At 39.1% G+C, this 1,153,433-nt stretch overlaps 8 protein-coding genes, 1 non-coding gene and 1 pseudogene across 21 annotated transcripts; 3 read left to right on the top strand and 7 right to left on the bottom strand.

The window, feature by feature from the left end:
• The first annotated feature begins 284,863 nt into the window (after positions 1 to 284,863).
• IRS4 (insulin receptor substrate 4) lies at positions 284,864 to 288,676 on the top strand. The gene has a single exon (XM_059909942.1). The coding sequence runs from the start codon at positions 284,864 to 284,866 to the stop codon at positions 288,674 to 288,676; it is 3,813 nt and encodes a 1,270-aa protein (XP_059765925.1).
• A 24,819-nt stretch (positions 288,677 to 313,495) lies between these two features.
• On the bottom strand, positions 313,496 to 550,435 carry COL4A5 (collagen type IV alpha 5 chain). 2 transcript variants are annotated; one of them, XM_059911681.1, is made up of 51 exons: positions 550,029 to 550,435; positions 441,108 to 441,167; positions 429,391 to 429,480; positions 421,935 to 421,979; positions 419,371 to 419,415; positions 419,223 to 419,285; positions 416,846 to 416,899; positions 416,150 to 416,176; positions 413,367 to 413,447; positions 411,567 to 411,629; positions 409,909 to 409,944; positions 409,765 to 409,806; positions 409,513 to 409,605; positions 407,828 to 407,881; positions 407,675 to 407,731; positions 407,340 to 407,384; positions 405,727 to 405,780; positions 404,128 to 404,169; positions 401,981 to 402,113; positions 395,181 to 395,363; positions 394,757 to 394,840; positions 391,696 to 391,788; positions 389,395 to 389,465; positions 388,901 to 389,092; positions 387,920 to 388,088; positions 385,827 to 385,919; positions 385,635 to 385,739; positions 380,826 to 380,923; positions 379,387 to 379,537; positions 373,679 to 373,792; positions 368,298 to 368,465; positions 367,361 to 367,450; positions 366,735 to 366,884; positions 365,248 to 365,346; positions 363,768 to 363,857; positions 363,225 to 363,364; positions 343,362 to 343,488; positions 340,529 to 340,609; positions 339,783 to 339,881; positions 339,169 to 339,219; positions 337,672 to 337,857; positions 329,042 to 329,175; positions 326,492 to 326,564; positions 326,284 to 326,355; positions 325,335 to 325,463; positions 324,412 to 324,510; positions 322,694 to 322,906; positions 318,141 to 318,318; positions 316,134 to 316,248; positions 315,614 to 315,786; positions 313,496 to 314,773 (listed from the first exon to the last, which is right to left on the bottom strand). In XM_059911681.1, exons 1-51 carry the CDS (start codon positions 550,107 to 550,109, stop codon positions 314,692 to 314,694), a joined length of 5,067 nt encoding a protein of 1,688 aa, XP_059767664.1. In that variant the 5' UTR covers positions 550,110 to 550,435; the 3' UTR covers positions 313,496 to 314,691. The 2 variants fall into 2 exon arrangements, with proteins under 2 accessions (XP_059767664.1, XP_059767665.1); XM_059911682.1 differs by lacking the exons at positions 313,496 to 314,773; positions 315,614 to 315,786; positions 316,134 to 316,248; ... (5 more) ...; positions 326,492 to 326,564; positions 329,042 to 329,175 and adding an exon at positions 335,921 to 335,953.
• On the bottom strand, positions 346,779 to 346,989 carry LOC132358034 (small nucleolar RNA U3). Its single transcript, XR_009500396.1, has one exon. It is a non-coding gene; the product is annotated as a small nucleolar RNA U3 (small nucleolar RNA).
• Positions 550,436 to 551,850: 1,415 nt separating the features above from the next.
• On the top strand, positions 551,851 to 843,263 carry COL4A6 (collagen type IV alpha 6 chain). 2 transcript variants are annotated; one of them, XM_059911604.1, is made up of 46 exons: positions 551,851 to 552,099; positions 552,294 to 552,345; positions 680,878 to 680,961; positions 772,359 to 772,493; positions 773,682 to 773,726; positions 779,947 to 780,063; positions 782,766 to 782,834; positions 784,525 to 784,560; positions 791,253 to 791,315; positions 792,131 to 792,166; positions 792,346 to 792,387; positions 793,315 to 793,407; positions 794,648 to 794,701; positions 801,940 to 801,999; positions 803,260 to 803,304; positions 803,792 to 803,845; positions 805,014 to 805,083; positions 806,155 to 806,262; positions 807,179 to 807,310; positions 808,139 to 808,243; positions 810,004 to 810,164; positions 810,636 to 810,815; positions 811,350 to 811,533; positions 814,145 to 814,198; positions 816,410 to 816,481; positions 816,892 to 816,999; positions 817,888 to 818,109; positions 818,489 to 818,650; positions 820,296 to 820,466; positions 821,194 to 821,337; positions 821,786 to 821,911; positions 822,349 to 822,530; positions 824,491 to 824,554; positions 825,074 to 825,148; positions 825,665 to 825,772; positions 825,866 to 825,973; positions 826,556 to 826,627; positions 826,947 to 827,072; positions 835,932 to 836,048; positions 836,379 to 836,540; positions 836,729 to 836,827; positions 838,091 to 838,237; positions 838,983 to 839,099; positions 839,686 to 839,877; positions 840,622 to 840,908; positions 841,629 to 843,263. In XM_059911604.1, the coding sequence occupies exons 1-46, from the start codon at positions 552,089 to 552,091 to the stop codon at positions 841,887 to 841,889; spliced, it is 5,112 nt and encodes a 1,703-aa protein (XP_059767587.1). In that variant the 5' UTR covers positions 551,851 to 552,088; the 3' UTR covers positions 841,890 to 843,263. The 2 variants fall into 2 exon arrangements, with proteins under 2 accessions (XP_059767587.1, XP_059767588.1); XM_059911605.1 differs by lacking the exon at positions 814,145 to 814,198.
• Positions 843,061 to 913,328, bottom strand: ATG4A (autophagy related 4A cysteine peptidase). Of its 4 annotated transcripts, XM_059911606.1 has the most exons (13): positions 913,270 to 913,290; positions 872,216 to 872,326; positions 869,041 to 869,112; positions 866,831 to 866,929; positions 864,342 to 864,443; positions 864,047 to 864,119; positions 861,299 to 861,378; positions 860,402 to 860,589; positions 860,202 to 860,280; positions 855,845 to 855,990; positions 854,317 to 854,373; positions 852,799 to 852,907; positions 843,061 to 845,180 (listed from the first exon to the last, which is right to left on the bottom strand). In XM_059911606.1, exons 4-13 carry the CDS (start codon positions 866,889 to 866,891, stop codon positions 845,110 to 845,112), a joined length of 966 nt encoding a protein of 321 aa, XP_059767589.1. In that variant the 5' UTR covers positions 866,892 to 866,929; positions 869,041 to 869,112; positions 872,216 to 872,326; positions 913,270 to 913,290; the 3' UTR covers positions 843,061 to 845,109. The 4 variants fall into 4 exon arrangements, with proteins under 4 accessions (XP_059767589.1, XP_059767590.1, XP_059767592.1 ...); XM_059911607.1 differs by lacking the exon at positions 854,317 to 854,373; XM_059911609.1 differs by lacking the exons at positions 843,061 to 845,180; positions 854,317 to 854,373; positions 860,202 to 860,280 and having other exon boundaries at positions 852,826 to 852,907; positions 913,270 to 913,328.
• Positions 913,329 to 913,643: 315 nt separating this feature from the next.
• On the top strand, positions 913,644 to 920,718 carry PSMD10 (proteasome 26S subunit, non-ATPase 10). Of its 2 annotated transcripts, none has more exons than XM_059911613.1 (5): positions 913,644 to 913,838; positions 916,021 to 916,119; positions 917,152 to 917,298; positions 917,393 to 917,480; positions 919,797 to 919,886. In XM_059911613.1, exons 1-5 carry the CDS (start codon positions 913,725 to 913,727, stop codon positions 919,802 to 919,804), a joined length of 456 nt encoding a protein of 151 aa, XP_059767596.1. In that variant the 5' UTR covers positions 913,644 to 913,724; the 3' UTR covers positions 919,805 to 919,886. The 2 variants fall into 2 exon arrangements, with proteins under 2 accessions (XP_059767596.1, XP_059767593.1); XM_059911610.1 differs by having other exon boundaries at positions 913,645 to 913,838; positions 917,393 to 917,559; positions 919,797 to 920,718.
• A 4,067-nt stretch (positions 920,719 to 924,785) lies between these two features.
• VSIG1 (V-set and immunoglobulin domain containing 1) lies at positions 924,786 to 959,625 on the bottom strand. The gene is made up of 7 exons (XM_059910690.1): positions 959,406 to 959,625; positions 945,182 to 945,342; positions 937,264 to 937,462; positions 931,308 to 931,463; positions 930,795 to 930,914; positions 926,835 to 926,982; positions 924,786 to 926,072 (listed from the first exon to the last, which is right to left on the bottom strand). Exons 1-7 carry the CDS (start codon positions 959,452 to 959,454, stop codon positions 925,778 to 925,780), a joined length of 1,128 nt encoding a protein of 375 aa, XP_059766673.1. The 5' UTR covers positions 959,455 to 959,625; the 3' UTR covers positions 924,786 to 925,777.
• A 40,552-nt stretch (positions 959,626 to 1,000,177) lies between these two features.
• Positions 1,000,178 to 1,047,966, bottom strand: LOC132357164 (NACHT, LRR and PYD domains-containing protein 12-like). Its single transcript, XM_059910454.1, has 15 exons — positions 1,047,868 to 1,047,966; positions 1,045,868 to 1,045,982; positions 1,044,420 to 1,044,486; positions 1,023,733 to 1,023,803; positions 1,022,650 to 1,022,694; positions 1,018,318 to 1,019,977; positions 1,016,238 to 1,016,327; positions 1,010,789 to 1,010,959; positions 1,010,503 to 1,010,673; positions 1,008,716 to 1,008,895; positions 1,007,847 to 1,008,017; positions 1,007,568 to 1,007,738; positions 1,006,708 to 1,006,878; positions 1,006,403 to 1,006,573; positions 1,000,178 to 1,002,259 (listed from the first exon to the last, which is right to left on the bottom strand). Exons 1-15 carry the CDS (start codon positions 1,047,964 to 1,047,966, stop codon positions 1,002,178 to 1,002,180), a joined length of 3,435 nt encoding a protein of 1,144 aa, XP_059766437.1. The 3' UTR covers positions 1,000,178 to 1,002,177.
• An 8,124-nt stretch (positions 1,047,967 to 1,056,090) lies between these two features.
• Positions 1,056,091 to 1,151,581, bottom strand: MID2 (midline 2). Of its 7 annotated transcripts, none has more exons than XM_059909994.1 (10): positions 1,151,312 to 1,151,580; positions 1,138,350 to 1,139,065; positions 1,123,001 to 1,123,096; positions 1,077,727 to 1,077,834; positions 1,076,191 to 1,076,339; positions 1,067,348 to 1,067,475; positions 1,066,012 to 1,066,245; positions 1,059,024 to 1,059,185; positions 1,057,368 to 1,057,575; positions 1,056,091 to 1,057,000 (listed from the first exon to the last, which is right to left on the bottom strand). In XM_059909994.1, exons 2-10 carry the CDS (start codon positions 1,139,007 to 1,139,009, stop codon positions 1,056,598 to 1,056,600), a joined length of 2,148 nt encoding a protein of 715 aa, XP_059765977.1. In that variant the 5' UTR covers positions 1,139,010 to 1,139,065; positions 1,151,312 to 1,151,580; the 3' UTR covers positions 1,056,091 to 1,056,597. The 7 variants fall into 7 exon arrangements, with proteins under 7 accessions (XP_059765977.1, XP_059765980.1, XP_059765979.1 ...); XM_059909997.1 differs by having other exon boundaries at positions 1,066,102 to 1,066,245; positions 1,151,312 to 1,151,578; XM_059909996.1 differs by lacking the exon at positions 1,151,312 to 1,151,580 and adding an exon at positions 1,151,166 to 1,151,182.
• Positions 1,070,775 to 1,075,353, bottom strand: LOC132357872 (cytochrome c-like; annotated as a pseudogene).
• Positions 1,151,582 to 1,153,433: the final 1,852 nt, after the last annotated feature.

Genomic DNA, 1,153,433 nt, shown 5'->3' with positions numbered 1-1,153,433 from the left:
GCACACATGTTTTGTTTGACCTGCACAGTGTTTTCTAAAATATCAAATTTATTGCCAGTATTTAAAAAGAAATTTTTCACATAAAATTTCCACTTTCCAGCTTCTTTTAAAAAAAAATATCTGGCAACATGGGACCTTCAATCCTGCATGGCAAAGTCAGCTGGAGCCAGGTTACACATTATACTGGTACTTGCTTTCCAGTTTCCCAAAGCTTTCAGCACATCCTACACTTGGGCAGCTTTACTCATCAGATTACCTGCTGAGCCCCTGTAAACCTTTTCATTTAAGACTGATAGTTTAGATGGTCACCCTGGATGGCTCCTTGTTTTCTTTGAAGAAGATACCATCTTGTGGAAGAGATATCAATGAAAGTAGGGCAAGATATTTTCATGAGGTGATTCAAGGTGCTGAAATGTCTGATTTGATTAATGTCTGAGAGGAACTAGAACCATTGTGGTGTCAGCCATCAGCTTAGCTGGAGGTTGGTATGTTCTTCTTTAGTTGTTCAGTCATTTGGGTAGAGGAATGGGGGTGCTATATTTTTTTTTCTTGTTTGTTTGTTTACAGTTCAAGGTTGAATTGTAAACAGTTTTTAGTAGGCAAGCAGAGAGGACAGTGAAGACGTCCAGTGTCTTGGGTAAGCTTGACCTCAAGATACCAAAAGTAGGGCCTGTCATCCATTGCAAAAAATCACTGGTGGCCAGAGGTGTTAGTGTGTCCCTGAAAAGGAGGCAGCAGCCTAAAAGCAATAAATAGCAGGAGGCAGATTGTCTAACTATGTTAGGTGTTGGGAAGAAATGTGGGAAATAAAACAGTGATCCAGGAAAACTCTAGTTTATTTTTTAAGTGAATTTACTAAGGGACTTGTGTGATATATATATATATATATATATATATATATATATATATATATATATATGAATATGATTCAGCCTTAAAAAAGAAGGAAATCCTGCCACTTGTGACAACGTGAATGAACCTGGAGGACATTAGGCTAAATGAAATAAACCAGTCATAGAAGGACAAATACTGCATGATTCCACTTATATGAGGTATATCAAAAGTCAAACTTGTAGAAGCAGAAAATACAGTAGTGGTTGCCAGGGGGTGGATGGTGGAGAAATGGAGAGTTGTTGTTCACTGTGTATAAAGTTTCAGCTATGTATGCTAAATGAATAAGTTCTAGAGATCTGCTGTAGTAACCATATGGTATCGTGCACTTCAAAATTTGTTAAGAGGGCTGATCTCATGTTAAGTGTTCTTACCACACACACACACAAAAACAAACAAACAAACCCAAAGGAACACAAGGAAACTCTGGGAGTTGTTGGGTATGTCTATTACCTTGATTGTGGGGACGTCATCACGGATGTTTGCTTATGTCCAAACTCATTAAATTGTACATATTAAATATGTGTTGTTCTTTGTATATCAATTATACCTCAATAAAGCTGTTAAAAATATTGTATGAATCCGTTTATATGAAGTGTCCAGAATAGGTAATCTGAGAGACAGAACATAGGTTAATGGTTGGTTGCCCAAAGATAGCGAGAAGGATTTGGAGGGAATGGGGAATGACTGCTAGTGGATATAAAGTTTCTTTTTGGGGTGATGAAAATATTCTAGAATTAGATAGTGTTGATGGTTGTACAACTCTGTGGATATATACTAAAAGCCACTGAATTGTATACCTTAAATGAGTCACTTGCATGGTATGTAAATTATCTCGATAAAACTATTTAAAAATGAATTTATAAAACAGACATAACTCGCTATACTGCATTATTTCCCAAACTTGGGAAAAACTTAGTTCTTTATTGTATCCTTCATTCTTGAAAAGGCCTTTAGGCCACTGTCCCTTAGGAATTCAGCTTAAGTTAGCAAGGAAGGCTAAAGATCATTGCTTAGCACAAAAGTTCCTTTCAAGTGTGTGTCTATCTGAAAAGTCTCTCTGGCCTCAGTGTATACCCACCTCATCCTTTACTCCAGGCCAAATATCATTGAATACAAAAACAAACAAGCTAGCTAACTAACAAAACCAAAACACTACAGAGAATTCCCAAAGTTTTGTGTTAAAAAGGACCTTGAAATGGAGTAATATAGTCTAGACAGACTCAGATGGGTAATAGATAATCCTTTGCATGAACATATTTACATGAAAGCAATTCCATAATTTCTTCTGATATGTGGTACAGCCAGTCTCCTTGCCTCATCTGGTAGTTTGCTCTGTTGTGAAACCTAAATTAAGTACTGGGAATCCTCAGAGAGTATCTGAGAGAAGAACCCAGTGCCTCTAGGAAAAGGCCTGATGGATCTAAAAAAGGAAGTGGGGTGGAGAAAAGAATGGCTATTTTGGGGGGACAGGTGGAAGGGACTAGTTTTTACTGAAGACCTTATAAACAGCTCTAAACAGGCAGACAGCACTTCGGCTCTAAGACCATTACCCTAGCTATGATAAAAAGCTTTTTTTATTGATGTGGAAAAAATGACTTTAAAGTGGAAACTCCCTAGGCAATTAATTCCTAGTTTTATCCAAGACTTTCCTTTCTGAATTTGAAACTCAGTGATTTCCTTCCGTGGTTTTATCAATGGGCCAGAGGTCTGATAAGATTGCTTCCTTCCTGCACTTGGAACTCTGCCATCTCACTTGGAAGAAGTGATATACTTGCCTTTCTGGCCTGGCTCAGAACTGTGGAACAAGAGGCACAGGAGATGTGTGGCCAAAAAGTGCAGAGGCAGGCCAATATGACTAGCCTAGGGCTAAACCAGAGTGGACTTGACTTGAGTCCTCTCTCTTTATCTCTGTGAATGTTGATCAGCCTGCAAATCACCTTGCTTTGCCCAGCTAGTCTGTGGGTTGAATCAAGAGCATAGCTTGGAAATAACCATGGTTTATGCATGATTCTGGGGAGTAACCCTGGGTCCAAGATAATCTATCTTTTCTGTTGTTGGCCTTGTCATTAATACGGCTTTAGAAAATTTATTCAGCTGAGTAGATCCCATGGCAGGAGACAGCCATTATGTTGAACTCCTGAAGGTAAGCGCTCTTGAGAATTTGAGCAACAGGGCAAGAAGTAAAACTCACCTCCATTGGCTCTGCCCTCTCTTCCCTCTAACCAATTTAAGAAAACCACAGGGCAATGTTTCAGCTTTGGGAAATAACCCTGGTGACCTGATAGTGCTATCCTCATGTCCAAGATCAGCCTTTTGCAGAAGAAGAATAAGGAGGTCTCCTGTCCCCAAATTTCCTTATCTATCATCGTGCTTATTATTCTGCCATATGAGGGCTATTCCTTTGGTTTAACCCTTATGAAAATGCAACAATCATACAAGGGAAGAGTGACACATTAAGCCACCAACTACATTTAACACCTTCAGTGGAGTTCATTTGCTCTTTGGCAGAAGGGAAAGCAGGTCCCTGAGGGATTAGGATAAGGAATCTAGTAGAGGGATCTTGAGCCAGGAGGCTGGATAGAGGGAATCAGGATCAAGGAGGACAATGGTGCTGAAAGGACAGGTGGAAGGATACCAAAGACAGTCAGCCCTGCTGTACTAGGAGATGAGCACAGAGGAGACTCTTAGAAAAGGAACCCTTCAGCTTTCCTGGCTCACCCAAGAGAACTGAGTGACACAATTACAGAGAGTAGCATGGCAGCAAGAGATTTGGCAGCAAAAGAGAGCTACTTGTAATGTGGCCTCTTTGTCAGCCACTAAAAAGGTAGGTGAAAACTAGCTTTTAAGCAAAAAAGGATTTGACATGTCTTTCTGTTTGTAGATATGTGGGTTTGGTTACCCCCAAAAATGAGTATGGGGAGAGAGTAGGGTAGGAGGAACAAGAATAAAGGTGCAGTGAATGTGAGTGGGGAGTGGGAGGGTTGGAGGGATGGCAATCTCCATGACATCAAAGACCTTGTCTGGGGCCCTCTGAGAAATGTTTTGCTTATTTCTTTTTCTCCTTTGTCCTTCCCTTCTTTCCTCTCCCTTATTTGTCTCCTCTCTTGCTCCCATTCTCCTAGGAATTCCTTCCTCTCCCTGACTTCTCCCCTGACTGGGTTTCAAGGATGCCAGTGGTCTTCTTTAGTCTTCCTTTGCCTCTGGCCCCATCCCAGTCCCAGCTGGTGTCCCTCAGAACCAAAGAGGCTGCTGGCAGACATTGTTTTCACAAATCAAGTCACATATTGCGCCCAAAGTCTACATACACGGTGTTAATTATCAGCTCATCAGTTACTGGTGAGCAGCTGTATGCTTTGTGTGTTTTTCCAGAGCTGCACAGGGAGCCCTGGTAGCTGCTCACTGGTTTGGGCTCTGGTTCCCAGTGGAGTTGGAGGGAATAATTTGTTTTGGCTGTGGGTGACCTGTTACAATAGAATTTCTCTACTTCTCCTTGGTATCCAGACTATTCCCTATTACCCTGTCTAATAGTCTATAAAAACTTCTCCAGCACGGGGTGGAGCTTTGATAGCAATCCAAGCAAAGAAGATGACAGCACAGAAGGAATCTCACCTATCTCAGCAGCCCTTCCTCCTTTCTCAATAGTGACCTCCTTCTCCCACTCCCCATCATACTAGGCTGCTGTGGGATAGGGGTGAGGTGGTGTTTTTGTATCAGGAGTTACCTCCTTACAGATTATGGAAGGTTAGGAGAACCATGCCTTTCTTTGCACCCAAAGGGCCACTGTGAAGGGGGTGTAGGGAGCAGGACTCCCTGCCTCTAGCCTTTTTTCTCCCCTCCTGGAGATTGGAGTAATAGGTAGAAAACACTTTGTCATAGATGCTTCAAAAGTCAGGTATCTCCCAGAGGCTCAAAGGGACTCTGAGTCTTCTAGGCTCAGTTGGCCTCTTTCATCCAGAGTTCTGCTGCTGCTGAAATTCATCTGGCATGAATAGAAGGAAAGGGCTGGGGAGTCTGTTGGCTCCCCTGAACTAAGCAGAGTCCTAGTGGTTAAAGAAATCAGAAAGAGGTAGTGGGGTCAGTGCATGAGGGTAAAGAGGCCATTCTGAGAGCTCTCCAGAAAGTTTAGTGGTCTCCAAATTCTACATGTACTACTTCAGCTTCCTGTGCATATGGTAGATGCTCAAGAAATTCTTACTGACTTCAAAGGGAAAGGAAGTCACATTGTTTGAAGCCATTGGCTAGCTTTCATTAAGCTCATACAGATTTCTTGGAGAGGGGCTAGAAACATAGATCTGTATTGATCTTCAGGACTTCCCAAATCATTGTATTGGAGCTACAACCATGGCACATGTTGGGAGAAAATACCCTTTTGACAAAAGCCAGCACCATCTGTAACATGCATTAAATTTAAAAGACTGATGGAGAGTTTGAGATTCAGAGAGGTGAAGTGACTTATTGAGCTTCTATAGTAGGATGAGGAGGAAGGTAAGAACATAACTCAAATATTCTAACTCTCGTTTTACTAAGAGAATAATTTTCATTCCCCTGGTTACAATGGTGAGAAAGGAAATTCCATTTGTTCAATAGTTCTGCATACTACTAATATAAAGATGGTCAATTCACCATAAGCAGGAATAGGGAAGTAGCATTATGGTGACTCATCAGATGCAAAATGCCCGCCCCCCACCCCTGACTAAATGGTATTTCCAAGAACTTCATACAGAGTGTGACAATGCTAACTTTGCATATGTTTATGATTAAGATCCTGCAACATCTCACCTCTTGTATATTTCCATGGCACATTTCTCTTTGAATATAAGTATCTTTTTCATTTTATGAAATGCTAAGTACTACAATGTTTCCTTTTGCATATTCATTTTCTTTCTGAAAACAATTTTTGTTTCATATATGAACACTTTATTTGTGACAGAGGTTACATCTGCATTGCAAGGGAAGAATGTTCTTTGTCAATTAATGATGTCAATTGGATATCCACATAGTGTAAAAAAAAAAAAAAAAGTGAATCTTGCCTTCTATTTTGCAGATACACAAAAGTTCACCCCATGTGGGTGAAAAAAAGAGTGTATTTATGATCTTGTGGGTAGGCAATGAACATGTAGAGGACATTTACCAACAGCTGTTTTAATACCTTTGTCTACTAATTCTCTTATCTGTGCATTTTTGGGAGTTTATATTGATTGATTTTCCTCCTCATTATGAGTTGTATTTTCCCGCTCCTTTGCATGCCTGGTACTTTTTGACTGGATGCCAGACATTGTGAATTTTACATTGTTGGGTGCTGGACACTTTTTAATTCCTTTTTTTTTTGAAAGCCTTGATCTCAGACACAATTAAGATACTTGGAAACAGCTCGATCAGTTTGAGGTTTGCTTTTAAGAGTTTTTAGGTGATACCAGAAGCTACCAGAATATTTTGGTCTGGGGCTAATTTGTCCTCTCTACTGAGATAATATCCTTCTGTGTACTTTATCTGATGTCCCATGCATTAGGACATTTCTTGACTTTGGTTTTTGGGAATGTGAACTCTCAACAGCTCTGTTTGAGCTCCAAGAATTGGTCTGCCTGCTCCTTTCTGATGGTCTGAGGGTAGTTTCCTCACAATACATGATCAGAGCTCACTGGAAAACTGGAAAGGGAAGCTTCTGGGTGTCTCCAGAGCTCTTACTCTGTGTAGACTTCTCCTCTCTATTACTCTGCCCTGCATATTCTAACACCTTGGCCTCCTCAAATCCTCCATCCTGTCTCCTCAACTTAGTGAGAATACCAGACTCTTTCCGGTTTCTCATTTCCTGCATTATGTCCTGGAAACTCTTTCCCAGAAGGAAGCTAGGGCAATTGTAGGGCTCACCTTATTTGTTTCCCTTCTCTCAGGGATCCTTGTTGTCCAATGTTTAAAAATCATTGTTTTATTTGTCTGTTTTTTTCCAGTTTCATTTAGAAATAATTGACATACATTACTGTATAAGTTTAAGGCATACAACATGTTGGTTTGATTTACATATATTGTGAAATGATTACCATAATAGGTTCAGCTAACATCTATCTTCTCATATAGATATAATAAAAAGGAAAGAAAGAAAAAAAGAAAAAATACTTTTTCCTTATCATGAGAACTCAGGACTTACTCTCTTAACTTTCCTATATATCATACAGCAGTGTTAGCTATAGTCATCACATTGTACATTACATCCCTAGTACTTATTTATTTTGTAACTAGAAGTTTGTACTTTTTGACCACTTCCTCCAATTCCCCCTGTGTCTCTGGTAACCACAAATCTGATCTCTTTTTCTATGAGTTTTTTAAAAAGATTCCACATGTAAGTGAGATCATATAGTATTTGTCTTTTTCTGTCTGACTTAATTCATTTAGTATAATGCCTTCAAGGTCCGTCCATGTTGCAAATGGTAAGATTTCATTCTTTTTTATGGCTAAGTAATATTCCATTGTATATTTTTTAAAATCACAACTTCTTTATTCATTCATCTATTCATGGGTATTTAGGTTGCTTCTGTATCTTATAAATAATGCTGCCATAAATATGGGGGTGCAGATATATTTTTGAGTTTGTGTTTTCATTTCCTTTGGATATATTCCAGAAGTGGAATTGCTGGATCACATGATAGTTCTTTTTTTAATTTTTTGAGGATCCTCCATACTATTTTTCATAGTGGCTGTACCAATTTACAATCCCACTAACTGTGCAAGAGGATTCCCTTTTTTCCACATCCACACCAGCATCTTTTTTTTGATGATGACCATTGTAACAAGTGTGAGTTTTTAATTTGGTTTTAATTTGCATTTCCCTAATGACTAGTGATGCTGAGCATCTTTCCACATACCTGTTGGCCTTTTGTATATCTTTTTTGGAGAAATGTCTATTACTGTCCTTTGCCCATTTTTTAAATGGGTTATTTGTCTGCTATTGAGTTGTGTGAGTTCTTTATATATTTTGGATATTAACTCCTTATCAGATATAGAGTTTGCAAATATTTTTACCTTTCCATAAGTTTTCTTTTCATTTTATTGATGGTTTTTTTTGCTGTGCAGAGGCTTTTTAGTTTGAGGTAGTCCCACTTACTTATCTTTTTATTTTGTTGTAAGTGCTTTTGGTATCCTATCCAAAAAATCATTACCAAGACTCATGTACAGGAGATTTATTCCAATGTTTTCTTCTAGGTGTTTTGTGATTTCAGGTCTTACATACAAGTCTTTAATCCATTTTGAGTTAGTATTTACGAGAGGTATAAGATATGGGTCCAGCTTCATTCTTTTTCTTTCTTTTCTTTATTGAAGTATAGTCGATTTATAATGTTGTGTTAGTTTCTGGTGTATAGAAAAGGGATTGAGTCATACATATATATATATTCTTTTTCATATTCTTTTCCATTATGGTTTATTACAGGATACTGAATATAGTTCCCTGTGCTATATAATAGGACCTTGTTTTTTATCCATTCTATATATAATAGTTTGCATCTGCTAGTCCCAAACTCCCAATCCAACCCTCTCCCGTCCCCCTCCCCCTTGGCAACCACAAGTCTGTTCTCTATGTCTGTGAGTCTGTTTCTGTTTTGTAGATAAGTTCATTTGTGTCATATTTTAGATTCCACATATAAGTGATATCATATGGTATTTGTCTTTCTCTTTCTGACTTACTTCGCTTAGTATGATAATCTCTAGCTCCATCCATGTAGCTGCCAATGGCATTATTTCATTCTTTTTTATGGCTGAGTAATATTCCATTGTATATATATACCACATCTTCTTTATCCATTCATCTGTTGATGGACATTTAGGTTGTTTCCATGTCTTGGCTATTGTAAACAGTGCTGCTATGAACATAGAGGTGCATGGATCTTTTGGAATTATAGTTTTGTCTGGATATATGTCCAGGAGTGGGATTGCTGGATGATATGGCAACTGTATTTTTAGTTTTTTGAGGAAACTCCATACTGTTTTCCATAGTCACTGAACCAATTTACATTCCCACCAGCAGTGTAGGAGAGTTCCCTTTTCTCCACACCCTCGCCAGCATTTGTTATTTGTAGACTTTTTAATGATGGTCATTCTGACTAGTGTGAGGTGATACCTCACTGTAGTTTTGGTTTGCATTTCTCTAATAATTACCAGCTTCATTCTGAATACTAGTTATTCCAGCACCATTTGTTAAAGAGACTGTCTTTTCTCCTTTGCATGTTCTTGGCTCCCTTGTGAAATACTAGTTGACTGTATATGTTTGGGTTTATTTCTGGGCTCTCAATTCTGTTCCATTGGTCTATTGGCCAATACCATACTGTTTTGATGACTATAGCTTCATAGTATAGCTTGAAATCAGGAAGTGTGACGTCTTCTGCTTTGTTCTTCTTTATCAGGATTTCTTTGGCTATGAGTCTTTTGTGGCTCCATGTAAATTTTAGGAGTGTTTTTTTCTACTCCTGTAAACAATGGATTGCATTGGATCTATAGATAGATTTTGGTAGTATTGACATTTTAACAATATTAATTCTTCCAATCCATGAACATAAGACACATTCCCATTTGTTCATGTCTTCTTCGATTTCTTTCATCAAGGTCTTGCAGTTTTCAGAGTAGAGATCGTTCACCTCCTTAAATGTATTCCTAAGGTTTTTTTGATGTTATTGTAAATGGGATCAGTTTCTTTATTTCTTTTTCAGGAAAGTCATTAGTATATACAAATGATACTGATGATTTTTGTATGTTAATTTTGTATCCTGCAAATTTACTGAATTCATTGATCAGATCTAACAGTGTTTTGGTTGAGCTTTTAGGATTTTCTATATATAAAATCATGTCACTTGCAAATAGAGATAATTTTACTTCTTCCATTTCAATTCTACTACCTTTTTGTTTTTTTCTTGCCTGATTGCTCTAGCTAAGACTTCTAGTAATATGTTGAATAGGAATGGTGAGAGTGGGCACCACTGTCTTGTTCCTAATCTTAGACAACTCTGCATATTACTGATATAAAGACGGTCAGTTCACCATAAGCAGGAATAGGGAAGTAGCATTATGGTGACTCATCAGATGTAAAATGCTTGCCCCCGCTCCACCCTCCCCAACTAAATTATATTTCATATAGAATTGTAAAAATGCTAAGTATAATAATGCTTTGCATATGTTCATGATTAAGATCCTGCAGCATTTCATCTCTTATGTGTTTCCATGGTACATTTCCCTTTGAATACAAGTATCTTTTTCATTTTATGAAATGCAAAGAACTACAATGGTTCCTTTTGCACATTCATTTTCTTTCTTGCTAACAAATTTTTTTTAAAAAAAGCTTTCATTCATTGATTTATAGAAGCATGCTTTACTTTCAATGATACTGTATCCAAGTTGTTGTTAGCCAAGCCTTAATTATGTTCCTGCTTTCTGTCTCCCCTCCCCTTTTTCCTGTCTTTTTTTTCCTGCCTTATAATTATAAATAGTGTAATGTTCAACTTGACTGGCTTTCATTTAGGACTTTCCCCAAAGACCCTAACAGAGGACCTGGGGATGAGCCAGTATTTCACAAGTTTGGTTTGGATATGTACCCCAGGGGTTTCCCAAGTCTCCAGTCTGCCAAGTTGGCCTAGCAATCTCCCCAAAATCACTTCTCCTGCTGCACTCTGCCCCTTGGACTTCCAGGGGATCTATTCAATTGGGTCCTTGTCTTCTAAGAGGCCCAGGTATGCTGGTATCTGAGGCGTAGCTAAACAAACCCAGTAGGGAAAGGGGAGCTGCCTGTGTTACCACCATCAGAAGAGCCATTCCCCTCATCCATCTTTCATCACAATTCCCAGCAAACATTAAGCACTTGGTTGCAGAGGAAAAGATACATTCCCTTGACTCCTGGGGCTCCTGTTCTATGAGGGCCAGGGACACGCTCAACCAACAAACACACAAATATGAACGACATGACTGGGAAATGCTAAAGGGACAGCACTGAACAATGGTGTGTGTGTGTGTGTGTGTGTGTGTGTGTGTGTGTGTGTGTTTCAAAGCTACATAAGTTGAAGCAATTTTTCTAGGCCTTTTGTCCTTTCCAAAAAATTTAGGGCAGAGCTGACCACAAATTAAATTGGGCTTTTAGCCAGTACCCTTCCAAGCCCGTGTCTATATGCTCCCCCTTTCTCCATCCCTTTTTTTTTTTTTTTTTTTAAAGATTTATTTATTTTATTGATTGATTACTATGTTGGGTCTTCGTTTCTGTGCTAGGGCTTTCTCTAGTTGCGGCAAGCGGGGGCCACTCTTCATCGCGGTGCGCGGGCCTCTCACTATCGCGGCCTCTCTTGTTGCGGAGCACAGGCTCCAGACGCGCAGGCTCAGCAGTTGTGGCTCACGGGCCCACTTGCTCCGCGGCATGTGGGATCCTCCCAGAGCAGGGCTCGAACCCGTGTCCCCTGCCTTAGCAGGCAGATTCTCAACCACTGAGCCACCAGGGAAGCCCTCCATCCCTTTTTAAAAAGGAAAAGAAAGTCCTGTAGTAAAGCTGTGTGCAGCCATACTTTTATTTAGTAGAGAAAAAATGTAACCATCTTACATGTGTTGTCCCTTCTCTCCTACCTTTCTTCTGTTTCTTCCTCCTTCTAATGTTCTTTTCAGCCTCTTTCTTCGTAAGTCTGATCTCTCTCCATCTGCTCCCCTCTCTTCCTTTATTAAGCCCTAAAAACATCTCTTCTGGAGATTATAGTTGGAGAGAGAGAGAGAGAAAGGAAGGACAGAGAAGGGAAAAGGGAGAGGGGGGAACAAGACAAGTGTGGGTGAGGTCTTTATGGAAGAACAGCTATTTCTCCACATCTTAGCATATAGATTCTCTGCCTTCCCTTCACTTTCAAAGAAGCTAATAGTAATAGGTACCATACAATGAATACTTATTATGTGCAAGTTCTTTCCATACATTATCACATTTAATTCTTATAACTCTGCAAGCTAGCACCATTGATTGCTCCCATTTTACAGATGAGAAAATAGAGTTTCAGCAAGATTAATCAAGTGGAACCAGATAGCTGGGGTTTAAATCCTGGCTCTTCTATCTACTAGCTAAGTGAACTTGGACATGTTGCTTACCTCTCTGTGTCCTGCCTATCACAATTTCTCTATTCTAGAAAGGTACATAGCCTATATCCCATTTGCTAAGAGCCTGCATTTTACTCACCTGTTAAACTTGTAGGTACCAATTTGTTGATTGGAGAAAACCAGCCCAAATGTACTCCAGGACCCTCCTTCTCCTCCCATGGGATTCATGCACTTAGCCAAAGATCTTTGGAAGACTTGGTTGGTGAGCAGTTCAATCCACTCATTTGTTGCATAATTAAACAAACGAACAAAAAACCACATCTGCTTGGTGTTGGCCATTCCAAGTGTCAAGGTTATAGTGGTGAACAAGAAGACATGGTCCCTGTTCTCATGGAACTTTCATTCTAATGGTGGAGGCAGAAATTAATCACATTATACAAATAAATGCAAAATTGCAATTGTCATAAGTGCTACAATGGATCCAATGGGTAAGATCATGATACTATTAATGAGGAAGGCAGGGAAAACACCTGCAGAGAAGTGATGATGGAGGTAAGATCTGGAAAATGATGGAGAGTTAATTTCAAGAAGAGAGAAAGAACTTGCCAGAAAAGGAAATAGCTTACACCTTGTTGCAGGAGGGAGTGGTGCAAATATGATGAACTGAAGGCAGATGAGTGTGGCCAGAGTACAAGGAATGAGCCGTGTGTGGTAGGGTATATGTCAACATGTCAATTCCTAGGGAATAGGCATTGTGTTTGAGCACACAAGCACATGTAGTACCCTTCCATCATACTATATAAGCATGGTTATGGCACATCAAAGATTTTCCAGGGCAGTAATGAATTCAAACATTCCGTGTGTTGTTGTCATAAGTACATTCATAGCATCAGTTCATGTATTCTAATTTATAGTCTAAAGAATATGGCAGCTGTGTGCATTCTCAGTTTCCTGGATCATGTCTATTTTGTGGGAAAATGATTTGGCCACAGGAAGTTTCCAAATAGTGAAAGAGGATTAGGGTTTAGTATACCATGAATGAGGCGTTTACAGTAGGGTAGGGGCACTGGCTAGGCATCTTTCTCATTGATCTCTCATCACTTTCTGATCCCCCTTTCTGTTCTCCCAACCCCTCACCACCTTGAGGGCTGGGGCGCTGGTCAGGTGAGCCAGTGCCAGGGTAGAGTTTCCAGGGACAGGAGCTCGAATTGGCCAAGGTAGTGACCTAGGACTAAAGATCAGCAAGAGCTGGAGGATGAGGGCAAGCCTGTTCTTAAGAGAGCATTGAGAGGGTCAAAAGCTGAGCATGGCAAGCCTAAGGGGTGAATGCAGGGCTACAAATAAGAGATAGTTCCAAAAAGGTTTGAAGCCAAGTATGCAAAGGAACAGAGCAGGAAATGAAGAGCAAGGGCAGCAGAGAAGTGAGAGGGTTCAAGGTAATTGCCTCGAATGAGGGCCTGAGGTTTGTGACTCATTTTCTTTGGCCATCTGCTGTGTAGTGTGTGGGTGAGTTGGCCCAGTATAATGGCATGGAGCCGGGACTTCTCCTGGTTTGCCCAGTGAGAAGTTGTGACTTGCTCCAGAGCATTCTTGAGGTAGGAGGCTGGTTCCCACCAGCACTCTGCTAATCCACAGCCTTCCTCTTGCACCAGCTCCCGCAACTAGCACTGTGGAGCTGAGAGTTTCAGCACCTCCTCTTTCCCCAGTCCCTGGTTGTCATGGAAGGACATGGGGCCATAGGGAGAGATATGGGTAGGTTGGGCTTATTCAAGAGTGCTGGAAGCCACCTACCCATTACATGGGCAGGGTGAGTAGAAAAGAGAAGTCAAATGGTTCACAGTTTATTGAATTATAAATAGTTCCAGCAAGGTCTTCAAGCACTTAGAAGGGTGGAGGTGATGTAAATTGGGAGGCAATAGTGTTCAGCGGTCAAAAGTGTGGGATGTAGACCTGAACTCAAATCCCAGCTCTGCCATGTGATGGCTGTGTAATCCTAGGTGAGTCACTCAACCTTTCTGTGCCTCAGTTTCTACAGCTGGAAAATGAGGGTAATAATATTTGTCACATAAGGTTGTTGAACAGCTTATGTGAGTGTATGCATGTAAAATATTTAGCATTGTGTCTGGCATATAGTAAATGTTTAATAAATGGTAATGTTTATTTTTATTGGGAAGAAAACTGGATGGGATCTGCTATCTGAATTTTCTCCCCAAGTGCTTGGAATTTACATGGTTGGGATGGTGCTTAGTAATGCAGGAAAGTGGCAAGGATGAAAATTGTCATTGCAGTGACTAGGTTAAGGGTGCATTCAACGTGTAAAAAAAAATCCTGAATAGGAACTCAATGGTAGTAAACTGGGAAAATCTGTCATGTTGCTGCACAACAAGTACTAGCAGAGGTTTAGTCTGATGGCCCTTGGCAGTGGCCCAGGGTTGCCTCATTGGGAGTTAGGTCTGGGGCTTGGCTGGACGTAACTGGAATAACCAGGAACAGGCAGAACCATAAGGTGAGTGCTAATCTTTGCCTAGGAAGCACTGAAATGGTCAAGTCTGGGAGATCCGTGTGAAGACAGACACAGGGTGCAGAGCCAGGATCAGGAGGCAAGTACCCATAAGAACCAGTTTAGAGTGAATGAAGAGCCAGAGTAGGAGCAAAGTGAGTGGGTTCAAGGTGATGGCCATGAAAAGGGCCCTGAGGGCTGGTTTTTGGCTTTATTGGCTGCTAGCTGAATAGCGTGTGGGTGGGTTGACTGGAGTTGGTTGGTATGGGCTGGGGCAGACAGTAATAACAATCCTGCTAGGTGGATATAATTTCTATTTTGTAGGGGAGGAAACTGAGAATTAAAGACGTCACGCAATTTGTCTTATGCCACACTGTTCATCACTAGCAAAGATGGGAAGGTGGGAATGATCCCTAAGAGGACAGTTGAGGTAACATGAAAAGCAAAGCAAAGTTTCCCCATGGGAGGCTGGGGTGAGGGCAGGAGCAAAAAGAGAATGTTGGCAGTTGTTATACTCTCTGAGACCGTGTTGATTAGAATTGCCACATCATAAGGTGTGCAGTATGACTTAGTGGTTAAGGAGTATTTCTGGAGCCAGACTGCTTGGGTTCAAAATCTATCTCTGTCACTAATCAGCTGTATGAATAGGAGAAAATTACTTAACTTCTTAGTGCCACAGTTTTCTCACATGTAAAGTGAGCAAATAATAATATCTATTTTTTAGGGTTTTTATATAATTTAATTCATTAATATAATTAAAACACTTAGAAAAGTGCCTGGCTCATAATAAGCACTATCTAAAATTTAGTTTTAATATAATAATAATGATAGGCTTATTTCAAGGATTTAGATAATGCATATAAAATACTTAGCACAATGCCTGCACATAGTACGTGCTCAATAGATGAATTATTATTACGATAAACATTCTACAACAATTAGGATTATGCAAGTATTGACCTCAGAAGGAATGAAGCAGCCTCACAAAATCCATGGTGGGGATTATCTTTATGCTAGAAATCTGAGAGGGACCCACTCCTCTCCTGCAAATACTATCCCTTCTCTCTGATACAGCTTTTTAATTGCAAGAGAAATGGGCTGTCCTGGGAGGCAGAGTGCTCCCATCATTGCAGGCACTGAAGCATAGGCTGCCTAACTACTAAGCGGGGTTGCCTTATTGGGGATTGACAGATAATAATTATATCTAACAATGATGTAAGCACTCTTATTATCCCCCTTTTACAGATAAGGAAACTGAGGCACAGAGTGATCAAGCTCTTTGCCCAAGATCACATAGCCAGTAAGAGGTAGAGGTTCCTTCTAACCCCTGACATCCTCCTGTGAGACGTAGCAGATTCAATCTCAACACTGTAATATGAATAAAATTATTGGATCCCCTTTTCTTTTTGCCAGGATGAAGGGGAATGATGGTGAGTTCTGGATTAGAGGATTTAAAAGAGGAAAAATATAAAAGAAGACAGTGAAGCTAGTGGGATCTCTACAGACAAACTTGAAAATCTCACAGTTTTATTCGGGGCAGCCTCAGAACCTTGAACCTAACTTCGTGAGATCAGAAATGCTTGAGTTCTCTCTCCCAGGAGTCCTCAGGGGACCTCAGGATCAGAACTGGCCTAGAATTGGTAAATGGAGACCCAAGTTCCCAAACAAAGTTGTTCTGCCTGTTTCAGATATGCAGGGAGCTAACTTGCATTTTGCGTACTGCAATGGGCTCTATTTCAGTCATCAGTTTGATCTCCTGCCAGAGTTGTGTTCATGGATGAGGGAAGGGGAAGAGAGGGGATTCCGGGCATGTAGGACAGTTCAGAGACAGGTGTGAGCAAGTCATATTCACTCACTCAGGAAATAAGATTACTTGGCTGGAACAATGATTTCAAGTCAGACAGTAGCAAGAACTGAAGGAAGTTTAACAAGGGGGAGATTTTTATAGAGGGCTTTGACAGCGAAGTTTGGACTTTCTATGAGTGGTAATTATCTGAGCAAGAGAAGAAAATCAAAACACTCCAGAAAGATTCTTAGTGACCTATGCACCCTACATTGGAGGAAGGTGAGACAGAAGTTCCAGGAGGAGACTTGAAGACGGGGGAGGCTGTGTAATGGCTCAGCCTGAAGGGACCTAGATGCAGAATTGGATGGAAAGGGGGTAAAAGCCAAAGGAAGAGAACTGGCAAGAAGGGATAATAAAATAACTGGTTAACATCAATGCTTCTATTATATTTCATCACATCTTTACTGAAGATAAGTTCTCTGCCTAGAATCCACTTCCTACCTTTTTTATTTGACTCACACTCATCTTTCTAGACTTAATCCATCATCCAGATTATATTAAAAATGATTTGTTCTTTTATTTATTTTCTCTACTAGATTTAGATCTCCTTGAGGACAATATCTATATCTATCCTTCCTCCCTCCTTTCCTCCCCCTCCATTTTTCCTTCCTCCTTCTTTCCTTCCTTCCTTCCTTCCTTCCTTTCTTTCTTTCTTCCTTCCTTTCTTTCTTTCCTCCCTCCCTCCCTCCCCCCTCCCATCCTTCCTTCCTTCTTTTACCAAATATTTTTGTATACTTACTACAGTCCAAGGAAATCAAGAAAAAACTTCGGACAGACATTCCACCTGATTCTGGCAATACTGAGCTTAGAAACTGATGGCATGTCTTGTGTGAAGCTGTCTTAGTGACTGCCAGAGAAAATGAACTCTTCTGGTGTCACTAGAATAAAGGATGTGATATAATAAAAAATATGTTTTGTCAAAAAATAGAACAAGGGGAACTCTTCCAAACACATTTTACAAGGCCAGCATTACCCTGATAGCAAAACCAAATAAGGATGCCACACAAAAAGAAAATTATAAGCCAATAACCCTGATGAATATAGATGCAAAAACCCTCAACAAAATATTAGCAAACTGAATTCAACAATACATTAAAAGATCATAAGCCATGATCAAGTGGAAATTTATTCCAGGGATGCAAGAATGGTTCAACATCACAAATCAGCCAATGTGATACCTCACATTAATGAAAAGAAGGATAAATATCAAATGATCATCTCAATAGATGCAGAAAAATTATTTGACAAAGTCCAACATCCATTTATGATAAAAGTTCCTAACAAAGCAGGTATAGAGGGAACATACCTCAACATAATAAAGGCCAAATATGATAAGCTGACAGCTAAAATCATACTCAACAATGAAAAGCTGAAAGCTTTTCTTCTAAGATCAGGGACAAGACTCTCAGCACTTTTATTCAACATAGTATTGGAAGTTCTAGCCAAAGCAACAAGGTAAGAAAAAGAAATAAAAGACATGCAAATTGGAAAGGAAGAAGTAAAACTCAGTCTTTGCAGATGACATGATATTATGTACAGAAGAGCCTGAAGACTTCATGAGAAAACTATTAGAATTAATAAACAAATTCAGTAAAGTTGCAGGATACAAAATAAATACAAAAAATCTATTGTGTTTCTTTACACTAATAATGAACTATCAGAACGAGAAAATAAGAAAACAATTCCATCTTTAATTGCATCAAAAGGAATAAAATACCTAGGAATAAATTTAACCAAGAGATTAAAACTACAAGACATTAATTTAAAAAATTGAAGAAGACACAAATAAAGGGAAAGATATTTCATGCTAATGGATTGGAAGAATTAATATTGTTAAACTGCCCATACTACCCAAAGCAATATACAGATTCAATGCAATCCTTATCAAAATTCCAATAGTATTTTTCACAGAAATAGAATGAACAATCCTAAAATTTGTATGGAACCACAAAATACCCTGAGTAGCCATAGCAATCTTGAGAAAGAAGAACAATGCTGAAAGCATCATGCTCCCAGATTTCAAACAACATTGCAAAGCTATAGCAATTAAAACAGCATAGTATTGGCATAAAAACAGACACATAAATCAATGAGATAGAATAGAGATCCCAGAAATAAACCCATGAATATATGGTCAATTACTTTATGACAAAGAAGCCAAGAATATACAATGGGGAAAGGGATAGTCTCTTCAATTAATGGTGTAGGGAAAATTGGACAGCCACATGCAAAAGAATGAAATGGGACTGCTACCTTACACCATATACAAAAATTAACTCAAAATAGATTAAAAGCTTGAATGTAAGGCCTGAAACTGTAAAACACCTAAAGCAAACATAGACAGTGTATTCCTTGACATAGATCTTGGCAATGATTTTTTGAATCCGACACCAAAAGCAAAAGCAACAAAAGCAAAAATAAACAAGTGGGGCTACATCAAAATAAAAAGCTTCTGCACAGCAAAGGAAACCATAAACAAAATGAAAAGGCAACCTACTGAATGGGAGAAAATAATTGCATATCATATATATGACAAGGGGCTAATATCCAAAATGTATAAAGAACTCATACAACTCAATAACAAAAAACCAATCTGATTAAAAAAATGGACAGAAAGAGAAAAACAAATACCATATGCTAACACATATATATGGAATCTAAAAAAAAATAGTCATGAGGAACCTAGGGGCAAGACGGGAATAAAGATGCAGACCTACTAGAAAATGGACTTGAGGATACAGGGAGGGGGAAGGGTAAGCTGGGATAAAGTGAGAGAGTGGCATGGACATATATACACTACCAAACGTAAAATAGATAGCTAGTGGGAAGTAGCCGCATAGCACAGGGAGATCAGCTTGGTGCTTTGTGACCACCTAGGGGGTGGGATAGGGAGGGTGGGAGGGAGGGAGATGCAAGAGGGAAAAGATATGGGAACATATGTATATATATAACTGATTCACTTTGTTATAAAGCAGAAACTAACACACCATTGTAAAGCAATTATACTCCAATAAAGATGTTAAAAAAAAAAATGGACAGAAGATCTGCATAGACATTTTCCCAAAGAAAACACCAAAAGCACCAGCAATAAAAGCAAAAATAAACAAATAGGACTATGTCAAACTAAAAAGCTTCTGTACAGCCAAGGCGACAATCAACAAAACGAATAGGCAACCTATGGAATGAGAGAAAATATTTGCAAACCATATATCTGATAAGGAATTAATACCCAAAATATATAAGGAACATACAGAACTCAATAGCAAAATAATAATAATAATAATAATAATCCAATTAAAAATAGACTAAGGACTTAAAGAGATATGTTTCCAAAGAAGGCATGCAAATGGCCAACAGGTACATGAAAAGGTTCTCAATATCATTAATCATCAGAAAAATGCAAATCAAATGCACAATAAGATATCACCTCACACCTGATAGGATGGCTTTTATCAAAAATGCAACAAGCAACAACTGTTGGTGAGCATGTGTAGAAAAGGGGACCCTTGTACACTGTTGGTGGGAATGTAAACTGGTACAGCAGTTATGGAAAACAGTATGGAGGTCATTAAAAATTTAAGCACAGAAATACCATATGATCCAGCAAACCCACTTCTGGGTATATATCTAAAGGAAACTAAATCAGTATCTCAAAGAGATATCTGCACTCCCACGTACATTTCAGCATTATTCACAATAGCCAAGATTTGGAAAAAATCTATATGTCTATTGATGAATGAATGGATAAAGAAGATAAATATAAATGGAATATTACTCAGCCACAAGAAAGAATAAAATCTTGCCATTTGCAACAATATTGATGAGCCTAGAGGACAGCATGCTAGAGAAAGACAAATATCATATGATCTCACTTATAGGTGGAATCTTAAAAGAAAAAAGCCAAACTCATAGAATCAGAAAGCAGAATGGTGGTTACCAGAGCTTGGAGATGGGGAGATGCTGTTCAAAGGGTACAAGGCTTGATTTATTAGTTGAATAAGCTCTGGGTATCTAATGTACAGCATCATGACTATAGTTAATAATACTGTGATGTGTACTTGAAATTTACCAAGAGAGTAGACCTTAAGTGTTCTCAGCAACTACAACCACACAAAATGGCAACTATGTGAGGTGATGGATGTGTTAATTAACCAGACTGTGGTAATCATTTCACAAAGTAAACATATGTTAAATCATCATGTTGTGCATATGTAGTTTTAAATATATATACAATGTTATGTGTCAATTACACCTTATTAAAACTGAAAAAAAATATCTAGCACAAAACAAGGTAAAATTCACAACATTGTACGTCCAATAAAATAACTATCAGATTGGGCAAACAAAGAAACAAGGAAATACAATCCATAATTAAAAAAACAACCAATCAGAGTAAATCCAGAACTGATACAGATATTAGAATTAGCAGACAAGAATATTAAAATAGTTATTTTAACACTATTCCATTACTATAACTATACACCAGAAGTTCAAAAAGATAAGTAAAGATATATAAGTAAAGTATGCCAAATAAAATTTCTAGAGATGAAAGATACCATTTCTGAGATGAAAAATATACTGGATGGAATAATGGCAGATTAGCTATTGCAGAAGAAAACATTGGTGAACCTGAAGACATAACAATGAAAACTAATAAAAATAAAACTCAGGGAGAAAAGAGAATTAAAAAATCAAATACAAAAAAAATTTAGTGATTTGTGGGACTACTTAATATACATGTAATTGCAGAAGAAGGTGGGAGGGGGCAGATATTTGAAGAAACAGTGGGTGAAAATTACCAGAAATAAAGAAGTCTAGCTCGTAATGATGAAGAGGTCTATCCATCAAGAACACATAATAATCCTTAATGTTTATGTCCTTAAAAAGAAAGACTCAAAAAACATGAAGAAAAAAATGATAGGACTGCAAGAAGAAATAGAAAAATCTACAATTATAGTCTAAGATTTCAATATCCTTCTCAATAATTAATAGAATAAATACAGTGAAAATTAGAAAGAATATAGTAGACTTGAACAACACAATCAAACAACTTGACCTAATTAACATTTATAGAATACTGCACCCAACAGCAGCAGAATACAGATTCTTTTCAAGTGTAAATGTTCACAGAACATATACCAAGATACCCTATATTCTGGGCCACAACACAAATCTCAATAGATTTTAAAAGTTTTAAGTCATACTAAGTATTTTTTTACCACAATGCAATTAAATTTGAAATCAATAACAGAATGCCCTCTACAAAATACCCCCAAATATTTGGAAACTAAATAGCAAACTTTTAAATAACTATTGGGTAAAAGAAGAAAATTAAGGGAAATTTTAAATGTTTTAAATGAATGAAAATGAAAACACATCTCAGAAATCCTGGGATGACACTAAAGCACTACTTATGGTAAAATTTATAGCACCAAAAGTCTATATTAGAAAGAAACAAGTTCTTATGCCAATGACCACTGATTTTTTTCTAAACGGAAGAGCAAAGTAAGCCAAAGTAAGCAAAAGAAAGAAAATAATAAGTATCAAAACAAAAATCAATGGAATAGAAAACAAAATAGAGAAAAAGCAATGTAACTAAAAGCTGATTCTTTGCAAGATTAATGAAACTAAGAAAGCTCTAGCCTGTCTTATCAGGAAAAGATGAAAGAAGAAATAAATAACCAATATTGGGGATGGGAGAAGTAACAACACTACAGAATATACAGATATTAAAAAGCTATTAAGGGAATATTTTAACAATTTTACGCCAATAAATTTGACAACTTAGATAAAATGAATAAATTCTTTGAAGGACACAACCTAACAAAGCTTAATAAAAAATAAACAGATAACACAATTACCCTTATAATTATTAAAGAAATTGAATTTGTAGTTAAAAACTTTCCCAGAAAGAAAACTTCAGGCTTAGATTGCTTTGCTTCTGAATTCTATCAAATATTCAAAAAGAATTAATATCAACTCCTCGTAAACTTTTCCAAAAAATAAAGGAGGAGGGAATACATCTCAACTTATTCAATGGGTCTATTGTTACTTTTATACAGAAACCAGAAAAAACAAACAAACTATAGACCAATATCCCTCATGAATATAGATGCAAATATCCTCAATAAAATACTAACAAATGAAATCCAACACATTTAAAGTAACTATACAACATGACGAGTGGGATTTATCCCAAGAATGCAAGGTTGGGTCAACATACTAAAATCAGTGTACTACACCATGATAAGAGGACACAGAACAAAAACCATACGACAATCAAGCGACACAGAAAAATCATTTGACAAGATCCAATAAACACTCATGATAAAAACACTCAGTAAGCTAGGAATAGAAGGGAACATTCTCAATTTGATAAATGGCTTCTATAAAAAATAAAGCAAGCTAATAGCATACTTGATGGTGAAAGAGAATATTTTACCTTTAAGATAAGGAATAAGACATGGATGTTTGCTCTCAACACTTCCACTTAACAATGAAAAGAGGTTCTGCTCAGTGCAACAAAACAAGAAAAATAAAAATGTATTCATACTGGAATAGAAGAAGTAACTTTGTTTTCATTCACAGATGACATGATTTTGTATATAGAAAATCCCAAGGAATTCACAAATGAACTATTAGCACTCATAAATGAGTTCAGCCAGGTTTCAGGATACAAAATCAATACAAAAAATCAATTATACTTCTATGTGTTAGCAGTGGTGAATAGAAAATTAAAGTGTAAAAAAATACAACTTACAATAACATAAAAATTTTAAATACTTTGTGATAAAGGTGAAAAAAGATGGACTAGACCTGCACTCTGAAAACCACAAAACATTGCTGAGAGAAATGAAAGACTTAAATAAATGGAAAAAAAAGACTTGTTCACAAGGTTAGAAGACTCAACATTGTTAAGATGTCAATCCTTCCCAAGTTCATCTATAGATTCAATAACCCTCAACTGAAACCTACAAAGTCTTTTCTGTAGAAATTGGCAAGCTGATTCTCAAATTCATATGGAAATACAAAGGTCCTAGAATAGCTAAAACAACTTATAAAAAGAAGAACAAAGTTGGGAGACTACCACTATCTGATTTCAAGACTTATTATAAATATACTATAATCAGGACAGTGTGGTATTTTTATAAAGTTGGACAATAAATTAAAGTAACAGAATAGAGAGTCCAGAAATACACACACACACATATGTGGACAACAAATTTTTGACAAAGTAACAAAAGCAATTTGTTGAAGTAAGAATATTTTCAACAAATATTGCTATAACAATTGGATATGCAAATGCAAAAATATGAGCTTTGATTCGTGTCTTGAACCATTTACAAAAATTAACTCAAAATTGATCATAGACCTGAATGTAAAAATCAAAATCAATAAGACTCCTAGATGGCAACATAGTATAAAATCACCGTGTCCTGGGGTTACGCAAATATTTCTTAGATACGACACAAAAGCAATTTGTAAAAGAACAAAATGATAAATTGGATGCCATCAAAATTAAAAGTAAAAATCTGTTCTGTGAAAGGCACTGTTAAGGGAATGAAAACGCAAGCCACCAACTTGGAGAAAATCTTTGCAATGCATATATCTGATAAACAACTAGTATCCAGAATACATAAAGAACCCTCAAAATTCAACAATAAGAAAATGAACGACTCAATTAAAAAATGGGTAAAGGTCTGAACAGCATTTCACCAAAGAAGATATGCGATGGCAAATAAGCACATGAAAGGATGGTCATCTTAATTAGTCATTAGGGAAATGCAAATTAAAACCACAGTGAGGGGGAGGAACTTCAAGATGGCGGAAGAGTAAGACGTGGAGATCACCTTCCTCCCCACAAATACATCAGAAATACATCTACATGTGGAACAACTCCTTCAGAACACCTACTGAACGCTGGCAGAAGACCTCAGACCTCCCAAAAGGCAAGAAACTCCCCACATACCTGGGTAGGGCAAAAGGAAAAAGAAATAACAGAGACAAAAGAATAGGGACAGGACCTGCACCAGTGGGAGGGAGCTGTGAAGGAGGAAAGGTTTCCACACACTAGGAAGCCCCTTTTCGGGCGGAGACTGTGGGTGGCGGAGGGGGGAGCTTCGGAGCCACGGAGGAGAGTGCAGCAACAGGGGTGCAGAGGGCCAAGCGGAGAGATTCCCGCACAGAGGATCAGTGCCGACCAGCACTCACCAGCCCAAGAGGCTTGTCTGCTCACCCGCCGGGTCGGGCGGGGGCTGGGAGCTGAGGCTCGGACTTCGGATCCCAGGGAGAGGACTGGGGTTGGCTGCGTGAACACAGCCTGAAGGGGGCTAGTGCACCACAGCTAGCTGGGAGGGATTCCAGGAAAAGGTCTGGAGCTGCTGAAGAGGCAAGAGACTTTTTCTTGCCTCTTTGTTTCCTGGTGCGCGAGGAGAGAGGATTAAGAGTGCCACTTAAAGGAGCTCCAGAGACGGGCGTGAGCCGTGGCTGTCAGCACGGACACCAGAGACGGGCATGAGACGCTAAGGCTGCTGCTGCCGCCACCAAGAAGCCTGTGTGCAAGCACAGGTCACTATCCACACCGCCCCTCCCGGGAACCTGTGCAGCCCGCCACTGCCAGGGTCCCGTGATCCAGGGACAACTTCCCCAGGAGAAAGCACAGCGCGCATCAGGCTGGTGCAACGTCATGGTGGCCTCTGCCGCCACAGGCTCGCCCTGCATTCCGTACCCCTCCCTCCCCCTGGCGTGAGTCAGCCAGAGCCCCCTAATCAGCTGCTTCTTTAACCCCGTCCTGTCTGAGTGGGAACAGACACCCTCAGGCGACCTACATGCAGAGGCAGGGCCAAATCCAAAGCTGAACACCGGGAGCTGTGCGAAGAAAGAAGAGAAAGGGAAATCTCTCCCAGCAGCTTCAGGAGCAGCGGATTAAATCTCCACAATCAACTTGATGTACCTGCATCTGTGGAATACCTGAATAGACAATGAATCATCCCAAATTGAGGAGGTGGACTTTGGGAGCAATGATATATATATTTTTTTCCCTTTTTCTCTTTTTCTGGGTGTGTATGTGTATGCTTCCGTGTGTGATTTTGTCTGTATAGCTTTGCTTTTACCATTTGTTTTGGGTGCCGTCTGTTCTTTTTTTTTTCTCTTACTAGAGTTTTTAGCACTTGTTATCATTGGTGGATTTGTTTTTTTGGTTTGGTTGCTCTCTTCTTTGTTTCTCTTTTATTTTATTATTTAAAAATTTTTTTTAATAATTATTTTTAATTTTAATAACTTTATTTTATTTTATCTTTTTCATTCTTTCTTTTTTTCTCCCTTTTATTCTGAGCCGTGTGGATGACAAGCTCTTGGTGCTCCACCAAGGCATCAGGGCTGTGCCTCTGAGGTGGGAGAGCCAAGTTCAGGACATTGGTCCACCAGAGACATCCTGGATCCAAGTAATATCAATTGGCAAGAGCTCTCCCAGAGATCTCCATCTCAATGCCAAGACCCAGGTACACTCAATGACCAGAAAGCTACAGTGGTAGACACCCTATGCCAAACAAATAGCAAAACAGCAACACAACCCCACCCATTAGCAGAGAGGCTGCCTAAAATCATAATAAGGTCACAGACACCCCAAAACACACCACCAGACGTGGACCTGCCCACCAGAAAGACAAGATCCAGCCTCATCCACCAGAACACAGGCACTAGTCTCCACCAGGAGGCCTACACAACCCACTGAACCAACCTTAGCCACTGGGGGCAGGCACCAAAAGCAACAGGAACAATGAACCTGCAGCCTGCTGAAAGGAGACCCCAAACACAGTAAGATAAGCAAAATGAGAAGACAAAGAAACACAGCAGATGAAAGAGCAATGTAAAAACCCACCAGACCTAACAAATGAAGAGGAAATAAGCAATCTACCTGAAAAAGAATTCAGAATAATGAGAGTAAAGATGATCCAAAATCCTGGAAATAGAATGGAGAAAATACAAGAAACATTTAACAAGGACCTAGAAGAACTAAGAGCAAAAAAACAATGATGAACAACACAACAAATGAAATTTAAAATTCTCTAGACGGGATCAATAGCAGAATAACTGAGGCAGAAGAACGGATAAGTGACCTGGAAGATAAAATAGTGGAAATAACTACTGCAGAGCAGAATAAAGGAAAAAGAATGAAAAGAATTGAGGACAGTCTCAGAGACCTCTGGGACAACATTAAAGTCACCAACATTCGAATTATAGGGGTCCCAGAAGAAGAAGAGAAAAAGAAAGGGACTGAGAAAATATTTGAAGAGATTATAGTTGAAAATTTCCCTAATATGGGAAAGGAAATAGTCAATCAAGTCCAGGAAGCACAGAGAGTCCCATACAGGATAAATCCAAGGAGAAACATGCCAAGACACATATTAACCAAACTATCAATAATTAAGTACAAAGAAAAAATATTAAAAGCAGCAAGGGAAAAACAACAAATAACACACAAGGGAATCCCCATAAGGTTAACAGCTGATCTTTCAGCAGAAACTCTGCAAGCCACAAGGGAGTGGCAGGACATATTTGAAGTGATGAAAGGGAAAAACCTACAACCAAGATGACTCTACCCAGCAAGGATCTCATTCAGTTTTAATGGAGAAATTAAAAGCTTTACAGACAAGCAAAAGCTAAGAGAATTCAGCACCACCAAACCAGCTTTACAACAAACGCGAAAGGAACTTCTCTAGGCAGGAAACACAAGAGAAAGAAACGACCTACAATAACAAACACAAAACAATTAAGAAAACGGTAATAGGAACATACATATCGATAATTACCTTAAATGTAAATGGATTAAATGCTTCAACCAAAAGACATAGACTGGCAGAATGGAGACAAAAACAAGACCTGTATATATGCTGTCTACAAGAGACCCACTTCAGACCTAGGGACACATAAAGACTGAAAGTAAGGGGATGGAAAAAGTTATTTCATGCAAATGGAAATCAAAGAAAGCTGGAGTAGCAATTCTCATATCAGACAAAATAGACTTTAAAATAAAGACTATTACAAGAGACAAAGAAAGACACTACATAATGATCAAGGGATGAATCCAAGAAGATATAACAATTGTAAATATTTATGCACCCAACATAGGAGCACCTCAATACATAAGGCAAATACTAACAGCCATAAAAGGGGAAATCAACAGTAACAGAATCATAGTAGGGGACTTTAACACCCCACTTTCACCAATAGATAGATCATCCAAAATGAAAATAAATAAGGAAACACAAGCTTTAAATGATACATTAAACAAGATGGACTTAATAGATATTTATAGGACATTCCACCCAAAAACAACAGAATACAGTTTCTTCTCAAGTGCTCATGGAACATTCTCCAGAATAGGTCATATCTTGGGTCACAAATCAAGCCTTGGTAAATTTAAGAAAATTGAAATTGTGTCAAGTATCTTTTCCAACCACAACGCTATGAGACTAGATATAAATTACAGGAAAAAATCTGTAAAAAATACAAACACATGGAGGCTAAACAATACACTACTTAATAACCAAGAGATCACTGAAGAAATAAAAGAGGAAATCAAGAAATACCTAGAAACAAATGATAATGAAAACACGATGACCCAAAACCTATGGGACACAGGAAAAGCAGTTCTAAGAGGGAAGTTTATAGCAATACAATCCTACCTTAAGAAACAGGAAACATCTCAAATAAACAACCTAACCTTACACCTAAATAAATTAGAGAAAGAAGAACAAAAAACCCCCAAAGGTAGTAGAAGGAAAGAAATCATAAAGATTAGATCAGAAATAAATGAAAAAGAAATGAAGGAAACAATAGCAAAGATCAATAAAACTACAAGCTGGTTCTTTGAGAAGATAAACAAAATTGATAAACCATTAGCCAGACTCATCAGGAAAAAAAGGGAGAAGACTCAAATCAATAGAATTAGAAATGAAAAAGGAGAAGTAACAACTGACACTGCAGAAATACAAAGGATGATGAGAGATTACTACAAGCAACTATATGCCAATAAAATGGACAACCTGGAAGAAATGGACAAATTCTTAGAAATGCACAACCTTCCGAGACTGAACCAGGAAGAAATAGAAAATATGAACAGACCAATCACAGGCACTGAAATTGAAACTGTGATTAAAACTCTTCCAACAAACAAAAGCCCAGGACCAGATGGCTTCACAGGCGAATTCTATCCAACATTTCAAGAAGAGCTAACACCTATCCTTCTCAAACTCTTCCAAAATATAGCAGAGGGAGGAACACTCCCAAGCTCATTCTACGAGGCCACCATCACCGTGATACCAAAACCAGACAAAGATGTCACAAAGAAAGAAAACTACAGGGCAATATCACTATTGAACATAGATGAAAAAATCCTCAACAAAATACTAGCAAACAGAATCCAACAGCACATTAAAAGGATCATACAACATGATCAAGTGGGGTTTATCCCAGGAATGCAAGGATTCTTCAATATATGCAAATCAATCAATGTGATACACCATATTAACAAACTGAAGGAGAAAAATCATATGATCACCTCAATAGATGCAGAGAAAGCTTTTGACAAAATTCAACACCATTTATGATAAAAACCCTCCAGAAAGTAGGTATAGAGGTAACTTACCTCAACATAATAAAGGCCATATATGACAAACCCACAGCCAACATCGTCCTCAATGGTGAAAAACTGAAACCATTTCCACTAAGATCAGGAACAAGACAATGTAGTTTTGGAAGTTTTAGCCACAGCAATCAGAGAAGAAAAAGAAATAAAAGGAATCCAAATGGGAAAAGAAGAAATAAAGCTGTCACTGCTTTCAGATGACATGATACTATACATAGAAAATCCTAAAGATGCTACCAGAAAACTACTAGAACTAATCAATGAATTTGGTAAAGTAGCAGGATAGAAAATTAATGCACAGAAACCTCTTGCATTCCTATACACGAATGATGAAAAATCTGAAAGTGAAATTAAGAAAACACTCCCATTTACCATTGCAACAAAAAGAATAAAATACCTAGGAATAAACCTACCTAAGGAGACAAAAGACCTGTATGTAGAAAAGTGTAAGACACTGATGAAAGAAACTAAAGATGATACAAACAGATGGAGAGATATACTATGTTCTTGGATTGGAAGTATCAACATTGTGAAAATGACTCTACTACCCAAAGCAATCTACAGATTCAATGCAATCCCTATCAAACTACCACTGGCATTTTTCACAGAACTAGAACAAAAAATTTCACAATTTGTATGGAAACACAAAAGACCCCGAATAGCTAAAGCAATCTTGAGAAAGAAAAACGGAGCTGGAAGAATCAGGCTCCCTGACTTCAGAATATACTAGAAAGCTACAGTAATCAAGACAGTATGGTACTGGCACAAAAACAGAAATACAGATCAATGAAACAGGATAGAAAGCCCAGAGATAAACCCATGCATGTATGGTCACCTTATCTTTGATAAAGGAGGCAAGCATATACAGTGGAGAAAAGACAGCCTCTTCAATAAGTGGTGCTAGGAAAACTGGACAGCTACATGTAAAAGAATGAAATTAGAACACTCCCTAACACCATACACAAAAATAAACTCAAAATGGATTAAAGACCTAAATGTAAGGCCAGACGCTATCAAACTCTTAGAGGAAAACATAGGCAGAACACTCTATGACATAAATCACAGCAAGATCCTTTTTGACCCACCTCCCAGAGAAATGCAAATAAAAACAAACAAACAAAAAAATGGGACCTAATGAAACTTCAAAGCTTTTGCACAGCAAAGGAAACCATAAACAAGACCAAAAGACAGCCCTCAGAATGGGAGAAAATATTTGCAAATGAAGCAACTGACAAAGGATTAATCTCCAAAATTTACAAGCAGCTCATACAGCTCAATATCAAAGAAACAAACAACCCAATCCAAAAATGGGCAGAAGACCTAAATAGACACTTCTCCAAAGAAGATATACAGATTGCCAACAAACACATGAAAGGATGCTCAACATCATTAATCATTAGAGAAATGCAAATCAAAACTACAATGAAATATCATTTCACACCAATCAGAATGTCCATCATCAAAAAATCTACAAACAATAAGTGCTGGAGAGGGTGTGGAGAAAAGGGAACCCTCTTGCACTGTTGGTGGGAATGTAAATTGATACAGCCACTATGGAGAACAGTATGGAGGTTTCTTAAAAAACTAAAACTAGGGCTTCCCTGGTGGCGCAGTGGTTGGGAGTCTGCCTGCCAATGCAGGGGACGCGGGTTCGAGCCCTGGTCTGGGAAGATCCCACATGCCGCGGAGCGGCTGGGCCCGTGAGCCACAATTACTGAGCCTGCGCGTCTGGAGCCTGTGCTCCGCAACAAGAGAGGCCGTGACAGTGAGAGGCCCGCGCACCGCGATGAAGAGTGGACCCCGCTTGCCACAACTAGAGAAAGCCCTCGCGCGGAAATGAGGACCCAGCACAGCCATAAATAAATAAGTAAATAAAAATTAAAAAAAAAAAAAAAAAAAAACAAACTAAAACTAGAACTACCATACGACCCAGCAATTCCACTAATGGGCATATACCCTGCGAAAACCATAATTCAAAAAGAGTCATGTACTACAATGTTCATTGCAGCTCTATTTACAATAGCCAGGACATGGAAGCAACCTAAGTGTCCATCGATAGATGAATGGATAAAGAAGATGTGGCACATATATGCAATGGAATACTACTCAGCCATAAAAAGAAATGAAATTGAGTTATTTGTAGTGAGGTGGATGGACCTAGGGTCTGTCATAGAGTGAAGTAAGTCAGAAAGAGAAAAACAAATACTGTATGCTAACACATATATATGGAATCTAAAAAAAAAAAAATGGTCATGAAGAACCTAGGGGCAAGACGGGAATAAAGACACAGACCTACTAGAGAATGAACTTGAAGACACGGGGAGGGGGAAGGGTAAGCTGGGACAAAGTGAGAGAGTGGCATGGACATATAGACAGTACCAAATGTAAAATAGATAGCTAGTGGGAGGCAGCTGCATAGCACAGGGAGATCAGCTCGGTGCTTTGTGACCACCTAGAGGGGTGGGATAGGGAGGGTGGGAGGGAGGGAGACACAAGAGGGAAGAGATATGGAGATATATGTATATGTATAAGTGATTCACTTTGTTATAAAGCAGAAACTAACACACCATTGTAAAGCAATTATACTCCAGTAAAGATGTTAAGAAAAAAATAAATAAAAGCAGAAAAAAATCCACAGTGAGATACCACTACACAATATTAGGATAGTTAAAAATTTTTTAAATGACTCTAGCAAGTGTTAGAAAGGGTGTGTGGGAACTGAAATTCTCATATACTCCAGGTGGGGATGTAAAATGCTTTGACCTGTTTGGAAAACAATCTGGCAGTTTCTTAAAAAGTTAAGTGTACATGTAATGACCTAGTCATTTCTCTCCTGACTATTTACCCATGAGAAATGAAAGCCTATGTTCATGCAAAGACTTGTATGTGAATGCTTATAGTAGCATTATTGGTAATAACCAAAAACCTGGTAACAACCTAAGTGTCCCTCAACAGGTACATGGAAAAACAAATTCTAATGTATCTATACAATGGAATACAACATAGCAATAAAAATGAATGAGCTATTGATACATGCCACAACATATTTGAATCTGAAAATAATTATGCTTAGTGGAAAGAAGGCAGACCAAAAAGAGTACATAGTGTATGATTCTCTTTATGTAAAACTCTAGAAAATGTAAACTAATCTGTAGTGACAGAAAGCAGATCAATGGTTGCCTGTGGCAGGAGGAGCAGGAAGGAGAAATTACAAAGGATTAAGATAAAACTTTTGCGGATGATGGGTATGCTCGCTATCTTCATTGTTGTGATGCTCTCATGAAGATATATATATATATATATATATATATATATATATATATATATATTTATACATATATATATGTATTTAGACGTGTGCAGTTTAAATACATATATATACACATACATATAAGATATATATATATACACATATATATATACATATATATGTGTATATATATATACATACACATATATATGTGTATATATACATATATATAAGATATATATATATGTATTTATATGTGTGCAGTTTATTGTATGTTAATTATATCTCAATAAATCTGTTGGAAAGATAAAGGAAAAAACAGCAAAAAAAATAAAGTAGCTAAATTGTTGATATTTATACCTAGAATTGTACAGCCTTCATAGTTCAATTCAAATACTTACCCATACAGCTCAAGCATTAGTAGGCAGTGTTTTTAAGGTCTCAAATCACTGCAAGTCTTTCCCTTTGGGAAAATATAACAAGTAAAGTTCACGACCCAGCCATGTTTTCCAGTGCTAGATAGAACCTCAAATACTTCCTCTATCTCCACTCCTCTGTCCAGTACCATACATCTTTAGATTTTGTTTGAAAATATTTATTAAGGATCTACAATGTGTGAGACACTGCACTGGGCAGGAGCATGTGGTAGGGATTTCAGATACATGTGGGAATAAGACATGGTCCCAGCCCTTAGAAGGCTCTAGTGGTAAATAGGTCAAAACAACATCCAACATCTAAGTGTGAAATAAGCAATGATTGTTTTCTATGCTCCAGTTCCCTTCTGCTCTTTTCCTCAATTCTCCTTATCAGAGACAAGATTGATCAGCTGTGGGTTTGCCATCCTTTAGAGTCAATAAGCCTCTGGCAGGGATTAACACAGTGCCTGTCTACTTATTCCCGGAGACTGCTGGGAGCCAAGGAGCCTGGGAAACTGGAGGCTTTCCTGCTTTTCTGGCTCTTGCCTGAACTGACAGCCCGATCAGAATGCTTGTTCTCAATCTGCCTCAAAACATGAAGGTTCTGTGGATCCAGAGTCCATTGAAAACTCCACCTGGGTTTTTACCTCCTCACCTATCTGGGTTTTCCTAGCCGCATACATACACAGCGGAGCCCCCCCTTCCCCTGTCATGCCCTCTCTGACCCTTCTGTGGTCCCCACACCAGTCAGGCTGAACCAGATGGCCCAGAATTTGTGCTGCTAGGAGTCCCTTAGGTACCCAGGGCTGATCGTTCAGAACAGGAACATCAGAGAGTAATCAGGGAGGGAGGCCAAGGGTTCTGAGAGGATACGAAGGGGTTGGAAATGCCTGGTACCGCAGCCCAAAGTCTAGGGACAAAAAGAAAAACTAGGCATTTCATCTGGCTATATGTCGAAGTTTGAGGAATTAGTCATTTACATTGACTTCCTAAAGTATGCCTCCACATGACCATAAAGCACAGTTATTTCTATGCAGATGATTCAATATATATCAGAATAACTTAATTAGTCACAAGCTGTATTTTATCACAACACCAAGCCCTGTTCATAAATACTCAAGTTCCAAAGTAGTTGCTTCTACACAACCACTTTAAGACACATATTTTTTAGGTCACGAGGAAGTGGTGTCACACCCAGATAATGTTTGAAGCAAGAAAGAAACCCTTGTCATTTTTGAAGGTTAATAAGTTGAAAAGGTATGGTAAATCCAGAAAGTCTTTTCCTGGACTTTATCAAACAACTGTCTTTTGATACCATATAAAATGAGTTTGAGGACACAGGAAAGTGTATCTCTTCAATGAGTTCTTGACACTTGAAGGGTCCTCACCTTCCTATCGTCACGGTCTCCACCTCTTCCCAACATACGTACACCTTTCTAAATTGTTAAGTCACTGGTTACTTTCACCTTGAGGAGTCTCTGCAGTCACGATATCCCTAGGAAGAAGGGTGGCCACTAAAGCATGAGTGTATCTAGGCAAAATAATATCCCTTTCCTGCTAAAGCTACTCCTGTCTCTTGAGCACCTTAGAGAATGTATGCTGCTTTTCAAATATTCCTGGTTCTTTTGGAGGGAGGTATCTGAAGACTCCCTGACATTTAGAGAGGTATCTCTTGACTGAAAGGAGGAGGGCAAAGTTACTATTATGTTTGGAGTGGGATTCTTACAAAGCTAGGCATTCTGGAAAACACGAGCAGGTATGAGACCTCTGTATCAGGGTTCCAGTAGAGAGCCAACTCCTGACTTGGCCTGTTGTGTGCAACATAACCGTAGGTGTCAGGGTAAAGTGCCCTTTGAGTAGAAGCTAGTCTGCATCTAACATTTCAAGCCATTTTTTGCTACTTTTTTTAAACATGGTCTTTTTTTCCCCTCCATTGCATTCTGTTAAGTTTATTTGGGGAAAATGACACTGGGCCTTTAAAAAGCTTTACTAAGAAGGAGGGAAATACCACTGTTTTTTCACACTGTGCTGGGCCAAGTTGTAAAATTTTCCGGAGTTAACCAAGACCAGTGAGTTCCATCCCTATAGGCTTCATGCTTTCTGTATTTAAAATTGTTCAGAGAATAAGCATCACATTCCACTTTAGGAGACCCATTGTATTATTTAACCAAAGTTCAGTGCAGTACAGAGGGTTGAGATGAACACTGGCTTAGTGTTAAACTCACTGAGACTAGTTTTCCTCATTTGTAAATCAAGAGGGTTGAACTACATCTCTAAAACTATACTCTCTAAAGTTCCTGAGAAAACCATAATTCAAAAAGAGTCACGTACCACAATGTTCATTGCACCTCTATTTACAACAGCCAGGACATGGAAGCAACCTAAGTGTCCATCGATAGATGAATGGATAAAGAAGATGTGGCACATAGATACAATGGACTATTACTCAGCCATAAACAGAAACGAAATTGGGTCATTTGTAGAGACGTGGATGGATCTAGAGACTGTCATGCAGAGTGAAGTAAGTCAGAAAGAGAAAAACAAATATCGTAGATTAACGCATATATGTGGAACCTAGAAAAATGGTACAGATGAACCGGTTTGCAGGGCAGAAAGACATGGCCCCTGCTCTTAAAAAGCTCTGGTGGGATTTCTTTTCATACCACCTTAAAGGCCTTGAACATTTTCTTTAGGAGATGAGGAGCCATGGGTGGGTTTATTTGAGAGGAGGAATGGGTCTTGCTCACATTTAAGAAGCCAAATCATCCCAGTAGAAACCACTGAAGAGGCTGTTGCAGTGGTTCCTGACAGAGATGAGGAGGGCATGAGTTAAGGAGGATGGAGAGGAAGGGACCCATTGAACAGCTAGTCATCAATGTAAAATCAGTAAAACTTGAGGGCCTCTTAAGTGCATAGCATTGGTACCACTATGGAGCATGCAAAATAGTATGAGAGTCTGCCTTTTCCTTCATAGCTTGAGGAGATAAATACTCCTTTGGAAAGTCAAGCAAAACAAAGATTTCACTGTGGAGTAATGAGACTGGGAGAAATAATTTGTAAGATGAGATAGTGTTTGAAGCCAGTTGTGATGATTAATTCCTCTCCTTCCAAAGTAGATGCAAAGTACTGTAGGAGTTCAGGAGAGGAAGGAAATGCACATTAACTGGAGTGGTCAAGTAAGACTTCATACAGGAAGGGGTTGGCAATTTGCAATAGGGGAAGAAATATGTGAAGCCAACAAAGTATAGGTTGGGAGTGCCAAGAGATTTGTTTGTGGAATAGCATGTGGTTGGGTTGGAGAGTAGTATGTAATACATGGTAAACCTATAACTGCACGTAAGGTTGGATCAGATAGGTTGGAGTCAAATCTGGGAAGGTGCCAAAAGCCATGCTAGATAGTTAAGACTTTATTCTGAATGTAGTGAGAAGCTGTTGAAAACTTTTAAACAAGAAGAGACAATCTGATATGGGATTTAGGAAATGAATTTGATGGCAATGTGGAAGATGAATTGAAGTAAGGAGAGACTGGGGAGGTCAATTAGAAAACTGTTGTAGTATATTTTGTATGATCATTCTGCCCTGTTGGTTTTCCTCCCCACACACCGGCACATGCACACACACCACCTACTTCTCTATTCCCTGGGTCACCGATGAAGCAGGATTCTTATCTGTTGGGGTCCTAAGTCCAATTTCAGCAGTTTCAGGTTGAAGTCACCGCTCAGTAGGCATGTCTTGATCTTGGCACACAGAAAACTTTTCTTTTGGTGCTGCTTCAAGGCACCTAGTCTCTTCCCAGTGTCACTAAGTTGAACTTCCCATTGTGATTGGCTCAGAGCTCACAGTCAACCACACATTTGCTTGGCATGAAATTATCTTACCTCACTGTCTTTCCTGGGATTTTTCCGAGATTTTTTTCCCTTACATTTACACAAAATATCACATCTGCAACTTCAGACTCACTATCTTCAGGAGACAGAACAGGCCCTAAATCCACAGTGACTTCTGGAGAAAAGGTAGTCATTACAGGTATCTAAGAACTGGAGTGGCATTCACACAGCTAGTCCAATTAGATCCAGGTGGGAAAATTCTCTTCCCAAGGGCAGCCTCCCTTTGATTTCCTAGGATGTCAGAGCTAAAGGGTTCCTTAGAGATCATTCTCCTACAGATGAGGGGGCTGCGACTCAGAGATAATAGGCAGATTTTCCTAGATTACCCTGCTAATTATGACAACTGGGACTAGATGCAGTTTCTTAAGCTCCAGGTTCAGCCTTTTTTCCATTATACTTAGCTTTCAAAGCAGTGTTGTTCTGATCCCTGTTGCTGCACCCTAGAGAAAATTTTGCTCTCATGTGTCCATTTTTCAGGAAATTGAAAATCTAAAGATAAGGAAGATTAAGAGACCTATAATAGTGATTAATCAGCTACTCAGAATTTCAAAAGAAAGTAATAAGAGGTATCACCTTGAAGATTACAGAGTGCCCAAGGGCAGAGCAGCAATGGCAATAACATATTTTAAAATACTTGTTGTATTTATGGATACATTTTGATATTCCTAATACTTCAAATATCTCTTTTAACTAAAATTTTTATTTTGAGATAATTGTAGATTATCATGCAGCAATAAGAAATAATACAGAGTGATCCAAAGTACATTTTATCCAGTTTTCTTTAATGGTAATATCTTGCAACACTATAGTACAGTATTGCAGGATATTGACATTGATACAGGCAAGATGCAAGGTATATCTATCACTACTAGGATTTCTTATATTGCCCGTTTATTGCCTCACCCAGTTCCCTCCTGCCCCCCCTTCCGTAACTCCTGGCAACCATTAATCTCCATTCATATAATTTCGCCATTTCAAGAATATGTAAATGGCACCTTACAGTATGTAACCTTTTGGGATTTGCTTTTTTTCACTGAGCAAAATCCTCTGGAGGCTCATTCAGGTTGTTGCATGTATCACTAGTTTGTTCTTTTTTTTTAATTGATGAATAGTATTCCATGGCAGGGATGTACCACAGTTTGTTTATCCATTCACCTCAATGAAGGGCATCTGGGTTATTTCCAGTTTGGGGCTGTTACAAATAAAGCTGCAATGAACATTTGTGTACAGAATTTGTATGAATATAAGTTTTCATTTCTCTGGAGTAGAAGCCCAAGGACATGATTGCTGGATTGCATAGTAGTTGCATGTTTAGTTTTTAAGAAATTGCCAAACTGTTTTCCAAGCGGCTGTACCACTTTACAGCAGCAATGTATGAGTGGTCCAATTTCTCTGCAGCCTTACCAACATTTGGTGTTGTCATTATTTTCTGTTTTAGCCATTATTGTGGGTTTGTAGTTGATATCTTATTGCGGTTTCAATTTGCAGGTTCCTCATGACTAATGATGTTGAACATCTTTTCATGTGCTTATATCCCATCAGCATATCCTCTTCAGTTAAATGTTTCTTCATGTGTTATTTTTTTGCCAATTTTCTAATTGGATTATTTATTTATTTGTTTACTGTTGAGTTTAGAGAATTTGATACATGTTCTGCATATGAGTCCTTTGTTCGATATTTGGTTTGCAAATATTTTCTCCCAGTCAGTGACTTGTCCTTTCATCCTCTTCACAGGGTCTTTCTCAGAGTAAAATATTTTTAATTTGGTGAGGCCCAATTTATTAATTTTCCTTTTCTGAGTTGTGCTTTTAGTGTCATGTCTACAAACTCTTTGCCAAGCCCTAGATTCTGAAGATTTTCTTCTATGTGTTTTCCTAAATAGTTTTGTAGTTTTGCAGGGTACATTTAAGTCCATGAACCATTTAGAGTTAATTTTTGTATGAGACCTAAGACTTAGGTCAAGGTTCTTTATTATGACTTTTTTCTATGGATGCTTACTCTCTCCAATACCATTTGTTGAAAAGGATCCTTCCTCCATTGAATTGATTTTGCATCTTTGTCAATAATCAGTTGGACATATCTCTGTGGGTCTATTTCTGGATTCTCAATTCTGTTCCATCATTCTATGTTTCATCATTCTATCACTCTTTCAATATCACAATCTTGATTACTGTAGCTAATAGTAAGTCTTGAAATTGGGTAAAGTGATTCCTCCCACTTTATTCTTATTTTCCAAAATTGCTTTAGCTGTTCTAGTTCTATTATTTTTCCAAATAAAATTTAGAATAATCTTGTCTATATCTACAAGAAATCTTGCTAGAATTTTAAGAGGAATTATATTAGACCTGCATATTAATTTGGGGAGAATTGACATCTTTACTATGTTGACTCTTTCAGTCCATGAACAAACCATGCCTCTCCATTTATTTAGATCTTCTTTGAATTCTTTCATCAGCTTTTTGTAGCTTTCAGTATACAAGTTCTATATATATTTGTTAGATTTACACCTAAATATTTCATTTTTGAACAATTGTAAAAGGTACTGTATTTTTAATTTTGGTGACCTCAGGTTCATTGCTAATATATAGAAACTCTAATAATTGATTTTAGTATGTTTGTCTTGTATCCAGTGATCTTGCTGAACTTGCTTATTAGTTCTAGGATATTTTTTGTAGACTCCTTGGGAATTTTTATGTAGACCATCATGTCATCTTCAAAAAGGAAAAGTTTTATTTCGTCTAATCCATATGCCATTTATATCCTTTTCTGGCTTTATTGCACTTGTTAGAACTTCTAGTATTATGTTTAATAAAAGCAGTGAGAATGCACATCCTTGCCTTGATCTTAGGGGGAAAGCAGTCATTCTTTCACCATTCAGTATAATATTAGCTCTAGGGTTTTTTTTTTTCTTTTTTTTCTTTTCTTTACATGCTCTTTATTTTGAGGAAGTTCCCTTTCATACCTATTTTTCAGAGAGACATTATCATGAATGAATGTTGAACTTAGTCAAATTCTTTTTCTGCATAGATTGATATGATCCTGTGGTTTTTCTTCTTTAGCCTATTAATATAGTAGACTACACTGATTGATTTTCTAATATGAACCAGCCTTGCATCCCTGTAATAAATCCCAGTTGGTTATGGGGTATAATTCTCATTATATATTGCTGAATTCTATTCTTAACATTTTGTTAAGGATTGTTGCATCTATAGTCACGAGGAATATTTTTAGTTTTCCTTTTTGTACTGTCTTTGTTTGGTTTTGGTATTGAGGTAACAATAGCTTCATAATATTAGCCTCTATTTTCTGCAAGAGATTGTGTAGAATTGGAATTAATTCTTAGTGTTTGGTAGAATTCTCCAGTGAAACAATTTGGGTCTGGAGATTCCTTTTTGAGAGCTTAAAACTAGGAATTACATTTATTTAATAGTTTATAGGGCTATTTAAAGTATCTATTTAATATTTAGCTAGTTGTGGTAATTTATATTTTTTAAGGAATAATCTGTTTCATCTAAGCGTGTAGGGTTATTTGTAGCATTCTCTTATTATCCCTTTGATGCCTGCAGCATCTACGGCAATATACCCTGTTTCATTCCTTATATTGGTAAGTTGTGTTTTATCTCTTTTTTCTTTGTCAGTCTTGCTAGAGGTTTGTCAATTTTATTGATCTTTTCTAAGAACCAGGTCTTTGTTTCATTGATTTTTCTCTATCTTTTTTTTAATTGTATTGATTTCTGCTTTTATGTTTATTATTTCCTTCCTTCTGCTTCCTTTGTATTTATTTTGCTATTGTTTTACTAGGTTCTTGAAGTAGGACTTATATTATTGATTTGAGACTTTGCCTCTTGGCAAATATAAGCATTTAGTGCTATAAATTCTCCTCTCAGAATTGCTTTAGCTATGTCCCACAGATTTGGATATATTTGTTTCCATTTCATTCAGTTTAATGTATTTTTAAATTTCCCTTGAAGCTTCTTCTTTGACTCATGGGTTATTTAGAAGTGTGCTCTTCAGTTTCCATGTGTTTGAAAATTTTCCTGTTAATTTTCTAGTTTGATTTCATTGTGGTCAGTGAGCATACTCTAAATGATTTCAATTCTTTCGGATTTGTTAAGGTTTGATTTATGGCCCAGGATATGGTCTAGTTTGGAAAATGTTCTGTGGGATCTTGAAAAGAATATGTATTTAGAATGTGTATTCTGCTATTATTGTATGCAATGCTCTATAAATGCCAATTAGGCCCTGTCATTGAATTCTTCTACGTTTTTGTTAATTTTTGGTCTAGTTATTCTATCAGTTGTTGAGAGAGGGGTGCTAAAATCTCAAACTACAATTCTGTATTTGTCTATTTCTTCTTTTAGTTCTGTAAGTTTTTGTTTCACACAATTTGCAGTTCTGTTTCTTGGTGCATATACATTTAAGATTTCTATGTCTTACTGGTGGATTGACCCTTTTTATCATTTGTAATGTCTCTGTCGTTGGTAATTTTATTTGATCTGAAGTCTACTTTATCTGATATTAATATAGCCATTCTTGCCTCTTTGACTAATGTTAGCATGATATATCTTTTTCCATCCTTCAACTTTCAGCCTCCGTAAATTGCTTTAACTTATGTGAGTCTTCTGTAGACAACATATGGTTGGGTCATGTTTTTAAATTCACTCTTCCACTTTATTTTAATTGGTGTACTTAGATTATTTACGATTAATGTAATTATTGATTTGTTAGAGCTTATGTCTGCCTAGTTCCTTTGTGTTTTCTGTTTGTTCTCTCTGTTTTTCTTTTCTGTGTTTTCTTTTCCCTGCCTTACTTTGGGTTACTGGAGTACAAATTTATATCCACATTAGACAGTGTTATAATATTTGCTTCAAACAGCAAACATAATTAGAAAACTCAAGATGAAAAGGAAAGCCAACTTTATTTACTCATAATTTTGCTTTTTCTTTTTTTTTATCTTTGAAGTTGAAAAATTCCTTCTTTTCTTGTTATGTCTTTGTTTACAGAACTTCTTTTCGCCATTCTTTTAAGGTAGGGCTGCTGGCAACAAATTCTCTTAGTGTTTCTTCATCTTAGAATGTTTTAATTTCCCTTTCATTCCTGAAGGTTATTTCTACCAGGTACAGGAATCTGGATTGACAGTTCTTTTCTTTCAGCACTTGAAAAAAGCTATGCTACCATCTTCTGGAAGATGCTTTTTTTTTTTTTTTTTTTTTTTTTGTCTTTAAGTTTTTAGAAGTTTGTCTATAATGTGTCTTGCTGTGGATTTCTTTTTTTGGGGAGGAAGTTTCACTTCTTGAATGTGTAGTTTTGTATCTTTTGCCAAATTTGGCAAGTTTCAAAAGTTATTTTTTTGATTACTTTTTCCATCTTGCCATCTTTATTCTCTCCTCTGAGACACCAATGGCATGACTACTAGATCTGAGACTGTTCACTTTTTTCCCTGGCTATTTTCTCTCTGTTGTCAGATTGGGCAATTTCTATTTTTCTCTCTTCAGGTTCACTGATTCTTTCTGCTGGGAATTATCCATGATGGGGTTTTTTTCTTGTTTTTGGTAATTGAAATTTTCAGTTCTCAAATTTTAATTTGGTTCTTCTTTATATCTTCTATTTCTTGCTGAGGCTTTCTATTTCCTTGCTAAGAGTTTTTCATTTGTTTCAAGCATGTAAGTAATTGTGTGCTGAAGTATTTTTATGGGGTTGATTTGAATATTTGTCAGATAATTTTAATATTTCTGTCATCTTGGTGTTGGAACCTATTGACTGTCTTTTTAAAAACAGCTTTATTGAGGTATAATTAACTTACAAAGGACTGTGCATATTTAATGTGGACACTTTATGAGCTTGGACATATGCAAACACCTGTGAAAGCATTTCATTCAGATTGAGATTTTCTTGGTTCTTGGTATGATGAGTAATTTTTTATTGAAACTTGGATATTTTGGGTATTATTATATGAGGTTCTGGATCTTATTTAATTTTGCTTTAGCTGGCTTCTTCTGACTCTGTCCTAGCAGAGAAGAGGAATGCACCTTGTTACTGCCAGCAGGAGGTAGATTCCAGATTCCCTACTCAAGCTCTCTTTTTCTAAATTTTTACTGTGTTAAAATATACATAACTTAAAATTTACAATCTTAACCATTTTTTAAGTTATTATAAAATATTGGCTATATTCCCCATGTATACACAACCCTACTCAGCCTTTTTTGACACTCAAGTGAGGTGTCATTATTTTTGGGTAGTGGTGGCATTTTTAGCTCCCTACTACTGATATATCCCTGCTTGGGAGGGGTAAGAGTACCTCACTACTGTTCTCCACGTGGCATCTAATGACACCATGAGGTGGAGTGGCCTTATGAGTGCTGGCTAGTAGTGAAAGCTCTTACTCTCCACTAGGCCTCCTCTGATACCACCACAAACCGGGAGGGGGTGAAGTGCCTCATTACTGCTAAAGCGGGTGGAAGTTCAGGTTCCCCATGTAGTCTGCACTGACACTGTGGCGGGTGAAGGTGTGACCTTGTTACAAGCTGGCAGTGATGAAAGTCCCAACTCCTTATTTTGCCTTCTCTGACTTCAGCCTCTCTGTGAGGGTGTTGTGCTGCCTGGTTACAGACTCCAGGGAGTAGTAGGCTTGGATGTCCTTTACTAGCATGGATGGGCATGGGGCCACCATTTCATCTGTAATGTTTAGCTGGAGTAGAACAGGTATTATCTAAAATGTTTTCTATCTTGTTAGGCTGTCCCTTTCTTGGCCATTGAGCTAGAGAGAGGAGGCTTTTGTGGGGACCTTTTTGTTTCCACCTGTAGGCATTTTCTAGTTGAAGGTTTCTTTCAGTTCCATGTCTGTGATATATGAGGCAATAAGAAAACCCAGGGAACTCACCACCATGTCATTCCTTGGGTCCCAAATTTCCTAGCCAGGGTGCTTTCTTCCTTCTAATTTTAAGTCTTCTCTTGTTTGTTTCATACATAATGTCCAGGGTTTTACTTATACTTAATTGGAAGGAATAGGAGAAAGTAAATCTACTCCATCTTCCCACAATCAGAAGTAATCAAACATATCTTTTAACAAAACTTAATTTGTGTGTGTGGGTGTGTGTGTGTATGTGCATGCACATGAACGCATGCCTTTTTTCCTTTTGGTGGATTTTCCTGGGCTTCTGCCATCCATGGAGTGTCCTGGAGTCCAATGCCTCTATACTGAAAATTTTTCTTACTTCTGAATTAGTACCTCTAACAATTCTAAAGAAAATCTTATTTACTTGTCCCAAGAAGGCACATTACATTGGCATAAGACAGTATTGTAGAGTGTTTAGGAACACAAACTCTGGAGCCAGACATATTGGGTTTGAGTCTCAGTTTTGTCACCGTGTGATCTTGGACAAGTTACTTAACTACTCTATTCCTCAGTTTCCTCATCTCTTATATGGGGAATAAGAGAGAGTGTGGATAAGCTAATATCTGTAAAACATTTAGAACAGTATTTGGTTTATTATTGGCCAAAATAATATATAATTTATTATTATTATTATTATTTTGGCCATGTCACGCAGTTTGTGGGTTGTGGGATCTTAGTCCCTGACCAGGGATCGAACCTGGGCCTTCGGCAGTGAAAGTGTGGAGCCCTAACCACTGGACCACCAGGGAATTCCCAATAATATATAATTTAAAGTGTTGTGCTTGCATTCTATACCACTAAGAGGGATGTCTTCTTCTTGACTTACCTTCCAAGCTTTGTACCTTGTACACCTCTCCACTCTCCTCTCACACCATTATCTCTTAGTTCTCTATACTCCAATTGCCCTGAATTTTGTTCAGTTTCTTAAACATACCACATGCTCTTTCAGCTCTAGGCCTCCACACTATATCCTACTCACTCTTCAGATTTCAGGGAGGCTCTTTCCTGAGTCACAGCCTAGATGAGGTCTCCCTGCTTTGTGCTCTCCCAGTACCCTGCACTTCCTCTACCATTTATCCGCCTGACATCAAGCAGCTTCAGACCCAGCAGAGGATGATCTCTGGTCCCTTGTGGCCCTAACTCAGGCCTCAAGCTATAAGCAGTGGTTTATGATAATAACAATTCTGGAGCTAGTATGGTTGGGGCTGGGACACAAAGAGTTTGAGATTGACTTGAACATAGCTTTGAGTATACTTATTTGTACAGGAACTTGGGGGAACTTATGGCAAAAAAAGAGAAAGAGAAAATATAAAAGGAACCTCATTAAATCTGTTTTATAATTTCATTTTAAATGCAGCTTCTTAGTCTTAAAACTTTAAAAAATAACGTCATATGCAACAACAGTTTAGTTTTACAGAAAGAGATTTTCTAAGTGGAGAAATTTATTATTGACATGCAACGCCTGAAATTAGGAGTGAATAAATTCTGACTTGGCAACTTCAACTCGGTATGTCCAAAACTGTGTCCCCCACGTTGATGTTCCTACAGCATTCTCTGTCTCAATGAATGATATCAACGTTTTCCCATTTGTTCAAGCCAGAAACCTAGAAATGATTCTCCTCTTCTTTAACATCCTCATTCTTGCCACTGTGGAAAAGAGTATGGAGGTTCCTCAGAAAACTAAAAATAGAATTACCATATGATCCAGCAATCCCACTCCTGGGCATATATCTGGACAGAACTATAATTCAAAAGGATACATGCACCCCTGTGTTCCATAGCAGCACTATTCACAATAGCCAAGACTTGGAAACAACCTAAATGACCATCAGAAGATGAATGGATAAAGAAGATGTGGGGGCTTCCCTGGTGGCGCAGTGGTTAAGAATCCGCCTGCCAATGCAGGGCACACGGGTTCGAGCCCTGGTCCCGGAAGATCCCACATGCCGCGGAGCAGCTGGGCCCGTGAGCCACAATTACTGAGCCTGCGCGTCTGGAGCCTGTGCTCCGCAACAAGAGAGGCCGCGATAGTGAGAGGCCCGCGCACTGCGATGAAGAGTGGCCCCCACTTGCCACAACTGGAGAAAGCCCTCGCACAGAAACGAAGACCCAACACAGCCATAAATAAATAAATAAATAAATAAAATTTAAAAGAGATAAGCAAAACATTCTCTCAAAAAAAAAAAAGAAAGAAAGAAAAGCTCCTATAAAAAAAAAAAAAGATGTGGTACATATATACAGTGGAATACTACTCAACCATAAAAAAGAATGAAATGCCATTTGCAGCAACATGGATGCAACTAGAGATTATCATACTAAGTGAAGTACATCAGAAAGAGCAAGACAAATACAATATGATATCACTTATATGTGGAATCTAAAATATGACACAAATGAACCTATCTATAAAACAGAAACAGAATCATGGACATAGAGAACAGACTGGTGGTTGACAAGGGGGAGGGAGTTGGGGGAAGGATGGAGTGGGAGGTTGGGGTTAGCAGATATAAGCTTTTATATATAGAATGGATAAACAACAAGGTCCTGTTGTATAGCACAGAGAACTATATTCAGTATCCTATGATAAACCATAATGGAAAAGAATATTTTTAAAAGAATGTATATATGTATACATATATATGTATACAAAACTGAATCACTTTGCTGTACAGTAGAAATTAACACAACATGTAAATCAACTATACTTCAATAAAAGAAAATATTGATTAACGTCCTCATTCTCCCTCTTCCTGTATTCCTCAAAACCCTAGCACCAAATAATGTCAGTTCTACTTAAAAATTTTGTGAATTGTCCTTCTTCTTTTTATCTACTGCCCAAGCTCAGGTGCTTGTCCTATTTCATTTTGACTTCTACAAAAGCTGCACAATTTATCTCCCTGACTTTGATATCTCCTACTTGCAAATCATCATTCATCAAAATTGACCTTCGAAACCACAAATCCTAGCATGTCAAGCACTCACTTCAAAAGCTCAGATTGTTTTCCATCATCCATAGGATAAGGTTCAAAATTTTTAGCATAGTATATGAGATCCTTGGTAGGACTGAACCCAATTTTATAACATCATTTTCCAGCATTTTCCTTCATACTCTCTATGCTCTAACCACATTGAAATATGACTATTCCCCAAACACCTCATCCTCAAATTCAAAGCCGCTGTGCCATTTGCTTAGACTTTTCCTTCAGCTTGACTGTCTATGAACTCATCTTTACTAATTTTAGTCTTTATTCTTTCTGTGCTTCATTTTGAAAAGTTTCTGTCATTATCTATTCAGGTTGACTATTTTTTTCTGTAGTAACTAATCTGATTTCACTTCCATTCAGTGAATTTTTCAGATATTGTATTTTTCAGCTCTAGAATTTCCATGTGTTTATTTTTTAATAAGTCCATTTACTTTCTCTGTGTTCATGTATACCTTTAAACCCTGAGCATATTTATAATAGCTGTTTTGCATGCCTTCTCTGATAATTCTATCACCTCTTTCATTTCTGGGTCTATTTCTATGGACTGATTTTTCCCCAGTTATGGGTCCCATTTCCCATTTGCATGTCTGATGATTATTTTTATTGGAGGATGGAATTTGATTGCTACACCTTTGAGTGCTGGATTTTCTTGTCTTCCTTTAAGGACTGTTGGACATTGTTCTGGGAGACAGTTGACTTACTTGCATATCAGTTTGATCCTTTCAAGGCCTATTTTACGTTTGTGAGATGGATGTAGGATAATCTTTACTCTTGGCTAATTTAGTCTTACTAGCAAGGCATGACCCTTCCTAGCTCCCTACTATCCAATTGGAAGCCCTGGTTGCTACATGAGGCCACTTTACTCTGGCTGGTAGGAACTTACATATCTCCCAGCTCTGTGTGAACTCTGAGAATTTTTTCATTCTACTCACAGTTCTCCGATCATTCATTGCCCAGCTTCATAGAGTTCTGCCTAATGCGTTCGGGGCTTTTTACTTAGTAACAAATTCCAGGGGACCTCTAGGCAGATTTCTAGAGTTCTTTCTCTGTGTAGCTTCCTCCTCCCTGGCTACCTCAGTCTTCCTGAATATTGATCTCTCTGCCCTCAACTTGGTGAAACCACTATGCTCTACTTGGGTTCCCCTGCCCTGCACCATGGTCTAGAATTACCTCTAGGTAGAAAGCCAAGGTTAACTTCATTTGTTTCTTTTCTCTCAGGAACAATAATACTGTACTTTCTGTTGTTCAGTGTCTGTAAACAAATATTTCTTCCTCCTCCTCATTTCTACTTTTCAGGTCTTGAGAAAAAAGTCTCTTCAGTAGTTCAGTCACCTGACTGCCTTAGTAACTAGGTCATATAGTAACTAGGTCATGTGGTCATGCCATTCAATTTCCATTCTTTTGCATCCAAAAAGCAGTGTTGAGACATCAGTTCTGTGCATTTTCAAAAGTTTTTTCCGAGATAAAAATTATCCAAATGGGAAGGAATTCATATCTCGGCTATTCTCATACTACTGCCTTCTACTAAATGTTTGCAGTAGACTGTGTTGAATGTATTCATTTAAAGAATCGGGAAGGGTAAGATGTGACAAAGTGAGAGAGTGGCATGGACATATATACACTACCAAACGTAAAATAGATAGCTAGTGGGAAGCAACCGCATAGCACAGGGAGATCATCTCGGTGCTTTGTGACCACCTAGAGGGGTGGGATAGGGAGGGTGGGAGGGAGGGAGATGCAAGAGGGAAGAGATATGGGACATATGTATATGTATAACTGATTCACTTTGTTATAAAGCAGAAACTAACACACCATTGTAAAGCAATTATACTCCAGTAAAGATGTTTAAAAAAAATACAAAAAAAAAAGAATTCAAAGGAGGAGAGAGGGAGAGATAGAGTGAGAGAGCAAGAGAGAGCTATTTGTCCCACTAGTCTCTATAATGAGTAATATTTACGAATGAATATTCAGTATTTAGTTTCTACTATCCAATTGGTGTAGCTACTATAACCCATGTTGGTATTCTTTTCTGGGATTGGCAGAATATGAGGCAAAGATAATGATAGTTTTTGGTACAGATGGCCTATGGCTGGACTTGTGTTGTTTCACTGTACAAAATCATTTAAAAATCCACGGCACAAGTCCAGGTAAAAAGAATAAATGGCATGATGCAGAACACATAACAAGCCACAGCCCAGATGGGTTACAACAAAGATCACAGAAAAAGTATGCAGCGGCTGGTGCATAGTGTTGCTAATCAACAGTCTAACTTGCCTCCTGCCAGACTAATATTGTGCTTTGGTTGATAATGAGACTTCTCAAAGTCAAGGAGCTTTAATACAAGTTGTACTCGATGGGTTGCCATTGTACTGCGTGATCTTATTCTTATAGGATTCCAGAGAGTCCACAGACACACCAAGTCACTTCCCAATAATATGACAAATGTAAAAAGAGATTGAAAATGTCAGTATTGACATTAGATGAAGATTTTAAGTTAGTATGCAAGAGACCTTTTCTGTTTAAAATGCAGATGTGATCTAAGAAAATTGGACGAAAACTACCTACCCTCTCTACCTCTTCTTCCCAACCTTTTTTCTTTCTCTCTCAGCTTGTCCTCTCCTTACCCTACCCTCAGCCCATTTAAAGGCAGTCAGATGAGAGTTGTGGCACGTTTAGCTTTTGGACTTACTCAACTTCGATCAAGTTGATGGATGACAGGGCCAGGAAACAGAATCATAGATGCTTTAGCTTGGGGGGCGGGCAGAACCCATACTCATCATCTATCTTGATTTGGCAGGTGCAGTAAAGGCTAAAAACAATGGAGACGATCCTGTCTCCCACTTAATACCCCATCTGCTGCTACTGGCTTCTTGCTAAGTTCTAGAACATGTTGCTTCACACACATAGAAAACAGACCAAAAAATATACAAATACATAAAATGAGCAATTCAAAGTCAAAACAAATTAAACTAACACCCTCCAAAAAATTAAGGTAGTAAAATAGACAAAAAAAATTCTCTTTGCTTATTTGAGTCAGGGGGAAAACTCCTTTTCCAGAAACAGTTAGCTCTAATTTCCCTTCAATGAGTGATAGGCTTTATGACGTCTGAGCCTTGGCAATAAGAAATCATGTCTTGTGGTTGAATCTCGAGGAAGACTTTGTTGGAGTAATTGCTGGGCACCTAGGCACCACTGTTGTGGTTTGATAGGCAAAGCTGACATTCCACTGTCAATTAATACAATTTTTATTTATTCATTTGATTTACTAGGCACAGTATAGGTTCTCCCACAAACCCCCCACTTTCCTGGGTTACGGCCTCCATTTCTGCTCACTGTTTAGCGCATTACTCCTAAGGTGTTAATGACTGTTAGAGACCCCAAGTTCTACCCTCCCATTATTAAAGTTTTCCAAACTTCAGCCATTCACATGTCATGTTCTTATTTTTGTCACAGCAACATAACACTAATACTTACTATTTACCTAATACATCTCTTATTATCACCTTACTTTTTAAAATCACCTCATCTTAAGCTACTATATATATATTTATTTCATATATATACACACATATAAGATATATACATGTATATGTATAAATATAAAATATATACATATGCATTATACACATGATGTGATACACACACACAATTTGACTTGTGTAATTGTGTACCACTTAAATACTATTAAGGGAGATGATTTTAAGTGGTACACAATTAGGTGAATAAATAAATAAATTGTTGTATATTCATACAATGAAATACTACTCAGCAATAAAAAAGGACAAATTACTGATACATACAATGACATGGATAAATCTCAAAAATGTTATGCTAAGTGAATGAATCCAGGAATGTATGACTCCATTAATGTGAAATTCTAGAAAATTCAAAGTAATCTATGATGATATAAAGCACATCAGTTGTTGCCTGGAATGGGGGTGGAGAGCATTGACTGTAAAGGGGCACCAGAACACTTTTTGCGGTGATGGAAATGCTCTATATCTTGATAATGGTAACCATATGGGTAAACACACTTTTAAAAACTCGTGGAAATGTATATTTTAAATAGGTGCAGTTTATTTTTTTATAAATGATGTCAATAAAATTGATTTTTAAAAAGTTCATCAGGCCATTGAAATGTGCAGTCAGATTTGATAACCATTGCTCTATGGCCTTATTCTCAAAGTGCATTCCTTAGATCACTAGCATCTGATTCCCTAGGAGCTCATTAGAAATGCAGAATCTCAGCCCCCACCCCAGAGCTGCAGAATCACAATCTGTGTTTTAACAAGCTCCACAGTTAATGCAAACGCACATTAAAATTTGAGAAACATTGACTTGGGAGATAATGGAATCCTGAGCTGGGGGCAGCCTGGGTCCTGAATCACCACATGGAATTAAACTACCTGCTGACCAGGAATACTCACCTTATACTAAACAAAGAATAGAGTTCTCTTGTGGCTGAGGCATTTTAATTTGGGGTCTATTTATGGCAGGTTAGCTTAACTATTACAAGATTGATCTAGAGGGTCTGAGAGCACAGCCCAAAGTGGTTTCGGTGGAAAGTAACTTGCAAATTTCATGTTCATGCTTCATCTTGAAAATGCACTCAGATTTCTTTCTATTTCACGGTGTATTTGTGTTTGTTTGAATGTAATAATAATGTTTTCAATTATGCATTAATTGAATTACTTCACTGCTTTCCCCTAAACCTGGAAGTAAAACGGAAAGCTCTAAGATGTGCCATGTCTGTCTTGTTGCTTTCCCTTCCTCCAAGCGTTAAGTGTCCACTGTTTAAGAAGCATGGCATTGGGATTGAAAGTATATGGCACAAAGCAGAAATTAAATAAAGGCTTTTCTTGTTGCCACCTGTAAGATGGTTAGACTTGAAAGAGCACTGTCTGCAAAGAGTGCTTTAGATAACAAGAATGACTGTCCAGTCATTAGACTCTCTGGTCTCTAGTATGTGATTTCAGAAACTGTAACAAGCTCGGCAAGAAAAAAATCCTGCAAAGGCAAACCTTCCCTTACTGTCTCAATTGATACCACGAATTGGTTTACCTACTCTGTACAAAGGGCCACAAATGGTTCTGTATATTTGTAAAAGTTGGTTCCAGGATGCAGTGCTAACCTATTGAGCCCTTACTATGAGCCAGACCCTGTGCTGGGCACTTGCCTGCACAAAATTTCATTTGGTACCAACCACATATTAAAGAATAATATTTTTTGCTTCAGGAGAGTGAGGTCCAGAGGGATTAGATGGCTTGCCAGGCCTCACAGTGAATTGAATATAACACTGTCTGACTCAGATGCCAACCTCTTTTTACAACATCATTGTGCCCTAGGCAGTCACTTATCTACCTTTGTATCCTAATGTATTCCTATCATTATGAAAGAGAAAGGGCCCTGGGACAGAGGAAAAGACTGAATGCCAGCGAGCAAGTGAGAACTCTTTCCTGTATAGAGAAGGAGCAAGGGAGTCAGTTAAAAGCAGATGGGGCACCCGCCTCATCATCCTCCCCACTTCCCCCATTCGGAGGCTCAATGCACCTCACACCTGTCTCCTGTTCATTCTTTCTTGCTCCTTTTTCAGTCTCGACGCCCTGCCCCCTCTGCCCTCCCTAGGCTTTTCTCCCTTGTCTCTGGGCCACCTCACTCTCATTTCCCCTTCCTTTCCTTTGATTCCTAACCACTGGCACCACCACCACCCCGCCCTCTGTCACCATCCCCACTTCCTTTACTCCTCCTGCTCTCTCTGTTTCTTTCTCTTCTGCTCAGCTTTCAAGGCCCCATTAGGGCCCCACCATTGACTCTGCTCTTACAATGGCTCAGTGGTTTTGAGATGAAGTAAAACGTCACTAATTTGTTCTAATTGGGGGGAAAGGTCAGTCTGCCTTAAATGAAAAGTATGAGTGATAGGATATTTGGGGGGAGAAAATGCAATCTCATTACTTTCAAGTACATAAAGTAATCCCAATGACTAAGACAAGAGGATAAAAGGCAAAGCTATATGTCTCAGAGATCTGTAAGTGGTTTGACAAATAAGCGTGGCTCGTTTATAATTAGGACATTCAGTTTGGAGACACAAATGCTGCTGCTGAGGTCTACGCACTGAAGTAGGCTAATATTTCCCTTGTTTACACAATTAGTTTGTGAAAAGAGCTCTTTCATCATAGACACAGGTACAATCTCATTAGAAGGGTCCAGCATTTCAGACCCCCTTTCTTATGTCACATGGCCTGTAGGAAGAGTGCTTTGTTCAGCCAATTCTCCAAAAGGAATAATGGTGAATAATAACAAAAATACTCATTTTTCTGCTTCTCATCTATGCAAGAGTTACTGTCAATGAAAAAAAATTCCTGTTCTGTTCTTATTAGTTAGGGGTGAGGATGAGGACGTGTAGGGGAAAGAACTGAATGGACACAAGCAGAGCCAAACCTCAAATGGCCTTAGTTTGAAATCTACTAATTTAGAACTGGTGAAAATTGAGGAACCAGCCTACTTTATTTTTATGCTGCAAGAAGCCAATTTGCTAAGCTAATTACAATAGTAAACAAGATTTTCCTGCAAAGATTTGTAAAATTCCATAAAACACCAATTTTCCATGCAGTGTTCAATACTTGAATAGCACTCCCTTCGTTTATGTATAATTGTTAAGTTAATTAGCTAAATTTCTTACCAATTTCTGGAAGCAGCTCCCTTGAGGAAGTCCTACTAGGAAGCCCTCTTTGGCCTATTTTACTTTATTGTGTGTGGAAGCAAACAACCATACTTATTTTCTTTTTGAATAGCTTATAATCAAGGCTTCCCATCAATTCAAACTAGCCTCCCGCCATCCTACATTTTCATAGCTCAACAATAATTTCTTCCTGTACAATTAAGCAGGAATGGGAAGAAACATGGGCTGAATTCTACAGAGTTCTCTCTGAATCATTAGGAGGCCAGGGTCCTTGAATTCCCATGCATCCTGACCTTCTGTCCCTGATAGTGTGGAGATAAGTGGGTAACTGGTAAAAATGGACATTCCACCATACTTTACCTTGCAGTCTCAGAGGACTTCTTTGGCATTCAGACTGTAGATATTCCATGTCTCGCTATGGAAACATAATATGAGCATTTCTTCCACTGCTAGGGGAGTCAATTGATATAAAACTACAACTTTTTCTAAAAACCATAAATCAAGGACTACTTCTTACAGTTGTGAAATTCTTCAGCTTTAACCCAAAGGATTCATGGAAGGGGTCCTTGAAATTCTTCAGTAGGCCAAAACTAGTGAGATAAGGGAGGAGCTTTTGTTTACAAACCATTAGAAGTACATTTGAAGGGATTAAGTTTGTTTGAAAGTCACTAAATTTGCTGAACAAGGTCATGGGTCTACTTCAAACTAGTCTGAAGTTTTGTGCTTTGGAGTTCATGCAAACAGAATATTTGTTTTTTTTCTGTGTGACTTACTTCACTGAGCATAATACCCTCCAGGCCCATTCATGTTGCTGCAAATGGCAGAATTTCATTCTTTTTTGTGGTTGAGTAGTATTCCACGGTATATATGTGCCACATCTTTATCCATTCATCTGTTGATGGGCATTTAGGGTGTTTCCAGGTCTTGGCTATTGTGAATAGTGCTGCTTGGAAAGGAGCAACAGGAATTCATTATTAACAGAGTGTACTGAATGGGAGGAGGCTACTGGATTCAAATAGTGATCCATACCTGGCAACTTTCAAGGCAAAGTTAAAAGGAAAGCCTTTGCCTGCAAATTTCTAGGAACTGTTGGAGGTGAGAATATGATGACTTCTATTTGGGACTTTAGGATGATAAAAAGGTCCAAGAGCCTCCCTTTATCCCCCCAAATGCCCAATTAACACAATATTTTAATGGTAGCACAATCAAGTTTAGTGTAATATAGACAGAAACCAATATTTTTCAGAAAAGTACTCGCTTCTATGTTCCGTGGTTTAAAAGGAAGCTGGGCTGCGTTCGAAGTGTGTTTTTGTTCATATTGACGTTCTAATATTTTCTATGGATATATTCAGTTTTGACACTAAAGTGTAAATCAAAGAGAAAATGGAACTTTGTTTACAAATTTCTGCTTACGAGTCTGCATGAATAAGTCTGTAAAATGACCAAGGGTGATTTAAAAGACTTTAAAAGAGTACATCAAAAGTAGCCAAATATACAAATTGAAGACTTACTGACTAATGAAACTATTTGGCATCCCTTTTAGTACACATGTTCTTAAATGAGGCATATCTAATTTCTGGAGGTAGTCCCACACCTTTGTGCTTTAGGGCTGGAATCAGAGACGTTCGGCGTAGAGAGGGACTTTAGAGGTTACCCAGTGATTTTTTTTTCAAATTTCTTTTCTTCAAGTTTCTTCAGTCAAAATCTTGCTTGAAAGCCCAACATAGGAACCTCGTAAAAGGGAGAGTCTCTAATTAAAGTAGGGATCGAGCAGTCTGAAACCTAGTCTACTCCCTCGCCACATCTTCTCCCACATTTGCTGACTGGGGAAGCTGAGGTCTACAGAAACTACGTGACTTGGCCAAGTTCCCTCAACAAGTAAGAGTGTTAATTCCACTCCTAATTTTCTTTCATCTTCCTCACCTCCATTTTCTACCCCCTTGCACCTCTAGTAAAAGAAACACACATGCACATATGCACGAACTCACACACCATCCCAGGTGGCCAGCAGAAGCTTCTCTTGCCTCTCACAAGCTGCTAACATCTCACTGTGAATGTCTTTATTGCATTCTATCTTCCAGGAATATTTGCATTTCCAAAGAGAAAAGTGGGAAGACGGCAATGGTGAAACAAATGAAATGAATCACTAAAGATAGCATGACAGCACTGTGGCAAATTTTGCCGTGTGTGGGCTTCCTCAAATCACACTCTATAGGCAACCTCATATTTACCCAATATTTAAGGCTAACCCTGCTGGTTCATTTAAAAAGAGTGGCCTCAGACAAAACCTCAACAGGAATTTGCATTTAGACCATTTTGGTCTTGAGATGTGAACAAGCAGAATGAGGGTGAAAGGTGCTCCCACTCTTATTTAGGGGTTTCCATTTTGCTGAACTTCTTTCTGAATAGGTGCAATGTTCCAGAATACTTTGCTTTGTTTTCTCTATGGCTAGGAGACAGGCCTGTGGGCATGTGTGTGTGTGAGTGAGTGAGTATGTGTGGTATGAGAGAGAGACAGAGACACCCATGGAAAGAGACACACACAAAGACACAATACTGACACAAAGACACACACACACAGAGGTACAAAGAAAGAGAAACACAGACTGGCACACACACATATACAGAGAGATACACACACTTACACAAAGAAACAAGAAAGAGACACAGTGAGTGACAGTGACAGAGAAAGATGGCAAAACAAAAACAGTGACACACATACACAAAGTGAAACTGAGAGAGGGTAAGATTGAGACTGAGAAATTGGGAGAGGCACACACAAAGAAGCAGAGTGAGAGACAGATCTACAAAGATACACAGAAAGGGAGACTAAAGAAAAACGCTTGAGAGGGAGTGAGAGAGAGACTGAGAGTGATGGAGAAAAACTGAGACAGAGAACGAGGAAAAGCATGGTGATCGGGGAAGAGAGAAATCACTCCCATTTTTTCTTCCTCATTGGAAACCTTCAATGTTTGTTTCTTTTGTGTTCCATATAACTTGGAAATTAAATTTTACTATCATCTCCTATTCAGAGGCAAACTGCTCGCAGCAGTATCTGCTGCTCAGAGGCAAATATTTTCATCTGACTATAGAAAATATGTTTTATTCCCATTTTAGTTAGCAAATGTAATTGTTTGGGAATCACAATTATGGGAGTATGGGAGCCAAAGCTGAAGCCAGGGCTGACAGGGGATCAACATGATGAATTGACCAGCATTTTTCCAGATCCCCGGTGCCAGACATTCACATCCCTCCGCAGCCATGCCGTGCTATGTGCTTTCTGGGTGTATGCCCCATGTAAGGCAAGATGTAGCCCATTTTCAATGTCTGTGTGCCTGGCACCCATTGCAGTCTTAGGATTTTCTCTATGCTCTTGGTGGGAGTGGTGTTCACTTCAGCAGGGAATTCACCATCTTACCTATTCCGCCAGGAATCTTCCCACTGCCATCTAACACTGGATGCTGTAATAGATCTCATGTAAGAATGAAAAAAAGGAGAGACTTGCATGGTCTCACAAATCAGACGCTGTAAGTGGTTCTGACCACCAATCACATCTAATAGTTTGGAGCCATTTTTCTCACACGCACACAGACAAAGAGAGAGAGAAAGAGACACAGAGAGAGACACAGAGAGAGACACAGAGAGAGAGAGAGAGAGAGAAATCAATGCTTATGTCTATCAAAAAATGTGTACAAGAATGTTCATAGCAGCTTTATTCATAATAGCTTCAAACTGGAAACAACTCAAGTGCACAGAGTAGAACAAATAAATAAATAATGCATAATTAGTTATGTATTCCTACAGCAGAATACTACACAGCAATAATGAATGAATTACTGATATATTTCACATAGCTGAATCCCACAGACAGGAATTATAAGTGAAAGAAGTCAGACACAAAAGAGTACGTATTATATGATTCCATTTATATGAAGTTCAAGAACAGGTAAATCTCATGAATGGTAATAGAAGTCAGAATGACAGTTACCTCTGCAGGGAGGGTATTAACTAGGAAGGGGCTTGAGGAAGATTTCTTTGGTGCTGGAGAATTTTTATATGTTAAATGGTTGGGGAAAATATTAAAAAGAATATTTCATGGCACATGAAAAGTATATGAAATTCACATTTCAGTGTCCGTAAATAAATATTTATTGGCACACAGCCATACCCATTTGTTTACATATTGTCTAAGGCTGCTTTTGTGCTACAAAGGCAAAGTTGAGTAGTTGTGACAGAGACCATACGGCTTGCAAAGCCTAAAATATTTACTCTCTGGCCTTTACAAAAAAGTTTCCTGACTCCTGATCTAGGTCTTGGTTACACGGGTGTAGACATATGGAAGAACTTGAGCTGTGCATTCAAGATTAGTGGACTTTAGACACTTTATTGCAAAGAATTTTTTCAAGATCTAGAGAAATGGAGATTAATAAGAACACTTGCTCAAACGCTTGGTTTACATTAGGTTCAGAAAAGAAATGCTGAATTCAGTCCCTTCTTTATTTTCATTCTTATAGATGAGAATCACTCCATTATACACCTTCTTTATGACCAAGGTATTACGTGAAGCAATATTAGAAGCACCTTTGATATAAATTAGCTCATCAGTAAAGCTCTTTCAAATCATAAATTCAAAATGACATTTTGCAGGTAGGAAAAAGCATAATATGTCATTTCCTATTCTCTTTTTAAAAAGAACAAAAGAGTAAAATGGAAAATTGTTTTGGCAATAACAGAACACCTGACTCTCATTGGTGGTCCATCTCTGAGTCATGTAGTAAATCATTGTTAAAGGTCATCATGACTTGTCTGAACAGGCATTTGTGTTATTAACTAAAGAACTGCTAAAAAAAATCCCCATGCTACTTTTTCACAGGAAAATATCTGTTACTATGAAGAGTCCAGTGTTAGCCAAATGACAATGATAAATGCACTATAAACATTTCTTGTTGGAAGCTTGTAATGATGCAGTTTCTTTACATTGTCAAGTTTGCTCCTAACTTTAGTTTCATATTTTGGCTGTTTCCAATATTTATAAATTGTAATGTATGTCAAGGAGCACATTTCAGTGTAAAAAAGAAAAAGAGAGCTAGAAAATATGTCTACAAGATGGCTTCAGGGTGCGAAATGCATTTGTTTCTAAAAGCCAGGATACAAGTTTAAAATCACAGTCTGGCAGTCAGACAAGCCAGTGACAGCCTTTTCATTAAATCTTGGCTAATTGTATAGTTGTGCTGTTGTTGTAGTTGCTGCTATTGTTATAGCTATAGTTGCAAACCAAACAATATGAGAGTGATCCAAATACAGTGGAAAGACAAAGCAGGGCAATTTTGTTAATCAGCTTGTGTTCTTTATGCTCCTATTAAAGACATTTTATATTCATCTTCTAATTTGCATCCAGCCTCAGATATTCCAACCAAGCTTATTTCACCTGATCTGAAATACCTGGCAGCTTTTAATTTGGGGTTGACGGACTTCACCAGTCTCTCTCCAAGTCCTTTCTTATGAACCCTAATGACTGATCCCACCTCTTGAAGCGTTGGGAGGTTTTAGCTCCAATTTAAAGTCTACTTGGCTCCAGAAATTCATTTATACATGGGAAATATCCCACCATGCGGTTGTTGGAGGATTGGATGAAATATGTAAAGTTTCAAGAACACAGTGGTGCTTTATTTTTTTTAGAAGACTTATTTATTTATATTATTTATTTTTGGCTGCGTTGGGTCTTCGTTGCTGTGCGCGGGCTTTCTCTAGTTGTGGCGAGCGGGGGCTACTCTTAGTTGCCGTTCATGGGCTTCTTATTGCGGTGGCTTCTCTTGTTGCAGAGCACAGGTTCTAGGTGCGCGGGCTTAGGAGTTGTGGCACATGGGCTTAGTCATTGTGGCTCGCGGGCTCTAGAGTGCAGGCTCAGTAGCTGTGGCGCACGGGCTTAGTTGCTCCACGGCATGTGGGATCTTCCTGGACCAGGGATCGAACCCATGTCCCCTGCACTGGCAGGCAGATTCTTAACCACTGAGTCACCAGGGAAGTCCCACAGTGGTGCATTATGATTGATACTGATGTCAGCTTTGTAAGAAATCCATTTGGTCCTTTCACCTAATTTGGTGGTAGTCGGTTCTGGGCAGAGTGGAGCAATAGCATCTCTGTTTAATAAAACTTTCTGCAGTGATGGAAATGTCCTGTATCTGCACTATCCAACTCAGTAGCCACTAGCCACATGTGGCTATTGAGCACTTGAAATGTACCTAGTGTGAATGAGGAACTGTATTTTTAATTTAATTTAAATACAAATATAAATAGCCACATGGGTGACTATCATACAGCCACAGCACAGCCTTAGGGGACTAAATTTTACTTGCTAAAGTAGCTTTGAATTAGGTGTTCTTATCCATTTTTGAAGTGCCATGGACCCCTTGGGAAGTTTGGTGAAACCTACTGGACAATTTCTTTAAAATCTTTTCTTTCCCTTTCTTTTAGAAAACAGCTTTATTGAAATATAATTCACATACTGTACAATTCACCCTTTTATATTTGTAAATCAGTGGTTTATAGTATATTCACAGATATATGCATCCATTACTATAGTCGACGTCAGAACATTTTTACCACCTCAAGAAGAAACCCCATATCCTTTAGCTATCATCTCCCTATCCCTCCACCCCTGTCCCTAACCCTAAGCAATGACTAATCTACTTTCTGTCTTTATAAATTTCCCTATTATGGATTTCCACATTGTTATGGGTTGAATTGTGACCCCAAAAGGAAATCCTAGCCCCCAGTGCCTCAGAATGTGACCCTATTTGGAAATAGGATCATTGCAGATATAATTAGTTAAGAAGAGGTCATACTGGAGTAGGGTGGGCCCCTAATCCAATATGACTGGTGTCCTTGTAAGAGGAAAATTTGGACATAGGTACAGAGGGAACATGATGGGATACCCAGAGATAAAACAGCTATGTGACGACCGAGGTAGTGATTGAAGTGATGCAAGCCATGGAATGCCAAGGATTGCTTGCAAACACCAGAATCTAGAAGAGGAAAAGAAGAATTAAACTCTACAGGTTTCAGAGGAAGTATCACCCTGCTGTTATCATGCTTTTTGGACTTCCATCCTGTGGGTTGTCTTTTCACTTTCCCGATGGTATCCTTTGACATAAGAGTTTTAAGTTTTGGTGAGGTCTAATTTCTTTTTCTTTTCTTTTTTTTTGTTCATGCTTTTGATGTTATATCTAAAAATCCTTTGCCAAATCCAAGGTCATGAAGATTTACTCCTATGTTTTCATCTAAGTGTTTTATAGTTTTTCCTCTTACATTTAAATCTTCGGTCCTTTTGGGTTAATTTTTGTATATGGTGTGAGGTTAGCATCTAAATTCATTATTTTACGTGTTTCTATCTAGTTGTTCCAGTGATTTGTTGAAAAGACTTTTGTTCCTCATTGAATGGTTTGGCACCCTTGCTGAAAATCAGTTGACGGTAAATGTATGGGTTTATTTTTGGACTTTCAACTTTTTTCCATTGACCTATATTTCGATCCTTGTGCCAGTACCACACTATCTTGATTACTGATGCTTTGGAGTAAAATTTGAAATTGGGAATTGTGAGTCCTCCTACTTTATTCTTTAACATGATAGTTTTGGTTATTCTGGATCTCTCGCCAGATTTTAGAATTAGCTTATCAATTTCTGCAAAGAATTCTGCTGGGATTCTGCTAGAGATTGCTTTGAATCTGTGTATCATTTTGGGGAATGTTGCTGAATTTAAAATGTTAAATCTTCCAATCCATAAACATGGGGTATTTTTCCATTTACTTAGAACTTCTGTAATTTCTTTCAGCAACACCTGGTAGTGTTTAAGTTTTGCACTTTTACTGTTAAATTTATTCCTAAGTAAGTTTTCCTATTTGATGCTGCTGTGAATGGAATTGTCTTCTTATTTTTATTTTTGGATTGTTCATTGCAAGTATATAGAAATATAACTGATTTTTTATATTAATCTGGTACCCTACAACCTTGCTCAACTCATTTATTAGTTTTAATACATTTTTTTAGTGGATTTCCTAGTATTTTCTACATACAAGACCATATCATCTGTCAATAGATGTAGAGTGGATATTCTTATTTCTGTTCTTAGGAGGAAAGCATGCAGTCTTTCACCATTAAGTATGATGTTAGCTGTGGGGGTTTCATAGATCCCCATTCTCAGGTTGAGGGTTTCTTTCTATTCTTAGTTTATTGTTTTTATCATGAAAGGGTGTTGCATTTTATCAGATGCTTTTTCTGTGTCTACTGAGATGATAGTGCAATTTTTAAACTCTATGTGATGTATTACATTAATTGATTGTTGAATGTTAAAACAGTCTTGTTTGCTAGAATTCAGTGGTGAAGCCACCTGGGCCTAGGCTTTCCTTTATAAGTACTTTTTGATTGTTGACCAATCTCCTTCACTTGTGTTACTTATAAGTCTATTCAAGTTGTTTATTTTTTCTTGAGTCAGTTTCAGTAGTTTGTGTCTCTCTAGGAATTTGTCTATTTCAGCTAAGTGACTCAATTTGTTTGCATAAAATTGTTCATAGTATTCCTTTATAATCTATTTTATTTCCATAAGGTCAGTAATAATATCCCCTCTTTCACTTCTGATTTAGTAGAGTCTTCTTTTTTTTCTCTTGGTCAAACTAGCTAAAGTTTTGTCAAATTTGTTGATATTTCCAGCTTTTGGTTTTATTCATTTTCTCTATTATTTTTTCTCTTTCACTAATTTCTGCTCTAATCTTTCTATTTCTTTCCTCCTGCTTGCTTTTGGTTTAGTTTCCTTAACTTTTCTCAGTGCCTTAAGGTGGTGGATTAGGTTACTGTTATGAGATCTTTTTTCTTTCTTAATGTATCATCGACAGCTATAAATTTCCCTCTAAGAACTGCTTTATCTGATTCCATAAATTTTAGTAGCTTGTGTCTTTATTTTCATTCATGTTGAAGTGTTTTCTGATTTCCCTTTTGATTTCTTCTTTGACTGACTGGTTATTTAGGAGTGTGCTGCTGATTTCCACATATGTATGAATTTCCCCAAATTCCTTTTACTGACTTCTAATTCCATTCCATTGTTGTCAGAGAACATATTTTATAATACTTCTACCCTTTAAAATTTCTTTAGTTTTTTTTTTAATAGCCTAGCAATGGTCTTTCCTAGAGATTGTTCCATGTGCATGTGAGAAAAATGTATTTTAGGCTATTGTTTAGTGGATTGTTCTATAGATATCTATTAGGTCTAAGTGCTTTATAGTGTTGTTCAAGTCTTCTATTTCCTCATTGATTTCCTGTCTTGTTGTTCTATCCGTTATTGAAAGTGGGGTATAGAAGTGTCTAACCATTATTGTTGAATAGTCCTTTTTTCCCTTCATTTCTGTTAGTTTCTGCTTCATGTATTTTGATGCTCTGTTATTTGGTGCACATATGTTTATAATTGTTATATCTGCCTAATGGATTGACACTTCTGTCATTATAAAATGTCCCTCTTTATCTCTAGTAACATTTTTATGTTTAAAATCTATTTCGTTTGATATTAGTATAGTCACCCTAGTTTTCCTGTGGTTACTATTTGCATGATATGTCTTTTTCCATCCTTTTATTTTCAATCTATTTTGTCTTTGAAGCTAAAGTATGTCCAATGTGGATAACATATATTTGGATCATTTTTAAAAAATCCATTCTGACAATCTCTGCCTTTTGATTGAACTGTTTAATCTGTTCACACTTAATGTTATTATTGATATCATTAGATTTAGGTCTGTCATCAAATGTTTAGTTTTCCATATGTCTCATGTCTTTCCCCCCACCTCTATTCCTGCTTTACTGCTTTCTTTTGCATTAAGTGAATGTTTTCTACTGTGGCATTTTAATTTCATAAATGATAGTTTCACTTATTTTTTGTGTTTTTTTTTAGTTGTTGCATCTCAAATTTTAAGAATCAGCTTCCCATTTATACTATCTTAATTCTAGTAATATAGAGAAATTTCACTCCTATATGGTTCTATTCCATTTTCTCCCTTCTTATGACATTATTGTTATACATATTACATCTATCAATGGCTATCAATGGTGCAAACTCACCCATACATTGTTATAATTGTTACTTTACCATCTATTGTCATTTCTTTAGAACATTACAGCTTTTCTTCAACCCAACTCCATTGTGCTGTTATTGGTAAATATAGTACACAATATTACATTTTTATAAGTTATAGGTCCAACAATATATTATATACATATTAGTTTAAACAATTGCTTTTTAAATCAGTTATGAGAAGAAAGGAGAAAGGTGCATTAATTTTGTCTTTTATAATTATGTAATTACCTTTACTGGTGCTCTTTGTCCATTTGGATTTGGATTACCATCTGAGGTCACTCTTTCAGCCTAAAGAACTTTCTATAGGATTCTTTTAAGATGGCTCTGCTAGCAACAAATTCTCTCAGTTTTTGTTTATCTGGGAAAGTCTTTATTTCACCCTCATTATTGAATGATATGGGAATTTTTTTGGGTATGAGAATCCTAATTGACCATTTTTTCTTTAAGCAGTTGAATGTTATCCCACCATCTTCTGGCCTCCATTGTTTTTGCTAAGAAGTCAGGTTAATTTTATTGAGGTTGCCTTGAAAGTGAGGTGTCTTTTTTCTTTTGCTGCTTTCAAGATTTTCTCCTTGTCTTTGACTTTCATCATTTTTACTATGATGTGTCTGCTTGTGGGTCTCTTTGAATCTATTCTGCTTGGAGTTCACTGAGCTTCCTGGATATATAGGTTATTGTTTGTTCAATCAATTTGGGAAGTTTTCAGTCATAATATCTTCAATTTTTTTTCTTCTTTCTCTCTCTCTCCTCTCCTTCTGGTATTCACATTACATATATGTTAGTGTGCTTCATGGTGTCCCATGTTTCTCTGAGACTTTGTTCTTTTTTCTTTACTCTTCACTCTGTGTTTTGGCTTGCATACTCACAATTGATGTATATTCAAGTTCACAAATTCTTTCTTCTGCTAGTTCAAATATACTGTTAAGCCCCTCTAAAGAATGTGTTTTTATGTTAGTTATTCTACATTTCAACTCCAGACTTTCCATTTAGTTCTTCTTTAAAATTTCGATTTCTTTATTGATATTCTCTATCTGATGCAACATTGGCACCATATCTTCCTTTACTACTTTAAGAAAGCTTTCCTTTAGTTCTGTAAATGTGTTTATCAATACAATGGCTACTTTGAAATCTTTTCCAGTTAAATTGACATCTGGTCCCTCTCTCTGGCAATTTCTGTCACTTGCTTTTTTCTGGTACAAGGGTCATATTTTCCTATTTATTTGCACGCCTCATAATCTTTTGTTGGAAACTGGACATTTTAGATAATATTATAGCAACTGTGGGTAGTGGTCCCTCTCCTTCGGAGCTTGTTGTTGTTATTTGCGTGTTTATTTGGTTAGTTACTGACTGGATATTTTAATGAAGTCTATTCCCCCCATTACACAGTGTTCAGTCTTTGATATTGTTCTTCAAGGAATCACAGCTTTGGGTATGCCCACCGTCACCCTGTGATCATAGTGGTAGAGTAGGGCTCTCTTTTACTCTTTCCCTGACCACACCCAGCTGTTAAGCTCCACTATTTGCCTGCTGATTGCTCTATTAGCTACTACAATGCCCTGAAGCATGAATTCCTCTACAAGCTAATCTAATCAGAATAACTTCTGAGGTCACTACTTGGTATCTGTTCTGACTTCATGAGGGTTCCTCCAGCTCGCTTATTACCCTGATTTCTCCTGCAAACTAGCTGACCTATAGTGTAGACTGTATTATTAGATTTTAAATTCTCTTCCCAATTCCCTTCACCACAATCTCCACTCTTTTTTTCAGGTTTACACTTCTCCATGTTCTGTTGCAAAGAAAGTCTGTTCCTAAAACAGGAGCTATCTGCTTAACGGTCTACTTCTACCTTTCTCTCCCCCATCCCAGGAAACTCTCTGGGCCTAGGCTCTAGATCTAGTGGTGGGGACAATGGTAAGTTTCTCTTTGAGTGACACCCCCATTCTAGGAGCTCAGTGCTCAGTGAAGTGGGGTGGCAGTATCTGAGGTCCTCTTAGCTTGTTTCTCCTGGTATGGAAACACCACCTCATGAACTGGGGCAAGGGCTCTTGAGACCCAAGTATTTTCAGTGTACCATAGCCAAGGTAGAGCCACTGTTTCACAAGTGGGGGTTAGACAGAAGAAGGGAATCCCCACCTCTTGACTGCACTGCTGAGGGCTTAGCCTCAGCAACAGGCAGCTGGGAGCAGGATGAGAAACACTGACATCTTGCTCCTCCTGGGAAGAAAGCCCACCAGCTGGAAGCTGGGGGAAGAGGGAGCCCTGTGTTCTTGGCTGTAGCAATCTGGAGTGGAATCTCCTCATTGAACTGAGAGGGCAGAGGGAGAGAGTGGTTTTGGTTCAAATACCAGACTTTCTTAAAAAATTTCCATAGATTTTCTAGAATAGCTGATTCTTCATTTCTTGTTTGCCCTTATGACCATTTCCAGAGACTTTAAATGGGGATATCTATATCTTTATATCATATAGATATAATTTAGATATATATAAATAAATATATTATATATAAATATATATAATTTTATATAATATATAATCTCCATTTTTACTGGGGAGAAGGTCAGTGGAGCTCCTCACAGTCATGCCAGAATTCAATCTCCTCTAAAAATCTCTTCAAATAGATAAAATTAAATATACGGAATTCCAAAGGAAACTAATTATGTTGAAATATAGTTTTCAAAACATTAACATGCACTTATGATATATTAACATATGTACTTTTAAATTAATGTATTAAATATTAAGATATAGTGATAAGTCTAATAAATGCCATAAATTCAAAATAGTGATAAATATAAACTATTTTAAAATATCTGGTAGAATTTTAGTATAGTATGCAAATATCTGTGATTATTACTGCAGAAAAATTACAGGGAAGGTTAAAAAATTATAGGGATGGTAGTGTGTTGCCTACATTCATAATTAAAGAAAATGCTACATTTCAATCAGAGATTAGTGAAAATAAAGATATAAGTTTTTCCCTTACAAATTCAGGGCCTCTGAATTATCTTTATGGACTCTTTGGGGGCAGCCATAGACCCCAGGTTCAGAACCAGTGCTCTAAATGGTCCCTGGGATGAGGAGAGAGAGTGAGGAATCCTAAAGAATCTCATCCTGTTCTATGACCAATAAAGCACTATTAAGGCAAAATTAATATTTAAGCTATTGCAAAATCTAAATGTCTTTTTTCACAGTTTCCTTAACCTCCATTCTTTCTTCATCTAGACTGCTGAAACCATGATCTATATTTTTATCGTTTTTTTCTCCATTGTGTTTTTTCTCCTTCATATCCAGCCCATCTTCTCTCTCTCTGAAATGGCTCAAAATGTTTCTGTTAAAATTTTCCTCCATTCTTGTAACCATGGCCACCTTACTCAATCCCTCTTCAGACCTCTGACTCCCAAATAGCTTGCTATCAAGAATGGCACTTTATTGTTTCTATCTGACAAGCTCACTGTCACAACACTTTGCTTCTACCTCTTATTTCTTCTTCTCCTACAAGGGTTGGCTCAGTATGTGACATATGCAGTCCAGGGCTGTGAGCTGAAGTCACTCACCATCCTCTGATTTTTTCAATGGAAAGTCCTAGCACTAGGATCCAAGGAGAAGCTGGTTCTATCATAGACTCAAGGAGATGCCACTCTGGACAAATTCACATTGCCATTCTCATTTGTTATTTTGGGATGTCACTGTTATTTAGAAGACTATTATCCTGATCCTCTGCTAAACCTTTGTTCATCTATCTAACTAGCTTCTTCCCTCCCCATTTTCAAATCCTGCCTTAAAATGTCTCTGATTTTGAAAGTATTTCTTCTGCTTTCTTTCACTTATGGAGAAAATCAGTGATTAATTCATAAATCCAGCTGTTAACTCTTGTTCCCAGAACCTTCTTCTAGTCCATCCCTGTGCAAAAGGCAATTTCAACTTGTAGAAGCCTACCCTGGTTCATTTTATAAAATTGCAAACTAAATGGAAGTCTGCATATAGGTACTGCTTGCTAAGGCCATTTAATCAATCTCTTAATTCCTCCAGGCTCTATAGCAATACTACTGGAGGGCTGTCTTTAAACAGAAAAGATGATATATGCATAGGTAAGTGATGGGAGAAAAGAATAATGAGCAATTCTGTTGCTCTCAATAAGTAAGGTCATTCCTTATTTCTTTTAGTAAAAACTTCTACAGGCAGAATGTGGCTATGGGGAAACATTCAGTGTAACAGACCATTCCTGTGCCTGGGTAGATGACCCATTGTAATATTGCTTTGTTTATCAATTGACTATACAAATTCTCTGCAATGATGACTCTGTACAAAAAGACACTTCTCCCCTTACCTGTACATGTAATAGCCTCTTTCTATAATAAAAATACCTGATCCTGTACTATCTGCACTATGTTTAGAAGAAGAAAATTAAACTGAACTGTAGATAGTCTCTTTAATCCTCATTTGTCCAGGCATCAAGTAGAAATTTCCACTCAATTACTCTTCTTGTGGCATTCTTAAAATATTTCTCCATCATCTCCCCACCAAAATACCACACACACACACACACACACACACACACACACACCCCAAACCTAGCCTTCCAAATCACTGAAATCAAACAAAACAAATCCCGAGGTGAATGTTGTGTGTGTAATACTTCCCACATTTCTCTTCTGGTATCTGCAGGAACAGGAATCTTAGTAAAATCTTCAAAAAAGAAGAATTCTGCTCTAATAAACTAATCGGAGCTCCTCTGAACTTAGTATAACAAGGTAAAACTAGTGGGTAGGAAGAAGGAGGGGGCAGAGTGGCAGGTTGCCAATTTCTTTTTGGATATATTGAGTATTAGAGTCTGGAAAAATATTGTGGGGATGTTCAGCAAGATGTTAGAAATTCAAGTATATTTGTATTTCACAATTTTGTATTTTATACCAAAACATCAGACTCACACTCTTAGATATTCACAGTGTTGATCAGAGTAGAAAGCTTCACTTAAACAACTGCCCTGGGGTAATAGATACAATATGTGAAAAAAATGAATTAATGAATTTACTATTATTTTCTTGTTTTGGACATTGCCCTTGGTTCAGTCTTTGGCCCTTGAAAACACATAAGTTTTGGAAGCATTTGGCTCTAGATAGCATACTTGTGGTCCTTACACTGTTTTACATAACAAAATGTTGACTCACATCCATATTGTTATGACATCATGAGAAGCACCCTATTTTGCACCCTGTTTTCCAGAAGCAACAATTATTATCTCTGTTATTTTCTTCATCTAAACATTTCCTCTGAGCTCTACATTTCAGCTACCTTTCCAGGAAGTTGAAATGTGAAGACTGGCCTCTTACAGATAAAAGAAAAGGATGATTAATCATTTTTGAGAATTAAGCACATCTTATTTCTAATGACATTAATAAAGTCAATAAAATTGGATGATCTAATTGTCTTTCACCTAAACAAAATGTCCCTAGCACCCTCTTTATACATGTACCATTACCAAGGTAATTTAGGCAAAAAGCTTCTGCTTTTATATGAATTACTTTGGATCATCATGTGGTTGTTTTCAGCCTGAATTGTCCAGATTGATATAGTGTGGGTTCATGAAAGAAAAGCAGGCTGCCTTCAAATAGATGTGGGAGTGGGATTTTATGCATTAGGTGCATGTCATTCATCACTGCTCCCTTTGATGTTTGCAAAGAATACCTTTTGTGGAGAACTCAGAAAGCATGGTACATAGAAGCACTTAGGGATCTTTACACCCAAATCTAAATGATATTAATTGGATACAGATTACTCTATAGGCTTTGATGAAGAAGTACACAGCCAAGACCAAATATTTTAGTGATCTTAGCTTCACTTCTGTGTTGGTTACTTTCTGGAACTGTATTAGATATTTTTGCAACAGACATTGTGCAAAATGTTAGTCGGGAACGGAAATTGAAAGCAAAGCTGGCTTAATATTAAAAATAAGATGATCGATGGCCCATACAGGTTCCGCCTATACCATCTTGGTATGGGGAAACTTTAAGTAAGTGGTCAAGTAACCATGAAAAGTCCCACACTGGGGTCCAGTGAAGTGCCAAGTTACACTGATCTAGTTAAAGAGAAGCCATAAGGCTTTGGAAGATTTTACAATTTATAATACTTAAGTTAAACCAAGAAGAGTGCTCTTGGGAACACCAACACGTAAACAAAGAATTCACAAGTGTTCTCTATAGGTTCTGAGCCCCCTCTGATCCTGAACTTGCACAGAAAATTTGGAGACAGGCTTAGACTGGTGTACTCTCTTTGGCCTGGGGTTAATGGGGAAAGTATGGCTGTCTTTTTCTGGCTGCAGCCCCCCTCTGACTCTGTAACACTTGCCAGACTCAGCCTGGAAACTACACAAAATATTCAGGAATTGTCCATTCCTGTCCTGTTAACATGGCCCCTGGTGACTGATCCATACATGATTGCTCAAATTGAAGAACAGTTTGTATTTGCTATATGCTTCCGCATTACTACCAATTCCATACTTGATAACCCATTCTGAATTGTTATTTTCAAATGCACACACATCTCCCGATAACAGTATGCTAGAGAATGTTATGTGCAGGCAGCCATAATGAAGGATGACCTCAGCAATATATACAGTCAGCTGACACTAGAAACCATGACTAATATTGAAAGCAGTAGTCAAAAATGGCCCTGGAATATAGAAGGACTCCAATGAGTAGTTATTTGAAGAAGACTTTTCATGACATGAAGAATGGCATTTTCAAAACCAAGTTACAGACTGAATCAGGTTGGAAAATGTAAAAACATTCCATTTGTCCGGGTGCTCCTAGAGATTCTCAGCAATATTTTAGCAGTAAACAGTGAGTCTATTACTAGGGTCACATGGTCTGCTGGTTAATTTTTATTTAAAATGAGTGACATTATTCATAATCATCCACATCTCTGAAATGGGCTCTTAAGTCCTGCTGAATGGAAGCTTGACTATGGAGATCTTTTAGAAAAATGCCAGGGCTTCCCTGGTGGCGCAGTGGTTGAGAGTCTGCCTGCCAATGCAGGGGACACGGGTTCGAGCCCTGGTCTGGGAGGATCCCACATGCCGCGGAGCAACTGGGCCCGTGAGCCACAATTACTGAGCCTGCGCGTCTGGAGCCTGTGCTCCGCAACAGGAGAGGCCGCGATGATGAGGGGCCCGCGCACCGCGATGAAGAGTGGCCCCCACTTGCCGCAAATAGAGAAAGCCCTCGCACAGAAACGAAGACCCAACACAGCCAAAAGTAAATAAATAAATAAATAAATAAGTAAACCTATTCTCAAGAAAAAAAAATTAATGAAATTACTTTCACCTGTCCTTTAAAAAAAAAAAAAAAAGAAAAGAAAAATGCCAGCAGTTATTTGTAATATTTACAAGAACATCAAGGTTGAAAAAGCAATAATAATAGCCATGGCCAACCTCGTCACCTCTTAGGAGTGGGTCTGCCCACGTTCAGGCTTGGATACTGAGGTAAGCTGATGGGGGACATGGTTAAAAATGAAGATTTTTCAGAACTATGAAGAGGAGAGACACAAATTTGCATAGTATAATTTTAAAATGATTTGCCTTAGTGCTCCACTATCTTTTGTGGCTTTTGCACCCTAAATTCAATTTGTAACTTTCTTACCAAATGTGGCCTTGAATTGGAGCTTTCAGATGAAATTGAAGTATTCTACTTTAACTTCTTTTAGGTTAACTTCCTGTGATGGTTAATTTTATGTGTCAACTTGATTGAGTCATGGATGACCAGATATTCGGTTAAACATTATTCTGGGTGTTTCTGTGAGGGTGTTTTTGGATGAGATTAATGTTAAATCAGTAAACTGAGTAAAACAGATTGCCCACCCTAATGTGAGTGGTCTTCATCCACTCAGTTGAAGGCCTGAATAGAACAAGAAGTCTGACCCTCTCTCGAGTAAAACAGAATTGCTCTTGCCTTACAGCTCTCAAACTGGAACACTGGCTTTTTCCTGTATTTGCACTCAAACTGAAATATCAGCTCTTCCAGGGTCATGAACTTGATGGACTTCAGACTAGAACTATGCCATCAGCTCTCCTGGTTCTCACGTCTTCAGACTCAAACTGGAACTACGCCGTTGGCTCTTGTGGACCTTGAGCTTGATGACTTACCTTGCGGATCTTGGGACTTGTCAGCCTCCATAATCACATGAGCCAAATAAAATATATATCTTTATGTTTATTAGGTATACATATAGAGCCATATCTATCTATCTATATGTATATCTAATAGATAGATAGAGAGAAATAGATAGATAGATGATAGATAGATTGATAGATAGATAGATAGATAGATAGATAAATAGATAGATATCACCTATTGGCTCTCTTTCTCTGGAGAACCCTAACTAATACACTTCCCAATTGCCTTTTAAGCCATGCTCATCCTCTTATCTTTCCCTTCAGTCCACAGAAAGAGGTGTCCCTATTTTCCTAAGCTCAAACCCTCTGTTTAGAATATATCTCTTTAACATCTCCAAATTCTCCTTCTCCATTGACTCTTTTCCATATGGCTGCAGTCATATATAGGTCTTTCTTATCTAAACAAAAACTATTGCTTGAGTCTTCCCCCTCACACTCCACCCACTTGCCACCCTATCTCAGCTAGCTCCCCACCAGCGCCCCTCTTTTTCATTGCTAAATTTCACATGAAGTTTTGGGTATCTGTGCCTTCAATGCTTCACTGCCCACACAATATTTAATACCCTGTAATCAGGCTTCTGTCCATACCAAACGAAAGGGATTTTTCAGGAAGTTTTCTAATCATCAATGTATTAATCTGGATTCTGTGGACAGAAGTCAACTTGTAGCAAACTGAGCATCATATGGGCAGTGAAGAATTGGAGACAGAAATGGACTATTCTCTTGGAAAGGTTGGACAACAAGGAGAGGAGAAAGAGGGCATGGAGTCTAGGGGGGGTGATACCAAGTTGGATGGAAGCCTGTTTGTTTCAATAGAAAAAAATTGAATAAGTCTGCAGAGAAAACACAAGAGAGAGGATAATTGATAGAGCAAGAACTAGGAGGAGTTGAAAAGGAGAGAACCATTTCAAAAACCCTTGAGAAATGACTGTTTTATAAACACAGAGTGAACAAATTAATGGTACCTGTAGTATGTATCACTATTCCTTCAACTGGAATACTACCTGATCTTCCTAGCCATGTCATCATGAAAATAAGGGAATCTTAGATTCTGCTGCAAGAATTTTGGGAGAACTTGAACACCAAATCCCCATAGAAATAAGGCTTCAAATCCTGACTAGGTGTGATTAAAAGAGCAGTATTACTCTCTTCAGCTATACTTTTATTTTTTAAAGATGGATTGATTGATTGATTGATTGACTGATTGATTGATTGATTGCTATGTTGGGTCTTCGTTTCTGTGCTAGGGCTTTCTCTAGTTGCGGCAAGCAGGGGCCACTCTTCATCGCGGTGCGCAGGCCTCTCACTATTGTGGCCTCTCTTGTTGCGGAGCACAGGCTCCAGACGCGCAGGCTCAGTAGTTGTGGCTCACGGGCCCAGTTGCTCCGCGGCATGTGGGATCCTCCCAGACCAGGGCTCGAACCCGTGTCCCCTTAATTAGCAGGCAGATTCTCAACCACTGCGCCACCAGGGAAGCCCTTTACATTTTTTTAAAGCTTTTGTTATCCGGTCTGGAGATCAAACTACCACTTACGACATTGTTTCTATGGGGAAATTCTCTCTCTCTCTCTCTCTTTCTCTCTCTCGCTCTCTCACGATTTGCTAAAAGACATAATATCCAGATTGAGAACTTCCTGTTGATGGCTTGGAGGCTGTCTACCTATTCCAATGACACCAACATTGGGGAAAAAATACCCTTGGGAACTCATATAGATAAATTGCATTCAAAATCATTTTCCTAACCATCCAAGAAAACCAGCCTTATTGATTTGTGGGCACACCTCAATTCAACCCAAAAGTGGCATTACTCAGCTTGTTTGGCTTTATTATTTACCACCCTTGGCTCCAAATGACTCTTAACTGTTCCCTGAAATCAATTTTCATCTTCTCAGTAGAAATGGCTTTGGCCCCTGAGGAAATTCCAAAGAATGGATCACAGGCTCTGAAGGCATTATCAAAGAGGATTTCCAAAGGTCATTTTGAACAGTGGTAGCCACTTCAGAATAAGTTTGTAAACTCCAAAGGAACAACTTTGAAGTTTTGAGAAATAATTTTGCTAAATTATGATGTATTTGTCTGAAATTTTTTAAAAAGCATAGACTATATTTTAGAGTGTTTACTAGTTGTCTCTTCAGGGATTGATTTCTTTTCTGTCCAGCTTGATTGCAAGCGCTAAGAGCCAGGGACTACAGTTTCTTTGTAGTCCTATCTGTAGCCCTATTTGGTGCCTTGGAAAGAGCTGATGTTTAAAGGATATTTTACATTGATAGTCAATATGATTCATGTTCTCTTGAGTCTGGTACTTATGACCTAGGCATGTAAATAGTAGTAAATCTCATCTGAGCTGTTTTGAACAGAACATAGTATGTGTAATAGAAAAAACTTGCAAAAACTAGAAGGAACACATAGACTGGATGATGGCATAGTGGCAAAGTTAGCTTTTAACATAAACCAAATGGAAGAAAATAGAGAAGATCCTAGAAGATGGAAAGATAAATCTCATTTTTTGAGCATAAGAACAGAACTACATATTGAAACTTACAACTCAGTTTGACAGTTTGGGTGTAACTCTCATTCTACAAACTCCTCTGCCTTTCTCTCTCACTTCTCAAGGTTTCCCAGATCCCCCAAATCCTATCTTGTTGACTAGCTCCACATCTAACATTTAATTCATCAGCTCTTACTTCATTTCTTTGCTGGAAATGACTCCAGATTTCAAAAACAAATTTGCTATCTTATTCTAAACTAATTTCTGTAGTTTGTTTCTAAATTGTCCTGAATATATCCCAAAGAGGGATGTTTTCCCCAATTTATAAAAGTACACCAAAATGCAGGTTAACAAAACTAGCACCTTAATGAAAAAAAATTCCACAGATTGATATTTTAGTACCCATGTCATATTTTTTAAAGACTGCAAATGAAATCTGAGTTGCTATTGAAGAGATAAAATGAAAAATGATGATGTTGGCAAGAACAAGAGTACGAATATTCATGAAGAAGGACAAGCATATATTTCCCTAAAATATAGTGCTCTCCTTCCCAGGGGAGGCCATCTGGCCTCTTTGATTGCTAGTTAAAACCAATTAGAACAAAATGGGGATACTACGTTATTGGGTTTCACCACAAGCCTTCTGGTTTTATCCTTAATCTTATGGTTTCTTCTTAAATGTTTTCTGTTAATGGTACAAATTGAAAACAACAGCAGCAACAACTCGTGTTTAAGCTGAGTACAGTCCACCAGGGCTCAAGTAAACACTTCTCATTAATATCCATAATCATTGCCTTATCCCAGAGAGGTAAAGATAATAACAACTCAGGCCTGCTCACACATACAAACTGTTTTCTTGGCCCTTATAACAGGCAGGCAGCTAGCTAACTGCTTATTCTTCACTCATGCTGTCAGCACCTGAGGGTCTGGGGGTCTCTCAAGTGGAGTGGCAATAGTGTCAGAAACACTGATGACCCTGATTTCACACACATTTCCTCAAAGTGAGTTATGACAACACTGGAGTGAAAGAAGCTTGTATTGCTTTACCTATCTACACATTACAATCACTGGTACATAACGCCGAGTCCCTCAATACTGTCAATTTTCTCAGTGTCTTGGTCCAAGCTTCCTCCCCTTAACTGATTACTAGTGAAGTCTGTTCTCTCCTTAGCCCAAGTTTTCTTCTTACTAAAATATTTTTTCCCCTGGTTATAGCTCCATCAGTCAGCTCTCACCTTCTCTTGTATCTGGGCCATAACCACTTCTTCAGATGCTCCTCATTGTTCTGTAAATTAATTTATTCTTCTGGAGAAGGTAAAAAGAGACAGCACCTAATGACCCAAGTTTTAATCAATATATCCACTACCAAATTTGTAGCTATGATAAATTAGCTACATATACAAACAGTATAGAGTAGGGCACTGTTTCCAAAGAATGGCATGCATACTATTTGTGATATGTGAGATGATTTTAGGTCATACATAAACTAATATTTTTATGATAATAGTTACATATTTATTTTATTTTATGGGTATACACACACACACACACACACACACACACACACACACACACACATATGGCTAACATTAGAAAACTGTGATTACTCAGATTCTATTGCCTAGGATAAGACTAAGGTTTCTAAAAAGGAGTAACTTTTTAAATTAAGTAAATGATAGTATAGATGTTAACATAGATGTGGCAAAATCATGAAAGTGGTACTCAAAAGACTAAAATTTGGGAAACATTTGTGTTAGGGTTAAGAATTCTCCCATGTTTTAATGCCCTGCTCTGCCACTTATGAGCTGTGTGACTTTGGGAAAGTCTTACTCATTGAGTCTCAGTTTTCTCATCCATGAAATGCACTTACTTCACAGGGATGAAAAATAAGAAAGACATAACCTTCCTCCCTGAAATAGATAGGTATATCCAGATTAGGGCTTGAGCCTTAAATTTGGTCTTTCAAGCTAGCATGAAAGGAAGGGAAACTGTAGTTATCAGACAAAACATAGCAACATCTAATAGCAGAGGCATGAGGCGGCGGGGGTGGTGATTTGAGGGACGATAGTAGAGGTTTTGCACAAACAATCTCCCAGGACATCAGAAGCTACTTTTTGGTAGATGTTGGAAGAATACATTGGGTTTCATAACAGAGTCTTGTCTGGAATAAGAGACTGCTCTTCTAACATCTTTTGCATATCTCTGCACTTACCAAATTGGTTGAGAAGTTATATGTTTCCATGCCTGTTTCTCCCATCAGCTTGGAAGCATCTTTAGGACAGCAACTATGTCTTTTCATCTTTGTATCCCAACATCTAGCATAGTGTTTGACCCAATGTAATGGCTCAATAAAGGGCTATTTAACTGAAAATAACAAGGCTGATTTTGTGTTTTTAAATTTAAAACCCTTAAACCTTGGTAACTTTATGATGTAATATGCTATGTCTTGACCCGCATATTAGTGAGAACAGAGATTCGCTACCTGTCTTTTCAATGGCTCCAGAGTACTAGAGGAATGTCTATGTTTGTGAATGAGCCTGGATATAATGAAAATGGAAAAATTCCTAGGTGAATATGAAGACTAGAATGGTGAACATAATGCAAAGGGAAACCACATGATTCCCCCCCCCCACCAAAATAAGCAATTTGAGAAATGCCAGAAATCCTTGGGTAGAGAAGAGAAAACTCTACTAGCCAAAGATGACAGACTCCATATCCCATTCTTACAACGTACTTTATTGATATGAATAAATTTCTATCATTTCCTTAATAAAATCTGGTACTTATGGCATGATGACTGAAGACATTGCGTCTCCCCCCCATCACCTGCTCTACTTTCCCTTCTGATTTAAGCTAATAAGTAAGAAGGTGGAGATAATCATTATCATTGTTAACTAACTTTGGGGAAAAAAATCAAGACTGTTGAAACATGAAACCACCTTACTCTAATCTTTATTATCAAGAACAGAAGATCTTAAAACTATCCCTGATTACTATTCTGTAATAGATGGGATATAGAAAATAGCATACTGTCCACACATAATATCTACTAATAGATAAATGTATCTAAAACTGAGTTATTATATTCTAATCTTGGAGTTAGGAAACAGTTACTCCATCATTTTCCTAGCCTTTTGACACAACCCCGGTAGGTTTCCTGACAGCTTATAAGTGCACAATTTTGAAGGGAGGAAAGAGCAACTAAGACTCCAAGAACCCTTTCAATGTCAGGTTCCTTAGAACCAGAGCCTACTAGTTTTTGAGAGATTTAACAAGAACCAGCTAGTGATTGTGGCTTACTTGATGGATATAACTTGATTAAAATTGTATTGGGACATGGCCGATAACTTATTTCACATGGGAAATGAAAAGACCTACAATACAGTAAATAGGAAAAATAAATATTTTAGATACTGCTTATTGAACTGTGGCCAAATCGATGATCTAGAGATAAAAAGCTAGGCATTCAGCCTTCTAATTAATATTTTCTTCTTTCATGAACATATGAGCATGGATGTATTTATTTAGAAGAGATGTAATAATGAAAAAAATTGGGGAAGCACACCTAGGAAAGAGTTATAGTAAGGACTTTCTGGTCATTCCAGTTGTGAAACCTCTTTGATTTAGTTCTAATTTTATGCTATGGAAGGCACCAGACTATCTGTGAACAAACAAACACAAGCCCAAATTTGAGACATCCCAATGACAATCCTCTTGTTAACTTGATGTGGTTGAAACAACATTTTTTTGACTTAAGTTATCACCTCTGACATTTTGAAAAGTAATAAAAGGAACAGAGTGGAAGTCAATCAGCCTGGATTCTAATCCTTAGCTGTATCTTTAACTTGTTTTACCCTGTCTTTTGACCTTTTGGATACTTGTTTTTCCCATTAGTATACCAAAAACAACATCTGCTTCACAGGATGGGCTTGAAAATTAATGAGATGATGTCTGAGAAGTACTCGAATATCAGGTGTTCTGTAAATTCTAGGTACTGTTATTCAATATTAAAATTCATTACCCTTCTCAGAACCACCTAACCTGCTGCATCTGTGGTCTGATCTCAGCACACAGGTGTAAACAAGAAAATATCAAACTGGACACCATGTTCTTCTCACTTTAATAAACTATGGTCAAATTTCATTAGTAACTAGCCATATTTTTCTTCCTCAAGTTTTTTATTCAGAATGTTGAACAATTAGAGTTTATTAAGACTGCATGGCCACCATCGATAGGTATTTTGCAAATTGGTTGTTCTTGAATGTGAATTCTTAGCAATACTAAGGGTAAAGGATTCCCACAAGTTATTTTGGGAAAGTCCACCCTTGACCAATTTTTTCTCTCTGCAGAGAAGAAGTGTGTATCTCCAAAATCCAAAAAGAATCTCTTGTAGTAACAAAAATACCATGAAGGAGTAAATACTACAGGGTTGAATTTGCAAACTAACACAATAAAGGCCATATAGATGGCCTGGTAACCTTGACCTGTACTTGAAAGTACCCTGGAGGAATGTAATTTTTTGTTTTAATAAACTGAAAACTTATGCCCTGAAATAATGACAATAATGATAAATGATTTTTAAGCAGGTGCTTTTCACATATGATCTCCTTTGATACATGTCAAAAATATTTCTGAGATAAATATTATATATCTGAAAACCAAGGCTCAGGAAGTTTTGCTAACATGCCCAAGCTCATACATTTAGTGAGTGACAGATCTAATATTTAACCCAAATCATCTGATTACAAATTTGATGTATTTTCCATTATACTGTGATAATTGAATATGTAGATATTCAGAGGTCCCCCCAAAAATCTTACAGTGAATCTGAAGCTTTTCTAATGAAACAATTCTATTCAAGTGGCTTTTCACTGAGGATTCCTATAGGGTTACTGAGGAAGTTACTTTGCTCTTATGAGTCTGTCTTTGATTACTTTCTTCAGAGCTAGGATTGTAGGACATTAAGGAATACAGCTTTCAAGACTGTTTCCTATTTCTATGCATAAACAGCTTTCCATCAACTCAATCACAATTGCTATCTTTGTGCTTCTCCCTCTTCTCTTTATATTTCTTTTTCTCCCTCTGTTTTCACATATCCTTTTGATTGTTTTTCCTCTAGGGCCCTGTCCCTTGCAAAATTTCCACTTGAAGTGTAGCTATTTCCTATAAGAAATGCCAGGATATGGACAGTCATACCGCCAAGTACCATATGCTATAGCTCCGGCAAAATGACAGAGTGTTTTCTGTTCTAACAATGTCCCTTCTGCTTAGGGAGCCCAACTCCTCCACGTATTGGGTTTTTTTTTTTTTTCAACTTTAGCGCCTTAAAACACTTATCTTTCTTTTGTCAACAGACTCTTGTTTCCTCTTTTTGGTGGGGAAGAGTGTGAAGCAAGGGCTCTCAGTGGAAAAAAAGGCAGAAAGTAAACCACGTAACTAAACTAGGGGAAAGTTGAAGGGGAAAGACTTTAAGAAAACATTCTTAGTATGGGCGCTGAAGTAGCAACAAGGGATAAATGTAGGACACAGGTGGTCAGCATGTGTTTTGAGCAAAGGCAACATCATCCAACAGACAGCAGAATTCCTTTAGAATATTGCCGTTTGCTACATAGGCTCAGAGGGCTAGAGGACAGGTTTTCCTCCAGGCAATTGTTTCTACTGTGTCAGGTTGTATTACACAAAGCAAAGCCTGACTAAAATCCTGTCTGGTCTGTAACAAGACTGTATTTTAATTCCACTGCCACACCAACCAATCCCTACAAGTCTGCAATCATAACTTAGTCTGGGGAACAAAAGCACTGCCTGGCACAGTGCCTCCTGGCATACATAACCCACATCCTCCCTTATCTAAAATATCGCCTCTAAACTGACAAAGGAGCTCCCTTGTGGATATCAGCTGATGTGTTCTTCTAGTAAAAGAGTAGAAATTCCAGGTGACTCCATTTTGGTCATCTCAGGAGCTAGAGAAGAATTACTGCTTTCTTCATTTTGTTGTTATGATGTGTCTTCCAGACGTGTAGCTAAAAAAATCATCAACAGATGGCTCTGGCAGAGATGAGTCCAAGGGTTTGGCTGTTGACAAATCTCCCTAGGAAGATCTTTACTATTGATCATTATGTTAATGCCACACCTGCCCATCTGTCTCTGGACTCATATGACCCAGGGTCTGTTGCCTAAATTAGAGAGCAGAAACCCACCTTGGGTTAGCTTCTAACCTACTAGCAGAGACAAAGTCTCATGGTGCAAATGAGTGCTATGTAGGCACAGGCACGCATTCATTCATCATCTAACAATTATTCATTAAATGCATACCATCTGTTAGTATGTTGTTCTAGGTGTAAAGAGAGTGGCATCTGGAATTTAAACTTTTAAGTCCTCATCGAAGTCTGAGTGGACACAATCAGGGCAAGGCTGGAGATGTCATACAGTTAGTAAATCAACAAGCTTGCCTCACTACATTGAATACGAAATGACAAAAGAACCAATTAAAGACCTAGCAAGTATCAGCCAGTCTCCCTGAATAATCCACTTCAGTGCATTCTTAGTTGTCTGCATGATTCCTGGATCATGACTATCTGCTTGAGGGTGTTGAGGTGTGATGGTGACAGTTTGGAGAATGCTTCAGACAACAGATTTCATAGACGCAGCTGGGGAAGGCGTTCTGGCAAAAAATGGTGGACTGAGTACATGTATTTACTTCTCTTCCGTTCCATAGTCTCACTGAAATGCTAGAAAACACATTTTCAAAATAATTAAACCATAACAGGGCTAAAAAATAAGAAAGGCATCCAGCAATAGCCCAAAAGTTTGAGGAAGTCCTTAAAGATGTAAAGCAAATGGGATCTGATTAATGGAGGTAATAGAGAAGGGAAAACTGCAACGTAAAACTAGGGTAGTAAGAGTATTTTCTTCTTGGAGCAAGAGAGCTCCAAGAAGTGCCATGCTCAGACTCAGGAAATACAGGAGCATAAGTGGGCCACGGGGTAATTTTCAGTGTAATTAAGGAACTGCATTCAAAACTGCTAGGCCAGTAGAATTGCTCCACCTACCCACGGCCCTCCCTGCCATTCAAGGCAAACAGTGGCTGCCAGTTTAGACCTGCCCCCAGGATTAAACCTGAAAACTGCATCTGCATTATAAAGAGAGTAAAATACCTGCCTGGAGTGGAGAGGATCCCAAGGTGTTGGGTTTTGAAGAGAGTTTGAGGTAACTTTAGATCCCCACAACAGATAGCCATGAACCAATGATTCTCAACTCTGCTTGCATATTAGAATCACATAGGAAGGAGTCAAGTAGAAAACAACTGCTCTAAAGCAGTCATCCTAAACTCTAATGCACATGTGAACCACCTGGGGATCTTGTTAAAATGCACATTTTGATCCTGCAAGTCTGAGGTAGGGCCTGAGATTATGCATTTCTACCAAGCCCCCAGGGTCCCAAATTCCAAGGCTATTGGTAGAAGCACCACACTTTGAGTAGCAGGACCTAAAAGAATCACAAAAGACTTATCATTTCAAAACAGAATGGAAATATTAGCCAACTTGGTCAAATGAAAGTAAAGGTATAAGTTAGGAAGTGGGAAATGGTAGGAAGGTGGAGATAAATAAAAAGGTGCTAATTTCATTATCTTTCACATCTCACCTTTTAGGATCAACAGATACAGTCTAAAGTTAAAATAAGAAATATAGACTTAATTCATTATTGAAATCTATTTTTAAAATCTTAAAAATAATATAACAAATATGGGGGAGTAGAATGGAAACAGGAAGCCATGAAAATGTGATAGAATTTTCATCTTTCAAGATAATACAAATAATTACATTTACTGAACACTGACTATGTCCTAAGCACTATCTAAACATCTTACATGTATCAACTCATGTGATCTTCACAAAAACACTGTGAAGTAAGTACTACTATTATCTCTAGTTTTACTGATGAGAAAATGGAGGCCCAGAGAGATTAAGGAACTTGCTCAAGGTCACAGAGCCAGGAAGTGGCAGAGCCAGGATTCAAACCCAGGCAGTCTGGCTTCAGGATCTATGCTATTAACTGCTGAATTGAAATGAACCAATAGATGCTGTTTGAAACACCAAGAAATAGAAGCGTAAACATATTGTCTAATACTAAATTGGAAACCACCTGAAGAATAAAAACCTAAGTGGGGTCTTTATCTGTGGGACTCAAGGGCAACTGGGGGATAGAGATGAGGGTATTCATTTTACTTTTTATTTTAGACACTTCTGAGTTGCTTGAAAGTGTTTTACCATGTACAAAGTTATTTAATTTTAAAAAACTAGTTTAATGCTTTTTAATGAATTAGAAAAATAGGAAAGAAATACACCAACATATTAATGGTAATTATTTTCTAAGGGTGGATGAGGGTAGGGGTTTATGGTCATTTTTTTTTCCTTTTTTCAACTTCTCTGTGTTTTCTAAATTTTCTGGAGTTACTTTAATCTTCTAAGTAGTTCAACACGTTTAAAAATCTCAATGTGTATGCCACGTTGTCAGAAATAGTAGTTCCTGTTACTCCATATATTGAAAACAATTGGCACAACAGAGATTGGAGGCAGTACTGTGACCCCTTTGGGACATTTTGAAAGGGAGCCTAGCTCAATGAAGAAATCATTACTTTAGAGTGGCTCTCCAAAATTAATATGGATTCTTATATGTCTTCTGATCCCTCGGCGTCTCCATTCCCTCTCACCACCCACCCCTCTGCCCAGTAGAAAAGTAAATACCTTTAATTGGTTATTTCAAGTAGCTTGTCACAGGCTATACTCTTTTACAGTCTTTTAAATATCAGAACCAATTCCGGGACATCAGAAATAGCTTCTGTCTGAGGCTTTCATGCAAACAGACCCCGGATATGCTACATTTAGCATGGCCAAGATAACAAGAAAGCTGCCTTCTAGAAAAAACGCTACAATTCCCCCATACAAGGCATTCCTTATGGACAGGTAACTCATCTTGACAGCTTTGAAGGTCTTAAATTCTTTGGGTATTCCCTTATGAATACCCCCTCCTGATCCAGTTCAACACCCAGGCTAATCTGAGATCTCTTGCACTTAATTATGCAATTTGATCAGCCGAAAGAGCTGAATCTGGGAGATCTTTCAGCATCAAAATTTCCGATGGAGGTGACTCAACATAACCTAGAATCTGCAGGGGCAGGCAGCTGATATTATCAGCATTCAATGGGTATGGTCCTAGAAACTCAGCTAGGAATTTCAATGTTGTCTACCTAGGGATGATACGGAGTGTATCTCCTCTTGATTTGAAAAGCAATCATCACAGAGCTGAGAATAATACAAATAGTAAAGAAATAGTCATGGAGCTAGTTGTGGTTCTTCCTGATTTCTATTACAATAGGGTTGCTTTGACAATTTATGCAGAATTCTTATATACAGGTAATACTGCTCTTGAGTTGCAAGCAAGTGACAATGTCAGTGCTATTTAACTTGTGGGGACTAAGCCCAAATACGAAGAGGTAGCTGATGTTTATCCCACCATTCTAGCACATACAGAGAAGCCAATAATTTCTTAACTTGATTTGGAAAGATTCCATATGCTGATAAACCAAAACATAATTTTTTCTCAGTAAACAATGAAGTGACTCAGAAATTATTGACTTGTGGAAGAAAAACACAGTAAAGATTGTGTTGCCCCCAGGGAGGCTTACAGATCTTGATATTTTAAGGAAGAGGACTCTCCTGTATCTCCTCTTGCTGTAGGTAGGTGGGAAGGGGTAGGGCTAATGCCACATGCCTAAGAAAGTGACACTGAAACAACAGAAGTTTTACTTTCCTGTTTCTTTTGTTTGATTTAATTAACCAAGTCTTGAAATAATGCCCTCAGATATGATTGGAATAGGTTAGCATACCTGGAATCATCAGATGCAGAGTCTTTACAAAACACTGAAAAATTCCAAAGAAGATGACAATTTAATTCACGACAGGTACTTAATTTAGAAGACCCCTTCATGAGAATACTTTTATGGGTATCTGCAGTTGTATCACCTCTTGATGCTGGATTCACTTGGGCAAGGACATTTTACTGAGACTTTCCTGCTAGCAAGAGTATCAGGGAGTTGCTTGACTCCTAAAGTTAGCTGCAATAGTGGGGGTGGGAGTAAGTGCCTTGTTCACAGTGCACTCAGAGTGTCTGTAGTCTCACAAGTCATGCATTTGTAACTGTTGCAAGGACTCAACAAAATGATCAATTTCTTGCTTTTCTAACATTTAGAGTAAAAGGCATAGTGAATTGGTGCAATAGCTAGAACTACATTGAGTAACACTGGGTACTTCCTAAAAGATCCCAGATTCTCACAGAATATCTTGAGAAATCTGTTTCACAGCTTACTTCAGTTAAAATGTTCTAATTTTATAAATGTCTTTGACACTGATTCACGTGGGTATGGACCAATTTCTTATCAAGAGGGCTTTACACCACTCAGATGCCTCCCTTACAAAATATATAAAACAGTAGTTTTTAAGCATTTGATAGTGTACATGCAGGTTTCCTACACTCAAGAGAGGAAAAGCACTCAAGTTGAAGCCCATATACTCCCTGGCTTTCTGCCTGTGGGCAATTTCCAAACGGTAGTGCAGGGAAGTGGAGCTCAAGCAGAAAGTAGCAGTCTCATGGAGTGAAGGGAAGAGAGAGAGTTATGAGTTGCTAAGTTCACTGAAATTTGTGGGACAGTTACTGGAAAAGGAGATACAGAAATCTGTGTAGGAGTACCCATTAGGTTCTTGGCCAAATCCTCAGCTCAACAGAGACTTCAGAACTCATATAGTGCTGAGAATATATTAGAGTTCTGACCCATCCAGAGTGAAGAGTCCTTGGTGAACATATCAAGTGCTCACTTGAAACCTGAGAAAGACCACACTTTAGGAGTAGGAACCACAAACCAGGAGTAGGGGCTGCACCTTAAGACTAGAGGCAAAATAGAAATTGTCCCCCCACCCTTCCCCAGCAAAACCTAAAATCAGGCCTTGACAGGATCAAGATGAATCTCCAGTAATGTAACTGCCTTCCAGCACTAAACTTAATAATTTTTGGAAGAAGACAACATAATCCAGAGTCTCTACAACATATTCACAATGTCCAGTAGACAATAAAAAAATTTAACATACATGTAAAGAGGCAAGAAAATGTGAATTATAATGCTAAAAACAAAATTCATTAGAAGGAGACTTAGAAATCATTCAGCTGCTGGAATTAATAGGTGAAAAAAATAGTTTGAAATAGTTATTGTAAGTATGGTTTAAAAATTAGAGAAAATGGGGAAAAACTGTAAACAGATGTGAAAATTCAGCATATAAAAAGAAACTCTAAAAAGAATAAGGTGGAAATTCTAGAACTAAAAAATGCAATATCTAAAATAGAGAATTCATTGGAATGAAAGAAGACTGAACATAACAAAAGGGATTGGTGGACTCAAAGACAGGTCAATAGAAATTATACAAATCAAAGTAAAGAGACAACAAAAAAAAAAGAATGAAGAAATAAACCAGAACAGAACATCTGAGACTTGTAAGGCAATATCAAATGGTCTAGTATATATGTAATTGGAGTCCTGGGGGAAAGGATAGAGGGAATGAAGCATTAAAAAGTGTTTGAAGAGATATGACCAAAATTTTTTTGAAAATTGATAAAAGATACTCGCCCATAAATCCAAGAAGCTCAGCAAACCTCAAACAAGAGAAATACACAGAACACACTTAGGGAAATCATAGTCAAAGTCCAAAGACCAAAGTAAATAGAAAATCTTGAAAGCAGCCAGAGAAAGAAGCAGCATTTTTTACAAGAAAACAATAATAAGAACGATATCTCCTTTCTTATCAAAAATAATAAAATCAGAATTTTAAAGTATCCTTTAAAAATGGAAGTGAAATAAAGATATTTTTGGCAGACAAAGCTGAAAGATTTCATCTCCCACAGACCTGTACTATAAGAAATACTGAAAGAAATTAAGTGGGCTGAAGGGAAATGTAATCAGATAGAAACAGTTCTGCAGGAACAAATTAAAAACCAGCAGAAAGAGTAAATTTGTGAATAAATATAAATTACCTTTTAAACATTAATCTTATTATCATTATTATATGTATTCATTATTTATTTATTATTTATTTATTATCATATTAAATCTTTTTAAAGATTGTTGGCTATTTAATGTAAACCTAACAATAAAGGAATGTGTAGAATACAGCATATGTGAAAATGAAATATACGACAAGAACCCAAAGGGTAGGAGAGTAGTCATTGGAAATATACTGTTATAAAATTATTAAATAGTTCATGAAGTAATATAGTATATTTTGAATGTTTAATAGATGTATAGATATATTATAATCTCTAGAATAATCATTAAAGATGAAATAGCATAAAAGTAAAATATCATAAAAATGATAGAGGAATAACTAAAATATCAGTGGGAAAATACACTAAAATACTTGACTAAATAAGTAAGTAACTAAACAAATAAAATACTAAATAATTTTGTTTGCTCTTTCAGCCATTTCTTTATTTATAGTTTGTGTTAATGCAAATCAATTCCATAACATGAGAAGTTACTATGAATCAAAACATAAATATGCAAACACAATATACAATCCGAAATAGATGTATGGCATTGGGGCATTAAACAAAAGGGAATGTTCATTCATATGCACAGTAGTTTCAGATCTGTTGGATATGGTTGTTTTTGTGTAGGTTTCTAAAAATGGAAAAAATGACTTTGACTATCAAGACTACTGTGGCCATATTAGATACTGGAACATCTAAGCGTCAGCGTGTGATCATGTGGACAAAAGACTTTAGGGAGTGTCTATTTTTAAGAAGATTTCTGTGCATCAAGGCAGTTGTGAAAAGATTTACTTTCCAAAATGAAGCCTACTTTACACTTAGGACCAGATTCTAACTATCTAACAATCTTGACTGATAACAGAAAGTGTTCAAAATGTTGCTATTCTGACTCACAGAGATTTTTTTTAAAGTATTTACAGAAAGAGTATAAAAGTTTTTCTGAATTTAATGTAAATAAGCTTCCAGTCTTCACATTCCAGATGATTGATTTACATTTTGGCTCTTCCACGTATTTTCCTTTCTAATTTCATGATTTGTCAATTTTACCTTTAAAACACATCATTTTTAAAATCATAAAAAGTATTCAACATATGCAGAGGTAAAAAGCAGTTTGAAATTAATTGAGATCAATGTACTTCTACTCTTTGTTATCAGTTTAGCTAAATGAATCTAGCGCTCTTGTTAAATAAGAACAGCTGATAAGTATATAAGCAAAATTGACTCACTTTGCTTGGATTTGGGGTAGATTCCAATCCATAATTGCCCAGGTATATGTCAATTACTATATAAAAAGTAAAATGCAATGTCAAATTCAAAGCCTCAGAAGAAAAATTCAGTTCCCAAGAGAACAGTGATAGCTTAACAATATAAAACTTTATCTAGAATATATCAGCATTAAATTAGTACTGCTGAAGCAATGCATTGAGGATTTACAGTAACACTAGCTTAACAATATAAAACTTTATCTAGAGTATGTCAGCATTAAATTAGTACTCCTGAAACATGCATTGAGGATTTACAGTAACACCTGGAAGTTCTGCTAATGTATACATAAGTACAATCATGGAAGCATTTTGTATTACCTGTTTTATGACCTTATAGGGTTAATATACCAAATGAAAACTTAATCTCTATTCCACATCCAATCCTTTATCTCTAGATAAAATAAAATCTATTCTCACTTTCAAGGTAGAGATTTATGTGTCCATGCTACTTAAGCCACATTTAAGGATATCATCTCAACTAATTTCGGATGCAGTCTCTCTTCATTTCGTAGATGCAACAAGAGCAGATTTAGTATTGGAATTCATGAGCTAGTCAAACCCTTCAAATCCCCTTCAAACCAATCAAATTTGAGATTCTCAACATTTTATGTATCAGTAAAATAAAGTGTAGAATTAGCAGATTCAATGAAGACCTGTCTTTCCCTTGTCACACTAGATGTCTAGATGCCATTTGGATTGGGTTTAGAAGATGAGGAAGTATAGATATTTCTTGGCCTGAGTCTCTTAACAGTAGAGATGTAAAAGGCAGAACAAGATCACAAAGAGACTGGCTGTTGACTGCAGAGCACTGCCACTTGCCTTGGTGGTGGGGTTAACTGAATTTGAGGTAGCCAAGGTGTTCTGGGAGGAGTTACTTGAAAGGGTTACAACAGTTGTTTGACTTGAATAAATCTGCATGGGTAGGAGTAGCACCAAAAGGAGCAGCCCCAGTCTGAGCCTGGCCACCCTGTTCTGCCCATGTCTGCTCCATTGTCTCACTGGATGCCAGGTGTATGGAGAACCACTGGCTCTGGGCAAGTGCAGGCAAGGTCAATACTTAACAGATTTGATTAACCCCAAAAAGGTTAGGAAAGTGGGAACTGAAAAACAAAAAGCAGATGACATAAATAAAAATCAAACACCAAGATGGTAGACTTCAATGTAAAATATCAATTTTATTTTGTAAATAGACTAAACACCCCAATTAAAATACAAGACTGTCAAATTTGATGATAAAGTAAGACCCCACCATATGTTTCTTAGTTGATACATATATTAAACATGGAGACACAAGGAAGCTGAAATTGAAAGGATGGAAAAAGATATGCCATGCAAACCCTAAGCATAAAAGAGATGTTATGGCTATATTACTATCAGACAAGGTAGCTCATGATGAGGAGATATACTAGAAATAAAGTGAGACATTTCATAATGATAAAAGGTTTAGTTAATCAAGAAGAGATAACAATCCTAAATGTGTTGCATCTGATGAAAAGTCCCTAAATATATGAAGAAAAAATTATTAGAAAATAAAGGATAGACAATTCTACAAGCAGGAAGGCTTTAACAACATTTTCTCAGTAATTGATAGAACATGTAGAGAAAAATCTTAAACAACATCATCAACCATTTGACCTAATTGACATTTATGTAACATCAGACCCATTAATAGTAAAATACACATTTCGTAAACAACACTCACCAATATAGATCACATGTTGGGTCATAAAACAAGTCCCAGTCTAAGGATTGACATCATTCAGAGTATATTCTCCAATTACCCAGGTATTAAAATAGAAATCAATAACAATAAGATATATACAGAGTCCCCAAATATTTTGAAACTATGTAACATACTACTAAAAATCTCATGGGTCAAAATGAAATCACAAGGGAGATCAGAAAATATTTTTAAATGAATCATAATAAAACAATATATCAAATGTTGCCTGATACAGCTGAAGCACCCCTTAGAGGAAATTTTATAACTTTGAATGCCTGTATTAGAAAAGAAGATATAGAATCAATAATTCGTGTTTCCATCTCAAGAAGTCAGATAAATAAGAGCCAATTAAACCCAAGTAAGTACAAGAAAAATAATAAAAATAAATGTGAAATCAGTAAAATAGAAACAAATAGTAGAGATTATCAACAAAGCCAAAAGTTGTGTTTTTTTTGAAAAGATTAACAGCATGAAGACACACAAAGCAAGATATATCAAGAAAAAAAATGAAAACGTAAATTATCAATGTTAGGAATGAAAGAGGAGATATCCCTATGGATTACACAGGTTTTATAATGATAATAAAAGGATAATATGAACAACTTTACGCCAATAAATACCCATTTATTACTTCACAGTTTCTGTAGGTCAGAAGTCCAGTATAGCATGAATGGGTTCTCAACTAAAGATATCACAAGGCTGAAATCAAGGTGTCCGCCGGGTTGAGTTCTCAGCTCAAGGTTCTGGGGGAAAATATGCTTCCAAACTTATTGTTAGCTGAATCCAGTTCATTGATGTTGTAGAGTTGAAACCCCCCCCCCTTTTTTTTCTGATTATCTGCCAGAGACTGTTCTTAGCATCTAGAGGCCACTTTCAGTTCCTTACCCCATGGCCCCTTACATCTCAGCAACAGAGAATCTCCCTCACATTGAATTCCTCTCACAGTTCAAATATCTCTGATTTCCCCTTCTGCTACCAGCCAGAGAAAAATCTGTTTTAAAAGAGCTGATGTTATTAGGTCAGACCCACCCAGATATATTAAAACCAACCGATTTGAGACTTTAATTACATTTGCAAAATCCTTTCATAGCAGCACTTAAATTAGTGTTTGATTGAATAACCAGGGGCCAGGAATCGTGGGAGAGGGGCATTTAAAAATGCTGCAGACCACATAACCAAATAAAAAATGAAGGAGGAATAAAAACACTTTCAGACAAACAACAGCTGAGAGATTTGTTACCAACAAATTTTACTACAAGAAATACAAAAGGAAAATTTTCAGGGTGAAAGGAAAAGGAAAAAGGTGGAAGCCTAAATCTACAGGAAGGAATGAATAGTGCCAGAAATGGTTAATATATCAGTTAATATAAAATATTATTTTTAATGCTTCTAGAAGATTATCAACTGTTTAAAGCAAAAATAATATGTGGTGGGCTTTATAATATATGTAGAAGAAACATATGTGAGAATAATAGCACCAAGGGCTAGATGGGTTAAAAATGGAATTATAGTGTTAAAAGTTTTTTTACATTGTTTGTTAAGTGATAGAATAGAAATTCAGAATGGACTGTGGTAAATTAGAGTTTTATATTGCAATCTCTAGGACAACCTAGAAAAAACTGGTTCAAATGTGTATAAATAAAAAGCCAACAGAGGACATAAATCAAATTACTAACATCCATGATTAATTAAAAAGAAGACTGGAAAGAAGGGATAAAGTAATAAGTACAAATGGTTCAATTATAAAGCAAATAGCAATATGATAGACTTAAAGCCAACCATATCAGTAACTATATCTAATATGAATAGCTTAAAATGTTCAATTAAAAGACAGAATTTGTCAGATTGGTTTTCTAAAGACCCAGATATATGCTATTTAAAAGAGACACACTTTAAATACAAGGACATTAACATATTGAAAATATAAAGATAAAAAAAGATATACAATACAAACACTAATTGTAAGAAAACTGTGTGGCTATATTAATGTCAGATAAAGTAGTCTTCAAGGAAAGGAGTATTACTAGAAATAGAGTTGTGTCATAGTGACAAAAGGTTTAATTCATCAGAAAGATGTGAAAATACTAAAGGTTTGTGCACCCAATAACATAGGTTCAAAATGAACCAACAAAAATTTACATAACTGAAAGAAAAATTCAACAAATCCACAATCATAGATGAAGATTTTAAAAACTCTTCTCACAGTAAGTGACAGAACAAGAAGAAACAATATTATTAAGATTATGGAAGATTTGGATAACTTGATCAAATTGGCATTGAGAGAATATTATACTCAGTGACTGTAAAATACACACTTTTACAAGTGAAATGGTACTGACTAAAATAGATCATATGCTAGGTCTTAAAACAATTATCAATAGATTTCAAAAGATTGAAACACTAAAATAAATCAGAAAAAAGTCAATTTTAATGAATATTAATTTTTTTTAAATAATAAATAAATCAGAGGATAAATCCAGATAACCTGACAATAGATAACAGGAGTTCCAGAAAGAACAGAGAAATAGAGGAGAGAAAATTATTTAAGAAACCTTGCAAGAAAACTTCCTAGAACTGCAAGACACTAATCACCAAATTGAAAGGGCCCATCAAGTTCCCAGCGTAGCAAATAAAAAAGAAACACACACATACACACACACACACACACACTAAGTCCTGTAATTGCAAAATTTCTGAATCCCAGAAATAGAAAATGGGTTGGCAGGTATTTGGTCCTGTCCCAGATGTCTATAAGACACTTGGTTCACATTTAAAGGTCCTATACGAAACATCCATGAGCATATTTCATCCATGCCAAATGGTTTTGAAAAAGATCTAACTAATATCAAGGACCTTTTGGTGTGGACCAATGTCTTATGGACTTTTTGGACAGGACCAAATGTCCTGCAAGGCCCACCCCATTGCCTAACTTGACTCTGAAGTGAAAAACATTTGAGTATCAAAAATAATGCAAGCACTGTTTATCAATTTAACTAAAAAGAATGCTATAACTATAGTAGGAGGATTGTGGACCTGAAGTAGCACTAGAGATTGATAATTAAATCCTCATGTGCCATATCTGGAAGTAAATAGGTACTATCTAAAACCAAAATATTAAAAATAATAGTCTATTATTTAAAGCTATGTGGTAAACAGCTAAAAAGTCAAAGGCCATTGAAACTGAGGAAGGGGGAATAGGGATAAATTGGGCAGAGAATGGTTGTTTTTCATTGTAAGACTATAGTATTTTATTTTTAAAAAGCATATGTATTATTTTGAAAAACAGTGCATATTATACATTGCTAAACAAACATTATACCTTTCTTTAACTACAGAAAAGGAAGATTTCCAACAAATAAAGAAAGTAATCTCCATTTATACTTTGAAGAATATATGAAATAAAGATATAGAAAAAAAGAAAATGATTTTAAAAATCTTTTTATTTAATTTCTGTGACATGTAATGGCATCTAATAGACAATTGGAGTCTTTCTTTAGCTCTTTGTAAAACTCTATTCCATTTAAGCAAATCAACACCTTTTGGCTTCTTGTTCAAGAAAGTAGATTGACTACACATATTTATATTCTCCCCATACAATAATAATAACAATAATATTAGTAATAGCTAACACTTATACAGTGCTTACTATGTATCAGGCACTGTTCTAAGTACTTTACATACCTTAATTATAGTAATTCTCCATCAGGTAGGTGTCATTATTATTTCCATTTTACAGATGAGAAAATTGAGACATAGAGAGACAAACTATCTTGCCCAAGGTATAAAGGATGGTCAGTAGCAGAGCCAGTAATCTGGATCCAAATTCCATGTTCTTGACAACTACACTCTCCTACCTCTGACATTAAAATTCCACTAAAATAATCATGAAGGACAAAAAGAAAATATAAAACAAAAAGCCAACTGTGTCCTTTCCTGGGAAAAATCCCCCAGTGGTCTTCCTTTACATTTACAATAAAATACACACTTCTTACCATGGTTTCAAGACCCTCTGCTTCCCTCTCCAATCTCATCTCCTACTGTCCTCCTATTTCTTCATTGATATGCCCCTGTTTGGTCCCTTTATTTGGTCATTTGTTTTGGTCCCTTGGATTTGCTAGTTGCTTTCCTGCCTTAAGGCTGTTTCATTTTTCTGAAGTGGCCTTCCCCAGACCTAATGCTTCTCATCATTCTATTTGCTCAAATTAGAACTATCTTCCCCAATTTAGGATTCCATGATTTTAGGGTCAAATGAGATACCTTCTCTGAGCAGCTTCACTGCCTCTCACCAGATCTCTATATCATATTACTCTGTTTATTTGCTTCATAGAACTTAATATTCTCTGAGATTACCTTGTTTATTTGTTGCCTTGTTTATTCTTACTAGACTGCTTGTCTTTTCTCTATTGTGTCCTCAATACCTGTCTCTTTCACTTTTTCTTTTCATCTTGTCTTTAGTGCATAGAATAGTACCTGGTGTGGAGTCCTCTAAGTGCTCAAAAACTACTTGTTGGGGGAGGAGAGAATGCAAAGGGAAATGGAATGTGTTGCAGTAGATAAAAGACTTCAAACAAATTTCTGGAAGCTGAAAAAGCAGATGAAAGGATGGTAACTGGTAAAGTAGAAAAAAGAAAGCCACAGCCTAGAAAACATTAGGAGGGGAGCTAGAGTAGATGGAGTTGGGCAATCTTTTCATGAAAACTTTAGGGTAGGAGTGAGAAGTGAGCTGAAAATGGGGGAATGGAGCAGTTCTGTATAGGGAAATGTTGACCTCCTACCCTACACGTTTCCATTCCCCCACATAGAATGCCATGAAAAAAAGTATTTTCCCCTAGGCAAAGACTGCCTGGAAAGAACCTAATGAGCTAGTGTGGGAGTTGGTGTCTCAGAATAAAAATCTTCCTCATCCTGGCATTTAGAGTTCCCTGGCATACCAGCTAATTCACTGCCTGCTCACCCAAAGCAAATCCTGCCAGACCATAAGCCCTGCTCTCGTATACTGAGCTCCTAGTCAGCTTTCCTATTTTCCTACTCATAACTATGATGGATAATCAATCACCAGCCACAGGACAACTGAGGAAAATCTCTAACCTGAAAGAAAAAAACCAAATTAATAAAAAATATTCTTTGAGGAAATAGAATATATGGAACTGAAGATAACTCCAAAACAACAACCAGCATCATGAAATTCCAAAACACTAAGGATAAAAAGAAGATCCTAAAAATTTCTAGTGGAAAAAAAAAAGTTTACCCTCAAATTAACAAGCATCAGATTGACATAGAGTTTATCAATACTAGATGCTAGAAGATGATAGAACAATACCTACAGAGTTCTGAGGTATAATTATTTTGAGCCTAGACTTTTAAAGCAAACAAATATATCAACTAAGTAAGATGATAGAATAAAGACATTTTCAGATATGGAAAGACTGAGAAAGTTGACCTCCTAGGCATCCTCTCTTAGGCATTACTTAAAGATTGTTACAGCAAAATGAAAGCGCAAAGAAAAAGGAAGTCATGGGATTTAAGAAAAAGTAGATCTAAATCAGAATAGTAAGAAAGAGAAGTCCTAGGACAGTCACTGTGCAGCAGCTCATATTTGAAGACAAGATAGAAAAGAATTCTGGGAGAGCTGTCACTAGCATTGGTGTACCAAGGGCCAGGGCAGTAAGAGTCATTTTCTCTGGGTGTAGGCAATAAGAAAATGCATTTTAATAGAGAATTTAAAACTATAATGAAACTGAATAAAGTTGGTCAGCTTTTTGTTACCACCATGTACCAGAAATTGTAAAAATTATCAGTGATAAATATTCCTCCCTAAAAATATCTTTTGTTAGTCTAAGTTCTAAACAATTGTTGCAGTGATTGTTGAGTCATGGTGACTGCTCCCACCGCCCTGCCCTTGGTATACCAATAGTACCCAGCAAAAAAAAGTGAGGGGCATTGATAGCATGATTGAATGTTTAAAACAACTTGAGGATACGATCAAGGCAATTGGTAGAGTATAAAAATAGGAGAATCTATTTGAACTTGATCTTCAAAATATTCTCCCCTGAATGGCACAGGAACATAACATCATTCCTGTAGAGAAGCAATTACTATTCCAGCACACAATTTGGCTATACAGTGAGAACTATAGTTATAATCTTATAAAGACTGCCTGCTGGTATTCAACTTTTAGTATCAATAAATCAATCTGACTAATTACAGTACACTTAAATATGGTTACATAACAGAATGTAAATGTTATCAATCTTAACAATGTAAAAATAAAGGTATAACTGAAAATGGTTAAAAGGTAGGGGATGATGAGGAACAGTGAAAAAAGAGTGGGAGTGTTAATGTCTTCATCTTACAAAGTGGGGAATCAAGAAACATGGAACCAGAGATGGAACATTAGTCCATTTAAATGTTAAATATAGTTAACATTTCAGAGGTAACTAGCGGTAGAAATGAGAATAGGGCTCTAAATTACATAGGAAGAAAGACAGTTGGGCGGGGACTTACATAAAGTCACCACATGCTTATCTAGCAGAGCAGGATGTCAATAGACAATGCCTAAAATCGATTAAGAAATAATAAACATATTACTTAAGAGATATGGAGATAATACCAGAAAAAAATTTAAATGTTTGAAAGAATTAAAAGTGATTCTCACTGGGGAACCACATTGAAGGTGGGCAAGAGAGAATTGCCTTTTTTTCCATATAAGCCCTTCTGTGCTGTTTGATTTTTTTAGCCAAGCATTTAACCATATTACTTTGCTAAAATTTTCTAAAGTTTTAGAAAGGAGTAACTTTGAAGGATTTGACAATAAGCTCTATACACAGAGAGAGCATACTCTATATACTCTATGATATGTTATCTAAGAGTTCTTCAAAACTGTCTTAAGGGAGACAGCACAGCTCTGCAACTAATGTAACAATGCCCTCACTAGACTATTCATTCCATTTGTTTCATTCACTCAACAATGCATGATGCTGAAGAGCAGTGAGTTCTCCAAAACTCCACAAATTCAAGCCATGGCTTCACTCCATGTCATAGATACAGGGAACTTTGATAAGCAGGGGTAGCAATGATAGTGGCATATGCTGTGCCAACATCAATGTTTAGAAGGATACCATTGCTTTTCTCAGGCCTTGGGAAAATGAATGTATCTTAGCATATGAATCTTAGGGAGCAGGCCGATTAACTTTGGACTCTTTAAGATAACTCCTATGACCTATTTTATGTAAAGGATTTGTTTTTTTTCTTGTAATATAGGCAATCTGTTAAAGTATTTAATAGTCTTATTAAAGAATGGGTTTATACAATGTACCAACACCCAGATTTTTTAAAACAGAAAAACAGAATGCCATCCTGACAACCATAAAAATGTTAGTATTGAGTACCACTGAGCTAGAGAATGGACAAACTGTTAAAAAATGTTTATAGCTACCAAACTATTCTGAAACTAATTTTAGTATACAACCACAGTTACTTAAAGGAATGAAAACAATGAGAAAGCATATAAGCATTTCATGGGTAAGGGTTTTACTTCCAGAATATATGAAGTCTTAAGTTTTTTTTATAAACAATAGTTTTATCAACAACGTTTTTACTTTACTGCCTATATTTAAAAATTTAACTCATTATATATGGTCCTGCTACTATAAGATTATATCAGAGGAATTGTTGCTGGCTATTCCTTCCTTATGTATTTCTCTTTCTTTCTTTTTCATCTTCCTTTATTTTCAACTGTCTTACTAGTTTTCTTTTTCTTTTTCTTTTTTTTGTTTCTATTTCTCCTTTTCTCCTACCCAAGCCTTAGGCCTAGCACTGGCACCCAGTGGCACCCCAAGGCATTGCTGATTGCACTTAACTATTTTAAGTGATTACTGACAACTATCGTCATTTCTTTGCTAAGAAAAGATCTTCTGCTATTTTAGTTGAATCATCAAAATACCTCCTTAATTTTAAGATTTAATTATTCCTGTTCTACAACACATGACTTTGTTTTTAGACGTCGCTGCTCTGTTGTCTCTTTTATTACCATGTTTTCCAGTACATCATTACCACCTGCCTTCATTCAAAATTTCTTTAACATGGTTAAAAAACTTCAGTTCGCTAACCTTTCCCTTTGAGTCGGAGTCACAACTGTCTTTGACTGTCCTTCGAAATACTTATCTTCTTACGAACTTAGTTTTTAGGCATGAGAAGTGAGAAATAATGCAGTGGCTTAAGAAAATACACTTGAGAGTCTAGCCATGCCTTGGCAAACAAACTCCAAATGAGATGTTTATTAAAAACGCCCAGTCCTTCAAAAGGGAGTTGCCATTGAGGTGAGGAAATGGGTTTGCGAGCTGAAGGAGTCTGCTAATGGAAATCAACACTAGTTTCTAGCTTCTGTTTGTAGAGGCAGGTCAGAGGCATATCTTGAGAACTCCCATTCTGGTATCTACTTAGTACAGTTCTGAAAGGATCCTGGACATTTTTCAGCCACTTCTCCAAAAAGGTAACTTGTAGACAGCCCAAATAAACCAGTTTTCTGTATGTAAAATTCCCCAAGCCTACTTTCATTTTATATCTGGCAGAAAAATTGCCCATATGGATGTCATTCTAAGTAAATACTGCCATTTATTTTATTTTCCAAAACTCAGTCACTGGAGATAATTTAAAATTAAGATCGGTCCTCCTACTGCTGCATTAGTACTTATCTTCTATTATACTGAATGTTTTCCTAAAGAAATGTTTTCTCGGCTGACAAATATAGAGGTAACACAATACCCTCTCATGACAGACACCTCTGTCAGAAAAGAACATTATGCAGTGCAGTCAATTCTTAATTAACTGGGGTTATGGGGAGCAGGCAAAGTATGGATTAAGTGTAATTCCACAGGTAAGTCCTACAGTTCATTTTTATCCATTAATTTCAACCTCTTTCCTAATCACGAGTTTTATCAGAGCTCTTGACAATTAAGTAAATGTAGAGATTTGTTTCACTTCCTTTCTTATCCCTGTCTAATGAGCAGGAAAATGGAGAGTGGGAAACAAGGGGAAGAGGTATTATCTACTAATATAATAATCAGTCACTGGATCTAAAAGAGTAGTCTGTGTTGGCTCATTAGATAGCCTTAGTTTCTTCCTGATATTTCTGGAGTTTCATCACTAAGATTGGACCACAAATCAGGAATCAAAAGAGCAAAGGAGAGGTCAAAATTTTTAAAACTCCAGAATCATATCAGATGTGTGAAATATAGCCTCTAGATATATAGTTCTGGAGTCCAAAACTACCTATGTAGGCAGTTTCAGTGCTAGGACTGCTTTTGTCTTCCAGAGCAATTTTTTGCTCCCGGGCTCTAATTTCCAATCTGTGAAACAGGGATACCTCCAGACTACTCTAGGGTTAGTTTGAAGAAAAACTGATAATGACTGAAGATCATGTTTGATTAAAAAAAGAAATGCATCATCAATGTGGGCACAGGTCACTCTGCTGTCTTCTGTGGGGATTGTGAGTGATGCCAGGACTACGCATTGGTCTCTCTTTCCTGGCACAAATAGTCAAAGCAATTGTATATGTGAATTGTATGCTTATAAATAAGATAGCTCCAAATGGTAGTATTTTCCCCAGCTCTGCCGAAGAATCCTCACTTAGACTGGAATTTCCCTTTCTCTTGACCTTATTCACTTCCTATCTGTAAAGCGAGGAGGTTAGACTAGATTATCTCTGAGGTACCATCTAGCTCTATGAGTTTGTGATGCTGCTTGTAAAAACTTGCAACTTGACCCTTTTTCTTCTTTACTTCAAGCCTTGCCCTCAGCAGAAAATCAAAAAGTCGAAAGTCAGTTCAAGCCATACTGCTGCATAAGAAAAAAGCAACATAGCTTTTTATCCTTTGGGTCCTTTTATTATACTTTGAAAACAAAAAGAAGTATTGGAATTAATGTGGGTGCCAACTATAATTTCTATTCTCCTGTCCAACTTCTATGCTTAGTAGTCTAACAAATTTTACCAAAGTGAGTCCATATGTTAGATGAAACTAGAAAGAGTAAAATACTGCTTTACTGTGATGATTCATTGTTGTCTTGATAACAAAAAAACAGCATCTTTTTCAGAAAAAAAAATTGATGTTATTCTTGTTTAAGAAGACCTTACATATTTGGAAAAAATGGCTCACTATCATCTAGTATTCCTGAATGACATAGGCATATAGACTATGGACAACAGTCAGCAATGAGTTTCTTAAACCAGTTTAGTAGGGATAAAAAGACATGTAAATAGGTATGTGCAAAAAAATATGTCTCTATATGGCATAGAGGGGATTATGAAGGAGTAAGTGATCAGTTTGAACTACAGGCAGGAGAGGGTGGCCAGAACAGAGAGTGTGAGTGGGGACCCATGGAGAAGATGGGAAAGTAAGGCTCAAGAGCCAGATCATAAAAGACCTTATAAATTTCAATAAAACCTTTTTGCTTGATCCTATAGGCCAGTGTGTCCCAAAGTATGCTTATACATATGAGGGATGTTTAAGGTGGTATATGGGTTATGTTGTTATTTTTAATAGTATTTATTTTAATGTGTATTAGAAAAATATTAGACCTTCAAACTCTTGATTTCACAGATGTAATTGCTCAGGGCAGAGCTAAAATTTTTTTAAATGAATAAATTTAAAGAAAAATATTACCTAAATAATAGTACAGATGGTACACAGATATGGCAAAAAATTATGAGGGTAATGTACAAATGACTGATATTTGGGAAAGAGTTCTACAAGGGAGATATTGGAGGGTTTTAGATGGGGTGGTAAAATTATAAGATTTATTGTTTAGAAAGATCAATCTGCCTATAACATGGAGGATAAATAAAAAAGGGGGGCTAGTTAGGAGAGTATTGCAGTAAAATCTGAACTAAAACAGTAGCAGTAAGACTGGGGAGAACAGATAGATATGAAGGCTATTAAGTAGACAGCATTTATAATGCTTGGTGAATGGGTGCACTAATCCATGGTTCAAACAAGAAAATAAAAACCACTGTAAGCATTTAACACAAAGGAAATTAAATACAATTGGTAACATTCATGATGGAAGAACTGAGATGACACACAGGGGATGTTGAAGCTACACAGAGATTAGCAACAGCAGGAATCCCCTGACACTCCCAAGGCTGAAAGGACAACAAGAAGAGATGTTGTTACCAGAGACCAAGAGCAGAGGTCACACCATGGAAGCTGGAATCATTGCAAGCTTGTCTAGTGTTAGCTGAAGACATGGAGGAGACACAGCTGCTGCCAAAAACCACTGGATTCTCCTTTTATCCCATCCTCCAATTTCCTATTGGTGTTTCCTATTGGTTGACTCCAATCAGAGCCTCCTAACATGGAAAAATGGGAAACACAGCTTGCAGTGATCAACCCCTCTGCAAAAAAGAGCAGAGCAAAGAAAGGTAAGTAAGGAATGGATCCAAGGGCAAACAAGTCTATGACTGGCACACTGTGGGTAGAAAGTAGGGAAGAAAGAAACATATAAGAGAAAATCTAGTTTTATGACTTGAATAACTGGTTGGTTAGTGTTGTCATTCTCTAAGAGATATTAGAGTAGAATAGGTTTAAGATGAGTTCATTTCTTAACCTTTGAATTACATCTGAGGTATCTGTAGAACATTCAGCTGGATGGAGAAGACCAATAGGGAGTTGAAACACAGTAGAGAGAGCTGACTTGTGATAGAGATTTAATAATTCTATGGGTGGTAGTCAAAAGCATGAAAATAACTTGCTCAGGTATATGTTATGGATTAAGAAGATAAAAGGCCACGGATGATTCTTTAGGGAAAACTACCATTAAAAAACAGACAGAGGAAGAGAAGTCAGCAAAGGAGCCTGAGGGAGAACACTCAAAGAGGTGGGATTAAAAGTAGTGCCTAAGGAGTCAAAGTAGGACAGAGTTTCAAGAAGGGAATCTTAAACAGTGCCAAATTCACCCAGAGTACTTAAGTAATATGAGAATCAGAAGAGTCTATTGGCTCTGACTGTTAGGAGATCATTAGTGTCCTTTGCAAGAGCAGTCTCAATGGAGATTTAGGGGTAGATAGCAGTTTATAATGGTCTGGTGAAAGGATGGGAAATTAGGAAGGAACTGGAGACAGTGGAGCGGATCACTTTTCAAGAAGCTTGTGAAAGAAGAAAAGAGAAGAGAGAGGGTAGTAGCTTGAGAGGAATGCAGAGTCCAGAGAGGGTTACTGAATTTTCAGCATCAGAGCAACCTGGACTTGTTTATATGTCAGTGGAAAGGGGGAAGATGTATTAAAGATACAAAGGAGAGAGAGAATAGCTAATGAAGTTCTTGAAGAAATATTAAGAGATAGGCACCAGAGCCAGATGGAGATATTAAACTTGGACAGGAGAAGGAAAAGTTCTGACACCAGAGGGAGGAAAATGAGAGTGGGTACAGATAAAGATAATCTTAAGTGTGGGAAATAGAAAGAGTCCATCTGTAATAGTCTCAATTTTCTCTAAGAAATAAGAGTTCAAATAAGCTTCTAAAGGGAGTGGAAATATGGCAGGGTAGGAAGTTTTGTAATTTTCACTCTGGGGCTTGGACTAAGGCACTGATCAGGGCCATAAAGCTGAGACTGGAGAACACAAATTTGCTGCAACACCAATGAGCACAACCATGTGGTGTCCTCAGTAGATGGTATTATTGGTTGTAGCAGTTGAGAAGCAGGCAGTTAGAATGATCCAAGACTGGAGTTTTTAGCCAAGTAGTTAGGTCAGAAAAACAAGAAGTGGAGGGCATGGAAATTGTGCATCAAGAGAGAGGATTCAGTGAAGTACTATGTGGTCCAGGCTCAAGACGGAAAGGATTGATGAGATAAAAGAGCCTGGAGATCCCGGTGTTGGACAAATTCTTCCTCTAAAATTTATAAACGTGATACTGGTAAAGTATTGGCTTCTTCTTGGTTTATTTTACTTTAGTTTTGTGGCCTAGGAAGAGGAAGGAAAGAAATGAATAGAGGGCCATGAATATGTTATGGCCTAGCTACATAAAGTACATTATTTTAGTTAGCCTTCACCGCTATCTTATGGAATAAATATATCCATTATACAGAGGACACAACGGAAGCTCAGAGAGGTTGAGAGAACTTGCTGAAGCTAACGACAAGTAATGAACACAGAAGGAGTTCAAATTCAGTTCTGTCTGATTGAAAATTCGGCGTTCTTTCCACTATTCCCTGCTGTCTCTCTACCAAAAAAGAAGAAAAGAAAATTTATGAAAAGAAAATTTATAAGTGAATTTACTAAATGATCAAATGAGCATGCAGTACTCTTGGAAAGCAATACTTCCCAAAATGGAGACTCCAAATGAGACTATTGCTGTCTCCAAAAGTTATCCTGAGCAGGTCCATAGACTGATGTCTTGTATGTGTTAACATGTGCAGTATGGCAAGTCTTATAGTTTGGTTTCTGGCATGAGTAAATAATTTGCTTATGACATTTAAACCAGACATCATCTCATTGGTGTCTCATTTAAAGTAGTGCCAGCCTTCTCATTAGTTTTAAGTTTGGGTTTTGTTTTTGTGCCTGTGACAAGGGAGAGTTGGAGTTGCAGGTGGTCCACAGAGCTTTTTTTTTTTTTTTTTTTGTAGTTTCTTTTTTTTTTTTTTTTTTTTTTTTTTCACACACACACACACTGTATTTTATTTTTACAAGAGATAAATCGACTGACACCAAGCATTGTACATGGATGACCACAACAAAAGCAACAATGATTGCAATTACCAAACATGAAACACACTCATACTATGTCATAGTATTGACATTCAGTCCAGTAATCCTCCACTGTAACAGCTCCTTTACTTTGCAGTGAAAATTGATTTGTATATTCTTTGCCTCTGAGTCCTTGTGGAATTTTTTTTTTTTTTTAAATTCAGACAGAAAGTCACAAAAATTATACTCATCCTCATCAGTTCACTCAGTCCCATGTAATTAATTTTTTTTTTTCATCTTGATCTTTTGTTAGCACTTTTATGAGTTCATCAGTTTTTCATTAGAGTTCTGAAAATGCTTATTCATTCAGTTCAGCAGTACAGTCCGTTACCAGAAACCTGTACTTGTCAGAGTCTTTTCCATGTATTTCTTGAAGATGAAACCCTTTTATAGGAACATATTTGCAAAATCATCAGAGTACACCCAGAACTGTCTGTAAATGACAAAAGACTTAAAAATGACCACGGTTAAAGATTTGATGACAGTTCATAATAATGCAGTTGACAAGAAAATTAGTTATTTCTGAGATATACATTTTAAAGTAATAAATAGGATTATTACTTATAACATTATACCAGAACATATAAGATTTTTAGAAATTTCATGTAATGTCTGAAACATTTATATTAACATATTTCCATACATATTTCCATACAAGTACAAATATAAGATTTTTAGAAATTTCATGTAATGTCTGAAACATTTATATTAACATATTTCCATACATATTTCCATACAAATACAAATATGATTTTTAGAAATTTCATGTAATGTCTGAAACATTTATATTAACATATTTCCATACATATTTCCATACAAATACAAATATAAGATTTTTAGAAATTTCATGTAATGTCTGAAACATTTATATTAACATGTTTCCATACAAATAACCCAATGAAAGTTTAGTATTAGTTGTTTTGTTTGTTTTTTTATACTGCAGGCTCTTATTAGGCATCAGTTTTATACACATCAGTGTATACATGTCAATCCCAATCGCCCAATTCAGCACACCACCATCCCCACCCCACCGCAGTTTTCCCCCCTTGGTGTCCATATGTCCATTCTCTACATCTGTGTCTCAACTTCTGCCCTGCAAACTGGCTCATCTGTACCATTTTTCTAGGTTCCGCATACATGCATTAATATACGATATTTGTTTTTCTCTTTCTGACTTACTTCACTCTGTATGACAGTCTCTAGATCCATCCACGTCTCAACAAATGACTCAATTTCGTTCCTTTTTATGGCTGAGTAATATTCCATTGTATATATGTACCACAACTTCTTTATCCATTCGTCTGTTGATGGGCATTTAGGTTGCTTCCATGACCTGGCTATTGTAAATAGTGCTGCAATGAACATTCGGGTGCATGTGTCTTTTTGAATTACGGTTTTCTCTGGGTATATGCCCAGTAGTGGGATTGCTGGGTCATATGGTAATTCTATTTTTAGTTTTTTAAGGAACCTCCATATTGTTCTCCATAGTGGCTGTATCAATTTACATTCCCACCAACAGTGCAAGAGGGTTCCCTTTTCACCACACCCTCTCCAGCATTTGTTGTTTGTAGATTTTCTGATGATGCCCATTCTAACAGGAGTGAGGTGATACCTCATTGTAGTTTTGATTTGCATTTCTCTAATAATTAGTGATGTTGAGCATCTTTTCATGTGCTTCGTGGCCGTCTGTATGTCTTCTTTGGAGAAATGTCTATTTAGGTCTTCTGCCCATTTTTGGATTGGGGTGTTTGTTTCTTTGATATTGAGCTGAATGAGCTGTTTATATATTTTGGAGATTAATCCTTTGTCCGTTGATTCATTTGCAAATATTTTCTCCCATTCTGAGGGTTGTCTTTTCGTCTTGTTTATGGTTTCCTTTGCTGTGCAAAAGCTTTGAAGTTTCATTAGGTCCCACTTGTTTATTTTTGTTTTTATTTCCATTACTCTAGGAGGTGGATCAAAAAAGATCTTGCTGTGATTTATGTCAAAGAGTGTTCTTCCTATGTTTTCCTCTAAGAGTTTTATAGTGTCCAGTCTTATATTTAGGTCTCTAATCCATTTTGAGTTTATTTTTGTGTATGGTGTTAGGGAGTATTCTAATTTCATTCTTTTACATGTAGCTGTCCAGTTTTCCCAGCACCACTTATTGAAGAGACTGTCTTTTCTCCATTGTATATCTTTGCCTCCTTTGTCATAGATTAGTTGACCATAGGTGCGTGGGTTTATCTCTGGGCTTTCTATCTTGTTCCATTGATCTATGTTTCTGTTTTTGTGCCAGTACCATATTGTCTTGATTACTGTAGCTTTGTAGTATAGTCTGAAGTCAGGGAGTCTGATTCCTCCAGCTCCATTTTTTTGCCTCAAGACTGCTTTGCCTATTCGGGGTCTTTTGTGTCTCCATACAAATTTTAAGATGATTTGTTCTAGCTCCGTAAAAAATGCCATTGGTAATTTGATAGGGATTGCATTGAATCTGTAGATTGCTTTGGGTAGTATACTCATTTTCACAATGTTGATTCTTCCAATCCAAGAACATGGTATATCTCTCCATCTGTTGGTATCATCTTTAATTTCTTTCATCAGTGTCTTATAGTTTTCTGCATACAGGTCTTTTGTCTCCCTAGGTAGGTTTATTCCTAGGTATTTTATTCTTTTTGTTGCAATGGTAAATGGGAGTGTTTCCATAATTTCTCTTTCAGATTTTTCATCATTAGTGTATAGGAATGCAAGAGATTTCTGTGCATTAATTTTGTATCCTGCAACTTTACCATATTCATTAATTAGCTCTAGCAGTTTTCTGGTGGCAGTTTTAGGATTCTCTATGTATAGTATCATGTCATCCGCAAACAGTGACAGTTTTACTTCTTCTTTTCCAATTTGTATTCCTTTTATTTCTTTTTCTTCTCTGATTGCCGTGGCTAGGACTTCCAAAACTATGTTGAATAATAGTGGTGAGAGTGGACATCCTTGTCTCGTTCCTGATCTTAGAGGAAATGCTTTCAGTTTTTCACCATTGAGAATGATGTTTGCTGTGGGTTTGTCATATATGGCCTTTATTATGTTGAGGTAGGTTCCCTCTATGCCCACTTTCTGGAGAGTTTTTATCAGAAATGGGTGTTGAATTTTGTCAAAAGCTTTTTCTGCATCTATTGAGATGATCATATGGTTTTTATTCTTCAATTTGTTAATATGGTGTATCACATTGATTGATTTGCGTATATTGAAGAATCCTTGCATCCCTGGGATAAATCCCACTTGATCGTGGTGTATGATCCTTTTAATGTGTTGTTGGATTCTGTTTGCTAGTATTTTGTTGAGGATTTTTGCATCTATATTCATCAGTGATATTGGTCTGTAATTTTCTTTTTTTGTAGTGTCTTTGTCTGGTTTTGGTATCAGGGTGATGGTGGCCTCATAGAATGAGTTTGGGAGTGTTCCTTCCTCTGCAATTTTTTGGAAGAGTTTGAGAAGGATGGGTGTTAGCTCTTCTCTAAATGTTTGATAGAATTCACCTGTGAAGCCATCTGGTCCTGGACTTTTGTTTGTTGGAAGATTTTTAATCACAGTTTCAATTTCATTACTTGTGATTGGTCTGTTCATATTTTCTATTTCTTCCTGGTTCAGTCTTGGAAGGTTATACCTTTCTAAGAATTTGTCCATTTCTTCCAGGTTGTCCATTTTATTGGCATAAAGTTGCTTGTAGTAGTCTCTTAGGATGCTTTGTATTTCTGCAGTGTCTGTTGTAACTTCTCCTTTTTCATTTCTGATTTTATTGATTTGAGTCCTCTCCCTCTTTTTCTTGATGAGTCTGGCTAATGGTTTATCAATTTTGTTTATCTTCTCAAAGAACCAACTTTTAGTTTTATTGATCTTTGCTATTGTTTTCTTTGTTTCTATTTCATTTATTTCTGCTCTGATCTTTATGATTTCTTTCCTTCTGCTAACTTTGGGTTTTGTTTGTTCTTCTTTCTCTAGTTTCTTTAAGTGTAAGGTTAGATTGTTTACTTGAGCTTTTTCTTGTTTCTTTAGGTAGGCTTGTATAGCTATAAACTTCCCTCTTAGAACTGCTTTTGCTGCATCCCATAGGTTTTGGGTCGTCGTGTTTTCATTGTCATTTGTCTCTAGGTATTTTTTGATTTCCTCTTTGATTTCTTCAGTCATCTCTTGGTTATTTAGTAACGTATTGTTTAGCCTCCATGTGTTTGTCCTTTTTACGTTTTTTTCCCTGTAATTCATTTCTAATCTCATAGCGTTGTGGTCAGAAAAGATGCTTGATATGATTTCAATTTTCTTAAATTTACTGAGGCTTGATTTGTGACCCAAGATGTGATCTATCTTGGAGAATGTTCCGTGCGCACTTGAGAAGAACGTGTAATCTGCTGTTTTTGGATGGAATGTCCGATATATATCAATTAAATCTATCTGGTCTATTGTGTCATTTAAAGCTTCTGTTTCCTTATTTATTTTCATTTTGGATGATCTGTCCATTGGTGTAAGTGAGGTGTTAAAGTCCCCCACTATTATTGTGTTACTGTCGATTTCCTCTTTTATAGCTGTTAGCAGTTGCCTTATGTATTGAGGTGCTCCTATGTTGGGTGCATATATATTTATAATTGTTATATCTTCTTCTTGGATTGATCCCTGGATCATTATGTAGTGTCCTTCCTTGTCTCTTGTAACATTCTTTAATTTAAAGTCTATTTTATCTGATATGAGTATAGCTACTCCAGCTTTCTTTTGATTTCCATTTGCATGGAATATCTTTTTCCATCCCATCACTTTCAGTCTGTATGTGTCCCTAGGTCTAAAGTGGGTCTCTTGTAGACAGCATATATATGGGTCTTGTTTTTGTATCCATTCAGCCAGTCTATGTCTTTTGGTTGGGGCATTTAATCCATTCACGTTTAAGGTAATTATCGATATGTATGTTCCTATGACCATTTTCTTAATTGTTTTGTGTTTGTTTTTGTAGGTCCTTTTCTTCTCTTGTGTTTCCCACTTAGAGAAGTTCCTTTAGCATTTGTTGTAGAGCTGGTTTGGTGGTGCTGAATTCTCTTAGCTTTTGCTTGTCTGTAAAGCTTTTGATTTCTCCATCAAATCTAAATGAGATCCTTGCCGGGTAGAGTAATCTTGGTTGTAGGTTCTTCCCTTTCATCACTTTAAGTATATCATGCCACTCCCTTCTGGCTTGCAGAGTTTCTGCTGAGAAATCAGCTGTTAACCTTATGGGAGTTCCCTTGTATGTTATTTGTCGTTTTTCCCTTGCTGCTTTCAATAATTTTTCTTTGTCTTTAATTTTTGCCACTTTGATTACTATGTGTCTCGGCGTGTTTCTCCTTGGGTTTATCCTGTATGGGACTCTCTGCGCTTCCTGGACTTGGGTGGCTATTTCCTTTCCCATGTTAGGGAAGTTTTCGACTATAATCTCTTCAAATATTTTCTCTGGTCCTTTCTCTCTCTCTTCTCCTTCTGGGACCCCTATAATGCGAATGTTGTTGCGTTTAATGTTATCCCAGAGGTCTCTTAGGCTGTCTTCATTTCTTTTCATTCTTTTTTCTTTAGTCTGTTCCGCAGCAGTGAATTCCATCATTCTGTCTTCCAGGTCACTTATCCGTTCTTCTGCCTCAGTTATTCTGCTATTGATTCCTTCTAGTGTAGTTTTCATTTCAGTTATTGTATTGGTCATCTCTGTTTGTTTGTTCTTTAATTCTTCTAGGTCTTTGTTAATCATTTCTTGCATCTTCTCAATCTTTGCCTCCATTCTTATTCCAAGGTCCTGGATCATCTTCACTATCATTATTCTGAATTCTTTTTCTGGAAGGTTGCCTATCTCCACTTCATTTAGTTGTTTTTCTGGGGTTTTTTCTTGTTCCTTCATCTGGTACATAGCCCTCTGCCTTTTCATCTTCTCTATCTTTCTGTAACTGTGGTTTTTGGTCCACAGGCTGCAGGATTATAGTTTTTCTTGCTTCTGTTGTCTGCCCTCTGGTGGTTGAGGCTATCTAAGAGGCTTGATGGGAGGCTCTGGTGGTGGGTAGAGCTGACTGTTGCTGTGGCGGTCAGAGCTCAGTAAAACCTTAATCCACTTGACTGTTGATGGGTGGGGCTGGGTTCCCTCCCTGTTGCTGTGGCGGTCAGAGCTCAGTAAAACCTTAATCCACTTGACTGTTGATGGGTGGGGCTGGGTTCCCTCCCTGTTGGCTGTTTTGCCTGAGGCAACCCAACACTGGAGCCTACCCGTGCTCTTTGGTGGGGTTAATGGCAGACTCTGGGAGGGCTCACGCCAAGGAGAACTTCCCAGAACCTCTGCTGCCAGTGTCCTTATCCCCACGGTGAAACAGAGCCACCACTCGCCTCTGCAGGAGACCCCCCAACACCAGCAGGTAGGTCTGGTTCAGTCTCCCCCAGGCTCACTGCTCCTTCCCCTGGGTCCTGATGCACACATTACTTTGTGTGTGCCCTCCAAGAGTGGGGTCTCTGTTTCCCCCAGTCCCGTCAAAGTCCTGCAATCCAATTCCCACTAGGCTTCAAAGTCTGATTCTCTAGGAATTCCTCCTCCCGTTGCCTGACCCCCAGGTTGGGAAGCCTGACGTGGGGCTCAGAACCTTTACTCCAGTGGGTGGACTTCTGTGGTATAAGTGTTCGCCAGTCTGTGAGTCACCCACCCAGCAGTTACGGGGTTTGATTTTACTCTGCTTGCGCCCCTCCTACCGTCTCACTGTGGCTTCTCCTCTGTCCTTGGACGTGGGGTATCCTCCTTGGTGAAGTCCAGGGTCTTCCTGTCAATGATGGTCCAGCAGTCAGTTGTGATTCTGGTGCTCTCGCAAGAGGGAGTGACAGCACGTCCTTCTACTCCGCCATCTTGGTTAATCCTCCACAGAGCTTTTACCACTGGAAGAGGTCCACAGACTGAAAAAGATGGAGAGCCACTATATCAATGTCCTGGAAGCTGTGGCCTGCCCTCGGGGCTGAGTTAAAGAAGTGACTGTGTATTTGAGTGAGATAATGCTTGACACTCAGAATCTTGACCAGTAAAGGCATAGAATCAGGAGCAGGTTGGATCAGCATAATAATCAAAGCTGGAGAACCAGAATCCAACATCCTTTCCCCGGAAATCTTCTTGGTCCCTAACTTTGAGTTGAGATGAACACAGGACAGCTGACGCCTCTAGACTTCAGTGATTGGTATTGAAGGCAGGAAAGAATATAATTTTCTCTTCAGAATTAGAGACACTCCCACTGCAGAGAAAAAACCCTAATAATTATAATATGATGAATTTAGGCAGTAGACAACCAGGAATGGGTCAGTGATTCTCCTCTTTTATTGAGTACTGAAATAGAAGGAATCAAATATTTATTGAGCACCTAATGCATGCCAGGCACTCATTTTATCCTCATCATAAAAACCTTTGAGGCAAGCATTATTATCCCTATTTTACAGTTGAAAAAATGAGAACCAAAGAGACAAATGAAGTTTCTCAAAGTCATGTAACCAATAAATAACATAACTGGGGCTTGAATTTATATCTACATGTTCCAAAACGCCTCAGACTACAAGGCATTAAGTAACAAGAAGGAGGTAGACATTTCTGATAGTGATCTAAGCAAAGAGACTATATCTTGTCCATCCCATTTATGAACAGGGATGCTACCCATTCACCTGGAATCCCTTGCAAGATTTCCTAACATTTTTGTGTGTGTGTGCTATGGACCTCCTTAATGTATGGAAAGCCTATTAAAGCCCTTTTAAAATGCATAAAAGACTTAGGATTACAAAGAAGACCTATCAAAATTTACTTATCAAATTTTTAAAAAAAATTATATGACAATATATGTGCTTTTTATTAAGGTTTAAATAGAAGATCTAGCGGTGGTTCTACCTATAATTTCAAAGTACATGCATGATCGAAGGAAATGATAAGTTTCACTTAGAGTTTAATAAAAATAAAGATGCAACTTTTCTTTTGAAAAAAACAAAGGAATTTCATGTAAATTTATTGGAATTTGAAACTTGTGAGAATATTGTGAATTACTTGGGTATGCGTACTATTACTATCATTTCACAAATAAGGGAATTAAAATTTTCCTTATTTTTAAAAAAAAATTAAAATTCAAAAAATTGAAGTGATTGGTTCATAGTCTCAGCAAAGGAGTGGCATGTTTGAGGTTAGAGTGCAGTGTCATTCATTGACTTCTTTTTTTTTTAATTTTTATTGGAGTATAGTTGATTTACAGTGTTGTGTTAGTTTCAGGTGTACAGCAAAGTGAATCAGTTATACATATACATATAGCCACTCTTTTTTAAGATTCTTTTCCCATATAGGCCATTACAGAGTATTGAGTAGAGTTCCCTGTGCTATACAGTATAGGTCCTTATTAGTTATCTATTTTATATATAGTAGTGTGTATACGTCAATCCCAATCTCCCAATTTATCCCTCCCCCGCTTACCCCCTGGTAACCATAAGTTTGTTTTCTACCTCCATGACTCTACTCCATTTTGTAAATAAGTTCATTTGTAGCTTTTTTTAGATTCCTCATATAAGCGATATCATATGATATCTGTCTTTCTCTGACTTACTTCACTCAGTATGACAGTCTCTAGGTCCATCCATGTTGCTGCAAATGGCATTATTTTGTTCTTTTTTATGACTGAGTAATATTCCATTGTATATATGTACCACATCTTCTTTATCCATTCCTCTGTTGATGGACATTTATGTTGCTTCCTTGTCCTGGCTATTGTAAATAGTGCTGCAGTGAACATTGTGGTGCATGTGTCTTTTCGAATTATGGTTTTCTCCAGGTGTATGCCTAGGAGTGGGACTGCTGGGTCATATCGTAGTTCTATTTTTAGTTTTTTAAAGGAACCTCCATATTGTTATCCATAGTGGCCATACCAATTTACATTCCCACTAACAGTGTAGGAGGGTTCCCTTTTCTCCACACCCTCTCCAGCATTTATTGTTTGTAGATTTTTTGATGATGGCCATTCTGACCAGTGTGAGGTGATACCTCATTGTGGTTTTCATTTGCATTTCTCTAATGATTAGTGATGTTGAGCATCTTTTCATGTGCCTCTTGGCCATCTATATGTCTTCTTTGGAGAAATGTCTATTTAGGTCTTCTGCCCATCTTTTGTTTGGGTTGTTTGTTTTTTTGATATTGAGCTGCATGAGCTGCTTGTATATTTTGGAGATTAATCCTTTGTCAGTTGCTTCGCTTGCAAATATTTTCTCCAATTCTGAGGGTTGTCTTTTTGTTTTGTTTATGGTTTCCTTTGCTGCACAAAAGCTTTTAAGTTTCATTAGATCCCATTTGTTTATTTTTGTTTTTATTTTCATTACTCTAGGAGGTGGATCAAAAAAGATCTTTCTGTGATTTATGTAAGGTGTAATTTTTCTTAATAAAACTTTTTTTTAAATCCTTGAATTCAAACCATGGACCCCATCTATGCTACACAAGGGGTCTACATAGTGGTGTGTTGGAGTTGACATGAAGTGGCTTACAAGAGATGACTGTTGAATTTTCAGGCAGTTTGCAAACTGGTTGCTAAATGCAGCCTTTGTTAATAAGTAAATTATATAAATTTAGAATTCAATAAATTATATTAAAAACAAAGTCAATAAACACTAAAAACTCATCACTTCTTAATTATTTCATTGCATTCTATTTTTGTCTATGTTCTTGAGGTTATTTATTTATATCTATTGTATCTGTGTGGTAAAAATACTATATAATAGCATGCTACCATGCCATCTCTTCCCAACTCCACTTTCGGTGACATCAGGTTGGTAACTTGAAATCAGCCATGAAAACCAGGAAGTGCTACAAACCAGGGCTTTTTACCCTGCTGAGACAACTGCTAAATACTTAATAGTACACCACTTTTTCCATTGACTCCAGGTTAAGAACATCTGGTAGGATAAGTAACACACCTGAAGACTCTAAGGCACTCTTTCAAATCAAGAATTCTAGGGTAGACATAACAAAGACTTTTAAAAATACAAGACCAAAAGTATAATCCACAAAAGAAAAGAGAAAATACTGCTATTCATCAAAATTAAGAACTTCTGCTCTTCAAAGATACTTTTAGGAGAATGAAAAAATGAGCCACGGATCTGGAGACAATATTTGAAAATCATATATCTGATAAAGGCCATATCTAAAATATATAAATGAATCTCAAAACTCAATAATAAGAAAACAACCAAATAAATAAAATGAACAAAAGATTTAAACAGACACTTCAGCAAAGGGTACATATGGATGGCCAGTAAGCCCATGAAAAATACTCAGTATCATTAGTCATTAGGGAGATAGAAATCAAAACCACAATGAAATACAATTATGCACATATTAGACTGGCTAAAATTAAAAACATTGACTATATCAAGTGTTGGTAAACACATGGAACAACTGGAATTCTCATACATTGATGGTGGGAATGGTACAACCAGTTTGGAAAGCAGTTTGGCAGCTTCTTACTTAAACTTGCTGCATGACTCAGCCAGTCTAAGTGTCTTCACAAGAGAAATAAAATCATATGTCCACACAAAAACTTGTACATGGATGTTCATAGCAGCGTTATTTGCAATAGTCTCAAACTAGAAACAACCCAAATGTCCATCAACAGATGAACAAATAAACAAGTTGTGGTATCAACACACAATTGAACACTATTCAGAAATAAAAAGGAATAAGCTATTGGTACACATAAAAACTTGGATGAATCTTTTAAAAATTATTTCAAGTGCAAGAAGCCAGTAATAAAAGAGTACATACTGTATGATTTCACTTATAGAAAATTCTAGAAAGTGCAAACTAATCTGTCAAGGCGTAAATCAGATCAGTGGTTGCCTGGGGATGAAGAACTGTGGAGAAGGGCATGAGGGAAGAATTATAGAGCGGCATGAGGAAACTTTTGGGAGTGATGGACATCTTCATTATCTTGATCATGGTGATCATTTCAGGGGTGTATACATATATCAAAACTTACCAAACGTTACACTTTAAACAAGTGCAGTATGTCAATTGTATTCCAAAATAAAATTTACTTTTTAAGAGTAAGACTGATCCTATTGGCAAAAGATTTAAACAGACACTTCAGCAAAGGAGATATATGGATGGCAAATAAAGTCTTTTAAGGGTTATTTTTTTCTTAGTTCGTGTTTTTGAGACCCCTTCATTATGTCAAGCCACTGGAGGCTAATTATTTGAGGAGAGAACTCTTTCAGATTTGTTAAATGGTATTCCTCATAAATGTCTAAAATATTTCCTCCGAAGTAAATCATACTTTTCCCTATATTCCCCATTTATTATGTGAATATATACGGAAGCAGAAAGCAGAGAGAGTTTTCCTTTATAGGTGGAGAAGCTGAGGCAGAGATAGTAAGCAATGTGTCTCAGGTCACTCAGTAAGTCAATGGCAGAAATGGGACTAGACTCCAGATCTCCATCTTCTCATTCAAATGATTAAGGGAAAGCTCTCTGTTGGGAGAAAGAGTCTTCTGTGTGATTCCACAAGGTGATCAGAGTTCATGGCAGGTTACAGAAAGGTAGGCCTGCCTGTTGGAGGAATCGATGTTCTGTTCAATTTTAACACACCCTTGGGAGAGTATAATCAAACAAACTTGGTGCTCTGAAATGTTTAAAGCATGTTTTAAGTTGGGTAACATTTTTGCTTCTTAATCAAAAGGTCTCTTATCCGTAGAGAATGGACTTGAGGACACGGCGGGGGGGGGGAGAAGCTGGGACGAAGTGAGAGAGTGGCATGGACATATATACACTACCAAACGTAAAATAGATAGCTAGTGGGAAGCAGCCGCATAGCACAGGGAGATCAGTTTGGTGCTTTGTGACCACCTAGAGGGGTGGGATAGGGAGGGTGGGAGGGAGGGAGACGCAGGAGGGAGGAGATATGGGGATATATGTATATGTATAGCCGATTCACTTTTTTATACAGCAGAAACTAACACACCATTGTAAAGCAATTATACTCCAATAAAGATGTTTTTAAAAAAAAGGTTTCACCAATATGCTATTGCTTGATACTGCTAATCTGTCCATTTAGTACATAGAAGACTGACATTCATCCACAGATCCAGGAACAATATCTGAGCCAACATTTCATTAACTTGTATATTTTTCCCAAACCAATGATTGGTTGTGTCCCCCCCCCCACTCCCTGCACCAACCCCGTTCCCTTTAGATGTTGCTGGGGAGATTTTGGCATAGCCTAGAAAAGGGAGGAGGGAAATGGGTAGGAAAAGGAGGAGTTAAAGGGCGAGTTACCAGGGACCACTGCTCTCAAGACGGACAAAAAGGAAGAAACACAAGAGTGGGAAAACCCAAGCGTCTGTAACCCCTCTCTCAGAGTCAGGGTCTCCTTATGTGGGAATCCTGCCAGAAATGTTAAGGTAGGGCTGAGAAGGAAGGCAACGGGGATTGAGGATGTTCTTACACTCTTGTTTAAGGATGACTTACAGAGTACAGGCCACCTGTAATACCCAAACCCCTATTCTTCAATGGGAGACACACACAGTCAGCCACCCATGCATACACAATGGTCAACAGAGACCTCAGCGGCTACCAGGACACGTGTATGCTTTTGAGCAGAAACAAAGGGACAAAGGGAGACATCCAGAAAAACACACATTTTTCAAGCCCTCAAAAAATTAGTTAGGCAGAGAGGAGAATTGTGGGAGAAAGCGTAGGGAAAGCCATAGGTGGTCGGAGAGGCAGGGGTGGAGGTGAGAGACTGGATTAGCAGTGATGTGTGAAAGAGAGAGGGTAAATGAGTTAGTCTGGTTCCATAGAAACTCCACCTAAGGGTGGATTAGAACAGAATGAGACACAAATCTCCCCAAATACTAGTGTTTCAAAGCTAGAATTTTCTATCAAGCCTTTGCATTCCACACACTAAAGTAAATTCTAATCACCTTTTCTACATTCTCCAGTAGATTCACTTCCCAGAACAATTGTGCAAGTGCAAAATGATCATATTGGTATATATAAAATATATATATACTTAAATACTTCAAACTTTTAGGAAATGTATTTCTAAGAAAATAAGCATGCGCATCTCATGATAGAAAGGCAAAAAAAACCAAACGCAAAAACAACTACAGCTATCTGAGAAGCAAAAAAAAATCCTGTAAAATTGAGAGCATCTTCTAACCATTGGAAAGCAGAAATTAGACAGACAAAGGGAATGGAAAAAAAAACTACCTTTTTTTTCTTTTCTAATTGTTCTCTGTGTTGGCAAACATTTGAAGGCACACATACAGACGGCTAAGTCAATGCCCAACATAATCTCACTATTGTAAGTCACTGGAGGCAGGGCTAAGCTGAAGTAGTGGAAAATCTGAAATACACAATATTTTTAAAGACATGCATTTTTATTACTTTCAAGTGCAAACAGTTACTCAAACTATGTTAAGACAATTTTGCCTGGTGAAGGACTGGCTTTCCGCAAAGAGTTCAGAATGGATTGTTTAGAACAGTTGCAATTACCTTGAACCCAGCTATGAGAGTTTTTCAATGAAGCAGATTCTACCTTGGCACTCCATCTTTCAGAGAAATAACAATAGCTACTGTTTGTTTTGTACTTCCTATATACCAGGCAAGCACTGTTCTAAGCAATTTACTTGGGTTGTCATATTCATTCCTTATTATTACTGTATAAAGTAGATTCGATGATTAGCCTCATTTTCTTGATGAGGAAACTTAGGAAGATTAAGTACCTTGCTCAAAATCATACAGTCACTTAAGAGTTAGAACCCAGATTTGAACCCAAACAGGCTGACTCCAGGGCCTGTGCTATTAACTAGAGTACTGTGCTGCCTCAGATAAACAACCTTTGGCCTCAGGTAAAAAATCTGATATCAAGGATTTATTTTCAAAACAAAAAAAACTTTCAGAGTATGTTTTGGCACCAGCACACACTGAACGCTCTCTTCTCCATCCTCCGGTCTCTGCAGCTACATATGTGGTTCCAAACAAAGATCAGTGACTTCCAGAGTCATGAGCCTTGGTAACTGCAGGATCCTCTGGCATCGAAGAAAGAGCCAGTTATCTTCAGTAGACTGCATTGCTAAAGCAGGAAAGTAAACTAGCATCTTTCAGAGGAATTTGTAACGAGGGTTGAAATATAAAGGTTTTCTGCTTAACCTTTGGTTAACCAAGAAAGTAAATCATTACAACCTCCCCTCCCTGAACAGTAAAAGTCATCAAGGCTGCTGCAATGAGCCTAACAATTGTTTACATGTATATGAATACAATTAAAAAATTGCACCTCCAATTGTATCTGCTTAGCAAGCTTTCTGTCTTTACCTAGTGCATAGATGAGGTTTAGTCCAGCCTTGCCTTACCACAACCCTCAAAGATCTTTAATTAGTGGACTCAGGATTATGAAGATTTTCATATTTACCTCTGACAAACATACTAGTGATGATCTAATATGATCATTCAGTGTTTTTATTGTGTGAGAAATAACACCACGTGAACCAGGAATGATTATGACTACGGACCAAAAAAATCAGAGGAAGAAAATTGAACGAAAACTAAAGAAATCATCTTTTGATAGGTTGAAAAGTTAAAAAGCTGCTGGGCAGGTTGCCATGGATACCATGTCCTGAATATAATACTGGGTTTTTCCTCACAGTTAAACACTGAAGGCCTAACTCTCTAGCTGCACACCTCCTTTCTGTGCATGCAGCAGTGACTACTTGAAATGGAAATTCTCTATTTTGATGAATGAAAACGCAATGGGAAATTTCCTGTGCAAGAATCCTAACTTGCTGAAAGATATTCGAAGGAGATTAATTCCAAAAGGATTTTTATCCCATTTCTCCACTACTCAAGACTTCTAAATTAAACTCACTGCACAACAACCTTTATAACTCTATAGTAAAGAATCAGAAATCAGGAATTAGTCATAATCACAGCAGACCTACATAACCCTTTTTCTTTTTTATCACCAACACTTGCCACCCAATGGCACACAGTCTTACTGCCCATTTATTGGAGTTTTATGTGGTCTGGACAGAACAAAGAATATGGCAAATTGGGAATCCCCTCCATAGATCACAGAGACACTATCCCAGAAACATATACCACAATAAGTTACCGTGTCAAGAGTGCACTGCTCCCTTCATATTCTTTGGATTTAACAAAATGACTAAGACGTTTCTGTTGAATTACAGGAGAAAAATTATGCACAGAAGAGGGCTTGTAGGAAAAGGCAAAGAAGGAGCAGAAGCAGCCCTATGTATAGCACTTGGACTGTAGGGTAAGATAGACCTACAGTTAGAGTCTAAAAGGCTCAAATCCCAGTTCTGTCACTTTACTAGCTGGATGACCTTGGGTGAATTGCTTAATCTCACTATGACTCCTCTTACTAATTTATAATATATGGACAATAATAATACCTACACTACAGAGTTGCTATGAGGACAAAATTAGTCATATATGGAAAACATTTAGAACAGTATTAATTCTTCACTAAAAGATCATTGTTTTTATTATTCCTCCACACCTCAAATCCTTGACTTCACTCCAGCTATGGCAAAAATACAAGCTTATGATAGCACTAACTTCCACTTTTCATGTTCTGGGAGAACACTGGCAAAATCTTCATTGCCTACCTCCTTCTGCATCCACCTTCTAAGTTCCCCCTCCCCACCCCTCAATTTCTCTATTAATTCCCAAATCTCCAGGCTTTCTACCTTCCCACCATCTGATCCTTGATTCTCCTGGCAATACCTTCTATGTAGTTTATGTTCTTCACTGTTCCCCTCTGCTCCCTGAGAAACAGAACCTGCCCTTGGTGTGGCCCTTTGTCTCGTCTGAGTTATATAACTCATGATCTTCCACAGCTTTTGAGAATTTACCTTGTTCTCAAACTCTTGACTCACTCTGTACCTTATTTTTCTTTTGCAAGCCCCCTGACAAATCCCAAATGATCTTCTCTATCTCTGGGGGACATTCCTAACTGTTTTTGCTTATCCATTCTATTGTGCCTCTCAAAGAGCCCTGTGAGTTGCTTCTTTCAGAATCTTTAGATGCTGTTAGCAAGTCTTTTACACACTTGAGACCATAGACGCAAAAATCCTAAATGAAATGAATTGAATTTTAACAAGTATAATCAAGAAAATAAAATAAAAGTGAAGACACAAATAATATAAACCACAAACCAAAAGAGAAAAACTACAAATACAGATGAAATTATAAATAGTATAAGATATAGTACAAAATAATACTATATATTACTTTATATAAGTTATTTTGAAAGCCTAGATGAAAAGGAAATGTAAATAAGATTACCCTAACTGGCCCAGCAGACATAGTAAATGTGCATATACCAACACTTACAGAAGAAATTTAAACAGTAGTCAAACATATATTCCTTAAAAAAATACATGAGGCCCAGGTGGTACTGTGGGAAAACATTCAAGGAAGAAATAATTTTTATCTTACACAAACTCTTCAAGAGCATTCAAAAAATTGGACCCTATACAATTTATTTTCCTCAGTTTATGTACCTGGAAAAAAAGATAGCACAAAGAAAGAGAACTGTAGGCTAATATCACTTATGAATTCAGATGGGAAAGTCCCAAATAAAAATTGATAAATAGAACCCCTAATTAAAAAGAACAGTATCTCAAAAAACTGTAACTAAATGATGTGATAGATGTGTTAACTAACTTTACCGTGGTAATCATTTCACAATATATACACATATCAAATCATTATTGTAACACAAACGTACATAATATTAAATGTCAAATATATCTTGATAAAGTTGGGGGAAAGAAAGATAGTGTGTCATGATAAAGGGTAGATAAATTTTAGAAAATCTAACAATGAAATTTACACATTAACAGATTGCAGAAGAAAAAAATCGCATAAAAACATCAATAGATTTTGGGGGTAAAAATCACTTAGTAATATTTGGCATACATGCATAGTTTTTTAAAAATCATAGAAAATTAATTATATCTTTTTTAACTTCACAAAAAGTATCTACCAGAAACTTACATCAAGCATCATATTTAGCTGTGAATCATTAAAACTCTCCCCATTAAAATAAAAAAAATAAACAAGGATACTGGTCAGTAGTAGTATTATTCAACATATTACTAGAGTCTTAGCTAATGAATGAGAGTTAAAAAAAAAAGAATGGTATAAAGTTTGGCAACTTTATAGAAGAAAATGATTATGAAATGCTAAAAAAGAGGGAAAATGTCATTATTTTCAGAAATATTATCTACATAGTAATCCCCAATTAATAAACTAATACAGCTAAATGGAGTACAGAAAGAAGGTAGCTATAATATTGACATATAGAAATCAATCTTTAATATATACCATCAATAACACATTAGAAAGTAATGGAGAGATAGACCAATGGAATAGAATAAAAGTTCAGAAATAGGTATAGTCATATGGAAATTTTGTATATGATAAAGGCAGCATTTTAAATCTTAGGGACAAAGATGGGCTTTTTATTAAGTAGTGTTGGAACAATTGGATAACTATTTGCAAAATAAAATATTGGATCCATACCTCACACCACCGAGAAGAATAAACTCTAGTAGAGGAGAGAGATTCAATGTAAAAAGTGAAATTATACAAGTTGAGTGTGGGAAAGACTAAGATTCTAAATCCAGATTTAATAAAGAAAAATATTGATGAATTCAACTATAAAATTTTTTAACATGCACGCAAAACAGCATAAGAAAAATTAAAGACAAATTGTAAACTGGGAGAAAGGATTTCAGCATATATCATAGTATCTTTACTACATACAGAACTCATAAAGTAAGAACAAAAAAAAATCAAACTCAATTTTAAAAAACAGGCAAAAGACATGAAGAGATAATTTTTAAAGTGATATAAATGACCTTTGAAGATATGAAAAGATGTACAATTTGACACAACATAAAAGAAATGCAATTAAAACTAATCCAAGATATCATTTACAATCTTACAGATTGGCAAAAGTTCAAAGCCTCAATAAAACACTGTTGAAGAGGCTGTGAATAAAAGTCACTCTCATACATTGCTGGATTGAATACAAAATGGTGCAACTTTTATGGCAGGGTGAGGGATTTGGCATTGTTTAACACAACTACATATGTTTTTACCCAGTAATTCAACTTCTAGAAATATACTCTGAAGATATTCCTCCAAAAAAAATGCAAAGAAGCCCACAGTTTTTTCAGTTGGGGCATTATTTATAAATGTAAAATATTGGAAACAACTAGATACCCATATAAAGGAAATTGATTTGATAAAATATGGTACATTCTCACAATAGAGTATTATATCTCAAATATATAATACTGAGATATATTAGGAATATATAAAACAATATGCTTCATATCATTTATATAAATTGAAAAACACACATGTAATAACACACAATATTATGTATTAGTTATAGATATAATATGTTTATATAGAAAATGGACTAGAAAGATATATACCAAATTCTGGTAGTAGTTTCCCCTTGGCAGGTAAAAGAGTGCAATAGAAATGAGGGTGGTCCCTAAAGGAGATTTTAATTTCTATGTAATTTTCTATATATTTAAAAAAGAAAAAGGACTAGAGGTAAATACCACAAAAGGATAATAGTTATTAACCCATAGTGGTGGGAATATAACTAATTGTTCACTTCTCTGTATTCTTTTCATTATTTTTTTTCCTAAGGTACAAAAGGTATTGCAAATTTAAAAAAGGGAAAATGCATTCTTTGGGGAAGAATTACCTTCTCTTACCTTCAAAGACAAAATGTGAGGTAAGTGAAGTAATCTAACTCTTAAACTTTAAGGACATTTTGGAGCTATGTAATTAGGACTTCCTCAAGGAGTCTATAGAGAGGCATAAAAATTTGGAGTGGGAATAAAAAGACCAAGGTTCTAGAGACCTGGATCATGGATTCAACATATCTCTGAGTTTCAGTTTCCTTTCTTTAAAATAAGAAAATCAAACAAGATATTTAAGATCTTTTCTAGTTATAAAAATCTACAATTTTGCCCGTGCAATAGTAATGATCCATAAAAGCAGAATATCACTAGATGTGAATTATATGCCAGTATCTTCATGAAGATGAAGCTCTGGGGAGAAGGAAATAGGAAAGATTAGCATAAGTCATCTAAGAAAGATGTGTCAGTCAAGGTACTTGATTTCCAGAAAGAGAAACTGGCTGTGATGATCTTAGACAAAAAGGGAATTTGTTGGAAGATCATCAGGGATTCAGAGAATCAATGGCTAGCTGGAGGATCAGGCTTAGAAAGTTGTGTGGAACCAAGGAGGCGGGACCCAAAGCCAAGCCACAAAACAGAAGCTCCATGGAGTACTGCAGCAGAGCGTTCTTTCACTCACTCAAGAATCAAAGCCATAAGAGAGACCTTCTGTCTTGTTGAATCTAAGTCATATTTTCTCTTCTTTCATGGGAAGAGGAAGAATCATTTTTTCATTCAACAAATATTTATTGGGTGTGAACTATGTTCTTAGAGACAGAGCAAGAATAACAGAGATACAGTTTTTGCTCTGGAATTTAGAGTTGTTTATAAAGAGATAATTTTTTTGCTTTTCTTGTGTTTGATTTTTTACAATGAGAATATATTTATGTATTACTCTTGTAATAAAAACACAAATTTAGTTAAGGAAGAAGACTCCTGGTAAAACAATGACGTCAAGCTGTCATAAAGGGATGAACATTTTGGGGAATTCTATGTGGCAGGTGCTATGTCTTCAAGGACAGTCTCAGAATATAAATTTCATTGAAAGACAGCTGAGTTTGGGATGCTTAAGAAGAGTGTGAACTCTATGCTGAAGAAAATTATGAAGGTGAAAGATGGTCCTGGAACATACACCCAAAGTTTTTCAATGCCAGATTTTGAAGCGTAGTAGGAATTAACTAGCCTTGAGAGAGTGGGGAGAATGCAGTGTATGTTAAGAAAAGAGAAGCACAGGAGGAAAGGCATGGAGTCATGAGTAAGTAATCTGGTGTGGCAGCACACATGAGAGAAATTGGTAAAAACAAACAAACAAAAAAACCCAAGGCTGAATGAAGAGTAAGTTAGAGTTCTTAGTTGCAAACAACAAAATGCACTCCAGCTATTTAAAGCATAAAGACATTTATTAACAGTTATTAGGTGGCTCACAGTATTATTGGGAGGGCTGAAGAAACAGGCTTAAGGCTAATCTTCCAGGAATAATGCCCAAAACCACACCACAGAACTGGCCTGATGAGAAGGAAATTGCAATCTCTACCACTGCCAAAAACTAAGTGCCAGGAACTCAACTTGACTGCAACTGGTACTGCCGCCAGTACCAATGCCACGTCTGTGTTGCTGCTGCTCCTGAAAGTTGGATGCCTCTACCACCACTTGTGCCAGCAAAGTGAGAGCTCCTCACAGAGCCAGTTTCCTCATGTTACACACTCGCAAATCAATGTCTCACATGAGTGTGCCTGTTTGATCCTAGATTAAATGTCTGCTTCCTAGCTGCAAGGGAGGCTAGAAATTTGAGTTCTGACATGTATAGCTAAAGAGTGAGCCTAAATACAGTGACATTTTTCTAAACATAGAAAACCTATTCAGAAGATGTTGGATAGGCAGCTAGAAATATCAATGATGACCGTTGCAAATAGGTTGGAGTCAGACTCTGAAAAGCCTTGAATGTCTTTATTAAGAAGTTAGACTTTATCTAGGTAGGGGATAAAGGAAAGTAGGCAAAAGTTTGAAGTAGGGGGACGATTGATGTTTCAGCTGCTCTTAAAGCATTTGTAAAATTTGGTACAACTGGAGGTAGCAAAAACAGTACGTAATTTGCAATGGTACAGATAAAAACAGTATATAAAATTCTGGACCCAGGCAGTGGGAGTACATAGGAAGGGGTGCAATACAAGACATTTCAGGGACAGAATGTGAAGGCATGAAGGAATAAGGGACTCATGAGGTCTGGTTCTCATCTCAGATAACTCCACAAGATTAGCTATCCTGTATTTTGCTTGTTTTTTGTTTTGTTTTGTTCTACTAGAATACAAGGCTTTTTTTTTTTTCTACAAATAAGATTGTTCCTCATGGGTCGATTTTTTTATTTGTCAAATATTTACACTTTGTACCTAAAGGGATTTTTCAGCTGCAAATTTCAGAGAGCTTTCCAATCATCATTAGCCCTCTGGGTATTCAGCTCATATTCTGGGGAACAAATTATTATTGTCATCCATCCATACGTTCATTCTTTCAACATTTTTTAGTATATTCTATGGACCAGGTATGAGTTTCAAATCTCTGAAGGCAGATTATAATAATTATCATGCTTGATAATTATTGTAAAAGCATAATTATTTTGTAAATATAAAATATTATAAATGACATAAAATCATAGTACAAAATTTTATAGCAAAAATATAAAGAGGTAAATACTGTAGGAAATGTTCAAATTTGATATTTGAGGTTTCAGAGGATGGAGAAATTATTTTCTTTTTGGGCTTTGGGGGTTTAAAGAAAGGCTTCACGAAATGAGATTTGAATTTGAAGGATAGGTAGGATTTATATGTGTAAAGATGTGGCTTAAAAGGAAGGGAATAACATGAGCAACATGGCATATTTTAAGAAAGAACGAGAGATTAGTTTTGGCGAGCGTTCAAGGTGTAAAGGAATGAAGCTAAAGAGGTAGATTGGGGCCATATTGTAAAGAACTGTGACTACCAGGTTGAGGGGTCTGGACTGCATCCAGTAGGCAATGGGGAGCCACTGAAAAATTTGAGGCCTGGAGTGGCAATTGGAGTCATGCTTTAGAATGATCAATATGACAACTGTGAGGAGAGTAGCCTCAGGATCCAGAGGCAGGGAGATCAGATAACAAACTATTGCAGAGAGATAATAATGGATAGAGGAGAGGAGGAAATAGATCTCAGTACTCCTATGGAGTGGAGCTGATTAGACGTGGGCTGCAAGGGAAAAGAGGCCAAAGGCGACAGTGAGTTGTTTAGCCTGGATGAATGAGAAGGGTGCTATTCACTCATTAGACTAATCAGATAACTCCAAAGAGAAAAAATATTTAGTGAGTGTTACATAGACAGAGACAAAAAGTTGAAACAGTTACTTAGATAATTTGAATGGAAAAACACGCCATTGGGGGAAAAGGAAAGTTTTCATACCTAAATTGAAGAATTTCATCATCTAAATCACTTGACGCTCTTCATCATAATGATGTAGACAGAGCTGTGTGAACTCATGACAAATATATTATTTGCTGATAGGAGAACCCAAGATTCCTCTTTCTTCACCAATTAGTAATGCATTAAATGTTATTGTGATAGAGTATTTAAGCTTTCTGAAGGCAGGGACTTTGCCTGCATTGTTCACTGCCATATCACACACATAGAACTGTGACTACCACATAGTGGGCAATTAATAAATATATGTTGAATGAATAAGTACTTATGAGCAAACAGAAAATTTTACTCTGATCTCATTTCTAATGCCATCTTATAGTCATATTGCTCTAATGGGTAGGATCTTTGAATCCAATAGAGAAACTGCACAACAACGAACTTAGAGGGTTATAGATTAATAGGAAGGAGAAGAAACAGTTATTTCTGTTCTGCTGTTTGAGCAGTGAAACTTTGCGCAGCCCATTTCTGTTGGATGAAAATGAATACCCACTCTCCCCAAAAAAGAACAGCAGAAACAATATCAGACCTAAACAGGGCTAGTTACATAATTTTCAGGGGCCAGGGCAAAATGAAAATGTGGGTCTCCTTGTTCAAAAAAAGTGTCATTAAAGGTACTAAAATACCACCCTTCGCTGTCTCTGTTTCTGTCTCTGTCTCTCTCTCGTCTTGTGATACTGCTTTCTATTGGCTATTGAATGCCATTCTAAATAGTAAAAACATTAAAGTATTAGCATGAATTTTACCATTCATCTTTATTTTGTGAAATGCCTCTTTCAAATGCAAATATAAGAGCACTGAACTCCTATGTGAAATCACCGAAAAGACACAATTCATATTTCATAGCCCATACTTGCCTATGTATTTTGTTCTTACCAGAACTGTGGAAACGCTGCACAAAACTAACTCAACCGTTTTTATTTAATTTATTATTACACTCATATTCTACTGATACTCTCTACCTTCAGTTTGCTGATGAATATGGAAGGACTAAAAGGAAAAGGAAGAATGGTTTGCTGTATCTTTCCCTTTTTTTATATGCATTGTTTTCAGCTTAAGTGGTTGGATGATTTGGGGAGGTAGCACAAGTAAGAAAGGAGATAAGAAGGGTTCCTTGATAGTTCATGTTTCTTCGGATGCTATTGCTTTTTTTCTGTGTTAGAAGCAAGTTCTTGTTGGAATGGAAAGTGTGGCCTCTCTGGCTGACAGCGCCTCCCTTACTCACTATTAGACATGTTGAACTCCCACGCAGAGTGGGTCCACTGGAATTCTGTGCTCTGGGGCATCATGAATGCTATATACAAATACAGTGGCAAGGAATGGTGATGGACACACATATTGTATGTATCTCCTCTGCTCACACGCATGACTCGTCCCATTCTACTACACTTACAAAACACAAATTCAAAGATAAAATTATTAAGGCTCTCAAGACATTGACAGCAGAGCATTAAATCAAGCGTGGAGTCCTTTTGAGTGTGAAGCCTTATGTGACTCCACAGATCATATGCCCATGAAGCTGACCCTGGACCTTATTCTCTCCATCTCAAATCCTACATTGTTCCCCCAAAGAGAAACACAGAAACAGAAAAAGTATCTGTGCTTACAAAGGATGTAGGTGGTGACATCAGAGTGAGGAGGTAGCAGACTATCCTGATCTGGCCATCTACAATAAAAACCATGAAAGAGAACCTCAAAGTCACTTTGGTAGGAAAAAGAAAAAAAAGAGAAGGGATTAAGATTATCTTTTCCACAGATGCTGTTGGAGCATATGTGACTGTCCTTATTCACATATATACAAGCACCATCATCGGATGTTTGCACCCTCCCATAGAGGTCCTTCAAATTCATGCAACCATAGTTGGTCACAATCCCCAACAACTCCCACATGCACACACTTCTAGGAAAAACATACATAGGATGGGCAAAGATCGACAACAAGATGTCAACCATCACAGTTAGAAAAGAAAAGTATAAAGAATACAAAAGGAAGGAAGGAGCAGAGAATGAGGAGGGAGAAAGGGAGGGATGAAGGCAGATGGTAAATGGACAAGAAGGTGAAAGAAGGATGAGGGCTGAATGGTGGATAAAAGAGAAGATAAGTATAAATAAGAGAGTGGGCTGGGCTAGTTAGACCATGGTGAAAGGAACTACTTGATGGCATTCTCTATTGACAGAAAACAAAGTTGAGAGATTCAAAACTGTGATTTGATTAGAGATAAGGACCAATTTTCTCTAGAGAGTGAGGTCAGCAAGATGGCAGAGGAGGAAGCCCTGGACAATCCTTCCCCCTACAAACAAACTGATTCAGTAAAAATTCATGGACCAATTATCTTTGTGAGAAATCAGAAACAAATTGAAAGGCTCCTGCACCTTGGGGGAGCACAAAACCACATTCACCAAAGCTGGTACGAAGATTCATGACACTCTCTCACAAGAACCCCTGCCCCTGCTGCAGCACGATAGAATCAGGAAGAGACCCCCTAGCTCCCACCTTCACCCAGGGGAAGGAAGGGGTTGGTTCACATGTCCTGTGCCCCAAATTTTCTAAGGGAGATTTCCAGAGGACTGGCTTCTGTCTTGCCAGTCTTGGAGCTCTGATGGGTCCAGCACAGTCTAGCCTCCCATGGAAAAATGAAGGTGGCAGCTTGGGCTGGTAGATGCCATGGCTCCTCCTTCCTGCTCTCTCAACACAGAGCAAGCCAACCACTACTACAGCTGCTTGCTTTTTCCTGGGAACTGAGAGTCGGTAGAGGCCTCCAGAATCTCTGGCTAGGCTACATGGTGAGTATCTTATCCTGCATGAGCTCAGTCCATGAAGACAAGGATCTTTCTCCAGAATAGATCCCACGTTAGGTCACAAAACAAGTCTTAGTAAATTTAAGAAGATTGATATCATATTAAGTATTTTTATGACCATAATGGGATAAAACTAAAAATCAATAGCAGAATTGAATTGTAATTGGAAGAATTACAAATATTTGGAAATTAAACAACACACTTTTGAACAATCATTTGACCAAAGAAGAAATAAAAGAGGAAATTTAAAAATACCTTGAGAAAAACAAAAATGAAAACACAACATACCAAAACTCATGGGATATAGCAAAAGCAGTACTAGAGGGAAATTCATAGTGATAAATGCCTACATTACAGGAAGAAACATCTTAATAAACAACCTAATTTTACACCTGAAGGAGCTAGAAAAGAAGAACAAACTAAACCCAAAGTTAGAAGAAGAAAGGAAATAACAAAGATTAGAGCAGAAATAAATAAAATAGGAAATAGAAAGAAATAGAAAAGGTCAACAAAACTAAGAGTTGGGTGTTTTGAAAAGTTAAACAAAATTGAAAAACTCTTAGCTAGACTAACAAAAAAAGAAAGAAAACCCAAATAAATAAAATCAGAAATGAAAAAAGCATCTTTACCTCACAGATATAGAGAACAAACTAGTGGTTACCATTGGCAAGAGAGATGGGGACAGGGGCAAGATAGGGGTAGGGGATTAAGAGGTACAAACTACTATGGATAAAATAAATGAGATACACAGATATATTGTACAGCACAGGAAATATAGCAATATTCTATAATAACTTTAAATGGAGTATAATCTATAAAAATATCACATCACTATGTTGTCCACCTGAAACTAATATAATATTATATATCAACTATAATTAAAAAAAGGATTTAGATCAAAAGTAATGGGCGGTTGGATAAGACTGGTAGCTGAAGTTTGTCTAAAATTTTGTTTTAGACTAACATGATCTAGATCTTTCTATTTGTCACTGTTCTGCTACTGCTATATTGCCAAATATATGGTAAGCCTTTCAGTAAGTACTTATGGGCAGACTAGCTTCAGAGTTTCTCTACTAAAATTTTATGTGTAAAAATATCCTTTTACATAATGTTATTCCAAGTCATCACTTTTATTCAGCATGTTTCTTTAAAGGGGAAAAATAAAACATTATTTTTACTCTTCTAAAAACAAAGAGGGCCATTACAGTTGATGCCACAGAAATAAAAAGGGTTGTGAAACCACCATGAACAATTATACACCAATAAACTGGATAACTTAGAAGAAATGGATAAATACCTAGAAACATACATCCTACCAGACTGAATCATGAAGAAATAGAAAGTCTGAACAAACCTATAACTAGTTTGAGAACTGAATCAGTAATCAAAAACCTCTGAAAAAAGAAGAGCCCAGGACCAGATGGCTTCATGAGTGAATTCTACAAAACAGTTAAACAAGAATTAATGCCAATCTTCCTCAAAATCTTCCAAAAAATTGAAGAGGAGAGAACACTTCTAAACTCATTTTGTGAGGCCATCATTACCCTCATACTGAAGCCAAAGACACCACAAGAAAAGAAAACTACAAGCCAGCATCCCAGGTGAACATAGATGCAAAAATCCTCAGCAAAATACTTGTAAATTGAATTCAATAGCATATTAAAAGGGTTATAAACCATGACCAAATGGGATTTATCCCTGGTATGTAAGAATGGTTCACCATATGATAATCAATTAATGTGACACATTACATTAACAGAATAAAAGATAAAAATCATGTGATCATATGAATTGAAGCAGAAAAAGCATTTGACAAAATTCAACAGCCGTTCATGATAAAAACTCTCAACTAACTAGGAATAGAAGGAAATTACCTCGACATAATAAAGGTCATATATGACAAACCCATAGTTAACATCATACTCAATGGTAAAAACCTGAATGTGTTGCTTGCCTCCACCATAAAGACCATAAAAGTTAAACACACACAGTAGAAATGTACTGGGTGGGTATTGGGAAAACTTTTTCTCACCTCACAAAAGGGAAATGACATAACATAAAGAGATTCCTACCAGGTAGAGTAAGTATCAACCCATTTTCAGATGATAAGCTAGAAAAAAAGAGAGATTAGATTATCAATGTTTGCCTGCTAGTGCATGTGCAAAGAATATCGGAACCAACCAGGGTCTCAGAGTCCTAATAAAAAATGTTAGTGATTCTTTTTAAAGTTTTATTGAAGTATAACACACATGCAGAAAAGTGAAGAAAACCTAAGTTTTCAGCTCAATGAATTTTCACAAATTGAATGTCCCCATGTAACCAGCATCCAGGTAAAAATAAAACAACAAAACTAACATCCCAGAAGCCCTCCTCAAGTCTCCTTCTAGTCATTCCCTAGATAAGGCTGGCTACTATCCTGATTCACAGCATGTATTAGTTTTGCTTGTGTTTGTACTTCACATAATGGAATCATACTTTATGCACTCTTTTGTGTACTCTTTTGGCATACTATAATGCATTTATCCATCCTGTTGATGAACATTTGAATCCAATATTTACCTTTTATGAATAGTGCTGCTCTTAGGATTCTTGTACATATGTTGATCATATAAGAGTATTTATGTTGGTTTATTACCTAGAAGTGAACTTGCTGGGTTATAGTGTGTACATATACTGAGCTTTAGAAGATACTATGAGAGTTTTCCAGAATTGTTGTCTCAGTTTATGTTCCCACCAGAATGTATTCATACCAATGCTCTTGATATTTGTTGTCTTTCTCGTTTTAGCCATTCTGGGTTTTGTGGTTACATGTCAGTGTGGTTTTAATTTGCATTTCCCTGATGATTACTGACATTGAACATCCTTTGTATACTTATTGACTGTTTAGATATCCTCTTTGGAGAAGTGCCTATTCAAATCTGTTATCCATTTTTTCTATGAGTATACTGTGGTTTTAAATTGCTTTCTGGGTGTTCTTTACGTATTCTAATGTGTCCTCTGTTGACTATATGAACTGCAAATAACTCTCTTATTCTGTGGCTTGCCTTTACAATGACAGTTAATTGTTAAACATGAGTAGGGCCTTTTAAAAAGGGCACTCGAAATATCCCTATCCTCAACCAGCCCCTTTAGTAGGCAAGAGAAGGAAATTCTGCCCATTTTACAGATAGGGACAGCAATGGGAAAAGTTAAGACAGTAAAGCTGAGACTGGAAACTCATTACCCTGATCCTCTTGGTGTTCCATTCATACCAGATTCTATTTTAGATTCTTCTCTCTTCAGCTCCTCCGCCACCCCCTCCAACAACCACATGTCTACATACAATTTGACTGCAAATTAACATTTAGTTTCCTCTTGGAGGAAGAACGATCTTGATGTCAACTATAACCAAAAATCCGTTTCTGGCTCTTCACTCCATTCTATATTTCCAGAGAGACTACATAATCGTTAAACCAGTTACCAATTAAACGAATTTATAACAACGTGAAACTGGAATACTAGCAGAAATGTGCTTCACATGTTAAAAGTACAGTAACTCTTATTTCATAACAAAGGATTCCCACTGGAATTTTAAGGTTAGCTGAGGCAAGAGATGAATATACTCAGAAGACTTACTTCTGGGAAAAAATGTGATTTCAGATGCTCTCTCAATATTCATTAAATGTTAGACAAGAGGAAAGGTTTACTTTGTCTCTGGAAAGGCCCTGGAAGCCTGTAGGGGTTCAGTGGGACACATTTACCCACTTCATAATAAAGGATAATTCTTTAAATTTTGACAGAACTTTTGCTCATCGTGAGAAAAAATGTATACCATCACGGGGAGGTGAAACCAATATCCCGACATCTGTGCCCTTCACCTAGCGCAAGGCTAATAAAAGGCACCGTTGAGTAGCAGGCAAGAGAATCACAATGAAGTGATTTCACAGATCTAAGGAAGGCCCACTCCACCTCATCCAGGTATTTTCTCATCAACTGGCTGAAAATACAATCCAGACTTTATTTCTACTTTGAGGTTTCAATCTCTATTAAAATTAAATTTGCACAGCAACATGAATATACTTCATGCCACTGAACTGTACACCTAAAAAGATTAAAGTGGTAAATTTTATGTATATTTTACCACACTAAAAAACAAGCAAACAAACAAACTAATTAAATTTGGATATGTGGGACCATGGTGTTAGGAACATTCTTTAAAATTCTTTCAGATACTTTCCTGAGAATAGATTTGTATGAGGGAAAATGTGAGAGAGAAAATAACACATTTATTGGAGGCCTTTAAGATACTGGGGCTTAAGGTGAAGAAAGGAACTGCAGTAGACCTTTTGGTATAAATGTAATTTGTTCTTTCCTCAGTAAGTATCATTATCCTCAAGTACATATTATAATTAAATGTGAGCTAACAAAAACTGTATCCTAATAGAGGTCCTTAGGGAAATTTGCTTTAATGAAAATGGACAAGAATTATTGTTAATTAGGATATCAGTTATTTTATATAAAACACTTTAAAATTGTTCTAGGGTACTTGAATATGGTTACTATTATTTTGCAAAAACGAAGAGAGGAATTTGTAACCAAGGTAATCTTGAGGCTGATCCATCTGGATTGTCTCAATTTCTAAATTAGTATAATCAGAATTTATGAGGTTTTAAATGTCTAGATTATATGAGTACCTCATGTCTGATTAGTTCATAATGCATTCTGTACAACATCCAGTGCAGTGGGCACTTAATAAAAATAATTTATATTGAGGAGGACATGCTTATTAATAGATTTTGCAATAATTGATTTACAATATAATGTATTCATGTATTAAATAATGAATTAAATACCTATGTCAGTCACTGTTGCAGGAACTGAGAATATAAACTACATCATTCTTGAATATGGAAGCTGACAGTCTACCGTGGGAGACATTCATGTAAGTAAAGCTTTGGAATATAAATTGAGAAATGCTATAGTTTTAGCAAAACATTATAAGATCACAAAAGAAAAATACACTATTTTGAGTCCAGGATCAGAAAAGACTTCTCATGGAAGGCAACATTTGAGGTAGTTCTTGAAGGAAAATTAGAAATTGGTTGAACTTTGGTGGGAGTAGGAAATAATTGTGCATGCATAGAGATTAACATTGTTAAAGGCCATGACAGGTCAAGAAACTTTATATAAGGGGAATTGGGGAGGATAAGTTGAATAGGAGGAAGGTCTAGGAAACTTCTCTTAAAGTGACAAGGCCATTTTTTCATAGAAGACACATCATCACGTTTCCATAGCTTGGGTATTTATTTGGATGGCTTTGGAAGGGTGATAAGGTTATGAGAGCTCTAAAGCTCTCTGAAGCTCCACCTACATTAAAGCATATATTTAGGAACTAACAAAGGATCGGTTTGGTTTGGCAGAAGCATTTAGGTGTTGGGGGGTGTGATAGGGAGAGGTAAGAAAGGTAACCATCACTTCCTTAGTAGAAATAACAGGAGATGAGGATTCCAATGTAGCAAACCAACACTGAAGGACAATTAATACATTCATAAATAAGGAACAGCCTCTCTTTTTATGACTAAGACCATTCATTTGTGTGATTTTAGAAAGAGAATCTGACTTCATTAAAGTCATTAATTCCTATGATTAGGCAACAGCATGTTTAGAATTTATATCAATATCTGAAGTTAACATGTCTTGTATTTTATAGTGGGGTAAGAGCTTCCATCAACAATCTTATATATTCGTCATTGTAACCAAGGCATAACAACTGGGCTTCCCTGGTGGCGCAGTGGTTAAGAATCCGCCTGCCCACATATATACAATGGAATATTACTCAGCCATAAAAAGAAACAAAATTGAGTTATTTGTAGTGAGGTGGATGGACCTAGAGTCTGTCATACAGAGTGAAGTAGGTCAGAAAGAGAAAAACAAATACCATATGCTAACACATATATATGGAATCTAAAAAAAAAAAATGGTCTGAGGAACCTAGGGGCAGGAGAGGAATAAAGACGCAGAAGTAGAGAATGGACTTGAGGACACGGGGAGGGGGAAGGGTAAGCTGGGATGAAGTGAGAGCGTAGCATTGACATATATGCGTTGCCAAATGTAAAATAGATAGCTAGTGGGAAGCAGCCGCATAGCACAGGGAGACCAGCTTGGTGCTTTGTGACCACCTAGAGGGGTGGGATAGAGAGGGTGGGAGGGAGATGCAAGAGGGAAGGGATATGGGGATATATGTATACGTATAGGTGGCTCACTTTGCTCTACAGCAGAAACTAACACAACATTGTAAAGCAATTATACTCCAATAAAGATGTTAAAAAAAAAAAAAAAAAAGAATCCTCCTGACATCGCAGGAGACACGGCTTCGAGCCCTGGTCCGGGAAGATCCCACATGCCGCGGAGTACCTAAGCCTGTGCACCACAACTACTGAACCTGCGTTCTAGAGCCCGCGAGCCACAACTACTGAAGCCCACACTCCTAGAGCCCATGCTCCGCAACAAGAGAAGCCACCGCAACTAGAGAAAGCCCACGCCCAGCAACGAAGACCCAACGCAGCTAAAAATAAATAAATTGATGTATTTTTTTAAAAAGGCATAACAACTAACTTTAGCTAACAAATAGTTATTTTCATATTACAAGAATAACATCAACTCCAAACCATAAATTTACTAATTGCTCCTCCTTATGGAGCACATAAACTGCTTTCCATGCCTATATTCTGGTTGTTTACATATCAAATATAACTTAGTCTAGGTTCATCTACCAAATTCACATAAATATAAATCCTACAACTAGAGTATTTTCTTCACTTCTCTATCAACTACACGGAACATAAACCAAAGACAAGAATAGCAATTAGTACCTTTGTTATCAGATATCATTTTCTTGCCTTAAATTGTCAATATTAAGGCAGAACACTTTAACCACTTCAATTTTGTTCACTTGAGTGGGGCAGATGTGTAGAGGGAGAGAATACCCAAAAAAAGACCTGAGAGATGTTGCAGAATTACTATAGGGTGTGATCTATATCCCTAGCAAGGCACACTATGGGGCAGATCATTGGCATACCTGCCTAATTGGGAATAATAGGCCAATGGTAGACAGGCAAGTATCAAGCAAATAATTTGGGGATAAAAACATAAGAAGACGTTTGGTCAACAGGCAAAAGCAGACACATAAGCAGAGACACATTAACATGGCAGGCAAGGTAGAGAGAGGTCATGAACAGGAAGGATAATTGAATAGGTAAGGGCATAATAGTTAGCTAGAGGTTGTTACAGAAGATGCTTGAGATAAGAGTTAGTTGGACAACAAATGGGGGTTACGAGAACTCAAGAACTATAAAAGATACAGGAGTGAGTAATGGTGGGCAGGCTGCGGAGGGAGCCCAGCAAAGCATGAAGAGAATCAATGATCTCAGTGAAGTTATTGGAGTCAGAGCAATTGAGTGTCCTGGTGAAATCAGGGAGCTTGTAAGAAGATCGTGGTTTGAAATAGAGCTGGGCTGAATGAAGTCCTATTACTGTTGGTGAGTGGTAAATGTAGCGTGAAGGCAAACATTAAACAAAGTTTAGAAGAGCAATGACTCCTCTATCTCTGGCATCTGGCCGGTCACTAAAAATAAATATTGATTGATAGATGGCTTAACATAAATGTTGCTGAGAAAATAGCAAAGGAAGAAGTAGAGAGGAAAAAGTCATCTAAGCGCTAGTTACCCACAAAAGAGAAGGTGATAAAGGGGTGGCAAGGAGAGAAGTGGGTCTAACCTACCGTAGTTATGATTAGTATATGAGTGAACTTTGAGATATATGCAGTTTAAGGAAAAGTCTCTGGGCCTCAAATTTTTCCACTGAAGAAGGTGGTGTGGGAGGGTTGGACTAATGATCAGTAGGGTCCCCATTCAGCTCTGATACTTCACGGTACATGTTCTAAGGTGAAGCTCTGAGTGTGCCACTGGCATACCTCCTCAACTCCACTGAGTTGAAAGAACATCCATTGACTTGAAAAAGACCTCTTTGGTGAGCCCATAGAGAAATCTGTGTTCGCAGGAGAGAACAAGAGTTCCACTTGGTAAGATGAACTGGAGAGGTAAGAGGAAATGGGTTCTAACATTTGGTAGGGATTTGAGGTTGTCCTACATAATGGATTAGAATAAAGAGAGAGATGATAAAGAACAAGAGATTGTTTTGGGGATGTCATGAAAGAATGCTATGGGATTACTAGGTTTAAAGAGAGGACCATAGTAATGAGAGGTTTGAAATAAGAACAATAACATGTGAAGAGGGATGGAGGAGGGATTTTATTGAGTAACACAGTAAAGAGCAAGAGTCAGGCAGACAGAGAGAAAGAAAGAATGAATTCAGGGCCACAGGAGGGATGTTAGTCTGAAACCAAACAAGCGATCTTTCACTCTCAGCCTTCTCTTCTGGCTCCTCTTCAATATGCAAGAACAAACACCTGACTTCTTCATTTCTCCAAGCAATACGGCATAGTGCAAACAAACTTGGTTTGAATACTGCTTTGTACGGGCTGGGTGACTTTGAATAAGTTACTTCAATGCTCTGTACCTCATTTTTCTCAGTTGCAAAATGGTAATAGTACCTACATCCTAGGATTGTTGTAAGGCTTAAATGAGTTAATACCCTTTAAGTACCTATAAGGCTTCTTTCCACTCCTCCAACCTACAGCCAATCAACTCCTCACAACTGCTACCTCAACCCTGATGTTACTCCAGTGTCCAAAGTAGGGACCTAAAGGATAAAAGGCTGGTGGGTCACAAAATCCTATTAAATGTCATGCGATCAGCCTCTTACAATGGAATGCGCACTACATATGGAATAAGACAGAACTAGGTTCAAATCCAATTTCTGTCACTTAGAAGCTGTTTTAACCTTGGTTAATTACTTCTCTGAGCCTTAGTTTCCACACCCTTGTTGTGAGGGAGAAATGTAATAACAAATATAAAGTGGCAGGTACACAGTAAGCATCAATAAACTTTAATCCGCTTTCTATTTTTTTCAACACCAAATTTCTGGAGTGAGTTCTTAACACTGTGTATTAAAAATCTTTGGATTTTTCTACCCTCAACTTGGCTTTTTAAGGTCAATAAAAACCTCAGTGCCACATCAAAGGATAGTTTTTCTTTATCATATCTACTTCTCTGCTGCTGTTGATACCATGAATCACTACATACTCCTAAACACATTCTCCAATCTGTGCCTCAGGAATATTAATTAGTCTTCATCTGGTTTGCATCTCCTATCTTTGGCTTCTTCTATAGTATCTGTTTCCATACTTTCACATCAAAGCATTTCCCACTGGCCTTAAGACTCCCATTTGGGATTTTTTATTGCTATACAAATGAGGTCCTGTCTGTTCTTAGACGAACTGTTAGAGATCCCCAAATCAAAGAGACTTACAGATCTTTGTACTACGGGAAGAGGAGAAAAGTTAGTTATTCTAAAAGATGTCAACAAGAGAGATGGAGGTACATCTTCCTTGACTGAACTAATAAATCAGCCAAGCTAAAAGTTCTGTCAAGAGAGATTAGCAGTTCCGTGCTGATTGCCCATAGCATTGGCTTCTGCTGAAATTCTGAAACCACCAAGTTGCACAATTCTGAATGTGGTGGGTTTACTGTACCAGGGTCAATACCATCTGTCTCCAGGATTCAATTATCGTCTCTGTGGATGACACACAATTCTACTTGTCTGCGCTGAGCTTAATCCATGGGTTCAGTCCTGTATAACTAAGGCAACCATATTTTCTGCACCAAAAATCAGGAGACATATGCATGACCTGACAAAGGATTTTTTTTCTGATCTGTGAATTATTCATATGAAGACTTGCAAAGATTCAAAAATTCAATCACATTTAGTTGTACTTTTAATGAATTTACTTTACTGAAAAGATTTCTAGCAGATGTCTAGCAGTGTCACCGTCAGTGTGAGCATACATTTATCCTTTGTGGCTTCCTTCAGGCTAAACTTTCCTATCGTAAATGGGAAATTTGATCATTTTTTCTTAACATCCTGAATGAGGTAACTTAGGGTAATGTTCAACTCATCTAACCCCTGCACACATTTAATTAGTTTTTAAATTATCACTTCTTTGAGAAAAAAAAAGCTTTTTCTTTCTATTCTATTCTCCTTAATTCTGCTGTCACCGTCATCATACAGGCAGGTGGCTCATCAACTGATGCGTGCACCAGGAACAACTGGAGAAACCTATTAAAATGACCAATTCCTGGGCTCCACCTCCACAGGGCTTGATTTGATAGAGCTGGCATAGGGCCCAGAGATTTGCAGCTTTAACAAGCTTCCAGTTGTTTCTGGTGCAGGTGGTCAAAGGACCACACTCCTGTAACACTGTTCTGTGTGAACTATCTACTTTGTTATTAATGTTTAAATTCAACTCTTTTAGCAGAGGTTTGTATTTTTGACCATAAAATGATATTGAGGGGAAAGTTAATGTCTGTGATTCAACTTGAAGATAAAACATGTGCCTTGTATATTTAATCATGATACGGTATGAATCCAGACACCTACTGGGCTCATTATAAAAGCACTGTACTCTAATTGTGGGCAAAGTACCTGATGAAGAAAAAAAGAGCCCCTTGAGATAGGGTTGAAGAGTCGAGGACTAAACAATCTTGCCTATGGTGCTAAGGAATTTGCATTTTACTCAGTAGATCGATGGGAAGCAATTGATGAGCTGTAAAGAGGAGCAACTTTAGCACACTTAGATTTTAGAAAGTAATTCTCAGGTCATAATTTGAAGAATATATGAAAAGAGTACATAGTTAGGGAGGTTAATTAGGAATCTGTTGCAATAATTATTTTCAGTTGAAGAAAAAGGAGGAAATTGAGTACAACCAGGTTTCTGATATTGGTGATGGAGTTGATGTTAATAATTTTTTTTTTTTATATAGCCCCTTGAGGGCTGAAGCTGCATATCAAGAATCACAGCATAATAATGGTAATAGCACAAGTAAAACTTACAAAATGGACCCATGAATGCCTGACTACAGCTTGTTTTCATTTTTAATTTCAATCTTATTTGAGACTTTTTATATTATTAATAAACTGCTTATGTTCAACTAATAGTAACTTTGGGTACCTATGAATGCCCATCTTAGTATGCAAACTTATAGAGAGCCCACAATCTCACTTTAATATTGCACACAGTCTAACTCCATATTCACTTCCTCATCTGTGATGGTGCGGGCATCCATGGCCAGAGGAGAATAGGATCTAATGCCAGAGTAGACCTAGATGTTTGTGAGCAACAGTGATACAGAATATGAAGTAGTCTAAAGTTCCATCTCGGGAGGTTACACTGCCTACACACCAGACGATCCACTACACTATAACAGGACTACACTTTTAGAAACACTGGTCCAGGTCCTCCTGTATTGTCTCCTCTAGTATAGGACCTATACTCTTGGAATCTTCTTCCTGCTCAGTCTCAGTGGCTCCTTCAGCATCTCGCAGGAGTATGCGTGTCCTCTCCTACCATTAACCAATTTTTTTCCATTGCTTACATTTTATCTTGTTTCCTCTGTAATCACTGCTTTCTCAGACATCATTTGTTTAGTCCTGTATAGGCCTCCTTGCAAAAGTAATCCTTTTCTATTACTATACTTGCAAATATTCCAGGATAAAGTAAAAACCTTTTTGATGTTTCTTGGCTGGGGTAAGCTATTTTTCTAACTCATAGGCATGCTGAGGCCCTTTGCCACCTTCTTATCTTGTACAAGATTAACACTTTGTCCAGTGAAGTTATCATTCTGCTCCTGTGTTTGTTGGTTTGGAGAGAAGAACTATAGATACGTTCTTCTCTTTTTTGTGTTTACATTTCTTTCTATAAATGTTAATATACTATACAAAATATTTTCTACATTGCATTTCATTTAATAATCTATCTTGGACATCTTTCCATATCAGTAATATAGATCCTCCTCTTTCTTTTAAACTGCTGCCAGGTATTCCATTTTATGAATGTACAACAACTAATTTAACCAATCCCCTAATGAAGGATGCAAGCTTTTTTCAAGTTTTTGCTTTTACAAACAGTGCTGCAATAAACATTCTAGTACACACATTACATGCACATGTGCCCCTAGAATAGTGAATCACAGGATACGTGCATTTTATATGGATATATGTGACCAATTTACTATCTACCGAGTTTACACTCCATCGATGTTTTAAAGCTAAGTAAAAATTTCTTCCCTTATGAACAATAAAAATCTTCCTGACTTTATGCCATTTCAACATTTTAAATAATTTTTTATTGAAAATTAATATATTCTTCCTTTAAAACATTTTAGAGTAAGCTAAATCCCCTTTGGCCACCATTGTCAAATCTGGTCTAACCAGTCCTGCCCTCAAAGTAACCATCATTTTGAGGTTGCATGTTATGGTATGTATTCCTCTTGACTCTTTCCTGTGTACCGACAATACATAAGTGGAGCTATAGAAGAGACACAATATACTTTGAAGTTTGATAGTTTGATTTTTTGTACATAAATGGTATCATATTAGGCATATCATTTTGCATCTTTTTAAAACTTAACCATAAATGTTTCAGTTCGCGCTACATTGATTGATGATTAATATATTAAAAAGGTATTATTTCTTGCTCAAGTTACATGTCCATTGAGGGTTAGAGGGCTCTGCTCATTGGACTCAGGGACCCAGACTGCTGGAGCAGTCACCATTTTGAACACTGACAGTCCACATGGCAGAAGAAAAAGCTTTTCAGAGTTTCCCACTTGCCACAGAAATAATAACTCGTTGACCAGAACTAGACACAGTCCTAATCGACCACAAAAGAACCACTGAGTGCAGTCCTACTGTGTGCCCAGAAGGAAAGGAGAACTGAATAACAGTGAAGATCACTAATTACTCTAATAATCAGCAGAATTGACGTCATAGGGCATACGCATTTCCCACTTTAATATACACACCCAAATTAAATTCCAAAGTGGCTACACCAATTTGCATTCCCACTGTCAGACTGTGAGCATATGTATCTCCCCATGTTCTTCTCAACACCTGTTATTATCATGGTATTTTTGTTTGTTTGTTTTCCAGTCTAATGAGGAAGAAAATGGTGCCGATATAACGTATTTTTTTCTGATTGCTAGTGGAGTTAAGCATCTTTTCATTTGTATTGGTCATTTGTATTTCCTCTTCTGTAACTTACATGTTCATGTATTTGGCCATTTTTCTATTAAGTTGTTTTAAGTATTCTTACAAATTTGTAGAAGTTCTTTATATATTATGGATATGAATCTTTATCTGCTAGGTACATTGCAATTGTCACTAGATTAAATTGTCCATTTGTTTTTTATTATTCTCCATAGGCACAGAAAACAATTACTTTGAATCTCTCACATAAAGTCCTCTGAAATATTTGAAAATAGTCAGGTCACTCCCTAAATTTCTCTTCTTTGGGCTAAATAGCCGCAATTCTCTTAACCTTTCCTCATAGGATTGATATTTCAGTTTCTTTAATCACATTTCCACTTTGTTTACACTTTGTTACTCTAGTAGCCTACTATAAACACGATACACTTCTAAACTATATAACTGGCCTGCTTTGTTTCTTTCTTCTTCTCTTTTTAATTAGCAGCGAATAAGCTTAAAGCTAAATTTGCTTTCCACCAACAGAAAAGACATATGTCTTTATAACTTGCATGTTTGAGCCCCATTCCTAGTCTTACATCCTCACACTTGTTTATCTTTCTTCTTTGCCATCTATTTTTATTTACATTATATTTTATTTCATGTGCCATTATAAGATGTATAATTATATTTCTGGGAAAAGGCAAGGTATAAATAAATGGGTAAGGGGACAGAGAAAGAGAAACTAAGAGAGTTCTGAGAAATTTGTAATATAAAGGCCCATCTCCCAGAACTACTTAATCCTAATTTTACCCCAGTATTTGGTTGACACTTTCCCACAAACACTTTATGCTATAGACTCTGGTAAATTCTGATCCTCTCCATCCTACTCAGTCTTTTCCTTTTACACATGCACCTAAACATCTGTCCATCCTAAAAGTAACAACCTGTACTTTTCCCTTTTAAGTTTTATCCTGTTGTTGTAGGGACATTTCCCCCAATTGGTCAAAGTCATTTTGAATTGAATTCTGTCTTTGAGAATATTTAGCAGCCCCTGTGTCATTTTGTATCATTTGCAAACTTGATGAGTTTTTCCTCAAACACATATCTCAGGCATAATAAAATTACGTACTTAAAGACAATCGCCATCTTGATAGTTTGATTAGAGCTTCATCATTTTCTGATTGCTGAGGATGTCTATTAGCACAGCTATTTATTCTAGTCTTAGTTTATACTATCAAGTAGTGTTCCTGCTAAACAGAATCACCAGAAATACAATGCCCCTTACAAGACAATGCCCGCAGACCTGCGGAGAACAACTGGGAACCCCTAGAAAGCTCTCAGGTGAATTTCTGTGGCTTTGTCATCTCTCACTCCAGATAGGACCTGGGTCAAATCTCTTAGAAGTTACTGTGCCTTCTTTTCAAAAACTCTTGTTATAGCCCTCACTGTTGCTCCTTGTCTATGCCCATCACCCATACTTTGTGCCACCGTTAGTTGCTCTAGTTCCCTTTATATTGTTAGACCACTATGTCGTATAGCAAAATGTCATCTTTTTCAGTGTTGTTCCAAGAAGAAAAACACCGAGGCAAGGAGACTTTAACTTGCTATAAGCAAAACCACTCTTACAATTAAGGCCTTTCCAACAATGGAACAGACTGTTTCTTGACGTAGACAACTCCTGAACCCCAGAGGTATTCAAGCACAGGTTAGAAAGTTCCCATTTCTCCCCTAAATTATACCATCTGTCATCATTAAAACCAATTAAATTTTAAAATGGAAATATCTATTTCTTTTGCTGAATATACTTGAATGTAGTAAAACATTAAAATAGTACAGAAAAAATGAAAGCCCTCATTATTTCAACACCCAGGGATCCCCAGTGTTAACAGTTTCCTGTTCATTCTTCCAGACATTTAATTTGTCTATATAAACACCTTGGTTTTTACACAAATGAGATCCTATTATATATGATGTTTTGCAAATTTTTTGTCCACTTAAAAGGTTAGATATCTTTCCATGTCAAGAATAAATATTCTCGTACTGTAACATTATATAAATTCTGTTAACTTATAGACTATGTGCCAAACTCAAAATCATGGAGAATCAAAAAATGAGTTACAATGAGATTATCCTATACATGCTGTTTTTTCAACATTTTATAAATTAAAGTGTAGTTGATTTACAATGTTGTGTTAGTTTCAGGTGTATAGCAAAGTGATTCAGTTACACACACACACACACACACATTGTGTGTGTGTGTATATATATATATATACATACATACATATATATGTTCTTTTTCAGATTCTTTTCCCTTATAGGTTATTACAAAATATTGAGCATAGTTCCCTGTGCTATACAGTAGGTCCTTGTTGGTTATTTATTTCATATATAGTAGTGTGTATATGTTAATCTCAAACTCCTAATTTATCCCTCTCCCCTTTCCCCTTTGGTAACCATAAGTTTGTTTTCTATGTCTGTGGGTATATTTCTGCTTTGTAAATAAGTTCATTTGTATAATTTTTTTAGATTCCACATATAAGCGATATCATATGATATTTGTCTTTTTCTGCCTGGCTTACTTCACTTAATACGATTATTTTCAAACATTTAGAAAAGTTGAAAGAAATATGCAGCAAATTCCTATATGCTCATCACCTTGATTCTGCACTTGTTAACATCCTGTTTGCTTTACACATATCTGTCAGTCCATTAATCCCTCTTAATTTTTGATATATTTCACATGAGATTGCAGATACCAGTACAAATTACCCCTAAATACCTTTGTATGAATAACTAGAGTCCAATATTTGTTTATGACTTTTTAAAAACTATTTCCAGCTTTATTGAGGTATAATTGACAAATAAAATTGTGAGATATTTAAAGTGTACAATGTGATGATTTCATATTACATGTACATTGTGAAAAGATTCCTCCCATTGAGTTAATTAATACATCCATCACTTCACATATTTACCTTTTTCTTTTTCTTTCTTTCTTTCTTTTTCTTTCTTTCTTTTTATTTTTTATGAGAACATTTAAGTTCTACTCTCTTAACAATTTCAGTGTCATCAACTATAATCACCATGTTATATATTAGATCCTCAGACCTTATTTATCTTATAACTGAAAGTTATACACTTTTACCAACCTCTCCCTATTTCCTCCCCCAGCCCCTGACGACAACTTTTCTCTTCTGTTTCTACGAGTTCAACTTATTTTTTTAATTTAATTTAATTTTTTTATATTTGGAATTTTTAAAAACATCTTTATTGGCATATAATTGCTTTACAATGTGTGTTAGTTTCTGCTTTATAACAAAGTGAATCAGCTATACATATACATATATCCCCATATCTCTTCCCTTTTGCGTCTCCCTCCCTCCCACCCTCCCTATCCCACCCCTCTAGGTGGTCACAAAGCACGAGCTGATCTCCCTGTGCTATGAGGCCGCTTCCCACTAGCTATCTATTTTACATTTGGTAGTATATATAAGTCCATGCCACATGTAAGTGATACCATGCAGTATTTGTCTTTGTCTTGCTAATTTCAGTTAGTACAATGCCCTCCAGGTTCATCCATCTTGTCACAAATGACAGGATTTCCTTCTTTTTTAAGTCTGAATAATATATATATTATTATTATTTTATTATTTTATATATATATATATATTTATACACACATCTCTTAGCTATTGTGAATAATGCTATTAACATAAGAGAACAGATGTCTCTTCAAAATAATTATTTTATTTCCTTTGGATATATACCCAGAAATGGAACTGCTGGATTGTATAGTAATTCTATTTTTAATTTCTTAAGGAAACTCCATACTGTTTTCCATAGTGGTTGTACCAGTTTACATTCCCACCAACTGTGCACAAGGGTTCCCTTATCTCTACATCCTCACCAACATTTGTTAGCTGTTGTCTTTTTTGAGGATAGCCATTGTGACAGGTGTGAGGTGGTATCTCATTGTGGTTTTGGTTTGCATTTCCTTAATGATTAATGATGTTGTGCATCTTTTCATGTGTCTGTGGACCATCTGTTTGTCTTCTGTGGGAAAAATGTCTATTCAGGTCCTCTGCCCATTTAAAATTTTTTTCCTGTTTCATTGAGAAAAATTGGCATACAGCACTGTAGAAGTTTAAGGTGAACAGCATGATGATTTGATTTACATATATTGTGGAAAGATTACCACAATAGGCTTTGTTACCATCAATCATCTCATACAGATACAATAAAAAGAAAAGAAAAAAATTATCTCCTTGTGATGAGAACTCTTTAGGATCCACTCTCTTAACTATAGTTAACACTGCTATATATCATATAGCAGTGTTAACTATAGTCATCATGTTGTACATTACATCTCTAGTACATAATTTATCTTATAACTGGAAGTTTGTACCTTTTAACTACCTTCCTCCAATTTCCCCTCCCCCTACCCCATGCCTCTGGTACCACAAATCTGATCTTTTTTTCTATGAGTTTAGTGAGGGGTTTTGTTTGTTTTTTGTTTTTAAATTCCACATGTAAATTAAATCAGACAATATTTGTCTTTCTCTAACTTATTTCACTTAGCATAGTGCCTTCAAGATCTGTCCATATTATCGCAGATGGTAGGATTTCCTCATTTTTATGGATGAATAATATTCCGTTTTATATATATATATATATATATATATATATATATATATATATATATATATATATATACATACATACATACATACCACGACTTCTTTATCCATTCACTCACTGATGGACATTCAGGTTGTTTCCATGTCTTTTTTCCCATTTTTAAATTTGGCTACTTGGTTTTTCTTGATATTGAGTTGTATGAGTTCCTTTTATTTTTTGGATATTAAACCCTTATCAGATATATGGTTTGCAAATATTTTCTCCCATTCTTTAAGGTTGCCTTTTCATTTTTGTTGACGGTTTCCTTAGCTGAGCATAAGCTTTTATTTTGATGTAGTCCAACTTTTTTTATCTTTGTTTTTGTTGCCTTTGTTTTGGTATCAAATCCAAAAAATCATTCCCAAGACCAATGTCGAGGAGCTTACTCCCTATGTTTTTTTCTAGGATTTTTAGAGTTTCAGGTATTACATTCAAGTCTTTAATACATTTTGAGTTGATTTTTGTATATGGTGTGAGTTAGGGGTCCAGTTTCATTCTTTTGTATGACCCTTTAATTAGATAAAATTCACATACAGTGAAACACACAAATGTTAGGGGTACCATTTAATGAGTTTTTAAAAATGCATACACGCATACAACCCAAGACCCATTGAGATAGACACATCGCTTCCAAAAGTTCTTACTGCATACTGTTTTGTAGTGCACTCTTTTTGCAGTTAAAAGCATGTTGTGATCATCTTTTGTTTCTAATAAATATAGATCTCATTTCTCTTTTTACATTGTAAATGTGAAATACGTCCATGCTGAAAATTCAAATATCTTTTTTTCTCAAGTGGTGAGATCATATAAACAATACTGTTCTGCACCATGGTTTTACTTTTATCCCATTACAACATATCTTGGATATCTTTCCATTCCAGTACATGCTGAGCTACTAAATTCTTTTTTTTTTTTTTTTTTTTTTTAAACATCTTTATTGAAGTATAATTGCCTTACAATAGTGTGTTAGCTTCTGCTTTATAACAAAGTGAATCAGTTATACATATACAATATGTTCCCATTTCTCTTCCCTCTTGCATCTCCCTCCCTCCCACCCTCCCCATCCCACCCCTCTAGGTGGTCACAAAGCACCGAGCTGATCTCCCTGGGCTATGCGGCTGCTTCCCACTAGCTATCTATTTTACATTTGGTAGTGTATATATGTCCATGACACTCTCTTACCCTGTCACATCTCACCCCACCCCCTCCCCATATCCTCAAGTCCATTCTCTAGTAGGTCTGTGTCTTTATTCCCGTCTTGCCACTAGGTTCTTCATGGCCTTTTTTTTTTTTTTCCTTAGATTCCGTATATATGTGTTAGCATACTGTATTTGTTTTTCTCTTTCTGACTTACTTCACTCTGTATGACAGACTCTAACTCCATCCACCTCATTACAAATACCTCCATTTCATTTCTTTTTATGGCTGAGTAATATTCCATTGTATATATGTGCCACATCTTCTTTATCCATTCGTCTGTCGATGGACATTTAGGTTGCTTCCATGTCCTGGCTATTGTAAATAGAGCTGCAATGAACATTGTGGTACATGACACTTTTTGACCTATGGTTTTCTCAGGGTATATGCCCAGTAGTGGAATTGCTGGGTCGTATGGTAGTTCTATTTGTAGTTTTTTAAGGAACCTCCATACTGTTCTCCATAGTGGCTGTATCAATTTACATTCCCACCAACAGTGCAAGAGTGTTCCCTTTCCTCCACACCCTCTCCAGCATTTATTGTTTCTAGATTTTTTGATGATGGCCATTCTGACCGGTGTGAGATGATATCTCATTGTAGTTTTGATTTGCATTTCTCTAATGATTAATGATGTTGAGCATTCTTTCATGTGTCTGTAGGCCATCTGTATATCTTCTTTGGAGAAATGTCTATTTAGGTCTTCTGCCCATTTTTGGATTGGGTTGTTCGTTTTTTTGTTATTGAGCTGCATGAGCTGCTTGTAAATCTTGGAGATTAATCCTTTGTCAGTTGCTTCATTTGCAAATATTTTCTCCCATTCTAAGGGTTGTCTTTTGGTCTTGTTTATGGTTTCCTTTGCTGTGCAAAAGCTTTTAAGTTTCATTAGGTCATATTTGTTTATTTGTGTTCTTATTTCCATTTCTCTGGGAGCTGGGTCAAAAAGAATCTTGTTGTGATGTATGTCATAGAGTGTTCTGCCTATGTTTTCCTCTAAGAGTTTGATAGTGTCTGGCCTTACACTTAGGTCTTTAATCCATTTGGAGTTTATTTTTGTGCATGGTGTCAGGGAGTGTTCTAATTTCATACTTTTACATGTACCTGTCCAATTTTCCCAGCACCACTTATTGAAGAGGCTGTCTTTTCTCCACTGCATATGCTTGCCTCCTTTATCAAAGATAAGGTGACCATATGTGTGTGGGTTTATCTCTGGGCTTTCTATCCTGTTCCATTGATCTATATTTCTGTTTTTGTGCCAGTACCAAACTGTCTTGATTACTGAAGCTTTGTAGTATAGTCTGAAGTCAGGGAGCCTGATTCCCCCAGCTCCATTTTTCGTTCTCAAGATTGCTTTGGCTATTCGGGGTCTTTTGTGTTTCCATACAAATTGTGAAATTTTTTGTTCTAGTTCTGTGAAAAATGCCAGTGGTAGTTTGATAGGGATTGCATTGAATCTGTAGATTGCTTTGGGTAGTAGAGTCATTTTCACAAAGTTGATTCTTCCAATCCAGGAACATGGTATATCTCTCCATCTATTTGTATCATCTTTAATTTCTTTCATCAGTGTCTTATAATTTTCTGCATACAGGTCTTTTGTCTCCTTAGGTAGGTTTATTCCTAGATATCTTATTCTTTTTGTTGCAATGGTAAACGGGAGTGTTTTCTTAATTTCCCTTTCAGATTTTTCGTCATTAGTGTATAGAAATGCAAGCGATTTCTGTGCATTAATTTTGTATCCTGCTACTTTACCAAATTCATTGATTAGCTCTAGGAGTTTTCTGGTAGCCTCTTTAGGATTCTCTATGTATAGTATCATGTCATCTGCAAATAGTGACAGCTTTACTTCTTCTTTTCCGATTTGGATTCCTTTTATTTCTTTGTCTTCTCTGATTGCTGTGGCTAACACTTCCAAAACTATGTTGAATAATAGTGGTGAGAGTGGGCAACCTTGTCTTGTTCCTGATCTTAGTGGAAATGGTTTCAGTTTTTCACCATTGAGGACAATGTTGGCTGTGGGTTTGTCATATATGGCCTTTATTATGTTGAGGAAAGTTCCCTCTATGCCTACTTTCTGCAGGGCTTTTATCATAAATGGGTGTTGAATTTTGTCGAAAGCTTTCTCTGCATCTATTGAGATGATCATATGGTTTTTCTCCTTCAATTTGTTAATATGGTGTATCACATTGATTGATTTGCGTATATTGAAGAATCCTTGCATTCCTGGGATAAACCCCACTTGATCATGGTGTATGATCCTTTTAATGTGCTGTTGGATTCTGTTTGCTAGTATTTTGTTGAGGATTTTTGCATCTATGTTCATCAGTGATATTGGCCTGTAGTTTTCTTTCTTTGTGACATCTTTGTCTGGTTTTGGTATCAGGGTGATGGTGGCCTCGTAGAATGAGTTTGGGAGTGTTCCTCCCTCTGCAATATTTTGGAAGAGTTTGAGAAGGATAGGTGTTAGCTCTTCTCTAAATGTTTGATAGAATTCACCTGTGAAGCCATCTGGTCCTGGGCTTTTGTTTGTTGGAAGGTTTTTAATCACAGTTTCAATTTCAGTGCTTGTGATTGGTCTGTTCATATTTTCTATTTCTTCCTGGTTCAGTCTCGGCAGTTTGTGCATTTCTAAGAATCTGTCCATTTCTTCCAGGTTGTCCATTTTATTGGCATAGAGTTGCTTGTAGTAATCTCTCATGATCGTTTGTATTTCTGCAGTGTCAGTGGTTATTTCTCCTTTTTCATTTCTAATTCTATTGATCTGAGTCTTCTCCCTTTTTCTCTTGATGAGTCTGGCTAATGGTTTATCAATTTTGTTTATCTCCTCAAAGAACCAGCTTTTAGTTTCATTGATTTTTGCTATTGTTTCCTTCATTTCTTTTTCATTTATTTCTGACCTGATCTTTATAATTTCTTTCCTTCTGCTGGCTTTGGGGTTTTTTTGTTCTTCTTTCTCTAATTGCTTTAGGTGCAAGGTTAGGTTGTTTATTCGAGATGTTTCCTGTTTCTTGAGGTAGGCTTGTATTGCTATAAACTTCCCTCTTAGCACTGCTTTTGCTGCGTCCCATAGGTTTTGGGTCGTCGTATCTCCATTGTCATTTATTTCTAGGTATTTTTTGATTTCCCCTTTGATTTCTTCAGTAATCACTTCATTATTAAGTAATGTATTGTGTAGCCTCCATGTGTTTGTATTTTTTACAGATCTTTTCCTGTAATTGATATCTAGTCTCATAGCGTTGTGGTCGGAAAAGATACTTGATACGATTTCAATTTTCTTAAATTTACCAAGGTTTGATTTGTGACCCAAGATATGATCTATCCTGGAGAATGTTCCATGAGCACTTGAGAAAAATGTGTATTCTGTTGTTTTTGGGTGGAATGTCCTATAAATATCAATTAAGTCCATCTTGTTTAATGTATCATTTAAAGCTTGTGTTTCCTTATTTATTTTCATTTTGGATGATCTGTCCATTGGTGAAAGTGGGGTGTTAAAGTCCCCTACTATGATTGTGTTGCTGTCGATTTCCCCTTTTATGGCTGTTAGTACTTGCCTTATGTATTGAGGTGCTCCTATGTTGGGTGCATAAATATTTACAATTGTTATACCTTCCTCTTGGATCGATCCCTTGATCATTATGTAGTGTCCTTCTTTGTCTCTTGTAATAGTCTTTATTTTAAAGTCTATTTTGTCTGATATGAGAATTGCTACTCCAGCTTTCTTTTGATTTCCATTTGCATGGAATATCTTTTTCCATCCCTTCACTTTCAGTCTGTATGTGTCTCTAGGTCTGAAGTGGGTCTCTTGTAGACAGCATATATATGGGTCTTGTTTTTGTATCCATTCAGCCAGCCTGTGTCTTTTGGTGGGAGCATTTAATCCATTTACATTCAAGGTAATTATCGATATGTATGTTCCTATTCCCATTTTCTTAAATGTTTTGGGTTTGTTATTGTAGGTGTTTTCCTTCTCTTGTGTTTCTTGCCTAGAGAAGTTCCTTTAGCATTTGTTGTAAAGCTGGTTTGGTAGTGCTGAACTCTCTCAGCTTTTGCTTGTCTGTAAAGGTTTTAATTTCTCCATCACATTTGAATGAGATCCTTGCTGGGTAGAGTAATCTTGGTTGTAGGTTCTTCTCCTTCATGACTTTAAGTATATCTTGCCACTCCCTTCTGGCTTGCAGAGTTTCTGCTGAAAGATCAGATGTTAACCTTATGGGGATTCCCTTGTGTGTTATTTGTTTTTTTTCCCTTGCTGCCTTTAATATGTTTTCCTTATATTTAATTTTTGACAGTTTGATTAATATGTGTCTTGGCGTGTTTCTCCTTGGGTTTATCCTGTATGGGACTCTCTGTGCTTCCAGGACTTGATTAACTATTTCCTTTCCCATATTAGGGAAGTTTTCAACTATAATCTCTTCAAATATTTTCTCAGTCCCTTTCTTTTTCTCTTCTTCTTCTGGGACCCCTATAATTCGAATGCTGGTGCGTTTAATGCTGTCCCAGAGGTCTCTGAGACTGTCCTCAGTTCTTTTCATTCTTTTTTCTTTATCCTGCTCTGCAGTAGTTATTTCCACCATTTTATCTTCCAGGTCACTTATCCTTTCTTCTGCCTCAGTTATTCTGCTATTGATCCCATCTAGAGTATTTTTAATTTCATTTATTGTGTTTTTCATCATTGCTTGATTCCTCTTTAGTTCTTCTACGTCCTTGTTAAATGCTTCTTGCATTTTGTCTATTCTATTTCCAAGATTTTGGATCATCCTTACTATCATTATTCTGAATTCTTTTTCAGGTAGACTACCTATTTCCTCTTCATTTGTTAAGTCTAGTGTGTTTTGACCCTGCTCCTTCATCTGCTGTGTGTTTTTCTGTCGTCTCATTTTGCTTATCTTACTGTGTTTGGGGTCTCCTTATCACAGGTTGCAGGTTTGTAGTTCCCGTTGTTTTTGGTATCTGTCCCCAGTGGCTAAGGTTGGTTCAGTGGGTTGTGTAGGCTTCCTGGTGGAGGGAACTAGTGCCTGAGCTCTGGTGGATGAGGCTGGATCTTGTCTTTCTGGTGGGCACGTCCACGTCTGGTGGTGTATTTTGGGGTGTCTGTGGCCTTATTATGATTTTAGGCAGCCTCTCTGCTAATGGATGGGGCTGTGTTCCTGTCTTGCTAGTTGTTTGGCATAGGGTGTTCAGCACTGTAGCTTGCTGGTCATTGAGTGATGCTGGGTCTTGATGTTGAGATGGAGATCTCTGAGAGATTTTTGCCGTTTGGTATTACGTGGAGCTGGGAGGTCTCTTGTGGACCAGTGTCCTGAAGTTGGCTCTCCCACCTCCGAGGTATGGCCCTGATGCCTGGCTGAAGCACCAAGAGCCTTTCGTCCACACGGCTCAGAGTAAGAGGGAGAAAAAATAGAAAGAAAGAAAGGAAGGAAGGAAGGAAGGAAGGAAGGAAGGAGGAAGGAAGGAAGGAAGGAAGGAAGGAAAGAAAGAAAGAAAGAAAGGAAAGAAAGAAAGAAGCTATAATATAGTGAAGTAAAATAAAGCTATTGTAAAGCAAAGCTATACAGACAAAATCTCCCCCAGAAGCATATACATATACACTCACAAAAAAAAAGGAAAAGGGGAAAAATTAATATATCCTGCTCCCAAAGTCCACCTCCTGAATTTGGGATGATTCGTTGTCTATTCAGGTATTCAACAGATGCAGGCACATCAAGTTGTTTGTGGAGTTTTAATCCGCTTCTTCTGAGGCTGCTGGGACAGATTTCCCCTCCTCTTCTCTGTTCCCACAGCTCCTGGGGATCAGCTTTGGATTTGGACCCGCCTCTGCGTGTAGGTCGCCTGAGGGCGTCTGTTCCCCGCCCAGACAGGACGGGGTTAAAGGAGCAGCTGCTTCGGGGACTCTGGCTCACCCAGGCCGCGGGGAGGGAGGGGTACAGAGGAGGCGGGGCGAGCCTGCGGCGTCAGAGGCCGGCGTGACGTTGCAGCAGCCTGAGGCGCACAGTGCGTTCTCCCGGGGGATGTTGTCCCTGGATCACGGGACCCTGGCAGTGGCGGGCTTCACGGGCTCCCGGGAGGGGCGGTGTGGAGAGTGACCTGTGCTCGCACACAGGCTTCTTGGAGGCGGCAGCAGCAGCCCCAGCGTCTCACGCCCGTCTCTGGGGTCCGCGCTGATCTCCGCGGCTCGCGCCAGTTTCTGGAGTTCGTTTAGGCGGCGCTCTGAATCCCCTCTCCTTGCGCGCCGCGAAACAAAGAGGCAAGAAAAAGTCTCTTGCCTCTTCGGCAGCTGCAGACTTTTTCCCGGTCTCCCTCCCAGCTAGCTGTGGTGCGCTAACCCCTTCAGGCTGTGTTCACACCGCCAACCCCAGTCCTCTCCCTGCCGCCAACCCCAGTCCTCTCCCTGCGATCCGACGGAAGCCCGAGCCTCCGCTCCCAGCCCCGCCCGCCCCGGCGGGGGAGCAGACAAGCCTCTCGGGCTGGTGAGCGCTGCTCGGCGCCGAGCCTCTGTGCGGGAGTCTCTCCGTTTTTCCCTCTGCGCCCCTGTTGCTATGGGATCCGCGCTGTTAGCTGCGGCTCGCGCCCGTCTCTGAAGTTCGTTTAGGCGGCGCTCTGAATCCCCTCTCCTCGCGCACCAGGAAACAGGGAAGAAAAAGTCTCTTGCCTCTTCGGCAGCTGCAGACTTTTTCCCGGACTCCCTCCCGGCTAGCTGTGGTGCACTAACCCCTTCAGGCTGTGTTCACGCCGCCAACCCCAGTCCTCTCCCTGCGATCCGACCGAAGCCCGAGCCTCAGCTCCCAGCCCCGCCCGCCCCGGCGGCTGAGCAGACAAGCCTCTCGGGCTGGTGAGTGCTGGTCAGCGCCGAGCCTCCGTGCGGGAATCTCTCCGCTTTGCCCTCCGCACCTCTGTGGCTGCGCTCTCCTCCGTGGCTGCGAAGCTTCCCCCCTCTGCCACCCGCAGTCTCTGCCCGCGAAGGGGCCTCCTAGTGCGTGGAAATCTTTCCTCCTTCACAGCTCCCTCCCACTGGTGCAGGTGCCGTCCCTATTCTTTTGTCTCTGTTATTTCTTTTTTCTTTTGCCCTACCCAAGTACGGGGGGAGTTTCTTGCCTTTTGGGAGGTCTGACGTTTTCTGCCAGCGTTCAGTGGGTGTTCTATAGGAGCAGTTCCACGTGTAGATGTATTTCTACTGTATCTGTGGGAAGGAAGGTGATCTCCGCGTCTTACTCTTCCGCCATCTTCTCTCCTCCCCCCTGAGCTACTAAATTCTTTTAACAGATACATAATATTCAATAATATGAATTTAACATAATTTATATAATCATCCCCCATTGATAAATATTTGAATTGTCCAGTTTTTCATATTGGCAAACAAGGTTACAATGAAAAACTTTGGATATTTATCTCCACATTTGTTTTATATATTCTTAGGACAGAGTTCCAGAAATGGGATAAGGGGACTTTTAGGCAGAGTTCACTCCAACACACAGTCTACACACCCAGAAAACAGTGTGTGCTATTTCTGTTATTTGGAAGTGTGTTTTCCAGGTTTCGTCAGCTGGCAAGATAAAACTTATATTCTAAGACAGGGGAGGCCAAATTAGGTATCAGAGGATGGAAAACCAATCTGGGGCTTCTGGGCTAGGAGTCCAAGTATCGCAAAGCTCACGGACAAAGGGAGTTGGAACAATCTTTATAATAATAATAATGATGATTAACACCTGAAAACAATGTATCATCAGCCCCATAAAGGAAAAAATGAGGAAGGAAGATTAATTACCCAGGGAATTCATAAATGCCAGAAATCTAGAGCAGTGGTTTTCAAACTTGAATCCATATCAGAATCACCTGCAGAGTTTGTTAAAAACCAGGTTGTTAGGCCCTACCCGAAGAGTTTCTGATTCATCAGGTCTTTGGTAGGACCTGAGAATTTGAGTTTCTAACAAGTTGTCAGCAGCTGATGCTGCTAGTGCAGGTCGTACTGCAAAACACTTATCTAGAGAAGACTAGAAAGATAATTCTCATATTTTAACCAATATTGGCCAAAATCTTGTTCTAATTTTCACTTAGTCCACATGGACAAATTCATGTAGATAGAGACCTAGTGATAACTATTTCTTTCAACTTTTGTTTGGATGGGTTTTTTTCTAAGTGTTTATGAAACCATGCCAATTTCCCTTTAATCTCTGCTCCCTTAATGTTCCATATCTCTCAACCTCCATTACAGGACTGAGATTAGAATTTAAAATTTAGTGAAAAACATCTTTAGTAACTGAATTATCAGGTGGCAACATCTAAAATGGAGGTACAGATCTTTTTCACATATGCCTACATAAAGCCTATCTAGACAAAATGGCACAGATTTAATATGTGTACTGGAAAGTTGAATTAACTACCTTTCTCTAGATGGAATGTGTATTAATTCTGTTAATTTAAAACACTACATGCTAAAATCAAAATAATGCTGAATCAGAAAAAGAGAACTACAAGTATGAGTGCTTCTTTATGCATACACATAGTATTCCTCAGGGTTATTTAACTTTTGAGACATGAAATTTACTAGTCCTTCAGGAACATGTCACCTCCATATATCACAAAATCTCTTGTAAAAAATATATATGTAAAATAAATATGATTACATTCCTCATTCTGTTATTTATCTTATTTTTACATGATTGATATCTTAAATAAAACTAAACTTCACTTATAAATAAAACGACTATCCAAAGTACTATGGCAGGGGGAGATAAATTAGGATTTTGAGATTAACATATACACACTACTATATAAAATAGGTAAACAACAAGGACCTACTGTATAGCACGGGGAACTATACTCAATATCTTGTAATAACCTATAATGGAAAAGAATCTGAGAAAGAATATATATGTGTATATATATATGTGTGTGTGTGCACATGTGTGTGTGTGTGTCTGTGTGTATAACTGAATAACTTTGCTGTACACTTGAAACTAACACAACATTGTAAGTTAAATATACTTCAATAACTATCAGATTGTGCAGCTCAAAAGCACATATGTTTCCAATAAACATTTACTGAACACCCACTATTTACTATTCAGTAGGTGCTAGGAGTACAGAGACAAGGGTTCCTGCCCTTAAGTAGTTCACAGTTTAGTGGGGAAAACAGATGTTAATAAGTAACTGTAAGGCTATGTGAGAAGGGCTATTATAGAGGCATGAAGAAAATGCTGGGGAATCTAAAGGAATAAACTGCTATTTTTTTCTTAAGAAATTAATAAGGTCTTCATAAAGATTGTGACATTTGAATTGGATCTTGAAGGTGTTGCCTGGTGAAAAAGATAAAAAAAGGCCATTTCAGGCAAAGGGACTTTTACCCAGGCAGATGTTTGGACGTATGAAAGAGCTTAATGTGCTCAGGAAAGAGCAATGAATTTGGTGTGGCTGGGTTCTAGGTGATAGGGTTGGAAGCAAAAAAAAAAAACCCCAAACCAACCAAACAAACAAAAAACTTGAGCAGGAACAGGAGAGAGTGATACGGACTGAATTGTCCCTCAAAATTCATTTGTTGAAGGCTTAACCTCTAATGTGACTGTTTTTGGAGATACTGCTTTTAGGAAGTCATAAGGGTAAAGTCTTAATCCAATAGGATTGGTGCCCTTATAAGAAGAGGGAAAGAGAACTCACACTCTCTCTCCAGGCACATGCACTGAGGAAAGGCCGTGTGAGGACACAGTGTGAAGGTGGCCATCTGAAAGCCAGGAAGAGAGGCCTCACCAGAATCTGACCATGCTGGCACCCTGATCTCAGATTTCCAGGCTCCAGAACTATGAGAAAATACATTTCTGTCACCCAATCAATAGTATTTTGCTATGGCAGCCTGAGAACACTAAGAGGGCATTACTGAGTTGATTTTGCACAAGAAGTCATGATAAAACCTTAGAGTAAGTTGGGATTTCTGAGTTCATCTCGACCAAGTGCCCACTGAGTGCAAGAATCAATTCTACAGTATCCCTTGGCTTGAAGCTATCCAGTGATAAAGGACTTACTATTCAATGATGCAGCCCATATCATAATGGATAGCTTTGATAGTTTGAAAAGTCTTATATCAATATGTAACCTGTCTTCCTCTAATTGCCACTGTCCTTTATTTTGTTCTCTAGAGCCACCCAGCACAGATTGGTAACTCTAAGATTGCTAGCTCTAAGAAGCAGCAAGGATTCATTTAAGAAAACCTGAGACCCCTTTCAACTCTACATTTATAAATTGACCTAAAGTTGAAGACCTGCGCTTGTACCAAGAACCATATTTGGAAAATGTATACTGACTAGGAATTTCTACCAGAAAATTGTATCTTAAATCATTTACCTGATGTCTGCAACAGGGATCCTGTGATAGCTGATGCTACACCCAAGCTATGTCCCATCTGATCATAACCCACAGGTTGAGGTTCCCTGTGGCTTTATTTCCTCCAGAATTTCAAGAATTCTCAGTGTTTCCACAGCATGCACTAGCATGCGTGTATTCTGTTATTACAACAAAATTATTTCTTTGCACATAGAAGACTGGAAGTTTACCTGGGTTATAAAGCACGACCTAATGGAAATACCTTAGGTTATTGATCAGAACAATGGGGTTTGGTTCTCCCCGTGTACTCACCTAGAAATCATGACTTCGCATGGGGAAGTGTCTAATACTTCTGGGCCTCAGTTTCTTCATCTCTAATACATGAATATTATTTGCCTTTCCATTATGACTATGTGGTAAGAATAAAATGAAAAGTTCTTTAGAAACAGTCTACACAGACTTGTTCTAAGACCTCTGTAGAGACTTATTTTTCTGAGAAGATGTAGTAGACATACTTTTTTAAATTTCTTTCACTAAGAACAACTTTATATATGGAATGAATATACATATATATATTATTTTGTTATATGTTTGGTACTTATATATCAAACACAAGAAAAGAGGAGAAGAAAAGGCAGAGTGACTAGAAACCTCAGGATCTGAAGAATAACATGGTAGTGAGTTCCCTAGGTTTTCTTTTTGCCTCATATATCCCAGACTAGGTGCTGGAGGAGCCAGCAACCCAGAAATGCTAATGGGCTTGGACAAAATAAAGCCTCCAACAAAATCTTGCTTTCTCTAGCCAAAGGACAAGGAAAGAGGCAGCCTAGCAAGACAGAAATCTTTTAGACAATACAGACTCTACTCCAGCTAAACACCACAGGAAAAAATCTGTGGTCATTTACATACCAGCAAAGGCCAAGTAGGAAGCCAAGTCTTCCAGGCTAGCCAGGCTGTAATGAAGTGCCCCAAACACTCTGCTAAGGTGGTGTCACAGAAGGACAAGTAGGGAGCTGGGACTTCATTCCTGCTGGGAAGTAATGAGGTTCTCCTCCTCCCCCTGCCTGCTGACTCCCACTACTGCAATGTTAGTGGAGACCATGTGGGGAGCCTGGACCCCCCACTCCCATCTGGCAGTGACAAAGCACCACTCCCCCTCTTCTCTAAGGCAATGTCAGAAAAGGCCTAGAGAAGAGTAGAACTTTCACTAACCCCAGTGATAAGGAGACCATCATCTGGTGGTGTCAGTGAAGGCTACTTGGGGAGCATTAATGAGGAATACCTGATCCTCCCATTCAGGGAGGTATCACTGTAGGCCAAGCGAAGAGCCAGAACTCCCACACTCTTTTGGCAGTAATAAAGAGCCCCCTCTTTATTACACAGGCCAAGTAGGGAAACTGGACTTCTACTTCCACCTGGAAGTAATTAAGTGGCACTCTCATTTCCTCTGATGGCATGGTCTTAGGGGAGACCAGTTGAAGCAGAAAGTTTAAATAGGAATGAGAGTCTCATAATATCTGAAAGCCAGGTTTCAATAAAAAAATCTTTTGTAATAAGAATCAGGAAGATGTCTAACTGAATGATAAAAAGACAATAAATAAATATCAACACCGAGATAACAGAGATATCCGAATAATCTGACACGGTTTTTAAAATAGCCTTTATAAAAATGTTTCAACAGCAATTATGAACACATTTGAAGCAAATGACAAGATAGAAAGCCTCACGAAAGAAAAAGAAGCTTTCAGCAAATAAATAGAACATATAACACAGAACCAAATGTAATTCAGCAAAGTTGTAGGGTACAAGATCAACACATAAGCATTATTTGTACAACTATATACTAGCAATGAACAATCTGAAAAGGAAATTCAGAAAAAATTCCATTTAAAATAGCATCAAAAAGAATAAAACACACAGGAATAAATTTAAGCAAATAGGTACAAGATTTGTACAACTGAAAATTATAAAACACTGCTGAAATAAAGAAGACCTAAATACATGGGAAAAGATTCTGAGTTCATGAATTAGAAGATTTAATAATGTTAAGAGGGCAATACTCCTCAGAGCAATCCACAGATCAAATGAAATAGCTATCAATATCCCAACAGCCTTTTTTCCATAGAAATGGAAAAGTTTATGCTAAAATTCATATGGAATTGCAAGGTACTCAAATAGCCAAACAACCTTGAGAAAGAACAAAGTTGGAGGACTCACACTTCCCAATTTCAAAACTTATTACAAAGCTGCCCTAATCAAAATACTGTGGCATTGACATAAGGATAGACATATAGATCAATAGAATAGAATAGAGAAACCAAAAACAAACCATCAAATTTATGGTCAGTTGACTTTCAACAAGAGTGCCAAGACCATTCAACAGGAAAAGAATATTTTCTTCAATTAATGAGCCTGGAACAACTGGATGGCCACTTGCAAAATAATGAAGTTCCATACATTTCACACTTTATACAAAAATTAACATGGATCAAGGACCTAAACATAAGAGCTAAAACCTTAAAACTCTTAGAAGGAACCATAGGGGTAAGTCTTCATGATCTTGGATTTGGCAATTGTTTCTTAAATATAACACCAAGAGCACAAGCAACAAATAAAGAAAACAAAGAAAAATATTTAAATTAGACTTTATCAAAATTAAAACCACTTGTGGATCAATGGTCACAGTCAAGAAAGTGAAAAAACAACTCATAGAATGGGAGAAAATACTTACAAATCATATATCTGATAAGGATCTAGTATCCAGAATATATAAAGAACTCTTACAATTCAACAACAAAAAACAAACAACCCAATTGAAAATGGGCAAAAGACTTGGATAGACATGTCTCCGAAGAAGACATAGAAATGGTCAATAAGCAAATAAAAAGATGCTCAGCATCATTAGTCATTAGGGAAATGCAAATAAAAACCACAATGAGATACCACTTCACCCCCACTAGGATATATATAATAATAATAATAATAATAATAATAATAATAATAATAATAATAAAACAGAGGATTACAAGTGTTAGTGACAATGTGGAGATATAATCCTCATACATTTCTGGTGGGAATGTAAAAAAGTGAGGCTGCTGTGAAAAAATGTTTGGCAATCCTCAAAAATTTAACATAGAATTACTATTTGACCCAACAATTCCATTCCTGGATATATACCCCAAAGAACTTAAAACAGATGTTCAAAAAAAATTCTTATACACAAGTGTTCATGGTAGCATTATTCACAATAGCCAAAAAGTAGAAACAACACACACGTCCATAAAGTGATTAATGGATAAACAAAATGTGACATATCCCTACAATGGAATATTATTCAGCTATTAAAAGAAATGAAGTACTTATACATGCTACAACATGGATGAACCTCAAAAACATGCTAGGTGAAAGAAGCCAGACATAAAAGGCTACATATTGTATTATTTCATTTATATGATATATCCAGAACAGGCAAATCAATAGAGACAGAAAGCATATTAGTGGTTGGCTGGGACTTGGTGGAGAGAGGAATGGGAAGTGACTACGTATGGGTATGAGGTTACTCCTTGGGGTAGTGAGAATGTTCTGGAACTAGATAATGGTGATAGTTGTACAACATTGTGAATGTACTAAATATCACTAATGCTAAATTTTCTGTTATAGGTATTTTATCACAATTAAAGAAAAAGACACAAATGGATGTTTTAGAACTAAGAAATTACAGTAAACAAAATAAAATAAAAACCACAATGAATAGACTCAAGAACAGAATGGAGGGGACAAATGAAAAAAGTAGCAAAATTAAAGTTAAAACAATAAAAATTATGCAATTTGAACAACAGAGAGAAAATAGATTTTAAAATTAAACAGAGCCTTAGGGATCTGTGAGACAGTAACAAAAGATCTACCAGTCATGTACCTGGAGTCCTGGAAGGCAAGAAAAAGAGAGCAGTGCTGAAAAAAATAATTGTTGAAAACTTGCCACATTTTACACAAGACATAAAGCTACAAGTTCCAGAAGATTTTCAACCCCCAAAAGAATCCACACCAAAATATCATGGTCAGACTTCTGAAAATTAATGACAAAATTAAACTGGCAAACAGCCAGAGAAAAATGACATCTTGCTTATAGGGGACAAATAATTCAAGTTATGGTAGATATCAATAATTACATTGAATGTAAATGGTCTAATGACAACAATTAAAAGACAAGAATTGGCAAATTGGATTTTAAAACATGACCAAACTATACACTATTTAAAAGAAATTCATGTCAAATATAAAGATACAGGCTGGTAGAAAGTAAAATGAGAGAAGATATATCATACAAAAATTAATAAAAGTAAAGCAGGAGTGGATATATCAGATAGACTTCAGGGCAAAGAAGATTACTTAAGGCAAAAAGCAGCATCATATAATATTTAAAGGGTCAATCCACCAAGAACACATAGCAATTCTTAATGCCTATGCACCAAACAACACAACTGCAAAATATGCAAAGCAAATACTGATTAAAAATGAAAGGAAAAATAGTCAAATTCACATTTATAATTGGAAACTTAAACAGTTTTCTCAACAATTGATAGAACAACTAGACAGAAAATCAGCTAGTTTATAGAAGATCTCAACAATGTCATCAACTGAAAGGATCTTAGAGATACTTATTGAACACTCCACCTGACAACAGTAGAATACATACTCTTTTCAACTGCCCGCAGAACATATATCAAAGTTGACCATATCCTGGGCCATAAAACAAATGTGAAAGAATTGAAATATGCAGTGTTTTCTCTGACACAATGGAATCACGTTATAAATCAATAACAGAAATATAAACAAGAAAATCTCTAAACACCTGGAAGTTAAACAACACACTTCTAAATAATTCATGCGTCAAATAATAAGTCTCAAGTGAAATAGAAAATAGAAAAATAAAATAATATACCAAATTTTGTGAGTTGCAGCTTAAGCAATGATGAGAGGGATATTTATAGCACTAAATGCTTACATTAAGAAAGAGGCAAAGTCTTAAGTCAATAATCTAAACTCCCACCTCAAGAGACTAGAAAAAGAGGAGCAAAATAAGCCCAAAGAAAGCAGAAGCAAAATTATAATAAAAGTAAGAGAAGAAATCAATAAAATCGACAACAAAAATTCAATGAAATTCAAAATTCAAAAAAAAATTCAATGAAATTCAAAGGTGTGATTCTTAGAAAAGATGAATAAAATTGACAAACCTCTAGCAAGGAAGATAAAATAAAAAGAAAGAAGACATCAAAAGGATAATAAGAGAATAGTAGAAACAACTCCACACATATCAATTTGACTATTTAGATAAATTGGACCAATTCATCAAAAAATACAAATTACCACAATTCATTCAAAATTCAATAGATAACTTACACAGCCTTATATCTGTTAAGGAAATTAAATTCTTATTTTAAAATCCTCCCCCTCAAAATTTCCAAGCCCACATGGTTGCACTAGAAAATTCTACCAAACTTTTAAAGATTTTTTGCCAATTCTACACAATATTCCAGAAAATAGAATAAGGGGAAGGAGGGAATTAATTTTTAAAAAACTAGTATTACTTTGATATAACAATGAGACGCCAGTACAAAAGAAGAAAATTACAAACAAAAATCCCTTATAAATATAGATACAAAAAATTAACAAAATATTAGCAATAGAATTCAGCAATACATAAAAGGATTATCCACCATGACCAAATAGAGTTTATTCCAGAGATAAAAGTCTGGTTCAATATTTGAAAATCAAATCAGTGTAATCTACCGTATTAGCCAGGCTAAAAAATCACATGATCATACCAATCGATGCCAAAAAAACATTTGACCAATTCAACATCTATTCATGATTAAAATAACTCTCAGAAAAACAGAAATAGAAGAGAATTTGCTCCACTTAATAAAGTACGTCCATATAAAAACTGGAGGTAAAATTTTATTTAATGGTAAAAGACTACATACTTTCCCCCTAAGTTAAGAAACAAAGCAAGGATGCCTGCCCTTATCACTCTTATTCAACATAGTACTATACATTCTAGCCAGTACAATAAGGCCAGAAAAGGAAATGAAAGGAATACAGATTGGAAAAGAAATAAAGCTATCCTTATTTGCAGATCACATGGTGATATTTGTAGAAAATAACCAATGAACCTACAAAAAAAAAAAACAACCCTCCTAGATGAGTTCAGTGAGGAAGGAAATAGAAAAGGTCCAAATAAATGGAGATTAATACTGTGTTAATGGACTGAAAGAGCATAGTAAAGATGTCAATTTTTCCAAATTAACAAACAGGATTACCAACAAAATCTCAGAAAGTTTTTCTGTAGATATAAGAAAGATTATTCTAAAGTTTATATGGAAAAGCAAGAGGACTAGAAAGCTAAAACAGTTTTGAAAAAGTAGAATAAAGTAGAGGAATAACTCTGATTTTAAGATTTGTATAGGTAATGTAATCAAAACTGTATGGTATTAGTTTAGGGATAGACACATACATCAACCCATATGTAAAGAACTAAGATGTAACACATATATACCAAACTGACTTTTGACAAAGGAGCAAAAGCAATTCAGTAGAGGAAAACTTGTCTTCAACAAATGGTGTTGGAGAAATTGGACATTCATAGGCAAAAAAAACCAAAAAACAAAAAAACATTGACTTAAGTCTCATAAATTATTCAAATATTAACTCAAACGGATTACAGATTAGTGGTGTCCAGGGCTTAAGTGGGGTCAGGAAGCAAAAATGTGGGTGTGATTATAAAAGCACAACATAGTATATCTTTGTGGTGATAGAACTAACTGTATCAATGTCAGTATCCTAGTTGTGATATTGTGCTATAGTTATACAAAATATTACCATTGAGGGAAATGGAGAAAAAAGTATTGGGGATCCCTCTGTATTTTTTTATTGAAGTGTAGTTGATGTATAATGTTATATAAGTTACAGGTGTACAATATAGTGACTCACAATTTTTAAAGTTTATACTCCATTTATAGTTATTGTAAAATATTTGCTATGTTCCCTGTGTTGTACAATATATTCTCATAGTTTATTTTATACCTAAAAGTTTGTACCTCTTAATCCCCTTTCCCTGTTATTGCCCCTTCCCCCTTCTCTCTCCCCACTGGTAACCACTAGTTTGTTCTCTAAATCTGTGAGTCTGCTTCTTTTTTGTTATATTCACTAGTTTGTTGTATTTTTTAGATTCCACATATAAGCAATACCATACAGTATTTGTCTTTCTCTGCCTGACTTATTTCACTTAGCATGATGCATGATGCCCTCCAAGTCCATCCATGTTGCTGCAAATTTCATTCTTTTTTATGATTGAGTAGTATTCCAGTGTGTGTGTGTGTGTGTGTGTGTGTGTGTGTGTGTGTGTGTGTGTGACATCTCTCGATGCATTCATTTGTTGATGGACACTTAGGTTGCTTCCATATCTTGGCAGTTGTAAACAATGCTGCTATAAACATTGGGGTGCATGTAGCTTTTCAAATGGATTAAAGACCTAAATGGAAGACCAGATACCATAAAACTCCTAGAGGAAAACATAGGCAGAACACTCTGATATAAATCGTAGCAATATTTTTTTGGATTCAACTTCTAAAACAAAAGAAATAAAATCAAAAATAAACAATGGAACCTAATTAAACATAAAAGCTTTTGCACAGCAAAGGAAACCATCGACAAATGAAAAGATAACCTACTGAATGGGGGAAAATATTTACAAGTGATATGATTGATAAGGGTTTAATATCCAACATATATAAACAGTACATACAGCTCAACGTCAAAAAAAACAACCCAATTAGGAAGTGGGCAGAAGAACTGAATAGACATTTTTCCAAAGAGGAAATGCAGACGGCCAACAGGCACATGAAAAGACATCACTAATCATCAGGGAAATGCAAATCAAAACCACAATGAGATATCACCTCACATCTGTCAGAATGGCTATCATCAAAAAGACCACAGATAACAAATGTTGGCAAGAATGTGGGAAAAGGGAACCCTTATACTCTGTTTGTGGGAATGTAAATTGGTGCAGCCACTGTGTAAAACAGTATGGAGTCTTCTCAAAAAACTAAAAATAGAACTACCATATGACCCAGCAATTCCACTCCTGGGTATATAACCTCTGTAATTTTTATAACTGCATGTGAATCTACAATTATTTCAAAATTAAAAGTTTGATTTTTTTAAAGATAGGCTACATAAAAGGCTGAAAATTATAACAACATAGTTCTTGATATTTTGCAAGTTTTAAGTAGAGCTCTTTTTCTCCTCCAGAGTCCTTCTGACTGTTTGAGAAAACACTAAACAAGAAATATGAAAGATTATTCTAGTGTCACAATCTTAAACTTTCCAATTAAATCACAGAAAGAACCAATAAACCAAGTAATACATATATTTAGAACTTAGCATGTGACATATACTTGAAGGGGTTACAGAAAAGTCTTAAGACACAAGCTCTGCTTTTGAGCAGCTTACTCTCTAGACGTACAAAAGAAATGGTGCAATTAATACAAAATCAAATTTCATCAATTCAAATATGTACTTTTTTCTCATGTTAACTTTTCTGAAATCAGAATGGCATCTTGGGGTAAATGAAATCAGTAAACAAAAGGGAATATATATGTGACAAAGGAGTAGGTTAGGCAAAGAGTTCTCATAAGATTTCAGAGGATAATTCATTTTAATCTGTAGTAAGGGAAGACTACATAAAGGAGGTGAGAATAAACAGAGCCTAATGCATAGGTAAGATTACAAGAGACAAATGACAGACAAGTGAGTGGTTTAAATGGAAACCCAAAGAGAATGGAATTAAACATAATGTATAACATAAGAAAGGACTAGTAATTGGGAATATGCAAATCACATTTCAGGTAAGAGGGCACAGGGCAGTTTGGCTGGAGTACAGTATTCATTGAAAAGAAACATAGAGGAAATTCTGCTTCTGATAACTGTGGGCTAGGTAATTCCTACTGATGGCTCCCAGTTAGGAAGAAAGAAATATTTTAAAATCATCTTAAAAGTATCAAAATACTAACTGGATAGGAATTGCTTTTTCAAAACCTAGGAGAAAGCAATATTCCAGAGAGGTAAGCCTAGTACTAAAAGCTGCTTTTGTCCTGAGGTCTTTTGACAGTCTGAGATAAATAGCTGTGAAATTGAGTAGTGGTTTTTGTAGTGGCACGTGGTGAGGGGAGCAGAAGTCAAAGCCCAATACCTTTTCAAAGTGGAGATTCTGATAAACTCCCTTTGTCAATAAGCTCAGACCCCAACAGGCTACACCCTCAGGGTAAAGGGGAACTGGACTTGCCCTTCCATAGACTTGCAACCCAGTTCATGAGTAGCCCAGAGACTCTCAGGCCATAAATTTAGGTTAACATGGTCCCAAATGGCTAATGCTCCCTGGGGCCTGGCAGAAGGATCAAAAATATTCTCTGATCAGCTCCATGCTTTGTGACCACCTAGAGGGGTGGGATAGGGAGGGTGGGAGGGAGGGAGACACAAGAGGGAGAGGATATGGGGATATATGTATACGTATAGCTGATTCACTTTGTTATACAGCAGAAACTAACACAACATTGTAAAGCAATTATACTCCAATAAAGATGTTAAAAAAAAATCTTCTCTGGTGAGGATACCATCATTCTCGACCTTGAATTTTTCTTACTAATAGTTATTAAGATCTAATTGTCAGCCTACAAAGACAACCAGGCCCATACAGAAACAATATATCATGTGGATGAACCAGCAAGAAACAACAGAAACAGGCCCACAGAACTTCAGATTTTGGGCTATCAGATACAGACTAAGAAATATGTATGGTTACTATGCTTAAAGAAATAAGAGACAAGCATGAATATGGTCTGCGTGGAACACGAAACCATAAAAAGTGATACAGCAGATATGAAAAAGCACCAAATATACTTCTAGAACTGAACAATTCAATGTCAAGATTAGAAGCTCTTTGGTGGGTATAACAGCAGATTAGACATAGCTAAAGAGAAATTGATGAACTTAAAATAAGTCAAAACAAAATATCCAGAATCCAGCACACAGAGAAAAATTATAGAATATATAGAAAGAAAAGCAGGTAAGAGACAGAGGACAGAGTGAGAAGATGTGACATTTGTTTAATCAGAACCCAGGAGAGGAGAGAAAAAAAAATGGAGCAGAGGTAATGTTTGAGGAAATAATACTTGCCAATTTCATTAAACTAATGAAAAACCCTAATTCATGAATTTAAAATGTCCTAGAAATATGAACTAAAATAAATAAAAAGAAAGCTGCACCTGGAAACATCAGAGTAAAATTGCAGTAAAACAAAGACACAGAGGGAATCTTGAAAGCAACCTGAATTTTAAAATGGCAGATTACCTTCAAAGGAGCAAATTAGACAACAGCTGATGTCTCAAAGGCAACAAAGGAAATGGGAAGAAAAGGGAATGATAACTTCAATTAGCTTAAAGATAACTACTAACCTAGAAATTAGTATTTTATTACTTAAGTAAAGACTTTTTCAAACAAACAAAAACTAAGGTGTCTTTTAGAAGAGTGAAATAGACTCAAAGGTATTCTAAAGGATATACTCCAGGAAAAAGAAAGAAGGAGTGAAGAGCAAAGTGCCTAAATGAATATTGACTATCTGAAACAATAACAATCCTTTGGAGGATTTTAACAGTATAGAATTAAAATGCAGCAACAATAGCATAGAAATCTGGATGTGGAAAAACAGAGTTAAATTCTTCTAAGAAATAATGGAAGATAAGTTTGGACAAGACAATTGAGATCATGATATTAGAAAGATTAAACGCCAAAATAATGAGTTAGGATTTCAATGAAGAGACAATAGGTTCAGGCATTTAATGACACAATGAGAATGGTATATTAAAAAGATGAGCTTGGACTTTTGTTTAAGTAGTTTAGAAGAAAGAAATACAGGAGGCAGAAGGACCAGCACAATAAACAAGGTGTGAAATAGTAAGGTATGGTGGTGGCAGTGGGAAGTAAAAGGTATAGAGAATATGAGACTAATTGGGAAGGAAGAACAGACAGAACTTGGTAACTGACTGGGTGTAGAAGGCTGACAGAGAAAGAAGTTAAAGGTGATCCAGAGGCTTCACAACTATGTAACTGGGAAAAGAGCTTGTTAACAGAAATAATTCAGTCAGAAGAAAAGTCACTTCACATGAAGAATAGCAAAGGTAGTGAACTTATTTCAAGATGTATTGAGTTTAGGTGAAACAAGCAAGTGGAAATACCCAGCCAGGATTTGAAGGTGAAATGAGCTTGGAGAAATATTAGGGCCTGGAGAAAATTTCGGGAGTCATGCACATTTTGGTGGCATTTGAAACAGCGTGGAGACAGTATGTATTCAGAGAAAAGGAGAGTGCCAAAGACTGACCCGAAGCACACACATTTGGGAAGCAAGATTTTGAAGGAGATCAGCGAAGAAGATAGAAAAATAGGAAGTAGCAGGGAGAGAGGTAAGACAAGAGCAATGCAATATACAGTGTCATGGAAAACAAGAGAATAAAATTTCAAAAGGGAGAGGATGATCACCGTTAAAGCGTGACAGGCAACTAGAGGTCAAGGATAATGGAGTCCAAGAGGCTCCTGAAGCATCGTGTGTTCTCTTCATACTATCTCATCAACCTTATCCTTATTGAAGAAAAAGAAATCCAAGGAAAATAGAAAATGAATTAAAGATCATTTGCAGGTTATTTTTATTTACAGTCTAAATGCAATCTTCTCCAAGCTTTTCATGGCGAGCCACTACTATGCTTCTCAACCAAACCAGCAGGGACAGCTGCTGCTGACATCAGAAGATGCAGAAACCTCTGAGAGTTCCCCAGAATCTACCAGAAGAGGCAAAAAAAGAGGGACGGAGGAAGCATGACACTAGCATTTCGGGCAGTGAGTTAAGGGTATGGGAGCATTGTAACCCAGCATTAGTCGAGTTGGATTTTGTGATAAACTATAGGGGCTACCTGACCAATAGACAATATTTTTAGAAAAGACGCCTATGTGATTGTTCTCTGTTGTAATTAAAACCTTACATTTGTACAACCCACTTAAAAACATAAATATTGTGTGCAGTAAAGTACATGTCTTAATTTTCATGCAAACTTCATTAGTGTTCCATGGTTAACTTTATTTTATTTTTCTCATTGATCCAGATAAGGCACAGTTTCTGATTATGATTAAATGCTACAATGCTATATTAGGTCCAGGCATCCATTTTCATTATTACTTTTACCCAAATCTCATTCATAAAATGAGTGAATTGACTGTTAACATGTTCATTATATCACCCTCCAAATTCATGTACTCTAGATGCTTTGAACATCTCTAAAGTACAAACGTGACTATGATAAGACCACATCTTTACCCACTATTTGCCCTGCTGGAGAGAGATGGTCAATTATAACTCTCACCTATGTCAATCACAGGCTACCATTCCTGATATCAGACAACTTCTTTCCAACAGGCATCACTCTGTTCTCAGAGTCCTTCAGCTGCTTGGCGACTGCTGCAGATTCTTGTTTATGGCACCATTACTGTCTCTGTTTACTTTCATTCTGTATGATGCCTGCAGCTACAGGAGTTGGAAAGGTGAGATGTTTGAAAGTTTTTTCTGCACACTCAGGTTCAATTATCAGGGAATCTTTCTTTTACCAAAATATTCCATTGAAATTGTCAGAGCCAGAAGGAGCTTTAGGGTAGATTTGTAAGCATAGAGGATGGACAACTAGACTTGATGGGTGATTTATATCAGCTCCAAAGATCAAGCCATTCAATCTTCACGTAAAGGGAGCAAAAGGAAGAAGTTGACGGTCGATATTTGGATGAAGTCAACTTTATATTTCATTCTGGGTGGAGGCCACAAAATGGAGCCTTATTTTTGTATTTGATATAACTATCTCATTTTCCAGATCATCAGACTCACTTATTAACTTAATAAGGTTAACAATAATAGTAGTAGCTAAAATTTATTGAATACTTACTATATGCCAGGCACTGTTCCTAGTGCTCTACATGTATAGTTCTATGCACTGTTACATTTTGTGAATATCAAATAAGTACAACACAATGTATGATGAAAGACACAAATTGATAACTCCTGTTTTTCAACACAAAATTTAGAGTCTACGAATATAAATTGTAAAAAGAATATAAAATGAAAAGATTCTAAACAGCAAAACACAAGTTAAAAGACAAGATGAACAACTAATGAGGGAAAATATTTGAAATATGCATGGCAGACAAGCAGTTAATATCCTTACTATTAAAATAGTTCCATTAAATAAATAAGAAAATAACACCTTAATAGAGAAATGGAGAAGGATGTGCACAGACAATTTACAAAAGAAGAAATACAAATGCCAAAAAATTTTTAAATATACATCCTCAATATTATTCAAAGAAATGTAATTTAAAATAGCTATGAGATAACCACTTCTCACACATCAGATATGCAAAGAAAAAAATGGATATACTCAATGATGACTGGAAATAGGCATTCTCATATATTTCTGGCAAGGGTATAAGTTGCTATAACCCTTTATGGATGACTATTTGGCAGTATGCACCAAAAGCCCTAAAAAGAAAAAAAGAATGTCCTCTGACATAGAAATCAATTAGAATAATTTATTATAAGAAAATAATATAAAAATTTGCAAGAATATATGTATAAGGATGTTCATCCCAGTTTTGTACGTAGTAATAAAATACAAACCAAAGTTAAAATAGGGGAGCCATTGAATACAGTATAGTACCTACATAAAATAGAATTTTATATAGCCATTAAAAAGATTGTGTCAATTTATATCTATTGGAATAGATGTATATTCTTGGTGAATGAGGTGAAAAACCAAATTTAAAATAGTATGTATAATATGTCTGTAAAATATGCATCCCTCTCTATACTTGTACGTAGAAAACAGACTAAAAAGGTATATACCTAAATGCCAACAGTGATTATAATTATTTTTTCCATTTTTAAAATTAAATCAACTTGATTGAAGCATAATCTTTTTACTATAAAGTACAGCGATTTTAAGCAAACATTTCAAGGAGTTTTTTTAATTTCTTTTTTAGCCAGCTTTATTGAGGTATAATGAACATACAATAAACTGCACAGTTTTAAAGTGTACAATTTGATAAGTTTTGACATACACATACACCCATGAAACTATCAACACAATCATGATAATGAACACATCTATTACCCCCAAAAGCTTTCTCATGCTTCTTTACAATCAACCCATCCTACCTCTTCTACCATCCCACCTCCATCTAAGCAACTACCAGCTGGCTGTATGTCATTATGGGTTAGATTTTCTAGAATTTTATATAAATGAAATGTGCTCTTTTTTTGTCTGCCTTCTTTCACTAAGAATAATTATTTGTGATTCATCTATGCTCTTGGGTTATCAGTAGTTCATTCCTTTTTTTTTTCCTGACTAGTATTTCCTTGTGTAGACAAACTACAATTTGTTTATCCATCCATTTCTCTGTTGATGAACATTTGGACTTTCACAGGTTTTACCTATTACAAATAATGCTGCTGTAAACGTTTATGTATAAATCTTTATAGGGACATATCATTTCCTTTCTCTTGGGTAAATATCTAGGAGAGGAATAGCTAGATCCATATGGTAGGTGAAATGCTTACCTTTCAAAGAAGCTTCCAAACAGTTTTTCAGGTAGTTGTGCCATTTTACATTCCCACTAGCAATGTCTGAGATTTCCAGTTGCTCCCATCTTCACAACACTTGATATACTCAGTGTCTTTATTTTAGCCATTCTAGGGTATGTGTGTAGTGATATCTCATTTTTTTGGTTTTCATTTCCATCTCCCTAATGACTAATGATATTGGGCATCTTTTTATTGGCTTATTTAACATCCATATATCTTCCTTGGTGAATTATCTGTTTAAATACTTTGCCCATTTTGAGGAACTGGACAGTTTTCCAAAGAAGATATACAAATGGCCAACAGGTACATGAAAAGGTGCTCAACATCACTACTCATCAGGGAAATACAAATCAAAACCACAATGAGATATCACCTCACATTAGTTAGAATGGCTACCGTCAAAAGACAAGAGACAACAAGTGTTGGTGAGGGTGTGGAGAAAAGGGAAGCTTAGTGCATCGATACTGGGAATTCAAATTAATGTGGCCACTGTGGAAAATGGTATAGAGGTTCCTAAAATTTTTAAATATAGAACTATCCTATAATCCAGCAATCCCACTTCTGGGTATATATCCAAAGGAATTGAAAACAAGATACCGAAAAGATATCTGCACTCCCATGTTTATTGCAGCGTTATTCACAATAGCCAAGATATGGAAACTATGTAAACATCTGTCAGTGGATGAATGAAGGTGTGAAGATAGGAGTATTATTCAGCCATGATAAAGAAGGAAATCCTGCCATTTGCGACAACTCGGATGGACCTTGAGGGTATTATTCTAAGAGAACTAAATCAGACAGAGAAAGAAAAATACTGTATGATATCACTTTTATGTGGAATCTAAAAAGGACAAACTCAGAGAAACAGAGAGTACAGGTCCTTTGCCCATTTTTAAATCAGATTGTGGGTTCTTGTTTTGTTTTGTTTATTTTGTTTTGCTATTGAGTTGTATGAGTTCCTTATATATTTTGGATATTAATCCCTTACCAGACATATGGTTTGCAAATATTTTCTCCCATTCTATGCCTTTTCATTTTGTTAATTATTTCTTTTGCTGTGCAGAATCATTTTTAGTTTAATATAGTGCCACTTGTTGATTTTTGCTTTTGTTGACTGTGCTTTTGGTGTCATAGCCAAGACCAAAGTCAAGACGCTTTTTTGCTATGTTTTTTTCTAGGAGTCTTATGGTTTCAGTTCTTACAGTTGTTTTAATTTATATCAAGTTAATTTTGTGAGTGATGTAAAATAGGAGTCTAATTGCATTCTTCTGCATGTGAATTTCCAGTTTTTCTAACACCATTTATTGGAGAGAGTATCCTTTCCTTATTGAGTATTCTTGGCTCCCTTGTCATATATGAGTTGACTATATATGCATAGGTCTACTTCTGAGTTCTCAATTCTGTTCCATTGGTCTGTGTGTCTCTTTTTATGCCAGTACCACACTGTTTTGGTTACTATAGCTTTGTAATATAGCTTAAAATTAGAAAGTGTGATGCCTCTAGCTTTGTTTTTTCTCAAGATTTCTTTGGCTATTCAGAGTCTTTTGTGGTTCCGTATGAATTTTAGGATTCTTTTCTATCTCTGTGAAAACTGCCATTGGAATTTTGATAGAAATTGCATTGAATCTATAGGTGGCTTTAGGTGGTATAGACTTTTTCACATTAATAACTCTTCTGATCCATGATCATGGAATATCTATCAATTTATTTGTTTCTTCTTCAATTTCTTTCATCAATGTCTTACAGTTTTAGGTTAAATTTATTCCTAAGTATTTTGATGCTACTATAAATGGAATTGTTTTCTTTACTTCTTTTTCAGATAGTTCATTTTTAGTGTATAGAAACACAACTAATTTTTGTACGTTGATTTTGTATCCTGCAACTTTATTGAATTTTTTTTACTAGTTCTAACAGGGTTTGGTGAACTGTTTTTGTATATAGATTTTCTATATACAAGATCATGTCACCAGCAGAAAGAGATAATTTTAGTTCTTTCTTCCTGATTTGGATATCTTTCATTTCTTTTTCTTGCCTAATTGCTCTGGCTAGGACTTCCAGTGCTATGTTGAACAGGAGTGGTGAGAGAGTATCCTTGTCTTCTTCCTGATCTTAGAGAAAAAGCTTTCAACCTTTCACTGTTGAGTAAGATGTTAGCTATGGGTTTCTCATATATGGCTTTTGTTATATTGGTGTAATTTTCTTCTATTCCTAATCTGTTGAGAGTTTTTAATCATAAAAGGATGTTGAATTTTGTCAATGCTTTTTCTGCATCTATTAAGATGATCATATGATTTTTATCTCTAATTCTATTAATGTGGCATATCACATTTATTGGTTTGCATAGGTTGAGCCATCTTTTATTCCAGGTATAAATCCCTTTTGATCATGGCATATGATCCTTTTAATGAGCTGTTGAATTAGATCTGTAAGTATTTTGTTAAGACATTTTACATCTATATTCATCAGGGATTCTAGCCTGTGGTTTTCTTTTCCTGTAGCATCCTTATCTGGCTTTGGTGTCAGGGTAATACTGGCCTTGTAAAATGAGTTTGGGAGTGATCTCTCCTCTTTAACATTTTGGGAAGAATTTGAAAAGGATTAGTGTTAATTTTTCTTTAAATGTTTTGCAAAATTCACCCGTGAAGCCCTCTGGTCCTGGGCACTTCTTTTTTTTTTTTTTTTTTTTTTTTTTTTTTAAGTGTAAAGGGTTTTTTTAATTATGTGCCTGGGCACTTCTTCATTGAGACATTTTTGATTACTGACTCAAACTCTTTATTCATTATTGGCCTGTTCTGTTTTTCTATTTCTTCATGATTTAGTCTTCATAAGTTATATGTTTTTAGGAGTTTATTCATTTATTCTAGGTTGTTCAATTTGTTGTCATACAATTGTTCATTGCAGTGTCTTATTATCTTTGTATTTCTGTAGCATCAGTTGTAATGTCTCCTATTTCATTTAAAATTAATTATTTGAATCCTCTCTCTTTTTTTCGCAGTAAGTCTAGCTAAAGGTTTGTCAATTTAGTTTACCTTTTAAAAAAAGCCAACCCTTAGTTTTGTTGGTCTTTTCTATTTTTTTTTTTTTTATTATCTATTTCATTTCTCTCTGCTCTGATCTTTTTCTCTCCTTTCTTCTGCTAATTTTGGGCTTAGTTTGCTCTCTATTTTATGTTCCTTGAGGTGTAAATTTGGGTGGTTTATTTGAACTCTTTCTTTTTAATGTAGGCATCTATCACTATAAACTTCCCTCTTAACACTACCTTTTTTTTTTTTTTGGTATGTTGTGCTTCCATTTTTGTTTCAAGAATTTTAAATTTCCCTTTTGATTTCATATTTGACCCATTGGTTGTTCAGGAGTGTACTGTTTAATTTCCACATATTTGTGCTTTTTATTAGTTTTCCTCCTGTTATTGATTTCTAGTTTCATATCATTATGGTAGGAAAAGATATTTGGTATGATTTCAATGTTTTAAGTTCTCTAAGACTTATTTTGCAACCTAACATATGATCTATCCGGGAGTATGTTCCATGAACACTTGAGAAGAATGTGTATTTTGTTGCTGTTGGATGGAGTGTTCTGTGTATGTCTGTTAGGTGTACTTGATCTAAAGTATAGTTTGAGTCCATTATTTCCCTATTGATTTTCTGTCTGGATGATCAATCCACTGTTGAAAGTGGGGTATTGAAGTTCCCTATATTGCATTGTTGTCTATTTTTCCCTTCAGATCTGTTAATATTTACTTAATTTATTTAAGTACTCTGAAGTTGGACCTACTCATCTTTTAGATATCTGCAAAGTTCGTAGTGATGTCCACTGTTTTATTCCTAATATTTGTAATTTTTGTATTTTCTTTCCTTTTTTTCTTACTAAAGGTTTGTCCATTTTATTCATCTTTATAAAGAACCAGATCTTTGTTTCATTGATTTTCTGTTTTCAACTTCATTTTGATTTATGTTCTTATTTTTAGTATTTTTTTCCTTCTTCTTGCTTTGGGTTCATTTTGTTCTTCTTTCCTAGTTTTTTGAGGCAGGAGTTTATATTATTAATTTGAAACTTTATCTCTTTTGTAATGGAAGCACTTAGTGCTATAAATATTCCTCTGAGCACTGCTTTCAGTGCATCCCACAAATTTTGATATATTGTATTTTAATTTGTATTCAGTTCCATGCATTTTTAAATTCCCTTGAGACTTACTTTTTAACCTGCAGATTATTGAGAGCTGTTCTGTTGAATTTCCAAGTGTTTTGAGGTTTTCTTGTTATCTTTTTAATACTGATTTTTTGTTTGATTATATTATGGCCAAAAAACATACTGAATAATTTCAATTCTTTTAAATTTGTTGAGGTTTGTGTTATGGCCCTGGATAGGGTCTACTTTCATATATTTTTCCAAGGGCACTTGCAAAGAATATGTATACTGCTGTTGTTGGGTTCAGTGTTCTACAAATGTTAACTAGATCCTGTTATTGATGGTGTTGCTGAGCTCTTCAATATACTTGCTGATTTTTTTTCTATTCTATCAATTCTTCATAAGATGTACTATACTCTTCAACTATAATTGTGGATTTGTCTATTTCTCCTTTCAATTCTATCAGTTTTCGCTTTACATATTCTGAAGCTCTGTTGTTTGGTGCATACTCACTTAGGACTGCTGTGTCTTCTCAATGGATTGACCCTTTCATCATTATGTAATAGTCTTATCTGTTTCTGGTAATTTTCTTTGCTCCAAAGCCTACTTTATTTGATATTAATATACCCACTCCTGCTTTCTATTGATTACATTTTCCACACTGTTTCATCTTTTCCCACCCTGTTACTCTCTCAGTCAACCTATATTTTTACATTTGAAGTGAGTGAGTTGTGTCATTTTTTGTTATCCATCCTGACATCTCTGACTTTTGGTTGGTGTCTTTACACCTTTTACATTTAATGTGATTATTGACATTAGTCTCAAGCATCCCATTTTATTTTTTGTTTTCTATTTGGACTCTATTTTTGATGTCTCCATTTTCTTCTCCCTGCCTTACTGTGAGTTACTTGAACATTTTATAGAATTTATCTATAGTGTTTTTGAGTGCATCTCTTTGTTCTGCTGTTTAAGCATTTGCATTAGGCATTATATTATATATATTTAATTTATCACAGTTTACTGGTGTTAACATTTTACCAGTTCAAGAGGAGCATAGAAACCTAACCTCCCTTACATCTCTTTACCCTCCCTTATTTATAATACAACTGTCAAATATTTTTCTGTGTACATTGAGAACTATACCAGGATTTTAATCTTTCCTTCAGCCATCAAACAAAATTTAGAAATCTCAAGAGGAGGAATAAAACCTATTGTATTTACCCATATTCTCTCTTTCATTGGTTCTTTCTTGCTTCCTGAGGCTTGAAGATTCTTTCTTTTATCATTTCCTTTCTATTTAGAGAATTTCTATTAGCTATTCTTTTATGATAGGTATGATGGTAACAAATTTTTAAAAGTTTTCCTCCATCTGATAATGTTTTGACTAATCTTAATATAGTTACCCCAGTTTTCATATCCTTACATTTGCACAATATCTTTACCTATCCTTTACTTTGTTGCATCTTTAAAATTTGTCTCTGATATGCAACATATATTTGAGAAGTCTTGCTTTTTAATGCAATCTGACATTTTGGGGTTTTTTTCCATTAATATTTAATGTAATTATTGCTGTGTTTGGATTTAAATATCTTGCTATTTGTTTTCTATTTGTCTCATTTGTTTCTTTCCCTTTGTTTCTCTTTGTATTCTCTTGCATTTAATGAATATTTTTAATACGCACTTTAATTTCCACCATTAACTTTTAAGCTTTACCTCTTTAGGTAATTTTTAGTGGTTGTTCTAGATATTAGAATATGCATTCTTAACTTACTATAATTTGCTTAAAATTAATGTTGTATTATTTCATAGTTCATACTCCATAAATATAAGAAACTTACAACAGTATAATTCCGTTTATCTCCATCCTTTGTTGTTTTGTTGTCACATATTTTACTTTAATATAGGCAATAACCCTTACAATGACATTATTTTTGTTTAAATAGTAATTTGCCTTTTAAAAAGTTTAATAAAATGTGAAAACTTGTCTCATATTTCCCCACATATTTCATTCATTATCAGTTCTGGTGCTCCTTATTTCTTCCTGTTTATATATTATATATTTCTACTTAGTATCATTTCCTTTCTGCCTGAAAAATTCCTTTTAATACTTCTTATAGTGAAGATCCACTGCAGACTAATTCTCTTTGCTTTCATTTATCCAAAAATGTCTTCTCTTTACCCTCATGTTTGAAGATTATTTTTTGATGGGTGTCAAATTCTGGATTGACAGGTTTTTTGTTTTAATTCATATCATTCCACACACTTTTGGCCTCCATTTTTTTCTGATGTGACATCAGCTCTTATTTATATTGCTTTCCCTCTGTATGTATTTTTCTTTCTCTGCTTTCAAATTTTCACTTTATCTATTTTTTGGCAGGTCAATTATAATGAAACTAGGTGTGGACATCTTTGTATTTTTTTCTTCTTTGAGTTCACTTAGCTTCATGGATCTGTAGGTTGCAGAATATCACCAAATTTGAGGAATTTTCAATCATTCTTTCTTTTTTTTTTTTTTTAATTTGGCTGTGCCAGGTCTTAGTTGAGACATGGGATCTTCATTGCTGCATGCGAGATCTTCGTTGCAGCATGCAGGATCTTTGTTTCCATGTGCGGGATCTTTTTTAGTTGTGGCATGTGGGATCTTTAGTTGTGGCATGCAGGATCTAATTCCCTGACCAGGTATCGAACCCGAGCCCCCTGCATTGGGAGCGCAGAGTCTTACCCACTGGACCACCAGGGAAGTCCCTCAATCATTACTTCTTAAAATATTTTTTTTCTGCTCCATTCTCTCCCTCTCTCCTCCCATCTGGGATTTCAACAGGTCTCAGCAACTCTGTTCATTTTCTTCCCAATTATTTTTCTCTCCATTATTTAGATTGGGTCATTTCTATGGTATTTCAAGTCCACTGTCCCTTTCTTCTGCCATCATCAATCTGATATGTTCATCTAGCTTATTTTTCATGTAATATTTTTGTGCTTTTTGTTTCTAGAACTTACATTCTGCTATGGTTCCCCATCTTTTTGTCCACTAAAATAGTATTTTCCTTTATGACCTTGAACATTTTAAAAATTATTGATTTAAATCCTTGATTGATCATTCCAATACCTGGATCATTACAGAGTTGTTTTCCATTGATAGCATATTTTTTTCTTGATTTTAGTCATATTTTCCTGATTTTTCACATGTCTAGTGATTTTTTATTGCATGCCAGTTATTGTCAAAGATACACTTTAAGGAGTCTGGATTTTACTTCCATTAAAGAATGATGACTTTTGTTCTGATATTCAGTTTATTTACTAGTAGTTTTCCTTTACCCTGTGGAGGCTTGGTTTTAAGCTTTATTAAGATGTGTCTAGAGTGGCCCTATCTTTAGGGCATGGTCTTTATTCTTAAGACATGGCCCTTCTGGTGCCTAGGTTTTAACAAAGTCTCTCCATTCTGGCTGGAATTGAATCCTAATATCTCCCTGCATTGTGTGACCTCTAAAATCTCCATTCTGCTCACTTCTAACAGCCACAGTCTGCTAGGTCTCATGGCATCTTGCTCTGCACTTGTGCAGTTCAGGCCTAAGCCAAACACCTAAAGGAAACCCTCTCACAAACTCTGGTCTCTGTGCCATTGTTGGAAAATTGTCCCCAGGCAGAGAGGTGGGAGAATGTGAGGCTCACCTCACTTGTCTCCCTTCTCTTAGGGTTCATATTCCTGTACTGTCTATTGTCTAGTTCCTGAAAATAGTGTCCTTAAATATTTTCTCTAGTTTAATTGTTGTTTATGGCAGGAGATCAAGTTCATTGCCAGCTACTCTGTCATGGTTGCAGAGGATATTTGGTTATTATTTATATTTTTCTAAATTTTTAATATTTTAGTGTATATATATATATATATATATATATATTGCTTCAGTAATCAGATGAAATAATAAAGACATATTTTAAATTTTAGAACCATAATAAAATAAAATACTAATCCAGGAGAAAATATCACTTTCTGAATCAAATACAATATTAGATCTCTATGTTACACCCTCCATTAGCAAAATGTTATTAGAAATACAAAGGTGGACAAGTATAAATGATTTAATTCTTATGCTGGGTTTTTGAGGACATTTCTTTATTGAGTTGGCTGAATATTCAAGCTGGAGAAAAGTATAAAAACATATGAATGGAAGTTTTTGTGTGCAAGTTAGTGCAATGTAGAAGAGCCCTGAGTCTTTGGAAATATTTATGGATGTGTGTAGACTGTGAGCATGAGAAAAAAAAGAAATATGATTTAGTGTAAAAGAAGAAAAGGGGGAATGGGGGAGGCAAGAAGTATGTTGAGGAAGGAAAGCTTTTAAAAATAGAAAAAGAGTGCACATAAGTCTAGATATGTTACTCTGATTATTCATATTATATATTAATTTGCTCACAATATTCTCATTGATTTGGGGCAGCTGGACACACAATAGGGCCTTAATAAGAATGTGATATTTCACTCATTGTTTCTAAACAAATAAATGCGTACTGGATCATCTGTATTTGTTCCTACAGACCACCCTATTGGGAAGGAAGACCCTCTACTATTGTATTCCAGTTCATAAACATCACTTACCAAATTAGCAAATATAGCACCTTCTGTGTGTTTTTTGTGAATGAGTATTCTTGACTGTACTAACTACCTAGGACAGAAGAGTTAATAACTGATGGTGCAGGGAAGCATTAATTGAGAGTGATTTTGACAGTAGGAATAATAATTAGAGTCTGAGGCCCAGGAGGCCCAGATAAACGATAGATGGAAAGAAAAGCTTGGGCCCAGGTGGGGGAGTAAAAGAGAGTTGGTACAAAATGGAAAAGTCAGTCAGGGACCAATGAATTAGTGTGAAAGTCAGTAGGTTTCTCTCACACTGCTTCTCCTTTTATGTTTTTGAATTTTCTGTTTCTGGCTCCTCCAGCTCTCCTTCCTCCTCCTACTTATTCCCTCTGGCTGTCTCCCAAAATTCAATTCTTGTCCCCCAACCATTCCCCTTTGTACTCACTCCTTTAGGGGAGCTAATCTATTCTTCCAATTTTGGCTACTCCTTGTATACAAATGAATCTAATATGTCTAGCACCAGCACTGACTAACACTAGTTTCTTATTTTCTTTTCTGTATTCTAGTTCCAGTTGCCCAAAAGATATTTTTCCCTTAGGTTTCCTACTGTCCCTTGAAATTTAATATGTCAAATTTTTAATTATTCTCCCTTCTCACTCTCTGGATCCTTTTTAAAACAAGAATTCCTCCTAATCTCACCACTACCATCACCAACACCATTAGTTTTCCAGTGTCTCTTCCCTGAAACTGTGGAATATTTTTGATTTCTCTCAAATCTTTATACTACATCCAATATATTGCTGAGTCTTTCTAATTCTTCCTCTGCAAAACTCCTTGGGTTGCAGCTTAATTTTTCTTTGTAAAATCACATCAAGTAATATCAAGACTTTCATAATATATGTTCAAATGGTTTCCTTGCCCCAGCTTTGCTTTGCTCCAGTGCAACCCCATAGATGCTAAATTCAAACCATGTTACTCCACTTCTCAGAACTCCTTTAGTCTGCTGACTTTATCAATTTAAACTCATCAGCCTACAGTAGGTAGTACCCTACCTCAGCTGTCTCTCTATCCATGCCCCTCTAAAACTCTGTTTTCATTTATCTCCAAAATAGAATCACAGAAAGAACATACTAGAAGGTAACTTTAAGTCAGAAATCCATGCCAGGCATTTAGAAGAAGTTTCTAGAGACCTAGAATTAGGTGTAAAAGTCACCCAAATATCCATATTAGAGGTGGCAGTAGGTAACAGACTGGGAAGTTTCAGTGTGATGAGATTGAAGGGCAAAATCTTGGGTTATGCAAATCTTTTTAAGGATTCAGGAGGAGGAAGACTCAGCAAAAGTGATTTAAAAATCAGTCACAGAAGGTAGAGGTAAATTACTCGATGTGTCTAGTATATACTAGGTACTTTACATCCATTGTTTCTAAACCTCACCAACACCTGGCAAAGCAAATATCATCAACACCTTTTTGAAGACGAAAAACACCTGTAGCTCAAAAAAGTTACTTAGTTGCAGGGCCAGGATTTTAATCCAAAACCGCATTGGTTTTGATCCAGTCTGTGCTCTTTTCATCAAAGCCCATTGCGAAGGAATCAAGAATGAGGAGGACAAAAAATATACTTTTGGATTTGGTGAGAAAGAGGATATTAGTAACCATCCTGAGTTCAGTTTCTATATAGAAATGAAAGGGGAAGTCAAATTGCATGTAGGTTGAAACAGAAAAAGCAACAAGACTCAAGGAATTTGTTAGGGGAGACAGATGAAGCTGTTGCTTGAGTATGTAGTAGGGTTAAAGGAAGGTATTTTATGGTAATGGAGGCCTGTGCATACTTGTCCCCAGAAGAGAAGATGCCAGCTGAAAGAGAGGGTTTGAAAATGCATGCAAGAAAGGGGATAAAGAGGAGGAAGAGATGGGAAGACCAAGCACAGGTACAGAGGAGTCAGCCTTGGCAAGAAGAAAGGAATAATTTTTTCTTAAAGGCAGAATATAGCAAGAGAGAGAGGAGGAAGTTAAACATTTTGAAATAGAAACTATGGGACTTCTCACTAAATCTCCATATACTATTGGTGAAGGGCCAGTCTTGGGATACTTAAGGAGAGTGGGAAGGAGCTGAGGAAAACATTCCAAAAGGACCTATAATGTTCCAAGCTCCTTATACATGTTTTCTCTTTAAATCCTCACAACCCTCTTTCTTAAGCATTTTATGTAGGAGGTAATCACGATGCGGTGAACAACAAGGAGTAGAGGACAAGAAGTATATAGACAAATTCCCCACCACCCCCAACCCTTCACCATTTCCTTTCTGGAACACATTTCCTGCTAACAGTTCAGTCTGTTACAGCCACTGTGCATCTTCCCTGTGCCTTAAAAAATATCAGCCATGCTCCCACCACAGGGCCTTTGCACTAGCTATTCTCTGTGCCGCAAAGATCTTTCTCCCAGGAGTCCACATTACAGTAATCTCCCTTATCTGCAGGGGATACATTCCAAGAGCCCTAGTGGATGCCTGAAACCAAGGATAGTACTGAACCCTATATACACTATGTTTTTTCCTATACATACACATCTATGATAAAGTTTAATTTATAAATTAGGCACAGTAAGAGATTAACAAAAATAACTAATAGTAAAATAGAACAATTATAACAATATATTGAAATAAAAGTTATGTGAATGTGGTCTCTCTCTCTCTTTCTCTCTCTCTCTCTCTCTCTCTCTCTCAATACCTTACTGTACAAACTGAATGCCTTTTCCATCTTTACTAAGCACTTACCATGCACTGTGGCTATAACTTTTGCAGTTTGAGGCGTGACAGCCAAAGTTACACGGATTTCCTTTTCCTTCTTCACAAGTTCATGCATAGAGGATTCGTTCCTGCTGTAGATCTTAGCAACCTCAGCATTTGATTTTTTTCTTAAAGGAAGAAAGAAATCACTTTTTCACTTAAAGGAAGCGCTTTACGGCTTCTCTTTGGCCTTTCCGAATTACTAGCGTCACTTCTCTTGTGCTTTGGGGCCATTAGTAAGTAAAGTGAGGGTGACTTGAACACACAAGCACTGCGATACAAGAACAGTCTATCTGATAAACCTCGATGGCTACCAAGTAACTAATGGGCGGAATATGCTGGACAAAGGGATGATTCACATCCCAAGTAGGACAGAGTGGGATGGCTCGAGATTGCATCACACTACTCAGGATAGCGCAGAATTTAAAATTCGTGAATTGTCTATTTCTGGAATTTTCCATTTAATATTTTCGGACCGTGGTTGACTGCAGGCAACTGAAACCATGGAAAACAAAACCTCAGATGGGGTGGGGAGGACTAGTGTATTCACTGTCTCAGATCTTTCAAGTTTGGGCTCAAATGTCACCTTCTTTGTGAGGGCAATTCAGACTACACTGCTTAAAATTGAAACCTGTGACACCCACTCCCACAGTGGACCTATACACTCCCAAGCTGTATCACTTTGGTCTACTTTATCACCGTCTAATAGAGTATACCGTTTACATGTTTTTTACTGTTCATTGCTGTTTATCTGTCCCCCCACGTTAGAATATGAGCTCATGGGCAGGGATTTTGGTCCCTTTTGTTCAGTAATATACCCCACATGCCTGAAACAAACAGTAACTGATAACATGAATATCCATCACTAAATATGTGTTGAGTGAATGAATGAATAAGTGAATAAATAGGAGGTTATAGTAAGTGAGACCAAAATTCAGAGTTTGGGGAAATCATGGAAGAACTGTGAGTGGTAAAGGCGTAGCCTCCCCTCAGGGGGTTGAGGAAGTGGTGAGGCGGATCACTGGGAGTAAGAAAGCTGGCACCATCACTGTGGTGCCAGGGCGTTTTCGGAGGCACTAGGGAGACACTGTGAGCGTTACCTGAGGAACCTTGTATCCTAAAATTGCCGAACTCACCAAAGGAGACTACAGTAGTCCACCCTTATCTGAGGTTTCACTTTTCCATGGTTTCAGTTACCCGTGGTCATTTGTGGTCCGAAAATATTAAATGAAAAATTCCAGAAATGGGCAATTCATAAGTTTAAAACTGTGTGCCATTCTGAGTAGCAAGCATGATGAAATCTCGTGCCATCCCCCTCCCCCTGGTCCCACCAGGGACACCCATAACCCTCAAACAGCAAAAGTCACGGCCACAGTGCATGGTAAGTGCTTAGTTAAGATGGGAAAGGCATTTCATTTGTACAATAAGATATTTCAAGAGAGATTACATTCACATAACTTTTATTTCAGTATATTGTTATGATTGTTGTATTTTATTATTAGTTATTCTTGTTAATCTCTTACTGTGCCTAATTTACAAATTAAACTTTGTCGCAGGTGTGTTTGTATAGGAAAAAACATAGTATATATAGGGTTCAGTACTATCCTCGGTTTCAGGCATCCACTGGGGGTCTTGGAACATATCCCCCATGGAAAACAGGGGACTACTGTACTCTCTTCCCTACTGTCACCTTTACAAGGCTTTTTCGGCAGCTTTCCCCACCTGCTCTTCCTCAGCACCTAGTAGGGTGCTGGGCACATTTCTGAATGGTGTTTTGAATTAATCATGGTTGAATGTTCCTGGAGAGAAAAACTGACAAGGCTATGGATGGAGGAGAAAAGACAGGATTAAGATAGGAATAACTGACGGAGGCTTGGGGAGGTTTTTTGCTTTGAAATCAGAGAGAAAAAAAAGGGGGGAGAAAGAGCAGGAGGAAGAAGGGAAGGGAGAGAGGCAACAAAGGAAAAAATGGTGGTAGAGAACTCAAAAGATCTATATTAGAAGAGGAGTAGGGTTTAAGGAGTATCTCATAGCCCTGTTTTGAGAATTACTAATGTACAGAGCACATAGGCTTTCTTTTTCTTACACACACATACAAATTACATAGCTACACTCACAGGGTTAAACTACAATTTTCCCAAACTCTACCTTTCACACACAGTTGTTTCAACAAATTGTCTCACGCACGCCCATACCCATAAAAAGACTCAGATCTCAGACACACACATCCTGATACTTACATACTTAGTGACCTCAACGCACATCCAGGTACCTACCAGGCCTTTATACATACAGACACACAGCCGACCCCCTTATATATGCTACTGTGCACATAATCCCATTAAATGCTTCCCCACAAATCAACAGCCATGGATCTGTGCACACAAATACACACATCTACATGGCTTAGCTCCAGAATAACTCATCTCCACTCCCCTCTCCTGTTTACCATCTACAGTGGAAAAGAGCCCTCTTTATGGAGAATCACTATTAAATAGATAGGGACCAGAAAAATCAATTGTTGTACATCATTGTTGTCAGTAATTGTGGTAACCAGATCAACAAAGCACTGTTATAATGGACCACCTGCAGTGACATGGAAATCAGGGTTATAAAGAACCCTTATAATAGGATTTTACCTCTAGCTAAGAAACGAGGTCTACTAACAGATTTAGAGTATAAATAAGGGAAATATCAGCCTATTTAAGAGTGAGGGCCTTCCAGCTGCATAATAATGCTAATTATCCATGATTCTTATCTCTTTGTTAAAGCACTTGTAAGAGTCTCTTGGCTTCTGTTCCAGTTAGCAGTATTACTGGATGTACCTGAAAGTAATACAATTACATTTCTTGCAAAACGTTCTATTACTTAGATTTTTCATTAATTCAGACTGACCTTACCTCCTCCCTTTCTCCCACCCTCCACCTCCAGTCCGCAATTAGGATGAATTAGAGCAGTTTCAGTGTACGTAAAGACTTAAGGGTTTTCTCCTTTTCTGCCTTGTATTAGAAGGAAGTAAGGGAGAGAGCAGAATGTCAACACTGAGGCCCCGGAGGGGAGAAATCTGGGAGGTCTGAGCCGTTGGATCAGAAGGAAGGAAAACAGGAGGGGGATTAGGAGGGAAGGGAGGAGAGTGGGAGAGAGGGGTACAGAGAAGGGGAGTGCAGAGAACGCGACACCAGAGGGGAGAGCAGCAGGGAGAAGGAAGCTCAGAGGGAGAAGGGCTAGGCACCCCGAGGTGGAGGGAAGCAGAGAACTGAAGAGGGGGCAGAGGTGGGGAGGGGGAACGAGAAACCCAATATGAGAGGTAATGGGCAGGGGCTGCAGGAGGAGAGGCCTGGGAAGGAAGCAAAGGAGGGCATTCAAAGCCAGTCTCTGTGCTGAATTCTATGAGCCTCTAGGAATTTTACACACCCGCACACACACTTTACTCGGATTTGTTCCGTGCACTTCAAATATGGATAAGACCAAAGATTAACTGTGCCTCCCTCACCAGTCTGTCCACGATCAATTGCGCACAGAAACACAGCACGCAAACACTGCTGCACCTCGTTTAGAGAGGGTCTGAAATCCCTCAGCTCCTTTGAGCAGACTTGAGACCATCCAGCGCAGAGTTGTTGCCTGGGACCATATACACCCCACTCTCATTTCCCAACATTACGCCCCGTTACTTAGGCACTACCTCGCCGACCGATTTGTTTTCTCTTCATTTCTCTCCCACAAGCCCCCGCGCCCCGCAACCTCCAAATTCTTTCCAACCGCTCGGTCCTCCCCCAAACCCTGGCCTCACAGCAAAAAACAAACAAACAAACAAACAAACAAACAAAAAACCCGGCTGCTGTATAGGCAGCTTGCGGGTGTGTCAGGGCCCAGCTGTGGGGCTGCTCGCAAATGCGGCAGATCCTTGGGGTCGCTGTAGAGGCACCGAGCAAGGTAGCAGGCTGGAACTGCTCTCTCCGCTCCCGGGCTGAGGCGGGGCAGCTAATGTTTGCAACTTTTCCTGAGGCTCCCAAAGGGTAATCTGGCCCTTTGAGTTCGCAGTCTCCCCTGCGGAAGACCTTGGGGCAGGTTGTCAGGAGCTGGGATGGACAGCATTTTACTTACTTACTCGTTGCCTTACTCAAAAGCGCTCTTCCCGGAGATGAAACAGTGAGTCAGGGTACGGTCCAGAGGTCTCAATCCTCATCTACCTCTGGATAAAATCCTGCCTCACTCTTGACACCATGACCCCCTCCCGCGGAAGAGGTGAAGGAGTAGGGGGCATCTCTTTGTCCTCTCTTTGATCAGTAGTATTAAACTTATAGTCTTATAACCTGGCCATCAGTCCCCAAATCCTCTTCACTATTTACCGGAAAAAGGTCTGGTAGTCCTGATACAACTATGCTCACTGACAACAGTTGGTCATGAAGGAAGTAGGGATGGGGGTATGTGAGGAGTACCTCCCTCTCTGGATGCCAACCCAGACCCTCACTATATTCCTCCTTGGAATCCCTGTAATCCTCCAGACAGCCATAGGGAAAAATAAGGAAGTGAATAGTACTCTAAATAGGGCAATGCAATAACCCCAAGACTTGGTTCCTGGGATGGAGCAAACTTCCACATGCCAAGCACGCTAGACTCTGTAGGTGGCATCCTTCCCTGCCTGACACACCAGAGATGTAGCGATAAACCAAGCTACGTGTAATAGAGGTTTCCAGCTGCCTTGCCCCAATACCTCTATTCTCAGAACTCTTCTCCCCGGGGAGATGCCTCAACCATCTCCCTAAGTTCTCTGTGTGCTAGTAAAGGTGTTCTTAACAGGGCGCTTTCAGAGCCTGGGTGCCCTATCCCACATTCCAGGCAGCTAGACAAGGGAGTCAAAGAATTCAGTACTGCATCTTCAGCTGCAGGTTAAGCAAAACGGGTGGGGAAGAAAGGATTCTTAGAGATGGATGAGGAGATGAAAACTGTGAAACCCCAGAAGCATCTCTGGTGACAGAGACAAATGTGCACATACCTACAGGGTGAGAGAAAAGCCATAAACATGTCTTTTTACAAAGTTATTTATTTCAGGGAGTGTTCCCCTGGAGACTTCCTCGGCGCTCAGAATTTTCACCAGGTGCAGAATGCGGTGCGCTCCATGTCTTGGCAGTATTGGCACCTGAGCAGTACATGAACAAGGTGGAGCCACTCAGGAATAAGAGATGCCTTGAGCTCACCAACTGCCTGGGTCAAAAGCAGATTTAGGGGGTACCGTAAGTGGCAACGTAGACACCTGAACCCGAGAAAGCTGATGTCATTATTGTTTGAAAGAACTCCCAACCAAACCCACTCCTTACTGTCCTAATATCTCAACAGGTCCAGGACTAGGGTGAAGCAAGAAAAATGCCTAAGGTGCAAAACTGAATAAGGCACTCACTCTCAGGGTCATGCAGTTGCTAACCATACACTTGCATGGCCATGAGAATGAGTGTCTCCTTAAATTTTGCTCCTTAGGCATTTTCCGTGCCTTATCCTACTCCGGGCCCTGTACCTCATTCTAAAAAGCAAACTCCATCAGGCCACATCTGGACTGGGAAAACCAGATAAGAAAGTCCATTGCCTCATCTGCATCTGGCACTATGCATTTCATACAAGCAAAGGAGCTTTAACAAAACACTGGGACCACACAACCAAGAATTAAGACAGGGCACATATTTGTAAGGATGCTATTTACCCTCTGCTTAATTTCTTCTCACAGTGGGGAACTTTTAAGCTTCTCAAGCAACTCGTTCCATCTTTGGTCAGCTCTATTAGAAACATCTTCCGTTACTGAGCAGTAATTTGCCTCTCCCCAAGGCTCCTACCTATACCTCCTGGTTCTAACATACAGAAAAGCCTATCCTATCTTCTACAGGACATTTCTTCTGATAGTTGAAGATAAGTAAAACATTCATGCATTCCTACATGTACATAAAGTTACCATTTATTACACATTTACAAAGCCCCAACACTGTGTACTGAGCCGAACTCTCCATGCATCACGAACATGCATCATGCACCATCTCATTTAATCCTCACAATAAGCTTGTATAAGGGATGTGCTTAATATTATTAACCCCATTTTACTAGTGAAGAAACTAAAACTCTCTTAAGGCAAGGACTGTGCCTGTTTATGCCAGCATTGTAGACCCAAGGCTTAGCACAGCACCTGACACGTGGCAGGTGTTAAAGTAAACAGTAACTGATTTGAATGAGTGGGGCCCAGGGCCCAAGTCACACAGCCAGTAAGTGGTGGAGCTGGGATTCAACTTCGAAGTCCAAAGCCTGTTATCCTTTCGTTATTCCCACATTCCTAGTTCCCTCGTCTGACCTTCATAAGGCATTCGAGTCCCTTCATCCTGATGGCTCTCCTCAAACACAGGTCTATATCTATTTGAAGAATGACTGGTGTAACTGACCAGAGAATGCCACCATGCTCCTCTGACACCACCATTCATGAATTTTCAGACTGGTGTACATAGTGTTGATGTAATCGTACTCCAAGTCCTCTCACAGTAGGTTTTCCTGTTACCCACCAACTGCAGTTTCCAGCCAGATGTTCCATTCGATCAGGTCTCAGTGATACTGATGAGCTCACATGTAATGTCCTGAGTTCTAATACAAATTTCACTTTATTACACATACTGTCTCTGGGCATTAGTACACAAACATTTGTGGCCACAATACTGTGACTAGCCCTCTCCCTAATTGCTTTCTCATGTTAATCACCAGGAAAATTCTAAACTTTGATTTTTTTCCCCTTTTCCGGTCATACCTGCTTTCCTCTATTGGAACTAGATTTAGTATCTATGCATTTTTCTCTGTTATTTGACACAATCTGCATAATCAGGCAGCCACCTTCCAATCCTGTTAACTCTTCTTCCAAAGGCCCAACTTTCGAAAAGGAGAACTAGAAAGACAAACAAAAAAAACCTGTGTTCCTAGATTCCCAGGTCGTTCAATTTACTGCCGCAAATTTCACAGTCTTTAAAGATATCTCTCTGATCTTCTGATGGTGTCCTAAGCATCAACAGGAATGGGTAATGATCAGTAGCTTTGGTAAGTCTCTGCAGGTTCTATGGCACATCCTAGATAAGTGCTCCTGGAAGATGGCACACTTTCAGGTTGGCCGTATTTGAGTTACTCCCGACTTCCTCTATACCTTCAATGGGAAATCCTAACGGCCAAGATTTGGCTCCCCTGAAGGTCTGTAGCACATTCTCTTGCTTCTAATAGTGCTCAGGAATCCTTCATGTAATTTACGCTTTTGCAGATGGTCTAGTTCACTCCATTGTGATTAGAGTCACACATCTATTAGTATGCTTTATACATATTTATGTTTATCTTTATTTACAGTTGTACAGTGATTCCTCACCTTCTCTTCCTTTTCTGTGACCCTTTCTCCTACTTTCCTCCATGACTCTGTCTTTGATACCTTTAGCCATGACACCTTTGTCCCACGGATCCTGGGATACTGCTGCTTCTTTAAAAAAATCAAGCTTTATGCTCTGGGTAAAAGGCCTTACACCTATTGGACATGTTATATACCTCACTGGGTCAGGCGTTTTTATTTCTCCTTCTTTTCCTCATCCGCGACACATTCAGTGAAAATTCAACTATGCGCAGGGCATTGTTTTAGGGACAGTGGATACAAATCTCCAGTTGCTAAAATAGAAAGACTGGCAATCTTGCCTTAGCTTTGAGTTCTTTCTATGTTATTAGAATCTAAAACTTCTTTGTTTTCTTTTAATAATACTGCCCCAATTGTTGTGGATGCTCTCCATCTTTCCTGATACTGTGGTGTCCAGAGAGATGCTTTGTACAACTTCTGCCTGCTCTCCAAACGTGTGGTTTTGGTAGCCACATAGCCAGTGCTGAACTGCATCAAGAAGTACACTTCCTTCAAGTTACTAGAGAAGGTCCCTAGGATTTTCTCCTCTATTTTGGGTTGAGATTTTATGTGGCGCCTCATCTTTTACGGGCACTATTGGTAACCCACTTGTTCAACAACCATAATATGCCACATTTTCTGTTGCCCTGGTAATATGAGCTTTTGCTGAGTACTTTGTAGAAAAAAAATATTTTGCGAAATAAGCATTTAAATTACATACGTAAATACCCAAGTAACATGCAATTTTACCCGAAGTTTATAGACACATAACATGCTGCCTTTTTGAGGCAGTTAGCTCACCATCACTGGGGACATTGAATTTGAGATTGTAGGACCACCTTTAAGGGGTACTGTAGTGGAGATTCCTATACTGAGTTGGAGGCTAGTCTAGATAATCTCTAAGGTTCTTCTGACTCTAAGGTTTCATGTTCAAAAAACTAACCCTCATAGGGTATACTCCGTGTTATATGACCCAGAGCTAAGTCCGAGGCCCTGGGGGCCCTCTGCATGTGTTGTGAATGTCTGGCATTTTTTGTCATCCCTGTTGCACACTCTGCATTCTGGGATAGCTTTAAGATAATTTCAGGATTGTGTGATGGAATATACTGTGGATATCTTCATATTCCTCACAATATTTAGTACAGTCATGCACATATTAAGAACAGAATGAATGCTTGTTGCATTTGAACTTTCAGATCCAAAGCTGTCACAGAATACCTGCTTTCTGTCATCCCTGAAATTCATGGCAGCCTGGTGATAACATTTGGCCAGGCTGTATTCACTGGTCTGGGCAATTTACATGAATGTACCCCTCTATGGTGGCATTTTTTAGGGTGGCATGAACCCAGAGTCATCCAGAGGAGGAAGTCATGGAGGAAATCACACCATGTGTTTCTACCCAACCTCTCTTCATATTCCTAAATCTACTTACAGGTAGATAAGTTTCCAATGTACGTTGGAGGTAGCATTCAATAAGGAAAATAAAATTAAAAGGAAATACGTTGGAAGTGGGGAGGAGTAGCCCAATTACTTTACACTGGAGATAACTGGAGATTTTATGAAATTGTTTTTATAAAAGTCTCAAATAATTTTAGTGTTCATGAAGGGAATCACTTCTTCTCCTTCACTACCTATTCCCTTAGGCAAAGAGACCTGGACAATTTTGAATTCGCAGTGTCCTAGGGAAAACCCTGCCTCAAATTTATTATTGATTTTTTAAATTTAGTTGCTAGTATGTTGAGTTCTTCCTAGGTATGATCCGAGGTTACACCATTTGCCAGAAAACGTAGCGATAACAGCAGTTCTTTCAGATGGTATATGGCTTGGTGGGCATGTAGATAGAAAGAGAATGGAACAGTTGAATGGAGAATAGGTGGCACTGGAAAGAATGGCTCAGTAAGTAGATGATGGAAATTGGTGTTGGCATCTTAGAAAGGTCATCCTTTCCCTGCCTGAATTCTGAATCTATTGTGAAATAAGACAAAACAGTGAGCCTTTATCACTGATAAGGGATGTGTTGGAAGATGTAGCTCATAACATTAGTCAAGAGAGTTTCCTGATACCGAATTCCAGAATTAACAGAGATAACAACCTAGGCACAGGCAGTGCTCTATGAGATCAGGCCTCTCCCCACGGGGTATGTTGAGAGTCCTTTCCTTATAAGAGCAAAAGAAGAACAAAAGAGGGTATAGCTCATTCCCAAGAAGAAGGGAGGGGACTATTCAAATCCAGTTTTTGCTCCCAAACTCACTAGCCATGTCATTCCACCTCTCATGGGGAGGCACAGTAAAGGGTGGAGAGAGGTCAAGTGCATTACAGTGGTGGCCAACCCTCCACATGATAGGACACATTACCCTGGAGAAGAAGCATTCCGTAACCCCCTTCACTACAAAGCAGGTTTTTAGAGTGAAAATTAGTGGTTAGAAAAGTGACCCAAAAATATTAGCCATTTTTATTTTCTACATGAGATATACTCTTAGCAAGATCCACAGCGTGCTATTACTTCAACCTACAATTATTGGGTTGGCCAAAAAGTGACTTCGGTTTTTAAGTAAAACATAAAAGACACATTTTTTCATTTTCACCAAGAACTTTATTGAACAACGCATTCACCGTTTTGTTCCACTACTTTCTGCCATTTTTCAGGCAGCTTCATAATTCCATCTTCCCAAAACGTTTTATCTTTTTGAGAAAAGAACTGTTCCAGGTGCCTTTTATAGTCTTCCAGGGAATTGAAATTTTTTTCCATTAAGAGAATTTTGTAAAGACAGAAATCAATGGAAATCCGAAGGTGTAATGTCTGGTGAAAACGGGGGATGAATCAGAACTTCCCAGCCAAGCTGTAACAGTTTTTGCCTGTCATCAAAGAAACATGCGGTCTTGCATTATCCTGATGGAAAATTTTGCGTTTTCTGTTGACTAATTCCGGATGCTTTTCGTCGAGTGCTGCTTTCAGTTGGTCTAATTGGGAGCAGTACTTGCTGGAATTAATCATTTGGCTTTCTGGAAGGAGCTCATAATAGAGGACTCCCTTCCAATCCCACCATATACCCAATATCACCTTCTTTGGATGAAGACCGGCCTTTGGTGTGGTGGTTCATTTCACTTGCTCCACAATCACTTCTGTTCCACATTATTCTACAGTATCCACTTTTCATCGCCCATCACAGTTTGTTTTAAAAACAGAACGTTTTCGTTACGTTTAAGTAGAGAAATGCACGGAAATACGGTCAAGAAGGTTTTTTTCGCTTAACTTATGTGTAATCCAAACATCAAAGCAATTAACATAACCAAGCTGGTCCAAATGATTTTCAAGATTTGATTTGGATATTTTGAGTATGTCGGCTATGCCCCGCGTGGTATAACGTTGATTGTTCTCAATTAATGTCTCGGTTTGATTGTTATCAACTTCAGCTGGTCTACCTGACCGTGGAGCATCGTCCAGTGAGAAATCTCCAGTACAGTACTTCACAAACCACTTTTGACACGTTCAATCAGTCACAGCACCTTTTCCATACACTGCACAAATCTTTTTCTTGTGTTTCAGTTGCGTTTTTACCTGTCTTGAAATAATAAATCATAATATGCCAAACTTGTTGCTTTTTTCTTCCATCTTCAATATTAAAATGGCTACACAAAAATTCACCAATTTTGATACTTTTTTTTTTTAAAAATGCACGCTGATATGGAAGCTATCACAACAATCTAACAAAAATGTTTTGAATGAAGTTAAAGACAACTAAGAGCTACTAGAGCCATCTTATGGAAAACATTGAAAGAACTTTTTGGCCAACCCAATACTTATCTGAATCCAATTAGTTCAGTAATTCAGAGCTATATGCTACAGTGATGAAAAAAGAAAGTCCTGGCCACATTTAAATATTCTCTATGTTATAAAAACCACATTAGCCCAGGGTAATTTTAGCATACACATGATGACTTATTTTGACCATCTTAATAATCCAAGGCCCAGAGTGGAAATAACATGTCAATATGCATAGAAAGTGGCTGCCAGTGATAATGGGTTCCAAATATCTAAGAAACTTGTATAATTAATAGCTGAATTCCTCTAAGACTGATCTTTTACTGACAAGCACATGGGTAGGACAAGTTGTCCGTTGGATTTTATAACAGTCATCTATCCTAGAGGTTGAAAGGAAATTAATATTTTTCATTATTCTAGAGAGCAGCGACACCAAGAAGACAAAACTTAATAACCTTGTCTATCAATCATTATTTATAGATGGACAAATTCAGTATTGGGTTTAGGATTATGAAAGAGGAAGTTTAAAAGCATTGCAAACAACACACCAAAGATTTAATAATATTGCATGAATTATGAGCCCATCTCCATCAGAATTTTTAGGATGAGTTCTGGCTGGAAGCTATTACTTTGAACATGGTTATTTTCAAATTTTAAATGAAAAACATATTTCCTTAATCATCACACACAATTATCATTTGCATTATTCCTCTGCAGGTTTAAAAAACTGCATGCAATGTAAACATAATTTGGCTACAGACAAAACTGATATTGATATCAGGCAGAGATTAGTTTACAGTAGAACACACATATTATGTGCTGTGCCCTGCTTTTGATCCTCTCCACAATGACTAAGCCTCTTCCCTTTTAGATTAGGTCAAACATCCAAATGGAACAAATGAAAAATATGACTAGGAGCTTTCTTTGAATTACTACAGAAGCAACAATAAAGACAAACCATTGATGAGAAAAGTAATGAACAATATTGCTATTAGTTGAAATGGAGTTATACTCTCTCCATTTCTCTTAACACCCATGAGGAAAACCAACAGCATAAAAACAAATACTGTGGCCGAAAAATGTTAGTTTAATGTTGGTAATTAACAGCTGATTTGAACATTTTAAAAGATTAATTACCTTCTAGAGTTTCTAGAACAATCAAATCAAAACTGAATGTAAAGGGCATTTACATGAAAGCAGCTGTTTCTGTCTTTCCATGCAGTTAGATATGTAGTTTTCTGGGTGCTGTGATTTGTTGAATCCAATAAATATATTTCCTCTGCTGATGACTGAAATTCCACTCTTTGGTTTTAAGAACTCCCTCTTTGGCTTTTTACTTCCCATTAGTCTATAAAGGCAACCAATATTTATTGTACACCGACTGTTCCAGACAGTGTACAGGTTGCTGAGGTTACAAAGATAAATAAGAGCCATTCTCCACCCTCAGGTACTAAAAATACTCCTCAGAGGAGTATCATTAAATCCCTAACACCTAAGTGAGAATTAGTTTTATCGATCCCTTCTTGCAAGAGATACTGCTGGATAAAAAGGGAAAAGGAGGATTTTAAAGGGAGTTTGGAATGCACTTCTACTAGCATTAATGCACGCCTTTCTTCTGAGTCATTAATCCCTTGCAATTTCATCAGGAATAAATTCTAAACACATGAAATAAAACAGTAATTATGTAAAATCTCTACTTGCTCCAATAATATAAAATACTATTTCTTTCAACTACAGGAGGGAAACAGGTTCTATGAGTACACTCTACTTATTAGTAAAAATGGAGTTGGGGTACAGTGAAGAAAGCCCTGTTTTAGAGGCAGAAAGACCTAGGTTTCAATCCTAAAGCTGTCATTTACTACTGGTGTGATCGGAACTTAATGGCCCTGAACATCTGTTTCTTCATCTATAAAATGGGAATAATAATAAGCAATTTATGCAAAGCATTAAGCACAGTGCCTGGCTCATAGTAGGTAATTCATAAATATTGTGTCCTTTCCGCCACACTAATCGTATAGAACTGATGTTCTCTCCGTGTAGTCTGGGGAAATTTGCGGGTCTTCAATACCTTTTCAGGGGGTCTGTGAGAGCAAAGCTATTTTCATAATAACACTAAAATATTACTTGCCTTTTTCACTCTCATCCTGAAGTTTACAGTGGAGTGGGGTACCACAACAGATTCAATGGAGAAGCAGCTAGGAGAATCCAGCTGTCTTCTATTAAGCCAGACATTAAAGAGATTTGCAAAAATGCAAAATAATGTCACTCTTCTCACTTTTCACTATTATATTTTTTAATGTAGTGGTTTTTTACAGCTATATGTTATGTTATTATATTAACATATAGTGGGTTTATTATTGTTCATTTTAAATGAATTAAGAAATAAATATTTTAACCTTTCTCAGTTTTAATTTATAATATGGTAAATATTGATGGATATAATTCACAAAAACAAAGCTCTTTGGGCACTCATGTTTTAGAACTACTGGGCCTAGATCATTGAAATTCATAGCATGCCCCCAAATCTAATTTTAGACCTTGGTTTTCCTATATTTATCTCTATACTTTCCGTAATTAATATATACCAACAGATTTAAGGTTTACTCCATTCTTATTTTGGCCTCCATCAGTCTTCGGTAGAAGTGTAAATATGTCAGGAACCAATGAAGATGTGTGCAAGAAGAGAAAGAAAGGGCCTGGAAATTTCACAAAATGATTAATCATCTCTGACTAATTATTAGCTGTAATGATTAATTTAATAGCTTACAGTGTGTTTTATTAAAGGGGGATTTTTTTTTAAACATCTTTATTAGAGTATAATTGCTTTACAATGGTGTGTTAGTTTCTACTTTATAACAAAGTGAATCAGCTATACATATACATATATCCCCATATCTCCTCTCTCTTGAGTCTCCCTCCCACCCTCCCTATCCCACCCCTCTAGGTGGTCACAAAGCACCGAGCTGGAGCTGATCTCCCTGTGCTATGCGGCTGCTTCTTAAAGGGAGATTTCTTTTTTTTTTTTTTAACATCTTTATTGGAGTATAATTGCTTTACAATGGTGTGTTAGTTTCTGCTTTATAACAAAGTGAATCAGTGAGATACAGTGAAATTCACCCTTTTGGTGTACTATTCTATGGATTTTAACAACTGTATACAGCCGTGTAATCACAACCACAATCAAAAAGTTCCCTTTGTAGTCAACCCTGCCCCCTTCCCCAGCAATCACTGGTCTGATTTATGTTCTTTTTTCCTTTTCCATAATGTTATATAAATGGAATCACATAGCATGTAGCCTTTTGAGTCTGGTTTCCTTCATATAGCAACGCAAATATGAGATTTATCCATGTCGTTGCCTGTATCAACAGTTTGTTCCTATTATTAATGAATTGTATTCTATTGTATGGATGGAAGATTCAGTTTGTTTCTCCATTCTCTAGCTGATGGATATTTGGGCTATTCCCAGTTTGGGCGATTATGAATACAGCGGCTATAAACAGTTGCATACAGGTTTTTGTATGGACATATATTTCTCTTTCCCTTAGGTAAATACCTATTAAGAAACATCCAAACCGTTTTCTAAAATGGCTGTAAAAATGACTTTTCCATCAAGCATGTCGTTGATAAAAATTTTAAGATTTCAGTAATAAAGGAGCTTATCTCCTATTGGAGAGCTATGTTTGCAAACAGCAAAGAACAGACATTGGGGAATATAAATGCATTCTGCTTCTCATGTTAAAATTAATTATGAGAAATTAAGTTAAAATTCCCATATATTGCTCTGCTTGTCAGCTTTTGTTCAATACAGATATTTTGTTTACATTTGATTATCCATTAGAAAATATAAGCTTATGCATTTTGAATAGTGCTGTCATAACAGAATTCATAAAACATTTGATGTCTCTTTTTTTGTCTGGCATCCACCATAAAATATAAAACAAAACCTGGGAGAGAACATTCCCTGTCACCTCTGAAAGGGTTGGGGGGAGGGTGAACACAGGAGAGTTATTTCTTATTTAAAATCATGAGCCTAACAATGTGGCCTTATCCATGATTTTCAGTAAAACATTAATGAGCCAGTTAGAATCAATGCTTAGAGAGTGGAGCTGTAGTTTTCTTTGCTCTTAAAACCACACAGAGCCAAAGGAGATTATTTCCAGGATAGGAGATTATTTCCAGGATAGGAGACCTGAGGAAAGCCAAAATTTTTAGAATTCAGTATTTTTATCAGTAGCTAAAATCTGTGCCTTCTTCCATGCTATTGGAGAGATACTCAAAAGTTCATAAGCTGCCTTGAGCTGTAGGTACCGTTTCACATGCTTCTGGATCTCTGGTTTCTGTGTTAAAATATTAGGTTGCAAGAGGTACTACGGGACATAGAGCATTCAGTCCTGTGGCTCTTTTGGTAAATGATGTTTACAAATGTGGCTTCAGAATCACTTAATCCATAAGAGAAATTGTCTTTTGAATAGCCATGCTAAGGTTCTAATCACTTGGTTTTAAGATAACAATCAGTGTTCAAGTGAGTGCATTTAGGTATATTAAATGAAATCTGAGCTCTGATAATATGTGTATACAGGAAATTCCTGCTTTAAAACAGTTTTAAAACAGTTGATTATAAATCTATACTCTTTAGTTGCCTTGGCAGACGTAAACCTATCTTTTCAAAATTTGAAAAGCTCTGACATTAGTCATTCCTAAGGTACTGCTAAGCTTTGAAAGCTCTGAGCCAAGCTTTGAGCCAAGATTCAGATGGCTGTTCTCACTCATTTTGTATGGTGTATCAGTTAAGATGCCAGAGGAAATGAGGCAGGGAGGCTTGATGACCACTAGGGCTAAAGCCGAATTGCAGAGTATGCCCAGTTGGTTTTGACCCTTCTCACCTTCTTTTCTGATCCCCATTCTCACTTGCAGTTAGCGGCTCCTCACCACTATCTCGGGCCATTGTATTATCCCGTGGCCTCGGTAAGTTCAAAGTAACCCAAGACGCCCTCCTCCAAATTGATTTATACTGACAGAGAAAGACAAATACTGTATGATATCACTTATATGTAGAATCTAAAAAAATAAAACTAACTGGTGAATAAAACAAAAAGAAACAGACTCACAATTATATAGAAACCAGTGATTACCAGTGGGGAGAGGGAAGGGGGGAGGGACAAGCTAGGGGTAGGGGATTAAGAGGTACAAACTGCTATGTATAAAATAAATAAACTACAAGGATATATAGCACAACACAGGGAATATAGCCAACATTTTATAATAACTATAAATGGAATATAACCTTTAAAAATTGTGAATCACTATGTTGTATGCCTAAAACATATAACACTGTACATCAATTATATACCTCAATAAAAAAGTGATTTATACTAAGAATAATCTTCTTTCTGACTCTTCCCTCTCCCTACGATCTTGTTCCCTCAGCTGATTAGCAAAAAGGAAATAATTCTGGTTACTGAATAAAGTAATTCATATTAATTAGAGTATGAACAATTGATAGACTCAAACTTCTTGTGTTAGCTATTTTCCATTGTCCCCGCCACCCCCCGATCCATTTCTACCCTTTTTCATCCTGATCTGTGGCCTGGGAAACTGGACTTTACAGGCTGCATCAACAGGTCATCCTGTCCTTTGGCTTCACATTAGGTGTGGCCGATGGGAAATACTGGCAGATGACTTAAGGGCATCATAGTGAGATCAGGATATTTATTTCCTTAGTTCCTTCTCTGCTGCATCACCATGGGCTGTCTAAGTCAATTGAATAAGAGCCATACCTTCTGTCAGGCTGTCCTCTTACAGCTTTTAATGGATTCTGGCAACTGTGCAGTCCTCTTGCTCCCTTGGGCCTATAGGCTCCCCACTGTTTCTGGTCCTAGGATCTTGCACCATCCTTTGTTGCATTCCCCTAACCCTGACTACACATTTGCTAATAGCCCCTTTAATAAGCTTTCCTCAATTACACCATTTAAGCATGTCATCTCTTTCCTACCACGACACTGACTGGATTCCCAGGTAATTTACCCTCCTTTTCTCCTGCCCTGCCCTTCTTCTCACAAACAGAAATTAGATATCCCAATTCTGAAAGGTTATGAAACCTATAAGATATGGAAAGAAGCCTCTGCTTCTGGACATAGTGATATGTACACTCTTCTGATGATTCAAGGATCATCTCTGACTATCTATAGAGATAATGAAGAAAGAAGCTTATAATGATAGTTCATATATTTTGAGTATTTGCTATGCCCCAAGCAATTTCTATGAATTGCATCAGTTAATCCTCATAATGACCCAAAATTTGTTATCCCCATTTTAGTTTTCAGAAATTTAATTATGATATATCTTGACATGGATTTTCTCATGTTTATCCTAGTTGGGGTTTACTCAGCTTCCTGAACCTATAAGTCTGTCTTTTGCCAAATTTGGGAAGGTTTTGGCCTTATGTTTTCAAATACCCTTTCAGTCCCATTCTCTCCTCTCCTTCTGGGACTCCAATGATACAAATGTTGGATCTTTTGTTATTTGCTGCAGTCCCAGACAGAGGCTGTGTTCCTTCTTTTTTTTTCCAGACTATTTTCTCTCTGTTGTTCTGATCAGGTAATTTCTATTAATCTATCTTCAAGTTAGCTGATTCTATCCTCTGTCATCTTCACTCTACTAACGAGTTCATCCAGTGAGTTTATTACCCCTGAGGGAGAGGGGAGTCTCAGACCCAGGAGATCAAAGAGGTACAGACCTGGTCACTTTCTGTGGTATGGCCCCTCTTGCTGGTGCCATCCATCTGTCCAGCTGCCTCTGGGAAGGAGAAGGAAGTCTCTGACCTGCAGGGACATAAAGGCTTCCCAAGCCAGGCCATTTCATAAGGTGGGGTCCCTCTTCCTGGTGCTTGCCACCCCAGTATTTCTCAGTGGAGGAGCAGAATCTTGGGCCCAATTTCAAGAAGAAGAGCACTTCACCAGACTGCTTATTGTCAGCAAGACTTCCAGTCAGTCAATCCTCACTACCTTCTGGGCTTGCTTGGACTTATCTGTGGAACTTGTGCAATTGGAGGAAGAATGAGCCTACCTAGGCTCTCTTCTGTTTCTAGGGTGGGGGGGGTCAGGAAATTCTGGGCCTGGGTCACCTTCTTCTGTTGGGTGGTTCTACACACTGCCACTATGTTGTTCCTCTATTTCTTAAGTCCCAAACCAATTCACCTTCCTCTTACCACTATTCAGACTTACCTTGCATTATTTCCTGGATTTAAAGTTGTATTTAATAGAGAGGAGCAGGAAGAGACAAGTCTATGCTATCTTATCCATACCCTGATCCTCATTCTTATTTTATAGAGGAGCAGACTGTATCAGAAATGTTAAGGTATTTGTCAAAGGTTGTAAGCGAGTGAATGGCTGAGGTGGGACTCAAATCGAGGCAGCGGTTTTCCCAAGTTCATTTTCTCACCTTTGAATTTGGGGAAATTCATCAAATAACCAAGGCATTGAGACAAAAATCTCTCTTTGATTGTACATGGAGCTAGTGATCCCTGTATATAACTGCTTATCCACAGTATGATCTAGGGGGTGGTTTCAGTTCCTTCCAATGGTATGGTTCATAAAGAGAAGAATTTGAAGGCATGGAGCTGAGAAATATTGACTTTGATTTAATCGAACCTTTTCTTCTCTTCCAAAGTGCACTCTATTTGAAAAAGAATAAAGACTGGACCATTTTAAAACTAAAAGACCCCAGTAGCTGAATAATTAATTCTGAATGAACAAGCACACTTGCCTCCTAAAAATTTGGGAAAAGAAAATGTTATTACTTTTCCTTACTTTCTGAACCAGGAGGGCATTTTACTTGAGGGCTGCTGGGTATTGACGAAGACCACTTCTTATTTCTAGGAATATTTATTGGTATTCACTAAAAGCCATCATGAAGGATTATCAGATATTCTACATAATAGTCTGGCTATCTATTCTTATGCCTTTTCACAATTCCTTACATAAGGTACATACCAAGGAAGTAATTCACTTGATCTCAGCCCTATTCACAAAAGTGCAATTCACTTTATATAAGCATAAATTGCCAACAATTCTATAAAGCATGTGATCGAGCTCACACCCACTTTCATCCATGTGCTTATGGGGTGGTTCCCCCTTATTAACTGGTTTTAAGGCCAACAACTCTTCCATCTCCTGCTCACAGTGCTAGTGTTTACTAAAGAAGGGATCAAGGAGAAAAATAGGTCACTGGACTCAATATAGGTTCCAAACCTCAAAGCGATTTCAAGACTAGGCACACAACTTCACAAATAAAGAGGTTCCATGGTTTCCAGAATATGAGTCATTATCACATAATTTAAACCTGATGATAATATTCCTGTACTGGAAACTACAAAAAAAAGTATCCTTATGATCCTTCCACCCTTCTGCTCCCTCTATATGAAGTGGCCTCCCCTGATCAAATATAAAATCTATGCTTGATTTATAATTTCTTCTTTGTTTCCTCTTTGATATTGCTAAAATATGGGGCCAAGAAATTTTATTTTGGCTCTGTGTGATGATGTACAGCATTTTCCAAGTGCACCAACCTATCCACATTATCTTTATCTTCTCCCTCCTTCTACCCTAGTTAACAAAAAGACCTTCATCAGGCAACAAAACAAAACTTCTTTAAGCCCCCATGCATATCAACTCATGCAAATAGATCCCCTCAAAGGTATTTTGTTCTACAAACCCTGGTTTTGTAGCACTCATTGGTTCTACAGACTGTCATCCAAATTAGGTACAAATAGAACACCCAGCTGCATTTAAAATAATGAGAAAACTGGAAACAATCTAAATTGTCCAACCATAGGGGAAAGTTTAAATAGATATGCTATATTATATAGTTGAATAATATGCAGCCTTTGAAAAGAAAATTGTACTAGAAAGGAACCAGGGAGAAATGGCTGATTTCAGAGATGGAGCAGGGTAGGCACAAGAGGAGCCTGGTATACACTGTTATGCCAGAAAGCAAAGAAGTGCTTTAGAAAAGTGATGGGAACGTGTCAAAAGTGCACAGAGGCCACCTTGAATGAGCCACCATTGGCCAAATCTGGAACAAAATTAGGATAAAAAAAAAACAAAAAAAAACGAGGACAGTGATTAATTATAAAACATTGAAAAAATAAGAACCCAGGAATTCATACTGGTAACAACTAGATAGATAAGTAAGTAAATTGGAGAGGAAGGAGGTCTCTTGTTTACCTAGAATGCTGAGTGCCAACTGGTAAATGTGAAGGGAGTGATGAGTTAGAAGATGATTCATTTTGCAATCATTATGATAAAGCTCGGTCCAGGCAGGAATCATCAATGGATGCTTAATCTAGGGAAAATTTTTGATGAGGAGAAGGATATTTTCATGTTATGAAAGTGTCTCCCTAAAGATTGCTTATTATTTTCAAGGGAAAATACTAATTATACAGCGGAGAAATCAGATAACACCTTGACTGGATGATCACAAGTAACATCACCAAGGAGAAACAGATGGGCATTGTGTGCCTACTTAATGGTACCCCGAGAAGAACACAGCATCACTTATGTACTATTCTGGCCAGGAATGCATAAACTAAATCTAATTATGAGAACATATCAGAAAATATGAGAAACCTTTTAAGAAAAAAGAGAGGATGAGACTGTATTCTTCAAAACTGTCAATGTAACCAAAGACAAAAATAGCGTGACAGTTAACTGCAATACCTGACCCTAGACTGAATCCTTTAGTAGCAGGACATTTTGGGGTCAATTAACATAAATATAATATGGATAGGAGATTAGAAAAAATTATTTTTTCAATGTTATATTTCCTGAAGTTGGAAAGTGTACTATCATGTAAGACAATATACCCATTCTTAAGAAACACATGCTGAATAATATTTAGGAGTAAAGGGCTGTAGTGCAACTTTTCTAAAATAGTGCTGAAATAAAAAATATAGAAAGAGTGGACATGAATGATAGACTAAGTAGAATAAGTTGTTAAAAATAAGTGCATCTCTACTTGGTTAAAGAATAAGAATGGATTAAAACTCTATGTATTATCATGGAAAGATGTTCCCCATATATTTTAAGGGAAGAAAAGCAGGTTGTGGTATATAACTAGTATTCAATTTTGTAAAGAAAAAATATGTATATGTAGGTTCATGTATGCATAGATAAACATATGGAAGGATACACACAAAACAGTTAACAAAGTTTCTCTTTGAAAGATGGAAATGGTGGAGACTTCATTTTTTACTTTCTGTACTGCTTGTATTTTTACAATTAACTTGAATTACTTTCATGAATATTAAAAATATTTTCCACTTAAAAGAATTCACAGGGGTAGACATCTGAATTCCAAGAGAAAGAACAAATCATTCAAAATGAAGTATGACTAGAAATAGATATAAGGAGCTAAAATCAGTTTAAACACACACACACAATATAGACAAGTATAAAATAGATATTCAAGTAATCAGTGATAAAACTGTAAATATCGAGGTGCAGCTGGATCTTTTAGCAAAATAAACCAAGACCAAATCTAAAGTGAGTCATTTTTCTACTCAGAGCAAAACTAAATATTTTGTGAGTGTGTTAAGGACCTCTGTGAAGAAAACCATAAAATTTCACTGAGAAACAGAAAAGACATAAAAGAAGAATTAAATGAATGGAGAGACATGTCATGTTTCTCAATGGGAAGACTTAATAGTGTAAAGATGTGACCACTCTCTTTCCCTTGAAACGCATTCTTCTCTTGGCATTTATTCTATAATCTTCTCCTGTTTTTCTTGCTACCTTAATGCCTGCTCCTTTTTAGTCTTCTTTCCTGGGTTTTCCTTCTCCCAGGAATCTCTGAAGTATTTAGTCCTTAAGCATCTTCTCTTCTCTATTTGCATTCTTCCTAAGTCAACTCATCTTCTCCTGTGATTTCAAATACTATCTATATGTTGATGACTTCAGCACTGACCTCTCTTCTGACTGCTAGAGTCATGTATCCAACTACCTACTTGACACTGTCACACTGATGAATCTTAGGCATATCAAACTTCAAAGGTACAGAACAGAACCTTTGATTTCTAACTTCAGCTTGGGACACTTATCCTCTAGATCTTCGTAAGGCTTCTTCTCATCAATTAGGTCTCAGTTCAAATGTCAACTCCCCAGGCCACCTGATCTAAAATACTCCTCTCCATTTGCTGAAACAGATATTCATATCACAGTACCTTGTTTTAAATGTCTTTATGGCATTCACTACTATCTGAACTTATTTCTGTATATATTTACTTGTTCACTACCCACCTCCTCACTACCACCACTGACTAAAATGTAAGCTCCTCAAGAGCAATGATCTCGTTTGACTTGTTCATTGACTTGTTCATTTATTCCCAGTATGTATAATAGTGCCTGGCACATAGTAGATGCTCAATGAATATTTATAGAATGAATGAAGGAAAAATAATGTATGAATTTTAAATAATTTCAATCAAATCCCAGTAGTATTTGGGGAAAGGGGTTCTTGACAAAGAGATTATTCAGTTGTTTGGGAAAAAATAAGCATAATGGTATAGTAAAGAAATCTTTGAGAAAATAAAGAGTAAAGAAGGGGAATTTTCTATAGTAGGTATTTTTTAGATGTTAAAAATTGAATAATGAATAATTAAAATAGTGTAGTACCACTGAGGAATTGAAGTGGTAGATCAGTAGAATAGAAAGTCCAGACCAGAGCCAAATACATATAAACATTTAATATATGTCAAAGGCAGCATCTTGCATGAACCACTGCCAGTAGTGAATGGTAGATTATTCAATAAATAATGTGGAGATAACTGGCTAAGTCTCCCTTTCTCCCGTGTACTACAACCTCCCTGGAGTGTTACCAGTTTCTTCTATATCCTGCCAGAGATAATCTTTGCACTTTCAAAGATTTTCTATTTATACATTCTTTTCTCCCCTCACAAATGGTAGCATACCACCACATTGCCCTGCTCCTTGTTCTTTTCACTTAAAAATATCTTGGATATCTTTCCATATAACTACATGTTGAGCTGCCAAATTCTTTTTAATAACTGCATAATATTCCATTATATAGCTGTACCATAATTTAAGTAGCTCTCAGTGATGGTTATTTCCAATCATTTGAAGGTACAAACAAGGCTGCAATAATTATTTCACTCAAATATGACTGTATTTATAGGATAAGTACTTAAGAGTGGAATTTCTAAGTCAAACGGTTTGTCTCCTTTTATTTTTATTTTTATTTTTTTTAAGAAATTCACGTTCTTTTATTTATTTATTTATTTATTTATTTATGACTGTGTTGAGTCTTCGTTTCTGTGCGAGGGCTTTCTCTAGTTGCGGCAAGCGGGGACCACTCTTCATCGCGGTGCGCGGGCCTCTCACTATCGCGGCCTCTCTTGTTGCGGAGCACAGGCTCCAGACGCGCAGGCTCAGCAGTTGTGGCTCACGGGCCCAGTTGCTCCACGGCATGTGGGATCCTCCCAGACCAGGGCTCGAACCCGTGTCCCCTGCATTGGCAGGCAGATTCTCAACCACTGCGCCACCAGGGAAGCCCTCCTTTTATTTTTGATAGATTGTTTTCAAACTGTCCTCCATAGAGGAAATGTCAATGTATTTTTTCCAGTTTTGTTGTGATATTATTGACATATTGTGTAAGTTCAAGTTGTACAACATAATGATTTAATGTATTTATATATTGTGAAATGATTACCATAATAAGTTTAGTTAACATCCATCACCTCATATTCTTGTGATGAGGACTTTTAAGATCTACTCTCTTAGCAACTTTCAAATACACAATACAGTATCGTTAACTATAGTCACCATGCTGTGCATTACATCCCCAGCACTTAAAAGTGAAAGTTTGTACCTTTTGACTACCTTCACCCATTTTCCCTCCTGCCCACTCCCTGCCTCTGGTAACCACCAATCTGTCCTCTGTTTCAATTAGTTCAGTTTTTTAGATTCCACATATAAGTGAGATCATATAGTATTTGTCCTTCTCTGTCTGACTTATTTCACTTAGGAGTTACCAATTTAAACTCACATCAGCAATGCATGAAAGTGCCTGATTCCCTTGACTGTTCCCAAACAGAGTACTAGAAGCTTTTTGATCTTTGCCAATCTAATAGGTGAAAAATGTTATCTCGAACTTGTTTCATTTGCATTTCTTTTATAATAAGTGAGTTTGATATGTTTTCATATATTTATAAGCCATCATTTTTATTTCCTTTTATACAAATTATCTAGTTATTATTTTTTGCCTATTTTTTCTAGCATATTGTTGGTCTGTTCCCTTATTGATTTATAGGAATTATTTATATAGCAAGAAAAGTTAGCTCACCATTTGGAAAAAAATTCCTACCCAAAGTAATAAGCCAAAATGAATTCTATATGGATTTAAAATGTGAATAAAAAACAAGAAAGAATAGGATACTGGTGAATATACACATAATCTCGTGATGAGGAGAGACTTTCCAATATGAACTTAAAGGCAGAATTCATAAAGGAAAAGGGTAATGGACTGGACTATATAAAAATTTCAAGTTTTATGTGGAGCAAAATTACAAACAAACTTAATAAGGAAATCACAGCTATATATGTTCATATATTAGAGAGAGAAAAAGAGAGAGAGAGAGAGAAAGCAAACATAGTGAGAGTGGTAAATATAGAAAGTGATCATTATACTACTCTTGCAATTTTTGATAGGTCTAAATTTTTCAAAATAAAATGTTGAGAAACAGTAATATTAAACAAGCAAAATAGAGAAATCCAAACAACCAAACTTTAGAATTAAAAAAATTAAACAATTATTACAGCATAATAGAGATTCTTTTTTTTTTTTAAGGAACCTTTATTTATTTATTTATTTAATTTATTTATTTGTGGCTGTGTTGGGTCTTTGTTGCTGCGCATGGGCTTTCTCTAGTTGCGGCGAGCGGGGACTACTCTTCGTTGCAGTTCATGGGCTTCTCATTGCTGTGGCTTCTCTTGTTGTGGAGCACAGGCTCCAGGCACACGGGCTTCAGTAGTTGCAGCACGTGAGTTCAGTAGTTGTGGCTCACAGGCTCTAGAGCGAAGGCTCAGCAGTTGTGGCGCATGGGCTTAGCTGCTCTGCAGCATGTGGGATCTTCCTGGACCAGGGCTCGAACCTGTGTCCCCTGCATTGGCAGGAGGATTCTTAACCACTTCACCACCAGGGAAGTCCTGGGATTCTTAAAAAATAAGTATAAAGTTATATGCAATAAACTGGAAAATCTTGATGAAATAAAAATGACAGATAGCAAAATAAAAAGCAATATTTAAAATATATATGACTGCCAAAAGAATCATATTCTTAATATAGAATGTGTTCTTATGAATTAATAAGGAAAAGATATAGGCGAAAGTAATGGACAAAGAACAAGACCAGGCAATTTACAAAATAAGAAATACAAATGACCAATAAACTGTAAAAGAAAATTCAAAAAATTCAACTTTGCCTGTAATCAAAAAATGCAAATTGAATAATGACATACCATTTTCTGTCTATCAGGGTGGCAAAGCTTAGAATAAAATGAAAATACTCAATGTTGAGCAAATGGAGGAAGATGGACACTATCTCAAATGCTGATGGTGGACAGATCAATTGTCACAACTTTTCTGGAGGGCAATTTGGGTGAAACATGTACCAAGAGTCCTCAAAAGTTCATACCATTTTACTTTGCAATCCTTTTGCTAGGAATATTTCTAAGGACGTAATTGGACAAATGTAAAAAGGCTGGTGGATAAGGAGGTCCAACATACCATTATTTTTCATTCAAAAAATTAGAAACTTAAATTATCAATAAGAAACTGGTTAAATATTTATGAAGCCATTAAGACAGTTATATATGTGTATGTTTATTGATATGAAAAGATTCACAGTAAATAAAGTGAAAAAAAGTTATGCATATTATGATCACATTTGTATGGAAAATTTTTGAGAAGATATACACCAAAATGTCAGCAGTAGTTGACTCTGGATGGTGGAATTTTATTTGCTTTACTTTGCCCTTCGCTCATCCATATTTCTTAATTTTTGTAGAATGATAATATACAATGTGCGTAATGAAGTTTATACCATATCAGTACACAAAGCAGTTTTACAATTCAATACGAAAAGGCAACAATACCAGGGAAAAATGGGCGAAAGTCATAAACAGGCAATTTATCCAGTAAACAGTGCAACAGCCAACAATAGGTTAAAAAGTACTAAACACTAGTAATTAAATTAATGCAAACAAAAACAATACACCTTTCTCACCCATCAGATCAGCAAAAATCATCAAGTGGATGTATGAAATAGCACTCCTCTACCAAAGGTGGCTGTTTCCAATGGTACCAGCATTTTGAAGGGCTTTTTGTCAATAAGGATCAAAAACTTGAAAAATGTGCATATCTGTTGATCCAAGAATTCTACTTTTAGATAGTAATCAGACAAGGGTGAAAAGATGTATGCTTAAGAATATTCGGCAAAGTGTTGTTTATAATAGCAATATATTGGAAATAATCTCGATGATAGTTGGTTAAATTATGTAAACCCATATTATAATGGAATGCTATGCAGCCATTAAAATTGTTATTTTTATGTTACTGACAGAGAGAGAGAGAGAGAGAATCACAATATGTTTTAAATAGCAAAAAAATCAATTAAATATATGTTACAACATGGATGAACCTTGAAAACACTATGCTAAGTGAAATAAACCAGAGGCAAAAGGAAATATATTGTATGATTCCCTTTATATGAGGTATCTAAAACAGGCAAGTTCATAGAGACAAAAAGTAGAATAGAGGTTACCCGAAGTTGGGGAGAGAAGGGAATGGTGAGTTACAATTTAGTGGGTACAGAGTTTCTTCTGGGGATGATGAAAAGTACCGGAAATGGATAGTGATGATGGTTGCACAACATTGTGAACGTACTTAATGCCACTAAATTTACACTTAAAAATGGTTAATATGGTAAAATTTTGTTACATATATTTTACCACAATTTTTAAAAGCCAATTGCAAATAACCATGTATAACATGATCCTATTTTGTGCCCACCATATGTGTATATGTTCACTAAAATGTCCAGTTGATTAAGCACCACAATGTAAACAGTATTTTATGTCAGGTGGTGATTTTATGGGTGATTTTATTTTATTTTTCCTGTCTACATTTGCCTATATTTTCTCCTTCATGAGTGCAATACTTGTGTAAAAATATTTTTTTAAAACTCAAAAGTTATAAGAAATATCTGATGGGTGAAAGTACAGAGTCAGAAAGCAGAAATCTTTAGAAGTTTGGGAGAAATAAAAACCAAATATAACTCTTAGTTAACTTACATGTCCCAAACAACAAAGATTACTCTGTACTAGCCTTTGGAAATAGGTTCTCCACTATGTGTTTACAGATTCTTTATTAACTTATATAAATCTTTCAAAGTTAAGTCTTAAGGTTTTATTTCCTTTACTCTAAAATGTTCAAGACAGGAAGTTTTAAGTGTAGATCTTTATTGTTACTTGAGCTTACCTCCATTTAACTTGAAGATTTCTGTTTTCCTTTAAAATAGATATCTCCAAAATGTTTTAAGTGTTTAATAGATAAATATTTATGACCCTTTTGGTTTTTAAAGTAGATGTTGCATTGACTTGAAAATGATACTTATATCAATCCACTGCAAATTAAAGTTTAGTAGAGATGGGAGTAAATAATGTGTCATTCATTCATTCAGTCAGTATTTACTGAACACCTAATACAGCAGTGAACAAAACAGACAATGTCTGCTTTCATGAAAAAATGAAACCTAGCTGAGACTGGAAGAATGAGCAGGAGTAATAACAGTTAGGTAAACAATCGGGAAGAGTGACTCCAGGAAGAATGACTAGTGTCTGCAAATTTCCAGAAGAAAGAAAAAGCTTGAAATAATTCAAGACCTAGGGACTTCCCTGGTGGTCCAGTGGTTAAAGAAATCATCTCGCAACGCAGGGGATGTGGGTTCGATCCCTGGTCAGGGAAGTAAGATCCCACATGCCGCAGGGCAACTAAGCTCGCGTGCCACAACTAGAGAGCCTGACTCCTGCAACTACAGAGCCCACACGCTTTGGAGCTGGTGCACCACAACTAAAGAAAAGCCCACACACCGCAACAAAAGATCCCACATGCCCCAACTAAGATCCGATGCAGCCGATAAATAAATAAATTAAAAAAAAAAAGACCTAGTAGTGAGTGAGGAGGAACATAGCTAGAGTATAGGAAGGGAGTGAGGAGGAAAATGAAGGAAAATGAAGATGGAGAAACTGCAGCCAGAGGCATAATACTACTCTTAAGCTCAATTAGAAGACATTGCAGGGGATGACATAATCAATCGTACCTTTTAAAAAGGTCATTTTCCAAAATTCCTTTGCTATAATTATAGCCACTAATTTTTCTGGGGGTACTTGAAAGTTTTCAAGTCTTTCCCATACACATTATCTTTCCACATCCTGGTGGGTAGATATCATTTTCTTCATTTTACTTAGGAAGAAACCTAAGTTCACAAAATGTAAAGTGAACTCACTAAGATCATGTAGTTAAGGGGCACAATCAGGACTCTAGTTGAGGTCTTCTGACACCAAATCTTATACTCTCTATTGCCCTACTTTGGATACCAATCATATCACTGGTATTCAACTATCCACATTATCTTTTCATTAGCTTTGAAACTAATCTTAAAGGCAGGACAAGACAATTCTTTGGGATCCACTTAACTTTTTTTTTGTTAGGAAAATAAAAGTCCCATGGATCTGGAGAAAAAGTTGAGTGTTCCACTTAGGTGAAATCATGCTAATAGTGGATTATGTGTACAAGATGAACTGCACTCAACATGGCTAATGCTGTTTTCCAGAAGTCTGATTATGGGACATGAAAAATATAATAACACAAAATAGAAAAAGATTAAGGTAGATGCACACCAAATAGGGTACAATAGTTAATGCAAGTAAACATTGCAAAATAGAAAGCACTTACCAGTAACTCAGATGTAACCAATTATTAGAGAATGTTTTCAATAGAAATGGTATTAACAGTAACTATAGCTAAACAAAAAGATACGTTTTCAAAAACCTACACAAAACTATGGAGTATGATTTGGGTACATACAGATAAGTACTACTTACCAGCAAAGCTATATCTATCCATAAGTGCACAATGAATGAACTGAAGCCTAGCCAACCCATTTATTTTGGTTATCTTCATGATTGATGTGGAGAGCCAAATGACTGAGTGAACCAGAGCAATCAGCATCAATCTTGAGGATGACCAAAATGAACAAAGTGGCTGTACCTTACCCAACCAGTCAATGTCAAGTGAACAAGTGCTTGCATAGCACTGGCTATATGACCAGAAATGTTCTAGATTCTGTAGGGGCTATAGAGTTAGAAGACATCGTCTTCTAATGGGGTTTATACTGCTTTGATATAAACTATTAAAGCAGTATAAATTCAAGTATAGAGTACACAATATGGTACCTGCTATGTGGCTTCAGAGATCAGTATGAGCCAGAGTGAGCAAAATTAAGTTGGACATCAAAGAAAAGATAAGATTTGAATTGCTGAAGAGAGAGAAAAACTGTATCACGCATTTGCTGAGTGCCTCTCCTCAAAAATCTATTTCTCCCTTCTTCTTGCAGTATTGCTGAATTCTTGCTTGGGAAACCATTGCATAGACAATTCTCAGCCAAGTGCTTTAGGCAGAGTTGACTCTAGCTCCAGGTGTGCATGATAATTGCATTAAGTCAATCAGGATATTCTATCCTCCTGGCACCAGTGACTGCCTTCGGGATGGGCAGGTAACCCAAGCCTAAACGAATTACTGAATCTTATTCCTCTGGCCCCAGTAATTAATATAAAAGTAGATTCTTAAAGGCTTCTATCAGAGTAAACTTCTGCATATTTTCTGAGAATGCTGGGACACAGATCTCTCTTCTACTGGTTAGTATATTATGAAGATTCAAAGCTTCTAGCCATTTAAAACCAGTGTTGTAGGGAGACCCTGGAGTTGCCAAAGATCTACTATGTGGACCTTGTGGGTTGGTATGGACATCACTGAAAGCAGAGTGGAAGAGATTCAGAGTAAACCTGGATACTTGGTAACATCACTAAACTGCTAGATCGATCCTTGCCTGAAGCCAGAATTATCTCTGGTTTTATTAAGTTATATGAGCTAGTAAGTTCTCTTTATTTGAATGAAATCAGGTTTTGTCCAGCCATTCATGTGAATAGAGCAAAGGATTCATGCTGGTGAATAGTGAGCAATCATATTGGACAATGAAGAGAGCCTATATTGTAGAGAAACTTGAGTGAGTGAGACAGAATTTGGGATGTGATATGATAGGCAATTAAGAATCATGACTTGTTCCTTAAAAAGATAATGATGTGAATGAAGTGGTGGCCTAGGGATATTGATCAGACCAAGGCAAAGATAATGGATTGCAGGGAAAAGAGCAAGAAGATAGCAGGGAAATCCTTTAGGAGGAACTGAGGGCCTGGCCTATGGTGGTGGTGAGGGAAATATAGAGAAAAGGATAGAGGAGTATTTTGGTTAATAACATGAGTTCTGGAGACCGCCTGAGTTAGAATCTGGAATCTACTATTGTTATTTATACCCTACATTACCTTACTTTGGATACCAATCATATCACTTCTATCCAACTAGTCACATTATTTCATTAGCATTTGGAACTTTAATCTTAGGAAGATTACATATCTCTCAGTAAATGAGAGTAAGTCCCCTACATACGAACCTTCAAGTTGCAAACTTTCAAAGATATGAACATGTGTTCGCATGTCCAATCACGTAAGTTAGTTCACGTGTCTGGCGTACATTGTCACGTGCGTGCATCCTCTACAAGTAGTTGTGCTTTTGTGTACTTTACTGTACAGTACTGTATAGAGTACAGTAGGATAGTACCTTTATTTCAAGCCCAGGATGTCCAGAAGCAAGCGTAAAAGCAGCGGTGATGTTAACTGGTACTGCTAAGAAGAGCCAAGCGATAACGATGGAAACAAAAGTGAAAATAATTGAAAGAGTGGAGCGAGGTGAAAAGATGGTAGATGTCGCTCGTTCTTATAACATTGAACTCCTTGCTGTGCAACACGAGGAGTTTACTAATGGAGACCTGATGGAATTGGAGGCCCAGAGAAAGGACAAAGAGAGACAAGAGGAAGAAGAAGTAACTGAAGAACAGAAGAGATTCACAACACAGGAAATGGCAAGGGGATTTTCTTTATTTGAGGAGGCACTGTTAGTTTTTGAGGCACAGGACGGTACACGAAGGTTGCAGCAGCCCTTCAGAATGCAATCCAGTGCTACCATGTCATCTATGACGAGAAAAGAAGAGCTACTACCCAGACATCACTGGATCATCTTTTCAAGAGGGTAGATAGAATTGAATCCAGCAAGGAACCAGAACCTGTGCCATCAACGTCAGGCGTGAGTGAAATTGCAGCTTGCCCTCCATCTCCTATTGCTGACGATCTTTCAGCTCTACCATCTCCCACCTCCTCTCCCTCCTCCAGTCAGTAACTCTTCTTGCCTGTTCACTCGATGTCAGCCCCTGTATGCCAGCTGCTGTACTGCACTACTGTACTTTTCAAGGTACTGTCCTGTAAGATTAAAAATGTTTTCTTTATTTTTTTGTGTTTGCTTTTTATGTATTATTTGTGTGAAAAGTATTATAAACCTATTACAGTACAGTACTATATAGCCGATTGTGTACCTGAGCTAACTTTGTTGGACTTACGAACAAATTGGACTTACAAACGTGCTCTTGGAATGGAACTCGTTCATATGTAGGGGACTTACTGTAGTTAGTATTTCTGCCCCCCCCCCAATTTTCTCATTTGCAAAATGGGAATAAAAATAGTATCTACATCTTGAGGTTGTCATTATGATTAAATGTGGAAATACATGCAAAATACTTAGAAGAGTGTGTAGCACACAGTAATAATATTCAATAAATGTTAACTATTATTCAAACACTTTTCCAAGGCAGAATCTATAGGACTTGGTAACTGACTGAAGGAAACAAACAGAAAAAAAGCAAAGAGATTAGGACATTGTGTTCTAGCTCTAGGTATGCCACACTAGCTGTAGTAAACTTGAGCAACTTAATTTTGGGGGGGACTCTGATTAGTCATGTGTAAAAATATGTATTTGGATTAGATGATCTCTAGGGTGGCTTCAGGTCTAATATTTTATGAGTCTATGAAATCTAAGTTGTAAAAACACATATACATATAGTATTATATATATGATATATGATATATAGTATGTTAATATTATATATCATATTATATATAGCATTAGTATGTTATATTAATATATATTTTATGTAGTTATATAGCAAAATTTTATGTAACACTTTGAATGCATTAATTCAATCCTTTCAACAACTGTGTGGGGTAGACCATTTTACAGATAAGAAAACTGAGGCACAGAATATTTAAATGACTTCTTCAAGGATATAAATAGTTGAAGCTAGGACCCAAAGTCAGAGCTTTGGACTCTGAACACCACAATATTTAGTATGGCTTGCTACATTCAATTTTAAATGTCAGGACTAGCATGGGAGCTATAGCATCCCTGAAAAGTGTGGTGTGTCCACGTTAAGTTCAAAGAACTCTTGGCCCTCATAGAATAGGCTCATTTTCTGTCAGTAAATACAGGAGAAGTAGCAGATACAAACAGCATCAAAGGGTTTCTAGATTATTGTAGAATATTCCCATTTCCATGAGGGCAGTTACTGTGGTGCTCAGGAGAAAAAAAAAATCCTGAAAGAAGGTGGACTTGAATAGAAAAAGATCCTTAAATGAGATCCAATCATCAATATGTTGCTACAATGTCCTATATATGGAGAGTATGTCTCCAAGATAGGTTAGCAACAAGTGGTGTTAGTATTGATAGATTAGATCGTAGACTGCATAGATAGCCATGCCTATGATAATAATGAAGGTTATGTAAGAGCATGAAGCCATATTAGCCACATGGCTACCATGTACCAGGCAAACCTCAAGTGATGGCAGGAGGAAGAGCCAGTAGTCATTGCACATTTAAATATTAAGACTTAAGAAAATTTAGTCTTGGAGGCCAAATTTAGAGCCCTAGACAAGAAACTCAAGGCCAAAATCTCTATGTTAATGTTTTCTAAAAAGCATCAGTTCCATGCAGAGAAATAAAAATGGACACTCCAAATTCTTCCTAACCCAACAGAACTCTTTTAATAGTTGTAGACTATACAGGAAGGCTATGTTCCTCTTGAACAAAATGTCATCAGGAATCTTGTACTAAAAAGGAAAGGACATGAGGCAAGCTAGTAGAAAAGCATAATATTCAAACCAATGTAGATCCCACTAGAGTAAAGGAAACTAAAGAAAGGAGTGGAAAATGGGTCAGGGCTGTGACAGTGGTATAAATAAAATCGAAGACAACTTACAATGCCAACTTCTTAAATACACAATTGACATATATAGGAAGTGGTTTAAAATAAGTAAGAATACAATATAAGTACATATTTTTTATACTTTTTCTAGAAGGCTTGAAAGGAAAATAGCTGAATTGGAATGTAGACCAGCATGTAAGGATATATAACTAGCCTTTAAGCAATTTGAAAAAAGGAGGAAAACCAACCATTTACAATGCCAAGTTACATATAACTACAGGAAGGCCCAGCCTGGGCTGATAGGGAAGTATACTGTTGTGTGTATAAGGGTCAACATACATAGTATAAGCATAGAATATTTAGACAAGGAAAGGGCAATACAAACTATGTGAGTGCAAAGATACCATCTTTAAAATGTAAAATTCATTAACAAAATTAGTAGCCTATGTCTACTTCACAGAAGACTTGACCAGAATAATACAGTTTTGCCACCCAAAATGGAAATAAGTCAATGTTATACTTCTGGAGGTTTTTAATTATTCACAAGCAAATTTATCAAACATGTCATTGAGATGAAATAGATAATTGAGATTTGCATAAAACAAATGACCACTTCTTATAATGAGATTTGTATGACTCTAAATAAAAAAATATGACTTTGAGAGACCAAAAATATCCATAGGAACTACTGCATAAGAGTGATTAAGTTTCGCATACTAGTGTAAACAAAAAAACAGACTTATCAATCACTTGGTTATTCAGTTTCAGCAAAGAGAGTGATGATAAAATGCAGGTGTTGCTACTTTTTAAAACATACCTTTACAAACTAAAATATTTTTAAAATCACTTTAAAAGACCAAAAATCAATGAAAACTACAAAACTTTGTTGAAGGAAATCAAAGAAGACAAAAACAAATGGAAGGACATCCTTTGTTCATGGATCAGAAGAATTAATATTAAAATTTTCACACTATCCAAAGCCATCTATAGATTCAATGCAATCCCTATCAAAATTCCAGTGGATTTTTTTCACATAAATAGAAAAAACAATCTTAAAATTTTTTTTTCGCTGCAAGAAACTCACTTTATTTATTTATTTTTATTTTTATTTTTTAACATCTTTATTGGAGTATAATTGCTTTACAATGGTGTGTTAGTTTCTGCTTTATAACAAAGTGAATCAGCTATACATATACATATATCCCCATATCTCCTCCCTCTTGCATCTCCCTCCCACCCTCCCTATCCCACCCCTCTAGGTGGTCACAAAGCAGAAAGCTGATCTCCCTGTGCTATGTGGCTGCTTCCCACCAGCTATCTATTTTACATTTGGTAGGGGAGGGGGAAGGGGAAGCTGGGACAAAGTGAGAGAGTGGCATGGACATATAAACAATCCTAAAATTTGTATAGAATCACAAAAGACCCTGAACAGCCAAAGCAATCATGAGAAAGAAGAACAAAACCGGAGGTATCACACCTCCTGATTTCAAACTATATTATAGAACTACAGTAATTAAAACAGTATGGTACTGGCATAAAAATAGACATATAGACCAATGGAACAGAATAGAGAGTCCAGAATTAGTTGCATATAATGACCTGCATACATGGTCAACTAATATTCGATAAGGAGCCAAGAATATCCAATGGGGAAAGGACAGTCTCTTCAACACATGGTGCTGGGAAAACTGGATAAATACATGCAGAAAAATGTGATTTGACTCTTATCTTACACTACTCACAAAAGTTAACTCGAAATGGACCAAAGACTTAAACATAAGGCTTCATACTGTAAAACTCCTAGTAGAAAACATAGGGAAGAAATTCTTCAACATTGGTCTTGGTGATGATTTTTTGGATATGACACCAAAAGCACAAACAACAAAAGCAAAAATTAACAAGTGGGACTACATCAATCTTAAAAGTTTCTGTCCTGCAAACAAAACAATGAACAAAATGAAAAGGTAACTTATGGAATGGGAAAATAATATTTGCAAACCTTGTATCAGATAAGGGGTTAATATCTAAAATTTTTAAAGATCTCATACAACTTGATAACAACAAAATCAGACTTTAAAATGGGCAGAGGAACTAAATAGACATTTTCCAAAAAAAATATACAAATGGCCAATAAGTACATGAAAAAGTGAACATCACTAATCATCAAGGAAACAAATAAAAACCACAATAAGCTATCACCTCACACCTGTAAGGATGACTATCATCAAAAATACAAAGACAACAAGTGTTGGCAAGGATATGGAGAACAAGGAATTGTTATTGACTGTTTGTGGGATTATAAACTGGTGCAGCCAGTATGGAGGTTCCTCAAAAAATTCAAATTAGAATCACCATATGATGCAGCAATCCCACTTCTGGGCATATATCCAAAGGAAATGAAAGCAGATTATCTAAGAGATATCTGTACTCCCATATCTATTGCAGCATTATTCATAATAACCAAGATATGGAAATGGAAACAACCTGTGTCCATCAATGGATAAATGGATAAAAATGTGATACACACACACACACACACACACACACACACAACTGAATTACTATCCAGCCACGAGAACAAAGGCAATCCTGCCATTTGGGACAACATGGATAGATTTTGAGGACATTACACTAAGTGAGATAAGTCAGACAGAGAAAGACAAATATTGTGTGATACCTCTTATATGTGAAAATTTTTTAAAATGAATTTGAAAAAGCAGAGAGTGGAATGGTGGTTACTATGGAGCTGGGAAGTAGGAGAAGCGGAGAGTTTAAGGGTACAAACTTGCAACTAGTAGATAAATAAGTCCTGGAGATGTAATACACAGTACAGTGATTATAGACAGCAAAACTGTATTATAAACATTAAACTGGCTAAGAGACTAGATATTAATTGTTCCCAGTACTTTTTTTAAAAGATTTTTTTTGATGTGGACCATTTTTAAAGCCTTTATTGAATTTGTTATAATATTGCTTCTGTTGTTTATGTTTTGGTTTTTGGCCACGAGACATGTGGGATCTTAGCTCCCCGACCAGGGATCTAACCCGCACCCCCTGCATTGGAAGGCAAAGTCTTAACCACTGGACCACCAGGGAAGTCCCCTGTTCCCAGTACTTGAGAAGAAATTATAATCATGTGACTTGATAGAGGTGTTATTTAATAGTGCATTGGCAATCATATTGCAATATAAATGTATCAAATCAATATGTTAAACATCTTAAACTTACACAGTGTTATTTGTCAATTACATCTCTATTTTAAAAAGACCAAAAATGTGTGCAGTGGATTAAAAACAATTTAGCAATCAAAAAACTTTAAGATCTCCATAGCTATATGACAAAGTAAAAGAGGCTTAGAGAGGTGGTAGGGGGTAGAGGGGAATACACTTTTCAAACATGAAAAAAAATTCCCTACATGAAGAGAACAGGAAATCTTTAAATGTGTGCCTGGTGAAGTAAAAAAAATAATAATAATTTCAAGGATTACCCTACAAGACATTCCTAAATGAATATTAAAATGTTTTTAAGATATAAAAACAGGGAATGAGCTAGAGAATCAGTGGGGCTACCTTATGATCAGGCCAAAAGTATAATCAAGCATGAAAGAGTGGTAGCAGAGAGACCCAGTGAGGTTTTTTTTTCTTTACTGTGGAATCCATGAAGGAGAATCCTGAATCTAAATGAAATGTGAAGTAATGAAGTCAGAGATATTAGATCATAAGCAGGCAGGCAGAGTTACAGATATGATGTGAAATGATATACATATGAAGGTGCCATTTACTCTAATGTTTAAAGAAACTCAAGGGTGAAACGGTAGAAGAGTAGCTTCAAGTGGTAATATGTTGCCAAGGGAGAATCGGAAGATTTTCAAACTGACCTATATCCACCAGAAAAAAACCCCAGAAAACTTCCTTTGGGGATTTACTTCCACAATTAGCCACCTGATAGAATAAACAGCACAAGGTTGAGTCCTGAAATAAACATAATATGTTGGGGAGGGACTTCCCTGGTGGTCCAGTGGCTAAGACTCCGCACTCCCAATGCAGGGGGCCCGGGTTCGATCCCTTGTCAGGGAACTAGATCCCACATGCCGCAACTAAGAGTTCACATGCCGCAACTAAAAATCCCACATGCTGCAACGAAGATCCCACGTGCCACAACTAAGACCCGGCACAGCCAAATAAATAAATAAATAAAATATTTTTTTAAAACCCCATAATATGTTGGGGAGAGAGAAGAAAACTGGCATTTACGTTTTGGATGCTATGGAGGTCAAACATGTCCCCCTTCTCTTTCTCCACTTCTGTCCTAAACCCAGTGATGCCTCTTTCAGAATGTATTAATTTAATAGAATTGATATTCTCCGATAAACTTCAGAAGACAAATATTCTGAAAAAATTAAAATAAGTTCTACCAAGATGAAAAACCCTGTCAGCTTTTTGGTCTTCACAAAAAAATTTTGTTTTTCTGGCAAGATTTCCATGAAGGGGAAAGATTCCCTCCCCATACAGAAGGGTTTTGAATTGAGCAGGAATCATGGTCCCCAAATAAGAGTGATCTTGCCAAAGCAAAGAGTGCAAACACAGAGTCTGAAATCCCTCATGGATTTGGAAATCCACATCTTTCTGGTAGTTTATTCCAGTATTATTTCATCAGAAAAATAGAGCAGCAAAATATCAGTAAAATTACTTGTTATAATTTTAAGAAGTAAATTTAACACTATTTCCAAAGAAAAGAGCATGCCATTTCCATTTATATTCACATTTCTACTTCTTTTCTTTAATTCACAATTGACCATTAGAGTAATTTTCCATAAAAATACTTCTCATAATTCTGCTTCCTGTTTTAGCTATGGAAAATGCATCATTGTTAGATGGTATCCTTCTTATGAATTTTTAAAAAATCATTTCTCATAGACTTAACCAACTTCTGATTCTTTCATGCCAAACCATACTTTTTTAAATTGAACTTTTACATTGGAATCGTTGTAGGTTCACATGCAGTTGTAAGAAATAATACAGAAATATCCCACATAAATTTAATCAGTTTCCCCCAAATATAGTACCATATCACAACCAGGATTTTGATACCCATACAATCCACCAATCTTGTTCAGACTTCATCAGTTTTATTTTTAGAGTTCCATCACCAAAAAGATCACACATGTTGTCTTTTTATAACCACAGCCACTTCTCTTGTGTGTCCTTAACCCCTGGCAACCACTAATCTGTTCTCCATGTTTTATAATTTTGTCATTTTAAGCATACTACAGGCGTACCTCAGATATATCGTGGATTTAGTTCCACATCACAGCAATAAAGTGAGTGTTGCAATTAAGCGAGTCACACAATTATTTTTTTGGTTTTCCAGGGCATATAAAAGTTACGCTTACACTATACTGTAGTCCATTAAGTGTGCAATAGCATTATGTCTTAAAAAACAATGTAAATACTTAACTAAAAACACTTTATCGCTTAAAAATGCTAAGCATCTGAGCCTTCAGCCAGTCATAATCTTTTTTTTTAAATAGATCTTTATTGGAGTATAATTGCTTCACAGTACTGTGTTAGTTTCTGTTCACAACAAAGCGAAGCAGCCATAGGCATACACGTCCCCATATCCCCTCCCTCTTGAGCCTCTCCCATCCTCCCTATCCCACCCCTCTAGGTCACTGCAAAGCACTGAGCCCATCTCTCTGTGCTGTGCTGCTGCTTCCCACCAGCCAACTATTTTACATTCGGTAGTGTATATATGTCGATGCTACTCTCATTTCGCCGCAGCTTCGCCCTCCCACCCCATGTCCTGAAGTCCATTTTCTATGTCTATCTCTTTATTCCTGCCCTGCAAGTAGGTTCATCAGTACCATTTTTTTTTTTTTAGATCCCATACATATGTGTTAGCATACGGTGTTTGTTTTTCTCTTTCTGACTTACTTCACTCTGTATGACAGACTCTAGGTCCATCCACCTCACTACAAATAACTCAATTTCGTTTCTTTTTATGGCCGAGTACTATTCCATTGTATATATATGTCACATCTTCTTTATCCATTCATCTGTCGATGGACACTTAGGTTGCTTCCATGTCCTGGCTATTGTAAATAGAGCTGCAATGAACACTGTGGTAACATGACTCTTTTTGAATTATGGTTTTCTCAGGGTATATGCCCAGTAGTGGGATTGCTGGGTCATATGGTAGATCTATTTTTTAGTTTTTTAAGGAACCTCCATGCTGTTTTCCATAGTGGTTGTATCATTTTTTGCTGGTGGAGAATCTTGCCTCAATTTTGATGGCTGCTGACTGATCAGGGTGGTGGTTGCTGAAGGTTGGGATGGCCGTGGCAGTTTCTTAAAATAAGACAACAATGAAGTTTGCCGCATCAATTGACTCTTCTTTTCATGTACAATTCCTCTGTAGCATTTTACCCACAATAGAAAAATTTTCAAAATTGGAGTTAACCCTCTCAAACCTTGACATTCCCTTATCAACTAAATTCATGTAGTATTCTAAATACTTTGTGGTCGTTTCAATAATCTTCACAGCATATTCACCAGGAGTGATGTCTATGTTCATGAAAAATATTAGTCTGTATATTTCTCTGCACTTTCTTTGTCTCATTTTGATATCAAGGAAACACTTGCCTCATAAAATAAGTTTAAAACTTCTGTTTTCTGAAAAATTTATTGTATACAATTGCTGTTAATTCTTTAAGTGCATAGAATTGTCTAGTGACACCATCTGGGCCTGGAAAATTCTTTTTCAGGAGCTTGTTAATAACAAATTCAATTTCTTTAATTTTTATAGGACTACTTTGGTTAACTGTTTCATCTTGGTTCAGTTTTGGTAGTTAGTGGTCTTCAAGGAATTGATCCATTTATTCTAAGTTGTTAAATTTATGTGCATATAAAGTTCCTCATAATATTCCTTTAGTGTCTTTTAGTAGCTATATGATTTCTTTCAGCCCTGATATTGGTGGTTTATGACTTCTCTATCTATTTTTGTCATTTTTGCATAAGATTTGTCAATTGTATTGATATTCTTGAGGAACCAGCTTTGGATTCATTTATGTTCTGTTTTACTACTTTCAATTTGATTGATTTCTGCTCATACCTTTATTCCTTCCTTCTGCTTGCTTTGGATTTATCTTGCTCTTTTTTCCCTAGTGTCTTGAAACTTGGATTATAGATTTGAGACCTTTCATTTCTATTTGATAGTATTTGGTTTTATAAATTTCCCTCTTGGCATTGCTTTACCTGCATACCACATATTTTGATATGTTAAGTTTTTATTTCATTAAGTTCTATGTATTTAAAATTTTCTTTTAAGGCTTCTTCCTTGACCCATGGATTAGATAGAAGTGTGTTGTTTAATTTTTAATGTTTGAATATTTTCTTATTGGTTTTCTGTTACTGATTTCTAGTTTGATTATGTTATGTTTGAAGAACATACTCTGTATAATTTCAATTCTTTTCAATTTGTTGAGATTTGTTTTATGATTGAGGATATGGTCTGTTAGGGATTGACTGTGTCCCCCCCAGGCTTCATATGTTCATGCCCTAACCCCTGATGTGTCTGTATTTGGAGATAAAGCCTCTAAGAAAGTAATCTTAGAGATTACTTAAAGGAGATCATAAAGCTGGGGTCCTGATATGATAGAATTTGTGTCCTTATAAGAAGAGATACCAGAGAGCTCACTCTCCCTTTCTTTTTCCATGCATAGACAGAGGAAAGGCCATGTAAAGACAGGGAGAAGGTGGCTGTCTGCAAGTAGGAAGAGAGATATCACCAAAAATTGAAATTGCCAGAACTTTGATCTTGGATTTCTAGCCTCCAGGACTATTAGAAAATAAAATTTCTATTTTTTAAGCTACCCAGTCTGTAGTATTTTGTTATGACACCACGAAGACTAATGAATGCATGGTCTATCTCGATGAATGTTCCATGGGTGCTTGAAAACATGTGCATTCTGCTGTTGTTGAGTGGGGTGTTCTATAAATGCCAATTAGATCTTATTGGTTGATGGTTTTGTTGAGTTATTCTATATCTTTGCAAATTTTCCATCTGTAAGTTCTATCAATAGCTGAGAGTGGGGTGTTGTAGTCCCCAACTATAATTTTGGATTTCTCTATTTTTTCTTTTAGCTTTATTGGGTTTTTTAATGTATTTTTGAAGCTCAGTTATTTGATGCATACACATTTAAGATCACTATAACTTCTCGGTGATTGACTCTTTTATCATTATGTAATATCTCTTTGGCAGTAATTTATCTTTGCTCTGAAGTCACTTTATCAATACTAATATAGCCACTCCTATTTTTCTTAAATTAATGTTAGCATGATATATCATTTTCCATCCTTTAACTTTCAACATACCTCTGTTGATGTATTTTAAATGAATTTCCTGTAGACAGAATATTATTAGCTCATATTTTTTAATCCATTCTGTGAATCTCTTTAAATTAGTGTAGTTAAACCATTTATATTTAATGTACTTATTGCTCTATTAGGGTTTGTCTGTGTTTTATTATTAATTTTCTGTTTCTTTCCTTTGTTTTTCCTTTCTTGCCTTCCTGTAGGTTACTTGAACATTTTTCCAGGATTCCTCTTGTTTTATTTATACTGCTTCTGGGTATGCCATTTTGCATAGATTTTTAGGGATTGCTATAGGTATTACAATATCTATACATAGTTTATCACAGCCTGCTAGTATCCATGTTTTACTACTTTGAAAGAAGTATTGACGCTTACTTCCTTTCACTCTCACACATTTAAAATATAATTGTCTCAAGTATTTCCTCTACATACATTGAGCATTACAATAGATGTTGTTAGAATTTTTGCTTCAACCATCACATATGACTTAGAAAACTTATGAGGGGAAGGATAGTCTATTATATACCCATATTTTATCAATTTATTTATTCTTATTTCCTTTCTGAGTTTCCAAGCCTTCGTCTGCTATAATTTCCTTCTGTTTGAAGAGTTTTCCTAATCATTTATTTAGGAAAGGTCTGCTAATAATAAATTCTCTTAATTTCCCTTTGCCTGAGGATGTCTTTATTTCCACTTCATTGATGAAGAATAGATATAGGTTTGGGGGTATATAGATTTTTTTCTTTCATGACTTGAAAAATGTTGTGCCTCCTTCTTCTGGCTTCCATGATTTCAGACGAAAATTCCTCTGCCACTCACATAGGTGTTCCCCTATGAGTAATGGGCCATTTCTCTCTGGTTGCTTTGAAGATGTTTTCCTGCCTTTAGTTTTCATATGTTTAATTATGTTGTATCTTAGCATGGATTCCTTTGGGTTTATCCTATTTGAGATTCACTCCATTCTTAAATTTGTAGGTTTATGTCTTTTGCCAAATTTGGGAAGTTTTACACCACTATTTCTTCAATACTTTTTCAGCCCTTTATTCTTTCTTTTCTCCTTCTGGGACTCATAGACCCTTTGGGATCTGCAAATGTTAATTTTTTTTGTTATTTTCCCACAGATCCCTGTGTTTCTGTTTATTTTTTCTCAGTCTATTTTCTCTCCTTTGTTCAGATTAAGTTCTATTTATCGGTCCTCTAGTTCAGATTATATTTTCTGTCATATCCACTCATTATTCATCTCATCAAGTGAGTTTTTATTTCAGTTATCATATTTTTAGTTCTATCATCTCCATTTGATTCTTTTCTATAACTTCTCTTCCTTTGCTGAGATTTTTCTTTTTTAAATTTGTTTTGAGATAACTTGTAACTGCTCATTGAAGCAATTTTACGGTGGCAGCTTTAAAATATCTATCAGGTAGTTCCAACTTCTGATTCATTTTAGTGTTGGCATCATTTTTTTTTCATTCCAGTTGTGATTTTCCTGGCTCTTGGTATGATGGATGATTTTCTGTCATAGTGTGTATATTTTAGATGTCAGGAGACTCTTGATCCTATCTAAATCTTTGAATTTAGCAAGCAGTCACCTTGTTTAGGTTTATCATGTAGATTATGGCTTACTTTTGTGATCTGTAGTTCCAGTGAAAATTGAGATTTCTGAGCTCTTATGATGCTATTTTGGTGTTTCCAACTTCTAGCTCTGCTTGAGCTCCTGCTGGATCCCTGCTGATGCTACCTAGTGTTGTTAGGTATGGAGTGGGTATACCAGACCCACAGGATGAAGAGCATTTCCCCTTACCTATTCTCCCACTGGATGCCTGCTGATGGACTTCCTACTATATTTCTGCTTCTGCCTTCAGGGAAGGGAAGTGCTTACCTGGGCCTCCTTCTCCTACTAGGTGGAGGGGCTGAGGCCACCAAGCCTAAGTCACTCTCTGCCATTGGAGGAAGGTCAAGTGATGCCAGCCCTGAGTCATATTCTTCTGGGTGGAGGGCCAGGAGATACCAGGCACAGTGGTGCCTCTAATATGGGCAGAGGGGCATACTTGCTACCTCTTGGTATTGCATATGGAGGGAATTGTCCTGCCCATGTTCTGCTGTTACCACTGTGGGCAGATTGTATCCACTTCCTCCAGCAGGTGTGGGGAACATGATGAGCTCTCACTCCCTGAATCAATCCACTTTTGCCACTAATTCTAGAGGATCATTTCTACTGATGCCAGCAGGTTTAGGTCTTACCATTAAGTCCCTGCTGGGCTCCCCCCTTTTCAATCCTTTGGCCAGAGGGAGCAAACTTTCTTGAGGGTTATTTTTTCTATACCTATTGGTGTTTCTGGGTTGCTGAACTCTCCAGCACCCAGTCCAGGATACATGGAAGATAAAAAGAAAACCCAGGGAGCTCACTGTAGTGTCCTGCTCCAAGTTTTGGGCTCTCTAGCCAGTCTACCTTTTGCTTTCTACATTTTTGAGCCCCTTTGTTATGGTATCTAATTTTATTTAGAGCCAAGAAACAGGGAAAATTGAGTCTTTGCCATCTTGCTTCAGCCAACAAAATTCTTTTATGTTGGCCTTCCAAGTAATTATTAAAACTATTTGATATATTTTATACCTTTCTTGACTATAGAAATAGCCAGTGATTTTATATCTTAGCATATATTACCCTATGCCAGAGGTTGGCAATTTATGGCCTGCCACAGGCCAAGCTGGGAAACCTATACATTACAAAGTCAGAGTTCAGTAGTTGTGACAGAGACTGTATGTGTCTCACAAAGTCTAAAATATTTACTGTATGGCCCCTTGCAGAAAAGATTTGCCAATCCCTACTCCATAATACTATAAGCTCTGTTATTTAACTAATTAATTTGGAAATATGTAATAGGTACTGAGACACTGCCACTCATAGGACACTTAATAAGCATTTATTGAGGGAATGAATTATGAATACTGACGAAAGTCCCAGTTCTCAAAAAACTCACAGTTTAAGACCAGATTATTGAGAGAGATAAACATACAAAAAGATAATTGCATTACAAATGGAAATATGCTTATGTAGTGTTATGGGAACCCTCTAGGAGGATATGGCAGAAATTACAGCTCTCCACTAAAGTTTTTCTTCCATTTTTGGCCTCACAACTAGGCCACAATCTAGCACCTAATGTAGTTAGGTATGGCCAAGGGAATATGTTGTCTCAAATAAAATCTGAACACAAGTGACATACCCCATTTCCAGATCTAGATCCTAAAACTACCCATGCTTGCTCCTCCATGCTCTTTCCTCTTTCTGGCTGCCTAGGATGTTGACATTCAGGGCCAAATGAAAGTCATGTGTTGAGGATTGGAGTGCTTTCTCAGCTTAGGTCTTGAATGACTACATAGAGGAGAGCTAGTCCACCAACCTGAAAAATCTCTCACAAATGTTAAAAGAGAGAAAATATTTATATAGTGCTAATGTGATAAAATTTGGGGATCTATTTATTACTGAAGCCTGGTGTACCATATCTAATAAAGAAAGAAGAACTTAACTGTACCTGGGAATGTAAAGTAAGGCTTCACAGAGGAAGTAATATATGAGCTGGGCCTTGAAAAATGAATCAGTTGTTCTTGTGTCAATGAAAGGAATGGACATTGCAGGCAGAATGAATAGGATGTCCACGCATATATAGGCACAATGTGATATGGGAATGGCAAGATGTGTACAGCTAAAGCATGGAAAAATAAGAGACATTGAGAGAAAGTGATAGGAAAGGAAACTGGAGAGGATATTAGGACTTTTAAGTTAGTATATATACATATATATAGAGAGAGAGTTTAACTTTATCCTTTGAGTACTGAGGAGATAGCAAAAGTTTTTTTTTGAGCTGGGAAGTAAAACAATCAGGTTAGTGGTTGAGAAATGTAACTGGAGGCACCAATGGTGATAGATTATATCTTGGTTGCATCAAAGATAAATCTCTTTGTAACTACTCTATCTTCAAGTTCTGAGATAAGAAATTTGTTACAATTATACACACTACTGAACTGAACAGAAATAAAGCAATTGCAGGAAGCTTTCAAAACAATTTCAATTCTGACCATACCTACATGGTTTCCAGCTTTGTGCATTTGGTATCTGGATTCGTGGCTGGACTCAGATTAAAAATATGGCTGCCTTAGGGATATAATGTACAACATGATAAATATAATTAATGCTGCTATATGTTATATATGAAAATTGTTGAGAGTAAATCCTAAGAATTCTCATCACAAGAAAACATTTTTTTCTATTTCTTTAATTTTGTATCTATATGAAATGATGGATGTTCACTAAACATATTGTGATAATCATTTCAGGATGTATGTAAGTCAGACCATTATGTTGTACAGCTTGAACTTATATAGTGCTGTATATCACTTATATCTCAATAAAACTGGAAGGAAAAATTAAAATAGCATTTAAATGAGTATCATAAGTTTCATTTCTGTTAAATATCATTATCATAGCTAGCTACAAATGTCAAAGAAATTATTGTATTATCTGTTTATAGATGGAAACTTTATTTGTAGCATAAATTGGCAGAAATTTTAGACTGTAATAGTACATAGATACTTTTCTATAGTGTAAGGGCATAATAAAAACTTTTATTAAGATTTATGAAACTCAAAAAAGCAGGGAATGTCATAAATTCAGAAATTGTGAAGATTAACTGAAGATAATTTTTCCACTTCAAATTATGGCCTTGTTTGACAAGCTCATGCCAAATTAATTCTTTGCTGCAGAAATTCAGGGCTTTTCAAATTATTATATCACTAAAGAATATTATACCATTAAGATAACTGCAAAATGAAAGACATTTCCTATTTTCACAGTATCACTGCCAAAATAAGATGGTTCTCCTCTAATCACAAAGACAGGGGGATTACTAAAGAAGTGACAGAGATCATTCACTCACTGCAATACACTACCTTCACAGCTGTGAAGAAACATAATGCTAAAGGCTTTGACAACATATCTTTAAGTACACTGGCAAGAGAAGATGCCTTTAAAGGCTATCTCTTAAAAAATTAAACAGTGAATAATGCCAAAAGATTCCAGAGTTATCTCTTGTAATCTGTTCTTCAAGTAGAAAGAAAATAAAGTTGATAAGAATGATTATCATAAAATTTCTCTGTTTTTCATTATTGACATGCTATCTCTAGTCCTTCTGAATCTACCGTATTACCAGTCAAGACCAGCCCAAAATCAAAATAGTAAAATATATTTTTGTTGCACATAAAATATAGGAAAACATAAAACCACTATCTTTTCTGTCCTTTCAAAATGGTTCCATTTTTTAGCAACAAAGCAGATTATATGCCCAGAATGATCCTCCATAAGAAAACAATAAAAATAATGGGTAAAACACTTTAAAGTATTTTTAGGGCCTTTTAAGGTCTGACAAAAAGTGAGGAATTGTTTGGCTAGGTATTAAAAAAATTACCTGAAAAAAAAATTACCTCACAGTAAATTAAGTGGAACACTGAAGTTTTCATCTTGATAATGCTCACCAAACTATGTGGAATTAAGCATTAATTGTTGCAGATTTAAAGGGTTTAGAAAACAGAAGACAAATCCCAGGGCTTCCTCAAGGTGTGGAATCAACCAAAAGGTCCTTATGGAAATCTTGAATCTCAAAAATTTGAGGTCAGTTTAAGAATAATCTATAAATAAATCTGCTTTCCCAACAGATCAAGAGGAAAATTGCCAAGAGGGTTCAATATGGTGGCATAGGAAGATCCTGAACTCACCTCCTCCTACAGAAACAACAAATCTACAACTACATACGGAATAATTCCTTTGGAAAGGAACCTTATTGGATGAACAGAGGCTTCATGAAAAAGGGTAAAATGACAGCACTGAGATGGATAGGAGAGGCAGAGATACAAGCTTGCCAAGAAAAAAACCCAAAACCCAGTTGCAGCAATCCACAATTGGGAGGGATCACAAAAGTAAAACTCTTTTCCCTGAGGAGCAAGAGATTCAAGCCCCACATCAGGCACCACAACCCTTAGATCCTGCACAGAAGAAACAAGACCCCTAAACACCTGGCTTTGAGAACCAATGGGAATATGCCCAGGAAAACTAGAAAATGGAAAATCCACTCTTAATGGGCTCACATGCAGACACACTCAACCTGAAAACCAGTGCAAAAACATCATAGGTGAAGGGGACCCACTTACCAATTTTGAAGCATTTGTCAAAGAGGCAGGAACCAGTTCAGATGCTCCCCAGGGACTGAGTCACTGGTGGGAACCATTTATGCAATTTCAGGCTACCTTGCTAACACTGGTGCTGATGGGTGCCATTTTGGAACTTTCCATCTAACCTGTTAGCACCAGTGTACATGCCCCACTGAGAGCCCTGCCCATCTCTGCACCTTAACCAGGCCTCAAAGTCAGCCAAGTGATAGCTCCACCGACCAGTGTCCTGTCACAGCTACCACCAGGTCCTGCAGCTAGTCCAGGGGGACAGCCCCACCCACCAGTGTCCCATGGCAGCTTTGGCCCCACCACAAGAGACACCCATTGAGCGCTTGGCTCTGGTGGCCAGGCAGGATTGCTTTTAGGAGCCCCACAGGACATCTCCTAAATAAGGCCACTCTTTCAAGATTGGGGGAAATAGCTGATACACCTAATATATAGAAACAAACACAGAGAATTAGGTAAAATGAGGAGACAGAGGAATATGTTTCAATCGAAAGAACAAGAAAAAATCTCAAAAAATAAAAAACTAAACAAAATGGAGATAAGTAACTTACCTGATAAAGTGTTCAAAGTAAAGGTCATAAAGATCCTCACCAAACTTGGGAGAAGAATGGATGAACACAGTAAGGACTCCAAAAAAAGAGATAGAAAATATAATAAAGTACCCACGAAAAATATACTAGAGGGGTTCAATAGAAGAATGGACGAGGTAGAATTAATCAGTGAGCTGGAAGACAAAACAAAGGAGCTCACCAAGACAGAGCAGCAAAATGAGAAAAGAATTTTTAAAAGTGAAGACATTTTAAGGGACCTTTGGGACAACATTAAGTGGAATAACATTCACATTATATGGGTCCCAGAGGAGAAGAGAGAGAAAGGACCAGAAAAATTATTTGAAGAAATAATGGCTGAAAACTTACCTAATCTTGAGAAGGAAACAGACATCCAGGTCCAGGAAACCCAGAAATTTCCAAATAAGATGAACCCAAAGAGACACACATCAAGACATATAATTAACATGGTAAGAGCTGAGGATAAAGAAAGAATCCTAAAAGCAGGAAGAGAAAAAAAAAACAACTTGTTATGTACAAGGGAAATCCCATAAGGCTGTCAGCAGATTTTTCAGCAGAAACTTTACAGGCCAGAAGGGAGTGGCATGACATATTCAAAGTGCTGAAAGGAAAACAATTTTTCAACCAAAAATTCTCTACCCAGCAAGGTTATCATACAGAATTGAAAGAGAGACCAAGAGTTTCCCAGATAAGCAAAGATAAGGAGTTCACCAACACTAAACCAGCCCTACAAGAAACATTAAAATAACTTCTTTAGGCAGAAAAGAAATGGCACTAATTAATAACAAGAAAACATATGAAAGCAAAAAATCATAATGGAAAAGGTAAATATATAATAAAGGTAAAGAATCAATCACTTATAAAGCAAGCATGAAGGTTAGCAGACAAAGGCAGTAAAAATAAAAGTACAGAAAGTTAGCTAAGGGATGCATACAATATAAAAATATAAAATGTGTCCTCAAGAGTATAAAATGTGTCATCAAAAGTATAAAATGACAGGGGAAGGGGTAAAACAATAAAGCTTTGGAATGTGTTCAAATTTAAGTTTCTACCAACTTAAAACAGGTTACTATTGGGTTGACCAAAAAGTTCCTTCGGATTTTAAGTAAAAATAAAAGACACATTTTTCCTTTTCACCAAGAACTTTATTTATTTATTTATTTATTTATTTTTTATACAGCAGGTTCTTATTAGTCATCAATTTTATACACATCAGTGTATACACGTCAATCCCAATAGCCCAATTCATCACACCACCACCACCACCCACCCGCGGCTTTCCCCCTTTGGTGTCCATACGTTTGTTCTCTACATCTGTGTCTCAATTTCTGCCCTGCAAACCGGTTCATCTGTACCATTTTTCTAGGTTCCACATATATGCGTTAATATACGATATTTGTTTTTCTCTTTCTGACTTACTTCACTCTGTATGACAGTCTCTAGATCCATCCACGTCTCAACAAATGACCCAATTTTGTTCCTTTTTATGGCTAATATTCCATTGTATATATGTACCACATCTTCTTTATCCATGCATCTGTCGATGGGCATTTAGGTTGCTTCCATGACCTGGCTATTGTAAATAGTGCTGCAGTGAACATTGAGGTGCATGTGTCTTTTTGAATTATGGTTTTCTCTGGGTATATGCCCAGCAGTGGGATTGCTGGATCATATGGTAATTCTATTTTTAGTTTTTTAAGGAACCTCCATACTGTTCTCCATAGTGGCTGTATCAATTTACATTCCCACCAACAGTGCAAGAGGGTTCCCTTTTCTCCACACCCTCTCCAGCATTTGTTGTTTGTAGATTTTCTGATGATGCCCATTCTAACTGGTGCAAGGTGATACCTCATTGTAGTTTTGATTTGCATTTCTCTAATAATCAGTGATGTTGAACAGCCTTTCATGTGCTTCTTGGCCATCTGTATGTCTTCTTTGGAGAAATGTCTATTTAGGTCTTCTGCCCATTTTTGGATTGGGTTGTTTGTTTTTTTAATATTGAGCTGCATGAGCTCTTTATACATTTTGGAGATTAATCCTTTGTCCGTTGATTCGTTTGCAAATATTTTCTCCCATTCTGAGGGTTGTCTTTTTGTCTTGTTTATGGTTTCCTTTGCTGTGCAAAAGCTTTGAAGTTTCATTAGGTCCCATTTGTTTATTTTTGTTTTTATTTCTGTTACTCTAGGAGGTGGATCAAAAAAGATCTTGCTGTGATTTATGTCAAAGAGTGTTCTTCCTATGTTTTCCTCTAAGAGTTTTATAGTATCCAGTCTTACATTTAGGTCTCTAATCCATTTTGAGTTTATTTTTGTGTATGGTGTTAGGGAGTGTTCTAATTTCATTCTTTTACATGTAGCTGTCCAACACTAAGAACTTTATTGAACAACCTATTCATTGTTTTGTTCCACTACCTTCTGTCATTTTCCAGGCAACTTCATAATTCCATTTTCCCAAAACTTTTTATCTTTTTGAGCAAAGAATTGTTCCAGGTGCCTTTTACTGTCTTCCAGGGAATTGAAATTTTTACATTAAGAGAATTTTGTAAAGACTGAAATAAATGGAAATCCGAAGGTGCAATGTCTTGTGAAAACGGGGAATGAATCAGAACTTCCCAGCCAAGCTGTAACAGATTTTGCCTGGTCATCAAAGAAACATGTGGTCTTGCGTTATCCTGATGGAAGATTATGCGTTTTCTGTTGACTAATTCTGGACGCTTTTCATTGAGTGCTGCTTTCAGTTGGTCTAATTGGGAGCAGTACTTGTTGGAATTAATTGTTTAGTTTTCTGGAAGGAGCTCATAATAGAGGACTCCCTTCCAATCCCACCATATACACATCACCTTCTTTGGATGAAGAGTAGCCTTTGGTATGGTTGGTGGTGGTTCATTTCACTTGCCCCATGATCTCTTCCATTCCACATTATTGTACAGTATCCACTTTTCATACCCTGTCACAATTTGTTTCAAAAACAAAATGTTTTCATTACATTTAAGTAGTGAATCGCATGGGGAAATACGGTCAAGAAGGGTTTTTTTGCTTAACTTATGTGGAACCCAAACATCAAAGTGATTAATATAACCAAGCTGGTGCAAATGATTTTCAACAATTGATTTGGATATTTTGAGTATGTCGGCTATCTCCCACGTGGTATAACGTTGATTGTTCTCAGTGAATGTCTCAATTTGATCGCTATCAACTTCAACTGGTCTACCCAAACCGTGGCGCCTCATCCAGCAAGAAATCTCCAGCACAAACCTTCACAAACCAGTTTTGACACGTTCAATCAGTCACAGCACTTTCTCCATACACTTCATAAATCTCTTTTTTTTTTTGCATGTCAGTTGTGTTTTCACCTTTCTTGAAATAATAATGGAATGCCAAAAATGTTGCTCTTTTCTTCCATCTTCAATATTAAAATGGCTACACAAAAGTTCACCAATTTTGATGTCTTTTTTTTTAATGCACGCTGATATGACAGCTGTCACAATACAATGTAACAAAATTGTTTTGAATGAAGTTAAAGACAACTAAGCACTACTAGAGCCATTTATGGAAAAAACTGAATAAACCTTCTGGCCAACCCAATAATACCTAGGATGTCATACGTGAACCTCAGTAACCACAAAAACCTTACAATAAATACAGAAAAGAAGATGAGAATAACACTAAAACACCCCAACAAAATACAAGGGGAGAGAGAGAGAAGAAGAAGAAAGGAACATAGAGGACTACAAAAACAGCCAGCAAATAAATAACTAAATGGCAATAAGTACATACCTACCAATAATCACTTTAAATGCAAATGGACTAAATTTGCCAATCAAAATATATAGAGTAGCTGAATTGATATAAAAGCAAGATCCTTCTATATGCTGCCTACAAAAGACTCATTTCAGAAGAAAGGACACACACAGTCTGAAAGTGAATGGGTGGGAAAAGATATTCCATGTAAATGAAAATGAAAAGAAAGCTGGAGTAGCTATACTCATATCAGATAAAATAGACTCTTTTCTCATTTTGCTGCTCTGTCAAAGACGTCAGCAAAAGACAAAGAATGTCATTATATATTGATAAAGGGGTCAGTCCAGCAAGAAGATATAACATTTATAAATGTATATGCACCCAACAGAGGAGCACCAAGATATATAAAGCAAATATAATAGACTTAAAGTGAGAAATTGAAAGCAATACAATAATAATAGGGGACTTCAACATGCCACTTACGTCAATGGATAGATCATCCACACAGAAAATCAATAAGGAAACAATGAATGTAAATGATACATTTACCAGATTAACTTAATAGATAGATATATATATATATAGAATATTCCATCTAAAAGCAGCAGAATACACTTTCTTCTCAAGTGCACATGGAACATTCTCCAGGATAGAACACATTTTGGATCACAAAACAAGTCTTAATAAATTCAATAAGGTTTAATCACTTTAGGCATCTTTTCCAACCAAATGGTATGAAACTAGAAATCAATCACAAAGAAAAAAACAGGAAAAAACACAGAAGCGTGGAGATTAAAAACATGTTACTGAACAACCAATGGGTCATCAAAGAAATCAAAGGAGAAATTTAAAAATACCTACAGACAAATGAAAACAGAAATATGGCATACCAAAATCTATAGGATGCTGCAAAAGTGGTTCTAAGAAGAAAGTTCATAGCAATACAGACCTGCCTCAAGAAATAAGCAAAAATTCAAATAATCTAATTTTGCACATAAAAAACTAGAAAAATGAGAATAAAGGAGGCCCAAAATTAGAAGAAAGAAGGAAATTATAAAGATCAGAAGGGAAATCAATGAAATAGGGACAAAAACAAAAAACAATAGAAAAGATCCATGAAACTGAGAATTGGTTCTTTGAAAAGATAAACAAAATCGGCAAATATTTAGCTAGACTAACAAAGAAAAAAAAGAGAGAGAACTCAAAATCATAGATTAAACAGGAGAAGTTACACCTGATAGCACAGAAATACAAAGGATTATGAGACTACTAGTAGTATTATAATACGACTAGGGTTATAATTGACTACTAAGAACAATTATATGCCAACAAATTGAAGACCTAGAAGAAATGGATAAATTCATAAAAACATATAATCTCACAAAATAGAATCATGAATGAAGAGAAATTCTGAATAGACTGATTAATAGTAGGGAGATTGAAATAATAATTTGAAACTCTCCCAACAAACAAAAGCCCAGGACCAGATGGCTTCACTGGCAAATTCTAGAAAACATTCAAAGAAGATTCAATATCTACCCTTCTCAATCTCTTCCAAAACTCTGAAGAGAGAAACCTTCTAAACACATTTTATGAAGCCAGCCTTACCCTAACACCTAAACCAGACAAGGACACCACAAAAATAGAAAATTACAGACCCCTATCCATGATGAACACAGATGCAAAAATCCTCAGTAAAATATTAGTGAACTGAACCCAACAATAAATTAAAAGGATCATGCACCACGATCAAGTGGGATTTATTCCAGAGATAGAAGGATGGTTCAACATCCACAAATCAATCAACATGCACATCACATTAACAAGATGAAGGATAAAAATAATATGATCATCTCAATAGTTGCAGAAAAATATATTAACAAAATTCAACATCCACATATGACAAATACTCTCAACAAAGTAGGTACAAAAGGAACATACCTCAACATAATAAAGGCCATATATGACAAACTCACAGCTAAAACAGACACAATGGTGAAAATTTGAGAGCTTTTCTCTAAAATCAGGAACAAGACAAGGATGCCCATTCTCGCCATTTCTATTTAACATAGTATTGGAAGTCCTAGCCACAACAATTGGACAAGTAAAAGAAATAAAAGGCACCCAGATTGGAAAGGAAGAAGTGAAACTGTCCCTATTTGTAGATTACATGATACTATATATAGAAAGTCCTAAAGACTCCATCAAAAAAACTCTTAGAACTAATAAATGAAATCAGTAAAGTCACAGGATGCAAAATCAATATAAAGAAATCTGTGGCACTTCTATACACTAACAACAAATAATCAGAAAGAGAAATTAAGAAAACAATCCCATTTACAATTGCATAGAAACAATAAAATAACTAGGAATAAGTTTAACCAAGGAGGTGAAAAACCTATACACTGAAAACTATAAGACACTGATGAAAGAAATTGAAGAAGACACACACACACAAATAAAATAAAAGGAAAGATATCCGATGTTCATGGATTGGAAGAATTAATATTGTTAAAATGTCCATACTACCCAAAGCATCTACAGATTCTATGCAATCCCTATCAAATTCCAATAACATTTCATAGAACTAGTACAAATAATTCTAAAATTTGTATGGAACCACAAAAGATCCCGAATAGCCAGAAAATCTTGAGAAAGAAGAAAAAAGCTGGAAGTATCATGTTCCCTGATTTCAAACTATATTACAAAGCTATAGTCCTCAAAACAGTATGGTACTGGCACAAAAACAGACACAGAGATCAATAGACCCCAGAAATAAAATATTTGCAAATCATATATCTGATAAGGGGTTAATATCTAAAATATATAAAGAACTTGTATGACTCAACAACAACAACAAAACAATCCGATTAAAAATTGGTAGAGGATCTGAACAGACATTTTTCCAAAGGGGACATATAGGTGGCCAATGGGCATGTTAAAAGATGTTCAACATTACTAATTATTAGGGAGATGCAAATCAAGAAACAATAAGATATACCTGTTAGAATGGCTATTATCAAAAAGACAAGAAATAACAAATGTTGGAGAGGATGTAGAGAAAAGGGAACCCTCGTACATTTTTGGTGGGACTGTAAATTGGTGTAGCCACTATGGAAAACAGTATGGAAATTCCTCAAAAAATTAAGAATAGAATTACCATATGATCTAACTATTCCACATCTGGGTATTTAACTGAAGAACACAAAAACACTAATTTGAAAATATATATGCACCCCTATGTTCATTGCAGCATTATTTACAATAGCCAAGATATGGAAACAACCTAAGTGTCCATTAATGGATGAATGGATAAAGCAGATGTGGTTATATAAGTGTCCATCATCGGATGAATGGATAAAGAAGATGTGGCACATATATACAATGGAATATTACTCAGCCATGAAAGTAAACGAAATTGAGTTATTTGTAGTGAGGTGGATGGAGTTAGAGTCTGTCATACAGAGTGAAGTAAGTCAGAAAGAGAAAAACAAATACAGTATGCTAACATATATATATGGAATCTAAGGAAAAAGAAAAAAAAAAAAGGTCATGAAGAACCTAGTGGCAAGACGGGAATAAAGACACAGACCTATTAGAGAATGGACCTGAGGATATGGGGAGGGGAAAGGGTAAGCTGGGACAAAGTGAGAGAGTGGCATGGACATATATACACTACCAAACGTAAAATAGATAGCTAGTGGGAAGCAACCGCATAGCACAGGGAGATCAGTTCTGTGCTTTGTGACCACCTAGAGGGGTGGGATAGGGAGGGTGGGAGGGAGGGAGATGCAAGAGGGAAGAGATATGGGAACATATGTATATGTATAACTGATTTACTTTGTTATAAAGCAGAAACTAACACACCATTGTAAAGCAATTATACTCCAATAAAGATGTTAAAAAAAAAAGAAGATGTGGTTATATATACAACGGAATACTATTCAGCCATAAAAAATAATGAAATCCTGCTATTTTTGAAAACATGGATGAACCTTGAACGTATTATGCCAAGTGAAATAAGTCAGACAAAGAAAGACAACTACTGTATGATTCCACTCATGTGGAATCTAAAAAACAAAACAAAACAAACGAATGAACAAAATAAAACAGAAACAAACTCAGAGATGCAGAGGACACATTAGTGGTTACCAGGGGGGAATGGGGTTGGGGGTTGGGCAAAATGGGTGATGGGGATTAATTATATGGTAATGGAACACAGGAGATTTTTAAGGCAATGAATTTTTTTTCTGCATGATACTGTAGTAATGGATAAAACGTCATTATACATTTATCAAAAACCCATAGGATGTACAACACAAAAAGTGAAACTTAATGTAAACTATGGACTTCAATAATAGTGTATAAATATTGGCTCATCATTTGTAAATGTAGCATACTAATGCAGGCTGTTAAAAATTGAGGAAATTGTTGGGAAGTAAGGGGCATATGGTAACTCTGTACTTTTGGTAAAACTTAATCTGTAAACCTAAAACTGTTCCAAAAAAGTCTATTAATTATAATTTTTTTAAAAAGAATGAAAAAAATCTCTGAACATCAGTTCCAGGATACACTAAGTGGATGGAAAAAGCAAAGTGTTAAAGAGTGTCTATTGTAAGTCATCTTTGTGTAAGCAAAAACAGAAAATAAGAAAAAATGTCTATTCATTTATGCAAAAGGAAACATAGGAAGAAAAAAAAGCAGAAATAATGAGATTTATACATATGTTGGGGTGGGGGCAGGGTAGAAAGGATGGGGGGTGCAAATGGGATATAAAGGTTGGAGGTAGTTACATTTCTCTGAGAATACTTTTGCCTATAGTTCTGACTTTTGGAACCATGTTAATATTTCACATACTCAAAAAAGGGATGGGGAAAACATAAAATGGAAACAGAAACAAATGAACCTAACTTTTAACCAAACCAAAGGAGGGGGCAGAATAAACCCAAGTAATGTTTGAATGCAGTATTTTGACTATATATCCTCAGTCTAAAAACAAAACAAAACAAAAAACCCTATAAACAAAGATTGAGCTTGAGTTATAGGTTTGTTTCTCACAGTAGAATTGGTTAGCAATCATAAAACTGCTTTCTGTGCATTCTAGGATTGAGCAAATGAGTAAATATATTATGGATAACGGGAGCCAGATTTCTCACTGTTGGAAAAGGGAGCTACAACTGTGGAAAGGGGGTAAGCTAGAATCAACCCTGTGATATTGGACTAGAATTAGACGTATCAGTGTGAACTCTTGATTTTCACGCATACATATCATAAAATATATGTAAAATTATAACTTTATAATTAATATAACAAATTAGCATTTTATGTATATAAATAAACAGAAATGTATATAGCTTGGCCTATATAGATATAGAGGGCCTAGAAGCAATGACACTCTAGTAACAACAAGCACACATAGTACCCAGGACTCCTTGATGAAATGACTCATTCCAGAGTTGGAGCTGAGAAATTAAAAGATGAGTCTGAGGATCCTGTAGAGTCAGAAAGTAAGGAAGGGCTCAAAGAATGATGAGTACATGCCAAAGGGATAACAGATGTCTGTATGAAAGGGCTTTTACTGGCCAAATCTAGGACTATTTGGGTATCAAAATAAATAATGATGGTTATGAATGATAACCTATTAAATAAAATAAGAATGCATGAATCCATACTACTATAAGTAAACAAACAAACAAATAAATAAAGAACAAAATATCTCATTCTTACATTAGAATGCCAATTAACAAATGTAAAAGTAATGATGGGATTACAGAATAAGAATTTGGCAACCAAATCATCATAATAATAATGGACTTGGGCAAGAATTTTCAATGGATATTAACACAAGTGGCTGTGGCTAATCAAAATTAGTATCAACAGAAGGGCACAGATCAACATAGTTGAGTCTTCATATAATGTTCTGAGAAGAACACAATATTATTTCTGTGGTAATCCTGCCAAATTGTGTGGCCTGCATCTAGTCATGGAAAAACATCAAATAAACAAAATTTGAGAGCAATTTACAAAAATAACTAGCCTAAACTCTTCAAAAGTAACAAAGTCATTAAAGACTAAGAAAGAATGAGGAACTGTTCTAAACTAAAGGAGACTAAAGAGACATCACAAATAAATGCAATGTGTGATCCTGGACTGGAACCTAGACCAGAAAATGAAAATCTTTTTATATAAATGACATTATTAGCATAATTGGCAAAATTTGAATGAGGTTTGTAGATTAGATAATAGAAATGAACTAGTGTTAGGTTCCTAATTTTGATAATTGCAGTGTGGTTATGTAAGAAAAAAGTTTTTAAGAAAATACATACTGAAATATTTAGGGCTAAACAGTCATCCTGTCTACAATGTACTCCCAAGTGGCTCTGAAAATTATATATACTACACATATCTTAAGAACTTAGTAAAAGAACAGTAAAATAAATTCAGATAAGATAGAAAGAAGGAAATGATAATGAATAAAAGCATAAATTAATGAAATAGATAAAAGCAAACAATAGAGGGAATGAATGAAGTCAAAAGATGATTCTTTGAAAAAACTAATAAAACTAACAAAATTACTTTTAAGATTGATCAAGGAAAAATATGATAGAAAACAGAAATAAACAATATTAAGAATGAAGTGGGGTACCTAATTATAGATACTGCAGACAACAAAACAAATATAAAATATATTATAAACAAAATTATGCCCATAAATTTTAGCAATCTGTATAAACCAAACAAATTACCCCCAAAATTATATAACTTACTAAGATTGAACTGGAAAGAAATAGAAAACCTGAATAGTTTTATAACCCTTAGGTAAAGGAATCATTATTCAAAAATGTGTCTATAAAGAAAATTCCAGCTCCACAAAGTTTACTAGTGAGCAATATCTCACATTCAAAGAACAAGGAATTCAAATCTCACATAAACTATCCCAAGATAGTCTCATTCATGAACCAAGATATAAAAATAATTTTTAAAAATTAGCTAGTTAAATCTAAAAATTATAGAAAAATAGCATATCATCATAAAAATGTATTTGAGGAATATAAATTTATTTTGATATCAAATAATGTAATCCATGACATTAATAGTTTAAAAAGAAAAACCAAGTGATCATTTCAATAGATGTAGAAAAGACTTGATAAAATCCAACATGCATTCATAAGAAAAATTCTTAGAAAACTAAAAGTAGAAGGAACTTTCTTAACCTGATAAAGGGTATCTGCAAAAATTCTTTAGAAAAGATCATACTAATCTTAAAAATTGAAGACATTTCCTTTAAGATCATTAGCAAGACAAAAATTTCCCATTATTACCATTTCTATTCACCATTGTACTGAAGAACCTAGCCAGAATACATAGACAAAATTTTTAAATAAAATACATAAGGATTGGAAAGAAGGAGACAAAGCTGTCATTATTCACAGATAATATAGTATACCAAGAATATGCAAAGGCAACTATAGGTAAATCATTAGAATAAATAAGATAGTTTAGCAAGGTAGCTGGACATAAAATCAACCTACAAAACTAAACAGCATTTTTTTAATGAGCTCCTGAACCAGCTTCTGTCTTTATTCCATGATTTGTCCTTAAAATAATTACATATACCCTTGTAATAATATTTCTTGCCTTCTTTTGTCTCATGAGTCACTCTTTTGATAAATCTTGTTTAATCCATAGAACTAATCATTCTGATCTGTATTTGTGCAGCTGATCGCACCCAGAGCAAAACAACTACCCTGATCTCAACTTTACACATCCCAAACTGACTTCATAATTCCCAAACCTGCTCCTTTTCTTTCTTTTTAACATATTTATTGCAGTATAATTACTTAACAATGGTGTGTTAGTTTCTGCTGTATCACAAAGTGAATCAGCTATACGTATACATATATCCCCATATCCCCCCCTCTTGCATCTTCCTCCCACCCTCCCTATCCCACCCCTCTAGGTGGTCACAAAGCACCGAGCTGGTCTCCCTGTGCTATGTGGTTGCTTGCCACTATCTATTTTACATTTGGTAGTGTATATATGTCAATGCTACTCTCTCACTTCGTCCCAGCTTACCCTTCCCCCCACCCCCATGTCCTCAAGTCCATTCTCTACGTTTGCGTCTTTATTCCTGTCCTGCCCCTAGGTTCTTCAGAACCTTTTTTTTTTTTTTTAGATTCCATATATATGTGTTAGGATATGGTATTTGTTTTTCTCTTTCTGACTTACTGCACTCTGTATGAAAGATTCTAGGTCGATCCACCTCACTACAAATAACTCAATTTCATTTCTTTTTATGGCCGAGTAATATTCCATTGTATATATGTGCCACATCGTCTTTATCCATTCATCTGTCGATGGACACTTAGGTTGCTTCCATGTCCTGGCTATTGTAAATAGTGCTGCAATGAACATTGTGGTACATGACTCTTTTTGAATTATGGTTTTCTCAGGGTATATGCCCAGAAGTGGGATTGCTGGGTAATATGGTAGTTCTGTTTTTAGTTCTTCAAGGAACTTCCATACTGTTCTCCATAGTGGCTGTATCAATTTACATTCCCACTAACAGTTCAAGAGGGTTCCCTTGTCTCCAAACCCTCTCCAGCATTTATTGTTTGATGATGGCCATTCTGACCGGTGTGAGGTGATACCTCATTGTGGTTTTGACTTGCATCTCTCTAATGATTAGTGATGTTGAGTGTTCTTTCATGTATTTGTTGGCAATCTGTATATCTTCTTTTGAGAAATATCTATTTAGATCTTCTGCCCATTTTTGGATTGGGTTGTTTGTTTTTTTGATATTAAGCTGCATGAGTTGTTTACATATTTTGGAGATTAATCCTTTGCCCATTGACTCATTTGCAAATATTTTCTCCCATTCTGAGGGTTGTCTCTTCATCTGGTTTATGGTTTCCTTTGCTGTGCAAAAGCTTTTAAGTTTCTTTAGGTCCCATTTGTTTATTTTTGTTTTTATTTCCCTTCTCTAGGGGGTGGGTCAAAAAGGATCTTTCTGTGATTTATGTCATAGAGTGTTCTGCCTATGTTTTCCTCTAAGAGTTTGATAGTGTCTGGCCTTACATGTAGGTCTTTAATCCATTTTGAGTTTATTTTTGTGTGTGGTGTTAGGGAGTGTTCTAATTTCATTCATTTACATGTAGCTGTCCAGTTTTCCCAGCACCACTTATTGAAGACGCTGTCTTTTTTCCATTGTATATTCTTGCCTCCTTTATCAAAGATAAGGTGACCACATGTGCATGGGTTTATCTCTGAGCTTTCTATCCTGTTCCACTGATCTATATTTCTGTTTTTGTGCCAGTACCATACTGTCTTAATTACTGTAGTTTTGTAGTATAATCTGAGGTCAGGGAGCTTGATTCCTCCAGCTCAGCTTTTCTTTCTCAAGATTCTTTGGCTATCCGGGGTCTTTTATGTTTCCAAACAAATTGTGAAATTTTTTGTTCTAGTTCTATGAAAAATGCCAGTGGTAGTTTGATAGGGATTGCATTGAATCTGTAGATTGCTTTGGGTAGTATAGTCATTTTCACAATGTTGACAATTCCAATCCAAGAACATGGTATATCTCTCCATCTGTTTGTATCAGCTTTAATTTCTTTCATCAGTGTCTTATAGTTTTCTGCATACAGGTCTTTTGTCTCCATAGGTAGGTTTATTCCTAGGTATTTTATTCTTTTTGTTGCAATAGTAAATGGGAGTGTTTCCTTAATTTCTTTCACATTTTAGATCATTAGTGTATAGGAATGCAAGAGATTTCTGTGCATTAATTTTGTATCCTGCTACTTTACCAAATTCATTGATTAGCTCTACTGGTTTTCTGGTAGCAGCTTTAGTATTCTCTATGTATAGTGTCATGTCATCTGCAAACAGTGACAGTTTTTCTTCTTCTTTTCCAATTTGGATTCCTTTTATTTCTTTTTCTTCTCTGATTGCTGTGGCTAACACTGCCAAAACTATGTTGAATAACAGTTGTGAGAGTTGGCAACCTTGTCTTGTTCCTGATCTTAGTGGAAATGGTTTCAGTTTTTTGCCATTGAGAACGATGTTGGCTATGGGTTTGTCACATATGGCCTTTATTTGGTTGAGGTACATTCCCTCTATGCCTACCTGCTGGAGGGTTTTTATCATAAATCGGTGTTGAGTTTTGTTTAAAGATTTTCTGCATCTATTGAGATTACCATATGGGTTTTATCCTTCAATTTGTCAGTATGGTGTATCACATTGATTTATTTGTGTATATTGAAGAATCGTTGCATTCCTGGGATAAACCCCACTTGATCATGGTGGATGATCCTTTTAATGTACTGTTGGATTCTGTTTGCTAGTATTTTATTGAGGATTTTTGCATCTATGTTCATCAGTGGTATTGTCCTGTAGTTTTCTTTTTTTGTGACATCTTTGTCTGGTTTTGGTACCAAGGTCATGGTGGCCTCGTAGAATGAGTTTGGGAGTGTTCCTCCCTCTGCTATATTTTGGAAGACTTTGAGAAGGATAGGTGTTAGCTCTTCTTGAAATGTTTGATAGAATTCACCTGTGAAACCATCTGGTCCTGGGCTTTCGTTTGTTGGAAGATTTTTAATCACAGTTTCCATTTCAGTGCTTGTGATTGGTCTGTTTATATTTTCTATTTCTTCCTGGTTCAGTCTTGGAAGGTTGTGCTTTTCTAAGAATTTGTCCACTTCTTCCAGGTTGTCCATTTTATTGGCATATAGTTGCTTGTAGTAATCTCTCATGATGTTTGTATTTCTGCAGTGTCAGTTGTTACTTCTCCTTTTTCACTTCTAATTCTACTGATTTGAGTCTTCTCTCTTTTTTTCTTGATGAGTCTGGCTAATGGTTTATCAATTTTGTTTATCATCTCAAAGAACCAGCTTTTAGTTTTATTGATCTTTGCTATTGTTTCCTTCATTTCTTTTTCATTTATTTCTGATCTGATCTTTATTATTTCTTTCCTTCTGCTAAATTTGGGGGTTTTTTTTTGTTCTTCTTTCTCTAATTGCTTTAGGTTTAAGGTTAGGTTGTTTATTTGAGATGTTTCTTGTTTCTTAAGGTAGGATTGTATTGCTATAAACTTCCCTCTTAGAACTGCTTTTGCTGCATCCCATAGGTTTTGGGTCGTTGTGTTTTAATTGTCACTTGTTTCTAGGTAGTTTTTGATTTTCTCTTTGATTTCTTCAGTGATCTCTTGGTTATTAAGTAGTGTATTTATTAGCCACCATGTGTATGTATTTTTTACATTTTTTTTCTTGTAATTGATATCTAGTCTTATAGCGTTGTGGTCAGAAAAGATACTTGATATGGTTTCAATTTTCTTAAATTTAACAAGGCTTGATTTGTGATCCAAGATATGATCTATCCTGGAGAATGTTCCATGAGCACTTGAGAAGAAAATTTATTCTGTTGTTTTTGCATGGAATGTCCTATAAATATCAATTAAGTCCCTCTTGTTTTTTTTTTTTTTAATACATTTATTTTATTTATTTATTTATTTATTTTTGGCTGTGTTGGGTCTTCGTTTCTGTGCGAGGGCTTTCTCCAGTTGCGGCAAGTGGGGGCCACTCTTCATCTTGGTGCGCGGGCCTCTCACTATCGTGGCCTCTCTTGTTGCAGAGCACAGGCTCCAGACGCGCAGGCTCAGCAGTTGTGGCTCACGGGCACAGTCGCTCCGCGGCATGTGGGATCTTCCCAGACCAGGGCTTGAACCCGTGTCCCCTGCATCGGCAGGCAGACTCTCAACCACTGCGCCACCAGGGAAGCCCCCCTCTTGTTTAATGTGTCATGTAAAGCTTGTGTTTCCTTATTATTTTCATTTTGGATGATCTTTCCATTGCTGAAAGTGGGGTGTTAAAGTCCCCTACTATTATTGTGTTACTGTTGATTTCCCCTTTTATGGCTGTGAGCATTTGCCTTATATATTGAGGTGCTCCTATGTTGGGTGCGTAAATATTTACAATTTTTATATCTTCTTCTTGGATTGATCCCTTGATCATTATGTAGTGTCCTCCTTTGTTTCTTGTAATAGTCTTTAAAGTCTATTCTTTCTGATATGAGAATTGCTACTCCAGCTTTCTTTTGATTTCCATTTGCATGGAATATCTTTTTCCATCCCCTCACTTTCAGTCTGTACGTGTCCTTAGGTCTGAAGTGGGTCTCTTTTAGGCAGCATATATATGGGTCTTATTTTTGTATCCATTCAGCCAGTCTATGTCGTTTGCTTGGAGCTTTTAATCCATTCACATTTAAGGTAATTATCGATATGTATGTTCCTATTACCATTTTCTTGTTTTGGGTTTGTTATTGTAGGTCTTTTCCTTGTCTTGTGTTTCCTGCCTAGAGAAGTTCCTTTAACATTTGTTGTAAAGCTGTTTTTGTGGTGCTGAATTCTCTTAGCTTTCGCTCGTCTGTAAAGGTTTTAATTTCTCTGTTGAATCTGAATGAGATCCTTTCTGGGTAGAGTAGTATTGTTTGTAGGTTTTTCCCTTTCATTACTTTAAATATTTCCTGCCACTCCCTTCTGGCTTGCAGAATCTCTGCTGAAAGATCAGCTGTTAACCTTATGGGGATTCCCTTGTATGTTATTTGTTGCTTTTCCCTTGCTGCTTTTTATAGTTTTTCTTTGTATTTAATTTTTGATAGTTTGATTAATATGTATCTTGGTGTGTTTCTCCTTGGATTTATCCTGTATAGGACTCTCTGCACTTCCTGGACTTGACTGACTATTTCCTTTCCCATATTAGGGAAGTTTACAACTATAATCTCTTCAAATATTTTCTCAGTCCCTTTCTTTTTCTCTTCTTCTTCTGGGACCCCTATAATTCGAATATTGGTGCATTTAATGTTGTCCCAGAGGTCTCTGAGACCGTCCTCAATTCTTGGCATTTTTTTTTCTTTATTCTGTTCTGTGGTAGTTATTTCCACTATTTTAACTTCCAGGTCACTCATCCTTTCTTCTGCCTCAGTTATTCTGCTATTGATTCCCTGTAGAGAATTTTTAGTTTCATTTACTGTGTTATTCATCATTGTTTGCTCTTTAGTTCTTCTATGTCCTTGTTAAACATTTCTTGTATTTTCTCCATTCTATTTCCAAGATTTTGGATCATCTTTACTATCATTACTCTGAATTCTTTTTCAGGTAGATTGCCTATTTCCTCTTCATTTGTTGGGTCTGATGGGTTTTTACCTTGCTCCTTCATCTGCTGTGTGTTTCTCTGTCTTCTCATTTTGCTTAACTTACTGTGTTTGGGGTCTCCTTTTCACAGGCTGCAGGTTTGTAGTTCCCGTTGTGCTTGGTGTCTGCCCCCAGTGGGTGAGGTTGGTTCAGTGGGTTGTGTAGGATTCCTGGTGGAGGGGACTGGTGCCTGTGTTCTGATGGATGAGGCTGGATCTTGTCTTTCTGGTGGGCAGGACCGCATCCGGTGGTGTGTTTTGGGGTGTCTGTGACCTTATTATGATTTTAGGCAGCCTCTCTGTTAATGGGTGGGGTTGTGTTCCTGTCTTGCTAGTTGTTTGGCATGGGGTGTCCAGCACTGGAGCTTGCTGGTTGTTGAGTGGAGCTGGGTCTTAGTGTTGAGATGGAGATCTCTGGGAGAGCTCTCGCCAATTGATATTACAAGGGGTTGGGAGGTGTCTGGTGGACCAATGTCCTGAACTCGGCTCTCCCACCTCAGAGGCTCCAGCCTGACACCTGGCCAGAGACACAGCTGCTAGTGATGGAGGATCTCCTGCAGAGGTGGGGGGTGTCTGTGGCTCACCATAGGGACAAAGATCATAAACTGCATTTATATAAACTGGAAACAAACAATTGGAAAATGTGTTTTTTAATGCTTTTTTCTAATGTATGCAACAAAAATTTCAAATAGCTGGGGTTAAATTTAATAAAAGATGTAGAAGCGTTTTACAATGAAAACTACAAACATTGCTGAGTATAGTCATAAATGAGTTGAGAGTTATATCACGTTCATGAATTGGAATTCTCAACATTGTTAACATACCAATTATGAATCAAAGATATTAATTCTCTTCAAATTGAACTACAGATATATATGTATATACATATATATATATTTTTGGCCATGACACGAGGCTGGTGGGATCTTTGTTCCCTGACTAGGGATTGAACCCGGGCCCCCAGCAGTGGAAGCATGGAATCCTAACCACTTGACCACCAGGGAATTCCCTACAGATTTATTTTAATCCAAATCAAACTCCAGGAAGAATTTTTGTGGAAATTGATAAGCTAATTTAAAAATCTAAGATGCAAAGGATCTAGTATAACCAAGACAATCTTGAAGAAGAATGAAGTTGGAGGATTCATACTACTTGTTTTGAAGACTTCCCATAAAGCAACAGTATTAAGACAGTGTGGTATTAGAAGATAGACAAATGCATCAATGAAAGAGAAGAGAATTCAGAAATAGATTATCTTGATGACTATCTCACACTATAGGGAAAATGAATTCAAAATGGATCATATTTCTAAATGTAAAATGAATCCAAAAAGCTCTATAAGAACACACAAAGGAATAAGTTCATGACATTTGGATAGGCAAAGATTTCTTAAATAGGATACAAAATGCATTTATAATTAAAAATTACATACTGGACTTTACTGAAATTAAAAGTCCTGTACTGTTCATCAAAATACCATCATTAAAATCATCAAAATAAAATCTTTGTGCATGAAAGGACACCATGAAGAAAGTGAAAAGATAATTCACAGAATTGGAGAAATTAGTGTCATATCATATATCTGACAAGGGACTTATATCCAGAACATATAAACAATCTTACAACACAATCATAAAAGGAAAAGCCAACTAAATATGGGCAAAGGTTTTGAATACACATTTCTCTAAAGAAGATACACAAACGGTCAAGAAGCACATGAAAAGATGCTTAATATCATTAGCCATCAGAGATATACGTATCAAAACCACAGTGAGATGCTATTTCACATCATCTAGGATGGCTATAGTCAAAAAATAGCAGACAATAACAAAGTGTTAGTGAGGATACAGAGAAATTGGAACCCACGTAGATGTTATTGGGGATGGAAATAAAAGGTGAGCCACTTTAGAAAATGATCTGATAGCTCCTCAAATAGCTAAGCATAGAGTTAAAATATGATCCAGTGATTTCACTCCTAGATATATTCCCGAGAGAAATTAAAACATATGTCCATGCAAAATCGTGTACATGAGTGTACATAACAGCATTATTCATAATAGACAAAGAGTGGAAACTCTCCAAATGTCCATTAACAGATGAATGAATAACAAAAAAAATATGGTATATCCAAACAAGGGAATATTATTTCAGCCACAATAAGGAAAGAAGTATTGATATATGCTACGACATAGATGAGCCTTGAAAACATTATTCTAAATGAAAGAGGCCAGTCACAAAAGACCACATATGGTATAATTCCATTTATATGAAAAATCCAGAACAGCAAATCTACAGAGACAGAAAGCAGATTAGTGGTTGCAAGAGGCTGGGGGTATTGAGGGACAGTGGAGAGTGACTGCTAATAGGTAATAGATTTCTTTATGGAGTGATAAAAATGTTCTAAAATTTATTTTGTTGATGGTTACACAACTCCAAAAGCCATTGAACTGCACACTTTAAATGTGTGATCTGTGAATTATGTCTCATTAAGGCTATTTAAAAGTACATCGTTTATAAAATGAAAAAGCAAGCTAAAGGGTTCCAAAAGATATTTGCAATGCACATATCTGACAAATTACTCATATTAAATATATAAAAAGAAATTTTATTTCTACAAATTAGTAAGTAATTTCTACAAGTTAATGGGAAAAAGAAAACAACAAAAACATGGCAAAAATCTTGAAGAGACACTTTACAAAAGAGGATTAAAGTGACCAATTAGCATATGAAAAGGTGCTCATCATCATTACTCCTCAGTGAAATACAAATTAATGCCACAATGAGATACAACCCCAACTGGTTCTAATTAAAAATATTGACAATATGAATTGCTGGAAAAGATGTGGAAGAACTGGAACTCTCATACACTCCTCCTGGAAATGTAAAACTGTATAGCCACTTTGGAAAACTCTTTGGAAGTATTTACCAATGCTAATCATATGCTTGCTCTGTGGCCTAGCAATTTCACTTCTAGGAATATATCCCAAAGTAATGAATGCTTATACCCACAAAAAGACATGTACAAGATTGATCATAATACCTTTTCTATAATAGCAAAAAACTAAAACCAACCCAAATATTCATCGTCAAAAAACTTGCCAAAAAATTGTGGTATATTTATACAATGCAATCCTATTGAAAAATAATAATACTAATGACACATAAATGGTATCACAACATGAATGACTCTCAAATATATAACTTTAAGCAAAAGAAGCCAGACTCCAAAATATCGCATACTGTATGACTGCATTCATATAAACTTCAAAAACATTCAAAACTAACCATTAATGATAGAAATCAGAATAGTAGTTTCCTCTAAGGGAGTGATGGACAGGGCAGGCTCACACGGGAATATTACAGGGTGCTGAAAAATTTTTATTTTTATAAGGGTGATGGCTATATGGGTGTCAATATAAATTTAAAAAAATTAATAAGATGTACAATAAAGATTAATGCACTTTATGCACTTTACTGTGTGTATGTTATCCTTCAACATAAAACAATAACATCATCAATAACAAAACATAATTCAAGCAAAAGAAGCCATACAGAAAACATACTTATGATTTCATGTGTATAAAGTTCAAAAACAGGGAAAACTAGACAATGTGTTCTTTAAGGATACATATTTAAGCATTAAAAACTTTAAAGAAAACAAGGAATGATTAACACAAAAGTCAAGTGTTTAATCTCTTGGGAAATGGGAGGATATATGATGACAGAGAGTCATGTATAGGGCTTTTGGGGTACAGTAATATTCTATTTTTTAGACTGAGTGGTACATGCATGTATGTTGATTTTTACTTTTTCCATCAACTTAACAAACACTTTTCAATATATTTTTTGTGTGTATGCTAATTTTCAAAGTTAAGAAAAATATAAAACTACTACCCTATAAAGGAAAAAATATATTAAAGTATATCACATAGAGTTAGTTCTCTGAGAATTTCACTAATATTCTAAGGCTGGATAATTTACTATATTATCCATTCCTTGCCATCAAAAGAGTGTTTTATAATTGGTATGGAATAAAAATATTATATTCAGTCATACTAGGGAACTAGTGTGAGAAAATTTATCTGAACACTAGGAAAATCTTCCAAAAGGAAATACTCAGAATGTTAAAGTTATGAAACATTTATCCAGCTACAGCAAAATATTTCCATAATTGAATTAAGAGAGTAATCAAATAAATTATGTATAGCATTGGCAAAAGATTATGAACTGATAATACACCAGAAAGGTGAACTAGCCCAGTATTCTTTCAACATATTCTTTCTTTGCAGAATTCACTGAACCATTATTTAAAATAGCAAAAATTGCAAGAAACTTATGCCTAACAGTTAGATAGTAACTAAACAAGTTATAGTGCATCCATACAGTGAAGTACTCTGCAAACTATGAAAATGAATATGTAGATATTATATACCTGTGCTGTCCAATAAAATAGCCACTAACTTTATGTGGCTATCTATTTAACTTAATTAAAATTAAATACAATTTAAAATCCAGTTCCTCAGTTGAACTAGCCACATGTGGTTAGTGGCTACCGTATTGGACAGTGTAGAACAGAACATTTCCATCATTCCAAACAGTTCTACTGGACAGTGGTGTATAGATGTCTGCAGCAGGTTGTTAAACAAGAAGTGTATGTTATGCAATTAGAAGGTGACTAACGTCTAGAAAGCTAATGCAGAGCATTGTGATTATAGTTAACAATACTGTATTATATATCTCAGAGTTACTAAGAGACTAGATCTTAAATGTTCTCACCACAAAAAAATGATAATTATGTGACATGGTGAAGATGCTAGCTGACACTATGGTGGTACTCGTATTGCAAATATATAAATGAATTCAATCAACATGTTGTACACCTTAAACTTACACAATGATACATGTCAATTATATCTCAATTTATTTAAAAAGTATAAGTTATAAGAATAGATTCATGTTTAAATTTGTATTTGTATTTGTGAATATTTGTGGAAGGATATTCTAAAATGTTAACAGTGCTTATTTCTAGGACTAGCTTGTGGAATTGTTGGTAATTTTTCCCTGCTTTGTCCTACTTTTCTCTACTTTCTGAAAGTTCCTATAAGCATGTGTTAGCTTAACCAGAAAAAAATCAATCAATTATTCCATTTTCTGGAAGAAAAATAGACACATTTTTTGTGTTCTTTGATACATTTCTTGAAATATTTCCTAAGGGAAAGATCAGGATCACAAAGCTATTCATTGCAACATTCCTCATAATAAAGGGAAGTTGGGGTGGGGGTAACTCTATAAATCCAATCATAGTAATATATAAGTAAATTTCTGGCTTGCCTCTATGATGAAATATTATGTAGCTGTTAAAAATAAAATAATTCGATACTTTTATTTTTTCAGCTTTATTAAGGTATAATTGGCAAGTCAAAATTGTCCTTATTTAAGATGTACAATGTAATGATTTAATATACATATGCACTGTGAAATGATTACCACAATCACGTTAATGAACACCCCATCACCTCACATAGTTACTTTTTTGTGTGTATGGTGCAACCACTTAGGATCTACTCTCTAAGCAAATTTTCAGCATACAATACAGTATTATTAATTGTAGTAACCATGCTGTACATCTGATCCCCCTAATTTACTCATCTTGTAACTGAAAGTTTATATCCTTTGATCAACATCTTCCCATTTCACCACCTCCCTGCCCCTGCCAACTACTGTTCTACCCTCTGGTTCTATGAGTTCAACTTTTTTAGATTCCATATAGAAGTGAGATCATACAGTATTTGTCTTTCTGTGTCTGGCTTATTTCACTTCGCATAATATCCTCCAGGTTCATAGATGTCGTGGTAAATGGCAGGATTTCCTTCTTTCTCATGGCTAGATAATATTCCATTGAACTTGTATACCACATGTTCTTTATCCATTCCTCCATAGACAGATACTTTGGTCGTTTCCATATCTTCGCTACTGTGAAATAATGCTGCAATGAACACGGGAGTGCAGAAATTTATTTCTCAAGTTCTGGAAGCTGGAAGTCTGAGATCAAGATGCCAACATGGTGAGGTTCTCGTGAAAGCCCTCTTCCGCGTTGCAGACAGTTGACTTCTTGCTGTGTCCTAATATGGCCAAAGAGGACCCAGTGGGTCCCTGGACAGGCAGGAATTCTCCTGGACTTGGGCTAAGTGGGCCTGAAGCCGGTTCACCAGGCTCCTTAAGGGTGTGCTTTTTTTTTTAAGATTTATTGATTTATTTATTGATTGATTGATTGCTATGTTGGGTCTTCGTTTCTGTGTGAGGGCTTTCTCTAGTTGCGGCAAGCGGGGGCCACTCTTCATCGCGGTGCGCGGGCCTCTCACTATTGTGGCCTCTCTTGTTGCGGAGCACAGGCTCCACACGCGCAGGCTCAGTGATCGTGGCTCACGGACCCAGTTGCTCCGCGGCATGTGGGATCTTCCCAGACCAGGGCTCGAACCCGTGTCCCCTGCATTAGCAGGCAGATTCTCAACCACTGCGCCACCAGGGAAGCCCAAGGGTGTGCATTTAGACTTGAGGTTGGTGGGCCTGTCTCTGGGAGCCCTGAGAAGTGTGTCTCCTGGGGGGGTCCCTAGGCGGGCAGAACTGCTCCTGGATCATGGCTGGGAGGGGCTGGAGCTAGTTTACAGTGCCACTTCAAGATCTGCAGCTGGGCTGAGGCCTGTGTGCCTACCTCTGAAAGCACACATGGGTGTGACTCCAGTGGATCCCTGGGTGGGCAGGACTGCTCCGTGACCATGGCTAAGAGGGGCTGGAGTCAGGTCACTAGCCACTTCAGGGTCCACAACCAGGGCAAAGGTCGGTGGGCTTGTTACCTTAAGCATGGGGAGATGTAGCTCCTGCCAGGTCCCTTGGCAGATGGTACCACTTAGTGGTAGGACCAAGGCTAAATGGGGCTGTATCTGAATCCACAGGGGGAAAGTGCTGTTGCCCAGTCTATAGCCATGACCACAGTGGGTGAGTCTGCCACCCCGGCATGGGCCAGCCTTGTGAAAGTGGACCTCCTCAGACTTGGCCTCCACTGGGATGTCACAGTCTACTACCTGGATTTCAAAGCTCCCACAAAGAAACTTTTGTCTGTGGATGGCTGCCAAATGATTGTTGCTAAGGGGACATAAGAACAGGGAACCACCTATGCTGCCATTTTTCTGATGTCACTCTCTATAGTTTAAATAACATGAGAAAATACAAAGTTAAATGAAAAAATAGAAAGAATTATAGTTATAGTATGCACTTAATTAAGAAAAATATTAAAAAGATTAAAAAAGACTAATTTTTAATTTCTTATTTATATTTATGTTTTTCTCAATGGGAATGTATTTAATGCTTAAGTTATGAACATAGACAAGGAACACTTCCTTATGAAGTCTTCCAACGTGCAAAATAAAGTCCTAATGATAGAGGGCTTCCAAGCAAAGATGGGAAATTGAATGCATATGTTTATTTTTCTTCCTCCTGAAACCCCACTAAAGCAACAGTATGAATTGTGTAAAGGCTTAAACCCACAGAGACAAAAAAAAATATGGAAGAGGAGGTAAAAGCTACAACATTTCAGGTAAGCAGATGGACAAGTGGTAACTGTCAACTGTGAGGAAAGCCCTCTTTCCCGTCTCGGTTCTCAGAACATTGGAAGCCAGGCTCAGGCCTCCCAGGCAAGAGATTTAAAGATTCTTCTTGGAAATCTGACTCTCTAAAAGAAACGTTTTAGAGAAAGAAACGTTGGGGTTTCTCCTCAAAATGACCTGGAATTTACAATCACCTTTTAAAAAAAGTATTGTGAAATATTTTATGTATATAGTTATTAGATATATATAATAGATAAGCAAACAAATGAATGATCACAAACAACACTTGAGTAACCACCATGCAGATGAAGGAAGCTCGCTATCAGCCCCAGAAGACTCCTCAGAGCCCCTTCCAAATCTCTACCTGCTCTTTCCTCACCTAGAAATAACCACTATGTTGATTTCTATAGTAAGCATTTCCTTGATTGTTCTTTCTAGTTTTACTACCTCAGCATGCATCCCTAAACAATATAGTTTAGTTTTGCCTAATTGTTTAGACTCTATATAAATAAAATCACATAGCATACTTTATATATGGCTTCTTACACTCAACATTATGTTTGTGAGGTTCATCTATGTTGTTGCATGTAGCTGTAGTTCATTCATTTTCATTATTGTAGAGCTGTGGTTCTCAAACTCAAGAGTGTCAGAATCATCCAGAAGCCTTCTTAAAACACAAATGTATGGGCCCACACCTCCAGTGTTTCTGATCCAGAAGGTCTAGGATGGGGCTCAAGAATTTGCTTTTCTACTCACTTTCTGGATGATGCTGGTATGCTCGTCCAGGAATCACACTTTGAGAATCACTGCTATATAATATTCTGTTGTATGAATATGCCATGATTTGTTTATTCTACTATTAACTACTACTATTTGTTTAGTCTACTATTAATGGACATTTGAATTGTTTCCAATTTGCCTAGTTAGATAATGCTGCTATAAATAGTCTTGTACGTGTTTCTTCATGCACATATGCACACATATCTACTAGAAATATACCTTTGCTGGATCATAGGATACGGATATTTTTAAATTAGTGGAGAGAGTCAAGTAGTTTTGCAAATAGTGTACCAATATATATTCCCCTTAGCACTGTCTCAGAGTTTTGGTTAACCCACATCCTTGCTAACACTTGGTATTAACCATTTTATTGGATCAATCATGTTATCACATTGTGGTTTTGATTTACTCCCTCATAACTAAGGAGGTTGAACAATTTTTCATACATTTATTGGATGTTCTCTTTTTGGAACAGCATGTTCATGCCTGTTATTTTATAGATTCCTAGGCATTCTGGATATGAGCCCTTTGTCAAATAGATATTTTGCAACTATGTTCCATGGCTTCATTCTTCCCTTTCTGAATGGTTTGCTAAATAGATGCTCTGAATTTTATGTTATCAATTTCTTTCCTTTTAGTACATTATCATGTATAAGAAATATTTCTCTACTTTAACATCATAAAAATATTCTCTTACATTATCTTCTGGAAGTTTTTATTATCTTGCCTTTCATATGTACATTTACACTCTTTGTGAAAATAATTTTTATGAATGTGAAAAGTAAGAATAAAATTTAATTTTTTATTTCAAAATTGCTATCCAGTTGTTTCTGCATTATTTGTTGAAAGAAAGCCTTTACTTTATCTCTACAAATACCACTTTTGCCCCATTCTCTCTTCCCTCTCCTTCTGAAATTGCAGCTATGCATACGTTAGAGCTTCTCCATGCATTCTCTATAGTTCCAGCTTCATTTCTTTATTTTTCACCTTTTGTATATGCTTTATTAGGGCAATTTTCTTCTGACCTATCTTTCAGTTCATCAAATTACTCTTCGGCTAGGTTTTATCTGATGTTAAAACACATCCACCAACTTGAGGATATAGGGAGGGGGAAGGGTAAGCTGTGACAAAGTGAGAGAGTGGCATGGGCATATATACACTACCAAATGTAAAATAGATAGCTAATGGGAAGCAGTCGCATAGCACAGGGAGGTCAGCTCGGTGCTTTGTGACCACCTAGAGGGGTGGGATAGGGAGGGTGGGAGGGAGGGAGACACAAGAGGGAACATATGTATATGTATAACTGGGAACATATATGGGATATGGGAACATATGTATATGTATAACTGACTCACTTTGTTATAAAGCAGAAACTAACACACCATTGTAAAGCAATTATACTCCAATAAAGATGTTAAAAAAAAACACATCCACCAAATTTTTAATTTCAGTTATCATAATTTTCCAATTCTAAAATATCCATTTTGTTGTTCTTCAAATCCCTCATGTCTTTTTTAAAATACTTTTTAGTATCCTGCCAAAAACTTCAATCTAGTCTTATAGCCCCTTGAGCATGGTAAACATAGTTATTTTAAAATTTGTGTGTGATACTTCATATTTCGGGATTCCCCCATGCATATGTTGCTATTGATTATTTTCTCTGCTGGTTCTTGTTCATATTGTTTTGTCTCCTGGTATGATTTTATTGTATATTAAACATTCAAATTAAAATTTGTTTATAAAAATAATTTGAAATTTAAGATAATGTTATCATCCTCCAGAGAAAATTTACATTAGCTTTTTGCCAAGCACCTGTGGGAAATAACAATATAGAATCACTATACTACAGTTTCAGAGATGAATATGATTTGAAGCTGGATTGAAGCTGCAATCCCTGCAAAAGTTAACCTACTTCAAGGTTACCCTTACTTCTATGGCAGATCCTTCAGGCTCCAATCCAAAACATATGGGATTACCCAGGCCTCCTGCCTCTTAGCAGATCATGGACTCTTTTGCCTCTCTAGACTCAAGAGTCTTTCAACATTTCTGCTTTGTATCTTTGCCATGTCTTATAGAACTGACAACATCCAAGGGGAAGAGCAGTTCCAAAAGGATAGTTCACATTTCTGGATTCCCATCTTCTTTGATCCAAGTCCAGTGTTTCTTCACTACCTTGTTTATTCTCTGATACACTGAAGATTCCAGGAAAGATTAGTTCTTTTTTTGCGGTTATCCTCAGTGGGAAGGTTAGTCCTATTTACCAAATCTGCAATTACCAGAAGCAGAAGTCCCCAAGCAACATTTTAGTTCCACAATCTTTAAAATGAACAGACAACAAATGATAACCTGATAACTTTTTCTTATGAAAGACAGCAACCAAAACAAATAGAAGAGATTAACTTGTAGTAAACAGACCATGCAGTGTTTAAGATAGGCTATAGATTCAGCTTCGTGTAAATGACATGTTACCTTCCTCTCCCTACCCTACACCCAAAACAGCCAATACAAAATGGTGGGGTAAGGACAAAATAAAATGCAATAAAAACTTCCATTCAAAGAAAGTAAGAATGAGAACTTGTGGTAATCACTGCCCTGTAGCAATCATTGAATCCTTCTAAACATGATTGTGATGATTCTTTCCCTACCTTAGCAGTGAGGTAAGTTCCTCTGGAAGTCCTATGGTGACAATTCTCTTATCTATTTCCTTCATATTCCGCAGGTCTACCTTTTGAAGTATATAGGAAGTGAATCTTAGGAGAATAGTATGCCCTTCTTTGGGGGCTGGAAGGCTTTTACAGTTCACTTCCTGGGAGCACAGAAGGGAGGCTAAAATGTCAAATAATCATACGTTATTTTTAGTTCCATTTCTTTCATACCTCTTTATTGAGGTATAGTTTACATAGAGTAAAATTCATTCTTTTTATTGAACATTTATGTATGGTTCTAAATACACATGTAGCTATGTAACCATCACCACAATCTAGCCTTATGTTACCCGTTTGTAGTCAACTCTTCTTCCCAACCCCAGCCCCTGGCAACCACTGATTTGTTCTCTGTATCTATTGTTTTCCTTTTCCAGGATTCATATAAGTGGAATTACACAATATGTAGACTTTCAGTCTAGTTTCTTTAGCTTAGCATAATGTACGCATGCTGCTACTTGTATCAGTAGTTAATTATCTTTTATTGCTGAAGTGTATTCCATTGTATAGATGAAGCAAAGATTTTTGTTTCTTTACTTAGCAACTGAAGGATATTTGGGTTGTTTCCAGTTGGGGGTGATCATGAAAAGAAACTGCTATGAACATTCACATACAAATTTTTGTGTGCTTTCTTAAGTCTTCATTCTTGTGGCTAAATACCTAGGAGTGGGATTGCTGGGTTTTATGGTAAGTGTATACTTAATTTTATAAGAAACTGACAAGCTTGTATCTATAAAACATCCTGCTAGGATTTTGATTGGGATTGCATTGAATCACAGGATTAGGGAGTATGGCATATGAAAAATATTGAGTCTTCCAATCCATGAACATAGCATATTTCTCCACTTCTTTAGGACTGCATTTCATCAGTCTTTTGTAGTTTTCAACATACTGATCCTGCACATAATTTATTAGAGTTATAACTAGTATTTTATGGTATTTTTGGTGCCATTGTTTCACATGCTTTTGACGCCTTGGTTTGTGGATTCTTTTACAATTTGTATGGAAACACAAAAGACCCTGAATAGCCAAAGCAATCTTGAGAAAGAAAAACGGAGCTGGAGGAATCAGGCTCCTGCACTTCAGACTATACTACAAAGCTACAGTAATCAAGACAGTATGGTACTGGTACAAAAACAGACACATAGGGCTTCCCTGGTGGCGCAGTGGTTGAGAATCTGCCTGCCAATGCAGGGGACACGGGTTCGAGCCCTGGTCTGGGAAGATCCCACATGCCGCGGAGCAACTAGGCCCGTGAGCCACAACTACTGAGCCTGCGCGTCTGGAGCTTGTGCTCCGCAACAAGAGAGGCTGCGACAGTGAGAGGCCCGCGCACCGTGGTGAAGAGTGGCCCCCGCTCGCCGCAACTAGAGAAAGCCCTTGCACAGAAACGAAGACCCAACACAGCCAAAAATAAATAAATAAAATAAATAAATTTAAAAAAAAAACAGACACATAGATCAATGGAACAGAATAGAGAGCCCAGAAATAAATCTATACACATATGGTCAACTAATCTATGATAAAGGAGGCAAAAATATACAATGGGGAAAAGACAATCTCTTCAATAAGTGGTGTTGGGAAAACTGGACAGCTACATGTAAAGGAAAGAAATTAGAACATTTTCTCACACCATATACAAAAATAAACTCAAAATGGATTAAAGATCTAAATTTATGACTGGAAACCATAAAATTCCTAGAAGAAAACAGGCAGTACACTCTGACTAAGTCTTAGCAATATATTTTTTGGACCTGTCTCCTCAGGGTAGGGAAACAAAAGCAAAAATAAACAAATGGTACCTAATTAAACTTAAAAGCTTTTGTACAGCAAAGGAAACTACTGACAAAATGAAAAGACAACCTACTGAATGGGAGAATACATATGCAAATGATATGTCTGATAAGGGACTAATATCCAAAATATACAAAGAGCTCTTCTTCAATATCAAAAAAGGAAACAACCCAAGTAAAAAATGGGCAGAAGACCTGAATAGACATTTTTCCAAAGAAAACATACAGATTAGATGGCCAACAGGCACATGAAAAGATGCTGAACATCACTAATCCTTAGAGAAATTCAAATCCACAATGAGATATCACTTCACAGCTGTCAGAATGGCTATCCTCAAAAAGACAATGAATAGTAAATGTTGGTGAGGATGTGGAGAAAATGGAACCCTAATACACTGTTGGTGGGAATGTAACTTGGTACAGTCACCTTGGAGAACATTATGGAGGTTCTTCAAAAAACTACCGTATGATCCAGTAATTCCACTCCTTGGTACATATCTGAAGTAAATGAAAATACTAATCTGAAAAGATAACACACACCCCAGTGTTCATGGCAGAACTAATTACAATAGTCAACATATGGAAGCAACCTAAGTGTTCATCAACAGACAAATGGATAAAGAAGAAGTTGGGTGTGTGTGTGTGTGTGTGTGTGTGTGTGTATATATATATATATATATATATATATATATATATATACACACACAATGGAATATTACTCAGGCATAAAAAAGAATGAAGTTTTGCCATTTGCAACAACATGGATGGAGTTGGAGGGTATTATGCTAAGTGAAATAAATCAGACAGAGAAAGACAAATACTGTATGTTTTCACTTATATGTGGAATCTAAAACAGCCAAACTCATAGAAACAGAGAGTAGGATGATGATTAGTAGGGGCTGGGGTGTGGGAGAAATTGGGAGATGTTGAAGGGTACAAACTTCCAGTTAGAAGATGAATAAGTTCTGGGGATCTAATACACAGCATTGTGAATATAGTTAACGATATTGTATTATAGACTTCAAAGTTGCCAAGAGAGTAGATCTTAAGTGTTATTTACTGCAAAAAAAGAAATGGTAACTATGTGACGTGATGGAGGTGTCAGCTAGCTATGAAAGTAACCATATTGTCATATACAAGTGTATCAAATCAACACATTGTATACCTTAAACTTATACAAGTTATATGTCGATTATATCTCAAAAAAGCTGGGTAACAAGCAAACTAAAAACAACAAAGAAAGCCTATAGGCTTCTAGTCTCATTACTTCTTGTCAGTCTCATGAGGGAGTAAGCACAAACAAAGATCTTCTCTAGACTTAGTTTTTAATCCTTTCTCTGTTTTTTTCTTTCCCTCTGTGCTTTGCCTGACTCCATCTCAATGCAGTGGTGGATACCTGGGGGTCTTCTAAAAATAAATTTGAGTGGGAAGGAAATTCTCTTTGATTTTTGCTGGATCCCATTGTCAGGAAAGAGAATGCTTAAGTGGAGCTTCCTGAAAAATACTTTGGGCCAAAATTTTCTCTCTTGCTTGTATTGTCTTATTGATTACCATTGATTTCTTTTGGAATATTTAAACTGGTTGGTTTGTTTTAACCCTGAAAGTTAGGCAAATTATAGGAATCTTAGAAAATTAGGTTATAAACCATGAGCATAACATGCCTCCTTTTGTCTATCTCTGGACTGCATTGTCTCCCTTGGAAGACAACTCAGTAGCTAAAAGTAGGAAAGCAAAAGACAGACCAATATACTGAATTTTTAAAATCATTTCCTATAACACTGCAGGTTCAGTCAGCAGCATGTGGTCTGACTTCCAAGATATACTAGGTGACTGTTTCACCTTTAATGAAAGTCCACCATCTTTCTGATCTGAAAAATCTGCCCTTGCCACCTGCTGCCTAGCCATTCCTATTTTTTCTGTTCCTTGAGCCTAAGCCCCACCCCCCACAGCCCACAGGGCCTTTTCCAGCCCTGTGGGTCCTGAGCATTGGCCCTGCCCACCACCCAAACCTTGCCCTTGCTTAGGCCCTGCCCTCCATAGACAAGGCCTTTGCCCCCTCTTTTTCTTTTTTTTTTTTCTTTTCTCTCCTCTTCTTTTTTACTATTGTGGTACTGATGTACCTACCGGTTGTTCATTCATCTATATTTTTATTTTTATATTCTTCCTAACATATCTCTTAGTTTTCTAGTCTAATTTTACTTTTTACTTTGTTATTGTTGGGTTTTTTTGTTTTTTTGTTTTTGCCACCCAAGGCAGCTTGCGGAATCTTGGTTCACGAGCCCAGCGTTGGCCAAAACTCCTGCAGTGGGAGCTCTGATTCTGAACCACTGGACTAACAGAGAACTTCAGACCCCAGGGAATGAATATTCATCAGAGTGAGGTCTCATGGAGTTCCTCATCTCAGCACCAAGACCCAGATCCACCCAATAGCCTACAAACCCCAGTGTTAGAAGCCTCAGGCCAAACAACCAGTAAGACAGGAGCACAATCCCACTCATTAAAAAAAAAAGGGATGGCAAAAAAATATGTCACAGATGAAGGAGCAAGGTAAAAACCTACAAGACCGAATAAATGAAGAGGAAATAGGCAATCTACCTGAAAAAGAATTCAGAGTAATGATAGTAAAGATGATCGAGAATCTCGGAAATAGAATGGAGGCATGGATTGAGAAAATACAAGAAATGTTTAACAAAGATCTAGAAGAACTAAAGAACAAATAAACAGAGATGAACAACACAATAACTGAAATGAAAAATACACTAGAAGGAATCAATAACAGAATAACTGAGGCAGAAGAATGAATAAGTGAGCTGGAAGACAAAATGGTGGAAATAACTGCTGAGGAGCAGAGTAAAGAAAAAAGAATGAAAAGTATTGAAGACAATCTCAGAGACCTCTGGAACAACACTAAACACACCAACATTTAAATTATAGGGGTCCCAGAAGAAGAGAAAAAGAAAGGGTCTGATAAAATATTTGAAGAGATTATAGTTGAAAACTTCCCAATTTCCCAAGGAAATAGTCACCCAAGTCCAGGAAGCAAAGAGAGTCCCATACAGGATAAATCTTAGGAAAAACACACCAAGACATATTAATCAAACTAACAAAAATTAAATTCAAAGCAAAAATATTAAAAGCAGCAAGGGAAAAACAAAAAATAACATACAAAGGAATCCTCATAAGGTTATCAGCTGATATTTCAGTGGAAACTCTGCAGGCCAGAAGGGAGCGGCAGGATATACTTAAAGTGATGAAAAAGAAAAACCTACAACCAAGATGACTCTACCCAGCAAGGATCTCATTCAGATTTGATGGAGAAGACAAAAGCTTTTCAGACAAGCAAAACCTAAGAGAATTCAGCACCACCAAACCACCTTTACAACAAGAGCTAAAGAAACTTCTCTAAGAGGGAAACGCAAGAGAAGAAAAAGACCCACAAAGACAAACCCAAAACAATTAAGAAAATGGTAATAGGAACATACATACAATAATAACCTTGAATGTAAACGGATTAAATGCCCCAACCAAAAGACACAGACTGGCTGAATGGATATAAAAACAAGACCCATATATATGCTGTCTACAAGAGACCCATTTCAGACCTAGGGACACATACAGACTGAAAGTGAAGGGATGGAAAAAGATATTCCATGCAAATGGAAATCAAAAGAAAGCTGGAGTACCAATACTCATAAGAGATAAAATAGACTTTAAAATAAAGGCTGTTATAAGAGATAAGGAGGGACACTACATAATGATCAAAGGATCAATCCAAGCAAAAGATGTAACAATTATAAATGTTTATGAACCCAACATAAGAGCACCTCAATACATAAGGCAAATGCTAACAACCACGAAAGGAGAAATCAACAGTAACACAATAATTGTACGCCTCACTTTCACCAATGGACAGATCATCCAAACAGAAAATAAATAAGGAAACACAAGCTTTAAATGACACAATAGACCAGATAGATCTAATTGATATTTATAGAACATTACACCCAAAAGTGGCAGCACACACTTTCTTCTCAAGTGCACATGGAACATTCTCCAGGATAGATCACATCTTGGGTCACAAATCAAGCTTCGGAAAATTTAAGAAAATTGAAATCGTATCAAGCATCTTTTCTGACCACAATGCTATGAGATTGGAAATCAATAACAGGAAAAAAAAACTGTAAAAAACACAGATACATGGAGGCTCAACAGTGCGCTGTTAAATAACCAAGAGATCACTGAAGAATCAAAGAAGAATTAAAAAAATACATAGAAACAAATGACAACGAAAACCTATGGGACGCAGCAAAAGCAGTTCTAAGAGGGAAGTTTATAGCAATACAACCTCACCTCAAGAAACAAGAAAAATGTCGAATAAACAATCTAACCCTACACTTAAAACAACTAGAGAAAGAAGAACAAGGAAAACCCAAAGTCAGTAGAAGGAAAGAATTCATAAAGATCAGAGCAGAAATAAATGAAAGAGAAATGAAGAAAACAATAGCAAAGATCAATAAAACTAAAAGCTGGTTCTTTGAAAAGAGAAACAAAATTGATAAACCCTTAGTCAGACTCATCAAGAAAAAAAGGGAGAGGACACAAATCAATAAAATTAGAAATGAAAAAGGAGAAATCACAACTGACACTGCACAAATACAAAGGATTATAAGAGACTACTATGAACAACTATATGCCAATAAAATGCACATCCATGAAGAAATGGACAAATTCTTGGAAACGTACAACTTTCCAAGACTGAACCAGGAAGAATTAGAAAATATAAACAGATCTATCACAAGTAATGAAATTGAAACCGGAATTAAAAATCTTCCAACAAACAAAAGTCCACGACCAGGTGGCTTCACAGGCGAATTCTATCAAACATTTAGAGAAGAGCCAACACCTATCCTTCTCAAACTCTTCCAAAAAATTGCAGAGGGAGAAACACTCCCAAATTCATTCTACAAAGCCACCATCACCCTGATACCAAAACCAGAAAAAGATATCACAAAAAAAGAAAATGATAAACCAATATCACTGATGAACATAGATGCAAAAATCCTGAACAAAATACTAGCAAACAGAATCCAACAGCACATTAAAAGGATCATACACCATGATCAAGTGGGATTTACCCCAGGGATGCAAGGATTCTTCGATATATGCAAATCAATCAATGAGATAGACCACATTAACAAATTAAGGAATAAAAACCATATGGTCATCTCAATAGATGCAGAAAAAGCTTTTGACAAAATTCAGCAGCCATTTATGATAAAAACTCTCCAGAAAGTGGGCATAGAGGGAACCTACCTCAACATAATAAAGCCCATATATGACAAACCCAGAGCAAGCATCATACTCAATGGTGAAAAACAGAAAGCATTTCCACTAAGATCAGGAACAAGACAAGGATGCCCACTCTCGCCACTCTTATTCAACATAGTTTTGGAAGTTGTAGCCACAGAAATCTGAGAAGAAAAAGAAATAAAAGGAATACAAATTGGAAAAGAAGAAGTAAAACTGTCACTATTTGCAGATGACATGATACTATACGTAGAAAATCCTAAAGATGCCACCAAAAAACTGCTAGAACTAATCAATGAACTTGGTAAGGTTGCAGGATACAAAATTAATGCACAGAAATCTCTGGCATTCCTATACACCAACAACGAAAAATCAGAAAGAGAAATAAAGGACACACTCCCATTTACCATTGCAACAAAAAGAATAAAATACCTAGGAATAAACCTGCCTAAGGAGGCAAAAGGCTTGTACTCAGAAAACTATAAAACACTGATGAAAGAAATCAAAGATGACATAAACAGATGGCGAAATATACCATGTTCTTGGATTGGAAGAATCAGTATTGTGAAAATGACTATACTACCCAAAACAATCTACAGATTCAGTGCAATCCCTATCAAACTACCAATGGAATTCTTCACAGAATTAGAACAAAAATTTTACAATTCGTATGGAAACACAAAAGACACTGAGTCGCCAAAGCAATCTTGAGAAAGAAAAACGGAGTTGGAGGAATCAGGCTCCCCAATTTCAAACTATACCACAAAGCTACAGTAATCAAGACAGTATGGTATTGGCACAAAAACCAAAATATAGATCAATGGTACAGGATAGAATGCCCAGAGGTACGCCCACACACATATGGGCACCTAATTTACGACAAAGGAGGCAAGAACATACAACGGAGAAAAGACAGCCTCTTCAATAAGTGGTGCTGGGAAAACTGGACAGCTACATGTAATTGAATGAAATTAGAACACTCTCTAACACCATACACAAAAATAAACTCCAGATGCGTTAAAGACTTAAATGTAAGGCCAGACACTATAAAACTCTTAGAGGAAAACATAGGAAAAACACTCTTTGACATAAACCACAGGAAGATCTTTTTTGACCCACCTCCTTGAGTAACGGAAATAAAAACAAAAATAAACAAATGGAACCTAATGAAACTTAAAAGCTTTTGCACAGCAAGGGAAACCATAAACAAGACAACCCTCAGAATGGGAGAAAATATTTGCAAATGAATCAGACAAAGGATTAATCTCCAAAATATACAAACAGCTCATGGAGCTCAATATCAAAAAAACAAACAATCCAGTTAAAAACTGGATGGAAGACCTAAATAGACATTTCACCAAGGAAGACATACAGATGGCCAAGAGGCACATGAAAAGGTGCTCAACATCACTAATTATTAGAGAAATGCAAATCAAAACTACAATGAGATACCACCTCAAGCTGGTCAGAATGGCCATTATCAAAAAATCTAGAAACAGTAAATGCTGGAAAGGGTGTGGTGAAAAGGGAACCCACCTGCACTGTTGATGGGAATGTAAATTGATACAACCACTATGGAAAACAGTATGGAGGTTCCTTTAAAAACTAAAAATAGCTACCATATGACCCAGCAATCCCAGTACTGGGCATATACCCTGAGAAAACCATAATTCAAAAAGAGACATGTACCACAATGTTCATTGCAGCACTATTTACAATAGCCAGGACATGGAAGCAACCTAAGTGTCCATCAACAGATGAATAGATAAAGAAGATGTGGCACATATATACAATGGAATATTACTCAGCCATAAAAAGAAACGAAATTGAGTTATTTGTAGTGAGGTGTAGTGAGGTGGATGGACCTAGAGTCTGTCATACAGAGTGAAGTAAGTCAGAAAGAGAAAAACAAATTCCGTATGCTAACGCATATATATATGGAATCTAAAAAAAAAAATGGCACTGATGAACCTAGTAGCAGGGCAGGAATAAAGAGGTAGACATAGAAAATGGACTTGAGGACATGGGGTGGGAGGGTGAAGCTGGGATGAAGTGAGAGTAGCATTGACATATATACACTACCGAAAGTAAAATAGTTGGCTGGTGGGAAGCAGCAGCATAGCACAGGGAGATCGGCTCAGTGCTTTGCGATGACCTAGAGGAGTGGGGTAGGGAGGATGGGAGGGAGGCTCAAGAGGGAGGGGATATGGGGACATGTGTATGCATATGGCTGATTTGCTTTATTGTGCCACATCAACTAACAAACACAGTACTGTAAAGCAATTATACTCCAATAAAGATCTATTAAAATTTTTTTTTAAGTTAAGATATAAAGATTAAATATGGCTGCCTCTAGAGAGGAGAAAATGGGGGAAGAGCATAGCTGTTTTTATAACAAGCTTTGTAGAGATATTTATTTTTTAAGCCATGTGCCCAAATGCAACAAGAACAAGAATGAAAACATAACCCTTCCAGCATTCTACAACTTAAGTATACAGACATCCCTCTGCATTCATAGGGGATTGATTCCAGGAGCCCCAAGGATACCAAAATCTGTGGATGCTCAAGTCTTTATATAAAATGATGTAGTATTTGCATATAACTGATGAACATCCTCCCATATACTTCAAATCATCCCTAGATTACTTATAATACCTAATTCAATGTAAATGCTGTGTGAATAGTTGTAAATACAATGTAAATGCTAAGTAAATAGTTGCCAGTGCTTGGCAAATTCAAGTTTTGCTTTTGGGAACTTTCTGGAATTTTCTTTGAATATTTTCAATCTGCAGTTGGTTGAATTCATGGATGCAGAACCTGTGGATATGGAGGGCTAACTGTAGTTCCAGATTAAACAGAAGCATTAGAATTTGGCATTCCATCTTTTTCATGACTATAAATCACAGACTACTATAAAGAGCCTGATAGCCTTTTGGAGTTTTTCATTAGTGTCTTCTATGAGATAGAATCTTTGCAAAGTAAATGAGAAGAATGGATGAAAGCAGGAATAGTGATCTTCAGAAAGGAAATAATAAGCAAGAAGAACAGAAGAAGCATTTCAAGGGCATTCTGAATTTAAAAAAAAACAAACTTCAAACAATGTAGCATTCTATTTTCAGCTGAGAAATAATAGCAACAGAAGGCACATCAGTTTGTTTTCTGTAGCTATCAGATTGAACGACTGTTTCCAAACAAAGGTTCCAGCATAACACCACTATAATCTGAAAAAAGGATTATCATAAAAGTGTGAACCATCTCTGTATGTGTACTCGTTTTGTACAACGGAGCCCTATAGTTCTAGTCAAACATGAAGATAACTACAACCATCATTCATATCGTGTATGACAGCATTAGTCATAAAGTGGCTTAATACTGTATTTGCAACTAAGTAGGACAAAATTTCCTCAATTGCTTTCAGGTGCTTATGTACCTAACCTCCTCCAGAGTTGCACAGTATTTTTTTTAAATAAAATAATGTGGTTAGTTACCTAGTAAGTAAAGGTGTTTAATAAATGTTTGATAAAGATGAAAAGCAGACCTGGAAAAGTAGTGTGGAATGGGCCCCAGATTTAACGTGGCAGTGTTTTTACAAATATATATTTTAAGGTTGGGGTGATAACAGGAATACAGGCATACCTTAGAGATATGGCGAGTTCAGTTCCAGACTACCACAATAAAGCAAATATTGCAATAAAGCGAGTCACACAATTTTTTTGGTTTTCCAGTGCATGTAAAAGTTATGTTTACACTATACTGTAGTCCATTATTATGTCTTAAAAAACAATGTAAATACCTTAATGAAAAAATACTTTATTGTTAAAAAATGCTAACAATCATCTGAGCCTTTAGCCAGTCATAATCTTTTTGCCGGTGGAGGGTCTTGTCTTGATGTTGATGGCCGCTGACTGATCAGGGTGGTGTTTGCTGAAGTTTGAGGTGGCCGTGGCAGTTTCTTAAAATAAGACAATAATGAATTTTGCCACATCAACTGACTCTTCCTTTCATGAACGGTGTCTCTTTAGCATGCAATGCTGTTTAATAGCATTTTACCCACAGAACTTTCAAAATTGGAAGTCAGATCCTCTCAAGACCTGCCGCTGCTTTATCAACTAAGTTTATGTCATATTCTAAATCTTTTGCTTTCATTTCAACAATCTTCACAGCATCTTCACGAGTAGATTCAGTCCTAAGAAAACACTTTCTTTGCTCATCCATAAGAAGCAACTCCTCATCCATTTAAGTTTTATAATGACACTGCAGCAATTCACTCACATCTTAAAACACCACTTCTAATTCTAGTTCTCTTGTTATTTCTACCACATCTGCAGTTACTTCCTCCACTGAACCCCTCAAAGTCATCCATGACGATTAGAATCAACTTCCTCCAAACTCATGTGAATGTTGGTGTTTTGACCTCTTCCCACAAATCACAAATGTTCTTAATTGTATCTAGAATGGTGAATCCTTCCCAGAAGGCTTTCAATTTACTTTGCCTGGATCCATCAAAGGAATCACTATCGATGGCAGCTATAGCCTTAGGACGTGTATTTCTTAAATAATAAGACTTGAAAGTTGAAATGACTCCTTGATCCGTGGGCTGCAGAATGGGTGTTGTGTTAGCAGGCATGAAAACAGCAGGAATCTCATTGCACATCTCTATCAGAGCTCTTGGGTGACCAGATACATTGTCAATGAGCAGTAATATTTTGAAAGGAATCTTTTTTTCTGAGCAGTAGGTCTCAGCAGTGGGCCTAAAATATTTAGTAAACCACGTTGTAAACATATGTGCTGTCATCTGGGCTTTGTTCTTCCATTTATAGAGCACAGACTGGGTTGATTTAGTAGAATTCTTAAGGGCCCCGGGATTTTCAGAATGGTAAGTGAGCACTGGCTTCAACTTAAAGTCACCAGCTGCACTAGCCCCTAAGAGTCAGCCTGTCCTTTGAAGCTTTCAAGCCAGGCATTGACTTCTCCTCTGTAGCTATGGAAGTCCTAGATGGCATCTTCTTCCAATATTAGACTGTTTTGCCTACATTGAAAATCTGTTGTTTAGTGCAGCCACCTTCACTAATGATCTTAGCTAGATCTGGATAACTTGCTGCAGCTTCTACATCAGCACTTGCTGCTTCACCTTGCACTTTTATGTTATGGAGATGGCTTCTTTCCTTAAACCTCATGAACCAACCTCTGCTAGCTTCAAACTTTTCTTCTGCAGCTTCCTCACCTCTCTCAGCCTTTGTGGAATTGTAGAGAGTTAGGGCCTTGCTCTGGATTGAGCTTTGGCTTAAGGGAATGTTGTGGCTGGCTTGACCTTCTACCCAGACCACTACAACTTTCTCCACATCAGCAAAAAGCCTGTTTTGTGTGTTCACCAAAGTTAGTACTTTTAATTCCCTTCAAGAACTTTCCTTTGCATTCACAACTTAGCTAACTGCTTGGTGCAAGACGCCTACCTTATGGTCTATCTCAGCTTTCGACCTGCCTTCCTCACTAAGCTTAATCATTTCTAGCTTTTGATTTAATGTGAGAAATGTGCAACTCTTCCTTTAATTTGAACACTTAGAGGCCATGTAGGGTTATTAATTGGTCCAATTTCAATATTGTTCTGTCTCAGGGCATAGAAAGGCCCGAGAGGAAGGAGAGGGATGGGGGAACAGCCAGTGAGTAGAGCAATCAGAACACACAGAACATTTATAAATTAGGTTTGTCATCTCACATGGGCACGGTTCGTGGACCTCAAAACAATTACAATAGTAACATCAAAGATCACTTATCTCAGATCATCATAACAAATATAATAATGATGAAGTTTGAAACATTGTGAGAATTACCAAAATGTGGCACAGAGACAAGAAGTGGGCAAATGCTGCTGGAAAATCGGCACTGATAGACCACTTGATGCAGGGTTGCCACAAACCTTCAATTTGTAAAAAAAACGCAGCATCTGTGAAGCTCAATAAAGTGAAGCGCAATAAAACAAGGTGTATCTATAAAACAGGGGAGTGTATGAGAATGATATAGTCATGCTGAAAATAAGGTTAAGTTGAAAATAACATCAAACTGTTCAAACTTCCTGCTTCACTTATTACAGTTAAGTAAAATCATATGAGACTATACTAAGAGATGGAAAAAGAAATGAAATCCTATAGAGTTTAATGTTCAATCGGTTCTATTTTCTGTAAAACTGTTTAAGTTCATAATAACTCCACTAAATTTGTTCACGCCAAACACCTAGGAGTTATCTTTGATTCATCCCTGTCCCTCATACTCTAAATCCAATCCCTCTGCAACTTCTGTAGACTTTACCTCCGAAATATCAGTATATCCCAACTTTGTCCGTTTATCTCTACCTCCACTACTATCAACACTGTTTTACCCACCTTTATCTGGAGCAATACAACATTCTCCTAGCTAGTCTGTCAGCTGCCACTTTTGACCACCATCAATCCCAGTGACAGTGGTGTGGTGTCCGTTTTAAAACATAAATCAGATAATGTCACTCTTCAGCTAAAACCTCTCCAATGGCTGCCCAGTTTATCTAGAAAGAATTCCAGACTCCTTACCCTAACCTACAATCCCCTCCCTGATGTGGCCCCTGGCTTCGACCCCACTATGCTCCAGCACCCTGCATTCTTTCTGTTCCTCCAACAGTCCAAGCTCATGCCTGCTTTTATGCCTTGTACTTTCTGTTTCTCTGCCTGGAATGCTTCCTTTGATCTTTGCATGGCTCGGTTCTTCTTGGCATTTGCATATCAGAACAAATGTCCTCTCCTTTGAGAGAGACATTTTCTGATCAACCAACACAGTTATATTCTCTGTCATATCACCCAATTCCATTTTTTAAACAGCACTTTTTACCACCTGGTATTTTCTTATGCATTTATTTATTTGGCTACTCCCTACTAGAATGTAAACTCCACGAGATTCAAGACATTATCTTATTCACTGCCATATTTGCAGTGCCTAAAACACTATCTGGAACATATCTGATTTGTGATAAATATTTCTAAATAAATGAATGAAAAAAGAGGATGAAAACAAATTCGTGTTTAATAATTTAACGAGATGTTCAGTGGTTAAGATTTGTTGCTCCAAGGGCACACGGTAAAGCTTACTCTCTGTGGATGGTTCAAAATAAGGAACAATCTAAATATATAGCAACTGGGATGTACATGTCTGTCCTCTTCCTCCCTGTCTCAGAAACATTAGAAATCACTTGTCCCTAACCTCTCAATTTTCAAAAGAGTAAACAAAGATATATAACAGGGGTCCCCAACCCCCAGGCTGCAGACTGGTACCGGTCCGCAGCCTGTTAGGAACCGGCCCGCACAGCAGGAGGTGAGTGGTGGGCGAGCAAGTGAAGCTTCATGTGCCGCTCCCCGTCGCTCCCCATTGCTCGCGTTATGGCCTGAACCATCCCCCCCGACCCCATCCGTGGAAAAATTGTCTTCCATGAAACCGGTCCCTGGTGCCATAAAGGTTGGGGACCGCTGATATATAGGATTAAATGATCACACAGCTAGTAAGTTGCAGAATTGGGACTGGACCCCGCCTCGCCTGAGTTCCGGTGTGGTGTTCTTTCCACACCTTTCTTATTGCTAAAAATAAATATTTTGGTCATTACCAAATACTTGTTCTATTATGGCATAACAAAGCTTAAAAGGTAGGTCTTTCATGAAGAGAACTAATGAACTAAAGAAAGTTTTACTTATGAGTGTATGGTCTGCTATGGGTGAGAACTTAAAATTGTAAAACAAGAATAAATCACACATGTTCAATCCTCATGAAAAACTAACACTTAGCTAAAGTTGAATGATGACATCTAAAAGTTAGAGATGTATTGCAATACAGGTGCTAGAAGTAATTTGTAACATTGCAAAATGTCACAGATGATTAAATTTTAACATATTAGATTTTTAATTCACAGAAGGATTGTATATAGTACATCAATTTCCACTTTAAGTAATAGAAGTTTAAAAAAGGCATAAGCCTATAGTTCTAGTAAGTTGAGTGAGATTTTTTTAAAACTTACGGTCAGAGTAGCAAAAACTTAACCTGGATATCTGAAAATCTTCAAAATTGATTTATAGAGTTAATACTATTTTAAAAGATTTCCAGATCACAGCATGCTTTCACATTTATATGTCAATCATTTTCACTGTACAAAAACCCTAAAACTTACAATTAATGGTTATAATGCCTCCAGATCACATGCATTACAGGACAGGAGACTGTGATCCTTATATTCTCCAGCACAAATTCTTTTGAGTATAAAATGGAGGAGACAAAGGAGTCACAAGCTATCAGAATATGACATGTGTGCATTTGCAAATCAAGCGGAGGTATTAGGTGACTATCACAGAGCTAGGACACTCAGGGAGCGTGAAAGACAGCAGATTATCCCTGCCCTCAAGAAATTTACAATCTTGTTGATGAGAAAAAAATTTACATCAAAACCCGCAATTGTATTGTACACACATACGCACAGAGGGTAAAATCATAGAAAGTAAATAAACTTTAAAGGTATCTCTTCCCTGATAAATATCAGCTTGTACTATTAGGCACTGTGAATAGGGTTTCTCAGCTTACATGTTTCACTTTTTGGAGTGCTCTCAGCTTTGATTCTGTAACACCTCAGAGATTCCAGAGGAGTGCTGAACCATGTGACAAAAGTCTTCAGGTGGACCTTGAAACAATCTTTAAAGAAATCTTTTTAGGTAGGCAGAACTTTTTATTTCGTTTGGTTTTTGTTTTTTTAATCCTGAAAGCACCAAGTTTATTTCCCAAGGGACACCTCTTTTCAGATGCAAATGTGACTATTTCCTAAACACTCTATTCAAATGTTAACATTATTCCTTTCTGAATGCTAATTAACAAAAAGAAGGAATGGTTCATACTTGGTTCTTGATTTTGAATCAATGTGAAATATTGATGTGTCCCTCTTTGGACCAGATTTTTCTTCAAGGTATCTTTTCGTTGATTGTAAAATACATCATATACACAGAAGGCTGTACAGAATTCATATGTGCAGTTTAAATAATAACTACCCACTGAATGCCCACGTAACTATCACTCAGGTTAAGAAATAAAATCCCAGGTGTTTTTTAATGCACTGTCACAGAAGGAAGGGAGCAGTTTACGATGAGACAGTCTAAATTTCCTTGTTGTTCCTTAATCAAAACTGAAAAATTTCCCTCATTTCTCTTTTGACATGTTAGTCCCCAATTTGGAAAAGGTCCTGAAGTAAACAAGTACAAACATCTTACTTCCTAACTCCTGAACTCAAATTAAATTCTTTACATAATAGTTCGTGATGCTCCCTGGTGAAGGTATTCAAGGGAAAGAATTAATGAAGAACGAAATATTTTAAACCTATGCTGTTGATGTTTTTATAATTATGACTTACTGTCCTGTATTGTTGCTATTTTTTTAAAAAAGCCTCACGTGAAAAATTTGACAGGGAAGAATGATTAATAAGCCTAAATAAAACGTGGTCTCTAACGTGACTCTCAAGTGCAGTGGCCCTAAATACTGAAGAGTGCACTGAATGACTGATGTTTCCTCTTTTGCAAAAAAAAAAATAATAATAATAATCCATTGTCTTCTGGGCTTATCACCTTATGTAGTATTTTGCATTTAGGTAAAATCCTTCATTCAACAAGTAGTTACTGAGTTCAATGCAGTACTAAGCACCATGAAGAGGTGAACAAAAGTAGAAAAACATAATCCCTGCCTTCAGGGGAGCTTAAAAACACTGGGGAAGATAAAGCATCCACTAATGAGGCAACTGAAAAAAGTACTTACAATCCATAAACAACTGTCTGCGAGTAAAGCGCAGACTGAATATAGAAGCTCACGAAACTAAAGCAGTTTGTAAGGGTGTTGTTTTCAACTTAGAACACGTTTTACCCACAGAAATGTTATAAATAAATGCTGATTGGGTTTATAGGTTTGCCAAAAGAAACTCATTTAATTTGGAATATAGGGAAATTTTCTCTGTATATTTGCCAGGAAAATACAGTAGAAAGCAAAAGTGCCGTAATACTATTAGACAAAAATTGGAAAACAAAAACGATTATGAAATAGGTTTATAAAATACATCTCGATATATTCTGAATGCTGAGGCTTGAGAAAGAGCATGTTTAATTAAAGCAGGTAGATGAAGACTTCTGTGGAGATTCGGAAATGGATCCCTATCAAGAGCACTTGCAGTCCGTGACATATCTCTCTTTCAACTTCAAAATATATATTTTTCGGGCTTCCCTGGTGGCGCAGTGGTTGAGAATCTGCCTGCCAATGCAGGGGACACGGGTTCGAGCCCTGGTCTGGGAAGATCCCACATGCCGCGGAGCAACGAGGCCCATGAGCCACAACTACTGAGCCTGCGCGTCTGGAGCCTGTGCTCCGCAACAAGAGAGGCCGCGATAGTGAGAGGCCCGCGCACCGTGATGAAGAGTGGCCCCCACTTGCCGCAACTAGAGAAAGCCCTCGCACAGAAACGAAGACCCAACACAGCCATAAATAAATAAATAAATAAATAAATAAATAAATAAATAAATAAAATTTAAGAAAAGAGAAAAAAATCTCTTTAAAAATATATTTTTTTCACTTTCATTCACTCGTTCAACAAGTATTTATTGAGGATCTCCACTACATGTCAGGCACTGTTCTAGGCACTGGGAGTACATGGGGAGAGCGCATGGGGACCACACCGGAACACAGGGATCTTACCTTCTAGTGGGGGCTGGGAAGGAAAAACAATGATGTCAAGAAGGGATAAGTGCTTTTCCTTGCTTCGTGTTGACCATTACTCTATGTTTATGACCAATATTAATTTTATATTTACCACCCTCCATGATTGGGGTTGGAATGTCTCTTTGTTCTAAATGGAACTAAAGGAGGGTGGGGCAAATATAGGGCACAGACATTTCCTGAGGTTTCTGGCAACAACCGCAGGATGGGAAAGGGACGTATGTTGGAAAAGATGACCTCAGCTATGACCAATGAGAGAAAAATATGGGCATGATTCCTTTGAGGAGGAAGGGTGTTACATCAGGCAGAAATCACCAAGCCTTGCCATCAGTCACGGAGAGCTTGGGCACTGTTAAAAGGAGGTAGTTTGCATTGGCCATTTAAACCTGTCTTGGCCATTTCTTTTCTCCTCTTTTTCTCCCTTCCTCCTTCCTTGTTTCCATTCCTTCCTCCCTCCCTCCCTCCCTCCCCCCTCCCTCCCTCCTTCCTTCCCTTCCTTCCTTCTCTCCTTCCTTCCTTGAAGCAAACATATATTGGTGATTGCCAAGCACAATCCTAAGCATGAGGGATACAAAGAGGAACACGACACAGTCCTGGCCCTGGTCCTCAAGCAGTTTATAGCCTAAAACAGCGTTCCCAACTCAGGGATTAGTTATATCCAGGGGTAGTACTTTTAACTACTTAGCAACCCATGTAGCACAAGCTTACCAATGAGAATATATGCCAGTCAAGGTTCCAGAGTAGGGTTCTGGAAATCCACTGCTGTGCTAGTAGTTAACCTTGTAGGGGCTGCGTAGTGGAGAGGAAGGAGGTCCTGAGGGAGCGGTTGGAGTAGCCAGGATAGTTGGGTAGGTAACAGCACTTGGAGGGGGTTTGGTTTGTGGCAGTAACTATTTACCAAATGGTATAAAAGTATTAGTCATGTTAACAATGACTGTCATTTAATGATGATATGACTGTATCAATGGGTACCAATTAAATCCTTAGCTTTACCTACAGCCAACACTTAGGAAAAGAAGGCAGTGGTTGTAGTGAGATTATGTGAGTGAGGGAAGCTTTCCTGAGTGAGTCCTGAGCTTAGTCTTGAGAAAGAAGATCGGCATTAATTGGTAACTAGGAAGGGGAGGACATTTAGACGTGAGAAATAGCCCAAGTAACAGTGGAAATGGATAAATCATATATATAGAATGCCATTAAAGAGACCGACTTAACTGGAAGTGTGGGCAGTGAGAATGTATTGTAACAGGATGAAGAGTGCATTTGGAAGAATGGGTTGTGTGTAGCAAGGGAGAGAGGGAGTTGGTTGTAGTGTCAATTGGGAAGAGGGAAACATATGCTAGGGTTACAAGTTTAGTTCCGATGTAGCAGGAAAAAAGGGCGGGGGGGGGGGTGCTACTCCGCTCGTCCTCGAGCAGTATGATGAAAGTGACATATGAGGAAAACCATTTTGCTGACTATATAGAGACTGAAGAAGGGTAAGGCCAGTTTAAGTGGCCACTTCAGCAACCCTGGGGAAGAGTTCATTAGGGCATGAACCAGTATGGTGACTACGGAAATGAAAGGAAGGGTTCAATCTGACAGATATTGCAAGACCATGTGAGGAACGGAGAAAGAGGAATCGATGATAAGCATAATATATTACATCTTAAATATGATAGCTGGTTTTCTAAACACCCAAAGGAAAATGTAAGTCTCTAATACTAATTCCTTTAAAATAGCAAATTTAGCCATAGAACGATCCTATCTAATTTACAAAATAAAGATCCTAACTCTTCACGATCAGGCAGTATGAATTGATAATCTTTTGACACTAAGAACGAGGCTGCTGTATGATACCACAAGGAACAGCATTAGCTAATTTTTTTTTTACTGTTCATTTATACTAACACAGAAAATGCATATAGTATGAAGTTGTTGACATTTATGTGAAATCTGCTAGATTTAATTGTTCTGATGTTCAGTTTACTTACTAAGTAACTTCCAAATGAAAGTTTTATCTTTTGAAGGTGGAAAGAAATGCTTGATTTTTAACTGAGTTAATTTTCAATTGACTCCTGAGATAACAGGGAAGCTTTAGGAGCCTAATTAAACCTTGTATTTGCTCTAATTACTTTAGCCGCAGACTGCAAGGAAACAAAAGCAGCAAACAGACCTGTTCTGTGCCCAGCGGCCAGGCATTTGACGGTTGTTTTCTCCAGCAGAGATTTTGAGTAGCACAGAAGTAAAGCTGAGACGAAAAGCCATCATCTGCAAGCAGTGGCTGCAGCCACAAATCACAGGGCAGCCCCTTTTCCTGCACAGTGTAGAAAACATCATTTATCGTGCATGATTTTATTTATGTCCTAACACAGAGAAAGCAATCATCATCACTAGCATCATTTTTTAATATCAAGGTAGCACCACATTTTCATCAACATAATTGGATGTTAGCTCACAAAAACTATAGAGTTAATACTTAAAGGACAATTTATATATTGGGCAAGATTAATAGTGTTTTTTATACTGGCTACTGTTTCCTCTCAGGCTTTATTCTCTTGAACAATGTCCATATTTAAAGTAATTTTCAAGCTAAGTAAATCCACACTTCTATTGTTCATTTTGATTTCAGTACAAGTGGAATTTGGAAGACTGATGATCATCTGTATGAGGAAAAAAGCAGATGAGTTTTTATTACTACTGACTACTCAATTCAGTCAAACAACTGCTTTCTTAAAACAGGATTCACAGGAGATTCCTTTTAAAGGCAAACTGCATTAAAGGCATATTTCTTCATTAGATAGAAACTGTTTTAAAGGTACTGTGGCTGTATTTATCCATTGATCTTAGTTTCTAGGTGTAAAATACCAGCTGAAATGCTTGAGTTTCCTCCCTTCAGCTAAAGTGGTAAACAAATTAAAAATATTGTAGATTTCATTACTCCTTATCTGCTGTTTTAAAAATCTGTGCTTGAGATTCTTGGTTCAGAGTCCAAACTTTACAGAAATTATGACAACTTGAGCTTTCTGGGGTAACTTGTCCTAAATATAAAAACAAAAAATTAAGAGACAAGAATCTACAACCAAAGGAGAGTAGAACATTAAAAGCAACCATCTGGTGAGTTCAGGCCAAATACAAAGTCTCCCCTTTTTGCCTGAACCATCTAGAGGTCTGTACCACCCCTCTGCTTTATTTTGCCTATGGAAACCTGACCTAAACTAAACAACTATTCTATATCATTAAGTTGTCCAGGAAGATGAAAGTTTAAATATATGTCAGACAAGCTACAGCATCTGGTGCAATTCAGTAATGATCGTCTCCTCCAGAGAGCTTCAGTGTTGGAACAACTTTTAGAACTGATGAGGAGATTTGGTTAACCTATGTAAAGAAAATAACGTTCTTCTAGCCACACATTCTCCCTGTTCACAAATACTAATATTGACCGTATCCTCCCCCATCCTAGAAAACACAGCAAGTGAAATCCCTCTATGAAATATTTCACTCTCTCTAATTCCATTCTGTTGCAGCCAAATAATATACTTTGGATACAAATAATCAACACTGGTAATCTTTCACTGCAGTTGTTTAAAATTATTTTCATGCTTGTTTTTTTTTTGTTTTGTTTAACACATTGATTAGTCCTAGGGGTTCCCCCACTAGAGTAGAAAATAATGTCTTACAAACTATTGTTTAAGAGTGCTACCTAACATTTAAGAAGTATAGATGCTCTCTTATAATTTGTTGATATGAGAACAAACTTAGTTCTCTCTTTAAAACAGCAGGTAAGTTTAGATATGTGAGTTTGTTTAAAAGAAGGTTAGAAGTGATCATAGTAACATTTGTGTGTGTCAGTGTCTCCCTTCTAAACTACACTACAAACCTCCTTGTGCCAAATTTACACATCTTTCAAAACAGAAGAGAATCTAGCTTAAAAGTGATATTTTTCATCAATAGACTAGGAAAAAACTTGCAACAAATATGACAAGGTTTTAATATCTTTATTATGTAAACAAGTCACACATAATAAGACAAAAAAAAAAAAAAACCCCAGAACACTAAGAACCCAAAAGGTAAGGCAAAGGACACAAAAAGACACTTTATAGAAGATAACACTATTGTCCGCAAATATATGTAAAAGTTTTCTGTTTTCTAATCTCACTAGTAAAAAAAAAAAGGAAATTAAAAAAACAGTGGAATACCATTTCACCCATCTTACCGGTGATTTAAAAAAAAATAACAATATACAATTCTGGCAATCAGTGTGGTGACAGGGTAAACTGATAAAATGTTTTTGAAAAATAATGCATCAGATAGAAGTTCATATATTTTAACCCAGTAATTCCACTCCTCGGTTTCTACCCCAGGAGAATAATTCTCAACATTAAAAAAAAAAAATCTATAGGTCCAAGATGTTCATTGCAGCATTATTTATAATATTAAAAAAATGAAAACAACCTAAATACCTCGAACAGAGGGATGACTAAGTACAATAATATACAGCTGCCTAGAATAGTTTGCTGCATTTTAAATAATGTTTAGGTTGATCTATAATAATATGGGCAAATGTTATCATGTATGCTAAGTGAAAAGAACAAGATAAAATATTATATACATTGTAAGCCTACCACTCTATGATAAAATTCTATAAAGACATGAGGATTTTAAAATGTATTATTCTCAGTATTTTCAAAATTTTATTCAACATGCAGTTTGTTTTTCCATACATTTTTAAATGTCATGTTCTTACTCAAAGCACTTTCAAATGCATTGCCTTGTTTTCAAAACATTTCTATCTAAAGCAAAACCCAGTGCTTGGAAAGGCTTATGAAACATTATAACATCTATCATAAAAATCTCAAACGATTTTAATCATTTTCATTTTGGTTATAGGAGTAGGGAATCTTCTACATATGTGACCAAGCAGCTGAAACGTGGGTAGCAGCTCCAGTCAGAGCTCTGTCAGCATCCACACTCCTTCTACCTCTAGCCCCTTTCAGAAATCACGGCTGCTCCTAGCACCTGTGAATATACTGTGTTTATAAACCGGTGGCAGCAGAGGGAATGATAATGGTTGTTTCTAATATTTTGGAGACAACCAAAACCAATTTCTTTTCTCCCAAAATGGGAACATCAAAAAGGAGTCATTCATCCAATGTGTTTATTCTGTTACTAACAGAGAACAAATTCTTAAGAGGGCAGGGTTGGGGGTTATTTTTATGATGTATACATTGCTTGGTTTACTGTTAGATTTTATAAATAATACGCTTTGCAGCATCTACCCAAGGGCAAAGGTGAACTGGCATTCCATTCTTTTAGAAATACCACGTCCCACCCTCCCCCTCCAAAATCCCTCTTTGCAATTGTGGTCACCCCTTTAGCATTTTAATGTAACATGGACCCATCTCCACAGTTAGGAAGCTGAAATCCTAGTAGAAGAGAGAGAGACAGAGAGAGAGAGAGAGAGAGAGAGAGAGAGAGAGAGAGAGAGAGAGAGAGAGAGAGAGAGAGGAATTTAGAAACACTTCAGGTTGCACTTACACTCCAGCAGTTTTTCCAGAAACAGAGGAGGCAGTAGTTCTTATTTTTGAGGCGTCAAGTTGTAGACTGAGATTCAGCAAAAATCTTCTTTTCTTGACGCAAGGGATGTGAAATATATTCTAGGATATGTGTTCAGTATGATCCTTTGCTCTAGGTATGAGCTTTTCTTTTTCTAAAGTTTTTCGGTCTCGATCAAGGAAAGGGAAACTTAAAATTATTTTGAAATTCTCTTAAAGGCGCCTTTCAAAGCATCTCCCACGGGAAAATATCACGACCGCTCAACACTGGTGTATTTGAGTAAGAATCGAGTCCGATTTTTTTTTTCGTCATGGCTGTATACTTTGCAGGCCCCCAAATTTGTGCTTTCATAGTCAGCATTAATCTGATAGCCAAAGACACCATCTTTAGCCAACCTGCGTCTCGTGGGCCACAGACGCGCCCTGATGAAAGATTAGGTTCATTTTTGAACGCATCGCTGTTATTTGTGTGCCTCAGACTCGCGGGCTTTTGTCAGGGCTGGAGCGAGCTCGCGAGTGCCTGCAGCGCAGTGGGCGGCAGGTCTGAGTGCCCTGGTGGTTAACACGTTTCCTGGGGGTGCCCACGCTTTCTCCCGAGACTCTCGGCTCGCCGTGCGCGGCAGCAACTAGTGGACCAAACTGTGACAGAAAGAGAGGATTTATGTGTGGGACGGGAAGAAAAAGAGAGGGCGCCCGGCTCGGTCCCGGGACACCGTGGCTTCGGGATTTGCACGAGTTTATCACTACCATTAACAGCTACTCGCAGAGGGTTGTTTACCGCCGAACGCGCGACAACCAGACAGCGGAGCCCTCTCCGGGACCCAAGCCACTCCTCCTCGCCCCTCAGCTCCCTTCCTGCCCCCCAAACTAATTAATTCGAGGCCGCCTCCCTGCCAGACACTCCCATTGGCTCCCATCCCACCCAATGAAAACCTTGCAACAGTTTCACCTGGCTCCGGCTTCCCAAACAAACAAACAAACCATCCCGGGACCTTGCCTGCTCTTCTCCCCTGCGCCGCCCGAGACAGTTGCGCTCCGCCTCCTCCCGCCACTTCTCGCCCCCTCCAGCCAATCATGCCCTTGCCCCCCGTCGCGGGCCGCTCTCTCTTCCGCCTCTCTCGAACTTCTCCCGCCAACCCCCGCCCACCACGCTCGTGCCTCCGTGGACTCCTCGTGAGCACCTGCGTGGCCAGAGAGCCCCTCCTCCTCCCGTCGGTCCTCCCGAGGCCCAGAGGCCGGAAGATTCTCCAAGAGGGTCTAGGCGGGATAGGAGGTGGCCCCGCCTCTCGGGCCCACCGGCCCCTCCCTCGCACACCTCTGCTGGCGGCCGCTTGCGCCCCTCTACTGCGTCGGTAGCCGGAGCCACAGCGGCCGCCGCGTGAGGCAGCGGTCACGTGTTGTTTTGCCCGCCGCCGCGCGCTTGGAGTGGAGTGGGCGGGGGCGCGGGCCGAGACGGGAGGGGGCTGGGGCGGGCGGGCGGACGGGGGTAGACGGCCTCTTCCCCCAACCCTCCCTTCCCCGAGCCCCCCCCCCCCCTCCGCCCGCTCACCTTAAAACCATCGTGCATCACCATGGCGAGTTGCTCCTTCGCTCGCGACCAAGCGACAAGGAGACGGCGAGCTGCAGCAGCGGCAAGAGCGGCAGCTGTAGCTGAGGTGGCGACCACCCCACTTCTTTCCTCGGGAACCCCGACCGCACTCATTGGGACCGGGTCGTCTTGTCCGGGAGCCATGTGGCTCTCCACGGCCACTGGCTCCCGGTCAGACTCCGAGTCCGATGAGGAGGACCTCCCCATCGGGGACGAAGTCTGCAAACGCGGCTACCTGCGGAAGCAGAAGCATGGCCACAGGCGCTACTTCGTGCTCAAACTGGAGACCGCCGACGCCCCAGCTCGGCTGGAATACTACGAAAATGCCAGGAAGTTCCGGCACAGTGTCCGCGCCGCGGCGGCTGCAGCAGCGGCGGCTGCCTCTGGCGCCGCGGTCCCCGCGCTCATCCCACCGCGGCGCGTTATCACCCTGTACCAGTGCTTCTCGGTGAGCCAGCGAGCCGACGCGAGGTACCGACACCTCATCGCTCTTTTCACCCAGGACGAGTACTTCGCGATGGTGGCCGAGAACGAGTCGGAGCAAGAGAGCTGGTACTTGCTGCTCAGCCGCCTCATCCTCGAGAGCAAGCGCCGCCGCTGCGGCACGCCCGGCGCGCAGCCGGATGGAGAGCCAGCCGCACTGGCGGCTGCAGCGGCGGCGGAGCCACCCTTCTACAAAGATGTGTGGCAGGTAATAGTCAAACCCAGGGGGCTGGGGCACAGAAAAGAGCTGAGCGGCGTGTTCCGGCTCTGTCTTACCGACGAGGAGGTTGTGTTTGTGAGGCTAAATACCGAAGTGGCCAGCGTGGTCGTCCAGCTCCTGAGCATCCGGCGCTGCGGGCACTCGGAGCAGTATTTCTTCTTGGAAGTCGGCAGGTCCACCGTCATCGGTCCGGGGGAGCTCTGGATGCAGGTCGATGACTGTGTGGTGGCCCAAAACATGCACGAGCTGTTTTTGGAGAAGATGAGAGCCTTGTGTGCAGACGAATACAGAGCCCGCTGCCGCAGCTACAGCATCAGTATCGGCGCCCACCTGTTAACCCTGCTGTCCACTAGGAGGCACCTGGACATGCTGCCGCTCGAGCCCGGCGGCTGGCTCAGAAGGTCCCGCTTTGAGCAGTTTTGCCACCTCAGGGCCATCGGTGACGGGGAAGACGAGATGCTCCTCGCCAGGCGCTACATAACACCCAGTGAGCCTGTGCCCACCTCCAGGCGAGGAAGACTGCACCTGCCCAGAGCGCGGAGATCCAGGAGAGCGATTTCAGTGCCAGCCAGCTTTTTTCGCCGCGTAGCACCCAGCCCCGTGCGTGGCCCGCACCCTGCAGAAGCCCCCAACGAGGGAGCTTGCCTGTCTTCTGAAGCACCTGGTTCCGGCTCTGGCAACTCTGGGGAAGAAGGCAACCCTCAGGGCAAAGAGGATCAGGAAGGAAACGGAGGCGACTATATGCCCATGAACAACTGGGGCTCCGGAAACAGCCGGGGCTCCGGAGGTGGCCAGGGCTCAAGTGGCCAAGGCTCCAGTAGCCAGAGCTCTGGAGGAAGCCAGTGCTCGGGCAGGGGGCACGGCTCCGGAGGTGGCCAGGGCTCAAGTGGCAGCCAGGGCTCAAGTGGCCAGGGCTCCGGGGGCCAGGGTGCAGGAGGAAACCAGTGCTCAGGAGATGGCCAGGGCACCTCAGGTGGGCATGGCTCAGGCAGTGGCCAGGGAGCTGGAGGTGGGCACGGCTCAGGCCGTGGCCAAGGACCCGGAGATGGCCATGGCTCAGGCAGGGGCAAGAACTCTGGAGGGGGCAAAGGCTCAGGAAGTGGGAAAGGCTCCGAAGGCAATGGTGATCATGGGAAATCTCTGAAGAAAAGATCCTACTTTGGCAGATTAACTCAAAGCAAGCAACAGCAAATGCCACCACCTCCACCACCTCCACCTCCACCCCCGCCAGCTGCAGCAACTGGTGGAAAAGGAAAGTCTGGGGGAAGGTTCCGACTTTATTTTTGTGCTGACAGAGGAGCCACAAAAGAACCCACAGAAGCCAAAGAAGTTAAAGACACAGAGACCCCAGAAGGTGCAGCTCGGGGTCCCCACAGAGCCAGAGCTTTTGATGAAGATGAGGATGACCCATACGTGCCAATGAGGCCAGGGGGGGCTGCCCCTCTCTCAAGCTCCAGTGATTACATGCCAATGGCTCCTCAAACTGTCTCTGTGTCAAAAAAGCGCCACTCTCGATCACCTTTCGAAGATTCAAGAGGGTACATGATGATGTTTCCCAGAGTGAGCCCACCACCTGCACCAAGTCCTCCAAAAGCACCTGATCCTGACAAAGAGGATGACTCAAAGGACAATGACAGTGACAGTGACTACATGTTTATGGCTCCTGGAGCTGGCGCAATTCCAAAAAACCCCAGAAATCCTCAGGGAGGCTCTTCCTCCAAAAGTTGGAGCTCCTACTTCTCTCTGCCACATGCTTTTCGGAGCTCCCCGTTGGGGCAGAGTGACCACAGTGAGTATGTACCAATGTTACCTGGAAAATTCCTGGGGAAGGGCCTAGACAAAGAAGCCTCATCTAACAGAGGCCCCAAAGATGTAACTTCAAAGCCTTCAGTTGAGGGGTCATTCTCAAAGCCTAGAGATGAGGGATCACCTTCCAAGCGTTCAGGGGATGCGCCCCCCAAGAACAAGACTAAGAGACCTAATCGACTTTCTTTTATTACAAAAGGAAATAAAATCAAGCCAAAACCACAAAAGCCCACACATGAGCGGAAAGAAGCCGACAGCGCTCGTGGCTACATCAACATTGACTTCCCTAAAAGAGGTAGCAATATGCCAGCTCCCTGTATTCAGAGACTGCCAGGTTTGTGGGGCATAATTGCCGACCCCAGACAGTTCGCCTTTTCGAATTACGTGAATGTTGAGTTCGGAGTGCCATTTCCAAATCCAGCAAACGACCTCTCAGATCTTTTAAGAGCTATTCCAGGTGCCAACCCCTTCTCTCTGGACGGTGCTAGGTGGCCACTTCCGCCTCTTCCTCCCAGTGCTACAGGTAACAGTGCTAATGAGGAAGAAGGCGACTACATTGAAGTGATTTTCAACCCAGCAATGACCCCGGCCGTGCCTTTTTCTGACAGTGCCATTCGCTACGATGCTGAAACGGGGCGCATCTACGTGGTCGACCCATTTTCTGAGTGCTGTATGGACATTTCTCTCTCCCCCAGCCGCTGCTCTGAACCACCACCTGTAGGGAGGCTGCTGCTGGAAGAAGAGCTCGAGAGTAGACGCCCACAAAGCCGTTCGCAAAGTTTCTTTGCAGCTGCCAGAGCCGCCGTCTCTGCTTTCCCGACCGACAGCCTCGAGAGAGACCTCTCCGCCTCTTTAGCCGCGGCCGCGGCAGCCGCGCCAACCTTAGCCGTGAGCCGGGCTTTAGCCGCCGCCTCCGCCCTGGTCGCTGCCCCGGGCATCGGCGCAGCCGCCGCGGACCTCGAGGCCGCCGCGGGATCTGACTCCGCCTCCGTCCGCTGGTTCCAACCTGCTGCTAATGCTGCTGGTGCCGAAGCGGTAAGAGGCGCCCAAGACGTTGCGGGTGGCTCGAACCCCAGAGCGCAGAACCCATCGGCAGACCTTGCCGGAGGTAACAACAGAGCCGGCGGGGCTGCCGCTGCAGCCGCCGCTCCCCCTCCATCACCTGGCCGCGGCCGGGCGCCGAGACCCCCGGAGCAAGAAGATTCTGACGACGACGACACGTACGTGAGAATGGACTTTGCCAGACCTGACAACGAGAAGTTCGACTCTCCCCAAAGAGGTTGGTAAGTTTAGAATTCATTTCCCTGAAGTTAATGGTTATTGCTTAATGAATCGATCGATGCACTACTCTGTCTACAGTGTTAGGAAAATGTGAGCTAATATTTCATTCACTGGTGCTTATTTAGAATGGAAAGTAGAATTCAGTTTTAATCATGCAATACCTTGTGATCGTTGCAAAAACTTGTTTTAATCTAATGATAAGCTTCTTTACCTGGAAAGAACCGATTATCATTTAAACATTGGTTCTACTTTTTAGGAGTAGTTCAAACTTAAGGATATGTAGCATGAGGATGCTTTCAGATATCCTTCCCTAACGCTTAGTGATTTACACAAACAGGACGTCGTAAATTGAATCCCATCAACTTATTTTCAAATCAACAAGTAAAAGCTGCTTTTCTACAAATGACCATATTTAATTGCAGGAAATTTAATAAGAGCACCGAATACTGAGCAGTAATAATCAACTGTTAACCTTTGGGGGTTGATGACATTCTCCTTATGAAAGTTACTTTTTTTAAAAAGCAGTCATTGTTATGCTGGTTTGCCGTGATTTACCAAGAAAGTTAAATCTCAACTGTTAGCATGAAGGTCTGGAGGGAACAAAAGGTAAATAATCCAGAACAACAGGTGATTGAAAGAAGAGGGTATTTGGCTCTGGAATGTGTTTTTGTGTTGATTTGTTTAGTTTTTACACAGGATAAATTGCCAGAAACCTTGAGCATTCCTCTTCTATGTCACTAATAGTGACAGGCAAGTCACCTCTGCTGTGCCTCATTTTCTTCATGTAACTCCCCCCAAAGAGGGTATGGTGACAACACTATAATGGGTATGAATATTGCTTGAAAGGTTTAAAAAGCATTTAAAACATCTAATTGGTGTGTCTTCTGGGCAATTCAGTAAGCAAGATAATAAGGGCTGGAGGAAGACCTGACCCCAGGGGCAACCTACCCTGGAAGAGTGGAAGTTTTTTTTAAAGGGTTACTTTTCCAAAGGAAGAAATAAGAAAGAATAGGATCTTGGAAATAAGACTTCAAGTAAATCTGCTGTGTACATCGTGCAATGTTGTTATCAGGCTGTCTGGAGACATTCTCAAGAAGTGATTTTGGAAGATGATGTCTCCATAGTCTCAACTGCCTTCCCTCTTTACCAGAATGTGCTTCTTTTCCAGGGAAGAGAAGGGATGGACCCCAGCAGTTTTCATTCCAGTAGTCAGTTTAGTGAAGATTTTTGCTTTGCTTGCTTTGTGGAATGCTTTTGTGATTGGATCTCTGCCCACTGTGCTTGATCAGGCAGAACAAGTTGGGGACTGATCACAGCAGTCACCTAACAAGCTCCCTATTTAGTGCAGGTGTAGGCCCCCTCCCCTTTCTCCCGCTGCTTTAGAAAACTTGCCATACAAAAACTCACGTTTGCAGCACGGACACATTAAAGAGTGATCATTAAAACGACAAAAGGATGCTTTGGCTTGCCAAAGGATTCAATTCAGATCTCCTTTAAACTGTGAGCTCCCCCCAACACACACACACACACGTACACGTGCAGGCACACACACACAATCACCACTACTACTAGAACCATGCACTTAAAATATACAGATCTATTTCCAAGAATTTAATTCATAACCAGCTTTTCAAGAACAGATCTGTTTTATTCTGTAAAGTACACCTGGAAATTGGTCTTAAGCTACTGTTTGCACCTAACTGCTGAAGACCCCATTTATGATGTTGATGTGGCTGTTCCATAGCTGTCTATGTCCCTGTGGTACTTTGGAAAGGACAGGTTTTCATAGAGGTTTGTCTATACTTTCCACTACTCTTTGTTTAAGCAAAGATGAAAATTTCTTGTTCCTTAAATAAACCCTGTCTTCGCAAATATTATCTAGATCCTAAAATAATCAACATTATCTTAGCATAAGTTACTGATTTATGAATAACTTCAAATGACTTCGTAACTATTCCTGAGGCTTAATGTTCTCTAAATGTGTTGTTCATTGAGGAAATTCCTAACTTTATTGAGTAACTACAGCAAGGAGGCTGTATCTCACAGGGAGGTAGGTGGTTAGGTTAAAACAAGAGAGTGAATGTGGAAGTACTTTGGACCTTTAAAGCACTTTACAAGTGTAAGATATTTTAATTTTGTCATTGGATTAACAAACATTGACGTTTCAACAATTTCAACAGATGACTTAGTTTCTTGCCAAAATGATTGGTCCTGAGACTGATTAAAGCACGTGATTTGCTGAGATATATAAATGGGAGGATATATAGAAAGAAATCATTGCAGGAAATTACTTTCGCTACCATCTTAATGTAAATTGGTACGGTAGAATGTTGTCCGTGAAGGGTTAAGAACAAGCTGGCTAATTCTGATTCTATAAAGCTATAGAATAATTTTCACCCATTTCTGATCTCTCTTCACCTTCTTATCTAACATTAAAAAAAAGATCATCTTAGAAAATAACAAATATGCTTTGACAAAGGAGCAAAGGCACAGTCTTCATTAGGAGTTAGATATCTCCCGGAGTAATTTTAATTTACGGCAAATGCTTAGAACAGTTCCTGGCACATAGTAAGTGTTATACATGAATTATTATACTACTATTACCATTGTTGTGACTGTTGTTATTATTATCACCTTTAGAAACACAAAGCTAAATTAAAGTTCTGTGTCCCCAAATCCCACTTTTCAGTTAGTCATTACTTTCACTTAAAGTGGTTTACATGCTTGTTCAGAGTTGAGATCTTTATAGTTCGGATCTGTTTATAACTTAAGCGAAATGAAGGGAGCCCGTAAGGCAGTGAGACAACTTTTTTCATATAACACAAAATTAATATATAATCTCATTTACCTACAAGTCACATTGCATATAAGTAAGTACTTCCAAGCCATTTGTTCAAGTCAGTTAGAAAGAAGCACACAGAAATATAACCTGGACTTGACTTTTTTATAAATGAAATAATTTAAGAAGTGTGAAGTCTTCAGATTTTAAACACATGGGTTATAAGTGTTAGCATTTCGGAGGAGAATGCAGTTTCCTATATGGTTTAGTGTGACTCCTGACCCACGAATGCATTTTTGCCTCTTTTACTGCTGTATCTGATATAGAATTCATAGTTTGAAATGACTTAAGGTTAAAAAAATTCACTGATTTTTCCATTCCAGAGATGGGAAGATAAGAGCAGCTCTAAGAGAGGTGAGAGAATTGGCCAGCCAAATTAGTAAAGTTATAACAGCACCTGGTATGAAAAAGCAAAAAAAAAAAAAAAAAAAAATCTGTAGTAATTACCTTTTGAAATTTTAGACACTGTTATTAACATGAAGGAGGTATAAGCTTCTTTTCAGTGTAGTACTGCCAGATCCTCTTGCTATAAATTATAGGTGCTTGAGAGCAAAGTTTTTGTTGTATTGGACTTATTTATTATACCTTACTAGAATAAAATCTCCATATAGCAGAGATATGTCAGTCACCATGGATGGGTCACTTATTTTAGGCAACATTCATCCCCACCTAAAAAGAACTGGACAGTCATTTGGAGCAGAGATATTTGACCTATAACAGTTAAAGATTTCATTCAATTAAAGTTAACTAAAGTTATTGGCAATCATTATCGATGTGCATTCATTCCATTTTTAAGAGTGATGCTTCCCAGGTAAAAATTTTGGCCATTCACTAGCAAAAGACCTTTAAACAAGGACTAGGAGTTGAATATCACACATGCATCAAAACTCGAATAAGATCTCTTGCTTTCTTTTCCTCTCCCTAATTACCAAATATGAACCAAAACACTCCAGTCATTGGCAGGGAATTGTTTGGGGAACAAACTCGGGCTTCTTCGAGTGACTCCCCCCCCCCCAAGTCTTCATGTTGGAATAGATGAGGATAACCGGTGTAGGGAGAAATCAGGACTATTGTGTGTAATTTAAAAGGGATCGTTGTTAAATTGTCAGCTTGCTGATGGAGGAAATGCCTTACAGTTGCCTACTGCCTTATAATTTGCAAAGCATATTTACATTCATCATTATTTATTACTGGGGGACAGTAGGTACTGGAACTGAAGCTGGTGTTAAGAATTTTCCCCTGGTCAAAGAGGCAAGTGGCAGAGCAGAAAATCAAACCCATACATCTGATTTCAAGTCCAGGGCTCCACCCAGCACACCACACTGCCCTTTCATCAGATGTTCAATATGTTATTTTCCTGTTTATGAAAGACTGTTATATAGTCAAGGATTGGGAAGATTTAAAGGCTTCTTGAATTTGACAGTATCCAATTTCGTTGTAAGTAATTCCTTCGGAGTGTTATCACTGTGAGCCATCCACCAGAGCTTGGGTCATTTTCATTACATTGAACTGTTTGCCATAGCTTTAGACTAAAAGAATTTGACCTGTACTGGAATCGAAGGCTTTCAATCTGGGGGAGGAGTTTGCTCATCTTTGCCTCCCAAACACGAATAGTGTGTGTATCTACTTGGATCCCACGGAAACACTGAAAGGAATGAAAGGGGTGCATTCAGTAAACTTCCAGGAATGGTCCTTTCCTTAACTGAAGTCACCTATGTGTGGCTTTCCGAATAATCCGTTGACATTTGCCAGTTATGGCCAAAAGTCTTTCAATTCCATTTTTTCCATATGTATAAAATCTGATATTTTAATCTGCACCATCATGGTGGGAAAAACAGAATAAAATGAGACAGGTGGAAGCAAAAGCACTGGAGAAAGGGATGCTCTTCATTTGTTTAAAAAGCAAATTTGCTTTTGGCAGTCAGGAAAGTAGACTTGAGAAGCCTTGAAAATCAAATCCTCTCCTTGGGACAAAAAAATCCGTTTTTAAAATTAAATTCATTTTGTTTAGCACCTTTTTGAAAATGCTTTAAGACTATGTAAAAATAGCTCAAGTAGCTCAGACATTTTATTGGCAGTATTGGAAAATAGCTTTTGTCAAATGCTTAATTAAAGCCTGCAGTATGTTTTGTCTCAGAGATGCTGCCAGGCTCAAAGATGGTGAGGATCATTTACTGGAAAGCACTGCTTGGTCCTGAGTGAGAAATGAGAGATGAAAAAGGCTACCTTTTATAATAATGAAATGAATACATTACAGCACACTCAGTTTTTACCACAACTATTAGATTGCTAATTTTAAAGCTATTGATAAAATTGCCCAGATAATGCACTCACCATATGAAATTAAAGTACATTCTCTAGCAATTCTGCATTGGTTATTGGTTGTGCAGCAACAGGTCTTAGATTTCCATCTTCACGAAGACTACCTCTAAATTCACCTTGAAAATGATTCACGTGTGCGCCCACGGTGCCCTTGAAAGTCTGACCAATAAGTGTGGTGTTTAACTCCTGCCTCTTCATAAGTTGTGCCTCTGGTCTGGAAGGCATATATCAACACTGTCCTCGCACGCAAACCTGCCACCTCCTATGAAGGACTCCTTGTCGTGGCTGCAGCTCTGACCATAGTTTCTCCTGCCACCCTGCCCCCAGCTATTTCAGCTGCTTGAATTTAGGGGACCCTATTCTTATTGCCATGGCTAGAAGAGATCTTTTCCCGGAGCCTCATATTGAAACTTCAAACAGATCTCCCCACAGAAGTGATGTTATAAGTGACCATTGGGTGCAGTCAAAATCGTTCCTCTCTCAGTTCAGGACCTGCATAGGTTTAATACAGGCATGTGTGGATGAACCTAGGAACCGATCCGCCATTTATTTATAACATTGTTTCCGTAGGATAATTTATTCTGAGCTTCAACTAAACAATGAGCCTTGGAATATGTCTCTTTTGTAAATCGGAGACTGCCTATATTAGAGTTCTAGTAACTTGCATTCTTTAAGTCTGCAGTAACTAGGCAGCAGAGTGAAGTGGCCCAAGTGTGTGTTGGGAGGTAGGGGCGAAGCTGACCTGCGATGAAAATCCTGTAGCTGATCCCCAGATAGTTTGTATCCAGATAATCAAGACTGGAATGAACATGCATAAGTGGTCCAGGGCCTGCTTGCGAAGGGCAGGTGTGAAACAATTGAGCTGACCTTTGAGGAGATGGAGGTTTACAAGCGTCATCCATTTCCCTTAACAGATTCTTTTGAGTATTCCATCACAAAACCGTTGCCGCCATGAGGAGAAGCATATTTGATCTTCTAATCTGTAAAGGAGACAACAGTCTGCTGTGATTGGTGTTGTAAAGACTAGCAGCAGTTATTGCTAGTTTTCACCCTTGAGGGACAGCACTTCGATTTTTATCAGGCTCCTGAGCGGCATCTTCCCATATATTTACAGGGCACAGAAAGGTGTGATGAGCTATTCTTATTGGGGGAAAAAAAACTGTATATAAGCCAGAAGCAGTGCTAAGCTGAATAATGTAACTGTATTACTATACACTCATCTTTGGGGTAAATGCTTCCATTTCTCCTCATTTACTTTCATTTGTTTGTCTTCAATGCTTTACTTGTTTGCCCCTGCGTGTTTGTGATCACCAGTTGATCACGGGGATGGCTAGCATGTTGACTAATGAACGGTGAGAAATTTTCAGAAGAACGTGAATTTCTTTTTTTTTAGTTCTAGGAAGATTGGAGTTAGAAAGATAACTGAGGCCACGAGATTGGGGAGAGTGGAAAGAGAATGAGAGGCTAACTGGATATATTGTTATCATTTGGGCTTCTCTGGGCAGGGGAACCATTGCTGTGTTGGACTTCACATTTCCAGGGATATTGAAGTCATGTGTGTTTTATTAGTATACTGAAGAGTAACGTTTAGGTATATATCATTAGACAAATTGAACCAGAAACATTTACTGCGTTTGTATTTGAGAAGAAAATGATACCTGCCAGATTTGGGGGGCCAAGAGTAGGCAAATGTTTTGACCCATCCAGAGTCCATTGAGGTTTCTCCCTTACGGAGAAAAACTACTTGAAGAGCATACCTCCCATTAAAAGGAGTGGAATTAACTTGTCATTAAAGAGATCTTTGATTAATCAGAAAGTAAGAATACCTGGTACGGTAATTATTTATAACCTGTCAATCTCAAGTGGAAGTAATCCATCAAAATCAGATCACATTATTAAAAGCATCAACATTTACCTTTCTGGTGGTGGAATGATATCAAAATGAACAGGAAACAGAACTAAGATATGACTGTCAGCCCTTTGATTCATTTTGCAGACTGTTTTTGATGGAGTTTTAATCCCAAATTGCTTTCCTTTGCCACCCAGCAAGCTTCTGGGTTATTTCCTACGTACGCTGTTCTTTGGAATGTGCTCCGGGAATGTAAACTCACTTTAATATTGGCCTAAGTAAAACAGGATTATAAAGGTAAATCTGTGGCTCAAGTTCCCATAATGCATTTCAAAAGCAAATTAAATTATTTTTGGATTATCTTGTTTTGGATAGCATTATTCCTTTCTACCAGCATGGCTAATCAAGAGTTGACAAATATATTTTGTAAAGTAAACTTGAAATCACACCATTATTTGCTAGGTTTTAGTATGTTATCAAGCTTTCAGTCAATGCTGGTGTGTAGGTGTTATAGGAAAGCGGTTGAAATATGAATCAAATTTTTAGTAGAGCCCCTGTCATTTTTTTAAAAAGTAAGAAGAAAGAAAGCTCTAATAGCAACAAATGCCCCTAAGTTCAGGCTTAGTGTAATGTTGATGGGGCAGTTAGATGGAGCTTAATTTGTATGTTTCTAGAAAAAATACCTGTGAAATGTAGTATATTATGGAGGGTAGTAAGAAATCTCCTTTAAAGCCCATTCAGTATACTATATATGGATATATTTTTATATTAAAACAAAGTAGAAAACTAACTTAGGTTCAATACCTTTCTAACCTTAAATTTCTGTTAAAATCCTCTAGCTGACAGGAGCTTCAAAATTCCACAATGTCTAGCCTAATTTTGCAGCGGATAACTGAGTTGCTAGTATGTACTGTGGTTAACCTCTGGCTATCACACCTTTCATCCTGTGTAAACTTGATAGATACATAGAATCTAAAATTTCCTAAGCCCACTGCTGACAAAAGTTAATATCTTTACTAATCTAAGGTGTTAATTAAAAAAAAACAACAACTTTTAATGTGGAGGAATGGCCCTATACAATGAATAATGATGAATAGCCATTAAGTAGGTGGGAGGGGAATGGAGAGCTTTGATGCTTCATCCAGATACACGTTGTTACATTGTTAAAACCTCTGATGAAAGAATGAATAGTTAAAACATGTACTGCTGGTTTAATGCAAGATCTGTACTTGAAGCCTACTCTGGGGGTGGGGGGCGGGGTGTGTGTGTTCCGTGGATTCTTTCACATTGGCTATAATGAAATAGAATATTTGGTTCTTTGATGTGACCTGATCTTAAAGTAACACTCACATCCCATAATCAGTTTGCTGACCATTTATCCTCACCCCTTCTCCAGTTCAGCACCTTCTTCAATGTACCAGACACCCTTCCTCTGCCCCACTCCCGATTATGCACCCTCTCAATAAGCAGCAGGCCAAGAGAGTAATACCAGACTTCTTCTTGTTAGACAGATGGAGATTTCAGTCATATCTCCTTTACAGGTATGATTTTGCTCTTTTAGACAAAATTTAGTGATTGAATCTGGAGACTAGCACCAAGGCTGTGCTTAAAGCCTTTGACCCGTGCCACATAATTTGATGAAGGCATAATCAAGCATGTAGGAGAAGAAAAAAATTTCTCTTTGCCCAATGCCAGGCTCACTTGCTGGCCCCACTGGGAGAAAGTAGAGCAGTGCACGCACACTGACAAAGCTGCTATCCACCAGAAAAGTCAGAGTGGAGCCTGGGGGCGAAAGGAGTAACTGCCCTTGCGCCTTTGCTGGGCTTGTGCTGGCAGCCTCCTCAGCGTGGCTCCCCAAAACTACTAGTTCGATTTCGTTTTGTTTTGTTTTAGAATAGGGTGCGGGTAAAAGCGCTTCACACTTTTAATTCTGAAAGTAACTTTCATTCTGTCATTTTTTTTTCTAGAGTGATTACATTGCCACAAAAACACATTTTAGAAGAAAAGTGATGCTTATGGAATTTCATCTTTGTCTACTCCAGATCTGCCTAAAAGAAAGAGAAATAACAGGCTTCTGAATAGAAAGCAACCTGAATTTCTAAAAGCCTACAAGTGGATGCTGGCAGTTGAATGCTCCTGCAACAGATCATTCGTACTGCTGCCTTACAGATCCAGTGATTTTGAACTAAGAAATTCCCACTGTATGTTGTTTTTGTTTTCTGGTTTCCCTCCCCAATCGGTCTTTTTGAAAGGAAACAAATACTATAAAAGTGAGCATCTCATAACTCATTTCCTCTTTTAAAAAGCATGTTATTTACATATGTGTAAATGTGGCCAATACCAATTTTACTAATGTATAATACTTAGATTTAGTTTTGAAGTTGGAAACCTTTGAAATAAGAGGAGATAAAGAAGAAAGGTATGTTCCTGAGAAGGTAGGTATGATCTGGAATCTTTTTTTTCTGAGTAGTATATACACACAAAACTTTTCTTGGTCAAGGAATTAAACACCAACTGAACTGATATCTTGATGGGACATTTCTAATATTTTAAAGGCAGCACCAAAGGGCAGATTATCTCAGTTTTGCTCGTTAACAAAACTGCAACATTCTGTCCACATTAAATGTTAACAAAACTGATACCGTGATTGAACATTTCCAATGTTATAAAGGCAGAACTGAGGAACAGATGATCTGTTTCTTCTTATACAATACTGTGATGTTCTGCTTGCAAATCAATTGAGCATTTCCAAACCCATTAATTTAAAAAAAATTTAAAACCTACATTTTCCCCCTAAAAGAAGCAAAGTTCTTCAAAACGTTTCCTCACAAAGACCCTCTCTGCCACTCTGGGCCTCCCCCTTTCACCCTCCATTCTTCCCCTCTTTCTGGCTCTTTCCTTGACACATACTTTCCCTCCTATGCCCAGGGCTCCTATAAAGAGATCAGTTTCCCATATTCAAGACATTAGTGTATACATATCAATCAATATTCTGACTAAAACTTAAGCCAAAAGGAACCTCTTATAAGGTCTTGTTTCCCTTTGGACAATGAGACTATGTAAGACGTACCAAATTAAAAAGAAGAAAAAAGAAAAAAGAATCAGAGCAAGCTCCCCCCTCCTGTTTTTGCTTGCCTCTGATGGAAACTGAATTAAGATTTTAGGAACCTGGACCTTTGAGAACATGACACTAACAGGTGGTGATCACAGAGGATAGGTACAAAGGTCTTGAAGCTTGCTTAGAGCTTTGTTATGTGGTGGCACACAAATCACGACTTGTTGTACCATCACTGGCAAACCTCATCATATCACAGATGGGTGTGAGTGTCTGTACAACTGTGTGAGTGCTAACGTGTGCGCACACCTTTGTGTACCTGTGTACATGTGATTGTAGAAGTACCTGTTGTGCGTAACTCTGTTTAAAAAAATTGCTTCGCATTTAATGTGCAACTTTGAAATAGTATAATATTTACCAGAAGTTTTTCGCCACTCGGTTTTGATGTCTTTGAACGTGTACTTCTATCTTCAAGCAGGCTTATAGTACATGTGTTGCTACACTAACTTTTCCGAAGAACCGAGTTGACGTCTATGATTTTTCCTTGCCTACCAACCAAAGGGATGGGGGGGGGGGGCTCTTTACTGTTTGTTCCCTTGTGAGTGGTGCTGAGGAGAGGATAAGGCTGCAGTACCAATCACTACTCCGGTTACTGGTCACTGCTAGGGCATCAGTTTCATCAGTTCCTTCAGACTCTTCTCTTTTTCCAACCTAATCAAAGAATTCAGTGTGGCTTTTGTTCATTATGGTAACAATGCAGTCTTTAGGCAGCCTTTTCTCGAGCCTTCTGTCACCATTTTATTTTCAAGTAAGTTAAGTCATAATCGTTCAGAATTGTGGAATGAAAAGATTATTTGGGGGGAAAATGCTGTATTGCTTTATTTGCATATTAGGTTCAGAGGCTGCCAGCAGACAGGGTACAGCACAGATGTGACACTGCTGAATAAATGAATGGGAAACCTCATGCACAACAGTACAAATAGTAACAGGTACAAATAGTCACAGGTACAGCATAACAAATATGCAATCTTTTGACGCTACTTCTTAGTTTACAGACACAACTAATTTATTCAGTATTGTGATGGAAGAATCTGTTTAGAATATGTGTACCAACATATCACTTACCGTCCAGCTACCAGTTCATGCTGCTGTTAAGAAAAACCAATGATGGAACGATTTTTTGTGACGTCTACATTTCATTTGGTATCAGACATAGTCACTTGGTCAGTAAAATCTAAAACTTTACAGTTCCAACAGTTCATTACATTTGCTATTTCTGCTTCACAGATCTGCTTTGAGTTGCTCTGGCTTTGTCTTCCTTTGTAAATACTCTTATATTCTTTTTTCTTTGTAAACATCTCATTTGCAGTTTTGGGAGACAAACGTGCAACTCTGTATAGTGTTTATATATATATCTGACTTGCCTTTCCATAGAGCTACTCGCAATAAATGTGTTCATGAAAGTTAGTTATTTGTGTGGAGACTCATTTTTTCTTAATGGTGTTATCTCTACTACTTCATTATAAATATATTTTTCTGCTCCATGGTAGGATTGACTGCATTTTTCAGAATAAAGCAGTTGGGATAGATAACTGAGGGTTTGGGTTAAAGTTACTATGCCTAGAAACTTGAGGCTTTTTAATAGAGTTAATATCTCCCAAGTCTTGATCCTCCAAAAGTGGAGGTTATACTGCGTGGCATGTGGGACCTTAGTTCCATGACCAGGGTTCGAACCCGTGCCCCCTGCAGTGGAAGCACAGAGTCTTAATCACTGGACCGCCAGGGAAGTCCCTGGTGTAGAACTTAACCTGAGTTTTCATGTCAGTCCTGATAATGTGTGAATCCTAAGTAGAAGGGACTACTCAATAAGGTTTCAGGTAATCAGTTACAGTTTTCTTTTGTCTCCTTCTCTTGCCACTTACTCTTGCCCTTTAAATGACTCCCTTTTTATTTACTTATTTTTAACCCCTGGGAAGATAAATATGAGTACATGGAAAATTCACCAATGAACAGACAGCAAACATTTCTGCATTGATGAATGGATTGAACGTCAAGAATATAGTAGTAAATTATATTGTCAGCCTAATCAGAAGCCAAAGGTTTAAAGGAACACTAGACAAATGATTGCATCCCTGATTCCTTCCTTTACCAAATCACCCTTGCCACAGAGAAGGGCAGTGTAGTAAGACTTTGGGACCCATGCTTGCTCAAGGATCAACGGGGAAAAGGGGGAGGGATCGGTGGAGTCAGATGGGCCACAGAGTAGGAAGCAGTTCCCACATCATGCGCATAAGCCACAAGCTACGTGCATTGTATGTTTGTGGACAGTTGAGTTCATTATACAGCTTGAGTTTACTTGATGCACCTAAGAAGTTGTGTGTAAAAGAATATCACAGTGGGAATGTATAGTTAGACTGCCTTTATCATTAGAAAGTGTCCACAACAGAGATCATCTTAAAATCTGTAATTAAAATGTGTATATGTGTACGTGTATGTGTACACACATACACATATGTATATATAAATACATATACACACGCACTTTACAGATTTAATATATTTATCTATATCTATATATATGGATAGATAGATCTATCTATCTATCTCTCCTCTCTTCAAGGGAGGCAATCTAGATTTGCCAAGGCATAGCCCAAATATATTTCTTTCATTCCAAACAGCCCCTCAAAGACAGATAGGCACATCTGTGCTTTTCAGTCTATATAATCATTGTATACTCATTTGCTGATTCACATCTTAATGGAACTTGAATTCCTGGAACAGTAGGCATAGTCAGTGTGGCTGCTTTGACTATCAGCAGAGCTTGCCAGCTGGAAAGCTCTACACTGAAGAGTATGTGAATAGAACTTCAGCTTCTCCACTCCCCTAATCACATACATAGCAGCCACATGCTCACTACGCAATGTGAAGGGGTACTGTTTCTTTAAAGCATAAAACCTATGCAAAAGACTTGTCAGGTACAACATGCCTAAGTATACACAAGTTAAGCACCTTCAGTGACTGCTTAGAAAAATATTACTAGGTGGTAATTGACCCCAAAGGGCATCTTGGAAATGCACCAAAATGCTTTTTTAAATGTTTTGAAAACAAAAATGCTCAAAGGCAGAACCTGGAAAATGTGAGTATGAAAAAAAATATGGTAAACCAGATCAGGGCCCCTAATTTATAAAATGTGCAAAAGAGAAATTACGCAAAATTAATGCACAGAATGAGGCTCAACTGTATTCTGTTTTAGAAAAACCAATACATTTTCCCTCCAAGACAGGCATTTTAATGGATGCTGGTTTTCAGGAAGCTACCTTAAGTCCCAGTTTGCTGCTTACGCGTACCTTGGAGATAAGAAATGCAACTGAGCTGTACAAAATGAGACAACTTCCCTCCTGTCTCTTGTGCATGATAAATGCTAAAGCAATTAGGAACCACTGTTGCATACTACATTGGAATTTGTCAGTAACATCAGTGCTGTGCTATATAAACGGGGGAAACTTATTTAAAGTCCTGAGAATTTCAGAGGAGACCACTGATTTAACTTAAACATTTGGGTCCATAGAACTGAAATAGAAACAATCCCCTCCTTGACCTTTCTTGTTTTTTTTTTTTTCTTTTTTTTTAAGTGAGGTATAATTGACATATAAAACTGTTAGTTTCAGGTGTACAGTGTAATGATTCAATATTTGTATACACTGCAAAATGATCACCACAATAAGTCTGTCACCATCTGTCACCATACAAGGTTACAAAAAATTTTTTTCTTGCCATGAGAACTTTTAAGATTTATTCTCTTAGCAACTTTCAAATATGCACTACGATATTAATGATTATAGTCACCATGCTGTACATTAAACCCCCATGATTTATATATTTTATAACTGGAAATTTGTACCTCTTGACCCCCTTCACGTATTTCACCCATCCCCCCTCCTCCTGACAACCACCTTTTTGTTTTCTGTATCTATGGACTTTGTTTTGTTTGTTCATTTGTTTTTGCAGATTCCACATGTAAGTGAGATCATATGGCATTTGTCTCTCTCTGCCTGACTTAACTTCACTTGGCATAATGCCCTCAAGGTCCATCCATGTTGCTGCAAATGGCAAGATTTTATTCTTTTTATGGCTGAGTAGTATTCCATTGTACATATGTACCACATCTTCTTTATCCATTCACCCACTGATGGACACTTAGGTTGTTTTCATACCTTGGCTGTTGTAAATAATGCTGCAATGAACATAGGGGTGCATGTGTCTTTTCAAATTAGTGTGTTGTTTTAAAATAAATACTCGGAAGTGGAATTGCTCGGTCATGTGGTAGTTTTATCTTTAATTTTTTGAGGAACCTCTATACTTTTTTCCATAGTGGCTGCACCAATTTACATTTCCACCAACAGTGAACTAAGGTTCTCTCTTCTCCACCCTTACCAGCACTTGTTATTTCCTGTCTTTTTGATGATGGCCATTCTGACAGGTGTGACGTGATATCTCATCTTGGTTTCGATCTGCATTTCCCTGATGATTAGTAATGTTGAGCATCTTTTCATGTACCTATTGACTATCTGTATGTCTTTTTTTGGGAAAATGTCTATTCATATCCTCTGCTCATTTTTTAAATCAGATTGTTTGGGGTTGTTTTTGTTTGTTTGTTTTGTTTTGTTTTTTTGCTATTGAGTTGTATAGTTCTTTATATATTTTGGATATTAATCCCTTATCAGCTATATGCTTTACAAATATTTTCTCCCATTCAGTAGGTTGCCTTTTTTTTTTTTTTTTTTGCCTTTTCATTTTGCTAATGATTTGACTTTTCAATCTCAGAATATGCATTATTGGGTATTCTACTGCACTGGCAGTAACCTGAAATATCATTTCAATAACAAAAGGAGCAAGGAAATATTGAAATGGGAAGCAGATTCTTAAACATCTACAGAAAAATGTGATGCCCACAGTTCATTCTGTATTTCCACACTTGTAACTCCCAAAAAGTTTTTCAACATTTTTGTACTTTCTGCATCATTTTTAGGGAATTGAATGCATATCGGCCATTTAAAATATATCCATGCTCAGATTTTTGTTATTGTTTTATTTTAACTTTCTCAGAAGCAGTTTAGGAACCATCTTTCTGACCTTGCCTTTTTATTATGTTTTCTTTTCCTCTTTATATTAAGAATATGCTCATTCTAGGAAGACAGGCAGTATTGGTGGTGGTGCTTAGACAGTACTTAGAATTATAGCTAAATATCTCACATTAATTACACAGTAGATATAACGCATATAAGATACAGAAACTGCAAAAAACTTTTTTTGCAAGACTACCAGGTCTTTTGGTGGGAGCACGACAATGACAATAGGTCAACCTTTTAGTTGTCAAGGGTTCCAGTTTGGTTCCTTAACACCTTAGAAAACTACACTTGACTCTTGGTTTGTATAGAGTTGATACTCTGGAATTGGGTTTAGAACTACAAGGGTTTAGAACTACAATTGGGTTTAGACATGGTAGAGACCAGGCCCTACCACCCTTCCAACTACTTCTCTTTTCATCCACTTCTCTCCCTTGGAAAAGTTTATTTTAACCATCTTTCCTAGCTATTAAAGTCCTGATAAGAAGTCTAGCAGGAGAATAGGATGTAATGATTGGAAAGATTTCTTCTTAGTCTAGAGTTCTATGACCCATGATACATGAAAAAAAAATGAGAGTTTGCCATATAGGATTTGAAAGGAGGATTTTCACTTCTTCCCTGTTTTCATACTTCCCACCCCCACTAAGAAATGTGTTCATTACACCAATGGTGCTCACAATATTTCACTTTGTGGATTCAGAGCCTAAAGCCGTTTTTTCTACTTTCCCCACTTACGATAAAGTAAAACCCTGTATTACTAAAGTTAATGAGAAAAATATCTTATCTGAAACTCCAACTGTTAAATCACAGCTGAGACAAAAGACTAGGCTATCCTAATACAAATATTCATATTACAAGAGGTAACAGATGACCCTACAGTTAAAGCCCTATGTGCCATATAGTAAACAAAATCCTCTACAAAGATTTTGACCTACTGTTGTAATGAATATTTGCCCTGTGCTGGCACCAAGTAATTGTAAGTAATGAGATATGAGACTTCCACTTCTGGCCAAGGTAGACCATATTTAATCTCCCACCTGAACAACTGAAAAAAGAACCTCAGAATATGAAACAAGGGGTTTCAAGACACTAGATATCAAGTAATAAAGAATAGTGATCCCTAAGAGATGAGAAACAAACTTGGTAAGACCTACATCTGCCCTGTCTTACTGCCTTGAGAACAATTTCAGGCCATGGAGCAGGGTTGTGGAATCTAAGCCAATTCCTTGAATTAAAGAGATGGACCTCTAAGTCCAAGGAGGTCAATGTGGCTAGAATTCATGGGATAGATAAGACAAAAGACAGAGAAGAATCAAATTATTAAAATCAGGTATAAAAAGGGGGCATTACTACTGACATTACACAGATAAAAATGACTATAAAAGAATACTATGAACAATTGTATGTGAACAAATTAGACACATTAAATGGAATAGACATATTTCTAGAAGGACACAAACCACCGAAACTGACAATAAATAATGGAAAAACTGAATAGATATAACAAGTAAAAAGGTTGAATAATTAATTTTAAAACTTCCCACATATAAAAGCCTAGAACAAGATAACTGGTGAATTCTACCAAATGTTTAAAGAAGAATTAATACCAATCATTCACAAAATTTCCCAGAAAAATTGAAGAGGAGGCAAAACATCTCAACTCATTCCATGAGGCCAAAACCTCATAGATACCAAAATCTTGATACAAAAACATGAGAGAGACACCACAAAAAACTACAGACCAATACTCCTTATGAATATAGACACAAAATCTTTAAAAAAACAAACAAACAATAAAAGCCACTAGCAAATCCAGCTAAGCAACACATAAAAAGCACAGGACCAGACAGCTTCACTGGTGAAATCTACCAAACATTTAAAGAAGAATTAATAAAACCCTGGTTAAACTCTTCCAAAAAATTGAAGAGGAGGGAACACTTCCTAAGTCATTCTATGAGGTCAGTAGTATGCTGATAAGGCACTACAAGAAAACTACAGATTCACATCCCTTATGAATACTGATGTGAAAAATCCTCAACAAAATGCTAGCAAAACAAATTCAAAAGCATCTTAAGAGGATTATACACCATGATCAAGTGGGATTTATACCAGAATGCAAGGTTGGTTCAACATATTAAAATCCATCAATGTGATATACCTAATTAATAGAATGAAGGAAAAACTCACATGATTATCTCAATTGATGCATAAAAATCATTTGACAATATTCAACAACCCTTCACGATAAAAACACTCACCAACTAGGAATAGAAGGGAAGTTCCTCAACCTGACAAAGGGCATCTATGAAAAACCACAGCTAACATCATACTTAATGGTGAAAGACTAAAACTTTTCCCCTTAGATTAGGAACAAGAAAAAGATGTCCATTCTCATCGTCTCTATTTAATATTGTACTGGAGTTTCTAGCCTGATCAATTAATAACAGAAAATGAATAAAAGGCATAAAGGTTGGAAAGGAAGAAGTAAAACTACTTCTATTTGCTGATGACATGACCTTACATATAGAAAATCCTAAGAAATCCACTAAAAACTGTTCAAGCTAACAAATGCATTTAGTAAAGTTATAGGATACTAAGATCAATATACAAAAAAATTGTATTTCTATACACAAGCAGTTAACAATTGAAAAAGAGAATTAAGGGGAAATCTCCGTTTACAGTAGTGTAAAAAAGAATAAAATACTTAGGAATAAATTAAATAAAAGAAGTACAACATTTGTTCACTGAAAACTACAAAACATCATTGAAAGAAGTTAAAGAAGACCTATATAAATGATAAGACATCCTGTGTTCATTGGTTGGAATAGTGATTATTAAAATACAAAATTCCCCAGAGTGAGGTACAGCTTCAGTGCAATTTATCAAAATCCCAGTTGGCTATATTTTCCCTTGAAGTAAGCGACAAGCTGATCCTAAAACTTATATGGAATCACAAGGGAGACTGAATAAGCCAAAACAATCCTTAAAAATAAGTACAAAGTTGGAAGACTCACACTTGACAATTTCAAAACTTACTAAAATGTTACAGTAATTAAGACTGTGTGGTACCAGCATAAAGACAGACATACAGATCAATGGAATGGAATTGAGAGTCCAGAAATAAACCCACACATTTGTGATCAATTGATTTTTCAAAGGATGCCAAGACAATTCAATGGGGGGAAAATAGTCTTTTCAACAAATTGTGCTGGAACAACTGAATAGCCACATGCAAAAGAATGAAGTTGGACCTTTACCTCATGCCATGTATAAAAACTAACTCAGAATGAATCAAAGGCTTAAATGTAAGAGCTAAAACTATAAAACTCTTAGAAGAAAACATAGGGGCAAATCTTCATGACCTTGGATTAGATATGATGCCAACAGCAAAAGCAACAAAAGGAAAAATAGATAAACAGGATTTCATCAAAATTAAAATCTTTTGTACTTTAAAGGACACCATCAAGAAAGTAACAAGACGACTCTCAGAATGGAAGAAAATATTTGGAAATATTGATAAGGGACTAGTATACAGAGTGTACAAAGTACTCTTACAGCTCAACAGTAAAAAGAAAAATAACCCACCTTAAAAATGGGCAAAACATCTGAAGAGACATTTCTCTAAAGAAGACACACAAATGGCCGACAAGCATACAAAAGATGTTCAACATCATTAGGCATTAGGAAAATGCAAATCAAAACAACAGTGAGATACCACTTTACACCCACTGGTGTAAATATTCATGCACCTAATAAGAGATCTTCAAAATAGATGAAGCAAAACCTGACAGACCTGCAAGGAGAAAAGCCTTAGCACATTGTCATGTGCCCATGGCTGCTTCTGCTTGCTCAGAGAGGACAAAAGAAAATATTAGTTTCTCCACAATGAGATACCACCTCACACTTGTCAGAATGGCTATCACCAAAAAGTCTACAAATAACAAATGTTGGTGAGGATGTGGAGAAAAGGGAACCCTTGTACACTGGTGATGGGAATGTAAATTGGTGCAGCCACTATGGAAAACATTATGGAGGTTCCTCAAAAAACTAAAAATAGAATTACCATATGATCCAGCAATTCCACTCCTGGGTATAAATCAGAAGAAAATGAAAATACTAATCTGAAAAGATAATATGCACCTCAATGTTCATAGCAGGACTATTTACAATTGCCAAGATATGGAAGCAACCTAAATGTCCATCAACAGATGGATGGATAAAGATGTTGTGTATATCTATCTATCCATCTATCTATCTATCTACCTATCTATCTATTTATCTAGACAGATATACACAATGGAATATTACTCAGCCATAAAAAAGAATGACATTTGCAACAACATGAATGGACTTGGAGGGCATTATGCTAAGTGAAATAAATCAGAGAAAGACCAATACTATATGTTTTCATTTATATGTAGAATCTAAAAAATAAAACGAATGAATGCAACAAAACAGAAACAGACAGATATATAGAACAAAGTAGTGGTTATCAGTGGGGAGAGGGAAGGGGGGAGAGGCAAGATAGCAGTAGAGGATTAAGAGGTACAAACTACTATGTATAAAATAAATAAGCTACAAGGATATATACTACAATGCAGGGAATATAGCCAAAATTTTATAATAACCATAAATGGAATATAACCTTTAAAATTGTGAATTACTATGTTGTACGCCTGAAACATATAATATTGTAAATCAAGTATACTTCAATTTTTAAAAAAACTGAATACAGGAAAAAAAAGAAAATACCGCTTTCTCAGAGCAGGAGAAGGATGCATTTGTGAAAATGGCTTTAGACTGTTATCTCTTTCCACTCCATGTGGGCAGTTTTCTGTGCTGCTGCTGGACTTGAGGTGGGCAACAGCTGCCACCTGAAAGTACACAGTTAATTTAAGAACATATTTAAGTCTAGTAATCTCAAAGCCTGTCTTCTTACTGTACTGATTATTATAAGCTAAGCAGGGCCCTATTTTAGCCTACATGTTTTCCAACTTGTCTTTAACCTTCCCTTCATTTTTATTCTGATAAGTAACCACATACTGCTTGGCCCAGTTGGTTTGATGTTGGTTCATTTGATTCCCAGCCTAAATTTCTGCTGAAGGGAGCCAAATAAGGAAAGTTATTGCATGTAAAATATGACCAGTGCAGGTTATAGTTAGCAAACTCTAGTTGCTTCTGTGTGTTTATGTATGCTGGTGTTAATGAAACATAATGAACTTTCCTGTTGCAACTAAAGAAAAGTTCCCCTCCCCAGAGTACTTTTTACATTGTTTAAAATAGACAATAGATAGTATCTGCATGGTCTCAGGTTTACATAGCAATCAATACACACTGGTCCTTACTTGGACACTAGTAGCACTGGAGTGTTTGCAGATCAGAGCATTCAAATTCCAGGGGGTCATCTGGATTCAAGATCCCCAAGGAAGGTCATGTGAGGCGGACACCAGGCCAGACTCACAAGGTTTACTTTCACTACAGAGACTTGGACCAGACAGACAAAAGCATCCTGAGGTACCGTGGGGTTTACTGTAAGTCCCCTATGTCCAAGGGCTAATTCTAAAGGGTCTCAGGTGCTGCAATGGTGCTGGGAAAAATCACCCATCATTAACTAGGAACCAAGATTTTCGAAACATGCAACTTATCACTTCTCATGAGGCAGGGAGCCCTGTAGTGCCAGGAATCTCCAATACATAGGATTCTGAAGTTTTTGATACAGGCATCTTCATGACTAGATGGTGATGATTAGATTCTGAGTGAAAAAGAACTTAGCGGTTTGTTCTATGACCTTGGGAAAGTCGCTTAACCATTCTAAGGCTCAGCTTCTGCATCTGTAAAATGCAGTTCGAATAGATCAGCATTGTTGAGGTTCAGATGAAATAATGTTTGAAGAATGACATTTTAATGAGAACTATATAAATGTAAGGTGTTACTCTTGTTTGCTACTGAGGCATCAGTGATAGGGTTCCTTACAGCCCAAGCAAGAGTCAAATTACTGCATCTGAGAAAGACACAAAAATCTGGCATCTGGTTTACCATTCTGGCTTGCGATAGACTGGCAAACACTTTACTGGCCCCAAGGAAATCAACCAGAAAACGATTTCACTTTAAATGAAAATATCTTCACTTCTTGGCAGGCTCCATGTGGCCCTGGTTGAAATTTACAAGTAGTCTCAGACTGCCTTTGGCTTTAGAGGCTGTCGCATCTTCCATAATCCCCAGTCTAAGTATTCACTCTGGTACTCTTGATGAACACAGGGAAGCAGATCTGAAGTATTTCTGCTGGCTCATCTTTCACAGGGGCTCTTGAAGTTAGAACAACACTTGTTTTAGGTGATTTAAATTGTCTATTTCTTGGCCTAGTAATACTTTGGGGTTTTTAACTAACTGCAGGCGTGTACACCTGACTTGGCAGATTTCTCTGGTGGAAGTAGTACTACTAGGAGTTTTCTTTCTGGAGCTTTCAGGGATCAGTTACCAGTGCTTAGCATCTAGTCTGCCAACTGAGAATCTTCATTCGGAGTAGGATGAAGCAAGCCAAATGACCACCTTGGGGGAAGTCAAGATGCATTCTTTAGAGATCCAGTGAAACAATATTTGAAAAAAGTTAAATCATTTAAGATCATAACAAATATATTTTGCCTCGTTTCACCCTAAGAACCTTGGAACACAGCTTCCAATAAAGCTTGGTAAACTAGGTCTTAGATTAAGTGACGTTAAGTCATTTCTGTTGGCTTATCCCTCAGTATAAAGTGGCAGATGCTAATCATGCATGTCAGTTTTATCAATTCAGCCTCATTGTGCCACCTGCAGAATAAAGCACCTCCAACAGATTTTGGAAACAAGAAGCCGTTGTTCATTCGTCAGGTTATCAACAACATACACTTATATTAGGATAGTCTGAGGAGAGTTTAATTAGAAAGATATAGGGAGTCTGTAGGGAAACCACAAAAGGTAATGCAGGAATCCAGGGCAAGCAGCACAGCAACAGCAGACTTGTCATCATAAACATAGACCTGAAGGGATAAGAGTTTACTAGAATCAGAGGGGGAGATAATGAAGAAGAACAGGTCATCTTGAGAGGAGCAGAGACATTCAATTGAGTACAAGCCAACCTGAGGTGACCCTAGAGGCCCCATAAAAATAAATACCCTAATCTCAGTCTTGTGCATCACTCTGCTATCCTGTTGGGGAATCGCATTGGTTGAACCCAAGCAGAAGCCAGAGGGCACAGGAACCCTCGGGGGCAGAAAGCAGGGTGAAGAATGCAATGTGAATCTGGAAGAGGAAAACAGAAGATATGTGGCGTAAATTGGTATGATATCAGCAATTCGTCATCCTGTGGGGTCAGGTGTTAGGCATGCTGTCTACTCATAAGAAAAGAGAATTACGGTTACATAAATGTGATTTTAGCCTGCCCATGTGTTAAGAGAATGGGTTGGTGAGCCAGCTTCCTCCAGACAGCTACCGCTGGCAAAAAGCTTCATGATCTGTCCTAGTCCCCCCTAGAATTAGATTTGGTAGTAACAGCATACCTATTCTTAGGAGTATATATTAGAGTGACTACCTATTTTTCTGGTTGAGTTGATTTTGGATTCCTATCTATTATGGTGCCCTACAGCTAATAAGTATCTAATGAACGTTTGTTGCTATGGAACTTGGGAGACAGGCCTAGCTCAACTTTTTCCTTCCGTGTCCCAACTTACGAGTGCTTCTACCGTAAAAACCTTCCAAACATCCTGGATATACTCTAGAAACCACTGCTGTAAAATGGAAATGACATATGATTTAAAAATATTATTCAATTTATTTTGGAGCTGCCTATGGATGAAGGTGTTTTTATAGTCCAGTCCGAGAACAGAGCTTCTCTGCTAAAGAAGCCAATTGAAATCCTGGCCAAACAAAAGTGGCTGCATAGGGGAGTAGGGATATTTGCTTCTGTGTTGAGAGGCACAGGAATTACTACCAGAGCCAACTCTTAATCAGGCTCTTAAGAAAATCTTTGACAGCAAAGCTGTCCCTTATCTTGGATGCAGATATTGGGTAACTGGGCCACCTTTTTTTTTTTTTTTTTTTTGGGCCACCTCTTAAAATACTTGCTATTGATCTTTATGAGGATGAAAGAATACATGAAGCTAAAACAAGGAATCTCATCAACACTGAGCTCAACAAATATATGCTGACATTTATTTTTTTCCCATGTTGATTTATTTTTATAGGCGATAGTGCCCTCTTGTGATTAACATATGAATAAACTTCTGATGGCTTGGCATGACCAGTGAGATTTCAATTAAACATGCCAATTGAGGCAAAGAACCTCACTGGCACCATAAGAAATAGAAAGTGTTTTTCAAATTTGCCCAGGTGAGAAAAGACATTGTATAATCACAAGGTGTCCAGTAAAAACACTTTTGGAAGTGTTGGAGACGATGAGTGTGATAGCAATGTGGCATATGCACACACACACACACACACACACACATACACACACACACATATATCTCATTTGGTTGGTACCTGTAATAACTATTTGTATCTGATTAAGCAGAACAGTTCATTCATTGCCTGCCTACGCGGGAAAACCATTAACTGTATTTGACTGCAAAACTCACTATAGGTAACTACTAGAGCAGTTACATCAGAATAATCTTTGAATATTCAGTGGCAAGGGTGAGTCAACAACATTAAGATCCTGGAATGGACTGGGTTCATGTACTTTAAACAACAAAGCGGGGCTGGGGATAGTTAGGGGATTTAAGAAACACAAAGACCAGCTGCACATGCAACTATTAAAATATAAAATATTAGGAGGTTCTTTCTGAGCCAAGGTTTTCAACCAGCTAAACATGAGAGGGAAAGCTACAAACAGCAAAACCTCTGGAATCAGTGTTTGCAGCTGTAACTCAAGGAGCAACCTTCAGGTGTACAGCATATAGAAAAATGTATGGGATGTAATATGGCATTTTCACTTACAATTACCCATTAGTGTTTTCATGCGCGTAGCTCATGGAAAAATAAAGCTAGAATTTGCATTTGGCTAGCTTTGAAATCAACAGTATTATGAGCAATCAGCACTATGATCTACCATTATTTAGAACCTAAATTTTACCACTATAGACTCTAAGCTTTAGTTTTTACGTGGGTTCATATTAGGGTCTAAAATTCTCAAAATCATTTGGTTGTTTCATATCTTAGCTATAATACACATTTTATTATAGAGGCAAGTCCTCAACGATTTTAGAGAGCTACATGAGTTCATTCTTAATCATTAGGAATATTAACGCACTAATCTGCTTTAAACATTATTAATGAATTCTTCCCAAAATAGAAAGTAGTTCTGCTTCCTTTCTCAGCCATCAACACAATGTTGTTAATAAATTTATTACCTCAAAAATACTTTCCAAGGAGTTGTTTTCTTCATTGGAAAAAGTACATTACTATGTCTCCTATCAGGTATCAGAGTGATCAAAGTCTGCAGAAACTCCTTTTGCTTTAGAACTGCTCTAAATGATTCTCTGAGAAGGCAGACTACCTGTTGATGTGCAGATGTGTAGTCTATCTGTAAATGAGCAGATTTTTACACATAGGCTGAAGAGATACACAACAAACCATCCTTACAACATATGATATCTTTAATTAAATTGATATTGGTGAGTTAAAAAACATTAAGTGAGAAGATGACAGCTAGGGAAATAAGGTATTCTTATGACTATTTATAATAAAATGTTTAAAATAAAAAAAGTAAGAAACATCAATTGGCCTTGTAATTGAAGAGAGAAGACTAAGTATTGTCTTCCCAGTTCTTGCACAAGCACAGCCCACAGGAGAATAATTCTTACATAAAAAGCACAGGGAAAAGAATTGTCAATTTTTTAAATATATTTTTGTTTCTCAAAATTATTTGGGAGAACTTTGCCCAGTCAGGGATGAGCAAAAACAAGATGTAAGAAACATCAAAGCTGGGGGCATCTAGTGTTAAGAGTGTCTTGGAGAATACAGCAAAAGAGAAATTACTTCATTAAATATTATAATTTGGTATGTATCATGTACATTTAAAATTCTGATTAAAGTGACTAAAAATGACCTATTTTTTTTAAAAAAGTCAAATAAGAACTTAGGGGATAAAATTCAAGTTATATTCACTCTCAGTAATAACTTGATGCGAGAATATAAATTCTCTCACTTTGATAAACATGGATATAAAATCTTGCTGTTTGTATTCTAGGTTTTCCTAAGTTTTCTGTAAAGAGTGATTCATGTCAGGTCACATCTAAATGACTCAACATTTTGAGCTAAAAGGCTGTTTACACAATATACACATTCTTTACTTACAGAGCAAAATAAGCTTAACACTTTTATATTAAAAAACTGGGATACAGTAGGATTAGTAGCACCATGAAAAATAATTCTTCCCCCAAACTGCAGTCTTTTATTTTACTCAGTGTGATTCTTCTCTTAATTGAATTTTTAACGTGCCATTTTAGTTACTGGGCAAAATATATAATCTTCATCTTATAATCCTTGGAGAAAGTCATTCTGGACCCAAAAAGTAAATTCATTTCCTTATTTTGTTCGTAGAAAAATAATAGAGACCTTGCTCTGGCACATCGCTGAGGTACATTTGCATCTTCATGATTACTAGTCAGCATGTTCTCCTGGTCATATATAGTAGCACCATTGGTGGCAGCAGTGGTAAAGTTGGGAAGAGTGAGACATTGCATCCTGGGAAATTTATATATATATATCTATATATCTATATCTATATATAGATATATAGATATATATATATGTATATCACATTTAAAAACACACAAGGAATTCTTCAAAATGTTATGTCCTCTTCATGCACACTTGACATCGACTAATACGTGTCCTCAAGTCCCCTGCTTTCAGCGTTTCTGACTGAGGTTTGCTGGGAAATAAGAAACAAGATTATCAGATTAGCCTTTTCTGGTATTTGGTTCAAATTCATATGTAAACATTCTCGTTGTGTTTCAGTAGCTCTTCTGGTGACTTACTGGTTAACTTTTGAGCAATGCAATCTAACGCAATGACTGCTATAGCCTAAGAGTCATTAGTGGTCATAGGTATTTTTGTGACTCTCCTCCCTGCCGCCATTACCCTTGTCTATTTGTCTCTCCCTCTCTTTCTCTTATACATTTTTTTAATAGTCCTAGAACGAGAGGGATCTGGGCAATTGAGGATGAATAAATGATAATACATAACACACAACAATTACATAAAGATAATACATAAGAAAAATATTAATGATAACAAAAGAAGCAACATATAAAAATAAATTGAAATTGAAAAAAAAATCCAATAGGATAAAGTATCCTGAGGTACATGTATCATATGTGGTCTTACTCATTCAAACACTTGGATGAGAGCCTTGAAAACATCCTGGGAAAGGAGACTACTGGACTGGGGAAGGCAACACAGATTATTGCTTCAATTTCTGGGGTGGCTTCAGTTGCTCACTTGTTAGTGAGCAGGTCACATAACCTTTCCTTGCTCTGTTTTGCTTCTGAAGAATTATTACCAAGCCATCTCAAACTACGTATACCTATTATTAGCCAAGTCTGCTTTTCTGACCTGAGTCTGGTATATGAGGAGAACAAGCAAGAATAAACGACATGGTCCTTTAAATTCCTAACATTTGTTGGGTATAAACCATCCATGAACTGCCTCTCTGTTCGCTAGCACCTCTGAAGGAAGCTTAGGACCTAAACTAAAGCCATAAGCACCTTACCTGAACATGTCTGACACATCTACAGTTGCCAGCCAAAAGCTGTAGGAGTTGGCATAATAGTTGCAGGTCCCCCGCCCATGACACTCAATGAAGGGAGCTGAACGAAACTCTTCCAAGCAGGAACCAGGGGAGGCCAGGGCTTGACCTGAGCCCTCTGCCCCTGCACTTGTGTGCTAGAAAAGACAAGGGAAAATGTGCCACAATACCCATGTGCCATGATACCCTAGTGAATATCCAAAGATATATGCTGAGCTGGGCCAAAAATTCAAAGCCAGTGAAGGAACTAGAGCCAGAGGTAACAGAACAGTATCCACACCAAAGGTATCCAACAAAAGAAACAGGCAGATTATGAAAATATGTTCCAGCAAATGTATGAGAGGGAACACAGTGCTTGGATAGAAGCTATATGAGGTTCAAGCTTCTTACTACATAAATGATAGGGATTCCTCATATTAGAAAGAAATGTAGATATGATGGACAGTCAGCTTTGATGACAAAGACAAGGAAGAGTGTTTCATACCATCATGAAGGAATAACCAATCCAGAGAGAATCCCATCCCTGAGGACAGCGGGGAATCTGGATGGTCTGACTGTGAACTGCAATCACCACGGCCGGAGCTTCACATACTGCACATCTGGTAAGGGAAAGGCAGAAGGAACACAATCTACAGAGTAAGCATATGGGAAATAGCAGTCCCTCTTCTTTGGAAGGCTTCCTGGTATAAAAGCCCATTAAGGTGTCTTCAGTGCTCAGAAAAAGAGGAGAAAAATGCACTTTGAGAATTGCTTTTGCATAAGCCCAGTCTCCCAATATACATAATAAAGTTATAAATGAAAAGTGTAAGCTTTTTAAAAAAGAAACTACAGAACCACTGCTATAGCATTTTCATTTTCTATTCTGCCCTAAATTTGTACCCATACTTGCTATAATCAATGTCATAATTACTGTAAGAGTTTGGCTTAGTGTACTGCACATACTACTTGCTGTCAAAGTGCCCAACTGGAGGGGAGACATTTAGTAATGCTAAAACTGTGGTAAGAACAATGTCTAGTAAACTTAAAAAGACAAGAAACAGACACTTTCTTAATCCCCACCCATTATTTTTGGCCCAAAGGATATTTATTAACCATTTGGCCATATCTGTAGAAGTACAACATATCCAGAATGCTGGGCAAGTACCCAGGCACTTGGAGATGTGGCTTAAATCTATAAAATCAAGTAAAATACAGCTGAGTCTACCAAATCTTTAGTAAAGAGCATAAGGGTACCTTTTGAAATATGACTAAACCAATTTGGTAAAGTTTATCTACAAAATAGGGAATGCCTTTAGGGGATCTTTTATTCCCAAGGGTTGGGACTGACAAAAAAAATCACACACACAAAAATGAATTCTCAAAGGATTAGGGCAAATATATTGAAAAGGGCACCATGAATTTGCTATTAAGAGAGGATGAACGAGGTTTAACCTTTATGTTCAATGTCAAAGAAACTAGAGTTTCCAATGATTCATCCTTTATGGTTACTAGACTCCTAGGTCAATTGGGTCATGATCAGAATGAAAATGGCAACATCTAACATGCCTAGGAGGTTGAGTTAAACTAGGGTTCTAATGTAGCAACACTCTAGGAAATCTCTATTAATGGTACCACCCTCCTCTTAGTTACTCATGCGCCAAGTCTCAGCTACCACTTTCTCCTTCCCATAGCTAATCATGCCAAATCTTATTTATTCTATTAATGTGATACATGTACCCTACTGAGAGTTCCAATCCACTCTTACCAGGACTACAGCGATATTCTCAACCTAACTGGTCTCTCTACCTCTGGACTATCCCCTTTGAAATCCATGTTATACATTGATGTTTCTGTAATCCTCCCTGAAATGTAGCTCAAAAACTCCAGATGTCCCCATTACATACCAAATAAATTCCAAACTAAAACCTAACATTGAAAGTCTTCTACAGTCCGGGTCCAAGCTAACTTTCCAATCTCTTCTCCCTCTGCAACTTTTAGAAACTACATTCTAGACATATCAATCTACAACCCATTCCAATGTTCTCTACCTAGTATGCCTTTCTCCCTTATAAACGCCTGTGTCTCAAGTCCTCTGCATCCTTCAAGGGCTAAGCAGTTCAAAACATATTTCTTCCATATAGTCATCTCAGATGTCTCTAGCTGGAATTAAATATCCCTTTCCCAATGCTTTCACAACACTTTACTGGATCTATTGCAGCACTTAGCCCAAGCCTGATATATATTAATTTACATATATTTGCCTAGTGACTAGACTGTGAGTTTTTTTTTTGTATTTAACACTAGTCTATCATGGGTCCTGGTCAAAAGTACATTCCCGATAAATATGGATCAAACTACATACTGCACTGAGTATTATAAAGGCACCTCTATTCTACCTAACCTGAGATGAATATGATCAGATTATTAGCTTTGGACTCATTTCTAACTAGCTAAACTAACTAGCTAAACTAACTGGAGATTGATAAAAATCAAAGGTATACCAGTGTCTCACCGACTAATGAATGGCTGGATGCTCTGGCCCTTCAGGGGCTCCATGCTCATTGGCATGGGCTCTGGGGTGGAGAGCCAGTAAGAATAGTCATTTCTTGAAGCAAAGTTGCAAACATTATTGATGTTGCAGAACATGAAAGGCATGGTACTGAAGCGACGAAGGCAGCTGCCGGCCGTTCCTGGGAAGAAATGGGGAGAAAAAGAAAAAAATGTCATGATGATTAGTTTCTTCTAACATACTAACAACCTTTCAAAGAGAAACTTTCCCCCATCTCTTAGATGATAAATACACTTTAATTCTTCAGTTATAAGATGCACATTTACTCATATTTTTACATCTCTAAAATCAGGATAGATCTTACAACTTATGTAGACATTTATTGTGGTAGCTTATTATATACTCCCCAACACTGTTTTTAAACTGGTGAGGCATCTTATAAACAATGGTGTCTTACGGAGAATATTGGGTAATTTATTGTAGACGAGTGAAAGGCACACACTGATTCCCTATAATATCATATCAGTATTTCCTCTCCAGGCTGTCCTCTCTTCTTCCAAGACATCCCCAGTATATGTCTTATGTGGGTTCACAATCTCTTTAAGCCTAGGGAAAACTGTAGTGTTGACTAATATGCACAGCAATCATGGACAGGTTTGCAGGTAAATAATACAAAGGAAAAAAGTAAATAAGGGAGAAAGGAAGAACGTAAGGGAAACAAAAAGGAAAGGAACTAGAGTCTTTAAATTTCTGAGCTGGTAGGGGCAATAGAGGTTATCTCTACCAGCGATTAGGCCCTTCTTTTCTCATTTACTCACAAAAGAATGATGAAGAATGATGTACCCCACTCACACGTTTTTAAGTTGACATCTCAAATTTTTCATCAGAATTTTAAATTGATACTGTGCCAGTTATTAAGTTATTGGTTACTGTCTCTTGGCTTCAAACCCACCCTTCTATACTTTGTAATACCGGAGCCTGGAATTTTGCAAACCACATTTCAACATTGCCAGCTGTCATCTGTAGTGTTTTGTGAATACTTATATTTAAAAACAAACTTTGACATCACTCTTTTAAATGTATCCAATGTAAGTATTTGAAACCTAACAATAAACCTTTTGAAAAGTGCATAAACTCATCTTTAATAACTGGAAATTATACAGTGCTCCTTTTGCATTTGGAAATTATATTTCCATTCCACTTCTCTCACACAGTTTTATCCTAATGTATTTTTTTTATTTTTGAAAGTCTTTTACTGATTATCCAATCATAGTTTTCTGAAACAAAAATTTAAAGTAACTTTTAAAAACTTCCTGTGACCCTAAACCTTTACATGTTAAATATTTTATTTTGAATGGTCATCATCATAATAATTACTAATTCACATTGATCAAAAAGATAGTTTATTATAAATTTTGATAATTACTAAACATTAAAAGAAAACTTTTATTGGAAATGCATTTCCTAATGAGATGGATTAGAAGTGAATTATAGAGCCTGAGTTGATGGAGACTTTAACAAAGCCATTACTTTGAATTGTTTCTCTGAATTTGCCCCCTAGAGGTTTTCATGTTTCAAGGCAATATGCCATAGTATGAGTCTTTTATAAAGTGGGAGGTGAGTGGTAGTGAAAGGGGATGTGGGAAACAAGATTATCCAAAGCACATACACAGGCAGTTCGACTTTAGGAGAAAGTACATATGAAAATTAAGGATTTGTAAACTAAGTCCTTTAAAATTATACATTGGAAATTCCTCATGTATCCAAAGGGGTATGCTTATCTCAGGCTGAAGGTGACTGATAAAAGACCAATAATTCTTAAAACTGGTAGACTGTCAGGATCACTGGGAATTTTTACATGATAGGTTTGGGATGGGCCCAGGAATCTTTTCAAAAGTTCCCCAGGTTGAAAATCATTGATTTATTGTAATTTATGCTTTTTTCAGAAAAAAATGGCTCAGAGAGGTGAATGAGTTCAAAGTCACGTGAGAGCAAATAACAAAACTGACATAACTGAAAAACGAATGGGTTTAGAATTGGTAGGTGTTACAAATGAAACTATCTTCAAAATAGAAACAGACTCACAGACATAGAGAACAGACTTGTGGTTGCCAAGGGGTAGGGGGTTTGGGGAGGGTTGGACTGGGAGTCTGGAGTTAGTAGATGCAAACTGTTACGTATAGAATGGATAAGCAACAAGGTCCTACTGTATATAGCACAGGGAACTATATTCGGTATCCTGAGATAAACCATAATGGAAAAGAATATAAAAAAGAATGCATATATATGTATAACTGAATCACTTTGCTGTACAGCAGAAATTAACACAACATTGTAAATCAACTATACTTCAGTAAAAAAAAAAAGAACTGGTAGGTGTTGGAGTCAATTCTTATCTCCATCACTTTCTGAGTGTGTGGTTTTGAATAAGTCAGTTAACCGCTTAGCCAGTTTGTTTGTGTGTGTGTGTGTGGGTGTGTATAGTGGAAAAATACTTGTCCTATATCATTCTTGATCATAGTTGCGAAAATCAAATTGGATAATGAATATGAAAGTACATTTTAATTATAAAGTAATTTAAAAATAAAACTAACATTACTAATCAGGGACAGAGATGGAAATATCCCTGGTCTCAGAAAGAAAAGGAAGATGTGCATAAAAGGAAGGCCCATAATGATGAGAACATGGGCGTTTGGTTGTATTTATGCTGTAGGCTACCCATGATGATGCAGAATTCTGGTTACAGTTTCTAAACATGCAAAGAGACTGTGATCTCATGAACTCTCCATGCCTCTATTAAAACTATAGACTAATGGTTCCTAGTATGCTTTTATTCTCCCAGACAGAACAGTTTTAGTATTCAGTGTGTTTCCTCCACTCTCTTTTTTATACACCATAATCCTTTCACTAATCCAGCAGAGACTATGTATTTACTTAATCAGGTGATTGTTTCCTTAACATCAAACCTATAACTATTCTTTGCTTAGCCATCAAGATATCTCCAGGTTGATCCTTGAGTGAGCTCTAGCATAGACCCTGCAATCCAGTATCACACTTGGGATCTTGGGCCCTATCATGGCCTTCCTATGTCTGAGGCATAAGCTGTACCTGAGTCAGGGCCAGTTTATAGCCTCTATGTCTGAATACATACTATGATGGCTCTCGTTTGACCAAATACACACATTTTGAAAAGTTATAGTGATATACAGGGTAAGAGATCCCATTTTTTCTTTGCATTACATTTGTGAATTTCATGATGTTCAAAAACTTCTAATGCTTTCTATTCACTTGATAGGTTAGGGATTTGAAGTTTATAAGCTTGATTACGGGTATAAGCTAAACTCTGACAGTAAAGAGAGAATGGACTAAAAGGAGAAAAAGTTTATGGGAGAAAAACTAGAGAAAATTATCTAAAAGATAAGAGTATTTTCACAATGAAGATTTGTCGATTCTAAAATTAGAAAAAGATGCTACATAAAGAAAGCAAAAGAGAGAAGGAAAAGTAGCAGAGGGAAGATGAAAAGGAGAAAAAGAGAAGTAGAAGAGAAAGAAGAAAGTTGTTGGGCAAACTCCTACTTTATTAGGCTCTTTAAAATGACCTGTGACTACTGGCTTCCATGTAGGTAGATGTTCCTGGCAGGTGTGGCCATGTGCCCTGGAACAGAGTGAGCACAGCAGACCCCCGGAGATCTCTGTTGCTGTAGAACTGTTTTCACAGAATAGCCCAGGTAAAGAGACTTCAGAAGGCCTCTTACTATGGAGACCCCAGAAACTGGAGACCTAGACTATCTTCTTAAATGTCTTTATGGAGGCAAAAGGGATAGTGATTTCTAAAATAGGCAGCCCCAGGTCAAACAATGGGGCCTCAAAATGAAAAGTCAGAATTCCAGAAAAAGAAATGTTAGGGATTTGGAAGAGGTCTTGAAAGTCATTCAGTCCAGCCTCATCCCATCAACAAAACTGCCCACCCTAGCATAGAGAAGATGCATGAGAACACATTAAATGAAGTGGATCCTATATGGAAATATGGTGCTTTGTATAGCTTTAAACCACTCTGATAACACTTTATAAAGCTAAGGCGTTTATTCATGAACTAGCAAAATTAAGCAATGACCTTACTTTCTTTGATCTAGAAACCAAGATTCTCTTCAGCACTTATCTTTAACTTGATAAAGACCAGTGTCAGAAAAGAGGAAACTATCTCCCATGAGTTATGAAAACTGCCCACTTAAGCAGCTGCTATACTATAGAGAGCCCAGAGAATCTGTTTCCTCAATAACTAAGCTAACAAAAGTACATATGGCCCTTTCCAAATGCCTTGCTTTAGGCCAAGAATTGTACCTCACACTAGCTAATTAATGCTTTTAGTTTAAAGTTAAATATTATTTATTTAAAACTTATAGTGAATATATTCAGCTGCCCTTGACATGATCTTCAGTTTGGAAGCCCCAAAAGAATATAGAGAGACACTTTGGCCAAGGCTACTCTAGAACCCAATAAGATTTTCAAAACAAAAACAAAATGCATAGTAAGAAATAAGATGCTGATTATCTCACCCAAGTCTTGACCATGAGCTCTTTTATTTCCTTGTACATACAGGAGAGAAAAGCCTTCATAAACCTGGATAGTTCCCTGTGGGCATTGTGGTGCATCTGTTGTCTGGCTGTGACGTGTGATGAGAAATCCATGGGCAACAGGGGAGGTTCCAGGGGGACCTGGGGGACCTTGCAATCCATCTGGCCCGGGGGGACCATCCAAACCACGGATACCTATTTCCAAAGAATCATCAGTACACAAATTAAGTAAGTTCTGATTCACTGTTATGGCTATCGACACAACATTGTGATCTTGTTTGATTAGTAAATATTTATAGAATGTCTACAAAGGCATTGTCAGACATCATGGATTTGGAGATAAATAAAATACAGTCTCTGCCCTCAAAGAGATTTAAATGTATTCTTTTTCTTCTGAAATTGGCTGATGACATTAGGCACTAAATAAATACTGAGTGAATGGAACATTAGACGGGAAAAAGTGATGCTTATTTGGGGGGTTTGTGTTATCTAGTCTCTTGCTGTACTAAAGGAGTGCAAACCCCATGACGAAATTTCAGCCTGCTGTTTTGTTCATCAACGAGAAAGGAAGGGTGTAGCTGCCATCAACCTGCCAGCTTCAGTGCTGATAAACATTTTCCTTTGAATCTGTCTGGGGAATTATTCTCACGCATACCTTTTTGTTTAGAGAATAGGCAGGGTGCTCTAAGGAAACTTTTCAAGATGTCTAATTTCAATCTACCACTGGTTCCCATTCTCCATTTGGCCACTCGACTTGAGCTGATTTAAAAAATTTCTCTATTTACAGGCCTTTGGCCACCGTGTGTATAGATTTTCATTTGGGGGAATTTCACAGCAATGCCCATATATGTGATGAAGATGGCACTAACTTGCTTCTTCCCTAGAAATACAGTTAATGAAACAGGAGGGTGTTGGTTCTAGGAGCAACATAGTTATCACCAATCTGCCTTGTTGCCGCTGCTAGTTTTTACCAATACAAACCTTTATGTTTATATTATTTAGAGTTATATTTATATTACGTAAAGTTGTTAAAACATATTGAGGGACTTCCCTGGTGGCGCAGTGGTTAAGAATCCGCCTGCCAATGCAGGGGACACGGGTTCGAGCCCTGGTCCGGGAAGATCCCACATGCCGTGGAGCAACTAAGCCCGTGCACCACAACTACTGAGCCTGTGCTCTAGAGCCCGCGAGCCACAATGACTGAGCCCGCGTGCCACAACTACTGAGTCCACGTGCCACAACTCCTGAAGCCCACGCGCCTAGAGCCCGGGCTCCGCAACAAGAGAAGCCACCGCAATGAGAAGACCACACACCACAACGAAGAGTAGCCCCCGCTCGCCGCAACTAGAGAAAGCCCACGCGTAGCAACGAAGACCCAACGCAGCCAAAAATAAATAAATAAAATAAATAAATTTATTCAAAAAATATTGAAAATTATCAGAACAGTTAAGTACAGTGAGTACCTGGAAAATCCTCATTTTCAGGAAAAGCTGGGTTTTCCAGTGCTCTAAACACATAAATAAAAACCACCTTTCTATGCTTCTCTTATACTGGCACATCTGTGTCATCCCATTTTTCCCAAGCAGTAGACTCCCCACCTAGCTATGCTCTCTCAAGAGGAGGCTCTCACAGCTTCAATCGGAGGCCGTATGTCCAGAGGTCCCCCAGACTTAAAAACTAGTAGCAGCAGCACGTCTCACCTGGCTGGCCTGGTAAACCTGGGTCTCCTTTGTGCCCTCCTGCACCATCAAAGCCAGGGAGTCCATTGCGTCCAGGATCTCCTGGAGGGCCAATTGGACCTACAGGAAAATGAAGTAGGGTTTTCAAATGTGGGTAGAATAAATCCACATCCAGATAGATTTGGGACACTTAGGTCCTCGAGTGTCACTGAATTCATAATCTGGTTTCGTCTTTAATTCAGATAAACGAAGGAACAGCTCAAGCCCAGGACAAAAGAAGCAGACAAGGATTTAGCTTTAATTTTAAACAATTCATTTGCCTCTGTGGAGATTTCCATAATACGGCAGTTGTGTTCTCCTTGCCTTCAGAACAAGATAGAGTGCAAGGCCAACTTTTATTATATATCTCACCATAGGCAAGGCTGTTACTGCCTGGTACACTTTATTTATGAAAAGACTGCTATTAAGCCACCTGATAAAACAGAAAGACTGAAGTTAGTTTCTAGCTTTCTTTTTAATCAAAGTTGGCTGCAAGCATAGAGTTAAGTGGCCAACTAGATAGGATTTAGTTTAAAAATCAGGAGGCCTCACAGTGGGGAACTGATAGCCCACCAAATCAGCCTTCTATCCTTCTTGTGGTTGGGATAGAGAAAGCACCATATCTTAAATGCATATGAATTTCATTACAGAGATTTTAACAACATTAACCTAATCATTCAAGTTAGGATAGCCAGAGGAGTTGAAAGAAATTGGACTGGGCCTAAAAGAAATTAGGGCATGAGAAGTGAACATTTTCAAGAAAAAAAGGAAATGGAACCTGGTGGTCTGGTATTCTACTAGTTGCTGAGACTCCTATTGTCAGAGACAAACTCTAACAAGTGAAAGAAGAATGAGGGAAATGTTTTCAAATACATAAGGCTTAAAAAGATGATCTACAAAGGTACCTGGTAAACCTTGAGGTCCTGGTAGTCCTGGTAGACCTTTTAATCCAGGCTGGCCTGGATCCCCTGGTGGACCAGCATCTCCTTTGATTACAATACTTTGTCCTGAAGGACCAGGTAATCCAGGGGGACCTAAGAGGCAAAGCACGTAAAGTTGAAGGTAGGGAAGAGAAAGGTCGGAAAGAATGGATGCCAAAGTAACCTCAGATCAGAATAAGAATTGGTTTGAGAGAAACAAGTTACATGTATTGGAATTTGCTATGTCCAACAGAAATCTGTTTGGGAAAATTATCATTATCTCACCCAAAAGCCTGAAAAAATAAATAATTTTCTTAGGGTCCATGGACAAATTAGGCATATTGTCTCAATTTTCAAGCCTTGAATCATGACTCGGTTACAAGAAAGTCTAATCCACTGCAAATCTGTGAACACTGGTGTCAAGGTTAGACAATTCTACTTGCTGTCGAGTCCATTCTGATTGTGACATCATTTGCAGTTCTTGTTTGTTGTGCTTGTCAAGGGACCCACTGAACTAACTAGTAAAGGAATTTAGTAGATGCTCTGTTTCACAGTTTACAGGAAACCTCTTTAAGTCTCTCAGCAAAAAGAACTCTTTTCATATTAAAAATATACAAACATACTTATGTGACTTGCTCTTGTGATCTATTCAAGTGAATACGGGAAAGTTAGTATAAAGGTCAATAAAAATCTCATTGAAGCATTCTTGTTGGTCCTGCATCTACCTTAAACTTAAAAGGTCTGCTCCTGATATTACTTTATTGAAATAGAGAGCTTGAGAAGATTAGTTAATAGAGGGAGAGTCCTGCCTATTTCCCCTCAGTTGTTGGGGACTGAGACTCTGAAAGTTTTGGTTGAAAGGCAGAATGCAAACTTTCAAATTCTTCAATGAGTTTAAGTATCAGGTATAACTAGCTCCAGAAATAACTCTTACCTGGGGGGCCAATAAGTCCTGGATCCCCCTCAGGGCCGGTTGAACCAGGTTCTCCACTGGGTCCTTTCATGCCTGCAAAGAAGGTACACACAATTGCACAGCAAAGCAACAGGGCCACAGCCTTTACCCAGCCAAATCAGAAAATGGGTGTCTTCTCCCAAAGGAGTTTAATGTAAAGGGGGAAACTTCCAAACACCCCTTCAAATACCTGGAAATCCTGGAACACCAGGGAGACCAGGATCTCCTTTCATTCCATTGAGACCTGGCCGGCCAGGATTACCCTGAGTAAATAAAATCATTAATTTTAGAAAAAAGTTGGGGGGAGGGAAGTAAGTGAGGGCATAGGTGGTGATTTGTAGCACTGGCTCTAGAGTCAGACTCCCAGGATTCAAAACCCAATTCACCTCTTATTAGCTTGTGTGACCTTGAGTTGATTGTTTAACCTCTTTGATGCATCATTTTCTCACCTCTAACATACAGAAAATAATAGTATCTACTCCATGAAGTTGTTGTGAGGATTACATGAGATCATTCATATTAAGTACTTAGAAAACTGATTGGCATATGATGTATACTTAATAAATTTAGTTATTATTTTATTATCGTTAACAAAGGCACTTCTTTTTTAGTGTAGCCCTGATGTGCTAAGTGTGTGAATTAGAGTCTAAGAAATGATAAAGTCTGAAAGACTAAGCAAAAAAATATAGTGGGCTTATTAATTAATTGGGTTTGAGGACCAGGAAAACTATGGGAAGAAGAAGAGTTGAAAATAACTCTAGAATGGATCTAAAGGGAAAATAAGTGTGGAACGATGAAGCTCTTATTAGCAGTAATGAAAAAGAGGCAAGGCTGGAACACCTTATGCCCAAACGTAAGAAAGAACTTTAAAACGGGGAGGCATGTCAGAAAGTCACAGGATCCAGCTTGAAGGGGTTCCCAAATCTACGACAGGTTGAGCATCAAAATAAGTAATGATAGAATAAAAATTACGAATCATTGAAGAGAATGAGAATTTGTGAGTCCATAATGATAACAAATAGACAGTAAATAGCAGAGAAGGGAGGCTCTTGCTTACAGTAGGGCTGAGTGGTATATGTGGAGGTAGTTGCCACTATCACAGTATTGAACAGTTGAGGCAAAAATCATAAATAGATATTATATCTAGGGAGAAATTTTGATGTGGAATAGAATATATATTTGCAGTATCTTAATGTGTCTTCCTGTAGTTTTGCTTATTAGTTACAAGGGGAAGAATAGTAACCATGCAGTGGAGAAACGAGGTAACAACTTGATGGGAAGATCAAAATTAAGATAACTAGTGAAGGGCAGATGAACATCATGGGTCTCCGTATCTGAGAACACACCACTCATGGAGTACTCCATCTGGGGATGCATAACCTGAATCTAATTATGAAGAAAGAGCAGACAAAAGAAGAAACATTCTTTTTTTTTTTTTTTTTTTTTTTTAATGGGAGCGGGCTACATTTCTTCAAAAATGTCAAGGTTATGAAAGAAAGAAATAGGTTTAGAAACTGTTTCAGATTGAGGGAGAATAAAGAGATATAACAGTTAAATGCAATGCATGGTTTGGTCTGGATCCTATTTTGGAGGAGGAAAAATGCTATAAAGGCTATTACTAAGTCAATTGATACAATTAGAACATGTGGGCAGAAATAAAAATGTTACATCGATGCTCAATTTCCTGAAGTTGAGAACTGTACTATGGTGATATAAAAGAATATATTTAATTTTAGGAAATATTACACACTGAAGTACTTAGTGATAAAGGGACATGATAGATACAACTTATTCTCAAATATTTCAGAAAAAAATACATAATTATACACACACACGCATACACACACAACATACATACAGAGAGCAAATGGGGTAAGACATTAACAATTGGTTCATCTGGGTAAATGCGGGTTTTCACCATTCTTGCAATTTTCCTGTAAGTTTAACATTATTTCCAAACAAAAATTAGAAAGGTGCAAATGTAAGAACTTGCATGAAAGAAAATGAATAGAACTCGACAATACCAGATTTATAAAATGTTGGTATCAGACAGTAGTCTTGAATCAGGCATAGTGACATGTGAACTGGAAGGACATGGGAAATGAATGAGGTAGGAAGTGAGTAGAGAATGAATAAAGAGCAGATTAAAATTTTAAGTCTAGATGTCTAGAAGAATAGTGATAACAGGAAAAAATGGTTAGTTGTTGGAAAGCTTTAAGGACAATTTCTTTAGATATTTTTTTTCTGCAATAAAGCAGCCATCAGAGTTAAAAGACTGAGCCCAGACTCTGTTGGCTGCAAAATCTAACAACAATCCTCCTGAATGAAGGAAGGAAGCTTTGAGGATCCATAAAGAAGTATGTGACTTTCTGGGTCGCTCAAACCAAGGTGGAAAACACATGAACACAGACGTGGGGATATGCTATTATTCTCTTTTTACAGGTAAAGACAGAAACGCAAAGTGTCTGTCTGCCTTCCTCATAGACACAAAGTAGAAGTGTACAGAGGAGCTGAAATCTGACCCTAACTCCACCTAATTTCAAAGTCTAAAATATCCCCACACTCACCATGATTACTTCTCTATGGAAGGACTACTCCTCCACATGCAATGCTCTCATATATATATAGCTTAGTCAAGAGCTTTGACCAGTAAATGCTAATTAAAATAATGCAATTTGGAATTCTCATTTGGAATGCAAGCACCCACACCCCTTTCTCATCAAATACTCCCATTTCCTACCTGGAGTCCTGGTGGTCCTTGATCTCCTTTCAAACCAGACAAACCAGGTTGCCCAGGTTGGCCTGGGTTTCCTCTCTCTCCTTTAATGCCCCCAATTCCAGGGAGACCCCGGGGACCTTCTGGACCTGGTAGACCTTGATAATGCACAACAAATAATCACATTTCAGTATAACATAAGAATAGCATAAAAGTCAGGCTTTTAAATTATCCAAATACTATTAGTCATCTAAATACTATTAGTTTGCAGAATAAAATCCAGACTACATTAAATATATAGATCCACGCTGACTCTCTAATGTAAACTGGGCTGGGTTCTTTTTGTTATTAACACTGGTTTGCAGACTCTTTTAGTTTGTATTTTATTATATTTTTAATCCAATAAGCTCATATCTAAAGGAAGGACTTTGGACATTATAATAAAGATTGCTTCTGTAACCCCTAACTAAGTGTTTAAGTGAACCAAAGGAGACACCATAGGGCACTCTTCTCAAATTGGAAATGCATCAGAATACCCAGGAGGGCTTGTTAAAATAGATTCCTGGGTCTAACCCCAGAGTTCTGAATTTTGTTAGGCTGGAGAGGGGCCCAAGAATTTGCATTCTAACAAATGCCCTGCAGATAAACTAGTGTCCTGTAGCTAAAGTTGCTGGTTCATGACCACACTTTGTAGCGCAATCAGGGATTCAAACCATTTGTCTTATTGTGATTAAAATAAAATTGCTTTACCTGGAAGTAGTTACTTTTATTCAGCTTGTATTACTATGTAATTAAGATAGTTATTTAAGCAAGCTAATTGTTTAATTTCATTTTAGTGATATGCTTAATACATGGGAATATTTTAGTGTCAGAAAGTTATTGATTCAATATAGTACTTTTGAATTTATTTTAAAAATGTTTTTGCATTATTTACATTTTAAATATTTCTGAAGAAAAATAAAGGATTTGGCATATAACTTCTGAATAAATAAAGTAATTTAAAAGGGGATTTGGTAAGCTCTTCCCTTATACTGTGTTTTAAACTTTTCTTTCTAAATAAAGATACTAGGTCCATTAAGCAACCAAGAAGATCTTATAAATGGCCACATTTTTTCTCACTAGGTGGGAAATAGCTGTTACTTGCCTGCAGAGCGCTAAGCCTTAAGAAAATAATTACGAAGCCCCAAATAATGAACAGCAACTAGTGAGCACTTATACCTTCTCTCCTCCAGTAATCTTAGTTTTTCATTGGTTTCAACAAAAAAGGAAAATATGTAGGGATTATTTTTGAAGGAAATAACATAGGCATATGAATTTAGAATACTGAGTTCATGCTTACAATATGCACAAAAGGTCACATTTTTGATCCTATCCTTTCCAATACTCTTATGACCCAGAATCCATGGCTACAGGCTAACAAGGCAGCATGGTATAGGGATTACGAATGCCGGACTCTGGAGCTAGAATGCTGGGTTGGAATCCCAGCTCCATTAATCATTAGCTGTTTGACCTCAGTAAGTTTATTAACCATCTTAGCCTCAATTTCCTCTTCTTTAAAATGGAAATAAGAATAGTACCTACCTTATCAGGTTGTTCCAAGAAATAAATAAGATAATATATGTAAACACAGTGCCTGGCACATAGTAAGAATTATATAAGAAGTTTTAAACAATTATTATTATTACTAGTATTATCTTCATTATTAGTAAAACTGAAGGTAAGAACATATCTTTAAAATATAAACCTGTTTTTAATCTTTCGGCTATATCTATGTGATTTCATAATATAACAGTGTTCTATCTGTCACATGAGAAAGAGGAAGCAGGTTCACAACAGTACAACAATCATTTTATCTTTAAACAGTTTTAATCATATAGTCACCCTAGCCCAGCAATCAGATAGACACACTCAGAAATTCCCTTCCCAATCATAAAGAAAGGGTTGGGGTACTTTGAACTTAAACAAATTAAAAACAACTTCTGAGTTCAAACCCCTTGATAGGGTTTTCTAAGAAAAATTGTTAGTCTCATCCATATGTGTAATTTGGACAGGAAATCAGGTAGCAAATCAGGTTATTAAGAGAAAAGTAAACTATCTGTGAATCAGCCTAACAATAACTAGGGTAAGATTAAGAGGAAGAAAAAAAGAAACATTTTACACCCCGGCTTCCCCAGTTTGAAAAGTAAACAGAACATTGTTATCATTTGGAAACAAAGTAGGCATATTTTGGGCATTGCTCTGTTTGCAAATAAAAGGAGATTTGGGGAAATTTACATGTTATTAACTCAGACCTCTTGTTCTAGAGTCTCTCAAAGTTAAATTACTGATTTGCTAATGATACAAGATTTATGTTTAACAATACTCAATAGTTAGCCTCTTCCATTACTGAAAGTAGCCATGAAAACACAGATCTGATCAATCTCAAGCAACAAAAATTCAAGAAAATAAAATCAATATAAAGAGGTTACAAATGGGCCAGATGCCTGCCTAAATATCTTAATTCAGTCTTAAAGATAAAAATAAGTGTATTTCCACTTAAAATTCAACATGTTTCTATGTATGAATTACCTATTATAAATAATTGAAACCACAAAGACCTAATGTCATTTCAAACTTGATTATAAACAAGTCACATTACCTTCACCAAAATGTTAAATACCAGAGCAGGTAGTATTTGAGGATAACAGCACTCTTCAATGACTTCTGAATTATAGCAAAAAAAGTGCATTTCTCTTGTCACACATACAAAGCATTTAAAAAAAAAAAAAAAAAAAGAATTGACCAGTGAAGAGTCTAACCTTGAAAACCTGGGAAGATCAGAGTTCACCAAAGCCCAAAGATCGATGTTAGCAGTATCAGACATCACACAGTACAAAATAAGATTATGAGTTAGAAGTGGTTCACATTATAGCACAAGTTAAACAATAATCCTCTTTGCCAGCATTTCTTATACCTACAGTGTAATCAGTATGCAAACAGAACCCTACAGGAGTATAGAGAGCCAAATATTTTAAAACAGAGCTTATTCTAGAAAATAAGCTGCCAATTTTCATTAATGCAAAAAATGCAAAACTCTACTGAAGACATGTTAACACTGCTACAGTGGCTTTCCAAAAGTTAGCACCTTCAAAACATTAAAGTTGGAAAGGTAGTACCACTTCACTGATAGCCTTCTATTCCTCTGGGTAAAACTTTTGGGTAAAAGTTTATCTTGGCCTCTGCCATTCTTTAGTAAAAACATGAGGTGCAAATTTATTGGTGTGTGCAGGCTGCTCCAAGGAGCTACAGTTAAATTTAAAGGCCGTATTAGGCAAATATACAAAGATCATAGGTGACCAAATAGAGAAATTAAAACACGAGTACACAATGGCCATTACCAACTGTACTTCTGTTTGTCTTCTTTGAAAATCATTCCATGAAGCCAGATTGTGATTTTTTAAAATAATCCATCAAGAGGCGTTCTTCTGTGCATTATTACTTGTAATAAGTTACTCAAAGACAAAAAGCCAATATATGTTTGCTCACTATTGAACTCGGATTTTCCAAAGATATGAAGACCATCAGTGAAGGGGCACTTCAAAATATTTTGGCATGCAATATCCCACCCCAAACCACAGAAAATATCACATTTACTTTATATTATTCAATGCACATATTAAAATAGGCTATTAACTATTAAAAGAAGGATCATTAAACAAAAAGATAAAAAGCCTACAAACAGGACAACCCTTGGTTAATGTTAATTGACTATAAACACAATTTCCTTTTCTTACAAGTCCTGCTATGATTTATAAGCACTGAGGTTAGCAGAGAGAATAAATTGTGCTAGAGCACTGAATCCTAGGAATCAGAAGACCTAGGATCTATTCTTGGCTCTACTACTTATATCTATGGGATTCTGGGTAATTCAATCTCTCTGAGCTTGTTTTCTCACCCACATAATGGGAATAGTGTTGTCTGCCCTAACCTCCTTCAGAGTTGTTTTAAAGATCAAATTCATTTTTAAAAACGTTGACCTGATATCTGCCATGTGCAAGATGCTACAGGGAACGCAAAGATTAGCTAGACCCAAACTCTGCCTTCAAGGAGCTTATAATGAAAGTATGTTACATGATATAAATGGTAGCATGTCATATAAGTATAAAACATTGCTATTACTACCTAGTAATAAAACTTTTAAAGCATTTGACAATTTGAAATTCAGGAGGCCAAAAGTCAGCTTCTGTTTGTTTAAATGGTTTCTAAATCACATACAGCAAACTGACTCAAGACAACCCTTTGAGCAGAGTCTGGCAACACAATTAGCTAGATAAATTAGAATTCCTACCAAAGATAATTCAGAGTTTGAGTAAAGACATTTTATATATGTGTTTGATATAGAAGGAACAAAACAAGAGCTCTTAGAAAAATGTGTCATTGAACTATATGATATTTCAGTTTGAGTAAGTAACAAGGAAAACATCAGATCATATCATAGCAAAACTTCTAAGACTTTAATTTCTAAAAGGTAACATTTTAATGAGTTATATGCCAAGTCAATTTTGTACATGAGGCTCTCAATCCATTATTTCTCAAATGATCTAACAAAGTTTAACTGAAAAACAAAATAAAACAAAAATCTCAAGTCTTGTATATACGTGGTAATAACTAAAGATAAGCTGATGAATTGATTGGTAAATTTTAAATCCAGTTTCCACTTAAGGTTGTAGTCTTCAACTGTTGCAAAGAAGAGAACACGGCAGATACCAGGTTCCAATAACTATGTAATTTAGAGTACATCTGGTAAATAAGTTGTCAAATCGGTTTTAAAGTAATGTGGCTACTTTCCTTTTTCTTCTTTGAATATATTCTAGTGTCTCAGAAGAAAACAATAATCTAGCTGACAGTAAAGTCTGGAAGTGATCAAGGCAGCAGACTTCTATGTAAGTCAGATAGGGCAGGACTCAAAATTACTTCAAGGAATACCCTAGTCTTCTCTTTATCTTGGCAATAGTTAAATAGCATGTGTTTGTCTTAATCTTTTTGATGACATCCATTTAGGAAAAGCACAAGAAGCAGTTAGTAGGGGTTGATGGAGCTTTTAAGTTAACAGAAAACAAGAAAGTGAAGGCAAGGCCCAGTCTGCTATCTATAAGAGTCTCCTAAAATGGCAGAAGCAGCTTTGCTCCAACACTTATCATATTTATAACTAGAATAAGAGGCCAGATCATAAGCATCAAGCTATATAACTACCTTTGTGGAAAGATGATACGTGTTACTAGTAGAACAGACACTTAACGGAGTACTGGAGAGCCCCAAGTCAGACTCCCAGCTATGCCAGTAACTAATAATATGACCTTGAGCAAGCTTATTAACCTCTTTGGGCCTTAGTTTTCTCATCTGTGACTAAACTTTAGACAGGTTCCTCTGAGCCCTCTTCTCAACTAGGCCTCACCCCTTGGGCCCTGGCCTTGGTCTGTTGAGTCCAGTTTTAGCAAGAATCCTGCTAAGTCAGTTTAGGGAGAGCCTCCCCACCCTTGATATCTGATCAAGTTCCTCATTCCTTATCCTGATGTCTAAGTCCTTGGACTGCCTTTAGCGAGAACTCTAAAAAGCCAGTTTAGCAAGAATCTGCTTACCCTTGATGTCTCCTTTTAGTAATTTTTCATCCACTGACTCCTTCACTCTGCTAGTGGACTATAAATCTCCATTTGACTTTGTTGTACTCAGAGCTGAGCTCAGTCTCTCTCTCCTATTGCAATAGTCTCTCCCCTAATGCAATAGTCTTGAATAAAATCTGTCTTGCTATCATCAAGTGTCTCATGAATACCTCTTTGACAAATGTAAAAATTAGGTCCTTCTAGATCGATAATCTATGGTTATATGAAATAATGGGTTTGTGGGGGAGTAATAAACCAGGGAATCGATTCACACAGAGATAGATGGCTTCCTAAAAAGAATCTTGAAAAATTATGAACTTTAAAATCATAAGAAGAGAAAATTTCCTGCCATTTCCAATAGCCAGAACTCAGGATTATACTTCTTCCCATTTTAGTTCCTCCTTAGAAATTTGAAAAGGGCTATTTATCTTGAAAAATAATAAACACACTCAGATATTTGTGGTTCTTTTTACTCCTGATTAGGTGAACATCTTTTAATATGAATCAGCAGTTTTCTAATGGGCAGCTCTTGGTAACTGTTCTTGGGTGTGTACTTTTTATATGTATAGGATGAAAATAAGATTAAGAGGTTTCTAATCTGTGCTGGTTGCACTGACTTTTTTTTTACTCTGTGCCTATTAGTCCATTTACATAGCAGTAGAATTTAGAACTTTGTGACAAACCAAAATGTGGAGATGGGGTGGTTTGAAAAATTACAAGAGGTATGGCTCATCAAGAATTGCATATTTGCAGGATCTGATAATACATAGTATTGTTTAAAAAGAGTGTCTTTTTGAAGAATAGTTCAATTTCATTTACATTAACAGATACGAGGCAAAAATAGGAAATATACTCTAAAGGTAAACGTAAAATAGTATACAATATACTTTTGAGTACTAAAATTTTTCAACTAAAAATGACACAAATATATGAATTTTAAAATGATAAATCAGTTTTCCTAATTAGGTAATTTTTAGTTATTCCAGTAGACAGAAAAACTGGACTCTGCAAGTTCCTGACAACTTTCAGAGATAGATCAACACGTAAGAATTGAATTGGCATATATGCTCTTAAAATATATTCAAACACTTGAAAATATTAGGTACAGGTGTATATACACCTATATACACACATATACATACACTATATATGTGTATATAAATAATATACACACATATACATACACTATATATGTGTATATAAATAATATACACATACATATATATATAAAAATCTAAGAAAAGTTTCATACTTCATGCAGATACTACTTTGGAGTTAAGGAGCTAACCTGTAGGACCTGGATAGGGATCAAAGTTCACCAAGGCCCAATGTCATCATTAACAAAAAGGAAAAATATCAAAATTGTTAGAAATATCAAGAAACTAAAGCATTACACTAACTTCTTTCAAGTTAAACTTTAATTCAATAAAAGAATACTCTGCAAGCTCATATTCATGCATCTGTATATAAACCAAATTATCACCACTTCACATCAACACTAAAATAAAAACAGCACATGTGACATATTATGAAAGACCAAAAATCATTTTTATAATAATTACTACTATGAGTGCAGACAACAACAATCAATTCTAAAAGCAATTGGGTTTAAAATTCCACTTTAATTTGTAGTTTATGAACAAATCGAGAAGTCACAAATACTCATCAGATGTGTGTTCTTCTTCTGACTACTTTTGTTATTATTTCTTTTAGAAACAGTAATTTTTAAAGAACCTTTTTGACTGATGTCTTTATGTTGACATACTTCAGAGTAATGTTCAGCATTGAGCTCTATTACTGGTAAGAATAAACAGCCACAGTGCTGATTAAAATACAAAAAAGGATAATAGTTTGGTTTATTTGAATTATTGCATGCATAACCAAGCAAGATATTTGTGTCAATTCTTTACATTACATGCAAGAGAATTAACATGGCTGAGGAGATTTTCACTGCTTTTCTTCAGTAGTAAACCAAAGTAAAACTTTAAATAACACTCTCTATAAACAGTCAAATCAGATCAGATAAAATCTAGTTTTGAAAATGATCTTCTGAACAAAGTATGTAATCCATTTAATTCATGTTTTAGGAGCACATCGTATTAAAACTGACTGCAATCACTTCAGAGTTTATGGAAATTTTCACTTCTAAATACATTTTAAAAATGGGTCAGAGACCTTCAAAGGATAAAAAGGTAATTGCTTTTTTTTTTAATCTTACATTTCTCTTATTTTTAAAAAATCAATGAGGGCCAAGTTTTCAATAATTAGAAATATAAAAATTGAATATCAAGTCTCAAGAATGTATTAATAATCTATCTCCAGTGATTGAGCTCAGCGACATTAATTCAGGATGAAAATGAGCGGTTCCAAACTTACTAAAATGAAATGACACAGCACAAACACAAAGTGAAAAGTGAACATTGGATGCAAAACTGAGACTACTAGAGCAGTTAACACAAGACAAATGAGGTATAGACATGAAGCTGGTATGAAGAGATCACTATTCAATTTAATCATGCTGTGATGTTGAAGATAAATTTGATTGCCTAGCTCCTAGAGAAGATAAAATTTCTTTATTGTGCTTGGTGACATTTGCTGATCATGTGACAGAACCATAGCAACACTTTTGGTATGGACCACAAGCATCTATTGGGTGATCACTAAAATGATTTCTGTGATGACATGCTGAGAAGCTCACATTAAAAATGCAGATGACATTTTGCTGCCAGGTTATCAGTATAGCTTTATGTTTAATAAAAAGACTAATAAATCCACTATTTCCTTTTTTCCTCCAAGTTGGCATGTTTTAGTTCAACTTTAAATGATGAAACGCATTACTGAAAAGAATTATTAGATGCCATGGAAATGGATTGAGCTATGAATAAAACAAGCTATTTCTTTTTAAGAAGTTCTTTGGATTATAGATTCTAAAGTCCTAAAGACTGAATAACCTACCAGCAAAATGAAATAAATGGACTAATAAATAGACCATTCCCCTACCACTCATGTACATACCTGGTCTCCCAGGAGGACCTTGGGGCCCAGGGTTGCCTTTAGGGCCTTCCAGAGCTGGACCTGGAGAACCAGGAGGGCCTGGGGGACCCTGCAGACCAGGGAAACCATGAAAGCCTGGTTCACCCTTTGGACCTGGAAGGCCAGGGTTTCCTGGAATGCCAGGTAATCCTCCATCACCCTTTTGACCTATGAAAGTGAAGTCATGTTAGAGAACACATTAAATGATACTGAATATCAGGCTTGCCTGTAAGACTAAAGCTGCTCTCACTTACTAGAACAAGTAATGGAATTTACTGAGGTCATTTCTACCTCCTACCAAATCCCCAGCCCATCCAGAAAACCCATACTGTTACTTCTATGTATAGAAATATAGAAACAATAATAACTTGCATCCTAAAAGATATCCTTTGTATTAGGACATAGAGCAATGATCACATGACCAGTAGTTATGAGAAAAAAGGAGAAAAAAATAGAAAAGTATAAAATATCTGCAACAACAGGTTAGAGATAGCTGGAGGAAATTCCTAACACAAATGTTCTGAGACTAATTCTTGAGACCATTGGAAGATATGGATCTTCAACGGTTGCTGTGTGTCCGTGAAGACCACTCTATCCAAGATTTAGAAACACAATCTAGATAAACTCTTTTCAACACCTTTTCTACACCACCGACATGCCTGAGAGCAATAAAACAGTCGCACATTAGAGTAATAATTTTTATGTTGGATTCATGAAAAAAATACAGGAATTTCTAAGAGATCTATGTGTGGTTTGAAAAAAGTCTCCATAGAATAGCCAATGGTCATTTCAGAACATAAACATACATATCTGTACACACATTCAGTCATTTAATTGACTACTTGGTGCTTACAATAATAGTAAGAACAAATGAGGGAAGGTAGATGTGTGTGCACACCTACCCATCCAAAATGCAAGATGTAAATTAAGATGGAGTTTTCAATAGACATTTTTATTATGGTACATATTTCTACAGTTTTCTTATATTACCTTGGTTTTGGTTTCCATGGGGAGAAAAAAGTGTTTTTCTTCTGGCTAAAAGGGTTTCTAAAAACTTAGTGAAATCTACCTCTTCATACAATTTTGCTTTCTTTTTTAAATTTTTTTTTTATTTTAACATCTTTATTGGAGTATAATTGCTTTATAAGGTTGTGTTAGTTTCTGCTGTATAACAAAGTGAATCAGCTATATGTATACATATATCCCCATATCCTCTCCCTCTTGCGTCTCCCTCCCACCCTCCCTATCCCACCCCTAACATTTATTTATGAGGTTAATGAAGAGATATTTATATGTAAATGTTCTTAATGGTGCATTTTTTATAGTACAACTCTTTATACTAAGTTGCTAATTAAGAAATGCTTTAAGATGTAACTCTAGCTTTGAGTTGTCTGGGGTTGTATGTGGAGATGAATAACTAAGTGTACTGGAGAATATTATATTTTATGGACTGATTTAGCATGCTTCATTAAAGTTTACCAGAAAGTCCTGGAAGTCCAGGGGGTCCTGGGATTCCAAAGCCTGGTTGACCTGTTAGAGAATAAACCAAAAATTCTCAAATAGATAATAATAACTGAAACAAGGACAAATTATTTTTGGATCATTTAGGTTTTTCGTAAGTGCTGCAATGTATATTATATGAAACATGAAGACATTTCCAACATGGAACTACAATTCTAACATGAGAAAACCATATAAACTTATAGTCTATTTGTGATGAGTGTTATCTTTAAAAACTCATGTCATATGAATATATGTGTGTATATATAAATGGAATAGAGATTGCATAGTGAAAGGAGGTCATCCAGAGTAGCTGACTTCTTGATGACAAGAAGTTGTCCAGGTAGCTTCTTGACATGAAAAATTGAACAAGAAAGGATATGGAGTTTTTCATAAGAGGGAGGCAACTTTATCGATAAATGTGAGGCAATATTCTCAGGATGGAGTGGAAGAAGGTAATTAGGAAGGGAAAAGTGTGTGGTAGCTTAGAGGGTAAGAAAGAAGATACAATTTCACTATGGGTAAAAAAGGGCAAAAGTTAAAGTAGACAAGGAAGAAATTAGAAAATTAAGGACAATAAAAAAATATAGCACCTGGTTCACCCTTCTGTCCAGCTGGTCCAGGAATACCATCTTGACCTGGTTTGCCTTTTTCACCTGGAGGCCCTGGTGGCCCAGGACGACCTCCACCACCTGAAGATCAGAGTACAGCAGGTTACACCTATCTTCCCAATTCCCTTTTCCTTCCATATCCCCAATTCTTTCCATTTTGGCTTCAAAGAGTTCTACCCAAAAGACACAAAGTGTCTCTGGGACACTCCTTTAAATCATGAAATCTTGTGGAAAAGAAATACAGGATAATTTGAGAATAAGGAACTGCTTTATCATTCATTCAGTATTCAAAACATTTCACTTTCTCATTTTAATCTACCTTTAGAATATATAAGAAAGCAAGATGTGCGTGTGTGGGGGGATGGAAGTGGGGTGTATTATAGGCCTCATATGGGGCCAAAGGAAGTGATTTGCTTTAGAATTCAGTAAACAAAGAAAACTACACCTTGCCATTCTAAAATAATCAGAGCGTCTATCTACTATTATAGGATACTTGAAATAACTCTCCTTGGAAAAAGTGAGCCCCCAAAATAAGGCCCCATAATAATAATTTTAAGCAACTTTTATTAAGAATTGTTCACTTCGTACCTAACAGGTAGTATTAAGTGAATGATCACCATGTTTCTTTGTCTTGAAAATGTTCACAGCTCCCAGAAATGATTTGACTTTCCAAAAATGAATAAAGCCTTAGTTTAACAGAACAGCAAACCCTTATTTTTCATTCTTACCTACAGGACCAGGTTCTCCTGGAAGGCCAGGGTTCCCAGGAGGACCATTAATACCTTTTGGTCCAGGAAGGCCTGGGGTTCCTAGAGTAAAGAGCTCAATTTAATGATAAAAGAAAAACCGCACTGCTTTGAGAGCTACAATTCAAATTTACAGTTTAGAGTGTTAGCATAGAAACAGTGAAGAATAGAAAGAAAACCCAAAAAGATGCTGGTGTTTGCTTGATGATTTAAGAATAATTTTAAGTTTTAAATTGATTTATCCAGAGGTTGACATTATTTTATATTCATAATAAAAACAATTATCACCATATTATACTGGTAGAATTAATTGGTAGGATTCCATTGTATGGATATACCAAATTTTTAAGAATCCATTCATTTCTTCTTGGACATTTGGGTTGTCAGGTTTTAGCTTTCATGAATATCTATTCTATTTATGGAAACCTGGTCTACTTAGCTATTATGAGTAATGCTGCTATGAATATCTCTGTGCTGGTATTTTTGTAGACATAAGTCTTAATTTATCTTGGGTAAATACTTGGATAGGAGTGAAACTGCTGAGTCACAGAATAGGTATATGCTGTGATTTATAAATAAACAAACAACAATATTTGGGAATTCCAGTTGCTCCAGATCCTTGTACAACATATGGTGATACCAATTGTTTTAATAATAGCCATTCTAGTAGAAATGTAGTGCTACCTCATTGTGGTTTTAATTTGCATTTCTTTGATAGCTAACGATATTGATCACTTTTGCACGTGTTTATTGAACATCCGTGAATCTTCTTTTGTGAAACGTACGTTCCAAGTCTTTGGCATTTAGAAAAATGGATTGCATGTCTTGTTATTATTGAGTTGTAGAAGTTCTTTATACATCCCAGATATCAGTCATTTATGAGATACATGTTTTGCAAGTATCTTCTAGTCTGTAGCTTCCCTATTCATTTTCTTAATGGTGTCTTTCGATGAGCAGAAGAAAAGAAGAACTCAGTTTCTTTAAAATAAAAAAACAGTGTGGAGCAATCGGACACCTGTATGAAAAAAAATGAACCTTGACCCCTAATCACACCATAAAACTATTCTTCTTCGAGACAGACCATAAACCTAAATATAAAACCTTAAACCTTAAACATTGAAAGTTACAGAAAAAATTAGAATATTTCCATAAACCTGAGTAGGCAAATATTTCTTGAATAGGACACAAAAAGCACTAACCATGAAAGAAGAGTAAGAAAGGACTTTATTAACATCGCATGACAGCATTAAGAGAGTGAAAGGCAAATTTGAGACAGAAAGAATCTATTTGTAATACATATCCAGAATATATAAAGAACTGCTCTGAATCAATAAGAAAAAAGGCAAACAACTCATTAAATAAGAGCAAAAAAACTTGGAGCAGGCACTTCATAAAGATGCCAAATGGCCAATAAGTATATGAAAAGGTGTTTAACACTGTCATTCATTAGGAAAATGTAAATTAAAACTTCATTGAGATACCTCTATATACCCACAAGAATTGCTAAAATTAAAAAGACTGACAATATCAAGTGAGGTGAGGATACAGGCAACTGGACATTTCACAACACAAAGTACTAACCACTATATGATTATGGCAAGCCACCTGGAGCCACCCATGGACATTCATACATTGCAGGTGGGACTGTAATGTATAAAATCACTTTGGAAAACTGGCACCATCTACTAAAGTTAAATGTACACCTACCCTCTGATTCAGTAATTCTACCACTAAGTTTTTGTGTGAGAGAAATGAGTACACGTGCCCCCCAAAAGACGTCTCAAAGAATGTTAATAGCATCTTTTTTCTTAATAGTCCCAAACTGGAAACAACCCAAAAGTCCATCAAGAAGAGAATGGGTAACTGATTATGGTTTATTTCTTCAATGGAATATTATGGAGCAATGATAAAAAAAAAACAAAAAAACTGCTGACTGGCAACAAGATAAAGGAATCTTACATTCATAATGATGAGTGAAAGAAGCTAGACACAAAGATATATACTGTACATTCCATTTATGTGAATTTCAAAAACAGGTAAAATTGACTGGTGGTGACAGAAGTTATAGTAGTGGTTACCTGGGGAAGGGGGCTGTCACTGTGAAGGGGCATAGGTAAACTTCATGGGGTAAGGGAACTGTTTTATATCTTGATATGTGTGGTGGGTACATGGATATATATATGGGTAAAAACTCATTTATTGTCTTGTACATTTTATTGTATGCTATACTTTAATAAAAAGGTTAAGGAAAAGATAACCAAAGGCCTACTGCATCCATGCCACTGTGCAATCCAAAAAACAAACAAACAAAAAAATAAATACAAGCATAAACAGAGCAGGTACTATAACAACTGAGTTCAGACCACCTACTTGACTACAGTGCTTAAGTCCCTTTCCTTGCATGACTCAGTCCTTACCATTTGAATGAACTGTATGATTGTTCTACCGACAGCTACCCACCGTGTGCCTGAGTACAATATTCTAAGGGAATCAGCAGCAGGCTAGGGCTTGGCAGTGTACATTATCACCTAGAAAAATAGTAAGGCCTCTTAGTTGACTTGTGGCTAGCAGTCAAAGACTCAAAAGTGCTCTCTGCCCACAGGATATTGTCCTGCTGACTTGGTAATGCCCATTTTCATTTTATACAGAAAGAAATTTGGGCAAAAATGTTAAAGAGCTAGTTCGAGATTGCTTTGCTGGTCAGTAGCTGATTGAGAAATAGAACAGAAGTCTGTCAAATAAGAAGTTGCTTTGTGACATGGGTTAGAGTAGATAAGAAAGGAGAGAAGGAAGCATTTAAGAAAAGTAATATTACCAGGGAATCCAGGAAGGCCTGGTTGCCCTTTTGCTCCAGGGGTCCCCGGTAATCCAGGCAAACCAGTATCTCCCGTAGCACCTTTGATACCAGGGTTCCCTGGGTATCCAGGCAGACCAGGTTCACCCTAAAAACATGAATAGAAAGATGAAACTGAAGTCTCTACATGACTTAGATTTTATAACAACATAAAATTATTCATAGAGCTTCTACTGTATGTCAGGCACTCTGCTAAGTGCTTTACATAAATTGCTTCATTTAATCATCACAACAGCCCTTTGGGTTAGGCTTTATCATCTCCACTTATAAATGAGAAAACTGAATCTTGGAGAACTCAAGTGCCTAAGGTCTCTGGTAAGTAGCAGAACTGGGATTTGAACCAAGATCTGTCAGACTCCAGAGCTCATGCTATTCCCATGATATGTAGATGCATTATTCTCATTAATCCTAACTCTATAAGAAAGATATTATTATTATCCCCATTTGATGGTAATGCAGCTTATAAGTGGTGGAATCTGAGTTTGGGTCCAGGCAGTTTGATTTCAGAACCTGTGATCATCATCCCTAGTATACTACAATGAAATTCATTGCTTACAATAAGCATATCAAACAATAATTACAGTAGGTTCTATTGTAAAAGGGAAATTTCATCTTAACATGAAGAAGTCTATCAGTTCTTCAGTGGACATCTCAAATCCCATTTCCTCCATGAAGACTTCCAGGACAGAGAGCCTACCCTAAAACTTTAGGGTAGGTTCTTATTCCACTATGTTTATAATGCTTTCACATATGCATGTCTTGACTCTTCAATTACCCTGAAAACTTCTTTGGGGTCAGAGATAATTCATATATAACCACTTTTGCTCAACGAACATTTGCATTATTTTCTTCTAATAAAGGCTTAGAAGAATTCATACCCACTTTCACAATTAAAACAAGTTTTTCCCAACAACAATGAGAATATATGTCATAACACTAAATCTACCACAGTGTTCACTGCTCTGCTCATGAGGACCATGACCTGTCCAACAAAGTGTTCAACATCACCTGCTGAATACTTTCTTTTTCATTTAGTGTTTATGCTTGCCTAGGTGAGTAAGATCATGTATTTGTGACTCAAGTGTTTCTGCACTACGGTAAAAGTTTTTTATACTAATGACTTTTCTCCTTACTTCCCTTTCTTAAAAAACAATTAACAATCTTGGGTTTGGAATATATGTATTTCCGTCTGAACCATTATAAATCAAATATCTAGCACATTTTTACACACATAATAGGTATACAATTGAATTTTGGATTGAACTGGTTCCAGCTTAGGTACTTACACAGAAAAGCTTTGAATAAACTATCATAATTCTTCTTGTTATTCATGAACCAATGACATATATCAAAATTAAAAAAAAAAACAAGAAGAAAATTCCATTATTCTGCTAATGGTAAACATGAAATGCAGTAGATAAACTTCTGATTATTTATAATGAAGTTATGTTAAATTCTACAAATAACCCCAAATTGTAATTTTGACCAGTTCTTGTTCCCTGATACAGTTCTTCTTACCACCGTATGGCCCTATTCCTTCAAACCAAGTGAACTGTAAAAAAGAAAGTAAATATTTCACTAGGACTTCTGAAAAGTACTACAATTTGCTAGTTTAAGTTTCACCTAAGCTTTTATTATTCATACACTTGCAGAAAAAATAATGAGCTTCTAAAAAGATAAGCAAGAAGATAATGAAAACGAGTACTCAGAAAATCAACAACCTGGCCAAGAATCCTATAAATCACACTGAGAAGGGAAAATTCTAGTCTATTAATACTCAGCAAAAGCTAGGCATGACTTAAACCACACTTATCCATATACTTAAACCAAAAATATCTATATTTATTCTAATGTCAAGCTTTGATATAGTTCTTTTTTTAATTTAGATATAATTGACATATTATATTAGCTTCAGGTGTACAACATGATTCAATATGTGCATATATTGTGAAACGATCACCATAGTAAGTCTAGTTAGTATGCATCACCATATAGTTATAAAATTTTTGTTCTTGTGAGGAAAAGTTTTAAGCAATTTTCAATATATAATACAATTTATTAACTATAGTCACCATGCAGTATATTACATCCCCATGACTTACTTAATTTATTGCTAGAAGTTTGTACTTTTTAACCCCCTTCACCTATTTCACCCACCCCCACCCTCCCCTGCCTCTGGCAACCACCAGTATATTCTCTGTATCCATGAGCTTGGTTTTTGTTTGTTTTATTGTTTTGATTTTATTTGTTTTTAGATTCCACATATAAATTACATCACATGGTATTTGTTGTTCTCTGTCTGACTTATTTCACTTAGCATAATACCCTCAAGGTCCATCTATGTTATCACAAATGGCAAGGTTTCATTCTTTTTTATACACCACTTCTTTATCCATTCATCTATCAGTGGACATTTAGGTTGCTTAGCCATTGTAAATAATGCTGCAAGAAACATGGGGGTGCATATATCTTTTCCAGTTAGTGTTTTCATTTTCTTTGGATAAATACCCAGAAGGGGAACTGCTGGATCATATGGTAGTTCTATTTTTAATTTTTTGAGGAACCTGGATACTGTTTACAGTCCCAGCAACAGTGTGCAAGAGTTCCTTTTGTCCACATCTTTGCCAACACTTGTTCTTTTTTGTTTTTTTGATAATAGCCATTCAAAAAGGTGTGAGGTGATAGCTCATGATTTTGATTGGCATTTTCCTGATGATTAGTGATATTGAGAACCTTTTCATGTACCTATCGGCCATAGGTATGTCTTTTTTGGAAAAATGTCTATTCAGATTCTCTGCTCATTTTTTAATCAGATTGATTTTGTTGCTATTGAGTTGTATGAGTTCTTTATATATTTTAGATATTAACCCCTAATCAGATATATGATTTGCAAATATTTTCTCCCATTTAGTAGGCTGCCTTTTCATTTTGTTGGTTTCCTTTCCTGTGCAGAAGTATTTTAGTTTGATGTAGTCCCACTAGTTTATTTTTTTGTTTTTGTTGCCTTTGCTTTGGTGTCCAATTCAAAAACTCATTGCCAAGACCAATGTCAAGGAGTTTACCACTTGTGTTTTCTTTTAGGAGTTTTATGGTCTCAGGTCTTATGCTCAAATTTTTGATCCACTTTGAGTTGATTTTTGTGTATGGTGTAAGACAGTGGTCCAGTTTCAATTTTTTTGCATGTGGCTGTCCAATTTTCCCAACACCATTTATTGAAGAGACTGTCCCTTCCCCATTGTATAGTTTTGGCTTCTATGTTATAAATTAACTGACCATACATGCTTAGGTTTATTTCTGGGATCTCTATTTTGCTCCATTGATCTATGTGTCTGTTTTTGTGTGAATACCATCTTGGTTTTTGTTTTTGTTTTTTTTTTAACTCTGACAGCGTTCTCTCCCTCTTACTCTCCCAAAGGAAGAGAAGAACAATCATCAGTGGCTAGCGGCAGTTGCAGAAGTAACACCAAGAGCTGACTTCACACTCAGGAGAGAACGCTGCACCTACTTCTCGTGGTTTTGGGTGCTCTACACGTTCAGAAAAACTTCTCTAGTAACAAACTATACAAATGATCCCTGAAAATAGAGCCTTCATACTTTTTTGATTACTATAGCTTTGAAATATAGTTTGAAATCGGGGAGTGTGATGCCTCCAGCTTTGTCCTTTTTTCTATTGCTTCAGCTATTTGAGGTCTTTTATGGTTCCATACAAATTTTAGGATTGTTTGTTCTATTTTCTGAAAAAATGACACTGGAATTTTATAGGGATTGCACTGAATCTACAGATTGCTTTGGTAGAATGGACATTTTAACAATATTAATTCTTCCAATCCGTGAGCATGGAATATCTTTCCTTTTATTTGTGTCTTCTACAATTTCTTTCATCAACGTATTACAGCTTTCAGTGTGCAACTCCCTTGGTTAAATTTATTCCTAGATATTTTCTTCTTTTTGATGCAATTGTGAATGGAATGGTTTTCTTAATTTTTCTTTCTGCTAGTTCGTTATTAGTGTATAGAAACACAACACATTTTTTAATATTGATTTGGTATCCTGCAAATTGACTGAATTTGTTTATTAGTCCTAACAGTTTTTTGGTGTGGTCTTTAGGGTTTTTTAAATATATAATATCATGTCATTTGCAAATAAGTTTTACTTCTTCCCTTCCGATTTGATTGTTTTTTCTTTCTTTTCCTTGTCTAATTGCTTTGGCTAGGACTTCTAATGCTATGTTGAACAAAAGTGACAAGGGTGGGCATCCTTGCTTGTTCTTAATCTTAGAAGAAAAGCTTTCAGCTTTGCACCATTGAGTATGATGCTAGCTGTGGGCTTATCATGTATCACCTTTATTATGTTGAGGTATGTTCCCTCTATGCCCACTTTGTTGACAGTTCTATCATATGTGGGTATTGAATTTTGTCAAATGCCTTTCTGCATCTATTGTGATGATCATGTGATTTTTACCCTTCAGTTTGCTAATGTGGTGTATCATATTGTTTGATTTGCAGATGTTAAGCCATCCTTGCACCTCTGGAAAATTCCTCTTGATCATGGTGTATGATCCTTTTAATGTATTGGAGTTTGGTTTGCTAATACTTTATTGAGGATTTTTTCATCTGTGTTTATTAGTGATATTGGCTGTAATTTTCTCTTCTTGTGGTATCCTCGTCTGGTTTTGGTATCAGGGTAATGCTCACCTCATAAAATGAATTTGGAAGTGTTCCTTTATCTTCTATTTTTTTGGAAGAATTTGAGAAGGATTGGTATTAATTCTTCTTTAAATGTTTGATAGAACTCACCAATGAAGCTGTCTGGTTCTAGACTTTTATTTTTTGGGAGATTTGATATAACTGAAAATGGAATATATCATCCCTAATGAGTCAAATTTAGCATTGTGAAACTACCTAACAAATAGAGTAACACTGTAAGACTAAAATGATTTTTAACAAGCCTGAAACTAGAACTGCTTTCAAGGTCACTGTGTTGTATATAACAGGCACTCCATGTAGAAATAGGAGTCAAGTTGATACCTTTTTTGCTGTTAAAATCCAAATTGGTTATCTAAGAGTATTTGGATCATAGTCATTCTCTACTATCTCTTAACAACAGAATCTCGCTTCCATTCCATGCTATAACCTAAGACCCAGAATAAAATATCAGGCTGACCTCAATATACAGAATAGAAGACATCAAAGTTGGTGAAAAAGCTAACACTGTTGTTGTGTTCCATTGTAAAATTGAAGAAGCACTGCCAGTAGAAAAAAAAAAAACAGGACAGTGAGTTGAAAATATTTTGTGAGAGAGGGTAAAAACCATACCCTGTTTTATGGCAAGAAGAGTATTGCAATAGTAGTCCAATCAGTTGGAAGTTGTGGTTCCCACATAATTATTAATTTTTTTTACAGTTCAATTTATACTTGGATATTAAAGACACCATGAACCAAGCCATATATAGGTTCTTCTTTAGTTAGGAAATATTAACAATAGGGATTTAAAGAGTGGATGCAGAGATACTCTTATTTAACATTTTACTAAATGATATAGGAAAGGGAGTATAAAATAAGATCTTCAAGTTTGCATGCTACTTTCCTCTCCCAGGTAGTGAAATTTTAAGCTAACAGGGACAAATTGATAAATAAAGGCTCAAAGCTGCCTGGGCAGGCCAAAACACGGTACATGGGATTCAATGAGTATGTGTAAGGTGATGAACTTAGAGAAAAGGCGATGAACTTAGAGAAAAATAATATGAACTAAGTTTATAAAATAATGGACCCTATGGTATCCTTTACCACCCAAGGAAGATACTATCCTTAGTAGCTATAAGTCTATTCAGAAAATCTATTCTTTATGATTCAGCCTTGGTAAATTTTGTGTTTTTAGGAATTTGTCCATTTCAAAGTTATCCAATTTGTTGTTGTACACTTGTTCATAGTACCCTCATAATCCTTTTTATTTCTGTAAAATTGGTGGCGATGCACCCTCTTTCATTTCTAATTTTAGCAATTTGAGTCTTCTCTCTTTTTCTCTTAGTCAACCTAGCTAAAGGTTTTTCAATTTTGTTCACTTTTCAAAAGAACCAACTCTTGGTTTTATTGATTTTCTCTATTATTTTTAATCTCTACTGTATTTATTGCTGTCTTAATCTTTATTATTTCCCTCCTTCTGCCAGCTTTGGGTTGAGTTTGTTCTTCTTTTTCTAGTTCCTGAAGGTATGAAGGTAAATTGGTGACTTAGGATCTTTCTTCTTTAATGTAAGCATTTACACTATAAATTTCCCTCTTAGCATTGCTTTTGCTGGATCCTATAAGTTTTGGTATGTTGTGTTTTCTTTTCCACTTGTCTCAAGATATCTTCTAATTTCCCTTGTGTCCTCATCTTTGTCCCACTGGTTGTTAAGAGTATGTTCTTTAATTTCTACATATTTGTGAATTTTCCAGTTTTCCTTTTGCTGTTTACATTCTATTGTAACTGGGAAAGATACTTTGTATGGTTCCAATCTTTTAAAATGTATCAAGACTTATTTTGTGGCCTAACATATGCTCTATTCTGAAGAATGTTTCTTGTGCACTTGAAAAAATAGATACTTTGCTGTTGTGGGTTGGAACATTCTGTATAGGTCTGTTAGGCCCAATTGACTTTGCCCATTTAAAAATTGGTCTATTTGCTTTCTTATTGAATTATAAGAGTTTTTAAAATATATTCTGGATACAAATCTCTTATCTGATATATAATTTGCAAATATTTTCTCCCTTTCTGTGGATAGTCTTTTCGCTTTCTTGATGCTATCATTTGCAGCACAAAATTTTAATGTGGTTCAATTCATTTATTTTTTCTTTGTTTGCTTGTGCTTTTGGTGTCATATCTAAGAAATAATTACCCTAACCCAAGGTCCTGAAGATATATCATGTTTTCTTCTAAGACTTTCTGCTTGTCAATTTCAGCAAAAAAGCTATCTGGGATTATGACAGGGATTGCTCTGAGTCTGTAGTATGATTAGATTTTAAGAAGGATTAATGGAGGTTAGAAATATTATGCCACATTTAAAGAATACAGTCATTAAGTTTAAGAGTTGAAGAAATCTTAGGTACTATCTAGTCCAGCTCTCTCATCTCACAGACAAATATTATGTATAGAGTGCTTTATAATTTACAAAGTGTTTTTTTAAATCTAATTGAAGCCTCACAATAACTCTGTGCAATAGGTATAATTCTTTTTTCTATTTTACTGACAAAGTAGTGAAGATACAAAAGAATTAAGTGACTTACAAGGTCATGTAGACAGACTCAGGACTCAAAGTTCTGCCTATTGATTCCCTGTCCAGGGTTTTCAGTGTACTATATTAATTATGCTTTTTGACTAACAAGGACACTCTCTCATAAAACAAACTACCATCTGACCTTTTACCACTATCCTTACTTCTTAACAGCTCACTAATTATAGAATTTTTTCTTATGCTTGACATTCCCTAATCATACTATCATGTCTTCTGAAACTTTTATTCTACTCTTCCTTTACAATATAGGCAGGCACTCCTCATTTTGTATAACAGTATTGGACTATAAAAATGAAAATGCAAGATGAAAAACCATGTAAAGAGATTTTAAAAATCAATGGGAAAAATATGATCATTCTATGACCTGTAAAAGTTTTTCTCAAAACACTAAAATCCCTCTTCCTGTCAGTTATACATATATAGAGAGCCAAGTTCATATGTTGATCATTTCAACTTCACTAGCTTTCTTGGCTGCACATCTAAAGTCTCTCAAATGGTGGCAGTGTCAACATTCCTTTGGCTGGCTATTTCATCTCTAACTCCATCTACATTAGATTTAAATTTCATTTCCAGTGTTATCACCTTTCTTTTTTTTTTACTGCACTTTCATCATTGTTGGTCAATTTTCTCTTTTGATTATCCATTTTTGTTAAATTTCAGTTTGGTTTATCAATGAGAGACAGAGGCAACACATCTACATGCTTTGCTGTCAATGCATTATGGGAACAATAGATTCACAGTGATGAATCACTGACAGAATTTGAAAGAAGTGAAATGACCGCTCACTGATCAAGATGCACAGTAGATATTTACATAGTGGTTTAGGGATTGAAGAGCTAATATATCATGGTAACTTAAACTTGAACCATATTGTTGTGGACTGATGCTATTTAACTAAACTGTGGTAACAAATTTGTGCATATCAGAACTGTACAAAGCAAGGACTGCTTGTGCTTATCAAAACTGAGAGGTAAAATCATATTTTTTAAATATGTCATCATTTTAAGATAAAATAATACCATCCGAAAGAAACAGTAGGATACTTCAGATACATGATTTCCTGGTTTTATCAGCTCTGCAAATGTCCAAATTTAGTGTAGATTTCCTTATTGAAAAATACTTGTAGGATGCATAGAAAAACTAAGAGTTAGCCTCTTGCTTGAAGAGTTGAATATACTGTGGACACTGGCCAGTTGAAACATGGTTTTCTGCTGCCATCCATTATAGTTTCAGAGATGAATTATTATGGTAATTTTGGTTGCACTATATGAATGTTAAAATTCACTCAGTCTAGAAAAAAATATGTATAAACAAATTTAGAAAATTTTTAAAATGTAATTTCAAATCAATGAGTAAAGAATGGAGCTCATAACAAATGGGTTTGGGTTATTTGGATAATTTATTTGGAAAAAAATATATAGTCCCTCACCTTGCAAAACATACAGAAAAAGTCAGATGGGTTAAAGATGTAAACATAAAGAACAAGATCATGCAAACACTGGAATAGAATATATAGGACTCTTTTTATAATCTTAGATATAGAAGTCTTCATAACAATCAGAAAACTATGCTCCTGATCTTTCCTGCCAAATCTGTTTCTCTCCAAATCTTTCCTATCTCAGTATGTAGCAACTCCATTCTTGCAGTTGCTCAGGATAAAAACTTTAGAGTCATTCTTGACATCTCTCTTTCTCTCATATTCCATACACAAATCTTGCTGACTTGACATGGAAAATATCTTAAGATTCTGACAGTTTCTTATCACTTCCACTGCCACCACTCTGATCCAAGCTATCAACATCTCTAGTTTGTATTATAAATAATAATAAAAATAAAATAATAATAATAAAATAGTGTCATAATTGGTCTCACTCTTTTCATCCTTACTCCTCTATGATTTATATCCAAAATGAGAGCTGTGATTTTTTTTAAAATTAAAGTACAATGATGTTATTCCTTCCAGTTGTCCCTTATTTCACTTAGGAGTATAAGCCTTACTATGATCTAAAAAGCCCTAGATAATCTATCCTCCATTACCAACCTGATCTCATCTCCTACTGACTGTCACCTCAATACTTAGCTTAATTCACACTAGCCTCATTTATATTTCTCAAAATGCCAGGGTCTTTGAATGACTAACCCCCTCATTGCATGAGGCCACTTAAACAATTGTAATCAGAGAAGATTTTCCTTACTACCCTATTTTTAAAAATGTAACATTTTTCAGCAATTCTTATCCCCAAGCCTCACTCTAATTTTGCAATACCTTCTAACAAACTTATTTATTTTGTTCACTGACTAGATGTAAACTCCATGCAGGCAGTGAATTTGCTTCACTCATACTCTATCTCCAGCACCTAAAATAGTTCCTGGCACATCATACATACTCAATAGGTATTTTTTGAATGAATGAATGAGTATAACATTCGTTTATGTTAAAATGTTAAACTTCTACTTGATGAAATGTACAGTAAACACTGTAGTAAGACAAACAACTGACTGGGAGAAACTATTTGCAACATATATAATAGACAATGGATGCATCTTCAGTGTTTATAAAGTACTTTTACAAATCAATAAGAAATACATAAGCAAATCCCCTCCTAAAAAATGAGGCAAAGAGTATGAATAGACAATTTGCTGAGGAGATATACATATAAGAAGTCTCACTTGGAATCAGGAAAATTCAAATTTAAACAATGATATGCTACTCTTTACCCATTAGGCTGACAAAATTAGAAAGACTGATAGTACCTAATACTTGTAAAATGAGGAGAAAATAGAAAATTTCTTATACTGATCAAGGGAGCATCAAGCAGTAGAGCTATTTAATTAGGAAAATTTGCCAGTAACTATCAATATTAAAAAGGAATATACAGGCTTCTGCACACCGTCCCAGAGCTGAGGTGTCGGCACAGTTATTTCCCAGGAGGAACTCTGGTCTGAAGGGCAGGTGCGAGGCCTCTGCATGTGGCCCCCTATAAGCAAGGGAAACCAGACTAAGCAACAAGGGAAAAAAAAGTTAGACACTCCATGAGAAAAGCAGCAATTAGAGGAAGACCTTCAAGATGGCAGAAGAGTAAGATGTGGAGATCACCTTCCTCCCCACAAATACATCAGAAATACATCTACACGTGGAATAACTCCTACAGAACACCTACTGAACGCTGGCAGAAGAAACTCCCCCACGTACCTGGGTAGGGCAAAAGAAAAAAGGAAAAACAGAGAAAAAAGAATAGGGACGAGACCTGCCCCTTGGGGAGGAAGCTGTGAAGGAGGAAAAGTTCCCACACACTAGGAAGCCCCTTCACTGACGGAGATGGGGGGTGGTGGGGGGAAGCTTTGGAGCCACGGAGGAGAGCGCAGCAACAGGGGTGCGGAGGGCAAAGTGGAGAGATTCCCGCACAGAGGAGCGGTGCCGACCAGCACTCACCAGCCCGAGAGGCTTGTCTGCTCACCCGCCGGGGTGGGCGGGGGCTGGGAGCTGAGGCTCGGGCTTCGGAGGTCGGATCCCAGGGAGAGGACTGGGGTTGGCTGCATGAAGACAGCCTGAAGGGAGCTAGTGAGCCACATCTGGCCAGAAGGGAGTTAGGGAAAAAGTCTGGACCTGCCTAAGAGGCAAGAGACAATTGTTTCGGGGTGCGCGAGGAGAGGGGATTCACAGCACCGCCTAAACGAGCTCCAGAGATGGGTGTGCGACGCGGCTATCAGTGCGGGCCCCAGAGATGGGCATGAGACTCTAGGGCTGCTACTGCAGCCACCAAGAATCCTGTGTGCAAGCACAGGTCACTATCCACACCTCCCCTCCAGGGAACCTGTGCAGCACACCACTGCCAGGGTCTCTGTCTCTGTGATCCAGAGACGACTTCCCCGGGAGAACAAACGGCGTGCCTTGGGCTGGTGCAACGTCATGCTAGCCTCTGCCGCTGCAGGCTTGCCCCGCATTCTGTACCCCTCCCTCCCCCCTTGAGCTGAGTGAGCCAGAGCCCCCGAATCAGCTGCTCCTTTAACCCCGTCCTGTCTGAGTGAAGAACAGACGCCCTCATGTGACCTACATGCAGAGGCGGGGCCAAATCCAAAGGTGAACCCCAGGAGCTGTGCGAACAAAGAAGAGAAAGGGAAATTTCTCTGTGTAGCCTCAGGAGCAGCAGATTAAATCTCCACAATCAACTTGATGCACCCTGCATCTGTGGAATACCTGAATAGACAATGAATCATCCCAAAATTGAGGTGGTGGACTTTGGGAGCAATGATATATATACTTTTTTCCTTTTTCTCTTTTTGTGAGTGTGTATGTGTATGCTTCTTTGCGTGATGTTGTCTGTAGAGCTTTGCTTTTACCATTTGTCCTAGAGTTCTGCCTGTCCGGTTTTTTGTTTTGTTTTGTTTTATTACTTTTTAATTGTTTTTATTTTTAATAATTATTTTTTATTTTAATAATGTTATTTTATTTTCTTTTTTCTTTTTTTCTTTCTTTTTTTCTCCTGTTTCTTCTGAGCCGTGTGGCCAACAGGGGCTTGGTGCTCTGGCTGGGTGTCAGGCCTGTGGCTCTGAGGTGGGAGAGCCAAGTTCAGGACATTGGTCCACCAGACACCTCCTGGCTCCACGTAATATCAAACGGCGAAAGCTCTCCCAGAGATCTCCATCTCAACAATAAGACCCAGGTACACTCAACGACCAGCAAGCTACAGTGCTGAACACCCTATGCCAAACAACTAGCAAGACAGGAACACAACCCCACCCATTAGCAGAGAGGCTGCCTAAAATCATAATAAGGTCACAGACACCCCAAAACACACCACCAGACGTAGACCTGCCCAAGAGAAAGACAAGATCCAGGCTCATCCACCAGAACACAGGCACTAGTCCCCTCCACCAGGAAGCCTACACAACCCACTGAACCAAACTTAGCCACTGGGGGCAGACACCAAAAACAATGGGAACTACTAACCTTCAGCCTGCGGAAAGAAGACCCCAAACACAGTAAGTTAAGCAAAATGAGAAGACAGAGAAACACACAGCAGATGAAGGAGCAAGGTAAAAACCCACCAGACCTAACAAATGAAGAGGAAATAGGCAGTCTACCTGAAAAAGAATTCAGAGTAATGACAGTAAAGATTATCTAAAATCGTGGAAATAGAATGCAGAAAATACAAGAAACGTTTAACAAGGACCTAGAAGAACTAAAGAGCAAACAAACAATGATGAACAACACAATAAATGAAATTAAAATTTCTCTACAAGGAATCAACAGCAGAATAACTGAGGCAGAAGAACGGATAAGTGACCTGGAAGATAAAATAGTGGAAATAACTACCACAGAAGAGAATAAAGAAACAAGAATGAAAAGAATTATGGACGGTCTTAGAGACCTCTGGGACAACATTAAAGGCACCAACATTCGAATTATAGGGGTCCCAGAAGAAGAAGAGAAAAATAAAAGGTGACTGAGAAAATATTTGAAGAGATTATAGTTGAAGACTTCCCTAACATGGGAAAGGAAATAGTCAGTCAAGTCCAGAAAGTGCAGAGAGTCCCATACAGGATAAATCCAAGGAGAAACATGCCAAGACACATATTAATCAAACTGTCAAATATTAAATACAAAGAAAAAATATTAAAAGCAGTGAGGGAAAAGCAACAAATAACATACAAGGGAATCCCCATAAGGTTAAAAGCTGACCTTTCAGCAGAAACTCTGCAAGCCAGAAGGGAGTGGCAGGACATATTTAAAGTGATGAAAGGGAAAAACCAACAACCAAGATTACTCTACCCAGCCAGGATCTCATGCAGATTTGACAGAGAAATTAAAACCTTTACAGACAAGTAAAAGCTAAGAGAATTCAGCACCACCAAACCAGCTTTACAACAAATTCTAAAGGAACTTCTTTAGGCAGGAAACACAAGAGAAAGAAAAGACCTACAATAGCAAAACTAAAACAACTAAGAAAATGGTAATAGGAACATACATATTGATAATTACCTTAAATGTAAATGGATTAAATGCTCCAACCAAAAGACATAGACTGGCAGAATGGATACAAAAACAAGACCTGTATATATGCTGTCTACAAGAGACCCACTTCAGACCTAGGGACACATACAGACTGAAAGTGAGGGAATGGAAAAAGATATTCCATGCAAATGGAAATCAAAAGAAAGCTGGAGTAGCAATTCTCATATCAGACGAAATAGACTTTAAAATAAAGACTATTACAAGAGACAAAGAAGGACACTACATAATGATCAAGGGATCAATCCAAGAAGAAGATATAAAAATTGTAAATATTTATGCACCCAACATAGGAGCACCTCAATATATAAGGCAAATGCTAACAGCCATAAAAGGGGAAATCGACAGTAACACAGTCATAGAAGCGGACTTTAACACCCCACTTTCACCAATGGACAGACCATCCAACATGAAAATAAATAAGGAAACACAAGCTTTAAATGATACACTAAAGAAGATGGACTTAATTGATATTTATAGGGCATTCCATCCAAAAACAACAGAATACACTTTCTTCTCAAGTGCTCATGGAACATTCTCCAGAATAGGTCATATCTTGGGTCACAAATCAAGCCTTGGTAAATTTAAGAAAATTGAAATCATATCAAGTATCTTTTCCAACCACAACGCTATGAGACTAGATATCAATTACAGTAAAAAATCTGTTAAAAATACAAACACATGGAGGTTAAACAATACACTACTAAATAACCAAGAGATTACTGAAGAAATCAAAGAGGAAATAAAAAAAATACCTAGAAACAAATGACAATGAAAACACGATGACCCAAAACCTACGGTATACAGCAAAAGCAGTTCTAAGAGGGAAGTTTATAGCAATACAATCCCACCTCAAGAAACAAGAAAAATCTCAAATAAAAAACCTAATCTTACACCTAAAGCAATTAGAGAAAGAAGAACAAAAAAACCCCAAAGTTAGCGGAAGGAAAGAAATCATAAAGATCAGATCAGAAATAAATGAAAAAGAAATGAAGGAAACACTAGCAAAGATCAATAAAACTAAAAGCTGGTTCTTTGAGAAGATAAGCAAAATTGATAAACCACTAGCCAGACTCATGAAGAAAAAAAGGGAGAAGACTCAAATTAATAGAATTAGAAATGAAAAAGGAGAAGTAACAACTGACACTGCAGAAATACAAAGGATCATGAGAGATTACTACAAGCAACTATTTGCCAATAAAATGGACAACCCGGAAGAAATGGACAACCTGGAAGAAATGGACAAATTCTTAGAAAAGCACAACCTTCCGAGACTGAACCAGGGAGAAATAGAAATTATAAACAGACCAGTCACAAGCACTGAAATTGAGACTGTGATTAAAAATCTCCCAACCAAGAAAAGCTGAGGACCAGATGGCTTCACAGGCGAATTCTATCAAACATTTAGAGAAGAGCTAACAGCTATCCTTCTCAAACTCTTCCAAAATATAGCAGAGGGAGGAACACTCCCAAACTCATTCTATGAGGCCACCATCACCCTGACACCAAAAGCAGACCAAGATGTCACAAAGAAAGAAAACTACAGGCCAATATCACTGATGAACATAGATGCAAAAATCCTCAACAAAATACTAGCAAAGAGAATCCGACAGTACATTAAAAGGATCATACACCATGTTCAAGTGGGGTTTATCCCAGGAAGGCAAGGATATACAATGGAGAAAAAACAGCCTCTTCAATAGTGGTGCTGGGAAAACTGGACAGCTACATGTAAAAGAATGAAATTAGAACACTCCCTAACACCATACACAAAAATAAACTCAAAATGGATTAAAGACCTAAATGTAAGGCCAGACACTACAAAAGTCTTAGAGGAAAACATAGGCAGAACCCCGTATGACATAAATCACAGCAAGATCCTTTTTGACCCACCTCCTTGAGAAATGGAAGTAAAAACAAAAATAAAGAAATGGGACCTAATGAAACTTAAAAGCTTTTGCACAGCAAGGAAAACATAAAGAAGACGAAAAGACAACCCTCAGAATGGGAGAAAATACTTGCAAATGAAGCAACTGACAAAGGATTAATCTCCAAAATTTATAAGCAGCTCATGCAGCTCAATATCAAAAAACAAACAACCCAATCCAAAAATGGGCAGAAGCCCTAAATAGACATTTCTCCAAAGAAGATATACAGATTGCCAACAAACACATGAAAGGATGCTCAGCATCACTAATCATTAGAGAAATGCAAATCAAAACGACAATGAGGCATCAACTCACAACAGTTAGAATGGCCATCAACAAAAAATCTACAAACAATAAGTGCTGGAGAGGGTGTGGAGAAAAGGGAACCCTCTTGCACTGTTGGTGGGAATGTAAATTGATACAGCCACTATGGAGAACAGTATGGAGGTTCCTTAAAAAACTAAAAATAGAACTATCATATGACCCAGCAATCCCACTACTGGGCATATACCCTGAGAAAACCATAATTCAAAAAGAGTCATGTACCAAAATGTTCATTGCAGCTCTATTTACAATAGCCAGGACATGGAAGCAACCTAAGTGTCCATCATTGGATGAATGGATAAAGAAGATGTGGCACATATATACAATGGAATATTACTCAGCCATAAAAAGAAATGAACTGGAGGTATTTGTAGTGAGGTGGATGGACCTAGAGTCTGTCATACAGAGTGAAGTAAGTCAGAAAGAGAAAAACAAATACCGTATGCTAACACATATATATGGAATCTAAGGAAAAAAAAAAAGGTCATGAAGAACCTAGTGGCAAGACGAGAATAAAGACACAGAACGACTAGAGCATAGACTTGAGGATATGGGGAGGGGGAGGGGTGAGATGTGACCGGGTGAGAGAGTGGCATGGACATATATACACTACCAAATGTAAAATAGATAGCTAGTGGGAAGCAGCCGCATAGCACAGGGGGATCAGCTCGGTGCTTTGTGACCACCTAGAGGGGTGGGATACGGAGGATCGGAGGGAGGGAGAGAGATGCAAGAGGGAAGAGATATGGGAACATATGTATATGTATAACTGATTCACTTTGTTATAAAGCAGAAACTAACACACCATTGTAAAGCAATTATACTCCAATAAAGATGTTTAAAAAAAAAATCTACAAACAATAAATGCTGGAGAGGGTGTGGAGAAAAGGGAACTCTCTTGCACTGTTGGTGGGAATGTAAATTGATACAGCCACTAGGTAGAACAGTATGGAGGTTCCTCAAAAAACTAAAAATAGAACTACCATACGACCCAGCAATCCCACTACTGGGCATATACCTTGAGAAAACCATAATTCAAAAAGAGTCATGTACCAAAATGTTCATTGCAGCTCTATTTACAATAGCCAGGACATGGAAGCAACCTAAGTGTCCATCGACAGATGAATGGATAAAGAAGATGTGGCACATATATACAATGGAATATTACTCAGCCATAAAAAGAAACGAAATTGAGTTATTTGTAGTGAGGTGGATGGACCTAGAGTCTGTCATACAGAGTGAAGTAAGTCAGAAAGAGAAAACAAGTACCGTATGCTAACGCATATATATGGAATGTAAAAAAAAAAAAAGGTTCTGAAGAACCTAGGGGCAGGACAGGAATAAAGACGCAGATGTAGAGAATGAACTTGAGGACACGGGGAGGGGGAAGGGTAAGCTGGGACGAAGTGAGAGAGTGGCATGGACTTATATATACTACCAAAGATAAAATAGATAGCTAGTGGGAAGTAGCCGCATAGCATAGGGAGATCAGCTTGGTGCTTTGTGACCACCTAAAGGGGTGGGATAGGGAGGGTGGGAGGGAGATACAAGAGGGAGGAGATATGGGGGTATATGTATATGTATAGCTGATTCACTTTGTTATAAAGCAGAAACTAACACACCATTGTAAAGCAATTATACTCCAATAAAAATCTTAAAAAACAAAAAGGCATATATATGCTGGATTCCAGCAAATCTACTCATAATTTATTCTATGGCAATATTTACCAAATAATATTAAGATATTTATGTAAGATATGGATAAGAATTTCAGTGCAACATATGTTTGTAATCATGAAAATATAGAAACAACTTCAGTACTAATAATAGGTTAAATTATTTATGGTTAACCTAAACAGAAAATACTATATAATTATGAAAAAGAATGAGGTGTATATTTATAGGCTGATAAAGAAAGTATGCTAAGATCTACTAAACTATGACCACTAGGTCCAGAGCAGATATATGGTATTGAATATGATTTCATGCATATAAATAAAAATATAACTTCCATTAGAAGATGCCGCATCATTCCATGCATCAATAACTGAGGGAAAAATGCTTCTAATTATAATTGTAAGGTGTTTCCCATTGTAAGATGCCCCTCAATATCAGAGATTTTGAATTGTACAAAACTGAATCTTAAACTTGATGAAATACCTATCATATATACATACATATATATGCATAAAAAGCCTTTTCTGGACAAATACATGAGGAACTACTAAACGTGGTTACCTTGGGGAAGAACTATGGATTTGGAGGATGTAAATGTGTGGAAAGAAGAGTTCTCATTTTACATCATTTCATACTGGTTGATTTTATTTTTATTGATTTATAACATTATACATAAAAGTTTCATGTGTACAACATTATATTTCTATTTCTGTATACACTATGGTGTGCTGGTTGATTTTTAAAATCAATCTAATTTGTTACTATTAATATAAAAACTTAAAAAGACAAAAATTGAAATGCACTTATCTTTTGACCCAGCAATTTCACTTTTAAGAATCTCTACAGTATAAATAATTGTACATGTGTCCACAGATATGTGTAAGAATGTTCATTATGATATGAATTGCAACAGAAGTAGGATATCATGCAACCGTTAACAATGATGTACACTGACGAAGAAAACTGATTAAGATATACTGAAAGAAGAAATATTAAAAGACATAAGTGATAAGGTAACATACAGAATAGTATATATTCTATGACTCTACATATGCACAAAGTGTAGAAAAACCAAAATTCTGTGTGTATGTGTATATATGTGTGTGTGTGTATGTATGTATGTATGTGTGTGTGTGTGTGTGTGTATAGAGAGAGAAAGAGAAAGAGAATATGTTGCAAGGGATTCAAATTTACACACCAACTATTAAGAGTGGATTCTGTGGGGAAGGGAATGGAATAAAGAAGACATGTTATAAAGGAGATTTTCACTTTTACCCTTGATATGTCTGTATTGTTATTTTTAGTAAAATATGTATTCATGTATTACTGATAAAATTTAAATAGAAAAAATTAAGATTCATTTCAATAAACTTTATACTGTTAATCCACAATTAATATGCAGAAATTTCTCTTGATTACTTCTTAAAATAAGTTGATTAACTGGGCAATCAAAATATAGTCTTTTGGGGGACTTCCCTGGTGGTCCAGTGGTAAAGAATCCACCTTACAATGCAGGGGACACGGGTTCGATCCCTGGTTGGGGAACTAAGATCCCACATGCCGCAGGGCAACTAAGCCCATATGCCACAACTACAGAGCCTGCGTGCCTCAATGAGAGAGGCTGCCTGCCACAAACTACAGAGCCCACGCACCACAACTAGAGAGAAGCCTGTGCGCCCCAACGAAGAGCCCACGTGCCGCAACAAATAAAAGATCCCACATGCCACAACTAAGACCCGATGCAACCAAAAAAAGAAAGAAAATATTTTAAAAAATATAGTCTTTTTGCATACTATTAAAAAGAAATTATCTTTAAAATGTTATTCAATAAATTCTTATCTCAGTGGGAACTTTCACTAATTTCATGGTAGTTGAGTAACATAATTCCTTTTCTAATACTCTCAGGTTTTGTGTTGTAACTGAATGATTAAACATCATTATAAGACAAACAATTCACTGTGAGAAAATACTCGCAACATATATATTAGACAATGGATACCTCTCTGTTAGTTATAAAATACTTCTGCAAATCAATGGCAATTATTTCCTTTTTACATGGAATTAAGCAGTTATCAAACATTTGTGAGTCCAGGGATTCTTAAACATGTTCTAGATTTGATTGCTTGAGAAATACCACCAAAGTTTTCACATTGACTAGGGACAGAGAGAGATACGTACAACTGTTTTCAGAGAACCACCTCAGATATGCAGTTAAGAATACTACTGCACCTTCATTAATTTTATAAGTTACTTTGCTTATAAGCCTCTTCAAATTAGTTAATAATAATATTAGGACAAAGACCAACAACTCCATCGCTAAAAAGGAAAAAAAAACCCAAAACTAGGCAGAAATACGCTTTTGGGTTACTGAAACATACTCAAAGAGTAAGATAGAGGGAAAATAAAGAAATCAGAAAGATTTCCCCTCCGTTTTTTGGACTGGCTGCAAACCTAAAATATATCTCCTTACAATATAGGAGAAAAGAGAAGGAATGAACTTCTTGCCCAGACTATACCATGTCATTCTATAGTTTGTTTAAGGAAGAATTAGGAATGAGCACAATGTTAAAGAAAAATCCTATCTGCTCAGGCATATACCTGAGTAGGATTACCTTTGGGCCAGGAAGACCTGGAAGACCAATGCCTGAAATACCAGGATCACCTTTTTCTCCTTTCTGTCCAGGTAATCCCGGGGATCCAGGTTGTCCAGGAACTCCAGGAGGTCCAGGAGACCCTTTTGCACCCTGGGGGCCTGTTAGAAACATGTAATATGCAATCTTTTAAAAAATATTGTTTGTGGGATATATATCATGCACATGACCAAGCAAAAAGATTTTTAAAAAGAATTCTGCAAATTCTGATATATATAATAATGAGCTTTACAACCAGGATTATATAAAAGCCTATTTTTCAAGGAAGTTTAAGTGAAAGGGGGTATAGCTGGAGAAAAAAATGTAAGTTTGTGAATTCTTTCTAAAGCTCTGTCTCTTAATTCGCACTTCAAATATTTGGGTAATGAGAGAGCTCTACCCACTGACTGCCTTAGATATTGTCTCAGTTTGACTCTATCACTACCAGTCTCATTTCTAATAACAAAGATAGTGAACCATCTTCCATTAATGGAACTAAACATTTGGGAAATTTTCATCACTCACCTGGAAAACCCATATCACCTATGTTTCCTTTAAGTCCAGGAGGTCCTGTAAGTCCTGGCTTCCCAGGGAGACCAGGGTTACCCTTGGGACCTACAAAAGCCAAATTGGTAAAATTAAGACAACTCAGCAATATTAAGGTTGCCTGGTTTCCTGGTGTGGGTTGTAATTAAAATGCAAGCGTGAGATTGAATGGATTAAATCTTAACATATGATTAAGTTCCACAGATCTAACTCAGCATAAAACAGGTAAGAGTTACCTAAGAAATCTCTTTAGGAACATATTACAATATAATCATGGTAACAGAGGTTTCCCAATACAAATTTATTTTAAAAATGCAAAACTTTCACCAAGACACCTTGTTTCTTGCCCTAAAACTATTCCAGTCACCTGAAATCTTATTTGTTGTTTGTGTATAAGTAAGTACCTTACTATATTTATCACAGGTAAATCCAATATAAAGGGACTCTTTAAAAGATTCAGAAGTGGCATTCCCATGTAGAGCCTGATCATGTGAGACCAGAAGAGGAAAGTGGTAACCTGTCATGATACACCCTCAGCACATTAGGCCATGGATAGACAAGAGTTGATGGAGAAGTACTGGACTATCTCCCCCCAGCAGTCATGGCTGTTGTGTTTACACATTCTTCCCAGAGCTTAGATACTTGAGGCTCTGTGGTGTCACCCAGGTATTTTCCAAGGACCACAATGTTGCCTTAAATATTATTTTCTTTTATTTTTCCTTTCACACTGTCTTCCAGCTTGGGGAAGAAAATGCAAAATATGTGAAGGATAGAAAAGGAGATAATTTCTCCTTCCCACTACATCAAGGTAATGCAGTACCGAGTCCAGAACAGAATAACTGACCCAAAGGGCTCTTACAAAGATGGAGATGAGCTACTCTTTATTCCTTAGGGGCCCAACCCAAAGAAAATGGCTTAAGAAGCAGCAAGAAAGAGTTTTATTAGAAATAAGAAAAAAAATCCATGTTGACTGTAAGAGTGATTAATGCTATAACACATTACCAAGGTAGATTGTGAAATTTTTATCCCTAGAAACTTTTAAAAATAGAATTGGCAGCCATCTGTTTCACATGGTTTAATGATTGACTTGTCTGAAGACAGAAAACTGGAAAGGGTGAATTCTTTAGGCTCCTACCAGATAACCTGTCTTATTTACATATGCTGCAATGGATATAAATAAAACACAGCACCTTACTTGGATATACTTCTGATTTTGCATACACACTGATGCCACAAAAAGAAGAAACTGAGCAAAGCAAAATATTCTACAAATCTTCTGTTGACACTTGGGCCAAATGGCAACATTTCTGTTAAGGAGAGGTCCGGTATCTCAGTAGCTACCCAAGCATATTGCCATGACCAGATTCAAAACATCATTACACACGATAAATACATAATTACTTTGTTCCAGGGTTCAGGATCAACCACCCAGTTGCTACAGGTGGTTTATCACACTTACCCGATGGTCCTGGTAATCCAGGTTGTCCACTCAGTCCAGGTTGCCCTGGGTCTCCAGGCGAACCCTGATAACCTTTTGGCCCTGCAACTCCAGGAATACCTTCCAAGGATGAGTATAAGAAAGACAAGTTAGGCTGATATCATTAAATAAATCTGGTGAAGCAAGCTAACCAAACTCTGAAATATGAATGAAATACAGTGATATTCTGATATAGTATGAACCAACAGCACTGGACTCACTAAAATCCCCCACTTCTTTATTTAGCTACCATTAAGAATTGCAGAGCACTCAATAATTAAGTCACTTTCCTCTTTGGGCCTCAGTTTCTTACACTCTAAAATGAAGGAATTGGGGAAGATTATCCCTAAGCTGTCTCTTAGATTCTATAACTATCTTTAATAACCCTGTATCACAGGCAAATACAGTTTACTGCCTCTGTTTTGCAGAAGGCATAATGGAAAGAGAAGAGAAGCCTTGCAAGAAGTAAGTCAAGAAAGGTATCTCACTTTCACAAGAATACAAAATTAGGTGGCTTTGCCTCTTTCATGACTGTATACAAAATCACAGTAATGTCTTAACACTCTTTTTTGAGGAGAAATCCCACCAGGTCCTGCTCATAGGGAAGCTTATAACATCTGTGTACACACACACCTGCACACACACTCACACGCGGACTGACAGTAGTAATGGTTACAACACAGAAAGAGTCACAAACTTTACTATGATCTGCAAATAAACATAGATAGTTTTTAAAGTTCCATGTTGTTTGAAAGACTATTCTATATAGATTGGATTGTGTTTTATTTATTGATCTGTGCTTATTCATATTTTCTGGTGCTTTGTTATGAATATATTATCCTTTTATAAAAAGAAAAAAGGACTTCTAAATGTTAAAAACCTGTTACACTTCATAACCTTATTTGCTTCTAATAAAATAACTATAACAACACAGTCATTCCCTAGACCTACTTTCAGCGACCTCCCCCAGAGCTGAGCTTGGCTGTTCATAGTCCAATACTTGTTTATTCTTCCAGGGTAGAATAACAATGAACTGTACTTAAAAGTCAAGCTTGATGTGGATATCAAAACACTGCAGGGCAACAAAGTACCACTCATCCTCATCTGGTTTCAAGGCGAAAAAGTTTAAAGGACCAGCAAATTTTCCAAACACTGAAATCTGTTTTCCAAGTAATTCTGGCTATATATCTTTTTTCTCTTGACCACATCCTATATACTATTTTCTGGAAGGCCTGAAAGTGACTGTCTATTTTAAAACCTCATAGTTTGTGACAGATAAACTACAAAGAAAATACTCAAACAAAAGTTGATCAGTGAAATCAGTGAAAATTAATTTTCGTTACCAAAATTTGATGCACCTAACTGCCTTTTGTTGGTGAGTCCTGGATTACAAGTCACTTCCCATGCTATTAAAAATTAAAATTCATATATAGCAGGAAACACATTAACAAATAAATGCATTCACTCACCTGGTAGGCCAGGGTCCCCTTTCTCTCCTTTTGAGCCCAGCAGATCTGGATCCATTGGTCCAGGAAGGCCTGGAAGGCCGGGCTCTCCTTTACTACCTTTCTCTCCTGCAGGGCCAGGAAGTCCTGGCTGACCCTGCAAACCATCATCACCTAAACCCAACATGTGTGGGGAAGACAAAGCAGATCAGATTTATCCATCCAGGATTAATGCATATATAAAGATTATTCATATGTTACATAGTTGGGTAGGCCACTGACCACCCAAAACACTTAGGCACCTTATTTACTGCCTATAAATAACTCGAGCTCACACACACTTTTACACTCAAATAACAGTCTCTCTTCTGGGATTCTTTGACAATTACAAAGACTGTAAAAAGTAAAAATTTAATCCCTATATTCTGTTATTTTGAGCTAAGCACTTACCATGTTTCATAGTATTCAAGCTAAGCATACCACCAAACTTAAAACAGTACCTATTTAAATGCCATGAAAATACAAGAAACAAAATACAAGTAAGCATTGCTCATTTTAAAGCAGTCAAATAAAAATATTCTGTATCGACATAAAGTAAAATATTTAATTTTCTTTCTTTCATGCATCTGCCAGCAAACCCTGAATATTACCTTTGAGACCAGGAACACCACTCCTGCCAGGAATTCCCAAAGGTCCTGTTGGGCCTGGAGGTCCCATCATACCCATTTCACCTTTGGCACCTTTTAAGAATATCGATAAGTATCTTTTACCTTTCCTTGACCTTGGAAAGATAAAAGATAAGTTTAAAGATGTCAACTGGAAAACTATTGAGACTTGGAGGGAAGGCACTAAGTTTCACCCCTTTCCAACTACTGTAACCTTAGTGACCACTACTGCCTATATCATTGTGGTAGTTAGTCTCTAAAGATGGTCCCCAAATGAACCACACTTCCCAGTATACACAGCCTAGAGTAGCCTTCTCCCCTTGAATTTGGGATGACTCTGTGCCTTACCCTTGACTAAGTGACACTGTATGACTCCCAATGCTAGATCATAAGAAGTCTTGCAGCTTCCATCTGTGGCTCTTAGTACACTCACTTTCAGTTTTGGGGATTCTCTCTTTTGGAAGCCAGCTGCCCTGGAAGGAGAGCAGCTACCCTGATACTACCATAATGCGAAGTACCACTATGGATAATGAGATACCATATGAAGAGGCCAATGAACACTCAGGTGTCAGAGAAGTAGATCCTTCAACCCCAACCACTCCAGCTGATGCCATGTGGATCAGAGATAAACAACCCTGGCAAGCCATCCCTTAATTCCTGACCCACAAACCTTGAGCAAAATTAAAAGGTTGATTTAAATCATTAAATTTTGGGGTCATTTGTTACACAGCAATATATAACTGGAGCCCTCAGAGAGAAAAAGTGTAATGCAAATAGCAAAGTGAGTTTCCTACAATCAAAGACATTTAACACTTTTCCTTAAAGGATAGTGTCAATCCAGAAAAGTACAAGAGGGTAATATACCAGAGTCATATTAGTTTTAATTTCCTGAATCCAAAATCAGGGAAGACTAAAAACTTACCTGGAAAGCCAGAGGCACCTGCTTTTCCTGGGAACCCTGGTGATCCTGGGGGTCCCATAGGACCTGGTGCTCCAGGGATCCCTGGACTGCCTCTCTCACCAGGGGGTCCTGGAACATCAAATCCAGGAGGCCCTGGATCCCCCTTCTCTCCTGGTATTCCATGCAAGCCTAGTTAATACAAACCAATATTAAGAAGTATTGAAGCAGTTTTAAGAGATGTAGCTGGTTATTTTTCTAGCAAACAAGTGATAGAATCCTGTATATAACAAACCTAACAGTGAGTTAGAGATACTTTTGGCATCATGCGCAGAAAATAACCAACAATAAAACTTTAGGATTCTCAAGTATATTTCTCTAAGAAGGTGCTTCTGAAATTATTTCTCATGAATGACCAATCTTTTCTTAATTCCTGGTCCATCATGGACTATTTTTTTCATAAAACACAATAAAAATTACTAAAATACTAAAATAAAGAAATCAAAGACATATAAAATACAATCCTACCTTTTGGTTACTATATTCAATAAATACAATTACACTGTCAAACTGCTATAAAAGTTTCTAAATGCTTACTCTCTATTTCTTCTAATTCCAGTGCAGACTGGTAACAAACAGTTTGTAATTCGACACTGGTCCATTGACCACACTTGGATTTGCATTGCTCTAAGGTATTATGAATTATAAAGATGTATATCTATAATCCATAAAAAGATTAATTACTGAATAAGTAAGTTACATGGGCCCTTTTGACTTTATTTTGGCTTTGTTTTACATCTTGTTTTAATAATACATTATTATTAGTCTTTGTTGTTAACTTCTGTTTCACAGTAATCCAGCCAGGATTTTATAGAAAAAATATGTCATTGCAAAAATATACTCCAGAAAACAAGGTGGTTAAAAAAGAATATGTTTAGTGAAAAGAATTACACTACAAACATGGTGCAAGTTCCCACTCCAATACCTATCAGCTACGTGACTTATTGAGTCACTTAATGTTGTTGGTTCTCATCTGTTAAATGGGGATGTGCCATAACTGACTGAAAGCTGTGGGATGAAACAGGTGACCATTCCAAGCATCCCTTCAACAATAAGACCGAATTTTATTACTGTTGAAGATTCACAGACAATTATTTTTATAAGAGAGCAAGATGCTGGCATTTTAAGACCTGTTTGATGTCATATACCAGCATGCCTTCAAACTGATTAAATTCACTTTGAGGATTAGAGAATTCCATTTAGTGGGTACAGTAGTAATGATTCCAATGCTGCCATTTCAGAGTAAAAAGATTATTAAAAGGGGAGAGATATTTTATATTATTATATTTATGAAATATGATGAGATACCTAATCATGTGCACAATTATAGCCCTATATGAATCACTGTCTATTGTTATATTACAGCCCAAGTAGTTTTTAATAGCTGAGTTTTCAAGATAACTAACTAGTCCTTTGAAATATGCTCCAAGAGAGCGGTTCTACAAAATAATTAAAAGAAACCAAAGACTTCAATCTGGAGAAATCTTGTTTTCCAAGTTTAAAGCTTTAAGATATGGCTTTTGGAAAAAAAAAAAAAGATGAATAAGGTCTGAGGATTTAATGTATAACATGGTGACTATCATTGATAATACTGTATTGTATAACTGAAACTTGCTAATAGAGTAGAACTTAAGGGTTCTCACACACAGAAAGCGGAAAATATGTGAGGTGATGGATGTGTTAACTTGATTGTGAAAATTCTTTCGCCACGTATACATATATCAAATAATCACATTGTACGTTTGAAATACATTACAATTCTATTTGTCTATTATACCTCAATAGAGCTCAAAGTTTAATAAATCAAAGGAAATATCCTATTTACAGTTTCTCAGAACCATTTTCATGAAATATCTCTTGCATCTTTTACGATGATCCTATTATATTTGAATGATATTTTCTATTTGCTCTAATATAATAAATTCTCAATATTAAAAAAGAAAAAGATAAGGCTTTTGAGAGAGAACTACAGTACCTGGTAGACCTGAAGTTCAAAAGGCAGGAAGTTACAGTTCAGCAGCAAGATGAACCACCCAAGCAGAAGCAAGTTGCAAAAAGATTCATTAGGTTAGGAAACAAAACTAACCATGTAAAGATTAGAACAAAAAGTCTACGAATAGAATTTATTAGACATTGATTCACTACTAACATATATTAGTAATCAGTAAAGAAATTTATTTTAGGCATTTGCTCAGATGCTCGTATAACATATACTATAAATGTGTTTGCCAACAGAGACACAATAAAATATTTACATTCACAAAAAGTAATACTTTTTGATGAAGATCAGCTTTACACTCTTGTTTATCTCTGATCTTTATATTGCTGTGAATGATCACTTTGGAATTTAAGCTCCTAAAGGTTAGTTAGAATTTAAAAATAAACTTGATTTTATACTGTAACAGGTTAAGTACAGATAACTCAATAATTATTTATTAGTGCAGTCTATGATTAAGCAAACTACATGTACTAGGCAAAGATCTCTGCATTATCATTAGTAGTAGTAACAGATATTATGCTGCATTTTTCACAGCATAGATCTTTTCCATGACTATGTCAGGAATTGGCATCCTGGTAAGATCCAGAATGAAGAAAGTCAATATAAATTCAAAGCTCTGCTGAATCTCCTTACACAATAAAAGGAATTACATGGATATATCTATAGAGGCTAAGTACATTAGAGGTGTACAATGCTCTAAATTTATTTGCAGCCAAATGGAATGAGTTTATGGGAAAAAAAAGAAAATTCCAAAAACATGCATTATCTGTGAAAACTTTACATACACACACACACACACACACACACACACACACACACACACAGCCCAAGGGTTTTATAGCCAAAAAAAGTTAGAAAACTACAATGTACTCTCCTTCACCTATAAAAATGACACGACTAATTCCTTGTTCCTCTGATTCACATTAGTGGTGATGAGCCTGAGCTGATTCAGCCATGCACGTGTTCCTGAGACTGGGCAAGTGTTACAACACATTTAACTCAGGTTAGGGTATTATCTGTAGACGTGGAATTGAGTATATTTAACTGACCTCTACAAAGATGAACTAAAGCAATTATCTTCTAGTTAGTGGCCAGACCAAATAACAAGAACCAACAACTTCCATTTCTGCCTGGGTTACTAGGGCATGGGATGAAAAGCATTTTGTTTCTTGTCCCTTGGCATTTTTAAAAAATTTTATTTCCCTACTGCCAAATGAGGAATTGATATTCAACACGTCTTTAACTTATAAACATGCATTAAACTGTACAGCCTGCTTTGGAAAAGAGAATGACAAATAGTAAAGCTTAATTAAATAATAGAAAACTGGAGTCAAAAGAAAAGCCTGAAAAGCATATATTTCTGGAGAACTGACAACATAGAATACTTTGCATTAAGTTTTCTATTGCAAAATGAAACACAGCAAGTATATTTAATAAGCTTCTTATTAAAAAAAATTGGTAGTTAGAATTTCAGCCATGCAGTATAAGTCAGGTGTATCAAGATATTAGTAGTAGCCTTGCTGATCATCCTGTTATTGAGATGTACAAACAGAAATTGTGGTATTTTTGAAATGGACTAAGATAATATTCTGCTTTGGTGAGACAAATAAAATTTACTTTAAAAGTGAGTATATGTTGCTATTATCAAATATAAAATGTGGTCATCCTGTGGTAAAAAAAAATTGTGATTTGAGAACATTTCTATATTAATAAGAATGCATTCAATACATTTTCATGGCAGTTGCTGTTAACTTCATTTGTTTGTTGAACCATATTAGTTAAGATCTTCAATTCTGTAGCAAAATACATATTTACAGAGGGAAGAGATGAGATTAAATTCAGCATCATTACTTTTCCCCCTGCCCATTCTATATGGACTTTATAAATATACCTATATATCCATCAGTTAAAAAGAAACAACATTAGATGAATGAAGCATCGTAGAGTATTAGCTAAATTTGAAAAGGCATAAAGCACAAATGAATGTATTTTTATTTTGTTCATATTGGTATTAACAGTGGTCTCTTTTTATTCTTGCTAAGCTGTGATTTAAGAATTCAAAATGCTTCCAAAACCTCATGTAATTCTGGTAAATAAAATAAATGACAAAACACAACAGAAATGATAAATTCATTTTAGCCATTTTGCGAAACAGCGGGCCAAGACTATAATGGCCAAACCTAAAAATTAATTGTTTTCTCTCAAGATCCCTCTGCTAGTTGGACAGATGGTTTTCTCATGAATGTTGAAGCACTTACTTTTTAACAAGCTGGTTCAAAGCAACACTGTAAGTTTTCTTATTTCTAAATCAGTAGTGACATGTTAGGGGCCACTAAAAAAAAGGTATAATGTGCCATAAAATAAATGTTTAAATAGGACATAAGCAAAAATAACCTTTACTTTCCAGGCTTTTTATATTGTTAATCAGTGTTTCTAGATTTTCAGCATAATAACTAACAAAATACCTATTGGCATTTAAGGTCAGAAAATATATTCCATTGTTTCAAAGTCAATGTATGTATATCTGAATGGTGTGTTTAAGTCATCCGATGTATTCATGTGAAGTAAGGAATGATTAAATGTTCCATATTTGTTTTAATTTCATATATTATTATAGTGATTTGCAATAACATAATCTTGGCCCAAGTGTGGCCCTTACTATGCCAGCCTAGATTAAGATAAAAATAATTCACATCACCAGATGGCTCAGAATCCACAAACTCGAGTAAGCTCTCACACAAACATAGAGGAATCATATGATTCTCTATTAGGTTACAAGCTGACAAAACTTTTCTGAGTATTCATATTTAAAAAAAACCTTAGCGTGCTTATGAGTTGCAATGTAAATGCTGATTTATGGGCAAAAGAAGAGAAAATTCAAGTAAACTCACTTGTTTTATTTAAAAAATTGAGAATGCCTAAGAAATATTTTTCAAAGAACTTTTTTAACCCTAGTTCTCATGTGCTAAGAAATGTTATGAGGTTCCACAAAGGTCTATTAATGCCATATAGCTACTCAGGTCTGAAATGATTAGCACTAGAAGGTCTGGGATTCCAAGGCTATGACTAGCTCAATGATTATAAGCCACGGCAACACACTGCAATTGTTAAATTGCACTGTTGTTAATAGATCAATTTTAAATTAACAGGGAGGGGAAATATCAGGGATTAAAGTAGCTCTTATGTTGTGATCTGTGCTCTTTCACTTTTACATAATTATGTAAGTGGACATGTTAACTCTCAAATCTGTTTTCTGGAAGACTGTTACATAGGTTACACTTTATTGAGGGGCTAATCAACCTCTACATAATTAGTGCTACAAAATGCACATTTACTCCAATCTTACCAGGTTGACCTATTGGTCCAGGAATTCCTGGTGGCCCTGGTGGTCCCTGAACACCTGTTCCTGGCAGCCCAGGAGGTCCCATTGCCCCAGGTTGTCCATTTGGTCCAATGTCACCTTTAAGGAATAAATATAGTTTAGATATTAAAAACAACAATAGCTGAGTCACTAGCCTTTAGCATTGGTTCACAAAGTTATAATTACAATGATTTTGTAGTATGTTTTATCATATGTTTGCTAAATATCAAGTTTCAGAATCAGTTATGTCATATCCAGAAAATTTCTACTTGAATTCTCATTGAAAATGCAGTATATTTGCAGACAAATCTGGGGAGAATTGACTGTCTCTTCCCATCTACACATACGATTTATCAACCAATTAATTCTACCCTTTTTCAAGTTGTTAATAATAGAGTTTTAATTTTCCCCACAAATACATTAGGCACATTTTGTTTTATTAATTTCTAGATATGATATAGATTTTTTGCAAATTATACTTTCTTATTTATTTCAATATTTACAAACACACCATTCTATTTGTCACAATGATATTTTGCACGTTATTTCTGCTACCTGGAACATCCTTCCCTAAAGATTCAGTTCAAATGTCACCTTGTATATGAAGCTTCCCAAGGCACCTTAGATGCGGTCCTGAACAAAAGTAACATATGAGGTAAACTGAATGCTTCCAAAGTCATCATTTTTTTCTTTTTTGTTTAATGATTCCAATGTTCAGTCTTAAGCACATTTTCTTCCTCATATAGTTCTTTCCTGATGAATATTAGCCTTATTAATTTATTATTGGTCACTATGTTGCCTCGAAAATGTTGTACCAATTTCTCCTATAGTTTAGTCACTAAGTTCTGATACCCAGCCACTGGTGTAAGTATATCTGGTGGGTGAACTTTTATTGTGATCTGCTTGCTGTGTCTATTGGTCCAAAACATTAGTGATACATATTCATAAAAGTTCCTGTTGAGATAAACACTATCATGGTGATGCCACCTAGATTTTCTTATAGTAGACAACAATCTCTGAGATCTTCAAGAGCGGAGTCTATGCCCTTGTGTTTCTAACGATTCAAGTAGTAATAGACACAGAATAAGAACATAATGAATGTTTGAGGAATAAAGGAATTACGTGGCAGAAAGCCCCAAATTCTTTTTTTTCTAGCACCTTAGGAACTGTACTGAGGTTTTAATATTTGAGAATGATTCCTATTAGGATATGGGGATCCTATACTTCCTTTCAAAGGTTAGGCAAATGCTTGATAAAGAGCTGATGTTTAAAATGGGCTTCAACCCCTTTCTTCCCAACCTCTGTCTCAAGGATATTTTCATAAACAAAGTATAATGAGTGAGTAATTTCCATATGGAGATTGTTTGCCACATAGCTTATCTTTTGAAATGTTTCTATCTGCAAGTTTTGGGGGTCACAGGTTTAAGCTGGGGGAGGTAACTGATGGGAAACACTATCTGTAACTTTGAGTGTTACAGTTTATAGCCGGCCAGAATTGTGTACTCAAAGACAGGAAGGTATTTTTAAAAGTGCTTATCTGAGAACAATTTGTATTGGGTTAGTTTGGGGCTCTTGCTGGCAGAATATAGCCTGGTTAAATTTGGCTATGCTGTTTTATTGCTTTAATAGGAATCAATCCAACATGTTTCAGAAGCATGGGGTTCTTCAGATTATTTTCTGGGGGCCAAAACGTTGACCAGGAGAGTCTAGTTCCTTGCAAACCAGAAAGGAAAAAAAAAAAAAAACAACTGCCAAACCAGTTAGACTAATTCTATTCATATATATATAATTAGGGAAATCAAAATCAAGGGGATAGAAGAAACCAATAAAGAAATGAGCAAAGGACATGAGCAGTTTACAGGAAAAAATATGTATGTCCTTTAAACATAAGAAAAGATGGTCAATTTCCCCCATAATAATGGAAATACAAATTTTAAACTACCCTGAGAGTAAAGGAAAAGGACCTAGTATATCCAAAGAAATTTTTAAAAAAGAACAAAGTTGGAGAACTTACATTACCTGACATCAAGTCTTACTGCAAAGCTACTGTAATATAAACAGTTGGTAGGAACTTAAGGGTAGTAAGATAGATAAGCAGAACTGACAGCACAGAAATACACCCACACATAAACAGCCATTTGATTTTTGACACAGACACCAAAATAATCCAATGAGGAGGGAGCTATTTTAAATAAATGATGCTAAGCAAAAATTATTTGAAATGGATGATAGTCTCCAACATAAAAGCTAAAACTATAAAATTTACAAAATAAAAAAGAATATATTTGCAACTGTGGAACAGGGAAAGTTTTTTTAGATAAAACACAGAAAATAATAATCAAATAAGAAAAAAATTGATAAATGAAAAATCAATAAAATTAAAACTTTTGCTCATCAAAATACACTAGGCAGGCCAGATAGGGATAAAATACTCATAAACATGTATTTGACAAAGAACCAGTATGCAGGATACGTAAAGGTCACTTCCAACTTAACAATAAAAAGAGAAACAACCCATATTTTAAAGTGGGAAAAATATCTGAATATGTAAATAATTCACCAGTACATGTAAAAGAGCTCAACATCATTAGTCATCAGGGAAATGCAAACTAAAACCAAAATACGTTACCTACATACCTACTAAAATTCAAAAATGAAAAGACTGATAAAACCAAATGTTGGAGAGAATGTGGAACAACTGAAACTTTCATACCGTATTGGTTAGAAAATGATACAACCATTTTGGGAAAAGGTCTAGTAATTTCTTTTTTCTATTATTGAGTTATAGTTGATTTACAATATTATATAAGTTTCAGGTGCACAACATAGTGATTCACAATTTTAAAGGTTATACTCCATTTATAGTTATTATAAAATATTGGCTCTATTCTCCCTGTGCTGTACAATATATCCTTGTAGCTTATTTATTTTATAGTACATAGTAGTTTGTACCTCTTAATCCCCTACTCTATCTTACCCCTGCCCCTTCCCTCTCCTACCCCTGCCCCTTCCCTCTCCCCACCGGTAACCACTAGTTTGTTCTCTATTTCTGTGAGACTGTTTCCTGTTTGTCATATTCACTATTTTGTCTTATTTTTTAGATTCTACATATAAGTTCTATCATACAGTATTTGTCTTTCTCTGTCTGACTTATTTCACTAAGCATAACACCCTCCAAGTCCATTCATGTTGTTGCAAATGGCACAATTTCATTCCTTTTTATGGTTGAGTAATATTCCATTGTATATCTGTGCCACATCTTCTTTATCCATTCATCTGCTGATGGGCATTTAGGTTGCTTTCATGACCTGGCTATTGTAAATAGTGCTGCAATGAACTTTGGGGTGCATGTGTCATTTTGAATTGTGGTTTTCTCTGGATATATGCCCAGGAGTGGGATCACTGGATCATATGGTAGTTCTACTTTTAGTTTTTTGAGAAACTTCCATACTGTTTTCTACAGTGGGCGTACCAATTTACATTCCTACCAACGATGTACAAGGGTTCCCTGAAAAAGGTCTAGTAGTGTCTTATACAACTAACATGCACCTGTCTTATGACCCAACAATTCTACTCTTAGGTATTTACTCAAGCATAATGAAAGCACATATCCATTAAAAAAAAGTTGTAAAAGAATGTTCTTAAGAGTTTCACTCATAATAGCCAAACACTTTGACACAGTCCAGGTGTCCATCAACAGAGAATGGATAAACAAACTTTGGTATACTTATAAAATGAAATGCTCATTAAAAAAAATAAAGGACTATTGATAAACACAACAACATGAATGAATCTCAAAAACAGTAATCTGAGTGAAGGAAGCCTTACAAAGAAAGTACACGCTGTATAATTCCAAAGGATTTCTAGAACAGGTAGAATTAATTTTTGATGAAAAAAATCATTACTGTATGGTTGCCACTGTGGATGTTGGGGTTAGGACTGAGGAAAGGGGCAAAAGGGAAATTTCTGGGATCATATCTTGATAGGGGTTTGGTTAAACAGGAGTATGCATCTGTTAAAATCCAGAAAATGTACCCTTAAGATTTGCACATTTCATTTTTTTTAACATCTTTATTGGAGTATAACTGCTTTACAATGGTGTGTTAGTTTCTGCTTTATAACAAAATGAATCAGTTATACATATACATATATCCCCAAATCTCTTCCCTCTTGCATCTCCCTCCCACCCTCCCTATCCCACCTCTCCAGGTGGTCACAAAGCACCGAGCTGATCTCCCTGTGCTATGTGGCTGCTTCCCACTAGCTATCTATTTTACATTTGGTAGTGTATCAAAAGAAAAAGAACAACCATAGACATGCATGCTGCAGTATTTAGGGAGAAGTGCATTGCAATTGTAATTTACTTTGAAATGCATTAAAAATAAGTCAATGAAAGGAGAAAGGGATGAACAAATACGTGACAAATCATGCATAGTAAAATGTTGATAGAAGAATATCAATGGTGGGTATACAGTAGTCACTGTAAAATTCTTTCTACTTTGCTATATATAAAAAAATTTTAAAAATTAAATGTTGGCAGAGAGATAAAATGTGAATTGTAGAATCTAGGTGGTAGATAGATGGGTTTTCACTGTACAATTCTTGTTAATTTTTCTGAGTTTGAGATTTTTCACAATAAAATATTTAAAAAACTATACTGAGATACCTACTTGTTTCCAACAGTTTGGCAAAAATCCAAGAGTTTATCAACATACTCATTTAGCAAGGCTGTGGGGAAACAAGCACACACATACATTTTTGGGGGGAGTGTAAAAAGGTACAAATGGAGAGGAATCAGTCAATATCTAGAAATGCAGTTGCCCTTCCATTCAGAGAACCCATTTTTATTACTCTATTCTAACATTACACCTGTACACACATGAAATAACATGTATGCAAGATTATTCAGTGTGGCATTATTTCTAATAAGAAAATATTGCCAAAAACACAGTCTAGCAACTAGCAACTGGTAGAATAAACCATGGCATACCCAAGCAATTCAATACTAGGCAATTATTTTTAAAAAATCACAATCTCTATGTACTAACATGGAGGATTCTCTAGAATATAAAGTTAAATGAAATAAGTAAAGTGCAAAAGGTAGTACTCTATCTTTTGAGAAAGGTAGAAAATAAAAATATATATATTCTTCTTTAGCACAGGGAGATCAGCTCGGTGCTTTGTGACCACCTAGAGGGGTGGGATAGGGAGGGTGGGCGGGAGACGCAAGAGGGAGGAGATATGGGGATATATGTATATGTATAGCTGATTCACTTTGTTATAAAACAGAAACTAACACACCATTGTAAAGCAATTATACCCCAATAAAGATGTTAAACTATATATATGTATATATATATTCTTATTGGCTTGTATTTGTATGAAGGAACACCAGAAGGATAAATAAGTAACTAAAAAATGGCTACATGTGGGATGGGGAGGCACATAGTGGATGGATATGGGGTAAAGGGAAGACTTTTACAAAAGTGTTACTTCAATACATATATGATTGTATCATCTATACAATGAAATAAAACACAACATATACCAATGGAGGATTAAAAAAAAAAAGCCATGATAGAGTGGCAGCATGGGCTTTCTAGTTAATTGGGATTATCACCCATAAACTGTCACAACAGTTTCAATTTCCATAAATTTAAAAGCAAACTGAGAAGTAGCAACAGCCTCCATACCTTTTGGTCCAGGTAGCCCATCCAAGCCAGCTTGTCCTGGAGGACCTTGAGGTCCTGGGAAACCACGATCCCCTTTTGGACCAAGTATTCCTTTGAAACCTGGGAGTCCTGGAGGCCCAGGTGGCCCAGGTAGCCCAAATCCTGGTTCTCCCTTGAGCATACACATGATAAAACACAACAAAAACTCCCATGACTTTCTTGGTGTTTACTGTTTACTATAGAGAATTTAAAGCAGAAAATACAAGGTAATATCCCCGCCCCCCCCCCCCCCCGCCATGGTAAAGGGAGTAGGATAATTAAATGAAAAGTAATTGGTATGCAGGACAGAACATCTGGAAGGAGAGGAAACTGGGCTTAGTAAAACAAATTGAATTATTTGGTCTGGTTTCAGGACAAGAAAGAAATAACTGAGACAGCATGAGATTAAAGAACCGAAGTGATGAAATGTGATTACAGACTGGGTACTGTATTAGATGATTATTTTAAATTTGACCAAGTATGATAACAGAATTGTGGGTTTTCTATATAATGTGTTTACTTAGAGATGAATACTGAAGTATAGATATTTACAGGTGAAATGACACAATATTGAGATTTGGGTTCAAATACTTCAGCAAAGAAAAAAAGCGTAGATGAAGCAAATATGATAAAATCTTGATAATTTGGAATCTGAGTGATAGATATATGAAAGTTCACTGTATTATTCCTTTTACTTTTGCGTTCATTTGAAAAGGTTAATAATAAAATAAAAACAATCAATAGAGAAGTGATTTCTCACGAGAACTGTGGCCCTGGTCAATTTTTCTTCCCATGGAAAAAAGTTATTGATAGTAATCATAAAAACACAGGAAGTTTAAATTAATTAAGCACAGAGAAAATACAGGAACAGTTAGGATAATTACGTACCATGGCAGTTTGCTGAAGACTGACTAAGGAAAATTTTAGATTAGCTAAAATGTAGTAAGAGGAATAGAAACCAACTCAAACATAGTACCATTATTAGTACTAAGTCGATAGCAATGATTTGCATTATGTATCCGGGATGGAATTGGGACAGAGGGGAAAAGTATGAGAAGTACTTGACATGATATTCAACACCATTTCAACCAAACATCACACAGACATGGACAGAGATTAAATGGAATGATGGTACTACAGAAAAGCACAGGGGAAGCTCATGATTGTATTCTCTCATCTCATCTCATCATATAACCAGTCACTCTAAACAGGTTCAGAAACTTCTTTTTTTTTTGCTTCAAATTTGACCCCTTGGACTATTAAAGAGTGTTTGGAATTAAATATTTTTAAATAAAAATACAATAAGTTAAGTTTTATTTATACAGTGAAGACTTGGGATGATGTCTAAATCAAAATAGAGAAGGCTAAGGAAGGTAGGGGGAATAGAAAAAGAAGAAAAAGTAAATTAAAATGTCTCAGACCTTTAGTCCTGGAAAGCCTGGTGGCCCAGAAGGACCTTCTAGACCAATTCTTCCAGGTGTCCCAGGTGCTCCTGGAGGTCCTGGAAATCCAGGATAACCTGTAAAATTAGAAGTCATTTTTTAATCTCCAAAGAGAAGACACTGTAAGAAAGATACCCAAACTCCCAAACTCACATTTTCACCCTATTCAATCATGCTTAGTGACTACAGTAAGATGGTAAAACCACAATGACATTCTAGATGACTACTTCAGACTAAGCCTTACAGACACCAGATATTCTCTCTCAGTCACCATATGGTCCCCTATTATTGTCATATAGGACTAATGTGTGTGGAAGATATGCTTTTCTAAGGAAAATCAAAGCTATTACCAATGAGATAGAACTAAAATTAAGGAATGAATCCAACACAAAAATGCAGAGAAACTTTTCTTCTGCTTACATCTGGATACAGTATGATAAAAGACCTACTACATAATTCTGGAAGTGAGCTAAAAACAATTGCAGAAAATAAATAAGGAACCACAAGCTTTAAATGACACATTAAACAAGATGGACTTAATTGATATTTAGAGGAGATTCCATCCAAAAACAACAGAATACACTTTCCTCTCAAGTGCTTGTGGAACATTCTCCAGGATAGATCATATCTTGGGTCACAAATCAAGCTTCGGTAAATTTAAGAAAATTGAAATCGTACCAAGTATCTTTTCCAACCACAACACTATGAGACTAGATATCAATTACAGGAAAAAATCTGTAAAAAAAACAAACACATGGAGGCTAAACAATACACTACTAAATAACCAAGAGATCACTAAAGAAATCAAAGAGGAAATTAAAAAATACCTAGAAACAAATGACAATGAAAACACGATGACCCAAAACCTATGGGATGCAGCAAAAGTACCTATAAGAGGGAAGTATATAGCAATACAATCCTACCTCAAGAAACAAGAAAAATCTCAAATAAACAACCTAACATTATATCTAAAGCAATTAGAGAAAGAAGAACAAAAAACCCAAAGTTAGCAGAAGATAAGAAATCATAAAGATCAGATCAGAAATAAATGAAAAAGAAATGAAGGACACAATAGAAAAGATCAATAAAACTAAAAGCCAGTTCTCAGAGAAGATAAACAAAATTGACAAACCATTAGCCAGACTCATCAAGAAAAAAAGGGAGAAGACTCAAATCAATAGAATTAGAAATGAAAAAGGAGAATCAACAACTGACTGCAGAAATACAGAGGATCATGAGAGATTACTACAAGCAACTCTATGCCAATAAAATGGACAACCTGGAAGAAATGGACAAATTCTTAGAAAGGCACAACCTTCCGAGACTGAACCAGGAAGAAATAGAAAATATAAACAGACCAGTCACAAGCACTGAAATTGAGACTGTGATTAAAAATCTTCCCACAAAAAAAAGCCCAGGACCAGATGGCTTCACAGGAGAATTCTTTCAAACATTTAGAAAAGAGTTAACACCTATCCTTCTCAAACTCTTTCAAAATATAACAGAGGGAGGAACCCTCCCAAACTCATTCTAAGAGGCCACCATCACCCTGATACTAAAACTAGACCAAGATGTCACAAAGAAAGAAAACTACAGGCCAATATCACTGATGAACATAGATGCAAAAATCCTCAACAAAATACTAGCAAACAGAATCCAACAGCACATTAAAAAGATCATACAACATGATGAAGTGGGGTTTGTCCCAGGAATGCAAGGATTCTTCAATATACACAAATCAATCTATGTGATAAACCATATTAACAAATTGAAGGAGAAAAACCATATGATCATCTCAATAGATGCAGAAAAAGCTTTTGACAAAATTCAACACCCATTTACGATAAAAACCCTCCAGAAAGTAGGCATAGAGGGAACTTACTTCAACATAATAAAGCCCATATATGACAAACCCACAGCCGACATCGTTCTCGATGGTGAAAAACTGAAACCATTGCCTCTAAGATCAGGAACAAGGTTGGCCACTCTCACCACTATTATTCAACATAGTTTTGGAAGTTTTAGCCACAGCAATCAGAGAAGAAAAAGAAATAAAAGGAAGCCAAATGGGAAAAGAAGAAGTAAAGCTGTCACTGTTTGCAGATGACATGATACTATACATAGAGAATCCTAAAGATGCTACCAGAAAACTACTAGAGCTAATCAATGAATTTGGTAAAGTAGCAGGATACAAAAGTAATGCACAGAAATCTATGGCATTCCTATACACAAATGATGAAAAATCTGAAAGAGAAATTAAGGAAATACTCCCATTTACCATTGCAACAAAAAGAATAAAACACCTAGGAATAAACCTACCTAAGGAGACAAAAGACCTGTATGCAGAAAACTATAAGACACTGATGAAAGAAATTAAAGATGATACAAACAGATGGAGAGATATACCATGCCCTTGGATTAGAAGAATCAACACTGTGAAAATGACTATACTACCCAAAGCAATCTACAGATGCAATGCAATCCCTATCAAACTACCAATGGCATTTTTCACAGAACTAGAACAAAAAATTTCACAATTTGTATGGAAACACAAAAGACCCGAATAGCAAAAGCAATCTTGAGAAAGAAAAAATGGAGCTGGAGGAATCAGACTCCCTGATTTCAGACTGTACTACAAAGCTACAGTAATGAATACAGTATGGTACTGGCACAAAAACAGAAATATAGGCCAATGGAACAGGATTGAAAGCCCAGAGGTAAACCCATGCACATATGGTCACCTTATTTTTGATAAAGGAGGCAAGAATATACAATGGAGAAAAGACAGCCTCTTCAATAAGTGGTGCTGGGAAAACTGGACAGCTACATGTAAAAGAATGAAATTAGAACACTCCCTAACACCATACACAAAAATAAACTCAAAATGGATTAAAGACCTAAAGGTCAGGCCAGACACTATAAAACTCTTAGAGGAAAGCATAGGCAGAACCCTCTATGACATAAATCACAGCAAGATCCTTTTTGACCCACCTCCTAGCGAAATGGAAATAAAAACAAAAATAAACAAATGGGACCTAATGAAACTTAAAAGCTTTTGCACAGCAAAGGAAACCATAAAGAAGACGAAAAGACAACCCTCAGAGTGGGAGAAAATATTTGCAAATGAAGCAACTGACAAAGGATTAATCTCCAAAATTTATAAGACTCTCATGCAGCTCAATATCAAAAAAACAAACAACCCAATCCAAAAATGGGCAGAAGACCTAAATAGACATTTCTCCAAAGAAGATATACAGATTCCCAACAAACACATGAAAGGATGCTCAACATCACTAATCATTAGAGAAATGCAAATCAAAACGACAATGAGGTATCACCTCACATCAGTCAGAATGGCCATCATCAAAAACTCTACAAACAATAAATGTTGGAGAGGGTGTGGAGAAAAGGGAACACTCTTGCACTGTTGGTGGGAAGGTAAATTGACACACCCACTAGGGAGAACAGTATGGAGGTTCCTAAAAAAACTAAAAATAGAACTACCATATGACCCAGCAATCCCACTACTGGGCATATACCCTGAGAAAACCATAATTCAAAAAGAGTCATGTACCGCAATGTTCATTGCAGCACCATTTACAATAGCCAGGACATGGAAGCAACCTAAATGTCCATCGACAGATGAATGGATAAAGATGTGGCACATATATACAATGGAATATTACTCAGCCATAAAAAGAAACAAAATTGAGTTATTTGTAGTGAGCTGCATGGACCTAGAGTCTGTCATACAGAGTGAAGCAAGTCAGAAAGAGAAAAACAAATACTGTATGCTAACACATATATATGGAATCTAAAAAAAAAATGGTTATGAAGAACCTAGGGGCAGGACAGGAATAAAGACACAGACGTAGAGAATGGACTTGAGGACACAGGGAGGGGGAAGGGTAAGCTGGGACGAAGTGAGAGAGTGGCATGGACATATATACACTACCAAATGTAAAACAGATAGCTAGTGGGAAGCAGCCGCATAGCACAGGGAGATCAGCTCGGTGCTTTGTGACCACCTAGAGGGGTGGAATAGGGAGGGTGGGAGGGAGGGAGATGCAAGAGGGAAGAGATATGGGGATATATGTATATGTATAGCTGATTCACTTTGTTATAAAGCAGAAACTAACACACCATTGTAAAGCAATTATACTCCAATAAAGATATGAAAAAAATTGCAGATATTATACACATATATACACAAAAAATCAAATCTGACTCTTGAAGTCATTTAGTATAAATGAGTAAGGACATGTTTAAGCACTGCTCTCAGACCAGTGCACACTCTTGCCTTTCATGAGAAAAGAAATTCTGTGAAGAATAAAGCATAACTGAAGCAACAGCCCTAAAAATTTCAGTAAATCAAGAGAATATGATTTAGGATAAAACAATACTTGGATATATGTGTGCAATAAATCTGTTTTCTGTTTAATACAATCCATTCATTTAACTAATATCTATTGAGCACTTAATATGTGCCAGGGACTTTTCTGAGCCCTGAAAATACAGTGGTGAACACAAAAGACAATAATTACTGTGATTTTTAAAGCTTGTATGTCATTTTTGCGTATCTAGGATTTTGATATTTTCTTGTCTAGAATGTTTTACATAAAGACAATGAAACTATAGTACATACATGCTGTGACTTTTCCCTTACATTCTTTATTGCACATAGAAAAAAGTTGCACGAATATACTTTATCTGTTGTGTGAACTATATCAAAGAATAATATCATACTAACCAGCTAACCTACCTTGCCTGCTACCCAGTCCTACATACCTTTGGGACCAGGTGGTCCAGGAAGCCCGATTCCAGGGATACCTGGTTCTCCTTTGCTACCAGGTATACCTGGCAAGCCTGGCTGGCCTGGGAGTCCAGGTTCACCTACGGAGAAACAGCAGTTTTTTGGAAGTAGCCAAAGAAAGAAACCAACAAGTGTTGAAGACATGGTCAAATAAATTCCTCACATACCTGGAAGACCTACTTCACCATCTCTGCCTGGTTTACCAGGCAAGCCAGGCTTCCCTGGCTGTGTTATGGTCTCACCTGGATCACCTTTAGGACCTAAGAACAAGTGGGAATTAATAGTGAATGGGAAGTGTTCACTTGACTAAAGATCTCCACTAATTAAAACAAAAAAGAAAGTACTTACAATCTTCTAAAAATTCAAACTAACAAAAATCCATGAGAAAAACAATCCTATATATATTTTCAAGGAAGATACTAAACAGATGGATGAAATTTCAAAGAGAAAAGTAAATGACAGTTTTAAGGGTTTCCATGAAGATGGCATCTATAAAAATATTAGGCATCTATAAAAATATTTTCTAAATGTAGGTCAAAAGAAAAATACTTCTTTTTGGTTAACTAGTGGTACTTTAAGGTTTTATGTGTGCAAAGTCCAAGTACAACTACTTCTCATTTATTGAAATAAGAATTTGAAATAGGCTCAGGACAAAGATGGATTTCTTAAACATGACATAAAAAGCACTAACCATGAGAGAAAAGGTTGATATATTTGACTACATTCAAATTGACTTCTGTTCATTAAAGACACCATACAGAGAGTGAAAATGGCAAGCCATAGTGAATTAAGATTTTGCAAAATAAATAGCTAATAAAGAACTAATACACATAATATACACACACACACACACACACACACACACACACATATTCCTCCCAATCAATAAGAAAAAGAAACAATCCAAAAGAAAAAATGGTCAAAACACTTGAATAGATATTTCACAAACAGAAATTCAAATGGTCAACAAACACATGAAAAGGTGGTAAACATTGATATAATCAGAGAAATATAAAATAAAACTGCCATGAGATATATCACACTCAACAGACTGACAAAAATGAAAAAGTCTAACAATATAAAATACTTATGAGGATATAGAGCAACAGGAAACCTCTAATACTGCTGGTGGGAGTATAAATTGGTACAATTGCTTTGGACGTAGTTTGGAATTATCTAGTAAAGCTGAAGATGTATTTATTCTATGCCTCAAGAATGCTAATCTTAAATATATACCCTAGCCTAGGGATTGGCAAATTTTTTTCTGTAAAGGACCAGACAGCATATACTTTAGGCTTTGTGGGCCGTCTGGTCTCTGTAGCAACAACAACTCTGCAGTAGTAGTGCAAAAGCAAGCATAAACAATAGTGAATGGCTGTGGATGTGTTCAAATAAAATTTTCATTTATGACAACATGTGGAGGGCCAGAGTTGTAGTTTGCTGATCTCTGTCACAGAGCAGTGTATGCACATGTACACCAGAAATATATATAAAAGAATGCACATAGAAGCATTACTCATAATAGGCCTGAACTATAAATAACCCAACTGTCCATTAACAATAGAATGCATAAAGCAATGGTGATACACACACACACACACACACACACACACACAGTGAGATACTGTACAGCAGTGAAAATGAATATGCTATATCCATACACAAAGGTAACACCAAGAATACTTACCCTATGCTTCCATTAATATAATGCTCAAAAGGAAGCATAATTAAAGTACTTCATTTAGGAATACATATCTAGGTGATAAAACTATATATGGAAGGAAATTATGCAAAAGTCAGGACAGTGTTTACCTTTGGAGAAATGGAAGGGGATTATGATCAGGAAAGGACAGAGAGAGGAGGATAGGGGTTTCAAGGATGCTGGCAATGATGTGTTTCTTGACGTGTGTGGTGGCTATGTGTGTGTTTCCATTATAATTATTTGTTAAACTTTGCATTATATATATCATGTACATTATATATATCATGCACTTAAAAACAACAACAGTAGCAATAAATACAGTCAAAAAATTTAAAGAGAAGCCCCTCTTAAAACACACACACACACACACACACACACACACACACACACACACACACACATTTATGTTTCCCTGCTAAGAAGCTCTGAAAAGCCCAAATATAAATGGTGACGGAAACACAACTCTCATAAAAGGAAGCCAAGAATGGCCAAAAGATAATAAATACATTTCTGCTTTTAAGCACCAAACTAAAAACAAAACAACCATAGTAAACTCACCTGGTATTCCTGGCTGGCCTGGATTTCCTGCTGCACCTTGTATGCCTTTTTCACCTGGTGGGCCTGGAAGGCCAAAACCAAGAGGGCCCATAGGCCCCCTATTTCCTGGGAGACCTGGCAAACCTGGGTTCCCAGGGGGACCTCTTTCACCCTTAAAAGCAATTGCACCCTGAAAAGGGAAAAATTTAATACAGAAACATATAGATATAACAGCTATCTGTAGGTTGGTATTACTAAGTACAACTAGAGAAATGATACAGCCATAAATAGTTCTTAAAAACTGCATAAGTGTGTGTTATTATGGGGTGGTATGTGTGATCACTCTACTTATTCATTCTTTTCACAAATATTTTTGAGTTCCTACTATGTGCCAGGTGCTGGTGATAAAGCAAAGAATAAAAATAGGCAAAAATCTCTTCATTCATGAAGCTTACCTTCAAAAATCTCTGCGTTCATGAAGTCAAGAAGTTTACAGCCTAGCTAACATTTAATAAAATAGCACTTTCTACCTAAATATCCCGGGCTGTGTGTTGTGCACAAAATAAGAATCTATTCATTTATCTTCAATCTTTAGGCTCCATGGCACATTTAACACAGCCATCTACTCACACTAATCTCTAAGCTTACTTTATATAAAAACCAAATTAGTCTTCTGTTGTCCGGTCTAAAAAAAACCAGACAAGGCTATGTGGGATAAGAAAAGGGGAACCCCACAGTGACCCATAAGCATCTTAACCTCCTGCCTACCTAGTCATAGCAAATATTACTCAATATAGCAGTGGGTTAAGCAGAAAGAATTAATAAAACCACTGAGAAAAGAACTGTAAAGAAACCCTACGTAGTCAATAACAATGTACCATTAGTATATATAATCACATTCTTTTAAGCATTGATTACATGTTCATCTCAGCACCAGGCCTATCCTAGGAAACATCACTAACAATTTGTCATGACAAAACCAAGAATATCAAACCAACTCACAGGTTCTCCTTTGGGGCCAGGAAGCCCTGGCAACCCATCCTGTCCAGGGGTGCCAGGTAAACCAGGAAGCCCTGGAGCTCCAGGAGAACCCAAATCTCCTTTGTCACCCTTCATTCCTGGAAAAGTGAGGATGTCACCAGGTTCACCTTTAGGTCCGGGAAAGCCTGGAGCGCCTGGAGCTCCTGGTATGCCCTGAGGAGTGGCGGGGGGTGGGGGTGGGGGGCGGCAATAAAGAGGGGAAAAAGAAGAGAGAGAAAAAGGAAATCAGTTTCTTTTTTTCTAATACTTTCTCCAGTTTATCCCATCAACCTGCCCAATAACATTTAGTGTACCAAGCTATGAGTCAAGTGAGACATATGAGTCAGCGAGAGTGAAAGAATCAAATATATCATAATAAGAAAACGAAATTTCTTTTATATATATCCACAAGTGAAAATCAAAATGTAAATGGGTTTCTTCTACTTCTTTTGTTATATAATATACTCAAAACTTACTGTTAATCCTTTGGGACCGGTTGCACCAGCGTGTCCTTTTTCACCCTTCTGTCCAGGGAAACCAAGAGATCCTAATACACACACACACACAGAGTGATGTGAGCTTTGAGCTTGAAATCCTGACAAAGCTCATATAAAAATCAGCAAGTCAGGAAGTCAAGTTTTAAAATAAGAATGCCAGACTTCCCCAGTGGCGCAGTGGTTAAGAATCTACCTGCCAGTGCAACAATGCAGGGGACACGGGTTCGACCCCTGGTCCAGGAAGATCCCACGTGCCGTGGAGCAACTAAGCCCGTGCACCACAACTGCTGAGCCTGCGCTCTAGAGCCTGCGAGCCACAACTACTGAGCCCGCGAGCCACAACTAATGATCCCACGTGCCACAACTACTGAAGTCCACACGCCTAGAGCCCAGACTCTGCAACAAGAGAAGCCACCGCAGTGAGAAGCCCAGGCACCACGACGAAGAGTAGCCCCCACTCGCCACAACTAGAGGAAGCCCGCGCGCAGCAATGAAGACCCAACACAGCCATAAATAAATAAATAAATAAATAAATTAAATAAATTAAAGAAAGAAAGAAAGAATGCCATTCAATCCCATTTAACAAGTTATATTTTGATTTTTCTATTCTATGCTCTGAAGGTGAGGAGATCATCCTTTCTTTTAGGTAAATCTAATATTTCCTGGTACATACAGCATTGTATCCTTAGGTATTTCCAATTCCAAAGCCTCTCAGAGCTCGCAGCTACCAAGTACTATGCACAGAAATGCTTGGCTCTTATAACCACCCCATTGCCAAGGTGAGAAGGAGATAAGGACAAAGTCTGTGTATCTTTCTTTGTTCTTACTTAGACAATTTTCCCAGATTCCTACCAGTTCTTTCTTTGGTTTGTCACTCCCTAAAATTTGGTTTATGAAAAAGGATTGGTGCTCAAAGCCTAGAGGAAATATTACTAAAGCAGTGCTCTAAATGGGTCCCTGGACCAGCTGCATCAGCATCACCTGGGCACTGGTTAGAAATGCTAATTCTTGGGCCCTCCACCCCAGGTCTACTGAATCAGAAATTTGGGGGGTGGGACCCAGGAATCTGGGTTTTAACAAGCCCTCCAAGTAATTCTGATGCACTCCCAAGTTTGAAAACCACTAGACTGGAAGTACAAGCCTAGATGATTAACTTCTAGGGGCAGCTATAAGACTTGCTGAAAATCTATTTCCAAGCACCAAATGTGTGGTCGGCAGACACACTAGACAGAAAGGTAAGAGATCTGGTATCTATTCTCAGCCCTGACTGACTCAGACATGAAGTGTGATTTCAAGAGAATATAATACTGGGAAACCCCAAGAGGCAGTTGAGTAAAAGAGTTGCGGGTCTGATATATATCAAATATGGTTCTGATTGGAAATGGGGAAGGGGGAGTTATATATAGAAAGAGGAAGACAAATATCATATGATATCACTTATATGTGGAATTTACAAACAGGGTACAAATGAACTTATCTACAAAACAGAAATAGAGTTACAGATGTAGAAAACAAACTTATGGCTACAAGGGGGGTAAGGGAGGAGGGGGATAAATTGGGAGACTGGAATTGACATATACACACTACTACACATAAAATAGATAACTAATAAGGACCTACTGTATAGCACAGAGAACTCTATTCAATACTCTGTAATGGCCTATAATGGGAAAAGAATCTAAAAAAGACTGGATATATGTATATGTATAACTGATTCACTTTGCTGTACACATGAAACTAATATAACATTTAAATCAACTACACTCCAATAAAAAATTTTTTTAAAAAAGAAGAACATTTAAAATTTTTTTTAATTTTTAAAAATTAAAAAAATAAAGAGGAATATTGGCAGTTGATTGCCAAACTCTGGTAGAAGACCGTTTCTTAATGACAACATGTGATACATCCCAATGACTAGAATCTTGGCCACTGAAAACCATATTCAGGGGCCAGGTATTATGAATATTTTCCCCAGTTTTCTGGAATAAAGAAGTCTGACTCTGTATAAGTTATTTTCCTCACCATATGGAAAATAAGAAAGATATTTTTCCTGGAGTAATACTGTCGAAATTCTTTAATAGAAAATGTTGGTAGCTTCAGCTACTGGAAACAAGAGCATAATTTATTTCATAGCAGATAGTGACATTTCATATTTAATTATTTATGGATATGAGTGGCTAGCCATAAAATGAGAAACTGGCATCATTTAAAACTATAATAAGCTCACTAATATCTAGCCAAGAAATATTTTTAAGGTTGCCCTGAGGAAGAATGTTTTACCTGGGGGACCTGGAAGACCTGGCAAACCAGGTTCACCTGGAGGCCCTGAAACACCAGTTCCAATACAGTTGAAGCAGGTGTCACCCTTGTCACCTAGAGAAAACCATAATAAAAAACAAATTTTACTTGAAGGTGTACATATACCTTCTTTAGATAGGTTCTAAAGAAGTTAGCACTAAGGGACAATATTCCTACCTAACAGTGTAGTTAGAGAAGCCTATATCTAGAATCAATTTACTTGATAAATATTTACTGAGCACCTACTATGTGCCAAGCACTGTTCGAGGAGTTTGTAGTACATTGATAAACAAAACAGACAAAATCCATACCTTCACAGTGTTTACATTCTACCAGTGGCTGGGTAAGTGAAATTGGATATGCTTAGGGGTGGGTGGCAGGTTGCAATTTTAAATAGGGCGGTCAGGATAAGACCTCACTGAGAAGATGACACGTGATTAAAAAAACTTAAAGGACATGGCACGTGCATAACGACTGTAGAGCAGTCCAGGTAGAAAGAGTAGCCATGTTTGGCATATAGAAGGAACATCAAGGAGAACAGATTGCGGGGGTACAGTGAGGAAGGGGAACCAGGTCAGACAGTTAACAGGTTATAACAAGTGGCATATCATAAAATATCACATAGGCCACCACAAAGACTGTGGCTTTTACTGTGAGTGAAATGAGAATCTAGGAGAAGAAATTAAACAGAAAAGCAACATGATATGACTTAAGTTTTAAAAGGATGACTCTGGTTGCTATGTTAATAGTATAATCTAAGTACAAGGATGGAAACAGGGTAACCACATAAGTGGCTACTGCTGAAGTGATCTAGGAGAGATAGTAGCTCATTCCAGAGTGACAGCAATGAACATGGTGAGAATTGGTTAGATTCTGGACATATTTGAAAGTAGAGCCAATAGGGTTTTCTCATGGATCATATATAGAATGCAAAAGAAGAAGGGAATCAAGGATGACTCTGTGACAGATCAAAGGTCGAAATGTAAAAGGCAAAAACGATAAAGCTTTTAGAAGAAAACATAGAGGAATATCATCAGGTCCTTGGGATAAGCAAAGATTTCTAAAACAGAACATAAACAGCACTAACCATAAAAGAGGACATTAATAATATGACTTCTTTTAATTAACAACTTCTGTTCAAGAAAAGACGTGAGTAAAAAAGCAAGTCACAGAATGGGAAAATATATTTGTGATACATATATCCAACAACCCAATTAAAATAGAAAAAGATAGGTACTTTACAAAAAGAATGTACAGACTATAAGAAAAGAGGCTCAGCATCAATAAGTTGTGAGGGAAATGGAAACTAAATCCTCTTTGTAAAATGGTTTGGTGATATCTATGGAATCAAAGATACATCTACCTTATGACCCAGCAATTCCATTACCAGGTTTACACAACAGAAATGAATGCTTATGTCCTACAAAATATATATATATATATATGAATATTCATAGCAGCTTTATTCATAATAGCCCCAGACCAAATGTCCATTAACATTAGAATGGATGAATATGAATAGGAATATTCATTCAATGAAATACCAAAGAGCAGTGAAAAAATACTGCTACAAACAAAAACATGGATATACCTCACAAATATAATATTAAGCAAAAGAAACCAGATAAAATATTAAGACATAAAAGAGCCCATACTGTATGATTCCATTTATACAAAGTTCAAAGTTAGACAAACTGTTTGATTGAGGATACAACAGTGGTTACCTTTGGGAGTGCTGACTAGGACGCACAAGAGAGTCTTCTAGAGTCTTGGAAAAGTTCTATATTTTGATTTAGACAGTAGTTACACGGGAGGTAATAGATAGACATACACACAGAGAGATATACATATAGAGACAGAGTATGTATAGGAGGAGACATATCTATAGAGAGAGAGACATATCTATACCTATATCTATGTCTGATATATATGATATGCCAGGAAGGTAGGAAGAAAAACAGAGCATGTAATATACTGAAAACCAAGTGAAGAAAGTGTTTAAAGAATGGAAAAATCAAGGAAATAATGGACTGAGACTTGATATTTGAATTGGCAATGAACAGGCTGCTGATGACTTTGACAAAAGCAGCATCTGTGGAGTGGTGGGGGGAGGGGAGTGAAGTCCTAAGGAGTATGTTTAAGAGAAAATGAGAGTAGAGTTGTCTAGAGACAGTGAGTAGAAAATTCTTGAAGAGCTTTGCTGCAAATGGAAGCAGAGGAATGGCGTAGTATCTGGCAGGGGAGGTGGGGTTATGATAAAATATTTTTAGATGGGTGAAAAAAGCATATTTGTATACTGCTGGGAATGATCCAGTAAAAGGGGAAAATCGATGATATGGGAGAGACAAGAATTTCTGGAATGAATTTTGGAGGGGGGGAACAAGAGGAAACTGAATCTATTGTACAAACAGAAGAATTGCTTTAGATAGGAGCAGTAACAATAATAGGCAGGAAGGCAGAATATAGGCGCAAAGACGCAAATAGGTGGGTAAATATGGTGGGGGCGGCAATCTGTGGAAGTTCTCTTATTATTGCTTCAACTGGTCAGTGGAGGAGGAAGCAAAGTCAGAATCCTAAAATGAGAATGGAAGAGGAGGTGTTAGAAGTTCGAAGAGAGAAGAGAGGGAACAGGCTCAGAAGAGGTGGTAATTTGGAATTACCAGGGCTGTGCTTTTGTTCGAAGTGAGTACAATGGCAGGAGAGGAGGGCAAAGGTGTCAAGAGTTTATGCATGAGACTGATTATGGAATTTAAGCTGGGTTAGGAGAGAAGAAAGGACATCAAAAGGTTGAGGGACAGTCAAAGTTGGTAGGTTTCAGTGAGTGTGAAGTAATGTTGGAGTCAGGTTATTAGAGGTAGTAAGCTAGAAAGATAGGATGTAGTGGTCACAAAACGAGATTCGGGAAGTCAAAATATGGAAGTGTGCACTACTGGTAATGTGTGGTCTTGGGGTATGACCATGGGAGTGAGTGGCTGAGGTAGGGTGGAGGATATAGGGGATTTTGCTGATGATTTCAAAGGATGAAGGAATATGGGAATCAAACCTTTCACTCCTTGTTCTCCTTGGAGTCCTCTATCACCTGGAGATCCTGGAGGGCCAGGAGGGCCTGCTTCACATACCTCATCACCTGAGATAAGATAAAACAAGAACAGCAAGCCAATTGTTGTAAAATATCCAGAAGACAACAATGAGAAAGTCTGATAGGCTAGAAAAAAAAAAAGATCTATTTTCAGTTATTTCTCTGCATTAATACAACTACCTATAAACAAAAGGAAGATATAATATTAGTGAGAATTTGAAGAACAAATCTAAATATCAAAGAATCACCAAAAAATCAAAAGTAGAAGCAGTGGAAGAATATTTAGCTGTCAGAAATACAAAGAATGATGCCAACCTTCAGCTAGATTCACTTATAAAGACAAAACAAAAACAGCAATAGAACTTAACAGGAAAAAACTATAGCTTACTAGGAGGGATGTGAGGGCCAGGAGGGCCAGGAGGGCCAGGAGGCCCTGGAAGGCCAGGAGCCCCAGGCTGTCCATCAAGTCCAGGAGATCCAGGAATGGAAATTCCAGGTGGACCTTCATCACCTTTCTGGCCCCTTTCCCCAGGAAAGCCAGGGGGCCCAGGAGGACCTGTAACTGCAAGTCCTAAAATAAAAACAAATACCCATTAAAAGTGATCAAAATGATCTTATTTTAGACATATTACTTTGGGTCTCAATGAGACATTAAGTAATGATAAGATCTTCCTTTAATGTATAATACCGGTTATGTTCTTAGTTTTTTCTATGAGAATCAACACCTAGGGAAAAGATGGAAAGTTCCAATAATCTAAGTACTACTTTGAGTATAAGAAAGAATAATTTAAAGTAGCTTTATTACTTTTGGAAATGTACTAATAACTAACTCTCTACTCACTCTCCTTTGACACTATGATCTTTTAATCTCAGAAATACCAGGAAGCCATTTACAGGAAGAAAAGAGGCATCTCAAAGTTCTCATGTAAACGTGGCTCTGTTTCTGGACATTCTTCTGTTCCACTATCTGTTCCTGCACCATTAACACACTTTTTCATTACTACAGCTTTATAATGTTTTCAAAACTGGTAAGGAAAATATACCCATCTTTGTTCTTTTTAAAACCATCTTCACTACACTTACAAATTTACTCTTCTAAGTGAATTTCAGAGTCAGCTTGTCAGTTTCATTTTAAAAAAATCATTGTAATTTTGAATGAGATTAATTTGAATTTAAAGATTAAATTTTGGTAGAATCGCCTGTATATAATATTGACTTCTTGCACCAAGTAATAATTAAGTATTATATCTTTCCACTTATTAATTTTATATTATTTAATAGTATTTTACAAAGTTATGAAAGAGATCTTACACATCTTTTGTTTGGTTTATTCTTGGGTAAATTTGATTGCTAATGTCAGTTTTATGACTGTTACTTTTGTTAACTGGATTTTGTCCTCTTATAAGTTTAATTATTTTATTGCTGGTTTAGAGGAAGGTAAGTTATTTAAGTTTGCAACTCATATTTGGCTACCTTGCAAACATTCTAAGTTCTGGTAATTTGTCATTTGATTCTTTTAGGCTCTATGGGTATATTATCACATGGCCTGTGAATAACCAAAATTTGGTTTGCTTTTTGTTTTTTATCCATACACCTCTTTTTTTTTCCAGACTTAGTATGCTGGCTGGGATCTTCAGTATAAGAACAAACGGTATTGGTGACCATATCTTTACCTTATTTTTGACTTGAATGAGAATGCTCCTGATGTTTCACCAAAAAGTATGACATTTCCTGCACAGTCCTGTACTTCCTGTATGAAGTAGATAGCTTCAAGAGAATATAAGACATCAAGTCTTATATTCTGTCATCAAGTTAAGACAATTCCCTTTTTTTATGTAAATTTATTTATTTTACTTATTTACTTTTGGCTGCTTTGGTTCTTTGTTGCTGTGCGTGGCTTTCTCTAGTTGTGGCGAGCGGGGGCTACTCTTCATTGAGGTGCGTGGGCTTCTCACTGCGGTGGCTTCTCTTGTTGTGGAGCACGGGCTCTAGGCACACAGGCTTCAGTAGTTGTGGCACATGGGCTCAGTAGTTGTGGCTCACGGGCTCTAGAGCGCAGGCTCAGTAGTTGTGGCGCACGGGCTTAGTTGCTCCGCGGCATGTGGGATCTCCCCGGACCAGGGCTCGAACCCGTGTCCCCTGCATTGGCAGGTGGATTCTTAACCACTGCGCCACCAGGGAAGCCCAAGACAGTTCCTTTTTTATTTTTCTGAATTTAACTTATTTTTTTATACAGCAGGTTCTTATTAGTTATCCATTTTATACATATTAGTGTATATATGTCAATCCCAATCTCCCAATTCATCACAGCACCCCACCCCCCCCACCACTTCCCCCATTCGTGTCCATACATTTGTTCTCTACATCTGTGTCTCTATTTCTGCCTTGCAAACTGGTTCATCTGTACCATTTTTCTAGATTCCACATATATGTGTTAATATATGATATCTGTTTTTCTCTTTCTGACTTACTTCACTCTGTATGACAGTCTCTAGATCCATCCACGTCTCTACAAATGACCCAATTCCGTTCCTTTTTATGGCTGAGTAATATTCCATTGTATATATGTACCACATCTTCTTTATCCATGCATCTGTCGATGGGCATTTAGGTTGCTTCCATGACCTGGCTATTGCAAATAGTGCTGCAATGAACATTGGGGTGCATGTGTCTTTTTGAATTATGGTTTTCTCTGGGTATATGCCCAGTAGTGGGATTGCTGGGTCATATGGTCATTCTATTTTTAGTTTTTTAAGGAACCTCCATACTGTTCTCCATAGTGGCTGTATCAATTTACATTCCCACCAACAGTGCAAGAGGGTTCCCTTTTCTCCACACCCTCTGCAGCATTCATTGTTTGTAGATTTTCTGATGATGCCCATTCTAACTGGTGTGAGGTGATACCTCACTGTACTTTTGATTTGCATTTCTCTAATAATTAGAGATGGTGAGCAGCTTTTCATGTGCCTCTTGGCCATCTGTACATCTTCTTTGGAGAAATGTCTATTTAGGTCTTCAAGACAGTTCCCTTTTAATCTTAGGTTTTTTAAAAAAATAAATTTATTTATTTATTTATTTGTTTATGTATGGCTATGTTGGGTCTTCGTTGCTGAGTGTTGGCTTTCTCTGGTTGTGGTGAGCAGGGGCTGCTCTTCGTTGTGGTGTGTGGGCTTCTCATTGTAGCGGCTTCTCTTGTTGCACAGCACAGGCTCTAGGTGCGTGGGCTCAGGACTTGTGGCACGTGGGCTTAGCTGCTCTATGGCATGTGGGATCTTCCTGGACCAGGGCTCGAACCTATGTCCCCTGCATTGGCAGGGGGATTCTTAACCACTGCGCCACCAGGGAAGTCCCTAATCTTAGTTTAATATTTTTTTTTCCTTTTAAAAATGAATAAGTATTGAATTTTACTGTTTTCCTTGCATCTATTGGCCTATTCTCTTTTAATATGTCAATGTGGTCAATTACAGTGATGTTGAACCATCCTTGCAATCTTAGGGTAAAATCTATTTGGTCATAATATCATATTGTTTAATATACTTCTGGATTGATTTGATAATATTTTATTTAAGATTGTTACTTCCACATTCATAAATGATATTGAACTATAGTTATTTCCAGTGTATCTCCTTGGTGGTTTGGTATTGATCTGCTAAACTGAATTTCCTTTTAAAAAAAATGTTCTGAAACAGTTTATAAACTATGAGAAACACCTGCTCAAGAACTTGGTAGATTTCATCCATAAAACTCTATAAAACCACCCACAAAACCAATGCTTTTTCATGGAGACCATTAACGTTTCAAGAACTTCTATGGTAATTGATCTACTCAGGTGTCCCACTTTCTCAGGAAAATTTTATTACTTTATATTTTCTGTTTCATGAGGAATGTATATTTCACCTAGAATTTAAAATATATTGACATAGTTTTATAGTTTTCTTGTAATCTAAAAATTTTAATTGTATTTATGGTAATCTTTTTTCTTTACTGATTTTATTTGTGCCTTCTCTTCCCTTTATCTTGATCATAGTTTATTTTTACCTTTCTCAATTTTTTCCGTCTATTTTGTTTGTGCTTGTTTTTTTTTTTTAATTTGTATTGGAGTATAGTTGATTTACAATGTTGTGTTAGTTTCAGAGGTACAGCAAAGTGAATCAGTTATACATATACATATATCCACTCTTTTTTAGATACTTTTCCCATATAGTCCATTACAGAGTACTGAGTAGTGTTACCTGTACTATACTGTAGGTACTTGTTAGTCATCTATTTTGTATATAGTAGTGTGTATATGTCAATCCCAATCTCCCAATTTATCCCTCCCCGCCCTTTGCCCCCTGATAACCATAAGTTTGTTTTCTACATCTGTAACTCTATTTCTGTTTTGTAGATAAGTTCATTGGTAGCCTTTTTTTTAGATTCCACATATAAGCGCTATCATATGATATTTGTCTTCCTCTGTCTGACTTATTTCACTCAGTATGACAATCTCTAGGTCCACGCATGTTGCTGCAAATGGCATGTGCTTGTTTTATTTCTTATTATGTTTCCAACTTAGCTCATTTATTTTCAGTATCTCTAATTTTGTGATAAATTAAGGGTACAATGAGTTTTGATACGAGGTTGTTTATTTAGCATTTAGTAGTTCATCATCTACATTTCTGTATTCTCTTTACCTCTAGAGTTATTTAGAAATATGCACTTTAATATACAAATATTTGGTGCTTTTTGTTGTTAATTTCTGACTTCATTTCACTGTGGTCACAGAGCATGGCCCGCATATAATTTTAAAAGATTTTTTTCTGGTCTAATAGAGTCAATTTCTATAAATGCTTCATGTGTGTTTGAAAAGAATGTACATTCTCTGCTGCACACACAGTTTTTCTCTCTCCCCCATAAATACAGCTTAATTGTGTTGCTCAAATCATTTATATCCTTATTTATTTTTCACTTACTTGATATATTGGGGAGTTGCCAAATTATCCCTTGTAGTTTATCAGTTTTCATTTTACATATTCAAAGCTATATTGTTAGATGCATAAGTTTAGTGACCTTTATATCACTGTGGTATAAGTTGTCTATCCATGTGAAATATCTGTTTTTTAATGCATTTTTTCATTGAATTCTATTTCATACTGTATTAGAATTGCTAAACCAGCTTTCCTTTTGGTAGCATTTGCTTAATATCTTCCCATTGCTTTATTTTCAAATTTTCTATGTTGTTTTACTTTAGATATGTCTACTGTGCACAGCATACAGATATTTTTATTCCAATTTTATTTTAGTTTTTGTCTACTAATCAGTGTTTAGTCCTTTCACATTTATTGGAGTTGCTGATTTATTTTTAACTTCTTCTTGTCATTTTATTTATTTTTTTCTATTTATTCAGGTTTATCTGTGTCTGTTTTATCCCAATCCTAATTTGTGTGACATAGATCCAGCTTTTTGGTCATCTTCTTTCCTCAACAAGTAAGTAATGTATATTATTTCTATTCTTTTCTAGTGGTTACTATTAAAATGTTTAACCTATGTACTAAAACTTATATTTTTTGAAAAAACTTAGAGAGTTAATAATATTTATATTCTCTCCCTCTAACAAAACAAAAAACCTTATCATTCACTTCCCCATTCTCTCTGTACATCCATATCCTGTTAGTCATGTGTACAATTATACTTCCATATTGTTACTTAAAATACTTGTTATTTTTTATGATCCATACTTGCTTAGACTTAAAATACTTTATCAATATCTTTCCTAACCACTGATTCTTGTATCTTACCCACCCCCACCGCCAACTTCATCCTGAATTCATTGTCTTCTTCTTGGAGTAAAACCTCCAGTAACTATTTCAGAGAAGATCTGGAGGTAGTAAACTTTCTAAGCATCCCATCTTCATGCTAGGATGATAGTTTGATGTAATATAGAATCTCAAATTCATAGTTATTTTTCCTTATTACTTTGAAAATGTGCTCCATTATCTTCCTCTTATTCTCACTGTTTTGTAGGTGATCTGCCTTTGCTCTCAGATGGTTTTTAAGAATTTCTTTTTACCCTTAAATTCTAAAATGTCCCTAAAATGTGTCTAGTTACGTATTTTTGTATTATTATTTTACTTTTGCTTTGTAATTCATAAGCCTTTTCACAGGGAATCATTTTTTAATAGATAGAAGTTCTCAGCCATTAATTTTTCAAATACTGCTTCTTGTCCTATTCTCTCCTTGAACTCATACATGCTGGATTTTGGGACTTCTAGGTTTATCCTTTGTGCGTTTTAAATTTTATTTCATACTATCTAACACTTTAACTTTTTTGCTACATCCTTGGAGAATTCCTTATCTCAATTTTCCAGACACAGTATGTGTTTAGTCCACTACCTTGAAGTTCAAAATCCAAAGTGCATACTTAGAGCAAAATGGGACCCACAATTTATTCTCTTTCTCCTTGGGAGGAACACTGAGTGTCACTCATCTCATCATGTTAACATTTCATTAGCCAAATATTTTTGAAGGAAAAGTAACCATAATTTATTATACATGTATGTGTGACAGATACTGTAGATGTTTTTTCAAATTTTACATAAATCCTTACTATCACCTCATTTCACAGAACATCCAAATAAACATGCTAAACAAGGGTACTGCTCAGTTTGTGGCCAAATTAGAAATGCTCTACTATACTGTGTATCTTCAACAAAGGAATGATATAAAACTCAGTATTGAGCACCAAGATTTTACTGCACAGCAAAATCACCATGGGGATTTCTAGGTAGATGTTTCTGGAATTTTAAGTGGATAGTGCTATTTACTATATAAAAATACAGTAAATCTTACATAACTAGGCATTATTAGCACAATGTTCCCTTTCATAACAGCATGAAAGGTATAATGATTAATTTTGAGATCATAGTACTGTTTGGTGTAATTTATTAATAACAAAAGGTAGAAATGGTATTTTTTTAGGGTAAAAGGACACTATTCAAGTAACTTTGCTTTTTTTTTTTTTTTTAAAGTACAGGTAAGAAACTTGGTGAGAAAAGCTATAGTAAGAGTTGAGAAGTTTCTGTCAATTAAAAAATACCTCTGCCTTCTACTGCCATGCTCACCCTGGAACTAGTATGATAATACTGTATACTTGGATTAGTAAAGATACTATAAATTCAAGGCTATTAAGTACAGTACAGTCTCTTTTACCTGGAGGTCCAGGAAGGCCAGGTGGACCCTGTATTCCAGGAAATCCTCGCTCTCCTTTTTCTCCAGGCAAGCCAGGTAACCCAATGTTTCCTTTTTCTCCTACAGTTACACCAGTTCCAGGCCTAGGAATTACCTTTATTATGAAAGAAAAAAATAAAGGAATTCAAAGAGGAAGAGACTTGTTCTTCTGAAAATAACCTAGCAGCTACATATGATTACAGTGTATCACGGTCACAAAATGTTCAGATGGAAAATCATCAAGACTACTTACGTAGATTGTGAGTCATATTCTATGTTACTTCTATGCTTCAACAGATTAGAAAATGTTCAATGCCAGTACTAATGTTACCACCCTCCTGAGCCCCAGACTTACAGAGCTAGAATTATGTTTGATGTCTCTTATCTTATAATTCACATTCGATTCATTCCAATCACCTAAGCCTGATAATTCTTTACTAAAAATGTCTCTCCAATGTGTCCCCTTCTTTCTTGTTGCAACAGCTTCTATCCTTACCTTACATTTGTACTAACAGAAGTAACTCTGAGCTTGTCCCATTTAATCCAAATCTACTACTTGGACACACTTCCTCAAAAAGCAATTTTTCTGTGTTACTTATCCTGTTAAAGGATTCAAAATTGTTCACTACTTCTTACTATATCTGATGTCACTTTTAACCCTGGACTCTGTCAAGTTACTTCTCACTCCCAATACCTCTCTCACCTGTTTCATGTCCTGAATGACCTTTTAGGAGAGTGAGGTCTGATTATAACCACTTCATGTATCTTGCACATTCCTGCTTTTGCCTTTGAATATGCCATTCTAAACATCTATAATGCCTTCCCCCAATCTTTCTCTTTGTCAACCCACATTTCTTTCTTCTTCTTAAAAAAAAAAAGAAAACACATCTCTACCAGGAAGGCTTTACTAATCAAAATCAACTAGCTGATCATTCCTTTTCTATCTTCTTAGAACCTTATGCCTAAATAATTTTACATTAAACAATCTAAATATAAAGAAATTAACTCCATAGAGCTATAAAGGTAAAGTAAGCTTTACATTTAAGAAACTATCAGTTTGAGACAGAAATCATCACCTACTGGCAAAGTGAGATAATTATCCTGGCCCTTTTGGATATAAGAAATATTCAGACAAATGGACACTGAAATCTGTGGGACCTAGAATTGGGATAGTAGTTCAAAAGGGGAAGTGAGCTGTTGGATTGGATTGCACTCTCAAAATTTCCATTTCTTCTGATGTTCATCAAAATTTTATTTCATTTTTTTAGAGAAATTACTTCTTAGAGAGGTAAAACTCTGATTTTAAAATGAAAGTGAATAAAAATTGTCTAAGATCTTCTTTAAGTACCTCCTCATTAGATTTGGTAAAGTACCAAGTATCAATATCTGAGACTCACTTATGGACAAAAATAATTAATGTTACTCAAATGTCTGAACATATAGGTTTTATGGCAATTGATCCTTTGCAGCTTCAGTGCAGCCTAAAGTCAAGAGTCTTAGCAAATTTCAATGATAGGAAAACCAATATGTCAACTGCAACAGTGACATTTTATTCTTAATAAGAATGAAAATATATTTGATTAGAATTTCATGGTGAATGCAAACATGACAGAAGATTTGTAAACCCCTCAAGTATTCTTTTACAGAGCAGTTCCCTACATTTCTGATTAAGAGCCCCTAGAAAGCACACACTCAGGGAAGAAAGAGGTGTGAATCAGACAATTACAAATTGAGAAAACCTATTAAGACCAAATCCATCGTTCCCCTGAGCTCTGCAGGGGAAAGGACCAATCCCCTAGTTCCCCAACACTTTCTTTTTTTGAAACTTTGTAAGCAACACTTGCACCACCTGCTGGTTACTTGAGAAATGATTTGGCAATCATGATGCAAAACAACCTAATGCCGTAATTTTGGACCTTTATTATGGAGAAGTAATACACAGGCAGAACAATACAAAGACTTTGAGGTCAACATCACTGAAGTTTTGGATGTAAAGACTTTTAAGCCAGGAAAAGTTGATCTTGGAATTTTGTGTTCTATGAGGAAAAGGTACGGAGTATATAATTAAAACATGAAAATTAAAATGCACTAATAAATTTAATAAATAAAAACTGAAACAAAAAACTTACAAGTCCAGGAGGCCCAGTTGGGCCAATGTCACCCTTTTGGCCCTGTTCAATACAATTGTAAAAACAGGTTAGTAAAAATCACATGAAAACATCAATTTCCTCAAACATATAACAGATAACTATGTTTCATAAAGACCCAGAAATCCATAATAAAATATCTCAAAGAGAAATACAAAATGAGGTAATGAAACAGTACTTAGCTAAGCCTAGGAAGACCTGTGATGTTGTCTCAGATTTACAAGCTCTATGATGCTGACTAAATCAATTAACTTCTCTGCCTTATCTATAGACCAGACTTCTAAGGTATGTCTAGCTGTAACATCCTTTGATTTTAAGATTCCTAGTTTCCAGCAAACTATAAATACTCTATAAAGAAGATGCTGATTTACAAACTGGTAGCACTAGAATCAGCTATAATCATTACATTTTTGTTTTTTACATTTAGCCATGTTCCTTTTCAAAAAACTTGTCAACGGCATAAATTTAGTGTCATTTCCATCAGTGACAGATATTTTAGAGCTGATGGACTTAAGTATCATCAGGAACAGTTAATAAATCATAATTACTTTTGTGACTTTGCTCTTAGAATCTAATGAAAGACAAATTCAGACAAAACTGTTTACCCTTAACCAGTAGCTACAACAGCTGAAGAACACAGTATTCAGCTGTTAACTCTACTGGCCAAGACCCAAGAATAGATATCTCTCTCACACCTCTATTCTCATTCTAGACTTGTTCATAGGAACCTTTCATCTATCTATAAACTCCTTTTAGTTTACGAAGATACTCTATCCTATAACTTTACTTACACTAGAAAAACAAAATTCTATTCTCTGAGTATTTATTCTAGCTGTGCCTCTAAAGCCAAGCTAGAACTTGGATCTAGTTTAGAGATAAACCACCATTAAAACGTGTGCCCTCTGGGTACATTCAAGTTTGTAACACCTTTCCCTCCTTGCCTGCAGAACAAAGCTTTTCAGTTTTGGTTTTCATAGAAAGCAATTAAAGATCAGAGAGATTGGAAAACTGGATGTTTTGTGATTTGCTATAAATAGGAGAACTGTGTGCTTCATACATTCTTTCAAAGTCACTTTTAAAATAGGCTGCTAAATAAATGACTTCAGTCAGGTTGCATAGCCAAATGAAAAAAACAACAAAGAATTAGCCACGGACTTCCAGACAATAACTGCGTAGAGAATGGAAATGTTTAGTGGCAACATTCTAAATTCACAGCTATATAAGCCTTTTTAGTATGAGGACCTGACTAAAATAGTGGCTAAATCCTCTTTCTGGAGAACAAAAGTTTTGCCGATACATGCTCAAAGCAAAGGCATCAACTTTTAACAATGGAAATGCTAAAGTTAAACATTTCTCCATGTATTTCTATCACATGGACTGTGATTTAGGATAGTGAATGAAAATTTAGAGGAACTGGTATAAAAGAAAAGAGAGCAACACCAAAAGATGGATAAAGAAGGTATGTTTTGAATACAAAAGCTAGTTATTTAGAATTTTTTCATTTATAACTCAAACTTGGGCAAGAAAAGGATTGTGCTAACTGGAATAAAACCGGTCACTTCAAAGTGTTAAAATTCTTACCTTTTCTCCATCCCTTCCTGGTTCACCAGGGTAACCAGGATCACCAGGCAAACCCTTTAAAACATGGAAGACAGAGTGACATCAGCAAAAATGGTGGAGTAATAAGGACCTCCAAAAATCCTCTCCTCCATGAAAGCAACAAGCACACTTGCAAAAATGGTCAGAGTCAACCTTTTTAGAACTCTAGAAATTAACCAAAGGCTTGCAGCAATCCAGGAAGTGTTTCTTGAAAAAAAAATAAAAGATTGAATCTTGGTGAGAACACAGAGGTTTGTGGCTCTATTCCCATCACACTTCCTCAGCTCCGCAGTAGCCTTGAAAACCAACAGCTCACAATCAAGGTAAAAACCAGCAGCACAGCAGCAACTGGAAGGGAAAGAACCAGGTTGAAGCTTCTTCAAAGCCCCATTCCCAGAGAACTGTCATTTTTGACCTGTCTGGTGGTTCCCAGAAGGATCCCACTTGCATGGCTATCTTTATTTGACCTAATGTAGTTCTCCCAGTGCAAACTTAGAAAAGCGTTTTCCCTGGGGATATCAGTCAAAAACAATCAGAGGCAATTGCTGAACATCATGGCTGCCTAAATCACTGTTCCAAAGGAAGCCAGTAACTGAGGCCCTGAATTGAACCCCACCTTATGCCATTTTATATGTTTAAGCCATTGGTGAATCTAGAGTTTATAAGCTGAGGACTGCCTGTTTAGGAAAATCATCTGGAAATCAATTTATCTGACTTTATAACTTCCAGTCTTGTTAAGAATGCTTCCCTTTCCTTCAGAATAGTCTCCAAATTTCATCAAATTTTCTATCTGTCCTTGCAAACCTCTTCTAACATCTATGGTGGATACTCTTGAAACTGAGGCTGCCTGAAATAATGTTCCTGGACTTGCATATTTTATTTTCCTCTTTTTTTGGTAGCAATTAGAATTATATGTCAAAACTTTTACTGAAAAAACTTACGTTCACACAAAAAATAGTATGTGAATGTTTTTAGCAGTTTATTCATGATGGCCAAAACCAGAAACAACCAAAATGTCCTTCAATGGGTAAATGCATAAACAAACCTTGGTACATCCATATAACCACATACTGGTCAGCAATTAAAAGTTAATGAACTACTGATATACAGTACAGTGCGTTATGCTACATGAAAGCATTCTGATTCAAAAAGCTATACACAATGTGACTCCATTTATATGCCACTCTGGAATAGGCAGCATTATAGGGATGGAGAACAGATCAGTTGTTTCCAGGGGTTTTGGGGAAGGGTAGGGAATAGCTACAAAGGATCGTGAGGGAACTTTTGAGGGGACGGAACTATTTTGTATTATGGAGATCGTTACACAACTGTATGTGTGTAGCAAAACACACAGAACTGTACACTAAAAATGGTTCATTTTACTGTATACAAATTATATTTCAATAAATCTGACAAAAATCTGTCTTGAAAAACAGAGAAATTTCAAATTCACATTCAGAAAAGAAAGAAAGCATAATTTCCATTCATTTAAACTACTTCCAGACCCAAGCTTCTTTGCCATCCTGCTTCTTTACCAACATGTACAAATGTTGCCATTTTTTTTTTGAGGGAAGGGATAGACTTTAAATACTCACTGGAATTCCTGGTTGGCCATTCTCTCCATCTTTGCCCGGTTTACCCTATAGGATTCAAGGGAATGTAAGAATATATATTTGTTATTTGGAAATATAAGGTTAAAAAATATAACAAGCTTTTTCCTGCCTGGGACTCTCTTAAGTAGACTTTTTGGACTTCAATGTTATAATAAATAAATGAATATGTCAGTCATGACATTTTGAGGCAATGAAAGCAGGATTTAAGAGGAAAAAAAGAAAATGACATACATGTGCATGTGCACCGGCATGCACACACACACACATAGACAAATTTAAAATTTTTTGCAAAGAGTATTAGTAGCCATAACACTTACTCTTTTGCCAGGCTCTCCTTGCTCACCCTTCTCACCTTTCATACCACCTGGAGGACCCTGTACACACAAAAGTAATTTTACATTGGTTCATGGAGTACTATGTGTCAATATCAATTTACATTAAATGATGCTAAAGAATTTTAGGTTACTTACTGGAGGACCACGTATCCCTGGAGGTCCAGGAGGCCCTCGGTCACCAGGAAGTCCCTATGCAGTAGTAGGGAGAAGGAAAGCAATATAAATACTGTTAGTACTAGAGCTAGCTAGGAACACTTTTAACAAGCTGAACTATAGACTCATGTAATATAACCAAAGATAATAAGATGTTTCAAATTCAAAGTTGATATCTACTAGGCAAAAAATCTAGAGCCATCTTTGCTCATTTCAGTTAAGTTTTAGGACAAGCCAAGTTTTGAGGTAGATAGCAAGAAAACACTTCAAATTAAAGTATTAATGATATTTTTTAGTTTATTTATTTATTTTATTTTTGGTTGCATTGGGTCTTTGTTGCTGCACACAGGCTTTCTCCAGTTGCGGCGAGTGGGGGCTACTCTTCGTTGCGGTGCTAGGGCTTCTCATTGCACTGGCTTCTCTTGTGAAGCACAGGCTCTAGATGCGTGGGCTTCAGTAGTTGTGGCACGTGGACTCAGTAGTTGTGGCTCGCGGGCTCTAGAGCGCAGGCTCAGTAGTTGTGGCACCCTGGCTTAGTTGCTCCGCGGCATGTGGGATCTTCCCGGACCAGGGCTCGAACCCATGTCCCCTGCATTGGCAGGCGGATTCTTAACCACTGCGCCACCAGGAAAGTCCCAAAAGTATTAATGATTTTTTATTCTTATAAAATATTTTATAAAAAGCAAGAGTACCTAAAACTTGGAGATTTGGGAGCTATATAACACACATAATTTGGCAGAGATTTAAATGGCCCAATACATATTGATGGTAGAGTTTCAGTATAATTTATCCTTTATTCTTAACTTTCTTATTAGCATTTAAGTGAAACAATAGTGCACACACTCTATTGAAGGGTGAGCCACTATTCTATAGAAGGTGTGTTTGATCCCCTCATCTACTCTAGTAGAAGCAATGTATCAGAAAATTATTTCTAAAAATGACAAGATTTTATAGAGTAATACCATCTTTCTCCCTGCATATCAGTGAAATGTAAAGAACACAGTCATCTAAAACAATGACAATCTATCTTACCATGACTTGATTTTGTATATAAAGGTATTATTCACAATAGCCAAAAATGGAGAAAAATCCAAGTGCCCATCAACTGTTGAATTAATAAATAAAATGTGGAATATACACACATAGGAATATTATTCAGCCATAAAAAGGAACAAAGTACCAGTACATGCTACAACATGGATGAACTTGAAAACATTATAATAAGTAAAAGAAACCAGACAGAGAAGACCGTATATTGTATGATTCCATTTATACAAAATGTCCAAAATAGGCAACTCTACAGATCCAAAAATTAGATTGGTGGTTGCCCAGGGCTCGAGAGTTTGGGGAGAAATGGGGAGTCACAACTAACTGGTATGGGGTTTTGTTGGAGGGGGCTCATGAGAATATTCTAAAATTAAATTGTCGTGGTGGTTTCACCACCCTGTGAATATACTAAAAAAAAATGTAATTGTGCCCTTTAAATGGGTGAATTGTATGGTATATAAAGTATATCTCAATCAAGCTATTTTAAAATTTTAATTATCTCAAATCCTTGTTATTTTAAAAGGACTTTCACATATAACCTTATTCCAGCTTGTAATGCATTTTAATGGAATGCTACTTTCATAGCAAGATATTCATTGATTTCCTCCCTACTTACTCACCTGATCTCCTTTCTGAAACTCTACATCAATTGGTCTTTTCTGTTCACTGATCTGCCCAGGTGGCCCAGGGGGGCCCTGAAGACCTTGCTCACCCTGTTTGCAAGATAAAATAAGAAAGTGATATTTCATAGTTTAAACAGACAATAATATAACATGTAAGCTAAGACAGTTGCAAGAAGCAAAAACACAAGTTCAAATGACTATGAAAGGAAAAAACTGAGGGCTAAATAAGCAACTTTCGTCTTTACTCACCTTTTCACCCTTGGGTCCCTGGAAATTTAAGCCCATATTCCCCTGAAAAGAGAGATTTCAATTTAAAACCTCATTGACAATAACAAAAATAATCCACACCAAATAAAAGATATTAAAAAAAAAAAAAAAAGAAAAGAAAACTACCTTTGGTCCTGGAAGTCCTGGTGGGCCAGGAGGGCCCTAAGAATAAAAGACACAGAAAAGGGAAAAAAGTGTTATATTAATGAGTATATTAAAAAATTATTTGGTTTCATAAAAAGTGAGGACTGAAAAAGCCCTTCAAAATAATATTTCCTGGGTTTTTTTCTCATTGCTTTCTAGTCAGAGACACACATTTAAATTGATTTAAAGAAACTAGATGATTGTGGAGACTTCTCATGACAGGCTACAAGTGGGCGGGGGAAGAAATGCAAGGATGGGTAGAGGCAGAGGAGTAGCACTCGTGCCAAAAATCAATACAAAAATTAATCTCAACAAACATCAAATTTATCATATCAGAATTATAGGTTAAATTTAGGTACCATAAGACAATTAACTGTCTAGTTCTAAAAAGCATGTGTTTACTTTTTTAGTCCAGTTTTATTTTATATAATCTTTGTATATTTGAGAATGTTTGAAGGTTTGAAAAGTTAAATTGGCATTTGTCTGCCCAAGTATATCACTTCTTGATGTCAGCTGACCTATTTATTTACATATTGTACCTTGGTGGCATTTCTAAGACTTTGCTTCATCTGTTGAATCAGGGTTAATTGCAAGGGCATTAAGAAGTACACAGTGAATCTGTTATGTGGTCACAAGAGTTAACGAAATTCAAGGTGTAACAATACACCTAGGGTAGGCCAAGGTTGTAATAACAGAGTTAGGAAAAAGTGCCATGGTCCAGAATCTCATGTGTTGCAAGACACCTACAACTAAAACAAACTAAACTCAGAGGTTTTCTAATCCTCTCCCAAAGATTTCTAAAAAAGCCGAAATCACAATATTTTTCTGGTAGATCTTCTAGTATTTATCGAACGTTATTTCCTTCATTCATGAATAGAGGACCAATTGTCACAAGCAAAAATGTACACTCTATAAAGGTATAATGAAAACTGTCACTTAAATATATGGTAGATGAGAGATAGAGTGGCATATGAGAAATTACTTTGAAGTACAATTTTCTTGCCCTTTTAAGAGGGCAACAGCAGAGCTCTAAGTCTAAAACATGACTTGAATGAAATCTAAGTATTTCAGGGGTAAAAGTACTTACAATTTATTACAGTAGAAAATATAAGTGACCATACAGGTAGTAAAGTAAGAGAACTGGTTGCACATTCAGGGTCTTTATAAGTTTTTGCTTCTTTCCTGGGGAATACCAATCCTTATCCCATTGCACAGTGATTCACTACCCTCACCAATCCTACTGTTTTGTTACAGGTCCTTAAGAAATGAGAGCCAATTTTTTTGTGAATACCTGTTTTGTGAATACCTCTTTAACAGCAAACCACAGCTTGAAGAAACATATTTCATCAAGTGACTAAAGAACTGCCTTAGAAGACTTCATAAGATGGCCAGAACTGACAAAATATTTTAATCTTTCCTTTTGTGTACTTCATTTTTTCCATCTATAAAATGGAGCTATTACTTAGCATATATATTGTTCACCATAACACTGTAAAATCTCCCATAAATAAGAAAATTTAAGAAAACTATAGATCATGAACACTGTAAATACATTATACTTTCAAGTAATACAAATAATATTAATATTTGTGAAAGAAATCAAAAGAAAAGGAGAAATGAAATTACAGAAGCAAGCTTACCATCAAACCTGGTGGTCCTAGGGGACCAATTGGCCCTGGTATACCAGTGGGACCAGCTGGGCCCTGTTACAAAGGAAGTAAAGAAAAGGATGAGAAAAAAACTCTCACTGTATTGTATAAAGAACTAAGTGGATGAAATTCTAACTTCAGTTGCCAGAATTCTATTCTACAATTCTATAATTTTGAAGTGTTATAAGCAGAATTTTAAAATGTAGAAGAATAAAAGCATTAAATAACTATAAAGAAATTCAACTAAACAGAATGGAGGCATTAGAAAACTTATGTTTTACAGTGGTACATAACAAATGTGGGACAAACACATAGTAAGGAAGTTTTAAAATATAAAGCAATTATGATGGGCATTTAGTGGGGCTTTTATGCTAGAAATGGGAAGGGAAAGGCTGCTAGATTCAAGGTGGCTTCTCTAATTTTAAAATAAAAATAAATAAGATTAAAGACAAAGAGGGAAGTGAGAATAGCTGGGACAAAAGGTAAGGGAGTGATGTAACTGTTTTGGAACACAATTTGGCATCTTAAAAAGTTGAAATTTTGACTGCCCTGAAATCTAGTAATTTTATATCTAGGTATAAATCCTGGATTATTCTGTAATTTAAAAAAACCTCAAAACAACCCAAATATCCAACAATAGGAGATCAGAGAAACAAATTCTAGTATATTCAAACAAGGACTGTTATACAGAAGTGAAACTGAATGAACTACAGCTTCATACAATAATATGAATGAATCTTAACATACCAAATAGAAAAAGTTGGAGAAAACTACACATAAATTTTGTATTATTTCAAAAGCTAAATACTCTTGTTTAAAGATATATGCATATATAATAAAACTATTTTTAAGAAGCAATGGAAAACCCAGGATGGTAGTCACATCTTGGGAGAACGCAGAAGGACGTGGCTGCCAAGGAAACCACAGGTTGATTCAAAATTATTTGTAATGTTCTAGTTTTTAAACACTGTGTTGGGTTCATAAGTGTTCATTTGGTTGTTATGCTTCATAACCTACATATATTTTGCATGTATTCTGATATTTTCAAATATAACATAATACAAATTTATAAGAGATAAAAGATTGGGAATACTAAGAACATATGGATGGGTTATATCAAGTATGGAATGAGAAGGTGGCTAATGAAAACAGTTCCTGACATTGTATCTTAGTGATCAAATACTAGAAAGTACTGATTTTTATTTTTGGCAAAGGGATCAATCTTCATGAAAAATAAACCTCAAGAAATTAATTTCCTAATCTATAAATTCCCAAAAGTTATTGTTGTCTCCATGTATGTTATGTGTAGGCTGACATGACTATTTTTCTGAAGATAATACTTGATGTTCACTATGTATAAATTTTATTCTTTTAGCTTTCAAAATATGTTCATGTTATATATAACTGATAATGTTACAAATTATGTCTTCTAATATCTTAAATGGGAAACCCACAATTTTTATTTTTAATCAGACCATTTACTCCTACCACCCTACTGATAACCACAGCATAGGAATAAGAATATAGAAGCTTATTTCTGCTGCGAAACCCCAAAACAAAAATTTCCATGGAAACTGGACTGAGAGTTAAAAGAACAAAGCAGAGCTTCTTAAAATTCTCCCTGGTCCAGAATACTTTTATTTTCACGTACAAGGTACCTGCAATGTCTATCAAACCTCAGGTGATAATTTCTATAACTAAAATAGAGAGTATTAAAGGCTGAGGATAAAAAAGTGATGCTGGGATCTGATTTAATCAGTATAGCAAAGAAGAAAATCACCAGATGCTTACCTGTATTCCAGGAGGACCTGGAAATCCTGGACTACCCTTTGGCCCTGGCAGTGATGACACAATTACACTACCTGGTTCTCCCTGAAAGAAATCATCAATGGAAATTTAAGTAGTAGTTATGATACATGAAAACTGGCAAGAACACAAAAAAGTGATCTGAGAATTCAATCTGTCACAGAAGTGTCCCCAAAGATTAGGGGATCTCAGTAATTAACATGAATAAATTTACCTTTTAAAGGAAAATGAGGAAGTGGCCAGAGTACACTGAAGTACAGTCGATTTATTAAGAACCTGTCATACCTTTAGTTACTCATTCATTAAAAACATTTATTAAATATAAATATTTGCCAAGAATTGTGTTAGGCTTTGGATGCTTTGTAGTGAAGAAGATAAACAAGACTGCTGTTCTTATTGTGCTGATAATATACTGGGGAAATGCAGACCATAATGCATAAACAAATAAGATGACAAAATTTTCTGTTTAGGACTATAAAGGAAAACTACATGGTACATGATAAAGAAACAGTGGAGGGCTTCCCTGGTGAGGCAGTGGTTAAGAATCTGCCTGCCAATGCAGAGGACACGGGTTCGAGCTCTGGTCCAGGAAGATCCCGCATGCCGTGGAACAACTAAGCCCGTGCGCCACAACTACTGAGCCTGCACTCTAGAGCCCGTGCCCCACAACTAGTGAGGCCCGTGTGCCCCAATGAAGAGTAGCCCCCGCTCACCACAACTAGAGAAAGCCCACGTGCAGCAACGAAGACCCAACGCAACCAAAAATAAATAAATTTAAAAAAAAAAGAAACAGTGGAGTACTAAAAAGAAATGATAATTATGTGACGTGATGGAGGGGCTAACTATCCTTACAATGGCGATCATATTACAAAATATAAATGTATCAAATTAACATGTTGTACACCTTAAATTTATACAATGTTATATATCAAATATATTTCAACTAAAAAAAAGAAATAGTGGAGGAAATTAGTTTGGGTAGTAAAGAAGGGCAATCTATGAAGTTAACATTCATGCTGAGATCTAAAGGATAATAAGGAGTCGGCCAGGTGAAGATGGGGGAAGAGCATTAGGCAGTGTAAGCAGCATGAATAAAGGACCCAGAAAGAGAAGAGCTTGGCACATTCAAATAACTTAATGCAGACAGGTGTGATCAGTGAGCCAAAGGAAAAGTGGTTTAAGATACGGCTGGAATATGGGGCAAAGAGCAGAATATGCAGGTCTTACAGGCAATGGAAAAGAATGTGAACTGTATCTTAGATGCAGTGGAAAGCCCTTGAAGGTTTATAGGGAGGGAGATTAAATTTTTTTCATTTTGTGAGAGTCCTTTATTATGCAGAAACTTCTTATATTCTTAGTGTATCCTGACTGATACTGACTAAACATTATTTAGGATTACGGCTTTTGGACTGTTGTATCTTTTGGTATGAAATGACATTATGCAATAGAAAGGCAATCTATTTGCTGGCAAACATGTCATTCAAATCAAATATTCTGTCTTGCTGTCCCACACCAGAAACAGAGCCAGGTCTGGCATTAGGAACCATGGAGGCGGCAAAAAACCTCTCTTCTGGGATTCAAGGTTTCTCCAAAAGTTCTGTGCTTCATAACAAGGAGGGAGATTAAATTATTGATTTACATTTTTAAAGGATCATTCTTGGCTGCTTTATACAGAATAAATCAGGCTGGGAGGTGAGGGGGTGTGAAAAAAGAAACTAGTTAAGAGGCTACTACCTAGTCCAGATGAGGCATTATGATTAGTGTGGTGGCAGTGGAAATGAATAAAAGTGGATGAATTTATGATATATTTTACAAGCAAAATTAACAGTATTTAGAGATAGCATGGAATGAGGAGCTGTGTGAAGAAGTAGAAAATGCAAATACTAACTCTCAGGTTTTGATACATGCAAAAGTGTACATGATAGTGATACAAATTTTAGAGATGGGGAAAACAGGAGGAACAGGTTCATTTGGGGGTCTGGGTTAACTTTGAGCATGTTAATTTGAATGTCTGGGAGATAAATTTGAGTGGAGATGTCAGGGAGGCTGTTTAATACATGCATCTAACTCAGAAGAAAATTCTGTTTTAGACAAAGAAATGTAGGTGTTCCATAACTAGACAGCAATCAATAACATGAGCATCAATAATATTGCTAGGCATAGAAGAGAAGAAGGGGTCAGGACTATGTCCTGATACCTGCTGGATAGAATAACATGAGCTTGCATAGAAGACTGCAGAATGACCAGAGACGCATAAGAAAAATCAGGAAAAGGTAGCGTCTCAGGAGCCAGAGAGAAAGAATATTTCTAGAGGGAGCAGGTGGTCAGCTGTGGTGGTCCAGTGGCTGAGACTCTGCGCTCCCAATGCAGGGGGCCTGGGTTCGACCCCTGGTCAGGGAACTTGATCCCACATGCCGCAATTAAGAGTTCGCATGCCGCAACTAAAAAACAAAGATCCCGCGTGCCACAACTAAGACCCTGTGCAGCCAAATAAATAAATAAATAAATATTTTAAAAATGTAATGAGGAAGGTATCAAAAAAGAAATGTGAGTCTGATATACACATTTGCAAGTGTATCAGCCCATAAAAGGTACTTAAAGCCACGAGAACAAAGGAGACTACTTAAGGAGAGCTCGTAAATGTGCACCTGCACAACTTCTGGAAGCATCCATTTTAAGACAGAAGTCAGAGACATTATCTGATTGAAGATGCAGGTTTTCTAAATATTTTATTCAAAATGTTTATCTTCCCAACATGAGATGCTTACCTTCATACCTGGGATCCCAGGAGGTCCCTATTATTAAAAAGAAAAGGGATTATTTTATATATATGAGAGGGGAGCAAGCAAAAGAACACAAATTGAATAGACTACTATAAGATCATTCTGAGTACAAGGTATCTTAAGATACTTAGAGATGACATTTATATTAAATACCACAGAATCTTTAGTTTTACAGAGCAGAGAGCTCTGTGTACTACTAACTTCTTTTATAAAAAATCCTCTTCTTGGGCTTCCCTGGTGGCACAGTGGTTAAGAATCCGCCTGCCAATGCAGGGGACATGAGTTCGAGCCCTGGTCCGGGAAGATCCCACATGCCGCAGAGCAACTAAGCCCGTGCACCACAACTACTGAGCCTGGGCTCTAGAGCCCGCAAGCCACAACTACTGAGCCCGTGCACCACAACTACTGAGCCTGGGCTCTAGAGCCCGCGCACCGCAACTAAGAGTAGCCCCCGCTTGCCACAACTAGAGAAAGCCTGCGTGCAGCAACAAAGACCCAACACAGCCATAAATAAACAAACAAACAAATAAATAAATAAATTTATATTTAAAAATCCTCTTCTAGTTTACTATTTCAAAATGTACTACTTTGTTCCACATGAATGCACTGAGCTCACTTTCTACAATTCTGCTTCTTCTCTTAATTCCTGTGTTCATTATAGTCCCAAATTTTATAACTTACTGGAGGACCCTGTAAACCAGGAAAACCGGGACTGCCTGGAAATCCACGTTCTCCCTAGAAGGAGTTAAAAATAAAGAGCGTGAGGAACAAAAAACAAAGCGTAGCTATACCAACAAACAATGACTTATTGAAAAGATTTCTGTAAAAGCTATTTTGAAACATACCAGGTTGCCAAAAATTCATTAGCCTTCACTTTCCAATTACTTCAATATCAACTATCCATATCAATTCAGCCTTCTAAGATACTTTTATCTCTACTCATCAATCCCAATCAGAAATAAAGAAAAAAATCTTCTACCTTAGCCATTTTCTTCTGACAAATCCATTTTGAGACAATCATACCACAGATTCCTGGCCATCATCACATTTAATAGTTAATGATCTGCCCCAATTTCCTGCCCGTGTATTATATAGATTTTTATTTTAACTGCCCTATTGCATTTCTCTTTTATCGTAAACTATTTCAAATTATTTTTGTAAAGAGGAAAAGATGATAAGAAAGAACGCCATTAATATCACCAAGAGGACAATAATAGCAATAGTTCTAGCAATTGCAGGTCATTATGTTCTCTAGGCACCCAATTTTTCTCACTCCCTTTTGTAAAGTACTAATATGGACATTTGGTTTAGAAAACAAAAGCTAAAATTGCTGTAGAAGAACCCCAATGCAACCTCCTTTCAAATACCTATGTGCCATAGTAATCTTAGAAACATCCTCGTCAGAGGCTTAAAAGAGTAAAATGATTACAGCTATATGCCTTTGAGTTATTGTCTCCACCACTTTTTACACATGGACAAAGTAGGCCCAGAGAGAAAGGGAGTGGCCTGTACATTGAGCTTAGAAGGCAGAAAACAAAACAACCCATGTATTCTGGCTCCATCTCTAGGGTTCATTCTATTAGTTACGTAGTTAGAAATATAAGAAACCATTTAATCTGAAAGTATACATAATAAATCCATTTTCAAAACTTTGTTGCTCACATAATTGGGGGCCTCAAACACAAACTAATCATGAGATCTGCTAAGGTGCTGCTTTAACAAAAAGAAAGAAAAAGATCCCTATAATCACATAGCATACTATACTCATTGTAGATACATCTGGTCTTCAAAATTAAAACTGGCTAGTGGTCTGTTGCTCAAGGCGGGCTGGCAAAAACCAAACAAATTACCACAATAGGCATACAAATGTAGCCTACTTTAACATGCAATGTGCCATGCAAACTAATTCCACATTGGTTCTATCACTGTAAGGTCACCCCAAGCAGAAACGAAGAACACAACTAAGCCTCACAAACCCAAAATCAAAATCAAAATGATGATAATAATAATAATAATAATAATAATGGCATTATTATTATTATTATTATTGGCAAGGGTCACAACAACTTGGAGAAATACTGGAGGTAAAAATAATTTTATTGCCTTCAAGTACATACTACAATGATTATCACAAAATGTGGCCTCCCATAATGCAAAATAGTTTGTTCAAGTTATTTTAAATATATACCCTAATATAAAATATGACACATGTCATTAGTTAGAAAAATCTAGGGTATTTCATAAATAGTTTCACTGAATATTATGTGCAAAATGGAAATGCCAAAGGATATACAGAAAATAATAATATATTTCATTAACCTATAGGAAAATGAGAAAAGTGAGGGAAGAAGCAGAAACAATAATATGTAAGCTTTTAAAAAGAGCAGATTTTCCTCTTTGTTTTTCTTGCTCTCACTTTATATTAAATCCAAATAGTTGGATTTAGGATTGACTAAAGATAAGAAAAGTGGGTCAGGAAACAATGTTTGTAGTATGTGAAGTTTTATTTTTTCACTTGTTAAATTCATTATTTTCACTGATGGAGAAGAAGTTTCAGGTTTCATACTAACAGTTTATGGTAAAAACTGATGTGATGTATTACATATAGATTTTTAAGATTTTTCTTAAGGAAGTTATTAGGCAAGGTAAAGAAGTTTTAAGAATATGAAAGATTTGAAAACTTAAATTATACCTAGTTTTTTAAAAAAGGCAAAGCTAATGAATGACATTCACAAGTATTACTCTTAACAACCGATACAATATTTGAAACATATATATCTTAATTCCTTTTTAACTCTCATCTTACTTTAAAGTCAAAAAAAAAAAGGATTTGGTAAGTAATCTTCAACCCAATGCAATATCCCAGCTAATTACACAAGCTTCAAGAATTACTGATGTTTCAATATATTGAAAATGTTAACTGAGAACATATCTTATGTCTGTCCTAGACATGAAGCTACTATATCTCTTCTTTGACATTCTTCATATTGATTCCTTGAAATTTTTAAGTCTATTATTATCAAGCATATTGCCTAAGATTAAGTCACAGAAATCTCACCTTGGTTCCATTGCATCCGGGGATACCTTGAGGTCCAGGGGCCCCATCATGGCCTGGCATTCCCTTTGAAAAAGGATATAACACATGTATAATATTTCTTAGATTACTTTTTAAGGGATTTTAAAATAAGAAGCCAAATCCTACTTACAGGAAGACCTGGTGTCCCTGGAAATCCAGGAAGTCCAGGAGGACCCTATAAAAGAAATAAATTCCTTGAATCAAATAACAATCAGTAACAATAAAATAATATCCTACCTAAGGGAGTTATGAAAATTACATTTAGAATAGCAATGGACAAAATGTGTTTCACTGATTATCACCACTCGTTCTTTTAAACACTATAGAAAAAACTCCTATATGTGTTTAAAAATCTCTTTTATAGAAAACTATAGAAAAAATCTCCTATTTGAGGGAGCATTGCCTTTACTGCATTTAGTAGGAGCAGGCAAATTAGTGGATGAAAGGTCTTTTCTAAAAGACAAAGTGATTCTCCCAGGTTTGTGATGAACACTGAATTCAGCAGGGTATGGTTATGTGACAAATATATCTGCCCCTGAGAACATCAATGTGATCACCCCCAAAATTCTTTAATCAAATTCCCCTGTCAGGACTGGCAAAAATACAAGTTTGACAAAACTCTCTGTAGGTGAGGTTATGGGGAAAAGGCACTCTCATACAACTGCTAATGATTTAAACACCATGGAGAGAAATTTGGAAATACCTAACAAAATTACACATGTATTTATTTACTCTTTGAAGAAATTCATTTCTAAGAATCTATCCCAAAGGCACACAAGAAATTATGAAACAAAATATGAAATTCAAGGTTACTGACTGAAGCATTATTATAGCTAAAGTTCAGAAATGGCCGTATAACCATATTTATAGCTAAAGGTTAGAAACCTGTAGGTTTCTAACCTAAATAGGGACATGACTAAATAAATTATGGTACATCCGCATAATATAAAACTATGCAGCTGTTAAAAAGAATGAGCAAAATCTCTGTGCATTGAAATATGTAGTGATCTCCAGGATATAATGTTAAGCAAAAAAAAAAAAGTGTAAGTAGTGTATATAATACACTAACTTTTTATAGCAAGGGTAGCGATACTAAGCAATGAAAAGATAAACAGAAAATAATAAAAATGATTACCTCTGGGGGAAGGAGGAAAGAGAATAGGGAGATGGAAGGAAGGATAGGTAGCATCTCTGACTATACCTTGTCTTATAGAACAATGTAAATGTTTTAAATAATGAAAAATTAGAAAGCGGTAAAAAGGAAATCGTTAAAAATTGAAAGCAAACTGGGACCAATGAACCTAATGTACAGCAAATTGTGGACAGTAACCAATACAGAGAAGAGAATTCCTTCAAGTGTCTTTAAAACATGATATTTTGACGGAAATTAGTCAATTCAAAGGGGAAAAAAAGAACAGCAAAGAAATAATTAGTGGCATTTAAGAATTCTATTATTAGTATTAAAATTGAAATGGTTGTTTTGTTTATTTGCATATTGTTATATTGAAGCTATTTAGTTTCAACAGTGCTTAGAACATAGTTAATGGTAGCTATACCTATTAAGAGATATGATTATTAGGAAGAGCTTTAATAGTATACTGATATTCAGTTATTACAAAAAAACATAGATACATGTCTGCTAAAATAAACTAAGGGTTTTGAGTTTCCTCCTTGTTTTCCAGTACCCTACCCACACCAGTCACAAGCAAGCACATAAGGCAAGCTACATGTTGTTAAGATGTAGATAGCAAACAGAATGTTTTAAATATTTATATAAAATGTGTACATCTACTAAATTTCTGGAGATCCAGAAGATCAGAATGTTTGTCTTTGTAACACATAAATATGCTATGCCACCACCCATATATTTTATATTCAAATTCAGGGACCTTGTCAATCCATGACAACAGAATTTCAGAGCTAAAAGGGACCTTGGAGATTGTGCTGTTTGACTCTCTAATTTAACAAATGAAGAAACTGAGGCTCAAAAAGTTAAATATGATTTTCCAAAAGCCAGTATTATTTTTAAACTACAGTTTCCTCCCAAATCTAAAACACACTGAAAAGTATATATCAACCTAAAACTTTTCAGAAAAATTACACTAAATGTGCCCTTCAATTTTGAGACACATCCTGATTTCCAGAACATTAAAACTTGAAAAAGCATACATCTTAGAACTGAGGAAATATTGTATTCTTCCAAAAATAGTTATTGTTTAACATAACGGTTTAAACTAGTGCTTTCCAAACTTGTTCTCTTCAAGATACACAAATAAAATTATAATATTTGTATGTAGTACCCGGGGAGGGTACACAGCCTGATGTGACTGATCAGCCCTCTGAACACAGAGGACTGAGATGATCGCACTGGTTGGGAAGTTCTGCTTTAAATCACTTGTATGATATATATTTTTAATAAATTGAAAAATTGTTGTAATTCAACACTTTCATATTTCTTAACCAAAAGTCTTCTTTCATTAGTTTAAACAGACATCTGGATATATAAAGATAACTATCAAAATACTAGAGAAAGGCTAATTGTAAACGTATACAAACTCTTCAATTTAACTTTTTAAAGACTTCATTTTTCTTTCTGCATTTCAATATGAGTCTTTTCTAGATGCCTCATAACACTTCATTTGCTTCTTCTCTATTTTGACCAACAAAGCATTTGATACAGCAAGTATCACTTACTCTGATCCCTTTTGGTCCTGGTGGCCCTGGAATTCCATCACTACCCTGAAAAATACAACATATTTAGTTATTTTTCCTTCAAAAATAGCCCTCAAATAACTAATTTTAGAGTGTAAACTGAGACAAATTTTTGTGAACCTTTGTGAAAGTTAGTGAGAAACTTACATACCCAGGGAAGAAGCATTTATTATTGAGACTGAAAGCACTGAGGTAAGTCATATGCTAAAAGAAACGCCTTTATTTACTGAGAAGAAAACTGTTAACATGTAGAAGAAACTTTATACCTGTAAAGTTAATTATGAATCATGCAAGAAAAGAAAGATGAAATAGTAGTATAGATATTCCCCAAATCATTTATGCATAAACAAAATAAGAGCTGAAAATCTGGGCAGTTTCTATATTGTGTCAATCTGCTTGCATCATCTCTAGGCCTAAATATGAGCTGTTCTTGAGTTTGCTCTTTTAAACCTTTGCTATGTTTTATAAGACACTTTCTACTGGCAGAGCTAAGAAGGAAAAAAAACCATAGACTTTCCTTTCAAGCTTCTGCTATAGACTCCATGCAAAAGGGGCTGCCCACATGTTTGTCAATCTATTTACCCATTTCTAGTTACAACCGCATGGCTGAGAATTTAAAGTCTTGCCTCACTAAGTTTTACTATGTAGTTTCTTTTAAAAATGGAATAAAGAAAACCTAATTCTGCTCCAATAGGCAGGAATTTCAGTGGAACATACAGCTAGTAGGCCACCATCTGAGCCTTTAGATAGTTTTTATTAAACTGGGACATCTTGCTTTATACAAGTGGCTTTCAAACTACTCTACTTACAACCCTAGAATTTCCCCTGGAGGTTCCTTTATGCCTATGTCACCCTCCTTCAATCACTGAAGCTCTGCTTTTATCTGTTTTATTTGGGGCTTCCATGAAAAGTTTTATTTGGAGAAAAGGTTACCTGATGTATTAGTTCCTTATGCTCCTCTTACAAATTACCACAAACTCAGTGGCCTAAAATAATACAATCTTACAGTTCTGGAAGTCAGAGGTATGACGGGTCTCAGTGGCAGAGCTATGCTACTTTCTGGAGATTCTATGGAGAGAATTCATTTACTTTCTTTTTCCAGCTTCCAGAGCTACCAGCATCCCTCTGCTTGTGGCCCTCTTCTATGTTCAAAGTCAGCGACGGCTGAATGAGTCTTTCTAACATTGCACCACTCTGACACTGACTCTTCTGCCTCCCTCTTCCACACTGAAAGGACCCTTATGATTATACTGGGCCCACCCAGATCATCCAGAATAATTACCCTAGTTTAAAACCAGCTGACTAGCAGCTTTAATTCCACCTGCAATCTTAATTTCGCTTACCTATGTAACCTAACATATTCACAGGTTCTGGGGATTAAGTTATGGACATCTTTAGGGGGTGGGCATTATTCTGCCTACCACACCTTGCTTTAAAACAAGGTTAATAATCTACTCTTTTCACAAAAGATGCATCTCTAAGGAAATTAAAGTAAATCAAATTCTATTTTAAAACTAGAAAATTGTTTGTTCAATGAATCTTTTTGTGTCTTCCCACTAAAGGTAAAAATAAGACAAGGATGCCTTAAAACTATACTGGTCATACTAACCAACATGGCTAAATAAGAGAGAGAAATTAGAGGTATAAAAATTGGAAAGAATGAGGTAAAACATATTATTTGCAAAGAATACGACTGTATGCATGGAAAACCCCAGATAATTAAATGAAGAACTATAATCAATAAGATAATTCAGTAAGGTAACTGTATATAAAATTAATATGAAGAAAACAATAGCTTTCTTATATACCAGCAACTACCAGTTAGAAAACATAATGGAAGAAAATGTGCAATTTACAATAGCAGAAAAAGATAAAATATTTAGCAATGAACTGAGCAAGAAATGTATAAGATTCATAAGAAGAAAAGTTTAAAACACTTCTGAAGTTCAAAAAGGAAGACTGGAACAAATGGAAAGGCATTCCATGTTCCTGGATAATAGGATTCAACATTTAAAAAGTCAATTCTCAACAATTTAGTTACAAATTTGATACAATAAAAATAGAAATAAAACGAACTTTTTTTAAAACTGGACAAGGTGACTCTAATGTTTATATGGAAAAATAAACAAGCAAGAACATTGAGAAAAATTCTGAAGAAAAAAAAAAGACCAATGAGGAGACACTAATACTGTCAGATATAAAAATATAGCATAAGATGTCAATAATTAAAACAGTTTGGTTCTGATATTTGAATAACCAGACCATTGGAAGAGTATGAGAAGTTGAGAAACAGGTCCACATATTCATGTGAATTTGGTATATAATGAAAGTGGCATTGCAAATCAGTGGGGAAAATTATATTGGGACACACTTGTGAGGACATCTGGAAAAAAAGTGGAACTTACATCACAAACCATACCAGGATGAATTAGAAATCAATAAAATATTCACATGAAAAAAGTGAAACTATTAATATACTGGAAGAAAACATGGGAGAATTATTTTATACTCTTACAGTGGGGAAGGCATTTCCTATTCAAAACCCAAATGCCACAAAAGACCTTTGATAAACACACACACACACACAAAACACAAAACACACACACACAGACACATAAATATACACATACACATGCACACACCCAGCGAAGACAAATGACAAACTGGTGGGAAATAATTGTAACTCACAACACAGATAAAGGGCAATCTCCCTAAAATATAAATAGCTCATTGAAATATGAAAACACCAACAATCCAGTAGAAAAATGGGCAAATGGTATAAACAGACAGTTCACAGAAATGAAAAGATGCTCAATCTCATTTTTAATAAGAGAAATGCAAACTAAAAGTACATTGAGAGGCCATTTTTCATCTAACAGATTGGCAAGACTCCAAGTTTCATAATAGGATTGGGTGAAGCTATAGGGAAATTGATCTTCTTGTACATTGCTGAACCAAAGATAAATCATACAACTTCTTGGGTAGCAATTTGGTGATATCCACAAAAATATATAAATACATGTATGCTCTGATCCAGCAAAACCACTTCTAGTAATCTTACAGAGATAATCCCTTATTGGGGAAAGAAAATCTATTTAAATTGTACATCTTAGCAGCACTGTTTGTGGTAGCAAAAACTTGAAAACCACCTAAATGATCATCAGTAGGGAACTGGCTTAATGAGTTATGGTATATACACACAATATAATGCAATGCAGTTATAAAAAAATGAGGGGGTTCTGTGTTTACTGATATGGGATATCTACAATGTATATCAAGTGAAAAACAAAGGTCAAACAATGTGTTGGATACCATTTTATAAACAAAGGGAGGTAAAAGTGTGTATGTGTGTATATGCATGTATGTGCATGTATATATTTGTATCTGCACGCATATTCATAAAAAATTCTTGGGCATATTCACAAGAAAATAACATAAGTGGATACCCATTAGGAATATGTAGAACTCAGTGGCTAATGGACACAGTGGAAAGGAGATTTTTTTCATTGTATATCCTTTTTATGTTAATTTATTTTGAATAAAATGAATATATTTTCTATTGAAAATCAATTAAATTTTATTTTTAAGAATAAAGAAATCCTTTGGAAATTTTTATATATACACTCCTATATATATTTGTTTTATACATATTTACTTTCATATATGAGTATACAGATTAAAGAATAATCCTACAAAATTTTTGATTTGGTATGTATGTTAACACATACACATGTGCCCGAATACTCAATCACATAAAAAGTATAAATTCAGCTATGCTGGGGAGCATGAAGTCATACTGGAGATAGAAGCACAAAGTGCTTCTAATTCAAAATCCCCAAAGTTTAGAAAGCAGTCAAACCTCCTCCTTTTATGGATACAGAAATGGAATCACAGCAAAAGACTGGATTGCTTTCTAAATTTAAACTGCGTACAACCACACCTTTAAAAATTATCATACTATTGTAGAATAGTCCCAGCTAACGCTAAACTATTTCAAAAAATCTGATGTAGTTAGCTCTTTTTTTTTAACTTTTTTTAAAATTAATTAAATTAATTAATTAATTTATTTATTTTTGGCTGTTGGGTCTTCGTTTCTGTGCGAGGGCTTTCTCTAGTTGTGGCAAGCGGGGGCCACTCTTCATCGCGGTGTGCAGGCCTCTCACTGTCGCGGCCTCTCTTGTTGTGGAGCACAGGCTCCAGATGGGCAGGCTCAGTAGTTGTGGCTCACGGGCCCAGTTGCTCCGAGGCATGTGGGATCTTCCCAGACCAGGGCTCGAACCCGTGTCCCCTGCATTGGCAGGCAGATTCTCAACCACTGCGCCACCAGGGAAGCCCAACTCTTTTTAATCTGACCTAAATCTTTATTAGACCTGCCCCCTCTCAGTGAGCATAGTGTGCAAGAAACTCAGCCCCAAATCCCAGGTAAACTCAGATACAAGAAATGTAACTTTATTTTTCTATGGTTCAACTTAATTTCTATTTCAAAGCACCCATTTCACTAAGATGGCTGAAATTTAACCTCAGTTAATTGGACTTCCCACCTCATTTTCACAAGGCTGTGCCTAAGCTATGGAGGGCTTAAGTAGTTCTAAGATGTTGAGGGGTGGTACAGTCTAGTCCAAGCTGGAATCCATTGAGATGTCCCATGCCAGCAGTCTACATGGACTGCTGCTGAGTTAGTGCTCAATTCTACCCACTTGACTCTTTCAGATCTTTCTGCTATTTCTGGGTGCACAAGAAACATTCTGCTGTTTTGCACCTCATTGGACACAGGAAATTCTGTTGTATGTCCCATCTACTTAAATTTTATGCAGTCATTTAGAGTCTTGCCTTTTCCTCAGTGTAAAGTTCTACTCAGGAAATTTAGCACACATCCCTTCTGCTCTTGAATCTAATAAAACTTCCTTGGTGTACTGCCACCTCCTCAGAGACCATGCTCAAGCCTATTCCCACAATCTATGCTATGGTATAGTTAAGTGTTAAAAAGTATTTGCGCATTTAAATTAATTTTCCCCCTTTACTCAGAGGACTACTTGATGAGTATCCATTTGATTTCCTTAATGCTCTAATGACACGATGTACCACTATTCCATGAAATAAAATTAGGAAAAAAGGGTTTCTAAACCACTATTATTTTCCAGGAAAATGAATAGAACTGGCCCTTTCATATATCAGTTCATCAGTCAAAGAGCCATTAAAAAAAGAACCAGAAGCTTTTCCCAATCTTAAAATTCACTATTATCTCTTCACATCCTATATCTTAACATGCATATAAGATGCTATCCTTGCTCGTGGTATAGGAGAAACTGCCCACACAGCAGTCAATGGGGAAAAGTATTCCCAACTGATAGGATAACAGCACCTTTGGATCTATGAGCCTGGGTACGGGAGAGGGAGAGTGTAAGGATCTATCGTCTCCTTCTTTCTCTCCCACAGAATAGCCTGTGTGACATCCACCTCACCAAATTCATTGATACACCTGTCTCAGCTGCCACCAGTCTAAATTTGACAAACTGGTAGACATGTCTCTCACCACCCAACCCTGCAGATAACATCTGACTGCTGTGTCACTGAATACAACAAATGGACACTTCTCTAAACAGGGAACTTTTTAGTACCTCAGATATCCCAACCTTATTACACTGATGCATTGCCACAGTTGGACTCTGGCACTACAGAAATAAAGCACCCCCTCAGATGTCAACTTGCTCCTGTCTGAGATGGGATTAACTGAAGCATCTGGGAAAAGGGATATGGGATCTGCCATGGGAGCTATTTTGACCTCAGTAGTAGTGGCTTCTCCTCCATACACGCCCCTACCATACACAAATCTTCCAGTTCCACTCAAGGACTCTGCCCATCAGGAGGGACTTCTGGCTGGTTGACCCTCATGGTAATCGATGACTTTTATACCCCCAGCACCGTGTGCACACCACCCTTTGGGTATTTCTTTTGTAAAAGCCAGGCCTTCAACTTTCCTACCAATGTAACATGTACATATGGGGGCACTGAGAAGAGACTTCCAAATTTTCAAAACAGCCCGTTCCACTGAGCATATCACAGAGAAAGTGGTGTGCAACCTGTCCTTGACCTCTACTGAAGTCATTAATGATACCACTTCAGCTTTGGAAGCGCAACAGGCCAGCCTCAAGTCCTCGGCCTGAGTAGTGTTGGATAACAGCCTAGTCTTCAACTTCCTGCTGGCCAACCAAGGAATGGTCTTGCTCTTGCCAGAGCCTCATGTTGTACCTACATCACAAAAACTGGCAAGGTAGAGCAGTCTATCACCAGACTTAAGAAAAAAGTCTCCTGGCTCTCTAAATTAGATCAGATGGGCTATGGGCCGTCTATTCCTGGCTTGGTAATGTTTGGAGCTTATGGTTACACTCACTCCTCCAGGCAGGCCTGATTGTCCTGCTTGGAATAATTTTGATCATGACCATGATCCACTGTAGCCTCAGATTAATTACCTATTTTTTGACATAACTCCTCAAAGTCCGACCCATTCAGGTCCATGTTGGAGTAACCTATGTTTCTCATTTGGGTCCTGAAAAATCAAGAAATGGAATCGAGGAGTCTGGCTCCTGGCTAAAGACCTATGTGTGATTTTTCAGGCCCAACCATATGGTTAACCTCATAGAGGAAAGCTGCCCATCCCACACCAGAATTAGTGCACAGCCAATGCATGTCAGCCTCTGAAGGGAATTGTAGTAAAGGAGTCAATCCCCCTGGCTGGTCAGGCTCTTATGCATATCTGCACTGAAAGGCCTCTTTATATGGAACCTTGGTGAAGACGTCTTCATTGAGAGAGGGGGAACCTTGAGGACATTTTTTCTGTACTCTGACTCAGTAGTTCTCCACTCCTAGCCCTTTCCCCCTCCCTTGTTTCATCCCGCTGTCAGGTATACTAAAAAAAACAGCAGTTTTTTGCTCCAAGCTCCGTGAGCAGTGAAACAATTCCCCGTATCTGTGCTGACCCATTTCACCCTCACTGGCACTGTTCCATGAGGAATAATGGAACAGTAGGGGAGCCCACGCTTTCTCTGGTTTATGTTTTGCTTATACACACTGTCACAGTAAGAGACTAAAGGCTTGCCTGTTACTTTCATTTTGGCTTGTTGTCTTAATCAGTACTCTTGACACCTGGCAGTTAAGTTCTCTCCAGCTCAGCTGAGCTCCTGACAGGACTTAATTTTTGTTAAGGATCCCAATGACCACACACAATTAACAGCTTCCAAAAGCATTTGAATACAGCAGTAATATTCAGCTTTTTTAAAAAAACAACAACAATGAAGTATAGATTCTTGGCCGTTCTATTGTTTTATTTAAATATTAGTTTCTGGCTATAATTCAGTAACTTTTTAATTGATTTGACACGTGTCCCACATTAAGATGGCTCAATTCCTTTGGTATTACTGGTTGGTAACTTGGCACATACCTTTTGTCCCCGAGGCCCTGGCGGCCCTTCTGGACCTGGAAATCCGGGCAAACCTGGATGGCCTTCCAAACCTGGAAATCCTCTCTCCCCCTGCAATTGAACAAGAATGAAAGATAAAGTCATTTGTGAATTTTCAAGCACAAACATGGTTGAGATTCAAAAACATCAAATGACTATCTAGAGAAGACTAAATTAATTTAATTATGCTAAGTTCAGAGTGTCCACTAACATGGAGAAACCTGTAAGATATGAGTGGAAAAACACAAACCACTCTGAGTTTATATCATATTTGGTAATGTAATCTCTTGCTTTCTCGTAAAAGTAAAAAGCTTATCAGAGATGAAGTGAAGTTTAAACATACTGACATCAAGAATTTAACAGGGAAGATGGCAATAAATCCAGGAAACCAGGAATGAAGGAGTTACATGAAATAAGTATGGTGCAGGGATGAAGAAGGGTAAAAGGAAAACATCAGAGAAGATTTCAGGTTTGCTGTGGAGTACAGAGTTGCAGGATTATTCAGAATGGACATTCATTTGCTGATTAGTGATGAGTTAGCTAGAAAAAGGCTCTATGACATCAAAATTTTTATATTTTTCTCTGATTGTAAAATCAACACAAAAAGGAATAAATGTTTGTTGTAGAGAAAAACAAAAAAACCACCAGTAATTGTGACTCCAGTCCCAGTTGTGACCACAGCACTTATCAACACCAGCACAGGAGGGCTGTCTACCTGCTAGTGAGGGTCTACTAGGTCTACATCTTATCAGCATCTATCAGGAAAGGTTGCCTGATGTGCCTATCTATACAACCAGATAGGTGGGTGTTGCAGGGCGACCATGTATACTAATATACCATTAGGTAGACACATTAGGGTTAGTTAACTTGCATACAGTCAATTATATTAAGAGTGTGAACCCTAACATCTCTAGGGGATCCAGTCACAGAAAGCAGATTCACCACTATTAAGTTTAAGAACCCTAAGGGCTCACAGCCCCACGGCATGTGCTTCCAACTGCAGTGCTGCAAGCAGTTCCTCTACTTTCCTAAGGCTTGAAGGTGGAGTCTCTGGCCAGAGGCTGTGGACTTTGTTCTGGGAACCCTCTTCTCTCCAGATCCTATCCACAGTGACAGCCTAGGCAGCACCTGAGAAAAAGAAAGCATCCATATCTACAAGGCAACTGACTAATGGGCCATTAGAAGCACTTACCCTTGGAGGTTAAGGTACAATAGACTTTCATTCATAACCCCAGTATGTGTGTGTATCTGTGTGTGTCTGTGTGTGTGTGGCAACAGGGGGTAAATACTAAGTTTAGCCTAGATAGCTTAGATGATCTTGTATCGAATAACGTCTTATGTTGAAGCGTCCTACAATAAATATAAGTACTTTGAAAAGGCTACTTCTGGTCAGTTTTCACTTATTACTTCAAAGCCAATGAAGCAAATGTTAGCCAGTTAAAGGTAGGCCTAAACATTCCTGTAGCTTTGACAATAACTATTATTGACATATTACAGCATTTTCTATTTTCTATAAATATATCTCGTTATTGTTTTTAATTACTCATAGAATTATGATAATTTAGTATCCATCAATCTCAATGCCATTATTTTGAAGGAAATAGAGCAAGAGAAGAAAAATAAAAGATTCAAAAATTTTAGAGCTGGATTGGCTCAAATCATTACATAGCCCATACTGGCAGAGCGGGTAGTAGAAATCTGACCACAAGTGCCAGTCAGAAAGGAAGCTAGAAGGAAAAAAACTATCTAGTTCGAGTAGATTTCCATAAGTGGAAAACACAGCTACGTTTTGGGATCTCCGCTAGTATTTAGAGCTTATCTCTGCCAAAACTTGAGGATAATGCTTGAAGAGAGCTATATTTTCTCAGAAGCAAAACTGCTACCCAGGCTATAGATACGAGAGGAATACACTAGAAACTGAAAGTAGAGAGTGCTAAAAAGCTTAACTGTGTTGGTATTAATAAAAACCATATACCTATTCCAGATACTGGCCCTGAAATCTCACACTATAGTCAAACGATGTTGTAGTCCTATCTAGCTGACAGAGCAATATTATACCACGGAAGATAGAAGGGCAATTACTGGAAAGTAGCAAAAAGAATTGCAATAGCAATCCCCAGCCTTTGAAAGGTAGAAAGTTTCCTGCAGTAGAAAGTACAGAAGGCTTCCATGAGGAGAGGGTGCCAGGAGGGTCCTCCACCTAATTCCTAATACAGATGGTAGGGAAGGCTGACATTTGTTATGTGCCTACCCTTTGCTACTGGTTGTCAGGCAATTATTTAATCCTTACAGCTACCTAGATTTTACTGTAATTTGCTAACACTCACTAACATAGAAAATGATGTAGTACATCTATTTCTGAAGGTCAAACTTTAAAAAAAAACCTGGTTTATGCTGCCTGCCCATATTTGAATAAAAAATCAGTCTTACTTTTCTTTATGGAATAATATTCTTCTCTCCCTGCCTGTCCTTTAAATATTGGTATTACTCTGGATGCCCTTTTTTGACCCTTTCTCACTCTTTCCTGGGAAATCTCAAACATCAACATATTTTTCCCTAAAAACTGGGCTCACAGGCCAACCATCTTAAACATCTCCACTTGACTATCACACAGGCACCTAACATTCAACAGTAATAATAGCAAACATGCATTGAGTGCTTTCTATGTGCCAGAGTTCATTCTAAACTCTTTCCATGTTTTATCTTATTTAATCCTCCCAGTGACAATATTAGGTAAATACTATTATTATCTCCATTTTACAGATGAACAATTAAGGCAAAGAAAAGTTGAATAATTTTTCCAAAAGCAAACTTAATATAAATAACACTGAATTCATTATCTTTCTACCATCTTACCTATTTCAGGAAATAACACAACCCAGCTACCTCAGCCAGAAATTTATAATAATCTTGACTCCACTCTCTCCATTACTCCTTCATCGAATCAATTATGTTATGCTCATCATTGTATTCTTAGTGCCCAACAGGACAAATACTCAGAAAATATTCATCCAATGAATGAACTTCCTTAATGGATTATATAAAATTTATGGCACATGCTTTCCAAAAAAATTCAGAAAAAAATAAGAGGTAGGTTTAGGAGAAATTATACAAAAGATGACTTTTTTGTGATAAAGTTGGCTTATATACCACAAGCTAGTATTAAAAAGAAGGATAACAGACTGACTTACTTAGATGTAGAACCTAGTTTGTGAGTAAGAGGTACACATAAAAATGTTACAGTTTTACAGGAAGGGCACTTTATAATCACAATAAGAAAGTTATACAATCATGGGAATAAAAAAATATTTTAAGAATAGTTTCTCATAAAATAAGGCACATGTCACACAGTAACTTCAGCTGACAGGCTGATTTGTGAGCATGAATTACAAACCTTTCTTGAACCTCCTAGTATTGAGGATGTGTTAACAGAATTTACATCAGTGAAACTGGTAGGGGCTTGGTTCACTATAGAATTTGTACTAAAGGGAGGTGTAAAAATTAGAAGAAAAAAGTGACCTACAGCTGGTAAACCTGAGACAAGTGCAACATACTTTATTTCAGGAAAACTGATGAGCTATTGACATGATAAGTCTGGACCAAAAGCACAACCAAGAAAGGTCAGAAATCCCAAAAAATACTTACGTCCTTAAACTCTCTTCTTTCACATACAAAATGAAGGGTTTGAAGAAAAGTATTGTAACCTCTTAATTCTATGCTTTCTAAATGAATTCCATCAAATTCATATTTTCTTTAGTAAATAAAATCTCAGATTTAAATTTTAAAAAAAAGAATAGTTTCTCAAGGCAGATACAAAATTAACAGGAAAAATATTGAATTTCTGATAGGAAAAATAAAAATTAGGACAAACTGTTACAATGACAATTATAATTTAAATTATTTTGGATTGTAATATTGTAAAAATGTAAAAATTATACAAGCAAGATTATATGGATACAAAAATTATATGGGCAAGGCAATACCCTTAGTGGACAAATGGAAACAGTGATTTAATTAGGTAATGCAATTATAATGGTTTTATAATTATATAAATTATGTGCAATTGTGTCTTCTTTTTTATGTAATTTCTATTTTGTTTTTGTAATTATATAGCACAAAGAAATATTTGATGTAATTAGAACAAGAATATGGATCTTTGGCAACTGTCAAAATGGAGATAATCTAGGTCAGAGCATCTCAAATTCTAGCTTGCTTCAGAACCACTTGGACAGCTTGTTAAAACAAGATTACCTGGCCCCACCCCTCCAGAGTTAGATTTAGTAGGTCTGCTATGGAGCTTAAGAATCTGCATTTCTAACAAGCTCTCAGTAAATGCTGATGCAACTGGTAGAGGGGCACACTTTGTTTAGATAATATTTGACTGTGACATGAATTTCAGGTTGTCAACTGATTAATTTCTTGTTCTCATCAGGAGCCTGGTGAATTTTGTTTGTTTTTAGCAGTATGCACTTGGACACAGTCTTTTGGCAGAATGTACATACTTTATTATAACCGTGTTAAACTTATTTTTAAAAAGCAGTTTTATTGAAGTAAAATTAACATACCATAAATTTCACTTATTTAAAGTATACAATTTGAACATTTTTGTCACATATGTGACAATCAAAATAATGAACATATCCATCACTCACAAAGATTTCCTTGTTTTTTCAACAAACGGTGCTAGAACAACTGGACATTCCATGCCAAAAAAAAAAAAAAAAAGATTCTAGACACAGACCTTACACCTTCACAAAAATTAACTCAAAATGGATCAGAAACCTAAATGTAAAACACAAAACCATAAAACTCCTAGAAAATAACATAGGAGAAAACCTAGATGACCTTGGGTATGGTGACGAATTTTTAGATACCACAACAAAAGCACAGTCCACAAAAGAAATAATTGATAAGCTGGACTTCATGAAAATCAAAAACTTCTGCTCTGCAAAAGACAATGCCAAGAGCACGAGAAGACAAGTCACAGACTGGGAGAAAATATTTTCAAAAGACACATCTGACAAAGGATTGTTATCCAAAATAGACAAAGAACTCTTAAAACTCAACAATAAGAAAACAAATAACCTGATTTAAGAATGGGCCAAAGAGGACTTCCCTGGTGGCACAGTGGTTAAGAATCCACCTGCCAATGCAGGGGACACGGGTTTGATTCCTGGTCTGGGAAGATCCCACATGCCGTGGAGCAACTTAGCCCGTGTGCCACAACTACTGAGCCCGCACTCTAGAGCCCGCAAGCCACAACTACTGAGCCCACGTGCTGCAACTACTGAAGCCTGCGTGCCTAGAGCCCATGCTTCGCAACAAGAAAAGCCACCGCAATGAGAAGCCTGTGCACTGCAACAAAGAGTAGCCCCCACTTGCCACAACTAGAGAAAGCCTGTGTGCAGCAACGAAGACCCAACACAGCCAAAGATAAATAAAATGAAAAAAAAAAAGGAATGGGCCAAAGACTTTAACAGACACCTCACCGAAAAAGATATACAGATGGCAAATAAGCATATGAAAAAATGCTCCACATCATATGTCATCAGGGAAATGCAAATTAAAAAATACCTCTACACACCCATTAAAATGGCAAAAATCCAGGATACTGACAACACCAAATGCTGAAAAGGATGTGGAGCAACAGAAACTCTCATTCACTGCTGGTGGAATGCAAAATGGTATAGCCACTTTGGAAGACACTTTGGCAGTTTCTTACAAAACTAAACATACTCTTAACATATGATCCAGAAATCACATTCCTTGGTATTTATCCAAAGGAGTTGAAAATTTATGTCCACACAAAAACCTGCATGCAGATGTTTATAGCACCTTTATTCATAATTGCCAAACTTGGAAGCAACCAAGATGTCTTTCAGTAGGTGAATAAAGTGTAGTGCATCTAGACAATAGAATATTATTCAGTCTAGAAAGAAACAAGCTATCAAACCATGAAAAGACATGAAGGAAGTTTAAATGCATATTACTAAGTGAAAGAAGCTAATCTGAAAAGTCTGCATACCATGTGATTCTAACTATATGACACTCTGGAAAAGACAAAATTATGCAGACAGTAAAAAGATCAGTGGTTGCCAAGGGGTACAGGTGGAGATGAATAGGTGGAGCACAGAGTTTTCTTAGGGCAGTGAAAATACTCTGTATGATAATATAATGATGGATACATGTCATTATACATTTGTCCAAACCCACAGAAGGTATAACACCAAGAGTAAACTCTGAGGTAAACTATAAACTTTGGATGATAATGACATATCAATGTAGGTTCATCAGCTGTAACAAATGTACCACTCTGGTGGGGGATGGTGATAGTTGGGGAGGCTGTGCATGTATGTATGTGTGCGGGCAGGGCACATATGGGAAATCTGTATCTCTTTCAATTTTTCTGTGAACCTAAAACTGCTCTAAAAAAATAAAGTCTTTAAAAAATAATAATACTAAAGTAAACATTATAAATATTAAAAAAAATTTCCTTACCCCCCTTTATATCTTCCTCATACCTCCACCCATACCCCCAGGCAATAAATGATTTGCTTTCTATCACCATAGATTAATTTGCATTTTCTAGAATTTTACATAAATGGGATTATACAGAATATACCCATTTTATCTAACTTTTCACTCAGCATAATTATCTTGAGATTTAGAGGTGTGTCAATAGTTTATTCCTTTTTATCACTGAGTAGTACTCCATTGTATAAATATATATTTGACCCTTGAACAACATGGGGGGGTCAGGAACACCAACACCAGTACAGTTAAAAATCTGAGTATAACGTTACAGTCCGCACTCCAAATCTGCAGTTCTGCATCTGTGGATTCAACCAACTGCAGACTGTACAGTACTGTACTAGGTATTTATTGAAAAAACCTCCATACAAGTAGACCCATGCAGTTTAAATCTGTGTTGTTCAAGGATCAGCTGTACTATAATTTGTTGATTCATCCACCTGTTAAAAAGCAGTTGAGTTGATTCCTGTTTCTGGCTATTACATATAGAGCTATCATGACATCATGTACAAGTATGATATAGACATATGCTTTCATTTCTCATGGGTAAATGCCCAGGAACAGAGAGGGTCATATGACAGGTTTATGTTTACCTTTTTAAGAAACTGCCGAACTATTTTCCACAGTGTTTGCATGATTCTAGATTTGCACCAGCAATCTATGATAGTTCCAGTTGCTCCACACCCTTGTCTATATTTGGTATGGTTATGCTTTAATATTTACACATTCTAATAGGTTTATAGTAGTATCTCATTATGGTTTTATTATGCATTTTCCTAATTAATAATGTTGAGTATCTTTTCAAATGTTTATTTGCCATCTCTATATCTTCTTTTGGGAAGTGTCTTAAAACCTTTTTCCAATTTGTTTCTAATTTAATTTTATTTGGGGATGTTTGTTTTATTATTTCATTTTAAGATTTCTTTATATATTCTGGTTTCAAGATTCTTATCAGATATGTGATTCATAAACATTTTTCCCTAGACTGTAGGTTGTCTTTTCATTCTCTTAACAATATCTTCAGAAAAGAATAAGTTCTTAATTTTGATGAAATACAATTTATCAGCCTTTTCTTTTATGGATCATGTTTTCTGGTGTCATATCTAAGCAATATCTATTGATACTTAACCCAAGGTCACAAGGATTTTCTCCTGTTTTCTTCTAAAAGATTTGTAGATTTAGGCTTTACAGATTTAGGTTTTATATTTAGGTCTATGATCCATTTTGAGTTAATTTCTGTAAACAGTGCAAGCAATGAGTCAAAGTTCATTTTTGTGCATACGCATATCCAATTCTTCCAGTACTATTTGTTGAAAAGACTATCTTTTCTCCTCTGATTTGCCTTTGCACTTTTGTAAAAAAATCAATTCATCATTGCACCTACGGGTCTAGTTATGGACTCTATTCTGTCCCATTCATCTATATGTCTATCCTTTAACTACTAGCACACTATCATTTATTCTAGTTTTAGACTAAGTCTTGGAATTGTGTAATATAAATACTCCAGCTTCATTCTTTTAAAAAGCTGTATTAGCATTTCTATCTGAATTTTAGAATCAGCTTGTTAATTTCTACAAGAAAAGCAAGAATGTTTATTGAATCTGTAGAAAAATTTGGAGAGAATTGGCATCTTAGTAATAGAGTATTCTAATCCCTGAACATGATATATACCTACATTAATTCAGGTGTTCTTTTATTGCTCTCAACAATATTTTTGTAGTTTTCAGTGTACTGGACTTGCACATTTTTGACTGACTTGCTCCTATGTATTTTAAATTTTTGATGCTCTTGCAAAAGGCATTTTTATAATTCCAATTTCCTAATTTTCATTGTTAAAATATATACATACAACTGATTTTTGTTTATTGATCTTATCTTATTGGTTATGTTTATCCTGGGATCTTTCTGCACTCACAAGTTTTAGGAGTATTTTAGTATTGTTCATCCACAGAAACAGAGACAGCTTTACTCTTCCTTTCTAGTCTGGATGCTTTTCCTTTTCCTTTTCTTGTGTTACTGCACTGGCGATGTTGAATAGAAATGGTGAGAGCAGACATGCTATGAACTTAGGAGAAAGCAAAGTAGTCTTTCTCCACTGAATATAATTTTAGCTACAGGGGTTTGGTAGATGCTCCTTAAGACTGAGGAAATCAGTTCTATTATTTCTAGTTAGCTGACAGTTTTTATCAGAAACAGGCTGGGACCTGGGACCCTTTGCTGCAGTGCTGCAATGCTTGCACCTGGACACACGTCTCCTCGAGCAACAAAACACAAAGAAACTATATGGGACTAAAAATAACACAGAAACTATATGGGACTAAAAATAACCGCATGCATGTGCAGTTGGGGCAAATTCTGGACCCAAAAAGAAACAAAAGATCAAAAAACCCAACTGCCACTTTTGAAGAGCCTGGAGCAAAAACAGGGTGTCAGGAGCAAAAGCAGGGTACTGAGCATGCCCCCTGCACACAACACCACCAGAGGGGTGGGCAAAACACCTAAGCCACCCCTCTGGCCCGATCCCTGGATGCACCCCTACCCCTTCTGAAGCAGGGGCCCCAGTAAAGCCTTGCCTTAAAAAAAAAAATCCATGATGGATTTTGGTAAATGCTTTCTTTGCATCTGCTGAGACAGTTACATGGTGGGCTTATTTATGTTTAAAATTTGTATTTAGTCTTTTAATATGGTGAATTATAAGTTTGATTTTCAAATGTTAAACCAACCATGCACTCCTTGCATAAACCCCACTTGGTAAGAACACATTATCCACTTTATATGCCATTGGATCTGATTTACTAAAATTCTGTTCTTCATTTCTGCATCTATATTAATGAGCTATAGCTTAATGATTTTTAAAATTTTATCTTTGTCTGGTTTGGGTATTAGGACATATTTGTTTCATAAAATTAGCTGGACATCAGCCCTAATGCTTCCATTTTCTAAGTTTATGCAAGATTGATATTGTCTCTTACATAAATGTTTCATATAATTCATCAGTGAAAACTTCTGGACTGGAATTTTTATGTGTGTGTGGGAAGAGTTTGATAATTCAATTTCCTTAGTAGATATAGGGCTAGTCATATTTTGCTTCATTTAGTTAGTTAGTTAGTTTTAGGTAATGTGTATTTCTCAAGTTATTTGTCCATCTTTCTTCAGTGTTCTTCATTCTGCTGTTAAAAGCCCACCTGGTAAATTGTTCTTTCTTATATTTTGCTTTTCAAATCTAGATTTCCCTCCTTTTTATTTCACAATTTCCAGTGCTCTGTTGCGATTCTCTATCTGTTCACTCATTATTAGCAGAGTTCTCTTTAAATCAACAAATATATTTATCCTATCTGCTTTAAATCTTTGTCTAAAAATTCTAACATCTGTGTTATTTCAGAGTTAGTTTTCATTGATTGGTCTTTTTCTTGACCATGGGTCGCTTTTACTTGTTACTTCACATGTCTAGTAAGTTTTAATTGCATATTGGACATTGTAGTTAATATGTACACATACTGGATTCTTTTATATTGTCTAAAAAGTACTGAACTTTTATTTTAGGAAATAGCTAACTCAGCTGAACTAACACTTAGAACTCTGTTTTCCTTTCAGTGGACAGCAGTTAAGTCTATGTTCACTTATTGCAGGCTTCCAGCTGTTCCTTCTTGCTGGGTTGCATGAATCCTCCCCTATACATATAAAGTCCAGGGTCCAACCAAGTACTTGGGCTGCATTTACAAGCAGATTTTTGGGCTCTCCATTCTGTGACTCCCTCCATTCCAGCATATCTCCCATCATTTTCCAGCCATTCTGGCATCCTCAATTCTGTCCTTGACTTCTCAAGCCACTGAGACTTTGTTTTTCTGTCTGGGTTCTTGCCATCCTTTGCCCTGCAGACTGAAGTGCCCACCCAGGAGAAAAGGCACATAAGTGCAAACTTGCCCACTGTACTTCCCTTCTTTAAAAGGTAGATTCCTCTCTACTTTTTTCCTACTTTGGCCACTCTCCTGTACTATTAAATAGTTGTTATATTTTGTCCAGAGTGTTTACTTCTTATCTTAAGGAGAGTTAATCTGATAAAAGTCATTCTGCTAATATCAGAAAGGAATCCCTCTTGGTCTTTTTACTGCTACAGAAAGTAGCTTTACTATAAAACTACTCCCCTCAAGCTAATGTTATTCAAATAAGGTTCTGTATAACACTCTTCAATTATTATTAATAGGTGTTCCCTTAGAAGGAAGGAAAGTGGGTTAAATGGTTAAATAGAGCTTGGAAATACAGCACTGCAAAACAAACAAATAGGTTTCTTTACTCCAGGACTTTTAAACACCTTTAGTATGCTAGTGTACCTTCTATATGCCTAAATGGAATATGCTCTTGAGATATTATCCCAAACTTTTTCATATATCATTAGTAATATTCAATAATTCATTCAAAAATATTCACTGAGCCCCAAAGAGTGAAGACTAGGGTACGATCACCTTCCTCCTAGTACAATTCCTTTTTGGCCACAATTCACTATCCCTTTTTAATCTTCTGTTTTCAGTGTCAGTCACTGATTCATAGTGGCTAGGTTTATGCTATTTAATCATCACCAATACTTACTCTGTAATCATCATATCTATATAATAGGGATGCTGCTGTGGGAAAAGTGAGATGGAAACAGAGATAGACCAATCATTAACTTAAATGGATTAGATAAAAATACATGAAACACATGAAATTGTATGGTAACTAGCACAGATTAGTAGCCTGATAAATGTTTGGTTCCTTAAGTGTTTTGCATTCTTTTGCCTATTAAGTCGTTGACTGCAACAAGATTCATCAGAGGTTGGCAGACTACAGCTCTCAGGCCAAATTCAGTTAGATCCCTGTTTTGTATAGTCCAAGAGCCAATAATTTTTATACACTATTAAAAGGCTACTTTTAAAAAAGGAGAAAAATATGTGACAGAGGCCTTATGTGTCTCACAAAGGCTAAATTATTTACCATATGGATTTTTACAGAAAGTGTTTGCTGATCTCTGAGATACAGTCTAATCCTTACAGCAATCTAAAATAAGCAATAGAGTAAAATTCGTTTTATTTGATTAGATGCTGAGGTACAAGCCCTGTTTTTTAAAAAAAATATTAAAATCACGATTTTATTGGTTTTCCAAGTTTTTGAAGGCTCATCTCGTATCTTACCTTTTCTCCTTTTATACCACTACAGTCACACTTTGATCCTGGAGAACACCCATAGCAAGCCTATAAGGAAGAGAAAAAGGGAGGAAAATCATTAAATATGAACCTGAAAACCAGACTCTGACTTAGAGCTCAAATGAATCCAACAGTCCAAACTTGTAAAACAACTACCAGAAAAACATCTGAAAGGATATATACTAAATTGCAAACAATGGTTACCTCTGGGGAATCTTTCATCTCTTATTGTATACATTTCTGTTTGAACTTTTCAAAATGAGCAAATATAATACTTATAATTTTAAAGTGAAAAATGTCTTTTTAAAAATGAAAAAGAAATCCATACAACTGCCCTGTAATATGATTTTCAGCTCTAAGGAACTCATTTTCTCTACTAACATCACTTGTAAGAAATTACCTCTCAATCTATATTAGCAAAGACCTTGGCAACTAGCCAAAGATGCCTGCCACTTAAAGTCCCTTGCTTTTCTGCATTCATGAGCATGAAATAACATACTGGCTTTTACCACCTTTCTTTCCTTGCTTCCACTATTTCATCACTAGTAGCTCAGTCTCTAACAGCTCCAAGCTTTACCACAAAAGTTGTTCCCACAGACTAGGTGTCCTAAATAGCCACTCGTAACAACTTCATTCACTCGTATGAGGAACTGAGGTACTAGAGCCAGAAAAATATACTCCTCCAAAATAAGAACCTGTAGGACAAGAAGACAACAGATGATGTCTGCCATCCAGAACTATCCTTTACTCTGGCGTGAAGCTGAACTGCTTAGATAAACAAATAGTAATTAGTTTAACATATGTAAATAGCTCAGCATTTATGTACAATAAGGGGTTATGCTTCTCATCAAATCAGAGAAATTTTTATGTGATGTAAATACCAAATAATGTTTATCAATGTTCAGCCATGGGAGGCTATGAATTAAAATGTACCTTAGCCTCCTTCCCAACATTCCGTGCTTTCCTTTACTCCAATCACTACCAGAGTACCTCCCTCAATCCTTAACAAACTACTAACCTTGTCCTTCTGGTTAGAAATCCTAACCCACTCAGCTGTAACTAGACGTCACCCTCATGCTGAAACTCCTTTTCCTGATTATAACAGCAAACTACAGTGGCTTGATGTTGGGGGAAATCTCTCACGCACATTGCAAAAGACTGTTCCAATAAAAGATGTGAACTTGACATTTCTAATTGAAACTGTTATATAGGCACTATTTATTATACATAGGTGATTAGGTTATACACTCTGCTTTTAGTACTATATGTCAACTACATTAAGAGTTAAACAGACTTATTTTTATTTTTATTTTTTTAACATCTTTATTGGAGTATAATTGCTTTACAATGGTGTGTTAGTTTCTGCTTTATAACAAAATGAATCAGCTATACATATACATATGTTCCCATATCTCTTCCTTCCTGCATCTCCCTCCCATCCTCCCTATCCCACCCCTCTAGGTGGACACAAAGCATCGAGCTGATCTCCCTGTGCCATGCGGCTGTTTCCCACCAGCTATCTATTTTACATTTGGTAGTGTATATATGTCCATGCCACTCTCATACTTCGTCCTAGCTTACCCTTCACCCTCCCCGTGTCCTCAAGTCCATTCTCTACGTCTGCGTCTTTATTCTTGTCCTTCCCCTAGGTTCTTCAGAACCATTTTTTTTTTTTTAGATTCCATATATATGTGTTAGCATACGGTATTTGTTTTTCTCTTTCTAACTTACTTCATTCTGTATGACAGACCCTAGGTCCATCCACCTCACTACAAATAACTCAATTTCGTTTCTTTTTATGGCTGAGAAATATTCCATGGTATATATGTGCCACATCTTTATCCATTCATCTGTCGATGGACACTTAGGTGGCTTCCATGTCCTGGCTATTGTAAATAGAGCTGCAATGAACATTGTGGTACATGACTCTTTTTGAATTATTGTTTTCTCAGGGTATATGCCCAAGAGTGGGATTGCTGAGTTGTATGGAAGTTCTATTTTTAGTTTTCTAAGGAACCTCCATACTGTTCTCCATAGTGGCTGTACCAATTTACATTTCCACCAACAGTGCAAGAGGGTTCCCTTTTCTCCACACCCTCTCCAGCACTTATTGTTTGTAGATTTTTGGATGATGGCCATTATGACCGGTGTGAGGTGATATCTCATTGTAGTTTTGATTTGCATTTCTCTAATGATTACTGATGTTGAGCATCCTTTCATTTGTTTGTTGGCAATCTATATACCTTCTTTGCAGAAATGTCTATTTAGGTCTTCTGCCCATTTTTAATTGGGTTGTTTGTTTATTTGATATTGAGCTGCATGAGCTGCTCGTATATTTGCAGATTAATCCTTTGACAGTTGCTTCGTTTGCAAATATTTTCTCCCATTCTGAGGGTTGTCTTTTCATCTTGTTTATGGTTTCCTTTGTGGTGTAAAAGCTTTTAAGTTTCATTAGGTCCCATTTCTTTATTTTTGTTTTTACTTCCATTACTCTAGGAGGTGGGTCAAAACGGATCTTGCTGTGATTTATGTCATAGAGTGTTCTGCCTATGTTTTCCTCTAATAGTTTGATAGTGTCTGGCCTTACATTTAGGTCTTTAATCCATTTTGAGTTTATTTTTGTGTATGGTGTTAGGGAGTGTTCTAATTTCATTCTTTTACATGTAGCTGTCCAGTTTTCCCAGCACCACTTATTGAAAAGTCTATCTTCATTTTATTATCTTGCCTCCTTTAACAAAAATAAGGTGACCATATGTGCATGGGTTTATCTCTGGGATTTCTATCCTGTTGAATTGATCTATATTTCTGTTTTTGTGCCAGGACCATACTGTCTTGATTACTGTAGCTTTGTAGTATATAGTCTGAAGTCAGGGAGCCTGATTCCTCCAGGCCTGTTTTTCTTTCTCAAGATTGCTTTGGCTATTCAGGGTCTTTTGTATTTCCATACAAATTGTGAAATTTTTTGCTCTAGTTCTGTGAAAAATGCCATTGGTAGTTTCATAGGCATTGCACTGAATCTGTAGATTGCTTTGGGTAGTACAGACATTTTCACAATGTTGAATCTTCCAATCCAAGAACATGGTATATCTCTCCATCTGTTTGTATCATCTTTAATTTCTTTTAATAGTATCTTATAGTTTTCTGCATAAAAGTCTTTTGTCTACTTAGATAGGATTATTCCTAGATATTTTATTCTTTTTGTTGCAATGGTAAATGGGAGTGTTTCCTTAGTTTCTCTTTCAGATTTTTCATCATTAGTGTATAGGAATGCAAGAGATTTCTGTGTATTAATTTTGTATCCTGCTACTTTACCAAATTCATTGTTTAGCTCTAGTAGTTTTCTCGTAGCATCTTTAGGATTCTCTATATTGTATCATGTCATTTGCAAACAGTGACAGCTTTACTTCTTCTTTTCCAATTTGGATTCCTTTTATTTCTTTTTCTTGTCTGATTGCTGTGGCTAAAACTTTCACAACTATGTTGAATAATAGTGGTGAGAGTGGGCAACCATGTCTTTTTCCTGATCTTAGTGGAAATGGTTTCAGTTTTTCACCATTGAGAATGATGTTGGCTGTGGGTTTGTCATATATGGCCTTTATTATGTTCAGGTAAGTTCTCTCTATGCCTACTTTCTGGAGAGTTTTTATCATAAATGGGTGTTGAATTTTGTCAAAAGCTTTTTCTGCATCTATTGAGATGACCATATGGTTTTTCTCCTTCAATTTGTTAATATGGTTTATCACATTGATTGATTGCTGTATATTGAAGAATCCTTGCATTCCTGGGATAAACCCCACTTTATCATGGTGGATGATGCTTTTAATGTGCTTCTGGATTCTGTTTGCTAGGATTTTGTTGACGATTTTTGCATCTATGTTCATCAGTGTTATTGGCCTGTAGTTTTCTTTTTCTGTGACAACTCTGTCTGGTGTTGGTATCAGGGTGATGATGGCCTCGTAGAGTGAGTTTGGGAGTGTTCCTCCCTCTGCTATATTTTCAAAGGGTTTGAGAAGCATAGGTGTTAGCTCTTCTCTAAATGTTTGAAAGAATTTGCCTGTGAAGCCATCTGGTCCTGGGTTTTGGTTTGTTGGGAGATTTTTAATCACAGTCCCAATTTCAGTGCTTGTGATTGGTCGGTTTATATTTTCTATTTTTTCCAGGTTCGGTCCCAGAAGGTTGTGCTTTTCTAAGAATTTGTCCATTTCTTTCAGGTTGTCCATTTCATTGGCATATATTGGTTGTAGTAATCTCTCATGATTCTTTGTATTTCTGCAGTGTCAGTTGTTACTTCTCCATTTTCATTTCTAATTTTATTGAGTCTTCTCCCTTTTTTCCTTGATGAGTCTGGTTAACGATTTATCAATTTTGTTTATCTTCTCAAAGAACCAGCTTTTAGTTTTATTAATCTTTGTTATTGCTTCCTTCATTTCCTTTTCATTTATTTCTGATCTGATCTTTATGATTTCTTTTCTTCTGCTAACTTTGTGTTATTTTTGTTCTTGTGTGTCTAATTGCTTTAGGTGTAAGGTTAGTATGCTTATTTGAGATTTTTCTTGTTTCTTGAGGTAGGACTGTATTGCTATAAACTTCCCTCTTAGAACTGCTTTTGCTGCATCCCACAGGTTTTGGGCCGTCGTGTTTTCATTGTCATTTGTTTCTAGGTATTTTCTGATTTCCTCTTTGATTTCTTCAGTGATCTCTTGGTTATTTGGTAGCGTATTGTTTAGCCTCCACGTGTTTGTATTTTTTATGGTTCTTTTTTCTGTAATTGATATCTAGTCTCACAGTGTTGTGGTCGGAAAAGATACTTGAAACGATTTCAATTTTCTTAAATTTACCGAAGCTTGATTTGTGACCCAAGATATGATCTATCCTGGAGAATGTTCCACGAGCACCTGAGAAGAGTGTATTCTGCTATTTTTGGATGGAATGCCCTATAAATATCAATTAAGTCCATCTTTTTTAATGTATCATTTAAAGCTTGTGCTTCCTCATTTATTTTCATTTTGATTGATCTGGCCATTGCTGAAAGTGGGGTGTTAAAGTCCCTTACTATTATTGTGTTACTGTGAATTTCCCCTTTTATGGCTGTTAGCATTTGCTTTATGTATTGAGGTGCTCCTATGTTGGGTTCATAAATATTTACAACTGTTATGTCTTCTTCTTGGATTGATCCCTTGATCATTATGTAGTGTCCTTCTTTGTCTCTTGTAACAGTCTTTAGTTTCTTTTGTCTCATATGAGAGTTGCTACTCCAGCTTTCTTTTGATTTCCATTTGCATAGTATATCTTTTTCAATTCCCTCACTTTCAGTCTGTATGTGTCCCTAGGTCTGAAGTGGGTCTCTTGTAGACAGCATATATACGGGTCTTGTTTTTGTTTCCATTCAGCCAGTCTATGTCTTTTGGTTGGAGCATTTAAACCACTTACATTTAAGGTAATTATCGATATGTATGTTCCTATTCCCATTTTCTTAAATGTTTTGGGTTTGTTATTGTAGGTGTTTTCCTTCTCTTGTGTTTCCTGCCTAGAGAAGTTCTTTTAGCATTTGCTGTAAAGCTGGTTTGGTGGTGCTGATTTCTCTTAGCTTTTGCTTGTTTGTCAAGGTTTTAATTTCTCTGTCGAATCTGAAGGAGATCCTTGCTGGGTAGAGTAATCTTGGTTGTAGGTTTTTTCCTTTCATCACTTTAAATATGTTCTGCCACTCCCTTCTGGCTTGTACAGTTTCTGCTGAAAGATCAGCTGTTAACCTTATGGGGATTCCCTTGTATGTTATTTGCTGTTTTTCCCTTGCTGCTTTTAATATGTTTTCTTTGTATTTAATTTTTGATAGTTTGATTAATATGTGTCTTGGCATGTTTCTCCTTGGATTTATCCTGTATGGGACTCTCTGCACTTCCTGGACTTGACTATTTCCTTTCCCATGTTAGGGAAGTTTGCAACTATAATCTCTTCAAATATTTTCTCAGTCCCTTTCTTTTTCTCTTCTTCTTCTGGGACCCCTATAATTCAAATGTTGGTGCATTTAATGTTGTCCCAGAGGTCCCTGAGACTGTCCTCAATTATTTTCATTCTTTTTTCTTTATTCTGCTCTGCAGTAGTTATTTCCACTATTTATATTCCAGGTCACTTGTCCGTTCTCCTGCCTCAGTTATTCTGCTATTGATTCCTTCTAGAAAATTTTTAATTTCATTTATTGTGTTGTTCATCATTGTTTGTTTGCTCTTTAGTTCTTCTAGGTCCTTGTTAAACGTTTCTTGTATTTTCTCCATTCTATTTCCAAGATTTTGGATCATCTTTACTATCATTTCTTTGAATTCTTTTTCAGGTAGACTGCCTTTTTCCTTTTCATTTGTTTGGTCTGGTGGGTTTTTACCTTGCTCCTTCATCTGCTGAGTATTTCTCTGTCTTCTCATTTTGCTTAACTTACTGTGTTTGGGGTCTCCTTTTTGCAGGATGCAGGTTCGTACTTCCCATTGCATTTGGTGTCTGCCCCCAGTTGGTGAGGTTGGTTCAGTGGGTTGTGTAGGTTTCCTGGTGGAGGGGACTGGTGCCTGTGTTCTGGTGGATGAGGCTGGTCTTGTCTTTCTGGTGGTCAGGACCGCAGCCAGTAGTGTGTTTGTGGTGTCTGAGAACTTAGTATAATTTTAGGCAGCCTCTCTGCTAATGGGTGGGGTTGTGTTCCTGTCTTTCTAGTTGTTTTGCATGGGGTGTCCAGCACTGTAGCTTGCTGGTCATTGAGTAGAGCCGGGTCTTAGCATTGAGACGAGGATCTCTGGGAGAGCTATTGCCTATTGATATTATGTGGGGCCTGGAGGTCTCTGGTGGTCTAATGTCCTGGACTCGGCCCTCCCACCTCGGAGGCTCAGGCCTGACACCCGGCCAGAGCACTAAGACCTTCTCAGCCACATGGCTGATAGGAACTCTAAAGCTCAGATGCTCTCCTCAGAAAGTTCAAGATTCAGATTCCAACTATGGCACAGATACCAGCCTACAGCAAGATCAATCCTCCCTTATGACCAAGACAACTTCTGGCTTCTTCACATCTTTGCTTGGAGATGTAGAAAATTCCTTTCCCATTCTCTCCTGTAGCCCGTTATGATGAGTCTTGGAAAGCAGATGAGTGGTTTATTACTGAGGATATTAAAGCACAGGAACCAACAGCCAGATGAAGAGATTCATAGGGTGAGGTCGAGAACAAAGAAACTTCAGTCCTCTTGGAGTTTGGAGCCCAGCACGGTGGCACATGGAGGCATTCTGCTTCACCAACCTGGAAGCTCTATACAGACTCTTAAGACTTACACATCAAACATGAAGTGAGTACTACTAGAGGCCAGAAAACCTGTTAGGTGCTAAAAATGAATAAGGCAAGACTCATTCCAACATACATAACTAATTCAACAAATACTTATTGATCACCTGTTATGTGCCAGCCATTTGGTTATGTTAGTTGCACGTAGAGATACAAAGACGGTACATCATTGCTCTCTAATGGGAAGGATAATCCCATACACAAAAATTACATCACAGTGTATCAGGAACAGAGGTTAATTTAAGGTATATAATAGTGTTTTGTACAAACATGAATTCTAGATTCCGAAGTAAAACTTATAAATTTTAGAAGATACTGATTCATGAGAATGGTTATACTCATGGAATTAGATTGTGCATATTATCAACACTCAATTACATGCATTAATGGAGGAGTAAAGGACAGCGATAATATAAAATGACTGTAAATCTAAGAACAATTAAAATTTGACTTTGAAGTGTATGTCTGCATTTTATACATAAATATATTTGCATAGTGTTTTGGTTTCGTAAGTAAAAGGTGGTGTAACATTCCATTTTCATCTTTCATTAAGAGTTTTTATGTAAGTACTGTATATTATCTGTATCTTACTTATAATATATATATAGTATTATATGTTATATATATATATAGTACTATGTGTTACCACTTATATGTGGAACCTGAAAAGTAAAAGAAACTAGTGAATATAACAAAAAAAGAAACAGACTCACAGATACAGAAAACAAATTAGTAGCTACCAGTGGAGAGAGAGAAGAGGTGAGGGGCAAGATAGAGATAGGGGATTAAGAGGTACCAGCTACTAAATATAAAATAACTAAACTACAAGGATATATTGTACAGCAGAGGGAATATAGCCAATATTTTATAACTATAAATGGAGTAAAATCTTTAAAAATTGTGGATCACTAGGTTGTACATCTGAAACTTATATAATACTGTAAATCAACTGTATTACAATTAAAAAAATAAAAAAAGTTTTTAAAGGAGTTCCACCTTTTTAAAATACAAATTAAGTTCCTGAAAATAATGCAAAGCAACAGCCTAATAGGATTGATCAATATGGAGAAGATACTATGTAACCTGTCTTTATAAATGTATTTCTGACTTTTCAGTATCCAACAATATTCTCCAACTCCTAATATAATTTACAAAGAAACAATAAAATTTTACTCATACATGTCATTTTTGAAGTGATTTTACACAAAGTTTTTCTAAAAATTACTAATTTCATCTTTTTGCACTTCTTCATTACTTAACATGTAGTTATACTTTAGAGAGCTCACTATGTAAAACATTTGGTATCTACAGAAAAATTTGTTTGAATTCAACTTGAAAATTTAATTTATATTCTATTTATTCCACCTAGGTTATGATAATGGCTCCGGTACTAAGTTCAAGAAAAAAAAAAGGTGACTGTAATACACAAACCAACCACTAGATGCCATTTTTCATACAGTTATAACCATGATGCCCACAAGGAAACAGCCCCAAGGTGACATCTGTTTAATGGAACAATTTGTTTTTTACCAACATCTATTAATACTGATTAGTTGCTTAATAAGCACCAAGCACAATATTAGGGCTATAAGATATACAAAAAAATGGGTGCTGCCTTTAAGGAACTTCCAATCTAGCAAAAAACAAACAAACAAACTAGGCCTACCAAACAAATGAAAATAATACTTAAATACAATGGAATAATGATATAGCAGACAATGGTAAGAGAAAGAACTCTAAGCTACAAGAAATACATCCTGATTTTACCTCAGGAATTGATTCATTAGATGACTATGGATAAGTCATTCCTATACCCTAGTGCTCAGTTTTCTCCTTGGTAAAATTATATAGACAATATGATATCTTCAGGTAGCGTCCAGCTTTTACAGGCTGTGATTCAGTGGGATTTCCCAAGTGAAAACGAGTTTTATAATCAATAATTGTTATCAAACTTAAGAGAGTTCCCTTGAACTTGGGAGTATTCATAATGGCTCTGTAGAGAACATAAATAACTCCACTTCAATTTCTAAAAATGGGCAGAAATATATCTAGAGGAAAAAGTGGTCATGCTAAGCAATAAAATTAAAATACAAATTTTTTGTGAACAAAGAGTCAGGCAAAACAAACATTAAGTACCTCAGTCTAAAGGACTTCTTAAGTACATATGGAAAAAGTACAGTAGGAGATAAGTCCCCCCAAAAAACTTTCAAAAACTGTGGAAAAACTTATTTAATTCTACAAAGTCATTGAACACTGTTGAAGCAAGAAAACTGGTGCAACTATAGTAATGTTGTATACTTCTTAGTGAGGGAGAAAATAATAAAAAGTATGAAAATTTTTTTCTTATCATGTAGTAAAACACATCATGAGGATACAATAATTAAAACAGTATGGTATTGCTCAATGAATAGGCAGCTCAATAAACCAAAATACAATGGCCAGAAACAGATCTACATAAACACACACACACACACCTACTATAAATATAAGTTGGCATATGAAATAGATATGAAAAGATTGTATTGTTCAACATATGATACTAGGGCAAGTACAGAAAACAATAAATTTAGATCTCAGGCTCCTACAATAAAAAATACTAGATATAGGGCTAAAAGTACAAATAAAAGCAAACTTCTGTATGCATTAGGATCACTTACAGAACCTCACAAAAATTCAGATACTACAACCCCCATCCTAAAGATTTTGTTTCAGGAAGCTTGAGGTTGGCTACCAGAATCTGAAATTTTAATAAACATCTCTAGGTGATTCTGATTCACGTGTTCTAAGATATATACTACAAAATAATGGCATAGGGAAATAATACCCCAATATCCCTACTCAAACTAAAAGCAGTTATTTTACTTTGTGGGTAGAAGGAGATGGACAGTGCTTACACATAAATTGTTCCTGCTAGAATGATTATTATTCATTTTTAATATGAAAACTTCATAAGAAAATCTGGTGATATACACATTTTCAGCAGTAAAATGAAACATACATTCTTAAGTGATTCTATCATATCCAACCTGCCACTAAGGGATTATAAGCATGAGATAAATGTATTGAAGATTTTAGGGTAAAAGGGTTGTAAAATAATAAAAATGATAACCAACATTTTAATAGCGCTTTACAATTTACAAATGATATGATATATATCACATTTGGTCGTCTCAGTAATATTGCTGGGATGTATGCAGCTATACTTACCTATGGTATCAGATGCAGAAATGGGGATTTAGAGAGCTTAAATAACTTGATATAGGACCACATAGTAAGCTAACACTTGAACTCAGATTTTTGTCTTTTGCCTCCAAATGCTATGTTCCTTCCACTACTAACTCTGGAAGAAAGTATCCAAAATTTCCAAAAAATTAGTGGTCCAGAATGATGGAATTATAAACATGAGTAACATAATAAAATCATTGGATTTTATGTTATAATTTATTTCTGGGCATTATGAAAACTTCCAACAGCATTTAAAATGATTTACTTTCAGATAAATGAGTTAACCACAACTATGGGTTCACTGAGAAAAGAAAATTGAGAAGTAAAATAAACCTTGATTTTGTAGCAAGATTTTTATAGACTGGCTATTGAAAGCACTGTGGCTTTCCATTCTACCAGGCCTGTACAGACATATCCTGAGTTTTAACATCTTTCTTAGGATTTCAGTAAAGCGGTTCCATAAATGTAAAGAGGTTAGCACAAGTTGAACTTATCTGAGTTATTTGTGGCCTTGGAAGAGTTCTAACATCACAGATAAGAGAAACAAGCAGAAAGACCACAGTACCATGATAATAAGAATAAGAACTTCAGAGTTCTGCTGAGCATAAATATGTCTGGAATGTCTCCTATGAAGCAGTCAAAACCTGTATTCTAAGTGCATTTAAGACTCAGTGCGTCCAATTCCAGGGCCCTACGCCAGTGTAAAAATGCACTAATATACCCTAGGCCTCCCCGTTGGCTGCTGGCAGGAAGGTAAGAAGCAGAAATTGTTTTTTGCCCTTACACTGAGTAGACCAACATTTCCTGTGCATTTCTAACAGAATTACTGGCTGATCACCGCAGCAGCTGGTATTCATGGTAGGAGGAGCTAATATGATCTTTATTTCACAGGCAGCAAAGCAGGAAACCCTGCTACCACTTTCAGTAAAGCAAGTGTTCTGCATGAAAACCTCCATGGTATTCTCCAACACAGAGATCAGAAAACCCTAGTTTAGCACAATCACAAAAAGCAGGCATGCTTCAGTTCTGGCTGTTTCACTTATAATCAGCAGGGAAAAAAATCAATGCCTTCTTAATAGTGTTCTTGATTTTGGGACACTGATTACATAAAGTCACATATCAAAGGTGAGAAACAGTATACCACCGTCACCGCAGCCACCCCTCCCAAGTCACAAAAGCTCCAGCTCCATCTGATAGGCTGGTAATTGTCAAGTCAATATTTAGAAAACTTACAACTTCCTCTAACATTAAAGCTGGCAGTACTTTTTCAATATTTGTCACTCAGAGTATTTACAAAGTAGCTTCAATTTATATACTACTCAAAATCTATTGTCACTTTGTGCTCTTGTCATGACAAAAATCTGTCTTTACTTAGCCCTGTCTTAGAGAGATCGGTGGAAGTGTAGGTGAGAGAGATGATTTGACAAACAGATCTGGGAGATGAAGATGGAAAATCCTTTACAGGCAGAAAGAGTCCACACATACCCTACATACATAGAGTCAATCTATGAGCTTTTATTTTAATAAAAATTGCAACAACCTTGCAATTTGCTATTTAATCAAGTTTGTTAACATGATATTGTACCTGATTTCCATCATCAGTCCATTTCTTAGGAACAAATACTACTGTTGGGTGAAAAGCTTTAAGAACCATACATAAACTAGCAAAACAATTTTAGAAATCAAAGTCTACCTGGCTAGTCATCTATAAGTATAATTGAAGGCAAAGCTGAATTTGAAACAAAAAGAATAAATACTACATAACAGAAAATCATAAAAAGAAATTCAAATGGTACATCTGGTAGAGCTACACATATGTGAGTAGACAAAATCAGAACAGAACGTACGCTATCTTGGCTTGTGGCTAGATGTTTGAAAATGGAATGTCTCCTTATTCTTGAGGGAATACCGACCACATTCCTAGTTACTAACCCTCTGTAATATGTAGACAAACCACGAGATGGGTTGTATTCAATTCAATTCCATAAACATTTATTGCATGATTTACTACCTCAGAAAGCAATGATAACTGCTGAGGATGGGGAAAGATGGCACAAAGGTGAATACAGTACACAAAATCTGCCTTCAAACACCTGGCAATTTAGCTGGAGAAACACACAGGCAAATCAATTATTATAATATAATAAAAACAATAGGAAATAAAAATGCTATGATGGAAGTATAAAACAAAGTGCTATGTGAGAAAAGATAAAGGATTAATTCTAATTAGGAAAAAGTCATGACAAAAGAACAAATCAACAGGCATTTTCTATAGCAGATTTTAAGGGAAAATAATGCGGACAACTATTCACAGACCTACTCTGTGCAAAACAGTAGCCACTAGCCACCTATGCCTACTGAACACTTGAAATATGGCTAGTCCAAAGTGAAATGTGCTATAAATGTAAAATATACACCAGCTTTCAAAGAGTATAAATATCTCCCTAATAAATTATATATTACATGATGAAATGATAACATTTTTGGATATAGTGAGTTAAACGACAGGTTACGAAGGTTCATTTCATCTGTTTTTTATGCTTTGTTAAGGTCATTTGTAGAAAAATTTAAATTATGGGTCACATGCCTTATACTTCATTTCAATAAAGCTGATCTAGAAAACAAAAATGACAATTGTGATCATTACCAGCAAGATATATTTGGGCTATAAGACAGAGAACCAAGAAAAAAAGAATAATGAAGAGTGGGTAGGAAAAACTATCTTATAATAAGAGGAAATATTAAAAACATGATAATGAATATAAAAAACCTTCTCATCACCTGGGTAATACAAAAATTTCTGTGCAGCTTCCTTTTCTGTTACAATGGTAGTCCTAAATCTGACTGCCTTGTCCCCAATCCAGACCAATTAAATCTAATGTGCACCCAAGGCTGAGAACCACTAAGTTTAAAAAATTGGGAAGACTCATAGTCTTCAAAAGGTGGTTGAAGTCAGATTATTTCCAACCAAAGCATTCTGCTCTTTAAGCCTGAAGAGCACAGTTGAGTTGATTGACATTTGGCGGTAAAAGGAACCTAAGGAAGAAAAACTGTAATGCCAGATTGGGGTTGTTAATAGTAAGGGAAGAGAAGGCTGAGCTCAGGCAACCACAAACCCTGTAAGCTAAAAAGCAGATTTCTGAAAGTTCAAAATTATAACTGTGATTTCATGACCAAAGACTCTAATAGCATAGTGATTATGGGCAATGCTAAAAAGTAAAATTCTATCATACAAGTATGAGAATTCAATGACAAAGAAAATAGAGCCATGTGAATAAACCAGAGGTACAACACAGGGAACACTCTGACTAAATTAGATTTTTAAAATGTGAAAAGATAGAAAAAGGAGAAAAAGAAATGAAGAAAGGCACAAATGAGTAACATAAACCTGTAGGAACAATCACAGGAAAGATAAAAACATAAAAGGGACCAAACTCATGGGGGAAAAAATGCTTAGAAAAACAAAAGTAGCAAACAGAGACGTGGTTAGTGTGCTATTTGGGAAACATTTGGTTTCCTTCATCTCCAACAAGAAAGGTGGTCTTCAAACTGGACAGAAGAGAAGTTGAGACCCTAACTAAAGGGCAGGCAATGTCATTAACTGTTGAATGTATTCACGTTTCCAGGTTCAAATAAATTATGCACTAAGCTAATGCAAGCTTTCTCATAACCACTTTTAGGAAAATCTTTAAATGTATGGAAAGCAGTAAAGATGTTTGGATGACTAAAATTGGAAAATTTTCAGTATTGTTAAAAAGAGAAGAATTAGAGGAACTACAGAAAAGTTAATATGACATAAATACCAGGTGAAATAAGAGAATAGTTTTTTAGATAAGGGAAATGGAATACCATAGTGACTTTAATTTCAGCAAGGTGTTTAACACAATATACTTATAGATAAAATGGCAAAATGTGGCTGGATGAAATTATGATTCAGTCACATGAGTTCCCTAAAGTCCTTTCCATAGACCACAAGGTGGTCCCACAATATCTGACTCCCCTCCTACCTTTCAGACCTTATTTCTCACACTATCCTATTGTCTATCTAACCTTTTTGCCCTGCCTCAAACATGTTGAAGAGTGTTCATGCTTTAGGGTTTTTGCTTTTGCTGTTGCCTTTGACTGGAATGAACCAATCCCAGATATCCACATACCTGGCTCATTCATTCATTTCATTCAGGTTTCAGCTCAAATATTATCCCTACAAAGAGTTCTGCCATGATCATTCTATCTAAAAAAGCAAAACCATCATTCTCTATTTCTTATTTTTCTTCATAGTACTTATGACTCACTATGTGGTTGGGTGTGGGGGTGTGTGTGTGTATACTCTGTCTCCACACTAGAATGTAACCATGAAGACAATGAGTTTATTCTGTTTACTAGTAGATCCCAGTATCTGAAACAGTGCTATTTATCTTCTCCCTCTTCTACTAGCCATTCTAAATCCCTCTCATCATTAGCTTTCCCTCTATGGGTCTTGGTGTGACTTAAATATTCATTCCTGAGGGAATTAATCCATTGGTAATGATCCATCTGTCATGTCAGAGTTGTTCCAGGTGTCCATTCACAGTTTAAACGGGGCAAGGAGACATTAAGTAGATCCCCTGGGTTTCACCTGTATTCTTCCCTGATCCCACATGTGTAAAAGCAGCCCAACCTCCTCCTTATTAGAATCAATAATCCCTGCCAAGATGGAAGCCCCAAGGCTAACTGCAAGAATGGTAGACCATGGTTCATTGAACTAACCTCTGTCTTCTAAGTTTCCCCTCAAGAAGACAGGATCATGGGCACCATGCATGGACAAACTGCTCCCCAAATCTGCATGGGGAAGTGGATGTATGCAGCACAGGGAATGTGGGGGCTATGGAAATGTGCCACTCAAATATACTGCAGGGATCATGGTGGATTTACAGTCCAAGTTGCCATCCCTCTAGACCACCATCATGCTCAGAACAAGGTCATGCTTCACTCAGGCTGCTCCAAGACAATGACTGAGCATAGCAGGAATGCTATTACAGACCCATTCTTGTAGGACAAGGGACTCCACCAACAGGTGACTTTGGCTCAAGGACTCTCCATTGGCCTGGTCAAAACTTTGTTAGAACTGCCCCACAGTCCGGCACACTTCCTTCCACTTGTCCTTTCATAGCTGTCAGACCTGCAATACAATCTGAAGGTACACCCTGCCTATTACTGCTTCTCTGCAGTTTATGATACCTCTTTGAACAAGCCAAGTTATTAAAACTGAGTTGCCTACCGAAGGCTCTAACATGCTGAGAAAAAAATGATGACAGGGGCTTCCCTGGTGGCGCAGTGGTTGAGAGTCTGCCTGCCAATGCAGGGGACACGGGTTCGAGCCCTGGTCTGGGAGGATACCATATGCCGTGGAGCAACTAAGCCCGTGAGCCACAGCTACTGAGCCTGCGCGTCTGGAGCCCCTGCTCCACAACGGGAGAGGCCGCGACAGTGAGAGGCCCACGCAACGCGATGAAGAGCGGCCCCTGCTCGCTGCAACTGGAGAAAGCCCTTGCGTAGAAACGAAGACCCAACACAGCCAAAAATAAATAAATAAATTAATTTAAAAAAATTCTATGAAAAATGATGACAATTCTATAAAAAAATTGGTAAGACTGTCAGATAAAATCTGTAATGAAATCCATAAAAATTGTTAATCACCACTTCAAAAAGACTTTCATGATTAATAAGAGGAAGTAAATAAGCTTAAGTACATGTGAGTAAATAGTAAAGTGCTACTGATCCATTTAATTCAGTCTAGTTTCTTGAACACACAGTAAATGAGATGGTTAGTTCCCTTCAATTGTTTATATCTACTTCAATACCACATCTGTTATTTATATCATTGAGATAATTACTATTAAAGAGTGTGAAGTCTTCATTTTCATTACAATTCAATTTAAGCAGCCAAACGATTAATGTTATACCTAAAACAAACATGATGTTATCATCTACAAAGCTATCACTAAATATAACATTTACAGTATCATCTCCATGGGTACAGCTGACTGGTCAAAACAGCCATGAATGTATTTTTTATCAAAAGTAAGCCTTCTTCCTTATCCTTTCAAATGGGGGGAAATTAAGTCATACAATGAAGAATTCCATCACTGTAACAGAGACCAGGCAACAGAAATGACAACTTAAGAAACTGATAACCCACCCACACAAAAGTGGGTGGGTTATAGTCCCATTTCAGGGAAGAGTACGCAGTTCAGACGTGCATCAAACCCTTTTCAGAAGAAGATGGTATGAACATTAGAAGCTACCTTTTATTGAGCACTTACTTCATCGGAACTATTGTGTTAAGTGCTTTACATGCATTATATCTCAATCATCACAGCAATTGTGGGTGGCAGTAATAGTGATTTTCATTTTAGAGATGACGAAACTGGTAGCAAAAATGTTTGTAACTTGTCCAAATTCACACAGTAAATGGTAGAGCCAAGAATCCCACCAATATCTGTGATTCCAGAACCAGCATGAAAAATCACTAAACTGGAGAGAGGAGAAGATGGGGGAAGAGTAAGACACAGAGATCACCTTCCTCCCCATAGATACATCAGAAATACATCTACACGTGGAACTGCTCCTATAGAACACCCACTGAACGCTGGCAGAAGACCTCAGACCTCCCAAAAGGCAAGAAACTCCCCACGCACCTGGGTAGGGCAAAAGAAAAAAGAAAAAACAGAGACAAAAGAATAGGGACGGGTCCTGCACCAGTGGGAGGGAGCCGTGAAGAAGGAAAGGTTTCCACACAGTAGGAAGCCCCTTCGCGGGCAGAGACTGTGGGTGGTGGAGGGGGGAAGCTTTGGAGCCACGGAGGAGAGTGCAGCAACAGGGGTGCGGAGGGCAAAGCGGAGAGATTCCCGCACAGAGGAGCGGTGCCGACCATCACTCACCAGCCCGAGAGGCTTGTCTGCTCACCTGCCGGGGCGGGCGGGGGCTGGGAGCTGAGGCTCGGGCTTCTGTCGGATCCCAGGGAGAGGACTGGGGTTGGCGGCGTGAACACAGCCTGAAGGGGTTAGTGCACCACAGCTAGCCGGGAGGGAGTCTAGGAAAGGCTGGAACTGCCGAAGAGGCAAGAGACTCTTTCCTGCCTCTTTGTTTCCTGGTGTGCGAGGAGAGGGGATTAAGAGCGCTGCTTAAAGGAGCTCCAGAGATGGGCGCGAGCCGCGGCTATCAGCGCGGACCCCAGAGACGGGCATGAGACGCTAAGGCTGCTGCTGCCACCACCAAGAAGCCCGTGTGCAAGCACAGGTCACTCTCCACACCGCCCCTCCCGGGAGCCTATGCAGCCCGCCACTGCCAGGGTCCCGTGATCCAGGGACAACTTCCCCAAGAGAATGCACGGTGCGCCTCAGGCTGCTGCAACGTCACACTGGCCTCTGCCACCGCAGGCTCGCCCCGCATCCTACCCCTACCTCCCCCCCCGCCTGAGTGAGCCAGAGCCCCGGAATCAGCTGCTCCTTTAACCCCGTCCTACCTGAGCAAAGAACAGATGCCCTCAGGCAACCTACACGCAGAGGCGGGTCCAAATCCAAAGCTGAACCCCGGGAGCTGTGCGAACAAAGAAGAGAAAGGGAAATTTCTCCCAGCAGCCTCAGAAGCAGCGGATTAAAGCTCCACAATCAACTTGATGTACCCTGCATCTGTGGAATACCTGAATAGACAACGAATCATCCCAAATTGAGGAGGCGGACTTTGGGAGCAAGATATATTATTTTTTCCCCTTTTCCTCTTTTTCTGAGTGTGTATGCTTCTGTGTGAGATTTTTTCTGTATAGCTTTGCTTTCACCATTTGTCCTAGGGTTCTGTCCGTCCGTTTTTTTTTTTTTTACTTTAAAAAAATTTTTTTCTTAATAATTATTTTTTATTTTTTATTTTAGTAACTTTATTTCATTTTATCTTACTTTATTTTATTTTATTTTATCCTCTATCTTTCTATTTTTTCTCCCTTTTATTCTGAGCCATGTGGATGAAAGGCTCTTGCTGCTCCAGCCAGGCATCAGGGCTGTGCCTCTGAGGTGGGAGAGCCAACTTCAGGACACTGGTCCACAACAGACCTCCCAGCTCCATGTAATACCAAATGGCGAAAATCTCCCAGAGATCTCCATCTCAACACCAAGACCCAGCTTCACTCAACAACCAGCAAGCTACAGTGCTGGACACCCTATGCCAAAAAACTAGCAAGACAGGAACATAGCTCCATCCATTAGCAGAGAGGCTGCCTAAAATCATAATAAGGACACAGACACCCCAAAACATACCACCAGATGTGGACCTGCCCACCGGAAAGACAAGATCCAGCCTCATCCACCAGAACACAGGCACTAGTCCCCTCCACCAGGAAGCCTACACAACCCACTGAACCAACCTTAGCCACTGGGGACAGACACCAAAAACAACGGAAACTACGAACCTGCAGCCTGCAAAAAGGAGACCCCAAACACAGTAAGATAAGCAAAATGAGAAGACAAAAAAACACACAGCAGATGAAGAAGCAAGGTAAAAACACACCAGACCTAACAAATGAAGAGGAAATATGCAGTCTACCTGAAAAAGAATTCAGAATAATGATAGTAAAGGTGACCCAAAATCTTGGAAATAGAATAGACAAAATGAAAGAAACATTTAACAAGGACCTACAAGAACTAAAGAGGAAACAAGCAATGATGAACAACACAATAAATGAAATTAAAAATAATCTAGAAGGATCAATAGCAGAATAACTGAGGCAGAAGAATGGATAAGTGACCCGGAGGATAAAATAGTGGAAATAACTACTGCACAGCAGAATAAAGAAAAAGGAATGAAAAGGAACTGAGGACAGTCTCAGAGACCTCTGGGACATTAAATGCACCAACATTAGAATTATAGGGGTCCCAGAAGAAGAAGAGAAAAAGAAAGGGACTGAGAAAATATTTGAAGAGATTATAGTTGAAAATTTCCCTAATATGGGAAAGGAAATAGTTAATCAAGTCCTGGAAGCACAGAGTCCCATACAGGATAAATCCAAGGAGAAACACGCCAAGACACATATTAATCTAACTGAAAGAAATTAAATATAAAGAAAACATATTAAAAGCAGCAAGGGAAAAACAACAAATAACACACAAGGGAATCCCCATAAAGTTAACAGCTGATCTTTCAGCAGAAACTCTGCAAGCCAGAAGGGAGTGCAAGAACATATTTAAAGTGATGAAGGAGAAAAACCTACAACCAAGATTACTCTACCCAGCAAGGATCTCATTCAGATTTGATGGAGAAATTAAAAACTTTACAGACAAGCAAAAGCTGAGAGAGTTCAGCACCACCAAACCAGGTTTACAACAAATGCTAAAGGAACTTCTCTAGGCAAGAAGCACAAGAGAAGGAAAACACCTACAATAACAAACCCAAAACATTTAAGAAAATGGGAATAAAAACATACATATCGATAATTACCTTAAATGTAAATGGATTAAATGCTCCCACCAAAAGACACAGACTGGCTGAATGGATACAAAAACAAGACCCGTATATATGCTGTCTACAAGAGACCCACTTCAGACCTAGAGACACATACAGACTGAAAGTGAGGGGATGGAAAAAGATATTCCATGCAAATGGAAATCAAAAGAAAGCTGGAGTAGCAATTCTCATATCAGACAAAATAGACTTTAAAATAAAGACTATTACAAGAGATAAAGAAGGACACTACATAATGATCAAGGGATCAATCCAAGAAGAAGATATAACAATTGTAAATATTTATGCACCCAACATAGGAGCACCTCAATACATAAGGCAAACACTAACAGCCATAAAAGGGGAAATCGACACTAACACAATCATAGTAGGGGACTTTAACACCCCACTTTCACCAATGGACAGATCATCCAAAATGAAAATAAATAAGGAAACACAAGCTTTAAATGATACATTAAACAAGATGGACTTAATTGATATTTATAGGACATTCCATCCAAAACCAACAGAATACACATTTTTCTCAAGTGCTCATGGAACATTCTCCAGGATAGATCATATCTTGGGTCACATATCAAGCCTTGGTAAATTTAAGAAAATTGAAATCGTATCAAGTATCTTTTCCGACCACAACACTATGAGACTAGATATCAATTACAGGAAAAGATCTGTAAAAAATACAAACACATGGAGGCTACACAATACACTACTTAATAACGAAGTGATCACTGAAGAAATCAAAAGGAAAATCAAAAAATACCTAGAAACAAATGACAATGGAGACACGACGACCCAAAACCTATGGGATGCAGCAAAAGCAATTCTAAGAGGGAAGTTTATAGCAATACAATCCTACCTTAAGAAACAGAAAACATCTCAAATAATCAACCTAACCTTGAACCTAAAGTAAATAGAGAAAGAAGAACAAAAAAACCCCAAAGTTAGCAGAAGGAAAGAATTCATAAAGATCAGATCAGAAATAAATGAAAAAGAAATGAAGGAAACGATAGCAAAGATCAATAAAACTACAAGCTGGTTCTTTGAGAAGATAAACAAAATTGATAAACCATTAGCCAGACTCATCAAGGAAAAAAGGGAAAAGACTCAAATCAATAGAATTAGAAATGAAAAAGGAGAAGTAACAACTGACACTGCAGAAATACAAAGGATCATGAGAGATTACTACAAGTAACTCTATGCCAATAAAATAGACAACCTGGAAGAAATGGACAAATTCTTAGAAATGCACAACCTGCCAAGACTGAACCAGGAAGAAATAGAAAATATGAACAGACCAATCACAAGCACTGAAATGGAAACTGTGATTAAAAATCTTCCAACAAACAAAAGTCCAGGACCAGATGGCTTCACAGGTGAATTCTATCAAACATTTAGAGAAGAGCTAACACCTATCCTTCTCAAACTCTTCCAGAAAACTGCAGAGGGAGGAACACTCCCAAATTCATTCCACGAGACGACCATCACCCTGATATCAGAACCAGACAAAGATGTCACAAAGAAAGAAAACTACAGGCCAATATCACTGATGAACATAGATGCAAAAATCCTCAACAAAATACTAGCAAACATAATCCAACAGCACATTAAAAGGATCATACACCATGATTAAGTGGGGTTTATTCCAGGAATGCAAGGATTCTTCAATATATGCAAAGCAATCAACGTGATACACCATATTAACAAATTGAAGGAGAAAAACCATATGATCATCTCAATACATACAGAGAAAGCTTTCAACAAAATTCAACACCCATTTATGATAAAAGCCCTGCAGAAAGTAGGCACAGAGGGAACTTTCCTCAACATAATAAAGGCCATATATGACAAACCCACAGCCAACATCATTCTCAATGGTGAAAAACTGAAACCATTTCCTCTACGATCAGGAACAAGACAAGGTTCCCCACTCTCACCACTATTATTCAACATAGTCTTGGAAGTTTTAGCCACAGCAATCAGAGAAGAAAAAGAAATAAAAGGAATCCAAATTGGAAAAGAAGAAGTAAAACTGTCACTGTTTGCAGATGATATGATACTATACATAGAGAATCCTAAAGATGCTACCAGAAAACGACTAGAGCTAATCAATGAATTTGGTAAAGTAGCAGGATACAAAATTAGTGCACAAAAATCTCTTGCATTCTTATACACTAATAATGAAAAATCTCAAAGTGAAATTAGGAAAACACTCCCATTTACCATTGCAACAAAAAAATAAAATATCTAGGAATAAACCTACCTAAGGAGACAAAAGACCTGTATGCAGAAAATTATAGGACACTGATGAAAGAAATTAAAGATGATACAAATAGATGGAGAGATATACCATGTTCTTGGACTGGAAGAATCAACATTGTGAAAATGACTATACTACCCAAAGCAATCTACAGATTCAATGCAATCCCTATCAAACTACCACTGGCATTTTTCACAGAACTAGAACAAAAAATTTCACAATTTGTATGGAAACACAAAAGACCCCGAATAGCCAAAGCAATCTTGAGAAAGAAAAATGGAGCTGGAGGAATCAGGCTTCCTGACTTCAGACTATACTACAAAGTTACAGTCATCAAGACAGTATGGTACTGGCACAAAAACAGAAATATAGATGAATGGAACAGGATAGAAAGCCCAGAGATAAACCCATGCACATATGGTCACCTTATCTTTGATAAAGGAGGCAAGCATATACAGTGGAGAAAAGACAGGCTCTTCAATAAGTGGTGCTGGGAAAACTGGACAGCTACATGTAAAAGTATGAAATTAGAACACTCCCTAACACCATACACAAAAATAAACTCAAAATGGATTAAAGACCTAAATGTAAGGCCAGACACTATCAAACTATTAGAGGAAAACATAGGCAGAACACTCTATGACATAAATCACAGCAAGATCCGTTTTGACCCAGCTCCTAGAGAAATGGAAATAAAAACACAAATAAACAAATGGGACCTAATGAAACTTAAAAGCTTTTGCACAGCAAAGGAAACTGTAAACAAGATGAACAGACAACCCTCAGAATGGGAGAAAATATTTGCAAATGAAGCAACTGACAAAGGATTAATCTCCAAAACTTACAAGCAGCTCATGCAGCTCAGTATCAAAAAAACAAACAACCCAATCCAAAAATGGGCAGAAGACCTAAATAGACATTTCTCCAAAGAAGATATACAGATTGCCAACAAACACATGAAAGAATGCTCAACATCATTAATCATTAGAGAAATGCAATTCAAAACTACAATGAGATATCATCTCACATCGGTCAGAATGGCCATCATGAAAAAATCTAGAAACAATAAATGCTGGAGAGGGTGTGGAGAAAAGGGAACTCTCTTGCACTGTTGGTGGGAATGTAAATTGATACAGCCACTATGGAGAACAGTATGGAGGTTTCTTAAAAAACTAAAAAATAGAACTACCATACGACCCAGCAATCCCACTACTGGGCATATACCCTGAGAAAACCATAATTCAAACAGAGTCATGTACCAAAATGTTCATTGCAGCTCTATTTACAATAGCCAGGACATGGAAGCAACCTAAGTGTCCATCATCGGATGAATGGATAAAGAAGATGTGGCACATATATACAATGGAATATTACTCAGCCATAAAACGAAATGAAATGGAGTTATTTGTTTTGAGGTGGATGGAGTTAGAGTCTGTCATACAGAGTGAAGTAAGTCAGAAAGAGAAAAACAAATACAGTATGCTAACACATATATATGGAATCTAAGGAGAAAAAACAAAAAAAGGTCATGAAGAACCTAGGGGCAAGGCGGGAATAAAGACACAGACCTACTAGAGAATGGACTTGAGGATATGGGGAGGGGGAAGGGTAAGCTGTGACAAAGTGAGAGAGTGGCATGGACATATATATACTACCAAACGTAAAATAGATCCCTAGTTGGAAGCAACCACATAGCACGGGGAGATCAGCTCGGTGCTTTGTGACCACCTAGAGGGGTGGGATAGGGAGGGTGGGAGGGAGGGAGATGCAAGAGGGAAGAGATATGGGGACATATGTATATGTATAACTGATTCACTTTGTTATAAAGCAGAAACTAACACACCATTGTAAAGCAATTATACTCCAATAAAAAAAAATCACTAAACCAACATACTGCTATCCTATAACAATGGTAAATAAATTACAGATCAGAAAATCAGAAAATAAAACACCCATGAATAGAAAATTGGGTAGCAAGTAATAAAAATCAGCAAATTTCTCTACCTTCTCCCACTTACATAATAGGAACAAATGACAGTTCTGAATTTCTCACCTGTTAGGAAAAAGTCATAGTTCTGATTGAGGTGTTCATACTTATATCAACTTTTTGAGCATCTCTTAGTTATTGAACATGGAAAGAAAATGAAAGAGATGGAGAATAAAGAAAATATTTGTAAGTGTGTGTGCAGAATTGTACTTTATTCATTACACTGAGTTTAACTAGATAGATGTTAGCAACCTCAAGTACATAGTTTTTAGATAAATCTATCTTGTACACAATTTCCCCAATGGTCAAAATCAATCGGAGATGCAATAATCAGAGACAACTGCATAATTAATTAAATAATTGTTAATTGCTTTAATGGCAAAAAGATTCAAAGAATTATATAGCTTTCACTTTGGCACATAGCACAATACTTTTTTTTTTTTTTTACCGCCATAACGTGTAAAAGTCCAAACTGCAATATGCAACATAATAGCCTTATATACTAGATTTCAACTTTAGGGACTATAGGAGAAGTGAAGGTGTGAATGGGAAGGAGCTCTGGTGATATTACACATATATCCTTTAGCCAGAGAAGCTCCACTTTTATATTCGCTTTACTTTTTTGATACATTTAAAATAAATGTTTGAAACTAAATTTCCTAGTCTATCTATAGGATACCTGACATGTGATGATCTACCATTTACACAACATATATTTCTCTTATCTTTTCCTCATCTTTCCTCTCTGTTCTAATCTGTTTCTTGCTTTTATTTACTTATCTAACTATGCCTGTGTGAATGGCGCCCCCTGGAGTTAAACAGTACAAAACTAGTGCAGTGGTCTTGGATCGTGAGTCCTGCTAAGTTTCAGGAAAGGTTACCTAATGCTAGGTTCACATATTCCTAAGGATTATGCCCCAAATTATACATATTATTAGAGTAGTTTCCCTAATAAATTGAAATGGCCTTCCGAAAATTATAATGGTTCATTTAATCCAGCTGAAAATACTCAAAGTGAATCATTATTCATATTAGGAAAATGAGGGTATTTATTATAACTTAGTTAAAAGCTTGTCTTTCTTTATTAGATCTTTTGCTTAATCTTGGGGGGTGGTCACAAACCTGACTTCAAGACTTACTATAAAGGTACAGTAATTAAGACAGTGTGGTTTCTTAAGGATTAGGAAATAAATCAATTAAACAGAATATAGCATATTAGATTTTCAATAAAGGTGCCAAAGTAATCCAATAGGGAAAATATATTCAAAAAATGGTGCTGGGATAACTGGATATCCCTATGGGGAAAAAATTAGCCTCAATTCCTACCTCATACCAAACACAAAAATTATTTGAAATGGATCATAGAAAAAAAACCATAAAAGTTAAAAACCACAAACTTGCTAGAGGAACATATAAGAGAATATCTTTGTGATTTGAGCTTAGGCACAGATTGTTTTAGACAAGACAAAGAAAGGAAAAACCATAAGAGAAAAAAACTGATAAATAAGATTTCATCAAAATTCAAAATGTCTATTCATCAAAAGACATCATAATTAATATAAGAAAGGTAGAGAATGGAAGAAGATATTCACAATACATATATCTGACAAAGAACTGATATCTAGGATATAAAAAGAACTCCTACAACTCAACAATAAAAATACAAACAACCTAATGGAAGTACAGGCACAAGATTTGGACAGACACTTCACAAAAGAAGATATACAAATTGCCGATAAGGACATGAAAAAGTGATCAACATCACTAATTATCAGTGAAATGCAAATTAAAAGCACAATGAAATACCACTATACAATCAGCAGAAGGGCTAAAGATTAAAAAAGACATGACAACAAATTTTGAAGAGGTGTGGAATAACTGGAACTCTCATACATAGTTGATGGTAATGTAAAATGGCATAACCATTTTTGGAAAACTGTGGCAGGTTTTATGTGTCATAGGGAAGCATACACCTTCCCTATGACCCAACAATTCCACTCCTCAGTGTTTACTGAAGAGAAATGAAAACACAGAATCACAAAAAGGCTTGTAATAAAATGTCCATTGCAGCTTTATTCATAATATCCAGAAACTGGTAAGAGATTAAGTGTGTATCATTATGATAATGAATAAACAATCTTTGATAAATTCATACAATGAAATATGACTCAGCCATTAAAGAAATGCAACATGGATTAATTTCAGAAACAGTATACCGAGTGAAAGTCTCACACAAAACAGTACGTATTATATGATGCCATTTATATAAAATACTAAAACAGGCAAAATGATTGTGTGGTGGAAAAAATCAGAACAAAGAACAAAGGATGCCTTTAATGGGGGTAAGGGAAAATTGACTGGGAAGGTGACATAACTTTCTGGGGATGACGTTAATGTTCTATAACACGATAGAGGAATGGGTTACACAGCTGTATGCATTTGCCAAAACTCAGTGAATCCACCCTTGAGATTTATGCATTTCATTCTATATAATTTTAACATCAAAAGGAAAATCTGTAAACAAAAATTGAATATATATTAATAATATATATTGAAGTACTTGGGGGAAAATACTGATTTCTACAATTTATTTGTTTTTATCTAACAGTTTATTAAGCCATGCTTTCTGTACAGTACAATGGTTTTTAGTATATTCATAGAGTTTTGCAACCATCATCATAATTGATTTTAGAACATTTTCATCATCCCAAAAAGAAAACCTATACCTATTAGTCACTCCATATTTCCTTCCAATCCTCTCCCAACCCTAGTTAACCACTAATCTGTTTCCTCTCTCTAGAGATTTGCCTATTCTGTACATTTCATACAAAGGATCCATTTTTGAATTAAATTTTGTATATGGTGGAGGTAGGAGTCCAACTTTATTCTTTTGCATGCTGACATAACACCATCTGTTGAAAAGTCTATTCTTTCCTCCATCTAATTGCCCTGGCACCCTTCTAAAAAATCAATTGCCTGTAAAAGTGAGGATGTATTTCTGGACTCTCAGTTCTATTCCATTGATCTATATGTCTCTCTTTATATTAGTATCACACAGTCTTGATTACTGTAACTTGGTAGTAAGTTTTGAAATTAGGAAGTGTGAGTCCTCCAAATTTGTTCTTTTTGAAGACTGTCTTGGCTATTCTGGCTCTCTTGTATTTCCATAGGAATTTTAGGTCAGCTTCTCAATTTCTGCAAAGAAGCCAGCAGTAATTTTTATGGAGATTGCATTGAATCCTTAGATCAATTTGGGGAGTACTGCCATCTAACAATATTAATTCTTCTGATGTATGATCATGGGATGTCTTTCCACAATTTACTTTTAAAAAATAATATGAATTAATGAATAGATAATGGAATGGATAAATTGACACACAGATAAAACAACTACAGCAAAATTAAATGATAAAATCTAGGCAGTGGCTACATGAGTAATCACTGTAAAACTTTCAACTTTGCTCCAATCCCACAACCAGAGATATAATGTTGACTTCGATCTCAGCATATTGCCTACCGCTAGCTACCCTGGTTCTTGTACTCAACTCACTTGTGAACAATACCTACCACACTCTCAACCATACTGACTACACAGATATCTGGACTTACAAAATGCCTACTGCTGAAACCTACCCTATATCCTGGTTTTGTTCTATACTCTCTGGGTTTCATCCATGTTCACCAAACATCTGGCTACAAAAAAACAAAGGTGATACTTCAAGTTGCCCCATTTTAGGAGCCCCAGTTCTTTCTTCTTTGGTTTGCTACCTCTCAAATAATCAAAGGGAAATAAGGAAACACAAATAACCCAACAAGACTTTGATGACTGCCTAATGGGGAAAAAAGAGAGTATTGGTAGAATGTTCTCCATAAATTTTCAAACTACCAAACCCACAATTACAAAAAGCCCTAGGATATATAATGTCCCAAACAAACTGTAGTAATATGTAACTGAAAGGTCATTGACACAGCTATGTCATGGCTAAAGGTTAATTTTCTCACATTATTTCACTTCCATCACAATCATCAGCATATAGCTTTCTGGTTAGGATCATTATGACTAAAAATAAACAAACAAAAAAATAAATAAATACTATTTATAACTCCACAACAATTAGAGTGTACCTAATAATGAGCAGAGGAAATACAGCCACAAGGAGATATAGCTGTCCAGCAGACAGCTGCCTAAGCTCACTCACAAACTAAGTGATTGCCCTGAACTGCTTTCTGGCCTAAGGATGCATTATTCAATTTGGTACTGCAGTAAAACTACAAACAACTATAAGAAATGTACCTTTAGTTCAGTACCAAAAAAAGGAATGATAGAGCAAAACAATTTTGAAATAAGTGACATCTATTCCAGATCAAATAAATGATCCACACTTGTGTTTAAGGGGGCAGGGGCGATGGGGTGGAAAAGGAGGAGAGTTATGGATTAGGAAATAATGGGAGTAAGTCTGACATACACTAGATAGCAATGGTTCTTAAACTTTCCTATGTTATGAATCATCTGTGAAGCTTGTTAAAAATGCTGATCCCAGGTTCAAACCCTCAGAAATTCATTGTTTGAAGCGGGTTCAGGACTCTATATTCTATTTAGCAAGCATCCCAGGTGACAAAACTGAGTAGTCTTCTGACTACACATTATGAGATACTGAGCTAGAGAAACAGGGCAAATAAGATTTTATTTCTTTTCATTTTCTTATGGCCTCATTATTTGTACTTAGCATCATTTAATCCTAGACTGATCTAAGAATAACATACTTACAGATACAGATATGAGCACCCTGAAATCATCCAATTTAGGGAATTAGAAAAAAAAAAAACTTCCTCACCCTATGCCCAATAACCTTTTGGATTTTTCTCTAATTATTTTGTTTCCAGTTTTTCTCTCCACCTCCCAACAACCTCTCATCCTTCCTTGGTCCTCTGGTCCTATTCCTCTTGCTACACTCATCCCTCACAGTTGATCTAAAACAGCCTAAGTAACTCTGACTTCTAATGATTACATCTTTCTTTCCACAATTTTATTGGAAGGGAGGGTTAATACTAGATCTCTACGTATATACATGCACTTTTTAAAAAGCCCTCTATTTTTGTTCTTTCAATGTTTCTTTTAAAAACTTATAAGCTGTCACATACATTTGTACAAGACAAAGAAGTTAAAGAGTTTAAGTAACAGTTCTAAACTGTCACCCACTTAATTTTATAAGCACCTGATGAAGTATCCATGTACTTTTCCATTATTTCTAAAGACTATGAGCAATAAAGTTTATTTCTTACTTGGCTTGGAAAATTGGAGCAATCACAATGGATTACATGTGCTAAAACTTACTTTATCCTATCACTGGCTACATTAACCAGATTTAGCTGGGTAATTCTTCAAAGTAATTCTTTTCATCTCCCTTCCCCCTCTCAAATAGCTTGAAAAATTCAAGCCAAATTCTCCCAGTGTCTCCTGACATTGGGTAGCCTTCCATGCTCTAAACCAAAGGGAACCAAAAAATGTATTTGGCTGTGAAGATTTTTATTTCTTTAAGACTTTGAAAAAGGAGGAAAAAAATAAAACCTGGACCTATTCCCAAAGAGCGTAAGTGCCCCTTTGATCATTTGGCAATTCCCATGGGAGCCTGAAATACTGCACCTACTCAGACATCATTTAAAGTTCTGCTGTTGGGGGAAAAAATTCTCAAATGTAAAACATCGTGAGAATTTTAACTACCACATAGTATTTTAGTAATTTCTCAAACTGCCTGTGATAGCTTAATAAATCCTTTATTTTTTAATTCCCAAGAAAAAAACCAGTTCAGGTTTTTTCTTTCCTTTCTAACTATAAAGTGACAGTCTCAGTCTGGAAATAAAAACATAGAAATACCAAAAACTATGAAAAGAAAGAAAAAATTTCCCAAACTCCTAACATCCAAAGTTGGACTATGTTAATGTACTGATGTATCTAATACCATAGTCTGTCAATCTGTCTATCTCTTTCAGTGTGTGTGTGTATCTGTGTGTATATGTGTGTATTTTTTATACATAAACATATACATTTACTATCTATGTACATAATGTATATAATATATTGTGTTATATAGCTTTATATAATATATATTATACATAAATATTCATACACATTGATGCATGTTTTATAAAAAGAACATCACAGCTCAATTGCCTTGCTTGGTAATAAGAAATCAATGGAGGCTTCCCTGGTGGCACAGTGGTTGAGAATCTGCCTGCCAATGCAGGGGACATGGGTTCAAGCCCTGGTCTGGGAAGATCCCACATGCCACGGAGCAATTAGGCCCGTGAGCCACAACTGCTGAGCCTGCGCGTCTGGAGCCTGTGCTCCGCAACGAGAGGCCACGATAGTGAGAGGCCCGTGCACTGTGATGAAGAGTGGCCCCCGCTTGCCTCAACTAGAGAAAGCCCTAGCACAGAAACGAAGACCCAACATAGCAATCAATCAATCAATCAATCAATCTTTAAAAAAAAAAAAAGAAATCAATGAGAGGAAAATATTTAACAACCAAAATAGCCAACTGTAGGGGACTAGTTACATACATTATGGTATATTTATTCAAACAAATATTATGCAACTGTGAAAAATCTTGTTTTTGAAAAATAGTTAATGAAATAGGAAAATTCTCATGATATAATGTGAAGTAAATAAATACAGTAAAAATTGTATTACAACACAAAGAAAAATCTAGGTCCAGATAGCTTCATTAGTGAGTCTAATCAAATATTAAAGGAAAAAAAATAATATCAATGCTACAAACACTTTCAGAAAATACAGGAAGAGAAAACACTCATTTAGAAGGCATCAATTATCTTGATACAAAAACTAGACAAAGGAATTACAAGAAAATGTAACTATAGACAACTATTCCTCAAGAACACAGGAGCAAAAAATTTAATAAAATATTACCAAACTGAATAGAGTGATACATAAAAAGAATATTATATCTTGCTCAAATAGGTTTTAGCTCCCAAAATGCAACATTGGCTTAACAATTAAAGATCAATAAATACAATTTTATTCATTCACAGATTAAAGGAGTAAAATTATATGGTCATTGGATAAAATTCAACACCATTCATAATAAAAATTGTCTCCAAACTAAAAATAGAAGGGAACTTCCTCAACCAGATGATGTGCATGTAAAAAAATACATCTAACATTATACTTAATAATAAAATATTGAAGACTTTTCTCTCTATGATTGGGAACAGAGATAAATATCCTCTCTCATCACTTGAAGATGACATAATTACTAAATGTTGAAAATTCCAAGTCATGTGTAAACAACTGTAAAATCTAAGTAAGTGAATTTTGTGATATCACAGTATAAAAAGTAATTATACAAAATGAAACTAATATTAAATTAATTATTATAAAATTAAAAACTGTTAAATAATACGATTTACAATGTTGTTAAAAGTCATCAATTACTAAGAGATAAAGTTAAGGAAAGATGTGCAAGACCTATGCAATGAAAATAATAAAATATTGCTGAGAAAATTAAAAGGTTCTTAAATAAATGGAAATATATGCAAAGTTCATGTACTAGAGTCTAAATATTATCAATTTTCCAAACATTGATCCATACATTCAATTTTACCCCCATTAAAATCCTAGGAGACATTAAGAAATGGACAAACTGATTATAAAATTTATATGGAAATGAAAAGGATATAAACTGTTCAAAATAATATTGAAAAGAGGAAGAAAGTTGTAAAATATACTCTACATGATTTTAAGACTCACTCACTAGAATGCTACACAAACAAGATGGTATAATGTTAGTGAATGGATAGATCAGTGAAACAAAATGGAGAACCCAAAATTAGAAACACACAAATAAAGTCAAGTGATTTCCAAAAACGGTACCAGAAAACTTCACTAGGAAAAGAAAACTCTCCAATAAATTTTGATGAAGCAACAAGATATCCATATTTTTAAAAAAGAAATGTCAATCTCTATCTTGCATCATTCAAAAAATTACTTTGAGATCAATAATTACCTTAAATATAAAAGATAATATTTTAAAGCTTCTAGGGGAAAAAAGGAAATACCTTTTTGACCTTGGTATAGGAAAAGATTTGTTAGACAAGAAACAGAAGAAATAAATACTAAAAAAAAATTAGATTTCATCAAAATTAAAAACTTCTACTCATCAAAAAACGTTGTTAATAAAATGAATAAACAAGGAACAGACTGGAAAAAGACCTGTGCAAGACATATATAATAAAGGATTAGTATGCATAATATATAAGGAACAGTTAAAACTGAACATTAAATGGCATTTTTAGCTTGGAGATGTAGATAACTAGAAAGACGTTACTCCTAAACTTGAAACAAAAAAAAGCTAAGCAACTTGCAGATTAACAACTTTCCTTGGACCAATCACAGATAAAAGAGATCACAGGGCAAACAACGTGCCCAAACTTCCAGAGAGAAACCAGTTTAGAACATTTGATTATCTGGGGATGACAATATTGAATGCATAGAAGCAGGTAGGAGGATGAAATTAGACATTTTAACTAATTGCCAAAGGTCAAGCATGGACAGACATGAGTGTGAAACTTCTGGGAGCTACACGGAAGACATTCTCTAATAGCCCTTTCCAGAAACCTCACCAGGCTCTCTGGTGGGAATGTAAAATGAAGTAGTCGTTTTAGAAAACAGAATGTTAGTTTTGCAATTAAGTAAACATATAGGGTTACCATATCACTCAAATATTCTACTTCTAGGTATACGTCAAAGATAAATGAAAACATGCATTTATACAAAAACTTTTGCACAAATATTCATATCATCATTATTTATAATAGCCAAAATGAGGAAACAACCAAAATGTCCATCAACTCATGAATTAATGAACAATATGTGGTGTATCCATATAATGGAATTTGATTCAGTAATGAACAGGAATGAAGTACTGGTTTATCTTACAACATGGCTGAACCTTGTAAAAGTTCAGCTAAGTAAAAGAATACAGTCACAAAAGAGCACATATTGTATGATTTCATTTATATGAAATATCCAGAACAGTCAAATCTATGGAGACAGAAGTAGATTAGTGGTTGCCTAGATCTGAGAGATTAGGGGAAAACAGGGACTTACTGCTAGTAGTATGAGGTTCCTTTATGGGGCAGTGAAAATGTTTCAAAATTAGATTGTGGATATAACTGTACAACAATCTATGAGTACAATAAAAAAAATTGATTTGTACATTTTGAATGAGTGGGTTACAGCTCAATAAATCTTTTTATTTAAAAAAAGAATGACAGGGCTTCCCTGGTGGAGCAGTGGTTGAGAGTCTGCCTGCCAATGCAGGGGACATGGGTTCGAGCCCTGGTCTGGGAAGATCCCACATGCCACGGAGCGGCTAGGCCCGTGAGCCACAACTACTGAGCCTGCGCGTCTGGAGCCTGTGCTCCGCAACGGGAGAGGCCGCGATAGTGAGAGGCCCGCGCACCGCGATGAAGAGTGGTCCCCGCTTGCCGCAACTGGAGAGGGCCCTCGCACAGAAATGAAGACCCAACACAGCAATCAATCAATCAATGAATCAATCAATAAATAAATCTTAAAAAAAAAAGAATGACAGTATTAAAAAATTAAAGTTGTAGCAGCAATATTAATTTTTGACATATTATCCAGAATAAGTGATATTGACAAGATAGAGGAACATTACATAATAATAAAGGGATAAATTATTCAAGAAAACATGACAATATTTATGTGTGTATGCAACGAACAACAGAGCTTCAAAAAACATGTGGCAAAACTTGATAAAACTAAAAAAAAACAAACAAAAGTAAGTAGCAAATCCATGATTGAATTAGTTTTTTGAATTTTATTTTATTTATATTTTTATAAGCAGGTTCTTATTAGTTATCCATTATATATATATTAGTGGATATATGTCAATCCCAATCTCCCAATTTATCACACCACCACCCCCCCCCCCAACACTTTCCCCCCTTGGTGTCGATACATTTGTTCTCTGCATCTGTGTCTCAATTTCTGCCCCGCAAACCTGTTCATCTGTACCATTTTTCTAGGTTCCACATATATGCGTTAATATACGATATTTGTTTTTCTCTTTCTGACTTACTTCACTCTGTATGACAGTCTCTAGATCCATCCACATCTCTACAAATGACCCAATTTCGTTCCTTTTTATGGCTGAGTAATATTCCATTGTATATATATACCACTTCTTCTTTATCCATTGATCTGTCGATGGGCATTTAGGTTGCTTCCATGTCCTGGCTATTGTAAATAGTGCTGCAATGAACACTGGGGTGCATGTGTCTTTTGAATTATGGTTTTCTATGGGTATATGCCCAGTAGTGGGATTGCTGGGTCATGTGGTCATTCTATTTTTAGTTTTTTAAGGAACCTCCATACTGTTCTCCATAGTGGCTGTATCCATTTACATTCCCACCAACAGTGCAACAGGGTACCCTTTTCTCCACACCCTCTCCAGCATTTGTTGTTGGTAGATATTCTGATGATGCCCATTCTAACTGGTGTGAGGTGATACCTCATTGTAGTTTTGATTTGCATTTCTCTAATAATTAGTGATGTTGAGCAGCTTTTCATGTGCTTCTTGGCCATCTGTATGTCTTCTTTGGAAAATGTCTATTTAGGTCTTCTGCCCATTTTTGAATTGGGCTGTTTGCTTTTTTAATATTGAGCTGTATGAGCTGTTTATATATTTTGGAGATTAATCATTTGTCCGTTGATTCATTTGCAAATATTTTCTCCCATTCTGAGGGTTGTCTTTTTGTCTTGTTTGTAGTTTCCTATGCTGTGCAAAAACTTTTAAGTTTCATTAGGTCCCATTTGTTTATTTTTGTTTTTATTTCCATTACTCTAGGAGGTGGATCAAAAAAGATCTTGCTGTGATTTATGTCAAAGAGTGTTCTTCCTATGTTTTCCTCTAGGAGTTTGATAGTGTCCAGTCTTACATTTAGGTCTCTAATACATTTTGAGTTTATTTTTGTATATGGTGTTAGGGAGTGTTTTAATTTCATTCTTTTACATGTAGCTGTCCAGTCTCCCAGCACCACTTACTGAAGAGACTGTCTTTTCTCCATTGTATATCCTTGCCTCCTTTGCAACAGATTAGTTGACCATAGGTACGTGGGTTTAACTCTAGGCTTTCTATCTTGTTCCATTGATCTACATTTCTGTTTTTGTGCCAGTTCCATATTGTCTTGATTACTGTAGCTTTGTAGTATAGTCTGAAGTCAGGGAGTCTGAGTCCTCCAGCTCCGTATTTTTCCCTCAAGACTGTTTTGGCTATTTGGGGTCTTTTATGTCTCCATACAAATTTTAAGATTTTTTATTCTAGTCCTGTAAAAAATGCCATTGGTAATTTGATAGGGATTGCACTGAATCTGTAGATTGCTTTGGGTAGTATAGTCATTTTGACAATATTGATTCTTCCAAACCAAGAACATGGCATATCTCTCCATCTGTTTGTATCATCTTTAATTTCTTTCATCAGTGTCTTATACTTTTCTGCATACAGGTCTCTTGTCTCCCTAGGTAGGTTTATTCCTAGATATTTTATTCTTTTTTATGCAATGGTAAATGGGAGCGTTCCCTTAATTTCTCTTACAGATTTTTCATCATTAGTGTATAGGAATGCAAGGCATTTCTGTGCATTAACTTTGTATCCCACAACTTTACCAAATTCATTGATTAGCTCTAGTAGTTTCCTGGTGGCATCTTTAGGATTCTCTATGTATAGTATCATGGCATCTGCAAAAAGTGACAGTTTTACTTCTTCTTTTCCAATTTGTATTCCTTCTATTTCTTTTTCTTCTCTGATTGCCATGGCTAGATCTACCAAAACTATGTTGAATAATAGTGGTGAGAGTGGACATCCTTGTCTCATTCCTGATCTTAGAGGAAATGCTTTCAGTTTTTCACCGTTGAGAATGATGTTTGCTGTGGGTTTGTCGTATATGGCCTTTATTATGTTGAGGTAGGTTCCCTCTATGCCCACTTTCTGGAGAGTTTTTATCATAAATCGGTGTTGAATTTTATCAAAAGCTTTTTCTGCATCTATTGACATGATCATATGGTTTTTATTCTTCAATTTATTAATATGGTGTATCACATTGATTGATTTGCATATATTGAAGAATCCTTGCATCCCTGGGATAAATCCCACTTGATCATGGTATATGATCCTTTTAATGTGCTGTTGGATTCTGTTTGCTAGTATTCTGTGGAGGATTTTTGCATCTATATTCATCAGTGATATTGGTCTGTAGTTTTCTTTTTTTTGTAGAATCTTTGTCTGGTTTTGGTATCAGGGTTCTGGTGGCCTCATAGAATGAGTTTGGGAATGTTCCTTCCTCTGCAATTTTTTGGAAGAGTTTGAGAAGAATGGGTGTTAGCTCTTTTCTAAATGTTTGATAGAATTCACCTGTGAAGACATCTGGTCCTGGACTTTTGTTTCTTGGAAGATTTTTAATCACAGTTTCAATTTCATTACTTTTGATTGGTCTGCTCATATTTTCTATTTCTTCCTGGTTCAGTCATGGAAGGTTATACCTTTCTAAGAATTTGTCCATTTCTTCCAGGTTGCCCATTTTATTGGCACAGAGTTGCTTCTAGTAGTCTCTTAGGATGCTTTGTATTTCTGTGGTGTCTGTTGTAACTTCTCCTTTTTCATTTCTAATTCTATTGATTTGAGTCCTCTGTCTTTTTCTTGATGAGTCTGTGTATGGTTTAATAATTTTGTTTATCTTCTCAAAGAACCAGCTTTTAGTTTTATTGATCTTTGCTACTGTTTTCTTTGTTTCTATTTCATTTATTACTGCTCTGATCTTTATGATTTCTTTCCTTCTACTAACTTTGGGTTTTGTTTGTTCTTCTTTTTCTAGTTCTTTTAGGTGTAAGGTTAGAGATGTTTATTTGAGATGTTTGTTGTTTCCTAAGGTAGGATTGTATTGCTATAGACTTCCCTCTTAGAACTTCTTTTGCTGCATCCCACAGGTTTTGCATTGTCGTGTTTTCATTGTAATTTGGCTCTACATATTTTTTGATTTCCTCTTTGATTTCTTCAGTGATCCCTTGGCTATTTAGTAACGTATTGTTCAGCCTCCATGTGTGTGTCTTTTTTACGTTTTTTTCCCTGTAATTGATTTCTAATCTCATAGTGTTGTGGTCAGAAAAGATGCTTGATATGATTTCAATTTTCTTAAATTTACTGAGGCTTGATTTGTGACCCAAGATGTGATCTATCCTGGAGAATGTTCCGTGCACACTTGAGAAGAAAGTGTAATCTGCTGTTTTTGGATGGAATGCCCTATAAATGTCAATTAAATCTATCTGGTCTATTGTGTCATTTAAAGCTTGTGTTTCCTTATTAACTTTCTGTTTGGATGATCTGTCCATTAGTGTAAGTGAGGTGTTAAAGTCCCCCACTATTATTGTGTTGCTGTCGATTTCCTCTTTTATAGTTGTTAGCAGTTGCCTTATGTACTGAGGTGCTCTTATGTTGGGTGCATATATATTTATAATTGTTATATTTTCTTCTTGGATTGATCCCTTGATCATTATGTAGTGTCCTTCCTTGTCTCTTCCAACATTCTTTATTTTAAAGTCTATTTTACCTGATATGAGTATTGCTACTCCAGCTTTCTTTTGATTTCCATTTGCATGGAGTATCTTTTTCCATCCCTTCACTTTCAGTCTGTATGTGTCCCTAGGTCTGAAGTGGGTCTCTTGTAGACAGCATATATATGGGTCTTGTTTTTGTATCCATTCAGTGAGCCTGTGCCTTTTGGTTGGAGCATTTAATCCATTCACGTTTAAGGTAATTATCGATATGTATGTATGGTAACCCTGTTACCATTTTCTTAATTGTTTTGTGTTTGCTTTTGTAGGTCCTTTTCTTCTCTTGTTTCCCTCTTAGAGAAGTTCCTTTAGCATTTGTTGTAGAGCTAGTTTGGTGGTGCTGAATTCTCTTAGCTTTTGTTTGTCTGTAAAGCTTTTGATTTCTCCATCGACTCTGAATGAGATCCTTGCCGGGTAGAGTAATCTTGGTTGTAGGTTCTTCCCTTTCATGGCTTTAAATATGTCATGCCACTCCCTTCTGGCTTGTAGAGTTTCTGCTGAGAAATCAGCTGTTAACCTTATGGGAGTTCCCTTGTATGTTATTTGTCGTTTTTCCCTTGCTGCTTTCAATAATTTTTCTTTGTCCTTAATTTTTGCCAATTTGATTACTATGTGTCTCAGTGTGTTTCTCCTTGGGTTTATCCTGTATGGGACTTGCTGCACTTCCTGGACTTGGGTGGCTATTTCCTTTCCCATGTTAGGGAAGTTTTCAACTATAATCTCTTCAAATATTTTCTCTGGTCCTTTCTCTCTCTCCTCCTTCTGGGACCACTATAATGCGAATGTTGGTGCATTTAATATTGTCCCAGAGGTCTCTTAGGCTGTCTTCATTTCTTTTCATTCTTTTTTCTTTATTCTGTTCTGCGGCAGTGAATTCCACCATTCTGTCTTCCAGGTCACTTATCCGTTCTTCTGCCTCAGTTATTCTGCTATTGATTCCTTCTAGTGTAGTTTTCATTTCAATTATTGTATTGTTCATCTCTGTTTGTTTTTTAATTCTACTTGGGCTTTGTTAAACATTTCTTGCATCTTCTCGATCTTTGCCTCCATTCTTTTTCTCAGGTCCTGGATCATCTTCACTATCATTATTCTGAATTCTTTCCTATCTCCACTTCACTTAGTTGTTTTTCTGGGGTTTTATCTTGTTCCTTCAGCTGGTACATAGCCCTCTGCCTTTTCATCTTGTCTGTCTTTCTGTGAATGTGGTTTTTGTTTCACAGGTTGCAGGATTGTAGTTCTTCTTGCTTTTGCTGTCTGCCCTCTGGTGGATGAGGCTATCTAAGAGGCTTGTGCAAGTTTCCTGATGGGAGGGACTGGTGGTGGGTAGAGCTGGCTGTTGCTCTGGTGGGCAGAGCTCAGTAAAACTTCAATCCACTTGTCTGCTGATGGGTGGGGCTGCGTTCCCTCTCTGTTGGTTGTTTGGCCTGTGGCAACCCAACACTGGAGCCTACCCAGGCTCTTTAGTGGGGCTAATGCAGGACTCTGGGAGGGCTCACGCCAAGCAGTACTTCCCAGAACTTCTGCCGCCAGTGTCCTTGTCCTCAAGGTGAGACACAGCCACCCCCCACCTCTGCAGGAGACCCTCCAACACTAGCAGATAGGTCTGGTTCAGTCTCCTATGTGGTCACTGCTCCTTCCCCTGGGTCCCGATGCAGACACTACTTTGTGTGTGCCCTCCAAGAGTGGAGTCTCTGTTTCCCCCAGTCCTGTTGAAGTCCTGGAATCAAATCCCGCTAGCCTTCAAAGTCTGATTCTCTAGGAATTCCTCCTCCTGTTGCCGGACCCCCAGGTTGGGAAGCCTGACATGGGGCTCAGAACCTTCACTCCAGTGGGTGGACTTCTGTGGCATAAGTGTTCTCCAGTTTGTGAGTCACCCACCCAGCAGTTATGGGATTTGATCTTATCGTGATTGTGCTACTCCTACCATCTCACTGTGTCTTCTCCTTTGTCTTTGGATGTGGGTTATCTTTTTTGGTGAGTTCCAGTGTCTTCTTGTCGATGACTGTTCCGCAGTTAGTTGTGATTCCGGTGCTCTTGCAAGAGGGAGTGAGAGCACATCCTTCGATTCTGCCATCTTGAACCAATCATCCCCTGATTGAATTTTGAGACTTCATCAGTCCTCTAAGTAACTGATCGAACAAACATGATGAAATCAGTAAGGATTTCTTCATCATGACCTGAACACTATTAAGCAACTTGATACTTATAGAATATTTCATCTAACAACAGCAGGATGCATGTTCTTCTCAAGTGTACATAGTACACTGACCAAGATAGAACATATTCTGGGACATAAAAAATTATAAGTTTAGAATAACAATCATACAGAGTATATTATCATACAATCATACAAAGTATATTATCTGAGCATAATAGAATTAAATAGAAATCAGAAGCAGAAAGACAGTGGGAAAAATACCCAAATGTTTGGAATGAAACAAAACAAGTCTAAGTAACTTATGGGTCAAAGTAGAATTCTTTAAAGAAATGTATTTTGAATAAGTGAAAATGAAAACAACATGTCAAAAATGGGTGGCAGGGCTTCCCTGGTGGCGCAGTGGTTAAGAATCTGCCTGCCAATGCAGGGGACATGGGTTCGAGCCCTGGTCTAGGAAGATCCCACATGCCGCGGAGCAACTAAGCCCACACGCCACAACTACTAAGCCCATGCGCCACAACTACTGAGCCTGCGCTCTAGAGCCCATGAGCCACAACTACTGAAGCCTGTGCCCCTAGAGCCCGTGCTCCACAACAAGAGAAGCCTGTGCACTGCAACAAAGAGTAGCCCCAGCTCACCGCAACTAAAGAAAGCCCACGCACAGCAACGAAGACGCAACACAGCCAAAAATAATAAAATAAATAAACTTATTTTTTAAAAATGAGTGGCATATAATTTGCAGCAAGGTGGATGGATCTAGAGAATATTATGCGTAGTGAAACAAGTCAGATGGAGAAAGATAAATACTGTATGATATCAATTACATGTGAAATCTAAAAAAAATACAAATAATGTATATGCAAAACAGAAACAGACTCATAGATATAGAAAACAAACTTGTGGTTACCAAAGGGGAGTGGGGGAAAATAATTAAGAGGTATGAAATTAACAGATACAAACTACTATGTATAAAATAGATAAGCAACAATGATATACTGTAGAGCACTTGGAATTATACCCATTATCTTGTAATAAGCTATAATGGAATACAATCTGCAAAAATACTGAATCACTACACTGTACACCTGAAACTAATATAATATTGTAAATCAACTGTACTTCAATTTAAAAAATGGGTGGCATATAGCTAAAACAGTTCTTAGAGGGAAATTTATAGCATTAAATGCATATATTAGGAAAAAAGGTCTCAAATCAATAATCTAAGTTTATACCTTAAGAAATTAGAAAGGGAAATACAAAATAAAACCAAAGGAAGTAGAAAGAGTAGAGCAGAAATCAATGAAACTGAAAGCAGAAAAATAGAGAAAATCACTGAAAACAAAAGCTGGCTCTTTGAAAACATCAATATAATTGACAAACCTCTAGCCAGGCTGACTAAAGAAAAAATACACCTAAATTATCAATAGCAGAAATGAAAGAAGAGACATCATTAGTAATCCAAGAGCCCTTAAAATGATAATAAAGGAATACTGCGAACAACTCTATGCTCATAAATTTGACAACTTAGATGAAATGAACCAATTCCTAAAGATCTACAAATTACAAAACTCACCTGAAATCAAACAGATAACTTGAATTGTCCCGTAACTATTAAGAAATTGAATTCATTGTTAAAAACCTTCTGAAAAAAATATTTCAGCCCAGAAAATTTCATTGGCAAATTCTACAAACATTTGAAGAAGCAATAATGCCAACTGTATATAATCTCTACTGGAAAGTAGAAGAAGATGGAACACTTTTCAATTTATTTTATGAGGCCAGCATTATGCTAACACCAAAACCCTATTTAGACAGTACAAAAAGAACATTACAACCCAGTATCCCTCATCAACATAAATGCAAAAATTCTTCATAAAACATTAGCAGATTGAAGCCAGCAATATACATAAAAAATAATATATTGTGACCAAATGGGATGTTTCTGGGATGCATGAAGTACTTCAATATTTGAAAATCAATGTAATCCTACATATTAGCAATCTAGAGAATAAAAACTTCATTCAGTAAAAGCATTTAAGAAAATAAAATATTTATTCATAATAAAAATCTAATGAGCTAGAAATATAAAAGAAATTTCTATATTAAAAAAAACCCAGGGAATCAACAAAACATCTGGTATAACTAATAATTGAGACTACCAAGGCTGTACTCTAAGAGGATAACTGCAATGATCAGCTTAAATTAATTAATTAACTAATGCAAATCAGTAAATGGAAAAAAGAGATAGAAAATATCAATTGTATTTTATATACTAGCAATGTGCAATTGAAAACTGAAACTAAGAAAGAAATATCATTAACAACAACTCCAACACATAAAATACTTTGGTATAAATCTATAAATTATGAACAGATTTATATATTTTTAAGCATTTTTACCACAAAATGCTCATAAGAGAAATTAAAGACAATGTAAGTAAATGGAGACATATACTATGCTTGCTGGTTGGAAGATGCAACATAGTAAAGATGTCAATTCTACCCAAAATGATAGATACATTTGGTGTAATTCCAATAAAAATCATAGCAGAAATTTTTGTAGATACAGAAAAGCTAGTATTAAAATTTACATGGAATTGAAAGCAACTATACTCCAATAAAAATTAATTTAAAAATTTACATGGAAAAACAAAGTAAGTTGAATAGCCAAAACATTTTTAAGTACAATAAATTAGAAAGAAACCCACTGAAGATTTTAAGACTTTTAATGACAAAGCTACAGTAATCAACACAGAGTGGTATAGATGAAAGGATATACACATAGATTAGTGTAAAAGAATAGTCAGGAAATAAAACCACACAAATATGGTCAAGTGATTTTTAACAAAGGTACAAAAGCAATTCAATGGAAAAAGGGTAGTCCTTTAAACAAATGATATTCAAACAACTGGTAATCCATATACAAAAATATAAACCTTAAATGAAATTTCACATCTTACACAAAAATTAACACAAAATGGAGGAGACATCTAAATGTAAGCTTTAAGACTATAAATATTTTATAAGAAAATATAGGACAAAATCTTCCTTAGGCAAAAATATTCTTCAACAATAAAATCTGTCTAACACACACACACACACACACACACACACAAATTCTTAGAGATATGACAAAGAAAGCACATTCCATAGAAGAGAAAAAGGATTAATTGTACTTCATCAAAATTAAAAATTTTTGAACTGTGAAAGACACTGTTAAGTGAATGAAAAGAAAAGCTCAGACTGGAAGAACTTTTGTAAATCATGTAGTAATCAAAAGACTTGTATCCCAAGAATATAAAGAAATCTGAAAAACTGAACAGTAAGTAAATAAGAGCCAAATTTAAACATGCACAAAGGACTTGAACAGATACTTCACAAAAGAAGTTATACAAATAAGCATATGAAAAGATGTTCAACATCATGAGCCATTAGGGAAAGGAAAACTAAAACCATGATGAAATATCACTACAAAGGAGAACTAATGTACAAATGAGTCAGTTTCTCTACATCCTTGTTCAGCTTTTGGCATTGTCACTATTTTTATTTTAACCATTCTAATAGGTATATAGTGATATCTGATTGTGGTTTTAAATTGCATGTCCCTAATGGCTCACAATGTTGAACATAATTACATGTGCTTAACTGTCATCTGTATATCCTTTCCTGTAAGATGTATGTTCATGTCCTTTACCCATTTTCTAATAGGATTCTTTGTTTTTTAATAATGAATTTTGAGAGTTCTTTATATATTTCAAATACTAATCTTTTGTTGTATATGTGTTTTGCAAATATTTTTGCCCAGTCTATAGCTTGTATTTTCATCCTTTTAGTGAAGACTTTCACAGAACGAAAGTTTTTAATTTGGGTGAAGTCCAATTCTTCAGTATTTTCTCTCTTAAATTAGGCATTTGGTATCAAATGTAAGAACTCTTCACCTAGCCCTAGGTATGGAGGATTTTCCCATATTTTTTTTCCTAAAAGTTTAAAGTTTCATTTTTACATTTAAGTCCACAATCCATTTTGATTTAATACTTTGAAAGATGTGAGGTTTGGGTCAAGGTTCACCTTTTTGTCTATGAATGTCCGATTGCTCCAACATCATTTTTTGCAAAAGTTATCCTTCCTCCATCAAATTTCTTTTGCTGCTTTCTCACAGATTAGCTGGGCATATTTATGTAGGTCTATTTCTTGATTCTCTCTTCTGTTTCATTGATCTATGTGTCTATCCCTCTTACATTATCACAGCTACGGTGACTAACTTAGCTATACAGTAGGCCTTAATATCAAGTAGAGTGATTCCTCCCACCTTTACTCTTCTTTTTCAATATTCATAACTGAGTTTTAAGCATCTTACTCTAACCCAGAGCCCGAACACATCAAGTGTACATCTATCTAAGTAAGTTCTCATCCCCAAAGACACTAATTTCAATCATGGGGGTAGAGAGAATGAGAGGATGAAAAAGCTTAATTTTATGTTAATTGTTACAAAGTTGGCATTATTTCTGCAGTATAGAATCTGCCACTCATATATATTAATACATTTAAGGCATTTTGAGAACATGTGAGTGACTCACTGGATGATTGTTTATTTATAAAAACAATCATTTCCACATAAACCTCTCTCTACATTATCTAACCTATGAATGCACTGAATAAACACATCTGAAAAAACATCAGCGCTTTAATTTATAACAGAAAAAGTCCTTCTGGAAGTAAATGCTTATAGAATGCTGAAATACAAATTAAGAAAATAGCATAAATGTATTAAAACGTGAAATATTTTCTTATCTATAAAAGATTTAAGCATCTCAAAATGAAAAGATAGAAGAACCAGATGTCCTCTTACCTCCTGCCCCTTATACTAACTGCAGCTGATTATATCTTTACTTATGGATCTTTTCTCCTCCCTTGCCCTTCCTATCACCCATTTGCCATAAGGCTCATTTATATAAAATGCTGACCTAAAAGAAAATCTATGTGTTGGCATGAAATTTTTTTCTAGAATAATAATTTCAAGTAATTCAATTATGGGTCCTGTTACACCCTGAGGCAGCACCTTTTTTGCTGTCTCCATAATGCTAGATCTGTTTGGACTTACAGAGAAATTCTACAAAACTATGCACAGAGTTCAGTATTATAATTGTTTAGTTCAAAAACAGCCTTAAATATAGCCTCAATATAGCCTGTGCTTGAAATTTAATTTATAAAAACAGGAAAGAAGTACTATGGACTTAAATAGTTGCAATTTGGTTTCTTATAAAGAGTTTTTATTATTTTCTGAGCATTGGCCAATACCAAAATAAATCACAAGGTAAACAAAGCAGTCACAATTTAACGTATTTTAACGTGCTTCACTATAGCTTTAGCCTATTCCCGCCAAAATACTAATTTACAAAACAATTAAAAGTGAGAATCAACTAAAATGTCAAAGAACATTTAGACGATACTATTCTTTGCATCAGTTCTATGTTGCAGATATAAGGTAAGCCCTATAAATGCTGGTTAATCCCCCATGCAATTGGGGAGCTCCCTCAAGTGAAATATGGTACTTTGATGGCTATGTAGACCCAAGGATTAAGTCCCTATAATCCCTGGATAACAGACAAACTGTTCTGTACACACATTTACTCTTTTTTAAGAGAAACAGAATTGGAGTTAAACAACAGCATATCTATTGCCTTATGATTTCTACTGATGACATGTCACCAACATAAAGTATGTAAATAAAAGCCAACACAGAAAAATACCACAAAGAAGCATCTTAATCACTAAATTCAACTCTTCCAACAAAGGCTTAATTAAGAAAAAAATTTAAATCACCTATAGGCTGTCCCAGTACATTTCCTAGATGCTCACTACTTGAGTTAGCAGCTTGTGAAGTAAAATTGATACTTTTATTTTTGAAATCATTCATTTTCCCTTTGAACTCTACTCAAATTGCTTTATATACATGAAGTATACTTAGCTGATAAAACTGATAGTCTTTTCCCTGATGTTCTCTATTTTCTATTAATAAGAGCCCTGAAATGGATGCACAATTCCAGACTCACTTACTGAACCCCGCCTCTACCCTTGCTTATAAATATATCTTTTTAAAAATTCCTCCTCCTTTTGCTAAGTCTTGATAGGTACTAGAGGTCTATAGTTTAAGATGGTATTACATTAAACGATCCATTTTTAAAATAGTTATATAATGCTTTCTTTATAAAGTGAAAATATTAAGCAAATTTAAATGTCCAGTAGAGGGTACAAGTGAGACGGTAAAAATTGGGCTATATAATTGGAAGAAAGAGAAATATAGCAAAACCAGGTACTATTCGGGAAAGGGTTTATACATACTATTTTATCTAGAGTCAAAGAACCAAATCCTGCAAAATACTCAGTGATTTTGTAACACTTGAGCAAAACTCATCAATCCATATGCTCACAAAAAATGGGTTAGCTTCTACATATCAAAATAAGACAGAACAATAACCAAAATTTAATTATAAGTTATAATGCAATAAAAAGGCCAGACATTTTTAATAGCTATCTACTTCTATAAAAGCATATTTTAATAGTAAATGAGAGTCCCCTCAGTTGTGTTAAATACTTTATTCATCCATTTCATTTATTCAGTGAGCAATACAGCAAGTTAAATCTCTCCCACTCAACAACTTCCATCCTTCTTTTTCACCTTTAATGATGAATGTCACATTATATTTTAAAAAATGAAAACATCCTCAAAGTGGACCAAAGACCTAAATATAGTAGCTAAAAATATAAAACTCTTAGAAGAAAACATAAGAGAAAAGCTTCATGAATTACAATGGATTTAGCAACAATTTCTTGGATAAGACACCAAAAGCACAGATCACAAAAGTAAAAATAGATAAACTAGACTGCATCAAAAGTAAAAACTGTGCATCAAAGGACACAATCAATAGAGTGAAAAGGCAACCTATGGGATGGGAGAAAATGTGTGCAAATCATATCTGATAAGGGGTTGATATCCAGAATATACAAAGAACTTCTACAACTCAACAACAAAAAAACAACCAGATTAAAAATGGACAAAGGACTTGAGACATTTCTCCAAGGAAGACAGAAATGGCCAAGAAGCACATGAAAACACGCTCAACATCACTAATCAACACGCAAATGTAAATCAAAACCACAATGCGGGACTTCCCTGGTGGTCCAGTGGTTAAGACTCCACGCTCCCAATGCAGGGGGCTGGGTTCCATCCCTGGTCAGAGAACTAGATCCTGCATGCCACAACTAAGAGCCTGCATGCTGCAATGAAGATCTCGCACACAGCAATGAAGATCCCACAGGTGGCAATGAAGACCCAGTGCAGCCAAATAAATAATAAATAAATAGTTTTTTAAAAACCAGATACACATCACACCAACTAGGGTGACTACTATGAATGTGGAGAAATTGGAGTCCTTATGCACTGTTGGTGGCAATGTAAAATGGTACAGTTGCTATGGAAAAGTGTAGCAGTTCCTCAAGACATTAAAAACAGAATTACCATGTGATCCAGCAATTTCACTTCCAAGTACTCAAAAGAATTAAAAGCAGGGTCTCAAAGAGATACTTTACACCCAAATACTATTATTTTCGGTTGGTCTATTGTTTGCCCAACTGCTATTCCTTGCTCTGAGAGGCAGTGGCTAATACATTTGCCCTTAAATCTATTAAATGCCCCCCAAAGTAGCTGCCTCAACCTTCGGAGAGTTCTGAGTTAGGCAAAATAAGGGCAGGCCTTTTACAGCTAGTCTTCAGGGATCCACTAGGCTGGTCAAAATGAACAACCACAATTCTTTAAGAATGAGGTCACTTCTACTACCTCTGGGACTAAGAACTTGTACTTGGAATATGGACTGTTGTCTTCAAAGCTTCTTCCAATCTGTAGTGAAGGGGATGGGGACAAGGTAAGTTAAAATGCCACAAAGCTCTCTTACTGAGATTCAACTGTTTTTTTCCCTTGATTAAGCATTTACCTGGTTGCTATAAACTTTTGATTGGTTTCCAGAATACCAATAAGGTTGATTCTGAGAGTATCTGCTAGTTTATTTGCGATTTTATGGAAATATGGATTTTTGGGATTCCCTGCTTTGCCATGTTCATCGGAATCAAGCCTGATTACATCTAAACACATTTTCAAGACAAAAAATTTAACATAGCATTTAATAGTTAAGACACGAAAAACAATTAATGGATGAAGTGCCACACTTTGATGTGGGTAAGAGAGGCCCCATAACTTAGCAGAATCCACTCTAGCAATTCCTCAGCTGCTCCCAGTTCCTAGAGGAAAGAATCTGTGGGGCCACAGATATAAAAACATCAGAAGCCTGTGCTTCCCCCCTCTAGATCATAATTTGTGTACCCAAGATCCCCAAATTCCCTGCCCAAATAGCCCCAAGCCACTTTCATGAGCCCACATGGGCCTCTTCTTCAGGTCTACTCTTCACCAGCCTTTCTCAGCCCACTAACCTTTCTCAAGCCCTAAAGAAAATTATTCATGTAACCATTTTCTCCATTCTCCCAAATACAGCACAAGGCTGATAGCATTTTAATTTTTTCATCTAATAGATGCCTTGGGGTTTAATTTAAAGCATTTAATGGTTTAATTATTTAAATAATTTAATGGTTTAATTCTCTCCTGGAACTCATTTTGAAGTGTTGTTCTAGAGGGTGGATCTTGCTATCTATGTGCCCACTATTAAGCCCAAGGGGTGGTCAAAGTAGGCCAGTGACAGGGACCATGGACAGAGCTTGTACACATAGGCTGGAGTGAAACATACATTAGAGTGAGGCCCTTTCTGGTGCAAGACAGAGACAGGTATCTAAAGAGAAGGAGGCCAGCCAAGGTCTAGGAGCCAACTTTCCCAGTGCAATCATGTGCCAGTGTTGAAGTCGGAGGAGTCTGAGAATTCTGAACTCGAACCTGACCTTCCAGTTCATTATAAAGTCATACTTGTCAAAACGTGAGAATAGGACTTCATTTTATTTAACAGTTTGTTAAATTGGGTTACAAATTTTAAAAATGTTATACATATGGCATGTAGATTTGTATTTGTACTCTTGGCTCAGTCTATCCAAATGTTGACACAGGTCTGTATAGATAAACCAAACCAATTTAGTTATCTCTATAACATTGATGAGGTTCAAACTGGGTAATGAACAATAGGTAGACACTACCCAAGTAAGTTACACTTCATTATATTTATACAGTATACATAAATATTGTTAGATGAAGACCTGAAATTGGTCCATTTTCCCAAAAGTAATGTGTGCAATGCAAATTTTAGGGTACCAGCAACTTTCTAAAACAAAGAACTAAGACAACTCTGAATCAATATTACATCCCAGTTAACTGTAACACGGTGGAGATATCCTTCCTAAAGACTAGTTTCTAGGCCTAAATAAGCCTACTTGAAGGTAGTATATTTGCATAAGTTATTTTTTACTATTATTGATCATAGTGACAACCAAAGTCCTTTCTAAGTGAAATGGTCCTGCCAACAGTTCCTAACACAAGGCCAGCCACAGGCAATCATATTTTAGACCACATGACCCAGACTTCCCATGCACATGACTATAGGTAATTATAGACCAGGAAGAAGCAAGGTAACTCAAAGACAACCAATCTATAGGCTGGCCAGTGGACTATGATGTGGCAAGCATGAAAAGATAAATTATACCAATCAGACTCAGCAGATTTACTCTCATGAATTTGAACCAGAAAATAGCAACAGATTAACTTAGGTAGCAATGAGAACAAAGCCAAGAGGCCATGATACAGAATGGCTACAAAGGTATGTTGGTCATGTGCAAGCCAATATGCATGCACCCCAATGTTCACTGCAGCACTATTTACAACAGCCAGGACATGGAAGCAACCTTAAAGTTCATTGACAGAGGAATGGGTAAAGAAAATGTGGTACGTATATGCAGTGGAATATTACTCAGCCATAAAATAGAATGAAATAATGCCATTTACAGCTACAGGGATACACCTAGAGATTGTCATACTAAGTGAAGTAAGTCAGACAGAGAAAGACAAATATCATATGATATAGCTTATATGTGGAATCTAAAAAAAAATGGTACAAATGAACTTATTTACAAAACAGAAGTAGAGTCACAGATGTAGAAAACAAATGTATGATTACCAGGGGGGGAAGTAGTGGGGGTGGGGGAGGGATAAATTGGGAGATCGGGATTGACATATACACATGACTACATATAAAAGATAACTAATAAGGACCTACTGTATAGCACAGGGAACTCTACTAAATACTCTGTAATGACCTATATGGGAAAAGAATCTAAAAAAGAGTGGACATATGTATATGTATAACTGATTCACTTTGCTGTACAGCATAAACTAACACAACACTGTAAATCAACTATAATCCAATAAAAATTTTAAAAACATAAAGTTAAAAAAGAGGAAACAGAAAAGTATAAGAGAAAAAAAGAGAACAAAATAAATATGTTATAGATAATATGGAAACTTGGAGCTCATGAACAAGTTATCCTCTTTTTACTGCCTCACCACTGGAATACACTACAGTTCCATTCTACAATAACCACCCCACCCATATCAAGGGGTAGAGCGGATATCTATTTCTAAGAACCCAAACCATCCCTACTCTTTACTAAAATAGACAGACTGTTTCTCCAATAAAGATTCAAACAAATCATATTGCATTTATTCATTTATTTTAAAGAAATTATAAATATTTTAACACATTTGGGTTTTTATAAAAGGCAGCTGCATAAGATACCATGTTTTATGCAATTCTATTTCATGAAAATTCAGATTTTCAGAGAAAAATGTGGAAATATTATTCCCTATAAATTAGATTTTCCTTTAAATGTCCCTAGGGACTTAAGAGAAATTTTCCAGAAATGTGCTTACTGAGAATAACAAAGAAAGTGAACAGTGAAAAATCACTAATGTCTCAAAAACAATTCCATAGAACAGAAATCCAATAAGAATGGGAGGTTTAAAAATGCAAAATATTCAAAAGGAATTTTTAAAACTGTAAAATATATGGTTGTGATCTAACAAATGAAATACACAAAAGAATCAATGGTTTGAAATATATAATCATTCCCAATATTCCTATTAACATGCCATTCAATCTAAACCACATTTTAAAGTGCGTTTCGACTGTTTAACATGACAGGAAGCATACTTTTCTGCTTTCCAGGGTATCTATTTTAATATAAACTTTACACAGGCTTCTACAGACTCCTTGATCTTTTATGAATGAAGAGGGAAGTACAATGTGACTCATATTTTTAACATAATCAGCCATTTATGCTAGATTTCTTATAGCAAAGGTTGTATACGCCTTCCCTTTTGACATATATTACCATTCACCAAAAATATACAAAATGCTGTTCACAAATGGCTCAAAAAACATTTATTTTAAGTCATAATTAACTTGACAATAGGATCAATTATCTCAAATGTATAGATTCCAAAACCTTGAAAACCATTAAAACCAGAAAAAATTCCCCTAACTTAAAAATTGATGTACAAGGTTGGTATTCCTTACTGTACTGGCCACTAATAACTGTAAATAGGCCTACTCAAATAATGAGTTTATCATGCCATTTACCTGCTGAAAAACCTACAGATGCTCTAATTGGTATGTCATAAATCATATTACAGTATAAATCCCATGAATTCAGGGATCTTATCTCTTCAACAGCTATATATTAACAGTTTCCAGCAAAAAAAGTGGGGAAAATAGTAGGGGCTCCATAAATACTTGTTAAATGAATAAATAACTCCTTAGATTTTCCTATTTCAAGATGGAGTTACAACCTTAAGCAAAATGTTCTTATTACTCCATGATGTGATCCCTCTAGTACAGGCCAAGCTTATTTATCTGCTTTCATCTAAATAATAATCACTTACTTCCACCTCCTGAGTTGACCTCTCCATACCCTCAATTTTTTTTGGTATTGGGCTCAAAAATTGTCAAATAAGACATTTGTCAAAGATTATACCCTCCCTCCAATAAATCCTTATTCCTTTAGTCAGTAATCCCTCGCTCAGCCTATCATATTTATTTAATATGATAGAGATAAAAATCATTACAGTAAATATTATTACAAAGATTCCTTAGTCTATAACACTATTGTTCTAACTTTAGTACAATTCCTCACCTATTTACAGGGTTGTAATCTTTAAAATCAAAATTAATACTACAAACATAAAATATTATCTATCAATCACAATGGAGTAAGACAAATATACCTGCACTGTGAATGAATCAATGAATAAATAGTGAATGAATATTAATAAATGAGCTTAATCATTCTCAGCAAGCCTACAGAAGTTGAAATCCAGATTAATGTATGCACTCCCATCTGACAACAAAACAAGAAAAACACCATAAGGACTATTCTGGGTAGAAAAATCTAAATAATGGAGTGACATACCATGCTCATGAACTGGAAGACTCAGCAGAGTAAAGATGTCAATTCTCCCATATTTTTCTGTAGGTTTAATTCAGTTGCTATCAAAATTTGAGCAAGGGTTTGTAGACACAGACAAACTAATTAAAAAAACCCATATGGAAAGGCACAGGCCCTAGAATACCTAAAACTATCTTGGGAAAAAAGAATAAGTGAGAGGAATCAGTTATCCCAGTAAGGCTTACTATACAGCTATGGCAACCAAGATACTATGTTACTGGTGGAAGGACACACAGATAAACGGAACAGAATAAAGAACCCAGAAATACATCCACACAAATAAACCCAAGTGATATTTTTCACAAAAGTAAAAAAGCACTTCAGTGGAGAAACTATAGCCTTTCCAACAAATGGTGCTGGGGCAATTAATTAAAAATGGATCATGGACATAACTTTTAAAAGTACAACTATAATTTTTTAACATGTTTATTGGCGTATAATTGCTTAACAATGTTGTGTTACTTTCAGCTGTATAACAAAATGAAACAGCTATACATATACATATATACCCTCAATCTTGTGTCTCCCTCCCACCCTCCCTAACCCACCCCTCTAGGTGGTGACAAAGCACCGAGGTGATCTCCCTGTGCTATGTGGCTGCTTCCCACTAGCTATCTATTTTACATTTGGTAGTATATATAAGTCCATGCCACTCTCTCACTTCATCCCAGCTTACCCTTCCCCGACCCCATGTCCTCAAGTCCATTCTCTACGCCTGCGTCTTTATTCCTGTCCTTCCCCTAGGTTCTTCAGAAACTTTTTTTTTTTTAGATTCCATATATATGTGTTAGCATACGGTATAAATTTTTCTTTTCTGACTTACTTCAGCCTATATGACAGTCTCTAGGCCCACCCAATTGACTACAAATAACTCAATTTTGTTTCTTTTTATGGCTGAGTAATATTCCATTCTATATATGTGCCACATCTTTATCCATTCATCTATCAATGAACACTTAGGTTGCTTCCATGTCTTGACTATTGTAAATAGAGCTGCAATGAACATTGTGGTACATGACTCTTTTTGAATTATGATTTTCTCACGGTATATGTCCAGTAGTGGGATTGCTGGGTCGTATGACAGTTCTATTTTTAGTTTTTTAAGGAACCTCCATACTGTTCTCAATAGGGGCTGTATCAATTTACATTCCCACCAACAGTGCAAGAGGGTTCCCTTTTCTCCACACCATCTCCAGCATTTACTGTTTGTAGATTTTTTGATGATGGCCATTCTGACCAGTGTGAGGTGATACCTCATTGTGGTTTTGATTTGCATTTCTCTAATGATTAGTGATTTTAAGCATCCTTCCATGTGTTTGTTGGCAATCTATATATCTTCTTTGGAGAAATGTCTATTTAGGGCTTCTGCCCATTTTTGGAGTGGGTTGTTTGTGTTTTTTTTTGATATTGAGCTGCATGAGCTGCTTGTAAATTCTGGAGATTCATCCACTGTCAGTTGCTTCATTGGCAAATATTTTCTCCCATTCTGAGGGTTGTCTTTTCATCTTGTTTATGGTTTCCTTTGCTGTGCAAAAGCTTTTAAGTTTCATTAGGTCCCATTTGTTTATTTGTGTTTTTATTTCCATTTCTCTAGGAGCTGGGTCAAAAAGGATCTTGCTGTGATTTATGTCATAGAGTGTTCTGCCTATGTTTTCCTCTAAGAGATTTATAGTGTCTGGCCTACATTTGGGTCTTTAATCCATTTTGAGTTTATTTTTGTGTATGGTGTTAGGGAGTGTTCTAATTTCATTCTTTTACATGTAGCTGTCCAGTTCTCCCAGCACCACTTATTGAAGAGGCTGTCTTTTCTCCACTGTATATTCTTGCCTCCTTTATCAAAAATAAGGTGAACATATGTGTGTGGGTTTATCTCTGGGTTTTTTATCCTGTTCCATTGATCTATATTTCTGTTTTTGTGCCAGTACCATAGTGGCTTCATTACTGTAGCTTTGCAGTATAGTCTGAAGTCAGGGAACATGATTCCTCGAGTTCCGTTTTTCTCTCTCAAGATTGCTTTGGCTAGTCGGGGTCTTTTGTGTTTCCATACAAATTGTGAAATTTCTTGTTCTAATTCTGTGAAAAATGCCATTAGTAGTTTGATAGGGATTGCATTGAATCTGTAGATTGCTTTGGGTAGTATAGTCATTTTCACAATGTTGATTCTTCCAATCCAGGAACATGGTATATATCTCCCCATCTATTTGTACCATCTTTAATTTCTTTCATCAGTGTCCTACATTTTTCTCCATACATGTATTTTCTCTCCTTAGATATGTTTATTCCTAGGTATTTTATTCTTTTCGTTGCAATGGTAAATCGGAGTGTTTCCTTAATTTCTCTTTCAGACTTTTCATCATTTGTGTACAGGAATGCAAGAGATTTCTGTGCATTAATTTTGTATCCTGCTACTTTACCAAATTCATTGATTAGCTCTAGTAGTTTTCTGGGAGCATCTTTAGGATTCTCTACGTATAGTATGTCATCTGCAAACAGTGACAGTTTTAATCCTTCTTTTCTGATTTGGATTCCTTTTATTTCTTTTTCTTCTCAGATTGCTGTGGCTAAAACTTCCAAAACTATGTTGAATAAGAGTGGTGAAGAGTGGTGAGAGTGGGCAACCTTGTCTTGTTCCTGATCTTAGTGGAAATGGTTTCAGTTTTTCACTATTGAGAATGATGTTGGCTGTCGGTTTGTCATATAAGGCCTTTATTACATTGAGGTAAGTCCCCTCGATGCCAACTTTCTGGAGAGTTTTTATCATAAATGGGTGTTGAATTTTGTCAAAAGCTTTTTCTGCATGTATTGAGATGATCATATGGTTTTTATCCTTCAGTTTGTTAATATGGTGTATCACATTGATTGATTTGCGTATATTGAAGAATCCTTGCTTTCCTGGGATAAACCCCACTTGATCATGGTGTATGTTCCTTTTAATATGCTGCTCTACTCTGTTTGCCAGTATTTTGTTGAGTATTTTTTCATCTATGTTCATCAGTGATATTGGCCTGTAGTTTTCTTTCTTTGTGACATCTTTGTCTGGTTTTGGCATCAGAAAGAAATGAAAAAGAAATGAAGGAAACAATAGCAAAGATCAATAAAACTAAAAGCTGGTTCTCTGAGAAGATAAACAAAATTGATAAACCATTAGCCAGACTCATCAAGAAAAATGGTGATGGTGGCCTCGTAGAATGAGTTTGGGAGTGTTCCACCCTGTGCTATATTTTGGAAGAGTTTGAGAAGGATAGGTGTTAGCTCTTCTCTAAATGTTTGATAGAAGTTGCCTGTGAAGTCATCTGGTCCTGGGCTTTTTGTTTGTTGGAAGACTTTTAATCAAAGTTTCAATTTCAGTGCTTGTGATTGGTCTGCTTATATTTTCTATTCCTTCCTGGTTCAGGTTCGGAAGGTTGTGCTTTTCTAAGTATTTGTCCATATCTTCCAGGATGTCTATTTTATTGGCATATAGTTGCTTGTAGTAATCTCTCATGATCCTTTGTATTTCTGCAGTGTCTGTTGTATTTTCTCCTTTTTCAGCTCTAATTTTATTGATTTGCGTCCTCTCCCTCTTTTTCTTGATGAGTCTGGCTAATGGTTTATCAATTTTGTTTATCTTCTCAGAGAACCAGCTTTTAGTTTTATTGATCTTTGCTATTGTTTCCTTCATTTCTTTTTCATTTCTTTCTGATCTGATCTTTATGATTTCTTTCCTTCTGCTAACTTTGGGAATTTTTTGTTCTTCTTTCTCTAATTGCTTTAGGTGTAAGGTTAGATTGTTTACTTGAGATGTTTCTTGTTTCTTGAAGTAGGATTGTATTGCTATAAACTTCCCTCTTAGAACTGCTTTTGCTGCATCCTGTAGGTTTTGGGTCATCATGTTTTCATTGTCATTTGTTTCTAAGTATTTTTTGATTTCCTCTTTGATTTTTTTCAGTGATCTCTTGGTTATTTAGTAGTGTATTGTTTGGTCTCCTGTGTTTTTATTTTTTACAGTTTATTTCCTGTAACTGACATCTAGTCTCATAGCAATGTGGCCAGAAAAGATACTTGATATGATTTCAATGTTCTTAAGTTTACCAAGGCTTGATTTGTGACCCATGCTATGATCTATCCTGAAGAATGTTCCATAAGCACTTGAAAAGAAAGTGTATTCTGTTGTTTTTGGATGGCATGTCCTATAAAGATCCATTAAGTCCATCTTGTTTAATGTATCATTTAAAAGCTTGTGTTTCCTTATTTATTTTCACTTTGGATGATCTGTCCATTGGTGAAAGTGGGGTGTTAAAGTCTCCTACTATGACTGTGTTACTGTTGATTTCCCCTTTTATCGCTGTTAGCATTTGCCTTATGTATTGAGGTGCTCCTATGTTGGATGCATAAATATTTACAACTGCTATAACTTCTTCTTGGATTGATCCATTTATCAGTATGTAGTGTCCTTCTTTGCCTCTTGTAATAGTCTTTATTTTAAAGTCTATTTTGTCTGATATGAGAGTTGCTACTCCAGCTTTCTTTTGATTTCCATTTGCATGGAATATCATTTTCCATCCCTCACTTTTGGTCTGTATGCATCCCTAGGTCTGAAGTGGGTCTCTTCTAGACAGCATATATATGGGTCTTATTTTTGTATCCATTCAGCTAGTCCATGTGTTTTGGTTGGAGCTTTTAATCCATTTACATTTAAGGTAATTATCAATACTTATGTTCCTATTACCATTTTCTTAATTGTCTTGGGTTTGTTTTTGAAGGTTTTTTCCTTCTCTTGTGTTTCCTGCCTAGAGAAGTTCCTTTAGCATTTGTTGTAAAGCTGGCTTGGTGGTGCAGAATTCTCTTAGCTTTTGCTTGTCTGTAAAGGTTTTAATTTCTCCATTGAATGTGAATGAGATCCTTCCTGAGTAGAGTAATCTTGATTATAGGTCTTTCCCTTTCATCACTTTAAATATGTCCTGCCACTTCCTTCTGGCTTGCAGAGTTTCTGCTGAAACATCAGCTGTTAACCTTATGGGGATTCCCTTGTATGTTATTTGTTGCTTTTCCCTTGCTGCTTTTAATATTTGTTCTTTGTATTTAATTTTTGATAGTTTGATTAATATGTGTTTTGGCATGTTTCTCCTTGGATTTATCCTGCATGGGACTATCTGTGCTTCCTGGACTTTAACTATTTCCTTTCCCATATTAGGGAAGTTTGCAACTATAATCTCTTCCAATATTTTCTCAGACCGTTTATTTTTCTCTTCTTCTTCTGGGACCCCTATAATTCGAATGTTAGTGCATTTAATGTTGTCCCAGAGGTCTCTGAGACTGTCCTCAATTCTTTTCATTCTTCTTTATTCTGCTCTGAGGTAGTTATTTCCACTATTTTATCTTCCAGGTCACTTATCCGTTCTTCTGCTTCAGTTATTCTGCTATTGATCCCTTCTAGAGAATTTTTAATTTCATTTATTGTGTTGTTCATCAGTGTTTGTTTGCTCTTTAGTTCTTCTAGGTCCTTGTTAAACGTTTCTTGTATTTTCTCCATTCTATTTCCAAGATTTTGGATCATCTTTGCTATCATTACTCTTAATTCTTTTTCAGGTAGACTGCCTATTTCCTCTTCATTTGTTTGGTCTGGTAGGTTTTTACCTTGCTCCTTCATCTGCTGAGTATTTCTCTGTCTTCTCATTTTGCCTAACTTATTGTGTTTGGGGTCTCCTTTTCACAGGCTGCAGGTTCGTACTTCCCATTGGTTTTGGTTTCTGCCCCCAGTGGGTGAGGTTGGTTCAGTGGGCTGTGTAGGCTTCCTGGTGGAGGGGACTGGTGCCTGTGTTCTGGTGGATGAGGCTGGATCTTGCCTGTCTGGTGGGCAGGACTGCGTCTGGTGGTGTGCTTTGCGGTGTCTGTGAACCTTTTATGATTTTAGGCAGCCTCTCTGCTAATGGGTGTGTTTGTATTCCTATCTTGCTAGTTGTTTGGCATGGGGGAGCTTGCTGGTTGTTGAGTGGAGCTGGGTCTTAGTGTTGAGATGGAGATCTATGGGAGAGCTCTCAACGATTGATATTACGTGGGGCCTGGAGGTGTCTGGTAGTCCAATGTCCTGAACTCGGCTCTCCCACCTCGGAGGCTCTGGCCTGACACCCAGCCAGAGCACCAAGACCCTGTCATCCACACAGCTCAGAAGAAAAGGGAGAAAAAAGAGAGAAAGACAAAACAAAATAAAATAAAATAAAGTTATTAAAATACTAAATTTTAAAAATTATTAAAAATGACTTTAAAAATTTAAAAAGTGAGGAAAAAAAGGAAGAGAGCAACCAAACCAATAAACAAATCCACCAGTGATAACAAGTGCTATAAACGATACTAAGATAAACATAAAAATCAGAAACTAGTCAGTCATATACAGCAAACCCCAAGTCTACAGTTGCTCTCAAAGTCCACTGCCTCAATTTTGGGATGATTCATTGTCTATTCAGGTATTCCACAGGTGTAGGGTACATCAAGTTGATTGTGGAGATTTAATCCGCTGCTCCTGAGGCTGCACAGAGAAATTTCCCTTTCTCTTCTTTGTTCGCACAGCTCCTGGGGTTCAGCTTTGGTTTTGGCCCTACCTCTGCATGAAGGTCGCCCTCCGGCATCTGTTCTTTGCCCAGACAGGAGGGGGCTAAAGGAGCGCCTGATTAGGGGGCTCTGGCTCACTCAGGGCGGGGGAGGGAGGGGTATGGAATGCAGGGCTAGCCTGCGGCAGCAGAGGCCAACATGACGTTGCAACAGCCTGAGGCATGCCGTGTGTTCTCTTGGGGAAGTTGTCCCTGAAACACGGGACCGTGGCAGTGGCGGGCTGCACAGGCTCCCGGGAGGGGAGGTGTGGACAGTGACCTGTGCTTGCACACAGGATTCTTGGTGACTGCAGCAGCAGCCTTAGTGTTTCATGCCCATCTCTGGTGCCCGCGCTGATAGCCGCGGCTCACGCCCATCTCTGAAGCTCATTTAGGCAGTGTTCTGAATCTCCTCTCCTCGCACACCCTGAAACAATGATCTCTTGACTCCTAGGCAGTTCCAAACTTTTTCCCAGACTCCCTCCCGGTTAGTTGTGGCGCACTAGCCCCCTTCAGTCTGTGTTCACGCAGCCAACCCCAATCCTCTCCCTGGGATCTGACATCCGAAGCCTGAGCCTCAGGTCCCAGCCCCTACCCGCCCTGGCGGGTGAGCAGACAAGCATCTCAGGCTGGTGAGTGCTGGTCAGCACAGATCCTCTGTGTGGGAATCTCTCCGCTTTGCCCTCTGCACCCCTGTTGCTGCGCTCTCCTCTGTGGCTCCGAAGCTTCCGCAACCCCTGCCCACCCCCTGTCTCTGCCAGTGAAGGGGCTTCCTAGTGTGTGGAAAGTTTTCCTCCTTCACAGCTCCCTCCCAGAGGTGCAGGTCCCGTCCCTATTCTTTTGTCTCTTGTTTTTTCTTTTTTCTTTTGCCCTATCCAGGTACGTGAGGAGTTTCTTGCCTTTTGGGAAGTCTGAGGTCTTCTGCTAGAGTTCAGTAGGTGTTCTGTAGGTGTTGTTCCACATGTAGATATATTTTTGATATATTTATGGGGAGGAAGGTGATCTCTGCATCTTACTCCTCTGCCATGTTGAAGGTCCTCTCCTATAAAACTTTTAAGAAAAGTTTTAGTATCTAGGGCTAGGTGAAGAGTTCTTAGACTTGACACCAAAAGCACAATCCATAAAAGGAAACATTGATAAATTGGACTTTATCAAATTTTCAATCTTTTGCTCTGCAAAAAACCCTGTTTAGAGGACAAAAAGACAAGCTACAAACTGGGAGAAGATGTTTGCAAACCACACCTCTAACAAAGGACTAGAACTAGAATATATAAAGAATTCACAAAACTCAATAGTAAAAAGAACGAAGTCCGATTAGAAAGTGAGCAAAAGCCATTTCACTGAAGAGGATACAAAGATGGCAAACAAGCCCATCAAAAGATGATCAATATCATTAGCCATTAGGGAACTACCAATTGAAAACGACCTTGAGATATCACTACACACCTGTAAAGAGTAGCTGAAATTAAAAAATAGTGATAACAATATATGTTTGTGAGGGTGAAGAGAAACTGGATCTCTCATTTATTTGGGATGAGAATGCTACCCTGTAAACAGTTAGGCACTATCTTGTAAAAGTAATCATGAAACTACCATACGCCCCAACAATTATACCCCTAGTCATTTATCCCAAAGAAATGAAAATTTATATTTACACAAAAACCTGTACAGTGATATTCAAAGTAGCTTTATTTATAATAGCCCAAAACTGCAATCAGCCCAGGCTTCCTTCAGTATATGAATGATTTAAAAAATCATTATATAGTACATACATAAGATGGAATATTACTCAGAAATAAAAAGGAAATAACTATTGATAATCAGAACTTGGATGTAGCTCCAGGGAATTATGCTGATCAGAAAAGCTAATCACAAAAAGATACATACTATACTCTTCTATTTGTATAACATTTTTTAAGGGACAAAATTTTAGAAATGGAAAAACAGATTACTGGTTGCCATGGGTTATGATAGTGGAGGTGGGAGTGTAAAGTGTATGTGATTATAAAAGGGCAATACAGGTATCTTTGTGATATTGGAGCTGCTCAGTATTTTTTAAAATATTTATTTATTTATTTGGCTGTACCGGGTCTTAGTTGCCACAGGCAGGATCTTTAGTTGTGGCATGTGGGATCTTAAGTTGCAGCATGCAGGACTTAGTTCCCTGACCAGGAATTGAACCTGGGCCCCCTGCACTGGGAGTGCGGAGTCTTACCCACCAGACCACCAGGGAAGTCCCGGAGCTGTTCAGTATTTTAACTGTGGTGGGGGATACATGAATTTATATACCTGATGAAACTGTATAGTATTAAAACACAAATGAACACAAGTAAATGTGGTGAAATATGAATAGACTGGTGGATTGCATTAATATTAATATCTGGTTGTGATATTACATAACACAGATGTTACCATTGGGGGAAACAGGCAAAGAGTACAAGAGATCTCTCAGTACTACTTCTTAGAATTGAATGTGAATCTACAATTATTTCAATAAAAATTTATATGAAAAACGCAGCAATTTGAAAAGCTGTTCACTCTGCTATAGAACCTTCTAAATTACTTAATATTAGCAGTGATCAGAACTTTAATTGCACATTTCAAATTGCATACATAAATTGGGACTCTTAGTGAAATGAAACAACTAATATATCTCACCAAAATGTTCAGTCTACCCACTATTGCCCAATTAATACTTAGAACTGTCTGTGGCTAGAAATAATGTAGGACTTTGACAGAAAAAATGAAGAATGGAAAAGAAATATGTACAAAAAATCTACCTCCTCAATGCTATTATTAGAGGAGCATTCTGAGTAATTCTTTTTGACACAAAGTCAATAATATTAGCAGAGAGCAAATCCAGGCAGCATTAGAATAAGATTTTACAAGAAAAACAAAATCAAACAATATGTGGAAAAGTGTTTTCAAAAATGCAACTCAAAACCTAAATGTAAATGTGATTCAATTCAATTCAAGAAACAGTTTGTGAGTATGGGGTACATGCAAAACTCTTAAGCTAGTGCTAAAGTGGAATACAAATTATAACCTCTAGAAGTACACAATCTAGTGAGAAAGGCAGACACATAAATAACTAATGATGACACATGCAGATGCTGATAAGTCCTATAAGAGAAGTGATCTAGTGTGCCATAGACAAAGCTGAGAACAATTTTGTTGTATGATGCAAACGAGTCCAGAGCCATTTATGCATCATCAAACACATTTAAATATACACTGAACTTGTGGGGCTTCCCTGATGGTGCAGTGGTTAAGAATCCGCCTGTCAATGCAGGGGACACAGGTTCGAGCCCTGGTCCAGGAAGATCCCACATGCTGCAGAGCAACTAAGCCCATGCGCCACAACTACTGAGCCTGTGCTCTAGAGCCCGCGAGCCACAACTACTAAGCCTGCATGCCACAACTACTGAAGCCTGCATGCCCAGAGCCTGTGCTCCGCAATGAGAAGCCACCGCAATGAGAAGCCCGCACACCGCAATGAAGAGTAGCCCCCGCTCACTGCAACTAAAGAAAGCCCACGCACAGCAATGAAGACCCAACGCAGCCAAAAATTAATTAATTAATTAATTATTTTTTAAAATAAATAAATAAATATACACTGAAATTCTAACCTTCCTATAATGTGGCTTCATACACATACTTCAAATGAGAACATATCATAATTTTAAATAATTCTGTGTAAATTCTAACACATTGTTAAATTTCTAATTAAAGAATAATTTCATTTCTCTTGGAATATAAAAAACATTTTTAAAAAGTACAATCTATGTTAAGAAGTAACAAAATATTGAGTTAAATTTCTTATGAGTAATTTAAATCATTTAAAATTACTAGGGGGACTTCCCTGGTGGCGCAGTGGTTGGGAATCCGCCTGCCAATGCAGGGGTCATGGGTTCGTGCCCTGGTCCGGGAAGATCCCACATGCCGCGGAGCAGCTAGGCCCGTGAGCCACAACCACTGAGCCTGCGCATCTGGAGCCTGTGCTCCACAACGGGAGAGGCCACGACAGTGAGAGGCCCACGCACCGCGATGAAGAGTGGCCCCCGCTCGCCGCAACTGGAGAAAGCCCTTGCACAGAAACGAAGACCCAACACAGCCAAAAATAAATAAATAAATAAATAAATTTATTTAAAAAAAATTACTAGGGGATGTTAGTTCAGTTGTTGTCAACCATGATATATTAGCTGTATAATGAGTGAATTATAAAAAGCTAGTGAATTTTTTAAACACATAAAATGTTCCTGGCTTAGAGTTTATTTGACCTAAACATGCTCTTTGGAATCACCTTGTTCTCTTGTGCAAAGGAACATGCCCATAGGCATAAATTAAGGAGAAAAGACGTTGTGCCCTTCAATCCAGTAGCATCCCAGCAATTATAAAAAGGAAATTATTTTTTATAAATATCAAAGGGTCTTAAATATACGAAAAGATGACTCAACCTTACCCAGAACAAAAATGCAAATTAAAACCATAATGAGATATAATTTTTCACCTATCATATTACGATATAATGTTTGATAGCACAATATGTTGGTGAGGGTTGGGGAAACAAGCACTTTTATATCTACTGCTGGTATAAGTGTAAACTGGCACATCTATGGAGGACGATTTGGCTATATCCATCAAAATGACAAAAGTACATACTATCCAACCCAGCAGTCCCATTTCTAGAAATTTATCCTACAGATAGTACATATCTGAAATGACCTATTACAAGGTTATTCATTGCAGAAGTGCAATAGCAAAAGTCAGGAAACAATCTATATATTCCTCAACAGGAGACTGGTTAAATAAATTATGGCATATTCATAGAATCAAACACTACTGTGTAGCCATAGCTCTTTATGTACTAATATGGAATGATCTAAAGCAAAGTACATAAAAATGTGTAAAAATAAGGAAAAACAATAAAGCATATTTATGTTTGTGAGTGCCCATGCTTTTTATGCATCAAATAGCTCTAGAACTAAAAACAAGAAATGTTAACACAGGTTGCTCTGGGAAGGAGAACTATGTAGCTGGACACAAAGAGTGCCCTTTCATTGTATACTCTTTTATAACTACCAAAATTTGAACCACCTGAATGCAGTACCTAATCAAAAATAAATGTAAGGAGGTAACAAAAGAAAGAAAAAGAAAAACAATCCAGAGTAGCACAGCTCATCTTCAAGAAGAAATTATTACAGCTAATTTCTCCTGTCTAAAAAACACCTTGGGGCAGGGTAAGAACCAAAGGTACCAATTTACTTCAGTTACAAAATCAGTAATCAGGTTGATGTTTGTTTCATGGTACCTTGGTAAGTTTTCCCCAATGATGTTTCCTGATAAGCTATATGAGAGCTTCACCTTTAGCAGATCCTCCAGATCCAAAAGAAAATACATCGTCAGAGAATCAACATTTTGGAATAAATAAGTCAACATTTTGATAAATACAACACTGTGAGGGTCATTACTTTTGAATTAGTGTAAGTGAAATATACAATGTTGTTCGGTTTACCTAATTACCTTTCAGATCAGTTAACCCTCTTTTCTCTCTCTCTCTCTCTCCCTTCCTCTGTGTCACATACACACACACAGAGATTTTTTTATAATTCAATATAGATAATTCTTTCTTTATGTGCCTTATGTACAATTCTAGTATTGCACTCATCATGCTATATTGTAACTTCTTTCTCAACAGAACTGTGAGCTCTTTGCATGTGAAGAGATTATGCACTACTCACCCTGGCATATACATTGCAATGTGAAAGTCTGACAACTGCCTAACTTCCTCCCCAAAACACTCTCTCATGTAATCATTATTTGCTAAATTCTGATAAATTTAAATCAGAAGAAAGTAACATTGATAACGTGTCCTTCCACATTTTTATTGTTTAGAAAACTTCGGGAAAGTCTATTTTAATCTTAGTCTATCTGAACATTTGTGCATAAAACTATTTAGATTTGGCATATAGACCAAAATACATTGAAATGAAAATACTTTCCAAGGTATCCTTTGAAAGCACAAATAAGAAACGTTCTTATACATGGTGTACTGGTTTGAATATTGTCCTCCCAAACTTCATGTTCATCAAGAACCTTAGAATGTAACCTAATTTGGAAGTAGGTTCTTTGCAGATGTAATCAAACTAAAATTATGTCATACTAGATTAGGGTAGGCCCTAATCCAATGACTGATGTCTTTATGAAAAGAGACAAATTTGGACACAGAGACACACAAAGACACACATCATATCACCATGTGATGACAGAGGTAGAGACTGGAATGATGCATCTATAAGCCAAGGAATGCAAGTAATCACCAAAAGCTAGGAAGAGGAAAGGAAGGATCCTATTCTAGAGCCTTCAGAAAAGAATGGCCCTGCTGACACCTTGGTTTCAGGCTTCTAATCTCCAGAATTGCGAGAGACAATAATTTTCTGTTATTTTAAGCCACCCAGTTTGTGGTATTTTGTTAGAGCAGTGCTTGGAACCTAATATACATGGAAAATTAAATGTTCAATGCCAAGTAAAACGAAATAGTTAAATAATGTTACTAGCATTACCTCATTTCTGAAAATATCCTAATATATTCCAGCCCAACTGTAATGAGATAATCAACAGAGGGGTAAAAATTATTTTCCACACCTCCCAATGTGAAGCTCTGTTAGCCAGTTTAGTCTCACAAATCCCAAATAAATCAAGTGTATTCCTAGATCCAGATTTTGTCCCAGCTGTCTGTGAACCAGGAAGGGGCTTTCACCAGACATCAACTCTGCCAGCACTTTGATCTTCAACTTTCCAGCCTCCAGAACGGTGAAAAATAAATTTCTCACCCAGTCTATGGTATTTTGTTAGAGCAACCTGAACAGACTAAGCCAGTAATTCACTACATTAATAGAAAAAGGGAGAACATACTGTATAAGCATCTCTGTAGATACAGAAAAAACATTTAACAAAAATTCAGTAGCCAATTCTGATAAAAACACACCAAACTAGGAAATAATGGTAACTTCCTTAATCCAATAAAGGACATCCCTTAAAACCTAGAGCTAACAGAGTTTCTCAGCAGTGGCACTATTGACATTTTGGCCTGGATGATTCCTTGTTGCACAGAGTAGGTAGGTGGGTGTCCTATGTATTGTAGGATGTTTAGCAGCATCTCTGGCCTCTATCTACTAGATGCCAATTAACAGCCCCCAATCATGACAACCAAGAATGTCTCCAGACATTGCCAACTGTCCTCTGTGGCAGTTTCCCCACCCATTGAGAATCACTGAACTAACATCACATTTAATGGTAACAGATTGAATGCTTTCCCCCTAATAACAGAAACAAGGCAGGGATGACTGATCTCATCGTTTTGCTCTCACTGCTTCTACTGAATATTGTATTGGAGTTCAGTGCCAAGAGAGCAAGGCAAAGAAAACAATAGATAGGCATAAAGAATGGAAAGGGAAAAGTAAAACTGTCCCTTTTCAAAGACATCATAATTGTACATATAGAACGTTCTTGAGAAGCTGTAAAAAGCTACTACTAGAAGTAATAAAACTGGTACACTGGAATGTATAAGACATTGCTAAGACAAATTAAAGAAGTCCTAAAAACTAAATATATTATAGACATGTATAAGAGGACTCAATATCATTAATGTTAACTGAACTACAGATGAAATGCAATCCCAACCAAAATCCCAGGAGACGTTTCAGAAATTGACAAGCTGTTCCAAAATTTATATGGAAACAAAATAATGTTAAAATACTTAAAACAAACTTGCACTGTCTGATTTCAAGGCTTGCTATAAAGCTACAGTAATCAAGACAGCATAGTATTGGCATATGGATAGACAAGTAGATCTACAAAATAAAGTCCAGAAATAGATTCATACATATATGGTCAATTGACTTGCAACATAAAATGAAAACATAACTCAACAGGGAAAGGACTGTCTTTCCAAAAGAAAAGAAAACAGTGAAAGAACAACTGGATATTCATACTGAAAATTATGTTTGGACACCAGTGAAAATGGTGAAGTAGGATGCTCTAAACACTTGTCCCTCCATAGAAACATCAAAAAATCAAGCAGGAACTATCAGAACCAAATTTTTTAGAACTCTGGAAAACAATCTAAGGTTTACAACAACCAAGCAAACGTTGAATCAAGAAAAACACAACTTTAGATGGTAGAAAATGTCTGTGGTGTTTTTGCTTGCTCTGACCCAACTGCCTCTCCAGCTTAGTGGCAGTCTTCAAAAGGGCAGCCACGTTCACACTGTGGAACACTTGTCCCTGGTTCCAGCGGGAATAGAGCATATTTTTTTCCCAAAGAATTGTTTGTCTGTCTAATCTCTATGGGGGCTACCTAAAAGACTGATGCAGGGCATTTATCTTTGTTTCACCTAACTTAGAAAAGACTCAGGACAGAAGAACCATGCGCTTTGTGAGAAAACACTGTAAAGTGAATGAACAACCTACAGCTTCCTGGGGCAAAAGATTACAGGTGAGGAATATGGAGAGAGTGCCAAAAACCTGGGAGGAAAAGCAGGGGAGAAACTTTCTTTGGGAAAATTAGGGCACTGAAAAGTGCCCATGTATACTAGGAAATTTTAAAAACCAGGCCTATGCCCAGAGGAGGACCCATGCTCAAGAAAAACCTGAGTAAACCTTGAATTTTCACTCTAGCTGATCTCCAGGCACAGTGTAAGCAGGAAGTAAAAGCTAAGGCAGAGTTAGTTACGCATGGCCTGGTTAAGTGTTGAAAGAGTGCTGCAACGCACACACATGCGCACACACACACACACACACACACAGATAGAGGAAGAGAGAGAGAGAGAAAGGAGATTTTTCTTCTCCTTCCCCTTTTTTCTTTAATCCTTTTCCCTCTCTCTTTATTGATTCTTGGCATTCAAAGAAATACCTATCAAAACACTATCTAAACACAAGATAAAGGAACACAAATTTCAGTACCACACATAACAAGGGATATGGTCTCTGCAAAAGTAGGTTTCAAAGTCACCAAATGGATAATTGCTGCCCTCAAACTCTGGCAAAGGGCAAGAATCTGATTGCCAGAGTTACCACAATAAAATATACAAACACCTGGTCTCAGTAATATTTGTTTGCATATGTCCCCTCAGGCAAGGAAAACAAAAGCAAAAATAAACAAATGGGACAACATCAAACTAAAAAGCTTTTGTACAGGAAAGGAAACTGTCAACCAATCCAAGAGGCCACTTACTGAATGGGAGAAGATAATTGCAAAAAATATATCCAATAAGGGGTTAATATACAAAATATATAAAGAACTCATACAACTCAATAGCAAAAAAAAAATAAACCCAATTAAAAAATGGACAGAGAACATAACATTGTAAATCAACTATACTCGAATAATTTTTTAAATTAAATTTTTAAAAATTAAAAAAAAAATGGGCAGAGGATTTGAATAGACATTTTTCCAAAGAAGGCATACAGATTGCCAACAAGCACATGAAAAGATGCTCAACATCACTAATCATCAGGGAAATGCAAATCAAAACCACAATGAGATATCACCTCACAACTGTCAGAATGGCTATTATCAAAAAGACAAGTGTTGGCAAGGATGTGGAGAAACGGAACCCTTGTGCACTGTTGGTGGGAATGTAAATAGGTGCAGCCACTATGGAAAACAGTATGAAAATTCCTCAAAAAATTAAAAATAGAACTACCATATGACCCAGCAATTCCACTCCTGGGTACTTACCCCAAGAAAACAAAAAATTACTTGGAAAAAATATATGGTCCCCTATTTTTATTGCAGCATTATTTACAATAGCCAAGATATGGAAGCAACCTAGGTGCCCACTAACAGAGGAATGGAAAAAGAAGATGAATAGATAAAGAAGAGTATTACTCAGCCATAAAAAAGAATGAAATCTTGCTACTTGCAACAACACGGATGGACCTAGAGGGTGAAATAAGTCCAAGAAAGACAAATACTATATGATTTCACTTATATGTGGAACCTAAAAAACAAAACAAATGAGCAAACATCACTTAACAGAAACAGAGTCATAGATAGAGAGAACAAACAGGTGATTGCCAGAAGGGAGGGGATGGGGGGAAGAAAAAAATAGGTGTGGGAGATTAAGAAATACAAACTTCCACCTGCAAAATAAATGAGTCAAGGTATGAAATGTACAGTGTGAGGAATATAGTCAAAAACTATGTAATATCTTTGTATGGTAACATATTGTAACTAGACTTATCCTGGTGATCATTTCGTTTTGAAATGTATAGAAATACCAAATCACTATGTTGCATAACAAGAACTAACACAGTGTTGGGACTTTGCTGGTAGTTCAGTAGTTAAGACTCTGTTCTTCCACTGCAGGGAGAGCAGGTTCAATCCCTGGTCAGAAAATTAAGATCCAGCATGCCACACGGGGCAGCCAAAAAAAAAAAAAAACACTAAATAACATAAAATAAAAAATGAAAAGAACTAACATAGTGTTGTAGGTCAATTATACTTCAAAAACAAACAAACTCAGAGAAAAACAGATCAGCTTTGTGTTTACCATGGGTGGGGGGGTGAGAGGAGAAGGAATTGGAGGAAGGCAGTCAAAAGGTACAAACTTCCAATTAGAAGATAAATAAGTACTAGGGATGTAATGTACAACATAATAAATATAATTAACACTGCAGTATGTTATATATGGAAGTTGTTAAAAGAGTAAATCCTAAGAGTTCTCATCACAAGGAAAAAAAAATTTTCTATTTCTTTAATTTTGTATCTATACAAAACGTGATGGTGGAGGTTCACTAAGTTTATTGTGATAATCATTTCATGATATATGTAAGTCAACTCATTATGCTATACACCTTCAACTTATACAGTACAGTATGCCAATTATATTTCAATAAAATTGCAAGGAAAAATTCAAATTCCACTTTCAAGCAAATATTACAAAGAACAGGAAAGTATACCCATTCAAGAAATAAAATTGACAGAAATCATCACTAAGGAAGTATCGACTTTGTCCTTATTAGACAAAGACTTAAAACAACTATCTTAAATATGCTCAATGAGCAAAAGAAAACCATGGACCAAGAAATAAAGGAAACCAGAAAAATAGTATGTGAACAAAAGGAAACTATCACCAAAGATATAGAAAAACTAAAAACGAACCAAACAGAAAATCTAAAGCCAAAAAGGATAATATGTGAAATGAAAACTTTACAAGAAGAGTTCAACATCAGATATCAGAAAGCAGAAGAAAGAATCAATGAAATCGAAGATAATTAAAATTATCCCATTTGAGTGGCAGAAAGAAAAATAGAGAAAAAAAAACAAAGCTTAAGGGACCTGTGGAATACCATCAAGCAGACCAACATAAACATTTTGGAAATACCAGAAGAGAGAGAAAGGCTGAGAAAGAATATTTGAAGAAATATTAGCTGAAAACTTCCCAAGTTTCAGTATACATGAATTAATATATTCAAGAACTTCAATTAACTCCAGGTAGGACAACCTCAAAGAGATCCAAGACATATTATAATCAAACTGTCAAAAGACAAAGACAAAGAGAGAATCTGTAAAGCTGCAAGAGAGAAGCAACTCATCACAAAGAATGGATTTTCAATAAATTAATAACTGATTTTTCATCAGGAACTATGGAGCCCAGAAGGGAGTGGGATGACATATTTAAAGTACTGAAAGTAAAAAAAAAAAAACCTGAAAAACTAGAAATCTTGGTTGTGGTTCTGGCTGCCTCTCTGAAGCGTTATCTCTACTGGTCGTCAAAGCAAACTGTGATTTGTGAAATGTAAGAACATCTGAATGAAGGCTTTGGCTCCAATCAAATGCATGTCTCAACCCAGCAGGCAGAGAGATACTGGTATGTAAGTCAGATCATGTCATTTTTCTGCTCAAAACGCTCCAAAAGCTCACCATTACCTTTAGAGAAAAGCCAAAGACTTTAGGAAACTTGCAGAAGCCTCTTAGATAGCCTCATCCACCAGAGGGCAGACAGCAGGAGCAAGAAGAACTACAATCCTGTAGCCTGTGGAAAAAAAACCACATTCACAGAAAGACAGACAAGATGAAAAGGCAGACGGCTATGCACCTGATGAAGGAACAAGATAAAACCCCAGAAAAACAACTAAATGAAGTGTAGACAGGAAACCTTCCAGAAAAAGAATTCAGAATAATGATAGTGAAGATGATCCAGGACATAGGAAAAAGAATGGAGGCAAATATCGAGAAGATGCAAGGAATGTTTAACAAAGACCTAGAAGCATGAAAGAACAAACACACAGAGATGAACAATACAATAACTGAAATGAAAACTACACTAGAAGGAATCAATAGCAGAATAACTGAGGTAGAAGACCGGATAAGTGACCTGGAAGACAGAATGGTGTAATTCACAGCTGCATAACAATATAAAGAAAAAAGAATGAAAATAAATGAAGACAGCCTAAGAGACCTCTGGGACAACATTAAATGCAACGATATTCGCATTATAGGGGTCCCAGAAGGAGAAGAGAGAGAGAAACGACCCGAGAAAATATTTGAAGAGATTATAGTTGAAAACTTCCCTAACATGGGAAAGGTAATAGCCACCCAAGTCCAGGAAGTGCAGCAAGTCCCATACAGGATAAACCCAAGGAGAAACATACCGAGACACATAGTAATCAAACTGGCAAAAATTAAAGACAAAGAAAAATTATTGAAAGCAGCAAGGGAAAAATGACAAATAACATACAAGGGAACTCCCATAAGGTTAACAGCTGATTTCTCAGCAGAAACTCTACAGGCCAGAAAGGAGTGGGATGATATACTGAAAGTGATGAAAGGGAAGAACCTACAACCAAGATTACTCTACCCAGCAAGGATCTCATTCAGATTCGATGGAGAAATCAAAAGCTTTACAGACAAACAAAAGCTAAGAGAATTCAGCACCACCAAACCAGCTCTGCAACAAATGCTAAAGGAACTTCTCTAAGTGGGAAACACAAGAGAAGAAAAGGACCTACAAAAACAAACCCAAAACAATTAAAAAAATGGTCATAAGAACATACATATCGATAATTACCTTAAACGTGAAAGGACTGAATGCTCCAACCAAAAGACACAGGCTTGCTGAATGGATACAAAAACAAGACCCATATATATGCTGTCTACAAGAGACCCACTTCAGACCTAGGGACACATACAGGTTGAAAGTGAGGGGATGGGAAAAGATATTCCATGCAAATGGAAATCAAAGAAAGCTGGAGTAGCAATACTCACATCAGATAAAATAGACTTTAAAATAAAGAATATTACAAGAGACAAGGAAGGACACTACATAATGATCAAGGGATCAATTCAAGAAGAAGATATAACAATTATAAATATATATGCACCCAACATAGGAGCACCTCAGTACATAAGGCAACTGCTAACAGCTATAAAAGAGGAAATCGACAGTAACACAATAATAGTGGGGGACTTTAACATTTCACTTACACCAAAGGACAGATCATCCAAAATGAAAATAAATAAGGAAACAGAAGTTTTAAGTGACACAATAGACCAGATAGATTTAATTGATATTTATAGGACATTCCATCCAAAAGCAGCAGATTACACTTTCTTCTCAAGTGCGCACGGAACATTCTCCAAGATAGATCACATCTTGGATCACAAATCAAGCCTCAGTAAATTTAAGAAAATTGAAATCATATCAAGCATCTTTTCTGACCACAACGCTATGAGATGAGAAGTGAGTTACAGGGAAAAACACGTAAAAAACACAAACACATGGAGGCTAAACAATACGTTACTAAATAACCAAGAGATCACTGAAGAAACCAAAGAGGAAATCAAAAAATACCTAGAGACAAATGACAGTGAAAACACGACAATCCAAAACCTACGGGATGCAGCAAAACTAGTTCTAAGAGGGAAGTTTATAGCTATACAAGCCTACCTCAAGAAACAAGAAACATCTCAAATAAACAATCTAACCTTACACCTAAAGGAACTAGAGAAAGAAGAACAAACAAAACCCGAAGTTAGCAGAAGGAAAGTAATCATAAAGATCAGAGCAGAAATAAATGAAATAGAAACAAAGAAAACAATAGCAAAGATCAATAAAACTAAAAGCTGGTTCTTTGAGAAGATAAACAAAATTGATAAACCATTAGTCAGACTCATCAAGAAAAAGACAGAGAGGACTCAAATCAATAAAATTAGAAATGAACAAAGAGAAGTTACCACAGACACCGCAGAAATACAAAGCATCCTGAGAGACTACTACCAGCAACTGTATGCCAATAAAATGGACAACCGGGAAGAAATGGACAAATTCTTAGAAAAGCACAACCTTCTGAGACTGAACCAGGAAGAAACAGAAAATATGAACAGACCAATCACAAGTAATGAAATTGAAACTGTGATTAAAAATCTTCCAACAAACAAAAGTCCAGGACCAGATGGCTTCACAGGTGAATTCTATCAAACATTTAGAGAAGAGCTAACACCTATCCTTCTCAAACTCTTCCAAAATATTGCAGAGGGAGGAACACTCCCCAACTCATTTTACGAGGCCACCATCACCCTGATACCAAAACCAGACAAAGGTGTCATAAAGAAAGAAAACTACAGGCCAATATCACTGATGAACATAGATGCAAAAATCCTCAACAAAATACTAGCAAACAGAATCCAACAGCACATTAAAAGGATTATACACCATGATCAAGTGGGGTTTATTCCAGGAATGCAAGGATTCTTCAGTATACGCAAATCAATCAACGTGATACATCATATTAACAAACTGAAGGAGAAAAACCATATGATCATCTCAATAGATGCAGAGAAAGCTTTCGACAAAATTCAACACCCATTGATGATAAAAGCCCTGCAGAAAGTAGGCATACAGGTAACTCTCCTCAACATAATAAAGGCCATATATGACAAACCCACAGCCAACATTGTCCTCAATGGTGAAAAACTGAAACCATTTCCACTAAGATCAGGAACAAGACAAGGTTGCCCACTCTCACCACTATTATTCAACATAGTTTTGGAAGTGTTAGCCACAGCAATCAGAGAAGAAAAAGAAATAAAAGGAATCCAAATTGGAAAAGAAGAAGTAAAACTGTCACTGTTTGCAGATGACATGATACTATACATAGAGAATCTTAAAACTGCCACCAGAAAACTACTAGAGCTAATCAATGAATTTGGTAAAGTAGCAGGATACAAAATTAATGCACAGAAATCTCTTGCATTCCTATACACTAATGATGAAAAATCTGAAAGAGAAATTAAGAAAACACTCCCGTTTACCATTGCAACAAAAAGAATAAAATATCTAGGAATAAACCTACCTAAGGAGACAAAAGACCTGTATGCAGAAAATTATAGGACAATGATGAAAGAAATTAAAGATGATACAAATAGATGGAGAGATATACCATGTTCTTGGATTGGAAGAATCAACATTGTGAAAATGACTCTACTACCAAAAGCAATCTACAGATTCAATGCAATCCCTATCAAACTACCAATGGCATTTTTCACAGAACTAGAACAAAAAATTTCACAATTTGTATGGAGACACAAAAGACCCCGAACAGCAAAAGCAATCTTGAGAACGAAAAATGGAGCTGGAGGAATCAGGCTCCCTGACTTCAGACTATATTACAAAGCTACACTAATCAAGACAGTTTGGTACTGGCCAAAAACAGAAATATAGATCAATGGAACAGGATAGAAAGCCCAGAGATAAACCCACGCACATATGGTCACCTTATCTTTGATAAAGGAGGCAAGCATATACAGTGGAGAAAAGACAGCCTCTTCAATAAGTGGTGCTGGGAAAATTGGACAGGTACATGTAAAAGTATGAAATTAGAACACTCCCTGACACCATACACAAAAATAAACTCAAAATGGATTAAAGACCTAAATGTAAGGCCAGACACCATCAAACTCTTAGAGGAAAACATAGGCAGAACACTCTATGACATAAATCACAGCAAGATCCTTTTTGACCCACCTCCTAGAGAAATGGAAATAAGAACACAAATAAACAAATGGGACCTAATGAAACTTAAAAGCTTTTGCACAGCAAAGGAAACCATAAACAAGACCAAAAGACAACCCTCAGAATGGGAGAAAATATTTGCAAATGAAGCAACTGACAAAGGATTAATCTCCAAGATTTACAAGCAGCTCATGCAGCTCAATAACAAAAAAACAAACAACCCAATCCAAAAATGGGCAGAAGACCTAAATAGACATTTCTCCAAAGAAGATATACAGATGGCCAACAGACACATGAAAGAATGCTCAACATCATTAATCATTAGAGAAATGCAAACCAAAAGTACAATGAGGTATCATCTCACACCGGTCAGAATGGCCATCATCAAAAAATCTACAAATAATAAATGCTGGAGAGGGTGTGGAGAAAAGGGAACCCTCTTGCACTGTTGGTGGAAATGTAAATTGATACAGCCACTATGGAGAACAGTATGGAGCTTCCTTAAAAAACTAAAAATAGAACTACCATACGACCCAGCAATCCCACTACTGGGCATATACCCTGAGAAAACCATAATTCAAAAAGAGTCATGTACCAAAATGTTCATTGCAGCTCTATTTACAATAGCCAGGACATGGAAGCAAACTAAGTGTCCATCATCGGATGAATGGATAAAGATGTGGCACATATATACAATGGAATATTACTCAGCCATAAAAAGAAATGAAATGGAGGTATTTGTAATGAGGTGGATGGATTTAGAGTCTGTCATACAGAGTGAAGTAAGTCAGAAAGAGAAAAAGAAATACAGTACGCTAACACATATATATGGAATCTAAGGGAAAAAAAAAAGGCCATGAAGAACCTAGTGGCAAGATGGGAATAAAGACACAGACCTACTAAAGAATGGACTTGAGGATATGGGGAGGGGGAGGGGTGAGATGTGACAGGATGAGAGAGTGTCATGGACATATATACACTACCGAATGTAAAATAGATAGCTAGTGGGAAGCAGCCGCATAGCACAGGGAGATCAGCACGGTGCTTTGTGACCGCCTGGGGGGGTGGGATGTGGAGGGTGAGAGGGAGGGAGATGCGGGAGGGAGGAGATATGGGAACGTGTGTATATCTGTAGCTGATTCACTTTGTTATAAAGCAGAAACTAATTCACTTTGTTATAAAGCAGAAACTAACACACCATTGTGAAGCAATTATACTTCAATAAAGATGTTTTAAAAAATAAATAAATAAAATAAACTCAAAATGGATTAGAGAACTAAATGTAAGACTGGACACTATAAAACTCTTAGAGGAAAACATGGAAGAACACTCTCTGACATCAATCACAGCAAGATCTTGTATGATCCACCTCCTAGAGTAATGGAAATAAAAACAAAAATAAACAAATGGGACCTAATAAAACTTAAAAGCTTTTGCACAGCAAAGGAAACCATAAACAAGATGAAAAGACAACCCTCAGAATGGTAGAAAACATTTGCAAATGAAACAACTGATAAAGGATTAATTTCCAAAATATACAAGCAGCTCATGCAGGTCAATATCAAAAAACAAACAACCCAATTAAAAAATGGGCAGAAGACCTAAACAGACATTTCTCCAAAGAAGATATACAGATTGCAAACCAATACATGAAAGTATGCTCAACATCACTAATCATTAGAGAAATGCAAATCAAAACTACAATGAGATATCACCTCATACCGGTCAGAATGGGCATCATCAGAAAATCTACAAACAACAAATGCTGGAGATGGGGGTGGAGAAAAGGGTACCCTCTTGCATTGTTGGTGGGCATGTAAATTGATATAGCTACTAGGGAGAACAGTATGGAGGTTCCTTAAAAAACTAAAAATAGAATTACGATATGACCCAGCAATCCCACTACTGAGCATATACCCAGAGAAAACCATAATTCAAAAAGACACATGCACCCCAAAGTTCATTGCAGCACTATTTACAACAGGCAGGTCATGGAAGCGACCTAAATGCCCATCGACAGACGAATGGATAAAGAAGATGTGGTACATATATACAATGGAATATTACTCAACCATAAAAAGGAACGAAATTGGGTCATTTGTTGAGACGTGGATGGATCTAGAGACTGTCATACAGAGTGAAGTAAGTCAGAAAAAGAAAAATAAATATCGTATATTAACGCATATATGTGGAACCTAGAAAAATGGTAAAGATGAACCGGTTTGCAGGGCAGAAATTGAGACACAGATGCAGAGAACAAATGTATGGACACCAAGGGGGGAAAGTGGTGGAGGGGGGGTGGTGGTGTGATGAATTGCGAGATTGGGATTGACATATATACACTACTATGTATAAAATCGATAACTAATAAGAACCTGCTATATTAAAAGAAAAAGAAAAAGCAAGAATTCTTTATCTAGCAAAAAACATTCAAAAATGGAGGTAAAATTAAAACATGCTTAGCGGCTTCCCTGATGGCACAGTGTTTAAGAATCCACCTGCCAATGCATGGGACACAGGTTCGATCCCTGTTCCGGGAAGATCCCACCTGCTGCATAGCAACTAATCCCATGCACCAAATACTAAGCCTGCACTCTAGAGCCCACGAGCCACAACTACTGAGCCCATGAGCCACAACTACTGAAGCCTGTGTGCCTAGAGCCTGTGCTCCAGAACAAGAGAAGCCACCACAATGAGAAGCCTGTGCACTGCAATGAAGAGTAGCCCCCGCTCGCCGCAACTAGAGAAAGCCCGCGTGCAGCAACAAAGACCCAACGCAGCCAAAAATAAATAAAAATAAATTAATTTAAAACAATTAAGACATGCTTAGATAAACAAAACCTGAGGGTTTTCATTGCTATTGCATTATAAGAAGTGCTAAAGGGATTTAGGCAGGAAGGAAAGGACACTGGACAGTAACTCAGGGCTTTATGAAGAAATAAAGATCTCTAGTAAAGGTAACTACATGGGTAAATATAAAACCCAGTATGTCCTATATAACTTAACAGACAAATGCATAGAAAGGTAACTAAAAATATATGTTAAAGTACACACAATGTATAAATATATAACATGTGAGAACAACGATTATGGTATCAATTCAAATCAGACTGTTATAAATTTAGGACAGTAATTTTAATCCCCATGGTAACCACCAAGAAAATATGTAACAGAAATACATAAGGGAATTCCCTGGCAGTCCAGTGGTTAAGACTCCACTCTCTCACTGTCAAGGGTCTCAGTTCAGTCCCTGGTCATGGAACTAAAATCCCACAAGCCATGCAGTGTGGCCAAAAAACAGAAAACAAAAAAACCCCCCAAAAAACAAAAACCATAAAATGAAATAAAAAAAGAATCAAAATGGTACGATACAAAAAATAAATTAGGGACTTCCCTGGTGGTCCAGTGGTAAAGAATCTGCCTTCCAACGCAGGGGACATGGGTTCGTTCCCTGGTTAGGGAACTGAGATCCCACATGCCACAGGGCAACTAAGCCCACATGCCACAACTACTGAGCCTGCACACCTCAACTAGAGAGCCCATATGCCGCAAACTACACAGCCCACATGCTCTGGAGCCCTCGCGCCACAACTAGAGAGAGAAAACCCACACACCACAACTAGAAAGCAGCCTGCGTGCTGCAACGAAGAACCCAGGCACTGCAAAAGATCCTACATGCCACAGCGAAGATCCGGCGTGTGTCAACTAAGACCTGACGCAGACAAAAATAAAAAATAAATAAATAAGGAATTTAAAAAATAAGTTAAACAAAAAAGAAGAGATTAGTGTAGAAAATGAGGGGCAAAAAAGGGTGTAAGCACCCTAAAAGGGTGAAAACAAATAGCAAAATGACAGAGGTAAATCCTTTTTATTAATCCATTTACTTTAAATGCAAAAGGATTAAATTCTCCAATCAAAAGGCAAAGACTGGCAGATGGATATGAAAACATGGATCCAATTATATGATCTCTCTAAGAGACTCACTTTAAATCCAAGGAAACAAATAGTTTGAAAGTTAAAGTAAGGAAAAAAATATTCCATGCAAATAATGACCAAAAGAGAACTGGGTGGCTGGCTATAACAATATCAGACAAACTAGACTTTAAGTGAAAACCTGTTACAAGAGACAAAGAAGGACTCTATATTTTTTCAAGGGTAAATTCATCAATAATTTATAACAATTATAAACATACTCACCAAACAGAGCCCCAAACATATGAAGTAAATATTGACAGAACTGAAGAGAGAATTAGACAGTTGTACAATAATAGTTTGAGATTTCAATAACCAACTTACAGTAATAGATAGAATATCCAGATAGAACATTAATAAGAAAATAGAGGTCTTGAACAACACCATAAACCTATACCTAAAAGACATAAATATATAACCCTCTACTCAAGAGCAGAATACACATTCTTCTCAAGTGCATATGGAACATTATCTAAGAGAGAACGTATGTTAAACCAAAAAACCAATCTCAATAAATAAAACAGACTGAAATCATACAAGGGATCTTCTCCAACCACAATGGAATAAAGCTAGAAATCAATAAAAGGAGAAAAACTAGAAAAATCACAAATATGTGGATGTTAAACAATTCATTCCTAAAAAACCAATACATCAAAGAAGAAATCACAAAAGAAATTAGAAAACATAGAAGGATAAAAATGAAAACACAACATACCAAAACGTATGAGATGCAGTAAAGGGAGTGGTCACAGGGAAATATATAGCAGTAAATACCTACATTAAAAAGAAGGAAAGATCTCAAATCAATAACTTAACTTTGCACCTTAGAAAAACTAGAAAAAGAAAATCAAACTAAAGGCATAGTTATCAGAAGGAATTAAATTAAAATGATTAGAGTGGAGATAAATGATATAGAGAATAGAAAAATAGAGAAAAATCAATGAAACCAAAAATTGGTTCTTTGAAAAGATCAACAAAATCGACCAACCTTTATCTAGACTGAAAAAGTAGAGATGTAAATAAATGAAATAAATAATGAAAGTTGTGACATTACTACCAACCTTACAGAAATAAAAAGGATTATAAGAGAATATTATGAATACTTATATATCAAAAAAGTAGACAACCTAGATGAAATGGACAAATTAGACACACAAATTACCAAAAGTAACTCAAGAAGAAATAGAGAATCTGAGAAGGCTTATAACAAGTAAAGACATCGAATCAATAATCAAAAACCTCACAACAAAGTAAAGTCCACAATCAGATACCTTCATTGGTGAATTTTACCAAATATTTAAAGAAAAGTTAACACTAATTCTTCTCAAAATCTTCCAAAAAATAAAAAGAGGAGGTAACACAACCTAACTAATTCTATGAAGCCAGTATTATCCTGATACCAAAGCCAGACAAAGACACTAAAGAAAATCATAGACCAATATCGTCTATAAAAATAGATGCAAAATATCTCAACAAAGTGCCAGCAAACCAAATCCAATAGCTGACTAAAAAGGATTATGCACCATGATCAGGTAAAATTTATTCCAGAAACTCAAGAATGGTTAAATATAAGAAAATCAATCAATATAAAATGCCACATTAATAGAACAAGGGGAAAAAAACGCATGATCACCTCAATTGATACAGAAAAAGCATTTGACAAAATTCAGCACACTTTCATGATCAATGCACTCAGAAACTAGGAACAGAAGGGAACTTTCTCAATATGATAAAAAGTATTTATGAAAAACCCACAGCTAACTCAATACTCCATGGTGAAAGACTGAAAGGTTTTCCTCAAAGATCAGGAAAAGGACAAGGATACTTGCTTTCACCACTTCTATTCAACATAGTCTGGAAGTCTTGGCCAAAGTTAATTAGGTAAGGATAAAAAAATAAAAGGCATCCAAATTAGAAAGGAAGAAGTAAAACTATGTCTGTTTCATACATACATACAGAAGTCTTAAAGTATCCACAAATGGGGACTTCCCGGGTGACCCAGTGGCTAAGACTCCGCACTCCCAACGCAGGGGACCCGGGTTCCATCCCTGGTCAGGGAACTAGATCCCACATGCCACAACTAAGAGTTTGCATGCTGCAACTAAAGACCCCACATGCCGCAAGTAAAAAATCCCATGTGCCACAACTAAGACATGACGCAGCCAAGTAAATGAATATTTAAAGTATCCACAAATGATATACCAGAGCTAATAAACAAATTCTGCAAAGTGTTAGGTTACAAGATCAACACACAAAAAATCAATTTTGTTTCTATACAACCACAATGAACAATCTGAAAAGGAAATTAAGAAAACAATTTCATTTACAATATCATCCAAAAGAATAAAATACCTAGAAATAAATTTAACCAATCCCACTACTGGGCATATACCCAGAGAAAACCATAATTCAAAAAGACACATGCATCCCAATATTCATTGCAGCACTATTTACAATAGCTAGGACATGGAAGCAACCTAAATGTCCATCAACAGAGGAGTGGATAAAGAAGATGTGGTACATATATACAATGGAATATTACTCAGCCATTAAAAGGAACAAAACTGGGTCATTTGTAGAGACGTGGATGGACCTAGAGATTGTCATACAGAGTGAAGTAAGTCAGAAAGAGAAAAAAAATATCGTATATTAACACATATATGTGGAATCTAGAAAAATGGTACAGATGAACTTATTTACAAAGCAGAACTAGAGACACATATGTAGAGAACAAACGTATGGACACCAAGGGGGAAAGGGGGGGTAGGAAGAATTGGGAGATTGGGATTGACATATATACACTAATATGTATAAAATAGATAACTAATGAGAACTTGCTATATAGCACAGGGAACTCCACTTCGCTGTACAGTAGAAACTAACACAACACTGTAAAACAACTATACCCCAATAAAAAATTTTTTTAAAAACTTAACCAAGTGAAAAACATGTACATCGAAAACTAGAAAAAATTGATGAAAGAAATTAAAGAAGACATAAAGAAATGGAAAAACATCTTTTGCTCTTGGATTGGAAAACAACAATATTAAGATGGTAATACGACCCAAAGCAACCTATAGATTCAATGAAATACCTATCAGAATTCCAACAGCCTTTGAGCAGAAATGGAAAAGCCAATCCTCAAATTCATATGGAATTGCAAGGGGCCCAAAATAGCCTACATAATCTGAAAAAAAAAAAAGAGAAAGACAGTTGGAGGACATACACTGCCTGATTTCAAACCTTACTACAAAACTATAGTCATCAAAACTGCGGTACTGGCATAAGGATAAAGAAATAGTCCATGGAATAGAATTAAGTGTCCAGCAATGAACCCATATGGTGAATTGGTTTTTGAGAAGGGTGCCTAGACCATTTAATGGGAAAGGATAGCCTCTTCAACAAATAGTGCTGGGACAACTGGATATCTACACACAAAAGAATAAAGTTGGCCCTCTACCTCATGTCATTTACAAAAACTAATTCAAAATGGATCAATGACCTAAATATAAAATCTAAAACCATAAAACTCTTATAAGAAATCAAAGGAGTAAATCCTCATGACCTTGGATTTGGCAATGGAGTCTTACATATGACACCAAAATTATGAGTAACAAAACAAAACAAAAAGATAAATTGGAGTTCATGAAAAACTTTTTAAATGGTGCATAAACTAATATTATTAAGAAAGTAAGAAGACAATTTACAGAATGGGAGAAAATATTTGAAGTCATGTATTTGTCTAGTATTCAGAATATATACAGAACAGAACTCTTACAACCTAACAACAAAAAGACAAACAGCCCAATTAAAAAATAGGCAAAGGCCTTAAATAGACATTTTTCCAAAGATACACAAATGGCAAACAAGCACATGAAAAGATGCTCAACATCATTAGTCAGTAAGAAAATGCAAATCAAAACCACAATAAAGAATTACTTCATTAACAAACTAGAATGGTAATAATAATAATAATAAAACAGAAAATAACAAGTGTTGAAAGGGTGTGGAGAAATTGGAATGCCAGTACATTGCTGGTGGGAAAACAATTAGACAGTTCCTCAAAAACTTAAAGATAGAATTACCACATGGCCAGTAATTCTACTCTTAGGTATACACCCCAAAGTATTGAAAACAGGTACTCAAACAAATACATGTATACACATGTTCATAGCAGCATTATTCACAAATGCCAAAACATAAACTGCCCAAATGTCCATCAATGGATGAGTGGATAAACAAAATGTATGATTCTGTTTGTATGAAATATCCATAATAGGTAAATCCAGAGACAGAATACAGATTGGTGGTTTCCAGGGGCTGGAGGGAGGTGGAAATGGGAAGAAACTGCTTATTGGGTACAAGGTTTTATTTTGGAGTAATAAAAATGTTTGGAACTAGATAGAGGTGGTGATTGCACAACATGGTGAATGTACTAAATACCACTGAATTGTTCACTCAGCAATAATTAAAAAGTTCCTATACACTGTTGGTAGGAATGTAAAACAGTAAAATCATTTTGACAAATATTTGTGCAGTTTCTTGTAAAGTTAAATACATTATATACTCCATTCCTTTGTATTTACCTAAGAGAAATGAAAATTTTGTGTACAAGATGACTGTACACCAATGTTCACAGCAAAAGATAGTAGATCAGTGGTTTCCAGGGTACAGGTACAGGGCAAGATTTCACTGGGAAGGGACACAAGTGAACTTTTTGGAGTGATGAAACTATTCACTATCTTGATTGTTGAGGGTATATACATTTGTCAAAACTCACTAAACTGTGCACTTAAAATGAATGCAGTTTACTGTATGTAAACTATACTTCAATAAAGTTGACTTTTAAAAAATAGAAGGGAGGGAGCCTGAATTGGGACTTGGACCTCTTCGTAAGATTTCCACAGGCAACTCCCATGAGGGACGCTTCACTGAGGTCCCTGTTTGCGCCAAGGAATGCGGAGGCAAAACATTGTTGGAATAGCTAAGTTATTCACTTGTTCCCATAAATTTACTAAATGGTATGTTGTATTTCCTAAAATATTTAAAGTATTTATTTAAATTTCCTTTAGGTGAGAAGGAACCCCCCCCAAATTAGTTTAGGAATAACAAATTTACATATATGTAACATACATGCATGCAGACATGCATATCTATACTACAACTATCTAAATATTTAGTTTCAACCAAATATATAATTTAATAATTAAGAACCTTAGGAAGCTTCCTAGGAAATTAAAGTGAGCTAAGTAGTTTTAATAGTTTTTCTCTATGGCTGCAGATAAACCTGCTTTCTTATTTACACGCTAGTTTTAATTTTGCCTTTACAACTACTCCCACGTCCCCATTTTCCTGTCTCTTTTGGACCATTTCATCTCTAGTCAGACAACACTACTTATGAAATTATATCTGTTTTTAATATATCAAATACTGGTATAGGCATACTTAACTGACATAATGTCTAGCCAACACCTCTAGAAATAAACTAAAATAGTGTTTCTAAGTCATTTTTCCACTTCATGGTAAAGACCAGAGATGAAGAGAGCTAATCAAGAAGGAAAGCAAATTACTATGCCTAAGAAAGGCAACTAGATTTCAGTAAATTATATTGAGACAGACTACAGATCCTGCAGGAGAATCACTGTTATCATTTGTTGAACACTTACTATATGCTAGACATTAAGACACTTTAGGTCAATAATATTAGCCAAATTAGTAGGTGGAAGAGTCATGACTTAAACCAAGCGTGATGTCAATGTCCATGCTTTAAACTAAACCATTACACTATACTACCATGGTAACTTTAGAACTAGCCATTGCAGGGGTTTTGCACTGCCACAAAAAAGAGAGGAATCTGTCCTACCTACTGCAAAACACCAAAATGCTAAAGCTATCCACCATTCTAATTCCTGACCCTTTGCTACTCAGGATAAACTCTCTGAGCAGTCTCTCTCTACCCCAGTTCTATAGAATAACTTAACTTCCAAATCCTGCTCTGTCCAATAATTTGCTGTGATAAAGTGCAACATTAAAGCAACAGTGTGGAGAAGATGAATGTACCTCCCACACTACATGCCGACTACCTCTTAAAGAAATGACTAAGAAATGTGCAGAATCCTAAAATAAGATGGGTACAACATGCCTAATGGGATGCCACTCTCACTTTTCCCAGCTGCATTCACTTACACCATCTTCTAGACAGATTCAGAAAGTGTACATCCTCTCATCAATATAAACCCTAAAAGTATATCTCACTACCACAACACCCTATCTTGGCTATGAAGTCAACTCTCAGACACTCACTGAGACTGGCACAATTTTTTCTTCAGGGAAATTAAAAAATGGGGTGGGGATTAGAGCAGCAACATTATATATATATTATATATATAACAGTAATATTATCCAATTATTTTCAACCAATACTGGGAAACAGCATAAACTGGGAAACAGCATAAACAGCCTTAAATCATTATTTAAATGATTTATTAAGGCTTTGGAATAAATTATAGAACTTGTAAGTAATTAAAAACTAAGATACCTTCTTTAAGTGTTTATTAGAGAGTTACTACATATTTTACAAATCCTGAATATTCCTAATTCAACCAGAAAACACTCAACTAAAATGTAAAGTTTAAAAGTCTTCCCTTTGGGGCTTCCCTGGTGGCACAGTGGTTAAGAATCCGCCTGCCAATGCAGGGGACACGGGTTCGATCCCTGGCCGGGTAAGATCCCACATGCCGTGGAGCAACTAAGCCCGTGCACCACAACTACTGAGCCTGCGCTCTAGAGCCCGTGAGCCACAACTACTGAGTTCGCGTGCCACAACTACTACAGGCTGCGCACCTAGAGCCTGTGTTCTGCAACAAGAGAAGCCACCGCAATGAGATGCCCGCGCACCGCAACAAAGAGTAGCCCCCGCTCGCCGCAACTAGAGAAAAGACCGCGTGCAGCAACGAAGACCCAACGCAGCCAAAAATAAATAAAATAAAAATAAATTTATTTTAAAAATAATAAAAAAGTCTTCCTTTTAAGAGGGAATTTCTATTTTATCGCAAATTTTGTGTCAATTTATCTAAATATTTTGGATATATTTATGAGACCTTAAAATAAAATCACAGGTTTCATACATACATTACATATTTTGCTCCAAATATAAGTGAAAAAGTTGCATCCAGCATTCAATATCACTCTTTTCAGTGTTGGTAAAGTAAAAAGTGGGAAGGTGTTTGTAAATAGTGAGGGGAAAAGATGAGAATACATGTTACACTTTACACGAAAGAGTACATACAAATTAACGATAACTCCTCTCCATAGTGTTCAATGACAGAATTACTACTGGCATTAGGTTATTCTGGCAGCCTCTGCAATTTTTTACTTAAAAAAAAAAAAACCACTGAAGTTCTTTAAAAAAAGACAGGTAAAGGAAAACTCTAAAACTGACCTGAAATGTTTATTAAAATATTAAAATCCTGTTTTAGTTTTTCATTAATTCACCTAGCCTTCTTTTCCTTTAACAGGAATAATGGCACAAAAATGGCTAAACTCTAAAATGTGTTGTTAAATGGTCTAAATCCAAAAAAAGTTGAAATATACAGTCGTCAACTAGTATGCAATATTTTAAAAACATGTTTATTGCAAAAATAATAAACATTTACTATAGATAACTGAGAAAATAGACAAGGAAAAAAAAAATAAGGACCCATAATCTATCATCCTCTGAATCTTTTTTCTCCATTTAATTTTGAATAAACATTTATCATAGAGAAATTCTTTGTCAATATAAAAATTTCATGTTTAGACTGATATTGCATTCTTAAAGACAATGGTATGGAAAGGAGATGAAACTTTATGCCCTAGAGTATTCTAGCCAAAATAAACCAAGTTAATGTTCCTGAGTATAGATTTCCATTAATTGTGATTTATGAAAGCCTATGTCTATATACTTTTCTTCCATAATAATTTATGGTTTTATTAACATTTAAACCCAATAAAAATATTTACAGAATTTTTAAGTACCATGAAGAATACAGATGAAAAAGTAGACATGTAAGCAGAAGTAAGAAAAATATTATAACCTGAAATAATTTAATCCCTCTTGCCTATGAATATTTTCAGTTTTTCAAAATAAATTAGGACCTGATTTTAAAACAAAGCCTGAGTAACAAAATGTTTATAATGTCTCATGGAAATCAGAAAGACCTGATTTTGAACTCCTCTTTGTTTTTTAGCATATTGTCAACTTCAAATTATAACGATTTAACCATCTGAAGAAAAAAGATACTTCTCTTTCCCTATCTGGGTATAATGGAGTGCAGAAAAAATGAGAATATGGGTGTGAAAATCTACTAGGATACAGATAAGTTTGTAAGCTCATGTTTTAAATATAATGGTTGTCAATCTGCAAATTCAAATGTGTCATTCAAACTAGTTAGCAAAACAAACCTAAGCCCCTGAGGATGAACCTCTTTTTCCGCCTCTAAAAAAGGTGACCTTTCTCAGTTTAATCTCACTTGTTACTTTACAACATTAGTCTGTGGTTTTTTCCATTATACAGTATACACAAATGAAGGCATGAAGGCTATGATAAGGTCTAATAAGCTTGTGCTATAACAAAAAAAAAGTCTTTACTGCAACTGTGGAGAAAAATGAAATGCCTAAATAAGCTGTAAAAGATAAACAAGCAAATAGAATTGAGAGAAGAGCTAGGGATGCATTTATTCACTATGAACCAAATTACTATAAATTGAGTACATTCACTCCAAGGTAAAAAAATTTTTCTTTAAATTAAAAACCCAGGAACTCAACTGACCATAAGAACTAGAAGAAAAAAGATATTATTTTTCTTCCTCCAAAATATATTTAGTACCTTTAAGGAGTGAGGAAAATGGGAGGGGGGAAATCTAGGGAGATGAATCTTGCCAGATAGTGGAAACTTTCAACATACCCATATCTGAAAAAATTGTGTAGCTTATTTCAAAAATCAAAACATAAAAGGAATTGACTCCTTCATTTTGAAACAAAACAATGAAAATTAACATGACCTTAAAGCTAGGGAAAATTGGCTCATTTATAGCCAGCTAGGAAAACTAATCAGAAGGGATACTAAAGCTTAAATAAATGCTTCACATTTCAGAAGGCTTCCTGAAACTAAATTAAATCATATTAACTCAAAATGGATAGGGCCATTTCCTACAGGGTCATCGTTCAAGCATTTTTCCTACGAAGTTAAGTCAAAATGAAGGAAAGTTAGAAAAAGTGTCTTCCTCATCTCAAAATAAACTGAACTGTATTTTTTTCTAAAATATTTTTATCAGTTACCCAATATTAGTCCTACATATAGTTTAATTCTTTGTTTCATATATTATCGAAGAGAAATAAGACACCTAAATGAAGTAAAATAAGGTAATAGGAAATAAAAACTATAGGAATGACCCTAGTCTTCTGTTCTTTTTTTAAAATTTTTATTGGGGTACAGTTGGTTTACAATGTTGTGTTAGTTTCAGGTGTACAGCAAAGTGAGTCTGTTATACATATACATATATCCACTGATTTTTAGATTCTTTTCCCATATAGGCCATTACAGAGTATTGAGTAGAGTTCCCTGTGCTATACAGTAGGTCCTTATTAGTTATCTATTTTAGTGAATATATAATGTGTGTCAATCCCAATCTTCCAATTTATCCCTCCCCCTTCTTACGCCCCAGTAACCATGTTTATTTTCTACATCTGTAACTCTATTTCTGTTTTGTAGATAAGTTCATTTGTAGCCTTTTTATGATTCCACATATAAGTGATATCATATGTTATTTGTCTTTCTCTGTCTGACTTACTTTACTCAGTATAACAATCTCTCATATGTTATTTGTCTTTCTCTGTCTGACTTACTTTACTCAGTATAACAATCTCTAGGTCCATCCATGTTGCTGCAAATGTCATTATTTCATCCTTTTTTATGGCTGAGTAACATTCCATTGTGTGTGTATATGTCTGTGTGTGTGTGTGTGTGTGTGTATATATATATGTATACACATATACACACACACACACACACACACACACACACACACCACATCTTCTTTATCCATTCATCTGTGGATGGACACTTAGGTTGCTTCCATACCTTGGCAACTGTAAATAATGCCACTATGAATATTGGGGTGCATGTATCTTTTTGAATTAGTGTTTTTGTTTTTTCCAGATATATACTCAGGAGTGGAATTGTCAAGTCATATAAAGGAAATAAAAGCAAAAATAACCAAATGGGACCTAACTAAACTTAAAAGCTTTTGCACAACAATGCAAAGAAAACCATTGACAAAGCAAAAAGACAACCTATGGAATGGTAGAAAATATTTTCAAATGATATGACCAATAAGGGATCAATATCCAACATATATAAACAGCTCATACAACTCAACATCAAAAATAAAAATAAACAATCCAATTAAAAAATGAGAAGAATTGAACAGACATTTTTCCAAAGAGGAAATGCAGATAGCCAACAGGCACATGAAAAGATGCTCAACACTGCTAATCATCAGGGAAATGTAAATCAAAACCACAATGAGATATCACCTCACATCTGTCAGAATGGTTATCATCAAAAATAAAAAAAAACACAAATAACAAATGTTGGCAAGGATGTAGAAAAAAGGAGGGAGTGTAAATTGGTGCAGCCACTGTGGAAAACAGTATGGAAGTTTCTCAAAAAAATAAAAATAGAACTACTATATGACCCAGCAATTCCATTCCAAGGTAACTCTTTGTTTAAAAAAAGATTATTTATTTATTTATTTATTTAGGCTGTGTCGGGTGTTAGTTGCGGCACATGGGATCTTCATTGAGGCATGCGGGATCTTTCACTGTGGCATGTGGGCTCTTCGTTGTGGCGCGCAGGCTTCTCTCTAGTTGTGGCGTGCGGGTTTTCTCTCTCTAGTTGTGGTACATGGGCTCCAGAGCGCATGGGCTCTGTAGTTTGCGGCACATGGGCTCTCTAGTTGAGCTGCGCGAGCTCAGTAGTTGTGGCACACGGGCTTAGTTGCCCTGCGGTATGTGGGATCTTAGTTCCCTGACCAGGGATCGAACCTGCATCCTCTGCATTGTAAGGCAGATTCTTTACCACTGGACCACCATGGGAGTCCCCTCCAAGGTAACTCTTATACTGTAAGTTTAGATAGATAGATAGATGGATGGATAATAAGTAGGTAGACAGATAGACAGGTACAGATATAGGTATACAGATGACAATATCTAGTTTTAGAAGTCTACTCAAAGGAAATAATCTGAAAAGCAAATAATTTTGTTCAGCAATGTTCACAGCAGTGTTATCAAAAGAAATGAAAGCAGGCTATGTTGGAACAGTTGCTACTGGACTTGCCATCTTGCCATAAACAACCAAAAAACTCTATAAAGTATGTGAAACAAATGTTTTCATACATTGGGAAAAGTTAGCAAAGACGGTGGTTTCAACACTTAAAACATTCTCCTAAAGGTCCTAACAATAAAATAAGGGGGGAAATTGAATGTGCAGACTACAAAGAAAGAAGTAAATCTATCTTATATCTTAATTCACAGAAGATATAATCACATTATGTAGATAATTCTAAGAAATTCATTAAAAAGCTACCAGAAATAATAAATTAATTTAGCAAGATCATAGTATTTAAGTCAATAGGAAAAAAAACACTCATATTTTGATACACTAATAATTGAAAATAGAAGATAAAATACAATACTATTAATACTATTAATACTACATAATACTATTCAAACACAAGAATACTTAGGGATAAATTTAACAAAATATGTATAAGACCTACACAGTGAAAACTACAAAACATTGCTGAGAGAAATTAAAGAACAACTTACTACAAACTGAATCAGTTATACATATACATATGTTCCCATATCTCTTCCCTCTTGCATCTCCCTCCCTCCCACCCTCCCTATCCCACCCCTCTAGGTGGTCACAAAGCACCGAGCTGATCTCCCTGTGCTATGCGGCTGCTTCCCACTAGCTATCTATTTTACATTTGGTAGTGTATATATGTCCATGACACTCTCTCACCCTGTCACATCTCACCCCTCCTCCTCCCCATATCCTCAAGTCCATTCTTTAGTAGGTCTGTGTCTTTATTGCCATCTTGCCACTAGGTTCTTCATGACCTTTTTTTTTTTTCCTTAGATTCCATATATATGTGTTAGCATACTGTATTTGTTTTTCTCTTTCTGACTTACTTCACTCTGTATGACAGACTCTAACTCCATCCACCTCGCAGAAACTAACACACCATTGTAAAGCAATTATACATCAATAAAGATGTTAAAAAAAAAAAGAAAAACACTGAAACTGAAGGAAATGTAAACGCTGAAAAGGAGTAAAAGAATTATTTAGATATGTTTACAGAAAAATAAAAACTTTAAAAAAAAAAAAATTAAAAAAAAAAAAAAAAAAGAATGGGGGCCAGGGACTTCCCTGGTGGTGTGGTGGTTAAGACTCTGCCTGCCAATGAAGGGGACACAGGTTCGATCCCTGGTCCCAGAAGATCCCACATGCCGCAGAGCAACTAAGCCTGTGTGCCACAACTACTGAACCTACACGCCGCAACTACTGAAGCCCGCGCACCTAGAGCCCACGCTCCATAACAAGCCACCACAATTAGAAGCCCGCGCACCGCAACGAAGAGTAGCCCCCGCTCGCCGCAACTAGAGAAACCCCGGCACACAGCAATGAAGACCCAACGCAGCCAAAAAAAAAAAAAAAAATGGGGGCTGGGGGCAAGTGGAACCTACCACATGATTAAATGGTTGGAGCTTTCAGTTCCATCCACACCTTTGGGGAGGGGAAAGGGGCTAGAGATTGAATTCAATCACCAATGGCCAATGATTTAATCAGCCATACCTATGTAATGAAGCCTTCCTAAAAGCCCAAGAGGACGGGGTTTAGAAAGCTTCTGGGTTGGTAAACCCATGGAGGTGCTGGGAGAGTGACTGAGAGCCTGGAAGATCCGTGCCCCTTCCTACATAACTTGTTCTGTGCAACTCTTCCATCTGGTTGTTCCTGAGTTCTATTCTTTCATAATAAATCGATAATCTAGTAAGTAAAAAAAAAAAAAAAGAACAACTTAATAAACAGAAAGATATACCATGTTCATTTATCAGAATATTGCATACTGTTAAGATATCAATTTTCCCCCAAATGATCTGCAGATTAAACAGAATCCCATTCAAAATTACAGGAGGTTTGGGCTTCCCTGGTGGCACAGTGGTTGAGAGTCTGCCTGCTAATGCAGGGGACACGGGTTCGAGCCCTGGTCTGGGAAGATCCCACATGCCGTGGAGCAACTAGGCCCGTGAGCCACAACTACTGAGCCTGCGTGTCTGAAGCCTGTGTTCCGCAACGAGAGGCCGCGATAGTGAGAGGCCCGCGCACCGCGATGAAGAGTGGCCCCCGCTTGCCACAACTAGAAAAAGCCCTCGCACAGAAACGAAGACCCAACACAGTCAAAAATAAATAAATACATTTAAAAAAAAAAAACAAGAAATGCTTTCTCAATCTACATTCCCCTCCAGTGATCATCGTAACTCTTATCACATTTCATTTCCTTAAAAAAAAAAAATTACAGGAGGTTTATCTGTATGAATTGACAAGGTGACTGCAAATTTTATATAGAAATGCAGAGGAGAAGAAGGATGAAAGGAGGAAGAGGAAGAAAGGGAAAGGAGGAGGAAGAGGAGAAGGGAGAGGAGGAGGAGAATGAAAAATTTGAAAAAGAACAAATTTGGAGGATTTGCACCACCTGATTTCAAGCCTTACTATAAAACTACAGTAATGAAGACAGTCTGCTATTACCTTAAGTGTAGGCATATAGATTGAGGAATTTATTAGAGTCCAAAAATAAACCCACGCATATATGGTTAATTAATTTTCAACAAAGGTACCAAAGTAATTAAATGGGGAAGGGATTCTTTTCAAAAAATGGTGCTGGAACTAGTTAAACACATGGGAAAAAACTGAACCAGTACCCTTACCAAACACCATACACAAACAACTAAATGGGTCAAAAGCTGAAACTCCTTTTTTAAAAATACTTTTAGAAGCAAACATGGATGAAAATCTTGGTGACCTTGGAGTAGTCAAAGACCAGTTAAGAAAATAAAAAGGCAAGCCACCAAATGGGAGAACACATCCACAAAACTTGTATATATCAAACAAAGATGTTGTATCCAAAATATGTAAGAGCCCTTACCACTCAAACATAAGAAAAAAGAAATGACCTACTGATAGACACCATATGGATAAATCTAAAATGCATTACATTAAGAGAAAAAAGACTCAATACGTTACATGCTGGATGATTCAATCTATATGACATTACGAAAAAAGTAAAATTATAGAATTAGAAAATAGATCACTGATAGCCAGGAACTGTGGGTAAGTGGAGGAGCTAATTACAAAGGGGCAGCATTAGGAAACATTGTGAGGTGATGGAACTGTTCCGAATCTTGTTTATGGCAGTGGTTACAAGATTGTATGCTTTTATCAAAACTCACAGGCAGTATATCAAGGATAGTAAATTTTACTGTATATAAATAAGTAAAAAGAACTATAAGAAAACTACAAGGAGGTAGCAATACTCAGACATCAAAATGGCTAAAACTAAAAAGAGTAACAGTAGCAAACATAGGTTAGGATGAGGAGCAACTAGGACTTTTATACATTGGTGGAATGTACAATGGTAAAACCACTTTAAAAAAACAATTTAGCAGTTTCTTGTAAAATTTAAAATAGACTTATGATACAACCCAGCAATTCCATTCCTTGATATTTACCCAAGAAAAATGAAAGTGTATGTCCACACAAAGACTTGTTCACAACATTCATAGCAGAGGAAGTGTGGGGAAACTCTGAAGACAATTTTCTCCATCTGACTCAGTACTCAGTACCTTTCTCACTCATAGCACTTCTCCTCTTCCTCTCCTAGGTCTCCAGCTCCCTAAAACTGCAGGAGCTTTTTGTTTGAGGTTCCTTCATCAGTGAGATGACCTGATCCCCAAGTCTGTGCTGATTCCCCAGACCTGCAGTCACTGCATGGAGAAAAGTGTAAATGGGAGGGAAGGGGAGTTGGCACTTTCCCTGATTTAGTCTCTTGCTTATCAATCATAATAAGCAATTAAGGGGTTGTTATTTTCGTTTTGGCTTGCTTGTTTTAACTGGCTACTAAGACACCTAGCAGTTCAGCTGAGTCCCTGACAACATGATCATTTAAATAGGTGCAAATTAGTTCTTGATGAAATTTAACATTTTTTTTTTAATGTCAGCAAACAGGAATGGGATAGGAGCTCCTCAATCTGTTACTCTGTAAAACTTAAAGCTAACATTAGAGCGAAATAGTGAATATATTCCCCAAAAGATAGAGTGCAAAAAAAATGGATATTTTCTCTTACCACTTCTATTAAACTCGTACTGGAAGTCCTAGCCAGTCAATAAGGTGGAGAGCAGAAAAAGGCATATGGATTGAAAATGAAAAAAAAAAAACTCTATTTTCAGATGATATGATTATGTACATGGAAAATACAAACTACTAGAACCTAATGAATAATCTTAGCAATGCTGTTCTATATCTTGATTGACTACACTTACTATTGTATGCATCTGTCAAGACTCACAGAACTGTGCATAAAATAGGTGAATTTTACAATATATAAATCATACCCTGAAAAAGAAAAAATAGTAATATCTTAGGGTAAAAAGATCAATATATAAATGAATGTCTATATCTTAGCAACAAACAACTAAAAATACAATTCTTAAAATTATATCATTTACTATACAAGCATATGCATAGGAAGAAACTGACCAAATGCTGAGCATGACTTCTATGATGAAGGTAATTAAAGAATATCTAAATTAAAGGAGAGATATACTGTGTTAACAGATTGGGAAAATCAATAATTTTAAGATTTCACTTGTTCCTAAATTGATCCATAGAATTATTGCTATCCTTACCAAAACCTCAAATAGTTTTTTAGTAAAAATTTACAAGATGAATCTAAAATTTATATGGAATAAAATAAACATTCAAGACAATAGTCAAGACAATCTTAAAGAACAAATTTGAAGGACTTATACTACAAAATTTAAAGCGTTATTATAATGCCAAAATAATGAAGAATGCATAATATTGGAATAAGGATAGACAAGCAGATCAACAGACCAGACTAGTAAGTTCTGACCTAGACCTATACATTCAACTGATTTTCAATAAAGCCATCAAACCAAATCAATGAAAAGAGGTATTTCTTTTCAATATATGGTACTGGAACGACTGGTTATCTATATAGAAAAAAAATGGTCCTAAATACAACTGAAACTATAAATATTCTGGAAGAAAACATATGATAATATCTTTGCAACCTTGGAGTATAAAAATTTTTATAGAAGACACAAAAGGCACTGAAAGGAAAGGGGCATGGCGGAGCTTGGGTAATGGAAATGTTCTATATCTTGACCTGGATGGTGGTTACCAAAGTGTATACAATTAAAAATATATATATTTGAGCTGTTCACCTAAGATTAGTACATATCACTTTATGTAAATTACACTTCAATAAAATAACTGTTAAAATGCAAAAATTAAAGTGTTCATAAAAGCTTTACCTGTAATAGACAAGCTGTAAATAACCCAAATATTCATCAACACGTGAACAGAAAAACACAGTGTGGTATATCCATACAATGGAATACTACTCAACAAGAAAATAATGAACTACGGATACACACTACAATGTGGATGAATCTCAAATGCTGAAAAAACAGATCCAAAACAAAGAAAGTGTACATATGACTCCATTTATATGACTCTAGAAAACAAAATTAATGTACAGAAAGCAGATCAGTGGTAACCTGGGGATGGGGGATAGGAGTAGGAAGGGAGAGAGGGACTACCAAGAGGCATTAAAATCTCCAGGAGTAATTTATATGTTCATTATTTTTAATGTACTGGTGGCTTCACAAGTGTACACGTAAGTCACAACTCCTCAAATTGTACACTTTAAATATGTGCACTTTATTTTATGTCAATTATACCTCAGAGTTACTTAAAAATTATAGAGACAAGGATTTGAGCTCAATAAAAAAGAAAGTTCCTTCTAACAACCAGAACAATAGAATTTTAGAGTGGAAAGAGACTTTGTGGGTATTGCTGACAACGTAGCATCTACCCTCTCTTTGAGCACTTTTAGTAATGGGTCATTCCTGTTACTAAATAGCTTAATGGCTAGAAACTAATTGATATCAAGAGTTCCTATAACCTAACTCATTGATTCTAGGTCTTGCCTCTTGGCAAATAAATCTACCCTTCCCCAAAATTCAAAATTCATTCAACAATTAGCTATTGAGAATCAACTACATACAAGGAACCAGTCTATACACTGTGACGAATACAAAGCTATGTAAGCCAAGAACTATGGTTTTATGGGTTTTCCAATTTGGTATCTAAAAATAACTGTAACTTTAGCTCATAGTCTTTCTTCATCAGGGTCTCCTCTGCTGTGGTATGTATAGTGAGAATGTTTCTGACTTGCAATACCCACAAAGACTGAAGATTGTAGGAAAGATACAAGTACAATCTAGTACATTTTCTATTTGGTATTTTAACTCTATCTACTAGGATGAATAAAATTACAAAATCATATCACCAACCCCTAAGCCAATGTGGTATACTGGAGAGAGGAATGGAATAATATTACTTCTCTGCCTCTGCAACTAACAAGCTGCATCTTTCATCAATCACTTCACTTTCCTGTAAAATGATGGAGCTGGTCTCTGTAGAGTAGTGGTTTTCAAACTTTTTAAGACCCTTTTACTCTCTTAAAAATCACTGAGGACCCCAAAGCTTTTGCTTATGTGGGTTACACCTATCAGTATGTACCATATAAAATAAAACTGAGTAATAATTAAAATAATTATTTCTTTATTCATTTAAAAGCAACAATAATGAACTCAGGGGCCTTCCCTGGTGGTCTAGTGGGTAAGACTCTGCACTCCCAATGCAGGGGGCCCAGGTTCCTTGCTCTCTGGTCGGGGAACTAGATCCCGTATGCGTGCCACAACTAAGAGTCCGCATGCCGCAGTGAAGATCCCGCGTGCCACAACTAAGACCCGGTGCAGCCAAAATAAATAAATAAATAAACAAACAAATATTTTTTAAAATAATGAACTCATTACATGTTAACATATATTATGCATTTTCATGAAAAATAATTATATTTTCCAAAACAAAAAAGAAAGGGAGAAGAGGGATTGTTTTACATCTTTTTTGCAAATCTCTTTAATGTCTGCCTTGATAGAAGACAGCTAGATCTTCATATCTGCTTCTGCATCCATTCTGTTGCAATATGTTGTTTTGGTTGAAATATATGAAGAAAATCTGGCTTCATGAAGTTATATATTTGGAAAACTGAGTATTTTAATACCCTTTTAAAATAACTGTAGATATTCTTTGATACTATGCCAAAATTCTGCAAGTGGTAGACAGAAGAGTCTACCTAAAAGAAGCTAAGTTGCAACATAGAATCTGATACCTTATCTATTTAATTTTTGTACTCAATTACGTTAAAACTGGTTGATCTAACTTGTCTTTCAATGGATCTTTTAGCCATGCATGATTTTGTAACATCATGCATTAGTCATTTGGAAAATATTAGTTCAGTGGGATTTGCAGAACTTCCAAATGTTAACACATTTTATTACATAATATAAAAAAAATCATACACATTAATATAGTTACCAATCTCATTAGAAAAGGCTAAGTTCTGGAAAGCTATCAAGCCCATACTCAAGATTCAAGTTTTCTAAAATTCTAATACTTGAAAAGCTCAAATGTTTTCACTGGCAACAAACACTGCCAGTTGTCTTCCTTGAAATGACAGACTCACTTTGCTCATTTTCAAGAAAATTCCTGCCAAATACTCAAGGCTGATTAACCACAGTTTGTCTCAGTTGTTCTTTCAAGTAAAAATGTGTTCCAGGCAAAAATCAGCTAGTTCAGCCCCCAACTCACACAACTCACAAAGCACAAGAGCTTTTCCTAGAAACGATGTTACTTCAGCATACAGAAGCGTTTTCTGTATAATTCCCATTTTGTCATACAGAAATTTTAAAATATCTGTACTCAAGGGTCAAGATTGAATAAAATCAATGCTACATTGAGGACATTGTTAAGTAAAACTGGCTTTCTGTCCTCCAAGACTATGAAGAATACAGCTACGAGGACAATTTGGTATACTACACTGTCTTACCCATCATCAGTGCAAATGGCAACACAGTGAAAAAGGCAAAACAGTCTTCAAATTATTGTTCAAATAGTCCTCATGTTCCCACTGATAGGATCTCAGGAATCTCAGGGGTCTGCAGACCACACTTTGAGAACCAATGACCTAATGTCCCTCCAACGTTAAAATATCTATAGTTACGTAAATAGCCAACATCTTTCATTTGTACAACTCTATAAAACATTAGTTTCCCTATTAAGAAATACACCTTATGGGCTTCCTTGGTGGCGCAGTGGTTAAGAATCTGCCTGCCAATGCAGGGGACACGAGTTCGAGCCCTGGTCTGGGAAGATCCCACATGCCGTGGAGCAACTAAGCCCATGCGCCACAACTACTGAGCCTGCACTCTAGAGCCCGCAAGCCACAACTACTGAGCCCGCATGCCACAACTACTGAAGCCCACGTGTCTAGAGCCTGTGCTCTGCAATGAGAAGCCACCGCAGTGAGAAGCCCGTGCACCGCAACGGAGAGTAGCCCCCGCTCGCCGCAACTAGAGAAAGCCCGCGCCCAGCAACGAAGACCCAACACAGCCAAAAATAAATAAATAAAATAAATTTATTTTTTAAAAAAAGAAATACATCTTACATTTAACAAATACATCGAATTCTTACAAATCTTTTAGTCAACTGATCCTGACAACAAACTCATGAGGTTGTGAAGCAGGAACTATTTTTTCCTTCCTAAAAGAACCTTGATTTTATTCAAATTTTCCCATCCTCTAACTTTTCCAGGCAGCAATGTGCTTTGGTGTGTTGCAGGGGGAGGTGGCAGTGTAAGTCACTTGTCTAACTCTACGTTTATGGTCCTATTCCACTTGCCAATGTACTGGTGTAAACATATACATGTAATACAATTCTAACCAATCAGATGTAAGGGTGAAGGTATGGGACTCTTGAGAAAGTTTTCATTGCTGATAAAAAGGGACACAAATGAACAGTTCATACTCTTTTTCTATTGGGCATTGTGGCATCTGTATGTGATCCCTGGAACTGCAGCAGCAATCTTGCAAGTATGAGGGGCACGAATCTGAGACAGTAAGCTGATAGGCAGAGTATGGCAGAGGAGAAAGTGGAAAGAACCTGGGTCACTATTTGGCTGAATTAATTAATTTTGGAGGTACTCTACCTCCAAACTTCTTGTAATGTGAGCTAAAATTTTTCTCTGTTGTTAAGGCAGTTGAATTAGTGTTTTCTACCACTTGCAACAGAAAACAACCTGATATAAACAGGCACTACTATGCCTTTCACATACAGGAATGTTTTACTACATCAATTAGATTATGAGATTATGGACAGAGAAGGACTTCTCCTCCTTTAGCAAGTCCTGGAGAGCTCAAAATACAGAATACACGAAACAATTTTTCACTAGTGTCCCACTCTTAATACCATCTTCCCCCGCCAAAGTTCCAATATTTCCTTCAGGATTCCATTAATGTCACACACACTATAAGAAATTTTGGAAGCAAATCAGCCAGTTCTCTTAACATATATGAAGAGTGTCATTTGACTGAATTATAAGATGATACAAATGCCAACAGAATTTCTTCCAGTTCTATTTTAGTACTCACTGTCATAAAACCAATTCCATTAACCTGACTAGCACTTGCTCAAAAAAGGTGCTTAAGTCTCTCTACAAGTTAAAAAGTAAAGCAAATGATCTAGTAAAATTTTTTTAAGTTAAAAATTAAATTTAGCAAAAACTTGTTTCTTTTATAACATTTGCCTTTGGTTGTCTTTGGTTAGCAAATAGCAAGGGATTTAAGGTTCCCTTTTCAACAGGGTGGCAGGTACCATCACAGACTACACTTTTGGTAAAAGGCCAGCAGAAGCTTCTAAAGGAACCAAGGGCAGTTGGACCTGTACAGATTATGAAGGTAAATAAACTCAAGCATTGATGCATAAAATGAGAATCTGGTTAAAATGAAAGAAGCTAATGTATCAGAGATCACACTAAAGATGCCTCTCCAAAACACCTCAAGAATTACTGCTATTAAAAACAATCTTTGTAATGAGGATTTAGTTAAGTGGTTGGGTGGTTCATTTATAATGTTCATTAGAGAGAATTTATTTTCAAAAATCAGTTCTGTTCTATGGTTGCTATTGTCAGAAGGGGATGAGATGATGGAATGATTATATTTTAAAAAGAAAATCATTAGAGGATAGAACCAAATCTGCCAACCAACTGGCAATCAATTGAGCATCAATTCTATAGTCACTGTACTAGATAGAAAAAAAATTATTAAGACTGTCTCATAGGTACTCTTTTACACTACTGATAGGAATATAATTGGTAAAACCATTCTGGAAAGTAATTTGGCAAGAGCAGATCCCTATCATTCAGAAGCGTAAAGTTCAGCTATTCAAATGCCACCTGGAAAAGCCATAATGTATAACAGTTTGTGATTTTGTGGAGGAATACATTTGAAATGCACAAGCCACAAGGCTATCATAAAGGCAGTAAAGTCACTTAGCTAGTGAGGAAACACAAGGAAAAGGTAAGGCAGGAGTGTTGCAAAATGGATGGGGGACCTCTCACTCCATATGTACTTCCAAGTTTGTTGCTAAAAACAGGAGATGGGGGCTGGAATAGTATCACCCCAAAGTGGGAAAAACAGATTAGTAATTAATGGGGGGAAAGTTCTGGAGTATCACTTAGGGAGGATGAAAGCAAGGGACAACACTAGGCAAAGACACTGGCATTTAAGTGTATAGCTCATAGGCAGCTATGGGGTAGGGGGTGGGGAGAGAGGGTAAAAGGGGTCTCCATATTCAGACGCATTCCAAAACTCTCCTGGGGGATGGAGAATGTCAGTGAGTTTGGAGTATGTTACACCCTTGCTATAGCTAGGAAGAGGTCAGTGGGGGAGGTATTCATGGAATACAGGCTCCACCTTCTGTATAGGGGAGAAATGTAGGGGGATGCATGGTTTACAAAATTAAAATTTAGGTCCTTGAGGATGAATGGCCCAGGCAATTATAGTAAAGAGCTATTAAAGGATGAACTGGTGGGTGAGCCTATCTCTAAAGATAGGCTAGTGTCTAAAATCAATTCAAGTGACCAGTCACGGAAAGGGTAATGGGAATTATTCAACTTTTCAACATGACTTTATTTTTCTGTACTACCGTGAATGAAATAGGAACTGAGGAAAATTTCATGAGCATGTTCTAGAGCTAAACTGCTCAATCACTTATTAATCGTGTGACCTCTGGTAGTTTTGTAACCACCCTGTTGGCCTCAGATTCCTTGTACATAAAATGGGAATAATATTATCTACCTAAGAGGGTATAACATAGTAACCACTAAAAAAGAAGTTAGCTATCATATTATCTGTTGATATAGCCTTTCTAAATGTCAGGGTCTACTGCCTGTACCAAAGACTTTAAAAATACTGATGACCTTTAACCCAATAATTCCCCATGAAGGAGGCAGTACTAACAAAATAATACAAAATATGGAATAAGAATTGTTTATGGCCGTATTTCTTATAATGACTAAAAACACTTGAAATTTAAAAATATAGTCTATAAAAGTGAACACGTAAATTAATTGTGGTGTGTATAAATATAAATCGTATGCAATCATTTAAAAATAATATTTTTAAACTAAGAATTTTAATAACAGGAAAACACTTAATAAGTGAAAAAACAATAACATATAAAATTGTATATATCGTAATCCCAACTTTTAAAAAATTTTAACCAATCTACTTTTTTAAGAAAATATTAGATACATAAGAAGGAAAATCATCAAAACAATAATACAGGTTATTTCTGTGCTGTTGGTAGAACTGTGGAGAGATATTTACTTTCTTCTTTATAATTTTCTCATTTTTCAAGTTTCCAACATTAAGCATGTATTATTTTTGTCATCAGACAAAATCAACATGTAAGTTTGTTGAATGAACAAATATACAGTTCTTGCCTTCAAAAAGTCTATAATCTAATAGGGAGAAGACATAAAATCCCATGAAACAAAATGCTTGTAAGACCAAATACATTTAGATACTAGGCAAGAGGCTAAATATGACAAATGTTCAAAGAAGGGTAAAATCAGCAACTGATTTAATAGTAAGGGAAAGCTCCACAGAACTATTTATCTATGCTCACTAGCATGGAAGCTCCGTGAAGGCAGGGACCTTGTCTATCTTATTCAGTTTTATCTATAGTGTCTAGCACAGAATGATTTTGTGGATAGTACATATCCATGAGGGGAGAAATAGGACAACATAAATATAATTCTTAAGTACTTACGAGTTGCTGAATAAATATCTGCTGAATGAATGTAAATGTTATGCTGAAATTGAGGAAAGATTTGGATCCACAGGATTCTAAACAAGATGGAGAGCCAAAACACGTATGTAATGTGGGATGAACTGGGAGATTGGAATTGACATATATACAATAATATGTATAAAATAGATAGCTAATAAGAACCTGCTGTATAAAAAAATAAATAAAATAAAATTCAAAAAAATGTATGTAATGCTCAAGGGATTATAGGGAAGTTCGCCTAGGCTAGAATGGAGGGAGTGTATTGTAAAATGTAATGAAAAATAAGGATGAATGAAGGGGAAGATCATGCTAGACCCTGAAAATCAGGCAGAGAATTTGAGAGTTAATGCAATAAGAAATGGCAAGTCAATAACTAGTTTGTAATGACAATAATGGAATCTAATTGAAATCTTATTGAGCACTTACTATGCGCCAAGTACTATTCTAAATGCTTTACATAACTTCTCTCATTTTATCCTCAAAACAATGTGTGACATAGGTACCACTGGCCCCCTTTCGCTAATGAGGAAATTAAAGCTCAGAGGTTACTACCTGTCCGAAGGTCACACATCCTCCACTCAGATTCCAGATCTGACTCCAGAGGGCAATCTCTTAAAGACTCTGTGTAAGACCACAAAATATGCCTGAGGACAGTGAAGGTGGAGGATCATTCCTGCGGGGTGGGGGTGCTGGAGGAGGGAGGGGAGTGATGAATATCAGATACCACTGGTCTTCAAGCCCCACGGCTGCCCTCTCCTCTCACTGCTGGCCGCCATGTTTTCATCTCGCCCTTGTCACCCACCATCTTGTTATCTTGTTGGTTCTCAGCCTCTCTCTGTCTCTCTGTCTCCCCCCACCCTCCCGCCCCGCCCACATCTCTCTTCAGGAACTCTCCCCTGAAACCCAGAGTGCTCCAGGCTATTAGCTGGGGCCAGCTGTTCTTCCTTTCATGCCCAGAGAGAGCCCAGCAAGTTATTTCCCAAGCAGAGCCTCCTCTCAGGGGAATTCTGCTGTCAGCTTTTATAACAGCAACTGTGGTTTTGTTTTCTTCCCACTCCACATAGATGGGGGGAACAAAGCAGGAGTAAGAACCTAGGACTTTAACTGCCGGTCTAAGAGGTGTGTGACCCTGAGCAAGTTCACAGGTCTCTCTGGGCCACCATTTAATTTTGTTGTAATGTGAATGTTTTATTGAAGTGTAACATACAGACAGAAAAGTGCATGGGTTTTCGCAAAATGAACACAATATGTGGGACTTCCCGGGTGGTCCAGTGGTTAAGACTCTGCACTCCCAATGTAGGGGGCCCAGGTTCGTTCCCTGGTCAGGGAACTAGACCCCACATGCATGCCGCCAACTGAGTCTGCATGCCACAACTAAAGACCCCACATGCCACACAAAGATGCTGCGTGCTGCAACTAAGTCCCAGTGCGGCCAAATAAATAAATAAATAAATAAAAGATCCCACATGGCACATGGCACGGCCAACATCAACAAAAAATCAAACTTCTAAAACAAAAAAAATGAACACAATATGTAACCAGAATGCAGCTCAAAAAAACAGATTAATTCCAGCATCCCCCAAAGCCCCTCTTGCCTCCCCCTAATCTCTGCTTTCCCTAAAGGTAATCACCACCCTGACTTCTACCACCACAGAGTAGTTTTGCCTGGTTTTGAACTTTCTATCAACAGCATTGTACAATATGTGTTCTACTGTGTCTGGCTTTTTTTTGTTGTTCAACGTTAAGCTTGTGAGATCCTCCATGTTGTTTCTTGTAGTTGTAGTTTGTTCTTTTGAGTTGCTGTATAATACACCATCATATGAACATTAAAAAAAAAATATGCCTGAGGAGAGGTACCAGAAAGCAGCGAGATCCCATAGTATCAAAGAGGTATGTTTATTCTGTGATCTTGGACTGGAATCAGAGATATCAGTGCAAATTCATGGTTTTGTAAGAAATATAGAAGTGGGTATGTGTCTGTGTATATGTACATACATTCCCTAGTTTTATCTTCTGAGAAGGCCTAGAAGCAATGACACCCCAGTAATAATGAGCATGCGAAGCACCCAGATCTTGATCTCTAAATACCATTACTCAACAAAAAGAATCAGAGCTCCTTAGAAAAATGGCTCATTCCAGGGTTGGGGGAGAGAAAGTAGAAAATGAGTCTGGAATACCTTGTGGTACCAGAATGTAAGAGAATGCTCAAAAAATGATGGGGACACACTGAAAGGACACAGGAGCCAATTGGAAGGGGCTTCTATTGACCAAATCTGGGGTAATTTCAGCAAAAAAAAATAGGGAAAATAGCATCATTCATTATAGTTCATAGAATAAAACAAGTATCCGTAAGTCCATACTACTATAAATAAATCATTGAATAAATAAATAAACAGAAACAAACAGCAAAGAAGGTAAAGTTCTTTGTTACATTAGAATTCAACAAATAAATGCAGAAAATGTTGATAACTGAAGAGCACCATTTGGCAAATATCACAGCAGTAATTATTCAGGTCAGAATCCTCAATAGATGCTAAAACAGTGGGCGAAACTATGATGAGAAACAAGAAATGTACATTGTCTCGCAATATTGCCCCATATAGTCTTAGAAAATCTGGTCGCTTTGTAATTACAAAGGGAGAAATGGTGACTTTACAGTGGATAAACCTGGCAGACACAACCTTGACCAACTTATCAATTTTAACTCAAAGTAGAGTCTCATATGTTGCATATACATACAACAAAAGCCAAGTAAAAACACAGGAAAAAAAGGTACACACTCTTATACACTCACAGGACACACATATACAAATACACACACAAGACTAAAGTTATATAGATAGTTGAGTGAACAGAATTGGATATGATGGGTGGGTAAATCGGTAAAACAAAAGAAGTGAATCGAACATCTTAAGCAAGGTATGCTACCACATACACATACTCTGTCTTATCACAATAGACATGCTCCTGAAAAGTTCAGTATATTTAAAATTATTATGGAAACTGACTAATTACAAATATAATAAGGCAAATCTTTCTTCAAAATAATCACCTACCACAAATTACACTTGTTCTATAAATCTAACCTTTTATATATGTAATTATATAAAATCATACAATCTGCAACAAGCAATTGCTTCTAGATTACTTTTAAATTATCTCTCTATAAATAGACATACATATAGAGATCAAACTCTGATCTTTTTATTCTAACCCCAGAGCTGTTTCCATTACAACATGATGCTTCTCCTAACATCAGCAGGAAGAGATGTAATCCCCATTATATTTTCCATTTCACTTCCTGTGTCTCCCCCTTACTCAAAAAAAAGTAGCAGAGATCCAAATACTCTGAACAGCAAATACATTTCTATAGACCACATACAAAGGAGGCAGTACAGGACAGTCATTAAGGGTAAAGAATTTGGAGTCAAATTGCCTGGATTCAAATTTCCAGCTCTACAACTTGCTAACTATGTTATTTTTGGCACATTACTTAACCTCTGTGATCTGTAGCTCCTTGATCGGTAAAGTGGGAATAACAATAGTATATACTTCATAGGTCTGTTGTGAAGATTAAATATGATAATGTACATTTCCATATTAGCACAGTGCCTGGCACACAGTAAACATGCAAAAATGTTAAGTTATGATAACAATGTCAACAAATTCTCCCTATGGAGCAATATACTTCAGATGAAAAACTGTTCCATGGCCACAAACCACACTGCTACCCTTAACAAGTTGTTGCTCTTAGTCACAAGGGAGATAGTACATTTAAAGAAACTTATCCACTCCACTGCGCACACACACGAAGTTACTAATAACTGTATAGTAGTACTAGAATTTTACACACCATATTCATAAATCTAAGTGTATATCCTACTAACAGAGAGTCAGCACAGGTACCTTTACATAAAAATACATATTTCCATCACTAGAACTGACCTTTCCAACTAAATTTGCCTTCTTCCTTTATTGCTAACCTTTTGGAATAAGAGTTACTTTATTCCACCTAACAAACTCTCCACCTAAAAAATTTTCCACATATTTGCAATATCCCAATTTGGCATGACTTCAGAGATAAAGAAATCACTTAACTATGAAAAATTAAAGCAATTTAAGTAGCAATGCTCTTCCTGGTATAAAAGTCCCAATACTAGACTACTTCAGTCAACAAGTAGCCCCACTACTATCCAGTTTACTCTGGAGAAGGTCACCAATATCCCCAGCACCAGTATGGAGAGCAGATACCATTCATATCTTTGAGATGATTAAAACATTAATCTAACTAGGATATTAATGTGTGAAGCAGAAAAAACAAACCCTGGTTTTATTAGAGGCACATTATACTAATGATAGGGAAATGGGGTCTAAAATGTTCTTTAAAAATTATATAGGAGAAAAATAAATAAATAATTATATAGGAGAAGAAAGGAAAAAAAAAACTGCCTGGTGTCTTCTGTAATTTCTTTATGAACACTCAATTGTTAAAGAGTCCAAGAAAACAAGCTTGCTCCCAAATTTTGTCAATCATAAAAAGAAATTTCACTTTTAACATAACATGATTTAATATAAACTGACATAAAGTATAGCTATACATACCTGTATGATTGGTATCTGGTGCACATTTATTAATAGCAAGGTCAAAAGAAAAAAAATGAGAAATATTTAATCAAACATCCACAAAATCTTTGCCCCTGGGCCAAATGCCACAAGCAGTAAACACCAAGATGATGTTTTTAAAAGGAACTATTTTCAACAACACAATTGTAGTTTTATCCAAGGGCCTGCAGCCCTACTGAGTGGCTAAACCTTAGCCCATTAAGAAGCTCTGCATCATAAAAGCAATTTTAAATTATCTATCTACTTTGATGGAGGAATAAATATTAGTTTTCTCATACCTTGAGTACACACTTTCTGGAGGATGGGAGGAGGGCAATGTAACCTGAGGCATGCTGAGTGTACAGAACAGCTAGACAGCTAACTTACAAGTGGACCCACGTAAGCTATATAACACAGCAGTTGCATATAAAGAATTGATAGTCACTCAACCATGTGAAGGCCTAAGCCATGATCTCATATTAAAGTGTTTTTAAAACCACCCATTATGTTCACTCAAATATAACTTTTAAATAATTTGTCACACACTTAATTCTCTATTTAGAGCTTAAGTGAAATTAAGGATGATGGGTTTCAGTCTGGAGAACATTTTCTCTGACAAAGCCATTCATTCCTTTAGATCTGCCTCTCATCCCCAGAAGGATAGTGGGTGGGACTACCTAGATACCCTTCTAAGAGATACATTAGGATCTTAATTCTACATTCCTAAAACTGAGTGGAAGTTTTTGCTCTGTCATTTCACGTGTACTTCCCTCCTCCACTCTCCTTTAAACCAGAACACTCATTCTCCTGTGAAAAAGAGATCGTTCTTTTCCTTTAAATAGGTGATGGGCAAATTCTCAATTTGTTTCAGGTGCCTTAGTAAGCTAAAAAAAGTAAACAACAAAAACCGAGAACTTAAAAAAAAAAAAAAAAAAGATGCAGAAGAACCGAAGCCTGAAGCCATCCGTCTTTACCTCACTCTTCTTGGTATGTTACCTGAGCATTTGCAACAGGGATGTCAAGAGGGAAGCAGTCTCTACAGAGGCTTTACTGACCAGAGGTGAGGGTAGGTTCACGTTCCTTAAGGAAAAGGCAAAAGGGAAGAACTTCACGGGCGCGCTTAACACTTTGGTGGAAGGTGGATTTTGGAAAGGCCAAAATAGTAAACTATCGACAAAGTTTAAAGAGTGCGTGGATTGGGCACAACTAGTGAAAAGGTTAGCGGGCATGTAGGGAAACACTCGAGGGCGGAGGGTGCGGAGGAAAAGTTTTAAATATCCACCAGAGCTTAGTTATCTATTAACATGCATCCTCCTCCCCAGGCTCTGCTCTTGCCCCCAGAGCAGCTAGCTGCAGGGAAAGCAGCAGCCCTATTTTTAAACACTTAAACCTCTCCCTTGGACTTCAGAAGGCTTGAGTTACTAGCGTTGTAAATAATGTTTCTTCCTAAACAAGTGAATGCACACCTGAATTCCCTAGCCGAGGCCCAGGAGAAAGGAAGGTAAAGGGACAAAAAGTGATTTCAGCGTGAGAGGGAGGTGACGGGATGGGGGTCGGGGGTAGAAGGAAGGACTTACCGCAGCCTCTGCGGGCTGCCCCCAAAGACTCAGGGCCAGTAAGAACAAGCCGGCAGCCAGGCTGACTCCACGCAGTTTCATTCTTCTCCGGCTCCCGCAGCTCCTTCAGCACCCGCACGAAATCCCTGGCTGGCTCTGACCAACTGACATAATCTTGAGGGTTTATAGGGAGAGAGCTAGAGCCGGAGAGAGACAGCGAGGGTGTCCCAATTGTGCCGGTCGTCTTGGGTGAGGAGAAAGTAGGTTTTTAAGAGTGGAAAGGGAAAGAAAAAAAAAAAAAAAGCAGCAGCTATTCTTCCCTCCCCGCTCCCCTCCCCAAAGCCGGTCTCTCGGGAGCACTTTTCCCTTCTGTCCAGACTTGCAAACTTTTTCCTCGCGCAAGTCCCACAGATCTACTTTCCTCCCTCTCTTCCCCCGCACCGCCCCCTCCCCACCAGCCCTGGGGAATTTGAGGATCACTCCGCCACAGTTTTAGACCGCACCAGCAACCTGCGAGGGAGTGACGCTCAGTTATTTGGAGGAGGGAAACGTCCAGGCCAGTTGACTGCGCACCCTGACTCCCCCCGGGAAGCTTTTCTATTCGTTCACTTGCACCTTCCGTTGATACTCCTTTTCCCTGCCCAGTCCCACTCTCATTGGTGTGAGCACCAAAGCCAATTACAAATAGACCTGAGCTGGGACTATTTTTTGTAGCGGAGGGATCTAAGAGAACGGTTTCTTTTATTGTTAATGATTAGAAACAAATTTTGGTGCCTGCTCCCAGGGCTGCTGGGGTTGTTTGCCTTCCACCTGCTCACAGGAGGGAGTTTCTACATACAACAGAAAACGTGCAAATATTAGAAACATATGAATATATTTATATAATTAAATATATGCTTCCAGCTGAAGAATTAAGAAAATGAACGTACGTATACGTGTGTGAAGATTTTATGCGTATTATATTCATATAAGATTTGGGAGCGTTCACAGTAGATATGAGTAATTATTATGTGGTTGGATGTTATAGTAATACAGTCATATCTTTTTCTTTAGCTACATTGAATGCCATAATTAATATTTACCTCATACTGACTAACATAAAAGGTATTGACTCTCATTGCAGATGTTTCTCGGAGAGATTTAGGGTAGAGAATTAAATAACTTTAGTGCAATTTTCCTTAACACTAACACGAACACTTAATTGGAAATATTTGTATGGAGTTAATGGCAATTGAATTGATGTCTCCCAAATAAAGTAGACTTGAACGTTACTTTGGTAATTCTGACATACAGATTTTTTTAAGCACCATCAGGCCCAGAAAATACTTTATGTGGACTCCTTGGAGGATCTTTCAGGGATTTCTTGACGAATTCTTCAGAACAGTTGTTATCTCACACCCTAGAATTCACCACTTTAGCATCTTTCAGGGCTTTGGACCTATATCACGGGGGCCCACTTATCCTTAGGTTCTGCTCGGCTAAGGGTAGTTTTACAACCCCAGAAACTACCACCACCTCAAGAGCTTAGTGTGCAATAAATTAGAATGAGTGATATGCATTTGGGAAAGTGTGCATAGGCCCATTTGTCTATGTGGGAGGAGTATGCCTTAATCTGTATATGTGTAACAATTAACAGTGCTTTAAGGAAGTGTATGATGCACAGTTGCTTACATCTTAGTGTGTAGGTCTGTGGGCCTGTGCATGAAGCTGTGGAGATGCGTGGGAATGTTATGTGTAGAGGTGCCTGAAAGTGAGAAAGACGACCGGCTGCCCGAGGTAGGGGGGATGATTGACAGCAGACAGCCCCGCCCCCTTCCCCTCCATTCCTTCCTCCCCTGGTGCATGGAACTATCTTTTGAGTGCGGCAAGTTGTAGCGGGCACCGCTGACCGTGTTTCCCTTTGGGGCACCTCTTTATCTAGAAGCTGAGTTTAGTTTCTTCAGAAATGAGCCACTTCGCCCCCCTACCCCATCCTCTTGAATAAGGAAACAGCCGCCAAGCATCAGCGGAGCCCCGACGAGCCGGGGCCGCGGAGCCGCTTAAGCAGTCTCCCGGGACCCAGCTCCGGAGGAGCCGCAAGCATGCACCCTGGGTGAGCCGTTGCTGCCCCGAGCTCCTCTCCTCTTTCCTATTCTGGGCTATTTTGCCGGACCGGGACTATACTTGTACTTCTGTCATTACAGAGGAAGTGGGGGCAGGCAGCAAAAAGGGGTCGAGGGTCTATGGGCAGACGCAGGACCCCGGAGCCTAGAGAACCCATGTTATTCACCCTCCCTCCCGTTTCAGGTTGTGGCTTCTCCTGGTTACGTTGTGCCTGACCGAGGAACTGGCAGGAGCGGTGAGTCTCTTCTCCCGAACCCTTTCCCTCCTCCTCCTTTGACCTCCTCCCCATCCCACCTCTTGTGTTTGTGTTAGGGGGTTGCAGAGGGTTGCGCCATGAAACGGAGTTCACATCACTCTCATTTCTACTGGGAGTTAATGGGGTTCTTAGAAAGGAATAGCACAGTGTCAGGCTAATGCCTTTGGGACTCAGGCATCTTTCTGTTCCAAAACTTCGTAAGGGGTTGGGAAAATAAAAGTGGAAGACACAAGAGGCACGCATTTCTGAGCGTCTTCCCGGACGACTTAAAGATGACTGACATCTGATGCCTTTCTCTGTATCGATCTCCAAGGCAGAAGAAATGTAATTTTCCCTGGTTTACAAGAACATGAATTGGCACACAAGTTTGAAAGTGGGAGGAGTATACAAGAAGTGGGACTTGGAAGTACCGAGAATGTTGTTAGAAGTTAAACTTGAGTATTTTCTTGTGAGTCCTGTGACAGTACCAGGTGACAACATCTGGATTCTTTAACTGCCTGAACTGCACTGATACTACTAGATGATGTTCAGTTTCTGCCTGATGTTTCCTTTTACTGGTTTTCTCTATCATCAGAAAGTTAAAAGTTAAAGTGGTTAGAATAGGAAAAAAAATATTCTAAAAGTTAACATTTCATAGGCTGTTTAGATATCATCCATCAAATCAGCTAGGGGCTGCAGGCAAAGGAATTTCTGTAGACGTTTGGTCAAGAAAAGTTTAATAGATCCCAGAAAGTAGTAATTCCAATGGAATTACTAGGATAAGCTACCAAAGGTGGTGTGACCTGAATAATCAGAGATGCTGCAGTTTTCCAGACTCACTAGCAACTTATGCCTGCAGAAATAAAGTTAATCATTGAGTTCAAATATGAAGTTAACTATTGAGTACTGTTTCACTGTTCTATTTTTAAAATTCTTAATAATTGCCAAAGTCATGCATGTACTCTATATATGTGTGTCTGTATATATATGTATATATATGACAGCTAAATATATATTCCAAATATTTACTTTGTGAGTTTTGACAATTTTCACTGATTGGCTCTATTTTTAATACTTTAAATATTTTAAAATACTATTTATAGAGCCATACTTAATTCAACCCAGGAAAATTACCTAATACTTTTGTGGGAAAAAAATGGATTACTTTGTCCTGGTATATGTCTTTAAGAAAATATCAGAATAAAGTGAAATGACTTCTCTTATGAAAAGAGGATGATGCCAGAAAACCTGACTTTTAGTGTTTTGTGACGCCTTAACTCAGAACATCAGCTTTTATGTAAGTAAATTCTAGATTTTGTAAGCAGAGGTATTGATCTAGTTTTCTGCACACTTCTCTTTCTGATTCCTGCAGTATACAAGTTTAGTTATATGTTACCTTGAGGCTCAATACTACATTTATTGAAAATGCCAGGTTTTGATTAGTTAACAATTTGTCTGGGAATCTTGCCACTTATAAAAATGTCATGCTTGGGCAGAATACCCTCCAGTAAAACCTTTATTTCAGACTCTGGCTGATCTTATTCAGTGTACTTTTGGGAAAAGCATTAACAAATCATTCTATGGAGATTTCCCAAACACTGCATCCTATCACTTGATAATTTTAAAAGTTACTAGAGGATGTTGTCTTCATTTCTTAGAAGTATTGAAGCATGTCTCCAAAATCAAGCACTACTTTGGTGTGTGGATTTTAGACTCTGTCCCATTGTTTTACCATGTCACCTGCTATGTCAGTGTGACTGACCTTGGTAAGACTAAAATAAACCTTGAGATACACTGACAGTACTTTATTTTTTGCCTTCAGTTCATAACTACTTCATTCACCTATTATTTGCTTCTGCATTATATGTTTGACATTGTAAAGCTAATTTTTAATTTTTGGAAAAATGGCAAAGAGAAAGAGGAGAGTAACAGGATAAGTTCTCAGAAGGTGACTTTGCTGAGGGGAAGTTTTTTCCTTTGTACTCTTTGTACTGGATTCTCATTTATATTGGCTGGTTCTCATCTTTTACTCTCAATTCCAGTTCATCATCTGGGTTTGTAATGTCTTTCACCTTTCAGATGATTTTAAACATTTGAATTCTTTGTAACTTTTTGACTTATATTAGTAAAAAATAACTTATAAATAGATTGGCAGGAACTATGTTGTGCTTCACTATGACAAAGTCTCTTCACTGTGAGAGTTAACGTTGTCAATGAAGGAATACTGGTGAGCATTTAAGATAGGGTCATTTAGGTGCTTTTGAGTTCTTTCTTTGTCAGAGTTTATAAAGCAGTACTTTTGAAGGGATGGAAAACTAAATGTTAAAACCCAGGATTAAGTAATGAGTTTTCATTAAATTTATTTTAAAAGAGTGCTGATATTCATTTATTTGAAATATTTTCCCAATTTATCTGAATGAGATAGAGCCTAGAATTTCAGAACATCCATAATGGTTTTTTGGTTATTAAGTGCCTAAGGCACCACACACAAAGATTTATTTAAACATAGTCTCTAACTCTGTAGGAGTTCACTTTCTCAGACAATGGTTGTCATTTTGTTCCTTAAAGGATAGGATACTTGGGACTTCCCTGGTGGTCCAGTGGTTAAGACTTCAAGCTCCCAATGCAGGGGTCCGGGGTTTGATCCCTGGTCAGGGAACTAGATCCCTCATGCCGCAACTAAAAGATCCTGCGTGCTGCAACTAAGACCCGGCACAGACAAATAAATAAATAAAAATATTTTTTAAAATATAGGATACTTAATGATAAATTATTATCAGCATCATGTTAGAGAAGAGACTCTAAAGATCCATATCTCACCAAAGGCCAATATGTTTAGAAGTTAAAATATGTCCCAAATTAGTCAGGGTCCTCATGTTTTCTTCCCATTTTGCCCCAAATCTGCTTTCACAAGAGGATCTAATACAACCAGACATATTTAAAAGTCAAAGCCCAGTGGGAGAGTTATTTGAGTGGGGAAGAGGCAAAGGGGAGAAAACACCTGTCTATTATCAACTCTGCCTAGAGCACAGGTAAAGTGCCTTTAGCCACATTCAAATCAAGATCTGATTGAAATACAAACTTCTTAAAGTTGTAACTTGCTCAGGTTGGTCCTTTCCAATGTGATTTTCAGTCATAATCACAGTCATCAAAGTATGAAGGGAGTGTTAAGGTTTTTCAGAGATGGAGAAAATCCCTTCCTAATCTAAGGATCAAGAGGAGTATTTGCCCTGTTTGGGCTGTCTCTAGGATTTTTCTTTTTTTCTCTTTTAAAACAACTTTATTAAGATATAATTTACATACCATAAATTCACCCATTTATGTATATCATTCAATGATTTTTAGTAAATCTACCAAGTTGTACAACCATCACTATATCCAGTTTTAGAACATTTTCATCACCCCAGTAAGATCCTTCATATCCCTTTAATCCCTATTCCCACCCCCCAAGCCTAGGCAAGCATGAATCTACTTTTCTACCTCTATAGATATGTCTTTTCTGGACATTTCATATAAATAGAACCAATTAATATATAATCTTTTGTGTTTAGCATTTTTCACTTAGCATAATATTTTTGAAATTCGTTCATGTTGTAGCATATCAGTATTTTACTCTTTTTTTTTTTTTTTTAGTATTGGTATTGGTATTTAGTATTGGTATTCCATTATGGATATAACCCATTTTCTTTATGCATTCACCAATTAATGGACATTTGGGCTCTTTCCACTTTTGGCTCTTATGAACAATACTGCTATGAACATTAACATACAAATCTTTGTGTGGACATATATTTTATTTCTCCTGAGTAGATGGAATTGCTGGGTTGTATGAAAACTTTATATTTAACCTTTTAAGAAACTGCAAAACTGTTTTCCAAAGTGACTGTACCACCTCACATTCCATCAGCACTGTATGAAAATTCCAGTTTTGCTACATCCTTGCCAACACTTGTAATTGTCTGTCATTTTTATTATAGCCATCCTGGTGGGTGTGAAGTGGTGTCTCGTTGTGGTTTTAATTTGCATTTCCCTTAATGACTAATCAATTAAGCATCTTTTCAAGTACTTATTAGCCATTTGGATATCTTCTTTGGAGAAATGTTTATTCAAATATTTTGCCCATTTGAAAATTGGATCGTCTTATTATTATGTTGTAAGAGTTCTTTGTATATTTTAGATACGAGTCTTTTACCATATATACAGTTGGCAAATATTTTCTCCCAGTCTGTGGCTTATGTTTTCATTTTCTTAATATGAATTCTTAAAGTAGTCTTCTGCTTCGCCTGCTGGCAAATATCCTATATCAGCTAGCTATGAATGATTGGAATATATAACATATATATGTGTGTGTGTGCATGGACATCAAATATGTATCTTGGGTGACTGGGAACCATCAAATGACTACATAAATAGGTAGCAATAGATGATAATGTAGTTATATTATTGACAGGTCAAAAGAAACATTTTCAGATAGGAGTGGAGGGGAAAATAGATATTATTTAATGTGTTACTAAAGAATCAGATAGATATATTACTATATCACAAATTTGTTTTATTATATATTTTGATGATTGGTTTCTATTGTAACCCCATGTATTTTATCGACTACATTTAAAAATATTTTTCTGAAAGGGAGTCTGTAGGCTTCACTAGACTGTCAGAGTTATCCATGGTATTGAAAAAGAACCCATCTAGTTATGCAGTTGGTTTTTACAATTTGTCACTGTCTAAGGCATCTTCAGGTGTGAGGGCATTTGTATTGACTACAAGTGCCAACAACCTTTTAGATTATAGGGCATATTATGGAGTCTCCAGTAAATATGCCCCTATATTCTATAAGATCATGGTCAAGCCAAATCACAGGAGCAAAGTGGGCTATTCCCCTAATTACTTCATTAATGTAATAATGAAACAAATAGATTGACCTCAGTTATCAATACATATTGGTGTTCGCTTGCCTCAATTTGTGCATAATTCCATAATTTCACCACCATGCTTGGAGTATAGACTTGTCCTATCCTGCGTAGATGACAAGACATATACATCTAGAAAGAAGCTATTAGGAAAGCACCATGCTGTATTAAACTACCAAGTCCTTTTAAGCTGACCAAATGTCCCAGTGAGGCAGATCATAGAGCTCTAACTTGTTTTAAAGTCTAAATATAAATAGAACACCTGATCAGCATGCCCAAGGGAAAACAGTGACAGGAAAATTAGCCAGGAACAATTATCCACTCTTACCATCTGTAATTTATCCCTCTCCTAGGATATTTTTTCTTCTATAAGCAATATTGAAGTCTCCTCCATTATAAAAACAAATAAATTTTTTTAAATTTATTTACTTTTGGCTGTGTTGGGTCTTTGCTTCTGTACAAGGGCTTTCTCTAGTTGTGGCAAGCGGGGGCCACTCTTCATCGCGGTGCGCGGGCCTCTCACTATCGCGGCCTCTCTTGTTGCGGAGCACAGGTTCCAGACGCGCAGGCTCAGTAGTTGTGGTTCACGGGCCTAGTTGCTCCGTGGCATGTGGGATCTTCCCAGACCGGGGCATGAACCCGTGTCCCCTGCATTGGCAGGCAGATTCTCAACCGCTGCGCCACCAGGGAAGCCCAAAAACAAATAAAATTTTTAAAAAACCATGGCTTCATTTTCCTCTGTTACTCTAACCCCTTCAATCACATTACCACCAAATTTCTGGTCATTTTCTACGCTTCTTCAACAACCATTTACCCTTAAGCCTATTACAGTCTAGAAGGAGGCTATTCTACCAAAATTGCCCTCTTTCAAGTTACTAGTGGATACCTAACTGCCAAGCCCAATGGTTTCATTGCAGTCCCCATTTTATCTGACTTCTTTACTGTAGTGCTTGGCATTTTCCAGTCATTCTCAAACCACCTTTCCCCCTTTGTCTTCCAAGTCATGATGCCTCGTTGTTTCTCATTACACTTCTCTGATTGTTTTTGTGGGGGGGAGGTGTGCACTGTATGGCTTGCAGGATCTTAGTTCCCCAACCAGGGATTGAACCCAAGCCCTCGGCAGTGAAAGCACAGAGTCCTAACCACTGGACCACCAGGGAATTCCCTCTGATATTTTTATTTCATTCATTCAACATTTATTTATTGAGCAGCCACTGTATTCTAAATAGTATGCCAGGCTCTGGTGACACAGTGGTGAACAAGTCAGGCATGATCTTTGCCATCATGGAGGGTACAATCTTCATCACTCCCTGGTCATAAAATGGTGGTTTTGCTCAGCATTTTTATCCTTTGCCTTCTTCTTGCCTCACCAGTTTTAACTATGCCTCCTATACATTAATGACTATCAAATTTGTATTTCCAGACCAGATGTCTCTTTTTAGCTCCAAATCTTTATTTCCAATTACCTACTAAGTACCTATATCTCAATTTGTTGTTACATACAAAGCACTTAAAATGGTGCCTAAAGCTTAGTATAAGCACTCAACCAATGCCAGGTCTTATGTTGTATTGCCCCAAAACACAGTGTATCTGAACATGAAATTATTTTCTAGTCTTTACCATGATACTCCAACCTGCTATCTTTTTTATCTTTGTTAAATGTCATCACCATCCACCCAGTTTCAAGCGAGAAACTATAGAATCAGGCACCAAACCTCATTATCTCCATCTCCACCGAGTTCTGTTAGTTTTACCAAAAACCTGCAGAATCCAGTTTTCTATTCATATTCTAATGGTTCCAAATCTCATCATCATATATAAATAATCTCCTAACTAGTTTTTCTACCCCCTGACTCCATTCTAATCTCTACACTGCCACCAGAGTTATTTTATTAACAACAAATCCAACTATGTTATCTCCTGATTTAAGTTTTGTTGGTTTCTCGTTTCTTCCAAGACTAAAATACATACTCCTTGGCTTGACACATTTAAGGGCCTTCATTATCTGGCCCCAACTACCATTCCAGCCTCATGTCTGAGTGTTTTTTCCTGCCACCTCTCCTTCTCAAACTCATAGTGTACATTATGCTTCATTCAGACTGAACTTCTCTCCATTCCCAAATTACTTTATGTTCTTTCACATTTTTTGCTTTTCTGTATGCCGTCCCCTCCATCTGGAATGTCTTTCTCCACCATTCACACCTTCTCTTCCTAGTGAACTCCTACTCAATCTTTAATACCCAGATAAAATGTTGTTTCCTCTATGAAACAGTCCCAGTCCTCTTCAGAAAGAATTTATTCTTCCTTCCCCTGTGCTTCCAAAACTCTTTGGGCCCCTTTGGTGGAAACTACCACATAGTTGTGAAATTCCTATGTTTGTATGCAATGTTGCCCTCTTCAAACTTATGATGTCCAGGATACTGCCAAGCATATAGGAAGTGATCAATAGATGACTTTCAAGTGAGTAAACAGATCTACTCCTAATGGCCTGTAACAACTGCCTTTTCCTTGTCTCTCTTGAGAATTACAAATGTTAACTCTAATAACAGTTGCTTTGATGGAAAAATAACAACCTTGTTCAATGGTATAATGTTTAAGAGAAAGGACTCTGGAATCAGACTTATGTTTGAATGTTGCCTCTGCCCTCTGTGTGACGTAAGGCAACTCATTTTACCTTTCTGAGACTCAATTTTCTCATCAGTAAAAAAGGGATAATAATACCTTCCTCCTGAGAGTGTTGGGTGATTAGAAGGGAGAACGTATGTGTAGTTACCATTCACAAGGTAGTTGCTAAATCCCCACTCTATCCCCCTATGGAAAGGTATTCTCCATTTCTTTTAATGCTGAGGGAAATTTTTAAAGTGTCTCCCAATTTTGACAACTGATAAAAAGAGATGCCGGACAATACTCTCATTTTGTAGGTTGTATGTCTAGAAGAATGGTCGTGTTTCTCAATTGCCCCCTTGTCTCTTTTTCCCTCTTCTACCACTTTAATAATGACATATAATTACTAGTGCTTTGAGTTTACAAAGCACTTTCTCAATATTATCTTATTAGCAGCTCAAGACTACCCTGAGAAATATATAGCGCAAATATTCTCAGCTCAGAGAGATTAATTGATTTCTCTAAGATCACAAATCCAGCAAATGGCAGCATTTGGGTTAAAACCCACTCTACTCTGCTGTCTCTCTAATTCAGGCATCTTATCATCTCTTATCTGGACTCCAAAACAGACCTGACTTCCTCTGGTTTCAGTCTTCCCCTGCCCCCCACCCCCTCTCCTGATAGCCATCCTCTGCAAGCAAGGGGCCTATTCTGAAACACAAATATGATCATGCCACTCCAAGTTCCCCATACCCATCATCATCTGGCCCTGTCCGCCCATCCAACCCCATCTCCTGTTACTGTTCTCATTCTGATGTTTAGACCACAGGTTGCTTTTGATGTTGGCTTAGCATGCCAACATCCTCCTGCTTTGCCTTCTGCTTGAAACACCCTTCTTTTCTCATCCTCTTTCTTCCTCCTGTCTCTGCAGATGGACTTAGTATTTTTCCCTTAAGGCCCAGTTTAGTGAATGTTTTTCTGAAATCTCCCCTTCTTTCTAGCCTTCTGTCTCCCCCTCTGTTTTTCCTTCTTTCCTTCCTTCAACAAAGATTTATTTAGTGCCTTCTATGTGTCAAACACTGTGGCCATCCCGGTTGTTTGAAGGACCATGGCAAGTACAAAGCCAGTGTGGCTGGAACACAGGGAGGGGGAAGTAGAGGGAGGGAGGTGGAAGACTGTGTGAGATGAGGCTGGAGGAACAGGAAAGGACCAGATATATCCTGCACTCGTTTTGCTTTGTTTTCTTATATTTATTTTATTTATTTGGTTGCACTGGGTCTTAGTTGCGGCACGTGTGCTCTTTAGTTGTGGCCAGCGGGCTCCTTAGTTGTGGCATGCATGTGGGATCTAGTTCCCTGAGCAGGGATCGAACCCAGGCCCCCTGCATTGGGAGCACAGAGTCTTAACTACTGCACCACCAGGGAAGTCCCTACCCTGCACTCTTATTGGCTCCTGATTCCTTAGAGCGTTTACCTAATGCCTGCGCTAAGGTGTATTTCTCTGGTGGAGTGTGATAGGCGTTATAGTTATTGCTGGCCACCAACTCTGTGTCTAGCACTGGCAAACCCTTATGCCTGGAGGGCTCACTCCTGTGGCACATATCTACCCCTTCCAGATTTATAAAATTTAGGTAAGTCATGAGGTATGTGTCTTTTCTTCAGCTTTTTGGGGGGGTTCCACGTTTTAAGTCTGGAGGTCTATTTCCTGATTTTTTTTTCCCTTTATGGATTATAGTGTGGTTAAAAAATAAAGAGCTCCATATTTGGAGCCAAATGTTTCTCAGTTCAGATACAGACTCCAGCATTAATTATGGCCTTAGGAGAAATCACTAAATGTATTATTAGCTGAAAAATTATTACTATTGTCGTTATTTTGCTCCCATCACTCACTGTGACTGCGTTTGCACTAAAAATGAGTGGTAAACCCATTTTGGGGGCATTTTTAGAGTAAATTGCTTAATTATGTGTTGAATTTGTATTTCAAGCTTCCTAAAGGGAGAAGAAGAGTTAGAATTGTTATATTTGTTCCAGTTTCTCCAAAGCCACTTCTACCTCTGCTGCCCTACCTTTGTGACTTTCTGTAGAGACCAGGGTACCAACTGAAGATGATGTCTGAAGACACCTCTTCAGGCATCTTTGAAGTCCCAGTTCCCTTTAGTCTAACAACAATAGAGCTAGTTTGCCATTATCTCTCAATCTGGTTGCTTTTACTGAGGGGGAGTTGGTGTTCTTCAGTGGAAATCTCCCTGGCCCTAAAGTTCTAACAGTATTTACCTCAGAGAGACCAGGCTTTCCCAGAAATGTCTTGGACTTCTGGCCAAGAGACTGAATTAGTCCTTTGGGAGACACGTTTTCTCTGGGGGAGAGAAGGAAAGTTAAGTGGTATTTCTCCTTTGCTCTGTAAATCTTTGAGTGACCATTTTTCCTTATCCAGAGCAAAGAGAGTTGGCAGAGAAAATCTAAAATGCCTAGAGTCTATAAATTCTGTTTGTGAGTGCAGCAGATCCCTTGAGAATGAAGATCAACTTGAGATTTATAAGATTTATGTGACCTTGCCTTGGCGATAAGATTAAGTTGCAAAAATACTCACCAGCATCTAGATACCCAGAACATGCTCATAGATAATAATGTTGGTGTTGATGCTGATAATGATGAAGAAGAATGATTAGAGCACTTTTCAAAATTTACAGCAGTAGACCCTGTCCCCCCGAACAAAATCTTATATGACCCCCAACATAAAAACCGAAGTGTTTTGCTAATAAGTCAAAGTTTTTAATATTTATTTGTAAAGTTAGTAAGAAGGAGGAGAATGAAAAAAACATAAAATCTGAAACTGAGAGCTATGGCAGTCTTAGTCTCCAGTTCATTCCTGTGTGGAGAAAATTCTGATGTACCCAAATAAGTAGTGGCTTTTTGCTTAATAGTTTGTCTTGTCATCTCTGGATACTCTTCAGTTAAACAGACATAGCAAGAAAATCTATATTTCTAGGTATACATACACTACTCTCTCTGTCCTCTCACTTTCATTCTCTCTCTTTCTCACATACACACACATAAACACACATACACACATATACACACACATTGCCAACTTGACAGCACAGATTAGCGCAATAGGTGGTGGTTTCTGATGTGTGAGTGTTTGGTGTGGAACCCATTTGAATGGTACATGCTGTGTTTTATTACAGTTTTAAAATATAATTTTTAACTGAAATTAAAATCAGATGTTGTGGAACTGTTGAAATACCGCCACCATTTAAAAACACTGGATTATATGATAATCCAGCATCAAACTTCATAGATCGGAATGAAGTGTTCTAGAAAGTGAAAGAAGGAAGAGGTCAGTATGGATTGTAGTTAGAGAAACCTTCACAGAAGTAAAATTTGTTCTGGGCCTTAAAGGACTCCTAGAAAATAAATGATAAATGTGGAGACGGGATATTCTAGATTTTTCCAGGACATCCCCGATTTCAAGTTTTCTTCTCTAGGTCTCTATAAATATACTTGTATTTGTCAGGACAGATGATTTATCTTTTTTTTTATTTTTTTTTATTTTTTTTAAACATCTTTATTGGAGTATAATTGCTTTACAATGGTGTGTTAGTTTCTGCTTTATAACAAAGTGAATCAGCTATACATATACATATGTCCCCATATCTCTTCCCTCTTGCATCTCCCTCCCTCCCACCCTCCCTATCCCACCCCTCTAGGTGGTCACAAAGCACCCAGCTGATCTCCCTGTGCTATGCGGCTGCTTCCCACTAGCTATCTATTTTACATTTGGTAGTGTATATATGTCCATGCCACTCTCTCACCCTGTCACATCTTACCCCTCCCCCTCCCCATATCCTCAAGTCCATTCTCTAGTAGGTCGATGATTTAACTTTGATAGTTAAATGTAGTCCTATTAAATATCAAAGAGACAAGCTGATCAGAGCATGAGCAAAAACATGGAGGAGGTATAAGGGTGCAGTGTCTTTGAGGAAATTAGAAAAAGGCACACTTTCCTCTAGGCAGTCAGAGCTCCCTGCCACGCCTCCCTCCTTGCTGAGCAGCAAACAGTGTGGATTTCAGCCCCCATGTGCCTCCTCAGTCAAGGTTCCTTTTGCAGTGAACCCCATGAGCAGTCATATACTGCAGCCCTAGCAAGAATGAATATGGTTGAATGGAGGACAGCGAGAAGACCTACCTGGGTAAAGCACCGGAGTAGAAGGAAATGATTATGGACAGCTGAGGCAGGGTTAGGTCATGGAGGTCTTAAAACCCAGGCAGAGAGAAAAATTTGGCTGCAAAGCGCTGTGCTGATCGCTATTTGAGGGAAATACTGACATGATCAGTGGGTCTTTAGCCCACTCTTCTTATGTCAGACAAGTGCCTGTATATATAACTCCCTGTATCCTATATATCCAACGTAAATACACATATACATACCAAGAGTGTGCTGTTTTTATTTTTATTGATTTCTTTTTATTTTTATTGTAAAGACTACTCTCTAGCTTTAACCACAGTCTTTGCCTTTACTTTCTTGCCTTCTATGTATTATCCTAAATCACCACTTTTATTCTTCCCCTCCTCAAGAAGTTGTAACATCACCCAGATGCCTACTCCATTAAAACATTGTAGTTCGCCCCCCCCACCCCCAAATCTCTCCCTACTGGACCACCTGAAGAATTTAAGGCACAGTGGTCAAGTTGGAAGAGATCCGTAGCTTTCTTTGGTTTAATGTCCAGCACCTGTTTTGAGCCCTCAGCCTGCGATCTCCAGTCTTGAAGCCCTGAGACTGGCTTGTGGCTCCCACTTTCCCTAACGGCTGTGATAACCAAAGGTGCTGAGAGAGGTGGCAGCTTCTACGTCCACTGACTCCCAGTTTATACTCTCCCTGTCAGACCATAAGTCAGGGAAGAAAAGAGAGTTCTGACATAAAACATTGTACTTTAGAGCCAAATTGACAGCACTTCCTTTCTCTATTTTGAAGGATCTCCCTATGCATTTCTATGTGTACATTTCTCTGTAAGTTTGGTTATGCCCTCCTGTATACCTGTGAGAGTATGTATTTATTTAACACTTTTTGTTTGTCAGGTTTTTTTCTTTTTCATGTTGTGTCTTTTACTGTCTTTTTAAAATTTTGAAACAATCTCAAAATTACAGAAAAGCTTCAAGTATGCTACAATAATTTTTTATTTAACCATTTGAGAGTAAGTTGCCAATATGATCCGACATCACTCCCAAATACTTCAGTGTATATTTCCTACAAACAAAGATATTCTGCTATGTAGTCATTTTTTCTCTTAAAAATTATTATGAAATATTTTAGGCAACAGGAATGTTATTTATATAATATGTAAAATAATATAATGAACATATATAATAATGTAATTAAACAAAATATGATGAATATATGACCATCACCCAGCTTAAGAAATAAAATGCAGTTGAAACCACCTGTGTGTCACTCCCAGCCCCACCTCCACCATCCTGAATTTGGTATATATCATTCATTCCTAAGATGGAGTTTCTAAGTGGGTTTCAGGTGGGTCTGTAAGTGCCCTGAAACTGTACGTAAAATTAGATATGCATGTACATTTTTCTGGGGAAAAGGTCCATAGCTTTGATGAGATTTACATGCATAAATGTAAGCTGTGTGTGACGTAGCAGAGTTCAAAAAAAAAGAGTCTACAGTTAGCGCATATCCTTTTCCGCCACTCATTTATTGCTTAGCTCTTTGTATTCTGGCTTTCTCCCCAACCAGTTCACTGAGATTGATTTGATTAGGTCACTTCTTAATCACCAAATTCAATTGCTTCTTCTCAGTCCCCATCCTCACTGAACTACCAGTAGCATCTTACTCTTGACTCACCTCTTCTAGACTCTTTCCCTCGCCTTGGTTTCTGCACTCTCTTGACATTCTTCAGTCTCCTCATCTGAAAAGTATAATACCTACCTCATATGGTGGTGAGGGTTAGTTAAAATGTTCATAAAGTGCCTGATTGTTGTATGTGCTCAATAAACTGTAGCTATTACTCGCAGTCAATTCTCATACCACTGTGGTGTGTCTCATCATCCCCCAGCCCCCTATTTAAGGTGTTATGAATGGACAGAGGTCATGCCAGGAAGACAGCCTGCAATTACTGCCTCAGCTTCCTGCGGTGCTGTTCATTAGGCTAATAGTAACCCCTGTACCTATTAATAGTTCTCCTTAGGGCAGGATCAGTGATCCTAAGAGTCTTTAAGAGAAAATAATTTAGGTGAAGTCTAGTTAGCCTTGAATTACATAGAGATATAGTTTTAAATTTCATCCCCCAAAGTTTGTAACGCTGTTCTCAGCCTGGTCACCTTTAAAAACCTCAGATGATAAGAAGTTAGCCCTCCTTTCCTTGTTTGTTCAGCTTTTTGCCCACTCTGCTACTAAACAGACTGACAAATGTAGGTGCCAACTCTATTACGAAGGACACCTGCTGGCTTCAAGCTGGCCTAGGGCCAGTTATCCTGGACAGGCCATTGAAGAGCCATATGACTTTCAGACACTATTTACTTGGAACAGAATGAGAGGAAGGATTTATATCAAGTTACCAGTCCCCTGAGTCTGCCCTGTCCTGAGCTGTCCTCTTTATCCTTCACGTCCTCTATTAGCTGCCAGTAACAGTGACATACTTTTGTTCATATGCATAACAGAACCTTAAAATATCTGAGGGCACAAACCTCTGAGAAGCACCAGAGCCCTCGCTGAGGCCCATCAGCTAAGAGAAAATCAGCCAAGTTATCTTTGCCCTCTGTTAGGTAGAGTGCTTGACCTCATAACTGCCATCCCTTCGGTCAGGATAGGGTAGGTTATGTTGCTATAGCAAACTACTCCCGACATCTCAGTGGCTTAAAATAACAAAGGTCTATTTTTGGTTCACACTGCATGTCCATCATGGGTCATCTGGGGCACATTATGTGGTCCTCAATCTAGGACCCAGATGGAACAGCCACCATCCGGAACACTACTGATTGTTGTAACAGAGGGAAAGAGAGCTCTGCAGGTCTCACACTGGACTACCAATTAAATCTTATTTCTGTATGTGACACATGTCACTTTTTTCATATACCATTGGTCAGCCTTGATCAGAGACCAACTGGAGACCGAGAAGGGCAATCCTACCATGTGCCCTGAAGGTGGAGAGCTGGAAATATTCAGCCACACTGTTACTTAATGTTCTCTGTAGAAAGACATCCCTGGTCTCTCTAGCCCTGTCCCTTTCCCTGGGACATCTTGCTAAGTCACTTCCCTTCAATTTCACTCATTCTTGTTTATCTGCTTCTGTAAAAACCAAGCTACTTCTTATCAGTTTGGTAATTATTGTGCATACCGTAGTAGGCTGTGTTGTTTAATGCAAGGTTTTTTTTCCCCTTGATTTGAATTCCTTCAGCCTCTTTGGTGTTCCTGCAGTTGTATGCTGCTGTGATATACAGAGGTATTAGCTTGAAATAGTTTTGTTTCAATAAAATGCTGTCTTTTGGACTCTTCCTCACCTCCTGCTGTTTACAGTGGTAAGTAACAGAATAGCTATAATTCTGTGATCCTCTGACCATAAAGATGGGATTAAGTGACTTGCCCAAGGGTGTGTAGTTAGTTGGTATTGGAGGAGCCTGAACTAGAACTCAGGTTTTCTGACTCAGAGTCTGTTTTCTTTTTATTACACCAGGCCCTATTATAAAGAAAGTTGTATAACTGGCAGCTCTGTAATTTACTACCAGAGATGACTGGTAACAACAGAACCTAGTCTTTAATCTTGAACAGAAGGAATTTTCCACTTAAATGTCTCCTTTGGAGTATTTTAATGAATTCCATGTCATAAAATCAGATTCCTGGGATTCCGATGCCAATAAGTTTGTGTTCTTTCTTGAAGCAAATAAACAACTGGCCCTGAAAGAATCAATGACATGATCCTGACTATCTGTAAGACTCGAACAAATAAGGACTTTCACTTTATCTCAATCTGGAATAAGGCATTGCACGCATTGTGTTTTAGCAGGTTTGTTTCTCACTAGTATTTAGAATGTGAGACAATGTTCAAGGCTTCAAATTACAAATGGTATCAATAGCTTAGTGAAAGCATTACTGCACAAGCTGTGTCAGCCTGTCTCAATTTGGAGTTAGTTTTTGTGTGAACTGCTGTGGGCTCTCCTCAGGTATAGTTTACTATAAAGCTCTTCAGTGGCACTTCTAGTGTTAACCAAATTCACTATTGATAACTGTTTAAGAAAAGGCCCTACCCAGGAACTTCCCTGGCAGTCCAGTGGTTAAGACTCCACACTGCCAATGAAGGGGGCGCAGGTTTGATCCCTGGTTGGGGAACTAAGATCCCACATGCTGCACTGCGTGGCCAAAAGATTTTTTTTAAAAAAAGGCCCTAGCCAATGAGAGTATCACTAAAAATCATAGATAATAAAGGAGGCATCTCTAATACAAAAACAAGCCCTAACACACAGGCATAGAATTCTTGTTAAGATATGAACAAATATGACATGGGTGGTCCAGGGTATCTGCAGATAACACGAACCTCTGCCCAGGCTTAATAGAAGAATACACCATTTTATATACATTCAATAATATAAATTGTGGGTTAGGAAGAAGGAACCTTTTTAAAGGATGCCACACAGAACCCATTAGGACGATATTCTGAATTGTTCCAATACTTTGCCTTCTGCTATCAGGTGATCTTGATTACTCTTTGGACACTAAAACCCAGCATTATTGTCATATATAGAAGCACAATGCTAGATATCTGAGAACACTGGCCATTAGTGCAAAGTCAAAGCCAATTTCTCTTATATTATATCTGTGGTGATAGAATATCTTCCATAATGTTTTCTCACAGAGTCCTTTGCCATAGTCATTTAGCTACCAGGTCAATTGTTTTCCTCATGGAAAATTTCACACATGAACAAAGCAGAGAGAACAGTATCATATGACCTCATGTTCCTATCACCCAGCTTCAACAATTATCAATTCATGGCCAATCTGCTATGAGGTCTTTATGAGGATTATCATAATCATTTGCATTTCATGGCTATGAACTATTTTTTAATATCTTTTCACTTTTTTTATGGCGACTGTAAGTATAAATATTAGGCTTTTACGTAAAGAGGATTTATTCACACCACCAGAAAAATCGTTTTCAAAATATTCATATCACTAGAATAGCTCAACTGCAGATGTTATCAACCAATTTCCTAAGAAATTCTTAGAGTCGAGGGAGCCAACATCCTTCTATCAGGATCTATCCATTGTATCAAAGGACTTAAAAGCTAGAAAAGGACCACTGCTTCTCGTATTGTGGTCTATCAACCTTTGAATATCAGCAAATGTATTCTTGGGGATCTATAAGTTCTTAAGGTTAAGAAACATTCTTCCAGTATCAAACTGGTAATAATCCTTCTGAGTGTTCACTCTTGTACTCATGTTGAATTCTTTTATCAGTACTTATCTTTTAAAATGGCAATGCAGTATCAGAAGGCATTTTTATAAAATAAGATTTCACTTTCTTAGTCAGTGTTTCTCAAATAGATCCATGAATCCATTCTATAGTTCCTTAGAGTTCTGAAGGAGGAGAAATCCCACTCTGAGGGAAGAATACAGGAAAAATTGAGAGTTTTATCACACAAGTTACCATTGAAACAAATAGATAGGCCCCAAAGTTTAGTTGTGCCCTCAGTGAACAGAATGTGGACATTCTGGTGGAGAAAAAAGCTTTCTGAAGAATATAAGGTTGAAAAGTTAGTAGTGGAAAATAACATTTTAAAGGTGTATTGGAACTGAATAATTTAAGTTAAAGCATAATACCTTACTATAAGGTTAAGGAGTCTACACTTTTATATTTTCTGTCAGTATGATATTGTTTTATGTGAGGTCAGGGGTATTGTCTTCTTTAAGTGTGGATTCTGTAAACTTGGGAGGCTCAGTAGGAGAATATTTTGGCAGTCATTTTCTACTCTCATGTACAGTGTAGAAGCCTATCTCCGTATCAAGGTAGGATTCTATATTGGGTTTTAAAACTCTGTAAATAAAACAATATTCTCTCTATATTCATCTCCATTAGTAAGCATTGAAATTGACAACAATGAAGGTTTTAGTACTTTTTTGTCATGCAGAACTGAACATTATTTTAATTTTATACCTATATTACATGTAACAATGATCTGCTAGGGTGGGGACTCCTATCTGCTGAAACACAGGTTACTTAGTGGCTTTGGAGAATTCTAAGCAGGCTTTGGGGTGCAAATTTACTAGTGCTTTCATTTTTCACTCCAGAGCTCTGAAAGGCAAGACCATAGCTTAAGCTATTGTATGTAAATTAATGCCTGCTACTACCAATAATACAATAACAATAGCAAAAGAAGATGATAACGCCCATGTGCCAGTCATTGTACTAAGGATCTTATTTACTTTTTTATTTCATCCTCACAACAACCCAAGGATAGTAGGGTGAGAGGATCTTCCTTCCTTGTTTGCTTGAGGTACTGTTGATATCAGGTAGTGTACATTGGTGGAAGGCGCTAGAGCTCATCTGTTTGTATTTCCTATGGGCAGTTTCTCCATCTTGCAGTGGGTTGTGTCGACTGAAAAAAATGCACAACCTAAAAGTTGAGAATTATGGGTTTTTTGGCAAAATTTCTGAGGACTCAAACCCGGGAAGCAGCAGCCTCTCAAAGAGCTCTGAGGAACTGCTCCGAAAGGGTAAGGGAGGAACCAGGATATATAGGAGTTTTGCAACAAAAACCAGGTAGTTGGAACATCAAAAGATTACTGTTATTAATTAAAGAAAACCAGATATCTCAAGTTAATGAATTTAGTGCTTTTCTCTGTATGGGAAGATGCAAGAGTCTGGGCTCATTGAAATCATTCCTTTGATATGCACCTTAGCTCTCTAGGGCCAGTATCCTGTTCTTGCCCATCCTGAGTCCCCTCAGGGTGCACCTTTGGAGGTGGCTACAGTGACTGAGGGCATCCTTTGTTTGCTAATATGGCAGGCAACATTTTTCATTCACAGTTGCTACTGCTGTAACACTCGTTCTCATAGCAGGGTATGAGTACTTCATCAGCATCTAAATTTACATGCAGTTAACAAAATCTCTTTTATGTGTACTATCTCCTTTGATCCTAGCAGGAACACTATGAAATAGGAAAGGAAAATATTTTACAGTAATATACTCATTTAGGATGAAAAAATGGAGCCTCAGATACTTCTTACTTGCTCGAGGTACAAGACTTCTTCACATCACCTTCTGCTCCTGTTATATTCAATCTTGACTCCTCTTGAACTGTTGAAAGTATATTCATCTTTTTTTTTTTTTTTTTGCTTAAAAGGGAGACAGAAACTAATCCTCATTTACTATATATCTTTCACCTAACATGATGTCAGGCATACAACAGGCACTTGATAAATGCCTGTTGACTTGGATTGTTAGATTTTATACTTAAATAGAAGAAGAGCTATGAGAATAAAATAAATTTTAGATAAGTCTTGCCATTATTATGTGGCTATTCATTAAGCTATATAGTCTTCTAAACCTTCCTAGGAACTCCCTGCTACAGAAGGGCCCCAAATGTTTTACCTGCCATTTATCACATACTGTCTAAAATTAGACTATTATAGATCCATTCCCTTGGCCACTGATACTCCTAGACATTATCCTTAATTACATATATCTCTAGAAAGTACAGGTCATTTATAGATTAGTACAAAATATTTTTTAAAAATCTTTGCTGAGTGTTTGGCCAGGGTAGTTTTGAAAGAGGTAAAAGATCATTTTGGAGCATGGATCACTACTAGGGAGAATTTTGAAGGAGTGTATTAACAAATTGTTTATTATCTACTGTAACAACAATAACTAATACTTGTTAAGAATAACTATGTGCCAGGGAATTCCCTGGTGGTCCAGTGGTTAGGACTCCATGCTTCCACTGCTGGGGGCCTGGGTTCGATTCCTGGTCGGGGAACTAAGGTCCCACAAGCTGTGCAGCCAAAGAAAAAAGAAAAAAAAGAATAACTATGTGCCAGACTCTGTGCCTTAATTACTGTTATTACTATTATTATCTCATTATTACAAATGAGATACCTGAGACTCAGAAAAGCAAGTGGCAAAACAGTGATTTAAACCAAGGTCTGACTAAACCCAAATCTCCCATTCTTAACCATTACCCTGTACTACCTAATCAGTGGGAGTAAGGAAAAGAAGGGGAAAAGAATGAAAAGGAATGTATAAATTGTTGCTAGGAAGATGCCCAAGCCAAACATTGACTTTAGTCACAATGGAGACTTCAGATCTGTGGGCTCAAGTCCTATGACAGGTATTTTGGCCTGGATTCCCCCTAGGTAATCACCTCCCTTTCATTCAGCATTACTGGCTACTTTGCCTTTACTTGTGCTTATTTACTTACTCTCTTTGGTCTTCATTGTTGCTGTTTCTCAAGTGGAGCCTGAACAATATAGTCAGATGTTCTTTATATAAATCTTATCTCCAATGTGTAGCTCAAAATGTGTTCCTTATAAATTCTTGTCATGCAAGGCTACTAGGAATAATGAATAATACGTCAGGAGAGTTGCTTTTTGCAACTAGTCAATAGAAAGTTTGATCATTCTTCCGGAGTGAACTTTAAACAACCCATTCTCACAGGCTGCAATGTTGAATAATCATGATGACGGTACCTTTCCACTTGTGTTTAGGCCTCTCATATGTTATCTGAGTTGAGCTACTCAGCAGTTAATATGAGAGAGGTAGCAATTATTATACCCATTTTGTAGATGAAAGGGACTGAAGCTAACTGATTTTAAGTGGTCACCTGGCTGATAAGTAGAAAAGTCATTTACAGAGCCACAAGCTGAATTCAGTGGTCTTCCAACAGTCCCACATTATTTGCTTTTCTGTCCATCCTGTGACTTGATACATCCCATCTTACAAAGAGATCTGCTATTTTATTGCAAGCCTCTTCTGTGACTAAATAAATGGTACAGACATTAAGTCCTAGAGTAGTCAGTTGGGGTGGTTGAGGGGAGAGCCCATTTGGGAAGAGGATAATCAGGAAAGTTTCCCTGTAAATTTGAGTTGCAGGATGATATATCAATTTCCCTTCTTCTCTGATAAATCCCATAGGTGGGAAAAGGATATGTTTCCCTGAATCTAAATTGATGGGGGTAGATATGTGCTGATAGAGATTGGTGAGCATGTGTAGGGGTGGGAGAGTGTTGTTCGTAGACCTTTCAAAAGTATGTTTACGTGAAACGAAGTCGTTGGACGAAGAGAAATCCTACTCACCTGCCAAGGTCCATTCAAATTGCACTACTTCCGTAAAGCATGCTGTGACCATTCTGTCCTCCATTAATCTCCCTTTTCTCTAAAATCCTCTAATAATTATGGTCTAGACTGGAGGTTGCAAACTGGTGAGCCATGGTCCAAATCTGGCTCAAGGATGTGCTTTGTTCTCATCATGCTGTATGCTAGGGGTAGGACTCTGTTGGCTTTCCTGGACAGGAGAGCAGGCCTTTGAGCCCGCAGGCTTGCCACAATCGCCCAGCAAGGCCCTCCAGATGCTCTGGTGCGATGAAATACAACCACACTGGGAAAGCCAGGTTTCAGCAGTGCGTAGCTAAGGATATGTGTGGTTCATTGAGCAAGATGACCCTCTTCTTCCTCAGCACTGATGTAGAATACACTTAGGAATGGTCTCAGCTAATGCGTCTCCCCAGCTGGAGAGAAAAGAGAAAATGGCACCAAGCTTTCTTAGAGATTAGATCACCGCCCTATTATATTTCTTTCTGCCTCAGATCAATTGTCCACTGAAATTGATTAAAGTCTTGTAGTTAACAGGCAGATTGAATATAATCTTTTCCTCCTCAACCTATTAGTTACTGACTACCGAGCACAACTCTGAGAGGTTTGATTAGAGAGTTCCATTAAAAATCGTCATACAGTGCATTTTTCCATGTCTCTATGAATTTCCCTTTGCTGTGTGTGCTGGCCATAGACTTAACCCTCAACCCATGCATTTTGTAACAAATGAGATGGGGAGAGAGTGAAACCTTTAATTAGTGTCTCTTGAGGATATGATGGTTCTGAAGAGCTTTGCATAGATGAGAATCACTAGATATTATCTACATGGTCCCTGAAAACCAGTAGTAATAGATGTTTAACTCCTACATTGCCTTCAGTCTTTGTGAACCTCCAGAGTGCCATGAACCTAGGCTGGGAAAACTAGTTCTGAATAGACTGTCTAGAAGCCAGGCAAAGTCAGTACATCCTGTTTGCAGTAAAGCAGTGGGAACTGCCTGAATGCTGCTAGAAGGATGGCAGGGTTAAATTATCTCTTCTCTTTGGGGTCCTGCAGAGCGTGATGAATCAGCTCAGATGGGCTAGACTGACCCTAGCCCCCAGTGTTATGATTAACTTCGTAAGCCAGGCAATCCATTGACTCAATTCCATCATATAGACTATTTCCTTTCTTTTAAAATGTGTGAAGATTAAATCTATCATCTTCTTACGCCTGAACTTTAACATTCGTACTTTCATTTGGAGATTCACATCTTTACACACTAACTTTGTGTGGGATTGTGTTGCCAACTCCCTAACATGATCCCCAAATAAAGTCTTTTTACCTCTTATTACTTTGACTGATGTAGCAATCCTCCTGTGTGCCATTAAGACTACTAAACATTCAGGGTATATAACCTACTCTTCCAAGTTCCACAATAAGGTACTACCAACCTTCAGTTTCCCCAAACAACAGCAAATGGGTCAAATGATATCGACTGCCCAGCAATGACTAACAAGACCTTTCAAAAGAAAGTCACTTCCCTAGCTTTGATTATTTGGCATGCATATACCAAATCAATTTCACGGTACTCCAAGCTGTGCAAACTTTTTGATTGTGCCAGAATTTTGTTGAATTAGCTGAACATGAAATTCAATGTTTTGTTTCCTGGATCAGGGAAATGCCTTTGTTCAGCTAACGGGTGTGTACCCACTGGAATCATTATACACTGGCTGTCAGAATCCCGGAACCTTTCCTATGTCAACCGGGCTCCCTTTTCATTCAGTGGAGTTGGTGCCTAAAGTGGTTGGGTGCCAGAGGGTCACAGGAGAGGCAAAGGCATTTTAGTGTTTTTATCAAATTAGTAGGGTGTCGACTAAAGAAAATTGCACAACCTAAAAGTTGAGAATTATGTTTATTTGGCGGACTTCCTGAGGACTCAAGCTGGGGAGGTAGCCTCTCAGATAGCTGTGAGGAACTACTCCAAAGAGGTAAGGGAGGAGCCAGGATATATAGGGGGTTTTGCAACAAAGACATCAGAAGATTTACCGCTAGTTAAAGAAAACCAGATGTCTCAGGTTAATGAATTTAGCACTTTTCTATGTATGGGAAGATGCAAGAGTCTGGGTTCCTTGAAATCATTCCTTTGATATGCACCTTAGCTCTCTAGGGCCAGTATCCTGTTCTTTCCCATCCTGAGTCCCCTCAGGGTACACCTTGGCGGGGGTAGCTGCAGTGGCTGAGGGCTTGGCTGTGGACAGCCCATTTGTTTCCATTCTGAGTTCCCTCAGGCTCACCATTGGTGCGGGTAGTGACTGATGGCTTGATGGCCGCAGCATCCTTTGTTTGCTGATATGGCGGGCAGCATTTTTAATTCACAGGGGGCAGGGGTGGGGTTGTGTGATCACTCCACAGATCTCCTACAAACCAAAAATGGCCCCTCAGATGGCACATTATGATAATGATGCACCCTTATTCCTCACCTCTGCTTCCTCATCCTTTCTGAATTTATGGAAGTCTTAGATTAAGTAGAATGCTCCTTCACGTAATAAGCTTAAGACATGTTAAGCAGCGAGAAACTACCTCTGTTCTCAAACTTCTTGTGAGAGGGATATAGAAACTCTAGCCAGGGCGCTGTACTGCATCTGATAGTTCTGAGAGAATATAAATCTTTGTTTGTCCTAAGTTGTGCCAGATCGTCTAACTAATATAATTAGAGTGAATAGTAATAAACCAGTATTTACATATAATACTTGTTTGGGGAAAGCTAGATAAACCTACAAATCTACTGACACCATCTCTCACTCCTTTTCCTAGGCAGGCATTTTGGATGGGTCCCAAAACACATTTCCTGCTTTTCTATTAAAGCAAACACTAATGTTATTCCTGTGAGTCTTTTCTTTTTCCCTGATAAGGTTTATCTCATGCTCCTCTTCATTAAGATCTAGGTGTGCTTTTGTGAAAATGTCTATTTTAGCATGTGAAATGCAGCCCCCCCCAGCACAACAGGCACCCCTATGGCCTCCTTTACATGGTCTCCATAAATCTCTCGTCTTCCCTCTGATCCCACCCCTACCCTCAACACTGAGCATCCCCTCCCTCCAAATAGCAGTAGAGGGAAAAAAATGAAACTAAAGAGATGCACTTGAAAGGCCTGCAGATTTTAAAATAAAGCTTAATGTTCTGAAGGATCAACTCTGGCATGCACAGGCACCCTGGATTTACAGGTCTCAGGTACCTAGAGTTTTAAAACAATTGAAGTACATCTCTCTGTTTGTCCTGCTGGTAGATTAGAATATCCTGGATAAATTAAATTCATAGATAACCTAGTACTCTTATCTAACCTGTTTGTTTCAAAGGGGTAGGAGTAGTGGAAATTCACTGGGTACCAATTGGAGGACTTCTGGCCCTACCACTGTGGTCTTAGGCATTTCACTTCAATTCTTCCTGAGTTGCTTCGTTTGCAAAATGATGGTAACAGTATCTGCCCTGTACACCTCACAAGGTTGGAGCCAAGTTCCCACATAATAGTGAAAGTGTACACAAGACCCCACAGAACTTGAAAGTTATATTATTTCAGACACCTCCCTTCCCTATCACAAAGGAGCCAAAACTGCCTACCACTTCCTATCAACTGCAGCTAGAAGAAATTAAAATGTAAACTTATTATAATCATTAACCTTTTCTGTAGTTTTGTTATATTTTTAAGACACTGTCCACTTACCAAGTGAAAGGTACCTTCTCGAAAATACTTTATGATCTTGGTATGTAATTATGATTTACTGGCAAGATTTTTAAGAGAAGATATTTACTAGTGCCTGCCTTAGCCCACCTCTGGGCTTATCTTTCTTATGCATTAATTACCATATTGAAATGCAATTTATTTGCTTTTTAATCTACCTCTACTGTACCCAAATTCTTCAGTTTTGCAGATGTTGATTGTTTTACCCTTTGACATTTTTTTCTCTTTTTTAGTATGAGTTGATGTCTAGGCAGATAACGGTTATTAAAAGTTTGGGAAATTATTGTCCTAGGTGGCCCTAGTGTAGAGTTTGTTTAGGAGAAAACATTCTCTGTTTAAGCTTAAAAAACACACACACAACTCGTTTGTCATTCATACAAGATGGAAATTGAGTTCTTCGTGCAAATTTCACCAAGAAAATGCAAATATGCGGTAGTAAAGTAACATGAATGGTTGCACTTCTGTTAGGGATGGTGCAAAACAAGTCTTGTTCACCCTAAAATCGTGATAATCAGTCTTTGAAGAGATATTTATTGATCAATTGTATTAATTATGTATGTATGCATAACCTTCACAAAACATACTGATCAATTCCCAAACACCCTCGGACCTGATGCTTGACAGCCACTGAGAAACTCTTTCCTTATTCTAAATTTCTCACCTTCCCCAAGGATCTTTCTCCTGGATGATAGGAGGAAGATCCTGGAGAAGACTTCAGGGGACAAGCCTGGAATGAGCTGCTTGAGATATGCAGAAGGGTTGGTCATGCTCAGCTCAGGGAAAACATTGTTGGGGGCAATCTCATTAGCCATTCAATGGAAAAATGAAGACCATCCTCTACCCTTGACCATACAGTGCCACTATTGACCTTAAGGGTCATAGCTTTCAGCACGAGGTTTGGTATCCAACCCATTTTTTTTTGCCTGATGCCTTGCCATCCTTTCCTACTACTTTTGAGGGGCTTCAGTTAAAGAGAGCAGCATAATGGAGTTTTTACAGAGCTGACTGGGGGCGACAGGGTTTGACATAGTGGTGAAAGCACGGGAGGTAGTGTTCAATAGACCCCAGTTCCACTCCAGCTCTTCCACTTCCTAGTAGTGAGACCTTGCTGAAGTGATTTAACTCCTTCGAGTTTACTCAAGCCTGAATTTTTGCACTGGTAAAATAGGAATAATAATAGTATCCATATATCAGGATTGTTTTGAGGAATAAATGAGATGGTACATTTAAATCACTTAGCATAGTAATCACTTGATTGTTGCTCATAGTTGCTCCCAATGTCATAGTTTCATTATAATTATTAATATAATAAATAATAACTTCCTACCATCGTGGCCATTATAGAAGGTCTCTGGGAAGCTCTGTGGGCCACAGCTTAAGGAGAAGAGTTTACTAGATTCTTCTCCTTACAAACTCGGGCCAACTTCCTTCTACCTAATGTGATTATGCCTTCTGTGAATATAGACTGCTTAAAAGCTAGGCATTGCAACCACTGGGTTCCCAGCTATGGAGACCAAAGATCCTGAACATTTCAGTTAGGCTGCATCTCTTCTTAATTCCCAAAGTACAGTCCTTAAACGGTCTACAACAGTGGTTTTCAAAACTTTTTGAACAGCAGCTTACCTCTTTTTCACCCACGTGAAATCATACAAAGAGCCATAATATAGACAACGTATGAAGGTAGTATTTTATTAGTTTGAAATTTTTCATAGGTGCATGTATATAATACTTGTATATATGTTCAGTGCAAAAAATGAAACTAGGTGCTAAGGATGACAGTTGTAGTCTTTTGTCATTGTAATCCACATTTGTTTTTGCATTTTGTTTTCCACACAGTTAAAAAAAATAAAGTTCACATAGATGTAGTAATCAAAAATTGTTGCAGAGTTTGTCTTAATAACTAATCTAGCGCTTAAAAGAATATTAATAGAAAAAAATTGCATGGACTTGTATAAGCTACTTAACTTCCCTGAGGCTTGATTTCCCTATTTGTATAATAGTACCTAGCTCAAAAGGTTATGAGGGAACATAAGATATTGTATGTAAAGGTGTTTGAAGAATTTTGCAGACTTTTCAGAGTGCCTAGCACGTAGTAAGCAATCAGTAGATATTAACTGGCACTGTCATGATCACCACCACCAGCAGCATCTGCTTGAATTCCTTAAATCATAGAGCAATAGAATTGTTCAATATATTCCTTAGCTCCTTGCATCTTCCCTGTTTGGTGGGAAACACTTTTTCAAATGTATCTTACAACATTTTAAATGCTTCATTTTAAATGTCCATCTCTGTCAAATACTAACTCTAGGTTTTCTAGTACACAATTTGGAAACCACTGGTCTAGACATCTGATTAGGTTTCTGCAAAGTCCTTGCCTGGCAGATTATGAGCTGTTTGAGAGCAGGGGCTATATTTTATTTATTTATGTATTCCTTATAGTGCCTGGGACAGCAGATGTTCAAAAACTATTTCTTGGATCGTATTCAAGTTCACTTCGCTGGATTTGAAAGAAACTTCCCTTCACCCCCAAACCCCTTGCCACATAAAACTAAATTTTCTTCTTGGTCTTTCTTTCCATTTTCTCCAACATTGCTATACTTTTTTTTATTGTCTCCTGAATTGAGGGTACCAACCTTTATGTAGGTAAGGAGCTCCTCAGCTTCTCAGCGAGAACGTTCAGATTTTGAAGGACTTAATATCCACTAAAGAAGGAAAGGAAGTTACTCCTGTTCAACAGTCACTAAGAGGTCACTGGCCCTCCTTCTCAAACCACAGTTTGGGGCCCTCCCGAGAGTTTGCATTTTAGCATTAATCTCTCGTAGGAGAGGCAAGAAACATGTGATTTTAGGCTCGACAGTTTCTGGTTATAAAAATTACTTTTAGCAGCCATCTAAAAGTCATTAGCAGTCATAGCATAGTCCAAGCCATTTTATTACATATAATTCACTGCCAGAGTTGAGGCTTCTGGTAGTAAAATCACAGATACCATAAAACCCTGATAGTTGTATATTAATACAATCTGTACTTAAAATCCAGCAGGCAAATTTAGATTGCCATTCCTTAAAGAGTTAGGGGACCACTGCCCCCCTTCCTTCCTTTCTTTCTCCCTTCCTTCCTTCCTTCCACAAACATTCTATAAACCATCGTTACCACCACCACCATCAGTCCTTGCCCTGAAAGAGTTAAATGTCTAGCAAGGGAGACAGACACACAAACAGATTTCCATTGCATTTACTGCATAGCATTCTACTTGAAATATGCAAAGAATATTACGAAAGCAAAGAGGAGGGAAGCACCTAAAGAAGTCTCCGTAGGACATCCTAAAGGACAGAAAGGAGTTTTCCAGGGACAGGGGTGAAGATGGAAAGAAAGAGTAAAGCAGAGGTTGCTGCACTGAGCATAAAACCAAGGCAAGAACTAGCATGGTGTGTTTGGAAATCTCCAAGCAGTTCAGTGTTAGAAAAGCACCATGTGCCAGGTAGAAATCAATGAAAAACAAAGCCAGGACAGGCAGGCGCCAGATCAAGAGGGACCTTGAGTAACATAGGAAGCCTGAAATGTTTCATCTAAGTGATAGTGATCTACTAGAAGATTCTAACATAAGGGTGGATACTAGAAGTCTAGTAGAATGATTGGGTGACAGCTTTCCTAAGTTGTACAGTAAGAGGTGATAAGTGCAGGAACTAGGACAACGATTATAGAAGTGGAGTGGAAAAAGCAGATTCACAAGAGATATTTGGGAGATAAAATCGGTAGGACTTTTTGATTTGGTGCACATGGGGTCAGAAAAAGATGAATTACTCAGGAAAACTCCCACCTTAGGTGTCTAGCTTAGTGATGGCAATGATTGATTCAACACGTGAAGAGAGAGAGATTTAGGAGGAATTAGACATGACATCAGTTTTGGATGTTTTGTGTTTGAGATGCCCAATGCCCCTTGGTCCTTACAAGTGGAGATAACCATGAGACAGTTGGAAATACTATTTCTCGGTAGAGGTTTGGGCTTGAGATACATATATATGTATATATATATATATATATATATATATATATATATATATATATATATATAAAATGAGAGATATATAGATACAGATATGTATAGATATATATGAATGATGGATATATTGATGGTAGTTGAAACTATGAGAATAGATGAGCTTAACTCAAGGAAAACATGTAGAATAAAAAGAGCAGAGATCTGAGAATAGAACCCTGGTACAACATCAATATGTAACGAATGCTTCCTGAGTGTCTATGCTAAATATAAGAGGGCCCTGACCTCAAGCACTTTACAACCTACTTAAAGATAATACTGGGACTTCCCTGGTGGTCCAGTGGCTAAGACTCCGCACTCCGAATGCAGGGGGCCCGGGTTTGATCTCTGTCAGGGAACTAAATCCCACATGCCACAACTAAGAGTTTACATGACACAACTAAGAGTTCGCATGCTGCAACTAAGACCCAGCACAGCCAAATAAGTAAAAATAAATAATTTTTTTTTAAAAAAGATAATACTTAATTTCAAACTGTTCCTTAAAGTGCCAGGGTTCTGAGGAGCTACCACTGAGGCTGCTGCATGGAGCAAGGAAGAGGCTGGGCAGCCACTTCACTCATGCCAGAACATGCTTCACTAGCAGCATGCTTAACTAGAGCACCTTCATTTCTACTCTGTGTGTGGGTAAATGATTTGGGTGGGGTTGAGTGGGGACCTTACTGTTAAAAAAGAGAATTTGGCAACCACTTCTCTGAAGGACTGATTTAAATATAATCAAAAACCAAAATAGGTGGGATGAATATAATGGCTCAGACTCTACTTTTGGTGAAAAGGAAGGAATGAGATCAATGTTGAAAAATTGGTAATGATACATGGCCAGCATTCAGTTCTATTTCATTCACTTCAACATCACTAAATCATCATATATTGCTAAGCCTGAGCTAATAGATGGGAAAATGGAATACATATTTGTTAGGAGATGCCTGCCAGATGAGGTATTGGGTACTGAGACAAGGCCAAGTAATGTAGATTCTTAACTAGTATGCTCTTGAGTTTGGATATGATCAAATGAACAATTAGAAGCCATTGTTCTTCAGTGGGCTTCTGCCATTCAACCTTTTCATTCATCATATATGACACATGAGGTGAATTGACAATTATGATTACTCAGTGATGAAATTTCTACAAATGAAAACTTCTGGTAGGTTGTTGGTCATTGTTTCTTCTGAAAACCTGGGAAAAGGATAATCTGCTTATGAGGGTGATAGCTTCTGTCTCTCCTCCATCACACTCCAGTAATTAAGCAACAAAACTTGTATCAGTTTTATGAGTTATCAGCAAAGGAAATAAATCCCTGGAAGTCAAGCATATAAAGATGATCAGTGTTATATTTCTCTGATAGGAATGGATTAATAAAGTTTCCATATTTAAAAAGTTAAAAATGAAGTAGTTTTTGTAAGTCATTATTTTTCTTTATTAAAATAAGGTATAATTGATCTATTGAAAAATAAAATAATTATGCTTATTTTTTGAATTATTATCCTGAAAGCACCTAGGTTCCCCTCCATTCGTCAAAAACCCGTATGGAACTTAATTATTAGAAATGAGCAATGTATTTATTGAAATAAGAAATGCAGTGACTGTTTAAAACAATAGCTCAGGCCACAGGTGAAGAGAGAATTGGTAAACTAGAAGAAAAATCTAGAAGAATTATCTACAATAGAGACAGAAACACAAGGAGCTGGAATATATTTTTGAAAAATAGAGAGAGATGGAGTACAGAATGTGAACACTTAAGTTATATCTAATTAGCTCCCCAGAAGGAGAGAATAGAGGGAATTGAAGAGAGGCCCTATTTGTAGATGTAATCACTGAGATTTTTCCAGAACTGATGAAAGACATGAATCCCCAGATTCAGGAAGCACAACTTATACCAAACAGGATGAGGGAAATAGAGACAGGGATAGAAATAGAAAGATAGGGATGGGGAGAGAGAGAGAGAGAATCCTAGCCTAGGCAAAGGTAGTGAAACTTCAGTACACCATCAACAAAAATATCTTAAAAGCAGAAAGATCACTTACGAAGGAACTACAGTTAAACTGATAGCAGATCACTTACCACTCACAATCGAATGCAAAATTTAACAGTAATGCTAGAAGAAATTCACAAATCTACTATCTTAGAGTAAGATTTCAAAGCACCTCCCTCAATTATTGATACTTAAAGCAGATAAAAATTAACAAAACTGTAGAATATTTGAACAACCTAATTGACAAGTTTGATATAATGAATGTATAGAGAATGCTGTACCCAACAATTAGAGTATACACATTCTTCTCAAGCACACATGGAACATACATGAAAATTGACCATGTCTTGTGCCCTAAAGCAAATTCCAACAGAATTCAAAGAAATCCATATCCACAGAACATGTTTTCTAACCACATTGAAATTAAGTTAGTCAATAACAAAAAGAAAAAATGTTTAATCCTCATGCATTTAGACATTAAAAGCACACATTAAAAAAAGAAATCATAATGTAAACTAAACATTAGAACTGAATGATTATGAAAATTCTACATATCAAAACTATGAGATATAGTGAAAGGTATATAGAGAAGAAAATATATAGTGTTCAATGCTTATAATAAAAAGGAAAGACTGAAAATTAATTGTATAAACATTTACCTTAAAAGATTTTAGAAAGATATAGAATAAATCTAAAAGATTGAAGAAAATTAAAATATGAGCAAAAATTAATGAGATAGAAAACAAACATGCAGTGGAAAGCATCCTTAAAATCAAAAGTTGGGGGCTTCCCTGGTGGCGCAGTGGTTGAGAATCTGCCTGCCAATGCAGGGGACACGGGTTCGAACCCTGGTCTGGGAAGATCCCACATGCCACGGAGCAACTAGGCCCGTGAGCCACAACTACTGAGCCTGCGCGTCTGGAGCCTGTGCGCTGCAACAGGAGAGGCCGCGACAGTGAGAGGCCCACGCACCGCAGTGAAGAGTGGCCCCCGCTCGCCGCAACTGGAGAAAGCCCTAGCACAGAAACGAAGACCCAACATAGCAATCAATCAATCAATAAATCAATAAATAAATCTTTTAAAAAAAAAATCAAAAGTTGGTTCTTTGAAAAGAATAATAAAACTGAAAAACCTCTGGCAAGAAAAATAAGGTCAGTAATCAAATAATCAATATGAGTGATATTTTAGAAAAGAGGATATAAGTACAGATGTAATAGATATTAAAAATATATACAATGGAATATTACTCAGCCATAAAAAGAAATTGAGTCATTTGTAGTGAGGTGGATGGACCTAGAGTCTGTCATACAGAGTGAGGTAAGTCAGAAAGGGAAAAACAAATACTGTATGTTAACACATATATATGGAATCTAAAAAAAAAAATGGTTCTGAAGAACCTAGGGGCAGGACAGGCATAAAGACGCAGACGTAGAGAATGGACTTGAGGACATGGGGAGGGGGAAGGATAAGCTGGGACGAAGTGAGAGAGTGGCATGGACATATATACACTACCAAATGTAAACTGGATAGCTAGTGGGGAGCAGCTGCATTGCACAGGGAGATCAGCTCGGTGCTTTGTGACCACCTAGAGGGATGGGATAGGGAGGGTGGGAGGGAGACGCAAGAGGGAGGGGATATGGGGATATATGTGTACGTATAGCTGATTCACTTTGTTATACAGCAGAAACTAACACACCATTGTAAAGCAATTATACTCCAATAAAGATGTTTAAAAAAAGAAAAAGAAAAAAATCCAAAATCTTTACATGGTTTATAAAATGTTTCATGATCTGCCTTCTTCTACAACCTCAAACGTTCACTGATCTCTCTCTTAACTTCTTGGAATTCATCCCACTCAAGGAAAGGACTTGGAATATTCTATTTCCTTAGCCTGAAATAGTCCTATTCTCTTTCGACGGGCTAAGTACTATTCCTGATTTAAATATGACCTAAATATGACTGCCTAAATACTACTTCTTTATGGAAGAATTCCTTAACTTTCTGGATTGAGTTCCCAATTTAAGCTCTGATGGCATCCTGACTTTTTCCTTTGTAGCACTGTAATTAAATACTTATTTGTATACTTGTTTGTTTAATGTTTGCCTCCCTACCATAGATGGTAGTTGTCTTGAGGGCAGAGACCTCATCGTCTTATTCTTTACTGTATTCCCAGTATATAACACAAAGTCTGTTATAAATTGATGCATGAATATTTCATTAATAAATGGCTTAAAGCAAAAAATAATATAATGGGAATGTTATGAACAACTTTATGGCAATAAATTTTGATAGTGGACAATTTTCTAGAAGAATAATTATTTAAAAAATGAATTCTGTAGTTAAAGTTTTACCAAAACTTCATAAAACAGATTATCCCAATATTAAACAAATTCTTCCAGAGAATAGAAAAAGTGGGAGTATGCCCACACAAACTCATTTTTTGAAATAAGGATAACTTTTAGAAAAAAAAAGGATAAAATGACAACAAAGGAAAATTACTGGATAGCTTCTTTCATGAATATAGATGTTAAAAGCCTAAACAAAATATTAGAGAAATAAATCCATCAGGATATAAAACAGAAAAATCTATCATGACATGTTGGGTTAATTCCAGGAATGCAACAGGCATACCTTGTTTTATCATGCTCCACTTTATTGCATTTTTTTACAAATTGAAGGTTTGTGGCAACCCTGCTGCAAGCAAGTCTATCGGCACCATTTTTCCAACAACATTTGCTCACTTCATGTCTACTGTGTCACATTGTGGTAATTCTCACAGTATTTCAAACTTTTTTATTATTATCATATTTGTTATGGTAATTTGTGATTGGCAGTCTTTGATGTTACTATTGTAATTGTCTTTTTAGCAATAAAGTATTTTTAAATTAAGGTATGTACAAACACAGGGAATATAGTCAATATTTCATAGCCAAAAATAAATGGAATATAACCTTTAAAAATGGTGAATCACTATGTTGTATACCTGAAACTTATATAATATTGTACATCAATTATACCTCAATAAAAAAATAAGATAAAGGAAAAAAAGTAAGGTATGTACATTGTTTTTTCAGACATAATGCTATTGCACACTTAATAGACTACAGTAAAGTGCAAACATAACTTTTTTTTTTGGCCATGCCATGAGGCATGTGGTATCCTAGTTCCCTGACCAGGATTGAACCCCCATGCCCCCTGCAGTGAAAGTGCAGAGTCCCAACCACTGGACCACCAAGGAAGTCCCCAAACATAACTTTTATATGCCCTGGGAAACCAAAAAATTTGTGTGACTCGCTTTGTTGAGATATTCACTTTCTTGTATTGCTCTGGAACCAAGCCGGCAATATCTCCAAGGTATGCCTGTATAAATGTAATTTACCATATTAATAGATTCAAGAAGAAAAACTTGAATGCTCCTCTCAGTAGAGAGATTTTCACACAATAGTGTATGGATAACTCCCTGACAATTAATTTGATCTCCACAGAGGTTGAAACATCTTTAAAGCAGTAAGCAATAAATTTTATGTCTCATATTTCAGTTTGGTTACTTCCTGTTAACACGCGGATATTGTGAATTTTATTTTATTTAACAATAAAACTTATAATTTCCTGATTACAAAATAATATATCTTCATTGTAGAAAGTAGAAAAATACAGAAAAGCACAAAAAAGAAGAATAAGATTACCCGTAATTCCACAACACCTAACATTATTGTGCATATCCTTCCAATAGTTTTGTGTATGTGTGTGCATTTGTGTAACTTACATGAATGTGATTATACTGTTCATACTACTCTGTTGTAACCTCTTTTTTGCATTTATCAATATCATAAATATTTTTCATATCACATCCCTAACAACTTTATACATTATCATGCAATGGCTGTACTGAATCATATCAAATGGCTATACTGAAATTTATTGAGTTACTCCCCTATTGTTAGGCAGTTTAGGTTGTTTTCAATATAAGTTCTTATAAATAATGCTGTGATTAACACTCTTATAGCTGAGGCTTTATACTTATCTATGATTTTTCTTAAGGTACATAACTACATGTGAAACTAAGTTAAAGGGTATACACCTTTTCTAAAGACTCAAGAAATTACCAGCTTCAGGCACATAACCAGGTACATGTATTAACTTAAGATATAGTGAAGGTAGCATCTCAAATCAATTTTTGGAGATAGTTGGCTAACAATTTTGAAAAAGTCAGATCTGTGTTGAACACAATGTACCAGAATATATGCCAGGTAAAGTTTTAACATGCCAGTAAAGTTTTAACTGTAAGAGATAAAACCTGCAAAGATCCTAGAAGAAAATGTAGAGAAATGTTCTCATAAGTGTGAAGTAGGGAATAACTACTCTTATAAAAATCTTAAAACATAAGGAAAAATGTTGATACATTGGAGCACATTCTAAACTTTTTGTGTCAAAAATGTATCGCGAAAGAATTGGTAGACAAATGCCACATTGGGGAAAACATTTACAACACATGCATAAGAAAAGCTTAATCCATTACTATTTAAAGAACTGAAGGTTATCTATGGTTTGTGTGTGCATGTGTATGTGTATGAAAATATAAACACATACACATGATTGCTTGGGTCTTTTTCAAGAAAGAGAAGTCAAAGCTTTCTCTTTTAGGCTTCTTCAGGTTGGGTGCTGGAAAACGGATTTTCTGAGACTATATGGAAATTATAAGAAGCTTTTTAGTCTGAGGTTCAGGTGACATGAGACACAGCAGTTTCACCTCACTATACTTGGAGCCCAGATAAAAGTCATATTCCTTCCATCATCGCTTTGAGATGCAGCTCTAGTCTTGAGCTAGGGGAAAAAATAAGAGGGCTATGAAAATCTGGGAGTGACTATTAAAATGCTGATAATTAAATCAACCTCTTCCGATGTGAAATGATTAGTGAGACATTACCACCTGTATGTGATTTGTATGACTAAAGTCTTTATACATTGTGGTACAGAAATTCTATAGTTTAAGATCCTCTGGAAGAGAGAGGAAAGAAGGAGAGGAGAGAGAGAGAGCAGAATCAGACTACGAACCTAGGGATTTCTGTTTCCTAGAGGTAATAAGGGCAAAATATTAGCCCAGCAGTAAATGTGGTAGAGAACTCATTTCTTGTAGAATTGTCTTAGACACATTTTGCTAGCAAATACTAATCTTTGCTAACCTGCACCTCACAATAAAGGAGGCTTAGTGTTGGTCTTCAGAAAATAAATACTTTATTGGCAGCCATGTAGTCTGGATAGAATGTCTTATAGAAATCATAAAGCATGCCTTGACTGGTAGTCATGATGACAAAGATAGAATAACTTTCAGGCACTGAAAGGAACACAATAAACTCCCTGAAATCAGCCATCTCCATTTTCTTCCTCAATGTGAAACTGACTTTCGATAACTTACAACTTAGTGTGACCTCCATGTTAGACAAGTAGGAAAACAGAATGGGCTGGGAAGTTTGGAAGTTTCTCCATTATCTGGGTATATATACTTGGATGGACTTTCCCATGGTTCTTTTTCATTATCAAACTTTCAAAATGGTTAATAATGAAAGATGTTAGGGTGACTCATTGGGCTATTCAATGGTTATTAAAATTTGCTGCCTTCCCTGGGTGTCTCATCTTCTTTCCAGCCCTAGCATTTTGTGTGTTGAAAAGAACATTGCCTGAAGGGGAAACACTTGGACAAACAGTACGCTTGGAAAGAATCCAGCTAAAAACTTTGAGGCATGTTCCTGACCCAAATAGGAAGATATCCTATTGTCTTTTTGCCCCAGTTTTGCTTGATTTGTAATATCTAAAGAGTTGCAGTTTTGAATAAATTGCAGTCTAATTTATACCAACCTAGAATGTAAATGTAATTTGGCAGTTTACAAATTAGACAGGTCTAGTATTTATGAAAGATACAAAACAGAGAATCTTAGAGAATATTTAAAACCATCAACCAGGGCAGAATCTAGCATAGTACATTGACCCTAGTAGGCATTTCGTAAACATTTGTTAAATTGAACTGAATCGTTTCATAAACAATGTTCTGTCTTACTGCTCAGCTAAAAAAAAAAAAAAAAAAAAAAAAAAAATTCAATGGCTTTCTATTAGTGAGAAATCCCAGTGCAAAATCTCTTCCCATTCTGCACCCAGCAGTAGTCACCAGCTTTATTTCATCCTACATACTGTCATTCCTCCTTTACCATGGCCAAATGGATACAAGATCTCCTAAGCCCTTGACTACCCATACTACAAGAGGAATGCTCTCACTTCAACTTAACCAAACACTTCACACCCTTCCATTTACAGTATGGATTCCACATCCTCTACTTATTCTGCCCTGACACTCTAGCTCCAAAGTACTTATTCCCGCGTTTCTCTTTTGGCTTCTCCTCTAGTTTGGCTCTTATCCAGTATGCTTATTGGTTTCTTCAGATTTCAGATTTGTCAGTCTTTTTTCCTCAAGTAGATTTTTAACTCCTTGTAATGTTTCATATCTCTTTGTATACCCTTCCTGTTTTTTTTCTGGATTATTAACCTAAAGAATGGATCCCTTAAGAATCTGGGTAGAACTGTATTTCAATGTAATAGATTTCTTTGTAATCCTATATAGCTTATTTATTTTTTAAATTTTTCATTGAAATAGAACATGCATCCGGAAAAGTACACAAATCATAGTGTACAGCTCAATGAATTTTTACAAGGTGAACATAACTGTATAATTAGCACCCAGAATAGGAAATAAGCATATTACATGCGCTCCAGAAGGGCCCCTCAGGCCCCCTTCCAATCAGAACCTCCAAAGGTAACACTGTCATGACTCTGGCACTCTAGTTTAGTTTTACCTGTTCTAAAACTTTAAATAGTACTAATCACTGTTATGTGTTTTACTTTATGCATTTAAAGCCATTATTTTGTCTCCAAAGCCTTCACCAGACTGCCAAAATGTCCATGGCACCCCAGCCAAATACACGAACACACAATGGTGCAGAACCCCTGGACAACCCCTTTGGCCTTTCCAGCTCTAGGATTTCTAAGAGTCTGATTCTTCACATAAAATGAGGGAAAATGTGCAGAACTAATTGCAAGAGTAAAGTGACTCAGAATCTGATAATGCCTAAAATAGATGGGCAGTGCCGAAGGTTTGCAGAGATTGATTCATCGTTAGTCAGTTCTTGCTGCGAGGGCAGGGTGGGGAGAGTACTTTTTGACTGAGCAAAATGAGCTTTATTTAACTATTTTATCATATATTGCTCATGGCTTTGTCTTTTTCAAAATAATTTTAAGAATAGTTACCTGCTTTGTGGACTAAATTCTCACATCACCTAGCACAGGGTCCTGCATGTAAAAGAAGCTCAATAAATATCTGATTATTCATTTTGTGTTTTGGTTGGCCATCTTGACACAAAATGTCAGCGAATTAATTCTTTCAAAAAGGTACATCTTGTCTGCTTGGCAGTTTTTAAACTAACTTCAATGGAATTTGTTTGCTTGGTGTCCGTTACAGGGAGCTATGTTCACACTGAGGGTGAACAACACTACACAGCCCTCCAAGTATAGGCAGAGGCTGATCTACCCCTAGTTATGTTCTTTTTGCCTAGCATTTTATTGTCCTGAATATCTTCTGTTCATTTAATGCCATTTTTGAGAGCTTACTATACACACAGCACTGCATTCAAAGGCTGTGGCAGATGAAACAGAAATATAATACACTGATCCCAATCATTCTGTAATTTAATACCTAGTTTGAGAAACAAGATATAATAATGAAAGAGAGCTAAAAAAGATGCAAGGCTGACTATATTTAAGCAACAATAGTAAATGGTAAAGACAATAAAAATTATTGACTGCAACCTCCCTTTTGGGACGTTGGAGAAGGTCTCAAAAACAGATTGTCGGGACTTCCCTGGCGGTCCAGCTGTTGGGACTCCATGCTTCCGCTACAGGGGGCGTGGGTTCGATCCCTGGTCAGGGAACTAGGATCCCGCGTGCCACGTGGCACGGCCCAAAAAAAAAAGAAAAAGAAAACAGATTGTCACCATTATGGTTGATTCAGAATTTCTGTATAGGAGAGGCTTAGGGGATGGCAATCTGATTAGAAGGGAGGACGGAGGACTTATCTTGAAGCTACATGTACATTAGCAAGCACATTATTCTTCTGTGGATTATATGTTTATTTGTGTTAGATCTTAAAGAATAGATGGGGTCTGGCTTAGTACTGTGTGTTTCATTGCCTTTGTGGAGGACATGATGTGTAAGACAAGGTTCCTATTCTCAAGAAAGTTGCAACCTATATGGAGAGGCATGATTTACATGCATAGAAATAATAGAAATACAAATACAAATTTAAGTACAAATAGAAATAATTTTAAAATAAGTGTCAGTTTCAGGCAATACGTGATCAAAAGAGAGAGTGCTCAACATTTGCCTTGGTGGTCAGGGAAGGCTTCCTGGATCAGGTGAAACTTGAGTTAGACCTTAAAAGAGACATGGAAATTGGATAGGCAGAAGAAGAAGGAGCCCATGTGAAATGACATTGATTTGCCTTCCCTGACTTCCTGGTCAGTATTGAACTCTCTTCCTGTGACTTACCTTCTGAATGATATTATTTTATAAATCTTAAGTGAATAGTGCCTTGAATTGTTTCTGAATTGTAAGCCTATTTCCCCAACCAGCCTGTTGAATGATTATTTAGCATTGGGAGGTGGTGCTGGATCATACCTTTCTGTCCTGAAATAGTTACCGGAGCTTCTATAGGTATCTCACTGCCAGGAGTTCAGGCACTGGGCCACAGGCTTTAGAGAAGAGAATGCCTTTGTGCTGGAGTGCGCTTAACAAGAGAGAGCACCTCTGCCCCGACACATTTGATGAATTCACTCAATTTGGGAAAACCCAAGCCAGTGCACAGACATTCAGATGAGCAAAGAAAAAGCTCCGTTCACCTTCTTCATTCCAAGATTGTGAATTCATTCTTGTGAGGCCTTGAGAAGGGAGAGCGGAAAGAGGAGGAGGAGGAGTGGAGTTTCTGACCTGAATTCCACAACAGAGGAATGTGTGAACAGCGTGAGGCACAGGTACAGGCTAGTGCTCTCACATACCTGGGGAAAGCAGTTTTTAATCCAACTCCCATTCCTCCATAGACAGTTGACAGTTCGCTCTGGAGAATTAACATTAATATTAATATTTTCTGCTTTTTTCCCCAGAGTTTGGGGAATGAGAGAGGGGTACCGTGAGAAAGGAGGAGAGACAAATACCATTTTGAGACACTTATAAGGATATTCGGAATGACAGCGTGTATGGTTTAATGCTGGTTAAAGCTGTCCTGGATCAGCCATGTTTAAATGAGGAATACAAGGAATACAAACTGTGTTTGTTCTGATTCATCATAAAACTGCAAGATGGTTAACTGGGAGAAAAAATGAGGTCAGCCCCTCTTATTATGGAATCCTTTGGAAAAGCTAGTTAAATGTATTTTGGACTGCCTTGGTGAGAAACTCTTGGGACAGAAGTTAAGTTCAGAAAATGTAAAACACATACTGGCACAAGCATAGTGCATTTATTCAAACTGCCATGCAAACTGTAAGGGCAAATATCAAATATAATTCAGGGCACCTAAAACGGTGAAGGAAATGTGGAACGTGCTTAATCAGACTGACAGGATAAAGCAAAGTCAAGTCATTTCTGTTTTATCAGATTTAATGCATTCTAGATATTGGGTTAAGGAAAAATCTGAGACACCTACAGTTATAGTGTCCACTCACTGTGATTTTTTCTTTCGATCGTACTTTTCCTTTGAGATTGATGAATACCGTCAGGGGGCTTTTGCTCCTTACCTAAAGAATGATCCTTTTACTGAGGGAGCATATTTCATAGTGCACACAGGATCTGCTGTCATGGAGGATAGTCTCCCTCAACCCCCAGACTGATAAGTTCTTCCCATTTTAAACACTGAATCATAATCTGATGTTCCGGAGGCAGCATGTGGAAGGCCATGCATTAACACATATTTAGCCTTTGATGAGGATCTGTTTATAACCTTTGCAGGAAAGGGTATTCTTGTCCTTATTTTTTGTTTTATTTTTCTGTAATGCATCAAGAGACAAAGGCAAGCAATGGTAAATTGGCTGAGGTTGGGATGGGATGGTGACAGTATTAATATAAAAGCAAGCTTCATGCGATAATCTACATAAATATACCTTACTAAAGAAAAGTGGTGAATGGCAACATAGAACTCCAGAACCTCTATTCATATATGGATCATTTTTAGTGTCAGCTCTTTATTGAGTAATAACACACTTTCGATAAAGTATACAAACATTAACTATTTAGTTCAATATATAGAACAACCTCCTAGATGAAGATATAGAATATTTCCAGAATTGCACCAGACTCCTTTCTAACTTCTATCACCATAGATTACTTTTGACTGTTCTTGAACTTCATAAAAATGGAATCATACAGTGTGTATTCTTTTATGTCTAGCTTTTTTGTCTCATCAGGTCTATGAGATTCATTCATGTTTTTGCAAGCAGCATGTACTATTAGTGAACAATTCAGTAATTCTACAAGCAGATAATAAATGCCTTTCATATACCAGGCATTGTGCTAGGTGCTAGGAATCCGTAGCCCAGTTATATGTGGTCCCTGCCTTCAAGGAACTCACAGCTTTAGAAGGTAAGATGGACAGGTTAAAAATAATAATATAGCCACAGCCACTTTCTTGTGACTAATGTTTGTAAGGGTTACCTTTCTCATCCTTTTACTTTCAACCTATCTATGTCTTTATAGTTATTTGGTAACATTACATTCATTTATTTAAAGTGTACAATTCAATAATATTTAGTATATTCACAGATATGTGCAATCATCACCACAGTTAATTTTAGAATATTTTCACCATCCCAAAAAGAAACCCTGTACCCATAAGCAGTCACTGCCCCCCCCCACCACCATGACTTCATCTGCTCAAATCCTAAGCAACCACTTTTGGACATTTTATATAAATGCAATCATATAGTATGCAGTGTTTTGTAACTGGCTTCTTTTACTTAGCATAATATTTTCAGAGTTCATTAATTTGTAGCATATATCTGTACTTCATTCTTTTTTATGGTTGAATAATATTCCATTGTATGGATATACCACCTTTTGTTTATCCATTCATCAGTTTAAGGACATTTGGATTTTTTTCCACTTTTTGACTATTAGGGATAACGTTGCTAGGAACATTCATGTACAAGTTTTTGTGTAGACATGTTTTTATTTCTCTTGAGTATATACCTAGGAGTGGAATTGATGGGTCAAATTATAACTCTATATAAACTTTTTAAAGAACTGACAGACTGTTTTCCAAAGTGGCTGCGCCATTTTACATTCCACCCAGCAGTGTTATGAAGGATCCAATGTCTCACATCCTTGTCAGCACTTGTTATTGTCTTTTTGACTATAGGCATCCTAGCAGGTGTGAGATAGCATCTCATTGTGGTTTTGATAGGTAATAATGTTGAGCATCTTTTCATATGCTTATTGGTCATTTGTATATTTTTGTTGGAGAAGTGTCTATTCATTCAGATCATTTGTCCATTTTTAATTGGTTGTCTTTTTATTATTGAGTTGTAAGAGTTCTTTAAATATTCTAGATACAAATTCTTTATCAGATATATGAATGTCTCTCATCATCTTTTCAATTTCTTGATAATGTCCTTTGAGGCACAAAAGTTTTTAATTTTGATAAAGTACACTCTATTTTTTCCCTATGTTGCCCATTCTTTTGGAGTTATTTATAAGAATCCATTGCCCAATCCAAAGATTTATCCCCCTTTCCTTCTAAGAGTTTTGTACTTTTAGCTCTTACAGTTAGAACCTTAATCCATTTTGAGTTAATTTTTGTATATGACAAAAAGGTAAGGTAAGGATCCAACTTCATTCTTTTGCAAGTGGATATCCTGTTGTCCTAGCATCATTTGTTGAAAAGACTTCCTTCCCCTTGACTGACCTTGGCACGCTTGTGAAAAATCAGTTGATCAAGATGTGTAGGCTTATTTCTCAATAAAGTCTTGATTCTATTCTATTGATCTATGTGTCTATCCTTACACCAGTATTACACCGTCTTAATTACTGTTGCTTTGTAGTAAGTTTTGAAATCAGGAAATGTGAATCCTCCAACTTTGATCTTATTTTTCAACATTGTTTTGGCTATTCTGGGATTCTTGCTATTTCTTTAGATTTTAGAATTGGCTTGTCAATTTTTACAAAGAAGCCAGCTGGGATTCTGATGGGAATTGCATCGAATCTGTTGACCTATTTTGGGAGTATTGCCACTTAAAATATTATCTTCTGATGAATGAATATGGATGTTTTCCCATTTATTTAGATTTTCTTTAATTTCTTTCAAAAATGTTCTATAAATTTCAGAGCATAAATTTTACACTTCCTTTATTAAATTAATTCTTATGTATTTTATTCTTTTTAATGGAATTGTTTTCTTAATTTTATTTTCAAATTGTTCATTGCCAGCGTATAGAAATACAATTGATTTTTGTATATAGATCTTGTATCCTGCAACTTTGCTGAACTCTTACTAGTTCTAATAGTTCTCTTCTGCTAATTCTAATGTATTATTTAGGATTTTCTATATACAAGATTATGTTACCTGCAAATATAGTTTTTAGTTAGTTTCTTCTTTTACAATTTGGATGACTTTTATTTCTTTTTCTTGCCTAATTGCTCTAGCTAGAATTTTCAGTACAATGTTGAATAAAAGTGGTGAGAACAGACACCTTCATTTTTATTCCTGTTCTTAGAGTGAACGTTTTCAGTCTTTCACCGCTAAGTATGATGTTAGCTGTGGATTTTTTGAAGATGTCCTTTATCAGGTTTAGGAAATAACCTTTTATTACTAGTTTGTTGAATTTTTTATCATAAAAGGGTGTTGGATTTTGTCAAATGTTTTTCCTATGTCTATAGAGATGATCATGTGATATAGTGTACTATGTTAATTTATTTTGTTTAATTTGCTCTTTCTTTTCCAATTCTTTTAAATGTAAAGTTAGATTATTCATATGAGATCTTTCTTCCTTCTTAATATTGGCATTTGTAGCTATAAATTTCTCTTTAAGCAATGCTTGAGCTGCATCTCCTAAGTTTCGGTATGTTTTGTCTTCATTTTTATTTATCTCAGAGTATTTTCTGATTTCCCTTTGATTTCATCTTTGACCCTTTGATTATTTAGCAATGTGTGATTTAATCTCCACATACTTGTGATTTCCCCAAATATTTCCTGTCTATTGATGTCTAATTTCATTCCACTGTGGTTGGAGATATAGTTTGTATTATTTCTATCATTTTCAACTTATTCAAGTTTCTTTTATGGTCTGTCCTGGAAAATGTTTCATGTGCAATGTATATTTTACTGTTGTTTGGTGGAGTGTTCTAAAGATGTCTGTTAGATCTATTTAGTTTATAGCATTGCTCAACATTTGTTGCTCTTCTGCCTACTTATATTCATTATTGAAAGTGAGTAATTGAAGTCTCCAACTATATTGCTGAATTATCTATTTCCATCAGGTTTGCTTCATGTATTTTGGTGCTCTGTTGTTAAGTGTATATACATTTATAATTGTTATATCTTCTTGCTGGGTTGACCTTTTTATCATTATGAAATGTCCCTCTTTGTTTCTAGTAACACTTTTTGTTTTAAAGTACATTTTGTCTGATTTTGTCTTCATTTAAACTGTGACTATTTATGCTAAAATTATGAGTCTATGGTTGAACCAGATGGGTCTTGTTTTTTATCCATTTTGACAGTCTTTACCTTTAAATTGCAGCATTTAGCCCATTTACTTTAAATGTAGTAACTGTTAGGGCTGGGCTTAAGTCTACTTACTTGCTATTTGTTTTCTATTTGCCCCCTTCTGTTCTTTGTTCCTTTGTTCTTCATTTCCTGCATTATTTGAATTAATGTTTTTAAATTTTGTTTTGTTTCATATTCCATTTTATCTCCTCACAATATTGGCTCTTTAGTTATGTCTCTTGGTTATTGTTTTTTGTTAAGGGGGAGGTTGTTTGTAGTGGTTGCACTAAGGATTATGGTTAACCACAATACACATGTTCATGAGTATGTAGGTGGAGAATAATCTGGAATGTTTGGAAACTAAGATGTTCTTTGAACCTGGATCTCAGAGATCAACGTAGGGGTTAGCATAACCAATTAATCTGACTAGAGTGATCATAATATTTCCATTTATCAATTACTTATTTATGCCAGGCGCAGTGGTAACTGCTTTATACACATTAAACTAAATCATTTAATCCTCACAACCACCTAATGGAGTAGATATGAGAAAACTGAGACTCAGTAACTTTCCAAAGGTCACATAGCAAGTAAAGAACAGATCCAGGATTAAAACCCTGGCAGAAATAGAGACACAGATGTAGAGAGCAAACATATGGACACCAAGGGGGGAAAGTGGGGGGGGGTGATGGTGGTGTTGGGATTGATATACTAATATGTATAAAATAATTAATAAGAACCTGCTATAAAAATAAATAAATAAAATCCAAAAAAAATTCAAAACAAACAAACAAACCCTGGCAGACATAATGGAGATGAAAGGAAAATTATATATTATTATTACTGGAGTACATTTGAAGATTTCTGAGCAGAGGTGAGATGTGAGCAGACTTGTATTTTAGCAAAATAACTCTGGTTGCTGTATTGGAAATGGATTGGGGGGTACCAAAACTAGGGCTGAGAAACCCGTGACGACACTATTGTTACAGCCTAGGTGAGAAATGATGAGGTCCTAAAATTAGACAGTAATTCTGGAGGTGGAAGGGGGAATTCAAATTCAAGAGAAAAAGAGAAATGTATACATTAGAATCAGTATGACCTGATATTGCATTAGTCATAAGGAGAGAGAGAAAAAGGAGGAAAATCAAGAATGAAAAGTCCCTATCCTACCTCATGCCTATTACTGTGCAAAGCTGAGGAAGAAACAGTAAGTAATCATGTCAATTATTAATAACAATATCATTGTATGTGATCACGTAAATGTGAGACTATACTAATGTTGTTGTCATTAATAACATTATTGTTGTTGCTGTTTTTAATGATACCCTTGTTACCAATAACTTTTTTTTCTAACATCTTTACTGGAGTGTAATTGCATTACAATGGTGTGTTAGTTTCTGCTTTTTAACAAAGTGAATCAGCTATACATATACATATATCTCCATATCGCTTCCCTCTTGCATCTCCCACCCTCCCACCCTCCCTATCCCACCCCTCTAGGTGGTCACAAAGCACCAAGCTAATCTCGCTGTGCTATGCAGCTGCTTCCCACCAGCTATCTATTTTATTTTTAGTAGTGTATATATGTCCATGCCACTCTCTCACTTCGTCCCAGCTTACCCTTACCCCTCCCCATATCCTCAAGTCCATTCTCTAGTAGGTCTGTGTCTTTATTCCCGTCTTGCCCCTAGGTTCTTCATGACCTTTTTTTTTGTTTTTTTAGATTCCATATATATGTGTTAGCATACGGTATTTGTTTTTCTCTTTCTGACTTATTTCACTCTGTATGACAAACTCTAGGTCCATCCACCTCACTACAAATAACTCAATTTCGTTTCTTTTTATGGCTGAGTAATATTCCATTGTATATGTGTGCCACGTCTTCTTTAGCCATTCATCTGTTGATGGACACTTAGGTTGGTTCCATGTCCTGGCTATTGTAAATAGAGCTGCAATGAACATTGTGGTACATGACTATTTGTGAAATATGGTTTTCTTAGGATATATGCCCAGTAGTGGGATTGCTGGGTCACATGGTAGTTCTATTTTTAGTTTTTTAAGGAACCTCCATACTGTTCTCCATAGTGACTGTATCAATTTACATTCCCACCAACAGTGCAAGAGGGTTCCCATTTCTCCAGACCCTCCACAGCATTTATTGTTTGTAGATTTTTTGATGATGGACATTCTGACCAGTGTGAGGTGATACCTCATTGTAGTTTTGATTTGCATTTCTCTAATGATTAATGATGTTGAGCATTCTTTCATGTGTTTGTTGGCAATCTGTATATCTTCTTTGAGAAACGTCTATTTAGGTCTTCTGCCCATTTTTGGATTGGGTTGTTTTTTTGATATTCAGCTGCATGAGCTGCTTGTAAATTTTGGAGATTAATCCTTTGTCAGTTGCTACATTTGCAAATATTTTCTCCCATTCTGAGGGTTGTCTTTTCATCTTGTTTATGGTTTCCTTTGCTGTGCAAAAGCTTTTAAGTTTCATTAGGTCCCATTTGTTTATTTTTGTTTTTGTTTCCATTACTCTAGAAGGTGGGTCAAAAAGGATCTTGCTGTGATTTATGTCATAGAGTGTTCTGCCTATGTTTTCCTCTAAGAGTTCTATAGTGTCTGGCATTACATTTAGGTCTTTCATCCATTTTGAGTTTATTTTTGTGTATGGTGTTAGGGAGTGTTCTAATTTCACTCTTTTACATGTAGCTGTCCAGTTTTCCTAGCACCACTTATTAAAGAGGCTGTCTTTTCTCCACTGTATATTCTTGCCTACTTTATCAAAGATAAGGTGACCATATGTGCATGGGTTTATCTCTGAGCTTTCTATACTGTTCCATTGATCTACATTTCTGTTTTTGTGCCAGTACCATACTGCCTTAATTACTATAGCTTTGTAGTATAGTCTGAAGTCAGGGAGCCTGATTCCTCCAGCTCTGTTTTTCTTTCTCAAGATTGCTTTGGCTCGTCGGGGTCTTTTGTGTTTCCATACAAATTGTGAAATTTTTTGTTTTAGTTCTGTGAAAAATGCCATTGGTAGTTTGATAGGGATTGCATTGAATCTGTAGATTGCTTTGGGTAGTACAGTCATTTTCACAATGTTGATTCTTTCAATCCAAGTACATGGTATATCTCTCCATCTATTTGTATCATCTTTAATTTCTTTCATCAGTGTCTTATAATTTTCTGCATACAGGTATTTTTTCTCCTTAGAGAGGTTTATTCCTAGATATTTTATTCTTTTTGTTACAGTGGTAAATGGGAGTGTTTTCTCAATTTCACTTTCAGATTTTTCATCATTAGTGTATAGGAATGCAACAGATTTCTGTGCATTAATTTTGTATTCTGCTACTTTACCAAATGCATTGATTAGCTCTAGTCGTTTTCTGGTAGCATCTTTAGGATTCTCTATGTATAGTATCATGTCATCTGCAAACAGTGACAGCTTTACTTCTTCTTTTCTGATTTGGATTCCTTTTATTTCTTTTTCTTCTCTTGATTGCTGTGGCTAAAACTTCCAAAACTATGTTGAATAATAGTGGTGCGAGTGGGGAACCTTGTCTTGTTCCTGATCATAGAGGAAATGGTTTCAGTTTTTCACCATTGAGAATGATGTTGGCTGGGGGTTTGTCATATATGGCCTTTATTATGTTGAGATAAGTTCCCTCTATGCCTACTTTCTACAGGGTTTTTATCATAAATGGGTGTTGAATTTTGTCAAAAGCTTTCTCTGCATGTATTGAGATGATCATATGGTTTTTCTCCTTCAATTTGTTAATATGGTGTATCCTATTGATTGATTTGTGTATATTGAAGATTCCTTGCATTCCTGGGATAAACCCCACTTGATCATGGTGTATGATCCTTTTAATGTGCTGTTGGATTCTTTCTGCCAGTGTTTTGTTGAGGATTTTTGCATCTATATTCATCAGTGATATTGGCCTGTCATTTTCTTTCTTTGTGACATCTTTGCCTTGTTTTGGAATCAGGGTGATGTTGGCCTCGTAGAATGAGTTTGGGAGTGTTCCTCCCTCTGCTATATTTTGGAAGACTTTGAGAAGGATAGGTGTTAGCTCTTCTCGAAATGTTTGATAGAATTCGCCTGTGAAGCCATCTGGTCCTGGGCTTTTGTTTGTTGGAAGATTTTTAATCACATTTTCAATTTCAGTGCTTGTGATTGGTCTGTTCGTATTTTCTATTTCTTCCTGGTTCAGTCTCGGAAGGTTGTGCATTTCTAAGAATGTGTCCATTTCTTCCAGGTTGTCCATTTTATTGGCATATAGTTGCTTGTAGTAAACTCTCATGATCGTTTGTATTTCTGCAGTGTCAGTTGTTACTTCTCCTTTTTCATTTCTAATTCTATTGATTTGAGTCTTCTCCCTTATTTTCTTGATGAGTCTGGCTAATGGTTTTTCAATTTTGTTTATCTTCTCAAAGAACCAGCTTTTAGTTTTATTGGTCTTTGCTATCGTTTCCTTCATTTCTTTTTCATTTATTTCTGATCTGATCTTTATGATTGCTTTCCTTCTGCTACCTTTGGGGTTTTTTTGTTCTTCTTTCTCTCATTGCTTTAGGTGTAAGGTTAGGTTGTTTATTTGAGATGTTTCTTGTTTCTTAAGGTAAGATTGTATTGCTATAAACTTCCCTCTTAGAACTGCTTTTGTTGCATCCCATAGGTTTTGGGTCGTCGTGTTTTCATTGTCATTTGTTTCTAGGTATTTTTTGATTTCCTCTTTGATTTCTTCAGTGATCTCTTGGTTATTAAGTGTGTATTGTTTGGCCTCCATGTGTTTGTATTTTTTACAGACTTTTTCCTGTAATTGTTATCTAGTCTCATAGCATTGTGTTTGGAAAAGATACTTGATATGATTTCAGTTTTCTTAAATTAACCAAGGCTTGATTTGTGACCCAAGATATAATCTATTCTGGAGAATGTTCTACGAGCACTTGAGAGGAAAGTGTATTCTGTTGTTTTTGGATGGAATGTCCTATAAATATCAATTAAGTCCATCTTGTTTAATGTATCATTTAAAGATTGTGTTTCCTTATTTATTTTCATTTTGGATGATCTGTCCATTGGTGAAAGTGGGGTGTTAAAGTCCCCTAGTATGGTTGTGTTATTGTCGATTTCCACTTTTATGGCTATTAGTATTTGCCTTATGTATTGAGGTGCTCCTATGTTGGGTGCATAAATATTTACAATTGTTATATCTTCTTCTTGGATTGATCCCTTGATCATTATGCAGCGTCCTTCTTTGTCTTGTAATAGTCTTTGTTTTAAAGTCTATTTTGTCTGATATGAGAATTGCTACTCCAGCTTTCTTTTGATTTCCATTTGCATGGAATATCTTTTTCCATCCCCTTACATTCAGTCTGTATGTGTCCCTAGGTCTGAGGTGGGTCCCTTGTAGACAGTATATATACGGGTCTTATTTTTGTATCCATTCAGCCAATCTATGTCTTTTGGTTGGAGCATTTAATCCATTTACCTTTAAGGTAATTATTGATATGTATGTTCCTATTACCATTTTCTTAATTGTTTTGGGTTCGTTGTTGTAGGTCTTTTCCTTCTCTTGTGTTTTCTTCCTAGAGAAATTCCTTTAGCATTTGTTGTAAAGCTGGTTTGGTGGTGCTGAATTCTCTTAGCTTTTGCTTGTCTGTAAAGGTTATAATTTCTCCATCAAATCTGAATGAGATCCTTGCTGGGTAGAGTAATCTTGGTTGTAGGTTTTTCCCCTTCATCACTTTAAATATGTCCTGCCACTCCCTTCTGGCTTGCAGAGTTTCTGCTGAAAGATCAGCTGTTAACCTTATGGAGATTCCATTGTGTGTTATTTGTTGCTTTTCCCTTGCTGCTTTTAATATTTGTTCTTTGTACTTAATTATTGATAGTTTGGTTAATATGTGTCTTGGCATTTTTCTCCTTGGATTTATCCTGTATGGGACTCTCTGTGCTTCCTGGACTTGATTAACTATTTCTTTTCCCATATTAGGGAAGTTTTCAACTATAATCTCTTCAAATATTTTCTCAGTCCCTTTCTTTTCCTCTTCTTCTTCTGGGACCCCTATAATTAGAATGTTGGTGCGTTTGATGTTGTCCCAGAGGTCTCTGAGACTGTCCTCAGTTCTTTTCATTTTTTTTTCTTTATTCTGCTCTACAATAGTTATTTCCACTATTTTATCTTCCAGGTCACTTATCCGTTCTTCTGCCTCAGTGATTCTGCTATTGATCCCTTCTAGAGAATTTTTAATTTCATTTATTGTGTTGTTCATCACTGTTTGTTTGCTCTTTAGTTCTTCTAGTTCCTTGTTAAATGTTTCTTGTATTTTCTCCATTCTATTTCCAAGATTTTGGATCATATTTACTATCATTACTCTGAATTCTTTTTCAGGTAGACCGCCTATTTCCTCTTCATTTGTTAGGTCTGGTGCGTTTTTGCCTTGCTCCTTCATCTGCTGTGTGTTTTTCTGTCTTCTCATTTTGCTTAACTTACTGTGTTTGAGGTCTCCTTTTCACAGGCTGCAGCTTCATAGTTCCCATTGTTTTTGGTGTCTGTCTGCAGTGGCTAAGGTTGGTTCAGTGGGTTGTGTAGGCTTCCTGGTGGAGGGGACTAGTGCCTGTGTTCTGGTGAATGAGGCTGCATCTTGTCTTTCTGGTGGGCACGTCCACATCTGGTGGTGTGTTTTGGGGTGTCTGTGGCCTTATTATGATTTTAGGCAGCCTCTCTGTTAATGGGTGGGGCTGTGTTCCTGTCTTGCTAGTTGTTCGGCATGGGGTGTCCAGCACTGGAGCTTGCTGGTCATTGAGTGGAGCTGGGTCTTGGCGTTGAGGTGGAGATCTCTGGGAGCTTTTCGACGTTTGATATTATGTGGAGCTGGGAGGTCTCTTGTCGACCAGTGTCCTGAACTTGGCTCTCCCACCTCAGAGGCACAGCCCTGACACCTGGCTGGAGTACCAAGAGCCTGTCATCCACATGGCTCAGAATAAAAGAGAGAAAACAAAGAAAGAAAGAAAGAGAAAGAAAAGCAGGAAGGAAGGAAAGAAGAAGAAGATAAAATAAAATAAAGTTATTAAAATAAAAAATAATTATTAAAAAAAATTTTTAAGTAATAAAAAAGAAAGAAAGAAGGAAGAGAGCAACCAAACCAAAAAAACAAATCCACCAATGATAACAAGCACTAAAAACTATACTAAAAAAAAAAACAACAAAAACGGACAGACAGAACCCTAGGACAAATGGTAAAAGCAAAGCCATACAGACAAAATCACACACAGAAGCATACACATACACACTCACAAAAAGAGAAAAAGGAAATATATATATATATATCATTGCTCCCAAAGTCCCTCTTCTCAATTTGGGATGATTCATTGTCTATTCAGGTATTCCACAGATGCAGGGTACATCAAGTTGATGGTCGAGATTTAATCCGCTGCTCCTGAGGCTGCTGGGAGAAATTTCCCTTTCTCTTCTTTGTTCGCACAGCTCCAGGGGTTCAGCTTTGGATTTGGACCTGCCTCTGCGTGTAGGTCACCTGAGGGTGTCTGTTCTTCGCTCAGACAGGATGGGTTTAAAAGAGCAGCTGATTCGGGGGCTCTGGCTCACTTAGGCCGGGGGGAGGGAGGGGTACGGAGTGCGGGGCGAGCGTGCGGTGGCAGAGGCCGGCGTGACATTGCACCAGCCTGAGGCGTGCCGTGCGTTCTCCTGGGGAAGTTGTCCATGAGTCACGGGAGCCTGGCAGTGGCGGGCTGCACAGGCTCCCGGGAGGGGAGGTGTGGATAGTGAGCTGTGCTCGCACACAGGCTTCTTGGTGGTGGCAGCAGCAGTCTTAGTGTCTCATGCCCGTCTCTGTGGTCCACGCTGATAGACAGGCTCATGCCCGTCTCTGGAGCTCGTTTAGGCGGTGCTCTGAATCCCCTCTCCTCATGCACCCTGAAACAATGGTCTCTTGCCTCTTCGGCAGCTCCAGACCTTTTCCCGGACTCCCTCCCGGCTAGCTGTGGCGCACTAGCCCCCTTCAGGCTGTGTTCACGCAGCCAACCCCAGTCCTCTCCCTGCGATCCGACAGAAGCCCGAGCCTCAGCTCCCAGCCCCCGCCCGCCCCGGCGGGTGAGCAGACAAGCCTGTCGGGCTGGTGAGTGCTGGTCGGCACTGATCCTCTGTGCGGGAATCTCTCCGCTTTGCCCTCCGCACCCCTGTTGCTGTGCTCTCCTCCATGGCTCCGAAGCTTTCCCCCTCCGCCACTCGCAGCCTCTGCCCGCGCAGGGGCTTCCTAGTGTGTGGAAACCTTTCCTCCTTCACAGCTCCCTCCCACTGGTGCAGGTCCTGTCCCTATTCTTTTGTCTCTGTTTTTTCTTTTTTCTTTTGCCCTTCCCAGGTACGTGGGGAGTTTCTTGCCTTTTGGGAGGTCTGAGGTCTTCTGCCAGCGTTCAGTAGGTGTTCTGTAGAAGCAGTTCCACGTGTAGATGTATTTCTAATGTATTTGTGGGGAGGATGGTGATCTCCACGGCTTACTCTTCCGCCATCTTGAAACTCCTCACCAATAACTTTTTAAATGAATATGATAATGGTTAACATTTAGTAAATGCTACCTAAGTGCTCAGAACTGTTGTAATTATTTTCTTTACATACATTACCTCATTTAACCCCCATAACAGCCTATGAGTTAGGTACTATTATTCTCATTTTGCAGTTATGGAAGCTAGAGTACAAGGAGGTTAAGTAACTGCAAAGTCACACAAAGTAGTCAGTAATGCAGCCAAGTATAGTCTGAAGGTGTTGCTATCTTTTGTTTGGTCTGTACAACGTTTTTTTTTAATTAATTTGTTTTCAACATGTAAAAAGAAAGACAATTTACGTTTTTTAAAAGATACAGATTTTTCAGCTTCTTTTAAAATATATGCCAAAATCTAGCTACACTTGGCATGTTTTCCCACATGGCAATGTTCAGCTGGACTTAATGAGCCTCTGCTTTAGACAGAGCATAGGCTCTCGTAGACTTCAATGCCTACCCAGCCTGCTTAACTCATTTATGTTATCTGACCGTCCTTGTAGGGATATGAGTCACAATCCTTAAGGCATGAGACATACCTACAGTTCTCAGGGAATTTTAGAGAAAGACAAACATAGATAAAACAATAAGAAATAATACAACTTATAATTTAATAATACACTTACAATTGAAGGCACAGTTTAAAGGTATAGTTATGAACTGGGCATTTTTACAACAGATGGCTTACATTGAAGAGTGGGTGAAAATAGAATCATAGGCAGAGTTGATCTACTTTATGGAAAATAATACTCCAATAATAGTAGTGCTCTCTATGTGCTAGGCATTGTAATAAATGCTTTACATGAGTATATCTCTTTGAATCCTGTCAAGAACCCTATGAAGTAGACGAATATTATTCTCTTTTTACAGATGAGGAAACTGGTGCCCCTACCAGTTTGGTGATTTGTTTAAGGACACACAGCTATTCAGTGACTCAAGAACCCTGAGCTCCTGATTTCTGGTTCAGTGTCCTTTACAGAGCAGTGTCAGAAAGAGCTGAAAATCTGGGCAGTTTCCCCATTCTCTAAGGACAGTTTGTAAACTGAGGAGGTAACAGTATTGCAGAGAATTTGCAAGTAGGAGTTGCCTCAGGTGTTCCAGAGTTGCCTCTCAATTTCTTTCAGGGAGCTGTTGAATAAAAGATGAGACAGATCAGTAGTGGTAAAAAGAGATCCCAAAAGTTAATCAATACTACAGATTGTTCTGGATTGAAATTGATGTTATTGCCTGTGGAAAAACTCCTAAGTCCAAAGTGTATCCAATCCCCTGTCTATTATAAAGCTCAGTAAATAACCTGTGGGTCAATGGAGACCTCACTCTTCACCCTGGCCAGTGCATGATCTATGTCTCCAGCCCTGAAGAAATCCAGTTTCTAAAAAGTGATTCAGTTAAACTTTTTTTTTTCTTAAATGGCAAGCCGGCTATTTATGAACTAGTTTACTGAGATAATCCCCTTAAGCTGTTGAGAGCAATTTATATAGGAAAGAATATCAACAACATTCTTGATTCACAGAAGTAAAAAATAGCCTCCTTAAATTTAATCTGTGTTAATTAAATATATTAAGGCCTCCGTTAGCTTGTGTTCTTAAAATAGTAGATTGACAGCATTACCTCGTTAACTGAGTATTGAGCACAAACTCCCCTGCTGAAAAATCTCAATAATGCATAAACCCAGGAGATTCCATGCTGAATTCTTAGTGTGTTGGGTTAGTTAGTGGGTGGATTCTTGGGATCATTATCAAATACTGGTGGCAAAGAGATGTGTAAGACAGACCACCAGGTTCAGCCTTCTAAAGAGCTCTGAAGACCTCTGCTCATTGGCAATAATGAAGTGAGAGGATACCAAGGGAGTCACAGGGCAGAGCAAATAGAAGACTCTTCATTGCCAAATCCTTGGGGGATATTCTTTCTGTACACCCAGCCTTGAGAGCTTTTTAAAAATATTAACTTATTTTAAATGTGATATGGAGACAAATCTAGTATTTTACCTGTATGTGCTATAATACTACTACAGTGTCTCCATCGGCTATGAAGTGCACTACAAGTAATATATTAATAGTAACATATAAAATGTGTGGATTTCTTAATATAAATAAAGCAGACTCAAGGTTATTCCTTGTATCAGTCAGGATCTCAGCAAAAAGCATATGGCACACTCAAAAGACTAATAAAAGAGAATTTAATAAAGTGACCATTCACAAAAGTGTAGGCATCCTCCCTGGGCACAAAACAGAGTAGAAAAAGATGGACAGTCAATCTGGAAGAGCAAGAAGAATATCTGGCACATCCCTTAACAATATGTTAGGCCAACTGCAGTAATAAACAAACCCAAAATGTCAAGGGCTTAACATGATAAAGGTCCAATGCGGGTCCATGGAGGAAATAGGAGCCTCTGTTCCATGCAGTCATTCAGGGACCCAAGTTCCTTACATCAAGTTTGTGTGATGGCCTAAGGCAGAGGTCAGCAAACTTTTCTGTAAAGGGCCAAGTAGTAAATACTTTTAGGCTTGTGGGCCATACAGTCTCTGTCACAACTACAACAACTGTTGTAGCGCAAGAGCAGCTATGGATAATACTTAAATGAACGAGTGTGGCTGTATTCCAATATATATATTTACAAAAAAAATAGGTGGCAGCTGGATTTGACCCCTGGACCATAGTTTGCCAACCCTGGCCTAAGGCATCACAGTCTTTCTTAGAATTCTCTGCATCTGAGGGCAAATAAGAGGAGAGAAAGTATGTGGAGGATTGCATGTGTTGCTTGTTACTTCCAACTTTGCTGTAAACCGTTGTTTCCCAAAGGATGTTCCATATATGTAACACATGCACTGGAGACTTACTTAGAGGAAAACTGGGTCTGAGGCCATATGAATTGGGAAATATGTTTAGTAGATTCTCCCTCTGCATTGAGATTTATAATGGATATTAATATATCAAAGGCTCTGAAAAGTCCTTCAGTATATACATTTTTTAAAAAAACTTTGGTGAATGCTGCTTTATAATAAAGTCACTGATACTAACCTGCATTCTGAGTGGGAGATGAAGAAAGCAGGGTTACAGGTAATGCTGGGAGTATTATTTGCAATCCCAGATGTGCTCGTGGGAATTCCTCATGCATGAAAACTTTAAAAAATTAATTGTAAAGCCAATACATGAACATAGTTAAAAATAAAAGTAAGATTCCTTCCCTACCACCTATACCAATTACTTGCTTACTTCAATTTCTGTATGTTATGTCTGTATGCCTGTTACTGTGCTCTGCCTCATGCCTCTGGTGTGCTGTCCCTCATGCCACCTTCACGTTCAGCTTTCATTTTGATTCCAAAGAAAGACATCTGTTTGTTTCATCCCTCACTGTAGTGTTGCCAATGCCTACAATACTATTTGACACATAGTGGATACTCACTCAATAAATGCTGCATAAATGAAATCTTGTGCTGCCTGGTAGACTAGATTTCTTCTTAGTATCCACAGCTATCGATTCTATCTATCTCTATCTGTATCTCTCTCTCTCTTTCCATCCAATAGTCTATTCCAGTTCCAAGCACCCTCCAGTTAGGACAGGTCATTTAGGGTATCAAACACAACCCCCCTATTGTTTAGAGCAGTGATTCAGAAACCCAGATGATAATAAAAATCACCCAGGAGGGATTTAGAAGAATATAGATTTCCAGGTTTCCAGAATCAGAATTTCTAAGGATAGGATCAGGGAATCTGAAACTTTGAAAAACTCAATTGTTTTTCAAATACATAAATACATAAATATTTAATTCAAATACATAAACATTTAATTAAAGATTGTTGGGTACCAACAGGGAACAAAACAGACTAAGTTCTTTATTTCATGGAGTTTGTATTCTAGTAGGGGAATCAGCAAGTAAAATAGTTAACAAATATGTAATATGTCAGGTAGCATTAAGTCCTATGGGAAAAGAAAAAATAAAGCAGAGTCGTGGGGCATAGAATGTCAAGAATGCACGTAACGGGCTTCCCTGGTGGCGCAGGGGTTGAGAGTCTGCCTGCTAATGCAGGGGACACGGGTTCGAGCCCTGGTCTGGGAAGATCCCACATGCCGCGGAGCAGCTAAGCCCGTGAGCCACAGCTGCTGAGCCTGCGCGTCTGGAGCCTGTGCCCCGCAGCAGGAGAGGCCGCGATAGTGAGAGGCCCGCGCACCGCGATGAGGAGTGGCCCCCGCTTGCCGCAACTGGAGAAAGCCCTCGCACAGAAACGAAGACCCAACACAGCCATAAATAAACAAATAAATAAATAAATAAATAAAAATTAAAAAAAAAAAAAAAAAAAAAAAGAATGCACGTAACGATTTAAGTAGGGTGGTCAATGAAGGGTGCTGTTTTTTCTCTGATTTCCACCACCTCCCCATTCCCACCAATTCATTCTCTGCCCATTTTCGCTTTGCTCTATACCTGTGATAGCCAGTCTCCAAGATGACCCCGAGTGATTCTCAGCTCCTGCCATTGACACCCTTGTGTGGTCATCTCCCACACTGACTCAGAATCCATCTGTATGACCAAGAGAATATGGCAAAGGTGACAGTGTGTGATTTTCAAGGCTAGGTCTAAAAGACATTGCAGCTTTCACTCTGACCTCTTTTCCCACTCTGTGGGAAGCCAGGTGCCATGTCAGGAGGACACTCAAGTAGCCCTGTGGAAAGGCCCACATGGGGAAGAACTGAGATCTCCTGTCAACAACCAGCATCATCTGGTCAATCCTATAAGTGAGCCACCTTGAAAGGGAAGCCCTAAGTAAGCCTACAAATGACTGCAGCCCCAGCTGACACCTTGATGGCAATCTAATGTGAGACACAGGGCCTGAACCACCAAGATAAGCTGCCCCCAAATTCCTGACTCACAGAAACTGTAAGACAAAATAAACGTTTATTACTTGAAAAGACTCTCGTCACTCTGATGCTTCATTAGGTTTAGAAACCCAGGGTTTGAGCGTTCTTCTCAAGCTTTTTTCTTCATAAGCTTTGACATCAGATGAAAATTCACATACACGACACATAGAAAATTTTTAACAGTGGCTACTTCTGAAGGAGACTGGAGTGTATCTGTGGGAGAAGTAGGAGTCTGTATATATATATATATGTACATCCCAGAGCATGGCTCCAACCCTACAAATAGGGTACTAAGCTAAGGGAACTAAAAAACTCAGGCAACGTGAACAATCCAGGAAGGGGTGGAAGAATCCAGTTTCTATTATTAACAAGCATATGCGGTAGTGACCAGGTTTCTTTTAGACTCTCATAGCACCCTAGGCATAACTCTAGCTCTGAAAAAATGCTATGATATTTTAAGATTACATGTCTGGACCTGACTAAGCTGAGCTATTTCCAAGGCCTAACTACAGTACCTGGCACATAATAGATGCTCATTAAAGCTTGCTGAAGTGAACTGAATAGCAGAGCCATCAAATTATGAGGACTAGGATACAGAATTAGGGCCAGACTGGCAATGGCAGTGATGCTGTTATGACTATAGACTAGAAAGTTGAGTTAGGGTTCTTTAAATGCTCCTCCTTTCTCAGCTATTATTTATCTTAATCCTAGGGGTTGGAGCCTGCCTGAAGCTGCAGGTGGTAAGCAAATGGCCCCAAAAGGGAAAGCCACAAAAGCTGGAAACCAGGTAGAGGCCTGACTGGTATATTAAGATACCTGAAGAAAAGACAGTGTTGGAATAGGTAAGGGCACCTACTCTATACCAGAATACAAATAAGGGTGTTAAAAGCAAGAATTTTCTAAGAATCTCAGATACCATGTTAAGTTTCTAAACTCCCACTGATTCTGATGATAAAAATTCTCTTCCCCAGGCAGCTCAGAAAAAAAATCTTTGAGAATAATATTATTTTCTTACATCTTCCAGTCAAATTAGTCCAGATTCTTGCGATCAGCAATTTGTAGCCCTTGAAATGTTAAGGAGACGCATACCAGGCATCACAGATTAGTGGTGTTCCCCAAAGAGGTAGATTGTTACACCTGCTCACCCAGACCAGCGTTTTCACTACAAACCAAATTGGTTGGGGGTGGGGGGGAACTCCCTAATTCCTGAGACAAGCACCATCAAAACGATTGAAAAATCTACCGTCCAAATCACTCATGTCTTAATCCCTAGAGATGCTCTTCCCCTTCAACCTAGCTGAGTGAAGAAGGCACTTCCCAGGAGATGGCAATTAGATTAAAAAGCCTGGAGCCTTCCGCTTGATTACTTAAAATGATACTAAGTCCTTGAGCTAACTTAGATAGGTGGTAATGGTATCCAGGGGACAGACAACTCAGAAAAGACAACTTCATTACACTTTCTTTCCAGTTTACTTACTTAACGCTTTGAAAATACTTTTGTAAATTTTATTAAAGAGGCTGCAAGCTTTTTAAAAATGGATCAGAGAGCTCTCTCCTGATTTCAAATAGCTGAATGAAATTCTGCCAAGGGCTGATAATAACAATCCTCCTGTGTCATGGATGGTCAACCCTTACTTCCACCCTTAGAGCAAGCGTGAAGTTCTAATCAGTATAATGAATGAAGTAGTTATTAACATTTCGAAAAAACACCGGAAATTGCTGCTCTTTTGTGAATTATAGTGGTAGATTCTAGCTCTTTTTCTTTGGTCAGACTGCTCCTCCAGGGACTTGTGATTAAGAAGGCAGGAGGTTATTTACCAAACAGATAAATGAGGGGGCTGTTTACTAAAGAATTCACTCACCACCAGGAACCTTCTCTCTGTGTTGAAAATAGGATTTGATTTATACCCTTTTGACAATTACCTTCGAAGACTAAACTGTCAAGCACACCTGTATTTTAGGGATCATCCTATTAGTGATTTATGAACAGTAAACAAATGTGTAGAATATCCATTCCAGGTATATATACCTCAGATAAGTTTAGCTCCCTCCCCACCACCCCACAAGTCACTTAGCCTGGTTGTCTCAGTTTCCCGGTTGTTCAAGTGGGATAATGATACTTTCCTACCTCAAAAAGGTGTTTTGAGAATTCAGCAGTTGGTGAGCTGCTTCGATGATGAACTGCCTTGTTTCCAGGATTTTTTGCTTCTAGTCTGGCTCGGTTGCTACAGCAGTTAAACATATAATGTTGTAAATATGCCATGTTTGGTTTTCACAGAACCGTACTCTCTTGAAAACAAAATTTGCTTAAAATATTTTCCCACTTCTCTGCCTTTGGTCTGTGTGGGACTTGGGGTTAATTAGCATCCACAAGCTCCTATCTAAGCCTTTTCGAAGGACTAATTAACTAGTGTATACTTTGTCAAATTCTAATGAGAACTGATAAGGAGTCTTTTTACCAGGTTTTATTTTCTCTCAGGGGAGGATATATTATTTTAGCAAACATTTGTTTTTTCCAAGGAGACAATATTTGTTGATTTAACCCATGTTTACTAAGCACCTTTAAGGCCTATGTGGGATACGGAAGAATACAAAAGAAAATTTTTAAAAGGCGCTGATGGATCTGGGAAGGTTAAGCTAGTTATAAAAAATGGTAAACCACAAACATTATGCATATGTCTGAAGGGACTCTCCAGTAAATGAGCAGTGAAGTGGGCATAAGGTAACAGGCTTGACTAATGTAGAGGCCTTGCTTTGGATAGTAATGAACAAGATGATGTGTGTAGGATGGACTTTGGAGGGATATATAAAGGGCTTAATCAGGGAAGGAGAGCTTAATCAAGGAAGAGGGTGGGGAAATGGGGAGAAGGAGGCTATAGGGAAAAGAGTGCTGGGCTGGGATTCAGAAGAGCTGGGTTTAGTCCTGTTGCAAACTTCGTTCTGCAGCTTCTTGCCCTTGGGTTGGTCACTTCCCCTCTCAAAACTTTAGGTCGCCCCTCCACATTGCAGGGGTTGGGACCACATAAGGGACTTGCAACCAGGGCATTCTAGAATTTGAAAGCTTTCTCAGAGAAGTGAGTTTTAAATTTTAAATCCAGTCAGGTTCTCAAGTTCTCAATAGGTCTCATGGCTGAAGAGTGATAGATTACAGGGGTGAGGAATGAACCTTCTGAAGGCCCCTCCATTAAAGCTCAGGACCAGAATAAGGAAAAACCAGTCATGGAGAAAAATATACATGAGAGAAAATTCTGTATCAACTCCATTAAATTGGGGCTTCCCTAGTGGCACAGTGGTTAAGAATATGCCTGCCAATGCAGGGGACACGGGTTCGAGCCCTGGTCCGGGAAGATCCCACATGCCGCGGAGCAACTAAGCTCATGTGCCACAACTACTGAGCCTGCACTCTAGAGCCCGAGAGCCACAACGACTGAGCCCACGTGCCACAACTACTGAAGCCCCCGTGCCTAGACCCTGTGGTCCACAACAAGAGAAGCCACGGCAATGAGAAGCCCGCTCGCCGCAACTAGAGAAAGCCCGCACGCAGCAATGAAGACCCAATGCAGCCAAAAATAAATAAATAAAAAATAAATAAATTTTTAAAAATTATGCAGATCCATTAAATTTGGGGAGAGGTGGTATCACGTAGTAGAAAGAACATAAGCTTTGGATTTGACTAGACCTGGCCAAGGTTTGAATCCCAATTTATCCACTTGGTTATGATTTCAGGCAAGTTCCATAACCTCTCTGAGCCAAAACTTTCTAACTCTTAAATTGGAATAGTAATACTATATACTTAATAGGCTTGTTTTGAAAACTAAATGAGTTAATCTGAGCAAAGCATGTTTTACCCACCTGGCTTGCCATAAACACTCAATAAAGGGTAGCCATTTATAGCTCCCAATTACTGGAGCCCTGGTTTGGCTTGACTGTTTTGCTAGACAAGTTAGATTACACAAAGGGGCCTCTTTAGCCCCTCCTTAGAAACTGAGCTTTTATCATCTTTAAATTGAGGGCCTCCATGTCAGCTTACACGACAGCCCCTTCCCCCAACGCTATTAGACTTCCTCCGCTCCCCTCCCAGGAAACAGGTTTGGAGGCATCTCTGCTATTCTCAATTTGTCAGTATCTGGATCTGCCTGGTCCCAGTCAATCTAGATGTAGAGAGTTGGACCATATCCTTGTCCTTCAAATGCCTGTGCGTATATCTGATTTAATTCCTGTCAATATCAAGAGTTTTCACTGGATACTGAGGAAGCCACTTCCCGTAGCCAAGCAGCCCCGACCACCCTTCCTCTCATTCACAGGGGCTTACTGGGGGCCTCTGCTGGGGTAAAGACTTTGGCTCTGTTACTCAGATATGTTAGGCAAAGATCTGTTTGGCGATTAGTTTGATTAGATAGGAGTTCCACACAAAAGGGGGCTTGTGCATTTATTGTAGTTACTGAGATTAAGGGAGCCAGGTACTGCTGTGGAAAGCTGCCTCATTGAAAAGAGAGGCCATTCTTTGATGTTGAGAGGCCCAGCCTTCCTCAATGAGAAAAATGACTATTAGTTTCCTTGATTTTGCAAAGCACTTGAAAAGCGCTTTAACCAGCCAACCCCTTAGCTTGTCTCGTACAATGCTCGTTTGAGGGTGGGGATTTAAGTTTGCGCAGAGGAAGCAAAGCAGAGATTTCATTTTTTACTTGTTTCCCATGATCTCAGCGGCAGCTCAACTGACTCCCCGGCCACCCCTACTCCGGCTTTTGTTCTTTCTCTTTTTTCCATCTTTTACACTTAGTTACACGCTCTTCCTCCTCACCTCCCATGCTGGTCTTTTTTCCAAATAGCGCCTCTGTCATGGTCTACATTGATCTAACCCATACCTCTCCATGGCACTCACCCATTTTATTTATTTTTTGACACGTGCAACCCCTCACCGTACATACGCCTTGCATTCAAGCTCTTCTCTATACGCTTAGTTATTTGTGTGACTGGAAGAAAAGAAATTATATAATCCTAAAGAGTGTAGGTTTGCCTTTGGGAGCTGTACTGTGCTTAATATCAGAATAGGAGTGTTTCTGGGACTTCCCTGGTGGTCCAGTGGTTAAGACCCCACGCTCCCAATGCAGGGGGTGCGGGTTTGATTCCCCCGGATGGGGAACTAAGATCCCACGTGCTGTGCGGCATGGCCCCCCCAAAATTTTTTTAATTAAAAAAAAAAGAATAGGAGTGTTTCTGATCTTGCAACAGTCAGCAAAATAAATTCTGAAGATGTACTATGAGGAAGGCCTAAAAGTGTGACAACCTGAGAAGTGGTTCACTTTCCCTTCTCTCTGCTTTGTGTGTCCACTACTCTGTAGTGAAGCTGGACAGTGTCAGCCCTCAAACTGATTCTATAGACAAGCTTAAGCTAAGTGCAGTGGCTCCCTTCCTCCCCCATCCTGTTCTTCTTTTCCCTGTCTTTCATCTCATCATATATGGAACATACTTGGCACTGGGCCTGGCAAAATAAATGATAGTTTAACCAACCCCTGGCATTTCTTTTCTCCTTTCCCTGCTTTACTTTTCATCATAACACTAGTCACCATCTGCCATACTATATATTTTAGTTAGTTTCTTTGTTGTGTCCTTTCTACACCCCCTATACCCCCTCCCTCCACATACACAATGTAGGCGCCACAGAGGCAGGAGCTTGGGGGTTCAAGGCTGCACCACTAGCCTGGCACTTGGTAGTTGCTCAGTACATATTTGTTGAATAAAATAAGTAGCTTTTGTCTGTCTGCTCTTCTCTGGGTCGTTGGATTATGTGGACACTCTGCTGAAGATGCCAATGAGCTCACTTCTCCCAAGTGAGGAACTGCACTCGCCATCTCACTCTTGGTATCAACCGTACCTATGGGAAGCTGAGAAATCACCCACCTCAACACCAAGGAGACAACAACCACAGTGATAGCTCAAAGCTCTTAAGTCAGCTGAAAGTGCCTTGCTCTCAAGTGCAGGTTTTTGTTATCTAGATGTCCAGAGCAATGGATAAAATGAGACAGCATTTACCTAGAGAAGATAGATCTTTTCCCAGAAGATGCATGATCGGGGGCAGGTTTGGGGGCTGGCTGAAACAATGGTGCAGAAATCTAAGAAGGCAATCAGCTAAGCAAGGTTAGGAGAGAAGGCAGAGAGAGCTGAATTCTTGCTTCAGATCTGAGTGATTTCAGCTGCTCCTGTCGAAGGAGGGAGTGTTTTTCTTGCATAAAATCTCCAGCCTTGCATCTGGCCTTACTGTCTGTCTTGCTGTGCTTTGGCTCAGAGATGCTGCTCCAAATGGAAAACTTTCCCTTTGAATGGCTTTACTTGAAAACTTCTAATTTGCTAGAGCCAATTAGTTGTTGAAATTTCACAGGAAGTCAGAGTATCTCAAGGTTGAAAGTTTGAGAGGCATTTAGTGCAATGATTCTCAAACTGTACTTCATGAATGTAAGTTAGGTACAGTCTCTTTCTTTGGCAATTAAAACATTGGCTGTTGCCAAGTGTTGGCAAGAATGTGGGAAAATGGTAGATCTCAGACCTTGCTAGTGGGAGTGGAAATTGATGTAGCCTTTTACTGGGTAATTTGGCAACATATGTCAAAAATTTAAATTCACGTACTCTTTGACCCATCAATTCCACTTATTGGAGATATCCCACAAATATACCATATTTCATTAATTCTAAGATGCACACTTATAGATGTGCATTTTATGCATATCTTAATATTTGTGCAATTGGGATGCGCCTTTGATTCAATGAAATATGGTACTTCCCCCATTCACAAGAAGTTACCATATAGATTTTTATTGCAGTGTCACTTGTAACAGTAAGATCAAGAAAGCATAAATGTCCATAGATAGAATACTGGTTAACTAACTTACATTCATCCCAAATAATATCCTATGTGGTTACTTTAAAAATTAGGTTGATCTATATGTGATGATTCAAAAAAATTTCTGAGGTATATAATTAAGGGGAAAAGTTAAGATACATAATATCGTGTTTAGAAAAACCTTTGTGGAAAAAAAAACCTGTTTTAATAAGATGCTATATATGTATTCTGACATATATGTACAAATATATTTTTGGTAGGCTATGTAAACAACTGTTATCAAAGATTTCTTTTGGGGTGAGGGTTGGCTAGTGGAAGAGTTTTACTTTTCATTTTGTACCTTTATTACACAGTTTGAATTTTCCTAATATGTTCCTGTATTGCTGTGTTTTCTTAAAAACCAAAAGAGGTTTCTGAGAGATGAATTATGGTTCTTTTTTCCCTTTTTTATACTTCTCTGTATTAAAAACACACAATAGATGTTATTTTAAAATGGAAATCAATAAGACAGCCCCTGTCTCAGTAGAGTTCTTAGTGTGATGAACCAGAGAACAAATGCTTTACGAGGTCCAATGATAGAGATTTGAACAAAGTGCTGGACGGGGAAAACATGGAGGGGAAACTGATTTGGTGTCTCCAGAGGTGTCAGGAAAGTGTCACAGAAGAGGTGACATTTGAGCTGAGGCTTGGTAGAGCAGAGGACATGGGGTGGGAAGCATTCCAAGAAGAATAGACAGCACCTGTAAAGGCACAGTGCTAGTTCTAGGAGTGTTGGGAGGTTCCGTGTGGTCGGAGACTGTGTCTGTGGGCGAGCGAATGTGGTGAGTAATGAGAACAGATGAGTGCATACTGTGTGCTGGACACTGGGCTAGGTGCTTTGTGTTTTTCACCTCCAATCCTCAGAAGGGTATTCAGGAATGTATGGCCTTGAGAACATCGATGGTGGTAAAGAGAGCCCAGGGTTTCAACGTGAACCAAATTGGGTTCCAATCCAAGCAATTTAGTCTATCTGATCCTTCCTTAAAGAGTTGTGGTGAGGTTTTCGGGAAGCTGTATATAATGTGCTTGACATATAATCAGAACCTGTACAAGTTAGCTGCTATTAATATTCTCATTCTTATCATTCCTTCCTTCCCAAACCTAACGTAGTGCTGCATATACAGTAGGAACTCAGTGAATCCCTGCTACTGAATGATTTATGAGAGAGCCGGGTAGGCGTATGATAGGACATGATATGACAGAGCCCTCACCTCCTAGTCTCCTCCAGCCCTTGATACTATACAAGTCAGAATAGTTTGCCTGAGAGAACCTAGTACATACCCTCTCTGGATATGTGAGGAGACAGAACTCCTACATCTAATAAAATAGGAGTTGTATAATTTCCCTGTGAAGCTGATCTCTCCCAAGGATTTTAGACTACATGGATGATTGATAGAATAAAAAGTAAAAATGAAAAACCACCAATGCAAATCAAATTTAAGGCAAAGTCTGTTAGCTTCAATAAACAAGGCAGTGTAGGACCAACACCAGGACTGAAGCAGGCAGACCCTAAAACATGGCTGCTATGTCATGAGAATTGAAGCTAGAAGTTGAAAGTCCCCACTTTGTCATTTATTAGTGGTGTGACCTTGAACAAGCCACTTGCCTATGGAGAAATAGTCCCTCTCTGCTCTCACCTATAATATATGGGTTGGATTAGAGTTAGTTAGGGTCAGCAAACTGCAGCCAAATGTAGTCCGCCACCAGTTTTTTATAAGTAAAGTTTTGTTGGAACACAGCCATGCCTATTCACGTGGTATTATCTATGGTCGGTTTTGCAGTTACAATGGCACAGTTGAGTAGCTGTGACAGAGACTGTATGGCATACAAAGCTGAACGCGTTTACTATTTGACCCTTTACAAAAAATGTTAGCTGACTGCTTATTGACGTGTAAGGTCTCTTCCACCTCTGACATTCTGCGATGCTGCTAAAGGCTTAATGCATGAGACCATTTGCAATCATTAGGTTCATCTTAAAAACCTTTCATAAAACTTGGAAAATTTCCAGAGGCCCCATCTATAAATTTGTTACTAACGCAACAACTCTTTTTGAAGCATTTGCTGTTTGCTACGGACTCTACTGGTTCTGAGGTGCAATGGGGAGCAAAACCAGACATGATCCTGGCACTCATGGAGCTTACAGTCTACTAGAAGAGATACTTTTTAACAGAACTTCAGCACATCTTTCACTTTGGAAAGCAAAGCCAACTAATTATTTCATAGCTGGTTGATGACTGACCAGGTTTACCTGTGGGTTTATGAACATCTTCATTCATTCATTTATTAGTTTGTTCATTCACTCATTCATTCAGCACATATTTATAGGGTTCTTACTATGTACCAGGTGCTGGGCTGGGCTAGATACTGAAATATGCTAATGAAAAAGATGGACAAATTTCCTGTCCTAGTTGACCTTACATTCTATTAGGGATGATATATGTTAATCAAAAAATCACAAATAAATATATAATTTTCAACTGTAGTAAATGCTCTAAAGAAAAGGAACACGGTCCTAAGACAGCATATAACAAAGGAATATGCTCTAGACTGGAGAGGTCAGAGAATGATTTCTGAGGAAGCATTTCAGCTAAAATTTGAAGGATGAGTAGGATTGATAATCTAGATAGTACTAGTGAGATCTGTTTCTTTTCTTGGTTGATGGAAATGGAGTTTGGGGCATCTAAATCAGTATTCTTCAAACTGCAGGTTGAATGAAACCCATTCTTTTTTTTTTTTTTTTTTTTGATCAATTGTATGGATCCTGACCAGCATTTGTTTCCTAATACAATAGAGTGGAATGGACAAGACAGGAGTAGAAATGAATGAAACTTTCATATTGCATTACTGTAAATAATTGTTTTGTGAAACTATGTAAAATGCATTTCTTACTGTGAGTCAGTCTAGAAAGTGGGAGTCACTGATCCAAAGGATCTGCCTTGACTCTATAAAGTTACAGTTTATCAGATAACAGCTCCATTCTTTAGTTGCCTGCCTTTAAAGGCAGAGGGATGTGTTCTCCAGGTCTGTTTCCTTTCATGTTCGTTTCAGAGAAAGCATGACAATGAGTGAGAGAGCATAAGCCATCATTTACTGAGTTCCTACTTTGGTGCCGGACAGTGCTTTGTGTAAATTATACCATTTAATCCTCACAACTATCCTGCAAGATTGACACAATTCATTATCCCCTTTTCAGTTAATGATGCTTGAGGCTCAGAGAGGTTAAGAGACTAGCCCATGGTCACACAGCCAGTAAATTTTTCTTGCCTAAGTAGTTAGTAACAAGATAAACACAAATAAACTCAATTTGGTACTGTCTGAACATTCAACCAATAAGTTAGAAATTAGTCAAATTTGAAATGCTGGTTGAGAACCTCCTGAGTTTGTATCACCTGTTTGATGATACAAGTTCTGTAGACCTTTCAATTGAGTCCATCTCTCTCTCTCTTCTCCTTTCTAGAAAAAGTGTTTCTTGATTCCTGAGCTGCTTAGATGGAATTTGGACCCACTTAATTCCAACATGGCAAAACTCATTCTTTGCAACTGAAAAGAAAGCATCAGAAAATATGACACTGATGCCACACCATCAGTCCCCTAGCCCTGCAAATCTCCAAAAAAAAAGTCAGTAAAGAAGGGAAATTTGTGAATAATAGACTCCTGTAAGGTCACAATAGGCAATAACAGAGTGATCAATTCTCCAGGCTGGGAGATACAAACAAAAGATGCACGGCAAGTGAAACTACAAAAGAAGGCCTCTGGGAGGAGACTCTGACGCTATCATTAAGAGACTCCAACGGTTCCATTTAATTTTCTCAAACAAAATAGATTAGCAGGTGCCTCCTCATATTCTTACTCCAATAATTTCATTCTTCTTTAACATACAGTGAGAATGGAGGGGGCAGGGAGAAATCCTTCAGTGACTAAATAGAAGGAAATTAATAGCCTTTTAGGTCAGAGAATTATAATTCTAAAGGCAGATTTTCCTTAGCCAGATAATGAGCTGCAGTTAAAGAGAAGATTGGAATAATGTGAAGATAATTTCACAAGTGCCCCTTTTCAGGACCCTCTGTTTTAAAGTGGCAATCTGCAGTGTGATGTGATGAAAAATTACGTTGGAGTGGGTGTCATAAAAACTTGGTTTGGCTACTGTCTCTAATCCAAGTTTGGATAAACTTCGGAAAGTAAGTTCACTTCTGTGAGCCTCAGTTTCCTCATCCTGTAAAATAGCAATGAAAACAAAACACCTGACCTAACTCCCAGTGTTGTTGTGAGGATCAGGTGACAATAATGAGTAAGAAATGTGTTTTATAAACTGAACACTTCTATAACAGTATAAGGTGTGAAGATGATACATCAGGTTCTTAAGAATTCACATTGGAAAGTCCAGAATCCTCAGAAGAGGCTTTGATGCAGCTAATAATGTGGCCCGACCTCATCTCTCTACCCTTCTCATTCATGCCCTTATGAGACTTCTCTGCTCTATTTACATGGTTCCATTTGCTCTCCTGTGAATGAAACGTTATCTTCCTGCCTCTGTTACTTGACTTATATTGTTCTTCCTGCATTTTGCCCATCCCCTTTTATTTAACCTGACTAAACCAGCCAGGAAATGCACCTAGCTTAAGAAGTGCTTCCTCCAAGAAGGCTTTCTACATCTTCACTGCTATTCAAAGCATGGTCCCGGGCTTCCCTGGTGGCGCAGTGGTTGAGAATCTGCCTGCCAATGCAGGGGACACGGGTTCGAGCCCTGGTCTGGGAAGATCCCACATGCCGCGGAACAACTGGGCCCGTGAGCCACAATTGCTGAGCCTGCGCGTCTGGAGCCTGTGTTCCGCAACAAGAGAGGCCGCGATAGTGAGAGGCCCGCGCACCGCGATGAAGAGTGGCCCCCACTTGCCGCAACTAGAGAAAACCCTCGCACAGAAATGAAGACCCAACACAGCCATAAATAAAATAAATAAATAAAAATAAAAAAATAAACAGGAGCTGTTGTTTTAAAAAAAAAATGGTCCCCACAATAGCAGGATCAGCATCGCTTAGAAGCCCATTAGAAATGCAGATTTCCAGACACCTCCCAGACCTACTGAACCAGTTTATGATCAGGCCACCCAAGATGGCTGCTCACTTGCTCTCTGTACATCCCCTGCTCAACCAGTCCCTGCTCCACCTACGTACGCCCTACTCACATGACTGACCTTCCCTCTTAATCATAGAGTCTAATCAGTAAATGCCTCTGTGCTTGCCCCTGGCTCCAGCTAGTGATTGTTCTAACCTTTAGATCAGAACATCTCCACCATGTTACCTTATCAAAGGAGGTAGTGCCCCTCTGCTAGTTTCCCTGGTAACCAATGAGCCAGCCTAACGTCAATTGCCCCTATAGCTAGTAACCTTCCCCCTGCCCCCGAGTAGCGAAGACTGCCGCCATGTCCTGCCCACTGTTGGCCGCACACGGTGGGGTGTCGCTGCAGGACCTGGCTTCAGACACGTAAGCTCCCCCATCCATTAAACCATTGATGTCTCTGTCGCTGACTCCGGGCTCTTTCTTCCGTCTTGAAGCTGGGCAAGTACAGGCCTTGTAGGCCTGCGGGGTGCAGCCCAACAATCAGCTTCTGCATTTTAACAAACTCCCCACTGCGCATTACAGTTTGAGAAGTGCTGTCCTACACAGCTCCAGCCCTCATTTACTTCTCCCTTCTCTGAACTTCTAGAGCACTTGGGGTTGTCTGTCTTGTTATTGAATTGCTTCCCAGTTAAACTTCTTTTCAACTTTTAGACTGTAAGCACTTGGGAGGCAGCTATTTATTTAATGATTTTGTATTTAGGAATCATTTTTTAACCTGCTTTCAATTCCACAGAGGTCTCCTCTGTATAAGCCATTGCGGGTACAAAAATGAGTAAGATGTAGTACCTACCCTGAGGAGCTCAAGGTCTAGTAAAGGGAGGGATTCCTTCCTTCCTTCCTTCCTTCTTTCCATCCCTCAACGTTTTCCAAACATTACTCTGTTCCATACACGACACTAGTTGTGGAAATATAAGGATAGGCAAGACAAAGCCTCTGCTTTTGAGTCTGGTGGAAATACATATGACCATAAGCAAGTATCTTTTTTAAAAAATCATTTTATTGAAGTATCGTTGATTTACAATGTTGTGTTAGTTTCAGATGTACAGCAAAGTGATTCAGTTGTACATATATATACATTCTTTTTCATGTTTTTTTCCATGATGGTTTGTCACAGGATATTGAATATAGTTCTTTGTGTTATACAGTAGGACCTTGTTGTTTATCCATTCTATATGTAATAGTTGGCATCTGCTAACCCCAACCTCCCATGCCCTGTGTGATGAACCAGTATGTGTATAGAGAGATAGAGAGATAGATAGATTCTATATTCTCTGTAATATTCCATTGGTTTATTAGTCTCTCCTTGACCAGTACCCCATGCCTTAATTCCTAGAATTTCACAATAAGTTGGAAGCGTGGTAACCTATGTCTTCCTTTTTCAAGATTACTTTTGTATTCTTGCCATTCTGCATTTCCTATACCTGCACTGTCCAGTACGGTGGTGACTAGCCACGAGTAGCTATTTACTTATTTATTTGGTTGGTTGTTTTTTGGGGGTTTTTTTCTTTTTTTATTGGAGTGTAGTTGATTTACAATACTGTGTTAATTACTGCTGTACAGCAAAGTGATTCCATTATACATATATATGCATTCTTTTTTTATATATTCTTTTCCATTATGGTTTATCATAGGATATTGAATATAGTTCTCTGTGTTATACAGTAGGACCTTGTTGTTTATCCATTCTATATATAATAGTTGGCATCTGCTAACCCCAAATTATCCATATCCCTCCTTCACCTCCCTCCCCTTTGTCACCCACAAGTCTATTCTCTACAGAAGCAAGTATCTTTAATAAATGTTTCTTAATGCTATAACAGTGTTGCCTCAGGAGTGAAGTCGAGTGATTAAGTGATTTCAGAAATGAGGAGGTAGGAAAGGCTACAGAAAGAAGTTAGGGTCAAATTTGGAAGTTGACTTTGAACCCCCAGGTAGAAGAGGTTTCCCACGCAGAGTGAATAGCGCTCACACACACACACACTACACGGTATGTTTAGGGAATGGCAAGTAGTCAGGTGTGCGTACATCATGTGGGCTACGTGTGCATGCTGGGGAGGAGGAAGGCAGAGGTGGCTGGATGGCTGCAGATAAGGCTCAAAGTTAGGCTCGAAGTCACAATAGCCAGGACATGGAAGCAACCTAAGTGTCCATCGACAGATGAATGGATAAAGAAGATGTGACACATATATACAATGGAATATTACTCAGCCATGAAAAGAAACGAAACTGAGTTATTTGTAGTGAGGTGGATGGACCGAGAGTCTGTCATACAGAGTGAAGTAAGTCAGAAAGAGAAAAACAAATACCGTATGCTAACACATATATATGGAATCTAAAAAAAAAAAAAAGGTTGCGAAGAACCTAGGGGCAGGACAGGAATAAAGACGCAGACGTAGAGAATGGACTTGAGGACACGGGGAGGGGGAAAGGTATGCTGAGAAGAAGTGAGAGAGTGGCATGGACATATATACACTACCAAATGTAAACTAGATAGCTAGTGGGAAGCAGCTACATAGCACAGGGAGATCAGCTCGGTGCTGTGTGACCACCTAGAAGGGTGGGATAGGGAGGGTGGGAGAGAGATGCAGAGGGAGGGGATATGGGGATATAAGTATATGTATAGCTGATTCACTTTGTTATAAAGCAGAAACTAACACACCATTGTAAAGCAATTATACTCCCAAAAAGATGTTAAAAATAAAAAGGTCCTATCCAACATGTATAACACTAAGAAACTTAGGGGGTATTTTTTCCTTTCATTATACAATGGGTAGTTCTTAGTGATTTTCAGATATTATCATCTCATAACAAGTGCTCAATAAAACTTCCTTGAATTGATTGTTGAAGGAGAGAGAAGAGTCTCTTCAAGGGTATAGGCAAACTGTTCTTTAATTTGCTCTGGATTCTGCATTCTTGATTAGGATTGTAAGGAGCCTGCCATGATGGGGGAGGAAAATGTGCCTAACTGAAGAGAGCTCCCTATCAGAATTGTCAAGTCAAAGCACAACTTAAAGGCTCACAACAAATTGATCTGAATAAAATGTGGGTTATTATGTCATTGAAACCCATACAGAATGTCTGATATGGGTGAAGAGCCCTTGAAGGCCCCCTTTTTTCATATTCTTTTCCATTATAGGTTATTACAAGATATTGAATATAGTTCCCTGTGCTATACAGTAGGTCCTTGTTGGTTATCTATTTTATATATAGTAGTTTGTATCTGCTAATCCCAAACTCCTAATTTATCCCTCCCCTCTTTCCTTTCCCTTATGGTAACCACAAGTTTGTTTTCTATGTCTCTGAGTCTATTTCTGTTTGGTAAATAAGTTTATTTGTATCATTTTTTTAGATTCCACGTATAAGTGATATCATATGATATTTGTCTTCCTCTGACTTACTTCACTTAGTATGATAATCTCTAGGTCCATCCATGTTGCTGCAAATGGCATTATTTCATTCTTTTTTTACAGCTGAGTACTATTCCATTGTGTGATATATATATATATATATATATATATATATATATATATATATATATATATACCACATCTTCTTTATCCATTCATCTGTCGATGGACACTTAGGTTGTTGAAGGCCCCCTTTACAGGTAACAGACTTGCAGGTGTCTTGAAAGTGAAGGTGGAAGTACATGAGGTTGGAGTTGGGATAAGCTCACAGCTGTGAAGATAAAGTCTTGTAGTTTGGGGTCTGGACACCCAGTATCTGAGCCTTGCTCTTCTACTTACTAGTTATGGGATATGAGGAAAGTTATGCCTATGTTTGGAGGCTGAAAATAGGCCCCAGCTATTTTTTATTTTTATCACCTGCTTCCCTACTTGGGAAAGATCTTCCTGTATGAAACCACAAGCTCAACTGGGGTGTTAACACTCCTAAGTGCCTGCTAGATTCCTTGCTTTATTGACTCTACTGTGAGAAACATCTGAAGAGGTTCCGATCATCCCAGATGTAGACATGTATGAGAGATTGTAGGATGTCAGTTGATTCATGGAATCATAGACTCAAGGGCTCAAAGGGAATGGGGAAACATTGCTTACCCCACCAAAATCCCGCTACAATATACCTACCAAATACTAATCCCACTTTATGTTTATGCTCCTCCAACAGGCCTGTGTCACATCCAGCTACAGTTCATGCCCCCCTGTGCTAGTATTGAATACAATTATCTTCAGCCACTCTGAGTTTGAGGAGGTTTCTCCTTGTTTTGAGCTACTGTAATGTGACATGCATAAGTAGAAGTAAACATGGCAGAGTCTCTAAACCAAGAGACTTGATTGCCCTGTATTCTTCTATACTAGTTAGATCATACCTCAAAATTTAAGGATAGTTCTGGGCCATGAGGTTTAACACATATGTAAGGCAATTGACTTGTGTTCAGAAGAGAGAGGCTTGAGAAGTGAAGGCACAGGTGAAGGAACTGGGGCTGTTGAGACTGGAGTAGAGGGGACTTCTGGGGCAGATTAGCAGTCTTTAAATATTTGAAGGGTCATGCCGTCATGGGGAAAAGAGGGTAACCGTGGTCCATATTGCCACAAGGACTAGAGCTAAGATCAATACGTTGAAGCTACAGGAAATAAATTTCAGCTCAACATGGAGGAAAGCTGTCTAGTAGTCTGAGCTCTCCAAAGGTACAGTAGGCCACCTTGAGAGGGAAGGAATTCCCAGTAACTGAAGTTATTCCAACATAGGCTGAATGTTTTTCAAAAGCAGAAAGGATGTTGTAGAGCAGGGGGTCCCCAACCCCTGGGCTGTGGACCACTACTGGTCCACAGCCTGTTTGGAACCAGGCCGCACAGCAGGAGGTGAATGGCGGGTGAGTGAGTGAAGCTTCATCTGCCGCTCCCCATCGCTCCCCATCACTCACGTTACCACCTGAACCATCCCCCCCACCCCCTGTCCGTGGAAAAATTGTCTTCCATGAAACCTGTCCCTGGTGCCAAAAAGGTTGGGGACCACTGTTGTAGAGGACATTTCAGCATTGGATTGGGAGACCAGCCCTTTTGGCCCTGTTGGTGGACCCTGAGATGCTCTCAAGGAAGCCTGATACTCCAAGGAATCATTGGAAAACCACTGGACCTAAGTGGCCTTTACAGTCTAGTTTATTCCCATGTTCAAACATCAGTATATCTATAGATTTTACCCATTTGTTCAAGTTCTACAGTCTTGTAATCGGCTTCGCTTTTTAAATTTTTTCTTAAACTTCTAAGTGGGGAGCTCTATGCTTTCTAGTAGACTGTATTTCTCAGGTCTCCAAAGGGGTCCTTGAGCCAAATGACCTTTGACCACTCCATGCAGGCAGAGGAAAGTTATTAGAATTATGTAATACATATTCTCTCTCTCTCTCCCTCTCTCCCTCCCTCTCTTTCTCTCTCTCTCTCCCCCTCTTCCTTCCCCGCCTCCCTTTTTCTTACACACACACACACACACACACACACACACACACACACACACACACACACACAAAACTAGTTTGATGAAATTGAGATCCAGAGATGCCAAATGACTTTGTCTAAGATCATATGGCTACTTATTTTAGATCCAGAAATGTGACCAGAACAACATACACTTCATTATTAATGGTGTGGTTTTAATTTCTAAAGATAGTAAGCCCTTCTCTAATATCCTCCCACCAACTATGTATTATATTAATTTATTTAGAATTGTGCATTAGTAAGGCAAATCTATGGTTTCAAGATATAAAACAATATCTCATGGTATTTGTGACTTCTTTTATCTCAAATCAGTGAAGTTTCACTGGCCCCTGAAGCTGCTGTGCTCTTAATGCATGAAACTTAAGATGACTATGGGCATGCCTGTTGCTCCCAGGCTCTCTCCTGTGAAAAGATTCTGGGGTGTTCTTTATGCATGCTGTCCAGGTTTTGTGACTTGGAAGTTCCATCCACCTTCCTTTAAAATCACATGCTGTCCCTGGAATGACTTAGTGCACTGGGCCTGGGAGAGAGGGCTTCCTCTCTTAGATAGCTGAGTAGCTCCTTTACTCTATTTACTGCAAGTGTTCATTGCTCTGGGGCTCTGGGATTCTTCAAGATGAAAGCCCTCTATAAATATTTGTTATTGTTAAGATAACCAGTATGGCTTCCTGAGTGAGATAAATTTGTCTTCTGGCTTCTGCTTCTCATAGCTTCCTTCCCTATCCTTTTATTTCTCTCTCCAGATAATTTTTTATGTTAGAGAATCAATCTATTTGTGCAGTTAATTAAACTGAACGCAGTGTGATAGACGTTAGCAACTTTTCAGGTTGTGACTTCTAAGGGATAAAGGCATAGAACCTGGGGGTTCATACCATAAATATATTATTTTAATCAACCAGAGGGGGAAAGATCCTCAAAAGCAGAATTAAAATTGATAGCAGAAAAATAATTAAATATTACATGGAGAGGTTGTGGGGACTGGTTTCCACAAAATTAAAAATGGTAAATCAATGTTTGCAATATCCTGTAGACTATCATCCTGATAGCCCTGGCTTTCCAGGTTCCTATAGGATGACAGTCAGATCATTTACCAGGAATACAAGACCTTCCTGATCTGGCCCCAGACTAGTTTTCCAGACTCATCCATTTCTTCTCTCTCCCATGAATCATTCTCATCCCTCCTTGCTTATAAAGTCCCCTTCCTTCCTAAATCACAACCCACTGGTCCTTCAGGAGTTCAGGTGACAACTCCATTTTGAAACTGCCCTGACTATGTTTACCCTCAAACATCGATCTTTCTGTTCCCTCTTCTGAAATCCTATACACCTGTCTGCATTCTCATTTGGCACGTCATACTTTAAGGCGGTAAATTCTAATAATCTCCTCATGTGAGTCATTCTTGTCTCCCAAATATTAGCAGTTTGTAAGCTCCTGAGAGACGGAGCCTAGTACTGCTGCCTTAAATGATGTATCATTGTGTTCCCAACAGCACCACGTGCAGAGGAGACACTAAATGAATCTGTTGAGAACTTCATGTTGAGGAGAGTCGTAGTTGAACAGAATGGAAAAGTGAGACTAACAGTTGGCCTGAATGAAAGGATGTGGGGACCCAAGCAGTTGAACTAAAAGAAAACTGAATAGACCTCTGGAGTTTGGGATTATTTAACAGTTGGGTAAAAGTATTTGATGGTAGCCACCACACAGACCAAAACATCTGGTTGCCTCCAAATATCATTGGCACAGCTGTTGGGGTGCTTAGAAATACTTTGCTCTTGAAGTTAATGACTCTTGTCCAGCTGTGTGCAGTCTTCCAGCAGCTGCTCTGAATATAGCACTTCTGGATCACATCTGTTGACTCTACACAAGGAAGATATATACATGGGGATTCTTTTATTTCCTTAACTCCAAATATGTTATGCAGGTAGTATTTCCCTGAAACTTGTGCATCCCAAAGGCAAATGATGACAGCCTCTGTCATTTAATTTTCCTGAACATGTGAGCATTTGAAATAAATAATGTACATTTGCTCACTCGTACCTAATAAATTTTTCCAGGTTTGGCTGATTTAATTAGAGATCTGCTAAATAGAGTCTAAAGGCTAAACCATCTGTGTTTAATTTTAAGAAGAAATGATTAAGGAGAGACACGATCATGAATCTCCTGGTACAAGGTAGAGTATTACATGGATAGTGTAGACAGTTGTCCTCCATTACCTGGGAAGACAGGATAATAGGAAAAAAACCTGCAATTGCAACTTGCTTGAGTTAGATAAGAAGACAAAATTAGCAGAGTGGTTTAAAACAAGGACTTTGGTGTCAGACAGATCTGGATTAGAATTCTGGATTTGGTCACTTGCTAGCTGTGTAGTCCTGGGTAATTCATTCTCTGGCCCTCAGTTTTTTCATTTCTCAAATGAGGATAATGATATTGCATACTGCATGTGGTTGGTTTGAGAATCAAATGAAATGATGCAGGACACTTGGGCATTTGCGGGGAGGTAAGGAGGGAGCCAGTAGAGAATGAGAGGTTGATACAAAAAAGGGAGGGAATCACTGATTAACAAGGACTTGGAGATAGTATCTTTTGAATGCTGTGGCTAGAATGCAGTGGATAAAGCTGCTTCCAGAATGGTTTGGGATTCTTTTCTGTCTTGAACCACGTTCAAACTGTATATCTTTAGTATAGATCCAAGCCCTAGCATTCTGAAGTTCTCTTCAAATGATACCCTCTCCCCGTGCCTGGTCTAGAAACGCCACCCTCTGGAAAGGATGTGGACTCCTAACTTTCCATTTCAGCTACTTTATTCTACTCATACTTCAATTTATGCTGTATTGTCAGCTCATCGAATTCAAAAGGAAAGGATTGCTGTAGAAAGACTTCTGCTCTGTTATGTCTGCAGCCTCCCAAGTCGAAAGGACTATTGACTGAGTTCCATGATAACCAATAGAATGAGAAGATGAGACAAATTTTTTAAAGTAATTATCCATTGAGCTTAGGTCTGCTCAGATGTTATAGGTGAAGCAGAATGAATTCTTAGTGTTTTCTTAGCTCCTTTACTTATCAATGTTCATGCTCCCATTCAGCAAATGCCTACGCTGTACCACATGCTGTGCCCAGCACTGGAAATACAGAAATGAAAAATATATTCTCCTGGCTCTTGAGGAACTCATAGTCTAGTAAGGAAGACAGACAAGAAAACTGATAGTTCCAAGGTAGAGTTCTAAGTGCTATGCATAGGGGTATGGTAGAAATCTGGGACGCATGAAATTGTGTGGGAGGTATCAGGCAAGACTTCTTGGGGAACCTTTGTGCTAGTGATACTATACAGGAATATCCTTGAATCTGCTTCAGTCATTTGCAAACTTTGGTACTTTAACAACTATTTGTGACAAATTATTTAGATATAGCCTACTACTGTTTTTAACAGGTCTATGTGTTATGACAGAGGTCTATAAAATACCTTCTTAACTAGGGACCTTCCCAGGTCCTAGCTAATCCTATTCTGGGCCATCATATACTAATGGCCAGAGTTACTCTTCTAAAAGTTCCCAAGATGAGTTGGCGAGTTGGAATTATCCACGAGAAGGGGGAGAGGAAGAAGCAAAGAGAGGAAGAAGGGATGGCATTGCAGGAAGGAAATAACAGTGTATGGAAAAGGAAGGGGAGGAAAGAGGGGAATTTTTAGTGAAAAAGGAGGTTGGTGAATGTAACAAGAGAAGGTGGGAGAAGCAGGCACAGAGGGCCTTGTATGCCATAGTAAGGGAGTTGGACTTCATCCTGTAAGGTAATGAGAAACCACAGAAGCAGCTGCATTTGAGAGTGAGGGTCGCTCCATGTGTTGTCATTGATCTATCTCAGTGGTTGTCAGGGAGGGAAACTGAGGCAAGGGGTGCAAGTGGAATTTTACCAAATTCCAGGTTGGAATGACATTTTAGGGCCAAAACCGGCATGGAGTGAAATCATTTTATCATGTCTTTATTGAGAAGTCACCAACTTCTGGGCTAGGGACTGTGAAATAGCCAGTAGAGGAGGCCTAGCCTATCTGTTGCAGGTTTTTGGAACCTGTATAGTCTAGTTCCCAGGGTGTGTAATGATAAAACTCTACCAGATGTCTTCCAGCTCTAACATTCATTTTTCTATTGTCCCAATCCTGTGTATTTTCAAGCTCTCTGCCCATCATTGTAAGCATTCACTGAATGAATTCTCTAGACTTGTCTGTTTGTATAGAGGTATGTATGTTCAGAAGATAATATTAAAAGCATGATACAACTGAAAAGGAACAAAGGACAGTCTAGTATGAGGTGGTGTGGACAAAAGTATTTCAACTTCAAAACCCTTCTTTTTTTTCCTCCCTAAAAGGAATTGAAAAGACTTTTCTACACTTTGTTCTTAATATCATGAGGACAATGAGTTAATGTTTGCAGGCATTTTTAGTTTTTTCAGATGAAAGGTGCTACTTCTGCTCTTATTATTTCAAAAGATAAGTATTGCAGATGAAAAATTCCAGGGGGAGATAGCCTCATCCACCAGAGGGCACACAGCAGAAGCAAGAAGAACTACAATCCTGCAGCCTGTGGAACAAAAACCACATTCACAGAAAGATAGACAAGATGAAAAGGCAGAGGGCTACGTACCAGATGAAGGAACAAGATAAAACCCCAGAAAAACAACTAAATGAAGTGGAGATAGGCAACCTTCCAGAAAAAGAATTCAGAATAATGATAGTGAAGATGATCCAGGACCTCGGAAAAAGAATGGAGGCAAAGATCGAGAAGATGCAAGAAATGTTTAACAAAGACCTAGAAGAATTAAAGAACAAACAAACAGAGATGAACAATACAATAACTGAAATGAAAACTACACTAGAAGGAATCAGTAGCAGAATAACTGAGGCAGAAGAACAGATAAGTGACCTGGAAGACAGAATGGTGGAATTCACAGCTGCATAACAGAATAAAGAAAAAAGAATGAAAAGAAATGAAGACAGCCTAAGAGACCTCTGGGACAACATTAAATGCAACAACATTCACATTATAGGGGTCCCAGAAGGAGAAGAGAGAGAGAAAGGGCCAGAGAAAATATTTGAAGAGATTATAGTCGAAAACTTCCCTAACATGGGAAAGGTAATAGCCACCCAAGTACAGGAAGCGCAGCAAGTCCCATACAGGATAAACCCAAGGAGAAACATGCCGAGGCACATAGTAATCAAATTGGCAAAAATTAAAGACAAAGAAAAATTATTGAAAGCAGCAAGGGAAAAACGACAAATAACCTACAAGGGAACTCCCATAAGGTTAACAGCTGATTTCTCAGCAGAAACTCTACAAGCCAGAAGGGAGTGGCATGATATACTTAAAGTGATGAAAGGGAAGAACCTACAACCAAGATTACTCTACCCAGCAAGGATCTCATTCAGATTCGATGGAGAAATCAAAAGCTTTACAGACAAGCAAAAGCTAAGAGAATTCAGCACCACCAAACCAGTTCTACAACAAATGCTAAAGGAACTTCTCTAAGTGGGAAACACAAGAGAAGAAAAGGACCTAAAAAAACAAACCCAAAACAATTAAGAAAATGGTCATAGGAACATACATATCGATAATTACCTTAAACGTGAAAGGATTAAATGCTCCAACCAAAAGACACAGGCTTGCTGAATGGATACAAAAACAAGACCCATCTATATGCTGTCTACAAGAGACCCACTTCAGACCTAGGGACACATACAGGTTGAAAGTGAGGGGATGGGAAAAGATATTCCACGCAAATGGAAATCAAAGAAAGCTGGAGTAGCAATACTCACATCAGATAAAATAGACTTTAAAATAAAGAATATTACAAGAGACAAGGAAGGACACTACATAATGATCAAGGGATCAATTCAAGAAGAAGATATAACAATTATAAATATATATGCACCCAACATAGGAGCACCTCAGTACATAAGGCAACTGCTAACAGCTATAAAAGAGGAAATCGACAGTAACACAATAATAGTGGGGGGCTTTAACATTTCACTTACACCAAAGGACAGATCATCCAAAATGAAAATAAATAAGGAAACAGAAGCTTTAAATGACACAATAGACCAGATAGATTTAATTGATATTTATAGGACATTCCATCCAAAAGCAGCAGATTACACTTTCTTCTCAAGTGCGCACGGAACATTCTCCAAGATAGATCACATCTTGGATCACAAATCAAGCCTCAGTAAATTTAAGAAAATTGAAATCATATCAAGCATCTTTTCTAACCACAACGCTATGAGATGAGAAATGAGTTACAGGGAAAAAAACGTAAAAAACACAAACACATGTAGGCTAAACAATACGTTACTAAATAACCAAGAGATCACTGAAGAAATCAAAGAGGAAATCAAAAAATACCTAGAGACAAATGACAGTGAAAACACGACAATCCAAAACCTATGGGATGCAGCAAAAGCAGTTCTAAGAGGGAAGTTTATAGCTATACAAGCCTACCTCAGGAAACAAGAAACATCTCAAATAAACAATCTAACCTTCCACCTAAGGGAACTAGAGAAAGAAGAACAAACAAAACCCAAAGTTAGCAGAAGGAAAGTAATCATAAAGATCAGAGCAGAAATAAATGAAATAGAAACAAAGAAAACAATAGCAAAGATCAATAAAACTAAAAGCTGGTTCTTTGAGAAGATAAACAAAATTGATAAACCATTAGCCAGACTCATCAAGAAAAAGAGGGAGAGGACTCAAATCAATAAAATTAGAAATGAACAAGGAGAAGTTACCACAGACACCGCAGAAATACAAAGCATCCTGAGAGACTACTACAAGCAACTGTATGCCAATAAAATGGACAACCGGGAAGAAATGGACAAATTCTTAGAAAAGCACAACCTTCCAAGACTGAACCAGGAAGAAACAGAAAATATGAACAGACCAATCACAGTAATGAAATTGAAACTGTGATTAAAAATCTTCCAACAAACAAAAGTCCAGGACCAGATGGCTTCACAGGTGAATTCTATCAAACATTTAGAGAAGAGCTAACACCTATCCTTCTCAAACTCTTCCAAAAAATTGCAGAGGAAGGAACACTCCCAAGCTCATTCTATGAGGCCAACATCACCCTGATACCAAAACCAGACAAAGACACTACAAAAAAAGAAAATTACAGACCAATATCACTGATGAATATAGATGCAAAAATCCTCAACAAAATACTAGCAAACAGAATCCAACAACACATTAAAAGGATCATACACCATGATCAAGTGGGATTTATCCCAGGGATGCAAGGATTCTTCAGTATATGCAAATCAATCAATGTGATACACCATATTAACAAATGGAAGAAGAAAAAACATATGATCATCTCAATAGATGAAGAAAAATCTTTTGACAAACTTCAACACCCATTTATGATAAAAACTCTCCAGAAAGTGGGCATAGAGGGAACCTACCTCAACATAATAAAGGCCATATATGACAAACCCACAGCAAACATCATTCTCAATGGTGAAAAACTGAAACCATTTCCTCTAAGATCAGGAACAAGACAAGGATGTCCACTCTCACCACTATTATTCAACATAGTTTTGGAAGTCCTAGCCACGGCAATCAGAGAAGAAAAAGAAATAAAAGGAATCCAAATTGGAAAAGAAGAAGTAAAAACTGTCACTGTTTGCAGATGACATGATACTATACATAGAGAATCCTAAAGATGCCACCAGAAAACTACTAGAGCTAATCAATGAATTTGGTAAAGTTGCGGGATACAAAATTAATGCACGGAAATCTCTTGCATTCCTATACACTAATGATGAAAAATCTGAAAGAGAAATTAAGGAAACGCTCCCATTTACCATTGCTTCAAAAAGAATAAAATACCTAGGAATAAACCTACCTAGGGAGACAAAAGACATGTATACAGAAAACTATAAGACACTGATGAACGAAATTAAAGATGACACCAACAGATAGATATACCATGTTCTTGGATTGGAAGAATCAATATTGTGAAAATGACTGTACTACCCAAAGCAATCTACAGATTCAGTGTAATCCCTATCAAATTACCAATGGTATTTTTTTACGGAACTAGAACAAATAATCTTAAAATTTGTATGGAGACACAAAAGACCCCAAATATGCAAAGCAGTCTTGAGGGAAAAAATGGAGCTGGAGGAATCAGACTCCCTGACTTCAGGCAATACTACAGAGCTACAGTAATCAAGACAATATGGTACTGGCACAAAAACAGAAACATAGATCAATGGAACGAGATAGAAAGCCCAGAGATAAAGCCATGCACCTATGGTCAACTAATCTATGACAAAGGAGGCAAGGGTATACAATGGAAAAAAGACAGTCTCTTCAATAAGTGGTGCTGGGAAAACTGGACAGCTACATGTAAAAGAATGAAATTAGATCACTCCCTAACACCATACACAAAACTAAACTCAAAATGGATTCGAGACCTAAATGTAAGAGCGGACACTATAAAACTCTTAGAGGAAAACAGGCAGAACACTCTTTGACATAAATCACAGCAAGATCTTTTTTGATCCACCTCCTAGAGTAATGGAAATAAAAACAAAAGTAAACAAATGGGACCTAATAAAGAAAAAAAAAAATTCCAGGGAAATGAAGAATGATAGTTATACCCCTGAACTGACTTGTCTGCATTGATGACATGTTGCCAGCTTCTTCACACTTATTTAATCAGACTGTTTTTCTTGGAGAGGTCTTTAGGTAGGTGATGGAAACTTGGATTTATGGTTGTTTTTTATGAAGAGGGTTAATATTCCTACCCTGTGGTATTTCCTGCCCTTTTTATGATACTTCTGAATGTTTTATCAATAGAAAGTTTAAGTCTGGGTGCTGAGGCACAACTCCATAGATCAAAATCCCATGTTTTAAATCTGATTCAATATAAAGTGAGTTATTTCACTATTCAAACCCACCTGCTTCCTAGGATCCCAGCTACTTGGGTTAGCCCCATAACTTCCTAGGTTGCTTTGTAAGACTTTTCAGTGTGTGTTATGCAAATTTCAACTCTTAAGGATAGATTCTTATATTGCTTGGACACCTCCCCCCTGTATGGTTTAGATACAGACTATGGAGCAAGATTGCCTAGATTTCAATCCTAGTCATGTCATTTAATAGGTATTGACTTTTTAAAAAATTTATTTTATGGAAGTATAGTTGATTTACAGTGTTGTGTTAATTTCTGCTGTACAGCAAAGTGACTCAGTTGTATATATAGAGATACATTCTTTTTCATATCCTTTTCCATGATGGTTTGTCACAGGATATTGAATATAGTTCCCTGTGCTATACAGTAGGACCTTGTTGTCTATGCATCCTATATGTAATAGTTTGCATCTGCTAACCCCAAACCCCACTCCATTCCTCCCCCATAATAGCTATTGAGTTTAAGCTAGTTTTGCAACCTCTCTTTGTCTCTTTGTCTCTGTATATCATGCAGTTTCCACCTATGAAAACTGGGGTTATTAATAGTATCCACCTCAGGGGGTTCTGGTGAGAATTATCAGTAAATGACTTCAACAGGTAAAGCATTTGAACAGTGCCTGTCACAGAGTTAATATTATTATTTGCCTCTGAAACTCTGTATTCACTATTTCCTCTCTCCATAACTTTCTTCCTTAAGCGATATTCATGACTGACTCTTTACATCATGCAGATGTCCACTCAAATGTCATTCCCTTACAGACGCCTCCACTGTCCACCTAATCTAAAGTAGGTCCCTCCCTGCTGTGCTCTATCACATCGCACTGTGATTACTTCATTGTCTGTATCCACTCTCTGAAACCATCTGCTTTCTGTATTTACATATTATCTGAGTACTCTCCCTAGAACGTAAACTCCACAAGGCCAGTGTCCTTGTCTGCCCTGTTCACCACTGTATCTGTATAGTAGTGCCTAACACGGGGCAGAGTTCAATTCATATGTGTTGAACGAAGAAACAAATACAGTTATTCTATTTTCTGAACCAAAATCCAGGCAACCTCTTCTGTCAAAGAACCTTTATATGTTTCAAGGTATAAGAAACAATTGGAAGATATACTTTGGATCCTAAAATACTGAAATTTCTTGTACATTTTCAGTGGTTTAGGTGGGATAGAAGAGAGAATGTCATTAGCCCTGGATTGGAAAATCCAAGCATATGATCTCTGCGATGCTGGCGTCTCCTACGGAGGTCATTGCAAAATGGGTACCTGATAATGTTGGTCACAGCCTCCTGCTCCCATGGGTCTCTCTGGATAGATCCTGACATCTCAATTGGTATGACCTTGCCATTTTTATTATATCATCACTAGAGCATTTAGCACATGATTTGCACACAGCGGGTACTCAATAATTATCCACTGTATGAATGAATTTGCCTTTTTTTTTTAGCGTCACAACTTTATATGTCAATAAGGTGTGGAAAGAAAAGAGACCACTTGCATAGGAATTTCAAGAGTTAGGGCTTATACTTGGGGGTTTGAGAAGTGGATACACTAACAAAAGCTAAGCTCTTAACAGAGACTGTCTAACCTAGGCCCTGGAGACTTCTCAAAGAGACCATTGTTTGGTGCTTTCAAGGTGGGCTCCCTCTCAAACTTTCAGGTTGCCATAGAGATGGCATGTTTTTCTTCCTAAATGATATTTGCTTGTAATCTCAGAAGTCTGGTCAGCAAATTAGCACAGGTGATTTAAGAGTGGAGAGGGGGTGGCTATGGTAGCTTGGAGGTCTTGCTACCCTATAAAGGTCTAGTTTGTTAAATGAAGTGAGGAAAGAGAATCTAAAGACCATCCTAAAAAAAGCCTATTGTTGGAAAGCCTTTCCTTTCCCCTCTGATGAATGAGGATGTGTTAATATGAGGAAAGAGGGAAGGGTTCCAGGTCACAAGGTTCAAAGGTCAGGGCTGCAATGTGCCTGTAATAGTTGTTGTCACAGAAAACAACATTTGTAGGGGGAAATGTGTGTTCAGAAGTTGTTATAGCCAGTGTCCTACAGTAAAGCACTTATACAGTAGAAGTGAACTAAGCAGCCCGGAATTATTTCATGGTGTTTGTTGGTTTCAGTTTATCTGAGTATGTGCTTCTTGAGGGAAGAGACCATATCTTAACATTCCTTTTGCGTCCTGTATAGCACCTTGCCCTGTCTCATCTGCAAGGTTTCTCTTGTTTTCCCACTCCCTTGTATTAATCTTTCTAAATCACTTCTCTGATAGCTTTGCTTTCTATCCAAACATTTAATGGTGCTTCCCTGCCGATTAAATAAAATCAAACCCCTGAGTCTGACACTAAAACCCTTTCAAGATCTATCTTTCTAGCTTGCTTTCCCACCCCTTCCAAAATATACCCTAATCTCAGACATCCTGCAGTACTTATCTTGCATTTCCTGGTTATTCCCTGTGCTTTGTTGGATCAATCTTTCCCACCACCCCTTCCCCTACCGAATGTTTGCTTATGCTGTTCCTTCCCTCTGGAATGCCTCTCCCTCACCCTATAATCTCTAGCTAATGAAATTCTTCCCATCCTTTAAAGCCCATTTAAATGCCACCTCAGTGGGAAGTGATCTTTTGGTGTTGCGAATTCCTTTAGCCTTTTCTCCTAATCTTCTTTTCATCCTCCTGAGGCTCAACACAAAGCCTCCATACAGGTATTCAAGTATTTGTAGACTCATAAATGAATTGTAGGTTGATTCACATATATCCCAGGGCCATAGAGGCAGAAGTGACCGCCATCTAGCAAGGCTGGCCAGGAGGTATTCTGTATACTGAAGCCTGTTTTCTCATTGTCTTCCACGATACAAAGAGAAGATGACTTGGGGGATTGTTTGGGAAGTGATAATCAGGCAAAGAGAAGGAGGCTTACTTGACTACCACTGAGAAGGAATTTCTCAGAAGACCTGGCTTTTCACTGCCCTGAGCAGTACAACACAAGCCTTAGAGGGAAGGGCCCTGGGACCAAACACTGAGGACTGTGGCCTTGTCTGGTCTTTCTTATTTCTTGCCACCACTACCCTGTGTAGCTCAGCCTGCCTGTCAGAAAACTCATCACCTCTTCAACCAGTGGCCTATCACCCTGATGCCAAGGAAACTATATAATGGGATTCCACAGGGAGGGAATAGATAAGAGGAAAGAAAACCATACATATTCCTTTCATTAAGACATTCTCATAAGGAACCCAAGTTCTAGCAAATCGCATGAAATGATAGACAAAAATTGCCTGCTACCTTGTTTAGAAGCAGTATAACAGAGTGTAATGCCAGTGACAGAGGGCAGCAAGCACATACCCTTTAGGGACCTTAGCATGGTGGCCCAAAGCACCTTCCATAAGTTTGATGCTCATGCTTTATCTTAAAATCCAGACCTGCTTTGTAGTCTCATCCATAATGTAACTGTGTTTGTTTGAATATTTAAAATAATATTTGAGGGAATTTCCTGGCGGTCCAGTGGTTAAGACTCCACGCTTCCACTGAAGGGGGTGCGAGTCTGATCCCTGGTCAGGGCACTAAGATCCCACATGCCTTGTGGCATGGCCAAAAAATGAATAAATAAATAAAATAATGTTTGAAGTTAAAGTTGGTGCTCCAAATACGTGTACCAGGTTTACGCTGTTGTGGCTTTCAGGGACTACCTGGCACACCACTGAACATTCCAGAATATTCTCAACCTGGATTGGATTAGTGAGGATTCAGTGAGATAATACATAGAAAGCATGTAGCCCAGCACCAGATAGATAGTAAATGCTCTCTACATGGGACGTGTTTGTGGTTAATTTCTCTCAGAATACAGTTTTTTGGCCATTAAGAGATTACTGTCTTCCTCAAAGGTTTGTCACGAGGATTCTGTGAAGCATGGGTGCAAAGCACGTTGGCTCCTTGCTTCCTGGCAAAGTAAAAGTCCACTTTTGAGGGAAGCACTTTGCAATTCACACCTTCCAAGGTACAATGTTGGGTTGCGTTCACATTAACACATTTTTAGAATTTGTTTCTATGGGTCAAGTGTGTCCCACCCTTTCTATCTAGAAGTACGCATGCATGCATGAGGGCACGTGTGCCGTGAGCGCACACACACACACACACACACACACACACACACACTTCATGACAGGCTCATGAATACTCCTCCTAATGCCTGCGTTCACCTAAGTCCAAAGCAAGGACTGCAGGCCAGAGTGTTCTGATCAAGATTCCTATGTACCCAATACCTTGCCATGTTGATCAAGGAAGACGAGGTTTTGTAATATGATGGCAATTATCCAGGCAATTTGCAAAGGACGGTGCGCTCTCTGGCAGAAATGATCTCTGATTATAAGCCTCGGGCAGTGAATATATGGGTAGCTTGTTTTACTGTCTTGCTTCTGTGTATGTGTGTTTAATTTCTATTTCTTGCTACCTGAAGAAATACAACCTCAATGGTTTTTCTTTGCACATAGCATCACTATTTATCCCAGTTGGAAATAACTTTATTTTGTTGTTCTTGATTTTTCCCCTTCTTCCTGCCCTTCTACAAGCAAAGTCTCCTTTTCCATCTTGAAACATCTGAGTTTAAGATCAAGGTACAGTCCTGCGAGTGTATCACCATTTGGGATCTGTCACAGGGCAATACAGTCATGAGCTTCAGCAATAGACCACAGGTTTTATTTTTATTTGCTCAGGGTGTGGCTGTGAGACTCTTCCCAGCTACCCTTCCAACACACACACACACACACACACACACACACAGAGTCATCTCCTTTTAAAAATACTGCTTATTTTTTGTCTTTTTTTTCCCCACCACACCACGTAGCTTGCGGGATCTTAGTTCCCGGGCCAGGGATCGAACCCGGTCCCTCGGCAGTGAAAGCGCCGAGTCTTAACCACTGGACCGCCAGGGAATTCCCGAATACTGCTTATTTTTATGTTTAAACCCTAAATTTAAAAATTAAATTATACTGGTTAAAAAATACTTTATTTTTAAATTTTAAAAATGCAGATAAATATAAAGAAGAAAAGACCATCCCACCACCTCTCCCCCAAAATAGCCACTGTTAACATTTCTAACAGTGGGTATTATATCTTTCCAGAACACGGATTCATTTAATTTCAACTTAGTAATGAATAGTAATCCGTCAATAGGGCACAGTTCTTTGGGGGATAACAGTAATGTGACTTGAAATGAAGCAAAGTCAGGGTTCTAGGATGTGCACCTGAGAGCTTATTGGGTGCCCTGAGGCTAACCTTGGCTGCAGCAGAATTCCTTGTGGAGGAAATGTAGAATTAAGTGCCAGAACAGAAGCCATTTCAGAGGGATTGACTGTCCGTGCCCAGGCTCTGTAATGTAAGCAAAACTTTCCCTGCTCATTGCTGGCTAAAACCTTGAGTTCTAGCTTTCGAAAAGGTAAGGGTTAGGTTTGACAGTCAACTCTCCGTGCTCTCCAGGCCCTCACTGCTCCCAAACTAGAAACAAAATTAATACTAAGTACCAAGGTCCTTTGAACATCATTTATTTTTCAGAAACCACTCTTTCAAAAAAAATCAATTATAGGTGCTTTTTGGGAGAGTAGGATGTGTGGCAGAAAGACGTGAAGCTCAGTGTTGGGCAGGATTTAGTTGTTATGTATAAAACGATGAATCATTTAAATCTTTCTTGAAGCTGTAGCACTTTTACCACATCGTCACCACCCATCAGCATGGTAGGGCAATATATTTATATATAAAGATTTCTTTAGACACTTGAATTCTGTTTTTCACTCTTTCCACTTACACCTACAGCTCTGGTTCTCAGACTGTGGTGTGCTTCAGAAACACCTGGGACATGGGAGGATTTAAGAAAAGGGTGTTTGCTCCCAAGTTTGTGATTTAGTAGGTTTGGGATGTGGGCCTGAGAATCTGCATTTTTCACAAGTTTCTTGCTGCTGATTTGAGGCCCAGATTTTGAGAACCACTGCCCTACTAGAATGTGTAGGAAGGATCCTATCCCAAAATATTTAGGGAGAAGATGAAACTGTAAATTATCCAAAATACTCTTCTTGATTTAGGCGAGTTTTTACAGCAAATTATTGGACTTAGCTACCACCACACTCCACCACTCCATACATGTTACAGATTTTACTTTTCAGATCTCTTAACAGCATTTTTGTTCCGGAGTTCCTTTTTATCTACCCCTGTGCCTTCTAATCAACAGAATTGCTCTGATATTGGTGTTTCTGAAAAAATACAGTCTTCCAATACCTTCAGATGATATCTGGGCCTGTCTCTTTGGGAGAGAGGATTTCTGGCTCTGCCAATTATTAGCTGTAGATCCTTGAGCAAGTTCCCTAATATCTCTGAACTTCAGTATCTACATCTGTAGAAAGGAAAAACCCCAGACAAACAGAAAAACACGTGGCTTGCCCAGGGAGTGTGAACATTAGACAAGATAAAGCATGTATGAAAGGCCTAGCATAGAGGACAATAAATATTAGGCCTCTATCCCCCTTTTATTATCTACATTTATACTGCAAGTGACACTCTACCACTATTTCCAGTGCTGATTACTCTGTTATAGATTATAAATATCTGAGGGAGCCTAGGCAACATCTCATAGATATCTTAGCAAATCCAGTTTTCCCTATAGTTCTAAGGCATTTTTGTGTCAGGGACAAGCGGGAACAAGTTTAATAATAATTGTTAGAATTTATTGGTGCCCGCTACTCTGACTGCTGAGAATGATCTCATCTAATCCTAATAAGAGCCCTATAATGAAGGCATTATTATTATTATCATTATTTTTCAGATGAGGAAATGGAGGCTCAGAGAGGTTAGGTAACTCGCCTGAGGTCACACAGATACTAGTGAATGCAGAGCGAAGATTTAAACCAAGGGCTGTCATTCAATAAAAAAGAAATAGAGAAAAATAAACCAAGGGCTGTCATCTGTCCAAAGTCTGAACCTCTAACCACTACCTCTTCAGCTTAGAATCGTAAGCTGTCCCTGTCTAAAAGGGACCTTAGACATCATAGTCTGGTCCTCCCACTGTAGAGAGGAAAGAGCTGAGGCACAGGAAGGGGCGCAAGATACTCCAGCTCACTAATGGCAGAGTTCAAACGTGGGTTGAACCCAACCTCTGCAGTTTTTACGGCAGTGTAGTTTTGCTTTCCTACAAATAAAAGTTTTCACTCCCCAGCTTAAAGCATTGGACAAACAATGGCTCTGCTGAATTAGGAGGGGAAGTTAGAATATCCCATGTTTAACAACCAGTTCTCTATGGGAGGAGGGGAAAGCCCTGTTTCGTAGCATTTGCCAATTTCCACGGTATAAATACTCCCACCAAATCTGATTTCAAGCTATCAAAGTGATGTCACTAAATGCATCGTTGGGAAGAGATGTGTACAATCCAGAGTCTTGAGCTGACGTAAGCTGGCTCTAGCATACCACCACCTCCATCTCTGTAGAGAATGACAAACCAAACCCTAGGTATTGTTTCAAGGTAAGATTCCAAGAGTCAAGAGAAAAAGAAATGAATGTTTCTTATATGCCAGGATTCTAAAATTCAATAGAATTGGTATTCTGGCCAACTCTTCTTTTAGAGTTTAGGCCTGGCTCTATTACTGATATTGAGCCCCTGTCAAGGGCCTCTTGTGACTTATTTATAGAATCTTTATTCCCCCCAAAGGGTACAGGAATATATTGTGTCATGCTCTATCTTTAGAAATGCAAATCCCTTTTCTCAAATGATATCTTTGAGATTGAGGACAAATTAAGGCACTTATAAGTTGTTTGTTTGTTTTTATTTTTGAAAAAAAAAAATCTACAACAGCCAAAAACCCTTTCAAAATTTAGAAAATAACCTAAGGAATATATGTTTATTTTAGGAAATTTAGAAAATACAAACAAACAAAAGAAAATAGGTTAAAAACTCATCTGTTATTCCAAGAGCCAGAGATAAACACGGCTAACATTTTAGTGTGCATATTTCTAATATTTTTTCTCTTATATGCAGATAGATTTTTTTTTTCAGAAGTGGCTCTACTGTAAAAGAAATCCATTTACAGAATGAAAAGATACCACAGATTATTATCCTCCCGGTACAGGTCCTGCCACTCTATTTGTATTCACGGAAATGGTATGTTAGCTATATTTATGTTGATGTTCTACACGCATTTGAAGATAATATTACTAATGGGGATTGTTATCTGTGAGTACAGATGGGGCTCAAAAGACCAGGGTGACAGTCACAGCCCTTTCCAGTCCGTAGACACAAAGACTGTTTTTGAGTTACAATTGCAGCTGTGCTGATAGGGTGGTTGATTGGGACTCTGCCTCCGAGACCTGAGGTCATCCTGGAGCTCAGAAAACAACCCCCTCCTGCATTCCCTTATTGCTGTTGCCAGACTGGCCTGCCTGCTGCTTGTTTCCTGCTGCCTGCAGCTCGGCCCCATTGTTTGAAGTGGGGCTTCAGAGCAGCTTTAATGGGTTTTCTTCTGCCCTCCCTGCTTGGGGTTGCCTCACTGCAGCTCACCATACAACAGTCTGATCTGGTATCCTGGGGCCATCCATCCTTCACACATGTCCAGCCCAGTGGGGCGCTGTTAGAAATGGAATTTGTTCATTCCCTCTACTCAGTCTTGATTCTAGTGAAACAATACCCTAGAAAAATTTACCGGTCGTAATAACAATGCGAGATCATTGACTCTGGGAAATTAATGTTTCTTTCTGAAATAGATGCTCATTATTAAGTTGGGGAATAGGAGCCAATCAGAGTCGCCGAAAGGTAAAGTAAAGTAGCTGACCTTTCTGGAATCTTGGCTTTTGGCTCTTAATCTCAGTTGTGGATTTTCTTGACAGATCCTCTTCTACCATGTTTCCTGAGTTTGATTCCCTACCTGAAGGCCACAGTTGAAAGATGGATAACCACAAAATGTTTGGGGAAACGTAACTCATAATTAGGAGTTGCTTAAAGTTGTGGTAAATTGCATATATAGAAATGGGTGATGTTTGCTGGATTTTTGCTGACATTTTTGTTCTAGTGCATCATTATTGGTGAGGTAGACTGTCGGGCTCCTTCCAGAGAGAAGAAACCTTTTTAGCTGGGAAAACAATGTGACCAAAGAGAACCCAGGCCTCTGGACAGTTTGTGAAAGACGAAGTATTTTTTAGTTTCAGAGGAGTGAAGAGTACTAGCTGTGTGACCTTAGGAAAATCACTTCACCTGTCTGTGCCACAGTTTCCTCCTCAGTAAAAGGCAATAACTAATATATACCTCGTAGGGATGTCACAAGGATTAAATGAGACAGAGCACGTGCAGTGCTTTACACACAGTGCCTGCCACAGAGTAAATGCCCAGCCAATGCTGACTGTTTTCTCCAAGGGGAAGCCAATGTCCTCGTAGCCCTGGTTGTAAGGTAGCAATCCCAAGACAAGGGAGCCAGCCGACCCTCCAGTTAAATGTCGGTGCCATGGAAGGGGGAGAGTGGCTCCCTGTTTCCCCCTATTGTGTTGCTTCGAATCCTCGTGAATCACAACATTTAAACCTGTAGTTCTCACCCTTGGCTGCACATTGGAATTACCTGCAGAGCTTTAAAAAAAACCAAATGTCTGGGCCGCACCGCCAGAAATTCTGATTTCATTCATCTGTGGTGGCGCCTGAGCAATGGGATTTTTCAGAGCTCCCCAAGTGGTTCTAATGTGCATCGAGAGTCGAGAACCACTTGATTTTAGGCAGATGCTGCACATCGGTGATAAAGATGATGAAAATCAGCATCATGCCACCGAAGGCAGCAGAGTACCACTACAGCCACTGCTGCCACTGCAGCCTCGATCACAGATTCCTCCCAAATCTCTTGACCCAGGCCAATAATCACCAATCCACAGAATCCGCATTGGCCCGCCTGTATTTACCAGATGTCACCCCCAGCCGTACTGTACCCCTCTCCGTTTAATGTGTCCAGTGTGCATAAGGGAGGATAAAAAAGCTCACACCTGGCCTTGTGATCAAGTTGAGTAAACGTATGACAGTAGCCTAAGAGTTAATCTCATTAATGCTGATCTCCTGTGCTTGGGCTGTTAGCTATTGCTCAGCTTTTATTAATTTAGGCTTCAACATGTATCTGCCTTGTCCACAATTCCAGATGGTTCTATAACTCATGCCCTTCTGTCAGTTCCAGAAGATGACGACATGTGTTTTATTTAGATAAACTGTAATTGTGCCGACTTTCAACTCTTTTGGTAATTTTGGCCCATTTGTGGATGAGAAGTGGTAAAATGCACTCTTCATTATTGCACACTAAAAATCATCTGAAAACAGATTTGTTTGGTTAATGAAGTCTCATGGGATGGGAGAGATGAGGAAGGGAACATAGTACTTGAGGTTTTCGTCAAGTATGGATTACAAACGAGTAGGACAACTGTTGTTTGCTTGGAGGACTCAAAGCCAGGCAACAAAAACTTACCTTGAGAGGGCAGCAGTTAGGAACATGTCTCCACCCTATAGGACTGTGATGTGTTCTAGCTTGGCGTAGACACTTAATCCAGGGTGGGACCTATTAGTAATATAGGCACGATCATCCCGCCACCTACCCCCCCATGGTTAGTGTTCATCTGGGTAACGGGCTCAGTGTGCAGTTAATTTCTATGTAAAATGGAAATATAAATCATCACTCAAATACCGGCATTTCTGCCTGGATTCTTTCCTGTAAAAGTCTCATTGCTCTTGATGGAGGAAAATGGATCTGGTTTTTACACAGGGACATGACTCATGAAGCAACTGTCTGAACCCCAAAAAGCCCAGTTGCATATAAATTTACCAATTTGAAATCAGATGATCTCGAATCAGAAACAAGTGATGGTTGATCATATAATATGGTATTAATTTAAAGCATTCTTATGAGAAAGAACATTCACTGGAAATGAATTATTGATAATATGGCTTTTAATGTGTGACTTAAATTGCTGAAGAAAAGTTTAAAGTATCTTTCAGAAATGTTAAAAAAATGCCTTCTGGAAGGGACTTAACTGCTAAACCTCAGCAAAATTTGAGTTTTATCTTAAGGACAAATCTTATATATTCCAAAATCTTCCCCAAAACTCTGATATGCTGCCAAGTAAGATGAAGAAAGCAGAAGGGGAGGATAGTTCGGTTTGTTTTGTTTGTAAAGCTGTTCCTCTTTCTTGTTTATTTGTGGTGGCCAGGAGAGAGGTCCTGGGCTGCTTTGTTCTTTATCTGGGATCACTACTTTACCAAATGAAGGGTTTCGAAATCCTTAGTCTGCTCCCTTGAAGTGAAAAGCAGAGGCAGCTTTTGCCTCTAAGTACACTCTAAATGGAAACTAATGTTTTGGGTGTTTCAAGGGGCTGACTTTAGACACAGAGCTTTATCCTGGAACTTTTAATGCAGATCTGAGGCTTCCAGAAATATTACTTTTTGGAATGGAGTTGATTTTATCCTTGGAGTTTGATTTTTAAATGGATGCAGTATACCAGCTACTGTCGGCAAAGTAGATCTTTACAGATACAACATTCATGAAAAAGAAAACAACAAAAATCAAGCTATCGTATGTTTTTAAACATCTTTATTGGAGTATAATTGCTTTACAATGGCGTGTTAGTTTCTGCTTTATAACAAAGTGAATCAGCTATACATATACATATATCCCCATATCTCCTCCCTCTTGCATCTCCCTCCCACCCTCCCTAATCAGTAAGTCAAGCTATTGTATTTTATCCCTACCATTTGATAATAGACAGTTAAGGTTTCTAATCAATTTCACTATTGTTGTTTGATTGGACCACCTTTGGTTAATGGCTAGATACGTTTAAATGGCAGCAACTTAACTCTCCCCAGTCCTTGCCCTCCCCCCGCCACCCCTGCCATTTTTGGCTTTTTGCCTCTGCAGCCAAAAATAACTGGTAAATTATGTTCATTCTCATCCTAATTTGGAATGGAAGGATAAAACCAAAGTTTTACTGCAATCTTTTTGGTGGCTCAGTCACTTCTGGCATTCAGTCGCTCTAAACTTTTATTAATGCCCTGTTTTCTATTTCAACTAAGAGTTAAAATTCATCAGTGAAATCAAATCTCAAAGCCAGGTTCCCTTCCAATCCCCAAATCCTGTTTATCTCAAACCTATATACTGCTATACTGCTATGGCTAGGAATATTTATTGTTAGATAGTGTTTTTGTTAGTTTTTTTTTCTTGAAAGAGAGGGGTTGGTCTATATGCAGTACCTTTCATTCTGTAATTAGACATCCTATCCAACCAAAAATGAACCTTAAGAACCTCAACCTCAATTTTTCGCTGCCCTAGATTATTATCTATGCCTCCCAGATAATGCTACACTGCTGTCCCCCTGGTTTATATGGTATGAAGGCAGGAGCCGTATTTTAGTGGCTTACACATAGCAGATGTTTGTTAAACTGAACTGAGTGTACCTTGTAGTTTATGGGTACACTGACAACCCCCAACCGTTGTACATATATAGTAGGTGCTCAATAAATCTGGGGTAATTAAGTTAATAGTGTGTTTTTGAATTGAGAAAGGATAGGAAATGGAGAATGTCCTTGCTTAGAATATAATTTGTAAATAAGCGTGCGTGTTTATGATGTATCAACTGGGCCCGTCTGTGCTTTGCTTAGAAAACCAGATTACTGCTGAAGTATTCATATTCCTAAAATTTTAAAGTTTAGTGCAATTTAAATCAAAATTTTCAATACCTTTTAAAAATTTATCCATAAATATTTCAGTGTGTATCTCTAAAAGATAAGGAGGCTTTTTTTTTTAACACAACTATAGTACTGTTATCACAACTGCAAAAATTACCAGCCATACATTTTAAAAGTTAGATGTTCTTAACTATCACCCAAAGTTCCCAACTTCTACCTACTGAGTACTTCTTGCTGCTCTCCTAGTCCGCCTTTATTTTGCTTCTTCTACTCTGCTCTTTTGCTTACTCAGAAAAGAGAGCCTCGTGTGGTTTTTGATGGAGTATGACCAGTCCTTCTGAATGACCCATTGTGGCATCTTGGGCTTGGATATTTTTTCAGTTAGACTTCTCGGGGATGGGGAATATGAGATTTATTATGTGTGGATACTAGGCCAGGCACATGACTTATCTCCTTTAATCCTGACAATAACCCTGCCAAAGTAGATTTCATCAACAAATACCTGATAGTTGAGTTTTTTAAGTCCCTTTCGAACATTGGATATGAGTCTATGTAGGTGACCTGGACAAGGCAGAAAGAATAATAAAGGAAGCCAATGACCCTTTATTGATTACTTGCTATGAACCAGGCACTATACTAGAGGCTTTTAAATTCTCAAATAACCCTAGGAAGTAAATATTCTAATCCCCAGTTTACAGATAAAAAAATGAAATTCACAGATATTAAACATTTTGCCTATTTTTCAGACCTTTAGTTCAAAAATCTGAAAATCCTAAAGGCATGAGATATGGGGGTAGTTAGTTGTCTAGAATGAGAAAGGAACTAAATGTTCTATGTCTGCTCTGCATGATTTAAAACATTGCCCCAAAACCCTATAAGATATGTAGCATTCATCCTCAATTTAAAGATTAGGTTCAGCAAAGTTAAGTTACCTACCCAAGGCACACAGGTAATCAAGCAGCATAAAGGGAACTTGGATCCAGGTCAACCCTGAAACTTGTGCTTGTCCCCTTGCCCTGTGCTGCTGTTTCCCTGGTTACTGCTAAATCTGAACCCACAGAGTTGTCTTTGCACCTTACTTATGGCAATTAACGTGTGTTACTCTGTATTCTGATATATGTTTCATAGTCCATTGTATTTTCAACTGAATGTAAACTCCGTGAGGCCAGGGATCTGTCTTTTTGTTTTGTTTTTATTTTTGGGCCACGCCGCGCAGCATGCGGGATCTTAGTTCCCCAACCAGGATGGAACCCGCGGCCCCTGCAGTGGGAGCGCGGCAGGGATCTGTCTTTTTGGTTCACTGATCTTTCACCGAGACCTACTGGGTTGGCCAAAAAGTTCTTTCGGGTTCTTCCAAAAGAACTCTTTGGCCAACCCAACAGAACAATGCCTGATACACAGTTGGTATTAAATAAATAATTGTTGAGTGGATATGTATGATTTTGCTCCCTTGAGATATACACTTCTTGAGGGTAAGTGAATCTTACCAAATTATTATCATGTATGCTAACTCTAGTGTTAATATAAATTGAAAAACCAAGGCCAAGATTTATAGGAGGTGTCAGGGGGTGGAGAGAGGTGGTCTCCAGAAGAGGCTGTGACACTTTGAATGAGGGAAAGAAAAAAAGGGAAAACTGCCAGGGAAAGACAATGAGCTTCCCTCCCTCTGGAGAAACCAGTGAGGGTTAGCAACCTGTAAGTCTTTGCTTGAGAACAAGCTAGAAGGCCTGCTTAGGAGGCTAGGGGGTCGCTGCAAATCACTGTGTGGTCTCTGGAAGCAGAGTGGGTCTCATCTCGGCCTGAGTTCCCATAACCTCACCCATCCAGACCCTCACTCTCATCCCCCGGCAACTTGGCCTGTGGCTGTAAAAGGAGATCAACATTTCCTGCCTGCTTCCAAGATTTGGTGGGTACTTCAGGGGGAGCCGGGGAAGAAACAAACTTCAACCCCATTTGGGGGCCTTAGGGGAGGCAAAGTCAGTTCCTTCAGGTCAGTTCCAACTCAGTAAGCTCAGAAGCTGGGAGCAGAGAAGTTACCACCTCCAGCACAGGGGAGGAACATGGAAGCTGGTAGATGGTAAGGGAATGGTGGGAGGGGGGTGATAGAAAGGATAATACGGCATGGAACTTCACATGGTCCTGACACAGATTCACCTAACATTTGTGTGCACTGTGTAATCTTGTTACTTATGCCTCTTAATGCAACCTTGTGGAATAAACAACTGTTTGTATTTCAGACATCCCCAGGAATACCAGGAAAGGAAGGCAGGCCTAGACCAATCTGACTGTATTCCACATAAGTAACATCAAATTGCACGGATGCAAGACCCAGACGTTACACATTCATCATTTCATTTGTTCTTCCTGCTAATCCTATGAAGCAGAGCAGTCATTCTGATCCCCATTTTCTAGATGGATAACAATGGGGTTCATTGGCTTGCCCAGGGACATACTTGCCCAGTAAATACTGAATGATCTGTTTGTAGGAATATTAATCTGGTTTTGGTATATTGGATATAAAAGAAAAGGGAGAGGCAGAGGGCAAGGTGATATTGCAAAACCGCTGCACATATCTAGGCAAGAGATAAGAAGCCTGCGCTATCACTGAATAAATTGTTCCCAAGTCCAATGGTAACTTCTATCCCTCTTATTATTGAACCTCTCATCAGCTCTCAACAGAGTTGTGTATTCTCTTCCTTCCTGTGTGGAAGTGCTTTCCTATTCCAGTGGCTCAGCTTCCTCTGACCTCTAAATTATGTAGTCCTCTAGGGCTTGGCCCTAGGCCCTCTTTCCATTTCTTTGTATCCTAATCAATCTTAAGCATTTTCATGGCTTTAGTGATCTCATATATGCTGTTGATTTCCAAAGTGATAGCTCTAGTCCAGACCTTAGCTCTGAGTTCCGGACCCACTTTGGCATTCATTCATTCAGCAAGTATTAATCAAGTGCTTGCTATGTGCCAGGCACTCTTCTAGCCACTTTGGTTTCACCATGAAACAAAACAGACAACAGCTTTTACTTCACTTACATTAGGGGAGGAAACAGACAATTCATATAATAATTAAGTTATATAGTATGCCAGAAGGTCAGAGGTGCTACGGTAAAAAGGAAAGGTAGAGCAGGGTAAGGAGGATTGAAAGCTCTGGGAATGAAGTAGCAGTATTTAAATAGGGTGGACAGGAGAGGCTTCACTGAAAAGGTGAGATTTGAGCCAACACTTGAAAAAATGAGAAAATTAGCCTTGTGGATATCTGGAGGAAAAGTGTTCCAAGCAGAAGGAACAGCCAGTGCAAAGGCCCTGCAGTAGGAGTGTGGCAAGGAGGCCAGTGTGGCTAGAATGAAATAAATGGAAGGTAGAGTTTTAGGTCAGCTTAGAGAGTTTAAAAAGGGAGGAGGTAGGTCATATAGAGTCTTGTAAGCCATTGTAAGGATTTTAGCTTTTATTCTGGGTAAAATGGGGAGCCTTTGGAGAATTTGGGGCAGAGGACAGACATTATAGACTTATGTTTTCAAAGGATGACTGGCTATTGTAGGAAGGCAAGAACAGATGGAGGAAGACCAGTTAGGAGATTATTGCAATTGAATTGGCTACTTGATAGCTCTTCTGGGATGTCTCAAAGGAACCTCAAACTCAACAAAAAACATCCCCCTCTACCCTCCCCACAAAACCCAAACCCGGTCCTGCTCCATTGTTCTTTATGTTAGTGAATGGTCCTACCATCCACCTAGTTGCTAGAGGAGAAACCTGCATACCATCCTTGATTCCTTGTGTGTGTGTGTGTTCATATATATACATATGAATCACTTTGCTGTATGCCAGAAACTAACATTGTAAATCAACTATACTTCAATAAAAACAAAACCTGTTCTAGGGACTTCCCTGGAGTCCAGTGGTTAAGACTTCCACTGCACGGGGCACGGGTTTGATCCCTGGTCGGGGAACTAAAATCCCACATGCTGTGCAGTGCGGCCAAAAAAATAGAAAAAAAAAATTGTTTAACTATACAAAGCTAAATACGAGAATCGTTCCCCTGTAAGCTTCTGGCCATTTTTCTCCTCTCATGGCGTTCATAAAGCATAGCTATTTGTGTAAATATACAAGTTTGATCTGCCCTCCTGTCTACTCCCCTCTATTAGTAGATTTTAAGTTACTGGAGAAGAAAGGACTTTATTTTTTAGTGAACTATTTCAGATATTTATCGATCATTCTTATGCATGTCTTTTTATTTTATTTTTTTGGCTGTGTCCGGTCTTAGTTGCGGCACGCAGGATCTTCGTTGCAGCATGCAGGATCTTTCGTTGTGGCGCACGGACTCTTCATTGTGGTGCACGGGCTTCTCTCTAGTTGTGGTGTGTGGGTTTTCTCTTCTTTAGTTGTGGCGTGCGGGTTCTCTCTTTCTCTAGTTGTGGTGCTTGGGCTCAGGGTGTGTGGGCTCTGTAGTTGTGGCACACAGGCTCTCTAGTTGAGGCATGCAGGCTCACTAGTTGTGGTGTATGTGGGCTTAGTTGCCCCGCGGCATGTGGGATCTTAGTTCCCCAACCAGGGATCAAACCTGCGTCCCCTGCATTGCAGGATGGATTCTTTACCACTGGACCACCAGGGAAGTCCGCTATACTTGTCTTTATACTTTTACTACATTCCTCAAAAACACAGAATATTGTTTTACATATTTATAAACTTTATGTAAATGATACATAATTTTACAGCTGTTTTCATCCAACATTATGTCTTAAGATTCAAATATGTTATAATTCCATTTCTTTCATTTTAACTATTATCTAGTATTCCGTTGTATGCATATAATCATAATTTGTGTATCTTTTTGTCTCTTGTTGGATATTTTTTTTTTTTTTGGCCATGCTGTGTGGTATGCAGGATCTTAGTTCCCTGACCAGGGATCGGACCCGTGCCCCCTGCAATGGAAGCATGGAGTCCTAACCACTGGACCACCAGGGAATTCCCTCTTGTTGGATATTTAAGTTATTTTTCCATTTTGGGGTAACACAGACAACCATTTTAGGAAAATTTGGTGATATTTAGTAAAATTAAAATGGATGGAGCTAGAGATTGTCATACTGAGTGAAATAAATCAGACAGAGAAAGACAAATATCGTATGATATCGCTTATGTGCGGAATCTAAAAAAAAATGATACAAATTAACTTATTTACAAAACAGACTCACAGACTTAGAGAATGAATTTATGATTACCGGGGGGAAGCGTGGGGGGGAGGGATAGATTGGGAGTTTGGGATTGATGTGTACACACTGCTATATTTAAAATGTATAACCAACAAGCACCCACTGTATAGCACAGGGAACTCTGATCAATATTATGTAACAATCTAAATGGGAAAAGAATTTGAAAAAGAATAGATACATGTATATGTATAATTGAATCACTTTGCTGTACACTGAAACTAGCACAACATTGTTAATCAGCTATACTCCAATATAAAATAAAAAGTTAAAAAAATTTGTATACTTTTCCAAATCATCCCATGTATTGACTCTCAAGAAACGAAAAAGAAAACAAACAAAAAAAATTCACATGCTCTTCAACACAAGCAAGTCCATCCCTAGATATATACACTAGATCTACACTATCCAATATGGTAGCCATAAACCATATGTGGCTATTTAAATTTTAATTAATTTAAGTATCAGTTCTTCAGTTGAACTAGCCACCTTTCAGGTGCTTAATAGCCACATGTGGCTAGTGGCTACTAAATTTAACAGTGCAGGTATAGAGCATTTCCATCATTGCAGAAAGTTCTATTGAATTCCCCAGTGTTGCCTTGAAGAATGACTTTATTTGCATATGCCCAGTATACCATGAACGTAAAAAGCATTTGATATCTACAGAATGAATGAATGTGAAAATATTGCATTATGAGGCTGTATATGGTAAGTGTTAAATGAGTTCCAGGAATAATAGCTAAACAAGTTTAGAAGGGGTGGGATTTGAGCAGAGTTTCAGGGTCCTGTGCATGAGTTTGGAGGAGAATTGAGCAAGGTGTTTATCCAAGGCAGTCAAGTGCAACATAGCAAAAAAAGGAGTTGGAATCATTATTGTGGAGGAAATCAGATAGCTCAGAAACAGAGAAGCTGTAGCAAGAATAAGATCCAAGGCAAGACTGTGAGTGGGGAAAATGAGTCATGAGGTCAGAAGCCAAAAAGATTAAAAGGAGGCCAAGAGGTAGAGTGCAAGGCAGGTCAGAGAGAGCAGTTCAGGACAGAGGCTGTGAAAAAATGTGAAGATCTCTGAAGCCTGTGTACTCCTGGCTTTGAGATGAAAATCTTGTTATTTCCTGAGCAGATTGCCATCACCCACAAGAAGGGAGGCCTGTCCACTTTTAGTGGAAGCTATGGTTAGGAGAGGGTTATCTGGAAGAATGTGGAAGAAGATTAGGATTTGGGTCCCATTACAAGTAGCTGTGAACATTTGGAGGTTGGAGGATGGGGCCTGGACTAGGCGGCTGAGAACTGCATTCTGAGAGAGTAATTACTCTGGAAAGAGTAAGAGACAGGGAGGGAGCAGGTGTGGTAAAAGAAGAGCAGATCGAAAAGGAAAGGGGGATGAAAAGGGCAAGGGCCAGATGAAGCAGAATACGAGTGGGGGCATTTTACATGTCTTAATATTGATTTCCAATTAATTGTAGGGTTCTTTCTAGAAATTTAAAAAAACAAAACAAAACAAAACACAGGAATGCTGTGTGAGATTCAGAAGCCGTGGGTCTGATTCAGTTAGAAAGTACAGTTCTAGCCCCAGGCTCTCTGAGTTGCTCTGCAGTCCACTCCTAGTTTTCCAGAAAGCTTCTCCCCGGAATCCACTAACTTCCCCAAGTCAGAGGTAGTGATGAAAAAATTCTGGTCCCCAACATTTTCGGCATGGAGGGGACAGGTGTGTGGCCAAAGGGGAAGTTGGCTCTGAGTGGAAAATCAGAGACAGCCATTTGAAAGTGCATGAGTCAAGCAGGGTATCCCATATCGCTGTCTGAAATCTTGTGAAGCTTAGCTTGGCAATAAAAATCCTATCTCTCCTGCCCACCCCTCATCCTTTCACATGCTATAGATAGTCCAAACTCAGTTCAGATTTCTGTCGTTATTATCAAAACTCAATCAGAGTAGTACCTACCTTCAAGGCAAATAAAGATATAATCAATTCTAAGACCAGAGGAAACAAAGCTCTGTTTATTTGCTTGCTTGCAATATTGCAAACTCATTTCTAACCATGGCTTTTGAGGACCAAAGCCAATGGCAGAGGAGCTAGACACAGTGCACCCAAAGGGGAAACAAACCTATCTGACCTCAGGAAAGTAATCATTCAAGTGGAGATTATGCATTACGAGAGCAGCCAACTGTCTACCAACAGTGGGTTTGCAATCACAGAAATCTTTCTCAATGGCTTTCTATACCCTCTAGCAATATTGTCAGAGGTTTGGATTCCTGAACAAGACCAGTCTGAAAGAGCTGTGTGTGTGCATTGCTAATTCTTTACAAAGATTACAGCTCTTTGATTCCCAAGGCTATTTCTTGTTCTGACTCCCCTATTTCTTTCCACCTCATGTAACTTCACTCTTCAGCCTCAAATCCCTGTGCCCAGGCATGAGCCAGTCTACTGAAACATGGGCAACTGTCTTGGCATGCATGGGCAATCAGATGTTTGAAGAAAATTGATGAATAACCATGTGTCCAAGAGATCCATGGGGCTTAGGGAATTAAAAGGCTTATTCTTGTGGTTAAACACTGGGAATGCCGTCTCATTCCCGTGCACTGATTTCTCTATTATCAGCTGGTAAGCCACAAGCAGATCCCTTGTTCATCTGCCAGGATGCAAACTAGCCCTTCTTTCAAGTCCCACTTTTGTTCTCAGGCTTAGGAATGCTGCAGTTATTCCAAAAGGAATCTGGCTGGCACAGTTAATTGGACTTATTAGGTCATAATTACAGTATCAGAGCATCAGCCTGCATTTTTCTGGATGTGATTATTGAGCCTTCCTAATGTATATCTTTGGGTCCTGATGCCACCATTTAGGATCCAATGGTTGAACTGATAGACAACTAGCATATAGACAACTAGGCTGAATGCTTCCCTGAGCCCTAAGTCTATGAATAAACTGTGTCCTTAGGAAGGAGTTTTGGGAAAGCAATTGATAATCATAAATACTAATGTATGTTGAGTACTTGCTATGTGCCTGGCCCTATGCTTGCATTATCTCATTTATTTTTTTTTTACTTTGTTTTCTAAAAAAATTTATTGAAATATAGTTTATTTAAAATGCTGTGTTAGTTTCAGGTATATAGCAAAGTGATTGATATACATATATATATATTCTTTTTTTTACATTCTCTTCCATTATAGGTTATTACAGAATATTGAGTAAAGTTCCCTGTGCTATACAGTAGGTCCTTGTTCATTGTTATCTACAGTAGTGTGTATATTTTAATCCCAAACTCCTAATTTATCCTTCCTCCTCCCCTTTCCCCTTTGGTAACCGTAAGTGTGCTTTCTTTGTCTGTGAGTCTATTTCTGTTTGCTAATAACTTCATTTCTATCATATTTTTAAATTTCACATATAAGTGATATATTCACAACACACAACAAACGGAGGTACTACTATTAATATCCCCCATTTACAGATGAGCAAACTGAGGCTCAGGGTGGGTAAGGTAACTTACCCAAGATTACACAGCTAGTAAACACAGAATTGGAATTTACTCCCATGTCTGTTTTGATTCAGAACATATGCTCTTAACTAGTATACTACATTGTCTCTTCTTGAAAAGCATCTGTCTGCTCCTTGCTTCGCTAGCGAGAGCTCATCTGATTTTAATTTGTTAGAAACTAAAATGCAGTAGAATAAACAGATGTTTCCTTTCTGATGAAGTGATGGATTTTATTGTCCTATTTGACATGTCACTAATGGGTTGGAGGCAGAGTGTGGAAATTTGTAGGTCACGCATCAAAAGTATTTATTGGGCATCTATCATGTGCCAGCACATGTTGGGTGCTTCAAAGACATGTAAGAAACAGGTATTACCATCAAGAAGTGTCTTACCAGAGAAATAAGGCTAACCCACAGGAACCCCTCCAAGAACATATACATATGTATGTATAAAAAATAATACGCCAGGACTTCCCTGGTGGTGCAGTGGTTAAGAATCTGCCTGCCAGTGCAGGGGACACGGGTTCAAGCCCTGATCCGGGAAGATCCCACATGCCACGGAGCAACGAAGCCCATGCGCCACAACTACTGAGCCTGTGCTCTAGAGCCCACAAGCCACAACTACTGAGCCTACATGCTGCAACTACTGAAGCCCATGCGCCTAGAGCCCGTGCTCCGCAACAAGAGAAGCCACCACAATGAGAAGCCTGCGCACCGCAGTGAAGAGTAGCCCCCGCTCACCGCAAGTAGAGAAAACCCGCGCACAGCAGCGAAGACCCAATGCAGCCTAAAATAAAATAATTAATTAATTAATTTAAAAAATAATAATACGCCAGTTCAGGTGACATCTCTAAGTGCTGTGGGAGACAGTGAGGTGTTAATAGAAAGGACACAGGCCTAAGAGCCAAAAGGTGTTGTTTTAGAAACAGTCATGTAACGTTAACTTTTCATATTAATTTTAAAATAAAGTGGGCTTACCTGGGTCGTTCTGGGTTTCTTGATTAGAAGCAGAAGACAAGAAATAATCGGGAAGTCTTCATGGAAGGGCGGGTCACATTCGAATTGGTAGGGAGGAGGGAGGAGACTCCAGGTCCCAGGAAGAATCAGGAAGGGACTGAAAGAGTTATGGCAAAGAGGAAAATGAGCCCGGAGTGTTGATGGGCCAGCAGAGAAGAGACACTTAAATGCTTTACGGGGCACAGCCCACAATTAGACACAGGGAAAATCAGGGACCAATGGACTGATTAATTGATTGATTTTTATTGTGGTGAAATACACATCACATAAAATTTACCATTTTAACCATTTTTAACCATTTTAAAGTCTACAAGTCAGTGACATGAGTACATTCACAATGTTGTGCAACCATCACTACTATCTTATTCCAGAATTTTTTCACCATTCCAAGTGGGAACCCCATACCCATTAAGCAGTCCCTCCTCATTCCCCCCTCTCCTCAGCCCCTGGCAATGACTAATCTCCTTTTGTATCTATGGATTGGCCTATTCTGAATATTTCATATAAAGGGAATCACACAATATGTGGCCTTTTGTGTCTGGCTTCTTTCACTTAGCATATTTTTAAGGTTCATCCATGTTATAGTATGTATCAGAATTTTTCTCCTTTTTATGCCTGCATAATATTCCATTGTGTATATATGTGTGTGTGTGTATACCACATTTTGTTTATTCATTCATCTGTAGATAGACATTCGGATTGTTTACACCTTTTGGCTATTATGAATATAGCTTTCATGAAGGCTGGTATATAAATTTTTGTTTGAGCACTGGTTTTCAATTCTTTTGTGTATATAACAAATAGTGGAATTGCTGGGTCATATGATAAACCTATGTTTAATTTATTGAGGAAATGGCATGCTTTTCATGGAAATCTAGCATAGTGGTTTAAAACAAAGGTTTTGAAGTTTGAGTTGAATCCTAGCTGTGCTATTTACTAGTTATATGGTCTTGAGCAAGTGATATAACCTCTGAGCCTCAGTCTTCTCATCTACTGAATATGGTTGCTTGGGGGATTACATGGCATTATACATACAAAGCACTTAGCACAGTGCCTGGCACATAGTAAGCACTAAATACATGGCAGCTACTAGGAATACCCTATATAAGTCTCATGCTAAATGTGATGTATAGTCAATACCACAGATAAGTAGAGGCACAGCCCTTTTCTTGACTTTGCCACTTACCCCCGCACCCCCTTGTAGAACTCTGGAAGTGATCTTAATCTCCAGAGAAATGAGGTATGCTGGTTTCTTAACACCTCAATTTTTAACTATTTAAATTGTGTGTACACATGTACAGATATGCACACACACATACATACATACACACTTACATATACACATTAATTTTTCTACTCAAAAAGTTTCTTTAAAATGTCAAAAGCCTGTGTGTTTTTTATATAACAGACACTTTCCAAGAAGAGACAGTGTACTAGTTAAGAGCATGTGTTCTGAATCAAACAGATGTGGGAATAAATTCCAATTCCGTGTTTCCTAGCTGTGCAATCTTGGGCAAGTTACCTCACCCCTCTGAGCCTCAGCTTCCTCATCTGTAAATATGGGGATATTAATAGTACCTACATTTGTTGGTTTGCTATGAATGTTAAATGAGATCATGCAAGCATAGCGCTTGCCACACAGCAAGTTCTCAACCCTCTGTCTGTTGCTGCAGAAATACCCATGACTTTGCCCTTCCCTGCTTTCCCACACCCTCCAAGCCATCGATGTGGCCCATGGGAGTTAAAGAGTCAAGGGACTTTAGCCAGATTCAAAAGAATATCAAATGATCATAAAGATTCTTTCCAAATGAAATGAAATTACACCATAACAAAAGCAGCTCAAGACTCTATAATCTCAAATGTATCTTTTGAGTTTCCTGCTTATGATTAGTCTCTTGGTTGGAAGCTGTATTTTTCTAAGAGGGATTAACGTTCCACCTACACAAAACAGAATCATATAGTATTTGTGCTGAAAGGGGAAGGGGCAGTGAAAGTAATTAACATCCATTGTACACTGTGCACTCAGTTTGTCTTATTTGATCTGTATAACAACACTGTTGCGAGGTAAGTGTCCATATTCCCACGTTGCAGCTGCGGAAACGAGCTCAGAAGCAACTTGCCCAGAACTAGTAAGTGTTATAAACTAAGATTTGAACCCAGATCTCTCTGAAGGCTTCAATTTACTATACCACACTTGCTTTAAAGAATGTCTGAGATCTTGTTTTGCTGTTGGTGAAGCAGAAACCAAGAGAGGTAAAGTGAGTTACCCAAATTCACTTAAGCCAGTTAATGGTAAAGAAGGGACTAGAAACCAGTTCCAAGAATGCCAGCTCATGTTACTTTTTTGACTCTAAATGAATGAATAATATAGTGGCTGATCAGTTTAAAAATGATTAAAAGATTGGAGGGAATCTGAAAATAAGTTTCATCTGTACCTTAATTACTTCCATTTCATGTTTCACAGGCTTTATTGAAAAACTGTTTTGTCCAGTTAGAAATAAACCAGTGACCTGTGTTCCCTGATGCCTGTGTGCCCACTGCATTTGCTACTTGATATTCAAAAGTAGATATGCAAATGTGGGCAGTCCACTGATTTCAGTTCTATTTTATAAACATGTATTAACCTCTGTGGTGGTTAATTTTATGTGTCAACTTGGCTAGGCTATGGTGCCCAGATGTTTGCTCAAACACCAGTCTAGATATTGCTATGAAGGTATTTTTTAGACATGATTACATTCAAATCAATAAACTTTGAATAAAGCATACTACCCTCCATAATGTGGGTGGGCCTCGTCCAATCAGTTGAAGGGCTTAAGAGGAAAAGACTGAGATCTCCTAAGGAAGAAGAAATTCTGCCTCCAGACTGCCTTTGGACTTGAGACTGTAACATCAACTCTTCCCTGAGTCTTCACCCTGACAGCCTGCCCTGCGTATTTCAGACTTGCCAGTCCCCATTGTATGAGCCAGTTCCTTTAAATAGGAACAGACATATGTACAGACGTACATACATGCATGCATACATACAGTCAACACACACACATATCCTCATAGTTCTGTTTCTCTGGAGAACCTTAACTAATACAGCCACCTACTAATATACCAGGCCCAGTACTAGGCTCTGGGAATATAGAGAAGAGATCTCTGTACAAAGAGATTTGTACAATGTGGCAAAATATGACAAAGCACCTTGACAAAGGTAGGACAAGGTAGGAAAATAAAGCCACAAGAAGAGTACACAGGTGTATTTCCTGCTGCCCTTTACACCTGCTAATAATGCTCATGGCACTCAGACTTCATCTGTAAATGGACAATATACTTAATTCTGAAGGAGAAGTCTTGCCACTAGGCAAAAATAGATTCTGCTTCTCTCTTTAGGCTATTGTTTAAATCTATTGATTGAATTTATTAATTCAATAAACATGTATTGAATCTTGGCTTTCTACATGGTGTATAATGACAAAGTGGTGATGATCTAAGAAGCCTCAGTGTTGCCAGAGCTTTTCCCTAATCTTGTCCTAATCTCTGGAGCCCAGGTTAGGGATGGAGAAGTTGCTTGATGTCACTGTGCAGTGAAAACCAGGCACATGGATGCTCCTGGTCAGGGCATTTGTCTCTCTGACAACTTGATTTGAGCCAAATTAGACAGTGCATCTATGGGCTGGGACAGTAAGCTGTCCCCCGGCTCCCACCTCCTGGTTTTCAGGACTGCCTCTTCAGTTTTCAGGCTCTATCAGTGCCTAACTTGCATGTAGCACCCATCAGAAAGGCTGGCCTGGTATTTTAGGGAAGACCTATGTCCTTAAAATGTGCTGAATTCCACTTATTCCCCCAAATGCAAGCTCTTCTCTTATTCCCTGCACTGGAGTCATTTACAGCCTTGGGGGAGAGAAGACTAATTAATGTCCATAAAATACTTGGAGAACCATGCAAGGTAGCATGTGAATATTTTCAAAAGTTTGTCTTCTCCCCAGTATCTGAGCCAGTACCAGGCTTATAGAACTTAAATGAATGTGTCTCACTGGCTAAAGTGTGAGCTCCCCAAAGGCAGTCTTTGTCCCATTCCGCTTTGTATCCATACAATTTTAGACCCGACTTTCTCTGCTCAGATCTTTAATGTGAGTGTTCCTCAGGCCTTTTCCCAAGGACCTCTTCTCTCCACGCACAATGTCATTCCTGCACAATAATATCTTTCAGCCCAAATCTTTCAAAGCTCTAAGAACATATATATCTGACTACTTAGATATGTCTCCCTGGCTTTCACAGTTACTTTAAATTCAGTGTGTCCAAAACAGAACTCATTCTCTACACACACACACACACACACACACACACACACACACATATTGGTCCTATTCCGTGCTTCCCCATCTCAGCAAATAGCACCACCATCCTCCCTGTTGCTCAAGCGGAAGGAGTCACCTTTGACTCCTCTTTCTCCTTCATCTCCCACATCTAATCATTCACCTTCATCCATCCATTCACCAGTTCAGAAACCTAAATTCCTTTCCTAAAATCCTTTTTTATCAAAAACTTCAAACATATACAAAATAGAATAGTACAGTGAAACTCCTCCCATGTACCAAGTGCTCAGCTTCAAATTGACCAATTCAGACAATCTTGTTTCATCTATCCCCACTTCTCCTCACTCTCAATTATATTGAAACAAATTCCGGAGATCATTTCATTTCATCTGAATTTCATTATGTATCTCTTAAAAATAAGTCATGAAATCATCCAAAATCCCATTATCACACCAAAAACAAAATGAACAATAATTCCATAATATAATCAAATAGCCAGTCAGTATTCATATTTTCTCATTGTTTTGCTTCCTTACATTTGAGTATCCAAATAAAGCCCCTACATTATGATTAGGTAGTAAGTCTCTTAAGTCACTTTTTCCTGTAACAGTTGCCCACGGTTTTGATTTGTTGGTTGCTGTTTCCTGCATTTGCTCTTGCATTATTGTAAAGCATTGGTAGTTAGATCTAGACACTTGATCAGATTCTTTCTCTCCCTCCCTCCCTCTCTCTCATCTCTACCTCTATCTCTATCTCTGTTTTCCCTTTCTGTCTCTTTCTCCCCCTCCCTTCCTCTCTCTCCAAGACTGTTTCATCATATTTCATCAGGTCGTATTTTATCCTTCCCATCAGGAGCTGTAAAATGTCTGCAATATCTGCTTGTTTCTCTGTGATGTCAGCAGTTGTTGATATGCATTGCCTCAATCCTTTACCTCATAGGGGCTTGCAAATGTTGATTCTGTAATTCCATCTTTTATTTTAGGGGAAACACTCCTTCACTGATTTTTACGGTTACCCTGAGCTATAGTTCATTTAGTAAAGGCAGGATAAATGCTTGGTTCCACCACCACTCCCCCCCATTTTTCTCCTACCAATTTAAAAAATACTTAATTGTCTAGCATCCTCCAAAGGTGACTAGTGAGGGGTTTTTGTTTGGGGGTCTGGAGGAGAGTACCATTATGAACTCATGGAGTTTTAAATATTTTAAGCATTTCATTCATTGCAGTTATCATTATTGATATACAAATCATCACTTACTTGGCCAGTGGAAGTGTATTCAGATTGGCTCTTGAGTCCTTTTGAGTACCCTAATAGTATTTTTAACAGCTTTACTGAAGTATAATTGACATACAGTAAACTGCATATATTTAAAGTGTACATTTTAAGTTTAGACATATGTATACAACCATAAAAACATACCCCACAATCAAGATAATGAACACATTCATCGTCCCCAAGCGTTTCCTCATGTCCCTTTGTAATCCCTCCCCTCACACTTTTGCATCACCCCCTGTCCCTGGACAATAACAAATCTGCTTTCTGTCACTATAAATTAATTTTCATTTTCCAGAATTCTATGTAAATGGAAATAAAGAATGTAAATGCTTTCTTACTGGCTTCTTTTACTTAGCATATTTATTTTTATATTCATTTATGGTATTGACCCTATTATAGTCCCTTAGGAGATACGTGATTTGCAAATATTTCCTCTCAGTCTGGAGCTTGTCTTTACATTCTCTTAAGAATATCTTTCAAAAAGTAGAAGTTTTTAATTTGGATGAAGTCCAATTTCTCAATTTTTTCTTCTTTACGTCAGGCTTTTGGTGTTGTATCTAAGAAATCTTTGCCTAACCTAAAATCTTTGTCATAAAGATTTTCTCCTATGTTTCTACTGAAAATTTTAAAGTTTGGGCTTAAATTTAGATCTGCAATCCATTTTAAGTTAATGTTTGTATATGGTGTGAGGTATGGATCAAGGTCCTTTCCTTTCTTCTTTCTTTCTTTCTTCCTTTCTTTCTTTCTTTTTCTTTCTTTCTTTCTTTCTTCCTTTCTTTCTTTTCTTTTGCATAGGATATCCAATTGTTGCAGTACCATTTGTTAAAGTCTATCCTTTATTTACTGAATTGCCTTTGCCATTTTGTTGAAAATTAATTGGCCATATATGTGTGGGTCTATTGCTGGACTCTCTATTTTGTTTCATTGGTCCCAATAATACACTGTATTGATTGCTATAGCTTCATAATAATACTTTCAAAAGTCAAGTCCTGGAAGTCTTAAAGTTTTGTTTTTCTGTTTCAAACTTGTTTTGGATATGCTAGGTCCTCTCTATTTCTGTATGCATTTTAAAATGGCATTGGATTTATGATGATCAACTGGGTAGAAATCAATTTCTTAACAATGGCTTTCCATTTACTTAGGTCTTCTTTAATTTTCTCTGCAATTAAGTTTTCAGTGTACAGGTTTAGCCAATATTTTGTCGGTTTATTCCTAAATGTCTCATATATTAGATGCTATTATAGTCATATTTTAATTTCAATTTTCAGTTGCTTGCTGTTAACATATAGAGATACAATTGATTTTTGTATATTGAACTTGTGTCATTAAACATTACTAAACTCACTTAGTTCTAGTTGCTTCTTGCGTAGATGTCATAGTATTTTTTACATTGTCATCTGTGAATAAAGACAGTTTTACTTCTTCCTTTCAAATCTGGATGCCTTTATCACACTGGCTAGAACCTCCAGCACAATATTGAACAGAAGTGTAAATGTGGACATATTTGCATTGCTCCCAATCTTAGTGGAGAAAGCATTCAGACTTTCACCATTAGGTATAATGTTACCTATAGGCTTGTTCGTAGATGCTCTTTAGCAGATTGAAGAAATTCCCTTCCATTTCTAGTTTGCTTTGGGTTTTTTTTTTTTTTATAATGGGGTTTAGCTGCTTTTCACGGCTGTGTTTATGCCGCTTTACACCCACTTGACTCACTTACAGAGAGATATCAATACATAGGTTTTAAGATTCTTACTAGTCAGATATATTCTTGTGTGGTGAATAGGGGGTGTTGAGTCCAGTTCACTGAGCAAGGAGTAGGTCTTGTCTATTACATATTGGGTTTATGGAACGGTATCTGAGCTAATTTGAAACCCTTGTTTTATGCATCACCCCACCTCACCTTTCCCGTTAAGCAGCCATAGTGTGTTTTCTAAACGTGTGACTCTGTTCTGTTTTTTTTTTTTTTTTTTTTAATAATAGTGGTGAGAGTGGACATCCTTGTCTCGTTCCTGATCTTAGAGGAAATGCTTTCAGTTTTTCACCATTGAGAATGATGTTTGCTGTGGGTTTGTCATATATGGCCTTTATTATGTTGAGGTAGGTTCCCTCTATGCCCACTTTCTGGAGAGTTTTTATCATAAATGAGTGTTGAATTTTGTCAAAAGCTTTTTTTGCATCTATTGAGATGATCATATGGTTTTTATTCTTCAATTTGTTAATATGGTGTATCACATTGATTGATTTGTGTATATTGAAGAATCCTTGCATCCCTGGGATAAATCCCACTTGATCGTGGTGTATGATCCTTTTAATGTGTTGTTGGATTCTGTTTGCTAGTATTTTGTTGAGGATTTTTGCATCTATATTCATCAGTGATATTTGTCTGTAATTTTCTTTTTTTGTAGTGTCTTTGTCTGGTTTTGGTATCAGGGTGATGGTGGCCTCACAGAATGAGTTTGGGTGTGTTCCTTCCTCTGCAATTTTTTGGAAGAGTTTGAGAAGGATGGATGTTAGCTCTTCTCTAAATGTTTGATAGAATTCACCTGTGACGCCATCTGGTCCTGGACTTTTGTTTGTTGGAAGATTTTTAATCACAGTTTCAATTTCATTACTGGTGATTGGTCTGTTCATATTTTCTGTTTCTTCCTGGTTCAGTCTTGGAAGGTTATACCTTTCTAAGAATTTGTCCATTTCTTCCAGGTTGTCCATTTTATTGGCATAAAGTTGCTTGTAGTAGTCTCTTGGGATGCTTTGTATTTCTGCGGTGTCTGTTGTAACTTCTCCTTTTTCATTTCTGATTTTATTGATTTGAGTCCTCTCCCTCTTTTTCTTGATGAGTCTGGCTAATGGCTTATCAATTTTGTTTATCTTCTCAAAGAACCAACTTTTAGTTTTATTGATCTTTGCTATTGTTTTCTTTGTTTCTATTTCATTTATTTCTGCTCTGATCTTTATGATTTCTTTCCTTCTGCTAACTTTGGGTTTTGTTTGTTCTTCTTTCTCTAGTTTCTTTAGGTGTAAGGTTAGATTGTTTACTTGAGATTTTTCTTCTTTCTTTAGGTAGGCTTGTATAGCTATAAACTTCCCTCTTAGAACTGCTTTTGCTGCATCCCATAGGTTTCGGGTTGTCGTGTTTTCATTGTTATTTGTCTCTAGGTATTTTTTGATTTCCTCTTTGATTTCTTCAGTGATCTCTTGGTTATTTAGTAACGTATTGTTTAGCCTCCATGTGTTTGTCTTTTTTACGTTTTTTCCCTGTAATTCATTTCTAATCTCATAGCGTTGTGGTCAGAAAAGATGCTTGATATGATTTCAATTTTCTTAAATTTACTGAGGCTTGATTTGTGACCCAAGATGTGATCTATCCTGGAGAATGTTCCGTGCACACTTGAGAAGAACGTGTAATCTGCTGTTTTGGGATGGAATGTCCTATATATATCAATTAAATCTATCTGGTCTATTGTGTCATTTAAAGCTTCTGTTTCCTTATTTATTTTCATTTTGGATAATCTGTCCATGGGTGTAAGTGAGGTGTTAAAGTCCCCCACTATTATTGTGTTACTGTCGATTTCCTCTTTTATAGCTGTTAGCAGTTGCCTTATGTATTGAGGTGCTCCTATGTTGGGTGCATATATATTTATAATTGTTATATCTTCTTCTTGGATTGATCCCTTGATCATTATGTAGTGTCCTTCCTTGTCTCTTGTAACATTCTTTATTTTAAAGTCTATTTTATCTGATATGAGTATAGCTACTCCAGCTTTCTTTTGATTTCCATTTGTATGGAATATCTTTTTCCATCCCCTCACTTTCAGTCTGTATGTGTCCCTAGGTCTGAAGTGGGTCTCTTGTAGACAGCATATATATGGGTCTTGTTTTTGTATCCATTCAGCCAGTCTATGTCTTTTGGTTGGGGCATTTAATCCATTCATGTTTAAGGTAATTATCGATATGTATGTTCCTATGACCATTTTCTTAATTGTTTTGGGTTTGTTTTTGTAGGTCCTTTTCTTCTCTTGTGTTTCCCACTTAGAGAAGTTCCTTTAGCATTTGTTGTAGAGCTGGTTTGGTGGTGCTGAATTCTCTTAGCTTTTGCTTGTCTGCAAAGCTTTTGATTTCTCCATCAAATCTAAATGAGATCCTTGCCGGGTAGAGTAATCTTGGTTGTAGGTTCTTCCCTTTCATCACTTTAAGTATATCATGCCACTCCCTTCTGGCTTGCAGAGTTTCTGCTGAGAAATCAGCTGTTAACCTTATGGGAGTTCCCGTGTATGTTATTTGTCGTTTTTCCCTTGCTGCTTTCAATAATTTTTCTTTGTCTTTAATTTTTGCCACTTTGATTACTATGTGTCTCGGCGTGTTTCTCCTTGGGTTTATTCTGTATGGGACTCTCTGCGCTTCCTGGACTTGGGTGGCTATTACCTTTCCCATGTTAGGGAAGTTTTCGATTATAATCTCTTCAAATATTTTCTCTGGTCCTTTCTCTCTCTCTTCTCCTTCTGGGACCCCTATAATGCGAATGTTGTTGCATTTAATGTTGTCCCAGAGGTCTCTTAGGCTGTCTTCATTTCTTTTCATTCTTTTTTCTTTAGTCTGTTCCGCAGCAGTGAATTCCACCATTCTGTCTTCCAGGTCACTTATCCGTTCTTCTGCCTCAGTTATTCTGCTACTGATTCCTTCTAGTGTAGTTTTCATTTCAGTTATTGTATTGGTCATCTCTGTTTGTTTGTTCTTTAATTCTTCTAGGTCTTTGTTAATCATTTCTTGCATCTTCTCAATCTTTGCCTCCATTCTTATTCCAAGGTCCTGGATCATCTTCACTATCATTATTCTGAATTCTTTTTCTGGAAGGTTGCCTATCTCCACTTCATTTAGTTGTTTTTCTGGGGTTTTTTCTTGTTCCTTCATCTGGTACATAGCCCTCTGCCTTTTCATCTTCTCTATCTTTCTGTAACTGTGGTTTTTGGTCCACAGGCTGCAGGATTGTAGTTTTTCTTGCTTCTGCTGTCTGCCCTCTGGTGATTGAGGCTATCTAAGAGGCTCGATGGGAGGCTCTGGTGGTGGGTAGAGCTGACTGTTGCTGTGGCGGTCTTGCTTTGGGTTTTTATCAGGAATAGATGTTGAGTTTTGTCAAATTATATTTCTGCATCTATTGAGATAATCATATTTTTCCCTTTTGGTCTACTAATATGATGAATTATATTGATTGACTTTTGAATGTTAAACCAACCTACCATTCCTAGGATAAACTGTACTTAGTCATAATGTACCATTATTTTTATATACTGTTGGATTCAATTTCCTAAATTTTTGTTAAGAATTTTTGTGTCTCTATTCCCAAAAGATATTAGTCTGTAATGGTAATACTTGACTCATAGGATGAGTTAAGAGGTAGTCCCTCATCTTCAATTTTCTGGCAGAGTTTGCGTAGGAATGGTATTATTTATTCCTTAAAGGTTTGGTAGAAATCACCAGGGAGGCTATCTGGCCTAGGAATTTTCTTTGTGGGGAGAGTTTAACTACAAATTCAGTTTTTAACATCAATATAGGACTATTCAGATTATCTATTTCTTCTCAGTGAGCTTTGGTAGGTTGTATATTGCAAAAGACTTACCAAAGGTGTAGCTGAGGCCTTGCTATAGATGGGCTTTCTGAAATAAGTTTTGCATGTCACTTTGCCTGGAAACAAAAAGTAGATGAGTTTCAAAGCCATGAAACAGAATCAGAGACAGAAATACTGGCCCACTCCTTTGCTCGTGGGCTTTGGCTAAGGCCAAAAAGTTTGAATTGGAGTTTAACTTTGCTTACGACATATCATGCTTTTATTTTATTTTTTTTTTGGCATGTTTCTTTTTTTTTTTTTAGCATGTTTCTTTTTTAAAGTCTGTTCCCACCAACCAAGTAGACTACTCGACTAGTTTCTATTTTCTGCATATGAGAAGGGATTAGGGCTGTTTCTCCTAATTTTAGAAATGCAGGCATATGTGACAAGTTGGTTTGTCTTGCTCACCCTGCACGCAAAATTAAAAACAACTTCTGAAAGGATTTACAGCTTAAAATTACAGCCATAAAATTAGGTAAAAGTAACATGCAATTCTTGGCAAATGAAGACAGAGATCCTAGTCTTCTGTTTACTGGGTTTTGTAATTTGGGGAGGGTTTCCGTCTCATTTTCCTTCTAGTCATGTGGGATGGATTTGCTATGAACCGTTCTATTTCCCTGGTTTAGATCCTCCTCCCCATGTCCTCTTTCCTCATTTCTGAGCAAGCAGAACATCTATACTCTCATCTATATCAGTATGCCTTAGAGACTCTATATCATGAGCTAAATATCTAGCTAAAAAATTATAGAAACAACCTGCATTTGTTTCCCATTCTATATCCTTCTAATAGTCGCTACTGCTGGTGAATTCCACATGGACTCACTGTCTGTCTCAACTGAGCATTGGTTAAATTCTCTCTTCCAAGTACAAAAGACAGAAATGGCAGTGTCTTTGATCCTTTGGACTCAATAATAGATGAGACAGTCCGTCAGGATATTTCCAGCAAGTCGAATACTCTGTCCTGGAATCCCAGTCCTTCCTATTCCTGTAGGTTCAACTCTTAGAGAACTTATTGACTCTTCCATCCTAACTTAGGCTACCAACTAGAAACCCTAAGGGATTCTTTTTCAACTTGGAATGATTTCCCTAAAGACATCATATTATAAATAAGCCATAAGGCTCTGGGACAGGCCACTAAAGCCCATGACACTGTATGCCTAAAGTCTAGTAGCAAGAATAGGTTCACAGAAAGTAGGACATGCAGCCCCACCATGCTTTGCACAGCTGAGGAACCTGAGGATCCACCTGGCCACTCAAAATAATCTTGTATATTTTTATTAGAAACTGTCACCACAATTTCTCTGAAGCAGTCAAAAGGAGAAGCTGTTAGAGTGAGCAATGAATACCATAATGAAACATAAATAGTGCTATTGTTGGAAAAGAGGGAAGGTAAAATTTAAGAAAGCATGTGTGAATGAATGTATTGTATATGAATTATATCTCAATAAAATTGTTACAAAAAAGAGAAAGAAAAGATGTGACTAGGATTTCCAGAGAAATGGATAGGATATGAAAAGCATTCCATTAAAATGGAATAGCTGATAAATAGAACTCTATGAGTAGAATATTGGAGGTGATAGTTTGGCCTGCAGTGGTGGTTGAGCCTGATTTAAAGGGGCTCTTAAGTGTTATGCTTGGATTTAGAAGTTTACAGATAAGAGAGGGTCATGAAAGGTTTTTGAGAGAAGACAGGACATAATCACATCTAAGTTTTAGAAAAGTATCTCTTTACCTTTTCCAATAATACTTCTCACTTTCTTCTTTTGATCATAGTTGTCATTAGGCTTTAAGCTCCTTGAGTGTAATAAAAGTTTCCTAAATATTTGTCTTTCTTTCATTGTGCCCAACACAGTGACTTAATACATAGCAGGTGTGCATTGAAGGTTGTCCTCAAATCAGTGAAGTAGACTTGGTGTGAGAAAGCCTTGTTCTAGTCTTGTCCCTTTCTGGTCGTGTCCCCTCTATTTAAATATGTCTCAGGTTCATTCACTTCTCCCCATCCAACCGCCATAACCCTTGTTCAGGCCACCATCTTCTCTCCAATAGTCTCTCTTTTTATATATATATATATATATATATATATATATATATATATAAATTTACTTATTTATTTATTTATTTTTGGCTACTTTGGGTCTTCATTGCTGCACGCGGGCTTTCTCTAGTTGTAGCGAGCAGGGGCTACTCTTCGTTGCAGTGCACGGGGTTCTTATTGCAGTGGCTTCTCTTGTTGCAGAGCTCAGGCTCTAGGCACACGGGCTTCAGTAGTTGTGGCACACGAGCTCAGTAGTTGTGGCTCGCGGGCTCTAGAGCGCAGGCTCAGTTGTTGTGGCGCACGGACTTAGTTGCTCCACGGTATGTGGGATCTTCCCAGACCAGGTCTCGAACCCGTGTCCCCTGCATTGGCAGGCGGATTCTCAACCACTGCGCCACCAGGGAAATCCCTCTCCAACAGTCTCTTAATTGGTCTCCCACCTCACTATTACCCGCTCCTGTCCACTAGCGATACTGCCACTAGAAAATTTTTTCTAAAATATCAATCTGACCATGTTACTCTCTGCTTAAAATTATTCAGTGACTTCCTGTTGCTCTGACAATTAAATCAAACCTCCTTAACATGGCCCACAAGACTCTGCATGAGCAAGTCTTTGCCTGCCTAGACAGCAAAATCTTCTGTCACTCTCCCCTTTACTTTCCTGTTTCAGTCACTCTGGCTTTCTTTAGCTTCTCCTAGCTGCCACGTTCTTTCTCACCATAGGGCATGTGCACTGATTTTTCCCTCTGTCTGGAAGATTCTCTGCCTCATTCCCATCCCTTGACCTAGCTGATGCTTCCTATTCTTCAGACGTCAGTTTAACTGCACTTTTTGGGGGTTTTTGGCCACGCCGTTCAGCATGGAGAATGTTCCCTAGCCAGGGATCGAACCCGTGCCCCCTGCATTGAAAGCACGGAGTCTTAACCACTGGACCACCAGGGAAGTCCCCCTAACTGCACTTTCTTAAATAAACTTTCTCTGATCCCATCAAGGAGGCCAAGTGTCCCTGTTGTACGTTCTCATATCCTTCCATTGGTCTCCTTTGTATCGTATAGCACAATTATAATTAAAAGATTATTATTTATTCTTCCAACATCTGTCTCCTCTACAAGAACATAGAGCAAAGGAGCAAGTCTATTTTGTCTAACAGGATACTCCCAGGGCATAATCCAGTGCCTGGCACAGAGTAGGCACTCAGTAAATCTTTGTTGAATGAAGAAGTAGTGCTTATATCTTAATGACTTGAACATTGTAACCTTTCAGAGTATCCTGTTTTTCTCCATCACACTTTGCACAATGATTATTCTTCAAATATTTGTGTAAGTATTTATCTGTATCCCATATGAGAATATCAGCTCCATGATGGCAAGTACTATGCTTACTTTTTTTTTTAAGAATAGTATTTTTTTTTAATATTTATTTATTTATTTGGTTGCACCGGGTGTTAGTTGTGGCAGGCGGGCTCCTTAGTTGCAGCATGTGAGCTCCTTAGTTGCGGCATGCATGTGGGATCTAGTTCCCTGACCAGGGATCAAACCCGGGCCCCCTGCATTAGGAGTGTGGAGTCCTATCCACTGAGCCACCAGGGAAGTCCCCTATGCTTACTTTTTAATCAAATTATATTTTACTGACAATAAAATGTGCTGATTATAAATGTGTAGTTTCATGAGTTTTGACAAATGTGTACACTCATAAACATCTCTCCAAACAGATATAGAACATATCCATTATCCCAGGAAGTACTCATGCCCCCAGTCAACCTCACTCTCACAACCCTGCAGAGGTAACCACTGATTTCTATCATCATATATTCACTTTGCCTATTCTAGAGCTTCGTATAAGTGGATTCATACTGAATATGCACTTGCCTGGCTTCTTTCACTTAACATAGTACCTGTGAGATTCATCCATGCAGTTACATGTATCAATACTTTGTTCATTTTTTTTTATTCATGAATAGTATTCCATTGTACAAATATACCACAGTTTGTTTATCTACTCACCTATTGATGGAAGTCTGGGCTCTTCTCACTTTGGGATTATTAGGAATAAAACTGCTATGAACTTTCATGAAAAAGTCATATTCAATTTTTTTTATCATCCTATCCCCAGCACCTAGCACAGTGCCTCGTACACAGCAGGCACACAATACACATTTGTTGAGTAAATGAGTGAATCTAATCCTTCCAATGTTAGTGATAACTGTACCTTTCCTTCCTGCTTTAGAAACCATATTAGAAGGCAAATAAGTAAGAGCGACTCAATTACAGAAAGAAACGTGAATACCCTCTTAATATGTTTAAAAGTAAGTTGCAGAGTTTGTACTTTAAAATGTTATTACTAACAATTACTTTCGACACTCCTCACATCTGAACTTGTCACACAAGTGTGTCATGATGCTACTTGTAGGATTTCCAGATAAAATGTAGGAGGCCCAGTTAAATTTGAATTACAGGTAAACAACAAATAGATTTTTAGTATAAGTATGTCCCAAATGTTGCATGGAACATATTTATGCTAATTTGGGACATACTTATAAGAAAATATGCTAATTGGGATATACTTATTGTTTTTCTGAAATTCAAATTTAACTCAGCATCCTGGATTTTTATTTGTTAAAACTGGCTACCCTAACTACATGTGAACTGTGTGACCTCTGGTCCTCAGGCCCCTTCCAGCTTTAAAGCTCAAAGATTCCTCACTTTCTCCCAGTCTCTTTCTCACATATTTTTCTCATATATCCTTCAGAAATGCTGTTCTAAGAACATTATGGACAAGATTTAGTTTTTCTGTTTGTGTGTCTTAAACATTTGCTTGGTGAATTCACTTTAAGGTCTAGCTGGACAGTACACCCCCTAAGGCCCTGGTTCATTCTGACTGGCTAGGGCTTTTCCAAGTGAAGTCCGAAATGCTTGTTCCTCTCCCCACCCCCTGAGCCCATCTGTTGCGTTTGTGTATGTGTGTGACCACAGTTGGACAGATGGAGGGAAATGCCTTCCTGAACTACTCATCAATGTCTGGTGTCAGCTTCATCCTTAAAATAAAGTGTGGGTGACAAGTCTCACCTGGTAGGGGGCCAGCTCCTACAGATCCATTTCTTCTCTTCCCAGAGCCTTTCATTCATAAACTCATAGAGAACTGTTCTTAAAAGGCAAATGCACATTAAACATGGGAGAAGACTAAGGTCGGTTTAGTGTGTGTGTGTGTGTGTGTGTGTGTGTGTTTAAATTTCAATGAATAGGTTTTGTTTTGGAATTGCTCAAAGTAAAGCCAGACTCTCTGTGTTATTATCACAAAGTACAGAAACCTAGGATGATGCTACAGGGGGCCAGGCTTAATGGAAGGGCACTAAGATTTTGAGTCAAACTTGGGTTTGAATTTGTGCCACTCCCTAGCTGTATGACCTTGAGTAGGCAAACTAGTAAACCCCTTCAAGCCTCAGTTTTCTCATCTGTGAAATGATGGTGGTAATAGTGCCTACCACACAGTGCAGTTGGGACAGTTCTGTGATATAGCAAAAGTGAAGTACTTAGCCAGGCACATAGCAGATGCTCCATGAGCGGTACCCATTATTATGAATGTGGCCCCAGGACTAGTTCTGATCCAGCCAAAGAGGCCTCTCTCGGTTTTTGGACCCTGAGGCAACAAGCAGGGAATGGAGATTGTAAAAGGGCACCTCAGCATCTTGTATTATTTTTCTTTTTAGAAGTTTACCTGTGCACTGAAAAGAAAGGCCCTGGCTTTGAGTCTTCACTTTGTCACTTAACTGCCAAGTAATACCAACTCTGAGACTCAGGTTTAAATTTTTTTTTAATCTGGAAAATTTATATATAAATTTTCCTTGTTTCAAAAGTAGTTGTGAGAATTATATCTATAGGAAGTTTGTTTAGAAAGTGTACAAACAATGCAAGTTATGGTAAGTGTACAAACAATGCAAGTTATGGTAAAGTCAGTAAACCCATCTTGATAAAAAAGGCAAAAGAATAAAAAGTCACCTCCCAACACTCATCTTTCTTTTCCTGACTTCCCAATTTCAAGCTGATTCCTGGAATTGGTGGCAGTGGGTTCAGTGGGGAAAAAAAAACAAGGCAGAGAGTGAGGATAGCTGGTTTCTTATCCCAACTCTGATACTTAACTTCCTATGGTGAGGAAGTCACTAACAGCTGAGGCTTCATTTCCTGATCTTTAAAATGCAAATTGATACAGCCACTATGGAGAACAGTATGGAGGTTCCTTAAAAAACTACAAATAGAACTACCATACGATCCAGCAATCCCACTACTGGGCATATACCCTGAGAAAACCATAGGTCAAAAAGAGTCTTGTACCAAAATGTTCATTGCAGCTCTATTTACAATAGCCAGGACATGGAAGCAACCTAAATGTCCATCGACAGATGAATGGATAAAGAAGATGTGGCACATATATACAATGGAATATTACTCAGCCATAAAAAGAAATGAAATGGAGGTATTTGTAATGAGGTGGATGGAGTTAGAGTCTGTCATACAGAGTGAAGTAAGTCAGAAAGAGAAAAACAAATACAGTATGCTAACACATATATACGGAATCTAAGGGGAAAAAAAAGCCATGAAGAACCTAGTGGCAAGACGGGAATAAAGACACAGACCTACTAGAGAATGGACTTGAGGATATGGGGAGGGGGTGGGGTGAGATGTGACAGGGTGAGAGAGTGTCATGGACATATATACACTACCAAATGTAAAATAGGTAGCTAGTGGGAAGCAGCCGCATAGCACAGGGAGATCAGCTCGGTGCTTTGTGACCACCTAGAGGGGTGGGATGGGGAGGGTGGGAGGGAGGGAGATGCAAGAGGGAAGAGATATGGGAACATATTGTATATGTATAACTGATTCACTTTGTTATAAAGCAGAAGCTAACACACCATTGTAAGGCAATTATACTTCAATAAAGATGTTTAAAAAAAAATGCAAATCAGTCATCCAGTGATCACTTAGTAGGTAGGCACGGTACTAGATGCTATAGTTATAAATAATACCAGCTAACATATATTGAGCATACTATATGTGCCAAGCACTTTGCTAGGGGCATTATCTTTAACCTCCCAAAACCCAATGAACTAAAGTATTATTATCCCTATTTTATAGTTGAGGAAATTGAGGCTTAGAGGGTTTAAACTGATTTGCTTTATAGTAAACAAACCAACATCACCTCATACTGTCTAGGGGGATAGGTGAAGATATAAAGAAAGCATTGTAATATTGTGTATGTGTGTATGTCGCTACATATACCTGTACCTCTAAAACACCTATGTCAGATTTGTGGTAGAAAATCAAATGAGATTTGGTGTGAAAGGTGATTTGAAGAAATCTGACACTGTTAAAACAGAGCTTTACCATGAGTTATTCACCATTTCAGAGAATCACTGCACTAATAGCAACTCCATCTGTGGTACTTGAGTCAGCAATACCACATTCCAGAATCATCCTGCTTCAGCAGACTGTAGCATTCCTGGTGATTCTGCATCAAGCTGCTAGCCTCTGATGACTTCATTACATCTTCATTTTTTTTCTTAATTAATTAACTTATTTATTTTATTTATTTTTGGCTGTGTTGGGTCTTCGTTGCTGCACTCGGGCGTTCTCTAGTTGTTGTGAGCAGGGGCTACTCTTCCTTGCGGTAGGCAGGCTTCTCTTTGCGGTGGCTTCTCTTGTTGTGGAGCACAGGCTCTAGGTGCGCAGGCTTCAGTAGTTGTGGCATGCGGGCTCAGTAGTTGTGGCTCGCGGGCTCTAGAGCACAGGCTCAGTAGTTGTGGCACACGGGCTTAGTTGCTCCGCGGCATATGGGATCTTCCCGGACCAGGGCTCCAACCCGTGTCCCCTGCATTGGCAGGCGGATTCTTAACCGCTGCGCCACCAGCGAAGTCCCTACATCTTCTAATAGAGCCATGTATGAGCATTTACATATTAAAATACATATTGTTTCATTAGAACGACTTTTGTTTTTTCTTTGCAATACAATTATGGCATAATAAGTGCCTTTTTTTTTTTTTTGGCCGCACTACGGGGCTTGCGGGATCTTAGTTCCCCGGATCGAACCCAGGCCTCCTGCAGTGGAAGCACAGAGTCCTAACCACTGGATATGCACTTCATGCATATACATGGAAGGGAGAAAGCATTCCAGGGTGGGAATGACACCAGTGATGTGGCCTGGTTTAGCAACGGTTGGCGTGTCCCCAGACAAGCCAGGATAGGGCAGAGACTTCCTCTGTTCTTGGTCTTGCCATGTTCCCTGGAAGCCACTCCTTTTATCCCTGCCCCCCCCCCCGCCCAGTGTAATTGAAGACTCCTGGGGGAACTGCCAGGGCCGGCATTACAGGAAATTGCCTTGTGGCCAGTGGGGCTTCTCTGGTTACTTTCCTCAGTGACAGAAGACAGTGATGGCTTCCTGTCTGTTAGCTGGGTGTCTTTGCCTCCTTGTTATGCCAGGTTCCCAAGAAACCTCAGCTTGTGCTCCTTATATTTTTGTTCAGCTCCTGTTGTTGGGATTTTTTCCCCCTGTCTTATCCAGCTCCCTGCCTCCAGCCTCCTTGCTCCACGCTAGAGATCTGGAAACTTTTGGTCCATGATGGACAAATTTTATGGGACACCTAAAGGGCATTGTTTCGAATTAGGCCATAGCTCCAAACAGATACCACTTTGGCAATGCCTGTTGAGTCCTCTCCCTTGAAGGTGATGAATTTATCATCTGGAAACAGACTGGTTTTTTTCTTCTTATTAATTATACGTGTTCATTGAAGACTGCTTGGAAAATACAGAACTATATGGAAAAGCAAATAGAAATTATCCATTATCCCGAGAAATATAGCACTCAACGTTAGACAAAGGGGGCACAGCATTGGTGAGGATTAAATTCAATGCTGCTCTGTCTCCCTGTTCTCTATTCCATTCCAGTCCCCAGCTTTCACCTTCCACAGCACCTCTTGATCTCACCCTTATGAAAACTTGCCTGTCCTGTATACCATAAAGTGGAGGGCAAACCGGAAAGTGTACAAAAGCACTTACCATGTCAAAGGCATATAAGAGAGATAAAATATCTTTCATATCAGGAAGGTGTTTGGAATCTAAAATAGCAATATTTTGTCATAGCTCTGCCATCACTACCTTATTACCGAGGTGTTGTGGTGATAAAGGGTTGTGGGAATGCCTAAAGAGATAAGAGACCATCTGAGAAATTCACAGTGCTCCCTGGGAGTTAGGAAAAGGTTCACAGTACAAAGAGACAAGAATGATTAAGTGTGAGGCTGGCTCATAAATATGCCTTTCTCTTTTGAACAAAACAGCCAACATTAAACAAAAAAGTTGGATGATACTAAATCCATCCCAGAGATAAAGTTCTTATTACAGATAATAGTTAGAATTTATGTGTTGCTTTTTTTCCAAGGTGGGTAGGGTCAGAATGGCAGTTTCCTCATTTTTGAGTCTGCATTGAGACAGAAGACTTAGAAAACACTCAAAGGCATAAGGGTTAAGGTCAAGGCTTTGGAGTTAGACCTGTGTTCACATCCCAGCTCTGTGAGGGCATCAAGCGTTTTTCACATGCCATCTACTGTTTTAGACATTGGGGATGCAGTGTTGGACAGCACAGATAAGGTCCCTACTAACATGGGGCTTACATTCTAATGGGGGGAGACAGAATGTTTAATGTTGAAAAGGTAACAGTGATATGATTGGAAGTAACTGGGGGCCACCTTAGGTTGAGTGGTCAGGAAAGGCCTCTCTGAGAATAGACAATTGAACTGAGACTTGGGTGATAAAAAGAGGCCAGCGATCAGAAACATCTAGGGGAAGAGCATTCCAGGCAGAAGTAACAGCTGGGGCAAAGGCCCTGAGGCAGGAACAGGCTTAAGTTTTTAAAGAATAGAATGAATACCAGTGTGATTGAAGCAGAGTGAGCCGGGTAGAGAGTGAGGAGAACAGGTTGGAGAGGGTCAGCACATGTCAGGTCATGCGGGGGGCCTTGGAGAAATTCAGCTTGTTATAATCATCACCATAAAACAGAGAAGGTGGGAGTTCCCTGGCAGTCCAGTGATTAAGATTCGGCGCTTTCATTGCCCGGGGCCCTGGTTCGTTCCCTGGTTGGGGAACTAGGATCCTGCAGGCCACGCAGCGCGGTCCAAAAAAAAAAAAAAAAAAAAAAAAGCAGAGAAGGGAAAAGGAAGTTGGATTGGAGAGTTAAGGGAATAGTGTACAGTATCACCTGAGAAACTTGGATCTGACTAACTGGGCACAGGGGTTTGAATGCTGTGCTGAAAGTGGGACCTGAGGAGAACAATTCTGAGGGCAGAGTACAGGGTGGCTATTTTCATCTATCATTACATTTCTGGCACTTGAATTTCTCTCAAGTTCTCTGCTACAGCTGCTGCTTTCTCAATGAGGGCAAATATATAAGTCCAGCGGGGCTCAGGGATACAGCTAGAGCCTATTTCCAGCCCCATGTAAAGAAATGCTCTTGTATTTTGTGGCTGGAATTTCTACCTATGTGGGGAGATTTAAGTCACAGTTCCCCAACCAGCTGCCAAACTGGCTATATAGTGAGGTACAGAGCTGACCTAAAAGGGTGCTAGCTTAAGATGCCTTTTTATTTCATGTGACTCATGACACCGCCAAGTGAGATGATTAAGCCGCTCTGATTTATTTGGTGAGGAGGAGTGTGGCTAAGGGGCATACTCCCTGGGTAGCATTGGCTCTTGCTTCACGTGGTTCACTAACTTTTTTCTTTTTTTCTTGTTTTTAATAGGGAGAGAAGAAGCCCTATGGCAAGCCATGTGGAGGCCAAGACTGCATTGGGGGCTGTAAGTGCTCTCCTGAGAAAGGAGCCCGAGTAAGTTGCTTCCTTCATTGTTGAAAGACAGATAGTCACAGGAGCCGATATCTGAAGTGTGTGTGTTTTCTTTAGAATTAAACTGCTTAGAATTTACTCTTATGACCTCATGGAACAAGCAAAGTGATGAAGACCAGCTGGAAGGAGCTTTGCTGACTAATGATAGGCAGAACTAGATTAGTCAAAGTCTCTGACGGACCAGGAAGAGGTTTCTTTCATTGACTCAATACCAGAGTTTCCTCAAGGTTTCATCTGGGGTATTTCCAAAAGGCAATTAAGTTGTGCAGAACCAGATTATGATATGTTTGTAGATGCACGTAAATTTTCATAGCTCATTTATAGGTAGGCTCTTCCCTACCACTCTGGGGGACAAGTGGTCCAATCGTTATCTACAGACTAGGGATGTGCTTCATCCAAAATCAAGGGTACAAGGTAGCCATAAAGTCCAGAAATATAGGTGACTATACATAAAGAATGATTTATAGATATTATATTAAAGCATAGGACATGTTTCAAAACATTAAGTGATTTATTCAATGTATTGTCCTTTAATAGCCATGCCCAGTTCAAATTGTTGTGCAAATTGCAATGAACACAGTGCCTTGATACACCATTTCTATCAATCCTCGTATATGCATATGTGATGTGTTGCCCCAGATGATTTGTATTTTTGATTTGCACTGAAGAAACCTGCATCTTTAGTATAACTCAGCAAAAGTATTCAAGGGGGATCAATCCATAAAAAAAATAAAATCCAATCTACGTCTTCAAAATTTATGGCCACCCTGTAGAATTGAGATCTTCCGACTTGCAGCATTGTATTTGCACTCTCATCACATTCAAACAAGCCTAAGAGCTTACATTGTCAAAGGAAGGTAGCATAAATAGGTCAACCAAACCCTTAAAAACATAGCCGAACAGGGAACAGAGTGACCGCTCCACCTCCTCTTTCATTATCTTCCATTTGCAGTACAGTGAAATGTCAAACTATGCCAGAATTTGAAGGAAAAGTATAAAAAGCCATCTCTTCATCAAAAGGGACCAGACATATTGTACATTAAAGGCACAGACTTAGGGAATCATAAAATATTAGAAAGGGAAGGTATCTTCGTGAGCTTCTCATCTTATCCACAGATGGTAGAGGAAACAGTCTCTGAGAAGGAAAATGACTTCCCGGGTCACACAGCAAATTGATGACAGATTCAGGCTATTACCTGGGTCTTTCGATTTCTCGCCTGTTTACTTTACCCACTGCTGTCTCCCAGGGAAGTCGTGTTCACTATAGCCACCGAGGCCCACGTTCTTCCTCTGATCTATATCTAGGAAACACTTTGGAAAAAAATAATTCTACAACAAATATATGAATATGTTCTTAAACTACAGCAAGCAACACAGACAATGCAAAAGTCTCCCTTGATGTTCTCTCGGTCCCACTATTGTCCTTCTGGTCTTTTTCTGTGCATGATCAAAGATATGTACGAATATGTATAACAATAGTTTCATTTTCTGTTTTTTTTTCCCAAACTATAATCATAAGTATATATTCTATGCCTTTTTTGGTTTGTTTGTTTGGTCACATAATATGTCCTTAAGATCTTTTCCTCTACCCCGAAGTTTAATCTAGCCATTTCCCTTTTGATGAACACATAGGTTGTTTCCAAATTTTTGCTATTTTAAAAAATGGAAGTGCTACAGTAGAAATCCTTGAACAGTCCTCCTTGTACTCATTTCTAGTATAGATACTAAGGATCCGAATTACCAGATGTAAGGGTAATGGGCATTTTTAATTTTAAAAGCCGATGATCAATTACCCCGCAGAGTATCTATTGGAATTTATTTACATCAACATTGTTGTACAAGAGTGCCCATGTTTCTATACCCTTGCCATCACTTGATATTTTTGTTAATATGGGTGAAAATCATCTCAATTCCCAGACTGCATGTAAGTTTAAGCGTCTTTTCACATATTCATTGCAGGTTTGTATTTCCTCCGTGAATTTCCTGGACATATCCTCTCCCCACTTTCCTAAGGGGCGATTCTTATTGACTTACTTTACCCCTGCAAAGATACAGCAAGTAAAAATGGCCCAAGTGGAAGCAGATGAGATTTGAAGTTTGACACAAAAGGGCATTTCCTGGTGGAGCGTGAGGGGCAGGAAGTTGGTTAGACCCTGCAGCCAGGGAACTGAGAAACAACTCTGAACTGTTTGTGGGGCTGGGGAGCCTTTAAAACTAGAAATTCTTATATATTCTGAACAGAGGTCAGTCCTACACCAGGCAAACATGCCTACGATGACCTCATTGTTTCACCCCTGGCTGAGATTTTGATCTTTGAAGATAGAAGGCGGTAGATTTCCTCTGTGAGGAGCTCTCATTTGGATTCCAAACATCTGGAGCCCTAATCTGGCTTCTCCTTTGAAAACATGAGTGGTTGAAGGGGCGTGGGACGGAGAAAAATAGAATATCACCGCACAGATCTTTTTCGTCAATATTTAAAAGACTCGGTGTCCACACAGTCAAATATGCTCCTAAAACTTTATTTGTGAAGCCTGAAGTTTCTGGGAACGCTTGTCAAGGTCAGTGAACCAGACCAAGCTGTATTTCATGAGTCAAGGGCAGGAATGTCCTATTTCCCAAGTAGATCAGGAGGCCAGTGCACATGGGGCCGATCCTGTGCACACGGATGCTTGAAGCTGCCCACACAGCCAGGCCCTTTTTACTCATCTTCCCTACCCTCCCGCGTTCCCAGGGCCAAGCAGGATTGTTTAAACTGGACCCAGCACTGTTGACCCTGCAGGGCAGCCCCTCAGTACCCCTTTTGTGCAGATGTCAGAAAGATTTGAGACTGTTTTCCTTAGCTGAGAAGAGGGCCCCTTTTGGATTTCAAGCTGTTCCTCTCCAGCTCTGCGAGCTGGGAGGGGAACGGAACGTTGGTTCACCCCTGAGATATGCTGCAGCCCTTTGCAGGGCCTGCCTCCTGCCTTGGGGAGACATCAAGCACATAGCTTGCTGGGCAGTGTGTATTTTTCTTTTGCCAGAGGCCCCTTGAACTGATTAAGACATTTACACAACACCTAGCACTCGTGCTCGACTGTGATCCAACTCTTTTTGGCTTAAGCCATCTCAAACTGATTTCTCGAAGGCATGCCGTGCCTGGTAAAAAGCCCTCGCCTAGCGTTGCTGCACTGCTTTGTGCTTTCCAAAGCATCTTTTCCCAGGGTCTGTATCATTATCTGTATGCAACAAATAAACTGATAAGTGATTTGCCCAAGGTCACTAGCCTGTCAGTGGCTAAACCTTATTTAGCCTACTTTAGGAGAATGGCAACTTTAAAAAATGACATGCCTAGTAATGTTAAATAAAGGTGTTTCTCCCCCAACCCCTGGACATTTAAATTTGGATTTAATGTTTGACTTCAAGCTTTCTTTCTTGGGGGTGAGTGTTATTATCTGGAAAAACCATTCTTTTGAGTTGTTCTCTTCCCTGGTATTTTTTTTCTTTTGCCATTGGATTGATCAAATCGTTGTAGGTTGACATTTCCATCCCTTGCCCTCTTTTCCCTACTGGATTTGAAAGCTGTCTCTGCATTACCCGCGTGTGTTTGTCTGAGTTGGGAGCAGGCGGGACTGTTTGTTTTGTTCTGAGTCTACTATTCCTTAATAGCATTTCAGAGTTTTCCCTGTTTTAAGTGTTCTGGTGTTTACATAAAGCATGGAGAGCTCCTAATTATCCATGCCATCTAAGGGTGCATTATCACAGAGAATCCCAAACCACAGGGGATGTCCCCCCCCCCCAGGTAAGGGCTGTTGGCCCCTGTTTTATGGCTGTGGAAGCTATGTCCTAGCTAGAGAGTTTATGAGACTAGCCTGAGTTTCACGAGAAACAGCCCAGGTTTCTTGGTTCCTTATCTCCTGCCTGCATCCTGCTGCTTCTCTGTCACAAAGTGTGTTTCCCATGAATTCCAGAGCCCAGATGCATTCACCACCAGCCCCTTCAATTTACTCTCCTCCTGCAAACGGCTGGCATTCCCTGTGTCAGCTGACTGGCGCCATGGCTACCGAGAGTACCCAGAGGTTGTTCCATTTTCTCCTGAATTAGGCAATTACGGTAAAACATCTTTCCCTTCTCTCTGGGTGCCCTGACCAGCCACCGTCCTTAGCCTCTACAGTTCCAAAGCGGAAAGCTCATAATGCGCATGACCTCCTTGGGTGGCCGGGCCTTGCTCCAGCTGCCTGCGATCAGGCGTCTTGCCCCTCTGCAGGCTGGCCTCACTGCTAACGCTGGGCACCACTAACCTGCCTGTTGCCAAAAACAACGGACATTTTTCTTTCTTATCTTCTTTGACTTTGCTGCCCGAGACACCCCCTTCTTTCCTGCAACTCTCAGTTCCCTTGGATTTCATCGTGCTCTTCTCTCCTGGTTCTTTCCTATTCTGATTGGGACTCCCCAGCGTTCTGTCCTCATCCTACTTCTCTTCTCACTGTAGGCCTCTCCCAGGGTGGTTTCATATATTCCAGAGATCTCAGCTACCACCCATACAATGATAGATATTCAGTCTCTATCTCTAGTTCAGACCTTTCTCCGTAGCTTCGGATCAGCATTATCAGTTTCTTGCTGGATATCTCTGCTTGGAGTTTCACTGGCACCACAAACATGTATCGCACAGAATTCAACCAGCAACTCCCACCAGACGCGTTCCTTCCTAAGTCCTACCTTGTGTCTTCCGCATGTCAGCCCCACCAAGCACTCCATTGCTCAAGCCAGGAACCCAGGAGTCATTCTTGTCTTCTCTTTCTTTTCTCCACCTCCAATTCATCATCAAATCCCATCTATTTATCTTCTTAAATTGAGCTCAAATCCATCCACTTTTCTCCATACCTATTTTTCTCCAATCCAGGCCTGAATAATTTCTTACCTGAATTGCCATAATAGTCTCCAGACTGGTCTCCCAACCCCCAGTCCCACTACTTACCATCCATTTGCCACTCTGCTGTCATCATCTTTCCAAAACATAAATCTGATCACAAAACTCTTGCTTAAAATCTCTCAATGGCTCCCCATAGATCTCACAATAAAATCTTAAAACTCTAGCAGGCTTACAAAGTCCTCCATGACAGGGCCCTTGACTACCTCTCCAACATTACCTCTCATCACTAGGGGCCTCCCTCTTCAGAAAAAGAAACAAAACAAAACCCTACACATAAACCGAACTATGTATAGTTCACAGAACCTGCTATGTTACTTAATACATTCCAGGTTTTATACCTGCTACTCCCTTTACATGTACTTCCACTTTATATGTACTTCCACTGGCTCTACCCCTTTTCTGCTGACTTGCTTCTCTTTACCCATCCTTTAAAACTGAACACAGATTTCACCTCCTCAGAAGCTTTCCATGATAGAAGGTTATCTACTCTTCTCATCCTTCTTCTCATGCTGAACTGCAGCAATCTAATGACTTGTCTGATCTCCACTATCTTATGAACTCCTAAAGGGCAGAGATTTGGTCTCCTTAGACCCTGCAGGGGCAGTAGGCAGTACAGATTGTTTCATGAAGGACTGACCAACCAACCAACCAACCAATTTGGTTGGGTATGGTTCCAGCCCCGCTCTCCTGGATTAGCTCTTAGGTTGCTGTGAAGCAGATGAGAGTCTCTTGTCTAGGGAGGAATCCATTCTGCTAAAAGAAGGCAAAAAGGCAGGGCAGTCATTTCCATATCTTTTTTAGATCTTGTTAGCTGTAAGGATCCCAGCTCTTTCCCACACTCTGGTTCCCATAGCTTGCTTTGGGATCTTGCTCTACGTAACTCCTCTGGGTTTTTGACCTTGAAAGCTTCTTTTGCCTGATTGCTTCTTACTCTGTGCCTACCAAGGCAAGGGACTTGGCAAAATGCTGTTGTTTTACTACCAGCAATTCGTGCTTTTTCCAAGGTGAGGACATTCATGAATAATCGTGAGTGAAAGATAATCACAAACTTTCTTTTCGACATTGATTTCACCCTCCTCTCCACCAAACCTTTTGCTTAAAGCCTCTTAACCTTACGCAAAGTTGATGGTCTTGAGTTTCCCTTGTTCCTCTTCCTTGTAGGGGGAGAGGAAAAGTGTTTGCACAGGGAAGTAGCCACTGGGTGACAGCAGGGGAGGGAAGTAAAAAAATCAAAGAGCCCTGTGTATTTTAAATATAGTTGTTTGGGTCAAGGATAATTGATGGTAATGTTAAAAGTTAGTGTCTCTGCCCTGAGTCAAGATGCAATCGTAGCCCAGCAGATGTTTGTGGTTATCTTAATCCTCTCTTTGATCATATTGGGACAGTGTGGGATTTATGGAATATATTATCCGTACTAGTGAGGAAGGCTTCTGTTAAAGAGAAGCCAAGGGGCTGGAGGAGGAGATTAATACACAGCTGTGGAGTCAAGAGCACTGCTTTAGATACCCAGAGACCTCAGTGCCATGCCTGAGCTTTGCCAACTGGATGACATTGGGCTGGTGCTTTCCCCTCTCAGGGTCCCAGTTTACCAATCAAAAGAGTGAGGGGTTTGGGCAGGGTGATCTCAAAGAACCCACCACCCACCAGCTCTGATGATCGAAGTCAGACCCCGTGTTACTGTACCATGACAGTTCCTTGCCCCTAAAGTGTCTTATCGTGCTTTCTAGTGTGGCAGTGAGATACGGAGGGCCATTTTTGACAGTGTTCTACCCTCTGGAGTGGTGTCTTGGCAGCTGCCTCAGACGTAAATCACTTGCTGTGGCTTTTTACTGCCGATGCTGGAAGTGCCTAACAGCTGAAGTTGCACCCCTGCAGGAATGTGCCGTGCTCTCCTCCTTGACCATCTGGCTGGTGTGATTTGAAGAGAGTCACCGGGATGTCGACTCACCACACACACCTCCCAAATACCTTCCCTGCCTGGCCTGCCTGCAGTTCTAGCTTTAGAGACATACTCTTTAGGTTAAGCATGGCCCCATCTTTACATTGCTTGAATAAATTGCATAGGCCTCTCCTCTGGGGAGGAGTCATGTGTACAAATCTTTAGAGACTGTTCAGTTTCCTTGTCCTGCCCTGCTCATCCATATGTCAGAGACATTGGATATCAAGACGTGGGTGAGCATCTTGCCTGCTAACGTGTGACGTAGTCTCTCCTCCCAGAATCTGCCTTCATCTTCCCTCCACAGATGTATACTCCTCTCCTCTCCTCTCCTTGTTCTTCTCTGGTCTCTAACTTCCTTCTTTCTCCTTCCCGGCTTCCCTCCCTCCAGCTCTAGCATTTCTAGCTCTCCGTCCCTCATTCTCATTTTCCTCACCCAGTTACTGCCCTCTGCTTTCAGTTGCCTGGGAGGGCTTCCTGTGTCACCGGTGCCTGTTTTTCGTCCTCTATGAGCAGGTGTGAAATTATAGCAGCAGGAGATCGGAAAGAGTGGCTGAGATGTACTTACAGAAGCATTGCACTTCTCCAGAGATTCTAAATCTCAAAGCCTGGATCAGTGATCTCCAAAATTGGTGGGTTTGTGGGGAGGGGGAGGTTGGCACATGCAGATCAGCCCATTGTAGAATCAGTGTGAAAGAAAATATTACGACTTCTATTTCCATTTAAATTGAAAACATCTAGAAAGAAATGAAGATTTGGATTAAAACAATTTAATTTATGTAAAGTGCTTAAAACAGTGTGTAGTACACCAAGTGCTATCTAAATATTAGCTATTATTAGCACTACTATTAAGCCTTTCAAATATGTAATACACGTATTGTCACTGGCACCCTCTGTTGCATATGCTTTGTAAGGTATTCTGAGGGAAGAATGGGAGCCCACAGGTGGAAGGGTTGACCCTGGAGCCCTTACTTTTTTTTTGTCTTCTATATATACCAGAGATACTGCTATCTCCTTGGGCCCAGTTAAGCGGATTTACGGATTATATTATCTAACTACATTAACCCTCACAAAATGGACAACTGGCTTAAGAAGATTCCCGCAAATAAACCATGTATTGAAGATAATACCAATAATGTAAGCACATGAAAATGGCAGCGCTCACACTTCTCTTACTCCTTGAATGAGTTTTTCCATCAGCCTCATTGTGAGGTAAAAAGCACAGCAACCTAATCATACCTGACAAGAAGTCAGCAAAAAAGTGATGCAAGAATAATCAAGAAGACTAAATGAAATATGGATTTATACCCATTCTCAGTAATGAAAGATCTTTCCCTAAGTGTATATGGTGCCTTGAAATACTAGCTAATAATACAATGAAGCCATCACAATGAACAAGACATTTGACATCCTATTTATTTCAGCTGTAGCTCATCCTTTTACATTTTCTATTTATTGTGTGCATTTCATAATATATGTGTAGGTACATATATATGCAGCGTAGGACATGTATGTAATTTATATAATCATTAATGATATAGTGTGTATATATATAAAGCATGCTCTAATTGTTTTTAACTGAAAAGGGTGTGCAATCAGAGACTTGGAGACCGCCGTCCTAGACCATACTTAACATAGATGGGACCTACGAGCAGAGGCAAAAGAACTTGAATAAGAAAAAAATAACTGTCCCCAAATCTCTTGTTCTTTCCCTTTCGAACAGCCATGGCACCAACTTTAGAGCCTCACCTTGACAACTTTATATAAAATAAAGCAATGGGGATCTCAGGAGCTGGGAGAAGTGAGACAGCAAAGAAATTTAAAAATCATAAAATCTCAAGCCTGGGAGGTTGGATCCAAGCCCCAAGTGGCATATCATGGTTTATAAACCATGCGTGTGAATGCTCTTTCCCTCTCTTTAAATGTGAAGACTTTTAGAAGAAAGCATTTCAGAGAGGTTAAGAGACTTTCCCAAGGTCCCTTGCGAGTGGCATAGCTGAGATTTGAACCAAGTATTCTAGCCCCCTGCTCAGTGTTCTTTCCACCATGTCAAATGGCCTCTTAATTTCATGGCCATAATCAGCTGAGCTCATCTTGATTAGATTGTTGTGAATGGAGGAATACTTGTAGTGGAGAAGAAGATGCCAAGAAGATGTAGACCAGATATCAACAAATCAATCATCCTTTCCCTGCCCCAGTGAGAAGTAACCCCTGACCATGTGTATAGCATCTGTTTATATCCTTGTCTGGGTTTTAAAATGTTTTCCTAATATCCCTGTCTTTTAAAAGTCACAAGAACTGAAATCCATGCATAAGGAAAGCCTGGTTTTCATCTGTGATTACAAGTTTTGTGAGGTGTCACATCAGTTTTTACAGCTCTGATACAGATCTGTCCCTTTATGTAGGCCACTCGCTGTATGGAAGTTCTCTGCAATGGAGTTAGAAATGTGTATAGATGAAACTACCAAATATATGTCAAGGAAATAATATGATGTCTGTTCTGAGAAGACTTGCATTAATGGAAGTCTTCCAAGAATGTTTAACAAAATTAATTGCATGGCATCTCTCTTAAGCTATAGAAGTCGATGGGAAAAAATGTGCATTGCTTTGTTTGCAGAAATTTACCTCACTGTCATCTTTTCAAAAGAGCTTTTATTTTAACACATAAGGCAAATGGCCAATTGTTTAATGACCACCTTTACTTATAGAGGTAGAGGTCCTAGACTATGCTCTGCATTTTGTTTTTCTCATTGTGTTGCATCAGGTTCAAGCCCACTACACAAACATTTAAGGAAACACTCTGGGGGGGGGGGGTGCAGGCACTCTGGAGAATGCAGACATATCACAAGCACCAGAGTTAGGGAGACTACACACATACACACACACACAAACACACACACACCGTAGCCAGCAGCAGCCCTTAACTACACAGCACTGCATCATCTGATTGAAAGTCTGAGTGCCAGAGCACAAGTCCTCAAAAGGACGTATTGGTATAGACTGGAGTGATTAAACAAACTATTTTTTTTAATATTATGACAAAAATGTTTCTTTAGGAAGATTAATTTGATGGGGGCTGTACAGAGTGGATTAGAGTGAGAGACATGATAGGCGGATAGAATGCTCTCTATTTTTAGAGGTTAAGTGGCATGTCCAAAATCCCCTAGCACAGCAGAATGGAAACTTTGCATTTTCTGCTGCTCAGATCCTATCTTTCTTTAAATGATTCTCTCCAACCTTGAACACACGCAGAGATGCATACACCTTCAAACAGTGATTTGATGATGAGGGCTCATCTTCATTGAAGGTATCACCTTTTTGTTTTTTATTACCTGAACGATGGTACCAGTTCCTTTCCACCACATTCCTCTAACTCCTTGGAAACCAGTATCCCCATTGGTTAGTCTCTACTGATGCCAACTGAGGAAAACTCATCCCAAAACCAAGTGGAATCAGCAGCACTGAAGTGACCTTATTTTGATTACAGAGAGGACAGGAAGGTGCTTCTCTCCATCGCACGCTAAAAGCTCCTACAGTTACTACAATGCCCAGTGAGAAAGGCCACCTCAGTGGGTTCTGAAAGAGCATCTGTTTCCGACTTGATGCATTTTGTTGTGGGAGTTATGAGTGAAAGGTAGGGTTTGAGGAATCATGAAAGAAGGAAGTCGCTGGTTAATATAAGACAGATCTTAAAGCTTGGTCAGCGGAGATATCTACAGAATGCCTTAGAACGGTTCCCTTATCCTGAATTACCAGCTAGGACCTTAGCAGGCTCTGTGGACTTAACAAAGCACTCGGCTTTGCTATGACAGCTTTTACAGTTTTTACAAGGTTAGTTTTACTCCTTAATTTTTGAAAACCCAGAGGAAAAAATGTTCATTCCTTTAGACCCCAGGAAGATTAATGTATATGTTTGGTTATCAGCCATCTCAAAGAAACCATGGTCTCTGGCCCTGTACATGTCTTTTCTAGTTCAAGTAATTGGAACAACTTGGCATTCCACTGCTTTGGTTGGGTTCCCTCTTGGGCTTGACACCAATCAGTGGTTGCTGTCCCCTTCACATGTTGCTGCGGGAATGCCAGTAAAGCTCTGAGCAAAGCAGGGAGCTGTGGAGAAACAGGCTGTGAGGCCCTGAATGGAATGAGGGGTAACCAGGGTTCAGGAGCCAGGTTTCCCCAGAGAGACAAAAAGAAAGCAAACAAAAGGAAGAGACAGGTCTAAACAGGCTCCCCAGACAGGGCCCCCGTGCTGTAAGAACAGAGCCTTAAACTTCACAAAGCTCAGGAAGGGAGGGGAGCCAGGGGTTAAACACAGCCTTTGCAATTCAGTTGAAGAATGATTAACTGAGCACACATAGAAAAGCCCCACGTGTTCATATAGAGCAACATTTGTTATTCTTAAAACCCATGCAGACACTCCATGAATTTAGAAATGTACCTAAACCTGTACATCCACAGAGATATTAATATTGATCCCCAGAAACCCCAAGGGTACCACCCCTCAGAAACAGACTCAGAGAGGCTCAGCAGCGCAGAAACACCGGGAGTCCCACCATGCCTAACAGTGGGCTGGTTTTTGAGGCATGTGACGGAGCTTAATGCCTGACAAATCCAGTACTGGCACCTGGGGCCAAGGTTCCAATGACTGGCACCAGAGTGGGACACACAAATCTCTCTTTGAGTTTACTTTCCAAATCAAGCCCAAGCCTAGCTCTAGCTAAGAGCAGGATGGAAGCCTGTCTCCTCCGGCCCGTGTGAAATGAGGAGCCGGGCTTGAAGGCCTCCCAGGTCCCTTGGAGGAAGCAGAGCAGGCGCTGTAGCAGAGCCCCTGCCCCCTCGTCTCCCCCAGGCTCATCGACAGCCTAATGACAAGCCGCCCGCAGGCCCCAGTGTCCCAGATTCCTGAGGGGGAGCTCATCGCCCGCCTGCCCGCCCGGGAGCTCCTCGCGGGGTCCCCAGAAGCCCCCGCTCCCCGAGGGCCCCGAGCCAGCACCCACTCCCACACCCAGCCCGCCCCAGGCGCCCGGGGGGCCGGGTTTCCGAGAGGGCCGCTCGGCTCGGTTCGCAAGGCTGCCTCCCAGGGGAGGAGGACCGGCCCGGAGGAGACACAGAACTTCCTCTGCAGGCAGAGGGGGAGGCCCGGGGTGGCCCTGAACCACCGACCCGCCGCCCCACCGCGTTCAAGGCCCAAACCGAGGGGCCGCCGGCCCTTAGCGATGGGAGAAGCCAGTCGGGAAGAAGCAAACACGGAAACAAACACAACCTGGGAACTTTGGACCAGCTTCCAAACTGAAAGTCCTCAAATATACCTTGGCCGCCCCCTCGCAAAAAAAGCATTTGCCTCATGAAAAAACCTAGGCACTTAGACTGCAGGATGGCAGAGCCAGAGCACCTCGGGGGATCATGTCGTCCAACCATTTCAGCTTACGTATGGGGGTCCATAGTCAGGAAGAGACTTAAGCTCCAAGGAGTTTTCCTTGATTATGAAGGCCAGGGGTGTGTGTGTGTGTGTGTGTGTGTGAGAGAGAGAGAGAGAGAGACAGAGAGACAGACAGACAGACAGACAGACAGACTATCTGATCTGGAATACTGAACCATGGAACTTGTGAGCAGGAATGCCCTTACCCCAGTGACCAGATATTCTTCCCACTTCCCAGGGATTCACAGGCACTCAGAACAGGGTGGGGGAAATTTCCCATTTTGGTAGTCCAAGAAAGTACAGTGGTTGAGAGCACAGGTTTTGGAGCCAGATAAGCCCATCTTTTAAGATCTGGCTTTATCAATTACTAGATGTGTGGTCTTTACCCAGTGGTTCTCAACCAGGGGCAGTCTTGCCCCCCAGGGAACATTTGGCCAGGTACGGAAACATTTTTGGTTGCCATAATTGGTGGGGTGCTACTGGCATCTAATCAGTAGAGGACGGGGATGCTGGTAAACATCCTACAATGCACAGGACAGTCCCTCACAACATGGAATTATCTGGTCCAACATGTCAATAGTGTCAAGGTTGAGAAATCCTCTGTTAGGCAAATGACTTAACCATTCTAAGCTTTAGTTTCTTCATCTGTGACCCGGAGTAATAGTACCTATCTCACAGGGTTGTTATAACATATAGACTAAAACATATAAAGTCATTAGCATAGTGTCTGGCACAAAGTAAGTGCTCTACTAATTATTAGCTATTAGTTCCCCAAACACTCCATTAACTCCACCTTCTCTTATAGTTACTGCCCTGTATCTCTGTTCCTCTTACAGCGTAACTCATTGAAATAGTTGTTTATACTTAAAATCTCCACTTTTCACATTCTCTCTCGAACCTACTCTAATCAGGCTTTCTTTGCCACCACTCCTTTCTTATAAATGTCACCCGTGACATCCACTTTGTTAATTGCAACGACCGTGTCTCAGTCTTCATCTTACTTGACCTGCCATCAGCATTTGCAATGGCTTTTCACTCCCTCTTTCTTGAAAAACTTTCTTTGCTTGGCTTCCAGGACACCACTCCTTTGATTCTCCTCCTACCTCAATGTAGAAAGCTTTGCTCCAAGAAGAGAGGGACTTGATCTGATTTATTTTGTTTTGTTGAATGAATAAAGTAATGAATAATATTTATTGTAAGGATTAAATGAGATCATGTATGTAAAGTGATTAGCACACATCAAGCACTTAATAACTGGTCACTGTTACCAGTACTACTACAACTATTACCACTGATGCTATTGCTATTATTATCCTTCTCCCCTACTGGGCTATGAGCCTCGAGCATGGATTAACGTTTAGCTTTATTCAATAGCAGGGTATATATCCAAATCTGGATATATATCCAGAAAACAGTTTGCTATGGACGAGAGTACTTGACGAGGGCACGAGCCTAGAGCAGGACCTTAGAGGAGAAATAGGTTTGGAAGAGCTTGATTGGGGGTGGGGGTGGGTGGCTAGAGTCTCATGGGAATAGGCATCCAGAAGGGAGTCACATCTTAGCCATTTCCACTCCCCTCTTCATAAATGATGAGACCATAAAAGGTAGGGAGTAGCAGTTCTCACCCATTAATCATCTCAGTTCCTCCTCTCCCAGGTATGGGGGAGAAGTGGGACTGCGACCAAATGTTAGCATGAACAGAGCTTATCTGTTGGGTTTGACAGAGTAAGCAACATAAATTCACTTGACGCACAGTACTGATTGAACTTCATTTTCAGTCATCTTGAACTTTGAGCAACTTTGTACACTAATCAGCTCCTATTAGCATCTGTACAAATTTGCAAGTGGCGTTTATATTAGCCTGAGAATTTGGCTCCTTAGGGATAGCCATTAGAAAAAGTACATAACCCAAATTTTATTAGAAAACTTGTGAACGCTCAAAACATCTATTAAGCGTTGCTGATCATTGTAATAACATAATTTGTCAGCATTTTAGTGAAAGTGAGGTAATAACCAAATAGGCTGTTTGAACCAAGATTCTTTTTTCCATTAAAAATGGAATGTCTAGTTTTTATAATATTCATGCCATTAACTACTGCCAACTGTGGCATTAAGTAATGGCTAGCCTTTCCTTTCTTTCCTTCACCACCTACTCCAAACAAAATGTCCGTAGCTTGGACCCTAAGAAATGCTATTAAATAAAACCCATATGTTTTCAGTCCCTGACCATCTAAAACCCACACTCCTGCTCACTTGCATTATAGCCCATGTGCAGTAACCAACCTGCTTTACAGATGGCTCAGCCTATCTGTAACTTGCCAGATGGGACCTGGCCAAGTGCAGAGAAAAATTGTAACCTGGCTTACATTAGCAACCAAAGACTTTTTTTTTAATCCACAAAACTCTAACCATTGACTTCAAAAGGAATTATGTTAATACAACTTTATTTTCAAATCAGCATGAATTTTCTTTGGGTTTGAACTTGCCATCAACTCAAAGATCTTCTAAAAATTAACTTAGTTTCTAAATTTTCTAAACTTTTTCAACAGTCTTGTTTTTTAAGCCTTCCGGTAGGTGCTGAGTAAATACACAAGTGACATACAAGTGACATAAAGGCCACCATGATTTTCCAACTGGCTGTGCTGTTGGTGACTTCTGGCAGTTCTACTGTTATTTGTCAAAGATCCTCCAATATCCATCTGGGCCCACAGATAGCCGAGGCTCCTGAAAGTAGTGTTGATAGAGCCCAAGGGGGGAAGTTGTAACTCATTCTGGAAAGGTGACCCAGCTGCCCGAGTCCCCTGAGCCCTCTATAGATGCCAAATGAGCTCCTAGCCTAGTAATCCCATCTGTGATCTAAATGTGTCCAGAAACCACCCACTCATCTCCTCATGTCGACTAATGTGCTCACAGAGACATATTTTTCCTACTAAGATATAGGCATTGCTTTCAGAGCTGTCGGAGAAAATGATTGTCATCTTTTTCATGGTCGCCGTCATAAAAGTGATAACACATAACAACGAGATAATAATAGTTGTCACCACTTATAAAGTATTTACTATGTGCCAGTCATTGTACTAGGTATTTTATGTATGTTGTCTCAATATTTTAATGAGATATAAATATCATACCAGAAAGCTAACCCTTTGAAAGAGTACAATTCAGTGGTTTTTAGTACATTCACAAGGCTGCCCAAAACCATCACAACTATCTACTTCCATTACATTTCATCACCCTGTCTCATTTAATTTTCACAGTAGCCTTGGGGAGTAAGTATTTATTTTAAACCCCATGTTACAAATGAGAAAACAAAGATTTAGTAAGGTTAAGTGATTTACCAAGTTCCCACAGCGTGTAAGAACTGAGAGTTCTTTCATGTGGAACTGAGAGTCAAAGGCAGATCTCTCTGGGCCCCAAACCCATACATCTCTTTCTATCCCGTTGATGGTCCTTTATTTGTACCATGGTCCATTATCGGTTCCACCAACAGGGACACCAAAGGGAAAAGTCGTAACTTTCTTATTTCTCTCTTCCACTTCTTGCCCTCCTCTCCTTTATCCCTCGTGGGATTAATGGCCTTGGTATCCCTAGCAACTGCCCTCCTCCTGCCCACACCGCCTTCATATACATACAAATATACAGCACACAGTTCCCCTGTCAAAATCTCTTCTCAGCTAGTGACTTGACTTTGCATTGAAGGTCTAAAAGACTTGTAAAACTTTAATTTGTTATACTCTCTTAGGCCTACTTTTGTTTAACAGTAAGCCATCATTTAGCATAGTGATAAGAACAAAACTTTTATTTTTTATTTTTTGGCTGCGTTGGGTCTTCATTGCTGCGCGCGGACTTTCTCTAGTTGTGGCGAGCGGGGGCTACACTTCATTGCACGGGAGCTTCTCATTGTGGTGGCTTCTCTTGTTGCGGAGCACAGGCTCTAGGCGTGCGGACTTTCTCTTGTTGTGGCGAGCGGGGGCTACACTTCATTGCACGGGAGCTTCTCATTGTGGTGGCTTCTCTTGTTGCGGAGCACAGGCTCTAGGCGTGCGGACTTCAGTAGTCGTGGCATGGGGGCTCAGTAGTTGTGGCCCGCGGGCTCTAGAGTGCAGGCTCAGTAGTTGTGGCACACGGGCTTAGTTGCTCCGCGGCATGTGGGATCTTCCCGGACCAGGGCTCAAACCCATGTCCCCTGCATTGGCAGGCGGATTCTTAACCACTGCGCCCCCAGGGAAACCCTGAAGAAAACTTTTGACATCAAGCTTAGATTTTAAGTTCCAGTCTGGTTTCCCCATGCTAAATGTGTTACTCTGGGCAGTTCACCCCTGTGAGCCTCAGTTTCCTCAGCTGTAAAATGCAAATAATAATAATAATACATGCGGGACTTCCCTGGCAGTCCAGTGATTAAGACTCCACACTTCCAATGCAGGGGGCGCGGGTTCGATCCCTGGTCGCGGAACTAAGATCCCACATGCCACGTGGAGTGGCCAAAAAATAATAATGGTACACACGCATCACAGGCCTGCTATGAGGGCTAAATGGCATATACATGCTAAATGTATAATGCAATGCCTTGAAACAGAGTACATGCTCAGTAAATGGCAGTAGTTATTTTGGTGGCTTCAGTGAATGGGTAGAATGCGGAATTATAGAGCACACATTAAGATATATGGCCTAGAATCTCCCTAGACTGCAGGCCCACAGGGCAAACTTTGATTTTTTAAAAAAGCATTTATTATGCAAGGAAATGAATGATAGTTTGCCAGGTAGTATACCAATCAAGTTAAATAGTTCCTGCAAATTCTTGCCAGGTTAATCAACTAAAAGCATAAAGATCCCTCCTGGCATTAAATCTCTGGTTGCTTTCCTCAACAGCAGTCACAGCATTTCCCTCTTTAAGAAACTACACGGATTCCCTGTTGTCATCAAAAAGCAAAACTTGACTTGGAAGATATTGAGCACAGCCAGGAGTGGCACAGTGTCCAGTTGGGTCTGACCTGCCTGAGGAGATCAAGTAGTCCTGGCAGACCCATGCGGCTGGATAGAGGTCAAAGGCCCAGATATAGCTGAGAGTATAACCCATGGGCTAGTTTAGAGTTAGCAGGTTAAGATGAGAATCTGGAATATAGATTTCAAGCAGGGTTATCAGGGTAGGCTTTAAGTCAATTTCAACATCCAATCCAAACAGGAGAAGGGTGAGCAGTCAGCAAAGGTCCAAAGAGCGGGATGCTCTTGGTAAATCAATCCAGGAGCAAATACCAGAGACCCAAACTTGACCCATGATCATAGTTGCCATTATTTATCTACCATATAACAGGCACTTTGCTAAGGGCTTTACTGTGTGCTCATTATCTCATTTAATTCTTACAACTATCTTATAAGGGTAAGTAGCATTATCTTCCCCATTTTAAAAGTTAAGGAAACAAAGGATCATAGTGCTGGAAAGTGGTGAAGCTGGGATTAAATCCCAGATCTGTCCGACATACATGCCCTCAACCACTGTATCATATGAATGCCTCCCAAAACACTATAGTACTGCTGGTAACCAGAGGCCACACACTTGGAGACTTAGGCACAAGGATAAAATGATCCTAGCGATAAAGCTGACTTGCTGCTTAGCCAGAGAATTACTGAAGTTGGGGTCATGGTTTTTTCTACTTTGTGGTAGGAGGAGAGTCTGAGGTGGGACTGAGAGTATCAGTATCAGAGACGTTGCCTTGACTGCCTCATATATTCTAATTTTCAGTGGTCACAAATAGAATAATAGCTCCTATCACTCTACCTTTAAATTTCTTATCTGCTTCCCTTGATCTATAAAGAAAATATGACAAGCAGGAGGAGGTGGCTCTTTCTCCCCTAAAGAGCTCTGTAGCCTTCTGGTAAATTAAATGACAACAATTCTTCTAAGAGGTGGACCCATTTTGCAAGGATGGAGTCTGGGTGCTACAGAAATAGGCTCAGGAGGAAAGCGCTGAAGAGTGTGGTAAATGGGTGGCCTCTGCTGGAAACCACCTTGCTCTTTTTGGAGGGTGGAGATATGCTGTGAGTTACCTCTGAATGTTTTCTCCCCTCTAGTGGTCGGTGGAAGGAGGAAAGAACAGTGGTATAAGCGGTGCCCGCTTTTTACTGTAAATGCAATCCTGGAACCAAAGAAGATTACTTCCTTAAAGAATAATGTTATCATTGGAGCTATGTTTCAAACCAAGGACACTATATCAAATAAATTTAAAATATGACCAACAATTTGTCATATTAGCAAAGATACACTTACAGTAGGACTATAATAATTCTAAATAATAAATCAAGGCTTGTGCCTTATAATGGACACAGGTACAGTCTACATAATGATTATAAAAGGGATCCCTGCTGTATCATTCTTTTTTCATCTAATTATCAAATGCCACCTAAAATAAACAATACAATATACATTGACTAAACTTTTTATTAGCAATTTTTTCACCTTCTTAGATGTTAACTTTAAAGTGCTTTCCAAAGTAATCTAAGTTCTTTCCACAGAGCCATTTATAAAACAAAGTTCCACAATCACCCAGATACTGTTCAAACAATTTCCAAATGTGTCTACCAAATTAATACTGCCAATTTCCCTTCCCAATTAATCCTCTCTGCTTTTTGGCAATGTGTATCAATAGCCTTAAAAATGTTCACAGCCTTTGACACAGTAATTCCACTCTTACAAATGTAATTGAAGGAAATAAAGCAGTACAGAAAGATTTATGAATGAAGATATTTGTCAGAGCCCTATTTATAACAGTAAAAAGTGGAAAAAGCCTAAATGTCCTACAGTAGGGGAATGGTTAAGTAAAGAAATATGGTATATCCCTTGCAGTGGAATAATGTAGTCGCTGATATGATATTTCTTTGAAGAATCTTTAATGACTTGGAAAAATGCTTATGATATAATGTTAAGTGGGAATTATGGGCAACAAGTATTTATACAGTATGATCTCAAGTTTGTAATGATGATAATTATAATATATATCTAACTGTAAAAAAACAAAATACTGAAAACATACACCACAAAGTTAGCAGTGGTTATCACCAAGAGGTAGAATTGTGGGGGAAATTTTGGACAGGCAGAGGAAGAAGAGCCCACAAAAAAAGACTGAGAAAGTACTCCTAAGTAGGACGCTAATGAGATCTGAAGGAATGAGGAGATAGCTAGGTAGCAGAGCCAGGTAGGTTTTCTTGGGAAGAGGCCTGGATCTATTCTGTGAATGAGAGGGCGGACTCAAGTAGGGTGACCAATCATCCTGGTTTATCCAGGACTAAGGGGTTTCCCAAGATGTGGGAGTTGAAGTGTTAAAACTGGGAAATTTCTGTGCACACTGGGATGCATTAGTCACCCCAGACTCAAGCAAACTGAGGCTGGTAGATGGGTAGTGTCATGACCAAAGTCACACAGGAAGCAGAGCACTGGACTGGGATTTCAAAGGGCTTAATTCTACTCCCTATTTTGCTGCCTCTTAGCAAGATACTTAATTTCAGTCTTAGTTATGGCTATAAACACTTACCTTGTTTGCTCACCAGCTTGTTCTGCAGACTAAATTCAATTATTTGCAAATACAAGGGATTATCAGTAATAATAAACATGTACTAGGCACACACTACATCGCTTTGGGGCACAATTCTAAGATTAGGGGAGTATTAATAATTCCAAATTTATAGAATTTTGAAGTCTTAGTGAGATTATATTTCTAAATAAATTAATACAATGCTTGTCTTCTAGTAAACACTCATTAAACATTAGCTCTGATGATTATATGTGACTGATTATATGTCTCAACTTGAAAAGACAGATATGGGAATCCCCTAAAAGTACTATCCATGAGATAGTACTTCGATTAATACTCCCGTTTTACAGATGAGAAAATTGTGGCTCAGAGAGGTTAACTGCCTCGCCTAAGTGTATACAGTCAGTAAGTGATAGCGCCATTTGTCCCCTGGTCCAGCACTCTTTTTCCACTTTATTAAATTGCCACCCAGTCAAAAGCCTTTTGGCTTTTTTTGAGAACATTGACAACATTTTTTTCTTTTTACTGCAGACAACCTTCTTCTTACGTACATCTTCAGTTTAGTCAAAGCCTACTCTTAGACCAAACAGAGGACACCAGGGAACAATCTATGGGATATTTGTTAGCAAGCCTCAGAGAACTTCAAGATTCTTTAGAAAGGCTGTAAACCAATTACAAGGTCTGCAAGACACTTCTCATACAGTAAGGCTGAAAGTCAGTAGTGTTCTGGTAAATGTTTAGTCACTGGCTCTGGGAGAGGGAGTAGAGGGACCCTGATTTGTAGCATGTTCAGACGTCATGTCATAAATATTTCCACCAGGGCTGATTTCAAACTACCGTTGTGATCGGCTTCTGTGAACCAATGCTAGCCAGTACAAGCCAAGGCAGGCCAGTTCCAACGCACCACTAAAAGCAGAATACCAACTTTGAATCGGTTGCTTTCCTGAGCGTGTATAAACTCAGTGAGAATTCAAGTATGGGCATTATTCAAGGAGCTTGGTTTTAGTATGTCAAAAAGGGAGGGGGAAGGGAGTATAAGGTAATGGGTTAGGATACTCCAGCCGGTGAGATAATCTAAGGGAAGGCCCAGGGGAACAGAGGAGCTTCTGGTTACTGCCTGCAAGTCCAGGTCTGGCCATTCATGAAACCTCTCAGTAAAGCCAAAGCTAACACCTGTCATAGGAATGAGAGAAACTTTTTTTTTCCCCTGCTTGTCAAGCTTTTCATTTTCCCACCAACTTTCTCTTTTGAACATTTTCAAACCTTCAGAAAAAGTTACAAGAATAGAACAATGAGAGCCCATATAGCCTTCACCTAGATTTACCAATTCTTAATATTTTCCCACATCTACTTTATTACTCTATTTTTATGAACTACTTGAGAGGTATTGGCAGATATCTTGACTCTTCACCCCTAAATACTTGAGTAAGAGTCTCCTAAGAACAAGGGCACTATCCTATATAGCTACAATATAGTCATCACACTCAGGAAATACAACTCTGATACCACAGACAGGTATAAAGTCTATATTCACACTTCCCCAATTGTCTCAGTAATGTCCTTATAGCTTTTTTTTTTGATGCAATAAAATATTATGAATTGCATTTAATTGTCAGTATCTTTAGTCTCCTTTAATCTAGAACCGCACACCCCACTTTTTTTTTTCTTTTGTCTTTTATGTCATCAACATTTTTTTAAGAGTCCAAGCCAGATGTTTTGCAGAATTTCTCTCAGTTTGATTCCTCTGATTATTTCTCATGAATACATTGAGCTTAAACTTTTTTGTTTTCCATAATGTTATATCCTTCTCAGTGCCTCACAACAGGAAGAACATGTCATTTTTACCATTATTGATAATGGTAAACTCAATCATTTGGTTAGGGTGGTATCCAACATATTTCTCCATTGCACTGATACTGGTAAAGTTTTGAGTTTATGTGAATATCCTGTTCCAGGAGAAGCTTCTTTATGCCACAAGTATAAATTACCTTATTACTGAAAGTATAAATTACATGGTTCACTGCAGAACCATGGGTTGAAAAGGCATTTTCCCTAATTAAAAGAAAAAAAAAATAGAAGATGAGATTTATTTAAAAAAAAAAAAGCTGGCACTAAGCCTCTTAGCCAAATTCATGAGCTATTCACATGACAAGAGATCTTATCTAAATAAGGGGTTCCTTATCTAAATTGTGACCTGCTGCTGGAAGCGTATGTCCCAGTCTATACATATATGTATCCCTAGAATATAGCCTAGTGCCTAGGCTACCATAGGTGTTCAGGGAAAGTTTATGGAATAAATGTCTCTCCAACTGTACTGTCTCCATGAATGAGAAATTAATCATACTAAGTAAAAAAATGTACTTTATTTTGTCAACTGGCACCAGCTGGAATTGATTTGGCTGCTTAAGCACCACTCTTCTCATGGGAAATGACAGAACTTTCAGTTTTCATCCAGGTATTTGACCTTACTCAGGCACTATTCAAGTCTCTGGTTATTCTAAAAATCTTAGCTTCTCTATATTAAAGTCAGAAACTGCTCTAAATAAATCAAGGATCAGCCCTGTATTTGTTAGGATTAGACTTGGCCACAAATCACAGAAAACCCAAAATAACAGTGGGTTAAACAATACAGTCATTTATTTCTCTCTGATGTAAAAGTCCCTAGTTCTGGCCAAGATGGAGTAACAGGGACTGGATTTACCCTCCTGCCTGAAACAAGTGAAAAACCAGACAAAATGAAAACAATGGTTTTCAGACATCGGACACCAGGCAAGAAACAACAGTGATCTCTGAGAGACAGGACGCAAACAAGGTGAGCCCTATGATTGCCCCAGCTTACTGCCTGGAAAGAGTTTCCAGTCAGTGATACAGGGAGAGGGAATCCAGGCAGGGCCAGGTGGATGAGGATATGGAACGGGGAGTTGGGAAAACCAGGGCAGCTAGAGTTTGCAGGACAAGGTACCGGAGAAGAGAAAGCTGTACAGAAAAAGAACTCTGGAGATTTGCAGAGTCCCCCTTACTCTTCAACTGAATACTGATCAACACATGTATATGAGACTAGGAAAAGGACCACCCAAAAGGAACAGATATCATCACACAGGACTAGAAATAGTGCCTGTTCCTTCCAGCCAGAGTGGAAAATCTCATAATTCAGAGTATCAGAGTTCTCAAAAGGGTCTTGCCTCAGTAGTGGTGCCAAATTAGCCCTAGACTGAAGGCTGCTCTAGACCTGCCTAATGAAGTTTAAAAAAGAGCCTTGAAAGGATCAAACTGTTTCCAAGTAACTTAACTGTGTTCCAGAACAAAGCCTAAGACTATCTATAGAAATACAAAATATCCAGCATCCAACAAGATAAAATTCACATCTGACATCCAATCAAAAACTTCCAGGCATCCAAAAGAAGGAAAATATAACCCACAATAAGGAGAGAAATAAATTAAAACTGACACAGAAATAACACAGATAATGGGACTGGTATACAAAGACTTTTAAACAGTTATTATAACTGTTTTCCATATGTTCAAGAAGCTAGAGGAAGGATTAAGCATGTTAAATAAAGATATGGAAGATGTTAAAAAGACCAAAATAGAACTTCTAGAGATGAAAAATTCAATGTCTGAGATGATGTAAAAGTCCATATAGGTAGTTGAGGGCTTGTATGGCATCTCCATGATCCCTAGGGACCCAGGCTCCTTCTGTCTTGATGCTTTCCCATTCTCAATATATGGTTTCCAATTTATGATCCAAAATGGCTGCTCTAGCTCCAGCCATCATATCTGCATTCCAACCAGCAGGTTTGGAGACTAGGGGAAAATAGTATGCCCCTCCATTTAAAGACAATTAGAAATCACATGACATCACTTTCCCTTGCATCCAGTTGGTCAGAATATAGTTTCAGGGTCATACTCATCTGAAAGTGAGATCAAGAATTGTAGTCTTTATTCTGGGTGGCTATGTGCCCAGTTAAAATGTCAGAGTTTTACTACTTAGTGAAGAATGGGAGAACCAAAATAGGGGGACAACTAGCCACCACTTTTCAAGTTCAGACTCCTATCAGTGCAGGAGAGGTCCTGATCCAGTTTGAATAACATTATGATTCCTGGCTTAAAAACAATCTGAATAAGACACACCTCAGTGTTTTTCATACTCAAAAATTTAAAATCTGATTAATTTGGTTTGAGGTTGTTTGACTTCCAGCCCCCATACCTCCATATAATTTTGAGTTTATATCAAACTGCCAGAATTGCTCCATTTCCCCGATCAATGACACCAAACTAAAGGTGGAGTTTAACATTTTGTTTGACTTATGCCTATGTTTATCCTGGCCAAGAAAGCAGGGTCATTCAATGTGTTTATGCCCTAGTCCTGAAACAGCTCACTTTCTTTCTCTCCTAATAAAGTCACTAACACCTGCAGCTGAAACTAACTTTCACAGGGGCATCCATATTGCATGCCCTGGAGCCTCAGGGCCTTCTTCTTGATGGAGGAAATTTTAGCACATGATAGATACAATCTGTCATTTGCAAGAGATGGTAGGTGGACATGCAATTGATCTGTTTTTGTCAGGCAAGAAACTATTGCTGAAAAATGGCAGTTCTTTCAAGGTGCCATACAAACCAAGTATATGACTGGCTCACTGAGTCTTCCCACAGAGCATTTTGCACTAGCTCTGTGTGCTGTCTTGAGCAACTCAGACCAAAAAATCTACAAGAAGTCAGGCCTGGGTGCTCTCCAGTTAGTAATGTTTTAATAACCTTCTGCTCAGACATTGCAGTATAATATTTCCACTTTCTCCACAAAAAGCTCTCTCCTCCTGTAATCACACTGCTTCTCTATTATTAGCATCACCACCATCATTATTCTTTACACCAAATAATAGTGATTTTTGAAGTATAACATGCATAGGAGTTTCATATAGCAAACTAACAGCCTAAAGAAATGCTTTGGTGGAAGGAGTTGAGATAGAACCTACAGTGCTTATTTGGACTCCAGACTGTGACCTCAGGGGAAGACTGTTTCCTTGTTATGGAACCAAGTTTGGGTCCACTCTCCTGCATGCAGTAAAGCCAATCTACTGACACCAGGTTGTGGTGACAGAAAGTACAGCGTTTATTGCAGGGTGCCAAGCAAGAAGAATGGGCAGCTCATGCTCAAAAGACCCGAATTCCCTGATGCCTTTCAGGAAGGGGTTTTTAAAGGCAGTGTGAGAGAGGGAGCTGCAGGGTGCGTGATCAGCTCATGCATAATTCTCAGATTGGTTGGCATCAAGGTTAAGTTTCGAGCATCACCAATCTTCTGGTTTCAACCAGTCTGGAGTCTATATGCTTGTGGTCAGCAGTTTTCATCTGGTGGGGGTATGCTTCCTGTAAAAACAATGTAGGAATGTGTGTCAGGCCTGTATCTCCATCTTTCAGGGAACTAGGAGTTCAGTGATTCTGCGATGTGGCGGATTTATAGTCTAAATTGTTACCAGTTTCCTGGCCCAACAAGTATTCTTTGTTTATACATCTTCACATTTCCTAATCATTAACTCTTGAGCCAGCCTTTCAAGACTCAGGGGAGGCCTGGGAGACTAAAGCAAAACCCTTTTACTTCAAAGGACAGGGACACAGGGGCTTGTATGTGGTTTCAATACCCCCTTTTGTTTGATACTCCTCAATCTTGAGGGGAACAAGTTCAGAACAAGAAAGAGAATACAATTTTGGACAGAGAGGTTAATCATAAACTCAGCAGAGGAACTCGGCTTTAGGGAAACCCGGTTTCAATCCCCACTCCTATTTCAACCTTCCCCAAATCTTTGAGAGAACGGGACAACCACCACTCTGGCTACTCTTGGGCTCTCCCACTGTGAGCCTGTCCACAGAAGTCATGATGGAGTAGATTCAGTAAACACACTCATTGACCTGCTGTGCCCTATCTAATGTTTCCCATTGGACATCCAGTAGACCCAGAGCATACCATCTAGGCCAATTGGAAAGAGATGGTTTTTGACTTAACAGAATGCTGTTTGTCAGGTGCAGTTTTGTTTTCAGTAAGACCTTGAAGTTTGGATAAAATGAAGGGTATGGATGGAGAGTTAATGTAAAGGGAAGATAACTCATGAGACTGGGTGTGTTTTCACCCAATAAGAAATGGACATTAACAACTTAAGTTGTTTTCCAGGTGAAGGTGAGAAGGAAACCTCTGTTAGGCATGGAGATGTATTTGAAGCTTGATGCTATATGAGCTCCAAAAACTAGAACTTTGTTCCATTTATTCAAACTAACCCCTCACTGACCATGCTATCAAAAGACTGGGGTGAATGCTTCAACTGTCAATGACTATTAACACTAAAAATTGCAAACATTTGCTAGCTGAGCACCTGTCTTTCTGACCCCTCTTTTTTTATTGATTTGGGAAACATAACATTCTTTGAACTGGTTGGCTCCAGATCTGTGAAGTGTTTTGGATCCAAACAGTGAATTGCCACAAACGAGGCAAATCAAAGAGGATTTTATGCGGTCTTTGAGAAAAAAACGTGTCGAGAGTTTCACCCAATAATATACAAAAGGACAATTCAGCTTTAGGTCTTTGTATCTTTCTTTTCAGTGGATTAAACCTAAAGCACAAGAGCTATCTGCCCTCCACCAGTCAGGCAGGGCAATAGAGTAGTATTAGCAAATCAATAAATATAACACTAAACCTATTGAACGTGTTACAATTCTCTCTGCCTCTGTATTTTGGGCTTCTTCATCTTGCTCACATTTCTCAAGTGTGGCCCTTCTTCAGATGTCATCTTATATAACCAGAACATATTTTTTCAAACAGCAAATTAGCATCCAACAATCTTCCTCCCCCAGCACCCTCTATTGCAGAGGCTCTACCTTCCTGCCAAGACCTCTTTTTTCTTGGGAGCCCATGTCTAATACATTCTTGTCACTTTTTATGCCCTTGTCATGGTAGATTTTAAAGGTAGATTTTAAAGTGTTCCTGTTATAAAGCACTGTGTCCTGCCCTTACCTGTAATCAAGGATGTCAGATCCCACAATTGTCAGTTTTAGCTACTGAAGAGAATAAGAATGAGAGACTTTGAGGCTCACTTCCCCCTCGAAACTTCAGAGAGCCACTCTACGGACAAAAAAGGTTATTCACCTTGAGGTACAGACATCCCAGAGCAAACATTCTCTTTGAACCAACAGGTACATAGCAAGTGTTTACTGAACACCTGTTCTGTGTACAGCATTGAGCTAGGTACCAGAGTAGAAATAAGATGGGCATAGCATGGTCCCCGTCTTGGATGATGTTCTATTTTCAGCTTGGGGAAGGGAACTATATTATAAAACCTAAGAGTAGAGTGTCCAGCTTATGAACCATCAAATGTTAGGGCTGGAGAGAACCTTTAGTTATCACCTAGTACAACCATGTTTTCAAACTGTGGATCCTCAAGCCCTAAGATTCAGCAAAGTGCCTCAAATGCTGCCTCTCTGCCCTTCTTGCCTCTATCCCTTTCAACCAGTGACACTGTTTTGAACTTCTATAAGATGTTGTTTGTGTAACTAAAGCTCCATAGCTTTTGAAAATTTACGAGCCATAAATCTAGTCCAACCCTCTCGTGTTACAGGTGAGGAAACAGAGCCCCAGAAAGTGAAGGGAATTTGCTTGTGGCTCCATGGCCAGTTAGAAGCTGCAACCCTCAGTTTTCTGATTCCTGTGATCTACTTCCCCATGTCACCTAGCAGCCTAGCAGCAGACATTTCTAAAATATCAGCGTGGCCTGCCATCTTAAGAAGAGTCACTTGTCTCAGGAGCAGGAGGAAGTTGCTTTGGGGTATCCTGAGCCAAGTGCTTAGCCTGAGTTATTCCACGGTATCAGAGAAAGGAGAGATCAGTGAGAGATATTGTTCAGCCTCCCATTTTGCTTCCCCCAAGTGGGTCCTCATCCTTCACAAAGCAATAAGACTACCTAGCTGGTAGAATTGTGAGGATTAATTGAGATCATGCATGCAAAGAGTCTGGCATATAATAGGTGCTAAATAAATGGTAAATCTTAATCATATAGCTATTTCTTTGGAATATAAAGTGGTATCTTTCAGTGATGTGGCTCCCAATTATTATATAGGCAAAGAAAATGAGGATTTGTGAATCAGAATCCAAGTCCAGGGTGAGCTAAACTGGTTTACCAGATGGATGCCAATTTCATATATTATTTGGTGGAGTCAAGGCACATCCTTCTCTTCCCAGGGAGCCTGGCAGGGTTTGGCAATCCTAGTGTACCCAACTGTGCCAGGACAGAGAGCTAAATAGAGGGTGTGGTACTAGGTTTCTTTAAAGCACAGGTCTGGAAAATACTATGCTTTGCCTCTCATAATTGAGCTGGTATAAATGGAGAAGAAAATTGTCAAAAAGTATGTTTGTTTTTCTTGGATGAATTCAATTCTCAAAAAACAATCACAAATGAAATTTCCTCACTTGCAATTAACATACTCATACATCACTGCATAGAGACCTAAATAGGAAGAACCCTCTGTTTTGGAGACATGGCCTGGGAAGTGTCATTGATGGCATTGCCTGGTTTCATGGAGCATTTGCTTTCTGTTTAGTTTCTGTGACTTTGGCTGGGGAATTTTCCAAGGCAAAGGTTACATTTTGGACTTGAAGATCAAAGCTCCACTCATTTGAACCACCATCCTACTATCAGTCCCACATAGTTGATTTCTTTCTGAAGACATATGTGGTTTCCTTTGGGTTGCTGACTTAGATATTTCAATTCCAGTGTTCCCACTCTGCTATTTCTCCTTGGATTATGGATAAAAGCCCCTCTTCTCCTACTTGCTTTATCTCTTCTGAGCTGTGGTCCTGACTTATTAAAAGTTAAGCAATTTACCCCAGATTTCTTGGCTAGAAAGTAGCAAGAGCCAGGAGTGGAACCTAGGCAATACGACCTTAGAGTTTAGGAGCTTAACCCCTATGCTCTATTGCTCAGGGATTCCAAAATCAAGAGGAAGCACCTCAAGGCTGGTGGAGTCAAGAGTGAGTTTGCAGAGAAAATAACCATGGGCCTTGAGGGATAGATTTTGACAGAACAAAGCACTGAAATAATATGAGTGTGCCATACAGGTAGAAAAGCACAGGGTAAAATGTGGGCCAGGGTAGATCGTTTGGCTAGAATATGGGGTCATTTGAAGGCTGTATTGGAAGATGATTCCTTAAACAGAGTTGGGATTATGTTATGGGGAGCCTGTTTTGACAGGATGAATTTATGCTTAGTTCAGTAAGCAACTGAAGGTTCTTTCCTTCTTCCCCTTTTCCTTCCTTCTTTCCTTGCCTCCCAAGTAATATATGTGCTAACAATTAATATCTAAAAAAAAAAAAAGAGAATTCTACCTGAAAGCCCCTCAACAGAGATTATTCATGTTAACATCTCTCTCTTTCTCTCTATCCCTCTCTTTCTCTCTCTCTCTCTCCATGTATACAGATATATATTTCCAGACTTTTATCCCATGCAAATATATACATATAAATAATTCCATATTTGTAGAAGGAAAAATTCTAAGCTGCCTGCTCCCTGGCTATATGCCCTATATAATCCCCTCCTCTTGAGTGTGGGCATACTGTGAATATGATGTGCTATGGCTCCCTTGATAAGTCACTTTATATGCCAAAGGTGGTGAGCTAGTCACGCCTGTAATTACATTACATTATATAAGAATTTCCAGCTGGCTTTGAAGACTAATCTTCACGTTGTGAGAGAGCCATGTGGCTAGGACCTGAGAGCAGCCTCTAGGGGCTGAGACTGACCCCCAGCAGTCAGCCAGCAACTGACTGGGGAAATCGGGGACCTTAGTCTTAAAACCACAAGGCACTGAATTCTGACAATAAGTAGTGAGCTTGGGTCACAGCCCTGGCTGATGCTGTAATTTCAACCTACTAAGTGTATTGACTACATCTTCTTCTTTTCTGTAGCCAGTTCTTAAAGATAGCAAATGACTGGCCCAGAAGGGTGCCTTTCATATGCAAACCAACCAATCCAGAGCCAGTATCTGAACCACCCCCTCTATTTGGCTCTTACACTCCAGAAGGCAATATTCCTCTGCCCTAATCATCCCAGGGCCAGCACCAGACAACTAGTGACAGCTTCTATAGCCCAGAGCCCACTGAAATTATTCAAACTAGCCAGTCTTAAGCCTGATTATGCTGCCTTGCCTTGCCTTTCCCATAGAAACTACAATAAAGGCCCTTGCCGATGCTTTTCCCTCACTCCTTCTGCCTCCTGGCCAACCCTGGTACTTCCCATGTGGCCCTGTGTGGTGTGCTGTGCCCCTCTTCTTGGGACGTGTAGTAACAAATTATCTTTTCAACGGCAGTCATCCCCTGATCTGTTGGCCTCACCATACGTGACTGATAATAAAACCGATATTTTAAAACAGTGAGAGGCCCTTAGCAGCAGTCAAACTATGCTCAGACTCCTGGCTCATGGAAACTGTGACTTAATAAATTTGTGTTGTTTTAAACTGCTCAGTTTGTGGAAATCTGTTATGCAATGATAGAAAACTAACATACACATAAAATTGATATTTAAACATACTATATTCTTCTCTAACCTATGTTTTTTCATTTAATATAGCATATTTATGTTTATGTGTGTATAGATAAATAGATAGAAATAGATATATAGATATAGATACACCATTAAAAGATCTTGAGTAAGGGAATGAACCACTTAGAGCTGAGAATTTAAACAGCAGTAAAATGTGGTACAGTTAAGAAAATCCAGAAGTGGAGGAAACCTGGCAGGAGATTACACTGGTTATCTGGATTGGTGGTTCTCAACCTCGGAATCTCCTAGAACAATTTTTAAAGTACTGATACCTGGGACTCACTATGCCCAGAGATTTCGATTTAATGGTCTAGGGTACAACCTGGGTATTCAGTGTTTTAAAACCTCCCCAGGTGATTCTAATACACAGCCAAGGTTGAGAACCATAGGCAGGTAGAGGTAGAGTGTGCAATCTTGAAATAAAATGGTCCTGTGGAAATCGAAAAGGAGGGATGGGGTGAATAAGGCATTACTGAGGAAACCATCAATAACCCAGTAGTAAGAAGACTGAGAATCCTCCTTCTCATCTTGCTTTTGTTGTTGCTTGGTTTGTTTCCAATTAGATTTCCACTCATCTCATTAGTGTTATCAGGAGAATTTTCATGAGAAGATAGAAACTCGAGGCTGCTTATGCATACATGGAGTGGCAGGAATGTTGAGGAGGTCTCAAGGAGCATTCCAGCCAAAGGAAATGTTATGAGCAGTTTCAAAGGAGGGAATTAGTTTTCCAGGTATGAGCCTGAAGTTAGTGGTTGACACAATGAGTGAATTTAGAGCAACAGGGCTGTCACACAGAGGTTTCAGTGCTATAAGAAAATGGGTCGTTCTCATTCCTTGAAAAGAAAGGGAATGAACAGATTTTTTCAAAACGGTAGCTGAGAAAGACGACCTGAGTGCAACATGAAGGAAAGTAGAGAAAACCTAAAACCCAGGAACCTCACAGGCTGTTACAGTAAGCAAAGCATTGGGCAACGGAGCCTATGATAGGGCAGAGCAGTGGAAGGGGAGAGGAGCAGGACAAATCCAGAGATGCATCTGAAGAAAAGGCAAATTTGAAGGACCTATTGGATGTGGGTTGCCAAGCTTTGGGTATGATGGTAAGATGGTAATAAGGGATTTGATCAAAACGTATCTGTTTTGGCATTGTGGTTAAAGGAAGGGTAAACTGATTAATTAGATTTCAGATGTTCATGGGTATCCCTGAAGGCAGCTGATACTAAGGGAATCCATCCACCGTAGGCTTTCCCTTGCTCAGAGTGAATGGGTGACGGATCGATTTCACAAGGGAAACGTAGTGGAAATAAAGTGGTTTAAAGTAGTTCGCTTTTTCGCATTCTCTATAAAGGAGAGAACTCCCTTTGGACAGCTGCATACAGTGAGAACCAGCAATCCCAGCTGCCAATAAAGAGAGCACACAATTTTTTTCCCTTTATAGACCCCCAAGGTGGAATTTTCTGAGGCTGTATCTGGTTGTGATTCATATTTCTGGCTGTGGTTCAAGCCTTGGCATGCGACCTGTAAGCTGGTCACTTGTAGCTGAAGCAGCAGATGGTCGTTCCTCCTTCCCTTAAATGGCTGAGTCTGCCCTGAATCCTTAGGAGTGTAAATAATTTACTCTCTAGTCCACTGAGCCCAGTTAATATTACTTCTCAAAATACCCCTGCCTGTGCTCTTATATTTACTTATACTTTTCTTGCCAAGGTCTTCTAAATATCCCTTCTAATATTTATTTTGTGGGTAGAAATACTGGCCTGACCCAAACTCTGAAGTAAATTGTGAAGGATGGGAGCATCTTTAGTCAGCCCAGTGGGATTTTTAAGTACAACTGTCCCCCTCCCTTAGGGAAGTTTTGTACCAGAAACAACCGTGTGAGATCCTGCTTTCCATCAAGGGTTTATTGGTTAATGAGGCCTGTGGCTGGTGTGGTTTTCCTGTGTTTAGCTTTTGGAACTCTCAGAGACAGTTGCTTGGAACAGAGAGCTGACAGAATTATTGCTCAGCAAGCCTGCCGGCCACAGCCCACATGACTCCACCAACATCGATGAATTTTATGGCTGATTCAGTGAACAGAGCAAGTATTTGAAGAGGCACAGCGAAGAGCTGCTGGCATCCTGTTCTGCTGTCTGAAGAAGTCTGCAAGGCTTCTCATTAAGCCATCCTTTTTCTATCTCCTTCTACTCTAGGCTTTGTTGTTCTTCCTCAAGTGCCTGAACCGGGACTCATGGGCAACGATGACTTCAGGATGAGGTCACTGGAGTGGAACCTTGAGACTTAGCCCCCCTAGTTTACTTGTGGCAAAGGGGACCCTTTCAATTAAAACCTGCAGTAACAGAACGTGACCAAATTCCACTTTACCCTAGCATTCTAGCCCTTCAAGCTACTACACTCTTAAAACAATCCATTGCATTTGTATAAACCTCGGATATTTTGTAAAAGTACTCTCATATATTATCACATTTGAGCCTCATATCACCTCTACAAGTTATATCAAATAACTGTCACTATGTAACAAACCATCCGGAAACTCAGTGGCTTAAAAGATTTCTTATTTCTCACCAGGCTGTAGGTTTCTTGGGCATAGGCCAGTCTAAGTTGGGCTTGGTCATGAGTCTGTGGCAAGCCTAGGGGCTACCTGGTCTAGGCTGGGAATGGCTGTGCTTCACGTGTTCCTCATCCTCCTCCTAGAACCATGGGCTAACCTGAGCGTGTTATTTTCATGGTAAGGCAGAGAGAGATGCAAGAGTGAGTAGAAACAGTAATGCCTCTTAAGGCCTGGGCTCGTAATTGGCTCACTGTTATTTCCACATCATCCAATTTGCCAAAGCAAGCTCCATGATCAAACCCAGAGTCAATGGATGGGAGATGGCAGGGGCAAAGAATTGGGGTCAATAATGCAATTTTCCACAGGTAGCTAGGGCAGATATGACTGTTCTTGTTTTACAGATGAGAAACCCGAGACCCAGAGAACTTAAATGATTTGCTCAAGATCACATGGAAAATCTGGGCAGGTCTGGAATGCACACCCAACTCTTATGACTTCTAGCCCTCTCTTCTTTTTGCCACACTAAATTCCACGATCCCATAACATACACAGCTAGGTAAAGGTCCATGGCTCTTTTCTCTTCAGGGATGAATCCTCATGGCCTGGTCCTTTTCTGTTCTCTCTTATGCCCCTAGGGTTTGCCTCCTTCACAGTTGTCACAATCTACTCTTCCATTTGGACCTGTTTGGGGGGGAGGTTGGAAGTTCCTCCTACTGAAACATGCAGACACAAATTCTCCCGTCCCTGAAACAGACATACCTATCTCTCCATTTTTAATAAAAATAGATCTTTAAAAAAACCTAAACATCACATGTTAGTTGAACTAGAGTGGCCTCAAACCCCAATATACTATGGTTCTTTGAAGAATGGGAATATTATAATCATCTGAAATCTGTCAACATGCTTATTGCTGACTCTGAGCTTTACTTAGATGTTAATAGGTCCAGGCTAGTGTTGTCTTAGCCCTTACCTGACTGCCTTTGTAGAGTTTTTAGTTGCCTTCAAATCATGCCTCTGCCCCATCCTGCCCAGTCTGGTCTGGGTAGAATTTTAGTCCAAGCTGCTCAAACCTAGCCTGAAGAGATATGAGCTGGTATCTTTGATATAGCCTGCAAGATTTTTTCAGGTGTGAGTCTCCATGGCAACCTGTGTCTCTGGCTTTTGGTACACTTGCACTGCTAAGTCTGGCTTTTGGCATCCTAAGGGTAGAAGGTACCATCTGCCCTTAAATTCTCCTCCTCAGGGTTTCTGGCCAGCATGCACTGACAGTGTGTTTGCCTTATATGAACCTTCTAGACAGAAGTCTCCATGACCCCAGTCTGTCTCTGAAAACCCCTCCCTTTTCCTTAGCACGGTTCTCTCCTTATCTTTTTTTTTCTGTAATCTAACTTCCAGCAGCTGGTTGCCATGGCTGTCTGGCTATATCATTCAGTGAGGCTCCGTCTAATCTCTTTTGAGTCTAAGGGCTAATGTGCCTCCATAGCAAGGAGGCTGAGTTCTGATCTCTTTCTCCATACTTCCATGGAAGACTGGAAGACAGATTACTTGCAGTGATTTCTGGAGGCAGAAAGTAAGTGAGTAGCCTCTGTAGTGGTAGAACTAAGAGGGAATGCTGGTTGTCCTTGAGCCTTTGGAGAATATAGCTAAATCCAGAGGAAAAGTGAATAAGGACCAGCTTGGTTAAAAAAAAAAAAAAAAAGGTGCAGCTGCTGGAAGAAACAAATTTCTGCTACTGATAAAGAACCTCAGTAAACTCAAACAGTGTCCAGTTGTGGTCCCTGATTATCTTGCTGACTCATTGCTAGGGAGATAAGGAAGCAAAGAAGTCTGGTTAGGAGCATTGCCATAGATATTTTGTCTCTCACTTTGGTATGGTCCACCATTGGGATATGAAGAGGAAGCAAGGAGGCAGCTGGCAGGGTGGCACCACATGCTATGATTCCTGACTTGCGTGTCTAATAGTTGACAACATGGTACAATAGTAGTCAGTGTGGGCTCTAGAGCTAGACTGCTTGAGCTTGAATGTCTTTTGATGTGTGACATTTAGCAAGTTTCTTAACTCTAAGTTTTAGTTATCACATCTATAAAATGGGTATGATGCATCCTACCTCATATGGTTGTCGTGAGGATTAAATAAAATATAAAGTTCTTAGCACAATTCTGGGCACATAAGAAGCACTAAATAAATATTAACCATTGTTAATATTAGCTGATGCACATTTTGGGTGGGGGGACTTTCAAGAAGGAAATCAGTACCAGAGTACATTGAGACTACGTGGTATCTATTGGGCATTCCTTTTTTAGTAAACTCTTAAATATAGTAAAAGCTCCCATCACCGACATCTACTTAACTGATGTGGTGGATTGAGTTGATGCTTTCCCTTCCTACTGAAATATACTGACTAATGCTCAGGGCACAAAGAAAGGTCATGGGCAGTAAGTTACCCTTCATTTGACCCTTACACTTCTGCTCCCATGTGTCAAGTTGATGCTTATCAAGAATTAGTTGTTTTCATTATCAGCTGGCACCGTTTATGGAGCATACTGACCTATAGCCACTGAATTAAATGTCATTTCTCTCATATAAGGTCACAAATATATTTCGCTTGATCTGAAAAAAAAAAGAATTAGTTGTTTCGTCACCAAACCCATTTTTGCCAGTTGTACTTGCTAATATAATTAGGTAACATTATAAATTTATGAAATATGAGCATAAAAGGGAGGCTACTGTTTCCATGTAAACTAAGTTTGATTCTTTGGAAGACTTGATAAAGAAAAGTTACTTTTAAAAACTGCTCTATTGTTGAGGCAGGGGGAAACATGAAACTGGAAATCAAATGGGATGCATTTGGGATGTAGCTTATGCAAGAAAGAGTCAGAAATGTCAGCCAAAGGACCCACACTCAGAAAGAGGGTCTTGGTCTTACATCACATCACCAGATTGCTGAATGAATATACATTTGTTTGTTTTAGGTTCAAATAAAATGCTTAAGGACCATATGTATCATTTTATATGATTCTTCACTTTAACCAATCAATTACTTATTATACAAGAGAGTATTATATATACAAGAGAGCTTCTACTATATGGTCAGTGTATTGTGTTAAGTAATTTATATGCTCTGGGCTGGAAAGAAGGCCCAGTAGAGTACATTTACCAGCTTTATGGGTGAGAGCTTGTAATAGGCAGAATAATGCCTCCCCCTCCCAAAGATGTCCACATCCTAATCCCTGGAACACTGTGAACATGCTATGTTATGTGGCAGGGGGGAATGAAGATTGTGGATGGTAGTAATGTTGCTAATCAGTTGACCTTGAGATGGGAAGATTATCCTGGATTACCTGGCATGGCCCAATGTAATCAAAAAGGTCCTTACGAGTGGAAGGAGGGAGGCTGAAGAGAGAGTGTCAGAGTGATGTAAGGTAAGAAGGACTTGACCAATGTTGCTGGCTTTAAAGATAGAAGGAAGGGGCCATGAACAAAGGAATGTGGGCAGCATCTAGAAGCTAGAAAGGCAAAGGAATTGATTATCCTCTAGAGCCTTCAGAAAGGAATGCCATTCTGCCAACACTGATTTTAACCCAGTGAAATGCATTTCAGATTTGTGACCTACAGAAGAGTAAAACAATAAACTTGTGTTGTTAAGCTACCAGGATTATGGTAATTTGTTATAGCAGTAATAAGAAATTCTTGCAGACATTGAGCCAAGTTGATGACAAACAACAAATTCTATCCCCTAACCATCACCACCACTACCACCTCTTGGTCCCACAACTGTGCTTATAGGAAACCTAGGCCCTTCATACTTTCAGGTACCCTAGACACAGAATTTACACTTAATATCTGTGTCTGGCCTTAGAAGCACTATATTTACTAAGTTCCTACCATTTGCCAGGCAGTACACTAAATGCTAAGGCCTCACTGATGAACAGCATAGATAAAGGATCTGTCTTCATGGAGCTCTCAGGCTATTTTCATTATCTCTTCCCATTTCAAAACCTATATTTTACAGGAAGGTGGTTCTCAACATCTTCCTGTTTCTTGACTGAGGAATACCTTGTTTTTTGCTCATTTGTAAAACAGAGAGTTTAGGCCATTACGAACTCCATTCTTCCCCTAATCCTTTTTCTCAGATTGCTTTTGATTTGTGACTCTGGTATCTCCTCTTTCACCCATTCACCCATCCCACAAAGTGACTTTGCAGAATTCTATCATTACAGTCTTCCAACATAAAAATACCAGCAACAAAACAGATATTTCCACCAAAGAAAGAGAAGGATGCCTCCCTCATGCTCCATCTTCCCACATGGCCATGTTTGTTGTAAGCTTTCCACTCCACTCAGGTGTTTTCCTCCATCCAAAATGAAGGACCTCATGAACTCCAAGTCTCTCCCATTTATCAGGTCCAGCTCATGTCTGCCTTCAACAATCCCCTCCCCAGCCATAGCAGCTCACCTTTGCCTCTGTAGTATGCACAGTTCTGAGTCACGCCTTTGTGTCCTTTATTATTTGTCATTTTTTCCTCTATTACATGTGGCATCTGCGTTTTATTACTTTCCTGATTGGAAACCCCTTCAATGGTTCCCCACTGCCCTCAGAATAAAGTCCAAACTCTTCATCATAGCGCTGTGAGTCATCACGATCTGGCAGCTCTGTCTTCCTCTTCATATTCTAGTGCCATTCTCCACCTCCCTCATCTGTCTTAGTCTTTTCAAGCTGCTATAACAAAAATACCATAGGCTGGATGGCTTATAAGCAACAGAATTGTTTTACTCACAGTTCTGGAAGCTGGGAAGTCTAAGATCAAGGCGCTGGCAAATTTGGTGTCTGGCGAGAGCTCACTTCGAAATCCATTGATGACCATGTTTTCACTGTGTCCTCACATGGTGGAAGGGGTGAGGTTGCTCTCTGGGGTGTCTTTTATAAGGGCACTAATCTCATTCATGAGGGCTCCACCCTCATGACCTAATCACCTCCCAAAGGCCCCACCTCCAAATACCATCACATTGAGGGAGTAGGTTTCAACATATTAATTTGGCAGTGACACAAATATTCAGCCTATAGCACTATCTTCAGCAGCCATTCTGATATTTTCAAATATCAGACATTTGTGATATTTTCCATCTTCTCTTCAACCTCTGGGCCTTCAACATGCTGCGTCTTCCTGAAATGCTTATCATCAGCTATTTCTTTTCCCACTCCTGCCCCCACCCTCCTCACTAAAAATCACCCCTGTATTAGGCCTCCCTTGATAGTATCCTCCCTTAGACACATAATCCTTTAGCACCATGCATTTCTTTGTAGCACTTATTAACTTGTAATTACTTGGATTTTTTTTTTTCTTCCTCTAGATGTAATCTCCATGTTTGTTGAAAAAAGGAGTGTGGGTGAATGAACTAATGAATGAATGATCTTTTAGTCTCAACTTTTACAGTTGTTTACTATCTGTCTCCTCCAATTAAAATGTAAGCTTAGTGAGGCAGGAACCTCGTCTATCTTATCGACTGCTGCTGTGTCACCACCGGTGCCCAGCTTATAGTATATATTAAAAACAATATTAGTTAAAAAGAATGTTGGCATCTTTGTGGAGTCCAGTCAAAACATACCTTTCTTAAATCTTAGGCCACTTATACATAAAGAAGGAAGCAATGAAGGCAGAGAAAGTTTCCAGTGTTTCGGGATTCTCCCTGAACCTGGAATCCTGAAATTAACTCCATTTCTTTCCTGTCATCTAAATGATATTAGTTAATACTACTTAGAAAGTTTACAATGTTGTTTTCCTCAAGTACTTCTACATAATTTTCCCCCTATGAATTAATTGTATTTTTTGTAAGATGAACAAGCCAGATATAATTGGCCCTATTAGATAGATCAGTGACTCTTAAATATGAAGCAGAATCACCCAGAGTGTTTCTTAAAATTGCTTATTCCTAAAGCCAAGCTCAATTCTGATTCTTTAGATCTAGCATGTAGCCCAGGAATCTGTGTTTTTGAAGCTCCCCCCAGGTCATTCTGAAGCTGATTGTCCAGGAATCATACCTTGAGAATGCCTAATATGGATTTTGAATTGAGTGTTTGAGCAGTGTAATGACCTTTTCGGATAATAATATTAGCTACCATCCGTTGATAGTTACTGTTTGCCAGATACTGGTCTGTTCCAGGAGGCCTTATAGAAAGCTATCATTACCTAATTTAATCTTTTCCACTAGTCTATGAGGAAGGTATTAATTTAATCCCTCATTCTGTAAGTTAGAGAGCTGAGGCTAAGAGAGGTTAAGTAATTTGCCCAGAGTCACACAGATAATAAGTCATAGAGCCACTCAACATATTCTGACTCCAAAGCCCTCTTCTTTCCTTTAATTCCAGGCTACTTGCCTCCCACAAAGCTTTCCTCATTTGCAGACTTCTGGATCCTTGGCAAGCTCAATGTGCACTTACCACCTCTCCAGTCCTAATCAGAATTATGATCTGTTGCCTTTAAAGGTGCTTTATTGCATGTTACCAAGGGAAAAACGTCTGTCTTCCTACAATTCTTTGTTCTGCATTTGTAGAAACAACAGGCCCCAGGGGAAGAGGCCCTTTTTTAGAAGAAAAAAAAATGTTCTTTCTGCCCTCCTCACATACCACATTAATTATCAGCTACAGAAGGAACTGCTGAAACTTCTGGCCCACTTAGCCTTTCTTCTCCTCCAGAGCAGGAAGCAGCACAGCAAGAGAAGCGCTTCATTCTGAAGCTCAAGTGCTCTCCCACATACCATAGCCTGGGACAAAGGTTCAGAGTGCTGGGTATGAGTCCTGTGATAAGACAACCATCAATAGGTGGAATGTTTATGGAAAATAGATTGGGATGTACAAACAAGAACTCTAGTTTGGATTTAAGGTAAATATTGAGTGAAACTCCCTTTATGCTTGGCCTTTCCTGTACACTTGATACTAGGAGGTCATACAGAGACCCTCCATGAACCCAATATGATAAATTCCTCTGCATAAGGCTTTCAACTTGTAGCAGAAGCTGGGGTTGAAAGTGCTTCACTGGGTAGTAGAGGTAGCTAGGTGAGGGATCTCTCTATTGCATCCACCTCTGGCTTCCCCCTTCTCCTGCTTCAAAAGAGTGTCCTGGTGGACAACAATCTGGATACTTAAGTATGATACTAGAAGCAAAAGCCAGGAAGGGTTCTCCAGAGGTTATTAGATCCCTGCCAGGCAGGATTTAAGGTAAAGATGGCAAACAGTAGTTTCATGCCCACTCCATGCATGAGTGGCTGCCTAGGACAATATAGTGAGAAGAATTATGAGACCACATATGAGCTCTGCAGGAAAGAGTGCCAGAATTGATTAGTGATGTCTGCCATGGACATGAAAGTTTGCCAACAAATGATCTACTTTTTTTTTTTCCACTCTTGCTCAGAGCTAGTAGTTCCTTAACATGATTGCACACAAATCACAGGAAGCTTTTTAAAAAATACTGGTACCTGGAGTCCACCCCAGACCAATTAAATTAGATTCTCTGGAGGTGAGATTCAGGCATCCGAGCATCCAGGGTTGAGAGCCACTGCTCTGTACCATCACAGATATACAGAAGACTTAACTCAGTACTTCTCAAATGCACTTCCTCCAACAAGGACCTGCCAGTCTGGCTGCATAAGAATTGTCTACATAGCTTGTAAAATTGGGGATTCCTGGGACCAACTCCTAAAATTTCGAATTTGGAAGTATAGGGATAGGTCCCCAGAATTTGTATTTTTAAAAACCTCACAGGAGGAAGCTGATGTGCAGCCAGGTTTGGAAACCACTGCCCTGAGCTCTTCGTAATGCCTCAGATGAATGACAACTCTAAGCAGAACCTTGTACTCTAGGACGGTGATTTTCAACCCAGACTGCACATCAGCATTTCCTGGGAAAATTCTTAAGAACACCAGTGCCTGGGTCTAACTCCAGATCAATTAAATCATACTCTCTAGGGTATACTCTCTAGAACCTGGATGATTCTAATGTGCAGCTAAATCTCTAAGAATCAATGCTCTAAGAAGTAGGATGCAGGAACCTCATTTGAGAACTTCATCAGGTAGATTTCATTTCTCTTTTGCTATGGATTCCGTCCCTGAGTTAGTCTAGTGCTTTGGCTTGATGTTAGGTGGTAGAACCCCTTCTGTTTCCCTAACCTTGTTTACCCACTAGAATCTATCATTTATTATGGTTATGGTGGTCTTATGGGTCTTCCTGGACTAAGTAAACATTGGCTGCAGTTGCTTACTCATTTTTTTTAAACAAATAGCTACTGAGTGTATCTGAGTGTTTATAAAATGTAGATTCCAATATCTTCTACCTCTATAAAGAAAGGTTTTTGAAGATATTTTTTTAAATTTTTATTTAGGTAATCAAATGAAAACAAGGGCAATTGATGCTTTTAAGAGACAGTCTTTGTAAAGACAAAGTTGTATTTGAAGTGAGAGGCCTTCAAGGCCCCTCACTGTGAATTAGTAGGAGCAAAAAGACAGCTTAACTACCAATCCATGATTAGCTCTTGTAGAGGAGAAAAAAGTTTTCCTTGACCCTCTTAGGGTCCTTTGCTGGGTCTAGGAATTAAACTGACAGAGACAGAGTAGCAGGGGAAAAGCATACAAATTAACTTTTAACTTTTACATGATACGAGAACCTTCATAAGGAACCGGAGACTGGAAGGGACAGTTATACTTGTATATTTTTATGCTAGGTTTGATGAAGAGTGGGCAGTTGTGTAGAAATATGATAGGTTAAGGAGTATGAGGTAAGTGTAGTAAACTGGGGAACACTTAGCAAGGCCTGTTTGTTCAGATTCTTCTTCGCGTCTCTTTGTCTTCGGAGACAAGGATGTTCCTTTCCTCTGGGTATGGGGAAGGCATCTCACATAAGGGTTTTATGACCTGTTTCAGGGGAGAAGGGTGGGGGGAAGGTCAGAGTGACCTTCCTACTTCTGCAGTTTTCTCAAACTCCTTCAGCTTAAAATATTCAATATGCCGAGGTGCCATGTTTGGGGGTAGCATGCCCTGAACCCCATCACCTGGCTGGTCCTTTTTGAAGCAAATGGAAGCAATATTATTCCTTTTTTTAGAAGCTTTGTCTTTATGTTTGTCTGCCTCACATTAGTTGTGTAAGACAGCTAGACAACCACAGACAGAGTCAGCCTTGCAGGGATGACCACACCAAACATGGTGAGATTTGCCGAATACAGTAGGAACACCCGCTTATTCCTCAAAATGCATTTTTTAAAAAACTCCCTTTATTTCCTCATTTAGCCTTGAATTTCCATCACTAGTGATGAATGTATTTCATTTAAACATTCCCTCGTCAGATCCGTGTTTTTAAATATAAACAGAACTAACACATTAAGTCCCCAATACCTCCAATACTCTCAGCAAGGAAGAGCCATGACAATCTTGGTGGAGAAATGACACCATAGAAGAGAGGTTAAAAGAACCTCAAAAAGAGAGCCCAAGGCTTCGAAGACTAACTTCTCTTTTTAATGCAAGTTGGTTTTTCCTTGCACTTCCCATATCAGGATTTACTTGCAGAGGTAACCTGTTTTAAAAACCAATGTGAGGCAAGAGGGAGGAGCCTCCACAATGGCACCTGCCAGCACGGGCTTCATGTGGTAGAAGGAGCTCCCCAGTATGTGCTGCAGCCACCCTCTGCCTCTCCGGGAGACTCTCCAAGACAAGCAGGTAAAGGAACAATCGTTTCCAGGCTGCTTAGGGTGAAGGAGGACACATGGGAGACTGATACACAGACTTCCTACCATTCCTGTTTTCGGCTCCATACTCCACCCTTACCTTCTGAGAGTTATCCTTAAAACTATCCAAAGCAGTAATAGGAGGACGTAGAATCCGCATCTCCTCACAACGAAGGCACCTACCAGGCACTGGTGGGGGACCACGGACACCTAAGTGGACAGGAGGAACCCCCAGAGACTGGCTTGTGGGATCTTGATTCCCAGGCTGGAGGTCAGACCTGAGCTCCTGTGGTGGGAGCTCTGAGTCCAAACCACCGGACTAACAGAGAACCTCAGATTCCAGGGAATATCAATTGGAGTGAGGCCTCCAGGAGGTCCTCATCTCAGCACCAAGACCCAGCTCTATCTAACTGCCTGTAAACTCCAGTGCTGGATGTCTCAGGCCAAACAACCAGTAAGACAGGAATATAACAACACTCATCAAAAAAAAAATGAAATGACAAGAAAATATGTTACAGACGAAGGAGCAAGGTAAAAACCTACAAGACCAAATAAGTGAAGACAAAATAGGCAACCTACCTAAAAAAGAATTCAGAATAATGATAGTAAACATGATACAAAATCTCAGAAGCAGAGTGGAGAAAATACAAGAAACATTTAACAAGGATCTAGAAGAACTAAAGAGAAAACAAACAGTGACGAACAACACAATTTCTGAAATTAAAAATACTCTAGGGCTTCCCTGGTGGCGCAGTGGTTGAGAGTCTGCCTGCTGGTGCAAGGGACACGGGTTCGGGCCCTGGTCTGGGAGGATCCCACATGCCGCGGAGCAACTGGGCCCGTGAGCCACAACTGCTGAGCCTGCGTGTCTGGAGCTTGTGCTACGCAGCAGGGGAGGCCACGACAGTGGGAGGCCCGCGCACCATGATGAAGAGTGGCCCCTGCTCGCCGCAACTAGAGGGGTCCCGCATGCAGAGACGGGGACCCAACACAGCCAAAAATAAAAATAAATAAATAAATAAATAAAATTTTTTAAAAAAGCATACTGCCTATGTTTAAAAAACATACTCTAGAAGGAATCAATAACAGAATAACTGAGGCAGAAGAACGGATAAGTGAGCTAGAAGATAAAATGGTGGAAATAACTGTCAGGAAGCAGAATAAAGAAAAAAGAATGAAAAGAATTGAGGACAGTCTCAGAGACCTCTGGGACAACATTAAACGCACCAACATTCAAATTATAGGGGTCCCAGAAGAAGAAGAGAAAAAGAAAGGGTCTGAGAAAATATTTGAAGAGATTATAGTCAAAAACTACCATAACATGGGAAAGGAAATAGTCAATCAAGTCCAGGAAGCACAGAGAGTAGCATACAGGATAAACCCAAAGAGAAATGCACTGAGACACATATTAATCAAACTATCAAAAATTAAATACAAAGAAAAAATATTAAAAGCAGCAAGGGAAAAGCAACAAATAACATACAAGGGATTAACAGCAGATTTTTCCGTAGAAACTCCGCAAGCCACAAGGGAGTGGCAGGACATATTTAAAGTGATGAAAGGGAAAAATCAACAACCAAGATTACTCTACCCAGCAAAGAACTCATTCAGATTCGATGGAGAAATTAAAACCTTTACAGATAAGCAAAAGTTAAGAGAATTCAGCACCAACAAACCAGCTTTACAACCAATGCTAAAGGAACTTCTCTAGGCAAGAAACACAAGAGGAGGAAAAGACCTACAAAAACAAACCCAAAACAATTAAGAAAATGGTAATCGGAACATACATATCGATAATTACCTTAAATGTAAATGGATTAAATGCTCCCACCAAAAGTCATAGACTGGCTGAATGGATACAAAAACAAGACCTGTATATATGCTGTCTACAAGAGACCCATTTCAGACCTAGGGACACATACAGACTGAAAGTGAGGGGATGGAAAAAGATATTCCATGCAAATGGAAATCAAAAGAAAGCTGGAGTAGCAATTCTCATATCAGACGAAATAGACTTTAACATAAAGACTATTTCAAGAGACAAAGAAGGACACTACATAATGATCAAGGGATCAATCTAAGAAGAAGATATAATAATTGTAAATATTTATGCACACAACATAGGAGCACCTCAATACATAAGGCAAATGCTAACAGCCATAAAAGGGGAAATCGACAATAACACAGTCATACTAGGGGACTTTAACACCCCACTTTCACCAATGGAGAGATCATCCAAGATGAAAATAAATAAGGAAACACAAGCTTTAAATGATACATTAAACAAGATGGACTTAATTGATATTTATAGGACATTCCATCCAAAAACAACAGAATACACTTTCTTCTCAAGTGCTCATGGAACATTCTCCAGGATAGATCGTATCTTGGGTCACAAATCAAGCCTTGGTAAATTTAAGAAAATTGAAATCATATCAAGTATCTTTTCCAACCACAATGCCATGAGACTAAATATCAATTACAGGGAAAAATCTGTAAAAAATACAAATTCATGGAGGCTAAACAATACAGTATTTAATAACCAAGAGATCACTGAAGAAATCAAAGGGGAAATCAAAAAATACCTAGAAACAAATGACAATGAAAGCACAACGACCCAAAACCTATGGGATGCAGCAAAAGCAGTTCTGAGAGGAAAGTTTATAGCAATACAATCCTACCTCAAGAAACAAGAAACATCTCAAATAAACAACCTAACTTTACACCTAAAGCAATTAAAGAACAAACAACCAAAAAACCCCAAAGTTAGCAGAAGGAAAGAAATCATAAAGATCAGATCAGAAATAAATGAAAAAGAGATGGAGGAAACGATAGCAAAGTTCAATAAAACTAAAAGCTGGTTCTTTGAGAAGATAAACAAAATTGATAAACCATTAGCCAGACTCATCAAGAAAAAAGGGAGAACACTCAAATCAACAGGATTAGAAATGAAAAGGAGAAATAAGAACAGACACTGCAGAAATACAAAGGATCATGAGAGATTACTATAAGCAACTATATGCCAATAAAACGGACAACCTGGAAGAAATGGACACATTCTTAGAAAAGCACACCCTTCTGAGACTGAACCAGGAAGAAATAAAAAATATAAACAGACTAATCACAAACACTGAAATTGAAACTGTGATTTAAAATCTTCCAAAAAACAAAAGCCCAGGACCAGATGGCTTCACACGTGAATTCTATCAAACATTTACAGAAGAGCTAACACTTTCCTTCTCGAACTCTTCCAAAATATAGCAGAGGGAGGAACACTCCCAAACTCATTCTATGAGGCCACCATTACCCTGATACCAGAACCACACAAAGATGTCACAAAAAAAGAAAACTACAGGCCAATATCTCTGATGAACAGAGATGCAAAAATCCTCCACAAAATACTAGCAAACAGAATCCAACAGCACATTAAAAGGATCATACACCTGATCAAGTGGGGTTTAACCTAGGAAAGCAAGGATTCTTCAATAAACGCAAATCAGTCAATGTGATATACCATATTAACAAATTGAAGGATAAAAACCGTACGATAATCTACATAGATGCAGAAAAAGCTTTTGCAAAATTCAACATCCATTTATGATAAAAACTCTCCAGAAAGTAGGCATAACGGGAACCTACCTCAACATAATAAAGGCCATATATGACAAACCCACAGACAACATCGTTCTCAATGGTGAAAAACTGAAACCATTTCCTGTAAGATCAGGAACAAGACAAGGTTGCCCACTCTCACCACTACTATTCAACATTGTTTTGGAAGTTTTACCCACAACAATCAGAGAAGAAAAAGAAATAAAGGAATCCAAATCGGAAAAGAAGAAGTAAAGCTGTCACTGTTTGCAGATGACATGCTACTATACATAGAGAATCCTAAAGATGCTACCAGAAAACTACTAGAGCTAATCAATGAATTTGGTAGAGTATCAGGATACAAAATTAATGCACAGAAATCTCTTACATTCCTATACACTAATGATGAAAAATCTGAAAGAGAAATTAAGGAAACACTCCCATTTACCATTGCAACAAAAAGAATAAAATACCTAGGAATAAACCTACCTAAGGAGACAAAACACCTGTATGCAGAAAACTATAAGACACTGATGAAAGAAATAAAGATGATACAAATAGATGGAGAGATATACCATGTTCTTGGATTGGAAGAATCAACATTGGGAAAATGACTATTCTACCCAAAGCAATCTACAGATTCAATGCAATCCCTATCAAACTACCAATGGCATTTTTCACAGAACTAGAACACAAAAATTTCACAACTTATATGGAAACACAAAAGACCCCGAAGAGCCAAAGCAATCTTGAGAAAGAAAAACGGAGCTGGAGGAATCAGGCTCCCTGACTTCAGACTATACTACAAAGCTACAGTCATCGAGACAGTATGGTACTGGCACAAAAACAGAAATATAGATCAATGGAACAGGATAGAAAGCCCAGAGATAAACCCACGCACATATGGTCATCTTATCTTTGATAAAGGAGGCAAGAGTAAACAGTGGAGAAAAGACAGCCTCTTCAATAAGTGGTGCTGGGAGAACTGGACAGCTACATGTAAAAGAATGAAATTAGAACACTCCCTAACACCATACACAAAAATAAACTCAAAATGGATTAAAGAACTAAATGTAAGGCCAGACACAATAAAACTCTTAGATGAAAACATAGGCAGAACAGTCTATGACATAAATCACAGCAAGATCCTTTTTGACCCACCTCCTAGAGAAATGGAAATGAAAACAAAATAAACAAATGGGACCTAATGAAACTTAAAAGGTTTTGCACAGCAAAGGAAACCATAAACAAGAGAAAAAAACAACCCTCAGAATGGGAGAAAATACTTGCAAATGAAGCAAGTGACAAAGGATTAACCTCCAAAATTTACAAACAGCTCATGCAGCTCAATATCAAAAGAACAAACAATCCAATCCAAAAATGGGCAGAAGACCTAAATAGACATTTCACCAAGGAAGACATAGAAATGGCCAAGAGGCACATGAAAAGATGCTCAACATCACTAATCATTAGAGAAGTGCAAATCAAAACTACAATGAGGTATCACCTCACACTGGTCAGAATGGCCACCATCAAAAAAATCTACAAACAATAAATGCTGGAAAGGGTGTGGTGAAAAGGGAACCCTCTTGCACTCTTGGTGGGAATGTAAATTGATACAGCCACTATGGAGAACAGTATGGAGGTTCCTTAAAAAACTAAAAATAGAACTACCATATGACCCAGCAATCCCACTACCTGGGCATATACCCTGAGAAAACCATAATTCAAAAAGAGTCATGTACCACAATGTTCACTGCAGCTCTATTTACAATAGCCAGGACATAGAAGCAACCTAAGTGTCCAGCGACAGATGAATGGATAAAGAAGATGTGACACATATATATAATGGAATATTACTCAGCCATAAAAAGAAACGAAATTGAGTTATTTGTAGTGAGGTGGGTGGACCTAGAGTCTGTCATACAGAGTGAAGTAAGTCAGAAAGAGAAAAACAAATACCGTGTGCTAACACATATATATATGGAATCTATTTTTAAAATGTTTCAGATGAACCTAGGGGCAGGATAGGAATAAAGACGCAGATGTAGAGAATGGACTTGAGGACACGGGAAGGGGGAAGGGTAAGCTGGGACGAAGTGAGAGAGTGGCATGGACATATATACACTACCAAACGTAAAATAGCTAGCTAGTGGGAAGCAGCCCCGTAGCACAGGGAGATCAGCTCGGTGCCCTGTGACCACCTAGAGGGGTGGGATAGGGAGGGTGGGAGGGAGATGCAAGAGGGAGGGGATATGGGGATATTCGTATGCATATAGCTGATTCACTTTGTTATACAGCAGAAGCTAACACAACACTGTAAAGTAATTACACTCCAATAAAGATGTTTTTAAAAAGCCTAAAATAAATAAATAAATAAACCAATATGAGTCCTTTGAGAAATAGTGTGCTGGGGCCCTGCCATCTCTGTAGCCCCTGCACCTGGTTTGGGATAGTTGATGAATGGCAGCCAGTGAAAATGTATCATTGCAGAACTGCCATGGGAGGTTTGGATCCAGCCTTGGACCCAGCCAAATGAGTCCCAACAGCCAAACTTCTGGAGGACAGCCTAATCATCCTTGTAAACAAGACCATTTCCTTTCCCCCCGCCCATGGAAAACAGGACCCAACAAACCCCTTGCTCATGTAATATCCCCAACCATGTGCTCAGAGAATAGACCATTGTGTTTTCGCCAAGAGCTGGCTATCCAGTGAATAATGTGTTCCTATACATTTTCACTCAGTGTGGAGTATCCTAGGACATGTTTATACTCAAGAAAGGTTAGTATTAACATTGTGTCAGGGGATTAATCCATTTTAATCGCAAATGCCAAGAACAAACTCCCTTCTTTGGCGCCCAGATGTATGACTTTGGTTAAATATTTATAGATCATTTGGAATGTTTACTCTTCATTCTGGAACTAGGTATTTACTTGCATAATTGCATACTCTTCCCCCACCTCCAACCCTATTCAGTGTTCTCCTGATGTTTTCTCTCTATAAGGAGTAGCAGGGAGATGATGGGCACATCTGGCTACTGGAACAGAGCTTCTGATGTTGGTGGGAGCTGACCCCGAGCTAGTAGAGTAACCAGGAAAATACTCTAGGTATATTACCAGGATCATGGAATGAGGAGGGGCCTCAGAATCAGGAAACCTGGATTCTAGCCTCCAATCTGCTATCAGTTAGGTGTGTGACCTTCGCTGGACCTCAGTTTCCTTATCTATAAAATAAAAGAGATGAATTTGAATTTTTAAAATTTCTTCCAGCTCTGAATCCTCATGGAAACGTTCTCTAAGCCATTTGAAAGCCCTACCCACTCCAGGAGTAATACTCAGGCTCTCTGGAGCAGTGCCCTCCAATCGAACTTTCTGCAATGATGGAAATGTGGTGTCCAATAAGGTAGCCTCTAGCCACATTTAGCTATGGAGCATTTCAAATGTAGCTAATGTGGCTGAGGGACTGAATTTTAAATCTTATTTTATTCATTTAAATGTCATAGCTATCTGTGATTAGGAGCTACCATATAGGGCAGCATAATGCTAGACGATTAGCAATGGTATTGCCTCGCTCCTTACAGAAGGCCATTATCTGCGCTAACGATGGTTTCTAATTTGGAGAAGATTAAAGTGGTTGGTAAACACTGCTCAGTTGGAATGCTCTTTCTTTGATGTAGAAGGTGGCATACAATCAAATATCCTTAGATGGGTTGAGGTTTTCAAAATGTACAACTCCTGAGTTCTTATTAATGCCACTAAAAAGTGGCAAGCCATTGAACTAATTTCCTCTTTTTTTCTGTCTGAAATGTTAATACCAAAAAAGAGCTTGTTTACTTAATTTGCAAAGTGTTTCTTTGCCATTTAATAGTTTACTGATCTGTATTTCATAGCATTGACTGCAGAGAGTTATTCATCTGTCTGAATTAAAAATAGTGGCAGCTCTTCATTATACAACTCATTGAGTTGAAAATCAGCTATGGCTGTTCCTGGACTTGCCTTTCTTGCTTCCAAATTTACAATATTTGTCTTGATATAGTAAATAATATATGATTATTAGTTATTACTAAAACTAGTACCAGTAATAACTAAGTAATAATAAGCATTTATTAGTCAAGACTTTCTATCATAGCTCTGATAGTGCAAATAGCATTCATAATAAGTCTTGGGAATATTTGAAAAAATATTAAACCCCAGTCCATGAACTGGTGAGAATGGAGGCTTCTAAAGAATATGATCCACTTGCCCAAGTGGTATTATGTATGTTAGGGTTGGTAAATCCATGGCATGAAAGCTGTCATTTCCCACCCATTCCTTTGTCTTTGGCTTTCTTTCCCACTGAGTTTGGACCTAGCCTCAGAATTCTTCTCAACACACTGTTCTTAGGCAGCCAGTATCAAACAAGGAAGACAATTAACTGACAACATTTAAGATGAAACTTATTTTCCCTTTCTAGTTTTTGCCGTGTGGACATGATCGATTTGTAAGAAACAAAAGCACGGTAAAATACACACAGCTCTAGAGCTGAAAGGATCCCTAAAGAACATGCAATCCAATCCCCTTACTTTATACATGAGAAGACTGAGGCTGAAAGAAGTGAGGCGAGTTAAATAAGGTTACAAAGTCAGTTGGTGGCAAAAACAGGACTAGATCCCAGCCTCCTGACTCAGACAGACTCAGCAAGACACCGCCTCCAGCCTACCACGTGGTAATTGTACTTTGGATGTTTGGTGCAGGATTATCATTGCTCTTGAGTTTACTGGAAATGATGTCTACTTTCCTGGACAAATGAGACTGGATAGGCCTATTAAACTGGGCCCATCTATTGGTTTGTGGTGTGGCCACATCCAAACAGATTATTTGGTATATTTTCCCATGAGTCGGATTTACATGTTTTCCAGACATCTGTGTCCAATGCCACCTGATTGGAAGAAAGAAGTAGCAGCCCATTAATTGAAACGACCAACCCTAGCTTAGCAGGACCCACTGGAATGTTTAGTTCTGATTAACAAATACAATCTTTATTTTTATTATTAGCAAATTCCTGGATGTTTGCTTTTGTTAATGTGTTGCTCTCCACCTAATAATTTGCTCCTCTTACTTACAGCCTGTGTCCTCAAGAGGGGTTGCTCCTATGCCTTAATAAACTGTGTTTATTAAGTTTAATAACATTGATATCATTGTTAGGCAGTTTCTAAGGGTTGAGCCCTCACATTTTAAATAGAGAGGAGTGAAACCTGCTATGCTAATCATGCAGTAGCAGGAACCTGGGAGTCTGGGTTATTCCATCTTTATTATCATTTTTTTTGACGTATAGTTGATTTACAATATTGTGTTAGTTTCAGGTGTACAGCAAAGTGATTCACATATATATATATTCATATATATACTCATATATATGTATACATATATATATTCTTTTCCAGATTCTTTTCCATTACAGGTTATTACAAGATGTTGAATATAGTTCCCTGTGCTATACAGTAAATCCTTCTTGTTCAGCTATTTTATATATAGTGCTGTGTATCTGTTAATCCCATACTCCTAATTTATACCTCCCCCCTTCCGCCTTTGGAGTTACCCATTCTTTAGATTGTGTTTACGATCTAAATGATTCTTTAGTTTGGCAATGTTAAATGATTTGCAAAGTGAGAATCACATTTATTATTTATTAAGTAGTATAATGACTATAAATGAACAATCAGGAGAAGGGTATAATTGTGGTTAATGGCATTATCATTTAACTGCCAGGTGCATCTGTTTCTGAACAAACATTCAGTGCCTCTGTTTAGAAGGTGTGTTTATATCCTAGAGTTTCCCCTGCTGTTGAACATTCCCATTAAGCAGCAAGTTTTATTAGAGTAGTTTACCCTCCTTCCTTTTTTTTTTTTTTTAACACTTCGGTTGTGTCTCAAAGATCCCATTCTTGTTTTTCCAATTAGATCCTTATAATCCTTTCAGTAAATTAAATTTCAATGTGTCTGAAGCTTCTCAGCTCTTCCGAAGGCATGAGCAGGAGAGGCCTGATCCCCCAGTTTCCATAGGAAGACACACCCTTCAGCTAGTGACTTGTAATTTCCTTTACAAGATTGGCTTGATTCCTGCCATACCCTGGGTCTACGAAGAAGCAGACCAGACACTCAGGGTTTCTTTTTTTTTTTTTCTTATAACATCTTTATTGGAGTATAATTGCTTTAAAATGGTGTGATAGTTTCTGCTTTATAACAAAGTGAATCAGCTATACATATACCTATATCCCCATATCTCTTCCCTCTTGCGGCTCCCTCCCACCCTCCCTATCCCACCCCTCTAGGTGGACACAAAGCACCGAGCTGATCTACCTGTGCAATGTGGCTGCTTCCCACTAGCTATCTATTTTACATTTGGTAGTGTATATATGTCCATGCCACTGTCTCACTTCGTCCCAGCTTACCCTTCCCCCTCCCCATGTCCTCAAGTCCATTCTCTGCATCTGTGTCTTTATTCCTGTCCTGCCCTTAAGTTCCTCAGAACCATTTTTTTTAGATGCCATATATATGTGTTAGCACACGGTATTTGTTTTTCTCTTTCTGACTTACTTCACTCTGTATGACAGACTCTACGTCCACCCACCTCACTACAAATAACTCAATCTCGTTTCTTTTTATGGCTGAGTAATATTCCATTGTATATATGTGCTACATCTTCTTTATCCATTCATCTGTTGATGGACACTTAGGTTGCTTCTATGTCGTGGCTATTGTAAACAGAGCTGCAATGAACATTGTGGTACATGACTCTTTTTGAATTATGGTTTTCTCAGGGTATATGCCCAGGTAGTGGGATTGCTGGGTCATATGGTAGTTCTATTTTTAGTTTTTTAAAGAACCTCCATACTGTTTTCCATAGTGGTTGTATCAAATTACATTCCCACCAAGAGTGCAAGAGGGTTCCCTTTTCACCACACCCTTTCCACCATTTATTGTTTCTAGATTCTTTGATAAAGGCCAATCTGACCAGTGTGAGGTGATACCTCATTGTAGTTTTGATTTGCATTTCTCTAATGATTAGTGATGTTGAGCATCTTTTCATGTGCCGCTTGGCCATTTCTATGTCTTCCTTGGTGAAATGTCTATTTAGGTCTTCTGCCCATTTTTGGATTGCGTTGTTTGTTTTTTGATATTGAGTTGCATGAGCTGCTTGTAAATTTTGGAGGTTAATCCTTTGTCACTTGCTTCATTTGCAAATATTTTCTCCCATTCTGAGGGTTGTCTTTTTCTCTTGTTTATGGTTTCCTTTGCTGTGCAAAAGCTTTGAAGTTTCATTAGGTCCCATTTGTTTATTTTTGTTTTTATTTCCATTACTCTAGGAGGTGGGTCAAAAGGATCTTGCTGTGATTTATGTCATAAAGTGTTCTGCCTATGTTTTCCTCTAAGAGTTTTATAGTGTTTGGCCTTACGTTTAGGTCTTTAATCCATTTTGAGTTTATTTTTGTGTATGGTGTTAGGGAGTGTTCTAATTTCATTCTTTTACATGTAGCTGTCCAGTTTTCCCAGCACCACTTATTGAAGAGGCTGTCTTTTCTCCATTGTATATTCTTGCCTCCTTTATCAAAAATAAGGTGACCATATGTACGTGGGTTTATCTCTGGGCTTTCTATCCTGTTCCATTGATCTATATTTCTGTTTTTGTGCCAGTACCATACTGTCTCAATGACTATAGCTTTGTAGTATAGTCTGAAGTCAGGGAGCCTGATTCCTCCAGCTCCGTTTTTCTTTCTCAAGATTACTTTGGCCATTTGGAGTCTTGTGTTTCCACGCAAATTGTGAAATTTTTTGTTCTAGTTCTGTGAAAAATGCCATTGGTAGTTTGATAGGGATTGCATTGAATCTGTAGATTGCTTTGGGTAGTATAGTCATTTTCACAATATTGATTCTTCCAATCCAAGAACATGGTATATCTCTCCATCTGTCTGTATCATCTTTAATTTCTTTCATCAGTGTCTTATAGTTTTCTGCATACAGGTGTTTTGTCTCCTTAGGTAGGTTTATTCCTGGGTATTTTATTCTTTTGGTTGCAATGGTAAATGGGAGTGTTTCCATAATTTCTCTTTCAGGTTTTTCATCATTCGTGTATAGGAAGGCAAGAGATTTCTGTGCATTAATTTTGTATCTGGATACTTTACCAAATTCATTGATTAGCTCTAGTAGTTTTTTGGTAGCATCTTTAGGATTCTCTATGTATAATATCATGTCATCTGCAAACAGTGACAGTTTTACTTCTTCTTTTCCTATTTGGATTCCTTTTATTTCTTTTTCTTCTGTGATTGGTGTGGCTAAAACTTCCAAAACTCTTGAATAATAGTGGTGAGTGTGGGCAACCTTTTCTTGTTCCTGATCTTAGTGGAAATGGTTCCAGTTTTTCACCATTGAAAACAATGTTGCCTGTGGGTTTTTGTTGCAATGGTAAATGGGGACCCTCAGGGTTTCTTGACAGAGAAGAGGATGTGAGTGTCTTCCCTTACAGGGCAAAAGTAAAAAAGGGGAAGTTGTAAAAATTTGTGTTTTTTTCATATTATCTCAGCTCCTCTTTCAGTGAGACCCCATAACTCATCTCTAATGAGCTCTATTCCAACTGTATCACAGACTATGCCCTCTGAGATGTTGGTTCCTAAGATGTTACTGCTCCTGGCACTATTTAGCCTCGAAGAGGCCCCTCCCAAAGAGTATATGTAGTTTAAGTGTACACTCTTAATAAAGGAAAGTCTCACTGCCAACATTAGCTCCTTCAACTTCTGCCAGATCATTCTTCTTTCTCATCTTGCTGTCACCACCAGCCTCATTTTCACATGAAATCAGGTACCTTCCAATCAGTAATGAAGGAAGGTATCTCATCCCACACTAGGATCCACCCATTCTACCCAGATCATTGACTCCTTCCACACTATTAAGCTCAAGGCCTTGTATCAGAGCTTTTCCTGTGGAATTCACATAGAGAGCAAAACCAGTATAATGGCGAGCTTTCCAATTGCTTATTTATAAATGCCTGACATTTGTCTCTATGAGGGAATTTGAATGAATTTGAATTTGCAGGTCCTCTGTTGTAAAGGTCTAGGGTTAAGGAATCTCTACTTCTACTCCCCTTTACCTCCTTAGAATGTGTGTTACCCTTATCCTCAAACCATCCATCCCTGAGATACTTGCAGAGTCCATATCTTTGCTCATACAGCAAATCATGGTTGGGGAAGAATCCTTTATTAGCTTGGGACCTCTATAAAGCAGACTCTAATATGGCATTAGATATGCGAGAGGCTTATTGAGCTGGGTTCCCATGAGGAAAAATGGGAAGGGAGCCAAAGGAAGTAGGGGCTGTTAGATCATAGTGCGGGGCCAACCCCCGTGAAAGAGAGAGGGAAGGAAAGAGGATTGGACAAGTAGAATCTCAGATTGCAGGACAGTTTTGAGAATGTTTCAGCCAAGCCAATAGGGAGTCCTCAAGCCAAAGTCACCCATGAGAGAGGAGTCCTCTGTCTCACGGAAGGGGCCCACATTAGTATTCTTGCCATGCTCAGCCATTGGCTAGGAACTGCCTGCTGGAAGCATGACCTCAGCTCAGATGCAGCGATGGGTTCAGAGGGTCAGCAGCTACGGCCATCTGTCAATTATGCTCCCCAAAGCAAGAGACCTGTGTGGCACATTTTCAGGGCTGCCACAAAACCTAATAATCACTCGGCTTGGTTCATTGGAAAATCTTCATCTCCAGCTGCTACTCTGACCTAAGCACTGTGAGTAAACATTATTTCACCCGTGTCAGTGGCTCACAGCAGGTTGTTTGAATCAGCTATCTCTTTCTTCAAAATCTGGTCAGTTCCCCTGCACCATCACTAAAACCTATTAATCAATTTTTCTGGTCATATGAGCAAAAATCGAAAGCATCAGCTTCTTCTTCCCTGGGTCCATCTCTGTCTTTTCCAGTGCTCAAGAGATAGCCATCCTCGTTGTCCTTTGTGACCCCAAGCTACTCTGCTTTCTTCTACTTCTCCTCTGTTTCCATAATCTTTCCATAATCTGGTCCCTTCCCTTCTGCTTTCAGACATGTCCTGGTTTCTCCACTCTTGCATAAACCTTCACTCTACCTCAATTTGAAATCCAAATTACTTTCCCATCATTCCACACTTGCTGCCATTGGTTCAGGACAGTGCATTACAGTGTAATACATGTTCCAATGTGAGTGTGTGTCAGAGGTCACCTGCAGGGCTTGTTGAAACACAGATTATTGGACCTCCCCTCCCAGAAGTTCTGATTCAGTCGGTTTGGGGTGGGGATCTGATCATTTGAGCTTCTAACGAGCTCCCAAGTGATGTGGATGCTGCTGGTCCAGGAACCACACTTTGAGAAGCACTGGTATAGCAGTTAAAGAGTGTGGCTTCTGAATCCAATCTGCCTGAGTTCAAATCCTGGCTCTGACTCTTAAGTTGTGTAACATTAGGCAAGTTCTAAGTCGCTCAGTTTCCTCATTTGTAAAATAGAGGTAACAATGCCTACCTCATAAGGTTATTGTGGAGATTACATGATTTAATATATATAGTTCTTAGTACACTGGCACATGCCTGGCACATAATAAATGCTGTAAATTGTTAGGTATTATTGTTCAATTGACCCAAAATGCTAGAGCCAGTAAGAATAATCTAGGCCATCCCTCACCAAATCCAAGTCCAAATTCGCATAATACCTTTATTCTTGCTGTATGTAGTACTCATTATTTTACTAAATGCTTTTCTTTAGGTTGGCTCATGGTTTTACCTGGCTAAATTTATTTTAAAATAAAACTAGAAATGGAAGACCAGTGTTTTCCAAATTTAAGATAGAATATATACAAAACTATTAAAATAAAATAAATTTATCTGTGTACCACCTCAAACCACTGATTGTTTGGATATCTCTCTTTGAAAGAGGATTGATGTCACTCATAAGCCTTCTTTTCAAATAAGGAAACTGCAATCCAAAGGAAAGGAGGTACTCACTTATGATCACAGAAAGTTAATGGTAGAGCTGAGACCAAGTCTCCTAAATCCCTGACAAAGATACTGTCTTTACTACCTCTTGGAAGAAATGCCCCACTACCCCTTCCTCCTGCCTTAGGATGACATTTTAGCAGCTGTCTCTAATACTGAAGACACCTAATTTCTATCAAGGTTTTGTCATTTAACCTGATTTTATAGGTCTGTGACAACATCTGTTGTTATATCATAGGGGTTTTGGCCATGGTTGATTATTGTCCTAAGAGCTTAGAGTTGGAAGAGAAGCCAAACATGCTGGCTGCCAGATAATTGGGAGGAAGTGTGAAAAATGAACATGGGCAAGAAAAACAGTCAGAGGTTTTTAACAGGGTGAGGTTGGCAGACCAGTGACAGGAGAGAACTGAAAAGCAGATTCAGGGTACATACACAACTTGGATCTCAACAAAGTTAGAGGAAAGAAGAAAGAAGAGCAGGGAAGAGGAAAGAGGCTCCGAATGCTGTGTTGTTTGGTAGGCCATATGCAAGCATGGGAGAAGTCTGTTTTGCTGATGAGTCTCTTTATGGAACCATCAGTCCTTTCTCAAGTTCTTTCAACACCCAAGGACATCCTGGCCCTCATTTTGAGAAATGCTGCTTTACATTTTAGTGTGGAGCACTAACACAGACTCTTCCAGATAGCATAGACCCTCACCTTGGTCCAATTCATATAGCAGTCCATCAGAGCAGAACTTTGCACACAGCTCTCTTCAGGAAGTAAGCCCCCTCAATTCTGAGGTGCCCTTCCGTTTTTCTTCTTCCCTGTGAGACTCAGAGTGGCTTGAGCAATTAGCAGAATCAACACTGAGGGTTCTTTGTAAGTGTGCTCTCAAGAGGGATAGAGCCTTCTTAAGCCATCCAACTTTTGGAAAGCTTCCCTGGCAGATCTAAGGAAGGGTTTATACAAAACTTGGTCAGGGTTTGCTTTTTCCATGAGGCACCATTTTCCATTGTTGCTTTTTTTATCACTGGAGTTAAGAAGTTCAGGATTATACAAAAGACCTTGAATAGCCAAAGCAATCTTGAAAAAAGAAAAATGGAGCTGGAGGAATCAGGCTCCCTGACTTCAGACTATACTTCAAAGCTACAGTCATCAAGAAAGTATGGTACTGGCACAAAAACAGAAATATAGATCAATGGAACAGTATAGAAAGCCCAGAGATAAACCCACGCACATGTGGTCACCTTATTTTCGATAAAGGAGGCAAGAATATACAATGGAGAAAAGACAGCCTCTTCAATAAGTGGTGCTGGGAAAACTGGACAGCTACATGTAAAAGAATGAAATTAGAACACTCCCTAACACCATACACAAAAATAAACTCAAAATGGATTAAAGATCTAAATGTAAGGCCAAACACTATAAAACTCTTAGAGGAAAACATAGGCAGAACATTCTATGATATAAATCACAGCAAGATCCTTTTTGACCCACCTCCTAGAGTAATGGAAATAAAAACAAAAATAAACAAATGGGACCTAATGAAACTTCAAAGCTTTTGCACAGCAAAGGAAGCCATAAACAAGATGAAAAGACAACCCTCAGAATGGGAGAAAATATTTGCAAATGAAGCAACTGACAAAGGATTAATCTCCAAAATATATAAGCAGTTCATGCAGCTCAATATCAAAAAAACAAACAACCCAATCCAAAAATGGGCGGAAGATCTAAACAGACATTTCTCCAAAGAAGACACACAGATTGCCAACAAACACATGAAAAGATGCTCAACATCACTAATCATCAGAGAAATGCAAATCAAAACCACAATGAGGTATCACCTCACACTGGTCAGAATGGCCATCATCAAAAAATCTAGAAACAATAAGTGCTGGAGAGGGTGTGGAGAAAAGGGAACTCTCCTGTACTGTTGGTGATAATGTAAATTGATACAGCCACTATGGAGAACAGTATAGAGGTTCCTTAAAAAACTAAAAATAGAACAACCATATGACCCAGCAATCCCACTACTGGGTGTATACCCGGAGAAAACCATAATTCAAAAAGAGTCAGGTACCCCAATGTTCATTGCAGCTCTATTTCAATAGCCAGGACATGGAAGCAACCTAAATGTCCATCATCGGATGAATGGATAAAGATGATGTGGCACATATATACAATGGAATATTACTCAGCCATAAAAAGGAGTGAAATTGAGTTATTTGTAGTGAGGTGGGTGGACGTAGAGTCTGTCATACAGAGTGAAGTAAGTCAGAAAGAGAAAAACAAATACCGTATGCTAACGCATGTACATGGAATCTAAAAAAAATGGTACTGATGAACCTCGTGGCAGGGCAGGAATAAAGACACAGACGTAGAGAATGGACTTGAGGACACAGTGGGAGGGGAGGGGAAGCTGGGACAAAGTGAGAGAGTAGCATTGACATATATACACTACCAAGAAGGAGGGGATATGGGGATATATGTATACATATAGCTGATTTACTTTGTTGTACAGCAGAAACTATATATAACAATTATACTCCAATAAAAATGGGGGGAAAAAAAACTTATCTCACTGAAAAAAAAAATTCAGGATTTGCGCAGATAAGGTAAAGTAAACAAAATGTTTTACCCCACTGGTGGTTTCTCCAAGCTTAACTTCCCCTCTCCCCGTGCAGTCCTTCCATCCTAGTCCCATGATCCTGGCATATACACACCTCTGACCCCTCTTCTATTCTGCACAGTTCCCCAAGATAAACAAAACTAATAGAGGTAGCTATATGCAGAGTGCCCACGAGTGTTACCACATCTATTGATACAAGATTTAGAGAAGTGTGTGAGCTGTATAAAATGGACATTCTGGCCTCAAATCATTGTGCGTTTAACATGTACAGTTGATTGATTTCACCTTTTTTTCTTCCCAGACAGGAATTAATTATTCCCCTTGCATGTTAGCAAACCAATGTGTCATGTTCTTTGGGACTCGGAGTGTGTTAATTCAAACCAAATTACAAAAGTCCCTTGATGTCAACTATAACTGTCTAAGAGTACTTTTGTTGCAACCCTATTCCAGGCATCTTAGGGAAGAATATTATAGAGTAAAAATCATTCCCTTTAAATTAGGTGTGCCCATAGGATTACAGATATCCCACTGAAATGTTCAGTAAAATCTTGATAGGCCAGAACCTTTGCTATCTGGGATATCTGTGGTACTCCCCTTTTAGGAAGAATCACATATGAGAGGGAAATGACCTGAGAGGTCAGGGATAGAGCCCAGAAAAAAAAAAAAAAAGGAGCCTCCAGGTAGCATCCTGGGACCCCTTCCCATTTAGTCCATGTCCTGCAGCTCCAACAAATACAGACTCAGACAATGGGAAATGATCTACTGGAGAATAACTCAGAAGCCACTGAGCTCTCAAATAGCAAAGAAAGATTTTCTATCATCTCCACGTGACTCTACCTTATGAGACAGGAAGGTTGCCTCTGACAATTTAGAGAGATTTGCATCAATAAGGGTTTTCCCATTAGGCCTCAATGAACCATACAATTCTGTAAATTTGCACAGTCCATACTCCAAGAGTCCCCATTACATAAAAGATTTGCTGTAAACTCTAATAAATACCATAATAAATTAATGAGTTTTCTAGAAGATAGGGCCCACAGGAACCCACAAATCCTAGGATATAATTCCCAAGGGCTGAGGAAGGGCTTGTGAATCAGACAGGACCTTCTCCAGCTTGGGAAAGAAACGGGGGATCTAGTTCTGCCCCAGCCTGGCCTGGGCTCCACAGGAATATATGCATTCTCTATTTTTACTTGGTTCCTGGGCTTTTATGTGCAAATCATTCAGTGGTCTCAGTACCTATGACAGGATCCAGGATTCTCATTTCAACGAATATTTTGTGGCCATGTGGCTAGGTTCTAGGGAAACAAAGATGAATAAGGCAGAGACCCCCACCCTCAAGCACCTCACTACCCGGTGACAGAAGGAGACCAAGAGATTAACAATCACAATTTACAGAGGTAAATGTTATTATAGAGGTATAAACACAATGCAAAGTGAGCATTTTTTGTTATTTAACAGATAGTAGAAATAGCTATAAGGAAATAGCTATTTCCTTTGCTGATGTGACCACTTTGTTTTTATGGATTAAGATCAGATTTATTTGAACTAGAAAAAAAAAAAAAGAAAAAACATAATTAGTTCACTACTGTACGTTATAGGGATATATGTGGACCAGCATAAAACTTCTTGCAAAAATATTTTCACATGAGAATTCGCGTTTGGGCCTTTATTTACTATATAACATAACTTTTGTATATCTAGGTCCCTTCTATAATGTCAGCTACGCGAGGGCAGGGATTTTTGCCTGTTTCGTTCACTGTTGTAGCTGCGGCGCCTAGAACTGAGCCAGTAAATGTGTAGTAAATATTTGTTGAACAGATGAGTAAATTAAATATAGATGATTAAAAATTATGAGAAGTGCCATGAAAGAATATTAACGTGTGTGGCTAGAGATTATAACAAGGGGATCTGCTGTAGATCAGGGCATCTCGATGGGTCTCTCTGAGCCAGAGACATTTGAGCAGAGACATGAAGAGTCAGCCAAGACAAGAGTGTTACCCTTTAGACAACAAACAGCTCCCATTTGGCATACAAAAACTCCCGGAAATTTGCAGATGTCTGGTTTTTAAGTGACTCACATTTGCAGGCTACTCAGTTGACGTGTTAAGAAATGGGTTCGACAAAAGCAAAGTACAAGTGGGCATCTGAACAATGCTACTCTTTCCTCTATGCTGTGTTTTATGAGGAGAGAAAGAATTGAGACTTGTGTAAGAAAGGGTAATGCAATCACAGCACTCTGGTATGTTCTGGCATGACTTTAGGATCTGGGATACTGCTAAGGCTTGTTAACCCTTTGTGTCAGGGAGACAGAATTTTGTTTTTAGAAATTTACTTCTCCCTGGTGACCCTACAAGTGGTAGAATATAATTTTCTTGTGCTTGGATCTATTTTTTTTTGTATCTATTGAACCATGGGTTCTGAATTGAGAGGAACTAATATTATACGTTTCCTATGATAAGAATGTAAACACTAGAGAGACTCCTTAAGCTGGCCTGAGACCAGCCCAAAACTATGCAGAAAAATTTCAGTCATATCTCAGAATTCCAATGGCCATCATGTTTCCTAAAATAAAGCAAAGAGTAGAGATAAATAATTAATATTAAAAAAAAAAAGAAATGGGTTCGAAGTGGCAATTTGTGGGCCGAGGTTCTTGTTGATTATCTCAGTCTCCCAGTTCTACCTAAATCATTGGGTTTAAAGCCAAGGCAACAGAGCTCAGACCCATGTTTCCCTCCTGCTTCAGTCCCCATGTGGGATTCTGGATAGACTTAGCTCCGTGCATTCAGTCTCTTAAAACTCCTCTGTGACCTCTTTGGAGCTAGCACCACCGCTCAGGATGCTCTTCTTCGTTGGCAAGAGACAGGTCTGCCATCTGGAGTCAGAAAAACAGCCTGCCAACCACTGAACAGCTCAGCCTGGGCCCCGGACAATGAGAATCGGGCAATAGCCAATTCCTTGTCTGCAATTTGCTGATTATCACACCCCAGGGTGTGGGATTGTACAGCCAGGACCGCTTTGCTCTGCCTCTCATCAAGGCAGAATGAACACAGATCCTGACAGGTCAAATCTTCCCCCAGACCTCAGAGGTTGCTGTACAAAGGGCCAGGCTTAATCTCTGGCCAAGTGTATAATTCATTTATCTGCACGGTCATGAATTCTGGGCTCTCAGGGCAGGAAGCGTGGGGCATTGTGACTGGTTCTACAGGCCCAGGGAGTCACTTAAGCCCTGATTGTATTGTGGAGGGAGGGATTTCGGAGACAAAGGCCTCTGTCCTCCAGAGATTGAGCAGACTGGAAGGGGAGCCTATGCGCACAAAGAAATGGCGCTGTAGGGAGAGGTTGACAGCCTTGTCATCAATGCCCATGAACTTCACTAGATCATGTAAGTGATGACAAGGGGGCTGGAATTAATTATTTCATAGACTTTAGCCAAGAGGAACTGAGATAGGTAAAGAGTTCATCTCAGGATGTTTGCCCACTGCACATCCCTCACTTTGTAGTGGAGAGAAGTTTTAAACACCGAGGGCTACTTTTTTCACTTGTCCCCTTCTCAGGGAGTTGTTGGGGGTCTTAATTTTCGCCTCCAGCTGTCAGAGCTCCTTTACCACCACCCAAAAGACTTGAAATAGAAGGCAGTGCTGTATAGAGAGCAGATACTTTAAAGCTAATTGGAAATTGTTTGGAAATTTACAGTTTCCTGGCTTGGCCAGCTGGCGCTCTCTCTCTGATCCTCTGGACTTCCTGCTGAAGAGAGATGGGAAGGGGATGCCATTCTGTGTTCCTGGAGTTTCATTTGCACGGTTCCATAGCCTGAGGGAAGTTGACCCGTTGCAATAAATGTAGCCTCAAATTTAGAGTTATTTGGATTTTGAGGTGTTTCCAGCTCCATATCTTTCATGTCACTGCAACCTACATTGAACTGTGCAATGGAGGGCATTTTAATCATGAATTGTATGTGATATATACACTGCAGGCTCTAGAAAGGGAGGAGGCGGAGTGTCATGGAAGGCAGAAAGCACTGCAGAGGAAGGCAAAGACCAGGGCTCTAGTGCCTACTCTGACCTTGTATACTTCACCTCTTTGTGTGATGAAATATCCGGATGCCTCATTTTTTACTTTTCTCCCTATTCATTTTTGGGATGTGATGTGAAGGACATGATGAAATGCCAAGCCCAGATCTCCCTAACCAATCCTGTTAGTATCTACACTGACAATCATTCATCACTCCATTGAAGGGTCTCTGAGTGCAATCATTATCTGGAATGCGATCAGGCATCAGATACATTATCAGTCATTAATACTTTTCCCCTCAAATGCATTTATCAAATTAGTCTCAAGAGAAAATTGGAACCCCTGGGGAAACGGACTGAAAGTATAAAGCTCTCTACGGTGACTGGAGAGGATTTTGTTTGCTTAGTCTTTTTACCCTTTGACACCTGGTTCCTAGATAATCAGCAAGCACTAAAGATTCCCTGCTTCATATGAGTTCACTTATCTGCCAGCCAACAGCCTTATCACTGGTAAAACCATCAGAGGACTCTATATCCCAGTGCATCCCAAGCAGTTTGTTGCTTTTTTCAGCAAATCTGTATTAAGCGCTAATTCTAGCACTGTGCTAGGTCCTGTAGAGGATATGGAAAACATTTCCATAGTCTTCCTTTAATGAGCTTGTTTTCTGGTTATTGGAGATAAGTCAACAAAATCTGCAGTGTATGCCTTTAAGGACCACGTGCTAAGTGACATAATTAGTGCTCCAGATAGAGTTTTGCAGTGATGTAGCAGAAGGATTAGTCAGGATAGGGTTCTTGATGGAGATGAGACTTTTCCTGGGGCCTTGAAAAATGCGTATAATTTTAATATGAAGAGAAGAAGGAAGAGGGCCATTTGTGCAAAGAGAATTACACGAACCAAGGTCCAGAGGTGGGAATGAGCCTATAAATGTATGTGGAGGGGTTATGGAAAAGAAATAAGGGTAGGAAAAAAAGCTTCAGACCAGAGTAAAGAGCAGAAGAATCTTGATTTGATCCTTTACAGCAGTATCTTCAAAACCTTTTTGATCATACGCTCATATCAGAAAAATACATTAGGGGCTTCCCTGGTGGCGCAGTGGTTGAGAATCTGCCTGCCGATGTGGGGGACACGGGTTCGAGCCCTGGTCTGGGAGGATCCCACATGCCGCGGAGCAGCTGGGCCCGTGAGCCACAATTGCTGAGCCTGTGCGTCTGGAGCCTGTGCTCCGCAACAAGATAGGCCGCGATAGTGAGAGGCCCGCGCACCGCGATGAGGAGTGGCCCCCACTCGCCGCAACTAGAGAAAGCCCTCGCACAGAAACGAAGACCCAACACAGCCATAAATAAATAAATAAATAAATAAATAAATAAATAAATAAAATACATCAGCATACCCCCAACATACGTATACTTATTTATAAAGTGTATACTTGTACTAATGCACTAGTACATTATAAAGCATAAGCAAAAATTATAAAGGATGATGTAATAAAATTTTAAAAGTTCTAATATTTCCTTCTCATACCCCAAAGAATCATCTTGTGTTCCCCCTGGGGTGTCTGCGCCCCCGCTCTGGATACCACTGCCTTAGAGCATCAGTTAAACATTTTGGGACCACAGGGCCCTTTAAAAATCTGATGAAAGCTACATGTCCTCTTCTCTCCCCGGAAATCCATGCACAGATGCTTAAGTTTTCTGTACAATTTCAAAAAAGGTGGAACAGGTGATGAACCTTCTGAAGCCCATTCTTAGACCCCAGTTTAAGAACCCCTTCCCTGGGTGGAGAAAGGCACTGAAGACTTCTGAGTAGTATAACAGCCTGTAGACTTTAATCTTTTCATTGAATTTGGTCATCATGCATAAGATGAATTGGCTGTGGCCAGGGTGGTGTGGGGAAGGGCAGGTGGTAGAAGCAGGGAGACAAATTCATAGGCTATTTCAAAACCTCACCCTGAAGTACAAATGTAATGACAATGGAAAAGAGAACAGATGCAAATAACATTTCAAAGGAAGTGTGAGCGGGTCTCAGTGATCAATAGCAGATGAAGGGGAGGGAGGGGAATCAATGGCAGCTCTGAGACCTCAAGTTTTGGGTAGTGGAGGAAGGGCAATGATTCTTGGAAACTGTAAACTGGTTCAGATGACAGCCCAGCATCCCAACAGAAATCATCTGAGGACAGTGAGAAATGGGGGGGGGGGGATGAAGCTTGGGAAAACAATCAGACAGGAGTCACAGATTGGGGAGTTGAAAGAATGGGAGTAGAGCAGCTATGAGAACAGACAGAAGAACAATGGTAAACATTTATGTACCAGGCACTGTTCTAAGCACTTTACATACATCGATTCAGTTAATCCTTATGACAACCTCTGTGAGGCAAGTGCTATTACAATCATCATTCCATTTTATAAGTGGGAAACTGAAATAAAGCAGCTTGCCTCAAAGTCACAGAGGTAGGAAGTATCAGTAAGCATTCCAACCCAAGCGGTCTCCAGAATCTCTACCCCTGAGCACTATGCCATGTGGCGTCACCAAAACGTTCATTGCAGCTCTATTCACAATAGCCAAGACATGGAAGCAACCTAAGCGTCCATTGACAGATGAATGGATAAAGAAGATGTGGTACATATATACAATGGGATATTACTCAGCCATAAAAAGAAACGAAATTGAGTTATTTGTAGTGAGGTGGATGGACCTAGAGTCTGTCATACAGAGTGAAGTAAGTCAGAAAGAGAAAAAGAAATACTGTATGCTAACACATATATACGGAATCTAAAAAAAAAAAAAAAGTCATGAAGAACCTAGGGGCAAGACGGGAATAAAGACACAGACCTACTAGAGAATGGACTTGAGGACATGGGGAGGGGGAAGGGTAAGCTGTGACAAAGTGAGAGAGTGGCATGGACAGATATACACTACCAAACGTAAAATAGATAGCTAGTGGGAAGCAGCCGCATAGCACAGGGAGATCAGCTCGGTGCTTTGTGACCACCTAGAGGGGTGGGATAGGGAGAGTGGGAGGGAGGGAGACGCAAGAGGGAAGAGATATGGGAACATATGTATATGTGTAACTGATTCACTTTGTTATAAAGCAGAAACTAACACACCATTGTGGAGCAATTATGCTCCAATAAAGATGTTAAAAAAAAAAAAAGAGTGAGGGGTGGGGAGTGAGTGATGGGAACGTTCACAGGGGAGAGGAGAAGAGGAAAGGATTAGCACGTATGGAGCACCCCCATGGATCAGGCATTGTGCCAGTGCTCTAATAATAATAAAGGCAGTAGCAGGGGCATAGTTAAAACCACCAAGCGCTTTCTGGGGCATGGTGAATATACGTCGTTTTAAAATCACTCAGCACCCAAATGCCATTTCGGGTTGGAAAGAATTCCCCATTGCATGAGTCTTGTTGTTGGGCAGGGCTTCACCCCTTACTGTGGAAGCTGAAGGAGACCAGATACTTTCTTTCTCCGTTCCTGGGTAGCTAGGGGGTGGGCACAGGACCTATGCCGGGCCAGTAGGGCACTTTCCCTGCAACTTTCAATCTGGAGCAACTGAAGCTAAGGTGACAAGACAGAATTCAACTACAGTGGTAGTCCATGGCTGTGGTTATGGTACCTCGACCAGACTGTTCCTGCTACCGAGGTTCCGAAGTCCTCTCCACCCTTCCATCTATTCTGGAAGTCTCTATATCACAGATTGTCAAACTACAAATCTGGCCCATTACCTTTTATTCCAAATAAAGTTTTATTAGCACACAGCCACGCCCATGCATTTATTCAATACGTATTGTCTTTGGCTGTTTGGGGCCTACAGTGGCAGAGCTGAATAGTTGCAACATACATACAGTTGAATAGTTGCAACACCATACATACAGCCCACAAAGCCTAAAATATTTACTACCTGGCCCTTTCCAGAAAGTTTGCCCTCTCCTGCTCTACATCCTTCCAGTACATCCCTTTTTTGCTTAATATATGAAGACTTGATTTCTATTGCTTACAGCCAAGAACTTTAACTGGTACAAATGTATTATCTCATCTAATCCTCACAACAACCCAGACAAGTAGGTGCTATCATTAACCTCAATTTGAAGAGAAGAAAACTAAGACACAAGGAGGTTATCTGCTCGGGATCACACAGATAATAAGTGCTAGGAAGTGACATAGCTGAAATTCCAGCCCAGTTCTATCTGACTCTATCATACATGAAAGAAATGAAGAAAATGGAGATGGAGCAGTTAGCAGTCCCAGACCTGTTTTGAGATAGCAAATGAAGGAACATTCTTTCCCCGTGTTGTGCAGAAGCACCAAAGTGATCAGCACCATGGAAACAGAGAGGAGAAAGGAATAGAGATAGCAGCAGCTTGGGTTTGACATGTTTATCTCCCTCTTGGCTGCTTCTACGCAGTCTGTTAAAATGTTGGTTTGAGCCTCTGTCAAAAGGTTACACCGACCTCTCAATTCTTACATCCTCTGCCAGCCTTTTGCTTGCTGAGAAATCTAGAATACATTTGAGTTGCAGCCCAGAGGTATACTAGACTGTGGAGTTTGAATTCTCTCTTCAGGTCACTTGGACCTATGCTGGATCCAGGTGACAGGAGCTGAAGTATTGTTTCAAAATACATATTGTTTCCTCTGCTAAAATCTGTGCCTTTTGAGGACAGAGTGTGTTGGGCTGCACCCCACAGGCCTGTAAGCCTTGTAGTTGCCCGGCCTCGAGACCAAAGAAAGAGCCCAGAGGCAGTGACAGGGATGTCAGTGGTTTATTGGGTAGGGGACATTACACGTCCTCAATAAAAGGGCCTGGAATGACACACCCCACTGTGGACGGCAGGCAAGACTTGGCAGTCATCCTCACTCCTGGGGGAGAAGGCAGCTACCATTAATAGGGGGAATTATGTCAGGTTGGCTCATCAGTTACCAGGGAAACCAGCAGCTTGGGCACAGCCTCAGGTTAATGACCATCACAAGGGCAGATGTTTCTCTTTAATAAAATAGCAGGTGGAGCCATTCGAGCCCAAGGATTCGAGCAGTCACTAGCTAGGGCAGGGGGCAAGCACGTTCCTGTGAGTAGGGTGTAGGTGAGGCAGGAACTGGTCGAGCAGGGGATGTACAAGGAGCAAGAGAACAGCCATCTTGAGTGGCCTGACTATATAGGGTGCAAGGCTTGCTCACTAATACCACCTACATATTGAAATATGTAGTCGGTGCCGTCTTTTGAAGTGGCTCATGTGGAGATGACCACAACAGCTAATTTCACAGGCAACCCTCTGTCCTCTCTGTGTGACTAGGGCAGATGGTCACTTTCACCCTGAGCTCAGCGGTCTGGAGCTTTTGCTTTGCTAAATGCAGACGACAGTGGCCAATAAGCCACAGCTTTTCAGGGGTGGGTGGGAGAAGGTTCGGGCATATACAGCTTTTCAGTCTCACCCACTGGGCCTGGAGTTCCTTCCATGGGACTCTTGTGAATCCTTACAATAACACGGTGTTCCCTCTACTCAGTACACCATTTAATTAAGCTAATTAATGACAAGTAAACATCTCACAGCAGCGAGCCTTTTGTTGGAAGAGTCTGAAGGTAGGAAGGAGCAAAATGCAGACTGGTGAAGGAGGCTTCTTGGACCAAGGCTTTTGGAGTGTTATCGGACTGACCTGTTTGTGCATGCACGCGGGGACTGACGGACACACACACACACACACACACACACACACACCTTTCTGTTAAAAGAATCTTCTTTTAAGCTCGTTGGGAGAATTTGTGAGTGTCATTATTGTCACGTGTACTGATGGAGTGATTTTACGCCCAGCAAACTTCTCTCTCTGATAATTTAAAGAAGAAAACCCTACTTCTGCCAAGTAGGTTGGGAGAAAATTTGTGAGCATCCTGTATTTTGTAGCACGTGATGGTCCCCCAGGAATGCCTTTTTTTTTTAACCGTCTGCTAATGGGCCAAGGGGACTTTCGAAATGGTGTCTAAAGACAGACGTCTTTTTGCTGTGGGTCAAAACCCAGCTCCATGGCTGTCCGAGCTGGCTCTTTTTTGGATGAGTGCCTGGAGCTAACTAGCAAAAGAGTGAACCCAGGGAAGCCATTAGGAACTTTCATTATTATTTCTTGATGATCTGTATGTGGAAAAGGAGTGTTGGTCAGGACAGTTGAACCAGCCTGCAGGTTAGGACAGTCGAACCAGCCTTCAGCACACTCATTCGCAAGGTCTAATCACCATGCTCTGATCATATTCACCTAGTACTGAATCCTTTTTCAAAGCACTTTCCCATTGAAGATTCTCGTTAAACCCTCGCAACAATCCAGTGCAAGTTCCATGATTAGGGGCTACCCTGTAGATCAGTTGGTCGACAGTTATGCCATTCGGCAGGTCAGGTGCTCAGGTATGTGTTTCCAGGTGCCCTGGGCCTGGGACTTGGGGAATTGTGGCATTACTGGGCAGCTCAAAGAGAAGCAGAGCCTAAGCAAACTGAACTCACAGTTGCATGTTTTTATGATCAGTGACCAACGATGCAACGATGACCAACAAGAGACTTTGATTCTCTCAACCCTTTGATTTTGCTGTAAAATTCTTTCAAATTAAATCTTCTTTGACCAAACTCAATGTTGATTCTAAGCACTATAACTCTGAGAATGTTGCTTAAAAGTGAACGCTGAATAACACATTGTGGCAATGGAGCCCTGTTTGGTGTAATCAGAGAAGAGCGTTTGATAGCTCGTTTCTCATTCTCCCACGAAGGAAGCAAAAAACGTTGATGAACACATCTGAAGAGCCCATTCTTCACAGGGCTTCCCATATGCCCACGCAGACAAGGGGATCATATGTCTTAGTTAAGTCCACAAACAGAAAATACAGATCATAACATTGCCTTTCTTCTGAAGAGAACTAAAAGAGAAAATATGACAGCTGTCATTTCATTAAATGTCACATAAGCTACCCCAACTTTGGGGGAGGACATTCATGTCTTTGATGGATAGGACTAAGTTATTTGAGCAGGAAGGGGGCTCGTGTCTATCCTGCGATGAAGCGGTGATGTAGGTTGATGTTTCTCCAAACACATGCGGTAGCTTTTGTGTTCACACAGGTGCAAGGGTGATGCAACTTGGACGCTGCATTCACTTCAACTACTATGTAAAGCAGAGGCTCCCAGCTTTGGTTGCACATTAGAATCACGTGGGGAGCTTTTTCAACTCCCAGTGGCCAGGCCACACCCTGTCTTAGCTTGGGCTATCATAACAAAATATCATTGTTGTGGCTTCAACAACAGAAATTTGATTACAGTTCTGGAGGCTGGAAGTCCAAGATCGGGGAGCCAGCATGGTTGGGTTTCGGTGAGAGCTCTCACCCTGGTTTGCAGATGGCCACCTTCTCACTGTGTCCTCACATGGTGGAGAGAGAACTCTGGTGTCTTCTCTTCTTCTAAGGGCACCAGGTCTTTCTGATCAGGGCTCCACCCTTATGACCTCGTTTAACTTTAATCACCTCCTTAAGCCTGCTTCTCCAATATAATTATGGGGGGTGGGTGTGTAGGCTTCATTATGAATTTTAGGAGAACACAATTCAGCCCATTGGATACCCTAAACCAATGAATTAGATCAGACTCTCTGAGAATGAGACCCAGACATCAGTAGTTCTTAAAGCTCTCCAGGTGATTCCAATATGCAGCCAAGCTGAGAACTACTAATTTAGAGCAGCCCACAGATCAACAACATCAACATCACCTGGGAGCTTGTTAGAAAAGCAGCATCTTGGGTCTTACCCCTGACCTCCGGAACCAGAACCTGAATTTTAACAGGATGCCCAGGTAATCCGTATGCACGGTACATTTTGAGAAGCGCTGATTGAGAGCATCTAACACGTTTCTACTCTAGAGAATCTTCCTCCTTCCTTATGCAGTCAAATATTTGCAACAATAGCTATGTGAGCCCTTTACAAACTATAGGTTTATCTCCGATACCAGGTGCTTGGCTGGGCAGTCTTCAGACAATTGCTGGATGGTACAGAGTACGAGGTGGTCTGCTGGGGTCTGATCACTCACTCAGGTGCCATGCGCATTGTTGGGTAACTGCCAACAATGTGAGTGAAGTGACCAGTTTGAGGTCCTCTTCTGAAAACAGGAGTGCAGTCCCCTGTTTCTTCCTGGTGATGTTTCTGCTATTGGATCGGTTTCACAGAATGATCTTCTCTCGAAACCATTTGCAGCCTCTTTTTCAGGCTATGAATTTCACCCAGTTGGCTTGCTTAGCTTATTATCGCCAAAGGTTTTGATTATTAAGAGGGCATACCACTAACCCAGTCTAGATGTTTCCTATATGTACTGCTCATACTTAGCGGTTTCCATGGTTTCCACATAAATCAACCTCTTTGTCTGGTCTTGTTACAACCTCGTCATTAATTGCATGGTGGTATTGTTTTTCTTTGGTGCCAGCTACTCTGGGCAATAAGGTTTTCTTTGTTGTTGTAAAAATACATTTTACTAGTTTCAGTTGAGGAAGATGAAAAAGTTCTAGAGATGGATGGTGGCAATGTTTGCACAGCAACGTGAATGTACTTAATGCCGCAGAACTGTACACAAAATTGGTTGAAATGGTAAATCTTTATGTCATGCATTTTACCACAATTTTAAAAAGTAATGCATTTTACTAAATGCAGTGATGTGTCTTGGTTTGGATCCTGGAACAGAAAAAGGGCATTAGGACAAAAACTGATGAAATCTGAATGAAGAATGGAGTTTTGTTAAGAGTCTCATACCAATGTTAATTTCTTGGTTGTGATAAATGTACAATGGTTATGTAAGATGTGAACGTTAGGGGAAATCAGGTGATGGAGGTGTGGAGTATATGAGAACTCTTTGCTACCCTGGCAACTTCTCTATAAATCTAAGATTATTCCCCAAAACAGGTTACTAAAATATTAAAAATTGTTTCTAGTCTGACGCATCACTTTGGAAAGGATGTAGGAAAGACCAGTAGAGCAATCTGACAGAAGACAACAAGAGCTAGAATCCTTTTCTTCTCCAGAGCTTTCAGGTCAAGCCCCTTAGAAATGATGGCAGCTAAGGATCAACAAAGCACCCCTCACCATGATATGGTCCTCTGCAAATAACTTGGTCAGAGGGCACTTTTCCTTCAGGGCTCCAAGCTGTAAAAAGTTAATTCATTACTTCTATGTATCTCACAGAGGCTCTTAATAGTACTATTTGTGGAATGTCAGTTCAGCATAATAGTTAAGAGTGTGGAAGCCTGAATTTGAATAGGGCTTCTCCCACTTTCCAACTGTATGACTGTGGCTAGTTATTTAACCTCTCTTTGTCTCATTTTCCTTACATACAAAGTGTGGATGATAATGGTACCTCCTTCATAAGACTTTCTGAGCATTAAATGAGAGCATCCTTATGAGGTGCTTAGCACGGGCCTGACATACAGTGAATGCTGGGTGTTATTATTTATGTGCAGATACTATATTGTGTTTTATATGCGTTTATATTACATGTGAACCTCCTATCATGTCTCACTTTTATTTTTCACAGCTTTTAAATTATGCATCATATATACTACAACAAATTTTAAATTACATTTAATATACAGTGTAGTCAAATCATAAGTGTACAGCACAAAGAATTTTTACAAAGTTGACACACGCATGTTAACAATCAGATCAAAATATAAAACATCATCCTCACCCCAGAAGTCCCCCATATGTCCCCTGCCATTTATTACCCACCACAATTACTCATTTGTTTTTGTTTCTATTCAATTTCAGAGATCCTTCCCCCTCCATCTTTCATAATTTAATATAATTTGGGGATAGGCAAAACACTAACATGGTTCAAAAGTCAAAACTCCACATTAAGAAAAACAAATATCGTATATTAACGCATATGTGTGGAATCTAGAAAAATGGTATAGACGATCTTATTTGCAAAGCAGAAATAGAGACACAGATGTAGAGAACAAATGTATGGACACCAAGGGGGGAAATGGGGTGGGGGTGGGATGAATTGGGAGATTGGGATTGACATATATATACTATTGATACTATGTATAAAATAGATAACTAATGAGAACGTACTGTATAGCTCAGGGAACTCTACTCAGTGCTCTGTGGTGACCTAAATGGGAAGGAAAACCAAAAAAGAGGGGATATATGTATACATATAGCTGATTCACTTTGCTGTACAGTAGAAACTAACACAACATTGTAAAGCAACTATACTCCAACAAAAATTAATTTTAAAAAATCTCTACATTAATCTCTTTTTCTCCTTCCCTCTCTTTCCTCCAATATCTAATTTGTAAATGAGAATCACATGGCATTTTTGTCAGAAAATTACATGGGTGGTAATTTCTAAAACATTCTGAAGTACTTCACAGACCCCTCAATTCAGTTCAACCAATATTAAGTGAGCACCTACTATGGCAAAGCACAGTAGTGGAAAGAAAGGTGAAGCAAAGTCCCATGTTTAGATGCTCCAAGTCCGGTTAGGGAAACAGACCCTTAGACATAAAATTCTAGTTGTTCAATGCGCACTCTGAATATACAATAGAGGTGCAAAGTTCTGTATGGAAAATTACCATTCACAATAACAACAAAAAGGAAAATCTGTAACATTTTTTTTGTTAGTAGTTCACCTAACAAAACGTATATCGGACATTTTCCAGATAAAATTTTTGAATTCCATTAATGAAACATAAATGGCCTGAATAAATGGTGGGGTATACCATGTTGGCAGATGAGATGACTTATCATTGTAAAGATGTCAATTTTCCCCAAATCTATCAATTCAATGCCATTCCCATCAAAATACCAGCAGGATATTTTAAGTAACTTGAAAAACTTATTCTAAAATGTATATAGAAGAATAAATGTCTATGAATAGCTAAGTCAATTTTGAAAAAGAACAGATGAGAAACTTGTTCTTCTACAGTTTGAGACATCACCATCATAACCTGTAGGACTGTCACAGTAAAAGGCAAATAAACCATAGGAATAGAACATAGAGCACAGAAACAGGTGATAATAAGTACAATGCAATTTCACAGCAAGGGAAGGCTGGATTGTTTGGTATTGGAAGGAATGGGTCACCATGTGGCAAAACTTCCCAATCAGTGTGTCATACTGAAAGCCACAAATGGATTATAGGGGTGTAGAGCTATTGATCCCCTTGACCCTTAGGATGGCCAGGCAGGACCTAAAGTGGCCAGAGCTCCGGTAGCCTCCATCTCTGGCTATGAGCAGCCCCATCCGTTTACCACATTATGCTTGGCACATACTACCATATACTCTCTATGCCATGACATCGAAAAGATTGAGAAGCATTGCTATATGGAGAAAAATGAAGTTGCATCACTACTTCACATCACCTTACCAAGGTGACTTCCAGGTGGATTAGAAGCCTAAATGTGAAAGGTAAAACTATAAATGTACAATTTCTTTATAGTTTGAAATGGTGTAGGACTTCATAAGTAAGACCCCAAAGTCCAAAACATAAGGTCAAAAAAGTCATGAATTATACTACAACAAACCTAAGACTTTCAATTCAATGAAAGGACATCATAGACAAAGTTAACAGACAGATGATAGACTTGAAGATATTTGCAATGTCTAAAACTGACAAGGCATTGATATCTAGAATGTCCGGGAGACTCTGGTAACTTATCAAGAGAAAGGCAGAAAACACAACAGACAAATGGGCAAAGCATATTTACAGTACGGACAGCTCACAGAAGGGAAAACTGTATTGGCTAACAGGCATATGAAGAGATGATCGATCTCTCTAGTATTCAGAGAAATGCAAATTAAAATAACAGAGAACAAGTTGTACTCATCCAATTGACAAAAATTAAAAAGTCAGATAACACCAAGTGTTTGTGAGCATGTGGGGGGGAAAAGGAATTCTCGTGTATTACTGGTGGGAGTGTAGACTGGAATAGCTTTTTGAAGAGCAATATGATGGCACTTTTTGATGGTAACTATGTATATATTCCTGCAACCCAGCAACCTCACTCCTGAGTATATATCCTGGCCAACTTCTCCATAGTTCTAAAATGGAACCCTTATGAAGATATTTATCATAGAATCATTTGTTTATCACAGAATCATTTGTGTTAAGGGATTGGCGGCAAACTAGGTTGTCCATCAGTGGGGGAATATACATAGAAAGCAAGCTGAATGCATACTATGCGTACTAACAAGGATTAGGAGAAGTAAAGTAGTTGTGCAAATACCAACATAGATCTTAAAAACATTCTCATGAAAGGAGAAATAGAATGATCTCTATATAGCCCAGTGACATTTGCTTGAATTTAAATACACACATACACACCAACAGTAGGAGACAGATATAGATGTGGATGTAGGTGATGTACACGTAGGTGTAGGTGTAGATCTAGATATAGATGGATATCTTGGACTGACATCAAATACATTCGAGAAATTTCCTGTGAGGGGACAAGAATGAGAGTGGAGATTTGGATGAAGGAAAATTTAAAAATAAAAGGAGGTGCCTTATATGGGCTAATGATTCTGTTTTGCCATGAACTGAGGGGTGTGACTAATCCAGCTCTCTATAGCTGAATTCCAAACCAAAAAAAGTTGTTTCAAGTGTTACGAAAAAGGAGACGTTAACTCCAAGCAGGGAAATACGAGAAGTCTTTTTGGAAGAGGTCAGATTTGAGTTGAGCTTTGAAGGATGGCTAGAACCTTGGTAGAGAGTTCTGGAAGAGAAGGGTATTTTTGGCAAGGACACCACTTGGTTGAAAGCCCAGTGGTGAGAGAGTACAGGGTGGATTTAAGAATCAGCAAGGAGACTGTTATACTTGGAGTCTAGGGCAGGTAAGGGTGTTTAGGGGAAAAATAAGCCTGCAAAAACACGTGGGAACTGAATGAAGGGCCATCAGTGCCCAGTTAAGGAGTACGGGTTTAGTTGCGAAAGTAATGGGGAGTGATTTACAGTTTTGAGCGGAGAAGCAATAGGATCAGACTTAGGAAGATTACTGTCCAGAGTGTTAGATTGTGGCAATGTTTGACTGGACACAGAGAGAACTCCAGAGGCTGTTGTCATTATCCAGGGGAGAGCTAATGAGGGACTGAGATAAGCTTTGGTATTGGTCCCTAAGGGGACCAATAATAGTGCTGTGGACATGGACTTGGGAAATTGACAGGACCTGAGAAATAAATTAGAGCGATGCCTCATCTTTATAGAGGAGGTGGTAGAAGCTGTAGGTGGTGGATGAAATCACCAAGAGACAGGCAAGAGCCTCTGGGCAGAATGGAAGGGACCAGTAAAGAAGATGGTGACATGATAAAAGACTAGAGAGTCCAGAGTATAGAGCAATGAAAGCCAAGGAGAGGGTTTCGGAAGGGAAACGAGTGTTTAGCAATGACAAAAGCTGCAGGGAAGGCCTATGGGATTCGAATTTAGCAGGGATCACTGGTTACTTTCCAGAGAGGACTTTCGAGACAGAAGAGTTGGCCGGCCCAGATGGCCTGGGGGTGGGGAGAGTGGTAGGAGAGGAAGAGTGGCGGCAATGAGTGATGTCTATCAAGAGGTTTGTTCTGGAAGGGTGATGGAGAGATGGAGTGGTCAGAGCAGCAGAGGAAAGATTTTTCTTTATTTTTTTAGCATCAAGCAGATGAGAGCACATCTTGAAGACCAACAGAAAGCAACCAGTCCAGAAGATAGAAGGGGAAGAGAGGGTAGTTACAGGAGTAGGGTCTCAAGGGATAGGAGGGTTCCTCTGAGCCCTGGAGCAGCTTACCTGGTCATGCTCATTGAAAGCTAGCCTTGCTGTACCTTGATTTCCACCTTTCCCCTAATCATGCTCCTTTGTTTCGCCTTTGGGAGAGCGCCCCTCTCCCAGATGACTTACTAGAGCCTTCCCCTGCCCCCCTTTTACACCTCTTCACTTTTTTTTTCCTTCTCCTGGGTTCCAGAGACTGGTTGAAACTAGACTAACAAAGAAACCTCTCTTTGTCAGTCAGCAAGTTGAGAGAAGTGATTAGCTGCTAGGTTCTTAGGCCAAAGGACCTGCAGCACTCAAAGCCTTGAAGGGGAAAGCACTTGAAGGTCTGTTTACCACTCAGCTTTAGGAGACAATTGTTGCTACTCTTGGCTACAGGCTTCACTGGGGACTTTATCTCTGCAGAATTCTCTGTTAACTTTTTCTGAAAGATTGCCAGCACCAGATCTAAAAGCTTTTAAGATCCTCATAAAACCAGAGAATGAAAAAAGTGGTGATGGATAGAGAGGTAAGGGGGGGCCATGGGGCCTCTTGCCCAGATAACCTCCCCAGGCCAGGCCCCTGGACAGGCCAGCCCCATTTTCATATCTTTTGTCCCCCAGGTCCTAGGGTTTGGCTCCTTTTGCTTTCTTTTCCAGCTGCTGCTTCCTCCCTCCCCAATTTTCTACCTGGATTCCTCTCAGAATCCTCTCCTGATTTATCCCTAACTCTGCTTTCTCTGGGAACCAGATTATTGTTTTAAGCTGTTTAAAGTGCTTTCATTTCTCCTGTCTCTAAGGGAGTAGTTGGGCAGAGTGAAATATAACAAAAATGTAAATGACACTGTGGCAGTGGGGAAGGTACAGAGGACCAAGAACTCGGACAAAACATGTCTTCAGTGAACTGTGAACATGGGAGCTACCTGCTTCCCTACCCACACGTGCCATTGACTCTGCCCTGGGCGTTGGCACCATTATCTTTGCACCAGCCCAAACCATCTCCCTTTGAATTGGATACTACACCAAGGTCATGTAGATGTGGCGTGACATCGCTGATGGTCTGGTGGATTTCTCCACATTTGGATCACCAGGTTGCTCTCTCTGGCTCCAGATTTGTCTTGACAGCCTTGACTCAAGTACTAAATGCTGTGCATAGTTCCTAGCTATAGCTAATCCAGCCTTCTCCCTTTGAGCCAGGCCCAAATGGTCTAGGAAGTCATCTGTTTATCAGGAATGGCTAGCTCCCCTCCGGCTCACTCTCCAGCCTGGCCCCCAAGATCAGCTATGTCAACAGTGCTTTCTTATCCTCCTGTTGGACCCACCCTTCTCCCTCACCCCCAGTACTTCTGATGTATGTGCCAGCATCCAACCCTGGAAAACCCCGCTACCTGCTTTGCCTGCTCCCGCTCCTGGGCTGCCAAGTACTGTTTGAGGAAGCTTCCCCAACAAAAGTACGTTCTCTAGTGTCGGCAGAGCCCTCCGAGCTGCTTGGCAGCCCTTCACACTTTTCTAACAATTGACTTCCTGCCATGGCCTCCACAGCATTTCCTCCCCGCCCTTTGCCAGTCGTCCTCAACCTCAAACACCCTCACTCTCTACCTGCAACCTCACTTCCTACATTTATTGAGAAAACTGAGGTCAAGTTGAAATGGACTTTCTCCACTTCCCTCTGACTTACCAAAACTCATCCTGGCTCCTTTTCTTTATGCATCCTTCTCCACTCTCTAGTTTGGAGGGATAAAATGTGCTCCTCTATCTTCAAGACAGACCTATCGATGGCCCTTGGGTCCAGAATCCTATCCCTTCTGCCTTCCTCTGCCTTATGGTATATTCATGTGTGTACATAACTAGTCTCTCTGACCTGGACTGAGAGCGCCTCAAGGGCAGGGACTGTGTTACTTTCATCTATGTGCTCCCAACATGTGGCACCATGGCTGGTGCACAGTAGGCGCTCCACAACTGTTTTCTCAATTGATGAGTTATGAAGGGACGATGTAGATTGACTTGAGTTCTCTGTCCTTTGTGCATCTACTTAATTGGTTAATAAGCGTGCCACTGGGCAGCAAGACGGATGAAGGGAAGAGTCAAAAGGATTCAATAAGCTCCAGATCCAGGGCTTTGGGTGGAGTTACGTGACATTTTTGTGGGAATTTTGGACCCAGAATTGACCTGTCTCTTTATAAAGGGAGTAGCAGAAAGAGCACCAGACTGGGACTAAGAAGGTCTGGCTCTGCTGCTCAGAAGCTGTGTGGCCACGGACAAGTTAATTCACTTCTGGGCTCAATTACTTCTCTAGTACTTTGAGGATGGGGTTATTCTGAACATTCAGTGGAGTCGTGGATGTGCAAACACAATTGAAATCTGAAGCGCCTCTCCAAAGCAAGCTTGCAGCTTGTTTCTGATGCCACTAATAGCTCTGGAGCTTCTACTCGTCACCTATACCGCAGCAGCCTCCGCCAGCACAGCCCGTCTTTCCTGTTGTACACAGAGCTTGATTTCATCTCAGCTTCCCATTGTCCACCACGTAAAAGGAAAAGATATCAGAACTGTGGCGCTTCTTGCCCTCTAGACCCCCTTCCCCTCTCCTTTTTGGCCTGTGCACGGCTGTGCAGATGACCGGACTTGTCCATAGTGACTACTGCATACAGCCGGCAGGGGGAGCTGTAAGTCATCCCATCTTCTTGAATTCAAATCCATGGCTGGCTGGGAGGTGTAGGGTAGGCTGAGCCAGAGTACCAGCAAGCCCTACCATTTTAGCAGACTCCTGTGCCTGCGGGCATGTGTATTGGGGTTGGAATGCCTATCTCTTTATCTGCATGGGTGTGGAAATGAATGCTCCTCTGGTTCTAAATGAATGCAGGGGTGTGGGCCTGTAGGAGAACAGCAGGGAGACTATACGAGTAAGTTGTTCCTCTCCCTCCCCTGCCCTCCCCTCCCCTTTCAGAGCTCCCTGAGTTCTTTGGCAATGGGGTCCTAGCAGATTTCTTTGATCCTATCCTCCTTTTTCTCCTTCTGTTTAAGGAGCAGTAACTGGTCACTCCCTGTTACCTTCCACTCCCAAAACTTGAGGGCTTCTCACCAGAGACTTGGGGAAGCCAACGCTGATCCAGAAGCAATCAGCTCACACCAGCTCAGTATTGGACCAAAGGTTGTGCGGTATATCAATGATGGGTAATTTATTATGTCAGAGAAAAATGCCACAAGTATCCCTTTTCTAATGGAGTAGGTACACTACAGCAAAAATTGCTGTAAAGTGAATTTCTGGCAACACCTGTTTCACTTTGATTTTTTAATTATAAAACCATGGCTATGTTTTGCTAGAAAAAAGAAAAGAAAAAAAGATTGGCTCCAGGTTGTAATTAAATCATGTGTTTTAAAATAAACCACGTATTTTTATTTTTATTTATTTATTTATTTTTATTGGAGTATAATTGCTTTACAATGGTGTGTTAGTTTCTGCTTTATAACAAAGTGAATCAGCTATACATATACATATGTACCCATATCTCTTCCCTCTTGCGTCTCCCTCCCTCCCACCCTCCCTATCCCACCCCTCTATTCAGGTGGTCACAAAGCACCGAGCTGATCTCCCTGTGCTATGCGACTGCTTCCCACTAGCTATCAGTTTTACATTTGGGAGTGTGTATATGTCCATGCCACTCTCTCAGTTTGTCCAAGCTTATCCTTCTCCCTCCCCATGTCCTCAAGTCCATTCTCTAGTAGGTCTGAGTCTTTATTCCCGTCCTGCCCCTAGGTTCTTCATGACCATTTTTTTTTTTTTTTTAGATTCCACATATACTTGTTAGCATACGGTATTTGTTTTTCTCTTTCTGACTTACTTCACTCTGCAGGACAGACTCTAGGTCCATCCACCTCACTACAAACAACTCAATTTCATTTCTTTTTATGGCTGAGTAATATTCCATTGTATATAGGTGCCACATCTTCTTTATCCATTCATCTGTCGATGGACACTTAGGTTGCTTCCATGTCCTGGCTATTGTAAATAGAACTGCAATGAACATTGTAAACCACATATTTTTAAACTACAATAATAGGATAAGAGGGTAGGTCCACATCCTTTCTAAACTATAATGACAACCCTGTGCTGGACCGTCAATTTGCTCCTACCTTTCACAGCTTTACATTCTGCTCCTTGTTTCATTCAATTTTTTTGTCTACTGAAATCTCCTCCTCATGAGCCTGTATTTATTTAAGAGCTTACTGCCCTATGAGCCCAGCAAACAGGGGTTCTTGAAAACTGGGAGTTTGGTTAACTAGGGTTTTATTTCCCCCAAAGCAAAGCTTAGTCCATGGAGTGAACCCTCAGCCCCTTTTCACATACATTGTCTCAACTGATGCTCAAAGCAATTCAGGAAATAGGTAGGGCAAGTAATATCCCCATTTTGCTGATGAGAAAACTAAGGCCAAGAGATGAACTGGCTTTCTCAAGATCACAGAGTTAGAAAGTGAGGGCAGGAAATAGAAACTTAATCCTATGATTCTGCTTTAAATAGGTGAATTTTCTGTTTACTAGAAGTCTTTCTTAAGAGACTTGTGCCATCAAATCATACACAAGTTGCCCTTCAAATTCTAAGAAGGAAAACAAAATTATGGTAAGTTAAGTATTTCAAATTTTTCCAACATGTGTATTAGTTTTAGGTTAAATTCATCCTAAGTAGATAGAGCTGCATTTATTTTCTCATGCAGTCTGGAAACTCAGCACACACTTTATAGTACAGTGGGGCTCTTTGTACAGTCTGCATGTATATTTGAAGGGCTATGGGGACTCATTCAACCATTTGCAATGGTTACAGAGGTGTTTGGTTGTTCTGTTTTTATTTTTGTGGCCAACTATTGGTCATATTTCCAGTTTCATTTGATTTGGGGTTCTTGACCATCCCAATTATACTATTATCACAAAAGAAAAGATTTTTCTGGTTTCTGATGTAGTTTTAGGAACATGTTATAGAGAAAAGGGAGACCTGAAAATTCTTCATCAACTTATTTGCCTCTATCTAGCAGACATCTCTGCTTCATCCTATTTTAACAATTATTAGCATTCCCCAAGGGCAAGGGAAAATACGACACGTTTAAAGACAAAATTACCAATTTCTGCTCACCACGATGATCTTCAAATTAGTACACTGTACCTGTATTCCCCCTTCCACCCCTAATTGAATATGCTAGCATTAGGGGCTCGTAGCACATCAGAATTTGTCTACGAGAACCTAGTAAACTGTCCATTGCCCACAGACCAATCAATAAGGCCACTTTAATTGTGGAACAAGAAGGAATATTCCATCTTTTTAAGGTCTAGGACGTGCTATCCCTTGAAGTGCCTTTTATGACTTAATTGATTAATTCTGTTTAAGCGAGTTTCTATTAAATAGTACCTGTTCCAGTGAAAAGATTGGGAAAATTGAGATAAATTGTTCCAGTATCAATGAAAATGAAAATATTTTCTGCCCAGAGTAGCTCTCACTGCCCCTCTTCAAGTGGGTTTGTGTTTCTATTGATACTTTCAGAGCATTATTCATTGCAGAGAGGCAATATAAGCTTGGTAGAAGAAGCCGAGGATTTGGTATCACCAAAATTGGCTTCACCAGTTGCTTACTGTGTGAATTCAAGCAAATTCCTTACCCTGTCTATATTTCAGTTTCCTCATCTGCAAGATGCAGCTAATACCCACCTGTTAGGACTGTTTAGAGGATTAAAGGAGACAGGTTAAATGAGACGGCACTTAGTATGTGTTTGGTGAAAAGAAGGTTATTATTATGTTTTAGAAGAGAAATGTGAATAAACAGGTAGAAGGGAGGGCTGCAAAGCCTTGGCTAGCAAGAGTTAAACGTTAGCACTCTGGGAGGTGTCTTTCCAAAAATTTCAACATGCTGACAACAGCCAATGGGATGGGTGTGTGTGTCTTTGCAAACAAAACATGTAGATGCATGTCTTCATGCCTGGGCTGGCTGCTTCAAACACTGATTATAGCTTAAGAACTAGAAAATAAATGTGTTTTCATTTGGGTGTTGAGGGCAAGACTCTGATACTGCTTCTCAGCTATGGCAGACACTGAGAATTTCGGGGGTTCATTCTTTGGTAGACACCAATCACCTATTTTTTTTTTCTTTTTGGAAGATGGGAAGGGTCACTGGCTGTGCTGGCAAATTGTAGATTATGCTAACATTATCAAGCTGAACCAGGGCTTCCTGGGCCACCAAATGGATCTGTATATCTGTATAATATGAGTCTTTATCTGCCGACTTTAGACCTATTCTTCACCTGCCGGTGTTCTTTCTCCCTTATTTACTTCTGCAGACAGCGCTAGCCCATTAGTGCTGTTACTAGGAGAGTGGATTGTAGGGCTGTACGGACGGCTGTTTCCGCTTGTCGCAGTAGAAGGAGCCCAGAGTTGATGGGGAGGCCCTGATACTCACTCTGCCACTGACCAGCTGTGTGAAATTAGCAAGCCTCATTGGCTAACCACTTTGTAGCTTGGTGCCCTCCACCTACTTCACAGGTGTATTGTGATGCTCCAAAAGAATGGTGAAAGAAATAGTGTTCTGAAGTTTCTTAAGTAATCTGCCCTTGGGGGGGTATCATCGTTAGTTTCCTTCTTACCACATATTTCACGGCTAGGGAGAGATCCCAGCTACTTAGGCCAGAATCTGTTAAGTTCTTACACCCCCTCCGCCCTGGCCTCATAGCTGAGATGGGAACTCCAGCTGAAAAGTAGGGACAAATTGTAGAATTCAAGCCACCTGGTCCCTAGGCTGGAGGTCAGGGATTTCTGCTCCCCTTTTCCCAAAGGCCACAAGGGATTTTTCGGGATGGCAGCAAAGTCTTTTAATCTCATTTTGCCCCTAATGAGACTTGGAAGTGGCCTTCTCAAGGATTCCCATGTGCATATTTAATTCTATATTTTCATTCATTCCACAATTGTGCTTTTTCCACACAATTACGTTTTGAGGGTCTACTGCACACCAGACACTGCATCTCTCAGAGATACCAGGGCAAACGAAGTCAATTGAGCTCCCTGCCCTCTCAGACTTTCCAGTCTAGTGACAGAAACAGGTGCTGAACATCTCCCAAGATGGTCCGAAGGTATCTTAATCCCCACCTCTCCAGAGGTGAACTCCTCATCTTCCTCCCCTAAGCTTCCTCATGTCAGTGAAGAGATCCACTCGGTCGCCCAATCAAGAGACTTGGGAGTCCTCCTTCACACCTCCCTGTCTTACCCACCAATTGCAATCTAGCATCAAGTTCTATCATTTTTAGCCTCTGAAATATCTCTTAAATCCATCTTGTCCCTGTCTTCACTGCCATGAACCTAGTTCAGGTCACCATTATTTCTCTCCCAGAGATCACAACCTCCTCACTGGGTTCCCCGTCTCTGGTCTTGCTGCCCCATCCACCCCCTTCCACTTGTGATGTGTCCAGAGGTGATACTGTATGAACTTGAGTTAGTCCCTTTCCCTTTCTGGGCTTCAGCTTCTCCACCCTGAACTGGATGATTGCCTAAGTCTGGTGCAGCTCTCTTTTCTGTTGTTCCGTGATCAGATGTTTCTTGCTCGTACTCTAGTGCAGCCATCCAGACTTCCAAAGAAGATATTGATACACCTGGCCCTCTGGCTTCTTGGTGTGTGTATTCATTCATTCATTTCTCCATTCAGCAAACATTTACTGAGCACCCACTGTGTATGAGGCACTGTAGTTAGCACAAGTGATTCAGTGGGAAGTAAGACACAGGTCCTGTCTTCAATGAGTTCAATCTCTTGGTGGGGGGGGGGGGTATGAACACAAATAGGCAATCAAGCCCAATCTGTGGAGGGGGGTAATCATGAAAGTTTCCCTGGAAGAGCTGATATCTTGGTTGGAGCCTGAATGATAAATAGGAGCTAGCCAGGAGAACAAAGGCATGTACAAAGGCCCTGAGGCAGCATGCTGGGAGAGACTAAAGCTAGACTGGAGAATGGCAGACCAATTGGGAGGCTGTGGCAACACTCTAGGGGAGAGACGAGGAAGTCCTAAACTAAGGCCATGGAGGCAGAGAAAAATGGACAGGTTTCAGTTATATTTTCAAGGTGGAATTGACAGTCCTTGCTGGTGAATTGGATGTAGAAGATGAGGGAAAGAGAGAGGTCATGGAGGACCCTTGGGTTTCTGGCTTTATCAGCTTTGTAGATGGACTGCTATTTACAGAGTTAGTTCCATTAACTCAGGAGGAAGGATCTGGTTTGGGGAATGAGGCTGGGGAAGAGATGATGGGTTCGGCTTTAGTCTTGTTGAGTTTGAGTTGGCATATCCAGGTGGAGAGGTCTGGTAAGCCATTGGCTATAAGGATCTGGCACACTGAGAAGAGGAATCTGGTCTGGAGGTTCAGACTGGGGAGTCATTAGCTTGTAAATGAGGTCCCTTTGAGGAGAATGAGCACACCCTGAAGAGCTGAGTGCCCAAGAGATCCAGGACATCAGTGCTAAGAGGGGAAATACTCTCCCAGATGTGGAGTGCCCATTCATTCCTGGGCACACATCTCTGCCCCAAAGAGAGTTTCACAATGTTGTCTGTGCATTGCCCACTTATACTTAAGAGAAGGAGCATTAAGTACCCAATTATAACTTCTCCATTTTACCATAAACATGCCTTAAAGAAGAGAGGAAACAGATACGTTCATGCTATCTACCAGGTGTGTTACATTCACTGACTCAAATGCTCCCAATAACCCTACACTAGAGCTATTATTTCTTGGAGCCCTTAGAATCTCAGAGTGGTTAAGTCACTTGCCCAAGGTCACATAGCTATTAAATGGCACTAAGATCTGACTCCAGGTCTGTCCTACTCCAGAGCCTGCACCATGATACCACCTAACAGCACTCCACCACCTCCTGCAGTATAGCCAGATCCTTAAGAAAGCCTGTGCACACCGCTTTTCCCTTCTGTGCTTCATAAATATCATTTGCATCCCCTAGCTTAACACTTTGCTCTCCATTAAAATACAGATCCCCTGGGGAGAAGTAAAGCGCTAAGTTGTTGTCAGTCATTTATGCCTCAGTGGGAATGAATTTCAGATTCTTCCTTAAGAACAAATTTTAATTTTATGGGAGAAGGACACTGGAACCTTTAGGGAGCGATAAAAAGGCAGAAATGGGCTTTGTAATGAAAAGTCATTCCCCCCTTAGTTTCATAGTTCTACTTGGTTGGAGGCATGTGCTGTTAAGGTTCTTAGATGCTATTTCTGCATATGTATACTACTTTATATGCCGGCCCATTTCTGGGTCAGCTACCCCAGTTATCTGGGGCTGGGACTTGGGTGTGGTCTGATCGAAGGTGAAATTAAACTACACACTGGGGACTTCCCTGGTGGCGCAGTGGTTGAGAACCTGCCTGCCAATGCAGGGGACACGGGTTTGAGCCCTGGTCCAGGAAGATCCCGCATGCCACGGAGCAACTAAGCCCGTGCGCCACAACTACTGAGCCTGTGCTCTAGAGCCCGCGAGCCACAACTACTGAGCCCGCGTGCGGCAACTACTGAAGCCTGCGCACCTAGAGCCCATGCTGCGCAACAAGAGAAGCCACCGCGGTGAGAAGCCCGCGCATCGCAATGAAGAGTAGCCCCCACTTGCCGCAACTAGAGAAAGCTTGCGCGCAGCAATGAAGACCCAACGCAGCCAAAATAAATAAATAAATAAATATATATATATATAAAGCCAATGTTGTCCCAAGCATTATCTAAAAAAAAACCACTACATGCTGACCTCAACCCACTGTGATCAGCAGGAGGCAGCCAGCCTGGGCCTTAGGCTCAAGTCCCAGCTCACTCTCTTGAGAATTAGACCCTGATGTGCATATTTAAAATACCGAGCAGATGGAGGCAGGAGAGCTTGTTGGAAAGACTTGGAGGAGTCCCTTCTGCCCTGTCTGGGTCTATTTGCCAAAATAAATGACATGTATCAGGGCAGGGCATTGGTCCAAGTGCATTGAAATTCTGCTAGCGGTCCAAACAGTGATGATGTTTCAGATTGGTTCTGTGAAATGATCAGTTAGGAAGAGAGAAATGATGTGTGAGCATCTGGCTACTGCAGCCTACTGATGGGGACAGTCCCAGGGGCGGGTCTGGGGTGAGGGGGGGGGCAGCCTCAAGGACCCCCCAGGACATCTGCCACTGGCAAACAGGGAGAGAGCCACACACTGGCAACGGGTGGTCTAGTTTGAGTCCCACGCTGTTCCTCACTAGCTACGTGACCTAAACAAGTCCTTCCCATTCTCTCTGCCTCCTTTTTCCCCCTGTGTATAAAATAGAGCCTGGATGGAACGGTCCCTAAGGGCCCTTCTTGCTCCAACATTCCGTGACTTCTCTGACACTGGTTTGATTTCCTTTTCTCTGTAGTGGGAGAGAGGGAGAGGCCCACCCACCCACCTGCTTATCTGTAGCCGCTATGTTCTCACACTGCCCTCTGCTGGCCATTGTGAAAAGTGCCACCGATGGCTTCTTCGGAGGAAAACAAGCGAACAAACCCAAAAAAGCACTTCATCATTGATTTAGTATTAAGCGTCAGCAGTACACTGGGCATGGTGACAGAAAGCCTATGCATTGGAGACGAGGGAAAAGATCATACAGCTATACGCACAGAGTAAGCATAGCTAGAGATGGCTGACAGAACAGCCCAAGAAAGAAATGTCCCTCTCATATTTTTTCTTTGCCATCTTCGTCTGTTCATGGTGCTCTGTGCCACTGTATGAAAGAAAGGACCTCAGTGGATAGGAAGCCTCCTTGTCTCGTATCCTAGGACTGCAGGCTCCAGAAGGGCCTGGCACCACACTAAAGAGGAAGTTCTGGGCCAGCAGCACCTCAGAGGCCTTAAGACATCCCACAGGCCCTGCTTCCGTCTGAGAGGTTTCTAGCCGGGACCAGCCCAGAAGTACACCTTCCTCCAAGGGGTACCATTTCAAATGCCCCTTTGGAAAAAGAATTCGAATTCAAAGAATCCATGAGCTCTTTCAGAGACTCACTTTAAGCTCTCTGACTGGAATGGAGGAGTCATGTGTGTGCCTATGGTAAATTCAGCCTGCCCTCCCAGCCAAGAGAAAGGGAGCAGGCCATGGAAGCCTGCCTTTTCTGGATGGAATCAGATTTCCTGTTAAATCCAGCCCGAGAATTGCCTCACTCCTATGTCTCTTTGCTTATTCTTGCTGAGTGTGCACTCACAAAGGCAAGAGACCAGGGCTGGAGTGTGCCAGCCCATATGCCCACACCAAGCGCTGCTCGGGCTCTAGTGATGTGAGCAAGATGGGAACTGGGCCACGCCACAGTCTGCCCTCTCAGTAGCTGTTCAATGGTTTATCATGCTCTCACCTCCCCTCCCTTGATGCGTGAAAGCTTTGGGCAGGGCTCAGATTTCGGTCAAGCATTCAGTGCCCTGACTGCATCTCCTTTGCTGGTAATAACATGGTCTCGGCAAACCTATCGTGCCTCTCATCCTCCCACCAACCAGTCCTTTCCTCCCCCAACAGCTGGTTCTTCTCTGTCTCCCTTGTTCCAGCCTCAGGCAGGCTGCCCTGGCCTCATGCTCACACACACACACACACACACACACACACACACACGTGCGCGCGCGCATGCGCGGGTTCTCCCGAACACTTGTTGATGAGTTTCAGCCCTGAAACACTGCCTTCCTCCCATCCCTCCTGTGTCCCTAAACCTCTAAGGGTTCCCTATTTCCTGCCACATCAAGTCTTCAACTTCCCTGCCTTGCTTTCCAGGCCTACTTCAGCTGGGGCCCACTCAGCCTTTCCAGTGTGGCCCGTGACTCCCCTGAGCCGTGGACAGAATGTAAGCATTCCGCAAACCCTCCACGGCCAACCCTGCCTTTGTGTTCCCGCAGCACTTCTGCTCCATTCCGGACTTGAACTGTTTGCAATGGTTTTGTGTACGTTAGTCTTGAAAGCTAGGCCCACCTTTTAGACTTCTTTGTTAATCCTCTACCACAACCCAGCACTATTTTTTTAAGTGTTGTTCTTTTACTTTTTAGTTGTGTGTGTGTGTATATACAGTGAACATTTATTTTTATTTATTTATTTTTGGCTGTGTTGGGTCTTCGTTTCTGTGCGAGGGCTTTCTCTAGTCGCGGCAAGCGGGGGGCCACTCTTCATCGCGGTGCGCGGGCCTCTCACTATCGTGGCCTCTCTTGTTGCGGAGCACAAGCTCCAGACGCGCAGGCTCAGTAGTTGTGGCTCACGGGCCCAGTTGCTCCACGGCATGTGGGATCTTCCCAGACCAGGGCTCGAACCCGTGTCCCCTGCATTGGCAGGCAGGTTCTCAACCACTGCACCACCAGGGAAGCCCCACAGCGAACATTTAGAAGAGTAATAAATAAGAGAATCATTGTAAACAGAAGTCCAACCAACAGGAGGTAAGAGCATAAAAAGTAAAAGTTAACCTCCCACCCCATCATTCCCAGAAATAAGCCTGTTAAGCATTCTGCAGCCTAGCACCCTCTGTAGGTTGCGTGTTAGGGGTCCGGAAAGTTTGATTGGTGGGTGGCACCCGCAGAGAATTGCATCTCCTTGGGAAGAGCATCTTTTACTTCTTTGCAAGAGTCCCAGGTCTTCGTGGGCCTGATTGACAGTGGAAATTTTAGTCCAAAGGCCCCGCATAACTGGCAGCCACTTGCGTCTCCAGTACGTGACTCTAACCACTGCATAAAGCATCTGTCCTCTTCTCAGCCCTTTCAAAAGTAAATCTTGAAGGTGAATATTAAAGGGCATGTTTAATGGACTTTTCTCAGAGTTTTGCACAGGTTTGTAGGAAATTGCGGACAGTCGGTAAAAGGGGCTAAGGGGCAGAGAGGGAAGTGTTTATGAAAATAGGCTTTCTACCTGATACGGTGTTGTGTTCTCTGAGAGTTAATGCACATTACTAATGGTTTTCATTTTTCTGCCAAGAAAATTCAGTCCCTACTGGGATTTGTTCTAAACAGACTAGCCGGCCTCTGTTGCACCCACTGGGGTTAATTCTCTATCTCGGTCAGCTTGAAAATGTCAGCCTGAACTCTCAGACTTAATTGTTACAGACACTTTATCACCAGGGCATTCAAAATCCTCAGGCTGCTCCCTCTTGCTATCATAATTGATACCTAATGGATATTCTCAGGCTTCTTGGATTTTACACATTCAACACTGTACAGATGGCGGGGAGCGCGGGGGCGGGGAGGAGTAAAGGGAAGAAGAGAGACATAGAGAGGGAGCAAATAAATACTGCGTGTGTGTTCGCTGTGAGCGTCTGTTTCTAGCTGTAGTGCTGGGGTTCTGGGAACTGCCGTCAAAGATAAGCTGACAGGTTGGTTGGTCAACCGTGGGTTTCTGGGTTCTCCTCCCTCTGGCCCACTGAGGCAGTGTTCTCCAGGCACAGCCATTTCCGGACTTCACTGCAAGCATGCGGTTGGCCATTTGGACATGGGTTCGAAAACGTCCTGATGCTCTCCAGAGTTCTGCTCTTTCACTCTTTGGACAACCTGACGGATGGCCTAGCATTAACTAGGAAGAGGACAATATTATCCAGCCTGAATAACTAATCTCCTAAGAAGTACAAAGTTGAAGGATCTTGGTGCACATGAATCTTATTAAATGTGCTTATAAAATATGCTCTATCCAAATAAGCTTAGCAGCCCCTAAAATAGCCTGTTCTGATCCGTGTCTGGAACTTTGGCATGCTTCAGAGGTCTCTAAGCCAAAATTATTTAGTGAAGTGACGACAGTGTTCTTTGTGCATGGGAAAATGGGAAGCGGGGATGGTAAGTCCTCTGTTGCCTAATCGTACTCCTTCTGTCCATCTTAGGGGCGACCAGGACCAATTGGAATTCAAGGTCCAGTGGGTCCTCAAGGATTTCCTGGCCCTAGTGGTTTATCAGGGTTGAAAGGAGAAAGGGGCTCCCCAGGACCTCTGGGACCGTATGGACCAAAAGGAGATAAGGTAAGAACACCAAAGCTTGATTTTTCCTTTGACTCATGGGCTGTGAGTGTGAAGGTAAAAGGTTCTAAATCTCAGTTCTGTTTATTTATGGAAAGAATACTAATCCCAAATACCTTGGTGCCAGGCTACATACTTTAATAAGAGACAGGCTGGGTGTTGTGCTGCTACAGCCCATTTTTGGAGAGATCCCCATAGCCAGCAAGTCAGAAAGTGCATGTATAAGCTATTTGCTAGACAAGTGGGCTGACCGTGGTGGGAAGTCATGTGGATTTGAACTGGGCATGGGTCAGAAGGCCAATCAACAGGGCAGCAAAGGAATCCAAGCAAGGGGAACGGGATGCAAGGGGTCAGAATGCTTGGAAACCAGCTGGGCCACAAATATAGGGAAAGAGATGCAAGGAAGATTGGTCATGTCATGGTGACTGGCTGACTGAGGTTAGCAGTTCAGTTTATGTTATCTGCCGATCTTAATCACCTCCTATTCACCCCATTGGTGAGGGAGGGATTCCTACTCTAGGGTCCTGGGGATGGCCAAAGACATGACACCTGACACTGGACAGAAGAGATCAACAACAGGTTTATTAGTCACATACACTCACAGCACGGGGGAGGAGGACACCACACCCCATGCAGGGCCACACAGGGCTTGCGCTGTGGAACAGAATGAGCCAGAAGGGGCTGTGAGAAGCAGACTTTTGTCATGTCAACAGGGTGAGTGCCCCTTGATTCTCGAGGGAGGATATGACTGGCTTGTTTGAATAATTCAGTGGGCCAGCAGAGGACGGAAACCCACTACTCAGGAATAAGCAGGAACTGCACCTGGTCTATTTAATAAGAAAGGTCGTTTGCCCAAGAGACCTTATCTTCAGAAGCAGAGTGGAGAAGGGAACTTTTGCTTAGGCCATTTGAGGCCCTCCCAGTTTTCCCAGATGTCACGGCAGCATGTAATATTGAGCCTTATTTTTAGGTCTTACACCACATTGTCTAAGACAAGAACTGTCCGAGACTTTAGATAGAGGCTAGTGATTGCTTGGAAGTGGAATAGGGAGCAAGGCGATGCAATGTGGGGAGGGAGGTACAAAATACTTCTTAACGACTTAGGTCATGAATCACATGAACAAACCCACTTCATCTAATGGAGATCAGTTATAGCATCTCTTACATTCCTCTCCCTACTCCTTTTTTTAGGGTCCCATGGGAGTTCCTGGCTTTCTTGGCATCAATGGGATTCCGGTGAGTGTGTTCATAGAAGCATTTTTGAAATTTATTTTAATGAAGTGCAGTTGATTTACAATGTTCTGTTAGTTTCTGGTGTACAGCAAAGTGATTCAGTTATACATATATATACATTTTTTTCATATTCTTTTCCATGATGGTTTATCACAGGATACTGAATATAGTTCCCTGTGCTATACAGTAGGACCTTGTTGTTTATCCATTGCATAGAGGCATTTTTAATACAACCTCTAGGTTCTGCCTCATAGCTCAAGCACTTTGGCCTTAACAACACCCTGTCTCAGGCACACATGCTCAGGGTCAAGTGTTGAGATGTGCGTGGTAAGGCTTAAAGGGCAGTGCTCACCCACAGTTTCCTTGGGATTCAGTTACGGGCAGAGCTAAACCATGTGGTTGGGGGATGCAGAGACATGTGCAGGCATAAAAGACCATCAGTATCTTAGACAGAATGAGTTAGGTCTTATGGCTTGAGGGGAGCTTTCATTGGGGATGCGGGACTGGTGTGAAGACAGTGCCACATTAGAGCACATACATCCTCATTATAAGAAAATTAAGAGGGTACATGAAATTAGATAGAAAAATACTTAGTGATACCTTAATACATTTAATTTCAATAATTTCTTCTCTTCAGCCTTATTTCAGAATGAATTTCCCTTTAGTTGTTTTTTTTTTGACTCTTAAATACAATTTTTAAAGGTTGCTTTCTATTTACAGTTATTACAGCACATTGGCTATATTCCCTGTGCTGAACAATACATCCTTGAGCCTGTCTTACACCCAATAGTTTGTACCTCCCACTCCCCCATCCCCTATAGTGCCCCTCCCTTCCCCCACCGGTAGCCACTAGTTTGTTCTCTATATCTGTGAGTCTGCTTCTTTTTTGGCATATTCACTAGTTTGTTGTATTTTTTAGATTCCACATATAATTGACATCGTACAGTATTTGTCTTTCTCTGTCTGACTTATTTCACTTAGCATAATACCCTCCAAGTCCATCCATGTTGCTTTAAATGGCAAAATTTCGGTCTTTTTTATGGCTGAGTGGTATTCCATTGTGGTATATATATACCACATCTTCTTTATCCATTCATCTGTTGATGGACACTTAGGTTGCTTCCATATCTTGGCAATTGTAAATAATGCTGCTATGAACATTGGGGTGCATGTAACTTTTTGAATTAGTGTTTTTGTTTTTTTCGGATATATACCCAGGAGTGGAATTGCTGGGTCATATGATAGTTCTATTTTTATTTTTTTGAGAAACCTCCATACCGTTTTCCACAGTGGCTGCACCAATTTACATTCCCACCAACAGTGTAGGAGGGTTCCCTTTTCTCTACATCCTCGTCAACATTTGTTATTTGTGTTCTTTTTGAGGATAGCCATTCTGATAGATGTGAGGTCATACCTCATTGTGGTTTTGATTTGCATCTCCTGATGATTAGTGATGTTGAGCATTTTTTCATGTGCCTGTTGGCCACCTGCATTTCTTCTTTGGAAAAATGTCTATTTAGTTCTTCTACCCATTTTTTAATTGGGTTGTTTGTTTTTTTGATATTGAGTTGTATGAGCTGTTTATATATGTTGGATATTAACCCCTTATCAGTCATATCATTTGCAAATATCTTCTCCCATTCATTAGGTTGTTTTTTTGCTTTGTTGATGGTTTTTACAAAGTGGCTACTCCTAAGGTCACTTGGAGACAGCCTCTTCCATTCATCCTGAGGAACTGGCTTTGCTGGAGATAAGTGGGGAGTCTGGAGCTTGCAGACATCTCCTTTTCCCATTTCATCCAGCCCAATCCCTTAGTTTCTCCATCTTCACCCAATATCCCTACTTATCCTGCCACTGGAGATTGCATGGTAACATTTCTCCAGCCTTTAAGATACAGTATTTGGAACTTACTGCTATCACTTTTTAGTTATATCCTTCAGCACTTCTCTATATATTTAATCTTTAGCCTGGACTGTGTTTGCCTCTAGCAGTGGTTTTCAACCTTAAGAGAAGAACCAACTCTTGTGTAGAAGCTCAGCATATATAGAACAGGAAAAAATGGAGCTCCTCCATTTGAGGGAAGTCCTACAGCATGCCTTTATCTTTCAAACAACCTCTAAGGGGTTCTTTTGAATCATATCAAAGCAGTTTGGTAAACTCTTGACTTAACAGCTTCTTGTGTTACACTACATAATCATCTAGTATCAGCTAAGGGGGTTCGAATTTCTTTGTGCCAATCTATAGGTATTTCTTGAGTACCCGCTATGTGCTAGCACTCTACTATGGGAATACAAAAAAGGCATATGGCTCTGCCCTCAAAGGTATTATCATCTGATTCACTTTATCCCCAGATCTCGTATACATTTGTGGATTTGGAGAATAGAAGGCTCACTTACCTTGTATTTGTTATACGTATCAACAAATCGGCCATCATATTTCTGCCTGTTATTCAACTGCAGAGTCTGCAAAATGCCCAGGAAGGGGCCAGTGGGGAAATAAGTGGATGGGGTTGGCCACCCTTTTATGCCATCCGCTGGCGTTTTCTCATGGCTGTGTTCTATGACCACGTCATCCAGAGTCTCCACTCAGAATGTGTATCTTGTGGGAACCAATGGGTGAGGGAAACTAGCAAACTGGAGGCCACCTCTTCCATTCATCCTGCGGAGCTGGCTTCACCAGAGATGAGTGGAGGATATGAAGCTTGCAACAGTACTATACCGTTCCTCCTGTAGTCTCTTTTTAATGGGGGCTGGAAGGAAATGAATCCTGTGAAGCAGAGGCTGATTCCGGTTCTGAGCTGGAACCCACCCCAGAGTCCAGCTGGACACTTCTGCCTCCAACTTGTGGCCAACAGAGCCAGAGGGCTTCTAGAAATTGACCACTTCTCTTTGAGGGCTTCGTTGCTTGGGAGAATGAGTCGCAGCTGTCCAGATTCCTCCAAATGAGTGCGCTGCTCCCAGTAGAAGTCCCCACTCCCTTGGCCCTTCGCTTGGCCCTTCCCTTGACCTAAGGTTGTACATTTTTTCTTTTGACTTTCAATCGCTTTAGCTTCAGGCTCCAAGCCTCACTTACTCTAAGAAATTATTATCCCCTGTTCCCTCCCTCTCTTCCAGCTATTCATGATGTATTAATGAGCACCTCCTGTTGACAGCTTACGTCTCCTTTCCATCTCTATTCTTCCAGGAGTCTTTGGTGTCTGTCCCACACACTCTAGCTCCTTATTACATATGGTGCATGGTATTTATTGACTGTCTTGTATGATAGCCTTATCTAGCTCCTTGAAAGCACAGAGTCTGTCTTCTGCTCCCCTCAGAGGCCTCAGAGACCCCAGGGCTAAATTCAGCATAGAGTAGGAACTCCAGAAATATTGGGGGGACTAACTCCAACCTCTAGTGCCTATAGAAGCAGCAGTTCTCAGACTGGCAAGACTCCCTCAGACAGAGGAAAACACAGATACCCTCGGCCCAGCCAGACTAATTATTTTGCCCAACTTTCAGCAGCACTTTATTAAGCCATTTGGCTAAAACCAACAGCTTCCCCAAAACACATCTTACTAAACTGGATCACTGCACAAATCTGGTTTCCCCTCTTAATATTGGCGGACTGCTCACATCTGCGTCACTGGTTTTGGTCCCAGAACTCCATTTTTGCTGTCATGTAGACACTTTCCACATGAATGAGCAAGAGCATCCAAGTCTGTGCACTGAGGGGCACGGCCACCAGTTGAGAGTGAACAAACAAGCAGTCATCAAGATATTCAACATTAAAACAACGTGGACGAGGGGCGGTAGGGCTGTGGCTTTTAACGATATCACAGCTGTGAGTTGGGCTGTTGGCACCCACAAGAAATGTAGGTTGAGCCAATGTTTTCAGTTCAAATAAGTTGGAAGCAGAAGTTTTCAAGTTATCCTTTGCAATTTATGTTTAGTTTTTCCCATGGAGTCAATCTCAAACATTTCCCCGCCTAGAGACTCATAAATGAACACACCAGGTTTATATCTTCAAAGTGACCACGTACCACTCACCAAATGGAAACTTTTCCTTTGCACTCTGGGTTCTGAGGAACATTGCTTTTCTGGAATACAGCAGATCCACCTATTCTGTGTGTTCAATCCCCTGTGATTATATAGAACCATGGTTTTCTCCCTCAAAGAGCTGCATTCCCTTGGAGAGCTGGCACACACATATGTAAAGTCATTATCTCTACCCAGAAAGGGCAGAACCAACGTCCCAGGACTAAGGAAGATCCCTAGCACTGAGCCAGCCTGTTGTCTTGTCTTAACGCATCTCTGTTACCCAGTTGAGAGATAATCCCTAGCAAACTTGGCCGGGACATTTAAAAATGGTGATTAGGATCCCAGGAAGAAATAGACACTCCACCTGAAGGGGTCGACTAAATAGAGTTAAGTGAAGGGTTTATTTAAAGGATGCAAGCAGGGTTAAGGGAAACAGCGGTGCAGGGTGAAGCAACCAGCACAAAGCTGTTACCACCCCTAGTCCCAAAGGGGAAAGGAGGAATGGTAATACTGGAACCCTGTAAGACCTGGAACCATGGAATAACAGTTGCCCAGTCGGAGCTAAGATTATAGAGAAATGTGGCCATTGCCAGAAATATAGCCAAGGAGGGAGGGCATGGGAGAAATAAACAATCTGTGCTCGTCCTTCTCATGCTCTCCCATCTCCTGCTTGTGCCTCCCAGTGACCAAATATAACTGGAAGACAGAGGGAAAGGGAGCCTAGACAATACCATCCGTGAAGGTCAGCCTCCCAAGGCACAGATCTAGGGAAGGTAGAGTGTAGATCTTCAGGGCAAACAGGAATAGCCATCTCATTTGGTAATAAAATGTTGATGACTCTAGTAAGCTGTCTCAGTTTCCCCAGTGCAACCAAAACTCCTCACCTGAGTCTGGAGAGGCATAGCTTATAACAGGTTTATTGCAAAGATATGTTTATTGACCACTTCTCTGGACTCTGCATTCCATGAGTCCAGCAGTCTAGACTCATACTCTTGCATTAACAGGTCATCTATCTCCTACAACTATAATAGCAATGAAAATGAAACAGAATTCTATGGAGCATTCTCACAATAAGCATTTGACAAAAGGTTGTTTCCTCTAATAATTTGAAAAGTTGATTTTTGAACACATGGCACGTTTCCCTCAAATCATTAAATATATACACATATATATTATATACATATATATTATACATATATGTATATATATTTTAAAGCCAAATATATATTTTATATATATTTTAAAGCCAAATAAAATATATGTATATACATGTATATATATATGTGTATGTGTGTGTGTGTGTGTGTGTGTGTGTGTGTATATATATATATTTGGCTTTTAAAAGTGTGTATGGGAGGGTGGGAGTCTACCTTTTATTGACCCATCTAGATTTTTGGTCTTTCAGGTCATCTCTTTGTTCCATACCCAACACACAACCTGCTTTTGATAGATTGAAAAAGATATATTTCCTACAAAGAGGTAGATTCTATGCACCAAGGAAGCACAGAATTATTGAATTCAGACACCAACTGTATGTGAATGATTACTGATTCCCCAGCAAAACAACTGCCTCAGTAATGAGTATGAAGAAGAGAAGATACAGTTCCCTGACTGAAGCAATAGCATGACGTGAGATAATGACAAAATAAGGTTCAAAGTGTGGTTCTTCCTTGACTTGTTTGTTTTTGACCAAGCAGCATTCAGGAGAGGTGGTGCTATGGAAACTCCTGCTCTTGACCAAAATCCAGCCTCATTTCCCATGCAGAGCTTCCCATACAGAAAGCCGTGCCAGGCTACCCAGGTTTCAGTCTGTTCTGAGGAATTTCCAAGGCCTGGCATGATTCCCTGTTGGTAGCAGTCCAGCTGCCTGGCAGCTAAGCCCCATCTTAGTACATCTTAGTACATCTTTGTACTGAAGGAAGGTGAAGTTGCAGCAACCCGTGTAGCCCATCTCTTCGTGTTTGATCCCTTTGGTTTCAGCTTGGATCCTATTAAAGCATCGATCTTTTGGGGAGGGGTAACACCGAGCTGTCATCAGCCACCTACACCTGAGTATAATGAACAGCGATGGCAACAGAGGTGATGGGGCAAAGGGAGTGGACAAGGAGCCAGAGTTTGACAGCATCCTTGACTTCTCTCACTGTGGAGCTTGTCAGAGTAGCTGAGAGTCCTGTGACTGACTTGATCCCTTCTTTCTCTTTGAACAGGGCCACCCTGGACAGCCAGGGCCCAGAGGCCCACCTGGCCTGGATGGCTGTAATGGAACTCAAGGAGCTGTTGGATTTCCAGGCCCCGATGGCTATCCCGGGCTTCTCGGACCACCCGTATGCTGCCAGATCTTTGTACATTATTTCAAATGGCTTTGCTTGCCTCCCAGTGTGCCCTATCTTCTGCTTCTCTGGAGAGCTCGTTAAGTAGCCGAGGGGCAACCACTGCAGCCCCTTGTCCAATGCAGGAGTGTGTGCTTGCAGCACCACAACATTAAAAGTCTAAAGAAGAACACCAGTTGCAGGGAAGTGGACACATGCTACACTACTTAGGGTTTGGTTTTTTTTAATGATGCTTTTAGAGTTGGCAAGATTGTGAAAAAACTGTAGTAAATTTTAGAGCAAAGTACACACTTGGGCTATTTGACATTTTCCCACATTAGACGATATTGGGAGATGCAGTACTTGGAAGGCTTACATGGGATCATGGGAGCACTAACAGTGACCCAAAGGGCTTGGCAAGCTTGGTCTCTACTAGCGATTCTTAACCAGCGGTGATTTTGCCCCGCCCCTCACCCCCGGGGACATTTGACAGTTATTATTGACACTTTTTGGTCTTCATAACTGGGGGTGTGCTACTGGCACAGGATAGCCCCCCATCACAACATCAAGGAATCATCTGTCCCAAAGTATCAATAGTGAGAAATAGTTGAGAAATCCTGCTCTACACTGACGTAGTTTTCCCTCTTCCCACCCACTCCCCACATCACAACCCTCAGTTCTGGGATTGTTAAGACGTTTATTGGATCTTGGTGTCGTCACTTTTATTTCATTCCATTCATCCAGATAGAGCTCAAATATTTAGATCTAAAAGGTCTCTAAAAGATACCATGCCCTTGCAAGGCTGCTTTTATGAGTGGCTGGAAAGAGAAAAATAACACATTTCAAGCCCATTCTCAACCTCATTTGAAATAATCTAAGAGAATAAGGGTACTGATGTGATACATTTAGCTAGAAGTTGCACTATCTGTTAGATTCCATAGCTACGTGAATTAATTGGCGTTTTACTGGAAGAGCATTGCCTTCAGTGACCAAGTTGTGGGTGTGAGTGCATACGTGAGAAGGTGAGATGGACAAAGCACAAGCGCCAGATTGGCATAAGGACCTTCAGAACTAAGGACCAAACCAATATACAGCAGGGAGTGGGGGAGAAAGATGTATTACCAACATAATATGAGCTGTTTGAGTCACAAAGGCCATGGCAACAGGGGAGGAAAACAAATCACATCTGTGTTAAGACAATGGAGATCCAGCAAAGTAAGGAATCACTGCCCCCAAGAGGGAGAAAAGAAATCTTGAGGTAATAAACAGCCCCTGACAGCCAAAGGACCAGGGTAAAACCTAATCCTGTCCCTAAACCTCCCCTTAAGCCTAAATAGGAACTTGGGTGTGTATTTTACTAAGCTGAACCTTACTAACCCTGCTGAATACTGAATGGATATCCTTTGAATCTTCTTTGATGAAAGTAGTGGCCATGAGAATAAGGGGGAATAGGTAGTGTTAGGAAAGAAACTGCTTTGTGCTTCTGGAACCACATTGTACTTTTATTATACCTATGGACCTTGAACTCAGGAATCCATCATTCAATCAACGCTTCAGTCCCCAAAGCTTAGCCCTACCCCCAACACTAATCCCAACTTCTCCTTAGGTATAGGGATATTGATTTTCCCCAGGAGGCCAACATCTAGCAGATATTAGGCGGCATCTGCCACTGAGACATTAAAAAGTCTGGCTGACTGGATGGGTTGGGCATACTTTGAACTGTTTTCCATGTTAACAGTGAGACACACCAGCCTCTTAGACAGGTGTAGAAACTGAAGTTGTATGGTTGAAGCACAGGATGGAGATGGTTTTGTAGTTATATCTTAGACCAGGCGTCTGCAAACTGGCCCATGGGACCCTTGTCCCATGGCTTGTTTTTCCATTTTTAAAAGATTGTGAAGGGCTTCCCAGGTGGCGCAGTGGTTGAGAATCTGCCTGCCAGTGCAGGGGACATGGGTTCGAGCCCTGGTCTGGGAAGATCCCACATGCCGCGGAGCAACTAGGCCCGTGAGCCACAATTGCTGAGCCTGCGCGTCTGGAGCCTGTGCTCCGCAACAAGAGAGGCCGCGATAGTGAGAGGCCCGCGCACCGCGATGAAGAGTGGCCCCCACTTGCCGCAACTAGAGAAAGCCCTCACACAGAAACGAAGACCCAACACAGCCATAAATAAATAAATAAATAAATAAATAAATAAATAAATAAAATTAAAAAAAAATAAAAGATTGTGAAGAAAAACAGAAGAATATGAAACAGAGCACAGATATGGCCCACAAAGCCTATATTATTTACCATCTGGCTCTTTACAGAAAAAGTCCACTAACCTCTGTCCTAGACCTAGTCCCTGTCAGTGACGTGTACCTGTGAGATATGGAGCAGGTGAGCTATATAGGCTTATAAACGGCATGTGTATTATATGTGGATGTTCAGATTGGTACTCTGAATAGATTCAAAGTCTACTTTCTAATCCCTTTACAGACTTCTGACTTGGAGGCTGGGGGAGCAGGCATGCAGCTCTGAGACACAGCACAGTTCAGGGGATGTACTTTGCCCCCTTGGCATGGCCAACTCTGCCATAGAATAAGCCACATGGTTTCAGGCTCTTGCATTTCCATCCTCCATCTGATCAGATCATACTATTAACAATACTGTGTGTGTGTGTGTTTGTGTGTGTGTGTATGTGCGTGCATTTCTTCACAAAATTTTCTTATTTTACTCAGGGGCTTCCTGGTCAGAAAGGCTCTAAAGGTGAACCTATCCTTGCCCAAGGTAGTTTCAAAGGAATGAAGGTAAGAGCCTCTAAGGCAGACAGCTGAGTAGGCTATAAGCTGAGTTCCCCAGGATGGAGCCCCACATCCAATGAAAACATTTCCAGAACTAGCATCTGCGTCTCTATTTAAGGCGCAGACCAAGCTGGATTTAAAAAGAATCCAGAGCTTTTTGTGGTGGAAACATTGACAGTAATGTTTGCACCCATACTGTCAAAAAGATTTGCTTTGTAAGATCTAGGCCAAAAATAGGAGACAGATCAGCAAACAAACAATTTGCATGGGTGTCATTTTCCTTGACAAGCCGAGACATTTCCTGGAGGCAGATACCTTTTGTCTACTACAGAATCTTTGATGTCTGCATACCTTGGTTTGAAGCCATGTATGTCTCTGCCCATCTTAACATGGCCACCAGCCCAGGATCATGGCTCCGCCCTTTTCTGTACCTGCATACCAGCCATCACCCTCGCTGGGCCCCTGGCTATCTACAAAAGTTGCCCATCAACTCTGCAGCTGGCTGGAAACTTTCATCTCTTCCTGGAATTGACAAGAACCTTTTGTATTCTTGTGGCTGTATTCTTGGTGTATGCTGCCTGGTATCCTGTGGGCCTTCAGTAAACTCTGGTGCCAAATGACTGACCCTAATCCCTTGCAGAGTGGGAAGGGAGCCCATCATTTCCCTGGGAGCAGACAGGAATCTATGTGTGCAACATCTGAGGGGAAGATGCACCCAAGCTCACTCAGCTGAAGATGGCACCTTTCTGTCTTCCACCCATGCACAGAGCCAGAAATATTGGAAATCACTTTGGAAGGCAGTGATGGGTGTGGGTAGCTGAGAACTGAAGAAGGTACAGGGTTTGGGTTCTTGGCTATAGAAGCCATAGCTGAAGATGGAATGTTAGACTTGGAAAGGACCTCATGATTGTCAGATTCATGTTGCTCATTTTACAGATAGAAAAACTGAGGTAGCCTGAGGCTATGTGACTTGCTCACAGGCACAAGCCAGCTTCCCAAAGAGCTAAAACCCAGGCAGCGCTCTTCCCAGGTTGCAGAGAGCTGATTTTTCACTGTAAGCCAAGCGGGGTAAGACTAGCAGGTGTCAAAATGTGACCATTGTTGTAACAAACATTGATTAAATGGTTTTGCCAAAAACCAAAGAGACCCTGGACCCAGCGGAACACAGCAATTTCCACAAGATGGTTATATTACAGATTCATACGGTGACTTAAGATGCTGCAAAGTAATTAAAACGTAATCAGAGACTATATGCTTTATTGATTCTCCCTTGAAATGTCTGATTTGCATTGTATACATATGGGCACAGATTCTCTGGGAATGAAGGCACACCGGAAGGTAGCTTTGCTTTCCTCCAAAAAGAGCAGGAAAATCACCAGCCCCCAGAAGCAGTTTCTAATTGATAAGTTCCTAGCAAAGGTGAAAATTAATTAATCCAAGTAAAATATGAATTCCTGTTCAACCAAGGCTATAATATTTCTCTTCTAGAGTCTAGATTTTTCTTAGGAAAAAAAAAAAAGTAGATGGTTGAATCTGTCCAATTCATGCATTATTTAAAACACAAGACCTTGACAGAGGAGGCCCAAGCTTCAGTGATGCGTTTTTATGCCTATTGCATCTTAGGTCAGTTATCTGTGAAATACCACAAGCTTAATGTATTCATCTCTTCAATGTCCTGCCTTTGTCTGTTTCTCAGGGGGAGCCTGGGCTGCCCGGACTGGTTGGAATCACTGTAAGTTGTTACCTATGTGTTGAGCTCCCAATGTTTGTCTAGTCAACAGTACCAATGACCCCTTTTCATTCCTCTCTACGGTGTTCGAAGGTCTTTGTAGACCTTCTCAAGGACAATCCAGAGAGGTAAAGTAGAATAGATCACTCTACTGACATTTTCCAAATGATAAAGTACTGAGAGGATGGACTGTCTACCTCCAGTGACATGGCAGGCTGGCTTTCAGACCTCTCGGCCAGGGACCTGCATCCTCCCTGGGATGTATTAGGAAAGAATTTTGCCTGTCATTTGGCAAGCATTTATTAAGTGTTTTCTGTGTGTTCAGAGTACTGTGGGTAAAATAAAAGAAGCAAAACACTCTTCTTTAAAAGGTATTCCATGTAGAAAAAATTTTTAGGGACTCAATAAGAGTGAGTCCATGAAAGGCCATGAGTTGTATTAATAAGAGCTTTGTTTTTCCTTGACTTTCCACATTGTCATCATTTTCCTTTGAAGTGGCTTCAGCAAGGCCCCTTCTCTCCTCCTCTTTTCCTGTATCACGGTTCCTTCCTTTCTTCTTCCATTCCAGAACAGATACTGAGCAGAACAGATACTGAGCAAAGGGCTAGGAGTGATCCCTGAGACAATTCAGACACGGTCTCTGCACACACACACCTCCCACCCCAAGATGTGAAAAACTAGTCGGAATGTGGCGTAAGGACTCCACCGACAGCATCAAGAAAGAGATGCTGTCCACCTAAGGCTACATCATGAGAAACTTTATATCTAAGAGAACGTAGCCTCTGAAAAGTGTGGGTGACATTTAGGCTGGCTGGCAATGGGAGGAAGCTTTCTAAACAGAGAGACTAGTGTGAGCAAGCACACATGTAAACAGAGATGAGTGAGGACCAAGGGCGTAGAGGTCTCCTAGAGTGAAACAGCATTGGCTTAGATGGTGTGTTAACTAAATCTGTAGAATAACATCCAGTGTATTTGCTGCATAACTTCTCTTAGAGATGCCTTTCCCTGCCCCCAGAAGCACAGTGTTTGTCTGCATATACAGACATGATAAATAAACCACTTAGATTTGGGGAGGGGGGTGGTTCCTGGCTGGATAAGAGATTTGTGATCAGTAAGGAGACCACAGGTTATTAGTTATTGTCAGAGCAATGTTCTACTCTCATACACTCCTGGGGAACCTTTGAACCCCTACTTTCTCTTCGTCCTGTCTAAGTCTCAACTTCACTTAGCCTCTCCATCCCTTACCTAAGCACATATCACCTTATTGCTGCTCCCCAACTTTAACAGGGCCATGCATTTTCCCATACCATCTTTCTCTTCAGATTTCGTTCTCTTGCTTTTAATATTGGCATTATTCATTTCAAAGTATCTTCTAGTTTCCCTTCGGATTTTTTCTTTGAGCCATGGAGACTTGTGGTGTTTAATTTCCCCAAATTTGTGACTTTCCAGATATCTTTATATTATTGATTTCTAGTTTGATTTTATTGCAGTTAGAGAGCATATTCTGGATGATTTCAATGCTTTTAAATTTGTTAAGTTTTATTTTATGTCCCAACCTACGGAACTATCTTGGTGAATGTTCCATATGTACTTGAAGAGACTATGTATTCAGCTGCTTGGGGCAGGTATAGTGATCTAAAGAATATCCATTAGGTCAAGGTAGTTGATAATGTGGTTTGGATCTTCTTTGTCCTCACTGATATTTTTGTTTAGTTTTTCTATTAATTACTGAGGGAGGGATGTTAAAATCTCCATCTAGAATCGTGAATTTATCTATTTCTCCTTACAGTTCCATTAGTCTTTGCTTCATGTATTTTGAAGCTCTGCTAATAGGTGCATACACATCTAAGATATATATATATATATATATATATATATATATATATATATATATATATGTCTTCTTGATGAATTGAACTATTTTACTGTTACAAAATGCCCCCTCTTTATCTCTAGTAATACTCTTTGTCTCAAAGTTTACTTTATCTGATATTAATATAACTTTTTTCTTTTTTAAGTTTTTGGTTTTTTCATCACTTTAATATGAAAATTTTCAAATAGAGAGCAAAGTTGAAGAAAGTTTTCAGTGAACACCTGTACCATGAATACTTTATTCTACTTGCTTTACCACACTTCCATCCATCAAGCCATCTTATTTTTGATGCATTTCAAAGTTAATTGCAGACAATAGTACTCTTACCCCTAAATACTACAGCATGCCTACCATTAGCTACACTTCAAATTTTGTTTACAATTTTTCTTTTTATGTAAAATTTACATATAATGACATACACAAATCTTAAATGTGCATTTGCTGCTTTTTGACAAATGCACACTTCTGTGTAACTCAAACTCTCTTAAGGTGCAGACCATTCCCATCACCTCAGAAAGTTCCCTCCTGCTCCTTCCCGCTGCACATCACAGACAATCACTGTTCTGATTTTTTTCTATCATAGATAAGTGTTCTCTATTCTAGAACTTCATACAAAGAGAATAATACAATATGTAGCCTTCGGGGTCTGGCTTCCTTCACTTAGAACAGTACTTTTGAGGTTCATCCTCATTGTTTCATATATCAATAATTTGTTACTTTTTATTGTTGAGTATTATTCTACATATAGATGTATCAGTTTTTTTAAATCAATCCTAGTATCAGTGGACACCTGAGATATTTCCAATTCTTTTTAATTTTATTGAAGTATAGTTGATTTACAATGTTGTGTTAATTTCTGCTGTATAGAAAAGTGACTCAGATATATATATATATACACATATATATATATAAATTCTTTTTCCTATTCTTTTCCATTATGGTTTGTCATAGGATTTTGAATATAGTTCCCTGTGCTATACAGTAGGACCTTGTTGTTTATCCATCCTGTGTATGTTTGCATCTGCTAATCCCAAACTCCCAATCCTTCCCTCCCCCACTCCCCTCCCCCTTGACAACAAGTCTGTTCTCTATGTCTGTGAGTCTGTTTCTGTTTCGTAGATAAGTTCATTTGTGTCGTATTTTAGATTCCACATATAAGTGATATCATATGGTATTTGTCTTTCTCTTTCTGACTTACTTCACTTAGTATGATGATCTCTAGGTCCATCCATGTTGCTGCAAATAGCATTATTTCATTCTTTTTATGGCTGAGTAGTATTCCATGGTATAAATATACCACATCTTCTTTATCCATTCAGCTGACATTTTCAATTTTTAACTATTATTATTTTTTTCTTTTTTTTCACATATTTATAGGAATATAATTGCTTTACATTGTTGTGTTAGTTTCTGCTCTATAACAAAGTGAATCAGCTATACGTATACTTATATCCCCATATCCCCTCCCTCTTGTGCCTCCCTCCCACCCTCCCAATCCCACCCCTCTAGGTGGTCACAAAGCACCGAGCTGATCTCCATGTGCTATGCAGCTGCTTCCCACTAGCTATCTATTTTACATTTGGTAGTGTATATATGTCCATGCCACTCTCTCACTTCATCCCAGCTTACCCTTACCCCTCCCCATGTCCTCAAGTCCATTCTCTACATCTGCGTCTTTATTCCTGTCCTGCCCCTAGGTTCTTCAGAACCAATTTTTTTTTTAGATTGCATATATATGTGTTAGCATACAGTATTTGTTTTTCTCTTTCTGACTTACTTCACTCTGTATGACAAACTCTAGGTCCATCCACCTCACTACAAATAACTCAATTTCGTTTCTTCTTATGGTTGAGTAACATTCCATGCTGTATATGTGCCACATCTTCTTTATCCATTCATCTGTCGATGGACACTTAGGTTGCTTCCATGTCCTGGCTATTGTAAATAGAGCTGCAATGAACATTGTGGTGCATGACTCTTTTTGAATTATGGTTTTCTCAGGGTATATGCCCAGTAGTGGGATTGCTGGCTCGTATGGTAGTTCTATTTTTAGGTTTTTAAGGAACCTCCATACTGTTCTCCATAGTGGCTGTATCAATTTACATTCCAACCAACAAGAGGGTTCCCTTTTCTCCACACCCTCTCTTGTATTTATTCTTTGTAGATATTTTGATGATGGCCATTCTGACCGGTGTGAGGTAATACCTCATTGTAGTTTTGATTTGCATTTCTCTAAAGATTAGCGATGTTGAGCATCCTTTCATGTGTTTGTTGGCAATCTGTATTCCTTCTTTGGAGAAATGTCTATTTAGGTCTTCTGCCCATTTTTGGATTGAGTTGTTTGTTTTTTGGTATTGAGCTGTATGAGCTGCATTAGCTGCTTGTATATTTTGGAGATTAATCCTTTGTCAGTTGCTTCATTTGCAAATATTTTCTCCCATTCTGAGGGTTGTCTTTTCATCTTGTTTATGGTTTCCTTTGCTGTGCAAAAGCTTTGAAGTTTCATTAGGTCCCATTTGTTTATTTTTGTTTTTATTTCCATTTCTCTAGGAGGTGGGTCAAAAAGGATCTTGCTGTGATTTATGTCATAGAGTGTTCTGCCTATGTTTTCCTCTAAGAGTTTTATAGTGTCTGGCCTTACATTTAGGTCTTTAATCCATTTTGAGTTTACTTTTGTGTGTGGTGTTAGGGAGTGTTCTAATTTCATAGTTTTACATGTAGCTGTCCAGTTTTCCCAGCACCACTTATTGAAGAGGCTGTCTTTTCTCCATTGTATATTCTTGCCTCCTTTATCAAAAATAAGGTGACCACATGTGCGTGGGTTTATCTCTGGGCTTTCTATCCTGTTCCATTGGTCTGTATTTCTGTTTTTCTGCCAGTACCATATTGTCTTGATTACTGTAACTTCGTAGTATAGTCTGAAGTCAGGGAGCCTGATTCCTCCAGCTCCATTTTTCTTTCTCAAGATTGCTTTGGCTCTTCGGGGTCTTTTGTGTTTCCATACAAATTGTGAAATGTTTTGTTCTAGTTCTGTGAAAAATGCCATTGGTAGTTTGATAGGGATTGCACTGAATCTGTAGATTGCTTTGGATAGTATAGTCATTTTCACAATGTTGATTCTTCCAATCCAAGAACGTGGTATATCTCTCCATCTGTTTGTATCGTCTTTAATTTCTTTCATCAGTGTCTTATAGTTCTCTGCATGCAGGTTTTTGTCTCCTTACGTAGGTTTATTGCTAGGTATTTTATTCTTTTTGTTGCAATGGTAAATGGGAGTGTTTCCTTAATTTCTCTTTCAGATTTTTCATCATTAGTGTATAGGAATGCAAGAGATTTCTTTGCATTAATTTTGTATCCTGCTACTTTACCAAATTCATTGATTAGCTCTAGTAGTTTTCTGGTAGATTTAGGATTCCCTATGTATAATATCATATCATCTGCAAACAGTGACAGTTTTACATTTTCTTTTCTGATTTGTATTCCTTTTATTTCTTTTTCTTCTCTGATTGGTGTGGCTAAAACTTCCAAAACTATGTTGAGTAATAGTGGTGAGAGTGGGCAACATTGTCTTTTTCCTGATCTTAGTGGAAATGGTTTCAGTTTTTCACCATTGAGAATGATGTTGGCTGTGATTTTGTCATATATGGCCTTTATTATGTTGAGGTAAGTTACCTCTATGCCTACTTTCTGGAGAGTTTTTATAATAAACGGGTGTTGAATTTTGTTGAAAGCTTTTTCTGCATCTATTTAGATGATCGTATGGTTTTTATTCTTCAGTTTGTTAATATGGTGTATCACGTTGATTTATTTGCGTATATTGAAGAACCCTTGCGTTCCTGGGATAAACCCCACTTGATCATGGTGTATGATCCTTTTAGTGTGCTGCTGGATTCTGTTTGCTAGTATTTTGTTGAGGAGTTTTGCATCTATGTTCAGCAGTGACATTGGCCTGTAGTTTTCTTTTTTTGTAACATCTTTGTCTGGTTTTGGTATCAGGGTGATGGTGGCCTCATAGAATGATTTTGGGAGTGTTCCTCCCTCTGGTATATTTTGGAAGAGTTTAAGAAGGATAGGTGTTAGCTCTTCTCTAAATGTTTGATAGAATTTGCCTATGAAGCCATCGGTCCTGGGCTTTTGTTTGTTGGAAGATTTTTAATCACAGTTTCAATTTCAGTGCTTGTGATTGGTCTATTTATATTTTCTATTTCTTCCTGGTTCAGTCTCGGAAGGTTGTGCTTTTCTAAGAATTTGTATTTCTTCCAGGTTGTCCATTTTATTGGCGTACAGTTGCTTGTAGTAATCTCTCATGATCCTTTGTATTTCTGCAGTGTCAGTTTTTACTTCTCCTTTTTCATTTCTAATTCTATTGATTTGAGTCCTCTCCCTTTTTTTTCTTGATGAGTCTGGCTAATGGTTTATCAATTTTGTTTATCTTCTCAAAGAACCAGCTTTTAGTTTTATTGATCTTAGCTATTGTTTCCTTCATCTCTTTTTCATTTATTTCTGATCTGATCTTTATGATTTCTTTCCTTCTGCTAACGTTGAGAGTTTTTTTGTTCTTCTTTCTCTAATTGCTTTAGCTGTAAGGTTAGGTTGTTTATTTGAGATTTTTCTTGTTTCTTGAGGTAGGATTGTATTGCTATAAACTTTCCTCTCAGAACTGCTTTTGCTGCATCCCATAGGTTTGGGGCCATCGTTTTTTCTCAGTTTTTAACTATCATGAGTAAAGTTGCTATGAACATTCTTGTGCAATTCTTGTGGATATATTTTTCTTGAGAAACTGCCATACTTTTTTGACCTTGATAAAAACGTGCCTCTCTAGGGCCCACAAGGAGCACCCGGATCTCCAGGAGCTGTGGGACCCATAGGACCACCAGGATTGCAAGTAAGACCCACCTAAATCTACCACGTGTTCACAGCATTCACATGAATGCTTTCCCTACCAGGCCGTGGATTAAATGTAAGCCTATGTAAATGTAGGCCCTCCTAGCAGAGAAAGGCAACTTCCATTCTTGGAGGTTAAAGTGAAGCATGCTCTTGTAAGGAGCTATTTGTTATCTTCTTTTATCAGAGTCTCTCTGACCATCCACTGTGTGCCTCCAAAACCTCCTAGTCTAGCTCAACCTAAAGTGTAGCCCAAGGATGGCTAATACCTGGCACATCTATTGTGACCTTCCACTCCCCTTACCCACGACAGACATTGCTAATTAATCACAACATTATCACCCACCCTGAGCACAGAGGCACCTTCAAAATCTTTCTCAACACTTCACCTTGGGGAGCTCTTCCCACCTACCTATTTCCCATCACTGGCTATAGGAAGAGCATAGCCAGCCATCTGTGTGGTTCTGGGAAATCCACATCCCCAGATTGTTCTCTCTCCAATGTGTGAAATCCCACCACCATTGATTACTTCGGTTTACTTTCACCAAAAGTCATCATTTAAAAAGTGCTGGCCTAATGGGAAGAATGACACATGAAGTCTTCACTACCTTAGCATGAATGTGGTTATCAGGTCAATTGGGGAAATTTCAAAGGAGATTTAAAAAAAAGGAACCCAGGGAGAAGGAGCTAGAATCTGCTACACCAAAGCCAGACCACACCAAGGGGGTGGGGGACTTATCTTCAATGACTCTCAACATGCCCAGATTCTTCGGGGCTGAAACTAAAAAGCGCTCTTTCCTTTCATTTTAAATCTAGGGTCCTCCAGGCCCCCCTGGTTTCCCTGGTCCTGATGTAAGTATACTTTGTCTTGGGGCATTTGACCTCCTACCACTAAGTGCTCTAGTTTCCCCAGAGATATTCTGGTCTGGTTAAACATACTTTCTGGTAAAAAAGACTGCATTCCAATTTAAGTTCCTGGAGGTTGTTTAGTAATTGATTTTGTTTTTCCTCCCTACACCCCTGTGCCCCAGGGGAATATGGGGTTAGGTTTCCAAGGAGAGAAAGGAGTCAAGGTAAATAAATTTTGGAACATACGCTCTGCAGTCCATATGCTCCTAGAAATGTCTCTAGCTACACACGTGTGCCTGCTTGTGTTAGGGCTGCATGTGCACACATAGGCTACTGTGGTCTTTTTCCTTCAAAATACTGTAATCTTCCTGCTTCCTACCTGTGAAATGTACATGTCTTACAAACATACGCTCTTGAGATATATTTTCTCTTCCTTCCACCTGGGTATTTCCCTGCTGATTTGTATTATATTGTGTCACCTTCTCTTTCCTTTTCTCTGCTTCTCTTCTCTCCATCCTTCCTCCTCCTCCTCCTCCTCTCTCTATTTCCTCTATCTCTCCTTCTTAACCCTCTCTCATCATTCCCTTTTATTTCCCTTCCCTCATTCTCCTATTTCCCTCTATACAAACTGTATAGTGATTTAGGAGCCTCAAGGGAGACTGGGAGCTTGCCCCCCCCATCCTTGGCGGCTGCCTCTTGTAGATTGCACTGTCTTCAAGGAGCAAATCCAGTCTTCAGTGTTCCAACAGGGACTTCACTGCCTCTGCTTGTGCTCTTGGCAATGATTGGACCAATTAGAGTCTGATCACTGTTGCCAAAATGTAGCCATTTACCTTGCTCAAATCCTTTTTTGCTTTCTTCTAAATACCCTTTCATGCATGACCATGGCAACCGTGAACCTGCCATTTACTTTCATCCATTTTGTTTTCTCCCTCTGCAGTGCTGGTACAAAATGCATCTGGGCAGGCTTATAATTCTTTTCACCCCTTGAGACTGGTAGCTTTGTTTCCTCATTGATGCAAGGGTGAGGGTGAAGAGGCTAAAGTCATGGACAGTTGATTTGTGAATTACATCCTGAGGACAAACCTCCCCTCCATGGAGAAATATCTGTGTGGTGTCTGCTTTGCTTAATGTTTCCTTTGATCTTACAGGGGGATGTTGGCCTGCCTGGCCCTGCAGGACCCCCACCATCTACTGGGGAACTGGAATTCATGGGATTTCCCAAAGGGAAGAAAGGATCCAAGGTAGTGAACATTTGAGAACAAGAAGTTAATAAGCCTTTTCCTATTAATACTAGAGTTCAACTCTAATAACCAGAGTATACTGGAAGGATAGAGGGTTCTGGGTAATATGGATATGAGCTTGCCTGGGTTTCTGAATATTCATTCAAGTGCTATTTTCTGTGTTTGTTTTGCAGATTCAGTTATCAAAATGCTGAATAACTTAAAACAAACATTGAATAGTTGGGTTGTTTCCCTCCTAACTACCAACCCTGTCAATACTTATGTTGTCCCCAAAGCACTGTGACAGAACAATAGGGTATAATGGTTGCTTTCAAGTTATCTGTTTAAAGAAATTATTTGCCCTCAGAACATGACCCTGCAAATAGGGTATACTGTCACCAAGTGGCAGTAGATGCCCTAATTTGCCTGATCTGAACTACCAAGGCTGAAGCTGTAGACCTGTTTAACCGAGATATTTTATAATCTGTATTTTGATATGAGTGTACACGTGATTGTATTTGAATGACTGTTTGCTGTTAAGATGTGCAGATATCTTTCAATAACCTGACTTCCCTTCCTTCCTGGGGATTCCTTCAGTTTTGTGATCCTGCACCTGTGGTCAAGGGACCCAGGCAGGGGAAAGTGTTTAGTCCCATTTCTTTAATTCTGTCTTTGTGGAAGCAACAGCTCCAGGCCTTCTCCAGGTTTACAGGAAGTAATTATTGAGTTGGGAACAGTTTGGGAGCATATGAAAAATTGCCTGCCTCCCTAATCATTCCCAAACCTTAGGGAGCCCTTTCATGGCACTTATAGATAAATTAGCATATCAAGGAAAGAGATTAGAGTATTATGTGGCCCTTTGCAAACTGTAATTGTTACTCTTTTCCCAAAACCATTGATGTCTTTGCAGCCAGTAATTTGCTAAAGGAAATCGCACTGAACAGCTTCTTCCGCTAGAAAGAAAGCAGATGATCATCTTTTCTATCTCCCAATTAGCCTGAGCATTTGAGACTCTGTTTTGGATAGTTTTCTTTGCCTGTCATGGACTTTGGTCCTTTCCACACTACTAAGGGCTCCGTAAATTAAGACATCCTGGTGTAGTTACTAGTTGTGGAGACTAGGCAATCTGCACCAGCCTCTGGTGTCCCAATTGTGATACCCTATGGTTTCCCACTGCCCAGCCCAAGTAACTCAAGGGAACCATCGCCTTTATGTTCACTGCTTCCTGCTGCTACTCACTAAGCTTTGGTCGATTTTCCAGGGTGAACCAGGGCTTCAGGGCTTCCCAGGAATAAGTGGTCCTCCAGGTCTCCCGGTAAGTCTCCCTATTTGGTCAACGTGTATTCAAGGATCTGATTAGACAAAAGCTATACCAATAGAAAGCTAACAGGAAGACCTCCTTCCTATGGTTATTGTAGAGAATTTCACCATCTTCATTGTTAGAAGGCATTTAAGGAAATGTCTTGTTTCTCAAACCCATGGGGACATTAGGTTCTTTATGAGACTATATAGCTTAGAGGTTATTATCTCAAGCTCTAGAGTTAAAACAGACCTAGGCTTGACTTCTGATTTCAGCAGTTTCTAGCTATGTAACCTTGGACAAGTTTCTTAACTTTTCTGAGCCTCAGTTTCCTAACCTACCAAAAAAGGGATAATAATGGGGTGGTTATGAGAATTAAATGAGATAATATGCATGAAAAGGGCTTAATAAATGCCTGGCACGTATCAATTGTTGAGTAAATGGTAGTTAGTGTTAGTGATCCTATTTTCAGTTTCCTATGTGCCCTTGTATCTTAGATTCTTTCACCCAACAAATACATTTTGAGGGCCCCTATTTGCCAGGCCTTCTGCTGGACTCTAAGGCTGCAACAGCAACTAACAGTCAGATAAGTAAAAGTCCTTGAGGAAAGTACATTCCAATTGGGGGGGGGGGATGAGGGAGGGGAGAGAATCAACAAGTAAACAAATGAAGGAGAACAAGTTCATATATTGGTAAGTGATACATAGAAGATAAAAAAGGGTAAAAGTGATGGAGTGTGGATGGGGAACGGGATGGGCACCTTTGGACAGAGTGGTCAAGAAGGGCCTCTCTGGCCGCGATAGTGAGAGGCCCGCGCACCGCGATGAAGAGTGGCCCCCCCTTGCCGCAACTAGAGAAAGCCCTAGCACAGAAACGAAGACCCAACATAGTAATCAATCAATCAATCAATCAATCAATCAATCTTTAAAAAAAAAAAGAAGGGCCTCTCTGAGGGAGCGCTTATTATGAGGGAGCGAGTCATGTGAAAGGTCGGGAAGAGTGTTTCTGGCCAAGGGAACCACAAGTGTCAGCACCCTGAGGTTGGAACAAGCTCAGTGCTTTAGAGGAATAGCAAGAAGGCGAGCGGGTGGAGAAGAGTGAGCGAGGCCAAGAACCAGGCAGAGAGGCGGGAGCCAGATCATGGAGACCTTTGTAGGTCAAATGTGGCTTTTATGTCAAATGTAATGGGAAGCCATTGGAAGGCCCTGACTTGTATTTTTAAGATCTCTCTGGTGGTAGTGGGAGTTGGGGGTCTGGGTCATGGAGGATGGGGGGAGGGGAAGGCAGCAAACAGAGGCTGCTGCAACAATCCTGGTGAGAAATGGTGGTGGCTTGGACTAGGCTGATGGCAGTGGAAATGGAGAGAAGTGCATGGATTCAAAATGTAAAAAGTTTAAAATTTTTGTTACAGAACATTTCAAACATATACAAAGTAGGGAGAATGGCATAATGGTCCCCCTGTGTACCCATCACCTAGCTTCAACAATTAGCAACTCACGGCCAATCTGAAGCCAACAACAGATGTAGCATTTCATTACAAATACCTCAGTATTTTTAAGAGATAAGGACTTTTTAAAAACATAATGATGATTTCATCACCACTAATTATCAGAAATGACAATATCTGTTAAGTCAGAATTCAGGTTTATGATTGTCTCATAAATATATTTTTTTATAATTACCTGGTTTTGAATCAGAATCCAAATGATGCTTACACATTACATTTGGTTGATATATCTCTTAAACTACAAGATATGTTTTGAAGGAGCTGATGAGATTTCCATGGATTGGGTGTAGGGGTCAGGAGGGAAATGGATGAATCAAAGATGACTAGGCCTGCCCCCGGCTTGCTGGCAAAGGGGGGAGAGATGAGTCCGGTGCTTCCCTGCAGTTCTTTGAAACACTTTGGGTCTTTCCAGGTCGCCGGAAAACACAGCCAGTAGAGCCAGTGGCACAGATTGCTTCCACAATGATCCCTACTACTCCATAGAGATACAGGGGCAACAGAGAACCATCTATTCAATGGCCTTGATTTTAATCAGCTCAGTATCTAATGAATCATAAAGGGAAAGAATCTTGATGTTGGAGACAGGACACCTGGACTTCAGCCTCAGCCCCAGCTCTGGGCCTTCAAGTATCTGAACCTCTCTGTATATATGTCACGTGGCAATGGTCATATCTACTGTTCTGAGGCCCAGCTCACAATGTTCATCAGGTTTCTTTACAAAGTATAAATCTGTGCTGTCCAATATGATAGCCACTAGCCACATAGCAGCTACCAATCCCTTGAAATGTGGCTAGTCTGAAATGAGATGTGCTGTAAGTGTAAAACACACACCAGATTTCCAAACCTAGGTATGAGGAAAATAATCTAAATTATCTCATTAACAATTTTTACGTCAGTGTTGAAATGACAATATTTATGATGTGTTTGGTTAAATAAAATGTTGTTAAATTAATCTCACCTATTTGTTTTACTTTTTTAATGAAGCTACTAGAAAACTTAAAATAACATAGTAGTTCACATTATCTTTCGATTGGACAGCACAGATATAGAGTACTTTGCAAGTGGGTTGGGGAATAACGTCTGCACCTTTCTTTGTGAGCATTTCACATAGATTCTAGTCACCTCATATCATCCCTATGATGTAAGCAAGGTGGGCTGGGTTTATATCCCTGACTGATGAGGAAACCACGGCCTGAACGGGTAAAGAGGCTTGTGCAGAGTCAGCCAGCAAGTTATTAGCAGAGTTGAGACTGAAATTCAGTTTTCTTGAATACTAGCCAACTCCAGACTTTTTCCTCATACCATACTGCCCCCTACTGTTCAGTTCATTCTTGTCATGGTGGTCGTGGATTGCGTGACCTCTGGTGCTTTGCAGTTCACTGGCTCACGCTCCCTCCCTCCTTACCATTCCCTTCCCTGTTCTACCTCAGAGGATTTCCCCTTCTGCAATTTCACCCGTTCCCTTTTGCCTTGTAAAAAGAAAGACACACTGACTGACAGCCATGCACAGTGATAAATTGCAATGCCGTTTCAAGCTCAGCATTTCCAGTGTTTCACAGTGTGGCCTGACAAATAGAAACCCCCGTTGATTGTAAAGACATCCAAGGTGGAAAACAAGCTTCCTTTATATGGTACAGCATATTTTCAGAGAGTGGGAATCAAGAAACCAGAGTTCTCAGGCCACTTTGGTGTGGATTCCACATGCAACCCTGGCCAAATCCTATAAACTCCTTTGCTGCTAATATCTCTATCTGCTTAATGGGAACATTTATAGGTAACTTCTGTGGCTTCTGCCAGAATCATTGTAAGAAGAAAGGTGGTGACACTTCTCAAATCCAAGGCCCTCATGTCGGCTTTCAATTATCCACACTCACTGAGAAACAAGGCAGCGCTGAGGGTGGAAATCTCTAGGGAATCTGAAATGTTCCCTTCAACCATTTGTTTCCTTTCCATCCTAGCCCAGATCTTTGCAGGAGCTGCTGACAAGTGGCCAACCCGAGCGATTTAGACCTCCCTTTCTTTCCCTTGCCCCTTCTGCAGTGACCCAGCATCCTTGCTTTTCTGGCTCAGCCCCAGCCTCACACATTTCATGCCATTGTCCCAGCAGCACACTCACGTGTAGGCCACAGATGCTCCCGTGGAGATTGTCAGAGAGAGTCATATACCTCTGTGCCCTCCAAGGCACCAGCACACGCGGGGTAAGGCAACATGGCAGATGATGGGAGAGAGAAGGGAAGAAAGCGGTGAATCCTGAGGTACCTATTGAGTGGATCTGAGGCAACTACTGGACAGGCGGGAGTTCTTCTCCTGAGCACCAGGCTTTCCAGTAACTTCAGGTAGGTCCTTCGGAGGAGGAGCCCCATCTTGACAGACTTAAGCTAAGCTCTCCCCTCCTCTCCCCGTCCAACCCGATGCCCTGAGGGGCAGTAGCAGCAGTGTGACAGGGTCAGAGCTGACAAGGAGACTGACTTTCCTGACCTCGCAAGTTTCACATCTCAAGTCACCCTCGCGGTGCCAAGCTGAACCGATGGCTGCAGTGTAGCCTCCAAAATGTGACCCCCAAATATGATCATTCCCCGCCCCTCCGCCATGGCCTCAGTCCCCCTTTTCAGGCTTCAGCCTCCCTCCTGCCTTCCCGCCCTCCTTGTGCAGGTGGGCCTCGCCCCTGTCCACCGCCCTCGCTGGGGCCGGGCGAGGAGCTCAGTCAGAGAGGGTGACCGTGCTGGCAGCCTGCCTCTCGGGCCAGCAGGCCTCTGAGGACCCAGGGCCAAAGTGCCTTTCACTCCGCAGCGGGGCCTGACAGCCCCCGGTTCCAGCCTACTGTTTGCAGCTTGCCTTTTTCTCACACCCGCCTCGTCACCCTGCTGTCCACCCCGACTCCCAGTCACGTGACTGAAGTTGAGTTTTTGCAGAGCCACTAATATCCATGAACCCAAAATGCCAGGAGCCCAGGGCCCTAGAGAGCCGGCCTGTAAACAGCTAAGCTAGTGCTCTAATGAGGGGTCCCTGACCGTGCCTGAGAAGGGGTAAGGGAGCAGTGGGTGCTGGTCAGCTCGTGGTGGCGACCGGCTGGGCCGGGGCCGGGGCCCAAGACATCTTGCTAGAGCAGCTTGTTCAGTAGGGCCTCGTACAGGGCCCCCCTGTGCTGGGAGACAAGCTGAGCCTACAGCCCAATATCTTGCAATTTGTATGTTTTATTGACTCTAACCCCGACACACAAATTGCTTTTTAACAATGTTTTTTTCCCCTTTTAAACTTTGTATATGTTTTTTTGCTCACCTTGTAGCTCAAGCTCTCAGACCCTCTCTCTGAGAAAGCAGGAGTCCAGAGGCTCTTTCTGCTTTCTGGAGAAGAAGGACAAGGACCCCTTGTCTTTACAACTGTGGAAAAGATAGGTGGAGGCTGTGAGATGGTTCCTGGACATTCTTTTTTTTTTTTTTTTTTCATTTTTATTTTTTTTATTATTTTTTTAATAAATTTATTTCTTTTCTTTTATTTATTTTTGGCTGAGTTGTGCCTTTGTTACTGCACGCGGGCTTTCTCTAGTTGCAGCAAGCGGGGGCTACTCTTTGTTGTGGTGCACGGGCTTCACGTTGCAGTGGCTTTTCTTGTTGCGGAGCATGGGCTCTACGCGTGCAAGCTTCATTAGTTGTGGCTCGTGGGCTCTAAAGTGCATCCTCAGTAGTTGTGGCGCACGGGCTTAGTTGCTCTGCAGCATGTGGGATCTTCTCCAACCAGGGCTCGAACCCATGTCCCCTGCATTGGCAGGCGGATTCTTAACCACTGCTCCACCAGGGAAGCCCTAGAGGCTCATTTTTCCCATTTTTTAAAAAATTTATTTTATTTATTTATTTTTGGCTGCATTGGGTCTTCATTGCTGCGCGCGGGCTTTCTCTAGTTGTGGAGACTGGTGGCTACTCTTGTTGCAGAGCATGGGCTCTAGGCGCACAGGCTCAGTAGTTGTGGCTCGTGGGCTCTAGAGCGCAGGCTCAGTAGTTGTGGTGCAGGGGCTTAGTTGCTCTGCGGCGTGTGGGATCTTCCCGGACCAGGGCTCAAACCCGTGCTGGACATTGTTTTTCTTGCGCTTTTGAACAGTTTTTTCCCTGGGTCACTGTTCCATTTAATTCAACAAGTATGTATTGGACCACCTTGTATGCATTCAGACTACAGTAACATGCCTTGGAGGAGGCAGAAGTGAATGTGATACAGACCTTCTGCTCCCAGACTTTCATCCGGAACCCGGCTTAGTGCTTGAAGAGTTTGGGGCAGCGTGGGCTGCCGTAGCTTCTGTGCACAGGCCCGGGAAGGCTCCGTGAAGTGTTTGACTTCAGCTGCCAATAGATACATGCCACCAGGGGGCAGCATGCCTTGGTTTCCAATTTGAGCTGCAGAACTAAGTTTGCATTCAGTTTGACACACGGGCCTTTCAAATAGAAATCCTATTCAGCATGAGGTCTGAGCAATTTGACTCCTAACTGTAGATGTAGAAAAGAGGGAAGGCAAGTAGGAACCAAAGACTGCTTTGAGTTGGACCCTTCACAGACATACACTCCCCTCCTCAACAACAACAACAATAAAAACAACTCACGTTTTAAAAACAAAAGAAAGTAAAAACTTGGGCCTAGAAAACTAAGGGCTATTCGGCCAACTGTACCCACGGGAATGCTCTGAGTATGGAAGAGGAAGAAAAACACTACAAATGGGATTGGAGCAGTGCTTTTACAATCAGCTGAGCCAGGTCACATCAAGAGGACAACAGGAGATGTGCCATAACACTTAGTGTCTTTCACAGGCTTACATTTGAGAAAACTTCACTGCCTCCTTTACTCTCATAATAGACCTAAATGCTATTTGCCAAAATTCGTGCTCCAGGAAGTCCCAATTTAAACAGTAACAACAAAGTGACCTCGATTACGTTTGCCATGAAAGACTTTATCCACTCTGGTAATGAATTCTTCTGTATCTCGGGGGCCCAGAATATGCTTGCCCTGGACCCAGAGGGGAGGAAGCTCTCTCATTCACTCTGCTTTTTGGATTTCTGCTTGTTCCTAGAGAATCCCCAAGTCATGTCTGTGGCTGCAAGCCCTCACCTCCTGTGAGCAGGGCAAGAGGGGTTGGCGACCATCCTGCAGTCCCTTTGAGAGTGTTCCTAAAGCCCGCACGGTTCTAGATCACGCCTAGATAGAAGCACTCCTTCCCACTGAAGAGGATGTTGCAGTCATCATGTCTCCAAAGGGCAAAAGCTCTTCTCTCTAGCATCGATCCCCAAGGATTAACACAATTCTCCATTTGTGGGTCATCTTTGACCCAGGCTCCTAGATGGTGGGAAGCAGGCTGTTCTCTTGGAAAGGGCCCTGGAACGGAAGCTGAAGCCCTGACTGTCTCGTTGACTCTCTAGCCCATGCAAGATGCTTGGCCCTTCTGGGTGTTAGTTTCCCCATCTGTAAAATCAATGAGGTTAGATCTGTCATCATTTCTATGCTGTTAGTTCGTGTTTCCATAAATACTTGTAATAGTTTTTGGGGGAGAAGACACTACCTCTAGAACCAAAAAGAAGCCTTGAATGAATGGTTCAAATTATCTTCAAGTCCTATGTGTTTCTCAGCCGGTGACGAGACGTTCAGCATGGCGAGCTGCCCCCGGGGGACAGTGGAGCTGATTGGAAATTACCACCTTGCTTTGGATGGAGCCAGGAGACCTGTGAGGAAATGAATGTTATAATCTGTGGTCTCTTTTTTTCCTTTAGGGATTTGGAATTGCTGGAGAAAAAGGAGAAAAGGGAATCCCTGGTTTGCCGGGACCTAGGGTACGAACCTGGAATTTTGCTTGCCTGGATCTGTCAAGTCACCCGGTCCCTTTTCTTTCCTGTTTGCATCTCTGTTATGTAACTTGATGGCCTCCTAAGCTTCTCTTGTTTCTCTTTCTCAACCCTCGGGCAGGTCCCTAAGACCTCTTGCTCTCCCTTCTGCCACATGCCCTTGACTTAGTGGCTCCTTTGAATAAGGAATGATGAACAGTAAGTCCCCTATGTACGAACCTTCAAGTTGTGAACCTTTCAAAGATGCAAACGTATTATAAACCTATTACAGTACAGTACTATATAGCCAATTGTGTTAGTTGGGTATCTAGGCTAACTTTGTTGGACTTCCGAACAAACTGGACTTAACAAACGCACTCTTGGAATGGAACTCGTTCGCATGTAGGAGACTTACTGTACCCCCTACACCAGGTGGCTCCTCAGCCCGTTTACTCTCCTTGTCCTCAACTATAATTATCTTCTGGGCTAAAGAATGACATGTCTTACTTTCATTCCATTCTATCCTGAGGGAAGGTGGGGTAGGGGCAGTTTGCAGGAATGGAAGGAAGAGGACCAAGTGCAATTTTTATAGGACAGAAACAAACCTGGGAAGTTCTAGAACATAGTGAGTAATGTTTGGAGTCAACAGTTTCCAATAATAATCTCACTTCAAGTGGAGAAATAACTGTTAGCCTCTCTGATTCCTAGCTTCAGGCACTTAGGTCTTACGTTGTTAGTAATTGGCCAACCTTAGCCTTAAAGAAGCAACATTTCAGAGTATTAATTGTCTTTTTAGCTTGGTCATGAAGTTTGTCAAGAGTCTTTTGAGTATTCAGCAATGTTCATCCATTACCCTGCCATTTCTTTCTCCACTTTCCTCTACTCCCTTGTCTTGAAAACACAAAATCACCAACAAAAAATGCATTGGGGGAGAGAGACAGGAGGCCCTCCCACAATCTATTTAAAAATCTCATGACTTGGAACTAATGCAGACTAAGTATAATACCACCCAGCCCTTCTACCCAATTCCACCTAGTACTTAAAATGTTTCCATTTATTTAGCTCTTTAAAAATTCCCTGTGTGCCTATTCAGCCTGATGGATTAGTGCTTAGAAAGAAGTCATTAAGGCAAGTCTAGGAACATTCTCTTACCTGGTTTTAGGAGCTGCTAAATCCTGATCTCAGTTGGAGAGCTTTGTTATGTAAGTCTAGTTGCTTTGTCTAGTATGGGCTATTAATCTTTCTAAGGTACCTCTATTCTCTTTACAGGGTCCCGTGGGTTTAGAAGGAGTCCAAGGCCCTCCAGGGAGTCAGGTATTTTGGTTAATATCATTAAAGCCTCAGTGTATAAAATCCAAATCAGAAGGCCCTCTTGCTTTACTTAACATGACCATCAATCCAAAGGGAAACACTGCTTACAATTCAAATTGTCCGCCTCTCTTTGTTTGATAGAATCTCAGCCACTCACTTCTTTTGTTTTTACCCAAGAAGATGAGTGTCCAGTGTTCAGTGCTGTGATGCAGTCGTACTCCTTTAACATGTTATCAGGGCCTAGCAAGGCCAGCCTGCTTGTATTCATCTCTAGCCTTGTGGCCCTTGTACCTCCTAACGTGCAAGTTGGCTACCTAAGCGCCATATTGCCTTCTGGAACATTTTACGGCTTCCAGAGTCAGGTATGATCCGTATATATCCTGGAATGCCGGCCAAAATCCCTGTGCCATTTGCCCTGGCCTAATCCAAAAACCACCCCCTCTTATGTTCTTAGACATTCAATTCAGTTGTAACTATGTTTCTGTCACAGGGCAAGAAGGGGTCTTCAGGTTTCCCCGGACTTAATGGATTCCCAGGAATTAAGGTAATGTTGTTGGGAACTGAAAATCCAGGATTGAGGAGATGGAAGGGTGAAGAATTAGTATAAATGCTATTTAGTCCATTTGGGCTGCTATAACAAAATATCACAGACTGGGTGGCTTATAAAAAAGAGAAATTTATTTCTCATAGTTCTGGAGGCTGGAAGTCTGAGATCAGGGGGCCAGTATGGTTAATTTCTGGTGAAGATCCTCCTCCGGCTTGCAAACTGCCTACTTCTTGCTGTGTCCTCACATGGTGGAAGGGGCAGGCTAGCTCTCTTGGGCCTCTTTTATAAGGGTACTAACAATGGTGGGAGCTCTGCCCTCATGACCTAATCACCTCCCAAAGGCCTCACCTCCTAATATCGTCATCACCTTGGGCATTAGGTTTTCAACATGAATTTTCGGGGGACACAAAACATTCAGATCATAGCAAATGCCTATGTGATGAAATGGAGTATTTTTTAGTATTTTGACATTTTAGATGTCACCCTTTTCACACGAAATGCGTACAAGCAAATCCATCCCTACAAGGAGAAATATTTTATTACTGACATTGTTCAGAATTGCCAACTTTTGGGTTTTGTTATCGTTTTTAAATTCTCTCAAGCAACGCATCCCCTTATTGCCTGCACCTGGGGCAGACAGCTCCTACCCCCCAAACCCTGGATATGCCACTCTATCTGATTCTGGTACCTGAGTCTCCCTTTTGAGAGAATTAGGACTCTTTTGACTTCCTCTGCCTGACATCACCCACTAACTAACAAGGGCCGTGACAGTAGCAGAGTCCCAAGCCTGCTGAAAGTGGGAAAAAAAAAGTTAAAACTCTGTTCCCTCCTTAGAACCTCTTGGGTATAGCCATATTGTCTATTCCTGCGATATGTTTCCCAGGCCCAGAAGCAGATTGTCCCGGAGTCAGGTTGCAAAATAAAATTGGGATCCCTTGTCCTTGACAGGTTCTCAATTGAGTGTCAGGCCTCTGGGCTGCCTTGTGTCACCTTCATCTTAAATTTATTGGACTTTGAAATTAACCTATGGATTATTTGGCCCTGGAAATCAGGGGTTACAGAAGGAGGAACCTTCCATTGTCCCAGGGAATGGTTTTGAGGGAACATAAATCTTACGTGATGAGGTCACAGAAATATTTGTGCTTAATGTATTTAACCTTTGCAGGGTGAAAAGGGTGACATTGGCCTGCCAGGCCCAGATGTTTTCATCGATACAGATGGTGCTGTGATCTCAGGTGCAACTTTTCATTGATTGGAGTGGGAAAAAAAAAAGATAGGAAGTTGAATTCTATATCCCCTGTAATTGTTAAGAGGATACTTTGTCAGCCACTGGATTGCTGCGAAACCCGATCCCCACAAGGGCCACTCATGGATCCAAAACTTGGGAAATGAATCTAACTCCAATGTCTTAGGCAAAGAAGCCAAGCCCCATACTCCATGTTTGTGTTGGGTCCACCAAGACTAGGATTTGCGTTGGCCTGGGTCTGGATTTGCTAAAAATGGTTCTCCTAGTGATGCTTAGGGAAGGATTCATACCCTCCCAGCTAGGCTAACTTCAGCCTGATACTCTGGGACACACAGGGTCTCATGTACGTGATCCCATGCATGCTTGAGCTTGACAATTTCACGGGAAGTGGAAAAGTATCTTTGGTTAGGGGAGCAAGTATCTTTTGGTTAGGACAGCCCTCGATAGTATGACACTTTGGAAGTTAGTCTTCACCTCTCCTCGTTCTAGTTACGGTGTGTGCCCAACTCTTCCCTTCGCCTTCTCTAGAGATCTAGATGTCAGTGTCTCCAGCTACTTCTCGCTTGACCAAAGGCTTCTACTATAGTGCCTCTTCCATCTGGGTCTCCTAACTTCTTTCTCCTCACATCCTCTCAGGCCTGTGCCCTGTCTGGTAAACTCATTAAAGCTGAGGTGTTAATGGTTGACAGTGGCTTCCTGTGTTCCATGCTCAAGAAACCTGTGTATAACATGAAGAGTAGACTTCAACACCTTAACCCAAATGACAGAGATTTGAGGCATGACACAAGATTACTAGTAGTAGAAGAACCTTCCTAGTACTTATCAGATCTTACCATGGAAGGTAAGCCCTGGCCAGACCAGTACTGAACAGTAGGAGAGCCCTAGCTCAAACAGGCCCATTATCACATGAGGGCATTAGCATCTGGGAGACCTATGAAGGGCAAGAAAGGTGCTTCTAACCTGAGGACATCTCCTTGCAACTCTTTTGAGGCATTTTGTGGCATTTGTGGGCCTCCCTTCGGTTTGCTTACCGCTTTTTTTGTTGTTGTTGCAATGCCAGGTTATCCTGGAGACCCCGGTATGCCAGGCCTCCCAGGCCTTAAAGGAGATGAAGGCATCCAGGGCCTGCCTGGCCCTCCTGGTGCTCCTGGATTACCAGCTTTACCAGGTAAAACAAACTAACCCACCCCATGCACAGATCTCCACTCTGGTACTCAGCGTCCCCTTCTGTACTCTGGTGTGGGTACATACCCAGCCAAAGTCAAAAGAAAGGTAGACTATAGTCAGTAGGCTCCCTGCTGCAAGCCCAAGGCCAATGCATATGAGAATAGGGCCTGGGCAAGCAGCTTTCCTTTGGCCTCAATAATGTACCGTCGCTAGACAGGCAATCCCAGACCATCAATGAGGGGGCCTGCGTTGGCCTGCCAGAGCCCTGTCACTCTTCTGTTTATGTGCCATCCCAGCTGATGCTTGCCCGAAGGAGCTAACAAAAGCCCAGACGAAAGTTTGTACCCAGACCTTCACTCTGTGCTTAACCCAGGCACTAAATGGCCCCAGGATCCTGTGGATGACATCCTTGACGCAATCATTGGAGGAACACGCCCATATGCCACTCTATAGTAGTAAACAGAGAAAGGGCATGCCAGAGTCTGGGAGGCAGTGATGTCCCAAATATAAAGCCTCAGACATTACTTTTAAAGACAGCAGTTTCTAAATTCCTTGGAGATGGGCCTCTGTAAGGGTACCTATGCTTTTAAAACGGCCCCTTGGAGGAGGTACAGCTGATCTCAGCACCAAGGTGGAAAAAATCTAGAAATGGGAGGCTGGAGACCCAGGTTTCCCTCTCAGGTGTGCCACTTAGAAGTTCTGCACGCCTGACCATGTTTCTGTACGTCTTTGGGCCTCCATTTCCCAAGAGGTTAGGCTAGCTGATTCCTAGGGACCCTTCTAACTCAGCTGCAGGAGAAGGGCAAATGCTTTCCCAAATTCTTCCTTGGAGCTAGTGTCTAACATCGGCACTGATTGGAATCCCCTGAAGAGGAGGGTGATATGGTGAGCGTTTTTGTGTGGGCTTATCCTTCCAGGTGGCCCCGGTGCTCTAGGGCTCCAGGGAGTTCCAGGCCTGAGGGGAGACCAAGGAAACCCCGGCCGCACCACAATTGGGGCAGCTGGCCTCCCTGGCAGAGATGGTTTGCCAGGCCTACCAGGCCCACCCGGTAAGTTGTTTTGTTTCTCTCTTTGGTCTTGAGATTCAGGTGTGATCCAGATTGCAGAACAGTCCTGATTTTTGAGGGAGGGCGTATCTCACAGGTTAGGGACCACAGCAATCAGAATGTTCATCAAGGAATAGGCAAGTGAGGGCCATCTCGGTGATCAGACACTACCTAATGCCTTCTGACTTCGTAGTCATTCCATTTCCCCCTTCACTGTTCTCAGCCCCAAGGCCTGTCAGGTCTTGCAGCTCCTGAAGGAGCAGCATTGGCTCTTTCAAGCTTTCCCTGGTCCTCAGGGCTCCAGCAGGGTGGGCTGAGAGTCCAAGAAATGGGAAACCAAGCCTGGATCCTCAAAGTGGCTGCTAAAAGCCTCCACAGGGCTTATTCTCCTTAGGTCATCTACCTGAGTATGAGATTCTAGATTCTAAGAAAAAGGCTAGAAATATGCCCCGCATGTTTCTTTGTAACCTGCAACCCCTGACCACTGCAGCTTGTACCCATCTCCTCTTTTGTCCTAAGAGGACTTCCTGGGATAGACACGGGGACTGCTGAGTTGCTGAAGCTGCCTTGGTTATTCCCATATCCCCAGTGTCTAGTCCAGTGCCTGGAACATAGTAGACATCCTATAAGTAGTAGTAGTAGAGAGAATTGAGCCAACAGAGTTTGGACTTGCTACAGATTTTGGGTCCTTGTCTTGGATTTTTTGGGGGTAGGGTGCCTCTGCTCTGGTGGTTGAGGCTCAAGGACCCTTGGTGACTGAGCTGCTATGCTGAGTCACATGAGCCCAGGCTCCTGTAAGTTGCCAATCTTTTATGTTTCTTTTTCCTAAAGGTCCAGCATTTGAGACGGGAACTCTACAGAGCACAGAGCCAGGGTTGCCTGGTCTCCGAGGAGAACGAGGTCCAAAAGGAAACCCAGGCCTCAAAGGAATCAAAGGTGATTTTGCCCCCTTAGGTTTCTTTGTTCCCCAAACTCCCTGGAGAAGGCCCTCTGGGAAGGAGCAAACTAACAGCCTTGGGAACCTGAACAGGACCAATCCTGGATCTTGACTGGGGATGTGATTATACGACTGTTGGAAGTGCTATATTTGGAGCTCTAAGACTGATGCTGGCGATTGAGGTCTCACAGGACAAAGTGGCCCCCAGGCTACTACTCTTCCTGCCCCTTCCACCTGCAGAAGCTACTCTGCACATTCTGCAGCCCCTCTCAGTTTGCAAGGCCAAGGCAGGAAGTCACTTATGATTATCTTCAGCCTGAAGGAGAGGTCAAGACCTGGAACTCTGAAAAAGCCAACTGGCTCCAGGAAAACAACTCCGGTCCCCACAGATTGACTGAAGGACTGATTGATTGCCCCAGCCTTCGGCTGCCTTGCACTTTCCATCTTCCTGTTGCCTTTGGGTCATTCCTCCATTTCATACTCTGAGGGGCAGATGCTAAAGTGCAAATAAATCACTTCATTATAGTTCCAGCCCAGGGCAGGGTGGAGGAAGAGGTGAAAGTACTGGCTGAAGAGAGGTTTGGGTATACCTGGGGGTTTCAGGTACCTGGGATCTCTCCTATTCTCTCAAGGAATTTACAGCTCTCCTCAACCTCAGACAGAGAGGTTTTAACTCACTCCTCTCCTTTCTCATTGCCCTATCATAAAATGGCACTACCTAAGTATAGGAGCTAGTTCAGAAATTTTTGAAAGCCTCATCTCTACTTTTTAGATCCAGGGAAGATGGTTGAGAGCAAAGGATATTAAATTTCAAGTCTTGACCTAGGATGTCAACTTTGGCCCTTCCCTGACTCACTACAGAGCTGGTGTGCTTCTTGATACCATTCTCATACTTAAAAACAGGGCCAACTCTAATGCCTCCCCTCCTATATTCCCATGGAACCAGAAGGTTTTTTTTTTTTTTTTTCCTCTCTCTAAGTCTGGAATAGTGATAGTGATTCTCAAGTGACTCACTGGACATGAGAATCACCTAGGGGAAATTACTACAAATTAGATTCTTGGATCTGGCCGCCTGAGAGTCTGATTGATTGGACCTGGGGTGAGGCCCAGCAAGCTGCCTTATAAACAAGCATCCCAGGTGACTCATGCAGGAGGTTCATGGATCACACTCGAGAAGTGATTATTTGGAGAACAGGCTGTTCTTTCAGAGTTTCAGGGATTATCGATTTTCTAAAGGTAAGAAGAGGCCCTTCAGGATCTTAGGGAAACTCAGAGTCACCTATGTTGATCCAAAGTCTCATTTCCTAGACCATAAGCATGGAAGGTATAAATGGCTGGGCTATAGTGCTAGTGACTCCTTGCTATCTCTTCAAAGATGCTTTGCTGAAATCTCTGTCATCAATTTATTTGGCATTTGTCTCTGTGTACAAAAGACAGGGGAAAGACATTTTGGTGAATAGGATGTTCGAGTGGCTTGGATTCCAGACTCTCAGTTGGTTAGTATAGGTCAGTGGTTCTCAACTCTGGCTGCACATTAGACTCGCTGATGGCTGGGCTCCACCCCAGAAGATTGAAATCCAAATCACTAGCACAGATGTACTTTGATGGAAAGTGAACCTAGTTCATTCGAGTCTGTTCTCTGCAGGCCTTCTGATTCCCTCCATGGAGTTGTTCAGGTCACAAATTACCACCGGCAGGTCTTCCTTCTTCTTGGAAAGATGGCCCACTTAGATTCATGTTGTCTTTTTTTTTCCTCCAGGGGACTCAGGTTTTTGTGCTTGTGACGGTGGTGTCCCAAACATTGGACCACCTGGGGAGCCAGGCCTGCCTGGGCCACCAGGTCTCCTGGGCCTTCCGGGCCTGAAAGGAACGAGAGGAGATCCAGGCTCTGGGGGTGCACAGGGCCCATCAGGGGATCCAGTAAGTCTTACCAAACTTTGGCCCTGAGGGAGCAAATGGGAGCTTTCAAGTGCCCCTCACTCCTCACCAATCACTTTCCTAAAACACATAAAAGAAAGATGGAGATAAAGCAGACCTTCAAGGTTTTGATCCGTAATACGAAGAAGTCTATCTAGGTATCTTGAAAGTCCCTTTCTGCTTTAACCTACCTATGTTCCCTCCCTTCTTCCCTCCCTTCCTTCCACAAAATTATTTACATTTGCCTAGAACTGTGCCAGGCCCTGAAGACAAGGTTCCCATCCTCAAAGATTTCAAAATTTAGAAAGGGTAAGAAAATAAATGGGCAATTATAATCCAAGATGACGACATAATCCAGTGTCCAGAACTGCGCCAAAATGTACCCAAGGACCTGTTTTAGGTCAGACCTATGTGAGGTGCCAGAATCCTATGAAGTCTGCATCTCCTCATCATTCCCTTCTGTCTTTTTGTCAGGGTGTATTTGGGCCTCGAGGTCTGGCAGGCCCCAGAGGAAAGAAAGGGGAAGCGACTCTCAGTACGGGATCAGGGTTGCCAGGAGATCAGGGTGATCCTGGTCCCCAGGGGCTCCCTGGTGAGACAGGAGCCCCAGGCAAGGACGGAGTACCAGGTTTACCAGGCCTGCCAGGCTTTCAGGTAAGTGGACTGTTCCTGGGTAAATAGTGCTGTAAATCCTCACACCTGACTTGGCAGGTGGGCGGGTGGGGAGTGTCTGATGGCTACTTCCTGCCTCTGCCACTGACACTTTTGGCTCTGTGCTTTTCCTTTCTGTAAAATAGGAATCGTTTTCTCAGAATGGGTCATTGGCTCACTTGATAAATGCTAGTGACAACTGACCACATCACTTAAAATGTTTCAGCTTCTCAGGAGCTTTCCCTTGCAAGTAATCCAGCTGCTTTCTATGACCGCCCCCCCCCCTACCAGAGTTGTCCTTCCCCCTCACCCCCACCAATCTAGAACCTTTTGCATTATCAGATCACTCAGGGTTGACGAGCTTCATTCCCATTAACTTGACTCAGAAGAATTGATTGAAAAACTAGAGTGACAGAGAATTTTAACCAAAAACTAAAACCCTGCTCATACTGGTTAGGTGTTTCTTTCCTATGGTCAGAGGGCTCTCCAGATAAGTCTCTTAAGTCATGCTTTCATCCTTTCCTATGTGTTGTCTAGGGTGATGGTGGACAGGGCTTCCCAGGTGAAAAGGGGTTACCAGGACTTCCTGGTGAAAAAGGCCGCACTGGTCCAATTGGCCCCCCAGGAATTGGGCTACCAGGATCTTCTGGACCTCGTGGGCTTCCTGGAGATAAAGGAGTAGATGGATTCCCAGGGCAACCAGGCCCCCCCGGGATTCCAGGTGAGTCAGGGAATCAGATGGCTTTGGGCTTGGAAAACTGACTCCTTGAGGGTAGATATGACCCAGATGCGTGAAATGTGTCATAAGACGGCTAACTGGAATCACTACTTTGAAGCCTCTTGAGGGTTTTCATGTGGAAAAAGGATCATACTGTGGTACAGTTACACAGAACAATATAGATTTCAGCCCTACTAAGTGAAAAACTTCCTAACAGAGCAGTCTGAAAGTATAACAGAATGGCCTTGGGAGGTTATGAGCTCATAATCCCTGGAAGATTTCAAGCAGAAGCTGGATGACCATTTATTACAAGTGCCATGGAAGTAATGAGTGGAAATTGGACAAGGAAGGTATCCTCTAAGTTGTATGGTAATATCATCAGTAGGGAAGAACCTGTCCTTAATTCATGAGATCTCAGATTGAGAAGAGACCCTAGTTCTATCTAGTCCGATCTCCATTTCATACCTTAAATCCCTCCCATTTATATAGCTTCTCTTTCTACTTGAATTTTAGTAATTATAATGAGTGACAGCCCTGCTTATAGATTAAGGTACTATGCTATTAACTTGCCTTCTTGCATACAGCTAAAACAGTTCTTCATCCTAACTTCTATGTTTCCACAACTTCTGTGTTCCCATTAGTGGTACCACACTTCTTGTAGTCGTCTGAAGTTTGAAAACTTGAAATTCATCTCATATTCTTCATTTACAATGCCTCTTATATTCTTCCCTTCTTCTTCTTGGTATTAAGCTCATTATCTCATGCCTAGCTAACACCTATGTGCTTGTTGGAATAGATGGATGGATGGATGGATGGATAGAAGAATGACAACTTCCTAAGTAGTTTTTCATTTCCTATCTCTAGACTTTCCCCACTCAATTCCACTATGAAGACTGCTGCCAATTTAATAATCTGTAAAGTGCTGGTTCCATCATGTTACTCCCCTAGTCCAAAGCCACAAATGTTCTCTACTAAATAGAGGATAATGTTCAAACTCCTCAGCCTACAATTCAGAAGTCTCCAAACATGGACACAACCAACCTTTCTAACCTGATTTTATCTCATAATTCTTCATGATTAAAACAAAACAAAACACTAAGACAACAGTATCTTTCACTGTCCCCATAAACAATATATTCATTTCCAACTCCAACATGTTGCCCATGTTGCCTTTTTCTTGGATACTCTTCCTCCTTTCTCTATGTACTCACATCCCCATCCAACTTTCAGGGTTCGATATAGGCCCTAATTCTTCCACTAAGCTTTCTTATGACCCCTATAGTATGTCTTTGCCAGTTAGATTATATATTTCCTTCCATTAATGCTTTTACTTTTTCCAACTGCATTGTAAGCCTCTGGATACTAAGGAAGGTGAGTAATCCTTTTTAGTGTTTCTCAACCTGCCTAGTATAGTGCAGTGTTCCACAGGAGACTAATATACATTTACAGAGGGAAGGGCCTTTTCCATAACCAAGGAGCTTTTTCTTAGACCTATTTCTCCTCTTTCCACCTCATCACCTTGAAGAATTACAAAAAAAGAAGACAGATACCAGGTCTTGTAAAAATTTATTTCTTTTAAAATCTACTTTTGTGAATTGGTATAATAAGGATTACAGTACAAGTTAAAAATGGATGATTCAAGATTCTTAAACCCAAGTCAGTATTTCAGTCCAAGTCAGTATCCCTATTAAGGCTGTGAGGAATTTTGTCAAACAAAACCATTCGGCCTTTTGGAAGTCCTGGTGTCAGCTATAGCTTTGCTTCCAGCTCTGTTCCCAGAGACATTATTCATGGTCATTCCACCGCCCCTCCGCCAATTGGGTCTTCATTCTAGTTCAACCCATTTTGCAGGCAACTAGGTTTTAAACTGACTTATATTAACATGGTGCCTATAAACTTAGACACGCTCAAATCTGGATATTATCAACATTCCAACTGCTTGGAAACAGAAGGAAGCCCACAGGAACATTTCTGTCCCAAACTTCACTATCCCTGGACCCAGAAAGTTCTCAGGAAACTAGTGATCTAGAAAAGCTATAGCCTGGGAGATGCCTTATGCAGAAAATGTTCTTGTTGCAATACCAAGACTTTCCAAAAAATTACTTCAATTAAGAGCATTAGCTTTCTTTTTCTCTCTACAGCCACCAAATATAACTCCTCAAACCTAGCTTTCTTTCCACACAATTGTAAAAACACTTAACCTGTGGGCCGTAAACATTTGCATTATGGCCATTACTGTTGCCATGAAAGATGAAGATGCTATTCCTAAATGTACTCACTCCAACTGGTGGTGGCTCAGGCTAGGACAACTACATTGCCAGGAAAGGGAATGAAGTCATCAGAAGCCTTTCAACCTAACAGTGTGAATTATTACAAATCCTGGGCAAGGAGACAACTGGCCGTTTCCAAAGAGGCTCTGATCCAGATGCTCATAGTAATCAATCACCCTGGTTATCACTGCAGCGGCTACTGTGTCCTTGATCCTGTGTGGATGCCAGCTTTCTTGACTCAGTCCAGACAGGGAATTTGATCGGTGGGCTACAGACAAGACTTCCCTTGGGCCTCAAGGAACTTCTGTCCCGGTTTAATTTTCTTCTTTACTTGTTTGGTCTAGGTGACTGCTGCTGCAGGGAGAAGGTTGGGCAAGGAGACTTAGACACAGAGGGAGGTGAGAGGTAGTTAGGTCTAGAGGTTCTCAAACACCAATGATGGCAAACCGCCCCCCCTTCCTTTTTGTTCACTTAATCTCAGACACTCACAATGGCCTGAGCACCACACTGGAGGCCCGGGCTGGGGAGGGGTGATCCTAAGGCTGGGGTGCAAAGACTCACGCTGACACCGCTGCAAAGTCTCCTTAGCACACCTCTCCTGGGAGGGAGGACAGAGGAAGTGGGCATGCAGTCTCTGCGAGGGGCTGGTCTCCTTCACTGTGCATGTTGATGGCTTGGCTGATCTCTTCCTTGAGCATCTTCATTTATGAACTTAACTGAGGCCATGACTTGCCTTGGGAGGTACCTGGAAGGAGCCACACATGTCTGATATTTATTCATTGGAACCAGAATCAACTGAGATGTTAGAATCTTGATAACCAGAGGTGCTTTTTTATTCTGAAGATGAATTTTGTCATTAATGGGGAAAATTCTGAATAACTAGGTCATTTGTTGCACTTATAAAAGAGAACATGGGTAGAGCTGGTTTCTGCTATGTTGGGGAGAAGGCTCGGAATTCAGGGCTGTAAAGTAAAAGACAGGAATGTAAAGTAAAAGAGTCAGATAGCAGTATGACTTGAAGTCCTTACCTTCTCACCATTTTGACCCTCTGCTTGCAATACACAAATGTGGTGTGTTGTACAGGACTGGTCTGAGGCAAAGGGAAGTATGTCCTTGATTTCCTCTGGGTTCTACTCATCTTCCCTTTTCTAAGTATTTTTCCTGCCCTGGAACCTTTCCAGATGCCTGTCCTTGGCCCCATCTTCTAAAGATTTTGTTTTGCTCTGGCTATCACAGGTGAAAAGAATCTATGAAACAGATGTGATAAATTGAAGATGGATGGCTTCATGTTTGGACCTGGCCCAGAGATATTTGTATTTTATCCAGTTTGTTTTTTAAGACATAAAGCAATGGAACTACAGTGTTTGACACATTAGAGTCAATCAGCTACTGAAATAGTTGGGGCAGGAGAGTTTTCTGCAGGGTCCCTCTCATGATACCATCTAGCGAGGCAGTTCTTCAGCCTAGTCCAAAGCCGAGCACAGGACAGGCAGCCCTCTCCTCATGAAGCATCTCATCCATCATGAGATGCTTGCTCATAAAGCATATTTCCGCAGTAGGGAAATAGCCCTCCAAAATAGCTCCATCATTTCAACATCTGGCAGGATGGAGATGGGTATGACTACCTATGGAGGAAGATCAGGCTTGTGGCCATCTGAATCATAGGTTGTATACATATCTTTGAGAGATGCAATTTGTGATTTATTTTACGTACAGGCAAAAGCTATAGCAGTTTATTAGAACTGTGGACTCTGGCTTAAAGTAGATCTCAGGGGATTGTTTTAACGAATAGGCAAGACTGATTTTAATTAGCAATTGTTTATAAATGGCATTTGAAGGAACCAACTAACAATTTGTTCACTGGTATTTTATTAAACCTCCCCTCTGTGATCTTATAGACTCTTTATTTGCACTATGAGTGAGCAAGGAAGAAGTTGCCAGGGAAGGGCTCCGCAGGTCATTTTCAATGTCTTGAATACTGAAATTGACTACCCCTTCTCCCTGAGTAGCAGAGTTGACAGTTTCAAATGAGGAGCTGAGGGAAGGATCACTGTCTGCCATGGCCAAGAGAGTGGCCTTCAGTGTTTACCTGGTACAGACATATGGGTCCATCTGACCAAGGACAATCAATAGGTTTCAGTAGATCTCAAATAACATGTGTCAAAAGAACCCAGTGGTTTGGGAAAAGCCTCATTCCAAGAAAAGAGCAGTCGTCTGAACTTGAGGGGTGTTCGCTTCAAGCACTCCAATCTAGTGATGTGGGCATAATAATAACTAACACCAAGCACACATCCTAGGGAGGGGCTCCCTCTGAAGGCAGGGTGAATAGGCAACTGCCGTTTGCTGCTATTCCTACACAACAGGAAACTTTGTTAGAATGAGAGGTCCTGACTTGGACACTAGGGGCATTCTTATCTGTGAGAAATTGCACTAGGAGTAACTCCCAAGAGCTTCTGATGCTACGATTTTTCTGCATGGGCTCCCAGCTTCTGGGTGGGAAGAATAACTTAGCTGTTCCATTCGATGGAATGGGAGTAAAGGAGCATGCTAGGGGGAAATCGTCCCTGACTCAGGGGGTTCACCACCTGCTTACATGTTACCATTTACAGGTATCACCTTGCCTTGTATTATTCCTGGGCCATACGGTCCATCAGGATTCCCAGGAGCTCCCGGATTCCCAGGTATGGAATGAGGCCAGAAAAAGCCAACTAAGCACACTTGTAAGGGCCATGCACCAAAGGAAGCTGAGGATAGCCCTGTAGCATTTGGGGATCCACATTCCTCCTGAGAGGGCGGCCTTGAGGATTGAGGAAATAGAATGGCTGCTAGAGAGGGCTGTGTGGGGAGGTGAGAATAAGAGAGGCTCTCCAAGAGCCTAGAATTTTTTTTTTTTCGGCCGCACCGCGCAGCTCATGGGATCTTAGTTCCCTAACCAGGGATCGAACCCGCGCCCTCGGCAGTGAAAGCACGGAGTCCTAACCACTGCACCACCAGGGAATTCCCGAGACTAGGATTCTTGACTGGACGTCACAAATCACAGCTAGCCACACCGACTTTCCTTTCCCGTTACCACTCACATTTGGGTTTTCAGGCCCTAACGGGGCCCGTGGCCTCCCTGGAACTCCAGGCCAGCCTGGATTGCGTGGAAATAAAGGAGAGCCCGGAAGTCCAGGATTGGTTCACCTCCCTGAATTGCCAGGTAAGAAAAGGAGCTTCTCCTCACCTGCTTCTCCTTTTGTGTGAGTGTGTGTAGCCATCCACCCACTGTAGGAAGTTAGGTTTGTGCTCTGGTGTAAGTGGGATGGTTTTGATTTCATACTCAGGCAAGAGAGCTTAGAGCTATAGAATGCCAGCATCTCAGAGCAATAAGGGCCATTTGTGATGAGCTGGGCCAACCCCTTCACTTTCAGAGGAGGAAACTGAGCCTCATATGGAAGGTGACTCACCTGAGATCACAAGGTCACTAGTGACAGAGCTGGGACTCTGCCACGTGGTCTGACTGCAAGTTCTATGGCAGTTTCCTGCATCAACTCCTTAAAGGAGTGCCTTGGCCCCTTGGCAGAGTTACTGATCAGAAGCTTTGGGGGCGGGCCCCGCAATCTGGCTTTTCCCAAGCACCCCTGCCCCAGGGGATTCTGACGCATGCTCCGTTTGAGAACCACCCCTGCTATACAGCATGAGGCTCATCTTAGGCCACGTTCCCTCGGGCTTATCAGCGCTGCAGAGCTGTCTGCCACCCAGAAAGAGGGAGGCGTGACTTGGCAGGAGTTAGACGACTCCAGAAGAGACCAGGCCTTTGACAGGAGGTCCCGGGCGTAACCTGTGCTCTCTGGCCACTGTAGGCTCCCCAGGAGCGGGTTGCTGAGCTCTGCCCGCTGAGCTCGAGCCTCCTGCAGGGCACATGGGGCAGTCCCTGCCACTGGGCAAGTCTTCCCAGGACCAGAGACTCCTGACCTTTAAGGGAAGCGACACACATTACTAATATGTTAGCTTTTGTAGTAGGGAAAAAACCTGTGTCAGAGTCCTCTCCCCAAACCTGTCACTTCTAAACCTCCGTGGCCTTTTATTTTTGCCTCTTTACATTTAGGATTTCCTGGACCTCGTGGAGAGAAGGGCTTGCCTGGGTTTCCTGGGCTCCCTGGAAAAGATGGCTTGCCTGGGAAAGTTGGCAGTCCCGGCTTACCAGGTCCCAAGGGAGCCCCTGGTGACATCATTGGTGCTGAAAACGGTGCTCCTGGGGAGCAAGGCCTGCAGGGACTGCCAGGGGGCAGAGGATTTCCTGGAGACTCTGGCCTTACAGGACCCAAGGGTGACTCTCTTTGCCCCACTTATTTGACAGTCTACAGAAAGCCTTTCAGTAACTGCTATACTTGCATGCATACCTGCCTGACTCTGGGGTGATGGATTAATTAGGGACTTGAAATGAAAAGTCATTTTGTTCTGTCCTTCCCTTTGTGGAACTTTTTCTTAAATCACCTGCGTCCATTCTCCCGTCTTAGTAATTCCAGAAGTATCTATAATCCATAGTCAGATTTCTTGCAGAGCCTGTGATTAGCAACAAGGCTGGAGCTGATAAGACAGTGGCACGTGGGGTGCATCCTGGGCAGGCTCTTCGGCTGGAAGTTGGTTAGGTAATCGGTCCCTGCTATCAGTCCAGGCTGTAATTGTCTGGCCCTTCCTTTCCTTAGGTTTGCTTGGGAAGTCGGGCCTGCTCGGCCCCAAAGGTGAGCGGGGCAGCCCTGGAATACCAGGCCGCGCAGGACAGCTAGGCCCCCGGGGGTCTGGTGGTCTATTCGGCATCAAGGGCAAACCCGGCCTCCCAGGAGCACCAGGCTTTCCAGGCACTTCAGGTAGGTCCTTTGGAGGAGGAGCCCCATCTTGACAGACTTAAGCTAAGCCCTCCCCTCCTCTCCCCCCAACTCCCAACCCGGTGCCCTGAGGGGCAGTAGCAGCAGTGTGACAGGGTCAGAGTTGACAAGGAGACTGACTTTCCTGACCTCGCAAGTTTCACATCTCAAGTCACCCTCGCGGTGCCAAGCTGAACCGATGGCTGCAGTGTAGCCTCCAAAATGTGACCCCCAAATATGATCATTCCCCGCCCCTCCGCCATGGCCTCAGTCCCCCTTTTCAGGCTTCAGCCTCCCTCCTGCCTTCCCGCCCTCCTTGTGCAGGTGGGCCTCGCCCCTGTCCACCGCCCTCGCTGGGGCCGGGCGAGGAGCTCAGGCAGAGAGGGTGACCGTGCTGGCAGCCTGCCTCTCGGGCCAGCAGGCCTCTGAGGACCCAGGGCCAAAGTGCCTTTCACTCCGCAGCGGGGCCTGACAGCCCCCGGTTCCAGCCTACTGTTTGCAGCTTGCCTTTTTCTCACACCCGCCTCGTCACCCTGCTGTCCGCCCCGACTCCCAGCCACGTGACTGAAGTTGAGTTTTTACGCAGCCATTAATATCTTTTTTATCCCCTTTGTCCTTCTGTGTTTCTGGGATCTTCACATAGGCTGTCCAGGTGAGAAAACAGCACACAAGCTCACAGACTAACACTCCCACTAGCTTGGCCTCTTGGGGAATTATCTTACTATACACTATAACCTGGCTAGGCCAGGGGTCCCTGAACTCATGCTGTGGGGTTGGCCCCCATTGAGTTTCCTTCCCTTGTTGTGGAATCCCCTTCACAGCCTCCCATTAGAATCCTGGGGCTCGCGGCTACTTGATGCTTTTCAATCCGTAGAAGGCCAAGTCAGCCATTCATTTAGGTCCTTGGGGGCCCAAATACCTCTGTCGTCACTGATTTAATCCTTTGGTTTTTTAATTTCCTTGCTTTGTACCTGAACATTCCACTTTGGCAGCAGCTCAGGAGGTTAATCCCATTGAGCAACTTAAAGCCTGGTGAAAGAAGTTTCAGAATACCTAGGATACCAGATGGGCCTTGGGGATTTCTACAGTACTTGGCACTAGGGGGTCTTTCAACCCTAATGCCAAGGAACTGGCTGACTTAACTGCTTGCATGAGGGATTAAAAGGGCAGCCCTGTATCCATGGTTCCCTGGGAGGCTGAAACAATGGCTTGGCTTTAACCTCTACGTCACCGATTGGCTCAGGAAACAGCCATTGTGGAGTGATTCAAACTGGAAGTACCAAGAAACTAGAGTCCAGTTGCCACCCTGGCTTCCCAGAGCTCCATTCAGAGGCTAAAGTGTGAACCACATTCATAAAGGGGGAAGTTATCATCAGAAGGGGTTTGCTCGCCCCCCTCCCCGCCCCCGCCAGCTACAGTGCCATGTTGAAAGCAGTCGCCATTGGCGGGGCGCCCTGGGCGGTAGGTGCTAATGCTTCAGCCAACTAAGAACTCTGCCTGTTAGCAGCCTGCCTAAGCCATTGTTTAGAGGGCAGTTTACAAACGCCAACAAGCCAACCAACCAGAAGCCATGGGAATGGGCAGCGGCCCAGATCTGGACAGAGTCTCACTTGACAGCTGTCCGGTGTTCTCTCCTGTACTGATTCAGGACATCCTGGAAAGAAAGGTCCGAGAGGCGATATAGGTCCCCCTGCAGCAGCTGGAAAGAGAGGCCTGCCTGGGCTGAAAGGCCTTCCGGGATCTCCAGGGCTAATGGGCTTCCTGGGGAACTCCGGCTTGCCAGGGGCCACTGGACTGCCAGGCCTGCCAGGTCCGAAGGGTAAGTGAAGGTATCAGGAAGGCACCAGTGGGGGCCAAAAAGGAGCTGCCATGCTGCCCAGCTCGCCCCCTCCCTCCTGTCTGCCTGGGAAAGGGGAAGGGGGAGGGAGGTGGGCAGGGCTTTTTCAGCAAGATAGTTGGACTAAGGCTGGTGCTAAAGGAGGAACCCCACCCAAGGTGAGTCGCCTTCCCTGCCTGCTGGGTGGATCACTGGGCTGAATAGCATGGGCAGGGAGCCCAAGACAGGAACAGCCACACCAAGGTTACTCATTTGCACAACTTCTACCATAGAGCCTGATAGCTCTCAATTCCTGTGACTGTCCTGCTAGACACCAGAGGTTGGGCAGAGGGGGAAAGTGACTGGTCCAAGGTCACACAACTGGTTAGCAACAGCACCAGGCTAGAGCTCATCTCCCTGCCTCCTGGCCATAGGCTTTTTTTTTTTTTCCTCCTGTGCCAAACATGAGCTCTAACTTGGCAAATCATGAGAGGTACCCACCCACCTCTTCTTTCCTTTCTGGTGCTTAGTACAATGTCCCTGTTCAGGGAAGCAGCATAACATGTACTGACTAAGAGCTTGGGCTTTGGGGTTAGAGAAACTTGGGTTTGAATCCCTTCTCTGCAACTTCCTAGCTGTGTGACTTTGGGTGAGTTAATTAACGTCTCTGAGCTTCCACTTTCTTATATGTCAAACAGGGGTAATAATAGAAGTTCTTGTTTCTCAACAGGTGAGAAGGGGTCTGTTGGACTGATAGGTTTTCCAGGGATTCCAGGTCTCCCTGGTATTCCTGGTGCAAGTGGATTAAAGGGAATTCCTGGGTCGGCGGGAAGAGTCGGACCATCTGGACAGGCTGGTAGCCCTGGTGTAAAAGGTGAGCTGGGGAATCGAATTCTGGAATTGCCACCCATGCTTCCCATGGTACATTTTGTTTATCAACTTTGTCGTTCCTGTGGCTTATACCAACCCTGTGTTAGATAATAAGATTTGAGGTTTCTGAATGAAGTCCTTTTAAACCAAAAGACCTAATCACTCTGAGTTACTACTGCGTGTTAGAGGCCTGGACACACATTCCCGATGCTCAACGGAGAAGGGTTTTGAGTAGGGTCTAAAGTTGCAGGTGGACCTTGAGCTTGTCGAAGGAGGGAGAGGGCGTGCACATTAATGCAAAGTTGGGGAAACAGGGGCGGGGAAGAAGGTGGAAGAGCCCAGAAAGGGGGGCCTGGGGTGGTGCGGGAAGAGCTGATATGAGCGGTCAGCCCGTGCCTGACCTCGTGTCTAAGCTCCGGCTCACACGGGTCTCATGATCTCCATCCCTGCAGGAGACAGAGGCGACCCGGGGCCAGTCGGAGTACCCAGCCCCAGACTTCCAGTGCTGAACCTCCACTTCACAGGAGACAAAGGCTCTCAGGGCTCAGCTGGATCCATCGGATTTCCTGGGCCCAGAGGTGCTGGGGCAGGGAATGGGCAGGAGAAATGCCCGAGACAGTTTTTAGGACCAAATCCAACTTCTTTCCTGAGAAAAGGCCCCACACAACAAGAACCCCCAGAGCAGCAGTATGGGTGGCAGCTGGGCATCTACGGAGGCTGCCTTCGCTGGGCCTGCGGGGGGCCCGGGCTGTGAGCCTGCCAATTTTCATTGCCACTCTGGAGCTCCGTTTTTGAACCACGGGCGGCTGTATCCCTGGAAGGGCCTGGCAGACAGTGGGGATGGGCACTGAGTGGCTTTGCCAGTGGGGCACCTCCCTCTATCCCCACTCCTCCCCCTAAGCTAACCGTGCCCAAGCTTGCGCTTCGGCCGCCTGTGACCCAGGGCACCTGCACCCTGGGGAGCAGATTTCCTCTTGCCTAGAGTCTTTCCCCAAGACTTTTGCTTCTTTCCCAGGTGACAAAGGAGAGGCTGGCCGCCCCGGGCCACCAGGCTTGCCTGGAGCTCCTGGCTTCCCCAGCCTCATCAAGGGACTTAGTGGGAGACCAGGCACCCCTGGCTCCACAGGACTGCGGGGCTTACCCGGCCTGAAGGGGTCCCCTGGAATCACAGGTTTCCCAGGAATACCAGGGGAAAGTGTAAGTCTGCCCACATCCTTATCTCCCCACCAGGGAACGGCCTCCGTAGCAGGGGGGTGTGTTCCTATTGCCCACCTTTCTGATGCCAGCCCACTTCCCAGCCCCGTCGCCCAGCTCCCTCCCCCAGCTCACCCCAGACAAGGCCCCTCCTTGAGTCTGCCAGGTCTTCTCACCCTTTCCCAAACATCCCCTCTTCCTTCCTGGGCCTTTTATCTTCCCCCACGTGGCAGAGCGTCCGCCTAGAAATCGCTGACTACCTGCCTGTCCTTCAGGCCCCAGCCCAGGCACCCGCCCCTCCAGGCGTCCCTGAGCTCCCACCCCGCTGGCACCCTACACTCCTCACTGCTTACACTTATCCTAGTTGGTTCTGTGTGGGTCTGATTTCCTCAACGAGACTGTTAGGACTTGAGAACAAGAACCGCCTTGCATGCTTTTTTGTCTGCATCCCGCCGCCAGCATCCCACGTTGAGTTTGGGACAGCAGAAGAATTCGGTACAGACTATTTGATGTTTTGATTTCAGAAGGGTCTTTGCCAGTTGTTGCCTCTTGTGGAGACAACAAAGAATCAAAACCAGTTTCTCTGGGTTCTTAAAAGGTTGGGTGGTAGAGTAGGCTTAGCAATGAGAAGACGTAGGCTTGAATCTCAGCTCCATCACTCATTAGCTCTGTGATTTTGTGCGTATCGCTTAACTTGCCGGAGCCTCGCTTTTCTCATCTGTTAAAAATGGGAATCATTTTCAAACCTTCTTCAGACCATAGTGAGGGTTAAGTGAGCTGATGTGTATAAAGCAGTTACGTTGTATTTGGCACATGGTAGGCTCTGAATAAATAGTAGCAATAATAGTAGTAGTATTGAAGGGACTAATAAACTGGATCATAGGACACCTGTGTTCCCTGCAGACAAAGTCCCTGTCCTTTAAAAGCGTCAATCCAGCTTGTGGAGAGAAAACACCACACACACACACACACACACACACACAAACACACACACACACACAAACACACACACACACACACACACACACACACACACACACACCTGAAGCAATTGCAAAAGAAACAATTCTCAACCTGCTACTTACACACTAGGAAGGATGGAATCAAAGTGGGACAGCATTCTGGGAGGGGTCCCAGCATGAGCAGAGGCTCAGAATGAGTAGCTATGGCAATATGCAGAAAAGGCCAGGTGAATGCAGGGGGTGTCCTGGGTCGTGGTCCAGCGACCAGAGTGACCCAAGTTGGACTCCTACCCAAGGCACTATGTAGCGTATGTCCTTACTGGGTACATCTCAAATGAATCAAAACCATACCAGACGCCAGGGGAAGAATTGTACCAATGGCAGCTGACACGCCCATTTCCCAGACTCAGATAGTGTGTTGGACATTAGCCAGTGAAGGCAGTTTTTCTTGTGAAAATCATGGAAATATTAGCCCAAATTCAGACTCCAGTACCTGTATGCATACAGCCCACTACCTGGTGGCAGAAAGACTCTGTTCCTTGTGGAACCCGCGGCAGAGAGCTAGCCCCACGTTAGTGAGGCCACGCTTGTTCTCGTGCATGATGGCTCCAGAGCTTTGGCATGGGCGGTGATAGCCAACTGTATGCAGAGCAGATCAAATGCCTGGCCTGACTGTTAGGTTGTGTATTTTCTAAGAGACTTGCTGGAACATCCACACCTTGATTCCCCAAGATACCAATTTTGATAGGCATTGGGAAGTTATGAGTGACAAGACCAGGATTAATCTGCAGATCGAATCCCTCCCCTATAACCCGTAAATATGCATTTCCGCCCCCTTGCTCGTCACTTTCCCCTCTGCAGGATGCCCCCCACCTGTCTGCCCCTGCCACAGACTGCTCGATGGACATCTCTCCAGCAGTGGCTCAGGGAAGGGAGGGGGAAGAGAGGGTGGGAGGCCCTGAGCGCTGGGCAGAACTACTGACTCCCGTCTTGCTTTGAAGGGTTCACAGGGTCTCAATGGAGCTCCCGGGCTCCCAGGAGCATCTGGTCTCCCAGGTTTAAAAGGTAAGGAGCATTTTCCCCTTTAATGCATTTTTCCAGAGCAAGGTGGATTTCTAACAGGCCCAGGGCTCTCCTTGGGGGAGACACTGTGTTTCAAGGAAAAGGAATCGATTTACATTTCCCCTTCGGCTGAACCCCCTTTGCAGTCTTTGTTCCTCAAAGATATGCGACAAACAGTGGTTTGACCCAGCTGCCTTCCAGACTCAGCAGCAGAGGAGAACCTCAGCTCTAGACAGTCTCCCCTTCTGGTGATGTTTTAGGGCTCCTCCTCTCATCTCTGCCCATACGGAGCCTAGTGATGTGTTTCCCAATGGAGATATGCTGCATGTAGCAACATTTCATGCCAATAGTCTGGTAGCATCCCAGCCCTTCACTGGGGCATAAAAGCGTAACCTTTTACCCGGTGGGTAACTGTGTCAAGGAGCCTCTCTGGCTATGATTTTTTTCCCTCAAAAGATCTATGTGCTGCAAATTGAGCTGTAGCTTCTCCTGACCACTTGAACAATGTCTTGATATCCCCAGGAGATCAAGGCCAGACACTTGGAATTTCTGGTAGCCCAGGACCGAAGGGACAACCTGGGGAGCCTGGTTTCAAAGGTAAGGCTACTGTACTTTTGTCTCCCATGTCTCACAGACTCCTCAAAACTGAGGATCGGAAGGAATTTTGGAGGCCAACCCCAAGTTCTGCAACTTCTGTACAGTGCAGAAAAATTCCTACCTGACATATATCCACTCAGAGGCCGTCAACAGTTTTCCCAAGCAAACCAGCCTACTCTTCCTTCAAGACTCACAGACTTACGGGATAAGTCTAAGACCTTTAAGATAATGGTGTCCACCCCCTTAGTTTTTAGTTAAACTAAATACTTCGTGAACATTTCCACCCATCACTCCTACTGCTGGGAACACTCAGAACAAGTTTACTTACTTTTCAATTGGGAAGCATCTTTCAAATATGAAGACAGCTGTCACAATCCCTTTCAGAGTATCTTTGTTGGATCCAGCTCCCATGGCAACTCAAAATGGCTTCACCTTCCTGCTCCCCCTCTCCCGTGGAGGAACACACTGCCTGAACTGTGTATAACTGATCACTCAGCATTTTTCTTGATTTTGTAGGTGTGAAAGGAAAAGATGGACCAGTTGGTGATGTGGGTTTCCCAGGAAACAAAGGTGAAGATGGGAAAGTTGGTATTTCTGGAGATGTTGGCCTTCCTGCCTCCCTAGGTACCATGACACATGACAACTTTACTCTGAAAAAGTTCAGATCAGCTTCAAGTCACAACCCCTTCTGAACTTCTGCCTTGTTTTCACTTTTAGGACTCCCCGGGGTTGCAGGCATGAGAGGAAATCCAGGGCTTCCAGGTTCTTCAGGCCACCCAGGGGCAGCTGGGCCCCTGGGACCCCCTGGCCTAATAGGAACCAAAGGTATGAGAGTTGGGAGTGGGCAGGGGGATAAAGGGTCCTTTCCTCAAAAAAAGGATGGCAGCTACTTTTTCTTAGGAGAACCTAGCTGGGATTAAGCCGTATTCAGGGGAGTCATTGACTGGGTTTCATGAGGGATAACAGGAAAGGAGGAAGAAGAAGAAGAAAGGAGTGCAAACATGAATGGGAAGAGGAGAACATGGGATCCATGGAGAGCAGAGTTGGGAAGGAAGGTCGTTGCCTTGGCATATGTAGCCTTTTCCTGACTTAGAGATTGGGCAGCAAGTCTCTGGGAGCTGGCAACTCAAGGTCTTGGCATTGCCACTCTGATTTCTTCTTGAAGATACCTCATTATCTACCACCCTGCTCTTAAGCTATATTGGTCTCTAATAAGAGGCAGGAAGACTTAGGGTGGAGGGTGGAGACCAGGTGTGGTCCAGTCTCCCTTAGGGCATTAAATAATGCCTCAGGAGAGACCATGACCTTTGAAATGAGGACTTTGCAGTGCCCCTGGGGGCAGGACCTTTTGCTGACCCTTCATGATTCAGAGTTGCTGGAGCCATTTCTGATATTCTCTCCCCTCAGGTTTCCCTGGACTTCCTGGTTTACATGGGCTGAATGGGCTGCCAGGAACCAAGGGAACCCATGGAACTCCAGGTAAGCAAGACCCTCAAAGGCAAAGAGGAGAGCACTCGCTCTTCCGGAAGCCTGACAGAGGCTGGCCTTGAGTTCTTGGCTGCGGTGTATCCCATATCCTTAGACTCCTAGGTCTCCTTGCCAGCCCCCAATTTGGGATGCCTTGATGTGGGGAGGAAGGAGGATGGGGTTCGTCCTTCTACCCGAACGAGCTCTCCTTCCTGTCCTTTCAATCCTCAGCCTCCGGTGTCTGTCAAGCAGGCCCCCTGCAAGTGAGCTAGGCACAAAGGTCTCACCCCCACTGACTTCTGTCCCCGCATCTCTCTGCATCTCCTCCTAGGACCTAGTATAACCGGTGTGCCTGGGCCAGCTGGCCTGCCTGGTCCCAAAGGAGAAAAAGGTTCTCTAGGAATTGGCATCGGAGCTCCAGGAAAGCCAGGCGTGAGAGGACCAAAAGGTAGCCGAGGTAAGTGAGCCCAAGTCAGGCTTGGCTGGGCAGCCAGGGCTGGGTTTCCTCAGGGCCACGCGGCTCACAGGGATGAGCGGTGCGTACCTCTGCATCTCTGGGAATCTCAGAACCCAGTGGAACTGACTACCAACAAAAAGAGGGTAGGCTACACTTAGGGCTTTCCTGGGAAGGGGTGTCAGAGAGCAGTTCAGTGAGTGCCCCCCAGCCTCCAGGTTCCCTCCCACTCTCCCTTATTAACCTCAGGGCCTCCCTTTCTCACTTTGCCACAGCCTGGGTTTAATGGTCCTGAGGGACTGTGCTTGTCCACATAGCGAGAGGTTTACCAGAAGTTCCTTGGTGTCCAGTGCGGTTGGCTGTCCCAGGGCCCTGGGATGACAGTGTGGCTGCTGGAAGAAGCCCAAGTCTAAGAGGATAAATGTCTCCCTAGGACAGGCACACAGCAAGCACTTGATTAGGATTTACTAGGTTTACTAGAAATCCAGTTTCGTCTTAATCTCGGCCCCTGACTCATCACATAGTCTGAAGTCCCTTTCTGAGCCCCCATTTCCCCACTTCTCAAATAGTGTGAATGAATTCTGATTTGTTAACTCTCCTTAGAAATGTTCTGGAGACGCATATACCTCCCACTCAACGTAGAACAAGAAATGAATTTAGTGTAGCATCACAGCTAAGAGTATGGGCTCTGAAGTCAGAGTGCTGGATTCAAATTCCAGCTCTTCCTCTCACTAGCTACATGACCTTGAACAAGGAAGTTACTTGCCCCTCCACCCCAAAGGAACGTGGGTTTCCTTTTCCATAAAAGGTGAATAAGAGAATCTACCCCATAGGTTTGGTGAGGAATCAATGAGGAGTGAGGTAATGTATATGGAATCACTTAGCACAGTGCATGGCACATGGTAGTTGGTCAAGAAACACTGGCCATTCTACCATCACATGTTACCTGGGGAAATCATGTTTTCAAAATGTTCTGTTCCTTATAGTTCTGGGGCCTGATGTCCCACCACATTATTTTATGTGTTTATGTGCATGTGTGTGTAGGTTTTCTAGGAACTATATTCATGCATTAATTCATTTCCAGTTGCATTTTATATTGGGGCATCTGCTATCTCTGTGTTTACTCTTTCCTTTGTCTGGACCAGCCTGTACTTTTCTGAAAGCCAGCAGCTTCTTCAGAGTGAGGCCTCCAACAGGGTCTGAGCCTGTAGGGAGGTTGTGTGGCTTCTTTGGCAGGAGATAGAGAAGAAGGGTCCTGGGTGGAAGCACAGGCATGATGCCTTTTCTGTTTTTAAACCTTGACTATGAATTCCTGGTCATTAAATTATTCATTGCCTTTGGCTATCTGAGGTAATAAAATCACAATTACAAGTGCAGTAAACAGCACATGTCAAGGTGGATATATTTCAGGCACATCATGGCGACAGGGAAGAAAAGGAAGTTGCAGAGGAGTACATTTGGTATGACTCCAACCAATGTTTTTTAGGGATACAAATATGCATGGTCAAACTGTGATGAAAAGGGAATGATGAACACAAACTTCAGGAGTGGTTGCCTCTGGGAGGGAGGGAAGGTGGTGGAATCTGTGAAGGGCATGCAAAGAAATTCAAAGGTATCGCTATCTTCTTTTCCTTAAATTGGGTGGTTGGAACACAGATGTTCATTGTATCTGGATGATTTTTTTACATACAATTTATAAATATTCTTCTGTTCTTCTCAATATCTAATTAAAACAATTTGTTTTAAAAGAATATAGGAAATTCCAACAGGAACAGGATCTCTGATTTGATTATAGAAATCAGTGTACAATGAAGATGTACCCCCAAGAAAATTTCCTAGGACCAATCCCCGTCCCTACAATACCTTCACCTAAATAACATTAAATTGGGCCAAACATTTTCGTATTTGCACTAAATATTGAGAGGCTGCATTAGTATATTGGAGGGTTTGTTTTTAGGTCTCTGACAATGGAATGAGTTGGGAAAACATGCCATTTTGCATTTTCATGTGACCATTTACAGTGTCTCGTTCTTTCTACCCACCACCAGTCCCTCCCATAAGGAAACTTGCACAAGCCTCTTAGATAGCCTCATCCACCAGAGGGCAGACAGCAGAAGCAAGAAGAACTACAATCCTGCAGCCTGTGGAACAAAAACCACATTCACAGAAAGATAGACAAGATGAAAAGGCAGAGGGCTATGTACCAGATTAAGGAACAAGATCAAACCCCAGAAAAACAACTAAACGAAGTAGAGATAGGCAACCTTCCAGAAAAAGAATTCAGAATAATGATACTGAAGATGATCCAGGACCTTGGAAAAAGAATGGAGGCAAAGATCGAGAAGATGCAAGAAATGTTTAACAAAGACTTAGAAGAATTAAAGAACAAACAAACAGAGATGAACAATACAATAACAGAAATGAAAACTACACTAGAAGGAATCAATAGCAGAATAACTGAGGCAGAAGAACGGATAAGTGACCTGGAAGACAGAATGGTGGAATTCACTGCTGTGGAACAGAATAAAGAAAAAAGAATGAAAAGAAATGAAGACAGCCTAAGAGACCTCTGGGGCAACATTAAATGCAACAACATTCGCATTATAGGGGTCCCAGAAGGAGAAGAGAGAGAGAAAGGGCCAGAGAAAATATTTGAAGAGATTATAGTGGAAAACTTCCCTAACATCGGAAAGGAAATAGCCACCCAAGTTCAGGAAGCGCAGCGAGTCCCATACAGGAGAAACCCAAGGAGAAACACGCCGAGACACATAGTAATCAAACTGGCAGAAATTGAAGACAAAGAAAAATTATTGAAAGCAGCAAGGGAAAATGACAAATAACATACAAGGGAACTCCCATAAGGTTAACAGCTGATTTCTCAGCAGAAACTCTACAAGCCAGAAGGGAGTGGCATGATATACCTAAAGTGATGAAAGGGAAGAACCTACAACCAAGATTACTCTAGCCAGCAAGGATCTCATTCAGATTTGATGGAGAAATCAAAAGCTTTACACACAAGCAAAAGCTAAGAGAATTCAGCACCACAAAACCAGCTCTACAACAAATGCTAAAGGAATTTCTCTAAGTGCGAAACACAAGAGAAGAAAAGGACCTACAAAAACAAACCCAAAACAATTAAGAAAATGGTCATAGGAACACACATATTGATAATTACCTTAAACGTGAATGGATTCAAAGCTCCAACCAAAAGACACAGGCTTGCTGAATGGATACACAAACAAGACCCATATATATGCTGTCTACAAGAGACCCACTTCAGACCTAGGGACACATACAGGTTGAAAGTGAGGGGATGGGAAAAGATATTCCATGCAAATGGAAATCAAAAGAAAGCTGGGGTAGCAATACTCATATCAGATAAAATAGACTTTAAAATAAAGAATGTTACAAGAGACAAGGAAGGACACTACATAATGATCAAGGGATCAATCCAAGAAGAAGATATAACAATTATAAATATATATGCACCCAACACAGGAGCACCTCAATACATAAGGCAACTGCTAACAGCTATAAAACAGGAAATCGACAGTAACACAGTAATAGTGGGGGACTTTAACACCTCATTTACACCAGTGGACAGATCATCCAAAATGAAAATAAATAAGGAAACAGAAGCTTTAAATGACACAATAGACCAGATAGATTTAATTGATATTTATAGGACATTCCATCCAAAAACAGCAGATTACACTTTCTTCTCAAGTGCACACGGAACCTTTTCCAAGATAGATCACATCTTGGGTCACAAATCAAGCCTCAGTAAATTTAAGAAAATTGAAATCATATCAAGCATCTTTTCTGACCACAACGTTATGAGATTAGAAATGAATTACAGGGAAAAAAAGTAACAAACACAAAAACATGGAGGCTAAACAATACGTTACTAAATAACCAAGAGATCACTGAAGAAATCAAAGAGGAAATCAAAAAATACCTAGAGACAAATGACAATGAAAACACGACGATCCAAATCCTATGGGATGCAGCAGAAGCAGTTCTAAGAGGGAAGTTTATAGCTATATAAACCTACCTCAAGAAACAAGAGAAATCTCAAATAAACAATCTAACTTTACGCCTAAAGGAACTAGAGAAAGAAGAACAAACAAACCGAAAGTTAGCAGAAAGAAAGAAATTATAAAGATCAGAGCACAAATAAATGAAATAGAAACAAAGAAAACAATAGCAAAGATCAATAAAATGAAAAGCTGGTTCTTTGAGAAGATAAACAAAATTGATAAACCATTAGCCAGACTCATCAAGAAAAAGAGGGAGAGGACTCAAATCAATAAAATTAGAAATGAAAAAGGAGAAGTTACAACAGACACCACAGAAATACAAAGCATCCTGAGAGACTACTACCAGCAACTCTATGCCAATAAAATGGACAACCGGGAAGAAATGGACAAATTCTTAGAAAAGCACAACCTTCTGAGACTGAACCAGGAAGAAACAGAAAATATGAACAGACCAATCACAAGTAATGAAATTGAAACTGTGATTAAAAATCTTCCAACAAACAAAAGTCCAGGACCAGATGGCTTCACAGGTGAATTCTATCAAACATTTGGAGAAGAGCTAACACCCATCCTTCTCAAACTCTTCCAAAAAATTGCAGAGGAAGGAACACTCCCAAACTCATTCTATGAGGCCACCATCACCCTGATACCAAAACGAGAGAAAGATACTACACAAAAAGAAAATTACAGACCAATATCACTGATGAATATAGATGCAAAAATCTTCAACAAAATACTGCAAACAGAATCCAACAACACGTTAAAAGGATCATACACCATGATCAAGTAGGATTTATCCCAGGGATGCAAGGATTCTTCAGTATACGCAAATCAATGTGATACACCATATTAACAAATTGAAGGAGAAAAACCATATGATCATCTCAATAGATGCAGAAAAAGCTTTTGACAAAATTCAACACCCATTTATGATAAAAACTCTTCAGAAAGTGGGCATAGAGGGAACCTACCTCAACATAATAAAGGCCATATACGACAGACCCACAGCTAACATCATTCTCAATGGTGAAAAACTGAAGGCATTTCCTCTAAGATCAGGAACAAGACAAGGATGTCCACTCTCACCACTATTATTCAACATGGTTTTGGAAGTCCTAGCCAGGGCAATCAGAGAAGAAAAAGAAATAAAAGGAATACAAGTTGGAAAAGAAGAAGTAAAACTGTCACTCTTTGCAGATGACATGATACTATACATAGAGAATCTTAAAGATGCCACCAGAAAACTATTAGAGCTAATCAATGAATTTGGTAAAGTTGCGGGATACAAAATTAATGCACGGAAATCTCTTGCGTTCCTATACACTAATGATGGAAAAATCTGAAAGAGAAATTAAGGAAACACTCCCATTTACCATTGCAACAAAAACAATAAAATACCTAGGAATAAACCTACCTAGGGAGACAAAGACCTGTATGCAGAGAACTGTAAGACACTGATGAAAGAAATTAAAGATGATACCAACAGATGGAGAGATATACCATGTTCTTGGATTGGAGGAATCATTTTGTGAAAATGACTATACTACCCAAAGCAATCTACAGATTCAATGCAATCCCTATCAAATTACCAATGGCATTTTTTACAGAACTAGAACAAAAAATCTTAAAATTTGTATGGAGACACAAAAGACCCCAAATAGCCAAAGCAGTCTTGAGGGAAAAAAACGGAGCTGAAGGAATCAGACTCCCTGACTTCAGTCTATACTACAAAGCTATAGTAATCAAGACAATATGGTACTGGCACAAAAACAGAAACATAGATCAATGGAACAAGATAGAAAGCCCAGAGATAAACCCACGCACCTATGGTCAACTAATCCTTGACAAAGGAGGCAAGGATATACAATGGAGAAAAGACAGTCTCTTCAATAAGTGGTGCTGGGAAAACTGGACAGCTACATGTAAAAGAATGAAATTAGAACACTCCCTAACACCATACACAAAAATAAACTCAAAATGGATTAGGGACCTAAATGTAAGACTGGACACTATAAAACTCTTAGAGGAAAACATAGGAAGAGCACTCTTTGACATAAATCACAGCAAGATCTTTTTTGATCCACCTCCTAGAGTCATGGAAATAAAAACAAAAATAAACAAATGGGACCTAATGAAACTTCAAAGCTTTTGCACAGCAAAGGAAACCATAAACAAGACGAAAAGACAACCCTCAGAATGGGAGAAAATATTTGCAAACACATCAACGGACAAAGGATTAATCTCCAAAATATATAAACAGCTCATACAGCTCAATATTAAAAAAACAAACAACCCAATCCAAAAATGGGCAGATGACCTAAATTGACATTTCTCCAAAGAAGACATACAGATGGCCAAGAAGCACATGAAAGGCTGCTCAACATGAATAATTATTAGAGAAATGCAAATCAAAACTACAATGAGGTACCACCTCACACCAGTTAGAATGGGCATTGTCAGAAAATCTACCATCAACAAATGCTGGAGAGGGTGTGGAGAAAAGGGAACCCTCTTGCACTGTTGGTGGGAATGTAAATTGATACAGCCACTGTGGAGAACAGTATGGAGGTTCCTTAAAAAACTAAAATTAGAATTACCATATGATCCAGCAATCCTACTACTGGGCATATACCCAGAGAAAACCATAATTCAAAAAGACACATGCACCCCAATGTTCATTGCAGCACTGTTTACATTAGCCAGGTCATGGAAGCAACCTAAATGCCCATCAACAGACGAATGGATAAAGAAGATGTGGTACATATGTACACTGGAATATTACTCAGCCATAAAAAGGAACGAAATTGAGTCATTTGTAGAGACGTGGATGGATCTAGAGACTGTCATACAGAGTGAAGTAAGTCAGAAAGAGAAAAACAAATATCGTATATTAACGCATATATGTGGCACCTAGAAAAATGGTACAGATAAACCAGTTTGCAGAGCAGAAATAGAGACACAGATGTAGAGAACAAACGTATGGACACCAAGGGGGGAAAGCGGCGGGGAGTGGGGGTGGTGGTGTGATGAGTTGGGCAATTGGGATTGACATGTATACACTGATGTGTATTAAATGGATGACTAATAAGAATCTGCTGTTTAAAAAAATAAATACAATTAAATTTAAAAATTTTTTTAAAAATGTCTCAATCTTAAATACTTGAGCTTTTTTTTTTTTTTTTTACTACTTGAGGTCAGTAGTACCTTTATTTCAGGTTTAATGATATATTGGTGTAATTATAAAATCAAGAAACAGGTGAAAAGAGAAGGAGGCTCCAAATATTGCCATGGAAACCGACATTTTTACAGTCCATGCGCTGTCCACACTTACTCTACTATATGTGGTGTCTTGTTTATTGGTTTTGCATAATTTCAGCACATATATATGTATAGATATATGAAGTTATGTTTTCAGGACAAAAATACAATGTGTCTCTCTTCCGATTTTTATCTTTGTGAAAAAGAAAAATACTTCAAAGATTCATCAAGACATAACTGACAATGCTAAAAGTAGCACCGAGTGGTTTTGCAACTAGTTTTGCTCTTTGTTTTTCCTTTGTTTCTTTTCCAGACTTCTAATAAGTGGAAACTTTTCTTTAAATTTATTTTTTCCTCCTTTATATTTCCTCAGTATTCAATTAATCAATGAGCTGTTAAAGACACCCAAATTAACCAATCTGCCATCTTTCTTTACAAATTATCGTGGATTTACTATTTCTTAGCAAAATATGAGAAATTCAACATGAATATTTTCAGCTTTTCTTGTCAGAAAAATAAAATTCAACATCCTATTTTGGGATTTTCTTGTCACAAACAAGAATCTCAACCACCAAAACAGTTTGTCAACCAATTCGAATCTATTCCTCTTCATTTGACTATCTTTTAGAATATACCAAAGTAATAAATACATTTCTTCCGTGTTACAAGAATAAAATAGATTTCTACATTTGTATACGTGGCTTTGATGTGTTTTCCCAGCAAGATTACCATCTATGTTTTCAATGTATGCATATTGTATAAATCTACTGTAATCGGTTGAAATTTTTGGTTTTGAACATATTATAATAGAAATCATTCCACAAACAGAAAACATGTAAAGCAGTATTAAACTTTGAGCAAACGAGTATTACGTATGTACTCCAGTAAATGGCTAGTCTCTTTGGCCAAACAGGGAGAAGGGATTCAGGCAATTGAGCAAGCATTCAGCTAATATCATGAATTACCTATAAAACTGTTTTCCAGCTTGCCTGGAAGACCCAGTAGTTAGCTGTAGAAGACACCGGGGATCATAGCACTCTTGCCGCCTCCATTCTGCTCGAGCGGGCAAGTGGGTGTCTGTTCTGACTGGCTGGGGCCTGTGCCCCACCTCGATCTGTGACCTCCTCGGAGTAGCAGCAGACAGGACTGGCTAACTTGATGAAATGTTGTGCAACAGGGACAGTAGGTTTAAAATCACTGTAGGAAACTTCAATTCCAGGTGCTGCAGTCATACCTTCTTTTCTTCCTGATTTAGGGGAAATCTGTCTAAAGTATTTCCATTACCAGCGAGGTTGGGGAGCTAGAACTTTCCGAAGCTCTATCCGTCCCAATTCAATGCAGCGCCTGCTGCGAGCAAGGAGTCTCTGAGCCGCTGTCAGCTGCGCTGGGCCGATGGCTGCCAACGGAGGAGAAAGGGAGAAGAGCCCTCTGCTGGCCTCGGCTGGTCTGGCTCCTACCTTAAGGGCTTCCATTTTCTTGTGTGAACTTCCATTTTCTCTGAGAGAGCCTGGCCCTCTCTTAGGCACACAAAGCCCCTGCAGCCCCTTTTATTTATTCTTTGCAGGTTTCCCAGGTCTCCAGGGCCCCGCTGGTCTCCCTGGTGCCCCAGGCCTCTCCTTGCCCTCAGTCATAGCAGGACAGCCTGGCGACGCTGGGCGACCAGGCCTAGATGGAGAACGAGGTAAAGCCAGGAAGCCCAAAGAGGGCTGGCCATCACCTTTTGTCTGGAGTTTGGGGAGGGCCTGTCTACAGTCCAGCCCCATCCCCACTGCTGGATGTGCATGGGCCTGTGAGGCCTCACCTCCCTCCTCCCGCAGGGACGCAGGGGGTTGGAATGGGCTGCATTTTGCTAAAAGGGTTTGGGAAGGTCTGGGCACTGGGGCCCCACAGAAGGCAAGGGAACATTATCTGCCCCGGGAAGGGCCTTTGGCTTCCTACCAGTCCCGAGGCTTTCAGCAATGGCCGCTTCCTCTTCCCTCTGCCCTCATCCCTCTTCCAATCTTATCTCTAGGCCGCCCAGGCCCCCCGGGGCCCCCAGGCCCCCCTGGGCCATCCTCGGATCAAGGCGACCCGGGAGACCCTGGCTTCCCTGGAGTTCCTGGCCCTCAAGGGCCCAAGGGAGACCAAGGAATTCCAGGTTTCTCTGGCCTCCCTGGAGAGCTAGGACTGAAAGGTATGACTGCGTGGCTGGCTACTGGGTCCTTTCCCACTCCACTGTCAGAGGTGGCCCCTTCCTGCAGCCCTGTGAAGAGAGACCAGCTGATGATGCTTTTCCTGCCCTCGCCTCTGCTTAGTCTCAACCCCACCACCACCAGCACCACCATGCCAGGCCCTGACTTGCTTTCCTTTGGACTTTGCCAGGCATGAGAGGTGAGCCTGGCTTCATGGGGACTCCAGGCAAAGTTGGGCCACCTGGAGACCCAGGACTTCCCGGGTTGAAGGGGAAGGCAGGGCCAAGAGGTGAGTTGAGAGCATGTGCCGGGCTGATCCTGAGCTCAAGGGAGGGGTTGGGGGGGTATCATTCCTTCAGGAGTCACTGCTAAGCACGCCAAGAAAGGCTGGATGGCTGAAGCAGCTGGATCAAGCTCCTCCAGGGAGGGAGTTTCTCCACCTTGGAGATACCTCTGCCTGCATCAGCTCCCAGGACTCAAGGTCATTGCCGCTTTGCCGCCATGGATCTTGCCACTGACCTCCCCTCTCTGCATTGTTTCTGCATTTGCGGTCACTGCGTTTGCACTCAGATCACCACTCACCCATTTGCTGAATCCAGAAATGAAGAACCATCCTTTCTGTCCTTTATCACCACTCCCCTCACACACACAGCCAATCCATTAGCAAGCCCTGAGGGCTGTGTCTCCTATAAACGTGCCTTGCATCTGCCCCCCTCTCATCACCTCCACCTCTACCACTGAGGTCCCAGCCACCAACATTTCTCACGTGGATCACTGCGGTGACTGCTAACTGGTCTCCCTGCTTCCATTATTCACCTCCCCCAACAATCATTTCTCTAGACAGTGGCCAGAGAGGTCTTGTAAAAACAGAAATCATCCATGGGCGTCCCATGGCATAAGAATTAACTATGGCCATGAAGCCCTCTGTGATGCCTCCCTCTCCATCCTCATTACCAGCCCTTCCCCTTTGCTGTTCACTGTGCGTTTGTCACACTAGCCTCTTTCAGTTATCCAAAAACACCACACCTTGGCTGGCCGCAGGGCCTTTGCACGTGCTAGTTCTACTTCTGGAATGCTCTCCCCCACCCCCCAGCTTGTTCTAACGCTTTAATGGTCTCCGCTTAAGTGTCACTGCTTGTAAGAGGCCACTTATAACTCTCTCTAAAGCAGGTTCTCCACCCCATAGCCCTCTCCGCTCCCTCCCACTGTCCGTGCACTGTCCATTTCCTTTGTAGCACTTCTTACAATTTGCAGTAAGATTAATGGTTTTTGTCAGGTTATGTATTTTTCATCTTTATCACCAGACCATCGTCTCATAAAGGTCTTACTTACTGCTCTATCCCCTGATCTACCAGGCTCTGGCACATAGTAGGCACTTGAGAAATACTCTTTCAATGAATTAATAAGCAAATTGGCTTGTTTGGCTTCTATTAGTAAGCCAGCTGGCTGGGTTTGGGGTCTTGGCTGTGATGCCAACTGAACCTCCGGGAGCCCACCCTGGCCACCTCCTCTGCCTCCGCTTGACATTTCCATTTCTCCCATGTGCCCACAGGCTTATCCGGCCCCCGAGGCGCTCCTGGACAAACACCAATTGCAGAAGACATCCAGGCTCCTCCTGGACCCATGGGTCTAACAGGCATCGATGGCATCCCTGGCCTCATGGGGGACCCTGGGATCCAAGGCCCTGGAGGCCTACAAGGTGAGGAGGGCGCCAGAGAAAGGGGACTTCACGGGGAGCTGAGGCGGCTTTGGCTGGCAGGCTGAAGCAACTGGCTGGGAACCCCGGCTCCGAGGGGGCGCCTTCATCGAGCGTTTCCTCGGCTCCCTCACAAAGCTTCCAAGCTTCTCGCCAGGAGGGAGGGGACCAGCAGGGCCAGCAGTTGTACTTGGCTTCAGAGAACGAAGCACACGGAACGAAGTGCTCTGCGTGGGCAGAGCACAGCAGCTAATCCAGACAGCTCGTCCCTCGCTAACGTGCTGCTGCGGGAAGGAGGGAGCGTGGTGGGGGGACAGAGAGCAACGGAGAAAGCCCAGGGCTGGGGGACGGAAAACCCGGCTTCCAATCCCAGTTTTGCCCCAGCCGGAGTAAGCTAGCAGTCTCTCTCTGGACCTCGGTGAACTCATTTCTGACATGGGACCCCAGCAGTTGCCCTGCGTCCTCCCCAGCATTGCTGGGAAGATGAGAGGAAGGGAGGGGGACATGGGTGTGAAGGAGCTCAGAAGGGCTAAGTTCAGAGTGAGGTCCCAGGGCTGAGCTGCCCGGACGTGAACTAAGGACCAGCCCAGGAGGCTCAGCCCTGAGCTCAGCGTGCACTCCAGGGTCATGGCCAGTTCGCCCTCTCCTGGTGAGTCCTGGGCATGACACACGAGTCCCCTTTCTCCAGGGGAGGCTCCTCCAGACCCTGCACATTGAGTACCCCGCTGTGGGCCTTCTCTCCTGGCAGGCTTCAAAGGTTTACCTGGCATCCCCGGCAAAGATGGCCCCAATGGACTCCCTGGCCCACCTGGGGCTCTTGGTGACCCTGGTCTCCCTGGACTGCAAGGCCCTCCAGGATTTGAAGGTCTGGCAATGTCGGCACTAGGGGGCAGAGGGCTTCTGTAAGGGTTTGAGGCTTGAGGGTGAGTCAGCATCTCAAATCGTGGCATTAGGAAACCGGGCAGTAAAGCTTGACACTACTAGCAGGCTGGGAAACTGGGCTCGAATCCGTTCACTCCATTCTGAGCCCGTGAAGGATTAGAGCCCTGCATTCCAGAAGGCAAAGGACTGTTCCACATAGTTCTCTGGGTTCTCTTCCAGCTCGTAAGAGCTATAACCCTATACTATAGCGTGGCCCCCTGCCCTGCACACCCCCTCTTCTACCCAGGGATTCTGACGTGGATGGAAGGGGGCTGGTTCAAGGGAGAAGAGAATCTGAGATAAGATATGGCTGCTCTGCTACTTACCTTCCATTTTATATCAGAGATGGCAAATCAGTTGTCCTGAGCAGAGAACAGTCCTGAAGCTCGCTGGGAGAGTGCCACGATTGTTAGCCACGTCTGCCACGGGCCGGAGAGGAGGGTGTGATTTTGCCTCGCTAACCCCAGCTCTGCTTTTTCACTGCCTCTGATTCAGCAGGTCCTTGGTTATCTCTGCTCTCTCCATCTCAGGAGCTCCAGGGAACCCGGGCCCCTTCGGGAGGGCTGGAGTGCCTGGGCAGAGCGTGAGAGTGGGCTACACCTTGGTGAAGCACAGCCAGTCGGAACAGGTGCCCCTGTGCCCCGTCGGGATGAGCCAGCTGTGGGTGGGTTATAGCCTGCTGTTCGTGGAGGGGCAGGAGAAAGCCCACAACCAGGACCTGGGTAGGTACCGGCTTGCACATCCAGCCCTGGCCCTCTGTCCCCACAAGGCCCAAGAGCCACACTCCTCGCTCCTCCCAACCCTTGGTGGGCCCATGTTGGGTAGTGGGTTACAAGCACCAGCTCTGGAGTCAGGCAGATCTGGGTTCAAACCCCAGCTCTGCCGCTCACTCTGGACGCGTTATTCAACCTGTCTAAGCTTCCGCCTCCTTCTCAGTGGAACAAGCCTAATTCTAGTACTTGTCCCACAGGGCGGACTAAGGATTACAGGAATCACCCATGTAAAATGCTTAGAACAACGTTTGACATCCATTGGATGTCAACGTTTGACATCCAACGTATCAAGCATCCATTAAACGTTAGCAATTAGTAGTAGTAATAATAATATGACCTGCCGGCAACAATGATTACCCAAGAATTAATTGAATTGTCTTCAGGTGTGTGTTTCAGCGAACCGCAGGCTCACTCTATTAAATGCTGATTTTACAAAGCAGACTAATTAGGGAGTCATCATTCAGTTTCTAAAAAGATTCTTTTCATTATCAAACTTCCCTGGTGCATAGAAAATAGACTTCAGTGTGTGTACAGTGGTTCAGGATAGGAAGGAAAGGCGTCCCTGCTCTGCTACAAGCAGTTGGGTAAGAACCCAAACCGCCATCTAGTCCAGTCGTAGTGGCTCCAGGGACAATCCCAGCCCTGCCCCTCAGCCAGACCTTACCTGCCCCTGCCCACCTTCTCTCCTTGCAGGGTTTGCTGGCTCCTGCCTGCCCCGCTTCAGCACCATGCCCTTCATCTACTGCAACATCAACGAAGTGTGCCACTATGCCCGGCGCAACGATAAATCCTACTGGCTCTCCACCACCGCGCCCATCCCCATGATGCCCGTCGGCCAGACGCAGATTCCCCAGTACATCAGCCGCTGCTCTGTGTGTGAGGCGCCCTCACAAGCCATTGCTGTGCACAGCCAGGACATCACCATCCCGCAGTGCCCCCTGGGCTGGCGCAGCCTCTGGATTGGGTACTCCTTCCTCATGGTAAGGTCCCGCACCGCCCTCTCCACCAGTATGAAGGCCGAGGGCAGGGAGCGCTGGGAGGGAAATTCTGAAATCGAGTGCCGAGGGAGCCCTGTGACTCGAGGGCTGGGACGTTAGGCCAAATACGAGGCCTACTTGTCCTCGGCAGGTAACAAACACTAAATGGCACCCTAAAGGGTACGGTACAGATTGCAGTAAAAGTTCCAATGAAGGGGACTTCAGAGCCAGAGCTATTAATAGGTCTGCTGGGGGGAAGGGCCCATGGTCTAACGACCTTGTGGACTATTCCGCGCTCTCTCCCTTCTCTGGAGCACACCGCCAAGGGCCTGGGGCAGACGGAGGGCTCTGAGAAGAACTGCATCCTGAACCCTGTTGGCAGTTTCCTTAATTCAGCCTTTCTCAGATCTGTCAGTGGAAATGCTCGGGGGTCACCTACCACACCTTGGACTCGGCAGGACAGCAGCAGTTTGGGAAATACTGGCTGGGATGCAGCCGCAGCCCAGGAGCCGTGGGTTAGGAGGGCGCTAGGGAGCTCGGAGGGGGCGCTCCCGGCTCTGAGGCTGAGACAAGGGAGGATGAGCGCCCCCGGTCCTGAAACATAGTTGTTGGTCCGCTGGCCAGACAGGGGGGCTGAGCCAAGGGACCAGAGCTGAGAGCCGGAGCGGCGGAGCCCATCACCTCCCCAGGTGACCAGCTCACAGCCGCCCCCATCTGTTTCAGCACACGGCCGCCGGCGCTGAGGGCGGGGGCCAGTCCCTGGTCTCCCCTGGCTCCTGCCTAGAGGATTTCCGAGCCACTCCTTTCATCGAGTGCAGTGGTGCCCGGGGCACCTGCCACTACTTTGCCAACAAGTACAGCTTCTGGCTGACGACGGTGGAAGAGAGGCAGCAGTTTGGGGAGGAGCCCGTATCTGAGACGCTGAAAGCCGGGCAGCTCCACACCCGGGTCAGCCGCTGCCAGGTGTGTATGAAAAGCGTGTAGGGTGGCACCTGCCACTCTGCCCCTTGCCCTCCCCTGCCCCACACAACGGTCACCTCACAAACCTGAACGGTCTGAAGAAGGAAGGCCAAGCCCTTCTGCCCATCTGTCAAGTTGTCCATTGGAGTCTCGCTTGGGCTGGACCGCTGGACGCTGATCACCTCCACCCTCAGGCCCCACGGTGAGCCCACCCTGCTGGGAGCTGCTGTCCCATTTCGGTGCTACAGTTTGGTTTGGATGTTTGTGTGACTCTTCGTGGCTACCTCAGAAAGACCTGCTGGGCCACCACTTTCTTAGAATGCTAGCTTTCCTCACTCTCTTGATCAGAAAGCTCTTCGTGATAGCTAAGGAGTCATTTCATTATGTCCAGAGGTCACCGCACATCACTTGGCTTAAACCAGAACCCAGTGTTTCCACGTGAAAAAAATTTCTCTGGCTCAACATTATGGATGGCTCAAGCCTGCACAGGGCAAGCTCTCAACTCTTCCCGGAGACCCACTGTGTCTAGGCAGGCAGCAGAGCTGGAATGAGGTGCCAGCCAGTGTCCCGGGGTGCGCTCTGACTGCTTCGAGAGTGAGCACGACTGGGCCCCAGATTGCTTAGGGACGCTGGAAGACCAGCAGCCGAGAGGTGCTCATTAACGTCACATGGTCGTAGACAAATCACTTCCTCCTTGCCGGCTCCCTCCCCAGCCACAGGCAGCAGACTTGGCCTGGTTCAGAGTAGAGCAGAGGATGCACCCAATGTGGTCAGACCCATAAAGGGAAATGAGAACCGCAGCCCTTTCTCCCGGGCCGGGGGGGAGAGGGGAGGATGGGTAAGGAGGTGTGAGTTTTGCTTTTGACTCCAGGAACAAAAAGGAAAATCCCTTGTCCCAATTTCTCAGAAGCCCCTGTTTATTCCAAATGCCATTCAGATGTGTGCAGTGTGGCAAGTCGACACTGCAGTGTTGGTTCCTTTGCATTTTGAGGCTGTGAGAGACTTTCCACTAAAATGTCCATCCAATTGCTGTTTCACAGGTAGCCTGTTAAACCATTTTGATATGTTTTTAAAGCCTCATAAAAATCTAGCACAGTCCTCTCTTTAGCAGTTAGCAGACCCAAAGCAAGCCTGAGTAGACTGTAAAGTATATTCTGTTTAGGGGGATTTGTTTTAACCATTTCCTTTAATTATCAGTTTCCCAGAACACTTAGCTATGTTGACATGAGGCAATTCCTTCCAGGTGATTCTGTTTCCTTAAATATTATGTAAACTGTGCCAACACAGACAAAGCATAATCAGTATAACCTGAACTATTGTTACCTTCACCTCCTCAGTAATAAGCATGGTGTCAGCTTTGTACATTGCAAATAAAAGGAATCCAATATGAACATTTGACTCTTTTGACATTCTTTCTTTGATGAAAACTTTTCTAAAGTCCATCTCACTGAAATTCATAAGCCCCCCTCAGAGCCATGGGGGTTCCTGTCACTGCAAGTCGAGCTTTATAACAAAACACTGAGACACGGAAAAATACAATTAAAGTCAAGGGTTGATTGATAATGTCTTCCAACAGGCAACAAATCCACAACATGTTTCAAGATCAGCCTACAACTGTTTTTAGCCCCATCACATGCTAGAGTTCAAGAAAGGAATTTCCATATTTCTGGGGCCTCAGGATCATTTACAGATAAATCAAAAGGAGAGAAATTTAAAAGTCATTAAAATCAAATCTAAGATATATGTGCATATATTTGTATATGCATAAAATATATCCTCTGGAAGGATAAACAAGAAATTAATAACATTGGGAGCATTCAGGAAAGAGAACTGACCTGTGGGAGGGAGAGACATTTCACTGAATACCATTTTGCACCTTTCGAATTCTGAACCGCTGGAATATATTACCTACTGGAAAAGAAAAAAATGGAATCTAAGGAAACAAGTGCTCAAATATTCCTAAATATACCACACAAAAAAACCCACCTTGGTTTGGTGCTAGCTTTCAAACCGCAGTTGCTGGCCTTCCTGGGGGCTTGCTTGAGCATGGAGGTGAAATGCATAGGTTAAGAAGACAAGGAGAGGAAAAGGGGAAGATACCACTGGGACATGAGGTGCATCCACACAGGAGACTGGTTAGCAAAGCCAATTTGACGAATATGTGCTTTCAAATTTAGTATGTTGCTTGCTAGTCCTGAAACGGTATGGAATTGTATTTGATGCACAGATTAATGTCACCACATGAATAATTCTTTCCAGTTATGACTGTCAAGCAAAATGGAGTCAAATTCAAACACAATTTTTAATTTCCCAAACAAAAATCAACAATTTAAGTCAGTGATTAGCAAACTACAGCCTGCGAGCTAAATCCAGCCCTCTGCCTGTTTTTGTAAATAAAGTTTTATTGGATTACGGCCAGGCTCATGTGCATGCACATTGTCTGTGGCTGTCTTGGGGTTTCACCAGCAGAGATGAGTAGCTGTGACAGACACTATGTGGTCTTCAGAGCCTAAAACATTTCCTATCAATCATCTGACCCTTGACAGAAAAAGTTTGCAGACCCCTGATTTAAGTGATAATGATTTAAGGACAGGGTGACCATCTGACAAAAGTATCAGTAAAGATGGGGACAGTGACCCATCAAATAGTTAAGGTTCTCTCAAACAGGAAGGAGATCAATGTAATGAGATGTAATGTCTTTGACACACTCTTTGAGATCAATTATAATTATTTAAATACATATTCAAATAATTTAACAAGAATTTTTTTTCCCTGATACAATGATTATCACTTTATTATTAGAGCAAGAGAACAGATTGCTTCTTAGTATTTAGCCCAGAGAGGTCAAACCTGAAAGGGTGAAGAAGCACAGGGTAATCATCTCTCATCTGCTGGTGCTGGAAGCAAGGTGGGAGTTGCTGCCTATCTTCCAGACATCCACCTCCTCATTTCAGTAGCTGAAGATTCGCTGTGGCCATGTAAGAAGCTGGGAAGTGCAAGAGACGACTCCTAATCTTTCTGCTCCTAGATTCCATGATTGTTTTAGTTCTTTCTGGGGAAGGGGTATATTGTTCACTTGTTTGTTTTTTTCTGAGAAAAGGTGATTGGCTCAGTCATGATCGCTATCAAGTTTGTATGCTGTTGGCATATCAGGCACTTGCTGACTAGAAAAGTTTTATGTGATGAGTTCATGTTCTTCTGGTGCCAGATGGAAGACAGATGTCCAAGGTGAGTTCCCACTATTCTATATGCTCAGAATCTCGAAATCTTCCTCCAGGTCAAACTCCTCTAGTTGTTCAGTAGAGTCGATGAATTCTATCACAATACAGAAAAGAGGAAGAAAAAAGCTTGACACTTTGGCTCAAGCGGTCAATAAGTTACTCAGTAGTTAAGACCATGCATTTTAAATTGCTTTGCTACAGAAAAGCTTGTGTAGAGGAGACTTATAGGCGGGACCACTGCTGAGTATTAGCAATTCTCTATAAAGAATCAAAACAGGTTTAAGGGCCAAGATGTAGGAGTAGAAAGACCCTGAGCTCATCTCCTCTCATGAGCACACCAAAATCACAACTATCTGCAGAACAACCATTGATGAAAAAGGCTGGAACCTACCAGAAAAGATCTTCTACAACTAAAGTCATAAAGAAGGATCCACAACATGACGGGTAGGAGGGGCAGACTCGCGATATAATCAAATCCCATACCCCCCGGGTGGGCGACCCACAAACTGGAGAATAATTATATCACAGAAGTTCTCCCACAGGAGTGAGAGTTCTGAGCCCCACATCAGGCTCCCCAGCCTGAGGGTCTGGCACTGGGGGTAGGAGCCCCCAGAGCATTTGGCTTTGAAGGCCAGTGAGGCTTTACTGCAGGAACCCCACAGGACTGGGGGAAATACAGACTACACCCTTAAAGGGCGCACACAAAAATCTCATGTGCACTGGGACCCAGGACAAAAGCAGTGATTTGATAAGAGCCTAGGCCAGACCTACCTGTTGGGCTTGGAGACTCTCCTGGAGAGGCAGGGGGGTGGCTGAAGCTCACCCGGGGGACATACACACTGGTGGCAGACATACTGGGGAACATTCAACTACATGAACACTCCTGGTGGCTGACATGTTGGATCATTAGTGCCAAGACCTGGCCCCACCCGACAGCCTATAGGCTCCAGTGCTGGGACACCTCAGGCCAAACAACCAATGGGGCAGAGACACAGCCCCACCCATCAGCAGACAGGCTGCCTAAAGAAGTCCTGAGCCCATGGCCTCTAGACAAGCCCCTAGACATGGCCCTGCCCATCTGAGGGCCAAGACCCAGCTCCACCCACCAGTGGGCAGGCCCTGGCCCCTCCTACAAGGAAGCCTGAACAAGACTCTAAAGCAGCCTCACCCACCAGGGGGCAGACACCAGAAGCAAGAAAACTACAATCCCACAACACAGGCCAGACCCTATCCTGGGACCAGCTGGCCCCTGATCCTGCCAACTAGCAGGCCACTGCAACCTTAGGGACACCCCAGACCCCATACCCAACTGTATCAGAAACCAGCCCCTCCTTACCAGTGATCTGAAATGAGCTCTGGGATCCCTGGGCCCAGGAGCCACACTCCAGGAAACAGCTCTGCCTGCCAGTAATCCAGCACTAACCCCTGCCAGTAGTTGGGCAACAGCCCCAGAGGCTTCGGGACCCTGACTCTGGCCACCAGTGAGCCAGCACTAGCCCCGGGGCCCCCATGGATTCCACAACCAGCCACCTCGTGACCAGGCCCCACTAAACAGCAACCAGCAGCATCTGCACAAGGCAGGGCCTGGCAACCAACCAGACTAGAAGCCAACTAAGCCTAGCAGACCACCCACATAGTCAGCCTGCCACAACAGAAGGAACCACACAGCCCTCTTAGGGGGAACACCTAGAGCATATAGCTTGGGTGACAAGAGAGGAGCACACTGCTGGAACGCATAGGATGCCTCCTACAGAGGGCCACTTCTCCAAGGTTGAGAAACGTAACTAACCTACCACAGACATAAAAATACGGATAGCAACTTAGACAAAATGAGGCAGCAGAGGAATATGTTCCAGACAAAGGAACAAGATAAAACCCCAGAAAAAGAACTAAGTGAAGTGGAGATAGGCAATCTACCCAAGAAAGAGTTCAGAGTAATGGTCGTAAGGATGATAAAAGAACTCGGGAGGAGAATGGATGCACAGAATGAGAAGCTAGTTTTTAACAAAGAGAAAATATAAAGAACAACCAAACAGAGATGGAGAATACAATAACTAAAATGAAAAATACACTAGAAGGAATCAATAGTAGACCAAATGATACAGAAGAATGCACCAGTGTGCAGGAAGACAGAGTAATGGAAACCACTGCAGCTGAACAGAAAAAAGAGAAAAAGTATGAAAAGAAATGAGGACAGTTTAAGAGATCTCTGGGACAACATCAAGTGCACTAATATTCACATTATAGGGGTCCCAGAAGGAGGAGAGAGAGAGAAAGGGCCTGAGAAAATATTTGAAGAGATAATAGCTAAAAACTTCCTTAACCTGGGAAAGGAAACAGGCACCCAAGTCCAGGAAGCACAGAGAGTCCCATACAGGATGAACGCAAAGAGGAACACACCAAGACACATTGTAATCAAAATTACAAAAATTAAAAATAAAGAGAAAATACTAAAAGCAGCAAGAGAAAAGCAACAAATAATATACAAGGGAACTCCCATAAGGCTATCAGCTGATTTTTCAGCAGAAACTCTGCAGGCCAGAAGGGAGTGGCACAGTATATTTAAAGTGATGAAAAGGAAAAACCTACAACCAAGAATACTCTACCCAGCAAGGCTTTCCTTAAGATTTGATGGAGAAATCAAAAGCTTTACAGACAAGCAAAAGCTAAAAGAATTCAGCACCACCAAACCAGCTTTACAATAAATGTTAAAGGAACTTCTCCGGGTGAAAAAGAAAAGGCCACAACCAGAAACAAGAAAATTACAAAATGAAAAAGCTCACCAGTAAAGGCAAATAAAGGCAGTATATCATACACAGACAAAACTAGTAGGGAGGTTAAAAGACAAAACGTGTAAAGTCTCCTGTATCCACAATAAGCAGTTAAAGGATACAGAAAACAATCAGATGTAAAATATGATATCAAAAACTGTAATCGTGAGGGGAGGAGAGTACAAATACAGGGTATTTAAAATGCACTTGAAATTAAGAGATCAGCAACTTAAACAATCACATTTATATATAGACTGTTATACAAAAACCTCATAGTAACTGCAAACCAAAAACCTATAACAGATATACACACAAAAAAGAAAAAGGAATCCAAACATAACACTAAAGGTAGTTATCAAATCACAAGAGAAGAGAACAAAAGAAGAAAAGGGAAAAAAAGACCTACAAAAACAAATCCAAAACAATTAACAAAATGGCAATAAGAACATACATATCTACAATTACCTTAAATGTAAATGGATTAAATGCTCCAACCAAAAGACATAGACTGGCTGAATGGATACAAAAACAAGACCTGTATATATGCTACCTACAAGAGACTCACTTCAGATCTAGAGACACATACAGACTGAAGGTAAGGGGATAGAAAAAGGTATTCCACGCAAATGGAAATCAAAAGAAAGCCGGAGTAGCAATACTCATATCAGACAAAATAGACTTTAAAATAAAGACTGTTACAGGAGACAAAGAAGGACACCACATAATGATCAAGGGATCAATCCAAGAAGAGGATATAACAATTGTAAATATATATGCACCCAACATAGGAGCACCTCAATATACAAGGTAAATATTAACAGACATAAAAGGAGAAATTGACAGTAGCACAATAATAGTAGGGGACTTTAACACCCCACTCACATCAATGGATGGATCATCCAGACAGAATATCAATAAGGAAACACAGGTCTTAAATAACATATTAGACCAAATGAACTTGATACTTGTAGAGCATTCCATCCAAAAGTGGCAGAATACACATTATTTTCAAGTGCACATGGAACATTCTCCAGGATAGATTACATGCCAGGCCATAAAACAAGCCTTGGTAAATTTAAGAAAATTGAAATTATATCAAGCATCTTTTCCAACCACAACACTATGAGATTAGGAATCAACTACAAAAAAAAAAAAACTGCAAAAAACACAAACATGTGGAGGCTAAACAATGTGCTACTAAACAACCAATGGATCACTGAAGAAATCAAAGATGAAATTAAAAAATACCTAGAGACAAATGAAAATGAAAACATGATGATCCAAAACCTATGGGACGCAGCAAAAGCAGTTCTAAGAGGGAAGTTTATAGCGATAGAAGCTTACCTCAGGAAACAAGAAAAATCTCAAACAACCTAACCTGACACCTAAAACAGGTTAGAGAAAGAAGAACAAACAAAACCCCAAGTTAGTAGAAGGAAAGAAATCATTAAGATCAGAGCAGAAATGAAATAGAGACTAAAAAAACAATAGAAATGATCAATGAAACTAAGAGCTGGTTCTTTGAAAAACAAAATTGATAAAACTTTAGCCAAACTCATCAAGAAAAAAAGGGAGAGGGCCCAAATCAATAAAAATCAGAAGTGAAAAAAGAGAAGCTAAAACCAACACCACAGAAATACGAAGGATCATAAGAAACTACTATGAGCAACTATACGGCAATAAAATGAACAGCCTAGAAGAAATGGAAAAATTCTTAGAAAGGTACTATCTCCCAAGACTGAACCAGGAAGAAATAGAAACTATGAATAGACCAATTACCAGTACTGAAATTGAATCAGTAATTTAAAAACTCCCGACAAACAGAAAACCAGGACCAGACGGCATCACAGATGAATTCTACCAAACATTTAGACAAGCGTTAACAGCTATCCTTCTCAAACTACTCCAAAAAAGTGCAGAGGAAGGAACACTTCCAAACTCATTCCATGAGGCCACTATCACCCCGATACCAAAACAGAACAAAGATATCTCAAAAAATAAGAAAATTACAGGTCAATATCACTGATGAACATAGATGCAAAAATCCTCAACAAAATACTAGCCAACTGAGTCCAACAATATATTATAAGGATCATACACCATGATCAAGTGGGATTTATTCCAGGGATGCAAGGATTTTTCAAAATCTGCAAATCAATGTGATACACCACATTAACAAATTGAAGAATAAAAACCATACGATCATCTCAACAGATACAGAAAAAGCTTTTGATTAAAGTCAACATCAATTTATGATTAAAAACTCTTCAGAAAGTGGGCATAGAAGAAACATACCTTAACATAATAAAGCCCATATACGACAAACCCACAGCTAAACATCTTACTCAATGGTAAGAAGTTGAAAGCATTCCCTCTAATATCAGGAACAAGACAAGGATGTCCACTCTCGCCACTTTTACTCAACATAGTTTTGGAAATCCAAGCCACAGCAATCAGAGAAGAAAAAGAAATAAAAGGAATCCAAATTGGAAAGAAAGAAGTAAAATGGTCACTGCTTGCAGGTGACACGATACTATACATAGAAAATCCTAAAGATGCCACCAGAAAACTACTAAAGCTCATCAATGAATATGGTAAGGTTGCAGGGTACAAGATTAATATACAGAAATCTGTTGCATTTCTATACACTAACAGTGAACTATCAGAAAGAGAAATTAAGGAAACAATCCCACTTACTATCACATCAAAAAGAATAAAATACCTAGGAATCAACCTACCTAAGGAGGCAAAAGATCTGTACTCCAAAAACTATAAGACACTGATGAAAGAAACTGAAGATGACACAAACAGATGGAAAGATACACCATGTTCTTGGATTGGAAGAATTAATATTGTTTAAAAGACCATACTACCCAAGGCAATCTACAGATTCAATGCAATCCCTATCAAATTACCAACGGCATTTTTCACAAAACTAGAACAAACATTTTTACAATTTGTATGGCAACAGAAAAGACTACAAATAGCCAAACCAATTTTGAGAAAGAAAAACAAATCTGGAGGAATCAGGCTCCCTGACTTCAGACTATACTACAAAGCTACAGTCATCAAAACAGCATGGTACTGGCACAAAAACAGATGCACAGATCAATGGAACAGGATAGAAAGCCCAGAAATAAACCCATGCATTTATGATCAATTAATCTACGACAGAGCAGGCAAGAATATACAATGGAGAAAAGACAGTCTCTTCAATAAGTGGTGTTGGGAAAATTGGACAGCTACATGTAAAAGAATGAAATTAGAAATTCTCTAACACCATATCCAAAAATAAACTCAAAATGGATTAAAGACCTAAATGTAAGACCAGATACTATAAAACTCCCAGTGGAAAACACTGGCAGAACACTCTTTGACATAAATTGCAGCAATGTTTTTTTGGATCCGTCTCCTAGAGTAATGGAAACAAAAGCAAAAATAAACAAATGAGCCCTAATTAAACTTGAAAACATTTGCACAGCAAAGGAAATCATAAAAAAAAATGAAAAGACAGCCTACGGACTGGGAGAAAAATATTTGCAAATGATGTGACTGACAAGGGATTAATTTTCAAATACACAAACAGCTCATACAGCTCAATAGCAAAAAAAACCAAACAATCCAATCAAAAAATAGGCAGAAGACCTAAATAGACATTTCTCCAAAGAAGACATACAAATGGCCAACAGGCCCATGAAAAGATGCTCAACATCACTAATTATTGGAGAAATGCAAATCAAAACTACAATGATGTATCACCTCACACCAGTTAGAATGGGCATCATCAAAAAGTCTACGAATAATAAATGCTGGAGAGGGTGTGGAGAAAAGGGAACCCTCTTACACTGTTGGTGGGAATGTAAATGGGTACAGCCACTGTGGAGAACAGTATGGAGGCTCCTTAAAAAACTAAAAATAGAGTCACCATATGATCCAGCAATTCCACTCCTGGGCATATATCCCAAAAAGATGAAAACTCTAATTTGAAAAGATACATGTACCCCAATGTTCACGGCAGCACTATTTACAATAGCCAAGACATGGAAGCAACCTAAATGCCCATCTACAGGTGAATGGGTAAAGAAGATGTGAGACACACACACACACACACACACACACTGGAATATTACTCAGCCATAAAAAATAATGAAATAGTGCCATTTGCAGCAACATGGATGGACCTAGAGATTATCACACTAAGTGAGGTAAGTCAGAGAAAGATAAATACCATATGATATCACTTATACGTGGAATCTAAAAAAATTATACAAATGAACTTATTTACAAAACAGAAACAGACTCACAGACATAGAAAACAAATTTATGGTTACCAAAAGGAAAGGGGGGGGGAGGGATAAATCAGGAGTTTGGGGTTAACAGATACATACTACTATATATAGAATAGATAAACAAGGACCTACTGTATAGCACAGGGAACTATATTTAATATCTTATAATAACCTATAATGGAAAAGAAACTGAAAAAGTGTATATATAACTGAATCTCTTACTGTACACCTGAAACTAACACAACATTGTAAATCAACTATACTTCAATTAAAAAAAAAAAGAATCAAACTAACTGGACTTGTTACACAGTCCTATTCAAAGTGATGAAGTTGAGGCTCTGTAAGACCTTCGAGGTACCTTTCGAATTACCCATGGCCTCTGATTTGTCTTCTGAACCAGACCATGAAAAAAAGAAATTCTAGTCATTTTGATTTTGTATGGAACTTTTGCACGGAGCTTATTTTTTTTTACTATCATTCTTTGAAATTGGTAAATATCAGTTCATCAGAAGAAGCACCATTCCTTGATCAGTGCAGCTGAGTAGAAATTTTTTCATTTCCACGGAAAACATGACCCACAATTGCTTCTGTCTCACAAAACAACTGCTATCCATGGGTCTGCTGGCCAGAGAGCTTCTGAACAACAGCTTACCTGCCCCTGTGGTTGTCACTTCTGGCTTGGCTGGAGGAACAAAGGGAGGCCAGTGTGATGGATGTTTCTGAACTAATTCAAACATCCTTAAATTTTCCTTTAGAATTTCCTGAGGAGACACAGAAACAGTTGTAAACACTGCAGAGTCACTACATTTCTGCCCAGTTGGCAGTATATGACTCCAAACCCTAAGAGAGTGGCCTGGTTGTTGAAAGGTGAAAGCAAAGGCTTAGCAAATACACCCATCCTCTACTTGACCCGTCTGAAGACCCAGCTCTCTTCAATTCTAGATACTGTTGGCCAGGAAGGAAGGACATTGGAGGGAGGATCTGACGGAAGGCCGGTACTCACTGCCCATGCTCCATCATGAGGTCTTAACGCCAGTTGCATGGGACCAACTCAATTTAGGGGTGAGATGTTCCTGAAGTGTTGGCTCCAAAGAAATGTTGGTTAATCAAGTTAAATCTGCCCCCAAAGAATATTGGTACATTTTGGCATGGTTTCAGTTTCAATCCAAGACATATGATATATGTCCTAATTTAAATAGCATAGTCTTATCAGAAAATTTTCTTTCTAACATTAAACGTGATATACAGTTTTGCGGCATTCTGAAATGTAAGTAATGCCTTTAGAAAATAATTCTCCATTATGTCTCAGCCAATTATTAACCGGGGTTTCAGATTCATCTGGGGACTTTAGTGTTAATTATTTGTTCACCTGTGAAGAAAAATCTTCCCTCCTTACACTTACAAGAGGCTCTGGGATCCCATCTCTCCAACCCCTCTGTTTTGCAGATAAGAGAACACGATGTCTCTTGCCACCCCATCCAGGGCTCTTTAAACTACTCCCTATGATCTCCCCTCATTCTTTCAATAAGCGTTGATCAATATCTTCCACATAATTGGCATGCGTTAGAAGCAAAGGATGAGGGAGGCAGATACAAAAGTTGTGAGCCAGCAAAATGATAAACACCCTTTGACATAAAATGCCAAAAAGAAAGAATAACTTGCTTTCGTATTTACACAGATTTCTGCAAACTGTTTGCTTTAAGTGGCAGTGTGCCTATATTTTACATAAATAAGACAGTTAATAGAAAGGCAAGCCCCTTAAACCATAATGGAACACATTAAACTGTAAATGGACACGAAACAAATAGAAAAGTAGTTTGGCTTCTTCAACCATCTCAGAGTAAGGAAGAATTTAGGCTGAGCTATATGAAATTGGCATTTTTAAGTTAAAATGGTAGAATATTAGTTGAATATTTCATTGACTCACGGGCTCAATGAGATGGAACATTCAGTAGTTAAAAATATCGCTCACCTGACACACTAAGCATATTGCAAACCAAAGTTTTTCTTTAGTTTCCCCAAAGTTATGTACAATTCCCCACATCCTAGTTTCTTTCTCTTGCGATAGTCATATCAGGCTGGATTTATGTTACTATGAAAAACCGTCTTGAAAAGGAATTATATTGAATAACACTTGTTTTTTAAGACTAAGAAAAACATACATCTTTACCTTCTGAACAAGGCTACACCAGCTATCAAAGTCTTTTTCTTCTTTGCAGAAAAATCCCTTGGGGGAAAGCAAAAGAAGACAACTTAGAACTGGTCAGGGGCACCCAGGCAGGCCCTTTGTATTGCAAGATGGAGCCGTTGGCCCAGAGTTGTGATGTAGGATGTGGGTCACTTCCTTTGGATGTGTCCTCCCAGCAACAAGGAGGAAGACTGTCTGAGCTTATCTCTCTCCTAGATCAGTGCCTCACCTGGACACACACATCTGCTCATTCATCTTCATATTTTCTCTCTCTCTCTGCCTCTTTCTTTTATTCTGTCCCTTTCCCTTTTACCCTGTCCCTTTCCCTTTTACCCTGTCCCTTTCCCTTTTACCTTGTCCCTTTCCCTCCCTGATCCTCTCCCTTCACACTGTGAGATATAGTAACTTGAAAACCAATCTCCAAAGCACAGGGTTAATTCCATTACATTCAGTGCACAAATATACCTACCTATAAAAAGCAATCCATTAAAACCAGCAAACAAAAGCCAAATAGTACTTTTAGCTAGAGGCATCACTTAACAAGGTGGCTTTGACCTTAAGGAAATTATCTTTTAGAATAAAGAGGTGGTGATGGGATGAATTGGGAGATTGGGATTGACATATATACACTAATATGTATAAAATGGATAACTAATGAGAAGCCACTGTATAAAAAATCAAATAAAATAAAATTTAAAAATTAAAAAAAAAAAAAGTCAGGGACTTCCCTGGCGGTAAAAAAAAGAAAAAAAAAAAAGAATAAAGAGAGCCAACAGCCTCCTTCCCCATCCTCAGAACCATCCTACAGCACTAAAAGAATGGTCCAAAACAAGAGGAGGACTCCGTCAGCTCTCCGTCACTGGCCCTCCGACAATCGGGTTAAACTGGTAGAGAGGATGCAGACAGGCCTCAGAACCACTGGCTACTTCCCAGGCAGCTGTCCCTTCCATGTGTGGACGGCAGTCATATTTCCAGCGGGGGAAAGCCTGCAGCTTCCTGGATTGTGTGCCCAGAGGAATGGACATTGTCCACCCCGGAGGTCTTGCCTCCTTATCCCTCCTTCCCTATGTCTCACCTTATTCCCGGTGCCTGGATGGCAATATTTAGAGGGCAAGGAGGAAAAGGGGGAAAGATGGTAACACTGATCATGACTAACATTTCTAGAATGCTTACAACATGCCAGGCACTGTGCTATGTGCCTTACACACAGTGTACTCATACAGCCATGCAAGGAAGGAACTACCGTTTTGCCCACTGGAGGGATGAGAAGGCCGAAGCTCAGAAAAGTTAAGGGACTCCCCCTAAGTCCATGGCTGGTAAGCGGCTTCGATCGTAACTCGGCTTCAGGGCCCATTCCTTCCCCACTACACCACACGACACTACCTCTCGTGGGGGTGGGGAGCGAACATTCTTTTGCCGCCCTACCTAGCAACCTGGATAACTTCCAGGGAGCCAAACTGTGATAGGGCAGCGTTGTGTCTCTTGGTCCACCCAACCTTCAGATACCCACCAATGCTACGGAAGGATCCAAGTTCAGGATGTTCATTCGCTGTGGAGGTTGCAGACAATGGAAAGTCTGGTCGTCAACTGTTCCGTTCTCCTCAGTGTCAACAAAGGTCTGGGTTGTGTGAGGGTCCAGGAAAATGAGCTCATCGCCTGTTTTGAATGAGACATGCTTAACCTTCGAAGAACCACCGGCCCTGGCCGCACTGCTGTCCTTGGGATGAGGCGCTCTGGTTGTCCTAACCCCTCCCTTGGTGACAATGAGAATGAGATGACAGAAAGCCAGAAGGAGGGTGCACATGCTTGAAGGAAGCCACCCGCACCCAAAGCCAATCATTCAATGCGAAGACTTGCCCTAGCATTTGTATCTCCTCAAAGTCCAAGTCCAAAAGCGGAAAGGCACAGGTTTGGGGAGAGGGGGGAGTGAGCGACCACAGATGACATGGCGGGCTCGGTGAGCAGCAGTAGCCCAGAGGTGGTAGGTGGAATCACCAGGCCATGAGTCCAGGTGCCATCAGGGAGCTTCCTGACCCTTCCAACACTGGAAAGCCTCTTGCTCTAGACCACTGGTTCTTAGACCTATGGTCAAAGAGCACATCTGGGAAGGAAAAAGGCCTTGGCCTCCAAAAGAAATGGGAATGCTGACTCTGCCACGGATGAGATACCAGGGAGCTGACTTCTGGTCTTGATTCGCTAGCAAGTTAGTCATTGTTAGCAAGTCAGTAATTCCTGTCAGAAAGCACTGCCTTGGTCACAGTAGTATCAGTACAGATACGCCTTGCTGGGAAAACTCACTTTGAGATTGGTCGACCATTACAAATTGGAGAAAAACACTGCTTCATTAAACTGAAAAAGTCTAGCCCAATAATGATCTGGGGGGAGTTTGGGATAATAAAATCTCTACTTTTATCTAACGTTCAAAGGGTTGAGAGTCTCTCTAATGCTCATCAGCAGCATACTGAGTAGGCTGACGTACCTAAGGGGTCACCCCAACCTCGCTGTCCAGGCCTGAGCACCATCTGGGCCTCTGTGTTCTAGACTGGGTTAAACAAGCAGAGAGAGAGATCTGCCTGAGGCAGGAGGATGGGGTGGGAAGGGACACCCCGAAGACGCTCTCTGGAATGGCATCCAGGATTCTTTTGGGTACATCTAAGTGCTTCTGTTGGCCAAGAGTGTTTCTGATGTCTGATGCCAAGTTTGACTTATCTCTGTCGCAGACCTAGGACAAACCACTTCACTCTGTCCTAATTTTCTTGCTTTTAAACTGGGGTCACTGGGTCTGTTCCAGTTACCTCACAGGGTATTATCAGAATGAGAAGACCTCACCTCTGTGAACTGCTTACAACACAGTACAAACGCAAGGTAGTCATAGATGTACCTTGCTGAGACTCAAAAGGATTTTCCTACAAATACATGTGTAAGAGCATATGGAAATCAATGCCCCCATATGGCTTGCTTTAGGAAAGTCAAGGTACATATTCCCCCAGACCACAGGCGGGTGAGACCAGTGATATCAAAAAAGCGTCAAGGCTCAATAAAGAGCAACAACCAGGTCGTTTAGAGGAAAGTCTACCTAAGACCATAGAAAGGGAAGGGGAGAAGGAAGCTGTGCACGAGAAAATGCGACTCCAAAGCAGGATCAGAACCGAGTGTCCTGCCAGTTTTGAGTTAAGGTGCTGGGAATAATAACAGTGCCCTCTCTGACTCTGGCCCTTTCCCATGGGTGTGTGTGTGTGTGTGTGTGTGTGTGTGTGTAGTGGAGCTTTGTGGGCTGCCCTATTTCTGAGAGTGCTTAAAAGAGATACAGTAAGAGATCAAAAAAGTCCTAGAAATGATATGGGGACCAAATCAAGGTCTCTAACGAGGCCCAAGAAGAAGTGGCAGGCAGGTCCACCATCTGCAGACACTGGGCTCATGCGACAGATCTCCAGGTGGCACCCTCCACCAAAGCGCAGGGGACAAACATTCTAAACGGAAAAAAATCTCCCAGCCAGTCTCTCACCCTGGCCATAGTCTTGTGCACCAGGAGCTTCTCCCAGCTTCCCACTGGGCAAGAGGGCACTCGGGAAGCAATGTGGTGTGGTGGGCAGGGACGGCCAAATTGGGATCGAATCTTGGCTTTGCTACTTTTGAGCTCAGTAACCTTGAGGAAACAACCCCTCTAAGTCTTCCGCTAGGCATAAATGGAAATAATGATCTCTACCTCACAGGGGTGTTGTGCTAACTCTATCAATCAATCTATCTATCTAAAGCTATACAACTCTATATAACTATCAATATTAATCTATGTCTCTCTATACATGTATATATGTTTTAATATATAATTATATATTATATAATATAAATATAAATTATATATTTATATATAATATAGGAAACAATATATTATAATGACAAGTAATATAAATATATATATTTTTATACATGGAGAGAGAGAGAGAAAGAGGGGGAGAGAGATTCAGAGAGAACCCTCTGCAGAGTCCCTTGTTCAGAAAATGGCAGTTCTCATCTGTCCTCTCCCTTCAGACATTCTGCCAATCCAGACTCTCCCCACCTGAGCCTAATACAGTAAGGGGGTAAGTCAGAAAATGGGGGTTGAGGGGAGTTTGGAGCCTCAAGTGAAGGTTAAACAAAGGATTTTTGGAAATTAACGGGCAAATGGGCACTATGTAAACCTCTGTCTTGGGAACTGAGGACTGCCCACATCTCTTTCAAAAGTAGTCCAACTCCACCAATGTCTCCCTGACCCAGTGGCCCCAGGAAACAGGAGGGCTATGCCAGCTTGGCAAACTCTCTCTGGGTAACTTGGGATAAAGGGGGCCAGGGTGCCCAGGATTCACTGAGATCCCTCCAAAATTATTTTCCAATGTTTCCACCTTTTCCTCAAGCATGGACAATAGGAAATAGATTTTTGCTACATTTTCTTTGACAGGAACCCAAAAGCTTAGAAACAGAGAACATCTAAATTTATAACACTCTAAACACTGGGGTTTGTACTTAGAAAAAGAAACGCCTCCACTTTCCAAATGTTCCATCAAGCTGTAGTTCTTAGGATCGACCAGTAGATGGCAGCATTCGAGAGAGCCCCAGCAGCTGTGGAGAAACCCTACCCTAAAGAGAGAAAGAGCGAGCAGAGGAAAGAGGCGCTGGGGTCAGGCTGGCTCTTTTTGCTGAGCGCTTTCCTGTGAGGTGACAACATGGTGAGCTGGGGGTCAGCCCTATCTTCCATAAAGGGAACTTGAGACTGAAAGAGCTGACACTCTTTTCCTGCTGGCACACGGCTAGCCAGTGGGAGACTGGCCACATACAGGGCTGGGTCTGTTTCCACCCCCGCCACCTCCATGAATCTCCGAGGAGGAGATGAGTGGGAAGGTGACCAAGTCCATCTCACTCAGCCCTCTGCACATCCCTCAGGCCATTCCCCACGCCTGCTCTGGCTCTCCCTTGCTCTCTAAGCTCATAGCTTCCTCGAAGCCCACTCCTGCGAGAGGTGTCCCGTATCCCACTTCCCTCACCGCATCACTCCCTTACTCTGCGGCGCTAAGCAGGTGCCTAGGCCCTTGGTACTCAAAGTGTGGCACCAGCAGCACCGGCACTACCTAGTTAGAAATGCAGGCTCTCAGGCCCCACCCCAGACCCACTGAACCCACATTATAATGGTCTCTCAAGGTGATTCATGTGCACATTAAAGTTTGAGAAGCACCGGGCTAGCTCCCCTCGTGTGCCAAGGGCCTTAAATGTCTCTGGTCACAGCTAGTGAGTAAGGTGGCCGGGTTTCCAGAGGCATCTACTGAGGCAGGTAATGCCGGGCTGCTCATCAGGATCCACATTAGGAGGTTAGTCGTTTTAAGGCTTAGCCTCCAGTCTCAGGAAAGGGATACCTCTGTCTTCACCTCCTCTTATTCCCACCAGAGTCAGGGCTCTGAACAATAAGCTAGCAGCCCAGGCTGCATGAGCCCGGGAAGCCAGAGGACGGCTCCTAGCCCGAACGCCCGAGCCCCAGTAAGAGGGGTATCGGCGAGGCCAGGGGAGCGAAACCTTGCCACCCTGGGCGCCACAGGAAAGAGAGACAGGTGCTGAAGCAACGCTATGACCTTGGGGCCGTCCAGTGGGAAAGCAGCCATGGAACCATCTTATCAAGAGGCAGTGAAGCAGAGGCACTGAAGTGGGGGGGATCTGCTCTCTGTCAGGCACAGGTAAACGTTACTCTCCAGGCCAGAGACAAGATGAGCTGGCCAGAGGCCACAGCATCTCCAGGCTAGGTGAGGGCCCCCTAAAACTGGAATTGCCTGGTCTCCCGTGCAGGCCTTCTGCCCACCCTCCCCTAGCCCATGATGACTTACTTGTGATTCCTCTTTTCTTACCTAAGAATCCTATGAAATAATAGGCGTTATTTGGTTTTCCTCCTAATGCCCCTAAAGACTGTGGCATCTTAAAACACTCCTGGAGGGAAAGAGAACGCAAGATTCTCAGCTCATCTGTGGACTGCTGCTCACGGATCTCCGTGCTCACATGGCGGTGGGATGGGCGGGCAGCAAGCGGCTTGGGGAAAGGTGCGACTTACTTTGAAGGCGTCGACATAGACGGGATTGATTTGGTTTATGCCCAGGCGGAGGGGCACAATGAGCAGCAAGGGTTTCCAGGCTGGAGAGCAGGCAGAGGGGCCCTTACTCTGGGTCGAAGCATTCAGAGACTCAGGGGGGCTCTCAGCAGCTGTTTCGGCACTCAAGGGGAGGGTGCGGCACATTTTTTCTAGAAACAGAAGACAAGAGAGCTGGGTAAATAAGGGGCATCCAGCCCTAGGAGATGTGCCAAGGGCAAAACTAAAGGAGACCTCACATGACAGCCACTGCCTGGAAGGCCCTCCCCCCTGCCAGCGGGGCCCGGCTGCCTCACCTCCTGCGGGAAGCCCAGGCCCCTCCTCCAGCCCTTACTTCTCCTCCTTCTGGCAACTGAACGCTCACTTACCTCTTGTCAGATATTATGGGCTCACTGGGAGAATCTCATTTCGCAACTAGCCTGCAAGGGCCTTGGAAACAGGGACCGTATCTGTGGGTCCCTCTAACCCCGTGGCGGGGAGCACAGGGGGGACCGCCACAGAAGACCTGTCAGTGGTTTAACTGATTACCCGCACTCGGGGAGACCTGCAGGGAAAGGGTCTGGTACCTCACTGAGGGGCAGCACAGATCCTCTAATTGTTTTCTCCCTTTCAGAAAGCTGAGAGGGAAGAGAAGAAGGGACACAGGGAATGAGTAACCGGAGCCCTGTGCCCCCGTCCTGCTAGATGGGCAGGCCAGAGAGCCGGGGGGCGGGGGAATGCGGGTGTGTGTGCATCTTCTTTCTCTTTTTCTCCCTCGCTTTCTGTCTTTCTCTCCCACCGCGCCCCACACACACATTCTGAATGGTGAGGAAGAACCTCATCACCCAGCCACCCGAGAAGGTAAACTGGCCCGGGACTCACTGATATCTTCAATAACCACGGTGTTATCCATTGAAACATAAACAGCCAAGGAATTCCATTCATCAAATAAAGCAAGTTTTCTGCAAAGCAACATACAATGAAGTCACAATTGGGGAAGGTGGACATCTCGGCAGGAAGCAGTACAACCTATGTACGCCCAGCGTTCCTGACGGTACCGAACACTGAGCCACAGAGAAGTTGGGATTCAGGTCAGGTCTGGCTCCCTTGACTGAGCTCTCTGGAACGTTCTATGTCCAGGGACCTTGAGAATGCCAGAGGCACTGTTTCCGCACCTCAAAAAGAAGGCCTGCTTTACAAAATGGAAAAGGCTGCCTTGCAAAAGGATGTTACTCCTACTGGGCGAAAGAGAGAGGTTACCAGTGCATCTTCTCCCAAGAGATTTTGTTTCCTTTTCTTAAATAAGAGACATTCTGACTTACTCCTTTTTCCAAAAAAAGAAAACTGTTATTAATATACACACATATATATATATATTTGTTTAGGAGCATACATAATACAAACAATAAGTTCTAGGGAAATCCAGGGAGGGGGGGAGAGAGAGAGAGAGGTGATCTCTTCTGTCCCTTCCCACATGCGGTAAGGATGCCGTCCCAGGAGACTTGGGCCGCAGATGGCTTCAGTGCCGGGCCTTGCTGGTCAACAGCTGAAGACAGAGCATGCTGAAGTGCATGACTTCAGAGGAGATTAGAAAGAGAACCCCTTTAAAAGAGAGATTATCTGATGTCTGAGTAAAGTACCTTGTCTATTTCTCCCTTATTTCCTTCTCCTCTTGCCAGTTTGAAGAAGACATGTTTACCCTGGCTACTCTGGAATTCTGCAGTAAAGCCCAGTCTCAATGGCCGACAAAACAAAACAAAACAAAACAAAAGACACATTCCCTCCCAAACCAAAGTAACTCCCAAGAAGAGGTTAATTACCATTATATATATATATTTTTAAATTTTATTTATTTATTTATTTATGGCTGTGTTGGGTCTTCGTTTCTGTGCGAGGGCTTTCTCCAGTTGTGGCAAGTGGGGGCCACTTTTCATCGCGGTGCGCGGGCCTCTCACTATCGCGGCCTCTCTTGCCGCGGAGCACAGGATCCAGACGCGCAGGCTCAGTAATTGTGGCTCACGGGCCCAGCTGCTCTGCGGCATGTGGGATCTTCCCAGACCAGGGCTCGAACCCGTGTCCCCTGCATTGGCAGGCAGACTCCCAACCACTGCGCCACCAGGGAAGCCCAATTACCATTATATTTTAATTTCATTTAATGTAGTATCTTTCCCCCAAAATAATAATGACGACATCATCATCATCATCTACTGTTGTTAAAAACAATCACGATGACTCAGAACCCACTTAAATTCTTTAAAAATGTATGTTTCCATTTGCTTGTTGTTGGGAAGCTCAAAATTTAGAAGAAAGAAGCAAATTCTGAAGGATGTCATTTATAAACCAACCATATCAAGCTAGGTTTTGGGCTCGGCACAGCCATTCTAATCTTCTACACTTTCTGCCCTGGGTTCCTACAGTGGTTCCCGAAATACCACCAGGTCCTCACTCAGCAGGTCAACACTGCCCCCAAAACCACTACGGACCAAGGTAAGAAAGTGGTCTCAGAGAGGCTGCCCTGTTAGCAAAGAGTAATGCAAAGATACAGGTTTCACTTGGGTCCCCAGGAAGTCCAGACTACTCCCCTCAAAAGCACATTTACAAAGCATTCCAGTTCATTGAAGGTTGGCTAATAATTGAAACAGTGCCCCATCTGTATTTTGCATGGAGCAGGTCCCATCATCACACGCCAGAGAGCCCAGGAATTGAAGTAGCTACCAAAGGAGGCTAGACAGTTTCAATTTTCTGATGCCTAAATCCAGCCCCAGATTCTATCTGCCATTTTCATTCATTCATCCATCAAGTATTTACTGAGCACTTACATGTGCCAGGCAGTTTCATGTGCTAATATTACAGGAGTGAACGAGGCAAATACAATCTCTGCCCTCATGGAGTTCCCATTTGGTGATAGGTTGTCAGAAAGGAGAGTGACAATAGGTGAGATGGCCTGCAGGTGTAGGTGCTGACGCCACTCACCCCATTCATTTCCAAAGCACTGGTCCTGGCCTCTCCATGTCGCCTCTTGCTGTGGGAGGTGAATTCTGAGACTTAACAGGACAATTGCGAAAGTACCATGCTGGGGTACCTTGAGTCTCCTAAGAGATGACAAACTGATTCTAAGGCTCCCTTGGGGTTTGTCTCCTCCAATAGGTGGTGAGGTCCTTGAAGCAAGAACTACACCTAGTTTATTTCTGTGCACTCAGTACTTAGGGCAAGAGAGGCACCCAGTAAATGTTGAATGAATCAGTGAAGAATTTTTTTTTTTATACCATACACGGTGGGAGTCTGTGTCTTGCCTAGGCTGGCTCAGGCTTCCCCGCTTAGTGCAAACCCTTTGGCTTCAAAGTGACCCTCAGGCTGATGGCTGAGCACGTGAGCACCAATCTACAAGTGGGATACGGAATGAGTCCTGAGGGGCCTCCCCATAGACTGGTACCAATGACTATAACTGTGATTTACCAAGACAGTTGCCCACACACATTACACATTTCAAAGAACTATCTGAGCAAAATGGTACAGATGTTTGGTGGCTTAGTGGGATGGCAGGAACAGCTGGGTTGATGGGATGTTGAGTTGGTGGAGGGAGGCATAGGAGACGGTAGAGTAAGGCGCATGCCAGACTCTTTTACTTACTTTAACACCTGTGCAACTGTATTTGGTCCAAACCATTCGCCAATTGATTTCCCTTCTCCTACACCCATCTGTGCTGTTTTTATGTGGAAAAATAATAAACAGGTTAGCAAACCACAAACTCCTAATTTTTTGCATAAATAAGTAGATGGGACGACTTAGTAGAGCCACATACAAAGCAGGGGACAAGAAAAGCAAGTACGGGCAATGTAAGCTGAATTTCACATACAGTTTTCCTTTCCTCTTAATTGAACTACAGAACAGAGAGACAGCCTTTAAACTACTCATGTGACCTTACCCATTTGATGGATAGAGTAGCAACAGTCTTTTCTATCTAGGAAGCACTGTAGGATTCGTTGGTATTCTTTGGGTTGTTCTTTCTGTTTCTCCCAGTTCCAGTCTTTTTAGGAAAAAGAAAAAATGAGTTAAAATCATTTTTATAACCGTTTGTTATCTCTGCACTCTTACTGTGACTACGAGGTTAGAAGGAAAACAAAGGAGTTACATGTAGAAGGTGGGAGCGATCAGGTCAGAACATTCCTAAGTATCTTTAATGTTGATGACCAAGACATCTGGAAGCTGATTTCTTTCAAAGGCTCAGTGGGTATAAAGTAAAAGCAAAACAAGAAGTTGACCAAGGAATTGACTTAGCCCATGAGCTTGAGTTGGATAAATGTTACATGAAGACAGTGTCACAAGGCCTTTCTGGTCAGCTACTCAGTGAACAGGAGGTCACCACAAAACCTGGCAGTATATCCGTGTCTCACCCAGACGCTGTTATGTCTCATGTCCACACAGACAGCAACGGCTTTGGTCCGTATATTTTGGCAGCATTGCCAACAGAGTCTCATGGGGGGAAGTGCTCTTCTGACACACACCTATTCCCAGGGGAATATACACAATTTGCAACTAAGGAAGCTTTTTTTAAAAATGCATGCTGCCATTTTTACACAACCTTTTAAAAAGGCCACAGTGAGTTTTGGAAAAACAAACACCTTTGTTATCAGGTGTTCCAGGTTTCCTTATGACCAAAACTAAAATAGTTACATCTGTGGGGATCCCGTCTGTGCCTCAGGCACAGCCCCCCCAAATCCTACAGGGCCTGCTTATCGCTTACTGAGGACAACTGCAAAAACTCTCGTCGTCACTGCTGTGGACAGGACACACTATTCCCCTTCCCTCAGCTCTAGGAACTCTGCCTAATGGGACAGATTTCTGAGACTTAGTTTGCTTCCAAGACAGAAATTTCTCTCCTGAGGTTTTAGAGAGCATTTGAATTCACAACTGAAATCTACTTGAAGCCAAAGGCCACTATCTCCAGAGTCTTTAGTTCTCTTTGCTTCTAGTATTTCTGAAACCAAAGTTTTAAACTTCGTATCCAGCAGTCTTCAAAGGGTGAACAGCACCCAACTGTTTTTCATCAGCTACCAAACTGTCCAAGTCTGGGGGAAATCCTGATTAGCCGGCTGCTAAGTACCACTAAATATTTACTGATGACGGTGATAAGTGAACACCCCACCTCAACTGTAAAATAACCGAATAGGAAACACTCCAAAATACTTCTTTATAAAATTACATCTTCTCATTCGTCTTAGCTACAAGATCTATTTCCACACTCTTCCTGCTACTTGCTTTTATATTAAGACAATTGAGATTGCTGACTGTGGGGTTTTCTCCCCCCAGTTTGCTTTCCACAAAATTCACTTCCAGAAGAATCATCTTGAAGTGTTTCATAAATGAGAAAGTTACACAGGAAGAACGATCTGCTCCAAGAAGTATGTGTACAGTAGAGAAATCACTGGACAAGGAGTCAGAAGACCTGCATTCTATTCCCAAATCGATGCCTTCTTGCTGTTTGACCCAGGGCAAATCACCTTACTTCCTGAGCCTCAGTTTCCTCATCTGTAAAACAGAAATTATGATACTACCCAGGGAACACAGGCACAGAACATGCTAAACCCTGAAAAGAAGGCACGAAGCCCTAAACCCTCCCCAGCCCCTTCCCCAGTCTTCTCTGGGAACCGCAGGAGGATGTGTGAGGTTGCGTAGTCCCGGACAGGGAGCGACGTTTCTGTACCTCTGAATCTCAAGGAGGAACAGCCGATGAGTTTGGCAGCCCAATCTCATCCAAGGTGTTCTTTCACTCCCTCATCCCCAAGGCAAACCAGACTTTCACCCAAGTGCCTGAACTGGCATCTACCCAAGGTCAGCCTACAGATGCCGACAGGGAAGCACACGCATGTCTTAAGAAAGCAAGACTCGAGAGTTCCAACAGTGATTACTGGAAGGTTCTTAATGAAGCAGCCTCCTAAGGAAGCTAATTTAAGGATTTCTTCATCATCGAATGGACATCATCAGTGAACCCAAACCAAAATAGCTCCCTCATTAGGCACTTCCTTTAGGTCACTGACATCCTTCACTAGGCAGATATTTTAAATGAGGTCAAAAAACCGACTTACCACCACACCCTTCTTCCTGCTCCCTTTGTTATCTGACCTGTTTAAGGACTCACGCGAACAATAGTGAAGATGGAAACTCTAAATGATACACCTGCCTCAACGTTCATCTGTCCCAGGAAAATAAGTCTCCGGCTTGGTGAGTCACAAGGAAATGCCGGCTGTTTCCTTCTCACGAGAGGTTTTGCCAACTTGTCAGCCCCACTACTTGGACTGGCAGAGAGCACTTCAGGACCTGCAGCTCTGTCCCTTCGGCACCAGTGCTAAACTACCAGCGGCGAGTGCGACTGCAGAGGTCTCCGAGGCAGTTTCCAGAACAAATTTAACTCACCCCTGCCCAAGTGTCTGCAGATAAGGGCTTGAGCCAGCATCATCTGTCCACAGCGTAGCATACATCCCCAGCCGGCGTCTGACGAAGGGCCCGTTCCCCCTGTTGGCAAAATGGATGGGAATGAATATGAGTTCCTTGAACTGCCCTTTCCCGAAACATCAGCATATTTGGGAATCATACAAGACAGACAGGCACACATACTTGGAATAGAGAGGCAAGAGATATAGCCAGACATCAAACAGGGTTTGTTACAGGGTGGAACTTGCAACGATAATGCTGAGTTAACCAAAACAGGTTCTATGGCCAAAGGAAAACAAACAAATGAACAAAACCTGCCCCTTATGTTTTCTGCCTAGAGACATCCAGGTATGCGTGCAGTTTTGGTACATGACCACCATGTATGACTACCAACACTTAGTCCATGCCGTGTCGTCAATCTGCTTGACCGAACCTGAATTTTCACAACTCACTTCTCGGGGAGGGCAATCTTACCTTAGTTAAGGAGTAAATGCTACCAAACTTGATTATCAAAATGGTCAAGAAAATATGGAAGGCTCTTGACTGTTCTAAATATACATTATGAAGGTCTGAACAGTAAGAAGGAGAATGTAAAATAGAGGAAAGAGTCCTAGATTAGGCATCAGAAGACCAGTCTCTAGTTACCTAATCCAAGTCTCATCTGTAGACTGGGGATAATAGCACATGCCTTGCCTACTGTTAGTGGATATTGTAAGAATTAAAAGAGAGAGTATAAAAGTGTTCTACAACCCACTCAGGATGATGTAAATCTTTGGTGTTATGAGTATGGTCATAATTAAAAATACCACTAATAAATTAGAAATGTACTACCTTTTTAAAAGGCACAAAGCCAGTTAATAAGACAACGGGTTCCATTTTAAGAACACTTGATGTAACAAAAATCCCATAAACGTGGCCAGGGTGAGCTCAATATCCTTTTTCAAGGTACCAGTGAAATGAGATAACTTGGATGGCGGAGGAGACATTCTGCTTTCACTGCTTCATTTCCCAACATGGAAGTGGAAAAGTATGCTATAAGCATGGTCTCACAAGACTAACTGTAAAGGGGGTCATCAACCACGTAAGACAAGTGGGCCAAGGTGGCCGCTCCTTTCCTTTTGTTGTGGGGACTGAAGGAGAGTTGCTACAGCAAGATGGGGAAGGTTGAGCCAATTTGTGAGCTGGAAGGGGAGTCCTTTGGCTCTTGCTAATGGTGGGATTATGGGCCAGATTAGTATGGAAAAGATGCAAGGAAGCCCACATAAAAAAAAGATCATCTCTTCCAAAACACTGTCAGAATTGAACTGCAAATGTTTTCAAATCTTGCAAAGATCTCTTCACCCAGAAAAATAGTTTAACAGTTTAGAATCACTGGGTACTAAAGATTGTTCTTTTGTGTATTTTGCTCAGGTACTTCCTGTGGAGAGCAAAAAAAAACTGTCTGTGTGAACTTCACTCTTGGCACTTATCAGAAAGGTTGATTTCACTCCAGTTACTAGGTCCAGTCCTGGACCAAAATCAGTCAGACAGGTTTCCTCTTAGGAGAATAGCTTCCACCATTTGAGTTTGGTGATCCTTTCCTACAGTACCACAAGACTAGGAAGAGGTCACCCTACTTGCAAACATTTCACAAATTTTCTCTGGAGGGATCCTATTCACTTAGCTCATTGAACTGTCCTTTTTTCTAGACAGCAGCTGGTACTTTTAACTGACTAGAATTAGTTCCAAGCAAGTCCATTATAATTCATCTCCCAGTGGCAAGATGTTTTCATCTCACAGGGAAAAAAAAAAGCAAAGGAATTATTTTCTTTCCTTCAAGGTACAGCCATCTTTAATAATCAAATAGCTCCACAAAGCAGTGGATTATAATTTAATAGATACTGTCCAAATTAAAAGTTTGACTTTTTCCTTGCTCTTAGAATTAAAACAAGTAACACTTCTAAGTGCTTGAACACCTGGAGGTGGGTGGGCTCAAAAATATACTGGCATTACACATTAACACCATGGAACCATACATGATGAGGCATGTCGGCAATGAAATTTCTGGATGAAGCATAAGACTTAACTACTCCCCCAAATTAAATTCTTCGCCATAGTGAGCTGTTAGTTCTGAGGTTTCCATGATGTCACTGATAACCTCAGGAAAGCTATCTACAAAGAAGAAAGCACAGTATAATAAATGATATACCTACCAATTGGTGAAAATTTCCTTCTGTATGTAAACCATAGACGAGCACTTATATCAGACAACAGCTTAGATTTTTCTGTAATTAAATGTGAAATTAAAATTAAATCATTGTATCCCATCTGAAGATATCTGCCTTTGATTTCTGAGCCAGCAGCAAACTCAATTTCAAATAACCAGTCAATTCCATTGTTATGAGGCTAAGGGAAATTCATAGGAAACCCAATCTCATTTTAGCCAAATAATTTCAGCATTTCCTCCCACCTATGTTTTGACCAGAGCTACTGGCTAGTACAATGATGCTGAGTGGTTCCTGCCTCCTTCTCACTGAGAGCCAAAGCCCCAACAGGTACTTAACACTGGGGTCACATGGCCAAAAGACAAGGACTTGGAAAAGCGAGGATCCTGGATAACCTGCTAACAAGGCAATCAGCCCCTGCCTGAATGATGATGGTTGGTTGGATCTCTTATCAGCATCCACTGTCTGTTATCTAAAAATAGGGATGGGTCGTGTGTGTGTGTGTGTGTGTATGTGGGGGGGTACACACAAATGTTTAACTAAGAAGGAGATGTCCCTGCTAAGCAAATTAAGTGTATAAGAAATTTATCAATACTACCTACTGCAACTGGCATTTGTAATCTAAATGGATGTATAACATCACAAATGCTTTTGTATATTTTTTTCCAAAGCATGCTTTCTTGTATTTTATGGCATAAATTTACTTCGATGGCCACAAATCTGGTATCCACGTGTCATCTGTACTTAGATGTGGTTCTGTCTTTCTTAGTCTTCTCTCTCCCCCTTCTCAACAACACATCTATATTTGTATTCTATAGAGAACTTATAGCCATTGCACTTTAAAAGAAGAAAAGGAAGTTCAATTTTAGCCAATAGTCTCTATTTTTTCTCCCGCCTTTCCTTTGAACAAATCAGAAAGTTGAGCTGTCTGGATTTTCCTTCCCCTTCATGTTGCCGGTGCCTAGCACATTATGGGAAGCAGACGTAAAATGGTTAAGAGTAAGACTTCTGGAGCCATATTCTGCCTGGGTTTGAACCCTGACTCTACTACTTACCAACTGTGTGGGCTTGTCACTTAACCTCTCTAAGCTTCAGTTTCCTCATCTGTAAAATGGGGAGAATGATCGTACCTACTTCATAGACTTATGAGTATTCAACAAGATAATACTACATGGAAAGTAGTAGCTTACATGGTACAGTATGCACTAAGCCTGAGGTAAATGTTAGCTGTTATTATATTCCCTCCTATCAAATGCTCACGCCACTCACTCCTTCCTCTGATATTCTCTACGTCTTCCAGCTTGCCTATATGCTAGAAAGTCTGGGGAAAAGTTGTATAGGCATTTTAACAATAATTTCACCTTGAAAGGCCTTTTCCAGCCTAACGTTTGAAAATGGGCATATCTGAGGACATGGAAGCAACCTAAGTGTCCATCGACAGATGAAATGGATAAAGAAGATGTGGCACATATATACAACGGAATATTACTCAGCCATAAAAAGAAACGAAATTGAGTTATCTGTAGCAAGGTGGATGGACCTAGAGACTGTCATACAGAGTGAAGTAACTCAGAAGGAGAAAAACAAATACCATATGCTAACACATATATATGGAATCTAAAAAAAAAAAATGGTTCTGAAGAACCTAGGGGCAGGACAGGAATAAAGACGCAGACGTAGAGAATGGACTTGAGGACACTGGGAGGGGGAAGGGTAAGCTGGGACGAAGTGAGAGAGTGGCATGGACATATATACACTACCAAATGTAAAATAGATAGCTAGTGGGAAGCAGCCGCATGGCACAGGGAGATCAGCTCGGTGCTTTGTGACCACCTAGAGGGGTGGGATAGGGAGGGTGGGAGGGAGACGCAAGAGGGAAGAGATATGGGGATGTATGTATACGTATAGCTGATTCACTTTGTTATAAAGCAGAAACTAACACACCATTGTAAAGCAATTATACTCCAATAAAGATGTTAAAAAAAAGAAAATGGGCATATTTGGCAACTTGGGGATCCCTGTTGTCATGGAATGCTGAACTAGAAGAGATCATCTCCAGTCCCCCTCCAGTTAATTACTGGTGAAAGGAGTTAAGATCTGGAAAGAGAAAGTGAATTATCCAAGGTAGAAGAGCCTGAATACAAAAGGTCTCCTAATCGCTAGCGCTAGGTGCTCTCTACTATTCAGGATTCTCCAATCAAAAGGATGAAGCCAGACTCAGATGGAGTTAAGAGATGTTAACTTCCTCTCCCGCCGTTTTTTTTTTAAATTTTTAAATTTTTTGGCCATGCCGCGTGGCACGTGGGATCCTAGTCCCCCAGTCAGGGATCGAACCCACGCCCCCTGCATTGGCAGCGCAGAGTCTTAACCACTGCGCCGCCAGGGGAGTCCCCCCTCCTGCGTTTTGGTCAGCTTCTTCCTGTCCCTCCCTCCATGCTAGGGCCTCCAAAGAGGATCTCTCCTCAGACACAAAAATCAGAGCTGCCTCTCTCCAAGTTCAGGCTTTATCTATGTGCTGGGTTGTTAGCAGTTTCAGGTGAAAAGGTCTTTCCCAATCTATAAGAGCGTAAGGGTAAGGAAGAAAAATCCAAGCCTCCTTTCCATCTAGCTGCAGTGGGTAAAAGTTCTGTACAAAATCAGAATAAACTGAGACAGTGCTGCAGTCAGCAAAAGCTCTAAAACTGTAAGGCTTCTCAGTGTCTGATATTGTTTCTGACAGCCATGGGCTGTTTAGAAGTCCCCTGGGTGGCAGTGTTTTTCATCTAGATAGAAAAGGACATGAGAGGAATGAGAAGTTTGTAGCCCAGTCATCAAAGACTAGATACCGGTTAGTGATACCAGGAGCAGGTCCATGTTTTTTGAAACCCGAGGCTTATAGAATCTGGGGGTTCTCCTTTAAGGAAAAGAACAAAAATATATGACTTTTTCAAATCGTACAAATACCAATGACCATGTGAACACACTGCTAGGGGCCCCTCAGGGCCTTAGAAGGGACCTTGCATGCAAGCAAGGGGCCCGAGGCTTAAACTCCTCTGGTTGTCAGGTAAATCCGCCTAGGAGTAGCATTAACCCTTATCAACCCAAGGAGGAAAACAGGATAGGACCTTAACCTTGGGCACCCACCTCATCTGGGTTCTCACAGACCAATGCTACCAAACCTTACCGGTTTTAAGAAGATGCTGTTTCCCCAAGATCCATACCAGCTCATCTGTATCTGGAAATTCTTCTAGGTAGTCAGCGAAAATAGTAATCTGGTTTTCATACTTGGATAAAACTAAAAGAAAAAGAAAGAAACTTAGGCAAAATTTAATACAGAGGGCTTGCTTCCGTGGTTTACTGATTATTACCTTTGTCCTGAAGGTAAAAGGTCGCTGGCTAGAATTGAATGGAAGCAAATCCTTTTGCTTGAGGAACAAAGACACTCACAAGGCCTGAAAATCCTTTAGTAGAGGGATTTCCTCTTGACCACCTATTTTGACCTTTCCTTTCTCATGGTCCCATTTGGCACCATCTCTGAATAATTTTTTGGTCACAGCTATGTCAAACCTTTTTTTTTTTTTCCAATGGGGCTTTCTTTGTAAATAGTCACTTTCCAGCTTCTCCTAGTGTGACTGTAGCAGGTGGCGCAATCATACCTGCATACCTAACCCCTGTCCACATCACAGGGAATATTGTGAGGTTTCTAGCGGCCAGTGGCTTAGAAGGGGGTTATGATAAGCCTGAAAGACTATACAACTGTGAAAACGTAATATTTTAGCTGGAAGACCAGATGTTTTAACAGTACTTTCATTTACCATTTTATTCACTTATAACTTCTGCAAAGAAGAATCTTGAAGCTGCCGATAAATATAACTTGTTCTTGGGATTCACAAGTGACTCTCTCTCAAGAGAAAGCAACCGAACAAAATACAATTAAATCTCATAAGTTCACAGGCCACAGTCTTAGAACTTATGGCCATGTAATGCGAGATATGTTAATATCCACTTTTGTACCACCTGTGGAGAAAGGTTCTGCTAAAAGAGTCGAGACTGATTTATGAAGGGGTCTTATTGCAAAAGTTCCCTTTAAGTAATTTTCTGAGAGAAAGAATATTGTAGGTATTGTAGGTAAATAAGTTTCCAAGCCAGCCCACAAAAATCTATCTTAACCTGTAATCAGAAAAATCAAATTGCTAGTATATTTCGTAGTTTATGGTGTTATTTCACTGACAAATCATATTTCAAGTTCAAAGCTGAGACAACCCAACACACACCTTCTCTTCTCAGCTCTTGGAGGTTCCCAGCCCCTATGGGGAGGGGAGCTCAGACAGAGTAGGGGCCATTTTGTGCAGATACAAGTAGCTGCAGGGACTCTCCCAGACCAGTCCCTAAGAGCGCCAGGGGAATAGTTTCCTATAAAAAATGGCATTGTGGGATGTGTTTAAGCTCACTTGAAAGGACAAATTGCTTTCTTTTGGCTTTGTTTTCTAAGGCATGCTGTTTTCACAGAAATAAATGTTCTTAAGTATAAATGAGTCTTATCTGATCATGAAAACAGGTTACGTGGTTGAAGGCTGATGTTATACTTTGTATAATTTGTATAAATTGAAGTTATAATTTGTTTGAAGTTAAAATTTTAGAAACACAGCTACCCAGGGATACTGCCTTTCTTGAAACACATTACAGAAGTCCAGTCTTTCAGGGATTTAGGTAGCCTTTCTCCTCAAGATGTTTTAATCATTAGGGTTACAGCCTTGGCAGTATTTCAAACCTAAAGAAGTTAGAAATGAGACAGCCATTTCATTCCCCAGTGAAAACTCATCACTGCCAAATCTGCCAGGGAGCTTGTGCCGTCTTAGCCTTTCTGCCGCTGGCCTCAGCCCCTGGCCCATGCCCAGGAAACAGCAGGCTAAAAATGATCATCCAGGTCAGGCCATCCCCAGGAGGTGTTGGACTGAGGTGGCATAAATCACACTGTGTACCTCCCCACCCTACTCTCCACCCCTCACAGGCAAGAGAAATCAGCTTAAAACGAACATCCAGTGTAGCATAGAAAAGAGAAAAAAGAAGTCAGGAAATAAGTAGCTTGAGAGGAGTGTGGGAAAGGGGCAACCTCTCTGGCATTCCCCTGGTAGGGATGAGGAAGGGTGGCATTGGATGAATGTACAGCATGTATGCATATAAGCCTTGGGTCTTTTTTTAGTACTGGCTGAAAAAGAAAAACATTTTTCTATCGCCAACCTTGTTTCAGTGAGTCATTGCCCAGCTATCTGGTCAAATTAGTACAGCCCCTTAAAGCCTGTGAGAACTGCACTGCTTCATCTGAGATGGCTCTGACCAAAATGGTAGCCAAAGAATTTTCCTCTTGCTCTTCCACACCACCCCCAAGGCCAGCAAAAAGGGCATTGCAGTCTCTATTCTTCCTGATTCTCCTCTTAGAAAATAGACTCCCAGAATGCAGTGTGTCAGGCCATAGCCAGCCTGAGTTGAAAGCTACATGGATGAAACAAATGAAAGCCAGAACAGAAGATGAGATTAACGGAAGCAAAGAGCAGTAACACGGGGAGAGTATATAAATGGGAGTCTGGGGAGGAGAGGGGAATTGGTCTTCCACAAGAAGACCTCCAAAAGATGAAGAAGCCAGCTGGGATGTGGTTGAGGTGCAGAAGTGAAATGGCATTTCCAAACAAATCACTTCTCACTAATGGCAATCCTTTTGAAAAAAATTTTCAAAAACTACTTTTGTCTTGCCTTAAAATTAACAAACAAGACATCAGCCCCATATGAGTTCCTTGCCCTTTCAGCCTGTTTAAAGACATAGAACTGTACAGGCAGAGCTACAAATACTGCAGCTTGGTGGACCAAGAATTAGCTTCTACAAGGTCCGATGGACAACAGGCTTCACTCTGTTCCATTCTACTTTAATAATTATTGCACCAAAGTCTCTGCTGGGTTAGCTTAGTAGTCAACTAATAATTGATAAAAAGGTTTCCATAAACTCCTGGAACCAAAAAGTCTCCCAGTCTTGGCCAAGTGGCTCTGTGTACATGTTGGGGCATGCCTTCAACAGTCAGCCAGGCAGTTGATTAACTCTGCCTTAGTTTTCCCTTTCTGCTTGTACAGAGCTCGAGGTTAGCCAGAGTGAGAGCTGAGGGCCTTCTCAGGTCTTTCCTGAGCATGCACACAGCCTTAGGAATGCACATAACCCTGAACATGCATGTGGTCCTCTAGATTCCCAGGAATATGCCTGAACTTTTCAAAGCCCCAATGGATATATTATTCCTCAGCTTTACCTTTTAAACCTTTTGGTTATCTACTCCTCAAACAGCTGTGAAGTTAATTGCCTCTAATAATTTTCCAAAAAAGCCCCGGCAGGGAAGGCTTTCTGTACCTCCAAGTCAGGACAAATAAATACAAGTCTTCTAAGTGGGGTCTGCCGGGGAATCGTCAGACAGATCAAATAATGACAATTCTCTAGAAATGAGGCTTTACAGGAGCTCCAACCGTGTTCTGCGTCCTCCAGGGGCTACCAGGTTGCTGGCTTTCCCTACGGTTGCAGGCTGTGGATTCTCAAGGCTACTGCAGAGCTGGAGAGCAAAGGATGGGCATAGCGCAAGTGAAAACGCCACAAAGCTTACTATTCTTACAAAAATGCAGCCTTTTTTCATGAATAAATACTCCCCAGATTGGTGCAAGCCTTTGGTTAATTTCCAGAGTGCTGCAAAAGTTGATTCTGATCATTTTTGCCATTTCTTGTCATTTCTATTATGGGTAGAATTTTCAGAAGTCCTCACTGTTCCATTTTTGCTGATAACTTACTTTAATAATTTGCTTTCCAGTGATTGGCTATATTTCTAAGGATTATTTTGTAAAACTGCAAGTAAATGAAGAAAAAAATTATTTTAAACAACAGAAATTCTGATAGGGTTTAACAAACCTTGTACATCAAGGCTCCCAGATTCTGTGGGGTTTGTGCCCCACAAACAATACAATCACTCTAAAATGAAATCAAAAGGTCACAGAATCTCAGGGCCAGAAAAAGCCTGAGACACCACAGCGTATCTTCCTTGTAGATCACCCTATTCTAAAAGCACTCCAGGATACTGCTGCTTCCAAAACTGCCTTCTCAGCAATACATTTTTTGAATTTTTAAAAAATTGAGGTATAGTTAACGTACAATATTATTTAAGTTTCAGGTGTACAACACAGTGATTCACAATTTTTAAAGGTTATATTCCATTTATAGTTATTATAAAATGTTGGCTATGTTCCCTGTTTTGTATTATATGTACTTGTAGCTTATATTTTATACATAGTAGTGTGTGCCTCTTAATCCCCGACCCTTATCTTGCCCTTCCCTACTAGTAGCCACTAGCTTGTTCTCTATATCTGTCAGTCTGTTTCCTTTTTGTTATATTCACTAGTTTAATACATACACATTTAACATACTGTCAGGTCACAGCTTCAAAAGCATAAGAAAATGTTCACATCAGACAGGTATGGTAAGGGCTGAATATACATTAATATACTCATTCCATAAATTTTTACAGAGTACCTACTATGTGCTAAGCACAGAGGATAAGACATCACTGAGATGTAGCCTCCATCCTCCAAAAGCTTTTAATCTAGTAGAGAGGATAGGTCTGGAAACAACTAACAACAATAAATCCTATAAGAAAGGAAAGTGAGAGAGAAGAGATCAAGATGGTGGAGTAAGAAGACATGGAGCCCACCTCCCCCCACGAAAGCATCAAAAATACATCTACATGTGGAACAATTCTCACTAAAACTAACTGGAGGGACTTCCCTGGCGGCGCAGTGGTTAAGAATCCACTTGCCAATGCAGGGGACACGGGTTCGAGCCCTGGTCCGGGAAGATCCCACATGCCACGGAGCAACTAAGCCTGTGCACCACAACTACTGAGCCTGCGCTCTAGAGCCCGCGAGCCACAACTACTGAAGCCCGTGTGCCACAACTACTGAAGCCTGTGCGCCAAGAGCCCATGCTCTGCAACGAGAAGCCACCGCAATGAGAAGCCCATGCACTGCAAGGAAGAGTAGCCCCTGCTCATGGCAACCAGAGAAAGCCTGCATGCAGCAACGAAGACCCGACGCAGCCAAAAATTAAAAATAAATTAATTAATTAAAATAAAAAAGAAAAGAGTCCGTCTGCCAATGCAGAGGACACGGGTTCGAGCCCTGGTCCGGGAAGATCCCACATGCTGAGAAGCAACTAAGCCCCTGCACCACGACTACTAAGCCTGCACTCTAGAGCCCGTGCGCCACAACTACTGAAGCCCGCGCCCCTAGAGCCCATGCTCCGCAAGAGAAGCCACCACAACGAGAAGCCCATGCAACACAACAAAGAGTAGCCCCCTCTTGCCACAACTAGAGATAGCCCCCACGCAGAAACAAAGACCCAACGCAGCCAAAAATAAATAAATAAATTAATTAATTTTTTAAAAAACTGGAAACTGGCAGAAGCACTCCTGTACAACGAAGATTGTAAGAACGATCCACACATAATCCAGTAGGAAGGGAGGAAAAGTGATCAGGTTGAGACCTGTGCCCCTGGGAGGGGAATCAGAGGAAAAGGGAGGTCGCATGGGTAGACACCCACCCTGGGGAGTGATCAGGTTGAGCCACAGACTGGGTGTCCCAGAGCTGGGGTTCTTTGTGGAGGAGACAAGCCCCCTCGGCTGGTTGGAGGACAGCTAGACAAACAAGACTGGACTCCACTTGTGAGGAGTGCATGCACGTTGGCTGTCCGCGAGGCAGGGCAGAGAGAGATCTGCTCTGAGGTGGCTGGGTTTCCCATGACCAGCTAGCCATGCACCTCAGCCCAAAGAACCGAGCAATGCTTCCATCCCACTCATTCCATGCCACAGCATGCCACTTGGATCTGGGGTAGCCACGACCAGAGAAAAGACTTGACCATGGGATGCAGAGATGACTGAGTCGTGGGGTGGAGCCTGGGTGGGGCAGCAGTGGCCATTGTTGACACTTACTCAAGCAGCGTCCCAGCAGCCGCCCAGATCTCTGATGGCAGCCACCCTACCACTGCTCACTCCCCCACCCCAATACACACAGAGTGACCACAAGGGCCCCGCCTGCCCTGCAGAGCAGTTCCACAACAGGGTGGGAGCAGCTGAGGCTGGGGACAGTGATCAGCTGTGAGAGACAAAGGGGAACTGCCCCGTGACTGCCTTGCCGTGCCTGCCAGCCCAAGCTCAGTGAATACTCTAGCCCCGCTCAACCTATGCCATAGCACTGAACTGGATCTGCGGTGCCCATGACAGAGGAGAAGACTCGACTATGGGACACAGAGGTGACCCAGTCCCAGAGTGGAGCTACTCTTAGCTCTTACTCAAGCAGTGCCTCAGAAGCCCCCCAGATCTCTGACAGTGGCTGCTGCACCACAGCTAACCTCCCAATATACATGGAGAGTCCACACAGGCACCGTCTTTCCTGTAGGGCAGTTCCACAACAGGGCAGGGGTGGCAGAGGCTGTGAGGAACAAAGGGCATCTGCACCTGAGGCTATGTCTGTGTGGAGCCACAGACACCTATACAGGCAGTGCATTAGACCTCTGTCAGCACCCGGGCCCCGCTTGCTTCAGCACTCCCCTCCTCTGGGGCAAAGGTCCTGGTGTGGGGAGAGGGAAAAACACACACTTAAAGGGAACAGAGTTAGCTCAGGCCCCACCCCTGAGAGGGTGGTGACAGCCACTGAGCAGAGAGGAAGCCCCACCTCACACCCACCTCCAGCTCTAGCCCTTACATCTCCAGCCACACCAGCTACGAAGGTGATAGCTGCCAGCACACCCTGAGGAAAGATGTGACTTGCATTCACATCAAATCCAGCTCTCCCACCAATGGCATCTGGCACACACAGTCTGTATAGAGATGGTCCCACAGAAAAATACACCTTCAGGACTGCAATAGATAACTGTTTCACCTAAATCACAGAGGCAAGAAAGTTAAGCAAAATGAAAAGGCAGAATAACTACTCTTAATTGAAAGAGCAAGAGAAAGCCCCTGAAAAATAAATAATGAAACAGAAATAAACGATTTACCACATAAAGAATTCAAAACATTGGTAATAAAAATGTTAACTGAATTAGGGAAAAGAATTGATCTAAACAGTGACCATTTCAACAAGGAACTAGAAAATATAAAAAAACCCCAATCAGAAATGAATAATTTAACAGCTGAAATAAAAAACACACTAGAAGGAATGAATAGCAGACAAAGTAATACAGAGGAACACATAAGTGATCTAGAAGACAGAATAATGGAAACCACACAATCAGAACAGCAGAAAGAAAAACAAATTTTTAAAAATTAAAGCAATTGAAGAGATCTCTGGGACAACATTAAGCATCCAAACATTTGCATTATATGGGTTCCAGAAGGAGAAGAGAGACAAAAGGGGATCAAAAATGTACTTGAAGAAATTATGCCTGAAAACTCCCCAAACCTGAAGAAGGAAACAGATATCCAGGTACAGGAATCACAGAGGGTCCCAAACAAGATGAACCCAAATAGACCCACACCAAGACATATCATAATTAAAATGGCAAAAGTTATAGATAAAGAGAGAATTCTAAAGGCAGCAAGAGGAAAACAAAGAGTCATATGCAAGGGAACCCCCATAAGGCTATCAGCTGATTTCTTTGCAGAAACCTTGCAGGCCAGAAGGGAGTGACATAATATATTCAAAGTGCTGAAAGGGAAAAACCTGCAACCTAGGATACTCTACCCAGCAAGATTATCATTTAGAAGGAGACATAAAGAACTTCTCAGATATGCAAAAACTAAAAGAGTTCATCAATACTAAACCTACCGTAAAAGAAATCTGAAGGGTCTTCTCTAAATGGAAGAGAAGTAAGAATCTATAGGAAAGGGAAAATCCCACTAGGAAAGGCAAATATGTAGTAAGGATTGAGGATCAAACACTTAAATATGCCAGTATGTAGATTAAAAAACAAAAAATTGTAAAAGCAACTATAACTACAATAAACAGTAAAGGGATAAGATTGAAGATGTAAAATATGACATCAAAAAACACAAAATGTAGGACAGGGAAGTAAAAAATGTAGATCTTTTAGAATGTGTTTGAACTTAAATGACTACTACTTTAAAACAAGTAGATATAATTATAGGTCAGCATATATGAACCTCATGGTAACTACAAATCAAAAACCTACAATAAATACACAAAAACTAAAAAGAAAGGAACACACGCATACTGCTAACGAAAATCCTCAAACCACAAGGGAAGAAGCAAAAAGAAGAAGAAATGAAAAGAGAATAACTACAAAAACAAGTGGAAAACAAGTAATAAAATAGCAACAAGTACATACTTATCAATAATTACTTTAAATGTCAATGGACTACATGCTCTGATCAAAAGACATAGGGTGGCTGATTAGATAAAAAGCAAGACCCTTCAGTATGCTGCCTACAAAAGACTCACCTCAGGGATAAAGACACATAGAATAAAAGTGAGGGGATGGAAAAAGATGTTTCATGCAACCAGAAACATGTGAAGAAAGCGGGGGTAGCAATACTCATATCAGACAAAATAGACTTTAAAACAAAAGCTATAACAAAAGACAAAGAAGCATATTATATAATAATAAAGGGATCAATACAAGAAGAGGATATTACATTTGTTAACATATATGTACCCAATACAGGAGCACCTAAATATATAAAGCAAATACTAACAGACATAAAAGGAGATATTGACAATAATAAATAATAGTAGGGGACTTTACCACCTCACATCAATGGACAGATCATCCAGGCAGAAAATCAATAAGGCAACAGTGGTCTTAAATGACAAAATAGTCCAGTTGGACTTAATAGATATCTACAGGACATTACAATGAAAAACAGCAATACACATTCTTTTCAAGTGCACATAGAATGTTCTCCAGGATAGATCACATGCTAGGCCTCAAAACAAGTCTCAACAAACTTAAGAGGATAGAAATTATATCAAGCATTTTTTCTGACCACAACAGTATGAAACTAGAAATCAATGGCAGGAAGAAAAATGGGGAGATCACAAACACATGGAAACTAAATGACATGCTACTAAAAACCCAACAGGTCAATGAAGAAATCAAAGAGGAAAACAGAAAATACCTTGAGACAAATGAAAATGGAAAAACAACATTCCAAAATCTATGGGATGTAGCAGAAGCAGTTCAAAGAAGGAAGTTTATAGCAATACAGGCCTTCCTCAAGAAACAAGAAAAATCTCAAATAAACAACCTATCATGCCACCTAAAGGAATTAGAAAAAGAACAAACAATACAGCAGAAACTAACACACCATTGTAAAGCAATTATACTCCAATAAAGATGTTAAAAAAAAAGAACAAAGCCCAAGTCAGCAGAATGAAGGAAATAATAAAGACCAGAGAGGAAATAAATAAAATAGAGATAAAAAAACAATAGAAAAGATCTATGAAACCAAGAACTGCTTTTTTGAAAATATAAACAAAATTGATCAACCTTCAGCCAGGCTCACCAAGAAGAGAGAGGACCCAAATAAATATGAAAGGAAAGAGGAGAAATGACATCCATACCACAGAGATACAAAAAATCATAAGAGAATACTATGAATAGTTATATGCCAACAAATTGACAACCTAGAATAAATGGACCAATTTCAAAAAACATACAACCTGCTAACACTGAATCAAGAAGAAACAGACAATTTGAATCCACTGATCACTAGTAGCGAAATTGAATTTGTAATTTAAAAAAAAAAACACTGGGCTTCCCTGGTGGCGCAGTGGTTGAGAATCTGCCTGCCAATGCAGGGGACACGGGTTCGAGCCCTGGTCTGGGAGGATCCCACATGCCGCGGAGCAGCTGGGCCCGTGAGCCACAACTACTGAGCCTGCGCGTCTGGAGCCTGTGCTCCGCAACAAGAGAGGCCGCGATAATGAGAGGCCTGCGCACCGCGATGAAGAGTGGCCCCCGCTTGCCGCAACTGGAGAAGGCCCTCGCACAGAGACGAAGACCCAACACAGCCATAAATAAATAAATAAATAAATTTAAAAAATGATTGTTAAAAAAAAAAAAAAAAAAAAAAAAAACACTACCAGCAAACAAAACTCCAGGACTGGATGGCTTCATGGGGAAATTCTACCAAACATATAAAGAAGAACTGATACCTCTCCTTCTCAACCTATTCCAAAAAGTTAAGAGGATGGAATACTCCCAAATTCTTTCTACAATGCCACCATTACCCCAATACCAAAACCACAAAAAGACGCTACAAAAAAAGAAAATTACATCTTTGATGAATGTACATGCAAAAATCCTCAATAAACTATTAGCAAACTGAATCCAACAATATATAAAAAGGATCATATACCATAATCAAGTTGGATTTATTCAAGTTGGATTTATTCCAGGGACACAAAGATAGTTCAAATTTGCAAATCAATCAATGTGATACACCATATTAACAAAAGGAAGAACAAAAATCACATGATTATCTCAATAGATGCAGAAAAAGCATTTGACAAAGTTCAACATCCACTCATGATAAAAACTCATCAAATTAGGTATAGCAGGAACATATCTCAATGCAATAAAGGCCATTTATGACAAACCCACAGCTAACATCATATTCAACAGTAAAAAGCTAAAAGCCTTTTCTCTAAATTCAGGAACAAGACACAAATGCCCATTCTCTCCACTATTTAACATAGTATTGGAAGTCCTAGCCACAGCAATCAGACAAGAAAAAGAAACAAAAGTATCCAAATTGGATGGGAAGAAGTAAAACTGTCACTATTTGCAGATGACATGCTACTTTATACAGAAAACCCTAAAGTCTCCACCCAAAACTATTAGAACTAATAAATGAATTTGGCAAAGTTGCAGGATACAAGATTAATACGTAGAAATCTGTTGCTTTTCTGTACACTAATAATGAACTATCAGAAAGAGAAAGTAAAAAAAAAAAACTCCCTTTAAAATTGCATTAAAAAGAATAAAATATCTACAAATAAACTTAACCAAGGAGGTGAAAGACCTATACTCTGAAAGAAACTGAAGATGATACAAAGAAATGGAAAGATACACTGTGCTCTTAGATTGGAAGAATTAATATTTGTTAAAATGGCCATCCTACCCAAAGCAATCTATAGGTTTAATGCAATTCCTATCAAAATACCCATGACATTTTTTTTCACAGAACTGGAACAAATAAAATTCATATGGAACCACAAAAGACCATGACTTGCCAAAGCAATCTTGAGAAAAATGAACAAATCTGGAGGTATCATACTCCCTGACTTCATAATTATACTACAAAGCTACGGCAATCAAAACAGTATGGTACTGGCACAAAAACAAACATATAGATAAACAGAATAGAATAGAGAGTTCAGAAATAAACCCACTCACCTATGGTCAATTAATCTACAACAAAGAAGGCAAGAATATACAATGGAGAAAATACAGTCTCTTCGATAAGTGGTGCTGGGAAAACTGGATGGCTACATGTAAAACAATGAGATTAGAACATTTCCTCACATCATATACAAAAATAAACTCAAAATGGGTTAAAGATCTAAATGTAAGACCTGAAACCATAAAACTCCTAGAAGAGCTCATAGGTAGAACGCTCTTTGACATAAATTTTAGCAATATTTTTGTGGGTCTGTCTCCTGAGGCAAAAGAAATAAAAGCAAAACTAAACAAATGGAACCTAATTAAACTTAAACGCTTTTGTACAGCAAAGTAAATCATCCACAAAATGAAAAGATAAACTACGAATGGGAGAAAGTATTTGCCAATGATATGACCAACAAGGGGCTAATATCCAAAATATACAAAGAGCTCATATAACTCAATATCAAAAAAACAAACAACCCAATTAAAAAATGAGCAGAAGACCTGAATTGACATTTTTCCAAAGAAGACATACAGATGACTAACAGGCACATGAAAAGATGCTCAACATCACTAGTTATCAGAGAAATGCAAATCAAAGCAACAAGGAGATATGACCTCACACCTGAAAGGCTATCATCAGAAAGCCTACAAATAATAAATGTTGGAGAGGATTTGAAGAAAAGGGAACACTTGTATACTGTTGGTGGGAATGTAAATTGATGCAGCCTCTATGGAGAACAGTATGGAGGTTCCTCAATAAATTAAAAATAGAACTACCATATGATCCAGCAATTCTACTCCTGGGTATACACCTGGAAAAAACGAAAACACTAATTCAAAAAGATACATACACCCCAATGTTCATAGCAACACTGTTTACAATAGCCAAGATATGGAAGCAACCCAAGTGCCCATCAACAGATGAATGGATAAAGAAGATGTGGTATATATATATACAATGGAATATTACTCAGTCATAAAAAAGAACGAAATACTGCCATTTGCAGCAACATGGATGGACCTAGAGAATATTACACTTAGTGAAATAAATTAGACAAATACAAATACTGTATGATATCACTTATATGTGAAATATAAAAAATAATACAAGCAAATATATATGTAAAACAGAAACAGACTTACAGATATAGAAAACAAATTAATGGTTACCAAAGGGGAGAGGGAAGGGGGGAAGGGCAAATTAGGGGTATGGGATTAAGAGATAAAAACTACTATGTATAAGATAGATAAGCAACAAGGATATACTGTATAACACAGGGAATTATAGCTATTGTCTTGTAATAACTTCTAACAGAGTATAATCTGTAAAAATACTGAATCACAATGCTGCACACCTGAAACGAATATTGTAAATCGACTATACTTCAATTTAAAAAAAAGAAAGGAAGGTGATGTGGAAGGCAACAAATGATTAATCTGGGAATGAATGGATCTTCAACAACCTTGAAAAGGTGGCATCAGAGCTGAACCTTAATGGAAATAAGATATAAGTGGGATGGGGGAAGGGAGGAAACTCCTGTATGGGGGAACACCAAAAGGATTTGGCAAGCAACTGCATGTGGGATGGGTCTGGGAAGAGTAAGAAAGAGAGAGAGTCAAAAATAAGTTGCAGTTTTCAAGTGTGGGTGATGAAATGGTAGCAGAAAAACATAGTTGGGGATAGAGGGATAATAATCTTGATCCAGCCAGAACCTGTTGGAGTCATGGATTTGGTTGACAAAGGAATGAGAGGTTAAAAAAAAAAAAAGCAAAGAGGAAAATCAACCTGCATAGGGATCATGTAGACGGGCATGGTAGATGGCAGGTTGATTAGCAGAGCCTAGGAAAACAGGAGGAATCCAGAAAAACAAAACTCAGCCTAAAATGTACCTTCATCCCCTTCCTCCTGGGTCCACTTAGTGTCCTGGTCTTCCCAGCCTCTGCTCATCTGTGAATAGGCCCTGCCCCCATCTTCATTTCTCTTCCTTCCAGTGCCCTGCTTTTCGGACAACCAAGAATTTTGAAAATAAAGAGCTGGATAACAATTCTTAGCACTGGTCTAGACCTATGCTATCCAGTACAGTAGCCACTAGCCACGTGCAGCTATCTACAACTAAATTAATTCAAATTAAATACAACCAAAAATTCAGTTAGTTGCCTTAACCACATTTCAAGCACTCAATAGCCACATGCAGCTAGTGGCTACCATATTGGACAGCACAGCTGTAGAATAGTTCCATCATCACAGTTCTATTGCACAGTCCTATTCTAATGGCATTTCTATGATTCTGTAGGAGGTGGAGGTGGGGTGGGTTGTTAGAAGGGGTACTCCAAGTGCTTGGAAGAGAAGATGGGTTCACTTGTCTCTTTCTTAAGAGAGCCTGTATGTGAATTTCTAAGTAATTGAGGCGGCAATTATTTATTAAGTTCTGTACGTGGTTCTGTGAGGAATACAGAGGAAACATCCTTATAAACATTCACTAAATGTTAAATGAACAAGCTAAGGCATCATAAAATCATAATCTAGTTAAGAATATGAGCCTTAGGTAAATGAAAGAGCTAAAAATATAAGGTAATGTATATAGGCAAGTGTTGATAATAACTAAGTGCTGTCAAAATTCAGAAAAGGGGGAAGTCAGTCAGCATTGGAGTCATCAGGGAAGATTTCAAGGACGATGTAGGATTTGGACTGGTCCCTAAATTATCGCTTGGATATGGATGAGCAGAGATAAGAGGGGAGAATATTCCAGATGAGAGGAACACCTCATGTGTGTCAGAGACAGGGATAGGTTCCAGAGAATACTGGATTGTGGAGGCTGGAAAGCCAGGCAGTATAGTCCAAAGTCTCAGTAAAGCCATTAACACTTTTCAGAGCACTTTCACATGATCCTGTGACAGCCCCTTGGGATAGCCAGGGCAAGGATCATTACTTTCATTTTAGAGTTGAGGAACTGAGTCTCAGGTGATATGACTTGCCCAGGGTTATATAGTTAATGAACAGTATAACCAGGATTCAAACTGAGTTAATCTTACTCTCCATTCAGTATTCTTCCCACTATACCTTGCTGTTAGGATAAAAGCTAGATTTGAAGCACTGGAGAGAGGGAGACCAATGAGAAAGTTGTAATAATCCAGGCATGAAGTGTTGAAGGCCTGACCTAAGGTGGTAAGAAACCAGATGCTCTGGTTATATAATATCCCATAAAGCAGACTGGCAATTCAGTACCCACTGTTTATAGGGGAGAGTAAGAGTAGACAGTCTGAGGTTAGAACACTATAGTTATTTTTAACTGGAAGTGATCTAAACTACCCCCAAAGGAATAAATATTAACAATATAATTCATATACTGTGTCCGGACTTTTCCAGACAGCTGTAGGCAATGTTTTGGACATGGTTCCTAAGCAAATATCACTTTATATGTCTATGCATTTTTATGAGCCATTTCTGACTTGATAGTGTTTCTTTCCTCTGTCAATTTCAATTTTCATTTCTGAAAACTAATTGGTCATATGATTTCTTACCTCATCTACATTTCAAGTGAGAAAGGACTAGTGCAAAAAGGTCAAGGAGCTACAGGCCTTGGAGTTTTTCCACCCTATTTAGTAAAACTAATTATTAGCTTAGCAATTAATTACCTAATAATGATTTACTAAGAAAACACTAAAATACACCATTGCCAGATTAATCTTAAAGGATTTCTCTGCCCATGTCACTAAGCTGCTCAGAAATTTCCACCAGCTTCCCAGATCGCTCCAACTGACAGGAATCAAATACAAATTCATCAGCCTGGCATTTAAGGCCCTCTCCAATATGGCCACATTCTACATTTCTAATTGTTCCTCACTGCTCATTACTCCCTCATGAGATCTACTCTTTTCAGCCAATATAAACCACATGATACACAGGAGGTTCTTTGCTCATTCATGTCCTACTTGCGCATAAGTCCTACCACAAATACTACCTTCTCTATGAACCCTTCTTCCTCAATTTTCCCACCAAGAAATACTTGCTCCTTCTTCTAAGCCTCTATAGTCCTTTATTTATATCTCCTTTATGGCACTGGGCACTTTTTACTTTAGATTTTTGTTATTTGCAGGCATGTCATCTCTCTGCTATTGGAATGAATTCCCATCTCAGCCCACGTAGTGTTCATCTCTGTATCTCCTACAGTTCTGATCATAGTGCCCTGCAGTAAGTTGTCCCCTCAGGGCCATCAAATGTTTATTGAATGAATGGGCATACTGACTAAAGTCCAAAAGCTGGTTTATATGTCCATGCACACATTAATTTAACAATCCTTTACTGAGTGCCTATCATATGACCGGCACCGTGCTAGGCCCTGGGGCTAGCAACATATTTTAAGCAATTTCAAGTCTAATGGGAAGATAAGGAGAAGGAGAGTTCATTTTGATATAGTATGGTCAGTGTCTGCACAGGGGGCTAGGGCAGAACAGCAGAGGGTTGTCTAAGCCAGCCTAGGGTACAGAGAAGGCTTTGGGAAGAAAGATGATGGCAGGACTTAGCCTTAACGGATAAAAGTTAGGCAATTTGGGCAGGGGAAGGACGTTCCAGGCCGAGGAGAAACGTGTACCAAAACACTGAGGGCTGAGAGACTGTGGAATAGTGATGCCACATGGAGACTGTCAAAGATTGAAGTTGATGAGGCAGGCAGGGCTGAGAGATGCTGGTCTTGGAAGCCTTGGTAAAAATTCTGGACTTAACCCAGGCTTCGTGGAGCCCCTGAAGGGTTTCAAATACATCCAAGAGGAAGTCTAGGTATTCCACTATTTGCAGAAACCAAGCTGTGCAACAAGTAATTGCCTGTAATGTAGTTGGGTTTTTTTTACATTCATTATCAAATTAAATTCTGTTAAGAAACAAAACAAAACAAAACAGAAAGCCTCAAAAACCTGAAGTAACCATCTTTGTCAAGGAAGGGTTTAAGGTGGGTCTCTGTGTTACAGCACACTCAGTGGTACAGCACAACTGGAGAAACCCTGAATCCTTTCCAGAAACAGTACTCTTCATTTGGAGCACTTTTCCAGTTTTCTCCTCTGTTTACAACCACCTCACCCACTTCCCAGACCACAGGAATTTTCCACACACCCTTTCAACATCACACTTCATTAGTAAATGTTGCTAGCAGACATATGATGTTTAAAAATTCTTTACCTCCAATGTAATGTAAAATTATACTGCCAGAGTTAAATTGTTGGATTACATAAAATTATATGTGTATCTTCACTTCCAAAACAAAAGATGTACTCCCAAGTTAATCCTAAGGCAGATTTCTGTAAAGTGAACTTGATTTTTCAATGTTATTTTATGATCATTTGAGCCACATTACCCAAGAAAAGACAATTTGACCCCATCCAGAAAAGATACAGCTTGTATTAAAATGGTTCCTCAGCCCTGATGTGCACTCTATGTATCAGACACAAGGAAAATAAATATCTATCTACCCACAAGCATGAAAGACCCAACCCTCCAACCACAACAAAAATACTCTCTAATATCTGACAGGCAGAAAATCTTGACCTGCTGAACAAAACACAGATCCATTTTTAATCCCTAAAAGTGGCTCTTCACAAAGTGGGTTTTCTCATTCTCTGCCATCAGTTCTTTCATTAATACTAAGTTAAATTATTCTAAGTTAAATTAATTCAGTAAAAATGTCATTTTATTGCACCTACCCTAGCAATTCCACTCTTTAGTTTTATATCCAAGAAAAATGAGCACTCATGTCCACCAAAAGATATGGTAAAAAATGTTCATAGCAGTTTTATTCATAATAACCAAAACCTAAAAACACAAATGTCTATCGACACGGATGTTATGGACTGAATATTTGTGTCCTCCCAAAATTCATATGTTGAAGTCCTAATCCCCAATGTGATGGTATTTGGGGTCTTCAGGAGGTAATTAGGTCATGTGGGTGGAGCCCTTATGAATGGGATCAGTGGCCTTATAAAAAGAGATACCAAAGAGATGATCTCTCTCCAGCATGTAAGGACACAGCAAGAAGGTGGCCGTCTGCAATCCAGAAAGAGGGACCTCACCAGACACCTAATCTGCTGGTTCCATGTTCTTGGGCTTCCCAGCCTCCAGAACTGTGAGAAATAAATGTTTGCTGTTTAATCCCCCCGGTCTATGGAATTTTGTTACAGCAGCCTGAATTGACTAAGACAAGGGGAATGGATAAATAAATTGTGGTGAATAACACATGGGAATGGTACACAGCAACAAAAAAGAACTAACTAATACTATACGCAAAACATGGATGGATCTCACATACCTTATGTTAAACAAAAGAAACCAGACACAAAACAGTACATACAATACAATTCTATTTATATAAAGTTTGAAATCAGGAAAAGCTAACCTATGATGATAGCAGTCAAAGTAGTTGTTACTCTTGGGAGAAGGTACTGACTAAGAGGAGGCAAGAGAGAACCTTCTGGGGGATCAGAAATGTTCTGTCCTGATATGGGTGGAGGACGCACATACATAAAATTTCATTGAGCTGTACACTTAAGATTTGTGTACTTTATTGTCTGTAAGAAATACCTCAGTTCAAGAAAAAAGAAAAAGATAAGTCCCTATAGTGGATTTATTTCTGGTACAGATTGGCAATACAAATGAAAGTTATGCTAACAACAAAATATTATTTTGTTATCAGGAGCAGAGATATAGTTATGAATTTATCCCTGTACACACACACACACACACACACACACACACACACACATATCAAATATAAGTGCAAGTAGTTTAGGGCTTCAGATATTATTTAGATATAAGGCTAATTTATTGGATTTTTCCATTTATAGCATTCCAAAATGTTATCTATTTTTACAGGATCATTTTGATTTGAAAGTCACTTCATCAGAGAAATATATTGAATTTGTTCCCCAAAGCTTAATGAAAGAAAACATAGTATACTAAAGAGAACACTGGCCTATGAATTAGAAGAGCTGGGTTTTATTTCTGCTCTTTTACTAGCCAAGTTACCTTGGGCCAGTCTTCAAGCAAAGATTCCCTTTCCTTATCTATAAAATGGAGATAATACTTTCCTCCCTACAAAGCTATAGTGAGGATCAAATAAGAAAATGGTTGTGAAAGTGCTTTGTAAAATTTAAAGAAGTGTTAATATCCTCAAAGCTGTGTTTAATTAGAATTTGTGCCTGGGTGTGGCCAATAGAAAATGTACTTAAATTTCAAAGCTTGTATTTCAGTTTCACATATCTTACACTTCACCAGAGTCAGGATTAGCACATACACTCAAATTCTAAGATATCTGAAAAGTGGAAATAATTCCATTATAATAAATACTGAAAATAGATATGTTCAGGGAAGTAGAGTTAATAACTGCCTTCCTTGTTTTTCCTAATTATGACTTCTAGATGTAGCTCTAGTGATGTAATATGCATTATATTCAGTTCACACTTCTAGAACTTTGAACTGTATCTGCAACACCCACGCCATAGTCCCCCTCTCCATTATGAACTTCTCAATATCTGCCCCTGAAGGCTGCTCCCATTTCTACCCTCTGCCATCCATTGTGACCACTATAAAAAGTTTTTAAAATATTCTTCACTCTGAAATCTTTGTCAGAGCCCCGAATACTCCTAGTCAGAGAGCCCCAGATGGAAGCTCTTTTGTGTCACCTTTGGAAGTTTGTTTCTCTGATGAGAGGAAGTGATATAGGCCAGAGTAGCCTCAAAATGCTTCCTGTCACCAACTGTTCTTTCCACTGGACCCAGCAGGAAACTCCTGATTGGAGAGCCATGCAGTGTGAGAGGAGCTTGACAGAAGGAAAAATTAGGGTGATTTGGCTTCAAGGACTCCAGTGGTTCCTGTTCCTGGAGATTTTGTTCTTAGTTCCACAGCTAAGCTCCCCAAACTAGAACAAGCCTGCAGATAAACAAACAAAACAGACTAGAGAAGGTAAATCCCGAGTCTCACAAGATCCGTGAGGAACAATCCCTTCAGGCATTAAGTCCTAGTTTAGAAGTCTCTGTCGAGCCTAGTGAGCTAGGGAATGGGGATGAATTTTACAAAAGTAGATCAAGAGCAGCCAGAAGGGTCAACTGACAAGGAACGAGACAGAAAACCATGAAAATCTAATATGGATTCACACACACACACACACACACACACACACATACTAAATGGCCTATGACCATTTAGTGCAAGGGCAAACATTAAATCACATTTCAATAGGCCTTAGAATACCACTACATTATAACACAATACAACAACTGACAGTCATAATAATGATCCTTGACCAAAAAAGATTAAATTATGTCCATAAACACAGTATAAGAAGTCAGAGGAGTAGACTGTTTCATTGGGGTTTTTTGTTTGTTGTAGGAGAATTCCACTGAGGGTGGTTAAAATGTTTTAAAAAAAAAAACTCATGGTGCTTAAATTAGAGAAATCACGAGCCATTTGAAAAACCTAGTGATTAAAAATGTCTTGAGGCTTCCCCAGTGGCGCAGTGGTTAAGAATCCACCTGCCAATGCAGGGGGCATGGGTTCAAGCCCTGGTCCGGGAAGATCCCACATGCTGCAGAGCAACTAAGACCATGCGCCACAACTACTGAGCCTGCACTCTAGAGCCCATGAGCCACAACTACTGAGACCACGTGCCACAACTACTGAAGCCCGTGTGCCTAGAGCCTGTGCTCCGCAACAAGAGAAGCCACCGCAATGAGAAGTCCGCGCACTGCAACAAAGAGGAACCCCCACTCGCCGCAACTAGGGAAAGCCCGTGCACAGCAACGAAGACCCAATGCAGCCAAAAATAAAATAAAAATAAATAAATTTTTTAAAAATCTTAAAAAATAAATAAAAAAAAATGTCTTTTTCCCAGAAAGAGCCACGTAGCAGAGGTTTTCTGAAAAAGGAGATGAGCATGGGATAGCTTAGTCAGAGAAGGCTTCATGGAGGAGGCAGGGCTCAGGGTTGGGTTTACTTTGAAGTCTCTTTCCATTCAAAGTCTGGTTCTGCCTTTACTGATTTCCACCCTTAAGCACACCTGCCAGGGCCTCAGGTTGAATGTCACTAAAGGAGACTAGTCTTAAGGGAAATTTAATGATAATGAATAAAGAGAAAGATGGGATGCAGACCCTGACCCCATTCTATTGTATCATAAAGGAGCTGGCTAAGGCTTCAATGCCTGAATAAGCAGAGTCTCCGGTATGGGCAGCAATTGTGCCAAGCAGCAGAGAATCTGTAGGAATGATGAATGGTACCCCATCCATAGTTCTTTACTCTGAAATTACTGGAAAAGCAAGGTTTAGCAAAGAATTTTTACTTCACAGTCAACTTTTATTTAGTATATAGAAGTATACCAATGGGAAACTACAAAACATTACTGAAGAAATTAAAGATGACACAAAGAAATGGAAAGACAGGGCTTCCCTGGTGGCGCAGTGGTTGAGAATCTGCCTGCCAATGCAGGGGACACGGGTTCGTGCCCTGATCTGGGAAGATCCCACATGCCGTGGAGCAACTAAGCCCGTGAGCCACAATTACTGAGCCTGCGCGTCTGGAGCCTGTGCTCCGCAACGAGAGGCCGTGATAGTGGGAGGCCCGCGCACCGCGATGAAGAGTGGCCCCGACTTGCCGCAGCTAGAGAAAGCCCTCGCACAGAAACCAAGACCCAACACAGCCATAAATAAAAATAAATAAATAAATAAAATTAAAAAAAAAAAAGAAATGGAAAGACATCTGTGTTCATGGGTTGAAAGACTTAATATTGTTAAGATGTCCATACAACTGAAAGCGATCTACAGATTCAATGCAATTCCTCAAAACCCAGTGGCAGTTTTTTGCAGAAATAGGTAAATTCATCCCAAAATTCACAAGGAATCTCAAGTGACCCCAAATAGCCATAACAATTTTGAAAGAGAAGAACAAAGTTGGAAGACGCATACTTCCTAATTTCAGAACATGTTTCAAAGCTATGGTAATCGAAACAGTGATACTAGCATAAAGACAGACAATAAAACCAAAGGAGTCGAATTGAAATCAGGGTCTCAAAAAGATATTTGAACATCCATGTTCATAGCAGCATGATTTTCAGTAGCCAAAAGGTAGAAGTAAATAATCTGAATGTCCATCGATGGGTGACTGAATAAACAAAATGTAGTATACACATACAATGAAATATTATTCAGCCTTAAAAAGGAAGGGAATCCTGTCACATGCTACAACATGGATGAATCTTGAGAAAATTATGTTAGGTTAAATGTCAATCACAGGACAAATACTGTATCATTCCATTTATATGAGATATCTAACTAAACTAGTCAAACTCATAGAAACAGAAAGTAGAATGGTGGTTACCAGGAACTAGGGAAAAGGTAAATTGTTGTTTAATGGGTACAGAGTTTCAGATTTGCAAGATGAAAAAGTTCTAGAGATCTATTTTACAATAATGTGAATATACTTAACACTAGTGGACTGTTCACTTAAAATTAGTTAAGATGGGTTTCTTTTTGTTGTTGTTATGTGCTTTATACCACAGTAAAAAAAAAAAAAAAATCCTAAAAAAAGAAGTATACCAATTCAGGTAGGGATGAGAGTGATTTTACCTATTCTTAACTAGTTTTTTACTGGGAGAAAGGCTATAGCTAATACAGCATCCATGTTTTCTTTAAGTAACTACTTATATAATTTCTGGTTCTAAGAAAAGACAGAATAGATACATTTCTTTATTCTTCCCAATAAGTACAGCTAAAAACACTGGACATTATAATATATATAATAATAAGTAACATATTAATATAATATAATAATATTAATATAGCACATGTATGTGTGGGCATATATATATGTATATATATATGAACTTTGAAAGGTAGAGAGAAGACAGTTTGGCTAGGGATCTCAAGACATAGGCAATGACCTGGCAATGAGTTCCCTGTGTTTTGTTTCTAAGTAATATACCTCCTGGACCTGGTGATGGAGAAGCCAGCAACCCAGAAATGCCAAAGGATGCAGAGAAAAATGTCCTCCCAAAAGCTCTAGCCAAAGGAATAGGAAAGCGGCAGCCTGCCAAGATAGAAAACTTTAAGACAATAACTGCCATACACTATCCAAGCACCAGAGAAAAACCTGTGGCCTCATCCCACACCCATCAGCAAAGACCAAGTGGAGAGCCTAGACTTCTACCTTCATCTGGCTGTAAAGAGTCACACATACCCTTCCCCCACTCCTTGAGGTGATTTCAAAAAAGGCTTAAGTGGGGATCTGGGACATTCATCCCTTCCAGGCAGTAATGAAGCCCCTAGAACATGATGGCAGAGGAGGCCACGAGCAATAGCAAGATGTCCTTCTCTCTCTAAGCCAGGGTGGTGTCAGCAGAGGTCTAGTGGGGAGCCTGAAATTTCACCCTTGCCCAGTAATAATGAGGGACCCCTACTCCTACCTCAGTATCAATGGATTGTGAGTGGGAAACCCTGACTCCCACCCTTCCCTGACAGTAATGAAGCCATGCCCCCATTCTTGCACCTGAGCAGTCTCAGAGCTGACTCACTAAAAAGAAAACATTGATTTAAGATCCAGGGTCTCATAATACCCCAAACGCCCAGGATACAATAGAAAATCACTCATCATACAAAGAACCAGGAACATCTTAAGTTGAGTAAGAAAAGACAATCAACAGAAACCAACATTGAGATAACACACATACTGGAATTATCCAAGAAAGATTTTAAAGCAGCCGTTATAAAAATGCTTCAACAAGAGGGAAGGAGAGGACTGGAATGTGCACCAGCATTCTGGCTCTTAGGAGGGCTGCCCAAGGGACTGGTATCTGTCTCACCAGAATTCGGGTGCTGATAGAGAGCTAGCTCACTTTGGATGCCTGGTGGTCACTGAGAACAAAAGAGAGTGGAGCAGCTTGCTCCTGTAGAACCAGAGAACATGCATTGGCACAGAGAGGCACCAGTAGGAGCAAGGATTTACAATCTCCTGAAAGAGAAACTGGCAAGCTGCTCTAATTGAGAAATTGTATGCATAGGACCAGAGAAGTCACATCCCCCTAAAAAAAGGTTTCAGAAACCCCAGAATCTCTAGCCATGCTGACTGGTGAAGGTCTTTCACTGTACCAAGCCAGTCCATGAAAAATGGGAGAAATGGCTATGTTCTCAAATACGTGGACCCCAACACAAAGTTACATGACACACAAAGTAACAGGCAAACATGACCAAAAAAAAAAAAAAAAGAACAAAATAAATCTCCAGAAACTGATACTAAAGAAACAGAGATATATAAAGTATCTGACAAAGAATTCAAAATAGCCATCATGGATGATCTACAAGCTCAATAAAATGGTGTATGTACAAAATGAGAATATCAACAAAGGGACAGAAAATATTTTTAAGAGCACCAAACAGAAAATTATAGCTGAAGAATATAATAACTAAAAAATTCACTGGAAGGGTTCAACAGCAGACTAGAGTAAGCAGAATAACCAGTAACTCAAAGACAGGTCATTTAAAATTATCCAGTCAGTGGAACAAAAAGAAAAAAGAATGAAAAAGAGTGAAGAAAGTCTAAAAGACTTATGGGATACTATCAAATTGACTGATAAATGCATTTTGGGAGTCCCAGAAGGAGAAGATAAAGGGATAGGCAATTTATTTGAAGAAATAATGGCTGAAAACTTTCCAAATCTGAGGAAGAAAATGGACATGTACATTCAGAAACCCAATGGACTCCAATGAGAACCCAAAGAAACTGAAATTAAGACATGTTATAATAAAACTGTCAAAATTGAAAGACAAAGGGAATTTTGAAAGCAGCAAGAGAAAAGCAACTCCTCACAACAAGGGAACTACTATAAGACTATCAGTGTATTTCTCAGCAGAAACCTTGCAGGCCAGAAGGGAGTGGGATAATACCTTCAAAATACTGAAAGAAAAAAAAATGCCAGCCAAGAACACTATATCCAAGAAAATTATTCTTCAAAAATGAAGGAGAAATAGACATTCCCAGATAAGCAAAAGCTGAGGCAGTTCATTACTACTAGATCTGTCCTACGAAAAATTCCAAAGAGAATCTTTCTAACTGAAACGAAAAGAAACATGAAAGCATACAAAAGTATAAAGCTAATAAAAGTAAATATATAGGCAAATACAGAACACTGAGTACTGTAACAGTGGTGTGTAAATCATTTTAATTCTGGTATGAGGTTAAAAGACAAAAGTATAAAAATGACTATAACTAAAATATGCTAATAGATACACAATATAAAAAGATGTAATTTGTGACACTGATAACATAAGGTGTGGTGGGGGGAAAAGTAAAAATGTAGAATATTTGTATGTAATTGAAGTTGTTGTTATCAGTTTAAATAAATGATTATAACTGTAATATGTTTTACATGAGCCCCATGGTTAACTGCAAAGAAAATACCTATAGAATATACACAAAAGAAAATGAGAAAGGAATCAAAGCATGTCACTAAAAAAATGAATGAAAGAAGGGAAGGGAGCAAGGGAGTTAAAGAGGAACAAAAAAGGTACAAGACAGACAGAAAATAATACAGTGGCAATGGTAGGTTCTTCCCTATCAATAATTACTTTAAATGAAAACGAACTAAATTCCCCAATCAGAAGACGTAGTGTGGCTGATGGACAAAGAAACAAAATCCAACTATATGCTGTCCACAAGAGACTCACTTTATTTATTTATTTTTTGGTATTCTTTTTTTTAAACTCTTTTTAAATTAATTTTTATTGGAGTAGAGCTACTTTACAATGTTGTATTAGTTTCTGCTATACAGCAAAGTGAATCAGCTATACGTATACATATATCCCCTCTTTTTTGGATTTCCTTCCCATTTAGGTCACCACAGAGCACTGAGGAGAGTTCCCTGTGCTACACAGTAGGTTCTCATTAGTTATCTATTTTATACATAGTAGTGTACATATGTCAAGCCCAATCTCCCAATTCATCCCACCCCTGCCTTTCCACCTTGATATCCATACATTTGTTCTCTAAGTCTGTGTCACTATTTCTGCTTTGCAAATAAGTCCATCTGTATCATTTTTCTAGATTCCACATATAAGAGATATTATAAATTTTTTTTCTCTTTCTGGCTTACTTCACTGTATGACAGACTCTAGGTCTATCCACATCTCTGCAAATGGCACAATTTCATTCCTTTTTATGGATGAGTAATATTGCATTGTATATATATACCACATCTTCTTTATGCATTCCTCTGTTGATGGACATTTAGGTTGCTTCCATGTCCTGGCTGTTGTAAACAGTGCTGCAATGAACATTGGGGTGCATGTGTCTTTTTGAATTATGGTTCAGGTATATGCCCAGGAGTGGGATTGCTGGATCATATGATGGTTCTAGTTTTAGTTTATTTAAGGAATCGCCATACTATTCTCCATAGTGGCTGTATCAATTTACATTCCAAAAACAGTGTGAGAAGGTTCCCTTTTCTCCACACCCTCTCCAGCATTTATTGTTTGTAGATTTTTTTGATGATGGCCATTCTGACTGGTGTGAGGTGATACCTCACTGTAGTTTTGATTTGCATTTCTCTAATAATTAGTGACGTTGAGCATCTTTTCATGTGTCTATTGACCATTAGTAAGTCTTCTTTGGAGAAATGTCTATTTAGGCCTTCTGCCCATTTTTTGATTGGGTTTTTTATTTTTTTGATATTGAGCTGCATGAGCTGTTTGTATATTCTGGAGATTAATCCCTTGTTAGTTGCTTCATTTGCAAATATTTTCTCCCATTCTGAGGGTTGTCTTTTTATCTCGTTTATGGTTTCCTTTGCTATGCAAAAGCTTTTAAGTTTAATGAGGCCCCATTCGTTGATTTTTGTTTTTATTTTCATTACTCTAGGAGGTGGGTCAAAAAAGATCTTGCTGTGATTTATGTCACAGAGTGTTTTGCCTGTGTTTTCCTCTAAGAGTTTTATAGTGTCCAGCCTTACATTTAGGTCTTTAATCCATTTTGAGTTTATTTTTGTGTATGGTGTTAGGGAGTGTTCTAATTTCATTCTTTTGCATGTAGCTGTCCAGTTTTCCCAGCACCACTTATTGAAGAGACTGTCCTTTCTCTATTTTATATTCTTGCCTCCTTTGTCATAGATTAGGTGACCATAGATGCGTGGGTTTATCTCTGGGCTTTCTATCCTGTTCCACTGATATATATTCCTGTTTTTGTGCCAGTACAATACTGTCTTGATTACTGTAGCTTTGTAGCATAGTCTGAAGTCAGGGAAAGTGATTCCTCCAGCTCTGTTTTTCTTTCTCAAGGTTGCTTTGGCTATTCAGGGTCTTTTGTGTTTCCGTGCAAATTGTAAAATTTTTTGGTCTAATTCTGTGAAAAGTGCCATTGGTAATTTGATAGGGATTGCACTGAATCTGTAGATTGCTTTGGGTAGTACAGTCATTTTCACAATATTGATTCTTCCAATCCAAGAACATGGTATATCTCTCCATCTGTTTGTGTCATCTTTGATTTCTTTCATCAGTATCACTGATGAACATACATACAAAAATCCTTAACAAAATACTAGCAAACAGAATCCAACAACACATAAAAAGGATCATACACCATGATCAAGTGGGGTTTAACCCAGGGAGGCAAGGATTCTTCAATATATGCAAACCAATCAATGTGATACACCATATTAACAAATTGAAGAATAAAAACCATATGATTATCTCAATAGATGCAGAAAAAGCTTCTGACAAAATTCAACACCCATTTATGATTAAAAAATACTCTCCAGAAAGTGGGCATAGAGGGAACCTACCTCAACATGATAAAGGCCATATACAACAAACCCACAGCAAACATCATTCTCGATGGTGAAAAACTGAAAGCATTTCCTCTAGAATCTGGAAAAATACAAGGATGTCCACTCTCGCCACTATTATTCAACATAGTTTTGGAAGTCCTAGCCACGGCAATCAGAGAAGAAAAATAAATAAAAGGAATCCAAAGTAGAAAAGAAGAAGCAAATCTGTCACTGTTTGCAGATGACATGATACTATATATAGAAAATCCTAAAGATGCCACCAGAAAACTACTAGAGCTAATCAATGAAACTGGTAAAGTTGCAGAATACAAAATTAATACACAGAAATCTCTTGCATTTCTATACACTAACAGTGAAATATCAGAAAGAGAAATTAAGGAAACAATCCCATTTACCATTGCAACAAAAAGAATAAAATACCTAGGAATAAACCTGCCTAAGGAGGCAAAAGACCTGTACTCAGAAAACTACAGGAGACTCACTTTAGATTTAAGGACACACATAAGCTGAATTTGAAAGGATGGAAAAAGACATTCCATGGAAAATGTAACCAAAAGAGCATAGGCGTGGTATACTTATATCATATAAAATCGATTTTAAGTTTAAAAAAACTGCCAAGAAATACAAAGAAAGACATTATATAATGATAAAAAGTCAATTCACCAGTAAGTTATAACAACTACAAATATAAAGCATGCAACAGAGGACACAAACATATGAAGCAAACACCGACAAAACTGAAGGGAGATATAGACAGCAACAAAATAGTAGTAGGGGATTTCAACATGTCACTCTCAATAATGGACAGAACACTCAGACATGAGATCAGTAAGAAAACAAAAGACTTGAGCAACACTATATGAGCCTAACAGACATATATAGAACATTCCACCCAATAACAGCAAAATACACATTCTTCTCAAGTGCACACAGAACATTTTCTAGGACAGATCACATGTTAGGTAACAAAATAATTCTTAACAAATTTTAAAAGGTTGGGATCATACCAACTATATTTTCCAACCACAATGGAAAGGAACTGGAAAATAATGGCAGGAGGAAAACTGGAAAAATCACAAATATGTGGAAATTTAAAAACACACTCTTGAACAACCAGTGAGTCACAGAAGAAATCAAAAGGGAAATTGGAAAATACCTTGAGACAAATGAAAATGAAAGCACATCATACTAAAACTTATGGAATGCAGCAATAGCAGTACTAAGAGGGAAGTTTATAGTGAAAATTGCCTACATTAAAAGAGAAGAAATTTTTCAAATGAACAATCTAATATTACATCTCAATAAACTAGAAAAAAAACATATTAAGTCCAAAGTTAGGGGAAGGAAGTAATTAAGAGCAGAAATAAACAAAATAGAAAATAGAAAGAAATCGATGATACTAAGTGTTGGGTTTTTTTAAAGATCATCAAAATTTACAGACCTTTAACTACAGTAGTTTAAAAAAAATACTCAGATAAATAAAATCAAAAATGAAAGAGGAAAAAAATTTTAAATGAAAGAGGAGATATTATAATGAATGCCATAGAAATTAAAAGGATTATATGTGACTACTATGAACAGTTATACATCAACAAATTGGATAACCTAGAAGAAATGGATAAATTCCTAGAAATATATAGCTAATCAAGACAATCATGAAGAAACAGAAAATCTGAACAGAACTATAAGTAGCAAGGAGATTGACTCAGTAATCAAAAACATTCCAACAAATAAAAAGCCCAGGACCAGATGGATTCACTGGTGAATTCTATAAAACATTTAAAGAAAAATTAACTTCTTTTAAAGAATTAACTTTAAATTCATGTCTAAGTTAATTCTTAATTTAAAGAATTAACTTCATTCCTTTTTAAAAAGTTTCAGAAGCCAATCTTTCTCAAACTCTTCCAAAAAACTGAAAAAGAGGGAGCCCTTCCCAGTTCACTTTGTGAGGCCAGCACTATCCTGATGCAAAAACCAGAAGAAAGACACTACAAGAAAAGAAAACAATAGGCCAATATCCCTGATGAATACAGATACAAAAATTTTCAACAAAATGCTAGCAAACCAAATTCAACAGCACATTAAAAAAATTATACACCATAACCAAGTAGAATTTATCTCCAGGATGCAAGGATAACTCAACATATGCAAATCAATCAATGTGATACACCACATTAACAGAATGAAGGGAGAAAAAAAAATCACATGATCATCTCAATAGATGCAGAAAAAGCATTTGACAAAATTCAACACTTTTTCAGGTTAAAAAGTTGAGTATTCTAAACTCAACAAACTAGGAATAAAAGGAAATTACCTCTACATGATAAAAGCCATATATAAAAAGTCCACAGTTAACATCATACCCCGTCATGAAAAATTGAAAGATTTCCTCGTTCAGGAACAAGACAAAGATGCCCACTCTCACCACTTCTATTCAGCATAGTACTGGAAGTTCTAGCCAGAGCCATTAGGCAATAAAAGGAAACAAAAGGCACTCAAATTAGAAAGGAGGAAGTAAAATTAGTTCTGTTTATATATGACATGACCTTATATGTAGAAAACTCTAAAGACGCCACAAAAATTGTTAGAACTAATAAATTAATTCAGCATATGCTCTAACTATTAAGTCTTTACAGGATACAAAATCAATATACAAAAATCAGTTATATTTCTATACGCTAACAATGAACCATCTGAAAAGGAAATTTAGAAACCAATTTCATTTAAAACAGCATCGAAAAGAATAAAATACTTAGGAATAAACTTAACCAAAGAGGCGAAACTCTTGTACACTGAAAATGACAAAACATTGCTGGAAGGAATTTAAAGGTACAAATACATGGAAAGATATCCCATGTTAATTGATTGTAAGACAATATTGTTCAAATGTCCACACTATCCAAATCAATCTACATATTCAATATGATCCCTATCAAAATCCCAATGGCATTTTTTATAGAAATAGAAAAAAATCCTAAAACTCATGTAGAACCACAAAGATCCCCAAATAGCCAAAACAATCTTGAGAAAGAAGAACAAAGCTAGATACCTCATACTTCCTAATTTCAAAACATATTACAAAGTTACAGTAATCAAAACAAAATGGCACTGGCATAAAGACAGACATATGGACCAATGGAACAGAGCACAGTGCCCAGAAATAAACCCACACATATATGGTCAAATGATCTTTAACAAGGGTGCCAAGAGTACACAATGGGAAAAGCATAGTCACTTCAACAAATGGTGTGGGGCAAACTGAATATTCACATGCAAAAGAATGAAACTAGACCCTTATCTTACACCACACACAAAAATCAACTCAAAATTAAAGGCTTCAACAGAAGACCTAAAACTATAAAACACCTAGAAGAAAACCTAGGGAAAAAACTTCAAGATATTGGTCTTGGCAATGACTTCTTGGATATGACGCTAAAAGCACAGGGTACCGAAACAAAAACAGACAGGTGGGACTACATCAAACTAAAAATCTTCTGAAAAAGAAAATCTTCTGCATAGCAAGGGAAACAATCAACAGAATGAAGAGGCAACCTACAGTATAGGAGGTTATATATATATGTAAACCATACCTCTGATAAGGGGTTTATATCCAAAATATATAAGGAGCTCCTACAACTCAATAGCAAATAATAATAATAGCAACTTTATTTTAAAATGGGCAAAGGACTTGAATAGACATCTCTCCAAAGAAGACATCCAAATGGCCAACAGATATATGAAAAAAGTGCTCACAATCACTAATCATCGGGGAAATGCAAATTAAAACCACAATTAGACATCATCTCACTCCTGCTAGGATGGCTATTTAAAAAAAAATAACAAGTGTTGGCAAAGATGTAGAGAAACGGAACCTTTCTACACTGTTGGTAGGAATGTAAAATGATGCCACTGTTATGGAAAAATAGTATAGACGCTCCTCAAAAAATTAAAAATAGAACTACTATATAATCCAGCAATACCATTTCTGGGTATTTATCCAAAAGAATTGAAAACAGGCTTTGGAAGAGATATTTGCACTCCCATGTTCATTGCAGCATTATTCACAAAAGCCAAGAGGAAGAAATAACCTAAATGTCCATCAATGAATGAATAAAGAAAATGTGGTATATATATGGTATATAAATACAATAGAATATTAGTCTGCCATATAAAAAGGAAATTCTGCAATACGCTACAACACAGATGGAACTTGAGGACCTTGTGCTAAGTGAAATAAGCCATCACAGAAGATCAAATACTGCATCGTTCCACTTAAATGAGGTATCTAAAGTAGTCAAACTCATAGAAACTGAAAGAATGGTGGTTGCCAGGGACTAGGGGGGGGGAGAAATGGGGAGTTGCTATTCAATGGTTATAGAGTTTCAGTCACGCAAGATGAAAACAACATTGTGGAGAGGACTTCCCTGGTGGCGCAGTGGCTAAGAATCCGCCTGCCAATGCAGGGGATAAGGGCTCGAGCCCTGGTCTGGGAAGATCCCACATGCCACGGAGTAACTAAGCCCATGCGCCACAACTGCTGAGCCTGCGCTCTAGAGCCTGCAAGCTACAATTACTGAGCCCATGTTCCACAACTACTAAAGCCACATACCTAGAGCCTGTGCTCTGCAACAAAGAGAAGCCACCGCAATGAGAAGCCCACGCACCACAATGAAGAGTAGCCCCTGCTCATCGCAACTAGAGAAAGCCCACATGCAGCAATGAAGACCCAACGCAGGCAAAGATAAATAAATAAATAAAAATAAACTTTTCAAAAATAAATTAAAAGTAAAATAAATTTTTTAAAAAAATTGTGCCTATAGTTAACAATATTGTGTAATGTACACTTAAAATTTTAAGAGGGTAGGGCTTCCCTGGTGGCGCAGTGGTTGAGAATCTGCCTGCCAATGCAGGGGACACGGGTTCGAGCCCTGGTCTGGGAAGATCCCACATGCCGCGGAGCAACTGGGCCCGTGAGCCACAACTACTGAGCCTGCGCATCTGGAGCTTGTGCTCTGCAACAAGAGAGGCCGCGACAGTGAGAGGCCCGCACACCGCGATGAAGAGTGGCCCCGGCTCGCCGCAACTAGAGAAAGCCCTCGCACAGAAACAAAGACCCAACACAGCCAAAAATTAATTAATTAATTAATTAATTAAAAAAAAAAGAAAAGTAGGTAAACATTTATATTAAAAAAATTTTTTAAGAGGGTAGATTTCATATTATGTGTTTTTTACCACGATAAAAAAATATGTGATATGCAGCTAAACCGCTGCTGAGTGGGAAATTTATAGCACTAAATGCTTACCTCAGAAAAGAGGAAAAGTCTCAAATTTAAAAATATAATTTCCCACCTTAAAAAAAAAAACTAGAAAAATAAGAGTAAAATAAACCCAAAGCAAGGAGAAGGAAGGAAATAATCAATTTAAGAGCAAAAATCAATGAGATTGAAAACTGAAAATTAATAGAGAAAAATCAATGACGTAAAGAGCTGATTCTTTGAAAAGATCAATAAAATAGACAAACCTCTAGCGAGAATGACAAATAAAAAAAGAGAGAAAACACAAATTATTAATATCAGAACGAGACAGGGGATATCACTAGAGACTCTGCAAACACCAAAAGGATAAAGGAAATACTACAAACAAATTTTTCAATTTTGAAAACTGGACCAATTCCTTGAAAAACACAAACAGACACCCAATACAAAATAGATAATTTTAGTAGTCCTATAGCTATTAAGGAAATTGAATCTGTACTTTTAAAACACCAGGGCTTCCCTGGTGGTGCAGTGGTTAAGAATCTGCCTGCCAATGAAGGGGACACAGGTTCGAGCCCTGGTCCAGGAAGATCCCACATGCCATGGAGCAACTGGGCCCATGCACCACAACTACTGGGCCTGCACTCTAGAGCCTGCGAGCCACAACTACTGAAGCCGGCGTGCCTGGAGCCCGTGCTCCCCAACAAGAGAGGCCACCACAATGAGAAGCCCGTGCACCACAACGAGGAGTGGCCCCCGCTCACCGCAACTAAAGAAAGCCTGCACAGCAAGGAAGACCCAACACAGCCAAAAATAAATAAATAAATAAATAAATAAAAATAAAATTCCCTTAAAAAAAAAAAAACTCCAAAAAAAATCTCCAGGCCCAGTTGGTTACACTAGAGAATTCTACCAACCACTTAAAGGAAAATTAATACACAATTAATTTTGTGTAGAGACTGTTACACAATCTCTTCCAGAAAATACAAGAGGAGGAAATACTTCCCAATTCTTATTATAAGGCTAATATTTCATTGATATGAAAATCAAGGACAGTACCAAAAAATTAAATAACAAGCCAATATCATTCATGAATAGAGACACAAAAATCCTTAACAAAATATTAGCAAATAGAATTCAGCAATATGTAAACAAATTTATACACTATGACCAAGTGGATTTATTTCAGGGATGCAAGGTGGGGTCAATATTTGAAAATCAATCAGTGTAATAAAAAAAAGCACATGGTCATATTAGTGGATACTGAAAAAGCTGACAAAATTCAACATTTATTGACGACAAAAAGCCTCAGAAAACTAGGAATTAGGGGGGAATTGCCTCAATTTTAAAAAGAATATCTACCCCCAAAAAACTACAGTTAACATAACACTTAATGCTGAAAGATTGACTACTTTCCCCCTAGGATTGGAAACAAAGCAAAGGTTCAGCTCTCACCACAGCTATTACACATAGTACTGGAATTCTGAGCCAGAACAATAAGGGAAGACAGAGAAATAAGAGGCATAAAAAGTGGAAAGAAAGAAATACCACTGTCCCTATTTGCAGATGACAAGATGGTCTACAAAGAAAATCCAAAGAAACCAACAACAGAAAAAACCTCCTAGAACTTGATCAGTAAATTCAGCAACATTGCCGGGTACAAATTATACAAAAATCAATTGTATTACTATGTGCTTGCAATGAACACATGGAAACCAAAATTTAAAATACAATACCATTAACAGTCACACAAAAAATGAAATAATTATAATTTTAACAAAACATATACAGGACTTGTATGTTGAAAACTACACAATGCTGAAAACGACACAATGCTAGCAAAAGAAATAAAAGAAGATGTGAATAAATGGAGAGATATGCCCTGTTCATGAATTGAAAGACTCACCATAGTAAAGATTTCAGTTCTCCCCAAATTGATATACAGCTCTTATACAATTCCTATCAACATCCTAGCAACTTTTTTTTAGATATAGGAAAGCTTATTCTGAAAAGTATAGGGAAAGACAAACAAACAATACTGAAAAATAATAAAGGAAGAAGTATCACTCTACCCAATTTTAAAATTTATTATAGAGCTATGGTAATCAAGACTGTGTGAGATGGCAAAGGGACACACAGATCAATGAATCAGAACAGAGAACCCCAAAATAGGCCTATACAAGTACAGCATACTCATTTTCTACTATAGTACAAAAGCAATTCAATAGAGCTGAAGCAACTGAACATCCATAGTTTAAAAAAGTTAACCTCAACCTAAACCTCACACTAAATACAAAAATTAACTCAAAATGGATCATGGACTTGAAGGTAAAATATAACTAAAAAAACTTTAGAAGAAAATCTAGGAGAAAATCTTTGAGACCCAGGGCTTAGTGAAGAGTCCTTAGACATAGCAACAGAAGCACAATCCATAAAAGAAAAAAATTGATGAACTGGACATCATCAAATTTAAAAGCGTTTGCTCTATGAAAAAATCCTATTAATAAGATGAAAGGACAAGCCATAGACTGGTAGAAAAATATTTGCAAACTACATATGTGACAAAGAACTTATATCTAGAATATATAAAGAACTCTCAAAATTCAACAGGTAAAAAACAAAAAAACCCAAACAATGCAATTATAAAATGGGCAAAGGATTTGCAATAACGTAGATGGAATTTGAGGTATTATGCTAAGTGAACTAAGTCAGATGGAAAAAGACAAATACTGTACGATTTCACTTATATGTGAAATGTATAAACAAACAAAATAAATGAACAAATGAAACCAAATATAAACAAACACATAGATACAGAGAACACAGTAGTGGTTACAAGAAGGGAAGGGGCGGAGGGAGGGCAAAATGGGCAAAGGGGGTCAACTGCATGGTGATAGATAGAAACTAGATTTTTGGTGGTGAGCACACTGTAGTGTACACAGAAATAAAATATTGTACACATGAAACATATAATGTTATTAACCACTGTTACCTCATAATTTTTTTTTTATTTTAAAGAAAATAGGCAAAGGACATGAAGAGACATTTCACTGAAGAAGATATAGGGATGGAAAATAAACACATGGAAAAATACTGACCATCATTAGCCATTAGAGAAATGCAAATAAAACCACAATAAGATATCACTATGCACCTATCAGAATGGCTAAAATAAGAAACAATTACAACGACAATGCTGGTAAGGATGCAGAGAAACTGGATCTCTCATACATTGCTGGTGGGAGTGTAAAATGCTATATAGCCACTCTGGAGAAGTTTCTTTAAAAACTAAACATACACTTACCATATGACCCAGCAATTACTCTCCTGGGCATGTATCTCAGACAAATGAGAGTTATGTCTACACTAAATCCTATACTCAAATGTTTATAACAGTTTTATTTGCAACAGACCCAAACTGCAAATAACCAAAATGTCTCTCATTAGGTAAATGGTTAAACAAACTGTGGTATATCCATAGCATGAAACACTCCTCAGCAATAAAAAAGAACAGACTATTGATACACGTATCAACCTGGATGGATCTCGAGGTCATTAAACAAAGTGGAAAAAATTCGAAAAAATCACATTCTCCATTATTTCATTTATATAAAATTCTCAAAATGACAAAATTATAGAGGAGGAAAACAAATTAGTATTTGGCAGGGGTTGTGGATAGCTGTGACTATGAAGGGGTAGCTTTCCAGTGAAGGAATATTTCTGTATCTTGATTGCAGTTACGGTTGCACAAATCTACGCAAGTGAGAAAACAGCATAGAACCGTACACACACGTCCTACCAATGTCAATTTCCTGTTTCTTACCTTGTATTATAATTACATAAAATGTAATGATTGGGGTAAACTGGATGAAGAGTATATGGTACTGTTTTTGCAACTTCTTGTGAGTCCCTTATTCTTTATAGTAAAAAGTTTAAAAGTAAACCACTTATAAAGCAAATAACTCAGAAAACAAGAGTGTGTGGAAGCTAAAACCCAGGGAGCAAGTAAATAAAAATGTTTTATTATAATAGCCCATAACAATATGCCAGCTTTATGAAGAGAGAGATTTAAATGCAGAAGATTTGCATAGGTCAGTGACACACAATACCAAGGACATTTTTATCTGTAGGATTAAAACATGTGCTTAAAAAATATTCGAGCCACAGATTAAAATGTCTCATCTTAAACCAGGCAACTGGTTATTGTGAATTGCTTGCAATTGACCACATAAACAACTTACATCTGCAAACAGTGAAAAAAATCAATCGCAAAGGGTCTTCAAGGCCAGTTGTTCAAACTTTACCTAGCAAGTGGTGGGAATGGAGAAGTTTCATTCTGGATAAGCCAGAACCTATTCCTGTGACTGTCATACAGTTAACTGTCGTATACCTCTGTAGGGTTTCCTCAAGTTGGTTTCACTATAGAATATATTGGTTTCCAGCTGTGCTATGGAAAGAACATTTACATTAAATAAAATGTTTAGTGATAATTAGAAAGGAGCAAGTAGGGGGAAACTGCCTCTCTCTGCACTGTCCACAATGATTACCACTAGCCACATGAAGCTATTTAAATTAAAAATAATTAAAATTAAATTTAAAATTTAGTCCCTAGACACATTTCAAGTGCTCAGTGTGACTAGTGGCTACCCTACCAGAACAGCATAGATACAGAACTTTTCCATCATCACAAAAAGTTCTACCGGACAGTGTGGCTCTAGAGCATGAAAATCATGTCATTTCCCAAGAATCATAGGTAGTGTTACAGCCCAAAGAGCTCTGACAGGAATTAGTATTGCATTACCTGAGGTTTGCATTTACACATAATTTCATCTTCAGCAATATTTAGCAGTATATTGCAGTGGTTAAGCGCTAGGGCTTTGGGGTAGAATAGCACTGGATTTTAATTTTAGCTCCAACTTTGGCCAAATTGTGTGACCTCAGGCATGCTACTTCTCTTCTCTGCGCCTGTATTTTCATTTTTTAAAAGGTGGGGACTGGAGGATAATGGTACCTCCCTCATAGGGCTGTTGTGAAGGATTAAATGAGATAAGCCCAATACCTGACACATGTGATCAGTAAACGTTAGTTATTCTAAAGGCCAGAAGGTGAACTTGGCTTGTTCTAGGACCTAGACTCTATATGACCAGTAGTAAAGGGAATATGCAATTGTATGCACAACAACGGAGTCAGTCCCTAACAGGGCCCCGCTTTGACTCTTCTTGATAAACAGTAACTACATTGTTCCTCCATATTTGAGGACAGTGACAAAACGGAAGACACCTTTGAAAGCTTTCAAAAAGTCAAAGAATACCTTACCCTTGGCCTTAAGGGACTCAGAATTGAAAGTTAACCACCCTGTCATATCAAATAAAATAAAAGCACAACACACCGTCTATAAAGGAAGACTACCCAAACAAGTCACTCAGTAGGAGAGGCACTTGGAGTTGTTTTTCCAGCTGTTTCTGACAATCACATCCAATTTCTTGATGTATTATTACGGTGAAATGTTACTATACCCAATTCTTTGTGAATACCACACAGCAGGCCTGCTGTACCTCTGTAATCAACTGGATAAATATTTATTGAACACCTGCTAAATACAGGACACTTTTACACACCAGCCATCGGCAAACTACATCTGGCAGGCCAAATTAGATCCACTATGTGTTTTTCTTATGGTAAGGAAGGAAGGTAGGAATGATTTTTACATTTTTTAACTGTTGGAAGAACTGCCTTCAACCACTATTACCAAACACCGAATGGCCCTGGAAATTAGCTTTTGCTCCAGACTTGATAATGTTTCTTAATTAAATCAACTTAAAATTACAAGGCAAAACAGCACTTATATGTGAAACTTACACTGTAGGAAAGTCATTTCAACAGCTAACATTGTTTGAATCATAAGTAATGTCAACATGCTTTATATGCATCCCATGCTGTCACAGGTCAAAACAACAAAATCACAGTGAGATACCACTTTGCACTCACTAGAATGGCTATAATAAAAAAAGACATTAACAAGTGTTGGTAAAGATGTGGAGAAATTCTAACACTCATACATTGCTGGTGGGAAGGGAAATAGTGCAGCCACTTTGGTAAAGTCTGGCAGTTCCTCACAAAGTTAAACATAGAGCTACCATATGGCCCAGCAATTCCACTCCTAGATACGTGCTAAGAGAAATGAAAACACATGTCTGCACAGAAACGTGTACATGAATGTTTATAATGGCATTATTCATAATAACCGAAAGGCAGAAACCAATGAACTCATGAACAGATAAGTGAAATATGGTATAGCCATACAATGGAATATTACTCAGCCATTAAAATGAATGAAGTATTGATATAAACTAAAATTTGGATAAATTTCAAAAACCTTATGCTAAGTGAAAGAAGCCAGACACAAAAGATTACATACTGTATGATTCTATTTATATGAAATCCCCCAAAATGAAAATCCATAGAGACAAAAAATAAATTAGTGGTTGCCTAGGCCTGGGAGTGGAAATGGGGAGAGAGTGAAAACAGGCATGAGGTTTCTTTCTGGGGTAATGGAAATGTTTCAAATAAGAGTGTGGTGATGGTAACACAATTCTAAAATATTAATAACATTAAATTGTACAATTTTTAAAAGTGTACAACACCAAAAGCATGATCCATAAAAGAAAAAAAATACAATAAATTAGATCTTGTCAAAATTCTAAACTTTTGCACTTCAAAAGACATCATTAAGAAAATGAAAAAACGAGCAACAGAGTGGGAGAAAATATCCACATATCATATCTACAGGGACTTGTATCCAGAATATATAAATAATTCTTACAACTCAATAATAAAAAGACAATAAAGACAATAACAATTTAAAAATGGAAAAGATGTATGAATGGCTAGTAAGTAAATGAAAAGGTGCTCATCATTAGTCACTAAGGACGTACAAATTATAACCACAATAAGATATAATTTCACATCCATTCAGAATGGCTATATCAAAAAGACAATAACAAATGTTGGCAAGGAAGTGGAGAAACAGAAACCCTCATACATTACTAGTGGCAATGCAAAACAGTGCTGCCGCTTTGGAAAATAGTTTTATAGTTTCTTATAAAGTTAAAGATTAAATTTGCCATATCATGCAGTCATTCCACCCTTAGGTTCCTACCAAAGAGAAATGAAAACACCTGTCTACACAAAGACTCGCACGCTAATGTCCTTAGCAGCATGATTCATAATAGCCAAAAACTGGAAACAACCTACATGTCTAGTGAGTAGACAGACAAAATGGGTTATAGCCACATAATGGAATACTATTTGGCAATAAAAATTAATGAAGTACTGGTACATGTTACAATATGGATGAACCTCAAAAAATATTATTCTAAGTGAAAGAAGCCAGGCACAAAAGACCACTTCTTATTTGATTTAATTTAGATGAAATGCCCAGAATAGGTAAATTTATAGAGACAAAGTAGATCAGTGGTTACCTGGGGCTGAGAGTGGGAACGAGGATTAACTGTAAATAAATGAGCATGAGGGATCTTTGGGGGGAAATGAAAATGTTCTGAAACTGATTATGATTATGGTTGCACCATTCAGTAAAGTTACTAAAAATATTTAACTATACTTAAAATGGGTGAATTTTATGATATGAAAAATATATCCCAATAAAGCTGTTAAAAATAGGAAAGGAACAGTAGGGGAAACTGGGTGAGGGGTACACAGGAATTCTGCATTACCTTTGCAACTTTTCCATAAATCTAAAGCTATTCTGAAATTTAAAATGTATTTAAATAAAAAATAACAAGAATATGTTTGTGGATTCATACCTATCTGTGTGAAAAGACATTTACAAAGATGAAATGGGTAAAATCTCATTACAGATCAGTACTAACAGATGAACATTTGAAATGATTTTGATGATGGGGAACACTGACTATTAGCCCCAAATAAACAAAATGTTAACCCCCCCAAAAGAATTCCATTATTCTCATTAGTAGTCTCATATTACAAAAAAAAGTGCTCAATTATTATTACTATACCTTGAATTTCATCAATAAATATTTGTTGAAATTTGTTTTCTCCCTTGTCATATAAGTACCTACAAATTATCCTCGATTTTGCCTTTTGGCCCCCAAAGCCTAAAATATTTACTATGTGGCTCTTTACAGAAAGGTTGCCAAGCCCTGTTCTACACCATAACAGGGTAAATATAAACACAGTCAGTCTCTTTCTTGAGTGTATTCTTATCGTTACCTGGTTTTGGTATGATGCCAGTCTGGATATGCCCTATAAAGGATAAGCCTTGCATCTCTTCTGCTATGGCACTATTTAGGAATCCCATAAATAGAAACACTATTAGCTTAATAGTTCTGGCAAGACTTCGATGTCACCGTTATTATCGTGATATTAAAGAGCCAACACCATACCACAGTGTCAAGATGACCCTCATCAAGTTGTGATGTCACCACGCCACGGACTTACCGAGATCTCTTAGATATCAAGTAGGTCCTATGGCATCACACTCTGCCTTTGGCATCACCCTGGCACATCACCTTACTACGGTGTCATATGCTATCACTGTTGTGGCAGAATTCTGCCCTAATGCCACTCCGCCGAAACGTCAGAATAATTAACCCCTAGTTCTTTCCATTCCTTTGGCGGCGGTAGCAGCGAAGGGGAGGATGGCCACAGGCACTGGTTCGAGCGCAGGAGGTAGTACTCAGCTGCTACCGTTTTCCCTTCCGCTTACCACTGCAGGTCAGGGCCCCCGTGGGACAGGACTTTCTGGCTCCCATGACTGTCTTGCCATGACCCCGCACCCACTTCGCGTCACCGACTCAATGCCCCAACAGCGACCACCCACCCCGGTTCTACACGAAGCCGCTCCCCGTACCTGACTCCATTCTCCAGCTGTCATCCTGGGCCAATTCCACCGGCCACTTGACTACGGCGGCCGCAAGGGACCCCGGGACTCGTAGTTCCGCGCTGCTAATGGCAGAGACTGAGACAGCGGCAAAGGCGCCTCCCCGCCCGGAACTGCGCTCAAACTGCAACTCCCAGAGGCGCCCTGCGATGGGAAAAGAAGCAAAGGAACGAGCGAGGTTGGTGACTGGGGGAGCTCTAACGCCTCTTTTGATTGGCAGTCGGAGCTGGCGACGTGAGGCGGTCCCTGGTCAGGCTTCACCGAGATCCTGGGAAAGCGAAATGGAGGGGTGTGTGTCTAACCTAATGGTCTGCAACCTGGCCTACAGCGGGAAGCTGGAGGAGTTGAAGGAGACGATCCTGGCCGATAAATCCCTGGCCACTAGGACTGACCAGGTAAAGCAACGCTTGGGGCCTCTCCGCTGGCGGCGGCGGCGGCAGCGGCGGAGACCAACGTGGCTGCCCGGCCCAGCCCAACCCATGGGGAGGCCGGTTCCGAGAGGGCCAGATCCCCGCCCCCGCCGCCCCATCCTTACCCCAGGGTCACCTCAGGACTCGGGACTGGGCGGCCGGAGCTAGCCCCACAAACCGCCAATGTTGTTTTTTGGCCCAGTACTTAGTCGCTGTATCTTGGATATTTCTAGAACGTTTGCGCGTTTCTCAGAAATGCCCAGTCTTTGAGACATCCGTGAGAAGGAAAGTTTTTGGTTTTTGGAAATGGGTTTGTTTGCTTTTATTAGTGATTTTATTCTATGGAACACGTGTAACTGAACGCCTCAGCTGGGAGCTGAGGATACAGTCGAATGGAAGGAGCAGACGTTAATAAAATAATCCCAAATCATATGTCCGATTATAAATTGTGGTAAATACTCGGGAGAGAAGTTGACGTGGGGCTTTCAGGACGTATCATGGAAGGACCTGATTTAATCTCGCTTAGAAAAGCCGAATGTTGTCGTAACTGAAGAGGCTTTGCAAAGGAGGGAAGGTTGGCTGTATCTTGAAGGATGAGTGGGATTTCCCTGGGGGATGAAGGGGTATTCTAGGCAAAGGCAGAACAAAAGTGAGTGGACCTTGGGAAGTGTTTCTTTCTGCCCTCCTGCTCAAAAGACCCTCATGCTTTCACCCTGAGTTTCTAGAAGGATTCACGGTGCCCTCAGTAAGCCAACATACATTTATAGATTGCCTCCTATTTGACAGGCACCATGCTAAGCACTAGCAAGACAGTGTCACATAATTACAAATCTCCATTTTGTGTGTTTGGGAAGACAATTAGAAGTTCGGAGACTTTTTTTCTGGAACTTTCCTTTATTGCTCAACCTGAAAATGCCTTTGTCTAGTTTACCTTCATTTTGGTCTGGTGATATTTAATACTTTAGATTTAATTTACCAATATTAAATTAAGATTTAATAATACTTCTAACCATTCTTCATCAAGTCAATGGCATAAAAAAGGGAGAAACTATTCAAGATCAAAAGACTTAAGAAACATAACAAACATTTGCAACTTATGGAGCTTGTATGGATCCTGATTGAAACAAGCCAACTGCAAAAAGACATTTGGGGGACAGTTGGGGAAACCTGGGTATTTGATGTTATAAAGGAGTTAGTGTTCATTTTAATCAGTGTAATAGCTATGTAGTGAAGTATTTTTTAGATCCTCAAATATTTAGGTATGAAAGGTCATAATATTTAAGATTTGTTTTTAAAAATCTCATCAAGGAGAAAAACAGATGAGGCAAATATGGCAAAATAGTTATAAGATGTAGGTGATAGGCATATGGATTATATTATGTTCCCTGTATTTTTATGTGAGTTTGAAATTTTTGTAATAAAGTTTAAAATACCATTTTCTTTTACATAGGGCTAAGAAATATAGCAGTCACTGCAAAAAAAAAAAAGAGAGAGAGAGAGAGATTCCTTTTGAGAAACATGACTAACTCCTAGCTTATTATTTTTTTAAAGTAATGTTGCTTTCTAATTCTGTGTGTGGTATGTTTTTTAAATGGTTATAGTCTCAACTAGTTTCATGAACATTTCTTTCCCACAAGATACATTTGTTCTTTCTAGAGCATCTAGAAAATTCAGAGCTGACGGGTTTGTGTCCCAACTTCACGATTTACTAGCTGTGCGACCTTGACAAGTTGCTTACCCTGAGGAGTCTGTAAAATGGGGATAATATCCACTGTATAGGATCATGGGGACTACAGGAGATGATGCACGTAAAACTCTTAGCACAGTGCCTGACATAAAAGTACGTAAATAATGGAAATAGCCAAAGCTGTATTTCTGCCGAAGCACTGAAATCAGTTTTTTGCTCTATTGCTTTCATGGCTCTAGTCTGCCCAGAATTACCTACGTTCATCAATGTATTCTCCTCATGTTACTAAAACCTTGGTCTCTCTTATGTAAGTAATATGGTTTAAGGTTACCTACCTGAGGATCCAGCGCTCTCCATTTCTTGTTCCCAAACCGTAGGTTTGCTGGCTCCAATATTAATTTTTTTTTCTGCTTTCTTGCCTTAGTTCTTCTATTTCTCTTCAAGAATGTTGGTCTTATTGCTTCTCTGCTTCCCGTGTAGGACAGCAGAACTGCCTTGCATTGGGCCTGCTCAGCCGGACATACAGAAATTGTTGAATTCTTGCTGCAACTTGGAGTGCCAGTGAATGATAAAGATGATGTGAGTACTAGGCAGAGTTGATAAAGTCCCAGTTATCTTTAGGCTCCAGACTGGTGTTTACGAAAGCCCGAGTATTAAGCTCACAAACAAATTTTAACCTTTATGACTAGGAAGTTACAGCATGGCCCCAGTGACCAAATACAGGACTGGTGGTTGCATTATTTCAGAATGTTCATTTTGCCACTCATAGCCTGTAATTTAAGGTAAACATGCAGATCAAGTCTTATTATGATGACCCCTAAGAGACTACAAATCCTTTTTATTATGTTGGAAATTGTTTTTTTGTGAATATTGCCTGAATAATAAGGGCCTAGATATCTTTTTTTGTTATATAAAGATTTGGTGTAATGGTATTGGTTATATTAGGATAAGACTTGTGAAGAATACGGATGGAAATGTTTTTGTAGGCAGATTCCTTTTCGAGGATGCTCAATGAAATAATATTGATAACGGCAAAAAAGTAAAAACAGTTTAATGGAGGAACAGTTGAATACAGCATATATATCCACCTAATAAAATCATACGCAACCAGGGGATTCCCTGGTGATCCAGTGGTTGGGACTCCGTGCTTTTGCTGCCGAGGGCACAGGTTCAATCCCTGGTCAGGGAACTAAGATCCCGCAAGCCGCCTGGCGTGGCCAAAAATAATAATAATAATGATAATAATATGCAACGAATAAAGTTATGATTCCAAAGAATGACATAGAAAAATTCTCACAAAGTAATGATAAGTGGGCATTGTGGAAAACACCCCTCACGGAACTTGATATCCTATTGGGGTATCCTTGATCCCAATCTTAAAACACATTAGAATTAGACTTATGTATTATTTCCATGTTGTGGGATTATGGGTGCTTTTCTTTTCTTTTATATATCTGGTTTCCAAATATCCTGCAGTGCTTAATGAGAGAAAGAGAAAGAATATTATTTTTTTAAACCATTTACACACAGCTCTGTAAACCCTGCCTAAATGTTAGCATTGATCCCTGTGCCTTTTCTCCCTGGTTTTTGTTCTGCCCACCTCTTTTACAGGCAGGTTGGTCTCCTCTTCATATTGCTGCTTCTGCTGGCCGGGATGAGATTGTAAAAGCTCTTCTGGGAAAAGGTGCTCAAGTGAATGCTGTCAATCAAAATGGCTGTACTCCCCTACATTATGCAGCTTCCAAAAACAGGCATGAGGTAGGATTCCATTCCTAAGCTACTTCTTTTGAGTTCTAAACCTGTACGCAAACACAAATAGATCTCTGCATAGTTTTCTTCTCCATCTTCCCAGATTGCTGTCATGTTACTGGAAGGCGGGGCTAATCCAGACGCTAAGGACCATTATGAGGCTACAGCAATGCACCGGGCAGCAGCCAAGGGTAACTTGAAGATGATTCATATTCTTCTGTACTACAAAGCTTCCACAAACATCCAAGACACTGAGGGTAACACTCCTCTGTAAGTGACAAGTAGCAGTCATTTGTATTCTACCTGACATCAGCCCTCTTGCACTAATTCTTAACACATCATTTCTTTTTTTAGTCTGCTTATAAATGTAATACATGTTTATGGCGAAAAAAAATTGAAAGTACACAGAAGTAGAAAGATAAAAATTCAAAATGCCTATCATTTTGCCACCCAGAAATAACCACTGATAACATTTTAACGTATTTCCTCCCTGTCTTTTATATGCAAATGTGCATACTTTACATACGCTTTTTTTTTTTTTGTAAAATTGGGACGATACTGTGTATGTAGTTTTATATCTTGTTCTTTTCACCTCATAGTATATTGTGAGCATTTTCCAATGTTAATAAATATTTCTAAAACGTTTTTGAATGGCTATCCACAACTCCATTTTATGGATATGGCATAATTTAATAATTCCTCTATTACTGTATATTTAAGCTTTTTTGAGTTTTCCACTATTATAAATAATGCTACATTGACCAACTTTATACAAAAATCATTGGCCATACTGCTGATTATTATCTTAGTATAGAAGTTAGAAGTAGAATTGCTCGTCAACAGATACACATAGTTTAAGACAATTGCTGAATATTCCCAGATTGCTTCCAGAGGAGTTGTATCATTGTACCCTCCCAATAGCAGCGTGAGAGTGCCTATTACCCCCCCACCAACACCAAAAATATCCTTTTCTTATAGGAAAAATGGTATTTCAGAGTTGTAATTTACATTTTTTATTATCAATGAAGCTCAACATTTTTTAATGCCTATGACTAATTATATTCCTTCTCTAAATTATAACTTTTTGTGTCCCTTTCTCTATTTCCTTTTGGAGCATTAATTTATTGTTACTGATTTTTTTATGTACCCTTGACTTGACATAGTACAAATATTAACCTTCTGCCATGTTAGTTGAAAATATTTTTCCCAGTTTGTCTTTTCATTTTGTTTATGATTTTTTTTGAAATAACCGAAGATTTCAACTCTATACAGTCAAACCTATTAATCTTCCCTCATAGCTAGAAAGTGCTTCCTCACCCTGAAATTAGTTAACTATTCACCTGTATTTTATTGTAGTTTTTTTTAAAACATTGCATTGGTTTGGTTTGGTTATTATTTTTCATTTAACTCAAATCCATCTGGAATTGATTTATGCTTGACCTGAAGCCGTCCTCTACCTTGATATTTTTTCTACAGTACTTAGCCACTATTCTTCCTTATCGAATGGTGACTTTTTTGAACCAGAAATTCTGTGAGTCTTCTTTTTAGTCCAAAGTAGGATTCAATTTTTTTTAAAGCATTGTTTTCTTAACTCTTAGTTTTACAATTTTTTTCTGTAGTTCTGAGCGACTCTGTCTAGAAAAACATGCATATTCTAGCCCTTTTCTCCAAATAAGAAAGGCAAGGTGGCCTGGAGGAAATTTAGGAGTCAGGCAGTATCAGGTCCTGAGCAGAGCCTATGATTAAGGAATAGCTACATGCTGTTTACCCAATCCAAACTCAGCCACTTAAACAACTATATTAAATACTTGTATTAAGTAACTCAGAGAAGTTACTTAACATTCCTGAGTCTAATTTCCTTATCTGTAATATGAGGATAATAATTCCTTCCTCACTAGATTGTTGTGAAGGTTAAATAAAATAACATGTTAGTGTCTAATACCCTACCTGGTAAACCGTTAAGTGCCTGACAAGGTTTCCCCCTCACTTACTGCTCAGCCATGTCATCATAGGCAAAGACTAACCTCTGTCACAATTTCAACTGTAAACTGGTGATAATAATACCTTGCTAACTTACAAGGTGTCTGTAACAAGCAGATGATATAAAATTTTTTAAACTGCTTTTCCAAAATTTAAACCACACAAATTGCTGTTAGCAGGTTGTGTATGGAGGTTTTTCGAAGTTCTAGCCTGGAATTATTGCATGTGTTTGGTGTAAACCACTAATCTTCATAAAATAAGGACGTTATTCCTTAGGCTGGCATTTAGATCACTTCTGTTGTAGTAGGACCAGAATTGTGATTTATGATCTGGTATTATAAGACTATTCCAATGAATTTTAACTTATAAACAGTCTTCCCCATGAAAATCGATTTTCCTTTCCAGATTAAGTAACTTTCCAATATTACACTACCTAATAATATGCAGTTTAGACTACCTGTCAGGAAATCCTAACCATTACATAGAATTGCAAATGATTAATCCGTCTTTGTGGTCCTTGATTTCAGACACTTAGCCTGTGATGAGGAGAGAGTGGAAGAAGCAAAACTGCTGGTGTCCCAAGGAGCAAGTATTTACATTGAGAATAAAGAAGAAAAGACACCCCTGCAAGTGGCCAAAGGTGGTCTGGGTTTAATACTCAAGAGAATGGTGGAAAGTTAAGCAGCTTGGATTTATTCTTACTTTGTATGTTTTGTGGTTGTCCCCTAATGTCCTGGAAACTAATGTACTTGTGCACAAGACGTCATCTATGAATGATGAAGTTTTTTCATCTTCCAAGTCTTATAAACATGTTGACTATTGTTCCTGCTGAGGTATTTTTTCTTAGCTTACAACTTGCTTTCCAGGCATTGAATAACGATAATAATAACTGAGATTGTTCTACTGTTGTATATTATTCTGTATTGAATCTTGGTTAACTTTGAATAAGTGATTCTGTGGCTGTTGTGAGTCTTCAGCACCCTGCCATGCACCCTCTATCCCCCCTCTGAGGCAGAACAACCCCAATAGCACCAGGCCAATTGTTTTGCCAAATGTTTCTAGGTGGATTCTAGAATGTTCTTCCATACAGTTGAAACACATCGTAACTCGTTTTTCAAGCCCACTCAGAGGCCTATGCCAAATATTTCTGTTTTTTCCAACAGTATGGTTTAATTTGTTTTTGTTATAGAAGGAATACTTACATATTGTGAGGACGAAATTTTCAGTTCAGAGGGCATGCTATCCAAGTTTGGCATTCGTAAACACTAAAATAATGAAAAATAATAGCCTGTGTACCAATGTATGTTTTTAATGGGCTATTTCCCTCCAAAATAAAGTGTATTGTTTATAAAAAGGAAGTTTTAAAGTACCTATATTAAGTCATCCTGTATTGAAAAGAATGTCAAGCTTGTTACCATGACGTGTAACAAAAATGTATTTTGATCTGTATTTCAGAAACTAAAAAAATAAAATGTTGAGAGAATCTCCCAATTCTTTTTGCAAATCAGACACCCACTTAAGCCTTTAAATCCTTTATAAAGACAATTTCTTAGTTTTTGGTAGCTCTGAAGTCAATAAAATTAGTGAAGCTTGAACTACAGCTAAAATCTTTAAAAATAGTAATCTTCTGAATTGCTAATTAAATGTGGAGCAAAAGAAAATAAGTGTAAACTTGATCTCAATTTAGGGAAGCATTTTAAATGATTACTAGTCATAAAATCTAATGAACTCCAAGTGACTCTTCAAATTATTTTTTAATTTGAACTTTATGCTGCAAATATTGCTTGAAGTAAGTAATCCAGGTGAGTCCACAAACTTCAGTTAATTTGGGGTCAGAGACTTAATGACCAGTATCTAAAATGAATTTTGTAAACGCAAACTGTGTTGTTGATATTCAGACCCTTTTACGTGAGTATTTTGAGTGCTGAGCTTTACAATTATTAATCAGGGAAGCATATTCTTTTCTAGTTCTTCTTACTGAAAGTTCATCAAACCTGAGTTACAGGCCAGTGTAAAAGCTGCAAATATTAACTTCTCAGCATACAATATTGCGGGGAAAGTTCACTTGGTACTCTAAAGGACATGGGAGATCTCAAATGCATAGTTTCTTGGTTGTCGGTCAAGAATTACTATGTTTTAGTCCTTTTTTTTAAATCATAGATCACTATTATTTGGAGGCCCTCCACAGTGCCGTACAAATTCCAGCCTTCTCCCCTTCAGTCAGCACACTACTGTTGATAATGACGTGCAAGAACTTGTCATAGTTCGTAAAGCTGTATATTACATTAAGACAAGAGCTAGCTCTGATTCTGCTCACCATTGTATCATCAGCCACAGTACCTGGTCCATAGTACCCATTCAGTAAATGTCCAGTGGGTGACTGAATAAACAGATGAATTTGGGGAGAATAAGGACCGACAGCCCCAAAGCTGTTCCACTGACTTTAGCATATCCTAGTTGCTAAATGCAGAAATAAAGAGGTGAGAGAAGTTCCTGGAAGTCTTTTTGGGTGGTGAGAAGTGAATGGTTAAGAAGCCAAGGCTGGTTTGGGATTTGGTTGGGACTACCCACTTAACTTTTAACTACCTGTAGCAAAATAAATCAGGTAGTACCTTATCTGAGTGAGAATTAAGCTGAAACAATTTGGTCGAAGCTTAAGCTATCAGACTATTTGGGTAATGACCTATTCCATTACTTATCTTCTGATCCACTGATGAATAAGCAGAAAAAAAAAAACTTTCTTTTGTTCCCTTATTGGAAATCTCTTTAACATAGGAGTCCATTTTCCTGCCCAAGTAAAATTTAGTGAACACAATTTTGTTACGATTCTGTATTTTATACAGTTTCAGGATTCATCACAAACATAAATATATGGTATATTATGGATGTACTAATAGAAGATTAAGGAGACTGGGATAAAAGTTGCACTGACCCAGAATGGCCTTATAAGTAGGTGGAGTAGATAGATGGTAACCCGCATGGGTTGATTTGAGAGGGGCTGAGAAAGCTTCTTTCTCCAGGAATATCATCTCCCCTCTGGATTGTTCCAGTGCTTGAAATTCCACCATTTTTAGTATCTTTGGATTAAAGAATTATCTGTCTTCAAGAGTCCCCTCTTAGGGACTTCCCTGGTGGTGCAGTGGTTAAGAATCCGCCTGCCAATGCAGGGGACACGAGTTCGTTCCCTGGTCCAGGAAGATCCCACATGCCGTGGAGCAACTAAGCATGTGCACCACAACTACTGAGCCTGAGCTCTAGAGCCCGTGAGCCACAACTACTGAGCCCACATGCCACAACTGCTGAAGGCCACGTGCCTAGAGCCCGGGCTCTGCAACAAGAGAAGCCACTGCTTTGAGAAGTCTGCGCACCACAGCAAAGAGGAGCCCCCGCTCACTGCAACTAGAGAAAGCCCGCGCACAGCAACGAAGACCCAATGCAGCCAAAAATAAAAAAAAAATTTTTTAAAGAGTCCCCTCTTAAAAGATAAATTTTCCTAAGAGAGCTAGTTTATTATCAACCTGAATGACATCACTGGATGATGAAAGATAATGTTCACTGGACAAGAACAGGCCACAGAACAGCTACCTTTTGAAAGGGTGGCAAGGGTAGAGAGAGGTTGAGCAATGAATCCTGCCTGAGGGACGCAGATCCAAATGGGTCACTGAGCCAGTAGGCGCATGACAATCCTGGGTGTTTGGAAAATAATGCCAGAAGGCCAAGAAGGGCACTGAAAGGAGAGACCCAAAGATACCACTTTAGATTAACCTCACCTACTTCCCAACCTTGCCCAGCTAGGGTTTTTGCATTGGCAACATGTACCCTATATCCTTAAATCTGGACCATACCCTCCATTCCTGGCAAATTCATTATGTTGATTTCAACTCAGCTTCCAGACTATCAAGATCATTTTGAGTATCCACGCATCCCAGGATGCATGATTTATTAAGTGTACCTTCTGTGTTTTTATCTAATTCACTAGTTCTTATTCTTGGATTCAGGGAGTCTGTAATTTATCTAAAACTGTACTTGACATTTTGTGTGTATAAGCATTTTTCTAAGGAGAGGGGTCCAGAGTTTTCAGTGTATTCTCAAAGTGATCCATGGCCTCAAAAAAGGTTAAAAACTGCTGATCCAACTATTTATTGGCATTTTGATCAGAACAGTGCTAATAAGAGCAGAGCTCTATAAGACCACTGAGGGTGCCTGCCTTCCTGTTCAGCACCAATTCAGCAGAAATTTGGGGGTGGTGTTGACTACTATATATTATTAGTCTCTTGCGATTTACCTCTATCATAAGAGTAGAAGGAAGGTGAATTCCAGCTACTTTGGCATTCTGGTAATTGAAATTTTTAAGCTCTAAATGTCCGATCATTCTTAAGACCTTCATCATTTTGCTTCCTGAACCCATCAGACACTGTATGTCATAATATTATATTTGGTCTGAATGGAATTACAGATGCTTCAAAAATCCCTGCGATTGGCTGAAAATTAACACATCAAGGAAAATGCATAAGTAAAAACTTGCTATCTCTTCTCTCCGTGACTCTGGACAAGCGTAATATTAATTTCAATTTCAATCTACCCTAAAACCTTCTAAGACTCTACCTCAATTAGTGTATAGGTATGATCTGTATACAAAAGGTTTCACAGTTTCCTCTACATGAAAATCTGAATGTGATAAGTTACAGATTCATTACTTTATTTTAAAAGACGTCACTTAGGGGCTTCCCTGGTGGCACAGTGGTTAAGAATCCGCCTGCCAATGCAAGGGACACGGGTTCGAGCCCTGGCCCAGGAAGATCCCACATGCCGCGGAGCAACTAAGCCCATGCGCCACAACTACTGAGCCTGAGCTCTAGAGCCCGCAAGCCACAACTACTGAGCCCACGTGCCACAACTACTGAAGCCTGCGCGCCTAGAGCCCGTGCTCTGCAACAAGAGAAGCCACCATAATGAGAAGCCCGCACACCACAACGAAGAGTAACCCCGGCTTACCGCAGCTAGAGAAAGCCCGCGCATAGCAACAGAGACCCAACACAGCCAAAAATAAAAAATAAAATAAATAAAATTTTTTTTAAAAAAGACTTCACTTAGAAGGAAGTCAGACACAAAAAAGTACATACTGTATGGTCCTATTTATATGAAGGTCAAGAAAAGGCAAAGCTAATCTCTAAGGATGGAAAACAAATCAGTGGTTGCCTGGGTCCAGGTTGATGGTGGGATTGCACAAAGGGACACAGGAAACACTTTGGGATGATGGAAATGCTCCATTTAGATTATCACGGTGGTTTCATGGGTGTATACGTCTGTCAAAACTCATCAAATTTTACACTTGAAATAGGTGCAGTTTATTGTACATAGTGTATATATCAATAAAATTATTTATAAAAGATTTACCTTAGGATCATTAAAATAAGATTTTTATTGAGTATTACTTATTGAACCTTAAAATAAGATTTAAAATCTGATTGATTACACAGATGAAAAAGTCTACAGGTAAATTTCTTCAAAGTGAGATGTGGGTGAAATATGATCAATAGAAAAGCTTTATAACAGGTGAAGAAGAAGTGATATCAATGCATTTTAGTTAATATTAAGCATGTATACAAGAATGATATCTCTTTATTAATGTGAAATATCCCAACAGTAAAATAGATTAATTAGTTCAGATTATCTAAAATAGATCTTAAGTGTTCATTTAGAACAGTTTCCTAGTCTGGCCCTTCCAAAGTAGATAGCATCAGACAGTGTGACAACATAATAGCTCATTCAAAGCTAAATTGTACATCACCTGTAATATCAATATTTTGTGTTCATTGAAGGAAAAGTGTATTTGGAATTGTTTGCCTGTACGTTATTTTGCATTTAAAAATTGGGGTATTTTAAAATTTTGCTGTGCTCAGATATTGGATAGCCGGTGGTTCTTTGGGAAATCTAATATGATAAATGAAGCATTAATTTTAAGACCTAGTTTTAAATGCTATGTACCAATTAATATGTACCCTTTATTTCCCTCTGGAATTTTAAGGAATTTTTTTCCAATCTATGAGATAATGCTGGTGAATTCTTTTCTTAGCGGTCAATGTGAAAATGAATAGGGAAGCTCTGTCAACAACAAATCCTAGAAATAATATTGAATCCAGTTAATGCCACCTTGTCATGTGTGCATGTGGAATCTCAAAGAGTAGCTAGAAATAGAGAAGTAAGATTGTCTGAAATAAGACACAGGTGTTGCAAAACACCTTCAACTGAGTTCAAAATCACTTGTCATTTCATTAGTTGTGTTTACATGTTAGTCAAATTGTAAGTACTCTATACTGGTAATGCAGGAACCCTTGCATTTATTTAGTAGTTATCTTGACCTGTCTGTTTTGGATTGATGGTAGGAGCACCTTGTTAGAAGAGGGTTGGTCAGAATGGAGGGAGGTGGTGGGTTAGTTAGGTCAACTGAATTCCAAACGCCGGTAATGGGTTCCTTAGTGATGAAGACTGTACTCAGGCCACCGGCCTATGTCTTAATCACCCCCTTTCCCTCGTCACAGGAGGGCTCAACTACAATCGAGGGCTCCGGTTCCTGCTGTGGCTCCAGCTTGATCTCAAGCTCAGGCGCCCGGGCAAGCTCAGGCCCTGAGGCCGGCTCCAGCAAGGCAGGCTCAGGCTTGGGGATAGGCTTGTGATCTGGCCACAGGGCGGTATTAGGCTCAGCCTCATGGATGGAAGGTGGCAGAGTTGCTTCTGTTTGGATGATATCTTCATCTGGTATTGTCTCACACTCTGTACTTTGGTTTATCTTTGTCATTAGTCTGCAGGAAGAAGGCCCAGGGAAGAACAAGTTAGGGTTTGACATCTCACATGGAGCTATAGGCTCTGTAGCCTCAGTGACCATAGGTCCCAATCTGTTCGGGACCTCTGTGATTTCTGATAGTCTGACTCACTGTCAGACCACGGGTCTCCATTTGGGGTGCAGAAAGGTGAGGTCTCAACAATATAATGAAAGTTCAAGAAAGACAAACTAGTGTTTAAGAGGTGAGAAAACTGTTGTGAGGTTGAAAGGGTCTGAAGTTCTAATAAGGTCTTTGGCCAAATCCATGGCTCTGGTGCGTGTCTAGCACCCACTCCATCTAGCACAATGCTTGGCACTTGATTGTGGAAGCACAGAAATGGATAAGAAATAACATTTGATAAGAAATAACAAAGTGGTCAAGAGCCTGGGCCCTCAGCACTTTTGCTTCCATGGGCCCCTTGTTCCATAAAATAAATATTAAAAATTATATTTTATCACTATTGGTAGAAGGACAAGTATACTAATATATTAAAACATTTTCTTAACCCTAAAAGGATTGTCGTGGCAGTTAAATGAGTTGATACACATAAAATGCTTAGAACAGAGTCTGGCCCACAGCGCTCAGTACACGATAGCCATCACCATTCTTTTATAAAAGCAGTGAGTAAGCAGAAAGATACCTCTATATCTTATGCTAAAAGGAGTGCTTAGGAAGAGCTGACTGAAAGAGATAGGCCTGAGAAATGTCTATTCAAGTAAAGACAACAAAGTAAGGTCTTACTCGAGTTCTGTGGTGGGTTTAGAATTTCTCTTCCTTTCCTTCCGCTTCGCCTTTGCCTTGTTCCTTGCGAAGCACACCACAGAGAAGATAATGGCAGCACCTACTAGGGTACCCACCAAGGCCCCGACGATGATTCCAACTTCTGGATCTGGAGGACACAAGCAGCTGGTTAGGAAAGTGGAGCATAGTGTCTGCCTCATCCACGTGCATTCGTGACCAGCGGGGAATATCCGGGGCATTCATATAGTGGGAAGGTGCCTTGTATGGGCTGAGAGCGTGGAAACCCCTAGAACTTTTTCAGCTGGACTCATAGCGGGAGAAGAAAGGTGACTGGCTTGACTATGTAGTCTTCCCATTCACATTTACACACATAAAGAAAAAAAAATATGCCAGCTTGGGGGAGGTGGGGTTGCTTTAGAAATGCGGTTTTGGACTTCCCTGGCGGTCCAGTGGTTAGGACTCTGCGCTTCCACCGCCGGGGGTGCGGGTTCGATCCCTGGTCGGGGAACTAAGATCCTGTGGCACGGCCCCGCCCCCCCCAAAAAAATGCGGTTTGGAGAAATAAGTCTTCACCGTACATTTGCTTGGGCAGTGAGAGACACGATGGAGCTGCAATCCGGTCACCAGAGAAATGATGTCTGTTACAGGCAGGGACATTTCACCAGGCTTTCCCAAAGCATGGGTGAAGTAGTTCCCTAAAAACCTTCTCTTCCACAGATTCCATGCTCACCAAAGAGCCTCATGCATTCTGGCCACTGGGAAGGGATATGCCCATTTCCATAAACAGGCATCTGGTTTATTAGATCAGTCTACGGAGAAACTTAATGAGCATGAGATGATCTAGCTGAGCGCCAGACCTTCAAGCACTGAGGTATTGTCCACAAGAGACCATGTCTGGGTTCCAGGTGGGCCCATCCCCATCGGCCTCCCTTCAAGCAAGGATGGATATCTTACACTTTGAGATGAAAGCCTAGTTGAGTTGCCTGATCATTCTTTTAACTTTCTATGATTAAAGGAATACATGTGCATCATTTAGAAAGTCAAACAGTTCTACTAGGCTTCTAACAAAAAAAAAAATCAGCAGTTCCTTTCTCCACTCCTTCCCATCTCTAAGTCCCATTCACAAGAGGAATTTGCCCCCATGTTTCTATTACACTTGTTCTAATATGTTCTGCCTTTTCCAATTTTTGTCATTTTCTATTGGCTTCCTACTCTGGAGGTTGAGGATTTAACTCTCTTACACCACTCCCCTCACATCCCGCCATATTCTCCTAATATAACATAAGGTACCGTTAAATCAATGTTTGCAGTATTGTGACTACGTAAATATCGTTCACAGCTGCAGAACATAGTATGATTCTTTCTTGTACAACATTTTAAAAATTTCCCCAAGGTTAATAATTGCCTCATTTGGGGATTTATGGGTTTTTTAATGTATTATTACTAATCCCCAAAATTTCCAGCAAAAGTCCTTTCAGTAGTTTCAAACACATCGGCTAATCTATCAGTTTCTTTTTTTTTTTTTTTTTTTTGACTGTGTTCTGTCCTTGTTTCTGTGCGAGGGCCCTCTCCAGTTGCGGCAAGCGGGGGCCACTCTTCATCGCGGTGTGCGGGCCTCTCACTATCGCGGCCTCTCTTGTTGTGGAGCACAGGCTCCAGACGCGCAGGCTCAGTAGTTGTGGCTCACGGGCCTAGTTGCTCTGCGGCATGTGGGATCTTCCCAGACCAGGGCTCGAACCCGTGTCCCCTGCATTGGCAGGCAGATCCTCAACCCCTGCGCCACCAGGGAAGCCCTATCGGTTTCTTATGTTGTTGTTTCTTCCCTTGGAGACATCCCTTCTGGAGTCCCCCACCTTCCTCCCCGAGCATGGACTGGTTGCCCTCCTAAGTCTGCTGCTCTGCTGTCATCCTTCAACCTCCTTTTACCCTCATCCTAATTTTAAAGATAAAGAAACAGGCTTTGCAAGCTCCATCTCAAATAGCACTTCACTGGTAAAGCTGGCCCTGGTTCTATAAGCATAATTAGTTGTTTCTTCTTTGGCATCCTATAGACCCTGTGCAGACCTCTGTTATAACATTTAACAAATTTTAGTGTTTGTGCCTCTAGCTAATCTGTGAGCTCCTTGAGCGTAAGACATATATCTTATTAATGTCTGAATCTCCATCGCCTAGGACATTCCCTGGCATACAGTAGATAGTCAATGAAGGTTTGAGGAAGGGAGGGATGGAGAGAAGGAGGGAGGCAGGAAGTCAAGAAGGCAGGAAGGCAGGAAGGAAGCCAAATGCTAGACATCATTGAAAAGAGGATTCAAAAGGAAGCAAGGCTCAAGTACAAATCTGAGGAGTCTCTATATCTGCAATATGACTGTACCTCTAGAAAGGCAAAAAGAGATTGGGGAAGATCTGGAGGAAGACAGCAGAAATGATCAAGGGAGCAGGGACAGAATGGGACCACAAAAAAGGACACACAAAAAGATGACGTTTCCAGCCATAAAAAGAAACAAAATTGAATTATTTGTAGTGAGGTGGATGGACCTAGAGTCTGTCATACAGAGTGAAGTAATTCAGAAAGAGAAAAACAAATATAGTATGCTAACACATATATATGGAATCTAAAAAAGCCAAAAATGGTTCTGAAGAACCTAGGGGCAGGACAGGATTAAAGATGCAGACGTAGAGAATGGACTTGAGGACACTGGGAGGGGGAAGGGTAAGCTGGGACAAAGTGAGAGAGTGGCATGGACATATATACACTACCAAATGTAAAATAGATAGCTAGTGGGAAGCAGCCGCATAGCACAGGGAGATCAGCTCTGTGCTTTGTGACCACCTAGAGGGCTGGGATAGGGAGGGTGGGAGGGAGGGAGATGCAAGAGGGAAGAGATATGGGGACATATGTATATGTATAGCTGATTCACTTTGTTATAAAGCAGAAACTAACACACCATTGTAAAGCAATTATACTCCAATAAAGATGTTAAAAAAAATGGCTGAAAGTGATACGAAAATGAAGGAGCAAACTGGAGTTGGAAAATGCCTGATTCCGGACAAATAAAAGGAAGAAAGCTCAGCTTCATAGGAAAATAATATTCCAATGGAACTGGGCCCCCTGGATATGGTATATATTAAAATCACAGATTGAAAGGAAGTTTGAAAAAATGAATAAATGACAGGATCTGAAATGTAATGAAGTGATCCTTGAGAGGTGTAGCAAGATATCCCTTGTGAGAACTTGCCCCCTGATTGGCCCAATTTGACAATCTCAGGCCCTCAAGTCTATGCTTAGTAACTAGGCACCTTTGAACTGGAAGGTTGAGGTTTAGAGGCATCGTGACTCTGCCAGTTACAAACTGAATGACCCTGAGCAAGTCACTTACCTCCCTGAGCTTTAGTTTCCTTTTCAGTAAAGTGAAGCTTAACAATATATTCTGCCTCCTAGACGGGGTGATTGTAGGACAGAGTGGGATAATGCTCACAGCACCCGGCCAAGCGTCCGGCACATATTTTGTGCTCCGCAATATTAGCTACTCTGAATGTAGGTGCAAGTGTCGTTATTACTATTATTATTAGAGGCAGATTTTAGCAAATTAGTCAATAACTGGAAAGTTTGTGAGCTCCATGTTTGACACAGATTGCTATAGCTTCACCTGGATCTACCAACAGCATCACAAAGAAAATTCAGCTTCATACTATGAATGAGGCTGTTGTTTTACTTTCCGGAGGTTTTGTGAGGGTTAAGCAAATTAATTTTTATAAACAATTTGAAGCAGCACGTGGCATATATTAAGTATTATGTAAGCGTTAGATATTAGGATGGTCATCCACCATGTCAACCTATAAATAAAGCACCAAAATCTCCAGTCAGGAAGGACTAACCGGGGATTCTAATTAATTTACTTGATTGGCAGGCCCAGGATACTTGACTTAAGGAGAAACTGTTAAGTTATATGATCAACTCACGTGAAGAAGTTAGGTCAATTTCACAGGAACTATTGCCAAGGTTGTTGATAGCGGTGCACTGGTAATAACCTTGTACAAAATTGGTCAGATTTCCAATAAACAAAATCCCGGTGGCTGGGTCTGTCAAAACCAGGAAATAGCATTTTGAAATCTCTTATGTGGGTAGAGATCATGGGAATGTAGCAGACCATTCAATGCCCACCCACTTCCTCACATTGGCCTCCCTTTCTTGAGATGTCCAGGGTCCAACTAGACCCCTGGAGACTCCCATCTGGGACCATGCCTATTTTCTCCACACTCACCGCCTGTGAGCCAAAAATGGTCTTGACTTCTAGAAGTTGGGGAGAAGACCAGAGGACAACCATCTTGATGGAAGATTGGCATTCTTTGTACATTCTCCCCCCAGAAAAATAGAAGACTGTGCTCTAAGGACAAGCAGCCAGTCACACACACATGCTGTCAACCAAGCCCACACACCAGGCCTTGCCAGGGGCAGCAGAGGGCTATACTCACTGAAGCTTTCTTTCACTGGGACGATGTCTCTTCCTTCAAGTTTATACCAATAGTACACCGGGGAAGGTGTTCCAAGCACAGAGAGGCAAGTAAGAGATATAGGATGGCCAGGTTCTGGTATTCCTTGGATGCTGCAAAAGGGCTTGGAAGGTTTGACTGTAAGGCAATGACAAAGAGTAAAAACTCCTGCATGATGAATGGCAGTCTGTACCAATTTTAGTCACTTCCTCACTTTCATTCACTTCCTCACTTTCATTTTGTAGAGTATGTATACTTACTTTTTTTTTAATCTTTAAAAACTTATTTTGACAGTTTTCTAGTTGTACCACCAGGTGGGAGTAGAGCACTTCAGGTACAAAGACCTTCCGTCACTGGACCATTAATATTCTAATAGCATCCATTCTATCTGCCTGCTCCCCAGATTCATAACCATGAATTTCCGCATTGTGCCTTAAAATATGCCTTTATTAAAAAACAACTAGGAACATAGTTTATACTTTGAAAGCACAGTCTTAAAGGAAAACAGAACCCTTAAATACTTGGAGATAACTGGTTACTTATTCTTTTTAAAACATTGTTTTATTAATGCCATATTTTTCCTTTGTGAGTCATTTTTTGGCATTTATTCTTCTGGGGGTGACACAAAATGGAGGGTTTGAATTTGCCCGTGTCCCTCATCGGGAGGGGAAACCCATTGGGGGGGAGGGGTGTGCTACAGGGCACTGAAATCTTGATTCATCCTTCACGCCACAAGCATTTACTTGAGTGCCTTCTGTGTGCCCAGCACCGGACTAGGCACCAGAAATTCAAAAGTGACTCTGACACAGTTCTGAAGTAGGGTGGGGGAGTGGTAAGAGATTAGGCTAGAGAGCAGTGAGGCCATAGATTAGGGGGCTCTGTGTTTCATGTATTTTATACCTAGAGCAGCAGGACCACAGAAGGAATTTAAGCAGAGGAGGGACGATGATCATTTTAACGTTTTAGATGAATTGCTCTGACTCCAGGGGTTCCTGAGCCAAGGGACAGGAGGAGACAGATTCAAGCCATATTAAGAAGTCGAGAGGGCTTGAGGACCAGCTGGATCTGTGGCATGAGGAAGAGGGTGGGCTCAGTGATGGCTCCCAGGTTCCTGATTTGACAGCTGGGTACACGATCTTGCCATCCCCTGAGATAAATACAGGGTTAGGGTGAGGGTTAGGGTTAGGGTAAGGAGCAGGTGTTCGGGGAAGTAGTGAGGAGGAGGAAGGGGCGATGATGAGGTCAGTTGGGATATACTGAGTTTCAGCTGCGTATGGGGAACTCCTGTGGGAAGCTGAGAATCTGATTCTCCTCACTTATCTTAATGCTCACAGCTTATTCTATCCTCAGTCTGACTTATAGATAAGGATCTGAATCGATACTTTCCAATTCACCTTCCTTAATTTGGATATAAAACACTCCAAAGGCATAGATTCTCTGCCTTAGGCTAGTTAGACCCTAAATGCTCCAGCCTGCCCAGCTCTCTGGCTCTTACTTGGGAAGCAGCAGTAAAGAGCACAGCTCTGGATCCACACCGAACCCTGCTCCACAACTTTACCCTAGACGTATTTAGGCAAGTAACCTAGCATGGCCAAACCTCAGTTGATTCATCTGTAAAATGTGAACAGGAGATTACCTGGCCTCCAGCTTATCCAAATATATTGTATTTACATAAATAAAATAATGTATATAGTATCGTACACATGGAATTGCTGTTGGCCACAGGCAGGAATGAACTCCTGCTGCCACATTTCCGACCTTGCCACTGACAACCTTGCAATCTCAGACTCTAACCCACTGTACATGTGAGCAGGAAAACAGATGGATATAGCTAGAGTTCTTTGAAAATTTCACAATCACGTCTTGTCTTTTAATTGAAGTATGCTCGATTTGCGATATTCTGTTACAGTTTCAGATGTACAGCAGAGCGATTTAGTATTTTTGCAGATTATGCTCCATTATAGGTTATGATAATGGGTATAATTCCCTGTGCTATACAGTATATCCTTGTTGCTTATCTACTATATATATAGTAGTTTGTATCTGTTAATCCCACACCCCTAATCTGTCCCTCCCCCTTCCTCTTCCCTCTGATAGCCACTAGTTTGTTTTCTATGTCTGTGAGTCTGTTCTGCATATACATTCGTTTGTATTATTTTTTAGATTCCACGTATAAATGATATACAGTATTTGTCTTTCTCTGTTGGACTTATTTCACTAAGCATAATATTCTCTAGGTCCATCCATTCTGCTGCAACCAGCAGTATTCCATTCTTTTTTATGGCTCAGTAATATTCCATTGTGTATATGTACCATACCTTCTTAAGCCAATTGTCTGTTGTGCCATCCCTTCTTTTAAACAGGTGTCTTTTAATTAAAAGAAGTATTTTTCCGTTTAGCTCTTTATTCTTTCTTTTTTTAAATAACTTTATTTATTTATTTATTTTTGGCTGCATTGGGTTTTCATTGCTGCGCGCAGGCTTTCTCTAGTTGCGGCGAGCGGGGGCTACTCTGCGTTGCGGTGCGTGGGCTTCTCATTGTGGTGGCTTCTCTTGTTGCGGAGCATGGGCTCTAGGCACACGGGCTTCAGTAGTTGTGGTTCACGGGCTCTAGAGCGCAGGCTCAGTAGTTGTGGCACATGGGCTTAGTTGCTCCGCAGCATGTGGGATCTTCCTGGACCAGGGAACGAACCCGTGTCCCCTGCATTGGCAGGCAGATTCTTAACCACTGTGCCACCAGGGAAGTCCCTCTTTATTCTTTCTTACTGTGGATTTCCTCAGATGGAGATAACTCCTTGGATTTGCCTACCCTAAATAAACTAGGCTATTTAACCAGAAATCCAGTGCACCTATCACTAGATTTAGATATTGCCTTTTTTAAAAACGTGGTGATTTTATTCCACCGTAAGTGGAATAGAATAATCTGAACCGAAAATTAAACGGGGGTGCTTCATCACGGAGCCAGACCCCAGGACTTGAACTAATTATGGACAAAAACCTGGAATGACTTGCATTCATTTCTTGAGCCCAGAATCAAACCCAGATAGGCATTTTTTTTATTTTGCTGAACACATTTTTCTTTTATTTTTTATTAACCAAACACTTAGTGAATCACTTTGAACCACATCCCAAACCCATATATTTTCTAAGACTACTGATTCAGTATTGAATTGACATTTCATCCAGTTAAAGTGCCTGGCAGAACTTGGATGTTTTACTGGCAAAGCCACTGATCTACCATTTAGCTTTATTGCTTTCAACAGAATTGGGATGGGAAGAAGAGGCTCACCTCAGAAAATAAATGAAAATGTTTCAGTGTGTTCTCAAACCTTCTCTAAATTCATCATTTTCTTTTTATGTGCCAAATTGCAGAAGGAAGATGATGCTTGTTCCAAATGCATACAAAATAATTATTCAAACTTCTGCTGGGTATTTTTCAGAGATTCATTTTCCAAGGCTATCATACCTAATGGAAGTCTCTCAAATGAATGGTTGTCCAAACCACCTGGGCCTTTGCGCATTGCTGTTTCCTTCACCTAAATCGTGCCCTGCCACCTCAGCTCCTCTTCTGCCTGACACGCTCTTGCACATCCTTCAACATTCAATGCAGAAGTCACTTTCTGCAGGAAGCCTTCTCCAGTTCCCCCTGCATGGCTTTATGCCCTTTCCCCTGTGATCTCCCAGCTCTCCTCTCCTCCCTCCACTGTAAACTTATGTTATATATCTGCCTCGCCCACTAGACTTTGAAGTTTAGGAGGGCCGGGAGCTGAACTTTTACATCTTTCCATCTCCATTGCCTACCATAGTAACTGAACATGTGTTCAGGGTTTGCCGAATGAATTTATGCATGAATGAGTGAATGCATGGGATCTATGTCTACCACTGGGTTATGAAAAGTCTCCAAAAGACGCATTGCTAGGAAGAGCAATATTTAAGGAAATATCAATACCTCTCTCCTCAGTTGGTCTCCCTTACACACCTGCCCCTACCATGCCCCACCCCTCAGTCAGGGCAAGCAGAGCAGGCACTCATGTGCAATAGAATTTGAGAACTGCAAACAGCCTCTGCAATTTTTAGAGGAAATTATCAGTCTCAAAATTTCCAGAAAGCATAAATTTGTGGAATGCCTTTGTTCTTAGCCTAATTAATAAAAACAGGATTTTGAGAGTTCCCAAACAAAGAAATCCACAGAGCCTTCTGTCTCTTATCTTGCCTGGGTACTGGATGCTTAAGGAAAAGTCATGACACAGTCATTGCAAGAACAACTGACCCAAAGACTCATGGGAAAAAACAACTTAGAGAGGAAATGACCCTCAACTTCTTATGGAAGTTGATTGGGGACTCTCTGAACTTTAAATTTAAGAATATTAACCACCCTAACTTTACCTCAGGGCTATTTCCAAGCTCAGAGAAAAAGAGGCTTGGCTTCTTTAGGTTGCTTCTGGTCAGAAGGACAACCCAGAGCCAGGGAGTAACAGAAAACCATTAGGGGACTAATCCCTCAAATTCTATGAACACTGAATCTCCAGCATATCATTTGATTCTCATAACGATAATAGGACAGGGCAGGAATTTCAACCCCATCTCAAAATGGCCAGAGAAAGGTGGACTGACTTGTCGGAGGCCACTGAGTAGCAGAGTAAGAGCTAGAACCTAGGTCTTCTGACTCCCAGCCTGATGTGCTAGCATCTATTCCACACTGGAATATCAACTCTCCCAGGAAAGGGCTTGTGTATACTTCTCTTGTCATCCCCTGTACCCCAAAGCCTAGCACAGGGTGCAGCAAAATAAAAACATGATGGAGTTATCCCGTTCCTAGAAATCAGCTCTCGATTACCTTTTCTTCTTTTCCAGGTGGGTAGATGCAGTAGCAAACCTCACAGTAAATGGCTGGTTCTTTTTAGGCATCACCTGGGCAGCAAGCTCAGACGGTTCTGGGCAGTCCTCTTGGGGTGTGCACCTTGTTACCAATTGCGGCTTTTCAAAGCTACTCAATTATCGAGTCACTGGTTTGATCTAGTTCCTCCTTTCCCGTGATGGATATACACAGCTCAAGAGCAGCAACGGCTAGATAAGCTCCATTTGGGGTTACTTAGAAGTGGGAGAGCCCTTAGCTCAACTGGTTAGTTGGTGAAGGTTGACAGCCCTTTCATCCCTCCCTTCAGTACATCTGAAGGCCTGCAGACAGGACCTGCTAGGCGTACAGACAGGAGCAAAACTCCCAGTGTCCTCTCAGACAGAGATGGGAAGGATCCCTAAGAATCACCAAAATTGTGAACTTCCCCAAGAGCAGAAACCACACCTCCATCCTGGCTCCTGGCACAAAGCAGGCACTCAATAAATGCTGCATAAATGAACCACTCCAAATTCATTTAAGAGCAGATATGACTTGCCCCATGTCACATACTGAATATCTGTGCATAAATAAATTAATTCTCAACTCTTTCTTTTTTCCAAATAGCATTAATATTTTAGAAAGGGACCCATCTGCCTTTATTCCACAGAATGATTTAATGGTGGGAATTGCGGCTGGCTTTGGAGAGGTAACAAATTGACAGTTGTTTCCCCCAGGTAGGACTGGCCCTAATTGGAGGTTCCCTCTGAAAGAGTTGCTAGTGATCATATAGTGGGACTGTGCATTTTCCCATCTGTTCTCATCGCATCCTTCAGAGATAGGGGTCCAGGAAGTGGTCATCTATTGCTATCTGTCATGTTGGCAGCCCTTTTGGTTTGACAATTGTTTCAACATGTTTTATGAGTGATTTCTCAGTGTTACTCTATGGGTTGGGTTTGTGGTGTGTCTTTATTTTCCCGATAATAAAAGGAGCAGGGAGGATATTTACCCTGGGACTTAATTGGTACCAATAACTCACTGCCCTAGCTCATTCAGTGTCCTAAGTTGCTCCAAGAAGAGAAAAAGCAGAAAAAATTGTCCATACCTAACACACTGACGTTGAGGGTGCCTTGATTTTTGCCGAAAAAGTCAGGGGGGTTGTTAACATCACAGACGTAGATGCCACTATCTGCTGGTTGCATATGCGAAATAGTGATGGATGCGTTACCTGGAGCATTGGACCCTACAATGCGATCTTTAAATTGCCCGATGGCTGTAGCTCGTCCACCTTCAGAATAGTAAATCTAGGACAGAAAATGACAGAAATGAGAACTGGACAGTGTCCGGGGCTAGGATAAGCTACGTGGAAGTTCCCCCTATCCAATGTTACCTACTTTGACACTGAATGAAAAATGAAGCAGTATCCCCCTCCCCCCGCCCCCGGTAAGGAACAGGTCCCTGTGGCAAAAGTTTCTCAGCTCAGTGGGACACTTTAGCTTTCTCACAGCATTGCACAGCCGCTACCTCATTTGTGCTCAAAGCAGCTCTGTGATGTCATCAGGGCAGGGAGATATGCAGATCTTATAGACAGTAGGCAGCTGGAGCTGACAGGATTCAACTCCTAAGCTTAGGCTAACAGATCAAGATGCTCACCTGATGAGTCTACCTGGAGGAAACTCATTATATAGGACACAAACGTCTGATGGGAAAACCAAAACCATCGTCTTTCCTACTTGATAAACATTTTTGATTTCAGTTTACTTTACCCAGTGGGATTATCTAGAATATCTGATTTCCCTAAAAGAATATTCATGCTCCTTACATGCATATTCCTTTGGGTAAGCAAAACTGAGTTCATCCTGTTTGTTAGAAGAATAACGTTTCAGAGCAGAGAGGCTCCTGAGAAACCATCTGGCCCCTTCGCTTCATAGTGGTGGTGCGAGGATGAAGCAAAGCAACTTAGCCAAGGGCCTAGGAAGTGCTTGGTCAATGGTAGCTACTACCTTTCACCCCACATGGCAGGAGGCAGAACTGGAATTATTACTGCTTTTAGACAAATAAGGGCACTCAAACACAGAGACTAAACGACTCACCCAAAGCCATAAAGATTTATTTATTATTATTATTATTTACTAGATTTAAGAAAGATCTTGATTATAGTCCCATCTCTGTTAAAGAATATGGATATTCAGATCATAATGGCAACTGTGGAAGCAGCATGGTGTGATGGAAAGAGGCCTGGTCTAGGAGTAAGAAGACCTGGGTTTTATTTATTTATTTTTAACATCTTTATTGGAGTATAATTGCTTTACAATGGTGTGTTAGTTTCTGCTGTATCACAAAATGAATCAGCTATACGTATACATATATCCCCATATCTCCTCCCTCTTGCATCTCCCTCCCACCCTCCCTATCCCACCCCTCTAGGTGGACACAAAGCACCGAGCTGATCTCCCTGTGCCATGCGGCTGCTTCCCACTAGCTATCTATTTTACATTTGGTAGTGTATATACGTCCATGCCACTCTGTCACTTCGTCCCAGCTTACCCTTCCCCCTCCCCGTGTCCTCAAGTCCATTCTCTACATCTGCGTCTTTATGTCTTTATCCCTGTCCTGCCCCTAGATTCTTTAGAATGATTTTTTTTTTTAGATTCCATATATATATATATGTGTTAGCATACAGTATTTGTATTTCTCTTTCTGACTTACTTCACTCTGTATGACAGACTCTAGGTCCATCCACCTCACTACAAATAACTCAATTTCGTTCCTTTTTATGGCTAATATTCCATTGTATATATGTGCCACATCTTCTTTATCCATTCTTCTGTTGATGGACACTTAGGTTGCCTCCATAAGACCTGGGTTTTAGCCATGCTGGACCTCTGACTGTGACATGGGGGAAGTAGCCTCTCCTCATGTCTACATGGCAACCTACTCTGCAATAAGAAACAAAGTTATTTAATCTCTCCAACCTTTAGTTTCCACATCTGAATGAGGAACCAGAGTAGTGTTCTCTAAAGTATGATATGTACTCCCTAAGCATAGGCCCACAAGTTGATTTTAGGTGGCAAGAAATTGGAAACTTTAAAAATGTAATGTGTATTAGAGACATAGCTATCACATCAAATCTGTGACTTCATGGATATTATTGCTTACAGTGAAACTAAGGCAGACATTTTTAAGACTTTTAAAAACCAAGTCAGGGAGTGCCCTGGTGGTCCAGTGGTTAGGACTCAACACTTTCACTACCAGACCTGGGTTCAATCTCTGGTCAGGGAACTAAGATCCCACAAGCTGCGTGGTGCAGCCAAAAAAAAAAAAACACCAAGTCAATAGAGAAAACAACATTAAATAATTACTAGTGTTGGTAATACACAAATATGACACAAATCATGAAGATGAGACATGAATGACTAAACTTTGGGAATCACTGGACTAGGTGATCCCTGAGGTCCCTTCATAATACACAAAGTCTATGTACACACTTTGCTAGTTTCATATAAATGTGTATAATTCCAGGGATTGTTTTTTATTATTCAATAAACTGGGATTGCCCTAGTCCAATGGCAATTAATATTTCATAAAATCTACTAGAAGAGACTTATGGTTCATTTAATTCACTCTCCTCACTTTATAGAAGAGACTGAAGCCCAAAGAGGTTAAAAAAAAAGACACACAAAGTTAACAGTTGGGCCGGGTCAAGAACGCAGTTCTTCTAATTCCTTGTCCAGTGCTTTTTACATTAACAGGCTAATGAGAGGGAAGGCAATCAGCAAACCAAAAGATATTGTCTAGATAAATTCAAATGTATTCTCCTTCAGGTAGAAAGCCAATATACTTTTAAACTAAAGCAGAAAGGGAGATTCTGATGGAAAATTCAAAGAAAAGAGCATATTTAAGGAGAAAACAACTTGTCTCTCTCCTCCGGTTCTCTAACATCAACTAGCTTTCTTTTCTGCCCTAAAGGAACCATTTATAATTCAATTCATCCATTCACACCTACTGAAATCACAAACTTTTGCCCCAGAGGGGTCTTGTTTGACTTACAAACTGGAAAGCCAGTGTAACCTAAGGTATTCAAGTAGGCCGGGAGGAAGTTCAACTTGTCAAAGGTCTATTACCTTCATGTGAGTTGACATCCAAGATATCCGGCTTTCCATTTCACTAGCCAGCGCTGGCCTTATTTACTTTCTAATGAACAATTTGCAGTCCTGTGGACTCTTACCTGGAACGCAGCCTATGGTCTATCAAGGAAGCCCTTTACAACTTAGACATCTGGCCACTTCCCCTGCTCCTAGGAGGACTGAGGGTAGGTCGGCCTGTTTTATGTTGAAGCCTGATGACATCACAGGGAGATACATCAGTCCTGCCTACGGCCCACAGTAAGTCCCAGAGGATCTAGTTGAAAGGACTTTATTTCTGCAGAAAGCAGGGGGCCAGGAGAATGTGTTTTAGGTCAGGACCAGGACATGGAAAGAAGCCACATTGTAAAAGTCTCACGGCTGGGCAGGAATCAATGAGCAAATAAGTCATGAGGCCCTGGACTTGTAACTTCCCAACAAAAAGGACCTTCACCAACCCTTCTATCCTTGCTCCTCGCACTGTAGCCTAATATATCCTGCCCTCTCACAAATAATACTGGAGGTGTCTGGGATAGAAATGGAGGTAAGGAGGTGTAACATGGAGACCTAAAAGGGAAAGGCCTTGGCCTCAGGGTGCTGTGTGAGAAGGAAAGTCCCCAGGGCCAGTCAGCGGCCAGACACACAGACGGAGGGGCTTTCTGTTAGGGGAAGTCCACACTGTCACACTGTCCTTGTAAAGAGAAAAAAAATGAAATGCTTTCCTGAAACCACTTATCTAATCACACAGGAAAGACTGAAACTTGGTTCCATTTTCCACAAAAGAATAACCCTTTTAGAAATCAAAGCTGAACGATGGCCAAATCCAGGCCCATGATCCTGTGAGTATTGTACACTTTTCAAAGAAAGTATATTGTCAATTTAGAGATCAAAGCAACTGAGGTCCAGGAACAGCCATGGATGTTCATTCAACAGGCCACATCCTTTGGGGGTGGTGATTTGGGGGCTGGCAAGTCAGCTTTAAGAAAACCCATCCAAGTGTTTCCTTAAGCGGTGCTTGTTCATTCTTTTGCCCACTTGCCCTTTGTGGCTGTGTTCATGACAGACTGCCCCACTTTCCCCCCAGGGTCCCCTCTGCCTGCCCCTTGGTGATGTTAGAGGCTGACATGTGGAGACATAATAGCACATTAGTTATAAGAGCCCCTTAGAGATAATTTAGCTCATGGTTGCTAAGGTTGAAGAGCCTTCAGAAACCAGCTGGGTATTGGGACATATGGGAAATGGCTGGGAGGGGCTGGTGGGTAGTGGTAAGATCATGGAGGATAGTGGGAACTGTGGTGAACTGGAGAGCCAAGACAAACAAGGCTTTCAAACTGTGGAAACGAACAAAATACTGGGCTGGCCAACCAACATGCATCCAAATCAGGCCCAGAGGCTGCCAGTTTGCAACCTCTGATTTCATCCTCTTCTATTACAGAAAAGGACACTGAGGCCCCAGTAAAGGAAGTGATCTTCCCAAGGTCACACAATTTGCAGTCAGACCTAGAATCCAGACCTCCCAATTCCCGCTGAATACCTTAACCCGGCACTCATAGCCCTGCCTTGGATGAGGAAGATTATTCCCAGGCAACCTTCCCCTCTTGGGGCCATCCCATCCGCTACTCCAACCCAACCCTTCTCCTGCCAGTTGCTGCTATTCATTGGCATGATGCTTCCCATGCCGAGTGGGTTCACCGCATGAGGCCTTCGACGGCTGCCAGCTGCAATGACAGCCTTTCTCTTCCTACTGTGCCAAGTTCCTATTCACAGGAGGCCACGCAGCTGGGAGCCAGATTTGTCCAAAAAGATTTCTTTCCCCTCAGCTTTGTGACACTGCTCTCTAACTAGAAGCTGGAGTATAAACAAGAAGGGTTGAAAGAATTCAGCCTGCTTTCTGTTTGAGTCTGAGTTGGAGTTAATAAATGCCTTTAGCCTCCAGAGCTGCTTTGTGGGTACATTCTGGAAATGAGAAGGGCATGGAAGTCCACAGCAAACCACCCATTCTTTCCCTTCCAGCTTCTTGCTTTCCTGCACTGTTCATAAAGGCGCTAGCCATGGGAGGTGAGGAGTGTAGAGTGGCAATGGTCTCAAGCCCAGAATTTTCTCTAGACTGCATAGGGGGGGGCTGGGATTGCACGTGGAAGGAATATAACACCAAAAGGAAGGCTTCCCTGCCTCCAAACCACTCCCTTCCCAGCCTGCCATTTGCCAGAGACACCCACCAACCAAACTGCTTCTTTGAAGCCTGGAAGGTTTCTGCTTAAATTATTTTCTTTGGGAGAGAACAAAGTGAACGATCACCAGTCCTTAACACCTTAGCATTACATTAATTTATCAGATTTAACAAGAATAGACACCTGAGGGAATGGGACACAGAATAGATAAACTTTGATGGGAAGGGGTGGTGGGAAGAGAAGAACTTGGAGTGTTTCTCAGTTGGAGGCACACTGGCATTTGGGGCAGACAATTCTTTCCTGTGTGGGTCTCTCCTACATATTGCAAGACATTAAGCGTCTCTAGCCACCACCCAGTAAATGCCGGTAGTGACTCCCATTTATAACACTTAAACCAATACTCCTCTCATTTTCAAACGCCCCTGAGGAGGTGAAGCACCCTCACCCCACCAACATCTGAAAAGCATTTGATATAATGCTATCTGCAGAGGCCAAGTTGGAAGAATCTGAGCAGCCATGGAATATAAAGATACTAGGTTCTAGAAAGAAGTTGTCCACATTATACGTGTGTTAGAAAGATGAAGATGGCAAAGGGTTTCTTCCACTGTGGCTATTCTAGAAGAGTAAGTGTTGTTTGAGAGACTCATGCTAAGTAGGGTCAATGCCTGTTCTGTTCATGGGCAGGTGAAGTCTCTGTACTTTTACCAGTGACTAGCTGGATGGAAGAGGAAGCCATTCATGTGATCACAGGGGAACCAAAACTTCTATGCTAGCCTGCCTGTTCTGGGGCCTAGAGGCTTCAGCTGTGACTCCCTGCTGAGGGACTGACTATCTGAATCTGTCCATGTCTTCTGAGAGGAGGGCTTCTCTAAGAGAAAGACCATGCTAATGAATACCCTGGCTCCTGGCCAGAAGACTTATGGCATACTTCCGTAGCCCCCATTCACAAAGGAACCCCATGGAGGGGATAGTCAGTAAGAGATGATATTCTCCCCTGGGTACTGAGAAATACTAGGTCTTGGAGTCAACTGCTCCTTTAACACAATGATCTTGGGGGAGAAAAAGAAGATGAACTTATGGCAAGAGTTGACCACTGGCCTGCTCAAGGCAGCCACAGGTCCCAAAGCCTTTTGGAGGAAGCTGAAAGGAATTCCAGACATGGGCATGAGAAGGCAAACTCAAGACTGTCCCAGCTTTGCCAGGGGCTTGTGCTGATCTGAATTGTTACCAAACTCAGACCCTCCCATCCCACTCCTAAAAGCCGGTGCCATTGCCCTAGAGACCCCAAACAATGAAGGGGTCCAGTACAGGTGTTCTTGCCTGACAGGTCCAACTACATCTTTCCCAAGCATCTCTTGCATACACCATTTTTAGACACTGACTGACTGCCTTTTCCTTCATACCCTCACTATCGAGGCATGGGCTGTGCTGTGTTTGATTAGAAGTGGGTGGATCTGAGAACTGAATGCTGCATGGTATACTGCCCATGTAGAAGAATATTACTATTCTACCATATTTTGAAGAGAGGCATAGAGTGATTCAGATACTTGTCTAAGGTAACCAGTACTGAGCAAAATTGTTGAACTTTGACTAGAGGGTGGCATTGATAGTCTCCTCTTGAACGATGTTTCCTGCTAAACAAATGTTCAGGACCTTTGGTAAAGACAAAAGACCGAAAGACCAGTGATGGCTGAAGAGACCCTGGCCCTCCTTCTTCTCCACCTCTGCCCTTGGGCCTCCTCTATCCCGCTCAACTCGCCTCTTCCTCTGTCTTTCTATAATCAGAACCCTTGCTTTCTTTCAAGGCCCAACTCCACTATATCCAAACCACACTGATTTATCTCTTCTCTGAACTCCTTGTTTTGGATCATACATCCTTTTGAAAATCTGATGAAAGCTACAGACTTTTTCCCTCAAGGGATATGTGTTGGCATACATGCTTGCACACTCACATGCATGAGTGCATGCACATGCGTACACGTGCGTACACGTGCACACACACACACACATACTTTTGAGTATACAATTTTAGTCCCTGGACTAATTTAAAGAAGGCATTATCCTTAAGGCCAGATGAAAAAAAACTGGGAATAGGCAGCTTGCAAGTAGAATCATCCTCCTCCTTTTACTTTCACCCACCCTCCTCCAGCAACCTCTTCCCCAGACCCTAGCCTCCCCTCCTGTCCCTTATCCTCTAGCCTCCAGATGCCTTTTATTACCCAAGGTTCATTATTACTTTGCCCTTATCCACCCACCTGGAGAGTCTCATTCCATCAGGACTCAGTCTGGCACAATGAGCTAGCTCACTTGACAGGCAGAGCCCAGATATTAAGTTTGACAGAGATTTGCAGATCAACTAGGACATATATTTGAACTGGGGTTTTCTGGAAATAATAGGGAGAGATTTGGGGGAGGGGAGAAGCCCTTTCAGAACTACTGCTCATTTCACCTGTGAGAAAGACCCTTCCTGTCTACTCTAGAATACATGATATACTTGATGTTGACCTACACAGAATTGAGATAACAGGCTGTAACTGAATATGAGGAGAGGACGAAAGCCAAGTCACTTAGATGATGATCTTCCCTAAACAGCTATCTTCAAACCCCTTGTATCTGAGGTTCTGCTCCTGTTGCCACTGGCTTACCATTCCTTCTTCTCACACTGACCCCAACAGTTTATGTGTCAGAACTACCAAAGGAGAGGAGTTTAAGGGGAAGAAGTCCTTACAGAAACTGGCTGTGACTCCTTATGGAAGAATGTCCACTGGATGGAAAGATTGTCCAGTGAGGCCACAGTGGTGGTGTAGGTGCAGATGAGAGTGACATCAGATCCAACAGTCACATTCACAAAATTGTCTGGGATGGTCACTTGCACTCCACTAACTGGACCTGAAAAGATAATCATCAAAAAACGATGGTACACACTCACATTCTGATGACATTTTTTTCATTACAAAGCACTTTCAATGACATCTTATTTGAGGAATCCAAGGCAAGGAGAATGCAGAATGAACCACATAGGAAAGTCGAGCAAGCAACTGGCATGGGGTAGGGGAGTTTCTAATAAATTACAATGTGAAGATGTTCAACTCCTATGTGATGGTGAGGTAATAACACTGAACTGGGAATTTCTTCTGTGTAAGGATGGCCTGACAAAGAGGTTCTTAAAGTGTTGTCCAAGGACCCAAAAAGTCCATGAGTATGGAGAAAAACCAATTCAGTTTGCCCAGGGCTGATGAGGTTCTGTAGATATGGCACTTTCAGTTTTAAAACCAGGTGAGTCTCGGGCAAGCTATACTGGTTTTGCCAGGACTTTCAGTGCTTAAACCAGGAAAGTCTCAGTAAAACTAGGACGAGTTGGTCATCCTAGCCCTGAGACCATTTTGGGGAGGCTACAAGATCAAAATGGTGTTCAGAATAATACTAAGTTGTTATTTTTTTCACTCTCATCTTCTCATGAGTGTACAACGGAGTGTTCCAGCAGTTACATGACAAGTAATGATATCCCTCTAGTGGCTAATGGAATGCATGCTTGTGTATTTTTGTGTTTAAATTTCTTTTAGTTTTACTTTCTAATACAATAAATATAGATAGAAATAACCTACATAGCAAAAAGTCTTTTGGGCCCTCAACAATATTTAATTGAAAATTTTATTGGGATAATAGTAGATTCACACGCAATTCTAAGAAATAAGATGGAGATCCCATGTACACTTTACTCAGCATCCCCATGGTAACTTATTTTGTAAAACTACTGTATAATATCACAACCAGGACACTGATATTGATACAGTCCACTTATTTTATTCATTTCAGGTTTCTCCAGTTTTACTTGTACTCCTGTGTGTGTATGCATTTAATTCTACACAATTTTATCACATGTGTAGGTTTGTGTATCCACAACCACAGTCAAGATACTGAACAGTCCACCACCACAAAAATCCCTCATATTTCCCTTCCATAATCGCACTCACCTCCCTCCTGTACCCCATCCCCGATCCTAAGCATTGGCGACCACTAATCTGTCTTCCATTTCTAAAATTTTGTCATTTCATAAATGTTACATAAATGGAAGCATGGTAACCTTTTTGCTGGTTAGCTTTTTTTCACTCAGCATAATTACCTAGAAATTCATCCAAGTTGTTGTGTGTATCAGTAGTTCATTGCCTTTTATTGCTTAGTAACATTCAATGGTATGTATGTACCACGATTTGTTTAACCATTTACCCATTTAGGGGCATCTGGGTTGTTTCTAGTTTTTAGCAATTGAATAAAACTCCAACAAACATTCATGTACAGATTTTTGTATGAGGATAAATTCCCATGTCTCTGGGATAAATTCCCAAGAGTGCAATTGCTGGGTTAGATGGTAGTTACATGTTTAGTTTTATTAAAAGTAAGCAAAAAACAGCCACACTGTTTTCCAAAGTGTATGAGTGGTTCAGCCTCTCCACATCCTCGTCAGCATTTGGTGTTGTCACTATTTTCTAACTTAGCCATTCTAATAGGTGCATAGTAATATATTATTGTGGTTTTAATTTTCATTTCCCTAATGCAAATTAATGATGCTAAATACCTTTTCCTGTGATTATTTGCCATTTGTATATCTTCCTCAGCAAAATGTCTTTCATGTCTTTTGCCCGTTTTCTGATTGCTTAATTTTCTACTTTTGAATTTTGAGAGTTCTCTATACAACTTAAATGCCAGTCTTTTGTTGGGTAGAGCGAACTTTATTTCTTCCTTTCCTATCTGTATGTCTTTAATTAATTTTTATTGCCTTATTACAGCAGCTATAACTTCCAGTATTTTATTGAATAAGAGAGTTGAGAAAGTAGACATCCTTGCCTTGTTCCCAGTCTTAGGGGAAAAGCATTCAGTATTTCACCATTAAATACAATGTTAGCTGTAGGATATTTGTAGATGTTCTTTATCAAGTTAAGGGAATTCCTCTGCCATGGGTTGAATTGGGGCCCCCAAAAGGATACGAACAAGTGCTAATCCCTGGTGCCTGTGAATGTGATCTTATTTGGAAACAGGGTCTTTGCAATGTAATTAATGATGACATAGATCACCCTGGATTTAAGGTGGGGCCTAAACCCAATGACTGCTGTCATTATAAGAGCAAGGACAGTGATATTTGGCACACAGATACATAGAAGGAAAGGCCATGTGAAGATGGAGTCAGAAATTGGAGTGATGCATATACAAGCCAAGGAACGCCAAGAATTGCTAGCAGCCAGCTAGGAGAAAGGCATGGCATGGATTCTCCAGAATCAATTCTGTCAACACTTTGACTTTGGAATTTTGGCCTCCAGAACTGTGAGAGAATAAATTTGTCTGTTTTAAGCCAGCCAGTTTATGGCAATTTGTTGCAGCAGCTTTTGGAAACTAACACATCGTCTATTCCTAACATGCTAAGAGGTTTTGGGTTTTTTGTTTTGTATTTTTTCTTTCATGAATGGGTGTTGGATTTTGTCAGGTACTTTTTCTGTATCAATTGATATGCTCTTTTTTTTTAAGTTAGTCTGTTGAAATGAGAGATTACACTGAATGATTTTTGAATATTGAACCAGCCTTGCATACCTTAAATAAATCCCACTTGGGTAGAATTCCTTTTAAACATCGTGGGATTCAATTTGCTAGTGTTTTCTTGAGGGATTTTGAGTTTAAGTTCATGAGAGATATTGGTCTGTAGTTTTCTTTTTTGTACTGTCTTTGTCTGGTTTTGGTATCAGGTTAATATGAGCCTCAAAAATGAGTTTGAAATGTTCCCTCCTCTTCTATTTTTTGGAAAAGATTGTGTAAAATTGTTGTTAATTATTTTTTAAACATTTGGTAGAATTATCCAGTGAAAGTCTAGGCCTGGCGATTTCTTTTTCAGGAGGTTTTTAAATTACGAATTCAATCTCTTTAATGATTATAGGGATATTCAGCTTATACATTTTATATTGGGTGAGTTTTAGTAGTTTGTTGTTTTTGAGGAATTGATCCATTTCTTCTAAGAAGTCATCAAATATATGAATGTAAAGTTGTTCATAGTATTTCCTTCTTATATATATATATTTTTTCCTTCTTATATTTTTAATGACTGCAAGATATATAGTGATATCCCATATTTCACTTCTGATATTGATGATTTGTGTCTTTTATCTTTTTATTTTTACCAGTCTTGCTAGAGGTTTATCAATTTTTTTCAAAGAACCAGATTTTTATTTCATTTAATTTTCTCTATAGTTTTCCTATTTAAATTCCATTGATTTCAACTCTTGATTACTTCCTTCCTTCTGCTTGTTTGGGTTTATTTTGTTCTTCTTTTTCTAGTTCCTTGATGTAGGAACTTCAGTTATTGACTTGAGACTTTTCTTCATTTCAAATGTAAGCATTTAGTGTTATAAATTTCTCTCTCTGCACTGCTTTAGCTGCATGTTACATTTGTCTATATGTTATATTTTCATTTTCATTCAGTTCTATATATATTTTTAAAATTTCCTTTAAGACTTTCTCTTTGATCCACAGATTATTTAGAAGTGTGTTGTGTAATTTTCAAGTATTTAGAGACTTTCCTGTTGTCTTTCTGTTCTTGGTTTCTAGTTTGATTCCATTGTGCTCAGAGAACAGACTGTATAATTTAAAATTTTTTAAAGTTGTTGAGGTCTCTTATATGGCCATGCCTATGGTCTATTTTGGTAAGTGTTCTGTGGGTGCTTGGAGGAAAAAAAAGTGCATTCTGCTGTTTTGGGGTAGAGTGTTCTATACAAAGAGATGCACTTTTAAAACACTATGAATACTCACCAAGATAGACCAGATTCTGGGCCATAAAACAAACCTTAACAAATTTAAAAGAAGTCACACAGTGTCTGCTCTCAGGCCACAATGAAAATAAAGTAGAAATCAATAACAAAAAAAGTACTGAAAAGTCCCAAAACACATGAAGATTAAACAACACACTTCAAAATAACACATGGGTCAAAGAAGAAAGCTCAGGAGAAATTTAAAAATATTTTTAACTAGATGAAAATGAAAATACAACTTACCAAAATTTGTGGTATGCAGCCAAAGCAGTGCTTAGAGGGAAATTTACAACACTGAATGTGAAAGCTCTAAAATCAATCATCTAAGCTTGTTCCTTAGGAAACTAGAAAAAGAAGAGTAATAAACAATAAGGTCCTACTGTATAGCACAGAGAACTATATTCAGTATCCTGTGATAAATCATAGTGGAAAAGAATATATATATGTAAACTGAATCACTTTGCTATACAGCAGAAATTAATACAATATTGTAAATCAACTATACTTCCATAAAAATTTTTTTAAATTTTTTAAAGAAAAGAAATAATGAAAATTAGAGGAGAAATCAATGAAATTGAAAACAGGAAATCAATAGAGAAAACCAATGAAACCAAAACTGGTTATTCGAAAAGATAAAGAAAATTGTTAGGGCTCTAGCCAGGCTAACTAAGAAAAAAATACATAGGACACAAATTATTAATAAAAGAGGGACCACATTGCAGGTACCATGGACATTAAAAGGATAATAAAGGAATACTAGGAACAAATCTATGCCCACAAATTTGATAACCTAGATGAAATGGACCAATTCCTTGAAAGACACAATCTGCCAAAACTCACACAAAAAGTAGACAATCCGAACAGGCCTATATCTATTCTATAGCTATTAAATAAATTTAATCAATAATTAATAACTTTCCAAAACAGAAAGCACCAGGCTCAGATGGGTTCACTGGTGAATTCTACCAAATATTTAAGGAAGAAACTGTACAAATTGTCTACAATCTCTTTCAGAAAACAGAACAAAGGGAATGCTTCCTAACTCATCCTAAGATGCCAACATCACCCTAATACTGAAACCAGAAAAAGACATTACAAGAAAACTATAGGACAACATCTCTCATGAACATAGATGCAAAAATCCTCAACAAAATATTAGCAAATCAAATCCAACAATGAATAAAAGGAATTCTACACCAAGAACAAGTGTGATTTACCCCAAGTATGCAAGACTGGTTCAACACTTGAAAATTGATTAATGTAACTCATCACAGCAATAGGCTAAAGAAAAAAAATCACATGATCATATCAATTTATTCAGAGAAAGCATTTGACAAAATCCAACATGCATTCATGATAAAAATTCTCAATAAACTGGGAACAGAGAACTTCTTCAACTTGATGAAGAACATTTACAAAAACCCTACAGCTAACATCATACTTAATGGTGAAAAACTAGAAGCTTTCCTACTAAGGTCAGGAACAAGGCAAGGATATTCCCTTTCATCACTCCTTTTCAACCTCATACTGGAAGTCCTAGCTAATGCAATAAGACACAAAAAGGGAATAAAAGGTATACAGATTGTGAAGGAAACAAGAGATGACATGACTGCCTATGTAGAAAATCCAAAAGAATCAACAAAAATCTCCTGGAACTAATAAATGATTATAGCAAATTTTCGGGATACAAGGTTAATGTACAAAACTTTATCGCTTTCCTATCTATAAACCAGCAATGAAGAAGTGGAATTTGACATTAAAAACACAATGGGATAAATCAGGAGCTTGGGAAGAACATACGCACACTACTATATATAAGATAGATAACCAACAAGGACCTACTGTATAGCACAGGGGACTCTACTCAATATTCTGGGATAAACTATATGGGAAAAGAATCTAAAAAAGAATGAATATATGTATATGTATAACTGAATCACTTTGCTGTACACCTGAAACTAACACAACTTTGTAAATCAACTATACTATAATAAAATTAAAATTAAAAAAACACAATACAATTTACATTAGCACCCCCAGAAATGAAATACTTCAGTGTAAGTCTAACAAAGTATGTACAAGATCTGTATGAGGAAAACTAAAAAATTCTGATGAAAGAAATCAGACAAGAATTAATAAATAGAGAGATATTCCATGTTTAAGGAAGACTCAATATTTCTGAGATGTCAGTTCTTCCCAACTTAATCTACAGACTCAATGTAATCCCAGTCAAAATCCCAGCAAGTTATTATGTGGATAGCAACAAAGTTATTCCAAAGTTTATATGGCGAGGCAAAAGACCCAGAATAACCAAGACAAATACTGAAGGAGAAGAACAAAGTTGGAGGACTGACACTAACCAACTTAAAGACTTCCTATAAAGCTATAGTAATCAAGACTGTGTAATACTGGTGAAAGAATAGACGAATAGATCAATGGAACAGAATAGAGAGATCAGAAGTAGACCCACATAAGTATAGTCAACTGATCTTTGACAAAGGAGCAAAGGCAATACAATGGAGGAAAGAAAATCTTCTCAACAAATGGTGCTGGAACAACTGGATTTCTATGTGCCAAAAACAAAAAACAAAAAAGAATCTAGACATAGAACTTACACATTTCATAAAAATTATCTCAAAATGGATCACAGATCTAAATGTAAAAAGCAAAGCTATCAAACTCCTACAACATAACATAAGAAAAAATCTAGATGACCTTGGGTTTGATGATGACACCAAAAGCATGATCCATGAAAGAAAAAATTGATAAGCTGAATTTCATTAAAATTAAAACTGCTCTGTGAAAGACACTGTCAAGAGAATGAAAAGACAAGCCACAGACTAGGAGAAACTATTTACAGAAGACATAGATAATAAAGGACCATTATCCAAAATATACAAAGAACTCTTGAAATTCAATAATAAGAAAGCAAACAACCAGATTAAAAAATGGCAAAGACCTTAAAGAGACATCTCACCAAAGGTGCTATATAGATGGCAAATGAGCATATGAAAAGATGCTCCACATTTTATGTCATCAAGGAAATGCAAATTAAAACAACACTACTGGGCGACTTCCCTGGTGGTCCAGTGGTTAAGACTCCGTGCTTCTAATGGAGGGGGCACAAGTTCGATCCCTGGTTGGGGAACTAAGATTCCACATGCCGCACGGTGCAGCCAAAATTTTTTTAATTTTTTTAAAAAATTCACAACACTGGCACACTGAATGCTGATGAGGATGTGGAGAACCAGCAACATTTGTTGCTGGTGGGAATGTAAAATGGTACAGGCATTTTGAGACAGTTTGGTGGGTTCTTACAAAATTAAACATACTCTTACCATACTATCCAGCAATTGAGTTCCTTGATATTTAACCAGAGAAGTTGAAGACTTATGTCTACCCAAAAATCTGCACACAGGTTTATAGCAGCTTTATTTATAACTGCCCAAACTTGGAAGCAACCAAGATGTCCTTCAGTAGGTGAATGGATTAATAAACTGTGGTACATCCGGACACTGACAATATTATTCAGTGCTAAAAAGAAATGAGCTATCAAGCCATGAAAAGACATGGAGGAACCTTAAATGCATATTCCTAAGTGAAAGAAGCCAATCTGAAAAGGCTACACACTGTATGATTCCAACTATATGACATTGTGGAAAAGGCAAAACTATGCAGACAGTAAAAAGATGAGTGGTTGACAGGGGTTGGTGTAGAAGAAGACATCAGTAAGTGGAGCACAGAGGATTTTTAGGGCAGTGAAAATACTCTGTAAAATAATATAATGGTAGATACATGTGATTATACATTTGTCAAAACCTACAGACATTTTGTCTATTATGTTAGAAAACTACTTAAATCTTTTATTTTAGCGGACAGTCACTTTTATTTTGTTTCATGTTTTGCACACAGGTCTTGGCCTACTTTTGCATGTTTCTAATGCCAGTTTAATTTTTGTGGTGTTGTTTTGGTCTGTTTGGTTATCTGGGGTCACCAGGGCTTCTATTTATCCCTGATCCTGTTGCCTGAGCACGTGGAAGCATTTCCCTAGGTCAGGTTTCTGGGTATCTCTCAGTGGGAGATAGGTATGTCAGGACACTCCTATTGGAACCCCCAGCTGCCCTGGTGTCTCTCTGTGGGGGAGGAGAGACAAAGAGCCTTCTAGAACCAGATACTTTCTGTGGTTTCATCCCTCTTTCCTGTTCCACCCTCCCTCCTCAGTATCGCTAGGTGAAAGTAGGGAGTCTCAGGCCCAGTGAAGAAGGAGATTGCTTCTTTTGTCTCCTATTGTTGGTGGGTCTCCTGATGATTGCCCCTTGCCAGTGGTGTTGAGCTCATCTGATGTTAGAGGGACTCCCATTCAGTCTGGGGGAAGAATCAGTCTCCCTGTGGGCTGCTATGTTAGGATCAGGAAATGCCAGGACTGGGGCCCCTTCCTCCTTTGGGTAAAGAGGCATAAGATACCCTGCCACTCTGTAGTTCCCAGGATCCAAGCCAGTTTGCTTTTTTCTTACTATCTTTCAAAGTTCTCCCTTGGCTGTCTCTTGCATTATTTCCTGGGAGGGTTTATACTTGTGCTTAGCAGGGAGAAGCAAGGAGACACAAACCTATGTCATTTTGTCCAAACCAGAAATCTCCCTCAAGATTTAAGATTGTAAAAGGGGCCTGAGAGAACTATTGGCCTTAGAAAAGGATCTGCTGCCCATATGATTTGGAGGAATACCAAAGAGCTCCCTACCCCAAAATCCAGCCTACCACTGTACTTGAAATCCTTAGTACTACGTAAACATTTTCCCAAGGGATGTTATAGGGGACAATACTTTGGGTAACACTATAGAGGCATTGGCTCATCGTAATAACTGGTTATTCTCCATTGCGAAGTCAGAGTATAGAAGCTTTCCAGGATGGAACATAAGACTGTCAGGCAGGTATTAGAAAAGGTCAAGTTTAAGAGTTGCTCTCTATGCTGCAGGGGGGCTAGAGTGAGAACGCTAGCTGCCTTACAGGTTGGGACAGGATGAGGATACAAAGATGGTGGGAAGGTCAGAGGAAATAGTACAGAAAGACAAATTCCTGGCCCCCTTCCCAAAGACGACTTTGATTTTATTTTTTCTTAATGACAGTGGTCAGGCAAAAGGAACTCAGGGAATTAACAAACATTTTGAAAATTTTAAAGAAAAAGCAAACCATTGTACTGATTACCCCTGGTTTCCTGGATTCAATAGCCATGTTCTTTGTCACAGCCAGACCATCTGGTCCAGCTGTTTCTCTGTCAGAGTTGGCTGTTTACATGGCAACCAATGTCTTGATGAATTGAGAGAAGTGTTTTAGGGTAGACACCAATGCAGCACCTTCTAACTCCATGCAGTTTTCCCTTTCCCAATGTTCTCCTCCCTATGTGTTCCTGGTTCCCATAATGCCTACCCCAAAACCAAAATTGGCCTGCAGAAATCAGCTACTTTTTTTGATGGAAAGTTCACTGGAGAAAGCTAAGTGACTCTTTCCTGCCCTCAGGAGCCCATCTCATTTCTCCTGGAAGTTAGCCACATCTATCTCTGGCTATGCCCAAATAGTGACTTCCAGATGTCTTTAAAGCATCCAAAATTAAAGGGATAGAATGGGGATTTGGTGGCCGTTAAAGTTCCCATAAACTTTCCCCTAAAAAAGGGATTTTGAAGATATTATTTGGCCATCATTTTTGTCCTCTAGTTTATGTCCCAGTATCTATTATGGGATTGGCTAATGGTAATAATTTATGATAGGTAAGGCAAAAAAAGAACAAAAACAAAAAACAAACCAAAAGAACCTTTAAGGGCTACCCTCGACAAAAGTGTCTGAAGGCAGAGTAAACACAATTCTTGCACAAGGTAAGCCATGGAAGAAGCCTTGATGCCTATCAGCTAATACCTGTTGAGCACCTATTTTCTGCCACAAACAGTGCTAACACTGGGGAAATACTAATGAACAAGACAGACACAATCTCTGCCTGCCATGTCAACGCATGAGGAACCATTTATAGTACAGACCAGAATGGAGGCAAATGAAAATCAAGGATTTGGGATTTTCAACATATTTTTAATAGAAGACATATAAATATGTAAATTGAGATCTGTAAAAGCTCAACAATATCATCTCAGAATAAGTATGGTAACCTCCAAATCTACTGTGAGACAATATGTTTTTAAGAATACGACACATTGTTCTGTAAATAGGTAACAATTGGCAAGGCAATATTTCCAGGCCATTTTTATTGCCCTGATTCCCAATACTCAGCACCATAATCAATCCTTAAATTCTGAAGAAAAGACAGTTTTCAGAAACTGTCCATCTCTAATATAATGACAATACACTTCAGAGCTGAGTTATATATTTCCAGATGAACTTTAAAAAAATGTCACATCATTCAATTAGTGCACACTACTTAAACCTCTGAGACCGCTGTCTAGCCCAGCACTGTCCAATAGAACTTTCTGTGATGATGTTCTACAGCTGTGCTGTCCAATTCAGCAGCCGTTACCCACATGGAGTTATGGAGCACCTGAAATGTGGCTCGTGTGACTGAAGAACAGAATTTCTTATTTTATTTAATTTGAATTCATTTGTATTTAAATAGCCACATGTGGATAGTGAACAGTACAAATTTAGTCTTAAACTGAAAGTGATTCTGTGTGTGTCAGGAAAAAAAGTGTTCCCTTCCTTTGGATTCATTTAGTCTAAATTGAGAAATTATTTAAAAATTGAAAAAGTCAGAAAAAATCTCCACATTGACAAGACTGTGAATAAACAGCAAAATAAAGATTAGTACCTGATTTAAACAAAACTCAGAATTGCAATTTCACTCACTGACCTGACTGAATTAAAAAAAAACACGCCCCCCAAAAAAACATATACGTGGTTGAAATATGTGTGACTGCTTTTAAATATCAGTGCATACTATTAAAGGAAAATAATCCAAGTTGTATACACTTGAGTCAATCAACACTCTAGAAAGATTTTAAATGCCTCATGTTTTGGTAATGATTGTTCATTCATCTATTTAATACCTACAATGTGGAAGGCGCTTTGCTTGTAGGGGGATTATTATTCTCCTAATATACCAAATAGCCATATTTGACCTGATGCATTTGAAGTGATTTAATTTCCAGCAACTTCATGTAAAATTGCTTCCTTTTTGAGTTAGGGAATAATATAACCAAATGATCACTAACTTTATGGATCTGACTGCAAAACCAAAGTTCAAATATATTACTGCATTAAAATGCATAGCACGTACCACCCGAGAATGGAAACAACATTAACATATCTTTCCAACAGGTGACTAATATATATTACAAGCATCTAAAATGATATGCTTGAACTTTCGCAGAAGACATTTTTGATTAACATTATTTTCCTGAAGTGGAATTTAACCTAACTTCCTTAGAAGTCAGCCGAAAAGTTTTCATTAAAATAAAATCTGTCATGCTTAGCTGTACAAAAAATTCATTTTATATATGTAAGTGAAAATCATTTCTGGATGTTTGGGGTTTGAGGAGGTAATCCACTCTTTTATTTTTCCACCTTTATTCAAATATGATTTACATATAACATCGTGTAAGTTTAAGCTGTACAAAGTGTTGATTTGATATATATTTCAAAATGATTACTACCATAGCGTTAACTAACACTTCCATCACATCACATAATTATGTTTTCTTTTTTGTGGTGACAATATTTAAGATCTACCCTCTTAAAAACTTTCAATCATATAATACAGTATTGTCAATTATAGTCACCATGCTGTACATTAGATCCCCAGAACTTATTCATCTTCTAACCAGAAGTTTCTACCCTTCGACCAACATCTCCCTATTACTGCACACCCATCACCCCTGGTAACCACTGCTATACTCTCTGTTTCTATGAATTCAGGTTTTTGTTTTTTTGTTTTTGTTTTTAGATTCTACATATGAGTGAGATCATACAGTGTTTGTCTTTCTCTGACTTATTTCACTTTGCATAATGCCCTTAAGGTCCATCCATGTCACAAATGGCAAGATTTCGGAAGGTAGTTAATTCTTTCAGTAAACCTTTCCTGTGTGCCCACTATGTGCCAAGCACCATGCTTGACACCAAAAATGTGGCATTCTTCCTGACCAGGAAACAAGTCCAGGTAGGACATCAAATTACACATGGATGGAAACATTACCAGTTACCTCACAGCCATTTCTGGATCAACTGATGGACACTACTAATGCCAGGCATAGATTACTGAACTCTTTCTTTCTCTGACTTCCATACTTATGTAAGCAAACAACAATATATTGTACCATATTTCCATTCTATCTCCTAGACTGACACTACCACATTTTGCTTTGGGCCAGCTAAATTGTATATGTACACTATACACCAACAAAAACAGTTATACAGTAATTTTAAAACAAAGGCTCTGAAGTATTTATTGGTCACTCTGATTGGGCTTTGTTCCAAAAGTCATAATCAAGTAAGATCCTGACATCATCTAAGTAAGTTTTAAACAATAAAAAAAATGTATACAAGGTATAAACCCAATTTTGTAATGTAATATATACACTTGCAAAGGAAAACAATAAGAAATTCACCCAAATCTCTGGTAAGATTTCTGGTGACTTTTATTTTCTTATTTATACATTTCCGTATTTCCAACCTCTCTACAAAGACCATACATTACATTTATAATCAGTAAAAATTATATATATATATATATATATATATATATATATATATATATATATATATGTTTGTTATAGTGAAAAACCACTCTTGCAACTGTCCTGAAACTGGCATCTAGTATAGGCCAGAGAAAGGCGTCACATAGGGAAGTAGGTGTTAACTACAGGTGTGATTTTTAGAGGGCTAGTGCAGAAGGCCCAGGGGCGACCCAATTAGCTAATGACTGGAAGCTCTTTAAAAGGGACAAAGACTTTCACTGTCTAAAGTTAAGGTTTAAAATGAATATCCCTGGGGGAAAGGGAAAATAGTAACATATGTTCCCACCAGGATGGAAATTGAGAAAGGCGGCTTTTTCCAGCTCTAAGTCCTGGTTAGATCACTGGATAAATGCAGTATTGCCTTCTGGTGACTCCACAGAACATGTTTGTTTAAACAGTAACGAACAGTTAGAGAACTATTACTAAATACCATATAGTTTTGAAAAGTAACACTTTTTTCTGATTATAAAAATAGTGTAATATTCTTTGTAGAAACCGTGGAAAATATGAACAAGGCAGAGAATAAGATAAAAAAAAATCTCTAATCCCAACAGCCGGAGGCAATCACCATGAGCAGTTTGGTATATAACCTTCTAGTAATTTATTCTAGGCATATCCTGTGGGTATATCCTGCTTTTTCACTCAATATTTTATCCTGAGCATTTTCTTATGTCATTAAATATGCTTAGTAAACCTCATTCTAATAACTGCCTAATATTACTGATGGCTTAAAAATATCATTTCTTGGATAAACAATCTTGTTTTATCTACCATGGACCTAATTTATCATAAGAACAGATTCAAAATGTATCCGGTATTTGAAAAAACTAGCCAAGGGGTTTTTCTGAATTAGTGCTCTCTCCTGGGTCTACCAACATTAGGATTTTGACTCTAAAAATAATTTTGTTCTGCTCAAACCCCTAAAAACACCCATACTGTGCACAATGATAAATCACTCACATATTTTCCTAAATACAGTCTTATGCTTGGAAAAGGACAACTCTTAAGAAATGTTAGATAGTAAAGCATGGTAGGCACTCCCAGCCAGGTTTAGCAAGTCAATCAAAATGAGTTTGAAGGAAATGCTCAAGTAAAACAGAGAAAAATGTATCCTTGGCACAACTTCAGCTTCTGAGTAAATTCATCTGTTCAACTTTCAAACGAAAAAAAGGAAGATACTGTGATTTTTCTGTGAAAAAAATCCTAATTCAGAAACTACATAAAACAATTCTATTTACAGGCTGGGCCCCCAAAATATCGGCATGGCACATATTTGCTAAGCAAGATTTCCAAAAATTATTTTACTCAGCATACTAATCATAGTTCCTTTTAAGCACAGGAGGGGAATAGTCTATGTAAAAATTTGCAATTTCAGTTTAAAAAGAAACTCCATTCCCAATGATCTTTGGTCGGTTGGAGATCCTTTCCTTACCTGCAAGGCAGTTTAGGATCAGAAAGGCCTTCCAATATGTGAACACCATCGTGCCAAGGTTCGCTGAGCACAGCCAGGGTCCAGTAGCTCGCCTGGGCTAGGCTGAGTCTCAAACTGGCTTCTTCAGTCACACCGAGGTTTGCCAGGCTTATCTGCTGGCATCACCAAGCAAACAAGCCTCTTCGGGCTTACTTATTGGGTACAAACCTTTCTCAGAGCAGATGTGTCTTTCTTTGAAACACTTTTCATGGGGCGTGTTTCCTTGGCATATTTGCTACTGTGTTAATAATAAACCCACGTATTTAAATTCTTCAATCTTACACAGATTCTCTAAGTTTTATTGCTTAAAATCAATCTTATTGAAAAGTTATACTTGGGGGGAAAAGAGAGCTCCTTTTGGAAGAGAGCCTATATAAATAAAAGTTGACAAGGCTAATTAATTTCAAATACTTCTATAAAAGTCTCAGGGCATTGATTCACTAACCTTTTACAAATTAAGTTAGCAAATTGGCCTCTAAGATTTTCTCAGGAGACAGGGTTCACAGAAAGGGCACAGCGGACATGAAGCAAGAAAGCATTCATTTCTATGTGAACAAACTCTGGACATGTCACACTTTTGTGAAGCCCTAGCAGTAGGATGAATTGCATGCTTTTGTCTTCCAAGTTAGAAACCCGATAGCATTTATTCATCCACCTAATTTTGCAAAATCAGGTGAATGAATAAATGCTTTAAGACTTCCACTGGATGAGTCTGAATTTTTGCAGAATTAAGATACTGAATAGGTGCTACAGAGTTAACTTGGAAAGGGGGCTCACTAGAAAGGAATGGCAGGCTGCAGAGATGAGAGGCCTTCAACTGAACATGAACTTCTAACAAAGCTGCTCTCATGCTTACGTTACCCTGAGATACATAAGGGCCTCCTCTGGCTCTTCACCCGCAATCTCTAAATGCTGGTGTTTCTGTCTCTACGATAGTTCTCAGATCTGTCCCTTCTCCAGTCTGCTGCTTCCATCCTGGTCCAGGCACGCAGCTCCTCACCTCTAGCCTACTGTAGCAGCTTCCTAAATGGCCTCCCTGACTCCTTCCCCCTTCACTCTGTGTACCAGCCACGTGCCAATGTTACAATCTTGACCACGCATCTTCAATGACACCATTATGGACTCTTTTCATCAAGTCCAAAGTCCTTATTCTGGATTCCCAGCCTTCCAGGATCTGGTCCTCACCTCATCTGAACTTAAGTCATGTTAAATCATCCACCTGAAAAATGCTGTCAAAGGTTATTGCCTCAAAGTGTTCAGTCACATGAAGTATGTGCAAGTTGCAGTGAGGTGTTTTATGAACTTTAATTCACAGGAAATATTTGACACCATCTCATCTCAGCCAAGCCAATTTCCCACTGTTCCTCAGAAAGCCATTTTGCTCTCATCAGGTATGATACCCTCTCGAAGCCTTCTCTGTCCATGTTCATGTCTGATGCCAAACTTTGGCTTCAGGTGAATTCCATCACTACTTAGAACTTTCTCCTCCCTCCTTTTGCTATCTAAGCATATTCTTAGCGCAGATCAGTCATGCTGTCCTATGTGAAAAATTTGAAGAGCCCACAAACCACCCCCCTCTGGGCTCCCTCTTGGATAAATCTGTATTGTACTTAGATCCAATACCCTACAGTTGGCACCTGATTACTCTTCAGTAGTCTCCTGTTTATTAATGGGGTTTCCCCTAAATCCACTGGCTGTGAGCCCCTCCAGGGCAGGGACCAGGTCTTATACAGGTAGTTCCCAACTTAAGAAAGGGTATGTCCCAAAATGTATTGGTAAGCCCATTGTTTGGACCCAAGAGTACACATTTCTGCTAAAGCAATGCTATAAATGAAGTCTCATTCCAAACCTACGCAGAGCATAGTCTAGCACTGGCTTGAATCCTGGGTGCTGGGCAATGTAGGGTAGGGGAGGAGAAGGAGTAGCAGGTGGCAGAGAAAGAACATTCCTTTCCTTTTCCCAAGACACAGGTTAAGCACAAGGCAACGTTTTTTTCCCAAATAACTATTACATGTCTTTGTCACCCACCTTCCCTTCTGCCCCCCACCCTCATGGTCCACTGGCCCCTTGTGTACCTAGGCTTCCCTAAGGGAGGCTTTTACTCCCCCAGAATCCTGTGTGGCAAAATTACTGTTTTCTTTCCAATCCTATTCCTCCAAGAAACACACTGCTTCCTCTGTATAAGCAGGTATCAGCTCCATGCTAGGAGGGGGAAAAAAATCAATTGCCATGAACATTCCCCAACCTGTTTACACTATTGAAAATAGAGTGCTTGTCTTCCCCCAGATAAATCTCTGAACAGGAGTATCAGGCAATGAATAAAGAGAAATGGTCTGAGGGAGGAGATTTTGCAGAGGAGGACAACTTGCAGGGCAGCCTTCTGGAGGTCCACACCAGCTCTTCTCAGCTTGGGTTCTGCCTTTACCTCTGAGCCACCAAGCCTCCAAGAGACCCACAGTTTTCATAATGGCTCCTCTGGAAGTAATACTGGCTTTTCCAGTGGTGGGGAGCTGGAATGGGGAAAGAAATTTCTCTGAGTCTGGTGTTTATCAGCTAAGGACTTCCTGTGTTTCCTTCCGTGCGCCGTAGGTGACTATAGTAGGGTGATTATATAATTAATCATAAAACTAGGACAGTTTTGAGAGTGAAAGTGGTGCTATTAGCAATTACATGAGACAGATAGTGTAAACCATGACAGTCCCAGGCAAACCTGAACGTCTGGCCTCCTGCCCACAGGAGAGTGCTAAGCACAAAGCAGGTGCTAAGTAAGAGCCTGCTAATTAATTCAGTATGTCCAAGGTGATTGGCCCTGAGATGGGGAGTGGAGGGTATAGCTTAAGGCTATTGCCAAGATCCATCTGCACCAGAATCTCTCATACAAACACAAAACACTCTAGAAAATTTAAGTAAAATGCTTACACTGTTGCTATGTGGGAACTAACTTGGACAGGTAGAGCTCTGTTAAAATAAGAGATAATCTAAAGTTTCCACTTCGGACTGAATTTTGATGTCATTTACTATTGCTCAGAAGAAGCGAGTCATTCACTGGCACGTGAAATATTATCAAATATCTTGCACAGTTTTACAGAGCTTTATAATTTTTAAACTGCTTTTCCATTTTATCTTCACAACTGATAATAAAATAGATAGGGCAGGTATCATCTACATTCTCTATACAAGAAAACAGAGGCTCAGAAACGTTGTGTCTTTCCCAAGGCCACAGAGCACGCATTAGATGCTGTCCCTCCCGTCACACTGCACAGTGTAACTATATCGTAACAAACATGCCACTGCCTTCAGGGTTCTTCTCTGGGAACTTTCAGAAATCTGCAGTATCTGACTTATCCCTCATTTTTTTTATACTTAAAAATTACAAAAGTAATACATTTTGACTGTAAAGGGATTTCAAAGAACAAAGAAGCATACAGAGGATAAAAAGAAAGTCTCCATTCTCTCACCCACATGTGTAATCTCATGCCATGTTCACAAGCAATGGGAGTTTTGCATTTTTCTCAGCCTTTCTATGAATTTACACACATGCACATGAGGTGGGTTTTTTTCTTTTTTTTAAGGTAATCATAACATATGTATTGTTCTATTAAGTTGGTTTTTTTCCCCCCGGAAAGCTCTTTTGTTATCTCTTTATGTCACCATGTACAACTACATCTATGGATCTACCTTATCCGTTTTAAGGCTATATGGTATTTCACAGTATGAATGTACAATACCACAACTTACTTTACCATTCTCCTCTTGGTGAATTCTTAGGTCATTTCCAGTATTTCACTATTATAAACAATGGTGAACTGAACATACTTTTGCTTATATTTCTGCCCACTTATGTGATTATTTCTGTAGATTAGGTACCTAGAAATGGAATTGCTGGATGATCAAGGGGTATGAACATTTTAATTTCGGGCAGATTATGAAACATTGCTCACCAGAAATTCTTTACAAATCTACACCTCCATTAAGAGTGTATGAGAGTGCCCGTTTCTCCACAGCCTTGTCAACAATGAAATTTATCAGTCTTTTAATTTTATTAGTATCATGGATGAAAACTGGTATTGCATTGTTGTTTTAATCTGTATTTCTCTAACGAGGTTAAGCCTCTTTTCATAGATTTACTGGCCTAATTTGTGTTCCTTTTCCTGTAAACTGCCTGTTTTATGACCTTATACCATTTTCCCACTGAGTTATCTTTTCATATTGTAGAAGTACTCTTTACAGTTATGAATCTTAATCTGAGTTTGGTATATACATTATAAATATTTTCTTCCAGTCCATCACTTTTTAAAAAATTTTGTCTTTTACTATAAAGAAGTTTGCATTTTGTCGTAGTTAAATCTAGCAATTTTTTTCTTTGCAGCTCCTGAGTTGCATGTCTTCTTTAAGAAATCTTTCTCCAATCCAAGACTATAGAAATATTATTATATAATGTTAATATTAATATATAATATTATATTTTCTTCTGGTGTTTCTATAATTTTGTCCCATCTTTCAGTTATGGCAATTCTCTCCTTCCACTTTCTCAGGCCAAAAGCCTTTGCGTTATCCTTGACCCCTCTGCTTCCCTCATGTACCACAACTAATTCATCAGCAAATTCTTCTGGGTTCGTGTTCAAAATATACCCAGGCTCTGACCACTTTCCCCACCTTTCACTGTTACCATCTGAGTCTGAGTCACCAACATCAATTGCCTGGCTCACTGCAATAGGCCCCTAACTGGTCTCCTTGCTTCGCCTTTGTCCCCCTTGTCTATTCTCACAGCAACTGGAGTGATTCTTTTCTATGTAAGTCAGATTACGTCTCACTTTTGCTCAAGATCCTCCAATAGTTCCCAATTTCTCTTGCAGTAAAAGCCAAAGTCTTTAAAATAACTTAGAAGACCCTAAGGTGATCTGCATCACCCATTCCACCACCTCTCCAACCTTATCTCCTACCATTCTTCCCTCTCTCACTCTGCTCCAGCCACCTGCTCTTCTTGTTCACCTTCCACACCAGCCAGGCGTGCTCCCACTTTTTAGGGCATTTTCACTGGCAGTTGCCTCTGTCTGTGACACTCTAACCCCAGATGTCAACAGGGCAAACTCCCTCATCTTCAAGTCTTTGCTCAAACGTCAGTTTTCAACGTCTCCCTTATTCACACAATTTAAAACTGCAGCTCTCCCCACTCCAGCCCTCCCAGTCACCACTAGCTTTTCCTTTTTTCATAGCACTCATTAACGTCCAACATACTATACAGCTTACTTATTGTTTACTTTTTCACCCAACTAGAAAGTAAGTTTCAAGAGGGCAGGAATTTCTGCCTGTTTTTCCAAGGGCCTAGAATGGTGCCTTACACATACCAGGTACTCAATAATTTTTTGTTAAATGAACAAATTTGTGAATCTGGATTTAATCCATTTGGAATTTATTTTTGTGTATTGTGTGAGATAGGGCGAAATATTCTTTTAACGCCCTAATGTCCTAAATTAGAGCAAATCCTTACCCTTTAAGGGAATTTTCTCTTTGAAAATAGCTAGATCATTTGAGGCTAATTCTAATAGTTAAGGTCGGTGATCAAGTTCAGTAATGCTGTTTTGTGGTCAAGAAATGAGGCATAATTATAAGGTAATGAGCCTGCTGTCTTTGTGTGGCTTGGGAGCTGGCTCAGAAGTCAATCTCAGGTTTCCAAAAGACAGACCAAGGCCATTCTTATGGCACCATTATGAGAGAGAGACAAACAGACAGAGACAGAGAGATCTGGGAGTAAAGCTTTTCATATATATATGTTTTTTAAATTTTATTTTACTTATTTTTTATACAGCAGGTTCTTATTAGTTATCTATTTTATACATATTAGTGTATACATGTCAATCCCAATCTCCCAATTCATTACACCACCACCAACCCCCACCCTGCTTTCCCCCCTTGGTGCCCATATGTCTGTTCTCTACATCTGTGTCTCTATTTCTGCACTGCAAACCGGTTCATCTGTACCATTTTTCTAGATTCCACATACACGCATTAATATACGATATTTGTTTTTCTCTTTCTGACTTACTTCACTCTGTATGACAGTCTCTAGGTCCACCTATGTCTCTACAAATGACCCAATTTCATTCCTTTTCATGGCTGAGTAATATTCCATTGTATATATGTACCACATCTTCTTTATCCATTCATCTATCGATGGGCATTTAGGTTGCTTCCATGACCTGGCTATTGTAAATAGTGCTGCAATGAACATTGGGGTGCATGTGTCTTTTTGAATTACGGTTTTCTCTGGGTATATGCCCAGTGAGATTGCTGGGTCATATGGTAATTATATTTTTAGTTTTTTTTTTTTTTCTATTTTTAGTTTTTTAAGGAACCTCCATACTGTTCTCCATAGTGGCTGTATCAATTTACATTCCCACCAACAGTGTAAGTGGGTTCCCTTTTCTCCACACCTCCTCCAGCATTTGTTGTTTGTAGATTTTCTGATGATGCCCATTCTAACCGGTGTGAGATGATACCTCATTTGTAGTTTTGATTTGCATTCTCTAATAATTAGTGATGTTGAGCAGCTTTTCATGCGCTTCATGGCCATCTGTATGTCTTCTTTGGAGAAATGTCTATTTAGGTCTTCTGCCCATTTTTTGATTGGGTTGTTTGTATTTTTAATATTGAGCTGCATGAGCTGCTTGCAAATTTTGGAGATTAATCCTTTGTCCGTTGATTCGTTTGCAAATATTTTCTCCAATTCTGAGGGTTGCCTTTTCATCTTGTTTATGGTTTCCGTTGCTGTGCAAAAGCTTTTAAGTTTCATTAGGTCCCATTTGTTTATTTGTGTTTTTATTTCCCTTACTCTAGGAGGTGGGTCAAAAAGGATCTTGCTGTGATTTATGTTATAGAGTGTTCTGCCTATGTTTTCCTCTAAGAGTTTTATAGCCTTACATTTAGGTCTTTAATCCATTTTATTTTTGTGCAGGGTGTTAGGGAGTGTTCTAATTTCATTCTTTTACATGAAGCTGTCCAGTTTTCCCAGCACCACTTAATGAAGAGGCTGTCTTTTCTGCATTGTATATTCTTGCCTACTTTGTCAAAGATAAGGTGACCATATGTGCATGGGTTTATCTTTGGGCTTTCTATCCTGTTCCAGTGATCTATATTTCTGTTTTTGTGCCAGTACCATACTGTCTTGATTACTGTAGCTTTGTAGTATAGTCTGAAGTCAGGGAGTCTGATTCCTCCAGCTCCGTTCTTTTCCCTCAAGATTTCTTTGGCTATTCGGGGTCTTTTGTGTCTCCATACAAATTTTAAGATTTTTTGTTCTAGTTCTGTAAAAAATGCCACTGGTAATTTGATAGGGATTGCATTGAATCTGTAGATTGCTTTGGGTAGTAGAGTCATTTTCACAGTATTGATTCTTCCAATCCAAGAACATGGTATATCTCTCCATCTGTTTGTGTCATTTTTGATTTCTTTCATCAGTGTCTTATAGTTTTCTGAGTACAGGTCTTTTACCTCCTTAGGTAGGTTTATTCCTAGGTATTTTGTTCTTTTTGTTGCAATGGTGAATGGGATTGTTTCCTTAATTTCTCTTTCTGATCTTTCTTGTTAGTGTATAGGAATGCAAGAGATTTCTGTGCATTAATTTTGTATCCTGCAACTTTACCAAATTCATTGATTAGCTCTAGTAGTTTTCTGGTGGCATCTTTAGGATTTTCCATGTATAGTATCATGTCATCTGCAAACAGTGGCAGTTTTACTTCTTCTTACCAATTTGTATTCATTTTACTTCTTTTTCTTCTCTGATTGCCATGGTTAGGACTTCCAAAACTATGTTGAATAATAGTGGTGAGAGTGGACATCCTTGTCTCATTCCTGATCTTAGAGGAATTGCTTTCAGTTCTTCACCGTTGAGAATGATGTTTGCTCTGGGTTTGTCATACATGGCCTTTATTATGCTGAGGGAGGTTCCCTTTATACCCACTTTCTGGAGAGTTTTTATCATAAATGGGTGTTGAATTTTGTCAAAACCTTTTTCTGCATCTATTGAGATGATCATATGGTTTTAATTCTTCAATTTGTTAATATGGTGTATCACATTGATTTGCATGTATTGAAGAATACTTGCCTCCCTGGGACATATATATTTTTTGATAGTTGAAGTAGTCAACGTGGGAAAATCAGAATTTATTGGACTTCCTTATACACCATTTATGGTTTTGTATGATTTTTAAAATTTTGAATTATATTTAGAAGGGCACCATCTATTCAGTGCTTTGAGTCTAAAGATTTTAATTCATTCCTGTTGGAATGGTTCTGAAGAAGTTGTTTCAAAAATTCCTTGTGCAGTCACAGCACCATTGAAGCTTCACTGCTTTTTCCAACTGCCTGCCAGGCATCTCTGCTTAGGTACCCCACTTGCACATCAAACTTTACCTCACACATATCATCCTCTGTTTCCAAACCTGTGCCACTTCCCAGCCACTGTTGCTGGTGCTCCCATTATAACTCTTCATTGGGGTATTCATTGACTTCTACTTTTATTCACCCTGCCAATCCACCAGTCCCAAATCCTATTGAGAACGTCTTTATAATCTATCTTCTTTCCATCTCTTGCCTTACTCCAGTTCAGTCACTGTTATCTCTCATTTAGATGGTTGCAGTAGCCTCCTAGCCCATCTCTTGGCCTCAAACCTTCCTCTCAAATCCATCTTTTAAAACCCTGCCAGATAAGTTTTCCTAAAGTCCAATGTAATCATGTCATTCTTATAATCAAAAATCTTCCATGACTCCCCATCACCTTTTTGCCAAGACATAAACATTTTCATCTGGCATCCAATAGGTACCCAACCTTTCCTGTCTATTTTCTGCTATTTGTAACACCAAAGGATGTCAGAGCTGGCCGAAGTCTTACAAGTAGTCTCCAAACAAAACAAAATACTCTCTGTTCCCTGAACATATGCCTCACTTTTCCACCCCTGTGCCCTTACAAAGCTATTCCCTCCTTCTAGATCACTCACCCCACCAAGTCTCATTGTCAAATATCTACTCATCCTATAAGCCTCATCACAAATGCTAACTCCTCCATAGATTGTCTCCTGATTCCCATATGATGTGATGTCATCTTTACAGCACTAGTGAATACCATTTGCTCAGCACTTAGAGGTTAATGCAGCTACTCATGTACTGGTCCTCTTCATGCTTCTAAGAATGCAAGCTCTGAAGGAGGATAAGGACTGTGTTTAGGTGATTTCTCTTTCTCTCTCTCTCTCTCTCTCTCTCTCTCACACACACACACACACACACTGAGATTGTTATGGGCCAGGCATTATGCTAAGTTCTTTATATGTCTTATATCACAATCTTCTTCAAAGCTTTATGATATATAGGTGGTATTATTATGCCCATTTTATAGCGGAAGAAACAGAAGCACAGGGAAATCAAGCAATTTGCACAAATCTCACATATAGCAACAGATAGACTCAGGACTCATATTCTCGTCCCTCTCAACTGGCTTCAAATATTCCTGTTACATAGCCTGCATCCTATTTCACATGCACAGTTAGATGGTCTTCTGCTCTCTTCAGTGGGCAGTACCCATTGGCTCCTGTTCCCCCTCCCCGTCCTTTACTGCGCACATCTACTGAGCAGCCATATTTATCTTGCTTTACGAGTTCCCTGCTGTGAAACAGCTGCCAGTCATCCCCCTCACAAGTAAAGCTGCTGTTGGTCAAAACCTCAGTCCCTGGTAACCACCTTATTGCTGAAAATGAGGCTCAGAGAGAATTTTTCCAAAGATCACATAAATGCCAGAGACAGGACTTCAGCCCAAGTCAGCTGGCTCTGGGACACGTGCTCTTAACTCATGGTAGACTGTGACTTAAAGGAACCGGCCTAGTAATGTTTGGTGAATTCACTTTTTCAAGTTCATGGTATAGCAAAGTGACTATTTGAACGGTAGCATTCATTTGGATGTGCATGATCTCGTATACTTGTTGATAAACAAATCTAGAATAACATCAACAACAACAAACTCCCTTATTCCAAGTTAACACTGAGTTGCCTTAAAAACAATAAAAAGAAGTGGCACGTGATTCTACAATTCTCCACACCAGGAGGCTGGGAGTCCCAAACTAGGGATTCCGGAAAGGGAAACTCTCAAGTAAATTCTGTGATGGTGTTATTCAGTGAAAGAGCCCTCCTTCTCCCTCCCATACCTGTGTGTAAGGACAGGAATTTCCCTTGGCACTCAACCCCATGTGAACCCGCAACCCCTAAATATGCTCTCTGAACACCTTGCTGAGAATGCCCCCAGACGCCTCCAGAGAACGGCCAGCAGCAGCTTTCAGTAAAGCTGTGAAGCAAGGGCACGTCAGGAATATATTTAGGTAGGACTATGGAGGTTCCTGTCGTATCGAATTTGGGAAATCTTTGTTTCCTGTCCTGGAGGGAAGAATCACGCAGAAAGTTCTCCTTTGGTAAGTCGTGTTTTAACAAGAAGTATGAATCAGCTTGTGCTGAGTAGCCTGGGATTGCTTACCTAGCGATAGTAGGGAGGCTGGAAAGAGTTAGTACCAGGAACCCTATGTTAACCGATAGTGTGACTCAACCTGCTGTGTACATTAATGTGTTTGGGGAAGCCTACTCCTAGGCAGTTTGTGTTGACGCACTGTATAAACACATGTCATAGGCTCTGCTTTGGAAAAAAATGCATGTATGTGCAGGCGCAAGCACACGCACATGAGCGCACATACAGGCACACACCTATCCAACCCAAAGAGGTTTCAGACCGTCCCATTCCTTCCAGTTGGGAGAGGTCAAGTTTGACTTGAATCCAGAAAAATCACATTCTAATTGTACAATTGCAGGGCCCTGGTTTGGTTGGTTGGTTGGTTGGTTTTTTTAGCCAGTCTTATTCAACACTTCCTAAAATTGCCATACCTGAGTGAAAGTAACCCTAAAACTCAGAGGTCCTTTTGGAGCCAAGAAATTGAAGAGTTTCACAGCTGCGGGAGGTGATTAATGGTACTGTGACATAGTAATGAGTTGCCAAATGCTGAAGGCTTACTAGCTGATAGGCCCTGGGTTAAGCATTTAATACGCATTGTGTCTCACGCTAATCCTATGAAGGAAGTATTAGTTATGCTCCTCGGTTTACAAATGAGGGAAATGAAGTTCAGAGAGATAAAATGAGCTTTCATTGGTCACTCACTTTGTAAGTGGCAGAGCGAGGCCTTGAGCCCAAGTGTGACAGCTCCATAACCCATGCCCTTGCCAATTATGTGATGTGACCTCCCAGCTGTGAACAAGGGACAGTAAAACACATAGGTAACACAGCTCCTGCTTGCATGGCTCACACTCTTGCTGGGAAGACAAGACAAATACACACCAAACAGGGAGTGATGCTGAAAAGTACGAGATTATGAAAGCCCACATTATGCAACACAGAAAACAAATAAACACAAGTACAGAAAGCAGAATGTGGGCCACTGCAAGGGATGGCGGTAAGCCCCCAAATCTTCCTTGCAGAATGAGCTCCATGGGATCCACCTGGCAGGAGAGAGGGATTCTGGGAGGATTTGAGTAGGATTTTTGCAGGTAAAGATCTATAATGAACAATGAAAAGAGAGAGGTAGTATTTCAGAGGGCAAGAAGGACAATAAAGCAAGGAGGTCAGGTTGCTTTATGGAAGGGCTGGAAAAAAGATCATTGGGAATATCTAAAAAAGAGTTGTTAAGATGGGGGTCAGGCATGAAGGAGCTTACAAAGAAGATAGATGACAAAAGCAGGAAAAATGGCAAAGGTGTCAAATTCTGTCAGATTTGGTTTAAAGTAGGAAACAAATGAAAGGCCTGTTTCTGTGTTTGCTTGTCTGCTTGTTTTTTGTCCTGCGCGGTGTTTTGTTTTTGCTGTTTAGAGTGTGCTCGTTTGCTAGTTTTAATGAGGCAGCATAGCAAAGCAACAAAGAGCACAGTCTCCAGAGTCAGGCAGCTTGGCTTTAAGCCCGGGCTCTGCCACTTACCAGCTGAGGGACTGTGGGTAAGTTATTTCAATTCTTTGTGCCTCATTTTCCTCACCCATAAAATGAGATAAAAGAAGACCTATCTCGTGAGGTTGTTATTGCTACAAGAATCATACAAGTTATTATCTGCAAAGTGCTTAGAACAGTGCCTACATTTAGTAAGCACTATAGATGTGCTTTTTGTATAAATACAAATGTAATTTCTTATCAACATTGAAATATGTGGGACATTTCTAAAATCACTGTGTAAAGATCCTTCTCCTAAAACAACTGGTAGATGAGGCCATCCAGGCAGATTGCAGCATGGCACCAACTGAGGACAGCTGAGGAGTGGCTGATGCCTTCACACGGGGCTGTAACCCTCTAGGGCTCCCAGTCCCCGTCACCCCCAACTGCTTACACCTGGCCCACCTCATGTGCTCCTGTGACTCCCGGTTTAAAGTGAAAGGGACATCCTGATTCCTAATAAGCCCCTATATTTACAAAGAGAGCTCATAAAGGAAGCAATTTGGGCCAGGATCCCAGGCCTGGCTGAGCTCACAGGATGCTCTCACCCTTAGAGTCTAAGGGAAGTATCTGTCCTCCTCCCCAGCTGGGGTCCCTCCTTGGCCCCAGGTGTTGGGCCACTGGGAGGCACCAGCACCCCCATCCCCAAAGCCTCCTCCACTGACTCAGGTCTTCTTGCCCAGTTCGGCGTTTCTGATGGGAAGAAGGACTTAGGGCTCCCATAATCCTTTGCAGCAGCAACTGTGCGGGAAGCACAAAGCTGAGACCAGCAAAGCAGGAATGGGTACGCTTCCCCTGAGTGACCAGGCCTTGACAAGTTATGTCCTCCTCCTATGCTCATTTAGGGGATTAAACTGTGCCTCAAGGTCCCAAAGCTCCACGACTCAGGAAGAATTTACACAGCAGCTAGCCCCAAACCACGTTGCGAGGTCAACCAAGTTTTCCTTCAGAGCCACCATCCACTGTAGCATTCCCAGGCAGTCGGCTTCCTAGTGGTCCCCAGTTCTTCGCGTGCTGGAGCTGCTCAGGGCCACTCAGTAGAGACCCTGGCCTGAGCCACGCCCAGTGGTTTCCTGACAGTCTCGAAGCCAGTGTGTCTCTCGCTCAGAGGAGATGTTCTTTCTTTCTGCCCTCCAGGAGCACGATCGAGTGATCGAGTCCTGCTTGGGCGGGGTGGGTGTGCAGGCCTGCCGGCTCCTAGGTGCCACCACCTTTGCTTGTGAGGAATGATTAATGGTGGGAATGTCAGGGCATGCAGGAGAGGGAAAGCTGTGGGAGGAGATAATTGGGGAAAGAGACCTTGGGGCTTCAGTCAAACCCCGCCGCTGCCACTGCCTTTGAATAAGCGGCACGGCTATTACACCTGCATGCAGCTTCGCGAAGAGGGCCACAGGAGGCCCACTTCTGGGGTTAGAAGTCACGTTGCCCATCACGCAGGAAGAGTTAAGACACGGACATGATGTGACACCTCTAGACCATCGAGTCCAAATCCTTCATTCCGTGGAGCTCCAACCTCGCCCTGGGTCTCACAGCACCTTGTAGAGGTCGAGCAGGGAGTAGGATACAGGTCTCCTGGCTTTTTGGTATGACTTCCTGGGAGAGGAAAAGGTGTAGAAGTGGGAAACTCGAGACTTGTTCTAAACACCCACGTATCTGATGAATAACAACTCGGAAGCCCTTTCCAACTGGGCGGAGGTGCGCAGCCTGGTCCCAGCCCCAAACCAGCAGGAAATGACTCTGGCCAATCTCCACTACTTCATGACCCTCCCAAGGCAAACAGTGCCTGGTCTCAGGTGGGACCAGCATCTGAGAGCCTTGCGGTAAAGACTCTGGGTAGAGAGGGCACTAAGAGAAGCATGTGTCTGTGGGGAAAGCTGTTTTGACCCATGCATATCTCCCAGGCACTACCACCACACAACCCAGCAAGTCTGAAATTCCTTACCCTATTTCTCAGCTAAGGCTTTGTGCTCAGTGGGTGGTCGAGGAGGGTGATGATAACATGGTGTAGCCCTCCGTTGCCCCTCTGACCTCCCACCACTCTCCCCCTTGCTCACTCCTCTGTAGCCACTCTGGCCTCCTTGCTATGCCTCGAACATGCCAATCATACTCCCACTCCAGGGCCTTTGCACTTACTGTTCTCCTCCAGCTATCTGTATGGTTTGCTCCCACCCTTCCCACAAATCTTTGCTCAAATGTCTCCTTCCCAGAGATCCTTTCCCCAGCTACCCTGTCTAAAAGTGCACCTGTCACCCTCTAAGGCCTTACTGGCTTTTATTTTCTCCTCATGGCATTTATCACCATCTTATATTATATTACATATTTTGTTTAGTGTCTTCCCACACTGAAATATCAGATATGTGAAGATAGGGACTTCGTCTGGCATGTTCATTCCTGAATCTCCATCACCTAGAACAGTCCCCGGCACATAATGGGTGCTCAATAAATATCTGCTGGATAAATGGATGAGTGGCTAGAAAGGGGACTTCATATTTTTCTTGGTGTGTGGTTACATATAGCAAGTGACATTGTAAGCACATATTCATTCCATTTATTCATTTACCAAACAAATATTCATTGCATGCCCTTATGTCCCAGGCACTGTATATTCAGACTAGTGGAGAAGAAAGATGTGTAGACAAGGAATGACAATACAGTGCAGTAAGTACTACCCAGTGTTTTTGGAAGCACAGAGAAGGAGCTGGTGAAGGCTTGCTTCTTAAAGGGAGATGGCTCTTGAAGAGTAGGAGATGTTAAGAGAAGAAAATTGAGGTGAGGATGTGGAGAAGGGCATTTCAACAACATGTGCATGAACATAGAGGCCCATGTGGAGAACAACTTCAGTGTGTTGGGCCACAGAGTGGCAGGGAAGGAGAGATGTAGGGAGAATCAAGGCAGGGCATGAAGCAGAGGTGCTAGCTATAGGGTCTTGCCTGCTGTACTAAGTACAGCGTTAAGCCTTTAAGTCTCAACCATGGAGAGAGCCAGCCTACAGATGTATATAGTTTGAGCTACAAACTTATTCTTTTAAATGTAGTAGCCAATATTTTAAAAATTAAAGTATTTCACATAAAAATCCAGTATTTTAGCTTTTCTTGAACTATCAGAATATCACACCCAACTAGCCCACATGGCTATGACTGTCAGCATCTGAGCAGTTGTCCTCATTAAACAGGGCTTTTGCTCTCCAATTTGTCAGTCTCCACTCAGCCTGCTTCACTGATTATGTTATGGCTGATCCCCCAACCCCTAGTATGGCCAGCAAGTGGCAGGGCTTGGGGTTTGAGTCTTTGTCCTCAAAACCCGCACTCTTACCCAGTACCCGATTAATGCCTGGCATTAAAAAGGCCCTCCATAATACTTTATTTGAAGAATGAACAAATTCATACCACTGTCTCCTACTAGAAAGTCTTTCCCACTGTCTCTGCCTAGGCAAATCCTGCCCCATCTCTCAGCCCAGCTCAGATACAGCCTCCTCCAGGAAGCCTTCCCTGATTTCATGCTCCTCACCCAAGAGATGTGACCTGTCCTGTGGCTATGGGGTGGAGGATATGAAGGCAACAAACCTGGGGTACAAGGGTGTATTGTGGGGAGCACTGGGATGGTTTGAGCTGTGCTGTAGGGGGAAGGAAAAATCTGAGGTTTGAACTTAAGAATCTGTGTACCTGAGTGGAGAGTGCATAAACGGTGGAAGCTGAGAGACAATTGTGAAAGAAGTAAAACAGATCCCAGTTTTTTCCTTTCTTGGAATGTTGTCTCCTTTCTTTTTATTTCTCTTCTTGTTTTCTTTCTTTTCTAGCCGTCTGTCCCCTGTACCTTAACTGGCATTAGAGAGTTAACAGAGGACCCACAGGCTTACAAAAGACAGCTTTCCAAAGAACTGTTCTGAGAGCAGCCAAAATGAGATTGCACCAACAATGCCCAGAGAGTCGCCATAAACCAGAACAATCTCCAACCATTCCAACTTCAAGTTGTGCGGCACTAACAGTTAAAGAAAATTGCAACCTGAGACAAGACCACAGTCCTATAACCCTCTCTTCTGCTCGTCCTGTAAAAACCCCAATCCTACTTCGGCTCAGGGAGTTACCTGATGCTGAGGTGCTCCTGGATGCATATCAACTGAATAAGTCTGTAACCTCTATTTGAGTCACTTTAACTATTTTTGACAGTCTGGTGCTATGACTCGGATTGGGTCTGGATAACCCTTGGGCCTACTGAGATTCAGCTGCGGACAGAGCAAGCTGGGGAACCTCTTCCTCCCTTCTTGGAGGCCCCTGGTGGGTCGAATGGTAAGTCCTGTTCCAACTCACGTTCTTTTTGGTTGCACTCAAGTTTCAGGCTTTGACTCTCTGAAAGGGTTAACCCATTGTCTGACGGAAGTCACTGCCTCTATTTCCTTTTCGCCTTTTGAGGTTTTCTGGCCTTTCAGGTTCTCTGGGAGCAGAGAATGGGATGATGATCCTAAGTTTCAGGTGTATGTTGATCTCTTTTATTATGGGCTGAATGGAGTGACTTTGAGGAAGACAATTTTGTTTTGTTTTTAATTTTTATTTTATATTGGAGTATAGTTGATTTACAATGTTGTGTTAGTTTCAGGTGTACACCAAAGTGGTTCAGTTATACATATACATATATCTATTCTTTTTCAGATTCTTTTCCCATATAGGTTATTACAGAATATTGAGTAGAATTCCCTGTGCTCTACAGTAGGTCCTTGTTGGTTATTTATTTTATATATAGTAGTGTGTATATGTCAATCCCAATCTCCCAATTTATCCCTCCCCCCACCACCTTTCCCCTTTGGTAACCATAAGTTTTCTAAGTCTGTGAGTTTCTGTTTTGTAAATAAGTTCATTTGTATTATTTTTTAGATTCCACATATAAGTGATATCATATGATATTTGTCTTTGTCTGACTTACTTCACTTAGTATGATAATCTCTAGGCCCATCCATGTTGCTGCAAATGACATTATTTCATTCTTTTTTATGGCTGAGTAATATTCCATTGTATATATGTACCACATCTTCTTTACCCATTCCTCTGTCCATGGACATTTAGGTTGTTTCCATGTCTTGGCTATTGTAAATAGTGCTACAATAAACATCGGGTTGCATGTATCTTTTCAAAGTATGGTTTTCTCTGGATATATGCCCAAGAGTGGGATTGTTGGATCATATGGTAGTTCTATTTTTAGGGTGTTTGTTTTTTTATTATTGGGCTATAGTTGATTTACAGTGTTGTGTTAGTTTCACGTGTACACCAAAGTGGTTCAGTTATGCATATACATATATCCACTCTTTTTTAGATTCTTTTCCCATGTAGGCCATTACAGAGTGTTGAGTAGAGTTCCCTGTGCTATACAGTAGGTCCTTATTAGTTACCTATTTTATATATAGTAGTGTGTATGTGTCAATCCCAATCTTCCAATTTATCCCTCCCCCCTTTACCCCCCCGGTAACCATAAGTTTATTTTCTACACCTGTAACTCTATTTCTGTTTTGTAGATAAGTTCATTTGTATCCTTTTTTAAGATTCCACATATAAGCAATATCATATGATATTTGTCTTTGTCTGACTTACTTCACTCAGTCTGACAATCTCTAGGTCCATCCATGTTGCTGCAAATTGTATTATTTTGTCCTTTTTTATGGCTGAGTAATATTCCATTGTATATATGTACCATGTCTTCTTTATTCATTCCTCTTTTGATGGACATTTAGGTTGCTTCCATGTCCTGGCTATCGTAAACAGTGCTGTAATGAACATTGGGGTGCATGTATATTTTCAATTTATGGTTTTCTCTGGATATATGCCCAGGAGTGGGATTGCTGGATCATATTGTAGCTCTGTTTTTAGTTTTTTAAGGAACCTCCACACTGTTCTCCATAGTGGCTGTACCAGTTTTCATTCCCACCAACAGTGTAAGAGGGTTCCCTTTTCTCCACACCCTTTCCAGCATTTGTTGTTTGTAGATTTTTTGATGATGGCCATTCGGACCAGTGTGAGGTGATACCTCATTGTAGTTTTGATTTGCACTTCTCTAATAATTAGTGATGTTGAGCATCTTTTCATGTGCTTTCCGGCCATCTGTATGTAGAGGAAGACAATTTTGAACTGCAGTGGTCCATTTGGGACTCTTGGGACCCATCGAGACTTGAGCCTTAGAATAAAAGGAATAAAAGGAAATAAGATGGCAGCTTTCTTTAACTGGTGAGGAGAAGCTGAGAAAAGAAACAGTACAGAAAGATTCCAATCTATTGAGTCCTCTCTTAAAACAACCTCAGCCTTCTCTCTTCCCAAAGACCTTCTCCTTTCTAACTCTGTGCCTGCCCCTTATAAACCAATTCCCTCCTGGCCTTCCTCCTCTCTTGCTCTCTGTCCTCTGCTCTGCCCTCTTTCTCCTCCTCTTTCCCTTTCTTAGCTTCCTCTCACTTTTAGATCCCTACCTTCAGAACTCTCCAGATACGCACAAGGCATAGAGATAGGAGAAGGTCTTTTCAAGGCAATCCCTGAAGGCTTTCCCTCTTCCATTGACTGAGGAATAATTCAAACCTGTCAACAAAGGCGCAATGAATTTGTCTCTAACTTTAGGGACCAATTAGAAACCACTTTTAAAGAATATTCAGGGTTGGGCATTAGTGCTAACTGCTTTACAATGTTGTGTTAGTTTCTGCTTTATAACAAAGTGAATCAGCTATACATATACATATATCCCCATATCTCCTCCCTCTTGCGTCTCCCTCCCTCCCACCCTCCCTATCCCACCCCTCTAGTTGGTCAAAAAGCACCAAGCTGATCTCCCTGTGCTATGTGGCTGCTTCCCACTACCTATCTATTTTACATTTGGTAGTGTATATATGTCCATGCTACTCTCTCACATTCTTTGTTAATGGCCTTAAGCCTGAAATATCAGATATTCAGAAGCACAAAATAGCCTTGCAGACTACACCCATTCATGAGTTACACTTTGTGTCCAGCACTTTTTTGTTCAGCATTTTGAGGAGAGCATAATAAACACAGAGAAAACCACACACTGCAAAATTATGTCATTATGACTTTAACAGCTTGAAGGAAATAAACGGCCCTCCACAAATACAACACAGATAGACATGCATACTTGTAGATATTGCAGAGAAAATGACACTGGGCCTGCGAATGTCCCACTTCAGCCAGGAAACAAGACACTCAACTAGGGTTGCCAGATTTAGCAAAATAAGATACAGGAAATTTTGAATTTCAGATAAACAACGAGTAATATCTTAGCGTGAGTATGTCTCATGAAATATCTGGGGCACACGTACACTAAAAAGTGATTTGTTTGTTACCTGACATTCACATTTAATTAGACTTCCTGTATTTTACCTGGCAACCCTATACAGGTTGCTCAATCAGAAACAAAGTGATTCCTCTCCTCCAAGAAAGGCATCCTAGAGTATCCCCAATTAATTGCCTTTGGATCAACAAGGAGAAATAACTCTGTTTATTCACAAATGGTCATTCAATCTCATTTTTAGTAGGCACTGGAGCCACACTCTCTACCATTAATTCCTTCTAGTTTCCCACCACCCTCCCTTGGGATAATAAAAAATCTCCGTGATGGGATTTACCAATTGAATACACTCTCTCCCTCTTGCTTAGCCCTTTGCCTATCTCTTTGGGACCCTTAAATTCTCAACGTACGTTTCTCTTCTGTCCTTCCACCCTCTCTAACCAATTCAGATGGGGCTTTTTGGTTCAGTGGGGAACTACTATTAGGTGTACACCCGAAGGACTTTTTCTTGATCTCTTAGACTCTGATAACCCAGTATGCCATCTTAAGTTGGCTGTCCTCAACTACCTGAGTAGTACCTGAGGACTACTCCTGAGTCCTCCATTCACTTTCCTCCTAAAATTACCTCAGTTTTCTGATTTAATTTCTTCATTACCCAATATCCTCGGGGCCCCCTCATCTACAGATATGGGAAAAATAAAGGATATAGAACGCTTACAAGTCAATATTGACCTCACAATGCCTCTGCCTAAATTGGCCAATATCTCCTAAAACCCAAAGCACTAGAAGGAGTATGACCCATTGTGACAGATTTCATAGTTAAAGGCTTAATCATTCCTTGTACTAGTGTCTGCAACACTCCTATCCATCCAGTAAAAACATCCTACTGGACATAGGTACCTCTTTGTACAAGATGTAAGGCTACAAACCGTACAGTATCCCACATTTCCCTATGGTTCCCAACCCAACACTGTCCTGGTTTCTATACCTCCAAATTCAACATACTTCATAGCAGTAGATGTCTCTTCAGCCTTCTTTAGTGTTCCCTTACATCCTGATTTCCAATACCTTTTCACTTTAACATGCAAAAATTATTACACCTTGACTGTGATGCCAGAAGGCCTCACTGAAGCCCCTTCTTACTTATCTCGGGTTCTCAATCATAATCTCCAAGAATTACAATTTCTCTGTTCCTCTAACTTGATCCAATATACAGGTGAGCTGCTCTTATATTCACCTGATATAACCTCTTCTCAAGAGGCCTCTTTATCTCTTAGAAACTTTGGCTATAAAAGGACATACAGTTTGTAAGGATAACTTACAATTTTGTTACACTCAGATTCACTACCTAAGCCATGGTATATTCTAGGGAGGCAAATCTCTCTGAGCAGATAGAAGTACAGCCATTCAAAATCGCCCTCACCTTATTACTAAAAGGCAACTTAGCAGATTTAGAGCCTTTAGAGGATATTGCAGTTAGTGGATTCCCAACTTTTCTGAATCACCTGCCGTCATCTATGACATGACTAAAAATGGCATCCCTGAACCTCTGCCTTCAAAGGGTACTACAGAGTTAGCTTTTTTTTTTTTAAATATTTGTCTCACAAATGACTTTTATTTATTTATTTATTGGCTGCGTTGGGTCTTCGTTTCTGTGCGAGGGCCCTCTCTAGTTGCGGCAAGCGGGGGCCACTCTTCATCGCGGTGCGCGGGCCTCTCTTGTTGCGGAGCACAGGCTCCAGAAGCGCAGGCTCAGTAGTTGTGGCTCACGGGCCTAGTTGCTCCGCGGCATGTGGGATCTTCCCAGACCAGGGCTCGAACCCGTGTCCCCTGCATTGGCAGGCAGATTCTCAACCACTGCGCCACCAGAGAAGCCCCAGAGTTAGCTTTTGACCAACTCAAGGCTACTATCCACAACCCTACCATTCTGGGTCACCCCCAAATTTTACGAAGTCTTTTTTTCTCTTTAAACATAAAAGGGATGGTCAAGTTCTTTGTGTTTTATCTCAGAAACATAATGGAAATCAGAGACTCATTTAGTATTACAATCTTTCTCCCTATTCAGTAGTTAAACATATCCCACTTGTCTAAGAGCAATAGCTGCAGCTGCATTTGATCTTGGGGTCACCTTTCCACCTAATGGTACCTCATGCAGTTGAAATTCTTCTCACTAAAAACACTAAACATTTTTCTGCTTTCAGATTCACTTCCCATGAACTGCTGCTTCTGTCCTCAGCTCATATTACCTTCTCTAGGAGTCATACTCTTTTTCAAAATTGAGATATAATTCATATACCATAAAATTTATGTTTTACAGTGAACAGTTCAGTCATTTTTTGTATATTCACAAAGTTGTTCAACCATCACCACTATATAATTCCCAAAGATTTTCATGATCCCCAAAAGCAAAGCCATATCCATTAGCACTCACTTCCCCGTCTCCTCCCCCACCAGCCATAGTCAACCATTAATCTACTTTGTGTCTGTATGGACTTGCATATTCTGGACTTTTCATGTCAGTAGAACCATACAATATGTGGCCTTTTGTGGCTGGCTTCTTACACTTAGCATGTGTTAAGTGTCACCCACGTTGTAGCAGGCATCAGTACTTCATCACTTTTCCTTGCTAAATAATATTCCATTGCAGGTATATACCATATTTTGTTTATCCATTCATCAGTTGATGGACATTCAGGTTGTTTCCACTTTTTGACTATTATGAATAATGTTACTATGACCATTCATGCATAAGTTTTTGTGTGGACATATGTTTTTAATTCTCCTGGCTATATACCTAGGAGTAGAATGGCTGGATCATATGGTAACTCTATGTTTAACCTTTTGAGGAACTATCAAACTATTCAACAGTGACTGCACCATTTTACATTCCCACCAGCAATGTATAGGGTTTCCATTTTCTACATCCTTACAACACTTATTGTCCATCTATTTTTCTTAGAGCCATCCTTGAGGGTATGAAGTAGTATCTCAATGTGGTTTTGATTTGCATTTCCCTAATGACTAGTACTGTTGAGCATCTTTTCATGTGTTTATTAGCCATTCATATGGCTTTTTGTCATAATCTTAATCCAGCTATCTTATTCCCTCTTCCAAAGAAGTGAGAGTCTCATGATTGTTTAACTTTAACCTAAGAACTCCATCTGTCTCTTTCTTATCCCCATGAAACATCTCCACAAAACCCAGACTTAGAATTCTTTGTAGACAAGTCATATCTTGAGACTGAACAAGTATATTTTCAAGTTAGGTATACTGTCACCACTTTCCAAGAGCTTACTGAATACAATTATTTTCCTGAAGTCCACTTAACATAACTAGTTGACTTATAGGATTGACTCTAGCCTACCAACCAGCAAGGAATGAAAGGGCTAACATATACACAGAAAAAAGATGTGCCTTTGGTGTGGTTTATTATTTTGGCATACTAATGAAACAACAGAGCTTCCTGATAGCTGTTGGTACTTAAGCAGCTGTGAGCACATTCAAGCTTTACTAGATGCTGTACTCCTCTCCAAGAAAGTGACTGTAATTAAAGTCCATGCTCATACTAAGGAACAAACCCATGAGGCGAAAGAAGATGCCTTGGCTGATCAGTATGCTAAACACAGTGCTCTCACACAAGTTCACTTGGCTCAGCAAATCAAAGATGATCTGGTTACTCCAGATTACTTCTATGAAACCTTGAGCAAACTTCAGTTAAAGCATCAGACTCTGAAAAAAAAAAAAGGATATTGGGAGAAATCTGGATGTTCCCTTCATCAAATGGGCTATGGAGACACCAAGACTGTCCCTTGGTCTCTCCAGTCTCTCTGGAATGAAGCTTGATGAAAAATTTGCAGGCTATGACCTATCATAGTAAACAAACTTGAAAACTGCTCTGGGACAACTTTTTTTTTTTGGCCACGCAGCACATGGGATCTTAGTTCACCAACCAGGGATCAAATCCTTTAATTCACCAACCAGGGGTCAACCAGGGATCAGTGGAAGTGCAGAGTCTTAACCACTGAACCGTCAGGGAAGTCCCTGGAAAAACTCTTAAGGTGGGACATAGACAGAAACCATAGCCTTAGGGATGCTTTGAGCATTTACAGATGAACTTTGTACAACCTCCTACATCACAAGAATTTGAATATGTACTTACTATTGTCTGCCTTCACTCTGGATAGCTAGAAGTTTTTCCTGGTCCTTGATTACTACAGATTAGAATGTTAATTGTGACCCCCAGGGCAACCACTAAGAAAATAACTTGAAGATGTATATTAAAAGAAATGACTAGGGAATTAAAATGGTATGCTACAAAATATCAATTGAACACAAAAGAATTCAGTAATGAAGGAACTGAGGAACAAAAAAATGAGGCATATAGAAAACAAATAGCAAAATGGCAGAAGGAAGTTCTTCCTTATCAGTAATTACATTAATGTAGATGGATTAAACTCTCAATTAAAAGTCAGAGAACGACAGAATGGAAAGAAAAAAAAAACATGATTCAGGTATATGCTGTCTATAAGAGACCCATTTATAACCCAAACCACAAATAGGTTGAAAATAAAAGGATGGAAAAATGTATTCCATGCAAACAATAACCAAAAGGGAGCTGGAGTGGTTATACTAATATCAAGTAAAACAGACTTTAAGGCAAAGATTGTTACAAGAGACAAAGAAGGACAATACGTAATTATAAAAGGGTCAAACACTCAAGAATATATAACAATTATAAATATAAGTTCCCCCCAAAATTGAGCCCCAAAATATATGAAGCAAAAATTGACAGAATTGAAGTGAGAAATACAGTTCTACAATAATAGTAGGAGATTTCAATGTTCCACTATCAATAATGGATAGAATAAATAGAGAAGATTATCAAGGAAATAGAAGACCTGAGTAATACTATAAACCCACTAGACCTAACAGACATCTAGAGAATACTCCACCCAACAACAGCAGAATAAACATTCTTCTCAAATGCACATGGAACATTCTCCAGAAGAGACAATATATTAGGCCACAAAACAAGTTTCAGTAAATTTTAAAAGACTGAAATCATACAAAGTATGCTGTCTTGCCACAATGGAATGAAATTAGTAGTCAATAGAATGAAATTTGGTAAATTCACAAATAAGTGGAAACTAAACAGCACATTCCTAAATAGCCAATGAGTCAAAGAAGAAATCACATAGTAAATTAGAAAATATTTTGAGATGAATGAAAATGAAAACACAACATACCAAAACATGTGGGATGCAGCAAAAGTAGTGCTCAGAGGGAAGCCTATAGCAGTAAAATACCTACATTAAAAAAGAAGAAAGATCTCAAACAATATCCTAATGTCCACCGTAAGTAACTAGAAAAACAAGAGGAAACTAACCCCAAAACAAGCAGAAGAAAAGGAATAACAAAGATTAGGGCATAAATAAATGAATTGCAGATCAGAAGATAATAGAGAAAATCAATTAATCATTCTTTGAAAAGAATAGCAAAATTGACAAACCTTCATCTAGACTGACGAAGAAAAAAAGAAGTCTCATATTACTAAGATCAGGAATCAAACTGAGGACATTACTACTGACCTTAGAGAAATTTTAAAAAAAAAGGATTATAAAGAATATTACAAACAAATGTATGCCAACAAATCAGATAATCTGTTTCTAGGGACAGACAAATTCCTAGAAACACACAAACTATCAAAAGTGACTCAAGAAGAAACTAGAAAATCTGAATAACAGGTAAAGTGAGTCAGTGTTTGAACTGAGTTTTCTTAGAAGCTGTATCTGTCTCTTTGGCATCCACTAATTACAGGGCCAAACTAATGGCTAAATTTGTTTATATCTCCTCTGTGATATAAACAGAGCCCATACTTTGAGCCACCTCCTTATCTAACTCTCACATACCAAGCCCATATTTCCCCTGAACTAAGTCAACCCAGGCCAGATAACAGACAACTAGGGACAGCCCCCCTATGCCCCAAGGCCCACTAGAATTATTCAAACTAGCCAGTCCTAAGCTACTTACCCTGCTCTGCCTTGCCTTGCCTTGCCTTTCCTGGAAACCCCAGTAAAGGCTCTGGCCTAGGCTTTCCACTCACTCCTTTCTGCCTACTGACTGACACTGGTGCTTCCCCATGTGGCCTTGCATGGTACGGCATACTCCCTCCTCCTGGAAAATATAAGTAATAAAAATCTTCTTTCAGTAGCATTAGCTTCTCCATGTTGACATTCAGTTACCTCTACAAATTAAAATACCACAGGTATAATCATTGACACAGTTAGCAGTAAAATAAATAAATAAATAAAAGAAGCAAACAAAAAAAAACTTCCAATAAAAAAAAGTCTAAGACCAGATGATCTCACTGGTGAATTCTATGAAACAATAAAAGAATTAAAACCAGTACTTCTCAAATTCTTCCAAAAAGTAGAAAAGGCGGGAACACATCCCAACTAATTCTATAAGGCCAACATTGCCAAAGCCAGTCAAAGACATTGGAAGAAAAGAAAACTATGGACCAATATCCCTTATGAATCTAGATACAAAATACTAGAAAAACAAATACATCAGCATATTAAAGGATTATATGACATGATTAAGTGGGTTTATCCCTAGAATGCAAGATTGGTTCAACATATGAAAGTCAATTAATATAATATACCACATTAATAGACTAAAGGGGGAAAAACACAATTATCTCAATAAACACAGTAAAAGCATTTAACAAAAATCCAACACACTTTCATGATTAAAAAGAACTCAAAATACTAGGAATAGAAGGGAACTTCCTAAAGATGATAAAGGGTATCTAGGAAACACACACAGATAACCTCATACATAATGGTGAAAAAAGGAATGCTTTCTCCTAAGATCAGGAACAGGGCAAGGATGTCTGCTCTTGACACTTCTACTTAACATTGTACGGAAGGTTCTAGTCAGGGAAATTAGGCAAGAAAAAGAAATACATGGCATCCATATAGTAAAGGAAGAATTAAAAGTACCGATGATTACTGATGACTTGGTCTTATATATAGAAAACCCTAAAGTACCCACAAATAAAATATTATAGCTAACAAATGAGTTCAGCAAAGTTGCAGGATACAAGATCAATATACAAAAAAATCAGTGTTATTTCTATACACTAGCAGTGAAAAACCAAAAAAAAGTTAACAATTCAATTTATAATAGCACCAAAAAGAATGAAATACTTAAGAAGAATCTTAACCAAGGAAGTGTAAGACCTGTACACTCTAAACTACAAAATTTGTAGAAAAAAAATTTTAAAGACCTAAATAAATGGAAAGGCATCTTGTGTTGATGGATTAATACTATTAAGATGGCAGTACTTGTCAAAATTAATCCACAGACTCAAAGCAGTCCCTATCAAAATTCCAACTGCCTTCTTTGGAGAAACTGACAAGCTGGTCCTAAAATTTATATGGAAATGCAAGGGACCCAGAATAGCAAAAACAATTTTCAAAAAGGAGAGTAAAGCTGGGATCTAACACTTCCCAATTTCAAAACGTACTACAAACCTACAGTAATCAAAATAGTGGGGGTATTATAAGAACAGACATGTAGATCAATGGAATAGAACTGACAGTCCAGAAATAAATTTACAGTCAATCGCTTTTTGGCAAGGGTGCCAAGGCCATTCAATGGAGAAAGAATAGTTTTTTCAAAAAATGGTGCTGGAACAAATGGATATCCACATGCAAAATTAATAATAATAATAATTTGGAACCCTACCTCACACAATACGTAAAAATTTGCTCAAAGTGAATCAAAGAACCAAATGTAATAACTAATACTATAAAACTCTTAGAAGATAGGTAATAAATATTTGTACCTTGGACTAGGCAGTTGTTTCCTTTTTTTTTAATTTTTAAAATTTTTATTTTATTTATTTATTTTTGGCTGTGTTGGGTCTTCGTTGCTGCACGTGGGCTTTCTTTAGCTGTGGCAAACAGGGGCTATTCTTTGTTGTGGAGCACAGGCTCTAGGCACGCGGGCTTCAGTAGTTGTGGCTCACGGGCTCTAGAGCGCAGGCTCAGTAATTGTGGCTCACGGGCTTAGTTGCTCCGCGGCATGTGGGATCTTCCCAGACCAGGGGTCGAACCTGTGCCCCCTGCATTGGCAGGCAGATTCTTATCCACTGCGCCACCAGGGAAGCCCTAAGCAGTTGTTTCTTAAACATAATACTGAAAGGACAAGCAACCGATGAAAAAATAAATTGGATTTCATCAAAATTAAAACTTTTGTATGTCAAAGGAGACTACCAAGAAAATGAAAAGACAACCCATGGGATTACAGAAGATATTTGCAAATGATATAGCTGATAGTGGTCTAGTATATAGAATATATTAGAATGCTTACAACTTTATAAACTCTATAAAAAGACAAAGAACCCAGTTTAAAAATGGGCAAAGGATTTGAATAGACATTTCTCCAAAGAAAATATACAAATGGCACAAACATATGAAAAGATCATTAGTTATTTGGAAAATGCAAATCAAAACCACAATGAGCTACACTCACTGGGGTGGCTATAATTACAGAAATGAAAAATAACAATGTGTCAGTGAGGATATGGAGAAATTGGAACCGTCATACATTGCTGCTGTGAATATAAGATGGTGCTGTCTCTGTGGAAAAAAGTTTGGCAGTTCTTCAAAAAGTTAGACATAGAGTTACTATATGACCCAGCAATGCTATACCTAAGTATATACTTAAGAGAAGTGAAAACCTACATTCAAACAAAAACCTGTGCACAAATGTTCACAGCAGCGTTATTCAAAAACTGGATAGAATCCAATTGTCCATCAACTGATGAATGGATACACAAACATGATATATTCATACAATGGAATATTATCCAGCCATCAAAAAAGGAGTGAAGTTTCTCAGCCTTAGCACCATCTTCTGAGAAATCTCTGTGCCATGAGAGTGAAGTGGAGGAAGAAGAGAATGTGCAGGCTAAAGCACAAAAGAAGAAAGATGAGGCAGAGGTCCAAGTAAACTTGTACACCCATGGAAGCCACAGGAGCAGAAACAAGAGAAGCCATAGCCAGGGACGCTGGTACAAATTGTTGGACTGCATGCCTACTGTCTAGAACTTATCTCAATGGATCTAGAACATGCATGGCCATTCTGACTGCCTCGACTACCTTTGAGAGACCCACCTTGCTCATATCAAAACGGTCCCTTTTGGTCCTTTGCCCTGGACCTGTAACATTATGGGCTAGTTCTGTTCTCAGTTGTGGCTGAATGTAACAGGTGTAGAATAAATCATCTCTTTTGTTGAGCTAGCTGAAGAAAAAGTAAAAGGAATGAAGTGCTGATACATGCTACAACATAGGTGACCCCTGAAAACATTATGCTAAGTGAAACAAGCCAGACACTAAAGGCCATATATTGTCCAGTTTCATTTATATGAAATGTTCAGAGTAGGCAAGTCCATAGAGACAGGAAACGAATTAGTGACTGCCAGGGGGAGAATGGAGAACAACTGTTTAAAGGGTACAGGATTTATCTTTGGGGTAACAAAAATGCTCTGGAATTAAATAGTGGTGATAGTTGCATAACATTGTGAATATACGAAAAATCACTAAACTGTACACTTAAAAGTGGTTAAAATAGCGAAATTTATCTCAAAAAACTTAATTTTTACTTTTCTTAAAATTTTTAAAATTTATTTATTTTATTTTATTTACTTTACTTTTGGCTGCGTTGGGTCTTTGTTGCTGCGCGAGGGCTTTTCTCTAGTTGCGGTGAGCGGTTGCTTCTCTTGTTGTGGAGCACGGGCTCTAGGCGCGTGGGCTTCAGTAGTTGTGGCACGCAGGCTAAGTAGTTGTGGCACGCAGGCTAAGTAGTTGTGGCTCGTGGGCTCTAGAGTGCAGGCTCAGTAGTTGTGGCGCACGGGCTTAGTTGCTCTGCAGCATGTGGGATCTTCCCGGACCAGGGCTCGAACCCGTGTCCCCTGCATTGGCAGGCAGATTCTTAACCGCTGTGCCACCAGGGAAGCCCCAAAACTTAATTTTTAAAAAGAGGGAAAAACTGGAGCATTTACAAGAGTCCTTATTGCTAGACGGTCTGTGTAGATATGACAAAATAAGTTTTCTTTTTAATGGTTTGGGGGAAAGTTAAGAGAAACCTTTTCAATTATATACACAAGACTTCAAACAAGAGACAGAAAATCTTCCCTTAGTGTTCCTATTGACCAAATGTGGTATGTTGTCTTACCCCTTCTTTTTTCCATTATCAAGGTCTGGTAGAATGGAGACCACCTATTGGCTACTGACCCCTCCACTTGTCTTCTTTCAGGATTCCAGCAGCCTTCTGCTCTGGCAAAGCCTTTGTTCATTGTTGCCAGGGCCAAGGAGCATCTCCTCCAACTGGGAAACAGCGGTCACACCAGATCCTCAGAAGTGTGTAGGTCCATGGTCTGAAGTTGAAGTGGCCTAGCTGACACCCATGCTGATCTCCCTTCTCCGGTCCTCAAGGTTCCTCATAGCCCATCTAGCACTTGGGCTGCCACCATTCTTCTTGCCCCACCAAGCTCACTGCCCAAAGGTGCCACATCCTTGGTGGCCTGGCCAGGGTGGGCTGGGAGACCATCAGCTGCAGGTGTGGTCAGGACCCAGGGAAGCCAATACAACCTTCAGGTCACAGTGGGTGGGGTCACCACTGCCTCAGGGCCAGGACCGGACTGGTTGCAGTGTCAAGGATTCCAGGTCACTGAAGTACCGAAGCCACTGGCCACCACCCCCCTTCCAGCTCACAGACCAGCCCTGGCCAGGAGGTCTCCAGGGCTGGAGCTCCAATCTCACCTTGCTTTCTGCTGGAACTGACTACTTGAGCTAATGGGGTTTCAAAATTAAAACTTCCTAAACTTTCTGAATACTTATATCTACCTTGGCCTAAGGTAGTCTCGTTGGCCCTAAGGCGCTCTTTCCTTTTGGCAGACATTGTCACTTTATGACTATATCACAGACAGATTAGTGGAGACTGGGCATTACACCCTGATTTTCCACTCCACTTTGCTGCAAGCAGATACAACTCAGTACTGCAAAAGACTAATGCAATCGACTCAGGCTTATTACCAAGAGGTTCAAACTGCCTTTCTGGGCCAGAACCCCTGCTTGCATACGGATATTTTTACCCCTGATTTTGTACCCTCGTATTTATAAGGGTATAAATAGTGTGACCATAGATCACAGCTGGCCCCACTCAGGTCAGGGACTTACCTCCCCGCGGGGCAAGTTTTGTCACGGTGTAAAGACTAATAGCACTGCTTTTATAACCTGGCTGGGACAATAAACTATAAGGTCACCAAACCTTCTTGCACTAATACTGATGGGTTCGAGGAGAAACACTCACAAACACACCCATGCAGCCCCTGGGGACAACATAACCGCCGACACACCACCAGCAAAAGGGAGACAATATGGCTGCCAGAGCCAACTGCACGTGCACACAGAGGCACGGGGGGAGGGGGCCGTGGGGGGGGACGAGGGGAGGGACCAGGAGCAAAGTATGCAAACAGGGCCTGCAGGGCTTTTCCTGACCTGATACTGGGGGTGAGGGACTCAAGAGTTTTGCACCTGAGTTTGCCCGTACTTTAGTTGGAGTTGCTACAGACAAATTCCAAAGTTACCAAAATGGGCCTCTGATGCATGGGGACATAATTCCAGCTGCCTAGGAAGCGTATTTGGGGAGCAGCAATTGGATGGAAATGGCTGTGGGTCAGACAGCTGCATTTGAGCAGCAAGGGTGGGCTGGGAGCTGCTTCCGGGGCCCAAGGAGAACAGGGAGCTGCTGTAGGCAGTCAGGAGGGTGTTGTGGATGAGGGTACAAAACAGGTATTTGGAGCTGTGAATGAAAAACGGTGCCTGCCATATTAGCAAATAAAGGATGCCCTCAACCACTATAGCCCGCCCCAGCAGTGAGCCCTGGGTGGACTCAGGATGGGAAAGAACAGGATACTGGCCCTAGAGAGCTAAGGTGCCTATCAGAGGAATGATTTCAATGAGCCCAGACTCTTGCATCTTCCCACACGTGAAAATGGTAAGATGAACATATCTGCAAAGCAGAAATAGAGACATAGGTGTAGAGAAAAAATGTGTGGACACCAGGGGGGAAAGCGGGGTGGGGGGATGAATTGGGAGATCGGTGTTGACATATATATGCCGCTGGGTATGAAATAGATAACTAGTGAGGGCCTGCAGTATAGCACGGCAAACTCTACTCGGTGCTCTGTGGTGACCCGGATAGGAGGAAAATCCAAAAGGGAGCGGATATGTGTATACATATGGCTGGTTCACTTTCATGTGCAGCAGGAGGTAGCACAACACTGTAAAGCAACTATATCCCAATAAAAAATACAAAACAATTTAAAAAGCGCTAAATTCATTAACTTGAGATGTCTGGGTTTTCTTTTTCTTTTAACATCTTTATTGGAGTATAATTGCTTTACTAACAGTAATCTTTTGATGTCCCCGACTACCTGGCCTTTGTTGCAAAACTCCTCTATATCCTGGCTCCTTCCCTCGCCCTGTCTAAAATAAATAAATAAATAGCCACCTGTGGCTAGTGGCTAATGTATTGGGCTGTACAAGTCAAGAGAGCAGCCATGAAAGAGTGTGACTAAAGTGGAGGCAGGTCACTATGGAGAACAGTATGGAGGTTCCTTAAAAAACTAAAAATAGAACTGCCATACGACTCAGCCATCCCACTACTGGGCATATATACCCTGAGAAAACCATAATTCAAAAAGAGTCATGTACCACAATGTTCATTGCAGCTCTATTTACAAGAGCCAGGACATGGAAACAAACTAAGTGTCCATCGACAGATGAATGGATAAAGAAGATGTGGTACATATATACAATGGAATATTACTCAGCCATAAAAAAGAATGAAATAATGTCATTTGCAGCAACGTGGATGGACCTAGAGATTATCTTACTGAGTGAAGTAAGTCAGACAGAGAAAGACAAATATCATATGATATCACTTATATGTGGAACCTAAAAAAATGATACAAATGAACTTCTTTACAAAACAGAAACAGACTCACAGGTTTAGAAAACAAACTTAGGGTTACCAAAGTGGAATGGTGGGGGGAGAAGCATAAATTAGGAGTTTGGGATTGACATATACACACTACTATGTATAAAATAGATAATCAACAAGAACCTACGTATAGCACAGGGAACTCTACTCAATACTCTGTAATAACTTACATGGGAAAAGAATCTGAAAAAGAATGGATATATGTATATGTATAACTGAACCACTTTGCTGTACACCTGAAACTAACACAACATTGTAAATCAACTATACTCCAACATAAAATTAAATTAAATTAAAAAAACAAAAAAACAAAATTGTCTTCCTCAAAATCACTCCATTCAGCCCATAATAAAAGAGATCAACATACACTTGAAACTAACACAACACTGTAAATCCACTATACTCTAATATAAAATAAAAATTAAAAAATAAATAAAATGGAGGCAGGTCAAAGTCATTAGGTTTTAAGAAGTCAAGAACTGCTAGGCCAAAATTTTGGATGAATAAAACAGGTGAACAGTGAAGCCCCTCAGGACAATGACATGATATTGGCAAGGAAGGCTGTGTATTAAAAGCTAAAATGCCTGATTTACTTTGAGGGCATGAACAGTGTCTAGACAACAAAAATGAGGTTGTGGTAGATGATTAGACTAGCATGTGACTTAATGTTGTGTTTCCAGCAGGGCAGAGAAACAATGGCCCGGAAGCTGCCTCAAAAAAGCAGGAGGCTGCAAGTCACTCCTGCGGTCCTTATAAATGAGTGTCCTTGGCAAAGTGCCAGAGTCAGCTAGGGCAAGGGGGAGTGAGCAGCATTTGGTGATGGTGACTAGGAAGAGCATGTAGGAGAGCTTGTTTATCACGCAGCAAAGGATCTGAGGGACACAGTACAAATATTTGCGAGGGAAAGAAATCATGGGAAGAAGGGCTGAGGAGAAGAAGCACAAAATAGTACAGGCGTACCTTGGAGATATTGTGGCTCAGTTCCAGACCACCGCAATAAAGTGAATACTGCAATAGATGGAGTGACACAATTTTTTGTTTGTTTGTTTCAGAAAAAAAGCCAAGCCCAAATGTCCTCTCTGTCACATGGCCCCACAGCATGTCCCTGGAGGTTTTGTGTCTGAGGCTGGTCCACCCCCCTCCCCTATCACTTCCTGGCCACCCACAGCATATGCTCAGTAAATATTAGCAAAGTGAGTTTACTTGATGTATCTTTTGGATGTCTCAGAATAAAGGAATCTTACACATTGAAAAAAAAGTTATGTTTACACTATACTGTAGTCTATTGAGTGTGCAGTAGTGTCATGTCTAAAAAAACAGTGTACATACCTTAATTTAAAAATATTTTATTGCTGAAAAATACTAACCATCATCTGAGCCTTCAGCAAATTGTAACCTTTTTGCTGGTGGAGGGGCTTGCTTTGATATTGATGGCTGCTGACTGATCACGGTGGTGTTTGCTAAAGGTCGCGGTGGCTGCGTCTTAAAATAAAACAGCAATGAAGTTTGCCACATCAATTGATTCTTCGTTTCACAAACAATTTCTGTATAGCATGCAGTGCTGTTTGATAGCATTTTACCCACAATAGAACTTCTATGAAAAATGGTGTCAATCTTCTCAAACCCTGACACTGCTTTACCAGCTGTTTATGCATCAATACTATTCTAAATCCTTTGTTGTCATTTCAACAATCTTTACAGCATCTTCCCCAGGTGTAGATTCCATCTTAATAAATCAATTTCTTTGATCATCCATAAGAAGCAACTCCTCATCCATTCAAGTTTCATCATGAGATTGCAGCAATTCAGTCACATCTTCAGGCTCCATTCCTAATTCTAGTTCTTTTGCTATTTCTACCACATCTGCAGTGACCTCCTCCACTGAAGTCTTGAACCCCTCAAAGTCATCCGTGAGGGTTGGAGTCAACTTCTTCCAAACTCCTGTTAGTGTTGATTTTGACCTCTTCCCATGAATCACAAATGTTCTTAACAACATCTAGAATGGTGAATCCTCTCCAGAAGGTTTTCAATTGACTTTGCCCAGATCCATCAGAGGAATCACAATCCATGGCAGCTATAGCCTCATGAAATGTATTTCTTAAATAATAAAACTTGAAAGTCAAAATTACTCCTAGATCCATAGGCTACAGAATGAATGTTGTGTTAGCAATCAGAAAAACAACATTAATCTCATTGCACATCTCCATCAGAACTCTTGGGTGACCAAGTGCATTGTCAATAGCAGTAATATTTTGAACGGAATATTTTTTTTCTGAGCAGTAGGTCCCATCAGTAAGGTTAAAATATTCAGTAAAACATGTTGTAAACAGATATGCTGTCATCCAGGCTTTGTTGTTCCATTTTTAGAGCACAGGCAGAGTAGATTTAGCATAATTGTTAAGGGCTCTAGGATTTTTGAAATCCTAAAATGAGCATTGGCTTCAACTTAAAGTCACCAGCTACACTAGCCCCTAACAAGAGTCAGCCTGTTCTTTGAAGCTTTGAAGCTTTGAAGCCAGGTATTTTCTCCTCTCTAGCTATGAAAGTCCTAGATGGCATCTTCTCCCAATAGAAGGCTGTTTCATCTACATTGAAAATCTGTTGTTTAGTGTAGCCACCTTTATTAATTGTCTTAGCTAGATTCTCTGGATAACTTGCTGCAGCTTCTACATCAGGACTTGCTGCTTCACCTTGCACTTTTATGTTATGGAGATAGCTTCTTTCCTTAAGCCTCGTAAACCAACCTCTGCTAGCTTCAGACTTTTCTTCTGTAGCTTCCTCACCTCTCTCAGCCTTCATGGAATAGAAGAGAGTTAGGACCTTGCTCTGGATTAGACTTTGGCTTAAGGAATTTTGACATGCCTTCCTCACTAAGCTTAATTGTTTCTAGCTTTTGATTTAAAACGAAAGACATGTGACTCTTCCTTTCACTTGAACACTTAGAGAACATTTTAGCATTATTAATTGGCCTAATTTCAATATTGTTGTGTCTCAGTGAATAGGGAGGCTCAAGGAGAGGAAGAGAGATGGGGAAACGGCTGGTCCGTGGAGCAGTCGGAACACACACAACGTTTATTGGTTAACTCTATCGTCTCACATGGGTGCAGTTCTGTTCTCAACACAGGGTCTCCACAAAGTTTCAATCTGTAAAAAACACAATATCTGAGAAGCACAATAAAATGAGGTATGACTATATGAGAATGTGAGATATGATCGCAGCAAGGCTGCTCTCTCAAACTGCTGAGGTGGTGGCGGAGCCACTGATATGCCCAGACAGGCTTCCGTGTTGTCTGTCAGTGCTCTAGAACCTTCCCCTCTCCTGTTCTTTTCCTGGGAAAAGGCTCTGTTGTCCTAATTATGAACTCTATACTATTTAGCTTTTGAAGTTGTTTGTGCAGGAAAGTGATTTTCTGTAAACCTGCAATGCCTATTAAACTTTGTATAAAAGTGAACATTTTGTGTAATAAATGTTTTTTATTGTGGTAAATTACACATAACATAAAATGTATCATTTTATCTATTTGAAAGTGTACAGATCGGTGGCAGCAAAGTACAATCGTAACGAATGAATGGTTTTAAACAAAAAAACGCTGTTGGGGTGCATTTGTGGTGGTGGCCAATGATGAACTCTGGTGGCCTTCACTGTTCTCAAGGTTCCAAATGCAACGAAAGTATAGTGACAAGGTACTTCAGACCAAGTGCTGGATGAGGTATGCATGATCTTGAAGCAGCTGGTGGCTCTGGTCTGTAGGCTCTGAGGTAGGTGCATATACATTTAGTTCACTCAAAAGGAAGGCATAAGTGAATGTTCAGCCCAGTCCTCTCCTGCCTCTGAAGGCCCAGTAACACATTATTCTGAGCCACAGAAGTTAATGAAGCCTCTACTAGCCTTGTCTCCGGACCTGTAAAATGCAGTAATCGCCCCAGAGTTGTCACAAGGATTAAATATATGCAGACTACATTAGCATAGTGCCTGACACATGGTTTGCTCTCAATAACTGGTTCCTATTAACATTATTATATTATGGTCCTGATCAAACTCTGCCTTCTAGTAGAGCTATTAGAACAGTGGACATATCCCCTCTGTTCAACTGAGATCTTGTTAAGGGAAAGGACTGTGCCTACTCATCTTTTTACACCCCATAAACCCAGCACATAGTAAGTAGTGCATACACATGTGTTGAATGAAAATATTCCCCCTTTATGTCTACCTCCTTCTTCCTCCAACCCTAGCCAGAGTCCACATGAAGTGCGCAGGTTTTGGGGTGAGATAGGTTTGAATTTTGGCTCTGCCACTTACCTGTGTGACCTTTGGCAAATTACTTAACCACTCTGCATCTCATATAGAACATGAAGAAAATAAATATCTACTTCATAGAATTCAATGAGAATATATAGTAAAGCACAATGCCTGTCACAGCTGAGTGCCTGAACAGTAATTCCTACTACTACTACTACTACTACTGTTATCTGTTTCTTTCAGAAAAGGGGGCATGCCTCCCCCCTCCCTCCGTTCTGATGGGCATTAAGTGAGAGAGAGGCTTGGTGAACGAGTGTGTGATACATTCACACTAGGGAATGGAACTTTTTTTTTTTTGGCCGTGCCACGTGGCTTGCGGGATCTTAGTTCCTTCCCTGGCCAGGGATTGAACCCAGGGCCACCGCAGTGAAAGCACCGAGTCCTAATCACTGGACCACCAGGGAAGTCCCAGAATGGAACTTTTTCAAGGAAGATTCCCTGGATTGGAAAAGCAAGAAAGAGATAAGTGAGCAAGAGAAACAATCAACCATAAACAAAACTGAGAAGTGGGTGACATTTTGTCTGTGGTGACTCCCTTCCACGTCAAGGTCATTACCTCTCTTTCCAATTTAGGCTTTTACTGATATGCCCAGACAGGCTTCCGTGTTGTCTGTCAGCGCTCTAGAACCTTCCCCTCTCCTGTTCTTACCACCTAGCTCACATGTTCTGTATGTTCTAGACTCTTGGAAACCAATCAGGAACTTACTAACCTGAGGTGAGATGTTAACAGGCTGGCAATAGTTTCTTGTTTCCTCCCTGCACAGCACTTTTGAGCACCTTAACTCATGAGAGAGACTGGCTTATAAAAATTACAGGTCTGGGTGGTGGGGAAGGGGCAGAAGGGGGAAGGTCTTTGGACAGAGAAAACTTTCCCATGCTGCACAGGCAACTGCCTACTTAGCCCTTGGGCGGAGTGAGTCTTGAACAGAAGAAAAGGAAAACAAAGTGGAATAGGCAGGTGCTTCCCAATAAACTCCTTTGATGCCCTCAAAGTGCTAACAACCACAATAAACACCTCAAAGTTGCAGCCACCCCCTTTTGTATTCACACTCATTATCACTCTCATTGACACTACCTTTGTGATCCTTTTTCTTTTGAGGCTTCCCCAACCCCTGCTTGCCTCAGATCCAGAGTCTGTTGCCACCTGCATTTGCCACCAGCTGGTAGAACAGACTCCAGCTTTCCACCATCCTTGGGCCTCCATTCCCATTACAGGCCTGCCTCTCTGCAATCATCTACCACCAGTGGACATCTCTGAACACCTATCACATGTAAGGTCCTATCTTTCCTCCTGGCTACTACTGAGATTGTGTAAAGTGTGGAGCTTTATGCACAAATGTGCCACTAGTTAGCTCACAGAAAGAGATATATTGAAGCTACTTTCCCAAGAATGGAGAGAGCTTTCAATTGATTTACCCACCTGGTTCCTTTTTTTTTTTAAAAAAAAGTGTACCAACACTAGGGTGATCAACTCTTCTGGCTTTCCCAGGACTGAGGGGTTTCCTGGGATGTTCAGGAATCAAGAGTCCTGAATAACCTGGGATGGTTAGTTAAGTTACCCTCAAACATTTATTGACTGCCCACTGTTTATCTAGCATGACTTTAGGTACTGATGGGTTGCCTTCCAGGCCAGCCTTAAATGAATGGCAGGGAAAGTGATGCTCTAAGGCAAAAATGTGCTGGTAAAGTTTTAACAACCAGCTCTCCTGGGGAGGAGGAGGAGGGGGATCCTTAATTTGTAGCATTTGCCCATTTTTGTGTTGTAAACACTCCCATTATGGCCATTTTCAAGCTACCGAAGAGATGCAGAGTAAAACACCATTATTTAACATTTCCACTACACAAATACAACAGATGTGAATTACCTCAAGAGCACAGATGATAGTAAAATGTGATAAAAATAAGTAGGAAGTCATGAGTCTAGAATATTTATTACCTTTAATAAAATTTATGTAATTACAAGTTTATATCATGTGATTTTTTAATAATGGCTTTAACAACTGATTGCAAAATTCCTGAAAATGTAACCATCAACTTTCACCAGTCAGTATGAGCCAGTTCCGGCACATCACTGAAAGAACCCTGGGAAATCACCCCTTTTCATCATGCACATGTTTCCGTCCCACTGGTATGCCACAAAAGACTGAAGACCAACCATTTGCAATTTATTCCTTTGATCTGAGCTCTGCCTTTAGTATACTAAGATGAGCAAGACCAGGAATAAGGACACAAGTTCTAATCTCAGTCTTATCATGAATTGGCTGTGTGACCTTGACCTCTTTGGATCCCAGGCTCCTTATCTGCAGAATAAGGGGCTTAGCCAACTGGTGTTCTTAAATGACTCTTTCAGACATGTTTGTGTGTGTTTGTGTGTGTATGTGTTTACAGCTCTGTTGAGGTACAATTCACATACAAAAAGCTAGATATATTTTCAGAGTACAACTTGATGAGCTTTGACTGAAATAATCACCACAAACAAGATAATGAGCATATCCATCACATCCAAATGTTTTCTTGTGCACCTTTATAATGTATCCCTTCCTTTCCTCAACTGCCACTAGGCAACCACTAATCTGCTGTCACTAAAGAATACTTTGAATTTTCTAGAATTTTATAAAAATGGAATCATACAATATATATTATGCTCTTATCTTTATTTCCTTTTTTCTGCTTACTTTGGATTAAATTTGATCTCCTTTTTCTAGTTTTTTATTATGTAACCTGAAGTCATTGATTTAAGACCTTTCTTTTCTGAAATAGCTGTTTAGTGCTATAAATTTCCTTCTAAGCACTGCATTAGCTATATCCCGCAAATCTGTATGTCTCATGTTTTCATTTTCATTCTGTTTAAAATACTTTCGAATTTCCCTTGAGACTTACTCTTGAGCCATGGATTATTTAGAAGTGTGTAATTCTTTCCAAACATTTGGAGGACTTTCCATGTATTTTTCTTTTACTGATTTTTAATTTAACTCCGTTGTGGTCAGAGAACACACTTTGTATGACTTGCATCCTTTAACTTAATACTGAGACTTGTTACATGATCCAGATATGGTCTATCATGGTAAATATTCAATGTGTACTTGTAAAGAATGTTTTCTGTTGTTGTTGGGTCGAGTGTTGTATAGATGTCAATTAGGTCAAATATATTATTTGTGTTATTCAAATTTTCCATATTCCTATTTTCTGTCTTTTTGGTCTATCCATTATTGAGAAAGATATTGAAGTCTCTGACTAAAATTATGGATTTGTCTATTTCTCAAGTCAGTTTTTTCTTCATGTATTTTGAATGTTACTAAAATGCACATATCTTTAGGATTGTTATGTCCTCATGACGAATTAGCCACATTATTATGAAATGGCCCGCTTTACCTCTGTTAATATTCTTTCCTTTGCAGTGTACGTTCTCTGATAATAATATAGTCACTCTAGCTTTTTAAAAAATAATGTTAACATAGTGTATCTTTCCCCATCTTTTATGTTTCACCTATTTGTTTTTATATTTAAAATGGATTATCTATAAGCAGCATATGGTTGAGTCTTTAAAAAATATTTTTTTCCATTCTACCAATCTCAGCCTTTTAATTGGGTTGCTGTGAGACCATTGACTTTAATATGACTACTGATACAGTTCTATTCAAAACTACCATCTTGCTATTTTTTGTCCCAACCCTGCCTGTTATCCAATGTCCGGAAACTGCTGTTTCCCATATTTTGCCCATTTTTTTGAGTCGTTCATGTGAGAGGGTAAATCCACTCACTGTTACTTCATTATTACTGGAAGTAGAAGTCCTCTATGTTTTGCTTTTCATACTGACTTGTTATTTATATTTGGACATTTGTTATTATATATACGGACATTAGTCTTGTCTTTATACACATGACAAATATGTTCCTCCAGTTTATCAATATTCTTTTGATTTTATTTATGGTGATTTTTTTTCATAAAGAAATTTTTAATTTTGATGTCAGATCTTTCTCTTCCTTTGGGTTTTTATGTCATGTTTATAAATGACTGCCCTGTATTTTCTTCTAAATTGTCATGTTTTAAAAGAAGAAAAATAACTCCTCAGTATGAATAAGTTTTATTTTTAACATCAAGTTTATTAATTATAAAAGTAATACATGCACATGGTAAAAATCAAGTAAAACAGAGGGCTATAGATGAAAATGAAAAGTTCCTTTCCTGTTCTCCCAATGCCCCTGCTTGCCAACTTCCTCTTGCCAGAGGTAACTTCTGTTAGCAATTTCTTGTCTACATCCTTCCTTACATACTCTGGACACATACATACACATGCATATTTATCCTTTTGTACACAAACAGGACACACACACACACACACACACACGGTTCTGCAATTTTTCATTTAACATTATACCTTTGAGTTCTTAACGTGACTGAATTTTATCAGATGTTCACCAGACTGACAGAGGGACCAGGGCAGTCAGAGAACATAGTAAGGAAAGTGCACAGAAAAAGGCATATTCACCTCTGTAAAGCCAACACTTAGCACAAAACCTGGCACATAATAAATCCTCAATAAATAAGTGTTAAATAACTAAAGGGAAAGAAGAACTTGAGAAAACTGGAAACAAATTGCTACCTTGACCATTCTTCTCAGGCCAGACCGGGTCTCTAACTGAGAGTTACCACCTCCTAGGGCAGCAGGGAACAATACCTGATGATAGATGAGGACATGGAGAGCTGGACCTCTCGCTTGCAATAACTTTCCACTGTGTGTCTCTTCCCCCACTAGATTCGCCACCTCCAGCACACACATTTAGTTCAAATGCACAGTTCACACTGACTACACAGTCTGGGGGCTCAAAGACTACACAGCTCAACTATATTATAGGTACACACTCATACATACAGCTACCATTAATCAGTACCTACTGTGGGATAGGCACCATGCTGGGAACAGCAGCCCTGCAAGGTTAATGTCAATTTACCCCCATTTTATAGATTAGAAAACTGAGGCTCCAAGAATCCAAGTGACTTATTCAGGGTCACACAGCTAGTAAGTAGCTTCCAGAGACAGCTCTACACCTTAATCAGGTCAGCCTACTTTTCTGTCGGTCCCACAGGCTCTGTGCTATTTTCCTTGCCTGGCGCTCCCTTTCTCCACTTGTCTCATCTAGTGTTTTGTGGAAGCCAGGCAGAGATAGAAACATGGGGTTGTGCAGGATCCATGCTAGGCTATGGAATACGCTGTGAGGGATGAGTAGTGAGTCAGTCATAAGAGTCCATGACCAAGAACAAACACATGGGGGAGGTATTAAAAGTTCAGAAAGGGAGTGGAGCCTGGGAACTGGAGAGCACCCTCAGGAGCCTAGGATATGAATATTGTGGCAGCTCAAGAAACTCTAATGCAAATATTTCTCTCTCCCTAGGTGCTTCTGGTGAGCTGCTCACAAACATAGCCCTTTTGCCTGCAGTCTTATAGCCACTGGCCAGTTTATCTCCCCGCATCTTAATCCTATTCATTCTCAAGGCCCACATTAAGTCTCACCTCAATGAAGCCTTTATCTATTAACCCAACTCATTCCTCTCACTTTCTTTTGTGAATTACAGTTTTACTTAAAATCAGCACCATAATATATAACATGTGTTTGTCCACCCTCTTGTTCTTTGATCATTTCAGGTATCTTGTCTCTTTAAGTGGACTCCTTCACATGTCTTTTTTTCTGTTGTTTCCCTGCCCTGTCTGAGTATTGGGAAACCTGGCTGGATGCTAGTCCCAACTCTCCCACTGAGCTGTGTGACTTGGAGCTCGTCACAACCTCTCTGAGCCTCATCTTCCGACCTTGGAAGGTTTTTGTAAAAACACAGTAAACATTGTAACACAATATAAGAATGTAAGGTATTATTGCTGAAGACATTTCAACTAAGGTGCTTCCACCTTTTACATCCTATTTAGTGGATGGTTCTATGTAAGAAATAGCAATCACTGCTGCTTGTTTCACACTAGCGTCCTCAGCAAAGGTTAACAGGTTTAGAACAAGAATACTGCACAACTGTTAGAGATGGTGCCAGACAGAGGAGGTCTATACGCAGCTGATTCAGGGGCTCTCCTTGGAAACTACCAGGTGATTCCAGGCTTGCTCATTTTTAAAGCTTCTATTTTTCTGAATGTTTCTTCATGTAAATGATCCGTGTCAATGCTATGAAAAATGAAAAGAATCTTGTGTCAAGTCAAGCCAACAGACGCCTTCAGTACCTTTCTTTCCTGTTCTTAAGGATAAGATTCCTATTCACACTTGCACCACAACACCACTCAGTTACTTCATCCACTCCAGTATCTACCTTCTCCCTCACCCTTAACTCCCTTCCTCGGATCCCAAAAGAGAAAATGCTTAACTTCCTCTTGAACTCTCACTCCTATCCCTCCCTGCATTTGTCCAAGGCCCTGCTCCATGAGTCCATCAGTTCCCGATCCTGTATCTATAACCTCTCCCTCTCTATGGGCTCCTTTCCCTCAGCTTACAAATCTGCCTATCCTAAAAAACAAGACAAAAAAGAAAACGAAGAATCCCTCCCCAGACTACAACCCCACATTTCTTCTCCTTCTCACAAAAGTCTTGAAAAAGTAGTCTCCACTCCTTCTCCACTTCCTTATCTTCCATCTTCTCAAGTCACTGCAATCTGGTTTCCAGCCCCATCGCATCACTAAACAGCCCCTGACAAGGTCACCTATGGCCTCCTAATTGGTAAATCCAAAGGACACTTTTCAGTATTCATCATTTTGGAAATCTCTGCTGCATTTGACACTGTTGAGCAATTCCTCCTTGAAACTCACTTTTTCCATAGCTTCCAGGACACCTTTCTCTCTTGGTTTTCTCCATGGGTTTTCCTTTCCATACCCACCTCTTAAAAGTTGGTACTGCCCAGGGCTAATTCCCAAGAGATGTTCCTCAGAGGTTCTTCTCTTCTCATTCTCCCTAGAGGATCTCATCCATTGCCATGGCTTCAGCTATCACCTCCAGGGAACACTCCTATATCCAACTGTTACCTACTAGAAAACTTCCCACAATGTCCTGCAGGCACTTCAAACTCCACATGTGTATCCCTGATTAAAACCTATTGACTACAAAATTAGGTATAAACTCTTTCAAGTGTGTAGTGAGGTACAGTTTTTAGTTTTTAATAGATAGAAGCTAATCTTTATCTAGCAAAGTGAAATGAGTAGCCCTGCTAGTTATGCAATTGTAGGGTAAGTAGACATTTAATGCCATGGAAGTGGAAAAAGAACTTTAGAATTTTTTGAATGACTTAGCAAAAGCTGTCTTACCTCCTGACATGTATAACTCACTGCTGGAGAAGAGGCAGGCCAATATGCTTAGGAAGCCTGGAGGTCTTCCGGGAGTTAAGAGACCACCTACTCTCAACACCTTCTTTCCAAATTTAGAATTAGGAACATGTGTCAGGGTGATCTAGGGGGCTTTATCCAAGGCCCAGTGCCTGGGAAAGGCACCAAGGCACCAAAAATAAAATATCTTGAAGAAAGAAGAAGGCTTAAGTGGGGCTCCTGACTCAACTCAGGGGCCTACATCTTTGTGGGCAAGGACTGGCTTCACACATACATACCTGTGGCTGATTCAAAGAGCTCTTCTAGACCCAGACACTCTGACACATATGGTACTTTAGAGAACAATGACTGCACATTTGGGTGTGGACTAAAATATATGCAACCTCGGAGTCCCAGTATAACGGCACTGCAGGGCTGGGAGGGATCCACACCAGCCAGGGCATCACCATCCAGTCACCAAGCTTCTGTGGGACTGGGTAGGATCACCAGTTCTCAAGATGAGCCCCATGTGGCAGTAAGAAACAGCAGTAGCAGTGGACTGATTCTCCAACCAGCTTTGGAAGCAAAACTGGCTCCATCCTTGGAACCAGTTTTGGGAAGGTGAGGAAAGGCCCCCAAATGTACTACTGCTCAGATATGTGAAAGAAAAGAGTGACAACTGAATTCGAACCCGGAATTCTGCAAACAGACCTTACTAATCACACATGGCATACAAGGCCTTGCCTACCCCCTCAGTCTCATTCCTTGACACATTCTGCTTTGCACTTTATGCTCTAACAATAGCGAACTTCCTAGAGGTTTCCCACCTCTATCCCCCTCAAGTACCACAAAACATGCTGCTTATTGTCTGTCTACCTTTGCTCATGCTATCTCCTGAGCATGGACTACCCTTCTCCATCCTTACCCCTATATGTCCCTGGCTATAGTCCCGAGACTCAACTCAGGTGGCCCTTCCTCCAGGAATCTTTCCCTGAGCCTCCTGGGCGGGGTGAGTTGTCTCCTGCCATGGTTCCCTTAAGATTTCATGATTACCCTACTGCATTCATCAGTTTATGTGCCTGTCTCTACCACTAGGTCCACTGGTCCCTAAAGAGTACAAATCATGTCTCTCATCTTACTCATTCTTGTCTCCCAGCACCTGGCACATTTGCCTAGCACATAGCAGATATTCAGCAAGTGCTTGTAAAACGAGTGAAGGTGAGCACTGTCCCTCTGAGGCCACAACCTCTTTTTTTCCCTCAATCTTCTGAAGGTCTAGATACCTAGTCTTTACTGAACATATCATCAACTGTCTCCTTGCCTTGCCCCCGGATGCTCTAAATTAATAACTGATTTCCTATATGCATTTACTAAACGCAAAGCACTGAACTAGAAAGTTTATGGGGAAAATACAATGAGGAATAAGATTCAGACCTCACACTGAAGCAGCTCTTAGAAAACAACCTTGTTCCTTCAGCCTTTCCAATTTTCAGACAAGACTCCCCTTTTAGGAGGCTCTCCTGGATTTATCCCCTCTCTTGCCCACCACCACATTAAACGATCAACAGTTTCCTCTCACTTTACTTGGGCAAGTATATATTTCTATTGATTTCAGTGTTAGCTGTCTTATATACACTCTGATGTTCAAAATTTATTTGAGGTCAGTGAATGGTGTCTACTCTGTGTGTGCGTGTGTGTGTGTCCTTTATTTTGTATTTTGAGCTACTATTGCACACTGCTATCAACTTGTAGATTGACAAATTACAAGGGTTTGAAGGCTGGCCTGAAAACACAATGGAAGCACATTGGTTAAAAGACAAAGGGTGAGAGAAACAGGAAACGGTGCAACAATTTACAATAAAAAATAAATAATGGCATCACAAAATAATTTCTCTGTGATGTCGTTTAGGACCTTTGCTGAAGCTTACACACCATAGGGTGCTACCACATTAAATTACTCTATATTTAAAGAAACATTACGATTGATTGTTGAGTTTATTTCAACCTACTGAAAATGCAGACTCCAGTCACCCTTTTCTGAGAAAGACACCAGGGAGGTCCCTAAACCCCTGAGGCTTATTATGTTGTGAATAATTCCCTCTTCCTGGGCAGTAATCACCACAGTCTCGAGTCTAACAGACTTCACTTTGCTAGTAGAGAACCAGCTTCTGTTTCAGCCAGACTTGTAATCAGGCCTTTATGCTGTTTTCATTTACGCTTCAATCCATCAAATTGGCTTTGGAATGTGGAATTTTTGCACTCAGCCTTTATTTTCCATTATGTGTTCCAGTTCTGAATGCCAGAAATAAATGGCCATTTGGCCACTGGTTAGCTGCCAACAGAGCATAGCTATATCCTAATTAAGAATTACTTTGTGTGTTATGCCAGCCTGCTGAGCTGGCAGATGGACATTGACCCGAAAGGGTGAAGACCTCCACTTTCTGTAACTGTAATTCTGTAACAGCTTCATCCCCCTGAGTCTTGAAGACTCTCAAAATGTACACATCAAGCCCTCTGGCAGGTATTAGAAGAAGAAAGGGAAAGGGTCTAACATTTATGGAGTACCTCCTGTGTGCCAGGGGCTGCACATTCATAATTAACGTCTCACTTCATGCAATCCCCATGCTAACACCAGGTAGTCAGGTACTACTCACGTTAGCCCCATTTTATAGACAAGGATACTCAAGTTCAGGGAGGTTAAGTAAGCATGGTCATATAGCTAGTAGATGCTAGACCTAGTATTTAAGCCAGACCTAGCAGAATGTGGATCTGATGCTCTTTTTCCTACACCCTGTTGCTTTTCTTAGCAATGGGATCCAGCACTACCTGTTCTCTACCTCTCTCCTTGTCCCTGTGTCCAAGGAAGAGGCCTATTGGTAATTTCACTTACTTTGATATTTTGCCTAGGCGTGGCCAGCCCTCAGTTTTTCTTCTCTTTTCTCACTGCAGTGACTATGATCAAACCCAACGTGCCTGTCCTGACCCCCTCTCTCCCACTTCCCCCACCACAGTAACTTACTAGAACGTTTGTAGTTTACATATTGGATGAATCAGCGCATCACACAGCATTTGAACTCCGAAATCCTTAAGGTCATTTCCACTCAAGTCTAGCAACGTTAGGTCCTCATTTCTGCTGAGGACAGAGGCGAGGGCTCCACAGCACGCATCTGTGAGGTGACACTCTGCTAGCCTATGGGGGATTGGCGATTCAAGAAAGAAATCCGTTTTACCAAGTTCCACAGTGACCCTGCATTTCATATACAGCCTGGAACAAGACCCTGCATTTCATATACAGCCTGGTACAAAGAGTCTCTATGCACTTACCACAAGGTCTGTAGCTTGCAGGAGGGGTGTTTCAGCCCTTCACACAGCACCTGCATGCCCTCGTCCCCTAAGGCATTGTCACTGAGGTCAAGAACTCGTAGGTGTTCATTGGTGTACAGTGCATTGCACAAATCCTGACAACACTCTCCAGTCAGGTGACACGTCCACAGTCTGCCAGGAAGTAAGGTAGATAAGGTTGGCATCATTTCATCTGCATTGGGTCACTTTAGGTATTGGGATTACCCATTAGAAAAACACATTAGAAAATCAGAGTGTCGGGCTTCCCTGGTGGTGCAGTGGTTAAGAATCCGCCAGCCAATGCAGGGGACACGGGTTCGAGCCCTGGTCCAGGAGGATCCCACATGCCGCGGAGCAACTAGGCCCGTGCGCCGCAACTACTGAGCCTGCGCTCTAGAGCCCGCGTGCCACTACCACTGAGCCCACGTGCCACAACTGCTGAAGCCCGCACGCCTAGAGCCCGTGCTCCGCAACAAGAGAAGCCACTGCAATGAGAAGCCCGTGCACCACATCAGAGAGCAGCCCCCGCTCGCCACAACTGGAGAAAGCCCGCGCAGCAACGAAGTCCCAAAGCAGCCAAAAATAAATAAATAAATAAGTAAATAAATTTATTTTAAAAAGAAAAGAAAAGAAAATCAGAGTGTCGTGTAAAAAAAAATCCCTTGGGCCAGGGCCAAACAGAGATTATGGAGAGGGGAAGATTTATTCCCCCTAAATTATCTGGGTCTTCATTTATTGTTTCCTCAGAGATGATATCACCAGGCCAGAAAAAAATCATTTAATTTTGGGAGTTGCTGAAACATCAAGGAACTCTGCCTGCGGCTTTTGTCCACGATACTTACGCCAGATCCTTTAACTGACAGTCAGGCTGTTTTAATCCTTCACACAGCAATTTCAGCCCCAAATCTTCAATTTTGTTATTAATTAGAAGCAGCCTTGTCAGGCTCCGGGTAGAGCTCAGGACTTGGGCGAGGGACTCACAACAAGCTGCAGAGAGGGAACATTCGGAAAGCCTGGAGGGATGGGGACACCAAGGTGGCTGTTAACCATGGCAGCAGGGAGTCCCACTGAACCTCAAATGCCAGTGCCCACGAGCAGGACGAGGACAAGCAGACACTTACACAAGATTCTCGATTATACCATCCGCATGCCGCAGACCTTCACAGAGACGCTGTACTCCTGTGTCCCCCAGGGCATTGGCAAACACAAACAGCTCTTTTAAAGTCTGACTCACTTGCAAGAAAGAAGAGAGCTCCACACAGCTAGCATCTGTTAGGTAACATGTGCTCAAGCTGCCCAGAGACAAAGAAGAAAAATCAGCCACTGCTGTCCTTTAGCTTCCTGGGAATGTTCTCCCAGCCTCCCCATTTAGCTAAGTCCTAGCCGTCCTTCAAGTTCCAGCTCCTGGCCCACCACTTACACAGAGCCTCCTCCTGAGGTCTCCACCCACAGTGACCTCCTCCCTTTCCCTGGGCTCATCTGGCATTTCTAAATGATTCTACAGTGTTCGGCACTTGATTACACGTTGAACTGTGTTGCTCTCTTAACTGTTTCATATCTGTGTGTCCTTAAGGGCAGCCCTGTCACTTGTAGTCCTTCTGATAACTCCATTCACGTCTAGCCCAGTGTTGGGTACATCATAGTAGTATTCTTTACAGAGTTAACATTTAATTAGCATCACTCCTGTAAACACACAGGATGGCAGTATACTGGAAAGAGCATGGGGTATGGAGATAGATTTTGGAGTCACATCCTGACTATACCACTTTTTAATGGTGTGACCTTGGACAAGTCACTTTCCCCCCCAGTCCTCAAAGTTTCCTCATCTGTACAATGGGGTAAGAAAACCCACCCTATATAGTTATTTCAAGGAGTGAATTACGTGAAATAACTTCTGGCAAGCACCAAGCATAGATCCTGGCACACAGCAGGCATTTAACAAGTTCAATGGTTATAAGATGATGCCAGATGATAGTTCTAAAAAACTTACTCTAGTTTCTCTACTTTACAGTTGGAATGTCTGAGACCCTCACAAAGATACTTCACCCCTGTGTCCCCCAGGGGATTTTCACTCAGGTCCAGCTCAGTGAGGTTTGGATTGCAAATGAGAACAGAGGCAAGGTATCTGCAAATAGTCTCTGAGCTTCCAGGGAGAAAGCTAGCACACAACCTGGAGAGAAAGAAAGATGAACAGACACAGAATTGGCCACTTTATCATCCTACTCCCTACCCGCAAAACATCATGAGCAAAGAAAATACAGGCTCACCCATACGAGACCCCCCAACCCTGAATATGTCACAACCCCCTTTTACCCATGAAGAGGGACTTGTACGTTGCTCCCACAACACTGTGTCCCCCAATGAGAACTCAAAACATGTTGACTGCCCCCAAAAAGAAAAGAATTGGGAGAAAATATCAACACAACCTAAACTCATTTTAATTCCCTGCATGGATTTTAGCACTCTATCTCATATCTTCTTTCGAATCACAGGGGAAAATGCTATAATCATCCTTAATAAAGTTTACAGTCAAAAGATCTTTCCTTTCCTTTTCTTTTATCTGTAAGTTCATTACTAATTAATTTGCCGTCCTTAGAGAGACCCAGCTCATCACCATCATCCATATAACATTTCTTCTCTGGCACAAAGAGTGGTTTTTTTACTGACCTTCCCGTCTTCTCAATCTTTGTTTCTCCATATTAGGTAGTCCAATTCCTTGAACTATTTCCCATCAACTTTCTCTTCCATCACTTTCAAGAATTTCTATGATATACATTACAACCTCTGAGTCTTCAATTTTCTCTTGAGTTACCAGGCTCCAAACTCAGTCTTGAAGAGGGCTCATAAGGACACCACGTATCTATATTTCCCCAACTTGGAAATTTTAAATAGAGGTATTTTGCCAAAAAAATGAGTTTCAAAGTGGATTTAGAAAGCTTTAATGCTAAAGAGCTTTTACTTTAGAAAACCCCACATATATATTGTGATGGTTAATTTTATGTGTCAAGTAGTTGGCTAGGTCATGGTACCAAGATATTTGGTCAAACATTATTCTAGATGTTTCTGTGAAGGTACTTTTTAGATGAAATTAACATTTAAATCAGTACACTTTGAGTAAAGTAAACTACCCTCCATAATGTGGGTGAGCCTCATCCAATCAGTTGAAAGTTTAACAGAGAAAGACCGACCTCCCAGGAAGAAGATGGAACTCTGCCAGCGGACTACCTTTTGACTTGAACTGCAACACTGGCTCTTCCTTGTGTCTCCAGTCTGCTGGCCTACCCTGCAGATACTGAACTTGACAGCTGCCATAACCCGCGTGAGCCAATTCCTTAAAATAAATCTCTCTATATATTTATACACATCCTTTTGGTTCTGCTTCCCTGGAGAAACCTGACTAATACATATATGGTAAATTTTTTATTATGGTCACTACATGGACTTTGAAGTCAGACACATCTGGGTTTCTACTTGTGCCTTTGCCATGTTATTTAGCCTTCTGAACTTGGGTTTCTGTTTCCTCATCTGCTAAAATGGGGATAGTAATCTGAATCTCTCAGAGCTGTTGTGCGCATTAAAGGAAATCATGTATACAAAGCACTCAGCAGAATGCTTAGCACAAAGTAATTGCTCAGTAAGTGTGGGTTTTCGTTATTGCCACTTTTATTCTTCCTCTCCATGACTCCTTGAAATGTGTTTTGATCTTAGAACATCCATCTTGAGCTGCATATTTTTAAATTTTTTCTTGCAGTATGGAAACTAATAGTGACAACTTACTTGAGCTTCTGTACTTTGCAATTTGGATCTTTTAAGCCTTCACAGAGCAATTTCAAAGCTGAAGCTTCCAGTTTTGTTTCACTAAATTCCAGCTCAGTGAGCCACTGATTGGTGCTGAGAACAGCTGCTAGCGCACCACAAGAAGCAGGAGAGATAAGGCATCGGTACAACCTTCAGAGAACAGAAGAATGACCTCATTACCTTATTCATGCTCTCCCCCAAAACAAAAGAAATTGACAAAAAAACTACATGAACACAGACAACAAATTCTCCTGCTCTCAGTTACCTCAACGTCTGTAAGATACAGTTTGGCTGTTTTAATCCTTCACACAGAAGCTTCATTCCGGAATCTTCCAGGGTATTTTTCACAAATTCCAAATCTGTCAGATATTGGTTGGTTTCAAATACTAAGGCGAGGTCTCTGCCATAAGAAGCTGTGAGGTGGCAGAAAATCAGTCTGTGTGGAGAAGAAGGCATTTCAGAGAAGAAAATAGAACTCTCTTTAAAGGTACCTGTTTGTCCCTTACCGATGTAATGAATTATTTAAATTCATTCAATAATTAATCTATCAGATGCTTACCACTGTGCTAGATGCTGAAAACACAGAAATAATTAAGATCCAGACCCTGCCCTCAAGGAATGCCCAGTTAATGGGGAAAAAATTAGAAAATCATGGATTATAATACAGTGTGAAAAGTAGTGCAAGTGGTATGCACAAGGTATCATGGGGACACAGAAAGGTGGCACAATTCAGCCTAGCTTGAGGTGGGGTTTGGAGGAGCAAGAAATATTTGGAAGAAGAACCACTACTTGAGTGTTGTTCTGAAAGGGTAATAAAAATTGAACCGGACTTAGATGGATGAGGAGAATGGGAGCGGGGAGAGCAGGAGGCGCTGAGGGACAATCCACTTGTGGAGCAGCCTGAGTGAAAGCCAGGAGGCAAGAGATGGCATGCTTCATTTGAGAAACTGCCAATTATTTGCTATGGCCTACTTTAAAACACTGGAAGATATATATCAAACTGCTAACAATGGTTATCTTCCAGGTTGAAGGGAAGGGTTGGATTACAGGGAGACATTTGCTTTCTAGATATTTAGAAATTGTTTACAGTGATCAGAAGTTATCAGGAAAAAAAATATCTTAAAAATCTGAAAAACATAATACATGTTTATTATAAATAATTTTTACAGTAGAGAAAAATATAAAGAATAAAGTTTTTTTGAGAAAGTTCTGTATTCCTACCACCCAAAGGTAACCACTGTTAAAATTTTGGTATATAATTTTCCAGATTTTTAATGCATGCATACATATAGCATTATATGTTCTCTGTAACAAATGAAATCACAGAAAGATTTATTTTAAAAGACGAAAACCTTTTCCCAACTTCCCCTCCAACTCCACCTCCCAGAGGTCCCCAGCGTTGAGAGTCTGATGTGTATGCTCCCACTCCTTTCTCCAAGATCATAGAAACATATGCAAACACACACACAGGATTTGTACATTTTACAAAAATGGGACCATAGAAAACATTACTACTTTACATGCTCTTTGTCATTCAGTCCTCATCTTAGGCCCATAGGTAAAAACTGAAATTTAATTATAGCACAAGGTCATGCAGTAAGTGGCAAAGTAGTACTCAACCTGAGGGCTGTCTGGTTTATCCTCTACGCCTGGAAAAACCATTAGAAGTTTAAAGAGACATGGTCAGATCCCTCTGATGCCAGGGTAGGGCAGGAAACAAACCTGGGGTCAGAGGGCTGCAGTGGTCCAGGGAATAAATTGCCCAGGGGGAGGGGGGAAGGGCTGGAGGTAGAGAAATTCAAGACACGTTTTGGGGGGGGGGATATGGCCAGGATTTATTACCACTTAGGGTGATGGGGATGAGGCTGTACTCTGGCTCCACCTTCTTCCTCCACAAGGTAGCGGAGGCCACTGAGGGACGGGGGCTGTTTCCTGTTCTAGAATATTCCACCTCTAGGAAGGGCGGGCCCACCGAGTGGGACAAACCATTATGGTGGTGGGGGGGGGGGTGTTTGAGACTTTTTGTACTTGATTACAAGCGCTTCACGTTCTTGGTTCTGAATCTTTTCTGACCACTCCTGTTTCTTCTCGCCTGCAAAGACTTTCAACAGCGTAGGGAGTTCCCTTATGTCGGGGGCGGGGGGCGGGAATCTTCCTCACGCACCCCACCCACCCCCGCTGTTTCTGGAGGTTGGAACAGTCCAACGGTAAAAGCGGGGAGTGGTAACGCGAGGCTTTCTTTCCTCGGAGCCCTCGGGGAGAAAGAGAGAGCGGTTACCCTCTCTTTAAGCGTGGTAGGCCCGTGTTTTCGGCCTGCACCCGCGCTGGCCAGAAGGTGAGGCTTGGTAGGAGGTGTCCTGGGGCAGCGCAAGCCAGTCGGGGGGAGAGCTCTTTACGAGGGGGGGAGGGGGGAAGCAAGCGGAGATGAGGAGACGGAGGGGGAGGGGACAACTGGTTGATTCATCCCCGCAGGGCCAGCCAAGCCCCAAAGGCCCTCAGCCATCATGGCCTTGAAACCCGAGGACCCCAGTAATGGGTTCCAGCATGACATGGTGGTGGCCTTCATCAACGAGAGGATGAGCAGGCACGAGAAAGGCTCTGCGTTCTATCTCAAGAATATACACTTGTCCTGGGCGGAGGTGGAGGACAAGCTCCGGGCCACACTGGAGGATCGTCAGGTGCCCAGCGAGGCCAAAGAGGCCTGTGTCTGGGGCAGCCTGGCCCTGGGCGTGCGCTTTGCCCACAGGCAGAGCCAGTTTTACACGCACAAGGTGCAGTGGCTGCAAGACTTAACCGAACTGCACAGGTCGGCCGCGGAGGCCTTGGTCTCAGACCTGAAGTTGCTCAAGGCACAGCAGGAGGTGGAGCGCAAGGAGGCGGCCTTCCTGCTGCAGCTAGCCCATGCCAGGCTGGCGGAGGTGCAGAGAGAGCAGGACCTCCTGAAGTGGAAGCTGGCGCAGGCAGTAAGATTACTCTGACTTGGTCCCTGGCCCGTCCCGGGACCCGCCCCCAGTCCCGTTCGCCGCTCCCCCGCCCCCCCCCCACACTCCCCCCCCCCCCGCCCCCAGTCCCGTTCGCTGCTCCGCCACCCCCGCCACCACCACCCCCCCCCCCGCCCCCAGAACAGGTGTCAGATCTGCTCACTTCTTTCCAGGAGCTGGTTGCAAAGGGACCAGGCCTGGCCACTGCCAGTGGGACCGGGGCAGAAGGAGCAGGTGAGGAGGAAGAGGAGGCAGGGGCCACTGCTCCTACTGCAGCCGCTTCTGGAGCCACAGGAGGTGGAGGAAGACAGAAGGGTGTGGAAGGGTCAGAAGCTGCCGAGGGAGCAGAGGAGCTGCGCGGAGACCTTATGCAGCTTCCCGGAGTTGGGAACCAGAAAATTTACACCTCTGGTGGGCAGAGGGAGGGAGATCTCAGGTCCGTGGGCCCACCCATGCTTTATTTATATGGGATAGCAAAGTCCGGGTCCACAGCCTCACAGGAACCCCCTCCTGTCCAGCTCCCTGCCTCATTCCCATCCTCACACTCACGCCCCTTATTCCCCTTCCCAGACGCACCCACACCATCCCCACCAGCAGCGCCGTTCACAGCAGGAGCTCCATCTCAGAGGTCTCCCCGCTGGGGGCCCTCTGATTCTAGCCTGCGGTCTGATGTGGGGGGCCAGGGAATGGGCCCTCAAGAACCACAAAGAGACGGGAGGGACTCTGATTCCCACCAGCAGGGGACACCTCCAGTACTTCGAAGGCCAACGGGCTGCCCTTGGTGTAAAGTGAATTTTTCAAGGCAGAAAACTTGCTTCCACTGTGGGAGGGGAATCTGGCTATAAAACCTTTGAATTCAGAAATGTGAAACAGAATAGAAATGTACCCTGATGGGAAATCCGTTTTCAGTGGGAGGGGGAGGGGCGGGGGAGGGCTTGGGAGGGGGGAATGAAAGGGTGGGTGGGTGGGTGAATGGGGCAAGGGAACTGTGAGAGAGGAGGGGAAATGGGGTGGAAGGTAGGGTATGGGGTGGTGGCTGGGGAAGTTGTAGATTGGGGGCTTAGGGGGAGAGAGACCTAGAGAGACAGACGTGTTTTAATGACCCTCTTTGTGTTCCAGAGCACTAGTACTCGACACCCCAGAACTACTGCCGCTTCTGTGTGTGTCTCCCCCCAACTCTAGCATCTGGTGGACCTGGGCAGACAGTATATAACACCCCCGTCTCTGCTTCCCCCCCACCCCTGAAACTAGACTGTAGATGACTGGATCAGGAGTGGACATTTGACCCATCCTGAGCCAAACAGATCCTCACACTAGAGAATCTGAACAGAGAGGCAGATTTCATAGCCAGGATGGTGTCGGGCAATGAAGCAGTGGGTCATTGGGAGTCGGGGGCAAGGTCGGAGTCATGGACACCGAGGCCACAGCTGAGGCCTGGCCTTGGATGTGGGGGAACAGAACCGCGTGCTTTACAAAGGCCCAGTGCCCTTTAGAGAATCACAGTCTGAGGCCCCAGGGAGCAGAGAGACAGAGAAGCAGAGAGGAGTTGATCCCGTGACCCCAGACGTGCAGAGTGGCAGCCCGACCACTTTTCACTTCCTGCAGTTGTGCTCAGTGAAAATCCACTTTACACAGATCCTTTTTTCTTTAAGCTAACTTGAGAGGGTCCTTGGTCTGGGCAACCAGATTATTGCCAAGCCAGAAATTTACACCAGAAGAGCAGTTGCAAACCACAAACCATCAAAGAAAATGTCGGAACTGGCAGGGGCGGTGCATCAGGGAGTGATGGGTAGTGAGTGGGGATTCCTGCATCCCAAGTCTCCAGCAATGAACTGGTCAGGAAGCTCATTCATGTTCTGAGCGAGTTATATCATGAGAAACAAAACAGGCCTGGGGTTAACCCCGGGCTTACAACAGGGCCACCCCTAGAGGAATCCTTCAGGGCTGCATACAGAGGACGCCAGCACGAGCTGCAGACGAGGACTGCTATGGTCGTTCAGCCCCATGACAGGAGAAGCCTCCCCAGCCCCCAGTGGGGAAGCAGGAGTCGGGGTATGGGGTGGGGAGGGGTACGGGGCAGTGGGATGGAGGGCTTTTATGTCTTTATATACTTTGGTGTTGTGTAAAGTAAAATAAATGCTCACAAAAATACAAAAAATAAAAGGAAGTGAATTTACTGGCTCGGGTGAGTTTGGAAAGGCTACCTCTTCCTCTGGGGCAGAAGGGAAGGAAAGCAGACACCGATCTGTGTGGCGAGGAGGTGGGAAACCAAGCAGGCTCCTGTCTGTGTGTGTACGATGTGGACAGACAAGCAGACAAGACACCTGAGAGTGAGCGAGGATGTAAGGTCCAGGTGGGGGGTGGGCGCTTCAGAGCAGTGGCACTTGGGGGAATAATTGCGGAGGAGGATGGGGGTGGGGAACGGAGGGAGAGAAAAGGAAACCAAGGGGAAAGACAATGGGAGTCTGGAAGGAAAAGGCAGGGGAGTGGGGTAGGGCCAGGACGGGCATCAGACACAAACTCTTGGGTTTTACAGCCTGACACCCACTTGCTACAGCAAAAACAGCACATACAAAAGGAGAAGAGGCAGGAGGGGTTGGCAGGGATCGCTGCCTGACTCCCTTACCCCTTCTAGGCTTGTAGCGTTATCTTTTCATCAGCTGGGAGTGTAATTTCTAGCAACCCAGTCTTTACCTGCAAATACCTAAGAGTTTAAAGCAAAGTTCAACTTACTTCAGGTCTTTGACTTTACAGTATGGGTTACGCAGTGCTTGGCAGAGCAAGTGTAGTGGAGAGACGGGCAAATTATGCAGCTGGAAGGGCCTAAAAGAGATGAGAAAGCAAAAATAAAATGATTAAAAACAAAATTTTAAGTAAAAGGCTTATTTTGGCTTCTGTTGCCATCTTAGTACTAATTTACAAAAACCTTAGGAGGTATTACCCCATTTTGCAGATACGGAAATTAAGGCACAAAAAGGTAATTTGCCCAAGGTCACATAGGAACAGAATGAAGGTCAGTACTCAGGTCTGTCTGACTCCAAAGCCAAAGCCATGGTATTGTATGCCAGGCACCGAGGTAAACACTTTACACACAGAATTTATCTTATCTGGTCCTTAATCCAATGACAGGTATTGTAATCACCATTTTGCAGATGCTCAGAGAGGTCAAGTGACTTGCCCAAGCTATCTGTACACTGTAACTGATTCTTGGTTGTCAGTACTAATAGAAGAATTAACGACAATAATTGAGAACTAGGAAAGTTCAATACAGTTGACCTTTGAACAATATGGGGGTTAGGGGTACCAACACCCCCACAGTTGAAAATCCACGTAAAACTTCACAGTGAGCCCTCTCTATCCCTCCATATCGGAGGTTCTGCATCCGAGGATTCAACCAACCTCAATCCTATAGTACTGTAGTACACATTTATTGAAAAAAATCCCCATGTAAGTGGACCTGTGCGGTTCAAATCTTTGTTGTTCAAGGATCAACTGCAGTAAACTCTCACTTAGTCAACACGCTTGGGAAAAGTGGGTGTTTTTGTGGGTTTTTTTTGGGGGGGGGGTTAAACTTTGAAAAGAATTTAAGCCTTCTGATGAAAGCAATGGGGTTGAAGGATGGGGACTCCATCTAAGGCTGATTTTCTGGAAACCCAAAATGAACTAGAAGCCCCTTTGTGTTTCCACCAGTGCTTAAAATCTCTCAATGTATATTGTCCATTATTTTACTTTATAATATACAGTTGGATTGAAGCTGTCATGAATTCATGAAGACACTGTAGCCAAAGTGCTTCGTAATTCCAAGTCCACGTAACTTCTCATACCCCTTCCCCTCTGGTCCCAAAGTCTTGCTGCACCTCACTTCCCCTCCTCACTTTCCACAAACACACCTATGCCATGCTCAATTCCACCTCTATGCTACTGCCCACTGAGGAACTAACAATTACCAGAGAAAAGACTCGGGTTAACTCACTTCCCAAGTTGAGCATTCTGCCCACTCCTGTCTCCTTCTCAAGGTCCCCTACCCCTCCCCTGGCCCCACAACTAAATGAGAGGCACTGTCCATATTAACCTGAGTACTGAGAACAGACTTATGACCAGTGGCATTTTCCAGACAATGCAGGTATAAGTCTTCTTGGCTGCTTTAGTAAGTCAGTAGAGCTGTATTTTGTAGTATACAGAGTACATACTGTGTAAGTGGTTTACCTAAGCCTCTTTGAACTCCAGCTCTCAACTCTCCATGTAGGTGTGAGTCTAGCAGAAAGAACCCAGGCTTTATAGCAATATACACAGGAGTGCAGCTCTGTCCCTTACCAACCTGGAGCTCTTTGAGGCCTCACTGATGAAGTATATGTAGAGAAGAGTGAGGACCAATTGAACATTAAGTTTACAACCTTTTCCAGAATAGTCATCAACACCAAAATAGCAGAGTCTTCAATGATAATCTTAATGATTTATACGCTCATAACTTTTTATAATTATCAAGCACCTTCACAGAGAGACAGTGAAGACTAATAGACACACACACTCACATACACACACTTACAGTGGCTAGCACAGTGCCTGGCACATAGTTAAGTTCTCACAAATGTCAGCTTTCCCTCAGTGTCTACCTTGGCCAGTGTTCAATATGTGATAGATACTCAATAAATCCTTATTGTGTTGATTGACATACAATATGGAAAGCAGAGATAATTCAATTTATTTATTGACAATGCTAGAAATGATTATGTGCCTGAATACTTGAAATAAACAAGAAGGCCCATCATTTCTGTAGGCCAAAACACTGGTGAAAAGACATTAGTATACTCACTGATTAAGCGTCAAGGTTGGTGGCATGAATGCTGAAGCTCGATCTTCCTCCTCAAATCCAAGTAGGTGCTGACACTTCAGAGACACTGACAGGTGACTATGACTGCTTTTTACACAGAATGACATAGCCAGAATGTCCATTTTTGTATAGGTAGGTTGAAGCAGTATAATTGACCCTAAATCATCAATTATCCTTTTTGCATATTCTTCTTCCTGAATCTCATACAAACAGTGAAACAAGTCCATTGGCTCAATCTGTAACCTAGAAGATTTATCCTTTATTTCTTTCTCAGTCCACTTCAATAACTCCTCTCGAAGTCCTGGAGAGACTTTTCTCCCAAAGGTAGTTTCCACAGACTTTCCCTTTCCTTTATGTAAGAGGCCAAATAAGAACTGTATTGTTAATGATGAAAACCCTTTTCCATATTGTTGGAATATTTCTTGCCACGTTTTCCCCACTTGATCAAAAAACATCCAGCTGCTGTCATTCTTCAGGGCATAGAACACAGCAGTCAGGAACTCTTGGAAACTGAAGTGAAGGAAAGTATAGACACTGACACCTCCTTCAACTTTTTTCAAAAAGTGATTGAGAAAAGTGCAGTTGGTATCATACACTCCTATCCCATGTCTTCTGAGGTCACTGATTTCAAACAGGACCTGCTGGTTCTGCAGTCCCTCTGCAGCCAAAGAGCAAAGGCCCCACAGGCAACTCTGTCCCTTCCACACCGAGATGCCTGTAAGGGTTTTGAGGCACTTGGAAAAGTAGAACAGATACACATCAGTCATGGTTTGAAGTGATCTCATAAGAGTCCTGTCACCATCTCCCTGTGACTGCAGGACACTGCAGATCATCCAGGAGATGATGGGAAGAGAAGACATAATGTCAAGGCCTTCATTTTCTCGCAGACCATAAAAAACTCTCATTGCAGCATTAGCACCTGAAAACTGACTCAAGAAATATGCTCTCTTTTCAGCATCTGTAAACCACAGGATCTCTGCCTGGGTAGCTTGTTTTAACAGAGAGTGAAGCTTCTTCATGGCTGTAGGCCGGGCAGTTATCAGGAGGGAGGATTCAGGAAACAGTTTTTTCCTCACGAAACTACATAAGAGGGTCTCTACTGGCTTCCTCTCCAGGGGATTGGCACTAAGATCCTCTTCCTGGTCACCTACAGGGTACTGAAGCTCAGGAAATCCATCAAGAATGAACAGAAGCTTCTCTGGATATACAAGAATAACGTCCAGGATTGGTCCGTCTATATCTTGAAAAGTGTTAGTGATCAGGTCAGCAGCACTAAGGTTAGCAAAACGGCTTATTTCTCTGCAGTTTACATAGATGAGATAGTCAAATCTGCCTGGAGTAACCATTCCTGCTGCCCAGTCAAACATGAACTTATGCACCACAGCTGTTTTCCCAATCCCAGCACATCCCTGAAGCACCACAGTTTGGGATAAGCTGGAGCCCTCTTCATCAGGATCAAATATATGTTCCATCTCAATAAAATTATTTTGTTGAGGAATTCCGCATGGTGGCTTTTCTGATATACAGTGTTCTTTTACAACAAGCAGTCGTGACTCTATATGCTTGCCATGGTGATAACATTTGTCAATTCCTTTTTTTAGGTATTTTTCTTTTAGATGTTTTCTAAATACTTTCCTGTAATCTAATGGGGTGACACCAAGAGTCAGTAATCACAGAATCCTAGACAACAATACAAACAACAACTATAACTAATACTACCATCACCACCATCTCTACTCAGATGTTTCAAAGGCTCCTCAAACTTCACGCATCTGAGCTCTTGATTTCTATTCCACTGCCCGCCCCCCCAAAAAAACCCTCCTCAGGGCTCAGAAAAATGTTAGGATTCATTACTTCTTTTTTTTCCCTTGAATCCTCCACATCCATTTAGCAAGGCCTATCATTTATATCTCCAAAATAAGCCTCCAATCCATTTATTTGCCACTACAACCTCAAATACCACCCAAGTACAAGGCACTATCAATCAACTCTTTCCTGGACTGCTGAAACAGCCTCTGTGGCTCCTCTCCACACAAGCAGCCAACGTGATCTTCTAAAACTATCAATTACATCACGTCACTGCCATGGCCCAAAACTTTTCAAGAGCTTTTCATTGCACTTGATATAAAATCCAAAATCCTTACCTCATCCTACAAGGTCTGCTACGATCTGGGCCCTATCTACCTTCACTCCCCAGCCTTTTATATCACTCTCCTTCTCAGTCCCTATACTAAAGCCACACCGGCTTACTTTTAGTTCCTCACAAATGCCATGTTCTTTCCCACTTCCAGGCCTTTCCACCAGCTATTCTCTCTGCCTGGAACACACTTCTTCCTGCTCTTCCCATGGAGATCCCCTTCTCATCCTTCAGACCTTAAACATTACTTCCTAGAAGAAGACTTCCCTGACCACCCAGTTTAAAGCAGATCCTCTCTACTATACCCTCTCCCAGGACCCTGTTTTCCCTTTATAGCACTTAGCACAATTTACAATTGTCTTGTTTATTTTTTTCATTATCTGTCTTTCCCACTAACCTACATGAAAACAGGGACCTTGTCTGTCTTTTTCATCATAGTACCCTAAGTACCTAGCTGGTGCCTGGAACATGGTAGACACTCAATATTTATTGAAAATGGCTACAAATGCTTGCTTTTGAATTAAAAACAAGCCATTTATTATGCCTATTCTGTGTCAGATACTGTACTAGGCCCTTTACATACATTTTTTTTAAATTTAATCATCATAATAATCCCATGAAGTAGGTATTATCCAGATTTTATAGTTGAGGAAACTGAAAACTTATAACCAGGGTTATACATTCATGGGTGTGCAATCTGTGCTTAGGCCTCGTGCTCAGAGGATCTATACTTGGTGTAATGCTCTGCTGTTCCTATCTTGAAATTCTTAATAATTTTTGAACAAGGAATCCTGTCTTTTCATTTTGCACCATACCCCATAAATATGTAGTCAGTCCTGCTTATAGCATTGGGTAACTTGTCCAAGGTTCGACAGCTAGTAAATGGCAGAGACTTCAATTAAAACTCAGGTTTGTCTGAAGCCATGGCCTATATGCTTAAATACTATACTATGTAGTTTTTCACTTTCTGCAACTAGAAAAAATAATCCAAGGAGTCAGTTATCAAGTTCAAACTTCTGTTAAGTGAATATCTAAGCTAGTATTTTCCAAATAAGTTTCTCGTGTAACATTTTTGCAAGATATTAATAGGAGAGCTGTGAAAAAGGTGTCCAGTGGTCAAATAAGGTAAGGGGAATGCACCTTCTATCCCATTTTAGAGTTTCTCAATACATATTAGCATATGAAAGGCTCTGAGCGAATCAACAGTTAAAAAAAAAAACGGACTGCTTAACTTTGTTTAATCCAGTATTTTCTGGACTTAAATGACTACCGAACCCTTTTTTAAAAGCAAAATTATTAACTCCTGGAGAACAGTATTCTGTAGAATGCAGGTTGGGGAATGCTGATCTAGATAAGTGTTTGCAAACTTTTTCTGTAAAGTTCCATAAACAGATTAGGCTTTTAGGTCTCTGCTGCAATTACAGGCATACCTTGGAGATATTGCGGGTTTAGTTCCAGACCACTGCAATAAAGCGAATATTGCAATAAAGCAAGTCACACAAACTTTTTGGTTTCCTAGTGCATATAAAAGTTACACTTACACTAACTGTACTGTAGTCTATTAGGTGTGCAAGAGCATTATATCTAAAAAACAATGTACATACCTTAATTAAAAAGTACTTTATTGCAAAAAAAATGCTAATCATCATCTGGCAACACAGGGTTGCCACAAATCTTCAATTTGTAAAGAATCACAATATCTGTGAAGTACAATAAAATGAAGCGCAATAAAACAAGGTATACCTTTACTCAACTCTGCCATATTAGCGTGAAAGCAGCCCTAGACAATATGTAAATGAATGGGCATGGATGGTTCCAGTAAAAGTTTATTTACAAAAACAGGCAGCTGGCTGGATTTGGCCCACTAGCTGTAATTTGTTGACCTCAATCTAGATCATTCCAGAAGCAGACTGATCTATTCTATCCATAAAGTCCTGTACATCTGGTGCTTGACTACCATCATCAGAGGTCCTCCTAGTATTTGAATATCTATCCTAAATGATATAAAAGTCCTATTTGTTATGACAGTTTGGGACTTCATGAATATTACCCAAAAAACCATTGATTGTTGCTCAGTGAATATGGGGGAAGAAATGGGAGAGGAGTGGGGATGAGTGGGGTTCATGGGAGACACTATTCCCAAAACAGAAAAAGAGTAAATCAGAAAAGACATCTACCTGTAAGCTCCTTCCATGAAAATGAAGCCAGAGAACTTGAAGCAGCTGTGGGAGGAAGAGCTGGGGTTAAGAGTATCGCAAATACACCTTTGTACCAAAACATGAAATACACAGAAATTTAGTCACACTGTTACAGCCGTTCATGCTGTTCCCCAAACAGAAATAAAACAAAGAAAGAAAGCCACCTCACATCTATTCTAACTTACCAAAAAGGTATTTCATAGCTAATGTCCAACATGAAGTAAACCTAAGAAATTCCCACACAAATATATTTAGGGTGTAAACATTTATATTTATATGATAAATAAGGAAAATTTTAGGCATGAACTTAAAGGGGCATTCATTATTTGAAGTGACTGTTTCTGGTATTTTGTTTTCCTTTGAACGTTAGCTTATTGCTTCTGTTGGAGCTTCTGTTGAGCCTAACTTGTTAATGAGAAAGAATAAGACATTGTTGATGTTAATTCGACAGAAATATACAATGACCTACATTCAAATGCACACACACACACACACACATCCCTTCACGTTCCTATAGGTTTTTAGTACTTGCACACCTTTATAGGCAAGAGTGAGACATAGTTGGGAGCTGTGACTAGGTGTATGGGAGGAAGCAGAGTATGGAGAGGCAGATATTAGAATGTCACAGAAATGGGCAGCAAGTGAGTGGTCTGTTGAAGATAACCAGTTTCTATTCCCCATAACTAAACATTCCTTGGAGTTCAGGAATCAGCCACATGGGGAAGGACTCCAGAAATCTTCACTCTTTACTCTTTTGTGCTGTCTCCTGTGAAAATCTGTGGTTACAGTAAAGGAAGAGACTTAAGAGTCTTTTATGATTATAGATGCTTTGGGGACTATGGAAAACATTATAGACACCAGATGCCTCTTCACAAAAATTGTGGAGAGATTATTAATGGGTAAATTCTGTATCCATGTAATACCTTAATATACATATACCTATACACATACAACACAATTTTAAAGATTCAGAAAAATCCCACAGTCCATGAGGAGAAGTAGGGGAAAGAGAATGAACAAGACTACCTAGATTATACCCTTTTACCTCATTCAGCTACTCACCTTTCTGTTCAGACAATAAGCTCCAGGTGCAAGCAGGTTCCATATCTTTTCGTTTCTTTTGACTGTTCATCCTGGCAAATCAAGAAGACTGTAACCCAAAACAGAAATGATGACTGTAAGGCCTGGTGGAAGCCCAGAGTAAAAAAGTAACTCAAGAAAGACTACTCAAAGCATCACAGAGCTGGGGAAGAGAGAAGGCCCAGTAACCAAGTAGAGAGCTAGCTGGGACTAGGAGATCACAGGAAGATAGACCAAAATCAACAGTCTTCAGCTTGAAGAGAAAAAAAAAAAAACAAAAAAACTAAAGAGAGGATAGAATGTCCACAGACTTTTGAAGAGTACAAATAAGGGAAATGTCAAATTGAGCTCTAAAATGCATTATTAAGGGAAGGATAGGATTTAGGCAGTATACCTCTAATGTTTGTGGTCAAGATAAGAAAGAATGACTGTGTCCTTCTACAACACAAGTCAATTTGGTACCACTGGTAAAGGGAGAATTCTAAGACCACAGATTAGAATACTGTGGTATAAGAGAAACAGTCTAGAGAGTCAGGAGATCCAAGCCCTAGTTCCATTTCTATAACTACCTACCTATGGACCTTGAGTAAGATTCTTCTACTTTCTGAATCTGTTTTATTATTTTCAAAATGGTGGAGAGAATGTTAGCCCAGGTTTCTTTCCAGGTTGAACATTGTAAGATCAGTGGTCCTAAGTCCCAGTTGCACATTAGAATTACCTTCACACCACCTTCCAGAATTTGTTTTCTTTGTTGCAATATTACTTATCAATTTCTAACACACTTGATTATTTTCTTATGAGTTAGGTTTATTATTCACTTTCAGTATTTCCCCCTTAAATTGAATTATTGGCCCCAATTCTCAGCCCTTGCCATGAACTTGGCAGGTCCACACCAAAGAAGTGGAACTTATTTTCCCACCTCTTATCTTCGAGCTCAACTTTGAAACTTGCTCTGGGTAATGGAGTGTACACAGATGTGACTCAAGTAGGGGCCTGATATGTGCTTGCACAGTTGTACATGCTCCCTCTTGTGATTCTGCCACTGGCATGAGATGAGCCATGAGAGAAACAAGCCCCAGGTAGTCCACTCGTCCAAGGATGAGAAATACATGCAGTAGAGCCACCCCAGTTTACTCATAGTCCTGCAGCAAAAAAAATAGACTCACCCCAGCCCGAATCAGAGTTGCCCAACAGAACCCTGCCTAATCAGCTGAGTCCCAGCTGGCCTCCAGATCGGTGAGAATAAGTGCTTAATAAATTCTTAACTTTTCATGCCACTGAGATTTTGTGGTTGTTGTTATGTATTGTTGTGGCAATAGCTAACTAATACATCTTGCTAGAGAGTAAATGCCTAGAAAGTGTTTGACACAGAGAAGACATTCATTAAATGTTCATTGAATAAATTGAATAAATGAATAAAATCTTAAAAATAATACAGTGCCTAGTCTGCATTCCTGATCAATTAAATCAGAATCTTTGATGATGAGGTTTGGCATTGACTTTTTTTTAAGTTCCCAAGGTGATTCGAATACACAGCCAGGGAAAAGAGCCACTGTTCTAAGAATTAGTTATTTTTGATAGAGTGTATTGGTGAAACACACAGGCTTTGGAATCAAACAGATGTGTTCAGGCCCTGACTCTACCACTTACTATGTGACAACCATGGAATTAACATCTCTAAGCCTCAGATTCCTCAGCTATTAAATAGGGATAACAACAGTTGATCACAACCTTTCTTAAAAGGTTATTATGAGGATTAAATGAAGTATGCATATGAAGTATTCAGTACACTACATGGTACACAGTAAGGGCTCAATAATCCTAAACCATAGCTAATGTTGGCATTGCTGTATCATTTGATAGAGAGTAAAAATGTCTGAACTCAGATAGACCTTACTTAAATTCCATTTCCACTGCTTTCTAGCAAGATGACTTCGAGTAAAGTTACTTAAACTCCTGAGACTACAGTAACCCATCTGTAAAATATGGTGATAATAATAACTACTTCATTATTTTGTTGTGAGGATTAAATAAGATGACACACATAAAACTCTTAGCAGAGGACCAAGTGCAATATAAATAATGTTAGAGAAAAATAAGTTGGCATTTATTATAACTGACAGAAAGAAGTTACATTCTATTAAAATCTCCACATAACAACTTCTTATGAGACAGAGTGTTCCCAGCACAGTGTTATATTCCCACATCCTGGGTTCTTTTCCCAGTCACTAGGAACAGCGTGTCCTCTAAAAAGTAGAAAAAAATTCTCTAGTTACAAATTACTCCAGTAAGCACTCCTGCCCTCAGGTAATGGAGCTGGAGGGGTACATGGCCACTCACTCTCTTCCTAGGCCATCTCTACGATGTCCATGATTTCAATCATTCCTTACAACTCCTAATTGTTTACCTAAGTCTAGCCCTCTTCTCTCAGATCCAGATTTATTCATCTAAAGTCTTACTCAGCATCTCCACTTAGATGCTGACACCTCTCTTTTTCTTACCTCTGTTGGTAACTACTGTTTGGTTTGTCCAGCATTCTTTCATTGATCTTGGTTTTGATAAGATATCCCATATCTCTTAATGGAATAATCAGATTCTCTGTGCCTGAATTTTAAAACCTGAGTGGGGACTATAGAGACTGAGGTTCTGATACCCAAATGCCCCAAGCTTCCTTAGTTCCTGACCTCCCTGAAACCTTGTTTTTGAGCACTCCATGTAGTTTCAAGTAACTCCAGTATCCTTCCAAAAACCTCTATTTTTGCTCAAGTTAAGTTATTCAGAATCAATTTCTATTGCCTGCAACTAAAGAACTCTGACATAGAAATTATACCAGAAACACTAACAACAAACTCTCAGAAAGAGAAATTAAGAAAACAATCCCATTCACAGTTGCATCAAAAAGAATAAAATACCTGGGAATAAGTCTACCTAAGGAGATAAAAGACGTGTACTCAGAAAACTATAAGACACTGATGAAACTGAAGATGACACAAAGAGATGGAAAGATATACTGCACTCATGGATTGGAAAAATTAATATTGTTAAAATGACCATCTTACCCAAGGCAATCTACAGATTCACTGCAATCCCTATCAAAATACCAATGGCATTTTTCACAGAACAAATATTCTAAAATTTGTGTGGCAATACAAAAGATCCCAATTAGCTAAAATAATCTTGAGAAAGAAAACCAAAACATAAAGTATCATGCTACCTGATCTCAAACTATACTACAAAGCTACAGTAATCAAAATAGTATGGTACGGGCACAAAAACAGACACAGATCAATGGAATACAATAGACAGCCCAGAAATGAACCCACATTTATATGGGCAATTAATCTACAACAAAGGAGGCAAAAATAAACAATGGGGAAAACACAGCCTCTTCAATAAATGGTGTTGGGAAAACTGGACAACTACATTCAAAAGAATCCAACTGGACTACTTTCTCACACCATATACAAAAATAAACTCAAAATAGATTGAAGACTTAAATGTAAGACCTGAAACCATAAAACTTCTAGAAGAAAACATAGGCAGTACACTCTTTGATATCAGTCTTAGCAATATTTTTTTGGATATGTCTCCTCAGGCAAAAGAAACAAGAGCAAGAATCAACAAATGGGACTACATCAGACTAAAAAGCTTTTACACAGTGAAGGAAACTATCAACAAAATGAAAAGGCCACCTGCTGAATGGGAGACAATATTTGCAAATGATATATCCTATAGGGGGTTAATGTCAAACATATACAAAGAACTCATAAAACTCAACATCAAAAAAACAAACAACCCAATTAAAAAATGGGCAGAGGAACTGAATAGCCTTTTTTCCAAAGAAGACATACTGATGGCCAACAAGAATATGAAAAGATGCTCAATAGCACTAATCATCAAGGAAATGCAAATGAAAACCACAATGAGATATCACCTCACACCTGTCAGAATGGCTATTATCAAAAAGACAGTAACAAGTGTTCGCAAGGATATGGAGAAAAGGGAACCCTTGTGCACTGTTGGTGAGAATGTAAATTGGTGCAGCCACTATGGAAAACAGTATGGAGATTCCTCAAAAAATTAAAAACAGAACTACCATAAAATCCAGCAATTCCACTTATGGGTACTTATCTGAAGAAAATGAAAACATTAATTAGAAAATACATAAACAACCCTATGTTCATCACAGCACTAGTTTTTTTTTTAATTTTTATTGGAGTACAGTTGATTAACAATGTTGTGTTAGTTTCAGGGGTACAGCAAAGTGAATCAGTTATACATATACATATATCCACTCTTTTTTATTTTTTTATTTTTTCCAGTTTTTTATTTTTTAAAAATTTTTTAACATCTTTACTGGAGTATAATTGCTTTACAATGGTGTGTTAGCTTCTGCTTTATAACAAAGTGAATCAGCTATACATATACATATATCCCCATATCTCCTCCCTCTTGCATCTCCCTCCCACCTTCCTTATCCCACTCCTCTAGGTATCCACTCTTTTTAGACTCTTTTTCCATATAGGCCATTACAGAGTATTGAGTAGAGTTCCCTGTGCTATATAGTAGGTCCGTATTAGTTATCTATTTTATATATAGTAGTGTGTATATGTCAATCCCAATCTTCCAATTTATCCCTCCCCCACACCTTACCCCCTGGTAATCATAAGTTTGTTTTCTACATCTGTAACTCTATTTCTGTTTTGTAGATAAGTTCATTTGTACCCTTTTTTTAGATTCCACATATAAGTGATATCATATGATATTTGTCTTTCTCTGTCTGACTTACTTCACTCAGTATGACAATCCCTAGGTCCATCCATGTTGCTGCAAATGGCATTATTTTGTTCTTTTTTATGGCTGAGTAATATTCCATTGTATATATGTACCATGCCTTCTTTATCCATTCCTCTGTTGATGGACATTTAGGTTGCTTTCATGTCCTGGCTATTGTAAACAGTGCTGTAATGAACACTGGGGTGCATGTATCTTTTCAATTTATGGTTTTCTCCGGATATATGCCCAGGAGTGGAATTGCTGGATTTTATGGTAGCTCTATTTTTAATTTTTTAAGGAACCTCCATACTGTTCTCCATAGTGGCTGTACCAGTTTACATTCCCACCAACAGTGTAGGATGGTTCCCTTTTCTCCACACCCTCTCCAGCATTTATTGTTTGTAGATTTTTTTGATGATGGCCATTCTGACCGGTGTGAGGTGATATCTCATTGTAGTTTTGATTTGCATTTCTCTAATAATTAGTGATGTTGAGTATCTTTCCATGTGCTTTTTAGCCATCTGTATATCTTCTTTGGAGAAATGTCTACTTAGATAGTCCACCCATTTTCTGATTGGGTTGTTTTTCTGATATTGCATTGCAGCATTATTTATAATACCAAGATATGGAAGAAACCTAAGTTCCCATTGATAGATGAATATATATATATATATATATATATATATATATATATAAAATGGAACATTACTCAGCCATGAAATCTTGCCATTTGCAACAACATGGATGGACCTAGAGTGTATTATATTAAGCAAAATAAGTCAGACAGATAAAGACAAATACCACATAATCTCACTTATATGTGTAATCTAAAAAACAAAATGAATTAACAAGCATAATTAAACAGAAACAGAGTCATAGATACAGAGAACAAACAGGTGGTAGCCAGATTGGAGGAAACTGGGGGAGGAGAGAAATAAGTGAGGGAGATCAAGAGGTACAAACTTTCAGTTACAAAGTAAATGAGTCACAGTGTAGGGAATATACTCAATAATTATGTAATATCTTTGTATGGTAACAGATGACAACTAGACTTACGGTGACATTTTGAAATGTATAGAAATATTGAATCACTATGTTGTGTACCAGAAACTAACATAGTGTTGTAGGTTAATTATACTTCCAAAACAAGCAAAGAAACAAACTCCTAGAAAAAGAAATCAGATTTGTGACCACCAGAGGTGGGGAGGGGGGAATTAGGTGAAGGCAGTCAAAAGGTACAAACTTCCAGTTATAAGATAAATTAAGTACTATGGATGTAATATACAGCATGATGAAGATAATTAACACTGCTGTATAAAAGTTGTTAAGAGAGTAAATCCTAAGAGTTCTCATCACCAGGAAAAAATATTTTTTCTATTTCTTTAATGTTGTACCTATATGAGACGACGTAATCATTTCATGATGTATGTAAGTCATATCACTATGCTGTACATCTTAAACTTACACAGTGCTGTATGTCAATTATATCTCAAAAAAACTAGAAAAAAAAATTGAAAAGAAAAAGAAATTATACCAGAGAGTGAGTTACAGTCAACAGACCTTTAGGGAACTATGGGGGTATTTTACAACTGGTTATTAGACCCAGTTAGAGTAAAAGGCTGTGAGATGGCCCAAATTCCACGATGGGAAAGTAGTATCCATTGTACTAGGAGTTCCACTAGAATATATGGAATCGTTATGCAAAGTACCAAAAGGTGCCCTCTTCAAGAAGACAAATCAAAGTAAGTAATTCAGTCTCCTCCAAGCAGTTGAATTACAAAAAGGTAAAATGGTGCTTCTTCCTCTGCGCTAGGGGAGCACCAAGTTAGGGAACACAGGTTAGAGAGCAGGGTATGGGCTAATTTCAGTCCCCCTTCACACCCTTGGCTGTGTGCCTTTTCAGTCAACAAACTGTACAACTTTTCATGGTGACTCGACATGGTATGCATGCTGCCAAAAACAGGAGAAAGAAATGCTACAAATCTCACCTCCAGGCCTAAAATGAGACTCTGGTTTTTTTTTATTGAGATATAATTCACATATCATAAAATTCACCCTTTTAAAGTGTACAATTCATTGCTTTGTAGTACATTCACAAAGTTTTGCAACCATCACCACTATCCAATTCCAGAACATTTTCATCACCCCAAAACGAAATGCTGTACTCATTAAGCAGACACTCCCCATTCTCCCCCCACCCCAGCCCCTGGCAACCACAATTCTACTTTATGTCTCTAAGGATTTGCCTATTCTGGACATTTCATATAAATGGAATCACACAATACGTGCCCTTTTGTGTCTGGCTTCTTTTCTTAGCATAATGTTTTCAAGGTTCATCCATGTTGTATCATGTATCAGTTCTTCATTCCTTTTTATAACTGAATAAGAATCTATTTCACATCCACTGGAATGGCTGTAATTTAAAAAATGAAAAATGGCAAGCATGTGGAAAAATTAGCACACTCATACATTGCCAGTGGGAATATAAAATGATGCAGCCACTATGGAAAAGTTCAGCAGCTCCACAATAAGTTAAACACAGGATTACCATGTGACCCAGCAATTTTACTTCTAGGTATATACCCCAAACAATTGAAAACAGGTATTTAAACAAAAATTTGTACAAAAATAGTCACAGCATCACTATACTAAATAGCAAAAAAGGTGGAAACAACCCCAATGTCCATCAACTGATGAACTGAATAAACAAAATGTGGTATATATTTACAGTGGAATACTATCCAGCCATAAAAAGGAACAAGGTACTGAGGCATGCTATAACATGGATGAGCCTTGAAAACATTATGCTACATGAAGGAAGTCAGACACGAAACTCCATTTATATGAAATGTACATAATAGACAAATTCGTAGAGAAAGAAAGTAGATTAGTGGTTGCCAGGGGTTCGGGGAAAAGGGGAAGTGGTAGTGACTGCTAATGGTTATGGGATTCTGTTTGAGGTGTCGGAAACATTCTGGAATTAGATAGTGGTGATGGTTACACAGCATTGTGAATATACTGAAAATAACTAAATTGTATACTTTAAAAGGGTGGGTTTTATGGTATGTGAATAAAATCAATCAGATCAATTTAATAAAAGCTATAAACTAAACTTGTGGTAATCATTTTGCAATATATACATGTATCAAGTCATTATGTTGTACACCTAAAACCAAAACAGTGTTATATGTCAATTATAACTCAATTAAAAAATAGAAAAAAATCAATTGTAAAAGTAGGAAAAAAATCAATGAAAAATGCAATTACAGAAGAAAATGAGAAAGTGGAAACAACCCAAATGTCCATCAATGGATGAATGGATAAACAAAATGTGGTCTAGACATACAACACATTACTCAGCCTTTAAACAGAAGAAGATTCTGAAACATGCTACATGTATTAAATTTGAAAACATTATGCAAAGTGAAATAAGCCAGGCACAAAATAAAAAATATTATATGATTCTATTTATATGAAGTACATAGAATAGTCAAATTCATAGAGTCAGAAAGTATAACGGCGGTTACCAGGGTCTGGGGGGAGAGGGTAATGGGGAGTTATTGTTTAATGGGTATAGAGTTTCAGTTTGGGAAGATGAAAAATTTTGGAGGTGGCTAGTGGTGATGCTTGGGTAACAATGTAATGTACTTAATGCCACTGAATTGTACACATAAAAGTGACTAAAGTGAGCTCTACTCACCACCAGTCCCTCCCATCAGGAAACTTGCACAAGCCTCTTAGATAGCCACATCCACCAGAGGGTAGCCAGCAGAAACAAGAAGAACTACAATCCTGCAGCCTGTGGAACAAAAACCACATTCACAGAAAGACAGACAAGATGAAAAGGCAGAGGGCTATGTACCAGATGAAGGAACAAGATGAAACCCCAGAAAAACAACTAAATGGAGATAAGCAACCTTCCAGAAAATGAATTCAGAATAATGATAGTGAAGATAATCAAGGACCTCGGGAAAAGAATGGAGGCAAAGATCGAGAAGATGCAAGAAATGTTTAACAAAGACCTAGAAGAATTAAAGAACAAACAAACAGAGATGAACAATACAATAACTGCAATGAAAACTAAACTAGAAGGAATCAATAGCAGAATAACTGAGGCAGAAGAACAGATAAGTGAGCTGGAAGACAGAATGGTGGAATTCACTGCTGCAGAACAGAATAAAGAAAAAAGAATGAAAAGAAATGAAGACAGCCTAAGAGACCTCTGGGACAACATTAAACACACCAAAATTCGCATTATAGGGGTCCCAGAAGGAGAAGAGAGAGAGAAAGGACCAGAGAAAATATTTGAAGAGATTCGAGTCAAAAACTTCACTAACAGGGGAAAGGAAATAGCCACCCAAGTCCAGGAAGCGCAGAGAGTCCCATACAGAATAAACCCAAGGAGAAACACGCCGAGACACATAGTAATCAAACTGGCAAAAATTAAACGCAGAGAAAAATTATTGAAAGCAGCAAGGGAAAAATGGCAAATAACATACAGGGGAACTCCCATAAGGTTAACAGCTGATTTCTCAGCAGAAACTCTACAAGCCAGAAGGGAGTGGCATGATATACCTAAAGTGATGAAAGGGAAGAACCTACAACCAAGATTACTCTACCCAGCAAGGATCTCATTCAGATTCGATGGAGAAATCAAAAGCTTTACAGACAAGCAAAAGCTATGAGAATGCAGCACCACCAAACCACCCCTACAACAAATGCTAAAGGAACTTTTCTAAGTGGGAAACACAAGAGAATAAAAAGACCTACAAAAACAAACCCAAAACAATTAAGAAAATGGTCATAGGAGCATACATATCGATAATTACCTTAAACGTGAATGGATTAAATGCTCCAACCAAAAGACACAGGCTTGCTGAATGGATACACAAACAAGACCCATCTATATGCTGTCAACAAGAGACCCACTTCAGACCTAGGGACACATACACACTGAAAGTGAGGGGATGGAAAAAGATATTCCATGCAAATGGAAATCAAAAGAAAGCTGGAGTAGCTATACTCATATCAGATAAAATAGACTTTAAAATAAAGACTGTTACAAGAGACAAGGAAGGACACTACATAATGATCAAGGGATCAATCCAAGAAGAAGATGCAACAATCATAAATATATATGCACCCAACATAGGAACACCTCAATACATAAGGCAACTGCTAACAGCTCTAAAAGAGGAAATCGATAGTAACACAATAATAGTGGGGGACTTTAACACCTCACTTACACCAATGGACAGATCATCCAAAATGAAAATAAATAAGGAAACAGAAGCTTTAAATGACACAATAGACCAGATAGATTTAATTGATATTTATAGGACATTCCATCCGAAAACAGTAGATTACACTTTCTTCTCAAGTGCGCATGGAACATTCTCCAGGATAGATCACATCATGGGTCACAAATCAAGCCTCAGTAAATTTAAGAAAATTGAAATCATATCAAGCATCTTTTCTGACCACAACGCTATGAGATAAGAAATCAATTACAGGGGAAAAAACGTAAAAAACACAAACACATGGAGGCTAAACAATACCTTACTAAATAACCAAGAGATCGCTGAAGAAATCAAAGAGGAAATCAAAAAATGACAGTGAAAACACGATGATCCAAAACCTATGGGATGCAGCAAAAGCAGTTCTCAGGGGGAAGTTTATAGCTATACAAGCCTACCTCAAGAAACAAGAAAAATCTCAAATAAACAATCTAAACATACACCTAAAGGAACTAGAGAAAGAAGAACAAACAAAACCCAAAGTTAGCAGAAGGAAAGAAATCATAAAGATCAGAGCAGAAATAAATGAAATAGAAACAAAGAAAACAATAGCAAAGATCAATAAAACGAAAAGCTGGTTCTTTGAGAAGATAAACAAAATTGATAAACCATTAGCCAGACTCATCAAGAAAAAGAGGGAGAGGACTCAGATCAATAAAATTAGAAATGAAAAAGGAGAAGTTACAACAGACACCGCAGAAATACAAAGCATCCTAAGAGACTACTACAAGCAACTCTATGTCAATAAAATGGACAACCTGGAAGAAATGGACAAATTCTTAGAAAGGTATAACCTCCCAAGACTGAACAGGGAAGAAATAGAAAATATGAACAGACCAATCACAAGTAATGAAATTGAAACTGTAATTAAAAATCTTCCAACAAACAAAAGTCCAGGACCAGATGGCTTCACAGGTGAATTCTATCAAACATTTAGAGAAGAGCTAACACTCATCCTTCTCAAACTCTTCCAAAAAACTGTGGAAGAAAGAACACGCCCAAACTCATTCTACGAGGCCACCATCACCCTGATACCAAAACCAGACAAAGATACTACAAAAAAAGAAAATTACACACCAATATCACTGATGAATATAGATGCAAAAATCCTCAACAAAATACTAGCAAACAGAATCCAACAACATATTAAAAGGATCATACACCATGATCAAGTGGAATTTTTCCCAGGAATGCAAGGATTCTTCAATATATGCAAATCAATCAATGTGATACAGCATATTACAAATTTTAGAATAAAAACCATATGATCATCTCAATAGATGCAGAAAAAGCTTTTGACAAAATTCATCACCCATTTATGATAAAAACTCTCCAGAAAGTGGGCATAGAGGGAACCTACCTCAACATAATAAAGGCCATATATGACAAACCCACAGCAAACATCATTCTCAACGGTGAAAAACTGAACGCATTTCCTCTAAGATCAGGTACAAGACAAGGATGTCCACTCTCACCACTATTATTCAACATAGTTTTGGAAGTCCTAGCCAGGGCAATCAGAGAAGAAAAAGAAATAAAAGGAATACAAATTGGAAAAGAAGAAGTAAAACTGTCACTGTTTGCAGATGACATGATACTATACATAGAGAATCCTAAAAATGCCACCAGAAAACTAGTAGAGCTGATCAATGAATTTGGTAAAGTTGCAGGATACAAAATTAATGCACAGAAATCTCTTGCATTCCTATACACTAATGATGAAAAATCTGAAAGAGAAATTAAGGAAACACTCCCATTTACCATTGCAACAAAAAGAATAAAATACCTAGGAATAAACCTACCTAGGGAGACAAAAGACCTGTATGCAGAAAACTATAAGACACTGATGAAAGAAATTAAAGATGATACAAACAGATGGAGAGATATACCATGTTCTTCGATTGGAAGAATCAGTATTGTGAAAATGACTATATTACCCAAAGCAATCTACAGATTCAATGCAATCCCTATCAAATTACCAATGGCATTTTTTTACAGAACTAGAACAAAAAATCTTAAAATTTGTATGGAGACACAAAAGACCCCGAATAGCCAAAGCAGTCTTGAGGGAAAAAAACGGAGCTGGAGTAATCAGACTCCCTGACTTCAGACTATACTATAAAGCTACAGTAATCAAGACAATATGGTACTGGCACAAAAACAGAAACATAGATCAATGGAAGAATACAGAAAGCCCAGAGATAAACCCACACACCTATGGTCAACTAATCTATGACAAAGGAGGCAAGGATATACAGTGGAGAAAAGACAGTCTCTTCTATAAGTGGTGCTGGGGAAACTGGACAGCTACATGTAAAAGAATGAAATTAGAACACTCCCTAACACCAAACTCAAAAATAAACTCAAAATGGATTAGAGACCTAAATGTAAGACCGGACACTATAAAACTCTTAGAGGAAAACATAGGAAGAACACTCTTTGACATAAATCACAGCAAGATCCTTTTTGATCCACCTCCTAGAGTAATGGAAATAAAAACAAAAATAAACAAATGGGACCTAATGAAACTTCTAAGCTTTTGCACAGCAAAGGAAACCATAAACAAGACCAAAAGACAACCCTCAGAATGGGAGAAAATATTTGCAAACGAATCAACGGACAAAGGATTAATCTCCAAAATGTATAAACAGCTCATGCAGCTCAATATTAAAGAAACAAACAACCCAATTCAAAAATGGGCAGAAGACCTAAATAGACATTTCTCCAAAGAAGACATACAGATGGCCAAGAAGCCCATGAAAAGCTGCTCAACATCACTAATTATTAGAGAAATGCAAATCAAAACTACAATGAGGTACCACCTCACACTAGCTAGAATGGGCAGCATCAGAAAATCTACAAACAACAAATGCTGGAGAGGGTGTGGAGAAAAGGGAACCCTCTTGCACTGTTGGTGGGAATGTAAATTGATACAGCCACTATGGAGAACAGTATGGAGGTTCCTTAAAAAACTAAAAACAGAACTACCATATGATCCAGCAATCCCACTACTGGGCATATACCCAGAGAAAACCATAATTCAAAAAGACACATGCACTCCAATGTTCATTGCAGCACTATTTACAGTAGCCAGATCATGGAAGCAACCTAAATGCCCATCGACAGACGAATGGATAAAGTAGATGTGGTACATATATACAATGGAATATTACTCAGCCATAAAAAGGAACGAAATTGAGTCATTTGTTGAGACGTGGATGGACCTAGAGACTGTCATGCAGAGTGAAGTAAGTCAGAAAGAGAAAAACAAATATCATATATTAACACATATATGTGGAACCTAGAAAAATGGTACAGATGAACCGGTTTGCAGGGCAGAAATTGAGACACAGATGTAGAGAACAAACGTATGGACACCAAGGGGGGAAAGTGGTGGGGGGGTGGGGATGGTGGTGTGATGAATTGGGCGATTGGGATTGACATGTATACACTGATGTGTATAAAATTGATGACTAATAAGAACCTGTTGTATTAAAAAATAAATTAAATTAAATTAAAAATTTTTTTAAAAGTGACTAAAGTGATAAATTTTATGTTATATATATTTTACTGCAATAAAAAAGAAAATGGGCAAAATATTCGAACAGACCTTTCACAAAGGAAGATATACAAATGGCCAATAGCACATGAAAAGATGCTCAACATCATTAGTCACTAGGGAAATGTAAATAAAAACTGCAATGAGGTACCAGTTCACACTCACCAGAATGGTTAATATTAAAAAAACTGACACTACCAAATGCTACTAAGGATGTTGGTAGGAGAGTAAAATGGTACAAAGATATGGCAGTTTCACATAAAACAAAACATACCCCCTATGTTCAGCCATAAAAAACCATGAAATCTTGCCATTTGTGACAACATGCATGGACCTTGAGGGCATTATGCTAAGTGAAGTAAGTCAGATGTAGAAAGACAAATACCACATGATCTCGTTTACATACAGAATCTTAAAAAAAAACCCTCAAAGACACAGAGAACAGGTTGGTGGTTGCCAGAGGCAGGGAGGGAGGGGGTGGGGAGTGGGCAAAGTGGGTGAGGGGAGTCAAAAAGTACAAACTTCTAGTTATAAAATAGCTAAGTCATGGGAATCACGAGAATGTAATGTACCGCATGGTGACTATAGTTAGTAATACTGTATTACATATTTAAAAGTTACTAAGAGACTAAATCTTTAAAGTTCTCATCACAAGAAAAAAAAATTCTGTAACTATGTACGGTGATGGATGTTAACTAGACTTATTGTGGTGATCATTTAACAATATATACAAATATCAAATGGTTACTTTGTACACCTGAAACTAATATAACATTGTATGCCAATTATACCTCAATTTAAAAAATCAATAATTATCAAAATAGAAAGCAAACAATAATTAAACAGTCGAGTAAATCAATAAAAGGAAATGATAGTTCTCTGAAAAGAACAATAGAATGAACAAATTTTTAGCAAGTATGATTTCAAAAATAAAGCCATCATAAGTTAACATAAAAAATGAAAGGGAACCAAACTACAGAAACAAGAGATTAAAAAATTATCCAAAAAGTAGTATGTATAATTTTTATAGCAATAATTTTAAAAACCTAGGTGAAATGGATAATTTCCAAGAAAATAAACAACCAAAATTGGCCTAAGAAATAGAAAACTTAAATAGACCAATTAATCATAGAAGAATGTGAAATGATAATACTCTACCTCAAAAGTCACCAGCCCCAAAAAGTTCTGTGGGAGAGTTTGACCACACCATCTAGGAACAGATTAATCAAACTTTATACAAAAATTTCCAAAGCAAAGTAAAGAAGGGAAATGACACCATACAACTATAGGCTAGAATAATCTTGATACCAAAACTGACAAGTAAAGGGAAAGAAATTATAGGCCCATCTCACTTATGAACGTAGATATAAAAATGCATAACCTTAATACCATAATCAAGCACAGGAAAACTATAGGCCATTATTTTTCAAGGGGATGCTGATGGCATTTTTGGCGGAACAATTCTTCATTTAGTATCCCTGATCCCTATCTACTAAATGCCAGCAGGACTTCCCACCACACACACACACCAATAAACTGTGACAACCAAAAGCACCTCCAGGCATTTCCAAATGTCCCCTAGAGGGATGGTTCAGCCCCAGGCTGAGAATCAGTACTATAGGCAATCTCACTTATGAACACAGATAAAAACTGCTAAATAAAAGATTAGTCCCTCAAATCTCAGAGTACATTAAAAAAGAAAAAAAACCACATCATCCCCTGACCTGATAGGTTAATATTAGGAATGCAGGGAAGTTTAACACTTACAGACCTGTCAATGTGGAACAGGACACCAACTCCTTACTTGGAAAATTGGCAATTACAGGGAAAGAGTTAAGCGTTTATCCTGTCTTTCGTATAGGAACTGTATTTTAGGCTTACCAAGTAGCCCTAGTAGAGGAGAGATAGTTCTTCTTACAGAGGTATGCTAGCTAATAAATTCAGAAAGAATAATAGAATTAGAAACTTATTATTTTGAAATCCTTAACGAAATAATTGACTCAGATAATAGTTATCAAATGGATGGTAAAGCCACTAGGTGAAAGGATGATGGAGAACTTTACAATGACAGGATCAGACTAACACCACTTCAATCCATTTTTAGTATCATTAAGAGTGAGACAGGCAAACATTATGTAAAAGAAAGTACATAGTATCAACCACTGAACAGTCTCAACAAATAATAAGAACCTGAATCTAATCAAGCATTTAGATCCGCCTTCCAGTCTACAGGAAATACAAACAATACAGAAACAGATAAAACAGCACCTCACGGAAGTAATCAGCCAAATCCAGAATGTGGGAGAGTCTATAGAACAAATGGCAGGTTTCTTCAACAAACCAATGCCATGAAAATAAAAGGGAGGAGGTGTTGTCCTGTCTTAGCTTTTTAAAAACTTAAAAGAAATCTAAGAGATATAACCTAATACAATGAGTTGTTGGTTGGGTCCTGACTGGAAGAAACCCCAATGGTAAAAACATTTTTTAGGACTTCCCTGGTGGTGCAGTGGTTAGGAATCTGCCTGCCAATGCAGGGGACACAGGTTTGAGCCCTGGTCCGGGAAGATCCCACATGCCGTGGAGCAACTAAGCCCAGGCGCCACAACTACTGAGCCCGCGTGCCACAACTACTGAAGCCCGCGTGCCTAGAGCCCATGCTCCGCAACAAGAGAAGCCACTGCAACAAGAGAAGCCCGCGCAGTGCAACAAAGAGTAGCCTCGGCTCTTCCCAACTAGAGAAAGCCCGCGCGGCAACGAAGACCCAACGCAGTCAACAATAAAATAAATTTATTTTTTTTTAAAGTCTAAAAAATAAAACCATTTTTTAGACAATTGGAAAAATCGGAAGATATGCTGGGTATTAGTATTATAATGGCATTATGATTATATGAGATGTCATTTTTGCTACAATTTTTTTGGTGAGGCATACTGAAATATTTAGGAGTGAAATCATATGATGCTCATGATTAGCCTAAAACATCCCAGAACAAAAGAGGGGAGGGGAATAGCTGAAACAAGTATGGCAAAATGTTGATGGCTATTAAAGCTCAGTTATGGGTGCATGGGGGTTTACTGTACTCTCTACTGTCATTTATGTTTGCAAATTATCATAATAGAAAGTTTTTAAAAAGCTATCAATGCAATCCAATGCATTAACAAGTTAAAGGGGAAAAACCTATATGTCCAACTTACAGGTGAAAAAGCAACTGATAAAATTTCATAGCCATTCTTGTTTTTAAAAAGCCTCAAAAGAGTAGGAATTAAAGAAAACTTACTTAACTTAATAAAGGGCAACTGCCAGAACCCACACTAAGAAGCATACTTGATGAAATTTTCGAAGCATTCCCATTAAAGGGAGGGATAAGTTAAGGATGTCTGATATCGTTGTTACTCTTCAGTCTTATAGTGGAAGTCCTAGGCAATGCATTCAGCTAAGAAAAATACACGTGGTATACAGATTGAAACCAGAGAGAAAACTATCAATATTTGCACATAATCTGTTTGCCAACCTAGAAAATCCAACAGACTCAATGAACAAACTATTAGAAAGAAGGAGAATTCAGTAAAGTTGTTGGACACAATTTCAAACAAAAAACAAGTTATCTTATATACCCCTGATTACAAAATGAAAGAAAAAAATCCTATTAATAGTAGCAACAAAAGCTATAAAGTATCTAGAAATAGCCCAAACAAGATATGTTCAATACATTTATGGAGAAAATGACACGTTATTAAAGGACTTACAAATCTGAATAAATGGAGAGTCATACCACATATATTCATATAAAGGAAGAGTCATTAATGTAAAGGTGCCAATTCTCCCCCGTTAAATCCGGAAACTCAATGCGAGGCCAACAAAAATGCCAATAAGATTCTATTTGGGTATGATAATTTGATCCTAAAATCTATATTAAAAAGTAAATATGCAAGAATAACACAAAATTGAAGAAAAAAGATGACTTTCCATGTCAGATATCAAACATTATAAAACTATAGAAATTTAAAGTGTGGTATGAATGCAAGTATAAATAAATGGATCAGTAGAACCAAATAAAGAATTCTGAAACAAACCTAAATATGCATAAGAATCTAGTATTGATTAAAGGTAGCATTTGGAGTGAGTAGAGAAAGGAAAGAGGGAGGCATGTAGAAGGATATACATTGCAGCACATTTTATATTAGCAAAAAACTCGGAAATAATCATGACAATGGGGAAATGGCTACATGAATTATAGCATATCTGTTCTGTAGAATACTCCGAAACAGTGAAAAAGAACAAGTTAGATTTACATGTACTAACATGAAAAGTTCTCAGACATTATGTTGGGTGAAAAGCAGCAAGTAGCAGAACAATACACATAAGCATGATAAAATTTATATATATAAATATATATATATATATTTAACATCTTTACTGGAGTATAAATAATTTACATTTTTAAATAACACTAAATAATAGTATATATATATTGTGTGTGTGTGTGTGAGAGAGAGAAAGAGAGAAAGAGAGAAAAGGTCTGGAAGAAGCTAAGTCCAACAGTGAGTAGGGAGGGGAAGAATCAGGGAGAAAATCAATGACGACTAAAGGAGGTTTTAGCCTTCCCTGTAACATTCTAATCCTCTGAAAGAAAAATGTATTCGTGTGTCAATTGTGTAATTAAGTCAATAAATAAGAAATTTAAAAGCTGCATAATGATATGAATAAATCATACATGGTATAAGGACTTATTTATTCATATAAATGCATGGAAAGGCGATTGTAAGGATACTCACCAAACTGTTGACAATTAGTTTATTCTTTGTTTTGCTTTTTTTGGGGGGTGGGGGTGGAAGTAACAACTATAGAGGGAGCAGAAAAGGCAAGTCTCAAGATTTACTATCTCTACACCTGTGTACTGTTTCAATCTTTTACCATGAAAATATACTTATATATTATTGAGTAATTAAAAAATAAAGACATGGAAAAAGTCAAAGACACACTGTTAAGTGGAAAAAGCTAGTTGCTATATTATATATATAATTCTATATATAGAATAATGTATACATCTACTGTATTATACATGTGTACATATGTATTCTAATGCATAGAAAGAAAAATACAAATTGGACTTTCACAATTTATATACTTGTGTTGTTTGATTATTTTGTTCTAATGAGCATATAGTTGTGCATTACTTAAGAAATACTACGGTAATCATTTTGCAATATATAAACATATCAAATCATTATGTTGTACATCTTAAACTGTACAATGTTATATATCAATTATATCTGAATAAAACTGAGGTGGGAGGAAGAAACATAGAAATACAGATAAATCTAGGACTTCCCTGCTGGTGCAGTGGTTAAGAATCTGCCTGCCAATGCAGGGGACATGGGTTCAAGCCCTGGTCCGGGAAGATCCCACATGCCGTGGAGCAACTAAGCCTGTTCGCCACAACTACTGAGCCTGCGTGCCACAACTACTGAAGCCCACATGCCTAGAGCCCGTGCTCTGCAACAGGAGAAGCCACCGCAATGAGAAGCCCGTGCACCGCAACAGAGTAGCCCCCGCTCGCCGCAACTAGAGAAAGCCTGTGTGCAGCAAATAAAACCCAACGCAGCCAAAAATAAATAAATAAATTTATTTTTTAAAAAAAGAAACAAATACAGATAAATCATGTCATTCACCTAATCAAAACCCTTTAGTAGGAGTATTCCCAATGCTCCTAGGATAAAGCCCAAAATAATTAAGGGGCCCCGCCATCCAGTCTCAGCTCCCAATACTCTCTCCCTTGCTTAATGTGCTCTAGCCACAGCAGACACCTTTCAGTACTTCAAGTCCCTTGCACATGTTCTAGCTTCAGGTCTCTGCACATGATGTTTGCTTCCTCTATGTGGAACACTTCCTCCATTCATCCCTCCTCTATCTCCTTCTACCCCAGCTGATCCTGCAGTTCTCATCACTTCTTTAGGAGAGTCTTCCCTGACATTCCAGACAGAGTCAGGTCCTCCTGTTATAGGTACTTATAGAATGCTTATTTTTCCTTCATAGCTCTTATCTCAATTTGCAGCTTTCTACTTATAGGTGGGATTATTAATGTCTGTTATCACTCCTACTAGACTGTAAGCTCCATGAGAGCAGGACTCTTGTCTGTCTTGTTATAACCTGACATTTAGTAAGAGCTCAGTAAATATCTGTGAAATAAATGACTGCTCCCTGTTAATCAGGGTGGACCTTATCGGCACTAGCTCCATTTTCCTCTCCATTCCAACCCATGTCATCAGATAAGCAACCTCAATGGCTATGGATGACTCATCCAACACTCTAGCTTCATTGTCCCTTGACCTCCTCTACTTCTGCAACCTCTGACTACATGCCACTTCACATGCCATTTCTAGCTATTAGTGCCCTAGACCACCCGATAAACATGGAGCTGCTCCACTTCAGAATTTCTGAACTCCACTAACCCAATCTCTGGCTACAACCTCTTACCCTTATTACTTCTTGGTTCTCAGAATACCCACTCCTCATTCTCATCAAGATCTCCCATCCTTTGACTTCTCCCATTCTTCAGCTCATTACCACCTCATTGCTTAACTCTTGTTAGCAGTCTCACTGCTCTAATCCATTTTAATCTGCCATTTACTGAGCTACTATGAGTTACTATGGGCCACTCTATATGCATTACTTCTGGAACTTCTCACAACACCTATATGAGGTAGAGACCACCATTATCCCCTTTTACAGATAAGGAAGAGGATTCTTAAAGAGGTGAAGTAACTTGTGCAAGGTCACACAAAAAGTGATGGAGCAGGGTGCAGTTGGGATCTGAAAGAGATCTGTCTGACACCAAGGTCTGTGCTCCCAACCAGCAGGTTACTTTGTAGCTCAGAGGGAATGATAACTCTGACTGCAACACAGAAAATGAACGAGAGGGAAGCAGGCCAAGTGTGAAGGCTTGGCGACCAAGGCAGCAATCCAGGTGAGAGCTGATGGTGGACTAAGCCTTATCTCTCGGAACATCACAAAAGATTCAAACTAAAAGCCCACTTACTTCAGGCGTGTGACTTTACAGGATGGATCTGGTGGGCTTTGGCTGAGGATGGCACAACTAGGTGTGCCTAGAAGAGACCAAAAAGAAAACCAGCAGTTTAATACATTCTTTCAGGATACAATTTCTACTTTAACTTATCTACTTACTTACTTATTTATATTTATACTTAAGGTATGATGACATTCATTAAATGCTTCCGTTTGCTGGGAATTTATTATAGTCTTATTTACACTTCCAACCACGCTGTGAGCTACTCTCCCATTTTACAAATGAGGAAAGTGAGGCGCAGAAAGATGAGGGAAATTGCTTCACATCCCACAGTCAGTTAATGATAAAGACGGAATCAGAACCCCAATCCGCTGCTCTCCTAGTCACTTACCCAGCCAAGGGCCAACCTTAGAGCCGCACTCCCCACACTACACCCGGGTGCGGGGATCCGAGGACGCGCTGCGCTCCGACCTGAGGACCTGAGCAAGAGCAGGGAGCTGACCAGCACGTCTGAGGCCGGTGCCCAGATCTGGGCTGACCAGCCGGCCGGCTCACGGGACCCAGTTGCAAGGCCTGGCTCCCCAGCTGGATGGGGAAGGCCATGGGCCCCGGAGCGGCCGTACCCTGGGGAGCGACCCCGTTTCATACACCCACTCTGAGGGCGCCACCTCCCAAAGGCACGGTGACACGGCCTGGAAGCCACCAAGCCCAGGACGGGCCCGCAGAGAAAGGAGGCAACAGCTCGGTCACCTGTTCCGTTCCCCCGTCGCAGAATCACAAGACCCAGTGGCGAATACCTAAGTCACCTATTTGGATTTTCTGCCCGACTTCAGCCACAGTCTGGGGTCTACGGATGGCCGTCCTTGGGCCCAGGAACCACCATGTGCTTTTGTTTAGGTTTTTGTTTTTGTTTTTTCTTTTTGAGGAGATGATCGATACTTTTCCTTAGAATTTCAAACGGGTCACGTCCACCCTCCACCCCCCCTTCAAAAAAATTAAAAAGTTAAGAATGCTGACTCGGAGCTGTCAGCCGGAGATGCTCTGATATCTTTACCTCAATCCCGCAAGCTCGCGGTGTCAGTCCCCACCCCCGGCGTCCCTCAGCATTCCTTCCTGTTCTCTCCTCCCCCCTCCACGCACGCCTACACGCACGCACCCCACACGCACGGCCCCCCACACGCACGCACCCCCCCCCCCACGGACGCGCCGCACGCACGCGCTAAGGTTCTCCACACACACCCCCATAAATTGCTGCAACCAGGCGCGTCCTCCCGCGCCTCTCCGCGCAGACGCGTGTTCCCCAAGTCCTGCGCCTCGACCCCCGCTCCACACGCGCATCCTCTAGAGCCTCTCCCATCTCCTCTTTCCAGGGCGGGCTTTCCTCGGGGGCTGGCGGCCCGGCCCTCCCCGCCCCCCAGCTTCGCGGGCCCCGAGGTCCCTCCCCGGCGCGCTGAGCTCACCCCGCACGAGCCTGCTGCAGGCCAGTCCAACTGGGCCGCCGCTTCCCTCCTCGCATCCCAGGAGACACCGGGCGGGGTGTGGCACCTCCCACGCTCGGCCACCGGGGCCTTCGGACTACGGGGAAGCCAGCCGCTCAGCCGGAGGGAACTCCCTCGACTTCCTGTCCCTCCCAACGGAGTGGGCGCTGGGGGGTAGGGTGGTGCGGCGGGAGGCGTTTCTCGTCCTCGCTGAGAAAAGCGCTCACCTGGTTCCCAAAGCCAGTTTGCCCTTCCTCTCCTTCCAGCCAGAGGGAAGGGAGAGCCAAGGTCTTGGGGCGGAGAAGGGGAAATGACTCAGAGAGGAGGCGTCTCAGAGGGAGGGGCCGGCCTGGAAAGGGGCGGAGGGGGGGCATTGGGGAGCGGGAGGGAAAGGGGAGGAAAAAAGAGGATGGGAAAACCCCGGTGGGAGAGGTTTCGAGGGTGTCTAGCGCAGTCCTGGGAATCCTGCCTGGTCAACCCCGAATCCAGGAGCCACTAGGCTGGATCTTTTCCTAGGTGCTGGGCCGTGACTCCTTTACCCCCGCGCCAAAGGCAGCCAGAGCCAAGACCCTTGCTAGCAACTACCGGGCACCACGGAATCTCCTGGTCTGGGCGAGGGCACAGGAATTAACTCTTCGTGTCCTTTGGAGTCAATACTAGTAGTCTTTACCTCATAGTGTTACTGGGAGAATTAAATTAGTTACTACATCTCGAGTGCTGAGAATAGTGTCAGGGACACTGTAAGCAATCAATCAGTGATAGCTCCTATTATTACAAAGGTGTTCATTTGTTGGTGGTCTGTCTCACCTCTAGATTGTGAGTCTCATGAGGGCAGAGACTACGTATTTTCTTTATCACCGAACTACAGCACCTGACACAAAGCAGCTATCAATAAATTATTTGTTGAGTTAATGAATAAATGGGTGATTGAATGATAACTTGGACTAGTGGCTATGCCAAGTTAAGGGGTGCATTTGTGGAAGTTTGAGGAAGAAGGGCTATGATTGGGAAAGGTGGCACATAGGACTCCTGTTGATTGCTGTATCAAGTGACCTGCTCTGCCCTTGGAAAATGGAATGTCTTTGGCAGTTTCCTACATGGACGACTGTCAGACAGCTGACCTGAAATTTGAAACTGAGCTGTGGCTAGCTAGATCAGTATTTGCATCTTGTACAGTTAGTAAGTAAAGAAAGAAGGGGGAGAGGGCTGAAGTGGAAAACTCAAAAATAATGGTGGCAAATGTTAAGTGGGGGAGATTGGTGGGGGGAGCTCTGAATGAATCGAAGTGTGTATGGAGGAGTAGAGTGACCCCAAAAGGAAATCTGATAGCGGTCCTAAAGTGACAGTAATGTTATCCACCTTTCTGTTCTAGTCATAGGGTTCCTGATGATCTGCCCTCATGTCCCAACATTCTTGGGGTAGGTATGCAGATTAGGCTTCTACCACTACATTCACTAAACTTGCATTTATGGAAATTAATACTGTTAGAGCTAGAAGGGACCTTAGAAATTACTCATACATTTCAATTCAGAGTTGAAAAACTAAGAGCCAGAAATGGATAGCAAAGGACTTGGGCTTTGGGATTCTCTGGCCTTGGTACTGAATCTTTCAGGGCCTGAATTTGTTGTGTGTCCCATTATTCCTTTAATTCCTGCCCCACCCTGTCCCAAACCCCAAAGAGACTGAATGAAAGGACATAAATAGAAGGTCAGCAGGAAGGAGGGAGAAAGGAAGTTCCTCAACAGACTCTGACTTTACTTCCTTTTTTCCCCCTCCAGGGAACGTACCTGGGCCTTCAGCTAACTGCTATAGAACAACAGCTCCACCACGGTACCCTGGAAACTGCATTATCCACATAAACCCCGCAGGCAAAGGCTTGAACCACAGCTAATCTGAGTCTTGGCAAAATGCCTGTGATCCTCCCAGAGAACAAGAAGATAGGAGGCTTGCAAGAAGTTGCTTCAGGGCCATCTCCCACTCACCTCTGTATCTCTCCTCTCCCGTGGGAAACTGTCAAGAGACAGTTTTTCATCGCCTCCCACCTGCTGAGATCTGATGAGATAAGAGTCTTCCTGACTCATCCCACTCAGAAGAGAGCTACAGACTATAAAGTCATTTAGTTGCAGTCTAGAATTGGCTTCAGAGCAACTGGATATCTCATAACTACCATTGCAGTCCTCTGGCCCCTTTTGTTTCAGTGTAATTCTTTTTGGTGCTTGGGATACCAACCACTAGGAGCAGGAAACTCTGACTACTTTTCCTTTCACTAATAAAATAAAAAACTGACTCTGAACGTGATTCACTGTATCTTTACCTGCTAAATCAGTTAGGCCTTGGACTCCCCTTGCCTTGTGTACTTGCTGCTTGCTGTGAATTTCACATTTCTGGTATATCACAGCACCCTCCCTTATCACTGAGGGAGTTGAGCTGAACAAAAAGATATGTACATCATAATGGCCTTCTCCTGCCACTGTACATCGGGAGAATCAGCCCAAATTCCATGTTTCTGGGACTTCCAATCTGGCGGGAGGAGTAGCAGATCCTCTTTGTCGTCTATGCACAAGTAGAGTGGGCATTTACATTCTGTTATTTGAAAGACTCCTGTTTACGTCCCCACCAACAGTGCAAGAGTGTTCCCTCTTCTCCACACCCTCTCCAGCATTTATTCTTTGTAGAATTTTTGATGATGGCCATTCTGACCAGTGTGAGATGATATCTCATTGTAGTTTTGATTTGCATTTCTCTAATGATTAATGATGTTGAGCATTCTTTCATGTGTTTGTTGGCAATCTGTATATCTTCTTTGGAGAAATGTCTATTTAGGTCTTCTGCCCATTTTTAGATTGGGTTGTTTGTTTTTTTGATATTGAGCTGCATGAGCTGCTTGTAAATTTTGGAGATTAATCCTTTGTCAGTTGCTTCATTTGCAAATATTTTCTCCCATTCTGAGGGTTGTCTTTTCATCTTGTTTATGGTTTCCTTTGCTGTGCAAAAGCTTTTAAGTTTCATTAGGTCCCATTTGTTTATTTTTGTTTTTATTTCCATTTCTCTAGGAGGTGGGTCAAAAAGGATCTTGCTGTGATTTATGTCATAGAGTGTTCTGCCTATGTTTTCCTCTAAGAGTTTGATAGTGTCTGGCCTTACATTTAGGTCTCAAATCCATTTTGAGTTTATTTTTGTGTATGGTGTTAGGGAGTGTTCTAATTTCATAGTTTTACATGTAGCTGTCCAGTTTTCCCAGCACCACTTATTGAAGAGGCTGTCTTTTCTCCACTGTATATTCTTGCCTCCTTTATCAAAGATAAGGTGACCATATGTGCGTGGGTTTATCTCTGGGCTTTCTATCCTGTTCCATTGATCTATATTTCTGTTTCTGTGCCAGTACCATACTGTCTTGATTACTGTAGCTTTGTAGTATAGTCTGAAGTCAGGGAGCCTGATTCCTCCAGCTCCATTTTTCGTTCTCAAGATTGCTTTGGCTATTCGGGGTCTTTTGTGTTTCCATACAAATTGTGGAATTTTTTCTAGTTCTGTGAAAAATGCATGGAGGTTCCTTAAAAAACTAAAAATAGAACTACCATATGACCCAGCAATCCCACTACTGGGCATATACCCTGAGAAAACCAGAATTCAAAAAGAGTCAGGTACCAAAATGTTCATTGCAGCTCTATTTACAATAGCCAGGACATGCAAGCAACCTAAGTGTCCATTGACAGATGAGTGGATAAAGAAGATGTGGCACATATATACAATGGAATATTACTCAGCCATAAAAAGAAACGAAATTGAGTTATTTGTAGTGAGGTGGATGGACCTAGAGTCTGTCATACAGAGTGAAGTAAGTCAGAAAGAGAAAAAGAAATACCGTATGCTAACACATATATATGGAATCTAAGAAAAAAGGTCATGAAGAACCTAGGGGCAAGACGGGAATAAAGACACAGACCTACTAGAGAATGGACTTGGGGATATGGGGAGGGGGAAGGGTAAGCTGTGACAAAGTGAGAGAGTGACATGGACATATATACACTACCAAATGTAAAATAGATAGCTAGTGGGAAGCAGCCACATAGCACAGGGAGATCAGCTCTGTGCTTTGTGACCACCTAGAGGGGTGGGATAGGGAGGGTGGGAGGGAGGGAGATGCAAGAGGGAAGAGATATGGGAACATATGTATATGTATAACTGATTCACTTTGTTGTAAAGCAGAAACTAACACACCATTGTAAAGCAATTATACTCCAATAAAGATGTTAAAAAAAAAAAAAGAAAGAAAGACTGCTCTTGGCCCAAAATATGTTCCCAACAGGCTTGCCAGAGCATTGTTGGCTGACCCTTTCCAAACCTGAAAATCTGAAGCTTGCCCCACCCCAGTCACCCCTAGGTTAGACAACAAAAGCATTGCCTCTGGAAGGTCCTTGTTAACATTTTCTTGTTTTCTGAGAAGGAAGGAAGAGGTAGAGTGAGGAGTTGGTAGAGATGTGAATTTTTTTTTTTGGCTGTGTTGGGTCTTCGTTGCTGCGCATGGGCTTCTCATTGCGGTGGCTTCTCTTCTTGTGGAGCACAGGCTCTAGAGTGCAGACTCGGTAGTTGTGGCGCACGGGCTTAGTTGCTCCGCGGCATGTGGGATCTTCCCGGACCAGTGATCGAACCCGTGTCCCCTGCATTGGCAGGCAGATTCTTAACCACTGCACCACCATGGAAGTCCGAGATGTGAATTTTGCCCATGCCCTTCCATTTACACATTACTGGTGGCTAATATATTAATTCTTCTAAATGCTCCCTTTGAAAGAGACTGGCCATAAAGAACAATAGCCTGTTAACCAAGAGGGAGTTGTGGGAATGCTGGGCCAGAGATACATGCCTGAGAGGAATTATATGAGTGGTGGTGTGGAGTTCACCTAAGACAAACCTCACAATATATGAGGTGGCCCATTTGTCATTCTGCTTATCAGGTTCTTATTCTATTCAACCAGCACTTACCAAGTATCTCCTATGTACAAGTCAGGTAAGAACTTCCACTCTCACCCCTGCGTCTCCAATAAAGGCTTCGTTTTTCAGCTACCACTAGTAACTCTAATTCAGAGATTGCAAATTATTGGGGAAGAATTATGGAGTTGCATACCCCACCAGATTATAAAGTCAGGAATACTTTTTAATATGCCCCCGCAGATATGAGTAGAGTCCTTGGAACATAAATAAACGCCTCATGAATGACCAGGCCAGACCTATCACAACTTTAATTTGTGCATTATGCCCAACAGTTATAGGAAGACCACCTTGGTCCTAACCCTAACTCCTAGAAATTCGCAGTGAGGGAGAGTCATTCTCATTAGCTCTCATGCTATATACATTTCCAGTATCCATGTAACAACCTATTTGGCCTCCATTACTCCTAATCTTTGTAACAGACCACCTCACCCCTACCTACAGGCTCAGCTTCACTGAGACTCTAGGACCAACCCTATTTCTAGGAAGGGGAATATAAAGAACTCCATGTCTGCTCTGGCCTGGCACATTAAGATGGAGCCAGCCTTTCCAAACATCACATCCCCAAAAATGTATAAACTCTTACCTGTGGGTAATAGCCCCATATTCAGCTTCTGCATGGGCTGCTGTTCTCCAGATGGGCCACTAACCCCTGAAATTCCAAATTTTTGTCTTTTATATTTTAACCCTCTTGCCTTTGGGCTATAGTTCCTAGTCGCTTTGCTAGCTGCCACCCTCGACTGGCCTGCTTCGCTTCACATTGCATTCCCCCTTTAGTAACTCTCATTAAAGTATGTCCAAGCCCAGCTCTGGGGGGGGGGGGGGGGGGCGGGGCGGGGATCTCCTAACTCTCCCAGGCTCCTTCTACAGGCCAGATGTTTAACAGCAAGTCAGCTTACATCTGGCCCTATCCTGACTTTAACCACTAGGTTCCAGCACTGGGATTTTCTTTGTTCTTCCTTAATTCCCACCTTCTGGCCCAATCACTGAAACTGAATGTGCCGTGTTTCCTTGGGCCTTATACCTTCATTTCTTTAGTCTTCCTGACTGTATCTTGCTCCTGAAACCAAAGTCTTCATGATTGGATCTCGATTTCCAGATGCTCCGGATCCTCCCTGCCCAAATCTCTACCCACTACATAATTAATTTCCCCTAAGTCATTTAGACAATTCCAGTAACTCATGACCTTTTTCCTTTTAATCTTCCCCCAATTCAAACTCCAGTGAGAGACAATCAAGAACTCATGAATACATATATATTTATTTAATTCATAATATAGCATTTTGAACGGGCTGGGATATTTTAGAGGGATGAGGCTGTGTAATCCGCAGATGCTCAGATTTCTGTCACTAGGAGAGACACTATTGGTCCAGAGCTCCCAGTACAAACAAGCCTGGGATAAAATATTTGATAAAAAATAGTCCAACAATAGTCTAATAAATATTCTAGCCGAGAACAACAACATAGCATATGTCTGAAGCTGGCAGACCAGACTGTAAAAGGCAGTTTCACCAGACCTAATGGCGGTCAACCTGGCCAACCTGTAATACACAGCCAAGTACAGCCCAATGGCTCTGAGGCTGCAGTTGGCTTCAGGAATTAAAATAAGTGTGGGAGTAGTTCTCATCTGTCAGCCTCACATTCTCCATTCTGTAGAAGAAAGGGTATCAAACATTTGCACTTATCAAAAAGTCCATCTGTGGCTTGCTCCAACCAGGTAGTCATATATAAATATGTAAACCACGGAAGCTTAGAAAATTCACCTAGCGTATTTTAGCCGAAAAGAACATAGAAGTGATTTTGCTGCAATTTGAAATTCACTGCATCCAAAGTTTACACAATGGAATTGCATGATAAAAACACATACAGATGCAGTTACTCTTACTTACAAGTAGCCAGAACTCCAATGTGGCATTAAAATTTCTTTCATATTCTCAAAACATGTTTAACTTTATTGTTGATTATTTTTGTGCTTTCTTCAATAAGATGATATAAAAAGTGAAAATAAGCATAAATTGCAGACAGAAAGAATAATGTGCTAGCAGAAAGGATTGTAGGAGAACAGACTGAGGAGAGCAACAATGAAAACTTATGGAATCTCCTTCCTTGAAGATGTTAAATACAGGTCCTCTTCCCTTTGTCCAACTGGGTTTAGCTAGAGGTAGTCAATGACTTCTCTTAAGGTACCTGGCATTGCCAGTATTCTATGAAAGTCTTAAGTTTACTGAAGTATCTGGGACTCACCACACCCCCACTGAATACTTTGCCACCATGTTTTTTCTTGGAAAGCACTTTTTATTATTTGGCTCAGAAACTTCACTGCTCACCCCAAACCCAGTTTATTTTCCTACTTTATTCAGTAGGCTTAGCTCTGAGTGATTTTGGGCTATGACCAAAACTTAAATCCACATTCAAAGTTTGAAAAGACTGAAAAGTTATTGAAAAGAGTGGTGCCACATGCTCCAGACAATTCCCCAAGTCAACTTCCAAAAGAGCTTTTGAGGAAGACAATACTCATTTATATGTATGAGTCCTGGGACATTTGCAAAATAATATCAATACAGCCCAAATGGAGAAGTAGCCAAGCATTTCTGCCCAGAAAACAACAAACCCCAATATGGATATCAGAGTACAACAGGGGAACTTTGATTATTCATTTGTTCATTCATACATTCATGCAATTAACATTAGCCAGGCAACTACTCTGTTCCACACCCTATGTCAGGTGTTGAAAATACAACAAAACCAAAAGACACAGCCTTTGCCCTCAAGGTATTCACAGTCTAGTGGGGAAGACGATTCTTATATGTTAAACCTTTGTGTGCATCAGAATTACCTGGGGGAGCTTGTTAAAAATGTAAAATTCCACTTATGTGCCCAGATGTTTTAATTAAGAAGATCGAGGGTGAGGTCTAGGAATCAATTGTTTTAACAAACACCGAAAATGATTCTAACAGGTGGTCTGATTATTGCTGAGAGGGGGGAGTGCTCAGGGTGCCATGGGAGCTCCGGAGAGGAGAACATAACCCAGCCTAGGGGATCAGGAGTTAATCTAGTCGAGCGGGGCAGAGGTGGGGAAAGGAAGTCCAGGCTAGAGTCAAAAGTAGGGTGGAGAATCTGAAGCTTTGTCTCAGGGCACTAAAATCTAAAAGGCACAAAAAATGAATGGCATGGGAGTCCCAAGGCCAAGGTAAAGAAAATCGGACTGGGGTGAAGGTGGAGTGTTCCTAACTTACAGCATTTTCACACTATTCCCTTAATTTAAGAACAATTCCTACTGTTTACTCTGGGCATCAAAATTGTTACTAATGTCTCTATTCCAGGCCCAGAGAACAACTTGTGTAAATCGTTAAGCTTGGCTAGAGTAATCAGTGTGATGGGGAAGGTGGCAAAAGATGAAGCTGGGAAAGCAAATAGGGACTTGAAAAGCCAAAGTGGGTAAGTAACTGGGACTTTCTACTGAATGCTATGGGAGCCAGTGAAAGATTTTATGAAGGGGTTAAAATCATCTGTTTTGTTTAAGAATTTGGAGATAGGCCCTAGAGGAGAGACTTAGAGTAACTTAGAAATGAAAGACATCCATTTTAAAGCACTGCTACACTGTACTGGGCCTGGGGCTGAGCGGAGGAGATTAATATTTGTTGCATACTTAACTAAATGCCATGCTTAATAGTTAAGTATGCCACACTAATGCCATACTTAACTAAATGCCCGGTGTGTGCTAAGCAGTTTCCATGTGCTATCTTTTTTTCATCTTTGCAACAGCCTTGTGAGGTAGGTATTATTGTACAGAAGAGGAAACAGCGGCTCAGAGAAGTGAAGTACTTGCCCTGGGTCACACAGCTAGTAAATGGCAGAGGAAATAGATGATTTTAGTCTGAAGGCTATGATGAGCTTTCCATCACAGCAAGTTATTTCCCAGCACTGCTGAATCTTACCGAGCTTGCTCATTTCCTGATTAGCAGTAAGTACGTAGGGTTTTTAAAACCAAAAAAGCTGACTTTGCCACTAGATAGGTAAGTGTGAGCCTGCCATCTGTATCTGCATCAGTCTTGCTTTCCATGTTAGGTGTACAAACAATATGAAACTGTTCCTTAGGGGATTTATATAGATACTTTGTCTCTCCTACAGAATAATAAGCCATTTGACAGCAGGGGCTGTGGATTATCAATAGGTCAGCTGCAGCGTGGTACCCGGCATCTAATAGTTGGTTGAATGAATTCATGAATGAACGTCCATCAAGGCTGTGGAAAGGAAGAGGGGGAGTTTTGGCATTGTTTCAAGGCTCCGATCTGGGGACTTGTTACAACTAACACGTTGTGCAACAACAATATTTTCACGACTCCCAAGAAGTAGACTCCTTAAAGCCGACTCAGCTCCTGAAAGGAGAAAGCTCTGGTGCTGACACTCCCAATCCCAGCAGCGGAACTGACAGAAGCACAGACCACAAAGCTTGATTCCCTTCCATGACAGTGATAAGGACTGGGTTGAAGCTTACATCCGCATTTGCCGTGAAGGGTTGGCTAAGCAAATGAATAGTGTAAACAAGATTTCGGGAAGAATGATTATTTAACCTGTTTAAGAAAACGAACTATTCTCAGGCATTCTTAAGCACTTCAGAAGTGTTTTATCTGAAAATACAAGTACATTTATATGCAAATAGTTGTTGCATCTACAACACTCCATTCTTACTGAGTAAGTAAATAAAGAAGGTTCCTAAAGAACCTCCATTATGCAACTCTTTTTTTTAAGCCTAATTCTAGTAACTGTATGTACTTGAGAGTAAGAAAACTGTATTTCTTTGAAATATTCTGTGACAGAATTTTTAAGAATTCGGACAAACCTCCTCCATTAGGTAGCATCTACCTGGATCAATTTTCTATCCAGCAATAGCATCTCTTGTGCAATCTTGTCTCCCTGTCTCTCCTAATCCAACCTAGAGCTCTTCCCACCATCTATGTCATTATTGCATGTGCATGTGTGTGTGTGACAGGAGGGAGGAAGGGAGGGATGAATGGAGGGAGGGGAGAAATGTTGACTGATTCTGATGTTCCCTTTAGGGGACAAAAATGGATGGTATCATTTATTTTCCCTTCCAGTATATTTCTCACGCAAATGACTAAATTAAAAAGTTTATTATGTATATATAATTATAAAATGAATATATAATATATATTATTTATTCATTTTATATATATATTATATATACACAGACATGTTTTCTTTATAATAAATCCTTGATTGTAGGTTTTCTCATAAAAAGCTATATAGAATATGGGGTCATTTGACACTTCAAAATTCTCCTTGGCCTAATTGGCCAGTACTAGCAAGGCTGACACACCCTTGCTTTCCGGCTGGCTAGCCCCTTGTCCAGAGCATCTTTCTACATGATTTACCTAGAATGACCCTAATTCCTTCCCATATCATTTATACTCCTAAACCACGGGGAATTTTTAATTCTCCAATGACAAGAGAAGCATTCTTCAAATTTCTTCTCCAATGGCTTGAACCCAGACTACTCAGATAATTTGTTCTGAGAAACTCAATACATTAATTCAAATACAAGCTTTAATGCACAAAAATTAAATCTATAATATCTAGTTATTTTGGATGCTTCAAATGAACTTTATTTTTGTATCTTGTATATTGGACACTAACTTTAGGTTTAGGAGGGGAAGAACTGCTGAACTGGAGAGCCAGTGAATTACACGCTCTCTTGAAACTTAATGGCAAGCTTTCATCCCAGAAACGTAAGGGGATTCTTGAGGCCTGCAGTTGCATTCCTGCCGCTCGGGGTAATCAATAAAATCTGGGGCAGGCAAGCCAGACAGGATCATCAGGGATTTGTTCCAGATTGTGAATGTTGGACAAACTGGAAGAATGAAGGTCACATCAAAAGTATGAAGATGGAGAGAGTTAGCTGGGTCATAGAAAGACAGCATGTTGTTGTCATAATCCAGAAGGACACCCAGACGCTTCAACTGTGGTGGCACATCCACCAGCATTTCCTTGTTGTTATGTCTGACTACGAAGTTACTATTGCATCGAGAGAAGACCCATGAGGAGGCGTTCTTGCCAATCCATTCATTCTTGGGAGCTGATTTGTAGGCAATGCCAATTGCATACCTGTGAGACAGTAGAAAGGAGAGAGAAATAAACATTAATGATCTGAGTTATGCTAGACACCGTACAGGATATCTAAGAAATAGAATACATGTTTCTTCCTTAAATAGTTTACATTTAGACCCATAATACTGACAGCACTAGAGCTTTAAAAAAAGTTAGCAATTAGAGTGCTGTAATTTTCAACTCCTAGCTCAGTATATTTTCCCTAATTTTATTTTTTAAAAACTGGCAAATTTTTCTAGCAGTGGTTTCCATCACACGCCTTTTAACCTTGACTTACTGGTATTACGTTTGTGCTATAGAACTGAATCTCCCAGGAACCTAACAACAGGGGAGAGAGGAGAAAAGAAAGGTGGGATCCACTTACCATGTTGAGGAACCCATGACCACCTCCCAGTAGTGGCAGCCACTGTCAATGAATATATTTCCTGCTGCCCCATAGCATCCTGTGCCACTAAACCTCTCTGGGGTATGGCTCTTCTTCAGAGAGCTTTCATCCTTCTCCATCTGCAGTCCATCATTGGAGATCTTCAACTTCTTGTGAGTCATTTTGGGATCCAGTTTAAAGGGTTGGCCTGAAAAAAGTAGAACAAAGAAAATGCATGAGGAAGTATTTAAGAATTCTATCTTTGTCCTCCAGGACCCTCACTATCAGAGGAGCCTCAACATCATGATCGTTCTTGAGTCAGTAAAAGTTGACTGGTGTTTGGATTATATTAAGGAAGCAGGCCAGAAGCCACTGTTTTCAATAAAATAAAAATAAACTGTCCTCCCTTCACAGGCTATCAAGTTAAAAGGGGGCTCTCAGGGTCTCATGTTCTCAAATAAGTTTTGTACTTTGCTTTATTTCAGTGGGTGGTTTGGGCTTTGAGCAGATTTCAGGGGAAGGAGTATTTGAGGTGAGACAAAGTGAGGGAATAGACAAGATAACTGCTGCTTGGTGGCAGAACAAAAAAACCTGAGAATAACTCAACTACAGGACAAATTGTTTGCCCTCTAACTACTGGGATGTAAATAACATATAATTAGGTAACTTTGTTAGAGTGACTTTCGCATCATCAATAATTAGAAAAAATATTTGTTGTGCAGGGTCATTCACAACAAATTATTCCTTACAGTCATAGACAAAACCAGTTAGTTACTAGAAGCCAACAGCTGAGTATGGCAAGAGCTGTATAACACAAAACGCGTCTGGCAGACACCGTTGGCGAACGTAACACTCACCCCCTACTTTTTCTCTCTTACCCGCTTTTACTATAGAGATCAGAAAAGCTAAATACTCAAGCTCCTAGCCTCCCTCGCTGCTAGGGTTGACTAAGAAGATTGAAGCAGAAGTCAGAGAGGGTGGAGGAAACTTCTAGGAAAGTGTCTGCTTTCTTGATGAAAGGGACAGCCATCACGTGTACCAACACTTTCCCCCTTCTATTTTGAAAGGAAATATGACGTCTAGAGGTTGCAGTGGCCATGTTGTGACCATGTGGCAATAAGCCAACACACAAAAGGAGAAGGAGCCTGGGTCTCTTACGACATCACAGAACTGTTGCACCATCCCTGAACCGCCTAACCTTCGAGCTTCTTGCTACGCGAAAGAGAGAAAAAAACACTATTTGTTTAAGCTGCTAAAAAATACTATTTGTTAAGCTAAATTAGTTGGATTTTTCTGTCACTTTCAGTCAAAAGCATTCCTAGCAGGTATGGCTTCTCAGCAGGAGGATTTTACCAGATTATCACAAACAGTACTCTTTTACTCAATTGTCCCCAAAGCGTGGAGGCAGAGTGCAGAGAAAAACTCTTCACTAACATCCTCCCAGGCCACCAGCTGTTTTATGTGTATCTCTGTGTCCACATACCTCCCAAGGACACAAACAAACCCCCTGCCCAAAGCACAGACTCCAACAGTACAGCCCCTCTACCCGGTGCCACTGCCCCCTTACACTGCTGTGGGTGCCAGTGTCAGGCTAAGCGTACTTGCTGGCACGGAGGGCAAAACTGCTCTCTCCCTTTTGGAATCACCACAACGTACTGTTTGTTTTGAGTCGGGTAGGCTCACTGTTCCGGCTGCCTGCTTGGTTTATGGCTTTAACAATGAAGATGTAGCGTGTCCCACTCTGAAGTCCATGGACTGTGTAATGGTTCTGTTTGATGTTGGGCACAATCATCCAGCTATCCACGGAATTATACAGGCCTGTAACGTGGGGAAAGCAAGGATGTTAAGGTAATAGAGGTAGGATGATGAGAAGCACACTGAAAATTCATCAAAAGCTCCCCCAAAAGTGAATTTCATTTTGCTTTCTTTTGAGCCGTGGAAGACATAGTGAGATGAACCTCCTCTGCTTCTTTTCTCCCACGGAGCTAAGCTTATGCCAGGCTCCTTGCTTCTGGTAACTGAACGTAACCACTAGTGAAAGTTAGGTTACTCCAATTTGCTGCCAAATAATACAGGAAAACTTCTATACAAAGTCACAGAATCATCTCTTTTATGGAGTCTCTAGGTCTTTACCCCAAAGGTCCAGTCCTCTGAGATCTGAGTCTGACCTCGAATGGGTGGAGCAGAGCACAGTAACATGGAACCTCAGAGCCAAAAGGACAACTAGGCACTATATTTCCCTCATTTTACAGATAGGAAACTAAGATAGAGAGAAGAAAAGTGACTTGCCCAAGGCCACAGATAGCTGGCAATGGTGCTGAGAGGAGAACTCTGGTCTCTTTAATCCTAGTCCAGGGTTCTCTCCACTACATCACAATTCACGGAGCAAACAGTAATGTTCCTTAGTCTCTGCAAGGTATCGAAGCTTTCAGGGCTTATGATTCAACTCTCCCACACCATCCTCACCCTTACTTCCAATCTTGGTGGGCTCCAAGGTGTCATAGGGAAGCCAAGGAGATGACATGACAGTCAAAGCAGAATATCATCTCCTCACTTGACACTGCCCAGTTTTACCCCTTCCTGGTTCTGATTCCAATACTCATTTGAGGTTGGGTGGTCCAGGAACACATTGTTGTCTGGAATCTCCTTCCCTCCCAAGTAGGGAAAGGGATCAGAGATCTAGGTTTCTGCTTTTGAAACTCTTTAGACCATAAACATTGACTTAAACAGAGAAAATGTACATAATTAAAAACATGTATTTGGCTAACTTTTAGTAAAAGAGGGATCGACATTCTAGTCTGTGAATTTAGACTTATCTCTTCTGTTATCTGCTTTTCAGTCAGGTTACCACTTTTTAACCATAATTCTACCAGAAGATAGAAAAGAAAGGGCAGGGAAAATGAGTGGTGAATTTAGTCATTTCTATGCAGCTCTAGCAAAGGATTTAGTGAGGTTAAAAATTGGAAATAATAATAAGTGATTTGAAAGAGATATGATCAGAAGGGTTTTATAATTAATTTGGGGAGCGGTAGAAGAAGTCTAAATAAAAACTAGAAAAAGAAGCATAATGGGGTGCAAACAGATATGCTATAGAAAGAAGAATAATTGGTGGCGATGTTCAGTGATTTTCATGAAAAGACACAAGGATAAGGGCCAGGAAAAATGTTTGAGGGCTTGGTAGCCTATGTATCAATGCACAGTATGAATCATAAACTGCACATTAAATTTTAATACTAAGAGGGAAATATATGATCTTCCAGATATACTGCTAACAATACAAAACCAAAACAAACTTCACAATGAAGTACTATGCAGCTATAAAAAAGGTGGAAGATCTCTATGAACTGATAATGGAGTGATTTCCAAGATATACTGTTAATTTAAAAAAGAAAATTGCAAAAGAGTTTATGTAGTATGCTACCTTTTTTTTTGCGAGAAAGAAAGGCAAATAAGAAAACATACATATATTTGCTTAGATTTACAAAACAATAATAACAACAAGAAGGAAAAACCAGAAAACAATGAAGCTGGTTGCCTACAGGGGATGGAGGTGGGGGAAGAAAATGAAAAGGATACAGGAGAGAATGCCACTTCTCTGAGTACACCTTTTTTTGTATAGTTTTCCCTTTTGGAAACATTGTTGTTTTAAAAATTCAAAAAATGTAAATGCTGTCAATATGAATGGGAAGAGTGGGGTCTAAACCTGAAGGCAAACCGAAACAAATGAAGCCTCCTGCATTTCAAATGTAAACAATCACAGCAAAGGGCAAGAGGAGAACTGTAAACAAATCCTCACTATTGTTTGTGTTTGCAGTGGGATGGACAACGCCATTCTGAAACTATTTCAGATATGTCATTGAGCAAATGAGTACCCGTGTTGATGTTGTTGGGAACCAGGCTTCTCATTGTGGAAGTAGGAACATACAAATATGAAATGGGGGAAGGTAAGAAAGAACCTGCAGGATGGACTGGAATTGGAAATATTGGTATAAACTCATGATTTCTAAAATATGTATGTGTATGTGCATACATATTGCACATATGTTAAGTATGTGTGTACGTATATTATGTGTGAATATGTATATGTACATGGGTGTATGTGTGTACTTCTAGTACCCAGGTTTTGGTCTGTAATAACATTCTCCTACTAAAAGGGACCAGGGTTCCTCGGAAAAATGGCTGACTTCAGGGCTGGGGCAGGATATGGTCAAAATGAGCGTACAACCTTTTGTTATGCTGAAAAGTAAGGAAGCACTGGAGAAAATGATGGAAGACTATAAGGACCCAGGAGTCAGCTTAAAAGGCTCCCACTGGCTAAATTTGGGCAATCTGAGCACCAAAATAAATAAGGGCAGTAAAGAATTATAAACCATTGAAAAAAGAGAATTCATAAGTCCATACTGAGAAGTAAAAAAAATAAATAAACAAATGAAGGATGAGACTTTTGCTTACAGTAGAATGCAGAGTGGCAACTTGTAAACATGGAAGGGGATGCTCAGTTGGAAAATCATTATTTTGCCATCATCAGAGTAAAGATTGGATCAGGTGAGAATTATTGATTGATGCTAAAACAGGGATGGGGGTGGGATGGGTTTGATGAGGAAGCAGGATATTTTCATGGTCTTAAAGTATCATGGCACAGATTGCTTATTAGTTGCAAAAGGAAAAATAGTAACTATGCAAAGAAGAAATCAGGCAACACCTTTGATCAAGTGATCAAAATTAGCATCACCAATGAAGGGCAAGTACACATCGTGTGTCTCCAGATGTGATGTCCTAAGGAGAACACGTCTCTTATGTAGCCTTCCAGCCGTAAATGTGTAATCTGAATGTAATCGTGAGGAAACATCAGACAAACTCAAAATAAGGAACAGCATAATAAACAAATCAAAGGGTACTTTAAAAAGTATCAATGCCATTAAAGACAAAGAAAGGCTGAGAAAATGTTCCAGATTAAAGGATGCTAGAAATATGACAATTAAGTCCAATACCTGATCCTAGACTATATAGGACAACATTGGGTCCTTAATATGTCATAAAGTATATTATTGGGTCAACCGTCAAGATTAGAATATCAATGGTGGATTAGTTAAAAGTACTGCATCAACGTCATACCTCTTAAAGTTGATAACCGCACTGTGGATACATAAGAGAATTTCTTTATTCTTAGGAAACACACACTGAAGGATTTAGGGGTGAAAGGCCATGATGTATGCCAATTACTCTCGAATGGTTCAGAAAAAATGGACAGAAACAGAGAATGTTAGCAAATGATAAAGGAAATGGGATAAAATATTAACAATAGGTGAATCTGGGTAAAGAGTATATGGGCATTCTTTGTGCTGGCCTTGCAACTTTTCTGTAATTTTGAAATCATTTCTAAAATTTAAAAAGGTAAATATATGATCCTCTGGGTATCACTGAGACTTAATGAGATGGGATTTATCATTGAATTATGGTAATGGAAGTATCAACCTTGTTCAAAATGGAAAGACCACAATATGGAAATCCATGAACCTGAGTGTAAATGTGTGTGGAGAGCATTTGCATGAGAATGAAAATGAGGGGAAATAGAAGTTACATCTCTGTGGCAGTATGTTACAGACTGCCTGGCCAGGGAGAGGTTATAGCCAGTGCTTTCATAATGCAAAACGCAAAGCTGAAACAGAGGAAAGATATACAGTAATGGGGAAGACCATTATCCAAACATCTGTTGGAATTCTCATTCAGCTAACAGCATCATCTGAAACATTACTGGCTTGTGACAATTTCAAATCTCACATAAAGTGGGGAGAAAGTTTGAAATAAAGGGGGAAAGTTGAAAAAATAAGGAGAAGTACTTCTCCAGACAAAATTCTAACCAGCAAGGAAGAAATTTCTGGTTAAAGAAAATGTGGGGGCTTCCCTGGTGGCGCAGCGGTTGCGAATCTGCCTGCTAATGCAGGGGACACGGGTTCGAGCCCTGGTCTGGGAAGATCCCACATGCCGCGGAGCAACTGGGCCCGTGAGCCACAACTACTGAGCCTGAGCGTCTGGAGCCTGTGCTCTGCAACAAGAGAGGCCGCGATACTGAGAGGCCTGCGCACCGCGATGAAGAGTGGCCCCCGCTTGCCGCAACTAGAGAAAGCCCTAGCACAGAAATGAAGACCCAACATAACAATCAATCAATCAATAAATAAATCTTTAAAAAAAAAAAAAAAAAGAAAATGTGGAGTTTGACTATTTTAAGATTCTTCATGTAAGTGGTATCATGTAGTATTTGTCCTTCTGTGTCTGGTTTATTTCACTTAGCATAATGCCCTCCAGGTTCATCCATGTTACTGCATGTGGCAGGATTTCCTTCTTTTTAAAGGCTTAATAATATTCCATTTTATGTATATACCACATTTTCTTTATCCATTCACCTGTTGCTGGACAACTTTTTGTATGTCAATTATACCTCAATAAAGTGGTTTTAAAAAAGAGAAAATATAGGAAAACCTCAAGGGAAAGTAGCTCTCACAACCAGGGTTCAGTCAACAGTGGCAGGCCAGACCGGCATGTAGGACTGGAATCTTCATGAATATTTTTTCCTAGTAAAATAGTTTCAACTTATCTGCCCATTGCTATCCAAAATTTTGCTTCAGGGCTCTGCCTTTGTTCCTGTCCTATTCTACTTTTCTATCAATGGTCGAAGGAGGAAGACATAGAAGGCACGCTGGAAGGGAAAGTAAATATATTGAGAGGCAGAAACTACATACAAAAGAATTTTGGTAGGCTGGAATGAGGAATCAGAACTAATCAGATAAAATGTCATAGGAATAAATTCAAGATGTTGTATTTCAGTTTAGATATTCAATTGTATAGGAATAGGATTTGGAATGCCTGGGGATTTCAGCTGACTATATGCTCAGTCAACACAATAGTCAACATGGCTGCTGGAAAAAAGGTACAGGACAAGGGGGCATCAGCTAACACACAAGAGCAATAATACAGCTATCCTCAGCGGACTAGGACTAATTGGTAGCTGGTTTAATTCAAGGAGCATTAAACTTGAAGTCTGACAGGCTTGGGTTCAAATAATGACTCCATCAGTTTGTAGCTCTGTGACCTTGGACAACTCATTTAACTTGAGCCTCAGTTTCTACGTCTATAAAATAGAATTAATATCATCTATTTCATAAGGCTAAGGAAGAAGTCATGAGGACCAAATGACATAACATATATGGGAGTGTTTGTAAATGGAAAAGCATAATACGTATCCAAATTGTTATTATTATTCACTAGGAGGAAGTCTTAGGCCTTTTATAAGGAAGCACTGACAATTATTTATAGCTGCACGACAACTGAATGGGCTGTTTTGCTAGAATTCAGCTACCCATCACTGGAAATGTTTGAGCAGAGACAGGACAAACACCTGCAGGGTTTCTGGTAGAAGGGAAGATTTGACAAGATGACGTCTGAGGTCCCTTCCAATTGTAAGATGCTATGGTCCTCTCACTATTAAGAATTATCCTCTAAGCTTTTCTTTACAAAGGACTATGTACCCTTGAAAACAGAGGTGACAGCCTTTTGATCTTTGTCACTTCTTGGACTTATTCTCAACTCCCAGGAGACCACTGCTCTCCCCATATCAGGAAAGAGAAGCACCGTTACTGGCTTTAAGACTTTCCCGAGCAGGAGAGACAACTGCAAACAAGTATGTTGGGGAGGCCTTAGCGTTTTGCGACTTCACAACCTGAAGAAACACCCAGGAAAGCAGCTACCAGGGCCAAGCGGCTTAGGATGGAGCTGCACGAGGCAAGTGTTTTTTAGAGTTTGAGCCCAAATGTCCTCTCACCTCCCCATCCCACCACGTGGCCCTAAATTGTCACAAGACGGGAAAAGGAAGCCTATCGGGACGGTTTCGTTGGAAAAACTCCTCTCATGCGGGTCTGTGAAGTCAGACACAGAAGCACAAACACAAGGTAAAAAGAAAATACTAATTTGCAGCTATGCAACCTTAGGGTGCAAATCAGTTCCCATCTTGAATCCACTTTGAATTCTGCTTTCATTTCCATTTTCCCCAGCACATTGAGGGGAACTTGCAGCTCTAGTTAAGATCCTACTGCCTTGTCTTGCTCCAATTCATCAGAAGGTGAAACCATAACATGTAAGCTAAATGACTTTGCTTTGCGAACGTCTTTCATTTGATGGCCCACTGATGGGCCATTTTATATTTGGTGTAATTCTTGGAGGAAAGGGAGAAGGGGTAGAGGGAAGAGTGACAGAGGCAGGAGGCTGTCACTTCACTTATTCACTGATACAAATAGGTGTGGTAAAGGAAGTGGTAGTCTTTGAATGTAATGTATTTTACCATGATAATGAAGTGGAAGAAGAGTCAAGGAGAGAGATGTTCACACACATAGGATCGGCAATGATGGTGGCTTAGCTACTCAGGAATGAATTCTGAGCTGTGTTCTGATTTGGGAGAGTGGAGTGACATGGATTAACTGAGGAAAAGCTAAGGATTACATAACAAATGGGAGTGGCCCCAGTGACTGTCCAGCAAGCAAATACACAACTTGCTTGTCACCCATCAGTAAGGTCTTTGCAATGCCCTGGGGGAGCTTGCACTGTCTACTACGAAACACTAAACAACCTAACATGTCTTACAAACACTTGCCTCGTGGCGCCCCGGCCAATCTTGAGCAGCTTACTGCTTCCTTACATTTCCTTATCTCTGGCCACAGGCCCCAACTACACCATGACTTACTGATGAAGTTAGCCTGGCCAGTGAATATGGTGTACTGAAGCTCATAGGAGCTGATGCTGAACTCATCATCCGAGATCCAGTGGACTGTAATGGTGTCATGGGAAGCAGTACAGAGTTCCTCTCGGATAGATGGTGGGTTTGGGGCTGTAAGGAAAGGTGGAAAAGAAGGTAAGGAAAGCATACTCTCTGTTCTGGAATTTTACAATCGTTATTCTTGCTGCCCAACCCAACATCTCGTGGAAAGGAGGTTTTCTTAATAAGAAGCTTTAGATTGCATGTACCATACAACCTGAATCCAAGGTGCTGAGACCTCAAGTTCCCCCAAACCACTTTTGCTTCAATGGTAAAGGTATTTTAGGCAAAGATCTAAGCCTAAGTTGCTGAGATGATTGATTGCCCATCGTCTACTCTGCCTGCACTAACACATATGTAGATATTAGAGCAAAGTGGTCACATGTTTCCTTATTACATGACCTTCGACCTATTTCTTTTTTTCAAAGTAAGTTGTATTATATATTTTTGGCAGTATTAATAGGGGTTAATTGTGCAAATTAATATGAGTTCCCTCATCTGTAAAATGGGGATGATAATTACCTCACAGATTCGTTGTAAGAATCATGATATAAAATTAATACATAGTGTCTGGTATAAAGTAGAGGTTCAACAAATGACAGCTATTTTAACATAGTGACAAAGATAACTGCAAACACAAAGTTATTGTGTGTGTATATTTTTCTCATGGAATGATCATTCAACAATCCTGAAGGTAGTCAGTGTTTTTAACAGACTGGTTGTCTCCCTCCTCTTCTAAAATTCTCTGCAACTCAGATATTTTTCTTCCTAATCTGCTAATTCCTAAATTTCCTTAAAATCATTTGGGTGGTACCTATACCCATGTGAGACATTCTCTAATATTCTTTAATCACCACCCGAGTTCTACCCCTTATAACAAGTGACGTTATATTACTGACAGGCTCATAAGGAGAAAACCATCAGCAACTTCTTGTTTTTTACCTTTAAGTAAGGACTGTATGCATACCCATTCTGTCCCCGGAGTCATTGACAACTCATTTCTCTTTTCTGTTACATGAACTAAAATATATTCTATCTAAAGAGATACATGTATCATCTTAAAGATTATAAAAGCATTTTCATGATCAATATTGCCCTTTACAGATTATTTTAAAGTAAAAGCACACCAAAAGAAAAGGACTAGAATGGAAAGGAAAGCACAGTATTTTCACACCTGTTAAATAATCCAGCCCCTCCAGCAGTTTCTTTTCTCTGGAAAAATCTAAAGCAAAGTTTTCAAAGGCATCATTAAAATTGATGTCTGGAATCAGAACTTGAGAAGATGCAGTTGCCATAGCGACCCTGGAAGAGAGAAAAGTACATCAATATACATCAAAATAGGTTTGCAACCTTTATCCAATGTTTGATTTCTGGTTAAACAAGGTGAAAATAAATGACTGCTAGGGCTTGATTCATTTAGTGAAAAATATCATATCTGTGCTTTTCCAATGGAAACCACTTAAATTTTAATCATCAGGAACCAATTAAGGGTTATACCATATTTATTCACATATGTTCACCCCTCAAACACACTCCCCCATCCTGTCTTAATTAGGAGAAGTAAATACAGGATTCTTTCCCCTCTGCATCATTTTCCATCTGGCAGGCAGCATCAAAACTAGACCTCTGAAGGCTTGGTAAGAGCAGTTTGAGAGAATTTTTTCTCCCCCTCTGTTTTTTTAATGCTAATCAACAAGCCAGCATGCTGGGGCTTGGTTAAAACCTTCCCCTAAATCCTGTACTTTGTTTGACCTTTTATAACATTTCCATTTAACTAATTCTAAGAGTCTCAAGAGCAGGATCCATCTTCCATGGTCCCTAACACAGTGTTGGACACATAATGAATAAACAATTGTTGAATGAATAACTGAATGACTAACAACAACACAAACGCTAACCTTATTGAGCATTTAGTATATGTAAGACACCATGCATGTACTCTACATAAAGTTACTCCTTACTATCGCCCTGCGTAGCAAAGGTTATTTCCATTTTGTAAATGAGACATAGAAAGGTTAAGGAACTTGCTCAAGGTCACACAAAGATCAGAAAAAAATATATAACTGAACCTATGTTCATTGGATTCTAAACTTTATACCCTTAACCATGTAGACAGTTCCTTTAAAAAAAAAAAAAGGTATATTTTTACATACTTCAGCAATTCTAAACCATTGTTCCACATCAGATTTATCTCTGAGCTTTGATCAAAATATACATGTTTAGGTCCTGTGCCAGACCTGAATCAGAGCCAATGAAGATCCTTGAGCATGCAAATAACAGGATGGAAAGAAACATTAACTTGGCAACAATATGCATGTTAAAGTGGAGAGAAGAGGCATTGAATGCAGGAAGACCAGAGAGGAAACTTGTATGGTGAACTAGTTGTAAGGGGATGAGGAGTTAAACAAATACATATCCTTATGCATGGATACCCTGTTACACATCTACCTACAATAGCTTTTGGCTGTTTCTGGAAATTGAGAGGTTTCAGGAATAAAATTCAGGTCAGGATAAACAAATGAAAGACTAATACAATGAGAGCCACTGAAGCTTTTGAGGCAGAGGAGTGATGTGCTCAAATTTATGTTTCAAGAACAATACTCCAGGGCTTCCCTGGTAGCGCAGTGGTTAAGAATCCGCCTGCCAATGCAGGGGACACGGGTTCGAGCCCTGGTCCAGGAAGATCCCACACGCCTCAGAGCAACTAAGCCCGTGAGCCACAACTACTGAGCCCGTGTGCCACGACTACGGAAGCCCACGCACCTAGAGCCCATGCTCCACAACAAAAGAAGCCACCGCAATGAGAAGCCCGCGCGCCACAACTAAGAGTAGACCCCGCTCTCTGCAACTATAGAAAGCCTGCGCGCAGCAATGAAGACCCAACGCAGCCAAAAAAAAATAATAAATTAAAAATATTTTAAAAAATAAATTAAAAAAAAATAAGAACAATACTCCAGCTGCAGTGGATGGACTGGAAGGGGTCAAAACTAGAGGCAGATCAGATTTTAAGGTGTCTGGGAATGAGCAGAAAGTAAAGTGGTGACAGGAGAAGCGTAGACAAATAAAACAGAAAGTTAATTCATAACACATGAAAATAGCCAACAAATATATTAAAAAGCCCAGCTACATGTAAAATCAAAGAAATGTAAATTAAAATGAGACAGCATTTATGATTATAAATAAAGACATCATAGGAGCTTTTTATGTCTATATTAAATAATGCCTACATGTTTTTATTAGGACTGAAAATGATTCAAATTTTGGAGGCCAAATTTAGCATTACATATCAAAATAGCTTAAAATGTAAATATTCTTTGACATCACAGTTCTACTTCATAAAATTTTTTTGATCTGTGATTTTGATTTTAATTCTTAAGCCTTATGATCACATAATGTACAAAATTTGTGCTGATGGTATATCTCCTCTATTTTAATCCTTCTAATGAGTTGGCAAAAGCACCATTACCAATCACACATATACAGTAGTTCTGCAGTTGTATGTGTTTTTGGATAGCTGTTTAAAAGACAATCCTGAACCATAACTTGGTCTGACTTAGTGAAGAATTCACAAGCAAAATTTGCTACTGTATCTTGTCATGCTGAATTTTAAAAACATCCGACCTTATAGATTATCTATATAAATGTGAGAAGTATTAAATACTCTTTATTTGGCATTATACCTAAACCAGACTAAAATGCCTGTCATTAAGTAAAAGGCAACATTTTAGATACAGAGAATTTTGATTAAATTGGCATAGTTAAGACCAAAAAGAGAAAGCGGACATTGCCAGCTTATCGTTAGTCCTGGCCTTAACAGGCTAATGAACACAGCCTGAAGCACAGGTGAGTCTTACTCTGTTCAATGAGACAGTGAAGGGATCTTCTCAGTAGTTAAATATATTAATACCACCAGTTATATAAATCTAAATGTAAACACAGTCTCCTATAGGTTTTGAGATGGCATTCACCACCTCGGTGCAAAGTTGAACATTATTTAATCAAGTCCAATCATATCTTTTTTTAAATAAATTTATTTATTTATTTTTGCGTTGGGTCTTCGTTGCTGCATGAGGGCTTTCTCTCTAGTTGCGGTGAGCGGGGGCTACTCTTCATTGCAGTGCGCGGGCTTCTCATTGTGGTGGCTTCCCTTGTTGCGGAGCACAGGCTCTAGGCACGTGGGCTTCAGTAGTTGTGGCTCACGGGCTCTACAGCGCAGGCTCAGTAGTTGTGGTGCACGGGCTTAGTTGCTCCGCGGCATGTGGGATCTTCCCAGACCAGGGATCAAACCCTTGTCCCCTGCATTGGCAGGTGGATTCTTAACCACTGTGCCACCAGGGAAGTCCCCCAATCATATCTATAGAAGGGGAAAATAGTGATGGCACTTGCTGAACTGGAATTACTATCAAAATTCATAAAGCTGATCATACTCATTTATCCACAAGCCAATCTTATTTAAGTCATGACTGTCCAACAGAAATGTCCTATCAGCCATTCATGATCTGAATTCTGGTGTATGAGATCAATTTAAATATGGTACACATAAAAAAGTCATGAGCTATTTCTGTTTTGTAGTAAATAAGGCAGTGGCCAAATATTACTCACTAGTAGCTTTTTTTGAGATAAGCTATCAAGTCTGTCCTTTCTGCCTTTTTCATACCAGCAAATATCATTTTTGTTCCAGGGATGTCCTTCCTGGGATTCTCCAAATACGCCATTCAATATCTCCTCTCCCCAGGTGATGCCTTTTGTTCTTGTTGACTTCTGTGTAAGAGAATCCAGGGACCTGACCTGTTTTTCACCCAAGTAGACGATGGAAATTTGGCCCAGTCTTGTGCTTGGCTCTCCATTCCACGGTATGGCACTGGGAACATTTCAGAACAAAATCTTCTTGCCCTTCTCAACATCAGCTATTTTAAAATATGTTTTTTCATCACACGCTACACAGAGGTTCCCACTTGCAAACCAGACGTCCCGTTCTCTAAGTACTTCATAAATTTTTTACTAAAGAAGTAACTAAGACATATGCAAAGATACAACTATAAGAGCACTCAACACACTGTATGTAACCTAGTTGTCTAACAATGGGGACTGAGCTAAGTAATGTGTCATACATCAAAAGATGAAACACTATAAGGTCACTGAAAATCAGGTTATAAAAAAATATCCAATGCCAGGGGAAAGTTCGTGATGTGTTATGTTTCAAACATAGGGTAAAATGCAGTACATACGACATGACCTTATGTTTGTGAGGTATATATATATATATATATATATATATATATATATATATATATATATATATATATATACACACACACACACACTCCCAAATGTTAACAGTGGCTGGAAGGTTAAGGATGAGATAAAAATGACATTGACATATATGTAAGTGTTTGTGTCTGTGTGTGTGTCTGTGTTTCTGTATTTAAGCAAAACACAACATTAGCTATCTCTCAAGGTTCTGATCTCTATTAGGGATAATATGTAATAAGTGCCATTTGTAAGGGGGAAGGAATAACTCTCCCAGTTAAAATTTCATTTTAACTGAAGTCTTGGTTCTTAATACATTACAATGAATAATTGTGGGGAAGAATTTCAGACCCTATGAGAGACCAGTGAGAAAGATATTTAGGTTGCATAGATGATTCTCAAGCCATACCACATAGTTAGCCATCTATTCTTCCTACCACATAGGCTATACATGAGCCCATGAAAAGAAGATTTAGATATAGAGAGTTGGGAATCATCGACAGCTAAATGGTAACCGAAGCCCTAGGTGCTACAAGTCTGCAACAGGGAGAATGTGTACTGAGAAAAGAGAATAGCTTAAGACAGAATCACAAAGAACGACAGCATAAAGGAATAGGTCAAGGAATAGTTGCTCACAAAGGCAAATGAAACCAGACAGGTAGGAAGAAAACCAGGAGTGTTCTCAAGCTAAGGGCAGAGAAATTTCAAGTAACAATGGTCAGTAGGGACAAATGCTACTGAGAGACCAAGTAAGATGAAACAGTAAGATAAAACAAAGGAATGTCTATTATAATTTAGCAACAAGGTATTCATTTGGTGACCTTGGAAAGAATACTTTCAATAGTGTGGTAGTGGCACAAGACATTTCAGAGACTTGAGAGTGAGTGGACATGATTACATACAGTGGTTTAAATACATGTTTTATCTCTGCTCTCATGAAATCCCACTGAAATGACAAAGAAAAAAAACCATAAACCCACAAAGAGGATGGAAAAAGAGATGCAAGTAAGATATTGTCAACAAATGTCTGGAAACTAGAAAGGGATGGATGAGTGGTAACCAATAACAGAGCAGAGAAAGCTGAATTGGGAAGCCAAAAACATGAAGCTGATTTATTGCCACAGACAGTTGAAAGCTTGCATGAGGAACAGCAAGACCACTAGACCCACCCAACCACAGACCACCCCTCTCTCATCCTGACGCCATACTAAAAGCAGTCTTAAAACCCTTTCCCTGCTTGGCTCCTAGAATAATGGCAGCCAGACTTGTACCCTTCATCCCCCTCCAGAAGCAGGAGATTGGTGGATTCCTTCCACGGGCAACTGACCCAAGAGAAAACACCTACAGACGGGCCCACTCAATAAAAATCTGGCATTCCGGACTTCCCTGGTGGTGCAGTGGTTGAGAATCCGCCTGCCAATGCAGGGGACACGGGTTCCATCTCTGGTCCGGGAAGATCCCACATGCCGCGGAGCAACTAAGCCCGTGTGCCACAACTACTGAGCCTGCGCTCTAGAGCCTGTGAGACACAACTACTGAGCCTGCGTGCCACAGTTACTGAAGCCGGCACGCCTAGAGCCCGTGCTCTGCAACAAGAGAAGCCACCGCAATGAGAAGCACGGGCACCGCAAGGAAGAGTAGCCCCCGCTCGCCTCAACTAGAGAAAGCCCACGCACAGCAACAAAGATCCAATGCAGCCAAAAATAAAAATAAATAAATTAAAAATCTAGCATTCCGCCTTATAATCCTATAGCAAAGTTCACCAAGCAACAAACTGTTCCCACCCCCTCAGATCTTCCAGTCACCTTTTAATCTTAAATTCAAACAGGCAGTGAAAAGCTCCCCAAACATTTAGGGAAAGACAGAAACTAACAGAGAAAAGGAACGTGGAGGAAACCAACACAATGCAGTTTAGAAGAAAACTTTTTTAGTGATCATTAATATCATCAGGAAGATAAATAGTTTGTATTCATAAAGCAAGGACAGAGTGCTAAAAAAGAAGCAAAGATCAAGAAAGAGCTCTTATAAATAAAAATATAAATACTTAAATTAAAATTGTAATAGAAGGATTGGATGAAAAATTAAGGAAACATCTTAGATCAAGAAGATAAAGTCATGGAAAGTAGGAGATAAAAGATGTCTTAAAATTAGAGGGAAAATCAAGGGTGTCCAAAATCTGGCTAATTAGAGTCCCAGAAAGAGAGAAGAGAGAAGGGGAGGAAGTCCTTAGCAAATAATAAAAGACTGTTTCCCAGAACTAAAAGTCAGTAGTCTTTAGATTGGAAAGACTCACTTAGTGCCCAAGAAAAATGAATAATAAAAGACCCACACCAAGGCACATCTTGGTGAAATTTCAGAAAAAAGTAGATTAAAGATAAGACCTTCAAAGCTTCAGATTTTAAAATATAGGTCACATTCAAAAGATCAGGAATCAAAATAGCAGTGGAAGTTAGGAGACAATAGAGCCATGCCTTCAAAATTATAAGGAAAATTTATTTCCAACCTCTCAAATTAGAAAATAAATTTAAAATATTATTTAAACAAAAAATTCTCAAAATTTTATTTACCTTGTACTCTTTCTTAGGAAGCTGTGGGAAAATTTGTTCCAGCAAAAATTAAGGGAATAAAATGGTACATGAAGGGGAAATCAGGTGGAACCCGATGGAGCCCCTAATCAAGAACACAGAGCTGTGAATCCAAGGAGACTAAGTTGGTTGGAGTTCACAGGGCAGAGTACTAGAGAGGAGAAAGCTGCACAGAGAGAATTCTGGGACCTTCAGAGGGTTTGCCTCTAGTATTCAATAAAATACTGATCAACACATGCATATAAGGAAACTGCCCAATGCTAGAGAAAGAGTCACCCAAAAAGATTAGAGGGAACAAACCCTAATGCTCACACAGGGCCAGGAATAGTGTATGTTCCCACCAGCCAGACCAGAAAATCTCATGATTCATGGGGGACTTGGTAGCGTACTCAGAAGGGTCTTGCCTCAGTAGTGGGGAAAAATTTCCCCTGGACTAAACACTGTTTTGATCACACCTAACAAATCTTAAAAGCAAGACCTGAAAGGAACAAGCTGTTTTCAAGTAACTTAACCGTGTCCCAGAACAAAGTTTAGGAATACTTATAGGAATACAAAAATATATAGTGCCCAATAAGATAAAATTCACAATGTCTGGCATCCAATAAAAAATAACCAGACATGCAAAGAAGCAAGAAAATAAAGCCCATAATAAGGAGAAAAAAGCAACTAGTTGAAACTGACCCAGATATTAGAATTAGACATTAAAGCAATTATTATAACTGTATTCCATATGTTCAAAAAGCTAGAGAACCCTGCTACCTTCCTGCTCATGCTCAGCAAATGACTTTGCCTCCTATTTTACAAAGAGAGGGGTAGATATGAAATGATAAGTTCCTCAATTTCTCATACCAAACTGCTGGGCATACTGACATCCACATCCATTACTTCTGTCTTCCTTCTGGTTAAATGGAAGAGATGTCCCTTCATTTGTGCTTTGGCCACATACTTTCTTTTTTCCACAGCTTCAGTTTTGCCCCATCTCTAGCTGACCTGCATCCACTTTTTTTTTTTTTAATTTATTTATTTTTGGCTGTGTTGGGTCTCCGTTGCTGCATGCGGGCTTTCTCTAGTTGTGGCGTGCAGGGACTACTCTTCGTTGCAGTGCGCGGGCTTCTCATTGCAGTGGCTTCTCTTGCTGTGGAGCACTGGCTCTAGGCACATGGGCTTCAGTAGCTGTGGCACAAAAGCTCAGTAGTTGTGGCACACGGGCTTAGTTGCTCCACAGCATGTGGGATCTTCCCGGGACTAGGGATCGAACCCTTGTCCCCTGCATTGGCAGGCAGATTCTTAATCACTGCACCATCAGGGAAGTCCGACCTACATCCACTTTTAAACTCACTCGCATCTCTCCTATCTAAAAAAATAATACCCACAACTTTCCTCTACCTCATAGTCATTCTAGCTACTGCCATATCTCTCTCCTTCTCTTCACAGCAAACTTCTTGAAAGAATTTTCATTTCTTCACCTCTAATTTACTCTTCTTAAACATTTGAAAGTTATTTATATTAACGTAATACTTGTACCTAATTAAATAGTCAAATGTTGCTAATAGTTGTACTGCAAGAAGTAGCAATCTCCTCTCATCCCCAATTTCTGCTCTCCAATAATAATAGTATTGAGCATTTACTTTGTGTTGGGCATTATTCTAAGCCTTTATAAGTACTAACTCATTTAACCCTCACAAAAACTTTATGAGATAGACACTATTATCATTCCCATTTTGCAAATGAGAGAATGAGAATGAAGCTCAGAGAGGTTATATGACTTCCCTAAGAGCAGCCAACTAGTTTAGGGTCAGAGGCAGGATTCAAATCTAGGGAGTCTAGTGCTATAGTCTAGACTTAAGAAGCACATGCACCTATCTATGTGGCCAGAAGTTTCTCTGCTCCTACACCATCACCAACATAGAAAGCTCCAGCCCTGAGTGGGCAGCAGAGAGCCATGGCATCACTAGGGCACATGGTTGGCTGTGCATTAGAACTGGTAGGCTACAGAGACAGAGAGAAGGGTGCCAGAAATCCACAGGGCAATCTACCACACTGAGGCTTAGTAACTAGCCAGCTGGCAAAATCTTCAGGTGGCAGCTGCTACATATTGATGCATGCCTGAACAGAATTAAGTGACGTTAAGCTGGCCCCTTTTCATAAGAGGAGGCATGCTGAAAGAACATAAGGAACTCACCTCTCAGCAATATTTTTTGCAGACTGGAGAAACCGTGCCTGGTCATTTTCTTTCAGGATATGCTCAGCTTGGTTGATGAGGACTGTTGAGCGTTCAAGACACTGGCGGCAATTAGCAACCTGCTGTGCCAACTTTCTCAGTTTCATAACCTTAAAGAATTAGCAAAAGAAAAATAAGATAACATACCTAGTGGTTAATTAAAAATGATAAAACAACATGAAGGAGATCTGCTGCAGTGATTCTAAAAATAAGACCTATTAACATCCCATGGTCCCTGGACTAAGCACTCACCTTGTCACCCTACCCACCATGTCTGTTTTGTCAACCCCTCCTACCACCTACGGCCCGCTTACTTACCCTGCAACACAGTCATATGCTCCAGGTTACCTACCTCCTCTTTTTATTGATCACATTAATTATTTTTATTATAAAAGCAATGCGTGGTCATTACAGAAAATTTAGAAAATAAAAAGTATAAAAAGAAACCCTACCACCCAGAGATCACCATTGTTGACACTTTTTTGTCACATACATGTTTAATAAAAAGCACCTCCTTTTTCTTTATGAGTATCTACATTTCTATGTATATATTCCTCTAAGCATCTTTAAGCATACCTATGTGTTCACAGATCTGTGTTCTCGGACACTTCAGTTCCTGTGTTAGTTGGAACCACCCAGCATGGCACAAAGTAATGGTTATCACTCCAGGCTCTCATAATTCCTCACACTGTACACACAGCATGAGCTCATAATCACTACACTGACCAGCAGAGCAGCAAGCGTAAAACCATAGAGCTGCAGAGAGGCTCACACCTGAGCTTCTTGACCGCGAGTCTTCAGTTCCCATGCTAAACGCCTGCAAGTCCTCTCTCTCTCCTTCATCTTTTATGTCTAATCAGTCGGTGATTCCCATCAGTTCCTTGCTAGCAATGCCTACTATGCTCTCCCCTTCCGTTTGTGCTACCACTTCCCTGGTTAGGCCGTCATCAACTCATGCCAAGAATCATTCCATAAGCCTCATAACATGCTTGCCTGACTTCAGTATCATCCCATTCTGATCTACCCTGCACACTTCTGCCGTATCTATCCGTCTTCTCCCTTCCTAAGAAACTAGAATGATTTCCTAATGCCTTTCAGATTAAGCCCAAAGTCCTTACAATGGCAGTCATGATCCTTCTGTAATTCTGGCCCACATTTCTACCATTACTTTTTTTTTCTTTTTGTATTGACTTATACCATACACACAGCAAAGCACCCAAATCTGAAGTGTACAACTCCATGATTTTTTGCACATACACACACCCATGTAACTACCAACCAGGTCATGATATAGAACGTTTCCAACACCCCAGAACTGCCATCATTTTGACTGAATTCATAGCACTAGGCCAAATATTGGTTCTTATTTGCCCATCTCCCTAAAACCTCATTTCTTCTTGCTTTCATGATCCAAGTTCAAACTGGAACCATCGGGATGAAGCTTGGACATTTGTAAAGTCAACTCGGCCTTGGCCTCACTGAACTGCTGTGCTTTACCTTTGTCTCTTTGATTTTGACAGCAATCATTTGCTTCCTCTGCTGGATGATCTCTACCAATTCGTCACATTCTTCCATAAGTTTTGCCTCATGCATAGCAGTATTCACCTGCCAAGAAAGTCCAGAGTGTTACACAGTGATTTCTGCCTTTGTCCCCTGCTGGCTCTCAAAGGTTCGGACTGATAGCTAAACATGCATAACTTCTTCCATACCTCCCTCATAAGATCCACTCCTAGAAGAAGGGTAGAGATGATGATATTAATGATGCAAGGGCATTGAAGCACCACAGATAGGAAGCTCTCCGGCCTCTGGTAGATCATGATGGTTAATGGAGGCTGGGCAGAAGGACAGATGAGATGGGGGCATATTATTCCCACTGTGAAATTCCCTTTACTCCAACACCCTGTCCTCTTACTGTTCTTTTGGAAAGAGGGTAAGGAGATTTAAGTACATCAGGGAAAGAGGATCCCTCTCCACAGGCACAAGAATATTAAGATAACATTACAACAACATGTTTGTATCATCCTAACAAAAGTGTTTTCAGTTTTCCTTGTTCCCTTCTAAAATATAGAAAATGTTTCCATTTTAAAATATATGAATGCATAGCTATATCTTCACATTAAATATATGATTGTGTAGATATATTTTCACATAGTTGTCATCATGTCTTAGTAGATATTTCTCACTTTGGGCTGTCCAGTATCTGAATACCTTTCCTACTTGGGGATACTGGCTATATCAAAATATCTTTACTGCCAAGTCAGGGTAGGGGGTGAAAAAAAAGCCACCATTCTTCATTGTCTTCCCATGTACTGACTTCTCCTTCTGTCCATCTCTATTACTGTTGACATTAGATGATATGAAGTCCCCAGCTGGGCTAAAATGAGAGCAGAGGATCTTTGGGCTGCCTAAGTGTAAAAGGAAAGGAAGGGGAAAGGAACTTACATCTTTTAAGCATTTAATGTGTCAATTATTTTATATCGATAGATAAATTATTTCATATAATTATCAGAACCACTTTATAATATAGGAGCTATTCTTATTTCCATTTCACAGATGTGAAAACTGAGGCTAAGAGAATTTCAGCAACTTGCTCAAGATTGCACAGCTGGGACGTGGTGAGACCAGTATTCAAACCAAGACGTGTCAAGGGAAACCCCTGGGCTGGCGAGGTGGGCGGACAAGGTTCAGTTCCGTTTCAGCAGCAGTCACACAGGGAAGCACAATCATTCCAAGAGTCTATTCAAGGATCCCTCGAGTAGAGCTCTAAAAAGCCGAGGAATAGACAATGGGTTACTTGAGAGCATCAAAACTCAAGTGGCCAGATGTGCTTCATCAGCAAGGTAGGGCTGCATTTCCAATTGCTAGCCCTCTTCAAAGGGCTCCTTTACGTACTCCCAAGCCCAGCAAAATACCTGTCGCTGGACCCTGCTGCCTCCTCTCTCACCCTCTAAGGTCCCTGCTGGCCAATTTTCTGTTTCTTACCAAACTGAAATAAAATATGCTTGCCGAATTTCAACCTTGTTTTGTTTTATTTCCACTTTCCAGGGGGCAAATGCCACAATGAGAGCTTCCATTTGTCCTGAAGGTACAGTCCCACTCAGGCCATTCTAGTTTTTTTTCTCAGATTCCTCTCTCTCTCCCTAAGTTGGATCTACCTTTCCAAGGAAGATAATATCACCCTCTCAAAGAACTTCCACTCATGTGAGAATAAGAGATTCATCTAGTGCTCCCTGGATCTGTGCTTAGACTATTTGGAGACTTAGTTCCCATTTATAGTTTCCTTTTGAGGCTGCTGATGGTATAGTACACAGTGGTATGGTGCCTTGTTTCTTATAATTCAGCCCTTGGACTAACCTTGACATAACACTCACTATATGCCAGGCACTGCCCTAATCAGTTTATATACTAGCTCTCTCAATCATCAAAACAACCCTATGAAGGAGGTACCATTAGCCCCATTTTACAGATGAGGAAACCTGAGCACAGAGAGACTAAGCGACTTGCTCAAGGCCACACGCCTAGTAAGTGGCAGAGATGGGATTTGAACCCAGGGAGTCCAACTTTAAGAGTCCACACCTTTAACCATCACACTGAACTGCCTCTCCAGTCTAGTGTAACAGAATCCTGTCTTCAGTTCCTGACAATCATTACCTCTTCTGCACCATCCATCTTTATTTTGTCATCCCATTCTGTTTAGTCTTTTCAGACTACCTGTTGTTCACCTAGAAGGCCATGCACATCCATGTCTTGTGCCTTTGCTCAAGACTCTCCTTTCACTTGGAAAGTCACTTCATTATTTGTTTGTTGAACAAAGTTCTACTTATCTTTCCAAGCCCAGCTCAAAGATTGTCACTTCTGAAACTTTTTCTCACCTGCTTGGATACAATTGGTTCCCTATTTCTATTCCCATAGCACTTTACATATAATTGTATTATACCTTTTACTACGTTACAGGAATTTATTAGTTTGTCCTCCCTGATCAAACATGAGTTCCGGAGGCCAGGGGCTGTGTCGTATTTGACGATATCTCCAGCATAGTGACTGGCATGTGGTCGGTGTTCAGTAAATATTTGTTGCATTGAATTGAATGGGGGGCAGTATCTCACTGCTTGCCAGACATGTCCACTTGGTTACTCAAGTTACCCTAAACTCAGTACGTCTAAAAACAAACTCATCACCTTCCCTCTAAATCCAGCTTCCACCTCTGATTTCCTCTTTTTGGTTATTGCTACTATCATTATTGCACTTGCTCAGGTTCAGTTACCTACTTCTCCCTCATCCCCCACATAAATTCACAGCAGTCCTCCCAGAGTCCTACCCTCCTTTTCTTTTCAATCTCACTGAAGTTCTTCTGGTAATACAATGAGGCTCTGGGCCAAGGAAACAACAAATTGAAGCCCTTATCATCTTTTTGGACTATTATTGTAAAAGCCTCATTAATTCATCCCCCTACCTCTAGAATCTTTCCTTTGTAACCGCCCCCCATAATCCACCCTACACCCTGAAACCAGGGAAAATCATCACCATCTTCATCATCAACCATGTATTAATCATCTCTTGTGTACGATGCATTATGCTCAGGCCCTACCCTCAATAAATGTGCAGTCCAAAGGGTGATAGGGGCTTCGGCTTATTGGTTCCTTGGCCAATTTTATAGGGGAAAGCCTCACACATATAAAGCAAACAAGTCAAGTTAGCATAAGTGAAATATCAATGAGTGGTGAAGGCTATAATCTACAGAAATTGAAGGGAAAGATCACTCTCAGTGGGGAAGTGGAGAAAAGATGCTTGAATAAAGTGGGACTTGAATTGAGCCTTGGAGATGGATAGGACTCAGATTTAAAAGGCGAGAAGGAGGGAAATTTGGAGCCAAGCTAATGAGATTGAACCTCACTTTTTAGACAATATGGTATCTTTGAAAAGTTGGGAGTGGGGGAGAGGGTAAGATGGTGGGAGAATGACCATAATTAAATTTTTTAAGAAGGTGAACTGGGATGAATGTGATTGGGGGTAATAGTAAGCATGGGGACAATTTAGGAGGCTATTGTGATGTGAACAGGGCCTAGCCAAGGAGGGTAACAGGAACTGAAAGGAAAGGTCAAGTATGAGACGCACCCCCTTGCTTGAAAATCTTCAATTAGACAGCAAGCTCCTTGAGCAAAGGTTTTATGACACTTTGTTTCTCCCACTGTAACAGACACAATGCCTTAAACATAACAAACACTTAAGAAACATTTACTGATGGATTTAGCAAAGTGAAAAATCAAAAAAGGAATGGCAAACATTAGAAAATATACTATAGTAAACGCATTTTGTAGAGAAAATGTAGGTTGAAGTGAGGGAGCTTGGGTGGGGTTTGGACAGTTGCATCAGGCAAGATAAAACAGCCAGATGCAACTAGTAGAGCAGAAAGTTGGCTGAAGAGGCAAAATCTCAAACTAAAGGTAAAGCAGTGACATTAAAATCTTTCCATGTCAAGAAGCAGCCCAAAAGAGCAGCGTCCTTAAGTGTTTTCTGAACAGGAAATACTCCAGGGAAAATCTGTCTTCATGATGTGAATAAAACATCTCAAATTGCTTGGAAGGCACTTAAAAGCCCTGGTATTTTCCTTGTTTGCAGTTTTCTTTGAAAATACAGTGAGGTATTTCACTTGCTTATTAACCCTCAGTTGAAAACAACTGGGGTTATCTTTTTTTTTTTAAACATCTTTATTGGAGTATAATTGCTTTACAATGGTGTGTTAGTTTCTGCTTTATAACAAAGTGAATCAGGGGTTATCATGATAAGCATTCTTGGTCAGTTGATCTGTTGGTTGGTTCATTGGTTAGTTGGTTGGTGGTTTGTGGAAGACTCAAGATTTTTCTTTGAAGTTTGTTCTTTGGTTTAGATTAGTGGGTTTGACTAAATGGCTTTATGTCTGTGGAAAAATCTATCCTCCCTGAAAATACCATTAGAATAATCTTGGCAACCTACTTGTGTAAAGGAAGGGCAGTTTCTGATGTTTAAGACTGAGTCTCAGCACCAGTCTTCCAAGGCCTAAGCACTAGGGAACATGGGCCTTCCTGTTAAGCCTCCAGATCTTTTCTGCTCTGTGCTCTCTTCTTTCCTCCCAAAGGCAGCAAGAATTTGACTCGCATGTTTCTTTCCAACTGCCCACCCTACTCTTATTTCCTGTAGTTCTTTCCTACCTCCCAGCCCAAAGATTAAACCCAGAGTCAGACCTAGTCTTCCCCAATTTCCATCCTTCCCTGACACAAAGACACACATTCCCTATTTGAAGGATTTTCTTGCTGGTCACTACAAGGAAATCAATACATAGGGGTTCACAAAAGCCACAAGTTGCCAAGGTTTAAGAGACTGCAAAAAGTTATTTTGGTCATTGTTCCTGTTCCCTATTGAAATGTAAATGGACTAACCTTTTACCCTTCCCTTCTTTTAGAGAGTTTATTTCGTAGTTTCTTGGGAGATCTCCCACACACTCATTCTATAGGTCTTTTATCTCTGGGTTTTAAGTTCATCAGCCTTCCCTCCAGCCCACCCCCAGGGGAAACTTCACCACTCATACCCTCCCCTCAGCTCAGTCACGTCCATCAGTCCTGCAGAGCACCGCACTGGAGTTCAGGAGGAACTCAGATTTCATGTTCAGGTGGAACAATATGTATGAAATAGTGGATGAGCCCTCTACCCAGACTCAAGTGCAATTTATTTACATGGTAATAGAACTCCTCCTTGGCATCTCCATCTTAGTGTACTCCGCTCTAAAAGATCAATGCCAGCTTAGTTTATTTCCTGGACTTCCCTGGTGGCGCAGTGGTTAAGAATCCACCTGCCAATGCAGGGGACACGGGTTCGATCCCTGGTCCGGGAAGATCCCACATGCCACGGAGCAACTAAGCCTGTGTGCCACAACTACTGAGCCTGAGCTCTAGAGCTGACGAGCCACAACTACTGAAGCCCGTGTGCCTAGAGCCCGTGCTTCGCAACAAGAGAAGCCACGGCAACGAGAAGCCCACGCACCGCAACAAAGAGTAGCCCCTGCTCGCCGCAACAAGAGAAAGCCCGTGCGAAGCAACAAAGACCCAGCGCAACCAAAAATATAATAAATAAATAAATGATTATTTCCTGAAACCTTCTGCCCAAATAGATCTTCCCTTTCCACCTAGGAGATTTTGAAATGCCAGCATTAAAGATCATTTGGAAATGTTTTTATTTCAGCAAAGACTTATTGAGTGCCTACACCACATACAAGGGTTCCTGAGTGGGACCAAAATGATGAAAAAGACTCAGCTTCTGCCTTCAAGGCACTTATAGTCTAGTGCAAAAGATGAGTGTGAATTCAGCTAATTACAATTTAATGAATAGCAGAACAAGCAATAGAATACAAACAAAGCTCTAGGAGAGCATAGAGAAGGGAAAATAATTTGGCCTGTGGAAAAGGACAGTCAGGGGATTAGGGAAGGTTTCATGTAACTGAGCTGGTCTTGAAGGATGAACAAGACTTGGGCAGGCAGAAATGAGGTTTATGGGGAGAGAATTCCAGGCAGAGAGAATACTATAAATAGCATGAGCAAAAACACAGGCAGGAAAGCAAAGAACATGTTTGGGTAAAGCAGATCAGCCTGACAGATGCAAGGGAGGGAAATAAGGCTAGAAACGGAGACTGCAGATATATTACGGAAAGCTGCACTGTCATTTGGAGTCTTTGAACGTACCTGGATAAAATGTCTGGATCTTAATGCCATAGTAACACCTTAACCATCTTAGTTGAGAACAAGGTGGAGAGAAAAAGCAGGCATAGTATTCAAAGAAGTGGAAGGGCACAACAAATTTCTCACTTCCCATTCTTGCCCAGGAGCACCCAGGTGACCACTGCCCCACCTTCTCAGACTCCAAACTGTCAGAGAAAAGAGGCTGAGGGCTTCATTCAACATGCAGCCACTTTCTGTGCAAAGGAGATGAGAAGGAAAAGTGAGAGGTAAATTGAACATCTAACGAATTATCAAGGAATTGTTACGAACAACTCTGTCACCTTGCTGAGCTGCAAAGAATTCATTATTCTCATAACGATGCAGTCAAGAAAACACAATGTTCTCTCTGTTTCTATGAGTTCAGGTTTTTTTTTTAGATTCCTTGATTATACTTAACAAGACTGTATTGTATACTTGAAAGTTGCTATGAGAGTGGATCTTAAATATTCTCACCACACACACACACACACACACACACACACACACACAGGTAACTATGTAAGGTGAGGAATGTATTAATTAACCTTATTGTGGTAATCTTGTGATATATTAGCATATCAAATCATCGCATTGTACACCTTAAACTCACACAATGTTTTCTGTCAATTATATGTCAATGTTATATATTATATGTCAATTATATGTGATATATGTCAATTAAAACACAATGTTATATGTCAACAAAGCTGGGGGGGAAAAAGAAACCACGATGTTTATGATACAGATGTTGCACCTACTGTGGCAGCATCTAAGCTAAGGTGTTAATCCAGATCACACTTTAAAGGACACCATCACACACACCACCACCTCCGCGGCCCTTCGAATAAGGAAGGTTCAAACGTATAAAAGGAAGAGGAAGACGAGACTACCTTCTTTTTTGTTTTCCAAAGCAAAACACTGCAACATTTCAAAGATGATTCTGCCAGCTTTACATAAAAATAACTAAATGAAGTAGGGCTGTTTTTATGAATTTTATCTGTTTCATTGGATTTGGAGGGAGGGGGTCACTTAACAGACTGGGGGACATGTAAAACTATTAATAGGATTTTGAGTCCCCTGTACTGGAGTAACTGCAGCTTAGGAGACGAAAAAATTAAAAATTCCTGAGGCATAGCTAAGCAACGTACTGCCTCAGTGCTTAAGTTTAATTTTTTGGCAGAGGAGTGGATGAGGGGTTGCAGGGTAGAGGTAGGTGGGGGACGGCAGTGCATCACTCCCATCTAGGGTGTGGATCACACACACTAGAAAAGTAGTGTGGCCGAGGAGGTGGCAGTGAGGCCATCTCTTGAAGTGTAAGAACCCTAGCGTATTGGGCCCAGGGATCCATGCTGTGGGAGGCCTCGAGACAGACATGGACGTCGACTGACAGACACGTTTCCCGTCAGCTTGTGGGTGCTTACGATGTACTAGGTGCTGTTCTAATTGCTTCATATATCTTAACTCATTTACTTCTCCCATTTACCCTATGAAGTCGGCGCTGTTGTTATCATTGCCATTTTACAAAAGAAACTGAGAAACGTAGAGCTTATGTAATTTGCCCAAGGTCATACATATAACTAGTAAATGGCAGAGCCAGCATTTGCCCTCCGGCAGCCTGGCTCTTGTCCGTGATTTAACCAGCGTGTGTGCGCGTGCACGCGTGAGTGAGAGAGAGAGAGAGAGAGAAACAGAGACAGAGAAAACGTGTTCATAAACACACTTCTTTTCCTCTCAGAGTTGCCTCTCAAGATAATCACATTCCTTAGAGTTAACTATTACAAACATTTTGTGTAATTCCTTCCTGATTTTGAAAATAATATATAGTATAAAAATGCATATAATGTAACATTTAGAATATATAATGCACACACATGGGTATCAACACATACACGTATTCCAGAGTTATTTTACCCTGAGTTTAACTAACAAAAATTTTGGCAACAGAGAGGACAATTTGCTCCATACACATGCCTTAGGAATGGCCCTGTGCCATGTGGCAATTCTTTGTTGGTTTTAGAGTCCCTTCTCCTCAGGGATCAGACCCCCAAGCCTTGGTAGCCTTAGGGTTAGTTACTTTCTCCCCCATATTCTCTTTCCACACAAGGTTGCTGTTTAGAACATGCAAGAAGTAGGAGAGGCATAATCTAGGTTTGCACCTGGGATTCTATATATATAGCTATAAGTCCTACGTGAAATGAGGCAGAAACCTCCTTTCTATCTCTTCAGAACCACCGAACTGTTAGATCTTAAAAAGACTGAAGAAATCATCAATTCTTAGCCCCTCACTTTACAGATAGAAATATGAGGCCTAGAGAGGAGAAGGGCTTACCCAACATCATATTACTGATCAATGACAGGGCAAGGCTGGAGCAAGGTCCTTTGACTCCCCATCCAGTGTTCTTCCTACTCTACTGCTTGTTTTGTGAAGCACAGCACTTGCTTATAACCCCCTCTGAAGATATAAAACTCTCTAGATCTCACCCTTGTGTATTTACCCTAGAAATATGAACATGTATGTCTAAACACACAAAAAACTTGCATGAATGTTTATAACAGCTTTATTTGTATTAGCCAAAAACAACTGAAATGCTCTTCAGTGGAGGCATGAAAAAACAAATTGTGGAACATCAACAATAAAATGTTTTAAATCTATTTATACACACAAATGTATCTCAGAGGCATTATGATGAGTGGCATAAGCAAATCATAATATGTTACATAATGTATGATTCCATTTATATAACATTCTACAAATTACGTCGTGATGAAGAACAGATCAGTGGTTGCCAGGGGGCAGATGTGACGACAAAGACTTTGCACCCCAGAGGTTTTTGGGGGTGATGAAACTGTATTGTTCTGATGATAGTGGTGATTACACGAATCTATACATGGGATAAAATTCATGGAAATACACATACTCCCCCGCCCCCCAAAGTTTGAGTACATGTAAAAACTGGTGAAATTTGAATGAGGTCTGTAGTTGGCTTAGTAGAATATTGTACCAATGACAATTTCCTAATTGCGATAGTTACGTGGTTATGAAAGATGTTAACACTGGGGAAGAGGAGATGAATGGTATGTTGGAACTCTATTATTTTAGCAAATTCTTTTCTTTAATTTTTTTAAATTATTTTTTTTTATTTTTAAATTGCTAGATTTTAATGATCTTTTACAGTTCCCTTTTTGATACAAGAACTTACTTTTTTAACATTTTTTATTGGAGTATAATTGCTTTACAATGTTGTGTTAGTTTCTACTGTATAACAAAGTGAATCAGCTATATGTATACATATATCCCCATATCCCCTCCCTCTTGCATCTCCCTCCCATCCTCCCTATCCCACCCCTCTAGGTGGTCACAAAGCACTGAGGTGATCTCCCTGTGCTATGCGGCTGCTTCCCACTAGCTATCTATTTTACATTTGGTAGTGTATATATGTCCATGCCACTCTCTCACTTTGTCACAGCTTACCCTTCCCCCTCCCCATATCCTCAAGTCCATTCTCTAGTAGGTCTGTGTCTTTATTCCCGTCTTACCCCTAGGTTCTTCATGACGGTTTTTTTTTTCTTAGATTCCATATATATGTGTTAGCATACGGTATTTGTTTTTCTCTTTCTGACTTACTTCATTCTGTATGACAGACTCTAACTCCATCCACCTCACTACAAATAACTCAATTTCGTTTCTTTTTATGGCTGAGTAATATTCCATTGTATATATGTGCCACATCTTCTTTATCCATTCCTCTGTCGATGGACACTTAGGTTTATTTTAGCAACTTCTATATGAGCTTAAACTTATTTCAAAATTTAAAAGAAAAAGAAAGAAAGAAAACTCTAGATGTCCCACAATGATTTAGGCAGGTCTGGTGAACCAACATTTATGTATTTTTCTGAAGTTATAACTAATATGTCTTCAGGCCTTTGCCCAAATGGCATCTCATCTCATACTCCACTTTGCACCCTGATTTATATTTATCCATAACACTTATAACCTCTAATAAAAATATATTTGTTTATTGTGTGTCTCCCCCAACTAGAATGTAAGCTTCTTAAAGTTAAGGACTTTGTTTTGTTCACTACACCTAGAATAATGCCTGGCACACTGTGGGTACTCAACAAATATCTGTTGAATTAATGAATGAATGTGAGTATGTTGGCCCTGAAATAAAGGACAAATGCAAAATTGTATACTAGATTACATTTCTTCATTACATGAGACAAATTTCCCTCACATTTTCTTTTTACACAATTACTCAAAATGGTAATTTTGTTCTGTCATTTGCATATTGTTTGCTGCATTATGGAAGATTTGGAAAGATATCGGAATAACAACCTGGGTGCTAGGAGATCACATATTCTGAAATGGTTCTTCACCCAACGTTAAAAGAAAGAAAAAGTTACCTCCTCTGGATAATCAGCTGTGCTTTACTCACCCTTATGATGCATAAAAGATTATACTTACAACAGTCAGCCACCAGAGGGTACTGTTTATTCAGTTATCCTTTCTCAATACCTATTGTGTACCAAGCCATGTGCTGGGTATAAAAAAGTGGATAGGACACAGTACCCGCTCTCAGAGTTTGCAGTCTGGTGGGGAGACAGATCAGTACATAGAAGTGCTATGACAGAAGTATGCACAGGGTGTTCCAGGTACACGGGGTAAGGAGAGAGAGAGAAGTATAGAGCATGTGTGATGGCTCCTTGGAGGAGGTGATGCCTGAGCTGAGTCTTAAAAGACAAGTAGTAGTCAGCCAGGAGAAAAGGGGAGGAGTGGAAGTTCTGTGAGGGCAGGGGCCATGCTCACACTGTGTTCCGAATGCCTGGCCCAAGGCAGAAATATGCTTAAATATCTGTGGAATGAATGAACAAATTATAAAGTGCAGGTAGTAAAAAGCACATGCTAGAGGTAGGTAGGGTCCAGATCATGATGGGTCTTATAAATCTTTATCTTAATGGTGATGGAGAACCACTGAAGGGTTTGTGGTAGGGGAGTGACATGTGGGCTTTGCATTTTAAAAAGATCATTCCCACAACAATGTGGAAAATGGATTAGAGGGGGGACAGCATGAGTCAGAGAGACCAGTTAGGAATTGTGGTTTCCAAAATGAATATGGCGTGGTCATGGCCACTGCCTTTAAGAAGCTTATAGTCCAATGAAGGACACAAAACAGAATCAGGTAATTCTAATACAGCAAAGCAGGCAGTGTAACAGAGGCGATGCACTGGCCACTCTGCCCAAGGTCATGCAGCTAGTGGGTGGCGGCGGAGCCAGTACCAGAAACCAGGTTTCCTGATTCCGAGTCTAGGGCTTTTCCCCAAGTCCTCCTTTTAACTGCCTTTCACAACCACAGAACTATGTAAGAGAAAGAGAGCAGGGCGAGCCAATGAAAGATGATGCCTTCTTTAGCCTCAGACTAGACTGTGGGGAGCATTTAGCCCTTCTTTGTACTCAAGTCTGACATAAGCATCCCTCCCCAAGACCTCTGTTTCTGGGAGATGGCTTTGGTATCCTGATACTTCCTATATACATACAGAACAAGGAATCTACTGCGAGAGCCAAGGAAATTCACACTCTGACAGCTAAGGTCAGGAAAGCCATAATTCTGAGAAATAAGTCATTCTTTATGAGACAGGGGATTTCAGATGACAAAAGGAAAAAAAAAAAAACTGGTTCCATGTTCAGAAAAGGAAGATGGTCACTAGAAAGAGCAAGGGCCCAAGTGGAAGAGTGGAAAGAGCTGAAGAAGAGCCTGTATTGCTTTCTAAGCTGTGGAGGGTGGAGGAGTTGGGGAGTAGGGAAAGGAGACAGAGAAGCACCAGGAAAGAGCCTCAGGACACGGACCCGAAAAATTCTGTGCGAGAGCATCAGTGAAAAAGGAGACCCCAGAAAAAAGTCCAGTTCCATGAGTAGGTAACAAAGATGCCTTGAGAACATATTTCCAGGGGTCCCGGCTGCCTCATGAGCCAGGACAGAGACCAGAGCTAAGGAGTTTCTATGTGGGAAAGCGCAAGGAGATAAAGGGGTCCTGAGGAGAGCTCTTGGTCAGGCTATCTTGGTGGGGATGGGGTTGGGGATGGAGAGAGACAGAGAGACTGAGAGAGCGCGTGCGCGCGCACACACACACACACACTCACACACACCCATGCGGGCACTCGCTGGGAAGGATCCCTGGGTGTCCTGGGGTAGGGGTTTATCTTTACTGAACCAAAAGCCAAACTGAAAATTCTTAAAAGAATGGGCTTTGAAGTCAGACCTGAAGTTAGCCTCAAGCTAGCCTCCTAGCTCTGCTACTTACCGACGACCTGTCTGGTCTTGGGCAAGCAGCCTGAGTTTCCTCTTCTGTAAATTAGGATGATACTAGTATCTAGCCTCATAGGGTTTTGTACATGCTTATTAGATTAAACAACAGAAATAAAGCACCTAATACATTTTCTGATATATAATAGGTAGCCAAATAGTTGGGGTTTTTTTTTACTACTACTGCTCTGATGATAATGATGACTGTGACTACTATTGCTAAAACCACTATATCTTCTGGGGTTTTCTGCCAAACAAACAAGCAAGCACTGTTTTATCACCTGGTTTATTTTTATTCAGTTTCTGCATCTGTTTTGCTTTCTGGAACATACTGGGTCACGATTTGCTTTTCTTTGAGATTACCATGTCCCCTTTTCTTATTCTTCTTCCCACACCTAAGCATCTAGATCTCATGCCCAAATGTAGTTACCGCCACACTGCTGGACAGGGTTCACCCTGCATCTGAAGATAAAATGGTCTCTCTTCCTACCAGGAGCCAGACCATCACCTTCCCCCTCCATTCAGACCAGAAGGCTGATGCCAGAAAGGAGATCAAGTGCTGATTTCTGACAAAACACTGATTACATTTCACATCTTTGGCTGGGAAGGAATTTGGCTGGCTCAAGCTTGTTATTCTCTGTTTTTCTGCTCTGGGCTCCCTCATAATTAACACAATTCCCAGGCTCAGAGCCCAAAAGATATTAGGGTGGGTCTCGAAGAAATAGGTGTGTAAGCAAGAAAGCTAACACATTCCCTCACTTACAAAAATATAATACCGTAATTACATTCTGTTTCAGTTTCCTCTGCGGTGCTCCCTAAGGGAGAGGACCCCATCTGTCCTGTACTCTGAGCTCCAAGCATAGTAGAGCACTATACCTTGGAGGCTCATTAAAATACTTGTTAATGCATTGATGAATATGCACCTTCCCACATACAATCCCTGCTCTACGGAGCAGGGATTCACCAGTTAGCCTGCCTGTGGTATTGATGAGGAAAGATGAGAGGCAGTTGTCAAAAATATGAACAGAAAGTATGGTATTATGCAAGTATTACTGGAATCAGCGATGGCCCTAGGTTACATCTAGGGACTCTATCCTGATGGGCATTGCCTTATGGTGAAAAGCCCCTGAGGCTCACATATGTGTGAGTGTTTGCATATGTGTTTGTGTGTGTATAATTCCTGTTATTCATAATCTCTCTCCACCTTCACTAGGACAAAGCAGGTAGGTCTGTGTCCCCCAACCTCACACTTGCTCAGACAAAAGGCTACCTTTGGGGAGCTTCTTTTCCCTTATAAGTCTGCCCTTGATGTTGCCCTTAACCTGATTCACCTATACATAAATAGTGACGGTATGAGGGGGCACAGAATGTGATTTACTTTGGGTCTTTACTTTCTGCCTAGGGCTCAGGGCTCAGTTTCTCACTTTGGGAAGTCCAGTAGCTCCTAGAGAAAATGCAAAGAAAAGGAGAAGCAAGAAGAACTTGCTGGGAAATTCCAAAGAGCTGATCATCTTAATACAATGTTATTATAACCAAGGAAATCATTAGTTACAGTTGTGTAGTTAATATAGCTGTGTAGTTGTTATGGTTTAGACTAGAGAGTGCTTTCAGGTATATTTGATCTCTACATTTGATCTTCATAACAACCTTACAAGATTGCTAGGGCAGGCATTACTGTCTGCATTTTATAGATGAGGAAACTGAGATCCAGAGAGGTAAAGTGAGTTATCAAAGTCATATAAACTACGAAGTGATGGAGTTACAACCCAAATTAGGTTTTCTAATTTCAAAGCCACGGCTCCTTCAGATTCCCCATGTTTCATTGTAACCATCAAAGAAATCCTGCTCTTTGATCACTCTCTTTGTAGCTATAACTAGAGAGAAAAAGCACCCTTCTTTTTTTTCTTTTTGAGGGTTTTCATGTGCTAAGTTGCCATTTCTTCTCAGCACTTTTTTCTCCCGGGAGGCAACAAAGTAGACTGGGAAAAGCTCTGGATTTAAAGTCAAGCAGGTCTGAGTCTGAATTCTAGCTTTAACACTTATAAGCTGAGTGACCTCAGACAAGTTACTTAACATCTCTGAGCCCATCTTTACAGCAAGTAAAATAGAAGCACTGTCACCTATCTCACAGATTGTTCTAAAAACCAAATGAGAAAATAGAGATAACAGCCTTAGCACAGAACCCGGAACATAGTAGGAGTTAAATAAATATTGATTCCCTTTCCCACTCCTCCCACACCCCTACTTGCTACTCTAGACTGGAAATATGCAGTACTTCTTTCCCAGAAAGCTGAAATTCAGTCTTAGATTTATGTCTATACTTATTTATATTACTGTAAAAATAGGATGACTGGCATTTCAACTCTTGATGGCTTATCATTTACAACTGATATTTCTGTAATCTTTTGTTGGTTAATTGAGATAGTTTTGGAATTTAAAACATGTAGGTGTGTATGTGTGCACGTATGAATGTGTTTCCACATCATTTAAAGGCTTCAATTATTACTCGGAAGTTATTTCCATTCTCTCATTCTTCTTAATCTCATCTAGAACCTAAAGGGCTGGGTTGGCCTTATTTGAATAATGAGCTAACTTATTCAGTTACTTTGTTATGAATATACTGTAGAAATTCAGGTCTAAGATCCCTTAGAGTTCAAATCTCACATCTCCAGCACCAGATTCCAACTGCATTTTCTAAGGAAGGATGCATCCACAAGCAGCCAATTCTTGTGGTCTGTCTTTAGATAGTAATGTGGTTTAGTTCTTGCACCTGGATCTTTCCCTGTTGTCACGTTCACCTCACTGAGGAGCTTCAAACAATGTGACCAAAAAAAAAGGAAGATAAAGTGGGCATGGGAGAAAACTGGGCTAGTCCCGAGAGTGGGGATATAGAACTTGGATAGAAATGGATTCAGCAGACAGAAAATAAGCTAGGCTGTGACTCTGACTGGAGAGAGGGGAGGGAAAATTAAAATGTTTTCCTTATTCATTTTAGCATTGTTTTACTGGTTGCAGTGAACATACACCACTATTACCATTTTAAATATTTTATTATGAAATTTTCTAAGCATATTTAAAACTAGACTTGCTCTAGATAAAAGCCTCATGTACCCATCCCCCAGCTTCAAAAGCCATCAACATTTTGTTATACTTGTTTGATTTATTTCCCTTTTTTGCTGGAGTATTTTAAAGCATATCTACGATATTATATTATTCTACCCTTTAAATACTTCAGTTTGCATCTCAAAAATAAAAGGATATTTTATTGCACAATCACAATGACTAAAATAATGCCTTAATATCATTCAGCTAGTGCTTGTTCCATATTTAAATTTTCCCAATTATGTAAAAAACATGCTTTTACAGTTGATTTCTTTGAATCAGATACTTTACGAAGAGGAATTTAATACTGATTTTTCAAAGGACATGTATATTTCTAATGAATAATTAAATACTGCTGTTTCATGGTGAAAAAAAAATGGAAGACCCCATCAGTACCATGCACTCTTTCCACTTTAATTACTGACCCTTAAAATTCTGTTTTCAGAAATGTATGTCTTTTTTGAAAATGCAGATCTCTGTACAGCAGTTTTCATTCATTAAGAAAGCACTGTGAATTTCAGTGCCCCAGAAAACAAGTTTTGAAAGATACTGGAGAGAAGAAAAAGCCATCACTGGGCAGAACAAAGAGAGTGAGAAAGCTGGGGGATGCAGGGGTGGCAGGAATTGTGAAGAAAACTACTTAAGGACCAACATGGGGATATTTCATTGCTTACTCACAACTGCTTTTGAGTTCTCTGACCTCGTTCTGTATGGAAACAACCCAAACCCCAAAGACTCAACTGTCTTCCTTGCAACAGGAGTTAGTAGGCCTACTGGATGACATGTCAGTTTTGGCAACCCTAACCCTAATCCGGTGGGAGCTCCTGCTCTTAACTACTGCTTGGCATCCAGTGATTTTTCTCTTATAAAGAAGACCGAGGGCTTCCCTGGTGGCGCAGTGGTTGAGAATCTGCCTGCCAATGCAGGGGACACGGGTTCGAGCCCTGGTCTGGGAAGATCCCACATGCCACGGAGCAACTAAGCCCATGCGCCACAACTACTGAGCCTGCGCGTCTGGAGCCTGTGCTCCGCAACAAGAGAGGCCGCGAGAGTGAGAGGCCCGCACGCCGCGATGAAGAGTGGCCCCCGCTTGCCGCAACTAGAGAAAGCCCTCGCACCGAAATGAAGACCCAACACAACCAAAAATAAATAATAAATAAATAAATAAATAAATAAAGAAGACCGAAAAGGCTAGGTGGAGTTGACTGAATTCAGTAGCATTCTGTAACAGTATTGTAGATGAAAACACAGGAAAGCCCCATCTGCTCCCTTGTACATTTCTGGTGGGAGTGTAAATTGCCTTGGTGAACAGAGAATGTTGACAATATGTATTAATAACTTTAAAGATGTGCCTTTTCTTTAAACTGTCAGAAAAAAAACTGTCAGTTGCACTTCTAGGAAACAAATATTCTTAAAAATAGGAGAAATGACAAGGGGAAAAGATACAGTACACTGTGAAGCAGACAGATGAAATAAGTAGGTTTCAGACTAAAAAATAATCAAGGACATAGAGAATATGGGGAAAAAAATATCAGTAAAACAATGTGGGCTACCCTGGTGGCACAGTGGTTAAGAATCCGCCCGCCAATGCAGGGGACACGGGTTTGAGCCGTGGTCTGGGAAGATCCCACATGCCACGGAGCAACTAAGCCTGTGCACCACAACTACTGAGCCTGCACTCTAGAGCCCACAAGCCACAACGACTGAGCCCACGTGCTGCAACCGCTGAAGTCCGCGTGCCTAGAGCCCATGCTCCGCAACAAGAGAAGCCACAGCAATGAGAAGCCCGCATACCGCAATGAAGAGTAGCCCCTGCTAGCTGCAACTAGAGAAAGCCTGCGCGCAGCAACGAAGACCCAACACAGCCAATAATAAATATAATTAATTAATTAATTAATTTTAAAAAATAGTTACATGTAGAACTTTGTACCCTACAGAAAATATACATTCTTCTCTTCTATTCATGGAACATTGACAATTCATCATGTACTTCACCACAAAGAACAATATAATATAGATACATTTTAAAAAGATTTTATAGTCTACCTTCTCTGATTATAATCCTGTAAAATAGGAAGAAAATAAAAAGAATACGAACTGCTGAATCCTTAAATACTTGGAAATTAAGAAACATATGCCTAAACAATTTTGGAATCAAAGAGGAAATTAAAACTGAAATTCTTAATTTTATAGAAAAGAATGAAAAGGCACACAGTAACAAAATCTACAGGATACGCTTAAAGCTCTACTCAGGAAAATGCATAAAGATGAAAAATAAATGAATTAATTTTTCAAGTTAACAAAGTGGTAAAGGACAATAAAATAAACTAAAAGGACACAGAAGGAAGGATTTCATTTTTAAAAAGTTAAAATTAATGAAATAAAAATGAAACTATCATACAAAATATAACTAAAATCAAAAGTGGGTTCTTTGAACCTGCTGTATAAAAAAATAAACAAACAAACCAAAAAAACAACTAATACTAAACTTTCTTTGGGTTATTTGTATGGAAATATGTTAATATAAATGTTTCAGACATTACATGAAATTTCTAAAAATCTTATATGTTCTAGTATAATGTTATAAGTCATAATTCTAGTTATTACTTTAAAATGTATATCTCAGAAATAACTAAATTTCCTTGTCAATTGCATTATTATGAACTTTCATCAAATCTTTAACCGTGGTCATTTTTAAGTCTTTTGTCATTTACAGACAGTTCTGGGTGTACTCTGATGCCTTTGCAAAAATGTTCCTATAAAAGGGTTTCATCTTCAAGGAATTCATGGAAAAGACTCTGACAAGTACAGGTTTCTGGTACTGACTATACTGCAGAACTAAATAAATAAGCATTTTCAGAACTCTAATGGAAAACTGATGAACTCATAAAAGTGCTAACAAAAGATTAAGATGAAAAAAAAAATTAATTACATGGGACTGAGTGAACTGATGAGGATGATTATAATTTTTGTGACTTTCTGTTTGAATAAAAAAAAATCCCACAAGGACTCAGAGGCAAAAAATATACAAATCAATTTTCACTGCAAAGTAAAGGAGCTGTTACAGTGGAGGATTACTGGACTGAATGTCAATATTATGACATAGTATGAGTGTGTTTCGTGTTTGGTAATTGCAATCATTGTTGCTTTTGTTGTGGTCATCCATTTACAATGCTCGGTGTCAGTTTATTTATCTCTTGTAAAAATAAAATACAGTGTGTGTGTGTGAAAAAAAAATGAGAAAAAAAAATAAATTACAAAAAAAAAAAAGACACATGCACCCCAATGTTCATTGCAGCACTATTTACAATAGCCAGGTCATGGAAGCAACCTAAATGCCCATCGACAGACGAATGGATAAAGAAGATGTGGTACATATATACAATGGAATATTACTCAGCCATAAAAAGGAATGAAATTGGGTCATTTGTAGAGACGTGGATGGACCTAGAGTCTGTCTTACAGAGTGAAGTAAGTCAGAAAGAGAAAAACAAATATCGTATATTAATACATATATGTGGAATCTAGAAAAATGGTACCAATGAACCTGTTTGCAAGGCAGAAATAGAGACACAGATGTAGAGAACAAACATATGGTCACCAAGGGGGGAAAGCGGGGGGAGGGGGTGACAGTGGTGGGATGAATCGGGAGTTTGGGATTGACATATATACACTAATATATATAAAATAGATAACTAATAAGAACCTGCTGTATAAAAAATAAATAAAATGAATTTTTTTTAAAAAGTGGGTTCTTTGAAAATCCTGATTAAGGATAAAGAGAGAAAGCAAAGCCAAACAAAAAAAAAAAACCACAGTGGAAAAGGAGATACACTCATTGATACAGACAATAGTATGCTGGTAAACATTTAACAATCGGCTCTCAAAAAAAACCCTCTATTTGTAGTGCTTGCTGATTTACATGGTGTAAAAACTCCCACCATGGTGGATTTTAAGCTACCAATGTGTAGTCACTTAACACAGAAATGTGCACAACTGGCTAGCCAACTGCAGCATACCACTAGATGGACATAAAAGTAATTACAAGGGAATATTACATGCAACCTACAGCATACAGTTGAAAAATCTATTAAATACTACCTAATTTTACCCAAGAAGAAGTAACAAAACCTAGAGAGACTGATAACTTTAGGCCAGACTGGAATTAAAGATGTGTAATTTTTTTTTTAAAAGACTCCAGGTTCAGATGGTTTCAGAACTGGGTTCCACAAACTCTTTAGAAAACAGATAATTCCCATGCTGCTTAAACTATGAAGACCACAGAGAAAGATAAAAAGATCCCAACTGCATTCAGTGAATCTAGTATAACCACAATATCAGAAATCTAAAAAAGGTATCGGAAATAATAAGACAATAGATTGATTTCACTTCTGAATATATACGGAAAAATTCTACAAAAAATAGAAAATGAAATCCAGAAGGGTAACAAAAGAATAAAACACTATAATCAAACAGGGTTTATTCCAGAAATAAAAGAATGATTCAACATTAGAAATATATATCAACATACAGGATTATACTGATACATTCTTAAAGGTTTTTAAACAAAATTCAGCAGGCAATCCAAATAAAAACTATACATAAAGGACAACTTTTAAATATGATAAAGAAAGCAAATAACAAACATGATATTCAATGGTGAAAATGCTAAGGTCCATCCCAGAACATGAACAAGGCAAAGCTGTTTGATATCACCACTATTATTCAACAGTGTTTTTAATGTTTTAGCTGAGGCAAAAGAAAATAAGAAAATTAAATAATTGATATAAATATTGGTGAAAAAAGAGATTTAAGTACTTCAAATAAACCTAAGAGACTCTAGCTTTTTAAAAAATTCTAAAAATATTAATTTGGTAAGATTATTACATATAAGAAAAGACATAAAATCAAGAGTTTCCTCCACATGCTATTTTAAACGGAAATAGAAAAGCAATCCACTCACAACATGGAAAAGACCATAAGATACCTAAGGATCAATTTAACAAGAAAGGTGTACCTATTCGAAGAATACAATAAAATACTAAAGAGAAGTTCCCAAAAATAAAACCTAAAAAACTGCAGGGATATACCATGATTCTGTTTGGGACGATTTAACACCATTTCTTCCCAATGTAATATGATAACCACAATCCAAATTAAGTATATTCAGTAACTAGATAAAATTATTCTAAATTCATATGGAGAACAAAATATCCAAGAATAGCAAGAAAATTATGACAAAGAAATACAAGATATTACCAAATATTAAAAGTTACCATACAGGGGCTTCCCTGGTGGTGCAGTGGTTGAGAATCTGCCTGCCAATGCAGGGGACACGGGTTCGAGCCCTGGTCTGGGAAGATCCCACATGCCACGGAGCAACTGGGCCCGTGAGCCACAATTACTGAGCCTGCGCGTCTGGAGCCTGTGCTCCGCAACAAGAGAGGCCGCGATGGTGAGAGGCCCGCGCACCGCGATGAAGAGTGGTCCCCGCTCGCCGCAACTAGAGAAAGCCCTCGCACAGAAACGAAGACTCAACACAGTCATAAATAAATAAATAAATAAATAAATAAAAGAATGTGAATTTCTTTAAAAAAAAAAAAAAGAGTTACCATACAGATGACATGATACTCTACATAGAGAATCCTAAAGATGCTACCAAAAAAATACTAGAGCTAATCAATGAATTTGGTAAAGTAGCAGGATACAAAACTAATGCACAGAAATCTCTTGCATTCCTATACACTAATGGTGAAAAATCTGAAAGAGAAATTAAGGAAACACTCCCATTTTACGATTGCCACAAAAAGAATAAAATACCTAGGAATAAACCTACCTAAGGAGGTAAAAGACCTGTACTCAGAAAACTATAAGACACTGATGTAAGAAATCAAAGATGATACAAACAGATGGAGAGATATGCCATGTTCTTGGATTGGAAGAATCAACATTGTGAAAATGACTATACTACCCAAAGCAATCTACTGATTCAACGCAATCCCTATCAAACTACCAATGGCATTTTTCACAGAACTAGAACAAAAAATTCACAATTTGTATGGAAACACAAAAGACCCTGAGTAGCCAAAGCGATCTTGAGAAAGTAAAACAGAGCTGGAGGAATCATGCTCCCTGACTTCAGACTATACTACAAAGCTACAGTAATCAAGACAGTATGGTACTGGCACAAAAAACAGAAATATAGATCAATGGAACAGGATAGAAAGCCCAGAGATAAACCCACGCACATATGGTCACCTTATTTTTGATAAAGGAGGCAAGAATATACAATGGAGAAAAGACAGGCTCTTCAATAAGTGGTGCTGGGAAAACTGGACAGCTACATGTAAAAGAATGAAATTAGAACACTCCCTAACACCATACACAAAAAGAAACTCAAAATGGATTAAAGACCTAAATGTAAGGCCAGACACTATAAAAGTCTTAGAGGAAAGCATAGGCAGAACACTATGACATAAATCACAGCAAGATCCTTTTTGACCCACCTCCTAGGGAAATGGAAATAAAAACAAAAATAAATAAATGGGACCTATTGAAACTTAGAAGCTTTTGCACAGCAAAGGAAACCATAAACAAGACAAAAAGACAACCCTCAGAATGGGAGAAAATATCTGCAAATGAAGCAATTGACAAAGTACTAATCTCCAAAATTTACAAGCAGCTCATGCAGCTCAGTATCAAAAAAACAAACAACCCAATCCAAAAATGGGCAGAAAACCTAAATAGACATTTCTCCAAAGAAGATATACAGACAGCCAACAAACACATGAAAGAATGCTCAACATCACTAATCATTAGAGAAATGCAAATCAAAGCTACAATGAGGTATCACCTCACACCAGTCAGAATGGCCATCATCCAAAAATCTACAAACAATAAATGCTGGAGAGGGTGTGGAGAAAAGGGAACCCTCTTGCACTGTTGGTGGGAATGTAAATTGATACAGCCACTATGGAGAACAGTATGGAGGTTCCTTAAAAAACTAAAAATAGAACTACCATATGACCCAGCAATCCCACTATTGGGCATATACCCTGAGAAAACCATAATTCAAAAAGAGTCATGTGGGCTTCCCTGGTGGTGCAGTGGTTGAGAATCTGCCTGCCAATGCAGGGGACACGGGTTCGAGCCCTGGTCTGGGAAGATCCCACATGCCGCGGAGCAACTGGGCCCGTGAGCCACAATTACTGAGCCTGCGCGTCTGGAGCCTGTGTTCCGCAACAAGAGAGGCCGTGATAGTGAGAGGCCCATGCACCGCAATGAAGAGTGGCCCCTGCTTGCCACAACTAGAGAAAGCCCTCACACAGAAACGAAGACCCAACACAGCCATAAAAGAAAAATAATAATAAAAAAAAAGAGTCACGTACCACGGTGTTCATTGCAGCTCTGTTTACAATAGCCAGGGCATGGAAGCAACCTAAGTGCCCATTGACAGATGAATGGATAAAGAAGATGTGACACATATATACAATGGAATATTACTCAGCCATAAAAAGAAACAAAACTGAGTTATTTGTAGTGAGGTGGATGGACCTAGAGACTGTCAGACAGAGTGAAGTAAGTCAGAAAGAGAAAAACAAATACTGTATGCTAACACATATATATATGGACTCTAAAAAAAATGATTCTGAAGAACCTAGGGGCAGGACAGGAATAAAGATGCAGACATAGAGAAAGTACTTGAGGACACGGGGAGGGGGAAGGGTAAGCTGGGACGAAGTGAGAGAGTGGCATGGACATATATACACTACCAAATGCAAAATAGATAGCTAGCGGGAAGCAGCTGCATAGCACAGGGAGATCAGCTTGGTGCTTTGTGTCCACCTAGAGGGGTGGGATAGGGAGGGTGGGAGGGAGATGCAATAGGGAGGAGATATGGGGATATATGTATATGTATAGCTGATTCACTTTGTTATACAGCAGAAACTAACACACCATTGTAAAGCAATTATACTCCAATAAAGGTATTTTTAAAAAAGTTACCATGAAGGCACTATGATCAAAATAGTAAGGTATCGGCATAAGAATAGAAAATTAAATCATTAGAACAGAGTAGAGTCTAGAATAGGTACAAGTACATATGGAAACCCAATATATGGCAATGGGAAAAGGACTATTGTGTGAATAAATGGTCTTGGCATAGGAGCTATTTATCTGGAAGAAAACAAAACTACATATCCTAAGATAAATTTCAAAACTTTATATCATAAAATAAATTCCAGGTATATTAAAGGCTTAAAATACAAAAAAGAAAACCACTGAAAATATGAAAACAATGTTTAAGGAGGGGAGACCTTCCTCCACAAGCCAGAAAAACTAAAAGACATACAGGAAAATACAGATAAATGACAAACCAGAAAAATCACAACACGTGACAGATAAAAGGTTAACATCACTAATATAATAATACAATATTGGATATCTCCAATATTAGTGATGTTAACCTTTTATCTATTGTGTATATATATATACACACACACACACACACACATATCTCCTTCCTTCTTCTCACCTAAGCAACATTTTGATTCTTGTGGGTTTAAGTGCGACCTATATGCTGATCACACAAGCATAGATTGATTCCCCTTTAAATTCGTGGTGTCCAGCTTCAAGCAGGCTCTCAATGCTTCCTACTAATCTTATATTAGTATGATTCCCTTAACAGCTCTCTCCACCTCTCCACAGTAGCTTATTCAAATCTCCACAGTCCTCAAAGCTCCAAAGCCACCACCTCCCTTCTCACTCATAATATTCAATAAAATCATAGCAAATGATTTTACTTCCTTCTTCACAAAGAAAATAGTACTCATTCCAGAGAATTCCCTCAAATTCTCAAAACAAACCAATAAACAAACATGCCTGCATCCTCAACCATCCTGCCCTCTTCTAGCATTATAAAAAAGTGGTATCTCTCTTCCTCTAGAAAGTTCATCCCTCTACCTGTGCTCTGCATCTCATCCTCTCCTGCCCTCTTGGGGTCCTCACTTAATCAATCTTCCCTTCTCTCTGCTTCATTCAACCTCTCTCTGTCAACTGGTTCCTGGATCCCATAGACATTTAAAGATATTTAAGTCTCTCCTATAGTTTCAAAAAAAATCATCCATTTACTTCTTCTGGAAATGCTCTCTTCCCTTGGCTTCCATGGCACTAACTCTCCTAGTTTTCCTTCTGATCACTCTAACTCCTTTGCCTGAACCTTAAATGCCAGTATTCCAAGAATTCTATCACCCTCAGTCTTTCGTGATCTTATCCATTTTTAAGGCCTCAATACCACCTATATGCCAGTGCCTTGCTTATCTTTTTTTAAAAAGAGCTTTATTTGGGACTCTCCTGGTGGTCCAGTGGTTAAGACTCTGTGCTTCCAATGTAGGGGGCGCAGGTTCAATCCCTAGTCAGGGAACTAAGATCCCACATGCTGCATGGCGTGGCCAAAAAAAAAAAAAAAAGAGCTTTATTGAGATACAATTTATATACCATAAAATGCATCTATTTTAAGTGGAGAATTCAATGATTTTTTTTCATATATATTTTTTCAGATTATTTTCCATTATAGGTTATTACAAGATATTGAATATTGTTCCCTGTGTTATGTAGCAAATCCTTGTTGCTTATCTATTTTATACATAGTAGTGTATATCTGTTAATCCCATACTCCTAATTTATCCCTCTCCCCACTTTTCCCCTTTGGTAACCATAAGTTTGTTTTCTAAGTCTGTGAGTCTGTTTCTGTTTTGTATATTCATTTGTATTATTTTTTAGATTCCACATGTAAGTGACATCATATAATATTTGTCTTTCTCTGTCTGACTTACTTCACTTAGTTTGATAACCTCTAGGTGCAACCATGTTGGTGCAAATGGCATTATTTCATTCTTTTTTATGGCTGAGTAATATTCCATTGTATATATGTACCACATCTTCTTTATCCATTCATCTGTTGGTGGACACTTAGGTTGCTTCCATGTCTTGGCTATTGTAAATAGTGCTGCTAGAGAATTCAATGAGTTTTTATTAATTTACAGAACTGTGCAGCCATTACCACAATCCAATTTTAGAATAATTCTGTCACCCCTAAAAGATCCCTATTTGCCTCACTTATCTTTCTCTCCATCCTAAATCTCCCTCCTGAAATTTAGACCCATATATCGAACTGTTAACTGGACACTTTAATTTGTATAACCACAGGAACCATAAAATCAGTGTTTCCAAAACTGAACTCATCTCCTTCCCCCACACTTTTCCATTAAATCTGATTCTTCTCTAATACTCCCTAAATGAATGAATGGCACCACCAGCCCCTCAGAAATCCTGGGCATTGTTCTTAACTTCTCTTTCTCATCCTCCACATCCAATTAATCATTAAATCCCATATAGTTTACCTCCTAAAAATAATTTGAACCTATCCCTTTCTATCCTTTATTATTACTTCACTAGTTCTGTCCACTAGAATCTCTTCCTTAATCTATCCATCCATCCAACAAATAGGCATTGAGTGCCTAATACATATGTACCAGGCACTATGCTACAATAGTCATCTAACTGGTCCCTCTGTCTCTGGTCTGTATCTTCCCAATACAAAATGTGTTCTTAATCCAGCAGTTAGGCAGCATAATCTTTTTAAAATACACACTCCTCCCAGGCTTAAAACGGCTTCATTCTAATTTTCAACTGGCTTCCCTCTGACCTTGGGATGAATTACAAACTTCTTAACATGGCTCTTAAGGTCTTTTGTGATCAGGTCCTTCCTTGCCTCTCTAAGTCTCAGGTCTCATTACTCCCCTTGGATAAGTCACCTAGTTATCTGAGTTTCCTTATCTTTTGGGGATAACAATAATGCTTATCTCAGAGGTAGCTAAGACTATTAAATGAGATAATATGTGTAAAGCACTTAGCACAATACCTGGCACATTTTAAGTATCAACAAATGTTAGCTATTGATGAGAGTGATGATAATGTCAGCCTTCTTTGATCTCCCTCTCCTCTGGACTCCTATAGCCCTCATCACACAATTGAGGACCCAATTATTTTATTTTGTATTGTTTACCATTGCTTCATACTGTTAGTTCTTGTTTCCCCAACTAGACTATAATGTCCTTGAAGAGAAGGATAGTGACTTACATACCTGCTCTAGTCCCCTGTAGTACTTAGCACAATGCTAAGCACTGAGTGGAGTTTAATAAATACCTTTTGATAAAGGTTCACATAGGAAAAGTGACAGAAGTTTTACTGACTCTCTATAAGGGTAGTTATTTTTTTAAAAAGAAGACCATAATAGTAAACACTAATATCCTGGGAACACCATTTGCTTTTACCGCCTGGGCTAATGATGTGTCACTGTGTTACCAGCTGTACAGTAGGTTAGCATTAAGCATGGTGCTTGGCAGTACTCACTGTAGGTCAGTGGGGTTTTTTTCAGATGGTTTGCTGCCAATATCCTGTTTTTGACAGAAATGGAATGTGAAAGCATGAAGATGTTTAATTCTACTCCCTGGCCTGCAGACAATATGCAATTTGCCTACTCACCTGTGAGATCAGATTCTTCTTAAATAAAATATTCTATCTGTGCTACCAATATAATATAAATTCCACTTCATTCGAAAGCCAGTGGAATCCTCCTAAAATAGTTTGGATTTCTTGGCTGATGACTCGGTGGCAATCAGAAGCCCAGAATAGCCCCAGGAGGCTAGAAGATTCAGAGCTCTTCAGATCCTAGAACACGTCACAGATTTGGCAAGAACTTCGTTGTTCTGTTCACTATATACTAAACTGGCATCTTATGATTGGTTTCCCCCTTCCTTTTCACATACTTTCTCACAGTGTACCATTGTGATTCCTTCCTGCCTGGTCCTCTCGCCCTCTTCTCTAATCCTCCTCCTGTCCTGTGCTTGCCCCTCCACCTGACATGTTTCAAAGAAGACGTCTTTGTGCACTCGTAAGCCTGCCATTGTGTGCCAATGCGTGACTACCTGTATATAGATTGGGAGTGGAGGAGCTAAAGGCAGAAGTGTGTGATTCTATGCGACATGGACTCCCATTGGTACAATGCAATCTTTTGGCTAAAGTTTTATTGGTTTAGAAATTATTCCAAAGCCAATGATTGCCTTGTGCTTTTGATGTTACTAGAAGAAGCTGGAACAGGCCTGGGATGTGGAGGAGAAGAGGGCTGAAAAACTGCTCTGAACACAAAAGACAATGTTTCCAATCAGAGGAAACAAAAGACAACCTCCTCTAGTTGTTTCCCAGTTTCTTCCCCTATATGGGGAAAATTCCGAGGGTTTGGAAAGAACCCTTTGAGGGGGAAAAAAAAACAGATGTCAAAGCAGTCCTCACGACCCAGTTTAATGTTTAATTAATTAAACACTAATTCTCTTACTAGACATGTCCTTCTTTCCACATATATCCTCTTTACAATATACCCCCTACACACACACACACACACACACACACACACACACACGAGATGAACACTCAGTCAGCCATGTATGAAATAGAGAGATGCACAGCATGTGCAAGGGCGCTAAGATTCATGCTCTATAGGAAGCTTATCACCACAAAGAAGGACATGCCCAAACACTGCTCCAGATACACACCATGTCCTTCCCACATGGACACACATTCACATAACACACCAAGACTGGTTATACAGACAGATGTCTGTCCTTACCCAGATCATAGGCACAGTAATCAGCAACTTGGAAGGCACTGCACATAGAGCCACTAAGTGATCTGGTTAGCTTTGCCTTTCACTTTTAATACAGCATAGTGATTAAGAGCATGAATTCTAGAGTCTAACTGGATACAAACCCTCGTTCTGCCACTTACTCCCTGTGTGACTTTGTACAAATTAGTTACCTGCCCTGTGCCTCAGGTTCCCCGTCTGCAAAAGGAGAATAATAATAATACTTATCTCATAGGGTTATTGTAAAGATTAAATGAATGAATGCATATAAAGCTCTTAAGAGTAATAAGAGTTCCTAGAACTGCCTGAGACGGGGTAAACTTAGATTCGAGATATGATGTAGGTGAGAGGAGAGGTAGTGGGAATGGGCTGAGATGTGGAATTCTCTTTCTGTCCTGAGGTGGTAAATAGCTGAGTCCGTGGGTGTACATGCACTTCTCAATAATCATTCCATCAAAGGACATGGGCCCACTGTTAATAGTAACAATGTATCTGGACCACTACCTAATACCATACACAAAAATTAACTCAAAATGGATTAAATACTTGAACATAAGACCTAAAACCATAAAGCTCCTAGAAGAAAACATAGGCAGTAAGAACACTGTGGAGAAAACCCCTGTGTACTTTTGGTGGGACTGTAAATTGGTGCAGTTGCTATGGAAAACAGTATGGAGGTTCCTCAAGAAATTAAAAATAGAACTACCATATATGATCCAGCAACTCCACTTCCAAGTATTTACCCCAAGAAAATGAAAACACTAATTGAAAAATATGCACCCCCGTGTCCATTGTAGCATAATTTACAATAGCTAAGACATGGAAACAGTCTAAGTGTTCATCAGTGGATGAACGGATAAAGAAATTGTGATATACCTATATAATGGAATATTATTCAGTCATAAAAAAGAATGAAATCTTGCCATTTGTGACAATATGGATGGCCCTCGAGGGCATTATACTAACTGAAATAAGTCAGGCAGAGAAAGACAGATACTGTGTGATCTCTCTTATATGTGGAATCTAAAAAATTTTTTTTTAATTAAAAAAATAAGCTCATAGATACAAAACAAATTGGTGGTTGCCAGAGGCGAGGGATGGTGGGGGGCGGGGGTGGAAGAAATGGGTGAACTGTTTCTATTTTTTTTTAGTTTAAATAAATTGAATTTTTAAAAATAGTAACAATATATGCACTTTTTCTGAGGAGATCCATATGTTTGCAGTCACTGTGGTATTATATTTGTTAGTTATAGTCAAAGTATGATAAGATTAAGGACACTTTTTGAGAGTAAATCTTTACTGTCAAACTCTTTTGTAATGATTAAGAAAATCTGTGTTGCGTGGAGACGACAGTCATGCCCTAGGACGACCCAGCAAGACAGTCTCAGGAAGGAAGTGCGGGTCCCACAGTAAACTGACTGTATCACCAGGGTCAGTATCGATACCTGGAGCTGCCCACTCTGTTTTCAACCCCTGACTTGGGTCTCATGGCACAAAAATAATCTGAGCAAGTAAGTGTCTTAACAGTAGGCACTACTGCTTCCTTCTGCCAACTCTAGCAGCCGTTCTCCCTCTGCTTCCTAACCCCACGAAGGGCTGTTAGGACAGAGAGCCACTCTGGGCTATCAAATATAGGTACAAAAGAGGCTTACCATGGAGTCAGGAATGCCAAGGCCCCAAATAGATCATCTATTCTTCTGGAGCTGTTTAATGAAGGGAGGAAAAGCAGTGGACATCCTAAGCTGTCTCCTTTCTATCTGAACACAAATGAATCCGTGGCAAGTAAACAAATAGTGCAGCGGAAAGAACATGGACTTCAGAGTCAGAGAGGTGCAAGACCGAGCCTGAGCTTACTCTATGTGTGACCTTGAATAAGTCATCTAATTTCTCTCACTCTCAGGTTCCTCATTTGTAAAATGGGGATATCACCAACGTTATCACAGGGTTGTCATAAACACTGAGATTAGAAACAAGAATGCCTCTAGCACAAAGACCAGCACATATGATTCAGATATGATTCTCTCCCACTCCCAACCTCTGCTTACCATATCATACAGCTGGACTCTTCTAGACAGGCAGAGACAGAAAGGGCATTTCAAGGGCTGTGTGCATGTCTGTTATAGTGGTAGTCGTTTCCATTTTAGGGTTTTTTTTGGTCTTTGTTTTGTTTTATTTGTTTAGTATTTTGGATGGGTTGATGGCAAGAGAGATTGGAGGTAGGGGTGGAACTGGAAACATTTAAAGGTACAGGGTAGGCTTGATAGGGCTTTAACTTGAATTATTAGAATTCCACCAACTTTCCAAGAGCACACTGGAAATGGGGAACTTGGGTGGATTGTGCAAAGAGTGGAGTAAGCAGAAGGGTCATTAGGCAACATTAGGCAAGTGTTCTGGTCATTTAACATAGAATTTGAACACTGAGAAACGGGAACTGGAGGAAGAAGGCAGCAGATGGGGAATGGAGCTATAAAATGAGCTTCACTGCACTGAACATAAAAAGGGCAAAAACAGAACAAGAGTGCATGCCTATATGAACTGTTCTGACTATGAAAACATGGCCACACTGGAAAGTTTATATGCCCTATAGATATGGGGGAGGAGGGGAGGGAAAACAATGTTAATCCTAACTCATTTTATCCTTACAACCCTGTCATGTGCTCATACCCTCCAAATGTTTCAAACGCAACCTTTAATGTCCTCGAAAATTTTATTTCACTGGAATATATCAAGAATTGTCACAAAGTATTTTTGAAAAAGAATCAAACACATTAGGTGTCTGGAAAATTATAAAGCATTTTCTTTTCTAGTATAAAAATAGGCTATGCCCACACTTCAGATTGCACAGTTGATTTAGGTTTTTCATCTATATTAGATATTAATTGCCATATACTTAATAAGATTGAATGTAATACTCTGAATTAGTCATTTCAGTAGTATAAATGAATACACTGACTAGGTCACTATGTACTTATTTCCCATTGTTCATGAAAACCATTTTCTCCACCTATAATTCCACATTGGTTTCAAAATAGCTATTTCATTTTCATGAGGCACTCATAGCCCAAATCATCCTCAGGAGCTTAATATTAAGTCTGCTGCTCTTGCTCTTCCATGTCCCACAAAAATACAGAACATTCTGGCTAATAAACATTTTAAAATCCCAAGTAAATATTGAATCGCTATGTTGTGCATCTGGAACTAACAGAGTTGTATGTCAATTACATTTCAATAAAAAAAAAAATCCCCCAAACTCTCTGTTTTTAAAACCACTAGAGGTGAAAGTATCTGTCCCTCCCCAAAACTTTTCTTTTGCCTTTGCTTAGGGGCAGTAATCAAGAGGAATTTGGTGGGCTTCCCTGGTGGCGCAGTGGTTGAGAATCTGCCTGCCAGTGCAGGGGACACGGATTCGAGCCCTGGTCTGGGAAGATCCCACATGCCGTGGAGCGACTAGGCCCGTGAGCCACAATTACTGAGCCTGCACGTCTGGAGCCTGTGCTCCACAACAAGAGAAGCCGCGATAGTGAGAGGCCCATGCACCGCGATGAAGAGTGGCCCCCCGCTTGCCGCAACTAGAGAAAGCCCTCACACAGAAACGAAGACCCAACACAGCCATAAATAAATAAATAAATAAAATTTTAAAAAAAAGTCTCCCTCCCAGGTTCGTTTAAAAAAAAAAAAAAGAGGAATTTGGGCAGGATAATAGGCAAGTTTACTTAAATATCAACTTAAAGAATCCCTTAGATATTCTTGCAGAAGGGCAGTGAACTTTTCCATACTAAATAAAATTTGTTTAATTCAGTAACTGAAAACTGGCAGCTTATTGAGCATAATAACCCTTTTTAGTGTACCACCTTTGCACAGTTGTTGGTGGGTGATTAAATAGGGCCATATGGCTGAGATTTCCAACATTTTTAGTGCTGCAATTTCATTACCACTCCCCCTTCCCAAGGAAAGTTCTGGTTCATGTGCTAAATTTAAGATTGATTGTGAACATTGGGGATTGACTGTTTTCCCCACCCTCAGAAATAATGATGATCCTCTAGAAGTCCTGAGGTCAGGGCTAGGAATCTCTGGCAAAGGTGAGGTGCCCAGAAATACTGCTAGTACTACTAGTACAATTAATACTAACAACTGCTCCTATTGTCACTGCTGCTGCTGCTGCTACTACCATTTATTGAGCCTTGACTATCTGCCAATTACAGTAGCAAGTGTTTTACATGTACTACCTTTCCCTTCAAAATATGATTAGTCTAAGTGTCATAGATCATGAAACTGAGGCTCAGAGAAGTTATGTGTGTGTCCAAGGTTACACAGCTAGTATGCCCAACTCCAAAGCTACCACATCACATTGCATCCCAGAACCTACACACTTTCTAGGAGGAGTGAGTTGTAGAAACTGAGGCTAGGAGCTGGGCAGGAGGGCCCAGGATTGGAAAGATGGCTGGAAGCCAAGTCAGGATGGGAAATGAAGCATGTGCGGTCAGAGTCAGTGGATCTAGTGACTCCTACTGTTAGCTACCCAGTAACAAAATAAACGACTAGAATATTGTACGAGTGTTTGTGAGTCTGATTGTTTTGCACTTCAAAAGGATAATAACTTCCACTCTATTTCTCTCTTCACTTTCATGATCAAACTTCTCACAGCGTGCATTTCCTTACAACTTACTTTCTCTTTGACCTCTCTGACTCTATCTTCTATCCTCACTTTTCCACTGAACCTTCTCCCTCAAAGGTCATTAATATCTTCCTGTATAATGGTGCTGCTCCAATGGACTCTATTAAAAGTTCCACACCTTGAAGGCCTCTCTTCCTTTGCTATTTTCAGCCTCTGTTTTGTCAGTTTTCTTCCTCCCTTCTGCTCCATCTGTTTCTCTTTTGCTTTCTTCCAGAATTCACACCCATATATCATTCCCCTTACTGACTACAAGCCATCCTCATGATGGGTCAGGAACCACTGGTGATAAACAAGGGACATCCAAGTGATGTGTACCTTGGCCTTGCAAAAGGAAGTATAATGCTGTGGTTAGGGGCATAGGCTCTGGAGCTAAAGTGCCTGGATTCAAATCCCCACTCTGTTACCTACTAGCAGCATGACCTTGGCAAATCACTTCAATCTCTCTGTATCTCAATGTCTTTATCTGTAAAGCAAGAATAATAACAGTGTTTACTTCATAGAGTTGTTGTGAGGATTAAATGAGTTAACACATATAAAGTGCTTACCTGCAATATATGAAATCTTCATTAAGTGTCACTTATTATTATAGTTTTTACAGAGGTAATTTCTAAAATGTTGACTATTCCCACAAATGAAAAATTTGCTCCTGATATTTAATTTGTTAAACACACACCATTCCTCAATAATCTCATAAAAAGCTCCACAGTCTTCCCATTTATTTATGGAAAGTTAGTTTGTTGTTGTATTCTGAGTGACAAACAATTGGATTTCTGTTCCCTAGGCTTTCTTCTCATTGTACATTGTACATTCTCCGTGGCTTTCAGTGCCACTTAGATGACTCCCAAGTTTTTATCCCTTTCCCAGACCTCTCTCCTGACCTCCAGATCCAGCCAGCTGTCCACTAGGCATTTCCTACTTGACTCTCTGACTGACAGCACAACAAACCTCACATGTCTAAAAAGGACTCTGGGAGACTGGTTCAAGATGGCGGAGTAGAAGGACGTGTTCTCAATCCCTCTTGTGAGAGCACCGGAATCACAACTAACTGCTGAACAATCATTGACAGGAAGACACTGGAACTCACCAGAAAAGATACACCACATCCAAAGACAAAGGAGAAGCCACAATGAGATGGTAGGAGGGGCGCAATCACAATGAAATCAAATCCCATAACCACTGGGTGGGTGACTCACAAACTGGAGAACACTTATACCATGGAAGTCCACCCACTGGAGTGAAGGTTCTGAGCCCCATGTCACGTCAGGCTTCCCAACCTGGGAGTCTGGCAACAGGAGGGGGAATTCCCAGAGAATCAGACTTTGAAGGCTAGCGGGATTTGACTGCAGGACTTTGACAGGACTGGGGGAAACAGAGACTCCACTCTTGGAGGGCACACACAAAGTACTGTGCACATCAGGACCCAGGGGGAAGGAGCAGTGACCCCATAGGAGACTGAACCAGACCTACCTGCTAGTGTTGGGAGGTCTCCTGCAGAGGTGGGGAGTGGCTGTGGCTCACCGAGAGGACAAGGACACTGGCAGCAGAACTTCTGGGAAGTACTCCTTGGCGTGAGCCCTCCCAGAGTCTGCCATTATCCCCACCAAAGAGCCTGTAGCCTCCAGTGCTGGGTCACCTCAGGGCAAACAACCAAGAGGGAGGGAACTCAGCCCCACCCACCAGCGGACAAGTGACAAGCATATTAAAGTTTTACTGAGCTCTGCCCACCAGAGCAACACCCAGCTCTACCCACCACCGGTCCCTCCCATCAGGAAGCTTGCACAAGCCTCTTAGACAGCCTCATCCACCAGAGGGCAGATAGCAGAAGCAAGAAGAACTACAAACCTGCAGCCAGTGGAACGAAAACCACATTCACAGAAAGACAGACAAGATGAAAAGGCAGAGGATTATGTACCAGATGAAGGAACAAGATAAAACCCCAGAAAAACAACTAAATGAAGTGGAGATAGGCAACCTTCCAGAAAAAGAATTCAGAATAATGACAGTGAAGATGATCCAGGACTTCAGAAAAAGAATGGAGGCAAAGATCAAGAAGATGCAAGAAATGTTTAACAAAGACCTAGAAGAACTAAAGAACAAACAAACAGAGATGAATACAATAACTGAAATGAAAACTACACTAGAAGGAATCAATAGCAGAATGACTGAGACAGAAGAATGGATAAGTGACCTGGAAGACAGAACGGTGGAATTCACTGCCATGGAACAGAATAAAGCAAAAAGAATGAAAAGAAATGAAGACAGCCTAAGAGACCTCTGGGACAACATTAAACGCAACAGCATTCGCATTATAGGGGTCCCAGAAGTAGACGAGAGAGAGAAAGGACCAGAGAAAATATGTGAAGAGATTGTAGTCAAAAACTTCCCTAACATGGGAAAGGAAATAGCCACCCAAGTCCAGGAAGTGCAGAGAGTCCCAGGCAGGATAAACCCGAGGAGAAACACACCAAGACACATAGTAATCAAAGTGGCAGAAATTAAAGACAAAGAAAAATTATGAAAAGCAAGAAGGGGAAAACGACAAATAACATACAAGGGAACTCCCATAAGGTTAACAGCTGATTTCTCAGCAGGAACTCTACAAGTCAGAAGGGAGTGGCACAATATGTTTAAAGTGATGAAAGGGAAGAACCTACAACCAAGATTACTCTACCCGGCAAGGATCTCATTCAGATTCGACAGAGTAATCAAAAGCCTTACAGACAAGCAAAAGCTAAGAGAATTCAGCACCACCAAACCACCCCTACAACAAATGCTAAAGGAACTTCTCTAAGTGGGAAACACAAGAGAAGAAAAGGACCTACAAAAACAAACCCAAAACAATTAAGAAAATGGTAATAGGAACATACATATCGATAATTACCTTAAATGTGAATGGATTAAATGCTCCAATCAAAAGACACAGGCTCGCTGAATGGGTACAAAAAAAAGACCCACATATATGCTGCCTACAAAAGACCCAATTCAGACCTAAGGACACACAAAGACTGAAAGTGAGGGGATGGGAAAAGGTATTCCGTGCAAATGGAAATCAAAAGAAAGCTGGAGTAGCAATACTCGTATCAGATAAAATAGAATTTAAAATAAATAATGTTACAAGAGACAAGGAAGGACACTACATAATGATCAAGGGATCAATCCAAGAAGAGGATAATAACAATTATAAATATACACGCACCCAACATAAGAGCTCCTTAATACATAAGGCAACTGCTAACATCTATAATAGAGGAAATCGACAGTAACACAATAATAGTGGGGGACTTTAAGAGCTCACTTACACCAATGGACAGATCATCCAGACAGAAAATTAATAAGAAAACACAAGCTTTAAGTGACACAATAGACCAGATAGATATAATTGATATTTATAGGACATTCCATCTGAAAACAGCACATTACATTTTCTTCTCAAGTGCACACGGAACATTCTCCAGGATAGATCACATCGTGGGTCACAAATCAAGCCTCGGGGAAGTTAAGAAAATTGAAATCATATCAAGCATCTTTTCCGACCACAACACTATGAGATTAGAAATCAATTACAGGGAAAAAAACGTAAAAAACACAAAACACAGGGAGGCTAAACAATACATTACTGAATAATCAACAGATCACTGAAGAAATCAAAGAGGAAATCAAAAACTGCCTGGACACAAATGACAATGAAAACACGACAATCCAAAACCTATGGGATGCAGCAAAAGCAGTTCTAAGAGAGAAGTTTATAGCAATACAATTCTACCTCAAAAAACAAGAAAAATCTCAAATAAGCAATCTAACCTCACACCTAAACGAACTAGAGAAAGAAGAACAAACAAAACCCAAAGTTAGTAGAAGGAAAGAAATCATAAAGATCAGAGCAGAAATAAATGAAATAGAAACAAAGAAAACAATAGCAAAGATCAATAAAACTAAAAGCTGGTTTTTCGAGAAGATAAACAAAACTGACAAACCTTTAGCCAGACTCATCAAGAAAAAGAGGGAGAGGACTCAAATCAATAAAATTGGAAATGAAAAAGGAGAAGTTACAACAGACACCGCAGGAATACAGAGCATCATAAGAGACTATTACAAGCAACTCTATGTCAATAAAATGGACAACCTGGAAGAAATGGACAAATTCTTAGAAAGGTATAACCTTTCAAGACTGAACCAGGAAGAAACAGAAAATATGAACAGACCGATCACAAGTAATGAAATTGAAACTGTGATTAAAAATCTTCCAACAAACAAAAGTCCAGGACCAGATGGCTTCACAGGTGAATTCTATCAAAAATTTAGAGAAGAGCTAACACCCATCCTTCTCAAACTCTTCCAAACATTTGCAGAGGAAGGAACACTCCCAAACTCATTCTATGAGGCCACCATCACCCTGATACCAAAACCAGACAAAGATACTACAAAAAAAGAAAATTACACACCAATATCACTGATGAATATAGATGCAAAAATCCTCAACAAAATACTAGCAAACAGAGTCCAACAACACATTAAAAGGATCATACACCATGATCAAGTGGGATTTATCCCAGGGATGCAAGGATTCTTCAATATACGCAAATCAATCAATGTGATACACCATATTAACAAACTGAAGAATAAAAACCATATGATCATCTCAATAGATGCAGAAAAAGCTTTTGACAAAATTCAACACCCATTTATGATAAAAACTCTCCAGAAAGTGGGCATAGAGGGAACCTACCTCAACATAATAAAGGCCATATATCACAAACCCACAGCAAACATCATTCTCAATGGTGAAAAACTGAATGCATTTCCTCTAAGATCAGGAACGAGACAAGGATGTCCACTCTCACCACTATTATTCAACATAGTTTTGGAAGTCCTAGCCACGGCAATCAGAGAAGAAAAAGAAATAAAAGGAATACAAATTGGAAAAGAAGAAGTAAAACTGTCACTGTTTGCAGATGACATGATACTATACATAGAGAATCCTAAAAATGCCACCAGAAAACTACTAGAGCTAATCAATGAATTTGGTAAAGTTGCAGGATACAAAATTAATGCACAGAAATCTCTTGCATTCCTATACACTAATGATGAAAAATCTGAAAGAGAAATTATGGAAACACTCCTATTTACTATTGCAACAAAAAGAATAAAATACCTAGGAATAAACCTACCTAGGGAGACAAAAGACCTGTATGCAGAAACCTATAAGACACTGATGAAAGAAATTAAAGATGATACCAACAGATGGAGAGATATACCATGTTCTTGGATTGGAAGAATCAAGATTGTGAAAATGACTATACTACCCAAAGCAATCTACAGATTCAATGCAATCCCTATCAAATTACCAGTGACATTTTTTACGGAAGTAGAACAAATCATCTTAAAATTTGTATGGAGACACAAAAGACCCCGAATAGCCAAAGCAGTCTTGAGGGGAAAAAACGGAGCTGGAGGAATCAGACTCCCTGACTTCAGTCTATACTACAAAGCTACAGTAATCAAGACAATATGGTACTGGCACAAAAACAGAAACATAGATCAATGGAACAAGATAGAAAGCCCAGAGATAAACCCACGCACCTATGGTCAACTAATCTATGACAAAGGAGGCAAGGATATACAATGGAGAAAAGACAGGCCCTTCAATAAGTGGTGCTGGGAAAACTGGACAGCTACCTGTAAAAGAATGAAATTAGAAAACTCCCTAATATCATACACAAAAATAAAGTCAAAATGGATTAAAGACCCAAAAATAAGACCGGACACCATAAAACTCTTAGAGGAAAACATAGGAAGAACACTCTTGACATAAATCACAGCAAGATCTTTTTTGACCCACCTCCTAGAGTAATGGAAATAAAAACAAAAATAAACAAAAGGGACCTAATGAAACTTAAAAGCTTTTGCACAGCAAAGGAAGTTATAAACAAGATGAAAAGACAACCCTCAGAATGCAAAATATTATTTGCAAACAAATCAACGGACAAAGGATTAATCTCCAACATATATAAACAGCACATGCAACTCAATATCAAAAAAACAACCCAATCCAAAAATGGGCAGAAGACCTAAACAGACATTTCTCCAAAGAAGATATACAGATTGCCAACAAACACATGAAAGGATGCTCAACATCATTAATCATTAGAGAAATGCAAATCAAAACTACAGTGAGGTATCACCTCACACCAGTTAGAATGGCCATCATCAGAAAATCTACAAACAACAAACGCTGGAGAGGGTGTGGAGAAAAGAGAACCCCCTTGCACTGTTGGTGGGAATGTAAATTGATACAGCCACTATGGAGAACAGTATGGAGGTTCCTTAAGAAACTAAAAACAGAACTACCATATGACCCAGCAATCCCAGTCCTGGGCATATACCCAGAGAAAACCATAATTCAAAAAGACACATGCACCCCAATGTTCATTGCAGCACTATTTACAATAGCCAGGACATGGAAGCAACCTAAATGCCCATCAACAGACGAATGGATAAAGAAGATGTGGTACGTATATACAATGGAATATTACTCAGCCATAAAAAGGAATGAAATTCGGTTGTTTGTAGAGACGTGGATGGACTTGGAGACTGTCATACAGAGTGAAGTAAGTCAGAAAGAGAAAAACAAATATCGTACATTAATGCATATATGTGGAATCTAGAAAAATGGTACAGATGAACTGGTTTGCAAGGCAGAAATAGAGACACAGATGTAGAGAACAAATGTATGGACACCAAGGGGGGAGGGAAGCAGTGGGGTGGGGTGGGGATGAAATGGAAGATTGGGATTGACATATATACACTAATATGTATAAAATAGATAACTAATAAGAACCTGCTGTATTAAAAAATAAAATAAAATTCAAAAAAATTTTTTTAATTTAAAAAATAAAAAGAACTCCATCTATTTCCTAACCTAGTTAAAGGAAACACGTCCACTCAGTTACCCAAGACAGAAACCTATAGATCACCCTACTATTCTCTCATCTCTCTACCCACTGCATCTAACTGATCACCAAGTCATACTGATTCTACCTACTACAAATGTGTTTTGAATTTATCCCCTGCTCCCTAGCCCTACTGCCATTGCCTTAGGTTGGGCTTTCATCTCTCCATGGATCAGTAAAAGCCACCTAACTGGTCTCTTTACCTTCAGTTTTGACCCCTGACCCTTGCTCCATCCTGCATACTACAGCCAGAGCAATACTGAAATGAAGACCTTATCCAGTTATTCACCTACTTTAAATCCTTCCATGGGTCCCTAGAGTCTTCAGGATAAAGTCCAAACACCTATGCATGGCATACAAGGCCCTTCACTATCCAGGCCCTAGCTACTTCTCCACACTCACCTCTTGCAATGATCTCACATCTCACATTCTGGCTGAACCAAACTTCTGGTGATTTTCTGAACACCTCTATGGTGTTTACCCTTCTATGTTCTCACATGGTGTTCCCTTTGCTCTCTTTTCTCATTTTTTGGCAAAATTCAACTCTTATTTCAAGACAATTTGATTTTTATTTACATCTTGTAGTCCTTCCTAAGTCCCTCAGGCAGACTTAGGTGTTTCTTTCTCTATGCTAGCTTGTCATCTTGCACTTACCTTCATTACAATAATCATGACTTCACATTATATTTGACATTTTACCTGTTAAGCAAGTTCCTTGAGGTCAGGGGCCATTTGCTATTTATCTCTATATACCCAGTGTATACCTAGTGCATAGTGTACCACTTTGCCCATACAATTTGCTCATTTTCACCTCCATTAATATCACTGCTCTCTGTCTCAGCAGAGGGAGAAATTTATTTTTCCTCCTGCAACATTTGGCTAAAATGCATTTTATCCATTAAATTTTCCCTAATTACACTTACTTCAGTCTAATCACTCCTTCATTTTATCATGTCCTCCGTGCTTGCAGAAGAGTCCTCCAACAAACGTATTTGCGCTTTAATGATTTAGATTCTATTATTGCTTCTAGCTCGACCACTCTAAAACATTTCAGGATCATCTGCTGAAATCATCCATAGTGGTGTGTTGTTTTAACTAATTTCTATTAAGACACCTATTTTTATGCTTGGAGAAGTAGTCAGACATTGAATCTTGCTCTTCCCAAACCAAATACCATTTCAATGAGCAGCATGAGCAGAAAGGGGAGAAATCCAAGCCACCTACGGTTTGAGCTCTAAGACTTCTGAAAGCTATTGGAGCAAAAACCTGGTGGCAAGATGAAAAGCTGAAATTCCCCAAACTAAGGGAAGCCTTTCCCTCTCTTCCAGCTCATCTCCTTTCTTTTTTCTTTCTCTTAATGCTAAAGAGCCATGCCACCCAGCCCCTTAAAAGGCTTGAGAAGAGCCAGAAAGAAATCAGTCTGCCCATGGAGCTTCTGGGATGGGCCAACCCATTGTCCTGCAGCAGTTCTGGAGGGGAGGAAAACAGATGGCACACAAAATAGCCAGGAAAGTGCTTTAATATGCTCCATGCCCTGAAAGTTAACAATAAGACTAAAAAAGTAAACACAGAAGGGCTATACTACATTCATCTGTGCTCCCTGTACTGCACGCTGTTTTATAAATACTCCTCTTTCTCACTAGATAACTGGGTTGTCCCTAGCTAGACTAATAAAAGTTTCTGGAGGTCATCAACAACATACGTTTCTTTTGTAGCCCCCAAATGACCTACCACACTGAGTACATCGCGTTTGCTCAAGAAATGTTGTTGTCTGACTGATTACTAAGTATTTAACCATTTTTCTTCCCCTCAATATTTTCCGGAATGCTTATTTATTCACAAAACCATGCAGACTTGGAAGCCAAGAGGAACTATTCATCTGTTGGTATACATTTTCCCTTGGCTATGCATTAAACAGAAATTTCCTTTGGAAATGTAAACAAAGGATGCCTGATGAGACGGGACAAAGAACTATATATAGAGATCAAGTGGCCAGAGTAGCAAGGTCAGAGCATGCCCTTCCTTAACCAGATTAAAGGAGTCTTGGGCCTGCCTCTCCCTCCTTCCCATGTTCTCCAGCCCCGACAGAAAATATTTTCCAGCTGCCTATCCACTGAATTCTGAAAGCTGGGCAGTGACTCTAACAGGCTGCGTTACCAAAGAATTCAGCTAACAAATCTGTGGTGATCCTAATCTCTGTTTCTGTAATAATAGGAAGACTGCAGCTTTGTTTACTTTCTGAGGAGAATAGAGAACAGGGAGAAAGAACCAGGAGAGGGAGGCAGTATTTATGGCTCTTTTATGAAAAGTCAATCTGTGACAAAAACATTTGCAGACAATCAGGAAGGGGAACAGGTTTGGCAGGAAAATAGCCTATTCTAGTTTTCTCAGAAGTGCCTTAGCTGGTATCCTCCACCCCCGCCCGATGTGAAATGCCTGGTTTACACTGTGAATATAGTCATTCCCGATAGACAAATCTGGATTAGATAAAATGAAAAAAATTCAAACCACCCCTCAATGTCTGGCTTGCATGAAAGTATCCTACTATTTATTTCATTTTATAAAGTATTTATAAGCGTTTATGAAGTCTCAAATCTCTTCTTTAACTGCATTTCTAATCCCGGGGCTTGTCTTGAAGCCTTCTGGACACACAGGCTCTGTGCTGAACGAACATAATAAGTACCCTGGATTCACCCTATTATTATGGGGAAGTTAGGGCACATCCCTAACCTTTCAGAAGGGATGATGTCATAGAGCACAGCCATGGCCTTCCATAAACCATCCTGTAGGGCCCCTGTCGAAGACAGAATCCTAAACTGAATAAGACCATGGAGTTAACTCCCAAAATACACTCTCGCCCTTGACATGTAATGCAGTATCTCAAGATTCTTTCCCAATTCTCAGTTAACATTTTAATTCCATTGTCTGTATTTCTTGCACATGTGTATCCACATCAGGGTGGATTTGTATAACATGTAAGCCCCCAGAGGATAAATACTGTGTCTATGCTGTTTTCTTTGTACCTGGTACAGTGCTACGCATAAGTAAGTATTAATAAAAGGTGACCTTTTGTGTACCAGAGCAGACGATTGGCCGAGGATTAGTAAGCATCCCTGAGGGAGTCTCTTAAACCCCTCCTTTGCTGGTTGCCATGGGGCTACTTTTCCCACCTACTTTGCTTACATATGGGCACCACTAGTGTCATCTCCTGTAGGCTCAAGCAGGAATACTAACTTCAGAAAGGCACTGTGAAAACATCACCTATAACCTAGAGGACCAGGATGAGTCCTCCTCCACTAACACAATGATGCACTGTTTTATGAGACTAGCTCCTTGCCACTTGAAAAGAGTAGGGCCCTGAATCATAAAGGTTTGATTGGTGCGATGGGCTGGGAAAGGCTGGAACAGGGCTATGTTTGGGTGAGGCTGGCCAGAGTGATAAGCTCCCTGGAGGGGGGGGGGGGCGGGGGGGGGCGGTGCAGGGGGGGTGGGATGATAAGATGTTAGAGAGGTGCTAAAGTGAATAAGCAATGAAAATAAACTGCTTACTTTGCTAATTTGACTACAACTTGCTCTCTACTTAAATAACTTTTTGATGAGAATGAGGAAGTGATGATTACAATTTCTAACCACATTTTATTCACTGTGAGATGTTACCCCACCCTCAATCATGTAAATTCTAAACCAAGGGATTTCTTATCTTGTCTCCTGCTCACAATACTTCCTTGTCTCTTCACCAGTGTGGGTTTCTTATACTGTAATCTAACAGCATAATCAGAAGCTTTGATAGAGTAGAACATAAAGGGATTCTGATTAGCTGAAAACCACTCTAAAATGCCTTTTGTTTTGCTTCTCCCCTCTTGGAAAGGATGAGACTGAAGAGAAAAAGAAAAGAATAAAGAAAGCAACCATTCATAGAATCACGACTTGAGAAATCTGGAAGTGACACTGAAGGTCATGTATTCAGTTCAATCCCTCATTTTATAGGTAAGGACACTGAAGTTGAGAGGCTAGATGACTTACTCAAGTTCATACTACCAGTTAATGACAGAGTCAAGTTCAGAAACCAATTTTCCAACTTACATTCCAGCATTCTTTCTTTCCATTCCTTATGCTTCTTCCTAAATTCCCCACCCCATTCCATAATCTCACACCTGAGTTTAACTGGTATCCTGTGTACTCTACCGATAGCACCAGTCTCTTCCACAAATGGAGTGCCCAGCAGGGATTAAATTGCTATGGTATGCCCATCATACAACAACAATCTACTTTAAGAAACCCAATACTTTAAGGTATCCAAACAATCAGGAGTGGTTACTTATATAAGAAGATTCTTTGCCTTATAAGAAAACTCTCCACATTCTCTTAAATAGGACTCCCCAGGGGGGATTAAGAGATGAGATCTTAATAAAATTATTTTATTGCTTAAAATAAAATAAACTTGAACCATTACGTTTTCTGTCATACAAGATTAGAACCAGACTATCAGGTTATAAACAGAAACATTTTTATCCAACCACTGCCCATGAGGAGTCCTGTAGAATATTTTACTCGACCCTGTTTACACTTTAAGCCCTACCTACCATCACCTCTTCAACAAAATCAACACAAAACCAAATGCTATGGCTGAAGTTTCACACTCTTGCAAAAAAGAGAGAAATAACATCTTTGTTTTATTATGTCCACTTATGAAGAGGTCGACTCCTCTTGTAGGCTCTGTTCTGAGATCTGATGTAGATAACCTCATATTGTACAACACTTGATAATTCACAGATAACTCTAACACAGATATCATTTGTTGATGACAAGAATAAGTGGAAAGGCGATGAGTGAGGACCAGGTAAGGTGCATGGGGAAGAAGGGAGGAGAGGTTAGGAAGAGGAGAAGCAGTTCTGATAATATTCTTATAGAAACAATATTGCATTGAACAAACCTCACTCTACCCTGAGGACCTGGGGTTCCCAACTTCCCTTACTCCCTAGCAATCTTTTTAAGTAGCTAGGATGTTCAGTCTGATGCAGAAAGAAACACACTTCATGTTGGATTCTCACACCACCTGCTATTGGAAAAGGAGAAGGGATTGCCCCTGGGACTGACATCTCCCCAACCCACCACCACCACTTATTATCATTTTTTAAACAATAGCTATCTGCCACTTTTCTTGGAACAAGCATCCTAAAGGAATGAGACTTCTTAAAATTATCATTCAGCCCTTCACTCCAAATGGCCGAGCTACACTCTGACAAAACAAGTCCCCCCAAAAGGATCGCCTGATCCAGGTTCTTCGAAAGAATGACAGATGTTTCTGTTACATACCTCAACCTGCTGGCAGATCTGTATTAGCTTGGCCATTTGATTTTCTAGTTCACTGTTGCGCTTAACCAGGTTGGTGAGGTTCATCTCCAGAGTTTGCTTCCATCGCAGAGTATGAAACCAGAGGGAAACAGGAAAGAGGGGAAAAAAGAAGAAATGTTCAATGAGTTTGAGACCCAGTATCACGTGGAAATCAGTCAGTCAGTCAACAAATATTTCAAAGATTCATTGCACATGAGCCAAGCACTGTTCTAGGTGCCGATTAATAATGCTGTACCTTTGCTCCAGACTGTCATTATTGGGGAAAAGATGACATTCATGACTTTGTGAATGTAGGAATTTAATGACATTAAAGCAACTTTATGTTTTCTATAATATTTTTTAACTTTTAAAAGTATTTCATAGTCAATATCTCATTTTGCCCTCATAGTAATCCGGTGACATAGGGAGAACAGATTTTATTCTCTCTTTTTGATAGATGAGTTGACTAAGAAAACTATAATTTATTGAACAATTACTACTTGTCAGACACTATACTAGGCAATTTCATACATATCATTTCATAATCATGACAGCCTATGAAGTAGGAGATGTCAGCATTTTACAGATGAGAGAACTGAGCTGCAGAGTGGGCTTCAAGTGTTTTGCACAGTCATATAATTAGTATGTAGCAAAGCTAGGACTGGAATCCAGGTCTCTAGTCTTCAGATACAGCTTTGCCCCAGTATTCCATGATTTTTTTGTCTTTGTTGATAACACTTTATATTTATCAGTAGGTTCCTTCAGAAAAAAAGATGGTATTTTCAGTGTGGAATTCATCAAAATCTAGCGTTGTATCTCACAGCTTCCCTCCTTTGGCACTAAGCAATAGCCTACAGAAATGCCAGACTTCAAAATGCAAAGCCTAGCTGTATGTATCAAGACAGGACATCCATTGTTTACTGTTGTTTACTGGGACATAGATCCTTTTAGGGAAACATTAGCAGCGCTTTGCAAATCTGTTTATTATAACATAGTTAAAACAGTACTAAGACCTCCTCGCATATTTTCAGTTGAGTAAGCTACTCTCTTACATTCCTCATGTGAAAAAAATAGAATGTTATTCACTCTAGATTGGTAATGGGCTTTTTTTATTCCTCCTCATTTCCAAGTCTTCAGCTCTGGCGGCTGCTTCTTCCAGGACCTGCCCCAATATCCACTCCTCTCTCACTCACCATCCCAACATCCCCACAAAGTCTGTTCCAAATGGAATACCCCAACTTCCTGGCCCTTATTCTGCTAGCACAGCATTCCTTCCCTTGGTCGTGTTCATTGCTTCATGGCTGTCTCCATGGTTCCTACGGTTTATAGTTGTTCAAAGTGCATGTTTTGGGCGGGGCGGGCTGGGGGGAGGGGGCAAGGGAAAGTGGGAAGAAGGGGAGAGGACTCGTGTTGGCCCCTTTCTTCTCCGCTAGGTAGCTGTGGCTCCTTAGTACCCTTGGCACTGTCCCATGAATCCATCCCAGAGGAGTATTCCCACAGATATATGTATTTCTAGGACAGGCAGTCTGATCTCACTTGTTCTCAATCTGGATTATGAGAATCAGCTTAATCTCTGCTTCTTGCCAGATCTCGCTTGGTTTCTTTGGCTTTATGCCCACGGGAGTGATTTTTTCACCACTTATTCTATTTTTCTTAGCTTGGATACTGTGTCTCTCCTGGCCTTCTTTAACTCCACCACCATCCTGGCCTTCTTTAACTCCACCACCATCTCAATCTGTGGTCTTCTCCTTAGCAAGGAAAAAGGGAGAGAAAAAGGAAAAACGAAGGGCCGCAATTGTTGATTTGGACATGAGTTCTAAGCTAACTAGATGTCAGGGGAAAAAAAAGAAATGGCAGTTCGGAGATTTAATACAAAAGGTATTTCATTTGTACTTAATACAAAAGGTATTGAGCACCTACTCTATTCAAGGTGCTTTGACTTCAGAGATAAAGAGGAGGTGAAATTATGCTGGGTCTTGAAGGATAAGCAGGACTTTAATAGACAGAGATGGAGGTGGGCAGGGCGTTCCAGGCACAGGGAGTAGCATGAGCAAAAGTAAAAGGGAATCGGGGCTTCCCTGGTGGCGCAGTGGTTGAGAATCTGCCTGCCAATGCAGGGGACACGGGTTCGAGCCCTGATCTGGAAAGATCCCACATGCCGTGGAGCAACTAGGCCCGTGAGCCACAACTACTGAGCCTGCGCGTCTAAAGCCTGTGCTCCGCAACAAGATAGGCCGCGATAGTGAGAGGCCCGCGCACCGCGATGTAGAGTGGCCCCCGCTCGCCGCAACTAGAGAAAGCCCTCGCACAGAAACGAAGACCCAACACAGCCAAAATTAAATAAATAAATAAATAAATTCAAATAGCTAACCGTAAAAAAAAAAAAAAAAAGTAAAAGGGAATAAAGTGTAGGACATGTCCAGGGAACAGAGTTGAGTTTGGCTAGAACAGAGGGTACAAGAAAATAGAGGGGCACAGGCTGGAAATGGAGACAGAGGCCCTGTTATGAAGGTCTTAAATGTCTGGGTGAAGAGTCTCTACCTATTTTTGAAAGCAGTAGGGGTTTACCAAAGGCTTTTGAGCAAGATAATGACATAATCAGGGCTGCATTTATGAGATCAACCTATGTGGAGCAGACTAAAACAGGAGAGCCTGGGGGCAGGGGCACTGGTTAGGAGGAGACTGCAATATGCAAAGCAGTTGGTAATGCAGATCTGGGCCAAGCTAAGAGGATAATCGAGAGAAACATGTTTCAAGAAAGGATTTGTCACTCTCAGATATGCAGAGAGTGCAAGAAATACGAGGCCTGAGAAAAGGCAGCTGGATTTGGTAATTAGAGGTCACTGGTGACCTTTGAAAAAGGAGTTTCAGTAGAGTTTTGGAAGCAAATGCCAAATTGTACAGGGTTAGTGAGTATGTCAATAGTGACAATGTGGCGGCTACAAGTCTGGACTCCTCTTCAAAAATTCGAACGTAAGGTGAATATGATGGAGCTATAGTTTGATGAAAAGGTCCAGCTCAAGTTAGAGAGTGGGCATGCGTAACGGGCCCAATCAGTTTGTGATTTCCTCCCACAGAGTGGTCCAGATTCCTAGATCAATGGAAATTCCACGTCTCACAAATGAGTTTATGGACATATTAGGTAAATATAATGTAGAATGAGGAACTCAGAGCAGATACAGTGTAAGAAATCTGTGTTTCAACTGTAATGTGTTTTCTTTCAAACATGGGATTCCAAGGGGAGAATGTTTTCTAACAAGTGTATGCAACCTGTTGCAACACTTGTCATGAAACTGATATCTTATAAATAATTCATAATGCAGAGCAGGACTAAGATCCCTGCTGTGTGTTCCTCATTTGTGGCCCACAACTGAGACTCACAGCTTCTGTAAAGCCACTGAAAACAAAAATTAGGGCTGAACACATAATCTGGGGTCTGGTTAGACTATGGACCTTGGGTCTCCATCACAACATTATGGCAAATGGTTATTTTGCTCTGGCCCCCTAGCAATTTGCAGAATGCCAGCACATTTTAACAATCCAGAACTAGAACTGACAAGATGACTCTAATTTCATCCTTACTTCATTAATATGAAAAGGCTTTGAAAAATAAATCTTTGGCTAATGAAAACACCATCTGTTGATGGCTTTTTGCCACTGTTTTCTTACATTACGAGACATAATTTGAGGGAAACACCGAACATTTACTTACTCACTTCCTATTCATTTACCAGGAATTAAAGCCTCCTCTCAAGCTGGAATTGATTCTCAATAATCAACATATGCAAAGGGAAGCAGAGAATTGAAGCAATTATGCAGTTGATTTCCTCACCCTTCCTTATCATGCTTAGCCCTGACGAATCATTTCGAACTAGAAATCCTGGGCCACTCTAGGTATGAATGATTTCATTGATTTGGCCAAGTAATTATTATGTCTATACGCAGACTAAGTAAACAAAAAGGATGTGTGTGTGTGTGCAAAATTTTATGTAAAACTAAACACGTCTCTTTGTTGTGTTGTTGTGGTGGTGGTTTGGTTGTGAAGAACCGGTTTGCTGGGCTCTTTTCTCAAGCAGTCTGCTTAGTGACTGGGCCAGGCTCCTTCTGCCCAAGCCTAGTTAGTGCAGCTTTCTCAGAATACTTGAACTGTGACAGCGAGAGAGCCCAAGTGGCAGGGGAGATTGGAATGGAGATATCTGCTGGGAGGAAACCGGACAGGAGGTTGGCAGGGAGAGCAGGATGAAGCTCCCATTTCCTGCTGCAGGAGGTTACCTCTGGGCCCTTCTGTGCTTCCCTGTGTGAAGGTTAGAGAAGCCATTTCAGCTATGAAACCGTGAGACCCTCCACACCCCCAGGTGACTACATTGTTAGAGCTCTCACAAAATTCTACATGTGTCTAAACAGCACAAAGTGAGGGGAAGATTTGGCTGATTTGCATAATTGAGATTTTAAAAGGCCCAAGTTAGCTAAATTGGCAGTCTACACTGATTCCATTTTTATCCAAGTCCCACTTCATTTGTGTCATATAGACTTGGCCTGTTTGTGTTCTGTTATACCCTTCCGAAAGAGGAAAATGTTTTGCTATTTCTGAGAAAGCTAGGCACAGGCTATTCTTCCAGACAGCTTCCCATAAAAAGAAATGGCTTCACTAACACTCTCAAATAATTGCTGGGTTTTTTTTTTTTTCACTTCTTCAGACACAGGTTATTTCAGATAACTTTCTCATTGGCTCCCTGAAGAAACCCAGCTACATGTCCAAACACCAGCTCTTCACTGAAGCCAGAGAGCCCCCTCATGGCACACACTTGACTGTGATCTTCATATGTCATGCTCCGGGAAGGCACATGTCTTCACCCATGTATGAGCACACTTACATACACCTACCTGACACAGCGAGTCTTGAAGCCTAAAAAGGGGCAGGGCCTTTCTGTTTGTTCTATTGAAACATGTTTTATTGCCATTGAATGCCTATATTCTCTCTTACTTTCTACAAGGTACAAGGCGAACATTATCTAAAACTAGACAAGATCCCAACTGTTTTGATGTGGCAATTGAACCTTGAAGGTTTCGAAGAGAAGTGAAGGGAAGAAGGGCCAACCCACCCCAAACCCGAGCCTTCCCAACTGACAGAAGACAATTTCATCTTTAAAAATACTCGGAGCCAGTGACCCCGTTACTATTCTTTGACAAGCTCTTTTTTGACATCTTGTCTATTCACGGATGTTCCCAGCTCTTCCAAAAGCCAGTAGCCAAAATCTTAGCACACTTTTGGGGTCACATTCTGCCTTCTTTTTTTAACTGCTTGTCTTAAAATACTTACTTTGCTTTTGCTTCAGTCTGTCACTTTATGTATCAATTACATATGGCCTTTCAACAGCAGAACACACCATCTGGTCCACAAACTGAAGCCCACACCCTTATGCCTGAGTTTATTCTTTCCCCAAACATTTATTCGCTGTTGTATAGACACGGGCTATGTCCCAGAATGAGATGCAGGTGACATACTGGAGGCATGAGGTCTACTCTACCTGAGGTTTGCTGGGGAATCACCAGACTGGTCTTCAAGCCAGGTGAAACAGGTGGCCAGCCCTCCTCTTCTCAGAAGGTTCTGAAATCATCCAGCAAAGACACACCCTCTCCCAGTCCCCTTATCAGAAATGTTACACAATCCCTTATTCTTTTCTTTTCCCTCTGTTCAGGTGCATAGCATGGTTAAATCTCTAGCTTAAATGTATAAATTATTATTTGGACCTTCGAGAAGAAAACCTATACTAAAAACCTAAATCCAGTGTTCATTTTGATAATATTGAGCTGAAACCACTCTACTTTCCTGGAGGCCTCCATATTGTATTCCACTTGCACGATTCCTCTTCGGTTCCTGCCTCTCATACACATCCTCTCCTTTCTCCTTCACTTGCCCTTCCTCTCTGTCTACCTTCTAGACCAGGAGTGTGCTGCAAGGCTCACTCCTCAGCCTTCATTCAGCTCCCTACTTCCTGACTCTACCTCCACGCTAAAGACCCTCAAACCTATGTCTCTGGCCCTGATCTTTCGGCCACCACAAAGGCCTGAATTTCAACCCCTTCTGGAACACTTGCCCTTTCAGTTCTGAGAGTGCCCCATGCTCTATCTCCACCAGATATTTGAACAAACTATTTTCTCTGAACTAGAACACTCCCTGTCCCTGACCCCATCCCTGTCCCCCAACTAGGGGTCCAAAACGCCGCCCAAAGTCTCTTCTGATGTCCCTCCTATGGGCTCTCACACACACACACACACACCCCCGCCCCGTGCCTCCACTGCCACAGGACTCACCACACTGTCTTGTAACTGTGTCCTCACTCGTCTGCCTCTGCACACCACGCTGACACCTCCACCAGGGTTGGGATGTGCTGTCTTTATCACTGGAACCGCAACCCCTTTTCTAGCGCTTGGCACCTTCAGACTCAAGTCTGAAGTCATCGCCCAAAACTGCTAGTCCCTTCCTAATTTCTCTATTTCTGTGCCCAATACCACCATTCTTCAAGACATCTCCTCCTCAAAAATCATTTTTTTAATTCTTTCTCTCCATCATCTATAACCACTACAGTCGTTCTCCAAGTCCTGTCAATTCTTTCTTCACAGTCTCTCTCCAGTTGGCCCTCTTCTCCGATGAATTCATTTATGATTCCCTGCTTTTGAGCTCAATGACTTCCTTTCACTGACCCTTCCTGTGTGCTTCAGAGAACCCTGTGCAAACCTCTGCCATGGCACTTACCATACTGAATTCGAAGATGTCCTTATCTATCTCCCTTACTGAGCTCAAAGCTCCGCAGGGCAGGCACTGTGCCTTAGTTCCTGTGTCCCCAGCTCCTACTACAATGACTTGAACAATTTAAGTGTTTAATAAACAAAGTGCATGTTCATTAATTGTTTTTTAAATGAATGAATGAGCCCCTGGCCTAAATCCCTGGCGCTACAGTTTAAGTTCTCGTCTGGTCCATCTTCAGGGGAGATAAAGAACAAGACAGTACCTCTTTATATCAACCCTTCATGAACTTGAGTGTCATTATCACATTTTCCCCTTTAAACCTTACTTCTTTGGGTTCAATAATTCTTGTTTCTTTCATCTTTCTTTACCTATATTATATTTCTGTAACATGTTCTTTTGCCCAATAATAACAGACAGAATTTTCATCCACCCAAGAACAATCTCTGAGTCAATGTTTTGTAAGCTGTTCTCAGACTGATGATTGTTAGCTCTTTCAGATGTTGATGAGGAGGAGACTTGGGACAAAAGAAATAAAAGAAAAACAGAAAGATAAGAACACAGGTAGGTGGAGTATCCACTAGCTAAACTTGCTCTCAAACCTAAGAAACAATAGAAAACATCTTCCAACAGAGTCCTGTTAATACTATGTGACAGTAGAGCCCGAGAATCAATACAATTATTGGAGGGGGGAAAGTGGGGTTCAAATGAGTCTTAGCACACAGTTCGAGTAGAAATGGAATAAAATGCATTTTTTACCCTCTCACACACATACAAAACATGTACAGATTTATACATATTACAAGTAATGGGGAGCAAGTCTTGGACAATTAAGAGAGCACAGAGACGGGCTTCCCTGGTGGCGCAGTGGTTGGGAGTCTGCCTGCCAGTGCAGGGGACACGGGTTCCGGCCCTGGTCTGGGAGGATCCCACGTGCCGCGGAGCGACTGGGCCCGTGAGCCACAACTGCTGAGCCTGCGCGTCTGGAGCCTGTGCTCCGCAGCGAGAGAGGCTGCGATAGTGAGACCCGCGCACCGCCATGAAGAGTGGCCCCCGCTCGCCGCGGCTGGGGAGGGCCCTCGCGCAGAGGCGAAGACCCAACACAGCCAAGGATAAATAAATAAATAAATTTTAAAAAAAAAGAGAGAGCACAGAGAAGCCAGATCTACAAGCAAGAATGATTTTACGATTGTTGAGCTGAAGGCTGGTTTTGCTGAAAAACCCCATGACAGATATTACGCCCACCCCATGCACACATGTCCACCACCATACCTTAGAGAGTCCAAATCTAGACACAAATGCTTCGCTCTTATAATATTTAGCTACTGTGATTCAGTACCTAAGTGAGTGAAAGTGAGAAACAACTTTTTCTGTTCCCTCAGCTATGGTAACTCACCCTTGGCCTCCACTGAAGATTTGTCTCATCATGAGGCTCATTTATTAGGGAGATCCCTAGTCTCAGGATAGGTTCTACTGAAGCCCTAACTCTCCCTAGGGTGACCACAGAAAACTTGCCCTACACTCATGGCCCCCTCATACCCAAGTTATCCACAGATAACCCCACAGAAGATCAACACAGGCACTCTCTCCTCCTCACACACAGTGACACACATTTATAGATACACGCAGACACACACAGATTAAATTCTCAGCCACTCACCCATGCAGAAATACACACACTTGTATATAGTGGCACATACAGATGTATGCAAATATGCCCTCTCTCAACCCAGTCTCTCATAAAGATATTTCTCCTTCCTTCTCTTATACTCATATTCATACTGGTTCAGAAACAGTCAAATGTCCATTGGTAGATAAATTGAGAGGGTATCTGTTTTGGCAGACAGGAGTGGGTGAGTAGACAAACGACTGGGAGGAGGTGGTGGCTGAGTGAGAATGGGTGGGTAGAGGATAGAGTGACTGAGTAGGAAGAAGGAGAAGTAACCAACTATGATAAGATTCTAGGATATCATATTTTCTAACCTTTTGACTCTCGTTATGGTTTTCCTTTGAATAGTCTCCAAGTCTCATATCTCCCTTCTCTTTGGCAATCTTTAGCTCTCTCTGTCTCAGTCTCTCTTTGTGTGTGTGGTGTGTGTATTTTACTTTCCCACAACAAAAAGCTTACTCTAATACCAGGTAATATTTTATAACAACAAGACCCCTGATAGGTAAATGTAACTACATTTAAGAATTATTTGTAGGGACTTCCCTGGTGGTCCAGGGGTTAAGAATCCGCCTGCCAATGCAGGGGGCATGGGTTCGATCCCTGGTTGGGGAACTAAGATCCCACATGTCGCGAGGCAACTAAGCCCGAGCCACAACTACTGAGCCCCTGTGCTCTAGAGCCTGCGTGCCACAACTAGAGAGGCCCACACGCCACAATGAAGAGCCCACGTGCCGCAAGGAAGAGCCTGCACACAGCAATGAAAGATCCCGCATGCCACAATGAAGATCCCACGTGCCGCAACTAAGATCCAATGCAGCCAAATAAAGAAAGAAATAAAGAAATATTTTTAAAAAAGAAACAGACATTTCCAATATCTTAAAAAAAAAGAATTATTTGTAGTAATGAATTTGTGGAAATGTAATGAGATAAAGAAAATGTACTTGTTTATTCCTTTCAGGAAATTCCTCTATTCCCCCTGGTTTTCATCAGCTATATTTTTGGCAGGCTGTGGGCATGGAAATGTGAAGCCATCACTCTCAAAGAGAATTACAATAATCACATCTGATTTATACAGATGTCACCATGGGGTGAGGCAGTTGGAAAATCCAGCAATCAAAATGGATAGGCACCTAAAATTAAGGACATGTCGTACTTTTGCTAACACTGTGGTTTTTAACATTATCAGTAGTTCACAGGAGATTTTTCTCCCCAGACTTCTAAGGTATTCATAATGGTAAGACAGCTTTATATCTTATGAGTATGGAAACAAGCTATAGATGCTGGTATACTTACTGCAAATCCATTACAAAGATTTAATTCACTTGGATTTCTTGAGCATATACTATGTGTGCTAGACACTAAGGAAGACATTGGAGAAATAAAAGACATTGTGCCTGGTCCCCAAAGAATTTATGGTATAGCTGGGGTATGTTGGAGCGGCCTTGTGGGATTTTAATTGAGCACTAAAGAATAGGTAGGATTCCTAAGCAGGCCAAGAGAACAGTATGAGTGAAAGTTAAGAGTCAGGAAAGAGTAGTATGTTTAGCAGACAGTTAGGTTAGACTGGACAGGTGAAGGTCACATGTTTGAGAGTGGCAGGAAGAAAACACAGGTGGGCAAGCATGAGAACCAAGTTGTACAGAACTTGGAATATTGAGTTGAGATCTGTCACCAATAGAGAGTCACCCAAATTTGACCTCTTTTATAAAGCCACATTTATTAATACAATAATATCAGTCTTTTCTAAGGGGAGGAACTCATGTGACAATGAAAACTCGAAAATGTGAAGCATTAGAAACGCGACACAGATCATGAACTAAGATATATATTGGGAGTAGTAAATGAAAAGAGAAGTAATAGAGAAAATAGTTACTCTGATAGGCCTTACAATTGTAATAACTGTCATGAACACAATTATTCTTTCAAATTGAAGAACCACTGGTAGCCTTCTGAAGGATATTTAGGTAGACTGGACAATTAACTAAGGATAATAAACTATACTAAGTATCCCAAACCCTCTAGCCCATTTTGAGTACACGTTAAGATGACAGGCTGGCTTCTGGTTATTCTGACCTTTCATCTATAATGTAATGATCTGTTTATTCTTTATTGAACAAATAAATATTAGAGACCACTAATCCTAATCAGGGATTAGTACAAAAGTGTAGTTATAAACACCAACAATGAACCTCCAGAACAAAAAAGTACAAACAAACACTGTATCAGTCACTGGCCAGAAAGTCAAACCTCTTTCCCTTCTCCTGTAGGACTCCCGTGCTCCTCTCAGGGCCAGGGTGGTATGCTCAAGGCCATCTCCCCCATAGCTTCTGACAGCTGGCTTTCTCCTTTCTCCTTGGGGAAGAATCAAGCAGCTTAAGGGGATAATCCTAAATGCTTTTCTAAATTAAAATTAACTCAAAGAAGTGAGGATATGTGACACTAAAAGTCAGACTTCCTCTCTGCTTAATGTGGAGAACTAATATCCTTTTATACTTGGCACCAAACCAAAGTGATTCCTACCCCACTCCATCCCCCTCTCACACAAGCAGCACCTCCCTCTCCCCCCTCAAAGCCCAAGATGTTCCAGACAACATAACAAACCACACGGTTGGGAATGATTCATATGTTTCCACTCTCCGTCCAAAAATGAGCAAAGAAGTTTCCACTTAATTTATAATCTGAATTTTCTGCACATTTCCTAAAAACTTAAAGGGGAACGATTCAAAACTTGGCCTCTCTTTCTCCAAAAATTACTGATTAGTTACAGAGTAAAGGATCTTTTGGTAAAATACTTTTGTGTTCCATCTATCCCTGGAGACAAGGACTATAGCTGCACGATGCCAAATATCTAATCAATCATCCAATGTTTTCATGTTTTCGGATGTTTTCAAAAAGCTGGTGCTCTGTAGATACAGGCTTATTCTATCCAGTCTTTTGTTATCTCAACAGTACATATGGATACAGATTTTTCTGTTTGGAATATTTCTCAAGGCCAATGCCTTATTATAGTTCCAACACCTGCAAATATTTGGCAAGAGATTGTTCTACCTCTCCATGTCCCCCACTCTTCCTGCACCCCGCCCCCACCTCTTGCCATTAAAAAGCTGTAAGTTTATACTATGTCTTTTCCTTGATGCTGTTAACCATTTATCTGTGACCCATGAAATGTGCAGTTGCTGGAGCATAAAAGTAAGTTTCAAATCACATTTCACAGGGAAAATTTAGGTCCAAAACAAAGTGGCAGCAGGCTGCAATAGAAAGGGTACTTAATTCAACTCAGCTCTAGAAGCTGAGTTCCAGTTCCAGTTCTGGGACTTTGACCAAATTGCTTAACCTCTCAAAGCCTCCATTTATACCACTTTAAAGCATAGGGCTTCAACTAGACCAAGTCCAAGGCCTACCGTCTTAGGAGTCTAAGAACTGCAGCCACTAGATGACATGATACTATACCATAGAGAATCCTAAAGACTCTACCAGAAAACTACTACAGCTAATCAATGAATTTGGTAAAGTAGCAGGATACAAAATTAATGCACAGAAATCTCTTGCATTCCTATACACTAATGATGAAAAATCTGAAAGAGAAATTAAGGAAACACTCCCATTTACCACTGCAACAAAAAGAATAAAATACCTAGGAATAAACCTACCTAAGGAGACAAAAGACCTGTATGCAGAAAACTGTAAGACACTGATGAAAGAAATTAAAGATGATACAAACAGGTGGAGAGATATACCATGTTCTTGGATTGGAAGAAGCAACATTGTGAAAATGACTATACTATCCAAAGCAATCTACAGATTCAATGCAATCCCTATCAAATTACCAATGGCATTTTTCACAGAACTAGAACAAAAAATTTCACAATTTGTATGGAAACACAAAAGACCCTGAGTAGCCAAAGCAATCTTGAGAAAGAAAAATGGAACTGGCGGAATCAGGCTCCCGGACTTCAGACTACACTACAAAGCTACAGTAATCAAGACAATATGGTACTGGCACAAAAACAGAAATATAGATCAATGGAACAGGATAGAATGCCCAGAGATAAACCCACGCACATATGGTCACCTTATTTTTGATAAAGGAGGCAAGAATATACAATGGAGAAAAGACAGGCTCTTCAATAAGTGGTGCTGGGAAAACTGGACAGCTACATGTAAAAGAATGAAATTAGAACACTCCCTAACACCATACACAAAAATAAACTCAAAATGGATTAAAGACCTAAATGTAAGGCCAGACACTATAAAACTCTTGGAGGAAAACATAGGCAGAGCACTCCATGACATAAATCACAGCAAGATCCTTTTTGACCCACCTCCTAGAGAAATGGAAATAAAAACAAAAATAAACAAATGGGACCTAATGAAACTTCAAAGCTTTTGCACAGCAAAGGAAACCATAAACAAGACCAAAAGACAACCCTCAGAATGGGAGAAAATATTTGCAAACGAATCAACGGACAAAGGATTACTCTCCAAAATATAAAAGCAGCTCATGCAGCTCAATATCAAAAAAACAAACCACCCAATCCAAAAATGGGCAGAGACCTAAACAGACATTTCTCCAAAGAAGATATACAGATTGTCAACAAACACATGAAAGGATGCTCAACATCACTAATCATTAGAGAAATGCAAATCAAAGCTACAATGAGGTATCACCTCACACCAGTCAGAATGGCCATCATCAAAAAAGGTTGTGGAGAAAAGGGAACGCTCTTGCACTGTTGGTGGGAATGTAAATTGACACAGCAACTATGGAGAACAGTATGGAGGTTCCTTAAAAAGCTAAAAATAGAACTACCAAACGACCCAGCAATCCCACTACTGGGCATATACCCTGAGAAAACCGTAATTCAAAAAGAGTCATGTCCCACAATGTTCATTGCAGCTCTATTTACAATAGCCAGGACATGGAAGCAACCTAAGTGTCCATCGACAGATGAATGGATAAAGATGTGGCACATATATACAATGGAATATTACTCAGACATAAAAAGAAACGAAACTGAGTTATTTGTAGTGAGGTGGATGGACCTAGAGTCTGTCATACAGAGTGAAGTAAGTCAGAAAGAGAAAAACAAATACCGTATGCTAAAACATATATATGGAATCTAAAAAAAAATGGTTCTGAAGAACCTAGGGGCAGGACAGGAATCAAGACGCAGATGTAGAGAATGGACTTGAGGACATGGGGAGGGGGAAGGGTAAGCTGGGACGAAGTGAGAGAGTGGCATGGACATATATACACTACCAAACGAAAAACAGATAGCTAGTGGGAAGCAGCTGCATAGCACAGGGAGACCAGCTTGGTGCTTTGTGTCCACCTAGAGGGGTGGGATAGGGAGGGTGGGAGGGAGACGCAAGAGGGAGGAGATATGGGGATACATGTATATGTATAGCTGATTCACTCTGTTATAAAGCAGAAACTAACACACCATTGTACAGCAATTATACTCCAATAAAGATGTTAAAAAAATAAATAAATAAAAATAAAAAATGGGGGGAAAAAAAAGAATTGCAGCCACTGAGATTGTTGCTCTCTGCATCTTGATATGAATGAGAATATCACCCTTAGTGAAATCAACAAACGTTAAAATTTGTACAAATTTATAAATATTAAATGTAAATAAAAAATCAAAAAGAGCACAAACCATTGTCAATGTGACTCTCAATATTGTTTTCAATAAATTACAGAAGGGAAAATGTATCCTATTCTGAGTATTACTACCCTCACCAACATCATAATTTTTACATATGTTACAATGACTTTTCCGTAGCATGGCAAGAGGAAGATCTCCACTCCCTTATTGCCTTCCTTCCATCCCATCTGGGTCTTCCTTCCAGCTTGGCTTATATATCTAGGCCTGATTCTGGAGTGGTAATCTAATTTTTCAGTTAAAAATTTTATTTTTCTGGAATTTCTGTTAAGTAGCTTCTTAAGAGAAATCAAGCCACACAGCAGACAGGCAATGGGAATAAAACAATTTTGCTGGATCTGACATTTGTTAACATCAACGTGAGGTAGTAGTGCTTTAAAAAAATAGGCACTTAGACTTGCATATAAATACTCTGCTGGCACAACAACTTCAGAAAACTCTGGCCACTGAACAGGAACTTACCAGGCAGAGACTGCAAACAAGCACTTCAAAACGAACACTGGCACAAAATATGATACTGGATTAAATATTTATTGCCTTCAGTTTAAATTTTTAGTTCAGGTATTTGATTATCCCTCCTAACTTCGTGGTACACTGAAGTCCCTTTTTTGTCTGTTTGTTTTGTTTTGCTCTGTTTTTTAAGGCAGGTTTAGAATTAGCCCCCTCTTAAGGGTTTGGTGGCAATTTGTAGTGGCCAGTACCAAAGCTTTGTTTATTCAGTGTACTGAGTGTGCAAACACATACACTACTGTCCTCCACAAAAACCTCTCACCTACATAGATACACTCAGACACCTCCACCCACACATACCGGAGACACACCCAACCTTCCCATAGCTATACGCATATATATGCAAATCAGCACATATGCTAATTGTAATACACCTACATGGGTACTCACATACTTAAAAGAAGAGGTAGAAAGATCATGGCAAAGATATACAGGGTACAATATATCACTGTCAGAGGAGAGAGGGTGCTGTTTCCCTGGACGTACTATTAGTATGAGCCATAGGCTAATTCCCCCAGAACTGGCCAGAGGTGAACGAATGCAAGCAGGTTTGTGCAACACATGAAACAGGTTCCAGTGAGAGCCTGCAGGCTAGGAGGCTATTTGTCACGAGAAGAATTTGGAGTTAATTCACTTGTCATATAGAAAAAGTGACCTGTTTTACTAGGGAACTTGCTAAGTGTATAACTGTGTATAAAGAGACAAAGTCGTGTAAGGGGTATCTCCCAGATCCCTTACCTTGAGCTTCTCAAACCGATCATTCAGGGACGCGACCTGATGGTCTCGGTGACGCCCCACCAGTTTGCATAAGGCACAGATCAATTGGTCATCAGATACACAATACATGTTCACTTTCTCATTCTCATGGTCCAGGCAGGTGATCCCTCGAAGATGTGTGTCCGGCACTGGTTCCACCAGGCGGTGGCTGGTGAAAGGTTTCTTATTGGGGTGCGTGGCCCGCAGGCAACGGTCACAGTAGGAGACCTCGCAGGTGATGCATGTTTTCACTGCATCCCTTGGCGGGTCCTGCTCACAAAACTGGCAAGCAATTCGCTCACTAGACATGGCGCTGCTGGGCCTATAAGTCCTCTCCCGGCGGCTCTCACTTGGGGAATTGGGTCCACTGACGGAAGCCTTCTGGAAGCGGTCAATAATGTTCTGCAGAGTCACATTCCTCTTGAGGCCGTCCAGGCCCCGGTGGTTCAGTGAGATAACATACCTGCACGTAGGACACTGAAAAGCAGTAATGGGTTCAACGGATTCACCAGAGCTGCAGCTTGAGACCAAGATGCGATGGGCACAGCTGAAGCAGAGGCTGTGAGCACAAGGGAGCAGAAGGGGGTCTTCAAACAACTCTAGGCAGATTGGACAGGTCAATTCAGACTCCAGTGTTTCCATCTTTAGTGAAAATAATCCTGCTGAGGCATTAAGAACCGCAGAGGCTGGGCTTTCACCTGCAAGGAACACGAAGCAAGAGTCATTAAGCATTTCCAAAGGAAACGTGGATGTAGCATAATGACACACTAACCAATGGAGGTTTTAATAGGCTGGATTCCCCAGGGATGCTGGAGCAATAGGAAAGTGAGTTGGGAATTAATCAAAAAGCCATTCGCCCCCTTTAAACCTTGTTTTTGACAAATGCCTGGGTTTATTTTCCTGCGCTAATAAATAGAAGCTAGAGGCCATCTCTGAATCCCGGTTTACTGACTCACATTCCTGTTCCAACTCACCACACTGGTGCGGATCAGTCTCTCACACACCCTCTCCACTGACATCTCTTGTCCTGGACTATGATGCACCTGAGGCCCTGCCAAATTCTCAGTCTCCATTCTCCAATATTGTTCTCTATTTTACTTCCAGTTAAAATACAGAGGCTGCTCCTATTTCACATCTAGTGGAAGGAAAACAAGGCCATATTTGAAACTAACTCTCTAGTTCTTGAAATGATCCCATTCTCAGAGCCTGCATAAAAAGAGAAGAGAGAGCTTTAGAAAAATGTAGTTCTCGGCACAGGATAATAAATTCTTCAGATGTGTGAACTTGAATTACTTCCTGTTACCACACATGGAAATTTCTGTTCCATCCTATTTCTAGTAAACTGAGTTACTAGAGACAAATTGGAAAAATATTAAAATATAAAAATTATAAAATATATTTTGCCGGTTTAAAGTGTTAATCTTATTTATAGGAAAGAGAAAGGCATCTTTTGCTTTTGAATAACTTTTGTTCATCATCTCACTATCACCGGAGACTCTCATCAGGGCTTGAAAGTTTGATTCTGCCACTGGTATTTGTTCAGGTTTTGTCATCTGTCAGAGATATCTGCATAGCCCTCTCACAGGAAACTTAAATACTGAGTACAATTATACATTGTGCATAAGTACAATAGATGTATCCCTAAAAGCTGTTTCTAAATCAAACCTTTTAAGTGCACTGAACTAACTAGCTATTTAATGGAAATCTATAGGAAATTGGACTGTAAAAGTGAAGAATCTTTTGGTAAAACGGTCACTCTCAGTTGGTTTGATAAGTTTAGATGTTTGTATAACCACTTTTTTAAAAAGTGAGATGTGTGGTATTCTTATTTTACAATTTACAAGAGCTTGGAAGTTGTTGGCTAGTATTTTGTAGCTTATAACATCTATCAGCCTTCACCTATAGAGATGAAAAAGTAAAACAATTAAAATGTACATATATCATAGAATCTGAGAATTGGAAGAGACTTTAGAGATGATAGATTCCAACTTCCACTCAAGGCAGGAATATTGCCTTTGGTAGTTCCATTGGTCAAATTCAACATGTCCATAAATGAACTTGCTATTCTTCCCTGCCCCCCAAAACAAAACACCTGCTCCTCTTCCAATTTTCCCTATCTGTTAAATATCACCATCCAAGCCTAGAGACCTAGGAGTTCTCTCACTGAACATGTTTATCACTTCAACCACTTGGTGGCTTCCAGAACATTCTGTTTTATTTCATTTACACATCTGTGTCTCCAGCTAACCCTCCTTGCTCCTTAAAAGCATCAACTATTTCATATTTTTATTCATAGTACAGTGCCTCACACTCATAGAGTATTTAAAAATTGTTAAATGAAGGATCCCTTCAAGTAGAGGAAGTTAAAGAAGGGACCTAGCATTTATTGAGCACCTCCTGTATTCTGAGTGCCATGTTAAGAACTTTACACACAATATTTCATTAAATTCTATCGGGAAGGCTGTACGGAAGGTACTAATACTATACGCATATTATGGTTGGGAAACTGGGGCTCAGTGTTATTAAGTAAATGAACCAGGAACATACACACCCAGAGCACTGGGGCAGTCTAATGCCAAGGCCTGTGCTCTTTCCCACACACCTTTATTTCAATCATCTCACCTCCTTCACTTGACAAATATCTTGACTATTTACAAGAGGGTTTCTAGACACCATGTTTCCACTTCTATTTGTGTCTCTCTGTGTCCCTCTGAGTTTCTCTGAACCTGCCTCTCACTCCTAGTCCCTTTCAGAATCATAGCTCTTTCTTCTAGGCCCATCTCCACCTTACTCTGCATTTCTATTACTGTCTCTTCCAGAACTGCAGGTCTGCATTCCTCAGTGTCTGTGTTGGAAGCTACCTGGGAGAATCGAGTAAGGCCTCCTGCCAAAATTATAGTTGGTCAAGATGCATTGCTGATAGACCTGCCTCTGTGTTGTAACCTTTACAAAAACAATTAGAGTACCACAACTCTTCTGAATCTTAGGAGCATGCCATATTAATTCTTCTGTACAGAGGAAAAGCTCTGCGAATTTTCCTGCAGTCCTAAAAGTTGTTCCTGACTAAGTGAGACACTTGAACCTCACTATGAAACTAAGCTTAGGAAAGCCTGCTATGGGTCAGGATTGCCTTGGATAAGGTCAAAATAGGATTTTTAACCAGGGATTCCTGAACCTTCTAGAAATGTTTAAAGGATGCTGTATGTATATCATACATACACTTTCACGGGGAGAGGGTTGTCCATAGCATTCAAAATGTTCTCAAAAGAGTCCTTGACAGAAAAAAAGCCAAACATCAGTGCTCCTAAATAGCTACCTTAACTGATTTCGGCTGTGTAGAGAATAATATAAGATGGTTAACAGTCTGTTCCTTACGGTAAGTAACTTTTTCTATTATACTGTTTCTATTCTGTTTTATTTTACAATTTCGGGGAACTGAGTAGTTTTGCAACTTCTCCAAACATCTGTTCATCTCATCTCTCATTTATGAGGCCACCTTGTTCTGGTCACTCCTAATATTTCAGCATCCTTTCAACCTATCTCCCATTTTCCCTACTTCCCTGATTACCTAAGCACATTTCCCCTTAAAATTTATTGTGCTTTTGCCATGCGCCAGGCACAACAACCCTCTAAAAGGCAGGTACTATTTTACAACAACAAAAAAGGTAATGTGTCCAGGGTCACACTTGTTTGCAAGTAGCAAAGTTAAGATTCAAAACCAGATAAAACTGAGAGTCCAAAAATAAACTCATATATTTATGGTCAACTGACTTTTGATAAGGGTTCCAAAACCATTCAACAGGGGAATAATAATCTATTTGACAAGTGGTTCTGGGATAACCGGATGCCCACATGCAAAAGGATGAAGTTACAGCCCTACCTCACACTATACATAAAAATATACTCAAAATGGATCCACAATCTAAATGTAAGCACAGAAACTATAAAACTCTTAGAAGGAAACATAAGTGTAAATCTTCATGAACTTAGGTTAAGCAAGGGTTTCTTAGATGACACCAAATGCACAAGTAACTGAAGAAAAAAATAAATTGGACTTCATCAAAATTTAAAACTTCTGTACTATAAATGACACCATCAAAAAAGTGAAAAGACAACTCACAGAATAGGAAAAATATTTGCAGATCATACATGTGATACAGGCCAAGTATCTAGAAATAAACAGAACTCTTACAGCTCAACAATAAAAAGGCAAAAAATATATATTTTAAATGGCAAAGGATCTGAATAGACATTTCTCCAAAGAAGATATGCAAATGATCAGTAAGCATATGAAAATGTACTCAACATCATTAGCCATTAGGGAAATACAAATCAAAACCACATTGAGATACCACTTTACACTCACTAGGATACCTATAATATTACTTCACACACACTAGGATGGCCATAATTTAAAAACATAGCAAATGTCAGCCAGGATATAGAGAAATTGGGACCCTCACACATTGCTGGTGGGAATGTAAAATGATGCAGCTGCTTTGGGAAATAGTTTGGCAGTTCCTCAAAATGTTAAATGTAGAGTTACCATATGATCCAGAAGAACTGAAGATATGCTCATTCAAAAACTTGTACACAAAGGTTCATAGCAGCATTATTCACAATAACCAAATGGTGGAAACATTCCAATTGTCCCTCAACTTATGAACAGATAAACAAATGTGGTATGTCCATACAACAGAATATAATTTAGCAAGAAAAAGGAATGAGGTACTGATACATGCTACGACATGGATAATCTTTGAAAACATTATGCTAAGTGAAAGAAGCTAGTCACAAAAGGTCACAGATTATATGATTCTGTTTATAGGAAATGCCCAGAATAGGCAAACCCATAAGAACAGAAAGTAGATTAGTGTTTGTCAAGGGCCTGGGTCGGGGGGGCATGGGGGTAGAGGGAATGGAGAGTGGCTGCTAATGGTATGGGTTTTCTCTTGGCAATGATGAAAATGTTTAGGAATTAGCAGTGATGATTGCACAGCTTTGTGAACATACTAAAAACCACAGAATTGTACACTTTAAAATGGTGAATATTATGGTATATGGATTTTACCTTAATTTTTAAAACACATTCAAACCCACAATCCAGAGTGTGAACAAACAGCTAACCACTATTCCACACTGCCAACTGTGTAACTATGTACTATTTCTAAACTCTACTGAATTGCTTACTCCTTTCAATTGTTTTTCTAGGTTAGTGATTCCCTGTCTAGGTTTTGCAATACCTGCGATATCTCTAATGATCAATGGGTGCCAGAAAATTATCAGCTCCCAATTTTTTATTCATTTAAAAATGATAAGACTCCTAAAAAATATTTGACTCCTAGATCACAAAATACCTTTAGGAAGTACAGGAGGAAGTGGTATGACAAAAAATAAAACAATGGCAGTGCTGCAACTTCAAAAAGTTTGTGAATCACTGATCTATGCAGAATTAGAGAATATACTAAGGATAAAGACAGGATGTAAACCTGATAGAGTGTCACCGAATGACAGGTAATCATGAAGCTTTTGCCAGAAAACACAATGGTTTGTCATAAAAATGCACTGATGAAATGCCTAGGCGGGCAGACCAAATGCCATGTTAAGAAACAAATGCCCACATCCACATCCACTGATTTGTTCCCTTCCATATCATTAAGTTACTGCTGTGTAGTCAAATAAGGATGCTTATGTATTTGCCCTTGTTCTAGTGTAAAATTGTTTCTGTATGGCTTATCGTCACCCTGCACCCCCCTTCAGGCTGAGGCTCCTGAAAAAAAAGTTGATGAGAATAAACCTTAAGAAGGTATCATAAGGCTGTGTGAGTAGATAGAAATACAAAGGAGGAGTTTTCAATGCAGGCGATTAGAATAAAAATAATACATTCTGCACTTACAAAATGAAAGATTGATTTCAGCGTTGCCCTTCAAATCCAACATTCGGTTAACTCTGATCAGAGAGAGAAGCCATGATCTGCACTTGGCAGAATGCTATTATTTCAAGTGTTATTTGAACATAATTAAATGCCCACTTATTTCAACAGCTTATATTCCATCTAGTTTTCATCTTCCAGATCCGCGGAGCATGGGTCTGGGCTCTCATTACCTCCCTGAGGAGCCACAGTCTCCCTTTCTTCACAGAAAAACCGTGAGTGTAAAACCCAACCTGACCCCTGGGCTGTACAATGAGGATTGAGCTGGCTTGTAGGATTTACATTCTTCAGGATATTAACAGTAATGTCCCATGATCTCTTCCTAAAAACACCAGAAACTGTCTCTCTGCCTTGGAGGATGAGCAAATGAGTCCTGGCTTAGTCTGATGTTCCCTTAACTGTAAAATGTCATTCAAGTTGGACTAGAATCACCAGACAATCTCTTTAACATGTGTTCCAGCTCTGACATCCTATTATTACAGAGCTCTTGCTATCTGTTACCACATAGGAAAGACACCTTGGATTACTGAAAACCAGCTCCTCAAGACACAAGTCTTATTCATTAGTGTGACTAGAAAGGCTGACAAGCCATGGGCGTCATCATGAAACGAACTGGAAATAAACAAAATGCATTACTTACCCTTGGCTAAGCCAAGGTGCCCAAGGACAGTGGCTGGTTTTGCCTGTTGTACTTCAAAGAAGATATAATGGGTGTTCCAGGGGACAACTAAAGGCGAGGAGAGTCCCATGAGAGTACAAACTAATGACAACACCTTTTGGAAGAAAAGGAAGACAACCAAATCCTAGAATACTATTAGTAGGAAAAGACCCCTTTAATTTCAGAAATGATCATTCGGGAACATAAAAGGCAACCAATGCATAGAATTCTCACCCTAAAAAGATAGACTGAAAATAGAAACCCAGAAAAAAGAGGCTAGGTGGTCAGTAAGCATAATTAATAATAACAGTCACCTTACATTTGTGTACCTATTTTACACTTTTCAAATGGTTCCAAAGCCACTATCTCATTTGATCCTCACAACAGAGCCTGGTTGTAGTCTTGGCTCTAAACTGAATTAGCTGAGTGATCCCAGGTAAGACATTTAAACTGTTTGGGCCACAGCCTCCTCGTCTGTCAAATGAAAAATACCTGCCCTACCCATCTCACAGGCTCTTGTGAGGATCAGATGAGAATAAAATAAAATTATTAACTTGCTTTACAAATACAGATATTCTCAACACACATTCACAGATGACAGACACAGAGCAAGTTATTAAGGAAATAGCACATGTTTGGAAATTCACCCCAAATGCATGGTTGACATAATGGAGGACAATTACACTCCCCCACAAGTTTTCTGGAGGACCATGGGTCTGCTTGTGGTATTTATTACGCTCATATGTCTCCCCTGTTAGACTGGAGTCCCCCCCAAAGGGAAGAACTGTCTCTCTTCTTTTTTCTTAAGCTTTTATCACGCACAGGGTGAGCTCAGGACTGGAGGTTGATTACCGACTGACAGCACCAGAGCCAGTTCTTGTCTAATAGGTTATTAAAGCCTACTTAATATTTTATAGTACATGGATTTAATGATTTTTTTAATGACTTGAGACCTATACTTTTTTTAAAGATGGTTTTGATGTGGACCATTTTTAAAGTCTTTACTGAATTTGTTGCAATGTTGCTTCTGTTCCATGTCTTGGTCTTTTGGCCCCAAGGCATGTGGGATCCCAGCTCCCCAACCAGGGATCCAACCCATACCCCCTGCATTGGAAGGCGAAGTCTCAACCAGGGAAGTTCCTTAATGATCTTTTTTTTTTTTTTTTTACAATAATTAGCTCCTAAATCCAGCCATTGACTATTTTATACAATATAGTCATCATAAACATTAAAAGGAATATCACAATAGCAGAACTAAAAGTCCTAGATCTGCTACAAACACAGTAGATTAATCTAAGTAACCAAGAAACAGATTTGCCAAGGTAACACATGATAATTGTCACAAATCGTTAAGTATAATTCATAACACCTTTATCTTAATGCCAATTACACTAGCAGTTTCCAGATTGGAGAACAAATGAAGAAAAAACTTAATTTACCTACTGCTACCAGCACAGCTTTCCATCTATTCTAGGACTGCTTTTCCCAATCTCTGTTACCCAATAAAATATTTGTAAATTTTTTAATGTTCAGTGCCCGCCCCCCGGATGGGCAGTCATCTCTACTACAGAATAAAATTGGCAATATATGTATGTAGGGCATGCTGTTGAGTGTTAGGCTGAGAGGACCCCAAGTTCAGGTCAGAAACAAGGGACAGAGAACAGAAGCCTATTTGAAATCAAGCTTCTACTCCCCTGGGAACCACATGGATCTTAGCAACACTGAACAAAGGGCTATAGACAAAGCGATGGAGGATTCTGGACCGTAAACCATTTTTCTATCTCTGGGCTGTATACATTCAGACATGTCACTGTCCTGCATTAGCACTGTCTACCATGCCCATACATTATTCCCCTAACTGGGCAAATTGTAAATACCGGGATTTTCTGTTTCAGGAGGATTTTAGGTTATATAATGAATTTGTTATCAGATCTTCTGGTCTCTGTAAGAGGAAGATCCAGAGACTGGGAATGCTGTTCATCAACTAGAGGAGTCCGACCTGCAGGAACGAGTCTGAGGCAAAGCCCAAGGTCAGGCAGTCAGAGCTCTGCAGGGAGAAAAGAACCCAAGTAGGACAAGTCTTCCTAAGGATACCTTGCTAACCCACTTAGGCAGAACCAACAGCCTTATTATGTATTCAGCTGAACCCAACACAGAGAAGGGAGTAGGGATGTTGGCACATTACTCAAAATCCCTCCACCACCCATACTTTAACCATCTAGTAGTCTTAGCAGCTTACAGGATTTCTAAGGGCAATGCAGGAGCTGGGAGATTGTCAAAAAAGAATATGTCTGTCTGTGATCATGGAGAAGGGGAAGATGCAAAAAGAGAAACTGTAGAAAGAGCCACAAACCTCCAGTGCCCACAGAAGACTCTTAGCAGAGTTCTAATTCATGAAAATGGAGACAGAAACATATATTGATCCTTGGAAGAGAGGGGAAATAAAAAGAGGGCTAGCTAGCAGCCCGTACAGAGGGATCATTGGAGTTGGAACATCTTGTCTCAACACCACTCATCTGGTCTTCTCACATGTTAGCATGATCCAACACACTGGTTGAGAAACACTTTTCTAGTCTATTTTTCACACTGCTCAGTGATGAACACAATGTTTGTTGAGAGACCTGAAATACAGACATGAGCACAACACCACCTTGGTACCCAAATTTCATTCATCAAAAAGTGAACAATTGTGAACTCTCCTGAACTGTCGTATATGCAGTAACAACATGTTACATGTCATATCTTGGTGATGCAATGCTCTAAGTCAAGGCACCCAGCCTAAGTAAGGAGGTGCTTCGCAAACACAGTACCACATGTTCCCCTTTTGCACAGAAGAGAAGACCAAAAACTTAATGCTAACTGGAAATGGAACACCCCCTGGCCTCCACTAGCAGCAGAGGCCCATGGCCTAACAGCTAGGGACTTACCAAGACCCATAGAGACTGAATGACACACACACACAAGGCCAAGCAGGTACCTCTGAGAACAGCCATTTGAGACACATTCTGTGCCTCCGCCCTGTCTTCACCTCCTTTTTAGGGCTGTCTGTCCCTGTTGGGAAAGACAGAACCTGAGTACTAAGGGACAGAGTCAACGGAGGACATTCTCTCCTCCTCACCAAGTAGCAAAGCCATACTCCTTCTGCAGTTTCCTTCTCAATTGTCATGGTGTCAGCAGATTTCATGGGAGGAGGGATGAGGGAATGGACAGGCTCACTACCCACAGCAATTTTTGGACGCTATTATGAGACTCCACTGGCACTGCTTTAGGATATACAAGTTTGAGCAAGTTGCCCGGCACTTAGAGGAGGGATTAACTAAACCAATTTCACCTAAATCAATTTGCACTGTTCAGATGATATGTTCATGAAGCAAGCAAGTCATTCTGATTTGCGGCAGTACTTCCCGGGGGGGTGGCCTTGCAAGGTACAACATGCTAGATGAGGAGTCTAGTAGTCATGAAAGTAAATGGGAGGGAAACAATCGCTCCTTCATGTCCCTAGCCTCTACCCCTGCCCCGCACAGCCCCTCCCTGTCCTAATCCCGGAGCTGCGAGTAGAGTAAGGAGGTAGGCCTTAAACAAGCAGGAGGCCAAGATACAAGGCCAAGGCTGGGGCCTTAGACCAGTCAACAGAGGATTCTGCATGCTGTAGGTGCTTTTAATAAATATTGTTGACTCACCACTGCTAGATGCTAATCATGCTCAGATAGCCATGCCTAAAATTATTTATGCCACTTTTCAGTAGAAATTAACTACCTGCCCCCATATGGGCTAAAAATTAGTGAGGTTATGTTTTCAAATGAGTCTGACTCAGATTGTTAGATTGGAGTACATTAGATATGATTCAAGCCTTAGCGTAAAATAATCACCAATTACTCTGTATGCCTACTTTTATGTATGTTTTCATTCAGTTGCATGTACACTAGAGGAAAAAAAAGAAACAGACTTAGGACCAAAGTAGAGTGATAGATTTGGCTCCCAAGGGGATTAATAATGGCAAGTTAGGGTTCCCAGTAAACTAGGGTTGCTACTTACACCCAATCTATTACCCCAATAAAAGGTAAATGAAGAACTTTCTTCGAAAAGTATAGTGCTGAGAGTTTATAGAACCCTTTCATCTTCAAAGGGCCAAGCCAAGACTCACAATAGCCAGTACACAATATGATGCCTTTCATACAAGTGAAAGGTCATAGGAATGTCCTAAGGCCACAAAGCCAATGCAACATCAGATTTGGGATGAACTCTCTGATCTTCTTGGCTCCTAGACTTGTATTTCAAGCACATAAATCAAGTTGTGAGGAACAATCAGGAGAAATCTAATTTACATTATATATCTGCATTAAGTTAATTGACTGGGCAGGAATATAGAAAAATAGCAAAGACTCTTTCCCCCCAGGGCAGTGATCAGTGGAGAGAAGTGAAAAGGGGCATGTGAGGGTTAGGGGTAACCAGCCCGGGTAGAGTAGGGAGGGAGTCTCCCTGTTCAGCAGTTCCCTTCTTTTGGAACATTGCCAGAGAACTGATTAGAGTACTGGGAGGGAACAGAATGGGGTTAAAGGCAGCCCTCTTGGCCCTATTTGAGAATCAGAAGAATCAACTCACACACAGTACTTGTCTATTTACATAGCCTCTAATATATTCCTTTGTAAGGGCTCCTCTTCACAAACAACCATCACCATCCACCCTCCCCACACTCAGAAACCCTCAACAAGGCAAACTGGCTCACAAGCCAGAGGCTGCATGGCTGGGAGGCTGGGAGTGCACAGATTGATGGGGAGGAGTCCAGGGGACGGGTGGTTGGTGGGAGATTCGGGTGGGCAGGTAGATGTGTGACGACCACGTAGGAAGAAGGCGAGTGAGCGTGAAGGCGGGTAGGGGAGTGTGGAAGAGAGAAAGTGAAGAACCCAACGACCTCAGGATCCCAATTTCCTGCTCCGAGAAGAAACACCTCCAAGAAATGCGCTGCATACGAAATGCTAAGTAACCTAATCCTTATCACCGAAAATGTTTCTGTAAATCTACTCCGCCGTTATTTACTTAATTCTTACGAGCCAGGAATGGAAAAACCCCACCTATCCCGGGTTCAGTCGCAGCCTGTCCTGAGGACCTATAAGTTTTCCCTCTCCCCCACTGAGCTGCTTTCACAGCTAGGCCAGAAATAAGGAACCACCCAGACGGAGACTCGAGGATCGCTCCCCCGGCAGCAAAGGGATTAAGTTTCACCGGGCCTTCCTGCGGGCAGGCTGTCCGCAGCAACCGGCTGCCGCAGCAAACACCGCCGGGCGGCCGAGGGGCGCCGCCCGGGCCGAGGAGGCTGCCGGCCGCGGGAGCGTGGGAAGGCGGCGGTGCCCTTTCCCAGACCAGCACCCAGGCTCCAGGAGAGCCGCTCGAGGGGCCGCACCCGGCCCGACCAGGCTGCGCGGGAGGCCTCGGACCCGCCCCCGCCCCGCATCGCGGAGTGCAAACTCCGTCCCGGGAGGGCAGCGACGGGTGCCCGGGCCCCAGCGGCGCAACGGGAAGCCAGGGCCGGGCCGGGGCGCCCTCCGTCGCCGCCGCCACCTCGAGCCTCGCGGGCCCCGTCATCACGCCCCGCCGAGCCCCGGAGCAGCCTTCTGCCCGCGCCGGGCCCCGGCCGCACCTGAGACGCGGCCCGAGCCGGGGCCGAGCCCTGCGCCGGCGGTGGCGCTCGGCCCCCGGGGCCGCGGCGAGGGGACGCGTTTTACCCAGGGCATTCCCGGCTGCCGGCCATGTCCTCGGCGCGCCCGAGGGCGCCGGGTGCTCGCCTGCCTCCTGCGCGAACTGGCTCGGGCTCCGGCGCGAGCTCTCCGGCCGCCGCCGCCGCCGCCGCCGCTGCCGCCGTTGCCGTCGCCGCTCTAGGCCGCCGCCCGCCTTCGCCGCCGCCGCCGCGCAGCAGCCGGGATCCGCCCGCCCGCGCGCCCCGCCGGGGACAGCACGGCGGCCGCCAAGCTACCGCGGCTGGGTCTCCCGAGCCAAACTTAAGAGTTTTCGCTCCTCAGTCCAGGGGCAGCACCATGACACCGCGGCAGCACCACACTGTCATTTCCGCCGCCGCAGAAGGAGGGGAAAAAAAGGCAATCCTGACGAAAAGGGGGATGGGGTGGGGGCGAACCGGGCTGGGACTGCCGCCCCGAGGGAGCTCTGGGAAGGGCCCGGCAGCACGGGTGCTCGGCCACCTTCCCCGGCTCACCTTCCGCCGCCCCCGCCGCTCCCAGCTCCCCCTGCCCCTCCTCTGGAGGCGCGTTTACATGTTTTCTCCCCTGGCAGGAGTGACCGGAGAAACCTGAGCGAGCAAAGGCAGCGGGTGGGTGGGGTTCGGGCTACTACTGTACCTACCAGCTGATTCCAGCAGCCTTCTCTCCAGCGCCCTGTCATCTTGAAGGAAGACACACGGAGAGGGGCCCGAACGGGTGTGTGTGTGTGTGTGTCAGAGAGAGAGAGCGAGAGCAGAATGTGTGTGAAATGCAGAAGGAAGGCTCTGGCCAAACTCTTCTCCCAGCCGCCAAGCCCCTGGTCCCACAAACCCCCAGGTTAGAACAACGAAAAGGCGGTTGCAACCGGCAGTGAGAAAAAGAGTGCCTAGGTCCACCGCACAGGTCCTCGGACGAAGCTGCTCTATGCAAAGTTAACTACAGAGTAAAACAAAAATAGTGGAGGAGACAGAAAAGGGCAGACAATTGAAGGAAACCCAACCCCTCTTTCTTTTTACAAAGGGAGAATGGCTGTGTTTTATTGGCCTTGGGCAGAAGTTGTGGGGATGGATTAAAGCCACCAAAATTTAAAAACAAAACCAAAAAAAAAAATGGGAGAGAGAGAATACGGCTTCATTTACACATTCAGATCCTTGATGGACAAGAGGGTCGTTAATAAGAGGACAATGGGACAGATGCCAGCCATACAGGTATTCAATGTCCCTAATAAGCTAATTGGTCCATCTGGAACCCAGAAGTGCTCATTGGTCTGGAGTCAGCCCTTGGGCTGACCTGTCATTGGCTCAGAGACCACCGCCCCACTCACGAGGAGGGTGGGAGAGGGAAGGAGGCCCCAGAGGAGATTCTGGAAGGGGAGAAAAAGGGGAGATGAAAGGGAAAGAAGTGAGAAAATGGGAGGAAACAATCCCCTCTCACATAGGCCTCCCATTACCTTCTTCCATGGGAATGATTCCAGAAAAATTAAGGTAATTCTGGGTGTATCCCATCAGAGAACCAATAGTAATTAGCCAACACCCCTGTAAAACAATGTGCTAGGACTTCCCTAGTGGTGCAGTGGTTAAGAACCTGCCTGCCAATGCAGGAGACACGGGGTTCGAGCCCTGGTCCAGGAAGATCCCACATGCCGCGGAGCAACTAAGTCTGTGCGCCACAACTACTGAGCCTGCGCTCTAGAGCCCATGAGCCCGTGCTCGGCAACAAGAGAAGCCACGGCAATGAGAAGCCTGTGCACCACAATGAAGACCCAAGACAGCCAAAAATAAATAAATTTATTTTAAAACAAGACAATGTGCTAGAGAGTACTGAGGTGGAAAGGAAGGCAAAAATCACAACCAAGCTATCCTGATGAAAGTCTGGCCCTAAGAGAAGTAAAAGAGTCACACCAGAAGCACAGGCAAAAATAAAACAAAAATAGACAAGTGGGACTACATCGAACTTAAAAATTTCTGTGCAACAGGAGAATCAACAGCGAAAAGGCAAGAATGGAGAGAAAATATTTGCAAACCATGTACCTGATAAGGGGTTAATATGTAAAGAACCCCTACAACCCAATAACAAAATAAATAACACGATTAAAAAATGGGCAAAGGACTTGAATAGACATTTCTCCAAAGAAGATATACAAATGGCTAACAAGCATATGAAAAGATGCTCAACATCACTACTCATCAGGGAAATGCAAACTAAAACCACAATAAGATATCATCTCACACCTGTTAGTCTGACCAGTATTAAAAAAAAACAACAAAAAAAGCCCCAGAAAATAGTAAGTGCTGATGAGGATGTGGAGAAATTGGAACACTGTACACAGTTGGTGGGAATGTAAAATGGTGCAACTGCTATGGAAAACAATAAGGAGGTTCCTCAAAAAATTAAAAATAGAACTACCGTATGATTCAGCAATCCCACTTCTGGAAATATATATGAAAGAATTCAAAGCAGACTCTCAAAGAGATATTTGCACCCCCATGTTCATTGCAGCATTATTCACAATAGCAAGAGTTGAAAGCAACCTAAATATCCGTGGAGAGATGAATGGATAAAGAAAATGTGGCATATACATTCAGTGTATATGCACTGAATATGGCATATACATTCTGCCTTAGAAAAGAGGGAAATCCTGTCATATGCTATGACATGGATGAACCTTGAGGATAATATGCTAAGTGAAATAAGCCAGTCACAGAAGGACAAATATTGTATGATGCCACTTATAGGAGGTACCAAAAGTAGTCAAACTCATAGAA

The sequence above is a fragment of the Balaenoptera ricei genome, chromosome X, assembly GCF_028023285.1.
Source record: "Balaenoptera ricei isolate mBalRic1 chromosome X, mBalRic1.hap2, whole genome shotgun sequence".
Classification (NCBI taxonomy): Eukaryota; Metazoa; Chordata; class Mammalia; order Artiodactyla; family Balaenopteridae; genus Balaenoptera; species Balaenoptera ricei.
This window is presented reverse-complemented; position numbering and strand designations above follow the sequence as displayed.

Coding starts and splice junctions, on each gene's coding strand:
- VSIG1 (XM_059910690.1), bottom strand. CDS start 959,454: ATGGTGTTCACATATTGGAAGGCCTTTCTGATCCTAAACTGCCTTGCA. Junction 945,343..959,405: donor GATCCTAAACTGCCTTGCAG/GTAAGGAAAGGA, acceptor TTATCTTTTCAG/GTCCAGTTAGTGGAGTGCAA. Junction 926,983..930,794: donor AATTGACCTAACTTCTTCAC/GTGAGTTGATCA, acceptor TGTGTCCTCCAG/ATCCAGAAGTTGGAATCATC.
- MID2 (XM_059909994.1), bottom strand. CDS start 1,139,009: ATGGAAACACTGGAGTCTGAATTGACCTGTCCAATCTGCCTAGAGTTG. Junction 1,123,097..1,138,349: donor ATCGGTTTGAGAAGCTCAAG/GTAAGGGATCTG, acceptor CTGCGATGGAAG/CAAACTCTGGAGATGAACCT. Junction 1,066,246..1,067,347: donor GGGGCTGGATTATTTAACAG/GTGTGAAAATAC, acceptor CTTTCCTTACAG/CCCCAAACCCACCATCTATC.
- COL4A5 (XM_059911681.1), bottom strand. CDS start 550,109: ATGAAACTGCGTGGAGTCAGCCTGGCTGCCGGCTTGTTCTTACTGGCC. Junction 404,170..405,726: donor CAGGAAGGGATGGAGAAAAG/GTAAGAATTTTA, acceptor TGTATTGAACAG/GGCCAAAAGGGTGACATTGG. Junction 368,466..373,678: donor TGGACCAATAGGTCAACCTG/GTAAGATTGGAG, acceptor TGTATTAACTAG/GCTTGCATGGAATACCAGGA.
- LOC132357164 (XM_059910454.1), bottom strand. CDS start 1,047,966: ATGAGTCAGGAAGACTCTTATCTCATCAGATCTCAGCAGGTGGGAGGC. Junction 1,008,896..1,010,502: donor TGCAAAGTACAGAAGCTCAA/GTAAGTTGTCAC, acceptor CTTTCTCTCCAG/GTTGTGTGCTAGCTTTCTCC. Junction 1,007,739..1,007,846: donor GGTATAATCGAGAATCTTGT/GTAAGTGTCTGC, acceptor CCATCCCTCCAG/GCTTTCCGAATGTTCCCTCT.
- IRS4 (XM_059909942.1), top strand. CDS start 284,864: ATGGCGAGTTGCTCCTTCGCTCGCGACCAAGCGACAAGGAGACGGCGA.
- COL4A6 (XM_059911604.1), top strand. Junction 780,064..782,765: donor CCGGGCTTCTCGGACCACCC/GTATGCTGCCAG, acceptor TATTTTACTCAG/GGGCTTCCTGGTCAGAAAGG. Junction 818,110..818,488: donor TGGCCTTACAGGACCCAAGG/GTGACTCTCTTT, acceptor TCCTTTCCTTAG/GTTTGCTTGGGAAGTCGGGC.
- ATG4A (XM_059911606.1), bottom strand. CDS start 866,891: ATGCTACGCTGTGGACAGATGATGCTGGCTCAAGCCCTTATCTGCAGA. Junction 854,374..855,844: donor TGGATCCTTCCGTAGCATTG/GTGGGTATCTGA, acceptor CTTTCCCCCAAG/GGATTTTTCTGCAAAGAAGA. Junction 845,181..852,798: donor AGTGACAACCACAGGGGCAG/GTAAGCTGTTGT, acceptor GTATTGTGATAG/AATTCATCGACTCTACTGAA.
- PSMD10 (XM_059911610.1), top strand. CDS start 913,725: ATGGAGGGGTGTGTGTCTAACCTAATGGTCTGCAACCTGGCCTACAGC. Junction 913,839..916,020: donor TGGCCACTAGGACTGACCAG/GTAAAGCAACGC, acceptor CTTCCCGTGTAG/GACAGCAGAACTGCCTTGCA. Junction 917,560..919,796: donor ACTGAGGGTAACACTCCTCT/GTAAGTGACAAG, acceptor CCTTGATTTCAG/ACACTTAGCCTGTGATGAGG.